General features: G+C 37.8%; 2 protein-coding genes across 4 annotated transcripts; both read right to left on the reverse strand.

Annotated features, from left to right (window-relative positions):
• Positions 1 to 436: 436 nt before the first annotated feature.
• Positions 437 to 122,367, reverse strand: LOC150080895 (paramyosin-like). The gene is made up of 16 exons (XM_090381555.1): positions 122,064 to 122,367; positions 95,526 to 95,582; positions 85,846 to 85,932; positions 79,413 to 79,579; positions 77,015 to 77,093; positions 67,413 to 67,658; positions 59,948 to 60,144; positions 56,725 to 56,857; positions 53,801 to 54,017; positions 45,137 to 45,377; positions 19,573 to 19,768; positions 16,878 to 17,006; positions 13,162 to 13,326; positions 12,241 to 12,447; positions 9,271 to 9,471; positions 437 to 1,018 (listed from the first exon to the last, which is right to left on the reverse strand). Exons 1-16 carry the CDS (start codon positions 122,169 to 122,171, stop codon positions 824 to 826), a joined length of 2,625 nt encoding a protein of 874 aa, XP_090237681.1. The 5' UTR covers positions 122,172 to 122,367; the 3' UTR covers positions 437 to 823.
• Positions 122,368 to 234,499: 112,132 nt separating this feature from the next.
• Positions 234,500 to 816,806, reverse strand: l(3)76BDm (trafficking protein particle complex subunit 8 homolog l(3)76BDm). Of its 3 annotated transcripts, none has more exons than XM_090380611.1 (28): positions 816,211 to 816,806; positions 773,116 to 773,316; positions 765,942 to 766,031; positions 743,185 to 743,353; positions 742,855 to 743,035; positions 736,175 to 736,256; positions 727,455 to 727,549; positions 722,094 to 722,297; positions 692,752 to 692,861; positions 678,450 to 678,600; positions 629,594 to 629,697; positions 616,375 to 616,648; positions 599,699 to 599,884; positions 560,692 to 560,812; positions 520,292 to 520,477; positions 506,129 to 506,277; positions 459,693 to 459,767; positions 457,404 to 457,676; positions 443,683 to 444,092; positions 413,188 to 413,368; positions 367,770 to 367,857; positions 334,820 to 334,894; positions 317,151 to 317,203; positions 300,067 to 300,252; positions 294,192 to 294,293; positions 281,046 to 281,197; positions 254,898 to 254,987; positions 234,500 to 235,039 (listed from the first exon to the last, which is right to left on the reverse strand). In XM_090380611.1, exons 1-28 carry the CDS (start codon positions 816,365 to 816,367, stop codon positions 234,739 to 234,741), a joined length of 4,446 nt encoding a protein of 1,481 aa, XP_090236737.1. In that variant the 5' UTR covers positions 816,368 to 816,806; the 3' UTR covers positions 234,500 to 234,738. The 3 variants fall into 3 exon arrangements, with proteins under 3 accessions (XP_090236737.1, XP_090236736.1, XP_090236738.1); XM_090380610.1 differs by having other exon boundaries at positions 727,455 to 727,552; XM_090380612.1 differs by lacking the exon at positions 773,116 to 773,316 and having other exon boundaries at positions 727,455 to 727,552.
• Positions 816,807 to 890,375: the final 73,569 nt, after the last annotated feature.

An 890,375-nucleotide genomic window follows, 5' to 3' on the forward strand; every position in this document is an offset into this window, starting at 1 on the left:
CTGTCATCAAAGCATTCAATACATTTTTATATATTGTTCCGGTCAACCAAAATACAAAATATGTTTCATTCAGGATATCGCGTAGGCTTATCTAGCACCTGGCTATGTACATTAGAATAGTTCTCTTAAACCCTGTACAGCACTTACTTTAATCGAGCATAGAGTTGGTATCATTTATTCACTATCCATCGATGTACACGTTATGACATGCGAAATATCTTTTAAACAGTTCTAACCTATTTTTCTTTTATTTGTACAAAGTGAGTGTACTTTTGCTGGCTACCTGTATGCATGGAAAGTATGCATGTATTTATGTGCTTTTCATATGCCACAACGAGGATGTGTCTACCGGCTGGGACGGTTTAACAGAATAAAGAGCCCGTTTTCCTTTATAGAGACTTCGGACAATTACTGAAGAATGAACGACGAAGTCAGATTTTAAGGAGGAAATTTCCTGATTTTATTATCCAGGTTTAGTTACAGAAACAGAAGTTCTAGATAAAAGCTAAAACGAGCACAACTTCTTAAAACAAAGGTCACGTGACCATGCTAGTTTTTGTTTTACGTACAACAGCAATGGCAGTTTGAAGTAAGCGTCAGATCCTCTTGTAATAATATGCAAACATGACTTCACAATGATGGCCGCACTATATTAAACTGCGCAGTTTAACTTCTAGACATATTTTGTATCCCAGTCTTTATAATGGAAATTTCGACGTCACCAGTTTCTCTAGACGCACTCACACGAAATTTATCGCTTCAAAAAGACGAGATGGTGCATGGTGACAGCGTGGTGCAGCGCAAGGTTGCCTTTCGCCTTATTCTAATGAGTCATGGTTTCTTCGGTTACGAACACTTGTCGGATACCTCCGGGCACCTGGCTTGTGGTCACCCAAGAACGGTGCTTAGCTCTGATCATTGACAGATTGCTTTCGGCCTGATCGGCACGCTCTTCGGCAGACTCCAACTCTCTCTGGAACCGGCGAACTCGAGTTAGATTCGACTGCGAGAGACCCTCCTGTAGAAAGAATAATAAAAATAAGATAAACATAAGATGAAAACCTCAAAAGTCTCAAGTAACAAAGAGCCATAAGTGAAATAATCTATTGCTGAATTACAAAATATTTCATACTTATCGAATAGCTTTTTTATTAGAAATGGATATTTGCACATCATAATGCCTACATCTATTGAATTGTTCTAGAAGAAACGATCAAAATAATAGCTTGTTGACCCGAGACAACATGATAGGTGGCATGCAACTGCAGATCCACAACTAGAACTCTTTAGAGTACGATTTTTCGAACTTTTTATTCTGCTAAAATGGACGCAATCCATGCAGTGTTGGGGAAGTGCGTGGAACTTTCGATGAATGGTATATGTAATTTGGTAGCAAAGCCCCAACAGTGGTTCGTTAGCTCATGGCAACTATAACGGTGCTCAGAAGCTAAGGAATAGATAAACGCGAATACATTTTTATATATAAATGCATATGTAACCAATATTCATCACTGTTTTGCTTCAAAGCAAAACAATCGCTTTCTGATTCCGGTAAGCAAAGTTGTGAAAAACCTGTTACAGCATGAAAATTAGATAGCCAGATTAAAATAGATTCTTTTCGAAACCTATATATCTTGCATTTATCGCTTGTACTATTAATTTCGAGAGTACCATCATTAGGCATATTAAAAGGATTTGTTTCAATAATTTTTCTCTAAATCTAATAACAGTTTTTTTTTTTTTTTTTTTAATTTAGAGTTTTGGCACTATATATATATAAATATCTCCTTCTACGCCAGTATATATCTCCTTTTCTTGCATGACAAAACATTAAAATACATTGGTATCAGAAAAATTAACCCTCCCTAAAAGAGTTGACGACACTGTTGGAACTTTTGCACGACAGTATTGTGTATTGATATATGCAAATGATAAATAGATTACAATTCAAGCAAGATACAGTGCCACCGAAGTGGTCAGTAAGTCATGGGCTATTATTAGTCGCAAAAGAAGAAGACGAACATGATTCCCGGAGCCCATGTACGAGCAAAGTGTACCAAATTGTTTCAACTAGGTCACAAAGTCGAGTTCCACAAGGCTGGATACCTGGCAAAGTGCTGTTCGCGTTGGACGAGATCCAACGACAGCTGGTTGATGTTGGCAGCAATGTATAGCAGAACGCAATCACATCGTCATCCCAATACTTAAAACTGTCCTTTTGTTATTTTTTAAAATAGTCGTAACCCTTTATTTCAGCAGGATGCTCGGCTCTATACTCGCTAATGTCAGATTGTTTGTTTTTAACGTTTATATCCCTGGGATGCTTGGACCAGTGATTTGTGGTGCTAAGAGCATCTGTGGGACCACCGTTTAACCAGCCCAAATCTTGTTTGTATATTAAAGCTCAGAAAAATCAAGCCGCACTTTTGGAGTGGGAAAATTTTTTTTACACTAAGTGTGTTTAAATTGGCAAGCTAGTTCGTGTTATTTTCCATTTTTAAATAAATTATGATCTGTTGTCTGCTAGTAGTTTTAATTTAATTAAAAAGCATGGCAGTAGCGAAGAGCGTTTATAATTTAATTAAAAAGCTCTTCGGAGGTTGGAAATTAGTTCCATAAAAACTAAGTCAGACGCACCAATCTGCATAGAAAAAGTTTAATAAAATAGGATAAAATACAGGGCGAGTCAAAAGTAGCTTTACATTTGATGACTTTTAACTTTTTATTATGACCACATAGATGTAATGTGAGAAAATCAGTACTAACCAAAAGTTGCAGTGGAAGTAACAGTTACATTTCGATATGATATTCAGCATTAGTCTTTTTGTGTCTTATTGTAGGGAAGCTTCTGAATGTCACTTTAACTCGATATCAAGTGGACCAACAGGTTGGTCCACTTGATATCGATGGGTCAACTGTTGAGGATTCTGCTAAGGTAGCTAACAAACTAAATGAATATTTTGCATCGACATTCACACATGAGGAGTTATTGCGCGAGGGGGGGAATGCCAGAGGTGTATTCAACTCTGGCAGTAAGCTAGAGAATCTTGTAATAACTTGAGAGTAAAGTGGAGGAGAAATTGTTGAAGATAAACACAAGAAAGGCACCTGGGGTGGATGGGATCTATCCAGTTATATTAAAGGAGGAAGCAAAGGAAGTAAGCAAACCCTTAGCCATAATTATGAGAGCTTCCTTGGACTCAGGGGAGGTACCCACAGACTGGAGACTGCAAATGTGACCCCAATTCACAAAGGAGGATCAAAGGCTGACACAAGTAATTATAGATCTGTGAGTTTAACTTCTGTTCCAGGAAAATTAATGGAGGCACTGGTTAAAGAAGCATTGCAGGATCATCTAGACAAGACTGCAGTTATAGCTCAGACACAGCATGGTTTTGTTAAGGGGAAGTCTTGCCTGACCAATTTGATTGGATACTATGATGCAGTCACAAAAGAACTGGATGCAGGGAATAACTTTGATATTATATACTTGGATCTTAGAAAGGCTTTTGATACTGTTGCACATGGAAGACTGCTGCACAAATTGGTGCAGTGTGGCATTGGAGGCAAATTGCTGCTATGGATAAGGGGTGGTTGAGGGGGAGAAGACAGAGAGTGGTAATCAATGAACACTGCTCATCGTGGACTAATGTTATTAGTGGAGTCCCTCATTGTTCAGCGTTGGGTCCATTATTGTTTTCTGTATTTAGAAATGATATTGATGATGATATTTCAAGCTTAATGTTCAAGTTTGCAGACAATACGAAGGTTGGCAGGGTTATCAAGGACACTACTGACACTATGCTGCTGCAACAGGATCTGGAAAGGTTGAGCAGATGGGCTAAGAAGTGGCAAATGAAGTTTAACATTGACAAATATAAAGTACTACATATGGGAAACAGCAATCCCAGCAACGTATCAACTCTGTGGTACTCCACTGACAGTGATAGAGAATGAAAGGGACCTGGGGGTAATTGTGCAGGCAGATATGAAGTTCTCTGAGCAGTGCAGACGGGCTGCAAGAGTAGCTCATGGTGTATTGTCAATGATGTATAGGAATTTTTCTAGCAGGGATAAGGAGGTGATTATTCTCTTGTATAAGGCAATGGTCAGGCCACACCTAGAGTACTGTATAGTCTGAGGCCTCATTTCAAGAAGGATGTAGAGCTGCTCGAACGAGTACAGAGAAGGGCAACAAGATTTGTGAATGGAACAAAGGGGTGCTCTTACGAAGAAAGGCATAAGTTTTGCAAATTACAGTGTCTGGAGACTAGGCACCGGCGAGGTGATCTGATAGAGGTGTATAAAGCCTTGAATGGTTTGAGCATGCTCAATGCCGATGGGATTCTTCCTCTTGCTCAGAATAATCACCTGAGAGGGCATAAATTCAAATTGAGGAAAGACAGATGTAGGATAGACGTGCGGAAATTTGCCTTTAACCAGCGGGTGGTTGGTTGGTGGAACAGACTTCCATCCCTTGTCGTGGAAGTTGATAGTCTAAATAAGTTTAAGGCTCAGCTGGACAGGTATTTCGAACGAACAGAGGGGTGAAGTGGAAGTGGTTTTTTTTTTTTTTTTTTTTTTTTGGCTGATGCTGCATAAGCTTGCTTTCTTGCGTCAAATGCCTCTACTAATGCCAATGCTAATGCTAACTCCGTAGTTCACTATGATGTAACTCTTTAAAATTATCATAAATTAGTGTAGTAAGGAGAATACTTTAACCAGTTATGTTTGTGCAGTATGTGTGTTGTATTGTATTAGTCATGTATTGGTTAGTTGGCCACTTTACAACTAGGGAACAATTAACTCACTTAACTAGGAACCAGAACCCGTCAATGCCACGAGAAAGCAGGCCACAATAGTACGCGTATTGTTCTTAGTGAACAAATCCGGCACCCAGAGGCAGTAGCTCAAGTCCTATGGATGGCTAAAAATCCCTTCCATCGGGACCTAATCAACGGTATCTAATCAATTCTTTCCATTGGGGCCAGTCATTGGTATCAACAAATGATAAAATCCCAATCAATGGTATTAATCGATGATTTGGCCCCAAATCGATGGTGAATCCCTTTCAAGAGACTGGCCCTCGTGGACAGCACAGTTGATATAATCACCAATCTTCTCACACCGAGTTAAAAAGACCCCAGTTCTAATCCCATCAATGACGCCAGGAATTTTTAGTATTTTTTCAAACTTGACTGAGTTAGTCGGTCTCAGCGGCAAGGGTACGTGGTTTCTTCTCCAAGAAACTTGAGTTTTTCATCCAGCAGAACAGCAAACTGACCACAGAACTCACACAATTTACAGACATATTATATATGGCGCAATGTGGCCTAAGTTGCTGAAGCCCTACGACTACCAACCTTCACAAGAACAGGATTAAAAAATTAATAATGATGATGTATATCATTTTTTTATGAAACCCCTCAAACACGAGAGATATTAAAAGCTATAGTACTTAGTACAGTGCATGGGTTGGAGTGTGAGAAGATGAAAGAACTTGGACCTCTGTAAATTGTAATTTTCAGGAAATACGTAAGATTGAAGGTTGTTCCAGAAAATGGAAGTTGAAGGAATAAATGAGGAAGAAGAAAGCTGTTTCTATGAGTTTCAAGATGGACATTAAAGGGATGTTGACTGGTTGCGGCACGTGTTCGGACTGCTTTGAAAGAAAGAGAGGGAATTATAGAAGCCAGTGCCCATGGAAGTATCTAGAGAAAAGGCATGCCGCAGAAATGGAACGTCCATGACACAGAAAGTGTTGACACTGTCAGAGATGAGTCATTAATTAATCTAATTATTCTCTTTTGAATGGAATCGAGAAGCCTGAGAGAGGTTTTGGGGGCACCGCCCCAGATGTGGGAACAATATTCCATTGTAGGGCGGATTTGCAATTTTTGTACAGAGTGAACAGCTGTTTGGAAGAAAAGTAACGCTGAGAGCGAAAGAGAAAACCCAGTTTTTTAGATGTAAAGGAAGCAATATTTGTAATGTGCTTGTGCCAAGAGAGATTAGAAGTGAGGGTAACCCTCAATAGGGATATATGATCTTGCCTAGAAATCGGAATTTCATCAAAGATAAGCATAGGAGCAAAAGAATCCTTTTTTGCGAGATATAAGGCAGGATTGAGTTTTAGAAGGATTGAAATCAACTAAGTTATCTCAACATAAGTTAATCAAGTTAAAGCTCTTTTGAGCAGAGCATATCTTGCACAGTCTGCGCTGTTGCACAGTGGTATTATCATCGTTCTCCCCACACAGGGTGGAAAACGCCCGGGCTCGAATCCCGTCGATGACGCGAAGAACTTTTATGGGCATTTTCACTCCGTGGCTGAGTTTTTCCCAGACCACTGTGGTTTTTCGTCCAGCAAAACAGGCAAATCGACCAGAGAACACATATAATTTACATACACAATATACGAGGGTATATGTAATAACTTACCGGGTGACCCTAATATAATAGGTAGTTTTTTTTTTTTTTTTTTGTTTTTTTTATATCTTTCACTAGCAAGGCTGGTGCCAGCAGACGAACACGAGCATGCAAGGAAAAAAAAAAGCTAAATCCCTCACCTATAGACAGTAGTGCAAGGGGTACAAGCAATCTCTGGAAGTCATATTGAAATGTTGCAATTGCTTCCACTGCAAGATCCAAATTCATTCTCTTTCCAGACGCCCTAAATCAGCGATGTTACAGCGCGCGTGGCAAACCACACCGAACAACCTAAAAGATACTAAATTGGACAGAATATAACTTCCTCAAGTGAGAAAATGTCAAAAGCAGATATCGTTTCACACTGTCCAGAAAAATTATGAAAGTATAAGAATCTCAACCATACATTCCTAGGTGAACTTATCCAAAGAACATTCCTCAATACAATCTCAAAACAGTATGATGTAGCCTATCATGTCCCTTCTGGTTATGGGACATAGTAGTGGCATAGTATTTAGGGTTAGGCGCCACCGATGGTTTCCCACTTCTGCGCTGGTTATGGGACATGATTATTATGATTATGTTAATAGGGTCACCCGTAAATCATTACATCTACCTATATATATTTATTTTGTCTGTAAATTGCGTGTGTTCTCTGGTCGCTTTGCCTGTTTTTCTGGACGACAAAACCCCAGTTTATGGAGGTTTTGTCGGAGTGAAAAAAGCCCATTAAAGTTCCTCGCGTTCTTTCGAACCCAGGCCTTTCCAGCCGGTGTGGGGGAGGACGGTGACGATACCATTGTGCTGTGCTACCGGCGCAGACCTGGTTATGGGACAAAGTCAGATGCACATGTTCCCCTATACTCTGGTTCTAACACAAGGACCAGTTTTATCCACCCAGAAAGCTAGAAATAGCAGAACGCCGTCCACTTCCACCTCTGAGAAAATCGGACAAAAGCTGATAAATATTTAGAAATTAAGACTGCATTTCACTTAAGAATGGCTTTGGTAAAATCGCAAAAATATCCTGAATGTAGCGTTGTCAAATGCACATAGGAAGAGGATCAACTGAATAACCCATCTCTAGTCTCATCCAAATTAAAGGCGAATCCATGGCTGTGTTGCGGATCTATTTACACATATAATCTTGATATAACATGATAGTACTGGACAAGAATAACGAAACACCGTGACAAACATCCACCACATTTAATTCAGCTTTGTCCTGCAACATACATCCTGCCTCGCTCAAAAACATGATAAACCGAAATACAGACGAACAAAGGGACACACCACGTTTTGGTGATTCTAAGAGGCTTGCTCACAGTTAAATGTGACAAACTCCTATTACTGCTGTGTATGGCACCTACTAATGGCAAGATTATCCTAGCCAAAAAACCGGACAGTTTTGATGGTTGAAGTGACCCCATTTGTACCTATTTTTATATTCATATTCCATACATTCATACCTGTTTGTATTTATATTTGTACCTATTTCGCCGTATGAAACGAAGAATTCAATGAAAAGAATAATACATTGGACGTTCTTGTACTTTTTTGTGACGTTTATTTGGATTTATTTATGAAATATTTATTACCTATATGTGTACAGTAAATTCGGTTTCACGATGAATAATTTAAATATAATAAAAGGAAAGTAAACCTGAACAATAAATTTTACCGGATGCTGCAAAGGGGCTGTGCCACAGCTCAAGCCATAGTTAGTTAGTTAAATAGGTTTCTTAAGTTAAGAGTGAATCAAGTTGTAAATTAGGAGCCTAATTATCACCGTTTATGGCCAACTGAAAGCAATATGGGATTAAAGACCGATTTACAGAAAAATTTCATTTTTTCACGAAAATAATAAATAAAGCGAACATGATGTGCAGTGCGATATTAGTGAAAGAAATTTTCTAATGCTTGTGACAGTTGGTGTGATATTAATGATCAAACAACTGTCGTTGTTGTTGTATTTTGGAGTATCTGCTACTTAGTCCATGTTCCTCCATGTATATATTGTCTGTGAATTGCGTGTGTTCTGAGGTCGATTTTCTGTTTTTCTGGAAGAAAAACCCGAGTTTCCGGGAGAAAAAATCATGCTACCTTCGACTGCGACTGAGACCAACTAACCCAGCCACGTTATGAAAAAGATCCATAAAAATTCCTCGTGAAAATCTTTGAAAATCAGGTGTGCCTCGATATAACTTGATCACGTTATCCTATGCCCGATTTATGGATTTTTGGTAAGCCATTAAAACGGGGAAGCTGGAAACCTTAATTGTGAGTCACCCAATACTTCTTATCTTCTGTCGACTTATCCATTACTCATTTTATTACCATTCATTAAGAAAACTATTACTGTATTAAGAAAACAGCCAGTATACGTTGCTTCCCAATGCTATTAAACAGCGACTTTGTTATGATGTTCTGAGAAATTCTGTTGTGCTTTCTAAATCTGAAGATTTTATATGGTTTATTTCTAGAACTTTTAAATCTTTTTTTGATTTAGTTATTTTATCATGATTCCCAAACGATTCTCTCTTTGCGTTCTCTACAACGATTTTAAGCAAATTAAACAATTAGCTTAAACATTGCATTCTACTGATGATGTAAGTTGAGATGATAATTGTATCTTTTATAAAATATTTATGCTTATTTCTGACACTTCTGTCTGCAGATAAATAAACATATTTTTTTATTTATTTGTAGATCAGTGTCAAAAATAAGAATGGCAGATAATCACAAAATGTTTTGTGTTAACTGCCATTGAAAATTTCTGAGAAGAATTGACCCGGTGGTTATTATGTAGGATTTGTGTAGCTAATGAAGATGAGGACTCACCTGTTCTTCCAGCTGTCGTTTGTACATCTTTACCTTCTCCGACAGTTTTTCCACAGCATCATTGAGCATTGTGATGGCCTTGTGGTCCTCTTCTGACTGCAATATCAGTTCCCTCAAGCGATGCTCCTTTTTGCGCATAATCTTTTGAGTTTCAGAATGACGGCGTTTTTCTTCCTCACATTCGATTTCGACATCTTTTATCTGTAAACAACAGGAAACACGGTTATGTCAGTAAATAATCAAAGCGTATTTAGATACTCTTTATCTGCGTTAATAAAACTGTTTTTGTCACTCGTCTATATATGATATGCTATGGCAGGAATTAAAAAAATGACCCAAGCACCAGCTAATGCTCCATTAAAAATATCCAAACACCAATTTCTTTCTGTTTTGCGTATTTTTTAGACTGTACGCCACTGTTACAATGTATTTTCCCATATAAAATCATTCTTTTTGCGAGACATTCAATAGTTCACAGCATGGTACTTAATAGTACAATAATATTCAAGGGGATTCGATTGATGAAATCATACTACACTATTTATTACCTCATACTAAAATATATATATATATATATATATATATATATATATATATATATATATATATTGGGCAATCTCAACACACATACCGGGGTGGCATTCGAATCCGCGACCGTTATTTCTTACGGAAATATCAACTGGACCCATTCGGTAGTGCTGGTTAATATTTTGGCTTAATGCTGGCCACTATCCTTTATTACGCTTTGTTTTTTTAGGCGCTCTTATTCAGCTCTTTTTTTAGCGCACTTAAAAAATAAAAGAGCTGAATATTACCACATTTGAAAGTATCTTCTCATATTTGTATTGCCTGCGTCAATATTTTTTCTTAAATATCACATTAATTAGGATATTTTGTACCTTTTTTAAGTTTAAATGCTCTATGGACAAACAGTCATCATTTCTGCTTTTATTAATCTGAAGGCTAGTTACTCTTCGATGATACACAAGCATTTTTCAACATTTTTTAGCTGGTTTCTTTCCTTCTCGTCACTAACAAGTTATTAAGTGTGCACTTTTTTAAAACAGTTGTTCAGCTTAGGTGTCACGACTGCCATTTGAAGATAAAATGGCAAATTAAAATGTGTTTATTCAAATTTTGGAATAAAAAAATTGCGTGTGTGCCGAGCATGCACAGTAGATGGTTTTATGTGAAACATCCTTGGCTTGGAAAAGGTTAGCGAAATCCAAGACAATAGCCTAATTACCCATTTGGGTAATTAGGCTATTGGCTAATATAAATAGTACAGCTAATATACACTGTGCTGGCACTTTATTAGGTACACTTACCTAGTAGCGTGTTGAGCCTCCTTTAGCCTTCAAAACAGCCTGAATTCGTCTAGGCAGGGATTGAACAAGATGATGAAAACGTTGTGCCGGAATGGAGTACCATGCAGACATGAATGTGTCACGCAGTTCCTTGAGATTCGACGGAGGTGTAGGCCTGCAGCGAACAGCCCTTTCCAGCTCATCCCAAAGATGTTCAATAGGATTGAGATCCGCGAACTGAGCGGGCCACTGCAGCAAAGAAAAGTCATTCTCATGTTCCTGGAACCATTTCATAGCGATTCGGGCTTTGTGCACCAGCGCATTATTCTGCTGGAAGTAACCACCTGACTGAGGATAAATTGTCAACATGAACGGATGCACTTGGTCAGCAACGAGGTTTAGGTATGATGTGGCATTCAGACGTGAATCTATGGGTATCACTAGACCCAACGTGTGCCAAGAAAACATTCCCCACACTATAACACTTCCCCCACCACCTTGCACAGTAGTGGGGGCAGTGTTATGGTGTGGGGGGAATGTCCGTGGATTCATGTTGTTTTCGCCAAATTCTGAGCCTTCCATCAACATGATGCACCAGGAACTTCGACTCGTCAGACCAAGCAACTGTTTTCCAATCCTCGATGGTCCAGTGCTGGTGTTGCTGTGCCCACAGGAGGCGTACTCTCTTGTTCTTCATTGATAACAAAGGTACGCGATGTAGCCATCGGCTGTTGTAGCCCATTCGCGACCGTGTGCGACTAGTGGTCCGTTGAGATATTTTGTTCTGCTCACCAAGGTTGTATTCTGACGTGATGTGTTACATTGTGGCCCGTCTGTTTGCTTGCCCAATTCTAGCCATCCTCTTCTGACCTCTCTCATCAACAAGCGATTTTCTTCCACAGGAGTGCCGTTGAGAGGATGTTTTCTGTTCGTTGCACCATTCTCGATACACCCTTGAAACTGTGGTGCGTGAAAAGTTCAGAAGAACTGCCGTTTCAGAGATGCTTTGTCCAGCACGTTTTACACCTACTACCATGCCACGTTCGAAGTCCGTTAGATCACTCCTTTTCCCCATTCTTGCTACGGTTTGTACGCTTAACTGATACTAGAAAGGTTGTTCTGCCGCATTTATATCCACAACTGTGGTCATGTGACTTGCAACGTTGTGGGACGAACCATTTGTGTGCACAGCAGAGATGTACCTAATAAAGTGGCACCACAATGTAAACTGTGGCTAATTTATATTAGCCAATGTTGTAGTGTCGCAATCATACTTCCTGCAGTTACTACTGCAGGAAGTATGCTTGCAGCAATACAAGTTACAATAATTCGCCTTTGGCTCAAGCTGCAGATGACGTCATTTCCACGTGGCATTTTTCGTGACCGATCAGATTTATTCGGTTGAGGTGCTCCCAAGGATGTTTCACATCAAAAAGGGCGTTATTCCAAGCCATGTACATCTCTAAAGTTGTTAGTTGCATCTTGTGTTAGATTTTGAATGATTTGCTAAGTCTGTCGTCACGACGGTTATTTTAATGTGATGAGTATTTTGGTTTCAGTTTGGAGTCAGCGAGCCATTATTAATTAAATGACAGCAAAGCTTTTCGTATAACACAAAAAGGATAAAAAAGCCACTAGAATTACAAAACAAAAATAAACTTACTCTCGATTCTAACTTGGCAATGACACGTCTGCCTCCAGCCAAAGCATTAGCCTCCACTTCCTCAATTCTCACTTGAAGATTATGAACCTCGATTTCAAGGGATTTCTTGATGGATTCTATCTTGATGATACGCTCTTGTTCTTCAACCAGCAGATCCTTGCAAACTTTCAGCTCGGACTGAGTTCTGTTAGCTCTCTCATCGGTAATCTAGAAACAAGAAACCAAGCATTATATAATCGTGCTATATCATATAAAACAGATAAACAGTTCACTAAACCCCCAGAAATTTCATTCTTTCGCTTTTTAAGTTCTGTGAATGTCTATTTTTAAAGGCGAAACATCACATTCCAGTTGCAATATGAATACTGTATAAACAGAGCAATTATAGAAAAGCTAGTTACTCGTGCATAAGTTCTTTAGCACTGTCTATAAAGATGCTTCTTGCCAAGAATCGAAATTTTCGCAAGGGGTACTGCTAGTCCATTACTTCAAAGAATAGTTCATGTAGTTGCAATATATTACTCATTTGGGATGTTTTATGACATGTGGAATGAGAAATACATTTATTTTACAAAAATATGTTTTGTATTACAGAAATGTATGTTTGCAACTGCAATTTATTTTTATATCAATTTACTCTTCATACTTTGGCGATAAACGAGTTTATTTGGCAATAAACATTTAAAACTATCACGTGGTGTAGCAATGGTTTTAATTTCTTTTAAATCATAGTTAATGGCTAACCACGTATAGCCCACCTCCAACTTTCACACAATTAGAAATCACGCGTTTATTTTAAAGTTCATTAGCCACACGATGAATCACTAAATAACACAGTACGAATAACTAAAAGATTTCAGTTAACCACCCTAGAAGGATACAAGAATCGAAACGAGTTCTACACGAGTGACATATACTTACACGTAGCTCCTTATGCACTTCATCGAAGTCAGACTGTAAGGTGGACAGATCATTTTCCAGCTTGCTCTTCACTGCGGTTAGGTTGACATTGATGGTGGTGAGTTCATTAACCCGAGCATTGGCTTCCTCGTACATTTGCTCTGCAGTTCGTTTCATACGGAGAGCCTGAAAACGGATGAAAAGATTTACTAACCATAAAAGTAGATATTTGCTGCCTGAAAAACAATTTTGAAATCGAATTTAGAATTATAGCACTCAAAATATTAATCACTCCACAGAGCGGCCGAAAAGTCATCGTATCCCTTCTTGCCCATGGACATAACGTGCCGCTAGATCCACAGGGAAGAAGGGACATGGTAGCAGAAGGCTGTTTATCGTGGTATAAACAGAATCTTTTGCCAGTTACTTTGGGATATCTTCTGCAACATCTGGGATATAATGTAGGCAAATGAATTTAAAATTCATTTAATCATCAACAATCATTCGTATCATTCCCCATCTAAGAGGGTGTTGCAAACATAAAAATTTGGCATAATTTTAAAATGAAATACATAAAATTTTAATATTTTTAAAAGACATTCTTACAACTTTCCGAGTAAACACATACACCTTGCTAGAATTAATTATGCGATTTACCAAAACACTAAATCACACGCTTTTAAATGATTTACACAACTAAATTACACGATTTTTCTAGACAAAAAACCCGAAATTCTGGAGATGAAATTCATACAATTCTTGCCCTGCACAGACTGATTTAGTCACATTATGAAGAAATAAAAAAAATAAAACTTCTTTTCATCAAGACGCGATTCGAACACGAGCTTTTTCTATCCAATATGAAAAAAAAAAAACGGTTTATAACAACAGTGCTAATCGCACGGGCCAATAATGGTTATAGAGCTACAACGTTCTTTAGAGTAAGAGATCAGACCATCAGAAATTCATGAAATATAGGGGGACGGTGCGCTGACTTGGAGGCTAAATGGGTTCTAGGTGATGGTTGCTGTTGGATTTTAGGAGCATCGCGACTAAGGCGATGTTGCTGCGTGTAAATTGCGTGTGTTCTGAGGTCGATTTTCAGTTTTCTGGACGAAAAACCCGACTTTCCGGGAGAAAAAACCATGCTACCCTCTGCTGAGACTGACTAACTCAGCCAAGTTGTGAAAAAGCCCCCATAAAAATTCCTCCCGTCATCCACGGGATTCGAACTCAGGTCTTTTCCACCCGTGTGGAGGAGGACGGCGATCCTACCAACTGTGCTACCCACGAGGGCAATGGGTTCTAGATATAGAGAATTGCATATATAGAATTGCAACAAAAAGAGTTGGAGATAAAGCGGATCCTTATGGAAAGCCCTTGGCGGCTCTGTGGTTGCATTTTAAATTTTTATGAGTTATCTTTAGTAGTCTGGGTTTACAATTCTATCGAGTATTTAGTGGAGCTTCATATATTTTGAAATAATTTTTTAGGATGTCAATCAAGGCAGGAATACTGACAGGTTAACATATGCTAATTTTAAATCGAGAAATTCACTGAGTGGCCTCTTTATTAAGTCCCCTTTAGCCCTCAGAACAACCTGTATTGATCGTGCCATGGATTCAACGAAGTGTCCAAAGCGTGCCAGACGGATGCTGCTCCACGATAATTGCTTATTCCACCTCGTCCCACATGTGCTCAATCTGATTGAGATCTGATGACTGGGGAGCCACAGTAGCAGGCTTAATTCTGTACAATTTTGGCCTTTTGATATTACGTATTATCCTGTTGGAAGAACCCATTCACAGATTACAAATGCAGCTATGAAGGGACGTGCGCTGGGTCGGAAACAAGCTCCAGATTACCTGTGGTATCCAAATGTTGCTCCACTGGTATCAAGTAGTGATGAGCATAACTGAATGATTTCCATAATCAAATGATTAATAATCGATCATCATCATAATCGAAATAATCGGTAATCTATTAGGTTTCGATTATGCCCATCACCAGCATAAAGGAGGTCAATATGCACCACAAAACACTCCCTATACCATTACACCGTCACTAGGAGCCTGCATTTTTGATATCTAGCAGGATGGATTCATGGATTCATGTTGTTTTCGTCGTATTCTGGCTCTCCCATCATCGTGAAACTGGAGCCGCCGGGATTAGTTAAACCTGACAGGGCTTTATTTATTTTTATTAATAATTTTTTTAATTATCCAGTGTAGGAGCTACTGCGCCCACTGTAACAGTGCCTATTTACGTTTTGTTGACGGGAGCAGATCTCTGTTCGATCGCCGGCGGTAATACTCCATCACTGACAGGGTACAATGAAATGTGAATTCTGAAATGTCTCTCTGGTTATTGCTATTGTCAGCATCCGTTGGTCTCTCGCATCAACGAGCTGTTTCTGATCACAGGATTGCCGCTGGCTGGCTGTTATTTGGTTATTGCACCAATCTTCATATATCCGAGCCACAGTTCTATGTTGAAAACCCCATCAGAGTTGTAGTTTCGCAGATATTCATACCGGGCATCTGGAACATTTACCAGGCCACGTTAAGAGTCAATGAAATCTTTCGTCTTGCCCATTCTCGCAATAAATTGTCCACACACAGCATTGCTACATATTTTCTCACCTGCTTTTCACCGCATGTTATGACCAATTGATGTTGTTGCTGTAGAAGCTTATTGTTGTAGTGTTTTTAGGAGCGACTTAGATCGCATTGAGACATATATAATAGCATGTCTGTAAATTTGGTGTGCGTTATGTGGTCGATTTTCCTGTTTGCTGGACGAAACACCCGAGCTTTTGAGAGAGAATAACCATGCAACCCTCGCCTGCGACCGACATACTAACTCAGCCACATTCTGAAAAAGACCATAAAATTCCTCCCTTATTGACGGAAGTCGAACTCAGACCTTTTGAGTTCGCCTCCGTGGTGTGGGAAATTGGGGATTATAACCGCTATGCTACTTGTGAGGACTAGGTTCCAGTGAACACGTTATAAATTGGGCCCTCGGTAGTTATAATCCCGCCCTTCCACACCGCATGGAAAAGGTCAGAGTTTGAATCGCGTCGATGGTGAGAAGAATTTTATGGGCTTCTTTTTTGACCCACAACGTGACTGAGTCTCATTAATGTGATAGATGAGATCAAGATATTGGACTCCTCTTGTCGGTGCGGGATGCTAGAAATTGTGTTAGATCAGATCCTTGCTATTCTAGATCCACATGCTGCTCATTGGGCATGTTAAAGTCTTCTAGCATGAGTATTGGCAAGTGTATGACCAGATTCACTGCATTCTAAGTGCCGGTTATGGTATTACCATCACTGTCAGGAGGTAAGTACAGTATTAAAAAAAAAGCGTCACTCAATATGTTGAAAACTGGCAGTGTCACTTAATCGAATGCTTGTGCAACGCTTAAGAAACGCGGCCGCTTCCCTCCTCTCTTTTTATTTTAACTATCTGTAATATAACTGTAACAAGTCATCTGGATGCGAATGTCGCATTTTTATCCTTCACAACTAAATTAATATCACTTGAAGTGCACAGGATTGTTAATTTTAAGAAAGTCGACACGAAACAGGAATCCGCCTTCCCCACAAAACTTTTTTTTAAAATAATTTTTAATTTTTTGCTCACCAATAGAAAGGTGCAAAAGCAGATTTTGATTTTAAAATCAATTTTGTATGCACGAAACCAATAACGAAAACAGTGCTAGTATTTTACCTGTTCCAAAGCAGTTCGCATCTCTTCCAGTTCTAGCTGTAGCGCTTGGCAACGGCGTTGAGAAACACCTAATTGGTCGACGGTTTGCTGGAGTTGACGATGAATTTCATCATAATGTGCCTGGAGTTCCTGTAGACATAAAAAAAAAAAAAGAAAGGGAGATTATTACTGAGTTCTACTTCTTTGTTTAAAAAGTTTTGGTTTGCGATCTAAGAAATAAAATAAACACTCAAATAAATAAAAGTAAAACAAGAATAAAGTATTAAAAGATAAAAGCGTTTTAATAATAAAATTTTCAATTGAATAAAAATCGAGATACGTGCCTAGATAAAATTTTAATAAAACTGCAACTACATAAAATCTAAGTACGTACTACACTCAGAAAGCCAATTTTGATTTTATTCTGGTACACCTTCTGGGGCCGACCGGGCTACCCGGGTGGGTAAAGTGCCTGCCTGCCTGGCAACCCAAAGGTCGCGGGTTCGAATCCCGCCTCGGGCTTGGATCAAAGTACTACAAAAACCTTGGGAGGTGCATTATGGCCACAGAAGCCGATGCGCCAACAACTACCAAAAAAAAACAAAAACAAAACACCTTCTGGGTGATGTAATGTGTGTGTGTGTTAAGCCCAGAGCAAAAGGCTATGATGCATCAGTATATGTGTCTGTAAGTAGCGTGTATTCTGTGGTAAATTTGCCTGTGACACTATGCAACCTTCTCTGAGACCAACTAACTTGGCGACGTTTTGAAAAAATAAAAAATAAATAAAAAAAACATGAAAATTCCTCGCGTCAATGACGGGATTCGAAATCAGGTCTTTTCCACGTGGTGTGGGGCGGATGGTGATTATATCAGGCTTCCTACGTAACAGACCGTAATTCTCAACCAGAATCACACTAGGAGATCGAGATCCATATCAGAGGCGCTTCTCGTGTGATATTCTCCTGCAGTTCTCTTCATAGTATTGCTAGTTCTATTTGTTGCAATCAGAACTGATATAGCCACTTATGTGACCTAGTGAAATTCCTCACGAGAATTGATCCTGATTATCCACCTACCACACAAAATGCTTATAAATAAAAATAGTTTATAACCAAAGCTGTTTTTGCAATTTACATCCGTATCGACGCTTAGAAATATACCATCCCCCATCTAATATTACCTTTTCGATCTGTTAACCATTAAGAACGCCATTAAGATCGCCTCGTCGCATTTTGACCTTGAAGTCGTTTTTGACTCCAAGCTTTGTTTCATTAACATGCTGAAAAATCTCTCATAAGACCTTCTAGTTTCTACTGAATAGCGAAAAATCAACTTCTCCATGTAAGATGCTCTTCTCTGGCTTGTAGATACTTCGTACCAGCACTCATATACCGCTGTTTTGTGATATTTTTTCTCTGTTAAGATGTTGACTGGTCTTATTTCAGAATCAAATAAGTGCTCTTATACGCAGTTGTCTGAGTCTGTCATCCAAACCTTGGCTGTGACCTCTGGACTTTTTCCACTCACGTGGCCTGTAGGTTTCAGGTCTAAGCACTGTTGTTGCTTCCAAAATATCTGATGGTAATGAAATTTTTCTTGAAACCACTGTCACTTAATAGGGCATATGGCTCATAGTGCTTAAATATACTGATGTTTCTAGCGTATGTACTCTTGACTTTGCTAGACCTTAGTCTAGCAAAGGCAAGAGTTTTCCTGTACTCCTGCCCCCACCTTTGCTAGACTAAGGTCTAGCAAAGGTGGGCAGGAGTACATCAGCTAGAAATAGGTAGGCATAAAATAAAGAAATAGCAACATGTATCTCAGTTCGTAATTTGTATTAAAATCCTTTGGGATTTTTTAAATAAGGATTGTACGATAACTCATTCTTTACGTTTCTGTTGTGATAATACAGTATAAGCAAATTTTTGGGTCCGATCAGATTTTAGCTAAATGTGAGATGGGTCGACAACTCTTTAAAAGGCCCAAAATAAAATTTCACGAAAACTCCTCCACTAAGAGTCTAGTTATCACATTCAGATGGATCTATATATGTAACAACTAGATAATGACTATAATAGGCGTTTTACCCATTTGCAAGCAATCTAAAAATAATAAAAAAAGGAATAAAGCCTGACGTAGCCGAGTGGTCAGGAACGCGAGTAGCACACGCTCTTTGAATAGACCGAAGTTAAGCTCATGACTGCTAAATACGATTAACATTTGTATTGATTGATTTATTGTAAACGCCACTGACCTGGCGGTCGGTGGAGTATAAACAAGAAAATGAATTACTGTGCTCATATAAATCACAGTCATTTACTTCGAAAAGTAAAACACCTAACTTATGATGTTCAATTCCATAATTTGAAGCTTCAAAGTTAACTTTACCTAAAACAAAGTTAACTTTACCTAAAAATGAACAATTACTAATTTCGAAATTTTTTTTAATTCGTCAAACGTTGGTTGTATTGGGGAGCAGTACCATTACCAGGAAAATGAGAGGATGAAGCTGCGAGATAAACATAATGAGCTCTCCTTAAGGCAAACTGTTATGGAGAGATTCTATTACTTTGCATATGGGGCCTTTCTCAATTTGGACTCCCAACTGACGCGCTTCGTGTACTCCAGCAGTTTCACCTCTGATAGGGCGTATTTTTTTGTTTCAGTAATTCGTTCTGTGTATTGTAAAATTAAAACTTCCGGTAGCCCTTACCGTGATCTGTATTGCTTGCTTCTTGATAGTCTTCTGGAGATCAAGGTTTTGTTTGTGGGCGACATCCAGGGACATTTCAAGCTCCGTAATCTGCACCTGCATCTTCTTTTTGATGCGAGCTACTTCTGTCTTCAGCTTAGCTTCAGCTTCAGCTAAACGCTGGCTCAAGCTCTCGATTTCAAGCATCATTTGTTTGCTGTAAGGAAACGAAATGAATTAGTTCTTTTATTTGAAACACAAAAATTTCTTTAAGTTCATCAATTTGAAACTTCCTATGTTTTGTCATGTTGCGCTAAGAAATATTATTGGATATTGGAACCTAGAGCAATTATAGCTACAGATAAGTAGTCATACTTATGAATGATACACATAAAGAGAACTGGCAAGTTGTATGCAGTAACATTTTAAAACTAATATGTTTAACACAGAACAAATTGTCACTGAACATAAGAATTAAAATTATTCTGTATAGATATTTAGATGGTGAGTGTGTTTACTCTTTGGTTTTTATCTTATTTTTGCAATGTATGTTATTGTTTTTGCGTACAAAAATCATCACCTTCCTAGTTGAACGTTTGAAAATTGGTGTTGATTGGTAATAAACTGGTGTTAATAATAATAAATCAATCAGCAACTCACTATTAAGTTTGGAAAAAGTTACATAAGTAAATCTTTTTTTTAAACATTTTCTTTTTATTAGAAAACAAGGAGATGTGTGCTGTCGAATTCATATTTTGATTAGAATTATTTGAACCATTTTAATGATTCAAATACTGTAATTCTAATCAAAATGTAATTTGAAATTCTTTAAATTGCAACCCGAAAGTAAGTCATATGGAAGAAGATATGAACGATACATTAATATCGTAATAATTTTTTTATATTTTATAATTCTCAAAAAAGTAGCAGAAATGAAATCTGGGATGATTAAAAAAATTTGATTTTTTTTTCTTCATCAGATAAAAATTATGTTACCGCACCAAAAGATGATACTTAAGCCAGTTATGCATATATAGACAGCATTAATAGTGGGATTTAATCACAGAAGGAAACTCAATATGACTTCCTCTGACTTAAAATTTCTCGACCTTGGGCAAACAAAAAAAATCGGAATAAATATGGTGAAAGAAACCCAGCTCATAACGGTGTACCTGGCTACACTTGGCTTTAAATTTAAAAAGAATTACATACACAACAAATCGAAATTATTTATTCAAAGATTTTAAGTGTATATGATAAGAAATAATAACTAGCTTATCCTCTTTTCAGGTTGAATATAACTTAATAATGATATTGTATTAGTATTTATATTATAATGATCAAATTCCGAAAGGAATCGAACTTTTTCCATAACTGCTAAAAGAAATAATTAAGTTTTCTCATCATTCATACCTCCGCTTTGAATCTTACCAAACTATCCGCCTTGATAATTGTGGCTGGCAGTTCATTGCAATAATCTACAACACGCTGCCCGAAAGTAAACGCCATGAGATTCAGCATTCTGTTACTTCTAAAATTTTATATTTGTGATTTAATATACCTTCTTCGTTCATTTTACTGTCCCCTTCAGGGCCTTATACACCTCAATCGGGTACCTCTGAGATGTCTAGTTTCCAAATTTTTCAGTCCGCATCTTCTAAGCCGTTATTCATACTACCATTAATTAGCATCCCTCACCAATCTGGATGCTTGCCTTCTTTGAACTCCTTCTAGAAGTCCTGTATTTTTCTTTATTGTGTGGCCTCCAGACCCGAACATAATATTCTAAATGCGGTCACCATCACCTTTCATAAGGGGAAAGTGGTCTTCCTTGCTACATGCGAAAATCCAAGTTGCTGTATGTATTTTGTTTGCGGGAAGGAAAATTAACTGAATAATTTTAACCTGTTTTACGTACCGAATGAAACTTGTTGATAAGTAGTTTATCTGTTTAACAAGTCCTATAATTTTGCCTTTTAATCATAATAATAATAATAATGAAGGATTACTTCCAAAAACACACAGCAGCACTCCACCAGGCCATTAGAAAGATAGACAAGCGATATACCCCACTCAACTTAAGCGACGAGTTCCCCCTAACCAGGAGGTAAAAACGAAGCTAGAAAGATGGGCAGAGAAGACACTCCATGGCAGACACTACAATGATCTCCATCAAGATCACATAGATAAAATTTCTTCTAATGCATGGCTCACGAGCAGGACGCTCTTCCCCGAGACTGAAGGATTCACGCTCGCCATCTAAGACCAGGTAATCAACACCAGGAACTATAGAAAATACATCGCCAAGGAGCCCGGAGTTCAATGACACATGTCGACGATGCCATCTGGCCTCAGAAACGATCCAACACATCACCGCGGGATGCAAGGTGATCACCCAGATTGAGTATACTCGTAGACACGACCAGGTAGCCAGGATAATACACCAGAAGCTAGCAAGGAAATACCAGTTGATCGAAGAAAGTGTACCGTACTACAAGTACGAACCGTAGGCAGCACTAGAGACCTCAACCCACAAACTGTACTGGGACCGCGCCATAATAACGGATAGGACAGTCCCGCACAACAGACCGGACATAACCCTTGTGGACAAGAAGGAAAAGGCTACCTATCTGGCGCCTCCGTAGCCAGGTGGAAAGCAGCAGCAGTGCGTAGCACACGCTTCTTGGTTAGACCGGGGTTTGAGCCCGTCACCACCAAATACGGAGGATGCGGAAAGGTCAAGGGAATGACCACCACATATTCCCGGAGCAATATGGCCTTAGTTGCTAATGCTCCTAAAAACCAAATAACAACAACAACAGCTACCTATCTGATTGGCATAGCGGTACCGAACACTGGCAACCTGCAGAAAACCCATGGGGAAAAATCAGGAAGTACACGAATCTAAGATAAGAGATCAAAGAGATGTGAGTATAAACAGAAAAGTTATTTATTTATTTATTATGTGGCATATGAAACAAGTAACGACCATCCCGATCATCGTGTTCAACCACAGGTATGGTGCCAAACACCCTACATATCAGCCTAGCAGCAATAGGTCCTCCAGCGAACACCTACAAGGAACTCCAGAAAGTAGCAATCCTGAACACCTGTAAGATAGGATTGTCAGAGAGTTCCTCGACTAACAGTAACACCAGACTTAACTACAACTACCCTGTGTACTTGGTAGCAATACTCGTCACGAGGTTGAATCCCCAATCACGGAGAAATAATATAAGAGCAATAATAATAATAATAACAATAATTAACAATACTTTATTGGAAATTTAGAAAAAATGCAAAACCGTGAACACAGTAAACAGCTCTTTACAAATATTACTTTATGAGAAAGAGAGGCCTCTCGAAGGTTTTCTCTAAGGAAAAATTGTGATAATTAAGAATAAACCTCTCACTTAAAAACCGATCTTTAATTAGCAATAGTTGAATCAGAAACCTAAGAAGAAATGCATTTTAAGCTTTGATCTTGAGCCCTCTACATCAAAGGCATTGTTCTTGTATGAAAGCTTGACCATACATTAACTGCATAGGTTGTCACAAAGTCCACTAAAGCAAAAGTAAATAGCGATTTTAGGGGAAAAGATCATTTGTTTTTAATGTAAGGAAAAATATAAATTAAATTTTAATTTGTCAGTCAAGTAAAGTACATGTGCTGACCAACTGAGAACATAATCTATCCAACTCAAGTTGGATAGATTATGTTAATATTAGCTCTCTGAGTAAAATAAAGGAAGAGAAAGCTAATGATATACCAAGATGAAGGACTAATCAGAACCCGCCGGATTAGGTAAAAAATAAATAAATAAATGGTCTTAGTAAGGAAATGTGAACGAAAAAATTTTAACTTCATTTGAAAAGTGTAAATAAAAATTGTCATCCCCGTATCTTTTAACAAAGAGAATATTGTTCTGTGTTCCGAAGAACCTTTTTTCTTTCCCACACAGACACGCTCTTGTAATAACATATTATATTTCTGCCCGTAAAAGTCGTGCAGTCAGCTACGTCGGGTTCTGCATGTCGGAAGCCATACGGATAAATATAGCTAATCGGAAAGTGGGTCAGAAGCTAATGATGCAATAATAGACAGCAAGCTGGCAGGAAGTGGGGAAGCCTATTTCTCTTGTCTTAAGTTGCGAAGGGTATCTCGACAATAAGAGTTTGAAATTACATATTTAATTAAGGCGATCAGATGTCCTCTTATTGAGGGATAGTATTTTTTTGTCTTGTTTCATATAAAAATATTCTGCCCGCACTTTCTATTAATATTAATTATTAAACGAATGTTAGTAGTTATTATAAAAGGGAATAAAAATAATTTTCGTAGCGTTTAACTCTTTCTAACACAGCTATGCTATAAAGAAGTGTCCTGCTTTGCACTCCAGGTCTGTTCTCTTTATATATATTCAGCTACACTTTTAGATGAATCATGATGACTGTTCCAAATGAGATTTTAGCTCATCAGATAATCTCTCTCGTTAAGTACACAATATACACAGAATCTTTAGCGGATGGCTTGCCAGAAGCTAAACTCACCAGTCATTATACAACTACGATTACCCCATGAGTGACACTGAAAACAGAGACGAGACTAAAAGCAGTAAGCTGATCACTGGAAGAGACACCAGGAAGGTGATTTCCCCCCATGAGTGACGCTGAAAGCTGAGAAGAGACTAAAAGCAGCATAACTGCCAACAGATTGACGGCGACCTGAAGAGGGCATCCTAGTCCCCTTCACATTTTATTCCCACATCCTTGAGGGGGGATTCGTTTCCTCCGCTCCTCGCCACCCCGCATATTCTACTCTGGTGGGGCATGGGCATGCCTCACTGAAAACTGGGGCTACCTACCTTACTGGTCACATATTTCTGTCTCTCACCCCCAGTCTTCTGTCTCCCCCTACCTCTATCTTTACGCTAGCGAAAGCTCCACACAACAAAAACTTAATGTGCCAAAAATCTTTTGCGCCCATAATTCGGCATAACAACCTTTATTTTTTAGGTCCAAGCTGCTGAAATCTAAGGCAAGTAAGCGGCAGGTCCTGCCAGAGTAAAACTGAGTCTATTGGGTTCCTGGTCTGCCTCCACGGGGTGTAAGTGAGGCAACGTTGGGCCTCAGCAGGGATCTAGCGGCTAAATGACCAGATGAACAACGGTACACGACACTACACATGAATAACTCCCGCACACTTTTAAATCTCTGGCATTTCCCAGCGAACTGGTACACCCACAATGAAAGCAACGCGGAGATGGGGTAAACCCCTGATGCCGTATGACAATAACATACTTTACACTTATACAAGTACAAAAGTAACTTTCTGAACGTTATTTGATTTTCTTTGCTGAAATAAATCCAATCTGAAAGTAATTAGGTTAAAACATACGAATCTGTAAAGCCGCCAATCGAATTTTTATGCTTCGTCTACTTGATACACATAATTGAAAATTTTCTGTCCGGTGTATCAAATACAGATTGAGATTTAAAATAGCTGTCAATTAGCTAGCTTGGTGAGAAAGAGACAGACAGATAGACAAAAGCACTTAGTGTAATTGCCAGTGAAGTATCCTATTTTTATAAAAACAGTCAGCAAATGGATTGCCTGATCTGGGAAGTTGAAATTTTGCAGTATATTACGTTGAAATTTTAAGAAAAGCATATATTGAAATTTATATAAAAACAGCTAATTAACATATAAGAAACGCTGTTTAACATGGTTCAATACTATATCCTATATGTTAATTAGCAGTTTTTATATTAAATGGCTGAAGAAATCAAAAACTTAAAGAAAACTTCTTACTTGATACTTTTATATGAAACTGCAAGCTAGTAATGTGCAAATTATATTTGCTCCGTTCTCCCTAAAAATCCTTAGAGAAACCAAAATCCGGGAAGGAATTTTCTTAATGTAGAATATTAAAAATAATCAAGATACTTAAGCCCCCTTGAGTTACCATATATATAACAGAAATATTACAGCTGCCCTTGAGTTACCATATATAAAACAGAAATTTGGCACTACTGGGAAGGTCTAATAGAGCCTGATGATTAAAATATCTAAATTAAATATAATTGCGCCAAAATTCTAACTTTAAGGGGATTTTTTTTTATTTTTATTATTATTAAACAGGGAAAGGAATTTGGAATTCGATGATTCTGAAGTTAGATTTCAGAAATTCTTTCTTACCAGGAAGGAAAGGGAAGCTTTTTATCCCACGGGAGTGAAAAATTTCCCTTCCTGAGTATATATATGTATATATATATATATATATATATGGTTGTTTTTTTTTTTGGTTTTTTTTTGGAATTTGATTTTCTTTATGACATGGAATAGTTAGTAAAATTCCTTTTTGAAGCAACGTGCATTCGATTAGATCAATAATCCATTGGATTCCTAATGGTTTTACAATGCCACATGCTTCAGTAAATTACTTTCTAAGACTAAAACAGTTGTTTGCAATCACAGAGCCCTAAGATTTCCCAAAGAGTTCTCATAGAAGATTTCCGAAAATGCTTTATTATTGATGTTTTAATCTGTGTTTTAAATACTTGTATATTGGGGTTCCGTTCCTCGGAACGGAACCCCAATATACAAGTATTTAAAAACACAGATTAAATACAAGTATTTAAAAACACAGATTAAATACAAGTATTTAAAAACACAGATTCAAACTGTTTCCGAAAGAGTTTCATGCTCCGAAAACAGTTGAAAACCTTGTTTAGAAGGTATTGCGTACATTCACGTGGAGCGACGATGAGTCTTCTTATCTGACACTTCTGAAACTGAATTTTCTCGAGTGTTGGTGGAGAAGGAGAAGGAACGACAGTTCCAAAAATTTGCAAACGTGTGAAAAAGCAAGAAAGTGCCAACGTGTGGTGTGGTATGATATGGTATAGTATAGTGCGTAATTATAACGGCAGTGAGTGTGAATATGTAACGGCATGCTTCAGAAATCGAGTTTCAGTTTTTTTAATCAAAAGATCTTAATAGAACGAAGTAAAGAGCATTAGTGGTGTTGAACTTACGTTGCAAACTGGTGAAAACATAAGTGCCGAAGTTCAAGGTGATCTCGATTGAAGCAAATCTATCCTCTTCCACACCTTCTACTAAATACCAGAGAAGTGGACAATTAACCCGATTCGAATCCTCTTGTGTAATTCATTTTTGATGAACGCCCGCGTGGAGCACTTTGTAAATACTCAAGAGTATTTTTAAAAAAAATTATTCAGGAGTGCTTGAGATAAGGGAAGTTCTTTTTATCACACACACTCTGTTTTCTAACTTTCGAATAGCTACTGGCAAAGACGGAATGCTCAAAAAACATTTAGAGACACCTCAGGCTCAGACAATGAGTAAGCCTTGAGAAAAGGTTCTAAAAATGATTCATATTCAATTAGTACGGGTGTTTACAGAAAGCAGTGATCCGAAACCGAAAAGCTTTGATTAGTTCGATGACATACGCTTATTTTTTTTTAGCAAAAGAAGAAATTCCAGATAGTAAGAAATATGGAACTTAATTTTAGACTTCTTATGTTATAAAATAACTCTGAAGCAATTGAAATCAAAGCAATCGTACAACATGCGTAAGCAAAGCAATAGAAAGAATTATTGACTTGCATTGCAAAAGTTTCATGCGAAATTTTGGAGATGAATAACAAATGTAATTTGTAATGACCAATGAATCAAAATACAGTATAAACAACGTTAGCCAGTTATCAATTTTGACTAGTTATACGATAGAAAGCGACGAAGTAAATAAAAAAAGAAAGAAAAAATCAGTATTCAAAGAAAATCTTTGTATATTATGCATCTGCCAAGCACACAGTTATGATAAAATTGATAAAACTAAATTTGATAAAGTGTTTTCGAAAGAAGCAGGAAGGGAAATTCTTCATGTTTATTGTCGAGCCCACATATTATTTCCAGCCTTAATCAGCTCTAGAAATAAAAAAGCACCTGTGAAAAGTTATTTATTTATGCAGCTTAATAGGCTGGTCCCACTCTGGGACATCGAATGTGCTAGAGGGGTATATATATTCATTAGGTTATTATATATTCATCAATCTGTGTTGCACGCAATTTGCATTCAAGTGTGTATTGAACGAGTTTCAGAACGCACTGGTAGAACTGGAACTAAAAATTCCATAAAATCATCGAGGAATTAGTCAATATCACTTTGTGCATATCATTTTCAGCTGTTACGGCTCTGTAGTGGTTGGTGTGATCACCTCCATAACGATGGTACAAATTATTAGCTGGAGGTATCTTGCTTTAAATGGAAAACTTTACTTTCATAATTACCATAATCGCTTCGATCTGACTTTATGCGCTGTAAATAATCCAAGCCAACTTTTGCAAAAGGAAAACAAATCTTTCATCGGTTTCAGTTTTTAGCGTCGACTGCAAGTCACCTTAAAAGAATATATCCTCATTTCACCCAGCTCAGTGAGGAAAACTCGATTTTTGTTACTATCGGACAACTTGAAGAGATTTCTACAGCGAAGCTTATTATTCATACCACAGAAAGTGTAACAAACCAATCCAATAATTAGTTGACACTATTACTGAGCAGATGGAACATCGAATTTAACAATCAAGCAGTTTTATGGCGAATTTCTATGCTCCATTTCAAACCCGTGTAAACCGTTTTTCTGTGTAAGATGTGAAAGATGGATACTGTTTATTTAATGGTATAGAAGCTTATGTCATGTAAGCGGACTTTTAACTTCTTCCAATGCGTTTTAAATCAGAAAAGTGACTAGTTCAAATTATTGTGAACATCCTTCGAAAGGCAACCATAGGTCGCGAAATTCGAAAGAAGCTGACTAAATGCTTTGTGGTGACATCCATTTCAACTGCTGGGAACTGATGTTCCAATCTTAAATAGTTAAGAAACCAGATTGATGGGAGAGGCAAAGCCAGATTTATCGAACTACAGCAGCACAGTTTTCCAGGGCTCCAAGGTAGCGCGAGGCCCAGGCCAACAGAATTACTACTGGTCCAAGGGCCCTCCTGAGACCTAATTTTAGGACGCCCTAAAAACGTGTGCACCAGAACCCCAGCTACTTAATCCAGCATTTGGTACCTTATGGGATCTCAAATGGTTCCAAAGAACCTAACGATAAAAATCATTGATGTTTATGCTAAAAAATAAAAAACATTAAGTGTTCGTTTATTATAAAAATTATTTAAAGTGGATATTTAATGTGGTTTATATGTATGTATATATTTAACTGTCAAAGGGTGGCACCCGAACATACATCCATCTGCACCAATTTAGCATATAATACCATGTTCTCATAATGGCCCGTTAGTGTAAGTGTGTGTGTAATGTGTTGCTAAGTGAAATAGGCTACTCTGCCACCAGGTGATAGTCCATTGGGCAATTACCACCTGGTGCCCATCCCTGGCACTAGGAGTTAAGCCTGGGTCTACTAACTCTGGCGGTGCATATTGCACCTAGATCCCGCACCCACCAGTAAGTGTGCCAGCAGTCCCGCTCCAGGGGTGCCCACACCCAAGAGCCAGCAAAAAAAAAAAAAAAAACATGCACCAACTAGGAGAATACTTCTTACTAGTGAGTGCAAAAATCCCGCCTCATGGTCATTCCACAAAGCCTGCAAAAAAAAAAAAAAAAAAAAAGTTTTCTCCCCGCCTCCAAGACAGAATGCCTATCCATCCAGAGAAGGGAAAAAAAAAAAAAAGGTTACAGGTCTTTAGTCAGTATTAGTAACCACAGGTATACTCCTTTTATTAAATGTCAACCTGCAAAACCGATGAAATTCTACAAAATTCCTTTCATTAGACAGCCAAATTAATTCAGAACCCCTAATAAAATTAGGTACCAAATTAAATAAGTCTAATCTAAATTCATCACACAAATTGCATTCATATAAGATATGATCCCATGTTTCCAACCTTCCACAATCACAGTAAGGATCTTCCACTAAACCAAATTGATGCAACTTACTTTTTAAAGAAACCATGCCCCGTAATCAAATATGAGCATCCCATACTTGGATAAAACCAGCAATGCAATTTGTTATTAAAATTAAATTCGACACTAGGTATAAATAAATAAGTTCCCTACTAGTACTACTGGAATCCCAACGGTCCTGCCATACTTTAATTAATTTCACCAAAATTTCTTTCTTCTGTTTGCTAATTGCAGAAGAAACTTCATTAGTAATCCTCATAAATGTAATTTATTTTCCCTTACGTTCAAAATAACAAAAATCTCTATACACGACTGCTAAATCCAAAGGCAATACCCCCGCAATCACCTGTAGAGCATTAGTCGAAACGGTCTTACAAACATGCAAAATAGTTAGCAACGTTATTCTTTGTATTGATAATTGTTTTTGTTTAAATTTTACATTGACAGTACGAACGTACCAGATTAATGCAAAATACGACACAATCGGAATAAAAATAGCTTTATAAGATAGATACAAAATGAGTTTACCTAATCCCCAATCTTTTCTGGTAACCCTAACTATAGAAGCAGTGTAATTTTTTATTTTCCTACTTAAATAATTCAAATGTTGGGAAAATAATAACTTATCATCTAAGATAACTCCTAAATATTTTACCTGGGAAACAAGAGGAATTTGTTTACTGTTTACTAATAATCGAGGTGGTCTGTTGTAGTCTAATTTTCCTTTTAATAACATAATTTTTGTTATTAAACCCTACCAAGTATTATACAAATTTGGCCTTGCCACGCCGTGATAATTTTTGAAGTATTCTTATAATGTATTCATGAATTCCTGTCAGGTTTTTCTGTTCGATATTCAGACCTATTCGACAAAGTATTTAAGCGATTTCCACCAAAAAACTCAAACTTTTTCCACTGATATTACAGATTTAATATGTTTTACATATTACAACTACAGCAGAATCATTTGCAGATAAGGAAATATAAAAGTTTTTATTCGTGATATAGTTATATTTATTTTAAACAAGCAATTCTACTGAGATCCCCGAGTTTGATGTGACTCAGCTGGTTCACAAATGTTGGATTCTGTGACAGCGCTCTCTTAGGTTAATGTCATAAATCTGATTCCTCATCAAGGCCTTTTGAATGATATGAATTGTTTTTGGAACTATTTTGCTGTTAACAATATATAATGCCCATCGTCTTATCTTTGCGATGAGGGCGCCAACAAATCGGCCCACCCTTACTATTTTTTTTTAATCTGAATAATGCGAATTAAAATAGTATTTTCCACTAAAATTATTTTTTTACTATTTCGCTGTTGCCACCAAGCCAATATAGTCTGTTTTACTCTATCAAGCAGATTTTCAAAGGAAGCAACCACACAGTTATTCTTCAAAGAAAATTTTCAAAGGACAAAAATGTCCAAAATATGTCTTCATAATTTTCAAAATAAACATTCTCAGCATATTTGATTGACAAAAGGACTATCGGTACACTGATAAGGTGACGAAGGGCTCTCTTCGAGTAATTTTTTTTTAATCAAAAATTAACCAAATCAAATTGATGGTACCAGTTTTTCTTGCAGAGAGTCCCAAAAATATTACCTCTTAGGGTCACGAACAAGTTAAATCTGACACGGATTCTTTTGCATGATTTCTTCATGCAAGCGATTCCTGATCTATAACGTATGTATGTACTTAATTATAGTTTCACAAAACGAACAGAAATTACGCCACTAAGCTTATTAGCAAACCTAAATTTTTAAGACAGCGTCTATTTTATATAATGGGTGTGCCTTGAAAATCATACAGAAAATATAATTAAACGAAGTACTATTTGTACTTGTTATATTAAAAGCTAACAATAAATTACTACTTTAGCTGATAGCTTTTCGCATAAGTGACTAACATGTTATCTTTCTTTTTTTATATTATGAAATAATGGCATTAGGGGGGAAAATTGGAACAATTATAATTAGCTACTTGTCGAGACCTAATAAAGTTCAAGAAAAAAATATAAAATACAGTGATACCATTTCTGTTCCCAGGGATTCGGCTCCTGAAGTACTGTGGGCGGTGGTGAAAAAGTGATGACTGATTCTATTTCTGACTGACCTGTGGGTGACACATTCGGCATCATTACAGCGGAATGGACAGGAGTAGATTTTCTGTCATCTTGAGTTTCTTGGTGGGATACCTCCGTTGTTCCGTCTGTGAGATGCTGACCTTCATGGTAGGACTTGATCTGTCTCCTTCGTCGTCTACGATCATGAATGTTATCAGTATCTAAAGCTTCCAACTGGTCTTGGTTCGTCGATATATCCGCTACGGAGTAAGCCCTACGAATTGAATGAACCAGCCCACTTTCTTGGCGTTTTCCCGAAATATTAGACTGAGTAATAATTTCAGGTTTGATGGGAACGGATCCTGATAGCACTGCCGGTTTTCCATATTTTTTTAATGCTTCCTCTAGCGTCTCCGAGTACAGTCCATTGCCAAAGGAATAATTATCTTCATAAATGTGGGTTCGGGGTCGCCCAAATTGTTTTGCTGGAGCCATATGTAGGAGGCGGTAGGGAATAATATATTATATATAGACTATAATATATATAAACTTTCTAGAGTAACTTAGCCGCTAAGCACTTCAGTCCAGCACTGTAAAGATCGCTTTAATATCCGTGTGATTGTTTGTAGTAGTAGAGTCGCTGAGAACAGCAAACTCAGATGTGCTATTTTCCTCTTCGCTGATAAAGGACCACAAAACGCTTGCCATAGCATTCTTTACGACCATAAGTCGCCGTTATATTTTGAGCCCCTCTTGGAGAGAAAATCTGGACGCAGCTCTACGGAGACTAACAGAGAACCACTGTTGTTTTGCTAATGGGCAATTGTTACGCAATGCTTTAAACATTACCTTTGACACGTAACTTGCTAGGGAATATGGAGGAAGGGTATTTTATTTTAATAGTGGGAAAACAACGCATGCAACCCTTTGTTTGACCTTTGATGAGCATGGAATTGCTTTATCCGAACTTAGCGTCGTTATGTTAGCTTTGTTTTCTAACTTAAAACACACACACAATCAGAATTGAAAGCGAAATTAGTTCACAGGAAGTATTCTAGTTTCAGACATAAGATGAAATTCAGATTCGCCTGAATACAGTTTTAATATATTTATACTGTAAAATTGTTGTCATTCATATCCAAAACATTAAAAAAAAATGAATATTTAATTGAATATTTGATTATATTAGTATCCAACTAATAGACGCTTTATAATTACGTCATGCACAGCTGGTAAGACTCCAGACAACGGGTCAAGGCTGCAGTGTTGTTTGAAGTTACACAACATTCAAATTCTCTAGTTGTGTAATGTACTAAGAATGGCATACGCTATTCTATTTTTAATCTTTTGGTTACTAATTTCTCTCATTCACTATAAAAATTAACTTAAATGAAAATAAAAATCAAACTGAAGGAAATTAGAAGTGGGTCAGCAAAATTAACTCAGCGTGTTATCAGATATAATAGTACTTTTGTCAAAAAGCAGAAGTAATAATTTGATATAGATTCTGTTTTTCGTGGCTTGAGTATAGCGACGTAGCCACCTCAGAGTACAAGCATGCAATTCGAGGAGTCCCGAACTGTCAGAAAAGCCCGAAGTCGAAGTCCAGCCATGAAAATATGAATTTGATTCATACTTTTCATTTTCATGGTCAGCACGTTATCGATTACCAAATATTTTATCCTTTATAAACTTGCTATTGTTTTGGTCATTTCTTGCAACTGTTTTTTCAATAAGAAATTAAAAAAGTAATATCAAATTTAAAAGGTAGTAAACTATTATTTAAACGGTGAAACGGTTTATTAATTATTTAAATAGTTAAACTAAATATTTACATAGACAAATTCGCTTTTCGCTCATAAATGAATTACAGAGAATACTAACGAGATGAGAAAATAACGATTATATATAATATATGTAACTAAGTAATAAGCAAAACAAATACAATATAAAATGGTTATAACCATAAGACCAGTTTGCCCATAACTTGTGTTTTAAAAACGGATAATTGGTCAGTAAATATAAAATTCTGGGCTACGTTAACAAGGAAGCGGTTGAATCCAGGCACCAGCTCTTAGGGGGGGGGGGGAAGTGGAAACATATCTTTTAAAATGAACACAGACCTTTTCTTGTTTGGGGAGGAGGGACAATAAAATGAATGTTCGAACTGTTTCACGTTTTAAAGGAGGCGGACATGATTTTCTGTTTGCATCCTGACACAAATCTGGACACAGTCCTGATCTCACGAGTGAATTACCAATTAGTTCCAACTAGCGAAGGGGGTCCTAAAAGTAAGGTGATACCTGACATTCTAACTCTAAATATACTACAAAGGATAAATAAATCAGAACTAATGCAACTAGAAACAACTAGCTGGCATGGACCAAAGTACGAGACACGCCGCATCTGTACAATACATTGTATCAGGGGTGTGCTGGAGAGGACTCGGGGAGCTCGCATGAGTCCCTTCTTAATTTTTTTGGAGATTATCTTAAATGCCTTATTAAAAAAATAAAAAATCTAGTTAATAAAATGCAACAGACTATTTTAACTAGGGCTGACCTTTAGCTGAAATTCTCCTCGAGCAAGCCCCGGGGATGTGCTGCCATCTTGATAACAGGATTGCAGTACACCCTGTATTGCAACTATGCCGTGATAAATAATTTAAACTAACGATTGAGTTAAAAATAATGATGTGATGAAGACTGAATTAAATTTCGATAATCAATTGCTAGAATTAAAATTTGTTCTACAAATCTATAAGGACCATATCAAAACTGAATAGGGTGTAAAAATCGTTTTTTTTTTTTTTTTTGTACCAAAGCAGCTAAGACTATGAGACGGTAGTATACGGTATTCTATCTGTAAATTTCAGTGGTCGGCTTAACAGAATTCGAATCCAGGCCTTTTCTACACAGTATAAATGGATAGTAATCGTAACCACTTGCTGCGCGTGAGGGAATGGAAACGTTTTATCATACCCAGTCATCTACCGCAGTGTCATAGCTAGAATATTTGGGCCCTATGTAAAGACTACCGAAGGATCCATTCTCTCTATTTTTATTAACATGAAACGACAAAGCCTTAATCTTAAAAATATTATTTATAATATACGTTTTAAGTAATATTTAACAAATATACAGTAAACTGTAAAAATGTTGAAAATGTTGGTACCTCAAAATAAACAATTTAATTATAACATTATAATTTAGTTTATTTATAAATTTGGTTCTTATTTAAAAATTCATCTTCCTTGCCTTGCAAAATCACTAATTAGTTCTTTAATGCCCATTTTGCCTGCTTTTTTGTGTTCAATAGCAAGGTCATTTTCTAGTTTGACTATAAAATTTATTTTGTAGTCTTTTAGTATTTTTAATTTACTAAATGACCTCTCAAAACTAGCCAACTTAAGGAATAATATGGCATTTTTCTACTATTATATAATAATATTTTTATTATTTGATATAATTTTTATATAATATTTATTAAAAAAACTTACCGGAATGGACCATAGCCCTTCTGTGTAAGTGTAAGGGCCCTTCATGCGCTAATTCTTGCCTCTGGTCTACTCTATTTCGAAGAGAGGATAAATGTGAAATGCAAGATGCAAGTCGTGACAAATGTTTACTCCGTACAATGATCCAAACTACAACTGAGCCATTGTCAATATAACATAATTAAAAATCATTAAGAGTCCATCAGAACATCTCAAAACAAAACGAAAGGGCCCATACATGTCTGCCACTCATTGACATCCTCTAATGAATCGATCTGTTCTGATACTTGTATATTCAGATCGTCTGCAAACATTTGTAAGCAAAATCCTCAAAAAAATTTTAAAATACGAAGGCAATTTAAACTCTTATTAGAGAACGAATCCTGAATTTGCTCTTACAAGCACTAGCCTTGAAAAGAAACATTCAAAAGTTTCTTGAAAAGCAAAGGAATATCTTAGGTGTTAAGCAAAAAATTAATCTAAATACAAACTTTAATTCCAACTCTAGCTCGTTTCTTGCCATATTAAAAGGAAGGAAGAAAAAAAAAAAAAAACAGAATTTGAAAATGCATATGCTGTTCATGCATTTTCAAAGATTAAAAATCCACGGTTTCAATTTGTTTACTATCAAATGCTATTATTCGTTTGTATAGCAACTCTGAGAAATAATTACGGCATTTTAATGAAAATATAAAATATCTACTACTGTAACGAAACAGGCCTACGCGCTCTGGATTCATTGAGGAATTTTTATTACGGCTAACACAGAGCGTACAAATAAAGGAGAAATATATGAGCTTTCGGCTATATGGTAGCCTTCTTCAGAATTAAAAATACATGAATGGCAGTTGGAAAGAAGATGTGCACTGCCAGGTGCGTGAGACGCGAGGTTAATTGTTTGTTGACGTCTGTGGCTGTGACGTATGATGACGTGGCCAGCGTTTGTCCAATGATAGAACTACTGACTCTGTGATCGGGTTGATTTGGCAACCACTGTTCCTGTTCAAGGATTTATCCGAAGATTTTATATTAACATAAACATTAACCTCGCGTCTCACGCACCTGGCAGTGCACATCTTATTTCCAACTGCCATTCATGTATTTTTAATTCTGAAGAAGGCTACCATATAGCCGAAAGCTCATATATTTCTCCTTTATTTGTACGCTCTGTGTTAGCCGTAATAAAAATTCCTCTATCTACTACTGTATTTCATATATTACTGCTTCTATCCTTAATTGTTGAGGTTTTGAAATTTAAAATTGGTTCTAACATTTCCGTTCAAAATTAAACAATTTTAATTTTTTTAAAATAATTATTTATCTGTATAGTGATATGTTTATCAAAATATTTCAGAATTAAATTTTCGTTAGCAGCGCCCCTCTTTCTAAGCGGCACGCTTATAATTTAACATATGCAGACGATATTCTAGTTTTCTATTTTTAAGTTTGCTCTGGTATGCTTGACTGTGTTTGTGATTTTTGACAAAGTTTCTCGCGAAAAAGAAAGCAGGTAAGAAAGACTTAAATCGTATTCATCTAATGAAATTCAGTACATATTCTTGACAAAATGATTAAAATTATTAAGTTTTAATATGAAATACTATTTGTAACGATAACATAATCAATTTAACACACTGCACCTGTATGAATGTCGAGTACATGTCATCTTGCTAGTTTATGAATATTTATTGCGTATCGTTAGTAGCTAATACTGTAGTTGCTTTTGATAGCTATTGCAGCTATAAATAAGAATATTAGAAGTATGCTTATGTATGTGGTGATTATTACGTGGAATTGTTTTGAAATTATAATTGATTTACTGAATTTATAAAGGAGATTATTACATAGAATGATATTGAAATTATTTAGAATTGTTTAGAATTGGACAACAGCCATTCTAAACAATTTTTTATTTATCTTTATTTTATTTATTATTATTATATTTTTTATTTTAAATATTAAAGAACAGCTGTCAGCAAATCAGGCCGATTAGAGCTTCTTCACATATACAGTAATGCAATAAGCTTATGCTTATGCATTGTCTATATACTGAGCTAATCTGCTATTTATTAAGTCTTTCGTATATTTTCCATAGTACAGGGAGTAGGGCTATATGATTTGGGATCGGTAGGGGGTTTCTTAGGGCTTTTGAGTAATCTTAACACAGCTTTTTTTCCCCCATATATTTGGGAATATACCTTCTATCATACAGTTATTATATAGTGCTATTAATTTGTCTGGTGCTATTTCCGCTAAGTTTTTGATAAATGCCCGGGTTTCAACCTCTAAGAGGTGAAACCCGGGCAATTATTGTTTTTGGTTTTAGATAGTGCTATTTCTAGGTCTTGAACAGTAAACGGAGGTTCAATATTGGCATTGAACCTCCGTTTATTCAGTGTTTTCTTTTATAATGTCTAGCTGGGTGGGGGGAATGATCCCCAGTTTCAGTCTGAATAATTAACTCCAGGGGCTCACATCTGGTGAGTATGGGCTTGGCACACCCAGGGTCTTGAACTGAATATCATCATTCTTCTCTTTCTTGGTGATTTCCTTCTCTCTCTCTCTCTCTCAGGGTAACTCAGAATTTTTTTTTTGGCTGGTGCAGCATAAGCCTCAGGCTTCCTTGCACCATATGGCTAATAATAATACTGTCTGGGATGTTATTTACAGAATCCGCCAAACACAAGGTTGGGATTCCATCTGGTTTGGCAGTAGTTTCTAAGACATCTTGTTGGTCACTATTCTGTAGACTACTCCTCAAGGGTTATTATTTCCAGTAGTTCCCACCAAGTGCCTCCAGCATTCCTTTTTCTTGTCTCTTATGAGGGCTGTATATTGATTCCTGAGAGTTCTGTATGAATCTCTCAGTGCATCCACCTCATTTTGTGGCCAAGATGTTCTGGCTCTTTGGAAATTTCTCCTCGCCTTGTGCACCCTTCTCCTGAGTATGGTCAGTTCAAGGTACCGCTAGGGGACTACCTGCTTCCTCGGTTTTTTTACGTGGGATAGACAGGTTTGCTGTTTTTATTAAAATGTTTGTCATAATCAGTTCTTACTCGTCCAGGCTATAGTTGCCTGATGTAGACCACTCATTTCCCTCTTTTTGCAGTCAGCTGCTGTATGTTCTGCGAAAATCTGCCAGTTTGCCTTTTTAAGGTTATATCTTTTGATATCCAACAGGGAGTGTTGGGTTGTTTGTAATTGCCTGTTTGGTTTGACGGTGATGGCTCTTTGATCTGACGTGGTTCAGACTGCCTGGACACACCAGCCTCTGTGATTTTATAAGCTATTGAATTGGTGGCAAGAGAAACATCAATGTCATTCTCCCGCATGATACTGCTAAACGTTGGGAGGTTATTTGGCTGGTTTAGCACTTGAAAGGGTGAAGTGGCTATATAGTCTGAAAGTATCTGGCATTTATGTGTGCCACCTCTGTCTTCTGTACGGCTATGCCATAAGGCTGACCGGCCGTTGGCATCAGCGCAAACTATGATATTTGCAGTAGGTAGCAAGTCTATGACTGCTTGTAGGTATTCGATAGTTGGGTTTATATCTTCACCTGCTCTGGAATATAGTGAGATAATATGAAACTGTCCTATAGCACTGGTGATATGGGCACACACTGCTACTGGGGAGCATAGATGACCCACCTTTGTGACTGTAAGGTCAGTATTTTTAACTACTATTGCTGTAGAAAGGACACTTGAAGTGTATTTTATTATTTTATAGCCTCTTGGGTATCCTTGAACCCTACCTATACATAATATAGATATCTTGGAGTACCAAGATATCTATATTATGTTCTTCTAATTTGAGTATGATCTGATATGAAGGTGGAATTTCGGGTAATGAGTACAAAATCTTAAGATCAGTCGTTGGAGACGACTGATCTTAAGATTTTAAGATGTTGGTTAATACGTCGAATATAAATCCTGAGAGGGCGTCAGCATGGGGAACACCACCAGCTGTGACTACCCTTGTAGCGTTGCCTTTTGTGCCCAGTCGCAAAATTCTCTTTACCAAAAGAGCGGAGAAGACAGAGAGAGGCAGGATGTCTCATTTAATGTGGTAGCATAATCCTAATGGTCACAATAATGACTGGACATTCACTGTATGGAAGGTGGCCTCTATATCCAAGTAAGTTATGGCACGGTCTTGATTGCACACGAATGTTAATAATATGACATTTGTATTTGCGAGGAGCTTGATCGTTATGATATCGCAGTCTGGAGACACGTATCTGCAAGGATCGGACTTCGGTGAGATCTGGGTTACAGCATTTTCTCAAATAAGTTCAGGTGGGTTGAGGCCTTTTAGAATGGGCGATAATTTTTAATAAGAGATGAATTCTTAACCTTGAAGAGAGGTGGGGCCTGATCTGGTAGCTGTTCCCTCAGTGGGCAATAATGAGTATACCATCGAGGTAGGCAAGACTGGTTGTATAATTAATGGGCTTAAGCAGTTAATCACAATTTGGGCTAGATTTATCAGCTCCTGCACTGTGGCGGCAAGCAGCCAATTGATAGCCTCACGACGCACACGTACCCGGTCGTCCACATGGTGCAACAGGAAACGTGATTCATTAGACCAGACGACCTTCTCCAATCACTCAAGGTCCAGTTTCGATGCTCGCGTGCCCAATGTAGGCGCTGAACCGTGGTTAGCATGGGTACTCGGAGCGGCCAGCGACTACGCAGCCCGATTTTCAGCAGGGTTCGATGTACTGTGTGTTGTGCACATTACTCCCGTCACCAGCATTCCAATTACCGGCAAGGTGCGCCACAATCGCCCTTCTGTTGCCATGTACCATCTAGGAGAGCCTTCACTCAGCTCGAGCATCGATGAGCAGTGTCGTCCAACACCTCGCTGGCGGTTCGTGGGTTCCCCCTCCTCGGACCACTTTCAGTAGGTACTAACCACGGCTGACTGTGAGCATTCCATCAGCCGTGCCGTTTCGGATATGCTCTGACCCAGTCGTCTGGCCATTACAGCTTGGCCTTTGTCAACTCGCTTAAGTCCGCTGCCTTTCCCATCTGAAAAACAAGAGTAACACCGAATAACGGAGCTCAGTATCAAGTGTTTTCTATACCGTGTCCCGACCCGTTCACGCGCCGTAGTTTACCTGCAGTGCTTCGATTTGCATAACGACTCGTTGGTCATAATTGTTGTTTGTTTGTTATTTGGTTTTTAGGACCATTAGCAACTAAGGCAATATTGCTCCGGGGATATGCGGTGGTCATTCCCTGGCCTTTCCGCATCCTCTGTATTTCGTGGGCACGGGCTCGAACCTCGGTCTAAGAAGCGTGTGCTACACACTGTTGCTCCTGCTCACCTGGCTACGGAGGCGCCTCGCTGGTCATAATGTTTTGGCTCATCGGTGTATAGTACTTAGTACCGTGCATGAGTTGGAGGTTGAGAAGATGAAAGAAGCTATTTGTTGACATTAGACTTGAATTTCTGTTGATTGTAATTTCAGGAAATACGTATGAAGGAAGGTTTTTCCAGAAAACGGACGTTGGATGAATAAATGAGGAAGAAGAAATGTTGGTTTTGTGAGTTTGAAGTTGGACAGTAAAAGGATGGTGACTTAGCATTAATTGAGGCATATGATGCAAAAAAAAAAAACCCCTTCCCATTTCATCCATCCGATCACTCCAAATGTTTGTCTGTTTTAAATTTATTTAAGCTATCAACTTCCTATAAAGCATTTAGGGCGTAAGCCTCAAGCTATGGAAAAGTCTAGACTATGTATAAGTATAGTGCGAAAGCACCAATAATACATAGCGAAATCTGAATGAACAGAATATTAGCAAAGCGGCATCGTTTTAAGTTATATCTCATATTGCGAATACCTTCACAACGAGTTGCCATGATATTGCACTACTTCGAGCATCACTCGGGTACCTACCCACCCACCGAAGAAGGGCCAAATAGCCCTGAAACGGTGCCGTCTGGGTGGTGGTATCCATCTGAGAATAAGTAACATTAGTCTTCTCCTCAGGTGAAGCGTTACTTATTCGAAGTAGTGCAATATCATGGCAACTCGTTGTGAAGGTATTCGCAATATGAGATATAACTTAAAACGATGCCGCTTTGCTAATATTCTGTTCATTCAGATTTCGCTATGTATTATTGATGCTTTCGCACTATACTTATACATAGGCTATCAACTTCCACAACAACAGAAATGAAGTCTGTTCCAGCAATCAACTACCCGCTGGCTAAAGGCAAACTTTCGCACATCTATTCTATAACTGTCTTTCCTCAATTTGGATTTATGCCCCCTCAGTTCTTAATCTGAGCAAGCGGAAGTATCCCGTCAGCATTGAGCCTGCTCAAACCATTCACGGCCTTATACATCTCCATCAGATCACCTCGCAGGTGCCTAGTGTCTCCAGATGCTGCAACTTGCTGAATTTAAGCCTTTCTTCGTAAGCGCACCCCTTTGTTCCTCTCACCAATCTTGTTGCCCTTCACTGTACTCGTTCTAGCAACTCTACATCCTTCCTAAAATGAGGCCTCCAGGCCTGTATACAGTACTCAAGGTGACCATTGCCTGACCATTGCCTTATACAAAGGGATAATCTCCTCCATGCCTCTGCTAGCAAAAATTCCTATTTATCATTGACAAAACTCCATTACCTGCTCTGGCACCCGTCTGCACTGCTCAGAAAACTCATATCTGACTGCATAATTCCCCCAAGTCTTTTTCATTCTCCACCTCCCTGAGTGTAGTACCACACAGTTGGTACATTTCTCTTGGGTTACTGCTACCCGTATGCAGTACTTTGCATTTGTCAATGTTAAACTTCAGTTGCCACTTCTCGACCAATCTGCCCAACTTTTCTACATCCTGTTGCAGTTTGACTTGGCGCATTATAGCCTTAGATGCTAATGCGCCATAAAACCCTAAAACAAACAAACAAACAAACAATCCTGTTGCAGTAGTATACTGTCTTTACTATCATTAACAATCCTGACAACCTTTGTATAATCTGCAAACTTGGACATTAAGCCTGATATACCTTCATCGACATCATTGATAAATACACAAAACAACAAGGGCCCAGCACCGAACCCTGGGGGCTCCGCTAATAACATTAGTTCACGTAGAGCAGTGTCCATTTATTACCACTCTCTGTCGTCTCCCACTCAGCCATCCCTTTATCCATTGCAGTAACTTGGGGTTCTACTTGAATACAGAATATACAGGTGGAGATGGACATTAGCCTGGGTGTCACCTTAGAGGCTTAGACAATACATACATATTGAAATGTCTAACCAATAGGTGTGCGCCGGTAGCACAGTGGTATCGTCACCATCCCCCCCCCAAAAAAAAAAACAGGGTCGAAAAGTCCTGGGTTTGAATCCTGTTGAAGACACGAGGAATTTTAATGAATTTTTTCACTCCGTGGCTGAATTAGTCGGTCTCAGGCGTAGATAGTAATGTTCCCCTCCCCCCATAATAAACTGGGATTTTTCGTCCAGCAAATCCGACAGATCCGACCATAGAACACAGGCAATTAAGGCATAAGACACATAGGACGGAAGATGCTGTGTGTCTTTAATTATTCGGGTGGTCTAAAAAAATAATAATACTTTGGTTTTGTCTAGCCAATTTGATAGGTTACTACGATGCAGTGACCTGGATGACCTGGAATTGGATGCAAAATATAATTTTTACGTCACATACTTTGATTTCAGGAAAGCTTTTGATACTGTTGCACATAAAAGACTACTGTACAAACTGCAGCAATGTGACATTAAGGGCAATTTACTGTTATGGCTAAAGTGATAGTTGGAAAAATATAGTAGTTATCAATGGGCACAGCTCTTAGCATTAGCAGAGGCATATGATACAAGAAAGCAAGCTTGTACAAAGCATCAGCCAAAAAAAAAAAAAAAAATCCCATTTCACACATCTGTTTGCTCTAAAAGTTAGTCCAATTTTTCCTTGAATTTATTTAAGTTATCAACTTCGACAACGACAAGATCACCTCACAGGTGTCAAGTCTCCAGACGCCGCAATTTTCAGAACTTAAGCCTTTCTTGGTAAGAGGAACCCTTCGTTACCCTCACGAATCTTTTTCCCTTCTCTGTAATCGTTCTAGCAACTGTACATCTTTCTTAAAATGAGTCTTCCAGACCTGTACGCAGTACTCAAGGCGCGGCCTGACCATTGCAATATACAAAGGGATAATCGCTTCCTTATCCATAATAGCAAAATTCCTGTATATCATTGACCAGACCCCATGACCTTCTCTGGCCGACTGTTTGCACTGCTGAGAAAACTTCATATCTGACTGCACAATTACCCGCAGGTCTTTTTCATTGTCTACCACCCTGAGTGTAGTACCGCACAGTTGGTACATTTCTCTGGGGTTACTTCTACTCAATGCAGTAATTTGCATTTGTCAATGTTAAACTTCAGTTGCCACTTCTCAGTCTATCTGCCCAGATTTTCTAGATCCTGTTGCAGTAGCATACTGTCATTAACAACCCTGCCAAACTTTATCATCTGCGAACTTGAACAATAAGCCTGATATACTTTCATCAATATCATTGATAAATATACAAAACAACAATGGGCCTAATACCGAACCCTGGGGTACTACACTAATATCATTAGTCCATAAAGAGCAGTCTCTATTGATTACCACTCTCTCCATTGTCTCCCACTCAACCATCCTTTTATCCATTCTATCAACTTGTCCTTAATGCCGTACTGCTCTAACTTGTACAGAAATCTTCCAACGGTATCAAAACAGTATGCAACAGTATCAAAAGCTTTCCTGAAATCCAAGTAGAGGGTATCAAAATTTATTTTTTGCATCCAGATCCTTTGTGACCACATCGTAGTATCCAATCAAATTGGTCTTGTCTGACCAATTTGATTGGTCAGACAAGACTTCCCCTTTTCAAACCCTTGCTGTGTCTGAACTATTACTGCTGTCTTATCTAGGTGATCCTGTATCATCTCCAAAGTTGGACAGTAAAAGGGTGTTTACTTGTTGCGGCACGTGTTTGGACTGCTTTGACAGAGCGGGAATTACCGAAGCTCGTGGAAGTAACTATAGAAAAGGCATGCAGCAGCAACAGAACGTCTCTGAGACAGAGAATGAAGAGATTCTGTTAGAGATGAGTAATCTATTAACTGAAGTGCCCTCTTTTGCGAGCACCGCTCCAGATGTGGGAGCAATATCCCATGATAGGGTGGATTTGCGATTTGTACAGGGTGAACAACTGTTTGGAAGACAAGTAACGCCGAGAACGAAAGAAAAAACTCAGTTTTTTAGATGAAGAGGAAGCACTATTTAGCATTAGTAGAGGCATATGATGTAAGAAAGCATGCTTATATAGCATCAGCCAAAAAAAAAAAAAAAATTGTAATGTGCTTATGCCAAGAGAGAGATATATCATCTTGCCAATAGAGATATATCCCAATAGAGATATTGGGAGATATAGAGATATACCCCAATAGAGATATATCATCTTGCCTAGAGACTGTTATCGAAGAAAAAGCATAGGAGTAGAATAATTCTTTTTGCGAAACCTGAACCTTGTGGAACTCCAGCACTAGTAGAGAAGTTAGACGGCAGAGAGCTGTCTACCATCACCCACACAGAGAAAAAGCTGGATACCCAATTACAAAAAACAGTTGGAAAACCATAAGATGGAAGCTTATTTAGAAGACCTTTATGACAAACACGATCGAAAGCCTTTGAAATGTCAAGAGTAACTGCTTGAGTTTCACCAAACTTTTCCATTGAACTTGTCCGTAGGTGGGTAAAATAAGCCAAAGTATCACCAATGTATTGAGATTGACGGAATCCATGCTGGCAATCGTTGATCAGATGGAAGGTTTCTAGATAGTTTGAGTTGGCGGTTAATTGATTTCTCCATTACTTTAGAAAGAGTAGAAGTAAGTGCAATGGGACGATAATTGGATGGGAGGGATTTTTTTCACCCTTTTTAAGAACTGGCTTGATATGAACAAAGTCGTAATAAATGTAAAAAAATATGATAATAAATAAATAAATAATAATAATATAAAAAATTTAATAATAATTACCGTAGAGATTCCAGTTCCTCTTCTTTAATACTCAGTTTCCTCTCATAATCATGCCTAACCTGGGCCAGCTCTACTGTTAGCCTTTGTGCCTTTGCTTCTTCTTGTTTTCTAAGCGCTTCGGCCTCTCTATACGCTGCGCTCAGTTCTTCCTTTTCGTTCTCTAATCTCTTGATCTCCAAATCCATTTCGTGAATGCGGCGGACGGCATCGTTCAACTGGGTTTTGGTATCGGCGAGATCATCTGAGTTAAGAAGAAAAAGGTTTATGGAGTTTGGAGCAAATTAACGACTATTTCTTGTTTATAATTTTAAATAAAAATCATATAGCGATTTCTTATGATGCGTTTATGTTTCTTTATAAATCATCTCTGATCTCACGTAAGCATAAAAATATAAGTAATGAAAACAGAAGACTAAACTAAACTTATTAAATGTGACATGCAACACGTGATTTGTTTATCATAAATACAGATTGTTACGTTGTTTTGTCAGACAGAGATGATAGTTTAAATGTGGATATACTCAGATAGCGAAAACGCTTACACTGATATCTTTGATAATTCTCAAAGCAAATCACATGAGCCGCCATAATGCCATCATTCTTTATATAAATAAAAAACTAAGTTGAGAGCAAAAAATGTTTTGCCCTCAGGTCGTTCACTGTGAGTTCAGAATAAAAATTTCGTATTAATATTAGCCATATGGTGTAAGGAAGACGCAAGCCTTTGCTGCTCCAGTTAAAAATAATTAAATGAAACAAAATAAACTATCATGTTTACCCCTCCTCAAGAAATACCTGTCCAGCTGACCTTTGAATTTCCTCAAACTATCAGCATCAACTACCTACGGAGATAACTTATTCCAGAAATTAACTTCATGGCTAAGCGAAAACTGTCTACAAACTAGAATGTCTAAATCACGTTCTCCATAATTTTAATTTATCCCCTAGTTCTAATATCATTTGTAATCGTGAACATGTCATTTTTATTTTATTATCGTCTCAGAACGTTATAGACATCAACGGATCTACTCTATGATATTTAGTTACAAAACTCTGTGGATTACATACTTGAAGCCTTTCTACCTAAAGGCTTCCTTTTGGTATTAATATAAAGGTTTCGCTGCATTAATACAAAACGTAACTGCCACTTTTCTGACCATCATTGAAGCATATCCAAGTGGTCCTGCAGGCACACTACTTGGTGCTGGCTGTTACCATTCTTCAGATCTTGACATCATCGGCAAATTTGACATCACATCCTGTATCCCTTCGTCGATGACTCCACCTGTAATGTTAGTCTAATCTGAAGAATGACCATTAATCACAATCCTCTACTTGCTGCCTTGAAGCTATCCTGCAATCCATCTAGAAAAATCTTACCTGTGATTTCTATATGTTCTAGCACATACAGTAATCTCTCCTGCGGGAATGAGTTAAATGCTTTTCAGAAATCCATATAAACAATGGTCGAAATTATTTGCTGCATTCAGCGATTCAGCTGGATGTAGCAAAATGTCAAAATAGCTAACAACGTTTAGTTAAATTTTCCTTTTAGAAAAAACCGCTGGTTTCCTTTGGAACATCATTTCTATCGAAATGGCTCTTTACCGCACTGTTGAGTTGATTACTGCCTTCATATTATCCCTACCACTGAGGTCAGACCGACTGGTGTGTAGTTACCCATTCATGTTACCAATTCATAAACTGCGTTTATGAATTGGCGATACGATGACACTTCTCCAATCCAAAAGAATTCTTCCAGAGTCCAATGACGTCCTCAATATTAATTTTATTGTTTCAGTGAACACGTCTAGACTAACACCTCCCATATTTTAGGTTCTGAACTTTTTCTAATAAATTTCAGTATCGATAATTTCATTCTTCTCAGCCTCCCTTCATTACGAAGTCTATTTTGTCTGTAAAGATCGATGCAAAGTACCCGTCATCAGCAACAAGAGCTGGGTTATATAAGGCATTCCGCACCTATTAAGCAAGGGCGGTCGGAAGTGATTCGTTCTTTTCTTTATATTCACATACACGAGTCTTAGCCAGTGACTTCTCATATCAGCCTTTGCCAGCTTAACCTTTTCTGTGGTACTATTACAGAATCAACATGTGGCTGTTATAGGCTTCAATACTTTTCATGCCGTTCTTTCCTGTTCTGTTAATTAAACTAGCCAGCTCATTATTCATCGTCTCTGCATCCTTCTTATGCTATATTGTCTTAATGGCTTATATGCCTTCGTCTTCTCTAACTACCGCTTTAAAGATATTCCATAATTCTAATGTATTTGTCCTCCCTAAGATAAAGGCTATATAGCACCTCTATCACTTGGAGGTTCAGTTTTTGCAGTACAGTTAAATCTTATAAATGCAGCAGCCTTTGGTATTTATAATTTGCCATTTATCTTTTCTCTAAGATCTTACAAGGAATTTGATGGATTTCAGATGGTCACGATAGAGTTATGCATGAAAAATATTGCATTTGTGCACAAAATGAGTGAGTGTGCGTTAATCGCCAAAATAAATGAATGCTATGAGTATATTATATCTGTAAATTGCACGTGTTCTGCGGTCGATTTGCCCGTTTACCAGAAGAAAAACCCGAGTTTCCGGGAGCTAAAAACATGCAACCCTTGCCTGAGACCGACTAATTCAGCCACGTTGAAAATAGTCCATAAAATTCTTCTTGTCATTGAGATTCGAAAAGTATTATTTAATATAATGCAGTAGAAATAAAAAAAAATTTTTTAAAAATTACTTCGCCTTCGAAAAATGTGTACGTGTATACTGAACACATGAAAAACTTTCATCCACACTTTTTCCATAAAATGTATCTGTGTCTGTATCTATAGTTTCTAATTTTATCAGCTCAATCTTTTCTAATACTGTATTATTATGTTTCCAGTCCTCTTAGCTTTGTTTTTCAATTTTTAAGTGGTTTTTAATAGCAAATATGCAGGCTAAAATATACAAGACTTTCGAACTACAATAGAACTATACTTTGCGTGTGCATATGCGTGCGTTCGTGTGATATATTTGTATATATATATATATACACACACACACACACACACACACACACACACACACACACACACAGGATGATCATTTCAAACGAGAACTACGAAAATGCAAATAACATCGAGTAAAAGAGTGCTAAAGACATGAAATTTAACATTCCTTATTGTATGCATGGTTTCACTTTGTTGATAGCCTGTAAAACATGTCCAGTGGCTCTCAGGGTCTTCCTAACTTGTGCTAAATGTTCTTCAGTCATAACGATCGATGTGCGAACACGACTCGCAACATTTAAATTTTCGGCCTTTCTGAACGTTTTCACAAGCTTCCATATAGCATATTTCGGTTGTAGCTTACGACATTAAAATTGCCTAGAAAAATCTTGTTTCACAGTGAACATTCAGAATATCAAAGCTCTAAGCAGTATCATACGCTTTTTCAGTTTAAAAAAAAAAAAAAAAAAAGGACCGATTACCAAATGCTCGAACTTTTTAAAAGCATCTGGAATATGCGTTTTCGGTCTAACCACCGAGACATCTTCCCCCCCCACCCCGCTTCCTGGATGTCTAGTTACCAAACGTTGCATTACACCCCTTCTAACTAGTTCTTCATATGTGCATCAATTTGCTGTCATCAGCAATCTGGAATTCAGAAAGTGCTGTATATAATTTATTTCTAAGTACTGTAATAATCAGGTATTGATCATTCTTTCTAAACCTCTGCAGGTCCCACTTGTGAGTATATAAAGGCGGTAATTAAGAACTTTGAGATCTTTGCCTGGTTTTGGAAAGGCCAGTGTAATTACCTTCCTTCAAAAAGTGTCGAAAATAATATATTCGGTTATACAGGAGACGTACACATTCTAGATATGCCACTGGGAGATGCGTTTATTTGGTCCACATGAAGTCCACCGTGTTATGTGGACTTCATATGGACCAAATGCGCTTGCTTTATATTGGGAGAGCGCAATTTGTAGTTCCTCTTTAATGAAAGGCCAAGTTATATAGTTCAGGTCCTTTAGGAGTAAAATTAATTCCCTACTTTTCACTACTTTTCTTCACGACACTGCTCTCGTGATCTTTTGACACCTCGCACAGCGAAATATACCACGACATGCTGTTTAGAGAAACCATACTTTTAACATTTAAAGCAGCTCAGAGGATCTGGGATACTCGTACTGGGCAGTTTAAATATCCTGCTTAGATGCTGGACATCTGTGGGCATTGAAAGTTAGGATTAGGTTCCAGGGCCTCATCCTTACGTACGAGGTGCTTTCAATAGCTGCTACTCAATGGTCTGATTCAGAGCAGACACGACAGTGAGGTCCTACTGTGAAATGACTCCTCATGATGCATTAAGGGTATTATATGAGCGCTTACCGCAAACGTGGCGTTCCATAGTAATCACAGCAAAACACTTCCTGGTGCAGATTGTGGCAGTGATCATCAGCTCCACATCATTCTCAAGCTGAAGCTAAAAAAAGATCATGAATAAGGTTTTCCCTAGACGATTGGATGTAGAAAATATTCCAAACGATTACATACTTGGAACAGGCAATCGTTTTCTAGTTCTATTAGAACTAAATGACGATATTCTGCCTGAGGAAATGTAGGAAAATACAAAAATCATTATTAAGGATTCAGCAAATATGTACATTAGAGAAAGGTCAAAGATCAGGAAGTCATGGATTGAGAAGCCACTTTTAAACTTATTGAACAGAGAAGAAATGCAAACGCCCAAAGTGCACAAGGAAACGAAGAGAACTAAGCAAAGTCATCAAGGGCTGTTTAAGCCACGAAAAACAGGTTTATATCAATCGAAAGTGTAAAGAAATCGAATACCACAACAAACGAAAGAACACTAAGGAGATGTATGATGTAATTAAGTCCTTAAGACAAAAGTTCCTACCAAAATTTAATGTAATTAAGAACTCCAAAGGGCAAATTTTAACAGAGGAGAACACAACTAAAGGAAGGTGGAAAGAATACTGTGAGCAGGTTTTCCGAGCACCTGCTGACACTAATGACTGCCACCCCATTTTAAAGAGTGTGATCATGAACTAATTCCACTGAAGGAAGAAGTCGAAAAAGGCATCAGAGAACTAACATGTGGCAAGTCACCTGGAATTGATGAAATCCCAGCGGAACTGCTTAAAGCTACAGATGTGAATGTGAAGAGCACCGAGTTTTTTCATAAAATAATTGTAAAAATTTGGGAAACAGGACGGTGGCCATCAGATTGGAAGAAACCAATTTTCCTTCCCTAACCAAAAGAAGGAGATTGAAAATTTGCTCAAATTTCAGGACTATTAGCCTAATTTCTCACGCTAGCAAGATTCTTCTTAAAATCATGTTAAACAGAAACTCAAGAAAACTTGAAGAAGAAATGCCAGAAGAACAAGCAGGTTTCAGAAGGGGCAGAGATTAGATCTTAAGTCTGCAACTGATTATTGAAAAATGCAAAGAATTCAATGTTCCAGCCGTTTTGTGTTTTATAGATTATGTTTAATTATGATTGTAAGAGCGATAACGCTCAATATAAGGGTATGAATTTTCCTTTTATAGTTTTTAATAAGATTGTGTTTAAGTAAGACTAAATGCAACTGGACATAATATTTTTAAGAGTTATAATTATCTATATAATATAGGTGTAAAAACACCATAGACAACTCTTAAAGGAAAAAAACTATGATAGTAGTGTAAAAGGCATCATTTCAACTGTATCTCATGTTGTGCTCATCCTTCACAACGAGTTACCATGTATTGCACTACCTCAAATAAGTAACGCTTCACTAATAGAAAAGACTATTGTTACTTATTCTCAGTGTCACCACCACCCAGCCGGCACCGTTTGAAATATGGTATGGGATAAAGATCTCTGTTATCCTCATACTACCCCTATTAGACTTAGGAAGGCAAAAAAGATGCAGGAGAAGAATTCCGTCGAATGAACAGTTACTCTTTCATCTCACGCCACTCAAAAACTCATAAATTCCCAGTATAGAAGATTGTTGTTACCTATTCTCGAAAACTCCGTGAATATCAGGCTCTCCATGGTGACCGTTTCAAAGCTTGTTGGCCTCTCATCGGTGGGTGGGCAGGTACCCTGGTATTGCAAACATGACAATCCAGTTGTGAAGATATTCCACAATATGAGAGATGCCAAAAGGTGTACGTGATAATGTTTAAGTAAGACTAAATGCGTTTACGCTACTATCGTAGGTTTTTTCTTTAAGAGTTGTCTATGGAGTTTTTACACCTATATTATATAGATAATTATAACTCTTGAAAATATTATGCCCAGTTGCATTTAGTCTTACTTAAACATTATCAGGTACACCTTTTGGCATCTCTTATATTGTGGGATTATCTTCACAACTGGGTTGTCGTGTTTGCGATACCAGGGTGCCTGTTCACCCACACACCCACCGATGAAAGGCCAACAAGCCTTGAAACGGTGCCGTCTGGGTGAGAACAAGTAATAATAGTTCTCTCTATTAGTGAAGCGTTACTTGTTGGAGGTAGCGCAATACATGGTAACTCGTTGTGAAGGATGAGCACAATGTGAGATACAGTTGAAATAATGCCTTTTACACTACTATTGTAGTTGTTTTCCTTTAAGAGTTGTCTTGGTGTTTTTACGCCTATATTTTATAAATTATGAAAAAGCATTTGATTGTGTTCAACATGAGAAACTATGGGAAACGATGACTAATATGGGTTCCCAATCCACATAATTTAGCTGATTAAGCTACTATACCAGGAACAGGAAGGAACTGTGAGAACCAACATGGAAAACACGGAATTTTTTCACAATAGGTAACGGTGTCATGCAGGGCTGTATTTTGTCACCTCACCTTTTTAATATTTATGCCGAAGACATCATGCGTGAAGCTTGATATCTTCGGAAGATTTAGAGACTGGCATCAAAATTGGAGGACTGAAGATAAACAACCTTCGTTATGCAGATGATTACTGAGCAAATTTGCAATTCTAAGGATCATCTTAAAGAAACTCCGAGAAGAGTATGTGAAGCAAGTAAGAAAAAAGGATTGTTTCTGAATGTGTGTAAAACTAAAATTATCGTTATTGGTGATAATCTCGGTTCCAGTAAAGTGAAGGTTAATGGGCAAGATATCGAAGAAGTTGATGAATTTGATTACTTATGGTCAAGAATAAATAAAAATAGTGACTGCTCAAACGATGTAAAGAGACGTCAGGCAAATGCTAAACTGCTAAAACGTTGGTCACTGATCTGACAAAATTATGGAGAGATCAAAGATCTGCCTCTAAAGACGAAACTGAGAATCATTGATTCGTTAATTTTTCCAGTTGCCAGTTATGGACGTGAAGGATGGATTCTGAAAAGAGCTGACAGGAAGAAAATTGAGGCATTTGAAAGGTGGTGTTACAGGAGAATACTGCGTATTTCTTACTTGGATCGAAGAACAAATGAGTGGGTATTGAATAAAATTGGCAGGCCTAAAATTCTTCTTCATAGCATCAACAAAAGAAAACTCAAGTTTTTTGGTCATATAGTAAGAAGGGAAAACTTTCTGTTGAAGAATATAATGGAAGGAAAAATCGAGGGGAAGAGGTGCAGAGGAAGACCTGCAACTAGGTGGAAGGATGGGATCAGTGAACTTCTGGGCATGACACTTTGCGATGCCGCTTGTAGAGCACATGATCGATGCAGTTGGAGGAATTTGTTGGTGGCCACAACAGCACCTCAGGGAACTATGTGATTTGAAGGAAGGAAGGACCATAGTGGGATATACTCAGACCATCTGACTTTCAGCAGATGGTCTGAGTATGTGACGGATGTTGTTTCCACAAGGAAGTTCACAGAAGACAGTCATTTTACTAACTTGGGGTGGGTTTCCCTGCCAACCATTCTAATCCTTTTTGAATAGAAAAACGGCGCCATTTTCCTAATTGTTCTATGTGCAAAAGCATAATTAAGAAGTTTTCCTAGCCTGTTTTTTTTTTTTTTTATAGAAGGATATATCCATGTCCACGAAGGTTTCAGAATGAAAGGCTAAGGATTACTCATAATTTAGCTCTTTTAATCCTTCAAGGGTTTATTTTCTCTTTCTGGCTTCCAGTCTCCCCTCATGGAGGCAAGAACTTGACTAAGACGTGCCACTTATTGTCAGAGTTTAAGGTTAATATTAGTATAGTTAGTAGGAGAAAAAAAATTAACTACTTTAATTAGTATATACTTAACTTCTTTTTGTTGATTTTTATAAATAACTTTTAACTCAAATGAACAAACTTAAGCAGAGGTACTAGTATTACTCCAAAAGTTCCTTTAATCATTAATCAACTTGCGTGACACCGGGGATAAGTAAAAAAAGAACCTAAACGTATGGGGTTAAATGTAACTATGTGTAAAACAGCTAAGAAGCCTGGGCGGAAAACAGATAATCTAGCTGATAGTTTAATATTTCTCAGTTAATGTTACATCGAAGTTTTGAATACTTTCCTTCATGAATTCCAACCATAGCAAGCTTTCTACAGATTTCATGACAGAAAATTCTGGACATGTTCAAAAAAAAGCCGCGGTATGGAAAATGTTTCAAAAGCAAGCATCTGCCGTATTAAAATAATTAAATACAATAATTAAGGAAGGTATATATCACACCTATTAGTTTCTTGTTTTCTCTAGCCAAGGTATCGCGCTGATCCCTCAGTTTTTCATAATCATGTTGAAGTTTTTGTAGCTCAGCAGCTTTTGCTCTAGCTTCTCGTTGTGCAGCCTCTAATAGCGCAATTAGTTCTTCTATCTTAGCCTTTAGGTCTGTATTTAATTTTTCCAACTGAGCGCAGCGCTTCTCGAGATTCTGAGCATGCGTAGTGGCCTAGGAGAAAAAGAAAATGAATATAAAATCATTTCACATAATTATTAGAAAACCGTTATAATAACAAACAATAATTATATATATTGCTATTTAAAGTTTAAAATTTTTGCAGCAGTGTACATAAATCCTACATACAACGTCACAAATATTTTTATTACTCAAAGGTGAGTGTCGGATAAATGCTGGAGTGCTTTCTGAAATAAATGAATTTGCTAAAACAGAACGAATATTTAATCTTATTACCGTTCTGATACTTAATATTTAGATATAGAGCGGGGCGGTGATCATCAAACTAATTTGGGATTGACCAGTTTTGATAAACAGTTTTCTCAAATAATCGATCGGTTTGGATATTTCGTTTTACAGATATCTTTTCAACATGGCGAATGACAAAACAAAATATATGTAGTTAATAAAACAAAATAATCAATGGGCTATAAGTAAAAACAGACTAGAGCGGAGGGAGATCTCACTTAAAATATACAAAATTTGACAATTAAGTTCCAGGACTCGGTCAACTTAAAGAAAACCCGATGAATTTTAAGAGTACTTCTTATTCACTCTCTTAATTGGTGGAGCAGATTCCTTTAGAATTATTCCTTGTTATCGAAGAGATTAATTAATTAACATCCATTTGGTTTTTATTTTTGAAACCGAATTTTTTTGTATTTCGGATGGCATCTCGAAACACTACTGTTAACTATCCGTTACGACCTACGAGTGAATCGACTAAAGCGGGATCATCATCAATATCTTGCGTGAGCTCTTTGAATACTTTCGAGCTTTTGTTCATCGGTTGCACGGAGCGGAACGAATACAGCACAGTTGTTCCGTTTTACCAAAATTTCGGCGGCGCCTCCGTAGCCAGGTGGGCAGGAGCAGCAGTGCATAGCACCGGCTTCTTGATTAGACCGCAGTTCGAGCCCGTCCCCACCAAATACGGAGGATGTGGAAAGGTCAGGGAATGACCACCGCATATCCCCGGAGCAATATGGCCTTAGTTGCTAATGCTCCAAATAACAAACAAACCAAAATTTCGGTCAGAATTGAGCGAAATGTTCTTTTGTGTGTGTTATTCCGTTAATTCTTCGTTCGGTTTGCTAGTTTTTGCCTTAGACTGACTAATTCAATCACCTTGTGAAAAAAGGTAATAATTCCTCGCGTCATTGACGGGATTCGATGTGGGAGGATGGTGATTTTAACCTCTCTGCTACCTAGGGATGAAATTGTCGTTGGATATCTACAGCGCTCGCTCGTCGTCATCCAGATCCTCAACTGGCAAGTATAAAATTTTGCAAACTAGTGAAAAACCATGCGCGAGATAGGCATCATTACCACACTTGTTTTACTAATTCGTAGTTTTCAATGCCACTTTTCCCCAACTTAAAACAAAATTTAATTTTCATCTTTATTACTTCACTTACCAAATTGACAACAGCTCTAATACGACTGCGTGTGAACGACTTACGATACGAAATTAACCTTGTATAGTGAAGCAGTCACGTCGGTCTGCTGCCACAATGTTACGCCATTATTCTTGTCTCTGACATGCATGCATGCAGTAGACTCAGTCGTGGAACTCAATAATAAAAACGAATTGAACAAGAATACGTAACTATTCTTGTTCACAGTAATGAGTGCATATTGTAAACCACTTCCTCACGAGTGCAAACTTCTCTACGCTAACAGAATTCTGGACATTAATAAATACTTCCCGAGCCAAAAATAAAGTGCAGTTTAACAGCAAAACGTTTAACAGTTACATCACTGGTTGTATAAGAGAATAAAAGCACTTAACTAAATACGAGATAATAAGTCCGATTTTCTTATTAATCAGGATAAAATGTTTCACAGTATGTTAAACTGTTTTAACTGATGCGATCTACACTGATACATGCACAACACATGATTGCGACTAAGGCTGTTTACCAGTAACTTCATTGATTTGGAAAATCGATTCCTCTGCTAATAAGATAAATGTTAAGATAATCGACGACTTAATGTATTACAGTGATGCTCCACTGGAGAACTGACTCAAAATTCAGACTTCCTTTGGTGGCCCTAAATCAGCCGAGGATATCAATCCATCCGATTCTCCGATCATTTTAAAACTCATGTATAATAGCGCTAATGGCTTGTGCGAGCGAATGCTTGTTAAGTGTATTGGTTATCTATTGTATATGTATAAACGACTTGGGGAAAATTTCATGCTCATTCAGTCCTGCTTTCAATCGTGAAAAAGAGCAAGTGAGTTTCACTTGCCCTTTTTCTCATTTAAGGTGGGAGTGTAGATGGACAGAAGTTTCGGCTAATAGCTTTGGTAAGAGAACAAAATGCTTGACTGCCATTTCGGAAAGAAGCAAGCTTTCTATTTTTATCCTCTCAAACCCAAACTCGATTTTTTTCAAAATCGAGTTTGGATTTGTTTTATTTTAGCTATACTATATTTTGCTTTTAAAGTTATCATTGTATCTTTAAAGAAGTGTTCTGTTTTCTTTAATTATTGTAATCTACCTTTTATCTCTTATCTTTTTGTTTAAAATTTTATTACGAAACTCGACTTATTTTATACAGAATTGAAAGCAGATTTCACTTTTTTGCCAATTTTCGTTAATTATAATTTCGAACACTTGGTTGTGATTCATTATTGAATACTTATGAGTAGAATTTAATTTTCTTGACTGAAATTTAGAAAACGAGAACTTACCTTCTCTAAATCCATTATGAGCACCTCTACCTCACTCTGCAACCTGGACTTTTGCTTCTCCAATGCACTGCATTTGTTCAAAAGTGATGCTAGCTGTTCTTCGTATTCAGCAGTCTTTTGAGCCAATCGTCGGCTGAAGAGTATACAAATTACATATAAATTGTTTATTAACTTATAGGAGGTTGCATTAAAGTGAGGTTATTTCAAAAAAAATTAAGTAAAGTTTGTCTTAAAATTTGTTTTCGAAATTATCACTCTCTGCCTGTCACATACACACACACTTACCTAGTCACGATGTGAAAGGTTCGTTTGTGGATTGTTTCATTAATGGGGCTTTAGTTTGATAATGTCGAATCTCTTAAGCTGTAAAAATCATTGTTATTCAGTTATCTCTCTTAACGTTATTTAGTGATGCTATACACGATAAGTATTGAGAGGGATGCTATCCAACAATCATGGGCTCTTGTCACTATGTCGATTTCTGGCTATTTCTCTAATATAAAGTTTTGAAAACTAAAGTGCATTCATCGTTCACCATTTCAATAGATCTCGTTAGATATACGATTTTGTGTCAAGCAAATTGAATTCAAATTATAAGTCTGCAGTATTTTCAAAACAGCACACTACAGCCTCCTTATGCTCTTTTTGAAATTTCGAGATTCAATAACTTTTATGGCATCAACTGGAGATAATTTGTACGGATGTCTAGTTTTATCTGTTGGAACAATTATTGTACATGTAAACTATCAGAAAATTTTGATGAGACATTTCAATTGTTTTTTAATTTCCGCTACTAACAAAATTCGACTTGAAGTGATATTAGTAATGGCTAAATGATGCGAGAAAGTGTATTTTCTTTTCATTTCCAAAAAAAAAAAAAAAAAAAAAAAGGGAAAAAGCAGAAAAAAAAATCTCGGTCAGTCAGTCGCACTTTTCGCATTGCGAAAAAGCGATTATTCAAGTCCGTGACTCCTAAATACAATTAACGATTGTATTCATAATTTATCGTAATTATGAATTTATTGTAATACTCCTCTACTGATTTACAGTACCTGCTCGAAGGTAAACTTACATGAGATCCAGCTTTCTGCTACCCCCTAAAATTATATATTTGATATTCCTAGTTCCTGTATATCTCCTAGCAGTGAAGATATACTCCCTCGTTTATTTTATTGGTTCACTTCTGGGCCTTATATGCAGCTCAGTCAGGTTTCCTCTGAGATATCTAGTTCCCAAGATTTGCAGTCCGCGCCTGAAAGTTCTGAAGACTAATTAGACTGGTTAGCACCTCTGACCAATCTGGTTGCTCTTCTTTGAAATCTTTTCTAGAATTTCTGTCTTTCTTCAAATGTGGCTCCAGACCTGAACTTGCGAAGGCCCTCTCCTTCACAGACAGACCATGTGCTTCCTAGCAGCAGGTTTACCCTGCATAGGAAAATGAAAAATTTCATGTTTGACTAAATCATTGTCATTTTCATGTCTGACTATTTTGCTTCCTGAACGACTTTTAACTCTTCTCCCCCTCTCCCCCAAGTTTATAAGTAAACTTCTAGATTTCTTTTTCCCAGGTATAAAACCTTGTATTTAGAAACCTTAAAACAAATTGTTAGCCTACCCTTAAATCGTCGGCAAACTTCGATGAATTCCTCTGCACTCCTTTGTCATTGTCATTAAGGGAGATTAGAAAGAAACAGGAGTGGTTCCAATACTGATCCCTAAGGGCAAGGCTGAATTTAGAGGTGCAGCAGCGCAATTTCTCCTAAGGTTGTGGGAACCCGGAGCAATGCAATGATAATTGATGCAGAGTCCCCACGCCCTTATTTTAGGTCCTCTAAAAATATATGCGCCATGGCCAGAGACTACCTAATTCTTACATTTCTTGAGGGACGTCCTCGCGGTAGTACAGTTGGTAGAATTAACGTCTTCCCCATACAGGGTGGAAACGTGCACGTACCCGACGATTCAATACATCCCAAAGATGCTCGATAGGGTTCAGATCAGGACTCTGGGTTGGCCAATCCAACCTTTACATACTCATGTCCTCAAACCACTCTGTTACGACCCGAGCAATATGGCATGGCGCGTTGTCTTGCTGATACAGGCATGGGCCTTCCACGAAGTATTTCCATAATGTTGGAAGTGCACAATTGTCCAGGATGTCCTGGTATTGCACAGCATTCATAGTTTTGTCGATAACGACTAATGGGCCAAGCCAAACCATGAAAAGCAGACCCATACCATGACACTGCCTCCACGAAACTTCATTGTTGGAAGGATACAATCAGGAAGGAACTGTCCCCAGGCATTCACCACACCAAGGGACAGCCATCAGACTGGTAGAGTGCGAATCTCGACTCGGCTGTCCATAGGACTGTTTTCCATTGCTCTACATGGACTGTAGAAATGGTGTTTTCTACAGTCCACGATTCGTGCTCCTTACTCCATATTAATCGGCGTCGCATTTGTTGAGGTGATCAATGGCTTGTGAGTAGCTGCACGGCCATTGTAACCCATATCATGGAGTGTCCTTCGTATTGTACTAGTGCTGACATTAGTCCCAATACTCTCATAGAGGGTTTGTGTGACTTGAGACAGTGGCAAATTACGATTTGCGTGCACGGTTTCGCAGAATTCTTTTGTCCCGTTCTGTTAGTTTTCGGGGTTTATCAGGCTGTTTTTTTGGCAGATTCAGTCCCATTCCTCTTCATTTGCATATGATGTCACTAACCGTTGACCTAGGGATCCCCGGAGTGACTGCGATGTCTCGTACAGAACGCTTGCCTATGTGGTATCCTACTATCATTCCACGTTGGAAGTCTGTTAATTCTGTAGAACGTGTCTTCTACATGCCCATTTTTGCAATTGTCTGTTCGAAGCCCAGCGTGCATATTTATAGCAGGTTGTGTGACGTGTTGCATGCATAAGACCTGTTTTCCCATCCATGGAAGGCCGTCTGGATATTAATGGTAGGGCAGTGTATATGCGATCTTGCCTAAAACGTCTTAAAGAACGCGTTTTTTGAAACATCTGTATTCACAGGGTGATCACTTGTTTCTTAAGAATAAATGGTATTAATGGTGTTTCCTAATAAGAAATTATTTTAAAAACATAAGGAATTATTCAAATAGTGATGCAAATTTGAGAACTGTGAATGGCATTTGTCAATAAGTTATGTTCATAGAACTAGATTTAGTATACAAAACAGATTTTGGCGTTGTCTTACCGCAGTTCGTCTACTTCATCGGCATGAGCCTGGCATTCGGCTTCATATTTCGACTTCCATGCTGCTGCGTCTCCATTGGCTTTGGATAACTGTCTTTCCAGATCCATCCTAGCCTCTCCTTCTTCTTCCAGTTGAACTCTGAGGGACTCGACTTCCACTTCTAAAGTGTGGAGTTGTTGTTCCAGAGTGGATCGCCTCTGTGAATTGATCAATCAGTAATTGTTGTTAAGTGAATTGTAAATTCATTTAAATAAATTATACTGTATAATAAATATACAGATATCAGAACAGATACAGATACATTCTACAAAATATGTCGGCCCTCGGGGTAGTACAGTTGGTAGGATCGCCGTCCTCTCCACACCGGGTGGAAAAGACCTGAGTTCGAATCCCGTGGATAACTTGAGGAATTTTATAGGTCTTTTTCATAAGGTAGCTGAATTAGTCGGTCTCAGGTGAAGGTAGCATGGTTTTTTCTCTCGGAAAGTCGGGTTTTTCATCCAGCAAACAGAAAATCGACCTTAGAACACATGCAATTTATAGACAATATACACGGAGCAACATGGTCTTAGTCGCCGATGTTCCTAAAACCCAACAACAACAACAACAGAATATGTCAAAATTAACGTACGTACAGTTTCCATGAAACTGTACGTACGTTAGATTATGAAATAAAGATCTAGTATAGCAGATATACATATATCAAAAAGTTGTATTTCTAACTGTACCTGTAGGATGATCACAGAACAAGTGTTCAATGTGACTTTCTTTGGTGATCTGACACACACATCCCACCGATATAAAAGTTCATATTGCGTATTATGCCCTGTTTTTAGGCAGCATGTCCAGAGAAAGTTGCGATAGCAGTCGAAATGCTGCCTTGCGTGTGTATTTTTCTGTCGGTTTGCTGTTTAGCTGGATGAAAAACAGAGTTTCTCGGAACCACTATACTCGAAACCACTATACTACTCTCTCGCGGAGGTTGCAACCTCCGCGAGAGAGTAGTATAGTGGTTTCGCCACTTCTCAGTTTCCGTCGATAGCTGGAGGAATTTTTAGTCTTCTTTTTCAATCTGGGCTGTAGTTAGCCGATCTCATACGGACGGAGTGGGCTTTTCAGCCCGCATAACAAGCAAATCGTATAAAACCCTACACTTATACAGACAATACGCTATGGCAGAATATGGTCTAAGTCGTTGATGCGCCTAAAACCGAACAAAGGCCTTTTCTACCCGGTGTGGTTGGACGGTAATTAAAAACTCTAAGCTAGAAACCTTTCAAAACATAGATATTGCTGGGGGGAAGAGGCGTATTTAGGATGTTCATGTTTCTTGCTGGCAAGGCAGGTGGAATGAGTACCTCAAAGGCAATATCAACAAGTTAATCCTAGTGGTTGGGTTTGTCAATAAGGCGAGATCCCCTTTGGTTATTCCCCACGTACTCCTATATTCTATTTTCCTCCTATCAGGAGGAAAATAGAATATAGGAGTATGTGGGGAATAACCAAATATAGAATATCAAGGAAAATAAAAATAAAAAAAAAAACGCTGATTTGGGCCTTTTTGACGTTTGTCTCTACAGTTGTGGTTCCAGGAATGTAGGTTTTTTTTCGTAACGTGGCTAGATTAATGCGCCAAAGAACCAACAACAAAAACATTACCCAACCAATGTCCAGTTTATCTAGATATTCGAGCCAACATATAGTTTTTGTTAGACGTTATCTCCCTTAGTCAGCAGCAAAGCAGCCTCCCAAGCCTTCACACATTATACGACAGATGTTTTCAAGAGCATACCTTCCAAGCTGCAAATCTTCACAGACAGTTGTCAACGGGTGATCAACCCGAGCCTACGAGATACACTTAAATAGAAAGGATGCAAGAATATTTGCTGATGCTATCAAGGCAATGTTAGGTGGTTCGGAAAACTTCTAGCTTGGAGGGGATTCACAGACTAATAGGTTAACGGTAGCCGCAAGCAGAGGTGGAAATGATTCTTGCGCTGCTTCTATTGGAATGAGCAGCAGCCAGTTTCTGGAGATTTCAGGAACTGCTGGGGGTCACGAAACAAGTAAATACGTGGATTGTGTTAGAGTAACTAAGAGTAAGAACAGATGCATGTATACTTGCATGTACACCAATTCTAGGAGAATAATAAACAAATTTTAGGAATGTGAAGTGCTGGTTAAGACATCCAAGGCAGATATTGTTGGGATATCAGAGACGTGGTGCCACTCAGATATAAGGGATACAGAATTGGAATTTGGGGAGTGCAATGTGTACAGAAAGGATAGACAGGATAGAAAGGGAGGAGGGATTATGTTGTTAGTTAAGAAACATAAAATCTACGGACGTGCACCCAGTTGGCATGGATGGACAATGCAATGTTGAGTCAGTTTCGTGTGACATAAGCACTGGGGAAGCAGAAATGAGGGTAGGAGTTTGTTATAGGCCGAATGACTCTGATGAGTACAATGAACACTTACACAGAGAAATAGAGTGGACCAGTAAATCAGAGTGTCTTATAATGGGGGATTTTAACTTCCCAGATATAGACTGGAACTAGTGGTTGGTCACTCGCACACTAGCAAGGCTTTTGTGAATTTATTGGATGACTGTTTTCTATAGCAACATGTTAGAGAGGCAATAAGAGGGGGTACCACTCTTGATCTGATTATCAGCAGTGATTATTCATGCATTTAGAATTTACAGATCAAGGAACCACTAGGAGGCAGTGATCACAGTTTACTGATGTGGGATTTACTTAAAGATGTAACTACCATCAGGGGTAAAGAGAAGGGTTTTTGCTTTCGTAAAGGCGACTACAGTGGTCTCAGAGATTTTTTAGGTTCTATACAGCGGGACCAACTGATCATGTTACCAACAGCAAATTCTAAATGGGAAGCATTCAAGGAAGTAATCTTGGAAGCTACTAGGTTTTCGGTTCCAACTAGGAAATACTGTCAAAATAGCTAACTATTTTCCCCTCTATAAAACCAAGCTCTATTTCATTCAGAGTTCCATTTACATCTAAATTATTATGTTGTTTATATTACGGCGCGGCCATCAGGTCGGAGGAGTTAACAATAAATCATGAATACAATTGTTAATCGTATTTATCAGTCACGGTCTACTCAAAGAGCGGGTGCTACTGCACTCTCTTGCTCCTGACCAATTGGCTACATCAGACTGTGCACTTTTGAAGATTGCCTCCATGATTTTTCCTATCACTGAAGTCCGACTGTCCGGTTGGTAGTTATCTACTTCACTCTTAAAACCGCCCTTATGAATTGGCGGTACATTGACATTTCTCCAAGCCAAGGGAATATCTCTCTCTCTCTGGAATCCAATGACACCCTCGTAATTAACCTCAGTGGTTCAATGTTTTTTTGTTTTTTTTAACGCTAGCAAAAAAAAAATAAATAAAATTGCTTAACATCATTGTAGAACTTACGAATAGCCAACACTTCTGTACATTTTTTATCTGAGTTATGGCTTCTGTACATTTTTTATCTGAGTTATATTATTTATGGTTTTTTAAGGGAATTCTATAGCTACAAATAACGTTGGCAACGAAAGCTTTATTTTCCACTGATGATGGCCTGATATTATTGTTTCTTGAAATTAAAAATTAAATTGTTTCTTGAAATTGCAGAAATCATAGAAATATTGTATTTTTGATGATAATGCTATTTGCAGATAACACTCATTATGCAATATCAAAGCATCTAACTAAAGCTTATATAGTTAGGGAAGGACGCTACGTGGTTGTTTTCCATTAAGGTTATTATTATTTATTAAAACCACTCTTATACCGCGTGAAAATGAATACTATAGTTTATTAGACTGTTCGCCTACATTACTATACATTAATATTTATGTTAATTTATAGTATTATTAATATTAATGTTATTTAGATAAAATTAGAAGAATTAGATAACACAATTTTGCAATGGGATGACATACAGGCTGATAAGACTATACTAGTAGGAGATTTTAATATTAATTTACTTACCAATGAATCTGATAATGTGATACTCAAATACTCTGCGATCTTAAACAATTATGGATTTGAACACACCTTATTTGGACTAACCAGGGAACAAAGAATAGAGAGTAATAGAACAGTAAGCTCTTGTTTAGATCACTTTATAACAAATATAAAGTTGAAGTATACTGATTCTTACATATTATTAAATCAATTTAAGATCACAGAACATGTATACTAATAGTGGATATACTCAAAACAATATCCATGTGAAGAAATAAGATGAACAAATGTTAGGAAGAAAAATTATTTATCATCAGGCAAACTGAAACAAAACGTAGATAACATGTTAATACAAGAGCAAGCATCTTACACAGCATGTTTAAATATCTTTTCAAATAAGATAATACAAATGATAAACAATTCGAGGTTTAATACAGAGAGAAAAGTAAATTACTCAGCTTGTAACATAAACTCTAGGAGTATGAGAAACAAGTGTAATAAACATTGGATGACTAACGAAATAGAAGAAGTAATGGTACAAACAATATCCATGAAGCAGTATAGAAACAGAAACAATACTTCCTGAAATAGTATAGGAATTGTTCATAAAAGACAGAACATTATCACAATTACAAAACACTTAGAAATAAACTGACAGGTACGATTAAAAAACAAAAATAAAACACTTATTACAATCAACTTTTTATGGATAAGAAAATAACTCAAAAGGATAAATGGAACATTATAAATGACCTGTTAAGTACAAGGAAGAAATTAACAAGGGGAAATCAAATTAAAACACTATTAGAACAGATTTCTGGTACAAACAAACAATAGGAGGCTGCAAATAGATTTGCCAAGGCTATATTCGATCTCAAAAGGTAATATTCATTATTGCCAAAAATATTTTAACCAACAAGATAGTCTTCCTCAGATAGTGAACGCTTGTGTAATCTTAACTCCACAATATACTGAGATTCTTAAGATTATAGAACAGTTGAAGAACAAGAAATCTTGTGGACTGGACTGTATTACAGTAACCTAAGTGAAGAGAAATAAAGAACAGTTCTCTGTTCTCTTGATGGAGCTTATGGCACAGATGTTAGAGTCAGGAAGCTATCCAACTAAATTTACTTTCGTTTAAGGTAATTCCAATATAAAAAAAAGGAACATCACCAGATGACTATTACAATTATAGACCAAAAACATGGACGGACTGTGTAGTCATTTTTAAATAAGATAATATAAAATTATATTTTTTCTCATATTAGCAAATACATCAATACTGCTAAACAACTCTATTCTCATATCAGAAGGCACACAGACCTTATTAGAGAATTTAGTGGATTCTTTTAATTTACGTTTAAACAACAATAATTTCATAATGATTCTATTTATAGATTTCACCAAAGCATATGACTTAATTGATATCCCAATATTGCAACAAAAATTACTGAAATATGGTATTAGGGGAAGAATCAATCAACTTTTAGCATTTTAACCAAAATAAAAATAACAGTTGAAGTAGAAAATACAAAAGGAAAATCATATAATGTAAAGAGAGGAGTATCTCTGGGCACTGCATTGCCAATAATGTTCAATATCTATATGAATAACATATTTGAGGTAATCAAGGATTCCTTTATAAAAATTTATGCAGATGATATAATCTTATATACAGTTGGAAAGAACATAACAAAAATGACTAACGACTTACAGCAGAATGTAATACATTTGAAAACTTGGCTACATTGATAGTAAATTAGACTCAGCTTTGAAAAAACAATTTTTGGTAATTAGACCTCATAAAATCTTCGATAGTCATTCCTCTATTAAATTATTTAAACATGAATGCCTTCATGATCAGAATTTCCAGAATTGCAAATGTCAAACTGTGGTAGAAGTTTCAAATCATTGTTACCTTGGGTTATGGATTGACTACAGTCTAAGTTGGGCAATTCATATAACAAATTTGTATTAAAAATGAGATTTTATGTATCCTTTTTTTTACTACATTAAGAATAAGTTAAATCTAAGAACAAAAGTTACCTTATATTATGCATTAGTGGACTCCCAACTCAATTATTTAGTAAATGTATGGGCACGAGCAAATATAACTGAAATAAGGATAAAAAACAACGTAATTAACAGGGTTTTTAGACTTAATGGGAATAAACATTTGGAATGACTTGAATAAGAGAAGACAATTTTTGTTGAAATAGAAAATACTTTATCCAGTTCAAAAACAGAAGTTAAATTGAATCTTAAAAATCTAAACATTATTTTTGAAGAGTTGAATCTGTAAAGGAATGTCTCACATAATTTAAGGAACCCAAAAGCAATTGTTTTGCCTCACCCTAGGGTACTAAATAGATTTGGGGACAGGCATACAATGAATATAATAAACAATTTGTTGGCTAGTGCTTATTTCAGGGAGAGATAAACACTAGCCATCTCCAAATTAAAATTCCGAATAAGAAAATGTTTGATACTTAATGATTTATCAGATTAGAATTGCTATGCAGATGAATTAATATCTCTGTTTGCAGTGTGGACTGTACTATATGTGTTGTCATTTTATTATCTTTTCTGTTAAATAACAAATTTGTATGGAAAAACTGTTCTGTTGTATGTGAAGAATTATAACTTGTTGTCAAGAAATTTACTTTTCTTAACAAGTTCATTTATTGTAAACAAATTCTTTTGATGAAAATAAATTGTATTGTATTGTATAGTATTATGAATACAGTATTAATGTATAGTCAGTGCTGTAGTCGTAAAATTAACACACACACACGCGGCATATTTACTTACTGATATATACGGCATATACAATATATTAAAAATAATTAAACTATAAGTATTGCCTAAGAATCAAATGCTAATAAATTTATTTTTTAATTTTCAGTAAATATTTTAATAATATTTATTTTTTCAAGTCTTTCAAAAACCAGAAGGTATATGCTATTCACCTAAAAAAATCCAGAGGGTATACGGCGTATACCCTCCATTACAGCCTTGTATAGCATTATTAATAATAATGTATGATATTAATGTATAGTAATGTAGGCGAACAGCCTAATAAACTATACTATTAATTTTCACGTGGTGAAAATTAATAGTATAGTTTATAATAACCTTAAAGCTGTTTTAATTCTTCGACATCATTGAGGCGTCTCCCAGTAAGTACTGTGAGGGTAAATTTTGAATTTTGATTATTTTAGCTATTTATATAAATATTTTCAAAATTTTTAGGTATCGCGATTTTTTGTCCACTATATACAGTACATGAATATAGACACGATATATTCTACCTTATCATATTTTTTTTAACTTAAGTGCGGCTTAACTTTCCTTTGAAGGTCCACTATTTTTAGCTTGGGATTAAGATATGCAGATCGAGGTAAATCAAAATACACAATATAAACAATGATCCATAGAATAGTGAGTCGTGTCACAGAAACGCTGCTGTTACTTACCCGTTCCTCATCTTCCAGCCTGCGACGGGTCTCCTCCAACTGGGTAGCTAACTGAGATTTCAGGTGGTTGACATTGTCTAAAGAAACCTTGTATTCCTGTACTTCCTTCATTAATTCTACATTCTCTGAACTTAATCTTGATCGATGAGCTGACACTTCATTGACTGTTCGAGTTAGTTCCTCAATCCTTATATTCATTTCATGGATGGTAATTTCCAACTTTTCTACGGTTTTCTGAGCAGCAAGCTAGAAGAGTAATAAGAGAGAACCACATTTTAATGCAATTTAATATTCTAATGTTAATTGTTTCTTTATTTAAAATTATTTATGACATTTAGAACTTGCTATTTTTAGCATCTGTTTTGCTTATTAATTGACACTTGAATTAAGGGATACCAGTCTTCTTTATCCAGCTCCTTTCTGTCTCAATTTCATATAATACGCTCATGAGCTAAAATATTATGATCATCCCTGCCTCCATGAGTGGACGCATCTCACAGCACCTAAAGTGACGTCACCAACCGGCGCAGCATATATGGTAGTGGCACGGGTAATGCCTGTCAGTTCAGTAGTACGAAGCCCGTGCAGCGGGGAAAGGGAAGGGCCTGGTGGAGTGAAAGTGAAAGTGTATTGATGTCTAGCGGTATCACGGGTTTCCCTTATCTCCGCGTTGCTTTCATTGTGGGTATATCAGTTCCCCAGAGATTGTGGGTGTACCAGTTCGCCAGAGATTTAAAAGTTTGTGGGCTTTGTATTTGTGTGATGTCATGTACCGTTGAACCTGGTCGTTTAATCGCTGGACCCCCTTCTGAGGCCCAACGTTGCCCCACTTTCTCCCCGTGGAGGCTGACCAGGAACCCAGTAGACGTAGTTACTCTGGCAGGTCCTGCCGCGTAATTTCCTGAGATTTCGGCGGCCAGGACCTAAAAAAAAAAAAAAAAAAATTTTTTTAACTAATCGATTGCGTGAGGGTGGTGTCGCTTGAATTTTTAAAGGCCAAAATGTGGGCGAAAGTGATTTGACATGTTTAAATTTAGGTGTGTGGGGCTTTCGCTAGTATATAGATGGAGAGAGGAGGGAGACTAAAGACTGGGGGAGAAAGGCCTGGTAGAGTATGAGTGGGGAATGATTTGCGATGCTAGAAACGCGAGTTCCAGCATCTAAGCAACTGCAAGCATTGTCGGCTATTCGAGAGCTGCCGTAGGGAAGGTGTGGTAGGAATTGGTCGGAAGAGGGGCACACAACCACCCAACGTGCCAGGGCGGGGAGACTACCACTAGTTGACAGTCGAGATGAACGGCGGTAAGCATGTGCTGTCCGGTATAACAGGCGGCTCACGATCCCTCGATTACCGGTAGACTGCAACCACGGCGAACAGAGAAACGTTTCCGAGCGCACCATCCAGCACACGCTCTTGCAAATAGGCCTACCGATAGGCAACCTGTTCATGTGTCTACGTTGACCGACGTTGACGGGATTCGAACCTGGGACTTTTTCACTGGGTGAAAAAGACCCAGGTTCGAATCCCGTCAATGACACGAAGAACTTTTATGGGCTTTTTTCACTACGTGGCTGAGTTAGTCGGTCGGCCTCAGGCATAGATAGCAAGGTTGTCCCCTCTGGACAAACTTGCTATCTACGTCTGAGGCAAATCAACCAGAGAACACGCAATTTACGAACATAATACAGTACACCTGGGCAGATAAATGCATATTCCAAGTGTTCCTAGTGTGACATTTATTATTATACGTTGACCGATCGTCATCGATGCCACCGCCTGCAGTGGGCATGGGAACACCGTTCCTGGGCATTGTAAGCCTGAAAGAGAGTCACCTGATCTGATGAATCAAGTTTCCAGCTCCATCATGGCGTCGGTTCATATTCGACGGCAAGCAAGTGAAAAGCAACAACCAGCATGCACGGTTGGACGAAAATCAGGCCGGCGGTGGTGGTATCATGGTTTGTGGACTATTTCATGGAAATCATTAGGTCCTCCATCCCATTTAACACACGTTCACCGCCAAATCTTACCTCGGCATTGTTTTGGAATACGTTTTGTTCTACATGTGACCATGTATCCAGATGGCACTAGACCCTTTCAACATGGCTCCGCGTCACAAGCTCCGTATTCCATTTAAAACTCCTTGAGCCTACCACTCCCGGTGCCGAAGCACATCCGTGGCTAGGTTCTTAATTCTTAACAGGTCAAAATCTTTATGGGGTCCTTTATTAAAAACATATATTTAAAATCATAAAATAACATAACAATTTTCGCTGCTGAGCTCTTAGCCCGCCTTGAGAAGAAAAGCCTTTAGTATTTTATTTACTTGCCTTTCCTAATCAAGACGGTTACCGCCCCTGCCTCGGGGAGGCGAGCTTCTATTATCCAGCAGCAGTCTTCTCTTGAAGACTTCATCCACATATTCATTAAAATATTTAAAATTTATTCTATCTTCAAATATATTTACTAGTGTCTCTTCCCTTAACATACCAATTTTCCTTTCTATATATTGGACACAATTCAACATTATGTGTTTAGCTGTTTCAGGGTTCCCGCATGTGCATAATCCTGATTCATGCAGACCCAGCTCTGACAGTTTAAATTTTAGTCCATGACCTGTTATTAGGAATGTTGCATTAAGCCCAAACTGTAACCAAGGCTTTTTCTTTACATCTACTGTCTCCACACTAGGCAGAAACAAGTAGGTCTGTCTTCCTTTATCAGAGTTTTGCCAAGACTCTTGCCATCGGTTATTGATATCTCTTAGAATTCTTGTTCTTTCTGTTCTCACATCATTTCTTGAGTACACATAGTCATTTTCCAAACATGTTCTTATATTCATTATGACTACTCTTATATTGTTCTTAGTGAGATACAGTAATCCTTTTAATAGAACTTCATAGTAAGCTGGCATCCTCCCTGCAACCACCTGCATGGCCTCAGAAGAAACAGTCCGACACGCTCTGGTGATGCCCAATAATGCAAACCTTTGTGCTTGGACTAAATATTTCTGGACCATCACAGTTTCTACTCTATGTACCCAAGCTCCAGCTGCATATGTTACAATTGGGACAAATAAACACTTGTATAGTAGATTCAGAGATCTACCTTTAATGCCCCAGTCAGCTCGTACTACTCTTCGGAGCTTGGCATACAAGAGCCTTATTTTATTTTTCAAGTATTTAACGTATTCAGTATAGAACAAACGTTCCTCCAACTGGAGGCCCAGATACTTTGTCACCTTAGTATATCGAACTGATCCTCTATTAAGCCGCAAAGTGGGAGGTCGGTTCATGCTCAGCCGTCCTTTCAAAAGCATTTGAACAGTCTTTCCAAGAGATATCTCAAGTTTGTTCTCAATGCTCCACTCACTCAGAGAGCACACAGCAACTTGTGCTCTAGCGTCTATCTGTAATCTTGTACGACCATGGACCAAAATTGCTAGATCGTCTGCATACGCTACATACTGAACACCTTCCAGCTCATTCACAAGAAAGGTATCAAACACGATATTCCAAGCAAAGGGGCCCATCACCGAGCCCTGAGGGCAACCTCGATACATACCTCGTTTTATTTGTTCATATCTTGTTTTAACGAGGATGCATCTATTGTTAAAGTAGCTCTGCATTACTTTATATAAGGTCCTTGTACAACCCATACTTCTTATTCTAGATAGGATGTTCTCCCACCAAAGTCTGTCGAATGCACCACGGAAGTCTACAAAGATCCCCAGAACATATCTTTCATCACTCTGCTCCACAATTTTGGTCAGTTTAAAGACTGCATCCTCTGTACTCTTTCCTTGTTTATAACCAAATTGGTTATCAGAGGACATAGATTTCTCTTCATATAACTTAGTCAATCTATTAACGCACAGTCTTTCATAAACCTTCCCCAAAACCGAGAGCAAAGCTATTGGTCGATATGCACTGGTCTCATTTAAAAGTCGATCTGTACTCTTTATTAACAACCTCACGTGTGCAACCTTCCAGACTTCCGGGAAAACACCATCCTTTAAACATCTGTTGTACAAGTCCACATATATTTGCGGAGTTAGCATAAAAGCCTTCTTCAACGCAGCTACTTCTACCCTATCCAAGCCCGGCGACTTACCATCCTTAGCCCGGAACACAGCGGACTCCACTTCTTGATTCGTAAAATCTTGCTCTTCGCTTTCCTGCAAATTTTGTTCATATTCCTTCATTTTATTAAAAGAATTTACATTAACATCTAATCTTGGGAAGAGATCACTCAATATTTTTTCTATAGTATCTTTCCAGTTTAGGGTTTGGCTGCCCTGAACTCCAACTGTAGTACATATATTCACAAGCTCCGTATTGTGGAGAATGGTTCGACGATTATATCAAAGCATTTTGTGTGCTCCCCCTGGCCGCCAAGTTCCTCCAATATCAATCCCATCGAACGCCTACCACAGTTCTCAACAGTAAACCTCAGCTGGACGTCATCTTCTTTGATATATCATCTGCTTATGATAAGTTCTCAATTCCGCTCTCATCTGCATTCTGGAAAAATACTTTGGTATTATTACAGGAAGTCTCTTGAAAACCATTAGCCTCATCCTTTCACAAAGACAACTTATCATCAGCCATAAATTCTTCCAAAAGGAGTGCATTATAACATGGGTTGTACCACAGAGAGGTGACCCGTCCGGTCTGCTGTTCGCTGCTGCCCTTGAACCTCGCAAGGTACGCTGATTTTATGTCATATGCGGATGACCTCAAATTATATACGGTATAACATAGAAAGACCCTGAACAGAACTCACCTCATAAATCAGCGAGTCTCCGCCCTGATTAACAGCCTTGTAGCTTATCCAGCAAATAGGTCTGGAGCTAAACATACCTAAATCAGTTCAAATCATCTTTACGGAAAAGAGAATCAAAAATATGTACGCTACTACACACTCATCATTGGCCGGCCAGGCGAATCATTAAAAGTAAAACCCATTAAAAATTAGCCCATATGCAAGTAATACTTGTTCGAAGGAAGTAATAAATTCACTTCATTTAAAATGGAGCTCAGTGGGTGAGAAATTACCATTTCTCACCCACTGAGCACATATGTTGAACTGAAATCATACAAGGCTACCGAATTAAGGTTTTTAATTACTTTATCTCAGACGGAGGTTTCAGCATCCATCGGGAAACTTGGTGTTCTCTGCCTCCACATATACAAGCATCAAGAGAACTCGATATTGCATAAGGCAGCTCTGTGATGTAAAATTCCACTTTTATGCTGAATATAAAATGAAGTCAAAACTTTGTTTTTGCTTCATTTTATGTACACAGTTGGCCTTGAAATTTTGCTTTAATCCGACTTTTTTCATCTCCGGTAATGCCCCAAAATTAGAAACTAATGTGTTTCTGTAGGGAAGTGGGGTGGAGGGGAGTTGTCGAATGGGAATTGGTCCTAAAACCTTCCCAACAGAAAATAGACAGATAAAAATGTGGCCTCAATCTGACATTTCCTTGTCGAGTAATGGTCAAACATCCTGTAACTATGGAATATACTCTATAATCTTAAGAGAGGCGGCAAGCGAGTGCATTGAACCATTGAGACTAATTATGCGAGCATCACTAGACTCTGGGGAGATTCCCTTGGATTGGAAAAGTGCAAATGTATCTCCCGTACATAAGGGTGGCTCTAAAAGTGAAGTTGGAAATTATCGACCTGTCAGTCTGACTTCAGTAGTAGGGAAAATCATGGAGGCAATGATCATGGGTGGAATTCAGGATCATTTGGATCGAATTGAAATTCTCAAGGATATACTCAGCATGGTTTTGTAAAGGGAAAATCATGTTTAACAAATCTGGTTCGCTATTTCGAAAGGGTCACTCACGAGCTGGATTTAGGGAATAATTTCGACATTGTTTATTTAGATTTCAGCAAAGCGTTTGACTCAGTCCCACATGAGCGGTTGCTTTATAAGCTGGAACAGGTTGGAATCACTGGGAAAATCCTTAGATGGATAGAAGGATGGCTTCAGGGCAGGAGGCAGAGGGTTGTGATAAATGGCTATTCGTCAGATTGGGTTGATGTAAGAAGTGGGGTTCCCCAAGGATCAGTATTAGGACCACTGTTGTTTTTAATTTTCATAAACGACATTGATGAAGGGATAGAGGGCGTGATGTCTAAATTTGCAGATGATGTTAAAATTGGTAGAGTAGTTAATGATCACTGTCAAGCTGAGCTTCTTCAGAGAGACCTAGATAGACTTCAAGAATGGTCAGAAAAATGGCAGCTGTGCTTTAATCCAACAAAGTGTAAGGTATTACACCTGGGAAACAGTAATCCCAAAAAAACTTATTCACTTGGTGGAGTTCAACTAAACCCAGTACTGGAGGAAAGGGACTTGGGTGTTACGATACGGTCAGACATGAAATTCTCTGAGCATTGTAAACAGGTTGCAAGGAAGGCCCATGGTGTCCTATCGATCATCTATCGAACTTTTGCAAGTAGAGATAGGGACGTGATAATCCCATTATATAAGGCTTATGTTAGACCACACTTACGTGATAATCCCATTATATAAGGCTTATGTTAGACCATACGTGTTCAAGTATGGAGACCGCACTTAAAGAAAGACATCGAGCTTTGAAAGGGTGCAAAGAAGGGTAACTCGCCTGGTGAGATCGGCAAAAGGGCGTCCTTATGAAGAAAGACTTCGAATATGTGGGTTGCAGAGTTTGGAAACTAGACACCTTAGAGGAAATTTGATTGAGGTGTTTAATACTCTGAGAGGCATCAGTAAAATGAATGAGGACAAAATTTTCAAGATTATAAATGATGCTAGAACTTGGGGACATAAATTCAAGTTACGGGGGGAAATGTTTAGATTGGATTGCAGGAAGTTTTATTTTAGCCAGCGAGTTATAAATTACTGGAATAAGTTGCCTTCATGGGTGGTAGAGGCCGACAGTTTGGGGAAATTCAAAGGTCATCTGGATAGTACTTTCGGGTAAGGGAAGCGCATAGGATGATAGGTTTAATTTCCTTTTTATTTATTTTTTATTTTATTTTATTTATTAATTATTATTATTTAGTTATTTTATTTATTTATTTATTTTTTTGTTTTTATCATTGTTTTGTTCGGATTTTTTTTTTTTTTTTTTTTTTTGGCTGGTGCAGCATAAGCCATAGGCTTTCTTGCACCATGCAGCCGTTACTAATAATAATAAAAAAAAAACTACATTTTTTTTCGCTCAGAAACTTTATAACAAAACAACCGTGCATTTTGACAGGTATGAATTAGACAGTATTATTATAATGAGTAATTGGAATCTTAAAATTTTATGATTCCAATTTGTAATTCTTATTTATCAATTTGATTTTCAGAATATGAATTACAGAATGGACTAGCAAATTCCAATGGAGGAAGGATTAAAGATATATGCAGTGTTTTATCTAAGTCCGGCTTAGATAAGAGATAGGAGAATACTTTAAAGCCAGATTTTTTTTTTTGTAGGCGTCCTGTATGATTTAGGTTATTGTCCTGAACAATGGATGTCTCTTAATCGATAAATTTTAGATAATATAATTGAATATTGTGTAGCTCTTCCTTAAATCTCTGTGAAGTTACTGTACTGTCTTAAATCAGTGTTTATTCTAAAGTTATTATTATTATTATTATTATGAGATAAAATCAAACGATGCCATTACACTACTTATGTAGTTAAACTTATGGGTATAGTGTATTAACATCGATATTATATAGTTAATTTCACCTATAACATATTATGCCTTGTGCATTTAGTCTTCAAAATATTATCATTATCTTCACCATTTGGCATCTCTCATATTGTGGAATTAACTTCGCAACCGTGATGGCATGTCTTCATTATCAGGGTGCGTGCCTGCCCACCGATGAGTGAGCCAACAAGCTCCGAAACGCGTCTGGGTGGTGGTTCCCATTGAGAATAAATAACAGTAGTCTCCTCTACTAGTGAAGCGTTATTTATTCGAAGTAGTGCAACACCTGGTATCTCGTTGTGAAGGTAGCCACAATATGAGATAAAATCAAAGGAGATGCCCTTACACTACTTATGTAGTTAAATTTATGGGTAAACTATGGCGTATTTACACCGATATTATATTATATCGGTGTAATACCTGTATACTTTTATTATTGAGCGGAAATTCTATCCATAGTTCTGTGATGTTTTCCAGTTCCGTTTCCAGTTCCGTTTTCCAGTTCCACACACCCTGCCTTGCACAAACATATGCAACTATTCGGATACCCGCGACAAATTCCTTACATGCTTATCCTCAGGTAATTCTCTGGTGAGGAGAGGAAAATGTTAACTACAAGCAGTAAAAAAAACCTAGTCCTGTAATTTTTCTCGCATAAAAGTGCGCTTAAACCATGCTCACCTTAAGTTAGTCGATAATCCAAACAACTTTTCTCAGCATGATCATATCACAAATATTTCTTCCTCTGAATCGATAAACCTAGGCGTTCCACTTTCGCTCTTGTCGCCTTTTTAATTCTAAACAGCTGCTAACTTTTTACAAATCACAAAATTCGTCCTACCATGGAAAACTCTCTTCCCATCTGGATGATAATGTATATCTTTTCCCTGAAATGTATACCCCTGAAATTTTTCTAAATTTAATGAAAAGAGAGCAGCCAGGTTAATTAATCATTAATTAATGATCCCACAACTCATACTCTTTTACACAGCCGTTCAATTTACGCTGCATGCCTTGTCTACAAATGTATAATGAACATTGTGCATCTATTGTTCCACCTCTTTCTTGAAAATGAACATGTGGGTCAATTAGTCAAAACTTATTCTCATAGCTCTAGGCTCATATAGCCAGCTATCTTCTTCATTTATCCCTTATACTTGTGTTCTTTTTGAAACAACTTTCTTTTTTATGCATTTCCTGAAAAATTACAGTATACAGAAATTCAAATTCAGCGTCAACAATCGTGTTCTGTTTTCTTAATCCCTAAAGCATACGCAGTATCAGGTATTATAGGTTCAAATAACCTTTCGTAGTTTACCATAAAAATATAGTTACATCCTGTTGAATATCCTCTGCCAGTTCCGTAAATGGAGATCTCCAACTAACTTCTTTAGCTGGGGAGAGAAAAGATATACATTTCACTATAACTTGATTTTTTTTTTTTTTTTTCCGTAAGGGCAGTGAGTTCTATATAGAGAATTTCATTATTTATGCATAGACCGGAACTTTATTTATCTTTTTCTCTTCTGAAGGCATTCCTGGACAGGAGAACTATTTTTATAATAAAACAATAAGGGTAACACGGTCTTCAGTCATTTAAAAGCGAATAAAAAGCTGGCACAATGTTCTGCCAAACTATTACCATTTTTTTATTGACAAACATCATCCTACATAAAATTCGCATTTTATGGATTGCTGAATGATGATTAGCTAATATTAAATGAAAAAATTTAATGTAGGAAGTTATCTTATGCTCACTCTGTATTTTAAATTAATTTCACAGATTACAGACCATATTTTTAGTGTTACGAAGTCTTTGGTTGCTGTATATAAAACGGAATCACTTGCTTTACTTTTACTTTTTTTTTCTCATATATAATGCAGAACCCTACCTTGTCCTTGTTAGCATTCTCTACTTGGGCTAGTAGCTCATACACTTCAGCTTGGAATTTTTGTTTCTCCCTCTCAACCCTAGACAAGATAAAAATAAAGTGAGAAAGAACTGCCTTCAAAAATACACATTTAAAAACAGTATTGTTTTTTAGAGAAAAAAAAAGCAGCGTTTGAAGGTCTTGCTAATAAAAGCTAATTTAGCGCGCAAATTTTTCGTTGTCATATTAAGACTATCTGCAATTAATCAATTCCTTTGTTGGTGCTATCCATCATGATCTAAATCCATACCATAATCGTCATCTTGTATTGTATGGATTCCTTTATTTTGCTATGAAACGATTCAACCTGAAAATATCCGTAGTGGGTTCTCCAGAAGATTGTACATTTATTTTTACGACCATCTTGGACAAAAGGTTTGCTATACATATATACTATACTATATTGCCAAAAGTAATCGGACATCTGCAGGTTTCAAAGACCTTTATACAATATTTAATAATACTTCATAATATTTTATAATAGTTTATTAAGCTAGTCGCCTAAATCACTATACAATTTAAGCAGACGTTTCTGCATCTTACCGATACTCATCATCAGACCATGCTGCTGTCAGACTCCGCTTGCCGATGTTCTCAGAAACCTTTGTGCACTACAGGTTTCTGGGATAAATGCAAAGTACTGCATATGGTTAGCAGTAACCACAGAGTAACGTACAAGGGTAACGAGATTTCTGAGAGGAACAGGGGGGGGGGATCTCTTACCAAGAAAACTTCAGTTTTTGCAAATTGCAGCATCTGGAAACTAGGCACCTGCGAGGCGATCTGATTGAGGTATTCAAGGCTTTGAATGGATTGAACAAGATCAGTACTCATGGGATTCTTCCTCTTGCTCAAACCATACAAATATGGAGTCACGAATTCAAATTGAAGAAGGGTGGTTGCAGAATAGATGTGCGGAAGTTTGTCTTTAGCTAGCGGGTGGTTTATTACTGACAAAACTTCTATCTGTTTTGGAAGTTGATAGCTTAATTAAATTCAAGGAAGAACTAGACAAACTGTTGGGGGAAAATATGAATAGATGAAATGGGAGGTGTTGGGTTTTTTTTTTTTTTTTTTGGCCAATGCTGTATAAATGCTTGCTTTCTTGCATCATTTGCGACTGCTAATACTATTTTTCCAAAATTCAAGTTTTTCGTCCAGTGAGCAGGCGAACCGGCCGCAGAATAAGCGAAAATAGAAACAATATGCTGACATCTCATAACCTTAATTGCTTTGTGTTTAGCACTCACCAAACATTTTCATTGCTTTAGAAGACAGGATACACAGATGGTTTCTTCAGGGATAGGCGATTCCTCTCCGTCAGTCTACCTGATTGTTTGCTCATACCTATCGTCCTCGTTCTTCCATCTTTTCACCTTTCACCATTTGCTAGTTGGCTTCGCAAAATGCGTTTCTATCATATCCAATGAAAAAGTTCTGATATGGATTTGGACAATTAACCTCAGAAACTTCGTAAGCGTTAACAGAACTCATTCGCTTGTTTGTGATGTCTCTTATTTTCTAATACGTGTTAAAACTCTTCGTACTTTGCATATATCTCATTCGCACAATTCATTACTTTTGGCAGTATAGGCGTAAATTCTATACTAGGCTTAAATTTGAGGTTCTGTAATTAGTAATGCAATATCATTGATCTTTAATTCCGTTCCCTATTGAATTACCTTCTTTAAACATTTCTCTATTCAGAAAGATGGGGTAGTTTTAGAATTTTAGAATTTGCGGCTAAGTAACTAAGGTCACGAGGAGTTAATTACGTGTGTTCTATGTAGCTTTGTTTGCCGCTTTTGATGGATTCAGAACCCGATTCTTGGAGATAAACCAATGCAACTCTTTCCCGAGACTGACCAATTCGTCTGTGGTCATTATTGAGAAGCATTTTTGCAGTTATTCATTAAGCATGCTGGTTAAAATATATCTTAATTTAAATAATGGCAGTACTCAGTAGAAAAGCTGTTTATTTGAGATATTTTTCAATATAGCCTGAGTAGCCGATGCTCCAAAAAAATAATAAAAATAAATAAATCCCAAGGACAGCAAGATGTTTTATGCGATACTGAAACAAATTATTTATTTATTAAATTATTAAATTTTCTACGACGTTTTCAGAAATCCTGAGCAGTGAGCATCCAGTAGAGATATGTATGAAACCTTTTGTTCATCTAAGACAGTTTTTGGGTTTGGTTGGAATACGTTGAAAATATATAGCTACTAACAAACAGACAATGAAATTTAACAAAATTTTGTAATATGGAAAAATGAAGATATTTCCGAGAAGGCCATTTAATTTTGATTATAATAGAAAAAAAAATGTGAGTGGTAATAAGAAAACTTGATTTACTTGGTTCTGTGTTTATTGCTCTGGTCTAATTGGTCCTGCAAATCTGCAATAGCCTCCTGATGCTTCTTCCGAAGATGATGGGCCGTCTCCTCACTCTCCAGGTGCACATCCTCAAGCAACTTCCTTAACTTAGACAGCTCAGTATCTCTCTTCTTGTTGAGCTCCGCCTAAGGGGAAAAAAGAGAATATTAACTTTTTAAGTCCTATTCAAAGAGTGGGTACAGTTCCTTGTATATATATAATAGATATCTACAGTGTTGTCGTCGTTGTTGGATTTTATGCGCATCAGCAACTTAAGTCCTGTTGCGTCGTATGTAATGTCTGTAAAAAATTGTGGTTTTGATCGACTTGTTGTTTGCCGAACGAAAAACCCGAGTTTTTAGGAGAAAATCCATGCTACGCTGTTCGAGACCGATTAATTCAGCAACGTTGTGAAAAAATACCCATAAAAATCTTCGCGTCATTTACGAAATTCGACCCACGTTTTTTAACGTCATTGTAACCACTGTGCCCACTTGCGAGGCTTCGAAGGTTGGAACTCAAAAAGCTGTTCTATGGGCAGCGCTTTATCAGACACTGGAATAACTTGCCTCTCTCAACTTTCAAAGTTAATTTCAAGGCGAAATCCGTTGGGAATGGTATGAACAGTCTGTTTATTTTAATTATTATTTTTTATTTATTTAAAAAGTCGGTTCCTTACATCTTTTGTCCTCACTAATGTTAACTCAAATTCATTATTTAAATTTCTTTACTCCCTTTCTATTTCAATATCTTTTCGGGGTCAGTCAATTTAGGTTAAGGAGATGTTGTTTGTTCCTTCCGTTTATTTTTATTTAATCGGAAAATTTAGATATCAAACTTGACATGTTTCATCAGTATCATTAATAAACACAGAAAACAACAATTAACTCGGCACTGAACCTGTGGAATTCCACTAACTGCTCATTGTTCCACAAGGAGCAGCACCCATTAATGACTACTTTCTGTCTCCTCCCACTCAACCATCCCTTTATCAATAGCATTAGCATTGCCCTTAGTGCCGCATTTCTCCAGTTAGCACAGCAGTCTTTTATGTGCAACAGTATTAATAGCTTTTCTGAAATCTAATTATGATATAAAAGCTATTTTCTGCATCCAGTTCTTTTGTTACTGCATCATAGTATCCAATTAGATTTGTCAGACAAGATCTCCTCTTAACAAATGCATGCTGCTTGATTGCCATGTAACTTTTCCTGTCAAGATGTTCTTGCATTAGTTCTTTAACACCAGCGACTCCATTGTTTTTCTAGGAACAAAATCCAAGCAACAGGTTCTTAAATTACCCATATCACTCTTTGATCCCCTTGTTGAATTTGGAACATATTCCCATATCTATTGTCCACAGCGACCTCCCATGAATCCAAGGATGCTCTGATAATTATGGTAAAGGTCTGCTTCACTCCTTTGCTGCCTCCTTTAATATAATTGAATAGATTCCATCCACTCCGAGCACCCCTTTTATATTTAGCTTCAACAATTTCTCTTCCGCTTTCTTCTCGGTTATCATACAATCATTTAACTCCCTATTAGATTATGATAAACTTCTGGCTTTCCCTTCCCTAAAAAATTCCTATTTTGTGAATGTATGTGCAAAATAGCTATTCAGTTTGTCAGCAGTCAGACCATTTATATCTAGGACCAATATGACTCATCCACCTCCTTCTAGCACACTGCTCGACAAAATTAACAGAACAATTTTTTTTTCACTGTTCAGTGTCGCCGAAGGCGAATTTTGATATAATAGGCATCCTGGCATGTAAATTCCGAGTATTTAATAGAAATCGATCTACCACTTTACATCGCCGCACATTATGCAAATTATCATGTCTATAAAAACACATCACTTCATTCCCGTTTTTTTGGCTAGCTCAGTGGGATAGCCACACAGGATGGCAAGTCATCGTCGTTTAGATCACTCTGTGACGGTAGGCCGTTGAACGACTTTAAGCCGGGCAGTTGTAGGTGGAGGTGGCTTGTTGACTTAATATGTCACGCAGTGTCTTGGCACTGTGGAAGCACTTTCAGGAAACAGGAACCATTACAAGGAGAGTTGGTCAAGGTCGCACGAGGGCTACGTCAACCAGAAGAGACTGCTACCTGGCTCTAACAGCAAGACGGAACCCTACGCTATCCTGTCATCAACTGTCTCTTGAGGTTGCTGCGGCCACATTTCCAACCGGACTGTGTTAAGAAGGCTCAATTCAAGTAGACTCTATGCAAGGAAACCAACGGTTTGTATCCCATTAACCCAAAATCACCTTAGAGCTTGTCGAGACTGGTGCAACGAACACGTGACTTGGAGCCCTGACAAATGGGGTACAGTTCTGTTCTCTGATGAGTCTTGTTTTATCCTACAAACAGATACTAAACGTTATTTCATCTGGAGACAAGGAGAAATGCGGTATCGTCCCTCAAACATCAGAGGAAGGGACGCTTGGAGGTGGTGTTCTCGTGTGGGACGAAATAGTGATCAACGACCGCACCCCTCTTCATGTTTTTTATAGGAGTACCGTAACTGTGCAGAGGCACCGAGATATATTCCTCCACCACTTGAGCTCTATGTGCAGTGGCGTTGCCCTAGATTTTCTTTTCATGCACGACAACGCCACTGCACATAAAGCTCAAATGGTGGAGGAATATCTCGAAAATAAATATATCTAACGACTTCCGTGGCCAGCGCGATCACCAGACTCAAATCGGATCAAACATGTGTGGGACGCCCTTCGACGTCGCATTGCACGCCGACAGCTAAATCCTAGGCCACTTGGTTGTTGTTATTATTTGGTTTTTAGGAGCATTAGCAACTAAGGCCATATTGCTCCGAGGATATGCTGTGGTCATTCCCTGATCTTTCCGCATCCTCCGTATTCGGTTGTCACGGGCTCGAACCCCGGTCTAATCAAGAAGCATGTGCTACGCACTGCTGCTCCTGCCCACCTGGCTAGGGAGGCGCCGGCCACTTGGTAAGGTAAGCTCTGCGCTGGTGGAAGAATAGAATTTGTTGCCACAAAATCTTATAGACACCCTTATATCTAGCAATTTAGCCTGGTTCACCGCTGTTAGGCCTGTTTAGCCGTTGGAGGGGATCATACACGATGTCATGTGACCTTTTTGGTAATTCATATACAACTGCTATAAATGTCCTTTATACCTGTCTGAGCATTTGTATGTAACCCCTCATTTCATCATTGTTCTATGGTCCACCACCATACAAATTTTGTCCTTCTTCATCACAAACTGCACGAGTTACACCACGTTTTCTACGTGTTCTGTTAATTTTGTCGAGCAGTGTATTTAGGTAAGTAAAGAAATCTTTGTTGCTTCTCTTTGCATTCTTTTCCAAGAGACTCCTCTTAATCTTCCTTAGCTTGCCTAACCTTTTTTGTTACTTGATTGCAGTCTAGTTTATATCTACTGTAGGTTTCTCTATAGCCTGATAATTTATATGCGTTCCATTAATTTTTCTTCTCTGCCACAAGTCTCATCAGTACATCTGACATCCATTTAGTTCTAAGCCTTGAACAGTATTTCTTAGTTGGTATGAAAGCCTCGTAGCTTCTACGATTACTTCCCTAAATGCTTCACCCTCATCCCATGGGTCCGATGGCACCTTTGGGAAATATGGACGAGAGACTGCACGGCATCACACCCAGCCCTGCACAGCCTCTCCCTACATTTCCCCCTTGATGTCCTTGAGAAGGCAGGAAAGGCACTGATCCTAGTTCGGACTAGTTCAATAAATGCATGGCCAGATAGGAGCTGCGTACCATCCCTCACAAATTCCAGTAAATAATTGGAGAGTTAAAACCCCTCATTATTAGTTACTCGTATTTACTGCCCCACTCTATTTATCTGTACAGTTCCTCGTTATACTCATCATTATGTTAGGCTTCTAACACACTCCTACTCTAATTTTTATTTTCTCTAATGATTTTCCACACACAAGATTGACTCCACACTGCACTGGCCACCCGTGCCAATCGGATACAACCTTAGATTTTATGTACTGATAATGACGTTTTTCCTTTATTCCCCTGCTATTGATAAAATAATATTTGTAAGGTGAAGTCTTCCAGACCTCGGCACCGTTTATGTATTCTATGACAACGTGTATTTATTTCTATCGTGCCTTGTTGCTGCATCCAACAAATATTTTTCTAAATTTCTTTGTATGTTTACTTAGTACATATTTTTATGTTTTTTATTATGGCCGGTTTAAAACAAAAAATCTCTAGTGAACGTTTAATACATAAAATGGTCGCTAAATAATTAGATATCATTGTATAGGAATGTGTGATGTGCGCTTTCCGAATGCTGGATAACCATGTTGGACATAAGTAAAATATTAACAGATGGTTAAAATTGTTATTAATTAAGAATTTAGAAATAGCTATTAAATGAAAAAGAATATATTTTAAAATTATTTAAATATTTAATTTATATTTTATTTTTTATTTACTTTAATTATTTTTTTTAATATTTTAATGCTAACCTAATCTCTTGTTATCGAGAACTAGAGCCAAAGCAGACCCCCTTGTCGATCTGTCATTTCGCCTCGGTTGTTTATGCATTCTTGTTGGTAGAAAAGCTTAGATTTACAAGTACAGTACGTTATACTTGTAAAATAAATTCTTGTAAATCCAAATTACAAGTGTTTATTTTTACTAGTAAGAATGTAGGGTTTTTTAAATTATTATTAATATTCCCATATCAGGCTATGGTGGCTTGAAAATGATGACAAACTTACTCCTTGCTAGGTTCTTCATCAGTGAACTGACGTCATTCGCTGATGAACTCCTCAACGTATCCTGCAGGGCCCTCACGGCGATGATTTTAATATCAGATGTTGTCAATCCAAGGGATCGGAGCAAGTAAGCAAGCGACTTGGACCATACACATGGTAATGGAAGAAACAATAGGTATTACATTATTATATTCTTGAGCTACTTTCTGTTTCAAGTCTTGATTAAGATCATACTTCTTGACCATCTCTGGTTAACCTCAAGGTCAGGCCAGACCCCACTATCTGGGAGTCCAAAAGAAACAGGGAGCCGACCTTTGCACACAGGAGATCAGGTTTTCTGAGAGCCCCTCCACTGGGTGGTAATGTGGTTCTTTACGAACGTCCATCCTTTCTAACTTAGTCAAATATCGACCAGGTTCAAAACAGCATCGTAGCGCTTCACCCTCATCTTATGGGTCCGATGGCACCTTTGGGAAATATGGGCGAGAGACTCCACGGCATCACACCCAGCCCTGCACAGCCTCTCCCTACATTTCCCCCTTGATGTCCTTGAGAAGGCGGGAAAGGCACTGATCCTAGTTCGGACTAGTTCAATAAATGCATGGCCAGATAGGAGCTGCGTACCATCCCTCACCGACCGATGCTGCGCACGAACTTTATATGACTCTTTTAGGTCATTTCCATCATGGACGAATGCAAAAGGCAGCTCCAACGTTTCTTAATGGAGGCCTTGGAATCAAGCCTTATTTCTCCATCTTGCAGAAGCGTATCTGTATTATTCATCTCCCTTGTAATAGTTCGTAGGTAGCTATTTCCCTTATTAAACTTGAAGGAAAATATCGGAGCCTCTCAATCCGAAACTTCTTCAGGAGGGGGGTCCATCGAAATGATGGTATTCCCAATCCCCCTCCACAATATCAGTTTAAAAGTACGGAGTCACTGTATTTTTAGGGAGGCGCAGCCAAAGCTTTACACCTGACCTCACCCGGTTATCTAGACTATTTAGTCTAGTAGCTGTCATCCTCCCAAGTACCAGTTGATGGTAAAACCTTGGTATCAAATTGGTTCGGAATAAAAACAGCCTCTGCTGGTGCCTGAGTGAGGCAGTTTTTAGCCTCACCAGCAGGTGATCTAGAGAGGCACTGACTGACTCCTTACTCATTAGAGTGAAAGCCCTCCCAAGGCACTTCCAGGTACTCTTTATAGTTCTAGAGGTAAGTCTGGATTCTCCGATGAAGAAGCTGAATACTCTACCTTCATCTTCTTTTCGCGCCCCGAAGCGACCAGCTTCAGGGTCCAGAACTTCTCCATATTAATCCTTAAACCTCTCTTGTTACAGAAAGCAGAAGTTCGCCCCAAAAGGCATTGGAGTCCTGCAGAAGTTGATGCAGCCATGGTGAGGTCATCAGCGAATGCGATCGAATTGATTCTCTAAAATCCAAGATCAAACCCAATATAGCCTGGAAAATCTGAAAATAAAGCGTCTAAAGCTTGGATTTACAAGAGTGTACACTATACTTATAAAATAAACACTTGTAAATCCCAGTTTACAAGTGTTTATTTTTACCAGTAAGACTGTAGTTTAAATAAAAATATATTTTCTACCTCCGCTTTCCGAAGAACACTGAAAATTATAAAATACAAACTTGCCTGGCTTTCACTGCCAACTTCAGCCTCCTCCAAGCGTTCCGAAAGCTGCATCAAATTCACCGTAAGATCTGACCTTTCACGCTCGATCTAGTCAAAGAAAAGTTATCCATTATTATATTATTATATTTTGCTTACTATAAAAGTCATCTAATTTTATCTCTACAAACCAGATAACATAAAGTAAATTCATTAATTCTCTACAGTCAATTAAATATAATTCAATAATAAAGAACAACTTTTAAAAATGAAAGAATTTTAAAGGCTTCCGCCTTAAAAGTGAACCTTCCTGTTTCATTAAAGAAAACTTCATATGGTTTTTTAAAAGAAGTGTATATATATATATATATATATATACTGAGTGATCACTGAATTACGACCACCCCTATTAAAACTGAATGCGACCCGTTGACAACGTGAGGTACGAGAGTGCGGAGATAGTCGACCTACGTAGCATAGATAAGGTGTCAGTGGTTCAGGTAATAAAATTACGAGCGTGATGGTTAAAGGAAGGATTTATCGGGCTTTCATAAAGGACAGATTGTGGGTACTCGACGAGCTGGTGCCTCGATTTCCCAACCAGCTGAACTGGTGGGGTGTTCGAGAGCCACCGTAGTTAAAGTGTACCAGGACTAGCGTCAAAATGGTCACACGTATGGGCTATACCAGCAGACGACCCCTATGGCATCCTCTCCTAACCAGGGTTCATTGGCGTAAAATACTCGCCTGGTATGCAAAAACATGCAAGTTGGACGATAGAAGACTGGAAGAAGGTGTGCTGGTCGGATGAGTCACGTTATTTACTCCACATCGTGGAGCGAGGGTCGTGTACAGATTTAGCGTCAACAACTGAGGCTCTTGATCCATCATGCATGGTATCAAAAATGCAGGCTGGTGGAGGCGGTTGTATGATGTGGGACATGTTTCACTGGCAGGAACTTGAACCCCTGGTGCATCTGGAACAACGTATCAGTGGTCTCCGCTATCATAAACTGCTTGCTGTCCGTGTACACCCCGCTATGTTACACTTTTTTCTGAATGGCGAGTTCTTAATGGTGTCTTCCAAGATGACAATGCACCGAGTCATCGGGCACTTGTTGTTGTGCAGGAATGGTTTGAGGAACACAGTTCTGACTTCCAACATATTGATTGGCCCCCGAACTTCCCCGATATCAATCCCATAGCGCACTTGTGGGACACTACGGAAAGGCATATCAGGCGTCTTGATACACCAGTCACCTCCATTGCTGACCGCATTACACACAGCTCGGTTGGCCATACCTCCCAAACGCTTCCGACATCTTGTTGAATCAATGCCACTGCCACGTCGGATAGCTGCTGTACTGAGGAGAAAAGGAGGACCTACGAAGTATTAGGTAGGTGGTCATAATTCAGTGATCACTCAGCTTGTTATTGTTATTGTTGTTATTTGGAGCATTAGCAACTAAGGCCATATTGCTCGGGGAATATGCGGTTGTCATTCCCTGACCTTTCCGCATCCTCCGTATTTGGTGGATGACGGGCTCGAACCCCGGTCTAATCAAGAAGCGTGTGCTAGCACTGCTGCTCCTTCCCACCTGGCTACGGAGGCGCCGATCACTCAGCGAGTATATATATATATATATATATATAAATGTCAAGCACCAATTATCTTCATGTCCATCCTTCCGCATGTAATAGAGGGACTCATAGTGGACGGATTTTCATTAAATTTTATATTTGTAATTTGTTACAAATAATTGTAAAAACTCCAAATTGGCAGGTAGCGCCAGTCTAAATTTATTTATTGGCTTATAGCTTTGGCTTAATTAATACTTTGGCATGCTTAATATTATTCAAAAAATGTGATACGTATTGCTTCCACTCTCTTTAAACTTTTACTTTTGCCTTCGTTGATTTGTTTCTTCGCTCATTTTCCGCTTTTTTTTCATATTGCCTCTATATATTATACTACGTGTTGTTGGATATTGCTTATGCAGCCACTTATGTTCGTTGCCATCTTTATTTCTTTCTTTATTTTTACTATTAAATATTATTTTACAGTTTTATATATAGGAATATATTGAGAATTAGATAAAGAATTAAAAACGCTAAAAGAGGTGTAAAGAGAAAAATAAACCTAATGCAAGCCAAAGGTGTAAACCGAGCATGCCAATAGAACTTGTTTGAGCCAAGCAAACGGTAAAACTCTATTAGGTACAAAAAGAATTCGGCTGGTCAATTAAATAATGGAAAACGGTTAGAGTGCCGTGAGCTGGAACAATGGGGGAAAAAAGCACACACACACACACACACACACACACACACACACACACACACACACACACACACACACACACACACACACACACACACACACACACACACACCTAATTGGTGATATGTTAAGAGGGATTATTGGAATAGATTATTAAATTTTCAGGGAATGAATTTGACTCAATATTAGATACAACGTTGTTTATTAAAAAAAATACTAGAGTTGAAATTGCTGTTTCTTTATATAAAAACTTTCTCGAAAGTTTGGATTAAAATGAATTCCTAGAATAATGCCGAGAAGAAGACAAATTACTCCGAATGTCTAACTGACGTTATTCAAGAGAGGACGGATAGTCGAAAGAGTCGAAGCGGGGCTACGATCTCGAGTCCCATTAAACTGTTTGCTTTTCACAATTACTGATCGTTCTGAACGTTTTCAGTGCACGGGTCGACTGGAGGCTGGATTGGCGTTGAGTATTGTTTTAGTGATGACAGCAGTTTTGGTATGAGTGATGGACGAAAGAGTGCCAGAAGACCGCTCCGGAGAGAGAGAGAGATGCACACACACACATCCTATAGTGTAATAGGATGTGTGTGCGTGTTTCACACATCCTAGCGATGTTAGCAAAATCTTAGTGTAATAGTTTGTGGAACCAGGTATAGCATCAAACTCTCATGTTTGTGAAGCCAGTATCATAGCTCATTATTACCTTGAAAATGTCATAAATCCAGTGGTCCTTCCTTTTTTGGCTAATGTGGATAATGCGATGTTTCAGGATAATGCCCATCTACATACTGCTAACATTACCAGATTGGTTCTTCAAAATATGAATATCCTCCTGGCCAGCTAGATCACACTCGATATTAATTTCCAACACGTTAGTTAGTATATACAGTGTATTACATTTCAGTCACGTTAGCAAATACTGTAGTAATAATGATTTTTAACGAAAAAAAAAAATTGTTTCTGCACATCTGCCACATTGCCCATTCATTCCTCCAACTATGCGTTAATTTGAGGAATGAATGGAACTTCAACTTCAATATATGGATAGCCTATATGATATTTATGAAAAAATAAATAATAATTGCCAGGTTTTTATTGTAACGATTTTAATTAAATTTGAAAAGGCTCGCCAAACTTTTCTAAAAGGCCCAAACATAAAATTTCATGTAAATCCATTCACTGGGAGTCGAGTAATTACATGCGGACGGACAAAGGGTGCTTACAAGTAGAATGCAGGTATCCACTTACCGGAAACCAGCAGCGACATGCAGCTGAGGCTTCTCGTTGACTATGAACATATAGAAAGCAGTTTACCAGTACAACTTCTCGGTATGCGATGGGATTGGTTTTACGGGCGCCACTGAATTGCTCAACGTATGATTTCTATTACTAAGCTAAATACATCTATATAATATCGGTGTAGATACACCATAGATAACTCTTAAGAAACTACGATGGTAGTGTGGGAGGCATCATTTGCTCTGTATCTCATATTGTACCATAGTAGTTTCTTAAGAGTTATCTATGGTGTATCTGCACCGATATTATATAGATATTAAACTCTTACTCTTAACGTATTATGCCTTGTGCATTTAGTTATTTTTAAGCTAAACACAATATGTAGTTTTCAAGATAATTACGTTCCATTTAATATTGATTGCAGATGGAAAAACCTAGATTAATTAGAAAATATGAAATCTGTGAGTGTTAGAAATTACTCTTTTTTAGGCCATGCTTTAAATTTTAATGCATTTTTATGCACTGCAGGCTGAACTTTATTGTGGAAGTCAAAACAGTACGAAACGTTTTTTGTTAAAAAGTTTATTTACAAAAAAAAATCAGTGATAATAAAATGCAGTCGGATATTTTCAGAAACAGAATAAGTATAAATTTGAAAACTGAAGTAATAAAAAGTTAATTTTACGTATTTCAAAATTTTATTTCTTCGTTGTCATACTGATAAATTTTTGCTCTTTTTTTCTTCTTCAAGATTTGAAAACAAAAACCCTATCCCGTACATTATAGTAGACAAACTTTTGTATATCATACTTTATATAATTAAATTGGAGAGAAATTTTATGAAGGGCCATTTTAAATATATCAGAACGAATCGAGAAACATTATGTTTTAAATTCCATTAATAAAAACACAGACTAACCGACTAATTCTACTTATTTATTAGCACTTTACAGATAAATATGGAAAAAAAAAAAAAAGAACCATGATATTCCTGTTTGAATGCAGTTTGTCATTTTTCTCCCATATTGCGCGTTTTACATAAATGTTTGAAATTAAAATTTCAGTAACCATGCTTAAAACTTCTGTATTACAAATTTTCTTTACGTCGCCATGAATTCTTGCTTTCCATTACAAAAGTAGTTCTAATAATTGCCTCAAGGCCAGAGGTACGAGCAATGCGTACCCAATTGAGTGAGTTCTGCTATAACCAGCAAGCTTGATTTGTTGAGGTAAGCTGGTGAATTAAATAAGAAACGGTAGCCAGTGGCCCCACATACCACCTGCGTTCTATTTGTAAGCACCCAAAGAATAATAATTGTCGGATTCTGAGTTTAATTAAATTTGGGACTGTTCGACAAATATTTTTAAAAGGCCCAGATATAAAAATTTCACAAAAATCCGTCCACTGGGATTCGAGTTGTTACATGATGAAGACAATAGATGCATTTGCGTATATTATAACGCGCCTTCAAACATATCAATGAAAAATGTTTACATTTTATTGATATCTCAAATAAAACATTTTAATCATCTGAAAATTGAACTATTTATTCCTATATCACTCTTAACGTTATCATTAACTTTGGTCAAAATTCGATCACGCTTTCGTGGTATTCCGGTTTCCATTTCCTTCAGACTATATGCATATATAGTCTTCCTAAAATTATTTAAAATTAATAGCCGATTAAGATTAATTTAGTGGCGTACCCTTGATGGCACTAAAACCAAGTTAGGTGAAGTATCACTACTATGAATCAAAAATAAATTTAAACAGACCATTGAGCCCCATTTCGTTGGAAGGCTACAAGTTATAGAAAAAGAACTCCGTTTTTTTTTCTTTTATAATATTTTGTTGTGCTTATTCACTTTAAACAAATTATTTTGTAATAGTAAAAGTAATTCTTGCGTTTGGAATCGTGTTATCCTTTGATTTAAATTGTGAAACGGAATAACTATCTTTCATATTACTTAAACCTCTTTACATGTAAAATTTACAGTACTCCGTGATTGTCGGAATACCCACGTCCACTGTCTCTTTGAAGGCCGTTACTATTTTGAAATGCGTTCAATATTTGATGAGAAGGGCTCGTCTTGTCTCACTAGTGGAGTAGTACTCCCTCCCCTGAGGAATGTGGGTTAAGGAAATATGAAACTAGTTGTGCCTTGGTTGCCATCGTCTGGTGTCACAGAGATGAAAGGCTGTTTGGTCATAGTTGGCTTAGCCTTTTATGTCTATTTCTGGTAGCTGATGATGATTCTAATTTTAACTTCGCTTCGTCACATTTCATCCGTTGTGCTTATACTGTACACATAGATGTTGGGTAGTGAGGGTAGCGCATCAAGGACGACTGCTTTAATTTTCATCTTCAAAAGCTCAGAATATTTACATCAGAGGGCGCCACGCCACTAAACCTCAAAGTTTAATTAATGATTAGAAATCGTTAGTAAAGAAGGGGGGGTTACTATTTCAGCGCAGGTATTGAAATAGTTTGAGAAAATAACTCTATACTGCATTATGGTTTTCTGTCGTGACTGTTTAAGGAGAGGCTTTTATCCCCAGTGTGACAGCCTGACTCAGCCTGATCTTCGACTCAGGCTCTTTAGAAACCAGGGCATCCACGCGTCGATCTAAAGTGACTAATAGTTTTTAATTGACTAATAGGACACAGTAGGCGAATCTGTTATTCATTAAAATTATTAGAAATCTTCATTGCAGCAGCATATAAATATATTGTACGGTTAAAATTAACCGTTCACAGCACGTGCTAGCAGTTTACATCAATAATAGACAACCATATAAGCACAAAGAAGCAAAGTTTCCGGCATCCCCCTCTCCCCATACTTCTCCTTCAACCCACGCACGGTACTAAGTACTATAGGTTTTGATACCTTTCGTGTTTGGGGTTTTCATAAAAAAAAAGAAAAAAAAAGCACTTTAGAATAAATATAAAATTAACTAAAATATCAAACTAAACTAGGGATGAATATTATAAATATTAAAGTACAAGTAACCCTCGTATAATACGGTTACCTGTACTGTAATATTTATAATATTCGTCGTAAAATGTATATTACGATGAATATTATGTCGTGTTGTGCGAAACCGTTTTATACGGAACTAAGAAAAAGTACAAAAAAGGGGGGGGGTTACGTTCCAAAAGCTAACAAAAATATACTATTTCGTTAACAAAAAGACACCATTCTATATTTCGTGTATCTTCTACTTACTGGCGCACTATGGTCATAGTTGCCGATGCGCCCAATAAATCCCGAAACAAACAAACACTTCTACTTTCTTTAAAAAAATCAGTAATCTGGGTTGTTTGTTTGCTTTTGCTTGATAAATCTTTGTGAATTTCATTGTATGGAACTAAGCATTTTTGAAGCTCCCTTTTGAACTTTGCGCTCCTTTCATTCAAGAATCTGTATTCAAAAAAACAAGATTCTAATTGCTCGGCTAACTTTATGCCTTCCTGTATGCTTTTTAGTGTAAAATTGGGAAGTTTAGAATTTTCATCTGCGCTATTATCCTCTGAATTGATTTGGTTTTACCCCGATGCCATTTCTACCAAATCCGCTTCGCCAGCCTCTCTTTCTACCAGTAATTCTTGAACATCTTCAGTAATCACATCTTTTTTAAAAATTTTTTAGGAGAATCGGCGACCAAGGCCATGTTACTCTGTGTATATTGTTTATAAATTGCGTGTGTCTTGAGGTCGATTTTCTGTTTTGCTGAACAAAAAAAACCAGAGTTTTCGGGAGAAAAAACCATGCTACCTTCGTCTGAGCTCGACTAACTCAGCCACGTTGTGAAAAAAGACCCATAAAAATTCCTCCCGTCATCAACGGGATTCGAACTCAGGTCTTTTCCACCCGGTGTGGGGAGGAGGGCGATTCTATCAACTGTGCTACCCACAAGGGCTTCAGTAGCCATATCATCAAAACCTTCACCTTCTACACAAGCAGCAAGTTCTACTATCGCACCGATTCCGTTTTCTGCGGGTTCGACCATATTTCCTGAATGAACTGACTCTGACCATACATTTTTCCACACGCATTTAACGTTGACGATTTTACTTCTTTCAGAGATAAAGTTATGATTCTGATACAGTCTACAATTGATAAATGTTTCCACAGGGATTTCTCAACAAAATAAAATACAGGGATTTCTCAATTTTTTTTTTTACTACCGAGCTGGGATTCAAAAAGAGTGGAAATGTTGAAAAATTACATCCGCAAAAAAGCTTAAAATACCTTGTTATGCGAGGTTTACCGAAATTCTCTAACCGTGTTATATAAGTACCGTGTTGTGTGAGGATCGTCCAATTTTTCAATCATGTTAGAGCGAAACCGTGTTATAGGGGGTTGCCTATATTAGTATTTATTAACAATAAAGGAAAATACATTGGGACTCCAGGCCTACAGCTAGATTTTGAGTTTTGACCATTGCTAATACAAATCTTACAATAATTTCCACCGTAAATTTTACTCCACCCCCCTTTTTTTTTCTACTAAAAATATTGTTCAATGTTCAAAATATTTTTAGTATTGAACAATAAAAAAAAAAAAAAAGGTTTGTTTTATACTCCTGGCCAGGTGCCAAGAGAAGTTCATAACTTCATTGTTTTTGCATCAATCATATTAGTAATTCAAGTTCGTTTAACTGTAGGCAGTGTATGAATTGTTGGTAGTGTATGAATTCGAACTCACGATGTGCTTTCCTATTAATTGCTACTTGTTAGCAGTGTCATTAACAGTTGAGTATTTTGCTGTTATAGTTTGCTATAAAATATAACTGTGTGGTAGAAGATTGTTAACCAGATGCTTGACAAACAGCTTCAATTCATTCGAAGACATGATGCTATGTTTCCAAATTAATGAAAAGACATGGTGCCATGTCTTCTCATTATAAAACTTGTCAGTTAGTTAATTACATTCAAAACAAGCATTAATTCTGCATGATGTACTTTTGCTTTCTTCTCCGTGAGCAGAATTGATCTTTCAATTGTTTATTACAGTACATCTAGTTCACCTACCTCCCTGAGTTGCACCAACAACAGTTAAATTAATGTTAGCCCAACTATTTTTTATGTAATATTCTTTTTCTGTTTTTGTAGGTAGTATACGTAGTAAATGATTTATCATCAATTTCCAATAAGACGAAGGAGCAGAGTGGTTCGGAACGTAAATTTCATTTTGTGAATTACAGTTCGATTCTTATCATGATTGAAAATCCCTTTGGGCTGGTGAAGTAGTAATACTGTTCATGTTTTTAGTAAGTGCTGAATGCAAAATAAACTCGCGATGAAAAAGTGAACTGCTCAGTTTCTTTTAGATCGATATAATGTCGGATAAGAGCGTTATTTCGTTTGTGGACATATGATACTCAGCAGATTAAAAGCTTAGTAAGAAATGAGATACTATCGAATTGATGTCGAAAATCTGTCCGTCATGTCATTCCTATGGACATAATCTATAATCTTATCTTAACTATGTCCACGGGCGAAACGCATTTAACAGTGAATCAGATTACAGAATGATATATTGCTGCACTTATACTACCTTAAGTTTTAAAAGTAGTAGCGTTTTCAAAAGGAGAGTTTTAATGTAGCTTTTAAAGTGTTTCCCGAAAGGGAAGCTTTCATATTCTGGAGTTCTTCCTCCACTGCCATCCCCAATATGTTCTTGCACTCTTTTGTGTGTCCTTTTGAAGTGGAAAAAAAAAGTATTATAGGGGATGGATAGGTGAAAACTTTTTTTTTTTTTTTTTGGCTGATGCTGTATAAACTTGCTTTCTTGCATCATTTGCGAGTACTAATACTAATGACTTATCTTTTAAGCCATTTAGTGTGTAATCAAAATAGTTTTGGCTACTCGAAAATCCTTCTTTACCGGTGTGTAAAACTAAATATAAAATTAAAACTGATGATTAAAAGTTTAATGCTAATAAAAACGCCATACTGGTTTTTACCTGTCTACTTTCATAACATGAAGTGGGGGAGGGAGGGATGGAGGGAAAGAATCAGACCATAAAAATTACCTGATAGCGTTTTTTGTTTTCTGAATATTATTTAAGCTAATTTACTAGGGAGGGGGATAATCTGCCTTATTACAGCATTAATGAATTATTATAAATTATTAATCAACGATATTAATAATCACATGAATTAAGGAAACTTACTCTTTGTCTGAGCTCTCTTTCCGATTCAAGATCGTCCTGAAGGAGTCGGAGTTTATCCTACAAAAATTTTAAAGAATAAATAAAAACATTGATATATATATATATATATATATATACACTTTTTTACAAATAAATAGTGAAGAAGTAAACATTTACACCCATAGAAATTAGCAATATTAAATCCCATTCGTATAACACACTACTTGTGTTAATATTTAAAGAGTGTTCCATAAATTTGTAATACAGTGTTCAATAAATTTGTAATAGGGTGTTCCATAAATTTATCTATATGGTTTGTTTACAATTATTTCTTTGTGTTACAGTAGTGACTGATGGCACCAAATAAATACTGTATGAGTATATGGTAGTAATTTTGTTGTGTGATGGCCGTAGTCAGCGTGTAGTTGCAAATACATTCATGAACATTGTCAAAAAAGGTAGCCAGTTACGCATTCCTGTGTGAGAAAGTTGCTGAGGAAATTCAAGGAGATGAATCACTGTTAGATAAAGAATGCAGTGGACCTTTCATGGTGAACGTCTGAAGAAGCAATGGTAACAGCGGTGAGAGACTTTTGCAGTGAATCCGAATTCCAGTATTCAACGCATTTAGAAGAGTAATCAGTAACATCCTTACAACACTGCAAATTGAGTGATAATGATTCCGATCGAATAATGCCCATTGCGCAATGGACAGTGCAGAGTGCCCATTCATTTGCATATAGATCTATGAATGGGCATTGCGCGCGCGGAGTAAAAAAAAATCCTGGTTTCAAAAAACTGTGGTCAGGCTAATTTTTACGTGTTCTGAAGGATTAATCGGATTTAATCAGAGATCATGTTACACCATGCACCTAATAATTGGCCCATTCGTCTTCCAAAATAGTGACAAAAGAGGTGTATTATATCAATATATATACACACACACACACACCTTTTTTCTTTTGATATGCTTCAGGATGAAATTTTTCGAAGCATTCTCAGTGAGCAGGACGAATATCTGGAATGATTAAGAAAGGTGGAGTGGCTGCTCATTATATCCTTACAGTAAGAGAATGGCTGGATAAACAAATCCCTGAACATTAAAAGCTGTCATATTATGGTTACCCGAGCTCCTCAACATTAGAATTATTAATTAATATCAATTTATTTCCAAAGAAATGTCCCTTTACAACTATCCAGCTAGAGGACACGGGTTATATGATAATAATAAATAAATGCCTACTGGGCTAGCCGGGTGGGTAAAGTGCTTGCCTGGCAACCCAAAGGTCGCGGGTTCGAATCCTGTCTCTGGCTTGGATATTACGATGGTGCCGTACTCTACGTTTGGACCTCACGGCCACGATATACGAAGGAAGCAGGAAAAAACTAGTTCGTTCCTTCGTGTATTGCTCACATCATACGATAAAAAAAAATGAATAAATAAATATTGCCATACTATTTACGATCTATGTTACAGAGTACTCAAATGAATTGATACAATACATGGCCTAAAATAGCATCTGATTACATAAATACAACAATAAGTGTATAATATGGCATCCCAAAAGTTAGCATAATATAGCATCCCAGAAGTTATATCACCTACAGTTTGACCAGGGTAGACATATCTGCCAGAGATTCTGTACATTTTGTCCTTGCAGAGCTTCTGAGAATGGAAGATAGAGACTTTTGGACAGCCATAGGATTTGGAAAAATTTATAGCCGCCATATAAATGTCAAGAACAGGTAAATGCAAATGGATTTACGCTAGAAGTAAGCAGATCAACGAAATACTGCAGATAGTACGAGGTATTATGCCATTGCAGCAAGACTTGAGCATTCAAAAGCGTCGTGGGCTGCTCAGAGCGCAACTTTAAACATTGAACACCTGTAGGATGAACTGGAACATCGTTTACGGCCCAGGCTAATACGTCCACAATCACATTACTAAATATTTTATCTATGAAAGGTTTTTAGAATATAAAAGTTATATTCTTTGAAAATAAAAAGAAGAGTTCAGAAATACCAATACTTTTTGAAGGTATTTAAAGATTTTTTCATAAAAAAAAACATTTTTAAACCTATTTTATCTTGCCTTGCCTCCCCCCTTCTCGCAAATCCAGCCATCTTTGTGCCAAAAGGCGTTGCTAACAATCAAATTAAACTATAATTCAAGAATTATTCTCAAAGGCATAGCGAATTATTATCGTTCAGAAGCTAATCATATCAGGACAGATATATTAACTTTTGCAAAACTGCTTTCAGCTGGACTTGATTTTCTGACGTGGTCACAATCGCCAGGTATTCGAAAAACAAAGGACTGGATGTTCGGTTGCACCACTTCGTCGAAACTTCTCTCAATTAAGAATTTTGTACTGTGCTCTCAACGACTACTGTTTGTTATTTCAATCGAGGTGATGTAAACTGTAAACTTCTGTGCTCTGAAAAAAGCCAAGAACACTCATATTTCCACCAGACTTACCAAATTGTGCAGTTCTAACTTCAACAAATATAATTCCTCTATTGTTTTTTCGTTTGACTTGCATGATGTTTTCGAGGTTGAAATCAGTGATATATGATTATACGTTGTATAATCATAAACTCTGTATAATCATACATACACTGGTATGTATGATTATACAGATGTATATATATGGGGGTTGGACAAAAGAGTGGAAAAATCTGATGTGGAAGTAATAGTTTTTGTAATGGCTGTATAACATATTTATGAGCATACAGCGATGATTTTTTGTTTTATTTCTTGCATGTAGTACTGTGAAGGAAAGATCATAAAAGCTGGTGCTTAGTTAGAGGTGATAGGAAAATGTACATGAAGAAAATGACCAACCTGTCTGAATTCCAAAGAGGTCAAATTGTTGGTGCACGTTTAACAGGGACATCGATTACTAAAATTGCTAATTTCTCTTAATTCACCATGGCTTTGGCCTACGTGATCACCAGACTTAAACGTTGACTTGCTGAATTCAACGCTGATTTCGAATGTGCAGCTCTTTTATTCGCAAGATATTTCATATTTTGAGTTTTCATGAACTTAGATTTTGGTCTATCTGTTCACATTAGTGGGAGTGCCTTTGAGAAGTTTTGGAGTTAGGAGTTTCTTAGATCGTGTTGTAGTGGTCAGTTTTCAGCACTTTCTAGACTGTTCTACCTCACTGCTGCCTGCGTTGCTGACGGATATACAGTACTTGTATAAAGAAAACCTCCCAGACAGGTAAATCGGTCGGAGTTTTGAGCGTATCGGTTAATTGTTCATATTAGTAAAGTCGTCCTCTTTTGATAATTTTTGGTATCAAGTTCAGTTCAACGTGCTTTTAAAATGTCAAGCCAGTGCTTTAATTCACCAGACAGCTTTTGTTATGTGTAATGTAATTACATAATTAAATCTCACAGAGCCTATAACGTTTCTGTTTAAAGAAAGCATATGAACTTTATTTTGGTCATAAATTTGGTGATCAGGATAAGAAGCAGGATTCTCATATAAACTGCACTACTTGTGCTTCGCATTTAGGAGGCTGGTTAAAAAATAAATGTATATAAGTATTACTTGCCATTCTCTCTTCCTATAGTTTGGAGGGAGCCAGCATATCAACGACTGTTATTTTTGCATAAATGAAATTGAATGACATAAAGTGAAAGATATAAAAAAATTAACTAACCGATTATCCTGTCAGCTATTAAACCAGTCAGCTATTAGACCAGTTAATCAGAATAACGAAAATTAAATTAAGTATTTTAAGAAAAGAAAAATTTCTTTTCAAAATTTGAAATAAAAAAGAAAAGAAAAAGGAAAAAAAATTTTTAAGTATCCGATTGTCCTGTCAGCTATTAGACCAGTTAGTCAGAATAACGAACTAACCACTCCTGTTCTCCAGAACTGGATGGGTAGAAGAGGAAAAACAGATGGCCCAATGGCTAGTCGGTACTAGCTCTGAATCAGAATATGAATACCCAGACCAAAACAAGCCTCGTTTTATAACTCAAAGTGAATTAGCAAGTCAAAATACTTTGAATGCAGGTAATGCATATTACCTGCATTTGATTTCGATCATAGAAAGGTATTCTGCTGTTACTGTTGTAAGGGTATTTGTCTCTAAGTTGCAGCCTAAGCCCAAACCTTAGTGCCAAGGGCTCGGTGCTCGATCTTCAGTGAAAACAGAATATGTCTCTCCATGATCAAAATCGAACTCAGGTAATGTGTACTATTGACTTTATTTCAACTATTGCGTTGAAATACCTCAGCAATTCCTATCATACGTCGGATAAATGCAGCCTAATTCTAGGAGTTACAAGTAAAAATATTCAGTGAGAGTTTTATGTTTTTAAATGGAAGTTACACCACTTAGCTGTTCATTTAGACAAAATACTCAGACATTATTCACGGTTCGACTTACGTTCGTTAATAGACACCACTTTCCACCTAATGAGCAGCCAGTATGCTTTAAAACAGCTGTCCTGGCGGATACACCTATTCAGCTGATGCTATATAATATAAAAAAATATTATCAACTCGTGCAGAACTGTGGATAATGATATGTCTTTCAGTCGAGTACAGGGCGAGCTTTTATAATCTGGCCGAAGAATATAATTTACTGCGGAAGATTCACTTTGCTACCGCAATAATGTCGATGTACTATATTTGGAAGAGAATATAATCCAGAAGAATGGAGGACCTTCACAGACCCTTCGAAATTAAATTTGAAAACTGTGCTACTACACAATGAAAGCATAAGCATACATGCATCTTTATCAATCGGCCATGTTTTCCGTATGAAAGAGCTCTATGAGAACATGAAACTTCTCTTAACAGAAGTACGCTACGATAAAATAAAAGTGGCTGGCAGATCTGGGGAGATGTCAAATTTATCCTTTTAGATCTACAATTCAGCTAAAAAAATTTTGTTGCTTTTTATGCAAGGTGGACAGTCGAGCGAAATCCATTTGTTACAAAACGAATATTTAGTCCTCTCGCATGAATCTAGTACCTGGAAAGAAAAATGTCGTCTATAAGCTACTATTTGATCGACAAATATCATCATTTATCATAAAGTATATAACCTTCATCTTCATCCAAGATGACGAATCTCGTAAATTGCGCAATTATGTGTGTGTGTGTGTGTGTGTGTGTGCTCTCGAAAGCACAAAAGCTGTTGATGCACTTCTTAAATTGCCAAATGGTCTATCATAGGGAAACTTTCCACACTAATTTTTCCAGTCATTAATATGATGGTTATAGGCTAATAATAATAAATACCAAATCTGTTGAAATAAAAAATAGCATTTGTCGGAAACGCATGCTGTACTTCTTTGTAGCTAATAAAAATTAGAGTAAAGTGACACGACGGAAGTTCCCTAAATGCCTTCTTTTTCTGCGTGGTAATTGTGACAAATTATTAGGGAAACGAAAGAAACAAAAGATAAAAGTGCTTTTTCCAAAGTTGATATTTGTACTAATATGATAAAAACTGAATAATAATTATCAATACCTTTGAGTGGTAATGTTTGAGTTTTAGTTTAATTTCATTATTAACAAGTTACACTATAGTGTATTAAATAAATCGATAGTGTGTGTGTGTTGGGGGTGGGGGGTGAATCCTACACTTAAGCCACAATTTGGTTCTTTGTTAACATTGTACTTCCAAAAATGTATTCTGTGTCGTCGGTTTGCTTGTTGCTCACAAATCTAAATATTCAGAGGAGGGACTATAATATTTCTGACCCGAAACCAGCTAACTCCCACAAGGTGAAAATAGTCCATTAAGACACCTTCCGTTCCGCTGATTGTGCTTCCCACGAGTGCACTAAATCGTTTAGAATTTACAATGACAGTTAGAATATCACAATCAGTCAGTCATTCATTCATTCGATCAAGTTGGAATATATTTTTCCAACCCAGTGTAGGTCAACTTTATAAGTGCATGTTGTCGCGGAAAAAACTAAAATATGTTGAGGTTTTGATTGAAAATAACACACAAATAAGGAGGTAGATTCAGATGTCCATGAAGAAAAGTCTACACTGAAAATGCTATATATCAAGAATTTTTTTTTAAATAATGCATTTCAGCGAAAACTGTTGCTAATAATAAAATTAAACTGAATTTCGAGCATTACACCCAAAGGTATTGATGCTATTCATATTTAATGTGCATTTTTACGATCAACAATAATTATTCATGCCTTTTCTAATAAGCTATTTGAAAAGCATACTGTTTTAAATATTTTATAAAGTTTAAATGTTAAGAAAAATATAAAAGTACTATGGCTATAAATTTTGTATATTCTTTTAATACGATACATGCGAGGCTGTTTTACCGTTGCCTGGCAGTACGATGGGTTTTGTAATTAACTTGTGTTTATATCAGAGAAAAAGGATGAAATTGTGGAAAATTCAAGCTTCGGCTCAGAACGGTCATACGGCCACAACTCTCCAGTTCTTTCCATCCTTTCATGGCTTCGGAACCCCATGTTCCAAATATAGATTTTCCATTTTCGACGGAACCCTCATATCCTCAAAAAAAAAAAAAAAAAGTAACATGCATGTACAAATTAAATTAAAAGGAACGTGTTCCTGATTTTAGAAGGCCGCTTGGTTAAAAACAGTGTTCAGGACAGCCTTGGATATAGTTTGCTTGTATCCATTTTGCAACAGTTGTTAACCACATTAGCTAATTATGAGCCAAGAAAAAGAATTTAGACATCACACAATGGAATTAAAAACCGTGTGTGTGTGTTTTAGAGAGAGAGAGAGAGAGAGAGAGAGAGAGAGATTCCTAGTGTCATTCTCCGATGTCATCCTCAGTCTGTAAGTCCCACTTTGGAAAAGCATGTGCGGAGGCGGAGGAGAAACCAGGTAACAGACAGACGTTTGAGGAGGGTGTAGGAAGCTATTTACAGAGGTTTAGAAAATTGGCTCGACTTTCTTGAGAGAGAGAGGGCGAGAGAGAAAAGAACAAAAATGTTTGCTGTGAAAGTCGTGCCAGTTATATAAGGACTCGCAAAAGTAGGGCAGCGCTCTCTCGGCATTCTTTGTATCTTCCATGTCAAAAATATTTTCTTATTATAATTCCTTAGCAACGTTTTGAGTAAAAATAAACTGCATATCTCACACTTCGGAGGTAAAATTACGCTTATTATGACTGCATTAAAACTCAAAATGTTTCATAAGAGTGAGGCCGCTCGAAAGTCTTTCTTAGCAAATGTTTATATGAAATAGCCACATCCAAATATAAAATGATTTCTCTATTTTCTGTCTGTAAATAGATGCGTCTCCTGATTATGGAATATTAGATTTATGTTTGAGGATATTCGATGTATTTGTTCTCTGTTAGCTTGGACGCTTTAACTTTGTAGCAAGGTTTCATTGAATATGCAATTCTTTTAATTTTCTAAAAATTAAGAATTATTAAAAACCAACTCCTGAAACTTTAAAAATTATTAAATTCATAAAGCTACAAATTATGAACTCCCCGCACGCTTTGAGGAAAATTATACTTTTATCGTGCAATTCGTATCGGGCGTTATTAAAATCGTTTAAACATTAAACGATTATAATCGTTTTAATAATTTTTTAACAGAGAGTGCAACAATACAGCTCTCTTTAATTCATGTTAATTTAGTAAAGCCCTAAATAAGTGTAAAAGTGGCAGTATAATCCATCCTCTTGTTTTAGTTCAGGTGTAGACAACCTTTTCCTGCATCATGTCACATGTTGCATTGGAAATGGGTTGCATGCCACCAAGGGGCGTGAATCCAGATGCTACCGAAATCAATACCTCTCCCTCCTCTTCCCCCGCTTACTGATTTGCGACTCGCGCCACGAAATGTTTTTGCTAACTACCTAATGGATTTTATGGTAATCACGTGTGATAAAAAATAAAACAAAAGTAATTTTAAGTTTATAAAATTAATTTAATATAGGTTCACAAGTAAATGTTTTTACTGAATCGATATCACGAGGAGCTCACTATCGTTCCTACTTATCTGCGCTAAATTAATGCTAAAAGTCGATAAATATGAACTGTAAGTTTCCGTCTCGTTGAAACACGGGTCATAATTTCTGGCAATTAAAATGATATTTAATTGTATGTGTTTATCTTTTTATGTAATTCTTCAAATCAGTTATATATATTTTTTACACATCTTCTAGGCTTGTTATTAACAAGAGCTGGGCGTGCCACAAGTGGTACGGGTGCCGCGATTGCTCCCTGCCCTGCTATAGTTGATTGTATATTGACTGAGCAGTTAAGAATTTTTAGTGTTAAGCTCAGCAAATAGATCACAGAACTCGGCCTACAACCAAACGTTTACATGCAAATAAGGCCGTGTTAATATGCAGGCATAAAATCCAACTTTAATTCTTATGATAGGCAAAATGAACGCTGTTGTTATTATTGATTTTAGTGATTTACAAAAATAAACACTATTATACCACCTCAAAGGAAATGTTGCAAACTGCAACTAGTAATGCTGAACAGATGCTAACTGCCGCCTTCGAGCAAAAATTAAAAATCAAACTACTAAATAATATTAATAATGCAGAATAGATTTGGTCTCTCGCAGATAATTTTCCAGGTATGATAGGTTAGGGCTTGCTACCTGGGAGTCTAAAACGCTCACAAGTGCGACTTGAATATCAATATTCAAGTCGCACTTGTGAGTCAAGCTGTCCGGTCTTTCAGTAACAACAAAATCTTCTTATTGTACCCACACGATGTGACCTTGGGTATATTCCCATGTTCAAAGTCTGAAACACTTCACCTAGTATACTGGAGGTAACCACCCACATGTGAAACAACGTAAGTAGGGGGTCGAGATGTGGCGTCCAAATAACATAAAAGAATACTGCCCCTCTGTGTCATCAGGTAGTACTAGGTGGTAAATGACTCTCATTATCCAGTGCTTGTTTGTTATTTGGATTTTAGGAGCATTAGCAACTAAGGCCATATTGCTCCGGGAAATGCGGATACCTTTCCGCATCCTCCGTATTTGGTGGTGACGGGCTCGAACCCCGGTCTAATCAAGAAGCGTGTGCTACGCACTGCTGCTCCTTCCCACCTGGCTACGGAGACGCCTTTATCCAGTGCAATACCATCTCTTTGCTTATTGGAGGCTTGCTAAAGTAGAGATTGGGGTTGCCGGAGCTTTGTCTCCAGCAACCTCAATCTCTTGGAGCATGCAGTATGAGCACCTGAGGTTACGACGGGCACCATGCCAAGATCCATTATTCGTTACATTTCGAGGTTAGAGCTGTGAGATGGTTTTCGCAGGTCAACCTCTATATAGTGACTGGAAGAGGCTGAGTAGTGTGCATGAGGAAGGCATTGTTGAAGCCTGGTTATGTCAAGGAGCTGGGTGTATTCTTACTGTGGGTACGCATATTCAAAAATTTAATTAATTCATACAACATTGAAGTTGTATGAAGTAATCAAATTCCCCCTCAACCACACGCATACACATTTAATTTATCTACTGAATACTTCATAAATAGTCAAACTAATAGAACAAACGTATTTGTGAAAAGATCTTTAACTACCTCCCAAAACTCCCCCCCCCCCCTCATTGATTTCACAAATATACTTGGTCTCGTTTTCAATCTCAGTGATGTCCATTTCCACCTGCCAACCACCACTTACTTTTTCTGACGGATTGCCAATTATCGGTTATCTCAACCACTAGGTTCGTCATTTTTTGTCAGAGACTTCCTCATCTGAAATCTATTCTGGCTTAAAATATCTATCCCTCTCACATTCATCTGTTACTCTTTGGCTACCTTTATTTGAACCTCGACTTTCTCTATTGTAACTTTCCTAAGAGAGAGAGGTAATGCTCCTTGGCGATTTTAATGTTCACGACTACAGCTGGCTTCAATTTTATAGTTACATGGACTGAGCTGCCTTGGATGCCGAGGCTTTTTCAATTACTAATGACCTTACACAGCGCGTGCTTATCAGACTACCCTAATCACACACCCAACATTTTTGATGTTTTTTCCTCACCAACATCAAAGTACGTTCGGTCACCGTTAGTGGTCTTTTGCGCACTTAAGATCACAACTTGATGATAACCTACTCTCTCTCATTACCATTCTCGGCCTCGTGTTGTTTGGCATTACAAGAATGTGGAAATCTGCGATATTTCTATTCTTTTTCCTGGTACTATTAGTGTTCTCAATGATTGCTCAGATCGTGTCAGTGAAATTATTCTTGTAGAGATGAAATTCTTTATTCCGTGTTACACCCTAACACGTCTTGGTTTTCCTTCGTTGGTTCTCATAAATTTGCTCAAGCTGTTTCATGATAAAAAAAAAGTATTATATCACAATTCACTTGTATTCAAAACGTTTTCTGCCTACACAGTTATTAATCAATAAAGCTGTTTACTGCAACTTCTGCTACAACTTTATGGCTCCTTTGCTAAAATTTGTTCCAAGTTTTATCTAGCAGATGAACTGTGGTATCAAGAAAATTGAACAAATTCATTTCTTATAATTTTTCCTTGATTATAAAACCGGCCAATATCTGTATTGCTTATCTTGCTATCGAGAGAGAGAGAGAGAGATTATAATGGCTAGTCTTACAAGGTTTAATAATTAACTTCCTAGACTGAGTCCTTTGAATGCACGTTAAAGCCCGTAGGAATATGATGATGCAACATGCCGATACTTCCCTTCACTAGCACATAGCGTATCATAAGTCGTTCGCATGCAGCGCATTAGGCTTTATTCTCACTTGAGCATTCTGCCGTTATGTAACAGTGCATTTGTGTCAGATTAGGACGGTCAAAATTGAATTGTGTCAACTTCCTACCTACATGTAGTAGTTGGGAAGCTATTCCCACCTACTCCATTCGAAGGAAGAGGTGCATGCTCGTTACCATCTGTTTTTCGTAAGTCATGGTCAGAATATTAACCCTACAAGTGGCTAGTGAAGCTTTTATTTTAATTCACCATTATGAAAAAAAGAAAAAAAAAAGAAAACAGAAACGAAAAGAAAGACATCGCTGGAAAATGATCGTTTTGCCTTTATTAGTTGATTTAAAATACTAAGAAATTAGCAGACATTTTAAGAATTTCATTCGTATCCTACAGATTTAGAGTTCCCATTAAGTGTAATCGACCCAAAAACCGTGATAAAGCATTTCGCATTCAGAGAAGCAATTCCCACCTACTACATTTTAATTATTTAATTTTTAATAGTTAGAAAGATTTTTAAAAATAAGAGAAAAGAACTATCGAAAACAACTGTTCACAGAGTAGTGTTCGACTGAAAACACCCTATCGTGTAACAGACTGGTTATAATCACCGTCCTCCTACATCGAGTGGAAAAAGGCCCGAGTTCGAATCCTGTCATGACTTGAGGAATTTTTTCACAACGAGTTAGTTGGTCTCAGAGGGGATTGTATAATCCCAACACCACCGGAAACTCTGGGTTTTTTGTCAGGAAACAGCAGACCGACCGAAGAATAGATGCCATTCAATTAGACAGTATACTGATTCCTCATAGCCTTAATCGCTTTGGCGTTTAACAGACACCCAACTTCTATTGAAAACTGTCAAAAGCCGTCCTCACCAGAGTACCTGGTGTAACGCTTGAAAAACCGGCAACACTTTAGATAGAGCGAGCCGAATAGGTACAGTAACAGCAACGCTTGAACATTCCTGTTACGTTACATGCGAACGTTACGCCAGAGTGTTTATGTGTGGATATGCCCGTAGAGCTATTGCGTTTTTCAGTGCGTTATCACCGTATTAAGTGATGGAACAAAAAGCGAACATTAGAGGCTGTTTCAAGGTGGATGGAAGTGCGGCTGAAACCTATGAATTGGTAAAACAGTTGTACGATAACAGTGCTCTATCTGCCTGGCGTGTTTTTTACTTAATCCATGTAAAATTTCAGGATTGCCAAGAGGATATGAAAGCGACGAGTCCATTGAACTCGTCACTGTGATCGACTAATGCTTTAAACGTCCGAAACGGTCGAATCACACTTTTATAAAATCTAAGCTAGGTGCGTTCATCACTGTTGGCTGATATCTCAGACTTCCAAACTTCTTGGATTAACAAGCGTTCTTCCTCTATTTTCAAGAGTGACAAAGTTATAATTCTTCTCTACAAGCAGCTTATACTTCCCATTTTTGATTATTGTGATATTATTTGGTCCCCGCAACAGGAACATCTTTCTCACAGACTTGAGAGATTCAAATTAAATTCATTAAAATCTCATATTATCGAAATCGCCTTGCCTTTCACAGTCATGATTATGTAGCCCTTTTTGGTCTCTTTAGAATCGTTCTGCTTCTCTCCATACGACAACTCCATGGGTCTCTTTTTGTCTACAATATCATAAACTCTGTTATTGATTCTCCATCTATTCTCGAACAATTGATTCTCCATCTCTTACATTGTACCCTGCCTGAATTCTCGTTATAAAACTAATTTGTCACTGCCTGTCCCTCGTACTCATCACTTACTTGGTCATCTGTTTCGTTTCCTTCAGTTATTGAATAATTACTACATTGATTTTACACTTAATCCGTCTGTGTATAAGAATTTTCTCCTTACTCTGTTTTCTTAATCTAAATTTTATATATTTTATAATTCTAGTTTTATATTGATTCTGTAACTCTCAGTGTTCTCACCATTATTTAGGGTATGTGTGCCCTGTGGATGAGAAGTCTGTATATATATAAATAAATATTCGTCAGACTGGTTTGGAATCGGAAGGGGGGGGGGGTTATGGAAGCACATTCAGAAGAAGAGCACCCATGGAAGGCTGTTGTTATTTGGTTTTTATGAGCATTACCAACTAAGGCCATAATGCTCCGGGGATATACGGTGGTCATTCCCTGACATTTCCGCATCCTCCGTATTTGGTGGTCACGGGCTCGAACCCCGGTCTAATCAAGAAGCGTGTGCTACGTACTGCTGCTCCTCCCCACCTGGCTACGGAGGCGCCCCATGGAAGACCCATAGAAAAGACATGCAGCAGAAACAACGTCTATGAGAGGGCTAGACTTTGCAAGAGATGGGTAATTAATTTACTTAACTCCCTCCCTCTATTCATGGCCCGCACGTGGGACCAATATTCCATGGTAGGACAGATTTGAGATTTGTGCAAAGTGAGCAGCTGTTTAGAAGAAAAGTAACGCCGAGAGCGAGAGATAAAAACCCAGTTTTTTAGATGCAGAGGAATCTTTTTTTGTGATCTGCTTATGCCAAGAGAGATTAGAAGTCAAGGTAATCCCTAATAGAGATATGTGATGTATAGAAATCGTCTAAGATAAGCATAGGAACAGAAGAATCCTTTTTGAGAGATAGAAGACAGGACTGAATTTCAGTTGGATTGAAATTAACTAAATTATCTTTTCTCCATTGGAGAATTACCTGGACATCAGCATTTAAGGAATTAGTAGTGGATATTCGAGAAGTTTTCAAGCTGTAAGTGCAGGACAAGGTTTCTCAAACTGCAAGGTGGAATATAATGTGTTGTCATTAGCAAAACTATCGATAGGATTTCCAGTCAGGGGAAGAAGATCATTTACAAGAGGAAAAGGGTGGGAGAAACAAGTGAACCTTGGTGAACTCCAGCATTAGTGGAGAAGTTAGAAGAGAGTGAGCGGTCTGAGAGAAAATTGGACACCCAATTGCAAAACACAGTCGGCAATCCATAAGATGGAAGTTAGAAGACTCTGAAATGTCAAGAGAAACTGCTTCAGTACCACCAAGCGTTTCCATTGAATTTGTCCACAGATGTTTGATTTTATAAGAATAAACCATGGATTACTATTTTAATTGACATCCGTACCAATGATGATATTCTTGATTCACATACTCTCAGTTATTTCACCTGTTCTCAATTTTATGTGAAAGTGAGATCTGTCTGTCTGTCTATCTCTTTGTCTGCTTGTGACTTAATATCGGCTCCTGAACAAGTTTTTCGCTTTCAATCCAATAGAGATTGTAAGATTTTCGTACAAAGTTGTCAAGTAGTAGCAAATTTCGTGAAAATCGGATGAATATAACTAATATTCTACATGGTAATCGATCTAATTGTAACTAATGTCTATATTTTGGACGTACCGGAAAGCGCTTTGATCAAATAAATGTTGTAGAGTTGTAAAATTAAAGTAAACACATTTTATAACTAAACATTTTTTTGGCACAACTAACAGTTTACAAGAAATATGATTATTGTTAAAAGAAAACCTGAAAAGAAAACGCGACTTCGGGAACTCAGTACAATTAATTATTTCGTATACCAACTAGAAACCTTTAATATGATAACCTTTATAACCTTAGTAAAATAACTTTTAATATGAAAGTAGATATAGTAAAAGTTACTACTCCAGGGTTGCGTCAACAACGTTAACTACAAAATCATTTTGTAGCTAACGTTTTTGTAATTAGCCAAGAAAAGGTTATTTGACATTTTCTTGGTTTACCAGAAATGCTTACAGCCCAAGCTAACTTGTAAAGTACTACAGATAGTTTTATTACATGATATGCATCGTTATTTGTATAAAGTAAAACTAAAGATATCTAAAAAAAATGCAATTTTATAGTTAACATTGTTTTGACACTAAACCCTCGTATTTACACTGTACAATGAATAAAATTTAAAACTGTTCAAAATATAAAACGAAATATATACAATATTACTGTAATATATAAAATAAATGAGAATACTGGTATCTTTGGATAATAGATGTCTTTCTCAAACAGTATATTTAAACGGCCAGACGTTTAAATGTACTCTTAAAACACGTGGAATGGCTTGCAACTTCATCAACCAGTGGAGATGTCCGACGTCGTTCATGTTAACGACAACAGATTGGTTGGAAGCGATGCCATACAGCACGAAAAATGCATTATGAACAGTGACAGGGAATGCGCATTCGCTCTGTCTTTGAGTCACTCGTATATCTGTTATTGTGGTGTGATGGAAAGCTGTAAGAAATGAAAGAAAAAAAAGGGGGGGGGGGATCTGTTGTCACATTCATCGGTATGGCCATTCCATGTGTCTTGCAGCCACTGAATATTTAATTCAGTGGCTGCAAGATGCAAAATAATCATGGTTCAGAAAACAATATTTATTGTAGGAAGCTGCTGGAATTCTCATTTCTTTTATATTTTCTGTTGTTTATATTTTTATCTAGTTTTACCGGTTTATATTTTTATCTAGTTTTACCGATTTATATTTTGCAGTTTTATATTTTATTCAATAAACAGTGACGTACTATATTAACGGTTATTTTTACAGTCTGAGAATCAATGTGTGTCTGTACGTGTCAAGATATATTATCCAGTATGTTTAGTATATTACATAAAATATATTTCTTGTTCTAATATATACGCTTAAACCCTGACTTGCGTATCGCACTACAATAATAAAGATTTATTTTACGCATATAAATTTATTATAAATCTGTGTACTTTCAAGTATTAAACAGTCCAGTAATTCATTATATTTCATTAGAAATATAAAGCATTGTCAGCACATTTCTATAAAACAAAGATAAAATATTTTTCCATTTGTGAGTGAATTGAAAGTATTAGCAAAGAAATAGAAAAGATACTGTAAGTATTAAAATTTATCTGAAATTGGGACTTTCGTAGACTTTGATAAGTCAGATTATATTCTACTGCTGGATTTTCTGTGAGACTCTCACAAATCATTGTATAAAACTATTTAATTACAAGCCACTTTGATAACACTGCGTTAGATAACAAACGTAAAGGATGTCATGACAAACCAAAGAATTCCTCCGAAATAGGCGCAGTGATATCCAAAGTTTCAGGAAAACAGTGTAGAGTGTGACTCGAGATGAAAATATGAGTGTTGGAAGCCTTTTTACTGTATCTTATTTAATCGTGAAGTGTGCAGTCAATAAAGTGATTGGAGAGACAGGCCGACCGGGCTAGCCAGGTGGGTAAAATGCCTGCCTGCCAATCCAAAGGTAGCGGGTTCGATTCCCGTCTCGGGCTTGGATCAGAGTAAAATGCAAAACCTTTGGGAGGTGCATTATGGCCACAGAAGCCGATGTGCCAACAACTAACAAAAAAAAAAAAAAAAAAAAAAAAATTGGAGAGATGGTGATAGATCTGCGGCCGAAGTAATGGCGAGAGTGATGGAGACAAAGTAAGCAAGACGATTGGGAGTGTTTCACTGTGAAATATCACTGTTCGTCGCAGAATAATGGAGGTGGCCGAAAAAAAAATATATCAGCGATTATTGTTACGGGTGCTACTGCAAAGCTAATTTAGCGAGATATATGAATTTAGTCAGTCTCTTGGTATGGTGTCAGATCCAGCTGAAGTCAAATGTTGGTATTTAGTTTTGGCAACCTTTTCCAACATACAACTGGAAAAGCTATTTTCAAAGTTATCGATGACTTTATTAAAGGCAGTCACTTGCAGTGGTGTCAATGTGTTGAGATAAACGAAGATGATGCCAAAAATACGTCCGGTGCAAAAGAACTATCATACGTATTTAAGCTGTTGTACCCGGAAACAAAATCGACTCATTTTTATATATGTTTTACTGTAAAACCCTGAAATTCGGCAATCCTTGGACATATCAATTCACTTTAGTAATATTTTCTATTATCTGACTAAAGTACTGTGTATTAAGCTGGAAATATCAGCGCATTTCATTATTTCGGACTTTTACCTCTTTGACGTAATAAATCCTAGTATTTAATAGTTCGCATTGGTAAAAGCCCGCTTGATAATCGAATTTGCGAATTCTTTTCTATTATGACCGAAGTACTGTATATCAGGCGTTCTGAATACAATGAGAATGTTACCCATGCAACTCTGCAGGGATAGGAGATCTATCTCTCTCATGTCCTTGACTCCCTTTTTGATTTTTAAAAGTCGAAAAGGAATGCTATATTTCCTATCCCCGAAAGATCGTTGGTGACAATGAGAAAAGGGAAGCAGGAATAATATCCTGCTTCAGTCACTTTTTCCGATTTTTAAACAAGGTCATGGGAAATGTATCTCTACCCCCGCAATTTTGTCTCTGTTACGTGTTTACTATATTTCTAAATATAGTGAATATGCTACCGAGGCAACCTTTCCGGGATAGCAGAGATACATCTCCTTATGCCTAGTTTAAAAATCGAAGTGGGACCATTGATGTGAAAAAATTTTGATATTTCGGACTTTTGCCAATTCCCTTTGGTAAAAGTCCCGGCTTTTACCAAAGTGAATCTGGAATAGGGCCGATCCTGAAGTTCAAGCAGAGGCCTGGGAACTAATCAGGAATGTTTCTTGCTAAATTGAGGGACGGGCTGAATTGAATTAGAAGAGGGCTTACAAAAAAGGCCTTTTGCTAGCTTTGAAGGATCACATAGACAGAGCTGTAGTGGAAGGTTGACCCTGTGCTTTCGATTAATTACCGCTGGCGTGAGTGTTTTATATACAGTGTCCTGCTTTTCTTTTACGACTACAACTCTGCAGGCAAGGTCAGAGGAATTTACCAGATAAAAATCCGAGAATATTCCGATTTTTGTGGTATCATGTCATTCTAACACATTCGGCATGCGTAGCGTTGTATTTGTACATTTTTTGACCACTCATTTGGGCGCCTCCGTAGCCAGGTGGGCAGGAGCAGCAGTGCTTAGCACACGCTTCTTGATTCGACCGGGGTTCGAGCCCGTGACCACCAAATACGGAGGATGCGGAAAGGTCAGGGAATGACCACCGCATATCCCCGGAGCAATATGGCCTTAGTTGCTAATGCTCCTAAAAACCAAATAACAAACAAACAAACAAGCTCACTCACTTACGGTCGGCATTAATATCTGTTCTTTAAAGAGGTTGTTATTATTATTATATTGTTGCTGTTATATTATTTCTCTCTAACTGGGGGGATTCCACCCCGTGACGGGTATTAATACCAAGTACATAGGGTAATTGTTATGTCTGGTGTCACCGTTGGTCGAGCAATTCTCTGACTATCCTACAAGTGTTCACGATTGCGACTTTCTGGAGTTCCTTGTAAGTGTTCTCTGGGAGACCTATTGCTGCTAGGCTGCTATGCAGGGTCTTTGGCACCATACCGGTGGTTGACACGATGATCGGGATGGTCGTTACTTGTTGCATATGCCACATCTCTTTGGTCTCCTGTCTTAAATTCTTGTACTTTCTGATTTTTTTCTTCATGCGTTTTCTGGAGGTTGCTTGTGTTGGGCACCGCTGTGTCAATCAGATAGGTAGCCTTTTCCTTCTTGTCGATAATTGTACTGTCCGGTCTTTTGTATGAGATTGTCTTGTCCGTTATAATGGCACGGTCCCAGTATAGCTTGTGGTTTGGATTTCCAGTACTGCCTGGGGTTTGTATTTGTAATACGGTACCCTTTCTTTGACCAACTGGCATTTCCTTGCTAGCTTCTGATGTATTATCCTGGCTACCTGGTCGTGCCTACGAGTGTACTCAGTCTGGATGATCACTTTGCATCCCGCGATGATGTTGGATCGTTTCTGAGGCCAAGTGGCATCGTCGACATGTGTCATCTGACACTCCAGGCTCCTTGGCGATGTATTTTTGTAGTTTCTGGTGTTGATTACCTGGTCTTGGATGGCGAGCATGAATCCTTCAGTCTCGGGGAAGAGCGACTCAAGAATTGACTCAATGGTAACACCCGGCTAGCCTCCACGTGGCGAGGTATGGGCAACGTCTGGTCCCATTAGGGGCCTGGCGGCCAATAAGCCGGATAAACAATGGGCACAACATATAACACTACTCATGACACACACACTTCTAAATCTCTGGCTTTGACAGGGTACTGTCACCGATACATATAACATTCGCGGAGATGGGAGAAATCCCAGGAGCCGCTAGACCCTCAATACCTCATACCTCATACCTCGTGAGTCATGCATTGGAAGAAATTTTATGTATGTGGTCTTGATGGAGGTAATTGTAGTGTCTGCCATGAAGTGTCTTTGCCCATCTTTCTAGCTTCGTTTGTGCAATCTTTGCGAGAGGGGGACTTCTCGCTTAGATTGAGTGGTGTATGCCGCTTGTCTATCTTCCGTATTGCCTGGTAAAGTGTTGTTGCGTTTTTCTGGAAGTAATCCTTCAGGTTAGCTATCGCTGTTTTCTGTTATTCTATTAGGTCTATCGGGCTCCTTCCTCCCTCTTTCCGAGCTATTGTCAATCTCTTCACTGCTGACTTCGGGTGGTGTTTGTCATCATTATCCTTGTCTTTCTCATGATTTCCTCCAGCTCGGTGTTAGTCTAATCTATGATCGCGAAGGAATATGTTAGTACTGGGACTGCATAGATGTTTTTGGCTTTAACTTTGTTCCCTCCGTTATTATTATTATTTCTCTCTGATTGGGGGTTCCACCCCGTGACGGGTATTGCTACCAAGTACACAGGGTAGTTAAGTTGTTATGTCTGGTGTTACTGTTGGTCGAGGAACTCTCTGACTATCCTACAGGCGTTCAGCATTGCGACTTTCTGGAGTTCCTTGTAAGTGTTCTCTGGGAGACCTAATTCTGGTAGGCTGTTATGTAGGGTCTTTGGCACCATTCCGGTGGTTGAAACGATGATCGGGACTACATAGGTGTTTATGGCTTTAACTGTGTTCCTTCCGTTATTATTATTATTATTACTTTTACAATACTGTAACAATAAAATTAATATTAAGTATTCATTATATGCTTTCTTATTAGTAAGTAAAACTAGTTTCATTGTTCATACATTACTTTGTTTTCCACCCAGAAAAAGTCTTCTGGAATTAACTACCCATGAGGTGGCAATCCTAATTACAGCCGGTGTAGAATTTTTTGTATTAAAATTACAGATGGTCTACTGAAGTAATCAGAACTTTTAAATAATTAAAATATAGTGTAATAAGTTGCTATAATATTTCTCTCTAAAACAGTTAAGAATTTCGATAATACTTAACACTTACGGAAACACAAGACTGTGAAAAAGCAGGCGAAGTAGAATTGCGGTACATCTCAAACTTTTAATCGTTATAAAAACGGACAATTAATCATTACATGAGTCACCATATTTGCAGGAGGACCAATTTAAATGTGCATTAAATTAGTGGCTCCGAGTCAAAATGCATTAATATTATTCCTTCTGGTCTAATATAATAACTATTTTTTGCTATTTGAAAACAAAATTATTTGGTAAAATATAATAATGCAGACAGAAACGAAGTTCCCGGTGGGCATCTTCAGTGATATGCAGCAAAATTCCAAAGTGAAATTTTTATTTTTCTGACAAATAATCAAGGAAGAGTGATGTATAAGTTCTGTGCAAGAAAATAATTCTGAATAATTCTCACCCACTTTCTAATTATAAAAAGCTGGACTTGCGTCTATAATGGGCAAGAGGATGGAAACCGTACTAACCCCAAGCCTGTGGTTCGTATGGGATACCACCCACACGCTGCCGGATATGGTTTCCATCCTCCTACTCATTCATCCCGTAGCCTGTGGATAGTATGATACCGCTCAATTTGGCTGCCCGTGTTTGGTGTGAATTCCATATTTCTTTTGTCTTTCTCCATATTCTTTCTAAGTATTTTACAACATTTCTCCACTCTTCCGTGTTCTTTCTCTTTCTTGAAGTATTTCATAACGGCAGTTTGATGAATAATTTCACTGCGAATTCCAATTACGAACTTCGTTGAATTCATAACTATAAACTTATACTTCAGTTTAAATGACATATTACAGAACGGTAGATGCCAGAAAGTGGAGCAATGAATAATTAATGAATAAACTCCTTTACTCTGATTGGCTAGATAGACTAGCGCTGAAGGCTGCTGAGTCGTTCTGCCAGGTTGCATCTACAGTATTATGTTTATCTTCCCTAATACTGTAGTTTGGCTGGAGTTTGTTTCGATTCTGGTCGCCAGAGTGGAGCGATTTCTGCTGGATCTTCTGAGAATTTCCACCTGGTATCCGAGTTGTTAATCTCAGGTTGAAGCGTAATTCTCCCCCCCCCCCCAGAAACTCGGATTTTTTATCAGCAAAATTATGCCATAGAATACATGTATTTTGTACAGAAGATATATGTACTAACACGTGATGAATTTAATTGGTTCGGCATTTGCCTAAAAGCAATCCAAGCACTCCTGCGCTGTGGTCGTGACCTCACCCTTCGTTCACACAAACAGCAGCAGTAACACTTGTTAGGAATGTGCTACATCAGCATTTTCCTTTTCTGATTATGTGAGGGGAGGGAGAGGCAGGCAGTCCATTCAGTCTCTGCTATAGGCGGCCTCGTTTCTGGAAAATCTTTCTATAAATAGAATGAGTGGTCTTGCATTATAAGACGTTGAACGCACTCGAAGTTCCCCGTGTATGTTTACGAGTGTATGTGCATGTATGTTTATTTTTCTTATTAGTGCATAAACAGCTATATCTAATACTAGTACATCCTGTATACGTTCCTTTAAGGACTGGGGGACTTAACTTCGTTGAATCCATAACTATAAACTTATAACTTCTGTTTAAATGACATAGTCAAGAGCGTTCATTAAATCAAAATCGATCGATTTATATTTAATACTGTATGATATCTTAAGAGTGTGAGATTTCTGAAGTCCATTTTTCTGTGGTGGTATCTGTAAAAGTGTAAAGATTGTTAAAAATATATTCCGTCTGAGAAGTAATTGACACTGACAGATGAATCGAATTTTATATATATATATATATATACGATATTTCGAAGTATGTACAAAAAATTCTGGGGCTTATTTTAAGACCCAAAATGAGAATAAATCAGTAAACGGAATATAAAAAAAAAGAAAAGAAAAATAGAAAAAAAATTAAAAAGCATTTGCATGATTCTGAAAAATTACGGCTATGCTGTTCGAATCTCAAAAAAAAAAAAAGGACTATTATGGAATTTTGAATGGTAAAAATTATAACACAATTAGAATAAACATTTTATTAAACTAGATAGGTGGCACTTATTCGTATTTCAAAATCGAAATTTCATAGCCATTTTTATTTAAATTCAGTCATACCTTCGTAGCCGTTCAGAATCAGACACGTGTTTATATGCTCTTTTTAAAATTTATTTTTAAGGCCATAATTTTGTGCACATACTCCTGAAACGCCATGTATATATGATTTAAAAATATTCTAACTTTGAAATGAAAATCATGAAGTCCTAACAATTCAGTACTTGTTGGTACAAACAGTACCAACAAAGCATCTGTTGTTAATTTTTTCACTCCAAGTAAACTTTCAAGAACTCTATTAACTATATAATTACAGATATACTTGTACAAGCTCACTAGAGCTCAATTTTCTCATCGAGCAGACAAAAGCTTCTAATATTTATTATTTTCGCATAGCCTGAATAATTAAGATTCAACTGTTTCAGTGAAATTTCAATATCTATGGATAAATGAACGTAACAATTTCTGCGATGGAGATACAAAAAAAATTGATAAATCAGCACTGCGCAATCAAATTTAAATGATGAATCTATAGATTATTATTTTGAATATATTTTCGGTTAAGTTTTATTGTATTTTTGATTAGTATTTCTTACTATAATCTACCTCCCTTCGAACGTGAACTTTTTTGTGCGTGCGTGTCTGATATTTTTATGGAAACTATCCAACATGCCTATCTACTTGAAGTAATTTACGCCAGCGAATTTCGTAGAAGACTACGAAATCGTAAGCACTGTGCAACGAGACCTTAATTGAAATGGTTCATCTACAGTTGCTAAACACATGCAAGGCCACAACGGATAATGAACCTCTGCGTAACAATATCAGTGTTTTTTTAATTCCATAGATAAGCCCTTATAATTCTGAGAAATGCTTTCTTTTACTCAGGAAAACTGATAGGAAATCGAATACAGCAATTACTGAATCTGCCAAAGATACGAAGTATATAGAAGGCTGCATATGAGGCAGTTGCTTAAACATAAATGCATTTTAACGGAAATCTAAAAATACACCATTCCTTAAAACCGGAAACAAATCCAGAAAGAAGACTACCGTCCACTCCGGGACAACTTAGTTTCACTACTTTTATGGAAGGCACCCAATATAGTGAAAAACAGTGAAAAAATGTGGTGTTTATTTTCTAATGAGAAGCAGTTTTACTAGAAACAAGGCGCTGCAAGTTTTATCTCAGCGAGCTGTCAAGAGCTGCATTTGTCATTGGTAATCCATTGAATGGGGGAGGCCGGCTTACTAACCATCAGTTATAAATACCAGAGTTTCCCCCTTTTCCAAATTTAGTAGCTTTAGTCTGACTCTCCCGTTGACGTCGCAATGCTGGGAAATGAGGTAATACGCGCACCAACAAGTTTACTCAGGCCAGGTGCCAGCACGCGCAGAAGACGACTAATTTCGCTAGTTTTGAAAAGAGATTTTGTTACTCGCCTGCATAGAAAAGATGCTCTTCCTTTCCAGGCTTCATGATATGAGAGAAGGTGTCAGTCACTCTAAACTGACCTCAACAAAAAAGAGTACAGGCCATTAATTTCTTTTTATATATTTGTAAATAGGATGTTCAACTTAGCGTAGTTAATTGGATATATTTGATTCGATGCGAATAAAGGCATTAAAGTATAGACATATATTATGAAAAAGAAATTTAAATTCTGAGATAGAAAATACATATATATATATATTTTTGATTTTAAGATATACAGAGAAATAACTTGTCAAAACGAATGTGTGTTCCTTACATTTTCATGAGACACACACACATACATTCTTTTTTTAATGGCGTAAGATTACGACATTAAGAATGTTGTTTTCATTAATAGTGATTTACTCGAGTAGGTACACTGTGAAACTTGTCGGTCTCATTTTTCTGCAATTCTGCGCTGGCGTGATCTAGAAATTAATATTTAAATACATTGTTTGTATCGCATTTCTCCAAAATTGGGTCGAAATTTTTTTAAAATAAAATTCGAGGTAATCAAACCAACGAGGCTTTAGTATTGTGTATGTAAACGGCATGTTTCTCCGATTGGTCAGTCTATTTTGTAGGATGCAGAACACAAGTTTAGTTTACAGGAGAAAAAGTGCGCACTTCTTTCTTAGCCCAGCTAACTCGGCCACTGCTTGAAAAGTCCTTTAGAAGTTTCTATAGTCACCCACCGGAATCCAAAACAAAAGATATATAATACTTCTCTGGTATATATTTACTCACTATGCTTAGACATCTTCGTTATTCTCACAGATATTTCATCACTTTCCATAAACTTCCGGAATGTTCATCATTCTTGATATCATAAAAATTTTTGCTCTTTCAGTCTACTTTTTTGCTTTTGGAGGAAAGCTTCCACCTCGCCTCTCCTTTGTGACCCTTAGCTAATTAATTACTCTTTAAATAGAAGATCGTCCTTTAAGAAAGAAGGGAAAGGTGGAGGGGTTTCATTATGGCTGACAGTTTCCTCACAGATGCCGAATGAATGCTGAGAGATCGAAATATTGGAATGATTTGACTGATTTGATTTCATCAATGTCTACAACAAACTGTGTGTGATCCTTGATGTAACTCACACTTAATTATCTTATGTTTTCATCATATGCTAAGTACAAATTCCAGAGTATCCTTTATTTGATGAGATATATGGAATGTTACTATTATTAAACATTTATCATTAATAAACGATATTGTTAATATCACCAATAAAAAGGACAAAACAGTGGTTTTTAAACACTCTCGATTACTAATACATCGTCAAACTGGAATCAGAATTTAATTACAAATGAATGAGATTTTCAAAATGTAAGTTTCTACTCATTTGAGAGTTCTTTTAAAAGTTGAAGTTACTCAAAAGCAAGAAGACAAAAATTGATTATTTCGAGCCTTTTGGCTGCAACCTATGTATCCCAAGACTTTAATAAGTCATTGCTTATTTCAGAGCTTTTCCTTCTGGAAATCGACTCTATACGCTTTTCAGGACTTAATCATTCAGAGCAGCGGGTTTTATGACAATTTTTTTTCAGTATTTGCCTCTGCCATCATCTTACTAATAATGGTAATTTGTCTCATGTGAATAAGAGCGCATTGCATTGTGTTAAGTCCTTTTTGGAACCGATCATGCATAATTCATTAACACAAATCTATAGGGAAAGTGTTTCTTTGCTACTAAAATGAACCGTAAATTTGTATTGTAAAATATTGCGAAAATAATCGAAATCATTTCGGTGGTTATTAATTTTACTTATGTTATTTTTAATTCTAACACAGCTTATGCTGTGTTAGAATTTTTAATTCTTTTAAAAAACAAGGCTACTAAACATTTGTAACTTAAATTTGCTTTAAAACATCTTCAATTAAAAAAACCCTATTTGTCGTTAGTATCGCATCCTAATAATAATTGCTTGAGAAGCATGAAATATTATATTCAGAGGCTTTATTGAAAGGTTTATCACATTTATTCTCTTTCACATCTAGCACTGTGGAGAAACTGAAACTCTCATTTTTATGTGTTAAGGCAGTATATATTTTACGACTGTCTACTCCTTTCCTCTTTCTCTTTCTCCTTTTCTGTTTCACTGCTTCTTTTCCCCAAATATAATTCATAGGGAACCATTTAATATATTCACAAACTAAGTTAAGCACCCAAATAATTATGCTAGGTGTGTGCATGAAATACTTCGTATCCTAGATATGAACTATTGAAAGAACTAAATACATTTAACTTATTCGCGAAAAAACATACAGAAGAGGCTAACTGTATTGCCCTACTGATAAGCTATTTTGAATTGAACCTTACATATGAACTGCACAAAATGATTGCTATTTCCCTGATAATAACGTAAAATTCTTCCATCGACATGCTAAACGTAAAGATACATGAAATCTCATCGTATACATCATGAACATCATGTCACAAAATATGAAACAGAATTCAATGTATTGAATGAAGTAATCATATTTTTATAATCGCAATAAGAAAGAAAGAGGACGTGTCTTTAGATGGAACCATCAGGATGCTAAAGAAAACGCCATCATTTAAAGCTGCCACAATATAAAATACAAATAATGTAGGATTTTGTCACGGAGTGCAATTTCTTTGACCTCGGCTTTGTCTGGGATTATTCAGGGTCACGGGGGGATAACAGATCTTCGTGTCCTTGACAACTTCTTTCATTAACTCCAATGTGTTCATAGCCGCCTTAGAAACTAAATTACAGTGAATGATACCGCAGTAATTATCAAACATTTTAGAGTATAAATTTCTGATTGTTCCTACTAGCATGAACAATGCTAATAGGAAATTAGACTACTAACCATGTGCTAAATTAATGTATTTCAACAATAGAACTGGTATTAAATATATATAATTTAATATATTTGCCTTTAGAAGCATAAAGCAGGATAAAATTAGAACTAATTGTTCAAGCTTTGTTACGTTTGTTAGAGAGCAAGCTATATGCAGAATTTGTTAGCGGCCAGGTGATTAATTTTAGAAGTTAAAATTGGACGTTCCAAGATAGTCCGAGCCGTTATTACAAGCCAGTTACTTCACATTCAGGATTCATCAACAATTCGGTGTTAGTGGAGCGCTGACTCCTACCTCCAGCCGGGTCAAGGCGCCCAGGTCGGTGCCGTACTCCATGGTGATATCTCCGGCGCCCCCACCTGTGGAGCGGTACATGTACTTCGTGGTCTTCAAGCTGGACATTTCGGTCTCCTTAACTCTGTCTGTACTCCGTTAGTATATAGAGAAGTAGATTCGTCTGCAGAAGCTATCGAAAACTGGGAAGTCGGGAGGAGCTTTCACCCGTCTAGCAGGGTGCAGAGAGAGATAGTGGGCGCGTGCACAAATGTGAGGGCTACAAACGTCGTCGGCTCGAGGCAGACTACACCTTCGCTTTTCATGTCATGCCTTAAATTCTCAAGTCATCCGAAGGGGGGCGCCTTCAGGCTCGGGTTACTACTCCGCCTGCCTGGCCTTCCTTTTATAGAAATGGCAGATTCTCGGAGAGTACTTCCCTAGCTACCGTCGACAATGGCAGCAAAATTCTGCGGCACGGAGGATTCGGCGATGACTGGGAGCAAAAGGCGGAACCGTACCTCTCTCAGGCCAGCTCACCGCTGACACATAAATGTACGTTTGCATTGAATGCGAAGGAGGTTGCTCATGCCGTAAAGCACGCGGTGTCGTGTCATGACTCACATATTTCAGACAGCATGGTATTGGGAGAGGTTGCTGCACAGATCGTTATGTTCTTTCACACAAGTATTCCCCTGCCCTTCATGATGTCTGTAGTTTAGCTATTACATGTATGAACAGTAGTTAATGATAAAAAAACTTTATTTTGCCTAAAGAGTACTTCTCTGTCTTCTTTCATTTTGCAAAACATTTCTATGAAAGAAAGCATCTTTCATTTCAGTCTGTCTGGAACAGAGATGTTAAATATACTGCACACAAGCGTGTGTTGTGTGGCAAAAGTGTTGTCGACTTTTATAAAGCCATAGTATTATACCTGTATGAAAATATCAGTACTTAAAGAGAATACACTTTGATAAAATTTCAGTGATGATGATGATGTGTGTGTGTGTTAAGTGCTAAAGCAACTAAGGCTATGAGGTGTCTGTATGCCGTGTCTGTAGTTGCAGTTGCGTGTATTCCTCTCGTTTAATGGTTCGGTCGGTTTTCGATCGGTTGGCTGTTTGCTGGACGAAAAACCCGTGTTTCCAGGAGAAAAATTCATGCAATCCTCTCCTGAAACCGAGTAATTCATCCACGTTAGGAAACCCTAACGTGGATAAAAATTCCTTGCATCGTTTGATGGGATTCGAACTATATATATATATATATAAGTTAGTAGTCGTGAAGGGAAATGTGCTAACTACGTTACTAGTAACGCTAGTTAGATAGAAATTATGGTTGTTGGGTGCTTTCTGCATATAGCAGTGTCCCAGGTTCATAATCCATTATTATTTTTATTTTTATTTCTATTATTAATAATATCTGAAACTGTTGCTTCCTTTAAAACAAATATATATATATATAGATTTGGTTTAAAGGAACACACAAAGTTACATGTCTTTCTAGTCAGGAGATTATCCCAAAAGTCACTATCTATTTGGCTAAATAAAATTAATTTTATAAAAATGTCCAAATGACATGAGTTTTTTACAAAATTTACACATATTTTTATACAAAATATAGGTATTTACATTGTCTGCAACTTTTTCATACTTTTTTGTATTTTTTATTTTTTTGGGAGAATAAATACGTTAAAACTAAAATAAATAAAGCTAAACTAAAATTTGGCGGATTTATTTCGGTAATCCCAAGCTGGAATTACTGAAAAATACGCAGCACGACAGTCCTATATATTCTTCTTCTGAGTTTGTCATCCAGTCTAGAAAGATACAAGCGGACAAACGTCGGTTCGCTAAGTCATACGTTTTACGTTTTAACAGTGTGCACTAATTTATAAATTAACTTATGCTTATCTTTTGCTGAGTTGTTTAAAATATGCATTGGGGTAGCTAAGGACATATCGTATCGTGTCCGTAAATAGCAAGCATTCAGTGGTCGGTCTACTTTACTTCGGAGGAAAAAATGTGAGTTTTCGGGAGAAAAATCACTCACCTCTCGCTCGGGACTGAAAAGCTCGGCCAAGGTGTGAAAAAAATCTGTAGACGTATTCCCGTCTCGGCGGGAAGTACGATGGCTGATCAGATAGTATCGAAACTGAAGGTGTGTAACCATTAAGTTGTGTACTTTACAGGGATGGTTTTTGGTTGTTCGTTTCGAAGTAGGCCCCTTCAGCGCGTACATTACATATTCCATCGTTCTTACCAGTAGTGAAAGCATCTCTGAAATTCAGCCTTCAGAATCGCCAAACACTCCTCCGTCATATTTTGTATAATTCTGTATGCATCTTCAAATATTTTGCCTTTCAAAGTATTATTTTTTTTTAATTTTAGGGATTAGAAAGAAAAGTAGTTTCATTGGGCAAAGTTTTTGCATATTCATAAGTTACAATTCTCGGAGCAGCCCTGGAGTGAACTTGGTAATGATGCTGCTCATTCTCAAATCTTCAGTTAAAAGTTTGAAAACTGCCATAAAAATGGCTATCCCATCAATCATTCTGAATCAATAATTTGTCATTTAGCACTTCAGATATTGATTCTTGGTTTCTGATGATTGAAGGGTATCCAGAATGCCCGTTACCTTTGATAGATGTTCGCTCTGAAAAAACAACTCGCGCATAGCTCATTTTTGCATCTTCAAATGCTAGTGCATCGATTAATAAGTTTTTTTAATTCGTCTTTACGATTTTGGTATAAAGTTAGGTCTACACGCTGTACACTGTTCTTTGTTCTGCACTCTTAGACAGTGGAACGAACTATAAACATAAACAGTAACACGTTAGATGATGTTCATCATCTAACGTGTTACATCTCGCCTGGTGCAGTTTATCGGAAATATGCATTCAGTCCTCGATCGGCGAAGGAAATCAAATGGGAACAGCTTTAAAACAGAATAGAAATCTAAAGTTCGGCCTTGCTTTCATTTCAACGTTTCGTAATGCGTAAAATTCTTTCTTCCGGAATTTCGTGGTGCGGTTTTGGAAGTAGCTGATCCGGAGAATCAGTGGGATACTTTACAATGACCGCTGGTGTTTTCTTTAATTGTTTGAATTCTGTGAAAAAATGTAGTTTTTGTGGGTGTTTCCTTAGCATTGGCATTTTTTTTAAATATTTACACTGTTCGACATTGAAATGCCCCACTTAGAAAGAATGTACGTATTTCCTGGAAATGTGCATACATAACTTTGTCGTATGCTGAACTGAACTATTATCAAAGGGTTGGCCAAGCTTAAGAAACCTGAGAGCAGCACAAGATAATGTTCGAAGGCTTGAGAGCCGCAGGCCTTCGAAGTAAATACACAACTTTTATTAAATAAAATTCACGAACGCAATAAAAATTTACTTGTCAGGTCGAGACATTTCAAAGCCATGTTTATAATAATAAATAAATAAATAAATTTTCTGTTTATACTCCGGGACGACCAAACGGTCAGAGGAGTTTATTACCTTCGTTTTAACTACATTTAACTGCTCATTCATGAATAAAGTTGCATAATTATGAAACGTATAATCGTTTCATAATATGCAACTAAATATTATGAAACGTAAAATGACAGGGAAAATCCTGTTAGAAACAGTACGCGAATTTCTTGAAAAATGCCTGCTGGTATTGAAATCATTAGATATTTAGTTGTTATTGTTGAGTTTTTTTTTTTATTTCCTGTTAATCAGAGTACTATTTTGATGCGTGAATTTTTTCCATTCCATCCCTCTCTGGGAGCCAAGGCTCAATTATTAAAGAGCCCCAGTTTAGCCATCAAATGATTAGTGAAATAGAACGTCTCGGTCGCCAGTGACGAGTGGTCAGGCGCGAGGGTGCACGCGCTTTGAATGGCCGTGGTTCAAGATCACTTGATTTCTAAATACTGTGCTGTTTCTTATATTCTCTATCTTGTGAACTCCTCTGACCGTGTGGTCAGGAAACAATAATGTCTGCTACCTCCGAGACGTAGGAATTTGAAGGTGCTATAAAAATGTAAGTAAATTCTATCTGACAAACAAAACCGTGAGCAAATGACCGTCTTAGAGCATGCAGTGCCTCTAACCATAAGGCTACATTATGTATATATTAAATATATATTAAATATCGGTATTAAAGGCCCTCGAAGCTTTCCCTCATAACTGTAAGTGTATTGTATTTAAAGCAGTGCGTGTTCACGGGCTGATTTGCACGTTTTGAGGGGCTGAATGAACTCTCCACCTGAGGTCGGCTAACTATAACCCCGAATGAAGGGGAATGGAGAAATTCCTCCAGTCACGGACAGGAATTGAACCCAGACCTCTCCAAACGAGTGGCAGACGACGATGTATCGCACCAACTGGGCTACCACGGAGAATTCATCGTTACGTACAGCTGACAAACTTTGAAAGGGGTCGGATATTTAGGATGCTAGAAATGGGATGGTGAGCGCGGAAACTCGCCTTTTCAATGGGCCCGCCCATATATGGTGATCAATCGGTTTGGACGCCGTTGGCAAGAATGGGCACAGGAAGCTGATCAGACAAGTCGCACGGACTCTGAGGCATCGGACGAACATCAGAACAGGAGGACAGACATGTCCACAAACTAGCGAAAGGAAACAAATCTCTTATAAACTGCCAGATTTTGAACATCATAATGCTATCCTCGTCTATGCCTGTGTTGGGAAGCGGACGACTGCGAGAGGTGGAGTCCCGTTCGTTCGTTGTCCTGTACTGCCCTGATGCCATTCCATCGCCGTCAGCATCTGCACTAGTGCAGGAAAGAGCTGCTTGGGGACCAAAACAGCATTGTGCCATCGTGCCATCTTTACTGGCGAATCACGTTTCTGTTTGGGAACAGTGCGGGGCCCGCATGGACTAGAGACACACGGGGGGTGGCATATCAACGGCAAGTTATTTGTTTTTTTTGTTTTTTTTTAAGGAGCATTAGCAACTAAGGCCATATTGCTCCGAGGATATGCGGTGGTCATTCCCTGAATTTCCGCATCCTCCGTATTTGGTGGTCACGGACTCGAAGCCCTGTCTAATCAAGAAGCGTGTGCTACGCACTGCTGCTCCTGCACACCTGGCTACCGAGGCGCCATCAACGGCAAGACGTTATGTTAAAACCATTATATGATCAGTTCTGCCTTTTCTATGCTTCATCCAAAACACAATTTTCTAGAACGACAATGCCCGCCCGTTTTGTCTCTTATTCCCTACGGTGCCTACGCAATGTGAATATGCTTCCATGACCTGCACGACCAGCAGAGCTATCGCCCATCGAACACATTTGGGAAATAATAAGGTGTTCACTGACCTTCGCTTCTCAGCTCCGCACAACTGTTGCCCAAGTCACAACACAAGTACAAGAATCAATGCTCAATGTTCACCAAGGTGTCATTCGCCTTCCTTCTCGACTCCATACCCTCGATGTTTAGCCGATTATGTTGTTGTTGTTGTTTTGTGGAGAACGTACTTCATATTGATGTGCGCATTTCACAAGTAAATACTGCTGAACTGTTGCACAGACTGAATCATTTCTTGACTGCATTGCTATCTGTCACTTAATCTGTTTGGATTTAAGGCATGCATTCTTTTTAGGTGAGGCAATTTCAGTGGTAGGGCAGTAGTTGCATTTAATTGCAAAATGGGACAAGATATACTAGATATGGTTGGTTGGGGATTTCTTTGGCGCATCAGCATCTGTGGCCATAGTGCGCCATACTAGATATGACATTGCAACATGGATAGGCTACATAATTCCTTTTAGAATATTAATTATTCACGTGTTTTATTGATTTATTTAATAATAGCAAATATGATAGTGATCAAGTTGCTAGTTCTCATATGCACCGATGATCCAAAACATTATGACCAGCGAGTCGTTATGCAAATCGAAGCAATTGCAGATAAACTACGGCGTGTGCGCGGGTAGGGACACGGTATAAAAAACACCTGACACTGAGCTCCGTTAATCAGTATTACTCTTGTTCTTCAGATGGGAAAGGCAGCGGACTTAAGCGAGTTTGACAAAGGCCAAATTGTAATGGCCAGACGACAGGGTCAGAGCATATCCAAAAAAAAAAAAAAAAAAACTATTATATTTAGGCCACCCTAAAAATTAAATTCATCTACCGTGCTGTGTCTTACGCCTGTTAATTTAATTGCGCGTCGATTTGTCTGTTTTCTGGACGAAAAACCCCAGTTTCTGGGGGGGGGGGGGGAACCTTGCTATCTACGCCTGAGACCGACCAACTCAGCCACGGAGTGAAAAAACCCATTAAAGTTCCTCGCGTCATCGACGGGATTCGAACCCGAGCTTTTTCCACCCGATGTGGGAAGGATGGTGACGATACCAAACACTGTGCTACCGCGCAGACCGGTCAGAGCATATCCGAAACGGCACGGCTGCGTGGGAGGCTCACGGTCAGCCGTGGTTCGTACCTATTGAAAGTGGTATGAGGAGGGGAAACCCACGAACCGCCGACGAGGTGTTGGACGACCACGACTCATCGATGCTCGAGGTGAGTGAAGGCTCTCCCGGGTTGTTCCTTGGCAACAGAAGGGGGCCTATGGCGCAACTCGCCGGTAATTGGAATTCTGGTGACGGGCGCAATGTGTCACAACACACAGTACATAGAACCCTGCTGAAAATGGGGCTGCGTAGCCGCAGGCCGCTTCGAGTGCCCATGCTAACCACGGTTCACCGGCGACAGCGCCTACAATGGGCACACGAGATCGAAACTGGACCTTGAGTGATTGGAAAAAAGTCGTCTGATCCGATGAATCATGTTTCCTGTTGCACTATGTGGACGGCGGGGTACGTATGCGTCGTTTACCACCTGGGGAAGTAATGGCGCCTGGATGCACCATGGGACGAAAACAAGCCGGTGGTGGCGGGTCATGCTTTGGGCGATGTTCTACTGGGATACCCTGGGTCCTGTCATCTATGTGCCGGGCACTCTGACGTCTACCACTTACCTAAACATCATTGCTGACCAAGTACAATCTTTCATGGCAACGGTCTTCCCCTCTGGCGGTGCCATCTTTCAGCAGAATTATGCGCCATGCCACACCGCCCGGATTGTTCGAGACTGGTTCGCGGAACATGAGAAAGACTTCCAGGTATTGCCTTGGCCTCCAAATTGTCCCAGACATCAATCCCATCGAGCATTTGTGGTTTGTGTTAGAAGAGCAACTCCGATCTGCGGCGTCTCAACCATAGACCTTACAGGAGTTAAAGAATCTGCTGGTTACGTGTTGGTACCAGATACCACAAGACACATTTAGAAATCTTGTAGCGTCCATGCCTCGCAGAGTACGAGCTGTTTTGGCTGCACGTGGAGAACTAACGTCATATTAGGTAGGTAGTCATAATGTTTTGACTCATCGGTGTATATACATAATATGAAGTAATAAAACATCAACTGAACTTTTACTTATGTATAAAATGTGAAAGAAAATAAAAATATATAAATAGAAAATATATAGAATAAAAATATATTGATCATGCTTTAAAAAGTAATAACAATCAACATTTAACTATTTAAATACGGCTGTATCCTGCAATCTAAAATCATTTTTACCAATAAAAATGTCAAATTGATATTTGTTAATTAATTCCATTGAATAAAATAAAGAGATAGAAGGGGAATAATTAATGCGAAGAAAATCGTGGCAAATGGGAATGAAGTTTCTATTTGAGACGACCAATGACAAGAGAGTGCGAGAATGGATAATAATGTTAACTAGTTGTAATTAAACCAAAAGCTATGCAAATCGCACCGAGAACGAAGAGAAAGCAAATGGTACTGAGCGCACAAAGTGCTATAATTCCTGTAATGAAACGTTAAATGTTTCCTATAACACAGAAATCGCATAAATACACATATGCAATATAATAACGAAGGGCATTAAGTACAGTATTTGGGTATTTTCTGAAATGAGAAATAAGGATAAGAGAGCAAATATTCAAGAAAAAGCTACGGTTAAAGCTGCTTTACTTCTGATCTTGAAAGGTGTCTCGCACCATCCGGAAAATTTCGTAGTTTACTAGACTTCATAGAGCATTTATTTCATCCCCTGGCTGTGTAGCTTCATTGCACTACATCCGAACTGTACAGAAAAACTATGATATGTAAATGGAAAGATGGGATAGAAAGTAATATTAATTTAAATTGAGCACTGATTCTAGGCACAAGAGTAAAAAAATGCAATGTAATTTAATATAACACAGAAATATAAACCACTAAATACTTTATTTGATAATAATGTGCAGTTTGTACAGTGTTTTCAAACTTGGGGTACCTAATTTAGATACGTGTTCAGTTACGCGTAATGAATGTTCAGCATTAATGGCATAATGATCCAGGGAAGCGAACTTATTCTGTATCTGCTAAAAAATACTCCCTCATACTATTCCCGTCATCAAAAAGTGCTTACATAATTCCTCTTTGACCTTTACCAAACTCTGCCTAACCACACTTCGCAGGAAACTTATTCGAGTAATCCACAAAATGCGACGCGAAGGTAAACTTCATAAGGTCTAGTCTATTGTTGTATCTGAGATTTTATAGGTGTGCTCCTTTGATTCTTGTTTCACTCGTCGTTGTAAATGTTCTTCTTCCATTAATTTTACTAATCCCTCTGGGAGCTTTATACACTTCAAGCAACCCCCTTCCTCGGGTGGCTATTGGATAAACTCTGCAGACTGCAGCTTCTAGACTTGTCCTCATAAGGATAATGATTAACACTCTTCACCAATCTAGTTGCCCTTCTTTGCGCTATCTCTTTAAGTTCTATTATCTTTTTTAGATGCAGACTGTATACCTGGATGCAGTGTTCTAAGTGTAATCTCATCATCATCTTATAAAGAGAGATTATAACCTCTCCTCCTCCTCTCTATTTACAAAATTTCTACAAATAATAGAAAGAACACCATGGTCCTTTCTTGCTATCTTTTCGCACTGCATTTTGAACTAACTTCGTGTCTTTCTGTATCATCATCTCAAAGTCTTTTTCAACCTGAACATCATTTAACCCCTTCATACTCTATAAGCTACTCCTGGGTTTTTTAACGCTACGAAATGGAAAGTATTGTATTTAGTACCGTTAAACTTTAAATGCTATTAAAACCATACTCTCAAATCAATCCAGATTATTTTCAAACCGTATAGTATAGTCCGCTCTAGTGGTTAATCGCCCTCCCAACTTTTAACCTGTCAGCAAACATTGACGAGTTCCTCTGTATTCTCTTATCAATATCATTTACGAATATAAGAAACAAGAGAGGTCTGAGTATCGATCTCTGACGGACCTTACTTTTTGTTTGAGTCCACTCTGAAGAATGATCACCTTCTGTCTCCTGTTTTTCGCTTAACTTTTAATACACCAATGGATCTTTCCTGTTATGCCAACCTGCCACAATTTATACAATATTTTTTTCATGAAATCCCGTATCAAAAGCGGCTCTCGCCGGTGGCACAGTGGTTATAATCACCATCCGCCCACATGGAGTGAAAAAGGCCTGAGTTCGGATGCCATCAATGACGAGAGGAACTTTTATGGGGTGTTTTTTTTTTTTTCACCGTAGCTAAGTAGTTTGTCTCAGAGTGAGGTTCATGTAGTTTTTTTCTCCAGAAACCGGGATTTTTCGTTGATAAAGCAGCAAACCGGCCAAAAATACACGCACTTATTGACATTTTATATATTAGCCTTTTGATCAGTTCTTTTTGATCTTAACACACACACACACACACACACACACACACACACACACACACACACACACACACACACACACACACACACACAGTCAAAGTTGTTTCTTATATCCAACTACTTCATAACCTTGCCATAGTAATTTATCAGATTTGACTGGCAGGATCACCCCTTTAGATTAAGAGAGATGGATGTCTGTTAGCAAGATGATGGCAGGATGGCAACCTTAAAACTGTTACAACAATATTGGTAGAGAAGAGAGGTATCGCGAAGGAAAATTTAAGGTTGGCCGTTAGGTTCACATTCCTGTGATGATAATGACCGATCTATAGCCCAAACAGTAAGGCTGCATAGGGAGATAATAACGTTACAGTTCATACTCTTTACAGACAAATTGCCCTTGCGACTTGCATAGTAGTTACGGTCGCTCTTCTTTTAAAAGTAGAAGGGCGATCTCTACAGAAAAGACCCTCTATAGGCTAGAGGCGTTTTTATAGGTACTTTGCTTTGTGAAATGGCGGAATGGTTTTTTTTATTATTATTTTTTTATTTTATTTAGGAAACTCTGGTTTTTCAGCTAAAGAGGCAAAAATGGTCATAAGTGCACTCAATTTCCAGACATGATATACTCACTTCTCGTGGTCTTAGCTGCCTCTCGTCTTAATCTAAAACAAACAAGCAGATGGGCGACATTCAGTATTGAAACAGATTCATTCTGAGAGAATATGGAATACGTTTTCGTCCCTCTAACGTTAGGAGATGGACCATTGCGTATTTTGATTGTGTTTATTTGGGGGTGGGGAATTATAATGAATAGCTAGTCCGATTACCGCAGATTTGAGGGAACCACAGTTTGATTACTCAAAGGTGGAGATCCTTGAGCCGTACGTGAGGTTTACCGAAGTTCTGTTGGTCCTGAGTTCATTTTCATGGACAACAATGACCTTCGACATAGAACTCAGAAAATCGACGAATTTCCTTAAAGTGAGGATATTATTCGGATAGTAGCGGTCATCCAGATCTTTTGACCTAAATTTGATTGTGCGTGTCTTGTATGTTTCAAGTCTTGTAAGAGACGTATGAACTAACGTCTACGACTGGAAGAGTAGAGAGAGACACCTTTCCCACCTGGTCCTGTTGGGTGAGTGCCTATACCAATGTATGTACATCCACCAACTAAAACTAGAGGGACGGCGGTGGATGCCTATAATGACGGATGGATGATTATACTGGTGTTACTCAGTTGAGTCTGTCTTCCTCTAAAGTGCCGATCTGGCTCCGAAACGAGCGTCTATCGCTTCCCGGCCTTTTGGCTAAGATCAAAGTGAAACAGGCGTCGACCTAGTCTTGAAAAAAAGAGCATTCCAGTTTCAGAAAAGCCATTTCCTGGTAACAACAATTTCAGCTTGAAACCCAACAAGATTTTACAGATCAGTGTAACTTATTCACATAAGATCTTATCATCAGCCCTCTAGCCTCCACGGATAGAAAAGTGTTGTAATCACCGTCCTCCTGAAAAAGGTCTACTGTCGATTTCCGTCAATGATGAGAGGAATTTTTATAGATATTTTTTGCAGCTTGACGAAATTAGTCTGTTTCGGACTAGGGCTGCATAGTTTTATTTTCCGGAAAATCGAGTGTTTCATTCAAAAAACAGGTAGGCCGACTGAAGAATACACGCAATCACAGACATAATATGGAAACGCTTCATAACCCTAGTTGCTTGGCATCTCTCTCTCTCTCTCTCTCTCTCTCTCTCTCTCTCTCTCTCTCTCTCTCTCTCTCTCTCTCTCTAAATGACACAAGGAACCGAACTTTATTCTGCATTAGCCAAAAAAATAAATAAATAATTGGATAATATTAATAACATTATTAAAATAGAACAGAATATCCATACATACTATTCTCATTTCCATTCCCACAAGATGATCCGATTCTGCTTTAAACTGAGTCAGACGCAACCATCGCCCCCGCCACGTCTAGAGACAATACGATTGCAATGTTCGATAATCTGTTGCCTATAGGTGAACTTCATGAGATCCGATTTTCTGTCATTTCCTGATATTTTATATTTGTGTTCCTGCACCATGTGTCCTTCTAGCTGCCTGTTTAAACTGCATGGAAAATTTCATATCACATTGAATCATAACATCTAAATCGTTTTCGTCTTAAACTAATTTAAATGGGAACAATTTCCGCGAAATGCGTTAACAAAAGATTTCAATGCCGAGCAGAAGAGGAAGAATTGTGCAAAGACGATTCTTTAGAAAATTTCCCAGGATTCAAAGAAGTTCGTCAGCTACGAACTAGCCTTGAATTTATTAGATGAAGTAGTCTTTGCTGCAAAAAAATGCTAACGGTCCATCAATTAGAGAGCGAGAGAGTGAATCTTTATTTCGACAAGAGGATTGCGGATTGCATAACACGTTGCACGAAAGTGGTATGACGTCGCTGTATATCCATTACAATCTAAAACCAGGGACTCATATTAGCAATGATAACACATTGACAATAACAATAATTATAATGATAAAAAAAACCTCATAATACATACTACATTAGAGTCACCAGAGAATTACCTTATATACTCGTGTCTATTGTCTATAAGTCGTCTGTAAACCTGTTTTACTGTAAAAAAAAACCCGAGTTTCCGAGGGAAAAAGTTTTGATATCCTTGCCTAAGACAATATAGTGCAAATAATTTACTAAGAGACAAAATATATTGACGATTCATAGCTTTATTTTGCCTTTTCGTGCGAAAACAAAAGCACCAACAACGCTCTTATCATAATAGTTAATAAAAATGAGAGCAAGAGAGAGAGAAAGAGAGAGAGAGAGAGAGAGAGAGCATTTCTTGGCAAGCATTAGACATACCTACCTATGTTTACTCGTTCTGCACTAGCACAAATTTGACAGCAACCAGTCCGATAGAAATGTCTGAAGGGAAGCTAACTTCCCACACCTTGGATAGGGCGGGTTTATTTTATATTCCTCGTGAGTGATACTCCGTTAGAGTAAAGTGCGTTTTTGTCACCTTGTGGCCATGTGACAAACTTTTTATAATGATCAAAGCCGTTCTTGAATATACACTAATTAATGGAGAAAAATATGTAGCACCGTGAACTTCAGCTTCGCGCTGTAGAAAAACAACTCTTGCGAACGTGTACGGCTGTTACGTAGTAGAAAGAAAAAAATATTTTTATTCCATATCAAAAGTCCATTTTCGTGTTTTTAGGTAAAAAAAAAAGAAGAAACCTATAAAAAACTGACTGAAGAACTATTTCATAACTAGAAATTTATACCTCTCGTGATCTCCCCCACCTCACCCTGCTTGGTGTTAGTCCACTCTATTATCCCGAAGGAGTACATTAGTACCGGTATCGAGTTATTATTATTATTTTTTATTCAGTAAATAAATTACATTTTCATCCATACGACATTCATATACTACGAGGCAATAAAAAAGATTATACTTCTTTATTTATATTTGTTCTCAGATACCTATATGTATTTACTCTACATTAGTAAACTTAACACTTTACAGTAAGAGTTTCACACAACGTTTGATAAATGGATAGCTATTTGATGTGTACAAAACATATCATATAAGTTCATTAGGCAGTTTTTCTTATAGAATTATAGCTTACCTAATATATTGTATTTATATATTACTTCACCAAAGCTGAAGTGGTTCCCATTTGTCACACTGATTCTGCAAGAGTTTAAAGTGATCTCTGAAGATCAAAAGCATCCTGATAATTCATGATGGCAGCGTAGATCTTAAAATCGTCCACGTAGCTCAAGCAAGTGATCTTGGGGGTGTTATAGATTTTCACTACGTCATTCATGTAGATGTGGAACAAGATGGAGCCTAGTAACGATCCTTGGGGGACGTCTATTATAAAAATAAATGGTCTGGAGGAGTGTTCTTTCATCATAACTATATTCTGCCTACTAACAAGGTAACAATAACCTCTATCTTCTCGCATATCTTCCGAAGATCAGTGTCCATGTCACTGACAACTATGAGTGTTAGCTGGGAACATATTACCCAAACAGTCCGGCTGATCAAGAGAGAAATGTATTTCAGCTCTTTGTTAGTCAGTAAATCATCTGTTAATTGATGAGTTGCTTACTTGATGAATCTGCGGATGTCCGGTGCCTCGCTAAACTTATAGCGGGTCTTCCCGCTATAAGTTTAGCGAGGGTGTTGTCCTCGTGGATAACACAGTTAGTATAATCACCATCCTTCCACACTGGGTGGAAAAGATTTGAGTTCGAATCCCTTCAATAACGCGAGGAATTTTTACGGGTATTTTTCGCAACCTGACTGAGTTAGTAGCTCTCAGACGCGGGTAATGGCTTTTTCTCCTGAAAACTCTGGTTTTTCGTCAAGAAAACAGCAAATCGACCACACACACACACACACACACACACACACACACACACACACACACACACACACACACACACACACACAATTTACAGACATATTATATACGGCGCAGTAAGGCCTAAGTTTCTTATGCGTCTAAAACTCTACGACTGAAAACCAAGTGTGACGATGATCTGGGTGGTAATTATAAGCATCCAATTTTAGAACGTTGGTAATGAAGATCAAATCAGTTTATGGGCGGGATGGAGAATAGTCCAGACCTAATTGTTGTCTATAAATGCTGCCTAAATGACGACGGAAGTGTATTATTCTGCCGTAGCACTTATAATCATCGTACTACCTTTTGTTATAAGTTTAGTATTTCTTTAAAACATATGCAATGGAATAATTTCATTCCTGCCCGCTGGTACGCCACGTACTGTAATAAACTTACAGCAATATAATTATTGTATGCTCTCTCTCTCTCTTGCTTTTTTATTATTTCCTTTGATATTTATCCTGCATTTGTTTTTTGTTTAGTTTTTTTAATTTTTCTTTCCCTCGTTTGTCTATTTATTTTATTTTTTTTTTTTTTTTACATCTTGAATATTTGCACAGTTTGGACACCATATGCCTTCCTAGCTGCCTATTTACACTTCATGGAAAATTTTGTCAGATTGATTCACCAACAAAACGTGAAATGTAACTGACCAAGCTGTGCTGTGAAGCGCGGTTTCAATGGCATTGGATAGCCCCACTTCTGTAAATGTCGTGTACACAGACCTGGAAAAGGCGTTTGCTTCTGTCAACTACAGCTTATTAGTAACCAAACTCTTTGTATATGTCATTAGAGATTCCCTGTCGGCTGAAGTAAGAGCTATCTTGTTGGTAGGCAGAATATAGTTATGATGAAAGGGCACTACTCTAGACCATTTATTTTGGCAACAGACGTTTTCCAAGGATCGTTACTAGGCATAACTAGGCATAAATATAGACAAACTATTCGTCCTCTTCATAAATGCAATATGTTAGACACCACTCTCAGTCATTCTGATTCTCTCTGCGACCTGGGAGTAACTTTTCACTCTTCGAGTTCCTTTAGATATCATATTCTGAACATGACTGAAGCAGTATTTAGAGTTGTACGCTTCGTTAAAAGCATCCAGCATTTTTAAAACCGAATTCTCCGTCATCATTCTTTACATAGATTTTGTTCTTCCCTTGTTCTACTACGCATCTATAATATGAAATCCTGATGAAGAAATAGAGAAGCCTTGGAAAACAACAATAAAATACTTGGGGCAGAAATGGGATTACCTTATATAACAGCATTTACCCAAAGCTCGGCAGATTCTTGAATTTCATGCCCCCTGTGTGCATAGAGAAATAATTAGTTGTTATGTTTTTGTATAAAATTCTCAACTCTGAAATTTATTAAATGAATTGAGAATTATCAACATTTGAGTTCCTTCCAAGAATCTTCGACCGAAAGGATCTTTCAGGCTAATAACCATCAGAACTGATCACAGTAGATATACAATGATCTCAAGGATTAATTAGTATGAAAAAATTTTCCAACCTTGACTTCTCATCTTTCCAGTCATTTCCAGCCAGCCGCATTAATTCCATCAAAGACTAGTTCCTGGTGGTTATCTCTGAATCTCAGCAACACAACTAAACTAGCCTTTATTTGTTTATTTTTATTCTATATTTTATTCATTATAGTGCAATGACAAAAATATACAAATATACACTGAGTGATCACTGAATTATGACCACCTACCTAATACTTCGTAGGTCCTCCTTTTCCCTTCAGTACAGCAGCTATCCGACGTGACATTGATTCAACAAGACGTTGGAAGCGTTCGAGAGGTATGGCCAACCAAGCTGTATGTAATGCGGCTAGCAATGCAGGTATAGATGTGATTTGTGTATCCAGACGCCATATTCCTTTCCATAGTGTCCCACATGTGCTCTATGGGATTGACATCAGGGGAATTCGGAAGCTAATCGATATGCTGGAAGTCAGAACTGTGTTCCTCAAACCATTCCTGCACAATAAGTGCCCGATGGCTCGGCGCATTGTCATCTTAGAAGACACCATCGCCATTCGGGAAAATGTGTAACAGGGTGTACACAGTCAGCAAGCAGTTGACGATAGCGGAGACCAGCAATACGTTGTTCCACATGCACCAGGGATCCAAGTTCCTGCCAGTGAAACATGCCCCACTCCATACAACCGCCTCCACCGGCCTGCACTTTTGATACAATGCATGATGGGTCAAGAGCCTCTTGTTGTTGACGCCAAATCCGTACACGACCATCCACGGTCTTGAGTAAATAACGTGACTCATCTGACCAGCACACCTTCTTCCAGTCTTCTAACGTCCAACTTGCACCCTCTTTGCACCAGGCGAGTCTTTTAAACCGATAAATCTTGGTTAGAAGAGGATGCCGTAGGGGTCGTCTGCTGGTATAGCCCATACGTGCGAGCGTGTGACACATGGTCATGCCAGATATTGTTCCAGGTTGGCCCATGTTGTATTGGGTAGTCAACAGTGCTAAGCCGGTTCGCTTGTACGAGTCGTCAGACCTGGCGCTCACCTTTAACATCAACCTTTCGCTGACCTTTGCAGTTTTGCCGTCGGGTCGTTACTGACTATTTTGACTCCAGTCCTGGTACACTTTAACTACGGCGGCTCTCGAACACCCCACCAGTTCACCGTTTGGGAAATCGAGGTACCAGTTCTTCGATCTCCCACAATCTGTCCTTTATCAATGTCCGATAAATCCTTCCTTTTACCCATCACGCTCGGAATTTCATTACCTATTGAACCACTGACACCTTATCTATGCTACATTGGTCGGCTAACTGCGCACTCTCGTACCTCAGGTGGTCAACGGGTCGCATTCATTTTTCATAGGGGTGGTCATAATTCAGTGATCACTCAGTGTATACTACGCACGCACACACACACATATATATATATAACCACTTGTTATTAATTCATTATATATATGTGTGTGTGTGTGTGTGTGTGTGTGTGTGTGTGTAATGAATTAATAAGTGGTTGTAGTGAATAGTAACGGCTTGTTAAATCATTGGAAAATATTAAATACCTATTTAATTTTTTCCATTGTTACTACATCTGATGTAGTCAGCATTCTTCCATTTATACTCTAATCTACTTATATACAGTACATATATATATATTTATATATATATATATATTGTACCGTAAGGACTACTGTGTTTACGAATATTTCTACTACTAGTGTATTTATGGATATTTCTACTACTATTTTATTTACGGATATTTCTTATATTTCTACATAATATCACTGCTTTGTTTCACATCTTCTGTATATACTGTACTTTATCACTGCAATGCCCAAATGCTGGGCTAACTGTTTGGTTTTTATTAATAAATCAAAATGCATCAAGTGACTGTCAATCTCTCCAAAATATTTTTGCAAGATGACCAAAAAAATCCCCATCTGCATGCCACGGTCATTCTTTTTCTTTAAAATTATTACCATAATTAATATCACTCATAAAAAGCGTGAAATCAATAATATAGTTTATTAAGTTAATGGCTTAAATAATATACAATTTAAGGTGACGTTTCAGGCATCTTACTGATACCAATCATCAGACCGTGTTGCTGCCAGACTCCTCTTGCTGATGCTCCCTGGAACCTGGAAGCATCGGCAAGAGGAGGCGCAGCATGGTTTGATGATGGGTATCGATAAGACGCCTGAAATGTCACCTTAACTTGCATAGTGTTAGGCGATTAGCTTAATAAACTATATTATTAATTTCACGTGGTAAATGAGTGGTATTAATTATAGTAATAATCTTAATGGAAAACAACCACGTAACTTCCTTCCCTAACTTAATTCCTTTTCTTCTTTTACAGCAAATATCGTGTACAGTATGCAGCCCAAAATAATTCAGAAATGGATAAGAGTCAAGGTAAGAATTTTCTACGTCGTATTATTGTTCTTTATACTTGATTTCAAGTTGATTAAGCATGCTCTTTGTGAAAAATTGCATATCAGGGTCTTGTTAAGGAACTTAAACCTTCGACTTGTTTCCTATGGAACAATAAACCTTCTTGGGACATAAACTATCAAAATTACAACGTTTGTTTCGATGGGAACGCTGGTTTTGACTTTATAGTACTTTTTCTTGGAATGTAATCCGCCATAAGTCAGAGGTCCACCTGTATTCGCTTTTTGAATTGAACGAAAAATTGTTAAATTATTACCAAACAAAAAAAGGGGTGGACATCAAAACTGGAATAACCGTACACATCGTTAAAGTAAAAAATATAGGTTCTGAATAAAATTCTTGAAGTGCTTATAGAAAGGGAAAATCCTATTAATAAAAAAGCGTTCACTTCGGTTTAAACGGTAGGAATAATACAGTGAACAGAAAGATTTTCTAGAGCATATTCAAATACAGGTCAAAGGCTCGTCAGAGGTATAGAAAAACTGCATCAGTCTGTAAGCCGTATTCCGAATGAGACGTGAAACGAGCGAAGGACGCTAAACAGGAAACCGTAGATTTTTGGGCATAAAGCCAAACTGATTCTCAGCCATAAAAGTGTATAGGTATAGGTAAACACGAAAATGTTTATGAACCCAGACTTTTTTTTTTTTTTTCAATTGCAGTGAGGGTCGATAATTTTTAGGCTTGTTCACGTTGCATTTTTTGATGGCGAATAATTATAGAAGCTAGTTTAAGAAAAGATGAATAAAGACCAAAACAGTAATTAATGAATTCGCTTAAGAAAAAAAAAAAAAAAACCGGAGACAGTTGGTTAGATCCTGGCGCTGCATTTTTAAATTTTTAGTAAGAGATTCCAGAAAGATATGTCATTTGAGTGGCAAGCAAGTTCTGACTCAATCCAAGAAATATATCCACGGAATTTCTTTTATGTTTCGTATTTTAAGAATCAGATTTTACAAAAACAGTGCATGTCACGTAAATTATGGGCGAAATGATAGCAGGTTTATTTATTTATTGAAATAAATGAAAGCGGAGAAAGTTCACAAAAAATATTTCAATAACTCAACCATTCTTTATGCTAGCCAGCCAGTTTTCACGAAATTTTGAAATCCTTGTAGGAATTGTTGTCAAAATTGGTATGAAAAATGGTTGGATTATTGATATCTTTTTAAATACATTTTAATGAACTCAATCGTTTTGCCAAAAATTTACTTAGAATGCAATGATTTTAATCTAATTTGTAGAATTAGTTTTGCGTTTAATAAGACACCATAACGTCTAGAATTTTTTTAATATCCTTCAATAAATTTTAATGACTTGGAGACTTGCTTCTTATTCAGTAAACATTTAAGATGGATGTTCGAAACAAGAATATTACTCATCCAGGCATAGAAAACTTGAACAATTACTAAAGTGCAGTCTCCAAAGGATAAGAAGATTATTATTTCAAAAAATATAGTATGATGTACGTATTTATTTTATTTACTAGATACACAGATGTTCTTCAACATCTATGTATCTAGTAATAAAATAAATGTAATAATAACATAAATTATAATAAAGTAATAATAAAATAACCACTCATAAAAATATGTATATATGACCCCTTCCACTGAACGCGACGGTCCTGGTCTGCTGCGGAGGTGGAGGAGGCCCTCTGCCAGCAATACAGAGAGAGAGGCTAGAAATATATACATAGCTACTATCAAGAAACGCAAGCGAAAATCATGGAACATCTAGTTGCCACCACCGGAAATACTGATCCCTGGGAGGTGGTCTACAAAATCACAACCAACAAACTCCCCGGCGGGAGGGAGGTAATGACAGCAACAAGAAACCCTCAAGGCAACATAACAATCTCCTGAGACAGATTCATCAGTAACATCCTGGATACAATTATCCAACCAGCAATGGACTCTAGCACAAGTCAACAACAACTCTGCCAGGACAACAGTACGTATAATCCAGAACATCAAGAGCCGCCCTTCACCATTGAGGAGATGTACACTGCAACTAGTAGACTCCGCAACAATAAATGTCCAGGACCAGACCTACTTGAACCGGTGATCATAAGGAATACTGTGCAGCATACCCCAAACCTCATCCTCGACCTGTTCAATCACTGCCTGCAGACAGTACTCTTCCCCTCTGATTGAAAGACAGCGAACATACGCCTGATTCTGAAAATCCCTACCATGCCTCCAAAAATCTCATCTTTATATAGACCGATTGCTCTGCTATCTCTGCTAAGCAAGCTTTTCGAATACCTCCTACACAGCAGAATTACAGCACACTACAATGCAGCAAATTTATCCTCTAAAAGTCAATGTGGTTTCAAACAGGAATGCTCCGCACTTGACAACCCTCGAGAATATCCTTAGAACTGCCACAAACTCCAATAGAAAATATTTCCTGATTAATACCATAGACTTTGCTGGAGCGTTCGACTGACTCTGGTGGCCGAGCGTCCTCAGCCGTCTACAGCATGCCCTTCTTCCCGGAAACTTCTATAAGAAAGTGCCTCACAGCCAGAGAAATACATTAAGTTATCACTGCATTATGGCCACCTACCTAATACTTCGTAGGTCCTCCTTTTGCCCTCAGTACAGCAGCTATCCGACGTGGCATTGATTCAACAAGATGTCGGAAGCATTCGGGAGGTATGGCCAACCAAGCTGAGTGTAATGCGGTCAGAAATGCAGGTATAGAGGTGATTAGTGTATCCAAATGCCTTATATGCCTTTCCGTAGTGTCCCAAAAGTGCTCTATGGGATTGATATCAGGGGAGTTCGGAGGCCAATCGATATGCTGGAAGTCAGAACTGTGTTCCTCAAACCATTCCTGCACATTAAGTGCCCGATGGCTCGGTGCATTGTCACCTTGGAAGACACCATCGGTATTCGGGAAAAAGTGTAACGGGGCGTACACAGTCGGCAAGCAGTGACGATAGCGGAGACCAGTGATACGTTGTTCCACATGCACCAGGGGTACATGTTCCTGCCAATGAAACATACCCCACACCATACACCCGCCTCCACCGGCCTGCACTTTTGATACCATGCATGATGGATCAAGAGCCTCATGTTGTTGACGCCAAATCCGTACACGACCATCCACGGTGTTGAGTAAATAACGTGATTCATCCGACCACCAATCCACCTTCTTCCAGTCTTATAACGTCCAACTTGCATGCTCTTTGCACCAGGCGAGTGTTTTACGCCGATGAACCTTGGTTAGGAAAGAATGCCGTAGGGGTCGTTGCCGGTACAGCCCATACGTGCGTTCGCACGTATGGGCTATACTCATGGTCATGCCAGATATTGTTCCTGGTTGGCCCACGTTGTATTGGGTAGTCAACTCTTCAACAGTGCTGCGCCTGTATGAATCGTCGGACCCGGCGCTCACCTATAACATCAACCTTTCGCTGACCTTTGCAGTTTTGTCGTCGGGTCGTTGTTTGACCATTTTGACGCCAGTTCTGGCACACTTTAACTACGGCGGCTCTCGAACGCCCCATCAGTTTGGGAAATCGAGGCACCAGCTCTTCGAGCTCCCACAATATGTCCTTTATCAAAGTCCGATAAATCCTTCCTTTTCCCCATTTACGCTCGGAATTTTACTACCTACTGAACCACTGACACCTTATCTATGCTACGGAGGTCGACTAACTGCGCACTTTTGTACCTCACTTGGTCAACGGGTCGCATTCAGTTTTCATAGAGATGGTCGTAATTCAGTGATCACTCAGTATATATGTCAATGCACCATTCTGCAGAGCAAACGCCAGGTTCACAGGGGCTGTTCCCAAGGCTCGGTACTGGGGCCGGTCCTTTGGAATGCCGTACTTGATGAATTCCTCACAACTAACCTGAATGACGTTATCTCCCAGTCCTACGCAGACGACCTGATCTTGGCCATGGCTGCAGACAAGCAGAGCACAACTAGAAAATTCTGCAAATCGGGCTCTCTCGATACTACAAAACTAGGAAAAGTATCATAATCTTCAAATCCCTCCAATGAAGACAGTTCCATCTTACTCAAAGTCTCCATGAGAATACCCCTCACAAATTAAGAAAAATGGGACCACAATACGTCTCACTACCGAACTGAAATATCTAAAAAAATATATATTATTTTTAGGCCACCAGAATAATTAAATTTATCTGCCGTGCTGTGTGTCTTATGTCTGTTAATTGCGTGTGTTTTATGGTCGATTTATCTGTTTGTTGGATGAAAACTGCCAGTTTCTGTGGGAAAACCATGCTATCTATGCCTGGGATTCACTAACTCAGCCACTGAGTAAAAAAAGCCCATTAAAGTCCTCTCATCGACGAATTCGAACCCGGGCCTTTTCCACCCGGTGTGGGATAGTGACGATAGCATTGTGCTACACGCGCGGTATCTAAGAATAATCCTCAATCCAGGACTCACATTCCTCTCTCATTTGAAACACTTGCAGATAAAGATAAGGAACTATATTGCCTTGGTCGTCAGAGTTACGTGGCGGGACCGGGGCCTCAACCGTCGCACGCTCTCGCTGTTCCACAGGGCAGTATTTCTACCGGCGATTACATACGCCTCAGGTATATGGTATCCGAGAAAATAAAATAGCAGTAAACAGAAAGAAGCTCGAAACGATTCAAAGATCGATCCTCCTTACTACAGTATTAGCCGGGCTTGCCGTACTGTCAGCACCCATGCCCTTCAGGTGCTGGCAGGCGCCCTCCCTTTGGACCTGGAGATAATCCTCTACCACCTATTAAAAGGCACGTCGGTAACCTTCATGGAATATACCATTGATCCCACCAACAACTTGAAGGTTGAAAAGAAGCGCCTTAACCTCCATCTACAGAAGACCTGGAAAGATAGATGGACTAACTCCGCTAAAGGAGATGTCACTAGGATATTTATCCCACATAACACCAAGGTACAAAGTATATCCCAAGTCTCCTCCATGGTTCTCCCCCCGGCCCTACAGAACATGGATCCATTAGAGCCAAGCTTTCAACTCTTGGAATTATTGATGATCCCCTCTGCCACCGCGGGGTCATCTAATATATGATTGTCCCTTGTACGAGGACCTTCGTTGCATCATGATTACCAGAAGTAACTTCAATCCAAAAGACCAGGAGCAATACTTGTTGGACAGCGACAGAGAATTCAAGGCTTTCTCGAAATACTGCCAGGAGTTCTTCACAAGAAGAAGATCCCTACCACTGGAACGACAACATCCACCTAAAGCTAGAAAGGTTGACACTAACCAAAACTCTCCTGCCTGACATCTCATACCGATCTGGATCAACAACACGGGTATAACCCCCCAACAATGAACCAGCCAAGTGGCGGTCAAGACCGAGCAACCTTGATTGGTCTACTTTACTTTCCCTATTTCTACACCCGCTCGCCTAATGGAGATATCTCCATCTTACCTTGGGGATGTCTGCCCTCTATCTCTAATACTTCTGACTGTTACCTCCACATTTAACATCTCCTCTCCCTACACTCTGACTTTTTTTTTTAACTTGGTCTTCGTTCAGGAAGCTCAGGCGACCCTGGCGGAGACCAGCCAGAGAATAATGGGCAGCCTGGCTTACCTCCTAGCGGTGTGTACGGGCAACGTGGGGTCCTATCAGGGGCCCTGCGGCTAAAAGCCCGACCACAACAACAGAATCCAACATAATACTTCTCACATACCACACAATACTTTTGTCTAGCTTTTACACAATAATGTATACTTCACAAGGGTACTACTAATGGAGCAGTTGTGAGAACCACCGGTGCCCCCCCCTCCCCAAACGCTATGTACACTATGTACCTCAGAATTGTTTCGGACATTTTTGTCCTACTTGGTGACTGTGTAACCAGATGGCACTGGACTCTTTCATCAAGACACAATGCGAGCCTTCTGACCCCGTGTCGCAAGTTTCTCATTGCGCAGAAATAATTCGATGATCATGTCCAAGCATTTCGTGTGCTCCCCCGGCCACCAAATTCCCCGTGGAATTTGGTGGCCATGGGAGCACATTCGCCATTCCACGCCAGTGCCTCGCTCGGTTGCCCAACCCGGGGACGTTCTTCCGCGGTCGCGTGAAGTCGATACCACGCCGGGTGCAAGCGGTTATCATAACGAAAGACGGCCCAACACGTCATTACGTAGGTGATCATAATGTTTAGGCTCATGAGTGTATACCGATTACATTTAAAAGTGGGAAAAGAATTTATAACCTCCCTGTACTCCGGAACGCCCTGTACGTGGATTTTCAGTATAAAATGCACCCTTCACTTTATTGTCCTTTTAAATTTCATCTATGAGATGAAATCGGTAACTGTCAGCAAAATGTTCATTGTTCATGGGATCATTCATAACCCGATTCCTCTTAAGAAGAAAGTAACCCTGGAAAGCAGACGCACGTTTAGCCTGATTAAAAAGCTTTTAATTTTCACGGAGTTTAATTGTAAACGGACCCTCTAGTGTCATAAGCGGGAGGTTGTTCGGTATCAACACCTTTAAGAAGTTGGGCATTATACGAATTTAACATTAATAAACGAGGTAAACACCAATATTTTCTTAATCATATGATTACAGTTCACTTCGTAATGGCTTCTCCAGGGGCTTCTTTTCATTAACCCCCCCTCCCCCCAACTGACTACTAGCTTTTGGTAGTGGACAGCTGTCTAGATCTTGAACAGATTTGTCAAGGCCTGCCTTTCTTGTGATGGCAACTTTAAAAACATTTCACCTAAGACCAGCCAATTTAACTCTACATAAAAATATGTTATTAAGATTCGATGGAATTTCGAATGATGATCTTTCTGAATGGGCTGTAAATGACATCCACTCAGGCAAGGAGGACGTTGCTTTTCAAAAGTTTGCTCACCTCTCTGTTTTTATTTTTTCAAACATCTACAAACAGAGCAGTTGTAACGCTTGCCAAAACACTAAACCAAAGTTTAAAAATATATATATATTTAAATTCGTTTAAAGGATTCTAACATTGGACACCTTGCATTTATAATGTATGTTAGTTTTTGCTATGCTTAAAGTTCATTGTTAACGCCTGATAAAAGATAGTAATGACTGTCTCGTGAGATATTTTTACCTAAGTCAGGTTTTATTTACTTCATGGTATCATAAAAGTCTGCTAGTCGTGACGCACACTGATCTATTGTAGTTCACCTTACGTAACAAAGCAGTTACAGCATGGCATGTAGGACAACCCTCGTCTGTAGAAAACAAAATAGAATCGTTACTCAGAGTAGGGCTTTTTTGTTGGCCTCTGTTATACAATAAGAATGAATAGTAGCATTTAGGAAATTCGAGTTCCTTACGAAACCTATAAACCACATTAATCTCTAATAAAGTTGTCAGCGAAGTAACAAGGTTTTTGTAGCGCAGTTCATTCTTAAAATATAATAGTAGAACATACGATTACACAATGAGTGCAGAAAACAAGTTGGCGTTTTTACTTTCTTTTGTTTTTCCTAGTTGCAAATAATGTAAATTAAATTAAATGCAAGAGCTTCTGACTACATAAATTCGCAAGAAACTATGATCATTGTTCATCGGCTCTATGTGGAAAAGGTCTTGGTTCAATTTTCACTGATGGGCAAACTGAGGAATACTTTCGGCCAGCTGGAATGAACTTTTATGTATTTCTTTCATACCATGAGAGAATTAGAGAGTGGCATATTTTTACGAGAAAGGTTCGGAGCCTAAATGGAAGGACCCTGAACCTTCCCTAAAAGACAGCCCTTGTAATCACTTACGGATCTGGTGCCTGGGCTCATAGAGTGGATAAGGCCCCCATGTATAGGCAGCTGTAGCAGTCTCAACGACTTATTCTCATGCAGCTACAATGTACTTGTAGGAGAGTTTCGACCGCTGCCCTACAGGTTGTCATGGACACAGTGGACATAGTGTATTTGTCGAGCGGTTCCTGTGGTTCCCCACAAATCCGTGTTGAGTACTCTGTGATGTATGCACAACATTGCAAGGCCAGTCAGTGTGGGTTATGTGTGAATAGTGTGCTGTTTGTGTTGTTTGACTGGCCTCTTAGTTACTGGGAGGCTCGATCACCATGGAAGGAGCCTTTCAGCATCCGTCCACTGGCACGAAGAGCCGGGCCAGGAAGGTAGAAGGAATGCCTGACAGGCTCTCTCCCCACTTGCAAAGCAAGAGAGGAGAGGAGAGAGACAGGTTATCATTGTGTTGAGCCTGTCATTGTGTTAAGTCTCTGGTAAGATATTTGAATTCTGGTTTGGCAGGTTCTGGTAGACAGGTTATCATGGGTAAAATCCCACCCGATCTCCAAGTTGCCCTTGCTGTATTCACTTACTGTATCAAGAAGAACGTGACGATTACCATTCATTGCGCCGACCGGGCTAACCGGATAGGTAAAGTATCTGCCTGGCAACCCAGAGGTCGCGAGTTTGAATCCCGCCTCGGGCTTGGATCAGAGTAGAAAATGCAAAAAAAACCTTGAGAATTGCAATATGGCCACAGAAGCCGATGCGCCAACAACTAACAAAAAAAAAAAAAAAAAACACCATTCATTGCGTCTCGCAATGAATGGTGTTTTTTTTTTTTTTTTGAGCATTCGCATCACTGCGAATGCTGATCCCAAACAAGAATGAGTTCGGATCAAGGCACGAATCAACACATGGCAATATACACTGTACTGCCACTTTATTAGGTACACCTACTTAGTAGCGTGTTGAACCTCCTTTAGCCTTCAAAATTCCCTGAATTCGTCTAGGCATAGATTGAACAAGGAGTTGAAAATTGTGCAGGAATGGAGTACCATGCAGACATGAGTGTGTCACGCAGTTATTTGAGATTTGACGGAGGTGTAGGCCTGCAGCGAACAGCCCTTTCCAGCTCATCCCAAAGATGTTCAATAGGATTGAGATCCGAAGGACTGAGCGAATCACTGTAGCAAAGAAAAGTCATTGTCATATTCCTGGAACTATTCCATAGTGATTCGGACTTTGTGCACTGGTGCATTATCCTGCTGGAAGTAACCATCTGACTGAGGATAACTTGTCAACATGAAAGGATGCACTTGGTCAGCGATGTTTAGGTACGATGTGGCATTCACACGTGAATCTATGGGTATCAATGGACCCAACGTGTGCCAAGAAAACATTCCCCACACCATAACACTGCCCCCACCACCTTGCACAGTAATCATTAGACATCAGTCCATGGATTCATGTTGTTTTCGCCAAATTCTGAGCCTTCCATCAACATGATGCACCAGGAACTTCGACTCGTCAGACCAAGCAACTGTTTTCCAATCCTTGATAGTCCAGTGCTGGTGTTGCTGTGCCCACAGGTGCTGGTGTTGCGTGCTCTCGTGTTCTTCATTGATAACAAAGGTACGCGATGTGGCCGTCGGCTGTTGTAGCCCATTCGCGACAAAGTGCGACTAGTGGTCCGTTGGGATATTTTGTTCTGCCCACCAAGGTGGTATTCTGATATGATGTGCGACATTGTGGCCCGTCTGTTTGCTTACACAATTCTAACCATCCTCCTCTGACCTCTCTCATAAACAAGCGATTTTCTTCCATAGGAGTGCCGTTGAGAGGAGTTTACCGTTCGTTGCACCATTCTCGAAACACCCTTGAAACTGTGGTGCGTGAAATGTTCAGGAGAACTGCCGTTTCAGAGATGCTTTGTCCAGTACGTCTTGCATCTACTACCATACCACGTTCGAATTCCGTTAGATCACTCCTTTTCCCCATTCTTGCTACGGTTTGTACGCTTAACTGATACCAGAAAAGTTGTTCTGCTGCATTTATATCCACAACTGTGGTCATGTGACTTGCAACGTTGTGGGACAAACCATTTGTGTGCACAGCAGGGGTGTACCTAATAAAGTGGCAGCACAGTGTATATACAGTATATGGCAATAGATATATATACAATTAATTTATATATATTCTCAAATATGTTTATCCTAGGTGTGTGTGTGTGTGTGTGTGTGTGTGTGTGTGTGTTCCGGGTGGCTCCTAGGCAAATGCCCATCTCCACCTTTGTCCTCTGTGTTGGTACAGGAACTCTGTATAGAGAGCCTGAAAAAAGTGTTAGTGTTTGGTGTTATGAGTAGTGTGTGTTCTGTTGTTATCATCTGTATGTGCTTTTTTTGCACAGATCCCGCACCCACCGGAGGTAGTGCAATACCGGTGGGTGTCTCACTGGGGGACCAAAAAAAAAAAAAAACCCCTATTATATTTAGGTCACCCGAATAATTAAATTCATCTGCTGTGCTGTGTGTTTTATGTCTGTTAATTGCGTGTGTTCTATGGTCGATTTGTCTGTTTTGCTGCACGAAAAACCCCAGTTTCTGGGGGAAAATCTTGCTATCTACGCCTGAGATCGACTAACTCAGCCAAAGGAGTGAAAAAAGCCCATTAAAGTTCCTCGCTTCATCCTTCTCTCTGCACAGAGATCTGCTGCTCTCGGTATCAACCGAGCTTGCAGAACTGTTTCAACCGATGCGCTTTGCGTTCCAGCAGGCAAAATACCAGCTGATTTGCTGGTTGCCAAAGTTTATTTGAAGTACTGCCTGAAGAGGAGGGTTCCCGACTGGCGTTTTGGTGTCTGGTTTTGCCCACTTGGGCCGGTGGATGATGGCTTGTATATAACATCCGACCGGAGAGGATAAATAATGAATTAGAGACCATTTGGCAGAACCAATGGACTAACTCTGAAAAAGGGTGTCATTTGTATACCTTTATACCCCCCCCCCTTTCTTACCCTATGGATTGAAGTCCAGGTTGCTAAATCTGGGCTTAATAACCTCAGATCTGTGCTCATGGGGAGAGCCGGAGACTGGCCTTCACATCATGCTGACATGCCCTAATTACTCAGGCCTCCGAGCGAGTCTGGAGCATGGAACGCTCGCTTTCTTACAATCCACTTTGGTGGAGTTATAGAGACCTCTTCGGCAGATTTGTTGAGTTAAAAGTGCATTTATGCGCCGTTAATAGTTTTGCTAGATAGGACGACCAACCTCCTCGTGGTGGAGACGGTAAATTGTGGTGGGAACGGAGATACCGTCCCCGCCGCGAGGCTAAAACATCATTCTTTCTTTGTCATATTGTTATTGAGCATGTGTTGTGTCAGTTGTATTATAGCATGACTAACATACTAACCTTGAACAAGTTAAGATACACTCACAGCTGAAAACTAGTTGCATATGGGTGAGAGCCCAGGAGGCAACTAGGATAAGGGCTAACACAAATGACAAATGACAAAATACATCTGAATGTGCAGCGCATCGTCATTTAGGATATTGTTCTTGCATTCCCTATATTGTATTGCGGTGTCAACTGTCGCACAGTGACCTGCCGTTGAGTCGGTACAACGCGCTGCACCCATCGCTTACCATGAACATCCACCTTGCGTAATCCTTTATAGTTCTGACGGTGGAAAGTGGTTTGACACCATTCTTTGTACACCTTAACCACAGTGCACCGTGAGCAATCGAGATGGGCCATGAAAGCCCCCGACGCACAAGCTCCCACACAGGACTGCCCTTTTGAAACTCCGTGACGTTACTACCTCCCATAACCCCCAGGGGTTCACATCTGGTGAGTATGGGGTTGGCACACCCAGGATCCTGAGCTGAATATCATCATTCTTCTCTTTCTTGGTGATTCCCTTCTACTTTTGTCTCTCTCTCTTAGGGTAACTCGGGAATTTTTTTTTTTTTTTTTGGCTGGTGCAGCATAAGCTGTTCGGCCTTTTATACTGCGAGTTATAAGGCATAGTCAATTATGGATGTTGTGGTCATAATGTTTTGTAATTTACAGCGCTTCTGATAAAATAATATCCTTTAATTTGGGACACTTCGGTATTCCACAACTTTCAAGTACTGTACTAGTATGTAAAATAATAAACACTGTAAGTTCTCTGCCTTTCAGGTTAAGCCTACATGTGCTCCATGTAACCGCCGGACACATGTCCCTGTCTTAACCTCTGAATGTAAATATCCTCCCCCCCCGTAGCTTACTGCTGTCCAGGGGGTGGCTGTTTAGTAGAGCAATAAACAGATTTAATAAATAAATAAATTCAGTGATCAATGAATGTATATAATATACTGTATACAATATAAATTTACTTTAGCGGGGCGGCACATCCGAAATGTCACAAGACTCTCTAGGGATACAGGCCGAGTCCATCAGCTAGTAGGCTTGCTTAAAAATGGAAGCTCTATAGGTATTATAAGGTATAAGGTATGTTAGTGTCTAACGGCTCCTGGGATTTCTCCCATCTCCGCGGGTGTACATTGTATCGGGGCCAGAGATTTGAACTGTGTGGGGGTCATGTGCTGTATATTGTGTTGTGCCCTTTGTTCCTCCGGTCTATTAGCCGCCGAGCCCCTAGTGGGACCCGACGTTACCACACCATGCCACGGGGAGGCTGACCGGGTGTACCACTGTAGCTAGAGTACTCTGGCGGGTCCTGCCACCTACTTTCCTGGGATTTCAGTGGCTAGGACCAGATTTGAGAATGAGATGATCGCTGTTTCTTGAGCAACGGTTGTAATTTTAACAGAGCGTAGGGTTTTTCGCTGATAACTTGTTCTAGGGCCAAATAGGTCGGGCAGTAATTTTGATGTTTTTAGATTTAGACCTGTGGGGAATGCGTGTGTGTGTATATATAAATATATGTATATACACACACACACGCACACACATATATATATATATAAACTAAATAAAAAAAAAAAAAAAAACGTTGTGTAAGAGAAAAGTAAGGGAGGAAGGCAGAAGACTGGAGGGTAGGAAACAGAAGAAAGGGGCCAATAGGAAGATGGTCCCTGATGACAGTGTGGCATGCCCAGTGCCTCACCAGAGAGAGGAGTGGGGTGGCGGGTGGACGAAAACCACCACCCCACAAAAAAAAAAAAAAAAATCATTCTGTAAGAGAAAAATAGGGGGGGGGGGAGTAAAAGAACGGATGGCAGGAAACAGAAGAAAGAAGCCGAAAAAAAAAAAAAAATGAGAGAGAGATATACTCCGCAAGTTCAGGGTAGGTACAGCTAGCACGGCCAGTCAGTTGAAGCCGACAACTTGCTGGAAATCCAGCAGTGTGAGTGCTGCTATGGTGGATCGGTCATGTTCAGTAAGGTCTAGTTCAGGTGCCGGACTCCATTTGGTGAGTCTGTGTTGCATCCAGACTGAAGGCTGGTCCAGTAGTCCATCAGAACGAACAGTGGGGGTGGTCAAAACCGGGAGTCCAAGATTGGTGGTCAAGTCCAGGGATCGATGCTAGGCCCTTCTTGATGAGATGTGTCACATCTGGTCGAGAGAAGTTTGTCCAGAAATCAATGATGAGGAATTTGTCAAGGTATGTGCGGACCCTGTCTTTTATTGCACTGCTGGTCAAGTCTGTGCAAGTTGCTCTATAGGTATTGTGGACACAGAGTGTTGTTCACACCACAGAATTGCTCGATATCGATGCGGAACCGCTTCGCGACATTTATTTTATTGAACGAACAACCATTGTAGGCGTCTGAGTTGGTCATGATTGGAGCGTATCGGCCTCGCCTGGTTTCCGCGGGCTATCCTTTAACTTCCTTTGACTACGAGGAAATAAATAATTTTGGAAAGGTTTGGTGCGTTTATTCTTGGGGTGAGTAATTTTACCAGGGTGATGATATTAGTCCTGATTATCGTTAATTCCTTGGGGGTCTGTTTAAAGGTGGTATGGAGGATGCTTCTTTGTTTTGTAAAAGTTTTTCCGAGTGCGCTGTTTAGCCACTGCAGGGCCCAGTCACAATATACTTATGCCACATGGCCTTAGGGCGCCTCCGTAGCCAGGTGGGCAGGAGCAGCAGTGCGGGAGAGCCCGTGACCACCAAATACGGAGGATGCAGAAAGGTCAGCGAATGACCACCGCATATCCCCGGAGCAATATGGCCTTAGTTGCTAATGCTGCTAAAAACCAAATAACAAACAAGCATAGCCTTAGTTGCTTTGGCGCTAAACGCACACACACATACATACACACCAATCCCATCTCGGGGATAGGATTGTTTTTCAACCTGCGATTCTGAAAGCATGACTGTAGACCCCATACGTCCTGTGGGGTGAAATAAATTTTTCTCTACCGTATACCTTTATCCGTCAAGGTGAGATCGACAAAGGTCTAGGCCGCCGCCAGGGCAGCCTAGATCTGCGGAGGCTCAATCACAACCCTTCTCTGAGCATTTCTTTCCCCTTCCAACCACAACTCTCTTTCTCCTACCAATCCTCTCACTTTCTTCCTTCTCCATTCTTGCGCATTTATAAGCGCCTCCTGTTTTCACCTCGGTTAGATGGGGGCGCCACACCACAGTAATACATGCTGGTCCGCTTCCTGTCTGTAGGAAGCAGCCTTCCAAGTGATCGCTGCTTCCCACAAAAAAAAAAAAAAAAAAGTAGCCAGTTTCCAACGCACCATGAAGAAAAAATCAACACCACTCACACAAAACCACACCATTCAGAGGCCCGAACAGAAATTTTGCTCCTACACATTAAAGACTTGCGTTATTTACGGCACCCTTAGGTGCTGTAAATTACGCTTTACTACACATTAAGTCTTTAATGTGTAGTAACGCACGACGAACTTTAATGTGTAGTAATGCAAGTCTTTAAGGCACGACGAACCAGGCCTCAGAACGGCCTGGTTCGTCGTGACTTGGTTTCAACAAGATATCGAAAATGACCCACAATGATGATGTGATGACTGTCCACGTTGACTGAATTACTTCCCACAGTTGTTTCAAATTGGATGTTGTTATTTGGTTTTTAAGAGCATTAGCAACTAAGGCCATATTGCTCCGGGATATGCGGTGGTCATTCCCTGGCCTTTCCGCATCCTCCGTATTTGGTAGTGACGGGCTCGAACCCCGGTCTAATCAAGAAGCGTGTGCTACGCACTGCTGCTCCTTCCCACCTGGCTACGGAGGCGCCTTCAAATTGGATGGATTGTGGATCTCTACTCTGAAGAGCTTATTCCATTTCAACCCATAGGTGTTCATTTGGATTGAGAACTGGTGACTGAGGAGACTACTGCAGTAGGCTGAATCCGCTCTCCAGTTCTGTCCTTGTGATATGGCTCATTCTGTTGGGAGAACTCATTCATTGATGCACTCATTCACTGCAGCCATGAAGGAATATGTCTAGTCGGAAATAATCTACAGGTGAACTGTGTCACACCTGGTAGGATGGATATACGAATGGATTAATTCTTCAAATAGGCCATGGCGGTTGGGAAAGTTGACTCATACTAAGTGCAGTTAAATACACCAACCTTATATTAAAATTAAATTAAATTAAGCCGGATAAAATATGATGTAAAAATAAAATACACAAACAACTATAGAGTTAAAAGCGATATAATATATACACGAAATATTACAAATTAAATGCGATAAAACAACGTCGATCGGCTCCTTTATTAACAGTGGAAATTTCTGTCACGGCACATACTTAAATAACATCAGCAGGATCGTGGCTCACGGCAGTGTTACTGTAGGAGCATTACTTCGGTGGGTGCTCTTCAAGCACAAGCTTTCACCCCTCACACATACTTCAGAAATGACCAAACTTCTGAACTACAGAAAAGTCTCAGAACGGATCTTCACCCTCCGCTTACTCGTCACCATTAAAATGATAGTGGGTGAAATCAACACACCAAGTTTTTGACAGATTTGTAGTTGGAGAATCCCCCCCGAGACCCTTAAGGGCCCTCCCTTCTTTACAGGGCGACAGATTCCTGCCAATGGAGATGCTCCAAAACGTCCAAGATATGGATGCTGACTACAAGAAATTCATTGAGGACAAAGCCTATAGAAGACGTATCATCAGGGAGCAGCTCCCATCTTCAACCGAGTGACTGTCACTATTTTTCATTGTTTGGTTTGTTGATATTGTAAAAAGAAAAAAAAAAAAATCTGTTTTCATGTGTTTACAACTTATTTTTTTGTTAGAGTTTTAGTTCGTTTCTATGTTAAATCCCTAGCATTTTTGCTGTTATGGGCATTGCATCAGGCATACATGTAAAATTTACTTATTTTCGCTGATTGCATTAAAGATATTATATATTATATACAGTAACACGTGCCGTGAGCCACGAGTCTGATGTTATTGTAGGAACAGGGTCCTTTGGCTGCTGAGAGCTCAAAAGAGTTTGCTGACTGCATTTCCTAGTTGCATCTCGTTTTTATGGCCAGATAGCAGTCAACTGTGGGTTGTTTTAATGCTTTGCCGACGTGGAACTTGCCTTTGAGACGACGCTCCTGCCTCTTGATGCTATTTCCATAACTTGGAAGTTACTGTTTAATGTTCTGGCCAACTCAAAGTGAAATGAAAGGTGTTGCTGTTAGCACTTTTATAGCCAGCCTGATTTTGAATGTTTAGAATGGTTTTAAACTGCATGTTTATGAATTTAAAATTCAAAATATGGCCATATTGGGCTCCATCATGTTAAATTTCATCTGGACATCAAATCTCGTGTTAAATGTACACAATTACTTGGTTGTAACTTAACTTTTGGACATCCACGATTGGTAAATCAACGCCAACTTTAAAATGTCAGCTTTCAACATCTGGATTTGATGTTCGATGTTGACATTAAGAGCGATTTAATTTTAACAGCTGTTATGGCAGAAGTACTCTCCCTCTCAGCCAACTTGCATTTTTATTCATTGAATTGTTTTTCAAAGCGTGGCCCTCTCGGGTAGCACAGTAGATATAATCCTGCCCTCTCCACCCTGGGTGGAAAAAGGCTGGGTTCGAATACCACCAAGAAGAATTTTTATCAGCTTTTTTCACGGCTTGGATACGCTTAGTCGGTCTCGAGTGGGGGTTGTATGGTTTTATCTCCCGGAAGCTGGGGTTTTTCGTCCGGCAAACAGGCAAATCGAGCAGACAAGACAAGCAGTTTTTACAGTTACAAAATACTAACGCCTCATAGCCTTAGTTGCTTGTGTGCTTAACACACACACACACACATAGTGTGGATTATGGCATGTTTTATAAATTTCGTTTTCTGTTGGACACTTCACGCTTTACGGTGTTCTTTTTAAAAAGTTTAACTTAACTTTTTTACTTTCGTTTACAAAAGGGGTGATGTCTTCTAATAATAGAAAGAAACACGTCGTAATCTAAAAGCAGTACTTCAGTTTTTATGTGTAGTTTTTCTACATGAACGTTTAAATGATATGTTCGTATTGAAATATTTGGCAAATGTATGTAGGCTGTCATCTGTGTGTGTGTGTGTGTGTGTGTGTGTGTGTGTGTGTGTGTGTGTGTGTGCACGCGCTTTGTATTTTTCTTTTAAGTTAACCTATATCCGAATGTGTTATTGTTAACCCTAGCCTGGTCCGCCCGTTTTTAAATCTCTGAATCATTTCATTTCTTACCATGTTGTTCACCGAATGTGAACCACAATTTAAAAATAAATAATTTTTATTTTATAGTGCAGTATATTGAAAAAGTTCTATGTTTTAACTAGGTTCTCCTATATCTAACAGTTTCGGTTATAACTTGCATAGCATCGTCTCTGTGTGGCTTTTATTGAGTTTTTGACTGCCGAAAATGTTGTAACGAATTTTTCGAAAAAGGGACTACAGTTAGTTAGCTGGTTTTTCGGAGTTTCTGACTTCTGAAAGTTTTTTTGTAAAGGAGCGTTCCATTTGTGATAACTTTGTCTGAAAGGTGACATACTGTTTCACTAATATTTGGAAGTTTTCCCTCTTCCTTCCGATTAGTCTATTTACTTTATATAATAAAACTTAGGTATATTTTTAAACTTTCTTAGGCTTTATTTATTTATTTATATACAGACTTCTCACACACAGGGAACACAGACCCTAAATAATGGTGAGAACTCCGAGAGTTACAGAATCAATACAGAACAGTAACAAAATAAATACAAAACTAGAATTAAAATATATACAAAATTTAGATTTAAGAAAACAGAGTAAGGAGCAAATTCTTATAGATAGATAGATTAAGTGTAAAATCAATGTTGCAATTTCCTTCTTTCTGTTTCGTTTCCTTCAATACCTGAAGGAAACGAAACAGAGGACTACCAAGTAAGTGATGAGTACGAGGGACAGACAGTGAGAAATTAGTTTTATAACGAGAATTCAGGCGGGGTACATTCAAAGGTATTTGTTTGGGAAGAGATGGAGAATCGATAACAGCGTTTATGATATTGTAAACAAAAAGAGACTCATGGAGTTACATTAATTAACCCATGGAGTTGCTTTATTTCCCATTTTGTCGACAGCTGCAAGAATATCATATGTACGAAATCTTGATAAGCGCAGGAATAAATTTATCGATTTAGATAGTGTTTAACTCAATGGGACTTAGGTACAAAAAATATACATCAGATTAAAGATAACTTTTATCTATAAGTATGGTTTTTCTCTGTTCCTTCAAAAGTTATGCAATAAGTGGCATTATTTTTCAGTATGTTGTTATATTATTTATATATTATATATCATCGTATAATGTACGTGTATTGTATGAGGGTGGGCTTTTCAGTTCCATTCTCGAACAATACATATACAACAACATACCCAATATGGAGCTTAAGGATCAGCCAGGATATAACGAATATTAAAGAATACAGTATTTGGCAGAAGATGGAATCATCCCTCTCCTCACACTCAGGTTTCTATGGAACCGTGAGAAATTTAGTTGTGGGATGTCTTATTTCTTGATTTGGAGATGTTTCTCGGTCTGTATGTAGAAGCGTAGCTACTACTGTGCAAGAATTAGAAAAACTTTACGTAAAGGCCCAGAGCAAAACGGGGGTCAATGGGAATACCCCGATATTTTTTTATAAATATTATGGAAGAAAATTTCAAATAATAATAATGCTATTATGTATAGCAGAGAGCCACCAGTACAAATATTTCACATAACGATTTTTTCCCCTTACTAATTTGCATTTGTGCAGAAAAAAGCCGTAAAAGCATTTGCTGAATAAAAGAAATAAATTGAAGTTATGCCTCATTTTATTGTATACGGTTTTGTTTTTGTATTTTCATATTTTGAATTGCGGCTACGGGAATTTCCGCGCGAAGGTATTTGCAGCCGTTTGTAGAAAAAATTTGGCGCCCCTTTGCTTTGCTTGAATTTTACAATCTCACACACATACAACATAATAATAATAATGAAAAAAACAACGAATATTTATTAATTATATAAATAATATATTTGGATATAAAAATTCACTTAAATCAAATTTGTTACGGCAACATTATTTTAACTTAATTTAAAGAAAGCTCGTTTTTCTGGCTTTGGCAAAGAGGATTGTCTAATAATTCTCTAAAATCAGGGTCATTGCATGTTTCATTTTCTGTAAATATACTATTTCATAACTATAATTATAATTTCATAAAACCTATTCTAGAGACATTGTAGAATGAAATCATTTTTTATCAATTTTAATTTAGAAAAAAACCTTCTCCACTGGCAATATTGTGATATCAGACACGTGGTGTCACACAGATATAAGGAACAGAATTGGAATTTGGAGAGTACAATGTGTACAGAAAGGATGGACAGGGTAGGAAGGGAGGAGGGGTTATGCTGTTAGTTAGGAAACACATAAAATCTAAGGAAGTGCATCCAGTTGACATAGATGAACAGAGCAATGTTGAGTCAGTTTCGTTGACATAAGCACTGGGAAAGCAAAAGCGAGGGTAGGAGTTTGTTTTAGGCCTAATGATTCTGATGAGTACAATGAACAACTACAGAGAAATAGAGTGGACGAATAAATCAGAATGTCTTATAATCGGGGATTTTAATTTTCAAGATATTGACTGGAACTTGTGGTTGGTCACTCACACACTAGCAAGGCTTTTGTGGATTTATTGGATGACTGTTTTCCATAGCAACATGTTCGAGAGGCAACCAGAGGGAGTAATACTCTTGATCTGATTATCAGCAGTGATGCTCCATGCATTAAGAATTTACAGATAAAGAAACCACTAGGTGACCGTGATCACAGTGTGCTGATGTGGGATTTACTCAAAGATGTAACTACCATCAGGGATAAAGGGAAGGGTTTTTGCTTTCGTAAAGGTGACTACACCGATGAGCCAAAACATTATGACCACCTACCTAATATGATGTTGGTCCTCCATGTGCAGCCAAAACAGCTCATACCCGTCGAGGCATGGACGCTAAAAGATTTCTAAATGTGTCTTGTGGTATCTGGTACCAACACGTAACTAGCAGATCCTTTAACTCCTGTAAGGTCTGTGGTTGAGACGACGCAGATCGAAGTTGCTCTTCCAACACAAATCACAGATGCTCGATGGGATTGATGTCTGGACAATTTGGAGGTCAGGGCAATACCTGGAAGTCTTCCTCAATCCGGGCGGTGGCACATTACCTGCTGAAAGATGGTACCCCCAAAGGTGAAGACCGTTGTCATGAAAGGGTGTACCTGGTCAGTAATGATGTTTGGGGGGGAGGTTGTTTGTTTTTTATGTTCTTGAGTCAGAGTGGCACCTAGGCTAATGCCCATCTCCACTTTGATCACCTGCGACAGCGCAAAACCTCTGTGAAACTGCCTGAAAAAAGTGTCAGGCTTTTTCGTACTAGGGAGCAGCGAACGTCTGGGCAGCTTCCCCCTAATGTCCGTCCAAGCTCGAGGAGCCAGGTCCGGGTCCATTATTCACTGTAAGTGCTCAGCGCACTAAAATCCCGTATCCTCGCGACTATTTATTTTTCTAATTTTCATTTTATTTATTTTGGTCCTAGCCACTGAAATTCTAGGAAAGTAGGTGGCAGGACCTGCCAGAGTACTGATTCAATCACTGGTAATACCCGGCCGGTCTTCCTGTGGCTGGTATTGGTAACGTCGGGCCCCTAGTGAGGCCCGACGGCTCACAGGCCGGATGAACAATAGGCACAACATACTATATAGTACATATCCCAAATACTTTTAAATCTTTGGCTTGACCGATACAGAGAACATACTCGGAGATGGGAGAAATCCCAGGTTACCCATACCTGGGAGCCAGCAAAAAAATAAAATAAATAAATAAAATAAATAATAAATTAATTAAATTAATTTTAAAAAATAAATAATAATAATAAAATAAAAATAATAATCATAAATAATAATAATAAAATAAAATAATAATAATAATAATAATAATAATAATAAATAATGATAATAATAATAAAATAATAAAAAATACAAAATAACGATAAAAAACTAACTAGTGGCAAAATCACTGTACAAAAGCTCATTATTTCTGAGAAAACAGTATAGTTAAGTTAAGACCATTAAGTTAATTATAGTTAATTTTAGTTAAAAACCAAAATATTCTCAGCATATTTGAGGAAAAATAAATATATAAATAAATATAATAATAATAATAAGTACGTAAGAACCAACAACAAAACAAAACAAAAGGTGCTTTTTCACTAAACTAATCTTGAAAATTTGTTGGTTTAATTGTTGACAGTTTGTCTTGACCTTCGCATAGATCCTGGCACTGCGAGCAACAGCCACAGTGAGACCACTGCCCTTTGCAGCCTAAATTATCCGGCAGTCATTTTCTGGAAGCCTTCACAATCTTCATTATCGTCAAATAATTGTTCACTCAAGCTATACTCGTTCTGTCTGAACGCTGGATTCTTCCAGTTGTTAACCACTGGAACTTGACCATAGAAGTTTTCCAATGGTCAATGTCACACTTTGTATAGAACACATACATAAGATCCGATTTGTCATACACTAACCACATTTTCAAAGTCAATAGATCTTCTGGAGCACAAAATGCCATATAAAATTCAAGATTTAAATTTTTAAGATTGAAATTTTCATCCTCAATGGCAGTTAAATGTTATATCCATTTTTCTGATCCATTATACTCCAGAGCACACTTGTCATGCTAGTCCTTGAAATTGAACTTGAAATATTCATCCACAATGGAAAGAGGAACTGTATTGTACATAACCTATTAAAATTTTCTGCCAGATAACAATCACAACTTGGTCAAGTTATTCTAGGTTAAACAAATTTTCCGAAGACAATTACTCTCAAAAATGTTGATATTTGAAAATCCATAACTCTGGAACTAATTGCCATAGGGAGGCAGAAAACCCCAGAAAATTAAATGTTTCCCTTATACAGGGTGTTTCAAAAATGATGGTCAATAATTTAAAAGTGAAAAGTACAAACTAAAATAAGCAAAAAGTCCCAGTGAACATCGGGCCGCAAATGAACAGTTTTCGAGATAAAGCACATTTTCTGTTTTTGTGTTAGATCCGCCACTAACTATGGGAACACTAATTTAGCAAAAAGCTGTGAATCCTTTGCTAAGGGTGGTTTTATTAAACATAATACATTTTTAATTTTTGGATTCAACACCACAGGATTTTACAGATGTTACAGGTTACAGAATGTTACAAAAGGTGTTCAAAATGCTGTTCTTGCATCCATACGCAGCTTTGTAGTCTTCTCTGCATTGAGTTGCGAATCTTCTCAGGCATTCCTGAGTCATTTCTGATTTGCTGAAAGGCGTCTTCAACCCGACGCTGCAATTCCTCAACTGTGTTAATGTCAGACGTGTACACCAAGCTTTACATGACCCCAATACAAAAATCCATAGGATTTAAGTCTGGTGATCTGGGAGGCCACATTACATGCCCATCTCTACCTATCCACCGTTGACCATACGTTCTAGTTAGATACCGAGAGAAAAGTTAGATACCGCCATAACTCGAATCAAATATGCCGGTGCACCATCATTCACAAACCACATGTTCTGGCGTTGCTGAAGTGGAACATTATCATCATCAAGGAGGTCTGGAAGAACATTCTGCAGGAACTGAAGGTACTGCTTTCCTGTTAGCCTGTTTGGCAGAAAGTGTGGTCCAATTAGACGGTCTCCAATAGTCCTGCCCAGATATTTAACGAGAAACGTTGCTGATGTCGTGCTTCGTGAATTGCATTAGGATTTTCGTCGGACCAAACGTGACAGTTATGAAAATTAAAAATACCATCACGAGTAAACCCAGCTTCGTCAGTGAACAAAATGTTTAAAAATTGGGGATTCAGGACACACTTTCTAGGGAGGGTAGTCTGTATTGTTGAGACCTTGTACACGCTGGATATGGTAGAGGTACAGTAATTGGAGATGTAAAATTCACCACACACTGCTCTGACTCAGTACACGCTCTTGCAGAGCAACCCTCCTTGTCGAAATTCCTGGATTTTGTTCTGTTCTTTCTAATACTCTTTCCTCAACATCAGATGGTATGATTCTGGGCCTACCTGTTCGTACTCCATGTGCCAAGCGCCCATTTTCTCTAAGGCGTTGATTTGCCCTGATGAATGTGCGCCTGTTGGGCTGCCTTCGGCGGAGAAATGTTTCTTGATACAAACGTGCAGCCGCGAGTGCAATGCCGTTGGCTTTACCATACGTGAAGTGCGTGTCCGCATACTCTTTGTTGCTCTAACCTGTTTCTATGTTGACTATCCTTTGACAAGTACTAGTATGCCTGCTACGTCTCAGAACATTGAGAGAGGAGAAAGGGAGAAAATGAGCTTAACCTAACCTAAACAAACAAGTCAGTGATGGATCCCAACTACAAATGTGCAATATCTCGAAAACGATTAACTTAAGTACCAATGTTTACTAGGCTTTTTTTTGCATATTGTAGTCTGTACAGTTCCCCTTTAAATTACTGACCATCACTTTTGAAACACCCTATATACAGCCGGTCAAACGTTTGAGATCACAGAAGCTTTGGAAGTGGAGTTACTGGCTGTTAACTGAAGATCCAAAAGCGGCCCAATTCTTAAAATTTCATACTAATTACATGAACATATATGTATATTTTTTATCATGAAAAGCTATAAGAGGTATGATTTTCACTGTACTGGCTGTAGCAGTGAGGCACCTATCCTGGTTCACTTCAACAGTCCAAACAAACAAGTAAACTATTTCTGAAAAAGGAAATTTTTAGATTTACAGGTCCTCAGAATAAAACAGCAGGAGACTAGATGATTCAGAAAATGAACATTTATTCATATATATAAATTCATCGAAGAGCCGAAGACCACAGATCCTAAGTTAAAGGAAAACCAATTACCAACTTCAAGCCCTAAATTGACCCAATTACAAATTTCTTCTGTCTATACTGACTTGTGCTGGGAATATGATTAAGGCAGCAATACGCACCATTTTGCCCCACACTGAGGTAAAGCAATGTGAACATTGTATATCAATTTTCTAACATATCAAATAGATTATATACATAAAACTTACTCGTTTCTTAACAAAGTTGCTCTAAGTTCCCTCCTTCTGGTAAACACCAAGAAGAACTTCTGGACAACCCCAAAGCTTTCTGGATCATCACCCAAAAGGTGTACATTGTTTTCACCTAGATTGGGTATGTTGTATATCAAGGTAGCTCTAATATTGTCGTATTATGTGCAACGTAACATCACACGCAACCATGTTTCGTCCTCTCCGCAAGTGCACAAAGGGTTTGGCTCCAGCCCTCTTTCATATGACTTGGATCTAAGGGAAACATCCCTGATAACAAGAATAAAAAACATCGTTCCTTTAGCTGCGAATTCAACTCGCGGAATGAATTTTTTAGTAATTTCCCCAAATACACTAGCGTCCCATCTTCTCTGCCATTCCTCCATAAATAAATTCCAAATCCTGGTTTTTTTCCTGTTTAAAGTTGTTAGCCGGATCAGAGACAATATCCAAACAACTCACGCAAGTCCCCTTTTTTAATTTTTTTGCTCGTGTCACTGTATCTATTTTTATCTGCTATATTTGCTCACTTTAGATGTTATTTTGTTGGATAAAGAAACTAATGTTTATAATATTATATAGAAACTGTTTCTATAAAATAGAAATAATAATAATATGCGTAATTTATGTACGACTTCTATGTTTACTGTCTAAGTTATAATGTACAAATGTATATAGGCACCCTCCTAGCTGAAGGCTGTTCAGGGGTGAAGCATATGGAATAAATTGAATAATAAATAAATAAAATAAATAAATAATTTGTAAGCCATTCCTCGATATTGTATATAGAGGTCCAGAGGTATAATTCCTGCCAACACTTGCAGGGCGTTATTTTAAATTGCTCTGGGGGAATTTATGATGGTCAATAACATAGATCTCTGTAGTAATATTAATTTTGATTTGATCTTAACCTTAGATACAGCCTGAAACCACACTCCACATGCTTAAGCAATAATGGGAAGGAAAATTGTCTTGTAATATAAATATAACACTTTTTTTTTACCTAAGCCCCAATCTTAATGGGAAAGCCGAATAATTACCGCAGTAAATTTCTTAATTTTTTCCTTAAATTTATTTACATAGACCTGGAAACCCGGTCTATCATCCAGAACGATACCCAAATACTTAGTGTTGGAAACATAGGGTAATTGTATGCCTTCCAATAATACTTGAGGCGGTCGATCATAATCAAAATGCGATTTAAAATCCAAAAAGTTGGTTTTATTTACAAATATTTTCTACTGATTTAGTTTTTCCAAAGTCATCCAACATGATGTTTAGGTAAAAAAAAAAAAAAAATATGATATGATATAAGGGTCCCCCCCGTAAATGATTACATCTACCCATATTTATTTGGTCAGTAAACTGCGTGTGTTCTCTGGTCGATTTGCCTGTTTGCTGGACGAAAAAAACCCCAGTTTCTGGGAAAAAAAACTTTGCTATCTACGCCTGAGACCGACTAACTCAGCCACGGAGTGAAAAAAGCCCACTAAAGTTCCTCGCGTCATCGACGGGATTCGAATCCGGGCCTTTTCCACCCGGTGTGTGGAGGACGGTGATGATACCACTGTGCTAGCCGCCCAGACATGATGTTTAAGTATGTGATAGACGTCAGAGTGCCCCGCACGATTGACTGCATCCAGGGTATCTCAGCAGAACATCGCCCAAAGCATGACACCGCCGCGAGCGGCTTGTTTTTGTCCCACGGTGCATCCAGGCGCCATCACTTCCCCAGGTAAACGAGCACACGTACCTGGCCGTCCACATGGTACAACAGGAAACGTGATTCATCGGACCATACGACCTTTTTCCAATCACTCAGGGTCCAATTTCGATACTTGCGTGTCCATTGTAGGCGTTGTCGCCGGTGAACCGGGGTTAGCATGGACACGCGGAGCGGAAAGCCGCTACGTAGCCCCATTTTCAGCAGGGTTCGATGTACTGTGTGTTGTGACACATTACTCCCGTCACTAGCATTCCAATTACCTGCGAGTTGAGCCACAATCGCCCGTCTGTTGCCACATACCATCCGGGAGAGCCTTCGCTCAGCTCGCGCATCGATGAGCCGTCCAACACCTCGCCGGTTGTTCGTGGGTTTTCCATCCTCAGACCACTTTCGGTAGGTACTGACCACGGCTGACTGTGAGCATCCCACCAGCTGTGTCGTTTCAGATATGCTCTGTCTGCGTGAGTAGCACGGTGGTATCATCACCGTCCTCCCCACACCGGGTGGAAAAGGCCCGGGTTCGAATCCCTTCGATGACGCGATGAACTTTATGATGAACACATGCAATTAACAGACATATGACACACAGCACGGCAGATGAATTTAATTATTCGGGTGGCTTAAAAATAATAGTTTATTTATTTATTTATTTATTTTTTTTTTTTTTGGTCATGCTCTGACCCAGTCGTCTGGCCATTACAATTTGGCCTTTGTCAAACTCGCTTTAGTCCGCTGCCTTTCCCATCTGAAGAACAAGAGTAACACTGATTAACGGAGTTCAGTATCAGGTGTTTTTAATACCGTGTCTCGACCCGCGCACGCGCCGTAGTTCACCTGCAGTTGCTTCGATTTGCAAAACGACTCGCAGGTCATAATATTTTGGCTCATCGGTTTATAGTGGAATCAGAGATTTTTTAAATCAATACAGTGGGGCCAACTGATGATGTTATCAACAACAAATTCTAAATGGGAAGCATTCAAGGAATTAATCTTGGAAGGTACTAGGCTTTTCATACCAGCTAATAAATGCTGTTCAAAGTTTAAGCCCAAATGGATGCCAGCTGAACTAATGAGATTCATGGCAGAGAAGAAAAATGCATATAAATTATCAGGCAACACAGAAGCCTGTGGTAGATACAAGCTAGTCTGTAATCAAGTCACAAACGAGGTTAGGGAAGCGAAGGCAGATCACGAGAAATCTTTGGTAAAGGATGCGAAAAAAAACCAGCAAGGACTTCTTTCCTTATATAAACTCTAGAAGGAAGGGGATGGATCAGATTGGTCCGCTTGATATCGATGGTTTGACTGTAGATGATCCTGCCAGATAGCTGCCAAACTGAATGAGTATTTTGCATCTACATTCACACACGAGGAACTCTGTAGCGAAGTGAAGAACAGAAGCTCATAAAACTCTAACAGTGAGCTAAATGATTTTGTAATAACTGAGAGTAAAGTGGAGGAGATATTGTTGAAAATAAACTTAAAAAAGGCACCTGGGGTGGATGGACTCATTCAGTTATATTAATATTAAAGGAGGCGGCAAAATAAGAAGGCAAATATTTAGCCATAATGATGAAAGCATCGTTAGATTAAAGAGAAGTCCCCACCGACTGGAGATGTACAAATGTATCTCAAATTCATAAAGGGAGATCAAAGGGTGATACGAGTAATTACACACCTGTTAGTTTAACTTCTGTTCCAGGGAAAATAATGGAGTCACTGGTTAAAGAAGCATTGCAGGATCATCTAGACAAGAGTGCAGTAATAATTCAGACACAGCATGGATTTGTTAAGGGGAAGTTTTCTCTGACCAATTTGATTGGATACTATGATGTGGTCACAAAGGAACTGGATGCAAAAAATAATTTTGATATCATATACTTGGATTTCAGGAAAGCCTACTGTACAGATTGCAGCGGTATGGCATTAGGGGCAAGTTACAACAATGGAAAAAGGGATGGTTAAATGGGAGAAGACGAGAGTGGTAATCAATGAACACTGCTCTTCTTGGACTAATGTTAATAGTGGAGTCCTTTGGTGTTCGATGTTGGGCCCATTGTTTTTTTTTTCTGTATTTATCAACGATATTGATGTAGGTATATCAGGCTTAATGTCGAAGTTTGGAGATGATACAAAGGTTAGCAGGGTTGTTAATGACACTAGTGACAGTATGCTACTGCAACAGGATCTATAAAAGTTGGGCAGATGGACTGAAAAGTGGAACCTGAAGTTTAATATTGACAAATGTAAAAGTACTGCATATGAGTAGCAGAAACCCCAGAGTAACGTATCAACTGGGTAATACTACATTCAGTTTTGTGGAGAATGAAAAGGACTTGGGGGTAATTGTGCAGTCAGATATGAAGTTTTCTGAGCAGTGCAGACAGGCTGCAAGAGTAGCTCATGGTATCTTGTCAATGACAAAGACACCATGAATATACGGCAATGGTCAGGCCACACCTTGAGTACTGCATACAGGTCTGGAGGCCTCATTTTAGGAAGGGTGTAGAGCTGCTGGAACGAGTACAGAGAAAGGCAACCAGAATTTGTGAGTGGAACAAAGGGTTGCACCTGCTAGGCGATCTGGTTGAGGTGTATAAGGCCTTGAATGGATTGAGCAGGCTCAATGCTGATGGGATTCTTCCTCTTGCTTAGATTGCAAACCTGAGGGGTCGTAAACTGAAATTGAGGAAAGGCAGTTGTCGAACTGATGTGCAGAAAAACTACCAGCCGGTAATTGATTGCTGGAACAAACTTCCGTCTGTCGTTGAGCTTAAATAAATTCAAGGAAGAAATTTTTTTTTTTTTTTTTTGGCTGATGGTGTATAAGCTTGCGTTCTTGAATCATATGCCTCTACTAATGCTAATAATAACTAAAGGAAGAGTTAAAAGAATTACGAAATCGCGATATTTGGAAAAGCAAAAGAATTTTTATCATTCGAAGCCACGTTAACTGATGTCGATGGACTTTGAGTTAAATAATGCAGTTGTTTGATTAATTCCTCTTTTTTTTTTTATTTCTTTTCTAACTTTTATTATCGATTCTGAAAGACTGTGTTTTCCTTTAATTGGTCCAGCTGACTAAATAAGGGATCTCTTTCTTATTAATAATATTACCTAATAGGTAATAGTAAAGATTAAACAAATGATTAATACGACAGCTTTTATAATTTTAAAGATTAAAGAATACTTACCGTTTTAATAAAGTGTGAATGGCCGTCTCAATAAAGAAGAAACTACAAGAACAATCCAATTTAAATACGTATATTAAAAATAAAAATAAGACGACTACAACAACTATTCTATTAATATTAACAACTTAGTCATTCAAATTCATTCTAGAATCTGTTTATTCTGATTGAATATTCTAACGTTCGGCACGGTGTAAAATAAAATAAATAAATTTTCTGTTTATACTCCGGGACGACCAAACAGTCAGAGGAATTAACAAGATAGACAGAATACAAGAAACAGCACCGTATTCAGCAGTCACGGGCTTGAACCCCGGTCACTCAAGGTACGTGTACTCATGCACCCGCGCGCCTGACCACTAGGCTACGGCGGCCCTCTGTAGCTTAGCAAATTTTCAAAAGTGTGTGAACAAATGTCGGCGCTGCACCAGTAAATCAACTCCCCCCTCCCTAATAAATTCAATTACACAAGGATCCACCACTAAGAAACATTAGCCATTTCCATGCATTCAAAAATGATGTATAAATATGTTTGTTTTCATTTGTATAGACAGTGTACAACAGTACATGATCGTCAATAAATCTTTGTTGCAAATTACATTACTGCATATTATAGGCGTACTGAAGTCAAATCAATCATCGCTATACGGACAGTGCGGTGCCCTCAGATCTGGTGCTCTTGTACCGTACGCACATTGAATCTCCTTGATGCGATCCTGGTTACAGATCTCAAAAGCTAGTAGTGGACTGAACAGAATGATAGAAGGTTATGATGAGGAAACTCCTGGCTCCCTGGAATTCTGCTTTACTGTGAAAATATTTAATTGATGGCAAATGCATTCAGACTGAGTTAGTCGTGTCACCGGGTTCCGTTCGGACTAAGAGACTGGTTAAGTGGACGTTGTTATTTTCGAAGTCCGTTAAAGTGAATATTACTGTATTAAAAATAGTTCTGGCAGTGACATCATACTGAATGCTAGGAAGAGTGACAATATAAATTAAAGTCACTGATAAGTATAGTGTTGGCATCACAGAACGAAGTAAGTCACAGATTGAAGTGTATATTTTATAATCCACGAGCGTCCTGTGACAGAGTAATTTTATTTCGATCCTTTAATTTTAAACAAAATTGAAAATGCTCTATTATTCAGCACTGACAAAATGCCACAGTTAATAGGAGTTATAATTAAAACTTTTTGTTTGCGAGCTTTCTGATCACTTTTATCCTCTGTGACAGGATAGTGGATTTGCTGTTTGCTAGTTGTTTGGAGTGTATTTAGTTAAAATCCTGTTGAGACAGGAGGAATTTTTAAAGGCCTGTTTAACTGTAACTGTATTTAACCAGTGTCAAAAGACGAGATTGTTTAACTACAGTACATATTACACGACACAGGCACGAAAGATAACGGAAAAACACGGTGTTAAGCCTTTGCATCTCTCTCTCTTGTGCAGCTAGGCACCCAGAAACTGGATCGCGGGCTTCTTTTGCATCTTCAGGGAGATAAACGGTTATGTTTTTTTTTTTTTTATTATTATTTTTAGACATATTGAAATCAAATTTACACTGCGGGCATATTATTATTGTTATCTTCATTATCCAAAGAAAGAAAGAAAGGCATTCAGCAGAATATACAGGATTTCCTTCAATGACTTAACACCATTGCTACATAATTATCTTTTAGTCAACTTCTGCGACTCCCAACGTAGTTGAACCACTGTGATACGTACGCACAATAGGAAGTAGTACTCAGGTGGAAAAAATAGTACTTTCCATCTTTCAGGAAAAAGAAAAGCTACACGAACATTGCATTTTTTTCGATATTTTGATGATATTGCTTCACCAAAAATACGCAGTCTGCTTTCGTTTATGGCACGTTATGCGAGTGACGGAGCAAGCCTGTTATTGGAATACAAATTGAAGTCTGTCGTTGACAGATGCTGGTGGTTACCTCATTCCCCATGGTCACTTGTTCATAGCTAAAGATGGCAAAACAAGTAACAATGATCATAATAATGCAATAATGCACGTTTCACTATCATACCTTTTTCTCTTGTCGAGAAAATTATAATTTACTGAATGAATAATGTGTGTGTGTGTGTGTGTGTGTGTGTGTGTGTGTGTGTGTGTGTGTGTGTGTGTGTGTGTGTGTGTGTGTGTGTCAGAGCGTGCACAGTGTAACGAAACAGAAGTGTACGTGCACGTTAACCTCATAACCGTTTAAGAAAAAGCTAAAAATAACTGTCTTTAACGTAAGTGTGGATTATGACTGACAAAGTGCAAAGAACATACACATGCCTCTTAAAAGTGAATTTCCGGGTTCTTTTACTTTTGGAAAGAACTCTATTTTTGACTTCCAGAATTTCTACTTTTCCAGGTCAGTTAATAATCAGTTTCTGAATTAGAGGGGAAGTGTCATGAAGTAACATCTGGGTCACCTACTGGCACCACTTCAGCACATGTAGCTGGTATTATTATAATCAGAGCTTAACCTTTCTCTGAACTAATTTTTTTTTTTTCTCATTTCGAAGGATATTACTATAGGTTAGCGATTTCAGAATCCTTCCCTGAATTAAATTGATGATAATATCCTTTTCCTAACAATAAATTTCCTTTTCTTCTTACATTGTATCTTTGATTTCAACCTTGCCCCACATGCAAGCGAGATTGAGAAGTAAATAGCCTAAGGTTGTTTGTTTTGAGATTTTGTGCATCGGAAACCCAGGATCTGATCAATGATTTTTAATGACAGTGACGATTCCTTAGTATTTTTTTAATAAATTAAATATCTGTTTATAACTCCAGGACAAATGGTCAGAGAAGTTAACGGATTGAGATTATAAGAATATTACCTATTCCACGTTATACCATGAATTGGCTTGAATCACTCCATACTTTCATGCTCACCATGAAAGTGTACAAAGATGTCGTCTACGGTCTAGTGGTTCTATTAACAGCTGTGGGGGTTAGGTTTTTGTTTTCCTTTTTCTCCAGACCTCCACCCAAGTGAGGCCTCAAACCCCACAAAACGCAAATCTGACTGCATTTCACAGAAAATTCTAGATTGTAGGACGTGTAAAGCTGGTGTTAGCAGAACATTAAAGACACAATTTATTTACAAAAAATTTACAGCCTTTAATGAACATTATATGCAACATTACATAAAAAAAAACAATAATTACATACATGCATACCCATTTCCATATATATGAACCATACCAATAATACACTGTCTCTCTCATCAACTATTCTCGATTTACATATTATTAACATCAGTTTGTATCAGTTGTATCTTACTTATTATGAATCCTCGATGATTACTCAATCATTTTCTTACATTACCAAGTTCTATCACTTACATCAGAAAAACTCTATTTCAACTCTTATTTCTCTTTTTGTATATTTGTTTCTAGCCTTGAACACATGAAATGTATTACAACTGTATTACCAAAATGTATTACAAATGTATTACCTCTTACCTCAATAATATTCACCATAGATCACTCTTTCTACCTTAATTACTCTCTAGTTATCATCTTTCTTCCATTTCTTGGGCACACTGCCTCATTTGGAGAAGTCTGGATTCGAATCCTGGAGAATGGGGATTTGTTGTTTGATTTTAGGCCAAAGTAACAGAGGTGTCAGTTTATTTTATTCTATCCTTACGTAAAATCTGCGATAGTATGTGGTCACTTTGCCTATATTTTTCTGGATAATGAAACCAAGATTTCAGAGGAGAAAAGGCCTACTACTTCGGCCACGGTATGAAAAAAATGAGCCATTAAAATTTCTCCAGACCCCACGTCGATCGAATTGAGGCCTTTCCCATATTTTATGGAAAGACATCATTGTTACTGCGTTGAGTTAGAGACCGGATGGGTTTTTAAGAGGCATTTTCAATCGCGTTATAGTTAGCCGATCTCAAGTGGCACGAGCAGAGTTTTCCGGGTTTTTCAATTGTACAACGTGTGCGACTTGGCCTGTGAACACATATTTGTACATGCTTAATATATATACAGTATTAAAAAAAAAAAGGGAAAAAAAAAGCCATATGAACTAGTAATCTATAAAAACGGGTGGTGCAAAACGGCGTAAATTGTTTATCCGTAAAAAATTCCCGAAGGAAAGACGACGAATAAGCTAATAAAACAAATAAAACAAAAATATATAGCATGTATTTAACTATCTTATTTTAGGCCACCAGTAGAGTCATCTCATCTTCCCATGTGTATTATATGTGTAAATTGCGTGTGTCCTCTGGTCAATTTGCCTGTTCTGTTGAAAGTAAAACCAGAGTTTCCGGAGGGGGGGGGGTGAAACCTCGTAGTCTGTGCCTGAGACTGACTAATTCATTACAGCGTGAAAAAAAGCTCATAAAAGTTCCTCGCGTCATTGACCGGATTCGAACCTTTTCCATCTGGTGTAGGTAGGGAGGACGGTGATTCTAACATCTGTGCTACGCTCTCCGACACTAAATAGAAAGCCCTGCCCATGTCTGAATAAACATTGGTATGAACTATTTGTGTTAAAATCGATGCAACATTATCCTTCCAAAGTTTCTACTGAGCCGTGAAGAGGATTTGAGTATATATTATTATAGAGTCTCCCTGAAGTGGTGTTCAAATATGTGCGGCTTTGGAGATGATTAACGGTACCGTTTTCATCCACAGTAACCGTATTCATCCATCTCATTGTTCAGTTTTTGAAGGCTAAGAAATTTGTTTGTATACAATGGAGGAGAAGAGAAACAGATTGCAGAAGCGTAAAGCGGGATCATTACATTCTGTGACATTGAAATTGTGGCACCCTGAAGGGACACAGAGCGATACTTAATGATAGCTAAGCAGTTAAGGAACATGATTAAGTTGCACACGCTAATTGGTGTGTGAACATATTGAATGACACAAAATGATGCTTACCATGGACAGATCAATATGATGTAAATTCACCATGGTTGAGAAGAGAAACAGATTGCAGAAGCGTAAAGCGGGATCATTACATTCTGTGACATTGAAATTGTGGCACCCTGAAGGGACACAGAGCGATACTTAATGATAGCTAAGCAGTTAAGGAACATGATTAAGTTGCACACGCTAATTGGTGTGTGAACACATTGAATGACACAAAATGATGCTTACCATGGACAGATCAATATGATGTAAATTCACCATGGTTGAGGATACATTAAGCTAAGCGTCTCGGCATTGATTCATATTTTGTCAAATAGTCTACTACAGAATTTTCCATGAAGCCTCTTGCACCTGGTCCCGAAGAACATTCGTGGTCTGTGCTGGCTGTTGGTGGCTTTGTAGATTGCGTTCAAATCACAGTTGATAAGGGAAAAATCCAAGGACCTGGCTGGCCGAGAAAGCATGTCCACACCACTAAGTCAATCAGAGGAAACCCCTGCGATATGTGTTCAGGAACTGTCCTACTGAACACCAACGACGCGAAAGATCAAATCTTTTTTTTTTTTTTTTTAGGTCCTAGCCACTGAAATCTGAGTGGCTAGGTATATCAGCATTATAATTAATTACTCTGGCAGGACCTGCCAGAGTAATTAATTATAATGCTGATATACCTGGCCTGCCTCCACGGGGCTGAGTGTGGACAACGTTGGGCCTCAGCAGAGTTCCAGCGGCTAAATGGCCAGAAGAACAACGGTACATAGCACTATACATATACAATATCCACACACTTTTAAATCTCTGACCTTTCCAGTGAACTGGCACACCTACAATGAAAGCAACGCGGAGATGGGGGAAACCCCTGGTGCCGCTTGACACTAAATACACTCTACACTCTACACCAACGACAGTCGACTGTAAAAACTGATCGCTAAAACAATCAGGATTAGCAGTATGATGTTCAAGAATGGCTCTATGATCATTGCATTCACCATGTCGTCGCCAAACATCTATGCGGCGATAATTATGCTACAAGAAGCGGGATTCTTCGCTGAAGACCGCTTGACGCTGTTCTGTATCCTAGGTATTCCGTGCCTGACACCATTCCATACCCTGTTAATGATGGGCAGCGGTCAAGGGTAATCGACACAATGGGCGGTATGCACGGCAGCCCCTTCTGCCAATTGGCATGCAATAGTTCGTCAGGTGATGAGGTGATAGCCAGGTGATGTCACGGCTTGTTGGTTGGTAGCCAGTATGGCTGTAGTTGTGGTATAAACCTGTCGATGGATAAAACAATCCTCCCTTTCTGAAGCCCTCCGTGCTCCACTACCCGTTCGATTAGCTGTCGCATCTTCATGCAGCCACTGTTGCCTGTGTCTGTGCACTGTGGTATTGTCACTATTTCCTCTGCACGAGAAAGCGGCCATCCAGCCTCTCGAAGGCCTCCCTCTGTGGAAGTCACCGAGTTTCTGATATCGTTGTTGAACTGTGATGTTTCAGTTCTATACTATCTCTTTGCACTTTGAAATCGATTTCTGAGTCAGGTGCCTGTTAACTGCATCCCACAGGTTTCTTTGTACTCCACAATCTCTGTGTTCGTTTTTATATCAGCCGAAGCTTCACAGAGTGTATATCATATTATATTATACTCTGAGTTGAGAGAAATTATGGGATACCTACCTAGTAATGGGTAGCCCGCCTTTTGCCCAGATAAGAGCATCCACGGCTAGGCATTGAGTCCACTAGTTCATGAAAGCGTTCCACAGGTATTTCCATCCATGCTTGCTGCACCGCTGTCCATAATTCGATCACATTCCTGGGTGGAGAATCCAAATCTCGAACGGACCTTTCCACAGTATCCCAAAAATGCTCCACAGGGTCATGTCCGGTGAACGGGGAGGTCATTTGATGGTGATTAAAATCTGCGGAATGCTTTTCGAACTATGTTCTAGTCACATAGCTCTGTGGGGAGGCACATTGTCTTGCTGGAATAGTCCATTTCCCTGTGAGTGCGCAATGACCATGAAGGGATGCAGATGGTCTGCAAGGATGGACACGCAACCTCGACCATTCAGAGATGCATCTAGAGTCTAGACATACCAGAGGTCCCAACGTGTGCAAGTTGAACATACCCCAGACCATTATCGACCATCCACCTGCCTGAACAGTTCCTTGTTAACATGACGGGTGCATAGCTTCGTGCAGTTTCCGCCAGATATGCACCCCTCCCGTCCGCTATAAATAACTGGAATCATTGGACCAGGAGACCCGTCTCCAATCATCCAAGGTCCAGTGCCGATGTTCTTTTGCCCAGTTGAGGCATAGTCTTGTGTCGCGGTGGTAGCAATGGGACTTTGGTGGGTATGCGGTCCCATAACCTATTGCAGCTAATGATCGCCCAATGGTCTTGGTGGAGACATTACTGGCTATCTCCCTCGTTGAAGTCCGCGGTGATTTGTGCCACTGTCACGCTCCGGTTGGCTGCACGTATACACAGACATGGTCCGAATCTATAAATAACATCCTTGATGCCGTGTTCCATCAACACACGCCACCAAGCACCCCAGAGCAAATACTTCTATGTGAGGAAAACAGCACATACACCACGGCCCAAGTGGAAGACAGCTTCACCAAGGAAGAACTAGACACTGCTGCAGCAAAAATAAAAAACAAGAAATCTCCAGAAGATATGCTGGAGCCCGAGATCGTAAAGAAGGCTGTTGAAGCAATCCCAAATGAGATCTTAAACCTCTTCAACCATTGCCTTGAAGCAGGCCATTTCCCAGCAGTATGGAGATCTGCAAAATTAAGGCTTATTCTCAAGAATCCGACAAACCACAAGACCTTCCGGAGTCATACCGACCCATCGCCCTTCTATCCATACTAAGCAAACTCCTAGAACATCTTCTAAGCAATAGAATAGAAATTCATTACTCCAAGGATGGCCTTCACTCTGAAAACCAATATGGCTTTAGAAGGGGATGCTCCATGGTGGACGCCTTAGAGAATATCGTCAAAGCAGCTACCACTACCAGCCATAAATACTTCCTTGTCATTTCAGTGGATTTTGCTGGGTGTTTGACTCCCTCTTGTGGCCAAGCGTCCACGGCAGACTCCAGAAAGCAAAACTACCAGCTAATTTGTACAATTGTATAAAAACCTATCTCGCAAACAGAACAGTAACCGTCAGTGCTCCATACTGTTCAGTCACACGACCAGTCTATAGAGGATGCCCACAAGGCTCAGTACTTGGCCCACTTCTCTGGAACGTGGTGCTCGACAGCTTTCTAAACCTCGACCTTGGTGATGTGAGGTCACAGGCCTACGCAGATGACCTGATCCTGATGCTGGCGGTAGACTCAAGAACTCAACTAGAGATCTCTGCAAACCGTGCTATAAATATCCTACAATACTGGGCCACTCAAAACCACTTAAAGATATCCCCAACAAAAACCTGCTCCATCCTACTTAAAGGTTCTCTCAATATCAGAAGGCCTCCCCAGATAAAGATTCAGGAAACAACAATTAAGCTTTCCACCGAACTTAAATATCTTGGTATTCTGCTGGATAAAAATCTGTCATTCACACCCCATCTTACTTACCTCCGAAGCAAAATCAAAAAATACTCCGCGCTAATAGCTAGAGTCACTCGTCGTGACTGGGGGGCTTAAGAAGAGGACCCTAGCCCTCTTCTTCAAGGCAGTCTTCTTACCAGCAATAACATATGCATCAGGAGTCTGGTTCCACAAGGCAGTAACAGCAGTAAACAAAATGAAGCTAGAGACCATTCAATGTTCAGTCCTACTGACAATCTCAAGAGCCTGCTGTACTGTAAGCAATCACGCCCTCCAGTTCTCTTGGGCGCTCTCCCCCTGGACCTGGAGATCATCTGCTGTGGGTTGCTTTATCAACTATCCAAAGGTAGAGCAATCACCTGCCTAGACTACACAACTGATCCGGCGAACGATTGTAAACTCGAGAAAAAACGCCTTCTCACCCACCTACAGCAGGCCTGGCAAACCCGCTGGACAACTTCGACAAAAGGGGAAGTCACCCGAAGATTCATACCGGATAATCAACTAGTGTTTCCCAAAAGCCCAAACTGGTTTTCACCGGGACTGCTGACATCTTACCTACTCACGGGACACGGCATAATAAGAGCAAAACTCTCCAGTTTCGGTTTGAGTGACACCCCTCTCTGCCATTGTGGACAGCCAGAGACGTGGGAGCACCTCATGCACCACTGCCAACTATACAAAGACCTCCGCTGCCTCTAAATAACCAGAATACGTTTCTCACCAATAAACCAAGAACAATATCTCCTGGAGAGCAAGGAAAATTATAAAGCCTTAACGCAGTTTGCGCAGGATCTTTTTACTAGAAGAAGAACATACCCACAACCCTAGCACAATATCTCCTGGAGAGCAAGGAAAATTATAAAGCCTTAACGCAGTTTGCGCAGGATCTTTTTACTAGAAGAAGAACATACCCACAACCCTAGCAAGAATTTTCCTACAAACCAACCACTCGTCATCCACAATAAAGATCCTTAGATGTGTCAACCAAACAAAAACCTAACAGCTACAATCTGAAGAACAACTAATCATTAACTTAACCTGGATCTGACCACTGGCTTAAACTGGAGTCATTATCTGGACTTCACCACTCACACGGATGGGACACCATGTTCCAGGAATGGCATACGAAGACCTGACAAAGGCATTGTGCAGTTTGCTGCCGAAACATCATTAGGCGATCTGAACCGGGTACCCTCATTCAGTTCATTTTCCTATTAGTTATCTTCACTATTGACCCCATATTTCTGTCTTTCACCCCCCAGTCTTCAGTCTCCCTTCCCTCCCCTCTCTAGCTATCTTGCGACTAGCATTTGACCCTTGTCAAAACTACACAAGCCCCACACTAAAAAAAAAAAAAAAAAAAAAAAATAACTCTACCCCGCATAACTTATATCTCTTTCGGCCTGACCCAATTTCTAGTGTTCCTTCCCCCCCCCACACACACACACACATTTTTTTTTTTTTTAGGTCCTAGCCACTGAAATCTCAGGAAAAATGGTAGCAGGACCTGCCAGAGTAAATCTCTAAAATACTGATGTATCTGGTCTGCCTCCACGAGGTATAGTGTGGGCAACGGTGGGTCTCATTTGAGACCCAACGGCTAAAAGACCAGATGAACAACGGTACAAAACATTACACACCACAATATCCATACACTTTTAAACCTCTGGCCTCTACAGTGCTCTGTATCACCACACAATGTATACTACGCGGAGATGGGGGAACCCCTGGTGCCGTTAGACCCTAAACACACTATATCTCCGGTTGGCTGAAACAATGCGAGACAGATGTCAACGGCCACGTTCATCCACTGCCTTTCTCCATGCACAGTGCTGTTCAAGATGAGATGTTATTCCAGAAATGGCATATTCTGGATACACTCTTGATACTGTCGAATGGGGATAGTGCAATTTCTGTATCACCTCCGCGATTGAGTGACCCATGCATCGGGCACTTACTATCATTCCTCTTTCAAAGTCTGTTAACCAACAACGTTCATTCATACTGACATCGAATTACCGTCTACGTGAATGCAGTGATGCAGCTACCTATATACCTGCTGAGCAGTGGGTTCGTCCACTAGCGAGAGGGGTGACAGGAACCAGGTATCCCATCAAATCTGTCTTTTCGGTGTATATTCCACGTTGAGTAGTCCAACTAGCTCTTGTCAGTTTGCCCACATTGCATCGAATATTCGTAGTTTTCATCGTAAAACTGGCTCTGAAAGATAAGGTTCTCAACCCACGTGAAGCCAAAGTCATTGCAAATTCACTTTCCTTACATGTGATCCATTACGTGTGAAGGTTGATTTCTAGAATCTATTGCTGATCAGTGTAGAAACATGTTTATTTACCAAGTGTGTAGAGTTATTAAACATTACTTACAACTTTATGTCATCCTCGATGATGATGTAAAATCATTGTTCCTTGTGAAGAAAGATTCAAAGTCATTACCCCATATCAAAGGTTGCAATCAACATGCAAATAAGCCCATGAACACACACTTCTATAGACGTAATAAATAACCAAACTAAACGAGCAGAACTAAATGCAGCAGGGCTTTTCGATTTTTTTTAATTTGATTGTGGTACCATTTTTGAAATCTAAATCTTCCTCGGAACTGTAATATCTTTGAAAACAGTAATAATTAGCAATAAATTTAAAAGTGTAATGTGTTTATATGTGTATGTATACCCTGTCTAAGATTATATATATACACCTAATATCACTATGATGAACTACAGAACTTTTGTAAAACGGGCCTGACCAATGTGTAAATGTATGTTTGTGAAGTGTAAATGTGTGTTGTTTGTGTCAGGCTACTTTGCTACCAGGGAATAGACAACACCCTGGGCAGCTGCCTGTTGCCCGATCATCGACACGTGAAGCTGGGCCTGTGTCCCTTACTGTAAAAAATGCACAAATCCCGCATTGACTGGGAGGAGTGCTAGTCCAGTAGATGCCAGAAATCCTGTTTTCAGGTTGCCCAAGCCTGAGTACCAGTAATGTGTGTGTACAATTTAATTAAAAAATCAATGATAAAAATTTAACGGAACATTTACAAAGAGTTTTTGGATCTTTTTGCGGAATCCCATGTTTCCGCAGGTCATGTTGAAAACCACTGCTTTAGATATTCCCAATGCATTTCAGAACTCTCGTCCTAGACTTCTTTTAAGTTGTTGTCGGCCACTCTTTCAGTAAAAAACAAAAACAAATATGAAAATAGTAAAACGATCTCCCATTTTGAAAACCTGTGAACTAAAGTTATACAACAACTGATGCTCTATGACTTTAGCAGCCATGTATCAAAAATACTCACGGACAAGACGGGTGACTAATATGATAATTCAAGTAGGAAGGCATGGCAATGTTACTGAATCCTTGCTGCAGTGACGTTTCCAGCTCATATGTAGTCAGCTGATTTCACGAAATGCCACTGCGTTCAAAGACATCCCATAAATTCTTTAATAAATTTGGAGCTAATGATTGCAGCGATCTATGATGCTGCACTACGATTATGTTCCACAAAACATTTTGAACATATCAGACCCGCTTGTGATTACTCTGTGTCGATCTGAAAGTGCCCATCATCGTTGAAAAGGGTCGGATGTACATGATCTGCGATGCTCGGAATTTTACGCCAAGATTGCCGTAGTGGTAGCACAGTGGAGATAATCAGCATGTTCCCTATACTGAGTGGAAAGGCCTCAGTTCGAATCCCGTGAATGGTGCAAGGAATTTTACGATTTTTTTCTTTCACAAAGTAGCTAAGTTACTTGAGCTCAGGCGAGTGTTGTATGGTTTTTCTACACCAACCCCTAGTTTTGCATCCAGCAAACTGACCACAGAGTACGCACAAATGCAGATACAATATGATGCTTCATAGCTCCAGTTGCTTTGGCGCTAAACCCACACACACACAGGGCAAGGTTACCAAGGCCATAACTGTATGAAGTATTTTCGGGCTAATGGCATCAAGGACTTCTATCTTCGCGTATGTTCATTGTATCGAGGACAGTACGCTGTCAAAGCCAGAGATTTAAAAGTGTGTGGATTATGCGTTATGTAGTATGCTGTGCTCATTGTTCGTCTGGCTTATTAGCCGCTGGGCCCCTAGTGAGACCCAGCGTTTCCATACTTCGCCGCTGGGAGGCTAGCCAGGTAGTACCAGTTGTCAATATATTACTCTGGCAGGTCCTGCCACCTATTTTCCTGAGATTTCGGTGGCTAGGACCTAAATAAAATAAAATAAAGATAAAATGTTCGCGGTTGGTTTTTAGTAAGTAGTTATTAGAAACGCTAGACGGGGTTGTACGCCAAAATAATAAATTCTAAGAGCCTAAAAGGTCGGGCAGGAATTTTGATGTTATTTAAATTTGTACTCGTGGGGCAATACACTGTGTAAGGAGAAAGTGTTGGGAGGGGAAGACGGAAAACTGGGGGGATAGGAAAACAGAAGAAAGGGGGTTCATAACTCTGTGTGTTCTATAGTCAGTTTCCTTGTTTGCTTTGCCCGATAAAAAAAACCATAGTTCCTGTCAGGAAAAAAAAAAAAAAAAAAAATACAGTACCCGCCTGAGACCGACTAATTTTACCATGGCGTTTAAAGCGCATACGTTCCTCCTATTTAGACAATAGTGAAATCCAGGTTGTATTCTCACAATGTGAAAGGACAGCTATGATAATTTTGTGTTATCCCCGAGGACGAAGTCTAGGAGTTTGTTGCCATAGCAAATAGATTAATGACTTTATTATAAAATTATTTTGAAGATTATTAACTTTATTATAAAACAATGTGGTTTTTTAATAATAAAATCAATCTTCGTTATATCTCCAAGACTGTTATGGGAAAAAAAAAAAAAAAACACTAATTACCAATGCAGTAAATTCATATTACAATCACGGTTACACTTATTGGCCAAAAAATTTGAAAACTTCAAGTATGACTACCTTTTTTCCCGAATTACAGCGCGCACACTTTGTGGAATGGATCCTATTAGTTGTCTGAGGGAGCCTAGCTGCAGATTTGACCACTCTTCCATCCGGATATTTTTCGTCAGCCCCCCTCGTGGGTACCACAGTTGGTAGAATCGCCGTTCTCCACCACATCGGGTTGAAAAGCCCAAGTTCGAGTTCAGTCGATGACGTGTAGAATTTTTATGGGCCTTTTTTCATAAAGTGGCTAAGTTAGTCGGTTTCAGGCGAAGGCAGTATGTTTTTTCTCCCCGGTAAATTGGAATTTTCGTCCAGCAAACAAAAAATCGATCACAGAACATACGCAATTTACAGACAGTACAACATATGTAGATCCAAGGGTAACGCTCCGGCCAACACCTGCAGCGTGACAGTGGACACAGTTGTGCACACTTTTATAATACCTAGAAGCATGTTGCGCTGTATGGAATTTAGTTTAGCCCGAAACCTAGCTATTTTAACTCTATGGAACCAGGCTCCTGCAGCGTACGTTGTTATAGGAAGGAATACTGCCTTATAATACAGAAACAGTGTTTTATGTGATAGGCCCCAGTCAGACTTTGAAATTCTAATGATAGCACCAGAAAATTTCCGATTTTATTGCTTAAATATAATAAGTGCCGGTGAAATGATAACTTACTGTCCACAATAATTCCCAGATATTTGGTATCAAGGGCCATAGGTAACTGTACACCATTCAACTTGATCTGAGGAGGTCGATTTATATCCAAAGCTGTTTTAAATAACATCATTTTAGTTTTGTAAGGACTAATGGCAAGATTATAGCTCTGAGCCCAAGAACTTCAGCACACTACTAGCTCTCTGTTCTAAGAGTGAGCGAGATCGTCCTGCAATTATAATTGTTAGATCATCTGCAAATGCCAGCACCTTACAATTAGGGAACGTGCAAACCAACCAGTTCTGTAAAAGTATGTTCCAAATAAGGGGTCCCAAGACGGAGCCTTTTTCTCCAGAGCTTACAGAAGTTCCAACTTCTTGAGTTGAAATGGAACCTTCACAATTAGGGTTTTCTTGAATTAACTGTGATAACTTTTACCCAGTTGGCTTTGGAGAACTGCTAACTTTGAGCCAGTTACAGATTTTCTTAATGAGTGTTTCCGTCCATGTTAGATCACATAATTCTCAATTAGAAATATTACTAATCATTTTTTAAACAACAGTTTAAAAAAAAAAACTGTTAAATGTAAGGTCTTGTAATGACTCAGCTGTTTGCACACAACCTAATTAAGTGTCCCGTGGGATAAAGAACAAGGGAACTACGCTCTCCTGTAGCCGAAGGCGATGAGTTCCGAGAAAACAGCGCAGTCCAGTACTTCCAGAAGGCGACAAGTTTATTCAATTAGCGACCAATGGCAGCAAACGTCCTTAACTCGGAACAAAGACTCTAGTGTCGGCCATGATGTTCATATCAAAATTAAAAATACTTATCTATTCAGATGAATACATCAAAGTCACGAGCATAGGCAGGTAGAACATTACTTTATGATAGTCTGAAGACGAGAAAATATTATACTTGCAGCTTTAATTATCCAGAAAAGGCAAAAACTCTGGAGCATGCAAAAGATACCAGCACATAGTAAACGCCACCTACTGAATCACATACTACAGCCGGGTTCTGTTCAGATAGTTCGCAGAAATTGAAGGAAAGAAGCCGGGGGGGGGGGGGGCGCTGAATAAAACTTTTATAGAGCATCAGCCGGTTGGCTGATGCTCTATAAAAAGTAGCTTTCTTGCATCATTTGTCACTAATACTAATTCCGCACTTTGTCCACTGTGGCAGCAGTATCGAGAGGAGTGGGCGCCCTTTCAGCATGACAATACCCCATCACTGCACAGCCTGTGGTGACTTGGTTTGAAAATGTGTGCGTGCAAACACTTCAGTAGCCTGCCCAGAAGTCACTGTATACCTTTGAGATAAAGATGAACGTCGTTTTCTGGCCAGGATAACACTCCGCAATCAGTATTGATCGCTGTGTTGAAGGAGGAATGGACCAAAGTATAATCTTTCTTTTATGAAATATTTGTTCGGAGTCTATTGAACGAATTAAGGCCAGACACTGACGGACCCTTTATTAATACTGTATTGAATAATATACTGAATAACCGGTTCTTTGAAACATGCACCTGTGTGTCACCAAGAACCGGTTTCTTTTGGCAATGCAGTGTACGTACCCACTATATTGCCATTGCTATCTTATATCAATAAGATAATACTATTAAATTATAATATAGACTCAGAATCGGACTGGGTCAAAAATTCTTACCGGGGAAAACTTGTAGCGGCCTCATACTAGAGTTAATGGCCATATTGTGAGGAAGTGGATGTGTGGAATTACAAATACTAGAGTAATTATCAATCATTATTTTTTTATGAGTTTTAAATACAATTAATTATTTTATTAAAAAACATTTTTTTTTATTTATTCAACAATACTTAACATAAATAAATGGAGCCGACCGAGCTAGCCAGGTTGGTAAAGTGCCTGCCTGGCAACCCAAAGGTCGCGGGTTCGAATCCCGCCTCGGGCTTGGATCAAAGTACTGCAAAAAACCTTGGGAGGTGCATTATGGCCACAGAAGCCGATGCGCCAACAACTACCAAAAAAATAATAATAAAATAAAATAAATAAATGGTGATAGCTTTATTGTGAAATGAATGAAAGGGATTAACATTCCACTGAATTGTGGAATGTCAATTCCTTTGACTCTTAATTCAATAGTAGTCCAATTAATACAAATTACGAGCTAAAGGGTTATCATTCTACAATTCAGTGGTGTCCGTAAAACTTATACACCGCCTCTCCCAGATACTGTACGCGCTTGTCATAACACGCCACAGTCACACTACCTTGTATCAAGTATAGTAGCCGCAATGGCAACCTGGTGGTGCTGCTTTTATCAAACAAACTAACAGCGTTGATGCGATTACTATACAGGCAAACAAAACATTTCCAAACGACTTGACTCGTATATTACTGTGGACAAAGAAGATCCAGATTTTTGTTATTATAATTTTTTGTGCATTTAGTTTTCATATATTAGTTAACAAATACATATATTAGTCAAATTTCGTATATTAGTCAACGAATGTTTTTGGAGGTCAGAGTGCGATATTGCAAAATCACACCGGCCTCCATCGGGCTCTGGCCCGCCGGGATTTCCCTGGTAAGTCTTCTGGTCAGTCCGCCTTTGTGTACTAATCGCACTTTGTGACATGGAGCATTGTCATGCTGATTTAAATACAGCCCCCATCCAGAGAATTGTTGCAATGCAGGTAAAGAAAATTGTTCAAAATATCACAGTAGGTCATTCTCTTTCATTGATTATAATCAGTCGACGTCTAAATTACATAAAATAGCTCCGTATGTTCATATTACCACCACTGAACTTCATTGTTAGCGCAGTACATTCTTTCTGAAATTGTCCTTTGGGCCCCGCGTTCAAGTGTCTGTCTTGATGGCTGGACAGTATAACGCAATTCATCATGCTATATGACGCCGACCAACTGCTGCAAATGTCAATTGCTGTTGTTCTGTACCACGACCGGCTGCGCTATGCACTGCTGGAAGATCATGATAGCCTATTCTATGGGGTGTATGGTTCTATGTGTGTCTCTGACGGCTGTTAGCATCACACTTATCCCACTTCTGTCAGCTATCTTTCGAATCAGCTCATTAAGGTTACCTTTGCAATTTCCTCCTCACTGTTCTTTTCAGCTGTCGACATAGGGTCAGTAATGGTGGTTTGCTTGGCTTGGAATGAATGGGCGCATTGATTTCACTCCTCTATTGGCGTACGATGTTAGCACGATATTAAGTATTCTTTTCAATTTTACTTTTGTCCAGCAATATATTGGATTCTATGCTCGACTTCGTAGACAATTTTCCCTTTCTTTCCTTTGAAAATAGAAGAAGAACTCTTTATTATATACAGAATTAGATACTGTAACAATAGTCATTATTGTTACAGTATCTTCAGATATATTATATTTTCCTAAATTAATAATATCAAATTTAGTATTATGAACATTAACAAAATTAGTATTAATTAATTAACAAAATTAATACTAACAATAATTAAGGGTTTTCATTTTTTTAGTAAATCAAAGCAGGTTTTGATTGTATTTTTCATCGTGAAAGATGGAGAGGGTAATTTTTTTGTTTACTGAGGAAATGGCAAATCATCGAGACATCACAATAGTTGTAGATGAATTCTTTGTGGAATTTCATTGCTTAATTTGTTGCATCAAATACAAACAATCAAAACAATTTATAATTTTTTTCTGTATAAGTTTTATCAGGCAAAACATTGCATACTATCTTTGCCAAGAAATGCATCAACGATTGAAAATTATCATTCTTCCTCATATTGGTATCAAATTCTTAAAGTAATTGCAATTGGTCCAAAGTTCATTCATCAGACAACTTCTCCGAGATGGCATCTAGTTCCAACTAAACTAAAAGACAGCAAAAGAAGCCATCTTGCATGTGCGTAGGTGGTTACAAAAACTAACTGGAAAACATAAACTCTCCAAGTTATGTAAAATCTTCGAGAGGTTTAAAGGCTCTTGTGCTTCTTGTAACCTCCTTAGCCATGTTCGCAAGACCTATACATCACGGAAAGCATTCCGTCTGTAGCCACAATCTAATTATAGAACATAGCAAACAGTGTGAATCCTGGGAAGTAGTTATATTTTACCGTGACTCACCCCAATCCCTCGAAGCTAGGAAAAATGGCAGAAAATAGTCAATGCGGGCGGGACGTGTTTAGTGTATCGTTTTCCCTTTGCTTCGTAGTGAGTTAATTAACGGCTTTCATCTAATAGACGGATGTGGAAAAATGTTTTGCTCATTAACAGCATAACAGAATTAACTAGTAATCAAAAATTCCATTTGTATTAATTAAAAATTATGCATCGCTAAATAAAAAAAACACATAAAAACTGCAAGTTAATTAATATATAAGAATGCATTAAATATATATAAGAAATTAGAATGCACCAGCTATTTCTACAAGAAAGTAATGATAGGCGAAGTTAAATAGATATATGAAACTATACAGCTATTTCATACAATTTTTACTTTCTTTCATTTGCTCACAGTGAGGGTGGAAAAGTAATGAGACAAATTTCTAATATATATATATATATATTAGATTAATAAATTCTTATTGTGAGGATTTGATATATATATATATATATATATCAAATCCTCAGAAAAAGAATTTATTATTAAAAATCATCTAAATAGTCCGCATGGGACTATACGCTTGTTACAGCCCCGTTTTAGTCGTTGAAAGCCATCTTGAAATTCTTCCATAGTTATCACTTTGAGATGGTCAGATGCATTCTTTTTGGATGGTATGAAATATTTCCTTTAATCTCATTTTCTTTCATCCTCAAAGAAGTCAGCTGGAGCTAAATCTGGTGACCGGAGAGAATTGGTCTCACTAACCCCTTTTTGCAAAAGAAATATTCAAACAGTTGATGTGCAGCAAAAACCAGTTGTTTTCATGAATGTCTGGTCTGACGCATCTAATTTGTTGCAACAATTGTATATCGTAGTGATGGAAAGACACATAAATTGACAAAAGTTCATTAGAACAATGATTATTCATTAAGTCCAATCATATTGGACAGACAACTTGTGTGTTCGAGACCCGCTAATATTCGTAAAATCGGACAAATGCTAATTTATTGTGATTTTCTCTTGTAGAGAAATTCCCGAACTATTAGTGATGTACGAGGGGGCGAGAATTTCCTTTCTTCCTTTCGCCTACTTAAGCACCCTCCACACGCTTTTGAAATACGGCAATGGAACGTACCGGGGCTATATACGCGGCGTTCGACACGTGTTCGCTTCCCCTTTGAAGATGGTATAAACGAAAAGCTCCCATCAAGCTTCGGGTAATTATCTCCCATTAAACTTCCAGTTATCCGCCATGCATGGATTTAAGGTCAAAGCTTGCTTTTATTCCTTTGCCCTGTTGAAAGGTTCTTCCTTCTTTTACATAATTTCCATCTATTCTGATTATCTCTACAAGAGAAAATCACAATAAGTTAGCATTTGTCTGATTTTGTGTGTTAGCGATCACACAAGTTGTCTGTCCAACGTGTCTAGTAAAGTTTCGAGACAACAGGATCCCATAATGTTTTTATACAATATCTAAGTCCAATCATCAGATAAACATACTGGAATGTACGTTTCCAATGGCTAACACCAATCAACACATACCGCTCGCCCACTTTAGGACTGTGTAAGATTGGGCTATATGTAAAATTTACACAAAAATATGTATATAATATCGGTGTAGATACACCATAGTTAACTCATAAATTTGAAATACGTATGTAGTGTAAAAGGCATTGTTTTAATAGTATCTCATATTGTGGGTGCCTTCAAAACGAGATAGCTGGTATTGCACTACTTCAAATAAATAACGCTTCTCTAGTATAGAAGACTTGTTATTTATTTTCAGAGGATACCACCACCCAGACGATCGTTTCGAAGCTAGTGGGCTTCATCATCAGTGGGCGGGCAGGTACCCTGGTAGTGCAACATGCCATCACGTTTGCGAAGTTATATCCACAATATATTTTGCACAAACTCTACTAGAGAAGCGTTATTTATTTGAAGTAGTAGTAGTAGTAGTAGTAGTAGTAGTGGCACTTGATGCAAGAAAGCAAGTGTAGGAGCTTATGCAGCATCAGCCAAAAAAAAAAAAAAAAATCACACCATACCCTCCAATTGCCTGTCCAGTTCCTCCTTAAATTTATTTAACCTATCAACTTCCACAACGACAGATGGAAGTTTGTTCCAGCAATTAACCACCCGCTGGCTAAAGGCAAATTTCCGCACATCTATTCTACATCTATCCTTTCTTAATTTGAACTTATGTCCCCGTAGGTTCGTATTCTGAACAAGTGGGAGGATCCCATCAGAATTCAGCGTGCTCAACCCATTCAAGGCCTTATAGACCTCAATCAGATCACCGCGCAGGTGCCTAGTCTCCAGCCACTGCAATTTGCAGAACTTAAGCCTCTCTTGGTAAGAGGATCCCTTCATTCCCCTCACCAATCGTGTTGCTCTTCTCTGTACACGCTCAAGCAAATCTACATCCTTCCTAAAATGAGTCCTCCAGACCTGTACGCAGTACTCAAGGCGTGGCCTGACCATTGCCTTATACAGAGGGACAATCACCTACTTTTCCCTGCTAGCAAAATTCCTATATATCATTGACAAAACCCCATGACCTGCCCTAGCAGCCTGTCTACATTGCTCAGAAAACTTCATATCTGACTGCACAATTACTCCCAGGTCTTTTTCATTTTCTACCACCTTAAGTGTAGTACCACACAGTTGGTACGTTTCTCTGGGGTTACTTCTACCCATATGCAATACTTTGCATTTGTCAAGGTTAAACTTCAGTTGCCACTTCTTAGCCCATCTGCCCAAATTATCTAGATCCTGTTGCAGTAGCACACTGCCATTACTGTCATTAACAACCCTGCCAACCTTCGTGTCATCTGCAAACTTCGACATTAAGCCTGATATACCTTCATCAATATCATTGATAAATATACAAAACAACAGTGGACCCAACACCGAACCCTGTGGGACTCCACTAATAACATTAGTCCACGAAGAGCAGCACCCATTGATTACCACCCTCTGTCTTCTGCCACTTAACCATCCTTTTATCCATTGCAGCAACTTACCCTTAATACCATTCTGCTCCAATTTGTACAGTAGTCTTCCATGCGCAACAGTGTCAAAAGCTTTCCTGAAATCCAAGTATATGATATCAAAATTATTTTTTGCATCCAGTTCCTTTGTGACCACATCATAATAACCAATCAAATTTGTCAGACAAGACTTTCCCTTAACAAACCCATGCTGTGTCTGAATTATTGCTGCAGTCTTGTCTAGATGATCCTGCAATGCATCTTTAACCAGTGACTCCATTATTTTACCCGGAACAGAAGTTAAACTAACTGGTCTGTAATTATTCGTGTCACCCTTCGAACCTCCTTTGTGAATTGGGGATACATTTGCACATCTCCAGTCAGTGGGAACCTCCCCTGAATCCAAGGATGCTCTCATAATTATGGCTAAGGGTTTGCTTAGTTGCTTTGCCGCCTCCTTTAATATAACTGGATAGATCCCATCCGCCCCAGGTGCCTTTCTTATGTTTAACTTCAACAATTTCTCCTCCACTTTGCTCTCAGTTATTACAAAATCATTAAGCACACTGCTACAATTTGATAACCTTCTTCCATTTTCAAACTGTAATGATTCCTCACGTGTGAATGTAGATGCAAAATACTCATTCAGTTTGTTTGCTATCTGAGCAGGATCATCAACAGTCGAACCATCGATGTCAAGTGGACCAATCATATTCAGCCCCTTCATTTTAGAGTTTATATAAGTAAAGAAATCCTTGCTGTTTTTCTTAGCATCTTTTGCCAAAGATTTCTCGTAATCCGCCTTTGCCTGCCGAACCTCCTTTGTGACCTGATTACAGACTAGCTTATATCTGCTACAGGCTTCTGCGTCGCCTGATAATTTATATGCATCCCATGCATTTTTCTTCTCTGTCACGAGTCTCATTAGTTCATTTGATAACCATTTAGGCCTAAACCTTGAACAATATTTCTTCATCGGTATGAAAAGTCTAGTAGCTTCCACGATTAATTCCTTGAATGCTTCCCACTTAGAATTTACTGTTTGTAACGTCGTCAGTCGATCCCACTGTACAGAATTTAAAAACTGTCTGAGACCACTGTACTCCCCTTTACGGAAGCAAAAACCCTTTCCTTTACCCCTGACGGTAGTTACCTCTTTGAGTAAATCCCACTTCAGCACACTGTGATCACTGCCACCTAGTGGTTCCTTTATCTGCAAATTCTTAATACACGAATGATCACTGCTGATAACCAGATCAAGAGTATTACTTTCTCTGGTTGCCTCTCGAACATGCTGCTGCAGAAAACAATCATCCAATAAATCCACAAAAGTCTGACTAGTGTGTGAGTGACCAACCCACAAGTTCCAGTCAATATCTGGGAAGTTAAAATCCCCCATTATAAGACATTCTGATTTACTGGCCCACTCTATTTCTCTGTACAATTGTTCATTGTACTCATTCGAGTCATTAGGCCTATAACACACTCCTACTCTTATTTTTGCTTTTGCAGTGCTTATGTCACACCAAACTGACTCAACAGTGCACTGTCCATCTATATCAACTGGATGCACTTCTTTTGATTTTATGTTTTTCTTAATTAACAGCATAACACCTCCTCCCTTTCTGTCCTGTCTATCCTTTCTGTACACATTGTACTCCCCAAATTCCAGTTCTGCATTCCTTATATCTTTGTGACACCACGTCTCTGCTATCCCAACAATATCCGCCTTTGATGTCTTGACCAACACTTCAAATTCATCAAATTTATTTACTATACTTCTAGCATTGGTATACATGCAAGCATACATGCTCCTATGCCTATTCCTTGTTACCCTAACACATCCCATATACCCAACTATTCCAGGATGACTGCCATCCGTCCCTGAAACCCCCAACACCCCTCGCTCCAGGTCGCTTCTTATTCTAATAGAAGTTGTGCAAGAATCACCTTCACCTCTGCCTGCGGTTACTGTTAAACTATTAGTCTTTGTATCCCCCCAAGCTAGCAGTTTTCCGACCCACCTAACACTGCCTCGATAGCATCAGCAAATATTCTTGCACCCTTTCTATTTAAGTGTATCCCATCCCTGTAGAAGCAATCTCTCCTGTTAACAAGTACAGTCCAGGCTGAAAAAAATTCTACCCCTTGAGCCTTGCACAATCTTTCCAGGGCCGAATTGATCGACAAGGCTCTCATCATATACTCCCTCCTATCGTGTCTGGGCAGAATTGCAGACACTTTTAAATAATGCAATACCAGCTATCTCGTTGTTAAGGCACCCACAATATGAGATACAATTAAAACGATGCCTTTTACACTACATACGTAGTTCAAATTTATGGGGTAACTATGGTGTATCTACACCGATATTATATACTTAATTACCAAAACCCATAAGGATCTTGTGCATTTCGTTTTCAAATACAAAAATATGTAAACGGCAGAGGTCACATAGTGACGTGGCACGAAAGCGCTGTAAAGCTGGCTGACCCGACTAGTGCCTAAATCAGTTCACTGGCAATCTGGAATGGACCGCCAAAAGCGGTATTGATTTGCCAAGGCATATTTAGCAGGTGCTAGAGCAAGTCGGACCGTTGAGCTTGTTGAGTGTTCAAAGACAGGTGCCATTCTTATTTTTAACAAAGGTGACCATGACTAAAATGCATTAAGTACTACTTCCTCGAAAACGTTATAAATAAATTTTCTGTTTATACTCCGGGACGACCAAACGGTCAGAGGAATAATATATATATCACTAAATGTACATTGGACAGAGCCCAAAGTTCGAGACCCGTTAACATGTACATAGACAGGAACACCAAACAAACCTGGCTACAAAATATGACTATTGACCTCAAATACACACAAACTTGCTGCTACTTCTCATACATCTGCTTCTGACTTTATTAGGTCCTCTTCTGTGGTGTAAATTTGAAAAACCGATTGAACGGATATCCTCTTTATAAATGTACTTGGCGCAACCATTTCCAACTGTGGATGAACTAGAAAGATAAATACGGGGGAGGGACGGGGGGAAGCCCAAAATGAATCAAACTCGGGCGACTAAAATCGAAGAAAATTAGCATAAAGCTAATGAAATAAAAACAACTGACTCCGTTAATTAAAAAAAGGAACAAAAGCCGTAGATAATAACTCCAGTCTTATCTAAAAAAACTATAAATTCATAAAATTCAAATGAGTATTTGTAATTTTTTTTGTATTAGTGAAGGTCTGAAACAATTGCATGAGAAGTGGCAGTAGGTTCCGTGTTTGGGGTCGATAGTCAGCATTTTATAGCTTGTTTGTTTGGTGTTCTTATCTTACGTACATGTTAGCGGGTCACGAACTTCAGGCTTTTTTCCAATGTACATTTAGTCGAATTTTTAAATGGGAAAAACATCCGTGAACAGACGCAAGTGCTGTCGAAAATGTAAGGCAACAGTGTTAAGTGCTCGATAATGGAGCAGATTATCAAGTGTAATCGTTGCCAATTGAAGGAACAATTAATCTCAGCATTTCATGCAGGAAAAATTCAGAGCATCGAAATGGAAAGTTTTATGGAACGGCGTTCATTCCCCTGGAGAAAGGACCGGCCACAAGCTTGTTTAAGTGGTTCTATCTAACAGGGCCCCCGCGCTGAAATGATTTAAATAATATCATCTGCGCCTTTTTTGCATTTCCATCAACGAGCCTACCGCCGTCTTAATGTCTAGTTATCCACATTATCGTCGCTCCAAGAGCACTTGCGCGAGTCGACTTCAAAATTGCTAGAAGTAGACCGTGTACTTCCTTCTCAATATGTATGTTTCTTTTGATATCGAACATACGACGTTATTTAAAAATGTAATTTTTACGTTATACTCACTTTCAATAACATCTGTATTGTTTTTAACTTCTGGAGGTAGGGAAATAACAAGTAGGGCTCACAAGTAACTCTTTAACAGGGCCCCGAAAATTTTGGGGCCGGCACTGCCTGGAGAATATCACATAGTATCAATGTACCTACACTATGTGAATAATCCTAGAAATATTGCACTACAGGAGTAGGAGACATTCAGGAACGTCACTGGTCATTAACACTAAACGAAAAATACGGCTGAGAGGGTGGCAACGCAAGTAATAGATGCAGACAACAGATGGTAAGACATGTTTAGTAAAACATGTTTCGTGCACAAATAAAATTAGTACATTAATTAAAAAAGGTTTTATAGTTAACGTTGACCTTCCGTTTATAGTTGATCCCAGCAGGAAGGAACGTGTAAGATGACTGTGTCCTATGCGGAGTCGAGCAAGAACAACTTCCTCGCTACGATTCCTGCACAGACTAGACTACCACGGTTCACTTACAGGTTTTATCTGATGTAATTTATTTGTAGTACTGTCTGTTCCATGAATAATACCAGTGAGAGTGTACCTTTTGGTGTATTATTTTCTTATAGTATTAGTAATGAGCGCATGGTGCAAGAAAGCCTATGGCTTATGCTGCACCAGCCAAAAAAAAAAAAAAAAGAAAAAAACCGAATAAAACAATGATGAAAAATAAATAAATAAAAATAAAAAATATATAAAAATAAATTTTAAAAAAATAATAAATAAATAATGATAATTAATAAAAGAAAAGGAAATTAAACCTATCATCCTATGCGCTTCCCTGACCCGAAGGTACTATCCAGATGACCTTTGAATTTCCTCAAACTGTCAGCCTCTACCACCCACTAGGCAACCTATTCCAGTAATTTGCAACTCGCTGGCTAAAATAAAACTTCCTGCAGTTCAATCTAAACATTTCCCCCCCCCCGTAACTTGAATTTATGTCCCCTAGTTCTAGCATCATTTATAATCTTGAAAATTTTGTCCTCATTCATTTTACTGATGCCTCTCAGAGCCTTAAACACCTCAATCAAATCTCCTCTAAGGTGTCTAGTTTCCAAACTCTGCAACCCACATATTCGAAGTCTTTCTTCTTAAGGATGCCTTTTGCCGATCTCACCAGGCGAGTTACCCGTCTTTGCACCCTTTCAAGAAGCTCGATGTCTTTCTTTAGGTGCGGTCTCCATACTTGAACACAGTATTCCAAGTGTGGTCTAACATAAGCCTTATATAATGGGATTATCACGTCCCTATCTCTACTTGCAAAAGTTCGATAGATCATCGATAGGACACCATGGGCCTTCCTTGCAACCTGTTTACAATGCTCAGAGAATTTCATGTCTGACCGTATCGTAACACCCAAGTCTCTTTCCTCCAGTAATGGATGAGAGGCAGCAACTATTAGTGGGAATTGCTGATTTATTATTATTATTATTATTAGCCATATGGTGCAAGGAAGCCTGAGGTTTATGCTGCACCAGCCTAAAAAAATTCCCAAGTTACCTGTGTATGTGTGTGTTTGTGAGAGAGAGAGAGAGAGAGAGAGAGAGAGAGGAATCACCAAGAAGAGAAGAATGATGATATCCAGCTCAGGAACCTGGATGTGCCAAGCCCATACTCACCAGATGTGAGCCGTGGGGTTTAGCTGCGTTGTCAGCCAAATCATTTCCCCTAATCCCAATGTGGCTGGGAATCCAGCAAAAGCGGATTTCATATTCGTGTTCGTGAAATGATAAAGCCTGTGAAACGCTCAAGGAATCAGAATATACGAGAAAAATGAACCGTTGATACTGGAAACTATTAATGTGATGCAAGGCTAACTCTATAGCTTGCAGCTCTGCAGTAAATGTTTTGCATTCAGGGAGAATCTGCGGTGTCTGGAAAGACAGCAGCAGATCCTACACACGATTCCGACTTCCGGCCGTCTGTGCAAACTGGCAGGAAGTCAAAGTGTTTCAGCTCGGTGTGCTGAATAGAGCAGCAGGTAGGCAGATGAAGGAGTATCAGACTTTACCCAGCTCTAAGAGAAAAGTCTCATGATGGAACAAGGGCATGCAAGGGTGAATAGGTTTCCTTTGGTGTTTGGGAAATCCTGTCTACCATGATGTTAAACTCTCTGAGTAGCTCTTGAGTGCGAATACCGAAAGGACGATTGGCAGTCTGACAGACAATGTACAAATTTTCCCAATGTGGCTCAAAACACAGGTGTCCACTTAGGATGGTCTGGTAGGGATTTCAGTTTTAAAGCGTACTTTAGAGACAATTGCTTATGTCGAAGTGATAGCGGTGGTCATTTGCTACCACATATAGGTTCTGGACAGGACACGTTCGAAATGCTCCATATCTTGATGATGGACAGGATCCAGCCATCAAGCTGCACTGTCTCTAGCTGAACGTATATCTGGAACCCATAATCTAGTTTACATCATACAAGTGCAAGGCTCAAGGGGTAGAATTTTTGTTCAGCCTTATCTGTGCTTGTTGCCAGGAGAGACTGCTTCTACAGGGATGGGGTACCCTTAAATAGAAAGGGTGCAAGAATATTTGCTGATGCTATCGAAGCAGTGTTAGGTGGATCGGAAAACTGCTAGCTTTGGGGGATACACAGACTAAAAGGTTAACAGTGGCCGTAGGCATAGGCAAAAGTGATTATTGCACTGCTTTTATTAGAATGAGCAGCAGCCTGGAAAGCAAGGCAATGGAGATTTCCAGGACTGCTGGCAGTTATAGTGGAACAAATAGCCCCTGGCCTCCTCGCTGTGGCGGGCACATTATAAAGATTTTCTTCTTCTTCTATAAATACATGGGCTGCGTTAGGGTAACTAAGAATAGAAACAGATGCATATATACTTGCGTGTACATCAATGCTAGGAGTATAGTTAATAAATTTGATGAGCTTGAAGTGTAGTGAAAACATCAAAGGCAGATATTGTTGGGTTATCAGAGACGTGGTGTCACACAGACATATGCAGTGCAGAATTGGAATTTGGGGATTACAATGTGTACAGAAAGGATAGACAGGACAGGAAGGGAGGAGGGGGTTATGCTATTAGTTAAGAAACGCATAAAATCTAAAACCTAAGGAAGTACATCCAATTAATGTTGGTGGGCAATGCAATGTTGAGTCTGTTTGGTGTGACATAAGCACTGGAAAAGGAAAAATGAGAGTAGATGTGTTATAGGCCTAATGAATCTGATGAGTATAATGAGCAGCAATTGTGCAGAGAAATAGTGGGACGGTAAATCAGAGTGTCTTATAATGGGAGATCTTAATTTCCCAGAGATTGACTGGAACTTGTGTATTGGTCACTCGCACACTAGCAAGACTTTTGTGGATTTATTAGATGACTGTTTTTTACAGCAACATGTCCCAGAGGCAACCAGAGGGTGTAATACACTTGATCTGATTATCAGCATTGATTATTCATGCATTAAGAATTTGCAGATAAAGGAACCACTGAGTGACAATGATCACAATGCAGCAATGTGGGAATTACTTAATTAAGGATGTACCACCGAACTACCATCAAGGCTAAAGAAAAGGGCTTTCGCTTTCGTAAAGGTGACTGCAGGGGTCTCAGACAGTTTTTAAATTCTGTACAGTGGGATCAACTGATGATGATGTTACCAACGGAGAATTCTAAAAAGGAAGGCTTATGCCTAAATGGATGCCAGATGAACTAATGAGGCTTGTGGCAGAGAAGAAAAATGTATGGAATGCATATAAAATATCAGGTTACACAAAAGCCTATGGCAGATATAAAGTAGTCTGTAATCAAGTCACAAAGGAGGTTAGGCAGGCGAAGGCAGATTACGAGATATCCTCGGCAAAGGATGCTAAGAAAAACAGCAAAGAGTTCTTTACTTATGTAAACTCTAGAAGGAAAGGGATGAATCAGATTGGACCACTTAACATAGATGGGTTGACTATTGATGATCATGCTCTGGTAGCTGATAAACTGAATGAGTATTTTGCATCTACATTCACACATGAGGATTATTCAATGAGGGGAGAGCCAGAAGTTTATCAAACTCTGATAGGGAGCCAAATGATTTTGTAATAACTGAGAGCAAAATGGAGGAGAAATTATTGAAGCTAAACATAAAAAAGGCACCTGGGGTGGATGGGATCTATCTAGTTATATTAAAGGAGGCAGCAAAGGAAGTAAGGAAACCCTTAGCCATAATTATGAGAGCTTCCCTTGGACTCTGGGGAGGTCCCCATGGGCTGGATGTGTGCAAATGTGTCACAAATTCACAAAGGGGGGTTCAAAAGTTAACACAGGTAACTATAGACCTATTAGTTTAACTCGTGTTCTGGGGAAAATAGTGGAATCACTGGTTAAAGAAGCTTTGCAGGATCATCTAGACAAGACTGCAGTAATAGTTAAGTAACAGCATGGGTTTGTTAAAGGGAGGTCTTAATTGACCAATTTGATTGGATACTATGCTGTGGTCACAAAGGAATTGAATGCCAAAAATAATTTTGATATCATATACTTGGATTTCAGAAAAGCTTTTGTTGCACATGGTACTGTTGCACATGGAAGACTGCTGTACAAATTGGAGAGGTATGGCATTAAGAGTAAGTTGCGACAATGGATAAAGGGATGGTTAAGTGAGAGACCACAGAGAGTGGTAATCAATGGACACTGCTCTTCGTGGACAAATGTTATTAGTGGAGTTTCCAAGGGTTCGGTGTTGGGCCCATTGTTGTTTTGTATATTTATCAATGATATTAATGTAGGTATATCAGGTTTAATGTCCAAGTTTGCAGAACAAGTTTTTAATGTCCAACAAAGGTTGGCAGGGTTGTTAACGACAGTAAAGACAGTATGCTACTCCAACTGGATCTAGATAAGTTGGGCAAATTGGCTGAAAAGCGGCGTCTGAAGTTTAACATTGACAAATGCAAAGTACTCCATATGGGTAGCAATAACCCAAGAGAAAGGTACCAACCGTGTGGTACTACACTCAGGGAAGTGGAAAGTGAAAAAGACTTGGGGGTAATTGTGCAGTCAAATATGAAATTTGCTGAGCAGTGCATAGGGGCTGCCAGGGCAGGTCATGGAGTCTTATCAATGATATGTAGGAATTTTGCTAGCAGGGACAGGAAGGTGATTATCCCATTATACAAGTCAATGGTCAGGCCACACCTAGAGTACTGTTTACAGGTCTGGAGCCCTCATTTTAGGAAGGATGTAGAGTTGCTAGAATGAGTACAAAGAATGGCAACAAGATTGGTGAGGGGAACAAAGGGGTGCTCTTACCAAGAAAGTTCTGCAAGTTGCAGCGCCTGGAGAGGTGGTCTGATTGAGGTGTATAAGGCCTTGAATGGGTTGAGCAAGCTGAATGCTGATGGGATTCTTCCTCTTGCTCAGATTAAGAACCTGGGGGACACAGATTCAAATTGAGAAAAGACAGTTGTAGAATAGATGTGCAGAAATTTGCCTTTAGCCAGCGGGTAGTTGATTGGTGGAACGACTTCCAACTTTTTTTGTGGAAGTTGACAGCTTAAATAAATTTAAGACTGGGTTGGATAGGCATTTGGGACGAATGGAGGAGCGAAATGGGAGGGTCTTTTTTTGTTTTATTTTTGGGAGATGCTGCATAAGCTTGCTTTCTTGCATCGTATAACTAATGCTAATGCTAATGCTAAAAGCGCACGGTAGCTGTATAGTAAAGTATATCGGTCCACACCCCAACACGTAGATGAAAGATATCGAAGCATATTTAGTACTCTCGTACACTTTCTACGGAGTTGACAGATATGTTCCAGAAAGGTCAACTTTTTATCAAATATGAGTTCCAAAAATTTTGTGTCTGACACTACTGGAATAGCATTTTGTCGATGCCTTAATTCAGGTTCAGGATGAAGATTACGCTTACGACAAAAGTGTATGCAAACGGTCTTCTGCGGCGAGAACCTGAATCCATTAACAGGTGCCCAAGAATTAAGGCGATTAATGGCTTGTTGTAATTTTCTTTCAATAACTCTCATGTTGCATGACCAAGGAAACATGCTAAAGTCGCTAACAGATGGCGCTGTTTACAGTTGGATGAAGTTTTCTGTGACTGAATTTATTTACTCCCTCCTTCCTCTTAGCAAAACTCTAGAATCTTCTCTCTCTTAGAGAGAGAGAGAGAGAGAGAGAGAGAGAGAGAGGATTCTAGATGAACTTGGAAAGACTGATTGGCTAAAAAGTTTCTAATAAAAACAGGATGACGCCTTCTGTGACCGAGGCTATGTAAATCTTTAAGGTGCCAATCCAAGTTGTGTCATACGCTTTCTCCATAATACAGAATACAGACACAAGATGTTCACGTTTTAGAAAACATTCCGGATGGATGTTTCGAGTCTAATAAGATGGTACAGAGTCGACCGGTTCTTTGGAAGCCGCACTGAAACCTGTAGAGAAGGTGTTTGATACTAAATACCATATTAAACTAAAATTAATCATTCTCTGCAGGATTTTGCACAGACAGCTAGTCAGGACGATAGGACTATAATTAGTAGGGATGTTAGGATCCTTTCCTGGCTTCGCAAAGGCAAGAACAGTTGCCATGCTCAAGGCATCTGGAAACTGCTCTTCAATATAGATTCTCTTATATGAAAGGAACAGGTGATCCGTAGATTTTGGTGAAAGGTGCTTAATCATTTCATAATGGATACCACTTGGTCCAACAGCACTAGCCTTAGAAAGGTTGAGAGGTCTTTTTGGTCCTGCATTGGGAAAAGCCTGTTGTATGGATAATGGCTCTTTGACATGAAATTAATACTTATTTTTTACTTTTATGTTTCAGGACCAGGAACTCTGAAGAACAGGATGACATCGAAGAGATGCTATAAAATGTTTCCCCAAGAGCATTGGTTATTGCAGTTGGCTCTGCAGTGGTGTATTCTAGGATCGATGAAAGGTGAGAAGTATATCTTCCCTTCATTTTTCGGATTTTATCCCAGACCACCTAACTGCTAGTAGACTAAGTAGTAGATTATGTAAAAGGGATCCATGATTCTTTCTGACTCTGACGACGAATGCAGTGTACCTTGGCTCGTGCACGCTTAAAAGCTATTAGATTGGCGGTTGGTAGGATATCGTTGGACTATCCCTCAAGCTTTGTTTTGGGCCCTTTTTTTTTTTCGCTATGCGTTCAGAGTTCCACCATGGTAAAACTCTGAACTGCATCACTGATAGGCTCCTGACTGACTGCATTGATGTCAAACCCTGCTAGATGTTGAAAGGCATTCCAATGATCACTCTTACACCGAGGTAAACTAAAAGGAAGAGATGGTTTTCCACTGTGTAAGCAGGTTATCACAGGGAAGCGATCACATCCATATGGGCTCTCCTCCACTTCCCAGGTGAGAGAAGAGAGTAGGGAATTGTAGCAGATAGAAAGATAAATGGCAGAAAACGTACAAGTTAGCATGCGGAAGAAGGTGTTAGTTCCCACATTTAAAAAGGCGAGGTTATTGTCAATGAGCATATGCTCTATGACACATCCCCTTCCATTAATGTCAGCACTACACACAGGATGTTGTGTCCATTGAAATCTCCAAGGAACAGGACGGGAAGGTAGCTACGCAATGAGATCATCAAGGTCTCTCTGGGAGATAATTGTCGTTGTTGTAGTTGGAGGTTTTACGGCGCAACGGCAGCTAAAGGGCATTATACGCCAAAATGGTAGGAGTTACCAGGTGTCATTAAAAGTGAGATGTGTATTTCGTGGGAATTAAACACTATATTCTGTCGTAGCATTTTATCTTTTTTAGAAAAGTGAAAACTGCACCAATGACAGACCTGTCATCTAAAATTTGTTGCAAAGTAGGTATAATTTGGGCTACATGGCTTGATAAGAAGGTTGTTTGCCGCACTCCATTATAGAGAGGGCAGTTAGCTATGATATGCTGGACTGTTAATTGAGCATGGCAGTTCGGACAGTAAGGCGGATGTGAGTAAGGTGTGTATGTCCTATTCGAAGTCTTGCAAGCGTCACTTCTTCCTTTCGATTCTGGCGGAAGCTAGATGGCCAAAACTGGAGATTCGGTTTAATCTGAAGGAGTTTGTTGCCTTCTTGGATTTGCCAGATGGTTTGCCAGTGATCTATACTTCGCCTTATCATAAGACTTTTATAGTCAGTGAAAGGGATTTTGAAAGAAGTGTCAGCTGGTTCCATAGTAGATTTGGCTGCGTGGTCAGCACTCTCATTACCAGTTATGCCAACATGGCTAGCGACCCAACAAAATTTTACTACTTTCATGTCTTTAGCTAGGTGATTCATAATGATGTGATGTTTTCTTGGTTGCTGTAAAGTAAGAAGGGCACTGTGGAAGTTGGTAAAAATAACACTATGGGTAAACCGATGCAATTTTATGATTTCCGATGAGATTTTATGGTTTACTGCTGAACTCATGCCATAAGTGGCATGAGTTCAGCAGTAAAGATGCTGCATTCTAAAGGTAACTGACTGGAGATTATGGACGATGAAAAACAACAGCAGCACCGACATGATGATCAGTTTTGAACTGGGAGATGAGAGCCGGGGATGGTAAGTAAATCGAACAGACTTAAAAAAACCCGACCGTAAGGCGAACTGCTACCGCTTCTAAGGTAGTGGAAAGTGATAGAGGTTAGAATTGGAGCTGGTTGCCCACAAGGATGGTAACTCCTCCATGGGCGGTCCATCTCCAGTTCTGTCGTTATGTATGACAGTAGTATACGCTTGACAAACTTAACAGAGCACAATGTTTTTGAAATATTTTATTGTGAACAGTGTCGCCGAAGGCGAAAATTTGATATAATAGTCTTCAAATTCCGTGTATCAATAGAAATCTACCTACCACCTTACAGAGTCGCACATTATGCAAATTATTTGTACCTATAAAAACACGGCTTGCGACCACATCATTTCATTCCCGTGTTTTAGCTTGCTCAGTTGGATAGCCATATCTCTAGTACTTAGGATGGAAAGTCATCGTCTCATCAAACTCGATGCGCTGTCATCAACTGTCTTTTGAGGTTGCTGTGACCACAGGTGAAAACATTTCCAACCGGACTTGTTAAGAAGGCTCAAATCAAGTGGATTCAACACAAGGAAGCCAGTGGTCTGCATTCCCAAGTCTGCGTAGTAGCACAGTGGTATCGTCATCGTCCTCCACACACCAGGTGGAAAAAAAGCTCGGGTTCGAATCCCGAGGGCAGTTAGCTATGATATAGCTAACTGCCCTCGGAGCTAACTGCCCTCGGACGCTTCATCGAAGTTCCCGTCGATGAAGCGAGGAACTTTAATGGGCTTTTTTCACTCCGTCGCTGAGTCAGGCGTAGATAGCAAGCTTTTTCCCTAGAAACTGGGTTTTTTTCGTCCAGCAAAACAGGAAAATCGACCAGAGAACACACGCAATTTAAAGACATAATATATAAACAGGTATATGTGAGAAATTATGGTTGGCCCTAACATAATAATTTGAATCCCATTAAACCCCAAACCACCACAGAGCTCGTTGAAACTGTTACCATGAACATGTGACTTGGAGCCCTGACAAATTGGGTGCAGTTTTCACGGGACTCATTAGAAAACAGAACTGTTCTCTGATGAGTCCCGTTTTAACACACAAACAGATTGTAGACGTTATTTCATCTGGAGACAACGAGGAATGCATACCATTCCTCCAACATCAGAGAACGGGACACGTTTGGTGGATGCAGTGTTCTCATATGCGGCAGAATAATGATCAACATCCGCCCCTCTTCCTGTTTTTGATAGGGATACCGTAACTGCTCAGAGATACCGAGAACAACTCCTTGAACCCTACGTGTGACTTTTTAGGGGTGCGGTTGGCCCACACTGCACATTGAGCTCAAATGATGGAAGGACATCTTGAAAATGACGATATCCAATGACTGCAGTGGCCAGCACGATCCTCAGACTTAAATCCAATCGAACATGTGTGGGATGCCCTGGGGCATATCATTGGATGCCAACGGCCAAATACTTTAGCATTAGCATTAGCATTAGCATTAGTAGAGGCATTTGATGCAAGAAAGCAAACTTATGCAGCATCAGCCAAAAAAAAAAAAAAAGAAAAAAAAAGTAACATAAATAAATAAAAATAACCACTTCCACTTCACCCCTCTGTTCGTTCGAAATACCTGTCCAGCTGAGCCTTAAACTTATTTAGGCTATCAACTTCCACGACAAGGGATGGAAGTCTGTTCCACCTACTAACCACCCGCTGGCTAAAGGCAAATTTCCGCACATCTATCCTACATCTGTCTTTCCTCAGTTTGAATTTATGCCCTCTCAGGTGATTATTCTGAGCAAGAGGAAGAATCCCATCAGCATTGAGCATGCTCAAACCATTCAAGGCTTTGTACATCTCTATCAGATCACCTCGCTGGTGCCTAGTTTCCAGACACTGTAATTCGCAAAACTTAAGCCTTTCTTCGTAAGAGCACCCCTTTGTCCCATTCACCAATCTAGTTGCCCTTCTCTGTACTCGTTCCAGCAGCTCAACATCCTTCTTGAAATGAGGCCTCCAGGCCTGTATACAGTACTCTAGGTGTGGCCTGACCATTGCCTTATACAAGGGAATAATCACCTCCTTATCCCTGCTAGAAAAATTCCTATATATCATTGACAATACACCATGAGCTACTCTTGCAGCCAGTCTGCACTGCTCAGAGAACTTCATATCTGCCTGCACAACCACCCCCAGGTCCCTTTCATTCTCTACCACTGTCAGTGTAGTACCACAGAGTTGATACGTTGCTCTGGGGTTGCTGTTTCCCATATGTAGTACTTTACATTTGTCAATGTTAAACTTCATTTGCCACCTCGAAGCCCATCTTCTCAACCTTTCCAAATCCCGTTGCAGCAGCATAGTGTCAGTAGTGTCCTTGACAACCCTGCCAACCTTCGTATCGTCTGCAAACTTGGACATTAAGCCTGATATACCATCATCAATATCATTTATAAATACAGAAAACAATAAAGGACCCAATACTGAACCCTGAGGGACTCCACTAATAACATTAGTCCAAGATGAGCAGTGTCCATTGATTACCACTCTCTGTCTTCTCCCCCTCAACCACCCCTTTATCCATAGCAGCAATTTGCCTCCAATGCCACACTGCTCCAATTTGTGCAGCAGTCTTCCATGTGCAACAGTATCAAAAGCCTTTCTAAGATCCAAGTATATAATATCAAAGTTATTCCCTGCATCCAGTTCTTTTGTGACTGCATCATAGTATCCAATCAAATTGGTCAGGCAAGACTTCCCCTTAACAAAACCATGCTGTGTCCTAGCTATAACTGAAGTCTTGTCTAGATGATCCTGCAGTGCTTCTTTAACCAGTGCCTCCATTAATTTTCCGGGAACAGAAGTTAAACTCACAGGTCTATAATTACTTGTGTCAGCCTTTGATCCCCCTTTGTGAATTGGGGTCACATTTGCACATCTCCAGTCCATGGGTACCTCCCCTGAGTCCAAGGAAGCTCTCATAATTATGGCTAAGGGTTTGCTTACTTCCTTTGCTGCCTCCTTTAATATAACTGGATAGATCCCATCCACCCCAGGTGCCTTTCTTGTGTTTATCTTCAACAATTTCTCCTCCACTTTGCTCTCAGTTATTACAAGATTCTCTAGTTTACTGCTAGAGTTGAATACACCTCTGGCATTCCCCTCGCTGAATAACTCCTCATGTGTGAATGTCGATGCAAAATATTCATTTAGTTTGTTAGCTACCTGAGCAGGGTCATCAACAGTTGACCCATCGATCTCAAGTGGACCAATCTGATTCATCCCCTTCCTTCTAGAGTTTACATAAGTAAAGAACTCTTTGCTGTTTTTCTTCGCATCCCTTGCCAAGGATCTCTCGTAATCTGCCTTCGCCTGCCTAACCTCCTTTGTAACTTGGTTACAGATCAACTTGTATCTATCATAGGCGTCTGTGTCACGTGTTAATTTGTATGTATCCCATGCATTTTTCTTCTCTGCCATATGCCTCATTAGTTCATCTGACATCCATTTAGGCCTAAACCTTGAACAATATTTCTTAGTTGGTATGTAAAGCCTAGTAGCTTCCAAGATAAGTTCTTTGAATGCTTCCCATTTTGAATTTGCTGTTGGCAATATCATCAGTTGATCCCACTGTATAGAATTTAAATACTGTCTCAGTCCATTGTAGTCGCCTTTACGAAAGCAATACCCCTTCCCTTTACCCCTAATGGTAGTTACCTCTTTGAGTAACTCCCACTTCAGCACACTGTGATCACTGCCACCTAGTGGTTCATTTATCTGCAGATTCTTAATGCATGAAGAATCACTACTGATAATCAAATCAAGAGTATTACTCCCTCTAGTTGCCTCCCGAACATGCTGATGTAGAAAACAATCATCCAATAAATCCACAAAAGCCCTGCTACTGTGTGAGTGACCAGCCCCCAAATTCCAGTCAATATCCAGGAAATTAAAATCCCCCACTATAAGACTCTCTGATTTACTGGCCCACTCTATTTCTCCGAACAGTTTCTTATTATACTCATCAGAGTCATTAGGCCTATAGCACACTCCTACTCTCAATTTTGATTTCCCAATGCTTATGTCACACCAAACTGACTCAACACTGCACTGTCCAGCGATGTCGACTGGCTTCACTTCCTTGGATTTTATGTGTTTTTTAACTAATAGCATAACCCCTCCTCTCTTCCTATCCTGTCTATCCTTTCTGTAGACATTGTACTCCCCAAATTCCAGTTCTGCATTCCTTATATCTGTGTGACACCACGTCTCTGAAATCCCCACTTAGCGCCCCTACTTGGGGCGCTAAGGTCTGTGCAGGAGGAAGAATGGGATTTGTTGGCACAGAATCTTATAGACACGCTTATATCGAGCATGGTTGACCGCTTTCAGGCCTGTTTAGTCATTGAAGGGTATCATACATCATACTGATGTCCTGTGACCATATTTTTGAGAATCTTGTATTGGCTTCTGTAATGTGACCTTTTTGGTAATTCTTATACAACTGCTATAAATATCCCTTATACCTGTCCGAACTTTCTGTCTCCTTATTTCATCGTTGTTCTATGTTACTCTCCATCATACCAAATTTTGTCTCACTTCATTGCAAGATGCGCGAGTCACACCACGTTTCCTACATGTTCTGTTGATTTTGTCCAACAGTGTATTATTCAAGGAAGGGTTTTCATTAGCCTTGAAATATGTTTCTTACAAGAAAAAGCAAACTGGCTTGTGCTTTTGCAGGAGAACTTTGATTTCATCGGTATTTTGCTGGAATCCACGGTAATTCCACTGTAGGAATTTAGCCATTATTGGCTTGGTGATTCCATCAGGTGGCTTCTGAAGTGCTGAGGACAAACTTTTGTCAGTCTTGGATTTATCTGTTTGGAGCAGTATGGATGCTGTCCAATGTTCAATTCTCCCTCCGCAAAGAGTTCCAAGACTCGTCTATTTCTTTCCCTCGACATAAATTTTTTTTGAGAACTAGGAGGTGATTCAGGCTTGTTGTTTTCTCCACCAATTTCTTTTGTTACTGGTGGAGCAGTAGGAGGTACAGATAGGGAAGTGGCAGCTGTTGATCTTTCTGTGTGGGTTTTCTTGTACCCACACAGAATTGAACTTACGAAGTAGAGTGCGATGGGAGTGAATTTATTATATTAATTATTATATTATTATATTAGGATTAACCGTAATTGATTACATAAACCCGTATTTGTGGCTGTAAATTGCATGTCTTCTCTGGTCGATTTGCCTGTTTGACTGGACGAAAACCTCCCAGTTTCTGGGTGGGGAAATCTTGCTATCTACGCCTGAGACCGACTAACTCAGCCACGGAGTGAATGACTGTTGGTGGGACGATCATTTGTATCTGAGTTCCAATGGAACATCTCCCTACTGAGGGGAGGTAGATTTGTTCGTATTTATCGGTTTCACCCCTTTTCTTGCCTTCTGGTGGATTCAGCTCTGCCTTCAGTCTTTGTATTTCTTTTTGTTCCTTCCACCTCTGGCATGCTCGTGAGTGTTCAGGGTGTTCTCCTTGGCAGTAAATACAAATGAGTTTTGTGGCTGAACATGATGTAGTATCTTGGTCCTTTGCAGCACATCGAGCGCATGTAAGGGCTCTACGACACTTTTTGTTTACATTTTTATTAACAAGCTGCCGCTAGCCAGAAACTGGAAAATCCGCTACATACATACATACATATTACATTATATACAGATGATATACAGATTCAAAGTCATATTAATTACAATGGCATAAAGTGCAAGGAATATATAACATGTCCAGACAATAAATCACATCACATATTAGAACTAGTCAGAAATATCAATAGTGGCACAAGGAATCACAAGACAAGCATAGGGCGCAATGAGCTACATGAAATGAATAAGACCAAGCGTGACACAAGGAGTGTCACTGATCTTACGAATTCAACATGAGATGAAGACAAATAGCAGTATGATCACAAGTAACTACATAAATTGTCCAATAAGATTATCCTGTTTACAAAGGAACATGATGATCATTAACTACAAGGTCAATTACACAGTTTATTTTAGCATCTTAAACTGTTACACAGAATTCATGTCAATAGTCTATAAGCTGTTGTTGTTGTTGTTGTTGTTGTTGTTGTTTAAGGGTTTTAAGACACAAGGGCATCAAAGGCCAAGATGTGTCGTTCATGTTTTATTTTAATGAAAATCAATTCTTTCAGATTTGTTTGTCAAATTGGATTTGCGGTATAAAATTGAACAGTTCATCTAGATTTGCAGAGTTGTCTAATATCTGTTGAAGAGTAAATGGATTCCGATTATTGCATAGACTCTGGAAGCAAATAAATCTGGAATTTCTGAAGCGTAGGCAATCTAATAGGATGTGTTTCACTGTGAGCTGAACTTGGCATTGAAAATAGAGAGGGGAATTTTCATTAGCTAATACATGATAATGCGTGAGGTGAGTGTGGCCAGTTCATAGTCTGGCAAGCAGTACTTCTTCTCTGCGACTTTTTCTAATGCTTGATTTCCATATTTGTGGATTCGGTTTTATTTCCCTCAGTTTATTATTGGTTTATCTGGGCCCATTCGTCTTCACTAGTTCTAATAATAATTGGTCTGAAATCGGTGTGTGGTACTATCATTATTTTGTTTGGCCGTTCTGTAGCTGACTTTGCTGCATTATCTGCTTTTTCATTGCCTTCTATTCCAGAGTGTTCTGGAATCCAGCAAAGAGTTATTACAGAATGTTTTTTTTTTTCACAGAGTTTAATTAGAAAGCTAATTTCTTGTAGGATGGGATTACATGAATGATGTTTACCCTGTATGGCTGAGATAGCACTGAGCGAATCAGAATATATTAGGACAGAAATTGATGATTGCTGACATATTTCACTTAATGCAGGCTGGATGGCATATAATTCTGCAGCATATAAGTATGCTCAAGTGGCAGAGACTTTGAAACTACATGTGAAGGGAAAACAGCTGTTGCACCAACATGTGAGTGCGATTTAGAGCCATCTGTACAGATTATGTTTTCCAGTGTGTTCCAAAGTATGATTAGCATGTAGCTGTTGGATGTTAAATGATGGAATGGTGTTTTGTGACCACTGAGTGACGTATAGATCAGTGTCTATATCAGCTTTATCCCATGGAGGTAAAGGCATATTTGCACTTTCTTTAATTTTATTAAGATTGATTTTCCACTTCTCTGTTATTTCTTGAAGACATATCCCAGCAGGCTCATTGGGTTTGGATTCATAGAGTGTTGTACAAAGAAGTTGGTTGAGGTATACCCAACAGGGGTGAGTTGGAAGGCTTCTTATTTTGGCAGCGTATTGGCAGAATAGGCTTTGTCTTCTAAGATAAAGTGGAGGGTCGTGTGCTTCCACGTACAAGCACTGAACTGGTGAGGTTCTGAAAGCACCTCGAGAAGATCGAAGAGCACTGTGTTGGATGGTGTTCAGAGATCGTAAGATGGTCTTTTTAGCTGAAGCATATATTGCAGCTCCATAATCTAATCGTGACCTGCTTAGAGCACGAGATAAATTCGGTAATGACTGCCTGTCAGCATCCCAAGATGTTGAGGTACTGCACGAAGGATGTTTAATTTCCGGAGGCATATAGTTCGCAGGTAGGTTATATGTTTGTGAGAATTTAGTTTGGTGTCTAAGATCACACCCAATAGTCTTATCGAATCAGTAGTCGGCATTTCTGTGCCTTTCAGTTTTAATACAGGTTCCGGATGAAGTGATCGCAATTTACAGAAGTGTATTGCTGTAGTTTTCCGTTCGGTAAATCGATAGCCATTGCATTTTGTCCAAGTTTCAATTTTAGTTATTGCTAATTGTAGTTGTCTTTCAATGGTACCCATGCTTGAGGATTGACAGGAAATAGCAAGATCATCTGCATACATATAAGTTTCCACAGTAGGTGGGATGTCTCGAGTAATGCCACTGGTTCGTAAAGCAAAAAGTGTGGCGCTTAAAATAGATCCTTGAGGTATTCCTTCTTGTTGTGTGTGAATTGTGGACAGCTCATTCTGGAATCGTACTTGAAAGGTCCTGAGATGGAGAAAATTCTGAATGAAACAAGGCAGGTTACCTTTCAGTCCAAGGTTGTTTAAGTCTTGGAGGATTCCATATCTCCAGGTGGTGTCAAATGCTTTGATAATATCGAAAGTTATCATTACCATGTGTTGTTTTTTAACAAAAGCATTTCGAGCGTGAGCTTCTACTTTAATGTGGACATCAGCTGTAGAGCTGTTACGGCGGAAACCAAATTGATGCGGTGTTATAGCGTCTTGAGCTTCAGTAATCCAGATTAGTCTCCTGTGAACCAACTTTTCTATTATCTTTCCTAAACAGCTGGTCAAAGATATGGGTCGATAACTATTAGGGGAGGTTGTATCTTTCCTAGGTTTTGCTATGGGTACCACTATTGACTGATGCCATGTATCAGGGTAAACATGCTCTTCAAAGATTCTGTTGTAAAATTTTAATAGCGTGGATTTTGAGTTGGAGTTGAGGTGGAGAAGCATTATGTAATAAATGCCATCTGGTTCAGCAGAACTATTTTGAGAAATCTGGAGAACTTCATTGAGTTCGGTTATAGTGAACGGAAGGTTATAAGGATATGATTGGTTTGTATTAAAGTTAATTTTATACTTTTCCATACACGTTTTTGTGCGTTTAAATGAGTCTTCATAAGAGTCAGGGGATGAAGTGCTAGCAAATGTTTCAACTAATGCCTCAGCAATATCAATCGGAGAAGATATATCCATTCCTTTCCAAGACAGGATTGGGGCCGAAGTTTATTGATATGGATCTTTTTCCAGATTATTCTGGGGTCAATGTTTCTGCAGATGGTGGAAATGAATCGAATCCATGCATCCTGTTTTGCTTTCCTTCGAATTCGGCGTGCTTCATCTTTCTGACGTTTATCATTGATAAGTTCTCCATTGTAACATTTCGGCGAAAAATGTTCCAAGCTTTATTTTGCTTTCTTTTAGCAAGAAAGAAATCTCTTGTCCACAAACCATTATATCTTTGTTTGGTAATGTTTGCATTTGGTATTGCGTTGGCAACAGCTCTAAGTATTTCTCCTACTATACGTCTAGTGGCATTATTAATATATGTAGTGAGGATCAAGTGACTATCAAATTGGATTATTTTAGAAAACATTTCCCAGTTCGCTCGGTGAAAATTCCACGTAATTTGTTGGCTGGAGGCATAGTTTGTATCCGTCTGTATTTTGCAAATTATAGGATAGTGGTCACTGTTGTGCAGGTCAGTTAATACTATACTAGTCCAATACTAGTTAATACTAGTCCAATCAAGGCTAGGATAGATAGATGGGGAAATATGGACAGGTCAAGAGCGGAACTTGATCCTGTAGGCAGGTGAATATGCATGTGTGCACCAGTATTCAGAAGTGTTAAGTGATGGTTGTCAAGTATGGTTTAAATTATCGGCTCTCTCTGATCCACGTTAGTGGAACCCCACAAAGGATGATGAGCATTTAGATCACCAAGAAGGCATACAGGTTGAGGCAGTTGGTTTAGTAAAATATCGAGTTCTGCAGTGGAACACGAAACGTTTGGTGGAATATAAATAGAGACAATAGTGAATGCAATGCCAAGAACAATGCGAACGGCTACTGCTTCCAGAGTGGTGCAAAGCTGAACAGATTTGCTACAAACTAGAATTGCTACTCCTCCTCTTGCTGGAGATTCAGAACATCTGTCCCGTCTATATAGTATATATCTTGAAAAGTGTGGAGTATAACTTGATGATAAGTATGTTTCCTGTAGACAAATGCTTGCAGGCTCGTGCAGGTGCATTAAATATTTTAATTCATCTAGATTGCTTCTTAGGCCTCTACAATTCCATTGAATGATTTTTTGCTTTATTTGATTTTATGTTATGTGGATTGGTCTGACCGCTTTGTTTTCTCTCGGTCCTGTTTATATTTCTCTCGTTTTGAAAATGCTGGACAAGCAATATCCATCTCATCTTCTGCGTGTAGTAGGAGAACTGAATCATCATTATCCAACTTCTCGTCAATTTCCATACTTCGCTTAGTTCTTTTATTCTGGGTAGGATTTGCATTATTTTCCTTTGTTGAAGTTCCTGATTTGGGGGCATTGTCTTGGTGCTGCTTGGTTGGCTTTGTATTAGCAGAATTTGACGTATTCTTCGACTTTGTTGCTGTCAATATCTCATTATTTGTGAGGAAAGATTTGGCCCATTGAGAAAGAGATATTTTGGCGTAATTTCTGGAATATGCAGGGTGAGCACCCTGGCAGTTGAGACACTTTGGCGCTGCTGCTGTACATTCAGTTTGTGAGTGGTCTGGTGAGCCACACATGGGACAAATGGCCTTACCTTGACATGCTGTTTGAGAATGACCATACTTTTGGAATTCAAAACATCTGAGTGGATTTGGAATATATGGACGGATCTTACAGGAAAGGTATTAGTAGTATTAGTAGTATTAGTAATGGCCGCATGCTGCAAGAAAGCCTATGGCTTATGCTGCACCACCAAAAAAACCCCGAATAAAACAATGATAAAAAAAATAAATAAATAAAAAATAAAATAATAATAATAATAATTAATAAAAGAAAAGGAAATTAAACCTATCATCCTATGCGTTTCCCTCACCCGAAGGTACTATCCAGATGACCTTTGAATTTCCCCAAACTGTTAGCCTCTACCACCCATGTAGGCAACTTATTCCAGTAATTTATAACTCGCTGGCTAAAATAAAACTTCCTGCAGTCCAATCTAAACATTTCACCCCATAACTTGAATTTATGTCCCCTAGTTCTAGCATCATTTATAATCTTGAAAATTTCGTCCTCATTCATTTTACTGATGCCTCTCAGAGCCTTAAACACCTCAATCAAATCTCCTCTAAGGTGTCTAGTTTCCAAACTCTGCAACCCACATATTCGAAGTCTTTCTTCATAAGGATGCCTTTTGCCGATCTCACCAGGCGAGTTACCCGTCTTTGCACCCTTTCAAGAAGCTCGATGTCTTTCTTTAGGTGCGTTTTCCATACTTGAACACAGTATTCCAAGTGTGGGTAGCCAGCTTTAACTGATGAAGGAAGATTCGGAATGTTGAATGTAAGGATAACAATTCTGGTAGGTGTACGGACGCCATCCTGTTTAGTCATTATTCTTTTGGCACTGATGACGCGTTTTGCCTTAAGTTCTTCAGCAATTCCTTCATCAGGAACATTAAGGAGGTCCCATTCTGAAATTACCCCTTTTGAGGTGTTTAATGTTCTGTGTGGGGTTACAGAAATGGGAAGACCTCCAAATGTCGTTTGTTTCAGGAGCTGTCTAAAATGACTGGGATTGGAAGTTTCTATAAGAAGATCTCCTGAGCGAAGGCGTTTGACAATTTTGGGAGTACCTGCTACAGCCTCTATGCTTTTCTGCACAAGAAATGGCGATAAGCTACTAAGAGGTTTCGTTGATAACGAGTGTAAAATTAAAAAAAGCAGGCAGGTCATGTGAAGAATCACCTTTTTTGATTCTTTTTGCTTGAGATGACGCAAGTTCATGCGAGCACATAGGTTCTACAGTCGGTGATATTAATGGATCCATTATTGCTCCTTTTCGCCCTGAGTATTGAATTATACTCAGATTACCAGTCTCGCCACGTGGAAACAGGAGCGGTGCCATCAGTGACCAAGCGATAAGAAATTAGTGGTTAATGTGGTAGAGAAATTGGTTATATATATATATACAGGGTGATTCACTACCAGTGCGACAAACTTGCAGGAGGTGTAGGGGACACAAAGACGAATCGGAATCACATAGCATTGCAGGGTCCGAAATGCCTTCGTCATGCGGTAGAGGACGTTGAACGGGAGACCGCGTGAACAGCGATCCCGCCGGAAGTCAACATTTGTGAACCGTTTCTGTTGAAGAAACCAAGTAGCAAAAGTTCTCCGGAGTGGATAATCCGCAGGCTCCAATGATTGGACGCGTTGCAGATGGTATGAACTCATTCGGTTTGTTGACAGTATCCTCCATACAGTGGATTGGGAAATACCCAATCGTTGGCCTATCGCTCGAGTACTCGGATTGCCTTCTGCAAGACGTAGGACATTCTCCTCATTGTCTGGCGTCCTCGTCGTTCGCTCTCGATTCATGGTACCTCTCGTGAAACAACCAGTCTCACGTAACCTTCTGTGCACACGTGCGAAAATCGTATGATGAGGAGCACGCCTGTGCGGGAAACATTCCTGGTACAAGCGCAGAGCGGCGCACCCGTTACAGTCCGCAGCTCCATACGCGAGGTGCATGTCGGCCAGTTCAACGTTTGAATACTCGTCCATCATACTGCCTCGGGAACCGGTTCGCAAATGCTGACTTCCAGCGGGATCGCTGTTCACGCGACCTCCCGTTCAACGTCCTCATGACGAAGGCATTTCGGACCCTGCAATGCTATGTGATTCCGATTCGTCTTTGTGCCCCCTACATTTCCTGCAAGTTTGTCGCACTAGTAGTGAATCACCTTGTATATACACAAAAAAAAGGTGTATTTCCTTCCTTGATACGAAGCTTACTTCTTTATTTAGAAAAAGCCAAAATTAAATAACTATAAAGGTAGGGTTTTAACAATCTCTATAATCTGTCGCTTAGAGAAAAGACGCTTTCAAATCACTTTGGAAATATCGCTATGATTACTCTCTTGGCACTCGGGCCAGTCTATACGCCTTCTACTATTCTTTCCTCAAGTTCAAGCAGCACTGATCTTCTCTGGAATAATTTCTTGGAATCTCCCTCAGTCTTAATTAATTCAGCCTCATCGCACTCAATCAATTGAGCAAGATTAGGACTAGGAAATAAAAATTCATTTGTGAGATCCGAGTACTCATGACAATAATATTAACCATGACTCCATGTCTCCAGAGCCGTGCAGTGACACTGCGACCTTTCCGAAACACCCAGCTGATTCAGTTTTGCTAAAAAGAGCCATGACCAATTAATAAAAACAGTTTGTAGGTTAGGCAAAAACCACACTTTTGGCGGAACACAACAGCAGAGGGGAAGAACCTACGAGTTATTTCATCTTTATTTGAGTTAGCCCATCTATGATTCCAAAGAGTCATTAAGATATCTAAGATTATCTGCACATTGGTATCGTCACCATTCTCCCACACCGGGTGGAAAAGGCCCGGGTTCGAATCCCGTCGATGACGCGAGGAACTTTAATGGGCTTTTTTCACTCTGTGGCTCAGTTAGTCGGTCTCAACCATAGATAGCAAAGTTTTCCCGCCAGAAACTGGGGGAAGGGTTTCGTCCAGCAAAACAGACAAATCGACAATAGAACACACGCAATTAACAGACATAAGACACAGCATGGCAGATGAATTTAATTATTCGGGTTGCCTAAATATAATAGTAGTAGATATCTAAGATTCGCTTGGCTTCATTCTTAGGATCATTAGCCCAATCAAGATCACGAATAACAAAAGGAGTTCCACGCCGAATATATTGAAAGTCATTACTCTGTAAATCAGAAAGAGGTCAATTGGCATTTTTCTTGTGACAGTCTGTAGTGCAATAGTGGAGACAGTTCTACAAACTAGAGCCATCTTCAGGAGCTCCAGTAACCTAAATAATCATCCTCTGAATGGAATACAGTTTTTCTACATATATTTTTTTAATTAACACAGTCTATCCAAGCTGAGAAACCATAAGAAACAATAGGAAGGAAAACACGGTCATAAAGAGATAGTGCCATACCTCTAATATCCCAGTCCTTCTCCAGTAATTCTTGCTGTCACGTTAACAAATTTTGCAACCTTTTCAGAGAGAAAATTGATATGGGTGTCAAATCTAAGACCCCTGTCAACGAAGACTCCACAACAATTTAGTATTCTTAACGCACTTCAAACTTTCACAACCAATTAGCACATGAGGTTCTCTACAAACAGATAGTTTCCCTTTCAGCAATAATATTTTTGTTTTTTACCTGGATATTGTTAATTTATGGAAGTCACACGAAGCATCCAGATATTTTATTATTTCATTAGATCGCATTTTAATTTGTAGCCGTGAAGAGCCTTAAACTAAGATTATCAGGTCATTCGCATATGCAATCATATGACTATGACTATATTCCTTCAGTAACTAATCCTCTAATACTGATTTCCACATTAGTGGCTCAAAAACAGATGCCTGCGGACATCCTCGAACAGCAGATCTAATTACCCAGTTACCTAATTCCAACTAGACAACCGTAAAAGGTCTTTCCTTAAAATAATCGACTATGACGCTATAAAGCTGATGGGAGCATTTTGCAAGATGAAGCATCACTGAGATATTATCAAAAGCCCCTTGAAAATCAACGAATTTGCCAAGAACATATTTTGCATTTGAATCTCTAATCAATTTAACCAAAGATTTTAAAGCATCCTCTGTACCTTGACCAGGAGTAAAGCCATATTGTTTATTTGAGAACCACAAATTTTCTTGCGTATACATGTATTGCAATATTCGCTTTGAAAGCATGCGCTCATAGACCTTGCCCAAACCCGGAAGAAGAGAAATTGGACGATAAGAGGAGGGCTCAGCTTTAGGTTTTTCAGATGGCTTCAAAATGATCTTAACAAGAGCATGCTTTCAAGGTGAGGGAAAAATTCCTTCAAGCAGGCATTTGATGAAAACAAAAAGATGCTCAGGAAACAGTTTGAAGAAACACTTAATAATTTCTCTTTCAATGAGGTCCATACCAGGACACCTGTTATTACGAATTTTGTTAACAGCTGAATTTCTCATAAATTGCCTTTGCCTGTCGAACATTTTCTGTGGCTCTATTACAACTCATCATGTAGCTGTTATAGGCTTCAGTACTTTTTATTGCTCTGTAACCTTACCATGCCAATTTTTTCTGCTCAAGTAATGTGGCAACTTCACTATTCATCTTCCACTGAAAAAGGTTTCTTCTAGAATATCGCTAACACAACCACAATCTAACCAATCAGTACTATCAAAATGCTCCATCTCATCCATATGACGACGTGATCCGTTGAGTAGTGATCAAGTATAACATTAATACTGCCGGCCAATCTACAGTTTCAGAGTCTCCACAATGCATAGAACTTATCACATTCCCATGCCATAATTTGTGCAAACATAACTTATGAACAATACCCCCATGAATCCTCATTACCAGCTGTTTGCACTAAGTGTTTCCATGCATCAAATATCCTTTTAGCTATTAAAGGTGTATTTTTTTTATCAATTGATACTCAGTTTTCAACGTAGCAGTAGATGCTTTATTATTCCACAATTTCTGACGTTGGAACTTCTTACGTGCCATGTTGACCTCTCTCCGGAGATCAGTAAGATCAGAGGATCTGGATAGTACCTCTAATTGATTGGAGTAAATGGGAAGGAAACTCGACATGGGGAACAAAATTTTAAAATCAACTAGATGACTGTTATTTGTATCAACATGTCAGGGAAAGTACTAGAGAAAAGAAAATCCTAGACCTCATCATCACCCATGAATCAGATGACATAACAGGGCTGACAGTAGAGGAACCAGTAGCAGGAAGTGATCATGGAGTTATACGCTGGATGATGATGAGAGCGGTAGCAGTAGTAAAAAGCAAAGGAATGGGTTTTAATTTCAGAAAAGGAAATTACGATGCCTTAAGGTACTACATGGCCTCTATTAACTGGGTAGATATCGCACAGAGAATGAATACAGTTGAACTGTGGTATGCTTTTAAAACATTAATCACAGACACCTTGAATGCGTATTTACCTTTAAAAAAATACTCCACGAGGAGGGTTCCAAGTTGGATGAATAGTGAGGTTGCCACATTACTTGAGCAGAAAAAAAATTTGCATGGAAAGGTTACAGAGCAATAAAAAGTACTGAAGCTATAACAGCTACAAGATGAGTAGCTGTTAATAGAGCCACAAAAAAGGTTCGGCAGGCAAAGGCAGTTTATGAGAAATCACTAGCAAACAGAGCAAAGAGGGGGGATAAGGAATTCTTCACATAAATAAATGCCAAGAAGAGCAGGACAAACCAGATCGGACCTTTACGTAAGGGAAAGGGGATATTATTAAATACACCAGCTGCCGTTGCGGATGAACTCAACAGTTATTTTGCATCGATATTTACAAATGAAATACCTTTTATGGCAATGGGAAATTGTGGGAGCGAAGTTGAAAAATATGTAATTAATGATATTGAAATTTTGCAAGATTATTTAATGAAAAACTTTGGAGCCTACAGGCCAGTAAGACTCCTGGAGTTGATGGAATATACCTTATAATCTTAAGGGAGGCAGCAAGTGAGTGCACTGAACCATTGAGGGCAATTATGTGAGCATCACTAGACTCTGGAGAGATTCCCCTGGATTGAAAAAGTGCCAATGTATCTCCCATACGTAAGGGTGGCTCTAAGGGTGAAGTGGGAAATTATCGACCTGTCAGTCTGACTTCAGTGGTAGGGAAAATCATGGAGGCAATGATCAAGGGTGGAATTCAGGATCGAAATGAAATTCTCAAGGATATTCAGCATGGTTTTGTAAAGGGAAAATCATGATGAACAAATCTGATTCGCTATTTTAAAAGGGTCACTCACGAGCTGGATTTAGGGAATAATTTCGACATTGTTTATTTAGATTTCAGCAAAGCTTTTGACTCAGTCCCACATGCGCGGTTGCTTTATAAGCTGGAACAAGTTGGAATCACTGGGAAAATCCTTAGATGGATAGGAGGATGGCTTCAGGGCAGGAGGCAGAGGGTTGTGATAAATGGTTATTCCTCAGATTGGGTTGATGTAAGACATGGGGTTCCCCAAGGATCAGTATTAGGACCACTTTTGTTTTTAATTTTTATAAACGACATTGATGAAGGGATAGAGGGCGTGATGTCTAAATTTGCAGATGATGTTAAAATTGGTAGAGTAGTTAATGATCACTGTCAAGCTGAGCTTCTTCAGAGAGACCTAGATAGACTTCAGTAATGGTCAGAAAAATGGCAGCTATGCTTTAATCCAACAAAGTGTAAGGTATTACATCTGGGAAACAGTAATCCCAAAATAGCTTATTCACTTGGTGGAGTTCAATTAAACCCAGTACTGGAGGAAAGGGATTTGAGTGTTACGGTACGGTCAGACATGAAATTCTCTGAGCATTGTAAACAGATTGCAAGGAAGACCCATGGTGTCCTATCGATGATCTATCGAACTTTTGCAAGTAGAGATAGGGACGTGATAATCCCATTATATAAGGCTTTTGTTAGACCACACTTGGAATACTGTGTTCAAATACGGAGACCGCACCTAAAGAAAGACATCGAGCTTCTTGAAAGGGTGCAAAGACGGGTAACTTGCCTGGTGAGAACGGCAAAAGTGCATCCTTATGAAGAAGGACTTCGAATATGTGGGTTGCAGAGTTTGGAAACTATACACCTTAGAGGAGATTTGATTGAGGTGTTTAAGGCTCTGAGAGGCATCAGTAAAATGAATGAGGACGAAATTTTCAAGATTATAAATGATGCTAGAACTAGGGGACATAAATTCAAGTTATGGGGGAAATGTTTAGATTGGACTGCAGGAAGTTTTATTTTAGCCAGCGAGTTATAAAGTACTGGAATAAGTTGCCTACATGGGTGGTAGAGGCTAACAGTTTGAGGAAATTCAAAGGTCATCTGGATATCGGGTCAGGGAAGCGCATAGGATGATAGGTTTCATTTCCTTTTCTTTTATTAATTATTATTATTTATTTATTTATTATTATTTTTTTATCATTGTTTTATTCGTTTTTTTTTTCTGGCTTGTGCAACATAAGCCATAGGCTTTCTTGCACCATGCGGCCATTACTAATACTAATATTAATATTAATGACCATTGCAATGGAGCACGTTTATTTTGACTTAATCATTGACTCCCTCGAGGCATCAAATAATTTCTGTTGTAATAACTGAACTAAATCAAATGCATTAATCCTATCCAAATCAGCTAACAACATTTCACCAAAAATTGTCCTAACAAATCTGTCAAACTTACCCCAGTCAGTGTGCTTAATCGCAAATCTTCGAACGAATGATTAATCCAATCTGGTTTAACTTGCCAATTATATAAGAAATTGAAGGCCGTACTATTGGCTAACGTACATCTATGTTAGGCTCACCATTAATAGTCCAAAATGTCGGTTTATTACCAGGCTTATTAATGATCTCAAGTTTAGATGAGGATAGCAGCTCTTCGAATAACCTACCTCTGGCATTCGTAAATCTAGAATGCCATAAAAGATTTTTAGCATTTGAATTCAGACAGATAATCACTTTTCTGTTTTTCAATCTGAGTAACGCCTCTTCCAAATAGTAAGAGAGCAATGTAGGTCCGCATCAGGCTGACAGTACATAGATATAATGAAAAATTGTCCCCAACTAGCCTCAATACCAACACAGACTGCACAGTTCTTTGAGACAATTCTAATAGAGTTGGGATATCCAGTTAGCTGACCCCTGTAAACATAGGGTTCCTGAACACAAACAATGTCAATCCTTTCACGTTCACAAACTAATATTAGTTCATCTGCTACAGATTTTGCACGTTGCGCATTAATTTGGAGAGCCTTGAGTTCACTGTACATATTATTTCTATGGTTAAGAGTGTTATTGCTCATTTACCGTAAAGCGCAGTGCAAATTTAACTTTCAGTGCAAATATGTATTCAGGACACGTCATATCTCTAACTGAATGAGCTGCAGACCTATTTTTCGCACTACAATTAGAACAACACTGAGGTTTGTTTTTATTTTTACAGAATTTAAAATTATGACCAGTCATACCACAGTGACTGCAAACCGGCCTATCACTTCCACATGTCTTAGAAGTGTGCTCGTACCCAGTGGTGGATTAAGGATAGTTGGGGCCCCTAGGCAAATTATATTTGGGGGGCCACAAAAAAAAATAATAAAAAAAAAGAATGAAAAATAAATAAAAGTTAGGTGGCAAATAAATGAAATTTTGTACTTTTAATTTTTTGCTTAAATTAATCAAGATTTTCGCTTAAATTAATCAAGATTTTTATGATGTTTACTGAAAACATTAATCTATTTTAGAACACTATAGGAAAATGTCTTGGCTTGGAGGCCCCCAAATCCTGGGGCCTCATTGCCTTAATGGGTAATCCGGCACTGGTCATACCTGTGACAATTATAACAAATAGTAAACAAGTGAAATTCCTTAAACCTGTAGGACATCAATCGAATAAAGATTAGTGTTTGCTTATCAAGAAACTTTTTAACTCTACAGGATATTTCCAAGATCCAGTTAATCCCAATTTTTTTTTGTTTTCATTAGAAAAACGTATTTTCACCTCATCACTGACATCATCTCTGCATAGACCCATATGTATTAGGTTTCTTTCATATAACTCATTAAGTAAATCTTCTTTATTGTTATTATTATTATTAAACTAGGTTTCTTAGGCTAAGTGATATTCAATCCCAATTTTTTTATGAGGTCATTTGTCCTAAAATCCTTAAGCTCCTTATTAGACTCAATCTCAGTCGCAATACGCTTGTCAGGTAGTCTTCGTATTCTCCTAATTCGTACCCTTTAAAGCGAATTTTCCATGATTTTAGAGACCGCCTTTTCTACATCCATGCTAGATTTCAGTTTAGAATCATGCTCAGGTCTCATCGGAAGTACATTATTAGAACTAACATTATTTCTAAGTCCATTTGCAATTCTGCTTTGCATAGCTGTCATAATTAGTTATGTTATCCTTCCAATTTTCCTTTTTAACACCATTTTAAACAACCTCACTGTATAGCTTGCCAATATACCCGAAACCTGTAATTATTGCTGTATATTCAGTTAGTGACCTCTCTAAACATCTGTTTCTCTCTTTCAAGCATTCATTATCTATTCCCAATTTCAAGGCCAAACTTTCCAGATAATCCCATCTAGCCAATATTTGAGAGATAGTATCATTATTGATTTCATGTTCGTTAGCAAATAAAAATTCCTCTAACTTTCTTCTCATACATGTAATGACAACATTGATTGGTTCGTTATGGAAATCGTTAAGCGCTTGTTTCTGCTTATTTTGGTTATTCAGTCCATCTCTATCGAACAACTGTGAATGTATTAAATTTGTTTCATAATCCGGTTCATTTTCTAGTAAATCTTGCGACTGATATCCAGAAGCTGGTGAGGCATACTGATTTTTGTCGGCACCAATGTTGACAGAATTATTAAAATTGTCAATAACCTCAACTGGATTCGTATATTTACTATCAATATTTAAGTCCCTTTCGATATTTCTGTCCACTTGTCTCATTTCTTCATCATTATCCTTTAATACCTCTACTTCCTTTAATACATTAGTCAGATTTTTCTTATATTTATTGCTCTTCCTTTCTCCCCTTAAAACGGGAGATTTACTCTTAACTGAAGTAGGAGTGCCCACAATCCCCTTCGTCAATATAAACACGTCTATCACTTCTTGTCATAATATAATTCTCAGGGGTCTGCTTCTTGAGGAAGCAAAGCTGTCGACATCCAAGTCACATTCCAAAGCCCTGCCAGAAACAGCCAAAGCCCAATAAACACTGCAGTGTTCAAACAGAAAGAGTGTCATGTTACTTAATATTGTCAAATTTAGCCCCTTCAGTCTTTAGCTTAATACCTTGCTTTAAAACTTTCTTAAATATTTTATGGGAACCCTTACTATCAGAATTTGAAAATCCGTCTGTCTTCCAGAGGTTCGTTAAAAAACTTATTCACTGTATTTGATGTGGTTACAAAGGAACTGGTTGCAAAAAATAATTTTGATATCATATACTTGGATTTCAGAAAAGCTTTTGACACTGTTGCGCATGGAAGACTACTGTACAAATTGGAGCAGAATGGTATTAAGGGTAAGTTGCTACAATGGATCAAAGGATGGTTGAGTGGGAGAAGACAGAGGGTGGTAATCAATAAGTGCTGCACTTCGTGGGCTAATGTTATTACTGGATTCCCATGGGGTTCGGTGTTGTCCACTGTTATACCTTCATCAATGATATTGATGAAGGTATATGCCTCATATACTTTATACCTCATAGGTATAAGCCTCATATACCTTCATCAATGATATTGATGAAGGTATATGAGGCTTAGTGTCGAAATCTCCAGATGATACAAAGGTTGGCAGGGTTGTTAATGGCAGTGTGCTACTGCAACAGGATCTAGAAAATTTGGGCAGATGGGCTGAGAAGTGGCAACTGAAGTTTAATATTGACAAATGCAAAGTACTGCATATGGGTAGAAGTAACTCCGGAGAGACGTACCAACTCTGTGGTACTACACTTAAGGTGGTAGAAAATGAAAAAGACCTGGGAGTAATTGTGCAGTCAGATATGAAGTTTTCTGAGCAATGCAGACAGGCTGCCAGGGCAGGTCATGGGGTTTTGTCAATGATATATAGGAATTTTGCTAGCAGGGAAAAGGAGGTGATTGTCCTTCTGTATAAGGCAATGGTCAGGCTACGCCTTGAGTACTGCATACAGGTTTGGAAGCCTCATTTTAAGAAGGATATAGATTTGCTGGAGCGTGTACAGAGAAAGGTAACAAGATCGTTGAGGGGAATGAAGGGATCCTCTTACTAAGAGAGGCTTCAGTTCTGCAAATTGCAGTGGCTGGAGACTAGGCACCTGTGAGGTGATCTGACTGAGGTGTATAAGGCCATGAATGGATTGAGCACGCTGAATTCTGATGGGATTCTTCCACTTGTTCAGATTACGAACCTGACGGGGCATAAATTCAAATTGAGGAGAAAGACAGGTGTAGAATAGACGTGCGGAAATTTGCCTTTAGCCAGCGGGTGGTTAATTACTGGAACAAACTTCCATTTGTGGTTGTGGAAGTTGATAAGTTAAATAAATTTAAGGAGGAACTGGACCATTTAGAAGGAATAGTTTTGTAATTTTTTTGGCAGATGCTGCATAAGCTCATACACTTGCTTTCTTGCATTACATGCCACTACTACTACTACTACTTACTTCATCATTCCTTACAAAAGGCTCAATCTTGGGGAGCTCTTGAATTTTAACAGTGGATTGATTTCGTATTTGTTTTATTACTATCCCCAGACACAGTATCTCTGTTAGCACTTCTTTTATTCCTTAACGTGCTTATTAATCAAAATTCAATTATAATACAAAGTGCTACTACGATTTCCAAAAATTACTTCTTTTAAGTTTAACTATATTTCCTCAAATTTATACCCTGACACACAGAACGCTAAGGTCGTTGTCATTAATTAAGGTTCCCCAGTCTCTAAACATCAGGATTTTAAATTTTGCCAGAGAAAATTTTAAGTATTTATGCTATGCTGTAGCATAGGCAAACAATCAATTGTTCGTTTTAACGAAGAACGTTTCAACTGGAATTAAAGGTCAGGATGATGTTTCTGAACAGGAACATCATCCTGATAATGAATAATGGGAACAGATTTCCCATCCCTATGCAAGAATATTCGTTTCACAGCTGTTCGGGTTTCAATTCAGAACAGATTTCTTCTCCGGACATTTCAAGCAGATCCTATTCTATTCTATGATGACACCATAGGATGAGTTAAATGCCTTGTGTGTGTGTGCGGGGGAGGGGTAACTGTAAGAGGCATTTCCCGATCGATGTAGCATGGAGGAGTTGTTCTGAAAGCCTCTACAAGAGTGCTGCCCTAGCAAAGCCGTTTGACAGATTTTGGACATCCTGCTTATCCTTCTGGATAAAGAAGAGTGACATTTTTCATCAGCCCTTCTCACTAGTTGAGTGAATTATTAGGTAACGAGGTATTGGAACTGATATAGCTTCTTTTTTCTGTCATTTATCACAAGTAACATTATCTGGGTCAACAGTCAAATTTTAGAATAGGGACCGGTTTGGAGCCCCAGAAGAAATAATTTTATTGATTCATAAGTTTTTTGTGTTTGTCCAGCTGCCGGGCTTCCCACCCACTACGGAGCTCAGATAGGATGCCCACTACCTGGCAAGTAATAAATGTGCTCAGAAGCCAGGGCTACTCACACGCTATACCAGCACCAGCCTGAATCCTGTTCCTCAGACAATGAGGGTACGGGCAGGCATGCTATTGACACGGTTGACTCTTGCTGATGAACCCACTAGCCTATTGATCTTGGCCAAGCCATCTTGTCGAAGCAGGGTTCAAAATGGTGTATTGAAACTGGGCCCCTCAACCACCAGAATACCCTTTCCAAATTTCCACAGGTCGTAGCGCACAGGAAACATGTCGGATTCCTATGGTGTTAGCTTGGAACCTAGGCTGTAGACATTGGATCCCAGTGATGCTAATCTGAAGAAACAGCAGTGTCCCTGGGTGGTCCCCTCACCACATAGGTGCCCACGTCAAGGGGAGGGGGTCAGAGATACTCTCTAGATGACAATATAAAGTGAACCAAATGTATGAAGGAATGGTTTGATGAACACAACGAAGACTTCTGGTATTTGCACTGTCCAGTCCAATCATCAGATCTGTCTCAGGCTATGAATTGAGATCTGAGGAGCTGAACTGTACAGGCATGCTCGCCAGCATGGTCCCGTCTGTCACTCCAGGAACTGATAGTTTTGTTACAAGATTAGTCCAGTTTTCCTTGTGTACTCTCAATATCTGTTTGATTTCATTCATCGTTCTGATGCAATAATTCCTGCCAAAGGCATTACGTGCTATTAGCTCAGTCCCAATAGTTTTTTTTTTTTTTTTTTTTGGGTAGTTGTTCGCACATCGGCTTCTGTGGCCATAATGCACTTCCAAAGGATTTTGCAGTACTTTGATCCAAGCCCGAGGCGGGATTCGAACCTGCGACCTTTGGGTTGCCAGGCAGGCACTTTACCCACCTGGCTAGCCCGGTCGGCTCCCAATAGAGTTCAGGCAATGTACAAATAATATGATTAGTAAATCACAGTTCATAATTTTGTTCTTCCAGATCATCATACATATTACAAACGGATTATAATTATTTATCTTAATCCAGTGGTTTTCGACATTATTTTAATAACGGCACCCCTAAGTAATTTATTTTTTGTGGCACTCCTGCTACTGAATTTTCTGCCTGTGAGATCCGATTCTGTGTGTGTGAGTGTGTATATACATATATACCTACGAAGTATTAGGTAGGTGGTCATAATTCAGTGATCACTCTGTGTATTTTTATATATATATATAGACAAATGTTTATATTCAGTGTATAGGGAAGGGATGCTGACCTATCAATTGTAATTACCGTGGCAAAATTGAGAAGCCTTGTAAGGTGAAGGAGATAACCTGAAATAAACTGATTAACATAAAAATAAAAATGATAACGGAGAGAGAGAGAGAGAGATCATCAAGGAGAAGAATGATAATATTCAGCTCAGGACCCTGGGTGTGCCAAGCCCATACACACCAGATGTGAGCCCCTGGGGTTAACCTGACTTTATCCTGTAATCTACAGTTTCTTTTTTAATTTTTGTAATGTATTGGTCTTTTTGATTTCAAAAATTTTTTATTCTTCTTTTTGCTTTAATAAAGTTTTAATGTCATTATTTATTTATTTATTTTTTGAAAGTTTAAACTTTATTCCTTTCTTTTTGGTCTCTGTCGGGTTGGCTATGATTTATACATTTCGCACGTATACATCATAACAGAAACAGAGACCCTACTTATTGTGGTGGCTCCTACAGTTTTGGCTGCCAAAACCTTTGAAGAAGTAGTTAAGGCCCTTGGACCCACTACTTTATGTAACATCATTATAATTTTTATTTTTATGCAATTTATTTCACGTTATTTCCTTCACCTTACAGGCCTTCTCAATTTTTCCATGGTAATTACAATTGATAGGTGAGCATCCCTTTCCTATACACTGAATATAAACATTTGTCTATATTTCATTATGGTTGCCAGGGTTTTTCTACTGTAACTAGTAGTACTCAGGATCCATGACACAGTTTAATAATTTTGTTTTAATACTTTGCTTGCTTACTTTGTCATTCACTAACCCGATTATTTTTATCAATATATATATATATACACACACACAGAGTAATCACTGTTTTTTGACGACCTACCTAATACTTTGTAGGTCCTCCTTTTGCCTTCAGTACAGCAGCTATCCAACGTGGCATTGATTCAACAAGATGTCGGAAGCATTCGGGAGGCAATGCCAACCAAGTTATGTGTAATGCGGTCAGCAATGCAGGTGTGGAGGTGATTGGTGTATCCAGATGTCCGATATGCCTTTCCATAGAGTCCCACAAGTGCTCTATGGGATTGACATCGGGGGAGTTAGGCCAGTCGATATGCTGAAAGTCAGAACTGTGTTCCTCAAACCATTCCTGCACATCAAGTGCCCGATGGTTTGGCACATTGTCATCTTGGAAGACACCATCACCATTCGGGAAAACGTAACATAGCGGGATGTACACAGTCAGCAAGCAGTTTATGATAGCGGAGACTAGTGATACATTCCACATGCAGCAGGGGTCCAAGTTCCTGCCAGTGAAACATGCCACACACCATACAACCACCTCCACCGGCATGCACCTTTGATACCATGCATGATGGATGAAGAGCCTCATGTTGTTGACGCCAAATCCGTACACGACCGTCCACGGTGTAGAGTAAATAACGTGACTCATCCGACCAGCACACCTTCTTCCAGTCTTCTGACGTCCAACTTGCATGCTCTTTGCACTAGACAAGTCTTTTACACAGATGAACCTTGGTTAAGAGAGGATGCTGTAGGGGTTGTCTGCTGGTATAGCCTATACTCGCGAGCGTCCGAGGCATGGTCATATCAGATATTGTTTCAGGTTGGTCCAAGACTATTGGGTAGTCAACTCTTCAACAGTGCTAAGCCTGTTCGCATGTACGAGTCGTGAGACCTGTTGCTCACCTCTAACGTCAACCTTTCGCTGACCTTTGCAGTTTTGCCATCCGGTGATTGTTTGACCATTTTGATCCCAGTCCTGGTACAGTTTAACCGGCTCTCGAACACCCCACCAGTTCAGCTGTTTGGGAAATCAGAGCAGCAGCAGCTCATCGAGCACCCACAATCTGTCCTTTATCGAACTCCGATAAATCATTCCTTTTATCCATCAACCTCAGAATTTTACTACCTGTTGAACCACTGACACCTTATCTATGCTACTTAGGTTGACTAACTCGACTAACTGGTCAACGGGTCGCAATTCAGTTTTCATAGGGGTGGTCATAATTCAGTGATCACTCAGTGTATATAATGATTTTATTCTTTATGTAGAGGTACTAAATAAACATCAATTATAGATAACCACAAAATTAAAAAGATACCATACAACTTTTTATAATTAAATAAATATATAAATTAAAAAAAAATAATTAATTAATTTAAACCCAAATTACATGGCACCTCTGGAATGTTGTTGTAGCATCCTAAGGTGCCACAGCACCCTGGTTGAAAACCAGTTTCAATCACTCTTTTTGTGTGCCGTTGCACAGTACGCACGACAAATACTATATATTTCTGCCAACTGGTTGGCTGCTTTAGAATTAGTGCTGGGCCAACAAAGGACATGGATTCAGGGCACTGTATTTATATGACGTGTACCCAATGGTCCATTTTCCTGTTTTCTTATAAGCGAGCGCTATGGTCTAGAGTAAGACCCCAAAACCCTCGTCTGGAACTGACGAACTGGAACAATGAGAAAAGATCATAAAAACTGATTTCATCTTGACAGAATTGGAACAGGTTATTTTCTCTGCATATATAAGGGTGGAAAAAATAATGGAAACACCTTATGATAAGAATTATAGGTATGCATTAATATGGTATTGGGCCACCTTTTACTTTTAAAACGATTTGTATTATTTGTGGAATAGATTCAGATAAATCTTGAATTGTCTTAACAGCAGTACTGGACCATTCTTCATAGAAGAACATTTCACTTTAAACGATTTGTACTTATACATCATTATTTGTGGAATAGATTCAGATAAATCTTGAATTGTCTTAACAGCAGTATTGGACCATTCTTCATGGAGGAACATTTCAAGCTCCTTGAGTGATGGTGGAAGAAATTGGCTTCTCAATCTTCTCTCCAAATATGCCCACAATGGCTCAGCCTTGGGAGTGTGCACAGTTGCTATAATCACCATCCTTCCCACACCTTGAGGAAAGACTAGAGTTCGAATCCAACTGATGACTGAAGGAATTTTTATGGGCTTTTTTCCACAACGTGGCTGAGTTAATCGGGCTGAGTCGAGAGTAGCATGGTTTTTTCTTTCAAAAACTCGGATTTTTTCTTCCAGTAAACTGCAAATCGACTACAAAACACAATTTACAGATTATACAGTGCAATATGACAAAGTTGCCGATAGCCTAAAAATGCCTTTATGGATAACACAATTGGTAGGACAGCCGTCCACCCCACACTGGGTGGAAACGACCTAAGTTTGAACCTCGTCAATAACGGGTGGAATTTTTATAGGCATTTTTCACAATGTGGCTGAGTTAGTCTGTCTCAGGCGAGGGTAGCATGGTTTTTTTCTTTCGGAAACTTGGATTTTTCATCAAGCAAACAGAAAATCAACCTCCGAACACACGAAATTTACAGACAGTATACACGGAGCAATATTGTCTTAGTTGCTAATGCTCCTAAAACCAAGAACAACAGCACCTAAAAACCTATAACAGCCACAGTGGCTCAATAATGTTTTAATCTAGTGATTTTGAAGGCCATGGGAGTTGCTTAGCCTGTTTCATGCTTCTCAAACCAAGACTGGACACATCTGACACTGTGTTATTGCAGAATTTATCATCTTGAAACATAGCATCATTCGTGGAAAACAATGTTTGCACCATAGGATGAACCTGGTCACTCAGAATATTAAGCTAAACAGTGGCAGTAATTCACCTGTTCAGGGTGATGACAGGACCAAAACAATACCAATATATTGCTGCTCCAAAGTGGTTCAACCTCCATGTTTGAAGGTTGGAAGAAGACAGGATGATGAGCATCTTTTGCATTCACCAAACAAACTCCCCCTGATGTTCGAAAAATTGTGAATGACGATTCGTTTGAAAATATTACGTTTCCAGTCGTGAAGTGTTCAGTTTTTGTGCTCTTTGCACATCTGCATCCTCTTTCTAGCATTGCTATCAGCAGCAATGGGCTTGGCAATAGTGGCTCTGCCACAAATTTCATCTTCAAGTTCTCGCTGAACTATTTTGCTAGAAACTGGATTGTGAGGCTCGCATTACATTCTTGCAATTATTTTTAGGCAGTAGTTTTATGTTTTCAGGGTAGAATCTTTTTCATGTCTGATTGTCTTTCATTCTGCTTCGATTTTCTGCCACCACAATTTGCCCTACCAGATTTTGTTTTTCCATATTTGGTGAATGCAGACATCACACTCAATACAATTGTTTAATGACTCTGCATATTACAGGATGCTGAAATTTTATCTCCTTTCAAGTATGACTTGTCCTGGAAGGTCTTGTGAGGATGCTCTTGTTGACTTTGTGATGCCCATCGAAAATTCTCCACATAAATACGTGCCAATTTCATTGACTTCAAGGATGCTTTTGACTCCCTTTGGTGGGATAGTGCCCTCAAATGTCTCACTCTGCCCGACAGTGACTGGAGGGAGTCAGAGTACGGTGTATGCAGGAGACATTGTTGAGAAAATGTTATGTTAAGGAGTAGGGTATATTCTTCTGTGTACTTCTTATACAAAATTTCATTACTTCATACAAGTCTGCCCACCCCCCTCAGACCTTCTCTGACAGACTCAGTAAGTTGGAATTTCCTCCTTTCAATCGTCCCTGGCTTGAAATCTCTCCATCCCATTTTGTTCACATAGAATATGAAATCCATCTGCTGCCTCCATGATTCTCCCTGCTTACCTGGAACTCTTCTGACTTCCTTTCTTTGAAAGTCGACTTTCTCCAGGCCAACTTTTTGAACTTTTCCTTGGTGATTTTAATGTTCATAACTTCAGCTAGATTCTGTTTTCTAGTCACATGGACCTGGACAGTCGAGGCTGTCTAGCCAAATTTTGCTGAGGCTTTTGCAATTAGTAATGACCTTGCATAGACTGTTCATTTACCTCCAAAAATACCAGACAATCTAATCACACCCAACACACTTGATCTTTTTCTCATGAACAACCCTTCAAGTGATGGTCAAAGTGAATGATACTCTAGGCATCCCATATCACAACTTGGTGATCATCTCTTCTCCAATGGATCATTTCTCTCATGGCATTCTTAGCATCATGTTGTTTGGCAGTACAAGAATATAAAATGGATGATCTTCAAGATTTTTCTTTTCATTGATTAAATTACTGTTTTAAATCTTCTGATGTCAGTGTTTGCTCAGATCGTATTAGTGAAATTATTCTTGTAGGGATGAAGTCCTTTATTCCCAATTCCATACTTCATCTAAACCTTAGTTTTCCCATAAATGTCCTAAAGGTTGTTCATATAAGAATGTTGCCTATTGCAATTGGATTGCATCAAAATCTCTATCATTTTATGTATACACTGAAGCTTGTAACAATTGTAAAACAGTTATTAATCAGTTCAAACTAGTTTTTGGACAGGCTAAGAGTAGGAAACTTGTTTCTTGTTCAATGGTAGCCAAGCAGTCCAGTCTCCCACTTTTCTTATAACTCTTGTATTGATCTTAATAAACCACCTTCTACCATTCCCAGTACACTCCACTCAATGTCTCATATGGTCTTCTGTCAAAAGAATGTCAGAAGAATTTTAAAAATCTTGATGCCAAAAAAGCTCCTAATGATATTTGTTCACTTTTTCTCAAAACCTGTGCTCATGAGATTGTTTCTGTTCTTCTTTCTACACTTTCTTATTCCACTGGTGTTTTTCCTTCTGCTTGGAAACTTGCTCATATCCAGCCAGTTCTTAAAAAGGGTGTCATATCCCTCCCATCCAATTATTGTCCTATTGCACTTACCTCTGCACTTTCTAAAGTAATGGAAATATTTATTAACTATCAACTCCTAAGCTACCCTGTAGAATCAATGTGGATTCCATCAGTGTCAATTCACTGGCTAATGTTATCGATTTCTGGACAAATTCAATGGAAATGTTTGGTGAAACTCCAGCAGTTGCTCTTAACATTTCTAAAGCTTTTGATCATGTCTGGCATAAAGAGATTGTTCTAATAAGCTTCCATCTTATGGATTGTTTATTGCTTTTTTTGCAACTGGGCATCCAATTTTCTCTGACTGCTCTCTGCACGCGAAGGTAGTTGGCTCTCAGTCTTCCAATTTCACACTAATGCTGAAGTTTCCAAAAGATCAGTTTTCCAAAGTCCATTCAAAAGAGAGCAGTCAAGTTAATGACCTATCTCTTACAAAGTCTCTCTACTCTATCTCACAGACCGTCTGTTTCTACTGCATGCCTTTTCTATAGATACTTCCACGGGCAGTGTTCTTCTGAAATGGCGTTTGTAATTCCCCTCTCTCTTCCAGTCATGGCTATTAATGTAGAGGCAGTGAGATTATATACTATCTAATCCAGATTCCTCCTTGAGCTTTACACCCAGGTTTGCCCTTTTGGACTGTCTAGCAGCTCATTTGCAAAACCAATTTAAAGATGTATTCTCAAAATGTAAGCAGTACTGCATCTTGCCATGATGCCTGTTCAAAAACTTAAAATACATGATCCACAACATTATAAAAGGGATGAGGATATACTGGAAGTTTTCTCTGTGTACCATTTGTCGTTTTTACTTCACGCCTTGAATGAGGAAAGTGTTGAGAGTATCATCACACAGGCATTTCTCATGTGGTGCAGATGACACACCTTGACCCCTTACATTGGTTCCCACATGGGTTTTCATCTCCAGTATACTAAATGTGTTTTTCAGGAGTTAAACTAATAATTATTATTAAATTCATATCCTATGGTTCTTGACAGTAGATGTACCTGATTTGAAGTCACCACTGGGTTTTGTCTAAGCAATGATGATTGTTTAAGTGTTATTTGCAATGATAATTGTTAAAATTGTATCATCAGTATATGCCATACATCACTGAGTCTGGCTGTGTACTGTAGACTATCTCCACAATGTAAAAAAAAAAGAGAAAATATATAAATGAACCAGTGAGTAAAGCTGTCGAGTATCACCACCTTCCCATATTTGGTCTACTCTTTGTATCCCACGATACCCCTTTCAGTGTGTAATTTGGGCATGGGTGGCAGATCACAGTGTCACAGATAATTTAAAGGTCAACATTGAGCAATCTATTATCAAGGAAACAATTCCATAGCTATACCAATCTGTGTTGGAAAATAAATAAGCCTTTGGTGGTAATTTGGTAGATTCTGTTAGACTATTAATTTTGTGTATCTTAAAGACAGATCAAATTTGCTAACAAAGATAATTTTAAAAGATCTATTTTAAAATTAAAACAAATTCTCTGAATTGGCTTCAACCATTGATTTTTATTACAAAAAAAGAAATTTCAAAAACAAAGATTACAAAATATGTTAAAAAGGCTCGCTTAAAATTATTTAATTTCAAATTTATTATTCCACAATGTACAATGGGAATTACTTCCCAATAACTTCTTTGCTCTTGCATTTTCTTACATGATCTGGTTTACAGGTGCATACTTCATATTAGTGGCTATTATTACAAGGGATTAAATATTAAAGCTTTATGTGCCAAATGGTTTTATGTTTGCAAGATGGCACAACCTTTTTAAACATATTACTTTGATATACACCAGAAAACCAGATGTTAGTTTGTCACAAGTCTAGAGTCACTTATAATGATCAAGCATGGTGCCAAAATATGGGATAAGTATGATTTTTCCTGTTCTTCACTGTTTACCAGTCTGCTCTGGATAACTAAATTTCCTATATTGTATGTTCCTGTGGAGCTGAAACACACTTGTAATGGCACATTAACAGTAGCATTTGGACCTACAAGCACTTCCCTCTGGCTGGGACCTACCCACGAAAATCCTTGACACTTCAAAGACTTAAAATTCTCCTGGTTGTATAACTGGGTGGTCAAATTTAGTTGACTGGAATATTCACTACAAGTAATAAAAAAACTTATGTGAGTCATTTTCATTAAAAAATGTTTCATTACATTTTCAATTTTTATATAGCAATCCACCCAAGTTTAAAGGAGGGAATAATAACATTATTTAAATGAAAATAAATTTTTGGTAAATATTTGTTTTTATTTAAAACAAAAATAGCATATTATTAAAATTCAGAAAAAAAAGTTTGTTTTTTTTCTGAATTAAGAGAGTTAAAGGGATTACCATTCTACAACTTAACAATACTCATAAAACTTATCTGACCACCTGTCCCACATACTGAGAAGTCACGCTGGTGAACAGTGAGTAAATCAAGTAGTATTCCCAAATTCTCTAACAGGGCGCTACTGTAAATTATTAGAGAATTAGGAGAGAGTGATTTTCTTTCCCCCGACAAATAATCATCTGTTGTTTCACGGAAGAGCGTTATCAAACTGGTGGCCTGTGCCGGGTTTTTTTGTGGCCTGCACTGCCTCCATGGAAAATAATGACTTTTCTAAAATGCATTTTTACCGCTTTCCACTGCTTTCTGTGATTGTGCAATTTACAGAATTTTCCATTGCCTATTTAAGCGATCATTTCGCTGACAGATCGTTTTACTGCAGCTTTCATACTGTTCGAGTCAGTTACATCGTAATGTGAGTGAGTGAGTTAATATTTGTGTTGCTGTTTATATTTAATAAAGTCAGTAAACAAACAGTTTTATGTTGTGATTCGTACATATATGTGATTCTGACATGATGTCGCTTTCCAAGTCAACCAGAAAAAGAAAGGTTATTGATGAGGGGAGACAATTCCAAGAAAGATGAGTTACTTTTGAACAGAGGTAAAAGGTAAAATCGTATGTATTATTCGCAATGAATCAATTAGTGTCGTCAAAGTGTACAATATTAAACAATACTATGATACAATTCACAAATAAAAATTTTCCCACTTAGAGTGTAAGTTAAGAGAAGAAAAACTAAAGGATATGAAGAATTCACTTCAAAGGCAGCAAAATGTAATTACAAAAATTAACGAAGACAGTGAATCGGTAGTGAAAGAAAGTTATGAAATCAGCTATTCACTGGCAAAACATTCCAAACCTTTCAGTGAAGGCTCCGTGGTTAAGGAATGCATTATAAAAGCAGCTGAAAATGTCTGTCCTGGAAATGTGAAAGTGTTCCAAGAAATTTCGTTGTCAAGAAACAGTGGCTGAAAGGATAACTGAGACAGCAGACAACTTGCACGAACAAGTTCAGGAAACATCTGCAACATTTTGGTGTTTTTCAATTGTACTTTACAAAAGTAACAATATTCAAGATGTGCCACAAGTTGCACTGTTTCTTCAAGCCTGCAATGACAATTTGAAAGCAACTGAAGAGTTTTTGGAAATGATTCCATCCGTGGAATTACTACTGGGGAAGACATTTGTGACACCGTATTGAGCATTCTGGAGAAATACAAGCTTCCTCTCAAGCTGTGACTGTGGCTACCGATAGCGCTCCAGCAATGACAGGCAAAATCAAAGGATCTGTATCAACACTAAAAAAAAAACCAAAGGACGAGTATTTGCATCAGGATGTGTTCGAAAAATTCATCAGCAGGATGTGTTCGAAAAAATACTGAAACTGGACTATGTGCTTAAGACTTGCCAAAACTGTGAACTTCATCCGGTCCAGAGGACTGAATCACTGCCAGTTTACTCTCCTTCTTAAGGACTTGGAAAGTGAATCTGAAGGGCTGCCATACTACACAGAGGTTTTTTTTTTTTTTTTTTACTTTTGGAAGAAATAATACTGTTTCTAGAAATGAAAGGTCAGGATGTATTGCTTCTGAAGGATCAGTCTTGGGTACAAAGTCTGGCATTCCTAGTAGATATTACAGGTCACCTAAATGATCTAAATGTCAGACTAAAAGGGAAAAGATCAGTTGATAACAGACATGCACAATGCACTGGCTATTTTTAAAAAAAGTTGATTGCGTGGCAAAATCAATTAAAAGAGGGTACTCTGACTTACTTTTCTATGTGTGAAAAGTTGAAAAATCAGTCAAAGTTATACCTTTTCAAAATATTGTGACAGAATAGAAAAGCTTAAAGACAAATTTGATAGATGCTTTAAAGATTTCAAGAAGCACTAAGAAGATTTTTCTCTTTTCACGGGTCCTTTTTCTTTTAATGTCGAGAGAGCTCCCGGTGCTTGCATCTGGTGAGTATGGGCTTGGCACACCAGGGTCCTGAGCTGGATATCATCATTCTTCTCTTTCTTGGTGATTCCCTTCTACTTCTGATTCCTATTCTCTCTCTCTCTCTCAGGGTAATTCAGAATTTTTTTTTTGGCTGTTGCAGCATAAGCCTCAGGCTTCCTTGTACCATATGGCTAATAATAATATAATATATATATAATATAATATTTCCACACAAATGGAACTAACTGATCTGCAGAATGATTCAATTTTAAAAAAGAAATACCAAAAATTGGGATCCCAAAAATCTACTAGTATTTAGAGAAAAAATACCCAGAGATAAGAAAGTTTGCTGCACAGATTGTTATTTTGGGAGCACATATTTATATGAACAATGCTTTTGTGTATGAAAGCTAGCAAAACAGCCCAAGATCAAGGCTAACTGATGCCAACCTTTCTTTCATAATGAAGGTTGTGTCTTCTCAAATCTTTGACTCCAAATCTTGAGAAGCTGGTTGCTAGCAAATGGAGTCAAGTGTCTGCAAAAAGGCCTAGATTACCTAATTTCATGTATATTTCCTCATTGAAATATTGTATTATCTGGAATAAACTTGCTTTTCATTATTTGTTCTGTTGTTTATTCAGACTTTTATTTCCTTTCAATTAGTTATTAGTGCATTCTCAGCTGCAAGTATCAATTAGCAACAAGCAAAATCTGAGCAATTAAAAAGCATCTTTAGGCTTAGCAATGGCAAAGTTTGTAGATTGTGTGCAGCCCACTTGAGGTACACTACTTTGGGAAATGACCCATGGCTCAAATGAATTTGACATCTCTGGTTTATATGATCACATTATCTGAATATTTGAATGACTCTGACATTCTGGATAGTTTAAAAAAAAATCAAGAAAAAAAAAAAAAAAAATCCAAATCAAATAACTAGTGACAATATCGATGCAGAGAGAAGGAAAACGAGGATAACAAAGGTATTATACTGTCTAAACATGAAAAACTTTGCCGATGCCTGTAGTAGGAAGAAAATGTTCCTGAAAATACAAGGTATAAAACAAATGCTGATATTTTTTTAATGATTGATGTACACTAAACTCCAATAGTAAACGAGTTAGTGGCATCACACCATGTTTTGTTCGTAGTGAACTGCCGAAGTAGATAATTGGCATTGTTTTCTACAGCAGCATGTTAGAGAGGCAACAAGAGGGAGTAACACTCTTGATCTGATTATCAGCAGTGATTATTCATACATTAAGAATTTACAGATAAAGGAATCACTAGGAGGCAGTGATCACAGTGTATTGATGTGGGATTTACTTAAGGATGTAACTAGCATCAGGGGTAAAGGAAAGGGTTTTTGCTTTCGTAAAGGCGACTACAGTGGTCTCAGATTTTTTAGGTTCTATACAGTGGGACCAAATGATGATGTTACCAACAGAAAATTCTAAATGGGAAGCATTCAAGGAAGTAATCTTGGAAGCTACTAGGCTTTTTGTTCCAACCAAGAAATACTGCTCTAGGTTCAGGTCCAAATGGATGTCAGATGAATCAATGAGACCCGTGACAGAGAAGAAAAATGCATGGACTGCACATAAATTGTCAGGTGACACAGATGCCTATGGTAGATACAAGCTAATCTGTAATCAACTCACGAAGGAGGTTAGGCAAGCAAAGGCAGATTATGAAAAATCTTTGGCAAAAGATGCAAAGAAAAACAGCAAAGACTCCTTTACTTATATAAACTCTAAAAGGAAGGGGATGAATCAATTAGTCCACTTGATATCAATGGTTTGACTGTAGATGATCATTCTCAGATAGCTGCTGAACTAAATGAGTATTTTGCATTTACATTCACACATGAGGAGTTATTCAAGGAGGAGAGGGCCAGATTTTTATCAAACTCTAACAGGGAGTTAAATGATTTTGTAATAACTGAGAGCATAGTGGAGGAGAAATTGTTGAAGTTAAACATAAGAAAGGCATCTGGAGTGGATGGGACTTATATCATCTATCCAGTTATATTAAAGGAGGCAGCAAGGGAAGTAAGCAAACCTTTAGCCATAATTGTGAGAGCCTCCTTGAACTCGGGGAAAGTCCCCACGGACTGGAGATGTGGAAATGTATCTCCAATTCGTAAAGGGGGATCGAAGGGAGGCGTGTTTGTTTGTTATTTGGTTTTTAGGAGCATTAGCAACTAAGGCCATATTGTTCTGGGATATGCAGTGGTCATTCCCTGACCTTTCCACATCCTCCGTATTTGGTGGTGACGGGATCGAACCCCGGTCTAATCAAGAAGCGTGTGCTACGCATTGCTGCTCCTTCCCACCTGGCTATGGAGGCGCCTCGAAGGGAGGCATGAGTAATTATAGACCTGTTAGTTTAACTTCTGTTCCAGGGAAAATAATGGAGTTACTGGTTGCAGAAGCAATGCAGGATCATCTAGAGAAGACGTAAATGGAACCCTTTATATAACGAAGTCAATGGGAAATCACAGGGTTAGGTTCCAGGCACCAAAAATTTTACCTACCACTTTGCATCGATTATTTTATTTTATTGGCATTCTTCATAGTTGTAGTAATAGTTGATGGAGCCATATTCATAGCCCTACACACAATAGGGCGGCTTTCACCAGATTCCATCCTCCGAATATTGCACTAGGATTCAATGAACTTCTTTTATCAGACATGGCTTTCTTTATTCTATTAAATTAAAAACTATAACACGATTGTCAAAAACTGCACACGGATATCACTATTATTTTTATTTAATTTATTAATAGCACAATTAATAAAAAATGCCAGCATAATAAATTTCTAACACGTGTAAATAGCGTAAACAACCACTAAATGGTTCACCGCATGGACCTTTACTACCCGCATCCAGGAGTGGTTACTTTGAGGGCAGGAATCTTTCTAGTCTCTGATACAAATGTGCTAATTGCTGATTGCCTCAGACTGTCCTAAATCATATGAACAGTGGATAGCACAGTATGATGCTGATAAATTTTGTCTGATGATTTTAAACTTTCAATTTATAAAAAAAAAAAAAAAAAAAAGTTTTTTTGCAAAAATGAATAAAAAATAAAAATGGCGTTGTGGTTAGTGATCGGCACTATTGTGAATTGGTGCAAATCGGACCAGCACAAATCGAGGGCTACCTGTAAAAGTAAATAACTGTAATGATAAATAAGAGAAGAAAGAACTCTGCATAATAATTCAAACATTGACAAATGCAAAGTACTGCATATGGGTAGCAATAACTGAAGAGAAACGTACCAACTGTGGTACTACACTCAGGGAAGTGGAAAGTGAAAAAGACCTGGGATTAACTGTGCAGTCAAATATGAAGTTCACTGAGCAGTGCAGATGTCATGGAGTCTTGTCAATGATATATAGGAATTTTGCTAGCAGGGACAGGGAGGTGATACAAGGCAATGGTCAGACCACACCTAGCGTACTGTCTACATCTGGAGGCCTAATTTTAGGAAGGATGCAGAGTTGCTAGAACAAGTATAAAGAAGGGCAACAAGATTGGTGAGGGGAACAAAGGGGTGCTCTTACAAAGAAAGGCTTAAGTTCTGCAAATTGCAGTGCCTGGTGATCTGATTGAGGTGTATAAGGCCTTGAATGGGTTGAGCAAGCTGAATGCTGATGGGATTCTTCCTCTTGCTCAGACTAAGAACCTGAGGGGGCACAGTGTCAAATTGAGGAAAGACAGTTGTGGAATAGATGTGCAGAAGTTTGCCTTTAGCCAGCAGGTAGTTGATTGCTGGAACAGACTTCATTTCTGTTGTTGTGGAAGCTAATAGCCTAAATAAATTTAAGGACAGGAATTTGGAATGAATGGAGGGGTGAAATGGGAGGATTTTTTTTTTCCGGCTGATGCTGCATAAGCTTGCTTTCTTGCATCGTATGCCTTTACTAATGCTAACATAAAATGAAATGAACAATATCTCACCTTCCATAGCAAGGTAGCATGAACAGTGGCATCTATCACCATGCTTCAAATAATTACAGTAACTATGGCTGCATAAACTACTCAAGTAAGACTGGATATGTATTTAGGAAGGTAGAGTGAGAAACAGCTACTAATCCTGTACACACAATAGATGATTTGCTGATGGACCTCTTGGACAAGCTATCACCACTGCCAAGTTAATGGAACATGATAAAACACACTGCTGGACAAAATTAACAGAACATGCAGAAAATGTGGCATTAACTCTTGCAGCTTGTGATGAAGCAGAACAAAATCTGGTATGATGGTGTATCATAGAATAACAATGAAATGAGAAACTTCAGACATGTATAAGGAACATTTATAGCATTTATAAAAATTACCAAAAAGATCACATTACAGAAATCGATACAAGATGCTCGAAAATATGGTCACATGAGATCAGTATGGCATATGTTCCCCTCCCCCACCCCCTCAATGGCTACACAGACCTGACAGTGGTAAACCATGCTCAATATAAGGGTGTCTATAAGTTTCTTTGGCAACAAATCCCATTCTTCCAACAGTGCAGACCTTAGCTCCCCAAGTGACTGAGGAGTAATGGCTGTTGGCATACAATATGCTGCCTACGGATGTTCCACACATGTTAAATGGAATTTAAGTCTGGTGATCATGCTGGCTACAGCAGGCTATGGATATCATCAGTTTCAAGATATTCCTCCACCATTTGAGCTCTATGTACAGTGGCACTGTCGTGCACAAAAAGATAGTCTAGGCCAACTGCACCCCTAAAAAGTCGCACACAGAGCTCGTGGATCTGTTCTCTGTATCTCTGTGCAGTTATGGTATCCCTCATAAAAAAGTGAAGACAGTTCTCCCATTCATCATTATTCCGCCCCACACAAGAACACTGCCACCACCGTACGTGTCCCTTTCTGTGATGTTGAAGGAATGAAATTTCTGAGAACACTGCCTCCACCGTATGTGTCCCTCTCTGATGTTAGAGGAATGGTGCTACATTCCTCGTTGTCTCCAGAACTAACGTCTAGAATCTGTTTGTAGGCTAAAACGGGACTCATCAGAAAATAGAACTGTACCCCACTTGTCAGGGCTCCAAGTCACGTGTTTATGGCACCAGTTTTGACAAGCCCTGCAGTGGTTTGCAGTTAACGGGACACAAGCCACTGGCTTCTTTGCATAGAGTCCACTTGAATTGAGCCTGCTCAATGCAGTGCGGTTGGAAATGTTTTCACTTGTGGCCACAGCAACCTCAAGAGACAATTGATGGCAGAACATCGTAGGGTTCTGTTGTTTGTTTGCTATTTGGTTTTCAGGAGCATTAGCAACTAAGGCCATACTGCTCCGGGAATATGCGGTGGTCATTTTTTGACCTTTCCGCATCCTCCGTATTTGGTGGTCACGGGCTCGAACCCCGGTCTAATCAAGAAGCGTGTGCTACGCACTGCTGCTCCTGCCCACCTGGCTACGGAGGAGGCCTTGTAGGGTTCTGTTTTGCTGTTAGAGTCAGATAGTGGTCTATTCTGGTTGATGTAGCCCTCGGACGACCTTGGTCAGCTTTTCTTGTAATGGTTCCTGTTTCCGGAAACTGCTTCCACATCACCGAGACAACACTGTGTGACACATTAAGCCAACATGCCACTCCAACTGCGACTGCCAGCTTCAAGTTGCGCAATAGTCTGCCATCTCAAAAAATCGTCTAAACGAAGATGACTTGCCATCCTGAGTACTGGAGATGAGGCTATCCCACAGAACAAGCCAAAAAATGGGAATGAAGTGATGTGGTCAGAACCTGTGTTTTTATAGGCATGTATAATTTGCATAATGTGTGGCTCTGTAAGGTGGTATATCGATTTCTATTGGATATTCGGAATTTGCATGCCAGGATGCCTATTATATCAAATATTCATCGTCAGTGACACCTTTCACAATAAATATTCCTGAAAATCATTTTGTTCTGTTAATTTTTTCAAGCAGTGTATAAACATGGGCATGAGTGGAAAATTGAGTATCTCAGGGCTGTATGCCTGTGTGAAATAGTTTCAAAGATATCTGGCTGGAAAGATAGGCATGAAATGAAAAACTATAGTTTGAAAAGTACTTTCCAACACTAAAAGGAATGACAAAATGATCATGCACACGATTCAGTAAGCCAAAGAACAAGAGGCAATAATGAAGTAATGAAATATATAAGGGAAACCAACGTAAATTAAATAAATGTGCGCGTGACTTATTCTACTTGTATATGTGCCAACTTACTTGAACAATTCATAACAATAAACAGCATGATAGCCAGACACAAAGGATTTAGAAATTTGACATGAAATTAGTTTTCCTGAACCTAGTTTCTAAAAAGTAAGTTTAACAAGTTTGTAGTCCTTGTACATTTTTTATCCAGCTAACTATTCAGGAGACAGAAATGAGGAGAAGGATGCTTGCATTATACAGTATATATTGCATATTAAATCTTGGTAAAATACTGTGAAAACAACATTCTCAATACAATGAATTTTTTTCTCAAATGCAAAGCTGTTATGAAATAATCAGTATTAGTAGTCATAAATGATGCAAGCTTAAACAGAATCAGTGAAAAAAATAAAATAAACAAACACTACCTTCTTGGATCACCTGTCCGTTACTCAAATAATTTGTCTAAATACACCTTAACACCTGAATGGGTACTACCAGGTCCATGTCAATTTATTGCAAGAAAATATGTATGACAGATTGGTGTAACACAATTTGCTCTATGTGACAATTCAGCACATGACAGTTTGGTGTATAAGACAATTTGGTGAAGGATATTTCGCTGTGTGTAACAATTTGATGTATCACACAGAGAGCATAAATTGACAAAATCAATGAAATAAAAAGCTTAGGAAATGAGAAATTTTGGCAACTTAAAAAGGTGAAATGCAGAAATTTAGAAAAAAAAAAAAAATAAAAAATAAAATAAAATAATATATTTTTAACATTTCACGGTCGCTATCTTCATTTCTTTTTTACTGTAAAAATTGCTTGGAATTTTCTTCTGATTTCCAATCCTCAAAAAGTCAAAAAAGAAACACTCATCATTTTCATTTATTTCCTTTACTTCTGGTTTCTATATCAGTAAGTTTATTCTAGCTTCTGAAATCTCAGTCAATGAATGTTTCTAAACTGTATGTTGTTGTTGTTTGGTTTTTAGGAGCATTAGCAACTAAGGCCATATTGCTCCGTGGGATATGCAGTGGTCATTTCCTGACCTTCCGCATCCTCTGTATTTGGTGGTCACAGGCTCGAACCCCGGTCTAATCAAGAAGCATGTGCTACGCACTGTTGCTCCTGCCCACCTGGCATCTGTATATGTAATTCTGTACCAGGGACTCACATTTGTTGAACATGGGCTTGGCACACTCAGGGTCCTGAGCTGGATATCATCATTCTTCTCTCTCTCTCTCTCTCTCTCAGGGTAACTTGGGAATTTTCTTTGACTGGTGCAGCATAAGCCTCAGCCTTCCTTGCACCATATGGCCAATAATAATAATAATAATATACTTGGATTTTAGAAGAGCTTTTGATACTGTTGCACATGGAAGACTGCTGCACAAATTGGAGCAGTGTGGCATTGGAGGCAAATTGCTGCTATGGATAAAGGGATGGGAGAGTGGTAATCAATCGACACTGCTCTTCATGGATTAATGTTATTAGTGGAGTTCCCCAGGGATCTGTGTTGGGCCCATCGTTGTTTTGTTTATTTATCAATGATATTGACGAAGGTATATCAGGCTTAGTCTCCAAGTTTATGAAGATGATATGAAGGTTGGTAGAGTTGATAATGACAGTACGCTGCTGCAACATGATCTAGCAAAGTTGAGCAGATGGGCCGAGAGGTGCCAACTGAAGTTTAACATTGACAATTACAAAGTACTGCATATGGGTAGTAGTAACCCCAGAGTAACATACCTACTATGTGGTACTACATGCAGGTAGTGGAGAATGAAAAAGACCTGCAGGTAATTGTACAGTCAGATATGAAGTTTTCTCAGCAGTGCAGACAGGCTGCAAGAGGTCTTGTCAATGATATATGGGAATTTTTCTAGCAGGGATAAGGATGTGATTATCCTCTTGTATAAGGCAGTGGTCAGGCCACACTTTAAATACGGCATACAGGTCTGGAGGCCTAGTTTTAGGAAAGATGTTGAGCTACTAGAATGGGCACAGAGAAGGGCAACAAGATTAGTGAGTGGAACACAGGGTTGCTGTTACCAAGATAGGCTTAAGTTCTGCAAATTGCAGCATCTGGAGACTAGGCACCTGCGAGGTGATCTGATTGAGGTGTATAAGGCCTTGAATGGTTTGAGCAAGCTCAATGCTGATGGGATTCTTCCTCTTGCTGGGATTCTGCATCTAAAGGGGCATAAATTCAAATTAAGGAAAGACAGTTGCAGAAAGATGTGCGGACATTTTCCTTTAGCCAGCAGGTAGTTGATTACTGGAATAAACTTCCATCTGTCATTGTGGAAGTTGACAGTTTAAATAAATTCAAGGGTGAACTAGACAAACTTTTGGAGTGAGTGAAACGGGAAGGATTTTTGGCTGATGCTATATAAGCTTGCTTTCTTGCATCATATGCCCTCTACTAATGCTAATTTCTTCCATCTGATTTCTGTGTATGTAAGTTACTTCTGGTTTTCCAACTGTCAAACAATCTATCCTGCTAGAACAGCATGGACTTTGATAGCCTAAAACACAGGCATTAATCTTAATTTTTACAATATATGTAATTCACAGGTATTACATACTGATGTCTAAAAACCTTAGTTGCTTGGTGCAAAATTAAAACACCCTTTTAGCTACCATCCTCCATGCTAAGTGTCATTTGGCATATCATCCCTTAGTCAGGAGTGTCAAGAACTACCATGATCCTCTAGTGAAAATGCCACACTAGGCCAGAGCACTTTTCCATGTAGGGCACTTGGATTCCAATTCTGACCCCTACACAACCTTAACCATCCATGGTAGTAGCCTACTACTAACTTCTTTCAATAAAAATATAGTGTGGGTTGTAAACTGAACATCAGAAGATGCACATTACCCAGTTGACATCCTTTAATGATCTCTAATTTTAGTCTCTGGAACAACTGCCTCCCCCCCATGTGTATTTCCTAAAAAAATGCAACTTACAGAAGTGAAAGTAAAGTGCAAACAAGGGTCTCTTGTAATCCTTATCTTTAACCAGTGTAGTACTTTTTAAATAGGAACACCTAAAAAAAAAAAAAAAGAAGTAGAATGTGCATTAAAAAATGAAGGTGAATAGTATGGTCCATCAAAAATATAAAATATCAAAGATTGATATTGTGATGACTAAATTCACCATTTGCAGCACGGCATATTAAAAGTTTGCATTTTCTGTCTTGCTTTGCCAAACTCTCTGAAAGAATTCAACAAATCTTTGTATTCTCCAAATTGTCTGGAACACTGAACTGTCATGAACCAAATTGTCACATACAGTGAAATATCATTCAAGTTATCTTGTACACTGAACTGTCATACACTGAATTGTCAGTCACTGACACTTGGGATCACGTGAATAGTGTACAACGAATTGAATAATCCTGATGTTACCACCCCCTTAGCACTGATTAGTATACTTTTAAGTAAAAAGGTTAAGAAAGCATGCTTCTTTCAACCTTTTATCTGTGAGAAAAAATTCAAAATTGTTCACTTTTTAATTTCATCCTATATTTTCACAATGTGTTATAACATTGTGACATGGGTGGACAGTGCAGTGTTGATTCAGTTGTGTGTGACTCAAGCACTGGAAAACCAAGTTGAGAGTAAGAGTGTGTTATAGGCCTAATGATTCTGATGAGTAAAACGAACAACGGTACAGAGAAATGGTTGGCCAGTAAATCAGATTGTCTTATAATGGGAGATTTTAACTTCCCAAATATAGACTGGAATTTGTGAGTTGGTCACTCATAACACTAGCATGTTCGAGAGGCAACCAGAGGGAGTAATACTCTTGATCTGATTATCAGCAGTTATTCTTCATGCATTAAGAATCTGCAGATAAAGAAACCACTAGGTGGCAGTGATCAGAGTGTACTGATGTGGGATTTACTTAAAGATGTAATTACCATCAAGGCTAAAGGGAAGGGTTTTTGCTTTCGTAAAGGCGACTACAGTGGTCTCAGAGATTTCTTAATTCTATACAATAACTGTTGGTAACTGATGATGTTACCAACAGAAAATTCTAAATGGGAAGCATTCAAGGAATTAATCTTGGAAGCTACTAGGCTTTTCATACCAACTAAGAAATACTGTTCAAGGTTTAGGCCTAAATGGATGTCAGATGAACTAATGAGATTCGTTCCAGAGAAGAAAAATGCACAAAATGCATATAAATTTTCAGGAGACACAAGATGGCTATGGTAGATATAAGATAGTCTGTAATCAAGTCACAAAAGACGTTTGGCAAGCAAAGGCAGACCATGAAAAATCTTTTGCAAAGGATGCAAAGAAAAACAATAAAACCTTCTTTATGTATATAAACTCTAGAAGTAAGGGGATGAATCAGATTGGTCCACTTGACATTAAAGGTTTGAGTGTTGATGAACCTGCTGAAGTAGCTGACAAACTGAATGACAAGCTGACATCGACATTCACACATGAGGAAGCCTGGAGGGAAGTGGAGCCCAGAAGCTTATCAAATTCTAGCAGGGAGCTAAATGATTTTGTAATAACTGAAAGCAAAGTGGAGGAGAAATTGAAAGAAAGAAAGGTCCCTGGGTCGGATGAGATCTATCCAGTTATATTAAAGGAAGTAAGCAAACCCTTAGCCATAATTATGAAAGCTTCCTTGGACTCGGGGGAGGTCCCCACAGGCTGGAGATGTGCAAATGTGTCCCCAATTCGTAAAGGGAGATCGAAGGGAGGCACGAGTAATTACAAACCTGTTAGTTCAACTTCTGTTCCAGGGAAAATAATGGAGTCACTGGTTACAGAAGCAATGCAGGATCATCTAGACAAGACTGCAGTTGTAGTTCAGACACAGCATTGGTTTGTTAAGGGGAAGTTTTGTCTGACAACTTTAATTGGATTGTGATGTGGTCACAAAGGAACTGGATGCGAAAAATAATTTGGATATCATATACTTGGATTTTAGAAAAGCTTTTGATACTGTTGCACATGGAAGTCTTAGAACAGTATGGCATTAAGGGCAAGTTGCTACAATGGATAAAAGGATGTTTAAGTGGGAGAAGACAGAGAGTGGTAATCAATGGACACTGCTCTTCATGCATTAATGATATTAGTGGAATCCCCTGGGGTGAGGTGTTGGGCCCATTGTTGTTTTCTGTATTTATCAATGATATTGATAAAGATATATAAGGATTAATGTCTAAGTCTGCAGACAATACAAAGGTTGGCAGGGTTATTAATGACAGTAATGATAGTACATTATTGCATCAGGATCTGGAAAAGTTGAGCAGATGGGCTGACAGGTGCCAACTGAAGTTTAACATTGACAAATGTAAAAGTACTGCATATGAGTAGCAGAAACCTCCGAGTAATGCACCAATTGGGTGGTACTATACACAACATAGTGGAGAATGAAAAGGACACCTGGGGTAATTGTGCAGTCAGATATGACAGCAGTGCAGACAGGCTGCAACAGTAGCTTATTGTGTCTTGTCAATGATATACAAGAACTTTGCTAGCAGGGATAAGGAGATGATTGTGCCCTTGTGTACGGCAATGGTCAGGCCACACTAAGTATTGCATACAGGTCTGCAGGCCTCATTTCAGAAAGGATGTAGAGCTGCTGGAACGAGTACAGAGAAAGGCAACGAGATTGGTGAGTGGAACAAAGGGTTGCTGTTACCAAGAAAAGCTTCAGTTCTGCTAATTGCGGCATCTGCAGACTAGGCACCTGCAAAGTGATCTCATTGAGGTGTATAAGGCCTTGAATGGTTTGAGCAAGCTCAATGCTGATGGGATTTCTCTTCTTGCTCAGATTACTTACCTGAGGAGACATAAATTCAAACTGATTAAAGACAATTGTAGAATAGATGTATGGAAATATGTCTTTAGCCAGCGGGTGGTTGATAGCTGGAACAAATTTTCATCTGTTGTAGTGGAGATCAACAACTTAAATAAGTTAAAGGCAGAACTAGACAACATTTGGAGTGAGTGGATAGGTGAAATGGGAAGGGATTTTTTATTTTTTTATTTTGGCTAATCGTATGTAAGCTTGCTTTCTTGAGTCATATGCCTCTACTAATGCTAATGCTAAAGACAACTGTGAACAATCCATTTTTTTTTTATGTTGAAGAATGTATATTTTTTAAATCTGAGTTTAGCACACAAAAAGTTTAAAAATCACCAAAAAAAAATTCATGTTCTGTATTAAAAACGTATTTTATTTTATTTATACTTTTTTATGAAAACCCCAAATGAAAGGTATTAAAACTTATAGTGTACCAAGCATGGGCTGAAGGTTGAGAAAATTTAAGAACATATTTGTTGACATTAGACTTGAACTTTTGGAGATTGTAATTTTCTGGTAATACGTTCAAGAAAATGGAAGTTGAATGAATTAATGAGGAAGAAGAAAAGTTGGCTCTGTGAGTTTGAAGCTGGACAATAAATGGATGTTCACTGGTTGCTGAATGTGTTCAGACTGCATTCAAAGAGAGAACAGGAATTATAGCAGCCAATTCAGAAGAAGTGCCCATGAAAGAAAAGGCATGCAACAGAAACAGAATGTCTGTGAGACAGAGAGTGGAGGTAATATGATAAAGATGAGTCATTAATTAACGTAACTGCCCTATTTTGGTATCTAGAGGCCTGAGAGAGGTTTTGATGGATCTGCCCCAGATGTGTAAACAATATTCCATGGTAGGGCAGATTTGCAATTTGTACAGGGTGAACAGCTGTTTGGAAGAAAAGTAATGCTGAGAGAAAAGAGAAAACAAATCAGTTTTTTAGATGCAGAGGAAGCAATATTTCTAATGTGCTTATGCCAAGAGAGAGAGAGAGATTAGAAGTCAGGGTAATCCCCAATAGACGTATATGCCTAGAAATCAGAGTGTTATCGAAGATATGCATAGGGGCAGAAGAATAATTTCTGCGAGATATAAGACAGGACTGAATTTTAGGATTGAAATCAACTAAGTTATATTTGCCCCATTGGAGAATTACCTGGAGATCAACATTTATGAAATTGGTAGCAGATATTTGAGAAGTTGAAGCTGTTGGGGCAGAGCAAGGTTTCACAAACTGGAAGGTGGAATGCAACGTGCATTTCACCAAATTCCACCAGCAAAACTATGGATAGGATTTCCAGTCACTGGAAGAAGGTCATTAATATACAAGAGGAAAAGAGTGGGAGAACACCATCATTATTGGAGAAGTTGGAAGCATTTAGAAAATTTAGCATTTTAAAATAAACAACGTAGCAGTCTGTATATTACAAAAACAAAAATCAAAGAAATCTCAATTTCTTGGGAAATTGTTTTTGGGTTTCCCAGGAATTCTCGGGGAGAATTCCTATAATATACAATATATGGATAGCCTATATTAGGCTATCCATATACTGTATATTATAGCTGAAGTACTGGATATTATTTTTGGTTGGTATGCATAGATTTTGAGGGGGGGGGAATATGGTAGAAATGAAATGGATAAAAAAAATTTTTTTTTGTTACAAATCATGAATTATTACCCTTTGCTAATGCAACTTAGTTAACAAGTTAGTACACTGTACCAAACCCATTGGAAACTCTTTAGGAGGCTTCCGGATCAGCTAGTGTATAATCTTGCTACCTCTACTCTGCCATATAGTGTCTGGAGGGAGTCCGAGTAGTGTGTATGCGGGGGGGGGGGGGGGGGGCATTGTCGAGGCCATGTTATGTTAAGGATCTGGGTATATTCTTACCATGTGTAATCATATCCAAAAATTTCATTACTTCATACAGCATATCCCCCCCCCCACTTTTTCTCCTTACTCAATATGCCACAAATTGTCAAACTAATAGAGTGAGCTTATCTGCAAAAAGATCAAGATCTAAAATTCCCAATCACTTCCTAGTTCATATCACAAATATATGTGGTCTCAATTCTAATCTCAATGATGTCCATTTCCACTTGCAGTCTGCCAAACCCCATGTAATTTTTCTGACAGAATCTCAGTTATCGGTTGATTCAACTACTGCAAATCTCAGTTGACCAAATTATTCGCTGTATGATTCCTTTCACCTCAAAGGTGATACTTGTGCATATGTGCATTCCGATATTCCCTGTTAGAGACTTGGTAATTTGGAATCTCCTCTCTTCGATCTTCTTTGGCTTAAAATCTTTCTACCTCATGTCAAATTCATCTGTTGTCTCTAACGTTCTTCCAACTCCACTAATCATTTGGAGCCCTTTGACTTCCTCCAGTCCAACTTTCCTAACAGTGAGGTAATTTTCCTAGGTGATTTTAATGTTCACGACTCCAGCTGGCTTCTGTTTTCTAGTCACACCGACCCAGCTGGCTGAGATGCTGAGGCTTTTGCAATTGCTAATGACTTTGCACAGATGGTTCATTTACCCATAAGAATACCGGACAATCTTAACCATACAGCCAACACGCTTGATCTTTTTCTCACAAACAACCCTTCTAAGTACATGGTCGAAGTGAGAGGTCCTTTAGGCACTTCAGATCACAACTTGTTGACTGTCTCTTCTCCAATGGAGCCATTATCTCATGACTATTCCCAACCTCATGTTGTTTGGCATTACAAGAATGTAAAATGGGATGATCTGCGAGATTTCTTTTCTTCTCTTCCTTGGTTGGATTACTGTTTCAAAACTTCTAATGTCAACGTTTGCTCAGATCGTGTCAGTGAAGTTATTCCTGTAGGAATGGAATCCTTTATTCCACACTCAACTTTAAAATCTCGTCCTTTATCTAAACCTTGGTTTTCCAATAAATGTGATAAGGCTGTTCAAGAGAAGAATGTTGCATATCGTAATTGGGTTGTTTCCAATTCTTCAGTTTCATTTTCTGCCTACACCAAAGCTCACAACAATTGTAAAACAGTTATTAATCAGTCCAAACTAGATTTTGAACAGGCTAAGAGTAGAAAACTTGCTTCTTGCCCTAATGGTAGCCAAGCATTCTGGTCTCTTGCCAAAGCTATTGGCTGCAACTTTGGCCCATCTTTGCTTCCACCTCTGTCAAAACCAGATGGTTCAGCTTTATCCTTGGCTGTCCCTTCAGCCAAGGATAAAGCTGACCTGCTAGCATCCCATTTTTCTTCCAACTCATGCATTAATGTTCTTGGTAAAACACCTCCCACCATTCCCAACACTCTCCATTCAATGCCTCCTGTGGTCTTCCGTCAAAAGGATGTCAGAAGGATTTTGACGAGTCTTGATGCTAAGAAAGCTCCAGGTCCTGATGGTATTTCTCCACTTGTTCTCAAAACCTGCACTCCTGAACTTACTCCTGTTCTTTGTCGCCTTTTTCTCACTTTATCATTCCACAGGTGTTTTTCCTTCTGTTTGGAAATTTGTTCATATCCAGGCAGTTCCTAAAAAGGGTGACAAATCCCTCCCATCCAATTATCATCCCATTGCAATTACTTCTACTCTTTCTAAAGTAATGGTGAAATCAATTAACCGCCAACTCAAACTACCTAGAAACCTTCTGTTTGATCTATGTTCGCCAGTATGGATTCTGTCAGTGTCGATACACTGGTGATATTCTGGCTTATGTTACCCACTTATGGACAAATTCAATGGAAAAGTTCAGTGAAACAGAAGCAATTGCTCTTGACATCTCAAAGGCTTTCGATTGTGTTTGGCATAAAGGTCTTCTAAATAAGCTTCCATCTTATGGTTTGCCAACTGTTTTTTGTAATTGGTTATCCAGTTTTCTCTCTGATCGCTCACTGAGGGTGATGGTAGATGGCTCTCTGTCTTCTGACTTCTCCACAAATGCTGGTGTCCCCGAAGGTTCAGTTCTTCCCCTACTCTTTTCCTCTTGTATATTAATGACCTTCTTCCATTGACTGGAAATCCTATCCATAGTTTTGTCGATGTGCTAGAACATTGCATTCCACTTTCCATTTTGTGAAACCTTATCCTGCTCAATCAGCTTCAATATCTCGAATATCCACTACCAACTCCTTATATAGTGATTCCCAGGTAATTCTCCAGTGAGGCAATAGAATAGAAATTCTTTTGCCTTTCGTTACGAAAGTTTGTTGTTTAGGAGCATTAGCAACTAAGGCCATATTGCTCCGGGGATATGCGGTGGTCATTCCCTGACCTTTCCACATCCTCCGTATTTGGTGGACACAGGCTCGAACTCCGGTCTAATCAAGAAGCGTGTGCTACTGCTGCTCCTGCCCACCTGGCTACGGAGGTGCCTCTCCAGTGGGGCAAAGACAACTTAGTTGATTTCAATCCTTCTAAAACTCAGTCTTGTCTTATATCTCGCAAAAAGGATTCTTCTGCTCCTGTCCTTACCTTTGGTGACACTCTGATTTCTAGGCAAGTTGATATCTCTTTTGGGGATTATCCTGACTTCTAATCTCTCTTGGCACAAGCACATTACAAATATTGCTTCCTCTGCATCGAAAAAACTTGCTTTTCTCTTTCACTCTCGGCGTTACTTTTCTTCCAAACAGCTGTTCACTCTGTACAAATCCCAAATCCGCCCTACCATGGAATATTGTTCCCACATCTAGGGTGGTGCCCCCAAAACCTCTCTCGGGCTTCTAGATTCCATTCAGAAGAGGGCAGTTAGGTTAATTAATGACTCCTCTCTAACAGAGTCTTTCCACTCGCTGTCTCATAGATGTACTGTTTCTGCTGTATGCCTTTTCTATAGATACTTCCATGGGCGCTGTTCTTCTGAATTGGCTTCTATTATTCCTGCTCTCCTCTTTCAAAACAGGCCGAACATGTGCTGCCACCAGCCAACATCCATTTACTGTCCAACTTCAAACTCACAGAACCAACTTTTCATCTTCCTCATTTATTTATTCAACTGCCGTTTTCTGAAAGAACCTTCCTTCATACATATTTCCTGAAAATTACAGTCTACAGAAGTTAAAGTCTAATGTCAAGAAATATCTTCTTTCATCTTCTCAACCTCCAACCCAAGCATGGTTTCAAGTACTATAGGTTCTAATACCTCTTGTGTTTGGGGTTTTCATAAAAAAAAAAAAAAAAAAAACTGAAATATAATAGTCTGTACATTAACTGACTTGTTCATTATTTCAAATTTTTAAAAGAAATAATAATTGCCTGAAATACTGGATATTATTTGTAATATCATGCACTGATTAGCGGGGGGAGGGAGATTATAGAAATGAAATAGCATAGAAGTTGCATTTTGTTCATTGTTTTGTTATAAATTATGAATTTTATAAATCATGACCTTTGCTAAAGCAAATGAAATATAACACAATGCATACATTAACACTGTTCAGGTATAAATTAAAGCATATCCTTGTATTCAAATATTACCTCTGACCAATATGTCATGATGGGCTGTTGCAACATGAAGTTTGCTATTTGCATATGGTTTATCCATGTTACAATTAAAGATACTTTCTCTCTTAAAAATAAAATAAAAATTAAAGAAATTGAAACTGTAATTACATTTAAAACAACAACAAAAATGACTTATTCAAGTTATAATTAGCTAGAGAGAAATACCTTGAAAGCTGGCTCACACTACTAATCGTCACATGAAGGCTTACTTGGGAATAGTTATGAGCAAGTAACATCACAGGAACAGTTACTAACCTGAAACAGAGAATGTCTGAATTTTTTTTTTTTTTTTTCAGATTACAAAGAAAATAATATATTTTTAATCAGTGGTTTCAACCCAACTAGTGTTCCATGAAATCCAAGGATTCAATAATTGTCTAATTTTTTAATTTTTTTTTTAAATTTTACACACACACACACACAGTTTTCAAAGGTACATATATTCCAATGAACAAATTTGAGTATTCAAATACAGGCAGTTCCCACTTTATGAGTTCCTGGGTTTACAAATTCTTTTCTTCAAAGTATCAACAAAATCAAAAATATTAACATTAATTGCAATAAATAAATGCTAAACAGTTATAAATAATGCATTTCAAAACACACGCGTTGCTATGTAATACAGTACTACTGTGCATACGTTTATTTGTTCAGGCAGAGATAAGGAGGGAGTCCAACTCTTAAAGAATTTTGAAAGAAAACCATATTTTAGATGCAATCAAAATAACAAAATGAGTGTGGGACAAAATTACAGAGAAAAACATGAAGTGTGTTTGGAATAAACTCTGTCATCAGTTTATTGATAACTTTGAAGAATTTCAAGAACCAGCAGAGATCATTCAAAATGAAACAGAAGTAGTCATAAATGTTGCTAACCAAATGCAGCTTGAGGCTTCTACAACTGATGTCACTGATCTGCTTCAAGTAAACCATGGAGAGCTCACAAATGAAGACCTCACTGAAATTGGCAAAGTGTGCAGAAGCTGAGGAAGAAGATTTAACAGCTGAAACTCCTGTTCGTTCTTTCAGTATATATATATATATATATATATAAAGAATCTTTCTTTCTTTTTCTATTATTTCCCAAACTAACGTTTAAGTTATTAACTTTCCCGCCATTGTAATACCGTACTAGATATACCGTAGGTTATATACCGTACTAGATAGCGTTAGTTGAACTTCGTTAGCAGTTAAATTGTACGTTTAAATAAATACATATAACGACTTAGATTACAAACGTAATATAATTAATAACATAACATAATTAATTAATAAATTAATAGAATCATGACTCAGACCAGAGCAGCAAAGCAAAAGGCTCAAGCTAATGGAAGTGCTGTGGCTCAGAGCAGAACTGAGGGGGGCAGTTGTCCTCTGACTCACAGCCTTATAAAATGCACTGTTTGCTTGATGTTTGCAGAGCAATCGGGTACGGGACTTGATACTGCCAAGGGGGATGTCTTTGTGTGTGCGCGATGCAAGGAGTGTAACGATATCAGGCAACAACTCGACGTTCTTTTGGGCCTATATGAGAGCTTGAAGGACAGGGTGGATGCCCTCGAAGAAACTAAATTGAGGGGCCCATCAAGCTCTCAGCTGCCCACATCAACGCCAGAGCTTGCACTTGGGCATTGCGTGACACAGAGACAACCCCCAAGGCAGAATGCACTGGTCCCGAAGGAACTAGTAGTTGTTGGTGATTCTATTGTCAGGGAAACGGGGAACATGCTTTGTAAAAAAGATAGGTGGAACAGGACCAGGGTATGTCTGCCAGGGGCAAAGGTTGATGATGTTGTAGAGCGAATATCATCTTTTAAGGGCACAAAAGGTGATATAGTTGTACACGTTGGCACTAATAATATTAAGAGTAGGAGACCGGCAGAATTACTTAACAAGTACAGGTCACTGTTGAACAAAAGACGAGAATTAGGGTTGAATTTGAAAGTGTCTGCAATTCTGCCCAGACACGATAGGAGGGAGTATATGATGAGAGCCCTGTCGATCAATTCGGCCCTGGAAAGATTGTGCAAGGCTCAAGGGGTAGAATTTTTTTCAGCCTGGACTGTACTTGTTAACAGGAGAGATTGCTTCTACAGGGATGGGATACACTTAAATAGAAAGGGTGCAAGAATATTTGCTGATGCTATCGAGGCAGTGTTAGGTGGGTCGGAAAACTGCTAGCTTGGGGGGAGACAAAGACCAATAGATTGACAGTAGCCACTGGCAGAGGTGAAAGAGATTCTTGCACTGCTTCTATTAGAATGAGCAGAAGCCTGAAAAACAAGATGCATGGTATTTCAGAGACTGCTGGGAGCCATTGTGGTACAAGTAAACACATGGGTTGTGTTAGGGTAGCTAAGAATAGAAACAGGTGCAGGTATACTTGCGTGTACACCAATGCTAGGAGTTTAGTAAATAAATTTGATGAATTTGAGGTATTGCTCAAAACATCGAAGGCAGATATTGTTGGGATATCAGAGACGTGGTGTCACACAGATATAAGGGATGCGGAACTGCAATTTGGGGAGTACAACGTCTACAGAAAGGATAGACAGGATAGGAAGGGGGGAGGTGTTATGCTATTAGTTAAGAAACACATAAAAACCAAGGAAGTGAAGCCAGTCGACATCGCTGGACAGTGCAGTGTGGAGTCAGTTTGGTGTGACATAAGCATTGGGAGATCAAAATTGAGAGTAGGAGTGTGCTATAGGCCTAATGACTCTGATGAGTATAATAAGGAACTGTACAGGGAAATAGAGTGGGCCAGTAAATCAGAGTGTCTTATAATGGGAGATTTTAATTTCCCAGATATTGACTGGAATTTGGGGGCTGGATACTCACACACTAGCAGGGCTTTTGTGGATTTATTGGATGATTGTTTTCTACATCAGCATGTTCGGGAGGCAACTAGAGGGAGTAATACTCTTGATTTGATTATCAGCAGTGATTCTTCATGCATTAAGAATCTGCAGATAAATGAACCACTAGGTGGCAGTGATCACAGTGTGCTGAAGTGGGATTTACTCAAAGAGGTAACTACCATTAGGGGTAAAGGGAAGGGTTATTGCTTCCGTAAAGGCAACTACGATGGACTGAGACAGTATTTAAATTCTATACAGTGGGACCAACTGATGATGTTACCAACAGCAAATTCAAAATGGGAAGCATTCAAAGAACTTATCTTGGAAGCTACTAGGCTTTACATACCAACTAAGAAATATTGTTCAAGGTTTAGGCCAAAATGGATGTCAGATGAACTAATGAGGCATATGGCAGAGAAGAAAAATGCATGGGATACTTACAAATTAACACATGACACAGAAGCCTATGATAGATACAAGTTGATATGCAACCAAGTTACAAAGGAGGTTAGGCAGGCGAAGGCAGATTACGAGAAATCCTTGGCAAGGGATGCAAAGAAAAACAGCAAAGAGTTCTTTACTTATGTAAACTCTAGAAGGAAAGGGATGAATCAGATTGGTCCACTTGATATTGATGGGTCAAGTGTTGAGGATCCTGCTCAGGTGGCTAACAAACTAAATGAATATTTTGCATCGACATTCACACATGAGGAGTTATTCAGCGAGGGGAATGCCAGAGGTGTATTCAACTCTAGCAGTAAGTTACAGAATCTTGAAATAACTGGGAGTAAAGTGGAGGAGAAACTGTTGAAGATAAACACAAGAAAGGCACCCGGGGTGGATGGGATCTATCCAGTTATATTAAAGGAGGCAGCAAAGGAAGTAAGCAAACCCTTAGCCATAATTATGAGAGCTTCCTTGGACTCAGGGGAGGTACCCATAGACTGGAAATGTGCAAATGTGACCCCAATTCACAAAGGAGGATCAAAGGCTGACACAAGTAATTATAGACCTGTGAGCTTGACTTCTGTTCCAGGAAAATTAATGGAGGCACTGGTTAAAGACGCACTGCAGGATCATTTAGACAAGACTTCAGTTATAGCTCAGACACAGCATGGTTTTGTTAAGGGGAAGTCTTGCCTGACCAACTTGATTGGATACTATGATGCAGTCACAAAAGAACTGGATGCAGGGAATAACTTTGATATTATATACTTGGATCTTAGAAAGGCTTTTGATACTGTTGCACATGGAAGACTGCTACACAAATTGGAGCAGTGTGACATTGGAGGCAAATTGCTGCTATGGATAAAGGGGTGGTTGAGGGGGAGAAGACAGAGAGTGGTAATCAATGGACACTGCTCATCGTGGACTGATGTTATTAGTGGAGTCCCTCAGGGCTCAGTGTTGGGTCCATTATTGTTTTCTGTATTTATAAATGATATTGATGATGGTATATCGGGATTAATGTCCAAGTTTGCAGACGATACAAAGGTTGGCAGGGTTGTCAAGGACACTACTGACACTATGCTTCTGCAACAGGATCTGGAAAGGTTGAGCAGATGGGCTGAGAGGTGGCAAATGAAGTTTAACATTGACAAATGTAAAGTACTACACATGGGAAACAGCAACCCCAGAGCAACGTATCAACTCTATGGTACAACACTGACAGTGGTAGAGAATGAAAGGGACTTGGGGGTGGTTGTGCAGGCAGATATGAAGTTCTCTGAGCAGTGCAGACGGGCTGCAAGAGTAGCTCATGGAGTATTGTCAATGATATACAGGAATTTTTCCAGCAGGGATAAGGAGGTGATTATTCCATTGTATAAGGCGATGGTCAGGCCACACCTAGAGTACTGTATACAGGTCTGGAGGCCTCATTTCAAGAAGGATGTAGAGCTGCTGGAACGAGTACAGAGAAGGGCAACAAGATTAGTGAATGGAACAAAGGGGTGCTCTTACGAAGAAAGGCTTAAGTTTTGCAAATTACAGTGTCTGGAGACTAGGCACCAGCGAGGTGATCTGATAGAGGTGTATAAAGCCTTGAATGGTTTAAGCATGCTCAATGCTGATGGGATTCTTCCTCTAGCTCAGAATAATCACCTGAGAGGGCATAAATTCAAATTGAGGAAAGACAGATGTAGGATAGACGTGCGGAAATTTGCCTTTAGCCAGCGGGTGGTTGGTTGGTGGAACAGACTTCCATTCCTTGTGGTGGAGGTTGATAGCCTAAATAAGTTTAAGGCTCAGCTGGACAGGTATTTTGAACGAACAGAGGGGTGAAGTGGAAGTGGTTTTTTTTTTTTTTTTTTTTTTTTTGGCTGATGCTGCATAAGCTTGCTTTCTTGCATCAAATGCCTCTACTAATGCTAATGCTAAGTTTAGGTCGCGAAATACAAGGAAACCTTTACTTTTATTTCCTAACCTACCATTTAAGCTCAGGTTATGAAATACAATGAAAAACAAAGAAACTTTTTCCTTTTTTCGTAACCAAACCTAAATCAATAATACAGTAAAAGCACTCATCAACTCCAAAAATCTGCTTTTAATAATGAGAGAGAGAAAAAAAAAAAAAAACACAATGAAGAACATAAGAATGAACAGAACGAAACTTTCTCAGAAAAAAAATTCATGAGTACAAATCATACAGTTGGACCTGAATAGCTATTCGCAATTTGAGTAACAATATTGTGAAAAGTATCTACATGATTTTTATCATAAATTTGATGCCACAGATATTCATTAATGTGACCCATCAACATATGTTTACAGCTGCCATTTACTCCTTTATTTACACTTTTTAGTTTCTTCCACTGGGCTTCGATATTATTCGTATGTGCTCCTGTATGTGGATCTACAAAATGTTCCTTGTGTTTCAATTGTACAAAAGAAGTACAATGTTTGTACTTCTTTTTTTCTAAGGCCGTAATACGGCTATATGCACACCATTCATCTGTTATGATGGTAGTATTTTTCTTCACTACTTTTCTAATAATGCGCAAAAGAGTTTTTGCTTTCAGATTTTTTATCAATTTCATGAAGACGAATTTAGATTCTCTTTCAAACACACCAAACACCCATTCCTTCTTAGCAGTTAAAAATTTTGTCCTCTGTGATGTTTTGGTTTTACCAATATTCGTCTGCTTCTACAATTTCCCCCGATCCACCCAACTTAATGGGTTTTTTTATTAACTGCAATCCGCAAATATCTCTTAGATTTTTATAAAACTTAATTGCTGTCACTTTTGAAATTTCCAGATGGAATGCTGTCTTAGTTACTGGCATGCACGTTGACCAAAAGTATATAATGTACATTATCTTTTTCAATTAAACTTTTGTATTTTCCATAAAAGTATATTTCAATAAAGAAACTCATGAAGAACATTTTTTGCAACACCACAACTTTCCACATGACTCTGTTCATGATTCAATTAGTTGAAAATAATCATTGCGCTTAAAACAGTACAATTTCAGTCTTATCAATTTAGTTTTCATCAAAAAATCAAGCAACGTTTTATTTTCCTTACAAATTTCTTCCATCTTTAAAAGATTCATCGCTACTATTACCTGTTCATCGTTCATTACAAAACTATTATGCACCGTTCTTTACTGGTAAATACACATCATAATGCCAACCAATGACTACACAGTAGCTTGTCTGTCGCACCCACCACCAATAATTTCATCTTTTGCCACGCCTACCATCAATCAATATATCCTTCTCAATTTCTGCTCCAGACTGAGCAGCGCTAGTGCCGTATTGGGAAGCTAATTTTCCATGTAAGTTATCCGACGTTTCTCGTCGTTCTCGTGCAGGCTTTCTTTACCCAAGCCAATAATGCAAATCAGTTTCTGATGGTCAATTCATCAAAGACATATTTTTAGAAATAACAGATTCTCTTTTTGAAAATTTTAAGAACAAAAATGAAATTAAAAGTGCTCTTCAGGATCTGCAATTATCTTGAAATATTGTGATGCAACGCATCGAAAAAATGAGTAAAAATGTGAGCGAACAATTGTGTGCTCATATTGTTAATCATGTGTCCTTTTCTTTACAACTGGATGAATCTACAGACATCAGTCATACAGCTCAGTTGCTCGTTTTTATTCGTATGGTTTTCGATGATTCTGCCACTAGAGAGAATGAACTAGAAGAAGGAACTAGAGGTCTTGATATCTTTAACTTATTCAAACATTTTATTGAAAAAATTAAATTACCACCATTTAAGCTCATATCAGTAACAACAGATGGAGCTAAAGCAATGGGAATCTTAACGGATTCGTCGCATTGTGCCAAAAGGATAATGAATTCCCAGATTTTTTGAGTTACCACTGTATCAACCACCAACAAGTGTAAGCCAGCAAAAGATTAAATACTAAAAGTGCTATGGACATCGCTTTCAAAATTGTGAATTCCATCAGAGAACGATCTCTTCAAAGAAGGCTTTTCAAAATGCAACTCGATGAAAAAGAACCAGATCTGATATTACACACAGATGTGAGGTGGCTGAGTCAGAGTAAGTTTCTACAGAGATTTCGAAATTTGCTGAATGAAATTAAAAAATTTGTTGATCAAGGAGATGATTATCAGCAGTTACAAGATATGGAGTGATTTTGTTATCTGGCTTTTTTGGCAGATTTTACCAGTAAATTAAGTGATCTGAATTTGGAATTATAAGGAAAAAATAAAAATGTGGGTGACATGATTAGTAGTATTTCTGCATATAAATATCAATTTTTGGCAATGGTTAAGGATCTCAAAGAAAAAAAATTCGACCATTTTGCAAATATATCCTGTTTTTGAATTTAATAGTGAGAAATATGTTTCTGAAATTGAGAATGTTATGGACGATTTTGAAACCAGATTCAGTGATTTTAAAACAATTGAAGACATTATTTAATATATTTCTTATGCATTTAATGTCAACTTAGATACGAAACAAATTGCAGAAAAAAATCGCTGCGATTTTTCACATGGAGAAAAAATATTACTTGAAAATAAAATTATTACATTGCAAAACGATATCTTCCTAAAAGCCAGATCATCAGAAAAAGAGTTTTGGAAATATGTTTGTCGAGAAAAGTACCCAAATGTAAAAAAATGCAGTGAACTTTTAAATTCCTGTTTTGGTTCCACATATCTATGTGAATCGGCCTTTTCGTATTTGAAACAAACAAAGACGAAGAATCGCTGTGCTCTTACGGACTTGCATACAGAAGCTTTTTACGGTTGGCTTTATCACAGTATATCCCCGATTTTGAAAGCTTGGCAGATGACATGAAAACACAAACTTTGCATAAATTAAAATTTTAAATATGTATGAATTTAAAATAAGAATTCTGAATTGTATTGAATTTTAAAATTTATAAAAATTTTTCAATATGTGTTAACTTTTTTAATCTTGGGCAATGAAATTTTTGAGATAGTAGATTGCGGCACATTTTAAGGAAAAAAAGTAGATCACATAACAAATTAAGTTGGCCACTCCTGATATATAAAATGATAAAGATGCATGAAATTACTGAAAGTCTTAGTAAACAGGAATGAGAAGTTAAAATTTAAAAAATTTTGAAAAAAATATATAAAGACTGGGTTATGGATCCGAGGTACTACAGTAAATGTAGAAAAAACCGGCAACTATAATAAAAAATAGACAAAAATGTAATTATTTGTGTATTTGGTAGGGGAGTTGAGCTATCAGGTGTAATAACCATGGAAGAATTGAGAGAACCTGTATGCTAAAAAACAAATTACCAGAAATAAAATGCAGTTAATATAATTATTGTAAGTACCTAGGGCTGTGGGTCCAAGGACTTTAACTACTTTGATGGGGGTCGGCAGCAAAAATCGTAGGAGTCACTGCAATAAGCCAGGTCTCTGTTTCTGTTATGATGTACACGTAAAAGGTATACGTATACATCATAGCCGACCTGACAGAGACCAGAAGGAAAAATAAAAGAATAAATAAACTTTAAAAAATAAAACCGCTCCCATTTCACCCCTCCATTCGTTCCAAATACCTGTCCAGCTCAGCCTTAAATTTATTTAGGCTACCAACTTCCACAACAAAAGATGGAAGTCTGGTACACCAATCACCTATCCGCTGGCTAAAGGCAAACTTCTGCACATCTATCCTACAACTGTCTTTTCTCAATTTGAATTATGCCCTCTCAGGTGATTATTCTGAGCAAGAGGAAGAATCCCATCAGCATTGAGCATGCTCAAACCATTCAAGGCTTTATCCACCTCAATCAGATCACCTCGCAGGTGCTACTCTCCAGACACTGTAATCTGCAAAACTTAAGCCTTTCTTTGTAAGAGCAAACCTTCATTCCATTCACTAATCTTGTTGCCCTTCTCTGTACTCATTCCAACAGCTCTACCATTCTTAAAATGAGGCCTCCAGCCTGTATACAGTACTCAAGGTGTGGCCTGACCACTGCCTTATACAAGGGGATAATCACCTCCTTATCCCTGCTAGAAAAATTCCTGTATATCATTGACAACATGAGCTACTATTGCAGACTGTCTGCACTGTTCAGAAAACTTCATATTTGCCTGCACAATTACCCCCAGGTGCTTTTCATTCTCTACCACTGTCAGTGTAGTATCACAGAGTTGATACGTTATTCTGGGGTTACTGCTTCCCATATGTAGTACTTTACATTTGTCAATGTTAAACTTCATTTGCCACCTCTCAGCCCACCTGCTCAACTTTTCTAGATCCTTTTGCAGCAGTGTACTGTTATAGTGTCCTTAACAACCCTGCCAACTTTTGTATTGTCTGCAAACTTGGACATGTCACCGTAGGATAAAATCTAAATGAATAAGGCTCAGGCAGAGCATTAAAAGCGGTAAAATGTATATCATTAAAAGCTGTTTAATGGATAAAATGGCATCACAGGACTCGCACATAGGAGGGTCACCACCCCTCAGCAAAAAAGGAATGTGTCAAATGACGGTGTCATATGCTGCTCACGAAAAGAACAACTTCCTCTTTATGATGCCTGTGCAGACTAGACTGCCACGGTTTAATTATAGGCTTTATCTGATGAAATTTATTTGAAGTCTGCCCATTCTATAAATTCTGCCATTGAGAGTGAATCTTGTGTATTATTTGCCTGTTAGTCTGTACAAGAGACTGACAGGCCATGATGATTGCTAGGAATCACTGATTTGGCTAGCTGTAGTACGGCCAAATCATTTTCCCTAATCCCAGTGTGTATGTGTGTGTGTGTGTGTGTGTGTGAGTGAGAGAGAGAGAGAGAGAGAGAGAGAGAATCTTCTGCTAAACCCGATGAGAATTATATCTCAACGTTAATAAAGCCTGTGATGTACTCAGAGAAACAGAATATATAATAAGCCATCGGTACTGGCAGGCCCTAATGTGATCCCATACTAATTCTATAGCATGCAGCTCTGCAGTATATAAGCTACATTTGGGGAGAATCTGCTGACATATAGTAGTGTCAGCAGGATCTGCTGTTGGAAAGCCAACAGCAGATCCTGCACGATTCCAACTTCAAGTCTTCTGTGTATACTAGCAAAAAGTCAGAATGTTCAGCTTGGTGTGCTGCATAGAGCTGCAGGTAGTAGTAGTAGTAGTGGCATGTGATGCAAGAAAGCAAATGTATGAGCTTATGCAGCATCAGCCAAAAAAAAAAAAAAAAAAAAAACACACCATTTCCTCCAAATGCCTGTCCAATTCCTCCTTAAATTTATTCAACCTATCAACTTCCACAACGACAGATGGAAGTTTGTTCCAGCAATTAACCACCCGCTGGCTAAAGGCAAATTTCTGCACATCTATTCTACATCTGTCCTTTTTTAATTTGAATTTATGTCCCCTTAGGTTCGTAATCTGAACAAGTGGAAGGATCCCATCAGAATTCAGCGTGCTGAACCCATTCAAGGCCTTATACACCTCAATCAGATCACTGTGCAGGTGCCTAGTTTCCAGCCACTGCAATTTGCAGAACTTAAGCCGCTCTCGATAAGAGGATCCCTTCATTCCCATCACCAATCTTGCTGCCCTTCTCTGTACACGTTCAAGTAAATCTACATCCTTCCTAAAATGAGGCCTCCAGACCTGTACGCAGTACTCAAGGTGTGGCCTGACCATTGCCTTATACAGAGGGATAATCACCTCCTTTTCCCTGCTAGCAAAATTCCTATATATCATTGACAAAACCCCATGACCTGCCCTGGCAGCCTGTCTGCATTGCTCAGAAAACTTCATATCTGACTGCACAATTACTCCCAGGTCTTTTTCATTTTCTACCACCTTAAGTGTAGTACCACACAGTTGGTACGTTTCTCTGGGGTTACTTCTACCCATATGCAGTACTTTGCATTTGTCAAGGTTAAACTTCAGTTGCCACTTCTTAGCCCATCTGCCAAAATAATCTAGATCCTGTTGCAGTAGCACACTGCCATTACTGTCATTAACAACCCTGCCAACCTTTGTATCATCTACAAACTTCGACATTAAGCCTGATATACCTTCATCAATATCATTGATAAATATACAAAACAACAGTGGACCTAACACCGAACCCTGTGGGACTCCACTAATAACATTAGTCCAAGAAGAGCAGCACCCATTGATTACCACCCTCTGTCTTCTCGCACTTAACCATCCTTTTATCCATTGTAGCAACTTACCCTTAATACCATTCTTCTCCAATTTGTACAATAGTCTTCCATGCGCAACAGTGTCAAAAGCTTTCCTGAAATCCAAATATATGATATCAAAATTATTTTTTGCGTCCAGTTCCTTTGTAACCACATCATAATATCCTATCAAATTTGTCAGACAAGACTTTCCCTTAACAAACCCATGCTGAGTCTGAATTACTGCTGCAATCTTGTCTAGATGATCCTGCAATGCATCTTTAACCAGCGACTCCATTATTTTACCCGGAACAGAAGTTAAACTAACTGGTCTGTAATTACTTGTGTCACCCTTAGATACCCCTTTGTGAATTGGGGATACATTTGCACATCTCCAGTCCGTGGGAACCTCCCCTGAGTCCAAGGATGCTCTCATAATTATGGCTAAGGGTTTTCTTAGTTGCTTTGCCGCCTCCTTTAATATAACTGGATAGATCCCATCCACTCCAGGTGCTTTTCTTACGTTTAACTTCAACAGTTTCTCTTCCACTTTGCTCTCAGTTATTACAAAATCATTAAGTATCCTGCTACAATTTGATAACCTTCTGCCATTTTCAAACCTTAATAATTCCTCATGTGTGAATGTAAATGCAAAATACTCATTCAGGTTTGTTTGCTATCTGAGCAGGATCATCAACAGTCGAACCATCGATATGAAGTGGACCAATCAGATTCATTCCCTTCCTTTTAGAGTTTATATAAGTAAAGAAATCCTTGCTGTTTTTTTTAGCATCTTTTGCTAAGGATTTCTCATAATCTGCCTTCGCCTGCCGAACCTCCTTTGTGACCTGATTACAGATTAACTTATATCTGCTATAGGCTTCTGAGTCGCTTGATAATTTATATGCATCCCATGCATTTTTCTTCTCTGTTACGAGTCTCATTAGTTCATTAGATAACCATTTAGGCCTAAACCTCGAACAATATTTCTTAATAGGTATGAAACTTTGAGCAGCTTCCACGATTAATTCCTTGAATGCTTCCCACTTAGAATTTACTGTTGGTAACATCGTCAGTTGATCCCACTGTAGAGAATTTAAAAACTGTCGGAGACCACTGTACTCGCCTTTACGGAAGCAAAAACCCTTTCCTTTACCCCTGATGGTAATTAAATGTTTAAGTAAATCCCACGTCAGTACACTGTGATCACTGCCACCTAGTGGTTCTTTTATCTGCAAATTCCTAATACATGAATGATCACTGCTGATAACCAGATCAAGAGTATTACTTACTCTGGTTGCCTCTCGAACATGCTGCTGCAGAAAACAATCATCCAATAAATCCACAAAAGTCTGAATAGTGTGTGAGTGCCCAACCCACAAGTTCCAGTCAATATCTGGGAAGTTAAAATCCCCATTATAAGACATTCCGATTTACTAGCCCACTATTTCTCTGTACAATTGTTCATTGTACTCATTCGAGTCATTAGGCCTCCTACTCTTATTTTTGCTTTCGCAGTGCTTATGTCACACCAAACTGACTCAACAGTGCACTGTTCATCTATATCAACTGGATGCACTTCTTTTGATTTTATGTTTTTCTTAATTAACAGCATAACAGTTCCTGCCTTCCTATCCTGTCTATCCTTTCTGTACACATTGTACTCCCCAAATTCCAGTTCGGCATTCCTTATATCTGTGTGACAACACGTTTCTGACATCCCAACAATATCCGCCTTTGATGTCTTGACCAACACTTCAAATTCATCAAATTTATTTACTATACTTCTAGCACTGGTATACATGCACCTATTCTTATTCTTAGTTACTCTAACACATCCCATATACCCACCTGTTTCACGATGACTGCCACCCATCCCTGAACCTCCCAACACCCCTCGCTCCAGGTCGCTACTTATTCTAATAGAAGTTGTGCAAGAATCACCTTCACCTCTGCCTACGGCTACTGTTAAACTATTAGTCCTTGTATCCCCCAAAGTTATCAGTTTTCTGACCCACCCAACACTGCCTCAATAGCATCAGCAAATATTCTTGCACCCTTTCTATTTAAGTGTATCCCATCCCTGTAGAAGCAGTCTCTCCTGTTAACAAGTACAGTCCAGGCTGAAAAAAATTCTATCCTTTGAGCCTTGCACAATCTTTCCAGGGCCGAATTGATCGACAAGGCTCTCATCATATACTCCCTCCTATCGTGTCTGGGCAGAATTGCAGACACTTTCAAATCCAACCCTAATTCACGGCTTTTTTTCATCAGTGACCTGTACTTGTTAAGTAATTCTGCCAGTCTCCTACTCTTGATATCATTAGTGCCAACGTGTACAACTATATCACCTTTTTGCCCTTAAAAGATGATATCTGCTCTACAATATCATCAACCTTTGCCCCTGGCAGACATACCCTGGTCCTGTTCCACCTATCCTTTTTACAAAGCAGGTTTCTCGTTTCCCTGACAATAGAGTCACCAACAACTACTAGTTCCTGTGGGACCAGCGCATTCTGCCTTGGGGGGTTGCCGCTGCGTTGTGTAATGACCAAGTGCAAGCTCTGGCATTGATGTGGGCAGCTGAGAGCCTGATGGGCCCCTCAATTTATATCTTTCGAGGGCATCCACCCTGTCCTTCAAACTCTCATATAGGCCCATAACAACGCTGAGTTGTCGGCTGATTTCCTTACACTGCTTACATCACGCACACACAAAGACATCCCCTGTGGCAATATCATGTTCCGTTCCAGATAGTTCGGCACACATTTCACAAGTTGCACATTTTTTTAGGCTGTGATGCGTTGGAGAATCGCCCCCCTCAGTTCTCCCCCGAGTCACAGCATTCCTGCCACTTTGTGCCTGTTGCTTTGCTGCTCTAGTTTGGGGCATGATATTTTAAATTAATAAGATCAATAAATTAAATTAATTAAATGTCAATACTACGCTATCTAATAGAAACAGTGAAGCGTATTACTGTTTCTATAATTATACTAGTTCCTGTGGTAGCTAGGTAGCTCTAACAATTAAAAATTTGAATTCCCTATCAATATATACAAAAACAGTGCCTGCAAGATTCAAACGAAATAACGGTTTTACGTATATAAAGTATTACGTATATCTACAAAAACTGTTTATATAAATTAAAATAAAAATAACCAGCGTAATTATAACTATAAGACTACGTATTAAGTACAATATAAAATAACAATTATGTAAATAAAAAGCAAACACTTATCGTTTTTTTCGGAGCCTGTAACTACAGCTGTATTTTCTAAAAGATGGAGGTACATAGATGGAGTATCAGACTCTACCCAGTTCTTAAGAAAAAAGTCACATACTGGAATGTGAGAATGCCAAAGGTTTGCCTTGGGATTTGGGTAATCATGTCTACCATGATATCCAAATCTTGGAGTAGCACGTGGACATGAATACAAAAAGGGCAATTGGCAGTCTGACGACTGCCAATTGCCCTCTTCTCACTGTGGCTCAAAAATGGATTTCTACATAGGGTGGTCTGGCAGGGATTTGAGTTTAAGGCATACTTAAGAGAACTATTTACACTGAAGTGATAATGGTGGTTCATTTGCTTCCACATATAAGCTCTGGTCAGGAAACATTCAGAATGCTCCTGTAACATTACACATAGCCCAATGACAGATAGGGATGACTGATGTGAATACCTGGGACCGTAATCTAGTTGAATTGCACACAATAGATACATGGTAAGGTGCATCAGTCTGCACCCCAAGAAGTACAGGAGAGCAAGTGAGCACAGAGAATATTCAGTCCTCTCGTGCACTTTCTATGGAGTTAACAGATATGTCTGAGAAAGGTCAAATTTTTATCATATACTACCAGTCTCAAGAATTTTGTCTATCACTGCTTTTTGTCCAAGCCTCAATTCAGTTTCAGAATGAAGATTAAGCTTATGACAAAAATGTACACAGTCTTTTGTGGCAAAATCCTGAATCCATTAGTCAATGCCCAGGAATTGAGGCAATCAATAGTTTGTTGCAGTTGCCCTTATGTTGCACTGACTGAGGAAATATGCTAAATTCATCAACATAGAAGGCACTGTTTATAGTTGGAGGAAGTTGTTCTGTGATAGTATTTACTTTGATGGCAAAAAGCATAGTACTTAATACTGATCCTTGCAGTACTCTCTCCTCTTGGCAAAAGGGGTGAGAGAGAGAGAGAGAGAGAGAGAGAGAGAGAGAGAGAGAGAGAGAGAGAGAGAGAGAGAGAGAGAGAGAGGATTATACACGAACTTGGATTGGATAAAATTTTTTGATAAAAACAGATGACCTGTGAGACTGAGGCTATGCAAATCTCCAATTTCGTGGTGTCACATGCTTTCTCCACGTTAGATGTTATGAAACCAACACCACATGTTCTTGTTTTAAGAAAGCATCCCGAATGAATGTTTCCAGTCCGATTAAATAGTCCAGAGTGGATCTGTTTTTTTTTAGAAGCCACACTGAATGCTGGAGAAGTCATTCAATTCTAAAAACCATATAAAATGAGCATTAGCCATTCTCTCCAGGAATTTGCACAAACAGCTAGTCAGAGCAATAGGTTGATAGTTGGAAGGAAGTTTAGGTTCCTTACCTGGCTTAGCAAAAGCAAGAAGGGTTACCTTGCATCAGGCATCTGGAACTGCTCTTCAATAAAGATTCTGTCATACAGAAAGAGCAGATGATTCACAGATTTCTGAGAGAGGTAACTAATCATTTCCTGATGAATGCCATCTGGTCCAACAGCACTTGCCTTAAAGGGTTAGAGCTCTTTTCAGCTCATGTACAGTTAACAGCCTATTGTTGAGGTAAAGGCCCTTTGATGTGAAATTAAGTGCCTGTTCTTCATTTTTACGTTTTGGAACCAGGAACTCTGGGGAACAGGATGATATCACAGAGATGGTAGAAAATGTTTCCCCAAGAGCATTATTTATTATTATCTCAATTTATTGTATATGCTTCACTCCTGAAGAGCCTTCAACTAGGGGGTTCATTTGTACAGCCACTCCCCGGCTTATATAATACTTGACTTACTGAAATTTGACTTTACGCAAGTTTTTGTCAGCTGGTGCAAACTTAAAAATATTGTGGAAACGTATTTTGCATCCCTTTGGAATAAATGGAAGGAAGCATCATGAAAATATAATGTGAACCCAATAACAAATTTTTTTTTTGGTAATTCGTTCCAAGACCTCGGAAGTTGAAATTTTCGCTATATAACTAAGCTATTTACCTCTCTAAAAGGTCATTTTTATAATGCCAATCACACTACACTTTCATCGTGATCATATGTTCAGTTATAAGAATCAATTTTGAATGCCTTTGTGATATTTTTCTAAAACACACTTCTGGAGGTCACTACCATAAAACAATAAAAACAATTTGACTTTCCAGTTTATTGGGCTTTTCTGTTAGCACAATCTATTATAAATGGGTAATAAACTCAATCTTATTGCATTTGATATAATACTGACATCTGGAATTCTGTGGGTTTTTACATTATGGTATTACTGAAATCTTCAGTAAAATCTTCACTGAAATCTTCAGTCATATAAAAAACAAATAAATTTTCAGAATCTTCTCTTCATTCCTATTTACTTATTACAATGGTGAAGGGAAACAGACCAACGGAAAGTGCAAGTGCTGACAGTGCTAGGAAATGAAACAAAATTGATTTAGAAATGAAGATGATTAATTAACAAGTACGAAGCAGGACAAAGTTTGTCATCTATTGCACGGAATTAGGTCTCGCTGCTTCAACAATGAATGCTATTTTAAGGGATAGTGCATGTATAAAAGAACATGTTAAAGGATCAATGCATTTAACATCAACGGTGATCACAAAACAGTGTTCAGGTGCTCTATTGAAGATGGAAAAGCTTTAATAATATGGATGGAAAAATCAGATTCAGAAGCAAGTGTCCCCGAGTCCAATGGCCATTCAAGCAAAAGCAAGAAGTATTTATAAAGATAGTAAGGATAAGTATGGCGAACCCAAAGCCAAGTTCGTGGCAAGCAACAGGTGGTTTAATAGGTTCTAGCATCGTGCTGCTTTCCAAAACATTAAAGTATGCGGTGAAGTCGCCAGTGCTGATTCTGCAGCTGCAGAAAAAATTTGTTATGTTGGAAAAAACTCCTTCTAAATTTCCACAGCACTCAACTTTTGCAGCAGCGTGCTTATCAGCTGGAGAGTTAATTCTGATTAAAATTGAATAAATAATTCTATTTACATGTTGATCGAACATCTCTTTTTTGCTTCAATCAAATTTGCAAGTGCAGCATAAGCATTTAGGGAAATTCTGACTTACGTAGAGTTCTGCGGTACACAACTCTTACGTAAGGGAGTGGCTGTACATTACAACTTAGACAATAAACATACAAATTGTACATAAAATATGCACATATAAATATTAGGTTGTATAAAATAATATAATGAATAGCAGCCAACATGAGCAAATAAAGCACATACAGATATACAGTAACACAAGCAAAAGGTAGAGACATAAATACATATCGTAATATATACAACTACATAAACATAAAAATACATACAAACAAATAATAATTTAAAACAAATGAATTCTCCTCAGCTAGAGGAGCAAAGTAGGATTAAACAGAGTCTATCCTGAAGTGGATAATCAGGAAACTGCTACAGCTGTATGTGATAGTAAATGTCCTGTATCTTCTGAGATCTGTATGCTTTCTCATCACAGAACTTGTTCTGGCCAATCTTCAGGGTGTTGTACGTTTGGAGGGTGTCAGCAGAAAAAAATCTTCTAAGTAAGGTTAAATTGTGTAATGAGCTTCTTAGCAGAATCCATGCATCATTGCAAAGGACATGGGACAGCCCAGGGCCCGCAACAAGATGCTTGTTATTTGTTATTTTGGTTTTTAGGAGCATTAGCAACTAAGGCCATATTGCTCCGGGAATATGCAGTGGTCATTCCCTGACCTTTCCACATCCTCCATATTTGGTGGTGATGGGCTCGAACCCTGGTCTAACCAAGAAGCATGTGCTACGCACTGCTGCTCCTTCCCACCTGGCTATGGAGGCACCCTCCCGCAACAAAACTGTGGACATTTGGGGCATCAAGACAATTGGTGAGGAGCTGACAGAGGCTGTGTAGATTTCCTGCCACAAACAAATAATTCTAAGGGGTGCAACTAATGTTTGCATACATTATGGACCTTGAGATGGTGAAAGGGTGGCCATTAACACGGTTCAACTAACTTAAAATTCAGTACTCGAAACCCACATATTTTTTGATGTTAGTGAGGGAAGCAGAGGACCAGAATGTCAAAGCATAAATGGGAATCAGAACAAGACATATTTGTATATACTGAGTGGCAAGTTTTGTGGTTGTTTACTCCAGTAATTTCGTTTCTTATTGCTCACATTGCTGACAGAGTTTTTGCCTTAATATTGGCAAAATTGGAAGGTCAGGCCTACATAAGCCCTAGATCAGTGTGATGCGAGACTTTATGGGCCCTAGTACCACTGATGTATATGCTTATGTTCTTTTTGTTCTTCATGTTGGTGAACGATATTTGAGCTTGACTTGGTTGGGCTTATGGATAGGCCAATAATCTCATGATAAAAGTCAAGATCTTCTATTCGGACGAGATGAAGAGTTTTATATCATCTGCGCAAGTGCTGCAATCAGCATGCATAGAGAGAAAGGGGTCAAAAGCAGCAGCAAAAAATAGGGCAGAAAGGATGCCACCTTGGGGGACTCCTCAGTAGATGATGTGGTTAGATTGGAAGGTCCTGTGTTCAACCCCCAAATGCCTCTGTTTGACGATGGAAATTATGACTTTTACTAAGCCTCCCTATATTCTAAAATACCTTTCAAGTATTTCCTTCAAGGTACTGAGTAAGACATTGTCGAAAGAGGTTTTAATGTCTAAAAAGATTGCATTAATTTGTACTTTGGTGTTCAGAATCGTCTGGATCTGAAATAGGATGTCCATTAAATTTGTCACAGTCGATCTCTTTGGAATCACAATGCATGACAAGAATTGGCAGAAGAGTCTTCTCAAACAGTTTTAATAAATTACAGCTTACAGAGATGGGACAAAAGTCCTTCTTGTCTTTTGGATGTTTGATTTTAGACACGGATTTTACAACATAATGTTTCCATATTTTGTGGATAACTCCAGTGTGAAAGATTTCCCTATATTATGTGTAGCAAGACCTCAATGATAAATGGACTGCTTATTTTCATGATGAAAAGGGAGAACATATCAGGGCCAGAGGTGTATTTATTTGGGAGACTATTTAATGCCTGAATTACATTTTCTTTGGTTATGGTGATTTCTGTTTAATATCAAGTCTAATATCAAGATTCGATCCAGATGGAGTTATATTGTTCATGTAATTTACCAGCCAACTGGTTCATGTAATTTACCAGCATATTGTCTGCTGTGGGAGAGTTAAATTTTAATTTACAATCTGTAGAGATTCTGAAGGTACTGTTTGTCCATTCCCTAAATAAGGTTTTGTCCATGGTGAAGTTGGTATTTTTGGCATTAACTATATCAACTGGCTCCTCTGCAATAGTGCATCCATTATATTCTAGAATAAATGAAGGGGGGAGGATGTATATTTACCCTTCATTTTCCATATTTTATCCCAGACCTTAGTGCTGGTGGACTGGGTAATAGACAATGTGAAATGGATCAACAATTCCTTTTGACTCTGAAGGCTAATGCAGCATGTTTTGGCTTGTGCACATTTTAAGGTTATTAGATTGGCTGTGGTAGGATGTCATTGGAATATCCCCCAAGCTTTGTTCTGAGCCTATTTTGCTGCTATGCATTCCAACATGCTTTAGGAAAAGGTGGAAACTGAGTAGATGTTTTTGGAATGGTAGTCGCAGCTGCACGAACAATATTTTCTGTGATGACTGCATCATAACTGCATCATTGATCAGCTCCTGACTCACTATAATGATGTCAAACTCTACCATCTAATGTATTCATCTAATGTTGAAAAGTATTCATCAGCCTAATTAATCTTCCACCATGGTAACCTAAAAGGAAGACAAGATCTCCCACCAATGAGGGTTGTTATCACAGGGAAATGATCACTTCCATATGGATTCTTCTCTACCTTACAACTGACTGATGGGAAGAGAGAAAGGAAGCAAATAGAAACATTAATGGCAAAAAAAAAACATATGGGTAGGCATTTGTAAGAAGGTTTTAGTTCCCACATTTAGAAGAGACAAGGTTATTGTCAGTGAGTATATGCTCTATGACACCCCCCCTTCTATTAATGTCGGCACTATCCCACAGGGTGTTATGTCCATTGAAACTGGAGAGAAGTAGGAGTAGGACAGGGGAAGACAGCTGCAAAATGAGATCATCAAGGTCTATACAGGATACGTCAGTCCCAGGTGGCAAATAAATCAGTCTGTTAAAAGAAACTGTACTGTAAGGCAAACTGCTACTGCTTCTATATTGGTGGAAAGAGGAACAAGTTGAAATGGGATTTGGTTGCTCATACAGATAGCAACTCCTCCACAGGCAGATCCATATCCCCAGTTCTTCTTATGTATTATGATTGGGTTTTCATTTACTTTCAAATGTCTCCTGCAAGTGAAAGCAAGCTTTTATAGGATGGCTTTTATGTCATCACTATTTTGCCAGAATCCACAACAATTCCACTTTAGGAATTTAGCCATTATTTTGACTTGGTAGATCTGTTGGTCAGGCTTCTAAAGTGATGAGTGCTTACTCTTCTCAGTCTTGGATTTATTTTTTGGGGCAGTGCTGTCCTGTGTCCATATCTTCCTCCGCAAAGAGTTGTAAGACTGAATCCTTTGGTACCTCATTCACCCCGGCATCCATATTTTCTTGTGAACTAGGGGTACTTACATGTTTTTGTTCTTTTCTCTAGCAATTTCTTTTGCTGCTGGTGAGCATTAGGAGGTACTGACATGGTAGTGGCAGCTGATTGATCCTTCTGTGCAGGTTTCTGTGAGCTTAATAGGAGGTGTGCGATGGGATCAAATGACTTTTGGTGGAATAGTCATTTTTGTTTGGGTTCCAATGGAACATCTCCCTGCTACCTCCAGAGCATAGGTAGGTTTATGGTTCATGGGTTTCACCACTTTTCTTGTCTCCTCATATTGACCTGTTTGGCTGTGCCTTAAGTCTGAACTTCTTTATCTTCTTTCCACTTCTGGCATGCTTGTGAGTAAGCAGGGAGAGAACATGATGTAGTTTTGTGGTCCTTTACAGCACACATCAAGCACACGCAAGGGTTGAATGACAGGCCATTTGCAAGCATCCATATTTCTGACACACAGATTTAGAAGAGCCTGCCAACCCTTCCAAACCTTTTTGGATAAAGGGTTTGGAAGGGTTGACATTTTTCCTATAGCTTTCCCACTGGTAGAGTGTATTATCAGGTAGCGGGGTGTTGGACCTGATTTAACTCCTCTGTTTTCTCTCTTTTTGCTGAAATAACATAAGCAGGATCAACTTCTAATTTTTCAGATAGGGACTGTGTTGGGGCCACAGAAGAAATAACTATAAGGATTTGCGGGTTTTTTAGTTTTGTTCATCTGTTCAGGCTCCCTGCCCACCATGGATTCCCAATGGGATGCCCACTACATGGCTACCCAAACAATATACACACACTGCCACCAGCCTGAATCCTATCCCTCAGACCATGAGGGTAGGGGCATGGCATTGACACGGTTGACCCTTGCAGGTGAACCCACTAGCCGATTGATCCTGGCTGAGCTGTCCAGGACCACCCACCTTGTCAAAGCAGAAGTAAAAGTGGTGTGTTGCAGCTGGGCCCCCTCAACCACCAGGATCCCCTTTATGAGTTTCCAGAGGTTGCAGCATATGGCAAACATGCCAGATTCCTATGTTGTTAGCCTGGAACCCAGGCTATCAGTGTTGGATCCCAGTGATGTTAATCTGGAGGACCAGTAGCATCACTGGGAGGTCCCCCTCACCACGAACAGGTGTTCATGGCATGAGATGCTAATGCTGGCAAGCGTGGGATTGTTGCTGATAGTCATAGTAACACCCCCCCCCCCCCCAGCACAGGGCAACCTGACCCTAAGACTATCTTCCACAACTCTGGCTTGACCTCTGGGGCCCTGTGTTGTACGGTGTGTGAATTTACATGTCTTATGTGTATACGGCTGGAAGAATGTGTCTGTGCAGTGTCATATATGGTTAATAAAGAATGTGTTTGTATGAATGTAAAGTATGTAAAGTATAAATATGTGTGTGTGTGCATAGTTGTGACTGGACAATTGTGTGTATGCACGAGAATGTGTTACATGGTTTAAAAATTATTTTGTGCATTATGCCTGAATGTGTGTGTGTGTGTGTGTGTGTGTGTGTGTGTGTGTGTGTGTGTGTGTGTGTGTGTGTGTGTGTGTGTGTGTGTGTGTGTGTGTGTGTGTGCATGCGCTGCTGTGATGTGCGATTATAAATACAAGACTGTGTGGCTACCTAAAAAGAGTAAGGGTATCTTATTACTGGAGTATCTTGTTACATGTGGGACATCACAGGGCCCCTCTAAGGCTTTGTGGTGTGTGTGTGTGTGTGTGTGTGTGTGTGTGTGTGTGTGTGTGTGTGTGTGTGTGTGTGTGTGTGTGTGTGTGTGTGTGTGTGTGTGTGTGTGTGTCAGGATGTACCACATCTGGGAAACCAAAAGCCCAAAGTTGGGCTCTTGGTTTGCAAAGTTGGGGGAAACCCCCTGGTGCCGCTTGATCTGCAACACTATACACCCAACCTCACCACCGCACCCAACTCTCCTGGTGGGCTCTACCACCTTAAACACTTTACCTGTTCAGCACCACCCTGCAGAAGGCAGGTTGCCTCCACTGGGGTATCCCTTTAACTTCTAACTCCTGGTGAAAGTCTTCCTCTCATTCACCACCTTTACCTTCATCCATAACTTAATCCGTCACTCCCTCCCTCCCTGGCAAGCTCAGATGATACTAGAGTTCACCTAGCCAGAGAACTATTACTCTGCTATCTGGCCAACCTCCCTGTGGTTGTGGATGTCCACTAGGGAGCTGTGGTGTTCTCCGGGCCGATAGGCCATGAGGCCAGATGAACAACAGACCAACATGACCTAACATAATATGATGAAAACTATACACATACACAAATTATCTAGCCTTTACAGAGGAATTCACAACTGGGGAGACCCCCGAGCAGCTAGACAAGGAAACACTATGTACGCTATGTATAAAGGCAATGATTAGGCCACACCTAAGTACTGCATATAGGACTGGAATCCTCATTTTAGGAAAGATATGGATCTGCTGGGATGGGTGCAGAGAAGGGCAACAAGATTGGTGAGAGGGAAAAAAGGGTGCTCTTACCAAGAAAGACTTTAGTTCTGCAGATTACAGTGTCTAGGACTAGACACCTGCAAGGTGACCTGATTGAGATGATTAAGGCTTTGCATGGATTGAGCAAATTCAATGCTGATTGCATTCTTCCTCTTGCTTGATTACACACAAAGGTGCAAAAATTTGAACTGAGGAAGGATGATTGCAGGATAGCTGTGTAGAAGTTTGCCTTCAGCCAATGTGTAGTTCTTTATTGGAACAAATTTCAATCTGTTGTAGAAATGGGTAGTTTGAATAAATTCAAGAAAGAACTAGACAAATTACTGGAGAGGTAAAGAACTACAAATTACTTCCTATATCACTTATGCATAAGTGATATAGGAAGGACTTTTCTTTTTTTTTTTTTTTGTTAATACTATATAAACTTGCTTTCTTGCAACATAGTTTACAGTACTACTACTAAGTGGTGACTATATTTTCACTCTTCAAAATGCACAAAATGAAGATTTTACATTTGGGAAATGATACTCAAAAATACTTGAAGTTGCCACTTCTTATAAATTTGGAGGGGGCTGAATTAAAACCAGTACAGGAATACAGGATTCAGGGGATGATACAGATGGCAAGGGATGTCAATAGCTGATGACTGTTGTTGATGAATCAATAAATCAATCACTTATTCAATAAATCATCTGCTGTTTATGATTTATCAAAGAATTACTTATAGTAGATTATAATTCCATTGTAAAGACAATTGTGAAACTGTACTTGGAATGCTATGTCAGATACAGAGGACGCACCTAAATAAAATCAAGTTTCTTGAAAGGTTCCAAAGATGCACAATGTGGCAGGTGAGATTTCCTGAAGGGTAGCTATACAAGGAGATTACAGAGCTTGGTAACTAAGTACCACAGAAATCTGATTTGATTGAGGTTTATGAGGTTCTGAGAGGATGACAGCAAAATAAATGATGAAATTTTCAGTTTATTAATTCATACTACAGGTAGTTCCCGACTTTACGAGTTAATTCTTTCCTAGTTCACGCTCATAAAGTAAAAACTCGTAAAGCGGGAATTCCCATAGACATAATGTTAAAAATAAGGGTTACGTTCTCAACAATGAAATTAGTTAGCTAATTAGTTTATGTTTAAACAATGATTAATTTATTCAAAGAAATGAAAACATAGCCTGTAAAATCAAGCAAATTATAATAATAAAGAAATTATTTATGACTTACAAATGTTATAGAATGTTTATTCTTCATCATCAACTAAATGCACACTCGATCACTCATTATTGGCTAGGCACTCGTTGGTTTGTTGCACAAGGAGTCGTTTTCTTCAGAAATGCTTCAAGAGGCATTTGTTTCCAAGAGTAATCTTCTCTTTTCTTTATAAATTTTAATAGCATGCATAAGCATTTCTTAACAGAATGCACAAATTGCAACTAACACAATTTGCACGGAGAAACAAGTTTATGAAGCTTAAAAAAAAGGAATGAAGAGAAGATTCTAAAAATGTATTTATGTTTTTTATACGATTGAAGATTTCAGTAAAGGGGAAACACATTTCACCATAATAACGTAAAAAACCACAAAATTCCAGCTATCGGTATTTTTGCAAATGCAATAACATGGAGTTAACTACCTGTTTATAATTGCTTGCAGTAACAGAAAGGCCCAATAAACTGGAAAGTCAAATAGATTTTTATTGTTTTATGGTCGTGACCTCCAGAAATGTGCTTTAGAAAAATATCACAAAGCCATTCAAAATCGATTCTTATAACAGACCATACGATAATGATGAAAGTGTAGCGCATTTTAATGATTTGAATTGGTAACTAATACAATTTACACTATCAAAATGACCTTTTAGAGAGTTATATAGTGAAAATTTCAACTTCTGAGGTCATGGAATGAATTACCAAAAAAACAATGTGTTATTGAGTTCACATTACGATATTTTCATGATACGATGGATTAATATCACAAAGCAGGGTACACTGTATTGTATAGCTACATGTGTGGTTTGAAATGTGATGTTTATGAATGTTTAACATTCATTTTTTGCAATTAATGTTCATATTTTCGATTTTGTTGATACTTGAAAAAAAAAAACTTGTAAACCCTGGAATTCGTAAAGCTAAAAATGCCTGTACTTAGATTCAGGTAGCATAATTCAAACTAAGGGGAAGAATTATTGATCAATTTAGGAAGTTTTCCTTTAGCCAGTGAGTTGTTAATTTTCCCTCCTGCTTTAGTAGTCAAAGCAGTGATTATGTAAATTCCAAGTTCTGCTGAATTAGTGCTTACAGGACAGAGCAAAAGCCTTGAACTTCTTGCACTGATGGCTAATGCAACAAAAATATTAATATATATACTCAGCAGACATTACTCAAACTAGATGGAAGAAACAACGGGTAAAGAAAAGGACTGATTAAGTTAAAAGGAGATAAATTTGGCTTAAATAAATTTAATTTATTAACCTTACCTTTTCCTAGAGAAATCATGCTGTACATGGAATGGATGACACAAGGTGCATTTCATAATGTTAGTACCTATTATTCGGTTGACTGGTGTCATTGGTGGAGTGATGCTTTCTTTGTCTGGAATGATGTGTACTGGGGACTTCTCCTCAATTGGCTGCAACCATAATAAAAATGCATGTATTTACACACAGAGAGAGAGAGAGAGAGAGAGAGAGAGAGAGAGAGAGAGAGAGAGAGAGAGAGAGAGATTTAAAAGTATAAATAAAAAATTTTGTCACATTCAACGGTCCAAAATAAAAAAAACAATGAAATAAACACAGAAAAATTCTGTACCAGGCACATAATGTGTCCTGCCGCTAGCATATTTAATGTGTTTTACATTGAAGCGTCATTGGCAGGCATTAAAAACATTTTAATTTTCAGATATTAATAAAATTAATGGATAATAATATAACAATATGTTTATTTTATTAATAATAATTACATATCAGTTACTGAAAGTATTGGTCTGTGATGACTAAAGTAGGATATATAATTTTAACATTGAAGAGATTTTAGTTCCCGACTAAATACACCATCTATAGTTCCATTACGTGTAGTATTTATTAAAAGATCTGATGACATGTCCAAGTTGAAGAATGTTTTCATAAATGTGCAGAACTCTTTTCCAGCCTCATTTTAATTGTAAAGAAAAAAATTACATTCAGACTTGAAACCAGATGCATTTTCGAATTAACCCATTTCCCAGTTTCCAAAAGTTTTGTATCTTAAAACCTTAATATTTCTGTTTCTAAATTCCTTAGCTTTCCACCAATATGCTGTACGTCAACATTATCCCATTTATTACATGAGAAAATTTCCTTGATCACATGTTCATATTTTACACTATCCTGGAAAAACTACTGCAATTTTCAGAGGTTTGAAAGTTTTTCCTCTAGTATAGAGCTAAGATGGAGCTTTGTGCAAAATTTCATTAAATTTAGTGTAGTAGAAGATAAATTATTGCTGTCATTGTATAAGTATGTTTCCAACAATACAAGTTACAATAATTTGCTTCTGACAGAAGCTGAAGATGACGTCACTTCTGTAATGCTTTTCACATGGTTTTTCGTTACAAAATTTTTGGAATAACGCCAGTAAAAACGTTTTTAACATCAAAACTCCAATTCTGAATGGTTATGGAGCTATGGATGTTAAAATTTTAAAATATGACAATGCAGTTTGAATGAATGATAAAAAAATAAAAAATAAGAGCAACCACACAAAAGTTAATACACTATGCCACTGAAATTGCAGCACCCAGAAAAAATGATCAGAAGTGCATGGAAATCAGCAGGCAAATGATTTCCATGCACTTCTGATCATTCCTGAGATATATAAATGATTAAAATACTGGATCAACTGGTGGAAGCATCAGCTGTTATAAAAATGAACACAGAGATTGTGGAGTTCAAAGTGTGCGTAATGCAGTTAACACTTTTGCAGGAACCAACTTAAGAGTTCAAGAAGATTGTAGAGAATTCCGATATTTCACTTTCAACACTGATATATCGAAGTGAAGGTGACAATCTGTATGAAGTAATGAAATTTTTGGATATAGCGTACACATGGTAAGAATATACCCAGATCCTTGACATAATAGCCTCGACAATGCCCCTGCATACACACTACTCGACTCCCTCCAGTCACTATATGGAAGAGTAAAGGTAGCAAGGTTATAAACTAGCTGATCCGGAAGCCTCCTAAAGAGTTACCAATAGATTCAGTTCAGTGTACTAACTAGTGGGCGGCCTGTGGACACCATTTTATAACTGTATCCTTGAAATGTAAGGAAGATTGGATCTCACCATGATGTTCATCATAATCTCAAAAGTCATCAGTCATACTGCATGATGGAAGGAGATGGGGAAGGGTTGACCGGAACTTTACTCTGGAGACTAAACATGGGTTCCACCACTTCAATTCTCCAATAAGCAAAGTGGTGGGTATTGCACTGGTTGATGAGTCATCTTCCACCTAGTATTGCCTGGTAACACAGAGGGGCAGCATTCCTCCACGTGGTGTGGGCACCACACCTCTACCCCTGCTTATGTTGGTTCGCACCTGGGTGGTGCTTGTGCATCTAGGTTATACCCAGGATTACTAACAGTCCCACCATCGTGAAGGTGCAAGCAGAGGATTTAGCTGTCATAGACCATTCGGACTTCACCAAAATTGGGTCCATTTGACATGAATGTCACCCGAATATCAGTTCCATCAGCGTTTTAGACTCCTAGGTAGCAAGTACTGATTGTCTGGACATATCTGAGAGAATGTCTGTGACAACCTACTACTGCTATTGATTGATTGACCAAACTGCAAGTTCCCGTCAGTATCTGAAAAGTTAAAATTCCCTCTCCCCTCCTATCTGTATACAATGTACTCCCCATATTCAAATTCTGCATCCCTTATATCTGAGTGACAACATGTGTCTGATATCGCCACATTGTCTGCATTTGATGACTTGACTAGCACTTCAAATTTATTTACGATGCTCCTAGCATTGGTGTACATACAAATAGACATGCACCTATCCTTACTCTTAGTTACTCTAACATAGCCCATGTATTTCCTCAGTCCATGATGGCCACAGCAGGCCTTGAAATCCCCAGTACCTTGCTTTCCTGGTTACTGCATGGTCCAATAAAAGCAGTATAATAATCACTGTCACCCTCTGCCTGCAGCTATTGTTCAAGTATTAAATTGTATTCTTCCCCCAAACTAGCAGTTTCCAACCCACCTAACACTGCCTTAATAGCATTAGCAAATATTCATGTGCCCTTTCTATCTAAATGTATCTCATCCCTGTAGAAGTAGTCTCTCCTGTTAACAAGCACAGATCATGCAGAGAAAAGTTCTACTCCACAAGTCTTGCACAACTCTCCAGAGTCAAATTGATTGACAAAAGCTGCTCTCATGCTGTCCTCCCTTCTACTGTGTCTGGGCAGAATTGCAGACACTTTCGAATTTAACCCTAACTTGTGACCTTTTCTCAGCATTGCCCTGTACTTGCTACATAAGTCCTCAAGATCTCCTACTCTTAATATCACTTGTGCCAATTGTGTACAGTATCATCTTCTTTTGTGCCCTTAAAAGATGACATTTGCTCTACATCTTTAATTTTTGCTTTTTGCAGACATATCCTGGTCCTATTCAACCTATCCTTTTTGCAAAATATATTTCTTACTTCCCTGATAACAGAATTACTGAGATGTCTCCCCCCCCCCCACAATTTAATTCCTTCGAGGGCATCTGCCATGTTACTCAAGCACTCATAAATGCCCATCGGAATGCTGAGTTGATGCCTAATATCCTTACACGCTTTACATCAAACACACACATAGACATCCCCTTATTATATATTTTCTGTGATGACATTTTTTGGACTATACTGCATAGACGTGTGTGTGTGTGTGCGCGCTTAATGGCACACAAGTTGCTGTGGCTATATTGCGCCTATTCATAGGAATGTTGAAAAAATAAAAATAAATAAATAATTAATGTGAAGACAGTTCAATCTCATTTCATGTCAGAAACTAATCATACTTGTTCATACATTCCTATTTGTTTCAAATAACAGAAAAGTTCATTAATATTTGCATTTTTACCAATGATAATAATTTAATGTTATCCGTTCTCAGAGATTAGCCAGAGAATGAAATATTGAAGTTCGATGTTATCGATAATGTGGACAATCAATCAAAATATGTTTGACTGTTACATGCTCAGAGCACTGTGAACACTGAGGAGGATCATTGCCTGTGAGTAGATGGAGGTGAGTTAGATGAGTATGTCCTATTCTAATCCATGCGAGTACCACTTTTTCTCACCGAACTGTCTGAATGGATGAGTGTCAAAATTTTGGGTCCTGTTTCAACTGGAAAAGTTTGTTATTTGTTTGTTTATGCCATAGCTCTGTCCATTGTGCATGGTTTGCTGTTTGAATTATAATATTATAATCAGAAACTGGAATAAAGACAGAGGTTAAGTCAAAGGTTGATGGATTTTTAGCAGAAATATCAGCCAGCTCGTTCTCTTTAATGCCTGAATATGCTGGAATCCAGCAAAAGCTCACTCGTTGCTGACAATCTTCAATTTTCAACAGCAAATTCCTGATTTGATTTAAAACAGGGTGATCCTTATGAGAGAGATTCTGCATTGCTCTAATTGAGCTGAGAGAGTTAGTGTAAACTAAATATTTTGCAGGTGGGTGAAGAGTCAAATTTTCTAGAGCTAATTGTATTGCATATAACTCTGCTGAAAAGCTGCTGTACTCAGGTGGAAGAGAAGCTGATATAATAGCAGAGGGAAACACTGCTGCTGCTCCAACAGTTGAATGAGGTTTGGAACCATCAGTATATATTGGTAAGAAGACAAAATAGTTTTGAATATGGCTAGCATGGAGTTGTTGCACATTCAGAGTCGGTAGACGATTCTTTCCCCATTGGAGAAAATAATTATCGCAGGCCGGTTGAGGAAAGGGAGTCCATGGTGGGTGAGAATAATTCTTTATCTGCCGCCTACTGTGGAGAGGAACATTTCAATTTTGTAATATTTCAAGGAGCCGTAGGCCTGCTGGTCATATTTTATTTGGTTTATTTCTATAGAGATTGTGAAATGGTAGATTAAAGAGATATGGTTGAATGGGGTGCAGAGAACAGTTTTGTATTCTGACTGCATATTTAAGTAGTAACAGTTTTCTGTGGAGGTACGGAGGGGGATCATGGGCTTCAATATATAGACTATAGGTTGGAGATGTCCTATAAGCACCAAGAGCAATCCTCAGTGCATTGTGTTGTACAGGACCGAGGAAGCACAATACACTCTTTCGGGCAGAATCATAAACTGGGGCACCGTAATCCAAACGAGATATAATCAGTGCTCTATATAACAGCAGCAAAGTTGTACGATCTGCTCCGCAAGACTGGGCAGATAGAGCTCTTAGCATGTTCAGCTTTTTCAGACAGGTAGTACGTATTACTTTAACGTGCTCAAAGAAGTTTAACTTGCTGTCCAGTATCAATCCCAAGAATCTAATATTGTTGGAAATCGGGATGGTGGAATTTGATATCCGAAGTTCTATATGTAATTGACGTTGATTGCAAAAGTGGATCGCAACTGTTTTCTGATGGGAAAGCCAATATCCATTGAACTTGGCCCATTTTTGAATTTTATTGAGGGACATTTACAATTGCCGTTCAATAGATCTCATGCTCTGAGAATGGCAAGAAATGGAGAGATCATCAGCATAAAGATAGGCTTCTGCAGTATTTGGAAGTTCTTTTGAAATGGAATCAATTCTAAGGGCAAATAGGGTTGCACTCAATATTGATCCCTGTGGTACTCCTTCCTGCGAGAATGTAGAATAAAAGGAGTTTTGGTATCGAACCTGGAAAGAGCAGCTCTGGAGGAAGTTCCTAATAAATATAGGCAGGTTGCCTTGTAGACCAATATTATGTAGGTCACTGAGAATGCCATACTGCCAGGTAGTATCAAATGCCTTTTCTATATCAATGGAGACCATGACAAGGTGATTGTTTTTCACAAAGGCATTGCGAATTTCAGATTCGGCCTTGATCATCAGATCTAGAGAGGATCTATTTTTGCGAAAGCCATGTTGACAATTACTCAGTAGATGTTGAGTTTCAATGATAAAGGTGAGTCGACTGTGGATCATTTTTTCAAGAATTTTACCAAGGCAAATTGACAGAGAGATTGGCCTGTAACTATTAGGACTGGAGGGATCTTTTCCAGGTTTCAAAAAGGCCAAAACTGTAGCATGGTGCCAAGAGGTTGGATAAATATTTTCCAGGAAGATGCGGTTAAAGAAGACTAGCAGCATTTGTAAGTTTTTCTCATCGAGATACTGCAGCATGACATAATATATGCCATCTGGCCCAGCTGCACTGTTTCGTGTTGTTCTGATGGCTTGTAAAAGTTCACAATATTCAAGAGGCTGATTATATGGAAGTGATAGTGAGGTTCTAAAGTTGATGGGTCTCTGTTCGGTAGCAGTCTTAATTTTTTGGAATTTCGGAGTGTAGTTTGATGCAGCTGGGACTTGGGCAAAGGTTTTGCCCAAGGCATTTGACTATAGATATTTGCTATATCTTGTTCTTGTGGGCCTATATGAGAGCTTGAAGGACAGGGTGGATGCCCTCGAAGGAACTAAATTGAGGGGCCCATCAAGCTCTCAGCTGCCCACATCAACGCCAGAGCTTGCACTTGGGCATCGCGTGACACAGAGACAACCCCCAAGGCAGAATGCGCTGGTCCCGAAGGAACTAGTAGTTGTTGGTGACTCTATTGTCAGGGAAACGGGGAACATGCTTTGTAAAAAAGATAGGTGGAACAGGACCAGGGTATGTCTGCCAGGGGCAAAGGTTGATGACGTTGTAGAGCGAATATCATCTTTTAAGGGCACAAAAGGTGATATAGTTGTACACGTTGGCACTAATTCAGGTAGAATCTGCAGATAAATGAACCACTAGGTGGCAGTGATCACAGTGTTCTGAAGTGGGAGTTACTGAAAGAGGTAACTACCATTAGGGGTAAAGGGAAGGGTTATAAGAGTAGGAGACCGGCAGAATTACTTAACAAGTACAGGTCACTGTTGAACAAAAGCCGAGAATTAGGGTTGAATTTGAAAGTGTCTGCAATTCTGCCCAGACACGATAGGAGGGAGTATAAGATGAGAGCCTTGTCGATCAATTCGGCCCTGGAAAGATTGTGCAAGGCTCAAGGGGTAGAATTTTTTTCAGCCTGGACTGTACTTGTTAACAGGAGAGATTGCTTCTACAGGGATGGGATACACTTAAATAGAAAGGGTGCAAGAATATTTGCTGATGCTATCGAGGCAGTGTTAGGCGGGTCGGAAAACTGCTTGCTTGGGGGGAGACAAAGACCAATAGATTGACAGTAGCCACTGGCAGAGGTGAAAGTGATTCTTGCACTGCTTCTATTAGAATGAGCAGAAGCCTGAAAAACAAGATGCATGGTATTTCAGAGACTGCTGGGAGCCATTGCGGTACAAGTAAACACATGGGTTGTGTTAGGGTAGCTAAGAATAGAAACAGGTGCAGGTATACTTGCGTGTACACCAATGCTAGGAGTTTAGTAAATAAATTTGATGAATTTGAGGTATTGCTCAAAACATCAAAGGCAGATATTGTTGGGATATCAGAGACGTGGTGTCACACAGATATAGGGGATGCAGAACTGCAATTTGGGGAGTACAACGTCTACAGAAAGGATAGACAGGATAGGAAGGGGGGAGGGGTTATGCTATTAGTTAAGAAACACATAAAAACCAAGGAAGTGAAGCCAGTCGACATTGCTGGACAGTGCAGTGTTGAGTCAGTTTGGTGTGACATAAGCATTGGGAGATCAAAATTGAGAGTAGGAGTGTGCTATAGGCCTAATGACTCTGATGAGTATAATAAGGAACTGTACAGGGAAATAGAGTGGGCCAGTAAATCAGAGAGTCTTATAATGGGAGATTTTAATTTCCCAGATATTGACTGGAATTTGGGGGCTGGTTACTCACACACTAGCAGGGCTTTTGTGGATTTATTGGATGATTGTTTTCTACATCAGCATGTTCGGGAGGCTACTAGAGGGAGTAATACTCTTGATTTGATTATCAGCAGTGATTCTTCATGCATTAAGAATCTGCAGATAAATGAACCACTAGGTGGCAGTGATCACAGTGTTCTGAAGTGGGAGTTACTGAAAGAGGTAACTACCATTAGGGGTAAAGGGAAGGGTTATTGCTTCCGTAAAGGCGACTACGATGGACTGAGACAGTATTTAAATTCTATACAGTGGGACCAACTGATGATGTTACCAACAGCAAATTCAAAATGGGAAGCATTCAAAGAACTTATCTTGGAAGCTACTAGGCTTTACATACCAACTAAGAAATATTGTTCAAGGTTTAGGCCAAAATGGATGTCAGATGAACTAATGAGACATATGGCAGAGAAGAAAAATGCATGGGATACTTACAAATTAACACATGACACAGAAGCCTATGATAGATACAAGTTGATATGCAACCAAGTTACAACGGAGGTTAGCCAGGCGAAGGCAGATTACGAGAAATCCTTGGCAAGGGATGCAAAGAAAAACAGCAAAGAGTTCTTTACTTATGTAAACTCTAGAAGGAAGGGGATGAATCAGATTGGTCCACTTGATATTGATGGGTCAACTGTTGATGATCCTGCTCAGGTAGCTAACAAACTAAATGAATATTTTGCATCGACATTCACACATGAGGAGTTATTCAGGGAGGCGAATGCCAGAGGTGTATTCAACTCTAGCAGTCAGCTACAGAATCTTGAAATAACTGGGAGTAAAGTGGAGGAGAAACTGTTGAAGATAAACACAAGAAAGGCACCCGGGGTGGATGGGATCTATCCAGTTATATTAAAGGAGGCAGCAAAGGAAGTAAGCAAACCCTTAGCCATAATTATGAGAGCTTCCTTGGACTCAGGGGAGGTACCCATAGACTGGAAATGTGCAAATGTGACCCCAATTCACAAAGGAGGATCAAAGGCTGACACAAGTAATTATAGACCTGTGAGCTTAACTTCTGTTCCAGGAAAATTAATGGAGGCACTGGTTAAAGAAGCACTGCAGGATCATTTAGACAAGACTTCAGTTATAGCTCAGACACAGCATGGTTTTGTTAAGGGGAAGTCTTGCCTGACCAACTTGATTGGATACTATGATGCAGTCACAAAAGAACTGGATGCAGGGAATAACTTTGATATTATATACTTGGATCTTAGAAAGGCTTTTGATACTGTTGCACATGGAAGACTGCTACACAAATTGGAGCAGTGTGACATTGGAGGCAAATTGCTGCTATGTATAAAGGGGTGGTTGAGGGGGAGAAGACAGAGAGTGGTAATCAATGGACACTGCTCATCGTGGACTAATGTTATTATTGGAGTCCCTCAGGGCTCAGTGTTGGGTCCATTATTGTTTTCTGTATTTATAAATGATATTGATGATGGTATATCAAGCTTAATGTCCAAGTTTGCAGATGATACAAAGGTTGGCAGGGTTGTCAAGCACACTACTGACACTATGCTGCTGCAACAGGATCTGGAAAGGTTGAGCAGATGGGCTGAGAGGTGGCAAATGAAGTTTAACATTGACAAATGTAAAGTACTACACATGGGAAACAGCAACCCCAGAGCAACGTATCAACTCTGTGGTACTACACTGACAGTGGTAGAGAATGAAAGGGACTTGGGGGTGATTGTGCAGGCAGATATGAAGTTCTCTGAGCAGTGCAGATGGGCTGCAAGAGCAGCTCATGGAGTATTGTCAATGATATACAGGAATTTTTCCAGCAAGGATAAGGAGGTGATTATTCCATTGTATAAGGCAATGGTCAGGCCACACCTAGAGTTCTGTATACAGGTCTGGAGGCCTCATTTCAAGAAGGATGTAGAGCTGCTGGAACGAGTACAGAGAAGGGCAACCAGATTAGTGAATGGAACAAAGGGGTGCTCTTACGAAGAAAGGCTTAAGTTTTGCAAATTACAGTGTCTGGAGACTAGGCACCAGCGAGGTGATCTGATAGAGGTGTATAAAGCCTTGAATGGTTTAAGCATGCTCAATGCTGATGGGATTCTTCCTCTAGCTCAGAAAAATCACCTGAGAGGGCATAAATTCAAATTGAGGAAAGACAGATGTAGGATAGACGTGCGGAAATTTGCCTTTAGCCAGCGGGTGGTTGGTTGGTGGAACAGACTGCCATCCCTTGTGGTGGAGGTTGATAGCCTAAATAAGTTTAAGGCTCAGCTGGACAGGTATTTTGAACGAACAGAGGGGTGAAGTGGAAGTGGGTTTTTTTTTTTTTTTTTTTTTTGGCTGATGCTGCATAAGCTTGCTTTCTTGCATCAAATGCCTCTACTAATGCTAATACTAATGCTAATCTAGAGGACCAGAGAGTTCTTGCCCATTGTATGAAAGAATTGGGGAAGGGATGATTGGAAACTTCCTAGAAAGCTGTCTAATTTTCTTCCATATTAATCTGGAGTCGGTATTTCTGTTGATAGTTATTGTTGTTATTTGGTTTTTAGGAGCATTAGCAACTAAGGCTCCTAAGGCTATTGCTCAACTAAGGCTCAACTATTGCTCAACTAAGGCTCCGGGAATATGCGGTGGTCATTCCCTGACCTTTCCGCATCCTCCGTATTTGGTGGTCATGGGCTCGAACCCCAGTCTAATCAAGAAGCGTGTGCTACGCACTGCTGCTCCTTCCCACCTGGCTACGGAGGCACCCTTCTGTTGATAGTACATGTAAACTAAGTCCAAGAATCTTTCTTGGCTTGCCAGTGAATGAACCGCACTTTTCCCCTTAGCTTCTTGTAGCTAATTAAATTAGCTGTCATTGGAAATCGACGGAATTAACTGAATGCTTTATTTTTTTCCTTCTTTGCTTTCGTGCACTCTTCGTTCCACCAGTAGTTGAAGTGCTGTTGGGTTGGGAGGTTTGATAATGGAATTGAGTATTTCGCTGCAACTAAAAGACGGGATGTGATATAATCAGTTACTTTATCTATAGGCTGTAGCTGAATAGTTTCTTTGTCCAGAGTGATTGCTGATTGAAATTTGGCCCATTTGGTTTCAGAAAATTTCCATTTCCTGCAGTGTTGGTCTAATGGTGGTTGTGTAGTGAGCAGGTTACAGACAATTGGAAAGTGGTCACTGCCCATTGGATCATCCATAGCGGACCACTGAATGACTGGAAACAGTATCGGAGAACAAAACGAGAGAGGTCAATTGCAGAAGTCTGTCCAGTAGGTAACTGTATGTGGGTGTGTGTACCACTATTAAGAATGGTAATGTTTTGTTTATCTAGTATAGTTTCAGTCAGTCGGCCCTGTCTATCTAATTTAGAGGATCCCCATAAAGGGTGGTGGCCATTGAAATCCCCTAGCAAGCAGATAGGGGAGGGTAGCTGTATTAAAAGTTCTTCGATATCTTTATAAGAGTAGGTATTATTTGGTGGGAGATAGACTGAGACTAGCGTAAATGCAATCTGAGTAATCAGATGCACAGCAACGGCTTCAATTTGGGTTTAGAGAATGATTTGGCTAACAGGAATCTTTGAGTTAATCAAATAGCTCACCACGAGCAGAGTCGGATGTATTCCAATCTCTTCGATAGATTGAGTAGTTTTTTTTTATAAAAACAGAAATTTGAGCAGTTAAATAGGCTTCCTGCAGACAGAAACCCACTGGAGAGTAGCGCCTAATTAAGTTCTGAATGTTGTCGATGTTTCCTCGAAAGCCTCTACAATTCCACTGTAAAATATAAGGCATTATTTGAGTTTAGAAGAAGCTGTACCTGACGTGGCTGTCTTGTGGTGTTCTGGCTTTCATTTATCTCTTTTTGGAAAGGTGGGGCGACCTGTGTCCATATCTTCTTCTTCTACAAATATTTCCAGAATCGGATCTTCTTGTTTGGATGAGTCCTGAATAATCTGTTTTGAAGTTGAACTAGGATTATTTGGAGTAGTAGCAATCACTGGCGGATGAGGAGATTGCTGGAATCGTAAGAGGCATATTACTTGCTTGGTCTGAGTGCTTCAGGATATTGGACTGCTGCTGAGAAAGGACAGCTCGAGCCCAGTTGGAGATTGATATGTTGGATGGAACAGTAACATCAGTTTGCTTGACTATTGTTTGATATTTTTTTGCTATACTGGCATAGGTACGGTTAGGTATACTGGGTGCAATTAATTTTCTTGCTTCCTGATAACTAACTTTGATTTTGACTTTATATTTTACAATTTTTTTCTCCATTTTCCACTTCTCACATGTTTTAGAGTAAGCAGGATGGTTACATTTGCAATTAGGACAGGTCATTTCTTTTTCCGAACAGTCATTTTGACTGTGATCAGAAGATACACAGTTGGGATAAACTAGGTTCCCTCTGCATGCCGTTTGAGAGTGGCTATACTTTTGGCATTTATAGCATCTCAACGGATCAGGAATATAAGGACGAATGCGACAATGTAGATAACCTTCTTTTACTGATGAGGGTAGATTTGGACTGTTAAAGGTGAGAATGATATTTCTGGTGGATGTGAGTATATTGTCCCTTTTAGTCATAATTCTTTTGCAGCAATTACGTTTTGTTCCTGAAGCTCTTCTTTAATTTCTTCTTCTGTCACATTCAAAAGGTCCCAACTAGATATAACACCCTTAGATGTACTTAGGGTTGCATGGGGAGTTACCTTTACTGGAATTTTAGCAAAGTTTGTCACTTTTAAGAGTTTTTCAGAATGCCTGCGGTTGTTGACAGTTTCTACTAGTAAGACCCCTAATTGGAGTCTCTTAACCGTCTTGGGAGACCCTGCAATACTTTCCAAGTGTTTTTGGATTAGAAAGGGGGATAGCTTACTAAGAGGCTGTTCTGATAATGAATGCATTATTAAAAATGCAATTTGCTTGTGAAGAGTCATGCTCATGTTCTGTGTCTGGCCAACTGCTTGTCGGTTCTAAAGAAGGAAACATATTTTGTCCCATCTTGGCTCCTTTTAGCCCCTGGCAGATGAACTTTTCTGCCAAGGTTACCAGCTCTGCCACAGGGTTTTTGGTTTGGTTTTGGTTTTTTTTTGGCGCATTAGCTTCTATGGCTTCTGCCACAGGGAGGCAGGAGCAGTGCCTGGAGTGACCAAGCACAATTAGTAGGAGTTAGTCTATTAGATATGAAAAATAAAGAAAAGTTACTTTCCTTCCTTGCTCTCTACCATTACTTTTGATACAAGAGCTACTAAATAAAAGGATTTCTCAATGAGAGGAACGTAAAAGAGAATGTAGAATTCACCAATCAAAAAAATGCAGTGAAAGCACAAAGAAAAACCGCTCAGTCACAATCGCTTGGCACCCGGCGCCCTGCATAGACTTATTGCACATTATGTAACTATGAACCGGTATACATTTTGTGTCAAATGAAACTTTGTCTGTTGAGGCTTGCAATATATAATATAATACTAACCGTGCATTCCACACACCTAACTACTAGTATTAATAAGTCCATATCTATATAATTTTTTCCAAAAAAAAAAAGAAAAAGACATTTACCTTTGCAAGAGGAGCAGTGGAAGATGGGCAACTCATGTGTTCAACAGTTACGTGATGTTGTCCCATCACTACTTGTATTTCTCCTTGTTTTTCCACCTTGGCCTACAATAATAACAACAATGAGCACAGTGTAAAAAATAATTAAGTTCTCCTTTTTAAGATTTGCAACTGTTAAACTTTTACAAGTCAAACCTTCCAAGTTCTGCACCCTTTGGACCTGGCTGTTACCGAATCTTGGAATTTTCCTGATTTCAAGTGACCATATTACAGTAATAAAAAAAAAAGCTGCAAAAATATTACATTTGTATGCTGCAACCTGTTGTTCATGGTATTTGATAATGAAGGCAGAGGGAATAGGGCTTTGCCCCACGAGTTATTCTGTTTTTCAGCTATACCACATGAAAATAGGCCTGTACATATACTTGTCCAAACGTAGTACTTGCTGTGTAACATGAACTTGGATGTTAATATGAAACAAAAATATCAACAACTGTACAATATAGCCTTTTTTTTCCTGCGGGAAGGTAACATATCACACAGAAAAATAAAGTAAATATTAGAGAGTACATATTTAGTAAATATATAGTACAGTAAAAAAAAAATTTTTCAAATTCCAGTATCGATCCTCTGTGACAATGCAACCTATTCCACAATACTTAAAACCTACATTTGTGTTTTGAAAGGGCACATTACCCTGGGCCACTTTTCTTTTAAATGGCATACGGGCAAATACAAATAGGAAAGTTGCAGTTGATGTCTGCAAACAACAATCTAAAATCCTAAAAGTATTCGTGAACTTTAAACATTTTTAGTGAATTGTTACCTAAATCTAATGCTTCATGTAGGAATTGCAAAACTTAAAAACTAAGTGTTATTATTGTTTATTATTAGTGAGTCCCTATCATGTTCATGAACAATAATCAGGCAATTACATAACCAAATAAGTTTTTTGTTTTCCTAATCATGACTTTAAGAGAGTCATTACCTTTGCAGGCTATTTCCATTGAGAGATAACCACAGATTTATTGATGGCAATGGAATTGGTAAATAAGTACATGAAGCAGCATACTCTGAGGCAAGAATCTGCATTCCACACAACAGATTTAAAGTGCTCTTATTAAGACTGACCACTCTGAAGATTAATCATTTATGGAAACCCTCTATCCCTATGCTTTAGCCAGCATACAATCCAGTAAGATCCTGCAAGAAAGGCTCAAGTCATACAAATTGCAGTGGCTGGAGACTAGGCACCTGCAAGGTGATCTGATTGAGGTGTATAAGGCTTTGAATGGGTTGAGCAGGCTCAATGCTGATAAGATTCTTCCTTTTGCTCAGATTATGCACCTGAGGGGCATAGATTCAAATTAAGGAAAGACAGTTGTAGAATAGATGTGCGAAAGTTTGCGTTTAGCCAGCAGGTAGTTGATAGCCTAAATAAATTTAAGGCTGAACTAGACAAGCATTTGGAGTGACCAGATGGGAAGGGTTTTTTTTTTTTTTTTTGTTTCTTTTTTGGCTGATGCTGTATAAGCTTGCTTTCTTGCATCATATGCCTCAACTAATGGTAAGTTTTGTGCATCTCTGACAATGAATGTTCAATAGTTGAATATATTTTATCTTATAATTAAACTAATTATTACAGTAGAATCTTGTTAATACAAAAGTTCAAGGGGCCTAAACTTTCACATTTTGTAATAACGAGGTTTGTAGTAACAAGGTCCCCAAAAGTGTAAAAATTTTACTTTTTTCCCCCCGGTACATACTATATATCTAATAATAATAATAATGAATAACAATAATTTCAAAAATAAATTAATTTAAATTAATAAAATAATAAAAACAAAAGCCTTTTCTACAGTACAGTAACAGGAAAAACAGTAATACAATACAGTCAACAATACAGTAATAGGAAAAACAAATTTTTTTAAAGATTTTATCTTATTTGTAAGATAAACTAAGAGAAAAGCAATTAATGGAAATGAAAATATTGTACAGTAACTATTTTGCAATATTTTAGTATCCCAGTAAAAAGAATTACAATCTTAATATAAAAGAAGACATACAAACCATTAACTTTTTAATAAATTAATCTAATTTAAAGTACAGCACAAACATTATCAAATGTAACAGTTGTTTCTTTATCAACTTTACTGCAGGCCAACACATTCTATTATGCTCAATGCATTTTGGTCATCTTTTTTAGATAGCAGTGTGTGTGTGTGTGTGTGCGCGCGCGCGCACGTGCTTCTTAACTTTCACTGGTATCAAAATCATCGTTTTGCTTGGTGCTTAGCAGCTATTATGGTGTCGGCATTGTTATGGTAGCAACTTTATCATCCACCTTCACAAACAAAATCTCTATGTTCTTTCAAATTCCCCCATTCCTCAATGTTGCTATCACATTCGTTTGCTGGACCATGTTTTTTGATGATATTCTTTCCAAAGCCAATCTTTCTGAAGCGGTTTATTATTACAATTGATGCAATACTATCCTAAGCAATAACAAGAATATGGATAGCATTCAAGACATTACAATTTGGCTGCAAATTGTTTCTTCCTTGTATGTTGTTGGTCAAGTACTTTATCAAGCAGGCTCTACATGCTCTCTTTTGTTATAAATAATGCCTTGATCCAGTGGTTGCATAAAACTGGTGGTATTGGGAGGTAAAAACAACAGCCATATATTTTCCAACTTAAGCGTCTCAGCAGTACAATGCTGTACAATGATCTAGAATCATCAAAATATTCCTTTTTTTTCTGAAGTCATTCTTCTGATAATCAAGATTGAAAAATTTTGACTATAAGCCAAGCACTTTTATTAGCCTCATAATCACAGGGAAGTTGGTAACTTCTTTAAAACAATCTTGGCCTGGAAAATTTACCAATCACAAGTGGGCATAGTTTTGTATTTCCATCTGAATTGCAGCATAACAAGAATAGGGAGTCTTTGTTTAATTCATTTTCCACCATGACAAGACTCCTCAAACAGCAAACTATAACATAAAACTGTCTCATCAAGGTTAAAAATATCCTTTCCCTCATATTCTTTTTATTGTCGACTAATACAGACTCGCTGCAAACATTTTGCAAAACGTGTCTTTAAATCTTTGGAGCTAGCCATTTCTGCATTTGAAGTTGTTAATTCCATGTTGCTGAGCTAGATAATTTGCCTTTTCTTGCAAAGTTGGACCTGATATTGTCAAATTACATGCACGCATTTGTTGAATTTGTTTCAAGAAACAAACAAACCTTGAAAAGATTTCGTTCTAGCTCCTCATGTTTTACATCAGAAATTTGTTTCCTTTTTTTTTTTTTTTTTTTTTTTATATCACTGCTCCAGTGTCACGCACTTAAAGTTTTTTTTCTTCTTCAGTTTTTCAGTATTGTAGATAAAGTAGGTAAAGCGATGTTGTATTCCTTTGCAATGTCCGCTTTGCTTCGTTCCATCCTATCAGCCTCTTGTATAATTTTCAGTTTAATTTCCAAGCTTAATTCTGTCTGTTTATGTTTCGTCACCATAACACTGTTAGGTGAGATTTAATATAAACAAACTTTAAATTAATTTAAAGACACAAGTTACAAAAAAGACATCAGCTCAGATAAAATGGCACAAAAAAATAGATTATACTGTACTATAGCAAAAGACTCTTTGAACTGGCATAACAATTGCAACTGACCTTAATCCCATGGACAGTGAGGGAGCATTTGTAATAAGCTTAGAAAAACTGTTTTTATTCTTTTGTTAATTTACCAGCTCATCCCTCACAACGATGCTTTTCAGAGTGCACGTATGTTGTAGCTACCATAAACTAGTGTTTTTTACACAAAAGTAAATCCTAACAAGTCAGTGCTGTCTGAGTGGTGGTATCTGCTGAGAATAAGTAACAATAGTTTTCTCCATTGGTGAAATGTTACTTATTTGAAATAGAGTGTAGAGTGTATTTAGTGTCAAGCGGCACCAGGGGTTTCCTCCATCTCCGCATTGCTTTCATTGTAGGTGCCAGTTCATTGGAAAGGCCAGAATTTTAAAAGTGTGTGGATATTGTATACATATAGTGTTATGTACCGTTGTTCTTCTGGCCGTTTAGCCACTGGATCCCTTCTGAGGCCCAACGTTGTCTGTACTCAGCCCCGTGGAGGCAGGCCAGGTATATCAGAATTATAATTATTTACTTTGGTAGGTCCTGCCACCTAATTTCCTGAGATTTCAGTGGCTAGGACCTTAAAAAAAAACAAAAAAAAAAAAAAAAAAAAGAAAGATCTTTCGCGTGGGGGGTAAGAGCACTAGGATTTGAAAGGCCAAAACTATTGGCAAACAGTAATTTGGACGTGTAGAGCAATTGCTTGTGTACAGATAGAGTAGGGGAGGGAGACTAAAGACTGGGGGGGGAGACAGAAATATGGAGTCCAGCTTTCCAGTTTGCCACATGAACAGTTGAGGTCTTGGAGGAGGCGACCCCAATAGGTGTCAGTGGGGCATGCCTATGTCCCACCAGAAAGAAAAATGGGGGTGGCAAGGAGACAAGAGGACAGTCACCCCCTCCACCAGGGAAGTGGAGTGGAAAAAAAGCCAGGAAAGAGTGCCTAGCTCAGTCGCCAATTGGCACACTGACAGCAAATCTGTTGTTCAAGGTGGGGAAAAGATATGGGTCCAACGAAACAGTCGGAACCAGTGCCCCCATGTCATTCATGGGCCATGTGTCCATCCATGTAGGTTGAGGTCAGTCGTGTTTATGGGTTATATACATGACCAGGGTAGTGTCTTGTAGAGTGTCTCTTTTGCATCCTGGAGAGGTCTGGTCCACTGATCCTGTTTCCGTCATCAGGGAGGGCGGTCCAGTACCTTTTCCATCCAGTGAGCCCATCGTTTCTGTGGTGTGCATCCTGTTCAAGTAGGTTGGTTGGGTCAGACAATTTGGGTTTCAGTGCTGGTGTATTTGCTCATAGTCCAGTTGTTGTCAAAGTTTAATGTCTGCTACAAGGCAAACTGTGCCCTTAGTTCCTGATCGCAGAACAGGTTCTTCTTCTGGCAAAGAGTTCCTGTGCGAATCTGGTGAAGTTCTTATATTCTTCGCTTGTGTACAAGAGATGATGCTCCTGGCCTCGCGGCAGGTAGGTCAATCTTGTTATTAGGTTTCCACGTAGGTCCTCATAGTTTGTACATTTGTGCACGAGGTGGGTCCAGCTTTCTGGTTCACCACATGAACAGTTGAGGTCTTGGAGGAGGCCCAGATTGCTGCGTACTAATATGCTGCTTTTGCAGAAAATTGTACATTGTCTAATTCTTTCACAGCCTGAGGCTTAAGCGCTTTAGTCTAATTCATTTTATACACCATTGGACATCTCTCATATTGTGGAGTCATGCTTCATAACTGTTTTGTCATCATTGCATCACCAGAGGTACCTACCCACCCACCAAAGAAGGGCCAAATAGTCCTGAAACAGTGCTGTCTGGGTGGTGGTGGTGGTGGTATCCACCAAGAATAAGCAAAAATAGTCTTCTCCACTGGTGAAGAGTTACTTATTCAAAGTAGTATAATATCGTGGCAACTTGTTGAAGGTATTCATAATATGAAATATAACTAAAACAATGTCCTTTTCAGCTTTTTATAGAATTGCTGAAAACTAATATGCTGCTTTTCCACAAATTTGTACATTGTTTATCCAATACAGTAATTTGAATTTTCCTATGCTTAACAATGCATAAACAAATAAATATAGGAATCTAAACAAGAAATTAAGTTGTACAATTTCCTGATACATAATTAGTAAGCAAAGGAATACTATGATCATAACTGTTTATTACACATTCCTCACCCCAAAAACATAGCTTTAATAAGTAAATTAAACTCAAATTTAAACTAAGTTGACTTACCTTCCAAATTAATGTAACAGTAATATCTACATTTTGGCAAGAATCTAAAGCTTCAAATAGGTGATCATTTTCTTCTGATGCGGATAAATAAGAATGTTTATCATGAGAAACAGGATCTAATAAGAGAGATAATTTGAGTCTAGAACGTACACTAAAGTCTGAGCAGGGAGTAGAACTACTATCCACCTATAAAAAAAAATGAAATACTCATCTGATAAATTGTTCTTATACAGAGAGCAGCAAACACAGCAATAAACAATGCTTTATTTAAGAGGTTTTTATCTAGAATGCAGTCAATTCATCATTGATAGGAAAACAAAAGGTACTTAAAAATTGAACATTAAGAAAACTAAAAATATGAACATCACTTGCAAGTTTTCTGAATTCATTTTATTTTGTTTTTAATTATTTATGCTGTTCATAGTGTTACTAACTCATATTCACCCTCACTAAGTTATACTTAAACACTATATGCTGAAAGTACTTGGGACTAGTACATTACAAGAAGTTTATCACACTGAAGGAATATTTAAAGGCCTCTTCAATCAGGGCTAAAGTTAGCAGATCTCAGGGGAAGGAATATGGTCACCTCTCCTGTGCTTATGAATTATTCTGACTCATCAGCCTGAAAAACAGACAAACTTGCTCACAAAAACACATTTAATCAGACATAATATGACAAAAGCTGTATGAACTAGCATATAAGGTGGGATAACACTTCTACTACTTGGCATGATGGTGCAGTTGTTCCGGCATCCTAAGTTTGCAGAAGGGGAGGCAGGCCAATTGAAGTACTATTGGTCCAAGGCCTAATTCTCTAAATACAGAACTGCATACCATATAAACTAGCACAGTATGATCCATGTAGCCAATGCACCAAAAAAATCCCCAAACACCCAACCTTCTTAAGGAGATGTTTATTTATTCAAAAAATTAACACGAAATTCCTTTGGCATTAATAACAGTCTTGATCCTTCTAGAAATACTTTTGCCCAATTTATGGTAGTAGGTAACAAATGTTTTGCTTCAATCCTCCTTCAAAGCAGTTGTCAGCTGATAAGATGGCATATTTGATATAATATAATATTATGACAATATTCAAAGTCATCACAAAAATATTCAACAGAATTCAGAATAGAACAGAACTACCTGCCTAGTCAATTGTGAAGTGGTATCCTCCTCAAAAAAGATGACAAGACTGGAGCATTATCATAATGGGCTATACAAGATCTTCATCCTTGGAAAGTTAGGATGCATCAGTAACTAAGGCCATAGTGCACCAGTTTCTTAAGGAAGTTCATGAGGTTTTGTTAATAAGTGTGTTTTCATAGGCTGATTTATATTGGGTAAGCTGAAAAACCCAGAATAAAAAATATTTTCCATGTCCAGATATAGATTAAAAAAATATTTTCCATGTTCAGATATAGGCTAACTGTTTTATTAGGATTTTATGAGATAAGTGATTTGTATAACACAGCTGACAATGTTTGATTTTCAGAAACCAGAGGATTTCATAATTTTTATCAGAAAAAGGAAGGGGAGGAAGTAAGAAATTTTTCCTACTTTCCCCCTGCCTTTTCAGTCTTTGGACTAGAAATTAAATTTGACTGGCAACACAACTCTTATACTAAGATAAGAGCCACAGGAGTGTTTAACCAGTACAATTAATGGAGTTCCCCAGGGTTCGGTCCTGGGCCCATTGTTGTTTTGTGTATTCATCAATGATATTGATGAAGGTATAACAGGATTAATGTCCAAGTTTGCAGATGATACAAAGGTTGGCAGGGTTGTTAACAACATTAAAAACACTATGCTACTCCAACTGGATCCAGACAAGTTGGGCAAATGGGCTGAGAAGTGGCAACTGAAGTTTAACATTGACAAATGCAAAGTACTGCATATGGGTAGCAATAACCCAAGAGAAACGTACCAAGTGCGTGGTACTACACTCAGGGAAGTGGAAAGTGAAAAAGACCTGGGAGTAATTGTGCAGTCAAATATGAAGTTCGCTGAGCAGTGCAGATGGGCTGTCAGGGCAGATCATGGAGTTTTGTCAATGATATATACGAATTTTGCTAGCAGGGAGAGGGAGGTGATTATCCCGTTGTACGAGGCAATGGTCAGGCCACACTTAGAGTACTATGTACAGGTCTGGAGGCCTCATTTTAGGAAGGATGTAGGGTTGCTAGAACGAGTACAAAGAAGGGCAACAAGATTGGTGAGGGGAACAAAGGGGTGCTCTTACCAAGAAAGGCTTAAATTCTGCAAATTGCAGCACCTGGGGAGTAGACAACTGCAAGGTATCTGATTGAGGTGTACAAGGCCTTGAATGAGTTGAGCAAGCTGAATGCTGATGGGATTCTTCCTCTTGTTCAGATTAAGAACATGAGGGGGCATAGATTCAAACTGAGGAATGACAGTTGTAGAACAGATGTGTGGAAATTTGCCTTTAGCCAGCAGGTGGTTGATTGGTGGAACTGGCTTCCATCTTTTGTTGTGAAAGTTGATAGCCTAAATAATTTTAAGGCTGAGTAGGACAGACAGGCAATTGGAACGAATGGAGGGGTGAAATAGGAGGGTTTTTTTTTTTTTTGGCCAATGCTGTATACGCTTGTTTTCTTGCATTGCTTGCCTCTTCTAATGCTAATATACTTTTAAATGTTAGCACACCTAGGATTTTTTTTATGTTGATTTCTGTTTGGATTGTCTACTAGACATTAGCAACTGATTATGACTACTTTAGGGATACTCTTGCAGTCTTTGCTTTTGCAGAAATGTCGAGTCCAAGTTTTGTTTATAATAATAAACAAAAAAGGAAGGGAAGCCACTCAACATCACTGGACAGTGTAGTGTCGAGTCACTTTGGTGTAATATAAGCATTGGGAGATCAAAATTGAGAGTAGGAGTGTGTTATAGGCCTAATGACTCTGATGAGTATAATAAAAATACTCAGGGAAATAGAGTGGGCCAGTAAATCACAGAGTCTTATAATGGAGGATTTTAATTTCCCAGATATTGACTGGAAATTGTGGGTTGGCCACTCACACACTAGCAAGGCTTTTGTGCATTTATTGGATGATTGTTTTCTACATCGGCATGTTCGAGCGGCAACTACAGGGAGTAATACTCTTGATCTGTTTATCAGTAGTGATTCTTCATGCATTAAGAATCTGCAGATAACGGAACCACTAGGTAGCAGTGATCACAGTGTGCTGAAGTGGGATTTATTCAAAGAGGTAACTCTCATCAGGGGTAAGGGAAGGGTTTTTGCTTTCGAAAAGGCAACTACGGTGGTCTGAGACAGTATTTAAATTCTATACAGTGGGACCAACTGATGATGTTACCAACAGCAAATTCAAAATGGGAAGCATTCAAAGAATTTATCTTGGAAGCTAGTATGCTTTATATACCAACTAAGAAATATTGTTCTAGGTTTAGGCCTAAATGGATGTCAGATGAACTAATGAGACATATGGCAGAGAAGAAAAATGCAAGGGATACATATAAATTAATGGGTGACATGGAAGCCTATGATAGATATAAGCTGGTCTGTAACCAAGTCACAAAGGAGATTAGGCAGGCAAAGGCAGATTATGAGAAATCCTTAGCAAAGGATGCAAAGAACAACAAAAAAAAAAAGAGTTCTTCACCTATGTAAACTCTGGAAGGAAAGGGATGAATCAGATTGGCCACTGGATATTGATGGTTCAACTGTTGATGATCCTGCCCAAGTGGCTAACAAATTAAATGAGTATTTTGCATCTACATTCACCAATGAGGAGTTATTCAGGGATCGGAATGCCAGAGGTGAGTTAAACTCTGGCAGTGAGCTAGATGATATTGTAATAACTGAGAGGAAAGTGGAGGAGAAATTGTTGAAGATAAACATAAAAAAGCACCATGGGTGGATGGGATCTATCCAGTTATATTAAAGGAAGCAGCAAAGGAAATAAGCAAACCCTTAGCCATAATTATGAGAGCTTCTTTGGATTCATGGGAGGTACCCATGGACTGGAGATGTGCAAATGTGACCCCAAATTCACAAAGGAGGATCAAAGGGCGACACACGTAATTATAGACCTGTTAGTTTAACTTCTGTTCCAGAAAAATTAATGGAGGCACTGGTAAAAGAAGCATTGCAGTATCATCTAGACAAGACTTAAGTTATAGCTTGGACACAGCATGGTTTTGTTAAGGGGTCTTGCCTGACCAATTTGATTGGATACTATGATGTGGTCACAAAGGAACTGGATGCAGGGAATAACTTTGTGATATTATATATTTGGATCTTAGAAAGGCTTTTGATACTGTTGCACATGGAAGACTGCTGCACAAATTGGAGCAGTGTGACATTGGAGGCAAATTGCTGCTATGGATAAAGGGATGGTTGAGTGGGAGAAGACAGAGAGAGGTAATCAATGGACACCGCTCATCGTGGACTAATGTTATTAGTGAAGTCTCTCAGGGTTCAGTTTTGAGTCCATTGTTGTTTCTGTATTTATAAATTTTATTGATGATGGTATATCAAGCTTAATATCCAAGTTTGCAGATGATACGAAGGTTGGCAGAGTTGTTAAGGACACTACTGACAGTATGCTGCTGCAACAGGATCTAGAAAAGTTGAGCAGATGGGCTATGAGAGGTGGCAAATGAAGTTTAACATTAACAAATGGAAAGTACCCCAGAATAACATATCAACTCTGTGATACTACACTGACAGTGGTAGAGAATGAAAAGGACCTGGGAGTAATTGTGCAAGCAAATATGAAGTTTTCTGAGCAGTGCAGACAATCTGCAAGAGTAGCTCATGGTGTCTTGTCAATGATATACAGGAATTTTTCTAGCAGGGATAAGGAGGTGATTATCCCCTTGTATAAGGCAGTGGTCAGGCCACACCTTGAGTACTGTATACAGGTTTGGAGGCCTCATTTTAAGAAGGGTAGAGCTATTGGAACGAGTACAGAGAAGGGCAACAAGATTAATAAATGGAACAAAGGGTTGCTCTTACGAAGAAAGGCTTAAATTTTGCAAATTACAGTGTCTGGTGACTAGGCACCTGCAAAGTGATCTGACTGAGGGTAATAAAGCCTTGAATAGTTTGAGCATGCTCAATGCTGATGGGATTCTTCCTCTCGCTCAGAATAATCACCTGAGAGGGCATAAATTCAAATTGAGGAAAGACAGATGTAAGATATATGTGCAGGAGTTTGCCTTTAGCCAGAAGGTAGTTGGTTGGTGGAACAGACTTCCATCCTTTGCTGTAGAGGTTGATAGCCTAAAGAAATTTAAGGCTGAGCTGGACAGGTATTTGGAACGAAAGGAGGGGTGAAATGGAGTGTTTTTTTTTTTTTGGCTGATGTTGCATAAGCTTGCTTTCTTGCATCATATGCCTCTACTAATGCTAATGCTAATAATATCCCTGTTGTCTAAACTCGTCTGTCAAGACCATTTCCAATCTTTAATCAAAAAAGAAGATCTGAAGGAAGTTTTTTTTTTGTTTTGTTTTGTTTTGTTTTTTTTTAACCTGGCTGAATATTCTCTCACACGCAGCACTGCTATGAGAAATGTAAACATATCAAGAATCATTTGAGATAATCCGTTCTTTCATAATAATGGTACATTCTTATAATGAAATTGACAGAACTGATACTGAAAATCTATACGGTCCATTCTTAAACTAATTCCTCCAAATTTTTTTCCTACTCATATGATGCATTCAAAATATGGTGTCAGGTGAAAATTTAAACATTACAATCAATATCCAACAAGATGCAACACCATATCAGGTTGAAAGTCTGTAGTAATCTCTAAAAATTAAGGTTGACACTAATGACTGGATAAACACATTCAAGAAGACAGACACATTAAGATGTGGGAACTGTGTGTGAAAGTGGGAATAAGGGTTTAATGCTAAAATCTTTGAAAGTGGGGATAAGGTCCTAAGAAAATGGGAATAAGATCCTGTGAAAGCAGGAATAAGGGTTCTGCTAAAATCCAAATAAAATATGTTGAAATTGTTCCACACGTCTAACGCATGATGTAACTGTGTCAAAATAGCTTACTGATTTGGTTAAACATGATTTTCCCTTAACAAAATCAAGTTGTTGTTATTGTTATTTGGTTTTTAGGAGCATTAGCAACTAAGACCATATTGCTCCGGGGATATGCGGTGGTCATTCCCTAACTTTGCCCCATCCTCTGTATTTGGTGGTCACGCGCTCAAACCCCGGTCTAATCAAGAAGCGTGTGCTAAAATCAAGTTGTGTGTTATTCAAAGTGCCATATCTATCTATTTAGATCGATATCTAAATATAATGTCCCTGGATTGCACTCTTAATCATTGTCTCCAAGATTTTATCAATCGCTGGAGTTAGACTAACCGGTCTGTAGTTAGCAACTTCGCTCTTGAGAATCATCTGTATGCAACGGTGGTATGTTGCCACTTTTCCAATTCCAAGGAATCTCTCCCGAGTCTAAAGATGCCCTCATAATTAACTTCAATGGTTCAGTACACTCCCTGGCAGCCTCCCTCAAAATTACAGGGTATATACCATCAACTCCAGGAACCTTACTTGCCTTTATGCTTGAAAGTTTTTCTAATAAACAGTCATCTATTATTTCGAAATCACTAATTTCATATGACTCGGCCTCTTCTCACCATTAAGGATATTTCTTCAGTAAAGACAGATGCAAAGGACCTGTTCAATTCATCTACATCAGCTGGGATGTCTAAGACTTTACCACACCCAGTGCACAAGGATACAATCCGATTCACTTTTTTCTTCCTTGTATACACATATAAGAAAAAGTGCTTTCTCATATGCAGCCTTGACCTCTGTAACCATAGCTGTGGTAATATTACAAATCAAATTGTAGCTGTTGTAAGCTTCAGTACTTTTCTCACTTCGTAACTGTTCCATGCTATCTTTTTCTGCCAGTTCCGCAGTCACAAATTTCACCATCCCCTCCTGCAATATTTTCTTAATGGTATGTATGCATTCATGACCCCTGATTTTTGTTTTAAAGGTATACCATAATTCAAGTGTATTCACCCTCACTCTGCAATCTGCCCATTAACAGATGCCACAGCATGCTTTAAACTGTCAAAGTCCCCTCTTCTGGAATTTAAACCCATGCCTTTGCTTACTGTAACATCTTTCTTCTCTTTTATCTGATGACTGAGTGGCCACTACTTAAAATAGAAGAATCATTGGCACGTAGTGCCAATAATTCTTCTATTTTAAACCCTGAGATGTCATCATTTTCATGAGTAATGATGAGGTCAAAAATATTCTCACCCCTAGTATTATCTTTGTCTTGCTGGTGCAAATAATAATTATTACTATTGTAGATGATTATAATCATCTAACTTATTTTGAAAATTTTTTCTCCGAGATGAGTTTCCCTCTCACTTATTCCAATCAATTTGGGGCAAATTGAAGGCATCCATAATAAGACATTCATGCTTGCTTGCCCATTCTGTTTGCACATAAAGACTCTAGCCGTATTCTTCATAATCTTCTGGTCTGTAGATTACTCCCACTTTCATTATAGCTTTGCTTCCAACTAACTAACACCACACAGATTCAATGCTAGCAGATATGACAAAGCCATTAGAAAGAGACTCAGAGAGGACATAAGAAAATTTAACACAAGAAAAGTAGAACAAGCATTAAGGGAAAACAAAGGATTTAAATCAGTAGCCATGAGTCAGACTCAGCAAAAGCTCTATTTGTGCTCACGCAGCTTTTGATAAGAAGCACAACACCACTACCCCTCCTATTTTCCCTAAATACATTATACATACCATAGTGGAACTTGTCATCCCTAATTTCAGGGTGGCTCCACATTTGTGTTAGCCCTAATATGTCAGCAACAGTTGTCCTAACCAGGAGTTCAAATTCAGCCATTTTATTGACAACACATCTGACATTATTGTAGACATAGTTAAGACTAAGTATTCTTAGTTTTCTACCCTAACACTCCTCTTGAATTTATTTAGGCTTTTTTCCCTATCTTTTACATTCCACTCATTTGAAACATTGCTACCCTCAGAACATCTTACCAAAACTGTCAGTTGTGGCAACAAAAGAATTTTTGAGGTGAATGCAAGCATTACTTTGACCCATATCATCAGATAAATGTGGATCTATATTATCCTTCTCCCCCCCCCAAAGTAGCAGTTTCCCTGAACCCTTAAGGTATCCTCATTGATACTGTCAAAAAAATCTTGTACCACCTTTATTCAAATGAATACCATTTCTACAAAACTGATTCATTCTACTTACAAGTGCAGGCTATGCTGATAACAATACCTCCCCCCACAGAGGATCTTGCAGATTCCCTCAAGTCAATCCACAAGGCTTTTAGAATATAATCTCTCCTATCAGAAAGGCAGACACACATGACCTAACTCATGGCATTTTTTCAGCACGGTCCTATATTTATCAAACAAATGGTCAGGTTGTGTTTATTCAATATTGTTAATCCTTTTATCCCCCTTAAATTTTGACAATCCACTGGTAACAATATCAATTGTTGCTCCCAGCAAACACACCCTGATTCATTTATCTTTATTACAAAATATATTACCCATTTTCCTGAAAATAGTTTCCCAATAAAACTAGATCACTTTCAAATAGAGCAGTATGCACTTGACTATTCTTATTTGAGACTGAAATCAGGGATGCATCACTTGACAGGTTATGAGATACATCAGTTGCTGATAATCTCCCAGTTACATTTGTTTCTAGGGCAAGCACTCATTTCTTCAGTGAATCAAATTCTTCCCGTAATGCACTAAGTTCTAATTTGAGATCGGTATACTCCTTACATCAGGTGCAAAGAAAAGATCATCAGTTCAGCAATGTTTTGTCCACTAGAGCAGCCTTAGAATACATGATACAGGCTTTACAAATAAATAACTAATGACTCATACTGGAAATGCCTGCAAGCATGTCCATCTGGGTTACGATATCCCTGGACTTTGTATTGTGTGTGGATCTTGTACTGTTCAAATTTTCTAAAATTTGAACTTAAGAAAGATTACAAAAATTTAAATTTACAATATATTATACAGAATTTAAATTACCAAAATATTACAGAAATGAAACTGTTGACAAAACTTTAACCACTAGAGAAGTTAAATTTAGCCACCGAATGAAACGTAGTAGTAGAGGCATATGAGCATATGTAGCATCAGCCAAAAAAAAAAAAAAAAAAAAACAATTTCACACATCCATTACCTCTAAAAGTTTGTCCAGTTCCTCCTTGAATTTATTTAAGCTATCAACTGTCACAACAACAGATGGTAACTTGTTCCAGCAATGAACTACCCTCTGGCTAAAGACAAATTTCCACACATCTATTCTACAACTGTTTTACCTCAATTTGAATTTATGCTCCCCTCAGGTTCGTAATCTGAGTAAGCAGAAGAATCCCATCAGAATTGGGCATGCTCAACCCATTCAAGGCCTTATACACCTCAATCAGATCACCTTGCAGGTGCCTAGTCTCCAGCCAATGCAATTTGCACAACTTAAGCCTTTCTTGGTAAGAGGACCCCTTCGTTCCCCTCACCAATCTTGTTGACTTCTCTGTACTCACTCAAGCAATTCTATATCCTTCCTAAAATGAAGTCTCCAGACCTGTATGCAGTACTCGAGGCGTAGCCTGACAATTGCCTTATACAAAGGGATAATCACCTCCCTTTCCCTACTAGCAAAATTCCTGTATATCATTGACAATGCCCCATGGCCTACTCTGGAAGCCTGTCTGCAGTGCTCAGAAAACTTCATATCTGACTGCACAATTACTCCCAGGCAGGTCTTTTTCAACCACATTAACTTAAGTTGCCACTTCTCAGCCCATCTGCCCAACTTTTCTAGATCCTGTTGCAGTAGCAGATTACCATTACTGTCATTAACAACCATGCCAACCTTTGTATCATCTGCACACTTGGACATTAAGCCTTATATACCATTATCAGTATCATTTATAAATAGTGGTGTATTCGGGCTGGAACACACCGGAACAATGTTCCGGTACTTTTTTCTAATTGTTTGTTGTTTATTAAACTACACAGTCCACCATTAGAATTATGGAATCCAAATTTTTATGTCTGAACTTGGTTGCGGTCTCATCGTTATGCTGTCGATCCTGTATGGGAATTTCTATGATTCTTCTGAACAGTATTTTTTATATTATTTTGGAGTTTTTGTTTTCGTTTTTTTTTTTCTTTTCCGATTTTTAAAATTTTTTATCTTTGTTTTTTACTTTTGAAATTTTTATTTAATAGTTATAAATAAATACTGTAAAAATTTTCTAATCTTTGACTTATTTATTTTTGCAAATGAAAAAAGCATAGGAAACTATTTATAGTTAATCGACGAGCATTCCGGTACTATTTTTTTTAGAAATACACCTCTGTTTAAAAATATACAAAACAGCAGACCCAATACTGAACCCTGGGAAACTCCACTAATAACATTAGTCCACGAAGAGCAGCATCCATTGATTACCACTCTCTGTTGTCTCTCACTCAACCACCCTTTTATCCATTGTAGCAACTTGCCCTTAATACCATTCTGCTCCAATTTGTACACAACAGTATAAAAATCTTTCCTGAAATCCAAGTATATGATAACAAAATAATTTTTTGCATCCAGTTCCTTTGTGACCACACCATAGTATCCAATCAAATTTGTCAGACAATACTTCCCCTTAGTTCAGACAAGACCCATGATGTGTCTAAACTATAACTGCAGTCTTGTCAAGATGATCCCACAATGAATCCATTATTTTCCCTGGAACAGAAGTTAAACTAACAGGTTTGTAATTACTCATGTCACCTTTTGACCCCCCTTTGTGAATTGGGGATACATTTGCACATCTCTAGTTTGTGGGGGACTTCCCCCTGAGTTATGTAGTTCCCGCCAAAATATCGATAACAAGGGCTATCTGAATATTATGCTGTAGCTTTTTGAATGCTTTAGAAAATTTAAATTTACAATATAGTACAGGATTTATATTAACAAACTATTACAGAATTTAATCTGTTAACAAAGCTTAACCAATAGTGAAGTTAAATTTAAGCTACCAAACGGAAGTTGCAAAGTTCTCCGCAAAAATATTTGATAACAAAGGCCTTCTAAAAATTAAGCTGTAGCTTTATAAATACCTTTTTAAATACAAAAATAAACTAACCTATATGAACTCAAACTATATATTAACTACAGTTCAGTATATTAAATAAAAAACCCTCAAAATTATTCCAGAAACTAACCTGCTATAAAGTTCTGAAATGCACAGCCACAATATACAATCATGGATGCCCTCGAAGGATCTAAAGTGAGGGGCCCATCAAGCTCTCAGCTGCCCACGTCAACGCCAGAGCTTGCACTTGGTCATCACGCAACACAGCGGCAACCCCCAAGAAAGAATGTGCTGGCCCCACAGGAACTAGTACTTGTTGGCGACTCTTGTCAGGAAAACGGGAAACATGCTTTGTAAAAAGGATAGGTGGAACAGGATCAGGGTATGTCTGCCAGGGGCAAAAGTTGATGATGTTGTAGAGCGGATATCATCTTTTAAGGGCACCAAAGGTGATATGGTTGTGCACGTTGCCACTAATGATATTAAGAGTAGGAGACCAGCAGAATTACTTAACAAGTACAGGTCACTGTTGAAAAAAATCCGTGAATTAGGGTTGAATTTGAAAGTGTCTGCAATTCTGCCCAGACACGATAGGCGGGAGTATATGATGAGAGCCTTGTCAATCAATTCGGCCCTGGAAAGATTGTGCAGGCTCAGGGGGTAGAATTTTTTTCAGCCTGGTCTGTACTTGTTAACAGAAGGGACTGCTTCTACAGGGATGAGATACACTTAAATAGAAATGGTGCAAAAATATTTGCTGATGCTATTGAGGCAGTGTTAGGTGGGTCGGAAAACTGCTAGATTGGGGGGGATACAAGTACTAATAGATTAACAATAGCCACTGGCAGAGGTGAAAGTGATTCTTGCACTGCTTCTATTGGAATGAGCAGAAGCCTGGAAAACAAGATGCAGGATATTTCAGAGACCGCTGGGAGTCATTGTGGTACAAGTAAACACATGGGTTATGTTAGAGTAGCTAAGAAAAAGAACAGGTGCATGTATAGGAGTTTGGTAAATAAATTTGATGAATTTGAGGTATTGCTCAAAGCATCAAGGGCAATATATTGTTGGGATATCAGAAGCGTGGTGTCACACAGATATAAGGAATGCAGAACTGGAATTTGGGGACTACAATGTCTACAGAAAGGATAGACAGGATAGGAAGGGAGGAGGGATTATGCTATTAGTAAAGAAACACATAAAATCCAAGGAAGTGAAGCCAGTCGACATCACTGGAAAGTGCAGTGTCGAGTCAGTTTGGTGTGACATAAGCATTGGGAGATCAAAATTGAGAGTAGGAGTGTGCTATAGGCCTAATGACTCTGATGAGAATAATAAGAAACTGTACAGGGAAATAGAGTGGGCCAGTAAATCAGAGAGTCTTATAATGGGGGATTTTAATTTCCCAGATACTGACTGGAATTTGTGGTTTGGTCACTCACACACTAGCAAGACTTTTGGGGATTTACTGGACGATTGTTTTCTACATCAGCATGTTCAGGAGGCAACTAGAGAGAGTAATACTCTTGATTTGATTATCGGTAGTGATTCTTCATGCACTAAGAATCTGCAGATAGAGGAACCACTAGGTGGCAGTGATCAGTGTGCTGAAGTGGGATTTATTCAAAGAGGTAACTACCATCAGGGGTAAAGGGAAGGGTTATGGCTTTCGTAAAGGCGACTACGATGGTCTGAGACAGTATTTAAATTCTATACAGTGGGACCAACTGATGATGTTAACAGCAAATTCAAAATGGGAATCATTCAAAGAACTTATCTTGGAAGCTACTAGGCTTTACATACCAACTAAGAAATATTGTTCTAGGTTTAGGCCTAAATGGATGTCAGGTGAACTAATGAGACATACGGCAGAGAAGAAAAATGCATGGGATACATATAAATTAACACATGACACAGAAGCCTATGATAGATATAAGTTGATCTGTAACCAAGTTACAAAGGAGGTTAGGCAGGCGAAAGTAGATTACGAGAAATCTTTGGCAAGGGATGCAAAGAAAAACAGCAAAGAGTTCTTTACTTATGTAAACTCCAAAAGGAATGGGATGAATCAGATTGGTCCACTTGATCGATGGTTCAACTGTTGATGATCTTGCTCAAGCAGCTAACAAACTAAATGAATATTTTGCATCAACATTCACACATGAGGAGTTATTCAGCGAGGGGAATGCCAGAGGTGTATTCAACTCTGGCAGTAAGCTAGATAATCTTGTAATAACTGAGAGTAAAGTGGAGGAGAAATTGTTGAAGATAAACACAAGAAAGGCACCTGGGGTGGATGGGATCTATCCAGTTATATTAAAGGAGGCAGCAAAGGAAGTAAGCAAACCCTTAGCCATAATTATGAGAGCTTCCTTGGACTCAGGGGAGGTACCCATAGACTGGAGATGTGCAAATGTGACCCAAATTCACAAAGGAGGATCAAAGGCTGACATAAGTAATTATAGACCTGTGAGTTTAACTTCTGTTCCAGGAAAATTAATGGAGGCACTGGTTAAAGAAGCACTGCAGGATCATCTAGACAAGACTTCAGTTATAGCTCGGACACAGCATGGTTTTGTTAAGGGGAAGTCTTGCCTGATCAATTTGATTGGATACTAGGATGCAGTCACAAAAGAACTGGATGCAGGGAATAACTTTGATATTATATATTTGGATCTTAGAAAGGCTTTTGATACTGTTGCACATGGAAGACTGCTACACAAATTGGAGCAGTGTGGCATTGGAGGCAAATTGCTACTATGGATAAAGGGGTGCTTGAGGGGGAGAAGACAGAGAGTGGTAATCAATGGACACTGCTCATCATGGACTAATGTTATCAGTGGAGTCCCTCGGGGTTCAGTGTTCGGTCCATTATTGTTTTCTGTATTTATAAATGATGATGATGGCATATCAAGCTTAATGTCCAAGTTTGCAGACAATACAAAGATTGGCAGGGTTGTTAAGGACACTACTGATGCTATGCTGCTGCTGCTGCAACAGGATCTGGAAAGGTTGAGCAGATGGGCTGAGAGGTGGCAAATGAAGTTTAACATTGACAAATGTAAAGTACTACATATGGGAAACAGCAACCACAGAGCAACATATCAACTCTGTGGTACTACACTGACAGTGGTAGAGAATGAAAAGGACCTGGGGGTAACTGTGCAGGCAAATATGAAGTTCTCTGAGCAGTGCAGACGGGCTGCAAGAGTAACTCATGGTGTCTTATCAATGATATACAGGAATTTTTCTAGCAGGGAAAAGGAGGTGATTATTCCCTTGTATAAGGCAATTGTGAGGCCACACCTTGAGTACTGTATACAGGTCTGGAGGCCTCATTTCAAGAAGGATGTAGAGCTGTTGGAATGAGTACAGAGAAGGGCAACAAGATTAGTGAATGGAACAAAGGTTTGCTCTTACAAAGGCTTAAGTTTTGCAAATTACAGTGTCTGGAGACTAGGCACCGGCAAGGTGATCTGACAGAGATGTATAAAGCCTTGAATGGTTTGAGCATGCTTAATGCTGATGGGATTCTGCCTCTTGCTCAGAATAATCACCTGAGAGGGCATAAATTCAAATTGAGGAAAGACAGATGTATGATAGATGTGTGGAAATTTGTCTTTAGCCAGTGGGTAGTTTGTTGGTGGAACAGACTTCCATCCCTTGTTGTGGAAGTTGATAGCCTAAATAAATTTAAGGCTCAGCTGGACAGGTATTTCTAATGAACGAAGTGGAAGGTTTTTTTTTTTTTTTTTTTTTGGCTGATGCTGCATAAGCTTGCTTTCTTGCATCATATGCCTCTACTAATGCTAATCAAGTGCAGCAATGTGCTATATGTGCACACTGGTTAAAGTCCAACAAATGAATTGGAATTATGAGGACAATAAGGGCATTTATTGGGCCAGATCACCGGATCTGTCTTCTTACCATTTTGGATGAACCTTCTGCCTTTTCTATACATTTGTATATAAGAAATGGGGACAGAGTATTTATATATCTGTTTGACTGAGGGTGAATAAAAAGGAATGAAGGGCATTCCTGTTGCTGTATATCTTTTTATCTGTGATGGGTCATGGTCAGTTTCATTTACAGAGTATGATGTAAATGGCCATTCGAGTATGACAACAATGCCTATCCTCCACTATCCTGAAGTGGAGGATAGGCACTGTTTTCCATGCTTTGCTCCTTAGCATGGCATGGCATTTCAAGGGATCAGCAGTATTGTGGAATAAAAGTTATGAAAACTGATTCTCTTGCTAGAGAAACTGCTTGGTACCCAGGGCCATTATTAGAACTACTCTGCATTTTGCATTCACTCCCTTAATTCTGAGGGCTGAAAAATCAGTTAAGTGAGAAATAAAAACAACGATGTTCTTGTTTATACTCTGGCATGACCACCAGGTCAGTGGTGGTTTACAATATACCATCAATACAAATGTTAATTGTATTTAGCAGTCACGAGCTTGAACCCCCAGCCAACTCAAAGAACATGTGCTGCTGCATATATGCTCCTGACCACTTGGCTACATCGTGTTTCTACAAATCATGGTGTTATTCTAACAATAAAAGAAATGAATGAATATAAAAAAGTTCTTTTCCTTAGAAATTATTGTTGCTTTTTTTAAAAATTTTATTGACCAAAGATCAAAAAAAAATATATTTTTAATTATTTACAATTTTAATAGTTTAGAAAATCCACCGTACACAGTATTTGGAACTGAGAACCACTGCTCCAGACTACAGGTAAAATAAAATGAGATAATAGAGGGTAAAAATAAAATAAAATAATATAATGCAAAGAAATGCATTATATTATAATAGTGTTGTTAACTGCATTTGTCCTCAGTAATGCAAATGTCACTTGAAGAGAAAATTAGCCATTCACCAGAGTTAAATTTTGTTTTCTAATACCGAAATTAAAGATAATCCATATCACTCTCATGATGAATGGAAATTACACTCACCAATAAATAGTAATCGACTGCAAAGACTTTCTGCACACTCAGTAATTAACCCCATAGCAAAAAAAAAAGCCTAGTAATTGAATATAATCAATTCATAAAGCTCATAATTACTTAAATTATGAGCTTAAAAAGCTCATAACTTATCTAAATAAATATTAAACTTTATACTGGAATTTTATAAATAAAATTAACACCCATAAATGTTCAAATGTCACAAGTCAAATATGTATCATAATACAAGAAGTTTTCAGCAGCAGTGTTTGTGAAAACTTCTATATTTTGCAAAAGTGATCATGCATAGAGAGCAGTTATGCTGAAAAACAGTTTTGATATGAAAACATATTTGGCGGCACCTACTAAATTTTTCGGACTGAAGTAAAACCAGTTGGGTAAAGAAAATGCGTGACAGAAATGATGCCACTTCCTAAATGATGCTAATTCGAACCGGGGGCCTTTTTCACTCTGTGGCTGAGTTAGTCGGTCTCAGGCATAGATAGCTAGGTCCCCCCCCCCCCACAAGAACTCAAGAAACTGGTGTTTTTCATCCAGCAAAACAGGCAAATTGACCAGAGAACCCATGCAATTTACAGACAGAATACACATGGTATATGAATTGAACTTTCTGGGTGACTAATATGTAATAGTTTAGTTTTTTTTTAAATGACACTAATGGCTAACAGTGACTAACACTGGTTCAGTAGAGTAAGTAGCAGGCATGAGCATAAAATGTTACATCCTTAATAACTTTGGTTCTAGTGTCCGATTTTAAAAATTTTAACGGTTTTTATTTTCGTCAAAGATGTTTTCACATAAAATAAAACATCCTTTGTGCATACAGGGTACATGCGCAGTTTTTTTTTTCAATTTACTGTTTATAACCATTTAGGAATTTGTCCAGGAATAATGAGATTCAGAGAGTACAATTTATTTGAACTTTCGCTTACACAACAAAATCTAGTTACTTACCTCAGTTCTGCCCAAAGGAACATTTGAGAAAACCATCACTTTATGACTAGAGACTATAATGAAAATAATAAATAAATAAATAAATAAAATAATAAAATTTATTTATTTATATTGATAAGAGTAAGATCTTTTAACAAGCATGCCTCTTGTATATACTAGGTGCCCAATAAATGAATTAATAGACTGATTAAAATTAGTAAATAAATTAAGACTCATAAAAACTTCTTCAAGTAACCTATTTTGTATCTATGCAAAACTGATGAATAAGTGAAGCTGGTTTAATTGTTGCAAAGACACACCAACCTTCTATTAAGAAAATGGCAATCGGATAATGCCACCTTGAACTGGTGAACTGTTTCTCTTATTTATTATTATTATTACTTTTTCAGTTTAACCATTTTTGCATGCCACTGAACGACAACCTACACAACATATGTGTCATACACATAATACAGAGAAGTATACATTGCTATATGCTGCTATGTATGTATTACATTAAGGTTACATTCAGATTTAAAATAAGTATTTATGAAGATAATATATAATACACAATTAGGTTCAAACACAAAACTACATCACCCACACCAATATAAAACAAAATTATAAACAACATACAGAATTCAGATAAAGTGAGATACTTCATGGTGCAATATAATCAACAGTGAATAGAAAACAGGCATGAAAGAGATGCAGTACAGCAATACCCTGCATAGCACTGATAATCGGTACCGAGACTATTCCGTGTTATGTGAAACTGTGCTGACTGAGGTATAATTATAGTGGGTTTTAATTTAATGCATACCAGAGAAACAGTCTATAAAAAATTATAATAAACCTATAAACAATTTGCACTTGATAGCCAATTAAAAGGATTTAAAAAATATATATATTTCAAAAATTTAATTAATTAATTTAATTAATAAAAAATTTAATTAACAGCATGAGAGATGAGAAAAAGCTTTGTTTATTTAGGTATTTCAATAATGAAGCCTGGTGAAGTCGTCTCTTCTTTTTCTCGGCATACAAGTCTTTGTAGCGCTGAATCCCATCTTGTAAAATTTGCCGTATCTTGATGCTATGTTCAACGTTCAGCTATCCATTCATAGTCACCTCGCAGGCCAAGTAAATCTCTCAAAAAACCTTTTCCAATTCTTCTGTTGAAAATTCTTTGGCAGTTGTTTGAACTTGCAATTCAAAACCAGTGAGATCATTTGCTAAATGGGGAAAAACATGTTGCCAAACAGAAGGCATTTGTTGATAGTGATTTCTAGCCAAGATGCAGATATATTTTCGATCATATTTAAAGGGGTAAAAAATAAATTGTGAAATGAAAAGTTTGAAAAGCTATCACGTCTCGTCATAATGGAATTAAGAATACCGAACACTGTTGCATGTTGCTGCTGACTGTCTGAGGGGAGCTATTGGCATATATGCACATGTGAGACAATATAGTTGGCACCGGAGCATATATGTAAGAGTACGTGTCTAGGCAATTGAATGAGTTTTAATGTGTACAGTAAATTTTCAACTTAAACTTAATTGAAAACCATGTTATAGTGAAACCCGTGCTGTTTGAAGCTGTGCTAAGCAAGGTAATGATGTATTACTATTTATGAATTTTATTTGTAAAATAATAAGAGACGTTTACCTCAATATAGTATGTAGAACACTTCCGTATGGTACTCTCCAGAAATTAAAACGAAAAATATCGAAAAACTTACATTAGAGTAAAAAATAATTAAAAACCAATTTAACACAATTAAAAATCAAATTAACGAAATTAAAAATCAATTTAACGCAATTAAAAATATTAAAAAGAATTAACGAAAATATTCAAAATGATTTTTCTTCCTGAAGCTGACAATGCTTTTCGACCATATGTCATGATCACAGGAATGAAAATTACCGAATAGGGTTGAATGTGAAACTTAAATAGCGATTATTTGTCTTCACACGTGTGCGTAAAGGTCCACGCATCAGAGATCAAATATGGCCGACGAACATTAACAGAATTCTCATGTAATTTAATTTCTACGGTTTCTGCAATTAATAGTCGCGTATAATTATGTTGGACACTAAGTATTTTGACCTCGTTAAATAAAAAAGTATGTTTTTCGTTAATGGCATGAAAGGCTAATTCTGACGCTGCTGAACGAGAAGCACAAACTGAGGCTTCATGTTGATTTACACGAATATTCAGAGAAAAACATGTTGAACCTTGGAAAGATGAGTTGCAATCACTGCAAGAAATGTTGTATACCAGGTCATTAATTTGTGTTGCGAACACGGAAAGAACCAAGCGATTGTTCAGTATAGTGTGTAATTTCCGTATTGGTGTTTGTGCCACTGTTCAACGTATGGGACAGAAATACAGTATTTTTTGATATTACTATTGTTGGTTGGTGTAGTATTTTGTATTCTATCCTTAGCCTGTACCCTAATCCGGTTTATTGTGGCAAGGGGATAACCCGTTTAAGAACCTGATAGTTAATATTTGTATTTCTGAGCCCAAAGCAGATTCTGCCGTTGAATATTTATAGGCATTTATAAACTGATTAAAGATAATCGATCTTTTGTAGGTGAACGAGTGATAGCTATTATAATGTAGAAGCATACCGGTGTTTGTAGGTTTTCGATAGATGCTAAATGGATCTTATTTGAGTCCAGAGTAAGCGTGAAATTTAGAAAGTTTAATGACTTTGTATCCGTATCCTCCCTTTCCAATGTAAATTTGAGTCTAGAATGAATATTATTAAATGAATGTAAAATGTCTTGGATAGTACTACTATCGGTAATAACTAGAACATCGTCTAAATACCTCCCATAGTATGTGATACAGGGTCGAAAAGGTGTCAAATGTATATGCTCAATATTTGAGAGATAGATCTCTGACATTAAGCCACTCAGGCTTAATTAAGCCACTTTGGATCACCCATTGGTAATCCAAAAATTTGTTTGTACACCTTGTCTCGAAAGGTGATATAGTTGGCCTCAACTAACAGTTTAATTAAGTGAAAAATTTCCTTAATAGGTAGCTTCGTATAATTAATCAGTATTGAGTTATTATTTAACTTATCCCAAATAATATCTAACGTGTATTCAATGTTTACATTCGTATATAACAAGGTAACATCTAGTGAGAATAAATTGTCATTTTCGCCAAGTCTACAGTCTTTAAAATTATTAAATAATGTAGTGCAGTTCACAATCCCAGATTGTATTACCTGTCTAAAGGGTTTTATAATGCTATATACATGTGTGGCTAAGGATGAAAATGCTGAGTTCCTGTAGGAAACAATAGGTTGAATAGGAAATCCAGTCTTGTGTAATTTTACCTGATCGAAAAGTGCAGGAATACTGTATGTTCTGGCCTTCAATTCCTTTAACTGAGCCATAGTAATGTAGTCATTTTTTTGATACGTGGTTAATGTTTTATTGTATTGATTGACCAAATTGGTAAACAGTGCCGGGTCTACTTCAAGATAAGTGGAGGTATCTGAAACAACTGAATCCAACTTATTAATATAATCAGATTTATCTAGTATTACCACTGCATCTCCTTTATCTTTGGGAAAATAATAATGTCTTTATTTTCCCGAAGTTCTCGTAAAGCTGAACTGTCATGTGTATTCAATTTGGGAAGTCGCGTTTCTTTTATGTTATTCACTACTTGGTTAACATGTTGAATAAATAAATCTTTTTGTGGAACATTACAAAGTCCAAATTCAATATCAATTATGCATTGTTTTTTAGGTAGATTCTGAGGTTGTAAATTATAATTTAATCCTTTGGATAAAAGTGAAATCTGGTCCTGCGATAGCGTACCCGAGGAAAGATTTGTAACCTGTTGATATGTCAGTTCATTGAATACTGGGTGAGGGGGGTGTTCGTGAACTAGCTGACATATTCTGTGGTAGTACATTGTATGTCTGTGGGGGGGGAGGTGTCACCCAACTCATATGTACTTGGTCTCAAGCCCACAACAATGTGTTAGAATTCGCATGAACATGTCTTGACCTTTCTGATAATGTTTGCAATTTATTAATGTGTCTGTTTTTTCATTTCTGAGGCCTGTGCTTCCTGTCACAAATCTATGAAGGTCTTCAATACAGACCAATCGTTCGGATGTAGAAAATTTTTTAATTTATCGCGAAGCTTCCTAACCTGGGAAGGTATTTTTGTTTATTCGAATATCAAGATTTTAAGGCAAGCTTAACAATATTACACAATGTGGCCAGTGTTAGTTGTTTTATGCCCGAAATTTTTTGATTTAAATTAACCCTGGCAAACTTCAGAACAATGTTGTTTTGAAGGCAATATTTTAGAAAAGAAATATGGTAACTTTGGGCCGAGTATCTTAGTGCTGATTTAATGTAATTTTGCACCAAGCGGTTCAAAAAATCCCCCATAATTGCGTGTATCGATAGGTTACCCCTGGAGAGACAGGAAGTGAATGAAATAATCAATAAGAGTTTAAAAAATGAATTAGATGGTATGAATCAGAGCTGTAATGCTCAATATGTTCTACGTTGATATTAATATTTGTAAATGTTCGTCAGCCTTATTTAATCTCCGATGCGTGGACCTTTACGCACATGCATGAAGACAAATAATCATTATTTAAGTTTCATGTTCAACCCTATTCAATAATTTTCATTCCTGTGATCACAACATACGGTTGAAAAGCGTTGTCAGCTTCAGGAAGGAAAATCGTTTTTAATATTTTTGTTAGATTCTTTTTAATATTTTTAATTGTGTTAAATTGATTTTAATTGTGTTAAATTGGTTTCTAATTATTTTTTACTCTAATGTAAGTTTTTCAATTTTTTCGTTTTAATTTCTGGAGAGTATCATACGGAAGTGTTCTACATACTATATTGAGGTAAACTCCTCTTATTATTTTACAAATATTAATATCAACGTAGAACGTATTGAGCATTACAGCTCTGATTCATACTATCTAATTTATGAATTTTAATATTCAATCAAAAATACAAATACACCACTTAGAGTTTTGTTAACTAGACAGTATCATATGAAATTATGTGAACTGAGATTGACCAACAAAGGTTGGTCAGTCTTGTCTTTTTTTTTTTTTTTTTTTTTTAATTATTAAAGCAAAATAGTAACTGATTACAGTCTTTCTTAATAAGGCAGACTAAAATCAATAACTACTTGGAAAATCAAGGCTAAAAAATGTGAACGTTGAAAATCAGACCAAAAAAAAAATTTATCATAGCTATATCCCACTGTATTTGAATGCTATTATAAATATGAAAAACAGCATCTTCAAATTGAGGTCCATTGGCTGAAGAGTACTTAATTAACTAAATTACACAGCAAAACATCTGTCTTTATGAGATGGAGGTGGGCTAATGTTAATCATCAATACTGTCATGCCATAACTGGTTAGTGAGTAGTCCTTTAATTTCTTGAAAAATTTTGTAGAATGTCTTCAGCAGTATACATTTCATGAACAATAAAGTGAAGCTTCAGCATTTTCCATCCCATCAACAGAGACCACCACCTTCTGAACATTCAGTGTAAGAGAACATATAACTTCAACTGGACTCATGTCCTCCTTCCCCACATTCATATCTTCCACTTATCCTTAGAAACAAGAATGTCACTTTATGATTATTTTTTATGAAATTTCCTCCTAGGTATCCTTAATCATCAACTTACATGAAGTACTAATACTGATTTGATAAATTCTGGTTTGTACTGAAGTTTTCTGAAATTGTTACAAGATACTATTTTTTTATTTTTTTGCAGTAACTGGCTTTAATAACTCATATTGTCCTCTGATCTAAAGGCTGAACTTCAGATGATTTTCAGAGATACTGGCTGATCATCGCTTTTGTTCACTTTTTGATGACTGAGAGCAATATCACAAGCAAAAGCATATGCAGATTTTCTTTTTTCATCTGCTAGTTCATAGTCTTCCTTCAAATACTGTATGGTCATAAAACATACTTACTGGGGAACCAATGGATAAAGTTCTGCAAAATTGCTAATCACTAAAGGTTTAAATTTTTTTCCAGTAGCACTACACAAAAGTATCCTTAATCTTTCTCTGGAAAGTTTTTATCCTTACTCTCATCTCCTTTCTGAACCAAACTTTTTGGGAAGAATCTATAAAATAGCCAGTCTACAATGAATTGGTATTTCAGAAGGTTATTAACATGACACATTCTATAATAGTTTTGACTTACTGATGCTTCACCAAAAAATAAATCTGAAATTTATGTTGCTCTATATTATTTTAATTATTTACTATATTATTTTCAGAATGTAGTTAGCACATTCATTGTCTGTTTTATATAATTTACATTTTCTTTTGTTGATGCAATTCTCTATCTCGGTCTTCAAAATCATATTTTTATTCATGTTAATGCTTCCAGATAGTAACACTCTTGTCCATCAAGCCCTCCAAACCATTTTTTTTTTTTAATTCATGTGTAATTTAACTTATTTAACTACTTTCATTTTGAGCCCATTATATAATTTTATTAACTTTTTAATTTAAGCGATACATGTGTATCAAAGCATAGACACTTGGAGAAACAACAATTTGATATGACCACAGATAGAAATAGAGATATGACTGGACTTGCTTGAAAAAAACCAAAAAATCTCTTCCTTTACAGAAAATACTGGCTGAAAACATTTAATCATAAAACAGGACAAAGGTCAAGCGATATTTATGCTTTTCAGAAATTCCAAAACATTGTGACTACACCCTCAGGTGTGCATGTCAAAAGAGTCACAAGAACAGGAAAACTGGTTTATTTTTTAATTTAGTTTTTTTGAAATAAAAGTTGGAAACATTATTAAACTGCATGCTCTAAAGTACAATTTACTAGTATTTTAATGTGCTCCATTATTTTATCATTATAATTGTATTAAAAAATATAAGAACAACAAGGTTCAATTTGCTTCACATTATAACTAATTAATTAAATTGAATTGAGGTTTACCTCACTATATTACTCAAGTTAAAATTTTATAAATTACTTAAATGAATTTTTTAACACTTGAAAGAACACATATGATCCAAAACATCCGGTATCAACAATTGAATTGTTCTTACAATATGACAGTTATCATCCCTTTACATATAAAAGATCTGTGATTTCTAACCAGTTTCTCAATGCATACAAATATTCTACTTATCAATTAGATCTAAGTAATGAAATACAAATATTAGTAAATAGATTCTCAAACTATAGCTACTCTTTGTCTATTGTAAATAAAATAAAGGACCAAGCAATAGACCGTTTACAAAATAACACTTCTACAAATAACAATATTGAAAAAATTTCACTTCCACACATAGAACAGTGGTATGTCCAATTAAAGAAACTTTTTATAAATACAGAATTGCTTTTAAACCTACGAGAAAGTTACATGCTGTTTTAAACAAACCTGGTCACGATTAGCTAGAAACAAATGATTTGGTTTATATTTCATGCATGGATTGTGATTCTTCATATCAGTACTCAACATTTTGTAATTTAGAAAAAAGGGTTAAGCAGCAATCTGTGTTGATTTGAGCTTCACGTTCTACCATGTCTGAATTAGCATATCATGCAATTACTAAAGGACACATGTTTCTTCTTAATGAAGCCAAAATTACAAAATTACTCATAGCCAAAACCCTTGAAATGAAACTTCACAAAAACTTAATGTTCATCGGCCTTTTCTCATTTTGGACTTTTGGTTGTTTATATGCATGCACCAGGAAAGTAGTTAATCTTTTCTCCTTTTAAATATTGTACACATTATGTTTCTCTACTACCTGTGAACACGACACTAAGTTGAATAGCTTCGTCAGCTTTACGGAGTATATTTTATTCATAATTCTATTTGTTCTTTATATTTCATTTTATGATACTGTCTTTTTTTGCACTCGTTCATATTTGGGATAATTTATTATAATTCCAAATGTCAGGGTTAGAGCCTTTAATTGTTGATATCAGATGTTTTGGATCATCCGTTTTCTTAAAAAATTCATATAAGTAATTTATGAAATTTTAACTTAAGTAATATAGTAAGAATCAGAATGGACAGGTTTCATGAGAAAATATTGAGGTAAGCCTCTTCATTCAGTTTAAGTTATCATTATAAAGAATACAACCACAATTTTTTTTTTAACTGCAACAACAATACAAAGGGCACCAACAATGACAGCTATCTCTGTAGGCACAAAAGTGTTATACGAGTGGATTGTTCACAGAACCAAGATTTAACATTTTAAAATCAAGTTACAAGTAACTAGTTAGCATTACTGCACCAGAAAGCAAAATGAAGGCAGAATAAACACTTTGCAGTTTTATAAAGCTACAAGAAAATTACATGATGTTTACTGACAGGTCACAGTTACATGATGTGTGCAACTGTGACCAACAGGTCACAGTTGCACACATCACAACTAGACATTTGGAAACATCAAAATCTTGCAGACCACTGTTATTTGAAGTAGTACAGTAAGTTTTTTTTTTTATCATTTTATTTACAAAAGATGGCAAAAATTTAATAAACAACAAATTCAATAAACTTGAAAAAAAAAAAAAAAAATTTCATACTGAATCTTCAAATGAACATTTTGGTCATCTGATTCTTCTTCTGTATTACTTCCTGTTGGCTACAATTGCAAATTTTCTAAAACATTTTGGACTCAAGATTTAAGCAGCACTGTTTTAAATGATAAGTATTCTTATATTTTGCTAACTTTAAATAAGATCAGTGTACATTGAGTCCTTTTGACTCATTAATAATTTTAGGTAAATTTGTTCTTTTCAGTATTACAACTGCTGAGTGGTATGAACCAAAATAGCAGTAAAGAAACATGGGCATTCCTTTGTGGCATTTAATATTTTTATTGGTCTTGCAGGAATATGAAACTTCTAAATAAAGGAGCTGAAGATACTTTATCCATTCTCCACTGTGAGGACTCTGAAGTCATTTACAGTCTCAGGCCAAAGTTTCTTCCACATGCCATTCATAGAGGTGAGGAGTAGGTTCATCACAACATTGCCAAGGATATCTTGAACATATTGGAAGAGTAAATAATGACCACAAATGGCAACAGCTTCTTCCTGCTGCTTCTCTCCAATCCTTTTGACTCATTCTGAACAAGAAAGATTGGTGTCCAATGTTTAGATAAATAATGTACTCTGTTCATTCTTGTTCTGCTGAGCATGGACTACGATCACTCTTGGGCAGCACACTTATATTTCACAGGCATCTTATTCTGACCGGTGTTTCCATTTATTTAATTGTCTGATAAAACAATTTTTAATCATTAGTAGAATTATTAGATTAAAATCAACCAAAAGTAGATCCTGATCATTCTTTCCCTTTGCCTTAATAACATTCTTAGTATTATTAAATAAGATAAATATTGCTCATATTCAGCCACAATACAAAACTTTTAAAATTGAGTGTTTCAGACATTCATAATGACTATTGGTAAAATGGAAAGGATATCACATGACAAATGGATAAGGATTTATTGAGCAGATTGGTTACTTATGCTAGATGACTTAAATGACACAGATCTCGCAGTCTTCAGTTGAAAGATGATATGGAAGTGAAAGCTACTTTTTCCAGAATCTCTTTACAGACATAATTAAGAACATTTCTCTTTGCACTATGTTCACAAAAGGTAACTGTAATACTGTTGATTAACTTAAGAAAACAAAAACCATTACAAAACCTTCATTTGTAAGGGTTTTCACTGCTTTATTCTCTTCAGAACTTGATTTCAAATTTCTGTTGTATTACTCTGGATCTAGATCTTCATTACTGAATTCCTCCCAGTGTGTAATTTTCACACCTCATCCATGTTTTACTTGTTGATCTTCTCAAATCCAACCTGATGAGTTATGTAAATAATAAAACTGTTTACTGTTGTAACAGCATTCTCCACTGTGAGGACTCTGAAGTCATTTACAGTCTCAGGCCAAAGTTTCTTCCATATGCCATTCATAGAGGTGAGGAGTAGGTTCATCACAACATTGCCAAGGATATCCATTGCCATTGCCATTATGATTGGCAACTGATACCATTTGCAATGAGAGGGATGAACCAGAATTTACATTGTTGTTGCTGTTGTTTGTGATTTTGTGGCACAAAAGCTGCTTTAGCTATATTGCGCCTGTTCAAGCAGTTAAGTTAACACTGATGTTGGCCTCAGTCTAATAAACCTTACCAACCACATCATTAGATGTGGTTGGTAAGGTTTATTAGACTGAGGTATTTAAAGAGTTTCTTTACATCTGATTTTTCTCCCATAACGAGTTTAAGGCTTAATGGTTCATTTGTGTGCGATCTGAAAGCTAATTATCAGGCAATTTGGTAATGTGGACATTCTATGATGACATGCTTCACTGTTAGTATGGTTAGACACTGAGGGCATTGTGGAGGATCATCTTTCATTAGGAGATAAGAGTGTGTTATTTTTTTTTTTTTTTTTTGGTAGTTGTTGGCACATCGGCTTCTGTGGCCATAATGCACCTCCCAAGGTTTTTGCAGTAGCTTGATCCAAGCCCGAAGCGGGATTCAAACCCGCGACCTTTGGGTTGCCAGGCAGGCACTATACCCACACGGCTAGCCCGGTCGGCAGTGTGTTAATGGGTGTGTCTGATGCAAAGCAGGGCAAGGATAACCTATTTGTGTCTGTTTGACCAAAAACTTGATTTCCAGGATTTTGGCTGCTGTTTGATTTGGTATAGTTTGTGGTTTTCTTGAAATTTCCAAGTCTGTGTCCATATATTTTCAGAGGCTTTTCAAATGACATTTTTAGTCATTGTGTGGAATTTTATGCAGATGAGAATTTACTGTAATACTGTTGATTAACTTAAGAGAATAAAAACCATTACATAATCTTCATTTTGTAAGGGTTCTTAAGAGAGAGATGTTGGTCGACCAGGACAACGATGGCAAGATCAAGACCATCTCCAAGAGCTACAACGGAACAGGTCTTAAAAGACCTAAGCTGGACCAAGTTCATGATGATGAATTTTCATTTGACAGATGTTTTGCAGCTTAATCTGCACGTTCATTGCCCATTATTTCAGAATGTCCAGAAATCCAAGCAAATCTGATTCTTTGGGGTTTTTTCCTAAGAAGTTTGTTTGCTTGTTTGTTATTTGGTTTTTAGGAGCATTAGCAACTAAGGCCATATTGCTCCAGGATTCCCTGACCTTTCCGCATCCTCCGTATTTGGTGGTCACGGGCTCGAACCCCGGCCTAATCAAGAAGCGTGTGCTATGCACTGCTGCTCCTGCCCACCTGGCTATGGAGGCGCCTCCCTAAGAAGCGATAAGCAAGAAAGAATTTTTCTTAGATACAGATAATCTTGTATCCATATCTATATAAAATTGCACTTAATGAGTCTGTAAAAATTACACTTTTTACGAGGGAAGCTTTGGCAATGTGATCTAGTGCGAGACTTATTGCAAACAGTTCAGCACTACAGATACTGAATTCTATTGGAAGCGGCTCAGAAATTATGCTGTTTGGCAGGACCACTGCAGCACCAACATGTATATCTGTTTTGGAGCCACTAGTGTACAGATGTGAGTAATCAAAGAATTGCATTACATAAGAGGAATGCAGCTGTTGCACATATTGATTTGGGATGTTATTTTGTTTCCATTTTGTGGGATCCATGTCACAATTGACCGAACTGATTTCCCATGGCGGAAAGGATGTGGAGATATCTTGGTAGATTTTATCCATATTTAAGTTCCATTATGAAATTATTTCTTTTAGTTAGATACCTGCAGGTACCCAAATAAATTTGAATTTTTGCAGCATAGTTCAGAAGAAGTTGTCTATGAAGGTTGAGTGGGAGTTCATAAATCTCTGTGTATAGACTGTACAATGGTGAGGTATGAAATGCTCTGGAAACAACATGTAATGCACTATGATAGATAGGATCTAACCGATTTAGAATACTTTTCCTCGCTGAGGAGTAGATGGGAGAACCATAATCTAATATAGATCTTATCATTGCTCGATAAATGTGCAAAAGTGTATAACGATCAGCTTCCCATGTCATGACAGATATTGCTTGGAGAATGTTTAATTTGTTTACGCACACTGTACATAGATATTATATGTGGTCTAGGAAATTTAATTTATGAACCATGATTAGTCTTGGTAGTCAGATACTATGTTTCAGAGGGATTTGTTGATTGCTTAATTGTTCTGGGTCAGGATGCATCTTTCGTTTTCTGCAGAAGTGTATTGCCGCTGTCTTTTGTACTGAGAGTAGATATCCATTATAGGTGGACCAGAACTCTATTTTGCTTATAGTGCATTGAAGCTGTCTCTCAAATGTCTGCATGTTCTGTGAGTGACATGAAATAGTGAGATTGTCGGCATATAGATCGGCATATTTCCTTAGTGCTACCCTTTTTATTGCAAAAAGGATTGCACTAAGGACTGAGCCTTGGGGTACCCACTGTTCTTGATTGTGTATATGAGACAGAATATTATGATGGTGGACTTGGAAAGTTCTTTTATACACGAAGTTCTGGAGGAACTTTGGTAGATGGCCTCGCAGTCCTAATGTGTGCAATTCCTTAGGATACCATATCTCCAGATACAGAATACATCTGCACATTCCCTGTTAAGCATGAAAAAGGTTCAATATGGCTTTAAAAGTTGCTATTAACTCCCTGATCCATGAGCTGGAGAACCAGTGTAGAGTTTGGAGCAAGAAATAATATTCTGAATATTTTCACTGAGATCAGCATCATTTGATGAGTGGCCTGAAGAATTGCCTGGAACAAGAATTCTGAAGGATATCTTCTTTTCAGTGTGGTCTTCAATTCTTGAAGCTAACTTCAAAAATATTTCCTGAACATCACTGAAATTTTCAGTCCTCCAAACAACAGCTATCTTGTTTTAGACATCCTTTCAGTGACTGTGAATTTTTTCAATGATACACCATGAGAGGTGTTAATTTATAGTCCCTGGAAGAACTGTCTTCCAAGAACAAATATGCACCAATCTTTGACAACTTTTTGTACAGCTGCTGTCTTCTGCTTTGGAATGTCACTACCACAATTGTCACTTTGAAGAGAATAAGAAATTCTTCCATCAGCAACAGTCTACAGCTTCAGCCTTGTCAGCCACATTGACATTATGGAGGCAGTTCAGCTTTGTTAAGTCACTCCCAACTTTGTAGCAAAAGGCTCTTTCAGCAGATCTTCATACAACCCTTTTACTTACTGAATAACTACGGGAAAAGGCATATTTTATTGGTTTTGATGCTTGACCCATGTGGCTAGCATCTTCTCCATTTTCTCTACACTACTCAGCAGGAATTTCCTAATTCTAGTAAAACATTTGTTGTTGACTATGCACACTTACAAATTGAATAGGCACTATCAAGAATAGTTCTCACTGTTAGCATTAGTAGAGGCATATGATGCAAGAAAGCAAGCTTATGCAGCATCAGCCAGAAAAAAAAAAAAAAAAAAAACCTTCCACTTTACCTCTCCGTTTGTTCGAAATACCTGTCCAGCTGAGCCTTAAATTTATTTAGGCTATCAACTTCCACAACAAGGGATGGAAGTCTGTTCCAACTACCCGCTGGCTAAAGGCAAATTTCTGGACATCTATCCTACATCTGTCTTTCCCGAATTTGAACTTATGCCCTCTCAGGCGATTATTCTCAGTGAGAGGCAGAACCCCATCAGCACTGAGCATGCTCAAACCATTCAAGGCCTTATACACCTCGATCAGATCACCTCACCAGTGCCTAGTCTCCAGACACTGATATTTGCAAAACTTAAGCCTTTCTTTGTAAGAGCAACCCTTTGTTCCATTCATTAACCTTATTGCCCATCTCTGTACTCATTCCAGCAGCTCTACATCCTTCTTGAAATGAGGCCTCCAGACCTGTATACAGTACTCAAGGTGTGGCCTGACCATTGCCTTATACAAGGGAATAATCACCTCCTTATCCCTGCTAGAAAAATTCCTGTATATCATTGATAAGACGCCACGACCTACTCTTGCAGCCCGTCTGCACTGCTCGGAGAACGTCATATCTCCCTGCACAATTACCGCCAGGTCCTTTTCATTCTTTACCACTGTCAGTGTAGTACCACAGAGTTGATACGTTGCTCTGGGGTTGCTGTTTCCCCTATGTAGTACTTTACATTTGTCAATGTTAAACTTCATGTGCCACCTCTCAGCCCATCTACTCAACCTTTCCAGATCCTGTTGCAGCAGCAGCAGCATAGCGTCAGTAGTGTCCTTAACAACCCTGCCAACTTTTGTATCATCTGCAAACTTGGACATTAAGCTTGATATACCATCATCATCATTTATAAATACAGAAAACAATAATGGACCGAACACTGAACCCCGAGGGACTCCACTGATAACATTAGTCCATGATGAGCAGTGTCCATTGATTACCACTCTCTGTCTTCTCCCCCTCAAGCACCCCTTTATCCATAGTAGCAATTTGCCTCCAATGTCACACTGCTCCAATTTGTGCTGCAGTCTTCCATGTGCAACAGTATCAAAAGCCTTTCTAAGATCCAAGTATATAATATCAAAGTTATTCCCTGCATCCAGTTCTTTTGTGACTGCATCATAGTATCCAATCAAGTTGGTCAGGCAAGACTTCCCCTTAACAAAACCATGCTGTGTACGAGCTATAACTGAAGTCTTGTCTAGATGATCCTGCATTGCTTCTTTAACCAGTGCTTCCATTAATTTTCCTGGAACAGAAGTTAAACTCACAGGTCTATAATTACTTGTGTCAGCCTTTGTTCCTCCTTTGTGAACTGGGGTCACATTTGCCCATCTCCAGTCTATGGGTACCTCCCTTGAGTCCAAGGAAGCTCTCATAATTATGGCTAAGGGTTTGCTTACTTTCTTTGCTGCCTCCTTTAATATAACTGGATAGATCCCATCCACCCCAGGTGCCTTCCTTATGTTTATCTTCAACAGTTTCTCCTCCACTTTACTCTCAGTTATTACAGGATTATCTAGCCTAAGGCGCATTTAGGGCTAGAGCCTCAAGCTGCGAACAAATTTAGACTATGTATATAAAGTGCTTAGCATCATAATACACAGCCATTTCTGTATAAACAGAAAATTTTTAAGGTGGCATCGTTTTAGGTTATATCTCATATTGTGAATACCTTCACAACGAGTTGCCATGATATTGCACTACTTCGAATAAGTAACGCTTCACCTAAGGAGAAGACTAGTGTTACTTATTCTCTGATGGTACCTATCTGAGATAAGTAACACTAGTCTTCTCCTTAGGTGAAGCGTTACTTATTCGAAGTAGTGCAATATCATGGCAACTCGTTGTGAAGGTATTCACAATATGAGATATAACCTAAAACGATGCCACCTTAAAAATTTTCTGTTTATACAGAAATGGCTGTGTATTATGATGCTAAGCACTTTATATACATAGGATTATCTAGCTTACTGCCAGAGTTGAATACACCTCTGGTATTCCCCTCGCTGAATAACTGCTCATGTGTGAATGTTGATGCAAAATATTCATTTAGTTTGTTAGCTACCTGAGCAGGATCATCAACAGTTGAACCATCGATATCAAGTGGACCAATCTGATTCATCCCCTTCCTTCTAGAGTTTACATAAGTAAAAAACTCTTTGCTGTTTTGCTTTGCATCCCTTGCCAAAGATTTCTCATAATCTGCCTTCGCCTACCTAACCTCCTTTGTAACTTGGTTACAGATCAACTTATATCTATCATAGGCTTCTGTGACGTGTTAATTCATATTATCTACATAATATCGGTGTATAGATACACCATAGACAACTCTTAAGAAACTACAAAGTAGTTGTTGTAGGCATCATTTGCTCTGTTTCTCATATTGTGCTCTGCCTTCACGACGAGTTGCCGTGATATTGCACTACCTTGAATAAGTAACGCTTCACTAATAGAGAAGATTCTCAGTGAGTAACATCACCCAGAATCTTCTCTATTAGTGAAGCGTTACTTATTCAAGGTAGTGCAATATCATGGCAACTCGTCGTGAAGGCAGAGCACAATATGAGAAACAGAGCAAATGATGCCTACAACAACTACTTTGTAGTTTCTTAAGAGTTGTCTATGGTGTATCTATACACCGATATTATATGGATAATAAACTCTTAACTCTTAATGTATTATGCCTTGTGCATTTAGTTATTTTTAAATATTGTTAATTTATATGTATCCCATGCATTTTTCTTTTCTGCCATATGTCTCATTAGTTCATCTGACATCCATTTAGGCCTAAACCTTGAACAATATTTCTTAGTTGGTATGTAAAGCCTAGTAGCTTCCAAGATAAGTTCTTTGAATGCTTCCCATTTTGAATTTGCTGTTGGTAACATCATCAATTGGTCCCACTGTATAGAATTTAAATACAGTCTCAGACCATCGTAGTCGCCTTTACGAAAGCAATAACCCTCCCCTTTACCCCTGATGGTAGTTACCTCTTTGAGTAAATCCTACTTCAGCACACTGTGATCACTGTCACCTAGTGGTTCCTCTATCTGCAGATTCTTAATGCATGAAGAATCACTACTGATAATCAAATCAAGAATATTACTCCCTCTAGTTGCCTCCCGACATGCTGATGTAGAAAACAATCATCCAATAAATCCACAAAACCTTGCTAGTGTGTGAGTGACCAACCCACAAATTCCAGTCAATATCTGGGAAATGAAAATCCCCCATTATAAGACTCTCTGATTTACTGGCCCACTCTATTTCCCTGTACAGTTTCTTATTATACTCATCAGAGTCATTAGGCATATAGTACACTCCTACTCTCAATTTTGATCTCCCAGTGCTTATGTCACACCAAACTGACTCGACACTGCACTGTCCAGCGATGTCGACTGGCTTCACTTCCTTGGATTTTATGTGTTTCTTAACTAATAGCATAACCTCTCCTCCCTTCCTATCCTGTCTATCCTTTCTGTAGACATTGTACTCCCCAAATTCCAGCTCTGCATTCCTTATATCTGTGAGACACCACGTCTATGATATCCAACAATATCCGCCTTTGATGCTTTGAGCAATACCTCAAATTCATCAAATTTATTTACCAAACTCCTGGCATTGGTGTACACGCAAGTATACATGCACCTGTTCTTTTTACGTGCATCTGTTGAATTACTTAATCCCATAGTCCACTGAATATTAATGCTGCCCTATCTTTAAAAGAATTTAAAAGCATTTTCTTCACTTGACCTTTATTCCCATTCTTATTCTCACTTTTATATTCACTTCCCTTTTGTTTTCCAGCATATATTATTGTTAGATACTAAAGTTATTTTCAGATAAAACTGGGTATCACTGAAAGTGCAGCGATGGCAATAGGAATACTGAAAGAGTACCAAAGAACACAGTGGAGAGGGAGCAGGAAACCACACAGCTGAGTCGAAATGATGAACTGAATTAGGGAAGATACATATGCAGAAGCTTCCATATTTTCCACACACGGTAATAACAGTGTTTCTCATGATACTGAAATAAAATCATGAAAATGAAAAAAAAAAAACATAATGAAAGAAAAAATAAATAAAAAATTCAGTTGTGTGTACATACATATGTTCAGAAGTGCGCGCGCACACACTCATATAAATAAAATTAAAAATACCTGTGTTCCTTGAGTCAAATGATAGTAACTTTAGAGACAAGTGAAGGGTTTCCTTAGGCCTTATTACAGGTGCACCTATGAATGATTAGTATAAATAATTTATGGGTATAAATTTTAAATATATTTAAAAATCATTTCAGTATTAAATAAATTAATAATGGTAGCATAAGTTTTTCAGTAACAGATAGTTCTTCAATCTGTTGTATGAAGTACATGCTAAGCCATGGCATCAGTATTAAATAGCATGTTTTGCACTTATTCTTTTTTAATCTATTATTCTCCATATTCTATAATATCACAGTCTGATCTAATGTTTAGTCTTTTATTCAATTACATAAATCAGTTCTGATAAGTTTAAATTAACTTTACATATTTTCATTCTTATGCCTTTGCTCTATTTATTGAACTGCTGGTTTCAACATTTTTTTCATTACACACACACACACACACACACACACATGAGCTGAAAAAAGTAATGAAAACACCTGTATGAAAGTAGTAGTTTTGTAATTGCTGTATGAACATGTGGTGGATTTTTTTTTTTTTTTTTTTGTTTCTTGCAGGTGTCAGAAAATTAGAAAACTGTTAGCTTGGGGATAATTCACTGACTAAAAGATTAACAGTAGCTGCAGACAGAGGTGAGAGTGATTCTTGTAGTGCTTCTATTAGAATGGCTAACAGCCTGGAAAACAATGTACTGGGAATTTCAAGAACTGCTGGCAGCTGGCATGAAACAAGTAAATACATGGACTGTGTGTGAGTACCTAAGAGTAAGAACAGGTGCATGTACATTTTCGTCTATACCAATGTTAGGAGTGTAGTAATAAATTTGATGAATTTGAGAGTCTTGACTTCAAAGGCAGATATCTTTAAAGATATCTAGTCAAGACATCAAAGGCAGATACTGTTGGGATATCAGGGACATGGTGTCTCACAGATATAAGGAATGCAGAATTGGAATTTGGAGAGTACAATGTGTACAGAAAGGGAGGAGAGATTACGCTGTTAATTATGAAACGCATAAAACCTAAGGAAGTGCATCCAGTTGGCATGGTGAACAATGCAATGTTGAGTCAGTTCGGTGTGACATAAGCACTGGAAAGCAAAAATGAGAGGAGTGGTGTTATAGGACTAATGACTCTGATGAGAACAACGAACAATCATACAGAGAAAGAAAGTGGCAAAGTAAATAGGAATATCTTACATTGGGAGATTTTAACTTACCAGATACTGACTGGAACTTGTGGGTTAGTCACTTACATGCTAACAAGACTTTTCTGGAGTTACTGGATGATTGTTTTCTACAGCAGCAGCATGTTAGAGAGGTAAGCAGAGGGAGTAATACTCTTGATCTGATTATCAGCAGTGATCAGTGTACTGATGTGGGATTAACTACCATTGGCAGTAAAGGGAAGGGTTTTTGCTTTTGTAAAGGTCTCAGACAATTTTTAAATTCTATACAGTGGGACCAACTGATGATGTTACCAACAGCAGATCCTAAATGGGAAGCATTCAAAGAATTAATCTTGGAAGCTATTAGGCTTTTCCAATCAACAAAGAAATACTGTTGAATATTTAAGCCTAAATGCATGGGATGCAGATAAATTATCAGGCAACACAGAACCCTATGGTAGATATGTTTGTGATCAAATCACAAAGGAGGCTAGGCAAGTGAAGGCAGATTATGAGAAATCTTTGGGAAGGGATGCAAAGAAAACAGCAATGACTTCTTTACTTATATAGACTCTGGAAGGAAGGGGATGAATCAGATTGTTCCACTTGATATTGAAGGTTCAACTGTTGCTGATCCGGCACAGATAGTTGAGAAATTAAATGAGTATTTTGTATCAACATTCAAGCATGAGGAATTCTGTAGGGAATTGGAGTACATAAGCTTATTAAACTCTAACAGGGAGCTAAATAATTTTGTAATAACTGAGAGTGGAGGAGAAATTGTTGAAGTTAAATATAAAAAAGATACCCCCGAGGTGGATGGGATCAATCCAGTTATATTAAAGGAGGCAGCAAAGGAAGTAAGCAAACCCTTAGCCATGATTATGAGAGCACCCTTGGGCTCAGGGGAGGTCCCCACAGACCAGATATGTGCTAATGTATCCCCAATCCACAAAGGGAATCAAAGGGCGACAACACATCAAATTACAGACCTGTTAGTTTAACTTCTGTTCCAGGGAAATAATGGAGTCACTAGTTAAAGAAGGAGTACAGATTCATCTAGACAAGGCTGCAGTAATAATTCAGACACAGCATGGGTTTGTCAAGGGGAAGTCTTGTATGACCAATTTGATTGGATGCTATGATGTGGTCACGAAGGAACTCAATGTAAAAAAATAATTTTGATATCATATATTTGGATTTCAGGAAAGCTTTTTATACTGTTGCACATGGAAGACTATTATACAGATTGGACCAGTATGCCATTAAGAACAAGTTGCTAAAATGCATTTAGGGCTAAAGCCTCAGAATGCGAAAAAATTTAGACTATGTATATATTAAGTGCAATAGCATCATTAATACACAGCCATTTCTGAATAAACAGAATATTTATAAGGCAGCATCGTTTTAAGTTATGTCTCATATTGTGAATACCTTCACAACGAGTTGCCATGATATTGCACTACTTCGAATAAGTAATGCTTCACCTAAGGAGAAGACTAACGTTACTTATTCTCAGATAGGTACCACCACTCAGACAGCACCATTTCAGGGCTATCTGTATATGTGTGGGATAATAACTGAACTATCCACTTGTCCCTATTAGACTTAGAAAAGCAAAAAGATAGGGGGAAAGTAATAGTAGGAGTGGAAGAGGAAAAGAAACAGTGCTATTTGGCCCTTTTTCGGTGGGTAGGTACCCAAGTGATGCAATGATGGCAAAACAGTTATGAAGTATAACTCCACAATATGAGAGATGCCTGATGGTGTATGATGTATTTAGACTAAAATGCATTTAGGGCTAAAGGCTCAAGCTGCGAGCCAATTTAGACTATGTATATATTAAGTGCAATAGCATCATTAATACACAGCCATTTCTGAATAAACAGAATATTTATAAGGCGGCATCGTTTTAAGTTACATCTCATATTGCATCACTTGGGTACCTACCCACCCACCCACCCACCGAAGAAGGTCCAAATAGCCATGAAACAATGCCGTCTGGGTGGGTGGTACCTATCTGAGAATAAGTAACATTAGTCTTCTACTTAGGTGAAGCGTTACTTATTCGAAGTAGTGCAATATCATGGCAACTCGTGAAGGTATTCCACAATATGAGATATAACTTAAAATGATGCCACCTTGTAAATATTCTGTTTATTCAGAAATGGCTGTGTATTAATGATGCTATTGGACTTAATATATACATAGTCTAAATTTGCTCACAGCTTGAGGCTTTAGATCTAAATGCATTTTAGTCTAAATACATCATACACCATAGGGCATCTCTCATACTGTGGAGTTATACTTCATAACTGTTTTGCCATCATTGCATCACTTGGGTACCAACCCACCCACCGAAGAAGGTGGGTGGGTTGGTACCCAAATAGCCCTGAGGGACTATTTGGCCGGCACCAGAGGGGAGCCTGATGATGTCTGGAGTTTCCAAGAATAGGTAACAACAGCCTTCTCCACTGGGGAAGCGTTGCCTATTTGAGGAGTTTTTGAGTGGTGTGAGTTGAAGGAGTTACTGTCCCTTTCATTCTTCTATACCGTTTCTTTTCCTCTTCCACTCCTAATATTACTTTCCCTCTACCTTTTTGCTTTTCTAAGTCTATTGGGATAACTGGATAGTCGAGTTATTATCCCACACAAATACAAAATAGCTCTGAAACACTTGGGTACCTATCCACCCACCGAAGAAAGGCCAAATAGCCCTGAAACAGCACCAGGGGGAGCCTGATGATGACCGGAGTTTCTAAGAATAGGTAACAACAGCCTTCTCCACTGGGGAAGTGTTGCCTATTCGAGGAGGTTTTGAGTGGTGCGAGTTGAAGGAGTTACTGTCCCTTTCATTCTTCTACACCGTTTCTTTCCCTCTACCTTTTTGCTTTTCTAAGTCTAATAGGGACAAGTGGGTAGTTGAGTTATTATCCCACACATATACAAATAGCCCTGAAACGGTGCCGTCTGAGTGGTGGTACCTATCCGAGAATAAGTAACATTAGTCTTCTCCTTAGGTGAAGCATTACTTATTCAAAGTAGTGCAATATCATGGAAACTCGTTGTGAAGGTATTCACAATATGAGATATAACTTAAAACGATGCCGCCTTATAAATATTCTGTTTATTCAGAAATGGCTGTGTATTAATGAGCAAGTTGCTATAATGGATAAAACAATGGTTGAGTGAGAGAAGAAAGAGTGGTAATCAAGTGGTACTGTCCATATTTCTCAGTGATATTGACAAAGTATACAAGGCTTAATGTTCAAGTTTGCAGATAATACAAAAGTTTTCAGGGTTGTTAATGACAGTATGCTACTGCAACAGCATCTAGAAACATTGGGCAGGTGAGCTGAGAATGGGCAACTGAAGTTTAACATTGACAAATGCAAAGTACTGCATATGGATAGCAATAACCCTAGAGAAATGTACCAACTGTGGTACTACACTCAGGATAATGGAGAATAAAAAGGTCATAGGGGTAACTGTGCAGTCAGATATGAAGTTTTCTGAGCAGTGCAGACAGGATATCAGAGCAGGTCATGGGGTCTTGTCAATGATATACAGGAATTTTGCTAGCAGGGATAAGGAGGTGATTATCCCTTTGTATAAGGCAATGGTCAGGTCACACCTTAGATACAGCACACAGGTGCGGAGATCTCATTTTAGGACAGATGTAGATTTGCTAGAATGAGTACAGAGAAGGGCAGTAAGATTGGCAAGGAGATCAAAGGGGTGCTCTTACCAAGAAAGGCTTAAGTTCTGCAGATTGCGGCATCTGGAGACTAGGCACCTGTCAGGTGATCTGATTGAAGTATATAATGCCTTGAATTATTTGTACAGGTTCAAACAATGCTGATGGGATTCTTTCTCTTGCACACATTATGAACCTGGGGGAGCATAAATTCAAATCGAGGAAAGACAGTTGTAGAGCAGACATGCAGAAATATTTGCCTTTTGCCAGCAGGTGGTTGATTCCTGGAACAAACTTCCATCTGTCATTGTGGAAGTTGATAGCTTAAATTAATTCAAGGAAGAACTGGACAAACTTTTGTAATGAATGGATCAGTGAAACGGGATGTGTTTTTTTTTTTGGCTGATTGCTTTCTTGCATTATAATCTTGCTTTTGTGCATCATATGCCTCTACTAATGCGTATTCTAAATTATAAAGTTTATCATCTCATCAAGATTAAAAATATCCACTAGCTTATATTTTTCAAAATTGGCCCATACAGAACAACTATCTGTGGCCTTTTCTTTGTACACTGATCCAGACCAGGCACATGCTGTGAGTAGGCAGGAGGCATTTATAAAGTAAATTGTAACCAAAATGGCTTGTCACTATAAAACAATATGTAAAAAATTTAAACAAAAAATATTTACTCAAAGTTTCATATGTAGATGAACTCCATTCTTCTCTCTTTGCTAGTACTAAAAATATCAGTCACATTTTCACAGAAATTGTAAGTTGGACTTTGCTCCATTTTAATTAATCTTTCCTTTTCAATGGAAATTAAAGCAAGTGACGAAAGCCTTTAATTTTTCCTTATATTTCTCATGAAGCTTTTGATTCTTTTCAAACCGGAAAATGACCTCCGAACAGAAATTGTTGTAGCTGGAATTGTTAAAATCAATTGCAGCAGTTTCACTGCTTCAGGGAATCTTTGTTCGAGTCCATTTTGAAACATGAAAGTAAGCAAATTCTGAATTGATTTATCCTGGGAAGCTTGTGCATTATAAATTCCAGCTAGATCAGATTTGAGAATTATAACATCACCATAATTCTTTTCTAAAGATGTCACCATAATTCTTTTCTAAACTTTCTAACGCATCCTTATCAATTTGACTAGCTAATTTTTGAAACTTTTTACTATCAACTAATGAAATAAATTGTAAATTTTTAAACTCAATGTATCTTGCTTACATATGCTTCAAGATATCATTCAATATTAGCCAGAATATTCTCTCTTTCTTCTTTAATTGGATATTTTGTACAGCATTTTGATTCAATTAAGTTTTTTTTTTTTGCAACATTCTTCAAACTTCTCATATATCATTATTCTTCCCTTTCTTGGTGATTCTCTCTCTCTCTCTCTCTCTCTCTCTCTCTCTCTCTCTCTCTCTCTCTCTCTCTCTCTCAGGGTAACTCAGGAATTTTTTTTGGCTGGTGCAGCATAAGCCTCAGGCCTCCTTGCACCATGTGGCTAACTAGTAGTAGTAATATCATCAAAATATCTGCACAGATCTTCGAGCAAATTTGTTTCATTGATTCTTTCAATGCAATATGGAATATCTATAATTTTAGTTTGCAAGATATTGAAGAGTGTGTTAGTTTTAATGAAAATTTTATCATAAACCATAAGAAGAAAGTATGTTGAATCTTGCATTAACCAATTATAAAATCCATTTCTCCTCACTAAGGTGTCTGAATCCTACAATAAAGGCTTGCTGTTAATGCTATTGAAAAGTTCGCAAAGGTCGCTATGGTAGGTGTAAAGTAGTTCGTACTAGTTTTGAGTTAGTGCAGCCTTTGGAATGTGTTTCTGTGCTTTGTCATCAAGATTTTGCATTTGTTTTGTAGAGTGACTTAAAAATGAGGCAAGACCCTCAATGGTCTTGAAAAATATTGTGCATTCAGATATGAATTTTGCTGAATGAGACAGAACAATATTCAACTTGTGAGTATAACAATGGGTAAATAATGCTGATGGTGCTTTTTCTCTTACTTTAGCTTGAATGCCATTTAAATGCAATGCCATTACCGATGCTCCATCATATGTCTGTGCTATAAGTTTATCAGCTTTTATATCAGCTTTTTTTTTTTTTCAGCTTTTATTATCAGCTTTTATAAAAATTTAGAAAAATACACATTTTTCTAAATTTTTAAATATGCATTCTGTTACACCAGTAGCTGTTCTGTCTTTAAGTTCGTCAAATCCTATGAAGGCTTCTTTAATTTCAGAATCCAATACATATCTTAAAACTGTGGAACACTGAGCTGTATTTGAAATATCAGTCGTTTCATCCACTTCTATAGCAATGAATGATCTTGTGATCTCTTCTTTAATATTATTTTCTGCAGCTGTTCCTACTGCTTAATTAAGTCATTTTGGATCTTGTTAGAAACACCAGAAAAAAAAAGATGATGTCTGTAAATGTTGTTCCAATTTTTCATCAACTTTTGCAGTGTAGTTCAGTATACTGAACTACACTGCAAACTCATAGTTTCAACACTGCTTAAATTGTGGAAACTCAATATAGTTTCCACAATTTAAAGAGGATTTTCCTTCATTATTACTGCAAAAAGAAAGTTTTTGTTTAATCAAAAAACAAGTAGCAGATATTAATTTTTGCAGTATGTCTCTTTCTCCTTTACCTTTTTATTGTGAATTTCAATGCTAAGTTTTTTCAGCTTATCTATGCTCAAGTCAATTCATGTAGATTCAAATGTTTTCAATGATATTTGGCTTTCATAATGCACAGCAGATCTTTTGTGTTTACTTAAAGCATTAGGCAAATTATTTAAATCACAATATCTGGTTCTTCCCACACACTTTCACTGTATACAGAAAATAACAAGCATGGGAAACAAAAGAGTCTATTTGTTCTAATATAACTGCACAACCAATCTTTCTTGCTGTACCACACAGTTTGAAATGTTCTTATTATTTTTGTCCCTTTATGCTGTTGAAGCTGTTTCAGTTCTGAAAACAGCTTCAACAGACTTCCACCTAATAGCATTAGACTTTTCTTCATAAGACAGATTAGAAAAATTTTTTAAGAGACTCACTGTCCATATTTGAAAAAAGGATAAATTTTGAAATAAAGTATTTGTAAAATAATAAAGTATCAGCTCTATCACTAGAGGCAAATGATGCAACAACACACGTGTACACTCCTCACTCTGCAAAGACCAATGGCACACTGAGGCGAAGGCAGGAATTATTATCTTTATAACATGGTATTTTATGCATCTGGAGCTGCTTAACACAGCATGTGGTTTAACAATGTAACGCGTTAGTATATATATTGAAGTTGAAAGGCATAGGGAAATTGTTCCTGTCTAACCTCAAAATATACCAATTTAATAAATAATGCATTAAATTAATATTTTTATAACGAATTGGAAATCATTTACTTTTCATATTTAATAATTAATATTTATAATTTTAGCCTGGCTAGGCACTGCCTACCCAGAGGGCACATCCCTAATCCAGACTCAACACATACATTTTGTGAAACTGAGTTATTCTTGTCCTTAAACTCCTGGAGCCAGACCCTCTAAATTTTTAGAGGGTCTGGCTCCACTGCTGCATATTGCACTGTTGTTGAGCCAGCTAATCAGCCTTTTCTTGCAAAATTGGATCATCAACTGGTAAATCAGATGCAGGCACTTGTTGGTACCACACAAAAAGTTTTGTTTCAAGTTCCTCATTTTTGCACCATGAATCCATTTCCTGTTTTTTTTTTTACCTCTGCACCATTGTCATGCACTTGAAGTTTTTTTCAGTATGTAAAATGATGTTTCTTTGCAACTTCTGTTTTACTTCAGTCCATCTATCAACCTCTTGTATAATTGTCAGTTTAATTTCCAGCCTTAATTCTCTCTGTTTATGCTTTTTACCATAACTGCTAGACATAAATTTAATGCAAACAGACTTTAAAGACCAAGCATCAAAAACATAGATCAGATCCTATTAAAAATGGCACATAAAATAGATAACAAAACACCCTTTAAAGGTGCAACAATTACAATTGACCTACAATTGATGTTTCACAGAGTGTATTTTTTCGCAGTGTAGCTACCATAAACTATCATCTTTGTTTGTGTAAAATTAAATTAAGTTAGTGCTATCTTTTGCATATAATGCATATAAAAAAACATTTATGTGTATAGAGGTTTGCAGTTCATAAAAGGTTAAAAATTGCAAGCATTGTCTTTGTCAGTTAAAATCTGACTGAGTGTATAAGTCAGATGATTAAACGTGCTAAAACGTAAATGGCGTACATTTAAAATTCTTGGACAGTCAATAACGATATGTTTCCATGTTAAAATGGTGTCACAATGCTTGCACACAGGACAGTCATCAGCCCTCAACAGAAAAGCATGCATCAGATGACTGAGTCCTATGTGGAGCAGAGCAAGAACAACTTCCTCCTTACAGTCCCTGCAAAGGCTAGACAGCCAATGTTCGATTACAGGTCAATCTCGTATAGCTTATTTTCAGCCTGCCCATGCCAAGTGTGTTGCCTTTGGGAAACCAATTTCTTTCTAATTACTTGCCTGTAGTCTGTAGAGAGGACTAACAGACAAGAGTTATTACAGATCACTGATTTGGTCCACCAAAGCCTGCCAAATCATTTCTCAGGATCCCAATGTGGCTCCAGCCACATTGGGATCCTGAAACTGCTTGTCCCATAGCAGTTACAATCCAGAAAGGGATTGTAACTGCTATGGGACAAGACTGGATGAGGATTGCACCTCATCGATGACAAAGACTGTAGTGAACTAAGAGAATTGGTATATATAACGCATTTTTGGCGGTGGTGTATTTGTATGTGATCTAAGGCTAGTTTAATTGTGTGCAGCTCTGCAGTGAATATGCTCAGATATGGTAGAAACTGCAAAAACAACTGCAGATGCAACAGACACCTCTGACTTCAAACCATCTGTGAAGACTGGCATGAAGTCAGAATGTTCAAATCGGTAAGCTGAAAAGAACTACAGGTAGCCATCAGATGGACTATTATCCTTCCCCATTTGCTAAGAGAGAAGTTGTAGGCAGGAGCATGAGCATGCCAGGGATTGCCTAGGTGATGGGGCAGTGTTGTCTACTGTGAAGGCCAACTTTCTGAATAGGCCTTGGATACGAATACCGAATGGACGATTGACCATCTTATGAGTGTTGCACAGATTTTCCCAGCGTGGCTCAAAAACAGATGTCCATGTGGGATGGTGTGGCAGAGATTTAAGCTTGACAGCATACAGCAGAGACAACTGTTTTCAGTGAAAGGACAAAGACAGTTCATTTAACCCCAGAGGCTTACATCTGGTGAGCATGGACTTGGCACACCCAGGGTCCTAAGCTGGATATCACCGTTCTTCTCTTTTTTGGTGATTCTCTCTCTCTCTCTCTCTCTCTCTCTCTCTCTCTCTCTCTCTCTCTCTCTCTCAGGTACTCAAATTTTTTTTGTCTGGTGCAGCACAAGCCTCAGGCTTCCTTGAACCATATGGCTAATAATAATAAAATAATAAAAATTAGCTTCAACATAAAGACTTTGGACGGGAGATGTTCTAAATGCACCAGTAGCAATGTGGATGGGATCGAGCCACCGAAGGATGCTATTCCTGGCAGACACATACACCCATAATCTAATTTTGATCGCACAAGTACATGATACAAACAGAGTAACGTTCACCAGTCTGCACCCCAACAGGTAGAAGAGAGAGCATGGAAAAGGTTCAGCCCTTCTTCCATGAGGCTGGGCCCCTCAACCACCAGGATCCCCCTTTCCGAGTTTCCAGGGGGTCACAGCACATGGCTGCACACGCCGGATTCCAATGATGTAACCTTGGAACCAAGGTGTGAGCATTCGATCCCAGTGATGCTAATCTGGAGGCCAGCAGCATCACTGGGAAGTCCCCTCACCACATACAGGCGCCCATCGAGGGGTATCTTTTGGGAAATGCAGAACTGGATGGACATGCACAGGTTGGTGGTGGGACAATAATAGAACAATGATACCAAGCTTTGTATACAAAAACATTATTTCTCAGGGGGTAAAAACAGACTGTAATATATATTAACAAAATTTTGTAATAAACAAATATGTTCATGTAGAAAAGCCTATCCTACTGCAGGGGATCAATATGTGTCTTATACAAAATTCTCATTTGTAGAACAAAGTTTGTATTAACAAGATTCTACTGTATGGAGATTTCGGAAAGCTTCTGATACTGTACTACATAAAAGTACTGCTGTAGAAATTAGAGCAATGAGATAATAGCGGCAAGTAACTGCTATGGATAGAGATGGTTGAGTGGAGAAGACAAAGTGTGATTATCAATGGGTACTGCTCTTCTTGGAATTTGAATAATTTTATTAGTGAAATCCTCCAGGGTTCAGTGCTAGGCCCATTATTGTTTTTGATATTTATTAATGATACTGATGAAGGCATATCAGAATTAACGTCTAAGTTTGCAGATTATATGAAAGTTGGAAGGTGGTTAATGACAATGATCAGAGAATACTGCTGCAACAAAATCTAAAAAAAAAAAAAAAAAAAAAAAAAAAAATCGGGCAGTGGGCTAATAAGTGGTGATTGAAGTTTAACATTGATATATGCAAGGTACTGTATACGGGTAGCAGTAATCTCAGAATAGCATACCAACTATGCCATGTTATTCTGGAATTATAATGTAGGGCAGTGTAGAATGAAAAAGACCTTGGTCAAGTATGAAGTTCTCTGAGCAGTACAGACAGGCTTGCTAAGACAGCTCATGGGATTTTTGTCAACAATATACAGGAATTTTGCCCAGGGATTAGGACATGATTAGGACATTGCACATGGCAATGACTAAGCCACATCTTGAGTACTGCATAGAGGTCTGGAAGCTTCATTTTAGGAAGTATGTGGATCTGCTGGAACAAGTGCAGGCAGAGAAGGGTAATGAGATTGGTGAAAGGAACAAAAAAAAAAAAAAAAAAAAAAAGACGTACTCTTGCCAAGATAAGCTTCAGTTCTCCAAATTGTAGCATCTGGAGACCTACTGTGAAGTGACCTGATTGAGGTGTTTAAGGCTTTGAATGGTTGAGCAAGCTCAAGACTGATGGAATTCTTCCTCTTTCTCAGACTACACACAATGGGGCATAAATTCAAATTGAATGCTTGCAGATAGATGTGGAAATTTACCTATAGTCAGCATGTAGTTGATTGTTGGAACAAACTTCCATTTGTTATTGTGGAAGTGGGTATTGAATAAATTCAAATATAAACTGCACAAGTTATTAGAGGAGATGGATATGTGTGCAAGAAGCTGATTTCTTTCCTTTTTTTTTTTTTCTTTTTTTCCCTGCTGATGATATATAATCTTGCTTTCTTGCATCATTTGCCATTACTAACTATACAAGTAAATGGCTTGGAAACTGTGACTTGCACAACTGATGGAAAATTTAGCTCAACGTTTGATGTTCCCATATGACATTTGGCATGGTGACCAGATAAATGCGCACATGAAAAAAGCCCACACAAAAATTCTGCACAGAAAAACCCCACTGTCATAAATGCCCACATGAAAAATATGCACACGGAAAATTGCTCACATGGAATACTCACATTATTTTTAGTTTACAAAAAGCAAATTATTTCATATTTGAAAACGCAACAAAATGTTTTGATTTTTTGATATAAAACTTTTTATTTTAATATAAAGTAGAATATTTGGATGTAAATGTTTGTAAGGGAAATTACAGGAAATAAAATGCTCTGGTTTTAGTGCAACTAAAGCCTTTTATTTTATTTATAAAAATAAATTATTTTTTCTCTGTCTTACAAAGTGAACGGTCAACACTTTTTGGTTTTTTATCAACAAACAACTAATACAGACATATTTCAGTGATTCATTTATTTGTCAAGGATTTGAATAGAATTTTCATTTCTGTAAGTTTGCCAATCTCTGCAAGTATTTCAGTTTGTCTTTTACCTGCTCATATTCCTGCACAAAAGTGGCAACCAAGTCATGCAGTTCATCATATCTTTTCTTTTTCACCTCTAGATGGACCTGCCTGTGCACTAGCCAGTGTAAATCTGTGGCAAGCCGAGTCCCTCTTTAGTCCGTCAAACAAAAACCACATGCTGGGATGACTGCAGTGAAATCCCTCACAGCAGTTTGGAGTTTTAGGCGACCGTTCAAGAGCTGCATCATGATGATTCCATATTCTTATTGGAAACTGGGGATCTCTACCTGCTGCATCCTCAACTGTCATTCAGTTATGAAGACAAAAGATGGCAATGTAGTCCAACAACCTACTAAACATTGTCATGATTCCTGTCCTCAAAAAGCAGAAGCCAATGTTGCCAGAAGCAAAATGAGGCAATGCATGAGAGTAGTTAGTTCTACTCCTCTCAATGTGATGGGGAATGTGTTGTCAGAGTTGAGTAACGATGTCTGGCCCATTTGCCCAAACAATCATCCTTTGCAAGAAATCTTCTCAATCACAGAAAAGACGATCATTTGCCTAATCCAACAACAATAAATTTTGACATTACTGAGAAGTACCGTCAACTGATACTTCACGATTCAGGTGTGGATGAACCAGACAGAACTCTGGGTTTAGGTGATAAAGAACTCTTCATTGAATTGGATAAAGATAAAATCTAAGGAGATGGCATCTTTGATAAAGTTCCAAACATGTTTTACCAACTGTATATGTGGCATGCCAAGGTGGGTATCTCATCTGCCTATATCCGCCATGTATTTACATTTTGTTACAGAAAAAGAACTTGGATACTTATGATAGAATGTTTGAAATAATGAAGCTGTGTTCCAAATCTGGTGCTTCAAAAGGTTTTAGTGGATTTTGAAAAGGCTTGCATGAATGCAGTGAGGAGTGCCTTTCCACACGCTGAGGTCAAAGGGTGCTATTTCCATATGTGTCAGAGTTTCATCAGGAAACCCAGCAATGTTGGCTTGAAGGCTGAATTTGAAACTGATATAAATATAAAACTCAAGCTGAAGTCTCTTGTTGCATTAACCTTTATCACAGTCCATGATGTGAGGAGTGTCTTTGATGAGCTTGCCACCACATTTACAGATGAAGATAGCTATAATGAGGTGCTCACATACTTCTTTTCCACATACATTGAGGGTGCAGCAGATAGAGATCCCCAGTTTCCAATAAGAATATGGAATCATCGTGAAGCAGCTCTTGAACAGTCGCCTAAAACTATATAAACTGCTGTGAGGGATTTCACAATGCACTTAATTCCCTATTCCACTGCAGTCATCCCAGAGTGTGATTTTTGTTTGATGGACTGAAGAGAGACCTGGCTTGCCACAAATTTACACTGGCTAATGCACAGGCAGGTCCATCTAGAGTAATAAATAAATAAATTTGATGAATTTGAGGTATTGCTCAAAACATCAAAGGCAGATATTGTGGGGATTTCGGAGACGTGGTGTCACACAGATATAAGGAATGCAGAACTGGAATTTGGTGAGTACAATGTCTACAGAAAGGATAGACAGGGTAGGAAGGGAGGAGGGGTTATGCTATTAGTTAAGAAATACATAAAATCCAAGGAAGTGAAGCCAGTCGACATTGCTGGACAGTGCAGTGTCGGGTCAGTTTGGTGTGACATAAGCATTGGGAGATCAAAACTGAGAGTGGGAGTGTGCTATAGGCCTAATGACTCTGATGAGTATAATAAGAAACTGTACGGGGAAATAGAATGGGCCAGTAAATCAGAGAGTCTTATAATAGGGGATATTAATTTCCCAGATATTGACTGGAATTTGGGGGCTGGTCACTCACACACTAGCAAGGCTTTTGTGCATTTATTGGATGATTGTTTTCTACATCAGCATGTTCAGGAGGCAACTAGAGAGAGTAATACTCTTGATTTGATTATCGGTAGTGATTCTTCATGCACTAAGAATCTGCAGATAGAGGAACCACTAGGTGGCAGTGATCAGTGTGCTGAAGTGGGATTTATTCAAAGAGGTAACTACCATTAGGGGTAAAGGGAAGGGTTATTGCTTTCGTAAAGGCGACTACGATGGACTGAGACAGTATTTAAATTCTATACAGTGGGACCAACTGATGATGTTACCAACAGCAAATTCAAAATGGGAAGCATTCAAAGAACTTATCTTGGAGGCTACTAGGCTTTACATACCAACTAAGAAATATTGTTCAAGGTTTAGGCCTAAGTGGATGTCAGATGAACTAATAAGACATATGGCAGAGAAGAAAAATGCATGGGATACATACAAATTGACACGTGACATAGAAGCCTATGATAGATACAAGTTGATCTGTAACCAAGTTACAAAGGAGGTTAGGCAGGCGAAGGCAGATTATGAGAAATCCTTGGCAAGGGATGCAAAGAAAAACAGCAAAGAGTTCTTTACTTATGTAAACTCTAGAAGGAAGGGAATGAATCAGATTGGTCCACTTGATATTGAGGGGTCAACTGTTGATGATCCTGCTCAGGTAGCTAACAAACTAAATGAATATTTTGCATCGACATTCACACATGAGGAGTTATTCAGGGAGGCGAATGCCAGAGGTGTATTCAACTCTAGCAGTCAGCTACAGAATCTTGAAATAACTGGGAGTAAAGTGGAGGAGAAACTGTTGAAGATAAACACAAGAAAGGCACCCGGGGTGGATGGGATCTATCCAGTTATATTAAAGGAGGCAGCAAAGGAAGTAAGCAAACCCTTAGCCATAATTATGAGAGCTTCTTTGGACTCAGGGGAGGTACCCACAGACTGGAGATGTGTAAATGTGACCCCAATTCACAAAGGAGGATCAAAGGGCGACACAAGTAATTATAGACCTGTTAGTTTCACTTCTGTTCCTGGAAAATTAATGGAGGCACTGGTTAAAGAAGCACTGCAGGATCATCTAGACAAGACTTCAGTTATAGCTCAGACACAGCATGGTTTTGTTAAGGGGAAGTCTTGCCTGACCAATCTGATTGGATGCTATGATGCAGTCACAAAAGAACTGGATGCAGGGAATAACTTTGATATTATATACTTGGATCTTAGAAAGGCTTTTGATACTGTTGCACATGGAAGACTGCTGCACAAATTGGAGCAGTGTGGCATTGTAGGCAAATTGCTGCTATGGATAAAGGGGTGGTTGAGGGGTAGAAGACAGAGAGTGGTAATCAATGGACACTGCTCATCGTGGACTAATGTTATTAGTGAGTCCGGTTCAGTATTGGGTCCATTATTGTTTTCTGTATTTATAAATGATATTGATGATGGTATATCAAGCTTAATGTCCAAGTTTGCAGATGATACAAAGGTTGGCAGGGTTGTCAAGGACACTACTGACACTATGCTGCTGCAACAGGATCTGGAAAGGTTGAGCAGATGGGCAGAGAGGTGGCAAATGAAGTTTAACATTGACAAATGTAAAGTACTACATATGGGAAACAGCAACCCCAGAGCAACGTATCAACTCTGTGGTACTACACCGACAGTGGTAGAGAATGAAAGGGACCTGGGAGTGGTTGTGCAGGCAGATATGAAGTTTTCTGACAGTGCAGACGGGCTGCAAGAGTAGCTCATGGTGTATTGTCGATGATATATAGGAATTTTTTTAGCAGTGATAAGGAGGTGATTATTCCCTTGTATAAGGCAATGGTCAGACCACACCTAGAGTACTGTATACAGGTCTGGAGGTCTCATTTCAAGAAGGATGTAGAGATGCTGGAACGAGTACAGAGAAGGGCAACAAGATTAGTGAATGGAACAAAGGGTTGCTCTTACGAAGAAAGGCTTAAATTTTGCAAATTACAGTGTCTGGTGACTAGGCATCTGCAAAGTGATCTGATTGAGGTGTATAAAGCCTTGAATGGTTTGAGCATGCTCAATGCTGATGGGATTCTTCCTCTTGCTCAGAATAATCACCTGAGAGGGAATAAATTCAAATTGAGAAAAGACAGATGTAGGATAGACGTGAGGAAATTTTCCTTTAGCCAGCGGGTGGTTGGTTGGTGGAATAGACTTCCATCCCTTGTCATGGAAGTTGATAGCCTAAATAAGTTTAAGGCTCAGCTGGACAGGTATTTCGAACGAACAGAGGGGTGAAGTGGAAGTGATTATTTTTTATTTATTTTTTTATTTTTTGGCTGATGCTGCATAAGCTTGCTTTCTTGCATCAAATGCCTCTACTAATGATAATGCTAGAGGTGAAAAAGAAAAGACATGATGCACTGCATGACCTGGTTGCCACTTTTGTGCAGGAATATGAGCAGGTAAAAGACAAACTGAAATATATGCAGAAATTGGTGAACTTACAGAAATGAAAATTCTATTCAAATCCTTGACAAATAAATAAATCACTGAAATATGTCTGAATTAGTTGTTTGTTGATAAAAAACCAAAAAGTGTTGACCGTTCACTTTGTAAGACAGAGAAAAAATAATTTATTTTTATAAATAAAATAAAAGGCTTTAGTTGCACTAAAACCAGAGCATTTTATTTCTTGTAATTTCCCTTACAAACATTTACATCCAAATATTCTACTTTATATTAAAATCAAAAGTTTTATATCAAAAGTTATATTAAAATACATTGTATAAAAGTAGAAATAAAATATATAAATGCAACATTTTGTTGAGTTCTGAAATATGAAATAATTTGCTTTTTGTAAGCAAAAATAATGTGAGCATTCTTCTCTGTGAGCAATTTTTCGTTTGGATATTTTACTTGTGAGCATTTATGACAGTAGGGTTTTTTCTGTGCAGAATTTTCGTGTGGGCTTTTGTCAGGGAACCGTTTGGCATTGTTCCTAATATTGACCTTACTAGAGAGAAATTACTGGAAGTCATAACACCAGAAGTCATAATGCCAACAACCAAATGAGTCAAAATGCCAATATATTGAAACCTACACCTCAGAACACAAAATTGGTTGAAATAATACAATTTCAAAATGCTAACACTATGAAAACATTAACACCTAAAATGTTAAAGTATTGTAATGCCAGTGCTTCAAAATGCTCAACTGATCAGAATGTCATAGGAAATTTTGGTAGTCTATAACAGGTTAAAAACCAACTGGTTCACAGCAATCTTTTAATTTTTTATCACAACTTATTGATAAATCAAGTGTCGTGTTGTCCTACGTTAGTGAACACCACTAACAGCTACGGTGTAACACCACTAACTAACAGCTGTCAAAGGACAGCCCAAAAGTAAAAGACAAGTTGAATAAAAAAAACTAACTTGCGCCTGAGTTCAAACTGGATAAATCCCTCACAGAAGTCCAAAGGTAACCCCCCCACTCCATCTTCTGCAGAAAGGCAACATCCCCAGGGGCTCACATCTGGTGAGTACGGGCTTGGCATATCTAGGGTCCTGAGCTGGATATCATCATTCTTCTCTTTCTTGGTGATTCCTTTCTACTTTCTCTCTCTCTCTCTCTCTCTCTCTCTCTCTCTCAGGGTAACTCGGGATTTTTTTTTTTTTTTTTTTTTTTTTTGGCTGGTGCAGCATAAACCTCAGGCTTCATTGTACCATATGGCTAATAATAATAATAACAACATTGTGTGCTGGGAATCATGACTTGGATGTACAACGCACTGAATTATCTTTATTACATGTCTGTCTGTCTGTTACAAATGAACCATGACAGAGCACACTTGAATGCTTTTATTATATTTGTATGGCAGTCATTTTCCATGTAGTACAACTATGACTACCTCTTCAAAAGCATTATTTTATTTATTTTTTTTTTTTTTCCTGTTGGCTCTCTACTGAAGCAGAGAGCCAACAGAATCCTGTGGCAAGTCACAGACCACCTTAATTGGCAAATAACACTAGATGCCATCCATATTACCATTTAATGCAGCAGTCAACAGGATGGATGGAAGAGGAAACAAGAGACTAACAAAAAATAAAATGCAAAGACAACTACTAGCCTGGGAAAGCAGGCTACAGCAGAAGACAGAAGAGCTAAGAATGAAGATAGGTCAACTGACTCAGTACCAATGGGGTAATAGAAGAAGCTGATCAGAAAGTGAATACTATCCTCAGGAAAGACAACATCCACAGCTAACACAAGACCTATGATCAGATGATCGAAGAATACCTTGACACATAGCAAGAGACTTTACTGATACAGGGAAAGTGCCCAGAGGAAAACAGACAACCAGATATTTGATGAAAATCAGAGCCTTCTACAGGAAAATTCAACGAGAGGAAGGAAGGCAATAGACTTCTCCAACCAGAAGGCAGTCGAGGAGTTCTGAGCAACCTGTGAAGCAGTGGTTAGCTATAATAGCCATGCCCCCTCATACAGATCTATAACAAAAGAAAACCAAGGACAGAAGAGATTACAGAATATGAGATACAGGAGGAAGAAGTACAACAGTTGATCAGAAAGTCCTAAAACTGATGAATCCCAGGGATAGATAACTCCACAACTACTGGTACAAGAAGTTCAACTGCACACCCAGGCATATAGTGGAGCAGTTCACCCAGATGGTAAGGCACCCTGACACAATTCCAGAGTCTCTGACTCAAGAAATCACTATCTGAAGACTAAGGTCAAAGACATCACAAACCAAGTGAAGTACAGACCAATTATCTGTCTCCAACAATATACAAGATCCTGACCAGCTGCATAGTCAAGAAGATATCAAACCACTTGGAGAGCCAGAATATCATGGCCGAGCAGCAGAAGGGATGTTAGAAGATAAGCAAAGGATGAAAGGGGCAAGTGACCAATGATACAGCAGTTATGGCACGGGCTTACAAGGCACTGCAAGGTATACAATCTGTATACAGCCTACATCAACCACTGCAAGGTCTTTGACTGAGTTCCCCATAGATGGCTGACAGAGACACTGAAGATTTAAAGAGTCAACGCAACACACACACTTTCTAGAAGCTGCCATGGTGAAATGGAGGACCATCATCAAGGTTGAGAACATCATGACCAGACCGATTGCCATCAGAAAGGAATTTTCCAGGGGGAAGGCCCTGGAAACCTGCAACCATTTGGCCAGTGGGTGGTTGAATGTTGGTTTGTTTGTTTGTTATTGGGTTTTTAGGAGTATTAGCAACTAAGGCCATATTGCTCCGGGGATATGCGGTGGTCATTCTCTGACTTTTCTGCATCCTCCATATTTGGTGGTCACAGGCTCGAACCCTGGTCCAATCAAGAAGCCTGAGTCAACTGTGTTTGTGTCTACCACCCAATTTACTGCCCACCATGCTCAACAACAGCAAGTACAGAGATAACTCTATGTGGAAACTGAGAATCAATTCCAATAGCTACTCTGAATCGGCGAAGATTTCAGCACTGACATCGGGATTCAATTTAGCCTGGGCAAATGCAAGACCCATGTTACCTTCAGGAAGCCAAGCTGGCCAAAACTACCAGCTGAAGATGGTGAAGAGATTGAAGCTACAACAGAGGGACCTACAAATATCTGGGGATAATACAGGCTCAACAGCTAGAACACAAAGCCCACCTGACTAAGAAACACCATCAGAGACTGAGAAGCCTGCTAAAATCAAAACTGAATGTCAGGAACATGATCAGAGCAGTAAACATCTATAAAGTCCCAACGTACTTCTTTTGGATCACAGATTAGATCAACGCTGGGTGGAGAAGATACAGAGCCAGCAACATCACCTAAAGTTGGCCATCAAATGACTGACCATAAGGCAGAAAGGAGGAAGGGGTTTGATAGCTTCTGAACAGAAGAAGGCAATTAAGAACCTGAGGGATTACTTCCAGGAAAACACAATGCCAATCTACCATAACATAAGAAAGACAGACAAGTGGCACACACTGCTCAACCTCAACAAGGAGACCTGGTCAGAGGCAGAAAAACAAATACAGAAAGATGGGTGAAGAAGGCAGTCCATGGGACGCTACATTGACCTCCAAGACTATATAGATAAGAAAGCTTCGAACACATGGCTCATGAATGCAGGACTCTTCCCCCGAGACCAAAGAATTCATGCTCCATATCCAAGACTGCATAATCAACACCAGAAACTATATGAAATACATCATCAAGGATCCCAGAATGACAGATGACACACATTAATGTGCCACCTGGCCCCAGAAACAACCCAGCACATCAGTGTGAGATGCTGGGCAATCAACCAGATGGAGTATACTTACACATACATGATAAGGTCGTCAGGATAACCCATCAAAAGCTGGCACAAAAACACCAGTTAATCAAAGAAAGCGTACCACATTACAAGTACCAATCCAAGCCATACTAGAGACCCCTACTCACAAATTATACTGGGACTGTGCCATAATAATGGACAACACAATCCCACACAATAGACCAAGCATAGCCTTCATCAACAAAAGGAAACAACTGCCCATCTGATCGACATAATGGTGCACAATGCCAGCAACCTCCAGAAAACCTGCAAAGAAAAAATCAGGAGGTACATAGACCTAATATAGGAAGTCCAAGAAATGTGGAATATGAAACAAGAAATGACCATCCTAATCACAGAGTCAACCACCCACATGGTGCCAAAGAGACTCTACAAGAACTTAACACTTACATTGAACTCTAGAAAACCACAATCCTTAAGACCTTTAGCATTGCAAGAGAGTTCATCAATCAACAATAGTAACTTGACATAACAACCACCCCACGCACCTGGTACCAGTACCTGTTGCAAGATGGGAAAAAATCCTATTATGAGAAGAAAGAGATAATAATAATACTGGTACCAAGTGCATGGAGTGGTTGGTTGTGTTTGGTTACTATTAATAATAATAACATTAATAACTGGACACAACTATCCAACCCATGCACTTGGTACCAGTAACTGTCATGGGATAGGAAAAAGCCATAATAATAATAATAATAATAATAATAAAGTTAATTAATGATAATGAACACTATGCATTAAATTTCAGGCACAATCAATTTTTTTCTTACATCAACAGAATTTTTTTTTGTTTAATAAAAGTAAAAAGTAAATAATCTCCTTATCAATTAATTACTAAGATTATAACTTTACAGAAAACTTAATAAAACTCTATAGTATAATAGTATTTATTAGTCTATCCCATTTACTTTTAAGTCTTTTTTTCTCTGTATATATATATCTACAGTAAAGTCCCGATTATCTGAACTAATGTGGACCAAGAACAGCTTGGATATGGTCAAACTCCGTTCACACGGAAGGAAAGTTTTCATATACTGACCTTGCGACAATGTTCCCCTTCCCCTCTAGGATCTCCCTCATTCCTGCCATTAAGGAAGTACATGTACATACATATGTACTGTAAGAAAAAGAATATGTACATGTATGTAATAATAATAATAAACCTTTACCTTCTTTTTTCTTTACCTTCGCCATAAACACAATTACATACTGTAATTGTGTTTATGGCGAAGGTAAAGAATACCCACACGACAAGTACGGCAAATTTCAGAGTGGTTTATCGGTGGAACTAGTTTACCATGACGGCATTTGCATTGTTGCTTGCTCAGTAAACAGACGGTAGGTGTTATCAGTCAAGAGTAGAAATTGAACCCCTTCTGAAATGGAGGGGATTACCTGACCTTTTTTCTAAAGAATCATGGGTGGACTAGAGGATAATCTGTTTATTATTATTGTATTTTTATTTTGTAATTTTTTTTTTTTTTTTTAAAGACACTTGCATGCACAGAACATATTTTACAATTCCAGAACTTTCCTCTTGACTCCGTTCGTTATTCAATTAGTTTAAAATAATTATTGCACTTAAAACAGTACAGTTTCGGTCTCATTAATTTAGATTTAATCAAAAAATCAAGGAAGTTAAAGCAACATTTCATTTTTCCCCACAAATTTCTTCCAACTTTAAAAGATTCATTGCTAATATGCTTTATGCCATTCATTCTGAAACTAATTATGCACTATTCTTTATTCATTAATACACGTCATAATGACAATCAATGACTAAACCGATGTTATTATCTGTTCTGTTCATGCACCAATCAGTACATCGTTTGTCATGCCTACCTGTCAATCAATATATCGTTTTCGACTTCTACTACAGACCAATAACATCCACCGTCTATTTAGTGAGCAAGCAACACTACAAGTGTGGTACGGCAAAGTACACTATACTGTACTGTACTTTCACAGCTAAACTTTGCTGAAATTTTCCATGCTTCTAGTGTGGGCTTTCTTTACCTCAGCCTGTGTTTATTTACTTACATAGTATTGTACTGTACATATTTTCGTAGAGTACATGCAACATTGATTACAGCATTAGGCTTTAGAAAAAGAGTCTTTCAAAGTCTTCTGTTTTAGAGAAGTTCCTCGCTTGTTTGCTGCAATGTTTCTCAGATGTCTCAACAACAGTAGATCAGCGGGCATACTTTCATTCTGCTGTTCGTTGTATTGCAGTGCGGTTTCAATCGCATTTATGCCTTCCATATGCAAAATTTTTGAGCCTTCTTCCAGACACACACACACATCATCTTCATCTTCACAGATAAACCAGTGGTAGGCGATTTGTAAAATCTACTGACCTGGTTGTCGTGCCGGAGTATAAACAGAAAAATTTAATTTTTTCTTTAGTCACAAGTGAAATCACCTGAACGAGATGTCAGATTGAACCCAACAGATAAAACTGTTGAAGTTTAGTGGCGAGTGGGTGGAGGGCATGGAGGGAGATGGGTCAATGAAATTCCGTGAATCAGCACAGCACAGTCTGTTCTCATCACAGTCTTACTCATTATACATACGAACACAAAAAACTCTTTAAGGCATCACTTAAACATTATGCAAAAACTGAGCTAAGAGCTAGCTTGGATAACATGGAACCTCAGAAAATCGAGATTCTACTGTATGTACCTCTTCAGAGGCAAAACCACGTTCTTGACTCTTACGGTTTGAACACTGGCATTTTGGTTAATGGTAAATTGATCCATAACTGCTAACTTCTGACTTTAAAAAAGCTGGAGATATAATTGTCAGGAGGAAAACTGGGGATTTTTGGGCCAGAAAACAGCATTTCTGTAAAAAGCAGACATTCTTTGCAAAACAGGAGGAAAGGCTTCAGTTCTGCAGCACCTGGAGACCAGGCAGGTGCAAAGTGATCTGACTGAGGTTTTAAGCCTTTGAATGGACTGAACAAGCTCAATATGAATGTTATTCTTCTTCTTGCTCAGAATTACACAAGATTAGGCATAAATTCAAACTGAAAAAGGATGGTTGTAGGATAAATGTGCAAATTTCTACACACTTATCCTGCAACCATTTGGCCAGTGGGTGGTTGAATGTTGGTTTGTTTGTTTGTTTGTTTGTTATTGGGTTTTTAGGAGTATTAGCAACTAAGGCCATATTGCTCCGGGGACATGCGGTGGTCATTCCCTGACCTTTCTGCATCCTCCGTATTTGGTGGTCACAGGCTCGAACCCTGGTCCAATCAAGAAGCATGTGCTATGCACTGCTGCTCCTGCCCACCTGGCTACGGAGGCACTGTTGAATGTTGGAACAAACTTCCATCTGTTGCTGTTGTTGTTGTGGAAGTAAGTAGTTTGAATAAATTCAAAGAACTAGACAAAATATTTGAAGGGATGAACATGTGATGTGGATTTTTTTTTTTTTTTTTTTTTTTTTTTGGCTGATACTTCACAAGCTTGCTTTCTTGCATCATTTGCCACTGCCAATACTAAAATGGGTCAGTTCACAGCAAAGAAAGTTTTTTTTTTTAAATTCCACTGTAAACATACACCTTTTTATATTAAAATAGGATAATACAGTTAATAGGATTATTTTAGACATTAGCTTATCCAGGATTTTTCTGTCTGTGGATTTCTGTTTGGATTGTCTGCTAGGCATCAACTGATTATGATGGCTTTCAGAAAGACACAGTTCCAGACTTTGCTTTCTTCAGGAATGCTCAGTCACAGTTTTGTTAACAAAAATGGCTCACATGTCAAGACTTTGCTGTCAAGAGCATTTCCAAAATTTCATCAGCAATAGAAAATATGAACCCTGATTTTGATTTTTTTCATTTGGGTGAAAATTCCCTCCCAATCAGCACTACTACAAGGAATTGTTAAAATGCCACACAACTTGGGATAATTTGTCACATTTCAAGCATTGTGGACTTGTCATTTCCCTACACAATTACATTATACATTTTGTAATTGTTTCTTTCGTTATTATGAAAGTAGAGCTGATGGAACTAATACTGCAAAATATGTTTCTTTACCTTCAGGAGGAAAATGGGACATTTTCCTCCAGTACGAGAGTAGCCTGTGCGGACAAAGCTCTTTGACGCTCTTGGAACAGAGAAGTTTTTCCTGATTTATTTTCTGATTTATTAGCTTAAATTGTCATATTAACTTATTTCTAGAGTAGCTTTATATTCCTAGTTACGATACTTAGTTTAAAGTTTAACTTAGACAGAGATTTTGTAGGTATTACTTAGTATCGGTAATGGTATCAAATCCACGTGTTACAAATTGAACGAGAGGTCTTTTTTTTTAACCAAATTTAGTCGATTTATTAACCAATTGTTATATTAAATTATCTTCTATAAGTAGATTATAAACCTAGTCAGGATCCTTAGTTTATTCTAAATTGAGATAGCGAGATTTGGAAGCTAATCAATACTTACGAGTCCGTAGAAGTACCGTTCGTGAATTCCCGCCATTTTTACACGATAGCATAAGCTTAGTGTAGTGTAGTATAGTGCATAATATAATATTGTCAATTAATCAGTAAATCTATTAATCTTAATAAACTTTATTGTCAATTAAACTGTACTTTTAACTCTATATATATATATAACGACTTAATCGTAACAAATAATCAATACATAACTATAGAGGTACATGTGATACGGAAGTTATATAAAGGGAACTCGTAGAAAACACTAGATACTGAAAAAATAAATATAGCGTTATAACTGTTTTGGGATATAACTTAAGGATTTAATTTTGTTTTGAAATTTTATTGAATTAAATCGGAATCATGACTCAGACCAGAGCAGCAAAGCAAAAGGCTCAAGCTAATGGGAGTGCTGTGGTTCAGGGGAGAACTGGGGAGGGGGGGGCAGTTTCTCTCTGAATCACAGTCTTTTAAAATGCACTGTTTGCTTGATGTTTGCGGAGCAGTCGGGTACGGGACATGATACTGCCAAGGGGGATGTCTTTGTGTGTGCACGATGTAAGGAGTGCAAGGAAATCAGGCGACAACTCAGCGTTGTTATGGGCCTTTATGAGAGCTTGAAGGACAGGGTGGATGCCCTCGAAGGAAATAAAGTGAGGGGCCCATCAAGCTCTCAGCCGCCCACATCAACGACAGAGCTTGCACTTGGTCATCAGGCAACACAGAGGCAGCCCCCTAGGCAGAATGCGCTGGTCCCACAGGAACTAGTAGTTGTTGGTGACTCTATTGTCAGGGAAGCGGGGAACATGCTTTGTAAAAAGGATAGGTGGAATAGGACCAGGGTATGTCTGCCAGGGGCAAAGGTTGATGACGTTGTGCGGATATCATCTTTTAAGGGCACAAAAGGTGATATAGTTGTACACGTTGGCACTAATGATATTAAGAGTAGGAGACCGGCAGAATTACTTAGCAAGTACAGGTCACTGTTGAAAAAAAGCCGTGAATTAGGGTTGAATTTGAAAGTGTCTGCAATTCTGCCCAGACACGATAGGAGGGAGTATATGATGAGAGCCTTGTTGATCAATTCGGCCCTGGAGGGATTGTGCAAGGCTCAAGGGATAGAATTTTTTTCAGCCTGGACTGTACTTGTTAACAGGAGAGATTGCTTCTACAGGGATGGGATACACTTAAATAGAAAGGGTGCAAGAATTTTTGCTGATGCTGTCGAGGCAGAGTTAGGTGGGTCGGAAAACTGCTAGTTGGGGGGGGGGATACAAGGACTAATAGATTAACAGTAGCCACTGGCAGAGGTGGAAGTGATTCTTGCACTGCTTCTATTGAAATGAGCAGAAGCCTGAAAAACAAGATGCAGGATATTTCAGACTGCTGGGAGTCATTGCGGTACAAGTAAACACATGGGTTGTGTTAGGGTAGCCAAGAATAGAAACAGGTGCATGTATACCAATGCTAGGAGTTTGGTAAATAAATTTGATGAATTTGAGGTATTGCTCAAAACATCAAAGGCAGATATTGTTGGGATATCAGAGACGTGGTGTCACACAGATATAAGGAATGCGGAAGTGGAATTTGGGGAATACAATGTGTATAGAAAGGATAGACAGGACAGGAGGGGAGGAGGGGTTATGCTATTAGTTAAGAAACACATAAAGTCCAAGGAAGTGAAGCCAGTCGACATCGATGGACAGGGCAGTGTCGAGTCAGTTTGGTGTGACATAAGCATAGGGAAATCAAAATTGAGAGTAGGAGTGTGCTATAGGCCTAATGACTCTGATGAGTATAATAAGATATTGTACAGGGAAATAGAGTGGGCCAATAAATCAGAGAATAATGGGGGATTTTAATTTCCCAGATATTGACTGGAATTTGTGGATTTGTCACTCGCACACTAGCAAGGCTTTTGTGGATTTATTGGATGATTGTTTTCTACATCAGTATGTTCGTGAGGCAACAAGAGGGAGCAATACTCTTGATTTGATTATCAGTAGTGATTCTTCATGCATTAAGAATCTGCAGATAAATGAACCACTAGGTGGCAGTGATCACAGTGTGTTGAAGTGGGATTTACTCAAGGAGGTAACTACCATCAGAGGTAAAGGGAAGGGTTTTTGGTTTTGTAAAGGCGACTATGATGGTCTGAGACAGTATTTAAATTCTATACAGTGGGAACAACTGATGATGTTACCAACAGCAAACTCAAAATGGGAAGCATTCAAGGAACTAATCTTGGAGGCTACCAGGCTTTACATACCAACTAAGAAATATTGTTCAAGATTTAGGCCTAAATGGTTGTCAGATGAACAAATGAGACATGTGGCAGAGAAGAAAAATGCATGGGATACATACAAATTAATGGGTGACATGGAAGCCTATGATAGATATAAGTTGGTCTGTAACCAAGTCACAAAGGAGATTAGGCAGGCAAAGGCAGACTACGAAAAATCCTTGGCAAAGGATGCAAAGAAAAACAGAAAAGAGTTCTTTACCTATTTAAACTCAAGAAGGAAAGGGATGAATCAGATTGGTCCACTGGATATTGATGGATCAACAGTTGAGGATCCTGCTCAGGTGGCTAACAATCTAACCATCTCCTTCCTGAATAACATGAGGAGTTATTCAGGAAGGAGAATGATGTAGGTAAAGTAAACATTGGCAGTGAGCTGGATGATTTTGTAATAACTGAGAGGAAAGTGGAGGAGAGATTGTTGAGGATAAACATAAAAAAGGCACCTGGGGTGGATGGGATCTATCCAGTTATATTAAAGGAGGCAGCAAAGGAAGTAAGCAAACCCCTAGCCATAATTATGAGAGCTTCTTTGGACTCAGGGGAGGTACCCACAGACTGGAGATGTGCAAATGTGACCCCAATTCACAAAGGAGGATCAAAGGCTGACACAAGTAATTATAGACCTGTTAGTTTAATTTCTGTTCCAGGTAAATTAATGGAGATACTGGTTAAAGAAGCACTGCAGGATCATCTAGACAAGAATTCAGTTATAGCTCAGACGCATCATGGTTTTGTTAAGGGCAGGTCTTGCCTGACCAATTTGATTGGATACTATGATGTAGTCACAAAAGAACTGGATGCAGGGAATAACTTTGATATTATATATTTGGATCTTAGAAAGGCTTTTGATACTGTTGCACATGGAAGACTGCTGCACAAATTGGAGCAGTGTGGCATTGGAGGCAAATTGCTGCTATGGATAAGGGGATGGTTGAGTGGCAGAAGACAGAGAGTGGTAATCAATGGACACTGCTCAACGTGGACTAATGTTATTAGTGGAGTTCCTCAGGGTTCAGTGTTGGGTCCGTTGTTGTTTTTGGTGTTTATGAATGATATTGATGATGGGATATCAAGTTTAATGTCCAAGTTTGCAGATGATACAAAGGTTGGCAGGGTTGTTAAGGACACCACTGACGCTATGCTGGTGCAACAGGATCTGGAAAGGTTGAACAGATGGGCTGAGATGTGGCAAATGAAGTTTAACATTGACAAATGTAAAGTACTACATATGGGAAACAGTAACCCCAGAGCAACGTATCAACTCTGCGGTACTACACTGACAGTGGTGGAGAATGAAAAGGACCTGGGGGTATAATTGTGCAGGCAGATATGAAGTTCTCTGAGCAGTGCAGACAAGCTGCAAGAGTAGCTCATGGTGTCTTGTCAATGATATACAGGAATTTTTCTAGCAGGGATAAGGAGGTGATTATTCCCTTGTATAAGGCAATGGTTAGACCACATCTTGAGCTGTATACAGGTCTGGAGGCCTCATTTCAAGAAGGATGTAGAGCTGCTGGAACGGGTACAGAGAAGGGCAACAAGATTAGTGAACGGAACAAAGGGTTGCTCTTATGAAGAAAGGCTTAAGTTTTGCAAATTACAGAGTCTGGACACTAGGCACCGGCGGCGAGGTGATCTGATAGAGGTGTATAAGGCTTTGAATGGTTTGAGCATGCTCAATGCCAATGGGATTCTTCATCTTGCTCAGAATAATCAGCTCAGAGGGCATAAATTCAAATTGAGGAAGGACGGATGTCGGATAGATGTGTGGAAATTTGCCTTTGGCCAGCGGGTGGTTGGTTGGTGGAACCGACTTCCATCACTTGTCGTTGAAGTTGATAGCCTAAACAAATTTAAGGCTCAACTAGAGAGGTATTTCAAGCGAACGGAGGGGTGAAATGGGAGTTGTGTTTTTTTTGTTTTTTTTTTTTTCACTGATGCTGAATAAGCTTGCTTTCTTGCATCATATGCCTCTACTAATGCTAATGCTAATTTTGTGGATGAGAAGTACTGGAAACTTTTATTTTTTATTTAAATGAAAGTTAAATAAATAACAAAAAGCTTCTAAAATCTCAGTTGGCAACTTGCTGTCTATGCATTCTGTCTGGAACCAGCAGACTTTTGACTGCTGTAAGGAAATGCATTTTGGGCTTAGATTTCATGATAGAAAGTCAGCCATCCATCAAAACTAAGTTCCCAATTTACCAAATTTTTTGTAAAGTCATACAGCTTATGCTATGAGTGAATTAAATATCAGAAGCGGTAGCATTTTACAGGATGTTATCAGCACACAAACCACCTCAACGGTAGAATACTGGAAGAACTGCACAAATGCTCAAAGTTTGTTGTGAACGTTGTGGTGTACTACTGCACAGTTTGTCATTCGTCAACCTGTTTTGATGTTTATGATGCATTGTCACTGTACTCATCACTCACTCGTCTTTTATAATTGTGATTATCAAGGAAGGCAGCCTTTAGTAATTTACTGACAAGAGAGGGTGGTGTTTTGGCTCCTGTTTCTAGACTACAGACAATGCACATTAGAGGAGCTGCCATCATTTATATTTATTTCTTTAAAAATAAGTCTTTAATGACATTAGTTTTTATAAACTTTAAACTCTTTTACTAATCTTTATTGCTTTCTAAATTGAAAGAAGATATCATCTTTGGACAGTATCACATATACTATGTTGGAAATTAGAACATTGTTATTGTTGGTATGGGATTTACCAATAAAAGATGGATCATAAGTTAAATATGAGAAGTTATGCAATGCGGAGAGTTTTTCCCAATAATAGGAAAAGATGTGTAAGACAGTATACCCAATTCTTGGTCTCACAAATACCACTTCCTCTTGTCTATTTTGTTAGAAGCCTTTAGGCCACAGCTTTATCTAGTAAACTCTGTAGCCAGTTACTTGATAGACTCAATAAATAATGATAGACTTGTAACCAGTATAAGGAACCTGATGATGTTATAAGAGAATTTGAGGTTATTGAGTGGCAAGGGCAGCTGTCATATTTCCCAGAATGACCCAATATCCAGCAAAACATTATTGGCTGATTGGACTCACTGCAGGAGATAACTGTAAGTTAATGCATTTCAAGGTAGGATGACATGATTAGAAATTCTTCCTTATGGCAGAGTCTACACTGGAAGAATCAATGCAAATTAAGGCAGTGAGATGGAAAGATCATTAATTGCATAGTGTTAACTTTAAGGCATACAGTTCAGCAGTAAGATACATGATACCAGTAATGAGGCTGAAAATGAAGGAAAAACTGCTGCAGTATCTACAATACTGTCAGTTTTCTATCCTTCAGTATATTTTACAGTCATAAGAATCGAAAGTAGCATGAGCTGGGTGCACCATAAACACTGCAGGAGATATAACATTCTTCCCTTACAAGTGAAAGTGTGTATCATAAGAGGCAGAAATATACATCCAGGATGGTACAGTTACTACTGTGTCCTACTGGAGTTTGAACAAGCTCTTTAAGCCTGAGTGATATGAGATGGGTACGTGAGGCAGTGTTCTGCAGAGTTAATGCGCACTATGAATTGGTATATATTATACTTGTTGAGAAATGGAAAATATTTTCAATAGAAAGCTTTATAGCATATAATTTAGCAGTATAACTGCTACATTTTGTGGGAAGTGATATGGAAACAGTACTATTAGGAAAAACAGCTGTAGCACCCACTTTACTGTCAGTTTTTGAACCATCCATATATACTTTGGCAAAATTATGAATAACTTTGTGTATACTGCTGGATATTGACATTTGCTACAGAATGTTTCCTCAACTTTATTTAATTAATTATCAGAATATATGAAGTAATTATCACAGTAAGGCATTAAGAAAGTCCACGGGGGGGTTTGTGTCTACCCTTACAAGTGAAAGTGTGTATCATAAGAGGCAGAAATATACATCCAGGGTGGTACTTGAAGAAATTCATCAAGATAAATATTCCAGAATTTTTGTACATTCTTTTTTGTGATTATTAGATTTTCTTAATATATGTCAAATGAAGTAAGGTAAAAAAAAAAAAAAAAAAAGTCAAAAGTTTAATGCCAGATACTGTGTTTTCCCAGTTTAGAAATTTGTTATTTTATAATTTAAATAAAATGATATAAATTTGTCATTTTATAATGTAAATAAAATGACAAAAATCTGTTATTTTATAATGTAAAATTAAAACTGTGATGAAATAAAAGCAGCAACCAGCATACTGTAGACACTACTTTAACATAAAAATAATTTTTTTTTTTTTTTTTGTCCTTGCCTTTTCCCATTATTATATGGGGTCGGTGTTTTTATTGTTTTGGCATGCAATTTTTATGGCTGGATGCCCTTCCTGACATCACCCCTTACCCTTTATCCGGGCTGGGGATATGCGGTGGTCATTCCCTGACCTTCCGCATCCTCTATTTGGTGTTCACGGGCTCGAACCTCGGTTTAATAAAGAAGTGTGTGCTACGCACTACTGCTCCTGGCCACCTGGCTACAGAGGTGCCTAACATAAAAATAAAATGCAAAGTGCATAATAATTAAAGTGATTAACAATACTAGAGCATTGTATTAGGAGCCTGATAGTTTATTTAATCAATAATTTTCATGCTTATACTCTTATTTGTCAGTCAGTATAATTATTTTATTTTATCGAAGTTTGATGAAGTAAGAATATTTTAATAAAATGCACATAAATTAATTGCTTTAAACTGTTAAATTCTTTGCCTTTTGCTAAAAAGACAGTCTTAAGCTATCAAGTCCATTCAATTTTTGTTAGTGAGCAATGAGAGTATATTACATTTTAAATTGTTTGTGAGGTATATATTTCACAATTGCATATATATCAGCCATTGATTCATACACCTCCTAAGTGAAATGAAATATGCATAAACAGAACATCACACCTAACACAGTAATACACATACATGAAATGAGAGAGGTGGTTAACAATTACAGTATAAGTAAATACAAATACAGAAATAAACAAGAAACTCCATTTCATTACATTTAATTCATATTTATATCACATTTGCCCTGCATTTAAATACAGTTCTGATTTTATAAAGTAAAAATAATAAAACTGCTAAAATTGTGTTCCATAAATACCTTGATTTTGAATATAACTGCCAGCAGAGACACACCAGTTCTGACTAACACAAGACACTTGCAATAAATTTATTTCTGACACTTGAGTCTAAACATAAAACAAAAATGATAATTCAGTTATTAAATAATGTTAACTTGTGTAGATATATAATAAATATACATCAGATTAATGTTTGTTTTGTTGTTTGTTTTTTAGGAGCATTAGCAACTAAGGCCATATTGCTCCAGGATATGCGGTGGTCATTCCCTGACCTTTCCGCATCCTCTGTATTTGGTGGTGACGGGCTCGAACCCCGGTCTAATAAAGAATCAGATTAATGTAAAGAGAACAAATACTGAAATACAAGGGTCAGTCAGAGATCTTAATTTTTGCTATACTAACTAAAATTAGTATAGAAAAAAATATTTAAATAAATTTAATTGGCTGGAAAGTATTTTTCTTAATTTATCTATGGGTGATAAAATCCATGCATGCATATGGCCCAACTCAAAACAAAAAATTGATAAAACAAATAGAATTTTGCTAGTTGAATTTTGTCTACAAACCATAATCTTTACTATAAACACGGTAGAAAAAAAAGATAACCAGACGTTTACACAGGCAGGGGGCACAGCAGAAACATGGAAAGTACAGATGACTATATCAAAGTTGAGGATATAAGTGTATACTTTATATCCTCATATAAAGGAGGGTCTAAGGATGGAAGTGACTATCATCTTGATTGACATTTTGGTCCATTCTTCTTTCAACTCTGTAGGAAGAGAGGAATTGTTGGAATATCGATCTACCATATGGTATTCATTTCTGCGGGAATAATGGACAGCACATTCAGTTAAATAACTTTCTCTGGACATTTTTCAGACCCAAAACTGTGTATCTTTATGTGTCTCCATAACAAAGCTTTTGAGCATTCAAGGGACCAAGTATATGGATTATGCAATGTGCAAACTGATGCTGTGCACTGCATGATGTGATATCTGGTTCACAAGTTGCAGCTTTTCTGGGAAACCCAACACCATGCAGGTTCCCTACCACTCCTGAACTCTTAGTTAACGGTATTTGGTAAGGATGAAGGGCATTTGTGTACCACTTTCCCAAGTGGCAGTTCTGGTCCCTATCTTTTAATTTCTGAAGTCTAACCAAACATTTCCTGACTGTATCAGCACAATGACATTTCCATTTGGTGATTATGTCAGCCACCATTGATCCAGATTGTTGCAGTTTTGCTGCCATGACAAACAGATCAATTGCTAATATGGCATCCTACAATGACCTCCTGAGTTGCATTGTCTATTAGATTTCATTGTTTTCACATAATTATGTGAAAACAATGAAAAACAATGTTATCACATAATTAAATGAAAATTTCATTTAATTGTGTGATAACAATGTTCACACTACATGGTCTTTGATATTTCAATAGACAAATTTTTAATGTTCGTATTATATTATGCCTCAAAATCGTTTGCCTTTGTGAATTTACCCATTTCAATAAAATTACAACAACATTGTTTGTTCTGTTTGCAAGGCATCTTCTACTAGGCACTTTCAGGTATTTCTTTCATTTATGTTTTTTTTTTTTTTTTTTTTTAAATCATATTTCTTTAATTCATCCAAGGTCTACTGAATTTTATTAGTTTGGTTATTATCCAGATTTCTGATTAAATTGAAGTTTATCTTGTATTAATATCTGTTTATAGCTGACCAAAACAATACTACTACTACTGCTATTAAAAGTTCAAAGCTGGAAGTTCCTAGACATACCTTGCAAATTGCTTTTAATGGATCTGAATGTAGTAGAAAGTGAGCAAAAACAAATATGAAATTAAAATTAAAATAAAAATCCATAATATAAAATTCATGGCCAATAGGCACTCCTATCTTTCACAAATTCTAGCATATGCAGTCAGTAAGGAAATGTAACTGGGTACAGGGGAATATTAAAGGGCTCTGTTTAGTAGCATGTCCTTCTCACTAGTAGTTGGGAAAGACACACTAGATAAAATCCAAATAGGAGAGCAGTCCAGTGTATGGATTTAACAATAATGAGAAATTTCAGACTAAAAATTTATGGCTAATGTGGCATGCAGCTCGCTATAAGAGAATTTAATTAACAATTTAGATTTATCAATTTCAGGGAAATAACCCTCCGAGGTTGTATGTAAGGACACTATATATATATCAGTGTTACTTTTATTAAAAGACAAACAATTTGTGACAATACACATTAGTTTCTGAGATACTATTTTGACCCTACCTTGATGTGGTGCTACCTACATATTTAGTGTCTCAATCAATCTGATAGGAAATCATAAAAACAATGCTGTTTTGATCATATGTTGCTATATTGTTACAGGTGATCCCCACTTAACGCTGATAATTGGTTCCGTAAAAACAGAGCACTAAGTGAATCCGCGTTAAGCGAGCTCCGCATTCCCATAAGGTAACATATATATTTGTGAGTTGCAGTAGGTGCCATAGGATATTTTCTAATCAATAATAAACGGTAGTGAAAAGATGCACAAATGTCGGTCAAAATATTTAATATTCAAATATTTGTACATATAAAATATCCTGCATTACATACGTATATAATTATGTGGTAACTACTTACGTATCAAAATTAAACTTAAAATTCCAATTAAAATCATGAATTTAATTGATTTAATTTAATTGATGAATTTAATGAAGAAAAATGTGTCGATTTTGGGTTGAACTTTGGCCCTCTTCCAAATAAACTAAAAGGGGTATTAATTTTAAATCCCCCGCAGCGTTACCACCCAACAATAAAGTCAACTGATCCTTCGCCACTTTGAAACCTAGCATGTTTTTTCTTCTTTACCTGACATGTTTTTTTTTTTTTTTTTTTTCCTTTCAATATGAAACTTCTTTTAGGCATTTGTTTCCACAAAAGTCCTGCTTCATCTATGTTAAAAACTTGTTGAGAAGTATAACACATAATACTCCTATTCAATAATTTTAACAAGTTCTTTTTTGAAAGTTTCGGCTCCTTAATCTGCATTTGCGGCTTCTCCCTGGATTTTAAATCTATTCAACCAGCCCTTACTAGTTTTAAATGGTTCCACATTTTTTTTTTTTTTTTTAGGTGAGTTTTCTTCAGATCATTATATTGGCTAATCTCTCTCTCTCTCTCTTTTAATAATATTAACCGAATTCTGCATTGGATATTATCTTCGATAAAATTAGTTAGTCTTTCCATTTCAATCCTAATAGCCGGCCTAGCCCTAGTTGCTTGCAGTGGAACAGCTATCTTTCCTGCTGCTAAAATTAATTCTTTATTTTTTTTTATAATTGTTCTTACAGTTAAACTTGCAAGTCCTAAATTATGGCACACATTCGCTTGTCTTTGACCCGAATCGATTCGCTTCAAAACGTCTAATTTAATTTTCAAATTCAGTCTTTTTCTTACATTTATAGTTTTCGTACTGCGCTCAGACGTTGTTGCTTTTTCATTCTTATCGGCCATTATTAACTCTTTGAAAATGTAACTGCGTTGGTTGCATCAATTATGATTCAATGTTCAAGAAAACTGTCCGTTTCGCACGATGTCTAATACGGTACTGGGTGATGAGTAGACTTCGGATAAATGCATATAACGCAAATATTACAAGCAATATACTTGATCATTTTTTAAAATGTTGATCTCGGAACTACGTAACAAGTCACTGTACTGCAATTAAATTAGCGTGCGAGAAAATTTCTCAAGTCGGTGTGGGAAACGTTTTAATGCTGTTTTGCTATTCATTTTCAAGCTATTGACTCCAACAAATGAAACGATTTCGTTTAAATATGCCAAAAATTTAATCTGTAAAAGAGCGTTATAGTGATCTGTGACAGCATTATAGTCAGATACGGGTTATAATATAAGAACAGCGTTATAGCAAATCAGCATAAAGCGAACCACGTTATAACGGGGGCTTACTGTATTCCCTTTGTCAACAATAAATCCAATATATGGAGGAAAGCAGAGAAATACCTATTGTAACCTGCATGCAACTGCATTTGGGTAACTGTGAAGAAAGGGGAAACAAGATCAACTGGAGACACAATGGTACTCTTACTGGAGGGGACAGATAGGTGAGAAGTGGGAATTTTTCCCCCCCGATACTGTATAAACTTTTTGGTTTATACAATACATTTTATAACCTTTTTATTATATATGCATCTGTATTGCAAGATTGCAGGAAGATAAGCCTAGAGGGCTTGATGAGTTATTGGAAATATTAACAAATTAAGTGATTGATACATATGCAAAGAAAAAGCAAAGAAGAATAAGATTATTACAATACAGTACTTGCATGTTTGATTATAATTTGTATAATTTTTTTTTTGCAAATTTTAATCAGTGATTTTCATATAATTAAACTATGATTATTGTCAATAATGTGGTTTTTGTGAACTGACTATTAGTAATTAGATGTTAAATAATAAATATTTCCTTTTGTTTCCTATTTTGTTTTCTCATATTCTCTTATTATAACATTCATAAATATACATAATATGCATAAATATAAATAAACAGATTTGTTTGTAACATATACTACATGTACCCCCCCCCCCCAAACTTTATATTCTCCCAGTGCAAATGCTCCAGATTCAACACTGCTCCCTAGCAGCCTCCCTCAAAATTACTCAGTATATGCCATCAGCTCCAAGTGCCTTACTTGCCTTTATGCTTGATAGTTTTTTAATAAGCAGTCATCTGTAATTTCAAAATCACTAATTTCATATGACTCATCCTCTTCTCAGCATGAAGGGTCCTTCTTCAACAAAGTCGGGTGCAAAGTACCTGTTCAATTCATCCACCACAACAACAGCTGGGATGTCTAAGACTTTCCCACAAGGGTATGATGTGATTTGCTTGATTTTTTTTTGCTTTTTTTCCCCTTGTTTTCAGATACCTGAAAAATTCCTTGTCCCCATTCTTTGCTCTCTTAGCCAGGGCTTTCTCATATGCAGCTTTGGCCACCTAACCTTATCTGTGGCACTATTACGAATCAACTTGTAGCTGTTGCAGGCTTTAGTACTTTACTTTGCTCTGCAACCATCCCATACTATCTTTTTCTTCTCTGTTTGACCAGCAGCTCTGCAGTCATCCATTTTAGCATCCTCCTCCTGCAATATTTTCTTAATAGTATGTATGCATTCATGGCTCCTGTGATGTTTGTTTTAAAGGTATTCCATGCACAATTCACTAAAAAGGCCTCCGGAGTCAGGAACTCAATAATTCATTTTTAATGAATTATCGAGTTCCACTAAACACTGACTCAAAACTGCATGTATGATTTTAATTACAATAAAATGAAATAAAATAAATTTACTACAAAAATATAAAAGTATATATATTCAAAAACTGCAATTAAAAATGCATGTTACAATAATAAAATCACTAAAAATCGCTAAAAAGATCAAAATCGCTTAAAATCACTATACAATAGCTTTCAGCAGTAAACAGCTGCCTTCAGCAGCTGAAATGGTTACAGGCTATCCAACAATATATATTAAGTGATTTTTAAGCAATTTTGATCTTTTTAGCAATTTTTAGTGATTTTATTATTGTAACACGCATTTTTAATTGCAGTTTTTGAATATACTTTCATATTTTTATAGTATATTTTATTTTATTGTAAATAAAGTTATATATGCGTTTTGAGTAAGTGTTTAGTGGCATTAAAAATGAATTATTGTATTCCATAATTCAAGTGTATTTGCCCACACTCTGCAATCTGTCCAATTAATAGATGCTATATAGGGCTTTAAATTTTCAAAGTCCCCACTTCTGAAATTAAAATCCATGCCTTTAACCATTAACTACCGCAACATTTTTCTTCATCTTATGACCGAGTGGTCACTGCATGCCAATGGTTCTTGTATTTTAAGCCCTGTGATGTCCTCTAATTTGTGAGTAATGATGAGGTCAAGAATATTCTCACTCCTACTATTATCTTTGACATGTTGGTACAAATAATAATCATCTAATTTATTAAGAAAAATTTTTCTCCAAGGTGGTGAGTTCTGTTCCACTTATTCCAATCAATCTGGGGCAGATTGAAGTCATTCATAATAAGATATTTGCACTTGCTTGCCCATTCCATTTGCATGTAAAGACTGCTTTCATTCACACAAAGTTTTTACAGTTGAGGTTGTCTAGCAGACGTCTATCCAATCTTGATTGGGAATTAAATGATTGTAATAACTGAAAGAAAACTAAAAGAGAAACTACTGCACATAAAAGTAAACAGAGCATCTGGTACTGAGGGGATCTGTCCAATTACGAGAAGCAGAAACAGAGGAAGTCAAGCATCTTTAGCTATAATACTGAGCACATACTTGGATTCAGGAGAAATCCCTGCAGACTGAAATGCACAATACATCTGCAATCCAACGAGGGTGATGCAAAAGGTGGATTGGGTAAATAACAGACCTGTAAGTTTCACTTCTGTGCCAAAGAAAATAATGGAGTCAATAGTTAGGGGTAATGCAAGATCATCTTGACACAAAATGGAATCATAAGACTATCACAACATGTATCTGTTAAAGGGAAATCATGCTTGTCCAATCTGATTGGGTACTCTTAGGTCATAGTGGAGGAACTGGATGCAAAGAATAGTTTAAATAAAACACAATTTCAGCAAAGCTTTTGATATCGTTTCATGTAAATACTATTCTATAAATTGGGCAATGCAGTATTAGAGACAAGTTACTACTACTCCTATGGATAAAGGGATGGTTAAGTGGTAGAAGTCAGAGAGTAGTTATAAATGGCCACTGTTTCATGGACTAACATACTGCTTTTAATATTTATTAATGATATTTATGTAGAAATTTCAAGTTGGATGTCTAAGTTTGTTGGTAATACAAAGATGGTCAGGGTGGTTAAAGACCTTAATTAGGGTATGCTACTCCATTAGGAAGAAAAAATAAAAATAGGCAGATTAACTAAAAAATGGAAATTGAAGTTTAATAATGATAAATACATGGTACATTTTTCATTTTATTTCAATAAGCTATCTTAGTCATCACCCAGGCTTTCACTCATAATTAACTATAACCAAATATCTAGTAGGATAATTGTTAAATACAACAAAATTACATGTACAGACCCCTTTGGGTCTATTCAAATGAATAAAAGAAAAATAAATAACAAGTAACATATTTTTGGAGAGCAACCATTTAGCCTCATGGTGGGGACAGGTAATCACACTCCCCTCACCATGAGTCACCATCAACAAGGAGGTAGGTTGGTCACTACTATCTGACTTAAATACATGTTACAGATGTTTACATTTTTTTGGCAGTCTCCAGGGTTTCCCACATTAGCCAGTATATGGTACATTTGTCACTTGAATGAGATTTCATCATAGCTGCTACTTGGGCTTTTGCCCAGATGCAACTAGTGCTCAGCTGTGACTTGCATAAAACCTTGTTCCAGGTTAGTATGTTATAAAAATTCAACAAACTAAGCCAACGCAACTCAAATAAAATAAAATAAATCACACTAAGTTAAGACAGAAAATGTACATGGTTTGACTTGAACTGCTCAAATTTGGCAATCCATTACCACCAATTTTCTGGAAAATTTTAGATAAAATTTGTGAATTCCATGAGCCACCTCAGAATTTGCAAAAATTTTGTTCTTAGTTGCCATAGTTGTTGGTGTTTTTGTGCACCAATACTTCATAATGATGAGGTGATAGATTATTAAGGGTTTTTGGGTTTCATGAGTATTTTTTGGTATCACTACTATCTGACTTAAATACATGTTACAGATGTTTACATTTTTTTGGCAGTCTCCAGGGTTTCCCACATTAGCCAGTATATGGTACATTTGTCACTTGAATGCCACCCAAAAAAAAAACAGGAGTTTTTTTTTGGGTGGGGGACTGGGAAAGGCAAGACTAAACCTGAGCCAGGCATGCAGGATCACTGAAACTACAGGCAATACTGCAACAAGCTGTACTGCATCTACTCCATGCACAATGCTGAAACAACTCTTAATAGCTGTTTGTGAAAATGTTTTCTTCTATTTCTCCACTGAAAATTCTATAAATCTCTGTGAATTACACATTATACATATTCATAAATTGAAAAAAATTTGTAAATTATGTTAAACTTAATTATATGCACATGTTGAGGCAACAGTCATGTACAGTTATGATAGCAAGCTGGTTTTGGAGCGCGAGCTTTCTTCCAATTGGTAATTCTCTCTGGCTTTGTGACATTGATGCACTATCTGGAATCGAACTGTTGATATGGGTGATTAACATTTCATGTAGTGAGTGCTCCTGTTAAATACTGGCATCTAATTGCACCCATTCATTAAAGTGTGCAGTTTTTCAATTTGCATTTCACTAGCTGACAGGTCAAAAGGGAGTGTTAATTTCAAAAATTAATTAAAAACATGTATTTAATATAAACCATGGATTTTTCATAGTTGTGCTCAGAAAAGATTGAATATAAAATGAAAAGATTGAAAATAAAGGTGGCATCACAAAAAAAGTGAACAATTTTGAATTATATTTGCTGATATTTAAAATTCTCACACACACAAACACGAGGAATTTCAATTTTTCGCACAATTGGTTATTATGGGTTAAAATCCACATTGCACAAAAAATTACATTTCAGTGACAACAGACATATTTTAAAAGATAGCCACACAATTTTTTTTGCCAGTACAGTATGCTTTTAAACATTAGCTTAACTAGGATTTTCTTGTCTATGGATTTCTGTTTGGATATTTTATTAGACATCAACTGATTTTGATTACTTTAGCAAAAATACTGTTGGAGACTTTTGCCATCTTCAGAAATGTTGAGTCAGATTATTTTTCATAACAATGGCCTTGCTGTCTAGACTTCGCTGTTAGCAACATTTCCAAAACTTTGCCAGAAAGAAGAGATCTCAACTCGGTTTTTGTTTTCAAATTTGGCTGAACGTTCTCTCACACTCAACTCTGTTGTGAGGAATTGTTAAATTGCCAAACATGACTTAGGACAATTTATTATATTTCAAGCTTCCTTGAGCACTTGTCATTTCCCTAACCAAGCACCATTGTACATCAGTTCTTTCTTCTTTCATGGTAGCATCTGGTAGGTTCTCATATTGAAACTAAACTGATGATGAAAAACATATATTGCTTCTTCTATTTCTTAGTCTTTAATGACGCTAAACTGGAAACTTTTTGAAAGCCTCTATCAGCATTGCACTTACTCTATCCATTTAAAGCCTTAAACACCCCAATGAAATCTGCTCACAGGTGTCTGGTATCCAGACACTACAGTTTGAAGAACTGAAGCCTTTCCTAGTTTGTTTGTTTGTTATTTGGTTTTTAGGAGCATTAGCAACTAAGGCTATATTGCTCCGGGGATATGCGGTAGTCATTCCTTGACCTTTCCACATTCTCCGTATTTGGTGGTCACTGGCTCGAACCCCAGTCTAATCAAGAAGCATGTGCTACGCACTGCTGCTCCTGTCCACCTGGCTACGGAGGCGGCGCCTTTCCTAGTAAGAGCACCCTTTTGTTTCTTTCACTAACCTCATTGCTCTTCTCCCACTCATTCTAACAGGTCACATCCTTCCTAAAAGAAGCTCACAGGCCTGTATGCAGTACACAAAATGTGCCTTAACCATTGCCTTATACCAGAGTTTCCCAAACTTTTTCAAACGAGGACCGGTGTTTGCAAATTTTTTTTTTTTTTTTTTTTTCGCGGTCCACCTATAGCTATAAATTAATGTATTTTCAATAATTATACTCGTAGGTTCAGGAAATAATGGCACTACCATTAGGACATTTAACATACCAATAATAATGCAATTAGGTAATTCATTTCTTTGTTTATAATCAAAAGTTTACATAATATTGACATTTTTTTTGAGTCTGTTTGCCCACAAATGGCCAAATAAATATTTATTTAATAAGTAGGGTGATGCTGTTTTCCATCACATAGTAATTTTAAATCAGAGTGAAAAGATGCAAACTTGATTCTCAAATATGGCTCGACATCCAATCTGTTCCGGCATTTGTTTTTTTAAAAAAAACTAATGTTGAGAATCCAGTTTCACATTTGTAAGTTGTTATAAATTACAGAAGAAAATTCAGTGCATTTTCTGATACATGCTTATATCTTCACAGCAACTTAGCCAAAAATTTATCAATGAGACATGATTAAAGTGGTCTTTAAATGCTGTGTTCAATAACAGAATCAATTTCTTGTTCATTGAGACAGAATTCTTCCACATGTTATACATTAAAAGTAAACGGGTTTCAAATCCACATTTTACTGTTGTTAATTGGAGGAAAACATTCTTGAAAGTTTGATTGCAATTCCAAGAAGTGTTCTTTAATTGCCATAGAAATAGCTGGAATGTTGCTCCGAACATACTCTTTTTGTAATTTAGTTAAACTAGGAAGAAAATTATAATTTCCCTTTTCAACTCTAAGTACCCACAGCTGAATTTTTTTCATAGCTGCTTCTACTTTTTCCTGAACCTTAAAAATATTTATATCAAAATCTTGTAAATTTAAATTTTAGGCAATTAAAAAAACAAAAATATCACATAAGTAGGACACCTTAATTAACCAATTAAAATCATTAAACCTGTCTTTAAATTCGAATATTGAGTCCTTTGCTGATGGAGGATGTTGCTCCAAAAACAATAAGTACTCATTCTTTATTTCAATTAGTTGTTTCATTCCCTCTTGATAACCATCGAATTTCACTGTTTAATAGAAGATGTTCATAATTGCTTCCTAATTCTTTGCAGTAAAGATTCTGGAATTTCAATTTTTTAAAATCCTTTAAAATTTTTTTAAAATCAGGATTTTATATAGTTAACCAATCTGACACATTCTTGAATAGCTGTATTAAAAAAAAAACAAAGGAATTTTTTTACAACTAACACTTCTCTGTGAATACTATACCATGCACCCATTCACAATCTGGAGCCACCTCTCGGACCCTCGAAAAAAGTCCCGTACAGGAACTTGCCACTGACTGGGCGCCGTTGCAACTCAATCTGACATATTTGTTCCAATTGATTCCACTTTGAGTTATATAATTATTGATTAATTTAAAAAGTTCTTCAGCTGTTGTACTCATTGGTAGAGGTTTACAAAACAAATAATCTCACTGACGGTGTCCTTAAAATCATACCTTACAAAGCACATTAAATTGGCATTATCTGCTATATCTGTACTTTCACCCATTTGTAAAGAAAAAAACTGACAGCTTTGAATGCACTTTATGAAAGTTTCTTCAATATTATTCACCATTTCCACAATTCCATGCTTCACTATATTATTTGATAAGGAGAGTAAATGCAGCTGATTTTCTTTCTTTTTATAAAGGTGAGATGTAATTACTTTTAGTGCAGAAAGTATTAACTTTTCACCAATAGCATGAGGGTATCCTGTCTAGACTATTAGTTTTGCAACTTCATATGAAGCCATAACCAAATCTTCATTGCAATCTCATGGAAACCGTCTTTACAAAACTTTTTCTAGATGAAATTTGTTAATGAAAAATTCCTTTGGCTTATTTGAGTATTCTGGATGCACACAATCTAAGTGCCATTTCAGTTTCGATGGTTTCATGTTCATTTGACGTTTCAAAACAAATAATGCACAATGGCACGTGGTTATCGCAGATAAAACCAAATTTTAAATAATAGGCATGTACACTCCGCTTGTTGGGTTCTTACTGACTACTGATGACTGCGGCATGGTTCGGAAGTTAGAGATGGCACAGGCAGTCCGTCACCTCAGATGCAAGATGTATGTACGTATGTGTACTAATTACATGCCATAATAAAATTGATGAATGCATCAGCCACTGGTTTTTTTTTTTTTTTTTTTTTTTTGTTAAGAGCAGAGTCATCTGGAGGTATCATAGATATAAATTTAATAAATTATAAAAGCATTAAATTTATTTTTAGTATAACTGGGCATTTGGTATTTTATTATATTTTCACTTTCTCAGGTATTTTATTATATTTTCACTTTTTATAGTCAAAGTATATAAAGTATATTTCAAATTAGTTGTTTGCAGACCACACTTTGGGAAACCCTGCCTTATACAATGGGATAATCAACTCCTTATCCCTGCTGGCTATCCAATATAGCATTGACAAAGCCTCATGAGCTGTCCTGATAGCCTGTCTGCACTGCTCAGATAACTTCATATTTGACTGCACAATTATTCACAGGTTTTTTTTTCATTCTCCACTACCCTGAGTGTGGTTCCATATAGTTGGTGCATGTTATCCTTGGATTACTGTTGTACCTTGCATTTATTAATGTGAAACTTCATTTGCTACTTCTAAGCCCATCTGCCTAATTTTTCTAGATTGCATTGAATAGCATACCCTGATTACTATCAATAACTAACCTGCCAACCTTTCATATGCACACTTAACACAGACAATAAGTGTGATATGCCTTCAATCAATGTCACTATTAAATACTGTAAGCAATAGGAGGCCCAGCACTGAATGCTACGGAACTTCATTAACTGCTTGTTGGTACATAAATGTGTAGTGCCCATCAATAAACCAATCTGTCTTATCTCACTCAACCATCCCTTTATACACTGCAGTAACTTGCACTTAATGCTACACTCCTACAACTTAAATAGCAGTCTTTTATGTGCAACAGTATCATCTGTAACAGTATAATTTTTTGCATCCAGTTCCTTTGTAACTGCATCATAGTATCCAATCAGATTGGCCAGACAAAATCACACATTAACAAATCCATGCTGTGACTCCAGTATAATTGCATTACTGTCTAGATGGTCCTGCATTACTTCTTTAACCAGTGACGCCATTATTTTCTCTGGAACAGGAGCCAAGCTAATAGGTCTAAAATTACTTACATTTGAAATAGGGATCATCATCATCATCATCAGCCATTTTCAATCCACTGCAGGATGAAGGCCTCTCCAGCAACTTTCCAGTTCCTTCTGTTTTGAGCACTGGCCATCCATTTACTACTCAAAAACTCATGAATTTCATCTATCCATCTCCGCCTTTGTCTTCCAGGTTTTCTTCTAGCTCCTCTTGGGTACCATTCTGTTATTTTCTTAGTCCATCTGTCATCATGTCTTCGAGCTATGTGTCCTGCCCAAGACCATTTTAGTTCTTTAGTTTTGATAAGAATGTCCTTTACTTGAGTTTGCTGCCTAATCCATGTGTTTCTCTTCTTATCTAACAGTCTGATTCCCAATATAATTCGTTCCATTCTTCGCTGTGTAGTTCTTAGCTTCTCTTCCATTCTTTTGGTGAGTGCCCAAGTTTCACTTCCATAAGTCATGGTGGGGAGTATACATTGATTCATTATTTTACGTTTCAGACAAACTGGGATATTGCTCTTCAGTATGTGACTATATTTCCTGAATGCTATCCATCCAAAATTTATTCTTCTCTTGACTTCCAGCCATTTATCATTATTACAGCTAATAACTTGTCCCAGATAAGTATATGACTCCACCTTTTCAATTACTGCTCCTTCAATCATTATTTCCCTTTCCGTGGCATACTTGTTCATCATTACTTTTGTTTTAGCCATATTCATCTTTAGTCCAAAATCCTTACTAACTGTGCATAACTGATTAAGATTTTCCTCTAATTCTTTGGGATCGTGGCTTATGACCACAATGTCATCTGCAAATCGTAAATGGTTTAGGTACTCTCCGTTCACGTTGACTCCTTTCTGCGACCAGTCTAATCTTCTGAAAGCTTCCTCAAGGGCAGCAGTAAACAGCTTCGGAGATATTGTGTCTCCTTGTCGAACTCCTTTCTCGATTTTAAATTTCCTGCTGTCTTTGTCTAGTCTAATAAAGGATGTAGCACTCTCATATATTTTCTTCAAAATCATAATATATGGAGTATCTATGCCTTGTCTTTCCAGTGCCCGAAACATTGCCTTATGCTGTATGGAGTCAAATGCCTTTTCATAATCCACAAATGCCAGGCATAATGGTGTTTTATATTCATTTGCTTTCTCCATTAGCTGTGATATTACGTGAAGGTGATCCATAGTTGAGAATCCTGTCCTAAAGCCAGCTTGCTCTTTCGGTTGATTCTCATCAAGTATTCTTTCTAATCTGTTAGTAATGACCCTTGTGAACAACTTGTAGATATGGGATAACAAGCTAATTGGTCTATAATTTCCAATTTCTGATTTATCTCCTTTCTTATGCAACAAAACTATGATTGCATTATTCCACTGCTTAGGCATCACACCTTTTCTAATGCACTTTGTGAAGAGCCTTGCCAGTTTTTGTGTTATGTCTCTTCCTCCCAATTTTAACAACTCTACAGTAACTTCATCTTCCCCCGGGGCTTTCCGATTCTTCATTTTCTTCAATGCATGTTCTACCTCATCGGGAAGAATATCGGGTATGTCGTATGTGTTGCTACTTTGCAATCCATCTTCCCCACTGCTGGTATCATTCCCTCGCTCCTTGTATAATTCTCTATAGTAGTCTTCTGCTATTTGAATTATGCCTTCTCTGCTGTTTATAAGTACACCATCGCTATTCTTCATTTTCAGTATCTTTTGTCTTCCTGTATTACTGCTCATGGCTGCTGATTTAAATCCTTTGTTTTCCCTTAATGCTTGTTCTACTTTTCTTGTGTTAAATCTTCTTATGTCCTCTCTGAGTCTCTTTCTAATGGCTTTGCATAATTCAGTATACTCAATTTTCTCCCTGTCAGTGTTTTTCTTGCTCTTCATTTGTCGTCTTTGGTTCATCATGACAAGTGTTTCTTGACTAATTTTTTCTTCTTTGGATTTCTGTTTCCCTATAGGTTTCTTGGGCTTTATCACTTTCAGAAAGTTGTAATATTCCTCGTCGATATCTTGGTCCTGAGCAGTCTGCAAAAGCTCAAACTTGTTCTTAAGTTCCAGTACATACTGCTTTTTCTCCTCCTCTGTTATTTCAAAGACCTTTGTATTATTTACTCGAGTCAGTTTTTTCCTTTCCTTTCCTAGATCTATATCAAGTGTACATCTTACCATTCTGTGATCACTTCCAACATTTACCTTATTCAGGACGGTAACATCATTCACAATATATCTTCTGTTAGTGAGGATGAAGTCAATTTCATTAGTTGTTAATCCATTTGGACTCTTCCATGTCCACTTTCTGTTCACCCTTTTCTTGAAAAAAGTGTTCATTACTGACATTCCTTGAGATTCTGCAAATTCCACAAGTCTTTCACCTCTTTTATTTCTTTCACCAATTCCAAAATTTCCTATAGTTCCTCTTTCTGCACTGTTTTGCCTTTTTCCAACCTTAGCATTGAAGTCCCCCATAATAATAGTGTAGTGGGTTTTCTGCTCATCTAGAAGACTCTCAATTTCAGTGTACATTTCTTCAACCTCTTCATCATCATGGCTCGATGTTGGTGCATAAATCATTATAATCTTTAGCTTGTACCTCTTAGAAATCTTGAGTATTAGTCTTGACACCCTTGGTGATGTACTTTTGAATTCCAAAATGTTGTTTTTTATATCTTTATGGACCAGAAACCCAACTCCACCTTCACTCCTTTCACTGTTTCCATTGGTGTACAGCAGATTTCCACTTGATAAACTTATAAGTGATTCATTTCTTCTTCTTGTTTCAGCCAAACCGATGATATTCCAATTCACATTTTCTAATTCCTTTTCCAGCTCTAACATCCTGTCTTCACCGATGAGTGATCGTACGTTATAACAGGCCAAGTTCAATTTCCGTGCATGGCAGCCTGGTCGTACCCAGAGATTCTTAGCACCCTCTGCTTCCACTCTGATCCTCTCGCTGCCGTAAGAGGGAGAGTGAAAGCTGCTGGGGACTGAGGGCCATTTGTATTGTTGTGCTCTCATTGCTGGAGGGTTTGGTCTTTTCCTCTTCACGCTGACCAGGCGTCTTGAAGAGAACCACTCTACACGTTCGTTGCCACCTAAGTGACGTAACAGGGCTTACCATCGAGAAGGTGTGCATGAGTGGATTTTAGGGAGGCAGGCCAACCGGACTTCTCCTAAATCTTCTGTAATAGAGAGATATTGGATCCATCAGTGTTTTAGGCTGAGTGTCTGATAACACACAGGATACCTGTTCCCCTCTAAGCCCCAAAATAGGGATACATTTGCAATACATTTGCAAATTTGCAAACCCTGAAATAGGGATACATTTACACATCTCCTGTCCATAGAGACCCCTGAATCCAAAGTTGCATGCATAATTAGGGTTACAGATTTGTTTACATCCTTTTTTGCCACTCTTAATATAACTGGATAGATCCCATCTATCTTCTCTCTCTTGCTTTCTTGGTGATTCCCTTCTGACTCTCTCTCTCTCTCTCTCTCTCTCTCTCTCTCTCTCTCTCTCAGGGTAGGGTAACTTGGGAATTTTTTTTGGCTAGTGCAGCATAAGCCTCAGGCTTCCTTGCACCATATGACTAATAATAATAATAACAATAATAATAATAATATCCCAGGTGCCTTTTTTTTATGTTTAGCTTCAAAAATTTGCCTACCATGATCCTCTCAGTTATCACAAAATCATTTATCTCTCTGTTAGAATTTGACAAACTTCTGGCACTTCCACCACTAAAAAATTCCTCATGTGTGAATGTAGGTTTAAAATATGTATTCAGTTTTTCAGCAACCTGAGCAGGATCATCAACAGAAACTATTCATATCTAGTGGACCAATATGATTCATCATCTTCCTGATGGTGTTTGCTTAAGTAAAGAATCTTTGCATTATTTGCCAGAGATGTCTCGTAGCCTGCTTTAATTTGCTTAACCTCATTTGTGACTTTATTGCAGACTAGTTTATATCTACTATAGGCTAAGGTATCACCTGATAATTTATATGCATCCCATGCATTTTTGTTCTCTGCCAGAACTTTCATCTGATGTGTAAACTTTGAATAGTATCTCTTAGTAGGTATAAAAAGCCTAATAATTTCTATGATTATATCTTTGTATACTTTCCATTTAGACCTTGCTGTTGGTAACTTTATCAATTGGTTCTATTGCATTAAATCTAAAAACTGTCTGAAATCACTGTAATTATCTTTATGAAACAAAAGCCCTTCCCCTTGCTGTTGACAGTAGTTACATCCCTCAGTAAATCTCACATCAATATGTGACCACTGACATCCAATGGGAATGAGTGGGTCTTTTATCAAAGATTGTTAATGGACGAAGGGTCCCTGTTGATAATCAGATGAAGAGTACTATTTTCTCTTGTTGCCTCTCTAACATATGGATGTAGAAAATAGTTATCCAACAAATCTGCAAAAGTTTCGATTATAAGACATTCTGATTTAATGGCTCACTCTGTCTCTGCAAGTGTTCATTACACTCATCAGGCCTACATTCTCTTGTTCTCAATATTCGGTAAAGTTAAGGTATTTATTCACAACATTATACAAATACTACTTTTACAATTAAAGAATTTAAAAATGAAGGATAAGGTATATAAACTTTTATTTCTCTAGTGTCTTGCTGATTTACAGCTCCTCTTGAGGGACTATTTAGCAGATAAACTTGATTAAAGTCATTCTTTGGAAGAATGTTCCTGAAATTTGATTGAGAGCCTATAGGTTCTTTCTGGATACTGTTATTTTGATGGTTCTGTCTTGAAAATATCAAAATAAAGCTAATGAGTTTCTTATTTCAGGATTTATGCTTTTGATGAAATGGTTTTTCCGAAATGTATCATTGCTTACGTAAGAACCTGAATAATGGGGAATAAACCAATAGATTTAATAAAATATGCACATTCTTTGTTCTGAGATATGAGTATGGGATTAAGTGAAAGAGTCCCAATGCAGTAGTCTGCAGAATCACCTTTCGGTGTTGAAAATGAGCAAGCAGCTTTTTACTTGATTTTTTTTTTTTTTTAATTAGGAAAGGTCACCACAATGGAATATAACATGGAATAAACTTTGATTACTCCCATCTGTAGACAGCAAAAATGGCAACACATTTTTCAGGGCCATCACTACCTCTTCTTTACCCGTCTGCGCAATTTTACTAAAATCATCTGCTGTTTTTGGTTCTTTCGCAACTTTTTTTTTTGTAATTTTACTATTGGGAAACATATTTCTGAACAATATGCCTGCAAGATTAGCTCAACTCAGAGATTACCTCTAGGATAAATGATGCAATTAAACATTTCGCATATGACAATATCATCACTGCAAAATGCTTCCTCTATTTTTGCATTTCTTTCTACATAGTACACATTCTCTTTATGTTAATTTATATCTGATTATATCATGTTTCCCCAGCACAAAGAGTCGTTACGTTTCTCTTGGGTTACTGCTACCCATATGCAGTACTTTGCATTTGTCAATGTTAAACTTCAGTTGCCACTTCTCAGCCCATCTGCCTAACTTTTCTAGATCTTGTTGCAGTAGCATACTATCTTTACTGTCATTAACAACCCTGCCAACTTTGTATCATCTGCAAACTTGTACATTAGGTCTGATATACCTTTATCAATATCATTGATAAATAGATGAAACAACAAAGGGCCCAGCACCGAACCCATGGGGGACTCCATTAATAGCATTAGTCCACGTAGAGCAGTGTCCATTTATTACCACTCTCTGCCATCTCCCACTCAATCATCCCTTTATCCATTGCAGTATCTTCAAATTGGCCTCTGGGGTTGGGAATATTCATATGCATAATAACTGCACAATCCTACACCAACCATTATTAAAAATAAATAAATAGTGTTATGTTATATCGTATGGCACATCCTTAAATATCAGCAGGCTCACGGTTCTCGGCATGTGTTTCTACAGGAGCATGGGCAGTATTCTCCCCATGTGCACTGGAACCGGAAATGACTTGGGAGCGTGCCAGATGGAACCGCTCATCTCATCTCATCCCATCCAAGAACCACCGCCTCAAAGAGGGAATGAATGCAGATTCTCCTGTCTCTATTAATGGTATTGCTCTCAGAGGGATTAAAAATTTTATATTGCTAGATTCCCTATACCATATTGTTTCCTACACTTTTAAATTAGTATTTTGTCTTATTTTGTTAGGTTTAAATATGCTTTATTACCCCTCTTTCTTCGATGCTATGAATGCTCAAAATTCTGATCCTTTTGAGGTTTGACCCCCAATAAGACCATGCTAAACTATTAGTATAATTTAATAATCAGAACCCCTAAATTATCCTTAACTCACTCTATTTATATATTCTGTGAAAATTCTTAGTATTTTGTGTTGAACTGCTACCCCCCATCATTAGTGATTAAAAAGAAAAAAAATTATATTGTGTTTAAATTTTTGATTTTTAGATTTAAATTTATATTGCTAGTTTCTCTACATTATATTCTTCATTCCTATTCCCTTTTAAATTACGTTTTGCCTTATTTTGTCAGTTAAACATGTTTTCCCTATTCCTCTCTCCCCATGTTAAGTCTGCTCAAAATCGTAATCCTTTTTGAGGTTTTTGATCCCAAGTTGGCCCTATAAAATTATTTTAACTACATTTTCATAATCAGGACCTCTAAATTATCCTTAACTGACCCTATTTTTATATCTTATTAAAATGTTTAGTATTTTTAGGGCTAAACTGCTGTATTCCTGCTCTCCCCCCCCCATTAGTGTTTAACATTACAACTTATAACAGGTCATAAAAACACAAAGAATTGCCCTTGATCCAATTTGGGTATAGATAAAGAATAAAAACACTACATTTTACACTAAAAAGTGTCAGAGAACTTTGCCTGCCTCATTACATAAACAACACTATCCCAACACAAAGCAATGGCTGCTGCCCGGATCCATTTGAAGAAAGTCATTCCTGAGGATCATCCCCCACTCACTGAACCAGAAGTTCCTGAAAGGAATTCGGACCCCAAAGAACCAGAAGTTCCAGAAGGGAATGCAGACCCTCAAGATTTAGTAAACCCCAAAGAATCTTCTCCCAAGGACCTTCAGGTCCCCCAAGAAGTAGACAAGTCAGAATTAACCAGAGTGTATGCTTTGCACACTGTCTTAGCAAAAAACTAAAGGAGGGATCAAAAATTACCAAAGTTGCTGTCCTAAAGATAAATGAAGCATGGGGACAAATGGAGCACCTCATTATTGAGGTATTAATGGAAAATGAAAAGCTGAAAGGTAAAATTGAAGAGAAAGAAGAGATAAAATCAACTCAACCACAAGTGTATCAGCATACACCTTATGCCCAGGCCACTGCAAAGTACATCCCAGCCCCTATGACTAGAGAAAGGAATCAATCAAGGAACAAAAACATTCAGAAGACTAACCACATCATACTAGTCAAGCCTATAGACAATGAGATACAAAAAAACAAGAGAAGAAATCAAGATGGAGATAACAACAAAGCTAAAGAAGGATTTGAAGAGTGTAAAAATAAAAAGCATAAGGAAAACAAGGGCAAAAGCTATTATAATTGAAACTGCCACCAATGAAGATCTAACTAAAATCAAAAGCTGTAACAACTTTACCTCCATTGGCATGAAATTAGAGATGCCAAAAAAGCTTGGACGAACACTGTCTATTTATGATGTGCCAAAAGACATCACTAAGGAAGAACTGCTTGAAGACTTACTACACAAAAACCTAGAAGACCATGAAATCACTGAAGAGGAGATGAACAAAGACCTGAAGATTAGGTTTGCCACCAAACCTACAGCCAAAGGGACGAGGCACTGGATATTAGAGACCTCAGGCAGCATGAGGTGATCTTTACTCTGACAAAAAAACAGGGTTTATCTTGGGTGGACTGCACATACCATTAAAAACTATCTGGCTCCTACCAGATGCTATAAATGTCTGTGCTATGGGCACTCTGCTAAATACTGCACACAACAGGACCCAACCTGTGGAATCACAGGTCACAAACACACAGAGTACCCAAATAAGGAACAACCCCCATCCTGTCCAAATTACAAAGCAAAAAAGAAGCAACAATCATTCTTACAGGGATAACGAGTGTCAGGAATATATAAGAGCAGTGGAAACTTTACAACAGAAAACAGATTATGAATAACCACATCCACAGAAGTAATTACAATAGAGCAACGATAAAAATAGTTCAACTGAACTGTCACAGATCCCTACTAGTAATGGGACAGTTAGCAAATTAATCCAGGAAGAAAAACCAATAAACTTACTCTTACAAAGGGGTTTGTCAAGGGACTGCCATCTACAACCAGAATAATCCAGTCTGAAGTGGTTACAACTGGACAAGGGGGAAATGCTATTACCTGGGTTTGGGCTGCAATAACCATTACTGATCATAAGCTCATAGTGACAAAAATAACTGGCCTATGCTCCACCCATGCTGCCTGTGCATGTGTTGAGGGTCCCACAGGACAGCTTAATTTGATAAGCCTCTATTCACAATGGACTTCCAATCTGCAGATTCATATGTCAATTATTTGGATCATGCTATTAATAAACTAAGGGGCTCTGACCTCTTCATTGCAGTTGATGCAAATGCAAACTCAACCATGTGGAATAGTGCACTTACATGCCCCAAAGGTGAATTGTTTGAACAAGTGATACTGGCACAGTATGCAAATTCTAAACAGACCAGGCCATCCACCCACCTGTGTTACCCCCACAGGTCACTCCTTCATAGATTTCACCATGGCCACTAGTTCCCTAAGCAGAAAAGTAACAGAATGGAGAGTTAATATGCAGTGGACCACAAATGACCACAATGCAATCATAACCAGAATCCAAAGAACCACACCAGGCCATAGACACGGCATAAAAAGCTTGTCGAGGTAAAAAATTACAAAAGCCCATTTAAATCCCAGATTCAACATATAATAACTGAACGTGACTTAGAATGCCTTAGAAGGCTCCCTGCACAGCACCAGGCTGAAGAGGTGCAAAACATAATCATACAAGCATCTGAAATCTCTATCCCAAGGAAAAAAAGAAGATCCAACCACATTCTGTGGTGGACAAACAATCTCACAGCTATGAGAATGCAAACAAGGGCAGCGAGAAGAGATCACTCTAGGAGTCAAAATGATGTAGCAATCCTTCCGGAGTGGTACAGAGATATGAGGCAGCTGTATCATCAAGAAATACACAAACAAAAGAGACATACCTGGAAAACCCTAGTACAAACAAGTGGCAACACAGACCCTTGGGGTCTTGTGCACAGGCTGGTAATCACAAAATGCCATCCTGGGGAAATCTTCTCCTCTATCCAAGATGGACAAAATGAAGAAACTACCCTCTTGGATGGAGTCTGTGAATAGGATCCTTGATGCCATTGTCCATAAAGATGACACCTGGCTCACAGAGGTACCACTGAAGAAGATCCTTTTACCAGAGAAGAGACTGAAGGGGCCATAATGTCAAGCAAGGTTGGCAAATGCCCTGGCATTGATGGAGTTGAGGTAGAAATCCTCAAACAAGCTTGGAAAGCAATTCCCTCTGTTCTTGAAAATCTCTACAACACATGTCTACAGGAGGGAACCTTCCCTCAGACCTGGAAGAAAGCACTACTCAAAATCCTGATCAAAAGCCCTACCAAGCCTGCACTGGATTCAAACTCGTATCAACCCATTACCCTGCTGCCAATTTTAGGCAAAATTCTTGAAAAACTGATGGCACAAAGAGTACTGACCTATTACCATTACAAACATCTTGCATCCCCTCACCAGTTTGGGTTCACTAAAGGGCACTCTGCTGAAGATGCGATGACAGCTCTAGTCTCCACAGCAACAACCACCACCAAGAAGTACTTGCTTGCCCTCCTTGTTGATTTCAAAGGGGCCTTTGACACCTTATGGTGGCAGAGTGTATGGGGAGCGACTCAGGGAGGCTGAAGTCTCGAACCCGCTTTATCTGCTATTTACCAGCTACTTCTCAGACCGAACACTTGTTGTCAGAGCTATCCAAATGGAAGTTCATTGGCCTGTTATCAGAGGCTGCCTGCAGAGGTCATCCTGGGGCCCCTGTGTTGGACAATGGTATTTGATACCGGGCTGAGAAAAGAATACCCAAACACCACCTTCCTGGCATATGCAGATGACCTTACCATGCTGGTAGAGGGAAACTCCAGAGCCCAAATAGAACAACAGACCAATATAATCATGACAGACCTCCAAGACTGGACTACTCAGCATAAGCTACAGATCTCCCCACACAAGACAATACAGATGTTCAAGGGGAAATTAGACTCAGCAAGGCCACCCACCCACTGTTAGGTACAATGGCTCCATTAAAAGCGTGGCCAGCACAAAATACCTAGGATTAATCTTTGATTGCAGACTTTTTCTCCAACATGTCAAGTATATCAGAAAAAAAGTCAAGGCATATATAAGAAGGATTATTAATATTACTAAGAAGGAGTGGGGTCTTAAACCCCAAACCATATGGCTAATAATAATAATAATCCTAAATCTATACTACAATTGTATTGTGCTTCCAATAAGAACATATGGAGCAGGGGCATAGGGGCACAGAGTCAACATACAGGCTGTGAGAAATCAACTATTACAGGCCCAAAGGGCTGCCCTCCTAGCAATGACCAGGACCTGCAGAACAACCTCCACCTTTGCACTCCAGGTCCTTACCAGCAAGATTCCTCTTGATATGGAAGTTGTTTATCACCAGATAAAGTTTCTCCACAAAAGGAACATACAGGACAATGCTCACAACCTCCAGATAGACCTCACCATTCCAGCTAAACAAGATGTGAATAGAATACTGTTAGTCTCCAGGTGGCAGGAGAAATGGAACAACACAGCACGGAGCAATCACCTGTAAATTCCTACCAGAGGTAGTCGAGAACAGCAAAAACTACAAGAAATGGTTCATTCCAGGGCTTCATGCTCTATTCTTATTAACGGGCCATGGTAGCCTCAACGAAAAACTTCATAGCATGGACCTCACAGACACCCCAGATTGCACCTGCGGAAACAGGAATCTTGGGGCCACCTGATGCATGATTGTCACCTGTACGTGGACATCTGGACACAACTTGAAATTGAGACTGGCTGCTACACCCAAGATGAAGCGCCAGAATTAATTGCAACTCAGGCTAACTATGCAGCCTTCTGTAGGTATGCTAATGCCTTCTTCAGGTGTAGGAACTGAAGAAGGCATTAGTATTACTGAAGGACAGCGCCAACGACTTCCTGACGTGTAAGCTCTAAGATCAGATTGATCAGACACATTAATGTGACCAATCATTCATAGTTATATCCAGTGATGGACACTTCACTTGGCCTACAGAACCACACCATGGCAGAAAACACTGCAGACCCTGATCTTCTGAGGATGGGATCCTCTATGCTGACCACTGTCTTGAGCAGGATATATGTTGCTTACCCCCATCTAAGTTGGGACCTTCACTGCTGACCCTAACTGGAGCAGGATCTTTGCTGACCCCTGTTTGGGGGTTGGATCTTCACTGCTGACTCCTGTTTGGAGGTGGGATCTTGACTTCTGACCCCTGCCTGGGGAGGGATCTTTTCTGCCTGTTGACCCCTACAGAGGGGTGGACCTTTGCTGCTGACCCCACTGAGGGGCGGGATCTTTGCTGCTGCCCCCACTGAGGGGTGGGGAATTTTCTGCTGAACCCCACCTGGGGCTGAATCTTCACTGCCTGCTGCCCCTTCCGAGGGGTGGGATTTCAACTACTAGTGGGATTGGGTGGGGACCCAGAGGTGCAGTCTGCATGCTGACCCCTACTAAGGGGTGGGATTCCTGGACATACTGTCTAGTGCTCTACTCTATCACTTTAACTAACAACTCCTCCTTCCTATTTCTATGTGGATGCCTCATCTATCATCTCCATCTTTCTATCACTGTATTCCCCCCAGTCCCTCCTTCCCCATCTTCTCCCTGCTATACATCCACTCTTCTTTACTATATTTCCATGGGCTTTTCCAGACCATCAGTTTTGGGTCGCCCGGCAGGAGCTAAAAGACGAATCTGGCCTGCCTCTGTGCAGCTAGAGATGTGAGCAGGGGGCAATCAAACTCGTGTTTATTGTCCCCCGGATGCTAAATCACCTGACGCCAGCCACTCAACACACATATATAAAAAAAAAAAAAAAAAAACCCCACATTACACCTTCACATATTCCAACACTACGCACAAACGGCCGGCGATGGCGTTTCCTCACCACAAGACGACAAAGCGGCAAATGGGGGGGGGGGGGAGAACCCTAGAATCTGCAAAAAAAACCACTAATAATAATAATAATAATAATAATAATAATAATAATTGCTCTCACAGGAGCAAATCTTAAGCTCTTAAGTCCTTTGCGGTCCCAAAATCTATGTGCCCGGTCGACAATAACAGCTTCGTCTGAGGAGGTTTTATGGTGTTCCTCCCAAAAATGTTCTGCCACAGCAGACTTCTCATAATCTGCAGTCTTTATTGCATTCATATGCTCCCCCAGACGATCTTTAAATCGGCGTTTCATTTTGCCAATGTAACGTTCCCCACAATCAGGGGTCTTCATCGCATATGAATGCAATAAAGACTGTGGATTATGGGAAGTCTGCTGTGGCAAAACATTTTTGGGAGGAGCACCATCAAATCTCTCCAGACAAAGCTGTTATCGTCGACCAGGCACATAGATTTTGGGACCGCAAATGACTTGAGATCTTGCAGATTTTCTTCTCTCAGAGTAATACCATTAATAGAGACAGGGGAAATCCACATTCATCCCCTCTTTGAGGTGGTGGTTCTTGGACGGGATGAGTAGTTCCACTTGGCATGCTCCCAAGCCATTTCTGGTTCCAGTACACATAGGGAGAATACTACCCATGCTCCTGTAGAAACAAGTGCTGAGAACCGTAAGCCTGCTGATATTTAAGGATGTGCCGTACAATAAACCTCACTGTTGAAAAAGGAGACGGATGCCTCTGAAAGCTATGGTGTTTTAGTGCTTTTATTATCCTGTGTTTTATCTACATCGTTTTATTGTAATTTATTTGTTGCAGTTTAAAATTTCATATTTTATTGTACAGACAGTTACCTTTTTATCAGTATTATCCGGTGGAATTATATCATTCTATTTATTTCACATCATTACTTACATCATTATTATTTTAATAAAACACAACACTATTTATTTATTTTTAATAATGGTTGGTGCAGGATTGTGCAGTTATTATGAATATCCATTTCAGTAACTTGCACTTAATGCCATAACGCTCCAATTTGTACAGCAGACTTCCATGTGCAACTGTATCAAAAGATTTCCTGAAATCCAAGTATATGATATCAAAATTATTTTTTGCATCCAGTTCCTTTGTGACCACATCGTAGTATCCAATCAAATTGGTCAGACAAGACTTAACAAATCCATGCTGTCTGAAATATTACTGCTGTCTTGTCTAGGTGATCCAGTATCACCTCTTTAACCAGTGACTCCATTATTTTCCCTGGAACAGAAGTTAAACTAACAGGTCTATAATTATTTGTGTCACCCTTTGAACCCCCTTTGTGAATTGGGGATACATTTATACATCTCCAGTCCATGGGGACCTCCCCTGACTCTAAGGATGCTCTCATAATTATGGCTAACGGTTTGTTTACTTCCCTTGCTACCTCCTTCATTATAACTGGATAGATTCCATCTGCCCCAGGTGCCTTTTTTATGTTTAACTTCAACAATTTCTCCTCCACTTTGCTCTCAGTTTTACAAAATCACTAATCTCCCTGTTAGAGTCTGAAAACTCTTTTTTTGCATTCCCCTCCTTGAATAACTTCTCATGTGTGAATGTAGATACAAAATACTCATTCAGTTTATCAGCTACTTGAGCAAAATACCCCCAGGGGCTCACATCTAGTGAGTATGGGCTTGGCACACCCAGGGTCCTGAGCTGGATATCATCATTCTTCTCTTTCTTGGTGATTCCCTTCTACTTCTCTCTCTCTCTCTCTCTCTCTCTCTCTCACTCAGGGTAACTCGGGAATTTTTTTTTTTTTTTTGGCTGGTGCAGCATAAGCCTCAGGCTTCCTTGCACTATATGGCTAGTAGTAATAATAAGTAATAGTAATAATAGCTGAACCATGTATGTTAAGTGGACCAATCTGATTCACCCACTTCCTTCTAGAGTTTACATAAGTAAAGAACTCTTTGCTGTTTTTCTTTGCATCCTTTGTCAAAGATTTCTCGTAATATGCCTTTGCTTGCTTAACCTCCTTTGTGACTTGATTACAAACTATATCTGCTGTAGGCTTCTGTGTCGCCTGATAATTTATATGCATCCCATGCATTTTTCTTTTATGCCCCAAGCCTCCATTAATTCATCCAAAGTCCATTTAGGCCTAAATGGACCTTGAACAGTATTTCTTAGTTGGTTTGAAAAGCCTAGTAGCATCCAAGATTAAGTTCCTGAAGTCTTCCCATTTAGAATTCACCGTTGGTAACATCATCAGTTCATCTCACCGTATAGAATTTAAAAACTGTCTGAGATCACCGTAGTCACCTTTATGAAAACAAAAACCCTTCCCTTTACTCTTGATGGTAGTTACATCTTTAAGCAAATCCCACATCAGTACACTGTGATCACTGTCACTTAGTGGTTCCTTTATCTGCAAATTCTTAATGCATGAATAATCACTGCTGATAATTAGATCAAGGGTATTACTCCCTCTGGGTGCCACTTGAACATGTTGCTGTAGAAAACAATGCTCCAATAAATCCACAAAAGCCTTGCTAGTGTGCGAGTGACCAACACACAAGTTCCAGTCAATATCTGGAAAGTTAAAATCCCCCATTACAAAACATTCTGATTTACTGGCTCATTCTATTTCTCTGCACAACTCTTCATTGTACTCATCAGAGTCATTAGGTCTATAACATACTCCTACTCTCCTTTTCCCCTTCCCAGTGTTTTTGTCACACCAAACAGACTTAACATTGCACTGTCTACCCGTGTCCACTGAATGCACTTCATTAGACTTTGTGTTTCTTAACTAACAGCATAACCCCTCTTCCCTTCCTACCCTGCCTGTCCTTTCTGTACACATTATACTCCCAAATTCCAATTCTACACTGCTTAGATCTGTGTGATACCATGTCTCTGGTAACTCAACAATATCTGCCTTTGATGTCTTGATCAGTACTTCAAATTCATCAATTTTATTTACTATACTTCTACCATTAGTGTACATGCAAGTATACATGCACTTGTTCTTACTCTTAGTTACATTATGGAACAAGTAAATACATGGGCTGTGTTAGGGTAACCCTAACACAGCCCATGTGTTAGGGTGATGATGACATGATGACTCCCAGCAGTTCTTGAAGTCCCCCAGCAAGTTGCTCTCTAGGCTGCTACTCATTACAATAGAAGCAGTGCAAGAATCACTTCACTTTTGCCTCTGCCTGTGGCTACCGTTAATCTTTTAGTCTGTGAAACCCCCCAATCTAGCATTTTTCCGACCCACCTAACACTGTCTCAATAGCATCAGCAAATATTCTTGCACCCTTTCTATTTAATTGTATCCCACCCCTGTAGAAGCAGTCTCTCCTGTTAACAAGCACAGAAAAAAATTCTACCCCCATGAGGCTTGCACAATCTCTCCAGGGCCGAACTGATTGGCAAGGCTCTCATCATATACCCCCTCCTATTGGGTCAGGGCAGAATTGCAGACACTTTCAAATTGAACCCTAACTAGCAACCTTTTTCCAACATTGACCTGTACTTGTTAAGTAAATCTGCAGATCTCTTACTCTTAAGGTCAAATGTGTACAGTAATATCACCTTTTGTGCCCTTAAAAGATGATATCTGCCCTACGTCATTAACTTTTGCCCTGGTCCTATTCCACCTATCCTTTTTGCCTAATATATTCCCTGTTGACAGTAGTGTACAAATGACAAACAGTATACAATCGTGCACTTAACATATACCCTGTCTGGATATTCAGCACTTAAAAAAAAAACTAAAGTGAAGTTTGCTCACTCAGAACTTCCTGGATAACTTTGGTCTGATATTTCAAATCATTAAACTGAACAGATCAATATTTAGTTTATTAATTAATTTAATCAGTGGAACAAAAAATATCCTACATGAACTTGAATCTGCTGTATATGCAATATAAGAGAAGAATCAAGCCTAATATCCTTAGAGGAATATGTTCCCAAATTTTCTCCCAAAGAAATGGTGCAGGCCAAATGTTACTGAATGATTTAGTAAACAAATTCAGGGACCTAACAAGGATTAATCCTGAAACCTGGAAATCTGAGATTGTTAACCATTTGCATGTGCAATACCGAATAGGAAAAACCTGTTTTAACATTTGCCCACTTTAACATATTATATTCACTGAGAGTTAGTAAATGAAAGTGCAACAAGGCTCAGTATGCCCTATGTTATTAATCAATTTTAAAAATAAAGAGAGGCATTACCTCAATATATGAATGAAGGACATTTTTTCAATAACACTCTCCTTGAATTAAAATGAATATTAAAATAGCAAAATGACTTGTACCCCCAGAGGCAACCCATTAGCGATCCAATGTATCTGTAGTCCAAGAGCTTTAAACCCATCACCAAAATACATGAGACTTCCAAAAGGACAACGGGCAGGAGACGACATTGTGTCTATAAATTAAAAATGAATAAAAATAACTACCGAAAATCTTAAAATTCTAAAACCTTATTTACTGTCCTTAAGTAGAGGGGACTTTATGACCTTAGTCATGATCACAGGATAGTAAACTTAAAATTAAAATGAATTATTAGATTTATATATGAGAGATTATTTGCTGTCATGGAGCATGCACGTAAAAACAACCAGGAATCGGAAATAGAGTAGGGGCATTATATGTTAATCGAATAACAAGTTAATTTAATTGCCAGCATTTCGGCTATTAATAATTTTGTATAGTTATGTTTAACGTTAATAATTTTTGCATCATTAAATAAGAACGCATGATCTTCACTAATAGCATGGAAGGCCAATTCAGAGGCAGCGGAACATGAAGCACGTACTGACGCCATCTATTGTTTTATTCGTGTATGCAGAGTACAGCATGTTGATCCCTGATAGGACAAGTCAAAATCTTTACACGAAATATCATAAACTAAATCATTTGTTTGAAAAGTGACAGAAGATCAGATAGAATGATTGTGTATTATGGTCTGTAATTTCCATAGGTTTAGAAATAATTTTAAATTCTGTCTTTGAAAGTTGATTCAGTTGTTTAAGCCAATGCTCAATGTAAGATACAGAAATAAAATATTCTTTCTTATTACTGTTGTGATTCAGAGTTATAATTTGGTTCTACCTATTTACTGCCTGTTCTTTGATATGTCTAATTACAGACAGCAGGTAACCCCGATTTCAAAATCGGTTTGTCGATATTTCTTTTTTGGAATTGCCACATTTAAGAATACTTAAATGCAGTAAGGAATTGATTTAACATGACCAATCTTTTATACATGAAGGGATGGAAGGGAGGTAAAAACATGCCCATATCAGTAGATTTCCTATATGTTTTGAACAGAATGCCATTCATGTAATGGGTAAGGGTAAAATTTTAAAAATTTAATGATCTATTGTCCATGTTCTCAGTTTTTAAAGTAAACTGTAGTCTACGGCGGATATTATTGAAAGTATATAAGGTATGTTAGTGTCTAACGGCTCCTGGGATTTCTCCCATCTCCACGGGTGTACATTGTATCAGGGCCATAGATTTGAAGTGTGTGGGGGTCATGTGCTGTATATTGTGTTGTGCCCTTTGTTCCTCCGGTCTATTAGCCGCCGAGCCCCTAGTGGGACCCGACGTTACCACACCATGCCACGGGGAGGCTGACCGGGTGTTTTTTTTTTTTTTTTTTTTTGATTTGGAAGTTGTTGGCGCAACGGCTTCTGTGGCCATATTGCACCTCCCAAGGTTTTTGCAGTACTTTGATCCAAGCCTGAGGCAGGAATCGAACCCGTGACCTTTGGGTTGCCGGGCAGGTACTTTACCCACTCGGCTAGCCTGCTGACCGGGTGTACCACTGTAGCTAGAGTACTCTGGCGGGTCCTGCCACCTACTTTCCTGGGATTTCAGTGGCTAGGACCAAATTTGAGAATGAGATGATTGCTGTTTCTTGAGCAACGGTTGTAATTTTAACAGGGCGTAGGGTTGTTCGCTGATAACTTGTTCTAGGGCCAAATAGGTCGGGCACTAATTTTGATGTTTTTAGATTTAGACCTGTGGGGCATGCGTGTGTGTGTATATATAAATATATACACACACACACACATATATATATATATATATAAACTAAATAAAAAAAAAAACGTTGTGCAAGAGAAAAGTAAGGGAGGAAGGTAGAAGACTGGAGGGTAGGAAACAGAAGAAAGGGGCCAATAGGGAAGATGGCATGCCCAGTGCCTCACCAGAGAGAGGAGTGGGGTGCCGATATTATTGAAAGTATGTAAAATTTCTTGTATAGTAGTTGAGTCTGTAATACAGGTGACCCCTGCTTAACGCTGATCATTCGTTCCAGAAAAACAGAGCACTAAGTGAATCCGTGCTAAGCAAGTGCCGCTTTCCCATAAGGTAACATATGTTTTTGTGAGTTGCGGTCGGTGCCATAGGATATTTCCTAATCAATAATAAATGGTAGTGAAAAGATGCACAAATGTCGGACAAAATATTTAATATTTGTACATATAAAATATTCTGCATTACATATGTATATAATTATGTGTAACTACTTACGTATCAAAAGTAAACTTAAAATTCCAATTAAAATAATGAATTTTTAATTGATTTAATTTAATTGATGAATTTAATCATGAAAAATGTGTGGATTTTGAGTTGAACTTTGGCCCTCTACCAAATAAACTAAAAGGGGTATTAATTTTAAATCCCCCGCAGCATTACCACCCAACAATGAAGTCAACTGATCCTTCGCCGCTTTGAAACCTGGCATGTTTTTTTCTTCTTTCAATATGAAACTTCTTTTAGGCATTCGTTTCCACAAAAGTCCTGCTTCATCTGTGTTAAAAACTTGTCGAGAAGTATAACACACAATACCCCTCTTCAATAATTTTACCAAGTTCTTTTTTGAAAGTTTCGGCTCCTTGATCTGCACTAGCGGCTTCTCCCTGGATTTTAAATCTATTCTACCAGCCCTTACCAGTTTTAAATGGTTCCACTTTTTTTTTTAGGTGAGTTTTCTTCAGATCATCATATTGGCTAATCTCTCTCTCTCTCTCTCTCTCTCTCTCTCTCTCTCTCTCTCTCTCTCTCTCTCTCTCTCTCCCTCTTTTTTTTTTAATATTTAACTTAACTGAATTCTGCATTGGAATATTATCTTCAATAAAATTAAAGTCTTTCCACTTCAATCCTAATAGCTGGCCTAGTCCTAGTTGCTTGCAGTGGAACAGCTATCTTTTCCGCTGCTAAAATTAATTCTTTATTTTTTTATAATTGTTCTTAGAGTTAAATTTGCAAGTCCTAAATTATGGCACACATCCGTTTGTCATTGACCGGAATCGATTCACTTCAAAACGTCTAATTTAATTTTCAAATTCAGTCTTTTTCTTACATTTATAGTCTTCGTACTGCGCCCAGACGTTGTTGCTTTTTCATTCCTATCAGTCATTATTAGCTCTTCAAAAATGTAACTGCGTTGGTTGCAATAATTACGATACAATGTTCAAGTAAACTGTCCGTTACGCACGATGTCTAATACTGTACTGAGCGATGACTAGACTTCGGATAAATGCATATAACGCAAATATTACAAGCAAATATTACTTGATCATTTTTTAAAATGTTGATCTCGGCACTACGTAACAAGTCACTGTACTGCAATTAAATTAGCGTGTGAGAAAAATTTCACCGAGCGTGGGAAAATTTTGCAAATCGGCATGGAAAACGTTTTAATGCTGTTTTGCTATTCATTGTAAAGCTGTCTACCCCATCAAATGAAACGATTTCGTTAAATATGTCAAAAATGCAATCTGTAAAAGAGCGTTATAGTGATCTGTGACAGCGTTATAGTCAGATACGGGTTATAATATAAGAACAGCGTTATAGCGAATCAGCGTAAAGCGAACCGCGTTATAACGGGGGCCTGCTGTACAGAGAATATCATCTAGAAATCTAGCGTAATATGTGATCCTAGGAAGTAAAGGCAATAAATATAACTGCTCAATTTTTGACAGGTAAATTTCATTTATTTTCAGAAGTCATTTCATTATTTTAATATTTGTTTAAATTCATGGGAGAGAGTTAGTGAAGAAATGTCCTACATGCATATACTGAGATAATTCCTCTCTTTATTTTTAAAATTCACTGAGAGTATACTTTTAATATTGCAGCTTGCAGCTGTGGACCAGATCTCAGAGGAATACAAATTCAATATATGAATAGGAAGGAGACTATGTACTTTCTAATTAACTCACAATTGGACACATGGACTAAATTTTGTTTCAGAAGCCATAATTTCTGAATGGAAAGAACTTTCAGATATTTCAGATGTGAAATGAAAAGCCTTGAACTTATTATTAGCAGTAGCATTTAGAATTAGTAGAGGCATATGATGCAAGAAAGCAAGCTTATGCAGCATCAGCCAAAAAAAAAAAAAAAAAACACTTCCATTTCACCCCTCCATTCGTTCAAAATACCTGTCCAGCTGAGCCTTAAATTTATTTAAGCTATCAACTTCCACAACAAGGGATGCAAGTCTGTTCCACCAACGAACTACCCGCTGGCTAAAGGCAAATTCCCACACATCTATCATACATCTGCCTTTCCTCAATCTGAATTTATGCCCTCTCAAATGATTATTCTGAGTAAGAGGAAGAATCCCATCAGCATTGAGCATGCTCAAACCATTCAAGGCTTTATACACCTCTATCAGATCACCTCGCCAGTACTTGCAAAACTTAAGCCTTTCTTCGTAAGAGCAACCCTTTGTTCCATTCATTAACCTTATTGCCCATCTCTGTACTCATTCCAGCAGCTCTACATCCTTCTTGAAATGAAGCCTCCAGACCTGTATACAGTAATCAGAGTGTGGCCTGACCATTGCCTTATACAAGGGAATAATCACCTCCTTATCCCTGCTAGAAAAATTCCTATTTATCATTGACAATACACTCTTGCAGCCCGTCTGCACTGCTCAGAGAACTTCATATCTGCCTGCACAATTACCCCCAGGTCCTTTTCATTCTCTACCACTGTCAGTGTAGTACCACAGAGTTGATATGTTGCTCTGGGGTTGCTGTTTCCCATATGTAGTACTTTACATTTGACAATATTAAACTTCATTTGCCACCTCTCAGCCCATCTGCTCAACCTTTCCAGATCCTGTTGCAGCAGCTTTTTTTGGTAGTTGTTGGCGCATCGGCTTCTGTGGCCATAATGCACCTTCAAAGTTTTTGCAGTAGCTTGATCCAAGCCCAAGGCGGGATTCAAACCCGCAACCTTTGGGTTGCCAGGTAGGCACTTTACCCACCTGGGTTGCCAGGTAGGCATTGCAGCAGCATAACATCAGTAGTAACAACCCTGCCAACCTTTGTATCGTCTGCAAACTTGGACATTAAGCTTGATATACCATCATCAATATCATTTATAAATATAGAAAGCAATAATGGACCCAATACTGAACCCTGAGGGACTCCACTAATAACATTAGTCCACGATTAGCAGTGTCCACTGATTATCACTCTGTCTATTCCCCCTCAACCATCCCTTTATCCATAGCAGCAATTTGCCTCCAATGCCACACTGCTCCAATTTGTGCTGCAGTCTTCCATGTGCAACAGTATCAAAAGCCTTTCTAAGATCCAAATATATAATATCAAAGTTATTACCTGCATCCAGTTCTTTTGTGACTGTATCATAGTATCCAATCAAATTGGTCAGGCAAGACTTTCCCTTAACAAAACCATGCTGTGTCCGAGCTATAACTGAAGTCTTGTCTAGATGATCCTGCAGTGCTTCTTTAATCAGTACCTCCATTAATTTTCCTGGAACAGAAGTTAAACTCACAGGTCTATAATTACTTGTGTCAGCCTTTGTCCTCCTTTGTGAATTGGGGTCACATTTGCACATCTGCAGTCTATAGGTACTTCCTTGAGTCCAAGGAAGCTCTCATAATTATGGCTAAGGGTTTGCTTACTTCCTTTGCTGCCTCCTTTAATATAACTGGATAGATCCCATCCACCTCAGGTGCCTTTCTTGTGTTTATCATCAACAATTTTTCCTCCACTTTACTCTCAGTTATTACAAGATTATCTAGCTTACTGCCAGAGTTGAATACACCACTGACATTCCCCTCGCTGAATAACTCCTCATGTGTGAATGTTGATGCAAAATATTCATTTAGTTTGTTAGCTACCTGAGCAGCATCATCAACAGTTGAACAGTGATATGAAGTGAGACAATCTGATTCATCCCCTTCCTTCTAGAATTTACATAAGTAAAGAACTCTTTGCTGTTTTTCTTTACATCCTTTGCCAAAGATTTCTCGTAATCTGCCTTCGCCTGCCTAACCTCCTTTGTAACTTTGTTACAGACCAGCTTATATCTATCATAGGCTTCTGTGTCACATGTTAATTTATATGTATCCCATGCATTTTTCTTCTCTGCCATACGTCTAATTAGTTCATCTGACATCCATTTAGGCCTAAACGTTGAACAATATTTCTTAGTTGGTATGTAAAATTAGTAAATTCCAAGATAAGTTCTTTGAATGATTCCCATTTTGAATTTGCTGTTGATAACATCATCAGTTGGTCCCACTGTATAGAATTTAAATACTGTCTCAGACCATCATAGTCACCTTTACGAAAGCAAAAACTCTTACCTTTACCCCTGATGGTAGTTACCTCTTTGAGTAAATCCCACTTCAGCACACTGTGATGACTGCCACCTAGTGGTTCCTTTATCTGCAGACTCTTAATGCATGAAGAATCACTACTGATAATCAGATCAAGAGTATTACTCCCTCTAGTTGCCTCCTGAACATGCTGATGTAGAAAATAATCATCCAGTAAATCCAGAAAAGCTTGCTAGTGTGTGAGTGACCAACCCACAAATTCCAGTCAATATCTGGGAAATTAAAATCCCCAATTATAAGACTCTCTGATTTACTGGCCCAATCTATTTCCCTGTTCAGTTTCTTATTATACTCATCAGAGTCTATAGGCCTATAGCACACTCCTACTCTCAATTTTGATCTCCCAATGCTTGTCACACCAAACTGACTCGACACTGCACTGTCCAGCGATGTCGACTGGCTTCACTTCCTTGGATTTTATGTGTTTCTTAACTAATAGCATAACCCCCTCCTCCCTTCCTATCCTGTCTATCCTTTCTGTACACATTGTAGTCCCCAAATTCCAGTTCTGCATTCCTTATATCTGTGTGACACCACGTCTCTGATATCCCAACAATATCTGCCTTTGATGTTTTAAGCAATACCTCAAATTCATCAAATTTATTTACCAAACTCCTAGCATCGGTGTACACGCACGTATACATACACCTGTTGCTATTCTTAGCTACCCTAACACAATCCATGTGTTTACTTGTACATCAATGACTCCCAGCAGTCTCTGAAATATCCTGCATCTTGTTTTCCAGGCTGCTGCTCATTCCAATAGAAGCAGTGCAAGAATCATTTTCACCTCTGCCAGTGGCTACTGTTAATCTATTAGTCCTTGTATCCTCCCCCCCCCCAAAGCTACCAGTTTTCTGACGCACCTAACACTGCCTCGGTAGCAACAGCAAATATTCTTGCACCCTTTCTATTTAAGTGTATCCAATCCCTGTAGAAGCAGTCTCTCCTGTTAACAAGTACAGACTAGGCTGAAAAAAATTTTATCCCTTGAGCCTTGCACAATCTTTCCAGGGCCGAAATGATCGACAAGGCTCTCATCATACACTCCCTCCTATCGTGTCTGGGCAGAATTGCAGAATTATCATCAATAATAAGTTCAAGATCTTTGTGCACACAGACTCTAATTGAATCTAGTCTCTCTGCATCTAGTTGAATACCAAAAATGGAGAGAGTGATTTGTACAAAAAAAAAAAAAAAAAAAAAAAAAATGAGCTGAGTTAACTGAATTTCTTTTAATTCATGGCTTAAACAAGGTTACGTGAAATAGATCAGATTTTAAAGTCATCAGCATATGCCACAAGCAGGTATTTTACTAACCAAGGGTGAGGAATAATTGCAGATAAAAGTAAAGGAGAGAGGGTCTCACCCTGAGGTACTCCCATATACACAGACCCAGAGAGCACACAACTTCTGAAGCAGTAACCTTTCAATTAGATCACCTCCACAAAGTGATCTGATAGATGTGTTTATGAATGGATTCAGAAGCTCAATGCTGATGGCATACATACTTCCTCTTGTTCAGACTGCACACAATGAGGGGGCATAAATTCAAATTGAGGAAGAATAGTTGCAGGATAGATGTATGGAAATTTGCCTTCAACTAGTGGGTGGTTGATTGTTGGACCAAACTTCAATATGTTGTTGCTGTTGTTGTTTAAAAGCTATTGGCGCAAGAGCAGCTTAGGCTATAATGTGTCTAGCCTAGGTAGGAGCATATCGGCATTTTTCACTTATCTTATTGTGGTTTAGAATAAAGCCAAAATTCTGCTTTATATTCATGTAGCTTCTCTATAAATGGTATACTATTAATTTTATATGTTTTGAAAGTATCCAGTTAACTTAAGGAAGAAGAAAACTTCGGTAACATTTGGCCAGTCATCTAAAATTGTTTTAAGCATTAAGTTGTTTTGTGCATTCATTATTGTTTGAAAGGCTCTACGACGTTCTCTATGAAATTTTGGACAGTCCACCATGAAGTGATGTATAGTTAGTGGAACTTGAGTTTTGACATTGAGGGGGGTTAACCTCTGAGTAGGTAAGAGTGAGTCATACGTGTGTCCGATTAGCAATCAAATCAAGCGAGGGTCACTGCTTCCTGTCTATTCGATCAGAAGTTAGTAGGCCATGGTCGAAGTGTTTCTTTAATTAGACAAAGTTTGTTGTTAGTCTGATCTAGCCAGTGTTCTTGCCATTGTTTTGTATTACTTTGATGGATTAAGGACTTGTAATCTGTATATGATATTGTGTGAAAAGCATAATCAGAGGTGGAAGCTTCTTTTGCTGCTTTGTCTGCTCTCTCGTTTCCAGTTATTCCTATGTGGCCTGGGATCCAGCAGAATCTGATATTGCGATTTCTTTGTAATAGCTTTGATACTAAATATTGGACATGTTGTACGATTGGGTTGTTGTTGGTATTTTCATTCTGCAAAGCAATAACAGAGCTAAGTGAGTCAGTGAAAATTATGCTGTTTGCTATCTGTTTATGTTTGATTTGGTTTATGGCCAACAAAATGGCTTGTAATTCAGCAGTAAAAGTACTGCATTCTTTTGGGAGTTGTTGGATGAGGGTACGATCCTCAAAATGAATTGCAGCTCCTACACAAGTCTCTGATTTAGACCCATCTGAATATATGAAAGTGTGATGTGGATATTGTTCTTTGTATACTGCATGTAACTGCTGGTAGTTTATCCTTGATAGAGTAGTTTCCTCCAGGTTTGAAAATACATATCATATATGGGTTGAACTATGCACTATGGTGCACCGGTCTGTGCAATCGTAGTAGCTACGATGTCATAATTAAGCTCTCAGCTTAGTAGTAAATCATTCAGATGGATGTAGGCAGGTCGATTCATTCGTGGGTGGGCTAGGTATATGTTTTCCCAGTTATATGAAAACAGAACCTCTATTTGGATGATTGATGATGGATTTTATCTTGATGGCATAGTGTAATAGCAAGTTCTGTCATCTAAGCTGTAGTGAAGGTTCATGAGCTTCTGCATAAAGGCTTTGTATAGGTTAAGTTCAGAAAGCTCCAAGTGCTATACAAAGAGCACTGTGGTGTATGGGGGTCTAACCATCTCAGTGCACTTGGTTTCGCTGAGTTGTAAACAGCTGCTCCGTAATCTAGTTTGGAACAAATTATTGCTCGAGAAGTGTACGTTGACCTGCTCCCCAGTTGTTGTGGAAAGAACTTTGAGTATGTTTAATTTCTTGAGGCACGAAAGTCTGAGTTGTTTAATGTGTTCAAGGAATGTTAGTTTCTTATCTAAGATAAGTCCTAAGAATCTTATACTTGGTCATCCACTGGGATCATTTGTCCGTCAAGTTTCAGTTTGGGGTCAGGGTGTAGGTTTCGTTTCCTACAGAAGTGTATAATGCTGTTTTTTGTGTGAAAATCTAGAAGCCATTTGTTTGGGCCAATTTGCTTATTTTGTTTATTGTTCCTTGTTGCTGCCGTTCTATACTTCACATATTCTGAGAGTGATAGGAAATACTGAAATCATCAACATATAAAGCTGAATCAACGGTTCTTGAAATATGCTCCATTATGGTATTTATTTTAATAGCGAAAAGGGTTTTTTTTTTTTTTTTGTTAGTTGTTGGCACATAGGCTTCTGTGGTCATAATGCGCCTCCCAAAGTTTTTTTGCATTTTACTCTAATCCAAGCTTGAGGCAGGATTTGAACTCACACCTTTTGGGTTGCCAGGCAGGCAATTTACCCACTTGGCTAACCCAGTCGGCAGTGAAAAGGGTAGTGGTAAGCACAAGGCCCTTGAGGCACACCTTCTCCTTGGGTGAAAACCTTTGAAAGGGTAGTCTGCAGCCTAACTTGAAATGTCCTGCTTTGCAAAAAATTTTGGATGTATTTAGGAAGATGTCCACAAAATCCAAGGAGGTATAGGTTTGGAAAGAATCCATAATACCATGCCATATCATATGTTTTTTCTATGTCAAAGCAGATCATGACGTGATGTTCCTTTCAGATGAAGGCATTCCGTACACTGTTTATAAGTAGGTCTAGTGTTGAGTGATTTTTCCCAAAACCATGCTGTGCCGGGTCGATAAGATTATTGCTGTTTAAATACCACTTAAACGAGTGTGGATGATTTTTTCCATAACTTTGCTTAGGCAACTTGTTAAAGCACTTGGATAGTAGTTGCGTGGATTAGAGAGATCCTTTCCTGGTTTTGGGAAAGCTAGAATTATTGCATGATGCCAACTATCTGGAAACTGGTTTTTTAGAAGATTTTGTTATACAAATCATGTAATGCCATTTGGGATTGATCGTCACGTTCCTTTAACATAATAAAGTGAATTTTGTCTGGTCCTACAGCACTTTGCTTTGTCTGGGATAGAGCAGTTTTCAATCCATGGAAAGATAATAGAAGGTTGTACTGTTCATCATTTCTCTTGATAAAATTCAGTTTGTGTCTTTCTATCCTTGCTTTGTATGTTTGAAAACTCGCAGTATATGAGGTGGTTGCCGACATTTTGGTAAAGGTTTCAGCCAGTACATTGGCTATTTCTGAAGGCTGTACGGTGACTTGTCCGTTCCAGTTTAGGATTGGAGGTGGATTAATCTGGTATCTGGCATTCATTTTGCTGATTTTATTCCAGACATTTTGTGATGGTGTGGAACTTGTTAATATGGATGCAAATTTTATCCGGGATGCTTTCCTACTGGTCTTTCTAACATATCTGGCTCTCACTCATGCCTTTTTGAATGATATGAGCTTCTCCGTAGTGGGACATCTTCGAAAATTATTCCAGGTTTTATTTCTCTCTTTTTAGTTTGTAAACATTCATTATTCCATCATGATTTTGGGTGTGTTAGGAGGTGTGATGATGTTTTTGGAATACTTTGTTCAGCAGTTTTGATTAGTTTATTTATTACATATTGTACTGCTGCCTCTAATGGATTTTGACTGATAATATCTGCATCCAGTTTTGCAATAGATTTATACATTTTTCAATCCGCTTGGCTTATTTTCCATCTGGGATTTCTACGTGATTGACATGTGGTTCCTGATGACATGGTAATGATTGCTGCTGAGTGGGTCTCTGTGTACTGACCAATCAAGTATTGGAAATGTTGAGGGGCATATAGATAGGTCAATAGCTCTACTGTTTCCCAATGGCAGATGCATGTATGTATGTGTTCCGTCATTCTGTTCTATCCATTTTTCAATTTGTCTTCCTCTCCGGTCTATGGGAGTGTTACTCCATAAAAGGTTGTGTTGGGAGGTGTGATGATGTTTTTGGAATACTTTGTTCAGCAGCTTTGATTAGTTTATTTGTTACATATTGTACTGCTTACCTCTAACAGATTTTGACTGATAATATCTGCATCCAGTTTTGCAATAGATTTATACATTTTTCAATCCGCTTGGCTTATTTTCCATCTGGGATTTCTACGTGATTGACATGTGGTTCCCAATGACATGGTAATGATCGCTGCTGAGAGGATCTCTGTGTACTGACCAATCAAGTATTGGAAATGTTGGGGAGCATATAGACAGGTCAATAGCTGTACTGTTTCCCGACTGCAGATGCATGTATGTATGTGTTCCGTCATTCAACATGGTAAAGTCATTCTGTTCTATCCATTTTTCAATTTGTCTTCCTCTCTGGTCTATGGTAGTGTTACTCCATAAAAGGTTGTGTCCACTGAGGTCTCCCAATATACAAAATACTATATCTTCTAAATCTTGTTGTAGTAATTCTTGGTTTGGAGGAACATAAATTGTTGTAATGGTTATGAGAGTTTCAGTGGATATGTGTGCTGCAACTGCTTCGAGGGTTGTATTTAGCAGAAGAATCTGGGAAGGAATGTGCGAATTTACCAGAATTGCCACACCACCATGGGTCGTGCCTCCTGTTACTCTGTCTTTATGGTATGTAGTATAGTTCTTTAATGTAGGAGAGTCTTGAGGTCTAAGATATGTTGTAGGTAAAGAGACAGCAGGGTATGCTGTGCAATCAGATCATATATATCATGTATATTAGTGCAGAATCCTCTATAGTTCCATTGGATTATAGTTCACATTATTTGGTTTTGGAGAATGTGTCAGACTGTTTTCTAGATATTGCTTTAAGCTTTTCTAACTTAGGTTTTTCTTTTGGAAAATATGGTTTATTGGTATTCATATCTTCTTCTGCAAAAATTTCTAGTACTGATTCGTCTGCTTCATTGGTCGCTTCTGTGCCCATTTGTTCCGTTGACCTTTGGTTTACGACATTACGTTTTTCTTGAAGGTCTTTCATTTCTGAGTATTTTGCATCAAGATATAGATAGTGGTGTGTTGTGAGTTTCTCTTTTTGTTTTGGCTGGTATGTTATAAGTAGTGCTCGTACCCAGTCTGAAATGGACTTCTTTGGAGAAATTGTGAGTTTCTATTGTACGGCGATTTTTTACGACATGTGCATAGGAAGGTATGTTTATGGTAGTCGGGAGTACAGTCATCTTGGTATGTCACCCAATGTTCTACTTTATATTTTTGTATCTGTTTTTCTCTTTTTCAATATTCACAGTTTTTGGAATAGGCAGAATGGTCCCCCTTACAGTTTGGACACTTTGGTTGCTTGGCTGGACAGTTCTGATTGGTGTGATCCTGAGATCCACAGTTAGAACAGATAGCAACTCCAAGGCATGCCATTTGTGAATGACCATACTTTTGGCATTTAAAGCAGCAGAGAGGATTCGGAATGTATGGTCTGATGTTGCAATTTAGATATCCAGCCTTCACTGATGTAGGTGGTTTGGGTGTGTTAAAGGTCAGTATGAGATTTCTGGTTAGAGTAAGTAACTTTAATTTCTAGTAACTTTAATTCTTCTCACAGCTATGACACCTTGATCTTACAGCTCATTTTTAATTTCTTCTTCTGAGACGCCAATAAGGTCCCATTCAGAAATTACTCCTTTTGATGTGTTTAGGCTATTATGGGAGAGACCGTTACCGGGATCCCACCAAAAGTTCTCATCTGAAGCAGTCTTTCTGCATGTTTTGCATTAGCTGTCTCGACTAGAATGTCACCTGATTTTAGTCGCTTGACATTTTTGGTGTTCCAGCCACACTTTATAGACATTTCTGGATGACAAATTGTGACAATTTTCCTAATGGCTGTTCTGATGTCGAATGAAGGACTAGAAAAATAGGTGCAAGAAGCAATGTCATGTCCTTTTTTTTGTCTTTTGGTTACATTCATCTCATTATCCTCATTTTTCAACTCAAAGGAGTTGGATTTTTGGGATCTGTGGTTGTGATATTTGGATCATTCATGTTTGCTCCTTTTAGCCCTGGTAGTGAGAGCTTTTCCTCCCAGGTTTCTGGCCTCGCCACAGGAAGGCAGGAGTGGTGCCACCTAGTGACCAAGCGGAAATAGATTGGAGGTTAGTAGGACTAGGATATAAATAAAAGAAAGGTGGCTTTGCTTTCTTAGGAACTTTTGCACTGCTACTTTTCAGCAATTATATATATATATATATATATATATATATATATATATATATATACACACAGTAGAGAATTTGCTTTAAACTCTCGAAAAATGAATCCCTATCACTATAGAAATCGCTTTATAGTCGCAAAGAAATTGCTTGATCAATAGAAATGCTTGGCACTCAGGGCCAGTTGTTGTGGAAGTGGGTAGTTTAAATAAATTCAAGGAAGAACTAGACAAATTATTGGAGAAGATGAAAAGATGCTTTATAAGCTTGTTTTCTTGCATCATCTGTCACCACTAATACTAATGATGTCTTTTATCTGGTATCAGAAGCTATGAGACAGAGCTCATGAAAATCTATGATAAACCCAATTCCTTTATCACCCTTTGACATGAAATATCTATAGACTACACTATTTCATGTTCATGTGATAATTGCTGATCTGCCATTACCACATTGTATATTGCATCAATGTTTTCTTGGTATTTAGCTGTTGTTGGTTTTCACACTGTAAGTTCTGAATTCTGTCACCCATTTTTTAACCATAGTATGCGTAAAGCAGATACACCCAAAGATGCATCATCATGTAATCATGGACTCATTTCGGGTTAAACTCTTCTTTTTCAGGTAATTTATGATAAAACAATGTTGAAATTTGAAAAAAAAAAAAAAAATCTTGGGGAAAAAAAAAAAAAAACCACAATGGATTCTCAAGCAAGACATAATAATAAAGGCTTGGCTTTCACTGGACTTATGAACCCATATTTTTGAATTTGTTCATATAAACCAAATAATGAAACAAGTTAATATTTACAATTTTACTGTTGTTATTTCTTTATGAGGCTATAAACTTTGAATGCTCTCTCATACCTGAATGAACATTATAGAACTCAACAATATCAGATCATTTTCAGAAAGCAGGGAACTGCATTTACAAGGATAATCCAGAATCATGTCACAGTTTTTCTGTTGTTAAAGCCCATATAGTTTTTTGCTTAAGTGAAATTAACATCTGTTTTTAATATTATGTTGATGTTTACACTGTATTCCAAACAAAAAATTATCACATCATTCCTTTATTTTGGAAACATGTAGTTATTCTGAGATTTAGAATTTTCATAAGATCATAATGAAAAATATTTACTTATGATCAATAACAATGAAATGCATTCAACTATGATAATGTATGTGGGATATTTAACTGGGAGAAATGCTGTTTGGGTCCTAAAATAAGTGCTCTGATAAAGAAAAGTGACGAAATTAGAGTGGAATGCTAAAAGAAGCAGGGAATTACCCTGCTTATTTCATAATTCCAAGCCATAGTTAGTTTGAAACTGACTAACAACCTGGAATAAAAAGGGCCTTTTATATTTTTAAACAAATTCCTTCGAAAGGATTTTAATCCAGAAGTTTTCAAATGACTGGCAAGCAACACTACATCATGGAAAACTAAGTCTAGACAGTGCAAAACCACTAATCTCTTTAAATTTTCCAAGAATTTTAAAAGATAATATTTTTACTGTGTTAAACACAATTTTTAGATATGTTTTATTAAATTTAGCATGGCATAATGGAAAGAAAAATATACCATCTCATGAAAGATTCCTCATGAAAATAATGATGGCACTAAGGGCTTAGTCAAGAAATAGCCAAGTTATCCAGAGTCTGTATCTTGCCTTTCCCGGATACATACTTTTGATCATTGTTATTTGGGTTCAATATTTTGGGTTCGTCATCAGTCATATTACACACTGACCAATGAAGACCACAATAATTTAATGTCTGAGCTATTAATAGCACTTTTACTTTTTTTTTTTTTTTTTTGGAAAAATTAATAATAATGTCCACTGAAACCTTCATTTTTAACACTCAGGCATGCTTTACTTGAATCTGTAAGTATGGCTACATAATCCTCTGGCTATACTGCTCTTGAAAATATGAGTTAGAATAATTTGAAAGAGGAATGAGTCAAGGAAATCACTGATCGATAAATTGTATTGAATTCAGTGTATGCACTGAACTCAATACAATATTATAAATAATTATGCATGAACTCTGAACAGTCCAAACCTTTAATAATTATTAACATAATGATATTAATAAATGAATTACCTCACTGACATTTTCAGCATCTAAATGAAGTATTAAACTGTCATCATCATCGCTGGAAGCAGCAACAGAACAAAGGCCAGGGTTGCATTTGTCTCCAAATGATAAACTCCTAAAAACTTCTGCAGAGAAGCAGAGAGAAGGAAGGGCAGTAATTGTACCAGTATAATGAAGTAGCCTGTGCCTGAGAAAAATATCAAAATAGAATTTTTTGCAATGAAAACAGCTTAGTATTATCAGCAGTATTAACATGGAATTAATAATGTAATTTAAAATATTTTTCCTTCTACAGTCATATACTACTTCACATATTGATGTACAAAGTACACTCCAAAAGTTTTGAGACTGTTTTTTTTTTCTTTCTTTCTTTCTTCATCAGTAGCCATTCATGAAATTTCCTTTATGCATAAGTGAAGTAGACTCACTTTCCAGTTTAAGGTGGAAATTCTTCCATTTCCATGTTCATTCCCATCACAGTACATGCAGCACACTTTCCTGTTGACATCTTTATGCTTGCTTCTTTTGGTCAGTATTAGCCTGGTATTGCATGGAGATGGGTGAACAATGAATGAAACCTATATATTGTTTAAATGTGGGAAAGTCTCACAGAGCCACAATCTGTTGCAAAAAGCTTCATCACATTCTCTTATGTTGAGCAGTATAGCTCTTTTTGCTGTGGAAGGGGTAGTTGAGGGTTGTTTTACTAGGGCATTGGCAATGAAATTTAAAATGAGCCAGGTCTAGGTAAAAAAAAATCATATCATAAACGGCAAAGTTTTTGTCTAGTTCATCCTTGAATTTATGCAAATCGCCCACTTCCAATGATCAACCACCCACTGGCTGAAGGCAAACTTCCACATATCTATCCTGAAAACATCCTGCTTCAACTTGAATTTAAGTCTCCTCATGTGTGTAGTCTTGGCAAGAAGAAAAACACCATGAACACTAAGATTACTCAATCCATTCTAGGTCTTAAACATGTCAATCAGATCTCCCAACAGGTGCCTATCTCCAGACATTGCAATTTGCAGAACTGAAGCCTTTCTTGGTAAGAGCACCCTTTTGTTTCATTTGCCAATCTGGTTGTCATTCTCTGCACTCATTCCAGCAGATCTGCATTTTCCTAAATTGAGGCCTCTAGATCTGTATACTGTACTCAAGATGCAGCCTAATCATGGCCTTGTACCAAGGGATAATCACCTCCACATCCCTGCAAGCAAAGTTTCTGTATATCATTAACAAAACCTCATGAGCTATCCTAGCAGCCTGTCTGCACTGCTCAGAGAATTTCTTATCTGACTGCATAATTACCCCTCAGGTCCTTTTCATTTTCCAACACACCTTTGATAAGTTACTCTGCTACCAACCGGCAGTACCTTACATTGTCAATGTTAAACTTCAACTGCCATTTCTCATCTAATTGACCTAATTTTCCTGGATATTGTTGCAGTAATCATTATGATTACGGTCATTAACCACCCAGCTGGCCTTTGGTCATTGTAATTTGGCAGAGAAACAGAAACCAGAATGTTTGTAGTTGGGTACTCCCTATTGTTTAAACCATTTTTATCTCCTTAACTTTGTGCTCTTTTAACTGCACCAGACCGAGAGCTTTATTGCCACACCTTATATTTGCAGCACAATGTATGAAAGATAAAATCAGTCAAGAATTAAAAGCCAATATTAATCCTTTGTGGGCCGGTACCATGGCAGCTGCAATGCCAGTGTTACTAATATGAAATTTGTTTTTCTGCTGTTCAGTGTAATTAATGCATTTCCATCTTCATATAAACATATTTATGTTTATATATTTATACATTTATATTTATATTTATTTATACTTCATATAAATGACAAAAACTAGACTAATGCTTATATTCAATTGCTTCTTCATTTTTGAAGTCACAGTGTTAGAAGTGAAGTGACATAAAGATATGGCATCAATACCTCGTAACAGCCTTTCTGATGAAGAAATTGTTAGAACATTCTGAATCAATATTTAAATGAAGTAAAGGCATTTTTTGGTGTTAACATGGGACTAAATGAAACAAAAAAAAATAAAAATAATAATATAAAGGAATGCTCATATAAAGAATGAACAGACATAGTTCTAATTTTCAAAAATGTCTTTAGGAAGAGATTTCTACAGATATGTATCTTTTTCTTCCAACAAAATGGGAAACAAAAAGAATTCAGTGTAGGGAATCTAGAGTAAAAAAGTATTTTTTGGTGATTTGAACAAAATTGTTTAGTGAGTATTTTTTACTAAGAAGAATTATTGCATTAGAAATAATTGGTTGTAAGGACAGAATTTCATTCAACTGTTATAACCTTCAAAGGCCAATAAAGTGGATCTTTATATACTTATTTTAACATGTAGGTTAGTGCAAATGCATCATTTTAACATAGCTATCTACCAAAGTAGTTGAATTAATTAATTAAATTGGCATCGTTTTGGTTATATCTCATATTGTGACTGCCTTCACGAGTAGCATGAGGCCTTTGCCCCTAAATACATTATAGTCTATATCACTACACACCATCAGGCATCTTTCATATTGTGAAGTTATACTTCATAACTGGGTTGTCACTATTGCAACACCAAGGTACCTTGCTCAGCCACCAAAGAGAAGCCAACCAGCTTTGAAACGGTGCCGTCTGGGTGGTGGTATCCACCAAGAATAAATAACAATAGTCTTCTCCACTGGTGAAGTGTTATTTATTCGAGGTAGTACGATACCATGGCAACTCGTTGTGAAGGCAGTCACATAATATGAGATATAATCAAAACGATGCCAATTTAATTAATTCAACTACTTTGGTAGATAGCTATGTTAAAACGATGCATTTTCACTAACCTACATGTTAGTCATTCTACCTCGTAGCATGAGGCCTTTGCCCCTAAATACTTTATAGTCTATACTTATTTTAGCAACTAGAAACAGGTTACATGTCAACTATTATGACTTATTTAGGAAGGCCTACTACTGACTTCATAAAAGACCAGGATTGACTTTCACTTCAAGAATCATGCTTAATCTTATCCAAAAACTGCTTCACAGTATTAAAGGTACAATGAGAGTGTTTTGGATGAACTTGTGGAGAAAGTTCATTTTCTGGCTTTTAGAAGTCTCAATTGAAGTGGCAAACCTTCTCTACAAGCATTTTCGAAAGAAGTTGTGAGTTTGGTTAGTAGGAGGCATTCATTCTTTCTAGAAAAAACACTATTGAGTTCAGATGCAGAAGAACAAATGCCCATCCTCATTTTGTGATTACTGTGAGAATCCAAATAAGAAGAACGACTATGTAGCGTGTAGTGACAGAGTTGTTAAAAGTTGAAGAAAAACAGTTTGGTATTGTAAGACATGCTCCCAAAAATCAGAATTGTAGGATTTTGAAAGTTTCAAGAAATACCACACACCAAAATCAGGTAAATGCAGGCACTCCCTGACTTATGCAAATTCAACTTAGTAAATTTTTGCTGGCCAGTGAAACTGAAAAAATTATGGAAACGAATTTTGCATCCCGTAGGAATAAATGGGAGCATTGTGAAAATATCCTAATGTGAACCCAATAACACGTTTTTTTTTTGTGTTTTTTTTGGTAATTTGTTCGAAGACCTTGGAAGTTGAAATTTTCGCTATATACCTAAGTTATTTATCTCGCTAAAAGGTCACCTCTATAATGGAAATTGTATTAGTTTTATATAAATTTATGTCAAATAAGCACAACACAAAAATCACTTTTAAAGGATGAAATAACAAAACACACAAGTCTTATCTGACCAATTTGATTGTATACTACGATGTAGTCACAAAGGAATTGGATGCAAAGAATAATTTTGATATCGTATATTTGGATTTTAGAAAGGCCTTTGATACTTTTGCACATGGAAGACTGCTGCACAAATTGGAGCAGTGTGGCATTGGAAGCAAATTGCTGCTATGGATAAAGGGATGGTTGAGAGGGAGAAGACAGAGTGGTAATCAATGGACACTGCTCTTCGTGGACTAATGTTATTAGCGGAGACCCACAGGGTTCATAATTGGGTCCATTGTTATTTTCTGTATTGATTAATGATATTGACGATGGTATATAAGGCTTAATGTCCAAAGGTCGGTAGTGTTGTTAATGACAGTATACTGCTGCAACAGGATCTAGAAAAGTTGAGTAGATGGGCTGAGAGGTGGCAACTGAAGTTTAACATTGACAAGTACTGCATATGGGAAGCAGTAACACCAGAGTAACATATCAACTGTGTGGTACTACGCTGACAGTGGTAGAGTGAAAAGGACCTGGAGGTAATTGTGCAGGCAGATATGAAGTTTTCTGAGCAGTGCAGACGGTTTGCAAGAGTAGGTCATGGTGTCTTGTCAATGATATACAGGAATTTTTCTAGCAGGGATAAGGAGGTGATTATCCCCTTGTATAAGGAATGGTCAGGCTACACCTTGAGTGCTGTATACAGGTCTGGAGGCCTCATTTTAAAAAGGATGTAGAGCTGCTGGAACGAGTACAGAGAAGGGCAACAAGATTAGTGAATGGAACAAAGGGTTGCTCTTACAAAGAAAGGCTTAAGTTTTGCAAATTACAGTGCCTGGAGACTAGGCACTGTAATCAAATCAAATCAATCAAATCGCAAGGTGATTTGATTGAGGTGTATAAAGCCTTGAATGGTTTCAGCATGCTCAATGCTGATGGGATTCTTCCTCTTGCTCAGAATAATCGCCTGAGAGGGCATAAATTAAAATTGAGGAAAGACAGTTGTAGGATAGATGTGCGGAAGTCTGCCTTTAGCCAACGGGTGGTTGATTGCTGGAACAAACTTCCATCTGTCGTAGAAGTTGATAGCTTAAATAGATTCAAGACAGAATTTTTTTTTTTTTTTTTTTTTTTTGGCTGGTGCTATATAATCTTGCTTTCTTGCACCATGTGCACTTGCTAATGCTAATACTAGGCATTTTCATACCAACAAGCAAGGAATGACTGCAACTCTTGCAGAGCGTGCTTATATAGCTGAAAGTAACAGCTGATGCAATATTATGTTATCACCTATGCGTGTCAATCTTATCTGATGCAATCTGTAAGAAATATTGCCATATACTTACGTTATTTGGATGACAATTACAATTTTAAGGGGTGATGCACTTTCTTTCTTTGAACACCAGTATATATTGTGTGTGTACGCACACACACACAACTCTATAATATCTGGGCACCTCCTTGTTGATGGTTGGTCACATTCTATCAAAGCACCATGTGTCAGCTACTGTAAATATGCTCCTTTGAGGAGATAGTAATATAACATTACTATCTCCTCATTGTGAACATAACATTCCACGAGAAATGGAGTTAACATCCTGCAGATGGAGGTAGCTTGCCACATCTACTGCAAGACTGTGTAGATTGGTGTAAGGCCCACTGTTCTTGGACCATAGACCAATGAAAATAGACTACTACATTCCAACTAATGCAGATGCTGTATAGCTTGGTGTAAGGTTCACTGTTCTTGGACCATAAATCAATGTAAAGCTGTGATTTGCAGTGATGCATCATGGTATACAGTTTACCATTCTGACAATCATGCCTATGTTGGTGGATCCCAGAGAAAGCTATCTGCCAGACATTACACCCCACAATGAACTTTAACAGCGGCAGTGTGATGGTCTGGGGCTGTATTTCATGGTTTAGCTTGGACCACTGTTTTTTTTTCACTAAACTATGGAATGCCGAGGTAGGGGCAGGCATAATTGAATGATCAATAATTAATTATTTCAATAATCAAAATATATTCAGTTGCATATGATCAATTATGAAAATTCCATAATCGATTATTTCAATTATGAAAATTGATGATGCCATCACTATACTGAGATCTAGAAATAATGCATTACCTACGTTGTGGCTGCATTGGGTAAGGCGAAATGAACAGAACATCCTTTCAAGAGCACATAACAGAACAAAGGTGGAAGCCATTATGTACAGGACATTCATCTATGTAATAATACACGAGGGTGTAGCTGCTATGTTTACATGGAAAGTGAACTTAGTCCATCAATATTTGTTACTTTTTCAATTAATTATGATACATATTGAAAATTAAGTGCAAAAAAAATATCTACAACTTACATATGACTGTGTATGACTGTGATAACTAAATTTCGAAATTTATGATCACAAAATTAAACCAAAAAAGATTTGGAATCTTATAAATTGCTGTATTATAAACAGCAGGCAGAAGATTTTAACTTGTATTCCTGAAACAGTTTGGTACATTGCCCTCTGATAGACACATGGAAGTTGAGCCAATCCCTAGTGTTAAAACTCGAATTTAAAATCAATATTTTGGCCAATTCAATTGAAATACCAAATATTATATTCGAAGCATGAAATCTACTAACATCACAGCAGGGCAGTGTTTTCTCTCTCTCTCTCTCTCTCTCTCTCTCTCTCTCTCTTCAGTTTACTAAACAGAGGGTGGGAGCAGAGTTTTCACATCATTTTATTGTCTTTTGCTTTCACCACTAAGTGCAATAGATAAATTTATTTTCATGGCAAAGATAATAAATTTTTTTTCTTTGTTAATGGAATGGGTTAATTTTTGCTATGTTCTATAGTCTGCTATGTTTGTAATACGAGAACCTGCAGTTCTCGTATTACACAGCAGACTATCAAAGCCAGCACTCATCTCACAATAAGACAAATACAAAAGAGTTTCAAAGAAAATGTTTGCACATGCTGACAAATTGTTTTGGGAGCTTTTCTACTGTGATGGGGAAGGAGAAAGGAATTTCTGCATAATATTGTAATTGTGTCAGCAGTTCTTAGGAAGGAGCACTTGTTCTGAGACTCATCTTTATGTTCATTGGGAGAAGGGGGAAATAATTTCTCTGTAACATATTTTGGCCATTAACTTTTACTGATATTCTTTGAAGGATAGCCCACCCTTGTTTTTCTCTCAAAGAAATGACAGTTGTAGAGTTTCCCTTCCCAATTAATGATGCTAATTGGTAAGATGATGGCATTTACTGGCCAAGGATTAGGCCTAAATGGATGTCAGATGAACTAATGAGACTCATGGCAGAGAAGAAACATGCACGGGATGCATATAAATTATCAGGTGACACAGAACCCTATGGCAAATATAGGCTAGTCTGCAATCAAGTCACAAAGGAGGTTAGGCAAGTGAAGACAGATTACGAGAAATCCTTGGCAAAGGATGCTAAGCAAAACAGCAAGAACTTCTTTACTTATATAAATTCAAGAAGGTAGGGGCTGAATCAGGTTGGTCCACTTGATATCAATGGTTCAACTGCTCAAATAGCTCACAAACTAAAAGAGTATTTTCCATCTACATTCACACATGAGGAATTCTGTAGGGAAGTGGAGGACAGAAGCTTATTAAACTCTAACAGGGAGCTAAATAATTTTGTAATAACTGAGAGCAAGATGAAGAGTAACATACTGGTCCTCCAGGTTGGGGGTTGTGCAGGAGGCTGGTTCCCTCCCCATGTAAATAAAAAAAAACCAGACGGACAAAGGGATGCGACTCGGACTGGAAAAAGGAAACGAAAAGGAATAACGGACATTTTAAATATTGCAATATGGAACATTAGCATTAGCAGAGGCATTTGATGCAAGAAAGCAAGCTTATGCAGCATCAGCCAAAAAAAAAAAAAAAAACCCACTTCCACCTCACCCCTCTGTTCATTCCAAATACCTGTCCAGCTGAGCCTTAAACTTATTTAGGCTATCAACCTCCACCACAAGGGATGGAAGTCTGTTCCACCAACCAACCACCCGCTGGCTAAAGGCAAATTTCCTCGCGTCTATCCTACATCTGTCTTTCCTCAATTTGAATTTATGCCCTCTCAGGTGATTTTTCTGAGCTAGAGGAAGAATCCCATCAGCATTGAGCATGCTTAAACCATTCAAGGCTTTATACACCTCTATCAGATCACCTCGCTGGTGCCTAGTCTCCAGACACTGTAATTTGCAAAACTTAAGCCTTTCTTCGTAAGAGCACCCCTTTGTTCCATTCACTAATCTTGTTGCCCTTCTCTGTACTCGTTCCAGCAGCTCTACATCCTTCTTGAAATGAGGCCTCCAGACCTGTATACAGTACTCTAGGTGTGGCCTGACCATTGCCTTATACAATGGAATAATCACCTCCTTATCCCTGCTGGAAAAATTCCTGTATATCATTGACAATACTCCATGAGCTACTCTTGCAGCCCGTCTGCACTGCTCAGAGAACTTCATATCTGCCTGCACAACCACCCCCAAGTCCCTTTCATTCTCTACCACTGTCAGTGTAGTACCACAGAGTTGATACGTTGCTCTGGGGTTGCTGTTTCCCATGTGTAGTACTTTACATTTGTCAATGTTAAACTTCATTTGCCACCTCTCAGCCCATCTGCTCAACCTTTCCAGATCCTGTTGCAGCAGCATAGTGTCAGTAGTGTCCTTGACAACCCTGCCAACCTTTGTATCATCTGCAAACTTGGACATTAAGCTTGATATACCATCATCAATATCATTTATAAATACAGAAAACAATAATGGACCCAACACTGAGCCCTGATGGACTCCAATAATAACATTAGTCCACGATGAGCAGTGTCCATTGATTACCACTCTCTGTCTTCTCCCCCTCAACCACCCCTTTATCCATAGCAGCAATTTGCCTCCAATGTCACACTGCTCCAATTTGTGTAGCAGTCTTCCATGTGCAACAGTATCAAAAGCCTTTCTAAGATCCAAGTATATAATGTCAAAGTTATTCCCTGCATCATCCAGTTCTTTTGTGACTGCATCATAATATCCAATCAAGTTGGTCAGGCAAGACTTCCCCTTAACAAAACCATGCTGTGTCTGAGCTATAACTGAAGTCTTGTCTAAATGATCCTGCAGTGCTTCTTTAACCAGTGCCTCCATTAATTTTCCTGGAACAGAAGTTAAGCTCACAGGTCTATAATTACTTGTGTCAGCCTTTGATCCTCCTTTGTGAATTGGGGTCACATTTGCACATTTCCAGTCTATGGGTACCTCCCCTGAGTCCAAGGAAGCTCTCATAATTATGGCTAAGGGTTTGCTTACTTCCTTTGCTGCTTCCTTTAATATAACTGGATAGATCCCATCCACCCCAGGTGCCTTTCTTGTATTTATCTTCAACAGTTTCTCCTCCACTTTACTCCCAGTTATTTCAAGATTCTCTAGCTTACTGCTAGAGTTGAATACACCTCTGGCATTCCCCTTGCTGAATAACTCCTCATGTGTGAATGTCGATGCAAAATATTCATTTAGTTTGTTAGCTACCTGAGCAGGATCATCAACAGTTGACCCATCAATATCAAGTGGACCAATCTGATTCATCCCCTTCCTTCTAGAGTTAACATAAGTAAAGAACTCTTTGCTGTTTTTCTTTGCATCCCTTGCCAAGGATTTCTCGTAATCTGCCTTTGCCTGCCTAACCTCCTTTGTAACTTGGTTGCATATCAACTTGTATCTATCATAGGCTTCTGTGTCATGTGTTAATTTGTAAGTATCCCATGCATTTTTCTTCTCTGCCATATGCCTCATTAGTTCATCTGACATCCATTTTGGCCTAAACCTGGAAAAATATTTCTTAGTTGGTATGTAAAGCCTAGTAGCTTCCAAGATAAGTTCTTTGAATGCTTCCTATTTTGAATTTGCTGTTGGTAACATCATCAGTTGGTCCCACTGTATAGAATTTAAATACTGTCTCAGTCCATCGTAGTCGCCTTTACGGAAGCAATAACCCTTCCCTTTACCCCTAATGGTAGTTACCTCTTTGAGTAAATCCCACTTCAGCACACTGTGATCACTGCCACCTAGTGGTTCGTTTATCTGCAGATTCTTAATGCATGAAGAATCACTGCTGATAATCAAATCAAGAGTATTACTCCCTATAGTTGCCTCCCGAACATGCTGATGTAGAAAACAATCATCCAATAAATCCACAAAAGCCTTGCTAGTGTGTGAGTAACCAGCCCCCAAATTCCAGTCAATATCTGGGAAATTAAAATCTCCCATTATAAGACTCTCTGATTTACTGGCCCACTCTATTTCCCTGTACAGTTCCTTATTATACTCATCAGAGTCATTAGGCCTATAGCACACTCCTACTCTCAATTTTGATCTCCCAATGCTTATGTCACACCAAACTGACTCAACACTGCACTGTCCGGCGATGTCGACTGGCTTCATTTCCTTGGATTTTATGTGTTTCTTAACTAATAGCATAACCCCTTCCCCACTTCCTATCCTGTCTATCCTTTCTGTAGACGTTGTACTCCCCAAATTGCAGTTCTGCATCCCTTATATCTGTGTGACACCACGTCTCTGATATCCCAACAATATCTGCCTTTGATGTTTTGAGCAATACCTCAAATTCAACCTGCACCTGTTTCTATTCTTAGCTACCCTAACACAACCCATGTGTTTACTTGTACCGCAATGGCTCCCAGCAGTCTCTGAAATACCATGCATCTTGTTTTCCAGGCTTCTGCTCATTCTAATAGAAGCAGTGCAAGAATCTCTTTCACCTCTGCCAGTGGCTACTGTCAATCTATTGGTCTTTGTCTCCCCCCAAGCTAGCAGTTTTCCGACCCACCTAACACTGCCTCGATAGCATCAGCAAATATTCTTGCACCCTTTCTATTTAAGTGTATCCCATCCCTGTAGAAGCAATCTCTCCTGTTAACAAGTACAGTCCAGGCTGAAAAAAATTCTACCCCTTGAGCCTTGCACAATCTTTCCAGGGCCGAATTGATCGACAAGGCTCTCATCGATCATAAGAGGAGGATTAGGATATAAAGAAGTCGATCGATCATCGAACATAAGAGGAGGATTATTATATAAAGAAGTCGAACTACAAACATTTAAAACAGAAGAAAGTAAATATAGCAGTAATAACAGAAACAAAGAAAAAATTAAAAGGTATGAAAGATTATGATTCTTATACAATGATATACAGTGGAGTAGATCAAAAGGAAAGAGCTAGTGGAGGGGTAGCAATATTAATAGATCAGAAATGGAAAACCAAAATACAGAACTACACATTTATAAATAATAGAATAATAACAGTAAGATTTAAATTAGACAGAGGTTATTTATGTATAATTGGAATTTATGCTCCAGAAGATGGAAAAGAGGAAGAAACAGATAAATTTTATTTTGAGTTACAAAAAGAACTAAATAAGAATATAAAATAAAAAAGGACCAAGTAGTTATTTTGGGAGATTATAATGCTCAGGTAGGCAATAAGCTTATAAAAAATATTATGGAATGTTATGGAGAAAATAAAGTAAATGGAAATGGATATAAATTAAGAGATTTTGCAACATTTAAAGATAACAAATACATTTTTTTTAGAAAACGTGATATACATAAATATACATGGTCGGCTGATTTACTATGCAATAGTAATTCAAAAATGAGCAAAACAATGTCGAGATACTAGGGTGTTTAGAGGATATGATATTAATTCAGATCATTTTTAGTGGCTTCAAAAATAGAGTTATGGGCTAAATGGAAGAAGAGAAAAGCTATTAAACAGGAAAAGGAGGAGTTGGGTTATAAAATGTATTACTTCAAGAAGAAAGTATAAAAATTTATATGAAAAAAGAATTAAAGACGAAATAAGTAAAACATCGGAGAGAGTACAAACAGAAGAAGAATGGAATAATATATGAAATATAATTCAAAGGTAGCAAAAGAGACACTAGGACAATTCAGGAAAAACTATAAGATGAGGGGAGTAAAGATATGGAATGAAGAAATAGCTAAAGCAGTACAAGATAAACAAGATAAATATCTTAAATATATACAAAACAGGCCAAGTGAGAATGAAGAAATATATAAAAAGAACACAATAAAACTAAAGATATACTAAAGCAGAGTCATGGGATAGATTCATAAGCACAATAGAACATGATGTTCATGGAAGACAAAATCTGGCATATAAAATATTGAAACACTTGAACAGAACAGAGAAAGATACTTCAAGAATAAATATAATAAAGGAAGAACAATGGAAAAAACATTATGAAGAATTATGGAAAGACCGAACATATTGAACAGAAGAGATACAGTTAGACCCAGTTAGTGACATAGATCCGATAACGAAGGAAGAATTGGAAAAGGCATTGAAAGCTACAAAAATAGGAAAGCAGTAGGAATGGATGGTATAAATGCAGAACTAATCAAATATGGAGGAAGTTTTTTAAAAAACAGGATACAAAATTTATTTAATAAACGCTGGGAACAATATAAAATACCAGAAGAATGGAAGATAGCAAAAATTATTTCAATATTTAAAAAAGGAAATAGAAATGATACAAAAAATTATAGAGAGATTAGCATACAAAATACAGTATATAAAATATATAACAAAATAATAAATAATAGAATTAAAATTATCTATGATGAAATATTAATAGAACAGGCAGGATTCAGCAAAGGAAGATCATGTACAGATAATATATTTATATTAGAACAAATAACAGAAAAATAAAATGAGTTTAATTTAGAAATATATTAGCATTTAAAGATTATGAAAAAGCATTTGATCAAGTAAACAGACAAAAACTATGGGACATATTGAGTAATAAAGGATACCCAAAGCATCTTACAAAAATAATACAGAGTTTATATCAAGGAACAAAAATAGTAATAGATACAGGTAATAAATTAACAGAAGAAAGTATAATAAATCAAGGAGTTAGACAGGGATGTAGCTTATCACCAACTCTGTTTCACATATACATCAAGGATATGATATGTAAATGGAAAGAAGAAATTAATACAGGTATATATTTAAATACAAAGAACAGGATTAATACACTATTATTTGCAGTCGATCAAGTAATTATTCAAGATAGCGAAGATAATTTGCAAAGAGCAGTATTTAAATTAAACCAAATAACAGAAGAATATAAAGTTAAAATATCAACGACGAAAACTAGAACAATGGCTTTTAAAGGGAAAAATAGTGAGAACAAAAATAGTTATAGACAATAAAATATTAGAACAAGTAAAACATTTTAAATATCTAGGATGTGATATAATGCGCCTCCGTAGCCAGGTGGGCAGGAGCAGCAGTGTGTAGCACACGCTTCTTGATTAGACCGGGGTTCGAGCCTGTGACTACCAAATACGGAGGATGGAAAGGTCAGGGAATGATCACCGCATATCCCCAGAGCAATATGGCCTTAGTTGCTAATGCTCCTAAAAACCAAATAACAACAACAACATGTGATATAACAACAAGGAAAGAAACACAACTAAAATTTTACAAAGTAATGGCAATACCAACACTTCTTTATGGTTCTGAAACATGGATACCGAAACAGAGAGACATTAATAGAATACAAGCTGCAGAAATGAAATTTTTAAGATATGTTAAAGGATATACAAAATTAGATAAAATACCAAATGTAAATATTAGAAAGGAATTAAAGATTTACTCAATTAATGGAAAAATGATAGAATACAGACAAAGATGGAAAGAACATGTAGAAAGAATGGAAGATAATAGATTCCCTAAATTAGCTTATATATATAGAGCAAAAGGAAAAAGAGACAGAGGAAGACCAAAGAAAAGATGGGCAGACCTCTTCAAGATTGGAACAGGCGGATTGCCTAATCCATGAAAGAAGAAAAGATAAGACAGAGCAAAGTGGAAGAGAAATTGTTGAAGTTAAACATAAAAGCCACCTGGGGTGGATGGAATCTATCCAGTTATATTTAAGGAGGTGGAAAAGGAAGTAAGCAAACCTTTAGCCATAATTATAAGAGCATCGTTGGAGTCAGAAGAAGAACCCAGAGAATGGAGATGTGCAAAAGCATCCCAAATTCACAAAAGGTGACACAAGTAATAAAAATAATTTTGATATAATATACTTGGATTTCATAAAATCCAAGTATATGATGTAAAAAAATAATATAATATGATATCCAAATGCAAAAAATAATTTTGATATCACATAATTGGATTTCAGGAAAGCTTTTGATACTGTTGCATATGGAAGACTACGGTACAAATTGGAGCAGTAGCATTAAAGGAAAGTTGCTACAATGTCTAAAAGGGTGGTTCAGTGGGAGAAGACAGACAATAGTAATCAATGGATGTCATTCTTTGCGGACTAATGTTATTAGTGGAGTTCCCCCAGGGTTCGGTGTTGGGCCCATTGTTGAATTGTAAATTTATCAATGATATTGATGAAGGTATATCAGGCTTAATGTCCAATTTTTCAGATGATACAAAGGTTGGCAGGGTTGTTAATGAAGGTAATGGCAGTATGCTACTGCAACAGGATCTATAAAAGTTGGGCAGATGGGCTGAGAAGTGGCAACTGAAGTTTAACACTGACAAATGCAAAGTACTGCATATAGTAGTAGTAGTGGCATGTGATGCAAGAAAGCAAATGTATGAGCTTATGCAGCATCAGCCAAAAAAAATCACACCATTCCCTCCAAATGCCTGTCCAGTTCCTCCTTAAATTTATTCAACCTATCAACTTCCACAACGACAGATGGAAGTTTGTTCCAGCAATTAACCACCCGCTGGCTAAAGGAAAATTTCCGCACATCTATTCTACATCTGTCTTTTCTTAATTTGAATTTATGCCCCCTTAGATTCGTAATCTGAACAAGTGGAAGGATCCCATCAGAATTCAGCATGCTCAACCCACTCAATGCCTTATACACCTCAATCAGACCACCGCGCAGGTGCCTAGTCTCCAGCCACTGCAATTTGAGGAACTTTTTTTTTTTTTTTTTTTTTTTTTTTTGGTAGTTGTTGGCGCATCGGCTTCTGTGGCCATATTGCACCTCCCAAGGTTTTTGCAGTACTTTGATCCAAGCCCGAGGCGGGAATCGAAGTTTGAGGAACTTAAGCCTCTCTTGGTAAGAGGATCCCTTTATTCCCCTCACCAATCTAGTTGCCCTTCTCTGTACACACTCAAGTAAATCTACATCCTTCCTAAAATGAGGCCTCCAGACCTGTACGCAGTACTCAAGCCGTGGCCTGACCATTGCCTTATACAGAGGGATAATCACCTCCTTTTCCCTGCTAGCAAAATTCCTATATATCATTGACAAAACCCCATGACCTGCCCTGGCAGCCTGTCTGCATTGCTCAGAAAACTTCATATCTGCCTGCACAATTACTCCCAGGTCTTTTTCATTTTCTACCACCTTAAGTGTAGTACCACACAGTTGGTACGTTTCTCTGGGGTTACTTCTACCCATATGTAGTACTTTGCATTTGTCAAGGTTAAACTTCAGTTGCCACTTCTTAGCCCATCTGCCCAAATTATCTAGATGCTGTTGCAGTAGCACACTGCCATTACTGTCATTAACAACCCTGCCAACCTTTGTATCATCTGCAAACTTCGATATTAAGCCTGATATACCTTCATCAATATCATTGATAAATATACAAAACAACAGTGGACCTAACACCGAACCCTGTGGGACTCCACTAATAACATTAGTCCAAGAAAAGCAGCACCCATTGATTACCACCCTCTGTCTTCTAGGTAGACGTAACCCCAGAGAAACATACCAACTGTGTGAAACTACACTAAGGGTGGTAAAAAATGAAAAAGACCTGGGAGAAATGTGCAGTCAGATATGAAGTTTTCTGAGCAGTGCAGACAGATTGTCAGAGCAAGTCATGGGGTCTTGGTCAATGATATACAGGAATTTTGCCAGTAGGAAAAAGGAGGTGGAGAAAAAAGTTCTACAAATTGCCACGTCAGGAGACTAGGCACCTGAAAGGTGATCTGATTGAGATGTATGCTGATGGGATTCTTCCTCTTGCAAAAATTTTTCCTTTAGCCAGTAGGTAGTTGATTACTGGAACCAACTTCCATCTGTCGTTGTGGAAGTTGATAGCTTAAATAAATTCAAGAAAGAACTGGACAAACTTTTAGAGCAAATGGATGTGTGAAATGGTTTTTTTTTTTTTTTTTTTGGCTGATACCATATAAGCTTTCTATCTTGCATCACATACCTCTACTACTACTAGTTCTCTGTATACCAGTGTATCACGAGTGAAATTTTTTTTGTCATAGAACTGAGGACATACACTGAGTGATCACTGAATTATGCCCACCTACCTGACATGGCATTGATTCAACAAGATGTTGGAAGCGTTCGAGAGGTGTGGTAAACCAAGCTGTGTAATGCGGCCAGCAATGCAGGTATCTGACACTTATACCTTTCATAGTGTCCCACAAGTGCTCTATGGAACCGGGAGAGTTTGGAAGCCAATCAATATGCTGGAAGTCATAACTGTGTTCCTCAAACCATTCCTGCACAACAAGTGCTCGATAGCTCGGCACATTGTCATCTTGGAAGACACCTTCACCATTCGGGAGAAAAAAGTGCAACATAGTGGGGTGTATACATTCAGCAAGTAGTTGACGAAAGTGGAGACCACTGATACGCTGTTCCACATGCACCAGGGGTCCAAGTTCCTGCCAGTGAAATATGGCCCACACCATACAACCACCTCCAACAGCCTGCACTTTTGATACCGTGCATGATGGATCAAGAGCCACATGTGATTGATGCCAAATCCATACACGACCATCCATGGTGTGGAGTAAATGCGACTCATCCAACCAGCACACCTTCTTCCAGTCTTCTAGCGTTCAACTTGCACACTCTTTCCACCAGGTGAGTCTTTTACGCTGATGAACCTTAGTTAGGAGAGGATGCCATAGGAGTCGTCTGCTGGTATAGACCATACTTGCGAGTGTGCAGTGCACAGTCATGGCAGATACTGTTCTGGGTTGGTGCATTTTAAATTGGGTAGTCAACTCTTGAACAGTGCTGTGCCTGTAGAAGTTGTTGGACCCGGTGCTCATCTCTAACTTCAACCTTTCCCTGACCTTTGCAGTTTTGCTGTCGGGTCATTGTTTGACCATTTTGATGCCAGTCCTGATACACTAACTATGGCGGCTCTCAAACACCCCACCAGTTCAGCCGTTTGGGAAATCAAGGCACCAGCTCATCCAGCTCCCACAATCTGTCCATTATCGAAGTCCAATAAATCCTTCATTTTACCCATCATGCTCAGAATTTTCCTACCTACTGAACCACTGACATCTTATCTATGCTATGTAGGTCAACTAACTGCACACTCTCATACTTCATGTGGTCAACGAGTCACATTAACTTTTCATAAGGGTGGTCTTAAGTCAGTGATCACTCAGTGTATACCTGCATGTACAAATAGGAAAAAGCAAGGTGCTATTCAGTTTAACATGTTTTTTATTTTTTACAGATGCAAAACTTATCACATGAGTTTTGATATCTACTGTGGCAGACAAACTGCATCACCTTAAAAAAAAGTAATATTTGTAATGAAAAGTATAACATATTGTTTGATTACAGTAATTGCAAGGTATTGCACGAGCCATTTCTAAAAATATGGCATTGGAAGGGTATACACATTCATAGTATCCTGTTCTGCGGAGGTGTAAGCATGGCTCCATATGTCCAGTTGACTATAAGAAAAAAAAAGTGTAGCTGTTGTTTGGTCCCAGGAAGGGGTTTCTATGCGTGCTATCACTGATAAAATAGGCTTCCACCAGTCAAGAGTATCTCAGGTGCTAAAATTAAAGCAGGAAACCAGTGATGTGAAGAGAGGACCTGGATCAGGTCATAAGACAGTGACCTTCCCAAGATCGATATTTGAAATGGCTATTCCTTCGTAATCACCATGCTAGTACTTCTGATCTAAAACTGGACTTTGAGATGGCCTCTGGTGTTGAAACAACTGCACAAACTATCCAAAGACGGCTTTCGGAATGTGGTCTGCATGCCTATCAGCCCAAGAAGAAGCCTTTGTTGACCAAACAAATGAAGAAGAAGCAACTTGCTTGGGTTAAAACACGTTTCATGGACAAAAGAGCAATGGGACACCGTCATCTTTTCTGACGAATAGAAATTCAACCCGCATGGCTCAGATGGAGAGCAATATGTCAGAAGACAAAAATCGGAGGCATACCATCCTGATTGCATAACACCGATTGTAAAGTTCCCCGCTGGGCAGATGGTCTGGGGATGCATAATAAGCAAAGGGGTGGGGCAAATTAAGTTTATTAACAGAACAGTGAATGCAGAAACCTACACTGCTACTTGGAGGAGTGATGAAACCAGTTATTAGGTATCACCACACAGATGTCCAAAACTGCATTTTTCAACAGGACTCAGCACCTTGCCACACAGCAAAATTGGTAAGTTTTATGCTATTTAGATATAATGATGAGTTTGTCTTCTTATCTCACAAGGCTAAAACATACACCGATGTTTCCCCTAATTTTTCTCCCTTAAGGCGCAGTCATACCTCAGAAATGCTGGCATTACAGTGTTGAACTGGCCCATCAACAGTCCAGATTTGAACCTCAGAAATGCTGGCATTACAATGTTGGACTGGCCCGTCAACAGTCCAGATCTGAACCCCATTGAAAATTGCTGGTACATAATGTCATCTAAATTTGCTCAGAAGAAGCCAACAAGCAAGATTCTGCTGCAGGAGAGCACTGTAGGGGGGGGGGGTACCAAGAAATTGGGCAATGATATATCCAGAAGTTGCTTACCTCTATGCCAGATCGTTGCAAGGCTGTAATTGCAGCTCAAGGAGGAAACAACAAAATATTGAGGACTTATTTTGTGATTTAGAGTACATATAATTCTATTATGTTAACTTGTCATTCCAGTTATACACTAAAATGCAATAAAATGTGTTTTTGGTTGTCATGATTGCTATTTGCATGATTTCTCATATTTCCATTAATTATGCATTTTACCCTTTGGGAAGATATTTATGTGATTAGGTATATCAGGTGCTGTCTTTTTATTGGGTTTCATTCACATAGATATATATCCCATCTAATACATGCATTTCGAACATTTTTGCAACCAACAATGCACCGCAAAACACATTATTTGCAAAATTCACCAGTGATACAGATTTTTTGTCCACTACTATATGAGAACATCTGTAATCAATGTACAATTGATCTCCCAAAAGCATTACAGGAAAAAAATAATAAAATAAAATTATAACATTGCAAATTATAACTGCATATGAGAAATGTTTTGAATATCATTGCAAATTCCGATTTTTTGTAGAACATAAATGCTATTATAGAAACAGACCAGTATATATATTATTAGAATTAGCATTAGTAGAGGCATACAATGCAAGAGAGCAAGCTTATGCAGCATCAGCCAAAAAAAAAAAAAAAAACATGCTCTGATTTCACCCCTCTGTTCGTTCCAAATACCTGTCCAGCTCAGCCTTAAATTTATTTAAGCTATCAACTTCCACAACAAAAGATGGAAGTACCCGCTCGCTAAAGGCAAACATCTGCACATCTATCCTACAACTGTCTTTCCTCAATTTGAATTTATGCCCTCTCAGTTGATTATTCTGAACAAGAAGAAGAATCCCATCAGCATTAAGCATGCTCAAACCATTCAAGGCTTTATACACCTCAATCAGATCACCTCACAGGTGCCTAGTCTCTAGACATTGTAATCTGCAAAACTTAAGCCTTTCACTGTAAGAGCAACCCTTCGTTCCATTCACTAATCTTGTTGCCCTTCTCTGTACTCGTTCCAACAGCTCTACATCCTTCTTAAATGAGGCCTCCAGACCTGTATACAGTACTCAAGGTGTTGCCTGACCATTGCCTTATACAAAGAGATAATCAGCTCCTTATCCCTGCTAGAAAAATTCCTGTATATCATTGACAAGAACCATGAGCTACTCTTGTCCATCTGCACTGCTCAGAAAACTTCATATCTGCCTGCACAATTACCCCCAGGTACTTTTCACTCTACTGCTGTCAGTGTATTACCACAGAGTTGATACATTACTCTGGGGTTACTGCTTCCAATATGTAGTATTTTTCATTTGTCAATGTTAAATTTCATTTGCCACCTCTCACTCCATCTGCTCAACTTTTCTAGATCCTGTTGCAGCTGTGTGCTGTCATTAGTGTCATTAACAATTCTGCCAACCTTCATATCGTCTGCAAACTTGGACATTAAGCCTGATATACCATCATCAAATTTTTTTTTTTATTGTTTTGGCATGCAATTTTTACGGCTGGATGCCCTTCCTGACGCCAACCCTCACCCTTTATCTGGGCTGGGAATATCGGTGGTCATTCAGTGACCTGCCACATCCTCCATATTTGGTGGGTACGGGCTCAAACCCCGGTCTAATCAAGAAGCGTGTACTATACACTACTGCTCCTGCCCACCTGGCTACGGAGGCGCCGTTGATATACCATCATCAATATCATTTATAAATACAGAAAACAACAACGGACCCAACACTGAACCCTGAGGGACTCCACTAATAATATTAGTCCACGAAGAGCAGTGTCGATTACCACTCTATCTTCTCCCACTTGACCATCCCTTTATCCATAGCAGCAATTTGCCTCTAATGCCACACTGCTCCAATTTGTGCAGCAGTCTTCCATGTGCAACAGTATCAAAAGCCTTTCTAAGATCCAAATATATGATATCAAAGTTATTCCCTGCATCCAGTTCCTTTGTGACCACATCGTAGTATCCAATCAAATTGGTCAGACAAGACTTCCCCTTAAAAAAAAAAACCATGCTATGTCCGAGCTATAACTGAAGTCTTGTCTAGATGATTCTGCAGTGCTTCTTTAACCATTGTCTCCATTAATTTTCCTGGAACAGAAGTTAAACTAACAGGTCTATAATTACTTGTGCCGCCCTTTGATCCTTCTTTGTGAATTTGGGGTCACATTTCAACATCCCAATCAATGGGTACCTCCCCTAAGTTCAAGGAAGCTCTCATAATTATGGCTAAGGATTTGCTTACTTCCTTTGCTGTCTCCTTTAATATAACTGGATAGATCCCATTCACCCCGGGTGCCTTTTTTATATTTATCTTCAACAATTTCTCCTCCACTTTCCTCTCAGTTATTACAAAATCATCTAGCTAACTGCCAGAGTTTTCACCTCTGGCATTCCACTACCTGAATAACTCCTCATGTGTGAATGTAGATGCAAAATACTCATTTAGTTTGTTACCCACCTGAGCAGGAACATCAACAGTTGAACCATCAAAATCCAGTGGACCAATCTGATTCATCCCCTTCCTTCTAGAGTTCACATAGGTAAAGAAACTCTTTGCTGGTTTTCTTTGCATCCTTTGCCAAAGATTTCTCATAATCTGCCTTTGCCTGCCTAATCCCCTTTGTGACTTGGTTACAGACCAGCTTATATGTATCATAGGCTTCCATGTCACCCATTAATTTATACGTATCCCATGCATTTTTCTTCTCTGCCACATGTCTCATTAGTTCATCTGACATCCATTTAGGCCTAAACCTTGAACAATATTTTTTAATTAGTATGTAAAACCTAGTAGTTTTCAAGATTAATTCTTTAAATGCCTCCCATTTCGAATTTGATGTTGGTAACATCATCAGTTGGTCCCACCGTATAGAATTTAAATACTGTCTGAGAAAAAAACCCTTCTCTTTACCCCTGATGGTAGTTACCTCTTTGAGTAAATCTCACTTCAGCACACTGTGATCACTGCCACCTAGTGGTTCCTTTATATGCAGATTCTTAATGCATGAAGAATTACTACTGATAATCAGATCAAGAGTATTACTCTCTCTAGTTGCCCCCCAAACGTGCTGATGTAGAAAACAATCATCCAATAAATAATTCCAGTCAATATCCAGGAAATGAAAATCCCCCTTATAAGACTCTGATTTACTGGCCCACTATTTCTCTGTACAGTTTTTTATTATACTCATTAGAGTCATTAGGCCTATAACACACTCCTACTCTTAATTTTGATCTCCATGTGCTTATGTCACACCAAACTGACTCGACACTGCACTCTCCAGCGATGTCAAATCGCTCGCTTTCTTGGATTTTATGTGTTTCTTAACTAATAGCATAACCCCTCCTTCCTTATTTGGATTATATTTGGTAACAAGCACATAAGGTGCCTGTGAATTGCAGAAGTCAGATATTAATCTGATTTTTGTAGCATGATCAGTGCAAATTACCATTATTAGTATTCATTAGACTAACCTTATCCATGATCTTCAAGAATCAGTAAATCGTTTCTAAAATGATAGTTTTATTAGTTACAAATTTGTTGTCCAGACGAACTGTGCATGGGCATACATTACTCATACACACCCACAATTTCATCAGGACTACAAATTTATAAATATAACTACATATAGTAGAACCTGGATAAGTTATCCAAAGGACTGGAGGACTGACTCTGATGAGCATAATAAAATATAACTATATACAGTAGAACCTGGATAAGTTTTCCAAAGGATTGGAGGTTTAGAAATTCTTATGCAGGAAAACTTCTTAGAAGGGAAAGTGACCTAAGGGTATGAAATATTAACTACACAAATAAAAATGAAAAGATACACATACATAAGTTGAAAATGATTTTTAAGTACTATTTTAGAATTTATAAATATTTTACTCTGCTTATGGGAAACATTTTTAAACTGAAGATTTCTAATTGCTTAACATTCTGCTATTGGTAAAGTCATTACCAAGTTGGAAGAATGAGCTCCTTTCGAGTTTCAACATACCTTAAAAGGTCACAATTACAATAAGACAGAGCAATAATCCACTAATTAATTCAGAACTGTTCCCAACATCACAACTTAATGCAGTCTAAGTATGCAATTATGGATATCAATGAAAACAAATTGCAATATTAACATTAATGTTCTTGTTTATAGTCCGGCACGACCACTAGGTCAGTGGAGTTTACTATAAATCAATCAATACAAACATTAATCGTATTTATAATTTCATTATATTTTTCATATTTATATTTTTCATTATATCACTGAAAGCCTCAGACTATGGAAAATTCGCTAATCGAAAAAGTTAGTGCCAAGCATCATTTTAGTTCATAGTAAACCACCGAAGTAGATGAAATGGCATTATTTCTGTTATATCTCATATTGTGAATGCTTTTGCAACGAGTTGTCCTGATTTTGAACTACCTCGAATAGGCAACACTTCGTCAATGAATTCTCGACAGATAAGTTCAGGGAACTCAGTCTCTGGGTATCTATAACCACCTCTACTTCACTCTGTCTCTACTCGAGACTTTATGTACCTCCTTGCATCACTGTTCTCCTCACCTCCCCTTACTTCTGTCTCCTCCCTTTCTTTCTCTCTCTCTCTCTCTCTCTCTCTCAGGAAAAAAGTGCTCAGGGCTCTGTGAGATGGGCCGCCTGGACCAGACCCATGCCACTCTGCACTCTGACCAACCTCAGTTTGACATGCCCTGATTCATACGCCCTCGCTCTCTCTCTCTCTCTCTCTATCTTGCCTAGGTGACCACCCCAGATGGTTGTTGCCTGTGATTGGCCTCTCATGCCCAGGATTCAAGTCTTCATCCTCTCTTTCACCCTCAGCATTCATACTAACTGCATAGAATTTATCAAATGGCTGCCTTTCATACAGGGTAACCACTATGTCAGACAAACACCATTTGTTCTGGAACTGTTCCTGTTCTAAGTTCTCTAGCTCTAGTCTGAAAAAGAAAAGTGGATTCTCAAATAGGCAACACCTCCAATGCAGATACTACCAACTCAGCAGATACTACCAACCCATCACCCCTGGGTGGTGGTATCAGCCGAGAATAAGTAACATTAGTCTTCTCCATTGGCAAAGCGTTGCTTATTGTATGTAGTGCAACGTCGGGGCAAGTCGTTGTGAAGGCATTCACAATATGAGAAATAACAAAAATGATGCCATTTTCACCTACTTTAGTGGTTTACTATGAAATAAAATGATGCTATGCACTAACTTGCTCGATTACCAAATGTTTATATTGTTTAATATTAAAAATAAATAAAGTTTGGAATACGAATAAAATACTATTAAAATGAGATAAAAGTACGATAAAACAATGAAAGATGTATTACCCAGGAAACTTCCTATGCGGGAAAATAATACATAATGACATATACAGCTGAAAGTGGGACCTAAGAAACCAAACCTAGTACAGGGGAAAACTTCTTATTTGGGTTCTACTGTATATTTATTTATATATATGCACTACATAAATGAGAGCTTACATATTGCTCAATTTTTCCTACATTCTATTAATATTTTAGAAATAAACAAGGAGTTACATTTTATTCAGTCAGTAGGATTTCTTCTTTACCAAATCTCCTTATACGAATAAATTACAAAATGATATGTTGAAACAAAATTACATAATTTAAAACTTTTAATTTAAATAGTATGTTCCTCACTATTGATGCCCAGACAGTCCAGCACCCCAGGATCACAGCGGTGAACCCCAACCTGATCCCAGAAATATTAATCCCCCCCCAATACGATAAAACAATGAAATTCTATTTCATTGTTTTTTCGCATTTTAATAGTATTTTATTCGTATTCCAAATTTGCGTTTATGACAAAATGTCTTCCTTCACTAGAGGTTTAATATTTATATGGGGGGTTTAATATTTCTGAGATCGAGTTGGGGTTTACCGCTGTGATCCTGGGGTGCTGGACTGTCCGGGTGTCAATAGTGAGGAACACATTATGAGTTTTAAATTATATTAAATTATGTAATTTTGTTTCAACGTATCATTTCGTAATTTATTCGTATAAGGAGATTTGGTAAAGAAGAAATCCTACTGACTGAATAAAAGATAACTCCTTGTTTATTTCTAAAACACACACACACACATATAGATATATATTAAAAAACACAAGTGTGTGTGTGTGTGTGTGCACACGTACATGAATGCTAAGGTCACATCTTCAGATAATCAGGTAAAAAAAGGAAATGAAGAGTGCATGGAAAGAAAGCCACTGACAAATGCAGTTTCACTGCAAAGCATTTTTATGCAATAAAATAATTTTTATAAAAAATAACTTCTCCGTGCAATGGGCAGTTATACCAATGAGTGCATCGTACATAAAGTGCCACAAATGGTGAACTCTGACTGTCGTATTAATTTTTATGACAAAATTCTTTTTTCTGAAAACAAACCTAATGATGTCTATTAAAAATAATCACACTCCATGAAGGATACAAAATTTTCCAATTTCATTACTCTGATGGTCATTCTTTATTGACCCAGAATGGCCACCATAGCACTTTATGGTCTGATGAGCCCATTGATGGGTTTAAAATGATACTGATGACAGTGTATCAACCTTAATGTCTAAATTTGCAGGGTGGATAATGACAGTAATAAGTGTATACTACTGTAACAAGGTATAGAAAAATTAGGCATATGGCTGAGAAATGGTAAATGAAGTTTAACACTGACAATTATTATTATTATTATTATTAGTAGTAGTATTATTATTAGTATTATTATTATTAGCTATATGGTGCAAGGAAGCCTTACACCATATAGCTAATAATAATAATATTTGGCTGGTGCAGCTTATGCTGCACCAGCCAAAAAAAAAAAAAAAAAAATTCTGAATTACCCTGAGAGAGAGATAGAGAGAGAACAAGAGTTAGAAGTAGAAGGGAATCACCAAGAAAGAGAAGAATGATGATATCCAGCTAAGGACCCTGAGTTTGGGCTGGATATCATCATTCTTCTCTTTCTTGGTGATTCCCTTCTATTTCTAACTCTTGTTCTCTCTCTCTCTCTCTCTCTCTCTCTCTCAGGGTAATTCAGAATTTTTTTTTTTTTTTTTGGCTGGTGCCAAAAACAGAGGGTAGTACTCTTTCATCTGATGTTGTTTCATCTGAATAAATACATGGAAGAATTAGAAAATTATTAGAGGGAATAGATGGGCGATGTGTGTAGTTTTTTTTTTTTTTTGCTGATGCTGTATAAACTTGCTTCTATGCATCGACTAATGCTAATAAGAAAAAGATATACACTGCCATTATGATATATTATAGTTTATCCAAGTATGAAAGAAATAAAAGTGTGAAAGTAATAAAATGAGCCTTACGATCTTTTATTTTCAAGTTTATGCTTCTGCTACATGGCATCTTTCATACCAGACATATCAAAACTGATATGCCAAGTATATAGCGATTTGGCACCTGTCCAGTTGCTCTTTGTTAATGATGATTGGCAAAATTATCAAAACAACTGTCCATGTCATGGAACTTTAAATAAATATTATAATAAATTAAATTAATTATTTATTTCAAACTTTTAAACATTATAAAGAAAGTTCATGGAACAGATTCCTACCTCAGACATAAGTCTACAAATGGTTCCAGTACTTCAAGGATGAGGATAGATGACTCTCATCAACCGGTGCAATACCACCACTTTGCTTATTGGAGGCTTGAAGTAGTGGAACCCATGTTTGGTCTCCAGAGCTAAATTCTGATCAACCCTTCCCCATCTTTTCCATCATGCAGTATGATTGATGACTTTTGAAGTTATGATGAACATTGTGGCAAGATCCAATATTCCAATATTTCGAGGGTACAGCTCTAAAACAGTGTTTGCATGCTGGCTGATAGTTAGTACACCGGACTAAACCTATTGGTAACTCTCTAGGAGGCTTCCGGATCAGTTAGCGTATAATCTTGCTACCTCTATTCTGCCAGATAGTGACTGGAGGGAGTCCGAGTAGTGTGTATGCGGAGCGCATTGTCGAGGCCACGTTATGTCAAAGATCTTGGTATATTCTTACCATGTGTATGCCATATCCAAAAATTTCATTACTTCATACAGCATGTCCCACCCACTTTTTCTTTCTACTGAATACACCACGAATTGCCAAACTAACAGGGCAAGCTTATCTGTGAAAAGATCTAAACCTCCCAAACACTTCCTAATTCATTTCACAAATATACGTGGTCTCAATTCTAATCTCAATGATGTCCATTTCCACTTGCAGATGCCAAACCTCATGTACTTTTTCTGACAGAATCTCAGTTATCAGTTGATTCAACTACTGCTCATCTCAGTTGCCCAAATTATTCACTGTATGATTCCTTTCGTCTCAAAGGTGCTACCTGTGCATATGTCCGTTCTGATATTCTGTCAAAGCCTTGGTAATTTAGAATCTCCTCTTTTCGATCTTCTCTGGCTTAAAATCTCTTTACCTCGTTGTGTCAAATTCATCTGTTGTCTCTACCGTTCTCCCAACTCCACTAATCACTTGGAGCTCTTTGACTTTCTCTCTTCGCAACTTTACTTTCTCCAGTCCAACTTTCCTAACATTGAGGCAATTTTCCTTGGTGATTTTAATGTTCACAACTCCAGCTGGCTTCCATTTTCTAGTCACACCAACCCAGCTGGTCGAGATGCTGAGGCTTTTGCAATTACTAATGACCTTGCACAGATTGTTCATTCACCTACAAGAATACCGGACAATCCTAACCATACAGCCAACATGCTTGATCTTTTTCTTACAACCAACCCTCCTAATTACACAGTCGAAGTGAGAGGTCCTTTAGACACCTCAGATCACAACTTGGTGATTATCTCTTCTCCAATGGAGCCTTTATCTCATGGCTATTCCCAACCTCGTATTGTTTGGCATTACAAGAATGCAAAATGGAATGACCTGCGAGATTTCTTTTCTTCTCTTCCTTGGTTGGATTACTGTTTCAAAACTTCTGATGTCAATGTTTGCTCAGATGGTGTCAGTGAAATTATTCTTGCAGGAATGAAATTCTTTATCCCACACTCCACTTTAAAATCTCATCCTTTATCTAAACCTTGGTTTTCCAATAAATGTGCTAAGGCTGTTCAAGAGAAGAACATTGCATATCGTAATTGGCTAGTTTCTAATTCTTCAGTTTCATTTTCTGCCTACACCAAAGCTTGCAACAATTGTAAAGCAGTTATTAATGAGTCCAAACTAGAGTTTGCACAGCTAAGAGTAGAAAACTTGCTTCTTGCCCTAATGGTAGCCGAGCATTCTGGTCTCTTGCCAAAGCTATTGGCCACAACTTTTGCCCATCTCTGCTCCCACCTCGGTCAAAACCAGATGGTTCTGTTGTCACTTCAGCCAAGGATAAAGCAGACCTGCTAGCATCCAATTTTTCTTCAAACTCATGTTTTAATGATATTGGTAAAACACCTCCCACCATTCCCAACACGCTCCATTCAATGCCTCCTGTGGTTTTCCGTCAAAAAGATGTCTAAAGGATTTTGAAGAATCGCGATGCTAAGAAAGCTCCAGGTCCTGATGTATTTCTCCTCTTGTTCTCAAAACCTGTGCTCCTGAACTTACTCCTGCTATTTGCAGCCTTTTTTCACTTTCTTATTCCAAAGGTGTTTTTCCTTCTGCTTGGAAATTTGCTCATATCCAGCCAGTTCCTAAAAAGTGCGACAAATCTCTCCCATCCAATTATTGTGCATTACAATTACCGCTACTCTTTCTGTAAGTAATGGAGAAATCAATTAATCGCCAACTCTTAAACTACCTAGAAACCTTCCATCTGATCAATGATTGCCAATATGGATTCCATCACTGTCAATCCACTGGTTATTTTCTGGCTTATGTTACCCATTTATGGACTAATTCAATGGAAAAGTTCGGTGAAACATAAGCAGTTGCTCTTGACATCTCAAAGGCTTTCGATCATGTTTGGCATAAAGGTCTTCTAAACAAGCTTCCATCTTATGGTTTGCCAACTGTTTTTTGTAATTGGTTATCCAGTTTTCTCTCTGATCGCTCACTGAGGGTGATGATAGATGGCTCTCTGTCTTCTAACTTCTCATTAATGTCGGTGTCCCCAAAGGTTCAGTTCTTTCCCCCACTCTTTTCCTCTTCTATATAAACAACCTTCTTCCATTGACTAGAAATATTATCCATAGTTTTGCCGATGATAGCACATTGCATTCCACTTTGAGAAACCTTGCCCTGCTCAATCAGCTTTAACTTTTCGAAAATCTCCAAGAAATACCTTAAATGCCGATCTACAGGTAATTCTCCAGTGGGGCAAACACAACTTAGTTGATTACCATCCTTCTAAAACTCAGTCTTGTCTTATATCGTGCTAAAAGGATTCTTCTGTTCCTATGCTTATCTTTGGTGACACTTTGATTTCTAGACAAAATTATATATCTCTTTTGGGGATTACCCTGACTTCTAATCTCCCTTGGCACAAGCACATTACAAATATTGCTGGCACCTCCATAGCCGGGTGGGCAGGAGCAGCAGTGCGTAGCACACGCTTCTTGATTAGACCAGGGTTCGAGCCCATAACCACCAAATACGGAGGATGCGGAAAGGTCAGGGAATGAACACCGCATATCCCCGGGGCAATATGGCCTTAGTTGCTAATGCTCCTAAAAACCAAATAACAACAACAAATATTGCTTCCTCTGCATCTGAAAAACTTGGTTTTCTCTTATGCTCTTGGCGTTACTTTTCTTCCAAACACTGCTCACTCTGTACAAATTGCAAATTCGCCCTACCATGGAATATTGTTCCCACATCTGGGGTGGTGCCCATAAAACCTCTCTCACGCTTCTTGATTCCATTCAGAAGAGGGCAGTTAGGTTAATTAATGATTCATCTCTAACAGAGTCTTTCCACTCGCTGTCTCATAGATGTACTGTTTCTGCTGCATGCCTCTTCTACAGATATTTCCATGGGCACTGTTCTTCTGAATTGGCTTCTATAATTCCCGCTCTCTCTCTTTCAACACAGTCCGAACACGTGCCGCCAACATCCATTTACTGTCCAATTTGAAACTCACAGAACCAACTTTTCATCTTCTTCGTCTATTCATTCAAACTGCGGTTTTCTGGAACAACCTTCCTTCATACATATTTCATGAAAATTGCAGTCTACAGAAGTTCAAGTCTAATGTCAACAAATATCTTCTTTCATCTTCCAAACCTGCAACCCAAGCACGGTACTAAGTACCATAGGTTCTAATACCTCTCGGGGTCTACATAAAAAAAAAAAAAAGATAAATTATGGGCCTGTAAGATGACCTCTCAAAAATAGACAATAGTCTCTTCATTACAAGATGTCTCCAGCTTTAATTCAAATAGATAATGCTCCAGTAATCCCTGTTTCTAATAAGTCCAAGACGTGGATTCCTCCACAAGTCCCCGCTCCATCATGTCAAATAACTAAGACTGTTTTTCACAGGTGTTTGCTGCTCATTTAAAGCACATACCAGACATTCTGGTATGTGCAGCATAAAAATAACTCATTCCAAAAAAAGGGTGCATATCTAACCCTTCCCCCAAATAATCTAATAATGTGCATGAATTGTATTAAACCCATAAAATCCTTGAATGCTTAGCACTGTTCTTTGGTGGATTTCAAAAAGCTCTAAAATTTTCTGACTGTTATATGTCAAAGAAACTGATCATATTACAGACTAATTTAATTATTTAATTTCTACATTCTGAGTAAATTTTTCTCAGTTAACTGAGTGACAAGCTAATATCATATTGCCAATTATAAAATATATTTTTTACTTCTTACCTAAGTTTTGGATTGGGTGGCTTAGTTTCATAATAAAAGAGCAAGTCTAGATTATATTCTCCTGGAAAATCATGGCCACGAATCCACAAAGGAACACAAAGTGTATCTCCTGGGTCTAAGTGGCACTGACTCCCATCAAGAAGAAATATCTCTGTTACTTGATCAATATCATTACACTCTGCCATAACTGGAGATAACAGCTTGGTAGGGTGACATGCAGCTTCTTTATACACCAACCAAGAACTATTCTGATCCAAATCATGGTCTGGTAAATTGAAGGAGAATTCTTCTGGAGTGGGTGATGCTACCAAAAGTCTATTCAAGTTACATTGTCCAATATTAGTAAACTCCACTGTCACTTGCCTAATTTCTCCACAAAGCAACACTGAAGGAAAGCCAGTAAATTTTACCTAATTAGAGAAGGGGGCAAGAAAGAAGGAAAAAAAAAAAGAAACAACATTTCAACGAAAGAAAACTATATGTAAATCAACACAATTTATTACAGTAATATATCAAATGTAATAATTTGTAGTTAGCTCTTAATGGAAATAACCAGCAAGGACAACTCCTTTGTAATGCAGGACTTTGGTTCTATAAGCATTTGGACTTGAAATATTATAGATAAAATTTTATTTGCATACAAAGCAATGTCTATTTCTTCCAAAAATTTCTATAATTTGTAGTCATCAGAAGAGCGTGGATTTTTGGTGGCATGGACAATGAGATGCTCAAAGCATGCCACATGGATGTTGGTTCATGTTAACTCAACTGCTTCCCACATTGAAAACTGGATGGTTGTGGATCTCTACTCTAAAGAGTTTGTTCTACTCCATCCCACAAGTGCTCAATTGAATTGCAATTGGTGACTGACTGGAGAGGCCACTGCAATAGGCTGAATTCACTCTGGTTGCTGGAACCAATTCTATACAATTTGGGCCTTTCTACATCCTGTTATAAGAACCCATTCATAGATGAATACATTACAGACATGATCAAAATAATTTCCAGATAACCTGTGGCATTCAAATGTTGCTCTACTAATATAAAGAGGCCTGTTCAAAATGTGCTATTCAAAAATACATCCCATGCCATTACACTGTCACCAACCAGGCCCGCATTGTTGACACTTCACAGAATGGGTCTGAGGACCCAAGCTGTTTTCAGAATATTCTGGTCCTCCCATCACTGTGAAAGAGCAAGAACCAGGATTTTTCAGACCATATAATGTTTTTCCAATACTCCATTGCCCAAGTGCTGGTGTTCCCAAGCCTGCTATAACCATATACCTTCTTGTTTTTGTGCTGACAAGAGTGGAGTCTGGTTTGGCCACTGGCTGCAATATCCCATCCATGACAAGGTATGAGATACATTCTAAAATGTCTTTTTTGGTTATCACTGGCTTGTTATTTGACTGAATATGCTGTGATACTGGCTTGTTATCTAATTGAATGTGTCCTGTTAGCCTGCCTAAATCTTATTGGTTCATTGATATGAGAGCTGGCCTTTCATATCAATGACCTGCTTCTGAACACAAGATCACCATTAACTGGATATTATTTAGTTATTGGATCTCAATCTCATATACAGGAATTCCTCAATTAGCATGAGGCTCAAATTAGCATGGTTTATATTTAGCTACCATTTTTGATTAGTGTGGTATTTTGGCTTGGCCTAAAGAAACTGAAGCTGGTGATGCTACAAAAGTCAGTAGTCAGTCCTCGTATAGCACGATAGTTGTGTTCCTAGAAACCCTCGTGCAATGCAAAATCATGTAATATAAACAACAGGCCCTATGGGAAAAGTAGGGTTAGGTGCCGACCACCCAAGATTGAACACACATTTGTAACCAAAACATTACCAAACAATAAATTATCATAATAAAATACGTAAGTATTTTATTACGGCTATTATGTAATAAAATATTGCTAATGCTTTTGCTTCTATTGTAAAAAAACTTGTCTTTTGTTTGATTTTCTTCCAATTCTTTGTGTCTTAATCTAATGGATTTTAATTACACTGAGTTGTTCTTGCTATGAAAGTTTTTATTTTCTTTGCATTCTTTGTAATTCTCGGCATTGCCTCATTTAGGCCTGTAGCACATGTAATATCACATGGTCTTTCATTTCGCTCAAAGTGTTTCACAATTTCATATTTTTTTCTCTATCGACAGAGGCGGACTGGCCATAAGCCTTACCAGGGAAACCGCAGTGGGTCGGAGGCTGGTGTGATTTTGGCCATAAATGCTAGTATGGGGCCACTACAAATTTTCCCGGGGAAGAATTTTTGACCCAGTCTGCCTCTGTTTATCGATATTGCTTTTCTTTTTCTCTCTGAATCTGTAGTGTCTTCAGCAGGATGCTTCCTTTTCACACCTTTTAAGTATTTTATTCATTTTTAAGGAATAAAGCATAATTACAAAATGAGGAGACACGCTTGATACACATAAACAAAGCTGTGAGCATGTAGCAACTGAATAAACAACACTGTAAAGGCAGAGACAACTCTATTAACACCTCACTAGCTCACATTTTACTAAAGAACATTTCTGGGGATTACTACCATAAAACAATAAAAGCAATTTTCAGTTGCGTTCCTGCTAGTGGAATCTGTTATAAACTGGTAGTAAACTCGATCCAATTGCATTTGCGATAATACCGACAGCTGGAATTTTACGTTATTATGGTGAAATGCATTTCCCCTTCACTGATATAAAAAACATAAATACATTTTCAGAATCTTCCTTTCATTCCTATCGTGTTGCTTCCAGTTGTGGTGATTCCGCGTTCAACTGCCATTTCTTGTAAACACGAAAAGGCGAATCGTGCATAAGTGAATTCGGTTCATGTTATATACGAAATCGTTCCCCTATTTATACGTGTATGATCGAATTCGTGTAGTGTAAACACGTGTTATACGAGGACTGACTGTACTAAGCTACGAATGTAAATACACTGCTAAAGAATGCATAACATTAGAGAACATTATAGAAACACATCGCTTGTTTTCTTAGTGAGCACGCGACTCTGTTCACAAAAAGGGAGTTACTGTTTATTTCATGTTGTACCTTCTCCATCGAGAAATAAACAAAAACAAACGCAAGGTACAGTGTGGGAATATAGTTTGTTTTTCTACCATAAGAAAATAAAAAGAAACAGATTATTTCAAATGTTGTGTATTATTACAACAGTTGAAATATTTTCTAACATTATGCACTCTGAAGGACAACACCGGCCGCACAGCATTTATTAAGTATGCAGATCAGTTGCTTTTGCACTGCATGTTAACATGCAGATCCCCGTGTTATCTCCCACCATTACGCATTGTTTACATTAATTGTACATACTAATTAATTACATTAATTTCTATTAAATTTTTTTTATATATTACGTAATTATTAACTCTGGATAAAAGGAAAAGTGTATCTGATAGCCTTTGGTAAAAAGAAAAGTGATAATTTTAGATGAAAAAAATTAAAGTCAAAAAGACTTGAAGATGGTGAGAATAAAATACAAATTTCTCGACATCTTGGAATGCCTGGATCAACGGTTTGGTTTTAATTAATTTTAAATAAAGCCAGTGCATATAAGGGAAAAGGTAAGCTTGCTTCATTGTCAGCATGCACACAAACCACAAGAAATAGAAGTATTATGATGATTGAGATGGAACTCTTTTAGCCATTTGGATAGAAGACTGCAATCAAAAAGAATTCCAATCTGCTAAATGACCATAAAAACAAAAGCCTTGAGTATTTTTGTTAAAGGAAAAGTCAACAATAGAAAACTTGGGTAGGGTGGTAATTGAAGAAAATGGTTAAGCAAGTTCTTTAAAAGAAAGTGATTGAAGTGGAAATGGAAGAAAATTTCACTGCCAGTAAAGGCTGGTTTGAACATTTTAAGAAAAGAATAGGACTGCATAATGTTGCATTGACTGGAGAAGGCAGTAAGTGTAGATAAAGATGCAGCCACAAAATATCCCAAAATTTTAAAGAAAATTGTTGATGATGGTGGCTACGCAGATCAACAAATATTTAATGTTGAGGAAACAGGCCTTTTTTGGAAACGAATGCCAAAAAAAAACCTTTCTAGCAAAAAAAGAAAAGGCTCAACCAGGCTATAAAGTTTCCAAAGATAGAATACCACTTTTATTGGGAGGCAATGCAGAAAGCGATTTGAAATTAAAACCCATGGTTATCTATAGAAATGAAACTCCCAGATCTTTCGGTAAAGGTTTTTAATAAAGCAAGCCTACCTGTTGTTTGGCGCTCTAATAGAAAAACTTGGGTCACAAAAGCTTTATTTGAAGAGTGGTTCACTAGCTATTTTTGTCTGTAAGTTAAGGCCTACTGTGAAGAAAATAATCTTGCATTCAAAATTTTATTAATTTTAGACAATGCCCTGGGCCACTCACCAGCACTTTCCGATTTGTGTGAAAACGTGAAAGTTATTTTTTTACCTCCAAATACAACAAGTCTTTTACAGCCTATGGATCAAGGCATAATTGCTACTTTTAAGGCCTATTATTTATGCAGAACATTTGCACAAGCAATTGGAGCAACAACTGGAGTTAGTACAGTTTCTTTAGTTGAATTCTGGAGAAATTACATCAGAAAGCAATAGACAATATTCATGAGTCATGGTCTGAAGTAAAATCCAGCTAGTTAGTTAGTTAGTTATTTTGGTTTTTAGGAGCATTAGCAACTAAGGCCATATTGCTCCGGGATATGCGGTGGTCATTCCCTGACCTTTCCGCACCCTCCATATTTGGTGGTGACGGGCTCGAACCCCGGTCTAATCAAGAAGCGTGTGCTACGCACTGCTGCTCCTTCCCACCTGGCTACGGAGGCGCCGTAAAATCCAGCAATATTAGAGCAGTTTGGAAGCATATTTTGCCACATTGCACAAATGATTTCTGTAGCAAATAGCAAATATTGGAAGACATCTATAGGCTTTGATGAAATCGACAACAGCGATGTTCTCAAACTGCTGGAATCACATTCAGAACAATTAAGGGATTCTCACCTCCTCCTTAATACTGATGAACAATGAGCATATGAAGAGGTGGAAATTTCAGAGGAAGAAAATGTTCAAGAAAAGAAGTTAACATTAAAAGAACTTGAAGGAATATTTTGTGCAGCTGAAAATCTGAACAGCTAATCATGGATGTAGACCCAGATATCAAGCGCAGTATGGAAATTCACAGGAACATTGAAAAAGATATGTATCCATACAAGCAAATTTATGATGAAAGGAAGAAAGAAAAGTCTGTGCAAACCAGGCTTTTGAAATATTTTACAAAGAAATAAAGTGAGTTATATATTGTAATTTTTTAATTTCAATAAATTTTTGATTACTGTACTGCAAATATTTATAACCTTTTCTTTTATACTGCTGTACATTAAATTGCCATAAAAAAAACATATTTTTAAAAATATTGATTGACATATTGTAGGTCTTGAAACGAATTAGGCTATTTTGTATTAATTATTAACTTTGATTAGTGCAATTTTGCATAGTACACCATTATCGTGGAACTAATTAATCGCGCTAATCAAGGGATTCCTGTATACCCATGATACAATAACATATGAAAACTCAGCAGGACTGCAGTTTCTGAGACACTCATACTGGCATGTCTGGTACCAACAACCATGCCACACTCAAAGTTACTTAAATGTGGTATGGGGGTCAGTACCAGACATACCACATTCAAAGTCATTTAAATTTTTCATCTTGCCCATTCTCACACTGAACTCAACTATAACACACAGAATCCCTACATATCTGCCCATCTGCTTTAAATCAAATGACATAAACGTGCGTTTCTATTACTGATAGAGTACTCCATTTCATTTCAACCGTTGTGGTACCACCTGACAGTGGTAGAGAATGAAAAGGACCTGGGGGTAACTGTGCAGGCAGATATGAAGTTTTCTGAGCAGTGCAGACGGTCTGCAAGTGTAGCTCATGGTGTCTTGTCAACGATATACAGTAATTTTTCTAACAGGGATAAGGAGGTGATTATCCCTTGTATAAGGCAATGGTCAGGCCGCACCTTGAGTACTGTATACAGGTCTAGAGGCCTCATTTTAAGAAGGATGTAGAGCTGTTGGAATGAGTACAGAGAAAGGCAACAAAATTAGTGAACAGAACAGAGGGTTGCTCTTACGAAGAAAGACTTAAATTTTGCAAATTAGAGTGTTTGGAGACTAGGCACCTGCGAGGTGATCTGATTGAGGTGTATAAAGCCTTGAATGGTTTGAGCATGCTCAATGTTGATGGGATTCTTTCTCTTGCTCAGAATAATCACCTGAGAAGACATAAATTCAAATTGAGGAAAGACAGTTGTAGAATAGATGTGCGGAAGTTTGCATTTAGCCAGCGGGTGGTTGATTGCTGGAACAGACTTCCATCCTTTGTTATAGAGGTTGGTAGCCTAAAGAAATTTAAGGCTGAGCTGGGCAGGTATTTGGAATGAACGGAGGGGTGAAATGGGAGCATTTTTTTTTTTTTTTTTGGTTGATGCTATATAAGCTTTCTTTCTTGCATCATGTGCCCTTGATAATGCTAATTTCATGAGAAGAGTAAGTACTTAATAAAGTGGCCACTTGGTGTATAGCATCTGGACTGTAACACCAGCTATATTGATGAGACTAAGAGCAGCCTTAAGAAATGACTGTGGAACTGCATTACTGTCATCTGCATGGTGGAATTCAAAGACTCAACCATAGTCATGCATTATTAGCAGGAGACTTCAGATTGCTGCCCATGGTTGGTTGATTGGCTATTTGATGTTTAATGGCACATTGGCAACTAAGGCCATAATGTGCCACACTGAGAGATTGATGCCTATAATATCTGCATTAAAGATCATGCAGGTGACCAGCAATGTAAGTGCTGGCTTCAGGTATAATACATTTGTAATACCAGACCTAATATTAACAGATAGAGGGATTAGAATCAATTCCATCTTTGAAGACTTATTATTGCAGAAGGATTAACAACACTGGATGAGGGTAGGATCCTAAGCATTGTTAACAGTGTTGCTGGCTTGACATATGCATCAAGGAGCAACTTTCTCTTTCTTGGTGATTCCCTTCTCTCTCTCTCTCTCTCTCTCTCTCGGGGTAATTCAGAATTTTTTTGGCTGGTGCAGCATAAGCCTCAGGCATCCTTGCACCATATGGCTAATAATAATAACTACTGCATTTGTTCCATCATGCACTTCTGTTATTTAGAGGCTGCATTAAAAATGCAGTGATTAAAGATGATATACATTCATAAAACTACTGTACTGTACACATCTTGTCTATTTTTATTTGTATTAGGCATGTTCACATAAATATATACACCTATGCATCTATTATATTCACCATGTTCATCTATTAGCATGTAATGACTTGACTCCCAGTGGACAAATGTACATGAAATTTTATATTCTTTTAGAAAGATTTGTCAAACCATCCTATTTCATAACAACTGGACTAACATAAATCCAGCAATTATTATTAATTTTTTTTTATAGAGTTTGTATGGAAAAAAAGAAATTGAAATTTATATGTTAAACATGGAATATTGTTAGCTCCAGACAGTCCATGCACACTTTGCATGTATTGATATGTAATATTCATGAACATAGTGTCACTTGTGTAAGTGGGGGGGGGGGGGGGGGGAAGAGACTTATAAAAGTTTAATCAGAGAACAAATAATTAAATACAGTTAGTCCCTGACTCAGGCCAAGTTATGTAACTATGGACTTATGCGAATTTTTTTGGTAAAATCGTAGATACTTTCTGTATAATTTTTAATAATAAGCTTTTATTTTCATTCCCATACAAACTATGTTGGATAATAACCTGCAGTGTAACTAGAATCTAAATAAATAACTAGAGTTAACATTTCATTTTCTGCTTTAAAATGAAGAAATATTCAACATTTGCTTGAGAAAGGTTCATTTCCCCGACAACATTCAAGCCATGTGGAATGTGTCCCATCAGCTATTTCTTCAGAGAATTACACTCTAGCCCTTTGTATCTACATTCTTTCCTTCTTTTCTTTCTGGATTGTAGAGTCGGTTCAGTTTTGTTTGAGAGTGAAGAGGGAGCTTTTGTATCCATTTTGTATGTAATATTTGTTACACACGTTATTGTGGTGAAGTTGAAATTCACATTGTCCTACCAATTTCAACGATTTCATGTCAAACTATTATCGTGTAGTGCGTGCTTCATTCACATGTTGTAAGGTGTGACAGCATCTCTTGTAACTTAACCCTGTGAAGTTCTTTACAGAAAATTTCATTTTGGCCATTATCATAGTGCTGCCTAAGAGAATAACTGACAGCGGTACTACTAAATCTACCAAGAAAAGGAAAGCGATCGATTTGGATCAGAAAATTAAATAATAAGGATGTATGAAAATGGTCAAACATTAACCAGTATCGCAGGGAATTTAGATTTGTCAGTGTCAACAGTGAACACAATAATAAAGGACAAAGACAGAATATGTGAAGTGGTGAAGGGATCAGCACCAATGAAGTCAACTATAATAACAAAGGCTAGAACAGGACTAATAAGCAAGACAGAAAAAGCCGACCGGGCTAGCCGAGTGGGTAAAGTACCTGCCCGGCAACCCAAAGGTCGCGGGTTCGATTCCCGCCTCGGGCTTGGATCAAAGTACTGCAAAAACCTTGGGAGGTGCAATATGGCCACAGAAGCCGATGCGCCAACAACTACCAAATAAAAAAAAAAAAAAAAAAAAAAAGACAGAAAAGTTACTTATTGTGTGGATGGAAGACCAGTTCCAAAAACACATCTCCTTAAGCCTCCACCTCATCAAAGCAAAGGCTCGTGCCATTTTTGAGGAGCTTAAGAAGAAGAGCAATGATACTGAATCCACCTTTCTAGTGAGTCATGGTTGGTTTGATAGGTTCTGTAAGAGAACCGGATATCATAATGTTGCCATAAGTGGTGAAGCTGCAAGGTGCAGATGGTGAGGCTGCTGAAAAATTGAAGGACAAATTGGATGAGATTATAAGAAGTGGTGGTTATTTGCCACAACAAATATTTAATTTGGACAAGACTAGCCTTTCTTGGAAGAAAATGCCTAGCAGGACTTATATTTCTATTGAAGAAAAGTCAATGTCTGGGTTTAAAGCTGAGAACAAATCAGGGATAACATAGCAAGTTATAAACTCAAACCTTTAGTGGTTTATCATTCAGAAAACCTGTGGGCTTTTAAGGGCATTGACAAGAAATCATTTCCAGTAAACTTCAGGGCTAACTCAAAGGCCTGTGTGACAATCACCATGCTCGAAGAATGGTTTCTAAATGTGTTTGTCTCTGAAATTGAAAAATATTGCTTACAAATGTCTAGTACCTTTTAAGATATTAATGCTCCTTGATAACGCTCCTAGTCAACCTTAATATCTAGATGATCTGCATGACAACATCAAGGTGGTATATTTCCCTCCAAATGGCTTTGATTTCAACCAATGGATTAGGAAGTTATCCGGGCATTCAAAATTTATTACAAACGGACATTTTCTGAAGTTGTAAATGCAACAGAGCAAGGGAAGATGGATCTGTGGTAATTTTGGAAGACATTTAACATCTTTGATGGAATACACATTTCAAGAGCTGGAATGATGTGACAACAACTTGTATGAGAAAACATTCCAAGCTTAACAAATGAAGGCTTCAACAAAGATGAGTCGATGTCTCCTGCTATCAGAGAAATTGTAAACTTAGCCCAGGAGTTTCAGCTGGTCCTGGAGGACCAAGATGTAGATGAGCTTGTGAATGAACAAGGTGTAGATTTAACAACAGAAGACCTAGCCCAGTTGAACACACAAAGGGATGAGGAGCAAAGGAGAGTCGAATCCGTTGAGGAATTGGAGCAACCCAAGATGCAGTTCAAATTAAAGAAAATGGCAGAAGCATTTCATAAAATTCAGGAAGATCTCTTATGTTTGATGGAATAGACGAAAACATCGAATGTTTTTTCTTGAAAATAGAAAGAAAATTTCAAGATTGCTTATTGGCTTATCACGAAATTTATGGAGAGAGAAAGAAAGAAAAAAAAAAAAAAAAGCATATGAAACAGAACAGTTCATATCAGTACTATCTCCCTAACCTCCACTCAGCCTACAACAGCCTGTGATTAATGTGCCTTATTAATGATTCAGGTTCGTTTTAAGTTACCTTCAGTTCATCACCTGAAGTGTATAGACTTTGATTCATTGTGTGGTTTAGACCAATTTTCTTAAATATGTACACTTTGGTTTTGATTCCCTTAGTAGCCCTTATAAAGCCTACATGGCATACAAAATACATATCAGTTTTTATATTACAATAGCATCGTTTTAAGTTCCTTTTACGTTTTAAGTTACCTTCAGTTCATCACTTTTACATTTTCTTTTCTTATGTGCCACTCCAGCTACTTCACTGCTGTCCCCAGATAAAGTTTTTAATTGTTATGGTATATAACTATTTTTCTTCATTCTTCTGGGGATATTATGTGATTTTTGTAATTTTGGCATATATCAGGTATATAGGAGCAATATTTTATTAGTCATTCCTGAGTTATGTAAAAATTGACTTATATAAGAAGTCCTGGAACATACTGCTTACACTGAAATGGATTTAATGAACAGGGACATAAATAAAACTACAGTTAGAGTGAAAATAAGAAAAATAAAAAAATAAGAAAGAATTCATCTGAAAATGTACTTTAACAGCAAAACTTCAATTGTTTGTAATGTAAAAAAAAATTGCAAAAAAAAAAAAAAAAAAAGTTTCTAATGAGCAAAAGAAAGCTTCAAGAGCAAAAATGAAAGGGATGATGTATTTGCGTGGTGAGAATCATCAAAATCACTCTGTTGCAACTGGAATCCAAACACAGTGTAGTGGCTACAAGGGCCTGGGATTCTGAGTTCATTTTTGAATTTAATTTTTTACTTAAATCCCTGATTTGTTTAACCCATTAGCAAGTATGTCAAAAAAATATAAAACTTAAAATTTAAAAATCTATTAAAGATGCATCAATGTAAATTTTAGCCTTTTTCCAGTATTAATTTTTATCTGAAGTGCACAATTTAATATTTTTGACCATGTTTAATCACTTTTTCTGCACACTTCAGACACACATTTAGCCTTTTCTGTTCCAGAAATTGTTGATTATATTATAATTTCATGCACCTATGAAAAACTGTGTAGAGCTTATATAACTTGATGATACATTCATAATCAAACCCGGGACTCAAGAGCTCCTGTCAGTTCAAATGGCATCATGTATATATATGTTTTTTTTTTTTAAATTAAGGCTTAGATTGTTGTGATGCACAACAAATTGTGGGTATTGTCTATGCAGGTATCATAAATTTTGACCTTGTACTACTGGTCAAAATTTGTAAATGTAAAGTCCACAAATGAGAAATTCACACACAACAAAGTTAAAGAAATGTTATCAGCAAAACTTCATATGGATAGTTTGAATTACAGTAACTGAAAATCATGATTATAAGCAACAGATGAGAGAGAGAGAGAGAGAGAGAGGGAGGGAGGGAGGGAGAGACAGATATCATGGAGTTTGATTAATATTTGACTGCCCATCATTTTATAACTGTTACTTGAGTCATATCATGAAAAATGCTGATGTGGAAAGCCATAGTAGTTTTCCATGGATATAAATAACTAACAATTTCCTCTGAAATTTCAGAAGAGTACTATAACAATTACAATGAGCAACAGATTTAACTGTCATTTTTCATTAATTCCTTAGGTCTCATTATAAGTGAGTTCAACTTAATTAAATTAAATGAGTAACTAACTAGCAGGGTTCTCTTCTTGTTTTGGCAGCTGCATAATTATATGTCATACTACTACCATAGAAAGAATAGTATTTGTCTTCTGTAATGATACAGCAACTCACTCTTTTGGGAATATCTGGATTTTCCTAATGCAGATTGGAGAAACTTTATAAAAGATTTTTTACTTGAGCTTAATTATGTCTAATACAGGCAAAATGTTTTCTCAGGGAGTTAGTGTTTTTCCTCCCATTTAAAATTATTGTGAATAGATAGAATAGATGTATTTATAGATATCTTTTCTAGTGATATATATACAGACTTGTATTATACCATGTACTGGGATTCATAAAAGTGGAATTAAAAAACTCCAAAACTAAATTTTCAATTAAACAAATATATTTACTGATAATAAGACCAAAATTCTCAAAATAATTATGCTGTCTGTTTACACACTTTTTCTCATCAGTTATACAACTCCAAAAGAAGCTTATTCAAAGTCCTTTTCTGAAAGTTCCTAATATTGCTTTTGTTGTAGCTGTGTTAATCCAGTTTCACCAAGAAACTGTAATTCTTTGAATGAGTTTTTCAGTTTAGGAAAAAAATAAAATCCCATGATGCAAGGTGAGGTGAATAAGAACAATATCATAAGGCAGTTACAAAGGATTAAGGTATCCAGAAATTACTATTGTGCAAATGTTTCAGTAGCCCAGTGGTGTCAGCAGTTACCTATATAGTACCTAAACAGTTGCCTATATAGTACCTTGACTAGAATTTCTTGAGCTGTCGGCCTCAACTGCCTAGTAATTATTTGCAACACTCTGGCTAAAAGAAAACCTCATACAATCCAGTCTATAGTTCTTATTCCCCCATAATTTGAATTTATGGGGAAAGAAGGCACCCTTTTAATGATTTCACCAAGCATGTTGCCTATCTTTGGACTTTTACAAGAAGTTCAATGTCTTTTTTTTTGGTAAAATCTCATAGACACAGTAATACCAGATGGTGAGAATGCACTTGTATTAGCTTAGCATACCAATGTTCATTGGTATGCTAAGCTAATACAAGTGCATTCTCACCAATGTACATTGGTATGCTAAGCTAAATAAAAACAATTGACCAATTCTGAAGTCACTCATAATTATAAAGTCAAAGCATGTAACAGTTATCATTATTTCCTGAAAACAGATTTCTATTTTTTGAGGTTAGCATAATAATGAAATCAGTACTGTGTTGTTGATTTGCCATGTAATAACTACTCTGAATTTGGCTTTGCTTTAGCAACATCCCCTATGTAGGAATGAACTGGTCCGTGTGAAGACTCAGAGTTAGGAATGGCCAATGTAAGATTGTATTTCACACGTGTGATTAGTTTTTGAGTGAGGAAGAATGGGTCAGGGTAGAGATTTTTCAGACTTTAAACTTGGAATAATTGTGGAGGGAAGGTATGCAGGTGTTAGTATGTCGACAACAGTCAAAATGATCAAATTCTCCCATTCTGTGGTGTCACAAGTCTACCATGACTGTCTCAACAGTGGAAGAACAACCAGCCACAGATTATATATGGGACAGCTGTGTTCTGTTGACACTTGGATAACTAAGACCATCCACCTAACAATGTGCAGAAATTAGGACAAGTGCGACACATAATTAGTACTATCACGGGATACCCTTCAACACCATGTGGAGTCCATACTCCATACAAATAAATGTGCAGGGTGTATTATGGGAAAAAGTTGTCCCACAAGGTATTAGACAGATGTTGCGAATGCAAAGCCAACTCAGTGTATATGTATTACAAACATGAAACAAACAATATAGTAAATTATTAAAAATATATACTTTGCAAGAACTGCCAATAAAACAGATTAGGTGAGAAGCACAAATGACTCTATAAATAATTTATGATCTGCAATAAACACCTGAAGTTTTGGCATTGGATCCACAATAACAGGACTTAATCTGCAATCAGGAGCATATGCTTTGTCAATCTGTAAACTAGTAATTCGTGGACCTTTCAAGTCTATAATTTGTTTTCCTTGTACAGATAAAACAGCACCATTTTTCTGAGTAAAATTTTCTAAATCAGTATCTGAACTATTATGATGACTTGAATTTGCCTGTGTATGTAAGCAGAATGACACTCCTGTAATATTGAGGTTGCCCGTTTTAAGAGGTCTTAGAGGTAAGTGAATCTGGAAAAGAAAAAAACAGGTGTAATTAACAAGAATACTTAGTTTTCATGTTAGTTAATTAATTACAAAAACATTATATTTTATAATATAAGATGGCATACACTTGCACTCAACAGCCAAAACATTATGACAGCCTAATCTAATTGTGTGTTAGATTGCCTTTCATCATTATAACTGCTTAGACCAGGCATGGGACATTTTTCTGAACAACTGGACAGAAGAATGTCCCAGAGTTTGGCAGAGGAGCGAGGCACTGCCATTGACTAGCAAATGTTGCATTCCACCACATCTCACAAATATTTGATGGGATTGATGTCAGTTGAATTTGGTGGTCAGAGGAGAACACAAAATGCTTGGATGTGATCCTTGAACCATTCCTGCACAATTTAGGTTTTGTGACATGAGGCAACAAGACATTGCTGATAGTCTAGTGCCATCTGGATATACTGTCACCATGTATGGCAAAATTATGTCCAAAAAAATGGCAAGGTAGAATCTAGTGGAAAGGGTGTGTTCAATGGGGATGAGAGAACCCAGTGATGTCTATGAAAACAAACCAGGATACCACCACCACCACCAAGCTTTGTTTGTTTGTTTGTTTGTAGGCTTTACGGTGCAAGAGGCAGCAAAGGCCATAATGCACCTAACTATGGTGATGTTAAATACATAGTTCTGTCTGTATAGATATTATTCAAGTTTATACTGCATTGTACAGTTTTATCTGTTTGAGGAAATCAAAAATTTTGGTCATATGTGGCGTGTCTGCATTGGTCAGAAATGCTGAAAGAAGTGTTCGTCGTGGAAAATGAGGTAAACATAGCTTGTCGCTCAGTATTGTATTTGGGGCAGTCAATAAGTAGATGTTGGACAGTGAGCTGAGCGTTGTACTTTGTGCACTGCAGGGTATCAGTGGCCGCAAACAGATAAAGATGGGTTAAATACATAGTTCTGTAATACGACATACGGCTAATACGACTTCTTCATGTTGGTTCTCTCATATGCTAGAGCTCCAAGGTTTTAGATCTTTTTTTATACCAAGTAGCTTATTGTTGCCTTATTGTTATTCTGCCAGATGTGTTGCCATTGTTCAAGACATCGCTTCCTTATAATGTACTTGTAGTCAGATGCAAGTGTAGTAAATGATTGGTCTATAGGATCAGTAGCAGTTTTGGCAGCTAAGCCGGCCAGTTAGTTTCCAGATATTCCTGAGTGACCAGGGATCCAACAAAAGAGAACGTGTTGCTTCTTCTGGTTTTACTTAGTCAGAGTATTCCAGATCTGTATGAGTAAGGGGGTTATCATGATTTTTATTTGGCTGTATAGCTTGAATGGCACTAATGGAAGTCAGTATAAATAACACTGTGCACTATGGCTGTTGAGAGTATGCAATTTAAGGCTATGTGGATGCCTGCTACATCTTAGAGCATTGAGAGAGGGGAAAGAGAGAGAATGAACATAACCTAAACAAACAAGTCAGTGGTGGATCCCAACTAGAAATGTGCAATATCTCGAAAACAATTCACTTAAGGACCCATGTTTACTAGGCTTTTTTTGCATATTGTAGTCTGTACAGTTCACTGTTAAATTATTGACTATCACTTTTGAAACACTCTGAATAACAGGTACTGAAATATATTTTCAGTTTCAGAGAAAAGATTTCTCAAAGAGTATGCTTATGTTTTGAATTTCAGAATGCTAACAATTTAATGAATTGTTTGGTATTAGTAGCAACTTGATTTAAATACATTAATGATGACAACTTCATACTGCTTAATAACCTCAATCTTACACTAATTAATTAAAGGAATTAATAGTAACCAATTATTAGCATCTTAATAGAATTTGTACCAAGATCCCATTTCCTTATAGTATTTCAAATATTTTCATCCATTCATTTATCATCTTTAACTTTCGTGGTACAGCCAATTGTGCAACAGTGTAGTAAAATCTTAATTTCAGTAACAGAATTAGGGAACCCCAAAAGAAACAATTATATATATATAAATACTGGCTCACTTTTTTTATCTGCAGAGGTTCAACAATTATTTCTGGAAAAATCTTTGTTTGGACTACAGTATCTGCAAGGGTTAACTGCAAAGGAAATTAGGCATAAAATATATATAATGATTAAAATGTGCAATTCTAAAAAATTAGCATTTAACATTAACAAATACAGTGAAAATCTCAGCACTTCAAAAAGAGTAAAATCTGTGAATCATTTGGAAATTAATATACCCCTATCTTTTATTTTTTAAGAAACCATTATGTCATAAAATCTCTATTAAAGTACTTAACAGATATTTTACTTAATACTTAACAGAAATAATTTAATCTAGTATCCCTTAAACCAGAGGTGGGCAACTTTTTTCGTTAGCGGGCCGAATGAAATTTTCATATCATGATGCGGGCTGGAATAGATTCAACGATTTAACAAAAAAAATCAGAACCTAAAAAATGTTATATTACTTGAATTACCAAATTATTAATGTATTTTAAAAAAATAAATACAATATTTAAATAGGAGTCAATTATAGATAAGTGCAGATAAGAACTACAATTTGGAATAAACATTTTTATTGTTATGATAACAAAGTAAATGCAAAAACTTTAATGTGAGGGATTACATTTGGAATGTTCCTGATTTATGATTTCATCAAAATTGGGATTCAATTCACTAGTGGCTATTCGCAGAACTGCTCCTAAATTTTCATCCATTATTCTTGATCTAATTTTGCTCTTTGTATTTTTCATTAAAGAAAATGTAATTTCGCATAGGTATGTCGATCCAAAGAATGCCAAATATTTCTTTGCATTATTCAGAATATATTTATACATTTCTGGATTTAACGAGGCATAAAAGTCCGTTATTGTTTTTTCAGCAAATTGATTCTTTAATATTAAATTTGATTGTAAATTAATCAGTTCCAACTGGATACAAGGTGGTGATCATTGACATTAAAATTAAATGGTAGGCTTACTAAAGATAGATCTTTAGAAATTTTTTGAAAATCATCAAATCTTCTTGTAAATTCATTAAATAAGTCACTTATTATAGCCTCATATTTCTTAAAATCAGCACATTTCAAGTTTTTTTCTCTTTTTTTGTAAGATTGGAAAGTGAGTTAACTGTTTATTTTGGAATTATTGTGAAAATAACTTGAGTTTTCTCGTAAATGATGTGGCATTTGTATACATATCAAAAATAAATAGTCCTTTCCCTTGTAATAATAAATTTAATTCATTTTGATGCGAAAACATATCAACGGAGAAAAAGTCGTTCAGCCATTGTTCATCTTTTAATTCACAAAATTCATTCAGCTTGTCCTTAGCATTTAAGAAGTTTACAATTTCATCCAACAAATCATGAAATCGTTTTAACACTTTTGCAAGACTAAGCCATCTTATGTCCGTATGGTAAGGAATATCAGTAAAATCACATTCAATTTCTTTCAAAAATGTTATGAATTGCCAGTGGTTTAAAGCTCTTCCACGAATAAAATTAACTACTTTCATTACAACTGATATAACATGCTTCAGTTTTAGAACTCTTTTGCAAACGGTTTCTTGATGAATTATGCAATGTAAGAAAATTATTTCTTTTCCTGGAATACGCTTTATTTCGTCGCTTATTCTTTTTAATAATCCAATGTTTTTCCCTGTCAAACTAGGACACCCATCGGTTGTGATGTTGACAATTTTGTCCCACTTTATATTATGTTTTTGAAAAGCTTCTTGAAGATTTATAAAAAAAAATCTTCGCCGGTCATTGTGTCTTTCATAGGATGTGCAGAAAGTAATTCCTCCGTAATTTCAAATCTATGATTTATACCTCGAATAAAGATTAAAAGTTGACTTGTATCGGCAATGTCACATGACTCAACTAAAGCCAGTGCACGGTAAGTACAATCTTCTAATTTTAATTTATCACATAAATTACTTGAAATATTATCAATTCATCTCACAAGAGTTCTTTGTGACAGAAATTTTTTCAAACGTCAGTTTTTTATCAGGGCATAATAATTCAGCAATATCTATCAAACATTCCTTCACAAATGCCCCATCAGAAAATGATTTACATTGTTTTGCAACCTTATGTGCAACAATATAACTAGCTTTTGTCAGAGCTCTATCTGTATTTGACAAAATTTTCAAAGTATTTTGTTGCTTACACAAACGACATTTTAAATTTTCTGCTTCAATTTTCATTTGTTCCGGTGAAAATAGCTTATATTTTATACAAAATGTTTTGTTGAAAAATGCCTTTTTAGATTATATTCTTTAAAAATGGAAATAGTTTTGTTACAAACCAAACAAACAGCTTTATCATTTATATTTGCAATTAAATATTTGAATGTCCAATTATCATTGAAAATGTGGCATTCAGCATCAGTTTTTCTTTTTTTTAATTGGCTCATTTTATGGGCTATAAATTATATTAATTTAAAAATTGTAATAATTAGAAAAGGCATAAACTGACTTAAAATATCTTGCACCAATATTATTTTTTTCAATAAGAAGTCAAACCCAAAGGAATTTCGTTCGATCGATGCTACAATAATAATTAGGAAATAATACTCTTTGACACTGCGAAGAATCACCTGGTTAACTGCGCACTGCTTTACTGCTGTACACTGCAGTGGCCGCGATTCCCGATTGAACCAAATTAAACCGAACGTTTACGGTTTACGGCAAGTGTAGTCAGGTATGGATTTTCTATATTTATGCATTTATGGAGGGGGCCGGATTCAACATCGTTGCGGGCCAGATGTGGCCCGCGGGTTATGTTACCTTATCTCATCAGAGCTCAATACACATCTATGACAATGAATAACAACAAGAAAATTTACAAACTTATCGAGTGATTACTACATGAACACTAAACACCTGTGACCAAAATCAAGACTGATTTCTTGAAGAGATTTATATGAAATTTGCAGAATTCTAAGTTAAAAAGAAAATGAAAAAAAAAAAAAAAAATATATATATATATATAATAAAAAATACATTTAAGAATAATAAGCGGTCAAGTTGTGATTACTATGTTTATTGTGACTTCTTGTTTGGAAATTAAGTAAAATTTTGATCAACTCCATACAGTTGATAATCTCATTATTCATAAATTCAGATATGTTCAGTGAGGAGTTTGCAGAGAACATATTACTATTGTACCATATGAAATATTGGAGGTGCAGTTTTTGCACAACCAACTCCAATACTATCTGTCCACATAACAGGTAGTCACATCCATCACCCAGTTGAATGCACTACCACACCCTCCATATAGCAATTAGTCATCTAATCCTCCCACATTTTATTATATCTTAAAGCAGGAGTGTAGGGGTGACTGGTCAGTTAGTTATTTAGTGATTAATACTGTGCACTGGCAGCATTAGCATTAGTAGAGGCATGTGATGCAAGAAAGCAAGCTTATGCAGCATCAGCCAAAAAAAACAAAAAAAACAAAAAAAAAAAAACACTTCCATCTCACCCCTCCATTCGTTCGAAATACCTGTCCAGCTGAGCCTTAAATTTATTTTAGGCTATCAATTTCCACAACAAGGGATGGAAGTCTGTTCCACCAACCAACTACCCACTGGCTAAAGGCAAATTTCCACACATCTATCCTACAACTATCTTTCCTCAATCTGAATTTATGCCCTCTCAGGTGATTCTTCTGAGCAAGAGGAAGAATCCCATTGGCATTGGGCATGTTCAAACCATTCAAGGCTTTATACACCTCTATCAGATCACCTCGCTGGTGCCTTGTCTCCAGATACTGTAATGTGCAAAACTTAAGCCTTTCTTCGTAAGAGCACCCCTTTGTTCCATTCACTAATCTTGTTGTCCTTCTCTGTACTTGTTCCAGCAGCTCTACATCCTTCTTGAAATGAGGCCTCCAGACCTGTATTCAGTATTCAAGGTGTGGCCTGACCATTGCCTTATACAAGGGAATAATCACCTCCTTATCCCTGCTAGAAAAATTCCTGTATATCATTGACAAGACACCATGAGCTACTCTTGCAGCCCGTCTGCACTGCTCAGAGAACTTCATATCTGCCTGCACAATTACCCCTAGGTCCTTTTCATTCTCTACAACTGTCAGTGCAGTACCACAGAGTTGATATGTTGCTCTGGGGTTGCTGTTTCCCATATGTAGTACTTTACATTTGTCAATATTAAACTTTATTTGCCACCTCTCAGCCCATCTGCTCAAAATTTCCAGATCCTGTTGCAGCAGTATAGCATCAGTAGTGTCCTTAACAACCCTGCCAACTTTTGTATCATTTGCAAACTTGGACATTAAGCTTGATATACCATCATCAATATCATTTATAAATACAGAAAACAATAATGGACCCAACACTGAACCCCGAGGGACTCCACTAATAACATTAGTGGTGAGACATAATATACCAAAGTCAAAATAAAAACATCAGTAAATACTAATTGGCAACCTATAAACAGGTTATCGCATCAAAAGGAATAAATATATATCAAAATATATATATAAAAGGGCTAATTCAAATGTGTACATAAATTTAAAAAATGGTAAAAAGTTAAATATATCAGACTAAAATCTGGGTGAGTATAAACAGTTCAGCTAAATTATAATAAGCAGCAAAATGCTAACAATGTACATTTGTAAAATTCAAACAAATGATTAAAATAGTTTCATAATTCTTGAACATAGGTGAGCCACCTGTTAACCTAAAAATTAACTAACTGTCCTCTTTTGAATGGAATCTAGAAGCCTAAGCGAGATTTTAGGGGCACCGCCCCAGATGTGGGAAAATATTCCATGGTAGGGCGGATTTGCAATTTGTACAGACTGAACAGCTGTTTGGAAGATAAGTAACGCCAAAAGCAAAAGAGAAAACCAAGTTTATTAGATGCAGAGGAAGCAATATTTGTAAAGTGCTTGTGCCAAGAGAGATTACAAGTCAGAGTAATCCCCAAAAGAGATATATTATTTTGCCTAGAAATCGGAGTGTTACCAAAGATAAGCATAGGAGCAGAAGAATCCTTTTTGCGAGATATAAGACAAGACTGAGTTTTAGAAAGATTGAAATCAACTTAGTTGTCTTTGCTCCATGGGAGAATTACTTGGAGATTGGCATTTAAGGAATTGGTAGCAGATATTTGAGAAGTTGAAGCTAAATGAGCAGGGCAAAGTTTTTCAAAATGTAAAGTGGAATGCAATGTGCTACCATCGGCAAAAATATGGATAGGATTTCCAGTCAATGGAAGAAGGTCATTAATATACAAGAGGAAAACAGTGGGGGAAAGAACTGAACCTTGGGGTCACCATCATTAGTGGAGAAGTTCGAAGACAGAGAGCCATCTATCGTCACCCTAAGTGAGCCATAAGAGAGAGAACTGGATAACCAATTACAAAAAACAGTTAGCAAACCATAAGATGGTTGTTGTTGTTTGTTTGTTATTTGGTTTTTAGCAGCATTAGCAACTAAGTGCTATATTGCTCCGGGATATGCGGTGGTCATTCCCTCACCTTTCCGCATCCTCCGTATTTGGTGGTGATGGGCTCGAACTCCGATCTAATCAAGAAGCATGTGCTACGCACTGCTGCTCCTTCCTACCTGGCCATGGTGGCGCCTGCCATAAGATGGAAGCTTGTTTAGAACACGATCGAAAGCCTTTGAGATGTCAAGAGCAACTTCTTGTGTTTCACCAAACTTTTCAATTGAATGTGTCCATATATGGGTAACACAAGCCAGATTATCACCAGTGGATCGAACTGACAGAATCCATACTGGCGATCATTGATCAGACGGAAGGTTTCTAGGTAGTTTAAGAGTTGACAGTTAATTGATTTCTCGATTACTTTAGAAAGAATAGAACTAATTGCAATAGGACGATAATTGGATGGGAGAGATTTGTCACCCTTTTTAGGAACTGGCTGGATATGAGCAAATTTCCAAGCAGAAGGAAAAATACCTTTGGAATAAGAAAGTGAAAAAAAGGCAGCGAAGACAGGAGTAAGTTCAGCAGCACAGGTTTTGAGAACAAACGGAGAAATACATCAGGACCTGGAGCTTTCTTAGCATCAAGATTCATCAAAATCCTTTAGACATCTTTTTGATGGAAAACCACAGGAGGCATTGAATGGAGTGTGCTGGGAATGGTGGGAGGTGCTTTACCAATATCATTAAAACATGAGTTTAAGAAAAATCGGATGCTAGCAGGTCTGCTTTATCCTTCGCTGAAGTGACAACAGAACCATCTGGTTTTGACCGAGGTGGGAGCAGAGATGGGCAAAAGTTGTGGCCAATAGCTTTGGCAAGAGACCAGAATGCTCGGCTACCATTAGGGCAAGAAGCAAGTTTTCTACTCTTAGCCTGTTCAAAATCTAGTTTGGATTACCGCTTTACAATTGTTGCAAGCTTTGGTGTAGGCAGAAAACGAAACTGAAGAATTGGAAATAAGCCAATTACAATATGCAACGTTCGTCTCTTGAACAGCCTTAGCACATTTACTGGAAAACAAAGGTTTAGATAAAGGACGAGATTTTAAAGTGAAGTTTGGAATAAAGGATTCCATTCCTACAAGAATAATTTCACTGACATGATCTGAACAAAAATTGACGTAGGAATGTTTTGAAACAGTAATCTGACCAAGGAAAAGAAGAAAAGAAATCAAGCAGGTCATCCCATTTTGCATTCTTGTAATGCCTAACAACACAAGGTTGGGAATAGGTATAAAATAAAGGCTCTATTGAAGAAGAGACAATCAACAAGTTGTGATCTGAAGTGCCTAAAGGACCTTTCACTTCGACCGTGTGCTCAGAAGGGTTGTTTGTGAGAAAAAGATCATGCGTGTTGGCTGTATGGTTGGGATTGCCCAGTATTCTTGTAGGTAAATGAACAACCTATGCAAAGTCATTAGAAATTGCAAAAGCTTCAGCATCTCGACCAGCTGGGTCAGTGTGACTATAAAACGGAAGCCAGCTGGAGTTGTGAACATTAAAATCACTAAGGAAAATTAACTCACTGTTAGGAAAGTTGCACTGGAGAAAGTCAAGTTGCAAAGAGAGAAAGTCAAAAAGCTCCAAGTGATTAGTGGAGTTGGGAGAACAGTAGAGACAATGGATGAATTTAACACAATGTGTTAAAGAGATTTTAAGGCAAAGAAGATCGAAAAGAGGAGATTCCAAAATTCCAAGTCTCTGACAGGGAATATCAGACATAAGCACAAGTAGCACCTTTGAGGTTAAAGGAATCATACAGCGAATAATTTGGGCAACTGAAATGAGCACTAGTTGAATCAACTGATAACTGAGATTCTGTCAGAAAAAGTACATGGGGTTTGGCAGACTGCAAAGGGACCATCTTCTTTATAACTGCCCAATTTATAACGATCTTCAAGGAATACTGTACACCAGGCTACAACACATACCTCAAGGACAGGAGCACCTGCTAATTTCTGAAGAACAATATTATAAATCTTTAACGGAACGGAGTACGCACAGAATCTCTTTTCTAGGTGCAGGACTCTACAACCAACTCAAGCCAGGGATAGAAACCTGTAAAGGACTTACTCAAACTTGAAGTAAAAAATTTGTGTACTTGACTGTTTTACCAGCATCGACTTGCTAACCCTGGAACATCCAAAGTAGGATTACCTGCTAACTTTTCATATGGTTTGGTAGGCTCCAGTGGTCTTGACCACTCCACCACAAAATATAAGTCACACTCAGCACTCTCGCTGAGTGGTTTTTCTACCCTTCTGGAGTTATCCCCTCCCCTTTTCTCCTGGTGGGGCATATGCTCCACTGTCAATTTACGGAATGCCCTTACCTACATCTCCTTACTCTTACTTTCATCCCCCATCTTCTTCCGTACACCCTGTACTGCCGCACTCTACCTTATTTTTTATTTATTTTTATTATTTATTTACTTATTTTTTTATTATTTTTTTTATTTTATTATTTTTTTTATTTATTTATTTTTTTTTATTTTTTTATTATTATTTTTATTATCATCGTTTTTTTTTGTTATTATTATTTTTTTATTATTTTATTTATTATTATTTTTTTTATTTTATTTTTTTTAATTTATTTTTTTATTTTATTATTTTTTTAATTTTTTTTTTATTATTATTATTATATATATTTTTTAATTGGTCTCCGTTCAGGAAGCTCAGGCGGCCCTGACGGAGACCTGCCAGAGAATAATAGGCAGCCTGGCTACCTCCTAGTGGTGTGTGCGGGCAACGTGGGGTTCCACCAGGGACCCTGCGGCCAAATGCCAGGACACACAACAGAACCCAACACAAAACTACACACTCAACACACTACACTTTTTCTGGCATTTACAGTGTTCAGTATTTCTTCACAGTGTACATATGGCTCAGATGTGGGAAACCACAGGTGGCGCCCGACCCTAACACTATGCACACTATGCACTGCAAAGGGAAATCGTTCAGATTACAATTGAGACCACGTATATCTGTGCAATGAACTAGTTAATGTTTGGGAGGATTAGATCTTTTCGCAGATAAGCTTACTCTATTAGTTTGACAATTCATGGTGTATTCAATAGTAAGGAAAACTGGGGGGGGGAAATGCTGTACAAAGTAATGAAATTTTTGGATATTGCATACACATAGTAAGAATATATCCAGATCCTTGACATAACTTGGCCTTGACAATGCCCCCCCACATACACACTACTCGGACTCCCTCCATGTCACTAGCTGGCAGAGTAGAGGTAGCAAGAATATACACTAGCTGATCTGGAAGCCTCCTAAAGGGTTACCAACAGATTTGGTCTGGTGTAATAACTAACGGCTGCCTGCAAATTCCGTTTCAGAGCTGTACCCTCGAAATGTAAGAAAGATTGAATTTCGCCATAATGTTCATCATAACCTCAAATGTCATCCATCATACTGCATGATGGAAGAGATAGGGAAGGGTTGACTGGAACTTATCTCTGGAGACTAAACATGGGTTCCACCACTTCAAGCCTCCAATAAAAAAAGTGGTGGTATTGCGCCAGTTGATACGAGTCATCTACCACCTAGTATTGCCTGGTAAAACAGAGGAGTGACATTCCTCCATGTGGTGTGGGTGCCACACCTCGACCACTGCTTACATTGGTTCATACCTGGGTGGTTACCCAGTGTGCTTGTGCATGGAAGTTATACCCAGGATTACGAACAGTCCCACCATCGTGAAGGTGCAAGCAGAGGATTTGGCTGTTAGACCTCAGGTTCTTAGTCTGAGCAAGAGGAAGAATCCCATCAGCATTCAGCTTGCTCAACCCATTCAAGGCCTTATACACCTCAATCAGATCACCATGCAGGTGCCTACTTTCTAGGCACTGCAATTTGCTGAACTTAAGCCTTTCTTGGTAAGAGCACCCCTTTGTTCCCCTCATCAATCTTGTTGCCCTTCTTTGTACATGTTCTAGCAACTCTACATCATTCCTAAAATGAGGCTTCCAGATGGAAGTTTGTTCCAGCATTTAACCACCCGCTGGCTAAAGGCAAATTTCCGCACACCTGTTCTATAACTGTCTTTCCTTAATTTGAATTTATGACCCCTCAGGTTTGTAATCTGAGCAAGTGGAAGAATCCCATCAGAATTCAGCGTGCTCAACCCATTCGAGGCCTTATAACACCTCAATCAGATCACCTCACAGGTGCCTACTCTCTCCAGGAGCTGCAATTTGCAGAACTTAAGCCTCTCCTGGTAAGAGGACCCCTCCGTTCCCCTCACCAATCTAGTTGTCCTTCTCTGTACATGCTCAAGCAAATCTACATTCTTCCTAAAATGAGGCCTCCAGACCTATACACAGTACTCTAGGTGTGGCCGACCATTACCTTGTATAACAGGATAATCACCTCCCTGTTAGCAAAAGTCCTATATATCATTGACAAGACTCCATGACCTGCCTTGTGCAGCCCGTCTGCATTGCTCAACGAACCTTCATATTTTACTGCACAATTACCCCCAGGTCTTTTCCCCTTCCCTGATTGTAGTACCACACAGTTGGTACATTTCTCTTCGATTATTGCTACCCATATGAAGTACTTTGCATTTGTCAATGTTAAACTTCAGATGCCACTTCTCAGCCCATTAACCCAACTTTTCTCCACTCGGAGTAGCATACTATCTTTATCATTAATAACAACCCTGCCATCCTTAGTACCATCTGCAAACTTGGACATTAATCCTGATATACCTTCATCAATATCACTGATGAATACACAAAACGACAATGGGCCCAACACCGAACCGCAGGGAACCCCACTAATAAGATTTGTCCACGAAGAGCACTGTCCATTGATTACAACTCTCTGTTGTCTCCCACTCAACCATCCCTTTATCCATTTTAGCAACTTACCATAAATGCCATAACCTCTCCAATTTGTACAGCAGTCATTCATGTGCAACTGTATCAAAAGCTTTCCTGAAATCCAAGTCATCATCAGCCATTTTCAATCCACTACAGGATGAAGGCCTCTCCAGCAACTTTCAAGATCCTTCTGTTCTGTGCAATGGCCATCCATTTACTACCCACAAACACTTAAATTTCATCTGTCTAACTCAATTGTTGTCTTCCAGGTTTCTTTTAGCTCCTCTTGGGTACTATTCTGTTATTTTCTTAGCCCATCTGTCATCATGCCTTCGAGCTATGTGTCCTGCCCAAGTCCATTTCAGTTCTTTAGTTTTGATAAGAATGCCCTTCACGATTTCTGCCTAATTCATGTGTTTCTCTTCTTATCCAACAGTCTCATTCCTAATATAATTCATTCCATTGTTCAGTGCGTAGTTTTCAGCTTCTCCTCCATTCTTTTTCTGAGTGCCCAAGTTCCACTTCAATAAGTCTTGGTGGGGAGTATACATTGGTTCATTATTTTACGTTTCAGACAAATTGGGATATTGCTCCTCAGTATGTGACTATATTTCCTGAATGCTATCCATCCAAAATTTATTCTTCACTTGACTTCCAGCCATTTATCATTATTACAGCTAATAACTTGTCCCAGATAAGTATATGACTCCACCTTTTCAATTACTGCTTCTTCAATCATTATGTCCCTTTCTGTGGCATACCTGTTCATCATTACTTTTGTTTTAGCCATATTCATCTTTAGTCCAAAATTCTCACTAACTGTGCATAACTGATTGAGATTTTTTCCTAATTCTTCGGGATCATGGCTTATGACCACAATGTAATTTGCAAACCGTAAATGGTTTAGGTACTCTCTATTCACATTGACTCCTTTCTGCGACCAGTCTAATCTTCTGAAAGCTTCCTTAAGGGCAGCAGTAAACAACTTCGGAGATATTGTATCTTCTTGTAGAACTCCTTTCTCAATTTTAAAATTTCTACTGTCTTTGTCTAGTCTAATAAAGGAGGTAGCATTCTCATATATTTTCTTCAAAATCTTAATATATGAGGTATCTATGCCTTGTTTTTCCAGTGCCCGAAACATTGCTTATGCTGTATGGAGTCAAATGCGTTTTCATAATCCACAAATGCCATGCAATGGTGTTTTATATTCATTTGCTTTCTCCATTAGCTGTGATATTACGTGAAGCTGATCCAAAGTTGAAAATTCTGTCTAAAGCCAGCTTGCTCTTTCGGTTGATTCTCATCAAGTATTCTTTCTAATCTGTTAGTAATGACCCCTGTGAACAACTTGTAGATAAGGGATAACAAGCTAATTGGTCTATAATTTCCAATTTCTGATTTATCTCCTTTCTTACACAGCAAAACTATGATTGCATTATTCCACTCCTTAGGCGTCACAGCTTTGCTAATGCATTTTGTGAAGGGTCTTGCCAGTTTTTGTGTCATGTCTCTTCCTCCCAATTTCAACAACTCTACAGTAACTTTATCTTCCCATGGGGCTTTATGATTTTTCACTTTCTTCAATGCATGTTCTACCTCATCAGGAAGGATATCGGGTATGTTGTATGTGTTACTAATTTGCGATCCATCTTCCCCACTGCTGGCATCATTCCCTCGCTTCTTGTATAATTCTCTATAGTAGTCTTCTGCTATATGAATTATGCCTTCTCTCTATTTATAAGTACACCATTGCTATTTTTCAGTTTCAGTATCATTTGTTTGTCTGTATTACTCCTCATGGCTGCTGATTTAAATCCTTTGTTTTCCCATAATGCTTGTTCTAATTTTTTTTCTGTTTCATCTTCTTATGTCCACTCTGAATCTCTTTCTAATTGCTTTGCATAACTCAGTATACTCAATTTTCTCCTTGTCAGTGTTTATCTTGCTCTTCATTTGGATCTTAGAAAGGCTTTTGATACTGTTGCACATGGAAGACTGCTGCACAAATTGGGGCAGTGTGGCACTGGAGGCAAATTGCTGCAACGGATAAAGGGGTGGTTGAGGGAGAGAAGACAGAGAGTGGTAATCAATGAACACTGCTCATCGTGGACTAATGTTATCAGTGGAGTCCCTCAGGGTTCAGTGTTGGGTCCATTATTGTTTTCTGTAATTATAAATGATATTGATGATGGTATATCAAGCTTAATGTCCAAGTTTGCAGACGATACAAAGGTTGGCAGGGTTGTCAAGGACACTACTGACACTATGCTGCTGCAACAGGATCTGGAAAGGTTGAGCAGATGGGCTGAGAGGTGGCAAATGAAGTTTAACATTGACAAATGTAAAGTACTACATATGGGAAACAGTAACCCCAGAGCAACGTATCAACTCTGTGGTACTACACTGACAGTGGTAGAGAATTAAAGGGACCTGGGGGTGGTTGTGCAGGCAGATATGAAGTTCTCTGAGCAGTGCAGATGGGCTGCAAGAGTAGCTCATGGTGTATTGTCAATGATAAATAGGAATTTTTCTAGCAGGGATAAGGAGGTGATTATTCCCTGTATAAGGCAATGGTCAGACCACACCTAGAGTACTGTATACAGGTCTGGAGTAATCATTTCAAGAAGGATGTAGAGCTGCTGGAACGAGTACAGAGAAGGGCAACAAGATTAGTGAATGGAACAAAGGGGTGCTCTTATGAAGAAAGGCATAAGTTTTGCAAATTACAGTGTCTGGAGACTAGGCACCAGCGAGGTGATCTGATAGAGGTGTATAAAGCCTTGAATGGTTTGAGCATGCTCAATGCTGATGGGATTCTTCCTCTTGCTCAGAATAATCACCTGAGAGGGTATAAATTCAAATTGAGGAAAGACAGATGTAGGATAGACGTGAGGAAATTTTCCTTTAGCCAGCGGGTGGTTGGTTGGTGGAATAGACTTCCATCCCTTGTCATGGAAGTTGATAGCCTAAATAAGTTTAAGGCTCAGCTGGACAGGTATTTCGAACGAACAGAGGGGTGAAGTGGAAGTGATTATTTTTTATTTATTTTTTTATTTTTTGGCTGATGCTGCATAAGCTTGCTTTCTTGCATCAAATGCCTCTACTAATGCTAATGCTAATTTGTCATCTTCGGTTCATCATGAAGTGTTTCTTGACTAATTTTTTTCTTCTTTGGATTTCTTTTTATCTACAGGTTTCTTGGGCTTTATCACTTTCAGAAAGTTGTAATATTTCTCGTTTATATCTTGGTCCTGAGTGGCCTGCTGAAACTCAAACTTGTTCTTAAGTTCCAGTACATACTGCTTTTTCTCCTCTTAGTTATCTCAAAGACTATTATTTACTCAAGTCAGTTTTTTCCTTTCTTTTCTTACATCTATATGAAGTGTGCATCTTACCATTCCGTGATCACTTCCAACATTTACCTTGTTCAGGACAGTAACATCATTCACGATATAACTTCTATTAATGAGGATGAAGTCAATTTCATTAGCTGTTAATCCATTTGGACTCTTCCATGTCCACTTCCGGTTCACCCTTTTCTTTAAAAAAATTGTTCATTGCTGACAATCCTTGAGATTCTGCAAATTCCCCAAGTCTTTCACCTCTTTCATTTCTTTCACATATTCCAAAATTTCCTGTAATTCCCCTTTCTGCGCTGTTTTATCTCTTTCCAACCTTAGCATTGGAGTCTCCCATAATGATAGTGTAGTGGGTTTTCTGCTCCTCTATAAGACTCTCAATTTCGGTGTACATTTCTTCAACCTCTTCATCTTCATGGCTCGATGTTGGTGCATAAATCATTATAACCATTAGCTTGTACCACACCCAATCCAAGTATACGATATCAAAATTATTTTTGACATTCAGTTCCTTCGTGACCACATCAAAGTATCCAATCAAATTGGTCAGAAAGACCTCCCTTAAACAAACCCATGCAGTGTATTAACCATTACTGTAGTCTTGTCAAGATGATCCTGCAATGCTTCTTAAACTAGTGACTTCATTATTTTCCGCAGAACACAAGTTAAACTTACGGGTCTATAGTTACTTGTCACCTTTTGAACCCCCTTTGTGAACCCACTCCCCCAGTCCATGGTGACCTCCCCTGATTCCAAGGAAGTTTTCATAATTATGGCAAAGGGTTTGCTTACTTCCTTTACTGCCTCCTCAAATATAACTGGACAGATCTTGTCCACCCCAGATGCCTTCCTTATGTTTAACTTCAATAATTTCTCCTCCACTTTGCTCTCAGTTATTACAAAATCACTTAGCTCCCTGTTAGTTTGATAAACTTCTGGCATTCACCTCATTGAATAACTCCTCGTGTGAATGTGCAAAATACTCATTCAATTTATCAGCTACCTGAGCATGATCATCAATAGTCAACCCATATATGTTAAGTGATCCAATGTGATTCATCCCTTTCCTTCTAGAGTTTACATAAGTAAAGAACACGTTGCTGTTTTTATTTGCATCCTTTGCCAAAGATTTCTCATAATCTGCCTTCGCCTGCCTAACCTCCTTTGTGACTATATTAATGACAAGCTGATACCTGTCATAGGCTTCTGTGTCACCTGTTAATTTATATGTATCGCATGCATTTTTCTTCTCTGCCACGTCTAATTAATTCATCTGATATCCATTTAGGCCTAAATCTTGAACAATATTTCTTAGTTGGAATGAAAAGCCTAGTAGCCTCCAAAATTAAGTCCCTGAAGGCTTCCCATTTATAATTCAATGTTGGTATCATCATCAGAATTTAAAAACTTTCTGAGACTCCTGCAGTCATCTTTATGAAAGCAATAGCCCTTCCCTTTAGCCTTGGTTGTAGTTACATCTTTAAGTAATTTCCACATCAGTACATTGTGATCATTGTCACCCAGTGGTTCTTTTATATGCAAATTCTTAATGCATGAATAATCACTTCTGATAATCAGATCCCGATTATTACTTTCTCTGGTTGCCTCTGAAACATGTTGCTGTAGAAAATAGTCGTCCAATAAATCCACAAAAGTCTTGCTAGTGTGCATGTGACCAACCCAATATTTCCAGTTGATATCTGGAAAGTTAAAATCCCCCATTTTAAGACATTCTGATTTACTGGTCCACTCTATTTCTCTGCACAATTGCTCATTATACTCATCAGATTCATTAGGCCTATAATATGCATCTACTCTTTATCCTTTCCCTGTGTCACACCAAACACACACTGCATTGTCCAGCAACATCAATTGGATGCACTTCCTTACATTTTATGTGTTTCTTAACTAACAGCATAACCCCTCCTCCCTGTCCTGTCTATCCTTTCTGTACACATTGTACTACCCAATTCCAATTCTGCACTGCTTATGTCTGTGTGACACCACATCTCTGATATCCCAACAATATCTGCTTTTGATGTCTTGACTAGCACTTCAAGCTCATCAAATTTATTAACTATACTCCTAGCATTGTGTACATGCAAGTATACATGCACTTGTTTCTACTCTTAGTTACCCTAACACAGCCCATGTATTCATTTCTTCCACTATGACTTCCAGCAGTCCTGGAAATTTCCATTGCCTTGCTTTCCAGGCTGCTGCTCATTCTAATAGAAGCAGTGCAAGAATCACTTTACCACTGCCTGCGGCCACTGTTACCCTTTTAGTCTGTGTATCCCCCCCCCAAGCTAGCAGTTTTCCAACCCGCCTAACTCTGCCTCGATAGCATCAGAAAATATTCTTGCACCCTTTCTATTTAAGTGTTCCCCAACCCTGTAGAAGCAGTCTCTCCTGTCAACAAGCACAGGCCAGGCTGAAAAAAATTCTAACCCTTGAGTCTTGCACAATCTGTCTAGGGCCAAATTGATCAACAAGGCTCTCATCAAATACTCCCTCATATTGTGTCTGGGCAGAACTGCAGACATTTTCACATTCAACCCTAACGACCTGTACTTTTTTGAGTAAATCTGCAGATCTCTTACTCTTAATGTCCTTAGTTCCAATGTGTACAACAATATCACCTTTTGTGCCCTTAAAAGATGATATCCGCTCTACAACGTCAACTTTTGTCCCTAGCAGACATACCCTGTTCCACCTATCCTTCTTTCATAGTTTATTACCAATCGCCCTGCCATTGGAGTCACCAACAATAACTAGTTCCTTTGGGACCAGTGCATTCTGCCTTGTAGATTACCTCTGTGTTGCCTGATGCACATGAGTCAGCTATGCCATTGAGCTGGGCAGCTGAGAGCTTGATGGGTCCCTCATATTAATTTCTTCGAGTCCATTTACTCTAAAACTCAAAGCTCTCATAGACACCCTTCAGAACACTGAGTTGATGCCTAATTTCTTGACACTCTAGGCATCTAGCACACACAAAGACATCCTCCTTGGCTAGATATGTCCTGTTTTAGAAAGTTCAGCAAACATTTCACATTTTGCACATTTTATGAGACTGTGATGCACTGGAGAATCGCCCCCCTTTGTTTCTCCTAAGTCACAGCACTCTCGCTAGTCTGTGATCTTTGCTTCGCAGCTCTAGTCTGGGTCATGATTTTTGTATAATTAACAATGGAATTTAATAAGATTAATAAATATTTTTGATTAATTGATAATACTATACTAAGCTAATACACTGCTTCGTATTATGTTATCTAGTTTTAAGTTATACCTTATGCTATAAGTTCGAGATATATATATATATACATACACTGTGCTATTTCTTATCGATTACAATATTGCAGCTAGTTCAACAATATTGGTGCCAACACCGGGAGTCATAACTTCCAAAAATCACTAGTTAAATTCAAAATAAGAAGTTAACGAATGATACTAAACCTATTTAATATCTTTGTAATAACACAATGTAGTATGTTAATTAATGAAGAATACGGTAAAACTTTCTAAATACTTATCCCTTTACAGCAGCCAAAAATCCAGCGACTGTTCATTTCCGCGACCAGAGGGTCCTCGAAAAAATTCCCCTCTATCCCCGGCGGGACTCAAACCCGCATTACCCGGTTTAGGAGACTGATGCCTTATCCATTAGTCCACAGAAATGAGACTGAGTGGAGAGACTTTGTAAGAGATGGCTCATTAATTAACCTAATTGCTCTCTTTTGAATGGAGTCTAGAAGCCTGAGAGAGATTATATGGAGGCACTGCCCCAGATGTGGAGACTCTATTCAATGATAGGTAGGCCAGATTTGAGATTTTTATACAGCGGGTAGCTGTTTGCAGGAAAAGCACACTGAGAGTGAAAGAGAAAGCAATATTTGTGATATGCTTATGTCAAGAGACATTAGAAGTCTGCCTTTGCATATCAAGCTGGCATCCTGCAAAGTAGGATCCTCATTTGCCTTTAAATATATCTCCTGCAAACAAAGGACACTGGCTTGTACCTGTGAAGCAAGGCCATGGCATCATCAACATTTCACTGGAATCTAAGGTAATTCCTCTATGAATTTGGCCATTATTTAGACTTGCAGATCCATCAAATGCCATCCGAATTGCTATCAGTTCGAGATATATATATATATATACACGCTGAGCTATTTCTTATCGATTACAATATTGCGGCTAGTTCAACAATATTGGTGCCAACACTGGGAGTCATAACTTCCAAAAATCACTTCCAAATTCTTCTCAGTCTTGGATTTATTTTTTTTCTGGGGAAGCATGGATACTGTCCAGTGTTCATTTCCTCCTCTGCAAAGAGTTCCAAGACCAAATTTTCCTATTATTACTTTCCAGTTTCCCCTTACCAATGGGTAGGTGGTATGATATAAGAGTGGCAGGTGGCTGATCTTTCTGCGATTGTTTTTGTGAGCTTAATAAATAGCAAATGGAAGTAAATGATTTTTTAGGTGAGACTGTCATTTCCACTTCATCTCCCCATAATGTTCCGAGCATTTGAAAGTTTGATACTATTTATAGATTTTACCACTTTTCTTGCATCCTGGTATATGTTCAGCTCAACCTTTAATCTTTGTATCCTTTTTCCACCACTGACATGGTCAAGAGTATGCGTGGTGGACTCCTTAGCAGTTAATGCATATGGGCTTTGGGTCTAAACATCTGTAATTTCGTGGTCCTTTACACCATAAAATTTGCATTAAAGAACATGCAAAGTGGGGGGACTAGATTCTCATCCCTACATAATAACCCTTTATCCTTTGCAATTTTAGCTCAAAATCTATTTCCCCTCTTCAGACTTCAAAAAGGTCCAATTCAGATCATGCCTCAGAATGAGTTCAGTGGTCTTATGGGAGCATTTCTGTGATTGACAAATCCTCTAATAGATGCCTTGGAGGAGTAGTTAAGTGTTTGTCATATCTTGTTCCAATGATAATGTCCCCAGCATTTTGACAGATTTAGGGGAGCTCTGCCAACCATTCCAAAACTTTCTGAATAAACATTGACATTTTCTCTGTGGGATTTTCTCAAGGTAAAATGTATTATTAGGAATCTAGGGGGTGGACCGGATGTGCCTTCAGTTCTGGGCCTCTTTATTCTGATGGTAGTATGCATATCTTCATCATTATTTTCTGATACGGTTGGGGTCCCATAAAAAAAATTTTGATTGTCAGGATTGATGAATATTTTTTTCTCTTTTTTCAGTGCCCAGGTTCCACATCAAAACATGGTGCCAAAAAAGGATATCCCCTACCTGGCACAATAAACCTGCTCTGGCATATAATGCCAGGGATATCCAAGCACCACACCTGCGCCTCTTCCAGCCTGAATCCTGTTCCTCAAACCATGAAAATAGAGGGCGCTGCAGTCGTGGGGTGAATGGACATGCCGGCAAGAAGCTCCGCTTGATAGTAAACAGCAGAAGGCAATCAGCAGGAACTCTGTGGATTTTTTTTTGGACTGCTACAAGACTTTCATCACGAATTTCTCATTTTTAAGGACATTTATAGATGAAGGCAACTAGTTTAATTCAGGTAATTGATAGCTTTTAGATATTTTTGCAATTTTTAGCCTGTTTTTTTTGTGCACAGCAATTGCTACAGGGATGGTGGTAGCAATCTTATTGCTGCAATAAAAGGTTTGATGCACCTTAAAAACCGAAAGATTTTAATCATATTAGAGGTTTAGATGCACCTTAAAAACCGAAAGATTTTAATCATATTAGAGGTAAAACTAGTTACACTAAGTTTCTTTTGCATGGACAACTCAGTTCTAATATTAGTTTTAACATATACAGTGGATTCCGGTTATTTGGGCCACCGGTTAATCGGGGCAACCGTTTATTTGGGACAAATCTTAAAAAACAACCCAAACGAGAAAATAGCCAGGGTTTACTTCGCTTAATTGGGACAACATGCCGTTTAATCGGGGCAGGAGACCACAGCACTCAAGATTACCCTACAATTGTCTCTGACCGTACCACGTGGTTGGGTCAAATTTCTGGAGGTCACAACCATAAAACTATGAAAATAAGTGCAACCTATCATAAACAGATAGTAAACTCGATCTTATTGAATATGTGATAATGCCAACAGCTGGAATTCTGTGGGTTATTATGATGAAATGTTTACACTTCTGTGGAATCTTCAATCATATAAAAAAATTAATTTTCAGAATCTTCTCTTCATTCCTATTTTTAAAGCTTCATAACTTCTTACTTCGTTCTCACTTGCTCATATCATGTTATTTGCAATTTGTGTGTGCCATGTTCTTTGTTACTGATTGTTTATCTTTTTACTGTTTTAAATTTTAACCCCCACCCACAAATGTCAGTGAACAGAAATGTCAACTAGTTAGTATGTACATATTACAGTATGTATTAATTATTTCGATTATCACGTATATTCTTCTAATTTTCACATATCATTTAATTTTTTAATTGGTAAGGTAATAAAGGATAAATTTGTGCTTAATATTTCTTTACTTTAATAGCCTCTGGATAATATTCCTCCTATTTTCGCTAATTAGAATTGCTGTTTAATAGAATTAAAATTCAATTCACAAATGTGATCACAATCACCGGCGCTTACTACACATTGTATAGTGAACGGTACTTTACTATGGTGACTCCATCGTAACGTGATTTGATTGTACAGTGAACTAATTGTAAAGTGAGGGTCCATTGTATTTTTACCTTTTTTTTTTTTTTACGTGAAACTTCGGATAATTGAGACAGCCACTTAATCGGGCCAAAATGCACTAGTCCCGATGTGTCCCAAATAACCGGAATCGACTGTATTTAGAATATGTAGTTTTTTTTGTTCTCAGCAATTTTCCTGCCAAAACTGGAAAATTGCATTACTTCAGTATCGATAGGCCTACACAGGAAATAGGCATGTTATTTTACTCCCCTCTGCATAAAGAACAAAAAAATACTAATAAAATAACTGGAAAAGACCAAAACCTCAATGAAAAAATTAGAAAATAATGATTTAGACCAGTGGCATGCAAACTTATTTTGCTTGCAACACCCTTTATTAAATAAAAAATTGACGTGACCCCTCAATGTAAAACCTGAGGTAGGATGACCAGATTTTTAGCAATGAAAAATATCATTTTATAAATTATGTAGTAGAAAATTTTATTTGACTACTGAGAAAGGAATTAAAAAATTGTTTCCTAAAATGGAAACAATTTTTAAAAAATAATTTTTAAATTTAAAAATTAAAATAATTCTAATATTTTAATTGAATACAGCAAAAACAACAAATCAAATTCTTATTCTTCAATTAAGATTACAAAACAATAAAAAATATGAAAGATTGCAAAACAATACAAAACAATTACTGAGAAGGATGAGTTTGGATAACCAATAATATTTGATCCCTATTTGAAATTGCTAATCTCATGTCATCTTCTGGATGAAGATTGGAACGTTGTTTTGTTTTTATAGCTGTTAATTATGAGAAGCCAACTTCACATAAATATATAAATCCAAACGATAGCAATGTTTGTATCACCATTTTCGATAATTTGGGATACTCGTCTCGAAGAGAAAGCCAAAATTTTCCATAAGTTGTAGTCTTGAAACGAGCACATAATGCTTCGTCAGCGACAGGTTGATGAGATCTTCCTTTTTGCTGAATGGTAATTTTGGGAAATTTCAAAAACAAAGGGATCATGCATCCAATACAACTTTTTTTTTCCCCCCAGGAGATGCATTAAATCATTTGGAAAAATCTTAATTACATTGTTAGGTAGGTTGCAATGATATCTTTAAATTGTAAAAATGTCAATATTATTAACAAAATCAGAAAAACGTGGGAACGTTTCAGTATTATTATGCTCAAATTCAGTTTTCCAAAGATTAAGCTTCTTTTTGAAAGCTTCTATTTTATCACTGAATATTAATATATTTGTTCCCTGTTCTTGAAGACTTAAATTTAAATCATTAAGATTTTCAAAAATATCACAGGGTAACTAAATTTTCCAAGCCATTTTTGATTTATAAACAATTGAGCAAGATTCTGATTTTTATCCGATAAAAACAATAAAACTTCATGTTTGAGGTCAAAAAGATGTCGCAACACTTTACTGCTGTACAACCACCTCTTGTATATAAAAGAAGCATTTCATAAGAAGATCTCATTTCGTTGTGAAGTATAGTGAAAAGTCTGCTATTTAAGTGTCTACTTTTAATAAAGCTGATCACACTTACTGCATCTTTCAAACCTTTGCAGGGAGAACGAGATTCAGCAATAGTATGTGATTACAAATTTTTTCCTATTAAATATAAAACTTCCATGAAAGATTACACACCCTGTATGGCGTCGGCGTGTCTTTTAAAAAAAGGATTGTTTTTTTTTCCATTAGCTCTAAATGTTTAGTATGTAAGAGTCTTTTTAATTGAATAGGTTTCATGCTTTCGTTAGGCAGTTTTTCGTAACACATTATGCACACAGGACTCTCTACTGTATTGTAAAAATTTTAAAGAAATAATGAATATAGACAACTTTGTGGAACAGTTTCAAATTAAAAAACCACAAAGAGTTTAAAAAAATGGCCAGTTAAACATTATAGTGGAGATTTGGAAGCACTTACAAGGATAGCAGAGAATCTATGCTGGTTGGACTAGCCATAGATTTAGGGAGAATTTCCCTATACTTTTTTTTTTTTCCCCCCTATACAAGGATGCTTTATTGCCATAAATATGGTCACACTGCCAGAGACTTCAGTCAGAAAACTCCTGTCTGTAGTCACTGTGCAGTTCCTGGCCATGATTACAAGAACTGCAAAAATAAAAATCAGCAACCAAAATGTGCTACCTGCAAGGCAGAATGGCTGACTGACCAATGCCACAGTATCGGGGATGACACGGAGATGGGGCGAAACCCCCTAGTGCCGTTTAACACTAAACACACAGTATCAGGAATGACAAATATCCCGTTATAAAAATGATTAAACTTATACATCTAGGACTAAGGCTCTGAACTTTGTCGAACTGAATGCTCAAAGAGCAAGAACAGTTATTGATCAGATCAAACTCAAACCCAAATTAGAAGAAAATTATATAGATATCTTGGTACTTCAAGAACCCTACACACCTATGGGTAGGGTTGAATGATGCCAAAGAGGCTATAAAATCTAGAATACACCTTGATTGTCACTTCTACTACATAGTAGTAACAAACACTGATCTTATTGTCACAAAGATGGATGGATGGGTCACTTCTGTTCCCCAGTGGCAGTGTGTGGAAATATCACCAGTGCTGTGGGTCATTTTTATATCATTTCATTGTAGTCCAGACCAGTTGAAGATATGTCACACACTATTGAATATTTACAAGTAGTTACAGATTTGCTACCTAATGCTAACATTGTGTGTGTGCTGATGTCAACTGATGGACAACCTTATGGTACAGCAGTGGCTCACAAACTTATTTCGCTCGCGACTCCCTTTATTAAATATAAAATTGATATGACCCCTCAATGCAAACCCCGAGGGAGGATGACAAGATTTTTAGAGAAGAAAAATGGCATTTTATAAATTATGTACTAGAAAATTTTATTTGAGTACTGAGAAAGGAATAAAAAAAAATTTGTTTCCTTTTTAATTTACACATTAAAATAATTGTTTAATTTTTTTATTGAATACAGCAAAAACAACAAATCAAATTCTTATTCTTCAATTAAGATTACAAAACAATAAAAAATGAACAATTACAAAACAAAACAATTAATGAGAAGGATGAGCCTGGATAACCGATAATATTTGGATGCAATATTTGAAAATGCTAATCTCATGTCATCATCTGTATCAGGTCTGGAATGCTGTTTTATTTTTATAGCTGTTAATTTTGAGAAATGAACATCACATAAATATGTAGACCCGAAAGCTATCTTTGTATCGCCATTTTCGATAATTTTGGATACTCATCTCAAAGAGAAAGCCAAAATTTTTCAAATTAGTCTTGAAAAGAGCACATCAGACGACAGGTCGATGAGATTTTCCTTTTTGCTCAATGGTAATTTCAGGACATGAAGAAATTTCAAAAACAAAAGGATCACAAATCCAAACAACTTTTTTTTCTGGAGATATATTAAATCGTTTGGAAAAATTCTTAATTAGCATTGTTAGGTGGGTGGCGATGACATCCCTAAATTGTAAAATGTCAATATTCATGCTATTAACAAAATCAGAAAAACATAAGAACATTTCAGTATTATTTCACTCAAATTCAGTTTTACAAAAGTTCAGTTTATTTTTGAAAGCTTCTGAGTACTAATATATTTGTTCCCTGTCCTTGTTCAGGCTTAAATTAAACTCATTAAGTTTTTCAAATATATCAACAAGGCAGCTAAGATTTCCAAGCCATTTTTTAATTGTAAACAATTGAGCAAGGTTCTGATCTGTATTTGATAAAAACAATAAAACTTCATGTTTGAGGCCAAAAAGACGTCGCAACATTTTACCAGTGGGCAACCATCTCACTTTCGTATATAAAAGAAGCGATCCCATTTCATTACAAAGTACAATGAAAAGTCTGCTATTTAAGTTTCAATAAAGTTGGTCACGCGTACTGCATCTTTCAAAACTTCGTGCAAATCAGTTTGCATTTCCTTGGCTACTAATACTTCCCTATGTATAATGCAATGATTAAAAACGATATTTGGAGCAATTTCCTTTACTTTGCCTTTTAAACCTTAATTTTCTCCTGTTAATGCAGCCATCAGTACAAATTGCAACACTGTTGTTCCACGTTAGATTATTTATTTGAAAGAAAATATTTATAACATCAAAAATCTTCTGCCCCATTGTTCTTCCTTCCAAAGCTTTGCAAAATAGAAAATTCTCCAAAATATCTTCCTCGTAGCAGTATCCAACATATAGAATAAGTTGAACAAGGTTTGAAATATCTGTGGATTCATCTAATTGTATTGCAAAAATTGGACTTTCTCTCAGTCAATTTAATAAATTGAATTTTATGTTGTCCGATGCCTGTAAGATGCCTCGAAACCGTGTCTCTGGACTTAAATCATTGCTGTATTTTTCTCCATGCATTATTGAAATAATTTTTATTGCAGCAAGGAGAATGCACTCAATTATGAAGCAGAATAAAGCTTGCATACAAACAGAGCCGACGGAACACGGTAAGCCTGGTAAGCAGGGCATAGGGACGCCAAAATTCAAAATTTTTATTATAATAATATTTAATAAAAGTATCTCAAGGGCACCAAATATATTTCTGTCTAGGGGCGCCAAAAACCCTAGCACCGCATCTGCGTGCGACACACTTGCTATGTATATTTACTGCTCCTGCACATTTGCACCTCTGACTTTTAGGCAATACAGTACAGGCAATTTGAGAATTTGTCCTGTAGGAAGCATGAATTAACAGCTAAAGGGATTACCATACAGGATTAATTGAGTAGAAGTATCAATATATACAAAATGGCCTCCATAGCCAAGTGGTCATGAGCAGGAGTGCAGTAGCACACGCTCTTTGAGTAGACCGGGGTTCAAGCCCCTGACTGCTGAATACGGTCGATCTGCCAACCCTCACTGGACCAGCATGGCAGATTATGGTCCATTTCCCTCAGCATGAATTGTTGAGGAGGCTTCCAATTTGCAGTGGGTTGATAATGGCTGCACTTTATCTTTTTTTTTATCAATACATACTGAGAAGTCGCACTAGTCGGGCTGCCTTTTGTGTGTCCACAGCCAGTGAACAAATTAAGGCACGGTGGGCAGTAGAGTTCATCCATATCTTCTCAGACTTAGTTTGAATAGCAAGGTCTCTAGACCTACAGTAGTATTGAAAAAGTAATTTTAACAACAGGTTTTTAGCTTTTATGTACACAAAAATAAAATTTATTTAAAAATTTCTGCAACCCCTTTAATTTATCCCATGACCCCCAGACGGTTCGCGCCCGCGGTTTGCGCACCACTGTGGTACAGCCATGCAGAAGACAAAGCAGGCATGCACATAGCCAGACACTTACTGAATACATCATTACCTCTACATTTCAAGTATTAAATCAGCCAAATAACCTGCCAACTTTTAGCAGCACCATGTGGGAGAGTGACATTGATGTCATCCTTCCTACAAATTGAATAGCTTATAAAAGTACAGAATGGTGTGTCCAGCCAGCCTGGACCACATCAGATCACAGAGCAATTACTTTCAAACTAAATAAACAGTTACAAACAGCCCAACAATCCTTGTTGGATATCAAAAGATATAACATAAAGAAAGCAAATTGGAATATTTTCACAAAACTTACAACAGCTGAGCTGCAAAAGCAAGTAAGTCAGTGGTCGAGATCAAACAACAATTATAGCCTGGACAACCATGCACTGATTATGATAAATGTCTTAATAAAAACATCAAATCTGTCTATCCAAAAAGAAAAAACTGAGGAATCAGGTAGTTCCCTGGTGGTGCCCTGAACTGACTATTCTCAAGAGAAGGGTGCACCAGGCGAGAAGACATTTTCAAAGAGCCGGAACATCTTGGCCATAAAATGAGGTTGATGCACTGAGAGATTCTAACAGAACCTCTCAAGAACCAATATACTTCCCTCATTAGAGAAAAGAAAAAAGAATTGTGGCACTTGGTGGCAACTTCTGTAAATGCTGACCCTTGGGGAGTTGTCTACAGAACAGTCACCAACAAGTTGTCAAGAGGAGATGTAACAGAAACTACAGCTAAACCAGATGGAACCCAACCCTCTGTTGGGCAGTCTGTGAACAACATCTTAGACACTATTATCCAGACTGAAGCTGGGGATTATTCCCCTACTCTGATTGACATTATAAAAGAAAATACTGAATATGAAAATGCCAACGTAGAGCCTCCTTTTACAACAGAAGAATTATAAAAGCTCTAACCAAAAACAACAAAAGCCCTAGTTTTGGCCTCCTACAGGCCAAAACCAAGTTGAAATCATTAAAAAATTAGCTGAAATAGAACCAGTTAAACTAACAGACTTATACAACCACTGCATAACAGAGGGAACATTCCCTAAACTCTGGAAAAAGGCAGTACTAAGATTAATTCTGAAGAACCCAGAGAAATCTCCCACTGATCCAAAATCATACAGTCCAATAGCTCTGCTCCCGGTACTAGGAAAAATATATGAAAGACTAATTTACGATAGGATATCTGTGTATTATACAGAAGCAGGCTTTCACTCAAATAATTAGTATGGCAACAGATGATTAGTATGGCAATCAGTATGGCAAGAAATAAAAGCTCTATATACAATGTATAAATCCAAGGCATACAGACTAATGTCCATCGCCACCTGTATATTCTGTATTCGAGTAGAACCTGTACAAATGGACCCACAGTGTAAAGTGTGTGTAATATGGTGTGTGTGCGCGTGTGTGTAAAAAACAGGCCTCTTCACCACCTGGTGCCCATCCCTGCACACGTGGAACCGGGCCAGGGTCTACTTTATGTCTGTGCTGTTTTCACTAAAACCCAGCACCCAGCAGAGGTAGTGCAATACCAGTGGGTGCCAACAACCCTGCTCCCAGGCTGCCCATACCTGGGAGCCTGCAAAACAAAAAAAAAAAAAAAAAACCTCAAATGAGTTTGGAGGGAAAAAATAATAAATTAATTAATTAAAAAAAAATAAAAATAAATAAAAAAGAAAAAATAATAAATTTAAAAAAAAACGAGAAAAAAATAAATAAAAAATGAAAAACCACAACCTGCAAGAGTTTAAGCCCGCATCAGTTTTCTTTCTGATGCCTGCAAAAGAAATCGAAATAAAACTCAAGCAAAGTAGTGGGGGAAAAAAAATGTGCATAGTTTTAATCTACATTAATCAATACAGATAACTGTTTCCTTTTTTTAAATACATTTCTACAAAATTCCTGGAATACTGAAAAATTCTCAGAACCTTGCACCCATTGAACTTCTGCTCCACAATTAAAATCTAGTATAACTGCATCTAAAATTATGCCTAAATTCCTCATAAAGAGGACAGTCACAGGAAAAAAAGTAGTGGGGGGAAAAAAATGTGCATAGTTTTAATCTACATTAATCAATACAGATAACTGTTTCCTTTTTTTAAATACATTTCTACAAAATTCCTGGAATACTGAAAAATTCTCAGAACCTTGCACCCATTGAACTTCTGCTCCACAATTAAAATCTAGTATAACTGCATCTAAAATTATGCCTAAATTCCTCATAAAGAGGACAGTCACAGGAAACATGGCCCCATGTATCAGGTAATCTACATATATACAAACGATCCTCCTCCTCCAAGCCTAAGTCACATAACTTATATTTAGCATTAGCATTAGCATTAGTAGAGGCATATGATGCAAGAAAGCAAGCTTATTCAGCATCAGCCAAAAAAAAAAAAAAAAAAAAACACACCACTCCCATTTCACCCCTCCGTTCGCTCGAAATACCTGTCCAGTTGAGCCTTAAATTTGTTTAGGCTATCAACTTCAACAACAAGTGATGGAAGTCGGTTCCACCAACCAACCACCCGTTCCAGCAGCTCCACATCCTTCTCGAAATGAGGCCTCCAGACCCGTATACAGTACTCAAGATGTGGCCCAACCACTGCCCTATACAAGGGAACAATCACCTCCTTATCCCTGCTAGAAAAATTCCTGTATATCACTGACAAGACACCATGAGCTACTCCTGCAGCTCGTCTGCACTGCTCAGGGAACCCCATATCCACCTGCACAACCACCCCCAGGTCCCTTTCATTCTCCACCACTGTCAGTGTAGTACCGCAGAGTTGATACGTTGCTCTGGGGTTACTGTTTCCCATATGTAGTATTTAAGCAAGCCATGCCCTGTGAATATATAAAGAGGCTTCCATGCAGGGAAAGAACTGCTTAGTATGTTTATTTCCAATATTAAAACATACATCAGGAAGAAAAAGCCTAGTTACAGCACCACTGTAACTAGGTTTTGTAAAGGTGGAGAGCACCAGTGTAACTGGTGCTCCACCTTTCTTGCCATATTCCTGTCAATTTCAATAAAATATTTCCCCCCCCCCTCTCCCTCTCTCTCTCTTCTGATGAATCAAATGTTGTTAGCAATTCCCATGATTGTAACTTGTCTACCCTTTCTTAGAAAACAACTAAAAGCTCTATATACAATGTATAAATCCAAGGGAGTGCCTCAGAAAGCACCTGAAGGGCATTAGTCGATACTGTCTTACACACTCTCAGAGTTGTTAATAACATAGTATGCTATAATGAATTCAGCTTATTTCTAAACTTGACATTAATTACACGCTTAAACCAGACAGAGGAAGCATAAGCTACAATGGATAAAAATATAGCCTTATAAGTAAGGCTATATTTTTAGGACCCTTTTACCGAGCCCCCAGTCTTTTCTGGTAATTGGACTATAGAGGCTGTGTATTTCTTTACTTTACCACTTAAGTATTCCAAATGGGGTATAAAGAAAAAATTGATAAGTATTTGACCTGAACACCAAAGGTATCTGTTTAATATTAATAATTAAATGGCGTGGTCTGCTGTAGTCTAGTTTACCTTTTAATAACATCATTACAGTCTTACTAGAAGAAATCCTCAGTTTATTATTCATAGTCCAATTCATCAGGCTACCCACTACCCCTTAAAGTTTATCTTCAATTACTCGTCTGGATTTCCCCTGCACACACACACAGCATCAGGTCGTCCACATGTGACCTTGTGCCAATCCACACAATCCTGCTCTAACCAAGCGTTAAGGACCAGATTCCAAAAAATCAGCCCCAACACTAAACCTTGTAGGCATCCTCGATTAATACCGCTTTCAAATTTCAAACATTGAGAACTAACTATAATTCTTCTATCTGTTAAGTAATAGAACTATGAACTGTCCAAATTAGGACAGTTCATAGTTCTCAAAGGTTTCAAAATACTGGGATACCAAACTGTATCGAAAGCCCCTTCAAAATCTATGAAGAGGGCTAGGACACACTTACAAATTAAAACAAGCAGCAAAATCAACAAGATTATGAATTGCATCCTCTGTGGAACATTTCTTTTTAAATCTATATTGACAGGGAAAATCCAATTTCCTTGTACAAAATAAAGCTTCATGTCTTACAAGCAATAACCATTCAAAAATCTTCCCAAGGTTTGCCAGCACTGATATAGGCCTATAACCTCTCGGATCAGTTAACAGTTTCCCTGGTTTATGAAGCGGCTTCAAAAGGGCTGTCTTCCAAGACCTTGGGAATACACCCTGAAGGAAACGTTTATTAAACATATTTAGCATTATCTCAGGAAACAGCTCAACAAATTTAATAATACTATTATTTTCAATTTTATCAGGACCACATGCTTACATGCTTTGTTTTCATTTGACTTAGAACATACCATCCTAAGTTCAGTAATATTGGATAATTCAATATCATGACAGCCAATATGATTTATATTCTCCTCTCTAGTCTTATTCTGCATAACTGTATCCTCACTAACACAGTCAACCAAAACCAATCTGTCAGTTACTGTTGTGATAGTGGAAAGCCAATCAACAGATTCCTTATTGTCAGAAACAACTGTACTAATTAAATTATTAATATTCAATTTGTTTCTTGTAAGTTTGAATGCCCCCAAGGTTCATTATTCCAAACCACGTAAAGCATGTCCTTCCAAGCTTCAAACTTATGATTATAAATAGCTTTATGGTACTGCTTTTTCTTAAGTTTGTATAACTCCTCATAAACCAATGCCTCAGTAAGTTTGTTATTTGGTTTTTAGGAGCATTAGCAACTAATGCATATTGCTCCAGGATATGCGGTGGTCATTCCCTGACCTTTCCGCATCCTCCATATTTGGTGGTGAAGGGCTCGAATCCCGGTCTAATCAAGAAGCGTGTGCTATGCACTGCTGCTCCTTCCCACCTGGCTATGGAGGCGCCTGCCTTAGTAAGACTCCATCCCCTGTGTCTTTGATACCTTTTCCTCAGATCAAATACTTCCTTTCTTAGGGTTGTCAATTCAATAGACCACCAAGGAACCTTACGTTACCTCTTTTTTTCTTAGTACCAAGGATCTGTACATAACATATTCAACTGCATTTAATCTGGATAACCTTTGTGCAGCAATATCTGAAAAACTGTTTGACAAGCTGTACCCAAATTTTCTCCAATTGATCCTTTTATAATTAAATCTAACACTGTCTTGAACTATAGGTTCATTTCAAGTTCCATCTACCAAACCAGACTAAACACAATTGATCAGTGATCACTATTAGTAGGCGCCTCCGTAGCCAGGTGGGAAGGAGCAGCAGTGCGTCATCACTATTAGTGTGCTCTGTATATACATCCCAGCAGCAGACCTTCTATTCAACTGTTGAGTTGCTATTGTTAAATCAATATTAGAACTTCCATGGGTGTTACTGAAAATATATGGCTTATTAGGTAGATTTAACACATTAAATTATGGCATAAAAAAAAAAAAAAAAAAAAAAAAACTCCTCTAACTGTACATCTCTGCTATCAACATAAATACTATACCACGATCTAGATTTGGTGTTCGAATCCATAGATATAATCAAATTACTGCCAGCAACAAAAGCCATCAGTTTTTCTAAGTACTGAATAGAAGGATCAATACTCACTGCAGGAGGGCAATAAACAGACACAAGATAAAATTATATCACCATAGTATTAATATGAATACATGTAGCATGCTGTGTACATAAACTAGAAATGACTGTTACATTTAATATATTATTAAAAATAACAATAACTGTCTTTCGTGTAATATCCTGGGCAGTGGCGGACTGGTCAGGGTGTCAGCTTGCCCGATGGCAAGTGGGCCCCATTGCAATAACATTAGACAATATGTTAAAAATGTTGATGACCTTTTAGTAGCTTGAAAATATAATTGAAGTTCCAATATTATTACTGTATGCAACTAAAATTTACGCTGTATTACTATTTTAATAAAAAAAATTTAATAAAATCATTTTTATTAAAGGGTGGGCCCCTTTTGTCTCCTGGCAACCAATATTTTTAGACCCAGTCTGCCACTGATCCTGGGTTACTTTAGTAGACAGAGAAAACTTGTAATCTTAAAGAAATCTGCAAAAGTTCCTACACACAGTTCTTGAAGACACAAAATATCCTACCCTTTCTCTATCATAACAACCTTAACCTCCCTCATCCATAACACTTCTTGATCTCTGTCCATTTAACTGCATGATCTGTATTATTCCCTATTAATTAATCCTGCTATATTATTATTAGTAGAACTATTATTCATTACAGATATGCATACTGGATATGTCTAAAGCTCTAAGATACTCAGGACAGTGACTCTTATTGAATTTTCACAGTTTTTAACAATCCTTTTACAATTAATGCATTTAACAGACTGATCTTTGAGCTGACAGTCTTTAAAAATATGCCCTCCATGTGCACAATGTCCACAACTTTGGAAGTTGTGGATATTGTGAAATAGAAAGGGTGCAAGAACATTTGCTGATGCTATCGCGGCAGTGTTAGGTGGGTTGGAAAACTGCTAGCTTGGGGGAATACACAGACTAAAAGATTAACAGTGGCCGCAGGCAGAGGCAAAAGTGATTCTTGCAATGCTTCTATTAGAATGCTGGAAAGCAAGGCAATGGAAATTTCCAGGACTGCTGGGAGTCATAGTGGAAGAAATGAATACATGGGCTGTGTTAGGGTAATTAACAGTAGGAACAGGTGCATGTATACTTGCATGTACACCAATGCTAGGAGTATAGTTAATAAATTTGATGAGCTTGAAGTGCTAGTCAAGACATCAAAGGCAGATATAGTTGAGATATCAGAGATGTGATGTCACACAGACATAAGCAGTGCAGAATTGGAATTTGGGGAGTACAATGTGTACAGAAAGGATAGACAGGACAGGAAGGGAGTAGGGGTTATGCTGTTAGTTTTAAGAAATACATAAAATCTAAGGAAGTGCATCCAATTGATGTTGGTGGACAATGCAATGTTGAGTCTATTTGGGGTGACACTGGGAAAAGAAAAAGAGTAGATGCGTGTTATAGGCCTAATGAATCTGAAGAGTATAATGAGCAATTGTGCAGAGAAATAGAGTGGGCCAGTAAATCAGAATGTCTTAAAATGGGGGATTTTAACTTTCCAGATAGACTGGAAATTGTGGGTTGGTCACCTGCACACTAGCAAGACTTTTGTGGATTTATTGGATGGCTGTTTTCTACAGCAACATGTTGAGAGGCAACCAGAGGGAGTAATACTCTTGATCTGATTATCAGCAGTGATTATTCGTGCATTAAGAATTTGCATATAAAAGAACCACTGGGTGACAGTGATCACAATGTACTGATGTGGGAATTACTTAAAGATGTAACTACCATCAAGGCTAAAGGGAAGGGCTATTGCTTTCGTAAAGGTGACTGCAGGGATCTCAGACAGTTTTTAAATTCTGTACAGTAGGATCAACTGATGATGTTACCAACATTGAATTTTAATGGGAAGCCTTCAGGGACTTAATTTTGGAGGCTACTAGGCTTTTCATTTCAACTAAGAAATACTGTTCAAGGTTTAGGCCTAAATGGATGTCCGATGAACTAATGAGGCTCGTGGCAGAGAAGAAAAATGTATGAGATGCATATAAAGTATCAGGTAACACAGAAGCCTATGACAGATATAATCTCCCCCCCACCGTTGCTAATCAATCTCAAGTTCCTAACTTTTATATCCCTAAAATCCTGTTTTAAAGTATTTACACCACACCACTCCTTTAACTTCCTAGCTTGTACTGTACATGGTTTCATTCTCTGCTCTCAATATCAAGGTTTACCTGTCCTAGGTTTTAATTCCCTGGCCTTAAGAATAGCCCTATTATTTTCACCTTTGGTATAATCTACCCACACATAACGATAATTTGACACCTCCTGTTTTCTTACAGACTTAACTTTATCAACATAAGTTATTTGATGTTCTCCCAACCCAGGCATAATAAGCTGTCCTCTAACAAAATCATCAAATAAATTAAAACTCTAATCTGTAGTTCATCTATTTTGCCTTCAAACGCTCGTTATCAATTAATAAATTGTGTTGATAACCTCCATATCAACCCAGTTATCTAGAATGAAATTAGAATTCAATTTAGTTACCTTGTTGGCTTAATTAGTGGTATAACCACTACTACTTTCTTCAATTTTGCAATTAACTCATAAATTTCTGTTATTTCTGTTACATTTCTGTTACTTTTCCTACTATCATCACCAAAAAAAATGTCTACATCAACATTCAGAAGGTCCAATTGAACCTCTGAAACATCTGAGAATCGTGGCTATGAAAATAACTGTAAGTCCTGAATACCTCCTCTGATTTCTTCAATTTGAATTCCCTGGTCAGTTAACTCAAATTGTCTATCTCCTGATGCCCCCACACCAACTTCCCCAGTATCAATGGCATTACTAGAACTTGCAACTGTACTGGTGGTAGAAGCTATTCCACTATAAACACTTAGTAGTAGTAGTAGTAGTAGTGGCATGTGATGCAAGAAAGCAAATGTATGAGCTTATGCAGCATCAGCCAAAAAAAAAAAAAAAAAAAAAATCACACCATTCCCTGCAAATGCCTGTCCAGTTCCTCCTTTTTTTTTTTTTTTTTTTTGATTTGGTAGTTGTTGGCGCATCGGCTTCTGTGGCCATATTGCACCTCCCAAGGTTTTTGCAGTACTTTGATCCAAGCCCGAGGCGGGAATCGAACCCGCGACCTTTGGGTTGCCGGGCAGGTACTTTACCCACTCGGCTAGCCCGGTCGGCTAGTTCCTCCTTAAATTTATTCAAGCTATCAACTTCCACAACGACAGATGGAAGTTTGTTCCAGCAATTAACCACCTGCTGGCTAAAGGCAAATTTCCGCACATCTATTCTACATCTGTCTTTTCTTAATTTGAATTTATGCCCCCTTAGGTTCGTAATCTGAACAAGTGGAAGGATCCCATCAGAATTCAGCGTGCTCAATCCATTCAAGGCCTTATATACCTCAATCAGATCACCGCGCAGGTGCCTAGTCTCCAGCCACTGCAATTTCCAGAACTTAAGCCTCTCTTGGTAAGAGGATCCCTTCATTCCCCTCACCAATCTTGTTGCCCTTCTCTGTACCCGCTCAAGTAAATCTACATCCTTCCTAAAATGAGGTCTCCAGACCTGTACGCAGTACTCAAGGCATGGCCTGACCATTGCCTTATACAGAGGGATAATCACCTCCTTTTCCCTGCTAGCAAAATTCCTATATATCATTGACAAAACCCCATGACCTGCCCTGGCAGCCTGTCTGCATTGCTCAGAGAACTTCATAATTGACTGCACAATTACTCCCAGGTCTTTTTCATTTTCTACCACCTTAAGTGTAGTACCACACAGTTGGTACGTTTCTCTGGGGTTATTTCTACCCATATGCAGTACTTTGCATTTGTCAAGGTTAAACTTCAGTTGCCACTTCTTAGCCCATCTGCCCAAATTATCTAGATCCTGTTGCAGTAGCAGACTGCCATTACTGTCATTAACAACCCTGCCAACCATCGTATCATCTGCAAACTTCGACATTAAGCCTGATATACCTTCATCAATATCATTGATAAATAAACAAAACAACAGTGGACCTAACACCGAACCCTGTGGGACTCCACTAATAACATTAGTCCAAGAAGAGCAGCACCCATTGATTACCACCCTCTGTCTTCTCGCACTTAACCATCCTTTTATCCATTGTAGCAACTTACCCTTAATACCATTCTGCTCCAATTTGTACAATAGTCTTCCATGCGCAACAGTGTCAAAAGCTTTCCTGAAATCCAAATATATGATATCAAAATTGTTTTTTGCATCCAGTTCCTTTGTAACCACATCATAATATCCTATCAAATTTGTCAGACAAGACTTTCCCTTAACAAACCCATGCTGTGTCTGAATTATTGCTGCAGTCTTGTCTAGATGATTCTGCAATGCATCTTTAACCAGCGACTCCATTATTTTACCCGGAACAGAAGTTAAACACTTACTTTCAAGCTTTTTCCTTTCAGGAGTTTACTATCAAGGATCTTTTTATCACCAACCTAGGAACTCTAGACCAAAGCTACCCAACCAGTGTACCACAGAAAGATTACTGGTGGGCTGCAAGAGATTTAATTTTATAAAATTTTCATATAGTTAGGGAAGGAATAAGAAATAGCGAATTCAACTTGCAATAAGAAAATAGAAGAAATGAAAAAAAATATATACAATCCCTCCAATCCACCAAAACCAGAAAACCAGTTCGACCTTTGTTGGAAGTATAAAAATCACATTTTCTTTCTTTCTTTATATTTCCTCTTTTTTTTTTAAAACTCAAATTTGAAAAATATCTTTTGAATGCAAGGCAAAAAATGATTTTAAATCATTTAAAAATAATCAGCAGAACACTTTAAATATATATGTTTTTTCTCTTATCTTTGATAAAAATCGAGTCTGATATCATGCTTAAACATGAAAAAATTAGATTTTACTTACTTTAGTCATGATTTGTTTTTTGTTTTGCCTATTGGTTTTTTCGAATTATTTTGGACCAGCTTTCACATTTTTCTATTGAAAATATAGATGTATAATAAGTTATTGCTTACTTTTAGAAATAAAAATCAATGTTTAAAACTAAAAACAAATAATTATTCTAAATATATTTATTAAATTGCTTCATTAAGTAGTTTTTTATATTTAATCAAATTTAATTTTTGTAGATTTTTATTTTCCACCCATAATGGAAAACTTTTTGAAGAGAGCCAGAAAGTCATCTGATTCATGGGACAAAGTAATTCAAAGGAAAAGAAAAAGCCACTATTTAGGCAATATAATGAAGAATATATCAAATATGGATTTGTATGCTCTGATAATTCGTCTCTTCCTCGCCCCATATGTCTTATTTGCCTAGAAGAGTTATCAAATGAAGCAATAGTCCCAAGTAAACTACATCGGCACCTTACCATGAAACATCCATCATGTGCAGAAAAAGGTTTGAATTTTTTTTAAGCATCTTCAAATGCAAAATAGGAAGCAAAGTTGTTTTATGAATTCGATTACAACGGTATCAAATCGAGCTCAAGAGGCTAGTCATAAGGTCACCCAATTGGTGGCCAAATCCAAAATGCCTCATACAATTGCAGAATCACTTATTTTACCAGCCTGCACCGAAATTGTAAACACAATTGGGACAAAAGAAGCAAAGGAAATTGAAAAAGCACTGCTTTCAAATGACACTATTAGTAGACGCATTGAAGACATATCAAATGACATCGAAACAAAATTAATTCAGAAAATTATTAAATCTAAAAAATTTTCATTGCAAATTGATGAATCTACAGACATTAGTAACTGTGCTCAATTAATAGCACTAGTTAGAATCATTGCAGAGAAATGATTGAAAGAACATTATTTGTTCTGCAAAGAACTGCCAAACCAACTGGGGATGAAATATTCAAAAGGGTAAATGAATACTTTGAGACAAATAAGATATTATGGAAAGATTGCTTAAGCTTGTGTACTGATGGTACAGCTGCAATGGCTGAAAGAGTTAAAGGTTTCACATCAAGAGTTTGTTCTGAGAACCCAGAAATTCAGGTTATACATTGTTTTATTCACAGAGAAGCTCTCATATCTAAAATTTTTCCTGTGGATCTGAATTCCACATTATATGATGTTATCAAGAAGTTGAATTTATTAAAATCCAAGCTATTAAAAGTCATGTCTGTTTTCAGCTTTGTGTGAAGAAATGGGATCAGAACACCACTCTCTGCTATTTCACACTGAAGTTTGGCTGTCCAAAGGAAGAGTTTTATCAAGAGTTTGAGCTTAGAGAAAAGAGGTGAATATTTTTTTGTGAATAATTCTTACTTTTCTAATTTTAATGAAGGATAGTCATTGGCTCCAAAAACTAGCTTACTTAGCTGATATTTTTGAGCACCTGAATGAGCTAAATCAAAAATTGCAAGGATCACACAAAAACATACAAATGTGTACAGACAAAGTTTATGGATTCAAAGAAAAAATTCAACTTTGGAAAATGAGATTAAAAATTGATCTTGATGTTTAATCAGTGTTATAATTTAAATCCTAAAGAATTACTGGGATTAGTAGAGCAACATTTGTGTTTGCTTGAGGAAAAACTTCATCACTATTTTGAAATACCTGATGTAAAAAAAATCTGATTGGATTCGAAATCCATTCTCATTATCCCTAGAAATTCCAGCATTACATCTTTCAATGAAAGAAAAAGAGCTGTTAGATTTAAGAAATGATCACTCTTCAAGTACAAATTAAAGAAATTAATGCTCTTTTTCTTCTTACATTTGCTACCACCTATTTGTGTGAACAAAGTTTCTCGTCGATGGTGACTATCAAGAATTCGAAGAGATTATCATTAAAAAGTCTGGACCAGGAGTTATGCACAGCCATTTCAAGAATAAAACCTGATATGGATAATAAAAGGAAACATTGATGTTTCCTTTTATTATCCATACCTCAAAAAATGCAAGTAAGATCTGATGTTGTTGTTATTTGGTTTTTAGGAGCATTAGCAACTAAGGCCATATTGCTCCGGGGATATACGGTGGTCATTCCAACCTTTCCGCATCCTTCGTATTTGGTGGTCACAGTCTAATCAAGAAGCGTGTGCTACGCACTGCTGCTCCTGCCCACCTGGCTACGGAGGCACTGGTAAGATCTGAAATAACCAACTCATTCAAATGCACTCCAGAGATAGAATCTGTAAAGCTACCAATTCAAGTTTTTAACTCTCACCTTCTTTCAAATTAGAACACAGGCCCAGCTTAAAACTGCAATTGCAATGAATAACGATATTCAACCAATATGGCGGCCACTAGTGTGCTGTTATATATACTGTAATTCCAACACAATTCAAATAATGCAAATATTAGTATTAAACTCAACTAACTGATTCGTACATTGATTCTAACTGAAACAATTCATTCAGAATGGTTTAAGAATGCACACAACTAATTAAAAGACAAACAAATGGTAATAATACAGTCAATACTTTGCAGAGCTAAGACACACACACGTCTCCACTCTACCACGGCCAATAAAAAAATACAAGGTCAAGAAGGTGTGTTTGTTTTTATTGCAGTCTCCAGGGTTTCCCCTATATACCGCATTAGCATCTGAAAAGGCAAAAGGCCAAGGTCAGCAAGTGTATATATGTAGGTGTGTAAGTATGTGCGTTGTTATGTTGAGTGCTGGCACCTGACAACTTTGCAGCCAAGGGAAGGGGACACCAGGTTCCATGCCCTCTGACTCCCAACCTTGGCCATGAGCAGGCACACCAGGGACTGCTTTTAAACTGAAACTCTTACTGGGGCTATCAGGCAAGGAGGCCCCAAGGTGCTCAGGGAAAGGAAATGGTGATAAGAATGAGAAGTATGGGAATTGGAAGGGAAAGTTGGATAGAAGATAAGGGGAAGATAGACATTCCCTGAAATAGAGGAGAAAGTAAATAATATAAAGTATTCAGGTATTTTATGAAAAGGAAATGGGTAATAGAATGAGAAGTATGGGAGCAAGGGAGGAAGGAGAAATAAAGATAGAAAGTAAGGGAAGAAGAAAAAGACATCCCCTAGAAGAACAAGTAATATAGAGTAAGAATGTATAACATATTTAAGAAAGATCTGAACAGATACTTAATCTAAAGTTAAGACTATTAAATATCAGTCAACCATAAACAATAACAACAATATGTACATTGGTACAACAACAATATGTACATTGGTACTAGTACAATAGACATTCCTTACTATTTCCTGTTCCCAATTCTATTTCCTGAATCCTAACATTAGCAAAACAGGAAATAAAGAAAATCATGTCTACACAAAAGTTAAGTCAAGTTATTCGCCCATTACAATTCAGTACTAGCAAAGAGTTACAAACACCCATCCACAAGAACAGCGAGAAACAATAAAACAAAATTAGAATACATTTCCACAACCAAAATCATTCCAGCCCCTCCCAACTCAGGAGAAGAAACAAGGACAATTTAAAGTCTCTCCACAAAAATAAGAATAATTTCCAAAAGGACATAACACACTGGCCCAAACAATTCACAAGGGACAGAAAATCAGTTATTTACAATAATTTAACTATTTATAAAACATCCAGAAAACAATATATACCTTAATAATACAACTACAAATCACAAAAAAACAACAAAAAAAAATAAATAAATAACATATCACTGTGTAGCCAACATATTAACTCCACAATGTCTATCCTCTAAATTCACAGGGAAACCACAATAACTTCCAGAACATATATAGATTTTACAGCCAATCACCAACTCTACATTTCAGGAGATTATTCTGCCAAGCACTAACAACATAAGTACTGGGTCACCAAACCAAAGGCCCAAAACACTATGGGAAGTTCAACCCACAACAGTCAGGACTTACAATATTCAGACAAGGTGCAAATGAGTCCACACACACACACACACACACACACACACACACACACACACACACACACACACACACACACACACACACACACACACACACACACACACACACACACACACACACACACAACATTCCAAAAAAAAAAGGCTCAGTTCGATACATTAGTTTATTAGACAACTAATAATTAATAATATTTTTAGGAGAAACACACAACTCCAGTAAATAATTCTCTTGCCAGTAAATAATTCAACGTCATAGACAGTAATTGTATCACCAACACCTGGATAACAACCAGGACTAAGAAAAAACAAGATAGGACATATAGTAACAGTTCCAACCCAGCTAGTTCACCAATAATGAAATAAAAACTTTATTAAAATTAAATAGAAACCTATTAAACCAAAAGCCCTTGGCAACAGACATTTCCACTCTGATAAATCAAGTTCAACAAGGGCAGAACCAATTCACCAAAACAGTTCTTTTAAACACAACTAGGTTTTTATTGCCGATGGCCATGATATCCAATTGAAAACAAGTTGTAGATTCTGCAACTTTGATATTTATTGTCAGTTAACATGCACTTTCTATCGAAGTCTCAACAATTCAGCAACAGGAAAACATGAACTCATCTGCCCAGTGAATCAAGTACCAGAAAAACAACACATCCTCTAATAAATAAAAATAAATAAATAAATAAATAAATAAAAAATACAGAGGAAAAGTATGTTGGCAATTTCTATAGACTTTTCTGGGGCATTTAATTCACTTAGCTGGCAGAGTGTCCTTAGGAGACTCCACCAGACAAATGTCATACAAAACCTCTATAAGGTAATAAACAGCTACCTTAAAGATAGGTGTCTCAGTTTGCACAAGGTTTCAGGAATTGACACATCCTGTAAACAAAGTTTGCCTGTCAATCTCAATCCTTCGCCCCTTCTTCTGGACAACTGTTCTAGATGAATTTCTGGCCTTGGATCTGGGCCCAGTGAAAAGCCTAGCCTTTGCAAATGATTTGATTCTCCTTGTAAAGGGAAACACAAGAGTGGTTGCAGAGCAAAGATCAAGTGCCACCCTCATGCAACTGCTTGGAGAGGGCACAAATGCACATGCTCAGGATTTCACCTGAAAAAACTAAATCCATACTTTTTAAAGGAAACCTAAGGAGACCCCTCAAATTAAAATTAATGGAAAAACCGTAAAAATGGTATCAGAACTAAAATACCTAGGGGTTGTTTTGACTCAAAGTTAACTTTGTCTCCCCATTTGGCATACTTGGCAAAAAAAAAAGGGAAAAAAAAAGAGAAACTATGCAAGCATGATTGCTAGGATTAGTCGGGTTAATTGGGGGCTCAAAAGAAGGGCCAAGCAGTGTTCTTGCTTGTCATCACCTATGGAGCCGGTGCATAGTTTACCCACACAAACATGGTCAGAAACAGGAACAAATCAGAAACAATTCAGAGAACAATACTTCTTGCTATAACCAAAGCATGTTGCACTGTGAGCACACCAGCATTGCAGGTGCTGGCTGGTGCTCTCCCACTTTACTTGGAAATACATTACTGGGCACACATTCTATATGAATGTAAAATTTATGATATACCAAGAACCCAACTAACAGAATTTCTGGGGATAGACCTTGACAACACCATCAAATATAAAGAAAGAGAATAGTCGCAAAGCACCATGAGCAATGACAAACAAACTGGGAGCAGGAAACCAGAAGTCTGATTATCAAAAGGTTTCTGCCACAGGTGGCAATGATTAGCCTAAAGCCACCGAAGTGGTATGCCCCTGGACTTTTCACAACATTTATATTGACAAGTCCCGGCTCCTTAAAGGCTAAATTAACTTCTTTAGGGCTGACTAATGACCCAAACTGTACCTGTGGCAAAAGTGAAGACTGGGCACACATTCTATATGAATGTAAAATTTATGATATACCAAGAACCCAATTAATAACAGTAATTGGCCCCTACCCAGGGTGCAAGAACATTTATTTTTAATAGAAGAAAATAATTATAAAGCCTTCTTAAGCTTTACACAAAAAAGTATTCAAAATGTAGAGAAATATCCAGAGGTGGGCCTTACAGCCCCCACAGCAAAGCAAAACAACAATCCATAACCAAAGTGCTCATGTCTCTCACCACCCCCAGATGATATTTTAACAAACAGGGTAGCTGTATCCAGCTCCCTGACAGATACCCAAATCTGACTAAACTGGACTGACTAGGGCTTCCCCCCAGGAATACTTTATCCCTAGTGGGGGACCTTGGGGGCCCAAACCAAATAAGTAAATGTAGGGGAGGGAGATGTATGGGTAGCCAGAGAAGCAGCTTAGCTGAAAAATATTAGTAAACAAGTAGCAAGGGGATGCAATGCAGAATGAAAGGAGGATGGAGAGAGAGAGAGAGAGAGAGAGAGAGAGAGAGAGAGAGAGAGAGAGAGAGAGAGAGAGAGAGAGAGAGAGAGAGAGAGACTGCGTGAATGTGCTGGGCACCGGATGGTAATAGTGAATCAGGAGTCATGGTAAGAGGGAATAAATGCTAGTTTTGGAGAGAGTGCCCCAGTAAGGGAACGAGAGAGAGTGAATGAGTGTGATGGTAAATGAGAATGAATGAATTTAACTTGCAAGAACACACGGTTAACAATAATATATTTATTTAGAAATACTAACACAATTTCGACTATATACAACAATGATAACACACACACACACTCTTCTCCCCCCACCCCCAGTAAGGAAACGAGAGAGAGTGAATGAATGTTATGGTAAATGGGAATGAGTGAATGAATTTAACTGCAAGAACACATGGTTAACAATAATATATTTATTTAGAAATACTCACACAATTTCAACTATATACAACAACAATAACACACACTGCTCCACCCCCAATAAGGGAACGAGAGAGAGAGTGAACGAGTTTTATGGTAAATGGGAATGAGTGAATGAATTTAACTGCAAGAACACACGGTTAACAATAATATATTTATTTAGAAATACTAACACAATTTCAACTATATACAACAACAATAACACACACATCCATCTCCACACATCTATTCTACAACTGTCTTTCCTCAAAGACAGTTTTGATCTCAACGTCAACCTTCTAAGTAGCGTAAGTAACTAGGTTTCAATTAAACCATTTAAAAATTTAAACAGTTTTGATTCAAGAATGCAACAATAAAACAATCACTTCTTGCAGTAGTTTTTGGTTACGATGTCATGCTATTCTACAAATGGATTTTGCTAACTACTGAACTGTAAAAATACCAAATCTAATTGCAGTTAACAACCTATAAAAGTATTTTGAAGATGGCTAAAACTCCAGATGAGCGAAATCAAGAAAATTATGCAAGGATAAAAGCTTCAAAGCCACCGAAGAAGCCTCACAATGTCAACAAAAGAAAGAGTTCAAAAACGAAGAGAACAAAAAAAAGAAAAAAAAGAAAAAAAAAAAAGAGCAGTTTAATAAAATTTGTTTCTCAAAATTTTTATCAACATCAACCTTCCAAGTAGTAGGTGTGAGCATTACACGTTACATCATTCATAACTTTGATTCTAGCTGTTAGATTTTAATAGCTGTTCGATTAAACCATTTAGATTTAAGAACACAATAATAAAAAAATCACTTCAACAAACAACAATCACTTCTTGCAGTACTTTTTGGTTATGACATCATACTATTCTACAAATGGATTTTGCTAACTATCGAATTGTAAAAATACCAAATATAATTTCAGTTAACAATCTATAAGAGTATTTTGAAGAGGGCTAAAACTATAGTTTAGTGAAATTGAGAGAATTATGCAAGAATAAAAGCTTCAAAGCCATCGAAAGAGCTTTCCATGTTGACAAAAGAAAGAGTTCAAAAACATAGAGAACAAAAAAATGCAGAATTTAAAAAATCTGCTTCTCAAGATTTTGATCAACATCAACCTTCTACATCGATTTCTCATCAAGAAGCTGACCATCACCATCACAAAATTATATTCAAGAACTTCTTGAAGATTTCAATCCAGAAGATTTGAGTTCAAATGAATTACCTGAGGAATTTCAATTGATTCCTGAACTGGCTAGACAGAGTATACTGCAACAACCAGCTTCAATTGCATCATCTAAAAAGAAACAAAATCATATTTCAGCTCAATCGCCTGCTGTAGGTTTCAACAGTAGCTGAACATATGGAAGTGGAAAATCAGTGAGTGTTCGAAGTGTTGGAGACATTTGTGCCACTGAATGCCTTTTTCCTGATGGTCAAATGACATCGTCGGTAGTCACTTACATTTCACCTAACCAAAAAAATCGAATGCATCATTGAATTCATCCATTTCGTTTTACTTCCTTACACAATTGAAGGAGCTGCACACTGCTACAACAATTTTCCCACAAAAAATGCAACCGAATCCAAATGATACTTAGGGGAGATTTCAATTAATTTTGCAGATACCTAATCCAAACCTTTGACTGATTTCTTAAAAAATAAATTTGGACTAATGTTAAATACTTCTAGATCTGTATCGACTACTAATTATTATTATTAATAGCCATATGGCACAAGGAAGCCCGAGACTTATGTTGCACCAGGAAAAAAAAAATTCCCAAGTTACCCTGAGAGAGAGAGAGAGAGAGAGAGAGAGAGAGAGAGAGAGAGAGAGAGAGAGAGAGAGAGAGAGAGAGAGAGACAAAAGTAGAAGGGAATCACCGAGAAAGAGAAGAATGATGATATCCAGTTCAGGACCCTGGGTGTGCGCCAAGCCCATACTCACCAGATGTGAGCCCCTGGGGTTGATCATGGAACTGTAATTGATGTGATGTTTCAGACCACATCAATTACACTCTTTTTATACTCTTTGCAATCTATAAATTTATACTCTTTGCAATCTCAAGTGTATGTAGTATATTTTAGCTATCACAAACCCATTGTAAGTAAATTACCTATTGAACATGCATTGCAACCTCAAATTGATGGGAAAAAAAAAAAAAAAAAAGCTTTAAAATGTTAAATGTGTTCAGATCCTTTTCATTCTTACCTTTAACCTCGTCCAAGCTAAGATTGTTTTCACATAAAATAAAACATCTTTCATGTGTACAGGGTACACACGCTCTTTTTTATACCAGGCTCTCCCTTTTTTATACCAGGCTCTCGCAGGGTTTGCGCCCACTAGTGCTTTACACACCCTACTGCCCTGCCTGCCTCCTCATGGTGCTTGACAGCAAACTAGAGGTTTTTGTGTGAAAACACAGGTCGCTAGGCTAAATGGCCAGATGAACAACACAACCCCACACTAATACTACACAAACACTTGCTAATCTACATAAATCTGGCTTTACAGTGTTTTGTATTCATCACACTGCCTGATGTGGAGTTGGGGGGGAACCCCCAGAGCTGCATTACAAATAACACTATACACTAGATCAGTGTTTCTCAACCTTTTCATTCTTGTGGCACACTTCTAAAGATATTAACATTATGCAGCCTACTACAATCACTGCTATACTCATATATTCACAAATGGGAAGCTATATTTGTTGGGTATATTTAATAATACACTTATTATTTATGTGGTATAGGTGAAGATATCTAGTACTAGAAATAAAAATGTGACGTCACACTGAACGCTGGAATTGATCAACAGCTTGGATTGGTGCAGCATAAATACACAAATTTGTTTGAATTAATTTTATAATAAAAATTGGTTTTTTTTTTTTTGCATTTCCCATGGCACACAGGTTGAGAAACACTTCACTAGATCATGAGAATAAGGGGCATGGCACTGCCACAAATGACCTCTGCAAGTGAACTGACCAACTGATTGATTGAGGGCAAGCCATCTCAGAATCTCCAATATTGCTGCTAAAGCAAGGTATTAATTGTCAAGGGCAAAAATGTCATGTTGAAGGTGGATCCCCCCAACCAACAGATTCCCATCTCTGAATTTCCACATGTCACGGCACTTGAAATTCTTATGCTAATCTAAACCCAGGCTGTGGGCACTTGTGATGCTAACTGGAGGACCAGCTTCATCACTTGGGAGATTCCTCACTATACAGTATACAGGTGCCTCTGTTGAGAAGTAATAGGGTGAGAGAACTAATGCCCATGCCACTTGTGATCAATTTCAAACAATTTATCAAATTTACTTTCAAGGCTTTTCATATAACTTCTGAATAACAAATATGTGGTTTTAATTACTGATTATACTCAAACTGTGATTTTAAACACTATCAAACTATTACAAACAAGTATTTTAAAAGACAGCTCACCTTTCTGGAGTCTACTTCATTTGTAATTCGTGATGGAACTTCACTACTGTTATCATTCACAGTGGTGAAATTCCACAAAAGGAAGACATTATCTATTACCAGAGGTATGCGGAATGGATTTCTAAGTTGTAGCTCTACTGTTAGTGTTTCTGAAACAAATAAAATTCCTGTTGTAATAATGAAAAAAGTAACAGTATCAATTATCAGTATTAGATATATATCAGGTCAATATTAGATAATAAAATAAATGATTTTTTCAGTAATTTAAGGATAAAAAAAGTTTCATTAAAAACAAAACTGTTTACGTAAAAAACTCCTGCTCAGAACAGAAGCAAGATTTTGGAACACATACTTTTAGGGAAAAATCAAATGAAAACAATTCTTGAATCTTCACTCAAATGGTTACTCATGGAATAGAAGATGCCAATCAAGATCTGCAGCACTATTTTTTGATCATGAAAGTGTATTTCACACAGTTTGGCCACAGTGATTAGCAGGTTGTATAGAACATGGCAATTCATAGAATGTTTAAACCAACAACCACCTCATATTTAAATCAGATAGTAGTTCTTTATTTCATACTGTGGTTATTTTAATTTTTCTGTGTGTTCTAATTCAACTAATCAGTAATGTCCTATCAGAACAAAGTTAAACTTCTATGACCTCGTCAACACTAAAGCTATCCGCTCGGAAACCTTCAAGGTCAAGGTTAGCACTTAAGAGGGTTGTTTAAATCCTTGATTTACTTAAAGAATCAACTCCCTAGTGACCTACTGCTAATGACCTACAAGCTATATCTGCTAGTCATTGTTGTAATGAATTGCTTTAAAGCCCTCATTCCAAATCAGAAAAACAAACTATTTCACTTCTGCTAATTTGTAAAAGTTGTTTATTGCCTAAATATGCCAAGTCCGATACAGAAGAAAAGTGCTAATGCCGAAAAGATCACATGCAGTCATTGTTGGAAGCTTGCTTCGCTAACTGTTCAATGTGTCAGCTGCCCGATTATCCTAGGGACCTGCTGTATCAATAAACTATCAAAGTTGTCACTTGCAAAGAGGAAACTCTACCTATGCCAAGCATGCAAAATGCATGCACATAAGAAAATTCCACAAAAAGTGATGAAAATCAAAGGAAAGGAAAGGAAAGTGAGCCTAATAATTCCAGTAAAATTGATGGATCCAACTCTATATCAAATGCAGAAGAAAGTAAAGAAAGTAATCAATGGACACTGCTCATCGTGGACTAATGTTATTAGTGGAGTCCCTCAGGGTTCAGTATTGGGTCCATTATTGTTTTCTGTATTTATAAATGATATTGATGATGGTATATCCAGCTTAATGTCCAAGTTTGCAGACCATACGAAGATTGGCAGGGTTGTCAAGGACACTACTGACACTATGCTACTGCAACAGGATCTGGAAAGGTTGAGCAGATGGGCTGAGAGGTGGCAAATGAAGTTTAACATTGACAAATGTAAAGTACTACATATGGGAAACAGCAACCCCAGAGCAACGTATCAACTCTGTGGTACTACACTGACAGTGGTAGAGAACGAAAGGGACCTGGGGGTGGTTGTGCAGGCAGATATGAAGTTTTCTGAGCAGTGCAGACGGGCTGCAAGAGTAGCTCATGGTGTATTGTCGATGATATATAGGAATTTTTCTAGCAGGGATAAGGAGGTGATTATTCCCTTGTATAAGGCAATGGTCAGGCCACACCTAGAGTACTGTATACAGGTCTGGAGGCCTCATTTCAAGAAGGATGTAGAGATGCTGGAAAGAGTACAGAGAAGGGCAACAAGATTAGTGAATGGAACAAAGGGGTGCTCTTACGAAGAAAGGCTTAAGTTTTGCAAATTACAGTGTCTGGGGATTAGGCACCAGCGAGGTGATCTGATAGAGGTGTATAAAGACTTGAATGGTTTGAGCATGCTCAATGCTGATGGGATTCTTCCTCTTGCTCAGAATAATCACCTGAGAAGGCATAAATTCAAATTAAGAAAAGACAGATGTAGGATAGATGTGAGGAAATTTGCCTTTAGCCAGCGGGTGGTTGGTTGGTGGAATAGACTTCCATCCCTTGTCATGGAAGTTGATAGCCTAAATAAGTTTAAGGCTCAGCTGGACAGGTATTTCGAACGAACAGAGGGATGAAGTGGAAGTGGTTATTTTTTATTTATTTATTTATTATTTTTTTTTTTATTTTATTTTATTTATTTATTTTTTTTGGCTGATGCTGCATAAGCTTGCTTTCTTGCATCAAATGTCTCTACTAATGCTAATGCTAAAGATACTGGCAGTCCTGCTACTCTGCACAGCTCTGAAATCTCAAAAGCATATAATACATCTTCCTCTTCAGAAGTAATTCATGATGAAAAGTGCAAAACCAGATACAATCCTCTACAAATGATAGTTGCAATCTTAATAACAACTATGGAGTAGCCCTCAGTAATCCAATTATCTACAAACCAGAATTTTTTAATGATGAGTATGTGTTTATGTTCGGGGGTAGTTATTTTGGGCATTTTTGCTGCATATGATAAGTGAGGAGAAGGCAGCATTTCAGTGATAGTCATAGGTATGCCAGCCAGCATGGTATGCATAACTTCGCTGAAAGTAGTAATAACCAAGAAAAATGTATAGGTCACTTGAAATGGCCTCCCCACAAGTTTGGAAGGATGCTGAAGATGATGAGAAACTTCCCACTTTTCTGAGCAATAACCATAACCACCGAGTCTCAAAATAATCCCTCTATTGAGATGTAATGTGGAGTGTTGGTTAAACAGTATGTTCCCTAAAACTACATTGCTCTGTATAACACTTTGCTGGGGTTCCCTTGAGAAGATGTTGTATGAATTGATAATAGAAAATCAACAACTTAAAGTTGCAGACAACAACTCCAGTTGACTAACTCTACAATAACTGCAGCTGTCAACAGTCCTGCTTTCATACCTATGGATGTCCAGCCCTGTGAAGGGCTGGACATCCATAGGTATGATCTGTTGACCCACATGTAAGGACCCAACAATTATCTTATGCAGCAAAAATGCCCAAAATAACTACCCATGAACATAAACACATGCTCATCAGTAAAGCTGGAGAGGGCTGCAACATTGCTGACAGTGATGGAGTGAAAAACAAAATTTTTCAGACTATCAAACCAAAGCCAGGTAATGTCAAGTTCAAAAGTATCCATAAAATCAGGGACAAAGGAATCATTCTTAAAACAGCCACGAAATTTGATTTAGAAAAGATAAAATTCTGTGGGATGGAAGTGAATACTAGTCGTCTTCGAGACTCCAAAGCTTCGGGGGACCCCAGCTTGATAGTATTTGATGTAGAAAGCTCCATTCGGAAGGATGACTTAATGAAATCAACAACAGGAATCTTTGAGACCATGGAGAAGAAAGATGCTTACAGTGAAATTAAGATCAAATACTCCACTAAAACCATGGCATGTGATCGCCAAAATTGGATCATAGTATCTCCCAGAATCAGAAAACAATTAATTATTCAAGAAAGAGTCTTTCTAAGCTGGTTCTCACATAGGATAAGGGATTTTGTACCAGTCCTGAAATGCTATAACTGTTTAGGATATGGACACACATCGGCCAAATGTCTGAAGCAAAAACCGGTATGTAGCCACTGTGCAGAAGCTGCCTACCTTTACAAAGAATGCCCCAATAAAACTTCACCACCTAAATGCCCCAATTGTAAAGCCATCAACAAACCTAGTGACCACTCTGTGAGAAAAGAATCAACCTTGTTTACAAGAGAGCAGCTGAAATAATACACAATAACACCAATTATGGAAAGTAGGGTAAAAAATAAAAGCACAAAAATCAACTTCAGTGTCATATCAGCTCCATCTCCTTATGGAGGAATTAAATCGTCATCTTCTCCAAGAGCTCTACTGCATATGTGACAGGATCTCTGTCCCTTAATGTACAGAAAAATTCAAACTACACAACAGCACTGTCTCGCAGTCATCATTGTCCGCAATCCGGATCTAGTCATCACTAGGATTAATTCCCTATGCTACCCACATTTGGCTGCATCCCGTTCCTCACGGCGTATTTCCAATTTGGCACTAATATGCAGCCACACATTTCTCATCTTGAGTAAGCCCTTGACCTCCTTGGAAATGCAGATTTTATGATAGCTGCTGACTCAAATGCTCGATCAACCCAATGGCACAATGCTACCACCAATGCCAGAGGAGACCTAGTATAATTCATCGCCTCTCTTGGACTTGTAACAGCCAACTACGTACAGCTCGGGAAATGGCAAGTCTAATCTGGATATCACACTATTAATCCCTTCTCTTGTCAACTGACTAAGGCACTAGGAAGTAAACGACACTGCCACCACCAGTAATCATCAACTAATAACACAGCATTGAAAACTGGACCTCTACACATTTGATGTATATTCACAATACCATCAGATTCTCCACTAGAACTGCCAAATGGGATACCTTTGAGAACATTATCTGAGATGCTCTTCACGACCATTCAGCTTAGTGCTTAAGAGCCACCAGAAAACTAATTTCCTGCAAGACTTAGCCATAAAACATCACATGCCTCGATGAAAAAATGTACCAACATACAAAATCAGTTCCCTGATGGTCAGAAGAATTAAGAGATCTCTGCTCCTCTCTCCAGTATGCAAGGAAAGAGTTACAAAGAAAATGAAGAATGCACCCACCTCAAATAGTAACACAGTACAAGGAAAGATACAATGCACTCCGGAGAGAATACACAAACAAAAATGTATTCTTGTTTTTGTTTGTGTATTCAAAAACAAAAAATACACAAATTTATCATGCCAAACAAAGTTCCTGGTGTGTCCTGGTGGAGACGGAAGGCAATAAAAACCCTTGGGGTTTGGTTTCCAAGCTCATAAGGAACAAAATAGGGTCCTCAGATATCATAAATTCTATCTGTTCTGAGGGATCTTCAGAGACGCTTTCCTAGTAAGAGACAGTGAACAAGATTCTAGATGGAATAATCTACCTAGCCAATCCTGATCATGACACTGGGGTACACAAACGTCATCACTGAGAATCAGGGCTTCTTGTCCTTGGCCACAGAGGAACCCTTCATGGAAGAGGAGGTTGCATTAACCATAAATAAAATCAAAAATGGTAAAGCTCCCGGACTGGACCTCATTGACGGGGGAAATCTGTCGACTACCTTTGGTCTGTTGCACCCAATGTTCTTGTGCAACTATTCAACATGTGTCTTAATGAAGGCTCCTTTCCTACAGGTTGAAAACAAGCCAACCTCAGGGTTTCACCCAAATAACCAAATCGTCCCGCTGGTACAGCCAAAGCATACCATCCAACTTCTCTATTACCAATATTAGGAAAAATATTTGAGAGGTTACTTCTCACCCAACTGAAGTCTGGTGAGAAGTAACCTCTCAAACAGGCAGGGTCTGAAGCAGAGGTGCTCAACTATTGATGTGCTACTGAAAACCACTCAACTAGCAGATAATTCTGATGCCCGTTATGTACTGGCACTTTTTACAGATTTTAAGGGAGCTTTTTACACCATCTGGTGGCCAGGGATCCTGCAGAAAGCCAGAGTATCTGACTGCTCCTTCAACATCTTCAAATGTCTTACAGATTACTTCTCTAACAGAGACATTACCACGAAAACTAAATTTCATAGTATCACCTGCCAACTCACCAGAGGCTGCCCGCAGGGCTCTGTTCTAGGGTCAGCTGTTTGGAATATGATTCTGGATGAATGGCTTCTGCATGACTTGCCCCATATCAAACAACTCTCATATGCAGATGACCTGATTATAGTTGTTGAGGGCCCTACTTGTGCAGCTATTGAGACCAGAGCCAACACCATCTTGAATGCCCTGTCAGTTTGGGCTGAAGAGAATAAGCTGTAAATCTCTACAGATAAAAGTAGAACCTTACTTCTCAAAGGATGTCTTGACATTAACAGACTACCAACCATTCATTATAAAAGATATGCACTCAAGAATCAATGTTCATTCAAATATTTAGGTATCACCCAAGATGATCGCAGAACTTTCATACCACATCTAAAGTCCATAAAAGAGAAGGCTTCACTAACAAAGACTGGGATCTTAAGAGATCTGCACTCCACCTTCTTTGTTCAGCTGGTTTTGTACTTTCATACCATATGGCACTGCCGTATGGTTCCATCATTTGTCCATCATCAACACTAGGAATGTTATTCTGCAGATACAACTGTTGATGTTATTAAAAATGATTCAGACTTGTAGAATGACATCAACAGCAGTACTACAAGTATTAAAAGGCTGTATCCTCCTCAACCTCCAAGTGGCCTTCACAGGCTTTCCCATACCATCAGAAAGAACAAAGAAACTTGAATTCCTGAGGATAAAAACTACTGTCGATGCAGATCCGAAACAAGAACTCCGGCGTACTTGGCAGGAACCTGTTTCCCTCTGACAAATCCATTGGGATGATTCCACCAAAGAAAGTACACCTACCAGGCTATTCCTACCTAGTGGCTCCTACCTCAACAAACAAAGACTCGGCTGGTTCTTCCCTAATTTACATACTACTTTTCTTCTGACAGGACATGGATCATTCAAAAAGAGACTTTGGGATTGTATTGTTTGTTTGTTATTTAGTTTTTAGGAGCATTAGCAACTAAGGCCATATTGCTCCGGGATATGCGGTGTCATTCCCTGACCTTTCCGCATCCTCCGTATTTGGTGGTGACAGGCTCGAACCCCGGTCTAATTGGGATTGTAAATGATACCCACTGTGAATGTGAAGAACTGGCACCACATAATGCACTCGTGTGACATCTACGTGGACCTATGTAATCAACTATTACTGGATCTAAATTTAACCACACTTAGTCCGGAGAGCAACCTGTTAAAATCAAAAGAAGCATTTTTAGCTTTTAGCAGGTATGCCTCAGCAGTCTTCAAAAGGCATTGGTATCATCTCTCAGCATCTGATCACACAACATAGACATCCACACCAGATGTTCCTGGAACCACTATGATCTTTATTCATACCTGTTCTTCCCTCATCACCGGCCACTATCAAAACTGAATGAATACCCAACTTCCTTCCTCGTAGGAATGACTGCACTGAACTGATAGCAATCAAACTCACACACTTCCCATTGCACCTACCCAACTCTGCAAACCTCCCTTGTTCTGCAAGCTATCTTCCTTTACCTGGCCTTTGGTGGGCTCCCAGACCAGGTGTGATTCCTACTTCTCCCTTCCCACCTCTTCTTTCCTCATCCTCCTTTTGCCTACTTTGACTCCATCACTTATACTATCTGCCCTCCCTCTCTCTTTTTTGTCTCCATCCCAAAATCTCAGGCAGCCCTGACAGAGATTAGCCAGAGTATGAGGGAAGCCTGGCTCACCTCCCAGTGGTGGTGGTGGCAACGTGGGGTCCCACTAGGGGCCCTGCTGCCAAGCAGCCAGAGACACAACAACAGAACATAACACAATACTGCATAAACTAGACTAGGACACACTACACTTTTTTCTGGCTTATGCAGTAGTTCTGCATTCCATCACAGAGTACATATGGCGCAGATGGGGGAACCACAGGTGGTGTCTAACTCTAAATACTATGCCACTGTGATACACTTGCTTTCGAAACTATATCATTTTAAATTATTACTTGATGTGACATTGTTTGCCGTAAGCAATGTAGAATGCTGTAAATTATTTGTGCAGTGTGTATATCTGCTGTCTTGTTATAAGATTAATATAATTTAAATTGCTGTTTTTGTTTTTACATTAGAATGAGCATTACTACAACATTAGTTTTAGCATTAGCATTACTAGTGACATATGATGAATTAAAGCAAGCTTATACAGCATCATGCAAACGAGGAAAAAAAAAAAAAAAAAAAAAAACATTTCACCTAACCATTCCCCCCAACTTTGTCCTGTTCTTTCTTGAATTTATTTAAACTATCAACTTCACAACAACATATGGAAATTTGCTCCAGCAATCAACCACTCACTGTCTAAATGCAAATTTCCACATCTCTATTATACAACTGTCTTTCCTCAATTTGAATTTATGCTCCCTGAAGTATGTAATCTGAGCAAGAGGAAGAAACATATCAACACTGAGCTTTCTCAAACTATTAAAAGCCTAAAACACTTCAATCAGATCACAGAGCATTGACTGGCACCTTGCAGTGCTACTCCCTTGGAGTAGCACTGCAAGGTGATCCAGGCACTGCAATTTCCAGAATTTAATCCTTTCTTGGAAAGAACACCCCTTTGTTTCCCTCACCAATCTCGTTGCCCTTCTCCATACTCATTCCAGAAGTTCTACATCCTTCCTAAAATGAGGCCTCTAGACCTGAATGCAGTACTCAAAGTGTGACCAACAATTGCCTTATACAAAAGGATAATCACCTCCTTATCCCTGCTACCAAAGTTCCTGTATATCAATGACAAAACCTTATGAGCTTCTCTGGCAGTCTGTCTGCACTGTCAGAAATCTTCATATCTGACTGCAAAATTACCCCCAGGTCTTTTTCATTCCTTTCATTCTCCACTATCCTGAATGTAGTACCACACAGTTGGTACATTACTCTGAGGTTACTGCTAACCATATGCAGTACTTGGCATTTGTCAATGTTAAAATGCAGCTGCCACTTCTCAGCCCATCTGCTCAACTTTTCTAGATCCTGTTGCAGCAGCAGCAGCAAAATGTCACTAACAACCCTGCCAACCTTTGTATCACATGTAAACTTGGAATATACCTTTATCAATATCACTGATAATACAGTCAGACCTCTATTTAATGAACTTCCATATAGCAAATTTTTCTATGTAGCAAAGTTTTTTGATTTCCCCCTGGTCATTCCAATGAAAATAGTTTACATCTGAACTGATTTCGAGAGACCTGGGTACATATTGTCTGCACCTCTGGCCTTTAGGCAGAGGTGTGGACAAAGTCGTGCTGGTCAACTGCTATCTGTGTCCACAGCCATAAGATTAAGACATTCTTGATGCAGACAATGGTTTTGTTCAACCTCTTTTCTACTGTTAGCACCCTATTAGAGAATTAGGAGAGTGATTTTCCTTTATCATGGAAATTCATCTGTTGTTTTGCAGAAATGAGTCATTCACACTCTTCTCCAAATTCTCTGCTTGCATGGTAGGTACAAGTGGTACTAAATCAGTTTTGTTTTAGCTGCTGTGCAAGTAACTTTACAATATCCAAGAGGAAATCCTTGAGTGTAATGGAAAAAGTAAAAGTGTTTAATAGTATAGATCAGAGCATTAAAAAAAAAAAGAAATCACTTTAAAATTAGGTATATCTGCCATTAATGTGTCAGCCATTCTGAAAAACCATGTTTCGATTCTCAAACTGTTTGGGGTAACAGAATCATATCAGAAGCGTGTGAAATTATACCTGTATATAGATGAAGCCGTTTTTAAGTGGGTGAAATTGATTTGAGACCAAAACATGCTGACACCAGGGCCATTAACAAAAGAAAAAGCTATGGAGTATGCATCATTTCTGAGGCAATAAAACATTCTAAGCCAATTCTCATTGGCTGGAGAAATTCACAAAGCAGGATGGCTTACGCGAAAAAGTAAAGTGGAGTTGCAATTGAAGAAGGTCGTACCTATCGGAAAGAAACAATTGAAAAAAATTATGGAGGACTATGAGCCCAAAGACATTCAACATTGATGAAATAGATCTATACAGCCACTGCCCAACTTACGTAAGGGCAGTGTTCTGCGGAACTCTCCATAAGTCGAATTTTACGTAAGTCACAATTTCCCTAAATGCTTATGCAGAACTCGCAACTATGCATGCTGAATTTGATTGAAGCAAAAAAGAAATGTTCGATGAACATGTAAATAGAATTATTTATTCAATTTTGTTTTTATCCCATGCGCAGGAAAAATTACAAAAGTGTACAAAATTACAAAAAGAGAGAGGGGACAGGCATAACGTCAGCAAGTTTTACCTTTTGAGCATCGTTGCCAGAATTAACTCTCCAGCTGATAAGCACGGTGCTGCAGAAGTTTTACAAACTTTCTCTACAGTTGCAGAATCAGCACTGGCGACTTTACTGCATACTTTAATGTTTTGGAAACCAGTGTGATGCTTGAACCTATTAAACCACCCATTGCTTGCCATGAATTTGGCTTGGGGTTCACCGTACTTATCCTTAATGTCTTCATAAATACTTCTTGTGTTTGCTTGAATGGCCATTAGACTCAGGGGCACTCACTTCTGAATCTGATTTTCCATCTATATTATTAACAGCTTTTCAATATATTCGATATTGCACCTGAATGCTGTTTTGTGATCACTGCTCATCTTAAATTCATTAATCCTTTAACATGTTCTTTTATAACCCTAGAGACTCCCATCTGGTGAGTATGGGCTTGGCACACCCAGGGTCCTGAGCTGGATATCATCATTCTTCTCTTTCTTGGTGATTTCCCTCTACTTCTCTCTCTCTGGGGCACAGGGTAAATCAAATTTTTTTTTGGATGGTGCAGCAAAAGCCTCAGACTTCCTTGCATCATATGGCTAATTATAATAATAAAAAATATGCCCACTGTCCTTAAAATAGTATTCACTGTTGAAGCAGTGAGACTTAATTCCTGTGCAATAGAGGACAAACTTTGTTTTGCTTTGTACTTCTTAATCATCTTCATTTCTAAATCAATTTTGTTTCGTTTCCTAGCCCTGCCATCACTTGCACTTTCCGTTGGTCGCTTTCCCTTCACCATTGTAATAAATAAATAGGAATGAAGAGAATATTCTGAAATTTTATTTGTTTATATCAGGCATGTCAAGCATGCAGCCCTTTGCAAGCATACCTGTGGCCCGCACAAAGGACACTGTAGCAATTCGCAAAATCTGTTAATTGAAGTAATTTAGAATTTTGAATATCGTGCATGGCTGCCTTACGACAAGAATTCTAGCATTCTTGCCAATTTATTGGTGTAGGCACCTGGTTCTGATCTGAATTCCATGGCCCACAAGTGGAAAAGGTTCCTCTCTCGTTAAGGTAAACCGCTCAGCCTGAGTGAGAGAGTGGAACCAACGAGCATAAGGTAAAAACCCATTTATCTCGCTCGTAACAATACATAAGCTGGGCTAAATTTCGTTTCAGTTTTTTAACCGGTGATTTTATTTTTAATCTAATTTTATTATTTTTCAGATTGCACATCATCTTTAAAAATGGCTAGTGCTTCTCCAGCTAAGAGAAAAAGGAAACTGAACGAAGAAGGGTGAGTGTTTCAAGAAAAATGGGAATTACAGTATTTCTGCACAACGGTGAATGGAAAGATACATTGTTTAATTTGCAACAAAAGCATTGCCATGCCAAAAGAGTACAACTTGAAAAGACATTATGAAACGAACTATCGATCTTAAAATAAATATGAAGGCCCAACGCATGTCTCAAGACTCAAGGAATTGAAGGCTAACGTGAGACAGCAACAGACTTGTTTTACGAAAATTGAGAAAGGGAATGTCGCTTCCGTTACTGCAAGCTATGAACTCAGCCGAATGATCGCCACGAGTGGGAAATCTTACAGTGAAGGAGATTTCGTAAAGCAGAGAAAGCATACTTATTCAAAGATATTTCATTAACCAGGAACACTGTTGCTGAACGGATTGATGAAATGTCAAGTGATTTGAAACAACAGTTGAAGGCCACATCATCAAGACTCGAACATTTTTCTATTGCTATTGATGAGACTGTTGACATCACTGGAATAGCACAGCTTGCGGTTTTAATCAGGGCTTGTGACAGTGAATTTAATATTTATGAAGAACTGATTGAACTGATTCCCATGCATGACACTACAAGCCAGGACATCTTTGAGAAAGTTGAGCAAGTTCTGCATGATTATGGTTTGGATTTGAGTAAACTTGCATGCTTATCTACCGACGGTGCTGCGAATATGGTTGGCAGACATAATGGTGTTGCTGCCATGTTACGAACAAAAATAGAAAACTCGCATTCAGATTCATCATTTACACATTTTCACTCCATTATTCATCAGCAAAATTGTGTTCAAAGATTTTAAAATTGGATCATGTGCTTAGTTTGGTCACAAAGACAGTGAACTATATCAGAGGCCGTGCTCTCAACCACCGTTAATTTTAATTATACTGCCGTATAATTAATTTTAATGACATGGCAGTTTAGATAGCTGGCTTTAACATTCAATGGTAAATTTGGTGTGCCAAACGTTAGGATGATGTTCCGTGTGGGAACAAGCTGACCATCTTTTCTGATCATAATCCGCTTAGCTTGTGAGACTTTCTGTTCTTTTAATTCTTGGACCAGTTCTTCATCTGTGACATTCATCAAATCCCACTCAGAAATTACCCCTCTGGAGGTATTTAGTGTTGCATGTGGTGTAATTTGCACTGGAATACCACCAAAGGTTGAGAGGTTCAGCAGAGTCTCTGATTGCTTACGACTCGCACTTTCTATTAGCAAATCTCCAGATCTAAGCCTTTTCACCATTTTAGGGGAACCTGATGAGCTTTCCAAGCATTTCTGTATCAGAAATGGGGAGAGCGTATTTATGCATATGCTTGACAAGGAGTGGAAGATTAGGAAAGAAGGTAATTCCTGTTGCTCTTTGTCAGTTCGCAGTCTTTGACTGTGATGTGTCATGGTTTGTGTCATTGACTTTTGGACCTGATGAGCGTCGAGGCTCAATTGGAGGAAAATTATCAAATTCCATGTTTGCTCCTTTTAGCCCCGGGAGAGGGACTTTCTTCTCCCAGGTTACCGGCCCTGCCACGTGGAGGCAGGAGCGGTGCCACCAGTGACCAAGCGAAAAGTGGTTAGTGTGTTAGAGAAGTTAATTATATATATAATAGAAAGGTGTCTTTCCTTTCTTGGCAAGAAGCTTACTTCTTTATTTAGGAAGAGCCAAAATAAATAACCTTATAAAAGAAAAGGTTTTAACAAACTCTCTAATCAGTCGCTTGGAAAAAAGACGCTTTCAAATCGCTTCGTATATCGCTATGATCACTCGCTTGGCACTCGGGGCCTCTCTGCGAAGTGGCCTAGAAACTCTAGGCCACTTCGTCACCAGTGAACAGCAAACACCTGGGCAGCTGCCGCCTGGTGCCCGTCCCCAAGCAAGATGAAACCGAAACCGGCCTGAGTCTAATGTCCTACATGTGCTTATGTGCACAAAATCCTTCTTACGATTATGTGCACAAAATAATAGAGTCCTGCACCGAAGTTGGTGCAGGACTCTATTATTTTGTTAAGCACTGTTACCATTCAATTTATGGAAATAATAGCAGCAGCCATACAATGCTGTTGAAGTTACTGATAACTGATCTTTGATAAGAACAGCCAAATCTCAAAGTTAAGCACTGTAATATCAATAATTACCATTCCATTTCTTTTCTTTTTAATTCCTGATAATGAATTTATTATTGCTCAATGTTTTTATAAATAAAACTTCTTTTACATGAAATTGCTGCTTTTCACCATAGAATTTTTTTAAAAATAATTCTTTTGAATGTTATCTGTCTTGTCATTATTTGTAAGAGATGAGACAAAACTGCCCTAGTACAGCTAGCTGTTCAACACGGCTCAATGCATTTAGCAAAAAGTGACCAACATATACAACAGCTGTAGTTGTTGGGGTTTTTATTTTTTTTCCCCCTCTTTAAATAAAATGGTTTTCAGAAGCAACCAGAAAATTTCTTAAACTAAACTGAGGACAGAGACCAACTTTTTTTTCCCACTGAGAAAAAAGGGCTGATTTAGCAAAACTAAAATTCAGAAATCATAAAATCAAAGTGGTAATATTTACCACTTAGATTTTACCACAAAAATTTCAGCGCAAATATGACAAAAAACGGTCCAGATGACAAATATCCTAAACCACAGAATAACAAATATCTTATGATTAATTATTAATAATAAATCATAAGATATCTTATGATTTGTTATTATTACCCAACCATACTGGTTGTGCAATAATGATAAATTCTAAATATCTTTAAATTTTATAATTAAAATTATCATTTTATAATTTTCACTATAAACTTGAAAGTAATATTTCATGAAACAAGAAATTTGTAGAGTTTTTTTTTTATCTTTACTATCATACATCACGAAACATTAAAAACGAGCATTCTCACCTCCAACAACTGCTACTGGCTTACAAATATTCCTGGTATTGCTAGTGAAACAATGTAGCTGAGGAGTGAAAAACATTGGAGGTGATTCTTGGGCAGTGGTTATAACAAGTTCCTCCAACTTAATCCACATAGCACTGCTGAAATCACCTTTGTCAAAACTTATCCCTGAGATAATTATATATCCATCTAAATAAAATATCAGAGAGGAGCATATTACAGAATGTATAATGGATATAATTAAATTCATACAATAATTTTAAGTTCACCTTGTGCATTATTTAGAAATCAATTTAAATAGTAATACTTAGACCAATTTAAACATAAAATTCAAAAATTTCAGGCCAAATATCCTAAACCACAGATAGCAAATATCTTATGAATTAATTAATAATAAGTTTTTAATGGACATATAATTTTAAAAACTGAAAATTTGCTAGTGCACAGTAGCAAATAATAGAAAAAACAACATCAACAAGAAAAAACAACAAGACCAAAGAAAAAAAACAACATTTTACAGAAAAAGCACAATACTGTGATAGTACAGTGAATATTGGTTTCAGAATACAATAAAATCTTGTTAATACAAACTCTGTTTATACAAAGTACTCATTTATATGAAGTACATACCATTCCCCTGTGAAAGGATAGGCTTTTCTATGTAAATATATTTGTTTATTACAAAATTTAGTTAATATGTATTACAAATTCATTTTCACCCCTTGAGAAATAAATATTGTTATTTTGTACGTTTAATACAAATCTTAGCACAGCTGTCCAATTATTGCCCTTATTATTGCCTCTGGCCACCCAGTTCCCTGCTTCCCAAAGGATGGCACCGACTTGTTAGAAATTATTTTTTGTGTAAACAAAATCAGTTTATAGTACCTACAACATGAGTGCATTCTGAAAAACATCATGTTAAATTAACAAAAGAATAAAAACAGTTTTGCTAAGTTGTTTTCATACACTCTTCTCTTTCTTGGTGATTCCTTTCTGCTTCTGATTCTCTCTCTCTCTCTCTCTCTCTCTCTCTCTCTCTCAGGGTAACTCGGGATTTTTTTTTTTAGGTGGTGCAGCATAAGCCTAAGGCTTCCATGTGCCATATGGCTAATAACACTAATGCCTACTCCCTCGCTCTCCACAGGATTAAGGTCAATTGCAATTGTTACGCCAGGTCAAAGAATCCTTTGCTACAGCATACAGGAATCTATTTTTTGTGACATTTTATCTGAGCTGATGTCTTTTTCAGAACTTGTGTCTTTAAATTAATTTAAAATTTGTTTATATTAAATCTCATCTAGTAGTGTTACGGTTACAAAGTGTGAGCGGATGGAACTGAGCCTGGAAATTAAACTAAGAATTATACAAGAGGCTGATAGGATTGAGCTTAGTAAAATGGACATTGCAAAGGAATACAACATCCCTTTACCTACTTCATCTACAATACTGAAAAAAACTTGAACTGCATTGACACTGGAGCAGCAATAAAAAAACAGGAAATGAATTCCTTGTTCAAAACACAATGAGCTTGAAACAAAATGTTTTGAGTGGTACCAACAAATGCATGCATCTAATTTGCCAACATCAGGTCAGATTTTGCAAGAAAGGGCAAATTATCTGACTTTTCTTGCAAAATGGAATTAGCAAACATGGAATTAGCAACTTCAAATGCAGCAGTGGCTGGCTCCAAAGATTTAAAGACAGGAATAACGTGGTTTCACAAAATGTTTATGGCGATTCTGGATTAGTCAAAAAGGAAAAGGTTACAGACTGGTTGTGTTCTGTATGGTCCATTCTTGAAAAATATGAGGCAAAGGATATTTTTAATCTTGATGAGACAGGTTTATTTTATAATTTGCTGCCAAAAAAAATATTTACTGTTCGAGGAGAGTCTTGTCATGGTGGAAAATTAAGTAAACAAAGACTCACCATTCTGTTGTGCTGCAATTCAAATGGCAATAAAAAAACTATGCCCACTGGTGATTGGTAAGTTTTCCAAGCCAAGATGTTTGAAAGAAGTTGACCAACTTCCCTGTGATTATGTGGTCAATAGATCTGCTTGGTTTACGGTTAAAATTTTTCAGTTTTGGTTATCAAAAGTGGACAGAAGAATGTCTTCAGAAAAAAGGAACATTTTTGATGATTCTATATTGTTGTACAGCACATTTTGCCGAGACACTTAAGTATACGGCTGTTGTTTTTAACCTACCATTACCATCCATAGCTGAGTGGTCAGGAGCAGGAGTGCAGTAGCACAAGCTCTTTGAGTAGACCGGGGATCAAGCCCCTGACTGCTAAATACAGTCGATCTGCCAACCCGCCCTGGACCAGCGTGGCAGTTTATGGTCCATTTCCCTCAACATGAATTGTTGAGGAGGCTTCCATCCTGCAGTGGGTGGTAATTGGCTGCAGTTTATCTTTTTTTTTTTACCACCAGTTTTATGCAGCCACTGGATCAAGGCATTATTTATAACCACAAGGGAGCATATAGAACCTGCCTGATAAGGTACTTGATCCTCAACATAGGAGGGAGGGAACAATTTGCAGCTTAATTGGAATGCTATCCATAATCTTGTTATTGCTTGAAACAGTACTGCATCAAGTGTAGTAATCAACTCTGCTTCAGAAAGAGTGGCTTTGGAGAGAATATCATCAAAAAACATGGTCCAGCAAACGAATGTGATAGCAACATTGAGGAATGGGGGGAGTTTCAAGGAGCTATGGATTTTGTTGGCAAATTTAAAGAGTTTGTGAAGGTAAGTGTAGTTTCTACCACAGCAACGCAACACCAGAAGAGCTGCTTTACGGCGCCTCCATAGCCAGGTGGGCAGGAGCAGCAGTGTGTAGCATACGCTTCTTGATTAGACTGGGGTTCGAGCCCGTCACCACCAAATACGGAGGGTGCAGAAATGTCAGGGAATGACCACCGCATATCCCCGGAGCAATATGGCCTTAGTTGCTAATGCTCCAACAAAAACAAACAATACCTCACCAAACAATACCCAAGAGCTGCTAAGCACCAAGTAAAACGATGATGTTTTTGTTATGCATTGAGCATAATAGAGAATGTGTTGGCCTGCAGTAACGTTGACAAAGAAACAACTATTGCATTTGATAATGTCTGTGCTGTAGTTAAAAATGCATATGGAATAAAAACTGTGCAAACATTGGATTCTTTCTTTAAATTAGATTAATTTATCAAAAAGTTACTGGATTGTATGTCTCCTTTTATATTAAGATTAATTCATTTACTGTGATACTAAAATATTGTATATATCAAAATATACAGGGTGTCTGAAAAATACGCGGGATAAATTCAGGAATGAGTTCCTCATATGTAGACAATAAAAATATTTTATATCAACATAGTTCCAGAAATGCTTGGTTCCCAAGTTATTAACTGGAATGTCTTATCTCCCGCAGGCGATTTCCTTCATCACAAGATACTGACAGAATCTGGTGGTTTTCCATTCTGACCATGTACTCAAATCAGGAGCAAGCGGATATGCATTTATGTATGGTTTGGCAGACGGCAATGCTCTGGAGGCACATCGTTTATACCATGAAAGGTTCCCAGAATGAAGATGTCCAGACAGGAAAATGTTTGAAGGTATCCATCATCGCCTTTGTGAACATGGGACCTTTACACCTCGTGCTGCTGACAGAGGATGACCAAGATCTACGACTCCTGAAGTAGAGGAGGAGATTTTGGATGTTGTGCATGCTACTCCTGGAATCAGCACACGCAGAATAGCAATGCAATTGGCTATTCAACGTTCAACTATTTGGAGAGTGTTGCGAGAACACCAACTGTATCCTTACCATCTGCAATGGGTACAGGCCTTGTCACCAGCAGATTACCCTGCACGAGTAATGTTCTGCCAGTGGTTCTTGCAGCAGTATGGTACAACTTCTCACTTTCCTGCCTTAGTGATATTCACAGATGAAGCACAATTCACACAAGATGGAATCCAAAACTTTCACAATTAGCATGTATGGGCTGGGGAAAACCCACATGCAATTCTTCCATCACATCGGCAACAGCAGTTCAGCTTCAAAATCTGGACAAGTATTTTTGGTGATAAGTTATTTGGGCCCCATTTGTACTTCCAAACAAACTCACAGGGCAGGCATACAGAAATTTTCTGGAAAGCAACATGCCTGATTTCTTGGATGACATGCCACTGATCATTTGTCAACAAGGAAGCACACTTCATGCACAATGGCGCTCCCGCACATTTCAGCTACCTAGCCTGCAATTACCTGAATCGAAGGTTTCCTGGTCAGTCGATAGGTAGACCAACTGCCTAGTCTCCATGCTCATCTGATTTAAGCCCACTAGATTTCTTCTTGTAGAGTAATTTAAAGTCATTGGTGCATTCTACTCTGGTAGCTGATGTGAAAACTCTTCCCAATCAAATTGTGGCAGGTTGTGAGACAACACAAAACATGCCAGGAATTTGGCATCATCTTCATGAGTCCATGAGACGTCGATGTGAGGCCTGTGTTCAGGCAGAAGGTGGAAATTTTGAACAATTACTATAAGGTGATGTGAACAGTTAAGTGTCATAGACAGACCTTCAAAACTCGGAAACCAAGCATTTCCGGAACGATGTTGATATAAAATATTTTTATTGTCTACATATGAGCAACTCATTCCTGAATTTATACCGAGTATTTCTGAGATACCCTGTATACTGTATTATATTTTCATTTCTGTTAATTGCTTTTCGCTTAGTTTATCCGAAAAATAAAATAAAATCTTTAAAAAGTGTGTTACTCCTACAGTATTGATAGACAAGGCTTTTGTTTTTATAATTTTAATTTTAATTTTTTTATTTTATTAATTTAAATTAATTTATTTTTTAATTTATTTTTGATATTATTATTATTTATTATTATTCTTAGATATATAGTATGTGCTAAAAAAAAAATAATAATAAAGGTGAAATTTTGATGCTCATTACTACAAACTTCATTATAAAAAAAAACGTGAAAATTTATGTCCCTTGAACTTTGTATTAACAAGATTCTACTGTAATTCAATATTAAGATAGTTAAATATCACACCAAATTTATAAAATTTTTCTTAGTTATTACCCTTTTAACTCTCCACCCCATTCACAGAAAAAAAAAACATATCACCTATAAATTATAACCTAAATTGACTGTGCAGAACAAAGTTTTTATTTAGAGCCCTAAAAATATTAAAAGAAATTAAAAATATAATAAAATTCCATTACAACAAGAAGCCCCTCAAAAGAACACAAATCATTTTGTTCTATCAAGATTAACCTAATAATCACACAAAATTATTTTAGAACCATTTGATCAAATAATTTCTGTTTCATTTTTAATGCATTTAGAAGTATATAATGTTCACATTATTTCTCTAAAGTATCAACTTAAAATCAATAACTAGAAAATCGAACCTGCTACATGTGCAAACAAACTATAGCCAGCGTTTCTTCCTGAACAGCTACGTGTGGTGTGAATAGAGGAGGAAAGGAGGGGATTAAGTTACAACTTAGTCCTTTATTGTTGTTGAAGTTGCAACATTAAGTTACAACTTCAACAAATGAAATCACAACTAGAGTTACAACTTCAAAATAATTAACTGACTGGTAAATCATGTCAAAATGGTCCATGTGCAAATATAAAATATACCTGCCCAGTGAAAAACCCACCCTGCTACAGGAAACTGAATATAGGGAACTTGTAGCAAGTTCACCTTTCCATCCTAATAATAATAAACTGTTTCACTAGCAAGTAATTTGTAAATTGAGAACAAATTTGGACAGATTCAGTTAAAATAAAAATAACCTGTTTTGTCAACATATAAAATATATTCAAATACTGCATTTAAATTAAGCAAATTTCCTTATCCTATACTAAAACTGGAAAAACAGATATTTGAGCAGATTCAGAAGGAAACCTGTTTCACTAACAAATAAGATATATTTAAATGGTGCACTGGTTTTCCATCACCCACAGCATAGGTTAAAAATTTTAGATATAGCATAATGTAGACTAAATTATTTCCATAGCTGAATAACAAATAGTTTATAATTAATAAAAAACAAACTAAATAATTTACATACAAACTTCTCACACACTAAACAGCAGCAATAGGAGGCGCAGAGATTTTACATATAAGAATATAAATGAAACAAACAACCATAAAAGTAAATATATTTTAACAGAGATTATCAATCTGAAAACATATTTATTCATATGAAATAGAGTATTGTACAAAATAAAACACATATTCAGAAATACTGAATATTTGTTTGTTTGATGTTTGTGGATCAATCTTGAGCATGATACAGCCAAAGGAGATGTCTTTGTGTATGTTCAATATAATGAGTGTGAGAATATGAGACGTAAACTCAGCATTCTGACTGGCATTTATGAGAGCTTAAACAGAGTGGATGCCCTCGAAGGAATTAAATTGTAGCTTGAACAGAACTGAGGAGGGTGGTTGTCCTCCAAATCATGGCCTTATGAAATGTACTACTTGAATGGGGGGGGGGAAGGAAAGCCATCAAGCCCTCAGCTGCCCATCTCAATGCCAGAGCTTGCACTTGAGCATCAGGCAACAGAGTACCAAACCTCAAGGCCAAAAGCACTGGTCCCACAGAAGGTACCTTATTATCGGATTTCCATTTTCCTGACAATGGAGTACCGATAATAGGTCTTAAAACAATTTAATGTTTGCCTGCTAAGGTGGGCAAACATTAAATTCTTATTTCTTGACCATCTGAAGAATATAAAAGTAAGTCAAAATAGAAGGGAGGTATTGTGCAAAATGGATAGATGGAATAGGACCAGGGTATGTCTGCTAGGGGCAACAACTGTACAGCAGATATCGTCTTTTAAGGACACAAAAGGTAATATTTTTGTACAAACTAGCACTAATGATATTAAGAGTAGGATAACTGCAGGCTTAATTAACAAATACTAGACAGTTGAGAAAAGTAGTTAGGGTTCAATTTGAAAGTGCCTGTAATTCTGCCTAGACAGAATAGGAGTAACTATATGATGAGAGTCTTCTCCATCAAATCGGACCTTGAGAGATTGTGCAAGGCTTGTTCGGTAGAATTTTTCACAGCGTGGTCTGTGCTTGTTAACGGAAGAGACTGCTTCTACAAGGACGGGATACACTTAAATAGAAAGGGTGCAAGAACATTTGCTGATCCTGCCTTGAAGGATCAGCAAGAATATTTGCTGATCCTTCAAGGCAGTGTTAGATAGGTTGGAAAACTGCTAGTTGGGGAGCTACAAAGACTAATAGATTAACAATACAATAGCTGCAGGTAGAAGCGAAAGTTATTCTTGCCCTACTTCTATTGGAACATGCAGCATACACTTTAGGTACAGTGAAACTTCTCCTAATGGACACCTCTCTTTAACGGACATCTCTCTACAACAGACATTTTCAAATTCCCCAACTCTCCTCTATTGGTTTTAACATGTTTTCAGCTTCTGTCTAGAGGACATTCTGTGTAACGGACGCGGACAGGCAATCTGCATTGTTTCATTTAGATTAGCACTTAATTTGATCTCCCCATAACGGACAGCGGGCGAGTTCACGGTCCTTTTTCTAGGAACGTTTCTTCCACGTATTGCCTCAATCGTGTGTTTATTTTCTATTTCCGATTCTTTGAATTTTATCAAGGTTTACGTCGCGGTTCTAAACCCTTTTTCAAGAATTTTAAGGCACGTGTAAAACTTCTGAAGAATTCGGAGTGTGCAGGGGGTGGGAATTTTGTCGGCCTTTCGTCTTTTGAGTTTCAGTTTTCAGTTTTGTTCAGTGTCATGTGAAGTACACAATGTCTTCTCGTAAACATTTAACTTTAAAAGATAAAGTCGAACTCATTAATGCGTATGATTGTCAATAAAATAGTGTTCGCAATCTCACTGCGAAATTCAAAATCGGGAAGACGCAGGTAAGCGACATCCTAAAGAAAAAAAATGAACTGCTGAAACAATTTTGGCAACATGGAAATGATCAGGTTCAAAAATCATTCCCGAAAACTGTTGGACTTCAAATTGACAATGTTACGTATGAGTGGTTTTGTCGCGCACGTGCTAAAAAAATTCCCATTAATGGGCCTATTATTAGGGAAAAGGCTTTGGAGGTTGCGAATTCTATGAGAGTAAACGAGTTCAAAGCTTCTGTGGGATGGCTAGACAAGTTCAAAACTCGGCATAAAATTTCTTGGAAAACCGTAAGTAGTGAAAGTGGATCTGTTGATACTGGGGTTGTAACAGAGCGGACCATCAAATTGAAAGATTTATGTCGTGATTTTGAAGCTAAGGATATTTACAACTGTGACAAGTGGCGCCTCCGTAGCCAGGTGGGAAGGAGCAGCAGTGCGTAGCACACGCTTCTTGATTAGACCGGCGTTCGAGCCCATCACCACCAAATACGGAGGATGCAGAAAGGTCAGGGAATGGCCAGCGCATATCCCGGAGCAATATGGCCTTATTTGCTAATGCTCCTAAAAACCAAATAACAAATAACAACTGTGACGAAACAGGGTTGTTTTTTAAAGCTCTACCTGAAAAAACAATGAATCTAAAAAACGAAAAGTGCCAGGTCTGAAAAATTTCTAAGGAACGCTTGACTGTACTATTGTGTACAAATATGCTGGGAGACTTTGAACAACCTCTTGTTATAGGAAAATCACAATTTTCTCGTTGTTTCAAGGGCATAAAGTTGAATCTTTTGAATGTTGACTGGTTTGTTTGTTTCTTTGTTTTGATTTTATTGATTGCACCAAAATACTATTGTGTACAAATATGCTGGGAGACTTTGAACAACCTCTTGTTATAGGAAAATCACAATTTCCTCGTTGTTTCAAGGGCATAAAGTTGAATCTTTTGAATGTTGACTGGTTTGTTTGTTTCTTTGTTTTGATTTTATTGATTGCACCAATACCATGTTATTTATAAAAAAATTTAAACTTTCAGTAACCTAATTAGTTAGGTCACTATGTCAAGAGGTATAAGAAAAATGTAAGTTTTATAAACTAGCAAAAATATGTATTGATTTTAAAAATCTAAAAATAGCAGACACATTGTCACTGTCGGATAAAATCTGGCTGAGTGTATACGGCTCAGTCAGATGATTAAAAGCAGTAAAACGGATATTAATAAAATCTGGACAATCAATTAAAATTGTGCACAGGACACACACATAGGAGGGTCATCAGCCCTCAGCAAAAACGAATGAGTTAAATGACTGTGTCCTATGCGGGTCCGGGCAAGAACAACTTCCTCCTTATGATTCCTGCGCAGACTAGACTGCCATGGTTCAATTACAGGCTTTATACAATATAGTTTAATCCCAGTCTGTCTATTCCACGAGTCCTGCCATTGGGAGTGCATGTTTTGGTGTATTATTTGCCTGTAGTCTGTATAGGGGACTGACAGGCAGCGGTTATTATTGGGAATTGCTGATTTGGCTGCAGCGTCAGCCAAATCATTTCCCCTAATCCCAATGTGGCTGGGAATCCAGCAGAAGCGGATATCATATTCACGTCCAAGGAGGAAGTGAATCTTCTGCTGAATACTAGACAGAACTGGATGAGGATTATACCTCACAGATATTAAAGCCTGTAACACACTGAGAGAATCGGAATATAAAATGAACCGTTGGTATTGGCATTCACTAATGTGTTCCAAGGGTAACTCTATAGCATGCAGCTCTGCAGTAAATATACTGCATTCAGAGGGAATCTGCTCCGATGCAGTGCTGTCTGTAAAGACAGCAGCAGATCCCACATATGATTCCGACTTCGAGCCGTCTGTGTAAACTGGTGCGAAGTCAGAATGTTCAGCTCGGTGTGCTGAATAAAGCTGCAGGTAGACCGATGATGGAGTGTCCGACTTTCCCCAATTTCTAAGGGACAAGTCACATGCCGGGACATGAGCATGCCAGGGTGGAAAGGGTTGCTTTGGTGTTTGGGCAACTTTGTCTACCTTGATATTAAGTTCTTTGAGTAGCTCTTGGAGACTAATACCAAAAGGACGACTGGCAGTCTTACGGGTATTGTATAAATTTTCCCATCGTGGCTCAAAAACGAATGGCCACGTAGGATGGTCTGGCAGGGATTTCAGTTTTAAAGCGTACTTTAAAGACAACTGCTTACGTTGAAGCGATAACGGTGGTTCGTTTGCTTCGACGTATAACTCTGGACAGGAGATGTGCGATATGCTCCAGTAGCAATACGTAGGGCCTGATGATGGATGGGGTCCAGCCATCGGAGGACACTGTCTCTGGCTGAGGAATATACCTGGGACCCATAATCTAGTTTGGATCACACAAGTGCACGGTAAAGCCAAAGAAGGGTACATCAGTCTGCTCCCCAAGATGTAGAGGAGAGCGAACGGAGAATATTAAGCCCACGTGTGCACTTTGTGCGGAGTGACGAATATGATCCAAAAAGGTGTTTTTTTTTTCAAATATGAGTCGCAAGAATTTTATGTTCACTGCTACTGGAATAGCATTTTGTCCGAGCCTTAATTCGGGTTCAGGATGAAGATTACGCTTACGACAAAAGTGTACGCAAACGTTCTTCTCCGGCGAGAACCTGAAGCCATTAGCAAGTGCCCAGGAATTCAGATTACCAATGGCTTTCTGCAGTTGTCTTTCAATAACACTCATGTTGCATGACTGACAAAAAATGTTAAAGTTATCAACATAGAGGGCACTGTTTACAGTTGGAAGAAGTTGTTCTGTGATTGAATTTATTTTGATGGCGAAAAGCGTGACACTTAATACTGATCCTTGTGGTACTCCCTCCTCTTGGCTGAAGGAACGAGAGAGTGAGGATCCCACGCGAACTTGGAACGATCGATTGGCTAAAAAGTTTTTAATAAAAATTGGGAGTTGCCCCCTAAGACCAAGGCTATGCAGATCTTTTAAGATGCCAAATTTCCAAGTTGTGTCATACGCTTTCTCCATGTCAAAGAACACCGACACCAAGTGTTCGCGTTTTAGGAAAGCATCCCGGATGGATGCTTCCAATCTAATAAGATGGTCTAAAGTGGACCGGTTCCTTCGCAAGCCGCACTGGATGTTGGAGAGAAGGTCATTTGGTTCTAGATACCATATTAAACGAGAATTAACCATTTTCTCCAGGATTTTGCACAGACAGCTAGTCAGAGCAATAGGACGATAATTGGTGGTGACTTTTGGATCCTTTCCTGGTTTAGGAAAGGCAAGAACGATTGCCTTTCGCCAGGAGTCCGGAAACTGCCCTTCAATAAAGATTCTGTTATACAGAAGGAGCAGACAATCCATAGATATTGGTGAAAGATGTTTAATCATTTCATAATGGATGCCATCCGGTCCAACAGCACTTGCTTTGGAAAGAGTGAGGGCTCTTTTCAGTTCCTCTATAGTGAATGCCCCGTTGTAGGGATAGAGGACCTGGGACTTAAAATTAAGTGCCTGTTTTTCGATTTTCTGTTTCAGAACCAGGAATTCTGGGGAATACGAAGATGTTGCGGAGATGTTAGAAAATGTTTCCCCAAGAGTATTGGCTATTGCAGTTGGATCTGCAATAGTGCATCCATTATAATCTAGGATTGAAGAAGGGTGGGATGTATATTTTCCCTTCATTTTCCGGATTTTATCACAGACTACCCTAGAGTTGGTAGACCGGTTAATAGATGATGTAAAATGGATCCACGATTCCTTTTGACTCTGACGACGGATGTAGCGTGCTTTGGCTCGTGCGCGTTTGAAGGCTATAAGGTTGATCGTGGTAGGATATCGGCGAAATATCCCCCACGCTTTGTTTTGAGCTGTTTTGCTGTTGTGCATTGTGAATTCCACCAAGGTTTGGGAAATGGTGGAAACAGGGCAGATGTTTTTGGGACAGCATTAGCAGCTGCTTGGACAGTGATTTCTGTGATGTACTTTACTAGCGTCATTGATAGGCTCCTGACTGAGTGTACTGAGGTCAAAATTTGCCTGATGTTCGAAGGCATTCCAGTCACCCTGATCGAACTTCCACCGTGGTAACCTAAAAGGAAGACACGGTCTCCCACTGTGTAACAAGGTTATCACAGGGAAGTGATCACTTCCGTATGGATTCTCCTCCACTTCCCAAGTGAGTGAAGGGAGTAGAGAAGGGGAGCAGATAGAGATCAATGGCAGAAAAAGTACGGGTACGCATGTGGAAGGTGTTTGTTCCAGTATTTAGAAGGGAGAGGTCATTGTCATTGAGCATACGCTCTATGACTCATCCCCTTCCGTTGATGTTAGCACTACCCCACAGGGTGTTATGTCCGTTAAAATCCCGAAGAAGTAAGAAAGGGGGAGGCAACTGCGTTAGAAGATCATCAAGGTCTTCCTGGGAGATGTCAGTCCCAGGTGGCAAATAGATAGAGCAGACCGTTAATAAAAATCCCACCGTAAGGCGAATTGCAACAGCTTCTATGCTAGTTGTAATTAGCAAGGGCTGCATTGAGGTCTGGTTACACACAAGGATAGCCACTCCCCCATGAGCAGAGCCATCAGCAATTCTGTCCTTACGAAAAATTGTGGTGTTATGCATTGTGGGATCATCATTTGCCTTTAGGTAAGTCTCCTGCAAGCAAAAGCAAACTGGCTCGTGCTTTTGCAGGAGGGCCTTGATGTCATCAGTATTTCGCCAGAATCCACGACAATTCCACTGTAGGAATTTAGCCATTATTTTGGCTTGGTGGGTCCATCAGGCAGCTTCCGAGGTGCTGAGGGCTTACTTTTATCAGTCTTGGGTTTATCTTTTTTGGGGAAGAATGGACGCTGTCCCGTGTCCATTTCTTCCTCCGCAAAGAGTTTCAAGACTGAATCTTTGGGTACCTCCTTCTGCTCGACAGCCATGTTTTCTTGGGTAGTAGGGGAGACTTCCTCTTTCTTATTCTTTTCTTTCATAATTACCTTTGTTACTTGTGGAGCATTAGGAGGTACTGATATAGGAGTGGCAGCTGATTGGTTTTTCTGTGCAGGTTTTGAGAACTTAAGAGATAACGCGCGATGGGAGTGAAAGACTCCTTTGGAGGAATGGTCATGTCCGTCTGAGTTCCGACGGAACATCTCCCTGCTACCTTCTGGGCGTGGTAGGTTTGTTGATATTCAGAGGTTTCACCGATTTCCTTGCCTCCTGGTATGATATATTTAGCTCTGCCTTCAGCCGTTGAATTTCTTTTTCTTCTTTCCACCTCTGGCATGCTCGTGAGTAGGCCGGGTGTTCGCCTTCACAGTTAATACAGGTGAGTTTTGCGGCTGAACATGCTGTTGTTTCGTGGTCCTTTGCACCGCATCAAACGCATGCAAGGACTCCACGGCAGGCCATTTGAGAATGTCCATACTTCTGGCATTTAAAACACCGTAAAGGGTTCGGAACGTATGGACGCACTGAACAATTGATGTATCCAGCTTTAATCTCGTCAGGAGGTTTGGGAGAGTTAAAAGTCAGGATAACGCTCCTGGTTTTAACAATTTTTCCATCCCTTCGTGCAGTAATTCTCTTGACGGCAATAACTCCCTGGGGTTTTAATTCGGAGCAGATTTCCTCCTCGGTTACGTCGAGAAGGTCCCACTCCGAAATGACACCTCTCGATGAATTGAGTGTTCTGTGTGGTGTTACTGTTATGGGTATTCCACCGATTGATGTTACTCGGAGGAGATGTTCTGATTGCCTGTCATTTTTTGTTTCAATTAAAAGGTCTCCAGAACGAAGCCTCTTAACTGATTTGGGTGAACCTGCTAACCCATCTAACCCTTTTTGAATAAAAAAGGGCGACATTTTACCAATCGGTGTCTCATTGATAGAGTGCATAATTAAAAACCTTGGGACAGGCCCTGATGGTAATTCGGTTCGCTGCCTCTTTTTAGCAATAATGCTATCTGTTTCTTTATCATTGGTTTCGGATAGGGACCGGGTTGGGGCCCTGAAGAAATAGGTTTATCAGGATTCATAGAAATTCTATTTGGTTCAGTGCCTGGGCTCCCCATCCACCACGGAGCCCAAAGGGACGCCCACTACCCGGCATGCAATAAATGCGCTCGGGAGTGGAACGCCAGGGCTACCCAGACACCATACCTGCACCGCCACCAGCCTGAATCCTGTCCCTCGGACCATGAGGGTAGGGGCGTGTCTATCGGCTAGTAGGCTCGCCTTCGCAGGCGAGCCTACTAGCCGATTGATCCTAGCCGGGCCTTCCAAGACCTCCCGTCTTGTTGAAGCAGGGGCCAAAGTGGTGTATTGAAGCTGGGCCCCTCAACCACCAGGATCCCCCTTTCCGAATTTCCACGGGTCGCAGCGCACGGCAAACACGCCGGATTCCATTGATGTAAGCCTGGAACCTGGGCTGTGGGCCTTGGATCCCAGTGATGCTAGTCTGGAAGTCCAGCAGCGTCACTGGGAGGTCCCCTCACCACGTACAGGTGCCCATGTCGAGGGGAATGTTGACTGGAAGTCTAATAAAAAAGCATGGATGACACGAGATATCATGAGCGAATGGATAAGTCAATTTAACCAAAACATGATTCGTCAAAACAGAAAAATGCTGCATCTCATCCGCACATTGAATTGTATCATTCAAATCGTTTTTCTGCCACCAAACACATATGCAGAGTGTCAGCCCTTGGATCAAGGGATAATAAAAAATTTTAAACTTCACTACAGAAAACGTGTTTTAAGACATCTCATTGCAAACATGAACGATGTAACATGTGCGAGTGGCCTTGCAAAGAAACTCAGCATCCTAGATGCAATTCAGTGGATTTCCTCTTCAGTAAACGCAATTAGAAAACAAACTGTCGTGAACTGTTTTGTAAAGTCTGGTTTCTCAAACGCAAAAATTGAAGTTGTGAACAGCAATGTGGAGCACCAAGAAGAACAAGAACTTCAACATCTATTGATAATGTACGATACTTCCGCTACAAGTGACCCTGCCTACAAAGATATAGACTCGAACCTCACTACAGAAGATGGTGCCCTAGATATCAACGACATTATCATCGATATTTTTCAAGAAGTGTCATTCTGTCGAAGAACAAGGTCATTCTGTCGAAGAACAAGATCAATCTGTCGAAGAACATATTAACAACGAACCACTGATGAAAATAGAAGAAGCACTCATACAAATCAATCGTTTAAAAATGTTTTTCGCTGCCGAAGAAGATACTGAAGGACTTTCGATGGTTTCTTCACTCCAAACAAATGTTGAAAACAAAATTATCAGCTGGAAGAAGGTGCAGAAGAAAATAAGTGATTACTGTATGTATTTTTCTTAAGATAAAGTCATAATATGCATAGCACAATTGTATTTATATTATTTACAAAAATATTGTGCAAAATCTATATATAATTTAATTTAATTTTATATTAAACGTTTAACGATTTTTCTTTATCTCTTGTGTATGTAATTGTATATTATTTACAAAAATATTGTAAATAATTTAATTTAATTTAACATTAAACATTTAACAAGTTTTCTTTCTTTCTTTTTTTTTTCTCTCCCTCAGACTTCTTGTTAGCGGACACTTCTCTCTAACGGACACATTCTCGTTCCCCATGGCTGTCCGTTAAAGGGAAGTTTCACTGTATATCAGAAATATAGTCAATCTGATATAACGGATACAGATTTTGAATAGATATTTTACATCAATGCTCTTAACAAATTTTTTAAGGATGGTGTTGTTGGAAATAAAACGAACTACAGGGAGCCAAATCATTTTGTAATAACTGAAAATCCAGTGGAAGAGAAACTGTTGGAACTTCAGTAAGGGACCTGTGGTGAATTGGATCTGTTGGACTATACTCTGAGAGGCAGCAAAGGACGGTTAACAAACCTTTTGCCATAACTATGAGAGGGTCCTTGGATTCAGGAGAGGACCCTATTAACTGGAGAGGGTCCGAATGTGTCCCCACTTCACAAAGTGGGGTCGAATGGTGAAGTGAGTAATTATAGTCCTAAAGGCTTGCATCATTTGCCACTACTAATAAGCAAAAATATGTGCCTGTGCTTTTTCTTAAAGTTGGCACCACTGACAGTTTCATAAACTGGGAAATGGAAGGGACTAATATTTCCATGTTAAAAAAGGTAAAAATGTGAAGAAAGCAAGATATTTTTTCTGCCCAACTGAATGAGTTGTCAGGAGAAAAGAAGAAAACATGTCAGCTGTTTAATGAAAATAAGAGAAAATGGTCAAGGGAAAGGATATGAGGGTAAACTTATCTAAAACAACGATTTGGAGCTATACATGTTAAAATTGCATCAAGTAGAATGGAATCAATTTTGTCTAAATAGCTAACTTAATTTTATTTCATATTAGGCATTAATGAATTAACATTATTATATTATTTATTCTATTTAACAAAACACATACTGCTACAAAGTTATGAAATTATCTTTCATAGCAGAATTCACACTTGACAGTATATTAAATATATTGTCTGTATTGGTTGCAGTCCACGTGAAAGGTTTCCACGGGCCAGTTGTGGCACGTGGGGCCCAAAGTTACCCTTATATGGTTTAGAAATCTTCTGAAAGCTTCCTCAAGGGCAAAGGTAAACAACTTCAGAGATACTGTCTCCTTGTCAAACTCCTTTCTCAATCTTAAATTTGCTACCTTTGTCTAGTCTAATAGAGGAGGTAAACACTTCTTAGTTCATTCCACAAATATATGTGGTCCCAATTCTAATCTCAACGACGTCCATTTCCACTTGCAGTTTGCCAAACCCCATGTACTTTTTCTGACAGAATCTCAGTTATCGGTTGATTCAACTCCTGCTCATCTCAGATGGCCAAATTATTCGCTGTATGATTCCTTTTGCCTCAAAGTTGGTACTTGTGCATATGTCCATTCCAAAATTCCCTGTCAGAGACTTGGCAATTTAGAATCTCCTCTTTTCGATCTTCTCTGGCTTAAAATCTCTCTACCTCATTGCATCAAATTCATTTGTTGTCTCTACCGTTCTCTCAATGCCACTAATCACTTGGAGCTCTTTGACTTCCTCTCTTTGCAACTTCACTTTCTAAGGTCCAACTTTCCTAACAATGAGGTAATTTTCCTTAATTTTAAAGTTCACAACACCAGCTGGCTTCCGTTTTCTAGTCACACCGACCCAGCTGGTCGAGATGCTGAGGCTGTTGCAATTACTAATGACCTTGCACAGATTGTTCATTTACCTACAAGGATACCGGACAATCCTAACCATACAGCCAAAACGCTCTTATCTTTTTCTCACAAACAACCCTTCTAAGTACACGGTCGAAATGAATGGTCCTTTAGGCACGTCAATCATAACTTGGTGATTGTCTCTTCTCTAATGGAGCCATTATCTCATGGCTATTCCCTACTTCATATTGTTTGGAATTACAAGAATGCAAAATGGGATGTGAGATTTCTTTTCTTCTTTTCCCTGGTCAGATTACTGTTTCAAAACTTCTGATGCCAACGTCTGCTCAGATCGTGACAGTGAAATTATTCTTGTAGGAATGGAATCCTTTATTCCACACTCCACTGTAAAATCTTGTCCTTTATTTAAACCTTGGTTTTCAAAAAAATGTGCTAAGGCTGTTCAAGAGAAGAATGTTACATATTGTAATTGGCTTGTTTCCAATTCTTCATTTTCATTTTCAGTCTACACCAAAGCTCGCAACAATTGTAAAGCAGTTATTAATCAGTCCAAACTAGATGGTGAACAGAATAAGAGTAGAAAACTTGCTTCTTGCCCTAATGGTAGCCAAGCATTCTGGTCTCTTGCCAAAACTATTGAACGCAACTTTTGCCCATCACTGCTCCCACCTCTGTCAAAACCATATGGTTCTGTTGCCACATCAGCCAAAGATAAAGCTGATCTGCTAGCATCCTATTTTTCTTCCAACTCGTGTATTGATGATCTTGGTAAATTACCTCAAACCATTCCCAGTCCACTCCATTCAATGCAGGTTGTGGTCTTCCATCAAAAGGATGTCACAATGATTTTGATGAATCTGTTGCTAAGAAAGCTCCAAATTCTGATGGTATTTCTCCACTTGTTCTCAAAACCTGAGCCTCCTGTTCTGTGTCATCTTTTTTTCACTTTCTTATTCCAAAGGCGTTTTTCCTTCTGCTTGGAAATTTGCTCACATCCAAGCCAGTTCCTAAAAAGGGTGACAAATCCCTCCCATCCAATTATTGTCCCATTGCAATTACTTCTACTCTTTCTAAAGTAATGGAGAAATCAATTAACCGCCAACTCTAAAACGACCTAGAAACCTTCCATCTGATCAACGATCGCCAGTATGGATTCCGTCACTGTTGATCCACTGGTGATATTTTGGCTTATGTTACTCATTATGGACAAATTCAGTCTGAAAGTTTGGGGAAACACAAGCAGTTTCTCTTGACATCTCAAAGTTTTTTTTTTTTTTTTTTTTTTGTAAACCCCAAACACGAGAGGTATTAGAACCTATAGTACTTAGTACCGTGCTTGGATTGGAGGTTGAGAAGACGAAAGAAAATATTTGTTGACATTAGACTTGAACTTCTGTAAACTGTAATTTTCAGGAAATATGTATGAAGGAAGGTTGTTCCAGAAAACGGCAGTTGAATGGATAAATGAGGAAGATGAAAAGTTGGTTCTGTGGGTTTGAAGTTGGACAGTAAATGGATGTTGGCTGGTGGCGGCACGTGTTCGGACTGTTTTGAAAGAGAAAGCAGGAATTATAGAAGCCAATTCAGAAGAACAGTGCCCATGGAAGTATCTGTAGAAGAGGCATGCAGCAGAAACAGTGCGTCTATGAGAAAGTGAGTGGAGAGACTCTGTTAGAGATGAATCATTAATTAACCTAACTGCCCTCTTCTGAATGGAATCAAGAAGCTGAGAGAGGTTTTGAGGGCACCACCCCAATGTGGGAACAATATTCCATGGCAGGGCGGATTTGCAATTTATACAGAGTGAGCAGCTGTTTGGAAGAAAAGTAACGCCGAGAGCGAAAGAGAAAACCAAGTTTTTTAGATGCAGAGGAAGCAATATTTGGAATGTGCTTGTACCAAGAGAGATTAGAAGTCAGGGTAATCCCCAAAAGAGATATATCATTTTGCCTAGAAGTCAGAGTGTCCCTATGATAAGCATAGGAGCAGAAGAATCCTTTTTGCGAGATATAAGACAAGACTGAGTTTAGAAGGGTTGAAATCAACTAAGTTGTCATTGCCCCACAGGAGAATTACCTGAAGATCGGCATTTAAGGAATTGGTAGCAGATTTTCGAGAAGTTGAAGATGATTGAGCAGCACAAGGTTTTTCAAAATGGAAAGTTGAATGCAATGTGCTATCATTGGCAAAACTATGGATAGGATTTCCAGTCAATGGAAGAAGGTCATTGATATACAAGAGGAAAAGAGTGGGGGAAAGAACTGAACCTTGGGGGACACCGGCATTAGTCGAGAAGTTAGAAGACAGAGAGCCATCTACCATCACCCTCAGTGAGCGATGAGAGAAAACTGAATAGCCAATTACTAAAAACAGTTGGCAAACCATAAGATAGAAGCTTGTTTAGAAGACCTTTATGCCAAACACGATCAAAAGCCTTTGAGATGTCAAGAGCAACTACTTGTGTTTCACCGAACCTTTCCATTGAATTAGTCCATAAATGGGTAACATAAGCCAGAATATCACCAGTGGATCAACACTGACGGAATCCATACTGGCGATCATTGATCAGACGGAAGGTTTCAAGAGTTTAAGAGTTGGCAGTTAATTGATTTCTCCATTACTTTAGAAAGAGTAGACGTATTTGCAATGGGACGATAATTGGATGGGAGGGATTTGTCACCCTTTTTAGGAACTGGCTGGATATGGGCAAATTTCCAAGCAGAAGGAAAAACACCTTTGGAATAAGTGAGAAAAGGCGGTAAAGAATAGGAGTAAGTTCAGGAGCACAGGTTTTGAGAACAAGTGGAGAAATACCATCAGGACCTGGAGCTTTCTTAGCATCAAGATTCATCAAAATCCTTCTGATATCCTTTTGACGGAAGATCACCGGAGGCATTGAATGGAGCATGTTGGGAATGATGGGAGGTGTTTTACGAAGATCATTAATACATGAGCTGGAATGGGATGCTAGCAGGTCAGCTTTATCCTTGGTGAAGTGACAAGCAGATGATTCTGTTGAAAAGATGATGAAAAGAAGCAAGTTTTCTACTCTTAGCCTGTTCAAACTCTAGTTTGGACTGATTAATAACTGCTTTACAATTGTTACGAGCTTTAGTGTAGACAGAAAATGAAACTGAAGAATTAGAAACAAGCCAATTACGATATGCAACATTCTTCTCTTGGACAGCCTTAGCACATTTATTGGAAAACCAAGGTTTAGATAAAGGACGAGATTTTAAAGTGGAGTGTGGGATAAAGGATTCCATTCCTGCAAGAATAATTTCACTGACACGACCTGAGCAAACGTTGACATCAGAAGTTTTGAAACAGTAATCCGACCAAGCAAAAGAAGAAAAGAAGTATCGCAGGTCATCCCATTTTGCATTCTTGTAATGCCAAACAACACGAGGTTGGGAATAGCCATGAGATAAAGGTTCCATTGGAGAAGAGACAATCACCAAGTTGTGATCTGAAGTGCCTAAAGGACCTCTCACTTCGACTGTTTACTTAGAAGGGTTGTTTGTGAGAAAAAGATCAAGCGCATTGATTGTATGATTAGGATTGTCTGGTATTCTTGTAGGTAAATGAACAATCTGTGCTAGGTCATTAGTAATTGCAAAAGCCTCAGCATCTTGACCTGCTGGGTCGGTGTGACTAGAAAACGGAAGCCTGCTTTTGATTGTGTTTGGCCTAAAGGTCTTCTAAACAAGCTTCCATCTTATGGTTTTCCAACTGTTTCTTGTAATTGGTTATTCAGTTTTCTCTCTGATCGCTCACTGAGGGTGATGGTAGATGGTTCTCTGTCTTCTAACTTCTCCACTAATGCTGGTTTCCCCCAAGGTTCAGTTCTTTCCCCCAATCTTTTCCTCTTGTATATTAATGACGTTCTTCCATTGATTGGAAATCCTATCCATAGTTTGCCAATGATAGCCAATTACATTCCACTTTCCATTTTGAGAAACCTTGCCCTGTTCAATCAGCTTCAACTTCTCGAATATCCGCTACCAATTCCTTAAATGCCGATCTCCAAGTAATTCTCCGGTGGGGCAAAGACAACTTAGTTGATTTTAATCCTTCTAAAACTCAGTCTTGTCTTATATCCTGCAAAAAAGGATTCTTCTGCTCCTATGCTTATATCTTTTGTGACACTCCGATTTCTAGGCAAATTGATATATCTCTTTTGGGGATTACCCTGACTTCTTATTTGTCTTGGCACAAGTACAGAGTGAGCAGCTTTTCTTCCAAACAGCTGCTCGCTCTGTATAAATCGCAAATCCGCCCTGCCATGGAATATTGTTCCCACATCTGGAGCGTTGCCCTCAAATCCTCTCTCAGGCTTCTAGATTCCATTCAGAAGAGGGCAGTTAGGTTAATTAATGATTCATTTCTAACAGTGTCTCTCCACTCACTGTCTCATGGACATACTGTTTCTGCTGCATGCCTTTTCTACAGATACTTTCATGGGCACTGTTCTTCTGAATTGGCTTCTATAATTCCTGCTCTCTCTTTCAAAACAGTCCAAACGCGTGCCGCCGCCAGCCAACATCCATTTACTGTCCAACTTCAAACTCACAGAGCCAACTTTTCATCTTCCTTGTTTATTCATTCAACTGCTGTTTTCTGGAACAACCTTCCTTCATACATATTTCCTGAAAATTACAGTTTACAGAAGTTCAAGTCTAATGTCAACAAATATCTTCTTTCATCTTGTCAACCTCCAACCTAAGCATGGTAATAAGTACTATAGGTTCTAATACCTCTCGTATTTCAGGTTTTCATAAAAAAAGGTAGCACGCTGATATATTTTCTTCGAAATCCTAATATATGGGATGTTTATGCCTTGTCTTTCCTGTGCCCAAAACATTGCCTTATGCTTTACGGAGCCAAATGCCTTTTTATAATTCACAAATGCCAGGCTTAATGGCATTTCATATTTATTTGCTTTCTACAATAGATGTGACATTACATGAACGGGATTCATAGTTGTGAATCCTCCTAAAGCCATCTTGCTCTTTTGGTTGATTCTCATCAAATATTCTTTTTAATCTGTTAGTAATGACCCTCCTGAACAACTGGTCTATAATTTCCAATTTCTGATTTATCTCCTTTTTTATGCAGCAAAATTACGATTGCATTATTCCACTCTTTAGGCTTCATGCCTTTCCTAATGTCTTTTGTGAAGGGTTTTGCCAGTTTCTATGTCATGTCTCTTCCTCCAAATTTCAACAACTCTACAGTAACTTCATCTTCACCTGGGGCTTTATGATTCTTCATTACATGTTCTACTTCATCAGGAAGGATATCAGGTATGTCATATGTGTTGCTAATTTGTGATCCATCTTCCCCACTGCTGGCATCATTCCCTTGCTCCTTATATAATACTTCATAGTAGTCTTCTGCTATTTATAAGTACACCAGTGATTGAAATATAGCACCTAATCACCTGGTTGGTAACAATATGCATGGAACCTACTTTCCAAGTTTTGACACTTTCTTCAGCTGTTGCAAGTGACAACAAAAAACAATGGGTAAAACTGATTTACTGAGGGATCAGTAATGATCTGAACTTAAATAGGGTAAGTTCAGATCATTACCGAACTTAACAGGTTGGCTTCAACATATATCATTTAATAAGCTGCAATCACCATATCTGAACTTCTTCTGATGTTTGCATTTCAGTGCACGTAGGGTTTCCTCGTCATATATATTTTTAATGATTTTCATGGTAGCAGATGCATTATTTCTTTTCTAAAATTATTCCATAAGGAAAGGGTCAGTCATCAGGAAGGATATCAGGTATGTCATATGTGTTGCTAATTTGTGATCCATCTTCCCCACTGCTGGCATCATTCCCTTGCTCCTTATATAATACTTCATAGTAGTCTTCTGCTATTTATAAGTACACCAGTGATTGAAATATAGCACCTAATCACCTGGTTGGTAACAATATGCATGGAACCTACTTTCCAAGTTTTGACACTTTCTTCAGCTGTTGCAAGTGACAACAAAAAACAATGGGTAAAACTGATTTACTGAGGGATCAGTAATGATCTGAACTTAAATAGGGTAAGTTCAGATCATTACCGAACTTAACAGGTTGGCTTCAACATATATCATTTAATAAGCTGCAATCACCATATCTGAACTTCTTCTGATGTTTGCATTTCAGTGCACGTAGGGTTTCCTCGTCATATATATTTTTAATGATTTTCATGGTAGCAGATGCATTATTTCTTTTCTAAAATTATTCCATAAGGAAAGGGTCAGGCCACATTTTGAGTATGGCATACAGGTCTGCAAGGCCACATTTTAGAAAAGATGTAGAGCTGCTGGAAATGGGCATAGAGAAGGGTGCGATTAATGAGGGGGAATAAAGGTGTGATCTTGCCAAGAAAGGCTTCAGTCCTGAAAATCGCAGCATAGGGAGACTAGGCACTTGAGAGATATTCTGATTGAGGTATTTAAAGACTTTAAATGGACTGAGCATGATGAAGGCCTTTTCTATGTCGAGACTGATCATGATCAGATGTTCATTTCTTAGAAAAGCATTGCAAATATTTGCCTCTGCTTTTATCAATGGGTCCAGAGATGATCTTTTTTTTTTTTTTTTGCAGAAGCCATACTGATTTGTGTTTAATAAGTTATCCAGGTTGGTGGGTTATTCACCATTTTCTCCAGGGTTTTCTCGAGGCAACCTGTTACAGCTATTAGTCAATAGTTTGTGGGGATCGTATGATCTTTGCCAGGTTTAGAAAAAGCAATTACAAGGGAGTGATGCCAGAAGTTTGGATAATAGTTTTCAATATAAATTCTATTGTATAACTTAAGTAATGTATTTAGAGATTTTTGACTAAGTGGCTGTACTATTTGATAGTAAACACCAACGGGTCCTGCTGCACTCCTCCTTGACTTAGCCAGAGCTTTCTGCATTTCTTCTATATTGAAAGGCTGGTTGTATGAGAGATGTTCGCTGGTATTGAAGTTTAGTTTGTATTTTTCTACTACAGCTTTCGTTTTCTGAAAGGATGGGATATATGCTGATACTGCTGATATACTTGCAAAAGTAGCTGCAAGTATGTTTGCGATTTCCTTTGAGTTAGTGATCTCCTGTCCATTCAAGTTTATAAGTGGAGTTCGTACTGAAAGAAATTTCCCATTAAGTTTTCTGATTTTGTTCCATATAACAAAGGTATCTGTATTTCTGATAATTGTGGAGGCGAAACATATCCATGAATCCTTTCTACTCCTACAGTGGATATGTCTGGCTCTAGCTCTAGCTTTTTTAAAATTTATGAGATTGGCAGAGGTGGGATACTTTCAGAAAAGATTGCAAGCCTTGTTCTTCTCTCTCTCTCTTAGCCAAACTGCCTTCATCATTCCACCATGTTGTGGCATGTTTATGATACTTGCCAGAAAACAGAAGGATTGTAGCTTCAGTTGCCATTAATATCTGGTTTGTGACATGAGTTATAGCATTGTCTATTGGTTGCGTAGTGATTATTTGTTCATCTGTTGTAGCAAGAGTTGTATATTTTGTCCAGTCAACTTTGTGAAATCTCCATCTTTTTTGGCCATCGTAATGTGTAATATCATTTGTTAATATTTTGAAGACCACAGGGAGATGGTCACTGTTAAGTGGATTGTTTAAGATCAACCACTCGAAAAGTGGGTATAGGGCTGTTGAACATATGTCAATGTTGAACATATGGAAATGTCAATGGCTGAGGTTGTTCCTGTGGATAAATAGATGTACAAAGGGTACTAGGAAAGTTTTGCAATATGACGCAACAATGAATCACAGGAAGCTGCTTGTTGCTGCATGTTGAGACATGTTCATACGTGCATAGTAGCCGCCGCGCCAAGTCGATGGGCTCAGTTATTCATTAGTAGTGAGAGTGTAAAGTGCTTGCGATGGCATCGTGGTCACGAAATGAGATAAGGACAGTTTTGCGGTATAATTTCGTGCGTGGTTTAACCATAGACCAGTGCTTAGAAGAAATGACTCTTGCACTAGATGATGATTGTCCACATCGTACAACGATATTCAGGTGGTATAGAGAATTCCAAAGGAGAAATTTCACTCTGGACGATTCTGAGAGGCCGGAAAGGCCACGAACGTCAGTTACGGAGGAAAATGTTACTGCTGTGAGGAAAATGCTTGACGAAAACAGGCGAGTGACCTACCAACAGATAGAGGATACTTTGGGCCTAAATGCACCAGCAATTCGTTCGATTCTGCAAGATCATTTGCACGTGAAGAAACTTTATTCTCTCTGGGTGCCGCATCAACTGACTGAAGAGCAGATGACACGACGTGTGACTTAGTGCCGGGAGATGTTAAAAAAGTTTGATAAGGGACAATCTCGGTATGTGAACAACATCGTGACAGGTGACGAGACTTGGCTGTACTATTACGATCTGCCGACCAAGGCTCAAAACAAAGTTTGGGTCTTTGATGATGACGACACACCCGTAATTGTCAGAAAATCCCGATCTGTAAAGAAGAAAATGATAGCTGTATTTTTCAAATCGAGTGGAATTGTGGAATGTGTCGTTTTGGACACGCAGAAGACAGTCACAGCTAAGTGGTATACTGAACAATGCCTGCCTAAAGTCATTGGATCTATGAAGAACCTGCGGCCAAAGTCAAGAATGGACACCTGGTACCTCCATCACGATAATGCTCCAGCTCACCACGCCAAAGCCTGCACCGAATATTTGACCACGACAGGACTGAAACTTCTTGAGCACCCTCCCTACAGTCCAGACCTTGCTCCCTGCGACTTTGCACTGTTCCCGCATGTGAAAATGAAGCTAAAAAGGAGGCGGTTTTCCAGTGATGAGGACCTTCTACGGGCTTGGGACAACGAGTGTGCTTTACTCCCTAGTGAAACTTGGCAGAACTGGTTTAAAGATTGGTTTCGGAGGATGGAGAGGTGTATTGAATGTAGAGGAAATTACTTTGAAAAAATTAAATAAACAAAGCTGTATTGCAAAACTTTCCTAGTACCCTTTGTATGTCACTACTCCAGTGTTAAGGAGTGAGAGATTCTGCTCTTCCAATAATTCTCAATCAATCTTACATGTTTATCTTGGTGTTGAGTCCCCCATAGAGGATGGTGCCCATTTATGTCTCCCATGATAACGACCAGGGGTGGTAGCTGAGTTACTAATGCTTCAAGGTCTGCATATGCATACTCTTGATTTGGTGGAAGGTAAAGTGAGACCAGTGAGAATGTAAACTGTACTGAGACTCAACACTGCAACTGCTTCCAAAGATGTTTGCAGCTGGAGGGGTTTACATGGAATTCTGGAGTCAATTAAAATAGCCACTCCGCCATGTGGTCCACTGGGAGGGAATCGGTCTTGTCTGTAGATACCGTAATGGTTCACTGCTATGTTTACTTGTGGAGTTAGGTTTTTTCTTGAAGGCAGACACCTATCGGATATATTTGTCAATCAAGTCATGAATATCATCGATGTTACTGCAGAAACCTCAACAATTCCATTGTATTATTGTACGCATTATGTTGGTTTCGTATTTGTATCTGTCTTTTTACATGTGTGTGTGGTTACATCATAATAACAATTATATATATTATCATAACAGTATTTTGTTTTTATATGAGCTGTTTTTTTAGCTTCAACTGTCCATTGAAATGAATGCACATTTGAAAAAAATATATCATATTTAAATATTGTTGCACTTACAGTTTTTGACTTATATGGAAACCTTCAAACTAAATTAACAATGTAAGTTTGGGACTTCTATTCATCTGGGAGTGGGTTCCTCTAATAGGATAATACATGTTGTGAGACAGGTATTGTACAAAACTGGTTCTGGGAACATGAAAGTGAATTCACCTTACTGCAGTGGCCTCCATAGTTACCAGATATCACTCCAACTGAGAACTTGGTACAAGATGAAATAAGCTATTTGGAGTATAGATCCAAAACCAACCAATCTGCATTAACTCTGGGGATCAATTTGAGTCAAAACTGACTAGCATCGCTGTGGCATGCTTTCAGCACCTTGTGAATCCAGGTCATTAGAATAAGCACATCCATATATGAAGAAAGAAAGCAAAAAAAAAAAAAAAAGAAACTTCCCATTTCACCCATCCATTCACTCCAGTAACAGATCCTTCTTTAACCAGTGGCTCTATTATTTTCCCCAGAACAGAAGTTAAACTAACAGATCTATAATTATTCATGTCACCCTTTTATAACCCCCCCCCCATGCTGCTATAGAAAACAATCATCTAGTAAATCCAGAAAAATCTTGCTAGTGTGTGAGTGACCAATCCATAAGTTCCAGTCTATATCTGGGAAGTTAAAATCTCCCATTATAAGACAATCTGATTTATTGGGCCACTATTTCCCTATACAATTTTTCGTTGTGGTCATCAGAGTCATTTGTCCTATAACACACATCCCTACCCTCATTTTTGCTTTCCCAGTGATTATTTCACACCAAACTGACTGAACATTGCACTGTCCACCAATGTTAACTGGATGCACTACCTTAGATTTTATGTTTGTTTGTTATTTGGTTTTTAGGAGCATTAGCAACTAAGGCCATATTGCTCCGGGGATAAGCGGTGGTCATTCCCTGACCTTACCGTATCCTCCGTATTTGGTGGTCACGGGTTCGAACCCCGCTCTAATCAAGAAGTGTTTGCTACGCACTGTCACTCCTGCCCACGGAGGCGCCTTAGATTTTGTGTTTCTTAACTAACAGCATAAACTCTCCTCTTGCTGTCCTGCCTATCCTTTCTGTACATTCTGAGTGTACTCCCCAAATTCCAATTCTGCATTCCTTATACCTGTGTGACATCTCTGATATTCCAACAATATCCACCTTTGATGTCTTGACCAGAACTCAAATTCATCAAATTTATTTACTATACTCTATTTACTATAGTATTTTCTATACTATATTTATTTACTATAACGTTGTTGTACATGGAAGTATACATGCACGTGTTCTTGCTCTTAGTTACCCTAAAACAACCCATGTATTTACTTGTTTCATGATGACTCCTAGCTGTTCCTGAAATCCTCAGCAACTTTCTTTCTAGGCGGCTGCTCATTGATTTAGAAACAGTGCAAGAATCACTTCCACCCCTGCCTGTGGGTACTGTTAATCTTTTAGTCTGTGAATCCCCCCCCACAAAGTTAGCAGTTTTCCGACCCACCTAACATTGCCTCGATAGCATCAGCAAATATTCTTGCACCCTTTCTATTTAAGTGTATCCCCATCCCTATAGGATTAATCTCTTCTGTACACAAATCAGTACGCAAGACGAGGAATATAGGGATTACAATCGAAACAGAGACTGAAGAGGACATAAAAAATATTATCTCCAACTCCAAGATTTCAACATTAGCATTAACTGCGGAACCACCGAAAAGAAAGAGCCCGTCAATAAAAATTTGATATTAGCAAGGACATTATGACACAACAACTCATGGAGAAAATTATTTCCAGAAACCTTCAAGGAATTGAAGAAGAATGGGAGCCTCACAGGCTTGTCCAACCAAAGTATGCAACTAAATCAAAAAATGGAACAAGCAATAATTGGATAATTAGCCCCCACGGCCTGACAAGTTTTAGAACATCAATCCAGGGTGTACACTGAATGGGGAAGCCACCATGAATTTGTGGCCGTGCCGAAGTGATACAAATGCTGCAGGTTCGGCCACACTTCACATACATGTGCTCAGGCAACTGCCACATTGTTGGCAGGGTTGTTAATGCAGTAATGGCAATGTGCTACTGCAACAGGATCTAGATAATTTGGGCAGATGGGCTAAGAAGTGGCAACTGAAGTTTAACCTTGACAAATGCAAAGTACTGCATATGGGTAGAAGTAACCCCAGAGAAATGTACCAACTGTGTGGTACTACACTTAAGGTGGTAGAAAATGAAAAAGACCTGGGAGTAATTGTGCAAGCAGATATGAAGTTTTCTGAGCAATGCAGACAGACTGCCAGGGCAGGTCATGGGTTTTTGTCAATGATATATAAGAATTTTACTAGCAGGGAAAAGGAGGTGATTATCCCTCTGTATAAGGCAATGGTCAGGCCACACCTTGAGTACTGCGTACAGGTCTGAAGGCCTCATTTTAGGAAGGATGTAGATTTGCTTGAACATGTACAGAGAAGGGCAACAAGATTGTGAGGGGAATGAAGGGATTCTCTTACCAAGAGAGGCTTAAGTTCTGCAAATTGCAGTGGCTGGAGACTAGGCACCTGCGCAGTGATCTGATTGAGGTGTATAAGGCTTTGAATGGGTTGAGCACACTGAATTCTGATTGGATCCTTCCACTTGTTCAGATTACGAACCTAAGGGGGCATAAATTCAAATTAAGAAAGGACAGATGTAGAATTGTCCTTGCTTTCTTGCATCAAATGCCACTACTACTACTACTACTACTACTACTACTACATGAGGCCATTGTGCAGAAAGAGGGCACGACCTAACAAAAATAAAGATCCACATTACTCCAACTGCAAGCTTAACAAGATGGACCACTCGCACTCAATAAGAGACCCTAACTGCCCGACACACGTGAGAATAAAGAGTCAATACAAGAACAGAATTGACTATGGGGACATGCCCTAAACCATTTAATTCTACAAAGCTCAAGATACACAAACAGAATGCCCAACGATCAAAAGCAGTTGCAGAACTCAGAATTAAGGCGGATGAAGTAAATGCTAACATAATCCTCCAGGAGCCTTACACACACTTAAAGTGTGTGAGAGGATATCCAGTGACATACAAGGTCATCCAGGTGGAAGACAAGACCCCCCCCTGGGCAGTTGTCCTGGTGCGCAATCCAAATGTAACAGCAATGAAGCTCACACAGTTATGTACTCCCTGGGCAGCCTACGTCCACCTACTTACAGCCTTGGGGCCTATCTACGTGGTCTCCCTATACTGCAAGCCAGGAAAGGAAATATTCTTTGCAACTCTGAGGGAGTCTGAGGACAAGGGTTTCCTGTGCGGACGTGCCTTTCTGCCGCTCTTGGAACAGAGAAGTTTTTTCTGATTTATTTTCTGCTTTATTAGTTTAAATTGACATATTAACTTATTTCTAGAGTAGCTTTATATTCCTATTTACGGTACTTAAAGTTAAAATAACTTAGAGATTTTGTAGGTATTACTTAGTATCAGAAAGGGTATCAAATCCACGTGTTTACCGTTCATAAACAGCCGCCATTGTTACGTGAAAATTAATCAGTAAAATCTATTAATCTTGTCGAACTTCATTGGCAATTAAATTGTACTTTTAACTATACATATAACCACTTAGATTACGGAACATAAATAATTAGTAAAAATAAATAATTAATACATAAATTGATACGGAAGTTATATAAAGGGATTTCGTAGATAACACTCATTACTGAAACGCGATACAGCATATCCGGAATTCGATAGCATTAGCTTTGTATAGTATAGTGCATAATATAATATTGTCAATTAATCAGTACATCTATTAATCTTGTTAAACTTCATTGTCAATTAAATTGTACTTTTAACTATATATATATATATAACGACTTAGAGTACAAACGTAACAAATAATTAATACATACTTGATACGGAAGTTATATAAAGGGAACTCGTAGATAACACTCGATACTGAAAAATAAATATAGCGTTATAACTGTGTTAAGATACAAGTTTAAGGTTTTAATTTTGTTCTGAAATTGTAATTTTATTGACATTTAAATCGAAATCATGACTCTGACCAGAGCAGCAAAGCAAAAGGCTCAAGCAAATGGGAGTGCTGTGACTCAGGGGAGAACTGAGGGGGGCGGTTGCCCTCTGAATCACAGCCTTTTAAGATGCACTGTTTGCTTGATGTTTGCGGAGCAATCGGGTATGGGACATGATACTGCCATGGGGGATGTCTTTGTGTGTGTTCACGATGCAAGGAGTGCAAGGAAATTAGGCAACAACTTGGCATTGTTATGGGCCTATATGAGACTTTAAAGGACAGGGTGGATACCCTCGAAGGAAATAAATTGAGGGGCCCATAAAGCTCTCAGCTGCCCACATCAATGCCAGAGCTTGGACTTGGTCATCTTGCAACACAGAGGCAGCCCCCAAGGCAGAATGCGCTGGTCCAACAGGAACTAGTAGTTGTTGGTGACTCAATTGTCAGGGAAACGGGGAACATGCTTTGTAAAAAGGATAGGTCGAACAGGACCAGGGTATGTCTGCCAGGGGCAAAGGTTGATGACGTTGTACAGCAGATATCATCTTTTAAGGGCACAAAAGGTGATATAGTTGTACACGTTGGCACTAATGATATTAAGAGTAGGAGACAAGCGGAATTACTTAACAAGTACAGGTCACTGTTGAAAAAAAGCCGTGAAGTAGGGTTGAATTTGAAAGTGTCTGCAATTCTGCCCAGACACAATAGGAGGGAGTATATGATGAGAGCCTTGTCGATCAATTCGGCCCTGGAAAGATTGTGCAAGGCTCAAGGGGTAGAATTTTTTTTCAGCCTGGAATGTACTTGTTAACAGGAGAGATTGCTTCTACAGGGATGGGATACACTTAAATAGAAAGGGTGCAAGAATATTTGCTGATGCTATCGAGGCAGTGTTAGGTGGGTCGGAAAACTGCTAGCTTGGGGGGAGACAAAGACTAATGGATTAACAGTAGCCACTGGCAGAGGTGAAAGAGATTCTTGCACTGCTTCTATTGGAATGAGCAGAAGCCTGAAAAACAAGATGCAGGATATTTCAGAGACTGCTGGAGGTCATTGCGGTACAAGTAAACACATGGGTTGTGTTAGGGTAGCTAAGAATAGAAACAGGTGCATGCATGTATACTTGCGTGTACACCAATGCTAGGAGTTTAGTAAATAAATTTGATGAATTTGAGGTATTACTCAAAACATCAAAGGCAGATATTGTTGGGATATCAGAGACGTGGTGTCACACAGATATAAGGAATGCAGAACTGGAATTTGGGGAGTACAACGTCTACAGAAAGGATAGACAGGATAGGAAGGGAGGAGGGGTTATGCTATTAGTTAAAAAACACATAAAATCCAAGGAAGTGAAGCTAGTCGACATCGATGGACAGGGCAGTGTCGAGTCAGTTTGGTGTGACATAAGCATAGGTAAATCAAAATTGAGAGTAGGAGTGTGCTATAGGCCTAATGACTCTGATGAGTATAATAAGATACTGTACAGGGAAATAGAATGGGCCAGTAAATCAGAGAGTCTTATAATGGGGGATTTTAATTTCCCAGATATTGACTGAATTTGTGGGTTGGTCACTCACACACTAGCAAGGCTTTTGTGGATTTATTTTATGATTGTTTTCTACACCAGCATGTTCGGGAGGCAACTAGAGGGAGTAATACTCTTGATCTGATTATCAGTAGTGATTCTTCATGCATTAGGAATCTGCAGATAAAGGAACCACTGGGTGGCAGTGATCACAGTGTGCTGAAGTGGGATTTACTCAAGGAGGTAACTACCATCAGAGGTAAAGGGAAGGGTTTTTGCTTTCGTAAAGGCGACTATGATGGCCTGAAACAGTATTTAAATTCTATACAGTGGGACCAACTGATGATGTTACCAACAGCAAATTCAAAATGGGAAGCATTCAAGGAACTAATCTTGGAAGCTACCAGGCTTTACATACTAACCAAGAAATATTGTTCAAGGTTCAGGCCTAAATGGTTGTCAGATGAACTAATGAGACATATGGCAGAGAAGAAAAATGCATCGGATACATACAAATTAATGGGTGACATGGAAGCCTATGATAGATATAAGTTGGTCTGTAACCAAGTCACAAAGGAGATTAGGCAAGCAAAGGCAGATTATGAGAAATCCTTGGCAAAGGATGCAAAGAAAAACAGAAAAGAGTTCTTTACCTATTTAAACTCAAGAAGGAAAGGGATGAATCAGATTGGTCCACTGGATGTTGATGGTTCAACAGTTGAGGATCCAGCTCAGGTGGCTAACAATCTAAACGAGTATTTTGCATCTACATTCACACATGAGGAGTTATTCAGGAAGGGGAATGTCGTAGGTGAAGTAAACATTGGCAGTGAGCTAGATGATTTTCTAATAACTGAGAGGAAAGTGGAGGAGAAATTGTTGAGGATAAACATAAAAAAGGCACCCGGGGTGGATGGGATCTATCCAGTTATATTAAAGGAGGCAGCAAAGGAAGTAAGCAAACCCCTAGCCATAATTATGAGAGCTTCTTTGGACTCAGGGGAGGTACCCATGGACTGGAGATGTGCAAATGTAACCCCAATTCACAAAGGAGGATCAAAGGCTGACACAAGTAATTATAGACCTGTTAGTTTAACTTCGGTTCCAGGAAAATTAATGGAGGCACTGGTTAAAGAAGCACTGCAGGATCATCTGGACAAAAATTCAGTTATAGCTCAGACACAGCATGGGTTTGTTAAGGGCAGGTCTTGTCTGACCAATTTGATTGGATACTATGATGTAGTCACAAAAGAACTGGATGCAGGGAATAACTTTGATATTATATATTTGGATCTTAGAAAGGCTTTTGATACTGTTGCGCATGGAAGACTGCTGCACAAATTGGAGTAGTGTGGCATTGGAGGCAAATTGCTGCTATGGATAAGGGGATGGTTGAGTGGCAGAAGACAGAGAGTGGTAATCGATGGACACTGCTCAACGTGGACTAATGTTATTAGTGGAGTTCCTCAGGGTTCAGTGTTGGGTCCATTGTTGTTTTCTGTATTTATAAATGATATTGATGATGGTGTATCAGGCTTAATGTCCAAGTTTGCAGACGATACAAAGGTTGGCAGGGTTGTTAAGGACACTACTGATACTATGCTGCTGCAACAGGATCTGGAAAGGTTGAGCATATGGGCTGAGAGGTGGCAAATGAAGTTTAACATTGACAAATGTAAAGTACTATATATGGGAAACAGTAACCCCAGATCAACGTATCAACTCTGTGGTACTACGCTGACAGTGGTAGAGAATGAAAAGGACCTGGGGGTAATTGTGCAGGCAGATATGAAGTTCTCTGAGCAGTGCAGACGAGCTGCAAGAGTAGCTCATGGTGTCTTGTCAATGATATACAGGAATTTTTCTAGCAGGGACAGGGATGTGATTATTCCCTTGTATAAGGCATTGGTCAGGCCACACCTTGAGTACTGTATACAGGTCTGGAGGCCTCATTTCAAGAAGGATGTAGAGCTGCTGGAACGAGTACAGAGAAGGGCAACAAGATTAGTGAATGGAACAAAGGGTTGCTCTTACGAAGAAAGGCTTAAGTTTTGCAAATTACAGAGTCTGGAGACTAGGCATCGGCGAGGTGATCTGATAGAGGTGTATAAGGCTTTGAATGGCTTGAGCATGCTCAATGCCGATGGGATTCTTCCTCTTGCTCAGAATAATCACCTGAGAGGGCATAAATTCAAATTGAGGAAGGACGGATGTCGGATAGATGTGCGGAAATTTGCCTTTAGCCAGCGGGAAGTTGGTTTGTGGAATAGACTTCCATCGCTTGTTGTTGAAGTTGATAGCCTAAACAAATTTAAGGCTCAGCTGGACAGGTATTTCGAACGAATGGAGGGATGGGAGTAGTGGTTTTTTTTTTTTTTTTTTTTTGGCTGATGCGGAATAAGCTTGCTTTCTTGCATCATATGCCTATGCTAATGCTAACTCGGTACCTACAGACACTACTCGACACATTGCCCAACCAGAGGATTCTCATTGGTGCCGATGTAAATTGCCAAACCCCAACCTGGCATAGCACCACACTGGACCACTGGGGGACAAGAAATGTGCAGCTCCTTGAGGGCTTCCTGGCAACCTCCCCTCTAGTACCAATCAACAACCAAAAACTCTGTGAGAGGCAACTATAGATGTCACCCTAGCAACCAACAACATCACTGGCTACATCTCTGACTGGGAGGTGCAGAACTCCTGGACGACTTCCGACCACAGAGTGATTACATACCAGATCCTCTGAACCATAACCAGATCACCACTAATAGGTTTGCAACTAAAAAAGCTGATTGGGAACTCTTCAAGGAACACTTGACTGCCGCTATAAACGAACACCTTTGACAACAACCCCAACTGAGGGAACCCAATGATCTACAAAGGGAAGCCACAAAGATAATCACAGCAGCTTCTGAAGTTGCAATAAACTGGGGAGTGGTGTACAAAATTACCACTAACAAACTCCTGAGAGGTGGACTTCACCTCTCAGGAGTTTGTTAGTGGTAATTTTGTCAACAATCATATCAACAATAACGCCGCAGGGTACATTGGCCACAATGCAGGACAAGTCAATAGGAAATATATCGAATGCAATATTTCACAAACTAGTTCAGCCTTACACACTGAAACAGCATCAGATCTGCCAAGCCAATGACAAATACCACACGGAGCAACTGGAGGCACCCTTCACTGTTGAAGAACTCCAAACAGTAGTCGCACAGATCAGAAACAATAAGTGCCCAGGACTCTCTCCTGGAACCAGAAATTCTGAAGAAAACAGTCGAAACTGCACCACAATTCTGATACAACTGTTCAATATATGTCTCTCTACACGCACCTTCCCAGAAGACTGGAAGACATCAAATGTAAAGTTGATCATCAAAAACGCAATGAAACCAACAGAGAAACCAGAGTTGTACCGGCCAATTGCCCTGCTTACCGTGGCCAGCTTCTAGAGAGGTTGCTAGATAAATGAATTCAGGAGTTTGTTAGTGGTAATTTTGTCAACAATCATATCAACAATAACGCCGCAGGGTACATTGGCCACAATGCGGGACGAGTCAATAGGAAATATATCGAACATAATAGCCAGCTTCTAGAGAGGTTGCTAGATAAACGAATTCAACACCTCTACAACTTTGGCTTCAAGCCTGGAACTTCGACCAATGATGCGCTAGAGACCCTTCTGGATGCTACTGTGGTGTGTGTGACAGGAAATACTTCCTAGTCATCTCAATCGATTTTGTGGGGGCGTTTGACACAATATGGTGGCCGGGCGTCCTCGCGAGACTCAGGAAAGCGTCCATACCAATGAATCTATACAGCATAATGAAAATGTACCTATCTAGAAGAAGAATACAAGTAAATGCACCATACAGGAGTCTGCTAGACCTGTCTTCAGGAGTTGCCCCCCAAGGATCTGTCCTGGGGCTGCTCCTGTGGAACAGGGTTCTGGATGAGTTCCTGGCCATGGATTTGGGAGAAGCTCGCACCCATGCCTTCGCAGATGACCTTATTTTGACAATAACTGCAAACTCCAGGGCCCAACTAGAGGCCATTGCAAATCTAGCTTTGACAATACTACAGGAATAGGCCTTAACCCACTGCTTGCAGATCTCTCTCTCTGGCAAAGACCTGCACAATGCTCCTGAAAGGAAAACTACAAACCCGAAGACCACCACAGATCAAGATTGGCAACACAACTCTCAAACTTAACACCCAGATCAAATATCTGGGTGTCATCCTGGATCCCAACCACTAATTTCAACCCCACTTGAAACACATAAGCAAAATAAGGAATTATTCAGCCCTCGTCACCAGAGTTACCAGACTGGCATTGAGACTGGCGACTCAACAAACACACCCTAACCCTATACTATAAAACCACCTTTCTTCCTATAATCATGTATGCCTCACCAATCTGGTACCAGAAAGCCACAACTGCAGTCAACAGAAGAATGCTTTATACCATCCACAGATCTGTCCTCCTTTTCCTTACTCGTGCCTGCCGCACAGTGAGTATGCACACCCTCCAGGTGCTGGTTGCTGCTTTCCCACTGGATCTTGAAGCTGCTAGAACAGCAATGCTATATTACCTTGCCAAAGGAGTACAAATTACCCATGTGGGACCACCACCAACCCTGCAAACAACCATAAGATGAGAAAAACAAACTGATTAAACACCTGCAGCAGACATGGCAGAGTAGATGGGCTCACTCCACCAAGGGAGAGGTCACAAAAAAATTCATCCCAGGCATTGACAGGGTGTACCCCCAGTCTCCGTAGCCGAGTGGTCAGGAGCAGGGGTGCAGTAGCACACGCTCTTTGAGTAGACCGGGGTTCAAGCCCCTGACTGCTGAATATGGTCGATCTGCCAACCTGCACTGGACCAGCGTGGCAGATTATGGTCCATTTTTCCTCAGCATGAATTGTTGAGGAGGCTTCCATCCTGCAGTGGGTTGATAATGGCTGCACTTTTACCCCCAGTCTCCTCCCTGGTTCCTCCCAGGACTGAACACAACCTATCTGATAACAGGACATGGCCCTTTTAATGACAGCCTTTGGGCTGGTCAATAGCCCTCTCTGCTTCTGTAGAGAGGCAGATACCTGGCATCATTTGATGCATAGATGCAAATACTACGATGATCTACGATGCCTCCTAATTACCAGGATTAGATATACGCTGCAGGACCAGGAGCTATAGCTCCTAGACACAGAGGAGGAATACAGGGCACTTTCGCAATTTGTCCAAGACTTGTTCTCCAGAAGAAGAACACTACTTGCGATTCATGACCAGACTAATTAAAACAAGATAATGAACACCTTATAACTTGGATGCTAGGCTGACTTCATCCTTAGACCTCCCACGACTTGACTAAGACCGCAGCTCTGCTGCCACCACCAAAGAACCAAGAACATCATCTCCTGGACACACCATTCAGCCAATATGTGCAAAATGCCTACAGCTGAAGAAGAATTGAACTTGCTTTCCACAATGACCGACAAACCAGGACACTGACTTTACCTGACCAAAACTGAAAGGAACAGAGAAAATCCAAATTGATGAGGAAAACATACCCACTTAAATGGACCAAGAACGAGCGAGAGTGAAAACCTGCTAGGACAAGAGTGAACGGAGGATATCCCCAAATGATGTTGGAGAGAGTGCAAACTTCAACCCTCCAACTGCACACAAGGACACAGGGTTCGACTCCGGTTCATATCTAGAACTGTGATAACCAGACTTGATCCTGAAACTGACTGAAATAACTTTTGAGAAAACGAAACGTAAGCCAACCAAGCGGACTGGAAATCCAAACATCACATCCGAACTGAACAGCAGCAATTGCTGCCACATGCCCTATTGGCAACCTGTGCTGGGCTCTAGCCCAGCACACTTTCATTCCCTTCCCTGACAGGGGGGGGAGGCAACAGTGCTACTGTCCGCTCCTTTCCCCACCACCCCCTATTTCTTCTCCTGGTGGGGCACGGGCATGCCCCACTGTTCTGCCTTGGGGTCACCTTCTCTATCGTCCCCATACTTCTGTCTCCCCCCCCCCCCAAGTCTTCTGTCTCCCTATATCGTGCCAGCGAATGCCCCCACACAAAAAATTTTTAAAAGTGTCCAAATTCTCACCACAATCAATGCTTTAATTAATGCATTTAATCCCTCTCTTTTTTTTTTTTTTTTTAAATATACATTTTTTTCCCCTAATGCAATAACATCCTCTACATCCACTTTATGTGTTGCCTGATTCAATTTCATCAACTTTTGGATGTGAATTCCAAGGAATCTGAGCTTTTGTAAAATCAGACAATGCTAACATGTGCAAGTTCTTCCTCCTGCTCCTCCTCCAGTTTTTGCCAATTTCATGTTGCTTGTCATCGATAATAAACTGACTGTCTCTTATCTGTATTTAGAAATACCAATAACAGATGGAAGCACTTACTAGAAAATTTCAAGATAATTCATACATAAACAAACACATTATAATGAACTTTTTAAAATGACTTTGAAAACAGAGTACACATTCCTTGCACATAACATAACCAAAAGGCTATTTGTTTATTTGTTTAAAATATGAAATATCATTATCACAGCTTGTTTCAAGACTTACTGGTCTCCAACAACATAGTGGAGAGTCTTGATTAGTGGACTTTTAATGACTAATGAATAACGAAGCAGTTCTGTGTAAGTTACCATGTATAAATAAGATAAAACTGTGTATTTAACACAGAACATCCATACAGACTGCAATTTGTGAATAAATGTTTGTTCTATCTTCAGTATTAAAAAAAATAACATTACTTATGGCAGTTGTGATTCTGCTGGCCAAAAAATAGTAACACACAAGGTATCATCAATTTACTTCATAGACCATACTAGCTTTTGTTACATTAGGTAATCCAAGCTTTAACATCTTAAACAATGCATGTACATAGAACTGCTTCATTATTCACAAGCTATCAGCAATTCACCAATTGAGACCAGCCACTATCTATACTAATTTCTCACAAGAAATATCAAGTGAACTCAAAAATACAGAAGAGTTTAGTTCCTGAAGGCCATAAATAAATCAGAACAGAAACTCAACATTTTGAAAAAAAATATTCCTTAAGCAAAGGCAGAGTGTTGCTTTGGAAAACAGCACTCTGCTTTAGACACATTCAAAAAGAGCATCACTTGCTATAAATTTAATGCTCTTCACTTATATGTGTATATTTGCCATAATCCAATCAACTGACAAATTGTACTTAAAAGGTATTTGAAGTCCGAGTAAGACTGCCTACAGTAAAGGGTTCTATACCAGTGTGGTCATGAGATCAAAATGTGCCTACTATATGATTACCTAACATAAAATACATAACATAATTAACTATTTATTTATTTTTATTTTTTTTTTTTTTTTTACTAAAATGGAAACAGTATCTGAAATCACTAAGCCAATATATAAAAACAACTTTTTTGCCTATATTTAATTAGTTGTAAGACAGGATTTTGTCAGGAAATTATTACAAGAAATTATTACTAATCCACCATTTACTGAACAGATAGCCTATCTATTCAAAAAATAACAGCTTCACTTATGCAAATTTTCTAAAAGCAGGGCAGCACAAAGTTCTTTCTGCAAATGATAATTAAGACCACTGAATTCAGGCTAATAAACTTTGTTGGCTGCAAAAACACAAGAGAGGAAAAGGAAGTCCTTCCATTTTTCATTATTTTGAAAAAGACAAACAGCATTAGCTTTTATCATCTTCAAATTCTAATTTCACATACTAAATGAAGGTTAATACTGAAAAAACTTCGCTGCCACTGTTTTGTCAGGGAGCTGTCACTTAAAGCCTACCTACTATCTGATAATGTACCAATAAGTCTTGAAATAAGATATAATTTGTTTAGGGTTTATTTTAACCCTAATCAAATCATTAAACCTAGTCAACCATTAAAGCAAAGATCTTCATATATATTAAAAAAAAAAACCCTTACCTCCTTCATGCATAGAATCAGCATCTCCTAATAACACTTTTGTAGATTGGCAATCTACTATTGGCAGTGGTAAGGAAGGAAACTCAAACAGCTTACTGTGGTTGTTTTGATTTAAAAGTTGCTGTTTAGAATTAAGCAAACATTAATATTATACACACACACAACTTACATAAAGGACGTTTCTAAAATACACTGACAAAATTGTAGGGGGAGTTCTAGGGGCGGTATATAGATAAAAATTTATACAACAAAATGCTGGTATAACAAACACCAGAGTACAAAAATCATCAATATAACTAAGTTACTTCTTGTCCCCTGCAAATTTACTAAGTATTTTTATGTAATCATATTTAATGAATATAACTGTAATCTTAAGAACTTCCTCTGTGATACAAAACGATTTCCAGAAAAGATATCAAATGGCCAAATGCTACACGTGGAGCCCTCTCCTATATGGATGCGAGACCTGGGTCATGAAAAAGGCAGAAATCAGGAAACTGGAAACCTTTGAAATGTGGACGTTCAGAAGAATGCTCAAAATTCCATGAACAGATCGGGTCACCAATAAGCAGATCCTTAAGAGGGCCAGGACCGCAAGAACACTTCTAACTACAGTTGCAAAGAGAAAGACTGCCTACCTCGGGCATATTATAAGAGCCCACAATATGACCTGCAGAGACTGAGCCTGCAAGGGAAGATTAAAGGCAAAAGAGCAAAGGAAGACAAAGAAAAAAGTGGCTTGATAACATCAAAGAATGGACAGGTGGTCTTACAATAGAAGAACTATTTCACAAAGCAAGAGATAGAGTTGGCTGGAAAATGTTGGTCTACAATATTCAAATTGAACATGGAACCTGAATGAAGAAGAAAACTGTAATAAAAATATCAGTTTAGCAGAAATAAAATTCATTCTGCTACGGTAAAATAAAACCATTATAACAAAACTCGTAAAATTACAACATACTCTTTTTGATCTATAGCATCTTGCAATGATTTACTTGCTGACCAGTTAGTAAAAATTAGTTGAAAGTTGGAAAATTGTTTTTGGTACATCAGCAACTTAGACCATATCATTCCAGCAGAGATTAGTGGTTTTTGATCTACCTTCATGAAGCCTTAGCTGAGTGATTTTGGTAGTGACAGGGTACTAACAGAGTTACATATTTGTGAAGTGTGCTGATAGATGAGGTGCCAGCCATAACAAAATTGTTTTTTTGCCACTTTGTGTGAAGACACGTCGTTTTTTTTGCATAGTACCATTGGTTGTGCTTATTACATTTATAAAAATTTTTACTTTATAAATTTTAAAATGGAAGAAAAGACTAGTTTCATGGTAAGTTTTTCTTCTTCCCAGAAGAATTGATTACTTTTATTTCATTGAAAACAACAAATGCAAAAAACATGTAACATTTTAAAATTTTTGAATTTTCCATTAAAATACATAAAACTGAATAAGTAAGTTTCTTTTGTTATAATAATTTTGTAACTATCATTCTAACATTTTTACTGTGTTTCAAGCGTAATGAAATTTCATAATGGGTGTATTTTTGTTGCTCACACAAAAGCATTATACTGGCATTTCACTGCATAAACTTCTGCTTTTGAATGTTATGGGCCCATGGCTGTTTGAATTGTAAGAAAATTCAAACAGCAATAGGTTTTGCTTATGTAACAATGGACATGACAGATGAGGAACAGTATGCTGCTCTCAAATTTTGATTCCCTCTCAAGAAAACATTGGCTGAAGTGTATGAAATGTTAAAAGAGGCTTATGGTGAATCTATGCTTCCATATAGCACAGCTCACAGGTGTTTAGAATGTTTAAAGATGGACATGAATCAATCACAAAAATCTGTGGTCCTAGAGCTCCAACCACTGCTGTCACCACAGAAAACATAACACTGCTTTCTGTAATCGTGAGAGAATACTGTCATATAACAGTAAGGCAACTAGCAGAGATGTTGAGAATATCAGTAGAAAGCATGCAAAGTTTTCTTCATGACTACTTGTATATGACACATGATTGTGCAATGCCAGGTTCTCAAACTACTCACACCTGAGCAACAGCAGTTCACATGGAGGTTTGTCAAGGGCTGCAATGGATGGATACTGAAGATTGTGAGGTTCTGCACAAGGTGATAACAGCAGATGAGACATCATTTCGATCCTGAGAGTAAGCAACAAAGCTCTGATTGTTAGTCTATGTCATCGCCAACACCAAAAAAGCAAAAGTTGTGGCTCCTACAGGAAAGGTTATAGTTATCTTTTTTTTTGACATTTAAGAAATGGTTTACCAGCATGTTGTGCCATGTCATACAACTGTTATGGGACCTTACCACAGAACTGTAGTGCACACTTTTGTGGGATCACATTCATCTCAAACGACAACTGCAAGCAGGTGGGTGAATGCTGCATCACAACAATGAGAGACCTCACATTGCTGCTAGTACCATCAAGTACATGGCCAGCATTAATGTCAAATATGTTCCTCATCCACCCTATAGCCCTGCCTTTGGCACCCCACATTTTTTTTTTTTTTTTTTTTTTTTAAATTTCCAAAGTTCAAGGAGCTGCAAGGAAAACATTACCAGTCGTCAGAAGAAGTTGTACAGACATCAAAGGCGATTATCAAATGCATGTCAAAAAATGGCTTCACCGTGTTTTGAAGAACGACAAAATATGGATGATTAATAAAACCATACTGTATATATTAATAAAACCAGATGATCATACTGTATATTAAGGAAAAAACAGTATGATCATCTTTATTAAACATCCCTCGTACTTGTTTTGGCACATAGAATTATCCCCTATAATTTTGTTGATGTATTCAGAAACACATTGTATGTAACACAGTCATAAAAGTGGCTACACAATTTTAACACAAATTCATGCATTATTTGAATCCTCTTTAACAGACAACCAGAAAAAACAAATACAAGAATATCAAGACATATAATTTATTAAATATAAAATTAAACATAAATTAAAATGTAATTTATTAAATATAAAAAAGCAAATATAGTAATGCTTAATTTATAATGAAACTTACTTCAAAATCATAATTCATTTATAGCAAGTTAATAAGTGGAATGAATAAATCATGCTTTCATTTCTACTTTCTAGCCAATAAAGAAGATGTGTACGGAGAGAGAAATCTTGGAAGGATATGCTTCTGTTGCTTAATAATTGGCATAATCAATGAAGCTATTTTTATAATTAGTAAAGAGTGGGAGTAAAAGTTGTGGGAGGACACCATCTCCTAACAGTAGTAGAAGTGGCATGTGATGCAAGAAAGCAAGTGAATGGGCTTATGCAGCATCAGCCAAAAAAAAAACAAAAAAAAAACACACCATTCCCTCCAAATGTCTGTCCAGTTCCTCCTTAAATTTATTTAACCTACCAACTTCCACGACAGATGAAAGTTTGTTCCAGCAATTAACAACCCATTGGCTAAATTTCCGCACATCTATTCTACATCTGTTTTCTTAATTTGAATTTATGCCCCCTTAGGTTTGTAATCTGAACACGTGGAAGGATCCCATCAGAATTCAGCATGCTCAACCCATTCAAGGCCTTATACACCTCAATCAGATCACTGCGCAGGTGCCTAGTCTCCAGCCACTGCAATTTGCAGAACTTAAGCCTCTCTTGGTAAGAGGATCCCTTCATTCCCCTCACCAATCTTGTTGCCCTTCTCTGTACACGCTCAAGCAAATCTACATCCTTCCTAAAATGAGGCCTCCAGACCGGTACGCAGTACTCAAGGTGTGGCCTGACCATTGCCTTATACAGAGGGACAATCACCTCCTTTTCCCTGCTAGCAAAATTCCTATATATATCATTGACAAAACCCCATGACCTGCCCTGGCAGCCTGTCTACATTGCTCAGAAAATTTCATATCTGACTGCACAACTACTCCCAGGTCTTTTTCATTTTCTACCACCTCTTAAGTGTAGTACCACACAGTTGGTACATTTCTCTAGGGTTACTTCTACAATGTGTTAAATAAATTTAATCAATGCATGGACCAGCCAGTATAACTTCTCCATATCTGTTCACATAAAGGCTGGATCTCAAAGAACTGTGAGTTCTGTTTTATTCTTAGTAATAAATCACACAAATGTTTAGCATTTGTGACATATTTGTAACCACTGTTAATTACATAGATGATGTTTGATTGGCTAAGCAAAAGTGATTAAAATGTAATTTTAATAATTAAAATTATCCTGATTATAATTTAATTATAATTCATTGTATATACATCAACAAGTATTATGTAAAAATGTGTTAAAAGTTGAACATGTCACATCTTGTATTATTAAACTAGTAAATTTAATACGATTGAGGGGCCTGAAACACAGACAATTCGTTAATTTTCTTCAAGATATTGAATCCTGAGTATGCAGATATTCCTTATCATAGCCAAATTCTATGGCTTAGCTAAGGAAAAGTTTTTCGGCGAGTATGGGATCTTAAAGATGACATCATTCTATTTTTAAAACTGAAAAATATTATGGACTTTCCTGAATTAACTGATAATAACTGGATTTGTTATTTTGCATTTACCCTGGACATTGTGACACACTTAAATGGGTGTCACAACATCGTGTTACAAGGGAAAAATTTATACGCCAATGATATGGTAAAAAGTTTGAATGGATTTCAATTAAAACTCCAGTTGTCCCTTTGACATTTATTGATTAACAAGGTAGACCACTTTCCAACCATGAAGTTGCTGAAGATTCCAGAAAATAAATTTGAAAAATATTGTGAAATTATCAACGCTTTGAATGACAACTTTTCACAAAGATTTGGCGACTCCCGAAAAATTAAGACAAGTTTGGCAATAGTGCGTGACCCATTTTCAATAAAAATTGATAGTGCACCGAGTGAACTACAACTTCGGATTATAGATCTGCAGTGTGATACCGATTTAAGGGAATTGCATCATCATGAGGAAATCTGTAAATTTTACAATACTCTTAATTCGGACAAATTCGACGAACTTAAAGATTTTGCCCGAAAAATGTTGGTTATTTTTGAAACAACCTACGTATGTGAACAAACATTTTCCATCATGAATCTAAATAAAAATTCTTTACAATCAAGCACCAATGAACACTTACAAGCAGTTTTAAGAATCTCAACTACAAAATTAACACCCGAAATTAAAAAAAGGTTAAAAGATGTAAAATAGTTCCATTGATCTCATTAAATTCTTGGTTGTTAGAGAATAATTTTTTTTTATGTTATATTTCTTCTTCATTATAACAAATAATATATATATCTAAAAATAGTATTTTACATGTGGCCCGCCTTCTTTTTGAATTCCTAATGTGGCCCTTCAGCCAAAAAGTTTGCCCAGGCCTGATCTAATCAAAGCTATAGATATATCAAACATGTAGGAGAACTTCTGTTTAGCAGTATGCTCCTCATACTGCAAAAGAAATAACATATAACTTTATCTCTCTATACATTAGAAAAGTTTTCCTCTTAGTGATATTTATTCAAGCCAATGGGAGAAGAGGGCGGGGCAATTATATCACTTATTCGACCCATAACTGCCTCCATAATGTTCAACAACCTCATGCACGTGGTTCACTGTCTAACGCATGACCACGCCCAGCATCATTTGGTGTTCCATTGTAATGTTAGCCGATGAAGGAACCCAATATGGTTTGTATATTTGTAAATAGTTTAGTATTTTGTAAATATTTTAAATATTTGTATAGTTTGTAAATATTTTAGTCCTGCTCTTTTGGATGCAACAATATTGTTCATGCATTACATAGGTCATTGCCTGATCAGATATCAATCAGTGCGTTTTGACAGGTATGTCTGAAATCGGTGACGTTTGATTTGCTAATTATACATACTAACGTAGTAATTAACACAATGCTGTGACCTAGATTAGCAATTAGCGTTTCCGAGAGAAAACAACGTCATCACGAGTCTTCACGGTAATATAGAGAGAAACATGCCAAAAGGTTACAAACTAATCATGGAATAAGTTCAATGACAACGGAGCAAGTGGAAAATCAACGCTACAGGAAGCAGGTAGCTAATATGGATGAAAAACAGGCCAAAACTCAGTAAACTATTAAACGACTCAAATGTAATGCAAGATCTTCACAAGATCTTGCATGATCTTCACAAGATCCTGATAACGAAGAAACAACTGAAGTATCATATTGCGATTTAGGTGATATGGTAGATGAATGTCAACAATGCGGCAGATTATTTTTGCACGGTGAACTCGGAAGAGACATATATTCGTGTTGTCATGAAGGAGAGGTATGGTTGCCGATGGCAGATACCTATCCAAATGCCATAGACTTTGTTGTTTGACAACACGGAAAAAGGGAGACACTTCCAAGAAAACATTCGAGTCTACAACAATCTTTACGCCTTCGCATCTTTTAATGGCGAAAACACGGCCTTTCAAGGTGGTGGTGCCCCTTATATGAATACAAGGTGCCATGGTGAAAGGAACGACGAGTTAAATCCGTTAGAGATGTTCCACAATTCAGCCAAATCTACATTTATGATGATGGAGAAGTGTTGATGAAACGAGCTAAAAGAGTGAAAAGGACTTATGTAGACTCGAACATTTTCTCGTTAAGTCCACATCAGCGAGGATTGGCAAGCAAAACCCCCAGTATATATTAAATAAAATGTTTATTGTACGCTTTTGGAAAGCAAGTTTAGCATCATGTTACACTTTGAAATCAGGCACTTCTGGTAAGTGGCACTGGGTGAGATCTCAAACACTATTTAGATTCAGATCACAATTGATGCTTTTTGCAAGAAGGCATGCTGAAAAAGAGTGTCCATTATGCAACATACGAAGTGCAGCAATAAAGTTCCCAGACTGGAGCAATAAAAAGAACACAAAGTGAAGAAGCTCAAAAATGGTGCGATTTTTATTCAAAGTAATCTTAATCAAAGTAAACTCTTTTAGAATAATATAATAAATGCATATAATAAATGAAGGCATTTATTATATTATTCTAAAAGTTTCTGAAAAGAGTTGGCAAAGGCATCCAAAGAGATAATGTTTCGTTCAGCGGTTCCATTTTTCTTTATGTTCTCAAGATCCTGAAATCTCTTTCCTTTGAGGGCAGTTTACACCTTGGGAAAGAGTAAGTCCAGTGGTGCTAGATTGGGAGATTGATTGATCTGTATTGATTGATCTCTGCTAGATTGATCTGTACAATGCCATGCTTTGTCATAAATCTTCACAACAAGTGCAGAATGGGTGGAGTATTGTTGTGCAACAGGAAGCAGCTGCTTTCCACATGAAATTGCAGAAATGCACTTCAACAGTCTTTGAAGTACCTGTGCATAGAATACAGCCTTCACTCTCTCCCCTTCAAGTGAAAATTCCTTATGAACCACATGTTGAGAAACATGATCAGCATAGTTTTCATCTGTGACTTCTGTAAAAAAAAACTTTTTGGGCCTTGGCGATGATTTTGAAGTCGACCTTCATTTCTGGGTAATACTAAAACATTCTCCAGTGGCAATACAGTCAAGAAAATTAGGATTGTCATGACAAGTCTGGATGAAGTCTTTGTATGATGAAATCCTCATTGCTTCTGCTCATCCATGAGCCTCTGTGACACAACTTTTGCACCTTCCTTTAGCCTAAATCTTTATGCAGAATTTGACAAATCATCTCCTTATTTATATCCACTCATCAACCATCAATCTGAGGGGGAAAATGACAATCTCTTCCCACAATTTCCCCAACTCTGTCCTCATTTCAAGAGGTTGACAGATGCCTACTTCTTGGGTCATTGCGAATATCCTCATGTCTGTCTTAGAACCACTTATACCATTCAATCACACTGGTCCAACTTAGCATTTCATCACAGTTTTTAAGATTTCATACGTTTCCACTGCAGTTTAAAGCAAAATCTGGTATTGCCCCATTGCAAAATCGTGACAGGGAAAATTAATGCTACTAATGTAACTGGTTGTTACAACCTGGAAGCCTACTGGATAATCTGTACCATCATCTGTTGGAGGAAATTTGAACTATAACAGAACACTTCCATTTATTTTTAAACTCATCGAACATGGCTGCAACAGCAGCAGCAGCAGTCCGGGAACTTTTAATTTCCACACCTCATACAAGAACTTATTTACTGAATTCTAAAGTGGTTGTTCAAAAAAGTATGCTTTGTTAAGAGACAGGATGTGGTAACATCATCTACATCAACAGACTCTGGAGTATTAGTAGTAACAAAATGGTGCAAAGGAGCAAAATTACAGCATTAAAATAAAATGAAAAAAAAAAAAAACAAAACAGCCACTTCTTCTGCCCATGCCTTCTAAAAATTAGTCCAAATGTTTTTTTTTTTTTTTTTAATTTGTTCAAACTACTGACCTACAACACCACCAAATGAAAGGATTATTACAATAATCAATTATTCATAGGCTAGAAGATGCCATTAGTATTTAATTTATTTATCTATTCAAAGCTTTTCGGATCTTTTCTTCACAGAACTTTTTTTTTTTTTTTTTTTTTTTTTGTAAGAGTACCCTTATATGCTCCTGATTAATCCTGTTGCTCTTATCCACACCATTTCCAACAGATTTATATCCTTCCTGAAATGATGCTTCTAAACCACATTTCTCTATTCTCTTTTCTTCTAAACCAATAGTCAAGATGTGGCTTAATCAATGTTTATATACAATCGGAAAATCACCTCTATCCATGCAGGCAAAATCCCTTTATTCATTGAAAGAACTTGTGAACTATAATAGAAGACCATATGCACAACTCTGAGTAGTAGTAATGGCAAATGATGCAAGAAAAGCAAGCTTATATCATCAGCCAAAAAGAAGAAAAAAGTTCACATATCCTTATCTGCCAAGGATTTGTCTAATTTAATTCAACCGATCTACTTTCACAACAACACACGGTGTAAGCCTGTTCCAACAATCAACCATCTGCTGGCTGAAAGCAAACCGCACATCTATCCTACAACCATCCTTCCTCAAATTCTGAAGAACTTGTTAGCACAAGGCATAACAAAACTCAGATAGCTGACAAACTAAACGAGTATTTGGCATCTACATTCACGCATGAGGAATTCTGCAGGGAACTGGAAGACAGAAGCATATTAAACTTTAACAGGAAGCTATATAATTTTGTAATAACTGAGAGTAAAGTGGAAGAGAAATTGTTCAAGTTAAACATAACAAAAGCCACCAGTAGTGGATGGGATCAATCCAGTTATATTAAAGGAGGTGGCAAAATAAGTAAGCAAACCCTTAGTCTTAATTATGAGAGCATCTTTGGACTCAGGGAAGGTCCCCATAGACTTCAGATGTGCAAATGTATCTCTAAGTCACAAAGGGGGGGCTCGAAGGGTGACAAGAATAATTACAGACCTGTTAGTTTAATTTTTGTTCTGGGTAAAATAATGTAGTCTTGTCTGACCAATCTGATTGGATACTATAATATGGTCACAAAGGAAATAATTTTGATGTCATATACTTGGATTTCAGGAAATCCAAGCATATGATGAAAATGGAATTGGTGCGATAGTAGAACTTGCTACGTCAGTAGGAGGGGAAGGTTTTGATGATATGACTACTAAAGCCCTCGTGGGTAGCACAGTTGATAGAATGATGATGTTGTTTAATGACACATAAGCTGCTATGGCTATAATGTGCCTATTCGTTTATTATATAAAGAGATAAGAAATTTCCATAAAGTCAGAAAAAATTCTGAAATCAGAACTGATTAAAAAGCCCGGTTTGCCTGAGGAAGTTAAAAAATTCAGAAATTATTTGCCTTATCACCAATGAGATTTCAAGAGTTATTGGTTTACAAAGATTGACCAGTGATAGCAAGGTTGAAGTTCTGTCTTGTTTATAGTAGGGACAGTCAATGAGAATATGTTTCACAGTCAGAGTTATAGAACAATGCAGACACTGTGGTGGATCATCTCCAGTGAGCAAATGTAGGTGGGTCAGATGGGTGTGACCTATTCTTGCCCTTGAAAGGACTACTTCTTCTCGTCTTGATGTACGGACACTGGAGCGCCAAACTTTCGGATCCTGTTTGAACTGAAAGAGTTTATTATTAGTCTCAGAGTGCCAGAGGGCTGTCCATTCTGATAGGCAAGCAGCATTAATGATCAATGTATAGTCTGATGCTGGAACACAGATATTGGTTAAATCAAGGGTGGATGGATTTTTTGCAGCTTGATTGGCCAGTTCATTGCACAAAATACCAGAATGGGCCGGAATCCAACAGAAAGTGACCCGTTGATGGCATTCTTCAATCTGCAGTAATAATCTTCTAATTTCATTTATAACAGGGTGAACTTTATCTGAGGAATAACACAATGCCTTGATTAGGCTGAGGGAATCAGTATAAATAACAGCTTTTAAAGAACAGTCAGAACAGAGATTTCCTAAGGCTAGTTTAATTCCATATAATTCTGCTGAGAATATACTGAATTCAGATCGGAGGGACGCTGAAATAATGGTATTCGGAAACACTGTGGCTGCTCCAACGTTTGAATTAGATTTAGCCCCATCTGTATAATAAATTGGGGAAAAATCAGCATATCGATGAGTATGAACTGTATGAAGTTGTTTGATAGTGGATGTTGGTAAAACACTCTTCCCCATTGGCGGAGTTGAGTATCACATAGCTGTATAGGAGGAGGATCCCATGGTGGTTGAACACAAGTTTCTATCTGTTGTACAGAATGGATGGAAACATTCCAAAACTGCATCAGTTCAAGAAGGCGAAGACCAGCTGGCTTCACTATGCTAGGTTTATTTCTGTAGTGGTTTTCTAACGGTGGATTGAATAGGCATGGCTGAATGGGATGTGACACACAACTTTGTATCCTAACAGCATACTTCAGTAACAGTGCATTCCTACATAGACTTAGTGGGGGCTCGTGAGCATCAATGTAGAGACTGTGTGATGGCGATGTTCTGAATGCCCCAAGTGTAATTCTAAACACACTGTGTTGAACTGGGTCAAGCCAGTGCAATGCACTCGCTCTGGCAGAATCGTAGATGGCAGCTCCATAATCTAGATGTGATCTGATTAAAGCCCTGTATAGACGAAGCAGGGAGGTATGATCTGCACCCCATGTTTGGGCAGATATAGCTCTGAGTATGTTCAACTTTTTTAGACAGCAAGTACATATATTTTTAATATGCTCTAAGAAGTTTAATTTATTGTCTAGGATTAAACCTAGAAATCGGATGTTATTAGTGACTGGGATGGATATATTGGAGATTTGGAGTTCAGGATCCAGGTGAAATTTGCATTGTCTACAGAAATGGATAGCAACTGTTTTCTACTGCAAGAGTCGATAGCCGTTGAGGCTGGCCCATTGCTGTATTTTATTAAGAGATATTTGAAGCTGTCTTTCAATAGATTTCATATTTTGGGAATGGCAGGAGATAGAAAGGTCACCTGCATAAAGGTAAGTTTCTACTGTGTTTAGAAGTTGTTTAGTGATGGAATCTATTCTAAGAGTGAAAAGAGTGCCACTCAATACTGATCCCTGAGGAATACCTTCTTCTTGAATAAACGTTGTAGAAAGCTCATGCTGGTATCGAACTTGAAATGATCTAGTATGTAGAAAATTCTTCACAAATATAGGAAGGTTGCCCTGTAGATCAAGAGAGTAAAGATCTCTAAGTATGCCATGCCACCAAGTGGTGTCGAAAGCCTTCTCTATATCTATTGAAACCATTAGTAGGTGTTCGTGTTTAACAAAGGCATTACAGATGGCAAATTCAGCCTTAACCATAAGATCCAGGCACGAACCTGTTTTGACAAAAGCCATATTGAGTAAAAAAAAAAAAATTGAGTATGGCCCATTAACCATCTGACTCTATGATCCGGATGAGTCTACTGTGGACAGTTTTTTCAAGGATTTTGTTAAGACAGCTTGAGAGAGATATTGGTCTGTAGCTATGGGAGTTGGTTGGATCTTTTCCAGGTTTTAGGAAAGTCAAAACAGTAGAATGATGCCAAGAAGCTGGATAAATATTTTCTAAAAAAATATGGTTGCAAAAGAACAGGCGGAAGCACAAAGCTTTTTCATCAAGATGTTTTAGCATAACATAATAGATCCCATCTGGTCTGGCAGCACCATTATGGGCTGTTCTAATAGCATGCAAGAATTCAGAATATTGCAGAGGTTTATTATATGGCAGAAATTCAGCCATATAACAAACATGCTGTTCTGATGAGTTTTTAATTTGCTGAAAAGATGTAGTATAAGCTGATGCTGCTGAGATTTCAGCAAATGTATTGCCCAAATCATTAGCTATATCCAAAGAATTAGATAGCTCTTGCCCATTCCAAGAGAGGTTTGGTGAAGGTGTGGTTGTAAACTTAGCAGAAAATTGTCTAATTTTTTTTCCAAATTACTTTGCTGTCAGTGTTTCTGTTAATGCTTATACAAAATGGGTCCGGGATTCCTTCTTGGCTTGTCTTTGTATGAAACATGATTTTGCCTTTGATTTCTTATAATTTATCAGATTGGTTGTGGTTGGATAGTGCCGAAACAAATTCCAAGCTTTATTTTTTGCTTTTGTGCATTCCTCATTCCACCAATAATTATAATGCTTACGGCCCAGGGGATTTGATAGTGGTATTGTGTCTTTAGCCACATTTAGGAGATGCGATGTGATGTATTCTGTCACATCATCTATAGAGCTGGATATGGATTTTTCCCTCATCGAAAGATATTGATGACTGGAATTTTGCCCAGTTTCTTGGGCAAATTTCCATTTTCTGCAGGGTTGAGCTAGAGGAGTCAGTGCTATCAAGAAGTTGCATACTATTGGAAAGTGGTCACTGCCCATGGGATTATTTATTACGTACCATTCTATGGTTGGAACCAGCACTGGAGAACAATTTGAGAGATCTATTGCTGACCTGTGTCCGGTTGGGAGCTGTACGTGCGTGGGTGCACCAGTATTAAATATGGTGAGATTTAGTGACCCAATAAAGCTTTCAATTAGTCAACCCCGCCTATCTAATTTAGTAGTGCCCTATAAGGGGTGGTGCCCATTAAAGTCCCCTGATATACAGATTGGTGGAGGTATCTGTATGAAGAGGTCTTCAAGATCTTTTAAAGAGTAAAATTGGTTTGGCTGTAAGTAGATTGGGACAAGTGTTATTGCAATATGGAGAGTTATACGAACAGCAACAGCTTCTATTTCTGTTTTAAGTGGTGTATGTTTTAGTTGGGATCTTTGAATTTACTAGGATTGCCACACCGCCAAGGGCAGCATTAGCTGTATTTCAATCTCTTCAATAAAGACAATAGTTCTTTATCGAAGGAGAAATTTGCAGGGTAAAGTAAGTTTCCTGATCACAAAGAGCCATTGGAGAAATTAGATTAATTAGATCTTGAATATTGTCTGTATTGCAACGAAAACCTCTGCGGTTCCACTGTAAAATAGAAGGTACTATTTGTTTTTAGTTGATGGAGCTGATTCTGACTGCTTTTTGAAGGTGACTGGTTTATGGCATTCCAATTTCTGTTTGTCTTTTTTTAGGAAAACTGGCTGACAAGTGTCCATTTCTTCTTCTTCGGTATGGAGTTTTAAAATAGGATCTTCCTGTATGGATGTGCCATCTGTGTCCAGGATATTTTTCACAGCATTTGTGTTTGTAATGCGAGATTGTGGTTATTGTTGTTATTTTGGTTTTTAGGAGCATTAGCAACTAAGACCATATTGCTCTGGTGCAGTGGTCATTCCCTGACCTTTCTGCATCCTCCATATTTGGTGGTGACGAGCTCGAACCCCGGTCTAATCAAGAAGCGTGTGCTACGCACTGCTGCTCCTTCCCACCTGGCTACGGAGGCGCCACAAGATGTGGTGGCAATCACCAGTGGAGGAGATGCCGCTGGTATTGACAGAGGAGTATTATTTGCTTGGTCTGTGGTCTTGGGTTGTTGCTTGCTTACAGTTGGTTGTAGCTCACAGAGGACATTTCTAGCCCAATCAGAAACCGATTTATTAGTAGGGACTGTGACATCAGTTTGAACGGAGACCGCTTGATATTTTTTTACAGCATTTGCATAGGTAATATTTTGTTTTATAGTTGGTGAAACTAGTTTTCTCGCTTCTTGGTAACTGACTTTGTTTTCAACCTTGTATTTTATTATTTTTTTTCTCTGTTTTCCACTTTTCACATGTCTTGGAATATGCAGGATGGTCACCTTTGCAATTTGGACAGGTTATTTTTGTAAATGTGCAGTTGTTTTGTATGTGGTCTGAGGATCCACAATTGGGGCAGACAGACATTCCTCTACATACAGTTTGAGAATGGCCATGCTTTTGGCATTTATAGAATCTTAAAAGGATTGGGAATGTAGTGGCGAATGAGTCAAAATAAATAACCTGCTTTTACAGTGGAGGGTAAGTTGGGTGTATTTTTTATTTTTTTTTTTTTTTTGGTAGTTGTTGGCACATCGGCTTCTGTGGCCATAATGCACCTCCCAAGGTTTTTGCAGTACTTTGATCCAAGCCCGAGGCAGGATTTGAACCCGCGACCTTTGGGTTGCCAGGCAGGCACTTTACCCACCTGGCTAGCCCGGTCAGCCTGGGTGTATTGAAGGTAAGAATAATATTTCTGGTAGGTGCCAGTTGATTATCTTTTTATTTAATCATTATTCTTTTTGCTTCTATTACATTCTGTCCCTGCAGTTCTTGGGTTATTTCCTCCTCGGTGACATTTAATAAATCCCAACTAGATATGACACCCTTAGATGAATTTAGAGTTGCATGAGAAGATATTTTTACAGGAATTCCAGCAAAGCTTGTTAGTTGTAAAAGCTTTTCAGAATGTCTTTGATTCGTGGTTTCTATTAAAAGGTCTCCTGATTGCAGTCTCTTTCACCATCTTGGGAGATCCTGCAATACCCTCCAGATATTTTTGAATGACAAAAGGAGCCAATTTACTCATAGGCCGACTACTTAAAGAATGGAAAATTAAGAAAGATGGGCAGGGTTGCTCCATCCAGTCAGTCTTCTGTCTCTTTGAGTTTTCATTTTCCATGTACGGGGAGGCAAGAACAGTGCTGCAAGGAGGCCAAGTGGTTTAAGTGTTAGTTGGTTAGTGAACTAGAAAAATATGGATAAATAAAAAAAGGTTGGTTTCCTTTCTGTGTTCTAACTTGTCTTGTGGCTTTTCAAGTATAGAACAGATTAAAAAATAAGATTGCTAAGAGAAAAGTAGGAACTTAGAAATAACTTTAGTCGCTTTTGAAGATCACTCTATGGATCACAGAAATATTGCTTGACCTCGAATTCGCTTGGCACTCGGAGCTGTTGAAAGAACAGCCCTCCTCCCCACACCAGGTGAAAAAGACCCGAATTCGAATCCCATCAATGGCGGGAGGAATTTTTATGGGTCTTTTTCACAACATGGCCGAGTTGGTCGGGCTCAGGCAAGGGTAGCATAGTTTTTATCTCCCGTTAAGTCAGGTTTTTCGTTCAGCAAAACAGAAAATTGACCTTAGAACACACAATTTACAGATAATATATACAGAGTAACATGGCCTTAGTCGCCGATGCTTCTAAAAAATGAAAAAAAAGATATGATTACTGAAGACTTTCAAGAATTACTGGTAGAAAAAGAGGCTGGCAAAGCAGAATTGGTGGAAATGGCATTGGAGGTAAAATGAAATAAATTCAGAGGATGACAGCACAAATTTTCATCTGTGCTGTCATCCTCTGAATTGATTTCGTTTTACCTCCTTTTAACTTTTAGTGTAAAAGTTGGAAGTTCTAAACTTCCAACTTTTACACTAAAACGCATACGGGAAGGCATAAAGTTAGCCAAGCAATCAGAACCTTATTTTTTGAATGCAGATTCTTGAATGAAAGGAGCCCAAAGTTCAAAAGGGAGCTTTAAAAATTCTTAGATGAAATTCACAAAGATTTATCAAACAAAAGCAAACAAACCCAGATTACAGATTTTTTAAAGAGAGCAGAAGATATACAAAAACTAGCATAGTGTATTTTTGTTAGTTTTGTTAATATTTTGTTAAAGAAATAATGCATTTTTTTGTTATCTTTTGGAATGTAACCCCTTTTTGTACTTTTTCTTAGTCCCGTATAACACGATTTCGCACATCACATTTTATAGGAACCTAACTACCGTGTTATACGAAGGTTACTTGTATTTATCAATGATATTGATTAAGGTATATCAGACTTAATGTCCAAGTTTACAGATGACACAAAGGTTGGCAGGGTTGTTAATGACAGTATGCTACTGCAACAGGATCTAGAAAAGTTAGACAGATGGGCTGAGAAGTGGTAACTGAAGTTTAACATTGACAAATGCAAAGTGCTGCCTATGGGTAGCAGTCACATCCAGAGAAACATACCAACCATATCTTACTACACTCAGGGTGATAGAGAATGAAAAAGACCTGGGGTAATTGTGCAGTCAGATGTGAAGTTTTCTGACAGCGCAGACAGGCTGCCAGAGCAGATCATGAGGTATTGTCAATGATATACAGCAGTAGTCCCCAACCTTTTTTGACTCGCAAACCCCTTTCAACTTAATATTTTTTATGACGAATCACTAAGCCTATATTCTCTGAAATCGTATAATATTTCTGAATTTTTATTATAAAATATTTCCAGTACTATGTTTTAATAAAAACTATTATTAATTATTATTTTTACTTTGTAAAGCAATTATTAATTAGTCCAAATTAGATTTCGAACAGGCTAAGAGTAGAAAACTTGCTTCTTGTCCAAATGATAGCTGAGCAATCTGGTCTCTTGCCTACTGGCTGCAATTTTTGCCCATCTCTGTACCACCTCTGACAAAACCATATGGTTCTGTTGCCACATCAGCCAAAGATAAAGCTGAATTGCTAGCATCCTATTTTTCTTCCAACTTGCGTATTGATGATCTTGGTAAATTAACTCAAACCATTCCCAGTACACTCCATTCAATGCCTGCTGTGGTCTTCCATCAGAAGGATGTCAGAATGATTTTGATGAATCTGATGCTAAGAAAGCTCCAAATTGTGATGGTATTTCTCCACTTGTTCTCAAAACCTGTGCCCCTGAACTTACTCCTGTTTTGCGTCGTCTTTTTTTCACTTTCTTATTCCAGAGGTGTTTTTCCTTCTGCTTGGAAATTTCCTCATATCCAGCCAATTGCTAAAAAGGGTGACAAATTCCTTCCATCCAATTATCATCCCATTGCGATTACTTCCACTCTTTCCAAAGTAAAATAGAAATCAATTACCTGCGAACTCTTAAACTAATCTTTCATCTGATCAACAATCACCAGTATGGATTCCGCCACTGTCATTCCACTGGTGATATTTTGAGGACAAATTCAATGGAAAAGTTTGGTGAAACTCAAGCCATTGCTCTTGACATTTCAAAGGCTTTTGATCGTATTTGGCATAAAGGACTCCTAAATAAGCTTCCATCCATCCTGTGGTTTTCCAGCTGTTCCTTGTAACTGGGTATCCGGTTTTCTCTCTGACCAATCACTGGGGCTGATGGTAGACTGCTGTCTTCTAACTTCTCCACTAATGCTGGTGTTCCCCAAGGTTCAGTTCTTTCTTCCACTCTTTTCCTCTTTTATATTAATGATCTTCTTCCATAGTTTTGCTGAGGATAGCACATTGCATTCCACCTTCCAGTTTGAGAAACCTTGCCTGCTCAAACAGCTTCAACTTCTCAAGTATCCACTGCCAAATTCTCAAATGCTGATCACCAGGTAATTCTCCACTGGGGCAAAGAAACTTAATTTCAATCCTTCTAAAACTCAGTCCTGCCTTATATCTTGAAAAAAGGATTCTTCTGCTCCTATGCTTATCTTCAATGACGCTCCGATTTCTAGGCAAGATCTTGGGGATTACCCTGACTTCTAATCTGCCTTGGCACAAGCACATTACAAATATTTCTTCCTCTGTATCTAAAAAACCGGGTTTTCTCTTTCACTCTCAGCGTTACTTTTCTTCTAAACAGTTGTTGACTAGAAATCACAAATCCGTCCTACCGTGGAATATTTTCCCCACATCTGGGGCGGTGCCGCCCAAAACCTCTTTCAGACTTCTAGATTCCATTCAGAAGAGGGCAGTTAGGTTAATTAATGACTCGTCTCTAACAGAGTCGCTCCACTCTCTGTCTCATAGACTTTCTTTTTCTGCTGCATGCCTTTTCTATAGATACTTCCATGGGCACTGTTCTTCTGAATTGGTTTCTATAATTCCTGCTCTCTCTTTGAAAGCAGTCCAAACATGTGCCGCAACCAGTCAACATCCTTTTACTGTCCAACTTCAAACTCACAGAATCAACATTTCTTCTCCCTCATTTATTCATTCAACTTCTGTTTTCTGAACAATCTTCCTTCATACATATTTCCTAAAAATTACAATCTACAGAAGTTCAAGTCTAATGTCAACAAATACCTTCTTTTATCTTTTCAACTTTTAACCCATGCACGGTATACTAAGTACTACAGGTTCTAAAAAAAAGTCCATATACATAATAATGATCCTTGATATTGAAAAAAAAATTTAGTATTGAAAACACATTTATTTAACATGATATATTGTAATATAGTAAACTAATTATAAGGAATTGTGGGAGATATGGTTTCTTTCTTTGGCAGTTGTTTACTTTGTATTTAATTTTATTGTTTATTATTAGTTGTATTTTGTAGTTTACAAAAATATACCTATGTAAATCTAACCAAAAAAATAAATAAATAAGTTATTATTTTTAGGCCATCCATATAATTAAATTTATCTATCATGCTGTGTGTCTTATATCTCTTAATTCCGTGTGTGCTATGGTAGATTTCTATGTTTTGCTGGACAAAAAAAATCCCAGTTTCTGGGGGAAAACCTTGCTATCTATGCCTGAGACCGATTAACTCAGCCACGTAGAAAAAAAGCCCATTAAAGTTCTTCATGTCATCAACGGGATTCGAACCCGGGCCTTTTCCACCTGGTGTGGGGAGGATGGTGATGCTACCACTGTGCTACCTGCACAGACTGTAAATCTAAGCAGATGCTATTACAGAATTTTTAGTGCGAACCCGCTGGAACACTTTCGCAAACCCCCAGGTGTTCGTGAACCACTGGTGGGGAACCTTTGATATACAGGAATTCTGCTAGTAGAGAAAAAGAGGTGATTATTCCTTTGTCTATGGCAATGGTCAGGCCATGCCTTGAGTACTGCATACAGGTCTGGAGGCCTCATTTTAGGAAAGATGTAGAGTTGCTAGAATGAGTATAGAGAAGGGCAACAAGATTGGTGAGAGGAATGAAGAAGGTCCTCTTACCAAGAAAGGCTTAAGTTCTGCAAATACTGTAGCAGCATCTGGAGACTAGGCACCTGCCAGGTGATCTGATTGAAGTGTAAGGCCTTGAATGGTTTGAACAGGCTCAATGCTGATCAGATTCTTCCTCCTGCTCAGATAGCAAACCTGAGGGGGCATAAATTCTAAATAAGGAAAGACAACTGTAGAATAGATGTGCAGAAATTTGCCTTTATCCAGCATGTAGTTGATCGCTGGAATAAACTTTCATCTGTAATTGGAAGTTGATAGCTTAAATAAATTCAAGGAAGAACTGGTGAAACTTTGAGTAATTGGATGGGTTAAATGGGAATTTTTTTTTTTTTTTTGGGTGATGCAGTATAAGCTTGCTTTCTTGCATCATATGCCTCTACTAATGCTAAATTGAATTTATGCCCCTTCATGTTAGTAGTCAGCAAGTGCAATAACACCATTAAAATCCAGCTTACTTAATCCATTTAAGATTGTGTAATAAAATCATCCCTCAGATGGCTAGTCTCTACACTCTGCAATTTGCAGAACTGAAGCCTTTCTAGGCAAGAGCACCCGTTTGTTCCCTTCACCAATCTAGTTGCCCTTCTCTTCAACCGTTCCAGCAGGTCTACATACAAAGGGATAATCACCTCCTTATCCCTGCAAACAAAGTTTCTGTATATAATTGACAAAACTCCATGAGTTGTCCTGGCCACATGTGTACACTCAGAGAATTTCATGCCTGACTGCACAATTAACCCCCCCCCCGGTCTTTTTCATTCTCCACTACCCTGTGTGTAGTATCACACAGCTGATAAGTTACTCTGGGGTCACTGCTACAGTACAGTACCTTGCATTTGTCAATGTTAAACTTCAACTACCATTTCTCAGACCATCGAGTCAATTTTCCTAGATCTTTCATAGTAGCTGACCTTGATGACTGTAGTCAACCACCCTGCTAACCTTTGTGTCATCTGCAATCTTAGAAATTAAGCCCGATATATCTTCATTAATATTATTATTATTATTATTATCCATATGGTGCAAGGAAGCCTGAGGCTTATGCTGCACCAGAGAGAGAGAGAGAGAGAGAGAGAGAGAGAGAGAGAGAGAGAGAGAGAGAGAGAGAGAGAGAGCGCGAGAGTCAGAAGTAGAAGGGATTTTGTAGGTTATTACTTAGTATTGGTAAGGGTATCTAATCCACGTGTTGGACAAGTTTGGCAGCTCCTGTGAAAGCTAAGTTTTTAATTATATTTAGCCAGTTTGACTTAATTGTTAGATTAAATTATTTTTTATAAGTAGCTTATAGACGTAGTCAAGCTATGTGGTTTATTTTGAAGTTAGATAGCATGATTTTGAAAATAATTAATACTTCGTGTCTGTAGATTTATCGTTCGTAACTTGCCGCCATTGTTATACGATACGTGTACCCCGAACTAGATAGCGTATGGTTTAACGGAAAACTAGATAGCGAGTATAATAGTATCAGTTAATCAGTAAAATTATACTAATCTTACTAAATTTCATTGTCAATTAAATCGTACTTTTTTAACTAAATACATAACAACCTACAAACGTAATATTATAAATTAATAAATATAACTTGACAGGAGATAAGAATGTCATATAACGTAACTTGGAAATAATATTCGATACTGAAATACATATATACAGGGTGATTCACTACCAGTGCGACAAACTTGCAGGAGGTGTAGGGGACACAAAGACGAATCGGAATCACATAGCATTGCAGGGTCTGAAATGCCTTTGTCATGCGGTAGAGGACGTTGAACGGGAGGTGGTGTGAACAGCGATCCCACTGGAAGTCAGCATTTGTGAACCGGTTATTGAAGCAGTAGGATGGACGAGTATTCAAATGTTGAACTGGCCGACATGCACCTCGCACATGGAGCTGCAAGCTGTAATGGGTGCGCCGCTCTGTGCTTGTACTAGGAACGTTTCCCACACAAGCGTGCTCCTCATCATACGATTTGCGCACGTGTGCACAGAAGGTTATGTGAGACTGGTTGTTTCACAAGAAGTACAATGAATTGAGAGCAAATGACGAGGATGCCAGACAATGAGGAGAATGTCCTACGTCTTGCAGAAGGCAATCAGAGTACGAGTACTCGAGCGATAGGCCAACAATAGAGTATTTCCCAATCCACTGTATCGAGGATACTGTCAACAAACCAAATGAGTTCATACCATCTGCAATGCATCCAATCATTGGATGCCTGCGGATTATCCACTCCGGAGGACTTTTGTTACTTGGTTTCTTCAACAGAAACGGTTCGCTAATACTGACTTCCAGCGAGATCGCTGTTCACGCGACCTCCCGTTCAACGTCCTCTACCGCATGACAAAGGCATTTTGGACGCTGCAATGCTATGTGATTCCGATTCGTCTTTGTGCCCCCTACACCTCCTGCAAGTTTGTTGCACTGGTAGTGAATCACCCTGTATATAGTGTTATAACTGCATTGGGATATAAGTTAAGGGTTATATCTTGTATTGGAATTTTATTTAAAATTGAATAGAAATCATGACTCAGACCAGAGGAGCAAAGCAAAAGGCTAAAACTTAAGGGACTGCTGTGGCTCAGAGGAGAACTGAGAGGGAGCAGTTGTCCTATGAATCACAGCCTTTTGAAATGCACTGCTTCTTTGATGTTTGTGGAGCAATCAGGAATGGGACATGATATTGCCAAGGAGAATGTCTTTGTGTGTGCACAATGCAGGGAGTGTGAGGAAATCATGTGCCAGTTCAGCATTGTTATGGGCCTATATGACAGCTCGAAGGACAGGGTGGATGCCCTCAAAGAATTTAAATTGAGGCCCATCAAGCTCTCAGCCTCCCACATCAATGCCAGAGCTTGCACTTGAACATCATGAACAGCGGCAACCCCCAAGGCAAAATGTGCTGATCTCAAAGAAATTAGTTGTTGTCAGTGACTCTATTGTCATGGAAACAGAGAACATATTGTACAAAAAGGATAGGTGGAACAGGACCAGGGTATGTCTACCAGGGGCAAAGGCTGATGACATAGAGCAGCAGATATCACCTTTTAAGGCCACAAAGGGTGATATTGTTGTACACATTGGCACTAATGATATTAAGAGTAGAATACCGGTGGAATTACTTAACAAGTACAGATCAATGTTGAAAAAAAACCATGAGTGAGGGTTGAATTTGAAAGTGTCTGCAATTCTGCCCAGACACAATAGGAGGGAGTATATGATGAGAGCCTTGTTGATCAATTTGGCCCTGGAGAGATTGTGCAAGGCTCAAGGGGTAAAATTTTTCTCAGCTTGGTCTGTGCTTGTTAACAGGAGAGACTGCTTCTACAGGGATGGGATAAACTTAAATAGAAAGGGTGCAAGAATATTTTTGCTGATGCTATCGAGGCAGATTAGGTGGGTCAGAAAACTGCAAGCTTGGGGGGATACAAAGACTAAAAGTTTAACAGTAGCCGCTGGCAGAGAAAAAGTGATTCTTGCACTGCTTCTATTAGAATGAGCAACAGCAGGGAAGGTAAGGCAATGGGGATTTCCAGGACTGCTGGGAGTCATAGTGGGCTGTGTTAGAGTAACTAAAAGTAGAAACAGGTTCATGTATACTTGCATGTACACCAATGCTAGGAATATAATTAATAAATTTGATGAGCTTGAAGTGCTAGTCAGGACATCAAAGGCAGATATTGTTTGTTGGGACATCAGAGACATGGTGTCACACAGACATAAGCAGTGCAGAATTGGAATTTGGGGAGTACAATGTGTACAGAGAGGATAGACAGGACAGGACACGAAGGGAGGAGGGGTTATGATGTTAGTTAAGAAACACAAAATCTAAGGAAGTGCATCCAATCAATGTTGGTGGACAATGCAATGTTGAGTCCGTTTGGTGTGACATAAGCACTGGGAAAGGAAAAAAAGAGAGTAGGTGTGTTATAGACCTAATGAATCTGATGAGTATAATGAGCAATTGTGCAGAGGAACAGAGTGGGGCAGTAAATCAGAGTGTCTTATAATGGGGATTTTTAATTTCCGAGAGATTTACTGGAATTTGTGGATTGGTCACTCACTAGCAAGGCTTTTGTGGATTTATTGGATGATTGTTTTCTACAGCAGCATGTTCGGGAGGCAACTAGAGGGAGTAATACTATTGATCTGATTATCATTAGTGATTCTTCATGCATTAAAAATCTGCAGATAAAGGAACCACTAGGCGGCAGTGATCACAGTGTGCTGAAGTGGGATTTACTCAAAGAGGTAACTACCATCAAGGGTAAAGGGAAGGGTTTTTGCTTTCGTAAAGGTGACTACGGTGGTCTGAGTCAGTATTTAAATTCTATACAGTGGGATCAACTGATGATGTTACCAACAGCAAATTCAAAATGGGAAGCATTCAAAGAACTTATCTTGGAAGCTACTAGGCTTTTCATACCAACTAAGAAATATTGTTCAAGATTTAGGCCTCAATGGATATCAGATGAACTAATTAGACATGTGGCAGAGAAGGAAAATGCATGGGATACATATAAATTAACAGGTGACACAGAAGCCTATGATAGATATAAGCTGGTCTGTAACCAAGTCACAAAGGAGGTTAGGCAGGCAAAGGCAAATTACAGGAAATCTTTGGCAAAGGATGCAAAGAAAAACAGCGAAGAGTCTACTTTTGTAAACTCTAGAAGGAAGGGGATGAATCAGATTGGTCTACTTGATATTGATGGTTCAACTGTTGATGATCCTGCTCAGGTAGCTAACAAACTAAATGAATATTTTGCATCTACATTCACACATGAGGAGTTATTCTGGGAGGGGAATGCCAGAGGTGTATTAAACTCTGGCAGTAATCTAGATAATCTTGTAATAAGTGAGAGTAAAGTAGAGGAGAAATTGTTGAAGATAAACATAAGAAAGGCACCTGGGGTGGATGGAATCTATCCAGTTATATTAAAGGAGGCAGCAAAGGAAGTAAGCATACCCTTAACCATAATTATGGGAGCTTCCTTGGACTCAGGGGAGGTACCTATGGACTGGAAATGTGCAAATGCAATCCCAATACACAAAGGAGGATCAAAGGGAGAAACAGGTAATTACAGACCTGTTAGTTTAACTTCTGTTCTAGGGAAATTAATGAAGACACTGGTTAAAGAAGCATTACAGGATCATCTAGACAAGACTTCAGTTATAGCTCAGACACAGCATGGGTTTGTTAAGCAGAAGTCTTGTGTGACCAATCTGATTGGATACTATGATGTAGTCACAAAGGAACTGGATGCAAAGAATAATTCTGATATCATATATTTGGATCTTAGAAAGATCCAAATATATGATATTCTGATCATAGAATATATGATATTCTGATATCATATATTTGGATCTTAGAAAGATCCAAATATATGATATCAGAATCCTATTCTATTCACATGGAAGACTGCTGCACAAATTGGAGCAGTGTGGCATCAGAGGCAAATTGTTGCTATGGATAAAGGGATGGTTGAGTGAGAGAAGACAGAGTGGTAATCAACGGACACTGCTCTTCGTGGACTAATGTTATTAGTGGAGTCCCCCAGGTTTCAGTGTTGGGTCCATTGCTGTTTTCTGTATTCATTAATGATATTGAGGCATATCAGTCTTAATCTCCAAGTTTGCGATGATACGAAGGTCAGCAGGGTTGTAAATGACATTAATGACAGTACGCTGCCGCAACAGGATCTAGAAAAGTTGAGTAAATGGGCTGAGAGGAGGCAACTGAAGTTTAACATTGACAAATGTAACGTACTCCATATTGGAAGCAGTAACGCCAGAGTAATGTATCAACTGTGTAGTACTACATTGACAAACAACTTATGATATTAGGTCCCCTGTAAATGATTACATCTACCTGTATTTATTTTGTCTGTAAATTGTGTGTGTTCTCTGGCTGATTTGCCTGTTTGCTGGACTAAAAAATCTGTTTCTTTGGGGGGAAACCTTGCTATCTACACCTGAGACTGACTAACTCAGCAACAGAGTGAAAAAAGCCCACTAAAGTTCCTCACATCATCGATGGGATTCGAACGTGGGCCTTTTCCAGCCAGTGTGGGTAGGAAGGTAACGATGCCAGTGTGCTACCCATGCAGACAGGTACTACACTGACAGTGGTAGAGAGTGAAAAGGACCTGTGTGTAATTGTGCAGGCAGATATGTTTTCTGAGCAGTGCAGATGGTCTGCAAGAGTAGCTCATGGTGTCTTGTCAATGGTATACAGAAATGTTTCTAGCAAGGATAAGAAGGTGATTATCCCCTTGTATAAGGCAATGGTCAGGCCACACCTTGAGAACTGTATACAGGTCTGGAGGCCTCATTTTAAGAAGAATGTAGAGCTGTTGGAATGAGTACAGAGAAGGGCAACAAGATTAGTGAATGGAACAAATGGTTGCTCTTACAAAGAAAGGCTTAAGTTTTGCAGATTAGTGTCTGGAGATTAGGCACCTGTAAGGTGATCTGACTGAGGTGTATAAAGCCTTGAATGGTTTGAGCATGCTCAATGCTGATGGGATTCTTCCTCTTGCTCAGAATAATTGCCTGCGAGGGCATAAATTCAAATTGAGGAAAGACAATTGTAGGATAGATGTGCCTTTAGCCAGCGGGTGGTTGATTGCCGGAACAAACTTCCATCTGTCATTGCAGAAGTTGATAGCTTTAACGGATTCAAGGCAGAACTAGACAAACATTTGGAGCAAGTAGATGGGTGAAATGAGAAAGGGGGAGGGGTGTTTTTTTGGTGATTATATATAACTTGCTTTCTTGAATCATTTGCCCTTGCTAATGCTAATGAATTACCAAGAAAGAGAAGGATGACGACATCCAGCTCAAGACCCTGAGTGTGCCAAGCCCATATTCACCAGATGTGAGCCCCTGTGGTTATATCATTGATAAATATTGAAAACAACAATGGACCACCACTGAACCATGAGGGATTCCACTAATAACATTAGTCAACAAAGAATAGTGCCCACTGATAACCACTATGTCTTCCCCGCTTAACTTTATCCATAATTTGCCCTTAATTCCACATTGCTACAGTTTGTACAACAGAATGCTTTCTTTAAATCTAAGTATATGATGTCAAAATTATATTTTGCATTCAGTTACTTGATCACTGCACAATGGAGCGTTATCCTATGGACAAAAAACACATCTGACTAGGGCCCCGATCAAAGGGATGCCCCAAAATCCCTGTTTCATAAATGTGTTGTTTTTTTAAGTGATTTTTATCAGAAACTGAACTTTCTACCTGCCAAGGGCAATGAACTTTACATGAAGATTAATTTGAAAATTGTTTTTTTTTTTTTTTTTTTTTTTTCCAAAAATGGTTTTATAGATTTTGATGGAATTTTATATTTAGTTCTTATGTCATATAATTTGTTTGTTTTGTGGTCACAATGAAATGAAATTGAAAATATTCTGTATTAGTTTTTTCTTTAGATCGGGTTCCCAAAATTCCATTTTGCTGTGGGCCCCATGAAGGTATAATGTGGCACTGTCATTGCACCATAGTAACCTATCAGTGTGGTTAGACAAGACTGCCCCAAACAAATCCATGCCGTGATTACAGTATAATTGCATATATGGCATTATTTATTTAACCAGTGATTTCATTATTTTCCCTGGAAAATGTTTTCCATTATGCTAATAGGTAATTACTCATGTCACCTTTTGATCCCCGTTTATGAACTGGGGATATATTTACACATCTCCAGTGCATAGGGAACTCTCCTGAATCCAAGGATGCTCTCCAAATTATGGCTAAGGGTTTGCTTACCTTCTTTGCTGCCTCTCTTAATACAATTGGATAGACTCAATCCGCCCCATGTACCTTTTTTATGTTCATTCTCCACTTTTGTTTCAGTTATCACAGTCATTTTGCTCCTCATTAGAGTTTGATCAACTTCTGACATCCTCTTCCCTAAAGAATTCCTCATGTGTGAATTTAGATTCAAAATACCTATTCAATTTGTCTGCAACCTGAGTAGGATTATCAACAGTTAACCCATAGACACTGTGGCCCAATATGTTTCAACCCCTTCCTTCTACTGAATATGAGAATGATCATCTACAGTCAAACCACTGATATAAGTGGACCAATCTGATTCATCCCCTTCCTTTTAGAGTTTATACAAGCATCGATACCTTTGCTGTTTTTCTTTGAATTCTTTGCCAGAGACTTCTCAAAGTCAGCCTTATCTTGCCTAACCTCCTTTGTAACTTGATTACAGACTAATTTATCTTGTCTCACTTGATCTAGATTTAGATCTAGATCAAGTATTTAGATAGATTTAGATCTAGATCAAGTATTTAGATAGATTTAGATCTAGATCAAGTATTTAGATAGATTTAGATCTAATCCTTGAACAGTATTTCTTTGTTGGTATGAAAAGTCTGGTGGCTTTTTTGATGATGTTTATGGTAACATCATCAATTGGTGTTCTGCAATCACTCTTACAAAAGCAAAAGCCTTTCCCTTTACCCTTGACAGTAGTTATGTCTCTAATTAAATTCCACATTAGTACATTGTGATTGCTGCCACCTAGTGGGTCCTTCAGCTGCAGATTCTTAATGCATAAAGAATCACTGCTGATAATCAAATGAAGATTATTGCTTCCTCTTGTTTCCTCTCTAACATGCTACTGTAGAAAACAGTCATCCAAGAATTACACTAAATTCTTGTTAGTGTATAAGTGACCAACCCACAAATTTCAGTTAACATCTGGAAAGTTAAAATCCTCCATTATGACACACTGATTTGCTGACCCACCATTTGGTATAGCCATCACACCTATAACTCACTCTCAATTTTATTTTCATAGTGCTTATATCACACCAAACTGACTCAACATTGCCTTCGTCACCCAAGTCAACTGAATACACTGCCTTAGATTTAATATTCTTCTTAACTAAGAGCATAACCCCTCCACTCTCCTGTCCTGTCTATCCTCCCTGTACATATTGTACTCCCCATATTCAAATTCAGCATCACTTATGTCAGTGACGCCACGTCTCCGCTATTCCTACAATGTCTGCATTATGCAACTTAAACAGTACGTCAAATTCATCAAATTAATTTGCAATGCTCATAGCATTAGTGTACATGCAAGTATACGTGCATGTGTTCTTTCTCTTAGTTACCCTAACACAGCCCATGTATTCATATGTTCATGACGGCCCACAGCAGGTCTCAGACACCTTGCTTTCCAGGCTGTTGCATGTGCCAACAGTAGCAATGCAAGAATCACTTTCACCTGTGCCTGCGGCTCTATTGGTCTGTATATTCCCTCAAGCTGGTAGCTTTGTGATCCACCTATCACTGCTTCGATTGCATCAGCAAATATTCTTGCACCCCTTCTATTCATATTATCCCATCCCTGTAAAAACAGTCTCTCCCAATAACAGACACAACCACTCTGAGAAAAATTCTACCTCACAAGCCTTGCACAGTCTCTCCAGGGCCAAATTGATTGACAAGGCTCTCAACATAATACTCCCTCCTATCGTGTCTGGGCAGAATTGCAGACACTTTCAAACTCAATCCTAACACGTGACTCTTTCTCAACATTGCCCACTACTCATTATGTAAGTCCTCAGATCTCCCACTCTTAATATCATTAGTGCCAACGTGTATAACAATATCTCCCTAGTAGGCAGTTACAGTAATAGCAGCAGCCTATAGGCATAACTCAGAGAATTTAATGTTTGATTCTTAAGTTCGCTTAAGAATTCTTATGCCTTTTTCATTCTCCAGAACACTGAGTTTGGTATCACTCAAATGGTAAGTTATTCCGAAGTTACTGTACCTAGTTATCTGTTATTCAAATGAAATACCTTGCATTTAATCAATATTAAACTTCAATTGTCATTTTCCAGCCCATCTGCTTAATTCACCCAGATCTTATTATAGGAGGATTATACCCTGATTACTATCTGCATTTGTATCATCACTCTACCTGCATTTGTATCATCAGCAATTTTTGACATTAAACTTGATATTCCTTCATCAATATGGTTAATAAATGTTAGAAACAGGGATCCAACACTGAGGAACCCTGAGGGGACCCTAGTCATAACAGTCCAAGAAGAGCAATGGCCATTAATAACAACCCTTGTCTCTTGCTAATCAATCAAACATCCCTTTATCCATAGCAGTAACTTGCTCTAATGCCACGCTGCTCCAATTTGTACTGAAGTTATTCATATAGAACAATATCAAAAGCCTTGAAATCTAAGTTTAGGAGATCAAAATTATTGTTTGCATCCAGTTGTTGTGACTACCTCATAGTATCTAATCTGTCTGGTCAGACAAGATCTTGCTTTGACAAATGTGGGCTGAGATTTCTGTATAACTGCATTCCTATCAAAATGATCCTGTTCTACTTCTTTGACCAAGACTTCGTTATTTTTCCTGACACAGATGCCCAGCTTGCAGAGCCATAATTGCTCACTTCACCCTTTGTATACAGGAAAGAGAGAGACTTGCACAACTCCAGTCTATGAGGACATTCTCCAAATCCAATACTAATATAATTGTGAGAAATGATTTACTTACTTCTTTAACTGTTTATTTTAATATGATTAGATGGATTCTATCAGTCCTGGGTTCCTTATTTACTTTTGGCTTCAGCAATTTCTCTTTCAGCTTCATTTCAGTTATGATAAAATCATTTAGCATCCAATTGTATTTCTGGTACCCCCATCGACAAAATATTTATGTATGTCAGTTGTAGATGCAAAATATTTATTCACTTTGTCAGAAACCTTTACAAGATCATTACTAGTTGTGTCATTCATAACTAGTGAATAAATGTGGCACTTCTTTTTCCTTCCAGTGTTACATATGCAAATAAATCTTTGCTACTCTTCTTTGCATTCTTAGCTAAAGATTTCATATAATCTGCTTTAGTACGCTTAAACACCTTAGTGACTTGATTGCAGACTGGTTATACAGTAAACTGTTGAAATAACAGCATCTCAAATAATGGAACATTCGAGCTAACAGCACACTGAGATCGGATGTTTACATACAGCACAGATGTCTTGCAGTGCCAAAAAAAAAAGAAAACGGCAAGTCATGTGATTACTGTATTTGTTTATGTTCACCATTTTGAAAGTGAATTCTGTACTGATATCATGAATTATACCACTGTTTTACATTTACTTTAAATTAAGAACCCCTCACTAAATAAACCCCTCACTGAAGTTAATTAACCTCATACAGAGAAGAAAAGAACAACAACACTAAAACTTGGTGACAAACTAGATATAATATAGAAAATTAGAATGGGGCACAAGTAGAAGTGTATTAATTGCAGAATATAACATTGTATGATATTAAACATTCAAAGCATAAACTTTTAGAATTCACTGCATGTTCAGAATCTAAAAATAAGATAACTGATAGAAAAATTTAACAAGCCAAAATTAGAAAACTTAGATAAAGTGCTGCACGAGTGGTTTTTATTAAAATGATCAGAAGACATGGTTATATCGGAGTCAATGATTATTACCAAAGCAAAGATTTTAAGAAAAAAATGGGCATTGATACAACAATTGCCTTTACTGATGGATGGTTAACTAAATTTAAGATAAGACAAGGAATTAGAAAATTAGACACTGCAGGAGAAAACAGTCTGCTGACACAGAGGCGGCTAAAGAATACAGTGCAACATTTGAGAAGTTTATTAATGACAACAATCTTACAGCTAACCAAATATGCAATGCTGATGAAACCAGTCTCTACTGGAAATGTTTGTCAAAAAAAAAAAAAAAAAAAAAAAAAACAACACTGGCAGGTTGCAAAGAAAAAAGTGCAAGTAGTTTTAAGCAAAATAAAGAAAATGTGTCATTTCTTATGTGTACGAATGCATCGGGCCAACACAGAATTCGGTCTTTAGTAATTGGTAAATGCCATCATCCACAAGCCTTGAAGGGAATTATGCATTAGCCAATGACTTATAAGAGTTAAAAATTGCTTGGAAAGACTGGTTCACTCATGAATTCGTTCCAGCAGTACAAAATATTTAGGTGATATGAGTAAGAGTCCAAATTCTAAATGTGTCTTACTTCTTGATAACTGTAGGGGCCCATCCTCATGAATCTAAATAAGTTTCTGATTGTGGAAATATTCTTTCCTGTTATTTACCAACCAATGTCACTTCTCTCAATCAGCCCATGGATCAAAGAGTTAAGCAAAATTTTAAATTCCATTACAGAAGTGATTTTATAAAACAAATGATTAGCAAGGATATCTCCATTCTCAAATTTCAACAGAGCTTCCCAATTAAAGATGCAATATATTCTATAGCAATTGCTTGGAATACTTTGAAACCCATCACTTTTGTGAGAGCATGGAGAAAATTATGGCCAAGTGTCACGTCTGTCAACTTTTACAATTTAGCTATTAATATAGCTAAAACGTATTAGTGTTGATGTAATGGAGGTTGGGGGGAATACAGGGGAATATACATGAAGTGTTTAATGGCCAAGGAACAGAAGAGAAGAAATGTTATGTAAATATCAATAGCATGAAGATATGAAGGATATCATAGCAAATGTTATCAGGGAATCAACTGTAACAATCTATTCCAACATAATGTTTCTACATCCTGACCAATGCAGATATAGGTTATAAATAGTAATAATTGTAATACAATAATAGATACAGAATCAAATAGGCAAGGATGGTGGTTCCAATGCTATGTATCGACTGTAAATTTATAAAATAATTCAATTATTCTAAGGGGGTTGGGTACCCTAAATATGCTGTGAATTAGACACTGCAGGAGAAAACAGTCTGCTGACACAGAGGCGGCTAAAGAATACAGTGTGACATTTGAGAAGTTTATTAATGACAACAATCTTACAGCTAACCAAATATGCAATGCTGAAAAAGAAAGGTACTCAGAAAAGTCATCAAAAAAGAAAAGTACTCAGGCATGCTGGGAGCATAAAGCCAAATCTCTAAATGAAAAGCTTTAGCATAGGTGCATATTAGAAGTAAAAAAAAAAAAAAAAAGTTGAAGTACCCAAAAGTAGGTATGGTATAAGAAAGAGGAATGATAGTGGACAAGGAAAGTGAACAGGTATGGACAAAGTAAGTGGGGGGTGGGGGGGAGCAAGGACAAAAATAGTTTTAGCCTCAAATCACACTAATAGATAGGTAAAGCAAAGCAGATGTCTTAAAGGTTGAAAGAAAAGAAGTGAAGAGATGTTGTGAAATACTCAGGCAAGCTAAGAGCATAATATTTTTCCTCAACTGTATTCTTTGCCTTCCTTAACAGTTACTTGCTACACTTTCCTTTCACCCCCACTCCTAAACATCTGCCTACAGCCTATTTATTATTCAGAGCATACATTTAGAACACAACCAACTTAGAGTAACTAAATTATTTATCTTACTGAATTATTTTATAAATTTACAGTCTGTAAATAGTGTCAGGACCAACATCCTTACCCATGTCATTTCTAAACCTATCATCATATTATTATTATTACATTTTTTATAACCTATCAGCATTGGTCTGTATAAAAGTTGAAGTACCCAAAAGTAGGTATGGTATAAGAAAGAGGAATGATAGTGGACAAGGAAAGTGAACAGGTATGGACAAAGTAAGTGGGGGGTGGGGGGGAGCAAGGACAAAAATAGTTTTAGCCTCAAATCACACTAATAGATAGGTAAAGCAAAGCAGATGTCTTAAAGGTTGAAAGAAAAGAAGTGAAGAGATGTTGTGAAATACTCAGGCAAGCTAAGAGCATAATATTTTTCCTCAACTGTATTCTTTGCCTTCCTTAACAGTTACTTGCTACACTTTCCTTTCACCCCCACTCCTAAACATCTGCCTACAGCCTATTTATTATTCAGAGCATACATTTAGAACACAACCAACTTAGAGTAACTAAATTATTTATCTTACTGAATTATTTTATAAATTTACAGTCTGTAAATAGTGTCAGGACCAACATCCTTACCCATGTCATTTCTAAACCTATCATCATATTATTATTATTACATTTTTTATAACCTATCAGCATTGGTCTGTATAAAACACTATGTCCAGGATAGTTTTTCACAGTTGTGCTTCCCTGATAATGTTTACTGCATAGTCTATCCTTCACATCACATGCTGTTTAAATAGTGCTTGCCCTCCTATCTTCCTTGGCCACTTAACACGTGCACCACAGCTTATATTTGCGAGGATCCATTATATGTGCCTTGGGGTGCTGGAACAAGTAGGCACTGCTTTTTAGTAAATGGAAGGAATTTCATCTGTGAGGATTTGTACTTCGAGTAACACCAGCATCTGTTGTTTGTAACATTCTAAGTTCAACAGATGCATCTGAACGAGATTCAGAATCTGCACCATCTGAATAGAATTCTCCTTCAGTGTCAGTTAATCTATTATAAAGAGCTGATTCAATGTCATCAGCTTCAAACTACTGTTCATCCCTGTTCCTTTTCAGTCCTGATGTACCAGGCTGTGAATACATTATAACAACCCTTTAGCATAAAGTTTTATAGGATAATACTTTTTACACAAAATTTTATCAGCAGACACACACTAAAGATGATGGTTTGTTTTTCACAAACTAAAGAATTAAAATTCAACAAGCATAATCTTCAAAAAATTTTGTGTTTTCTTCTTGTGGAAAATACTAAATTAGATTAACTTCAACATAAGCAAAAACAAACATATGAAACCATGAACAAAGTATACAGCTTTTAAAGCACTCTTTAGACATTGTGATTGATGCTAATCAAAATCCCAGCAGTAATACAAATAGCATTAGTAGAGGCATTTGATGCAAGAAAGCAAGCTTATGCAGCATCAGCCCAAAAAAAAAAAAAAAAAAAAAAAAACACGCCCCCATTTCATCCCTCCATTCGTTCCAAGTACCTGTCCAGCTCAGCCTTAAATTTATTTAGGCTATCAACTTCCACACAAAGGATGGAAGTTGGTTACACCAACCAACCAACCAACCAACCAACCAACCACCTGCTGGCTAAAGGCAAACTTCTGCACATCTATCCTACATCTGTCTTTCCTCAATGCCTTCTCAAATGATTATTCTCAGCATGAGGAAGAATTCCATCAGCTTGTTATTCTTTGTTTGTTATTTGGTTTTTAGGAGCATTAGCAACTAAGGCCATATTGCTCCGGCAATATGTGGTGGTCATTCCCTGACTTTTCCGCATCCTCTGTATTTGGTGGTGACGGGCTCGAACCCTGATTTAATCAAGAAGCGTGTGCCATGCACTGCTGCTCCTTCCCACCTGGCTACCATTCCATCAGCATTCAGCATGCTCAAACCATTCAAGGCTTTATACACTTCAATCAGATCATAACGCAGGTGCCTAGTCTCCAGACACTGTAATTTGCAAAATTTAAGCCTTTCTTCGTATGAGCAACCCTTTTTTCCATTCATTAATCTTGTTGCCCTTCTCTGTACTCGTTCTACATCCAGCAGAACTACCACCAGCTCTACATCCTTCTTAAAATGAGGTCTCCAGACCTGTATACAGTACTCAAGATGTGGCTTGACCATCCTTATATAAGGGGAAAATCACCTCCTTATCCCTGCTAGAAAAATTCTGTATATCATTGACAAGACACTATAAGGTACTCTTGCAGACTGTCTGCACTGCTCAGAATACTTCATACCTACCTGCACAATTACTGCCACCTAGTGGTTCCTTAATCTTCAGATTCTTAATGCATGAAGAATCACTACTGATAATCAGATCAAGAGTATTACTCCCTCTAGTTGCCTCCCGAAAATGCTGATGTAAAAAACAATCATCCAATAAATCCACAAAAGCCTTGCTAGTGTTTGAGTGACCAACCCACAAATTCCAGTCAATAGCTGGGAAATTAAAATCCAATGGTTCAATCAGTGTGCTGCTATCGAACAGTTGTTCGTTTCATGTGCCTTTCCTTTTACAGCACTCTTATTAACTTCAAAATAAGCAAAAAAACATATGAAACCATGAACCAAGTATACAGCATTTATAGCACTCTTTAGACATTGTGATTGATGCTAAGCAAAATCCCAGCAGCAATACAAATAGCATTAGCAGAGGCATTTGATGCAAGAAAGCAAGCTTATGCAGCATCTGCCCAAAAAAAAAAATAATTAAATAAAAACACACTCCCATTTCACCCCTCCATTCTTTCCAAGTACCTGTCCAGCTCAGCTTTAAATTTATTTAGGCTATCAACTTCCACAACAAAGGATGGAAGTCTGTTACACCAACCAACCACCCGCTGGCTAAAGGCAAACTTCTGCACATCTATCCTACTTTCCTCAATTTGAATTTATGCCCTCTCAAATTATTATTCTGAGCAAGAGGAAGAATTCTATCAGCATTCAACATGCTCAAACCATTCAAGGCTTTATACACCTCAATCAGATCACCTCGCAGGTGCCTAGTCTTCAGACACTGTAATTTGCAAAATTTAAGCCTTTCTTCGTAAGAGCAACCCTTTGTTCCATTCACTAATCTTGTTGCCCTTCTCTGTACTCGTTCATCCTTCTTAAAATGAGGCCTCCAGACCTGTATACAGAACTCAAGGTATACAGGTCAGGAGGCCTGACCATCCTTATATAAGGGGATAATCACCTCCTTATTCCTGCTAGAAAAATTCCTGTATATCATTGACAAGACACTATAAGCTACTCTTACAGACCTTCTGCACTGCTCAGAATACTTCATATCTGCCTGCACAATTATCCCCAGGTCCTTTTCGTTCTCTACCACTGCCACTGTAGTACCACAGAGTTGATATGTCACTCTGGGGTTGCTGCTTCCCATATGTAGTACTTTACATTTGTTAATGTTAAACTTCATTTGTCACCTCTCAGCCCATCTGCTCAACTTTTCTAGATCCTGTTGCAGCAGCGTACTGTCATTAGTGTCCTTAACAACCCTGCCAACCTTCATATCATCTGCAAACCTGGACATTAAGCTTGATATACCATCATCAATATCATTTATAAATACAGAAAACAACAATGGACCCAATACTGAACCCTGAGGAACTCCACAAATAACATTAGTTCACGATGAGCAGTGTCCATTGATTACCACTCTCTGTCTTCTCCCCCTCAACCACCCCTTTATCCATAGCGGCAATTTGCCTCCAATGCCACACTGCTCCAATTTGTGCAGCAGTCTTCCATGTGCAACAGTATCAAAAGCCTTTCTAAGATCCAAATATATGATATTCCCTGCATCCAGTTCCTTTGTGACCACATCATAGTATCCAATCAAATTGGTCAGGCAAGACTTTCCCTTAACAAAACCATGCTGTGTCCAATCTATAACTGAAGTCTTGTCTAGATGATCCTGCAGTGCTTCTTTAACCAGTGCCTCCATTAATTTTCCTGGAACAGAAGTTAAACTAACAGGTCTATAATTACTTGTTTTGCCCTTTGATCCTCTTTTGTGAATTGGGGTCACATTTGCACATCTCCGGTCCATGGAGATGGACTGGAGATGTGCAAATGTCCAAAGAAGCTCTCATAATTATGACTAAGGGTTTGCTTACTTTCTTTGCTGCCTCCTTTAATATAACTGGATAGATCCGGTCCACCCCAGGCGCCTTTTTTTATGTTTATCTTCAACAATTTCTCCTCCACTTTCCTCTCAGTTATTACAAAATCATCCAGCTCACTGCCAGAGTTTAACTCACCTCTGGCATTCCCCTCCCTGATTAACTCCTCATGGGTGAATGTAGATGCAAAATACCCATTTAGTTTGTAGCCATCTGAGCAGGATCATCAACAGTTGAACCATCAATATCTAGTGGACCAATCTGATTCATCCCTTTTCTTCTAGAGTTTACATAGCTAAAGAACTCTGTTTTTCTTTGCATCCTTTACCAAGGATTTCTCATAATCTGCCTTTGCCTGCCTAATCTCCTTTGTGACTTGGTTACATACCAGCTTATATCTATCATAGGTTTCCATGTCACCGATTAATTTGTATGTATCCCATGCATTTTTCTTCTCTGCCACATGTCTCATTAGTTCATCTGACATCCATTTAGGCTTAAACCTTGAGTTGAATTTGCTGTTGGTAACATCAGTTGGTCCCACGGTATAGAATTTAAATACTGTCTCAGACCACTGTAGTCACCTTTATGAAAGCAAAATCCCTTCCCTTTACCCCTGATGGTAGTTATCTCTTTGAGTAAATCCCACTTCAGCACACTGTGATCACTGCCACCTATGGTTTCTTTATCTGCAGATTCTTAATGCATGAAGAATCACTACTGATAATCAGATCAAGAGTATTACTCCCTCTAGTTGCCTCCCGAAAATGCTGATGTAGAAAACAATCATCCAATAAATCCACAAAAGCCTTACTAGTGTGTGAATGACCAACCCACAAATTCCAGTCAATATCTGGGAAATTAAAATCCCATGGTTCAATCAGTGTGCTGCTATCGAACAGTTGTTCATTTCATGTGCCTTTCCTTTTACAGCACTCTTCTTTCATATTAAGGGAAAAGTGCAACAGAAATCCAAAATGCTAAAAACAGTTTTTGGTGAAGATGCTTTGTTTTGTTCGAATACTTTTCGGTGCTTTTCAAGATTTATAAAAGGGGACCCTCATCCTGGCTGCAACATTTCACTATCCACAAAGTTGCTAGTGAAACTGATATTGCTTCTGGAACATCTCAATGAATTTTAACACAAGATTTCAGAAGTCAACATGTTTCAGCCAAGTTTTTGCCTTGCAGCCTCATTGAAGATCAATGAGAGAGAGAGAGAGAGAGAGGGGGGGGGTGCCAAGTTCTTGTGTATCAGGTTCTTTGCCAACATGCTGCTGACCAACACTGTTTCTTCTTCTATCACTACTGGCAAAAAATCATGGATGTATATGAAAGACTCCATTTGTTCAAAGGCCCCAAAAATCAAGGATCTCCATCAAATATGAAAGTCTTACTTATCGTGCTTACATTTTCTGACTCACAGAGCATTGCTCATTATCCATTTGTCCTGAATGGTTATACAGCAAACCAGGAGTACTAAAAAACAGTTCTACAATGACTGCATGATTCAGAGAACACATCCAGAAAAATGGGGTTCAGGGGACTGGCTCCAATATCATTACAACACCTCTGCACACTTGTCGCTTTCCATTCAAGAATTTCCCAAGCTTAAACTGGTGAAAGATTCATAATGATTGAGGAAATTATTCAGAATGCAACATTGGTACTATCAACAATTTCAAAGGCCTATCAGGAATGCTTCTTGAAGTTGCAAAAGGATTGGAATCACGTTACTTTAACTAATTATTTAAGCTTTTTTTTTTTTTTACTAATTATCTTAGTTGTTTCTGTTGCACATTACTTAAGCACATACACGTGTGTGTAGAAATATGCATACACAATGCATATTTCTACACACACATTTAAGATGTAAAGACTTGATAAAATCAAAATTTCTAGGAAGTTTTGCTTCACTTATATTGGAATCTGCTTCAGTATTCTAAGATCTGCTATCATGTGGCCATTGAAAAATTAAATTAAATTAAATTTAAGGATTCTCTAAATTTTGACCATGCACTATATGTAATAGCATTTATACCATGAATCAATTATAACAAACAAATATATATCTTATTATGTACCTTTAATACAAAGAGATATTCTCGAAGATATGAAGACTGTTCATTACAGGGCTGCTGACTATGTGGGCCCAAAAGACACCTGAAAGCAGCACAGGCACTATCTAATTGTTTAAGATGTAAAGACTGCCGTCCTATAGTGAAGTTTATGTGGTCTTCGGCCAGAGTCCACCCACGAGTTTTGTACACCTATTTAAAATATAACAGGCATAGAACAATAAATAAATTCAGAAATATTTAGTATTTATTGTAATAATAAACAAGATCAGAAATTACAAATTTGTTTTCTGCAAAAATGAATCCAGTATATTTTAGAAAGAATGGTGTGAAGCATATTTCCCAGAAATGGTATTAATGTCAGTGATATTATTAATAACAAAAGAGGGTTATTAGCTTTTATTTTGTTTGACCTGATAATAAAGTACAGAAATTAGGAGTTGAGGCTATGGATTGGATTGAGGTTTTATGGCCCAAAAATGATTGAGGTTATAATGTGCCATGAAAAAGTCAATTTCAAAAAGACACAAAGATTTTGGTATTGTTTTAAGTTGGCTACCTCATCAAAAATTGCATGTGAACTGAAATAAAAGGAAGTATTGAAGTAAAAATAAATTGTCTTATTTTATATAAGTGCCTAGAGATTAATAGTTTGTAAAAAATTAAAAACTACTGACACATGGTCAGATAAAATCTAACTAACTGTATTAACAGATGGTTAAAAGTGATAAAACATCTAAAATTGGCACATCAGTCAAAATATGCTTAAAGGATAAAATGGTATTATACTGTTTGCACACAGGAGGGTCATCAGCCTTCAACAGAAAGGAATGTGTAGATGACTATGTCTTTTGCAGAGCCAAGTAAGAACAACGTCTTCTTTATGAACCCTGCACATACTAGGCTGCCATTGTTTGATTACAGGCTTAATCTAAGATAGTTTGTTTTTTACCTGCACATGCTACAAATCTTGCCACTGCAAATATATCTTATTATGGATTATTTGCCTGTTGTCTGCATATGGGACTGACAAGCCAAGATTATTTGTCAGGTCTGATGATTTTGCTGCAGTATCAGCCATATAATTTCTGCTAATGCCAATGTGGCTGGGAATCAAGCAGAAATGGATATTGAATCTATCTTTATAGAGAGGTGCATATCATCTATGAACCTGGAAGAGAGTTGGATGTAGTGTATAAATAAAGCCTGTAGTGCACTTAAAGAATCAGTGTATATAATCACGGTTAACTTTATAGCATGTGGCTCTGCAGTGTATATGTTGCATTCGGGGGGAGGGGGAGGCTGCTGTTCAGTACTGCCCGGTAAACTGGTAAGAAGTCAGAATGTTTGGCATTGTGTTCAGAATACAGTTAAAGGTAGAGAGAGAAGACGGAGATATCAGACTTCATCCAGTTCTTAAGGAAGAAGTCACATGCTGGTATTTAAGCATAGCAGGGTGGAAGGGGCTGTTTTGGTGATTGCACAAACTTGTCTACTGTGATGTTAAGCTCTCTCTGATTAGTTCTTGGACACAAATACCGAATGGACAGTTAGCAGTCTGAGGAGTGTTATAAAGATTTTGCCATTATGGCTCAAAAATGATGTCTATGTGGGGTGGTCTGGCAAAGTTCAACATAAAAGCATACTGTAGAGACAACTGTTTTCATTAAAGCAACAAGGATAGTTCATTTGCGTTCACATATAGACTTTGGACAGGAGATGTTCTGAATACACCAGTAACAATATGAATAGCCTGATGGCAAATGGATGGGGATCAAGTCACCGAAGGAGGCTATTTCTGGCAGATGCATATACCAGAGACCCATAATCTAGTTTTGATCACACGTGTGCACAATACCAAAATAGTGCACCAGCCTGCATCTGAAGAAGCAGAAGAGAGGGAGCATGGAGAATATTCATCAGTCTCATGCACTTTGTGCTAAGCTGATGGATGTGTTGGAGAAATGTCAACTTTTTGTCAAATATGAGCCCTAAGAATTTTGTCTGCACTACTTGGATGGTGCTTTGTCCAGGTCTTAATTCAGATTTGGGGTGAAGATTACACTTCGGAAAATAATAGATGCAAACAATCTTCTCCAGGGAGAACTTGAAAGCACTGGCCATTGCCCGGGAGTTGAGGTGATCAATGGTTTGTTGCAGCTGTCTCTTCATAACCCTCGTGTTGCATGGCTGGGAAAATGTACTGAAGTCATTAACATAGAGTGCATAGTTTACAGATGGAGAAAGTTGCTCAGTAATGGAATTTACTTTAATGGTAAAAAGCATAACACTTAAAACAGATACTTGCAGTACTCCTTCCTCTTGGCAAAAGGACTAATAGAGAGTGAGAGAGAGAGAGTGTGGATCCTACTTGAACTTAGAAGAAACATCTTTTTTATAAAAACAGGAAGGCTACCTCTTAGAACGAGGTTAGAAAAGTCTTTTAAAATCCCAAATCTCCAAGTTGTGTCATATGCTTTTTCCATAACAAAGAAGAGGGAGACCAGGTGCTCTCTTAGCATTAGTAGAGGCACACGATGCAAGAAAGCAAGCTTATGCAGCATCAGCCAAAAAAAACCAAAAAAAAAAAAACCCGCTCCTATTTCACCCCTCCATTCGTTCCAAATACCTGTCCAGCTCAGCCTTAAATTTATTTAGGCTACCAACCAACTTCCACAACAAAAGATGGAAGTCTGTTCCACCTATCAACTACCTGCTGGCTAAAGGCAAACTTCTGCACATCTATCCTACAACTGTTTATCTCAATTTGAATTTATGCCCTCTCAGGTAATTATTCTGATCAAGAGGAACAGAAAGGAAAGCAGAGAACAATATAACACAAAAACAAGTCACCACCTGGGAAAGGCAGCTACAGCAGAAGACAGAAAAAATAAGAGTGAAGATAGGCCAACTGACCAAGTACCAACAAGGTAACAGAAGTAAGAGCTGATCAGAAAAGTAAAGGCCATCAAGAAAAACTTCCGCAGCAAACATGAGACCTATAATCACAGGATTGAAGAATGCCTTGATACCCACAAGCAGAAACTCCTGGCACTCAGCAAGCGACTTTGCTGTTACGGCGTGCGTTCCCAGAGGAAAACAGGCAACAAGATATTTGATGAAAACCAGAGAGCCTTCTATAGGAAAATTAGACAAGAGGAGATGAAAGGCAACAGACCCCTCCTCCACCCCCACAAACCACAAGTCACTTGAGCAGCCATAATCGTTGTGTGTCCCTGGATAGATCTAGAAAGGAAACTGTATAAGAACCATATAAGAGATGACAGAATGGGAGATTTGGGAGGAAGAAGTACAACAGTTGATCAGGAAGTCGCAAAACTGGCAAACCCCGGGAAAGATACCATCCACAACTACTGGTACAGGAAACTCAGCTGCACACACAAGTACATAGCAGAGAAGTTCACCCACATAATAAGGCACCCTGACACAATCCAAGAGTCTGACTCAAGGAATCACCTACTTGAAGGCTAAGGCCAAAGACACAACAAATCCGGCAAAGTGCAAAAAAATTAATCACTTGTCTTCCAACAATGTACAAGACACTGAACCAGCTGTATAAGTAAGAAGATATCAAACCATTTGGAGAGCCAGAAAATCATGGCCGAGCAGTAGAAGAGATATAGGCAGATGAACAATTGACTACTGCTGCAGTTATGGAGCAAGCCTACAAGGAAGTCTCTTCCCTGAGACTGAATAATTCATATTCAAGACCAGGTAATCAACACTAGGAACTACCAGAAATACATCACTAAGGACCACAGAATAACGGATGACACATGTCAACCTGCCATCTGGCCCCAGAAACAATCCAGGACATTACCGCAGGCGATGCAAGGTGATCACCCAGATAGGTTACATTCACAGACACGATGTCAAATGACACATCACAGAACAGTACATCAGAAGCTAGTGCAAAAATACCAGCTGATCAAAGAAAGTTTACCGTATTACAAGTACAAGCCTCAGGCTGTACTAGAGGCCTTTACTCATAGACTATACTGGGACTGTGCCATAATGACGAACAAGACTATTCTGCACAACAGACCAGACATAACCCTCATCAACAAGAAGGAATGGCTACCTACCTGATAATGTAGCGATGCCCAACACTAGAAATCCCCAGAAAACACACAAGGAAAAGATCGGAAAGTACTCAGATAACAGGAAGTCAAAAGCTTTATAGCAAGAACGAGTAATGACCATCCCGAATAACGTGTCAATCACCAGCATAGCACCAAAGAACCTCCATAAGAACCGAGCAAAAATAGGCCTCCCAGAGAACACTTACATGGAACTCCAGAAAGCTACAATTCTGAACACCTGTAGGACAGTAAGAGAGCTTCTCGACTAAACAGTAACAATAATAATAGTAATCGGACACAACCAAACACTCTGTGCATTTGGTACCAGTCATGAGGCAGAAAAAATCCCATTATAATAATAATATGGTTACAATACTTTTAAGTGTGGTCATCATATAAAAAAAAAAAAGCCTATTTCACAGCTGCCAACTTTTGACTTTCAAAAAGCTGGAGATCAGGCAATTGTAAGATTTCATCTTACAATTGCCTGATTACCTGTTTTCATCTTACAGTTTCCTGGGATTTTTTTGCATGTTTTGGCCTAAAACATGCAAAAAATAGGAGACAGATTTTTTTGAAAAAGCAGGGTTTTTTAAAGTCTACACTGCACTAGAAGTTAAATTTCATGGGAAAAATACACATTTTATAGCCACACATTTTACACGGTGTCGCTATTAAATAATGAGACTGTGTGCACAGCCACTACACAGCAAGTGGCACAGAGCTGATCTGGAACCTTTCCCTAGTTGTCTGCCAAGTCAAGTTCCAACATGCTAGTTCACTTTGCAGTGAAACATTTTCATTAATTCGTGTATTTGCAGTTTGCTGGAAAAAACTTTTACCCGAAAAAAGAATTGAACAACAAATCAACCTCAAATTTAAAAAAAAACTAAAGAAAAAAGTTGAGTTGTTACATCAAGTTTATGGGAAAGGTACTATGTCAGGAGTTCACATCTGAACAGCATAACAGATTTTTAGAAGAAGAAGAAGAAAGAAAATATGAGACAATGATTGCCCAGAAATTCTAGTATCAATGAAAACTGATGAAAATGTGAACCATGTAAGGACACTGATTAGAAGTGACTGTTGTTTAAGCATTAGAATGGTTGCATCAGAACTCAATATGGACAAAAAAGATTCAGACAAATTTTAACTGAAAATATAGGCATAAGAAAATATAGGCATAAGAATATAGGCATAAGTTTGCCAAGGTGGTGCAAAAAATTTTGATTGAAGATCAATGAATGAGGACTCCAAGTTCGTAAAGATATTTTGAAAAAAAACTAAAGAATATCCAGACTTTCTGAGTACCATAATTACTTGCAACAAAAGTTGGCTGTTCCTGTACAACCCAGAAACTAAAAGACTGTCACTGCAATGGAAGAAGAAACAATCTCCCCCGGACCAAAAACAAAGCAAGAATGTCACAATGTCAAACCATGCTGCTTTTTTCCTTCAATATTAAAGGAATTATTATGGCTGAATACATCCCACCAAATCAGATTATCAATCAAACATACTACATTGAAGTTCTGAAAAAGCTGCGTGAAAAAATTCAAAGAAAGACACCTGAATTGTGTAAGGATGGTTGGATGCTACATCAAGACAATGCTCAAGCACACAACATTCTCTGTTCACCAGTTTCTGGCCAAAAAACAAATCCCTGTGTGTGAACATGCATCCTACTCACTAGACTTAGTCCAGTGTGACTTTTTTCTCTTCCTAAATTGAAAAGTGTACTTAAGTGAAAAGTGTACCCATTTTCAGTCCATTGAAACATTTAGAAAATAACCATCAAAGTGTTAAGAGGTTGGTTGGATTGTTGGTTGGATTGGCTGGTTGTTGTTGGATTTTTTTTTGGCGCAAAGGCAACTTGGCCATATTGTGCCCGTTTCTTAGAATTATGTGACAAAGACGTTGATGTTTCTTAATTATGGTTTATATTTTGGTTGAAATATCCTATTAGTTTTAAATAAGTAAATATATTTTCAATGTTGGAGTTATTGCCTATGATTTGTGATAAAGTTGAGGGAATTGTGTGGGTTTTTACCTCAATATTTATAGGGAGATGGAAGGCTGTTTGTTGCACCATGTGGTATTGTGGACATTCTATAAAGAATTGTTTCATAGTGAGTTGACAAGAACAGTGGAGACATTCTGGAGGATTAGCTTTCGTGAGTAAGTACAAGTGTGCAAGATGTGTGTCCAATGCGTAGTCTTGTTAGAGTGACTTCTTAATGCCGATCCTTAAGGAGACTTGAATTCCACGATTGAAATTCACGTTTTATTTGAAGTTTGTCTGGTTCATTTTGGCAGATTTGTGATCACTGAATGTTGAGAATCTGTTTGATGATATGTCTATAATCAGGACGTGGAACTTTGTAAAGCTTAGGTTTATATTTGTAGGATTCTTTGCTGCTCGATCAGCTCTTTCATTACCATCAATGCCTGCATGTCCTGGGATCCAAGAGAAATTTACGTGCCTTCTTTTGCTTTTCAGCTTCACAAGATGAGCTTGTATCTGGTGAAGGATGGGATGTGATGGAGTCTGCTTTCGTTGGGGAGCACGAATTGCACTTAGTGAATTGATATATATGAGATGTTTCGGAAGAGGAGAGGATTCAATGTATTTTAAGACTATTAGTATGGCAACTAGCTCAGCAGAATAACTATTGCATTCATTTGGAAGTTGCTGTGGGATGACAGTGTGTGGAAGGACCACTGCAGCGCCCACTTGAGTATCTGTTTTAGAGCCATCTGTATATATCTAAATATATTCAGAGAACTGTAATGAGTGGGCTGCATGCATCTATTTTATATTGACATTTGCCAGTGATTTTTACCCAATGTTGATAATAACTGTCACAATCAGGTGTGAAAGTGAGTGATGGTGGAATAGTTATGCTGTTATTATCACATACGTTGTCAAAGCTTAGGCCCCATTTTGAAACTAGTTCTTTTAGTTGTACATTATTTGGTTTATTTACTGTGGGTTTATTGCTGTAGAGGTTTTCCCACTGTGGATTGAAGAGATACAGTCAGTCCTTGTATAGCATGATAGTTGTGTTCCTAGAAACCCTCTTGCAATGCAAAATCGTGCAATATAAACAACAGGCCCTATAGGAAAAGTAGGGTTAGGTGCTGACCGCCCAAGATTGAACACATATTTGTAACTAAAACATTACCAAACACAATAAATAATCGTAATAAAATATGTAAGTATTTTATTACAACTATTACATAATGAAATATTGCTAATGCTTTTGTTTCTATCATAAGCAAACTTGTTTTTTGTTTGATTTTCTATCCAAACAGATGACAGCCATTCCATCCCTTCCAACTCTTTATGTCTTGATCTAATGGATTTTAATTGCACTTTGAGTTGTTCCTGCCATGAAAGTTTATTTTCTCTGCATTCTTTCTAATTCTCGGCGTTGCCTCATTTAGACCTGTAGCACATGCAATATCACATGGCCTTTCATTTCAATCAAAGCACAATTTCATATTTTTTCGCTATTGACAGTGGCAGCATAGCCTTACCAGGGAAACCCAGGTGGGCCGGAGGCCAGTGTGATTTTGGCCATAAACCATAGTATGAGGCCACTACAAATTTTCCCGAGTAAGAATTTTTGATCCAGTCCGCCTCTGTTTATCGATATTGCTTTCTTTTTCTCTCTGAATCTGTAGTGTCTTCACCAGAACACTTCCTTTTCACACCTTTTAAGTATTTCACTCATTTTTAGGGAATAAAGCACAATTACAAAATGAGGAGGCATGCTTGACACACACACAAACAAATCTGCGCAAGTGTAGCAACTGAATAAACACCATAAAGGCAGAGATACACTATTAACACCTCACATTTTACTAAAGCACATTTCTGGGGGTTACTACCATAAAACAATAAAAACAATTTCCAGTTGCATTTCTGCTAGTGGAATCTGTTATAAACTGGTAGAAAACTCAATCTAATGGCATTTGCGATAATACCAATACCTGGATTTGTGTGGGTTTTTACTTTATTATGGTGAAATGTGTTTCCCCTTCACTGATATAAAAAACATAAAATACATTTTCAGAATCTTCTCTTTATTTCTATTGTGTTGCGTTCAGTTGGGGTGATTCCGCGTTCGACTGTCATTTCATGTAAACATAAAGGTGAATCGTGTATAAGCAAATTCGGTTCGTGTTATATACGATATCGTTCCCCTATTTATAAATCGTGTATGATCGAATTCGTGTAGTGTAAACAAGTGTTATACAAGGACTGACTGTGCTGCCAAGTTGGATGATGAGGAGGGCTTCAGATTTTAATGGCATAGTTTAATAGCAGCATTGGCCTCTGGAGATATAATGAAGGCTCATGGGCCTCCACATATAAGCTTTGTACAGGCGATGTTCTGTATGCCCCTAAGGAGATTCGTAAGATACTGTGGTGTATGGAGTCAAGCCATTTGATAACACTTGGTCTACACAAGCTATATACAGGGGTCCATAGTCTCGTCTTGATCTGATTAAAGCACGGTATAGGTGAAGTAATGTGAACCGATCAGCTCCCCACATCATTGCAGAAAGAAGTCGGAAAATATTTAGTTTTTTAGACAAGTAGTTCGAAGGCATTTGATACGTACCAGAAATTTAAGTTTTTTATCAAAAATCAGGTCAAGGAAACGTATACTATTTGCTAGAGGTATCAGCTGGTTTTCTAGTCTTATTTCTGGATCTGGGTGCATTTTTTGCTTTCTACAGAAGTGTATGGCCATTGTTTTTTGTTGTGATATTCTGTATCCATTGTTTTTTGTTCACAATTCTATTTTTTTTAACTGTGCTTGATGAGACTGATGGAGGTGGAATACTTTCATAAGAGATTCCAAGCCTTATTCTCTCTCTCTCTCTCTCTCTCTCTCTCTCTCTCTCTCTCTCTCTCTCTCTCTCTCTCTCTCTCTCTCTCTCCTATACTGCATTTATCATTCCACCATGTTGCGGCATGTTTATGATATTTTCCAGAAGACCAGGGTACCGTATCTTCAGCTGACATTAAAATATGATTTGTGACATGAGTTACAGCATTGTCTATAGGCTGAGGAGTGATTGTTTGTTCATCTATTGTCGCAAGTGTTTCATATTTTGTCCAGTCAGCTTTATGGATTCTCCATTTTTTGGCCATCATGATGTGAAACATCATTGGTTAATATTTTGCAGACCACAAGGAAATGGTCGCTATTCAGGGGATTATTCAAGCATGTCCATTCAATAGATGGGTATAAGGCTGGTGAACAAATGGAGAGGGCAAATGGATGTATGTCTTGACTCCAGTATTCAGGAGTGAAAGATTTTTTTGCTCTTCCAATAATTCTTCAATCAATTTCCCCCCCGTTTGTCTTGGTGGTGAGATCCCCACAGGGGATGATGTCCATTTATATCACCAATGATAATGACCAGGGGGTGGTAGCTGAGTTAATAATGCTTCAAGGTCTGCATATGCAGACCTATACATACTCTTGATTTGGAGGAAGGTAAAGTGAGACCGGCGAGAATGTAAACTGTACTGAGATTCATACTGCAACTGTTTTCAAAGATGTTTGTAGTTGGAAGTGTTTACATGGAATTCTGGAGTCAATTAGAATAGCCACTCTGACATGTGCTCCACTGGAAGGAAATTGGTCTGTTCTGTAGGTACTGTTACGGTTTACTGCTATGTTTACTTGTGGAGTTAGATTAGTTTCTTGAAGGCAGACACCTACCAGTTGATATTTATCAATTAAGTCACAAATGTCATCGATGTTACTGCGGAAACCTCAACAATTCCACTGTATTATTGTACATATTATATTGTATTTGTATTTGTCTTTTTGCAAATGGTGGTCTACTTATTTCGTTCAGGCTTTCTCTTTTTTAGGGAAGTGTGGACGAGTATCCATCTCTTCCTCAGCATGTATTTCTAAGATCGGTTCCTCTAAGACTTTTTTTTCATATGTACCCATATGATCATGAACAGGGTTTTTGTCTTCTGTATCTCTATCTTTGGCATTTGTAGATGGCTGGGGGCAGAACATGCATCTGGCGGAATTTTAACTGGTGTGCTCATGGCTTGATTGGAAGCTGTCATTGAGAATGACTTGACTGAAGGAGCTAAGATTGAGAGAGCCCAATAAGATATAGAGGTGTTGGGAGGGACTGTAACATTAGTTTAAACTGCAGTAGTAGAGATAGCAATAGCACTTATCTGTTTTTGTTGTTGAACAGTTGCTGCATATGTGCGTGTTACTGAAAATGGTGATATTTGTTTCTTTGCTTCAAGATACGTAACTTTATGCTCGGTTTTGTGCTTCTGAATCATTTTTTTCTCTTTTCCATGTTTCACAGTCTTTGGAATAAGCTGAGTGATTGCCTCTACAGTTTTGACACTGTAAAGACTGTGCAGAACGTTCAGTATGATCTTTATACCCACATGAAGCACATACTGCATTCCTTGATGTACTGCCTGTGAATGCCAAAATTTTTATATTTGAAGCATCTGATAGGGTTTGGTATATATGATCAGACACGACAGTTCAAATATCCAGTTTTTACAGAATTTAGTGGATTTGGAGAGTTGAAATTTAGTATGATGGTTCTGGTCGGAAGCAAAGAGCCATCCCTTTTAATTAGGATTCTCTTGACCTGAATAACGTTTTGATCTGATAGTTCTTGTTTAATTTCTTCCACAGATAATGTAGAAGATCCCATTCTGTTATAACTCCTTTTGGGTAGTTTAAGGTGCATGAGATGACACTTCTATGGGAGTTCCTCCAAGTGTTTTCAATTTAAGTAACTTCTACCTTTAAGTAACTTATCAGAGTGTTTCTTAAAGGTAGAAGTAACTTCTTTAAGTAACTTCTCAGAGTGTTTTTCAATTTAAATAACTTCTCAGTGTTTGTGTTGCATTGTTTCAACAAGCAGGTCACATGATTTTAGTCTGAAAAACATTTTTGGTGAGCCAGCAGCATTTTCTAAACGTTTCTGGATCAGAAAAGGAGAGAGCTTGCTGACTGGCTGGTCAGTCAAGGAATCTATTATAAGGAAGTGAGGCCAGATATTCTGGTCTGTATCCTTCTTTTTTTCTCTTAGCATAGCCTAGGAAATTGATCTGTGATCTTCCTGCTTTCTAGAATGTGATGGGACATTGATCCCACGAGAGTCAGTATTGGTATAGTCCATCTTTACTGTTTTCAGTCCTCGACAGTAACTTTTCTGCCAAGGTTTTCGGCGCCGTCACTGGGGGGCGGGGGAAGCAGTGCCTGGTGTGACCAAGCGAGACGTAGTAGGGGTTAGTAATAAACTTTGAGAAATAAAGAAAGGTGGCTTGCTCTAGACAAGTACTTTTGTAGCAAGAGCAGTTATGAAATAAATAGATTTCTTAATGACAGGAAATTAAAAGAACTGTAAATCACATTTTGAAAATTGCACTGGAAGCACAGAGGTCACAATCGCTTGGCACACTGGGCCTGTTAAGAGGGCTTACAGAAGATTACTTCCAGAAACATTTCTGTGCTTGGAGGAAATGTATGGAACAGTGTGTGTGCAAGCCCAAGGCAATTATATTTTGAGGGATAACTTGTAAGGTACAAAATATTTCATTATATTTATTTTACTGCAATGGTCTCATTATTTAATAGCCACTTTATAAGTTAAAATACAGCTTTATACATTATGCTTTTAACCATTAGCTTGCCCAACATTTTTTCTGTCTGTGGATTTCTGTCTGAATTATCTGTTAGACATCCACCAAATTTGATTGCTTCAAGAGAGAGATACTTCTGCAGACCTTCTACTCTTCAAAAATATTGAGTCAGTTTTGTTCATAACAATGGCCCTACTGCCTAGACTTGGCTGTCATCGGGAGTATTTCCAAAGCTTCACCAGAAAGAGATCTGAACTCAGCTTCTAATTTTTATAACCTGGCTGAATAATCTGAAAAATACTCAGCAAACATACATAATATTCTGAAAAAAACACTCAGCACTGCTATAAGGCAATGTTAAAATGGCCAGCATAATTTGGTATAATCCGTACATTGCAAGTGGACTTCCCAATTGTTCCCCAACTAAGAATCACTGTACATCAGTTTTTTCCCCCCCTTTCTTTCATAATAGTGTCTGATAGGCTGTCACCTGAAACATTAGCATTAGTAGAGGCATGTGATGCAAGAAAGCAAGCTTATGCAGCATCAGCCAAAAAAAAAAAAAAAACCACTTCCACTTCACCCCTCTGTTCGAAATACCTGTCCAGCTGAGCCTTAAACTTATTTAGGCTATCAACTTCCACGACAAGGGACAGAAGTCTGTTCCACCAACCGACCAATCAGCTTCTGCAAATTTCCGCATGTCTATCCTACATCTGTCTTTCCTCAATTTGAATTTATGCCTTCTCAGGTGATTATTCTGAGCAAGAGGAAGAATCCCATCAGCATTGAGCATGCTCAAACCATTCAAGGCTTTATATACCTCTATCAGATCACCTCGCTGGTACCTAGTCTCGAGACACTGTAATTTGCAAAACTTAAACCTTTCTTCGTAAGAGCACCCCTTTGTTCCATTCACTAATCTTGTTGCCCTTCTCTGCACTCGTTCCAGCAGCTCTACATCCTTCTTGAAATGAGGCCTGCAGATCTGCAAACTTGGACATTAAGCTTGATATACCATCATCAATATCATTATAAATACAGAAAGCAATAATGGACCCAACACTGAACCCTGAGGGATTCCACTAATAACATTAGTCCACGATGAGCAGTGTCCATTGATTACCACTCTGTCTTCTCCCCCTCAACCACCCCTTTATCCATAGCAGCAATTTGCCTCCAATGCCAACAGTATCAAAAGCCTTTCTAAGATCCAAGTATATAATATCAAAGTTATTCCCTGCATCCAGTTCTTTTATGACTGCATCATAGTATCCAATCAAATTGGTCAGGCAAGACTTCCCCTTAACAAAACCATGCTGTGTCCGAGCTATAACTGAAGTCTTGTCTAGATGATCCTGCAGTGCTTCTTTAACCAGTGCCTCCATTAATTTTCCTGGAACAGAAGTTAAACTCACAGGTCTATAATTACTTGTGTCAGCCTTTGATCCTTCTTTGTGAATTGGGGTCACATTTGCACTTGGGTTCACATTTGAAATTGGCAGAAATGATGGTGCAAAAAGAAGTAATGGAAATCTGTTCACCAAAAATTTTGAATTTGAAAATGATGCAACTGAAAAGGAATATTTCATATTAGGTTACCCAAGAGAACAAACTCATAAACCCATGAGTTATGTCTATAAATTGCATGTCTTCTCTGATTTTCCGTTTTGTTAGACAAAAAAACCTGGCATTGGGGGAAAAAAATCTTGCTGTCCCTGGCAGAGACCGTCTAACTCAGCTAAGGTGCGAAAAAGGCCCATAAAAGTTCCCTGCATTATTGGCAGGATTCAAATTCAATTCAGACTTTTTCCACGTGGTGCGTAAAAAGCCCGAATTTGACAACTGAAAAAAGCCTACTGTGATCATATCTGCCATGCTATTTGTGAGAACAAAATGATGAAATGCCAATTTATGAAATCTACGCTACCTCTGCATTTATCAGAATGTCATTTTTCAATGGGAACTCATACACCATGTAATTATATGCAGCCATAAACTGCTTCCTCCCTAAGCAAAAGAACAGAATCTTCTCCTCTAATTTTAGAATCTCCATGACCACGGCTAATGCCTAGTAGAAATGCCTAAGTAAGAATCATGCTTTTGGAAGGTTCTGAGCTTCAGAAAATTTTGTATTAAGATAAATTTAAGATATTAAAGATTAAGATAAGATAAGATAAGGTGTCCTCGCAAACCAATGTTATGGAGGTCATACAGAATACCATATCGCCAGGTAGTGGTGAAGGCCTTTTTTTATGTCGAGACCGATCATGGGGTCCAGTGATGATCTATTTTTACGAAAGCCATACTGATTTGTGTTTAGTAAGTTACATTTGTCCAAGAACCAGGTTAGTCGGTTGTTCATCATTTTCTCCAGGGCTTTCCCGAGGCAACTTGTTAGAGCTATTGGTCAATAATTTGTGAGGATCGTATGACCTTTGCCAGGTTTAGGAAAGGCAATTACAAAGGACTGACACCAGGAGTTTGGATAATAGTTTCCCATATAAATTGTATTGTATTGTATAGTATAAATAATGACTTTAGAGATTTTTGACTTAAGTTCTTGGATCGTTTCATAGTGAATGCCATTGGATCCTGCTGCACTCTTCCTCAACTTAGCCAGAGCTTTTTGTCAATTCTTCTATGTTGAAAGGCTGGTTATATGGGAGTTGTTGGCTGTTGTATTTTATGTTATGTTAGTTTGTATTTTTCAGATACAGTTTCATTTTCTGAAAGGATGGAATATATGCTAGTACTGCTGATATATTTGCAAAAGTAGCTGCAAGTATGTTCGCAATTTCCTTTGAGCTACTGATCTCCTATCCACTCCAGTTTATTAGTGGAGTTGGAACTGAAAGAAATTCCATAGGGAGGCAGGAGCGGTGCCTGGTGTGACCAAGCGAAAAGTAGTAGGTGTTAGTAATAAAACTATGGGAAATAAAGAAAGGTGGTTTTCTGTCCTTGCTTTGTATAAGTACTTTTGTAACAAGAGCTGTTATGAAATAAATAGATTTCTTAATGACTGGAATGCAAAAGATCTGTAAATCGCTTTTAGGAAATCACACCAGAATCACAGAGAAATCGCTCAGCCACAAATGCTTGACATCCGGGGCCGCATCAGTTGAAACTGTTTAAATCTCTTTCCTTTTAGCACTTCTTTCAAGAAGGACTTGTTTTTTTAGAGCCGTCACTATCCCTTCTTTCACTAACAAGCCTGTATTTTTTTGTCCTTTTCCACAAGCTTTTTTTTTTGATATTTTACTATGGGAAACAATGCATAAGCATGATTAGCAAAACCAGAGGAAAATTATGTCCTATGGCAAATAAACAATCAGATGACATCATCATTCTATGATATCATTGTCAGCAAGAAATGCAGTAGCTGTGATTGCATTTCTCTGCAATCACAGTGCAACTGTTATCATGCTGGTTTGTTTGCAAATATCTGATTACATTATATTTTCCTGTTGTTTATGACTGAAAAACAAACCTACGCACAGTGCAAGGTAAATGTTAAACTTTTTAAGATTTTACAATATATGTAAAATCTTGAATATATGTTTTCTGATATTCTGTGTCATATTTCTTTGGCATCTTATTGAAAGACATTTTTAATTAACTTCACAAGTATTATGAGATTAACATAGATAACATAGAACAATGGTATTTATCATGTATTTCTACTTTGCAACATAGACTACCACAGCATTTCATTAACAAATTGGTTGTCAGCACACCTGACGACCATTTTTTTAATGAAATTAAGCAGAAATCTACAAAATTTTTAAAAAATCCAATTTTAATATAGTTTTATTATTTTTATGCAAAAAGAAAGACAGAGAGAAAAAGAGTTTCTGCAAAAAGATGGAGAAATTATGATGGTGAAAAGAGTCGAAGTAAAAAAGGAAAATTATCCATTTTAAATCTGGAGAGTTGGCAGCTATGCTATTTTAACACAGAGCTGAGAACTGGGCACAAAAAGGAATAGGCTACCTTTAGAAATGAGAATAGAAATAAAAAATGGAAGCAATGACAAGTCCATATCACAAAGGAGCTAATCAAAAAAAAAAAAAAATGGAGAAGTATGATTAGCTAATCAGATATTCAAAGCAAAAATAAATATTGATAGCCCTAGAGAAGAGAGGAAGACAAATCCATGGCAAGCAAGCAAGTATTAGAGGAAAGTGGGGGAATGCTTGCTAGGACTAAAGATCCAACAGAAATAGGAAAGTGAAGGAAAATAGTGAATAGAATGGTGATAGTCCAAAAGGAACCACTTGTAATAACTTATGCCTACTGGTTATAACATATTTGGACAAAAATCCTAGGAATTTTACTAGTTTTTTTTTTTTTTTTTTTTAACTACTGAATAAAAGTCCAGAAGTCAGCCTAGTAATGCCTAGTATTTGTGAATTTAAATTTTAAATTTATAAGTAATCAAATTAATTCTTTGTTGCCAAATACACAGGGTAGTGATCACTCTCTACAAATATTTTAAATGCACATTTAAGGATATCCTAGAATGAAAACAAAATAGAAGTTAACCAAACTAGCAGAAAAATTTGAACCACAGTCAATAAACTGAAAATAATTATTATAGCTCCTATAAATATATGAATATTTGTAACTGAAAGTACTACTAGACAAAGTCTGCAAAAAAAAAAACTCCAACTGATTGGACTGTTTTCTGTATAAAGTAGATTGAAATTAGAAAAGAATAGCGATAAAAAGGAAACCATATGGTGACGTATAAACTTTAATGCAGTTTCACATTACTAGATCTGTTTCAAGTAGGATAAGGATAACCATATTTGAATAATTCATTTTGGTTAATAATCATTAAACAAAGACTACCAAAGATTGTTAATACAATAATAATACCAATTTTCATTAAGCATTTCAAAATACTTCCTTACTTGATGAGCTTGTTTATATGCCCGTAAGCAATGCTTCTTTTGACCTGCTTTGCTGAATCGATGACCTGCCAATATCATGTGAAAAGCATACTTTCTCACTTTAGGAGGTTTGCAATTAATAAAGCAATGTGAAGCTTGTTCCAGAAGAAGTCCACTTAACAAGTCTACATCACCAATCATCCGAATAAACTGCACAGCTGCATCACTATACATACTTTTACTCTTTAGGCATTCAGTACTCAACAGAGTAGCACGTATAGCAAACTGTGGAAGTCTGTCAAAAAACATACAAATACTTAATTAAAAATTAACAAATGTCAATAGTGCATTACAGTTTTAAGATAAAACTTATTTAAGATATAACTCCAACAATGGCATGTATGCCTGCATACATAAACAAATCCCATATGGAAGAACTCTCTAGTTGGTTGGTTGTTTTGAATTAAAATTGGGGTGACTAAGGACACAAAGCCTCAGCATACTTTGCCTAAAATTATGTGTATTCTATCATTGGTTTGCTGTTTGCGGGAAAACAAACCAGAGGCTTCCATAAGGGAAAAAAATTTAACCCGTACCCAAGTGCAAAAATAACTCAGCCACATCATTTAAAAAAACCATAAAAGTTCTGCCGGCTGGGATAGGATTTGAGCCCAAGCTTTTGCCACATGTTGTGGAAGGAGGACAGTGATTATAACCATTGTACTACCTGGAACAGTGTATAATTCTATAAAACACTAATTAAAATTAGAGATAATAAACTTGATAATCCTTGAAGGAAAAATATCCCTTCTCACCTAAAACTACTGTGTGTTATAAAAACAAAGCTTGATAGAATTCTTCCCTGAGGTGCATCACTATCAAACTTCCCACAAGAATTTTAACCACTGATTGGACACACTGTTCAAATGCCACTTCGGTTTCGATGTAGATTATGACTAGTTCAGCTTGCTTGCTTCCGCTGTCCCCCATCTTCCAAGGCTGATTAAACTGGGTTTATCCCAAGGTTGATGTGATATGTGAGAAATTCAATGGCAGCTTTTCAGAAAAATTAAGTATACGAGAAGCATGTGGTACAGAAGATAGTAATTGATGCTCCTGATATGTTGGCACACTGGAAGAAGTTTTATCATGTATTCATTTCAGAGGCAAATGTAACAAGAATAAATTATTAAAAATAGTACAAGTTTTCTATACTGCATTCTCTTGTAGAGAATTTAAACATAAAACCATCCACTTCAACTGTTGCCACTGCAAGAGTATTACATAACAATACGAGTTATCAACAAAATAATAGATATGGTGGAAGAGAAAGAAATCACTTTTAAGACTTTATTCATCCAGTATTTTCTTCCTGTCTGTTGAATGTCACTTGAAAAAACTGAGAAAATCTTTTCGCCTGTACCATATGGTCAAGATGCTGAAGCTTTTGCAATTATTAATGACCTCACATACCAGAATACCACATAACCAACACTCTTGATGATCTTTTTCTCAAACAACGCGCCAAGTACATGATTGAGGTGAGTGGTCCTCTAGGCACATCAGATCACAACTTGACAATCTTTTCTCCAATGGAGACTTTCTCTAGTGGCCATTCTCAACCTTGTGTTATTTGGCATTAGAAGAATGCAAAATGGTATGACCAGCACAATTTATATTCTTCTTTTCCTCAGTTGGATTACTGTTTTAAGTCTCCTGATGTTAGTGTTTTCTCAGATCGTGTCAGTAAAATTATTCTTGTAGTGATGATATCTTTTATTCCACACTCCATCTTAAAATCTCACCCTTTATCTAAACCTTGGTTTCCAATAAATGTGCTAAGGCTGTTCAACATAAGACTGCTGCATACTGGAATTGCCTTGCATCCAAATCTCCATATTTGTTTTCTGCCTATGCCAAATCTCACAACAATTGTAAAGTAGTTACTAATAAGTCCACACTACCTTTTGTAGAGTAGAAAACTTGCTTCTTGTCCAAATGGTAGGCGAGCTCTCTGGTCTCCTGCTAAAGCTATTGGCCACAAACTTCATGACCTTGATAAACCACCTCCTACCACTCCCAGTACACCCCACCCAACACCTACATTCATATTTGACTGCACAAAGACCTGGGAGTAATTGTGCAGTCAGAAATGAAGTTTTCTGAGCAATGCAGACAGGCTGCCAGAGTAGGTCATGGGGTATTATCAATAATATACAGGAATTTTGCTAGTGGGGAAAGGGGAGTGATTATCCCTTTATATAAAGCATGGGCAGGCCATGCCTTGAGTACTGCATACAGATCTGGAGGCCTCATTTTAGAAAGGATGCAGGGTTTCTTGAGTGGGTATACAGAGAAGGGTAACAAGATTGGCGAGAGGAATGAAGAGGTCCTGTTTGTTTGTTTGTTTGTTTGTTTGTTGTTTGGTTTTTAGGAGCATTAGCAACTAAGGCCATATTGCTCCGGGAATATGCGGTGGTCATTCCCTGACCTTTCCACATCCTCTGTATTTGGCGGTGACGGGCTCAAACCCTGAAGAGGTCTTCTTACCAAGGAAGTAGTAAGTGCTATGTGATGCAAGAAAGCAGTGTATAAGCTTATGCGGCATCAGCCAAAAAAATAAAATTCACACAACCATTCCCTCTAAATGTTTTTCCAGTTCCTCCTTAAATTTGTTTAACCTATCAACTTCCACAATGACTGACAGATGGAAGTTTGTTCCAGCAATTAACCAGCCGCTGACTAAAGGCTAATTTCCGCACATCTATTCTACATCTGTCTTTCCTTAATTTGAATTTATGCCCACTTAGGTTCGTAATCTGAACAAGTGGACGAATCCAATCAGAATTCAGCATGCTCAACCCAATCAAGGCCTTCTACACCTCAATCAGATCACTGTGCAGGATCAAATTGCAATGGCTGGAGATTACCTAGTCTCCAGCCATTGCAATTTGCAGAACTGAAGCCTCTCTTGGTAAGAGGATCCCTTCATTCCCCTCACCAATCTTGTTTCCCTTCTCTGTACATGTTCAAGCAAATCTACATCCTTCCTAAAATGAGGCCTCCAGACCTGTACGCAGTATTCAAGGCATGGTCTGACCATTGCCTTATACAGAGGGACAACACCACCTTTTCCCTGCTAGCAAAATTCCTATATATCATTGACAAAACCCCATGACCTGCCCTGGCAGCCTGTTTGCATCGCTCAGAAAACTTCATATCTGACTGCACAATTACTCCCAGGTCTTTTTCATTTTCTACCACCTTAAGTGTAGTACCACACAGTTGGTACGTTTCTCCGGGGTTACTTCTACCCATATGCAGTACTTTGCATTTGTCAAGATTAAACTTCAGTTGCCACTTCTCAGCCCATCTGCACAAATATTCTAGATCCTGTTGCAGTAGCACACTGCCATTACTATCATTAACAACCCTGCCTTTGTATCATCTGCAAACTTCAACACTAAGCCTGATATACCTTCATCAATATCATTGATAAATATACAAAACAACAATGGACCCAACAACGAACCCTGTGGGACTCCACTAATAACATTAGTCCACGAAAAGCAGCACCCATTGATTACCACCCTCTGTCTTCTCCCACTCAACCATCCTTTTATCCATTGTAGCAATTTACCCTTAATATAATTATGCTCCAATCTGTACAGTAGTCCTCTATGTGCAACAGTGTCAAAAACTTTCCTTTCCTTAAGCCTTTCAAAAGGCTTAAGGAAAGTCTTGCAAATTGCAGCGTCTGGAGACAAGGCATCTGGGAGGTGATCTGATTAAGGTCTTGCCTTGAATGGGTTGAGCAGGCTCAATTCTGATGGGATTCTTCCACTTGCTCAGATTATGAACCTGAGGGACATAAATTCAAATTGAGGAAAGACAGTTGTAGAATAGATGTGTGGAAATTTGCCTACAGTCAACGGGCAGTTGATTGGTGGAACAAACTTCCACCTATCGTTGTGGAAGTTGATAGCTTAAATAAATTCAAAGAGGAACTGGCCACATCCATTCCCTCTAAAGAGGAACTTTAGAGGGAATGGATGGGCAATTTTTTTTTTTTTTTTTTTTTGCTGATGCTACATAAGTCATACACTTTCTTTCTTGCATTACATGCCTCTACTACTACCTCCTGTGGTCTTCCATCAAAAGGATGTCAGAAGAATTTGAATAGTCTTGATGTTTAGAAAGCACCATGCACTAATGATATTTCTCTACTTATTCTCTAATGTAAACATGTGCTCCTGAGTTTACCCCTGCCCTGTGTCACCTTTTTAAACTTTCTAATTCCACTGGTGTTTTCCCTTCTGCTTGGAAATTTGCCTATATCCAGCCAGTTCCTAAAAAAGGAGTAACACATCTCTTTCATTCAATTATCATCCCATTCTACTTACTTCTTCTCTTTCAAAAGTAATGGAAAAATCCATTAATCATTAAATCCTAATCTATCTAAAAACATTCCATCCAATCAATGATCACCAGGACAGAATCCATTAGTGTTAATCCACTGGTAATAAACTGGCTTATGTTACACATCTAGGGACAAATTCAATGGAAATGTTTGGTGAAACTCAAGTAGTTGTTTGTTACATTTCAAAGGCTTTTTATTGTATTTGGCATAAAGGTCTTCTAAATAAGCTTCCATCTTATGGTTTGCCAACTGTTTTTTTGTAACTGGGTATCCAGTTTTCTTCATGTCTGCTCACTGCTGATGATTGCAGACAGCTCTCTGATCTTCTTATTGATCCATTAATGCTGGTATTCCATAAGATTCAGTCCTTTCTCCCTCTTTTCCTCTTGTATGTTAATGACCTTCTTTCCACTAACCAGAAATCCTATCCAAAGTTTTGCTAATGATAGCACATTGATTCTACCTTCTAATTTGAGAAACCTTGCCCTCCACTTCAACTTCTTAAATACCAATTACCAATTCCTTAAATGCTGATCTCCAGGTAATTCCCCAGTGGAGCAAATATAACTTAGTTGATTTCAATCCTTCTAAAACTCAGTCCTCTCTTATATCTTGCAAAAAGGATCTTCTGCTCCCATGCTTATCTTCAATGGCACTCTGATTTCTAGGCAAGATCAAATATCTCTATTAGGTATTACCATGATTTTTAATTTCGCTTGCATATGTACATCACAAATATTGCTTCCTCTGCATCTAAAAAACTGGGTTTTCTCTTTCACTCTTGGCATTACTTTCTTCCACACAGCTGCTGACTCTGTACAAATCTCAAATCTGCCCTACCATTGAATATCGTTCCCACATCTAGAGCAGTGCCCCCAAACCCTCTCTGCCTTCTAGACTCCATTCAAAAGAGGGCAGTTAGGTTAATTAATGACCCATCTTTAATAAAGTTGTTCCACTCTGTCTCATAGACATTGTCTCTGAGTTGGCTTAGACAAAAGAGGGCAGTTAGGTTAATTAATGACCCATCTTTAATAAAGTTGTTCCACTCTGTCTCATAGACATTGTCTCTGAGTTGGCTCTATAATTCCCACTCTCTCTCTCTCTCTCTCTCTTTCTCTCTCTCTCTCTCTCTCTCTCTCTCTCTCTCTCTTCTAGACCAGTCTGAGCATGTGCCACAGCCAGTCAGTATCCTTTTACTGTCCAATTTAAAACTCACAAAACCAACTTTTCTTCTTTCTCATTTATTTCTTCAACTTCTGCTTTCTGGTACAATCTTCCTTCATAAGTATTTCCTGAAAATTGCAACCTACAAAAATTGACATCTAATGTCAACAAGTATCTACTTTCATCTGCTCAAACTTCAACCCATGCAGGGTACTAAGTATTATAAGTTCTAACGTCTTGTACTTGGGGGTTTCATTAAAAAAAAAAAAAAAAATATATATATATATATTTATCAGCTAATTTTTGATTGGTCTGACTTTTTTATTTTTAAGTAAAATAAAAAATAAATTTTCTCTTCATACTCCAGGAAGCCACATAGGGTCAGAGTAGTTTACAAAATAAAGAATATAAGAACATTACTGCATTTTGTGGTAAACATAGGTTCAAGCATGCAGTGTGTTCTGCATTGTGATCATGCAGACCACTTGTTGAATGCAGTGCTACTTTGGGTATTAAACCAGCCACAGAAATTAAAGTTTTAAAAAAATAATTTTAAAGTAAAGCAGGACTTGTTAAATGTCCCCACATTTTCTGCCAGGTCACTTTAACAAGTGACTTAGCAGAAAATTGGGATCCCTGTATATAGGAAACTCAGTATACTGACAAGTTGTATAAAGTGTATAAGCACATCAAATAAGTTATTTTGATTTCTACAACTTTTTAAAATTAGAAGTCTTGTAGAGAATTTAAATATAAAAATTTTTGTCTTGTTGTTTTTTTGATAAATTTAACTCTTTCTTGAGATAACTACTACAAAACTGAGTTGTAATATGATGCTTTTATTTCAAAAGAAAATAAATGAAAACATTAAAAATAATTGAGTTCACAAATCAACAATGGAGACTTTGAATTGGAGATTAAAAATACAGCAAAAGAAAACAATAAACACCTTTGAAATTCTGCTGTGTTTGGCCTTTACAGTTTGTTATGGCAGTAAGCAGACTGATCACCTCTTCATTTAAAGAAAACTCCTTCTACACTGAAAGGTTCAACTTCATAACTGAAAGCAATCAGTTATAAAGCAAAGTGATTAAAATATTTTGATATTAAACTCTATATTGATTCTGCAAAATGAGAACATCAAAAGCCTGCATTTAAGGTACTTTAGCTAAATAAGCAGTCCTCTTATTTGCAAAAAAAAGTTTGCCATATATAGAAAATTGGATACTTTCAAGAAGAGAAATTTAATAATCCAAATGACCCATGCCACGTAAATGTATTAACAGAGTCGACAATTTTTGTTATGTGCGTGGTAACATGAACAATAACTGTCATGTTATTTTATTCAAGGAGACCAGACTGAAACCATGTATGTGTAAAAATATTGCATGTTGTAAAATTTTGATATGCAAACGCAAACTGTGTTATCTCAAATCCATGGTTGGCAAAGGGATTACTACATACATACAGATTTTTGGTGCCCAAGGGCCATGCACTTTTCATGCAGTGGTAAAGTAATTATCACAGGTAAAGTAATTGAACTCAATTACTTTACCTGTGATAGCATGCCAATCACAGGACTATGGTGAGTTTCCTGCATGACAAACCAAACAAAGTATTGAAAAATATAGTGAACACCTTCAAAAAAAAAAGTTTAGCAAAACGATTTTTGGATTTTCAATAAAAAGATTTTTTAATGGGGATGAGTGCATGCTTCTGTTTCTAGTGATTTGTTAGCTGATGATACTGGTTCGAATTACCACCTATTAAGTCTAATAGGCATAAGCGATTTAAACTGGCAAACTCCCACAGTTTGCCAGTGATCTAGAGAACAATGCCAAGATAGTTAATGCATCATTTACTAACTGACTGAATATTATAAAAAAAATAATGAGAAAAGAAAATCAACTGGTTCACTTGAAACTGATAAATTGTAAAATGTGACAGTAAAATATCTTCTGCTGACTGAAACTGCAGTTTTGCAGATGCTTGATCAATGTATCATTTAAAAAAAACTTAAAACACTCAAACATTAAAACTTTTAAGATGCTCCTATTAATTTCAGTTATTGCAAAGACATTTTGTCACTGCTATGGAATAGCACTGATGCCAGCAACACAAAACGAAGTAGACTCACTGCATAGCCAATATAGGATGCTGTGCTTGAGTTTATCACTTATCTGAATTTCTGCCCTTTCAGGTGGCCCTTCATTGTTTTAACAAGGAAAATCACTGGATGGCTGAATCTGAATTGTAAGGAGAGTGGTTTATAACTACCCAGCTCAAGGTTTACCGTATGATGATCAAACTTGACAGTTTCCTGTTCCTTTTCTTATGAATAACTGTACACTTATGAGCCAAAACATTATGGCCAGTTAGCATTTTGGGCCACTTTTCACTGTGATAACCACTTGCACCCAGCATCTCATTGATGCCACATGAATGAAGGTATAAGAAGGTATAATCAGGTATCTTGGACCAACTGGACAGAAGATGGATGTCCCGGAGTTTAGCAAGGGAATGAAGCACTGGAATGGACTGGCAATGCTGCGTTCCACCACATGCCACAAGTGCTCAATGGAATTGATGTCTGGGGAATTCGATGGCCAGAGGAGCACACGAGTCAAAGTAAAAAATTTCGGCATTAAATTAAACACTCTGAAATTATACTACAAATGTGTAAGGAGAGTTTCTCCCCATCGTCTGCTATGCAGCAGGCACCTAGGGTCCTAAAACACTGGTCAACACCAAAAATGTTTCTGGCTTGAAAATAGTCAATTCTTTATTTCAGCATGAGAAAAACGAATATAACATTTACAACTCTTGGTTAGCTCTTGGTTTCACGATATAGGCCCTCTTATGATTTAGGGGAATATTGATGAATACTAGAGAATTTTGGAGTCTAGAGAATAGATAGGTTGGTAACACAGAAACAGGAACTGATATGCCATGTTGTTTTTTTTTTTTTTTTTTTTTTTATTTCTGCGTATTTGTATTTCAGTGTATCACTTAAAAATTGGAGCAGTAAACTGAACACTGAAATTATACTACAAAGTAAGGAGAGTTTTTCCCCATCGTCTGCTATGCAGCAGTCTGATATTATGAGTGACGTTCATTTTTTTTTTTTTTTTTTATTTCTGCATATTTGTATATTTCAGTGTATCAATTTACCTTGCAAGTGATGTTATGAGTGATGTTAATTTTTTTTTTTTTTTTTTTTTTTTCAGGTTTATGGGCAAAAATTATGTAAAAAAGCCAGTATGCCACGTAAACGTATTAACAGTGTCAACAATTTTTGTTGTGTGTGTGTGTGTGTGTGTGTGTAGTGATGTGACATTTTTCACTCAGAAACGTCAACTGACCACAGAAACATCAATTGAAGACAGCCTACTACCATTATTTTAGCTGTAAGGTAGGGGATAAAGAAAAACCCTGGGCACCTCATATTTGCTGCAACACGTGCTGCAAATCTCCGTGGATGGTTGAATAACAAAGGATGTTCAATGCCGTTTGCCATCCCAATGATTTGGAGGGAGTCTTCAAATCATGTAAACTGATTAGAGTCATTAGGCCTATAACACACTCCTACTCCCATTTTCCCTTTCCCAGTGCTTATGTCACACCAAACTGACTCAACATTGCATTGTCCACCAATGTCAACTAGGTGTACTTCCTTAGATTTTATGTGTTTCTTAACTAACAGTATAACCCCTCCTCCCTCCCCAGTCTATCCTTCATTTACACATTGTACTTCAAAAATTCCGACTCGGCACTAATTATATCTGTGTGACACCACATCTCTGATATCCCAACAATATCTACCTTAAATGTCTTGACCAACACTTCAAATTCATCAAATTTATTCAGTATACTCCTAGCATCATTGTATGCAGTATATATGCACCTGTTCTTACTCTTAGTTACCATAACACATCCCCTGTATTTATTTGTTTCATGATGACTCCCATTAGTTCTTGAAATCCCCAGCACCTTGCTTTCCAGGCTACTGCCCATTCTAACAGAAGCAGCGCAAGAACCACTTGCACCTCTGCCTGCAACTACTGTTAATCTTTTAGTCTGTGAATCCTCCCCCCAAGCTAGCAGTTTTCTGACTCATTTAACACTGCCTTGATATCATCAGCAAATATTCTTGCACCCTTTCTGTTAAAGTGTATCCCATCCCCATAGCAGTCTCTCCTGTTAACAATTAATATTAATTGTTAACAGGAGAGACATTAACAGATTAATGTTAACAATTAATATTAATATTAATTTTCAACATTAATAATGTTTTTTTTAGTTAATATTAGAGAGAGAGAGAGCGCACACCCATGCTACCAACTTTATGAACCAGAAGTTTCTTTTAGTCACCGATGAAATTCAATGACAGACAGACTGCAGCAGCAGCAAAGTGAACCTCCAGTTGGCTGCAGTGCATGCTTCTGCAGCAAAATTAAGCCTCCTCCACACAATAAAAGACATTCAGTAATGTAGCAAGTAAATTTGGAAAAGTAACAAATAAGTCATTTCATATTTATAACGAGCAGGCATATATAATTACATGCTTAATCCTAAATACTGCTCAACAGATTGATAATGTGAATGTTACACAATTGGTGAATTTTGTAAATCTGTGCAATTAACAATTAAATTACTCCTTAAAAAGTCTTCTCAACCCATATCAATCTCTGGAAAGTTTCGCCATTTCCCCAAAGTTCCAGCAATAACTAATTTCAGCCGAATATAGAGCCAGATCTAAAGTGATAAGTTTACTGAAATGCACATCATTTTCTGTTCACAGATCCTTTTAAACAACTTCATTTGATTCTCTCCTACATAAACACCTTCTCAAATTTCATCTACTGCTATGAGGGGGGGGGGGGGGGGTAGGAGCTGTCTGTGTTCTTGAAGGCAGAAAGTTTTATCTTATTTTTTTTACCAATCAGACAATCATCACTTATCTCAGGGATGAACAGGGATGCCAGACGTCCCGCACAAGAGTGATTTGTCCCGCGCTCCGCATAAACATTTAAACGTCCCACAGGTAAAAAATTAACAGATTTTGACTGTAAAATAATAAAATAATGCCATAAAAAGTGATGGATGCTGTTATGGAATGTATTTCTTTCCTGATATGTATGAATTTCGGACATTGACGGAGGAGTTGCATGCTAATGGTCACGGGACGCCTTAGATGTCAGGGAATCCCCTCGAGCCGCTCGGGGATTTTTAGATGTAAGCGTCTGCGTAAATAGTGCGATCAACGATGTCAGTGCTGTCTGGTGGTCTAAGCTAGGTGTATCTCAAGTGTGTGTTTATCTTTCATTATAAAAACGGAGCAATATGGCCTTAGTTGCTAATGCTCCTAAAAACCAAATAACAAACAAACATTATAAAAAGAATAAAAATTATTTTGACATCTGTCTAATCAGTTCAGCTGCTGTAGGAATTGTTACCTATATAAGGTAAATTTCATTTAATTTTTGTTTGAATTTGTCTTATTAAATTAAAAATGAAAATTTTTAGTCTAATGACAAGTGCTTGGCGTAAAGATAGAAATAGGTTGATTCTAAAAAATTTGGAGGCCGAGTCGAAGATAAAACAGAATTTCGGAATGAATTGTTCGGAATTCCAATTTTTTTAAAAAAAATCGAGGTTTAGTCATTCTTAATGAAGTGAAATCAAGTGATAAATATTGAATAATTTTTAGGATTATAGTATAAATAAAAATTTAACTCAATTATTTTTGTTGTTTTTTTTATTAGATATTTTTAAATGGCCAAAATGAAGTTTAGAAATTAAAAATGATATGTCAAAATCGTTAATTGTGAAAAAATTTTCTTGAGAAAAATTGCCGCATTTTTTAAAATTTTTGTCCCGCGAGACCTAATTTGAAATCTGGTAACCCTGGGGATGAACAAGTTCATTATGTGAAGCATGTCTCCTGCCAGTGGCAGTGTCATTCTGGAAAGTCATCATGTGCATCAGTTCTGCTGCTTTCTAAGGTGGAAACTAATTCTGATACACAGAATTAGTTTCCAGTTGTGGATACCCATTACAAATGAAAATGTTCTTAATGTGAGCCAGCTCAGCATGGAGGTCAGCGTCAAAATGAAGGCCCAAAGGATGTGGGATTTGATTCCACATCCTTTGGGCCTTCATTTGTGGATTGGGGATGATTAGAATGGAAGAGAGGGATACACTTTGGTGCCAGAGTGAGCTAACCTGAAGGGAATCCATGTGCCAACTGTCTAAAGCTTCAACTTGATGTTTAAATGGATCGTGCTTAAAATGGTCAGAAAACTTGGAGAGCAAACACAGACATGGCCCCAAATGGTCAGTACATTGTCCACATAGTGTATCCATAGTTTTGGTTTATGGTCGAGAGGACATAATTGCTTCATCCTCAAGTAATGCATGAATACCACACCTTATTTCAGCAGGACGGGAGGCAAGTGGATTCCTGAAACTGAGGCCAGTTATTTGAAATTATAGTAAATCCATGAACCTGAAATATACTCGTCATGCTGAAAGTTGGATCAGAATGATCATATCAGAAGGGAGAGGGGATCAAAAGATTTAGGACATATCTAAATTACTGCATAGCTGACCTGCAATAAAACAATTTATTTCTAGTGAGCTATGCTAAACGTTAATAAAATTAGTGTGAAATACTGTTTTTCATTTGATTTCCCTACTTAACACCTTTCAAAAATCACATACCACAGCTTAAATTCGTTTTTTTTGTTTTTTTTTCCACACAAGAAAACAATGCCAGCTTGTAGCATATTCCCATTTTCTTCTCCAAAGAAACTAGTAGAAAGTAATAAAAAAAAAAAGAAGCTGGTACAAACTTTGTCTTTAAAAAACTACTCTCATATCTTGAGTGTTTAATGTCAAAAAAATTTAATAAAAACGTTAAATACAAAATTATTTTGCAGTTAACATTTTTGTACTTAACAAAGAAAAAGTCATTTGACATTTTCTTGGTATACCAGAAATGTACTTACAGCCCAAGCTATCTTGTAAAGTAATAATCAGAGCAATACAGCTCTATGACATGATATGCATTGTTATTTGTATAAAGTAAAACTAAATTTATCTCAAAAAATGCAATTTTGTAGTTAATGTTGTTTGACACTAAACTCTCGATTTATAGTAAAATAATAAGAATAATGGGATAAAACCACACTTTAAATCATGTCATATAAATATAAAAAAAAAAAAAATGCAATGAACACAATTTAATAAAGAAAGCTATGGAAGAAAATTGGCAATGATTTTAAGGATGGGGGGGGGGGGCATTTTCAATCAAGCTAGATTACTGACTTAATGAATGACAATTCAAGACTGAAAAATTATCCACTATGGTATCTAAACCTACTGAAAATCTGGAAAAAAAAATTCCAAAAACCACACATTAAGACAAAAATGGCAAATTAAAACAAGAATATAATTTTTTTTTATCACTGTTAATATTCAGAAAGGATCACAAACAGGGGCGATTTTGAAAGGGAGTCCCAAGTAAGGTGAATTTTTATTGTTCTAATAGCTGGTTTCTGTAATGAATAAATAAGGCAATCCATTTAATTTTTCTTAATTTATTTTAGCGAATTTTGCTAACGTGTTCATACAAAAAATAAAAGCACCTACTTGCAAGCATTCAGGTACGTGCTGATAGCACTTTCCATATAATGTAAAGGATATGGACGTTGGGTATTAGCACCTTGCATGAATAGAGATAATGCTGCCATTTCCTATATTCAATGAAAAACAATTTTTTATTAGACAATCAAATATCAGAGGGAAACAGTTCTACAAAACTGGAAATCAGTTGTAATTAGAAGATTGTTTTACGTCTTATAATTTACTTCTGCACTACCACCAAAGCCACTAAACAAAAGGAAACTAAAATAATTCATTTCAAAAGAAAAATGCATCTCAAAAATAGTCTAAGAGATAAGGTGAAAGGAAACCAACAAAGGAGAAAGTTCTACTGAAAATAAACAAAAATAACATATAGGGAAATGATAGGTTCGAATGACAACAATTTTGTAGGATAGCACAGCAATCACTCAATTCAAAATTACAAGTTAGGCAGATTCATTAAGGTTAAACTGGTGTAATTAAATTTAATTCATAAATACAAGTTATACAAAACTAGAACAATCATAAATGCAGCTCAAAGGGATTGATAATGTGAACATTTATAAATGTTCACATTATCAATTATTAAACCTTTCTCCATATTGCTGATGAAAACATCGAGCACAGGTAGCATTAGCATTTGTTGAGGCATATGATAAAATAAAAATAATGATGCATGAAGGCAAACAAAAAAAAAAAAAAAAAACCTCCCATTTCACCCATCCGGTCACTCCAAATGTTTATCTAGTTCAGCCTTAAATTTATTTAAGCTATCAACTTCCACAACAATACATGGAAGTCTGTTCCAGCAATCAACTACCCGTTGGCTAAAGGCAAACTTCTTTTTCCTCTATTCTGTAACAGTCTTTCCTCGATTTCAGTCTATGCGCTTGGTTTCATAATCTGAGCAAGCGGAAGAATACCATCAGCATTGAGTGAGCTCAAACCATTCAAGACTTTATAGGTGGTAGATGACTTTCATCAACCGGTGAAATACCACCACTTTGCTTATTGGAGGCTTGAAGTGGTGAAACCCATGTTTAGTCTCTAAAGCAAAGTTTCCGGAATCCCCCCCCCCTCCCATACTTCTCCTTCAACCCATGCACGGTACTAAGTACTATAGGTTTTGATACCTTTCGTGTTTGGGGTTTTCATAAAAAAAAATACATCTCAATCAGATCACCTCGCAGGTGCCTAGTCTCCAGATGCTGCAACTTGCAGCACATAAGCCTTTCTTGGTAAGAGTATCGATTTGTTCCTCTCACCAGTCTTGTTGCCCTTCTTTGTACTCAATTCTAGCAACTCTACATCCTTCCTAAAATGAGGTCTCCAGACCAGTCCTCAAGATTTGGCTTGACCAATGCCTTGTACAAGGCAATAATCACCTCCTTGTCTATGCAAGCAAAATTCCTATATATCATTGACAATATTTCATGACCAGTTCTGGCAGCCTGTCTACACTTCTCAGAGAGCTGCGTATCTGACTGCACAATTACCCCCAGATCTTTTTCATTCCCCACTTCCCTGAGTATTTTACCACACAGTCGGTACGTTTCTTTTAGGTTACAAAAACCCATATGCAGTACTTTGCATTTGTCAATATCAGACTTCACTATTGCCACCTCTTAGCCCAGCGGTTTTCAACCTTTTTTATTAATGGCACCTCATTAATATATATATTATATGATATGATAGTTATTACAATTATATATTTATAAAAATTACATTTCATAATACAAATTATATATATATATATACAGTATATAATAATTTTATTCTTTATATAGAAATACTAAGTAAAGATCAATTATAAATAACAACAAAATTAAAAAGATACTGTACACCTTTTTATAATGAAATAAACAAATTTTAAAAAATAAATAAGTTTAAGTAACTTAAACCCAAATTGCGTGGCATTGCTGGAATGTTGTGCAGCACCCTAAGGTGCCACAGAAACCCAGGTTGAAAACTACTGTCTTAGCCCACCTGCCTAACTTTTCTAGATCCTATTGCAGTAGAATACCATCTTTACAATCATTAACAACCCTGCCAACCTTTGTATCATCTGCAAACTTAGAAATTAAGCCTGATATACCTTCATTGATATCACTCATAAATATACAAAACAGCCCCTGCACCGAAACCAGGGGGAATCCACTAATAACATTAGTCCACAAAGAGCAGTGCCCATTTATTACCACTCTGTCATCTCCCACTCAGCCATCCCTTTATCCATTGTAGCAACTTGCCCTTAAGGCCATCATCATCACCTGTCATCATTCTGCTATTCCACGGGTCGATATATGAAGCCTTGCCACAAGGCCCTGTCCATGTACTTCTCTCTGACGTTGATTTCACTCCTGTTTCTTCCTCTCTTAATGACATCGGTCTTTATCGTGTCTTGCCATTTAATTCTTGGTCTTCCCCTTGGTTTATATTCCCTTAATTGTAAATCAAACATTCTTATTCACAAATGCTTCTCATTCATCCTTTTGACATGTCCAAACCAGTTAGGTTTCAAACAGGACCTTTCGATCCTATTCTGGAGTTTTTCAACCTGAATTCTTTCCCTAATCACGATTCCTGATTTTGCTGCACCTTGTCTTTCTGGCTATGCTCCTCACAAATCTCATTTCTGCCCCCAGAATTCTGCTTTCATCCTTTTTCCTCATAGTCCACGTTTCAGATGCATACATCAGAATTGGTACTGATAGGCCTTCTTACACTTCAGTGGAATGTTCCTGTTCCAAATCAGACCTCTTGTCTGCATATAGAAATTCCCACCTGCTTGTATCCTTCTACTTATTTCTTCATCTATCACTCCAGTCTTTGTAATGGTGCTTCCTAGATACTTGACGTTGTTAAGCATTTTTAGCTCTTTCCCTTCCATTGTATTGTATCCATCAAGCTCCCCACTCCACTTTAGAACCATTACTTTTATTAGAATGAGCAGCAGCCTGGAAAGCAAGGTAATGGAGATTTCCAGAACTGCTGAGAGTCATAGTGGAACAAGTAAGCACATGGGCTGTGTTAGGGTAATTAAACAGTAGGAACAGGTGCATGTATACTTGCATGTACACCAATGCTAGGAGTATAGTAAATAAATTTGATGAGCTTGAAGTGCTAGTCAAGACATCAAAGGCGGATACTGTTGGGATATCAGAGACGTGGTGTCACACAGATTTAAACAGTGCAAAATTGGAATTTGGGGAGTACAATGTGTACAGAAAGGATAGACAGGACAGGAAGGGAGGAGGGGGTTATGCTGTTAGTTAAGAAACAAAGTCTAAAGAAGTGCACCTAATTGATGATGGTGGACAATGTAGTGTTGAGTCAGTTTGATGTGAAATAAGCACTGGGAAAGGAAAAATGAGTAGGTATGTGTTATAGGCCTAATGAATCTGATGAGTATAATGAGTAATTGTGCAGAGAAATAGAGTGGGCCAGTAAATCAGAATGTCTTATAATGGGGAACTTTAACTTTCTAGATATTAACTGGAACTTGTGGGTTGGTCACTTGCACACTAGCAAGACTTTTGCGGATTTATTGGATGACTGTTTTCTACAGCAACATGTTCAAGAGGCACCCAGAGGGAGTAATACTCTTGATCTGATTATCAGCAGTGATTATTCATGATTTAAGAATTTGCAGATAAAGGAACCACGGGGTGACAGTGATCACAATGTACTGATGTGGGAATTACCTAAAGATGTAACTACCATCAAGGCTAAAGGCAAGGGCTTTTGCTTTCGTAAAGGTGACTACAGAGGTCTCAGACAGTTTTTAAATTCTGTACAGTGGGATCAACTGATGATGTTACCAACATTGAATTCTAAATGGGAAGCCTCAACGGACTTAATTTTGGAGGCTACTAGGCTTTTCATTCCAACTAAGAAATACTGTTCAAGGTTTAGGCCTAAACCTTGAACAGTATTTCTTAGTTTAGATGTTAGATGAATTAATGAGGCTCATGGCAGAGAAGAAGAATATATGAGATGCATATAAATTATCAGTTGATATAGAAGCCTATGGCAGATATAAGCTAGTCTGTAATCAAGTCACAAAGAAGGTTAGGCAGATAAAGGCAGATTAGGAGAAATCTTTGGCAAAGAATACAAAGAAAAACAGCAAAGAGTTCTTTACTTATGTAAACTATAGAAGGAAAGGGATGAATCAGATTGGACCACTCATCATAGTGGGTTGACTATTAATGATCATGCTCAGGTAGATGATAAACTGAATGAGTATTTTGCATCTATATTCACATGAGGAGTCATTCAATGAGAGGAGTGCCAAATGTTTATCATATGCTACCAGGGAACTAAGTGATTTTGTAATAACTGAGATGTGGAGGAGAAATTGTTGAAGTTAAACATAAGGAAAGCACCTGAGGTTGACAGGATCTATCCAGTTATATTAAACAAGGCAGCAAAGGAAGTAAGCAAACCCTTAGCCATAATTATGAAAGCTTCCTTGGACTCAGGGGAGGTCCCCGTGGAGTGGAGGTGTGCAAATGAATAAATGGGGTTCAAAAGTTGAAACAAGTAACTACAGACCTGTTAGTTTAACTTGTGTTCCAGGGAAAATAATCGAATCACTGGTTAAAGAAGCATTGCAGGATCATCTAGAAAAGTCTGCAGTAATAGTTAAGGCACAGCACGGGTTTGTTAAAGGGAGGTCTTGTCTGATCAATTTGATTGGATACTATGATGTGGTCACAAAGAAACTAAATGCCAAAAATAATTTTGATATCATATACTTGAATTTCAGGAAACCTTTTGATACTGTTGCACATAGAAGACTGCTGTACAAATTGGAGAGGTATGGCATTAAGGGTAAGTTGCTACAATGGATAAAAGGATGTTTGAGTGGGAGACAGAGAGTGGTAATCAATGCACACTGCTCTTCATGGACAAATGTTATTAGTAGAGTTTCCCAGGGTTCGGTGTTGGGCCCATTGTTGTTTTGTATATTTATCAATGATATTGATGAAGTTTTTATCAGGTTTAATGTCCAAGTTTGCAGATGATACAAAGGTTGGCAGGTTTGTGTTAACAACAGTAAAGACGGTATGCTACTCCAACTAGATCCTGATGTTGGGAAAATGGGTTGAGAAGTGGCAACTGAAGTTTAACATTGACAGATGCAAAGTACTGCATATGGGTAGCAATAACTGAAGAGAAACATACCAACCGTGTGGTACTGCACTCAGGGAAGTGGAAAGTGAAAAAGCCCTGGGGGTAATTTTTCAGTCAAATATGAAGTTTGCTGAGCAGTGCAGATGGGCTGCCAGGGCAGGTAATCGAGTCTTGTCAATGATATATAGGAATTTTGCTAGCAGGGTCAGGAAGGTGATTATCCCATTATACAAGGCAATGATCAGCCCCACCTAGAGTACAGTGTACAGGTCTGGAGGCCTCATTTTAGGAAGGATGTAGCGTTGCTAGAACAAGTACAAAGAAGGGCAACAAGATTGGTGAGGGGAACAAATGGGTGCTCTTTCCAAGAAAGGCTTAAGTTCTACAAATTTCAGCTCCTGGAGAGTAGGCACCTGTGAGGTTTTTTTTTTTTTTTTTTTTTGATTTGGTAGTTGTTGGTGCATCGGCTTCTGTGGCCATATTGCACCTCCCAAGGTTTTTGCAGTACTTTGATCCAAGCCCGAGGCGGGAATCGAACCCGCGACCTTTGGGTTGCCGGGCAGGTACTTTACCCACTCGGCTAGCCCGGTCGGCTACCTGTGAGGTGATCTCATGTGTGAATGTAGATGCAAAATACTCATTCAGTTTGTCAGATATCTGAACAGGATCATCAATCTTCATCAACAGCAGTCTTCCATGTGCCACAGTATCAAAAGCTTTCTTGAAATCCAAGTATATGATATCAAAATTATTTTTGCAGCTATTGCATCTACTAGTTCCTTTGTGACCACATTGTAGTATCCAATCAAACTGGTCAGACGAGGCTGCCATTTCAAAAAATCCATGCTGTGTCTGAACTATTACTGCAGTCTTGTCTAGATGATCCTGCAACTCTTCTTTAACCAGTGACTCCAATATCTAACTCCATCCCCTTCCATCATGGAACAGAAGTTAAACTAACAGATCTATAATTATTTGTGTCACCTTTTCAAAACCCTTTGTGATTTGGGGATACATTTGCACATCTCCAGTCCATGGAGATCTCCTCTTAATCTAAGGATGCTCTCATAATTATGGCTAAGGGTTTGCTTACTTCCCTCACTGCCTCCTTCAAATTAACTGGATAGATTCCATCCACCCAAGGTGCCGCTTTTTTTTTTAAGTTTAACTTCAACAATTTCTCCTCCACTTTGCTCTCTGTTATTACAAAATCATTTAACTCCATGCTACAGTTTAGTAAACTTCTGTCCTCCCCTTCCTTACAGAATTCCTCGTGTGAATGTAGATGCAAAATACTCATTCAGTTTGACAGACATCTGAGCAGAATCATCAATCGAACCATCAATATCAAGTGGACCAATTTGATTCATCCCTTCCTTCTAGAGTTTACATATGTAAAGAAATCTTTGTTGTTTTCTTCGCATTCTTTGCAAAGGATTTTTCGTAATCAGCCTTAGCTTGCCTAACCTTCTTTTTGACTTGATTACAGACTAGCTGATATCTGCCATAGGCTTCTGTGTCGCCTGAAACTTTATATACATCCCATGCATTTTTCTTCTCTGCCACAAGCCTCGTTAGTTCATCTGACATCCATTTAGGTCTATTTCTTAGTTGGTATGAAAAGCTTAGTAGCTTCCAAGACTAATTCCTTGAAATCATCTGATTTAGAATTCGTTGTTTTTAACATATTCAGTTGATCCCAATGTATGGAATTTAAAAACTGTCTGAGACCGCTGTAATGACATTTACAAAAGCAAAAACCCTTCCCCTTGATGGTAGTTACATCTTTAAATAAATTCCACATCAGTAAACTATGATCACTGTCACCTAGTGGTTCCTTTATCTGCAAATTCTTAATGCATGAATAATCACCACTGATAATCAGATCAAGAGTATTACTCCCTCTGGTAACCCTTCGAACATGTTTCTGCAGAAAACAATGCTCCAATAAATCCACAAAAGTCTTGCTAGCACGCAAGTGACCAACCCATAAGTTCTACTTAATATCTGGGAAGCTAAAATTCCCCATTACAAGACATTCTGATTTACTGGCCCACTATATTTACCTGAACAATTGTTCATTGTACTCATTAGTCACTGGCCTATAACACACTCCTATTCTCCTATAGATGTAAGAAAAGAAAGGAAAAAACTGACTCGAGTAAATAATACAAAGGTCTTTGAGATAACAAAAGAGGAGAAAAAGCAATATGTACTGGAACTTAAGAACAAGTTTGAGCTTCTGCAGACTGCTCAGGACCAAGATATCGACGAGGAATATTACAACTTTCTGAAAGTGATAAAGCCCAAGAAACCTATAGAAGAAATCCAAAAAAGAAAAAGTTAGTCAAGAAACTCTTGTCATGATGAACCGAAGACGACAAATGAAGAGCAAGATAAACACTGACAAAGAGAAAGTTGAGTATACTGAGTTATGCAAAACCATCAGAAGGAGACTCAGAGAGGACATAAGAAGATTTAACACAAGAAAAGTAGAACAAGCATTAAGGGAAAACAAAGGACTTAAATCAGCAGCCATGAGCAGCAATACAGAAAGACAAATGATACTGAAACTGAAGAATAGTAATGGTGTACTTATAAATAGCAGAGAAGGCATAATTCAAACAGCAGAAGACTACTATAGAGAATTATATAAGGAGCGAGGGAATGATGCCAGCAGTGGGAAAGATGGATCGCAAATTAGTAAGACATATGACATGCCTAATATCCTTCCTGATGCAGTAGAACATGCGTTGAAGAAAATGAAGCATCAGAAAGCCCCCGTGTGAAGATGAAGTTACTGTAGAGTTGTTAAAATTGGGAGGAAGAGACATGGCAGGACTTCACAAAATGCATTACAAAAGGTATGGTGCCTAAGGAGTGCAATAATGCAATCATAGTTTTGCTGCATAAGAAAGAAGATAAATCAGAAATTGGAGATTATAGACCAATTAGCTTGTTATCCCACATCTACAAGTTGTTCACAAGGGTCATTACTAACAGATTAGAGATACAAAAATATATACAAAGATACAAAGAATCCTGTCCTAAAGCCAGCAAGCTGGCTTTAGGACAGGATTCAACTAAGTAGTAGTAGTAGTAGTGGCATGTGATGCAAGAAAGCAACTGTATGAGCTTATGCAGCATCAGCCAAAAAATAAAAAATAAAAATAAATAAATAAATAAAATAAAATAAAAAAAATCACACCATTCCCTCCAAATGCCTGTCCAGTTCCTCCTTAAATTTATTTAACCTGGCAACTTCCACAACGACAGATGGAAGTTTGTTCCAGCAATTAACCACCCGCTGGCTAAAGGCAAATTTCCACACATCTATTCTACATTTCTCTTTTCTTAATTTGAATTTATGCCCCCTTAGGTTCGTAATCTGAACAAGTGGAAGGATCCCATCAGAATTCAGCATGCTCAACCCATTGAAGGCCTTATATACCTCAATCAGATCACTGCGCAGGTGCCTAGTCTCCAGCCACTGCAATTTCCAGAACTTAAGCCTCTCTTGGTAAGAGGATCCCTTCATTCCCCTCACCAATTTTGTTGCCCTTCTCTGTACACACTCAAGTAAATCTACATCCTTCCTAAAATGAGGCCTCCAGACCTGTATGCAGTACTCAAGGCGTGGCCTGACCATTGCCTTATACAGAGGGACAATTACCTCCTTCTCCCTGCTAGCAAAATTCCTATATATCATTGACAAAACCCCGTGACTTGCCCTGGCAGCCTGTCTGCATTGCTCAGAAAACTTCATATCTGACTGCACAATTATTCCCAGGTCTTTTTCATTTTCTACTACCTTAAGTGTAGTACCACACAGTTGGTACGTTTCTCTGGGGTTACTTCTACCCATATGTAGTACTTTGCATTTGTCAAGGTTAAACTTCAGTTGCCACTTCTTAGCCCATCTGCTCAAATTATCTAGATCCTGTTGCAGTAGCACACTGCCATTACTGTCATTAACAACCCTGCCAACCATCGTATCATCTGCAAACTTCGACATTAAGCCTGATATACCTTCATCAATATCATTGATAAATATACAAAACAACAGTGGACCTAACACCGAACCCTGTGGAACTCCAATAATAACATTAGTCCAAGAAGAGCAGCACCCATTGAATTACCACCCTCTGTCTTCTCCCACTGAACCATCCTTTTATCCATTGTAGCAACTTACCCTTAATACCATTCTGCTCCAATTTGTACAATAGTCTTCCATGCGCAACAGTGTCAAAAGCTTTCCTGAAATCCAAATATATGATATCAAAATTATTTTTGCATCTAGTTCCTTTGTAACCACATCATAATATCCTATCAAATTTGTCAGACCAGACTTTCCCTTAACAAACCCATGCTGTGTCTGAATTATTGCTGCAGTCTTGTCTAGATGATCCTGCAATGCATCTTTAACCAGTGACTCCATTATTTTACCCGCAACAGAAGTTAACCTAACTGGTCTGTAATTACTCGTGTCACCCTTCGATTCCCCTTTGTGAATTGGGGATACATTTGCACATCTCCAGTCCGTGGGGACCTCCCCTGAATCCAAGGATGCTCTCATAATTATGGCTAAGGGTTTGCTTAGTTGCTTTGCCGCCTCCTTTAATATAACTGGATAGATCCCATCCACCCCAGGTGCTTTTCTTATGTTTAACTTCAACAATTTCTCCTCCACTTTGCTTTCAGTTATTACAAAATCATTAAGTATCCTACAATTTGATAACGTTCTGCCATTTTCAAACCTTAATAATTCCTCATGTGTGAATGTAGATGCAAAATACTCATTCAGTTTGTTTGCTATGTGAGCAGGATCATCAACAGTCGAGCCATCGATGTCAAGTGGACCAATCAGATTCATCCCCTTCCTTTTAGAGTTTATATAAGTAAAGAAATCCTTGCTGTTTTTCTTAGCATCTTTTGCCAAGGATTTCTCGTAATCTGCCTTCGCCTGCCTAACCTCCTTTGTAACTTGGTTACAGATCAACTTGTAGCTATCATAGGCTTCTGTGTCACGTGTTAATTTGTATGCATCCCATGCATTTTTCTTCTCTGTTACGAGTCTCATTAGTTCATTAGATAACCATTTAGGCCTAAACCTTGAACAATATTTCTTAATAGGTATCAAACTTTTAGTAGCATCCACGATTAATTCCTTGAATGCTTCCCACTTAGAATTTACTGTTGGTAACATCGTCAGTTGATCCCACTGTACAGAATTTAAAAACTGTCGGAGACCACTGTACTCACTTTTACGGAAGCAAAAACCCTTTCCTTTACCCCTGATGGTAATTAAGGATCACCTTAACGTAATATCACAGCTAATGGAGAAAGCAAATGAATATAAAACTCCATTATGCCTGGCATTTGTGGATTATGAAATGGCATTTGACTCCATACAGTATAAGGCAATGTTTCGGGCACTGGAAAGACAAGGCATAGATACCCCATATACAGTGGATTCCGGTTATTTGGGCCACCGGTTAATCAGGGCAGCCATTTATTTGGGGAAAATCTTAAAAAACAGAACCCAATCAGGAAAATAGCCACGGTTTACTTCACTTAATCAGGGCAAGAGACTGATGCAGCACTGGAGATTACCCTACGATTTTCTCGGACCATACCATGTGTTTCAGTCAGATTTCTGGAGATCACAACCATAGAATAATAAAAACAATTAGCAGTCACCTGTTTATTGGGCTTTTCTGTTAGTGCAATCTATCATAAACGGGTGGTAAACTCAATCTTACTGAATTTGCGATAATACCAAAAGCTGGAATTCTGTGGGAATTCTCACTTGCGCGTATCGTGTTACTTGCAATTTGTGTGTATGTCGTGTTCTTTGTTATCGACTACTTATCTTTTTACTGTTTTAAATTTTAACCCCCACCCACAAATGTCATTGAACAGAAATGTCAACTAGTTAGTATGTACATATTACAGTACGTATTAATTATTCCGATTATCACATATATTCTTCCGATTTTCACATATCATTTATTTTTTTTAATTAGTAAGGTAATGAAGGGTAAATTTGTGCTTAATATATCTTTGAAAGATATATTAAGCACAAATATAAAAATATATTTGAAACATGAGTTAGAAGTAATATATCTTTACTTTTATAGCCTGTGGATAATATTCCCTCTATTTTCGCTAATTAAAATCACTGTTTAATAGAATTAAAATTCAATTCACAAACGTGATCACAATGACCGGCACTTACTACACATCATATAGTGAACGGTACTTTACTATGGTGAGTCCATCGTAACATGATTTGATTGTACAGTGAACCAATTGTAAAGCGGGGGTTCATTGTATTTTTAACTATTTATGTGAAACTTCGGATAATTGGGGCAGCCGCTTAATCGGGCCAAAATGCACTAGTCCCAATGTGTCCCAAATGACCAGAATCGTCTGTATTATGATTTTGAAGAAAATATATGAGAATGCATCCTCCTTTATTAGACTAGACAGACAGTAGCAAATTTAAAATTGAGAAAGGAGTTCAAAAAGGAGACACAATATCTCTGAAGTTGTTTACTGCTGCCCTTGAGGAAGCTTTCAGAAGATTAGACTGGTCGCAGAAAGGAGTCAATGTGAATGGAGAGTACCTAAACCATTTATGAATTTGCAGATGACATAATATAACAGATGACAGTTGCAGATGACAGTTGTGGTCATAAGCCACAATACCAAAGAATTAGAGGAAAATCTTATTCAGTTATGCAGAGTTAGTAAGGATTTTGGACTAAAGATGAATATGGCTAAAACGAAAGTAAGGAAAAACAAGTATGCCACAGAAAGGGATATAATGATTGAAGGAGCAGTAATTGAAAAGGTGAAGTCATATACTTATCTGGGACAAGTCATCAGCTGTAATAATTATAAATGGCTGGAAGTCACGAGAAGAATAAATTTTGGATGGATAGCATTCAGGAAATATAGTCACATACTGAGGAGCAATATCCCAATTTGTTTGAAACATAAAATAATGAAAAAAATGTATACTACCCACCAAGACTTATGGAAGTGAAACTTGGGCACTCATCAATGGAAGAGAAGCTGAGAACAACACAGCGAAGAATGGAACGTATTATATTGGAGACAGACTGTTAAATAAGAAGAAAAACACATGGATTAGGCAGCAAACTCAAGTAAAGGACATTCTTATCAAAATTAAAGAACTAAAATGGTCTTGGCAGGACACATAACTTGAAAACATGATGACAGATGAACTAAGAGAATAACAGAATGATACCCAAGAGGAGCTAGAAGAAAACCTGGAAGACAATGATGAAGATGGACAGATGAAATTCATGAGTTTGTAGGTAGTAAATGGATGGCCAGTGCACAAATCAGAAGGAACTGGAAAGTTGCTGGAGAGGCCTTCATCCTGTACTGGATTTTTTTTTTTTTTTTTTTATGAGAAGCCCAAACACGAGAGGTATTATAACCTATAGTACTTAGTACCGTGCTTGGGTTGGAGGTTGAGAAGACGAAAGAAGATATTTGTTGATATTGGACTTGAACTTCTGTAGATTGTAATTTTCAGGAAATATGTATGAAGGAAGGTTGTTCCAGAAAACGGCAGTTGAATGAATAAATGAGGAAGATGAAAAGTTGGTTCTGTGGGTATGAAGTTGGACAGTAAATGGATGTTGGCTGGTGGCGGCACGTGTTCGGACTGTTTTGAAAGAGAGAGCGGGAATTATAGAAGCCAAATCAGAAGAACAGTGCCCATGGAAGTATCTGTAGAAGAGGCATGCAGCAGAAACAGTGCGTCTATGAGAAAGCGAGTGGAGAGACTCTGTTAGAGATGAATCATTAATTAACCTAACTGCCCTCTTCTGAATGGAATCAAGAAGCCTGAGAGAGGTTTTGGGGGCACCACCCCAGATGTGGGAACAATATTCCATGGCAGGGCGGATTTGCGATTTATACAGAGTGAGCAGCTGTTTGGGAGAAAAGTAACGCCGAGAGCGAAAGAGAAAACCAAGTTTTTTAGATGCAGAGGAAGCAATATTTGTAATGTGCTTGTGCCAAGAGAGATTAGAAGTCAGGGTAATCCCCAAAAGAGATATATCATTTTGCCTAGAAATCGGAGTGTCACTAAAGATAAGCATAGGAGCAGAAGAATCCTTTTTGCGAGATATAAGACAAGATTGAGTTTTAGAAGGGTTGAAATCAACTAAGTTGTCTTTGCCCCACTGGAGAATTACCTGAAGATCGGCATTTAAGGAATTGGCAGCAGATTTTCGAGAACTTGAAGCTGATTGAGCTGGACAAGGTTTCTCAAAATGGAAAGTTGAATGCAATGTGCTATCATCGGCAAAACTATGGATAGGATTTCCAGTCAATGGAAGAAGGTCATTGATATACAAGAGGAAAAGAGTGGGGGAAAGAACTGAACCTTGGGGGACACCAGCATTAGTGGAGAAGTTAGAAGACAGAGCCATCTACCATCACCCTCAGTGAGCGATCAGAGAGAAAACTGGATAACCAATTACTAAAAACAGTTGGCAAACCATAAGATGGAAGCTTGTTTAGAAGACCTTTATGCCAAACACGATCAAAAGCCTTTGAGATGTCAAGAGCAACTACTTGTGTTTCACCGAACCTTTCCATTGAATTAGTCCATAAATGGGTAACATAAGCCAGAATATCACCAGTGGATCGACACTGACGGAATCCATACTGGCGATCGTTGATCAGAACGGAAGGTTTCTAGGTAGTTTAAGAGTTGGCGGTTAATTGATTTCTCCATTACTTTAGAAAGAGTAGAAGTAATTGCAATGGGACGATAATTGGATGGGAGGGATTTGTCACCCTTTTTAGGAACTGGCTGGATATGAGCAAATTTCCAAGCAGAAGGAAAAATACCTTTGGAATAAGAAAGTGAAAAAAGGCGACAAAGAATAGGAGTAAGTTCAGGAGCACAGGTTTTGAGAACAAGTGGAGAAATACAATCAGGACCTGGAGCTTTCTTAGCATCAAGATTCATCAAAATCCTTCTGATATCCTTTTGACCGAAGACCACAGGAGGCATTGAATGGAGCGTGTTAGGAATGGTGGGAGGTGTTTTACCAAGATCATTAATACATGAGCTCGAAGAAAAATGGGATGCTAGCAGGTCAGCTTTATCCTTGGCTGAAGTGACAACAGAACCATCTGGTTTGGACAGAGGTGGGAGCAGAGATGGGCAAAAGTTGCGGCCAATAGCTTTGGCAAGAGACCAGAATGCTCGGCTACCATTAGGGCAAGAAGCAAGTTTTCTACTCTTAGCCTGTTCAAACTCTAGTTTGGACTGATTAATAACTGCTTTACAATTGTTGCGAGCTTTGGTGTAGGCAGCAAATGAAACTGAAGAATTAGAAACAAGCCAATTACGATATGCAACGTTCTTCTCTTGGACAGCCTTAGCACATTTAGTGGAAAACCAAGGTTTAGATAAAGGACGAGATTTTAAAGTGGAGTGTGGGATAAAGGATTCCATTCCTGCAAGAATAATTTCACTGACACGATCCGAGCAAACGTTGACATCAGAAGTTTTGAAACAGTAATCAGACCAAGGAAAAGAAGAAAAGAAGTCTCGCAGGTCATCCCATTTTGCATTCTTGTAATGCCAAACAGTACGAGGTTGGGAATAGCCATGAGATAAAGGTTCCATTGGAAAAGAGACAATCACCAAGTTGTGATCTGAAGTGCCTAAAGGACCTCTCACTTCAACCTTGTACTTAGAAGGGTTGTTTGTGAGAAAAAGATCAAGCGTATTGGCTGTATGATTAGGATTGTCCGGTATTCTTGTAGGTAAATGAACAATCTGTGCTAGGTCATTAGTAATTGCAAAAGCCTCAGCATCTCGACCTGCTGGGTCGGTGTGACTAGAAAACGGAAGCCAGCTGGAGTTGTGAACGTTAAAATCACCAAGGAAAATTACCTCACTGTTAGGAAAGTTGGACTGGAGAAAGTCAAGTTGCAAAGAGAGGAAGTCAAAGAGCTCCAAGTGATTAGTGGAGTTGGGAGAACGGTAGAGACAACAGATGAATTTTACACAATGAGGCAGAGAGAGTTTAAGCCAGAGAAGATCAAAGAGAGGAGATTCCAAATTGCCAAGTCTCTGACAGGGAATATCAGAACGGACATACGCACAAGTACCACCTTTGAGGCGAAAGGAATCATACAGCAAATAATTTGGACATCTGAGATGAGCAGTAGTTGAATCAACTGATAACTGAGATTCAGTCAGAAAAAGTACATGGGGTTTGGAAGACTGCAAGTGGAAATGGACATCGTTGAGATTAGAATTGAGACCACGTATATTTGTGAAATGAATTAGGAAGTCCTTGGGAGGTTTAGATCTTTTCGCAGATAAGCTTGCTCTATTAGTTTGACAATTCATGGTGTATTCAATAGTAAGAAAAAGTGGGTGGGACATGCTGTATGAAGTAATGAAATTTTTGGATATGGCGTACATGTGGTAAGAATATACACAGATCCTTGACATAACGTGGCCTCAACAATGCTCCCCGCATACACACTACTCGGACTCCCTCCAGTCACTATCTGGCAGAGTAGAGGTAGCAAGATTATACACTAGCTGATCCGGAAGCTTCCTAGAGAGTTACCAATAGGTTCAGTCCGGTGTACTAACTAGCGGCCGGCCTGCGAACACCGTTTTAGAGCTGTACCCTCGAAATGTAAGGAATATTGGATCTCGCCACGACATTCATCATAACCTCAAAAATCATCAATCATACTGCATGATGGAAGAGATAGGGAAGGGTTGGCCGGAACTTAGCTCTAGAGACTAAACATGGGTTCCACCACTTCAAGCCTCCAATAAGCAAAGTGGTGGTATTTCACCGGTTGATGAGAGTCATCTTCCACCTAGTACTGCCTGGTAACATAGAGGGGCGGCGTTCCTCCATGTGGTGTGGGCGCCACACCTCGACCCCTGCTTACGTTGGTTCACACCTGGGTGGTCACCCACCATGTACTTGTGCATGAAGGTTATACCCAGGATTACTAACAGTCCCACCATCGTGAAGGTGCAAGCAGAGGATTTGGCTGTCATAGACCGTCCGGACTTCGCCGAAATTGGGTCCACTTTGACTTGAGTGTCACCCGAATATCAGTTCCATCAGCGTTTTAGACTCCCAGGTAGCAAGAACAGCTTGTCTGGCATATCTGAGAGAATGTCTGTGACAACCTCAAGGACCAAAGGATTGATAATGGCTGATGATGATGATAATTCTCATTTTCCTTTTCCCAGTGCTTATGTCACACCAAACTGACTCGACATTGCCCTGTCCACCAATGTCAACTGGATGTACTTCCTTACATTTTATGTGTTTCTAAACTAACAGCATAACCCCTCCAACCTTCCTACCCAGTTTATCCTTTCTGTACATATTGTACTCCCCAATTTCTAATTCTGCACTGCTTATATCTGTTTAACACCAAGTCTCTGATATCCCAACAATATCTGCTTTTGATGTCTTGACCAGCACTTCAAATTCATCAAATTTATTAACTATACTTCTAGAATTTGTGTACATGCAAGTATACATACACCTGTTCTTACTCTTAGTTATCCTCATGGAACAAGTAAATACACGGGCTGTATTAGTCCTTGAAACCCCCAGCAACCTGCTTCCCAGGCTGCTGCTCATTTCAATAGAAGTAGTGCAAGAATCACTTTCGGCTCTGCCTGCGGCTACTAATAACCTTTTAGTCTGTGAATCCCCACTCCAAGCTAGCAGTTTTCCGACCCACATAACATTGCCTCGATAGCATCAGCAAATATTCTTGCACCCTTTCTATTTAAGTGTATCCCATCCCTGTAAAAGCAGTCTTTCCTGTTAGCATGTACAGACCAAGCTGAAAAAAATACTACCACATGGCCTTGCGCAATCTCTCCTGGGCCAAACTGATTAACAAGGCTCTCATCATATACTCCCTCCAATCGTCTATGGGCAGAATTGCAGACACTTTCAAATTTAACCCTAACTCAGCCTTTTTTTTAACACTGACCTGTATTTATTAAGTAAATTTGCAGATCTCTTAGTCTTAGGGATCAATATCACTTTGTGTCCTTAAAAGATGATATCTTCTCTACAACTTCACATCAGTTTAAATTAAATTAATTAGAGATGAAAAATGCATGCAATAATTCGAACTAATTTTTCTTCCGTGTGTTCTGAGTTGTCTTGTTATATGTTTCACAACTCTCATAATAAAATATTAACTTAATTTCATCACAAAAATCATTGACTGAAAGCCCTTTGATTGGCCAAGTAATTGCATGGAAGTTGATTAACAGCTTTAAAGCATCTAGGCTTATAAAATGGTTGGTAAATTTTCTAAGCCAAGATGCCTTAAAGGTGTTAATGAACCTCTGTGCAATTACGAGGCCAATCAAAGTTCTTAGCTTACATTAAATATTTTTCAGTCTTGGATATTGAGAGTGAGAGTGCTTCAGAAAAAAGGAACATTTTTATTATTCTTCGCAGGAACATTCTGATTACATAGCATGTTCTGCTGAAGCACACATATTCATATATTTGTCATATTGACAAATATATGAATGTTGTTTTTACCTGCCAATACCACCAGTTTTATGCAGCCACTGGATTAAGGCAGTATTTATAACTTCAAGAGAGTACATAGAGCATGCCTAATGAAGTACCTTAATCTGTAACATGGGAGGGAACAATTTTCTGCCAAATGGAATGTTTTTTTTTTTTTTTTAATGAAACTCTCAAACAAAAAGGTATTAAAACCTATAGCACTTAGTACCATGCATGGGCTGAAAGAGATGGGGAGGGAAGCGATGCCAGAAACTTTGCTCTGGTGACTAAACATGGCTTGGATGATATCCGAAACACTGTTATTGTTTGGTATAGTACTGCATCAGTGCAATTAGCATTAGTAGGACATATGATGTAAGAAAACAAGCTTACATAGCATCAGCCAAAAAATAAAATAAAAATAAAAATAAATAAATAAACGCATTTTCCATTTCCACCCATCCATTCACTCCAAATGTTTGTTTATTTCTGCCTTGAACTTATTTAAGTTGCTGACCTTCACTGCAACAGATGGAAGTTTGTTCCAACTATCTGCTGGCTAAAGGTGAATTTCCACACATCTATTCTATGATTATCTTTCCTCAATTTGAATTTATGACCCCCCTCAGGTGAGTAATCTGAGCAAGCGAAAGAATCCCATTATCAGTGAGCTTGCTCAATCTATTCAAGGCCTTATAAACCTCAATTAGATCAACTCAATTAGATCAACTCGCAGGTGCCAAGTCTCCAGAAGATGAATTTTCAGAACTTAAGCCTTTCTTCGTAGCACCAACCCCTTTGTTCCACTCATCAGTCTCATTACCCTTCTCTGTACTCACCAGCAGCTCTACATTTTTCATAAAATGAGGCCTCCAGAATTGTATACAGTACTCAAGGTGTGGCGTGACCATTGCCTTATACAAGGGAACAATCATCTCCTTATCCCTGCTAGCAAAATTCCTGTATATCATTGACAAGACACCATGAGCTACTCATGCAGCCTTTTTTGCACTGTTCAGAAAACTTCATATCTGACTGCACAATTACCCCCAGGTCCTTTTCATTCTCCACTACCCTAAGTGTAGTACCATCGAGTTGATACTTTACTCTGGAGTTACTCAGCCCATTTGCCAAAATTTTCCAGATCCTATTTCAGTAGCATACTATCATTAGTGTCATTAACAAACCTGCCAACTTTTGTATCATCTGCAAACTGAGACATTATCCCTGATATACCTTCATCAATATCATTAAACAATACCAAAAACAAAAATGGGCCCAACACCGAACCCAGGGGAACTCCACTAATAACGTAAGTCCATGAAGAGCAGTGTCCATTGAAAACCACTCTGTCTTCTCCCACTCAACCATCCTTTTATCCACTGTAGCAACTTGCCCTTAATGTTATACTACTCCAAGTTATACAGTAGTCTTCAATGTACCACAGTATCAAAAGCTTTCCTAAAATCCAAGTATATGATATTAAAATTATTCTTTGCATCCAATTCCTTTGTGACAATTCCAATTCCTTTGAAAAAAAAGTTTTAAGTTTTAGACAAAATTAAATTTAACAGTGCAACTGTTAAATTTCAATTTGACTAAAACTTTGAGTGGGTTAATCAACTCAGAAAGTTCACATTTAATTGTGTAATACCATTGCAAAGGGTCTTTGTAATGGTATTACTAATAACATTAATAATAACACTCACTAATAACATTAATCCTCGCTACTCCTCGAGGATTAATGTTATTAGTGAGGTCCCTGGGGATCAGTGTTGGGCACACTGTTGTTTTGTATATTTATCAATGATATTAATGAAGGTATATCAGGTTTTAATATCAAAGTTTGCAGATGAGAGAAAGGGTGGCAGGGTTGTTAATGACGGTAATGGCAGAGTGCTACTGCAATAGGATCTAGAAAATTTGAGCAGTGGGTGGGTGGTAGAAAAGGAAAAAGATCTGGGAGTAATTGTGCAGTCAGATATGAAGTTTTCTGAGCAATGCAGACAGGCTGCCAGAGCAGGTCATGGGGATTGTCAATGATATACAGGAAATTTTCTAGTAGGGATAATTATCCCTTTGTATAAGGCAATGGTCAGGCCACGTCTTCAGTACCACGTACAGATCTGGAGGCCTAATTTTTGGAAGAATCTATAGTTGCTTGAGCGAGTACACAGAAGGGCAACCAAGAAAGGCTTAAGTTCTGCAAATTGCAGCAGCTAGAGACTAGGCACCTGCCAGGTAATCTGATTAAGGTGTATAAGGCCTTGAATTGTTGAGCACAATGAATCCTGATAGCTCTTAACAGACAGGATTCTTAAGGTTTGCTCAGATTATGAATCTGAGGGGACATAAATTCAAATTGAGGAAAGCAGTTGTAGGATAGATGTGCAGAAATTTGCCTTTAGCCAGCAGGTGGTAAATTTCTGGAACAAACTTCCATCTGCCATTGTAAAAGTTGATAGCGTAAATAAATTCAAGGAGGGACTGGACAAGCTTTTAGAGGGTTGGAGGTATGAAACTGGGTTTTTTTTGCCTGATGCTACAAACTCATGCAATTGCTTTCTTCCATCACATGCCTCCATTACTACTAAACCTTGAACAGTATTTCTAAGTTAGTATGAAAAGCCCAGTAGCTTCCACGATTAATTCCTTGAATTTAGAATTTGCCGTTGGTAACATCACCAGTTGGGCCCCCTGAACAGAATTTAAAACTCTATCAGATCACTGTAGTCACCTTTACAAAAGTAAAAATCCTTCACCTTACCCCTGATGGTAGTTACATCTTTAAGTAAATCCCACATCAGTATACTGTGATCACTGCCAACTAGTGGTTCCTTTATCTGCAGATTTTTAATGCATGAAGAATCACTGCTGATAATCAGATCAATAGTATTACTCCTGCTGGTTGCCTTTTGAACATGCTGCTGTAGAAAACAATCAAATAAATCCATAAAAGTCTTGCTAGTGTGTTAGTGACAAAACCCACAAGTTCCAGTCTATATCTGGAAAGTTAACATCCCCCATTATAAAACAATCCAATTTACTGGCCCATTTTATTTCCCTGTACAGTTGTTCTTTGTACTCATGAGAACCATTAGGCCAATAACACGCTCCTACTCTCAACTTGGTTTTCCCAGTGCTTATGTCACACCAAACTGACTCAACACTGCAATGTCCACCCATGTCAACTGGATGCACTTCCTTAGATTTTGTGTGTTTCTTAACTAACAGCATCGCTCCTCCTCCTCCTTCCCTTCTACCTTGTCTATCCTTCCTGTACACATTGTACTCACCAAATTCCAATTCTGCACTTCTTATGTCTGTGTGACCCCACGTCTCTAATATCCCAACAATATCCGTTTTTGATTTCTTAACCAGCACTTCAAATTCATCAAATTTATTAACTACTCCTAGCATTGGTGTACATGAAAGTATACATGCACCTACTTCTACACTTTGTTACCCTAACACAACCCATGTATTTATTTGTTCCATGATGACTCCCAGCAGCCCTTGAAATTCCCAGTACCTCGCTTTCCAGGCTGCTGTCCATTCCAATAGAAGCAGTGCAAGAATCATGTTCAACTCTGCCTGTGGCTACCGTTAATCTATTAGTCTGAGAATCCCTACAAACTAGTCAAATGTGGCCGCCAGGTGTCGCTTGGTGAAGACGTAGACTTCTGTATCTGCTGCAAAAGGATAAATTTTCCTTGAAATTTTATTGTATTTTTGATTAGTTAACATAGTATTTTGAGTTTTACAAATAGATTAAATAGGCTTAGTAGTGTTCGTTAACTTATTTTTAAAGTTAAGCTAGTGATTTTGTAAGATACTCATACCACTATTCATACCGCTATCATGCCAGTGTTTGGGACCAGTAGCTCATAAGAATAGTAGGGTTTAAATTGTAATAAATACACTGATAAGCCAAAACATTATGACCAGCGAGTCGTTGTGCAAATCGAAGCAACTACAGGTGAACTACGGCGCATGCGCAGGTTGGGACATGGTATAAAATACCTGATACTGAGCTCCATTAATCAGTGTTACTCTTGTTCTTCAGATGGGAAAGGCAGCGAACTTAAGGGAGTTCGACAAAGGCCAAATTGTAATGGCCAGACGACTGGATCAGAGCATATCCGAAACGGCACAGCTGGTGGGAGCCCACGGTCAGCCGCAGTTAGTACCTACTGAAAGTGGTCGGAGGAGGGGGAACCCATGAACCCCAGGCGAGGTATTGGACAACCATGGCTCATCAATGCTCGAGGTGAGCGAAGGCTCTCCCGGATGGTAAGTGGCAACAGAAGGGTGACTGTGGCACAACTCGCCAGTAATTGGAATGCTGGTGACGGGAGTAATGTGTCACAACACACAGTACTTCAAACCCTGCTGAAAATGGGGCTGAGTAACCGCAGGCCACTCCGAGTGCCCATGCTAACCATGGTTCACCGGTGACAGAGCCTATAATAGGCACACGATATATTGCATCATGTGGACGGCCAGGTACGTGTGCGTTAACTGGTAAAGTGATGCTGCCTGGATGCACTGTGGGACAAAAACAATCCGGTGCCGGCAGTGTCATGCTTTGGACGATGTTCTGCTGGGATACCCTGGGTCCAGTCATCCATGTGCCAGGCACTCTGACTATCACCTACCTAAACATCATTGCTGACAGGTACACCCTTTCTTGGTCTTCCCCTCTGGTGGTGCCATCTTTCACCAGGATAATGCGTCACACCACATCACCTGGATTGTTCGAGACTGGTTCGTGGAACATGAGGAAGACTTCCAGGTATTGCAATGGCCTCCAAATTCCCCAGACATCAATTCCATTGAGCATCTGTGGTTTGTTTTGGAACAGCAACTCCATTCTGCAGCATCTGAACCACAGAATTTACTGGAGTTAAAGAATCTGCTGGTTACGTGTTGGTACCAGATACCACAAGACATTTAAAAATCTTGTAGCATCCATGCCTCGCATGGTACGAGCTATTTTGGCTGCAAGTGGAGGACCAAAATCATATTAGGTAGGTGATCATAATGTCTTGGCTCATCAGTGTAAGTATTCTGAAGTTTTTACCCACCTTTTGGGCATATATCTTTTGTATTTTACAAATAGATTAAATAGGCTTAGTAGCATTTGTTAGCATACTTTTTAAATTTAGCTAGTGACTTCATAAGTTTATTTTGTAATAAACTTAGGAAGAAAAGAGAAGAAAAGAAAAATGCAGAGAAGAAAAATGCATGGAATACATACAAATTAACACGTAACAAAGAAGCCTATGATAGATACAAGTTGATCTGTAACCATGTTACAAAGGAGGTTAGGCAGGCGAAGCAGATTACGAGAAATCTTTGGCAAGGGATGCAAAGAAAAACAGCAAAGAGTTCTTTACTTATGTAAACTCTAGAAGGAAGGGGATGAATCAGATTGGTCCACTTGATATCGATGGGTCAACTGTTGATGATCCTGCTCAGGTAGCTAACAAACTGAATGAATATTTTGCATCGACATTCACACATGAGGAGTTATTCAGCTAGAGGAATTCCAGAGGTGTATTCAACTCTGTCAGTAAGCTAGAAAATTTTGTAATAACTGAGAGTAAAGTGGAGGAGAAATTGTTGAAGATAAATACAAGAACGGCACCTGGGGTGGATGGGATCTATCCAGTTATATTAAAGGAGGCAGCAAAGGAAGTAAGCAAACCCTTAGCCATAATTATGAGAGCTTCCTTGGACTCAGGAGAAGTACCCATGGCCTGGAGATGTGCAAATGTGATCCCAATTCACAAAGGAGGATCAAAGGGCGAGTAATTATAGACCTGTTAGTTTAACTTCTGTTCCTGGAAAATTAATGGAGGCACTGGTTAAAGAAGCACTGCAGGATCATCTAGACAAGACTTCAGTTATAGCTCAGCCACAGCATGGTTTTGTTAAGGGGAAGTCTTGCCTGACCAATTTGATTGGATACTATGATGCAGTCACAAAAGAACTGGATGCAGGGAATAACTTTGATATTATATACTTGGATCTTAGAAAGTCTTTTGATACTGTTGCACATGGAAGACTGCTGCACAAATTGGAGAAGTGTGGCATTGGAGGCAAATTGCTGCTATGGATAAAGGGGTGGTTGAGGGGGAATATATGGGAAACAGCAACCCCAGAGCAACGTATCAACTCTGTGGTACTACACTGACAGTGGTAGAGAATGAAAAGGACCTGGGGGTGGTTGTGCAGGCAGATATGAAGTTCTCTGGACAGTGCAGACGGGCTGCAAGAGTAGCTCATGGTGTATTGTCAATGATATATAGGAATTTTTCTAGCAGGAATAAGGAAGTGATTATTCCCTTGTTTAAGGCAATGGTCAGGTCACACCTAGAGTACTGTATACAGGCCTGGAGGCCTCATTTCAAGAAGGATGTAGAGCTGCTGGAATGAGTACAGAGAAGGGCAACAAGAGTAGTGAATGGAACAAAGGAGTGCTCTTACGAAGAAAGGCTTAAGTTTTGCAAATTACAGTGTCTGGGGACTAGGCACCAGCGAAGTGATCTGATAGAGGTGTATAAAGCCTTTAATGGTTTGAGCATGCTCAATGCTGATGGGATTCTTCCTCTTGCCCAGAATAATCACCTGAGAGGGCATAAATTCAAATTGAGGAAAGACGGATGTAGGATAGACGTGAGGAAATTTGCCTTTAGCCACCGGGTGGTTGTTTGGTGGAATAAACTTCCATCCCTTGTCGTGGAAGTTGATAGCCTAAATAAGTTTAAGGCTCAGCTGGACAGGTATTTCGAACGAACAGAGGGGTGAAGTGGAAGTGGTTATTTTTTATTTATTTATTATTATTATTATTTTTTTTTTTTTTTTTATTTGGCTGATGCTGCATAAGCTTGCTTTCTTGCATCAAATGCCTCTACTAATGCTAATGTTAACTTATGATATAATACAACTAGCTACTCATACCGCTATCATATCGGTGTTTTGGCTGGAACATCATAGCATAACAAGTAGCGCAGAAGAATAGTAGGGTTTTAATTGTAATAAATATTTTGAAGTTTTAATCACTTTTTGGGCATATATCTTTTGTATTTAGCTAAGGATAAAACTAATTTAACATTGTGATCGTTACAGTATAGCGTAACTTGATAACGTATAACTCGAACTTGATATCTAAAGTGTAACTTAAAACTATATAAACCACAGTAAATTAATCAATTCAATTTATTAATCTTATTCATTTTTATTGTTATTAATTAAATTGTATTTAAATCTAAATCATGCCCCAGACTAGAGCAGTAAAGCAACGTGCACAAAGTAGCGAGAGTGCTATGGCTCAGGGGAGATTCTCCAACGCATCACAGCCTAAAAAATATGTGCAACTTGTGAAATGTTTGCAGATCTTTCTGGAACAGGACATGATATTGCCTGGGGGGGGGTGTCTTTTTGCATGTTCGATGTAATCAGTGTGAAGAAGTCAGGTGCTAACTCAGTGTTGTTATGGGCCTTTATGAGAGCATGAAGAACAGGGTAGAGGCCCCCGAAGGACTTAAATTGAAGGACCCATCAAGCTCTCAGCTGTCTACATCAATGCCAGAGCTTGCAGTTGAGCATCAGCCAACACAGCGGCAACCTTCAGGGCAGGATGTGCTGGTCCCACAGGAGCTAGTTATTGTCAGTGACTCTATTGTCAAGGAGATGGGAAATATATTGTGCAAAAAGGATAGGTGGAATAAGTTGATGATATCGTAGAGCAGATATCTTTTAGGGGCAAAAAGGGTGATGTTGTTGTTGTACATGTTGGCACTAATGATATTAAGAGTAGGAGATCTGCAGACTAAAAAGTAGAGGTCAATGTTGAAAAAAAGTCACGAGTTAGGATTAAATTTGAAAGTGTCTGCAATTCTGCCCAGACACAATAGCAAGGAGTATATGATGAGAGCCTTGTTGATCAATTTGGCCCTGGAGAGGTTGGGCAAAGCTTATGGGGTACAATTTTTCTCACAGTGGCCTATCCTTAACAGGAGAGATTGGCAGACATTGCAAAACTTGGCTTGTCCCAATCTACTGTAAATAACAGTGGTTAATATACTCCATTATAACACAATCAGTAAATGAATTCAATGCTAATACCAAATGCAACCTGAAAGAAAACTACAGCAGAACCTCATAAATACAGCATGCTTGGGATTCAGCATGTGCCGAATTTTTGAAAATTCAGTTATTTTGAAGGTTGTGTATATAGCTTAAGTATTCATAATTTGTTAATAATGTACTTACCTAAGAAATAATGGTCACTGGTTTAAATGTTGCCTCTGGCATGAGTGTTGCAATTGTCCAATATATTTAATATTGGGTATCAATAATGCATGATTCAGTAATTGATTACTTATATTGAAATTAGGCTTTTAGAGTGCTCACAATTTCATGTGAACAATCAATTTTTATTAGCTGCTCAGAATGTTGACTAATCTTTAACCTTCCTGACAACTATAAAGCGTTTAGGGCGTAAGCCTCAAGCTATGGAAAAGTCTAGACTATGTATAAGTATAGTGCAAAGGCATCAATAATACATAGCCAAATTTGAATGAACAGAATATTAGCAAAGCGGCATCGTTTTAAGTTATATCTCATATTGTGAATACCTTCACAACGAGTTGCCATGATATTGCACTACTTCAAATAAGTAGCGGTTCACTTGAGGAGAAGACTAATGTTACTTATTCTACCGTTTCAGGGCTATTTTGTATATGTGTGGGATAATAACTCAACTATCCACTTGACTTAGCAAAGCAAAAAGGTAGAGGGAAAGTAATAGTAAGAGCGGAAGAGGAAAAGAAACGGTGTAGAAGAATGAAAGGGACAGTAACTCCTTCAATTCACACCACTCAAAAACTCCTCAAATAGGCAACGCTTCCCCGGTGGAGAAGGCTGTTGTTACCTATTCTTGGAAACTCCAGACATCATCAGGTGTCCCCCTGGTGCCGTTTCAGGGCTATTTGGCCCTTCTTCGGTGGGTGGGTGGGTAGGTAGGTAGGTACCCGGTGCTATTTGGAGAAGAAGGGCTATTTGGCCCTTCTTCGGTGGGTAGGTACCCAAGTGATGCAATGATGGCAAAACAGTTATGAAGTATAACTCCACAATACGAGAGATGCCTGATGGTGTATGATGTATTTAGACTATAAAGCATTTAGGGCGTAAACCTCAAGCTATGGAAAAGGCTAGACTATGTATAAGTATAGTGCGAAGGCATCAATAATACATAGCCAAACCTGAATGAACAGAATATTAGCAAAGCAGCATCGTTTTAAGTTATATCTCATATTGTGAATACCTTCACAACGAGTTGCCATGATATTGCACTACTTCTAACAAGTAATGTTTCACTTGAGGAGAAAACTAATGTTACTTATTCTCAGATGGATACCACCACCCAGACGGCACCGTTTCAGGGCTATTTGGCCCTTGGGTGGTGGTATCCATCTGAGAATAAGTAACATTAGTCTTCTCCTCAGGTGAAGCGTTACTTATTCGAAGTAGTGCAATACCATGGCAACTCGTTGTGAAGGTATTCACAATATGAGATATAACTTAAAACGATGCCACTTTGCTAATATTCTGTTTATTCAGATTTGGCTATGTATTATTGATGCCTTCACACTATACTTATATAGTACAGTTATATAGCCTTCCTGACAACTTTAAGAAGACCCCGATTATTAGTGATTCATTGATCTTTGGGTTCCAGATTAGAAATTAACCTTTTTCCTATATTCCTCCTCCTCTTCTTCCCTAACTCAAATTGTTCGGTTTCGTTTTTTCTGAAGGTAGTTCATTTTTTTTTTTTTTTTTTTTTTTTAGTTTATTTAGTATTTTGGTTAAGTACCAATATTTTTCATGTTTAAATTTGTTTTATTTCTTCCATATAATTTTGCATTATTTTTTGGTTTGGAAGTACCAAATGCATATTCCTGAAATTATTTTTAAAAATTTAAGGTTAAAATATTTATAGTCCAACTTCATGCCATTAAATTTATTTATTTCTGCATAAATAACTCAAAACTGTAATAATGTTTTCTACTTTTAAATTGTCTTTTTTATAACTGATTTGACAGAAGATTTAGTATTATCATCTGTGATTGTTCTAGCCGTAGGGGTTCTCAACCTTACAGATCTGTTAACCCAATTTTAGCTGTTAATCCCATATTATGCCTTTCACCCAAAACATCAGATACTAAAAATACAATCTGTGCATAGATGAAAACATATCCTGAGGGATATTTGTAGTAATTAAAAGTTTTAACATTTTACACTTGTTTGTCCATCTAAAATATATAAAGTACAGTATGGCTGAGAATAAATAGCCCAGAAATACGTACCAAGTCTTGAAGCTGATTTAAAATCTGATCTTGAAGCTGATCTATTTAAAATGCTTCTGGCAGGGATCTAGTCACTCCTTGAGGTTCTATAGCAGTCTCTGATACATGCCCGAGTTACAAAGGGTGGACAATAAATATTTACCCTAAAAAAATTACCTAAAAACAGCTAGAGATCCGATATTAAGTATGTATATTTAAGTGTGTGTGTGTGTGTGTGTGTGTGTGTGTGTGTGTGTGTGTGTGTGTGTGCGTGCGCGCACACATGGAATAAAGTATACAAAATATGAGACTTAGTAATACACACACACACACACACACACACACACACACACACACACACACACACACACACACACACACACACACACACACACACACACACACACGAGGTGTATCAAAAAGTTCGTACCCTGCCCTAGAAAAGATATCAGTAGGAAGGTGCTGGTTTTAATATAATTTGTCTATATATTCAAAATTAACGTGCGAAATTTCATTCCTGTAGGTGATCATACACCAGAGGTGGAATCCAGAATCTGAGGAAGGATGCTATATTGTAATTTTAAATGTTTTTCACCAACCTTATGTAGAAATAAAACACAAAGAAAATGAAAACTCGAATCTTGATAACTATGTATTTATAATAAATTATATTTGCCTGTATTTACAATAAATTATATTTAACTTTACAACTAAAATATATGAAATATACATATAAAATATACATTAAAATATACTGGGTTAAGAACAATAAAATACATTAAAATATACTAAATTAAAAGTGATAAAACCATAGTTTTCGAAGGCTCCTGCCTTCTTCTTCTTCAGCGGTATTTTCTTTGTTCTGCGGTGCGTCTTTAAATACCAGCAGGTTCACGGTACTCATCATGTGTTTCATTCCCACGTGTTCCGTTCTCTTGTATTATGGAATCGGAAGTGGCTCAAGAGTGGGTCATGTGGAACCGTTCATCCCTTCTGAGGATAGTAGCCTCAAAGAGGGGATGGATCCACATTCCTCTATCTCTATTAATGTTCACTGTGGAACATCCGCAAACTCTCAAGCCACTTTGCGGTCCCAGAACTTATTCGCCCGATCGGTGATGATAGCCTCGTCCGGGGAGATCTGGTGCTGCTTCTCCCAAAAATGCTCGGCCACGGCGGACTTACCATAGTCTGCACTTCTTATTGCCTTAGTGTGCTCCCCCAGACGGCCTTTGAGATGGCATTTTGTTTCCCCTACATAACACTCCCCACAATCCGGGCATCTAATACTATATATGACCCCACTTGCATTCTCTTTTTGAATGGGGTCCTTTACTTGTGACACGATTGTGTGCAGCCTCCGCCCCGGAAGCTGCACACAACGCGTCTGATAATTTCTTAGTATTCTAGTTATATGATCGGTTAGACCCGGTTAGTAGGGAATATATGCAGTGGATACTGGCGTAAAAGATTCGCCTCTCCTCTGATTTCCTTTAATATATTTTTCTATATATCCTCTGGGGGTAGCCACATTTTGTAAGATCCGTCGTGACGCGTTCATACTCTACCTTCCAGTCCTCAGAGGTACTACAGTGTGATTTTGTCCTGTCAACTAATGTTCTAACCACACTGTTCCTAGGTTGGCCTGAGCTGAATTGTAGTGCGAATATTGACCTTTGCACATCGATTTCCTATAGACCTTAGTCTTTAGTTGTTGGTCTTCCCTACAGACCAACACATCTAGGAACGGCAAAACTCCTCCTTCTTCTGCCTCCGCGGTAAATTGTATGAATGGGGAGAAGCTATTTAAAATATTCAACACCTGATCTTCACTCCCCTTTCGAATAATTGAAAACGTATCATCTACATATCTTTTCCAGGGGCGCATAGGGAGAACACTAACATTAAATATTCTAGCCTCGAGCCCCTCCATAGCTAAATTAACTATAATTGCACTAATGGGGGAGCCCATGACTGTACCGTTAACTTGCTTATACATAGTATTATCAAACACCATAGTGGTGCTTAAGAGGCATAATTCTATACCTTTCTCAATATCCTCTAAATTTAATTGTGTTCTAGTATTTAGAGTAGTATCTCTCCGTAAGGCCATGTGTGCACAATGCACTCCATGGTCAATTGGAATACACGAAAATAGAGATTTCACGTCGAAAGATATCATAATTTCATTCTCTTCTATGCGTTGGCTTCTAATAAAATGCACAAAGTCTTTGCTGTCCTTAATACTAAATTCAGAAAGTCCTACTAATGGAGATAATAATTTGGCTAAGAAACCAGATAGTGCATATGTGGGACTGCCTATAAATGAGACTATGGGTCTAAGTGGTACACCCATTTTATGAATTTTGGGCAAGCCATAAAATCTTGGTATTTGGCTCCCTGTAGCATGCAGTACCCAATATTGTTCTTTGGAAATTTTGCTAGACTTAAGCCAACTCTGTACCATTCTATTCACTTGCCGTTCCAAGCTAAGCAGTGGACTTTTCTGAATAACCTTATAGGTTGTATGATCATTCAATAAATCCAACGCCTTATTTAGATATGCTTCCTTATCAAGAACCACCATTGCCCTACCTTTGTCCGCTGGTAAGACCACAATGCTATCATCTTGCTTGAGGCTTTTTAGCGCTAATTTTTGCTTCACATTGAGATTAGAGGGGGCGTTTTTAGCTTGACTGAGGATGGCTGCTGTTTTAACTTGTATTTCATTAGCCATATCTTTGGGAAGTTTATTTATAGCTCTTTCCATGCCCATTGCTATTTCTGCAACGGGTACTCTGGACGGAATCATGGAAAATTTTGGTCCTAAATTTAGAACCTCCAAATTGATCTTTAGTTAGTTGTTTACAGCTCATATTCACTATAAAATCCTTGGCAGTACTATCACTATTGCCTCTAAACCTGGTTTGTTCTCTAAGTCTGTCAAACTTCCAACTATAAATGAGACGCATAGTCTCATTTATAGGCACTCCCACATATGCACTATCTGGTTTCTTAGCCAAATTATTATCTCCATTAGTAGGACTTTCTGAATGTAGTATTAAGGACAGCAAAGACTTTGTGCATTTTAGTAGAAGCCAACGCATAGAAGAGAATGAAATTATGATATCTTTCGACGTGAAATCTCTATTTTCGTGTATTACGATTGACCATGGAGTGCGTTGTGCACACATGGCCTTACGGAGAGATACTACTCTAAATACTAAAACACAATTAATTTTAGAGGATATTGAGAAAGGTATAGAATTATGCCTCTCAAGCACCACTATGGTGTTTGATAATACTATGTATAAGCAAGTTAACAGTACAGCCATGGGCTCCCCCATTAGCGCAATTATAGCTAATTTAGCTATGGAGGAGCTCAGGGCTAGAATATTTAATGTTAGTGTTCTCCCTATGCGCCCCTGGAAAAGATACGTAGATGATACGTTTTCAATTATTCAAAAGGGGAGTGAAGATCAGATGTTGAATATTTTAAATGGCTTCTCCCCATTCATACAATTTACCTCGGAGGCAGAAGAAGGAGTTTTGCCGTTCCTAGATGTGTTAATCTGTAGGGAAGACCAACAACTGAAGACTAAGGTCTATAGGAAATCGATGTGCAAAGGTCAATATTCGCACTACAATTCAGCTCAGGCCAACCATCATAGGAACAGTGTGGTTAGAACATTAGTTGACAGGGCAAAATCACACTGTAATACCTCTGAGGATAGGAAGGTAGAGTATGAACGCGTCACGACGGATCTTACAAAATGTGGCTACCCCCAGAGGATTATAGAAAAATATATTAAAGGAAATCAGAGGAGAGGCGAAACTTTTACGCCAGTATCCACTACATATATTCCCTACTATCCGGGTCTAACCGATCATATAACTAGAATACTAAGAAATTATCAGACGCGTTGTGTGCAGCTTCAGGGACGGAGGCTGCTCACAATCGTGTCACAAGTAAAGGACCCCATTCAAAAAGAGAATGCAAGTGGGGTCGTATATAGTATTAGATGCCCGGATTGTGGGGAGTGTTATGTAGGGGAAACAAAACGCCTCAAAGACCTTCTGGGGGTGCACACTAAGGCAATAAGAAGTGCGGAATATGGTAAGTCCGCCGTGGCCGAGCATTTTTGGGAGAAGCAGCACCAGATCTCCCCGGACGAGGCTATCATCACCGATCGGGCGAATAAGTTCTGGGACCGCAAGTGGCTTGAGAGTTTGCGGATCTGTTCCACAGTGAACATTAATAGAGATAGAGGAATGCGGATCCATCCCCTCTTTGAGGCTACTATCCTCAGAAGGGATGAACGGTTCCACATGACCCACTCTCGAGCCACTTCCGATTCCATAACACAAGAGAACGGAAGACGTGGGAATGAAACACGTGATGAGTACCATGAACCTGCTGGTATTTAAAGACGCACCGCAGAACAAAGAAAATACTGCTGAAGAAGAAGGCAGGAGCCTTCGAAAGCTATGGTTTTATCGCTTTTAATTTAGTATATTTTAATGTATTTTATTGTTCTTAACCCAGTATATTTTAATGTATATTTTATATGTATATTTCATATATTTTAGTTGTAAAGTTAAATATAATTTATTGTAGATACAGGCAAATATAATTTATTATAAATATATAGTTATCAAGATTCCAGTTTTCATTTTCTTTGTGTTTTATTTCTACATAAGGTTGGTGAAAAACATTTAAAACTACAATATGAATATACCCAACCTCAGAGGCCTTTTTGAAGAAGGATGCTATAGTTAACAAAGTGGAGTAATAAGCAGTGATCAAGTTCCTGCATTTGCAGAGCAAGAAAGCTCAGGAAATTGACAAAGAAATAAAAGCTGTGTATGGGCAGAATTGTCCATCCTCTGACACTGTAAAAAAGTGGAAATGAAAGGTCCAGTGTGGTTGTACCCGTGTCTTTGATGAGCCAAGAGAAAGGCCATCAACATCCACAGACAGCGCAAAGGTTGCAAAGTTGAGCAGCTGGTGTTGAGTGACAAATGTGTGACAATTCATTTCATCGAAAACGCAGTGGGAATTAATTATGGGTCTGCAAACAGCATTTTACATGATCATCTGCACATGTCTAAAGTCTCCGCACGATGAGTTCCAAGATTGCTGATGCCTTGGCAGAAGAAATGTCAATTGCAATGTTCTCACCAATTGTTGGATTTGTCAAATGCAAATTTGAGAACTTTTTAGGGTGAACCCACCCTATTCTCCTGACATAGCACTATCAGACTTCTTGTTTTGAGAAATGAAGAAACCACAGCATGGACAGTGCTTTGATCTGTCTAAGGAAGTCATCAATATTCATTTTGTCTTATAATGGGGGATTTTAATTTCCCAGATATTGACTGGAATTTGTGAGTTGGTCACTCACACACTAGCAAGGCTTTTGTGGATTTACTGGATGATTATTTTCTACAGCAGCATGTTTGGGAGGCTACTAGAGGGAGTAATACTCTTGATCTGATTATCAGTAGTGATTCTTCATGAATTAAGAATCTGCAGATAAAGGAACCACTAGGTGGCAGTGATCACAGTGTACTGAAGTGAGATTTACTCAAAGAGGTAACTACCATCAAGGGTAAAGGGAAGGGTTTTTGCTTCCATAACGGTGAATACGGTGGTCTGAGACAGTATTTAAATTCTATATGATGGAACCAACTGATGATGTTATCAGCAGCAAATTCAAAATGGAAAGCATTCAAAGAATTAATCTTGGAAGGCTTTTCATACCAACTAAGAAATATTGTTCAAGATTTAGGCCTAAATGCATATTTAGAAGACTAAATGGATGTCAGATGAACTAATTAGACTGTGACAGAGAAGAAAAATACATGGGATACATATAAATTAACATGTGACACAGAAGCCTATGATAGATATAAGCTGGTCTGTAACCAAGTTACAAAGGAGGTTAGGCAGGCGAAGGCAGATTACGAGAAATCTTTGGCAAAGGATGCAAAGAAAAACAGCAAAGAGTTCTTTAATTATGTAAATTGTAGAAGAAAGTGGCTGAATCGATTGGTCCACTTGATATCGATGGTTCAACTGTTGATGATCCTGCTCAGGTAGCTAACAAACTAAATGAATATTTTGCATCAACATTCACACATAAGGAGGGGAATGCCAGAGGTGTATTCAACTCTGGCAGTATGCTAGATAATCTTGTAATAACTGAGAGAAAGTGGAGGAGAAATTGTTTAAGATAAACACAAGAAAGGCACCTGGGGTGGACGGAATCTATCCAGTTATATTAAAGGAGGCAACAATGGAAGTAAGCAAACCCTTAGCCATAATTATGAGAGCTTCCCTGGACTCAGGGGAGGTACCCATGGACTGGAGATGTGAAAATGTGAACCCCCCAATTCACAAGGAGGATCAAAGGGAGACACAGGTAATTGCAGACCTGTTAGTTTAACTTCTGTTCCAGGGAAGTTAATGAAGGCACTGGTTAAAGAAGCATTGCAGGATCGTCTAGACAAGACTTCAGTTATAGCTCGGACACAGCATGGGTTTGTTAAAGGGAAGTCTTGTCTGACTAATTTGATTGGATACTATGATGTAGTCACAAAGGAACTGAACACAAAGAATAACTTTGATATCATATATTTGGATCTTAGAAAAGCCTTTAATACTGATGCACATGGAAGACTGCTGCACAAATTGGAGCAGTGTGGCATTGGAGGCAAATTGCTGCTATGGATAAATGGATGGTTGAGTAGGAGAAGACAGAGAGTGGTAATCAATGGACACTGCTCGTTGTGAACTAATGTTATTAGTGGAGTCCCTCAGGGTTCAGTGTTGGATCCATTGTTGTTTTCTGTATTTATAAATGATATTGATGATGGTATATCAGGCTTAATGTCCAAGTTTGCAGATGGTACCAAGTTTAGCAGAGTTGTTAATGACACTAATGATAGTACACTGCTGCAACAGGATCTAGAAAAGTTGAGATGGGCTGAGAGGTAGCAAATGAAGTTTAACATTGACAAATGTAAAGTACTACATATGGGAAGCAGTAATCCCACAGTAACGTATCAACTATGTGGTACCACACTAACAGTGGTAAAGAATGAAAATGACCTGGGGGTAATTGTGCAGGCAGACATGAAGTTTTCTGAGCAGAGCAGACAGTCTGGAAGAGTAGCTCATGGTGTCTTGTTAATGATATACAGGAATTTTTCTAGCAGGGATAAGGAGGTGATTATCCCCTTGTATAAGGCAATGGTCAGGCCACACCTTGAGTGTGGCCTGACCATTGCAAACTAACACACACATTGCACACACAGGTCCGGAGGCCTCATTTTAAGAAGGATGTAGAGCTGTTGGAACGAGTACAGAGAAGGGCAACAAGATTAGTGAATGGAACAAAGGGTTGCTCTTATGAAGAAAGGCTTAAGTTTTGCAAATTACAGTGTCTGGAGACTAGGCACCTGCGAGGTGATCTGATTGAGGTGTATAAAGCCTTGAATGGTTTGAGCATGCTCAATGCAAATGGTATTTTTCTTCTTGCTCAGAATAATCGCCTGAGAGGTCATAAATTCAAATTGAGGAAAGGCAGTTGTAGGATTGATGTGCAGAATTTTGCCTTTAGCCAGCGGGTGGTTGATTGGTGGAACAATCTTCCATCTGTAGTTGTAGAAGTTGATAGCTTAAATAGATTCAAGGCAGAACCTGTCAAACATTTGGAGTGGATGGGTGAAATAAGGGATTTTTTTTCTTTATTGGCTGATGCTATATAAGCTTGGCTAATGCTAATAAAGTGGAATCATGGTTTCAGGCAAAAAAAAAGTGCAGACTTCTATGATCAAGGTATTAAACAACTTATCTATAGATGGGAGAAATGTGTTACTATTCGTGGAGAGTACATAGAAAAGGATTAAAGTTCCTGTGAAGTTTCACCTTTTAGGGCTATTATTTCTAGGTAAGGGTACAAACTTTTTGATACTCTCTCGTATATATATATATATATATAAGCTAATGTATATTTATTTGTTTTTCTAAATCCATCAGTTACTAAACTAGTATGCCAGAAAAGGTTGAAGTCTGATCCATTATAAATTCTTCATTTGCAAGGCAAAGAAGCAAAACAAATTTATAAGAAGATAAACACTATATGGGAAGGACTGCCCATTAAATGAGACTGCTAAAGAAACGAAAGTTCACATTACAGTCCCTTCTAATCTTTTATATCCACTGCATGGAATGAGTATCACATTGCATACTTAATGGGAAAAATGTGTAGCTCTAAAAGGTAGATGAAACACAGAGAAATATGAATTGCCAGCCAAGTTTCAAATCACTAACAAATATTTCTAGGTGAGGAATTCGGTCTTCATTTTATGCCAAGTGATGATGCACTGTATGATGTTTCCCTCTCACCTAAAGAATACTGCAAACACAATAAATTACAGGAAACATGCTCACTGAAAATTTCCTAGCGACATGTATCTGGTGAAAAAGATTGTGTAAACAGGCAGGGATATAGTTAGGGAAACTATATCCTTCTGGGATACCCAAGACTTCTACCTACTTCAGAAATAACAGCTCTCATAGATCTTTCCATAAGAAAGCCATTCTTCACATTCACCAGGGGATTTTATACGCAGATTTCTGGCCTCAGCATGAGAAACAACTTCTCTCCTCTCATGGCAGAAATTTCTATGACAAAATTTGGAAGAGGATTTCTTGGAAAACAAACCGAATAAACCTAAATTCTGGAGCAGGTACGTTGATGATATTATAGCTATCTGGAACCATAGTACAGAAAATCTACATAAATTCTTTGAGGCTCTCAACAACCACCACCAAAAAATCAACTTCAAAATAGAAATAGAAAATAATGGCAACCTTCCTTTCCTGGATATCCTCTACATCAGTCAGCACTAAAATAGCTAAAGAAGCCAAGAAATTTGGTATCCTCACCTTTTTCAAATGTTCAGCCTCCATCAAGCAGATCGCAAATCATCATCAGCCATTTTCAATCCACTGCAGGACTCTCCAGCAACTTTCCAGTTCCTTCTGTTTTGTGCAATGGCCATCGATTTACTACCCACGAACTCGTGAATTTCATCTGTCCATCTCCGTCGTTGTCTTCCAGGTTTTCTTCTAGCTCCTCTTGGGTACCATTCTGTTATTTTCTTAGTCCATCTGTCATCATGTCTTTGATCTATGTGTCCTGCCCAAGACTATTTTAGTTCTTTAATTTATCTCTTGGCCTCACTGCTGGCATCATTCCCTCGCTCCTTGTATAGTTCTCTATAGTAGTCTTCTGCTATTTGAATTATGCCCTCTCTGCTGTTTATAAGTACACCATTGCTATTGTTCAGTTTCCTTTGTCTTTCTGTATTACTGCTCATGGCTGATGATTTAAATCCTTTTTTTCCCCTTAATGCTGTTTTTTTAATTTTAACACATTTTCCCCTTAATGTGTTAAATCTTCTTATGTCCTCTCTGAGTCTCTTTCTAATGGCTTTGCATAACTCAGTATACTCAATTTTCTCCCTGTCAGTGTTTTTCTTGCTCTTCATTTGTTGTCTTTGGTTCATCATGACAAGTGTTTCTTGACTAATTTTTTCTTCTTTGGATTTCTTTTTCCCTATTGGTTTCTTGGGCATTATCACTTTCAGAAAGTTGTAATATTCCTCGTCGATATCTTGGTTCTGAGCAGTCTGCAGAAGCTCAAACTTGTTCTTAAGTTCCAGTACATACTGCTTTTTCTCCTCTTCTGTTATCTCAAAGACCTTCGTATTATTTACTCAAGTCAGTTTTTTCCCTTTACTTTCTTACATCTATATCATGTGTGCATCCTACCATTCTGTGATCACTTCCAACATTTACCTTGTTCTTCAGTTCGGTAACATCATTCACGATATATCTTCTGTTAGTGAGAATGAAGTAAATTTCATTAGTTGTTAATCCACTTGGGCTCTTCCATGTCCACTTTCTGTTCACCCTTTTCTTGAAAAGTGTTCATTACTGACATTCCTCGAGATTCTGCAAATTCCACAAGTCTTTCACCTCTTATTTCTTTCATCAATTCCAAAATTTCCTATAGTTCCACTTTCTGCATTGTTTTGTCTTTTTCCAACCTTAGCATTGCAGCTCCCCATAATAATAGTGTAGTGGGTTTTCTGCTCATCTAGAAGACTCAATTTCAGTGTATATTTCTTCAACCTCTTCATCATCATGGCTTGATGTTAGTGCATAAATCATTATAACCTTTAGTTTGCAGGTCTTAGAAATCCTGAGTATTAGCCTTGACACCCTTGGTGATGTACAGGTAGTTCTCGACTTTATGACTTAATTCATTCCTTGCAGTGCACTCGTAAAGCAGGAATTTATTTCACATAGACATAAGGTTAAAAATAGGAGTTATGTTCTCAACAATGAAATTACTTATCTAATTAGTTTATGTTTAAACAATGATTGATTTATCCAAAGAAATCAAAATGTAGCCTGTAAAATCAAGTAAATTATAATAATAGAAAAATTATTTACGACTTACAAATGTTAAAGAATGTTTATTTTTCATCATCATCAACTAAATGCACACTCGTTGATCACTCATTATTGGCTCAGCACTCATTGGTTTGATGCACAAATGTTTCAAGAGGCATTTTTTTCCAAGATAATCTCTTTTAATTATAAATTTCAGGATTGCATGCATAAGCATTTTTTAACGGCACACACAAATTCCAACTAAAACGATTTGTGTGGAGTAACAAGTTTACAAAGCTTCAAAAGAAAGGAATGAAGAGAAGATTCTGAAAATTTATTTATGTTTTTTATACGATTGAAGATTTCAGTAAAGGGGAAACACATTTCACCATAATACCGTGAAAAACCACACAATTCCAGCTATCGGTATTTTCGCAAATGCAATGACATCAAGTTTACTATCCGTTTATAACTGCTTGCGGTAACAGAAAAGCCAAATAAACCGGAAAGTGCAAATTGTTTTTACTGTTTTATGGTCATGACCTCCAGAAACGTGCTTTAGAAAAATATTACAAAGGCATTTAAAATTGATTCTTATAACAGAACATATGATAACGACGAAAGTGTAGTCATTTTAAAAGTACAATTTAAAAACCATGCTCACGACCTTTTATATGGCCTTAAGGTCACGCTTGTGACTTTAAAAATGAATTTTAGAGAGATAATAGCTTGGTTATACAGTGAAAATTTCAACATCCGAGATCTTGAAACAAATTACCAAAAAACAATGTGTTATTGGGTTCACATTACGATATTTTAACGATACGATGGTGTCTATGGAACGGATTAATATCGTAAAGTGGGGTGTACTGTATTGTACTGTATAGCTACGCACATGGTTTGAAATGCGGTATTTATGAATGTTTAATATTCATTTTTTGCAATTAATGCTCATATTTTCAATTTTGTTGATACTTGGAGAAAAAAACTCATAAACCCGAGAACTCGTAAAGTGAAAACTCGTAAAGCGAGAACTGCCTGTACTTTTGAATTCCAATATGTTGTTTTTTATATCTTTATGAACCAGAAAGTCAACTCCACCTTCGCACCTTTCACTGTTTCCATTGGTGCACAGCAGATTTCCACTTGATAAACTTATAAGTGATTCATTTCTTCTTCTTGTTTCAGCCAAACCGATGATATTCCAATTCCTTTTCCAGCTATAATAACCTATCTTCACTGATGAGTGACCTTACATAGCAACAAGCCAAGTTCAGTTTCCATGCATGGCAGCCTGGTCGTACTCAGAGATTCTTAGCACCCTCTGCTTCCACCCTGATCCTCTCAATGCTGTAAGAGGTGGGGGAGTGAAAAACCGCTGGGGAGTGAGGGCCATTTGTTTCGTCGTGCTGCAGGATTTGGTCTTTTCCTTTTCACACTGACCAGACATCTTGAAGAGAACCACACTACATGTTTGTTGTCACCTAAGTGATATAACAGGGCTTACCATCGAGAAGGTGTGCGTGAGTGGATTTTAGGGAGGCAAGCCAACGAGACTTCTCCTATATCTTCTAAAATAGAAAGATATTGGATCCATCACTGTTTTAAACTGAGTGTCTGATACAGCACAGAATGCCTGTTCCCCTCTAAGCCCCAATCGCAAAACACCAGTCCAACAACATCAACAATCCTAGAGGTCCTATCTATAAAATAGACTGGGTGTGGGGGTATGTATATAGGAGAATCATATAGACGTCTACAATGCAGAATCAGAGCACAAAAAATATGTACAAATTATCAACAAAGCCATAAAAGACACCTCCAAGACCATCACACAAGCCCAACCCAGCAAGGAGAGAAGAACCTCCATATGTATTCCGTTTGATTTGATTTGATTTGATTTTTAATGGCGCATTGGCAGCTAAGGCCATAATGCGCCAAGTCAAATTTAAAAAGGCTACCACGTCAAGCAATTAATTATTATGTAAAAAAGGTATAAAGTCAAAGCATATAAAGTATAAAACTTAGATGTTTGTATATAAATTAATAGATTGCAAAAAGTTAAAAACGTCGGACATATTGTCTCTGTCACCTATTACTGACTGAGTGTAAATGGTTCAGTCAAATTATTAAAAGCGGTAAAACACAAGCGTCGTGCTTCTATAAAAATATGATTGACGGTTAAAATAACGTTACACATCTCGCACATAGGTGGATCATCCACCACCGGCAAATAGGAATGTGTTAGATAACTATGACCTATGCGGAGCCGAGCAAGAACAACTTCCTCTCTTCGAACCCTGCATAGACTGGACTGCCGTTGCATAATTACAGGCTTTATGTGATGTAGTTTATTTGCGGCCTGTCCGTGCCAAGAATCTTGCCATTGGGAATATAATTTAGAGCGTATTATTTACCTGTAGTCTGTATAGTGGACTGACAGGCAATAATTATCCAGGGAAATTATGTTGATTTGGCAGCGGTATCAGCTAATTCATTTCCCAGGATCTCAATGTGGCTTGGGATCCAGCAAAAGTGAATATCAGATTCTAATTCCACGAGAGAAAAAAGGATTTGCCGAATCCTGGACAGGATCGGATGAGGGTTATACCTCACCGATACTAGAGCCTGTAACACGCTTAATGAATCACAATAAATCATAAACCTCTGGTAGTCGCGATTTTTAATGTGATCTAGAGCTATTTCTATTGCATGCAACTCTGCAGTATAAATGCTAGTTTCTTGTGGGATCTTATTGAATAACGTTTTGTGAGGGAACACAACAGCAGATCTCACATAACATTCTAACTTTGAGCCATCTGTATAGACTGGCAGAAAGTCAGAATACTGCTGTGTATGTGATGCAAAGAGTTGCTGATAGACAGATGGCAGTGTAGTAGCCTTCTCCCAGATCTTAAGGGAGAAGTCACAAGTTGGAAAATAGGCATGCCAGGGTGGAAGGAATTGCCTGGGTGACTGGCAACGTTGTCTACCATCATGCCTAGTTCATTCAACAGCCCTTGAATCCAAATACCAAAAGGTTTGTTGGCAGTCCGACGGGTGTTGTAGAGGTTTGCCTAGCGTGGCTCAAAAACGGATGCCCACATGGGATGATTGGGCAGGGATTTCAATTTGAAGGCATACTGTAAGGACAAATGCTTACGTCAAAGAGCTACAGATGGTTCATTTGCTTCAACGTAAAGGCTTTGAACAGGAGATGTGCTTTTTTTTTTTTTTTTTTTTGATTTGGTAGTTGTTGGCGCATCGGCTTCTGTGGCCATATTGCACCTCCCAAGGTTTTTGCAGTACTTTGATCCAAGCCCGAGGCGGGAATCAAACCCGCGACCTTTGGGTTGCCGGGCAGGAGATGTGCAAAATGCTCCAGTGGCTGTCTGCATGGCCTTATGGTGGATTGGATCTAACCACCGAAGTACACTATCTCTAGCAGAACCATAAACCTGAGACCCATAATCGAGTTTGGAACGGACAAGTGCTCGGACAAGACAAAGAAGGGTAATACGATTTGCAGCCCACGAAGTTGACGAAAGGACACGAAGGATGTTAAGCCCTTTAACAAACCTTGTCCTAAGCTGACGGTTGTAAAAATGTCAGCTTCTCGTTGAAAATAAGTCCAAGGAATTTGAATTCTGCTACAACTGGGATGTTGTTTTGCCCAAGCCTTAATTCTGGGTCAGGATAAATATTACGTTTGTGACAGAAGTGTACACAAACAGTCTTCTGTGATGAAAATCTGAACCCATTAGCCAAATACCAAGCTGTAAGATGATCAATGGTTTTCTGCAGTTGCCTTTCAATGACCCTCATATTGCATGAATGACAAAATATAGCAAAATCGTAAACATAGAGGGCATTGTTTACCGTGGGTGGAAGTTGTTCTGTTATGGAATTTATTTTGATTACGAAAAGCGTGATACTTAGAACGGATCCTTGTGGGACTCCCTCTTCCTGCGAGAACACTCACGAGAGGGTGGATCCAAAACGGACTTGAAATTGGCGATTCGAAAGAAAGCTTTTAATAAAAAGAGGAAGATTACCTCTAAGGCCAAAGTTATGGAGGTCTTTTAATATTCCAAATCGCCAGGCTGTGTCGTACGCTTTTTCAATATCAAAGAAAACTGCTACCAGATGCTCAGATTTAATAAAAGCATCACGAATGGACGTTTCCAACCGGATTAAATGATCCAAAGTGGCTCTATTTCTTTGGAAGCCACACTGAGTCCTGGAAAGCTGACCATTTATTTCCAAATACCATACAAGGCGTGCATTAACCATTCTTTCCAGGACTTTGCACAAACAGCTTGTCAGAGTGATAGGACGATAGTTACTTGGATTTCTAGGATCCTTTCCTGGTTTTGGGAAAGCAAGAACGATAGCCTTTCGCCAAGAATCCGGAAATTGTTTGTTAATAAAAATTCTGTTAAACAAAATTAAAATATGATCCTTAAATTGTGGTGAGAGGTGTTTCAACATTTCGTAGTGGATGTCATCGGGCCCCACAGCACTTGCATGCGTGAGAAAGAGTGCAGCATTTAACTCTTCATGTGAAAAGGGCTTGTTATAGAATTCAAGCCATTTTGAATAGAAGTTCAGTGGGTTTTTCTCACTTTTCTTTTTCATAGCCAAAAACTCTGCGGGAAAAGATGTTATTGCAGAGATTTTTGCAAATGTTTCCTCTAGAGTATTTGCAACTGCAGTTCGATCTGCAATTGAACATCCGTTGTGCTCGATGATCACTGAAGGGAATGGTGGATATTTTCCCTTCATTTTCCGGATCTTATCCCAAACTACTTTTCAGCTAGCAGCCTGAGTTATGGATGATGTAAAACGAATCCAAGATTTCCTTTGGCTTTGACGTCGTACATAACGTGCTTTCGCATGTGCATGTTTAAATGATATTAAATTTTCAGTCGTGGGATATCGGTGGAACATCCCCCAGGCTTTGTTTTGTGTTTTTTTTGCTGCCGTGCATTCTGAATTCCACCAAGGTTTGGGAAATAGTGGGAACCGGCTGGATGATTTTGGGATTGCAATTGCAGCTGCTTGGACAATTGTTTCTGTGACATATGTGACTCCATCATTGATTGGCTCCTGACTGACTGGCGATGTCAAGATTTGCCAGATGTTGAAAGGCATTCCAGTCAGCCTGATCAATCTTTCACTGCGGTAAACTAAATGGCAGACATGGTCTACCACTAGTTAGGGTGGTCATCACGGAGAAGTGATCGCTTCCATATGGGTTTTCTTCTACCTCCTAAGTAAGTGAAGGAAGGAGAGAAGGGGGGAGTAGATAGAAAGATCAATGGCAGAGAATGTACGGGTAAGCATGTGGAAGAAGTTGTTTGTTCCCACATTTAGGAGGGAGAGGTCATTGTCAGAGTGTTATGTCCATTGAAATCCCCAAGAATTAAACAAGGGGAAGGCAATTGCATGATAAGATCATCAAGGTCTTTCTAGGGGCTGTCAATCCAGGTGGCAAATAAACAGAGCAGACAGTTAATAAGAACCTCACTGTAAGGTGAATTGCTACAGCCTCAATGCTAGTTGTAAGCTGCAAAGGCTGAAATGGGATCTGGTTGCCGACAAGGATTGCGACTCCTCCATGAGAAGGACCATCCACAATTCTATCCTTACAAATGATGGTAATGTTATGCCTGGTGGGGTCATCATTTGCCTTTAAATAAGTCTCCTGTATGCAAAAGCAAGCTGGTTTGTGCTTTTGCAGGAGTGCCTTGATGTCATCAGTATTTTACCCGAATCCACAACAATTCCACTGTAGGAATTTAGCCATTATTTGGACTTGGTGGGTCCATCAGGCAGCTTCCGAGGTGCTGAGGGCTTAATTTTGTCAGTCTTGGATTTATCTTTCCTGGGGAAGTATGGACGCTGTCCTGTGTCCATTTCTTCCTCCGCAAAGAGTTCCAAGACTGACTCATCATGTACCTCCTTGGTCTCAACATCCATTACTTCTTGCCCTGAAGTGGGCAGTTCACTTTTCTGTGATGTTAATTTAGTGCTCGCTGTTGTTAATGCTGGAGCACTGGGAAGTATCGATATTGGAGTGGCAGCTGACTGCGATTTTTGGGTGGGCTTTAGTGAACTAAAATAAGTAGCGGGCAATGGGAGTAAAAGAGTACCTTGGGGGAACAGTCATATCAGTTTGGGTCCCAATGGTAATTTTACCAGAAACTTTCTGGGCATATGAAGCTTTCCTGCTATTTATTGGTTGGATGCGTTTTTCTGGCCTCTGGTAGGAAATATTCAGCTCCGTTTTTAATTTTTGAATCTCCTTTTCTTCCTTCCACCGCTGGCATGCTCGAGAGTATGCAGGGTGCTCTCCTTGGCAGTTAGTACAATTAGGCTTAGGAGCTAGACATTCCTTGCTCTCGTGATCTTTAGCACCACATCAAGCACAGGCAGGGTTACCACGACAAGCTGTTTATGAGTGGCCGTACTTTTGACATTTAAAACGCCTCAGTGGGTTTGGAACGTAAATCCTCACTGAGCAGTTTAAATACCCTGCCTTGATGGAACTTGGAGGCCATGGGGTGTTAAATGTTAGGATGAGAACTCAGGTAGGGGCGAGATTCCCATCCTTACGCATGGATATTCGTTTGACAGCTGTCACTCCTTGTTCTTTTAATTCAGAAACGTGAAAAAGATCCCACTCTGATATGACACCTCGTGAAGAGTTCAAAGTTTTGTGAGGGGTTACAATGATGGGTATTTCCCCCTATAGATGTGGCTTTCAAAATTTTTTCGGCTTGCTTTGTGTTTGATGCTTCAATTCAAATATCTCCAGAACGCAGCCGTTTTACGGATTTGGGTGAACCTGCCATCCCTTCTAATCCTTTCTGAATAAAGAAAGATGACATTTTCCCAATTGACTGCTCTCCGGTGGAATGGAGAATAAGGAAAAGAGGTGTCACAGATGGTGTTTTCTCCTCAGTTCTGGCTCTTTTAACAGAATTGTCGTCACTGTCATCTGACGATCAATTAGGTAGGGGCCTTGTTGGGGCCCCAGAAGAAGAAGGATTTAAATTACTCATAGGAGTACGATAAAAATTTCCGATGCCCTAAGTATCTCACCCACCACGGAGCCCTACGAGGGGACGCCCACACGTGAACTAGCAGAGACTGTGTACACGAATGGGACACCAAGTTCGCTTAGGAGCACCATACCCATGTTTCCAATAAGCCTTGATCCCATCCCAGGACCAAAGGGAGGGAGATTTATTAGAACACATCGACCCTAGCAGTAAGAACCACCCACCGATTGATCCCAGTTGGGCCGGTCCGGGGACCACCCGTCTTGTCGAAGCAGGGGCCAAAGTGGTGTATCAAGGCTGGGCCCCTCAACCACCAGGATCTCCCTTTCCAAGTTTCCACAGGTCGCGGCGCACAGCTGCACACGCCAGATTCCAAAGATGTAACCCTGTAACCAAGGTATGGGGGTTAGATCCCAGTGATACTAATCTGGAAGCCCAGCAGCATCACTGGGAGGTCCCCTCACCACGTACAGGTGCTCACGTCGAGGGGTATGTATGTATTCTGTACATACCATCAGTCAGCACTAAAATAGCTAAAGAAGCCAAGAAATTTGGTATCCTCAACTTTTTCAAAGGTTCAGCCTCCATCAAGCATATCGCAAAACAACAGTCCAACAACCCCGACAATCCTAGAGGTCCTATCTATAAAATTGACTATAGGTGTGGGGGTACGTATATAGGAGAATCATATAGACATCTACGATGCAGAATCAAAGAGCACAAAAAAGATGTACAATATGGATGAGTTCAAAAGTCCGACAGAGCCCTCCATCCTTTCCAATGTGGTGACATTTGGGATTTCAAGAACACGAGAATCCTTTCTACAGATAGGCAAGACAACAGAAGGAAATTCAAAGAAGCCTTTCTCATAAAAATGCAAAAATGGTCGGAGCCTCAGCAATCAGTAGAAAACAGAGAGTAGAGTTCAACCTGCAATATTTTCATCTTTTTAATAAGAAAATAGAAGAAATGAGAAACCAGGAAAAGAAAATAGGCCAGTTGTCTGGAGGATGGCCCACATAGACCACCAGAACCAGCCTGCACACCAACCCTGGTGTTCAGAGTAGTAAGAGGGCAAAGGTCACTTCAGAATTCCACTACACAAGAGCCTCTGATCTAGGATAGATAATCAGAGCAGGAGAGCAAAGGCCACCTCAGGAGTCCACAACACAGGAACCCCGGATCTAGGATTAAAAAAACCTGGCATAATTCTATTGGCTATTGGAATTAATCCCTCACCTATAAATTAACTGCTGGTAGCGCCTCTTGCCTGTATGCACATCAGTTTCTGGTAGCATCGGCAAGAATTTAATCTCTTTGTATTTATCTAATTTAATATCTGGTTCTATTGTAATAATAATCCAAACTTAGAATTGTTTATTTGCAAATTGCAAATGTAATTGTATAATCAGAATATAGGTAATTGTAATGGTAATAATGGCAATTGAAATTGTAATATTGGTAATTGTATTCAAATTTGTAACCCTTTCTATTTTTGTTCCCCCAACAGCGTGGTCTGATGATGGATATCGGTACGATACCTGAAATGTTACCTTAATCACACCTTGAGTACTGTATACAGGTCTGGAGGCCTCATTTTAGGAAGGATGTAGAGCTGCTGGAATGAGTACAGAGAAGGGCAACAAGATTACTGAATGGAATACAGGGTTACTCTTACAAAGAAAGGTTTAAGTTTTGCAAATTAGTCTGGAGACTAAGCACCTGCAAGGTGACCTGACTGAAGTGTATAAGGCCTTGAATGGTTTGAGCATGCTCAATGCTGATGGGATTCTTACTCTTGTCCAGATTAATCGTCTGAGGGGACATAAATTCAAATTGAGGAAAGACAGTTGTAGAATAGATGTGCGGAAGTTTGCCTTTAGCTAGCGGGTGGTTGATTGCTGGAACAAACTTCCATTTATTGTAGAAGTTGACAGCTTAAATAAATTCAAGGCAGAACTGGTCAAATATTTGGAACGAAAGGATGGGTGAAATGGGAAGGGGGTTTTTTTTGGCTGATGCTGTATAAGCTTGCTTTCTTGCATCAAATGCCTCTGCTAATGCCAATGCTAACATTAATATGTATAGTAGTTTAGGCGAATAGCTTAATAAACTATATCATTAATTTAACGTGGTATGAAATATAGTAATAATCTTAAGACAGAGATATTTGTTGTTTTTCTTTTTTTTGCCTGTGATATGCGTCATTGTAAAGAATGATGCTTTTACAACTGTAAAGCTGCCCTTGTCATGTAGACCATGGCTCCATTTTGATAGTTACTTGTACCTGAAATAATCACTAAAAATGCAATGATCAAAAATAGCACAACAAACCATCTCCCCTTCACCATGTAATGAGAAATAGAAACTAAGGAATTTTTTTTGTATCCATAATAACTGTATTCCATATCTTTTGTATCCATAATAACTGTATACCATATATAACATCCAACAGAAAATCATTTATTGCAAATAAATTATTTTTAATGAGTATAGCTTACTTTGGATGAGTATAGTTTACATAGCATACTATACTAAATCTTGTTTATTTAAGTCACGTGCCACCTACTTACAATATGAAAATACAATAAGTAAACAGAATATTCCTTATATCGATTTCCTTTATGCCCAATTCTTTCATGATACAGTATGGATTTTCTTTAGCCGTTGAAGAACTTTATTTAACACCAGCCCCACAATGGTACTGCATATGGTGGAGTATTTTCACCCAGAGGGTCATGCTCACTATATCTCTTCCCATGTTTGCTAAGTAACTCTCTTTTCATTTAGTAGAAAATATGCTCACTAGCTTGTCTGCAATTTGACTCAGTATTTTGATGAGTGGTGATACCCATATGCAGTTTTTTGTATATGCTTGGCCTTTCACCTTTTTTTCAGTATATATTTGTTATATTGTAACAATATGCCACAAAACGCAAGTGAACACAACAGGAGCTTCTAATTCAGACCAACTGAACACATATATATTTATAAAATAAAATGCTACTATCATCTGGAGTTTTCTCACTAACTCTTGGACATTAGCCTACATTTTTCAAGTACTTTTAATCAGGAAATCCTACTTGTGACCATATCTTTATCTTTTCTTTTTCTGCCTTAATTATATTTAACAGATCACAAAATGGGGGGGGGGGGGGGAATGGGCTCTTTTGGCACAAAGAACATTTTTATATTTTCAGATTTTAAACAAGATCACAAATGAAAATTCTCATCCCTTACCACTGCACCAGCAAAGTAGAGCCAAGCCTGATCGCTGCTGAAATCTCGCTTAGCATTATGATAAGCTTGGTATGACAGCTCATATAACTGAAACATGAATGCCAAGTCTCCAAGTTTTCGAACTTGTAACTCTGGAGCATCTTGTCCGTATCTAAAATAAAGACTATTCTTAATTGCTTATTTAAATGAAAAGATAAAAATACCAAAATTTTCCACAGAAAGAAAATCATAATTCACAACTTAAAAAATTAAACTAAGTAAGCTTTTAAATTCTTTATTTATAATGCAAAACTGCACAAGCACAGATTTAAGATATATTGGTAAGAAAGATTTTTAAATAACTGTTGAATTTTATTATTGGAACTTCTATATGAAAATTGTGGAATTCTAATTTTCTATTTTGATATACTCAAGAAATATATAACATGATCAGACAAAGTTTGAAAAATATTCTTCAAGTTACAACTTATCTAAAATTTATCTTATAAAAGTATCAGAATCTATGTGGCCTTATTAGGAAGGTCTTTTTTTTTTTTTTTTTTTTAGAAATGCACTACTTTTGAATAATATCACCAAATGGATATTCTGTTAATTGTTCAAATAATCTTTACTTACGTAAAATCTAGAAGGAAGGGATGAATCATATTGGTCCACTTGACATGGACAGATTGATCGTTGATGAACCTGCTGAGGTAGCTGACAAACTGAATGGGTATTTTACATCTACATATGAGGAAGTCTGTAGGGAAGTGGAGGCCAGAAGCTTATCAACCTCTGGCAGGGAACTAAATGATTTCGTAATAACTGAAAGCAAAGTGGAATGTTCAAACTGAACATAAGAAAGGCACCTGGGATGGATGAGATCCATCCAATTATATTAAAGGAAGCAGCAAAGGAAGTAAGCAAACCCTTAGCCACAATTATGAAAGCTTTCCTGGACTGAGAGGAGGTCCCCCATGGACTGGAGATGTGCAAATGTGTCCACGATTCACAAAAGGGGATCTAAGGGTGACACGAGTAATTACAGACCTATTCGCTTAACTTTTGTTCCACAGAAAATAATGGAGTCACTGGTAAAAGAAGAAATGCAGGACCATCTAGACAAGACTACAGTTATAGTTCAGACACAGCATGGGTTTGTTAAGGGGAAGTCCTGTCTGACAAATTTGTTTGGATACTGTGATGTGGTCACAAAGAAACTGGATGCAAAAAATAATTTTGGTATCATGTACAGGTAGCCCTCGATTTACGCCGGGGTTAGGTTCCTCGGGTGCAGGTGCAAATGGAACCCTTTATATCATGGAGTCAATGGGACAGATTTAGGTTCTGGGCACCTAAATTTTACCTACCCCTTTTCAACACTGGTATATATAAAGCAGAGAAATAAACTTTTTTAATTAAAAAAGCGTTTTATTTTTAACCTTCATAAATATAATAAGTATATACATGCAAATAAAAAATAAATTAATACATACATAAAACATTTTGACAGTGGTGTAATGTCAAAATTTTAGTTGGCTCTTGAAGATCCTGTTTGAGGATCTGCTGTTGAGGCCCTGGTTGATGATGTTCAGTTGACAGCCCTAGTTGAGAAGATTGGCTTTTTTTGAAGAAAGGATCAAGTGTTAATTGCCTGGATTTCTTCCTCCTTTCTTTAAGAATTTCAAAATACAGGCTCAGTTTTGATACGACACCCCTTTTAACTGTGACACTCCTCTTCCAGTCGTGATCAATTCACAGAGCTCATTAGGGCCTCTACACTTGCAAGGATCTAAATTGTAGATCACTGGTCTTCATAATTTTTAGAGGAGAGTCTTCTTCTGTCTCTTCCTCCTGCTGTTGGCTAGGTTTTGCAGCTAACTCTTCAAGGTCTTCATTTGAAAGTCTCTTCATGACTCTTCAAGAGCTCAGTGACATCTTCAACTGTAACTTCTTCTAATCCTGCCTCTTGTGCCTTTGGAGGATTCAAGCCACAACATTCTGTTGTGGCTTGAGTCCTCCAAAGTCATGCATGAAATCTGGGAGAAGTTTTTCACTTCTTGCCAGGCTGTGTTAATGTGATTGATGCCCTTTAAGACATTGAATGACCGTCAATATTCTCTATGGTAATGTTGGACACGTCCAAAGCTTTAACCATTTCTGTAAATGTTTGCTGCAGGTAATAAGCTTTAAAGGCAGCTATTACTCCCTGGTCCATGGGTTGCAAAACTGATGTTTGTATTAGGGGGCATGTAGACAACATTAACTTTAAGAGGCATTCTGATTTCACCCAGATATGTAAGATGTCCAGGGGCATTGTCCAAAAGAAGAACAGCCTTGGTTGGTAAATTTTTGTCATTGCAGAATTTGAGAACAGTAGGGCAAAAATAGTTGGTGTACCTATCCAAGAAGATGTTCTGTGTCACCCAAGCCTTCTTTTTTGACTTCCAGTACAGAGGCAACATTGTCTTCAATTTTAAATTGCCTTACATTTTTGCTTCCAAAAAAAAGTGTCAGTCTGTCTTTTGATGCTTTAAATCCAGGAGCTGACTTTTCTTCATGGGCAATGAAGGTTCCTTGAGGGCAACTTTTTCCAGTAAAGGCCTGTTTCATCAACATTGAAGATGATATATGAAGGGTAATCACCCTGCTGTACTATGGCCTGAAACTCTACAGGGAATGCAGCAGCCACCTCAACATCTGCATTTGGTTCTTGCTTTATATCTCATGAACCATCCCTTGCTAGCCAAAAATATTTCATTGCACTGACCTTCTTTCTTCTTTAAATCTTCAAAAACTGACTTAGCCTTTTCAGTTATTACAGCATGGGTCAAGGGAATGTTTTTTTGGTTCAAATCATCGACCCAAAGTGTCAGCAATTGCTCCATTTTTCCAAAAGCTTATTTCTGCTGTAATTAACTTGTGTAGCACTTTGAATCGATTGTTTCATTTCATCAGCATTCTTCATAATTGTAGTAACAGTCGATGGAGGCATATTCATAGCCCTACACGCATTAGGGTTGCTTTCACCAGCTTCTATCCTCCAAATAACCTCCATCTTATTTTCCAATGTGATAGATCGACATGCCTTTTTCATGCTTTCATTTTCACTAGTATTCATTGAACTTCTTTTACCAGACATGACATCTCTTTATTCTAATTAAATTAAAACCTTAATAATATGACTGGCAAAAACTGCACATGGCTATCAGTATCACGGCTGTCATGACTGGCAAAAGCTGCACACTGTTATCACTACTATTAATGATTATTTAACTTATTAATAGCGCAATTAGTAATAAATTTCCAAAACGTGTAGTACATGGTGTAAACAACAACAACAACAACCAACTGAATGCTTTACCTCCAAAGTGGCTACTTTGAGGGCAGAAACTTTGATACAGATGGCACTAATTGCTGATTAGCTCAACTGTTCTTGATCACATGAACAGTGCATGATACATAGTACAGTATGATGCCCATAAATTGTTTGATGATTTTAAACTTTCAATTTATAAAAAAAATTTCAAAAATAAAAATGGCTTGAGGTTAGTGACCGGCGTTACTGCGAATCAGTAGCGCCGTACTGATAAAGGCTACCCGTACTTGGATTTTAGGAAAGCTTTAGATACTGTTGCACATAGAAGACTACTGTAAAAATTGGAGCAAAGTGGCATTAAGTGTTAGCCAAGAGTTTTTACCTTCCCTGTAATTATAACCAACCCACTCTCATACTCAGTTATTAATATTGTAACAGAACAACACGAAGCCATGTAACTATTGGGTACCTATTGCTAATTGAAAGAATAAAGAAAATATTTCCATTGTAGCTAGGCGAAGTTCGTATCATAGGGAACGTGAAAATCTCTCACTCTAACTACTTTCTTCCCCCAAATCTGATGAAAAGCAAGATAAAACTTCCCCTAAGACTATCATAGCACCCGGGCTAAAGGCCAGTACATTCGCAGCATATGTCGAACATTGGATACGGAGAGCCAGAGAGAATGTTATCTAAGGTTACATCTAGAATTGCATCAATTAATCTACAATGAAAGAATGCAGTAGGTCAGGCCCCCTTCGCCAACCACGATACCCAAAAGATTCTACAACCGGGGTAACAGAACGGAAGTCGTGGAAGGTTGGCAAGAAGGGAAGCCAGCATGAGAAAGTAAGTGGGCATTTTTATTTATTAATGTCTCCAACACCAAGGTGCCCAAATAAGTTAACCAGAGACAGAGGGATCCTATTGGAAGCATGAGTCATCCCTGGACCGTCTGGGGCAGGAAACTCATGACTTCCAATGGCCAATGAGAGAGTTTTACTCTGGAAGACAAAGGAGAGCACAGAATATAAAAAGGGCCCAAAGGGGGGGGGGTTGTCTCCGTCGCCAAAGGCTCTACTGGTTCTGGTCAACATCACTCCTATGTTCCTCAGAAGATCTTCACCATCAACATAGATACTATCAGTTCACCATTGTCTAGTGGACCACAGCGGTTATCGATGCTGGTCGCCGTCGCTGCTGAAGTCACCATCGGCTTCTCACCCAAGCCTCTTCAGTAGCTGGCCGCACCATACGGTCTGGCTGAAGAGATAGAATTGTGATGGCCAGAGAAGACCACAGACCACTCCACTATAGAAGGAAGCCTTGTAACAGACTCCAGGACAAACCAACTTAACCTGGCAAGCAAACCATCCTTATGTATAAAGGAATATGTGTGAACTCAATGCTTCCTTTCTCATTTTCTTTTATATGTGGAAATTAGAATTAATTCAATAAGGCGTATCATAGTTTACGTTCTAGTATTGTTTAAAAGACGTTAGAAGTAAGGGACAAGATTTGTTTAGAAAGATGAAATGTACGATCGCATGAAATTGCGAGACCACTGAATTTTGTAACTCTAACTATGTCCTACTGTTAGCATATCATTGCACTTAGAATTGATGCACACTTTACTCATTGTACTATTATTGTGTGAAAGTAGATTGTATACATGGCCTTTTTGTTGACAATAAATGTTGTTAAGTGTTATTTGCACATCGCATTCTCTCTGTCAACATCTTAAACCATGCCAAGGTAAACAAATAAAGAAAATGGATTTTTGCGGGATGGAAAGATGCTAAGCGATCTTTCCATTAAAAAACACAACGCGATTTGCAGCTGCAGAGATCCGGGGTCCTTAAAACCCCCGATTTCCGAGGGCTCAGATTATTGTCCTAACTGATTGCATAAATTGAAGCAGGATAGACGTCACAGGCATACCCCGAAGAAAGGGGGGGGGATCAACATAAGGGCAAGTTGCTACAATGGAAAAAAGGATGGTTGAGTGGGAGAAGACAGAGGTGATCAATGGACAATGCTCTTCATGGACTAATGCTATTAGTGGAGTCCTGTTGTTGTTTTCTGTATTTATCAATTTAGAGTTGTTAATGACAGTAATGATAGTACACTACTGCAACATGATCTGGAAAAGTTGGGCAGATGGGCTAAGATGTGACAACTGAAGTTTAACATTGATAAATGTTAAACTTCAGTTGCATATGGGTAACATATGCAACTGAAGTTTATTACCCATATTGAAATTGTTACCCATATGTACAGCATATGGGTAACAATAACCCCAGAGTAACATGCCAACTGGGAGGTACTACACTCAGGGTAGTGGAGAATGAAAAGGACCTGGGGATAATTGTGCAGTCAGATATGAAATTTTCTGAGCAGTGCAGATAGGCTGCAAGAGTAGCTGATGGTGTTTTGTCAATGATATACAGGGATTTTGCTAGCAGGGATAAGGAGATGATTGCCTTCTTGTATAAGGCAATGGTCAGGCCACACCTTGAGTACTGCGTACAGGTCTGGAGGCCTCATTTCAGGAACTTACAGGAGTTAAAGGATCTGCTAGTTACGTGTTGGTACTAGATACCACAAGACACATTTAGAAATCTTGTAGCATCCATGCCTCGCCATACGATCTGTTTTTGCTGCATGTGGAGGACCAATGTCATATTAGGTAGATGGTCATAATATTTTGGCTCATTGGTGTATACCAAGTAGTTCAAATACAAAAACACAGTCGATTATTTCAGTGATTGCATTTACTCGCAACTGGGCATTTTAACACATTGACTGCCATGTCGGCTGTATAGGTCTGACACCATTACACTTTTTGGGTGGTGTGGCGGACATATATTGCCGACGCCCACTGTTTCAGTGGAAGCTGCGTCGGCTGTATAGCGCTGATGCTGATTGTTGGAAATTTATGTTATTTTTGGAAAGCGTGGCCTCTGGTGTTACATGTGATGAAATTTGCATGGCGCTATGAGAAAAAATAAGCAAGTAACTGGTCATTATTTAAAAATTCTTTATTATTACAAATTTTATAATTACAAAATCGTGAAGATTTATGGTTATTGTTATTTTGGATTTTTTTAGGAGCATTAGCAACTAAGGCCATATTGCTCCGGGATATGCGGTGGTCATTCCTGACCTTTCCGCATCCTCTGTATTTGGTGGTGACGGGCTCGAACCCCGGTCTAATCAGGAAGCATGTGCTACGCACTGCTGCTCCTTCCCACCTGGCTACGGAGGCGCCAAGATTTATGGTGTTGTCCAAACAACTGAAAGGCTGATGAATACAGTCTCTGGGCAATACATCGAAACTCTTTTCCCCTTTCTGCTAGCAACTGATCTTCCTTCTGACTTTCAATTTGCGTAACAAAAAACGCACATCCTTCTAACTTTCTTGTTGTTTGCATCAATTTTTGTCGTTGGTATATGAGTGTTACCACATTTTGGCTTTTCACGTTTCTCTTTCCGTTCTATATTTAGCAAATATAGTAGTAGTTAACTACCTCTTCGCAAAAGCTTCTTATTTTTATTTATTTTCGCATGGCACTCTTGTACACCACATATAAGGAGGTGATTCCAAGTATATATTCTATCGCTAATTTCCGGTACTTTACCCCCTTTCTTAGCGTTGTGGCATACAAGCCCATTTGATCCAACAGATCAATGCCTGCTTTTCCCTTATTATAAGCTAGAATAGGAAGTGGTTTTTTTTTTTTTTTTTTTTTGCTTCTTTCCATCCTCCTTTACTGGTGGAGGGTCCATCAACCATTTCTGGGGCATGCTTTGTTTTTAGGAGTCTCACATCTCGAGCATCTAGACACTTAAGAACAATAATTCCATTTTTTTCTTCCTTGGCGATCATCTTCCCTTTATTTAGCTTTGAGTACATGACTTCTTTGGGTATAACTTTTTTTATTTGCTCATAATGTACCAACAACATGAGTTTTTTTTATGAAGAAACGATAACGCCAGATGGTAGCTGGTATAAAAGTTGTCTACGTACAAGGTGCGACCTTCACTTAGAAGTCCTTGTGATAACTCATCGCAGACCTTTGCAGCTAAACCTATGGATTTTATATAATTTTCGGATTTACCAGAATAGATCTTGCTCAACCAGGTATATCCTTCAATGGAAAATAACTTGAACAGCTTGATTCCATACCTGTGCGCTTTATTTGGAATATATTGTCGGAATATTAGCCTGCCCCGCCAAGGAATAAGAGTTTCATCAATGGCGAAATCTTCGAAGGGGAAAAATATTTTCTGATATTTCAGCTGCAAAACATCTATCAGGTGTTGCATCTTACTGGGCTTGTCCCCTAGAATAGCAGTTTTCATTGTCTGAAAAGTGAATGAGGTGCAACAACAATTCAAATCTGTTGCAAGACAATTTTTTTGTTACTAAATTATTTTTATGGATAGGTTTGGTTGACCTGTAAGATGTAACACTGCCCAATCTTACTAGTCCTATCCACATAAGAAGCCTAAAAAACTTTCTTATCTCATCAGCAGTTGTTGAAACGCACTTTTTTAGACGACTCTGCTGCGAAGCTCAGGTACTCTGAATTTTCTGTTCAGTATATGTTTGTTTCCGTTACAATAAGATTTATTACTTCTTCATCAAAAAATAATGAAAATGCCCCAAGATGAATAATGTTTCTTGATACGTCTATTTGCAGTCCCAATTTGCCTGTAAAATCTAATCTTTTTTTGGCATCCTTCATATTCAGTCCATTCAATAGCATCATTTGTTTCAGTCACTTCAATCTCAGGTTCTTTGGTCTTTTCAAATTGCTCATCCGTGTTTCCTTCTTCCATTCAGTCTTGAAGCACTTCTTCTATATTTTCATTTGAAGAAATATTTCAGTCAGGATCTTTTACCGAATCAGCAGAGTAGAAATCTTTTCACCTTCAGAACTACTAAAAAAATTTTTAAAAAAATTTCTGTTTATACTCCGGCATGACAACAATGTCAGTAGAGTTTACAATAAATCCTCAATACAAATATTTATCGTGTTTAGTAGTCACGGGCTTGAACCCCGGTCCACTCAAGGAACGCATGCTATGCACTCTCGCTCCTGACCACTGGGCTACGTCAGGCTACTGAGATTTTCAGCAATTTCTCTCAGTTTCTCTCCTTTTAGCCATTGCTTTTCAGATTTTTTTTTTTTTTTTTAGAACACACTTGTACAAACTTGTGGAAAAACACAACACAATATGATGGATAATACAGTGCGCTAATGAACTTGTTTTCCCAAAATCTCTAACAATACTGACAAACTTTTTGCGACGTTTTTGTTTATTTTATCGTGATTAGTTTTATTGCAGCATGCGCTGTGCTGCGCGCGCAATAAACTAATCACAAACAACTTTCATATGTATGCCATAATAGCATCACACGTATGTGGCTGACATGGCATCTCAAGAAATAAAGTAATCTACTGGGCCACGTCGGCCACATATATGCAACACAAAAAAAGACTTTTTTTGATATTTTAAGCAAAAAAACTGCATAACACTGACATTTCAATATTTATTTTAGAATTACTAATCAAATTATTTACTAAATATTTTTTGGTCCAGGGGAATTTTTTTTCTTAAACTAGCTTGGCAGTCAATGTGTTAATAAATTTAAAACATAAATTTCTTGATTGACATTATAGTGTTAAATGTATTATTTGCATAGTATTATTTGAGGAAATACAGTTTTACATATACAGTGAAACCTCTTTAAGCTACCACTCAATAATCCTGTAGTTCTACAGCTGGCGTATTCCATCAATTTCTTACTTGAACATGACCATTAATCTTGTTTGGCAGCCATTCTATTTTACAGATTGCTACCAAACATTTCACTTTGCTTACTTCTACCAGTTGCCTTGTGTAGTTTAATTTTATTAGCTTGTTGAGTAATAAAGTTTAAATTTATACATATTTATATCCATTATATTTTTATATCTCTAGCCTGTGGACAAAATTCACTTATTAGAATCGCTGTTTAATAGAACCAAAAATCAATTTACAAACATGATCACAATCACTGGCAGTTAAACAATATTTTTAATCAGGTGATAATTTTCCAGGTGTGAATCGTGGGCTATGAATTATGCACACGATGAACTGTGGTGGCAGGTAATTGTGGACAGTGAACTCTGAGTTATAAATTATGGGTGATGAATTTTCCTAGAGCCAACACCAGAAACTAAGGAAATACATCACCAAGAACCCCAGAGTGACAAATGACACACACGAACGATGCCACCTGGTCCCAGAAACAATCCAGAACATCGCCGCAGGATGCTGGGTTATCACCCAGAGTACACTCATAGTATGACCAGATCACTAGGATAGCACATCAAAGACTAGTGCAAAAATACCAGTTTATCAAGGAAAGTGTACTCTTTCTAGAGACCCCTACTCTCAAACTATACTGGGACCATGCCATAATGATCCTGCACAACAGACTACACATAACCCTCGTTGACAAGAAGTAAATGGCTACCTGGCTGTTTGACACAGCTGTACCCAACACCAGCAATCTCAAAAAAACATAGGAGGAAAAGATCAGGAAATACACAGACTAAAGACAGGAAGTCAGAGAAATTGGTATATATAACAAGCAATGACAATTCCAATCACCATGTTAACCAGTGGCATAGTGTCAAAGAGTTTCCATAAGAATGTAGCAGCAACAGGCTTTCCAGAAGTGCCTTCCATGGAATGGAACTTCAGGAAGCCACAATCCTGAAAACATGTAGGATGGTCAGAGAGTTCCTTGACCAATAATAGTAACCAGACACCCCACAAACCTGGTAACAATACCCATTGCAGGATGGGAAAAAACACATAAGGAAAAGAAAGAGAATAATGATAATAATGAATAGATAAAAAAAGAATCAATAATAATAAATCAAAAACAAAAATATAAAGGAAGATAAACAAAAAAAAATAGGTTAATTATGTACTTCCCTCCTCATACCCAATTGACCTTTGATTTTTTTCAAATTTTTTCTTCAATTACTTGTTCCAGTAATCAACAACTCACTGGCTAAAAGAAAACTTCCTACAATCTATCTAAACCTCTTCTCCATAATTTGAATTTATGGCTCCTAGTCCTGGAATCCTTTATAACAGTGAAGCTCTGTAGTCTACGTAATCAAAGCCTTTCCTCATATGGTCATCCTTTTGCAGATCTCACCATGTGGGCTGGACTCTTTCAAGAAGCTTGATGTCCTTTTCCTTTTTTTTGGATGGAATCTGCATTGTGTGGTCTTACAATTCCCTTATACAGAGGGATCATGATCTACCTTTCTCTACAATAGGATACTGTTTGATAAATCATTGATAGGACACCATAAACTTTCCTGGCTGCCTGTTTACACTTCTCAGAGAACTTTATAGCTGCCTATCATAACTCACATATTCTTTCTTTCAATACTGTTTGTAATTCAGCAGCTTCCCCACGAAGTATATATGTATAAGTTTTTTTGGGATTGCTATTCCTGAAGTGTAATACCTTACATTTTGCTGCATTAAAACATAGCTGCCACTTTTCTGACCATTTTTGAAGCCTGTCCAAGTCATCCTGAAGGAGCACTGCTTAGCACTGATCATTAATGACTCTCCTAATCTTTATATCATCTGCAAATTTTGACATCACACCCTCTATCTCCTTGTCATTTTTGAAAATTAGAAATAACTGTGGTCAAAGAACTGATTCTTGAGGATTGCTACTTCTGACATTATACTAATCTGAAGACTATCCATTAATCACAACCCTATATTGTTCTTTCTGATATATTCACTATCATGCTGGTATAGATAACAAACATCTAGGTGATATTAAATAATGTTCTACTATTAGAGGGGTCTGTTTCCTGCCCAACTGTTAAAATCAGTAGGCAAAAGACTGAAATCCCCCCCCAACAATAAGGTACACATACTTGTTTGCCCATTCCATTTGCATATAGAGGCTCTTGTCGCTCTTCACAATCTTTCACTTTCCCCAATTTTCAAAATCTACTCTCACTTTCCTCACTCACTACGCAAAGGCTGCTTCTGACAAGCAGAATCACCCCCAATCCATCTATCCTTAAATATATCATATATGCCAATAAAACTAATCTTCCCCTAATTCCTAGGTGACATCAAGCTTTTGTTAACCCTCTTATACTGTCATGTAGATTAGTGCAAATGCATCATTTTAACATAGCTATCTACCAAAGTAGTTGAATTTGTTAAATTAATTAATTACATTGGCATCGTTTTCGTTATCTCATATTGTGAATGCCTTCACAACGAGTTGCCATGGTATTGTACTACCTCGAATAAATAACACTTCGCCAGTGGAGAAGACTATTGTTATTTATTCTCGGCAGATACCACCACCCAAACGACACCGTTTCAAAGCTTGTTGGCTTCTCTTCGGTGGGTGGGCTGGTACCCTGGTGTTGCAATAGTGACAACCCAGTTATGAAGTATAACTTGACAATACGAGAGATGCCTGATGGTGTGTAGCGATATAGACTATAAAGTGTTTAAGGGCAAAGGCCTCATGCTACGAGGTAGAATGACTATCATGTGTGATATCAATTAGTTTTTTTTTTTTTTTTGATTTGGTAGTTGTTGGCGCATCGGCTTCTGTGGCCATATTGCACCTCCCAAGGTTTTTGCAGTACTTTGATCCAAGCCCGAGGCGGGAATCGAACCCGCGACCTTTGGGTTGCCGGGCAGGTACTTTACCCACTCGGCTAGCCCGGTCAGCCATATCAATTAGTGACTATCAATTAGTGCAAATGCATCATTTTAACATAGCTATCTACCAAAGTAGTTGAATTAATTAATTTAATTAATTAATTACATTGGCATCATTTTGGTTATATCTCATATTGCGAATGCCTTCACAACGAGTTGCTATGGTATTGTACTACCTCGAATATGTACTACCTCATTCACTAACCTACATGATAGTCATTCTACCTCGTAGCATAAGGCCTTTGCCCTTAAACATTTTATAATCTATATCACTACGCACGATCAGGCATCTCTCATATTGTGAAGTTATACTTCATAACCGGGTTGTCACTATTGAAACACCAGGGTACCTGCCCACCCACTGAAGAGAAGCCAACAAGCTCTGAAATGGTGCCATTCGGGTGGTGGTATCCGCCGAGAATAAATAACAATAGTATTCTCTACTGGTGAAGTGTTATTTATTTATTTACTTAGCTTCGCATGCAAAGGTGGAAGAAGAACCTTTTTTGGTTCAACCAGTGAAACATTTTATATTACTTTTCCCTAGTAAAAATTCCTCCCTCTTTTCCCAGTGATACACAATATGTTTTTTTGTTGCATTATTTTCATGGAAAACATCAGCAATTTGTGAAACCCACCTGTAGACCAGTTGAGTAACGCAATTACTTCAATGTCACCACAGAAATTCCAAGCAAAGTCATGGTACATTATTGCACTCAGGATTTTGGACATACTTTAATATATTTCTTTCAAGCTGGTGGCATGAAATAAAGAAACTGATGGGAATACATTTCCACTGAGCAGTAAACTTCTTTTAAACTTCATTTTGAGGAATCAATAAATATATTCCATTCATTAGGATTGTGTTCAATGCTCAGTTCATTCAGATTATTCCTAATATCTTTACAGAAATATGTAGTTCCATAACAAAATATTCTGAAAACACTTTGTGACATTTCTGATATACTATAATTTAGATCATTAATACATGAGTTGGAAGAAAAATAGGATGCTAATAGGTCAGCTTTATCTTTGGCTGAAGTAACAACAGAACCATCTGGTTTTGACAGAGGTGGGACCAAAGATGGGCAAAAATTGCGGCCAAATAGCTTTGGCAAGAGACAAAAATGCTCGGCTACCATTAGGGCAAGAAGCAAGTTTTCTACTCTTAGTCTGTTCAAAATTGATTAATAACTGCTTTACAATTGTTGTGAGCGTTGGTGTAGGCAGAAAATGAAACTACAGAATTCGAAATAAGCCAATTACAATATGAAATGTTCTTCTCTTGAACAGCCTTAGCACATCTATACCATGTATATTTGTGAAATGAATTAGGAAGTGCTTGGGAGGTTTAGATCTTTTCACAGATAAGCTTGCTCTATTAGTTTGACAATTCATGGTGTATTCAATAGTAAGAAAAATTGGGTGGGCCATGATGTATGAAGTAATGAAATTTTTGGATATGGCGTACACATGGTAAGAATATACCAAGATCCTTGACATAACATGGCCTCGACAATGCTCCCTGCATACACACTACTCGGACTCCCTCCAGTCACGATCTGGCAGAGTAGAGGTAGCAGGATTATACACTAGCTGATCCGGAAGCCTCCTGGAGAGTTACCAATAGGTTGAGTCTAGTGTACTAACTATCAGCCAGCATGCGAACACTGTTTTAGAGCTGTACCCTCGAAATGTAAGGAATATTGGATCTCGCCACGATGTTGAAAAGATCTAGGTATATCGTTAATACTATTACTCAGAGCCGAATAGGCTAGCCGGGTGGGCAAAGTGCCTGCCTGGCAACCCAAAGGTTGCGGGTTTGAATCCCTCCTCAGGCTTGGATCAAAGTACTGCAAAAACCTTGGGAGGTGCATTATGGCCACAGAAGCCGATGCACCAACAACTACGAAAAATAAAAATAAAAATAAATAAAAAATAAATTATTACTCAGAAATTAAAATGACACAGTTTAACTAGATTCATGTAGCTTGTAATAAAAAACTGAATTTTTGGATACTGAATAGCTAGTTCACATAAAGTATGAAAAGTGACTAGTACACATTCCTAACCAGCAAGGCAAGTTTTCTGTATTATAATTTTATTTTAATAGGTAAATCAATATAATTTTTTTTTAAAAAGTGATATATATATATATATATTATATTTTTATTTTTCTATAAAAATAGCTACACAAAGTTATACCATTTGTAGTTAACTTACACTACGGATGTAGTTGATGCAGCCAGACCCTGGATGCCTGGCTTATTAGGACCAAACCATTTCTTTGTAACATTTAAAATAGAGCGATGTAATCCTTTTCTGTTGGTTACCTAAATAAAAAATCAGAATAATCAGCAAAAAAAAAAAAAAAAGCGCCAAGGGTCACAAAAAAAATTTTAAATTAAGTAGGTTCAAAACTGACTGATCTTTACCACAGATATTACGTGCTGGTTATGACAGAAATTGACAGAAATTTATTTAAGTTAGTAAGACAACCAGCTACTGCAAATGTGGAGAAAAACAGAAAGTAGATGCAGAAGCAGATGAGCCATGAGAGAAGGGTAGAAGATTCAGTACAGTAGTAGTAGTAGTGTGATACAAGAAAGCAAGCATATGAGCTTATGTAGCATCAGTCAAAAAAAAAAATTTCACACATCCATTCGCTCTAAACATTATTCCAGTTTCTCCTTCAATTTATTTAATCTATCAACTTCCATAACGACAGATGGAAGTGGGTTCCAGCAATCAACTACCCGCTGGCTAAAGGCAAATTTCCATACATCTATTTTTTTATGCCCCCTCAAGTTTGTAATCTGAGCAAGTGAAAGAATCCCATCAGAATTCAGCATGCTCAACCCATTCAAGGCCTTATAGACCTCAATCAGATCACTTTCCAGGTGCCTAGTGTCCAGCCACTGCAATTTGTAGAACTTAAGCCTTTCTTAATAAGAGGACCCCTTCATTCCCCTCACCAATCTTGTTGCCCTTCTCTGTACATGCTAAAGCAACTCTACATCCTTCCTAAAATTAGGCCTCCAGACCTGTACACAGTACTCAAGGCGTGGCCTGCCCATTGCCTTATACAAAGTGATAACCACCTCCTTTTTCATACTAGCAAAATTCCTGTATATCATTGACAAGACACCATGACCTGCTCTGGCAGCCTATCTGCACTGCTCAGAAAACTTCACATCTGACTGCACAGTTACTCCCAGGTCTTTTTTCATTTTCTACCACCCTAAGTGTTGTACCACACAGCTGTGTATTCTCTGGGATTACTTCTACTTATATGCAGTACTTTGCATTTGTCAATATTAAACTTCAGTTGGCATTCTCAGCCCTGCCCAACTTTTCTAGATCCTGTTGCAGCAGCACACTGCTATTACTGTCATTAAAAACCCTACCAACCTTTGTATCATCTACATACTTGGATATTAATCCTGATAAAATATACCTTCATCAATATCATTGATAAATATACATAAGAACAGTAGGCTCAAAACCAAACCCTGGGAGACTCCACTAATAACATTAGTCCACGAAGAGCAACAGCATCCGCTGATTAACACACTGTCGTCTCCCACTCACACACCCTTTTATCCATTGTCGCAAGTTGCCCTTAATACCATACTGCTCCAATTTGTCAAGTACTCTAGAAATTTGACTTTGCACAAACACTACTTAGTCTTCCTGCAATACTTCATTAACCAGTGACTCCATTATTACCCCCAGAACAGAAGTTAAACTAACAGGTCTGTAATTACTCATGTCACCTTTTGATCCCCCTTTGTGAACTGGGGATACATTTGCACATCTCCAGTCCATGGGGACTTCTCCTGAGTCCAAAGATGCTCTCATAATGATGGCTAAGGGTTTGCTTACTTCCTTTTGCCACCTCCTTTAATACAACTGGATAGATCCCATCCACCCCAGGTGCCTTTCTTATGTTTAACTTCAACAATTTCTCCTCCACTTTGTTCTCAGTTATTACAAAATCATTAAGCAGCCTGTTACAGTTTGATATACTTCTGGCATTTTCCTCCCTTAATAACTCCTCATGTGTGAATGTAGATGCAAAATACTCATTCAGATTATCAGCTATCTGAGCAGGACCATCAACAATCAAACCATCAATATCAAGTGGACCAATCTGATTCATTGTCTTCCTTCTAGAGTTTATATAAGTAAAGAAGTCCTTGCTGTTTTTCTTAGCATCCTTTGCCAAAGATTTCCTGTAATCTCTGGAATAAATTTTGGTATAACTCAAGAAGATAGCAAACTGGAATCACCATAACAGCAGTGCACTTACATGTATGTGATATTCTTGCACTTGCCAATCAAATGTGAAATAAAGCTTGAAAACTTTTAACATCAGTCATATCAATTTTAAGAAGATCAATAAAGTCCACCCATGCACTTCCGTAGCCAGGTGGGCAGGGGCAGTAGTGCATAGCACACGCTTCTTGATTAGACCAGGGTTCGAGCCCGTACCCACCAAATACGGAGGATGCAGCAGGTCAGGGAATGACCACCGCATATTCCCAGCCTAGATAAAGGGTGAGGGTTGGCGTCAGGAAGGGCATCCGGCCATAAAAAAAAATTGCATGCCAAAACAATAAATAAATAAAAAAAAATCCACCCATATATGAAGTAAATTATAGAGTAATTGGAAGAAATAAGGAAAGCTCCAAAATGTCAGTGAAAGATGACACATGTGCTTTCTACATAAAGTATCACAAATGAACTACATAAAAAATGACTGAAAGAAATTTCCTTCCAAAAGTAAAAAACTTCAGAAAAACAGTTAGTTTTGAGGAGGGGGGGGATGTTAACTTAATCTGTAAAATTAGCCTTTATTTTTTTGTTTGATATCAACTGGGGAACCCACATTGTCCTTATAGAAGTGAAATCAAATGGAATGTGCCATTTCATTTCACTTCTATAACATTATCTTTGCATTCTAGCTTAGTTCTTGTGTTTATTTGAGTTACCATGTGATCAGCCCTAAATATTTCAGTCTTTGTTGCTTCCTGCAATTATTCCTAGTTAAGCAGCTTTCCTGCTTTACACACTTTTCATCTGTTACATATCAGAAATAAGGTTATCACAAATGAATTAAACAAAAAATTGACTGGAAGAAATTTTGGAAGTAGAAAACTCTGGAAAGACAGTAAGATAATGTTTCCTTAGTGGACTTTCCTTTAATGGATTTAGATAATAAAATATTCAGCCTAATGAAGTGAAGAATGAGGATGTGTCATATATAAAGTTTAAATGGAAAAATAACTGGGAAGGTATGGAAAGAGAAATTTGGACGTATCCCTCCAGGGGAAAAGCTATAAGATAATCCAACAGACAAAGAAAGAACCCAGTAGAGTTTGAGTTCAGTGATGTAGCCCCCCTACACTATGGCAACCAATAAGAAAACACATTCCTAACCAGTAACGCAATCAAAGCTGGTAAAATGAACTAAAACTGCATGCATGCACCACAAATAGTGATTCCAGTGGAATACTATCTAATTTCAAGCTTCAAATAATAAAACTACTTTGTACCTTATAGGGTATAAATTGAAGAAAGAACCAAAACATGTGCATTTTGAAATATGGCAAAAAATAACAGATAAAAGGCATGCCAGGAAACAATTATTTAAAAACAGCCAAGTTTAACATAATGAGGGTACAATCACTCACTAACATAATATATAAGAGGGCAGAACACACTTAAAAAGACTGTAAACACAGCAAAGAATAAAACTGAAATATGATATGTGCACAAAGGTAACAGAACTGAAAGTTTAAGAATTGCGAATGAAATAAATAACACACACGCATATGCACGAGTGTCCATAAGTAAGGAAACATGTTTAACTGTAAATAATGACATTATTCTAAATATATATTAACGGTGGCAGCACAATAGAAAGGGCATACATAAACTTTAAAAAAAAAAAAAAAATTCACCATCTTTTCAATTGGCTGCCATTTTGTCTTTACAAATTGTAGTCTTTTGGACACAGAGTGACACACACACACAACAAGGCACAATTGCTCAGAAATGTTTTCAAATTCTCTCCCTATTGACTGCTCAGCAGAGACCTTTATTAAATACTTTATTGTTTAAGAATCTCCACAAAAAGTAATCACAGGGTATTAAATACAGGGAGCACAGTGGGAATTCAATGAAACTCTGCCATCCAATCCATCAACCTGGGAACTTTGTCTAAGAATTGGTGGAAAATTTTTGCATAGTGAACTGGTGCTCCACCCTGCATAAAAAAGCAATGCTCAAAACTTATTTTGGATGGCATTAATGGAATGATTTTGTCTTTTGGCAGTCTCTGATAGCTTTCTTCTGTCAGTTCCCTCAGATAAAAAAGAAAGTCCGAGAACACCTCCTGCCCAAATTCCAGCACAGAGTGTTAGGCCAAGAGGGTTTACACCTTTGCTAAAGAATAAATGGGGTTTGTTAAAAGTAATAAACACAGTTATGGTGATTAACAGTTCCATTTAAATATGCTTTATCAAAAATATTTCAGTAGTATTGGAATTTGTAACAATCGTGGCCAAAAACTTTTCAGCAAATTCAATCCTATCTAGATAGTCTAATTCAAACTTTGCAGCAACATGGGGTAATAAACCTTGTATTTCCTGAAGTTCCTTTATGATTCTATTTAAACTTCTTTTAGGCATTTTAAGTTCCAAACTTCACTTTATATGAGATTTTTTTAGCCTTCTTTCGATATTCTCTCTTACAATTTCCAAATTGACAGATGTCTTTGAGCTACAATGTCCACTAGGTTTTGGTAGATTGTGCACTGTTCCCATTCATTAATCTTTTTCACAATTTATTTTATGACCTCTATTCTGGGTGGTTTACGTCCAAAAAAACTTCTTTACTGACATGCGACTTCTGCAGCATTTTCACATTTTGCATGACACTTTACAATTTTAATCCTCTCCTTCACTGTAGGGCTCATGATACTTTTCTTATGTCCAAATTATTCTGAAACAAAAAAAATATATATTATAAACTATTTTTCAAATAACTTATTTACATCAGCAGTCATATAGATTATAAAATATTTAAGGGCAAAGGCCTACGGGGTAATATGACTAGCATATAGGTTAGTGAAAAACCATCACTGGTGAAAAACATCAAAAATAATTAGTTACAAAATTTGTCACCACATGGCACTGTGGCAATAGAAATCACTTGAACAGCACTACAATTGTTCAATGTGTCCTCCACTTTGGTCAACAACAGTTTCCATTCGAAGAACAGCAGGACATAACATGTCAACTGGAATAGTCAGCACATGACGTCTAATGCTGTCCTTCAGATCTGCCAGAATTTACATCCTTCCCGATACACCTGGTTCTTCAAAAAACCCCACAACCAGAAGTCACATGGGATGAAGTCCGGTGATCAGGGTGGCGAAGATGTCTGGAAACAACGGCTGATGACCCATTCATCTGTAAAAAGTGTTGCCTTAGCAATCTTTGGACACGATGGTGGATGTGGCGTGGCACACCATCTTGCATGAATATGATATCCTGAAGGCACCCACATTGTTGCAGCTCTGGTATTGCGAAATTTGCCAACATTTCATAATATCGCTGTCCAGTGATGGAACAGGTGCAGGGTCCAGTCGGTGTTACCTGTTCAAAAAAAAAAAAAAGCCCAATCATGAATACGGCCGTAAATCCACACCACACTATCACTTTTGGAGAATTTAACAGAACCTCTTGGATAACTTGAGGATTTTCTGTTGCCCAAATGCGACAGTTGTGCGTATTCACTTGTCCATTTAAGCACCAGAAACTGAAGTGCATATGTGAAACGAATATCTGCATCACCATGCTTTAGCTGCTGAAGCATGTGCATCTTGTAGGGATAGTACAGCAACACCTGACGTATTACTAACCTTACAAAAAAAAAAAAATTTTTTTTTTTTTTTTTTGTATTCTTTATTGTACGCATTCTTTATTGTACCTGTTGTCCAAATTTCTCTTCAGAACAAGCCTTAGAACTCACTCCAGAGCCCTCTACATAGGGATACTTTAATTTTAACAACCTTGTGTGTGTGTGTGTGTGTGTGTGTATATATATATATATATTGATATAGAAATGAAAATCTGCCAATTGTGAAGTGCAGAAACATGATAGAATAACCAGAAGAAAATTCCAAAAGTTCTCACTAACAAATCAATTTCTGATTGGGCTAGAAATGTTCTTTCTGAGCAACAATCAAGTATACGTAAGCAACAATCCAAGTTCTTTGACAAGGCAAATAACACTCCTCTGACAATACCAGCGGTGTCTCCTCCTCCAGTGATAGCTACCATATCTCAAAGTACAAATGCAAATGTAACGAAAACTATCCAGGACACAACCATGGACACATTCATGCAGGAAGATCCCCCTTTTAGAAATCTACGCAGAAAAAGAAATGGACACTGGTCGGCCAGTTTTCTTCAAAAAAGATAAACCAAAACTGGAAAGTCATAAACCAGTAACCTTCAAAACGCAGTCTACAGCCTTGTATTTTGCAATGGACTTAGAGGGGAACAGGTATCCTGTGTGTTATGAGACACTCGGCCTAAAACACTGATGGATTCAATATCTCTCTATTACAGAAGATGTAGGAGAAGTCTGGTTGGCCTGCCTCCCTAAAATCCACTCATGCACACCTTCTCGATGTGAAGCCCTGTTACGTCACTTAGGTGGCAACGAAGGTGTAGAGTGGTTCTCTTCGAGATGCCTGGTCAGCATGAAGAGGAAAAGACCAAACCCTCCAGCATATTACATCATGACAAAACAAATGGCCCTCAGCCCCCAGCAGCTTTCACTCCCCCTCTTACGGCAGCGAGAGGATCAGAGTGGAAGCAGAGGGTGCTAAGAATCTCTGGGTACGACCAGACTGTCATGCACGGAAACTGAACTTGGCCTGTTATAACGTAAGATCACTCATCGGTGAAGACAGGATATTAGAGCTGGAAAAGGAATTAGAAAATGTGAATTGGAATATCATCAGTTTGGCTGAAACAAGAAGAAGAAATGAATCACTTATAAGTTTATCAAGTGGAAATCTGCTGTACACCAGTGAAAGGAGTGAAGGTGGAGTTGGGTTTCTGGTCCATAAATATTTTAAAAACAACATTTTGGAATTCAAAAGCACATCACCAAGGGTGTCAAGACTAATACTCAAGATTTCTAAGAGATACAAGCTAAAGGTTATAATGATTTATGCACCAACATCGAGCCATGATGATGAAGAGGTTGAAGAAATGTACACCGAAATTAAGAGTCTTCTAGATGAGCAGAAAACCCACTACACTATTATTATGGGGGACTTCAATGCTAAGGTTGGAAAAAGACAAAACAACGCAGAAAGGGGAACTATAGGAAATTTTGGAATTGGTGAAAGAAATGAAAGAGGTGAAAGACTTGTGGAATTTGCAGAATCTCAAGGACTGTCAGTAATGAACACTTTTTTCAAGAAAAGGGTGAACAGAAAGTGGACATGGAAGAGTCCAAATGGATTAACAACTAATGAAATAGACTTCATCCTCACTAACAGAAGATATATTGTGAATGATGTTACTGTCCTGAATAAGGTAAATGTTGGAAGTGATCACAGAATGGTAAGATGTACACTTGATATAGATGTAGGAAAGAAAAAAACTGACTCAATTAAATAATGCAAAAGTCTTTGAGATAACTTTCTTTAAGTTAAAAAAACCCAAAAGTCTTTGGATTTTTTTTTTTTTTTTTTTTTGGCTGATGCTGCATAAGCTTGCTTTCTTGCATCAAATGCCTCTACTAATGCTAATGCTAATAACAGAAGAGAAGAAAAAGCAGTATGTACTGGAACTTAAGAACAAGTTTGAGCTTCTGCAGACTGCTCAGAACCAAGATATCGACGAGGAATATTACAACTTTCTGAAAGTGATAATGCCCAAGAAACCTATAGGAAAACAGAAATCCAAAGAAGAAAAAATTAGTCAAGAAACACTTGTCATGATGAACCAAAGACGACAAATGAAGAGCAAGAAAAACACTGACAAAGAAAAAATTGAGTATACTGAGTTTTGCAAAGCCATTAGAAAGAGACTCAGAGAGGACATAAGAAGATTTAACACAAGAAAAGTAGAACAAGCATTAAGGGAAAACAAAGGATTTAAATCAGCAGCCATGAGCAGTAATACAGAAAGACAAATGATACTGAAACTGAACAACAGCAATGGTGTACTTATAAACAGCAGAGAGGGCATAATTCAAATAGCAGAAGACTACTATAGAGAACTATACAAGGAGCGAGGGAATGATGCCAGCAGTGAGGAAGATGGATTGCAAAGCAGCAACACATACGACATACCCGATATTCTTCCTGATGAGGTAGAACATGCATTGAAGAAAATAAAGAATCAGAAAGCCCCGGGGGAAGATGAAGTTACTGTAGAGTTGTTAAAATTGGGAGGAAGAGACATAACACAAAAACTGGCAAGGCTCTTCACAAAGTGTATTCGAAAAGGTGTGACACCTAAGCAGTGGAATAATGCAATCATAGTTTTGCTGCATAAGAAAAGAGATAAATCAGAAACTGGAAATTATAGACCAATTAGCTTGTTATCCCACATCTACAAGTTGTTCACAAGGGTCATTACTAACAGATTAGAAAAACCCACCATGATGAAAAGATGAATAAACAGATTAGAAAGAATACTTGATGAGAATCAACTGAAAGAGCAAGCTGGCTTTAGGACAGGATTCTCAACTATGGATCACCTTCACGTAATATCACAGCTAATGGAGAAAGCAAATGAATATAAAACACCATTATGCCTGGCATTTGTGGATTATGAAAGGGCATTTGACTCCATACAGCATAAGGCAATGTTTCAGGCACTAGAAAGACAAGGCATAGATACCCCACATATTATGATTTTGAAGAAAATATGAGTGCGCTACCTCCTTTATTAGACTAGACAAAGACAGTAGGAAATTTAAAATTGAGAAAGGAGTTCGACAAGGAGACACAATATCTCCGAAGCTGTTTACTGCTGCCCTTGAGGAAGCTTTCAGAAGATCAGACTGGTTGCAGAAAGGAGTCAATGTGAACGGAGAGTACCTAAACCATTTACGATTTGCAGATGACATTGTGGTCATAAGCTCCGATCCCAAAGAATTAGAGGAAAATCTTAATCAGTTATGCACAGTTAGAAAGGATTTAGGACTAAAGATGAATATGGCTAAAACAAAAGTAATGATGAAAAAGTATGCCACAGAAAGGCAAATAATAATTGAAGGAGCAGTAATTGAAAAGGTGGAGTCATATACTTATCTGGGACAAGTTATTAGCTGTAATAATGATAAATGGCTAGAAGTCAAGAGAAGAATAAATTTTGGATGGATAGCATTCAGGAAATATAGTCACATACTGAACAGCAATATCCCAGTTTGTCTGAAACGTAAAATAATGAACCAATGTATACTCCCCACCATGACTTATGGAAGTGAAACTTGGGCCCTCACCAAAAGAATGGAAGAGAAGCTGAGAACTACACATCGGAGAATGAAATGAATTATATTGGGAATCAGATTGTTAGATAAGAAGAGAAACATGGATTAGGCAGCAAACTCAAATAAAGGACATTCTTATCAAAACTAAAGAACTAAAATGGTCTTGGACAGGACACATAGCTCGAAGACATGATGACAGATGGACTAAAAAAATAACAGAATGTTACCCAAGAGGAGCTAGAAGAAATTCTGGAAGACAAAGGCGGAGGTTGTGGGTAGTAAATGGATGGCCAGTGCTGAAAACAGAAGGAACTGGAAAGTTGCTGGAGAGGCCTTCATCCTGCAGTGGATTGAAAATGGCTGATGATGATGATTTTACAATGGAACTGCAAAGGCCTTCGTTGAAACACAAATGATATCCATGATCTAATTAACTGATATTCTCCAGTTCTCTTCAGGAAACTTACCTAACCTCACAAATTTCTCCTTTGATAAAGAACTATTGCCTTCATCGAAGAGATCATAATACAGTAAATGCTGCCCATGGTGGTGTAGCAATCCTGATAAATTCAAAGATCCTAACTAAACATATTCCACTTCAAACTGAAATATAAGCTGTTGATATGCATATAACTCTCCATATTTCAATAACACTTGTCTCAATCTACCTACAAACCATACTTACTCTTCTCAAAGGACCAGCAAGACAATATGTCTCTTCTATTGGTTGAAAGTTATCAAACTGTAATATAAATTTTGAGAAAATAGTGAACTGTAGAAAAAACAACAGATGAAAAGTGTAAAAAGCAACTGAACTAAAAAAAAAAAAACAGGAAGCAACAAAGAGTGAAATATTCAAAGTTGATCATGTGCTAACTCAAATAAGCACAGGAACTCAGAATGCAAGAAAGTGTTACAGAAGTGAAATCAAATGGAAAATGGCAGAAAATGAAAATGACAACCCACAAATAATATAAAGCAAAAAGGAAGAACGACTAATTTTACAGGTTAAGTTAAAATCTTCCCACCCCCAAAAAAAATCAGCTCACTGATTTTCCAGGGGTTTTTCCTTCTGAAAATTTCTTCCACTTTTTGTGCAATTCATTTGTAATAACTTTGAAAGAAAACCCTTTGTCTTGCTGACATTTTGAAGCTTTCCTTTTTGTTACAATTAGTCTATTTACTTTATATATGGGTAGACTTAATCTATCTCCTTAAAATTTGATATGACTGATGATGAATAAAGACCATAAATTGTATTTCACATTTATTGTCCTCATTCTATGTCTTCATATATTTTACCTCCAAACTTAATAAAGGGCATTTACAGTACAACAGTACATCTGAATGTAGTGAAAAAATATGATAAAATGACGTTGAAATACATGACTTAGACCAACCATTCTTAATGGGAGCCAGAGCACATCTAAAGGGAGCCACAGACTGAAAACATTAATAAAACATAGAAACTGAACAGATTAAATATTTTGAGGGTGGAAAAGGTCTTTGCTGCTAGGATAATTTTTTCCTTCTCCCAATTTAGGTAGGGGGCACTCTGGGACACAATAGTTTCCTTCTTTCTCATAACGAGCATGGAGAAAAAATACGTTGGTGATAAAGCAGACATTTTATCTGGCAGATATGTTTGACAAATTTAATTTATTAAACTAGACCTTACAGGGTAAACACAGTAACCTCATAGGTAGTAAGGAAGGCATTGTTTCTTTCCTTAAAAAGCTTGAAGTCTATTGGAACAATATCGGATGTAGGGAATTTTTACAATTTCCAAACCAGAATGCGATCGCAGAGTCACTGAGGAGTCATGCCATTAATGTTCATGTGAAACATCTAAAGCAAATACACACAGATCTGCAGGAAATTTTTAATTACCTGTTAAACCTCAATATCACATATGGATTTTAGATCCATTTGAGGAACAACCCACCGATGTTGAAGCAGAAAGTCAAGAGAGTTTAATTGATCTTCAGAGTGATATAATTGCATGCCGTAGATTCAATCAATTTAAAAAAGATTTTTGGATCAAAAGTGATGTGCCGAATAGATTCCTGAAACTATGGGAAAAGGCCCAAATATTTTGCCTTTCCCACAACATATCTGGTTGAATGTGGATTCAGCAAGTTAGTTTCCTTGATAAAATCCAGGAACAGACTTGATATCGCAACAAGAGGTGACCTTTGACTATTACTATCCAATTTGGAGCCAGACATCAAAAAACTTGTACAGGAACATCAAGCTCAAGGATCTCATTTAATAAAAATCTTTTTTAATTTTTTGTAATATGTATATTCATGTTTTCTTTTCTACATGTTCAATAAAAATGATTTCCTATTTGTCTGTTTGTTCTAGAATCACAAGCCACAGCGCACAAATCCATTAAATTTTTCATAAAAATCCAATATTCAAGGATAATATTACTTCTTGCTAGTTAACTTTTCAATAGTCTTGAACAGAATTTCCTTGATTTTTATGCAAAACTTGTTTCAACTAAAACCTTAATACTTTCATGAAGTGATCACATCCATAAGCTTCTTTTGAATAACTGGGACATATTGTAGTCAGTAGGAGAGAAGTACGGAATAAACTTACCAACCAAACTTGAATGCTTCACAGGAGAGCAATAGAATTTGAGAAGAACCCTGAGGGGGGCCATGGATAAAAAAAAAAGGGTTGAGAATGACTAATTTAGACTTTTTTTTGTTTGTTTGTTTCTTTGTATGCTATACAATGGTTCGAAATCCAAGCTCACATGCATACTTGCAGTCTGTTGATTTAGTTACTATATTTATAAATATTTAATGTGCTTAAATTACACAATTATGCATTCTCAAGAAATTGTGTGTGCTATTGTAAGAGTTTTAAAAATATTCACATATAATTTTAACTTAAAACAAAAATGCCAAGACAATTATAAAACATATCATACCTGGAGATGAAATGGGGTTACACAAATGATTACAAAACTAAACAGTCATCAGAGTGAAAAAATCCTTTCCTCAACTCAAAGGAAGCACAGCAAGTGCAGAACAAATGAAAGCCAAGTTGTTAGCATTTTTTGAATGCAATGGTGTTGTCAGGAAAAACAATTAATACAGAGTTCTAAGAGGTGTCTTCATGATGTAAGAAGAAGACCAAAAAAGTGGAACTCAAAAGATTGGCTGCTTCCCAATAATGTGCCATCACATTTCACTACTTGTGGCAGTGTTAGGTGGGTCAGAAAACTGCTAGCTTGGGGGGATACAAGAACTAATAGATTAACAGTAGCCACTGGCAGAGGTGAAAGTGATTCTTGCACTGCTTCTATTGGAATGAGCAGCAGCCTGGAAAACAAGATGCAGGATATTTCAGAGACTGCTGGGAGTCATTGCAGTACAAATAAACACATGGGTTCTGTTAAGGTAGCTAAGAATAGGAACAGGTACATGTATACTTGCATGTACACCAAAGCTAGGAGTTTGGTAAATAAATTTGATGAATTTGAGGTATTTCTCAAAACATCAAAGGCAGATATTATTGGTATATCAGAGATATAAGGAATGCAGAACTGAAATTTGGGGAGTACAATGTGTACCGAAAGGACAGACAGGATAGGAAAGGAGGAGGGGTCATGCTATTAGTTAAGAAACACAAAATCCAAGGAAGTGAATCCAGTCGACATCGCTAGACAGTGCAGTGTCAAGTCATTTTGGTGTGACATAAGCATTGGGAGATCAAAATTGAGAGGAGTGTGCTATAGGCCTAATGGCTCTGATGAATATAATAAGAAACTGTACATGGAAATAGAGTGGGCCAGTAAATCAGAGTCTTATAATGGGGAATTTTAATTTCACAGATATTGACTGGAATTTGTGGGTTGGTCACTCACACACTAGCAAGGCTTTTGTGTGTTTATTGAATGATTGTTTTCTACACCAGCATGTTCGGAAGGCAACTAGAGAGAGTAATACTCTTGATCTGATTATCAGTAGTGATTCTTCATGCATTAAGAATCTGCAGATAAATGAACCACTAGGTGGCAGTGATCACAGTGTGCTGAAGTGGAATTTACTCAAAGAGGTAACTACCATCAGGGGTAGAGGTAAAGGTTTTTGCTTGCGTAAAGGCGACTACGATGGTCTGAGACATTATTTAAATTCTATACAGTGGGACCAACTGATGATGTTACCAACAGTAAATTCAAAATGGGAAGCATTCAAAGAACTTATCTTGGAAGCTACCAGGCTTTACATACCAACTAAAAAATATTGTTCAAGGTTTAGGCCTAAATGGATCAGATGAACTCATGAGACATGTCAGAGAAGAAAAATGCATGGAATACATATAAATTAATGGGTGACATTACAGACCAGCTTATCTGTGACTTCGTTACAGACCAGCTTATATCTATCATAGGCATCCATGATATGATAACAAAGTCACAAAGGAGATTAGGCAGGAAAGGGCAGATTATGAGAAATCCTTGGCAAAGGATGCAAAGAAAAACAGAAAAGAGTTCTTTACCTATGTAAACTCTAGAAGGTAAGGGATGAATCAGATTGGTCCACTGGATATAGATGGTTCAACAGTTGAGGATATTGCTCAGGTGGCTAACAAACTAAACGATTATTTTGCATCTACATTCACACATGAGGAGTTATTCAGGAAGGGGAATTTGCCAGGGGTGAGATAAACTCTGCTAGTGAGCCAGATGATTTTGTAATAACAGAGTAAAGTGGAGGAGAAATTGAGGATAAACATAAAAAAGGCACCCGAGGTGGATGGGATCTATCCCGTTATATTAAAGGAAGCAGCAAAGGAAGTAAGCAAACCCTTATCCATAATTATGAGAGCTTCTTTGGACTCAGGGGAGATACCCACAGACTGGAGATGCGCAAATGTGACTCCAATTCGCAAAGGAGGATCAAAGGCTGACACAAGTAATTATAGACCTATGAGTTTAACTTCTGTTCTAGGAAAATTAATGGATGCACTGGTTAAAGAAGCACTGCAGGATCATCTAGACAAGATTTCAGTTATACCTCGGACACAGCATGGTTTTGTTAAGGGGAAGTCTTGCCTGACCAACTTGATTGGATACTATGATGCAGTCACAAAAGAACTGGATGCAGGGAATAACTTTGATATTATATATTTGGATCTTAGAAAGGCTTTTGATACTGTTGCACATGGAAGACTGCTGCACAAATTGGAGCAGTGTGGCATTGGAGGCGAATTGCTGCTATGGATAAAGGGATGGTTGAGGGGGAGAAGACAGAGAGTGGTAATCAATGGACACTGATCATAGTGGACTAATGTTATTAGTGGAGTCCCTCAGGATTCAGTGTTGGGTCCATTGTTGTTTTCTGTATTTATAAATGATATTGATGATGGTATATCAAGCTTAATGTCCAAGTTTGCAGATGATACAAAGGTTGGCAGGGCTGCAACAGGATCTAGAAAGGTTGAGCAGATGGGCTGAGAGGTGGCAAATGAAGTTGAACATTGACAAATTTAAAGTACTACATATGGGAAACAGTAACCCCAGAGCAACGTATCAACTCTGTGGTACTACACTGACAGTGGTAGAGAATGAAAAGGACACGGGGGTAATTGTGCAGGCAGATATAAAGTTCTCTGAGCAGTGCAAACAGGCTGCAGTAGCTCATGGTGTCTTGTCAATGATATACAGGAATTTTTCTAGCAGGGATAAGGAGGTGATTATTCCCTTGTACAAGGCAATGGTCAGGCCACACCTTGAGTACTGTATACAGGTCTGGAGGCCTCATTTCAAGAAGGATGTAGAGCTGCTGGAACAAATACAGAGAAGGGCAACAAGATTAGTAAATGGAACAAAGGGTTGCTCTTACAAAGAAAGGCTTAAGTTTTGGAAATTACAGTGTCTGGAGACTAGGCACTGGCGAGGTGATCTGATAGATGTGCATAAAGCCTTGAATGGTTTGACCATGTTCAGTGCCGATGGGACTCTTCTTCTTGCTCAGAATAATCACCTGAGAGGGCATAAATTCAAACTGAGGAAAGACAGATGTAGGATATATGTGCGGAAATTAGCCAGTGGGTATTTGGTTGGTGGAACAGACTTCCATCCCTTGTTATGGAAGTTGATAGCCTAAATAAATTTAAGGCTCAGCTGGACAGGTATTTCGAATGAATGGGAGTGTTTTTTTTTTTTTTTTTTTTTTTTTTTGGCTGATGCTGCATAAGCTTGCTTTCTTGCATCATATGCCTCTACTAATGCTAATACAGAATTTGTTGGACAATCACGGAATTTCTCAAGTCCAGCATTCCCCAAATTCCCCAAAAATTTGTTGCAAATCAACAAATCAATGTGACTGTTTCTCAGAAAGAAACTTGTAAAAGCATATAGATTTGATAACTACAAACAATAAAGAATAATACAACAGCTCAGCTTTTGATGAAATTTGCAATCTTCTTTCCCAGAAGTGATTCCAAAAGCAGGAAATTTTGGGCTAAGTGCATCACCACAGAAGGGCACAATTTCAAAAAAGGATTAAATCACCCACCCCATATGCATGCTTGTTTTGCCTATATCACAACAGCCCTGATACCTTTTTGAACAGACCTTGTATTTACAAATCACTTACGCCATTTAGCCTCTGGCATAGTTAGGACAAAGTTACTGTCTACTGCTCAGTTGGCAGAGACATGTACCATCATGTGCATCCATTCACACGTGAGGAATTATTAAGGTTTGAAAATGGCGGAAGGTTATCAAATTGTAGCAGGATACGTAATGATTTTGTAATAACTGAGAGCAAAGTGGAAGAGAAATTGTAGAAGTTAAACGTAAGAAAAGCACCTGGGGTGGATGGGATCTATCCAGTTATATTAAAGGAGGCGGCAAAGCAACTATGCAAACCCTTAGCCATAATTATGAGAGCATCCTTGGACTCAGGGGAGGTTCCCACGGACTGCAGATGTGCAAATGTATCCCCAATTCACAAAGGGGGGATCAAAGGGTGACACGAGTAATTACAGACCAGTTAGTTTAACTTCTGTTCAGGGTAAAATAATGGAGTCGCTGGTTAAAGATGCATTGCAGGATCATCTAGACAAGACTGCAGCAATAATTCAGACACAGCATGGGTTTGTTAAGGGAAAGTCTTGTCTGACAAATTTGATAGGATATTATGATGTGGTTACAAAGGACCTGGATGCAAAAAATAATTGTGATATCATATATTTTATTTCAGGAAAGCTTTTGACACTGTTGCGCATGGAAGACTATTGTACAAATTGGAGCAGAATGGTATTAAGGGTAAGTTGCTACAATGGATAAAAGGATGGTTAAGTGCGAGAAGGCAGAGGGTGGTAATCAATGGGTGCTGCTCTTCTTGGACTAATGTTATTAGTGGAGTCCCACAGGGTTCGGTGTTAGGTCCACTGTTGTTTTGTATATTTATTAATGATATTGATGAAGGTATATCAGGCTTAATGTCGAAGTTTGCAGATGATACAAAGGTTGGCAGGGTTGTTAATGACAGTAATGGCAGTGTGCTACTGCAACAGAATCTAGATAATTTGGGCAGATGGGCTAAGAAGTGGCAACTGAAGTTTAATCTTGACAAATGCAAAGTACTGCATATGGGTAGAAGTAACCCCAGAGAAACGTACCAACTGTGTGGTACTACACTTAAGGTGGTAGAAAATGAAAAAGACCTGGGAGTAATTGTGCAGGCAGATATGAAGTTTTCTGAGTAATGCAGACAGGCTGCCAGGGCAGGTCATGGGGTTTTGTCAATGATATATAGGAATTTTGCTAGCAGGGAAAAGGAGGTGATTATCCCTCTGTATAAGACAATGGTCAGGCCACGCCTTGAGTACTGCGTACAGGTCTGGAGGCCTCATTTTAGGAAGGATGTAGATTTACTTGAGAGTGTACAGAGAAGGGCAACAAGATTGGTGAGGGGAATGAAGGGATCCTCTTACCAAGAGAGGCTTAAGTTCTGGAAATTGCAGTGGCTGGAGACTAGGCACCTGCACGGTGATCTGCTTGAGGTGTATAAGGCCTTGAATGGGTTCAGCACGCTGAATTCTGATGGGATCCTTCCACTTGTTCAGATTACGAACCTAAGGGGGCATAAATTCAAATTAAGAAAGGACAGATGTAGAATAGATGTGCGGAAATTTGCCTTTAGCCAGCGGGTGGTTAATTGCTGGAACAAACTTCCATCTGTCGTTGTGGAAGTTGATAGGTTGAATAAATTTAAGGAGGAACTGGACAGGCATTTGGAAGGAATGGTGTGATTTTTTTTTTTTTTTTTTTTTGGCTGATGCTGTGTAAGCTCATACATTTGCTTTCTTGCATCACATGCCACTACTACTACTACTACTACTACTAAACCACAGCATTAATCAGTAATTCAGCATGCAATAATTATGAAAAGTTAATATTAATATCAACATCTGCTAATCATATTGATATTAACATTAACACACACACACAGAACCAATTTAATTTATCTTAATTAATGTTTAATTTATCTTATCTTAATAAGTGTTATACAATTCACATTACATATTAGTGTCATGTTTTATACTCTCAACATGTCTGTAACATTATTCCTATTATTCAGTTAATTCTTATATATAATCTCAAGTTAGCAAACTGGAACATCATGTATTAATAATATTATCCCCAAGATCTGCATCACTAACTGTTTTGCTAATGAAGAAGTTTGGCCTTAAACAAATAAAATAACATGTTTTCATTAAACTTAATATATGCAATCATTAAAAATATGAATTTAAAATTAACATGGCCTTTTTGTATAAATTTGAGTGTTCTACCAGCACAGGCTTTAGAAGCAGCTTGAATAGTTGGCATTGGCGAGTTCACATAAACATTGAGTGCCAATAATGAAGAATGCAGGAGTTTCATTTTTGTAAGTGTAAACAGTGGTGCTCATATAAATAAATCAAGCACCAATAGTATGGGGATGTGGGAGTTTCATTTTCACATAGTACCACAATCCATTCTTCTCAGTGGTGAGCTTTAGCAACAGTGCTAATTTCCCTACCAACAAAGTATGTCAAGCACAAAGAAGGGCAGCGAGTTGAAATATGAACAAATGAGCATGCCCCAAGGGTTTTATTTTTTAAAAAAAATGTTTTAAAATACAGTAGAGCATCGAAAATCCGAACATCAATAATTCGAAACGTCAGTAATCTGAACGAGCCAGCATTTATTCATCTTTTTATGCTGGTGCCATAAAATAATTACAGTAATCGCTGGTTTTTATAATCATGTTTGCGAATTGAATTTTGATTCTATTAAATGGCAATTTTAATAAGTGAAAATCGGAAGAATATTATCCACAGGCTATAAAAATGAAGATATAAAAGACAAATTCATACCTTTTTTTCCAATTACAATATTAAATGATACGTGAAAAGCAGAAGAATATTACCTACAGATTAGCAAAATGAAAATAAAAATTTACGCTTACGCACATAGCGTAATTAAAATACATACAGTACTAACTAAATATAACACTTCGCAATCTGATATTTCTGTTCACTGACATTTGGTGGGGGGGGGGGTTGTAAAATCTAAAACAGTAAAAAAAGATAAGAGTCAATCAATAACAAAAATGCCACGCAGAAATTCCAACACGATACGTGCAAGATACAGAGTTATGGAGTAAATAGATTCTGAACAGAGCCTTTACAGAATTTTATTTTACCTTGCTGTAGATTCTGTCTTTAAAAAGAAGCAGGAATTTTTACAAATTCCTTAAAAAAATATTACTAGGTTGGAAAGTAAACCATAACAGACATTAAAAACAACAAGGGAAAAATTTTAAAGTTTGCATCAAAACTTGATTCAGATGGTACAAAACAAAAATAAAAACTATGAGAATAGCTAATGACCCATCCCTCAAAGATGCCATTTATTTGTGGTTCACACAGAGATGAAGTTTAGGAGAACCCATATCTGGATCTTTGTTGTGTGAAAAGGCACTGGATTTTAACAAAAAATTAGACGGTCCCTCAGATTTTAAAGCCAGTGTTTTTATTTATAAACTTACTAAACTTTTTTTTTAGTCTCGAGAAAAGTATTTTTGATAAGTCCAAAAATCCAAGCTAATCAGAAGTCCATACTACCCCCAGTCCCAATTAGTTCAGATTATCAACGCTGTACTGTATATCCTTTCAATAAAAAGAAATGGAATGAATTTTGATTCTATTAAATGGCAATTTTAATAAGCAAAAATCGGAAGAATCCACAGGCTATAAAAATGAAGATATAAAGCACAAATTCACAGATGTGTTCCCAATAGATTGAAAATTTAGACTTTAAATTATAGAATTTAAAATGTAGCATGATTTCATATTGTTGAACAAACTGAATTTGGGACAAGAAGAGCAAACTTCTGTCTCACAACCAGGTGCAAGGTGATTATGACAGTTGGTGTTTTATCGTCAGGCCCTTGAGGCAAATGAGGAATGATTACAATGTTCAGGAACTGAACTGACTACGTATTTTAAAATTTCAAAATCATAGAAAGTTGCAACTTGATGCAACATTTGATTACTTTTTAGACACAGTAATGCACGAATTGCCCATTTATCTATGGTCAATCATAATAGAAGGTTTTTTAAGTGTTTCACTGCCTTTTAAAATGAGTAATTTTACTAAGCCATGAATTGCAACAAATTTTGTTTCAAATTAGGGAGAAGTGCAACAGAAACCCACAAAATATTAACAGCTTCTGGAAAAGATGCCATAAATTTCTTGAGGAATTTTCAGTACTTTATAAAGTTTAGAGATGACCACTTGTCAGTCAAATATGATCCCTGCTCTGGTCACCCTTCTACTTAAAAAAAATCAATGATTCAATTGCTTGTGTTCATTATCTAATCAGGAGTGATCAACATGACTAACTAACCACAAAGTTTTGGGATGTCGAACAATTTTGACACTAGATTTGGGAATGGAACACACTTCAGTCAAGTTTTTTTGCCTCACATGCCCACAGAGATCAGCAAGTTATTGTACGTCAGATCTTTGTCGATGTGCTGCTGCTGGCTCACACTTTGTTTGTGTATGGCTATGATTTCGAAACAGAGGCCCAAACCTCTTCAACAGAAGCCTTGCCTTCTTCAAGGCTCAAAAAAAAAAAAAAAAAAAAAAAACAAGACAATCTCAAATTATTATTTGATTGACAATACTATTCAGAGAAAACAGACAAGAAAGTGGACTTTGGTGAAGTGATGCTCATGTCATGACAACACCACTGCACTGTGGACTTTCCATTCAAGAATTTGTTGCAAAGCACTCCATCACTGTGGAGTGCTTTTCAAGAATTAACCAAATTTTTCTGCCTATGTTTTTTTTTTTTTTATGTTAAAAATGTTTTTACTGGTGTTATTCCAAAAATTTTGTAATGAAAAACCATTGAAAAGTGTTACGAAAATTGATTCCAGTTTAATTAATCTTCTACTGACCAAATTTAATGAAATTTTGCACACAGCTTCATCTTAGCTCTATATTAGAGGAAAAACTTTCAAATCTCTGAAAATTGCAGTAGTTTTTCCAGAATAGTAGAAAATATGAACATGTGATCAAGGAAATTTTCTCACGTAATAAATGGGATATGTGGACGAATAGCATATCGTTGGAAGGCTAAGAAATTTAGAAACAGAAATATTAAGGTTTAAGATACAAAAAAAATTTTGGAAACTGGGAAATGTGTTAATTCGAAAACACATCTGGTTTCAAGTCACCTGGTGTTTTCAGATTGAATGTAATTTTTTTTTTTTTCTTTACAATTAAACTCTGAGGCTGGAAAAGAATTCTGCGCATTTATGAAAACATTCTTCAACTTGGACATGTCATCAGATCTTTTGATAAATACTACACATAATGGAACAACTACTGATGATGTATTTAGTCGCGAACTAAAATCTCTTCAATGTAAAAATTATATATCCTACTTTAGTCATCACAGACCAATACTTTCAGTAACCGATATGTAATTATTATTAATAAAATAAAAACATTGTCATATTATTATCTATGAATTTTATTAATATCTGAAAATTAAAACATTTTTAATGCCTGCCGATGACTCTCAAATGTAAAACATGTTAAACATGCTAGCGGTAGGACACACGTACCTGGTACAGAATTTTTTTTTTTTTTTTTTTGTAAGCTTGAAAAATCATAATTTGCAATGACTGCAAAAATCATTCAGAACATGACACAGGAACTATTTTCAATTCCAAAAGGAGCCTATCAGGAATACTTCCAGAAGTTGCAGAAGCATTGGAATAGGTATGTAGTGTCATGGGAACTACTTCAAAGGAGATCCAAGTAAGCTTCATCATTTCCAAAATATTAGTTCAGTATCTTAACATTTTGATCACACTTTGTATATCATTATGGAACTGGTATAGGATCACATATCATTTCTAGAGAATGGACTTTTAATCCCTAATCTGCATCTACCAACTACTGACCTTTATTTATTTATTTATACCCATTTCTTACACACAGGGCACACAGACCTTAAATAAAGGTGAGAACGCTAAGAGTTACAGAAAATAAAACAGTAATAATCAATACAAAACTAGAATTAAAATATATACAAAATTTACATTACGAAAACAGAGTAAGGATCAAATTCTTATTGATATACGGATTAAGAGTATAATCAATATTGTAGTTATTCATTTACCTGAAGGAAACAAAATAGAGGACTACCAAGTAAGTGATGAGTATGAGGAACAGGCAGTGAGAAATTAATTTTATAACGAGAATTCAAATGGGGTATAGCAAAAGCTATTTGTTCAAGAAGAGATGGAGAATCGATAACAGAGTTTATGATATTGTTGACAAAAAGAGACCCATGGAGTTGTCGTCTGGAGTTTTCCAACATCATCAATAGCACTCAAATATAAAACTTCATGAAATCTTTCAGTAACCTAAAACTTTTGGTGTGTGCTTTTTTGTATGCCACTCATTTTATATTTCATCTATCTCTTATTTTATAAATAAATTAATAAAAATATATAGAAATAAAAGGTAAAGAGTCGCATTATTTTTAAAATAATGTACACAAAGTGAAAGCTTCAAAATTATAAAATAGCTTAGTGCCTTATTAAAATATTTTAATTTAAAGTTCCAACTTCTCACAAATTATATTAATATGAAGTTGGGAGGTCTACCTTGCATTTTTCATGTATTTTTACAGCTACCAAGATTTAAACTGCCAAGTTAAGCAATAGACTTGATTAGGGTTAATATTTTTCCCATTCAAATCCAAGAGCAAAAAACTATACCATTCCATATTTACAAGAACAGAATTAAATAATAATAAGAAGAAGTAAATAAGTGGAATTATAAAATTATTAAATTAATAATTAAAGAAATGAACACAGCTATATTATAATATTAATTAAATTATAAAATAAAAAATTACATGGATTTAGGTGCACTCTTGTCTCTTACATTTTTGTGGGGAATTCAAACTGCTTAGTTAATGCAATTGTCTTAATACTCAGCAGAACAAACTTTGCTTTCACAATGAGTTGCCTTAATGCATAACTTTCAAACAAATGACATCATCAAAAGGTTAATTTGCCATTTATTTAAAAGACTATGGCAGATTAGCCTTTTGGTAGTGTCATTAATTGCACTACTTCCAAAGAAATGTGTTTGAAAGTAGTACAATGCTATAGCAACTTGTTGTGAGTATTAAAACCATTGCATTAACTAAGCAGTTTAAATTTAAACTGTAACAAAATATGTTTTCACTAACCATTTGAAGAGAGATTGTGATGTGATGTGATGTGCAGAATACTGACTGGAAAGAGTAGTTTCGAGTATGTGATGATTTTCTTTTAAGTCATCTCTCCAGAATTCCTTCTAAAAATCTGGAGCATTCCAAGTTAAAATAAATTCTAGGAATGGGCAGTCAATTCCAGAGACATCTGGTAACCCTAGTCTTAATGCTTACTGCAGAATAAACTTTTCCCTGGTATTGCACTACTTTCAAAGAAGTGACATCAACAGAATGTTATAACCCGACGATAGTGGCAGGTGACCCTCGAAAACCATGTTCCAGCAGTAACCATTAATCAATGATTAAAAATCTAATTTTTTCTAACTTCCTAAATACATGCACACGTTTAGTGCAATATTTTCTGAAAGTGATTTTTTTTTTTTTTTTTTTTAATAATTTTTTGTACTGAAATTGTGCATGAAACCTGTCAGGTGATCCACCACCATCTCTGCAACTATTTTACTTTTTACTTGAGGAGTACTGTGACACCAGACAAGCACAGACACTGTGTTTGTCTAAAGTTTCAGGTTACTTGTTTTTATTCTCCTTCTAGTTCAATAAACATCTACAGTCTTAACCTAGTTGTTTTTGAAAGATTTATTATCAGTTTCACATAGTAAAGATGGGAAAATAAAACCCAATATTTTCTCAAGATACATAATTTCAAATTTTGCACGCTGTGAAGCATACCAAATTTGAAATAAATTTTGAAACCTAAGAACAGAAGTAACTAACAGTAATTGAATATATATAATATATTTTTTAATTTTTTAATAATATTTTTAAACATAATATAAACTGAAAATGTAAGATTTCTATCTTACATCTGAAAAGATTTTTTTTTGAAATTTTCAGCAGTATTATTATTTTTTTTTAACTAAAAAGTGTAACATAGAATTTTAGTGTTTAATGTTTAATTAACACTTATAAAGTATATACAATGAGTACTGCAATCCATCCATTAAGATATGATGAGATATTAGCACTCTTTAAGCAGAATTCAAAACACCCAAAAATTAAAAAGAAAGTTGGGTACCTATTGGGTGACCCAACCATTTTGTTACACATTTTGGGTGGCACCACCACTGGTTAAAGATGAGTCACTACTAGGACAGCCTGTTCTAAAATTATAAAGTGGCTAGTGCTATTCAGCCTTATTAAAATTATATTATATCGAACTGGGAAGTCTACCTTGTCCTTCTGAAACAGTGAATGGTTTCTTTTAAACAAATGGCAGATTAACCTTTCATGATTCCATTTGTTTGAAAGCAATGCATTATCATAGACACTGTTGTAAAAGAAAAGTTTCTTCTGCTCTGGTCAAAAAAACATACCATTATAGCAGACAATTTAAATCCTCCTGGACACAAAAACAAATGTAAGGACAAGATAGTTCCCCCATCTTTGCATAAGTGAATGAAAGTTAGTTGTTAATTTGGTCAAAAGTACTGGAAATTAGGCTGATATTGTTATATCAGCCTAATGCTAAGAATCAGGAGACTCAAATTCTTTAGGGTTTATCACTGGAAATTATCAATGAGTCACTAATCTTCAATCATCTTCAACAACAAGAGAATCTTATGACCTTCTAAAATACAAACTTCCAACATGCCTTAAATGTAATTACACACTGTAAGCATTATAGGTTATGGCATTCACTTTAAAACAGGTGGAGCATTTTAAGAATTTTTATAACTATGAGTGAAGTTTTTCACTCCACCAGAAGATTAGTAACTCATTGGTAACTATAAATGACTAAAACTAAAATAGTTTTAGATAATCATTAGAAAGATAGTTTTAAATAATTTGGCACTACACAGCCCCGTGGACAAGTATTCCCACAGTACTATTTAGTCTTACTGTTGAAAAAGCCTTTTCAACAGTAAGACTTCTTCGTTATTTCCATTAAGAACTAATCTGCAAAGTAACTCCTGTATGTGATCATATGTGATATGTCACATATCACATATGATCACACTCTTGATATGTGACTTCTGCTCTAATTCTAATATCATTTATAACTGTGAAAATTTTACTTTCATTCATTTTACTACCCCATTTCAGAGCTTCAATCAGATACTCTCTATTCATCTTTTCCCTTTAAGATTGGACATTCAGTGTCCATATCACCTTCTGCATGAAGATCTAGGATGGGTTCATCTGAGCTGGCATTGTTATCAATATCCATGTTTACTAAGGTAATATTTTGTGTGCCTTCTTAGTTGGAACCGAATCAATTTTCAGTTTCATAACATCTGATGGTGTCCGTGTGTGGTGCAGCTGGTGGGACTGTAACCAGAGTATTGTTGGCTTGGTCTACTATTTTTTGTTCCTTAGGAGTATGTTTGGAGGATGGTGAGCGCATTGACTGGGCCCAGTCTGTAATGGATATGGTTGGGAGAACTGAGACCAGTTTGTGTTGACTGATATTTTTGGGTTGCTGCTGCATGTGTTTTAGGTGTATTGAGCACAGACGTGTTTGTATGCCTCTTGATATGTGACTTCTGCTCTACCCTATACTTTTGAATTTTTTCCCTGTTTTCACAAGTTCACAGGACTTGGAATAGGCCAGATGCTGACCTTTGCAATTTCAACAGTGCATTTTTGCATGTGTGCTTTTGACCCACAGTTTGGGCAGCATCCACGTGTGCTCTTGATCCACAGCCTTGATAAGCCATTTGCAAGTGACTAAATTTTTGGCACTTGTAGCATCTCATAGGATTCGGTATATATGGTCATATTCAGCAGCCTGAGATAGCCTAGTTGCATGTGGGAGTAAGTTCAACATCTTTCCTGATCATGATGCATTCGGCTTGTATAATTTTTTGTTTTTCAGTTCCTGGACCAGTTTTTGTAATGTTCAACAGGTAACATTCTGTAATTTATGCCCTCAGAGGTATTTAATGTTGCATGTGGGTTAACTTGAACAGCCATTCCAACAAGGGTTGATAGTTTTAGTAGTCTCAGAATGTTTTTGACCAATCAATCACCAGATCTTAGTCTTCTCACCATTTTCTGTAAACCTGCCACATTTTCTAAGCATTTCTGTATAAGAAATGGAAATAGAATACTCAAAGACTTGTCCAATATTGAATGCAGGATGAGGAATGATGGACATTCCTGTTGTTGTTGTTGTGTGCGTCAGTGCGCAGTCTTTTTGACCGTAGTGTGTCACAGACAATATCACAGTCAGTTTTCCATGATGAAAGGCTAGGCTGCTCAAGTAGAGGATAGTTGAATTCCATGGTTTGCTTCTTTCTGCCCTGGGGGGGTTACTTTCCCTCCCAGGTTTCCACCCCCACCACAGGGAAGCAGGAACAGTGCCACACGGAGGCTAAACAGTTTACAGAGTTAGCTAATTTGTGGAATAATTAGTATATGTAATAAAAAGAAATGTAAATTGCCTTTCTCCATCTTTACTTGCGCCTTTCCAAGTACAGAATTCATTTAAAATATACTGCCAAGAGAAAACTATGAAATTTAAAAGGAAGTCTTATTGGTGAAAAAGATCATTAGATAATTCACACCTTGAAAGTTTGACCTCAAATTTGCTTGGCACCCAGGGCCTTGCATGATGAGTCCATGGACTCCTGTTGCTTACACCACACACGAAGCCATCTGTCAGCATATTGCATAAGGTATTTGAGCTCATCTGACCAGCACACTCTTTTCCAGTCCTCCAGCATCCAACAAGCAAGTATTGTTGATACCACAGCATTTGCTATCAATGATAATCAGCAGTGAGGAGAGCATGTCTCTTGCATCATCAGCTGTGGTGCCCCATACATCTGAGTGCACAGCACATCATCATTTGGGATATTGTTCTTGCATTGTATTGCAATATCAACTGTCACACAGACATGCCATTCAGCCTATACAATGTGCTACATCCTTTGCTCACCACAAACATCCACCTTGCATAATCCTTTACAGTTCTGTCAGTGGGACATGGCTTGACCCATTTGACATCATCTATAATTTGTTCATTTTAACCACAATGGGACATGAGCAACCGACAAGACGTGCAGTTTCCGATATGGAAGCAGCAAGCAGCTGACACATGAGCTCCAGCAATCATGTCTTCTTTTGAAACTCAGCGATATCTTTACATCCCATAACTGTTACTTTATCACTGCAACCAAATGCAAATTACCACTGCTCTAACATATGAAGTTGTTTGGCTTTTTATACTGCGAGCTTGTAGCATAGTCCATTATGCATGGGGTAGTCAACAGTCAGACTGCATAACCTATGTAACCCCCATATATCTAACTCGTGACATGTCTTTGTAACCCCTTTGTTACAAATAAGCAAAGACAACTGTTGTATTATTTTATATATGTGAAAAACAGTGCTTCTCTGTATCACCACCACTGAATTCTATACTGGAATACTGAATGTTTGTGTGGCAATAAATGAATTTATACATATTTCATATGATAAGGAATGAGTAAGATACAAATTATAACAACAAATTATTTACTGGCCAACTCTATGCAACTGTATAGTTTTATACTACTACTAATCATTATTAACTGATTGGATCAGTTGATTCTCCTTTAACACTAATAACTACAGCAATACTTCTTGGCAGTGATTCTACAAAACATACAAAGTATCCCTGGTGAAACATTCTTACTTTATGTTTGTCAGCAGCTACTTTCACGCTTTACACTGGGTGGGAGAACACAAAAAGAAGCTACAATTTACAGTGCTCTTCAAATGATCCTAGCACAAGCCTTTCTATGTGCAGAGCAGTATCCCAGAATATTCCATTCCTGCCTGAGTACAACTTTAAAAATGCAAAAGAAAACTTGGTCTATTATGTATATATTTGTAGAGCCATCATGGATTATGGTCATGCCATGAAAACACTGCCAAGAGGGGTCTTGATAGAGAGCATGACACATTCAATATGCACTGTTTCGTATGGCTTTCTCCACAGGTTATCAGGTAAACTCAAAAACAGTGCAATAATAATGTAGCACTATGATAAAAGTTTTTTTATTTTTATTTATTTTTATTTTTTTGTTAGTTTTTGACGCATCGGCTTCTGTGACCATATTGTACCTCCCAAGGTTTTAGAATTTTGTACTCTGATCCAAGCCCGAGGCGGGATTCGAACCCGCGACCTTTGGGTTGCCAGGCAGGCATTTTACCCAACCGGCTAGCCCGGTCGGCATAAAAGTGAGTGATATTAGTGCTGTATAGCTAGTACTATTTATAAGTTCACTTTGATATATTACCAAATGATAGCCTATTCCACTTGTATTTGACAGTAAGCACTCCATAGCGTGGTCCAATTTCCTAATATTTTGGTAGAATTGTGAACACTACTACAGAGGTTTTGAGAGACAGAGAGTCCATGTTAGACTTTTCCACAGATCAGCTATCTGTATCCACTGCAAATGAATGTCTGTTTTTCTCACAGAAGCAAAACATGTGCTATGCAATACAGCTACATAGATCAGTACAGCCCTTAGCTCCCAACATGTAGTGACAATTGATATGAGCACTGCCCACACTGTGTGATACAATTATGGAGCTAGTCAGTTCTCAATACAGAATAAATGGAGTTTGTCACTACCATTTTATTTAGTCGATGGTTGCTATAATAGGCATTTTATGTAGTCTGCATTAATGCATGTGTCACCTCCACTGATGATGCCCTTTTTACACTATTATCGTAGTTTTTTCGTTTAAGAGTTATCTATGATGTCACCGATATTATATAGATAGAAAATCTTATGTATCTGTGTTCTGAAATTAAACATTGTATTTCTTTGGTATCTTACTGAAATTCAATTTCCAGCCTCTCAAAAGTTACTGATATCAATGATGCCAAGGTGATTGTACTATTTATAAGTATTCACCTTCATAAGTGGTGGCCTATTCCACTTAGATTTGCCAAGAAATGTTCCATATTGTGATGCATAAACACCAAGATTTTAGCAGAATTTTGAAGCTGGCAGTGACCTAACACAGTTTACACCAATCCCTAATAATCATTTTCCTCAAAATTATATAGCTATGCACATTATTTTAACTGATCACAAATTTTCACTTACTCTGATTGACTCAATAATTTTTCTTAATAATTCTCGGTGGAGGGAATGAAATGAAAATGTTTATGTAATACTAATCCCAAGTCGCTACAAATAATATCAAATTCAAGTACCACAATAATAAAACAAGATATAAAGCAATCACCTGTTCATTTAAAATCCTTATTTGTCTTTCAGCAAAAGGAACCAAACCCTGAATGCAAAATTCTTGAACAAAAACTCGGATACGATCCATATCACTCAACGTTAAACATATGCCATGACGTTTGGTATGTTTACTATTTTTTGACCATTTGCTAACCATATGACTGGTTGTTTTAGGCATCTCCTCTTCCACAGACAGTCCAGACTGAAATAAAAATAGTTCTATTAATTCATATTACATTCTGATTTAAAAACATATCTTAAAAATGTATTTATAATGTTCATTCTGTATTCACGATGCACAATCCACTTTTTTTTGATTCCTTTCCCAACTCATTGTCATAACACAGTTTGTAACATGCATTTTCTCCTGCATTTTTAGAATAACAATTTATTTCCATCCCTTTCTTTTTGCAAAAAAAAAAAAAAAATAATAACACTAAATTAAAATACTGTGAATTTTTTTATTTCTATTGGGATGTGTTGCAAAATAAGAATGTAGGATTACAGCACTGTTATGTGTAACATGACCATTTCACCATACTTGTGTTGTGCAAAATTAACAATGTCTTTCAGTAATATGACAAAGAAATACATTGTAAAATTTTTGAAGCCATATTATGCAAGATTTTCCATATATTTGTAATATGTGGAAAGGTTTAAGTTTTTGACGATGTGATTTTTTTCAATTTTCAGCAAAAAACAAACAATCACACATTTTCAAACAAATAAGCAAAAAAATTTCATAGCAACAATGATGTTATCATACGTACTGAATGTTTATTGGAAACATTTATCATAGAACACAATCTGTATGTACACTGTTTATAAATATTTACCAATAGTGAAATAGCAAAAAAAAAAAACACCTGCATACAGTTGCAGGTGTTTAAAGCTATCTTTCCTTTTAGCACCTCTCTCTCTCTCTCTCTCTCTATATATATATATATATATATATAGAGAGAGAGAGAGAGAGAGAGAGAGAGAGAGAGAGAGAGAGAGACACTCTAAAATTTACAATGATATATATATATATATATATATATATATATACTATCATTGAATTATATTGAATAAAGTTAAATTATAATAAATGAATAAATAATTAAGCATTCATTAGAGGCAGCGACTTGCAATTCCTCCATATGAAGCTGAAATACATCCATTATTTTAAATTAAATAAAACATAAGCCAGTAGTATGGCAAAAACTGTAGAGCGAAAATTAACATAATAATAATAACCCAAATAAACAATCGAACGAAAAGAAAGAATAGATATAAATAGTAGCCCAGAAACCCTAATATAATTTCGATCTTTAAATCCAATTAACAAAAACTATACAAATTTTAGGATAATGCCAATTAGTTATTAATTTAGCGGTACCCCCCCGAGAGGTACCAGTTCCAAAAGACGTGAAATATCACCCAAAGAGGGTTAAAGGAACTACCAAACGATAACAAAATCAAAATAAACTAAAATAAAATAGACTGACCATCATGCCCCATATCGACTGAGGACCACGAGGCCAATAATGGTCATGGAATCGCTGCATTTCAATCGTCATACAAAACATCGCAAAGGCGGAAATATCGAAGAACCAAACCACCCTTCCATTCTCCGATAGATCAACCAATGCAGAGGATTTGCATGGCGGTGGTCCTTATGCAGCGAAAATAAACTATAGAACAGACAGCACTCTAAAGCAGAGCCACACCACTGACATACTGTAAGCTGAATCAGCTTATATTGAAGAAAAAAAGGAAATAGACGGCGGCACAGGCGTTGCTAAATTAGCATATCGACCCATTACTATTGAATTATATTAAATGGTGACGAAAATTAATTTATAATAAAAAATTAAAATAATTAAGATAATTAAGCATTCATTAGAGGCAGCAACTTGCAATTCCTCCATATGAAGCCGAAATTTATACTATCATTGAATTATATTGAATAAAGTTAAATTATAATAAATGAATAAATAATTAAGCATTCATTAGAGGCAGCGACTTGCAATTCCTCCATATGAAGCTGAAATACATCCATTATTTTAAATTAAATAAAACATAAGCCAGTAGTATGGCAAAAACTGTAGAGCGAAAATTAACATAATAATAATAACCCAAATAAACAATCGAACGAAAAGAAAGAATAGATATAAATAGTAGCCCAGAAACCCTAATATAATTTCGATCTTTAAATCAAATTAACAAAAACTATACAAATTTTAGGATAATGCCAATTAGTTATTAATTTAGCGGTACCCCCCCGAGAGGTACCAGTTCCAAAAGACGTGAAATATCACCCAAAGAGGGTTAAAGGAACTACCAAACGATAACAACATTAAAGGAACTACCAAACGATAACAAAGGAACTACCAAACGATAACGAGGCCAATAATGGTCATTCCATGACCATTATTGGCCTCGTGGTCCTCAGTCGATATGGGGCATGATGGTCAGTCTATTTTATTTTAGTTTATTTTGATTTTGTTATCGTTTGGTAGTTCCTTTAACCCTCTTTGGGTGATATTTCACGTCTTTTGGAACTGGTACCTCTCGGGGGGGTACCGCTAAATTAATAACTAATTGGCATTATCCTAAAATTTGTATAGTTTTTGTTAATTGGATTTAAAGATCGAAATTATATTAGGGTTTCTGGGCTACTATTTATATCTATTCTTTCTTTTCGTTCGATTGTTTATTTGGGTTATTATTATTATGTTAATTTTCGCTCTACAGTTTTTGCCATACTACTGGCTTATGTTTTATTTAATTTAAAATAATGGATATATATATATATATATATATATATATATCAGTGTAAATACACCACAGACAACACAACTGGATTGTCTTGTCTGCAATACCAGGGTACCTGCCCACCCACCAATGAGAGGTCAACTAGCCTTTAAATGGTGCAGTCTGCATGGTGGTGCCCACTGAGAATAAGTAACAATAGTCTTCTCTTTTTAATGAAGCGTTACTTATTCAAGGTAGTGCAATACATGGCAAATCATTGTGAAGGAGGTGCACAATATGAGATACAAATAAAATGATGCCCTTTTTTTACACTACTATCATAGTTTTTTTGTTTAAGAGTTATCTATGGTGTCACCGATATTATATAGATAGAAAATCTTATGTATCTGTGTTCTGAAATTAAACATTGCATTTCTTTGGTATCTTACTGAAAGACACTGTTAATTGTCTTTACACTACAAAGTCTGAGGAAATATCGCATATTACAGTAAACAGTGCTATTATGGTGCATTCCCATTTTGCTTCACTTAAGACTACCACAGCACACTTGGTCAATTCATTGACAAAAACAGACAGAAATGCACAAAAAATGGCAGAGAAACTCTCTCTTACCAACTATATGATGATAGTGAGAAAGAGAAGGGTCAATTCAAATAAAAAAAGATGGAGTCTGTTGCAAATTCGGAGAGTTAGTAACTATGCAATTCAGTTTTCTCTCTGAATGCTAACTGTGGGTGACAGACTGCACTGTCTTCTAATTTCTCCACTAATGCTGGTGTTGCCCAAGATTCAGTTCTTTCTCCCACTCTTTTCCTTTTGCATATTAATGACTCTCTTTCACTGACTGGAAATCCTATCACAGGTTTGCTGATGGCAGCACACTACATTCCACCTTCAGTTTGAAACACCTTGTTCTGCACAAACAGCTACAGCTTCTTAAATATCTACCACCACTTATATGCCGATCTCCAAGTAATTTTCCAATGGAGTAAAGAAAACTTGTTAACTTCAAACCTTCTAAAACTCTGTACTGCCTTATTTCTCAAAAAAAAAAAAAAAAAAAAAAAAGAAAGAAAAAAAAAAAAAGAGCCTACTGTTCCTATGGTCATCTTTGATGACACTCAGATTTCAAAATGGGTTCACATATCTCTATTAGAAATTACCTAATTCACTCTGTAAGAATCTCAAATCTGCTCAAAGCTCAAAGCTTGAGAAAGGTTTTGGGGATACCACATTTCAGTTGGTATCCCCAAAACCTTTCTCAAGCTTCTTAACTCCATTCAAAAGAGGGGAAGTCAGATTAATTAATGACTCATCTCTTATAAAACCTCTCCACTATGGGGTTTTTTTTTTTTTTTTTTTTTATGGAAACCCCAAACACGAGAGAGGTATTAGAACCTATAGCACTTAGTACCGTGCATGGGTGGCAGGTTCAGAAGACAGAAGATATCTGCTGACATTAAACTTGAACTTTAGTAGACAGTAATTTTCAGGAAATACGTATGAAGGAATGTTGTTCCAGAAAACAGCAGTTGAATGAATAAACGAGGAAGATTCTGTGAGTTTGAAATTGGACGGTAACTGGACGTTGGCTGGTGGCAAAATGTGTATGGACTGTTTTGAAAGAGTGAGCGGAAATTATAGAAGCCAATTCAGAAGGACAGTGCCTGTGGAAGTATCTGTAGAAAAGACAAGCAGCAGAAACAGTTTGTTTATGAAACAGCAAGTTGAATGACTCTGTTAGAGATGAGTCATTAATTAACCTAACTGCCCTCTTCTGAATGGAATCTAGAAGCCTGAAAGAGGTTTTGGGGACACCACCCCATATGTGGGAACAATATTTTATGATAGGGCGATTTGTACCGACTGAACAGCTGTTTGGAAGAAAAGTGACGCTGAGAGCGAAAGAGAAAGCCAAGTTTTTTAGATGCAGAGGAAGCAATATTTGTAATCTGCTTGTGCCAAGAGAGATTAGAAGTCAGGGTAAACCCCAAAAAGGCTGACAGTTTGAATAAATTCAAAGCTCAACTGAATACTTACCTGCATGTGGAAGGAGGCATATAATGTGTTTTCTTATCTACTTGGTTGTTTTTTTTTGTTTTTTTTTTTGCAGTGCAGCAAAAGTCTGTGGCTTCCTTGCACTATATGGCAAAGACTATTACTGACAGCAGTTTTTAAGCACACATCAATAAATAAAACAATGTAGCATTTAAAAAAAAAAAAAAAATTTTAAATAACACAAGACTGACTAAAATCCAGAAAAAAAAAAAAAACTTGATTAAAAACTCTAAAAGACAATTTTATAGCAAAAAAGTTAGGTCTACACAGTGATAAGCTAGAATAGTAAGCCACCTTTTAATTTCTTATCTGATCCAAAATATAAGCAGAGAAACTGTCAGTATTAGTGGTATATCAATTGTATAAAAAAAAAAAAATTCTAAAGAGAAAAAAATTGCAAACAACTTTATGAGCAGCAGTATTAAAGACTAAAAATGCAATACAGTAAGTAATTTTAAGAAAAAAGTGTAAGCAAATAAAAACAATTTATTTTAAATAAAGCTTTTTTAAATATATATATATATATATATATATATCTTACCATGAATTCTGATGTTGGAGAAACCTGGTCTGTATTGGAGAGCAGTGGATGATGTATAGGATGAAGAGATTCATTGATGACATTTACAATCCCATCTACTGGAAATAAGAAGGCCTTTCTTATTCAAACAGTTTAAACTAAATGCACATTATATATCTACATTACATACCATACAAGCAGATTATAAATCTCATATTTACACGTCCTGCCAACTTTTATAATCTGCTGGAACACAGAAAAACATAAACAGTTATTTATTTCTATTAACCATCTTGTCTCAAGATGGACACAACAAATTATATGCACCACCCATTTAGAACACCTGTATTTACAGTACAATGCAAATCAAATCTACGATACATATGAAAGCAGCTGAGGGTATCCATAAGAAGAAATTAAGATTAGTAGGGGTTGCAGGGTAATATTATGCAGGCATTGAAAGAATTCAAGAATCGTATACATTTATGTGTTCGATTTCTGTTGGGGGGGGGAACTGATTCAAAATAGAAGCTGATCACAGAAATCTTCAGCAGAAATCTAAGATCTTGAAATTAGGCTCAATTTGTCATACTTCTTTGTTGTAATAATCAGACACTATTCCTTCCTCCCCTCCGCCCTCATTAGAAGGAAAGGTTACTGGAACCAACAGTATAGTCACTCTATTTATGTAAAAAACTACTTACCTACAACTTGCAGATAGAATCAAAGCTTCTCAAAATTAATAAAAATACAGTATATCAAAAATATATCAACAGTTTTGAGCCACGTGCATGAAGTGGCAAAATGAGCTGCCGCGCACGGTGGACCTCCACTTTACAATATTAATCCATTCCAGAGACACCAGTTCGAAGACCTCAGAAGTTGAAATTTTTGCTATATAACTAAGCTATTTATCTCTCTAAAAGGTCATTTTTATAATGGAAATTGTATTAGCTTTATATAAATTTATGTCAAATAAGCACAACAAAAAAAAATAATTTTAACTAAAGGATGCAAAAAGAAAACAATCAGCCAACATGTTTACAAATGCTGCTACTGGCTAATAGGAAGGTCTATGTGGTCTGGTCGGAGACAATCATAAGCCCTAAAATAAGTAGGTGCTGGTTAAAATGATCACTAGAATCAGCCACTTTATCGAATCAAATTTCTGTTTGCTGGATGAAAAACTTGGGTATTTTGTCCAGCAAACAGAAAATCAACCACAGAACACACTCAATTTGCAGACAGTATACGAAGAGCAATATGGCCTTAGTCACTGATACTCCTGAAAACCCTACTCCATTTTTTTCTAAAGCACATTTCTGGAGGTCACACTACCATAAAACAATTTGCAGTTTCCGGTTTATTGGGCTTTTCTGTTAGTGCAATCTATTATAAATGGGTAGTAAAGTCGACCTTATTGCATTTGTGACAATACCGATAGATAGAATTCTGTGGGTTTAAACGTTATTATGGTGAAATGTGTTTCCCCTTCACTGAAATCTTCGATCATATGAAAAACATAAATAAATTTTCGTAATCTTCTCTTCATTCCTATTTTTTAAGCTTTGTAAACTTGTTACTCCATATCTCACTTGCACGTATCGTGTTAGTTGCAATTTGTGAGTGTAATTGATTGCTTATCTTTTTTACAATTTTAAATTTTACAGCCCAAAAAAAAAAAAAAAACCTCTTGTTTATACACTATACAGTACTAACAGGTATTAGATTAAATTACTTTTGAACAAATACTGTACTCTACATTATTATTCATTGTGTTTTTTCAGCCTCATTTAACTTGGTTACAAATCGTAAAATGCTGTAAACAATACCATAGATAACCGGTACAGTTTGTTGAGGGTTATAATCTTGGTGAGTTGTACGTCCTATACATGTATTTATTATAACAAGACCAACGTTGGACTTACATGAAAAAAACAAATTAAGTACAAAAGTCGAGGAATGCTTGTATTGTCATACCATGTATGGGTTAAGAAGAAAAAAGATATTTGTTGATGTTGAATTTAAATTCCTAATTGTAATTTTTAAGAAATTCATAAAAAGGAAGACCAAACAGAAGAAGAAGGATAGACAAATGAAGAGAAGTTAATTTGGTGAATTTTAAGCCAAACTTTCTCCAAAACCAGTTTCAAGCGGTTTGAAAGAAGGAGATAGAATCACAGAACAGTGCCCGTGGAAATATCTGTAGATAAGCCATATAGCAGAAATTGATACTGTGTGTGGAGCAGATGTAAGAGAGGATTATTAAGAAACCTGAATGCTCACTTTTGAATAGTAGTATCTACTAAGAGAGGTTCTGAAAGCTCCCAGATGTGGGAATAATATTCCACAGTAGGGTGCATTTGAAAAACATACAAAGCTAGCAGCTATTTAGAAGAAAAGAAACACTGAAAGAAAAAAATTCTGAAGAAGGAGGCAATATTTGTGATATGCTTATGCTAAAATAGGATAGAACATCCCCAGTAAAGATACAAATTTGTATATATTAAGGATTACAACTTTTACGTCATATTTTTTCAAGTGTAGCCTAACTGGGAAAGTGAACTAACCACTATCATTGGTTTCATAATTCCCTTTTAAAGCACTCTACCACTGAAACAGCATATTCTGGTACCACTGAAACAGCATATTCTGGTAAAAATAAAAAAGGTAAACTGCAGCCATTACAATCCACTGCAGGATGGAAGCCTCCTCAACAATTCATGCTGAGGGACATGAACCATAATCTACCACGCTGGTCCAATGCGGACTGTCAGATCGACCGTATTTAGCAGTCAGGGGCTTGAACCCCGGTCGACTCAAAGAGCGTGTGCTAATGCTACTGCACTCACATTCCTGACCACTCGGATAGATTATTTTAAAGTCTGAAAGCAATTCTAATGTCTATGGTTAAGCTTTGAAAAAAAAAAATATATATATATATACAGGGTGTTTCAGTTAAACGTTTCAGAACTTCTAAGAGGGGTAGGGTACATCCTGACAACTCGAAATCATATAGCAATGTGGGGTCGGAAATGCTTTCCTGAAGCGGTGTTGTACACAGAAGCACCATAAAGAAAAGAGACCGTAAGTGAGAAATCGTTTTAATAATACATGAAAAGAAGCAAAAGGTACAGGATTAAAGTAAGTGTTCGAAGTTTCTTCCACGGGCTACAATGCATGCCTCACATCTCCGACGCATGGACATCCGAACATTCTGGAATACTCCAGGCGAATTTCGAATTTCTTCGGCAGCTACTGCGATTCTTGCAACCAGCTCCTCAGCATTGTCAACAGGGGTGTCATAAACTAGCGATTTCATATGACCCCAGAAATAAAAATCAAGACATGATAGGTCGGGTGACTGAGCAGGCCAACGCACGGGACCACCACGTCCGATCCACTGTTGACCAAATGTGACATCCAGGTAGTTACGAACATCTCCACTATAATGGGCAGGGGCTCCATCGTGTTGGAACCACATTGTCTGTTGCGTCGATGCAGAAATCTGTTCATCTCTCAAAAGTTGTGGCAATACTTGCTGCAGAAAGATCAAGTAGATAGGTCCGGTTAGACGACACGGTAACAGGTAAGGTCCGATGAGGTGATCTCCCATAATACCGGCCCATACACTGACCGAAAATTGAATCTGTGCTTCACGACGTCGCACGACGACTTCTGTGTACAATACCGCTTCAGGAAAGCATTTCCGACCCCACATTGCTATATGATTTCGAGTTGTCAGGATGTACCCTACCCCTCTTAGAAGTTCTGAAACGTTTAACTGAAACACCCTGTATATATATACATAAATGTTGTACACATGTACTACTGTATACTGTACTTACTACAAATTAATCTTACTACGAAATACAATACACAGTCAATGAAAAATGTACAATCTTCATTTTCTTGTTTAATACTGTAGTACACATTCTGAATTAGATTAACTATATTGTATTAGTAGAATTACATTAAATGTTAAAACTTTTTTGTTCTTTTGCTATTTGCCATCATGAAACTATTGATATGATTATTTTACTTATTACTGTATTACTTATTTAAACTTTAGAGACTTTATTTGATCAACTATCATCATCATGAAATATTATTTAAAATTACTTTCAAACAAAGCTGTATTAAATTATAAATGAATGCCAAGAGTGTCACAACAAAATTAACTGTTTGCTTCCCATCTTTCTTTTATGCTACTCTCACTCCAATGAATCTACTATTTTTTTTTAAACAAATCCACACTAGTTGTTCAGGAAAAGTACTTTGCGTGATATGCAGTAAGTGTAAGTCATCTGGCTCAATCACAAGCTATACACTCTTCTCCCTTTTCACCACAAATTTTGCTAAACTGATATTGCTGCATGAGTTTGGCCAGTGGAATATATTGTGCTGAATTGAGAGCTTTACAAAATTATTCAACTTGAACATACAAATAGCATTAGCATTAGTAGAGGCATATGATGCAAGAAAGCAAGCTTATTCATCATCAGCCAAAAAAAAAAAAAAAAAAAAACCACTCCCATTTCACCCCTCCGTTCGTTCGAAATACCTGTCCAGTTGAGCCTTAAATTTGTTTAGGCTATCAACTTCAACAACAAGTGATGGAAGTCGGTTCCACCAACCAACCACTCGCTGGCCAAAGGCAAAATTTCAATTTGAATTTATGCCCTCTGAGGTGATTATTCTGAGCAAGATGAAGAATCCCATTGGCATTGAGCATGCTCAAACCATTCAAAGCCTTATACACCTCTATCAGATCACCTCGCCGGTGCCTAGTCTCCAGACTCTGTAATTTGCAAAACTTAAGCCTTTCTTCGTAAGAGCAACCCTTTGTTCCATTCACTAATCTTGTTGCCCTTCTCTGTACCCGTTCCAGCAGCTCTACATCCTTCTTGAAATGAGGCCTCCAGACCTGTATACAGTACTCAAGATGTGGCCTAACCATTGCCTTATACAAGGGAATAATCACCTCCTTATCCCTGCTAGAAAAATTCCTGTATATCATTGACAAGACACCATGAGCTACTCTTGCAGCTCGTCTGCACTGCTCAGAGAACTTCATATCTGCCTGCACAATTACCCCCAGGTCCTTTTCATTCTCCACCACTGTCAGTGTAGTACCGCAGAGTTGATACGTTGCTCTGGGGTTACTGTTTCCCATATGTAGTACCTTACATTTGTCAATGTTAAACTTCATTTGCCACCTCTCAGCCCATCTGTTCAACCTTTCCAGATCCTGTTGCAGCAGCATAGCGTCAGTAGTGTCCTTAACAACCCTGCCAACCTTTGTATCATCTGCAAACTTGGACATTAAACTTGATATCCCATCATCAATATCATTCATAAACACCGAAAACAACAACGGACCCAACACTGAACCCTGAGGAACTCCACTAATAACATTAGTCCACGTTGAGCAGTGTCCATTGATTACCACTCTCTGTCTTCTGCCACTCAACCATCCCCTTATCCATAGCAGCAATTTGCCTCCAATGCCACACTGCTCCAATTTGTGCAGCAGTCTTCCATGTGCAACAGTATCAAAAGCCTTTCTAAGATCCAAATATATAATATCAAAGTTATTCCCTGCATCCAGTTCTTTGGTGACTACATCATAGTATCCAATCAAATTGGTCAGGCAAGACCTGCCCTTAACAAAACCATGCTGCGTCTGAGCTATAACTGAATTCTTGTCTAGATGATCCTGCAGTGCTTCTTTAACCAGTGCCTCCATTAAGTTACCTCGAACAGAAGTTAAACTAACAGGTCTATAATTACTTGTGTCAGCCTTTGATCCTCCTTTGTGAATTGGGGTTACATTTGCACATCTCCAGTCTATGGGTACCTCCCCTGAGTCCAAAGAAGCTCTCATAATTATGGCTAGGGGTTTGCTTACTTCCTTTGCTGCCTCCTTTAATATAACTGGATAGATCCCATCCACCCCAGGTGCCTTTTTTATGTTTATCCTCAACAATCTCTCCTCCACTTTCCTCTCAGTTATTACAAAATCATCCAGCTCACTGCCAATGTTTACTTTACCTACATCATTCTCCTTCCTGAATAACTCCTCATGCGTGAATGTAGATGCAAAATACTCGTTTAGATTGTAAGCCACCTGAGCAGGATCCTCAACTGTTGAACCATCAATATCCAGTGGACCAATCTGATTCATCCCTTTCCTTCTTGAGTTTAAATATGTAAAGAACTCTTTTCTGTTTTTCTTTGCATCCTTTGCCAAGGATTTTTCGTAGTCTGCCTTTGCCTGCCTAATCTCCTTTGTGACTTGGTTACAGACCAACTTATATCTATCATAGGCTTCCATGTCACCCATTAATTTGTATGTATCCCGTGAATTTTTCTTCTCTGCCACATGTCTCATTAGTTCATCTGACAACCATTTAGGCCTAAACCTTGAACAATATTTCTTAGTTGGTATGTAAAGCCTGGTAGCCTCCAAGATTAGTTCCTTGAATGCTTCCCATTTTGAGTTTGCTGTTGGTAACATCATCAGTTGGTCCCACTGTATAGAATTTAAATACTGTCTCAGACCATCATAGTCACCTTCACGAAACCAAAAACCCTTCCCTTTACCTCTGATGGTAGTTACCCCCTTGAGTAAATCCCACTTCAACACACTGTGATCAGTGCCACCTAGTGGTTCATTTATCTGCAGATTCTTAATGCATGAAGAATCACTACTGATAATCAGATCAAGAGTATTGCTCCCTCTTGTTGCCTCACGAACATGCTGATGTAGAAAACAATCATCCAATAAATCCACAAAAGCCTTGCTAGTGTGCGAGTGAAGTGACCAACCCACAAATTCCAGTCAATATCTGGGAAATTAAAATCCCCCATTATAAGACTCTCTGATTTACTGGCCCACTCTATTTCCCTGTACAATATCTTATTATACTCATCAGAGTCATTAGGTCTATAGCACACTCCTACTCTCAATTTTGATTTCCCTATGCTTATGTCACACCAAACTGACTCGACACTGCCCTGTCCATCGATGTCGACTGGCTTCACTTCCTTGGACTTTGTGTTTCTTAACTAATAGCATAACCCCTCCTCCCCTCCTGTCCTGTCTATCCTTTCTATACACATTGTATTCCCCAAATTCCAGTTCCGCATTACTTATATCTGTGTGACACCACGTCTCTGATATCCCAACAATATCTGCCTTTGATGTTTTGAGCAATACCTCAAATTCATGAAATTTATTTACCAAACTCCTAGCATTGGTGTACACACAGGTATACATGCACCTGTTTCTATTCTTAGCTACCCTAACACAACCCATGTGTTTACTTGTACCGCAATGACTCCCAGCAGTGTCTGAAATATCATGCATCTTGTTTTTCAGGCTCCTGCTCATTTCAATAGAAGCAGTGCAAGAATCACTTCCACCTCTGCCAGTGGCTACTGTTAGTCTATTAGTCCTTGTATCCCCCCCCAACTAGCAGTTTTCCGACCCACCTAACATTGCCTCGACAGCATCAGCAAAAATTCTTGCACCCTTTCTATTTAAGTGTATCCCATCCCTGCAGAAGCAATCTCTCCTGTTAACAAGTACAGTCCAGGCTGAAAAAAATTCTACCCCTTGAGCCTTGCACAATCCCTCCAGGGCCGAATTGATCGACAAGGATTAACGATGATTACTTCGTTGTATGATTACTATCCCAGCGATTAACCCATTATAGAAAGCAATGGCTAGGCTACAACTAGAATATTGCATACAGGTAGTGGTATCCAGATAGCATCCCTACTCTTTGTCAGAACACACACACGCGATGTAAATTTAATTAGAATTTATAATGTTGCAGGATATATATGTGGAAGTGGGTATTTTTTTTTTCCTTACTGCTAATGTTGTATAGGCTTACTTCCTTACTTCATTTTGATGTAACTTTGTAATAATTGAAGGATAGGTACATCCTCCGCAATGCTAGTAAATATTACAACTTATAAAAATAGGTGGCCTGCAATATTAATTACAGTAGAGAACTGCATAAAATAAAATAAAATACAGAAATATACTTATCTACTATTTACTGAACCTCACTAGCTATTTCTACACAAAATCCAATTAAATTTGGCACAATATATGAGTTACTAGGTTTTATCTAAAAAGCATGTGCATTATTAATGTTAAGAATGTAAATATTAGGAATATTAACATTATGCACAGATACTTAATCATCTTTATTTTTTATTTTTTTTTTGGTAGATTTTTTAAATTACCCAAAAGGGCTTGGTGTTTTAATAATGTAATTCCAGTGACCTTACACTATTTTGAAGAAGTTATGCACATAATACAATAATAAGATTTAGTTTAACCCAGTAGAAGTCTCATGAAATCATATATACAAAATATGCCAATTTTGTAGTCCATTTTCACCAAGAGAAATTTTTTGAATTTTCAGTAGAGAAATTGTGACTGTTTGATTGTTTACTGGTTGTTTAAGGGTTTTAATGTGCATCAGAAAGAAATTGTAACAAAAACTTATCTGGGAATATACTGTGCATTACTCTAGAATCAGAAAAAAAAAAAATTTTCTCAGTGAATTCAGAGCAAAATAATATTGAAGGAGGGGGGGGGGGGGGCTTTAAAAATGATTATCCTCTTTTAGGTTATTTTATGCTCTGATTAAAACTATTTAGTAATGTCATATTTAATAATATGACATTGAGCAGAATTACAGAAATATTATAAGTCTTACCTACTTGTTCTTGATTTCCTTCTGTTGAATACTGAGACATATGTAAACTATCTTCAAAAGTTTTACTACCCAATATGCTTTCCTGGAAAATATAAGCAAGGAATATTTGTAATGCACAAAAATTATAGAACAAATTAAAACATTTAAATGGATAATTTAACTTCAGAAAATTTTATTTTTTCTTATAAATAATGAGTTTACAGTAGAATATTATGATCTAAGACGGCTTTTCAAAACATTTTTGGTCACAGAATCCTTTAGCAAACAATTTTTTCAAAAAAGAAACCCAATTTATTAAAAACAGTCTGCATACTCGAACAGATTTTTTCAAAAAATCCATAAAAAAATCACATAAGGAACCCTTTAACCTCCTTTCAGGAACACAGAACATACGAAAGCTGCTTATATAAGGGATCAATTACCAAATATATTATATATTTAATGACAAAAATAATTTTGATATCATATACTTGGATTTCAGGAAAACTTTTGTTACTGTTGCATGTGGAAGACTGCTGTACAAATTAGAGAAGTATGGCATTATGGGTAAGTTGCTACAATGGATAAAAGGATAGTTGAGTGTGGGACGACAGAGAGTGGTAATCAATGGACTACTGATCTTCGTGGACAAATGCTATTAGTCCACGAAGTATATTGTTGTGTTGTATATTTATCAATGATATTGATGAAGGTATATCAGGTTTAATGTCCACGTTTGCAGATGATACAAAGGTTGGCAGGTTTGTGTTAACAACAGTAAAGATGGTATGCTACTCCAACTGGATCTAGATAAGTTGGAAAAATGGGTTGAGAAGTGGCAACTGAAGTTTAACATTGACAAATGCAAAGTACTGCATATGGGGTAGCAATAACTGAAGAGAAATGTACCAACTGTGTGGTACTATATTCAGGGAAGTGGAAAGTGAAAAAGACCTGGGGGGTAATTGTGCAGTCAAATATAATGTTTGCTGAGCAGTGCAGATGGGCTGCCAAGGCAGGTCATGGAGTCTTGTCAATGATATATATATGAATTTTGTTAGCAGGGACAGGGAGATGATTATCTAGTTGTACAAGGCAATGGTCAGGCCACACCTAGAGTACTGTGTACAGGTCTGGAAGCCTCATTTTAGGAAGGATGTAGAGTTGTTAGAATGAATACAAAGAAGGGCAACAAGATTGGTGAGGAGAACAAAGGGGTGCTCAAGAAACAAAGGGGAACCAAGAAAGGCTTAAGTTCTGCAAATTTCAGCGCCTGGAGAATAGGCACCTGCAAGGTGATCTGATTGAGGTGTTTAAGGCCTTGAATGGGTTGATCAAGCTGAATGCTGATGGGATTCTTCCTCTTGCTCAGATTAAGAACCTGAGGGGGCACAGACTGTGGAAGTTGATAGCCTAAATAAATTTAAGGCTGAGCTGGACAGGCATTTGGAACGAATGGAGGGATGAAATGGGAGGTTTTTTTTTTTTTTTTTGGCTGATGCTGCATAAGCTTGCTTTCTTGCTCTGCACATACTGTATTACTGTTAATAAAAATGAAGTTCTAAGAGAAAGGCTTTGCAGAAAGGTTCTATGGCTAAAAATGATTAAAAAGCACTGTTCTAAAAAAAAATTTGACACCCACCCTTGACACTAATGGAGTAAGCCTGCCCAAGTGACTACATGCAAAATAGGACAGATATGTAAGTCTCTAGGAGTGTGGTTTTCAACCTTTTTTTAATAAAGTCACTCCTAAGTAATTTATTTTATTTTGAGGCACCCCTACTCAATTTTCTGCCTGTTAGATCCAAATCTCTCTCTCTGTATATATATATACAGGGTGTCTATAAATGGTGGAAACACTTTCAATAATTTATTGCACATGGAGTAAGAGAGATACCATTTACTTATTTATACCTTTTTATAATGAAATAAATACATAAATTTAAAAAAAAAATAAGTTTAAGTTAACTTAAACCCAAATTACGTGGCACCCCTGGAATGTTGTGGCACCCTGGTTGAAAACCACTGCTCTGGGAAGTACCATAGAGATTAGCAGCAGACCATACAGATCACTAAGAGAACATACAGAATTTCAGATTTTTAATTACCAGATGTAATATCAACAATTTTTTAATGTATACTACTGCAATCTAACCATTCAAATGTGGAGAGAATGTTGCTTTGAAGGAGGGGAGCAAAAATCACCTAAAATTTGGCTGAAAGTATTCTCATCATGACAGTCATGTCTATCATTATAAAGCTCTACATCAGGGGTGGCCAACGAGTCAATTGCAGATTTAATTTTGGTCAATCACGACGAATTTTAAATATACAGTCATCGCTCGATTTGTGCACCTTATGCAATGAAATTTTTGAGATGGTAGCTCGCGGCACATTTTGAAGGAAAAAAGTAGATCGCATCACAAATTAAGTTGGCCACTCCTGCTCTACATTATTTATTTCCTTTTAGTATCTTTTTTTCCCCTCCATTTGTATAAAAAGTGCTGGTGTGTACAGTATCAGATTGAACATTTCAGGCACTAGGCAAATTCACATTTATGACTTCATACTTCTAACATATCAAAATAATGATAACAATAATAATAATACCAATAAAATAAATAAGTCATGTTGAGGGAATGGACCATAATCTGCCATGCTGGTCCAGTGTGGGTTGGCAGATCGACCGTATTTAGCAATCAGGGGCTTGAATCCCAGTCTATTCAAAGAAAGTGTGCTACTGCACTCCCACTCCTGACCACTTGGTTACGGAGGCCAATAATAATACTAATAAAATACGATAAATAAAAAACAAAAATAAAATATATATACAGTGAAACTTCCCTTTAACGGACAGCCATGGGGAACGAAAATGTGTCCGTTAGAGAGAAGTGTCCGCTAATAAGAAGTCTGAGGGAGAAAGAAAAAAAAAGAAAGAAAAATCGTTAAACGTTTAATGTAAAATTAAATTAAAATATATACAGATTTTGAACAATATTTTTGTAAATAATATACAATTACATACACAAGAGATAAAGAAAAATCGTTAAACGTTTAATGTAAAATTAAATTAAATTATATACAGATTTTGCACAATATTTTTGTAAATAATATACATACAATTGTGCTATGCATATTATGACGTTATCTTAAGAAAAATACATACAGTAATCACTTATTTTCTTCTGCACCTTCTTCCAGCAGATAATTTTGTTTTCAACATTTGTTTGGAGTGAATAAACCATCGAAAAGTCCTTCAGTATCTTCTTCAGCGGCGAAAAACATTTTTAAACGATTGATTTGTATGAGCGCTTCTTCTATTTTCATCGGTGGTTCGTCATTAATATGTTCTTCGACAGAATGACCTCCTTCCATTTCTTCATCCTCATGAGGAACTTCTTGAAAAATATCGATGATAATGTCGTTGATATCTAGAGCACCATCTTCTGTAGTGAGGTTCGAGTCTATATCTTTGTAGCCAGGGTCACTTGTAGCTGAAATATCGTACATTATCAATAGATGAAGTTCTTGTTCTTCTTGGTGCTCCACATTGCTGTTCACAACTTCAATTTTTGCGTTTGAGAAGACAGACTTTACAAAACAGTTCACGACAGTTTGTTTTCTAATTGCATTTACTGAAGAGGAAATCCATTGAATCGCATCTAGGATGCTGATTTTCTTTGCAAGGTCACTTGCACATGTTACATCGTTCATGTTTGCAATGAGATGTCTTAAAACACGTTTTCTATAGTGAAGTTTAAAATTTTTTATTATCCCTTGATCCAAGGGCTGACAGTGCAGATGTGTTTGGTGGCAGAAAAACGATTTAGAAAATCCAGTTAAAAATAATAAATCAATTTTAAAATTTAGAGCCAATTATATAAGAATTTAACGATGCCCCCCCCCCCCTCGTATGGTGCCAATTCTAAATTACGTGAAATATCACAAATAGAGAGACTAAACTACCTACAATAAAATAAAAACCAAAATAACAAAAAAAGACTGACCATTATGCCTCATATCAATGGAGGACCACAAGGCCAATAATGGTCAGGGAATCACTGCATTTCAATTGTTAGACAAATTTTTTTTGTCTAATGATTTGTCTAACAATTGAAATAGCGGCGATTTGTCTAACGATTGAAATGCAGTGATTCCCTGACCATTATTGGCCTTGTGGTCCTCCGTTGATATGGGGCATAATGGTCAGTCTATTTTTGTTATTTTGGTTTTATTTTATTGTAGGTAGTTTAGTCTCTCTATTTGTGATATTTCATAATTTGGAATTGGCACCTTACGAGGGGGAGCCCCGTTAAATTATTATATAATTGGCTCTAAATTTTATAATTGATTTATTTTTAACTGGATTTTCTAAATTATTTGAAGATTTTCTGCTACAATTTTTAGTCTTATTACCTATTCTTCTCCCTCCCTGTTTATTAATCGTTATGTTTAATTTATTATTTTCGCTCAACAGTTTTGCCATACTACTGGCATTAGTTTTGATTTAATATCAGTTATACATTGGGCATTATGTTGAGGAATGTGCATTTCGCTGCCTCTAATGATGGCTTTATTTATTTTCTTTATTTTATTATTTTTTTTTTTTTTACTATTTTTCTTAATTGCTTCATTATTCTAATTTATGTAAATCAAATGGTAGTAGTGGGTTTGATATGCTAAAGCTGCGCTCATACTGCCATCTATATTATTTTATTTATTTGTCTCTATAAACTGGTTAAGCTTACATTGTGTCAGTGGTGTGGCTCTGCTCTGGAGTGCTAGTCTGTCTGTTCTAAGTTTTTATTTTTTGCTGCATAAGGACCACCATTATTCAAATTCCCTGCATTGACGATCGGGGGATCGGATGATGGACTGATCCTTCGATCGGTTTGCCTTTGTGGCAATTTGTCTAACGATTGAAATGCAGTGATTCCCTGACCATTATTGGTCTTTTGGTCCTCTAAATTTTAAAATTGATTATTATTTTTAAATGGATTTTCAAAATTATTTGGAGATTTTCTGCTACAATTTTTAGTCTTATGTTTAATCGTTATGTTTAATTTATTATTTTCGCTCAACAGTTTTGCCATGCTACTGACATTAGTTTTGATTTAATATCAGTTATACATTGGGCATCATGTGAAGAAATGTGCATTTTTCTGCCTCTAATGATAGCTTTATATTTATTTTCTTATTATATATATATATTTTTTACTATTTTTCTAAACTGCTTCATTATTCTAATATATATATATATATATATATATATATATCCAAATTATATAAGTTATAGTGTAGTGTAAATACCTCCATCGTTTGAAAATCGATGTAACCACTGGCCAACCGTACCTCCAGTATACATGAAAAATATAAAATATTAGGTTAAATAACAAAATAAGCCTTACATGGGAACCCATTTTGCAAGAGACTTTGTCGAGGGCTAAACCCCTACAAAATAAAATTCCATGTTAGACTGAGCCATCGGTTTCTGTTATCATCTGCCTGTATACCAAATCCAATATCCATAATAATGGATAAATCAACTAATTTAAAATTAGGTTATAGTAAATACTATAAATCAGTATAAATCTAGCCGTCCAAAAAGGGGTATGTCTAACCATAATTTGTAAGAATACAGGCTGGATGATATTTAGCCCGACCAATCGCTGCAACATTATAAGCACAACTGAGAAATTATTAATATTTGCTGAACAATTTGCAGAAAAAAGGCTAATTTAGCTAACTAAAGGCGAACGGAAAGCAGAGTAGTTAAAGCAATAGTACCTCACTCCCCCTCGAATTACTCTAATAGTTCGTGAGATATGAAAAATTAGGCAAGAGGATAGCTAAAAGTGAATTTCCTTTTCTGTTTCACTTTTAGCTATCCTCTTGCTTTTCCTTTTCTGTTTCACTTTTAGCTATCCTCTTGCTAATTTTTCATATCTCACGAACTATTAGAGTAATTCGAGGGGGAGTGAGGTACTATTGCTTTAACTACTCTGCTTTCCGTTCGCCTTTAGTTAGCTAAATTAGCCTTTTTTCTGCAAATTGTTCAGCAAATATTAATAATTTCTCAGTTGTGCTTATAATGTTGCAGCGATCGGTCGGGCTAAATATCATCCAGCCTGTATTCTTACAAATTATGGTTAGACATACCCCTTTTTTGGACGGCTAGATTTATACTGATTTATAGTATTTACTATAACCTAATTTTAAATTAGTTGATTTATCCATTATTATGGATATTGGATTTGGTATACAGGCAGATGATAACAGAAACCGATGGCTCAGTCTAACATGGAATTTTATTTTGTAGGGGTTTAGCCCTCGACAAAGTCTCTTGCAAAATGGGTTCCCATGTAAGGCTTATTTTGTTATTTAACCTAATATTTTATATTTTTCATGTATACTGGAGGTACGGTTGGCCAGTGGTTACATTGATTTTCAAACGATGGAGGTACTTACACTACACTATAACTTATATAATTTGGACATACCTAACGACCGATGTAATGTTCTATCGTTTGATGGCATTAATCGGTTAGTTCCATATGTAACACTTAATAATTTTATATATTTGTAACACTTAATAATTTTTTATATATATTTTACAATTTAACTCTGGAATATTTGGATTCTTTATATCTATATATATATATATATATATATATATACATATATATAAATAATATACTTACACTATTAGTGAGTGTTTTTGGAAGGAACTGACTCCACGGATCAGGCATGTTGGCACTTCCATTAGGTTCTCCTTGATCAGCAGCAGTTCTATCTGAATGCTGAGGGCCAGAATTGATTTGTAATAGGTGACAAGATGATGAACCATAAGAATTTTTCATTTGTTGATAGACAGTTTCAGCTCTAGTAAACAAAAAAAAAAAAAAAAAAAAAAAAAAAAAATCACTGTAAAACAAATGAATAAAACAGGGAAGGAAGAACACTTCCTATTGTAAAATAGAAGTGTAAATGCTTTTCAGATTGAATTTAATTGTTTACTAACTAGAACATACTTTGTAAGGTCTTCTTCAGAAACATCATGCAGAAGTACATAATATTTGAAGATATTTTGAAAAAACCACCTTGCTGTATTGCTTGAATTCTGCTGATGATTTTGTTGCTGTTGAATAAGGTCAACAAGCTGATTTAAAGGATCAGAATGACTTGAAACTACAAATATACCTGATTTTATGTTTAAGGAAACTATTCATTTGTAATCATTAAAAAAAAGGCTGGGAGAATTCCTCAATCTTAAAAGTTGCTACATGTCAAAAGAAATCTATCTGAATGTATTTATTAGTAACTGTATTCATTTATAAGTCTCTCACTCATATTCATTAATTAAAAGAATTAATTTGTGTCTCTCATTCTTGAATGAAACACAAATTAATTCTTTTACATTTCACGTTCTGAAATGTGCAAGGAATTATTCAACTCAAATTAATAAATAATTGCAGGTGCCACAGAAGTGCCAGATTTCCTTGATCTATCACAGCTTTAAATACCCACTCAGCCAATATACAAGCATAACCTATTTTGGTATCACCCATTCTCAGACAAGCCACCATTGTCAGTACAGTGGGCCTTGGATATGTGCTATTATTTGGTTCCTTAAAAGTGTGATGGATACAGAGCAACAGACCTGTGCCCCTTGATAACTGATTCCAGGGAAGTCAACTTGAGCAATAATCTCATTTTTTTTTTTTTTTTTTTATGCGAACCCCAAACATGAGAGGTATTAGAACCTATAGTACTTAGTACCGTGCTTGGGTTGGAGGTTGAGAAGACGAAAGAAGATATTTGTTGACATTGGACTTGAACTTCTGTAGATTGCAATTTTCAGGAAATACGTATGAAGGAAGGTTGTTCCAGAAAACGGCAGTTGAATGAATAAATGAGGAAGATGAAAAGTTGGTTCTGTGGGTTTGAAGTTGGACAGTAAATGGATGTTGGCTGGTGGCGGCACGTGTTCGGACTGTTTTGAAAGAGAGAGAGGGTATTATAGAAGCCAATTCAGAAGAACAGTGCCCATGGAAGTATCTATAGAAGAGGCATGCAGCAGAAACAGTACGTCTATGAGACAGCAAATGGAGAGACTCTGTTAGAGATGAATCATTAATTAACCTAACTGCCCTCTTCTGAACGAAATCGAGAAGCCTGAGAGAGGTTTTGAGGGCACCACCCCAGATGTGGGAACAATATTCCATGGCAGGGCGGATTTGCAATTTATACAGAGTGAGCAGCTGTTTGGAAGAAAAGTAACACCGAGAGAGAAAGAGAAAACCAAGTTTTTTAGATGCAGAGGAAGCAATATTTGTAATGTGCTTGTGCCAAGAGAGATTAGAAGTCAGGGTAATCCCCAAAAGAAATATATCATTTTGCCTAGAAGTCAGAGTGTCCCTATGATAAGAATAGGAGCAGAAGAATCCTTTTTGCGAGATATAAGACAAGACTGAGTTTTAGAAGGGTTGAAATCAACTAAGTTGTCTTTGCCCCACTGGAGAATTACCTGAAGATCGGCATTTAAGGAATTGGTAGCAGATTTTCGAGAAGTTGAAGCTGACTGAGCAGGACAAGGTTTCTCAAAATGGAAAGTGGAATGCAATGTGCTATCATCAGCAAAACTATGGATAGGATTGCCAGTCAATGGAAGAAGGTCATTAATATACAAGAGGAAAATAGTGGGGGAAAGAACTGAACCTTGGGGAACACCGGCATTAGTGGAGAAGTTAGAAGACAGAGAGCCATCTACCATCACCCTCAGTGAGCGATCAGAGAGAAAACTGGATAACCAATTACTAAAAACAGTTAGCAAACCATAAGATGGAAGCTTGTTTAGAAGACCTTTATGCCAAACACGATCAAAAGCCATTGAGATGTCAAGAGCAACTACTTGTGTTTCACCGAACCTTTCCATTGAATTAGTCCATAAATAGGTAACATAAGCCAGAATATCACCAGTGGATTGACACTGACGGAATCCAAACTGGCGATCGTTGATCAGACAGAAGGTTTCTAGGTAGTTTAAGAGTTGGCGGTTAATTGATTTCTCCATTACTTTAGAAAGAGTAGAAGTAATTGCAATGGGACGATAATTGGATGGGAGGGATTTGTCACCCTTTTTAGGAACTGGCTGGATATGAGCAAATTTCCAAGCAGAAGGAAAAACACCTTTGGAATAAGAAAGTGAAAAAATTTGGCAAAGAATAGGAGTAAGTTCAGGAGCACAGGTTTTGAGAATAAGTGGAGAAATACCATCAGGACCTGGAGCTTTCTTAGCATCAAGATTCATCAAAATCCTTCTGATATCCTTTTGACGGAAGACCACAGGAGGCATTGAATGGAGCATGTTGGGAATGGTGGGAGGTGTTTTACCAAGATCATTAATACATGAGCTGGAAGAAAAATGGGATGCTAGCAGGTCAGCTTTATCCTTGGCTGAAGTGACAACAGAACCATCTGGTTTGGACAGAGGTGGGAGCAGAGATGGGCAAAAGTTGCAGCCAATAGCTTTGGCAAGAGACCAGAATGCTCGGCTACCATTAGGGCAAGAAGCAAGTTTTCTACTCTTAGCCTGTTCAAACTCTAGTTTGGATTGATTAATAACTGCTTTACAATTGTTGCTAGCTTTGGTGTAGGCAGAAAATGAAACTGAAGAATTAGAAACAAGCCAGTTACGATATGCAACATTCTTCTCTTGAACAGCCTTAGCACATTTATTGGAAAACCAAGGTTTAGATAAAGGATGAGATTTTAAAGTGGAATGTGGGATAAAGGATTCCATTCCTGCAAGAATAATTTCACTGACACGATCTGAGGAAACGTTGACATCAGAAGTTTTGAAACAGTAATCCGACCAAGGAAAAAAAGAAAAGTCTCGCAGGTCATCCCATTTTGCATTCTTGTAATGTTAAACAACACAAGGTTGGGAATAGCCATGAGATAAAGGTTCCATTGGAGAAGAGTCAATCACCAAATTGTGATCTGAAGTGCCTAAAGGACCTCTCACTTCGACCATATACTTAGAAGGGTTGTTTGTGAGAAAAAGATCAAGCGTATTGGCTGTATGATTAGGATTGTCCGGTATTCTTGTAGTAAATGAACAATCTGTGCTAGGTCATTAGTAATTGCAAAAGTCTCAGCATCTCGACCTGCTGAGTCGGTGTGACTAGAAAACGGAAGCCAGCTGGAGTTGTGAACATCAAAATCACCAAGGAAAATTACCTCATTGTTAGGAAAGTTGGACTGGAGAAAGTCAAAGAGCTCCAAGTGATTAGTGGAGTTGGGAGAACGGTAGAGACAACAGATGAATTTGACACAATGAGGTAGAGAGATTTTAAGCCAGAGAAGATCAAAGAGAGGAGATTCCAAATTGCCAAGTCTCTGACAGGAAATATCAGAACGGACATATGCGCAAGTACCACCTTTGAGGCAAAAGGAATCATACAGCGAATAATTTGAGCATCTGAAATGAGCAGTAGTTGAATCAACCGATAACTGAGATTCTGTCAGAAAAAGTACATGGGGTTTGGCAGACTGCAAATGGAAATGGACATCGTTGAGATTAGAATTGAGACCATGTATATTTATGAAATGAATTAGGAAGTGCTTGGGAGGTTTAGATCTTTTCGCAGATAAGTTTGCTCTATTAGTTTGACAATTCATGGTGTATTCAATAGTAAGAAAAAGTGGGTGGGACATGCTGTATGAAGTAATGAAATTTTTGGATATGGCGTATACGTGGTAAGAATATACCCAGATCCTTGACATAATGTGGCTTCGACAATGCTCCCCGCATACACACTACTCGGACTCCCTCCAGTCACTATCTGGCAGAGTAGAGGTAGCAAGATTATACACTAGCTGATCCGGAAGCCTCCTAGAGAGTTACCAATAGGTTCGGTCCGGTGTACTAACTAGCGGCCAGCCTGCGAACACCGTTTTTGAGCTGTACCCTCGAAAAGTAAGGAATATTGGATCTCACCACGACGTTCATCATAACTTCAAAAGTCATCAATCATACTGCATGATGGAAGAGAAAGGGAAGGGTTGACCGGAACTAAACTCTACAGACTAAACATGGGTTGCACCACTTCAAGCCTCCAATAAGCAAAGTGGTGGTATTTCACCGGTTGATGAGTCATCTACCACCTAGTACTCCCTGGTAACATAGAGGGGCGGCGTTCCTCCATGTGGTGTGGTGTGGGCGCCACACCTCGACCTCTGCTTACATTGGTTCACACCTGGGTGGTCACCCACCATGTACTTGTGCATGGAAGTTATATCCAGGATTATTAACAGCCCCACCATCGTGAAGGTGCAAGCAGAGGATTTGGCTGTCACAGACCATCTGGACTTTGCCGAAATTGGGTCCACTTGACTTGAGTGTCACCCGAATATCAGTTCCATCAGCGTTTTAGATTCCCAGGTAGTAAGTACAGCTTGTCTGGCATATCTGGGAGAATGTCTGTGACAACCTCAAGGACTCGACTAGTTTTAAAACTAGTTTAATGTTAAATTTATCAAATCAAATATACAAATTCTTATTAATTTATTCCTCGAAGGTCAAATTGCTTCATACCAGGATCAGAAGTTGAGGGCTGCAGAATCCCAAAACAATCATCCTTCTTCTTGCAAAAGCAATTTAATGTTGATTGTTAGTCAGTCAGTCAGTCATGCAGGACTTCCTCATTGCAATGAACATTTATACAAATCAACCATCATTACTACAATGAAAATATCTCTGCTACCGGAATGCCAACCAAAGTTAACGGAAGATCTCTTTGCATCCAAGTATTCATGTAAATCTCTTTCATTGCCTTCAATGCTTGAAAAAAGTCTATCAGTGTTGAAAGTCAGTTTTTCTCTCTCTCTCTCTCATCACTAACTCTTCAAAAGCCTTGAATTCATCTCTCTCTCCCCTCATCACTAACTCTTCAAAAGCCTTCAATTCATCTATCTCTCTCTCTCTCTCTCCTCATCACTAACTCTTCAAAAGCCTTGAATTCATCTCTCTCTCTCTCTCTCTCTCTCTCTCTCTCTCTCTCTCTCTCTCTCTCTCCCCCTCATCACTAACTCTTCAAAAGCCTTGAATTCACTCAATTCACCTCAGCCTACTGAGTTCATCAGCATGTGTGCTGCTGCTAACAATTCTTCCTTTATCACAGGGCCCTAATTCCAAACTGAAAAACCTTGTGATAAGACTCAAAAAGGGGAAAAAAAAAAAAAAAAAAAACCTGCAAAACAAACAAAAAGTTAAAGTGGCAGGAATGCTTTGGCTCAGATAGCTGACTTGGACTTGATGCCTTTTTGCAGAGTCATCTGTTGTAGGATATAACACCCATCTCCAGAAGTTAAGCTAACAGGTCTGTAATTACTCAAAAAAAAAAAAAAAAAAAAAAAAGAAAAGAAAAAAGTCATTCGTTAATGGTGCTTAATAAAACATGCTTCTCAAAACTACTCAATCACTAGGTATACTTCTAAAGTGTGAATTGGGGATACATTTGCACATCTACAGACCACGGTGATTTCCCCCCCCACCCAAATCCAAAGATACTCTCATAATTATGGCTGAGGGTTTGCTATCTCCTTTGCTGGCTCCCTTAATATAATTGGATAAATCCCATCCATCTCAGGTGCCTTTATTATGTATAGCTTCAACAATTTCTTTTCCACTTTTCTCTCAGTTATCACAAAATTATTTAGCTCCCTGTTAAAGTCTGATAAACTTCTGGCATCCCCCCTCACTAAAGAATTCCTCGTGTGTGAATGTAGATGCAAAATACCTATTTAGCCTGTCAGCAACATGAGCAGGATCATCAACAGTTAAACCACTGACATCAAGTGAACCAATGTTATTCAGCCACATCCTTCTACTGTTAATATAAGTAAGTGGCTGAATAACAGTAGAAAGATGTGGCTGAATAACACCTTCTACTGTTAATATAAGTAAAGAAGTCTTTGCTGCTTTTCTAGGCATTCTTTGCCAGAGACTTCTCATAATCTGTTTGTGACTTGATTGCAGGCTAGTTTATATCTACAACAGGCTTCTGTATCACCTGATAATTTATATGCATCCCATACATTTTTTTCTCTGCCAAGTGTCTCATTATTTCATTCTGATATCCATTTATGTCTGTCTTGAAAAGTATTTCTTAGTTGGTATGAAAAGCCTACTAGCTTCAATGATTATTTCCCTGAATGCTTCCCATTTAGAATTTGTTGGTGATAACAACGTTAGCTGAGCCCACTGTACAGAATTTAAAACTGTCAGAGACCGCAGTAGTCTCCTTTATGAAAGCAACAATCCTTCCCTCACCCTTGATGATAGTTACATATTTTAACTAAATCCAACATTAATACACTGTGATCACTGCCACCTAGTGGGTCTTTTACCTGCAGATCTTTAATGCATGAAGAATTTCTGCTGATAATAGGTCAGGAGTACTGCTTCCTCTCTCTCTCTCTCTCTCTCTCTCTCTCTCTCTCTCTCTCTCTCTCTCTCTCTAACATGCTGCTCTAAAAAACAGTCACCCATTAAATCTACAAAAGTCTTGCTAGTGTGTGAGTGACTGCGAGTATGAGTAACCCACAAATTCCAGTCAAAATCTGGAAAGTTAAAATCCCCCATTATAAGACATTCTGATTTACTGGCCCACTCTATTCCTCTGTTAGTTGTTCACTGTACTCATCAGCCATTAGAACTATAATGCACTCCTACTTTCATTTATGTTTTCCCACTGCTCATGTCACACCAAACTGACTCAACCGTGCACTTGCCACCCATGCCAACTGGATGCAATGCTTTATATTTTATGTGCTTCTTAACTAAGATCATAACCCCACCCCTCTACAGTCCTGTCTGTCCTTTCCATATACATTGTAATTCTGCATCCCTTATATCTGCATGATGCCATATCACTGATATCCACTAGTGACTTGACCAGTACTTCAAATTCATCATATTTATTTACTAGCATGCATTGGTGTACATGCAAGTATACATGCACACGATATTGCTCTTAATTACTCTAACACAGGATAACTAAGAGTATTTCCTAATACATTTCCTTGTTCCATGATGACCCACAACAGGCCTTGAAATCCCTGGTACCTTGCTTAGTGGGCTAAGGCATGTTCCAATGAAAGCTTTGAAACAATCACTTTCCCTTCTGCTTCCAGGTATTGTAAATCTATTATTCTGTATATCCTCTCAAGCTACCAAGTTTTCCAACAAATATACTTGCACCATTTCTATTTAAGTGTAATGTGTTCCCATCAATGTAGAAGCAGTCTCTTCTGTTAACAAGAAAAGACCATGCTATGTAAAATTCTACCCTATGAGCCTTGCACAATCTCTCAAGGACCAAACTGAGTGACAAGGCTCCCATCTTGTACTCCCTGCCATTGTGTCTGGGTAGAATTGCAGACACTTTCATATTATTAGCATTAGTAGAGGTATACAATTCAAGAAAGCAAGCTTATATAGCATCAGACAAAAAAAAAAAAAAAAAAAAAAAAACCTCATTTCCCCCATCCATTATCTCCAAATATTAATCTAGTTCTGGCTCTTATTTAAGTTGTTGACCTCCAATACAACAGATGTAAGTTTGTTCGGACTAACAACCACCCACTGGCTAAAGGCAAATTTCTGCACATCTATTCTACAATTGTCTTTCCTTGATTTGAATTTATGTCCCCTCAGGTGAGTAAACTGAGCAAGAATCCCATCAGCATTGAGCTTGCTCAAACCATTCAAGGCCTTATACACCTCAATTAGATCACCTCGCAGGTGCCTAGTCTCCAGAAGCTGCAATTTGCATAACTTAGGACTTTCTTGGTAACAGCAATGCTTTGTTTCGTTCACAAATCTCATTGCCCTTCTCTGTACTCATTCCAGCAGCTCTACATCCTTCCTAAAATGAGGCCTCCAGATCTGTATGCAGTACTCAAGGTATGCAGTATGCAGTGGCTTGACCATTGCCTTATACCAGGGGATAATCACCTCCTAATTCCTGCTAGCAAAATTCCTGTATATCATTGACAAGACACCATAAGCTACTCTTGCAGCCTGTCTGCACAACTCAGAAAACTTCATATCTACCTGCAACAATTACCCCCAGGTCCTTTTCATTCTCCACTACCCTGAGTGTAGTACCACAGAGTTGATATGTTATTCTGGGATTAATGCTACCCATATGCAGTACTTTACATTTGTCAACGTTAAACTTCAGTTGCCATCTCTCAGCCCATCTGCTCAACTTTACCATATCCTGTTGCAGTAGCGTGCTATTATTACTGTCATTAACAACCCTGCCAACCTTTGTATCTTCTGCAAACTTAGACTTTATAACTCTGATACGCCATTAATATCATTGATAAATGCAGAAAACAACAATGGGTTCAACACCGAACCCTGGGGGATTCCACCAATAACATTAGTTCACAAAGAGCAGTGTCCATTGATTACCACTCTCTGTCTTCTCCCACTCAACCATCCTTTTATCCATTGTAGCAACTTGACCTTAATGCCATACTGCTCCAATTTGTACAGTAGTCTTCTGTGTGCCACAGTATCAAAAGCTTCCCTAAAATCCAAGTATATGATATCAAAATTATTTTTTATTTCTCCTATTCTTACACATGTCATTAGTGCCAATGCGTTCAACAATATCACCTTTTGTGACTTTAAAAGATGATATCTTCTCTACAACATTATCAACTTTTGCACCCTATATTATATTCCACTGGTGCTCCACCTACAATTCAAGAAAACCATTTTGATTTACGAAAATATATTTCAAGTTTTAAATATACAAAGTAAGAAAGTGCATTCTGTATGTCCAGCTGTATACAGGTGATAGACTTGAAATCAATTTTGCACAGCTCTGCAGTATGAAGAGCTGCATATAGCAGTTGGTTTTTGACAATATTGTGTTGTGCCAATGCCACCTAGTGCACCCATGCTGGAGAAAAACAATTATTCTAAAACTGGATAGTGGCTTATCGAATTAAATTTTTATTTTTATTTGAGGCTAAAGAATTGAGAGGCTATTTGTAGAAGATTTAATCAAAATGTCTGGAAAAAAAAAAAAAAAAAAGATATGCAATTCAGCAATTATTTAACAGAATATTACACTGTCAAAAATACAGTTGGCATTAGCTCTGTGGGCTTGCCTTAAGTATCGAAACAGAAAGGATAATTAATTCTCTTGATTCAGTATTTAATGGTAGTATTCTTCATTCACATCCAAATATATTTCTTTTCACAGAAGTAACCAAGAGACACATGAAACAAATATTCATTGTTTAGGCATATCTCAAGGATTCTCTGCAATGCACCAGTGTCATCTGTATTGTAGCATCTCTGCAGGGCCAGCTCAAGGGTATATGGCACCCCTAAGCCACAATGACTGATGCAAAGATGTTCATTTTTTAGAATGGTTAATTTTACATTTTATTCACTTACAAAAAGTAAATTATATGCAATATAACACTAAATTTAAAATGAAATTCTTCATAAAAACTTTTAATTCAAAAGTTTTTATGAAGAATAGAAAAAAGAAAAATCAAACTCTCAAGCACACAGTATACAAAACAAATAATGTCTAAAACATGTTAAAGCAGAACCTTGACAGTTAACAAAATTTGAATAAAATTTATTAAAACTTTTGACAATTAGACATTTAAAGCATAACTTTTCAAGCTCATATGGCCACAAAATTTATTATCATATCTTCCAAATCAAGCTCTTTCAACAAAATCTGTTCACAATTGAGAACATTGATAATCCATCCAATCTTTTCTGTTACTGTTGTCCTTGAATGTGTTTTTATTAATTTTAACTTTGAAAAATTTGTTTCCACCGTGATAGGTAGTGAATACATAGGTAGTGAAGACGTAAAATTTTTTTTCACAAAGAAATTCGAGGATTTTCACGAGTGATACTTCTTTACAAGGATAACAACATTGTATGTATCTTATTTCATGAACTAAATCTCTTCCCGAGATATCTTTTTCATTTTCATCTGTTAGAAGCATTTCCAACTCCATCCAATTTTTTAAAAGTTCATTGTCATCCATCTTCTTGCATATATTTATATTACATAATATATTGAAATTATCATTATATTTTGTCATTAAATCAAAACAATCCTTTAAAACATTTACTGCATTGTCTAGAATGTTAAGTTGCTGTCTTTTTTCAATTAGTTAGAAACCAAAAGCCCTGGAAAAATAAATGGTATGCATGCGATTTGGCTGTAACCTTGCCATGTATCCAACAGTTACAAAGCCCAATCGCACAACCTTTAGTTACACAAATACACACATTAAAATTTTTTAAATGTAAAAAACCTACAGTAAAACTAGGCAAAAATGCTCTGAAATTCTGTGATTTGACCAGTTGTATAAGTTCTGCTGTTACTTTATCTCCCATGACGTAATAAATGGACATGATGGAGGCCCAATTTCGAGATTTAGAATGGCATCATATTTTTTCAAAAAAATCCCATCAATGGAACTGAAAAGCACAAAACACATGGGGAATATATTGAAGTATACATGTGTGAAGAATTTACACTCTCACACAATCAGAAGCCACGCACTGGCCAAACAATTTGATGTGTCTCTCAGACACATTGCACCCAGTCTGATTATGAAAAGCACTGCACGCGACAAAGGATTAAAAAAAATTTGACTGGTTTAATACACAATGGTCTTTGTTGAAAAGACATAGCAGCGAGGTATTATGCCTGTAAATTACACCGAGTATAATATGAAAGTGCAACAATAAACACAAGTAAAGAAAACAAAGAACTGCAAATAAATTTCTTTGAACCTATTCAGTCGCATAAATAAATATAGCAGTTGCAAATTAAGAAGGTAAGAAAGCCGTTTTGAAATATAGTTTAAAAATATGTAAAACTAATTCCCAAAAGTTTTAATTTTGAATTTAATATTGTTTGTTTCTAACATGTTAACACATGAAATACACAAAATTTTTTCTTGCAGGCTTCATTTTTGGAGGATGGAGGGCTGCGTTGCCACCCCTAAACCTTTGTGCCCCTAGGCCAGTGCCAACTCAGCCTTATCCTAAACCTGGCCCTGGATCTCTGCATAGCCAATTGTTTAGGTTGTGTTTGTTTGTGTGTTCAGCATTGCACGACTGGCCTCTTAGCAGCCGGCCAGCAGAAAATCACCTGGAACTTGCTAACTAGCTCTCATCTCATGCCATAGAGAGGCAGGCGGTCTACTCCATTTGTTGAAACTCTGTACTGGACTGCCCTTTGGGACCCAGGAAAACAATGGAGTCACTGATTAAAGAAGTAATGAAGGACCGTTTAGAGAGGAGTACAGTTATACTTCAGTCACAGCATGGGTTTGTTAAGGAGAAGAGATCTAGTCTGACCAACCTGATTAGATACTATGATGCAGCGACAAAGGAACTGGATGCAAAAAATAATGTTGATATCATATACTTGGATTTCAGGAAAGCTTTTGATACTGCTGCACATAAAAGACTGCTGTACAAACTGGAGCAGTGTGGCACTAAGGGAAATTTACTGCTAGGGATAAAGGGATGATTAAGTGGGAGAAAACAGAGAGTGATGATCAATTGACACTGCTTTTCATGAACTAAGTTCTCAGTGGAGTCCCACAAGGTTCAGTGATGTGCCCACTGGTGTTTTCTGTATTTATTAATGATACTGATGAGGGTATATCAGGCTTAACGTCTAAGTTTGCAGATGATACAAAAGGTGACAGGGTGGTTAATGAACATATGCAACAAAATCTAAAAATATTATGCAGATGGGCTGAGAAATGGCAAATTAAGTTTAACATTGACAAATGCAAGGTTAAGCATATGAGTAACATTAATCGCAGAGTAACGTATAAACTGTGTGGTACTACACTCAGGGTAGTGGAAGGATGAAAAGGATCTGAGGTAATTGTGTAGTCTGATATGAAGTTCTCCGAGCAGTGCAGACAGGCAGCTAGGAAAACTCATAGGATTTTTGTCAATGATATACAGGAATTTTGCTAGCACGGATAAGGAGGTGATTATTTCATTGTATAAAGCAGTGTTTCTCAACCTTTTTTAATTATTGCCCCCTAAAGGGCTTTTTTAAACATTTTTTTTCCTAATCACCCCCCATGAAATTTTAAACAAGAAAATACTTTATACTTATTCTTTTTATTCAATGGGGGCCCTGAGCCTGATGTTCCTTAACTAAAAGTTCAATGTTCAATATGATGTTAGTAAGTTTAATTCTAATGTTTCCTCTTGAAGATATATCAATTCTGTTTCTTTTCTTTGTTAATATTTTATTTACTGAACTAAAACCACTTTCAACCATATAAGATGTTGAAAAACAAAGAAGTACTTTGGCCATTTCAGACTACATTGTTGGATAAAGAAGTTTAGTTGTTTTTGATCCCCACAACTCAGCCATTCTACCTTTTCGAATTTATATTTGCATTCTTTGTTACATTTTAATTCAATGAGTTCTAGGTTAAAAAGGCCTTGGAATCCAGTATTCATGATACTATTAAAATAACTGTTTAAACCGGACAAATGGAAAACAAATAAATTATAGTTAGAACCCTTTAATAAGGTAAACTAAAGCAAAAACAAACAAATTAAAACAAATTAAACAAACAAAGCTACTGTACTAATTTGTTTTTTTTGCTTTAGTTTACCTTATTAAAGGGTTCTACTACAATATATTTGTTTTCCATTTGTCCGGTTTAAACAGTAATTTTAATCTTATCAATGAGTTCTTTAATTTCTTCACTAGCAGACCCAGAATTGAATCTAATTGGATCTAACATCAATGGCTTCACTTCAAAAGAAAATAAATCTGAAAATGTATTTTTCATTTCACTTTTTATTGTTGTTGTTGTTGTTTGGTTTTTAGGAGCATTAGCAACTAAGGCCATATTGCTCCGGGGATATGCAGTGGTCATTCCCTGACCTTTCCGCATCCTCCGTATTTGGTGTTCATGGGCTGGAACCCCGGTCTAATCAAGAAGCGTGTGCTATGCACTGCTGCTCCTGCCCACCTGGCTACGGAGGTGCATCTTTTTCACTTTTTAAAGAACACAAATGAAATGATCTGAATAATCCTTAAGTTCATACTCGGTGAGAGATTCATTGATTCAGCTAACTCTTGCATACTATGAAAGTGTTTTCTCATTAAATTGCTTTCAAATATTTCCACTTTTTCAGTGAAGGCTTTTAAATACGCATTCACAGTCTATCACCATAATTAATTTCCCTTGAAGTCAGTGGCATGTTATCCTATAGGAAAAAAAGACATCTGCCTATCAGAGAGGGGGAGGAGCCCAAAATCACTATTTCAAAAACTCATTGCTGTTGTTTACATTATCAAACAATTCAACAAGCTCTGTCCAACGGTTCTTCTGACTCTATTCAACAAACGTCTGAATGAAAGCACTTTCCCTATTATCTGGAAGACAACTCTTGAAAACACTTGAAAGACTGACTGCTATAAGATACTTCTCTTTTCACTAACACCTCTCTTGTATCAGATGATCAATATGGTTTCCGAATCGACGAGGCACTGAAGAAGCAGTAGTTGAATTACTTTCTTGAGTTAACTCTGCACTCTAAATATGTTCTTGGTATTTTGATTTCTCTGCAACCTTTGATCTGTTATGGTAGTCTAGTTTGTTTGCTTACTTATGTGCTGCTGATTGTACTCTTCCTCTTTATAACCTTCTAAGAGGTTACTTTGAAAATCGTACAGTTTCTATTATTTCTGGGTCTAACTTCGTCTCCCGCTCTGTCACTAGGGGCTGCCTCCAGGGCTATGTTCTTGGACCACTCGTCTGAAACATCGTTCCTGATGAATGGCTCCTTAAAACTATTCCTTCTACTTCCAAATTGGCTTATACAGACGATCTCACCCTGCTGATCCAGGGCAATTCCCGTGCCTCCCTTGAAAGTACTGCCAATTTAGTCATGTCAGATCTCTCTCAATTGTCCACTATAAATAAATTATCCATATCCTCCACAAAAACTAAAATGATGCTGGTTAAGGGTTCGCTTAATATTTTACAGCCTCCTATTATAAAACTTCAAAACAAATCACTGTCCGTGGTCTCTTCTCTAAGATTTCTTGGTCTGATCATTGATAGTAAACTTACGTTTACTAAACGCTTGGAACATCTTTCAGAGAAAGTCAAAAACTTGCCTTCTCACTTCTGCGTCTCTCTAAACAGTCTTGGGATCTTAATTCTCGCTCTCTAGTTATATTACAAAGCTATGTTTCTACCAATTTGTTCCTATGGTGCGGCTGCCTGGTTCTGGCATGTTAAGAAGGTTTCAGTCCAGACTAAACTTCATAGCATTCAATGTAAAATGCTTTTAGCAATGTGCAGGGCCTGTAGGACTGTGTCTACTCCTGCCTTGCAGGTCCTTAACGACTGTCTGCCCTCCGTTCTCTTTCTTCTGTACAAAGGCCTGTGCTTCTACATCAGGCACGCTGTTCCTGTGACCTTCCTGAGTATTACTATCAATGTCACTGTGGATCCCAAAACACACTGTTGGAATATTTTGATGCAGCGTTGGCAAGACAGATGGTCTGCTACCTCTAAGGGTCATGTTACTTTAAAGTTCATCCCTAACGTCACCTTTGCCATGTTAGAGTCCTCTCAGAAATGGTTTCACCCTGGTCTGTACACTCTCTACTTTCTCATTGGTCATGGCTCTCTTAATGCCAAACTTGCAACTTGCAACCTTGCTGAATCACCTCTCTGTTCTTATAGTGCCCCAGAAGACTAGGAACATATTTTATACCACTGCCATCAATACCTAGATCTTTGACAGAACCTTCTTCTCTCCACTAGTGTCACTGTCCTTAGAAATGAGCCGGACTTCCTGAGCACTACAGAGAAAATTTCCGATCCCTGCAAGAATTTCCTCATCATGCTTTTGATCGGCGAGATGCCTTCTCACTCAACTACAGAATACCTCTTAGCCTTTCTAGTGGAGACCACCTTTCTAGTGGAGAATACCGGCCAAATTGGTATTCTTTGGCCAGTGCGGGATTACACACACACACACAAACACACACACCTATAAAGGCATTATTTATTTTTTTTTTTTTTCATTTCTCTTTTATTTATTAATTTTTTTATTTATTCTTTTTAAATTTATTTTTCCTTTTTTTTTTATTTACTATTCCATTTTATTTATATATGCATATATATTTTTTTGCTCTGATATTAGGGCAGTAAGAGCTGGTAAACCAGAGGGTTCCGAGGGAGGCTGCGGTACATGCGTAGTTGTGGCCTACCTCCCCATGGTGTAAACGGACACTGGACAGGCTTTCCAGGTGATCGCCTGCCTGGCGACAAAACGGCCAGAAACAACTAAACAACACACCCACTTCTGGCCTTTTACAGTGCTATCTAATCATCACAGTATACAAAGGCAAAGTTGAACTTCCGTTCAGGTGCCATCCTACATAAGATACCATACATGTCTACATGCTGTTTTTTACCAAAAGTTTTTAAAATATTTATTGGAAACAACTTTCTACCTGCCAAGGTCAATGAACTTTACTTGAAGATTAATTTGAAAATTGTTTTTTTTTTTTTTTCAAAAATGGTTTTACCGATTTTTAATGAAATTTTATATTTAGTTCTTATGTCATAACTTTTTTTTTTGTTGTCACAATAAAATGAAATTGAAAATGTTCTTTATTAATTTTTTCTTTAGATGGGGCCCCAAATTCCATTTTGCCTTGGGCACCATGAAGGTAAACGAGCCACTGCTTGAAGTCGAAGTGATACTTCATTAAGTCTTCAAAAAATCCAAGCCATATAGTATATCTTGTTTTTGTGTTTGCTGATCTGTAAATCTGTCTCCTTCACCTTCTAAAAAACTAATTATCGTATCAAAAAGGTTTACAAATCTTGTTAGACAGTTTCTTTTCGAAAGCCATCTGACTTCCCTATATAAAAAGAAGCCTCACATACTGTTCTTCATTATCAACACAAAATTTTCTAAAAAGACAATCATATTTGCTATGCAACTTTATTTTATTGATGATTTTAATAACTATACTGAAAGGCTGATAAAGAATTGGACTAATATTCTTTGCAATCAGATGATGTCGGTGCACAATGCAGTGTATTGCAAGAACTTTGGGACATATCTCCTTTAGGTGGGCTATAAAACCTTTGTCTTCCAACCATGGAGGTAGCACCATGGTACTTGTTTTTCATCAAACTATGTTTTTACAGCAGCAAAAATGGATGCTCCAGTACAGCCAATTTCTATAGATTTTACAAACATCTCTTCTTACAATTAACAATCCTCATTGAAATAACGAACGTAATATCCATTAGAAGGGCTTTATTGTCAATTAGCTGCTCTTCAGTGTTAACTGACATCTCATCAATTTGTCTTTGAATTGAATTGTTGCTCAATGGCAATACTTTTAAAATACAGCAGGCCCTTGTTATAATGCAGTTCGCTTTATGCCGATTCGCTATAACGCTGTTCTTATATTATAACCCATATCTGACTATAACGCTGTCACAAATCACTATAACGCTGTTTTACAGATTGCATTTTTGGCATATTTAACAAAACCGTTTCATTTGATGGAGTCGACAGCTTGAAGTGAATAGCAAAACATCATTAAAACGTTTCCCACAACGACTTGAGAAATTTTCCCAAGCTCAGTGAAAGTTTCTCGCATGCTAATTTAATTGCAGTACAGTGACTTGTTATGTAGTTCCGAGATCAACATTTTAAAAAATGATCAAGTATATTGCTTATAATATTTGCGTTATATGCATTTATCTGAAGTCTAGTCATCACTCAGTACAGTATTAGACATCGTGCCTTACGGACAGTTTACTCAAACATTGAATCATAATTAATGCAACCAACACAATTACATTTTCGGAGAGTTAATAATGGCGGATATGAAAAAAAAAAAACGTCTGGATGCAGTACGAAGACTACAAAAAAGACTGAATTTGAAAATTAAATTAGTCGTTTTGAAGCGAATCGATTCCAGTCATTGACAAACGGATGTGTGCCATAATTTAGGACTGACAAGTTTAACTGTCAGAACAATTAAAAAAAATAAAGAACTAATTTTAACAGCAGGAAAGACAGCCATTCCACTGCAAGCAACTAGGGCTAGGCCGGCTATTAGAATTGAAACAGAGACTTTTAACTAATTTTATTGAAGATAATATCCAATGCAGAATTCAGTTAAGTTAAATATTATAAAAAAAAGAGGGAGAGAGAGAGATTAGCCTATATGATGATCTGAAGAAAACTCACCTAAAAAAAAAAAAAAATGTGCAACCATTTGAAACTAGTAAGGGCTGGTTGAATAGATTTAAAATCCAGGGAGAAGCTGAAAGTGCAGATCAAGGAGCCAAAACTATCAAAAGAGAACTTGTTAAAATTATTGAAGAGGGGTATTATATGTTATACTTCTCAACAAGTTTTTAAAAAAGATGAAGCAGGACTTTTTTTGGAAACGAATACCTAAATGAAGTTTCATATTTTCAATATGAAATGAATTTCAATATGAAAGAAGAAAAAAACATGCCAGGTTTCAAAGCGGCGAAGGATTGGATGACTTTATTGTTGGGTGGTAACGCTGCAGGGGATTTTAAATTAAGACCCCTTTTAGTTTATCAGGAAGAGGGTCAAAATATAACCCCAAATCAACACATTTTTCATGATTAAATTCATCAGTTAAATTAAATCGATTAAAATCAATTTAGATCAATTAAATTCATGATTTTAATTGGAATCTTAAGTTTAATTTTGATACGTAAGTAGTTACCATATAATTATATACGTATGTAATGCAGAATATTTTATATGTACAAATATTTGAATATTTTATATGTACAAATATTTGAATATTAAATATTTTGGATGACATCTATGCATCTTTTCACTACCGTTTATCATTGATTAGGAAATATCCTATGGCGCCGACCGCAACTCACAAATACATATGTTACCTTATGGGAATGCGGCACTCGCTTAGCGCGATTCACTTAGTGCTCTGAGGCGCCTCCATAGGCAGGTGGGAAGGAGCAGCAGTACGTAGCACATGCTTCTTGATTAGACCAGGGTTCGAGTCCGTCACCACCAACCAAATACGGAGGATGCGGAAAGGTCAGGGAATGACCACCGCATATCCCGGAGCAATATGGCCTTAGTTGCTAATGCTCCGAAAAACCAAACAACAACAACAACTTAGCGCTCTGTTTTTCCGGAACAAATTATCAGCATTAAGCGGGGATCACCTGTACTGGAAAGATTTTGATGCACCACCGTTGAAATTACAGTCTATAATTCAGGTCGTATAACAGCCTCAGCAACTGTATGAACACTACCAGTTTTTGCAATGATTTCTGCAACTTTATAAGATGCAATCATTTCGCTGTCATTTGTTTGAATGTTCTTAAATAAGGAAGTAACAGTGTTACGTTGCTCAAAATTCTGTTTTAAATTTTTAAAATATTCAATATGTTTACCAACTTTATCAGAATGTTTCTTTTTTAAGTGATCTAAAAATATTGATGGTTTCATAACCTTACTGCCGACCGGGCTAGCCGGGTGGGTAAAGTGCCTGCCTGGCAACCCAAAGGTCGCAGGTTTGAATCCCGCCTCAGGCTTGGATCAGAGAACAAAATGCAAAAAACCTTAGGAGGTGCAATATGGCCACAGAAGCCGATATGCCAACAACTAACAAAAAAATAAATAGATAAATAAAAAAATAACCTCACTTTAAAAAAAAACTACTACACATAAGACACATAGGCTGTCTTGAGTCGAATGGGCTTTCAATAAAACCATAAACTAGATATTCATCCAGATACTGTAGACACTTTTTCTTTTCAGCACCTGACACATGATTGATGATGGGTTGATGGAACTACAAAGAATTAAATAATAAAATATAAACTATTTTTATTTAATTCTCATAGCCCACGTAATTCACAAAAGCACTGTGGATCAAAAATAAACAACTTCCACAAGGAAGCAATAAATCAATACTAATTGTTGCTTAGAAAGTAGAAACAATAGATTTAAACATTTAGTCATTCCATCCATGCCTCATATGAAACAAAAGAATGAATAAATAAACCATGCCCACCACGCCGCTGCCAAGGTTGCAGCTGTCAGAAAGGTGCAAACGCCAAGGATTGCGGAGACATTACCTCTAAAAGCACTTAGACATTTAATGCCTATGAAACGCAAAGGTAGTTAAATTAAATCACACCCACTATCTTTCTTTTATCAAAATTTCTCACTCACTCCTAATATAATATACCTATATGTTAAAAATCAGTTGTCTCAGGGGTAAAGAAAATTCAATGAGAGAAATTAAGAATAAGACGTCGTAGGGTAGGCTTGAATTTTGGAAGGCCACAAACCATTGTAATACCCATGAGTTTTTTGCCCCCTTGGGGACGATATCGCAACTGTTGAGAATCCCTGGTATAAAGCAAAAGTCAGGTCACATCTTCAGTACTGCATACAGTACTGCATACAGTACTGAAGGATGTAGAGCTGCTGGAGCTGCTAGAGAGAAGGCAATGAGATTGGTGAGGGGAACAAAGGAGTGCTCTTACCAAGAAAGGTTTCAGTTCTGCAATTTGCAGAACTGAAACCTTTCTTGGTCACTCTTTTCAAATGCAGAGAGTGATAATCAATGGACACTGCTCTTTACAAAATAATGTTATTATTAGATTCCCCCGGGGTTCGGGGTTGGGCTCATTGTTGTTTTCTATATTTATCAATGATATTGATGGAGATATATCAGGCTTAATGTCTTAAGTTTGCAGACAATACGAAGGTTGGAAGGGTTAGTAATGACAGTATGCAACTGCAACAGGATCTAGAAAAGTGGGAGATGGGCTGAGAAATGGCAAATGAAATTTAACATTGACAAATGCAAAGTACTGCATATGGGTAGTGGTAACCCCAAAGAAATGTACCAACTGTGCGGTACTACACTCAGGCTAGTGGAGAATGAAAAAGACCTGGGGGTAATTTTGTAGTCAGATATGAAGTTTTCTGAGCAGTGCAGACAGGCTGCCGGAGAAGCTCAAGGGTTTTGTTAATGATATACAGGAATTTTGTTAGCAGGGATAAATAGGTGATTATCCCCTTGTATAAGGCAATCAGGCCCCACCTTGAGTGGTGTATACCTTGAGTGCTGTATACAGGTCTGGAGGCCTCATTTTAGTAAAGATGTAGAACTGTTGGAATGAGTACAGAGAAGGGCAACAATATTGGTGAGGGGAACAAAGGGTTGCTCTTAACAATAAAGGCTTTAAGATCTGTAAACTGCAGAATCTTGAGACTAGGCACCTGAGAGGTGATTTGATTGAGGTGTATAAGGTCTTGGATGGTTTGAGTGAGCTCAATGCTAAGGGGGATTCTTCCTCTTGCTGAGATTATGCACCTGAGGGGGCATAAATTCAAATTGAGGAAAGACAGTTATGGAATAGATGTGCAGAAATTTTCCTTTAGCCAGCGGGTCGTTGATTGCTGGAACAAACTTCCATCTGTCGTGGAAATTGATAGCTTAACTAAATTCAAGAAAGAAGTGGACAAAATTTTGGAGTGAATGGATAGGTGAAATGGGAAGGGTTTTTTTTTTTTTTTTTTGAAAGCTGCTGTATAAGCTTGCTTTCTTGCATCATATGCCTCTATTAATGTTAATGCTAAATTACAGTGTCTGGAGACTAGGAACCTGTGAGGTGATCTAATTTTGAGGTGTTTAAGGGTTTTTAATGGCTAACAATCTCAGTGCTGATGAGATTCTTCCTCTTGCTCAGACTATGCACATGAAGGGGCATAAATTCAAATTGAGCAAGGAGGGTTACAGAACAGACGTCTGGAAGTTTGCCTTCAGCCAACAGGTGGTTAATTGCTGGAACAAACTACTATCTTTTATCATGGAAGTGGATAGTTTGAATAAATTCAAGGAAGAACTATACAAACTATTGGGAGGGATGGATCGGGGAAATAGGATTTATTTATTTTTTTTTTTTTTGCTTATGCTGTATAAGCTTGCTTTCTTACATCATTTGCCATTATTAATACTAATAATACCTGTTTTCAAGTATAAGTATTACATGATGTAACTGTCTGTTTGGTAATAAAAATGAGTGAAGATGGCAATAATTGACAAAAATAATTATGGAAAAATTAAAACATGCTCACAACAAATGAACATCTTGCTTTGTTTACATAGATATTTCAAAGTAGAATTGGTAGTGTATACTATATTTCATCCATTGTTAACTTGTTACATATTCTCAACTCATTAGGATGTAATCATCAAAGCAGTGAGCAAGTGCCTGTGAGGACAATTGAAATACACTTTGACAACAGTGGAAAGTTTTCCTTTGCAACCAATAAAAATTCTTCCTGTGTATTGAACATTTTAGGTACCAAGAGCTTCTGAGTGATGAGAGAGACATAACTATCTTGTTTACACTCTGTTTTAATGGTCATTCAAAAATCTTCTTTGTTGCCTTTTGTAACACTGTTGGGTATGATTTTTCAGCTCAAGTTCTTATCAGGGTTACGGTTGTGGCAGAAATCCAACTACAAAATAACTGTAGCACTTATATATCAACATACAAGTTTTCTGTAAATTTTCTAATAATACACTGTCATTTAGGTTTATACTTTTTATAAAATCTGAATTCTGAACACATCTTTTTGTCTTTTATTGAACAGTGTGTTGGCATTAAAAATGCTACGAGTATATCAAGAATGAGACATGTTGAAAAGAATGAGATGTTACTTATCAATTATATAAACAGCGTTTCAAATTAACTAGTTTACATTAACTAGTTCCTTTTGGGTGAAATTTAAGCAGGAACTACTTCACATTCCTATAAAGGAACTATCTTGGAACTAAGTTCCTTTTTAAATCAAAGTACCTTTGCTGATTACAATTCAGAAAAATTTTGTGGACTGTTCAGTAACATTATGTGTAGAATCCAGCTAACTGTGCATGCTCCCTCCACTGATATGACTTGTATCAGCACATGATTAACAGTAATATCCATCTCTAATCCCCCACTATCAATGCACCTTTCTCTCCAAGGTGGTGAGTGCAATTGACCTATCTTGTTTTCTCCAGTTCCAGTGCAGCTTATCCTTCTGATAAAGGGATTAAGGAAGCATGGAAGTGACCATGCCCATGCTCTAAGCATTGGGTGGCTCATGGCAAAACTACCATACTGTGAGATCCACTACCATGAGGAGGCCTGGGGAGATGAACTGGTATGATTCTTAAAAGGTGGTGGGGAACAAAATTTATAGTTCTGCTTGGGATACTACACATAAGCTTAATGAACAGTGAGGAATATTTTTTTTAAAAAAAGTGCTTTTTTTTTTAATATTCCATATATTTAAATGAACCAAATCATAATCAGCGAAAAAAAAAAAAAAAAAAAAAAGGTTATGAGAAAAAAGAACTTAGTTCTAACCTCTGTAAAAATGAATACAGTTAAGTTAGCCCAAAAGGAATTCAAAAGAAACAATTCATATAAACTATTTCCTTCCATTCTCTGCTTCTCATTCTGACATAGAGATAAGTATAAGAAAAACAAACTAACAGGATATCGATAAAATTCCCTTTAGAGCCTGTAGCTCTAAAGGGAATTAAAACAAAACTGTCTGACAAAACACATTATAAATTAAATTTTCTTATTAAAAACAAAAGGATACAAGCTAGGAAATGATGTGTGAAATCGTGTTCTGTGGGACAGGTAACTTGGAAAAATACTTCTCTATAAGCTTCAAACCATGGTGTCGCTGCTAAAAGAGAATCCAAGAAAAACAGTCATATATTAAGATATATGAAGAAAATATTTTGATTATAAGATTAAATTATAGAAATTAAATTAGATTAACATGTGTCATATATTTTTTTTTTTATTAAAATGTTCAAAAAAGCATACATTGTTTTATGAACTTAATTCCACAAAACTGAAAATATAAACACCAATAAGTTACTTATCACACTGAAAATGTAAACACCAATGCGTTACTTATCACACAGAATAATAAACATCAAAGAAAAAGTTATCCTTCTTAAGTAGTATCAGAGATATTAGTAACTAATTTAAAATAGCCTCATACTGTATATTCAATCTATAACACATTGCTAAAAATTCTCTAAGATAATTGAAACATATATGTTTACTTATTACTCATCATAAGAAATCCCTTTGTTGCTAAGAAAAAAAAATCTTTAACAATAATTTAGTCAAAAATGAACAAGAGTCCAACTAAAGGATTCTATTGTTGTTACAGAAAACATTGCCATAAATGTATGTCCAATGCACAGGCTGCCTGCAGTCCATTTATTCATATTATTTGGCCTGCAGATTACAGATGTAGGCAACTAAGTGTTTTAAGTCCTTGAGCTTAAAACTAGTAAGTCACAAAATATAATTTCACACTGACTTTTGAAAATCTGTTTTTAGTAATATTTTATTTTTCTATAATTCTTTCTTACAGAGTGAAAACCGGAACACGCAAAGGTCCCAGTTTTCTGAAATTTTAAACCTAGCAATTTAAAATTTAGAAAAGCAGCTTATCATCATCTTCATTCACCCTTCAATCTCCAGAGATCTTGCTCAAGAATGCAATGTTATTTCCATTATCAGTTTATCAAACTTTATAATTGGGAATTTTGTTATCTAGAAGATGTCATGTAAAGCAAGTTATTGACACATTCAAAAACTTGCTGGTTAAGTTTATATCAAACATGTATTAAATATTTTCTAGGTACTGAAAGCACTCTTTCTTCTGGAAGAAATGCTGCCAAAAAGTGTTGTAAATTTTTTGAATCAACATTAAATGATGTGTATTCCAATGTTATACAAAGCAAGTTCTGAAAATTGCATAATAGAGGTTATGAGTTAGATGCATCAGATGATCGAAATGCTTAAATTATGCAGTGAACAAATATTTATACCCTTAAGTGCTTGCAAAATTTTAAATGATCACAAATCCAGGATGAAGAAATAAATATCATTTAAAGATGAAATATCTGATATGTATAAAATGACTATGAATATGAAAAGAAAAAATTAACTAAACCTTTCAATAAATTAAAATTTGTGGAACAGATGATTTTAAAAAAATACATCCGTTTAGGAGGAAGTACGAAATGTGTGCAAAAACATGATATGGAATTTCAAACTGACAAAAATTTATTCAATCAACTTTCTTTGCATAAAAATTTCACATTTAGAAGAGATGAAAGAGAGAAATGATAATGGCTTAAGAGATTCTATCATGGTTAATTGTTTTTCTGAAATTTGTATTTCAAGAGCAGATCCAGGAATTTGAAACATTATCAAGGTTTTTATTTGCCATTCCAACATATAATGGAAATGTTGAAAGAATATTTTCATAAATACACATATCATTTTTCAAAATTATAATAATTGGCCACTCTCAGTTCTGTCAGATTTTGTAATTAACAATCTACTACCAATCACACTAAAAACTATTGATATTTTCTAGAAAAATTTATTTTCCTGGAATATAATTTTAAAACATCACATTATTAAAATAGTATTCTAAACTGTGTGTTTAGAATACTATTCATCCTGTTGTTATTAAACAGATGGACAAAACAAGTGGTGTGCTGCAGCTGGCTCGTGTGTGCCAATTGTTAAATTTTCAAAAATTTTGCAAGCCGGTTGTTAAACCAATAATGATTATAAACTGTAGAGTGGCAGGCAGTTCAATCCACAATGGCTAATGGCATTTGTGCGATAAGCTTGTGGCAACATGGAAAATCCAGCGGGAGGCACGTTTGTTTCGGCACCTTTTGTGCTTCCTTTCCCCCCAGCCTCCTCCCTCCCTACATGGCAGCCTGTGCAGACATTATCTCCGCTAGCAATTTTACACAAATATTATTTCCAACAAACATCTGCTTAATTTTGCCTGGGCTATTTCTACTTAAGGTAATGACATTCCCATGCTCGACTTCTGTCAAAGATTTCATGTTTCTAGAACTGTCATGAACCAGATAAGGTCATTACTCATAAGCTTGGCAAAAGTCGACGAAAACATTTTGTAAGAATCAATTGGTTATATGGAAATTACAATAAAAAAAAAAAAATCAATATTTTTTTATTGTTTGAAATTTTTGTATTCCAAATTGTCGTAAATCAGTAAAACTTATAATAAACACACATATTCTTGGTCATGTTTTTTTTTTTTTTTTTTTAGCAAGCCAGTTGTTAAAAACTTACCAGCACACCACTGGATAAAACAATCTAGATGTAAAAATCATTAATGCCATTATATTATGCAAATTTAATGTGTAACGATTTTTATTGATCAAAATATGATTATGGCAGACAGAAAGGTTCAATAAAATATGACTGAGTAAAGCTTATGGCTCCTGATTTATTATATTGCAATGCTGCTTAATTATTCCTCAAATACATAAATATTTTTCTATATATTAAACTGTATTTTCTCTTTTATAAATAAATGAATAGTATGCAAGATGAATAGTATTGCAATGCTGCTTAATTATTCCTCAAATACATAAATATTTTTCTATATATTAAACTGTGTTTTCTCTTTTATAAATATTTCTGTTTCATTTTACAGCACATATTACCTAAATGTGGTGAGTTCTAATTGTCCCAGTTTATTTTTAAATTGTCTTGGATTTGGGCTTTAAAACGCATTTAGTCCTGATTGTGGCCATCAGCTTCTGGTTATTCTATTTTCTCATGTTGTTTTATACATCTATTTCAATATTTAATTCTTGGGTCTCCTACAATTACACCATCGCATTTCATTTCATCTTCTAAAGAAGATGATCGATGCTGTGGAGATACTGGAATTGGCATATCATCATCATGAGAGAGAGAGAGAGAGTGTGTGTGTGTGTGTGTGCTTGTCATTGAATCCAGGTTTCAATAAACAGTTTAGTGCTTACTTTTTGCTGTGAATCCAGTTACATTCACATTACAAATAGTTAAAAAAATAACAATCACCAAGGCAGTCTTTTGGCTGCCTTCATATCATGGGTATGATAAACAAACTTTTTCCCTTTATTCAGCCAGTCAAATAATCCATTCAAATAAGTGGCACAAATAACATGTAGTGCCCGTGCATTTTTGCTGGTCACCTAAAGGCCAACCAAAGTATAACTGGGAAATTTTCTCAATATCCATCATTTTAAAGACTGTATGCCACTGTGATTTAGTTAGGAAAGAGCTGCACAAATATCGGAATTTGTTGGAATTTTTTTTATATTTTTGTGGCATGACAACGAATGTGTTTTAATAATTGAATGGACCTTATTTGAAAAATAATTTGCAATAAAATAAGTGAATTATGAAAATAACAAAAATATAGATACAGTCGGACCTCTCTTTAATGAACTTCCATATAGCAAATTTTTCTATGTAGTGAACTTTTTTGATTTCCCCTTGGTGATTATATTCAAAATAGTTTCCGAATAACAAAGAAAATTTCCATATAACAAACTGATTTTGAGAGACCTGGGTACGCATTGTTCGCACATCTGGCCTTTAGGCAATAGAGCTGATGCTGTAGAAAGCACGAATTAAGAGCTAAAAGGATTAAGAATTAATCACTTTAGATTTTAATAGTTAAAGGGTTTAATTCTTAAGAGTATTCCACAATTTAGTGTTGCTCATAAAGCCATTACTGTACCGAGAAGTTGCACTGGTCAAATGCTATCTATGCGTTGCCAATAACTGTTGTCCACAGTTATTGGCAACGCAATGGGGCAAAGATTAAGGCATATTCCTGACATAGACATTGGCTCTGGTCAACCTGTTTTCTATTGTAAGCACCCTATTAGAGAATTAGGAGGGAGCAATTTTCCTTTATCTCAGAAATTCATCTGCTGTTTCGCAGAAATAAGTCATCCACATTTTCACTAAATTTCGCCTATCTCTGTATGGTAGGTACAAGTGGTTCGTAAATCAGTTTTGTTTTAGCTGTTGTGCAAATAACCTTACAATGTCTTAAGTCTTAGACATCTTAAACTCTAAGAGGAAGTCCTTGAGTGTAGTGGAAAAAGTGGAAGTGCTTAATAGTGTAGATTGCAGAGTTCAAAAAAAAATAAATAAAAAAAAGAAGAAATTGCTTTAAAATTTGGTATTTCTGCCAGTAGTGACATGGTTTTTCAGAATGTCAACCATTCTGAAAAACTGTGTTTAGATTCTCAAACTGTTTGAGGAAATGGGACCCAGTCAGAAGCATGCAAAATTATGCCTGTATGAAGATGTAAGTGAAGTTGTTTTTAAGTGGATGAAGTTGATTCCAGACCAAAACATGCTGATATCAGGGCCATTAGTAAAAGAAAAGGCTATGGAGTATGCATCTTTTTCTGGGGCATAAAACATTCCAAGCCGGTTCTGATTGGCTGGACAAATTTAAAAAGCACCATCGCTTACTCGAAAAAGTTATTTCTGGTGAAAGTGGGGTTGTAATTGAAGAAGACTGTACTCATTGAAAAGAAACAGTTTTGATAAAAATTATGGAGTACTAGGAGCCCAAAGATATATATATAATGTTGATGAATACTTTTCAAGTCTATTTTTCAAATGTTTGCTGAACAAGACCCTGACTTTTAAAGGTGATAAATGTGTAGGTGGTAAAAACAGTAAGAAGAGAATTACAGTCTTAGTTGGTACAAATATGGCTGGCAATGAAAAACTGAAGCTTTTGGTAATAGGCAAAAGTAAACAACCCTGATGTTTCAAAGGAGTAACGTCATCAGAGTTGGTCTACAACAAAAAAGCTTGAATGACAAGTGAAATTTGTGAACAGTGGATTTTAAATTTCGATAGAAAGATGACAAAAGAAAACAGAAACATCACTTTGACTGTTGGCAATTGCCCACCTTCACTCAGAAATTTTGAAACTTACAAGTGTGAAGATTGTTTTCTTCCCTCTGAATACCTCATCTAACTGCAGCCAATAGACTAAGCATTATCAAGAATTTGAAAATGCACTACCAAAGGTGCATACTGAAAAAAATTATACTGAGAATAGAAACCAACCAACCTATAGATTTTCAGATGCACATATCAGAATTGGCAAAAGTGTGGAGTCAAGATGTGAGGGAAACAACGATTGAGAAAATTTTTTCACAAAAGCAGGTTTTACTAAAACGTCAATTAACAGCAATGAGAGGGATGAACTGCTGCAAGACATTGAGCAATCTTGGGAAGAACTTTAAGCGAGTGGTTTGATCAGTGGAGAAACTGTTCTTGAATCTTTAGGAGTTGATAATGATGTCATAGTAGCTGAATATCCAAGTGACTCAAACATTTTGGAGAGTATTCAAAGAACTAGTGACAATATCAATGATGAGTTGGATGAAAATGAGGGCAACAAAGGCAATGAGTGCAATATCAAACTTTCCAAACATGAAATGAAATGTTGGCAGCATTTGAAACTTTGTGTTGAGGTCTTCAGTATGAAGGTGTGCCATAAAATATATTTGAGTGCTTAAACAAATGCGAACATTTTTATGAACAATGTACAATAAAATCCAGTGTACAACAAAAAATAACCAAATATATTATGACATACTTCTTAAAAGTGTACTAATATATTGTGCACATCACGTAAGTAGTAATTTCTTAATAATTGATATTAATAAATTGTTATAAATTTTAGAAAATTTATTCAATCCCACTTATTTCTGATTTATTTCCCATATTTTACTGTATTTCTGAATGTTGAATTACAGTATTTTTCATTGTTGAAAAGGTCATATTTCTTTATAACGAAATTTCTGTAAAATGAATTTTTTCAAGCGAACGAACGATTTTGTTATACGGAGGTCCGACTGTATATTCAAACAATTACATAACTATGAACAAACAAATGACTACAATAATAAATCTATAAATAATAATTATTCATGCAGCTAAATAGGTATAATCAGTCTCAACATATTTGTACAATTTGTCAGTCTCAAGATATTTGTACTTCATACAGCATGTGCCCCCTCCTCCACTTTTATTACTAATGAATACACAATGAATTGTCAAACTAATAGAGCAAACTTATCTGCAAAAATATCCAAATCTCCCAAACACTTCCTCAATGTTAAAATTTTCTTAAACTATACGTGGTCTAAGTTCTAATCTTGGTGATGCCCGTTTCCACTTAGTCTGCCAAACCTCAAGTATTTTTCTGAGAGAATCTCAGTTATCAATTGATTCAACTAATGCTCATCTCAGTTGTCCAAATTATTTGGAGTACGATTCCTTTTGCTTCAAAGGTGGTACGGTACTTGTGCATATGTCCATTCTGATACTGCTCCAGGTTTTGCCATATTGCTCCGGGTCTGTACATACTTCACATCATAAGCATGTACAGACAGAAGGGTTCAAGCATTATAAGTCGGTGGTATAAGAACCTGGTTCTCCAGTCTATGAAGAAAGCAAGAAGAATCAATACTTTCAGAAAATCCAAATAAAAAGCATGATTATGCTACTCAAAGCTGAGCAAACACCTTTCCCACCAGAGAGGAAGGAGAAAGATCCATCAAGAAGAAACGTGCTTAACCTACACTTAATAGTAACCGAACATGTAACCATCTGTCTACCAGTACACATTTACTACCATGACAAAAAATCCATCTCACTTATGAAAAGTTCCATCCAAGTATAAATTGTAGAATATTCATTACTTGTTTAATTATTCATTACATATAATGAATAATGAAAAATTCTAATTTGTAATAATAGTAATAACTGAGAATAAATAAATTAACTAATAATCTAGAAATTTTTAAATAATATGACAAAACAAAGTAATCATATTTAATCAAATAAATTAAGGATTAATACATAATTAAATTATTAAAACTTACCATGATATTTAAAATCATAGTTACCAACAGATAAATTACTACTCAGTAATCCATCAGTGACAGGAAAATGATAATTAGATACAGTATCATTCATCATTTTCTTAGCTACAGCAGAAGGTGGAGGCTGAAAATTCATATTCCTCATAACAATCCGCAGATTCTTAATACTGTATGAAAATCCAGATGGATCTCGAATAGATACTAAAAATAATAATAAAAAAAAAAAACAGACCTTGGTGAAAATACAAAGAAGTTGTCCAAATGCAACAAAATATAAAATGCATTTCAACAGCTTTAGTTGGTTGTTATTAAAAATTATACATTGTAATACATGATGAATTTTAGAAATATCAAAAAAACTTAACCCACCCACCATGATCATCAGAGGTGTATTGCTAAAAAAAATAGTACCGGAACGCTCATTCTCCAGAAGACTATATGATAACGCCACATCAACTGTACAGTAACTGAATCAGACTTCAGACTCACGGTTCATAGAACAACCAGTTCTAGTTTTCAGCTCATGGCAAATAAAAATGCAGCATTCTCACACATCACAGTATATCTCATTCGTTGGATCTCTTTATCTAACACATTGTACTTTAGTAAGAAATGTTAAAGTTTCATTGCGAAATTTATATTTTTGTTTTTAAATAAATTTTTAAAGAAATCTATTAATTTTAAAGATTATTATTAATATATATTTTTAGTAGCAATGGGAAAAATAGATATTTCTCCCTCCCGTTTGATTATGCCATTGTTTCATAATATTAGGTGTATAAATTTAATGATTTTCTATTATGACATTTAGAAAAAAGTACCGGAATGTCGTTCCAGTGCTCACTGGCCTGAATACAACACTGATGATCGTCCAAACATTGCAAAGATGATAAACGTATAGCATGCTAACACCACAGAAAAGATAGGAACAGAAAAGTTATTAACAATGGGCTTGAATTTCTGTAGGATATAATTTCCAAAAATTCTGGGGGTTGAGCTACTTTACAAGCACATTCCCAGTTGAAAACTGAGAAAGATCACACACACTTGAGTGGTTTCCAAGGCATTCCATTCAGAAACTTGAATGGAACAAGGCAATGAGAGTCACAGTCATAGGCACAACCATGACTGTCATCAATCTATACTTAATCTACATTAAAAAGGTCAAGAATTTGACTCCAGCAGCTGTCTGATGTAGGGTCTAAAATCTCCAGAGACCCAGCTGAAGATGGACTGATGGAAGGTGCTGCCATTGGTCTGGTGACTGACTCCCACTTGGTACAGTAAACAATCAGACCACTATGAATTGTAAAGGCAGTGGAATATCTGAAGGGACTTACGAAGCAAATTCAGATACCAGACCTTCTTTAAAGATGAATAAATACATTAGTGGTCTGGCTGCTTACTGCACAAAGAGATAGAATAAAATGTGAATGTTTTACACATTATGACCAGAATAAGAATTCTGGAACTGTTACAGATACCAGCTCTTTTCTCAGCATAGGTCCTAGTACTTCAGAAGAAGAAATGGGTAAAGCCCTAGAGATCAATTCCAAAAGTAATATTAGGGAATCTTCGAGTAAGTATCCCTATGAACAGCAAGGAATGCTTATTAATCTGAAATGCAGAGTAAGGTCTAAAGATGGAAATATTAAGCCTTCTAGCTATCATGTGCAACGACAAAGGAGTCCCTCAAAATGATAGTTATTTACCATAGTTATTCTTAAGAAACCCTTAATGAGAAACATGCTACACCAATAGTAGCAAACTACTGATGGTGTAGCATGATGAGTGTAATACTTGCTTTTAATAATATCCCGGCTCTAAGATTTACTAGCAGGAAATGTGTAGTAGCATTTACAGTTCATTGTGCAAACCAGCTTTCATGTTGACTGGCTGACAAGGTGGCAGCTAATCACGTTACTGTACTCTGGGAGGGAGCCAATCCTTAGCATGCAAAAGGAGTCTTTTGTATGCTAAGGATTGCATTGCATGCTAAGATATCTCCCAAATGACTGACCTAGCTGCTCCCACAAACTCCTAAATCCAAGGATTTGATTTTGGCAGAACAAACTGCTGATACACTAGAACCTTGTGAAGTGAATGGAATCCTGGGACACCATTTAACTCTTCCAGTATCTTTAATTAAACACAACAACTAAAATCCACATTGCAGACATAAACAAGGTGAATCTATTGTGCCCAGAGTAGTAATAAACTGTTGATGAGCAGTTTCTCATCCCAGGAAGCCCAAGAGAAAAGAGAGGAAGTAAATTCTCTGAATAATATTTTCTACATATAAAATGGGATAACAATCAAGTCCAGAAGTTTTAATAACTGACCAGCAGTAAAAGCACAACTGCTATAGTCATAGCATAGCTGCAGAGCAAACACTTATTGTATTAACCCAAGAACCTAGGGTCTACAGAAAACAACTATGTGAATTATGAGTATAAACATAAAAAGGTACAACATTGAATGATAATACTATAAAACATACCAAGAGCATTTTTTTCTTCAAAAAACTGTAAATGCTGTTCAGGTAAGGTAACTGTTCTCTTGGAACACTGTTGCTGTTATGGCAAAACATGAAGGGAAGCTAAGACAAGGTTATTTTTACTCCAAATGACTGACCTAGCTGCTCCCACAAACTCCTAAATCAGAGGATTTGATTTTGGCAGAACAAGCTGCTGATATCAATCATAGAGCACAAAGCACAGCCAAAACCAAGATTAATTCAAGCTAACAATGGGGTTGCTGATGGCTCTTTGCCTTCTTTGATCACTGTAGAATTAACAAAATATTGCAAGATAAACCTCAATTTAATGGATTATAATGGAGGAAGACCTATCTGTTAAACTCAAAAGAAATACATTAGTTTCCAAATTTAACAGAATATTATGAGAAATGCTGTACTATGAAATAAACATTAAACAATACCATACTATATTTTATTGCACGTACCAAATATGTGAGTAGAAGAGCTTGAAATTTTTTAGTGTTGTATAGTGCAGTGTAAACTCTTCTAGCTAAAGCTTATTCAGAGTCTGTCGAGAACTCTTGGTACTCCCACTGGAAATTCAGATGACTACTGATATCTGATATATTCAGCAGGGTGATGGTAAGGAAAATTAACTACAGTACCTTCATGTTTTATACACCATCAGTTGTTCCACTGCTGAACCTTTTCCTTGCTTTCATGAATATGAGTAATGGGGTAGAAAAAACTGCTTATTTTTTCACCCCATGCTCCTCACCATTGTTCCCTCCCTTTTTTTTTTTTTTTTTCCTTAGTGCAAGGAATGAGTATCTCTTTTCACTTTACCCAACACTACTGAACTGGTCATCATACAAAAATAATCAATGGTCATGTGATTACGATTTTTACAAGTGGATTGGAAAATAGATGATTTAACTATTAGATTAAGTAGATTTTAAAAATATAAAATCAGTATCGTGAAACCATTCTTACCAGTTTTATCAAATTTTATAACCTATGGAGTGAACATCCAGAAAATTTCTTGAATTGCATAATAAACAATTACATAAAAGCACTCAAGAGTCTCATATGCTATTCAGAGACTCTTGCATGCTTTTACATAATTTTTTTTTTTTTTTATGAGAACCCCAAACACGAGAGGTATTAGAACCTATAGTACTTAGTACCGTGCTTGGGTTATTGCTCTAAGAGACTTGAAAACTAGTACTTCTTATTTCCTCGAGTAACAAAAAACTTAACTTTTCAACGGGCAAGCTAGCTGGGTTGTAAAATAAAATTATTGACCTATTAGGCACAAAATTGAGGTTTATAATAAAAAAAAAGGGCAGAATAAACATGTGAATCTTTTCTTCTGTATACACTTGATAAATATTTTCAGTTTTTATTTTTGTTACAAAAAAATCAAATTTCATTGACACAATTTAGATGTTTTATGCATGCACATACGTGGAAATAAAATTATATGCAAAAAAGTCACTATACATAAAAGATGTTTCCACCTATGATTTTTTAATCATACAAGTAAAAATTAAAATCCATAGACAAAATTACGTCTATGAAAGAATAACTCATTTTTAATTACAATACTACTCGAGGTTTTACTACTTTAGATTTTTTTCAATAAGATAAGACAATGCAATCTCTTATCAAGTGAGGGTTAGGAGGTACATTTCCCCAAAAAATAATTTCTTTGAACTGTTTGTGGTTCTTTCAAGTTTTCCTGCACATATGCTTCCTAACAGATAGAGAGCATAATTTATAATCCAGTAATAGAAATATGTAAAACCCTGGCAGGCTGGGACCAGATGTAGCCATGTTCAGCTGCATTCTAGAATGTATGCATTATAATACAAAAAAAATTTTGAGTGCAGCACTTCCAAACCACTGTTCAGCCACAAAGCTTAAAGGTGAACCCTGCTCCCCACCCAATATCTACAAACTCCAATGCCTCAATTAACTTCAATTCATCAAAATGTTCGGATTTAAATGCTTTCTTTTCTCATCACCCTTCTCATATACCATTTTGAAAAAAAAAAAAAGCAGGGTTGCGAAGTTTCAAACTACAGCATCTGATGGAGAGTACAGTAATATAATAGGAAACCTTTACATCACACTTCCTGTTGGCATATCAAATGAATTGCAGGATTTTAAGAGAGCAAAAGTTCACTGATACACTGGATCCTTTCCTGTGGTATATGAATTTAGACTTGTTCATTACAGCAAAAACTGTTTTTTGTTCTCGTAAAAGTGAATAAAAATGCTCCATATAGTATTTCAGTATTTCTATCTGAACAAAGCAAAGGCCAGCCAACATTAGCTGCATGTGAAGTTACATAATTAAAAACAGGGCTATGATGCTCAATGAGTTCTACATTTGTACATTAATATATAGAAATAAAGAGGTATTTACCTAAATGTTTTTTTTGTAGAATACTTCAACACAACAACACACTCCTGAATTCAATCAGAAATTACATAATACATTTAGGGCAATAGCCTCAGGTTACGTAGAAGTTAACTGACATTATAACTTAGTGCTAGAGTATCATGTCTATACGTAGCCAACTACAAAGTAGTTGAGAAATGGCATAATTTAAGTACACCTCATATTGTGAACAAGTTACCATGATATTGCACTACTTCAAATAAGTAATGCTTCACCAATGGAGAAGACTTCTGTTACTTATTATCGGCAGATACCACCACCACCCAGACATCAGTTTCGGAGTCGGCTGGCTTTCCATCAATGGGTGGGCAGGTACCCTGGTGATACAATGATGATAACCCAATTACGAAGTATAACTTCGCAATATGAGAGATGCCTGATGGTGTACAAGCAATGATACAATCTGACAGTGTATTATGTAATCTTAATTACTTGTACACCATCAGGCATCTCTCATATTATGAAGTTATACTTTGCAACTGGGTTGTCATCATTGCAACACCAGAGTACCTGCCCACCCACTGATGAGGAGCCAACAAGCTCTGAAACCGTGCCGTCTAGGTGGTGGTATCCGATGAGAATAAGTAACAGTACATTACTTATTCGAGTTACTGCAATATCATGGTAACTCATTGTGAAGGTATTCACAACATGAGATATACTTAAATGATGCCATTTCTCAACTACTTAGTAATTGGCTACATATAGACATGATGCTCTAGCACTAACTTATACATCCGCATGTAAAATTTGTTTTATCATGAAAATATTTTAAATGATAGTAAAGAGCTTCAGACAGGAGTTATGGGCCCCATACCAACGGCATCAGAGAGAGAGAGAGAGAGAGAGAGAGAGAGAGAGAAAGATTCTAGTTGGCTTTGATTATGTATGGACAAAAAGCTGGGTTCAGTGAATGCAGTCCATAAAATTGGATATTTTCTGCATTAGTATTAATCCAGCAGCAATGGCACTCCAACTATAGAAAACACAATGGTGGGCCACCTAACAAGTGATCCACCACCATTTTGGTATGCTTCACAGCATGCAATATTTTAAATTATGTATGTTTCTTTGCACAGAATAGCAATCATCTTGACAGAATTTTGCATTCTTGTATTTACTATGCAGAAAAAATAACAAAAGTTTCAAAAACAACTAGGATAAGACCAGATGTTTACTGAAATAGCGGGAGAGTAAAAAAATAACAAAACTATAAACAAATGTAATTCAAAACTAGGTTCTTGCAATCAATTACTCTGTGCAAATAATGAAAATAAAAACACCTCACACAAATGCAGTAAGAGTTTGTTGACATTTAGGAAGGTAGAAAAAATTTCCAATTTTTAACCACTGATTAACAGTTAACACAGGATCGTATTTTTAGAGTCACCTGTCTGAACTACAGCCACCACCACTGGGTTAATAGCAGTAAGAAAAGTAAAAAAGCAATATTATATAGCATCATAAATTTAAAAAATACCCCTTCATTTGTCCAACTCTTCTAATAATTGGTGTAATCCATTATTAAAGTTATTCAAACTATCTACTTCCAACACCAAACGGCAGTTTATTTAAATGACTGCTCGTTCGCTCTCTCTCTCTCTCTCTCTATGGGCAAATTTCTGCAATCTATCCTGAAAACAAACTTTTTAAATTTATCTCTCTCTCTCTCTCTCTCTCTCTCTCTCTCTCTCTCTCATGAACTTGTGAACAGGCGAAGTTTTTACGGCTCCAGCAAATAGAGAAGTTTTTGCTTTTTTGACTTAAATTGGCATATTAATTTATTTTTTAGAGTTGCTTTATATTCCTAGTAACAATACTTTAGTTTAAATTGAATTTAGATTTTTTTTTTTTTTTTTTTTTTTTTTTTATGAGAACCCCAAACACGAGAGATATTATAACCTATAGTACTTAGTACCGTGCTTGGGTTGGAGGTTGAGAAGACGAAAGAAGATATTTGTTGATATTGGACTTGAACTTCTGTAGATTGTAATTTTCAGGAAATACGTATGAAGGAAGGTTATTCCAGAAAACGGCAGTTGAATGAATAAATGAGGAAGATGAGTAGTTGGTTCTGTGGGTTTGAAGTTGGACAGTAAATGGATGTTGGCTGGTGGCGGCACGTGTTCGGACTGTTTTGAAAGAGAGAGCGGGAATTATAGAAGCCAATTCAGAAGAACAGTGCCCATGGAAGTATCTGTAGAAGAGGCATGCAGCAGAAACAGTGCGTCTATGAGACAGCGAGTGGAGAGACTCTGTTAGAGATGAATCATTAATTAACCTAACTGCCCTCTTCTGAATGGAATCAAGAAGCCTGAGAGAGGTTTTGGGGGCACCACCCCAGATGTGGGAACAATATTCCATGGCAGGGCGGATTTGCGATTTATACAGAGTGAGCAGCTGTTTGGGAGAAAAGTAACGCCGAGAGCGAAAGAGAAAACCAAGTTTTTTAGATGCAGAGGAAGCAATATTTGTAATGTGCTTGTGCCAAGAGAGATTAGAAGTCATGGTAATCCCCAAAAGAGATATATCATTTTGCCTAGAAATCGGAGTGTCACTAAAGATAAGCATAGGAGCAGAAGAATCCTTTTTGCGAGATATAAGACAAGATTGAGTTTTAGAAGGATTGAAATCAACTAAGTTGTCTTTGCCCCACTGGAGAATTACCTGAAGATCGGCATTTAAGGAATTGGCAGCAGATTTTCGAGAACTTGAAGCTGATTGAGCTGGACAAGGTTTCTCAAAATGGAAAGTTGAATGCAATGTGCTATCATCGGCAAAACTATGGATAGGATTTCCAGTCAATGGAAGAAGGTCATTGATATACAAGAGGAAAAGAGTGGGGGAAAGAACTGAACCTTGGGGGACACCGGCATTAGTGGAGAAGTTAGAAGACAGAGAGCCATCTACCATCACCCTCAGTGAGCGATCAGAGAGAAAACTGGATAACCAATTACTAAAAACAGTTGGCAAACCATAAGATGGAAGCTTGTTTAGAAGACCTTTATGCCAAACACGATCAAAAGCCTTTGAGATGTCAAGAGCAACTACTTGTGTTTCACCGAACCTTTCCATTGAATTAGTCCATAAATGGGTAACATAAGCCAGAATATCACCAGTGGATCGACACTGACGGAATCCATACTGGCGATCGTTGATCAGACGGAAGGTTTCTAGGTAGTTTAAGAGTTGGCGGTTAATTGATTTCTCCATTACTTTAGAAAGAGTAGAAGTAATTGCAATGGGACGATAATTGGATGGGAGGGATTTGTCACCCTTTTTAGGAACTGGCTGGATATGAGCAAATTTCCAAGCAGAAGGAAAAACACCTTTGGAATAAGAAAGTGAAAAAAGGCGGCAAAGAATAGGAGTAAGTTCAGGAGCACAGGTTTTGAGAACAAGTGGAGAAATACCATCAGGACCTGGAGCTTTCTTAGCATCAAGATTCATCAAAATCCTTCTGATATCCTTTTGACGGAAGACCACAGGAGGCATTGAATGGAGCGTGTTAGGAATGGTGGGAGGTGTTTTACCAAGATCATTAATACATGAGCTCAAAGAAAAATGGGATGCTAGCAGGTCAGCTTTATCCTTGGCTGAAGTGACAACAGAACCATCTGGTTTGGACAGAGGTGGGAGCAGAGATGGGCAAAAGTTGCGGCCAATAGCTTTGGCAAGAGACCAGAATGCTCGGCTACCATTAGGGCAAGAAGCAAGTTTTCTACTCTTAGCCTGTTCAAACTCTAGTTTGGACTGAGTAATAACTGCTTTACAATTGTTGCGGGCTTTGGTGTAGGCAGAAAATGAAACTGAAGAATTAGAAACAAGCCAATTACGATAGGCAACGTTCTTCTCTTGGACAGCCTTAGCACATTTATTGGAAAACCAAGGTTTAGATAAAGGACGAGATTTTAAAGTGGAGTGTGGGATAAAGGATTCCATTCCTGCAAGAATAATTTCACTGACACGATCTGAGCAAACGTTGACATCAGAAGTTTTGAAACAGTAATCAGACCAAGGAAAAGAAGAAAAGAAGTCTCGCAGGTCATCCCATTTTGCATTCTTGTAATGCCAAACAATACGAGGTTGGGAATAGCCATGAGATAAAAGTTTCATTGGAGAAGAGGCAATCACCAAGTTGTGATCTGAAGTGCCTAAAGGACCTCTCACTTCAACCTTGAACTTAGAAGGGTTGTTTGTGAGAAAAAGATCAAGTGTATTGGCTGTATGATTAGGATTGTCCGGTATTCTTGTAGGTAAATGAACAATCTGTGCTAGGTCATTAGTAATTGCAAAAGCCTCAGCATCTCGACCTGCTGGGTCGGTGTGACTAGAAAACGGAAGCCAGCTGGAGTTGTGAACGTTAAAATCACCAAGGAAAATTACCTCACTGTTAGGAAAGTTGGACTGGAGAAAGTCAAGTTGCAAAGAGAGGAAGTCAAAGAGCTCCAAGTGATTAGTGGAGTTGGGAGAACGGTAGAGACAACAGATGAATTTTACACAATGAGGTAGAGAGATTTTAAGCCAGAGAAGATCAAAGAGAGGAGATTCCAAATTGCCAAGTCTCTGACAGGGAATATCAGAACGGACATATGCACAAGTACCACCTTTGAGGCGAAAGGAATCATACAGCAAATAATTTGGACACCTGAGATGGGCAGTAGTTGAATCAACTGATAACTGAGATTCAGTCAGAAAAAGTACATGGGGTTTGGAAGACTGCAAGTGGAAATGGACATCGTTGAGATTAGAATTGAGACCACGTATATTTGTGAAATGAATTAGGAAGTCCTTGGGAGGTTTAGATCTTTTCGCAGATAAGCTTGCTCTATTATTTTGACAATTCATGGTGTATTCAATAGTAAGAAAAAGTGGGTGGGACATGCTGTATGAAGTAATGAAATTTTTGGATATGGCGTACATGTGGTAAGAATATACCCAGATCCTTGACATAACGTGGCCTCGACAATGCTCCCCGCATACACACTACTCGGACTCCCTCCAGTCACTATCTGGCAGAGTAGAGGTAGCAAGATTATACACTAGCTGATCCGGAAGCTTCCTAGAGAGTTACCAATAGGTTCAGTCCGGTGTACTAACTAGCGGCCGGCCTGCGAACACCGTTTTAGAGCTGTACCCTCGAAATGTAAGGAATATTGGATCTCGCCACGACATTCATCATAACCTCAAAAATCATCAATCATACTGCATGATGGAAGAGATAGGGAAGGGTTGGCCGGAACTTAGCTCTAGAGACTAAACATGGGTTCAACCACTTCAAGCCTCCAATAAGCAAAGTGGTGGTATTTCACCGGTTGATGAGAGTCATCTACCACCTAGTACTGCCTGGTAACATAGAGGGGCGGCGTTCCTCCATGTGGTGTGGGCGCCACACCTCGACCCCTGCTTACGTTGGTTCACACCTGGGTGGTCACCCACCATGTACTTGTGCATGAAGGTTATACCCAGGATTACTAACAGTCCCACCATCGTGAAGGTGCAAGCAGAGGATTTGGCTGTCATAGACCGTCCGGACTTCGCCGAAATTGGGTCCACTTTGACTTGAGTGTCACCCGAATATCAGTTCCATCAGCGTTTTAGACTCACAGGTAGCAAGAACAGCTTGTCTGGCATATCTGAGAGAATGTCTGTGACAGACCTCAAGGACCGATAGATAGAGATTTTGTAGGTTATTACTTAGTATCGGTAAGGGTATCAAATCCACACGTGGACAGGTTTTGCAGCTCCCGCAAACAAAAAGTTTTTAATTATACTTAGCCGCTTTATTGACTTAATTGTTAGATTAAATTATTTTCTATAAGTAGCTTATAGACCTAGTCAAGCTCCATGATTTATTTTGAATTTAGATAGCACGATTTAGAAAGTAAATAATACCTCGGGTCAGTAGATTAACCGTTCATAACTTGACTCCATTGTTATAGGCTACATTTGCTAGCGTAAGGTTTAACGGAAAACTAGATAGCAAGTATAGTAGTATCAATTAATCAGTAAAATTTATTAATCTTATTAAATTTCATTGTCAATTAAATTTTACTTTTTTAACTAAATAAATATAGCGACCTAGTTATTACAAATAAAGTCATATATTAATACATATAAGTTGACAGGGGATAAGAAAGTCATATAACGTAACTTGGAGATAATATTCGATACCGAAATACATATATAGTGTTATAACTGCATTGGGATATAAGTTTAGTGTTATATTTTGTATTGGAATTTTATTGAACTTGAATAGAAATCATGACTCAGACTAGAGCAGCAAAACAAAAGGCTCAAACTAGTGGAAGTGCTGTGGCTCAGGGGAGAACTGAGGGGGGGCGGTTGTCCTCGGAATCACAGTCTATTGAAATGCACTGCTTGTTTGATGTTTGTGGAGAATTCAGGAATGGGACATGATATTGCCAAAGGAAATGTCTTTGTGTGTATGTGTGTGTGTGCGCGCGCGCGCGCAATGTAAGGCGTGCGAGGAAATCAGGCACCAACTCGGCATTGTTATGGGCTTATATGAGAGCTTGAAGGACAGGGTGGATGCGCTTGAAGGATTTAAATTGAGGGGCCCATCAAGCTCTCAGCTGCCCACATCAATACCAGAGCTTGCACTTGAACATCACACAACACAGCGGCAACCCCCAAGGCAGAATGCACTGGTCCCAAAGGAACTAGTTGTTGCAGGTGACTACTGTCAGGGAAACGGGGAACATATTGTGCAAAAAGGACAGATGGAACAGGACCAAGGAATGATATTGTAGGGCAGATATCATCCTTTAAGGGCACAAAGGATGATATTGTTGTACACGTTGGCATTAATGATATTAAGAGTAGGAGACCGGCAGAATTACTTAACAAGTACAAGACAATGCTGAAAAAAAGCCATCGAGTTAGAGTTGAATTTGAAAATGTCTGCAATTCTGCCCAGACACGATAGGAAGGAGTATATGATGAGAGCCTTGTCGATCAATTCGGCCCTGGAGAGATTGTGTAAGGCACAAGGGGTAGAAGACAGGTCTCAGCTTAACAGGAGAAACTGCTTCTACAGGGATGGGATACACTTAAATAGAAAGAATGCAAGAGTATTTGCTGATGCTTTCGAGGCAGAGTTAGGTGGGTCGGAAAAACTGCTAGCTTGGGGGGATACATGGACTAATAGATTAACAGTAGCCGCTGGCAGAGGTAAAAGTGATTCTTGCACTACTTCTAATGAAATGCAATTGAGCAGAAGCTGGGAAAGCAAGGCAATGGGAATTTCCAGGACTGCTGGGAGTCATAGTGGAACAAGTAAATACATGGACTGTATTAGGGTAACTAAGAGTAGAAACAGGTGCATGTATACTTGCATGTACACCAATGCTAGGAGTATAGTTAATAAATTCGATGAGCTTGAAGTGCTAGTCAAGATATCAAAGGCAGATATTGTTGGGATATCAGAGACATAGTGTCACACAGACATAAGCAGTGCAGAACGGGAATTTTGGGAGTACAATGTGTACAGAAAGGATACACAGAACAGGAAGGGAGGGGGGGTTATGCTGTTAGTTAAGAAACACATAAAATCTAAGGAAGTGCATCCAATTGATGTGGGTGGAAAATGCAATGTTGAGTCTGTTTGGTGTGACATAAGCACTGTTGTTGTAGTTGTTATTTGGTTTTTAGGAACCTTAGCAACTAAGGCCATATTGCTCCGGGAATATGCAATGGTCATTCCCTGACCTTTCTGCATCCTCCGTATTTGGTGGTCACGGGCTCGAGTCCCGGTCTAATCGAGAAGTGTGTGCTACGCACTGCTGCTCGTGCCCACATGGCTACGGAGGCACCGACATAAGCACTGGGAAAGGAATAATGAAAGTAGGTGGGTGTTATAGGCTTAATGAATCTGATGAGTATAATGAGCAATTGTGCAGAGAAATAGAGTGGGCCAGTAAATTAGAGTGTCTTATAATGGAGGATTTTAATTTCCCAGATATTGACTGGAATTTGTGGGTTGGTCACTCACACACTAGCAAGGCTTTTGTGGATTTATTGGATGATTGTTTTCTATAGCAGCATGTTCGGAAAGCAACTAGAGGGAGTAATACTCTTGATCTGATTATCAGTAGAGATTCTTCATGCATCAAGAATCTGCAGATAAAGGAACCACTAGGTGGCAGTGATCACAGTGTGCTAAAGTGGAATTTACTCAAAGAGGTAACTAACATCAAGGGTAAAGGCAAGAGTTTTTGCTTTCGTAAAGGTGACTACGGTGTTCTGAGACATTATTTAAATTCTATATGGTGGGACCAACTGATGATGTTACCAACAGAAAATTCAAAATAGGAAGCATTCAAAGAATTAATCTTGACAGCCACTAGGCTTTTCATACAAACAAAGAAATATTGTTCAAGATTTAGGCCTAAATGGATGTCAGATGAACTAATTAGACATGTGACAGAGAAGAAAAATGCATGGGATACATATAAATTAACATGTGACACAGAGGTCTATGATAGATATAAGCTGATTTGTAACCAAGTTACAAAGGAGGTTAGGCAGGCGAAGGTGATTACAAGAAATCTTTGGCAAAGGATACAAAGAAAAACAGCAAAATGTTCTTTACTTATGTAAACTCTAAAAGGAAGGGGTGAATCAGATTGGTACACTTGATATCGATGGTTCAACTGTTGATGATCCTGCTCAGGTAGGTAACAAACCAAATGAACATTTTGCATCGACATTCACACATGAGGAGCTATTCAGCGAGGGGAATGCCAGAGGTGTATTCAACTCGGGCAGTAAGTTAGAGAATCTTGTAATAACTGAGAGTAAAGTGGAGGAGAAATTGTTGAAGATAAATACAAGAAAGGCACCTGGGGTGGATGGGATCTATCCAGTTATATTAAAGGAAGCAGCAAAGGAAGTAAGCAAACCCTTAGCCATAATTATGAGAGCTTCCTTGGACTCAGGGGAAGTACCCATGGACTGGAGATATGCAAATGTAACCCCAATTCACAAAGGAGGATCAAAGGGCGACACAAATAATTATAGACCTGTTAGTTTAACTTCTGTTCCTGGAAAATTAATGGAGGCACTGGTTAAAGAAGCACTGCAGGATTATCTAGACAAGACTTCAGTCATAGCTCCGACACAGCATGGTTTTGTTAAGGGGAAGTCTTGCCTGACCAATTTGATTGGATACTATGATGTAGTCACAAAGGAACTGGATGCAAAGAATAACTTTGATATCGTATATTTGGATCTTAGAAAAGCCTTTAATACTGTTGCACATGGAAGACTGCTGCACAAATTGGAGCAGTGTGGCATTGGAGGCAAATTGCTACTACGGATAAAGGGATGGTTAAAAGGGAGAAGACAGAGTGGTAATCGATAGACACTGCTCCTCGTGGACTAATGTTATTAGTGGAGTCCCTCAGGGTTCAGTGTTAGGTCCATTGTTGTTTTGTGTATTTAGAAATGATAATGATAATATATCAGGCTTAATGTCCACGTTTGCAGATGATACGAAGGTTGGCAGGGTTGTTAATGACACTAAGATGTTGCAACAGGATCTAGAAAAGTTGAGCAGATGGGCTGAGGGTGGCAAACGAAGTTTAACATTGACAAATGTAAAGTACTACATATGGGAAGCAGTAATCCCAGAGTAACGTATCAACTCTGTGGTACCACACTGACAGTGGTAGAGAATGAAAAGGAACTGGGGTAATTGTGCAGGCAGATATGAAGTTTTCTGAGCAGTGCAGACGGTCTGCAAGAGTAGCTCATGGTGTTTTGTCAATGACATACAGGAATTTTTCTAGCAGGGATAAGAAGGTGATTATCCCCTTGTATAAGGCAATGGTCAGGCCACACCATGAGTACAGTATACAGGTCTGGAGGCCTCATTTTAAGAAGGATGTAGAGCTGTTGGAACGAGTACAGAGAAGGGCAACAAGATTAGTGAACCGAACAAAGGGTTGCTCTTCCGAAGAAACGCTTAAGTTTTGCAAATTACAGTGTCTGGAGACTAGGCACCTGCGAGGTGATCTGATTGTGGTGTATAAAGCCTTGAATGGTTTGAGCATGCTCAATGCGGATGGGATTGTTCCTCTTGCTCAGAATAATCGCCTGAGAGGGCATAAATTCAAATTGAGGAAAGACGGTTGTAGGATAGATTTGCGGATGTTTGCCTTTAGCCAGCAGGTGGTTGATTGCTGGAAAAAACTTCCATCTGTCGTTGTAGAAATCGATAGCCTTAAATAGATTCAAGGCATCACTTTTGGAGCGAGTGGATGGGTGAAATAAGGGTTTTTTTTTTTTTGGTTGATGCTATATAAGCTTGCTTTCTTGCATCATGTGCCTTTGCTAATGCACTCTCTCTCTCTCTCTTTTTTGTGTAATATTATCTGAAAAAGAGTAAGATGCTATCAGCATTTTAGTTTGCTCAGCCTATTTAAAGCATTAAACAGTTCAATCAGGTGTCTGAAAAGCATAGTTAAAAGACTCTGCAATTTACAGAACCAATTTTTTTTTTGGATTCTGTAAATTGTACCCGTTTTTTGTTCTCCCCCTCTATTATGTCATACGTGGAGGCAGCCAGGATTACTATCAATTGCTGGACTAACCCAGGGCAAAAGACCCCAGAGAGCCAAATAAGGATGAAATGAAAAGGCTATAGAAGGAGAAGTTTCGGAGCTGAAGAGGGTACAATTTGTGGGTACAAACAATGCAGTTGATGACGTCCCCAAGCAATGTGGAGTACCACTTTGCACACGATCGTCCGATGTGGTTTTCAGACAGCATTCAGTATTTAAGTTGTGGTCCCATCACTGCAATACAATATAATAACCACCACATGCCCCCTTTGTCCCTGATGTAAATTCCTAGGTATAACTGACAGAACCCCATGAGTTATCCCTGCAGCCTGTCTGCACTGCTCAGAGAACTTTGTGTCAGACTGTACAATTAGTAGCCCTAGGTGTTTTTCATTTTCAACTACCCTTGAGTTTAGCATTCAGGTAGCCGAATGGTATGTAATTCTGGGATTATTGCTACCCAAATGCAGTACCCTGTATTGATCAATGTCAAATTGTCATTTTTAAGCCCATCTACCCAGTTAACATAGATCATTTTGAAGTAGCATACCATAATTAATGTTATTAACCACAGTGCCCACTTTTGTATCACTGCAAACTTAGACATTAAACTTGATATGCCAGCATCATTGTTATAAAATATTAAAAAGAGTGAGGGAGGGGGCCCAACACCAAACCCCGAAAGGCTAAAGTGAAAACATTAGTCCACAGCCGACCAGGCTAGCTGGGTAGGTAAAGTGCCTGCCTGGCAACCCAAAGGGCGCAGGTTCGATTCCCGCCTTGGGCTGGATATCATGATGGTGCCGAACCAACCGGTTGGTTGGATATCCCGGCCACAATACACGAAGGAAGCAAGAAAAAATTGGTTCCTTTGTGTATTGATAACATCATACGAAATAAATTAGTCCACAAAAAACAATGGCCATTAATAAGCACAATATCTCCTGCCGCTCAACTATTCCTTTGTTCATAATAGAAACTTGCTTTATTGCCGCACTTCTCCAATTTATACAGCTATCATTTTCAAAACTGCATCCCCCTCTAGGTGGTTCTGCATAATTTATTTAAACCACTATCTCTCTATCATTTTCACTGGAAGAGAAGTCAAATTTACAATTCTGTAATTACTCACTTCATCCTTGGATTTCCCCCCCATATGAACTTGAGAAACTTTTGCATATCTCTAGTCCATAGGATACTCTCCTAAATACAAGGCTGCTCTCATAATTATTGCCATTGACAAGCATATTCAAAGAAACCATTAGAAGTGTGAGAAAAGCCATATGAGCACTTTTGACAGTTACTAAGTTACATTTGGAGAAAAACAAGCAAACACTAGTCAGTGCTGGTGACCCACATGCAAATTCCATTCATGATCCAAAAGAAATTTTGAAAGAAAACAAATTAATAATTTCCCCAAGAAAATGACCTGAATTGCAAACTCTAGTGAATGCAATCCTAAATAGGTGAAGCAGGATGATAATCCTGGATATGTTATCCTCACTCATGAAGAAATATTTTTCTCTTTTCCTGCTTCTGGTTTGAATAAAGTAATTTGCTTGTTCATTTTATTATTATGCCAAAATTTCGAAATCAGAACATAGCACTAGAACAAAGCAAGGTATTTTTTGCAGCATACGTTCTGGCAGTTTTGGTATCAATACTTACCAGATGCTATTATGAGAGAAGAAAGTATTAATGTGCAATGGTCCTTGGTTGAAGAACTGATGAGTGCACATGTAAGCATAAAATATAATAAATTATCCAAAATCATTCTTGTCACTTTTTTTATTATTTTTTTTATGTAAACCCCAAACACGAGAGGTAGTAGAACCTATAGTAATTAGTACCATGCTTGGGTTGGAGGTCGAGAAGACGAAATAAGATATTTGTTGACATTGGACTTGGACTTCTGTAGACTGTATTCAGGAAATATGTATGAAGGAAGATAATTCCAGAAAACTGCAGTTGAATGAATAAACGAGGAAGATGAAAAGTTGATCCTGTGAGTTTGAAGATGGACAGTAAATGGATGTTGCTGGTGGCGGCACGTGTTCGGACTGATTTGAAAGGGAGAGCGAGAATTATAGAAGCCAATTCAGAAGAACAGTGCCCACGGAAGTATCTGTAGAAAAGGCAAGCAGCAGAAACAGTATGTCTATGAGACAGCGAGTGGAGAGACTCTGTTAGAGATGAATCATTAATTAACCTAACTGCCCTCTTCTGAACGAAATCGAGAAGCCTGAGAGAGGTTTTGAGGGCACCACCCCCAGATGTGGGAACAATATTCCATGGCAGGGCGGTTTTGCGATTTATACAGAGTGAGCAGCTGTTCGGAAGAAAAGCAATACCGAGAGCGAAAGAAAACACCAAGTTTTTTAGATGCAGAGGAAGCAATATTTGTAATGTGCTTGTGCCAAGACAGATAAGAAGTCAGGGTAATTCCCAAAAGAGATATATCATTTTGCCTAGAAATCGGAGTGTCACAAAAGATAAGCATAGGAGCAGAAGAATCCTTTTTGCGAAATATACAACAAGACTGAGTTTTAGAAGGGTTGAAATCAACTGTCTTTGCCCCATTGGAGAATTACCTGAAGATCGGCATTTAAGGAATTGGTAGCAGATTTTCGAGAAGTTGAAGCTGATTGAGCAGGGCAAGGTTTCCCAAAATGGAAATTAGAATGCAATGTACTATCATCGTTCTAGGTGGTAGATGACTCATCAACCGGTGCAATACCACCACTTTGCTTATTGGAGGCTTGAAGTGGTGGAACCCGTGTTTAGTCTCTAGAGCTAAATTCCAGTCAACCCTTCCCTATCTCTTCCATCATGCAGTATAATTGATGACTTTGAGGTTATGATGAACATCATGGCAAGATCCAATATTTCTTACATTTCGAGGGTACAGCTCTAAAACGGTGTTCGCAGGCAGGCCGCTAGTTAGTACACGAACCTATTGATAACTCTCTAGGAGGCTTCCAGATCAGCTAGTGTATAATCCTGCTACCTCTATTCTGCCAGATAGTGACTGGAGGGAGTCCGAGTAGTGTGTATGCAGAGAGCATTGTCGAGGCCACGTTATATCAAGTATCTGGGTATATTCTTACCATGTATACACCATATCCAAAAATTTCATTACTTTATACAGCATATCCCACCCACTTTTTCTTACTATTGAACACACCATGAATTGTCAAACTAATAGAGCAAGCTTATCTGCGAAAAGATCTAAACCTCCTAAGCACTTCATAATTCATTTCAATTCTAATCTCAATGATGTCCATTTCCACTTGCAATCTGCCAAATCCCATGTACTCCTTCTGACAGAATGTCAGTTATCGGCTGATTCAACTACTGCTCATCTCAGATGCCCAAATTATTTGCTGTATGATTCCTTTCACCTCAAAGGTGGTACTTGTGCATATGTCTGTTCTGATATTCCCTGTCAGAGACTTGGCAATTTGGAATCTCCTCTCTTTGATCTTCTCTGGCTTAAAATCTCTCTACCTCATTGGTCAAATTCATCTGTTGTCTCCATGTTCTCCCAACTCCACTAATCGCTTGGAGCTCTTTGATATCCTCTCTTTGCAACTTGACTTTCTCCAACTTTCCTAAGAGCCGAGATAATTTTCCTTGGTGATTTTAATGTTCACAACTCCAGCTGGCTTCTGTTTTCTAATCATACCGACCCAGCTGGTAGAGATGCTGAAGCTTTTCCAATTACTAATGACCTTGCACAGATTGTTCATTAACCTACAAGAATACCGGACAATCCTAATCATACAGCCATTACGCTTGATGTGTTTCTCACAAACAACCCTTCTAAGTACACGGTCGAAGTGAGGTCCTTTAGACAATTCAGATCACAACTAGGTGATTGTCTCTTCTCCAATGGAACCTTTATCTCATGGCTATTCCCAACCTCGTGTTATTTGGCGTTACAAGAATGCAAAATGGGATGACCTGCAAGACTTCTTTTCTTCATTTCCTTGATTGGATTACTGTTTCAAATCTTCTGTTATCAACGTCTGCTCAGTTCGTGTCAGTGAAATTATTCTTGCAGGAATGGAATCCTTTATCCCACACTCCATTTTAAAATCTCGTCCTTTATCTAAACCTTGGTTTTCCAACAAATGTGCTAAGGCTGTTCAAGAGAAGAATGTTGCATATCGTAATTCGCTTGTTTCTAATTCTTCAGTTACATTTTCTGCGTACACCAAAGATTGCAACAATTGTAAAGCAGTTAGTAATAAGTCCAAACTAGAGTTTGAACAGGCTAAGAGCAGAAAACTTGCTTCTTGCCCTAATGGTAGCCGAGCTTTCTTGTCTCTTGCCAAAGCTACTAGCCGCAACTTTTGCCCAAATCTGCTCCCACCTCTGTCCAAACCAGATGATTCTGTTGTCACTTCAGCCAACGATAAAGCAGACCTGCTAGCATCCCATTTTTCTTCCAACTTATGTATTAATGATCTTGGTAAAACATCTCCCACCATTCGCAACACGCTCCATTCAATGCCTCCTGTGATCTTCCGTCAAAAGGATGTCAGAAGGATTTTGACGAATCTTGATGCTAAGAAAGCTCGAGGTCCCGATTGGTATTTCTCCACTTGTTCTCAAAACCTGTGCTCCTGAACTTACTCCTATTCTTTGCCAAATTTTTTCACTATCTTATTCCAAAGGTGTTTTTCCTTCTGCCTGTAAATTTGCTCATATCCAGCCAGTTCCTAAAAAAAGGGCGACAAATCCCACCAAATCAATTATCGTCCCATTTCAATTACTTCTACTCAATTAACCACTAAATCAATTAACCGCCAACTCTTAAACTACCTAGAAACCTTCCGTCTGACCAACGATCACCAGTATGGATTCCGTCTGTGTCGATCCACTGGTGATATTCCAGCTTATGTTACCCATTTATGGACTAATTCAATGGAAAGGTTCGGTGAAACACAAGTAGTTGCTCTTGACATCTCAAAGGCTTTCGATCGTGTTTGGCATAAAGGTCTTCTAAACAAGCTTCCATCTTATAGTAGTAGTAGTAGTGGCACATGATGCAAGAAAGCAAGTGTAGGAGCTTATGCAGCATCAGCCAAAAAAAAAAAAAAAAAAAAAATCACACCATACCCTCCAAATGCCTGTCCAGTTCCTCCTTAAATTTATTTAACCTATCAACTTCCACAACGACAGATGGAAGTTTGTTCCAGTAATTAACCACCCGCTGGCTAAAGGCAAATTTCCGCACATCTATTCTACATCTGTCCTTTCTTAATTTGAACTTATGTCCCCGTAGGTTCGTATTCTGAACAAGTGGGAGGATCCCATCAGAATTCAGCGTGCTCAACCCATTCAAGGCCTAATAGACCTCAATCAGATCACCGCGCAGGTGCCTAGTCTCCAGCCACGGAAATTTGCAGAACTTAAGCCTCTCTTGGTAAGAGGATCCCTTCATTCCCCTCACCAATCGTGTTGCTCTTCTCTGTACACGCTCAAGCAAATCTACATCCTTCCTAAAATGAGGCCTCCAGACCTGTACGCAGTACTCAAGGCGTGGCCTGACCATTGCCTTATACAGAGGGACAATCACCTCCTTTTCCCTGCTAGCAAAATTCCTATATATCATTGACAAAACCCCATGACCTGCCCTAGCAGCCTGTCTGCATTGCTCAGAAAACTTCATATCTGACTGCACAATTACTCCCAGGTCTTTTTCATTTTCTACCACCTTAAGTGTAGTACCACACAGTTGGTACGTTTCTCTGGGGTTACTTCTACCCATATGCAGTACTTTGCATTTGTCAAGGTTGAACTTCAGTTGCCACTTCTTAGCCCATCTGCCCAAATTATCTAGATCCTGTTGCAGTAGCACACTGCCATTACTGTCATTAACAACCCTGCCAACCTTTGTGTCATCTTTGTGTTATGTTTTTCCAACTGTTCTTAGTAATTGGTTATCCAGTTTTCTCTCTGATCGCTCACTGAGGGTGATGGCTCTCTGTCTTCTAACTTCTCCACTAATGCCGGTGTCCCCCAAGGTTCAGTTCTTTTCCCTACTCTTTTCTTCTTGTATATTAATGACCTTCTTCCATTGATTGGAAATCCTATGCATAGTTTTGCCAATCATAGCATGTTGCATTACACTTTCCAATCAGCTTCAACTTCTCGAAAATCTGCTACCAATTCCTTAAATGTCGATTTTCAGGTAATTCTCCAGTGGGGCAAAGACAACTTAGTTGGTTTAACCCTTCTGAAACTCAGGCTTGTTTTATATCTTGCAAAAAGTATTCTTCTGCTCCTATGCTTATCTTTAGTGACACTCCGATTTCTAAGCAAAATGATATATCTCTTTTGGGGATTACCCTGACTTCTAATCTCTCTTGGCACAAGCACATTACAAATATTGCTTCCTCTGCATCTAAAAAACTTGGTTTTCTCTTTTGCTCTCGGCGTTACTTTTCTTCCAAACAGGGTCTCACTCTGTATAAATTGCAAATCTGCCCTGCCATGGAATATTGTTCCCACATATGGGTAGGTGCCCCCAAAACCTCTCTCAGCTTCTTGATTCCATTCAGAAGAGGGCAGTTAGGTTAATTAATGATTCATCTTTAACAGAGTCTCTCCACTCGCTGTCTCATAGATGTATTGTTTCTGCTGCATGCCTCTTCTACATATACTTCCATGGTACTGTTCTTCTGAACTGGCTTCCATAATTCCTGCTCTCTCTTTCAAAACAGTCCGAACACGTGCCGCCACAAGCCAACATCCATTTACTGTCCAACTTCAAACTCAAAGAACCAACTTTTCATCTTCCTCGTTTATTCATTCAACTGCCGTTTTCTGGAACAACCTTCCTTCATACGTATTTCCTGAAAATTGCAGTCTACAGAAGTCCAATGTAAACAAATATCTTCTTTCATCTTCTCTACCTCCAACCCAAGCATGGTACTAAGTACTATAGGTTCTAATACCTCTCATGTTTGGGGTTTACTTAAAAAAAAAAAAAAAAAAAAACTTCTCCACTAATGCTGGAGAAGCATTAGTGGAGAAGTTAGAAGACAGAGAGCCATCTACCATCAACCTCAGTGTGCGATCAGAGAGAAAACTGGTTAACCAATTACTAAAAACAGTTGGCAAACCAACTGATGGAAGATTGTTTACAAGACCTTTATGCCAAACACGATCGAAAGCCGATCGTGTTTGGCATAAAGCTCGAAATGAATGGAGCTTATGTTTCACCGAACCTTTCCATTGAATTAGTCCATAAATGGGTAACATAAGCCAGAATATCACCAGTGGATCGACACTGACGGAATCCATACTGACGATCGTTGATCAGATGGAAGGTTTCTAGGTAGTTTAAGAGTTGGCGGTTAATTGATTTCTCCATTACTTTAGAAAGAGTAGTACTAATTGCAATGGAATGATAATTGAATGGAAGGGATTTGTCACCCATTTTAGGAACTGGCTGGATATGAGCAAATTTCCAAGCAAAAGGAAAAACCTTTGGAATAAGAATGTGAAAAAAGTTCAGGAGCACATGTTTTGAGAACAAGTGAAGAAATACCAATCGGGACCTGGAGCATTCTAAGTCTCAAGATTCGTTAAAATCCTTCTGACATCCTTTTGACGGATGACAACAGGAGGCATTGAATGGAGCTTGTTGGTAATGGTGGGGGGGTGTTTTACCAAGATCATTAATACATGAGTTGGAAGAAAAATGGGATGCTACCAGGTCAGCTTTATCCTTGGCTAAAGTGACAACAGAACCATTGGTTTGGACAGAGGTGTGAGCAGAGATGGGCAAAAGTTGTGGCCAATAGCTTTGGCAAGAGACCAGAATTCTTGGCTACGATTAGGGCAAGGAGCAAGTTTTCTACTCTTAGCCTGTTCAAACTCTAGTTTGAACTGATTAATAACTGCTTTACAATTGTTGCGAGCTTTCGTGTAGGCAGAAAATGAAACTAAAGAATTCGAAATAAGCCAATTACGATATGCAACCTTCTTCTCTTGAACAGCCTTAGCACATTTATTGGAAAATCAAGGTTTAGATTAAGGACGAGATTTTAAAGTGGAGTGTGGGATAAAGGATCCCATTCCTGCAAGAATAATTTCACTGACACGATCTGAGCACACGTTGACATCAGAAGTTTTGAAACAGTAATCCAACCAACGAAAAGAAGAAAAGAAATCTCTCACAGGTCATCCCATTTTGCATTCTTGTAACGCCAAACAAAACGAGGTTGGGAATAGCCATGAGATAAAGGCTCCATTGCAGAAGAGACAATCACCAAGTTGTGATCTGAAGTGCCTATAGGACCTCTCACTTCGATTGTGTACTTAGAAGGGTTGTTTGTGAGAAAAGATCAAGCGTGTTGGCTGTATGATTAGGATTGTCCGGCATTCTTGTAGGTAAATGAATAATCTGTGCAAGGTCATTAGTAACTGCAAAAGCCTCAGCATCTCGACCAGCTGGGTCGGTGTGACTACAAAACGGAAACCAGCTGGAGTTCTGAACATTAAAATCACCAAGGAAAATTATCTTGCTCTTAGGAAAGTTAGACTGGAGAAAGTCAAGTTGCAAAGAGAGGCAGTCAAGGAGCTTCTAATGATTAGTGGAGTTGGGAGAACGGTAGAGACAACAGATGAATTTGGCACAATGAGGTAGAGAGATTTTAAGCCAGAGAAGATCAAAGAGAGGAGATTCCAAATTACCAAGTCTCTGACATGGAATATAAGAACAGACATATGCACAAGTACCACTTTGAGGCGAAAGGTATCATACTGTGAATAATTTGGGCAACTGATATGAGCAGTATTTGAATCAATCGATAACTGAGATTCTGTCAGAGAAGTACATGGGGTTTGGCAGACTGCAAGTGGAAATGGACATCGTTGAGATTAGAATTGAGACCACGTATATTTGTGAAATGAATTAGGAAGTGCTTAGGAGGTTTAGATCTTTTCGCAGATAAGCTTGCTCTATTAGTTTGACAATTCATTGTGTATTCAATAGTAAGAAAAAGTGGGTGGGACATGCTATATGAAGTAATGAAATTTTTGGATATGGTATACACATGATAAGAATATACCCGGATCCTTGACATAACATGGCCTCGACAATGCTCCCCACATACACACTACTCGGACTCCCTCCAGTCACTACCTGGCAGAGTAGAGGTAGCAAGATTATACACTAGCTGATCCCGAAGCCTCCTAGAGAGTTACCAATAGGTTCGGACTGGTGTACTAACTAGCGGCCAGCCTGCGAACACTGTTTTAGAGCTGTACCCTCGAAATTTAAGTAATATTGGATCTCGCCACAATGTTCATTATAAACTCAAAAGTCATCAATCATATGGCATGATGGAAGAGATAGGGAAGGGTTCACCAGAACTTTGCTATAGAGACTAGCATTAGCATTAGTAGAGGCATATGATGCAAGAAATCAAGCTTATGCAGCATCAGCAAAAAAAAAAAAAAAAAAAACACTTCCACTTCACCCCTCCGTTCGTTCGAAATAACTGTCCAGCTGAGCCTTAAATTTATTTAGGCTATCAACTTCCAACAACAAGGGATGGAAGTCTGTTCCACCAACCAACTACCTGATGGCTAAAGGCAAATTTCCGCACATCTATCCTGTCTTTCCTCAATTTGAATTTATGCCCTCTCAGGTGATTATTCTGAGGAAGAGGAAGAATCCCATCAGCATTGAGCATGCTCAAACCATTCCAGTCTTTATACACCTCTATCAGATCACTTCGCCGGTGCCTAGTCTCCAGACACTGTAATCTGCAAAACTTAAGCCTTTCTTCATAAGAGCAACCCTTTGTTCCATTCACTAATCTTGTTGCCCTTCTCTGTACTCGTTCCAGCAGCTCTACATCCTTCTTGAAATGAAGACTCCAGACCTGTATACAGTACTAAAGGTGTGGCCTGACCATTGCCTTAGAGAAGGGGATAATCACCTCCTTATCCCTGCTAGAAAAATTCCTGTATGTCATTGACAACACACCTTGAGCTACTTGCTAGTGTGTGAGTGACCAACCACAAATTCCAGTCAATATCTGGGAAATTAAAATCCCCCATTATAAGATTCTCTGATTTACTGGCCCACTATTTCCATGTACAGTTTCTTATTATACTCATCAGAGTCATTAGGCCTATAGCACACTCCTACTCTCAATTTTGATCTCCCAATGCTTAAGTCACACTAAACTGACTCGACACTTTACTGTCCAACGATGTCGACTGGCTTCACTTCCTTGGATTTTATGTGTTTCTTAACTAATAGCATAATCCCTCCTCCCTCTGTCCTTTCTGTACACATTGTACTCTGCAAATTCCAGTTCTGCATTCCTTATATCTCTGATATCCCAACAATATCCGTCTTTGATGCTTTGAGCAATACCTCAAATTCATCAAATTTATTTACCAAACTCCTAGCATTGGTGTTCACGCAAGTATACATGCACCTGTTCCTAATCTTAGCTACCCTAACACAACCCATGTGTTTACTTGTACCGCAATGACTCCCAGCAGTCTCTGAAATATCCTGAATGTTGTTTTCCAGGCTTCTGCTCATTCCAATAGAAGCAGTCCAAGAATCACTTTCACCTCTGCCAGTGGCTACTGTTAATCTATTAGTCCTTGTATCCCCCCAAACTAGCAGTTTTCCGACCCACCTAACACTTCCTCGATAGCATCAGCAAATATTCTTGCACCCTTTCTATTTAAGTGTATCCCATCCCTGTAGAAGCAGTCTCTCCTGTTAACAAGTACAGACACTAACAATTGCAGACACTTTCAAATTCAACCCTAATTCACGGCTTTTTTTTAACAGTGATCTATACTTGTTAAGTAATTCTGTCGGTCTCCGGTGTAATTGTTACAAGTACAGTGACCTGTACTTCTTAAGTAATTCTACCGGACTAAACATGGGTTCCACCACTTCTAGCTTCCAATAAGCAAAGTGGTGGTACTGGTATTGCACTGGTTGATGAGTGTCATCTACCACCTAGTACTACCTGGTAACATAGAGAGGCGGCATTCCTCCATGTGGTGTGGGCGCAACACCTCGACCCCTGCTTACGTTGGTTCATACCTGGGTGGTCTCCCACCATGTACTTATGCATGGAGGTTATACCCAGGATTACTAACAGTCCCACCACTGTGAAGGTGCAAGCAGAGGATTTGGCTGTCACAGACTATCCGGACTTTGCCAAAATTGGGTCCACTTGACTTGAGTGTCACCCGAATATCAGTTCCATCAGCATTTTAGACTCCCAGGTAGCAAGTACAGCTTGTCCGGCATATCTGAGAGAATGTCTGTGACAACCTCAAAGACCACTTTAGTAATTGCTTATAATAATGCTGGAGGGAAGGGAAAAAATGTTTTTTTGGGAGGGGGGTACTGAATTCGGATATATTTTTGGCGAAACTTTGGAAATGATCTTGGAAACGCTGCCATTATTATAAGCAAAAATTTGACTCAACTCGGAAGTGGTTGCAATGTCTGCAACAACAACTTTCCTGAAGCAAACTTAATCATATAGATGTCTAATAGGAAATTCAAAGAAAAATCAATTAAATTGAATCAATTAAATTCAATTAATTAGCTTCATACCACACAAGTAACAAGAAATGATTGTACATTACAAAGCACACTTGCAGCCAATTTGTCAATGAAAATAAGCAAAAATTCACAATTTTTTTTTTCTATCTTAATGTAGTTTTGCTCCTTTTTGCAAAATGAAAATGATAGAAAAACTGAGTTTTTGAAAGAAGACAATATGCATTATCTCCTGATAATTTATATGCATTATCAGGAGATAATACATATAAGTTATCATGTGACACAGAGGCCTATGGCAGATATGGGCTAGTCTGTAATCAAATCACAAAGGAAATTAGGCAAACGAAGGCAGATTACAAGAAATGTTTGGCAAAGGATGCTAAGAAAAACAGCAAGGACTTCTTTACTTATATAAACTCTAAAAGAAAGGGAATGAATCAGATTAGTCCACTTGATATTAATGGTTAGTCCACTTGATATTAATGGTTCGACTGTTGATGACAATGCTCAGATAGATAACAAACTGAACGAGTATTTTGCATCTGCAATGACACATGAGGAGTTATTAAGGGAGGAAAATGCCAGAAGTTTATCAAACTATAACAGGTGCTTAATGATTTTGTAATAACTGAGAGCAAAGTGGAGGAGAAATTTTGAAGTTAAACATAAGAAAGACACCCGGGATGGATGGGATCTATCCAGTTATATTAAAGGAAGCGGCAAAGGAACTAAGCAAATCCTTAGCCATAATTGTGAGAGAATCCTTGGATTCAGGGGACGTCCCCACGGACTGGAGATGTCCAAATGTATCCCCAATTCACAAAGGGAGATCGACGGGTGAACCGAGTAATTACAGACCAGTTGGTTTAACTTCTGTTCTGGGTAAAATAATGGAGTCACTGGTTAAAGATGCATTGCAGGATCATCTAGACAAGACTGCAACAATAATTCAGACATAGCATGGGTTTGTTAAGGGAAAGTCTTGTCTTACAAATTTGATTGGATACTATGATGTGGTTACAAAGAAATTGGATGCAAAAAATAATTTTGATATTATATACTTGGATTTCAGGAAAGCTTTTGACACTGATGTGTATGGAAGACTACTGTACAAACTGGAGCAGAATGGTATTAAGAATAAGTTGCTACAATGGATAAAAGGGTGGTTGAATGGGAGAAGACAGAGAGTGGTAATTAATGGATGCTGCTCTTCGTGGACTAATGTTATTAGTGGAACTCCACAGGGTTCGGTGTAAAGGCTGCCAGAGCAGGTCATGGGTTTTGTCAATGATAGACAGGAATTTTGCTAGCAGGGAAAAGGAGGTGATTATCCCTTTTTATAAGGCAATAGTCAAGATGTATTTGAGTACTGCATACAGATCTGCATAATGGCCTTGAGTACTGCATACAAGTCTGTATGCAGTACTCAAGGCCTCTCTTACCAAGAGAGGCTTAAGCTCTGCAAATTTCAGTGGATGGAGACTACGCACATGCGAAGTCATCTGATTGAGGTGTATAAGGCCTTGAATGGGTTGAGTACACTCAATTCTCATGGGATTCTTCTGTTGCTCAGATTACAAACCTAAGGGGGCATAAATTGAAATTGAAGAATGTCAGTTATAGAATAGATGCGCGAAATTTGCCTTTAGCCAGCGGGTGGTTAACTGCTGGAACAAACTTCCATCTGTCATTGTGGAAGCTGATAGCTTAAATAAATTCAAGGAGAAACTGGACAAACTTTAAGAGGGAATGGTTGTGATTTTTTTTTTTTTTTGGCTGATGCTACATAAGCTTATACACTTGCTTTCTTGCATCACATGCCTCTATTACTATTATGTTCGTGTTCTTTCAATTCTCTAAATATATTTTTCAAATCATTAAGGGCAGTTAGTAATTTTGTCAATGATACATTCAAAAATAATTTTAAAAAACACCAGTAAATGACCATACTTGTCTCTAAAAAAATTAAGCAATCATGCTTTTCTTTAATACCATTTGCTTTCATATAATAAAAATCTTAATTCTTCAACATTTTTATAATATATTCTTCTCACAGCATATTTAATTCACTTAAAGCTCTGTAATATCTTCTATATAAAATGGTGGACTTGTTAAATAACACTATCATTTTATAAGATAACTGTACACTAGTCACAAATCAATATCACTATGATAATTATTTAAAATTGCCCTGGGATCAACAACTACTTCATTTTCAGCTTTATTAATACAAGCACTGTATGATTCTTCAAAATTTTCTTGTTTCAGTTTCCACTTCAAATTTCCTCGTGTGTTGCTCTTCTTTTTTCTGTCACACCTAACTTTCATGGCATTCTGTCTTTAGACTTCCCCACATTTTTTTCTTTGATTTAAAGACAAGAGAAAAACAGATAATGAATTTCATTGTTGATTTATGCATCTATAATAGCTTTCAAAGTGAAATGTTAAGGTTTCTCCAGAGTAACTGCATGATAACACCTGTGAAGAGCAGCCTGAGCAAAATTTTCAGGAAATACATATGAACTGGCTGCACTTCCTTAGATTTTGTTTCTTAAATAATAGCATAACCCCTCCTCCCTTCCTATCCTTTCTGTACACATTGTACTCCCCAAATTCCAATTATGCACTGCTTATATCTGTGTGACACCATGTCTCTGATATTCCAACAATATCTGGCTTTGATGTTTCGACCAACACCTCAAATTCATAAAATTTATTTACTAAACACATTGGTGTACATGCACCTGTTCTTATTCTTAGCTACCCTAACACAGCCCATGTATTTACTTGTTCTGCAATGACTCCCAGCAGTCGCTGAAATCCCCTGCACCTTGTTTTCCAGGCTGTTGCTCTTTCCAATAGAAAAAGTGCAAGAATCACTTTCACCTCTGCCAGCAGCAGGGGCAAAAATGATCCTTGCACTGCTTCTTTAACAGGGAGCCAAATGATTTTGTAATAACTGAGAGGAAAGTGGAAAGGAAATTGTTGAAGTTAAACATAATGGGAGGATGGGATCTATCCTGTTATATTAAGGGAGACAGCAAAGGAAGTAAGCAAACCCTTAGTCATAATTATGAGAACATCCTTGAATTCAGGGGATGTACCCATGGACTGGAGATGTGCATATGTATCTCCAATTCACAAAGTGGAATCAAAGGATGACATGAGTAATTAGAGACCTGTTAGTTTAACTTCTGTTCCAGGGAAAATAATGGAATCAATGATAAAAGAAACAATGCAGGATCATCTAGACAAGACTGCATTTACAGGTCAGGCACAGCATGGATTTGTTGAGGGGAAATCTTGACTGACTGATTTGATTGCATACTACAATGTGGTCACAAAGGAACTGGATGCAAAAAACAACTTTTATATCATATACAATAGACTTTTGAAATAACGGCACCTTCGGGGATTCGAGGTGCTGTTATTTCAATTTTTCTGTTATCTAGAAAGTTTTATTTTTAATGTATTTAATGCAGAAATAATGAGGCCAAATAAGAAATAGAGAGAGAGATTAAGAATGCAGTTTTATTAACTGCACATAAAAAACATAAACATGTAGACAATCCAATGTTATATTCTGCCATCAATACACTTCTGCTTATGCCCCATTCTATTTTATTTATTATATCAGGTTTAGTCTGCGCAGTTAGCACAGTGCTATCATCACTGTCCTCCCTATACTGGGTGGAAAAGGCCTGGGTTCTAATCCCGTCAATGATGTGAGGACCTTTTATAGGCTTTTTTTTTTTTTTTTTTTAATCAGTGACTGAGTTAGTGGGTCTCAGGCATAGATAGCAAGGTTTTTCCTACCCAGAAAATTGGGTTTTTCATCAAGTACAACATGCAAATCGAGCAGAGAATACATGCAATTTACAAACACAATACACATGGGTATATGAATTTAAGTTTAATGAATTTATAATATGAATTAGCATTAGCATTAGTAGAAGCATTTGATGCAAGAAAGCAAGCTTATGCAGCATCAGCCAAAAAAGGGAAAAAAAAAAAAAAAAAAAAAAAAACCACTTCCACTTCACCCCTCTGTTCGTTCAAAATACCTGTCCAGCTGAGCCTTAAACTTATTTAGGCTATCAACCTCCACCACAAGGGATGGAAGTCTGTTCCACCAACCAACCACCCGCTGGCTAAAGGCAAATTTCCGCATGTCTATCCTACATCTGTCTTTCCTCAATTTGAATTTATGCCCTCTCAGGTGATTTTTCTGAGCTAGAGGAAGAATCCCATCAGCATTGAGCATGCTTAAACCATTCAAGGCTTTATACACCTCTATCAGATCACCTCGCTGGTGCCTAGTCTCCAGACACTGTAATTTGCAAAACTTAAGCCTTTCTTCGTAAGAGCACCCCTTTGTTCCATTCACTAATCTTGTTGCCCTTCTCTGTACTCGTTCCAGCAGCTCTACATCCTTCTTGAAATGAGGCCTCCAGACCTGTATACAGTACTCTAGGTGTGGCCTGACCATTGCCTTATACAATGGAATAATCACCTCCTTATCCCTGCTGGAAAAAGTCCTGTATATCATTGACAATACTCCATGAGCTACTCTTGCAGCCCGTCTGCACTGCTCAGAGAACTTCATATCTGCCTGCACAACCACCCCCAAGTCCCTTTCATTCTCTACCACTGTCAGTGTAGTACCACAGAGTTGATACGTTGCTCTGGGGTTGCTGTTTCCCATGTGTAGTACTTTACATTTGTCAATGTTAAACTTCATTTGCCACCTCTCAGCCCATCTGCTCAACCTTTCCAGATCCTGTTGCAGCAGCATAGTGTCAGTAGTGTCCTTGACAACCCTGCCAACCTTTGTATCGTCTGCAAACTTGGACATTAAGCTTGATATACCATCATCAATATCATTTATAAATACAGAAAACAATAATGGACCCAACACTGAGCCCTGAGAGACTCCACTAATAACATTAGTCCACGATGAGCAGTGTCCATTGATTACCACTCTCTGTCTTCTCCCCCTCAACCACCCCTTAATACTAAGCTTTAATGTTGTTGTTCTTTTCTTCTCTGTATGCAGTTTATTAACTTTAGGAGCTATAGCGAGGGTTTTTAATTTAAAATAAATGCAAAACAGCTGTATAATCCACGATAACGGTACAGAATTCACTTTCAAAATGGCAAACATAAACAAATACAGTAATCACGTGATTTGCCGTTTTCTTTTTTTGGCACTGCAAGACATCTGCATTGTACGTATACATCCGATCTCAATGTGCCGTTATTCCGAATTTGCCATTATTTGGGGTGCCTTTATTTCGACAGTCAGTCTACTGCACTTGGATTTCAGGAAGGCTTTTGATATCACTGCACATAGAAGAATCAAATAAATTGGAGTAGTATGGTATGGCATTAAGGGCAAGTTGCTGCTAAGGATAAAGGGATAGTTGAGTGGGAGACGACAGAGAGTGGTAATCAGTGGACGCTGCACTTCGTGGACTAATGTTATTAGTGGAGTCCACCAGGGTTCGGTGTTAGGCTCGTTGTTTTGTATACAAGTAGGCCCCGCTTTACAACGCTTCAATTTATGCGTTTCACATTAACACCCTTTTATAATAATAACGTTTTATACACCCTTTTATAAAATATTATAAAATAATATTTTATAATAATAATAACGAAAAAAAAAAATATATATATATATATATTGATATTTATTACTTAAAGCAGTCCCAGCCAACCAATGGCAACCCCACTGTCAGTTACACATAATTCAGCAGTACTCTTATATACCTCTCTCCTGTTTGCCCAACAGGGAGGGAAAAAACCTGCCATAACCAAAAAAGATTGATATGAACAAATTGAAAAATAATCAAATTACATAAAAAATAAAATATACATATAATTAAATTTCAGACAAAGTCCAAACTTCATTGGAAAGATCTGCATCTGTTCACAGTCTGTTGGAAAGCCAGCAGCACTAGGAGCTGCCAAGAAGAGAAAAACCAGCGCCAGGAGCTGCCGAGAGCAGAAATTCCAGCACAAGGAGCTGCCGAGAACAGAAATGCCAGCACAAGGAGTTGGAGTTGCAGTGGATATAGCAGACTCAAGCCTCCACGATTTCACAGAATTCTAGGTAATTCAGCATACCGCATTACAAATTCAAGACTTCCAGATGCAGAAGAGTCTTCCACCTAAGAAATATTGCAGTTGCAAAGGCTTGGAAAGCCAAGAAGTTCTCCTGTTTATCAACTAGAATTGTCTCACAGCCTTCTGCCATAAGATTGTGATTACTAACCCGAGATACCAATTCAATTCATAGATTGCAGTACTCCTCACAGTTTTACATAATATGTTCCCATGATTCTCTTTCACCACAATGGCAACTAGATCTTTCCTTCATTCCTAAATCATGCAACTTTGCATTAATCGAACCATGACCAGTTAATAACAACATAGCATGTAAGTTTGGGGGCAAACCATTTGAATTTTATCGAGGCTGCATTTCTTAAATCTGGGAAAAATTTTTGTGTAACCTGCCCTTTATCGCAAACACTCCAACGCTCTTGCCAGACTTTTACCAAAGTATCCCAGATTCTTGTCCTTTCCTTCCTGGGATCTGCCAAAATGTTCACCTGTATATTCAGAAAAGAACAGGGAATGCCACAACGGATGAAGTAAGCCAATGCACAATACAATAAATGCAGATCAATAGGCAATTTTCCAGTCACAATCTGCAAAGCTGGGGTCGACACAGTTCTGCATGCCATGCACATCCTAAGGAGCATTATTCTTTAAATGGAACTGAGCTGCTCCATTGAATGGAGTCAAAAGCTCCCTCAAAGTCAATAAAGATTCCAAGGACATACTTACTGTTTGAGCCTAATATATAGTTTCGCAATGCCCAAAGCACATATTCTGTTCCATGACCTGGAGTAAAACCATATTGTTTGACAGACAAGTTTTTTTCAGTATAGTCAGTAATCCGTCTCGCCAGCATCCTTTCAAACACCTTTCCTAATCCAGGGAGGAGGGCAATAGGTCGATAAGATTGTGGATCATTCTTTGGCCTAGATGGTCCCTTCAGTATCAGCTTTAATAGGGCATCCTTCCATGGTGATGGAAAGGCCCGGTCACGCAGGCAGCTATTAAAAGCTTCAAGAAGGATCCCTGGTATCAGTCGATGAGCCCATTTAATGACCTCTCCTTCAATAAGGTCCATCCCTGGGCATTTATTATTCCTTATGCATTGTACTGCATCACAGAGTTCAATCAGGCTAAAGGGATCCTCGTCATGTACCCCAGAGTAAGCATGATTAAGCCTTTTCATCAACATCTGTTTCTCATCATCTTGCTCAGAGATAGTATCTCCAATCAGATGATCCAAAATCGCAAACATACTTTCTCTCCAACTCGTACTTTCCTAGTCAACACTTCCAATAGAGTATGCTGTATCTCCATTATAATATATATATATAAAGAAAATCTGAAAGCGCAAGCATAAACAGAGCGCAGTAATTGGGTACCTAGATGGCGCTAGTGTCGACATCAATTGCTTTCAACTCATTTGCCAATGTGCACATGTTGTGAGCTGTGCCTTAAAGTTTAATAATTTCCTGTGTTCATTAGTGCCTTATTATTTGAAATAAATTGCGCAACCGTGTCTTCTAAGCGGTGATATGTACCTGCACATGTTAAAAAAAGTGGCAAATCTCTAATGATTGAAGTTTAAAATTAATATTATTTGTTATATGGAATCTGGTGAGCGGTGTTCAGATGTGTGCAAGGCCTTAAATTTAGCACCTTCTACTGTTACGACCATTATGAATAATGCCGAGAAGATAAAGCAGTCACATATAGGAATTGTTAATGTAAGCGTTTCTAGAACAACTTATTCAAGGAGTGAGACAATGGAGAAGTTATTAGTGCTGTGGATAGATTATATGAACCAAAATAACATTCCTGTGATACAGGCAGTGGTTATGGACAAGGCTAGGAGCTTGTTCAATGAAATTAATGGGGAACTGGGGGGGGACTGAATCATTTTCGGCTAGTAGGGGCTGGCTTTCCCAGTTCAAAAATCAGACGAGAATTCACAATGTAAACATTACTGGTAAGGCGGCTATCGCCGGCACTACAGGTGCTGAGGAATATTCTCCCATATTCCAAAAGTTAATGGATGAAGGCTGCTGCACATCAGGCTTGGTGTTTAATGTTAATGAAACAGGGTTGTACTGGAAGAAGATGCCTGGTAGGACATCTTCTTCCTGGTAGGAAGAGAGGGGCAGACCTCTCTTCACGTAGCCTGTGAAGAGAGGTCTGCCCTTGATTATAAGGCTGGAAAAGATCAGCTTACATTACTTCTAGGTGGTAATGCATCAGGCACTTTAAGTTAAAGCCGATGTCAGTGTACCATTCAGAGAATCCATGTATTATGAAGGGCATTGTGAAGACTACTTCCTGTTTTCTGGAGCTCTAAAAAAAGGCGTGGATGACCCACACCCCTTTTTAGTGAATGGTACTTCATACTTTTGTCCAGAGGTGGCCCAATTTTGTGCAGTAAACAAAAACGTTGTTTTAGTCCTCAACAATGCTCCAGAACATCCAGCCAACCTTGAAGATATCCCTAACGCTGTTCTGAATGTCAAGGTCATTTATTTGTCACCCAACACCACCTCACTGTTGCAGCCAATAGACCAGGGTGCTATTGCGATTTTTAAGGCGTACTATTTACATACAACCTTCAAAGGGATTGAAGCAGTTCAGGCATTTAACGCAGTGACTATGAAGGACTACTGGAGGTCCTACAAAGTCCTTAAGGCCATAAGTAATATTGCTGCAGACAGGAAAAAATATCGCAATCATGCATGTATGCATTGCATTTGGAGGAAATTGTGGCCTGATGCAGTGTCTTACTGTCTTGAGTTTGAGCCAGTTTCAGCAGTGGCTGAAGATGTCACTTGGATAGCTGAGGATCTTGGCCTTGACAAGGTTGACGTTGATGATGTCAGTGAGTTGCTATAACGCTATGGTGAACCTCTTTCAAAGGGGGACTTAGAGGAGCTGGCTGAACAGCTGGATAAACAGGATTACGAGGAGGAAGAGCAGGAGATTGTGCCAATTATGACCCCCACTTCAATCAGCATTGGCAGAAATGCAAACAGGCTGTGAAATTCTATGTGAAAATGACCCAGACTGGGAACACAGCTCTTCTATCCAAAGAGCTGTTACTAACATATTGAAGCCCTACTGTAATATGTTAGAAGAGAAAAACTCAACGGATGTCACTGCTGCAGTTCTTTTCTAAGGTCAAAGAACCTGCAGACCCGGTCGACCCACCATCAGGCTCATCCCATTAATGATGCCCCCATTACACGACTGTCAAAGAACGTCAATGGGGGGGGGCAGTTGTAGTACTATGTACTCCAAAGATGGCTTTACAGGAATGAAGTAGTAAATTAAATTATTACTCATATTTTATCTATAAATATTATTTATATCTCATACTTATAAAATAACCACAAATATTTAATATAAAAAACCCTTATATTAACTCTTATGGTTCAATTTTCGTATCCTATCTCATTTAAATACAATAATTTTTTCTTGATTTGTGCCGCTTCGGCTAACGACCCTGAGGAGGTGGAATGCAACCCCGGCATAAATCAGGGCCTACGAGTATTTATCAATGATATTTATTAATGAAGGTACATTAGGCTTAATATCCAAGTATGCAGATGATACAAAGGTTAGGGTTGGCAGGGTTGTTAAAGGCAGTAATGACGGTACGCTGCTACAACCCTAAAGTTTAACATTGACAAGTACTGCAATGGGTAGCAGTAACCCCAGAGTAATGTACCAACTGTGCAGTATTACACTCAGGGTAATGGTGAAAGAAAAATACCTGGGGGTAATTGTGCAGTCAGATAGAAAGTCTTCAGAGCAGTGCAGACAGGTTGCCAGAGCAGGTCATGGGAGTCTTGTCAATGATATACAGGAATTTTGCTAGAAGAGGTAAACAGGTGATTATCCCTTTGAATAAGACAATGGTCAGGTCACACCTTGAGTACTGCACACAGGTCTGGAGGCCTCATTTTAGGAAGGATATAGAGCTACTTGAACAAGTACAGCCAGGGGCAATGAGATTGGTGAGCGGAACAAATCTGCAGAACTTAAGCCTTTCTTACCAAGAAACAATATTCCAAATGTGGTCTTACAATTGCCTATACAGTAGGATTATGACCTCCATATCTCTGAGAGATAATGTTCGATAAATCATCGAAAGTACACCATGAGTTTTCCTGGCTGCCTGTTTACACTGCTCAGAAAACTTCATATCTGTCCAAATCGTAACATCTAGATTCAATTCTTTTCTTCCTCTACTGATTTTAATTCAGCCACACCAAGTGTATAATTTATTTCATGGTTGGTATTGCCCAAGTGCAAGACCTTTCATTTTGGTGCATAAAAACATAGCTGCCACTTTTCTCACCATTTTTGAAGTCTGCTCAAAGTCATCCTGAAGCAATGCCGCTTGGCACTGATCATTAATAAAACTAGCAATCTTTATGTTGTCTGCAAATTTTGAAATTATGAATTCTATTCCTTCATCAATGTTGTTTATGAAAATCAGAAACAAGACTGGTCCAGGAACTGATCTTTGGAGGACCCCACTCCTGACATAACATCAATCTGAAGAATATTCATTAATCACAAATCACAACCTCCTGCCTTCTACCATGGAGCCACCCATCAATCCACCTTAGAATTTTTCCAGTAATCCCAACATGTTCCAGCTGATACAGTAACCTCTCATGAGGGACTAAATAAAATTCCTTGCTAAAATCTAAATAAACTATGTTGAAATTGCTCATGAGTAACTGTGTAAAAATAGCCTACTAAGTTAGTTAAACCTGATTTTCCCTTAACAAAAGCAAGTTGTGTCTTATTCAGAATGCCATATATATCTAAATGTCTCTGGACTGCACTCAATCACTGCCTCTAAGATTTTCCCTACTACAAAAGTCAGACTGAAACTTGTATTTAATATTAAAGAAATTATTATGGGCTGAATATACCCCACCAAATCAGACTGTCACTCAAAGATACCACATTGAAGTTCTGAGATGGCTGTGTGAAAAAATTTGAAGGAAGAGACCTGAATTGTGGAAGGATGGTTGATGCTCTTATCAAAACAATGTTCCAGTACACACTGCCTCTGTTCACCAGTTTTTTACCAACCACCCAATCCTTGTGTGTGAACATACATCCTATTTGCCAGACCCCTTGTAACTTTTTTCTCTTCCCTAAACTGAAAAGTGTATTTAAGCCAACACATTTTCAGTCCATTGAAGAGACATTCAGAAAAAAACGACCAGTGTTTAAAAAAGCTTACAAAACGATGACTTCCAGAGACTTTTCTTTGCACAGAAGAAAAGTATGGAACAGCATGTGCAAGCCCAAGGAAATTACTTTAAAGGGATAACTTGTAAGGTATAAAGCATTTCATTGTATTTATTTTGTAAGGTATAAACCAATTCATTGTATTTATTTTGTAAGGTATAAAGCAATTCATTGTATTTATTTTATTGGAAGAGTCTTGTTATTTAACAGTCTTGTTATTTAACCTTGGATGTATACAGAGAAGAGAACCAAGATCATAGAAAGACAACAGAATGTCTGGAATAATGAGGATTTCAGAATGTTATGTACTCTCTCAAACACAGGTGAAAGCAAAAATGTTAAAGAAGAACTGGACAAAATATTGGAAGGAATGACGAAATGGTGTAGTGTGGTGTGTGGTTGTTGGTTTTCTTTTTTTTTTTTTTTTTTTTTTCCTTCTTACTTGCACTGTATAAGCTTTGCTTTCTTCCTTTATACAGTCATAAAAAAAACAACTTCAAATGTCATTTCTGCAAATTACAGTGCCTGGAAACCAGGCACCTGAAAAGAGATCTTACTCAAGTGTTTAGGGCCTAAATGGATTGAATAAATTAAATACAGGTGGTATCCAACTCTTGCTTGGATAACACACATAAAAAGACAAATTTAAATTGAAAAGAATGCTTATGGATAGATGTATCAAAATATCTTTCATTCAAGAAGTGACTGATTGTCGGAACAAACTTCTCTACTATTGTGGATGTGAGTAGTTTGAACAAATTTAAGGAAGAATTTGTCAAATTATTAGATGGGATGGACAGATGAGGCGGGTAACTTTTTTCTTTTTTTTTTTTTTTTGCTGATGCTGTATAATCTTGCTTCATTTGCCTCTACTAATACTACATTAATAAATCACAAAAGTAATAAGCATGACTACACTGTATTTCTAGCTACTGTTGGATCTACTAAGTGGAAATGCTGGCAAGGCAATATGTTGCTGCTGGTACAACAAACTGCAGAATGTGTCATTGTTTCATGACATATTATGCTATCAAAAAAAGCAGTCATCTTTTATTTACAAATTAAAAATATAAACTTTGTCTTATCTTTGCGCAATTTCAATTAACTAAAAACTTTAGTGAAATTTCCTAAATTAAAACTAACTGTATATAACAATTTAATTATGATAAGTAATTAAACTGTTATGCTACTTGCTCAATGGTACTGCTCCAACAAATATTGTTGATTGCAATTTGCTATTCAGTCCCTGAATTCAAGGAAATGAACTCAACCGCCTTCTTTTAACTACAAATTAAAAATAAAAACTTTAACTTATCTTTGTGTAATACTTTAGCGAATGTAACAATTTAATTATGATAAGTAATTAAACTATTATGCCACTTGTTCAATGATAACGTTCGTTTAAATACCACTGATTGCAATTTGCTGTTTAGTCCCTCTATGGAGGCTTCCTGTTTCTTACCTTCCCTTAACTATTTTAATAAAACTGGTTAGGTTTAAGAAAATGAGGATAGGTTAATAAAGTTCTCATTGCAAATTTGCAATTTAAAGATGAAAGTATGCTAGATTCTTGAAACAATCAAGTGCTGTTGACTGCAGCACCTGATTGTTTCAAGTGCTGTTGATTGCAGTTTGCCATTGCAATTGGGCGAGTCACATATTATGCTTCTTAATCTCATAAAAACAAGCCACCTTCCCCAAAAAAATCTCTCTGTATAGAGCAACAGCTAAGCCCTGGAATAATGTGTACAGGTTTGAAAACCTCCTTTTAGGAAGGGCACAGATATAGATACAGTAATAGATATTAGATACAGTAGATACAGTAAAGAGAACAAGATTATTTGGAGAAACAAAAGGATATTCTTATAAGGTTCGATAATTTTTTATAAATATTAAGGTTGTATAAATATTGGAGACATGGTGTCACTCAGACATAAGGAATGCAAAATTTGAAAATGGGAAGTACAATGTGTACAGAAAGAACAGACGATAGGTGGGGAATAGAGTTATGCTCTTAGTTAAGAAGCATATTAAATCTAAGACAGTACATCCAGTTGACATGGGCAACCAGTACAATGTTGAGTCAATTTAGTGTGACATAAGCACTAGGAAAACAAAAATTAGAGTAGCAGTGCATAGGGCCTAATGACTATGATGGGTATAGAAACAACTATATAGAAAAATAATGTGGAACAGTAAATCAGAATGTCTTATAATGTGGTATTTTGAATGACCATTTTCTACAGCAATATTCTTGATTTGATTAGTAGCAGCAATTCTTCATACATTAAGAGCTGCAGGTAAAAGACCCTCTGGGTGGCATTGATCAAGGTGTACTAATTTGGGATTTACTTGAAGACATAAGTACTCTTAAGGGCAAAGGGAAGGGTTTTTGCTTCTGTAAGGATGACTACAGTGGGCTCAGGCAGATTTTAAATGCTATACAGTGGGACTGTCTGATGACATTTCCAGCAGCAACTGCTAAATGGGAAGTATTTGGAAAAGTAATCAAAGAAGCTACTAGACTTTTCACACTCAAAGAAGCTACTAGACAACTAAGAAATACTATTCCAGGATTAGAACTAAATGGATGTCAGATGAACTGATGAGACATGGCTGGGAAGAAAAATGAATTGGATGCATTTAAATTATCTGTTGATACAGAAGCCTATGGTAGAAATAAAAAATAAACTAGTCTGTAATCAAGTCACAGAGGGTAGGCAAGCTACGGCAGATTATGAGAAGTCTCGGGCAAAGAATGCCGAGAAATACAGCAAAGACTACTTATATTAACAGTAGAAGAAAGGGATTGAATCACATTGGTCCACTTGACAACAATGGTTTAACAATTGATGATCATGTCCAGGGTTGCTGATAAATTGAATAGATATTTTCCATCTACATTCATGCATGAGGAGTATCTTTATTGAGGAGAATTCCAGAAGTTCATCAGAATCTAACAGGGGACTAAAATATTTTATAATAACTGAAAGGAAAGTGGAAGACTGCTTATGGTGTAGAAAAGGTCAATGAGAGTGGTGAAGGTAACTTAAGTGTAGCCTTGCCAAGAAAGGCTTCAGTTCTGCAAACTGCAGCGCCTGGAGGCTAGGTACCTGTGAGGAATCTAGGATTTTAATGCCTTGAATGTTTTGAGCAAGTTCAATGACATTCTTCCTCTTGCTCAGACTACACAAATGAGTGGGCATAAATTCAAATTGAGGAAGGGTGGTGTGCGGGATAGATGTGCATAGGTTTGCCTTCAGCCAGGGGTGGTTTATGTTGGAACAAACTATAAGCTTGCTTATTTGCATTGTATGCCACTAATAATATAGTAAGAAGTGGTTATCTATCCACTGTATCAGGCAATGGTCATTCACATAGTCTACTCCATATGAGTTTGGAAACCTCATTTTAGAAAGGTCTTAGATCTATTGGAAAAATGCAGATAAGAGCAACAAGGTAGTAGCACAAAGGGATATTCTAACCAAAACTGGGAATCTGTAAATTGCAGTCTCTAGAAATTGGACATCTACATGTGTTGACCTAACAAAAGTGTATAAGGCTTTAAAAGGGTTAAGTAAAGTAACATTAATGGACCACTGTTCTTTCTCAGATGATGAACACAAGAAGACATAAATTTAAACCGAAAAAGGATGTGGCTGAATAGATTTGCAGTCACAGTAATCAATTGTTAGAATAAACATCCACCTAATGTTGTGAATGCACATAAGCTTCAAATGGTACACTACAAGTGCTGTGCTATTACCACATATGAGCATTCAAAAAGTGCCCAAGTTTTGTGCAACGATACATGTATGTGGTCATTCTTAAACAGTCAATATAAAAGTGGTGTGAAAGTAAAAGAACATGAAATTAATTACTTGATTCTGTTGGCAGCATCCTGAATGAACTCTAGGAAACAATGCTTTGCTTTTGTTTACAGTTTAGTACACATTTTTATGTTTTTTGATTGTGTTGAGATAAGTTTATGTATATAGAATAAACCTTGAATAAAATTGAGTTTTATTCTTATTTACAGCTCAGCCCAAAAGCAGGTATTTAATTTAGCTACAAACTCCACACTTTCATTTTCAAGCATTATTTATGAATTTTTGGAATGCTAAGATTTCAGATCTGAAAATTATGCCATATTGAATGCACTCCCTCAAATATAGGTGAAAGTGGATGTGTTAAAAAAAAGGGCTGGACAAATTATTGGAAGGAATGGGGAAATGGTGTGGTGTTGTGTGTGCATGGTTTTTTTTTTTTTTTTTTTCTTTTTTCCTTGTGCTGCATAAGCTTTGCTTCATACAGTTATTAAATAAGTAAATTTAATCAATAATCAATTTTAATAATTAAGTAACTAATAATTATATAAAGTTATACTGAATTAAATAAATCAGACCTTATAGAGTGGAACAGAGTTCATTTTTTTCTTACTGGTATCTCATGATTTTTACCTTAATCCTGGCATCTAAATTTTTAACACATTAACACAAACAAATTTATCAAGATTGGGATTATACTGTAATAGGGTACTATTATGTTATGAAACAGAAATTTACTTCTGACTGAATACATAACTTTTCGAAAAGCACCAACTTGAAATACTCACTTTCAGTGTTCATTCTACAAAACGGCTGAACCAACTCAACAAATGATAAATTGTTTTTTTCACATATTTGATCTGCTTCATTACTGGTCAAAACTGCCACCGATGGAGAAAACACATCCTGAATTAGTTCTTGCGCTGTCTGCTTACATGTGGCCATTGTCCTGTATTTAATTGAGCAGACACCAAGATCACAAATGAAAATTCACTAGTTTGCAAGTATGTATATAAGTATATGTCAATTCAGACTTACGCTTCAAGTATTTCCTATGCCAGTTTTCAACATGAAAGTATGAATCTGGTTTTAAATATGGAAAATGAATATTTTACAAAAACCTAAGGGTGGGGAACACAAAACTACCCATTTTGCAAGTTATTAAATAGACAACAAGCTGGATGAAACATTCTTCCTGCTCAATTGAAATGGCTAGCTAAGAATATCAAGTACAGTTATTTGTTGATTCGCAACTGTATATAGGGGGAAGAAAAAAGTTCGGAGAAAAAGAAATTCTGAATCACAGGCATAATTCAGTAAAACACTTCGCTGAATGCAACTGTACTTAATTTTAAAACACATAACTAAACTTGTTTATCACATAACACACAACTCAGCCCAAATGGGGAGGAAGAGTGTGTGTGTATGTATGAAGCGCCCACTGCAGGAAATAAATGAAAGGAATAAATAATGAACAACCTATATCAGTGGTATCATTTTGGTTCTCTGGTATCTTCCTAAATTAAACTTCGTCTGTTGATTTTCGCGCATAAACAACTAAGGCCATGAGAGGGTCAATGTATGGTGCTTTAATTGCATGTACTCTATGTCGGCTTCCTGTTTTGCAAGTGAAATTTGAAAGTTTCTGAGATATGGTTAAAAATAATACTCGAAATTCAAAAACCCCACTAATTTCTACTAACTCGGCCTTTGTGTAAGCCACAATTTGAAAAATACTCATAAAAGTTCATCCTATTTAGACAGCACTCTAAACACTATTTAAGTAAAGCAATCGTGACCACTGTGCGATTGCTTTACTTACAGAGAATAAATTGGGAACTCGTCTATAAATTTTCATGTACACTCAGTGATCACTGAATTATTACCACCCCATCCGTAATGGACTATGACGCGTAGTTCGCAGTATAAAAAGCTGAACAGCTTAGTACGCTAGAGCAATGGTTCTCAACGTGGGGTACGCCGTGAGAGCTCAAAAATCGTTTGATCTAATAACAAAGTCGCTACGTTGGCAACACTGCTACTGATTAATTTCTGAGAACTGAGTGACGAAGCTCAGCGCTGTAGTTCATGTCTGCACACGTTTGTCAATCCTCCCTCCCCTTCCCTACCTGAGAGGCGAACCTACGGGAACAGCTGATCTCCCAGTCAAAACATCCATTCTAAGTGAGTGAATGTCTTCTTACGGCTCTATGTATTTGTTATGATTTATTTCACTTGCTGTGCTTAAAGTTATTTTTAGTCTTCAGTTTACTGTGAAGTTAAATGAACGTGTTTCTAAAGTGCCCTGAAACATGGATAATTAAGGAGAAAATTAATGTCGAGCCGGAGCCGATTGCTTCTACATCTACGACTAAGTCATCATCCTATGTGAGTAAAGAGGTGGATTCAGCAGTAACTAAAAGAACGATAAAAGTTAAACAATCAAGTGATAGAAAAATTATAAAACGTAAATATCATGAATCATATTTACAATTTGGCTTTACATGGACAGGAAATTTAGTAGAAACAAATCGTTATTTGCTCTGAAGTCCTGTCACAAAAATTCTATGAAACCGTCTCTTTTACGGCGACACTTTGAAACAAAACATGAGCATAAGCCCTTAAGCTATTCTGAACGCCTTTTGGAAGACTTGAGTAGTAGAAAAAGTGTAATTAAGTATTTTTCGGGTGCAGAAGAAAATGAAAGTGCACTTAAAGTGTCTTACAAAGTAAGCCTTCAAATTGCCAAAGCCGGAAAGGCTCCCACAATAGGCGAGTCACTCATTCTTCCAGGAGCGGAAGAAATAGTTCCTTGTATGTTTGGTCAAAAAGAGGCAAGCTTGTCAGAACCATTCTTTTGTTGAACGACACAGTTTCCAGGAGAATTAAAAATATGGCCTGTAATATTAAGGACCAACTCATTCAAGCTGTTCAATGTAGCCCGTGGTTTGCCATACAAGTGGATGAGTCGACAGACGTAGCTGGGCTAGCTCAATTACTTGTTTTTGTGCTTGGAAAATTCCAGGATGCAATATTTGAAGATATTTTATTTTGTAAGCCTCTGAAAAATTCTACTACGGGTGAGGATATTTTTAATATGATTGATTCATTTTTAATATAGCTTGATTCACAACCTTGAATGGAAAAATTGTATTTCTGTATGTACTGACGGAGCAAAGGCAATGAGTGGTTATATCACAGGACTAGCAGGTCGTATAAAACAAGTTGCACCAGAATGTAAGTTCGCTCATTGTTGTCTTCACCGTGACGCGCAGATAGCTAAATTTCTCCCTGATGATTTGAAAAGAGTTCTGGATGAAAGTGTACAAATCGTTAATTTCGTCAAAACCCGACCATTGGAGTATCGACTTTTTTTCAATTATGTGTGAAGAAATGGGTAGCCTGCATAAGAGATTGCTACTTCACACAGAAGTACGTTGGTTGTCACGAGGAAATGTTCTTTGCAGTTTATTTGAACTCCACAAGGAAGTACGCCTTTTTTTCATGGACCACGAGTTTCGACTTTCTTTGAGACTACAAGACTTAGAAGGGCTTCTATGATTAGCATATTTAGCTGATATTTTTGAAAAAGTGAATATTTGGAACTTATTATTGCAAGGAGACAACGTTGATGTGTTCTATTCTGAGAAGAAAACAGAGCATTAGCATTAGCATTAGCATTAGTAGAGGCATATGATGCAAGAAAGCAAGCTTATTCAGCATCAGCCAAAAAAAAAAACACACCACTCCCATTTCACCCCTCCGTTCGTTCGAAATACCTGTCCAGTTGAGCTTTAAATTTGTTTAGGCTATCAACTTCAACAACAAGTGATGGAAGTCGGTTCCACCAACCAACCACCCGCTGGCTAAAGGCAAATTTCCGCACATCTATCCGACATCCATCCTTCCTCAATTTGAATTTATGCCCTCTGAGGTGATTATTCTGAGCAAGATGAAGAATCCCATTGGCATTGAGCATGCTCAAACCATTCAAAGCCTTATACACCTCTATCAGATCACCTCGCTGGTGCCTAGTCTCCAGACTCTGTAATTGGCAAAACTTAAGCCTTTCTTCGTAAGAGCAACCCTTTGTTCCATTCACTAATCTTGTTGCCCTTCTCTGTACCCGTTCCAGCAGCTCTACATCCTTCTTGAAATGAGGCCTCCAGACCTGTATACAGTACTCAAGATGTGGCCTAACCATTGCCTTATACAAGGGAATAATCACCTCCTTATCCCTGCTAGAAAAATTCCTGTATATCATTGACAAGACACCATGAGCTATTCTTGCAGCTCGTCTGCACTGCTCAGAGAACTTCACATCTGCCTGCACAATTACCCCCAGGTCCTTTTCATTCTCCACCACTGTTACTGCAGTACCGCAGAGTTGATACGTTGCTCTGGGGTTACTGTTTCCCATATGTAGTACTTTACATTTGTCAATGTTAAACTTCATTTGCCACCTCTCAGCCCATTTGCCTCCAAATACAACTTAGCTCAATCCAACTGAACACCTGTGGGATGTTTTGGAATGAGAGGAAAAGCAACTGTAATTAAAAAAAAAAAAAAAACTATTACATTAAAGTCACCCGGAACGTTACTTCAGTAACTTATGTGCATTGTGTCTGTAAATTGCGAGTTTTCTCTGCTCGATTTCCCTGTTTTTGATGGACGAATAACCCGAGTTGCCGGGTGAAAAAACCGTGCTATCTACGACTCACATCGACTGACCCAGCCATCGAGTAAAAAAAAAGCCCATAAAAGTTCCCCGCATCGTTCATTGGATTGGAAGCTGAGCCTTTGCCACCCGGTGTGGTGAGAACGCTTATGATAGGACAGTGCTGACCACGCAGAACTGTGATCTATTTCTACACTGTTGAAAGCCTTGCAAGCAGGGGTATAACCTCAACTAGACTATTATATTAGGGTCACCTGGCTATTAACTTACAACTACCTATATACATTGTGTCTGTAAATTGCGTGTGTGGTCAATTTGCTTGCTTTTGTTGGAGGAAAAACCAAAGTTTCATCGAGGAAAGAGCAAGTCAGCCACGGTGTGAAAAAGCCTATAAAACTTCCTCACGTCATCGAGGATTCCAACCCGGGCCTTTTCCGCCCGCTGTTGGGAGGAAGGTGACGATACCACTGTGCAACACAAAAAAAATCAAATTATTTTATTAGGGTTACCCGTAATTGATTATATAAACCCGAATTTTGTGTCTGTAAATTACGTGTGTTCTCTGGTCGATTTGCTTGTTTTGCTGAACGAAAATAACCCCAGTTTCTGGGATGGGAGGCAAACCTTGCTATCTACGCCTGAGACCGACTAACTCAACCACGGAGAGAAAAAAAAGCCCACTAAAGTTGTTATCAACTGTCTCTTGAGGTTGCTGCAGAGAGGGAGGGTGAAAACATTTCCAACTGGGGTGCGTTAAGAAGGCTGAATTCAAGACACCTCTACGCAAGGGAGTCAATAGTTTGTATCCCATTAACTCCATATATTGGTCTACAAACCATTATGTGGGGTTAATGGTTTTAAGACCATTCAATATAATGTAAAGGTTATTTACAGAATCCGTCCATCAACTGGAAGGAATCTGTAAATATTATTCTGGGTACTATTTACAACGATATTGATGAAGGTATATCAGGCTTAGCGGCGAAGTTTACAAATGATACAAAAGTTGGCAGGGTTGTTAATGGCAGTGTGCTACTGCAACAGGATCTAGAAAATTTGGGAAGATGGGCTGAGAAGTGGCAACTAAAGTTTAACATTGACAAATTCAAAGTACTGCATATGGGTAGAAGTAATCCCAGAGGAACGTACCAAACGGGTGGTACTACACTTAGGATGGTAGAAAATGAAAAAGACCTGGGAGTAATTGTGCAGTCAGATATGAAGTTTTCTGAGCAATGCAGACAGGCTGCCAGAGCAGGTCATGGGGTTTTGTCAATGATATACAGGAATTTTGCTAGCAGGGAAACTGAGTTGATTGTCCCTCTGCTTAAGGCAATGGTCAGGTCAGGTCACACCTTGAGTACTGCGTACAGGACTGCAGGTCTCATTTTAAGAAGGATGTAGATTTGCTTGAGCGTGTACAGAGAAGGGCAACAAGATTGGTGAAGGGAATGAAGAGGTCTTCTTACCAAAAGAGGCTTAAGTTCTGCAAATTGCAGCTGCTGGAGACTGGGCACCTGCGAGGTGATCTGATTGAGGTGCGTAAGGCCTCAATCAGCTCAATGGGTTGAGCACGTTGAATTCTAATGGGATTCTTCCACTTGTTCAGGTTACGAACCTAAGGAAGCATAAATTCAAATTGAGGAAAGACAGATGTAGAATAGATGTGCGGAAATTTGCCTTTAGCCAACGGATGATGAATTGCTGGAACAAACTTCCATCTCTCGTTCTGGAAGTTGATAGTTTAAATAAATTTAAGGAAGAACTGGACAAACATTTAGAGGGAATGGTTAAGTGATTTTTTTTTTTTTTTTTTTTTGGCTGATGCTACATAAGCTCATACGCTTACTTTCTTGCATCACATGCCACGATAAGTACTGTTTACTATTTCATCTTTTTCTACAGGACTGGCTGTGATTCTGATTTTCACACTAATATTCGTTCTAACAATTCTCTGTATGGTTCTTCTTTCAATTAGCAGCGAGCATTTTAGTGTTGTTCTGTTGGATACAGTGGCCAAGCAAATAAATGTTAAGAAATGCCCAGGAATGGACATGCTGGAGAGTGTCTTTATTGTTCATTTCACCAAGATTAAGCCAAGTATACTTTTACAACTTTTCAATTAAATGTTTAGAATCTCAAAATTTTCCGGATTTGTGGAAAACTGCCCTTATCAAGTTGATTAGGAAATCAGAAAAGCTCCCTCAGAAACCAAGGTTCTTTTGGCCTATATCTTTATTAGCCAACCGTGGTAAGATACTGGAACGTCTAATTGCCCTGTGATTAAACAAATTGTTCTTGGAACGGAGACTAATTGCGGCTAATCAATAGGAATTCACTCCTGGAACGTCCTGCGAGGACGGCATTGCTGACTTCATTACTTCTGTTGAATACTCCGGGTTCAAGTTTACTCTAACTATAGTCTGCACGGGTAACACAGTGGTATCGTCCCCATCCTCCCCACACTGAGTGGAAAAGGCCCGAGTTCCAATTGATGACGCGAGGAACTTAAATGGGCTTTTTTCACTCCGTGGCTCAGTTAGTGGTCTCAGGCGTAGATAGCAAGGTTTATTCACCTGGCAACTAGGATTTTTTGTCCAGCAAAATATGCAAATCGATAAAAACACACCCAATTTATGAACATAATACACAATGCTCGGCAGATAAATAAAAAATATTTGGGTAGCCTAATATAATAATGTTGTTATGCTCTATCTTTATTAACATCGAAGGTACTTTTGATTCCCTTTGGTGAGAAAGTGCACTCGAACCTCAACGTCATGCAGAATGTTCCCAGCAAATTTATCTTCTAATTAAGAATTATTTTTTAAACAGATTTATCACTGTCAGATCTAAGTACAGACAAATTTTGCATCAGATTTTTCGAGAGTGTTTTCAAGGTTCCATTTCGGACCCACTTTTCTGAAATTTTGTTTTGCAAAACTAGATTATTCGAATCTTTGAAAACGTGAAGATCATCAAATATGCGGATGACTTAGTACAAATAGTATCAGTATTTAGTGTTAGTAATAGGCATATGGTACAGGAAAGCCTGACGCTTATGCTGCACCAGCTAAAAAAAATAAATAATAAATAAAAGAAAATAGGCAAACTATGCGTTTCTATATTCAAGTTGGTAACTGTCCAGCTGACTTTTGAATTTCTCACAATTGTCAGCCTCTACCACCCATGTAAGTAATTTATTCCAGTAATTTATAATTCGCTGGCTGAAATGAAACTTACTGAAATCCAGTTTGCACATATCCCTCTTAACTAGATTTTATGGCCACTAGTTCTAGAATCGTTTATAATCGTGAAAATTTCGTCCTCATTAATTTTCCTCTTGCTTTTCAGAGCCTTAAACACCTCAATCTAGGATGCCTAGTTTTCAGGCTGTGTAGTCCACATATTCGAAGTCTTTCCTCATATGGACGCTTTTTTGCCGATATCACCTGGCAGGTTTCCCGTCCGTGGACCCTTTCAAGAAGCTTGATGTATTTTTTTAGGTGCCGTCTCCATATTTGAACACAATGTTCCAAGTGTGGTCTAACAATAGCCTTATATAATGAGACAATGACGTCGTTATCTCTACTAGCAAATGTTCAATAAATCATCGATTGGACACCATGGGCCTCGCTTGAATCGAACTAAAGTCAGTAGTGGAAGAAAGGGACCTGGGAGTTACGATATGATCAGACATGAAATTCTCCGAGAATTGTAGACAGGTTGCAAGAAAGGCCCATGGTGTCCTATTACTTTGGGGTTACCGTTCCTCAGGTGTAAGACCTTGCGTTTTGTCCGACGTTTCTCGGTCCCCTCATGTCATCGTTATTATATGGTACACCACCATAACAAATTTTTTTCAGCTTCCTCGCAAGTTGCAATAGTTATACCACGTTTTCTACGCGTTCTCGTAATTTTGTCGAGCAGGGTGGAAGAACACTTGGATTGTTGTTATTAGGTTTTAGGAGCATCGGCGGCTAAGGTTATGTTGCTCCATGTATATTGTCTGTAAATTGCGTGTGTTCTGAGGTCGGTTTTCTGTTTCCTAGAAGCCACGTTGTGAAAAAGACCCATAAAAATCCCTCTCGTCATCGACAGGATTCGAAATCAGGTCTTTTCTGTTCGGTGTGGGGACAACGGCGATCCTATCAGCTGTGCTACTCACGATGGCATCTGGATTGCGAAAAACTTGGCAAATGCATTATACATATTACGAGAGAGAGAGAGAGAGAGAGAGAGAGAGTTACACCTATTATGATGAACACTGATTTCATTGCGTCGTAATATGGTAAAGTTTAATGAAAGGCAATCTTTCTTGTATAACCGTTATCGGAATCGTTTCTCAAAACTTTCAATGAAAATTGCAAAAGAGATCTATAATTTTACAACTCCTGAATTACTGGATGCGGCAGTTGCAGCATTGTAGCATCATGAAGGCAAAAATCGATTGCTTTCATGTGTAGACTTTGAACATCTCAACAAGATATTTTTATTGAAGGAAGCAGTGGCCACAGAAGTGACTTCCCTGGCTGATTACATCGGAGGCAAACCGAGTCATTCATGTGGATCAACAGACCTCTGATTTTGAAACAGAAAATACTACAAGCGTGGAAACTTCAACGATGACATCAAAAGCTGATCTACAGATTTTACATTTTTTAATAACCGTAGTAGAAGCTTAAACAGCTCTCCGGACCTCAAAAGGTATTTGTCAAATTTAATGTTCCTCTACTCTTGTCTGCTCCGGTTAAACGAGTGTTTACCTAAGCAAACTGCAGATTTGCCCAAATCGAACAAACTCTCAGACAATTTTTTGAATTGAGTTTTGCTTAAAGCAAATTCGAATTTTCTAAAAACTTTAATTTCAAAGTTCCGTTCAGTATGAATTTTTTTTTCATTATATAATCCTTATATCATTAACAAAACTAAATCGAAATTAAAAATTGACTTATTATTATTATTATTAGCCATATGGTGCAAGGAAGTCTGAGGCGTATGCTGCACCAGACGGGAAAAAAAAAAAAAAAAATTCCCGCATTACCCTGAGAGAGAGAGAGAGAGAGAGAGAGAGAGAGAGAGAGAGAGAGAGAGAGAGAGAGAGAGAGAGAGAGGGGGGGGGGAATGATCAAGAAAGCAAGAAGAGAAGAATGATGATGATATCCAGCTGAGGACCCTGGGTTTGCCAAGTCTGTACTCACCAGTGTGAGCCCCTGGTGCTTTTCAGAGAATTAGTGGGTACAGTATTATGCCCTAACTTCTTAAGGAAAAAAAATTATATATATATATATATATATATATATATATATATATATATATATATATATATATATATATATATATATATATATTATTATTATTATTATTATTATTATTAGCTGTATGGTGCAAGGAAGCCTGAAGCTTATGCTGCACCAGCCAAAAAAAAATCTCGAGTTACCCTGAGTGTGTGAGAGGAAGAGAGAGAGAAGTAGAAGGAAATCACAAAGAAAGAGAAGAATAATGATATCTAGCTCAGGACCCTGGGTGTGCCAAGCCCATACTCACCAGATGTGAGCCCCTGGAGTTAAATAATTGAAAGTTTGTTCTTCATATAAAATACTTAAAACTTGCTTTGAGAAAACAGCTACCTTTAAGCGTATCAGAGTAACATCATGCAAGTTTGTTCATTGGCAGCGAATTGATGTCGGCAGCAGAACTGTTCACGGCAACGCAATTAAACCCCAACCGCAGGCAGCATGACTGCAGATCCCCACGGACGTCTTCAGACATCTAGTCTACATTTAGTCAATAACGGCTGTCCTGTGCTAGCGGTGGCCCAACGAAATTACGAAGGTCATAATTCAGTGATCATTGAGGATGTATACATTGTCATAGTAGGGTCTTTAGTGGTCGACGTTCTGTTTGTTGGAGAAAATACCCGAGTTTCTGGGGGAAAAAAACCATGCTATCCTCGCCTGTGACCTGCTAACTCAGTCACCTTGTGAAAAAGGCCTGTCAAAATCACTCCGGTCATCGACGGAACTCAGTTTTTTCCACTCGGTGTGTGGAGGACAGCGATCCTATCAACCAGGAGGGCTTATATATAAAATGTGATCCTGTAGGTAATTTTGGGCTGCGCTGTATAATATGTTGTATGCTATTAACATTGCAGTAAATTTGAAATTTATGTAAACAACTGTTGTTAACCGATGGTTGCTCACAAAAATTGTGAGTCACACCAGGGGGCATCTTTTTTTTTTTTTTTTTTTTTTTTTTTTGTGCTATACTAATTATGCTTAACCCTACCCCATCCCCAATTATAGACACCCTCTAGCTATATTTTTGGAAGGATTGTTATATGTCCGATTGGCTCCTAGAGTGGGTAAATGATTGTCTGCTCTGCTTTTGTTCCGGCGCCTGGCCCACATAGAAATCGACGTTCAAGGTTACCCTTCAGAAATTATTTACATACTTCAACCATCTCTATCCCTCTTGAAACTTCCCTTTTTTCCCTTATTTATTTCGGCCTTACTCTGCACGTAGTAGTAGTAGTATTAGTGGCATGTATTAGACACCAATCACACCATTCCTTAAAAATGCCCGTCCAGTTCCTCCTTAAATTTATTCAACCTATCAACTTCCACCACGACAGATGGAACTTTGTTCCAGTAATTAACCACCTGCTGGCTAAAGGCAAATTTCCGCACGTCTATTCTACATCTGTCTTTTCTTAATTTGAATTTATGCCCCCCTTAGGTTCGTAATCTGAAAAGTGGAAGGATCCCATCAGAATTCAGCGTGCTCAACCCATTCAAGGCCTTATATACCTCAATCAGATCACCGCGAAGGTGCCTAGTCTCCAGCCACTGCAATTTGCAGAACTTAAGCCTCTCTTGGTAAGAGGATCCCTTATCATTATCCAGATGGTCCTTATCATTCCCCTCACCAATATTGTTGCCCTTCTCTGTACACGCTCAAGTAAATCTACATCCTTCCTAAAATGAGGCCTCCAGACCTGTACGCAGTACTTAAGGCATAGCCTGACCATTGCCTTATACAGATGGATAATCACCTCCTTTTCCCTGCTAGCAAAATTCCTATATATCATTGACAAAACCCCATGACCTGCCCTGGCAGCCTGTCTGCATTGCTCAGAAAACTTCATACCTGCCTGCATAATTACTCCCAGGTCTTTTTCATTTTCTACCACCTTAAGTGTAGTACCACACAGTTGGTAACTTTCTCTGGGGTTACTTCTACCCATATGCAGTACTTTGCATTTGTCAAGGTTAAACTTCAGTTACCACTTCTTAGCCCATCTGCCCAAATTATCTAGTGACTAGATATTTCTGCCGTTTTTTATGACCTTACTAGAAAGAGTTTAAGTAAAACCATTTTCAGTGTGGTCCAGTTTAAAAGGTAAGTCCCTTCAAATGAACCTAGCTACATACCTAAACCCACCATATGTCTATCGATGCGTAAATCCGGCCATGCTTATGCGGTTTTTTAAAGATATTTTAGTAGCTTCTTAAGCGCGTGTATAAAAAAAAAAAAAAAAAAAAAAAAAAATTCTTTTTTTTAAATCTGATTTCCTCGGCTTTTAACTGGTTTATTTATTTTATTTTTATTATTTTTATTTTTTTATTTATTTTTTTTTTTTTTTTTTTAGGGCTAAGCCCATCGAGTACTTTTGGTCATTGTGCATCACTCCAGATGGTCCTTATGCATGTATTGTCTCATGTGCAACCACCACCTATGGCGATTTAGTTTTGTGATCAGGTAAATGTTATCGTGGGCATACAGTATCTTTCGTTAGCAATTATTCAAATATGTGTGAATGAAACTGTTACGCAAAAATATTACTGATTGTTACTTCATGCGCATTTTTGCATTTATAAAATTGCTATCTATTGTTGCATTTCTTGATACATTTATTCACTCGATCCCTCTGAGACCTTTAGAAAAGTAGCGAAGAGGTGAAAGATTTGAGAAGAATGACAATAATATTATAAATGTAAGTATATTTGGAGCTTATTTCTTTTTTGTTGTGGAAATCTCTGCCATGGGACAAAAATTCAAATTCAAATTATTATATTAGGGGCACCCGTAATTTCTTACGTATACCCGTTTATATGTTATGTCTGTAAACCGCGTGTGTTCTCTGATCGATTTGCTGGACGAAAAAAACCACAGTTTCTGGGGTAGGGGTACCTTGCTATCTACGCCTGAGACCGACTAACTCCGCTACGGAATGAAAAAAGCCCATTAAAGTTCCTCGAGTCATCGATGGGATTCGAACCCGGGCCGTTTCAACCCTGTGTTGGGAGGACAGTGATGATACCACTGTGCAGAGTGCCGTGGGACAACCAATATTTTGTGGGCAGACGTGAAACACTAATGTCTGTTTACAAAATGCAACATTTGGAATGCAAACTGAAAGATTCTAGAACCGCCAATCATCAATAATACGTTCAAGAAAATATACGAGTGATAAAATTCTTTCGATAACGATAAGTATTACTCACTTGAGCCTTGAATGGATTGTCGAAATTCTTCTAGAGATAACATAGAGTCCTCGAGGGTATCACGGTGGTCTGGTGGAAAAGACCTGTGTGCGAATCCCATCAATGACGAGAGGAATTTTTATGGTCCTTTTTCACAACGTGGCTGAGTTAGTCGGTCTCAAGCGAGTGTAGCATGGTTTTCTCCTTGAAACTCGGGATTTTTCGTGCAGTAAACCAACCAAAGAACACACGAAATTTTACAGACATATTATTTACGACGCAATATGGCCTAAGTTCTTCATGCACCTCAAATCTTACAGCAACCAACCAACTCCAGAGACTACCTTCTCCTCCAGTACCTTCCCAATTCCTTCTGACTTCAACACCATCGATCATCTGTTAGATGAGGTAGAACAGCTCTCAGACACGTAGAACAGTCATCTTCTAAAGTGGGACAATTATGGAATGAGATACAAATATAATGGTAATCCATATCTTCGTGTGTTTAATGCACCTTGTTGTATCCGTGCCAGGACATGTGTGAGCCATTCTACGTGTGTCCATGAAGGCCCGACTCGATATTAGGTGGATAGCACTATTTTATTATCCTTCCAATACCCAGGAGAACCGAAAGCATAACAGTCCGTTCTTATACAATGCGTGATCACTGAATTATGACCACCTACCTAATACTTCGTAGATCCGCCTTTGCCCTCAGTACAGCAGATATCTGACGTGGCATTGCTTCAACAAGATGTAGACATGTATAGTATGTAGGACGGTAGCTGAACGAAAGTTCAACTCCGCCTTTGTACACTGTGATGGTCACAGAGCACTCTAACAGGCCATGTGGACATGCGGACATGTGTATATGTAAGGGCGGCACCTAGAACGTTTGTTCAACTCCGCCTTGTGTCTCTGTGAAGAACAGTATCACTACAAATGGGCCAGATGTGTGTGTGTGTGTGTGTGTGTGTGTGTGTGTGTGTGTGTGTGTGTGTGTGTGTGTGTGTGTGTGTGTGTGTGACGTACGTTTGTGTGTATTATGTGTGTGTTCTGTTGTTATGTTCTGGCCATTTGGCTACCCAGAAGCATCAGTCGCCTGGATAGATGATTCTGGGTACTCGTCCACACCACGGGAAGGTGGCCCAGTCCCAGATTTGATTGATTGATTTTTGATTTGGTAGTTGTTGGCGCATCGGCTTCTGTGGCCATATTGCACCTCCCAAGGTTTTTTGCAGTACTTTGATCCAAGCCCGAGGCGGGAATCGAACCCGCGACCTTTGGGTTGCCGGGCAGGTACTTTACCCACTCGGCTAGCCCGGTCGCCCCCAGTCCCAGAAAAACACGCACTGTCTCAAGAGAGACTCTGACCCACCTAGTGTTGCCAGAAGGTGGAACAGATTCCTCTGGGGGCCCATTCCAGAGGGAGGAGATAAAGACAGAAGAGCCTCCCCCTCAAAAAAAACCCCACCCATAGTGCAGTTAGGGAAAAAAAAAAAAAAGAGTAAAATAATAATAATAAATTAATTAATAAAAAAAATATATATATATTAAATAATAATGATAAAAAAATAATAATAAAAATTAAAGAAATAAGAAGAAGAAGAAGAAGAAAAAAAACAATTTAAATAAATTGGCTGCACTAGAGTGGGAACTCAAGGCAGAGCGCGTGAAAAAAAAAATTAATTAAAAAAATATACAGTATATATATATATATATATAATAATAAAAAAAAAAGTAGGAATAAAAATAATAAAATAGAAATTAAAATAATAAAATAAAATAAATAAATAAATTGGCTGCACTATAGTGGGAACTCAAGGCAGAGCGCGTGAAGAACAAATTAAATAAATAAGAAAAATAATAATTTAATAAAAATAAAGAAAAGAATAATTTGATTTAGAAAATAAAGAAAAGAATAATTTGATTTAGAAAATAAAGAAAAGAATAATTTGATTTAGAAAATAAAGAAGAGAAAAATAAATAAAATAAAATAAATAAATAAATGAATGAAATGAAATGAAAATGAATGAATAAATAAACTGGCTGCACTAGAGTGGAAACTCCAGACAGCAAGTGGAGGAAAAAAAAAAAAAATTAATATAGGCTATATAGACAGCTATGTAGCTCTGCTTCCTGCGCTCAAAGACTTCGGATGCATAGGATTGGAATGCCTTTAGATTGTCAGGTGTTTGGAGTAGAGGCTCTGGTTGCTGTTCTGAGATACCTGGCACAGCCTGCAGCAGGGTCCTTCTTAAGTCATCGTACAACCTGCATTCGAAAAGAAGATGTTTCCAATTCTCTGAACTGCCGCAGAAACAGCGATCTGTTGGTAGCAAACCCAGTAGATGTAACTTTTCGTTCAAGGACCCGTGTCCGATAACCAAGTAGGAGGATTCCAAGGTGAGAGAAAGCCAGGTCTTTACCGTTTTCAGGGTTGTGAAAGTGACATCAGGGAGGAATTTTCTGGTAACGGAGCCTGTGTGTGAGGTGTTCCATCTAGACTGCCAAATGTTGACGAGTTCCTTATAACAGCGAGCTCTTTCTGCTTTGGGGTCAGCATTGAGATTTAGTTCTAGGCCCTGTATCTTCGTTGGTATTTTCTTTTTAATTCTGAAGTTAAGCCCTCTGAAGATAACAAATAGATCAAGCGGCAGAGTTCCAGCTATCACTTGGATGGCAGCTGTAGACACTGTTCGGCATAATCTGGGCGTGGCCAAGAGCATAGCACGTTGAATGGAGTTGATCTTGACTTTCATATGTACTCGTTGAACCCGGTGAAACCACGCTCCTGCTGCGTAGGTCGCAAGGGGATGAAAACAGCTTTATAATACAGGGAGAGTGTTTTGTTAGAGAGTCCCCAGTTGCTCTTGGAGATCCTCATGATTGCAGCTGAAAATCTTTTCGTTTTGACCCCTAGGTATTGTAGATGTGGAAGGAAGCTCAGCTTATGGTCAATGATCACCCCTAGGCCTTTAGCCTTTGTCACAATAGGAAGCTGTTTTCCGGAGATCTTGATTTGTGGTGGGCGACGTACGTCAAGCTTTGATTTAAAAATCATCATTTTTGTTTTGCTGGTACTGATTTGAAGCTTGTTGAGAACTGTCCAAGAGCAGAGATCTGCTAGGATAAGATTTGCTTTGTTTTCAAGGTCGGAGTATGGTTGTTTCCCAGAAACAACCATAGTCAGGTCGTCTGCAAACGCCACAATTTTGCATCCTTCAAAAGTTTTAGAAAGCCAGCTGTGCAGGACCATGTTCCACACAAAGGGCCCCAAGACAAAACCCTGTGGGCACCCCCGAGAGGTTGGTCTAGTTATCTGCAGAATATTGGATTTAACCACGATAGTGCGCTCTGTGAAATAGTTCTGGAAGAGCTTGTAGAGATGGGAGGTACAGTTAGTTGCCTGGTGGGACAGTGCATGCCAATGCACTGTCCCACCAGACAGTGTTGAAGGCACCTTCAAAATCAGCCAAGATGGCCAGTTCATATTTAGATGTGGAGTTTTCAATATGGAGGACGAAGTCAAACAGCGCCTCTTCTGTAGATCGCCCTGGTGTAAAGCCATACTGCGCTGGGGAGAATAGGTTCTTTTCCTGGAACAGTTGTGTGATTTGGAGAGCCATGAGCCTTTCTAGAACTTTGCCAAGAGTGCAATTGGTCTAAGGGAGCGCAGATCTCCTGGGGGTTTTCCAGGCTTCCTTATGAGTCGCAGCAGGGCCACTTTCCAAGCCTTGGGAAAAACTCCCTCTTGAAGACATTTGTTGTAGAGCAATTGGAGATATAGGGGTCTAAGCTTGAACAAACGAAGGACAAAGACGTACTCAATGAGGTCCATTCCTGGACATTTTTGGGGATTGATCCTGTTGAGGACGGCTGTGAGCTCTTCCATTGTAAAGGGATTTGTTTCCTCCTCAGAAGCATAGGTGTGATTAGCTAATCGTATTGCTCTGTGCTCAGGTAGATCGTCTGCTGGATTATCTTCAGGAAACCGTCTCTAACAGGCCAGAAATATGCGTAATGTTATGTTCGTGCAGTGTGTGTGTTGTTAGGATGTTTCTGGCAGTTTTGTCACTAGGCAGGCGATCGCCAGGAAAGCCTGCTCAGTGTCAGTCTACACAACGGGGAGGTAGGCCACAACTAATCATGTACCATGACCAACCTCAACAGGCACCCACTGAACACCCACTGAATGTCCAGGGAGAGTTTGGAGCCATTCAAAAAATTATTCAACAAGATGTCGGAAGCGTTCTGGAGGTATGGCAAACCAAGCTGAGTAATGCGGTCAGTAATGCATATATGGAAATGATTGGTGCATCCAGATGCCAAATATACCTTTCTGTAGAGTCCTACAAGTGCTCTATGGGATTGATATCGGCAGATTTCGGAGGCTAATCGATGTGCTGGAAGTCAGAACTGTGTTCCTCAACCCATTCCTGCACAACACGTGCTCGATAGCTGGCGCATTGTCATCTTGCAAGACACCATCGCCATTCGGGAAAAAGTGTAACATAGTGGGGTGTACACAGTCATCAAGCAGTTCACGATAACTGAGACCACTGATACGTTATTCCACATGCACCAGGGGTCCACGTTCCTGCCAGTGAAACATGTCCCACACCATACAACCGCCTCCACCGTCCTGCACTTTTGATCCCATGCATGAGGGATCAAAAGCCTCATGTTGTTGAAGCCAAATCCATACACATCCATCCACGGTGTGGAGAAAATAACGTGACTCATCCGACCAGCACGCCTTCTTCCAATCTTCTAACGCCCAACTTGCATGCTCTTTCCGCCAGGCGAGTCTTTTACGCCGATGAATCTTGGTTAGGAGAGGACGCCGTAGGTGTCGTCTGCTGGTATAGACCATACGTGCGATGCATAGTCATGCCAGATATTGTTCCGGGTTGGCACATGTTGCATTGGATAGTCAACTCTTCAACAGTGCTGTGCCTGTTCGAGTTGTCGGACCCGGCACTCACATCAACCTTTTGCTGACCTTTGCAGTTTGCCATCGGGTCGTTGTTTCCCCATTTTGACGCCAATCCTAGTACAATTTAACTACGGCGGCTCTCGAACACTCCACCAGTTCAGCCATTTGGGAAATCGAGGCACCAGCCCCTCGAGCATCAACAACCTGTCCTTTATCAAAGTCCGATGAATCCTTCCTTTTACCCATCACGCTCGGAATTTTACTACCTACTGAACCACTGATACCTTATCTATGCTACGTAGGTCGACTAACTCCGCACTCTTGTACCTCACGTGATCAACGGGTCGAATACAGTTTTCGTACATACGGTAAAATATGGTATAAGTTGCTGATGCACCTAAAATAAGCTCCGTGATTTAGAATTAAAATTAATTTAATTTTTATTTTTCAAAAATATAATTTATGACATTATATGTATGCATATGAGTTCTTAAATTATGTAGCCTATCATTTGAATGCGGCCTGCAGACCAAAACATATTCTTATTGCAGTTTCACCGCGGAATTTTATCGGGTTTCTAACTTCTTTCTCTCTGGGTCTAGCGGTATGATAAATTCAGTGATCATAATTCATAATTCAGTGATCATTCAGTGCATATTTGGCTTAGATTAATGGTTTCAATTTAAGAGTAGTAATGTTACCAACCTCAGACGAATGTATGTTCAAAAATATTGACACCCTGCGGAGAAATAATATATTTGTTACATTCCAATTAAAATTACAAATTGGAAAAGAAGAATGCCTACTGGTATTATTTATTATTATTATTATTACTAGCCACATAGTGCAAGGAAGCCTGATGCGCTTATGCTGCACTAGCCAGAGAGAGAGAGAGAGAGAGAGAGAGAGAGAGAGAGAAGTAGAAGGGATCACCAAGAAAGAGAATGATGATATCCAGCTCAGGACTCTGGGTGTGCCAAGCCCATACCCGCCATATGTGAGCCCCTGGGGATTTCCACAATACTAGCCGGAGGTGAAATGCGGATCTTGAATTTAAGTTGAAAATAAAGTTCAGTAGATAAAAAAATTCTAGTATAGTAACCGCTATCTCTGTGAAGTTGATAAAGTTAAACAATTAAAATGCTTATTCTAATAATTTTGCAGCTGGCCACTAGAACATACAGACTTTTTAAAGTGTATAAGGCAAACCTACTACGGGAGATGGAAAACATTAAGGATGAGGTAAGGTGCAGTTTTTATTTTCCTTTAGTTTTTACAGTAGCGATTTCAAATAACCCAAAGTGCAAAGAACAGACGATTTTAAAGTTCCAACGCCACCAGTTTCAGTGGATTTAACTAAACAGAAGAAAGAACACATTGAATGAATTAGACACTAGGTGTTACCAGTATTTTCCGAATGGAGTTATGTCATAGATCGGAGTACTATAGAACGGGGACTAAATTTAAGAGACAGAGAGAATATATTGTTAAATTTTGATTTTGTTGTTGTTGCTAGGGTTTAAGGAGCATCAGCGACTAATTGCTCCGTATAACTGTCTATAAATAGCACGTGTTCTCTGGTCGATTTTCTGTTTGCTGGACGAAAAACCGGAGTTTCCGGTAGAAAAAAAACCCATGCTAACCTCGACTGAGACCGACAAACTCAGCCAGGTTGTGAAAAAGGCCCGGAAAAATTCCTCCCGTCATTTCGGGAGGAATTTTTTCGTCCCGTCGTCACGGGACTCGAACTCGGGTCTTTTCCAACGGTGATGCGAGAACAGTGATTTTATTTATTGCGCTACCCACGAAGGCTCAAATATCATGAGATGTTATTATATTGCACATATAATATCTAATCAAGAAGCGAGTGCTACGCACTGCTGCTCCTCAGCACCTGGCTACGGAGGCGCCTATCATGAGATAATGGTGTATTTCAATATTAAGAGAAATACGGTCCTTATTTTTTAGGAAAACTGTATTTCTTCTAAAATTCATTTCGGCCTTGCAATCAGTGAAGAAAATGTAACTTGACAGAAGACCTTTAGAGACCTGTTTTATTCCCCTTCCTCTCTGGATGTGGAAGTTTTACCTCCGTTTAGTAGTGAGTTCGATTATAGGAAGATTGCTCATCCACTGTTTCTAAAATAATTCCAATTTTCCTTGAGAACACGAATGTGTTTGCCTACACGAAGAAGCTTTTTCACATGGGTGGTGGTTTTTTCTTACAGAAACTCGGGTTATCGTCTAATAAGCTGGCAAATCGACCCCAGATCATATGCAATTTAAAGATAATACATACAGTAAAATATGGTTTAAGTTGCTGATGCACCTAAAAAAAAGCTCCGTGATTTAGAACTAAAATTAATTTAATTTTTATTTTTCAAAAATATAATTTATGACATATTACATATATGCATATGAGTTCTTAAATTATATAGCCTATCATTGTCACTGACAACCTCAAGGACCATGCCAGACTGTACTTGCTACTTGGGAGTCTAAAACGCTGATGGAACTGATATTCAGGTGACATTCAAGTCAAGTGGACCAACTTTCGGCGAAGTCTGGGCGGTCTGTAACAGCCAAATCCTCTGCTTGTACCTTCACGATGGTGGGACTGTTAGTAATCTTGGGTATAACCTCCATGCACAAGCACTTTGGGTGACCATCCAGGTGTGAACCAACGTAAGCAGGGGGTCGAGGTGTGGCGCCCACACCACATGGAGTTATGACGCCCCTCTGTGTAATCAAGCAATAGTAGGTGGTAGATGACTCTTATCAACCGGTGCAATACCACCACTTTGGTTATTGGAGACTTGAAGTGGTGGAAGCCATGTTTAGTCTCTAGAGCTAAGTTCCGGTCAACCCTTTCCCATCTCTTCCATCATGTAGTATGACTGATGACTTTTGCGGTTATAATGAATATCATAGCGAGATCCAATCTTCTTTACATTTCGAGGGTACAGCTCTAAAACGGTGCTCGCAGGCCCACCGCTACTTAATACACCGGACCGAACCTATTGGTAACTCTTTAGGAGGCTTCCGGATCAGCTAGTGTATCATCTTGCTACCTCTACCCTGCCAGATAATGACTGGAGGGAGTCCGAGTAGACTGTATACGGGGGGGGGGGTCATTGTAGAGGCCACGTTATGTCAAGGATCTGGGTATATTCTTACCATGTGTACGCCATATCCAAAAATTTTCATTACTTCATACACCATGTCCCACCCACTTTTTCTTACTATTAAATACAGTACACCATGAATTGTCAAACTAATAGAGTAAGCTTATCTGCGAAAAGATCTAAACCTCCCAAGCACTTCCTAATTCATTTCACAAATATACGTGGTCTCAATTCTAATCTCAACGATGTCCATTTCCACTTGCAGTCTGCCAAACCCCATGTACGTTTTCTGACAGAATCTCAGTTATCGGTTGATTCAACTACTGCCCATCTCAGTTGCCCAAATTATTCACTGTATGATTCCTTTCGCCTCAAAGGTGGTACTTGTGCATATGTCCCTTCCGATATTTCCTGTCAGAGACTTGGTAATTAGGAATCTCGTCTCTTCGATCTTCTCTGGCTTAAAATCTCTCTACCGTTCTTCCAACTCCAATAATCAATTGGAGCTCATTGACTTCCTTCTTTGCAACTTGACTTTCTCCATTCCAACTTTCCTAACAGTGAGGTAATTTTCCTTGGTGATTTTAATGTTCACAACTCCAGCTGGCTTCCGTTTTCTAGTCACACTGACCCGGCTGCTGAGGCTTTTGCAATTACTAATGACCTTGCACAGATTGTTCATTTACCTGCAAGAATAGCAGACATCCTAACCATACAGCCAACACTCGATCTTTTTCTCACAAAGAACCCTTCTCAGTACACGGTCGTAGTGAGTGGTCCTTTCGGCACCTCAGATCACAACTTGATTGTCTCTTCTTCAATGGAGCATTTGTCTAATGGCTATTCCAAACCTCGTGTTGTTTGGCATTACAAGAATGCAAAATGAGATAACCTGCGAGATAACTTTTCTTCTTTTCCTTGGTTGGATTACTGTTTCAAAACTTCTGATGGCCATGTTTGCTCAGATAATGTCAGTGAAATTATTCTTGTAGGAATGGAATCTTTATTGCACACTCCACTTTAAAACTCGTCCTTTATCTAAACCTTGGTTTTCCAATAAAAGTGCTAAGGCTGTTCAAGAGAAAAACGTTCCATATCGTAATTGGCTTATTTCGAATTCTTTAGTTTCATTTTCTGTCTACACCAACACTCACAACAATTGTAAAGCAGTTATTAATCAATTTTGAACAGACTAAGAGTAGAAAACTTGCATTTTGCCGTAATGGTAGCCGAGCATTTTTGTCTCTTGCCGAAGGTATTGGCCGCACTTTTTGTCCATCTTTGGTACCACCTCCGTCAAAACCAGATGGTTCTGTTGTCACTTCAGCCAAGGATAAAGCTGACCTATTAGCATCCTATTTTCCTTCCAACTCATGTATTAATGATCTTGATAGAACACCTCCCACCATTTCCAACACGCTCCATTGAATGCCTCCTGTAGTTTTCCGGCGAATGGATGTCTAAAGGATTTTGACGAATCTTGATGCTAAAAAGGCTTCAGGTTCTGATGATATTTCTCCACTTGTTCTCAAAACCTGGGCTCCTGAACTTACTTGTGTTCTTTGCCGTCTTTTTTCACTTTCTTCTTCGAAAGGTGTTTTTCCTTCTGCTTGGAAATTTGCTCATATCCAGCCAATTCCTAAAAAAGGGTGACAAATCCCTCCCATCCAATTATCGTCCCAATGCAATTACTTCTACTCTTTCTAAAGTAATGGAGAAATCAATTAACCGCCCACTCTTAAACTACCTAGAAACCTTCCGTCTGATTCACGATCGCCAGTATCAATTCCGTCAGTGTCGATGCACTAGTGATATTCTGGCTTATGTTACATATTTTTTTGTACAAATTCAATGGAAAAGTTCGGTGAAACAAGCAATTGCTCTTGACATGTGAAAGGCTTTCGATCGTGTTTGGCATGAAGGTGTTCTAAATAAGCTTTCATCATATGGTTTGCCAAACTGTTTTTTGTAATTGGTTATCCAGTTTTCTCTCTGATCGCTCACTGAGGGTGATGGTAGATGGCTCTCTGTCTTCTAACTTCTCCACTAATGCTATTGTCCCCAAGATTCAGTTCTTTCCCCCACTCTTTTCCTCTTGTATATTAATGACTTTCTTCCATTAACTGGAAATCTTATCCCTAGTTTTGCTGGTGATAGCACATTGCATTCTACTTTCCATTTTGAGAAACCTTGTTCTGCTCAATCAGCTTCAACTTCTCGGAAATCTGCTACCAATTCCTTAAATGCCGATCTTCAGGTATTTCTCCAGTGGGGCAAAGACAACTCAGTTGATTTCAATCCTTCTATAACTCAGTTTTATCTTATATCTCGCAAAAAGGATTTTTCTGCTCTTATGCTTGTCTTCAGTGACACTCCGATTTCTAGTCAAGATGATATACCTCTTTTGGGGATTACCCTGACTTCTAATCTCTCATTGCACAAACACATTACAAATATATATTTCAAATATTGTTTCCTCTGCATCTAAAAAACTTGGTTTTCTCTTTCGCTCTCGGCGTCACTTTTCTTCCAAACAGCTGTTCAATCTGTACAAATTTCCCTACCATGAAATATTGTTCCCACATATGGAGCGCTGCCCCCATACCTGTCAGGCTTCTAGATCTCGTCTAGAAATATGAGAAAGTCCCAAATCTCGTCACTTTCTCCTACTTTCTATTTGGTATCACTCTACTGTCCTCCATCTGCAGATATCCAAATCTCCCTAAACTATCTAGATTCTGTCATTGAAAAACTATGACCATCACAAATCATTATAGCTACAGACTCCAATGCCAAGTCTCCATTATGGTTTAGTATCTCCACTGACCACAGAGGACGACAACCGGAGAACTTCATATTCGGAGGCTAGTGGGAACCAGACGTGTTAAAAGCCGCTAAGTGGATTTTCTTATTTCTTGATTTGAAATTATTGTTTTTCTAAAACTTTTGATTTAAATTTTGTAGTATAGCATTAATTTGTGATTTTCTGATTAATATGGTGTATTTATGCTTTACTCGGCTTTGTAATTGCATAAAAGTATCGGTAAGGGTATCATATCCACGTGTTACAAGTTGCAGTTCCGCTGAAGGAGAAGTCTTTTAGCCATATTTAGCCGCTTTATTGACCGATTGATACATCAAATTATTTTCTATAAGTAGCTTATAGACCTACTCAGGATCGTTAGTTCATTCTGAATTGAGACAGCGAGATTTGGAAGTTAATTAATACTTAAGTGTCTTTAGATTTACCATTCGTAACTTGCGCCATTATTATACGATACAACGTTATATCCCGAACTAGAAAGCGTTAGTATAGTATATAATATTGTCACATAATCAGCAAAACTATTAATTCTGTTAACTTCGTTGTCAATTAAATTAAATTGTACTTCTAAATACGTATAACGACTTAGATTACAAACGAAACATAATTAATTAATACATAACTTGATACGGAAGTTATATAAACGGAACTTGTAAATAATATTTGATACTGAAAAAAAAAAATATGTAGCGTTATAACTGTGTTGGGATACAAATTTAGGGTTATAATTTTGTACTTAAATTGAAATTTTATTAAAATTAAATCGAAATCATGACTCAGACCAGAGCAGCAAAGCAAAAGGCTCAAGCTAATGGAAGTGATGTAGCTCAGAGGAGAACTAAGGGGGACAGTTGCCCTCTGAATCACAGCCATTTAAAATGCACTGCTTGCATGATGTTTGCGGTCCATCGGGTACGGGACATGATATTGCCATGGGGGATGTCTTTGTGTGTGCACGATGCAAGGACGAAATCAGGCGACAACTCAGCATTGTTATGGGCCTATATGAGAGCATGAAGGACAGGGTGGATGCCTTCTAAGGATATAAAGTGAGGGGCCCATCAAGCTCTCAGCTGCCCACATCAACGCCAGAGCTTGCACTTGGTCATAACGCAATACAGCGGCAACCCCCAATGCAGAATTCGCTAGTCCCGCAGGAACTAGTAGTTGTTGATGACTCTATTGTCAGGGAAACGGGGAACATGCTTTGTAAAAAGCATAGGTGGAACAGGACCAGGGTGTGTCTGCCAGGGGCAAAGGTTGATGACGTTGTAGAGCGGATATCATCTTTTAAGGGCACAAAAGGTGTTATAGTTGTACATGTTGGCACTAATGATATTAAGAGCAGGAGACGGCAGAATTACTTAACAAGTACAGGTCACTGTGAAAAAACGCCGTGAATTAGGGTTGAATTTGAAACTGTCTGCAATTCTGCCCAGACACGATAGGAGGGAGTATATGATGAGAACCTTGTCGATAAATTCGGCCCTGGAATGATTGTGCAAGGCTCAAGGGGTAGCATTTTTTTCAGCCTGGTCTGTACTTGTTAACAGAAGGAACTGCTTCTACAGGGATGGGATACACTTTAATAGAAAGGGTGCAAGAACATTTGCTGATGCTATCGAGGCAGTGTTAGGTGGGTCGGAGAACTGCCAGCTTGGGGGGATACAAGGACTAATTGATTAACAGTAGCCACTGGCAGAGGTGAAAGTGATTCTTGCACTGCTTTAATTGGAATGAGCAGAAGCCTGGAAAACAAGATGCAGAATATTTCAGAGAGTGCTGGGAGTCATTGTAATACAAGTAAACACATGGGCTCTGTTAGGGTAGCTAAGAAAAAGTACAGGTGCATTCATGTATACTTGCGTGTACACCAATGCTAGGAGTTTGGTAAATAAATTTGATGAATTTGAGGTATTGCTCAAAACATCAAAGGCGGATATTGTTGTGATATCAGAGACGTGGTATCACACAGATATAAGGAATGCAGAACTGGAATTTGGGGACAACGTCTACAGAAAGGATAGACAGGGTAGGGAGGGAGAAGGGGTTATGCTATTAGTTAAGAAACGCATTAAATCCAAGGAAGTGAAGCCAGTCGACATCGCTGGACAGTGCAGTGTCAAGTCAGTTTGGTGTGACATAAGCATTAGGAGATCAAAATTGAGAGTAGGAATGTGCTATACACCTAATGAATCTGATGAGTATAATAAGAAACTGTACAGGGAAATGGAGTGGGCCAGTAAATCAGAGTCTTATAATGGGGGATTTTAATTTCCCATATATTGACTGGAATTTGTGGGTTGGTCACTGACCCACTAGCAAGGCTTTTGTGGATTTATTGGATGATTGTTTTCTACATCAGCATGTTCGGGAGGCAACTAGAGGGAGTAATACTCTTGATTTGATTATCAGTAGTGATTCTTCATGCATTAAGAATCTGCAGATAGAGGAACCACTAGGCGGCAGTGATCACAGTGCGCTGAAGTGAGATTTACTCAAAGAGGTAACTACCATCAGGGGTAAAGGAAAGGAAAGGTGGTCTGAGACAGTATTTTAATTCTATGCAGTGGGACCAACTGATGATGTTACCAATAGCAAATTCAAAATGGGAAGCATTCAAAGAACTTATCTTGGAAGCTACTAGGCTTTACATACCAACTAAGAAATATTGTTAAAGGTTTAGGCCAAAATGCATGTCAGATGATCTAATGAGACATATGGCCGAGAAGAAAAATGTATGGGATACATATAAATTAACACGTAACACAGAAGCCTATGATAGATATAAGTTGATCTGTAACCAAGTTACAAAGGAGGTTAGGCAGGCGAAGGCAGATTACGAGAAATCTTTGGCAAAAGAAGCAAAGAAAAACAGCAAAGAGTTCTTTACTTATGTAAACTCTAGAAGTAAGGGGATGAATCAGATTGTTCCACTTGATATCGATGGTTCAACTGTTGATGATACTGCTCAGGTACCTAACAAATTGAATGAATATTTTGCATCGACATTCACATCGACAATATAACTGGATGGGATCTATCCAGTTATATTAAAGGAGGCAGCAAAGGAAGTAAACAAACCCTTAGCCATAATTATGAGAGCTTCCTTGGACTGGACTGGAGATGTGCAAATATGACCCCAATTCACAAAGGAGGATCAAAGGGCGACACAAGTAATTATAGACCTGTGAGTTTAACTTCTGTTCTAGCAAAATTAATGGAGGCACTGGTTAAAGGAGCACTGCAGGATCATCTAGACAAGACTTCTGTTATAGCTCGGACACAGCATGGTTTTGTTAAGGGAAAGTCTTACCTGACCAATTTGATTGGATACCATGATGCAGTCACAAAAGAACTGGATGCAGGGAATAACTTTGATATTGTATACTTTGATCTTAGAAAGGCTTTTGATACTGTGGCACATGGAAGACTGCTGCACAAATTGGAGCAGTGTGGCATTGGAGACAAATTGCTGCTATGGATAAAGTGGTGGTCGAGGGGAGTAGGCAGAGAGTGGTAATCAATGGACACTGCTCATCGTGGACTAATGTTATTAGTGGAGTCCCTCAGGGTTCAGTGTTGGGTCCATTGTTTTATGTATTTATAAATAATATTAATGATGGTATATCGAGCTTAATGTCCAAGTTTGCAGTCCAAACAACCCTGCCACAGTTTGGCAGGGTTGTTAAGGACACTACTGACGCTGTGCTGCTGCAACAGGATGTGGAAAGGTTGAGCAGATGGGCGGAGAGGTGGCAAATGAAGTTTAACATTGACAAATGTAAAGTACTACATATGGGAAACAGCAACCTCAGAGCAGCGTACGAAATCTGTGGTACTACACTGACAGTGGTAGAGAATGAAAAGGATTGGTTGGTTGGTTATTAGGAGTTTTATGGCGCATCAGCAACTAAGGCTATAGTGCGCCAAAAGAATGAAAAGGATTTGGGGGTAATTGTGCAGTCAGATGTGAAGTTCTCTGAGCAGTGCAGACGGGTGCAAGAGTAGCTCATGGTATCTTATCAATGATATACAGGAATTTTTTAGCAGGGATAAGGAGGTGATTATTCCCTTGTATAGGGCAATGGTTAGGCCACACCTTGAGTACTGTATACAGGTCTGGAGACCTCATTTCAAGAAGGATATAGAGCCGCTGGAACGAGTACAAAGAAGGGCAACAAGATTAGTGAATGGAACAAAGGGTTGCTCTTGCGAAGAAAGGCTTAAGTTTTGCAAATTACAGTGTCTGGAGACTAGGCACCGGCGAGGTGATCTGATAGAGGTGTATAAAGCCTTGAATGGTTTGAGCATGCTCAATGCTCATGGGATTCTGCCTTTTGCTCAGATAAGTCACCTGAGAGGGCATAAATTCAAATTGAGGAAAGACAGATGTAGGATAGATGTGCAGAAATTTTCCTTTAGCCAACGGGTAGTTGGTTGGTGGAACAGACTTCCGTCCCTTGTTGTGGAAGTTGATAGCCTAAATAAATTTAAGGCTGAGCTGGACAGGTATTTCGAACTAACGGAGGGGTGAAGTGGAAGTTTTTTTTTTTTTTTTTGGCTGATGCTGCATAAGCTTGCTTTCTTGCATCATATACCTCTACTAAAGCTAATGCTAATACTGGCACATAACCTGCACATCCTAAATAAATCCAATCAACCCAGCACCTTCTTCACAATAAATGGTGAGTGTAACCTCGACCTGAATCAAACATGTAGCGACCACCGTGCAATTTCATTTAAACTAACCACAAATTTACAGAATCGGAGGTTACCTCCTCAAGACTTGAAAAGATTTGCTATAAAGCATATAAAATTGCCACTGTTCTTGGAATCAGTTAAACATGACTTCCGTAATGTTTGTTTGTTTGTTATTTGGTGTTTAGGAGCATTATCAACTAAGGCCCCATTGCTCCGGATATATGCGGTGGTCATTCCCTGACCTTTCCGCATCCTCCGTATTTGGTGGTCACGGGCTCGAACCTCGGTCTAATCAAGAAGCGTGTGCTACGCACTGCTGCTCCTGCCCACCCATTCCGTGATGAAATTTTAGATTCCTTTAGTCAGCTTAATGCCGAAGAACAAGCCTTCTATTTCCAAACTGCTTTACTACGAGCAACTGAATGCTCGACTAAGATAATAGCTCCAAAAAAATCATATGTTCCCTGGTGGAATCCCCATCTAACGGTTTTAAGACGTGTCACAGGGCAAGACAACTTTATCAAATACGACGCTCTTGGCCTCCCAATGAAGTACAAAGATTCAGAAATGAATACAGAACCATAAAACATCAGTATAACCTCGAAATCTCAAAGCAAAAAAATCGCTACCTGGCAGTCTTTCGTCTGTACTGTGGGCAACTCGAACCCATGGGGACTACTCTATAAATTGACCAGACAAAGTGCCAGCCAATGATATTTACAACTCCATAGTGACCAATGACTCTGAAACCACGACTTGGCATGATACTGTCACAATGATTCTGGATAAACTTTTCCCTCAGGATGTCCAGTCAACAGACTCTCCCACTCAATCTATACCACCTCGAACACACGCACGGTACCAAGTACTATAGGTTATAATACCTGTTGTGTTTCGGGTTTTCATAAAAAAATTAAAAAAAAGTAAAATATTAAAATTTTTGTACTTAAAAATTGTTCATCTGAAAAGCCCATACAACTTATTTAGGGACCCAGCCTCATTCCTATCACTTAGGTGAAAATATATTGTCTACTGTAAGAGGCTCCAACAACACACAACCGTATTTGTACACTGGTGTTCAAAGAAACTGCATCACCTAGGAATTTCACATTTCTAAACCTTTTTCGCGATGGTATGTTACATTAATGACTAGCATCACAAGTAGAAATATAAACAAAATATTTTTATTAATAGTTAAGGCAAAGCTAAGTAATATTTGACAGGTGCTGTCAAAATTTTCCAAAATGAGCATTTCAAACCTTTATACAAGTTTTGATAAACACGACAATTATGGCTGAAATTTATCAAAGCCTTCAGTTTATCATTTTAAATCCCCGAAAACAAAATGAAAAGGTAACCAGGAGTAAACTAATATTTAGTTGAACCTCTGATGACAGCAGTACACCGTCGAGGCATTCACAAGATCAATTTCTGAAGATAATCAACTGAGAGTTTGTAGTTCCGAACAGAAATTATGGCTTCCTGAAGTTCACGAAGGGTTTCTCTCTGGCAACTGCAGATTTCACACAACGCCAACAATATAGGATTCAGGTGCGGGCTGTTTCCTGGCCAGCAAATAGTTGTAATGGACCGTTCTTCCAATCGTTTTTTCACTTGTAACAAATGTAAACACATTATTGTCGAACCTCTAATGCTAAAGTAACTACAGAAGTGCCTGCTTAGAGTTTTCGCCCGATGACAAGGAGTACAGTCGTCCTGAAAGATTCGGTTACTTGGCTGGTTGAAATGGTCTCTAATGGTTGGCAGCAATTTGCCTCCCATTTATCCATTGGCATTTACAGAACCTTTTATAATCTGCAGGTGACCTACTCCGCGATACGAAATGCTCCCCCATATCATTTGGCTGGTAGAGAATTTCACTGTAGACATCATAGTCTGGATGGTATTATTCACCACGTCTGCAGCAAATCTTTTGTCTCCCATCAGAGCCCTGCAGGTTGAATTTTTCTCATCCGAGAAAATAACTGACTTCCACTGCTTGGGGGTCTATTTGATATGCTCCTTACACCAAATTAATCGAGCCTTTTTCATTTTTTTGTGTGAGGAGGGGCTTCTTAGGAAAACGGGCTACTGGACCATTTTTGAAGAGGCGTCTTCTGACTGTTATTGCACTTTCTACCACTCCTGTATGGTCTTCCCATTCTCTTTTCAGCTCAGACGAATAAGCTTTTAAGGCATAAGCGCTTCAAAACGCGGTCCCGTTTTGGCGTAGAGACTCGTTTGCGTCCGGTTCCTTTTTTCATATCAGCTGAACCAGTATTAGAGTTTGGAAAGAAATCTACTCACTATCGACTGATTACAAGACACTCTAAGAAATATGATGGGAAGAACATCCTTCCTCACATAAAGGAACGATAGCACACTTTTCTTCGTGGCGTCAATTGCTCGTAACTCGCCATTCTGACGCAAGCAAGGAATGACTGCAACTCCTGCAAAGCGTGCTTTAATAGCTGAAAGTAACAGCTGGTGCAATATTACATCATCACCCACGCGTGTCAATCTTATCTGATGCAATCTGTAAGAAATATTGCCATATACTTACGTTATAAGGACAATCACAATTTTAAGGGATGATACACTTTCTTTGAGCACCAGTGTATATGTGGATCGCATTCTCTTCACAGACGAAGCAAGATTACCGTTCGCACTGCTGTATGTTGCTGGAATCACAGTAGACAAAGAGTTTCCTTTGTCTGGTTCTTTACGAATTCCTGTACGGATGAAACTTAGCAGCTTTTGATAGCAAATTTAGGATATATTTTTTTTTTCAATTAAGAATTCCATATTAATGGAAAAAAAAAATACGTAACGTCCATACCAAACTATATGAAATCTTTTTTTCATTCACCTAATAATCTTCTGATTAATTTGTTCTGATCTCGCCGTAAGCGATCTCGGACGACTGTAATCACAGCAGCTGACATTTTAGGTTTGCTGCTTTTTGGTTTATCGCAGTACACAGCTTCACTTTCGTGAATTTTTAATCACGTATCACTCTCAAATCGAGAACGTACATAATAACTGGTGCTTCTTGAGATATTGTTTTTATTCCTGAACAACTTCCCAAGGACTCACATCTGGTGAGTATGGGCTTGGCACACCCAGGGTCCTGAGCTGGATATCATCATTCTTCTCTTTCTTGGTGATTCCCTTCTATTTCTGACCCCCCCCCCCTCACTCCCTCTCTCTCAGGGGTAACTCAGATTATTTTTTTATTTTTTTTTTTTTTGGCTGGTGCAGCAAAAGCCTTAGGCTTTCTTGCACTATATGGCTAATTATAATAATAAAAAAATAATAATAAAGATCCCGACCAACTTCCCATGCCTATGTGAATTCCCTTTCAATCTACAATCAATTTATATGTTGTTTCTACAGGGCGCCGTAGCCTGGTGGTCAGGCGCGCAGGTGCATAAGTACATCTGCCTTGAGTGACCGGGGTTCAAGCCCGTGACTACTGAATACGGTACTGTTTATTGTATTCTGTCTATCATGTGAACTCCTCTGACCGTTTGGTCGTCCCGGAGTATAAACAGAAAATTTAAATTTAATTTAATATAACCAGATGTAAATGTATATGTAATCGTATGGGTTCGTTGACTTAAAAATACCCTGTGTAATGAAAATAGCAGTTATCCAGACATCTAGTGTGTTCACTATTAAGAGTTTTATTAGGTTTGAGATTAAATCTTATCACCAACATTAAGAAAACCCCTTTTAGCACTTTTATAACGTATGCCATTTGATACCCAAAGCGCTTGTAACGCACATATTTAGAAAATATTGTTCTTATGTAATAAGTTTAATGTTTATTATTTCCCACTCGTAGAGACTCCTTAAAAGTGATACCGTACTTCTGAACATACAAAAGTCTGAATGCAAGTACCATAAAACTGATGGCCCCATTGTACCCAGATCCACAGAAGAGTGTGTTGAGGCCTCGAAGAATATTCATTGTATTATAAAAGATCATAATGGTACGTTTTCATTTTACTTATGCCATTAAGACGCAACTCATAATTTAAATATGTAGAAATAAAGATCAACTTAAAAACAATAAAGCGAAATATGAACTACAGGTAGCCCTCGTTTTGCACCGATCACTGACCACAATGGCATTTTTATTTTAATTTATTTATTTTTGCAATTTTTTTATAAATTGAAAGTTTAAAATCGTCAGACAAAATTTATCGGCATCATACTGTGCTATGTATCATGCACTGTTCATGTGATTTAGGACAATCTGAGCAAATCAGCTCATCCGTACCAGAGACGAGAAAGATTCCCGCTCTCAAAGTAGTCAGTCGTGGATACGGTGAAGCATTCGGTTGCTTGTTGTTTACCATATTTACATGTGTTGGAAATTTATTACGCTAACATTTTTTTATTAATTGTGCTATTAATAAATTAAATGATAATAGTGATAGTCGTGTGCAGTTTTTGCCAATCGTGTTATAAAGTTTTTAATTTAATAGAATAAAGACACGCCATGTCTAGTAAAAGCAGTTCATTGAATCCTAGTGCAATATTCGGATGATGGAATCTGGTGAAAGCCGCCTTAATGTGTTTAGGGCTATGAATATGCCTCCATCGACTATTAATACAACTATGAAGAATGCTAATAAAATAAAACAATCGATTCAAAGTGGTAGGTAAATTTTTTGGTGCCCGGAACCTAACCCCGATGTAAATTGAGGGCTACCTCTATTTAAATTGACAAGTTAGCTTTATTAATGCTTAAAAATTTATAATTTTTAAAATCTTTTTTCAGAGCTGTTTTCACACTGCAGTTTTAACTTTTAAACTTTCTAAGCCCATGAAAAAATTTTTCTAACTAGATTCCTCCAGATGTTTGCGATTTCCTGGCATGGCCAGTACAAAAACCACTCTCTCTCTCTCTCTCACACACACACACACACACACACACACACACACACACACACACACATTCTTATTTCTCCACAGCCTAAATTGGCTCATGTGCTCGAACTATACATTTCGTACGTATCCACATAGGGACTGCATCCTTCTGAAGCTTTTACGAAACGTTTTGAATCTACTACCATATATAAAGACTTTTTTTTTAACTTAAAATTTCAAAAATTTTAAGGTAAAATATGTTATCGACAATCTTCCTCAATATTGTCGATAACAAGGAATCTGAAATCACAGGAAACGTATAAAGACAAGAATACAAATAGAGCATACAAATACATCGAATTTTATTTTTGCTATAAATTAATTTAAAGACAGATACTGAAGATTTTAAATCTTAGAATTGTAAATGCCACCTGCTAACGATTTTTATTTGAATAATATTTTCTCCCAATACAGATTTGTACACCAGAGAAATTCTTGTGAAGACTAATGTGCAGTTGCTCCTCCTCCTGGATGAGGCAGAACAGTTGGAAACATTGATCAAGCAGTTTCACAATAACAATATCATAAATGTTGATTTTATATTAGAGGAAGTAGATATAGGACTGAAGGAAATGATGTCTAAAGTCAAAGACAATGTTAAAGAAGTTCAAAAGCATTCGAAAGAACTGATGGCCATTATAAATTTTAAGGAAGATCTTAGTAAAAAAATTAATACGGACAGCAAAGAAAATGACAAAATCAAGACTCGAAATGCTCAATTAGAGAAAGAAGTCAAAGTTAAGGAGAACAGAATAAAAAATATGAGCCGTAGAATGTCTTATTTTGAGAATAAAGACAAGAAACATGACCAAAAAATTCAAGAGTTAGAAAAAATTAATATCCAATTAAAATATGAAGTTGATAGACAAAAGTGTGAAATGAGAAAACTAAATAACGAAATCATTAGAGTTCAAGGCAATTTCACGAAGGCAACAGGCAAGGCTAAAAATATCATCGGGGAAAAGAAAGTAGAAATTTTACATAAAGGATATCTACTGAAGCAAGAAAAGCAAATATTGGAGCTGCAAAGTGAAAATTCTCAGCAAAAGAATGTGATTGAAAGATTACAAGAGGAGTTGAACAACAGCAAGAAAGATAACTCTCAACTATTGAAAGACAAAGAGCTACTGACAAGTTATATTTCACAATTGAAAAAAGAGTTACGTGTTACAGGAGGACTCAAGCAAGAATACTATACAGAAGGAAAAAGAAATGAAAAACGACAAATGGTTGACAAGGCAACAGAGATAAACACGAATGTCGTAAAGCCTTATCTTCCATACCAAACGAAAAAAAGTGAGGAAATTATCGAAAAGTACATTTTGTACGATGCAGTACAAAATGAAGAGATGAAAAAATCAATGCAAGAAATGTTCAAAGAGTTAGAAAACCTCGTAAAAGCACAAGGAGAAAAATTCAGGAGGGAGCGCAAAATAAATGTACTTTTATGGTATAAAATAAAGGTGCTCGAAATGATGAGGGAAAACCTCTTAAAAAAATACCAAAGATAAAAGGAATGATGTAATTTTTTCAGTAATAAAAACTTATTTTAATTAGTATCCGCATTTTTATTAAATCATTAAAATCGAATTTTGACAAATCTAAACAAGTAATTGAGTCATTAAGTGACATTGGTATGGTAACACCAGGTTCATATTGGTTAATGTAAGACAAGCAATTTCATTAGGTTAGCAGATCCTTATACGGTGATATCTTCGCTTGGAACGTATGAAATCTGATAGAAGAAAAGTACTTGACATTTCATATATCTTCTGAAGAAACTCTTAAGACAAACTCAGTTTCAATGTTGAGTTGTCCCTCCTTCTCAAGCAAATTTAAACCAATGGAGAAACTATGATCCCCTCTTGGATAATTCCGAAGCCCCCCACGTGACCTAAAACAACTATACCTTATCGACCATCTGGCTCCATCGCAATGGTGTAGCCGAGTGGTCATCGCGAGGGTGGATAAATACACATTCCTTGAATGACCGGGGTTCTAGCCTGTGACTGCTAAATATGGTAGTTTCTCGTATTCCATCTTGTTAACAGCTGTGGTCGTCCCGGAGTATAAGTAAAAGTACCCCTTTGTTCCCCTTCTTTTTATTTAGCAGGCAGTATGGTTGTCTTGCCACTAATTTAAACTCGGGGTTCGAAATGGACTGGATCACACCGGAATGCTGTTCTGGCCCATCACACACTCAATTAATGTCATATACATTAGCATTAGTAGAGGCATACGATGTAAGAAAGCAAACGTATGGAGCATCAGCCAAAAAAAAAAAAAACACCCTCCATTCGTTCCAAATGCGTCCAGCTCAGACTTAAATTTATTCAGGCTATTAGCTTCCACAACAAAAGATGGAATCCTGTTCCAACAATCAACTATCCGCTGGGCAAAGGCAAATTTCCGCACATCTATTCTACAACTATCTTTCCTCAATTTGAAACTGTGCTCCCTCAGGTTCTTAGTCTGAACAAGAGGAAGAATCCCATCAGCATTCAGCTTGCTCAACCCATTCAAGGCCTTATACACCTCGCAGGTGCCTACTCTCCAGGCGCTGTAATTTGCAGAACTTAAGCCTTTCTTGGTAAGAGCACCCCTTTGTTCCCCTTCTTTGTACTCGTTCTAGGAACTCTACATCCTTCCTAAAATGAGGCCTCCAGACCTGTACACAGTATTCTAGGTGTAGCCTGACCATTGATTTGTATAACGGAATAATCACCTCCCTGTCAGCAAAATTCCTATATCATTGAAAAGACTCCATGACCAGCCCATCTACACTACTTAGCGAACTTCATATTTGACTGTACAATTACCCCCAGGTCTTTTCACTTTCCACTTCCCGAATGTAGTACCACAGTTGGTACGTTTCTCTTCAGTTACTGCTACCCACATGCAGGACTTTGAATTTGTCAATGTTAAACTTCAGTTGCCACTTTTCAGCCCATTTTATCTAGATCCAGTTGGAGTAGCATACTGTCTTTACTGTCGTTAACAACCCTACCAACCTTTGTATCACCTGCAAACTTGGACATTAAACCTGATATACCTTCATCAAATACCATTGATAAATATACAAAACAACAATGGGCCCAACACCGAACCTTGGGGAACTCCACTAATAACATTTGTCCACGAATAGCAGTGTCCATTTGATTACCACTCTTGTCATTTCCCACTAAACCATCCCTTTATCCATTGTAGCAACTTACCTTTAATGCCATACCTCTCCAATTTGTACACCAGTCTTCCATGTGCAACAGTATCAAAAGCTTTCCTGAAATCCAAGTATATGATATCAAAATTATTTTTGGCATTCAGTTCCTTTGTGACCACATCATAGTATCCAATCAAATTGGTCAGACAAGACCCCCACCTATTAACAAACCCATGCTGTGTCTTAACTATTACTGCAGTCTTATCTAGATGATCCAGAAATGCTTCTTTAATCAGTGATTCCATTATTTTCCCCGGAACACAAGATAAACTAACAGGTCTGTAGTTACTTTTGTCACCTTTCGAACCCCCCTTTGTGAACTGGTGATACATCTGCGCACCTCCAGTCCATGGGGACCTCTCATAATTATGGCTAAGGGTTTGCTTACTTCCTTTGCTGCCTCCTTTAATATAACTGTATAGATCCCATCCACCCCATACATACTAGATTATAATGTTTTAATAACATTCTATTAGCTAAAATTTTTCAATTTCAACCCGTTTAAATTGAAATAATTACAAGAGAAAATAATAAAAATTATATAAAAAAGACTTATGACCGCATTCTCAACAACGTTAAAACGAGACTAGAATGTGAGCATAGCCTGTCAGTTTGTTGCTGTTATTTGGTTTTTAGGAGCATTAGCAACTAAGGCCGTATTGCTCCGGTGATATGCGGTGGTCATTCCCTGACCTTTCGGCATTTGGTGGGCACGGGCTCGAACCCCAGTCTAATCAAGACGAGTGTGCTACGCACTGCTGCTCCTGCTACGGAGGCGCCTGTCAGTTTGTGCTGGAGAAACTAAGACCATGGACAGCATAGTGTTTGTAAACTGAAAGTATTACATGTTGAATTGCCCATTTTGCTAAGACGAAAAATCAGTTGCTTTTCTGCTATAACCCGTTTAAATTGAAATAATTACAAGGGAAAATAATAAAAATTATAATAAAAAAAAAATTATGAGCGCATTCTCAGCTACGCTAAAACGAGACTAGCTTGTTAGCATAGTGTAGTGTAGCATTTACTGGGAGTGTGTCATGAACGAACGTGTTTTATGATAGTGTTACTTTACATCGATTCCCCTTACAGATGTGGCTGACCTGAACTGTCCATGATCAGAAAGCTCCATTTCGATATAGCCACGTGTCCTTTTTGTCATTTGAGTCGCTACTGCGCAACTCGCATTTCACAATTGCTCTATTTTTGCGTGGGTTTTTTTATCCTTTCTTTTTGTGTCTATGTTTGAACAAGCTGGTCTGGAACCTTCGGTTATGCTCACAGGTTAACTTAGGTTATGTTAACCCAAGTTAACCTGTGAAATTCTAGAGAGAGAGAGAGAGAGACTTCTGACGTAATAGGTTTTGTTATCTGTATAAAGTCAAACTAAGGGTATCTCAAAATGAACATAGTTTTATGTTTAACATAGTTTGACACTAAAGCCCACAATTGAAAGTAAACATGTAGAAATAATTACCATAACTCTGAACATAGTGTAAAACACGTTGATTTTGCCTCATGTTAATGGGGACTATAATGGTCTTAGACCACAGATTGTCGATATGAACGCTCATTTTGCTGTCATGATAGAGTTAGAGCGTGAGCATCGGTATTCCTTTTGTATGTGCGCTTTTCCGCTTAATGTTAGTATCTTTTGGGGAAAACATGATTTCACCCTCCCAGCATTTAAAACTAGAAAGCTGTAACCCGTGAAAGTTTGGGGAGGGGAAGATGTAAACTTTTAACTTTTGAATGAACAAAACACTAAGAATGATTTTCTTCCCAAAAAAAAAAAAAAGAAAATGGCCCGTTTGCTTTTTAGTATCAGTTTTTTCTACAATTTCCCATGACGGATGTGGAATTATAATTTTTAAGAAATGTCAATTAAAAAAAAAACTATGTAAATTATGCTATCATTGGTTCGCAACGACTGTCATGTTCACAGATACACCATGCAAACTTTATCTCTTTAAAGTCAAACTGGAGTCAGGCTCAGTTTATTTTGTGAATCTCTCCAAATCAGTTAAGTTTAGCAGTTAATTTTAAAGTTCATTCTGTCAACGCTTCTTATCCTTAAAAATAAAGAAACACAGATATAAAATTTACAAAAGCAGAGTTTTATCGACTACCTATATACCCATTAAATGGAATTAAATTCGTTGTGTGAAAACGAACGCGCCCACCACTTTTGTGAAAAATGCCTACAAACAAGATGATGTATTTTCATTTTATTTTGCTCGCTAGATGCTGTTACAGTGTACGTCGGAAAGTTCGCTTCCAACGTAAACACCAGTCTGTAATCAGTTGACTGAATTTCTTCAACTGTCACCCCCCTCAGCTGCCTGCATTGGTAACTGCTTTAGTTATCAACAACTTACTGTCCAAAAGAAGAAAAAAAATTACTACCAACTAACCTTAGCTGAACCACTGAACTTAGCAAAAAACCTTGTGAGTTTAAAATTTCAAGAAAACACGTTGATTTTGCCTTTTGTTAATGGGGACTATAATGGCCTTGGAAGATTAGCGATATGAATGCTCAATTTGCTTTGACAATGGAAATGAATAGTTATTTTTCTACCAGATGTATTAATTTCAAAATTTTTCAAAATTAATATATCTGGTATTGTTTAAACCCAACAAGCATAAAACCAAATTCGAAAGCAAGGAAACTGCCATAACTACTTATCCTTAAAATGAACATAGACATTTAAATTTTACAAAAAGCAGTTTTACCGACTGCCCATATACACATTAGCTGGTATTGAGAAATGACACTTTTACGGCCTCTTTGAGGCAAACAAGCCCGAATGGGTATATCACTGCTAAACTCAACACAACATACCATGAATCGTTTTACCCAGGAATGGTTCGAGTCGGATGTAGCAGAACCAACATTGCTTTTACAGTTAGTTAACCCTCTTCGGAATTGCTTAAAAGTTCACCATACCAGTTAGAATCGGAGATCTCATGCTAATGAAAACTAACAGTAAGTAAAAAAGCGCGCATACAAAAGGAATACCGATGCTGATGTGAAAACAACAAAATATTTGCAAACCAACAGCGCAATTTTAAAAACCTAATAGCTATCATTGAAGACACTAATACCAACAATTGAAAACCGACCATTTTTTTCCGAAATAATTATCATAGTCTTTGCGGAATTTTAACGACTCATGGGAATCTGGACTTTTGTACTTTGCTGTCAGGATTTAAAAGTCCGAATTAATTAATTTATTGTCTATAGCTTAATTCTAAACGCGCATACAAACTGTCCGTTTTGTTTTTGGGATGAAAATCACTCTTTTTTTTTTCATTCTAAACTTCAAAGTTTACATCTTTTTCCTCCTCCTTTCACGGGTTACAGGAGTTGTCTTCGACTCTTAAATCTATATAGTCGGGAAGTGTTTAGTTTGACTCCACTGAAAAGAATTAATGTAGTGAGATGATTACCACAAGAATACCATGTATGGAGTTGTCTTTTGGCCGTAAGTTTTGATAACTGAAAACGACCTTCAAATGCAGATAGCTGAAGGGGTAACAGTTTTGAAGAAAATTCAAAGTCCAGCTTTCAATGTTGGGCAATAACTTGAAACTGAAGCGCATTCAAAAAATACAAATTTGAAGATAACTTTAACCTCAAAAACAAGATACAAATCCGAACTAATCCCCGAAAAGTTTTTCTTCAATTTTATTTTAAAAAGCTAACTTCGAAAACATAAAATTAGCGATGTAAACCTCACCAAAAGACCGCAGTCAGCCCGGTAATATGGCGCTCGAGATCAAAGGAGTTGATTTCCTCCCTTTACAATCGCAAGTCATACAGATGTTGACCATTGTTCAAAACGATAAAATATTATTTCTTCTTTGAAATTAAAATGGATATTTTCCCCCTTGGAAAAAAAAAAAAAAATAATAATACTATGCCATGATTATTTTGTCCTAAAACATCAAAAGCACAAAAATTAGAGCAAACAACGAATGGAATACATACACCGCTACATTCTAATTCAATTCTTGTGTGTGGATTTGCCCCTCCCTCTCTCTCTCTTCTTCCAATGTATTGCTAGTCGACCTGCAAAGACGTTCGATCGTCACTAGGAAATGACTCACTACTGTGAGCGTTAAGTTTAACTGTTGCAGTCGTGTTCGAGTTTGGTGACGGTGCTTTTGTATACTGCAAACATAAAATAATCGTTTGGTTGCTTTCTGGAGAGCGAATGCACATAGGCTGTTTTCCCTTCAACGAACTGAAAAGAACAAATAAACATGTTCTGCAAAGAGATAGAGCGGATGCGCTCGTTTCAGGTGATAGGAAAGTATCTGTGATGTCAGGAGATAGTTCCAGAGGAATGAGTCATAGTTGCCCAGAAAATGATTTACTAAAACTTTTAGTAAATCATTTTGTTTTTATTTTGCACAATTTTTAAACTGTTAATGTAAACTTTGGCTGACTTGGCTTTTTGATGTTTTATTCACAATTTCATTTCCATATATTCTTTGTCCTAATTAAAAATTTATTCCATATTTCTAGGCTATGCCAATGTTGCCCTGCACTGGGCATGCTCTAGTCAAGCATTTTTATCTTACTGTTTGTTTCAACTTGCTTGTGTTATTGTATAATGCGCATTTAACCTATTCGTAAATAGTTACTTTAATCTTTTCGACCATGAGCGGCACAGCTGGTGCCGCTCATGGTCGAAAAGATTAAAGTAATGTGTCACAACACAGAACCCTGCTGAAAATGGGCTGCGTATCCACAGGCCACTCCGAGTGCCCATGCTAACCACAGTTCACTGGGGACAGCGCCTACAACGGGTACGAGAGCATCAAAACTGGACCTTGAGTGATTGGAAGGTCTGGTCCGATGAATCACGTTTTCTGTTGCTCCATGTGACGGTAAGATACGTGTGCATAGTTTACCTTGGGAAGTGACACCTGGATGCACTATGGGAGAAAAACAAGCCAGTGGCGGCGGTGTCATGCTTTGGGAAACGTTCTGCTGGGATACCCTGGGTCAAGTCATCCATGTGCTGGGCACTGACGCCTACCACCTACCCAAACATCATTGCTGACCAGGTACACCCTTTCATGGCAACGGTCTTCCCCTCTGGCGGTGCCGTCTTCCAGCAGGATAATGCGCCAATGCCACCCCAACCGGATTGTTCGAGACTGGTTCGTGGAACATGAGGACTTCCAGGTATTGCCCTGGCCTCCAAATTCCCCAGATATCAATCCCATCGAGCATGCATCTGTGGTTTGTGTTGGAACAGCAACTCCGATATGTGGCGTCTCAACCACGGACCTTACAGGAGTTAAATGATCTGCTAGTTATGTGTTGGTACCAGATACCACAAGACACGTTTAGAAATCTTGTAGCATCCATGCCTCGCTGGGTACGAGCTGTTTTGACTGCATGTGGAGGACCAACATATTAGGTAGGTGGTCATTGGTGTGTATATAATGTGAGTCTTCCTAATTTGGGGTCGATGACAGGGCAAGTACCAAAAGGGTAGAATGGACTCAAGTTTCAGAACACCTGGTCAAAATGATTAAATTTTAATCAGTTTTTATTGTAGGTATCAATGAAAAATATTTACATTGTTGAAAATTAACGAGTGTGACTCCTGCCCACCAATGTTTTTGAGTCTAGGGATATATTACAGAGAGGTGTTGGATGCCACCTTGCTGTACGTCGTTACACTTGAGTAGTCAATTGAGGGATTGAAAGTTCAGGATTTGAAGTCAGGTGCCCTCCAATCACGATAAAGACAAATTTTAACTGGAATTACATTTGATGTTCTCACAGGCCATGGAATGGGAAAAAAAAGTAGAAAAGAAAAAAACTCAATTTACTTCCCTCTTCATGTAACTCTTCAGCTGACTTTTGTAATTTTAATTTATGCCCTAGGTGCTGGAATTCTCGGTAATAGTAAAAAATCTTCCTTCGTTCATTTTACTAACCCCCCTCTCAAAGGCTTATAAATCTCAGATGCCTGGTTGCGAGGCTCTGTAGCCCACATAATTGAAGTCTTTCCTCTTATGGTTGCCCTTTTGCCAATCTCACCGAGTTGTTCTTTGAACTCTTTCAAGAAGGAAGCTCAATATCTTTTTTCAGATGAGTTTTCCACACATGAGCACAGTATTCAAAATGTGGTCTAACAGTTGCCTTATACAGTGGGACTATATACTCCACCTCTCTACAGGATAATGTTTGATAAATCATTGACACGATACCATGGGCTTTCCTGTCCACCTGTTTACACTGCTCAGAAAACTTCATATCTGACCGTATCGTAATCCCACCTTTCTTCTAATTCAACCCAATGAAGTGCGTAATTTATTTTGACACTGCTATTCCCAAGTGTAAAACGTAATATTTTGCTGCATTAAAACATAGCTGCCACTTTTCTGACCATTTTTGAAGTCTGTTCTCAAGTCATCCTCAAGGAATACTGCTTGGTACTGATCATTATCTATTCTACCAATCTTTATATCATCTGCAAATTTTATCAAGCTTTCTCTCCCATCACTGATGTTGTTTATGAAAATTCGAAACAACTGCGGTCCAAGAACTGATTTTTTAGGGACACCACTTGTGCCTTCAAGCTGAACGATATCCATTAATCACAACCCCTCTGCCCTGTAGCCACCATTCTTAGAAGTTATATATTAATCCTAACTGTTCCATCTTATACAGTAATCTCTCATGAGGGACTGAGTCAAATGCCTTGCTAAAATTCAAATAAGCTGTGTTGAAATTGTTCCCTACATCCAGCTCATGATTAACCGTGCCACAATAGCCTGTATTAAACATGATCTTCTCTTAACAAAAGGGTTTATTCAGAATGCCATATCTGTTGTTGTTGTGTTTGTTGGTGCATCAGCAACAATGGCTATAATGCACATATTTCTGGCTACTATATTTTTCTTTTTTATATAAACGTCATCCATATCCCGACGATCTTCTAGAACATTCTGTAGTGTTAATTGATTGCAACTTTTTTAAATATGAAGAGAAAGCAGTTCTTCGCTCTGTTAGATATAGTAAACATTCTATGACATGTTTTACAGTAAGTGGGAATGAACAGCTACTGCATTGTGGGGCGTCTTCCTTTCTTAATAGGTAACTGTGAGTGAGGTATGTATGACCAATGCGCAGTCATGCTAGTACAGTTTCTTTTATTCTATTTCCTCTTAGACTGGACTGCCATTGTTTGGGTTCTCTCTTTATTTCAAAAAGTTTATTATTTGTTTCTTTTTCCCATATGTTTTCACTGTTCTTTAGAAGTCTGTTGTATAATAGTATTAATTCCTAAATAATGATGAGGTCAAGAATATGCTCGCCCCTAGTATTATCTCTGACTTGCTGATACAAATAAACTAATTTATTTAGAAAAATTTCTTCCCAAGGTGAGTTTCCCTCCCAACTTATTCCAATCAATATGGGGCAGATGGAAGTCGCCCATTCCATTTGCATGTACTCTCATCATATTCTTCACAATTTTCTGGTCTGTAGATTACTCCTACTCTCATACCTTTGCTTGTCTACACAGTGATATCATGACTGTCCTCCCCATACTGAGTGGAAAAGGCCTAGGTTTAAATCTTGTCAATGACGCGAGCAACTTGTATGGGCTTTTTTCACTCTGTCGACGAGTTGGTCTCAGGCGTAGATAGCAAGTTCCCCACTTCCCGAGAAAAATGGTTTTTCGTCCAGTAAAGCATGAAATCGACGAGAGAACACAAAATGTACAGGCACAATACACATGGGTAGTTGAAAGATACTTTCCAGATGACCCTAATATAAGTTTAGTAATTAGTTATACTTTGTTTCCACCTCACAGATTGTATGATAGCAGATGTAACTTCAGACTCAGCAAAAGCTCTTTTCATGCACGTCTGCTTTTGATAAGCATGACACCACCACCCTACCTGTGTTCCCTAAATATATTATGCATATCATAGTGGAACCGTCGTTCCCAATTTCCGGGTGGCATATATCTGTTATCCCCATTATGTCAATGTTAGCTCGTGTAACCATTTCATATTCGGCCATTTTGCTCACAACACTCCTGAAATTACTGTTAACATAGAATACTTAGTCAACTTCAGTTAAGATTAAGTATTCACCTACAGTTTGCTACACTGACACACTGGTTGAAGTTATTTAGGCTTGTTTTCCTACCTTGCACATCCCACTCATTTGAAACACTGCTACACTCAGAAAATCTTTCTAACATTGGCAGTTGTGACAACAAACAGGAATTCTTGAGATGGATTACCTTGATCTATATCAGATAAATGCAGATCTATATTACCCTTCTACCGCCAACTAAGTTTCCCAGAACCATTAAGGGATCCTCAATGATACTGGCAAAAATGAATTCTTACACTGCCTTTGTTCAAATACACCTCTACAAGTGTGAGCCACACTGATAAAAATCAACCCCCCCCCCCAACAGAGTCTTGCAGATTTCTTCAAATCTTGAGTTAATCCAGAAGGCTTTCAGCACACAATGCCTATTGTGTCTGGCAGAATTGCAGATACACATTATGATATAATATGCATTCTTTCAGCAAGTTGGATAAATATAGATTTATCCAACAAATGGTCAGCTCGTATTCGTTTAATACCGTTGGTCCACACATGATTAATAATTCTCTTTATAATCTGACAATCTGTTGGTAACATCATGAATTCTTGCTCCCTGCAACCTTGGGTGTGGTTCACCTATATTTAATATAAAAATTCTGTTTCCCTGACAAGTCTTTCAATAAAACTAGATCACCTTCCACCAGAGCAATATGCACTTAACAGGTCACTACACCTGAGTCCCTGACAACCTCCCAGTTACATGTTTCTAGGACAAGCACTTGTGTTTACAGTGATTGAAATTCTTCTCGTAATGCATCAAGTTATAATTTGAGATTGGCACACTCCTTACATTAGGTTCAAAGAAAAGAATACTCAGTTGAGCTAGGTTTGTCTACTAAACCAGCCTTAGAATGCATGCCAAAATCCATACAAACGATGAACTCCCAAACTACACCAGCAGTAAATCCATTAAATTTGAATTGTAAGTTGATCTTGTAGCAACCATTATTAAGGTAATATTTAAACTTTGGAAAGATTACAAATTTAAATTGACAATATATTACAGAATTTAAATCACCAAAATACTACAGAAATGAAACTGTTGACAAAACTTTAAGCTACTTAACAAAAGTTACAAAGTTCCCGCCAAAATATCAATAACAAGGGCTGCCTGAACATTAAGCTGTCGATTTTTGAATTCTTTACAGAAAATTTAAATTCACAATATATTACTGGATTTAAATTAACAAACTATTACAGAAATTAAACTGTTTACAAAACTTTAACAAGTGAATTTAAATTTAAGCTAAGTGGGTTACAAAGTTCCGGATCACAAAGGTCTTCTAAATATTAAGCTGTAGCTTTATAGATACAAAAATAAACTAGCCTATATGATTATATGGATTTAAACTATATATTAATTACAGCTTAGTATATTAAATAAAAAATACCTAAAATTATTTCGAAACTAACCTGATATAAAGTTCCGAAATGCACAGCCACTGTATACAATCAAGTGCAGCAATTCAGGATGTTAACAAGTGCTATATATGTGCACCTGTTAATGTCTAACCAACGAATCCCAATGTAGAGCGGCTCCTGAACACCAGTTCAAATCGCTATGGTGATACAGAATTCTGGAAAACAGCCGTGTGTGTAATGTCATGCTTGTGCATGTTGTCTAGTTGTTTCTGGTCACTTTGCTGCCAGGAAAGTGATCACGATGAAAGTCTGCCTAGTACACATCTAGGCATGAAGTGAGCCACAATTAAGCACAAGCTGTGCCAGATCCCAGCTATCACATACGAAATATCCAAAACCACTTTGGACCCACTCTTTAAGACAGTAGCTCCCAAATGGTGCTCTGATGTCCCAAGGGATCCGCAAACAGTTCCCAAGGGATCTGTGTATAAATCTGTAATGGCTACTTTGATTTCATCTTTATCTTTTTAAAACAAAATCTAAATATCGTTATAGACTGGATATTGCATTAGATACGAGAATTCAGCTGTCTACAATCACTCCCAACTCCCAGGCCATGAGAGGATATTCAAGTCTCGAAGAGCAAAACTAGTAATGTTGGCATGTGGACAGGAATTAACATTTTGAAATATGGCGTTCCATGTGCACTAAACCTGGGGGTGGGACCATTAGATTTACACACTGCCTTCCACAAAGGTGAGTTGCTCTCGTGTCACACGCGATGGCTCCACAAACTCACACGTCACATTTCAAGATGCTCCAGTACACTATGTATAATGCCCAGTGCATACACTTACAGGAATGAATCTTTCTTGCCATAGATAAATCATCTCTATACGAAGGTTTCAATATTATATTAATTTGCAAAAAGTGTGCTTGACACTGTTTTATACATACAGGAATGCCTCGCACAGCGCGGTTTCGAACAGTGCGGGTTTCGCTATAGTGAGGTTTACAAATTTAAAAAAAAATTAACTGCGTTACGCACCAATACATTTGATATGTATGTATTATAATGCCAGCATGTAGGCCAATGCGTTATGGATTCAAGGGCATTCTGACTGTTGTCGAAACTCCCATTATATACGGGCTCTGCTAGCATTCATACATTAGTAAACACTCTAGATTCCGAGAGGCGAGGTCATTGATTGTGCGTAAGCTGTACAAATATTTTTCGCTGTGTATTTTTATTAAAGATTATTTTATAAAAACGTTACACCTTTATACGCAAATATGAGTGGAAAGAAGAAATGTAATGTCGCTGAGTGTTCTTCTAGATCCAAACATCGAACGAGGTATGAAAGTAAGGCAGGCGTTGCAAAATGACATTCGATGTTATAAAGAGATGTATGCAGATAAAAAGAAGAAAAAACTGTGTAAACTAAGCTGATCAGTTATTTTTCAAAAAAAAAAAAAAAAAAATACAGTACATACTTCACTTATATTCTTTTGGTATGTACATACTGCAATAAAAATCATTTCGACTGTACTTACTAGTATTTTTCATTTTTATCATTTTAGTTTCTTTTTTTGCAAGAACTTCGTGTGCATACATTTATAGTAAAAAAAAACATCTATATGTTTTTGCAACCTGACCCATATAATCAAATTGTCGGAACGCATTACATTAAAATACATACTAATAATAGCTCGATCAGCGCGGTATTTTTTGGGCACGAATTAACCGCGCTATGCGAGGTATTCTTGTACATACAGTACTTCTATTAGAAGTCCTGTTTAACTGTGGTTCAATAATAAGTTATAGCCTCACATGGGAATTTGTGAAATTGAGGGCTATTATGAAAATGCTTCTCTGTTCCCTCGAACTTAAAACTGCTAGTAGTCACTGTTTTAAGAAATGGATATTGAGTCCTGTAAATTCAGCTGGCTTTGCAACTAATAGGCCAATAATTATCAGCTCATTTTATTAATACATTAATATAATAAAATAGCCACTGTATATTAGATCACACATGCTGATTATAGAACTTAGTTCTTTCGTGTCTGGTAGGTTCCCACACTGAAACTGACAGAATTGATCAGCAGAATATCTATTCCTTTATCTTTAATAACGCAAAGAAATACTGGAAATTAATCTAAAAGATATTTCTTGGCTAAATGCCTAAGAGTATGAAGGAGTTAGTTTATGGATGGGTAATGCACACACATCATTTCTACTACCAGGGTAGTTTTAATGCATCGTTTAAATCATATCTCATATTATGAATACATTCATGAGAGTTGCCATGGTATTTCACTATGGTAATCCTTCACCTATGGAGAAGACTATTGCACTGAGCGTAATTTACCATTACAGTTAAATTACAATAAAGTGCTGGAAAAGCTCAAGTATAAAAAAAACAAGGGGAAAAAATTTTAAATAATTTTTTATTTCAAATTTCCTGCCTTTTGTACATGTTTTTTTCTTGTAATGGTTTAATTATGTATAATATTTTCATAATTATATATATTGCTTATATTTTATACATACTGTATATGATTTTATATGTATGTAATGAATAAAAAAAATTAAAAGTACTTACAAAATAAATTAATAAAACAGTTTGTCATTATTATTTACATATTTAATATATTTTTTTGTATACAGGCATATACAGATATTCAGGCAGCTCTGATTTAAAACCAAAAATAACAGGTAGGTTAGCTAGGCAACTGACACTTTTTTTTGTGAATGTACATACTGACAAAAAATCCTGGCCACACCACTGAATGGATGAGGTATGGTGGACTGAACAGCTATGTTTGGATTTTCAAATGTTGCCATAACATTTAAAAGAAACAAGCAAATTGCTTTATTCCAGCCAGAAGGGAGAGAAACAAAAACCAACCTTGAACACAAGTGAGGATATCATGACTAGAATTATCAGATTAGGTCTGTTTCACTGGAGGTTTTCCTTGAGCATATCAATTTGCCTATTAGCGTTAGTAGACGTATATGATGCAATAAATCATGCTTATAGAGCATCACAAAAAAAAAAAAAAAAAAAAAAAAGCCACCCCTTCAAATTTCACACATTCATTTGCTCTACAAGTTTGTCTACTTCTTCTTTGAATTTATTTCAGCTATCTACTTCCAGGACAGATGGAAGTTTGTTCCAGCAATCAACCACCCACTGGCTTAAGGCAAATTTCTGCATATATAGTCTGCAACTGTCTTCTCTCAATTTGAATTTATGGCCCCTTAGGTGCGTAATCTGAGCAAGAGGAAGAATCTCATCGGCACTGAGCTTGCTGAAACCATTCAAGGCCCTATACACCTCAATCAGATTACATCGCAGGTGCTTACTCCAGAATGCTGAAATTTGCCGAACTAAAGCCTTTCTTGGTAAGAGTAACCCTTTGTTTCCCCCAATAATCTCGTTGCCCTTCTCTGTACTCATTCCAGCAGCTCCATATCTTTCCTAAAATGAGGCCTCTATACACGTATGAGGTGCTCAAGGTGTGGCCTGATCATTGCCTTATACAAGGGGATAATTGCCTCCTTATCCCTGCTAGCGAAATTCCCATATATCACTGACAACCCCCATGACCTGTTCTGACAGCCTGTCTGCATTGCTCAGAAAATTTCATACCTGACTGTACAATTACTCGGTACATTTCTCTGGGATTACTTTTACCCGTGAGGTTGTCACAGACATTAGCTCAGATATGCCAGACAAGCTGTAATTGCTACCTGGGAGTCTAAAATGCTGATGGAACTGATATTCGGGTGACACTCAAGTCAAGTGGACCCAAATTCGGCGAAGTCGGGATGGTCGGTGACAGACAAATCCTCTGCTTGCACCTTCACGATGGTGGGACTGTTAGTAATCCTCGGTATAACCTCCATGCACAAGTACATGGTGGGTGATCACCCACGTGTGAACCAACGTAAGCAGGGGTCGAGGTGTAGCGCCCACATCACATAGAGGAATGCCACCCCTCTATGTTACCAGGCAGTACTAGGTGGTAGATGACTTTCATCAACCGGTGCAATACCACCACTTTGCTTATTGGAGGCTTGAAGTGGTGGAACTCATGTTTAGTCTCTAGAGCTAAGTTCTGGTCAACCCTTCCCTGTCTCTTCCATCATGCAGTATGATTGATGACTTTTGAGGTTATGATGAACATCATGGCAAGATCCAATATTCCTTACATTTCGAGGGTACAGCTCTAAAACGGTGTTTGCAGGCCAGCCGCTAGTTAGTATACCGAACTGAACCTACTGATAACTCTCTAGAAGTCTTCCAGATCAGCTAGTGTATAATCTTGCTACCTCTACTCTGTCAGATAGTGACTGAAGGGAGTCTGACTAGTGTGTATTGGCGAGCATTGTCGAGGCCACGTTATGTCAAGGATCTGGGTATATTCTTACGTGTATGCCATATCCAAAATTTTCATTACCTCATACAGCATGTCCCACCCACTTTTCTTACTATTGAATACACCATGAATTGTCAAACTAATAGAGCAAGCTTATCTGCGAAAAGATCTAAACCTCCCAAGCACTTCCTAATTCATTTCACAAATATACATGGTCTCAATTCTAATCTCAACGATGTCCATTTCCACTTGGAGCCTGCCAAACCCCATGTACTTTTTCTGACAGAACCTGTTATCGGTTGATTCAACTACTGCTCATCTCAGATGCCCAAATTATTCGCTGTATGATTCCTTTCGCCTCAAATGTGATACTTGTGCATGTCCGTTCTGATATTCCCTGTCAGAGACTTGGCAATTTGGAATCTCCTCTTTGATCTTCTCTGGCTGAAAATCTCTCTACCTCATTTTTGTGAAATTCATCTGTTGTCGCTACCGTTCTGCCAACTCCACTAATCACTTGCAGCTCTTTGACTTCCTCTCTTTGCAACTTGACTTTCTCCAGTCCAACTTTCCCAACATTGAGGTAATTTTCCTTGGTGATTTTAACGTTCATAACTCCAGCTGCTTCTGTTTTCTAGTCACACTGACTCAGCTGATGGAGATGCTGAAGCTTTTGCAATTCTAATGACCTTGCACAGGTTGTTCATTTATCTACAAGAATACCAGACAATCCTAATCATACAGCCAATACGCTTGATCTTTTTCTCACAAACAACCCTTCTAAGTAAACGGTCGAAGTGAGAGGTCCTTTAGGCACTACAGATCACAACTTGGTGATTGTCTCTTCTCCAATGGAGCCTTTATTTCATGGCTATTCACGTGTTGTTTGGCATTACAAGAATGCAAAATGGGATGACCTGCGAGATTTCTTTTCTTGTTTTCCTTGGTTGGATCACTGTTTTAAAACTTCTGATGTCAACATTTTGCTCAGATCGTGTCAGTGAAATTATTCTTGCAGGAATGGAATCCTTTATCCCACATTTCACTTTAAAATCTCGTCCTTTATCTAAACCTTGGTTTTCCAATAAATGTGCTAAGGCTGTTCAAGAGAAGAATGTTGCATATCGTAATTGGCTTGCTTCTAATTCTTCAGTTTCATTGTCTGCCTACATCAAAGCTCACAACAATTGTAAAGCAGTTATTAATCAGTCCAAACTAGAGTTTGAACTGGCTAAGAGTAGAAAACTTGCTCCTTGCCCTAATGGTATCTGAGCATTCTGGTCGCTTCCCAAAGTTTTGGCCGCAACTTTTGCCCATCTCTGCTCCCACCTCTGTCCAAATCAGATGGTTCGGTTGTCACTTCAGCCAAGGATAAAGCTGACCTATTAGCATTCCATTTTTCTTCCAGCTCATGTATTAATGATCTTGGTAAAACACCTCCCACCATTTCCAACATGCTCCATTCAATGCATCCTGTGGTCTTCCACCAAAAGGATGTCAGAAGGATTTTGACAAATCTTGATGCTAAGAAAGCTCCAGGTCCCGATGACATTTCTCCACTTGTTCTCAAAACCTGTGTTCCTTAACTTACTCCTATTCTTTGCCACCTTTTTTCACTTTCTTATTCCAAAGGTTTTTTTCCTTCTGCTTGGAAATTTGCTCATATCCAGCCGGTTTCTAAAAAGGGTGACAAATCCTTCACATCCAATTATCGTCCCATTGCAATTAACTGCCAACGCTTAAACTACCTAGAAACCTTCCGTCTGATCAACGATCATCAGTATGGATTCCGTCAGTGTTGATCCACTGGTGATATTCTAGCTTATGTTACTCATTTATGGACTAATTTAAGAAAGGTTCAGAGAAACACAAGTAGCTGCTCTTGACATCTCAAAGGCTTTCGATTGTGTTTGGCATAAAGGTCTTCTAAATAAGCTTCCATCTTATGGTTTGACAACTGTTTTTAGTAATTGGTTATCCAGTTTTCTCTCTGATCGCTCACTGAGGGTGATGGTAGATGGCTCTCTTCTCTTCTAACTTCTCGACTAATGCCGGTGTTCCGCAAGGTTAAGTTCTTTCCCCCTCTTGTACATTAATGACCTTCTTCCATTGACTGGAAATTCTATCCATATCTCGTTGCACTTCTCTGTACTCAATTCCAGCAGCTCAATATCTTTCCTAAAATGAGGCCTCTATACCGCATACAGGTATAGAGGCCTCATTTAAGGAAAGATAGTTTCGAGTGTTTTTTCTCTCATAATAATGGCTAAAGGTTTGCTTACTTCCTTTGCTGCATCCTTTAATAATTGGAGAAATCCCAACCAGATGCCTTTCTTGTTTCACTTCAAAAATTTCTCCTCCACTTACTTCTCCTGTGTGAATGTAGATGCATAATACTCATTCAGTTTGTCAGCTGTCTGAGCAGAACCATCAACAGTCGAATCATTGATATCAAGTGCACCACTCTGATTCATCTCCTTCCTTCTGGAGTTTACATAAGTAAAGAGGTTTTTGCTGTTTTTATTTGCATCCTTTGCCAAAGATTTCTCTTAATCTGCCTTCGCTTGCATAACCTCCTTTGCGACTTGATTACAAAGTAGTTTATATCTACCATAGGCTTCAGTGTCGCCTGAAGTCTATGGTGGATATAATTCTTCTCTGCCACGAGTCTCATTAGTTCATCTGACATCCATTTAGGCTTAAACTTTGAGCAAAATTTCTTAGTTGGTATGAGAAGCCTAGTAGCTTCCAGGATTACTTCCTTGAATGCTTCCCATTAAGAATTTTCTGTTGATAACATAATCAGTTGGTCTATACAGAATGTAAGAACTGTCTGAGACCACTGCAGCCACCTTTACGAAAGCAAAATCCCTTCCCTTTACCTCTGATGGTAGTTACTCTTAAGTAAATCCCACATCAGATACTGTGTTTGTTCACTGCCCCCTAGTGGTTCCTTTATCTGCAGAATCTTAATTCATGAACAATCACTACTGATAATCAGATCAAGAGTATTACATCCTCTGGTTGCCTCTAGTACATGCTGCTATAGAAAACAGTCATCCACTCAATCCGCAAAATTCTTGCCAATGTGTGAGTGACCAATCCACATGCTCCAGTCAATATCTTGGAAGTTAAAATCCCCCAATATAGGACATTCTGATTTACTAGTGCACTCTATTTTACGGTAGAGTTGTAGATTCTACTTTAGCATTAGCATTAGTAGAGGCATATGATGCAAGAAAGCAAGCTTATTCAGCATCAGCCAAAAAATAAACACACCACTCCCATTTCACCCCTCCGTTCGCTCGAAATACCTGTCCAGTTGAGCCTTAAATTTGTTTAGGCTATCAACTTCAACAAGTGATGGAAGTCGGTTCCACCAACCAACCACCCGCTGGCCAAAGGCAAATTTCCGCACATCTATCCGACATCCGTCCTTCCTCAATTTGAATTTATGCCATCTGAGCTGATTATTCTGAGCAAGATGAAGAATCCCATTGGCATTGAGCATGCTCAAACCATTCAAAGCCTTATACACCTCTATCTGATCACCTCGCCGGTGCCTAGTCTCCAGACTCTGTAATTTGCAAAACTTAAACCTTTCTACGTAAGAGCAACCCTTTGTTCCATTCACTAATCTTGTTGCCCTTCTCTGTACCCGTTCCAGCAGCTCTAAATCCTTCTTGAAATGAGGCCTCCAGACCTGTATACAGTATTCAAGATGTGGCCTAACCATTGCCTTATACAAGGGACCTCCTTATCCCTGCTAGAAAAATTCCTGTATATCATTGACAAGACACCATGAGCTACTCTTGCAGCTCGTCTGCACTGCTCAGAGAACTACATATCTGCCTGCACAATTACCCCCAGGTCCTTTTCATTCTCCACCAGTCAGTGTAGTACCGCAGAGTTGATACGTTGCTCTGGGGTTACTGTTTCCTATATGTAGTACTTTACATTTGTCAATGTTAAACTTCATTTGCCACCCCTCAGCCCATCTGTTCAACCTTTCCAGATCCTGTTGCAGCAGCATAGCGTCAGTGGTGTCCTTAACAACTCTGCCAACTTTGTATCATCTGCAAACGTGGACATTAAACTTGATATCCCATCATCAATATCATTCATAAACACCGAAAACAACAACGGACCCAACACTGGACCCTGAGGAACTCCACTAATAACATTAGTCCACGTTGAGCAGTGTCCATTGATTACCACTCAACCATCCCCTTATCCATAGCAGCAATTTGCCTCCAATGCCACACTGCTTCAATTTGTGCAGCAGTCTTCCATGTGCAACAGTATCAAAAGCCTTTCTAGGATCCAAATATATAATATCAAAGTTATTCTCTGCATCCAGTTCTTCTGTGACTACATCATAGTATCCAATCAAATTGGTCAGGCAAGACCTGCCATTAACAAAACCATGCTGCGTCTGAGCTATAACTGAATTCTTGTCTAGATAATCCTGCAGTGCTTCTTTAACCAGTGCCTCCATTAATTTACCTGGAACAGAAGTTAAACTAACAGGTCTATAATTACTTGTGTCAGCCTTTGATCCTCCTTTGTGAATTGGGGTTACATTTGCACATCTCCAGTCTATGGGTACCTCCCCTGAGTCCAAAGAAGCTCTCATAATTATGGCTAAGGGTTTGCTTACTTCCTTTGCTGCCTCCTTTAATATAACTGGATAGATCCCATCCACCCCAGGTGCCTTTTTTATGTTTATCCTCAACAATCTCTCCTCCACTTTCCTCTCAGTTATTACAAAATCATCCAGCTCACTGCCAATGTTTACTTTACCTACATCACTCTCCTTCCTGAATAACTCCTCATGCTTGAATGTAGATGCAAAATACTCGTTTAGATTGTTAGCCACCTGAGCATGATCCTCAACTGTTGAACCATCAATATCCAGTGGACCAATCTGATTCATCCCTTTCTTTCTTGAGTTTAAATAGGTAAAGAACTCTTTTCTGTTTTTCTTTGCATCCTTTTCCAAGGATTTTTTGTAGTCTGCCTTTGCCCGCCTAATCTCCTTTGTGACTTGGTTACAGACCAACTTATATCTATCATAGGCTTCCATGTCACCCATTAATTTGTATGTATCCCATGCATTTTTCTTCTCTGCCACATGTCTCAATAGTTCATCTGACAACCATTTAGGCCTAAACCTTGAACAATATTTCTTAGTTGGTATGTAAAGCCTGGTAGCCTCGAAGATTAGTTCCTTGAATGCTTCCCATTTTGAGTTGGTTGTTGGTAACATCATCAGTTGGTCCCACTGTATAGAATTTAAATACTGTCTCAGACCATCATAGTCGCCTTTATCTTGTCAGAGACATTAGGTCAATGACAGACTTATACTCTCATTTTTCCTTTCCCAGTCACACCAAACTGACTCATCATCACACTGGCTACCCATGTCAACTTTTAGCACTGCATTAGATTTTGTTTTCTAACTGACAGCATAACCCCTCGTTCCTTCGTATCCTGTCTGTACACTGTCTATGCAAATTTTTATTTTATTTTTTATTTTTTTTTTTATCTGAATAGCATAATGGAAATGTGAATAATGCAAATGTGATCTTGTTAACCTCCAATATGTATGTCAATTCCTATGTCTATCTCAATGTATTTAATGTCTTTGATATTTCTTATATCTAGAGAATGTATAAAATTGAATGTTTAAATAAATAATGAAAATTTTCTGTACATACATAAGTGGACTCATCCAGTTTTGATTTGTGTCAGTGATTGTGGTCCTTGGATTATCGATTTTACAGATGTTTCTTGGCCACCCTCAACTGTGTAAAATATTAAGATGGATACATCTATGAACGTATGGTGAGTTTGTAGAGATGTTTTGCTCAGATTTGTGAGGGGGTTGCTCTGTTTCAAGTGTTTTTTAAATTGCGTTTTGGCAGTAAAAATACATAGCTTTTCTCCCATAGACAATACATGGTACCAAAGACTATATGTTACAAACATGGCTGCCCTATTCTACCTTACTACAGTTTAAATGTAGTAGGTAACTGTTGTGTTGAAAACATAGAAGCCACTGCTTCTCCACCCTTGTTTTTGGCACTAAACCATGAAGTAATTTGTTTGCTGCCATCTTGTCTATAGTGCTCTTTGGCTGAATAGATATGGAAAAAGTTTTAAATAGTTAATATGGTAGGAATTTATGAGTGGCCCTTATTGGGATAGAGTTAATGTAAGGCTTTGGTGTTAAATTGAATATATATATAAACTTTGGGCTAGACTTCGCATCATCATAGCTGTCCTATTGAGGTGAAACATGGTTGTTAGCCACTCCAGAAAAAATATTTTATGCATATTTTTGCAAATTTTGTACCTTCCCTTCAATTATGTCCCATCTTCAATAAGTCGGCCATAGCCATAAACTTTTACTTATACCTTATATAGACTATCGTCTATATAAGGTATAGACTATCTTGTGTAAGTTACCTCCGTTAGGGCAATCTTCAAACTGGTGGCCCAGATTACCAGTGTCCACAAGTGCTCTCTGATTGATGACAGTTTTTGGACAAGTGTCCATAATTCAAACACTTAAAACAGATGCTATTAAGAAATCCTTAACACTGTTGACAGACAAACCAACATAAACCTTACCCCCTAGTCCCATAAAAATCTTTCTGATTTGGTTTGGGGTCTCCAAAATCCTAATCTTAAACCGAATTTTGACCAAACTCTTAAATTCTTCCTCCGAAATACCATGCTCTGCTAAATTTTTATCATATATATTCTCTAAGAAATCTGAATCAATTACATCTTTACGAATATCATAGACCATTCTATGTGGGATTAAGTTTCTTAGGCAAACCCACCAATAAATTCATCTCTGAATTTACTATAAGATTTAAGTTTTTCTAGATCATTGTGTGTAGCTGTTTCAATCAAAATACCTTTATCACGTATTTTTCTTATTGACTTAATTTTAAGTATCATTTGTACAGCAGACACTTGTCTTGGCTGAGCACAGAGTTGCTTGGATGTCTAAACAGCATTGCTATTTCACAAAGGTAAAATTTGGACTGCAGCTTGAGGTTTTCAAATCATTACTTTGATTAGAATATTTATAAGAAGAGAGACAATGTGCATTCAAAAGAGGTAACTTACACAAGAATACTAAATCAGTATAAAAGGGAACACTATTCCACATGAAAATTTAATTTATTGCATACAATTACAGAAGATACAATGTAAAGTTTGAGTTATGGATTATGGCAAAGACAAACTGCATAAATAAAATTAAATTAAAATTTAATTTACTGTTACATAAAGTAGTGTTTTCCCTTTTGTATCAGATGAGGAGGAAGAATCGATCATAACTGGTAACAGTGGCTTACTTGCATATTTATGTTGTAATTACTTCTAATCTGGGTATTATTCATGTATTTTACCAAGCTGTATGAGAGATACAGCTTGGTAAAAGGTTCTGTTCCACCAAAAATAATGGAGTAACTGGTTAAAGAAGGAATGCAGAACTGACTAGACAGGAGTACGTTAAACTGCAGTCAGAGAATGGATTTGTTAAGGAGGAATCTTGTCTGACCAACCTGATTGAATACTATGATGCAATAAAAAAGGAACTGGATGGAAATAATAATTTTGATACTGTTGCACTTAAGACTGCTGTACAAATTTGAGCAGTGAGTATGGTATTAAGGGAAAGTTACTGCTATGGATAAAGGAATGGTTGAGTGGGAGAACAAGGGATTGGTTATTAATGGACATTGATTTTCGTGGACTAATGTTAATAGTGGAGTCCCCCAGGGTTCGGTGCTCAGCCCATTGTTGTTTTCAATATTTATTAATGAATGTTATCAGGCTGGATGTGTAAGTTTATAGATGATACAAAGTTTGGTAGAGTGGCTAATGTCAGTAATCAAAGTATGCTACTGCAACAAGATCTAGAGATCTAGGCGGCTGGGCTGAGAAATGGCAGTTGAAGTTTTACATTGACAATGTAAGGTACTGCACATGGGTAGAGATAATCCCAGACTATTGTACCAACTGTGTGGTATTCACACTCATGGTACTGGAAAATGAAAAAGACCTATGGAAAATTGTGCAGTTAGATATTGTCATGGGTTTTTGTCAATGATATGCAGTAATTTTGCTAGCAGGCACGAGGCGATTATTTTGTTGTACAAGAAAATGGTCAGGTTGCACCCCGATTACATACAGGTCTGGGAGCCTCATTTTAGGAAGAATGTTGATACGATGGAATGGATACAGAGAACGGCAACAAGATTTGTGAGGGAAAAAAATGCCCTTATCAAGAAAGGCTTCAGTTTTGCAAATTGCAGTATCTGGAAACTAAGCACATGTGAGGCGACTTGACTGAGGTTTTAAGACTTCAAATGGATTGAGCAAGCTCAGCGTTGATGTCAATCTTCCTCTTGTTCAGAATCTACACATGAGGGGACATAAAGTCAAATTTACCACTACTAATACTAAAAAGTTAGTTTTGTTGGTAAAATGAATATCCTGGCATTATGCACAAGGGTATCATAATTTGCATTGTGTAACTGGTTCTGTTCCATATAAGTCTGTAAAGGTGAAATTAGAGAAACTGTTCAATATTTTGAAATGTTTACTTGCTAAATCAGTGAAATTTATTTCAGGTATTAAAAAGTACATACTAAATATTTACAAATCATGGTATTACCAACTCTAGGAGCAAACACTATTAATGATGAGAGAAGTTTTGGCTTACCTATGAAAGGTGGGCATCTGTACACACTATTGCCTTTTAAACCACAAAGCTCTGTTCTTAGCATAAGGGATATTTCTGTTGTGATACAGTGTCTTCTATGCAAATGAAGTTAATCAAGAACAGTGCTGCTATCAGGTATCTCTTAAGAAGAACAAGGTTTTTGCTACTCATTAAGAAAAAATATACACAATGTTACACATTGTCTGGCCACCATTAGGACAATGAGCTAATTGGACTGCTAATGGCACAAATCACTACTCCGAGCAAGGTATTGAAAGTGACAAGAGGAACACTGGATCATTTGTGTAATAAAACTGGGTTAATATTTACAAGCAGGTATCCCTACCGTGGATTTTTCTGAAGGTGGTGTGGGGTGATGCAGTGTTTGATAAGCGTTGCTCCTAACTGATCATGTGACACTCAAGCCAAGAGAGCTACCTTGCCTGCACCCTGTGCAATTACCGGTGGTTTGTGCTAAAGTATATGGAAACATGGGGTGGTACCCTTTTCTACACATTTTGAAGATGATGCGAATGAATGCAGGGAGAGCGAATGCCGTGTCTTGGGGCTGTTTAAAATCAGGAAATGAGCCCCCTCCCACTGGTTTTAAATCTTGAAATGAGTCACCCCATCAGTGCTGGTTTGAAATTGGGAAAATAGTTTGAATGGAAGCTCGTTTCCTGATTTAAAACCAACCCAGTGGGGGAGGGGGGAATGATTCGTTTCTCAATTTTAAACCAGCACCAAGATGTCATTCACTCTCTTTACATTCATTTGCATCTTCAAAATGTTTAAAAAGGGTAGCGTGTTTCCATATACTCTAATGCAATGGTCTCAAACAGGTGGCCCGCATCCAGCCCCCAAAGCAATTTTACACGGCCCGCGAATACATTTCAATTATGTATTTGTTGTAAATATGGTGCTTATATTCACTCTCATTTTGTTAAAAAAAAAATATTACGGCCCGTCAGCTGCTTTCAGATCGTGCATTCGGCCCGCATGCAATTTGAGTTTGAGACCACTGCTCTAATGCAAACCACCAGTAATTAGGCAAGGCACAATCTTGGTACTTATGTCACATGAGCAGCTTGTGAAGGTGAGATGCACTTTATTCAGTTCTCTCTGTTACGTGTCCAGTTAGGAGTGACACTTGTCAAACACAGCATCAATGTCACACCTTCGAAAAAATCCATGGCAGCAGTACTCGCTTGTAAGCATTAACCTAAAACTGTTCTCAATTTCTATGGCCAAAGGAATATGCTGGCCAGGATAGGTGCTTGAAGTTTTCCTCATATTCCTCAAGCGGTTGATTCAACTATTGCTCATCTCAGATGCCCAAATTATTCGCTGTATGATTCCTTTCGCCTCAAAGGGAGTATTTGTGCATATGTCCGTTCTGATATTCCCTGTCAGAGACTTGGCAATTTGGAATCTCCTCTCTTTGATCTTCTCTGGATTAAAATCATTCTACCTCATTGTGTCAAATTCATCTGTTGTCTCTACTGTTCTCCCAACTCAACTAATCACTTGGAGCTCTTTGACTTCCTCTCTTTGCAACTTGACTTTCTCCAGTCCAACTTTCCTAACACTGAAGTAATTTTCCTTGGTGATTTTAATGTTCACAACTCCAGCTGGCTTCTGTTTTCTAGTCACACCGACCCAGTAGGTCGAGTTGCTGAGGCTTTTGCAATTACTAATGACCTAGCACAGATTGCTCATTTACCTACAAGAATACCGGACAATCCTAATCATACAGCCAATACGGTTGATCTTTTTCTCACAAACAACCCTTCTAAGTAAACGGTTGAAGTGAGAGGTCCTTTAGGCACTTCAGATCACAACTTGGTGATTGTCTCTTCTCCAACGGAACATTTATCTCATGGCTATTCCCAAACTCGTGTTGTTTGGCATTACAAGAATGCAAAATGGGATGACCTGCGAGACTTCTTTTCCATGGTCGGATTACTGTTTCAAAACTTCTGATGTCAACGTTTGCTCAGATGGCGTCAGTGAAATTATTCTTGCAGGAATGGAATCCTTTATCCCACACTCCACTTTAAAATCTCGTCCTTAATCTAAACCTTGGTTTTCCAATAAATGTGCTAAGGCTGTCCAAGAGAAGAATGTTGCATATCGTAATTGGCTTGTTTCTAATTCTTCAGTTTCATTTTCTGCCTACACCAAAGCTCGCAACAATTGTAAAGCAGTTATTAATCAGCCCAAACTAGAGTTTGAACAGGCTAAGAGTAGAAAACTTGCTCCTTGCCCTAATGGTAGCCGAGCATTCTGGTCGCTTCCCAAAGCTATTGGCCGCAACTTATCTCTGCTCCCACCTCTGTCCAAACCAGATGGTTCTGTTGTCACTTCAGCCAAGGATAAAGCTGACCTGCTAACATCCCTTTTTCTTCCAGCTCATGTATTAATGATCTTGGTAAAACACCGCCCACCATTCCCAACATGCTCCATTCAATGTCTCCTGTGGTCTTCCGTCAAAAGGATTTTGACGAATCTTGATGCTAAGAAAGCTCCAGGTCCCGATGGTATTTCTCCACTTATTCTCAAAACCTCAGCTCTTGAACCTACTCCTATTCTTTGTCACCTTTTTTCACTTTCTTATTCCAAAGGTTTTTTTCCTTCTGCTTGGAAATTTGCTCATATCCAGCAAGTTCCTAAAAAGGGATGACAAATCCCTCCCATCCAATTATTGTCCAATTGCAATTACTTCTACTCTTTCTAAAGTAATGGAGAAATCAATTAACCGCCAATTCTTAAACTACCTAGAAATCTTCAGTCTGATCAACGATCGCCAATATGGATTCCGTCAGTGTTGATCCACTGATGATATTCTGGCTTATGTTACCCATTTATGGACTGATTCAATGGAAAGGTTTGGTGAAACACAAGTAGTTGCTCTTGACATCTCAAAGGCTTTTGATCGTGTTTGGCATAAAGGTCTTCTAAACAAGCTTCCATCTTATGGTTTGTCAACTGTTTTTAGTAATTGGTTATCCAGTTTTCTCTCTGATCGCTCACTGAGGGTGATGGTAGATGGCTCTCTGTCTTCTAACTTCTCCAATAATGCTGGTGTCCCCCAAGGTTCAGTTCTTTCCCCCACTCTTTTCCTCTTGTATATTAATGACCTTCTTCCATTGACTGGAAATCCTATCCATAGCTTTGCCGATGATAGCACATTGCATTCCACTTTCCATTTTGAGAAACCCTGTCCTGCTCAATCAGCTTCAACTTCTCGAAAATCTGCTACCAATTCCTTAAATGCCAATCTTCAGGTAATTCTCCAATGGGGCAAAGACAGTTGATTTCAACCCTTCTAAAACTCAGTCTTGTCATATTTCCCAAAAAGGATTCTTCTGCTCCCATGCTTATCTTTAGTGACACTCCGATTTCTAGGCAAAATGATATATCTCTTTTGGGGATTACCAAGACTTCTAATCTCTCTTGGCACAAGCACATTACAAATATTGCTTCCTCTGCATCTAAAAAACTTGGTTTTCTCTTTCGCTCTTGGCGTTACTTTTCTTCCAAATAGCTGCTCACTCTGTATAAATCGCAAATCTGCCCTGCCAAGTAATATTGTTCCCACATCTGGGGTGGTGCCCCCAAAACTCTCTCTCAGGCTTCTTGATTCCATTCAGAAGAGGGCAGTTAGGTTAATTAATGATTCATCTCTAACAGTCTCTCCACTTGCTTTCTCATAGACGTACTGTTTCTGCTGCATGACTCTTCTACAGATACTTCCATTGGCACTGTTCTTCTGAATTGGCTTCTATAATTCCCACTCTCTTTCAAATCAGTCCGAACACGTGCCGCCACCAGCCAACATCCATTTACTGTCCAACTTCAAACCCATAGAACCAACCTTTCATCTTCCTCATTTATTCATTCAACTGCCGTTTTCTGGAACAACCTTCCTTCATAAGTATTTCCTGAAAATTACAATCTACAGAAGTTCAAGTCCAATGTGAACAAATATCTTCTTTCGTCTTCTCAACCTCCAACCCAAGCATGGTACTAAGTACTATAGGTTCTAATACCTCTCGTGTTTGGTGTTTACATAAAAAAAAAAGCCATTTTCTCATTCATTCATTTGGTGTATGGTTGCAGTGTAATTTTCAAAGTACAGTCAGTCCTCGTATAACACGTGTTTACACTACACGAATTCGATTATACACGATTTATAAATAGGGGAATGATATCTTATATAACACAAACGGAATTCGCTTATGCATGATTCGCCTGCGTTTACAAGAAATGGCAGTCCAATGCAGAATCATCTCAACTGAACGCAACACGATAGGAATGAAGAGAAGATTCTGAAAATGTATTTGTTTTTTTTTTTTATATTTATGTTTATATCAGTGAAGGGAAAACACATTTCACCATAATAACGTAAAATCCAACACAATTCCAGCTATCGGTATAATCGCAAATGCAATTAGATTGAGTTTACTACCAGTTTATAACAGATTCCACTAGCAGAAATGCAACTGGAAATTGTTTTTATTGTTTCATGGTAGTAACCCCTAGAAATGTGCTTTAGTAAAATGTGAGGTGTTAATAGCGTATCTCTGCTGTTACGGACGGTATTGTTTATTCAGTTGCTACGGGCACACAGATTTGTTTATGTGTATCAAGCATGCCTCCTCGTTTTGTAATTATGCTTTATTCCCTAAAAATGAGTAAAATACTTAAAAGGTGTGAAAAGGAAGCGTCCTGGTGAAAACTCTGCACATTCAGAGAGAAAAAGAAAAGCAATATCGATAAACAGAGGCGGACTGGATCAAAAATTCTTACCTGGGAAAAATTTGTAGTGGCCTCTTACTAGCATTTATGGCCAAAATCACACCGGTCTCCAGCCCACCGGGGTTTCTCCGGTAAGGCTTATGGCCAGTCCGCCTCTGTCGATAGAGAAAAAATATGAAATTGCGAAACGTTTTGAGCGAAATGAAAGACTGTGTGGGATTGCACGTGCTACAGACCTAAATGAGGCAACGCTGAGAATTACAAAGAATGCAGAGAAAATAAAAACAACTTTCATAGCAGGAACAACTCAAAGTGTAATTAAAATCCATTAGATTAAGACCCAAAGAATTGGAAGAGATGGAACAGCTGTCATCTGTTTGAATAGAAAATCAAAGAAAAAACAAGTTTGCTTACGATAGAAGCAAAAGAATTAGCAATATTCTATTACGTAATAAAATACTTACATATTTTATTACGATCATTTATTGTGGTTAGTAATGTTTTGGTTACAAATGTGTGTTCAATCTTGGGTGGTTGGCACCTAACCCTATTTTTCCCATAGGGCCTGTTGTTTGTATTGCACGAGGGTTTCTAGGAACACAACGTATAATTAATACATAACTATCTAGAAGCAAGATTTCCAGATATGCCAATCATTTCTTGCTTTTCAATGCTGAAAGTCACAAAAAGAGACTTCTAAGATTCTTTTTGATTATTATTCTAAAAATGGCAGTCCTGCAGTTGTAAACTATGAAAATACTAAACTAGAATGGGCAGTTGCATCAAAAATGATTAGATGACAGTCATACAAAATCTAGATCCAAAATATATACCACTGAAATTAGCAACATCTGAGCTGAAAGAATCATTTCCAAATTTTGCAAAACTAGCTGCTGTTGGACTGTCCATACCAGTGTGCACAGCTGAATGTGAAAGGGATTTTCTGCACTAAAAAGAATAAAAACATATTTGACAAATTGCATGAATCAGAACACATTAAATAATCTGATGCTGATTTCACTGGAGGAACCAGATCCAACAGACTAATTATGAAAAGGCTGTAGACATCTGGGCTCCAAAGAAGAATTAATATATAAATTTAAGTTTAAGGTAAGAGAGCACGGTGGGCAATACAAGGTTTAAATTTTTTTTTTTTTTTTTTTTTTTTAAGTAATTCAAATGTGTTTTTATAATATTCTACTGAAAAAGTAACTCATTTATGTTACAATTAGTTTATGCCAATCCTAATATTTTTATTTTTGAAGTTCATTATGTAACAGCACTTAAGTTATGTTTACAGTATTAACAATGTTAATACTGTAAACATAACATTCAATGTTTGAATTTTTCACTCATGTAAAAAAAAAAAAATAATAATAACAATTATATATATATATATATATATATATATATATATATATATATATATAATTACTACTGTAGGATCATAATTGGTACTATATAGGTACTCAAAGAGTATTAAAACATTGGCATAAAAGTACTAAGCAGGCCATAAGGCCAAAAGAACCTATAAAGACTAATATAGCCTGTGTTGGTTTACAAATAAACATATAATTATCAATAAAATAAAAATATAAAATAGAATAAAATAATCATTATGTAGCTAATTATTGATAATCAGATCCATTGAATGGCACTTTTTCTAGGGCTAACACCATTTAATATATCCCATCAATAATTATCAAGGCTATCTGTTTCTAATTGTTATCTGCATGTTTAACTAGGTCCAAGTTATAAACATAAAGGCAATCTATGCTAAATTTTAAATTTAACAGCTAACCCGACAGATAGCTTTGAAACAAATACAGAAAAAGAGTGCCAACCATAATTTTCTCTCCATTTGTGGTGTTTTATATTTATTTTATACATGTGCAAAAGAAAGCTTATGCTAACATAAGAAGAAAAGAGGTAAGGAGTACCCATATAGTACCAATTATACTCCTACAGTGGTAATTAGATTACAGACTGATAATGTTTCATCTACAATTTCATCTTATATTTCATAATAGATGAAATGCATATATATGGCTTTCATCTTTTATGAAATATAATAGATGTAAAATGTATATCAGTTCAGATAAATGTCATCAATTGTAGATTAAACATTATATATATTCTTGAACAATACTTTTAAGCCTATGTTCTATTTTAATTAAATTTTCAGTTGTGATAATGGTGCTCAAAGCCCCTGAGGAAGCAGCAGAGAGAAGGCCATGCGAAGGAATTCTTCCTAGTTATTTTCCTAATTTTTCTTGACTTAATCTTTCATAATTCCCTTGATTTCCTTTCTCCTCTAACTTTGAACCTCTAATCTATCCAAACTTGATTTCATGTTAATTGTTAACACAGAACAAAGGCAAACCAACAACTGCTAGAACAACAATGGCTAGCCAGTTAGTTAGACCTTAATTACGGTAATGCCTCCCACCCAAAATAATAAAAATTTACACTACCACTTGCAAAACAAAAATCAATCGGTACTTTGACCTGATATTTATATATAAAAATAAGAAAAGTTCAACTCTGGCCTATTGGACTTCATTTTCAATATTAAAAAAAAAAAAAAAAAAAAAAATCATTTATTACATACAACTTTTGCCTTTATTACACAAATTATCATTAAATCAGTTCATAAATGTGTGTTTGCAGAGAAAGGAGGGATCATATTTACAAATAACAGAACATTTTATAATACTGTGCAGTATCTTTTTTTTTCCTGTTTGCCCAGCTACCCCTTCATTCTCCCCACAACTGGTAAATATTTCTGGGGAGCGACTGCAGCATTATAACGTTTTTTCTGTATATATATCACATGCCATATAAAAGAAGTCACTGATTTTTGAAGAGATTCCTCAACTTCTTAATAAAATGGTCACATGACATACATTTAACTTACTTTAAGTTTGTCAATATTCTGCCATAAACCTGCTTTATAGTTAAACATATTTAAAAAAGGTACACTACATTAAAACATTTTTAATCAACTAATAAATGAAGTAAGTGTCTCCACACCTATAATGTAATTTCTTATATAGAAATCAAATACTTTACATATCAGCTTACTACTATTTGTATTAAAAGAATATGAAAGCATTTTTTCTCTGTTCAACTTAGTTAACATAATTATCAAAATACAGTATATATATTTTTATTAGCTCATTAAAATTTAAAATATTAAGCAGCTGACAATCTATTCATGCATGCTAAATGGGAAACTGCTGTAATGACAAATAAAATGCACTAATAAAATATAAAAAAAATCGGAATTTATTTATGGTCAATTGAAGATGTAAATAAATAGATGCTACAATGTTAGACTAATCCAATCAGTCAATTAGACAATTTTTACACATTTTGCTAATTTTATAGCAGCCAAAGCTTCACACCATTAAGAAATGATAGTTGTTAAGGAATAACACAGCTTTAATAAACAAATTAAATGTGAATATTAAGAAAATGCTCATAATACATTTGAATTAACAATTTGTATCAATGCACAATCCTATAATGAAACTTCCTATCATAAATAATCAAGTGATCACTTGTCTTCCGATGCCCATTAGTAACAAGTTATATTCTTAAATTTTATATTGTCACATAAAAAAAAAAAAAATTAAAGCATGATCGCCATAAACCACATTTCAATAGTATCAACTCTGCAAAATTCAGTTCCATTTATAAGCTTGAAATTCATCAAGCTCGAATATAAAAGTACAAATTTCTTTGAAAAAAATAAAATAATAAAATAAATAATAAAAAAAAAAAAATAATAATAAAAAAAATAAATAAAAATAATGATAAAAAATAAATAAATAAAATAAGTGCTCTGCATTATGTTTCTTTTTATTACTGCCTAGGAACTGTACTGTCCCTCCTGTGATAATATTAAAACAAAATCATTTCTAAAGAGCCAAAAACCCCAAGTTCTGTCACTGCAAAGGAGGGACAATGTGGTTTCCAGGCAGTAATGAAAAAAAAATGTAAGTTTTTTTAAAAACTATTTTAATTTCATGTTGATCATGTCAAAACAGCGTCCCCCGCCTACTGAAATGGCATGTTTCTTCCTATGGAAACAGAAAGCAAGACAAACTAAACGCTATTGAAAGATGTAAATTCATGTGGAATAATGAAACTATTCAATTCTCTTTTAGTATCTTCAAATTAATAAAAAAAAAAAATAAAAAAAAATTACACGACTTGTTTCATGATTCATGGTTCACTCTCTCCTAAGAAGACAATTTTTCACTGAGTTATCACCACACTTTTAAATTAAAGAATTAAAATCGTGCAAAACTTTTTATGATCACAAGTTTAGTTGAGTATAAAGAAAAAGAACAATTGCACTATGAAACCTTAATTTATATATACACTGTTACTGCTGTTTTGTAAATTGAGTGAAATAGTTAGCAAATAAAAATTAAAATTAACCAGATACAACAGACAATATGAAACCGACACAAAATTTATAACTAAAAAAAAAAAAAAAAACACACGAAGAAAATTTGATTACAGAATTTACAAAGGAAGGAATGAAAGAAACTAACTGAAGTAAGGATTTTATTCAAATATTCAAAAATTTCAAATATAAACATACTGAACTCTGAATTACAATTACAACAATGATAAATGACAACTTTTTACATAATTTAATAAATAATTTGTAATAATTGCAGTTAATTTAACTAATCACATATAATAATAAATAATAATTATCTAAATGAATTATGACAGAGGTGTCCGACCCACAGCATACTCACAACCTGTGACCATGTTGGCAGTTTGGGCGTTGTTTCCCTCACCAAGCTTAAAATCATCACACCTTAGAATGTCACAATTTCACACTGAATCTATTTTTAGTAATATTTGATTTTGCGTATTGTTTTATGTTATATTATGTATTCAATATTTAACAATATTACTGTTATGTCATAAGATTGTTATCAGTGTAAATTTAATAATTTTTGATGATTTTGTCAACTTAATTATCATGTACAAAAAATTAAATTTTATTTAAAAAATGCATAATTAGTGGTAGCTGTTGTTGAAGCCATAATCTGCTAAATGAAAGAATCCATGCAGCCTGAAACCTCAGGGAATTTTATCTGTTTTTGCCCCTAGCCAAAAGAGGTTAGATTAGATGCCTGTGAATTACAAGCTAAGGAAAAACTGTTTTGCATGTAATTCTTCAAAACTGGTTAAAATATTATTCATTTCAATAATGTTCTCAACTGAAAATGAAGTGAGAATTTTAAAAAGCTGATAATATTCTTATTTTATACGTGCTTGTCGTCAGATATTTTTATTTTCTTCATTTGCTTTCTAACATAAAGAAAAATGAAATGAACAGAAATTAATCAACTATACTCAGTCCACTTATCCTGACAAATAAACACACACCTAGTTGATGGGAGCTTTAGTTAGTCACTGATGGAGTCAGTGCTGGGTTACATGTAGTGTTAATGAAAGAATATATGAATCTAAAATCAAAACTACATATACATTAAATTATTCAATACTTATTTCACTGGGGAAAAAAAAAAAAAAAAATCAAGATTATATTAATAATTATACAAATCTCTGCTTTCACATTTATGATTTCATGTTGCATCTGTACTCAAACTCACTTGCAATGCTGCTATACATTTTCTTTTGAAATTATCAAATGTTAGCCTGCCTTATTGAAAACAATAAAAAATTTAGGAGAGTCATTCAGTGCCAAGCAACATCCCTTCAGAATGACTTGAGTAGGCTTCAAGGATGGTCAGAAGTGGCAGCTAAGTGTTAATGCAACAAAATGCAAGGCCTTACAACACTTGGGGAATAGTAACCCCCAAAATAACTTATACACTTGGAGTTGAATTAAAAACAGTAAAGGAGGAAAGGGTTCTGGAAGTTACAATATGAGCAGAATATGAAGTTTTCTGTGTAGTGTAAACAGATGGACAGGAGAGCCCATATAATTGTATCTGGTCAATTATTTATCAAACAATATACTATAGAAATAGGGAGGCTACAATTCCACTGTAAAAGGCAGTTATAAGACACACATTTGAAATACTGTGTCCAATGTTCAGATGAGGTCCACAGAAACTTCCTCTGAAAGAAGACAAGAGCTTCTTGAAAGGATCCAAAGACCTGCAACTTGCACAGAAGGCAAGATTGACAAAAGTGTGATCATACAAAGAAATACTTCGATTATGTGGGTTACAGAGCACAGTAACTAAGCACCTTAGAGGGGACTTGACTGTGGTTTATAAGGATCCAAGAGGGGTTTGTGAAATGAATGAAGGCAGAATTTTCACTCTTTAAAAGATTAACAGAGCTAGGGGAACATAAATTTAAATTACACGGGAAGAGGTTTAGACTAGATTGCAGGGCTTTTTTTTATTTCCATCAGCAAGTTTATGATTGTTGGAACAAGTTGTCTCTGCAGGTAGTTGAGGCTGACAGTTTGAAGAAATTCAAAGATCAACTGGATAGTAACCTATGTGAGGAGGGAAACACACAATTTGTATTTTTCTTATCTACGTTTCTTACTCTCTCATTTCTTTTTTTTTTTTTTTTTGGCTGGTGCAGCAAAAGCCTGTGGCTTCCTTACCAAATAGCTAATACTAATCACTACTAAATTGCAGTCTAACCTAAAGGTGCAAACGACTTATGTAGCTAAAATTTTTCAGTAATTTTTTTTCCCCATTCATATATATACATTCTGTAGTAATTATTTTTATATGCAGGGAAAGCTCACATCTTCAAAGGAACTATTTTCAGCAGTCTAACTGTATGTATTGTACAAAATGTTATCGATAAAGTTAATACAAAACTTTATGGGAATTAAACTTCAGACCCCAGGCAACTTTACGATATGCAATGATCGAAACGAAGATATACACAAGATTTTGCCAACAGCAGTTTATTTAAAGTCTATTATTTCTGTTTAACTGCAATTCAAAAACAATTCTTTTAATTAAAAAAAGTTATGCAAAGCAGTCATTTTTATGCTAAATTAAAATATGTAAAAATAACATATGCTATTAACTCATGACAATTTTTTTCTTGAAAATTACATACAGGGTGACTTAAGTCACATTTCACAGAAGTTGTTTATTTGACAAAATACTGTAAAGCAAATGGGGAAAAGTTGCTGAAGTGTCTGAATTTTTCTTTTAGGACAAGCTGTTATGGCACAACCCTCTTGACATATCACAGAAACAAAGGTTTTCCACTGTGGACTGTGTTGCAAATTAAAAAAAAAAAAAAACAGTACTCACAGACACAGGGAACACGACACAGATTTGTACAATACTCATAACTATTGATGGCCATACAAACATTATTTCTGTACAAGTTCATTAAAACACAACAGTTTTATTATTTGTCTTTTCTTTCTTTAGTACTACTTAATTAACTCTGGATACATCTTTCTTTTGCTATCATGTCAAAAATGACAACTTGCTAGCCTTTGCATTATTGACATGCTACGAAGGGTAGTACAGTAATGGCTTGTCTTAGGTAAAGATTTCTAACACTTCAGATTGTTATAATTCCATAGGAGAATTCAGTTAAAAAAATTTCATAAAGAATTCAGTTATTCTGAACAATAAATGAATTTTCCTATGGAAGCAGACCAATGGGATTCTTCCCTTGAGTGTGTCTCAGTGTGTGTGGTGCACACAAGTGTGTAAAAGGGACCCATGCCTGAAGATACAACACCACACATGATTTTATTATAGCAGAATATTTTGCTTTATAGAAAGGTAATTAGAATTCTGAATATAGGAAATTTAAACACCTCAACCTGTGTAGAGTAAAATCTCTTAAAAAATTACAGATAATCCTCAGATGCTTCATGGCACTTCTTGCACCACTTCATCAATGATGAATTGCTGTCCCTGTGTTAGATGTATGTAAAAGAGATTCATCATCGATGAAGTGGTACAAAAAGTTCCATGAAGCATCTGAGGATTATTTGTAATTTCCTTAAGAGATTTTACTCTACACAGGTTGAGTTCTTTAAATTTCCTCTATTCTCCATTTTGATTTATCTGTGCACTGTGCGACTCAAAGAACCACTTAGAAACAAAATTTTTACTGATCCAAGACTGAATATTTATTCATTATTTACAGTATGGAAAATGCCCACAAATAATTCCAGCAATGGAAGATGAAAATAATCAATTAAAATTTACTCTGGGCACAAGGTTTATTACTGAAGTGAATATGTATGAGGCACTTCGGTAACTTACCGATGAGGGTGTTCATTTAAAGAACAGCATTTGTTTATGTCAGGATTGAAGGAAAAGCAAACAGAATATAGGTGTAGTTTCTTTTCAAAAAAAGTAACGTGTGTGTATGTGTATATATATTAAATCTTGCAAATGAAACAAGTTATATATAGTATTACATACAAATCTTTCGGTTATTACACATTCATATTTTTATAGGGTTTTCTAAGGTCTCACAATATGAAAAATTAACTGACATACAAGTTAATGTAAATGCATTGATGCTGTATGTGGTTTAAAAACCTAAAGTGTATAAAGGGTCTCATTATAAAATATCTCATACTGTGAAATTCTTCACGAGTTGCCTGTCTTTTATACTTTGAATAAGTAATGATTCCACAATAAAGAAGTCTCGTTACTTATTTTCAGTTTTGTACTACCACCCAGACAACAGTTTTAAGGTTGGTGACTCCTCATCAGTAGGCAGATAGTTACTCCAGATGAAAGATGATAAACCAGTTGGAACTTATTTACACAATGAGAAATGTCAAGAGGTGTATACCAAAACTTGTAAAATTTTAGGTCTGTAAGCCCTCAAATATGAAAAATTCAGATGACATACAAGTTCTTGCCAGTGCATTGGTGCTGTATGTAGAAGTGATGCATTTGCACTCTTGTGCAAATGCATCATTGGTATATAGTCTGAAACAAACTAGTCTGTATAGTCTGAAACAAACTAGTTTGTATAAGGGCATAATTATACAAAGGGTACTAGGAAAGTTTTGCAATATGACGCAACAGTGAATCACAGGAAGCTGCTTGTTGCTGCATGTTGAGACATGTTCATACGTGCATAGTAGCTGCCGCGCCAAGTCGATGGGCTCAGTTATTCATTAGTAGTGAGAGTGTAAAGTGTTTGCGATGGCATCGTGGTCACGAAATGAGATAAGGACAGTTTTGCGGTATAATTTCGTGCGTGGTGTAACCATAGACCAGTGCTTACAAGAAATGACTCTTGCACTAGATGATGATTGTCCACATCGTACAACGATATTCAGGTAGTATAGAGAATTCCAAAGGGGAAATTTTCACTCTGGAGGATTCTGAGAGGCCGGGAAGGCCACGAACGTCAGTTACGGAGGAAAACATTACTGCTGTGAGGAAAATGCTTGACGAAAACAGGCGAGTGACCTACCAACAGATAGAGGATACTTTGGGCCTAAATGCACCAGAAATTCGTTCGATTCTGCAAGATCATTTGCACGTGAAGAAACTTTGTTCTCTCTGGGTGCTGCATCAACTGACTGAAGAGCAGATGATATGACGTGTGACTTGGTGCCAGGAGACGTTAAAAAAGTTTGATAAGGGACAATCTCGGTATGTGAACAACATTGTGACAGGTGACGAGACTTGGCTGTACTATTACAATCTGCCGACCAAGGCTCAAAACAAAGTTTGGGTCTTTGATGATGACGACACACCCGTAATTGTCAGAAAATCCCGATCTGTAAAGAAGAAAATGATAGCTGTATTTTTCAAATCGAGTGGAATTGTGGAACGTGTCGTTTTGGACACGCAGAAGACAGTCACAGCTAAGTGGTATACCGAACAATGCCTGCCTAAAGTCATTGGATCTATGAAGAACCTGCGGCCAAAGTCAAGAATGGACACCTGGTACCTCCATCACGAAAATGCTGCATTTCACCGCGCCAAAGCCTGCACCGAATATTTGACCACGACAGGACTGAAACTTCTCGAGCACCCTCCCTACAGTCCAGACCTTGCTCCCTGCGACTTTGCACTGTTCCCGCATGTGAAAATGAAGCTAAAAGGGAGGCGGTTTTCCAGTGATGAGGACCTTCTACGGGCTTGGGACAACAAGTGTGCTTTACTCCCTGGTGAAACTTGGCAGAACTGGTTTAAAGATTGGTTTCGGAGGATGGAGAGGTGTATTGAATGTAGAGGAAATTACTTTGAAAAAATTAAATAAACAAAGCTGTATTGCAAAACTTTCCTAGTACCCTTTGTATAGCAGCTCATATTATGAAACCCTTGTTAGTGTTGAAATGAATTGCTTGTTTTTATATTTTGAATAAGTAATACTTCCCCAATAAGAGAAGCCTACTGTTACTTATTCTTGAATGAGTACCACCACCCAGATAACCGTTTCAGGGTTGGGTGACTCCTTATTGTTGCTACTTTTTATGTACTGAATACCAACCTATTCACTAAGGGATCAACCAATCCTCCGCCAATTAATCCCTCATTAGTGAAGTGAGAATATGCAACAAGAGACTTCTTAGGGAAAGGTTACTTATTCAAAGTATGAGACAAGAAATTCATGAAGGATTTTATAATATGAGATGTATAATGAAGCCCCATATAAAAACTT

This window comes from Mastigoproctus giganteus, chromosome 9 (genome assembly GCF_048544385.1).
Source record: "Mastigoproctus giganteus isolate SK-2022 chromosome 9, ASM4854438v1, whole genome shotgun sequence".
Lineage (NCBI taxonomy): Eukaryota > Metazoa > Arthropoda > Arachnida > Uropygi > Thelyphonidae > Mastigoproctus > Mastigoproctus giganteus.

Bases quoted from the DNA above. Each gene is read 5' to 3' on its own strand.
- LOC150080895 (XM_090381555.1), bottom strand. From the start codon at position 122,171: ATGTCCAGCTTGAAGACCACGAAGTACATGTACCGCTCCACAGGTGGG. The intron at 77,094-79,412 runs GTAAATCAAGTT...TATCTTGTCTAG, and splicing joins AGCAATAAACACAGAACCAA to GGTTGAGAGGGAGAAACAAA. The intron at 67,659-77,014 runs GTAGGGTTCTGC...TTACTCTTCTAG, and splicing joins AGAATGCTAACAAGGACAAG to CTTGCTGCTCAGAAAACCGT.